This window comes from Ursus arctos, unplaced genomic scaffold, assembly GCF_023065955.2.
Source record: "Ursus arctos isolate Adak ecotype North America unplaced genomic scaffold, UrsArc2.0 scaffold_20, whole genome shotgun sequence".
Taxonomy (NCBI): Eukaryota; Metazoa; Chordata; class Mammalia; order Carnivora; family Ursidae; genus Ursus; species Ursus arctos.
Window position 1 is genome coordinate 25258035 of NW_026622875.1, and position 903441 is coordinate 26161475.

The window sequence follows — 903441 nt, forward strand, 5'->3', positions numbered from 1 at the left end:
CCTGAACCCTCAGGTACATCTGTGTGCCCTTCCTCTGGCACTCACCCCCATCTTCACATTTATCATCTGTTAAAAGAATTTCCTGGTGGGCAGGGACCAGATCTCATTGACCTACCTGGGTCTGGCACAAGGTAGGCCAGGTGTTTGCTGGGCTGAGCTGAATGTCTGAAGGCAACACACCCACCAATGCCCTGGCTTGCTCTGGACACCTCATGTCACAACCACAAGTTTCTATCAGTTAGATATGCACAGTTTGGTGCTGGAACATGTGAAGGGTCATTACAGGCTTCGGGAACCCCCTCAATGTGATCCACTGAACTAAGAGATTTGGAAAGAAACAAGTCCCCATCTGTGCTCAGGTGACATTTCAAATAGCTTGAGTCCCCACTCCACATATACACTCGCTGAGGGTGTATGTGTGATGAGGCAAGAAAGGTTGAGGCAATCTCACTTAGACCACATATAAAAAGAGCACAAAAGACCTATCAATTCCCTCTACTTGTGCCTGAACATTGCAGTTAAGAGTAAAAACCAAGTGTATTTTCTTCTACCACATATGCCTCCTCCACCATCAAGGGTCAAGGGGAGTGGACAGAACCCATCCAGGGCAGGAGTTTTTCTTCTTCCTCTCCGAATGCTCTCAGGAACTTGCTTATTAGCTCCTTGCTCAGAAGAGACAATAAATAAAATGAAATTTAAACCAAAATCATGAAGGTTTACACCTCATTGTTTTGTTGCTTTTTCTTTTTTTTTCCCTCTCTCCTAAGAGCTGGAATTTTCAGGGAATAAAATCATACATATCTTCTGATTAGTGATTAATGACAGACAATTCACAATTCCTTCCTGCATTAAAATTGTACTTTAAAATGCAAAATTAGTCAACTCTCTCACTTGGAGAGCAGAGGGGCTTTCTGGAATCCAACCAAGTCTGCCTCTCTTAGTACATTTCCCTGCTAGCAATGCTCTTAGGAATCAAATGTGGTTTATTTCATTTTAAGTCGCTTTTTTTTTTTCAATTCAGGAAAATGAATGTTGGAGCCAGATAAGAAACTATAGTCTGCTTTCAAGAAGGTTACAAGAAAACTGCATCTTGCATTACTAATCCTTTATCTTCATGTTAACAAAAAGATTACTGACACATTTTTGAATGAAAGAAAATAAAATAGCAAATGCATCTTAGGAAATGTGTAACTTTCATGCAACACACAAATCAGTTGTTAAATATTTTTTAAATGAAGGAAAATGCATAATAAATTTTTCCTTTAGAAGTAAAGAAACCAACTTTTGAGGATAAGAGAAAAAAAAGAAAACTAGGATTGGGAATCATCCTTTCATAGAAAGGAGGATATGAATTAAATGACTATACCTATACTTCTTAATAAATAGCATGTTTCCTAGGAATGATTTTATTAGCCCACGTAAGTGTTGTTTTGTGAGGGGAAATGTTTCAGAGGCTGTCCCTGTGCTTCCCTCCTACTAAGTCAGACTCCATTTCCCAGAGTTCCCTGAAGAAGGTTCTGGAAGACAGAAGCCAGCCAGATGCATTTACTCAAGAACCTAGAGAACAACACCAGAGATAGAGAGGTGACTCAAACCAATTAGCAGTGCTGACCAAACTGGTCCCACACCATGGGGTTAGGTTAGGACCCCCCAACCTTGGCAGCAGACAGACCTGCCCTCACTCCCACAAACTGGACCCTTCAGCAAGTTTCCTAATCTCTCTGTGCTTCAGTCTCCTTACCATTTATAAATTGGAGATAACAATATACCTACCAACAGAGAATTAAATGAGTTAATAGTTGTTCTTAGAACAGTGCCCAGTACCCAGAAAGCACTATATAAATATTTGATAGATTAAATAACTGAGGAAACACAATTGCATGCAATAAAAGACAGTCACTATTTTTGAGCAAGGAAAAGAGAGCCTGGGGGCGCCTGGGTGGCACAGCGGTTAAGCGTCTGCCTTCGGCTCAGGGCGTGATCCCGGCGTTATGGGATAGAGTCCCACATCAGGCTCTTCCGCTATGAGCCTGCTTCTTTCTCTCCCACTCCCCCTGCTTGTGTTCCCTCTCTCGCTGGCTGTCTCTATCTCTGTCAAATAAATAAATAAAATCTTTAAAAAAAAAAAAAAGGGGGCGCCTGGGTGGTACAGCGGTTAAGCGTCTGCCTTCAGCTCAGGGCGTGATCCTGGCGTTATGGGATCGAGCCCCACGTCAGGCTCCTCCGCTATGAGCCTGCTTCTTCCTCTCCTGCTCCCCCTGCTTGTGTTCCCTCTCTAGCTGGCTGCCTCTCTCTGTCAAATAAATAAATAAAATCTTTAAAAAAAAAAAAAAAAAGAGGAAAAGAGAGCCTGAGAGCTGCAGATGACAGGATGGAGGGAGGATGAGGGAAATAGGATGGGCCCCTCCCTCAAAAGATGACACATGCCACCGACAGAATTCAGAAGATCTTGAGGGGCATTTGGTTGAGGGGTTTTTCTTTAGAGGTGGTCAAAGATGCTTAAATCCACTTTAAATATTAGTTTTTCAGTGATGGCATGATAATCTAATAAGAAGAAACCCTCATTGGTACGAAAGTTGTTCTGAGTACTTTATACATCATCTCACTTGATCTTACAACAGCTCTACCAGGTAGACATTATTGTATCCATTTTACAGATGAGGAAACTGGGACGCAGAGTATTTAAGTAACTTTCCCAAGGCTGGTAAGCAAGTTATAAGATCTCATTACCAAATATATGCATGACAATTTGTCATTTAAGTTTTCACTGCATTATCTCATTTAACAAATATGAGACAAATGTTCTTTATAGATGAACTTCAAAATAACTATGAAACACGTATTAGCATGTGTCTCAGAAAAATACAGTACATTCTTCTACAACTCATGTTTCTGTAATGCAAATTAGTTCATATAAGACTGGAAAATAGAGAAACGATGTTAATTTAACATACAAGTCATGTTAGTTCATGTACAATTTTTGCCAACATTTTCATGTTTCTCAGAGAATATAGCAAGCTCGGAAGAAATATGGTATCTTATATGATATCCATCATTCATCTGAAGTTCTTCCCGGGTCAGACTACCTCCTCTGTCTCAGATGTGCTATTGCACGCTTCTTTCCAGCTTTATTTTCCCTTGTTTCTACAACCCATCATCCTCAACACCTCCTTATCTGTACTTCCATTGAGCATTTTCTAGGGTAAGGCCCAGATCTGCTGTGGTATTTTTCATCTATCAGGGATTTAACATGTCTTTTTTACCGTGCCAATATTTTTACTAGGGTTGCAGCTGGTTTTCAGTGTTATGGTGACAAAAGTTGTGAGTGGTCTGTTTTTCACCCCATTTTCCTAAAATACCTGTTATTTCTAGTGTATGATTTTGTAGAATGTGGGGGTTTTCAAGAATGCTCGTATCACATTATCACAGAAATGCCTATAAAAGATAAAATGTTTGAACTGGCTCACCCCTGTCTTTTGTATGTATGTCATATTCTAATCAACAACAGCAGTGGGTAGATTTTGTAGATATTTTTAAAGATTTACTTATTTATTTGAGACAGAGAGAGAGCATGTGTGCACACACAAGCAGGGGGAGGGGCAGAGGGAGAGGGAGAATCTAGAACAGACTCCCCACTGAGCACAGAGCCCAACACATGGCTCAATCCCATGACCCCTGAGATCATGACCTGAGCTGAAATCCAGAGTCGGAGGCTTAACTGACTGAGCCACCCAAGCGCCCCTATGGTTAAGTTTTTAATGGTCTGAGATGACCAACAAGCCAATGTTGTCAGATTTTTTAATTAGGCCAGAAGATGGAACAAAATAAAATCCTGAGGAAGAATTATTTCAAATGCCTCTCCCTTGTCAGATCTAATTCTGCCTTTTTGGGGTCTCAGTTATCTGCTCCCCTCCAAGAAGGGGGTAGCGACATGATTTGTCACCAGTCCAGACACCGAGTGGCCCATAATTACCATGGGTGAGGCCACTGACTCTTAAAGGGCTGCATTCACTTTCCTGCATCCTCCTCCTCCTGATTCTGAAGAACCAGAAATCTTGCCAGGGCCACAGAGGAGCCCTATTGCTTCTTTGTCTCTTCCTTCTCACACATACAGCTAGAAGAGGAAGTTAAGTTCCAGCCTGTTCCACAGATCTGACTATATCCATCCCTCAATACATCTTCCATTTCATTTCTCCACATGGCCAACCAATGGGCAGTAAGAATTCCAAAATTTTGATTCTTGGAAGATATGGGAAAACCCACTTAGGTCTCAGGCCCATGCAATATACTTTAACCCAGCCTTTTCCAGAGAACCTGAATGGAAATATCAGCTGTTTGCACTGTCCTGAGGAACTGGGAGGTGGTGTGGGGGGGTTGCATAACACTACTCAAGATTCTCCAGAGTGATGGAACCAGCAGGATGGAGGAGATCTGGAGAAAGAGAGAGAGAGAAAGAGAGAGGGAGATAGGCAGGTAGATAAAGACAGAGATTATGAGGAACTGGCTCATGATTATGGAAGCTGAGAAGTCACACAAAATACTGTTTACAAGCTAGAGAACCACTAAAGCTGGTGATGTAATTCACTTTGAGTCCAAAGGCCTGAGAACCAGGGGAGCCAATGGGTTTAAAACCCAATGGGTTTAAATCCAAGGACTGAAGAAGATAAGGGTAGATATCCCAACTCAACAGTGAGGCTGGAAGCAAGAGGGGCAAATTCCTCCCTCCTCCATGTTTTTGTTCTGAATTATCAATAGATTGGATGATACACATCCATACTAGGGAAAACAACATACTTTACTGAATCCACTGATTTAAATGCTAATCTCATCCAGAAACAACCACACATCCATACTCAGAAATAATATTTCAGCTTGCCCAGCTGAATGTTACCCCTTGCCCAGCCAAACTGACACACAAAATTAACCATCACAGGGAGTGACTGGCAGGGCAGGATATAGGCACATTTGGGTCTCTAGTCATATCAATATACACCACAAAATCGGGCCCATAACAACAAACACAAGACTGGAGTCTCACCAGGTTTCCATTATAGAAAATATGTATATATTACTGGCCCTCCAGCTAGGTTACCAAAGCACAACGGCATGTCTTTAAAGTCATAGCCTCACACAAGCTCCCCAGAAGCAGCAGTGCTTGTCTCCCTTACTATCTGTGTGAAGGCCGAAGCTTCACCACCCAGTGTACTTTTTCAACCCTGGAGAAAATGCTTAGGAAATGAGCAACTAATCATCCTAATAGTTCAGGTGATATTATCATATTCATTATTTCCTTACAGAGACATTCCCAAGGAATCCGCTGAGTATTCACCATTTGAACCTACATACTGGAGAAAGGTTAAGAGGTCTTTTAATTCTAATTAAACAATCAGTAAAGTCAGAGTAGAAAACAACAGTGGAAGAAACTGTATTACGTGTGAGGAAAACACTTGATGAAAGGACCCCTCTAGAGAAAAAAATAATAATAAAGGGCAAGGACTATGGAAACTGAGATGTTCTGTATAATAAATCACCATATTGGACCTGAGAGGCTGTCAGTCACAGGGAAGTCCCTCTTCCTCCCTTCTCTGCACAGGCATGGGCTTGAAACATAGTCTGGTCAGCCAGAATTCCCACCTATCTCCCAACCCACAACCGTGATTTGCTCAGGAACAGGCATGTGACACAACTCAGACCAATTAGATTCTTCACCAGGACTCTTCTGGTAGAGCCTCTAAGAAAGAATGTTTCTTGCCTTGAGGGTCATAGTGCTGGAAGGAAGTAAAATTGGAACTTCCACCACCTTATCTGAGAGTAGTAAAGGGAAAACATGTCTAAAATGAGGTCAAGAGAGAAAAGAAGCAAAAGTTCTGCCGACAACTAATGGTCACCTGAATCCAAGTGAGCCTTAATCCAGGTCTACCTCTGAACTTCTCAGTTCGATGCGCCAATAAACTCCCCTATCTGCAGAAGCCAATTTGATTGTGGCCTCCTCTACTTATAACTGAAAGACTGCTGGCTAATACTAGGGCCTTTCTACTACCATGCAAAGATGAATTTATCAGAACAAGAAAGACCCCATACCCAGGAATTTTCTGGGGAAAATATCCTATTAAAATAGCAATAAATCACCTTTTACAGGTGTCCAATGCAACCCACCTAAATATCTTATTGGCATATATTACTCCTCACTAATGGGCTCAGGTGTGAGGTTTAGGGCTACCTAAAATAGAGGAAAAAATGAAAAAAGATTCTACAGAATCTCTAAATACCCTTCTAGGGGAAAACTGAAAGGGTCAGGTGTTCTAGAATGTCTCCTCTACAATCTGTGAGAGACCACCTTCAGTCAGCTTCTAATCCTGCTTTCCCAAATGGACTAATTAAAGAACAAAAGGAGCTAGCATTAACTGGCACCCGAACTATGCCAGATACTGCTGGGTGTCTGACATGCCATCTAGTCTTCATAGCCAGCTTATAAAATAAGAATTACCCATTTTGCAAAGGAAACCAAGACTCAAAGGTTTGGTGACATCCTAAGGCTACACAGCTAGTACATGGCAGAGCCAAAAATTAAAACTTGCGTCTGTATGCATACAAATCCCATGTTCTTTCCAGTTCAGGAAGCTAGAATGCCCACTACCACTACTATTTCTTGGAGGATACAATAAGCACAATGATGGATGTAGCAGGGAAGCCTCAATTCAGTTGAACCATCACTTATCAGGTTTGCCAGTTGTTGTGAGGAAAGACACATGCATCAGGACCCCTACCCTCATGGAAAATGCAATACTGTAGAGGAAACAGACCATTACACAAACTGCTGCAATTCAAGTATGAATGAGTGTGAAGTCATGTGGGGTCCTGAAGAGGGAAAGACAGATTCCAACTGGGTATGGCAAAGGAATACTTCAGGGAAAAGGAATTTAACCTGAACATAAGAATGAGTGGGATTTCAATAGGCTCAAAGAGTATAATAGGGAGGCTTTCTCCTTTGACCCTTTGACTAAAGCATCATATGAAGTTGGCTAAATGTACCCTTACACTATCTGGATGGTACAAGGGGCTGAAGGGGATGAGACAATGTATTAATCAGAATGGGCTAGTTTATGCTACAGTAACCAACAACCCCAAAATCTCAGTAGCTTGGAACAATAACACATATTTTGTTCATCTTCGTGTACTCCATGTCTCTTGTCTTGTGTAATAAGATTAGAACTCATAAGAAACGATGACCTCACCCAAAAAGACCCAAGAATTTGGAAATTTATAAAAGCCATTTCTAAATAAGCCATGGAACAAAGAAGTCACCAAAGTATAGAACATTTATAATTGAATGATGGAAAAGCTCCATATCAAAATTTGTGAGATATACCTAAAGAGGTACTTAGAGGAAAATTTGTAGTCTTGAATGCATATTTTAAAAAAAAAAGAAAAAATAGAAAAGTAACAAAGTAGTCATCCACCACAAGAAGATAGGAGAAGAAACAAATAAAATCAAAGAGAAGAACAGAAAAAAAATAATAAAATAGTAATAAATAAAAGAAGAAATTAATGAAATCAACAACAAAAGAAAATAAAAGGAGCTGGGGGCACCTAGGTGGTTCAGTTGGTTAAGTGATTTCGGCTCAGGTCATCATCTCAGGGTTGTGAGATCAAGCTCGGTGTTGGGTTCTGTGCTGGGCATGGAGCCTGCTTGGGCTTCTTTCTCTCCCTCTGCCCCTCCCCCACCTCTACACAGGCTTTGCACACATGTTCACACACATTCTCTCTCCCTCTCTAAAAAGAAAGAAGAAAGAAGAGAGAGAGGGAGAGAGAAAGGAAAGGAAAGGAAAGGAAAGGAAAGGAAAGGAAAGGAAAGAGGGGCGCCTGGGTGGCTCAGTCATTAAGCGTCTGCCTTCAGCTCAGGGCGTGATCCCAGCATTGTGGGATCGAGCCCCACATCAGGCTCCTCTGCTATGAGCCTGCTTCTTCCTCTCCCACTCCCCCTGCTTGTGTTCCCTCTCTCGCTGGCTGTCTCTATCTCTGTCAAATAAATAAATAAATAATCTTTAAAAAAAAAAAAAAAGGAAAAAGAAAATAAAATAAGACGAATCTCTGGCAAGAATGACCAAGGAACTAAAAATAAAAAAGAAAGCATACAAACATAATACTAGAAATTCTTTGAAAGAAAAAAAAAACATAAACACAGATTCAGTATATATTTACAAATCAAAAGGAAATGCTATAGAAAACTTTATGCCAGTCATTTGAAAATTGAGAGGACATGAAAGAGATAAATAGCCAAAATCATCAAAAGAAGAAATAAAGCCATAGTTAGTAAAAGCATCAAGCCCTGACAGTTCTGTAATTAAATTTGATCAAACTTTCTTTTTTTTTTTTTAAGATTTTATTTATATATTTGACAGAGAGAGAGAGAGAACAAGCAGGGGAGCAGGAGGGAGAGGGAGAAGCAGGCTCCCCACTGATCAGGGAGCCCGATGTGGGGTTCAATCCCAGGACCCTGGGATCATGACCTGAGCCAAAGGCAGACGGTTAACCGACTGAGCCACCCAGGCCCCTCTGATCAAACTTTCAAGAAGCAGATAACTCCTACCTTATCAAAATGTCCCAAAGCATAGAAAAAGGGGAAGGGTGCTCAACTCATTTAATGAAGCTTATATAACCTTGATACAAAACAGGACAAGGAGATTTCAAGAAGGAAAAATTGTAGGTTAATCTCTCTTTTGAACAAAGACTTAAAAATAGTAAATAAAGTATTGGCAAAGTGAATAAAGAAAAGTATGAAAAACTTAGGTGATGACTAAGTAGTTCATTCCAGTGTATAAGGATGTTCTAACAGTCATATTTCACAAAATAAGTTATTCAAATGGCCAATAAGCATATAAATAGGTGTTTAATATTAGTCATCAGAAAAATGCAAATTAAAATTACAATGAGATACCACTTCATACTCACCAGAAGGGCTAAAATTAAAAGACTAACAATACCACATGTTGACAAGGATGTGAAGCAACTGGAATTCTCATTTGTTGCTGATGAAAGTGAAAAATGGTAAAACTACTTTGAAAGGCTATTTGGCATTTTCTTATAAAATTAAATATATTTCATAGTCCAGAATTATGTCTCATGTCACAATTACATAACATAATTTATTATAAAGTTATTAATCTAAATATTAATTTTCTAATATATCCTAGTTTAGAGAACATGTTTGCAATATAAATAACCAACAAATAAATATCATCAGGATATGTAAAGAGTAATATGTAAAGAAAAATATGAGAACCATCTAATAGAAATAGATGAAAAGTCAATTCCATAAAAGGAAAACTCAAATGGCCAATAAACATATGTACTCTTAGGAAAATGTAAATTAAAAAACAACAAACTTCACAAAAAAATCACATTGTCAGTTGCACAAGTGATTATAGGCCACTCCAGGTAGAACAAACAGCATGTGCAAAAGCATCCAACACTATGAGAACACATTTACACCTCCATCTTTACGTTTCTGTCTGAGGAGAGCAGCAAAAATTTACATGCAAGTAAACATCAAATCTGGACAAAGAAATATGTTTCTCTGCATTCCCTAGGACAAAGCCACATGGCAGTCTAGTGGCTCAGTTAACAGAGGTTCCCCAATCACAGGCATGCCTAGGATTCTGGAGGTCTGTCTCATGGGCCATGGCTACCTCTTCCTATATTAACAAATGCGTTCCAAACCATTCATCTTCTTATCCTGTGGGATGAAAGAACTCCACCAGCACATGGGATTACTTCTTACTTTCCTCTTGCAAAGGCTGCCCCTTCCTGGCCTAGTTCCAGGAATATCTGACCTTAAGAAGATCCTTGTGCCATGTCCTGTATGCTGACCTTCTCCAGCATTAGCAGTGTATTATAGCTAAGACTGTATTACCTCGGAAGTCCAAAACACAGACAAAAACAACTTGTGAAGAAAGTAGAAAGAATCCAGGGGAAAGCAAAATTATGCATCTTCAATGTGATGCCAAACTAAAAAAAAGTTCTTTCATTATCTACTTGTTCATCATTATATTATTGTCTCTATTTGATAATTGAAGGTTTTCTAAATGTCACTGAAATTTTACTAGTTAAAAAAAATACAGGTAATCATGGAAATGGAAATGTTTTAGCCCAAGAAATGAAGATTTAGGGCCATGTGTGATTTTTGGCATCACTTGCCTACACTGAGATAAGAACAAAAACATCAGAGACCTAAATAAAACCCTGTGGTGGAAAGAAGGAGAGTAGGATCAGTTCTGCATGGCCGTGGGGAGGGAAGGAACACCCAACACCAACCCCATAGGCACCAACCAACTCTCTTGCTTATGGAGCCCAGCCCTGGGTGAAGTTGACCGTATGAATGGAAAGAACAGCCTATAATGTCAATTAACACAGGAACTCACCCGCCCAACTAATTATATCTTGCTTGAAATTTAAGAGTCACAGGGTCAGGGGCAAAACTGCGATTCACCCGTCAGAGGGACTCTCTCTCTCGCTCTTATTTTAGAAGTAAACAGCAACAGCAGGAGAAATATAAAAGGGATAGGTTTTGAAGGCCAAGTTGAAGAGCAGAAAGAAAATGAGGTAAGGCAGCTGTTGCAGGCGGGCTCATTAAGGTAACGTGTTTATGAAATATAAAAGCTGCTGGAGGGTTTTCACTTCAGGACCCTCCGCGCAGAACGCCTGTTGGAGGAGTTGAGTATATCTGGGGGCTCCTGAGGAACGGTGAGAGTGACTGTTTGGGCCTAGAGAGCCCATCACTTCACCAAACCACAATCAGCCCCAGATGAACCATGTAAAGCGAGGCCATGTTCCTCAGCCTTTTTCCATTATCACCCCTCTGTGCAGCCATTTTAAGTCTTTTCTCCTAATTGCTCCCCCCATTAGATTTTAATACCACAGACAGGCTGTATATCTGCTTATGTAATACATACATATCTGTACTGTATACATACAAAGAGATTTCTTCTTTCCTTTTTCTTTTTTCTTTTTCTTGTCTCCCAATCACCAATTTTCACCCCCTCCAAAGCTACATCATGCTCTTGGAGAATGTGTGGCCTAGCCCCAACTGACTCTTTTCCTCCATCATGCCTTGGATAGAATTTTCTTATAACCACAATCAATTGATTAAATTAAATTATATTTTTATAGAACCAGCACAATAAGCAAATTAGCCAGGAATAGATTTATTATCCTGATCTAATCGTTGCAACGCTTAATGACACTCACATGCGTCTAGTGGCAGGTAACCAAATTGCAGAAATACAGGTGAAATGGAGAATCAATCTGCTCTAAAGTAGTTTTGTGTCTATCACAAAAATCTCACACATAGCTGTCTCACCCCACCTTGAAGATCACTCTTAGAATCTATATTCTGCAGAACCCTACCAACCAAGAAGATTTTGTCATAGTTTCTGACCACAGTTACGAGTGTGGAATAAAATAGGTTTTGTTTTTATAAAATTTTCCAAATTTAAATCATAATATAAAATGTAATACGATTTTGGGGGGCCATATTTTCTCAAAATCCTGATATAGCATTCCTAGTGGTGGGGGCAGGGTATCCCTTTGAAAATCACTCTTCTGGAAAAATTGACTCAATGAACGTAAGACAAACATCTCAGAGTTCGCTGAAAACAACTGGTTAAAGTCAACTACCCAACAAACTGGCTCCCAAAGGATCCACTTGCTTGATTCAACTGTATCTTTAAACTGGTCTGCATTATAATAGTTGTAATAATGGTTACCATCATTCCAGTAACACAGAAGTTAAGTGCTACTGCTGTCCCCATTCTACAGCTGTAGAAAATGAGGCTTAGGGTGGTCATACCTCATTCAAGCCCCCAGGGTTAATTAGGGTGATGAGCTGCAGTTCCAGCCTCGCTCTGCCTAACCACAACCCACATTTAACCACAGTCCAGTCTCTGCCTTTGTGTAGACAAAGCCTTGGTAGATTGAAGTGCTAAATATTTCTGCTACAATACAAGCTGTGTCACTCAACTTCGTGGATTTTTGAAAAATCTGGACAACAGCTCCATCCTTCTAAAATCAAGCAGGTTGGAAAAGCCACTGAGAAGATTTGTTTTCGAATTTGAGACCCACTCCAAGAGGGTGTGCTCAGAGTTCAGCAGACAATGAAAAATCATCCCTAGCTCTACCCACTAACAATTGGTGCGCACAACTCCGGCTCTCTATCAACCTCCCGGCTCCAGCCAGCTCAGAGGACTCTCTACTTTGCATGCGACTGCACAGAGGCAATTTATTTTCTCATTGGAAATGGTGAAGCTGAGAGAGCAGAGCCTTGTCACACATGGGGGAGCCACCACTATAGGGAACAGAAGCTCCTTCCAGCTTGGCTTAGCTGCCATCTTTTAGGCTGCTGTGATAGCAGCGAGAATGGTGCATACCCAATCCCTGTCTCAAGCAGGATTGAGAGTGTCTCAAATCCCTGCCTTCTTAGAGAGAATAATGGCAAGGGTTCGTGGGGGAGAAAGGGAGGGGAACCTCTCCCTTGAAACTCTGACTACTGGGCTCCTTAAAGATGGATTAGCATTTCAGAGATTTATTCAGTTTCTTGGGTAGAGAAGCTGACTCACAGATACTATAAGTTTGGGTGTGATAGCTTAAAGCTAAATCTGTGTCCTTAAGCAGAATCTCAAAGCAATAATTTTAAGAAGGCATAATAGAGTGCTGTGATAACCCCAAAACTCCATAAATAATGAAGTCACACCCCTCTTATCCGAGAGTCAAACATCAAACACCCTCAGCCCTCCAGAGCCTCTGAAAACACCCAAGTATCCCCAGCGGTCACCCTGCACAGACAGAAATTAAAAGCCAGAGAGCTTGAGAGGAAAGATTACAGAAAGAATGACATGACTGGTGAGTTTGCAACGAAAGGCGCTCCTTCATAGGTAAACGCTGGCTCTAAAAACCAAATGCCATTAAAAGCAAAAAGAAGGAATGGGAAAGAAAAGGAGAATACACAAAACCCAAATCCTAGAAACATATGAAGAGTGACACTGCCCAAGAGAAGTATGTGAGTCACAAATGCAAGCTCCACATGTAATTTTAAATGTCCTAGAAGCCACACCAACAATAAAAAGAAACAGGTAAAATTAATTTTAATGCCTTCTTTTACTTAGCCCAATATATCCAAGATATCATTCCAACATATAAGAAGTATTTTTAAATTATAAAATTTACATTCCCTTTTTTACACTAAAAACTTCAAAATCCAGTATGTATTTTTCACTCACAGGACAGCCCAGTTTGGACTAGCCACACCGCAAGCTCTCAGTAGTGCAGTGTGGCAAGCGTCTGATGTACCAGTAGAAAATTCTGAGCCATATGCTCAGGGGAATCACAAAGAGTGATACAAGGACATTTCGTTGGCAGCACTGCATGTAAGTAATAAAAAATTATAAAGAATCAAAATGTCCATCAAGAGGTGACTAGATTGTCTAATTTTACTATATTAAATAATGAAATATGAAGGAGTCATTAAAATGAACAAACTGAACCTAAATATATCACCATGATATTGCTTCAAAACATAATAGTGAATGTTAGTCACCATACAGTACATCCCTGGTTTCTGATGCAAGGTTCGATGATTCATTAGTTGCGTATAACACCCAGTGCACCATGCAATATGTGCCCTCCTTACTACCCATCACCAGTCTACTGACTAACATAATGTAATAAAAAAAATTAAAAAAAAAAACACATAATAGTGAATGACAAAAGCAGTCTGCAGAATCATGCATATAGCATACCTTTAGGTAAAGTTTTAGAAATACCCCCACATGATGGGTATTAAGGAGGGCACTTGTTATGACGAGCGCTGGCTGTTGTATGTAAATAATGAATCACTGCCAATGAAACCAATATTGCACTGTATGTTAACTACCTAAAATTTAAATCGAAAAAAAATTTTATTGAAAATGATAAAAAAATAAAAAATACTTAGTCTTATACTTTTAATTTTAAAAAAGAAATACCCCCACAAAAGCAATATATTACTTTTTGAAAGAAACATATACAATGCAGTGAAAATACAATATCAGAAGGAATACGCACAGACTTCAAGAAGTGGTTAGTTCTGGGAAAGGAGAATGGAAGGAAAGAGGGAAAGAAACGAAGGGGTTTTAAGATAGTTACAAAGAATCCTCCATCGAATGTGTAATGTTTTACGTATTTAAAAAATAATCTGGCACAAACATAACAAAATGTTAAATTTCTAAATCTCAGTGGTGGGTACAAAAATGCTTATTAAGTTAATTTCAGTTCTTTTCTGTAGGTTTCATGTATCTTGTGAAGTGGGGGGGGGGGGGGAGAAGACACATGATCACAGCAAAAACAAAAAAGGGACCAAATAGTTTGAACAACCCAGCACAGGATTCAGGGTCACATTCTACCTGCCTCCTGCAGACAGCAGGACCCATTTGACCCTCACTAATGATGCCAAGTATTTGTTGCACTCCAGCCAAGTGCAACTGAGGTTGGGCATTCAGAGATGCCTGTGAATCCAGTGAAAAAGAAAACACTGTCTTGTTTTTCAGACACCCTAACAAGGCAGAAAAACATTTTCTTTAAAAGAATCTATGACAAAAGATTTACACAGAATTTCCAGCACATAAAAGGGTTAACTTGACCTTCAGGCCTCTGGAATGGAGGCTGAGCAGTTCCCCTATTTGGCAACAATGTCTAACTGATGAGTTAGGTTTTCACACAGCCCACACAGCCACTCCCTGGTTTATTACACCAGCTGCACCTCCTCATTCGTAACTTTGCACTTGCCACATCGATTCCTGGTCCACAATAGACATCTCTCTCTCTCTCTCAAACTCTCTCTCTCTTTTTCCTCCCCTTCTCTTCCTCTCTCTCTCCCCATCTGATTCGGCCTCCGTCCCTGCCTGCTGAGCACGTTTGACTCTCAGCCCAGAGAGGAGTCTGTGGCTTTGGTGTCCTCCACAAACCTGAGGAGTGCATTGTCGTTCGTCTCTTTCTGGTCATCTATTACAGATGCATCAAAACACCGAGCCCAGGAGGTCCCCACTTTTAGCACTTCTGTATCCCTGAGGTCCCCATTTATCCTTAACCTTCTTTATTATCTCTGTGCCTGGTTCTTCCCTTGGATAAAAAACAGCTTCCTCAGTTCCATGGAAACAGCATTCAGTGTTAAACGCTATCAGAGATTTATTGTTTAGTGGGATCTTCTTAAGCTTACACGATTACCACACCACACAACTTTTTCTGACACCCTCACCAAAAAAGGAAAAAGGAAGAAAAAAGTAAATACATATATATGGTCAGTGAGGCACAAGCTTTCACTCTAGAAACCAGTCTGCCAATCTGACAAATTAGTTTACACTCTCTGGTGAATCTATTTCAAGTTTTCTGGGTATCCAAGGAAGAGCAGCCAGCATAAGGTTTTCCAGGTCTTTGGACTTTCTAAGGGATGGTTATTTATAAGCTAAATTCCTCTGCTTTCGTTGGCAGATGTAGCATCAGAGAAAGAGTTCCATTTCCTTAAAGGAGCAATTCTTACTTTATACTCCTGGTTTTAAATTTTTTTTTCAAGACGAATTCCTGTGTTATTTAATAAACATTCCAAATAGCCTGTCATGAATCACAGAATTCTTGGAAATTCATTTATTTTAATGAAGGTTAGCATTTTAACTGTTCATAAATATAAACTACTGGGAAAGGAGAAGTAAAACATTTCATTTTTCACCATCCAAACAGGCATTTTTTAATGATTTGAACAAGTCTTAAAATCCTATGATTCTATTGAAGCTTTCGACTCGGGCACAGCCCACACGTGTTAGCACCACAGAAATAAAAGCAGAGAAGCCCTCAATGAGCTTCACTAATTCAAAAGACAAAACACAAGTATGACCGTCTAAGTGGCTCCTGGACAATCTAAACACACCAAAATAGAATTTCATCTTTCCCCTAGAAGCCACCCAGGACGTGACTGCAGGAAGAAATGTCCTGTTCCTCTATTTCAGCCCTTCCTGACCCACCAACGAGAGGGCTTATCTTCACAGAGAGCCTGGAGAACGACAGACATTGTCTTCAAAGAGGAGAAGCCTATTCACCCACAAATGCTTTCAGGGTCTGGAGGCAAAACACAAATGGTACTCTGGGGGGAAAAAATTAAGTCCCTTTCTAAAATCTTTTAAAGCAGACGCTAGCTGAATAGTGGGTAGATTTTGTTTTGTTCTCTATTTTCATACTTTCCTACCAAGACCATAAATGAATTAGTAACCTTCTGTCAGTGAGTTTCTCCTTTCTTCCTCTCCGTGCCCTCTTCAGATCCCTCTCCTTCCCTTTTACACCCTATTTGGAGATAGCGTTCTGTTGAATTCATGCCTCCAGAAAAATAGCAAATACTTTTGTCTTTGGCGCCCTCTTATGGTCACTTCACTATTATAACACAGCATGTTGCAGCATTTTAGGGAAGGGTAAATCCCCAACAAGGAACTTTGCCATTTTAAGGCTGAAAAGCCATAAACAAATTTGCCTTAATCTGTTTGTACACAATGCCAATAACCATTCACCCAACTCGTCAAGGACAAAACCTCAAACCCAAATAGGCCCAAGGGACACTCCTTCCATCTTAGGTAATGCTCCTTCTCCTCCTGCTGTGCAAAGGCTGTGAGAATTCCATGTTGTTCACTGTTAGCGAAGTTCCATAGACTAATCCTAGCTTCACGCCTCCATATTTTTCACTCTTTCCTGTCTCAGATATTTTCTTCCACAGATCCAAAGCCTTTTCATTCATAGCAGTGAGTCTCATCCCAGTGAAACAAATTCTAGGTGATGTGTGAGTGTGCTCATCATCTCTCTGAGCCAATCACGGCACCTGGAGCACACTACACCCCTTCCCAAACTTCCCCCAGCTGCTGCTTATCCGCCCAGCAGACTCCAACACACTTACCAAGTTGCAGCTGAAAAGCCATCTTCTCTGACCTCCCAGGATGGGGTTGACTGCACCTTATCTCACAGTTGCTTCATAATTCATACATAGCTCCAAAATGGTTATTAACCAATTGGGGCACATTTCCCAAAGTGAGTTCTACAGAACTTACTCCCCATGCTGTGAGATGTTCCATGAGAAAAGGGCTCTGCGAACAAATACATTTGGGCAATGGAACATACGATGTCCCCTTCTTGAATAGTATGCACAGAACTATACTCAGGGACACACTGCTCTTCTGTCATACTGGCACACCAGAGTCACTTCTGAGGAGCTGTATGTGACCCACCTCTGCATTCTGAGGACAGAACGGGAAAAACTGATGGGAGTTTTTACTTACCTGCCGTCGCCTGTCCTCAGCGGGAGGCCAGCACTCTGTGGGACACTCCTCCCTTCACAGAGAGCTCAGGGAGCCCTGCTAAGTCAGAAACATGAATCAGAACTAAGGCTACCTCATGCTTCTAAGTGGCCCGTAGCTGATTTTCTTGCCAACCACCTGAAATCCGGACACTCTGCCCCCCACCCACTGCTGTCTACCTGGGCATCAGAAACTTGTTTAACTCTGGGCCTCTGACACACAACTCCCTGCTTTTTCTGTTTGCCTGGGTGGAGACCTCTATGGGTCTTGACCACAGGAACTGTGTGACTCAAGCAACTCCCTCTGCCTGGTCACTGTACCGCCATCCCTGTCCTCTCTCCCTCTGCAAGCCTCGGCCACTCATCCCCTGTAGAAAACACTCTCTTTCAGGAGAACAAAATAGCATTTTAGTCAATTTTGTCTTCCTGTATCTCCAGACTCTTCCCACTTCCTTCTGACCCCACCCACACATACCCAGGCCACCTCATTTCTCCCCTTGATGACTCTAAGACAGTTGCCTGCCTCCACTCTTTCCTCTATCCATTCGAAGTATTCTTTTTAAAAGGCAAATCCTATCACATCATTTCCCCTTCACAAAACCTTGCAGTGATTTCCTGTTGCTATCAGGATCAAGGCCCAATCTCTGTGGTTGAAACCCTGCGGAACAGCTCAGCTCTGTCCCACCATCTCTTGACCCACATGGCACAGCCACACAGAAACTGTTTAGGTCCCTAAAATACCAGTTTTCTCCCATGCCCAGCAGACACTACTCTGTCTGGAGCTCTCTTCCCTTCTGGGCACTCCTGCAAGGGTCATCCCACCCATTCTTTACTCTTGTCTGAGCCTCACCTCCCCCAGTGGCCTGACTCACATGCTCCCTGGATTAGGGTCTGCCTCCACCAGACCTTCCCATTGCCCCTTGCACTCCGTTTGTTATAAAACTCATCTCACTTTAAGTAACTGCTTAATGTATTCTAATTTGTTAATGTTCATCTCCCCCACTCAGAGCAGGCACCGAGAGGGCAGAGGCCAGGTCTGTCTGGCTCACTGCTCCATCCCCAGAACCCAGCACAGGACCTGCCACATGACCGTGGTCAGTGAACATTTGTTGAATGAATTCTGAATCACACAGTTTCCTTGTAGCCACAGAACATGCACTTTACCCCAACAGGAATTTTATGGCCTATTTCAGTGTAAAGCCTCCTTAGACATCATGTGAAGAAAGCCATTTCTCTATGCTTCCTTAAAATGTCCCAGGAACACCTGGGTGGCTCAGACAGTTAAGCGTCGATTCTTGGTTTCAGCTCAGGTCATGATCTCATACGTCATGAGCGGGAGCCCCATGTCTTATTCAGCACTCAGCAGGGAGTCTTCTTGGGGAGTCTCTCCCTCTGCCTCCCCCAACTCTCTCTCTCAAATAAATAAATGAATCTTTTTAAAAAATGACTGTCCCAAATTTGAATCTAGCCTAAAATAAACTGAATTCTACATCAGCAGAAGGGTCTTTCTCTTCCGTATTATCTAACACACCTCTAGTCGAGGTCAAAATTATGATAAGAACATTTTTCGTATCTAATATTTCAGAATTTAAGTACTTTTATGTGTATTATTACACAATGTAAAATCACATTATTCCTGCATAATTTTATATGCACAATTGCCAGCTACTGTTTTTTTAAGTGGGTTTCTCTTTAGATCTCAAAATGACTCCTCATCTGTATCCATTCAGGTAAACGGATCATCAGAAGGACCCGGAAGCTTTCAACACTAGGTGACAGAATATGGTAGACCAATAACTTCAAAAGTTCCGAGGGAAAAATTATTCTTAATCTCAAATTATTTCTACTTGACCAAACTACTGGTCGAGTGAGAAGGTACAATAAAGATATTTTCAGACATTTCAAAGGATTCAAAATTTGTCTTCCCATGTATTGTTCTTAGAAAATTACTAGAAATTTTGCTTTGGCAAAAGAAGGGAGTAAACCAAAAAGAGGTAACAGAGGATCCAGGAAACAAGTGATGCAGACAAGGAGAGTGGTGAAGAGAAGCCTGAGGATTCCAGCTAGGGCCTGGAGAACAAGAGTACAGACTAGAACAGGAAGACAGATGGGAGGGCACTGAGCACAGTTGTACAGGTTGTGTCCACCCACAGGTGCTCCACCCAGAAGATCAGTGGGGCTGAAATCCAGTGCATGCTTGACTCTCCAAGTCAGGTATTCTGAGGAGAGCTGAGGACCCAAGTTCTATATTAGCTTACAGCATCCCTGAAAGGCGGCTGTGGGAGAAGAGGGGAGGAGAAGTGGAATGGATAGGGGTTTGGAAAAAAATTTTGGTAAGTTCGTTGGACCATTTGGATGGCTTCAAACTACAGAAATTTCTTTTCCCTCAGTTCTGGAGGCTACAAGTTCAAGATCAAGGTGTTGGTAGGGTTGGTTTCCTCTAAGGCCTCTCCTTGACTTACTGTGTCCTCACATGGTCTTCCCTCTGTATGTGTCTGTATCCTAATTTCTTTTTACACAGACACCAGTTATGTTGGATTAAGGTCCACCTTAATAACCTCATTTTTACTTAGTCGTCTCTCTAAAGGCCCTATCTCCAAATACAGTCACATTCTACAGTACTAAGGGTTAGGGCTTCAACATATGAATTTGGGGAAGGGGTCATAATTCAGCCCATAACAGTCACATAGTGAACTAAATTAATGGGAAAAAAAAGCCATAATCAACTCAAGGAAAAATTAAGTTGTAGTAGAAATGATCACAGTAGACTATCTGGTCAGTAGCAAGCATTATTTACATCATTCTTACAGTGTAAACACTAAGTTCTTTCTTTAATTATTGACGTATAGCTGACACGCAATGTTAAAACTGACTAAACCAAAGTTTGTACTATTGAGAGAATGGGGGGTGGCAAGTGTAGGAGAGATGGGAGAAAGTAGGGACTTATAAAATCCTCATTCGACATAAAGGAAAGATAACAGATAATATTCCAAACAGGTTATTCAAGAAAGAGTTGAACAAGATTATTGAGAGATGTGGAGGTAAACACTCAAAGAAACAGCTCAAGTGGTTGAAAGTAGCTGTATTTGGTGAGAAGGAATCAGGGTGGGGAGGGCTGGAGAAAGGAAACTACTATATGTTATTATAAGCATTTTGTACTATTTAATGTTTTAACTATGTGAAGATAGATATGACTATGATTAAAAAATAATTTGAGGGGCGCCTGGGTGGCACAGCGGTTAAGCGTCTGCCTTCGGCTCAGGGCGTGATCCCGGCGTTATGGGATCGAGCCCCACGTCAGGCTCCTCCGCTATGAGCCTGCTTCTTCCTCTCCCACTCCCGCTGCTTGTGTTCCCTCTCTGGCTGGCTGTCTCTATCTCTGTCAAATAAATAAATAAAATCTTTTAAAAAAAATTTGAAATTTAGCTTTTAAATAACTCAAATTTTAACACATTTGGGAGGTCGCTGAAACATAGACTCATGCTATTGTGTCTATTTGTGCGCAAAATTCACAATAATCACCTCTCATCTTTGTTTAATTGAAATACATTCTAAGTTGCAAAAGCTGCTGTTTAAAATCTTCTACCATTTGCAACTACTTATTTGTGTGGTTGGAACTTTCTCAATATTTGCAGCCAAAACAAAATTCAGAAATGAACTGCATTTAGAGTTTTTAAAGCCACACTGATCACCCAGAACCTGATTTCATATGTATGTGTTCATGGAAACAAACTCATTGTTCTCATTAACTTTATAATAATCAAATGTTTTATGTTTTTCCTGATATAAATGTATTCTAATAAAATCCTTTTTCTCTTCCATTTTTTTTTTCAGATGATAGGAAAGATATTTAGGAAGGCTAACCTTAACTGCGAGACCCTTTTCCCTTTATCCACTTCAGATTCCCAACACAGACTGAAATTTCCAAGCGTTTCATCACTGCAACGGAGATGGTAGCAAGTGGCGCGCAGGTGGGGACAGTCCCTGGAGTCCACCACCTATGCCAAGGAAGGTCTGTAATTGTCCATCTCTCCTAGTTTTGGTAAATCATACAGCTTTGAAATTCCAAGATTTATGCCCATTTTTACATAAATGATACAATGAATGATTTTTTCAGTTCCTTTATAATACTCACATGCAAATGTAAAGGCAAGATACTGACCCAGGGTCATCTAGAAAAAAAATTCTTTATAGAATTATGTTCAAACAGTTCTTAAAATCTTAGTAGCAAAACCAGATAATAACTTCATGCTGATGTAAAGGAAAGCATCTTTGACACAGTTTCTAATCAAAGCTCCTGCCCAGCTGCAAGTTGATTTTTGAAGTTTAGAATTCAGGAAGTTCACCAAGCTATTGCTAAGTGTTTCTATAGTTACTTGTTTACTGAAGAAACAGGATAGAGGATTACACATATCTGTGATCCTTCTCTTCCCTGTAAAGATGTGCAGGGACTAAGACATTAAATATCCAGAGCTGAACACTAGACCCAAACTTTTTAGAAACAAACAAAAGCTCTACTACTGTGACATTTTGGTTACAGGCAAGAGCTAATTTTTCAGGGCTAGAGACAATTCTTTTTAACTGAAGTGTAGTTGACATATTAAATTAGTTTCAGGTGTACAACAACTATATACATTATGAAATGCTCACCATGATAAGGGTATTACAATATTACTATATTCCCTATGCTGTACTTTTCATCACTGTGGCTTATCTATTTTATAACTGGAAGTTTGTACCTCTTAATCCCCTTCACCCATTTCCCCCATTCTCCTCCCCTTGGACAACCACTAGTTTGTTCTTTATATGTATGAGTTTTTTTCTCTTTTTGGGGGGGGGGGGGGGTAATCGTTCTGTTTTTTAGATTCCACATATAAGTGAAAGCATATGTCTTTCTCTGTCTGGCTTATTTTACTTAGCATAATACCCCCTAGGTCAATTCACGTTGTGCTGAATGACAAGATTTCATTCTTTATATGACTAATATTACAGTATATATACATACATATATATGTGTGTGTTTGTATATATTTGTGTGTGCATATGTGTGTACATAGATGTGTATATATGTGTGTTTGTAATATGTGTGTGTACACACACTTTTCTATATAATAATTTTTTATTATGTTATGTTAGTCACCATACAGTACACACACATCTTCTTTATCCATTCAACTTATCAGTGAACATGGCTTGCTTCCATATCTTAGCTATTGTGATAATATAACGATGCAATTAACATAAGGGTACACATATCTTTCTGAATTGGTGTTTTCCTTATCTTCAGGTAAATACCTAGAAGTGGAATTACTGGATCATATTGGTAGTTCTATTTTCAGTTTTTTGAGGAACCTCTATACTGTTTTCCACAGTGGCTGCACCAGTTTGCATTCCCACCAATGTTCCATGATGGTTCCCTTTTCTCCACATCTTCACCAACACTTACTTGTTTTTGTTTTTCTTTTTAACATTTTAGTTAATTAGTTAGTTTAGAGAGAGAGAGTGAGCGGAAGGAGGAGCAGAGTGGGGGGAGATGAGAGGGGAAAGAATCTCAAGCAGACTCCGTGCTGAGCACAGAGCCCAACATAGAGCTCAGTCTCACGACCCTGAGATCACAACCTGAGCCAAAACCAAGAGTTGGACGCTTAACCAACTGAGCCATCTGGGTGCCCCTAGGCTTGTTATTTCTTGTCTTTTGGATACTAGCCATTCTGACTGATGTGAAGTGATATCTCATTATGGCTTTAATTTGCATTTCCCTGATGATTAGTGATATTGAGTGAGAGTTTTAATATCTTCCCAGATGATCAGTGTTCACCTCTGGATATTTCCACCTGCTGGTTAGTAGTTCATTCACCATTATCATAATCATCATTGTCAGTATTACTTCTCACTAGGGCACATAAACAGTAGTAAATTGCTTCAGGCACAAATAAACCTCTGTTCTCACATTTTTTACAAACTTATAAATTAAAACTCTATAAACATATAAACTAAAAATGTAATGGTATATTAAGACCAGCAATGGTAAACTCAAATGCCCAAAGAGACCAGGCACATAATGTATGTGTCAAAGACACATATGAAAAACAAATACTCTGCCTAAATTGGGTTCACACCATACTTCTTCCAGCTGACTGTTGCTATGTTGGGATTAGATTCCAAATTTGCCAACTATTCTGACTTTTCAAGAGAAGGTGGAATTTTTTATTTTCATGTGAAATATAATTTTTATATTTGGCTATCATGTTCAAGTTTTTTAAGCATTTGTAAGTTTTGGGGAGACTGCATGACTCAGTCAGTTAGGTGTCCAACTCTTGGTTTTGGCTCAGGTCCATGATCTCATGGGTCATGGGATCAAGCGCTGTGTCAGGCTCCAGGCGCAACAGGGACTCTGCTTGAAGTTTCTCTCCCTCTGCCCCTCCCCCCCACTCATACATGCACTCTCTCTCTCTCAAATAAATAAATAGATCTTTTTAAAAAAAAAAATGTAAGTTTTGCAAAATACTTGTTGACTTGACTCATCCCTAAGGCTGGAGTTTCAGCTTCTAACTTGGGGTCATGACATCAAGACAATGATACTAGGGTCTCTTCCCATTAAGTTATAAACTATATCACAGATGGTATAACCAACACTTCTAAGTAAAATGGACCTAAGTGTTACCAACCTAAACTCTTACCAGTCCCTACTTTGAAGAGTGACTTGGGGTTTTTTTCTCCTACCTACAGACTGCCTCAAGCTATGACCTTGTTTTGACTGGACCCTCCAGCTGGTTATTCTTTGTCTGTTGGGCCTCAGCTCCATTCCCACCATTTATGTTCTGCTTCATATCACAGAGGACTAACTGCAGACTACAATTCCCACACTCATTTCCCAGCTGAATTCCAGTCAAGTTCAGCCAAGGGGAAGCACTGGAAGAGAGTGAAGAGCAGGAGGAGAGCAGAAGCCAGTGTTCATTTTCTCTCTCTCTCTCTCTCTCTCCCTCCCTTCCTTCCTCCCTCCACACCTCTTCCTCTCTCCACACCACCACTTTTAGCAGTCTACCCCAGCAGTGACTAAGCTTCAGAATAGGTAAGCCTGGGGATCAACTTCAAAGCAGGAGCCTCAGTAGTCTCCTGGTTCCAGATCACCCTATCTCCCCTTTCTTCCTCCAGTCATTCTTCTTTGAGTAACCTCACCTTCCCCTGTTTTGTTTTTCCAGCCCTTCCAACACCCTTATTACCAGTTCCTAGATAAATTTTCTCTCTTGAAATGCCTGAGAATTTTTTTTTCCTGTGTCAGTCCTGACTATTCAAGTACTCACATTTTTCCGTGTACATTTGGTTGTATAAATAATGTTTGGTCATGAAATTTGGTTACATCTGCAAGGCATACCTTGCGCGCCTGCCATTCTTCCTAAAACTCCAGGAAACTTCTTCTTCTTCCAAAATCAAGTTAGCTGCCACTCTGTCAAAAGTTCTTGAAGTGGAAATTAAGGCAGTTTTTCCAATTGTGCCTTATGATACAAATTGCTTGGGGTATTTGTTTAAAAGCTGTTTCAGAGGGGAGGGGGGTGGGGGGATGGGACAGGCCGGGACGGGTATTAAGGAGGGCACATATTGCATCGTGCACTGGGTGTTATACGCAAATAATGAATCATGGAACATTGCATCAAAAACTGGGGATGTACTGTATGGTGACTAATTTAACAAAATAAAAATTATTAAAATAAAAAATAAATAAATAAATAAATATGTACTTTATTCCAAAAAAAAAAAAAAAGGCAGTTTCCCAACCCCTCTGTAAACCTGATAACTCAGATCTCCTGCTGTAGAAATCTGTAATTTTTACAAGCACTCCAGGTGATTCTAACCCTCAGACAAGCTTGGGAATGTCTTGTGAGGACCGCACATTCTATGGGTGATTCCTATGCCCATTCATAGTTATGACCCAATGTTAACTAAACTTATTGTGATAATCATTTCACAATATATGTAAGTCAAGTCATTATGCTGTACACTTGAAACTTATACAGTGCCATATGTCAATTCTATCTAAATAAAACTGGAAAACAAGAGAGGCGGTAATTGTACTGAATGTTAAAGAGTGAATTGTAAATCAATAAAATAATCTGTAGAGAGAAAAAATTAAAATTAAATAATTGATACCCTCTGCTCCAGATAGTCATCTTGGCTTAAGTGTGCAATTCAAGCCATCATCTTCCCACTGGATACTTTTACAGATAAAAAGCTAATGGTCACTGACAGTTTTACTTTTTTAAGACAAAATTAATCTACCAAAATTATGTAAGTAGCAATAAAATTATCTAAGAATTTAAAAACTGGGACTATGTCATTGAAATGAATGGATCTGGGAATTAGAAAGACTTGGATTTAAATACCAATGATTATCATTTAGTAAGTATAGGACATTTAGCAAGCTACTTAACCTCTTAGAGCTACAGTCTTCTGTAAAATGAGAATAGTACCATCTACTTCATAGAACTGTTCTGAGGATTAGGTGAAAATATGTATAAATTACCTAGTATGGTCCCTGGCCCATAAAAGGTATCCAATAAATATCTGCTCCTTTCCCAACCCATAAGAAGAATGCTGGATTTGTGGTACATTTATGTTATGGCAATCTATCTGAGCTAGAACTACATTTCCCAAAATCCCCTTTCCTGCATAATCCTGAGTTAGCATGGAACTCAAGAGATATTTTGCTGAAGATTTGGAAGATGGGAGGAAAGCTATATTACCTGTACGCAATAAACAAGTAAATATAAATAAACAGATTGTGGTAAGTGAAAGGGGGCACTGTGATAGAAAATAATGGGGAAAGGAGAGTATGGAATTGCTACCTTACACAGGATAGTCTAGGAAGGCCACTCTAAGGAGGTAACATTTGTCCCTATGCCTCAAAGATAAGCTGGTGATCAAGCTGGGAACAAAAGAGCCCAGGCAGACGGAACTGCAAATGTTAAGACTTAAAGGCAGGTCAAACCTTGGCGGGCTTAAGAAACAGAAAAGGGCCCAGTATGATCCCAGCATCTGAAGTAAAACTGATGGCACTAGGGAACAGTGGAGATTTGGGCAGAAGCCAGGCCATGTACAGCTTTAATAAGCTGTGTCTTTTTTTTTTAAGTGTAGATTTTATTTTATATGTAAGGACCCCTGATGGGTTAGGGGTAGGGATGGCATGATGTGACATAATCCTTTTAACGTTCTTTGAAAGATCATTTGTTTCATATCTTTTAGACTGCCAAATATTTTTTAAGTTAAATAGTAAATATCAAGTGTTAGAGAATATAGGGAAACAAGAACACTCATGGTGCTGGTGGGAATGTACTACCATTTTAGAGAGCAGTTTGACAGTTTCAGGTAAAATTAAAAATGTATTACGAAATGGTCCAGCACTTGCATTCATTCCTGGAATCTGACAGAGAAATTCTCAACTATTGCACAAAAAGACATGTCCAAGGCTGCACATAGTAGCACTCTTGAAGCAATCAAATACTACAGGCAGTGAATTATTGATCAATGAAGAAATAAAATGAGGCATATCCAGCCAATGCAATTCTATTCACTAATTAAACGAATTTGATCTCTATCAATATGTAAATGTTTAAAACATGTAAAGCAAAAAATAATTAAAAAAATAAAACAAAGCAATACTAGACATAGACATGCTAGACTTTGTATACAAATATGGTAAATAAAATGTCAACAAGAAAGACACATAACAAGTTCATCATAGTGACTGCATTAAGAAAAGGAGAAAAGGAGGATGAGTAGCATCAGCAAGATGGCCAAATAAGACATCTCTCACTCGTATCCCACCTCAACAGTAATTTGGCAACCGTCCACAGACAAAAGCGCCTTTGCAAGCACCCAGATCAGAGGAATAAAATTGTCTTTGTTTGCAGATGACATGAGATTATAGAGAGAGAAAACCCTAGAGACTCTACAAAAGAACTATTAAAACTCATGAATGATTTCAGTAATGTTGCAGGAAACAAAATCAACACTGAAATATCAGTTGCATTTCTACACATCAAAAACAGAATATATGAAACAGTAATAAAGAAAAAATCCTATTTAAAATAGCATCAAAAAGATTAAAATATTTAAGAGTAAATGTAACCAAGGAGGTAAAGATCTGTACATGGGAAACTATAAAATTTTGATAAAAGAAATTGGAGAAGATATAAATAAATGGAAAGATATACTATTTGTAGAATATTGTTAAAGTGTCCATACTATTCAAAGCCATTTGCCGATTTAATGCAATCTCTACAAAATTCCAATGGTATTTTTCACAGAAATAGAAAAAAAAATTGAAAATTTATATGGAACCACAAAAGACCCCAAATAGCCAATGCAACCCTGAGAAAGGACAAAGCTCGTGGCATCACACTTTCTGATTTTAAACTACACTACAAAGCTACAGTAATTAAAATAGTACGGCAATGGCATAAAAACTGACACACAAACCAATGAAATAGAAATGACAGCCCAGAAATAAACTCGTGCACATATAACCAATGAATATTTGATAAGAGAGCCAAGAATACTCAATGAAGAGAGAATAGTTTTTTCAATAAGTGATACTGGAAAAACTGGATAATCACATGCAGAAGAATGAAATTGGATCCCTATCTTACACCATTTAACAAAAATTAACTCAAAATGGATTAAGGACTTAAACATAAGACCTGAAACCATAAAACTCCTAGGAGAAAACATAGGGAAAAAGCTCTTGACATTGGTTTTAGCAATGACTTTTTGGATATAATACCAAAAAACACAAGCAACAAGACGAAAAATAAATAAGTGGAACTACGTCAAACTAAAAAGTTTCTTAAAAAAAAAAAAAAAGGTGGGGAGGAACAATCAACAAAATGAAAATGCAATCCATGAAATGGGAGATATTATATGCAAATCATACACCTGATAAGGGGCTAATATCCAAAATATATAAGGAATACAACTCAATTGCAAAAATAACAATACTTTTTAAAAATAATCTGATCTTAAGGACAGAGGATCTGAATAGACATTTTTCCAGAGAAGATACAGATGATCAATAGGTACATGAAAAAATGCTCAACATCACTTATCACCAGGGAAATAGAAATCAAAACCAGATGAGATGTCACTTCACCTCTGTTAGAATGACAATTATCAAAAAGACCAGATAACAAGTGTTGGTGAGGATGTGAAGACAAGGGAAACCTTGTTGGTGGGACTGTAAATTGGTACAGGCACTATGGAAAACAGCATGAAAGTTCCTGGAAAAAAATAAAAACAGAACATATGGTCCCATAATCCCACTTTTGAGTATATATCCAAAGAAAATGAAGTAACTATCGTAAGGAAGTATCTGCACTATTTTTATTGTAGCATCATTAACAATAGCCAAGATATGGAAGCAATGTAAGTGTCCACTGATGGAAGAATGGATAAAACAATCATACATACACACAACATACAATGAAATATTATTCAGCCATAAAAAAGAGAAGAAATCTTGCCATTTGTGACAACATGGGTGGGCCTTAAGGGCATTATGCTAAATGAAACAAGTCAGACAGAGAACGACAAATTCTTTTTTTTTTTTTTTTAATGATTTTTTATTGTATTATGTTAGTCACCATACAGTACATCCCCGGTTTCCGATGTAAGGCTCGATGATTCATTAGTTGTGTATAACACCCAGTGCACCATGCAATACGTGCCCTCCTTACTACCCATCACCGGTCTATCCCATTCCCCCACCCCCCTCCCCTCTGAAGTCCTCAGTTTGTTTCTCATAGTCCATAGTCTCTCATGTTTCATTCCCCCTTCTGATTACCCCCCTTTCTTTATCCCTTTCTTCCCCTACCGATCATCCTAGTTCTTATGTTCCATAGATGAGAGAAATCATATGATAGTTGTCTTTCTCTGCTTGACTTATTTCACTTAGCATTATCTCCTCCAGTGCTGTCCATGTTGTAGCAAATGTTGAGAACTCGTTCTTTCTGATAGCTGAGTAATATTCCATTGTATATATGGACCACAACTTCTTAATCCAGTCATCTGTTGAAGGGCATCTCGGCTCCTTCCACAATTTAGCTATTGTGGACATTGCTGCTATGAACATTGGGGTGCATATGGCCCTTCTCTTCACTACGTCTGTATCTTTGGGGTAAATACCCAGTAGTGCAATGGCTGGATCATAGGGTAGCTCAATTTTTAACTTTTTAAGGGACCTCCACACTGTTTTCCAGAGTGGCTGTACCAACTTGCATTCCCACCAACAATGTAGGAGGGATCCCCTTTCTCCACATCCTCTCCAACAATTGTTGTTTCTTGCCTTGTCTATTTTTGCCATTCTAACTGGCGTAAGGTGGTATCTCAGTGCGGTTTTGATTTGAATTTCCTTGATGGCTAATGATTTTGAACATTTTTTCATGTGTCTGTTAGCCATTTGTATGTCTTCATTGGAAAAGTGTCTGTTCATATCTTCTGCCCATTTTTTGATTTGTTTATTTGTTTCTCGTGTATTGAGTTTGAGAAGTTCTTTGTAGATCTTGGATACCAGTCCTTTATCTGTAGTGTCATTTGCAAATATATTCTCCCATTCCGTGGGCTGCCTCTTAGTTTTTCTGACTGTTTCCTTGGCTGTGCAGAAACTTTTAATCTTGATGAAGTCCCATAAATTCATTTTATCTTTTGTTTCTCTTGCCTTTGGGGATGTGTCATGAAAAAGGTTGCTTTGGCCGATGTCGTAGAGGTTGTTGCCTATGGAGAACGACAAATTCTATACGATGTCACTTATATGCAGAAATCTTAAAGATCCAAACTCATAGAAACAGAGTAGAATGGTAGTTAACAGTAGAATGGGGAGTAGAGGAAATAGGGAGTTGTTGGTCAAAGGGTATAAACTTCCAGGTCTAAGATGAATAAGTTCTGGCTATCTTTTTTAAGATTTTATTTATTTATTTCAGAGAGAGTGAGAGAGAAGGAGCAGGGGGAAGGGCCAAGGGAGAGGGAGAAGCAGACTCCCTGCTGAGCAGGGAGCCCGACATGGGACTCAATCCCGGTACTCTGGGATCATGACCTGAGCCCAAGACAGACACTTAACGGACTGAGCCACCCAAGCACCCTAAACTTTCAGCTATTTTATGTTCAGCATGGTGGCTATAGTTGACAATGCTGTATTATATACTTGAAAGTTGCTAAAAGAGAAGATCTTCAATGTTCTCACAACAAAATAAAAAATTGTAATTATGAAGTTGATGGATGCTTTAACTAACCTTATTGCAGCAATCATTTTGCAATGTATATGCGTATCAAATCATCACATGGTACACATTGTACCTTAAACTTGCACAGTGTTATATGTCAGTCACATCTCAATAAACTAATAGTTTGTTAACATACAGTGCAATATTGGTTTCAGAAATAGAATTCAGGGATGCCTGGGTGGCTCAGTGAGTTAAGCGTCTGCCTTTGGCTCAGGTCATGATCCCAGGGTCCTGGGATTGAGTCCTGCAAGGGACTCCTTGCTCAGCAGGCAGACTGCTTCCCCCTTTGCTGCCACTCTCCCTGCTTGTGCTCGCTCCAGCTCTGACAGGTGAATAAATACAATCTTGAAAAAAAAGAAGAAAAAAATAGAATTCAGTGATACATCACTTACATACAATCTCAGTGCTCATCATAACAAGTGCCCTCCTTAATACCCATCCCCCATCTAGCCCTCCCCCCACCCACCTCCCTCCATCATTGCTGTTTATTCTCTACCTTTAAGAGTATCTTACAGTGGGGTGCCTGGGTGGCTCAATCAGTTGAGCATCCAACTCTTGGTTTTGGCTGTCCTCATGATCTCAGGATTGTGAGATTGAGCCCCACATCGGGCTCTGCATTCATTAGTTTGCTTGACTCTCATCCTCGCCCCTCTACCCCTCCCCCTCCTCACACGCTCTCTTTCTCAAATAAATAAATAAATCTTTATTTTTAAAAAGAAGAGTCTCTTATGGTTTGCTTCCCTCTCTCTCTCTCTTTTCCCCTTCCCATATATTCATCTGTTTTCTTAAATTCTACATATGAGTGAAATCATATGGTATTTGTCTTTCTCTGATTGACTTATTTCACTTAGCACTAGCTAAGTGGATCACTTAGGATGGATCACTAGCTCCATCCACGTCATGGCAAATGGCAAGGTTTCATTCTTTTTGATGGCTGAGTACACACACACACACACCATCTTTATCCATTCATCAGTCAATGGACAATGGACATTTGGGCTCTTTCCATAGTTTGGCCATTGTTGATAATGCTACAATAAACATTGGTGTGCATGTACCCCTTCAAATCTGTATTTGTGCATCCTCTGTAAGTACCTAGTAGTACAATTGCTACGTCATAGGGTAGTTCTTTTCTAACTTTCTGAGGAACTTCCACACTGTTTTCCATAGTGGCTGCACCAATTTGCATTCCCACCAACAGTGCAAGAGGGTTCCCTTTTCTCCACATCCTAACACCTGCTGTTTCTTGTGTTGTTAATTTTAGCCATTCTGACAGGTGCAAGGTGGTATCTCATCATGTTTTTGATTTACATTTTCCTGATGATGAGTGATGTTGAGCATCTTTGCGTGTGTCTGTTAGCCATCTGGATGTCTTCTTTGGAAAAGTGTCTATTCATGTCTTCTGCGCATTTCTTAACTGGGTTATTTTTTGGGTGTTGAGTTTGATAAGTTCTTTGTAGATTCTGGATACTAACCCTTTATCAGCTATGTTGTTTGCAAATATCTTCTCCTATTCCATAAGCTGCCTTTTGGTTTAGTCGTGTTTTGTTTTGTTTTGATCATTTCCTTTGCTGTGCAGAAGATTTTTATCTTGATAAAGTCCCAATAGTTCATTTTTGCTTTTGTTTCCCTTGACTGTGGTGATGTATCTAGTAAGAAATTGCTATGGCCAAGATCAAAGAGGTTGCTGCCGGTGTTGTCCTCTAGGATTTTGATGGTTTCCTGTCTCACATTTAGGTCTTTCATCTATTTTGAATTTTTCTGTGTGTATGGTGTAAGCAAGTGGTCCAGTTTCATTCTTCTGCATGTTGCTGTCCAGTTTTCCCAACACCATTTGTTGAAGAGACTGGCTTTTTTCCACTGGATATTCTTTCCTGCTTTGTCAAAGATCAGTTGACCATATAGTCGCGGGTCTATTTTTGGGTTTTCTATTCTATTCCTCTGATCTATGTGTCTTTGTGCCACTACCATACTATCTTGATGACTACAGTGTCATCATATAGCTTAAAGTCTGGAATCACGATGCCTCTAGATTTGCTTTTCTTTTTCCAGATTGCTTTGGCTATCCAGGGCATTTTGTGGTTCCATACAAATTTGAGGATTGTTTGTTTTAGCTCTCTGAAAAATGCTGCTAATATTTTGATAGGAATTGCATTAAATGTGTAGATTGCTTTGGGTAGTATAGACATTTTGACAGTGTTTGTTCTTCCAATCTATGAGCATGGAATATTTTTCCACTTCTTTGTGTCCTCTTCAATCTCTTTCATAAGTGTTCTATAGTTTTCAGAGTACACATCTTCTACCTCTTTGGTTAGATTTATTCCTAGGTTTTTGGTGTAATTGCAAATGGGTTGATCCCTTCATTTCTTTTTCTGTTGCTTCATAATTGGTGTATAGAAATGCAACAGATTCCTATACATTGATTTTATATGCTGTGACTTTGCTGAATTCAGGTATTAGTTCCAGCAATTTTTTGGTGAAGTCTTTCGCGTTTTCTACATAGAGTATCATGTCATCTGCCAATAGTGAAAATTTGACTTCTTCCTTGCTGATTTGGATGCCTTTTATTTCTCTTTGTTTTCTGATTGCTGAGGCTAAGACTTCCAGTACTATGTTAAATAGTTATGGTGAGAGTGGACAGCCATATCTTATTACTGACCATAGAGGAAAAGCTCTCAGTTTTTTCCCATTGAGGATGATATTAGCTGTGGGTCTTTCATATATGGCCTTTATGATGTTGAGGTATGTTCCATCTATCTCTACTTTGTTGAGGGTTTTTATCAAGAATGGATGCTGTATTTTGTCAAATGCTTTTTCTGTATCTATTGAGAGGACCATATGGTTCTTACCCTTTCTTTTATTAATGTGGTGTATCACACTGATTGATTTGTGAATATTGAAACACCCTGCAACCCAGGAATAAATCCCACTTGATCATGGTGAATAATTCTTTTAATGTACTGTTGGATTCGATTTGCTAGTATCTTGTTGAGAATTTTTCATCTATGTTAATCAAGGATATTGGTCTATAATTCTCCTTTTTAGTGGGGTCTTTGTCTGGTTTTGGAAATCAAGGTAATGCTGGCCTCACAGAAGGAGTTTGGAAGTTTTCCTTCCATTTCTATTTTTTGAAAGAGCTTCAGAAGAATAGGTGTTAACTCTTCTTTAAATGTCTGGTAGAAGTCCCCTGTGAAGCCATCTGGTGCCAGACTTTTGTTTGTTGGGAGATTTCTGAGTACTGATTCAATTTCTTTCCTGGTTATGGGTCTATTCAAATTTTCTATTTCTTCCAGTTTTGGTTTTGGTGGTTTGTATGTTTCTAGGAATTTGTCTGTTTCTTCCAGATCTGCCAGTGTGTTGGCATAAAATTTTTCATAATATTCTCTTATAATTGTTTGTATTTCTGTGGTGTTGGTTGTGATCTCTCCTCTTTCATTTGTAATTTTATTTCTTTGGATCCTATTTTCTTTTTGATAAGTCTGGCTAGGGGTTTATCAATTTTATTAATTCTTTCAAAGAACCAGTTCTTAGTTTCATTGATCTGTTTTACTGGGGTCTTTTGTTTCTATATCGTTTATGTCTGCTTTAATCTTTATTATTTCCCTTCTGCTGGCTTTAGGCTTTATTCGCTATTTCTCCTCTAGATCCTTTATGTTTAAGGTTAGGTTGTGTATTTGAGACTTTTCTTGCTTCTTGAGGTAGGCCTGTATTGCAATATACTTCCCTCCTAGGACTGCCTTCAAGGTTTTGGACTGTCATGTTTTCACTTTCATTTGCTTCCATGTAGTTTTTTATTTCCTCTTTAATTTCCTGGTTATCTCATTCATTCTTTAATAGGATGTTCTTTAATCCCTATGTATTTGTGGTCTTTCCAAATTTTTTCTTGTGGTTGACTTCAAGTTTCATAGTATTGTGGTCTGAAATATGCATGGTATGATCTCAATCTTTCTGTACTTGTTAAGGGCTGATTTGTGACCCAGTATGCGATCTATCCTGGAGAATGTTCCATGTGCATTTGAAAAGAATGTGTACTCTGCTGCTTTAGGATGAAATGCTCTGAATATATTAAGTCCATCTGATCCAGTGTGTCATTCAAAGCCATTGTTTCCTTACTGATTTTCTGCTTAGATGATCTGTCCATTGCTGTAAGTGGGGTATTAAAGTCCCCTACTATTATTGTATTATTATCAATGAGTTTATGTTTGTTATTAACTGATTTATATATTTGGATGCTCCCAGTTGGGGGCATAAATATTTACAATTGTTAGATCTTCTTGATAGATAGATACCTTAATTATGATATAATGCCCTTCTGCATCAACCCAGGGGATCCTCAGACCAGGTTACCTGCTCCCAGGTCTCTGCCTTCCTTCCCCACCGGAGCACCACCAAGCCTGCCAGCGACACTGGCAATGGTGCTAACCTTTGAAACTTAAAGGCATTAAAGATGGAGAGAAACCAAAACACCCCAGATGTATTTAAGATGATTTGCTAATGGTCTGGATAGGGGTAAGGGACAGATAAGGTTTGAAATGACTCCTAGGTTTAGAGCTCAAGCAGCTGAGAAGATGACACTTATGAAGATTCAAGGAAACCTAAGGAGGAAGGGGTGGTAGGGAAGGATGTTAAAAATCCAGAGTTTAACTAAATTATACCTAGTAAGTCTGAGAGGCCAATTAGACATCTAAGTGGAAATGTCAAGCATGCATATCTGAGCCTGGTGTTCGAGGGAGAGGTCAGGGCTGGAGAGCCAACTAGGAAGTTATCAGTATATAGTGGTATCTAAGCTGTAAGACTGGATGAGGTCATGAAGAGAGAAAATGTCGAAAAGGAGAAAGACAGGAACAAGGCCAGGGGCATTCCTATACTATCCTAGTAGAACTGCAGGAGCTAGTGAAGGAAAAGCAGAAAAGCTAGAAGTAAAACCAGGAAACCAGGAAACCAGGAGAGGGGGGTATCATAGAAATGAATATAGGAACAAGTTAAATGAAAATAAAGGTAAATTAGATTTGGCAACATAGTCATTGGTGACCTTGACAAAAATAGTATATAATAGCAGAATAGAGGCAAAAGCCAGTGGAATGATGAATGAATGAACTTCTCTGTTTATTTGAAAGATTTCATGATTTAACTTAATTTTTATTTTTATTTTAACATTAACTCTTAGATGGGAAATAAGAAAATGGAGACAGCAGGAGTAGACAACTCAAGAAGTTTTGCTCAGAAAAGGAGCACAGATGGCGTTGTGACTACAGAGGAAACTGGTATCAAGGAAGGTGTGGTGTTTGGTTTGCTCTGTTTCATTTCAAGATGGGAGATATTTGCGCATGTGCTTGTAGGCCTTCAGGAATGATCCAGTATGGGACAGACTGAAGATACAGGAAGGAAGAAAAAGGATGGCTGCAGGAGCAGAGGCCCCAGGAAGATGAGAGGGGGAAAGGATTCTAGCACACATTGATGCTTCTTCCACCGTAACAAAAGACAGAGAATGTCAGTACAGAAACAGAGAGACTTGAATATTCGGCTCTGGAGAAACAAGAATGTTCCTGAAGGATGCAGTGAGGTCACTGACCAACCAAGGAAGAAGGAAAATGAGGCAGGAGGTTTGAGAAGGAAAACTAAGAATTTGTCACCACAGACCTCTCCTTTAAAAATAAAAAAAAAAAGAGAGAGAGAGAGATTTATTTTTAGAGAGAGAGAGCGCACAAGCAGGGGGAGAAACAGAGGGGGAGGGAGAGAGAGAATCTCAAGCAGACTCCCTAGGGAGCACAGAGCCCAACGTGGGGCTCTATCTCACAAACCCAAGATCATGACCTGAGCTGAAATCAAGAGTCCGACGCTTAACCAACTAAGCCACCCAGGCACCCCATCCACAGACCACTCCTTTAAAAAAAAAAAAGGCTAAAGAAAATTCTCCAAAGAGAAAGGAAGTGATGAAAGAAGGAACCTTAGAACATCAAGAAAGAAGAAAGAACATGACAGCTAAATTACGGGTAAATAAAAAAGACTTCTCCACTGGAGTGGTCTAATTTATAACTGATAGTGAAGCAAAAATTATAGAATCATGTGGTTCTAATATAGATTCCTCTAATATAGAGGAAATGTTTAAGACAACTTTATATATATATTATAAGTGGGAGAGAGTAAAGGGACATAAAAAGAGGTAAGGTTTCTATACTTCCCTCAAACTGGTAAAATAACAACATCAATAGACTACAATAAGTTATGTGTATATATAATGTAATATCTAGAGCAGCCACTAAAAAAATCTATACAAAAAGATACACTCAAAAACACCATACATAAATCAAAATGGAATTCTAAAAAATGTTCAAGCAACACATAGGAAAGCAGGAAAAAGAAAACAGAATAAAGAGGAAACAAAAAATAAAATGGCAGGCTTAGTAACATATCAATATTTACATATCAATTGTTACATTAAATGTAAATGACTTTAATGTACTAATTAAAAGACTAAGATTGGCAGAGTGGGCTTAAAAATCTGACCTGACTATATGCTATCTACAAGAAACTCACTGCAAATGTAATGATATTGGCAGATTGAAAGTAAAATAAAAGAAAGCTATATATCATGCAAATAGTAATGAAGGAAAGCAGAAGTAGACTTCAGGGCAAAGAAAATTACCAGAAATGGGGAAGGACATTATATAAGGATAAAAGGGCCCATCCACCAAGAAGACAGCAATTCTAAACGTGTATACCCAAAACAGAAGTGCTGCAAGGTATGTAAGACAAAAACTGAAAAGAGAAAGAGACAAATCTTCAATTATAGTTGGAGACTTTAACACCCCTCTCTCAGCAATTTATAGAGCTAGACAGAAAATAAGATACAAAAGAACTCAACAACACATTCAACCAACAAGATCTAATCAATATTTATGGAACACTCTAACCAATAATGGCAGAATACACATTTTTTTCAAGGGCTCATGGAATATATACCAAGAAAGATCATGTCGTGGGCTATAAAATAAACCTCAAAACTTTAACAGAATTAATATCTTACAAGTGTACTCTACAACCACAATGGAATCAAACTAAAGTTCAATAACAGAAAGATAAAGGAAAAATCTTAAAATACTTGGAAACTAAATAACATATTTCCAAATAATCCTTAGGTCAAAGAGGAAATTTCAAGAAAAAATAAAAAAGTTAATTGGACTGAATGAAAATAAAAACACAAACTATCAAAATGTATGGGGCACAGCTAGAACAGTATTTAGAGGAAACTTTATAGCGCTAAGAGTAACAACCTAAAATCAGTAACCTAGGCTCCCAACCCAAGAACCAAAACAAGAAAAGCAAAATAATTCCAAAGAAAGTGGAACGAAGGACATAATAAAGATAAGAGCAGAAATCAATGACGCTGAAATCAGTAAAACATTAAAGAAAAATCTATGAAACAAACAGCTGTTTCTTTGAATAGATGGATAAAATTGATAAACTTCTAACAAGACTGAGAAGGAAAAAAAAGAGAATACACAAGCTACCAATATCAGGAATTAAATAGCGGATATCATTATAGACCATGCAAACATCAAAAGAAAAGTAAAGCAACACCATGAACAACTCTACACACATACATAATAATAGACGAAATGGCACATTTTCTCAAGAAACACAAATTACCACAATTCACCCAACACAAGTAATTTGAATAACCTTGTAATTGTTGAGAAAATTGAATTCATAATTTTAAAACTATTTAAAAAAAAGAAACATCCAGGCCCAGAGAGTTTCACTGGAGAATCCTACCAAATGTTTACAGAAGAATTAACACCAATTGTACACGATCTCATCTAGAAAATAGGATACACTTTCTAATTTGTTTTATGAAGCTAGTATTACCCTAATGCCAAATCCATACAAAAACAATACAAAAAAATAAAACTAACAACCTATATCCCTTATGAGAACAGATGCAAAAACCCTTAACATAATATTAGCAAATAGAATTCAACAGTCTAGTAAAATATTGATACATCATGATTAAGTGGGATTTTTTTCCAGGGATGCAAAGCTGGTTCGATATTCAAAAATCTAGGTAATCCACCACATTAGCAGGTTAAAGAAGGTAAATCATATGATCAATCAGTGCAGAAAAAGCATTGGACAATATCCAATACCCATTCATGATTTTTTTTTAATGTCTGAAAACTAAGAATAGAGGAAAATATCTTCAAATTGATAAAGGTCATATTCAAAGCAAACTATAGCTAACATCACATTTACTGGGAAAAAATTGGAATGTATTCCCCCTCAGATCAGTAATGAGATGAGGATGTCTGCTCTCACCACTCTTATTCAACATAATGCTGTAAGTTCTAACCAGTGCAATAAGGCAGGAAAAGGCATACCTATCAAAAGGGAAGAAATAAAACTATCCCTATTTGCAGGTTACATGATTACCTACATAGAAAAACACAAGGAATTAAAAAAGAAGAAGAAGAAAGAAAAAACCCTCTAAGAACTAATAGGTGAATTCAACAACGTCATAGGAAAATCACAGAAAAATCTGAAAAATCACAATTGTGGTTCTATATACTAAAAATGAACACATGGACACCAAATTTAAAAATACAATACCATTTAAAATCTCTCAAAAAAATTAAATGCTTAGGTATAAATCTAATGAAACATACGGGATTTATATACTTAAAAATACACAATACTAAATAAGAGAAATCAAAGAAGTCTAAATAAATGGAGAGGCATTATTTATGGATTGGAAGACTCAATCCATAATCCATTGGTAAAGATGTCAACTCTCCCAAGGTTGATATATGGTTTAATGTAATTCCTACCAAAATCCCAGCAATATTTTTTGCAGATATAAACCAGATTATAAAATTTACATAGAAAAGCAAAAGAACTAGAATTATTAGAACTATTTTTGAAAAAGGAAGAAATTGGGAGGAATCAGTCTACCCAATTTCAAGACTATTATATAGCTACAATAATCAAGAAGAAAGATCACACACACGATATTCTACTTGACCTTGGCCAAAAGTTTGAAATGTTCTAAATGCAGAATCCTTGGAGGTGTTTCAACAGTGATATATATTCAGTGAGTCTATATAACATTGTGTACCTGAATGAAAAACAAAGCATCAAGTCTCTCATTCGTCTTTGAAACTGAAGGACAAATATCTGAATTTTTCATTTGCTCTTAAATTGTTCATTAAGTTTGCTTTAAGGAAAAAAAAAAAAAAAGAAAGCATGAAATTCCATAGAAAGAAAAAGCTAGTTGTTCTGCAAATATCCAGATGGATGAGTGTGCTGATTTCAATATAGAAGACAAATATAAATGTACGTTGTGGGGAATTAGAAACTTTGATTAGATTTACTGCATGTAAATTAGATTTCTACCTCTAATAAGATAGTAAGGCACATATTAAGGGAGAAACTGCAAAGAAATTACACTGGTTATATTTTATAGGGTATTTTTTCTAACAACACTGACAAAGATTTGAAGCTAAAGAAAATGCAAAAGTACATTTATGTTACGTCACTACAAGTCTGAAGGTGAAAAGAGCTGATGGAAGGCCAATCTGTCTGTCCTTGGTGGTTCTAAGAAACTAGAATGAACTGAAGTATGCCTGTGGAGGTTGACGAATCAGAACCACACCCAAGTCCGTTAACCTATCCCAGACTATTCCCTGGAAGAGGAATCAGAATCACCTGCTCCAAATCTAAGGAACATGGCACCCAACAGCTTGTCAGTGCCCAAAACCCCTCACCATTCCTCAGGAGAGTTTTCTCAGGCTCACCCACTCCTGAGACTTTCAAATCACCTAGGGCCTGTGACCCAGCAGGTCACCTGCCTGCGCACTAAAATCCTGGAGCTTCTGGAGGAGACACCCAGACCCCGGCAAAGATTTTCCCTCGGGATCCTCAGCAGCCTGGGAGCATGAGCCTGAGTCTGTGATTAGAGTCCTCCTCAGGAGCAACAGGGGTTTTTTATGGAAAAAAGGAATCAATGGCTGGGATCTCAGCTTTCAGCACCTTCTCCTGACACTGGCCATGACTCAGACATATCAGACCAAAGTTTACCTAATGCCTCAGCAGACTCCTCGGGCAGCAGCCAAGGGACAGTGCAACAGCCTGGACCCCACAGGAATCGAGCAGCTCCAGATCTGCCTACAACAGACACAGGGTATGATTTCCAGCCCCAGGACGTCCTAGCATCAGGCAGCTGGAAAGGCCCCTGGCCCCTGCCCCTCACCTCCATGTGAGCCCCAGGAACTACCCAGACCTCTCAGGTCCAGGGAGTTCCCTCAGTTTGAACCTCAGAGGTACCCAGCATGTGCACAGATGCTGCCTCCCAACCCTCCCTCACATGCTCAATGGAACTCTCATTACGATTGTCCCGGAGGTCCCTATCACCAGGTGCCATGTGGCCACAACCACCCTCAAGCAGCCTACCAGCAAGTGGCCCAGCTGACTGCACAAGGGCAGCTCCTACCTGGAGCCAAGCATGGTATGCTAGCATACCTAGCATGAGGGGCTTACACCCTGTGCAGAAGGTCATCCTGAACTACACCAGCCCCTGGGACCAAGATGAGAGGCCCGGACAAAGAGGCCACTCCTCCCCAGGGTTCTCGAGGAACCTACTGTATAACCAGACACCTAATCGAGCTGGAGTTCCTGAGGAATCCTTGGAGTGTCCTGCAGAGTTGGGATCACCAAGTCCCCAGGCTCTATCCCCAGCTGCTGTCCCTAGACCCCTAGTAAACTTCCAACCAGAGGAACTCTGAAAACTAGCAATTTGCCAGATTTATGGAAAGTCTTCATCACTTATTCTATGGACGCAGCCATGGAGCTGGTGAAACTCGTGAACTTTTTGTTGGCAAATGGCTTCCAAACTGCAGTTGACATACTTAAGGCTAGCATCTGAGGCACTGATATCATTAAGTGCCTGGAACTCACCTTAGAGATAAGACAGTGATGATAATTGTAGCAATCAGCCCCAAATACAAACAGGATGTGGAAGGAGCAGAGTCGCAGCCAGGCGAGGATGAGCATGGCTTACATACTAAGTACATTCATCGAATGATGCAGATTGAGTTCATAAAACAAGGCAGCATGAATTTCAGATTCATCCCTGTGCTCTTCCCAAATGCTAAGAAGGAGAATGTGCCCACCCGGCTTCAGAACACTCACGTCTACAGCTGACCCAAGAAGAACAACATCCTGAGGCGGCTGCTCAGAGAGGAAGAGTACACGGCCCCTCCCCAGGGGCGTCTGCCCGCCCTTCATGTGGTGCCCCTGTGACCCCCTCCGTCCCCAGGCCCCTGGGGCCCTGCCACATGTGGGGCCCTGTTCCGACACGCACTCTTCCAGCAGTGACTGTCCGTTTGCAGTCCCCGCTCAGAGGGCTCCTCCCCACAGAAGACCTGTCCTGCAGAGCTCTCTTCCTGCAGAGACCTTCACAGACCCTGTCTTTCAAACAGAGGCCTTAGCGGCTCTGTACTCCCTACTTCCGACACCCCCAGCATGTTGCTCCGAACAGTCTCAGGTGTCTGATGTGGGGCCTCTCCCTGCTTAGCAAGTAGGTAATATACATGATGTTGCAATAAATGTGAAAGACCACAAACACCCTCCTGTTGCTTAAAGCTACTTTTAGGAGTAGCTTGGTGTCCTCAGACCAAGCTGATTCATGTACAAATAATAAAACGTTTACTCTTTTGTTTAAAAAAAAAAAAGCTTATAGAAATGTGTCTTTCAAAAATAGCCATCATCTTCCTAAACACAAGCATGATTGAATAAACCTAGTGACAGACAGTCTGGCCTCCCTATTGCAGTGTTATACAAAGACCGTAAGTATGGGGAAGGCCGAGAAATGGGTCACCTGCTCCTGCAGATTGCTGTGGACATGCTAAACAAGCCATCAAAGTAATCAGTAGCACCTGGGCTTGGTAACGCTCAGACTGCTGGGCTCCACCTGCAGAGTATCTGATTCCTAGGTCTGGAGTAGAGCCTGAGAGTCTGCATTTCTAACAAGTTCCCAGATGCTGCTGGCCGAGGGACCACACTTGCAGAGCCACTATTTAGAGGAATTTACACACCTGTATGGCACTTAGGGAAATTATAACAAGAAAAAGTTTCTCTGGAGATGTGCTGGTATGCTTCCCTTTATCAGATACAATGTGTTTCCCTTTCTTCTAGGAATCCCAGAACGATATTTTTAAGATCAATTATATTAAAATATCAATTGAAGTCTGAGGTACATCTATATTCCTGTCCCTCAGTGGCTTCTCTTTTTATTGAAAAATACTTCTGTTTCTTTTAAAAGGAACACAGGGTAGAACGAATGAATGAAAATGAATGAGCGAACTCTCATTGCACTTTATTTCTGGGCTGGAAAAATATGACTTGGAAGTCAGCAGTACTCAACTATAAGCCTTAAAATTTGACATTACCTTCATAAAACTCCAGCTGCCAAGCAACTATTCCCCTCTGATAAGCTAGAGGAAGGGCCAATGAAAGTAGTTCCGGGCGTCCACGTGGGCTTTGATTTGGAGCCGGTTCAGCCTGCCAATCCCACACAGCTGGCTTGCAAGGATGAGGCAGACGGTGCATTAAGGCATAGACAGCATAGCTCTGGACCAGTACTTAGCTCGTGAGCCACAGAGCCAGGTACCCACTGACTGCGTCTTATTGCTCTGGCTGCTGCAAGGTTCTATTCAAAACCAGCTTTTGAATTCTCCATTGAGACATTTTCTCTGGGCCTAGTCTACTGCAGACAGCCACAGCAAGAACAGCCTCGAGTGAGAGTCAAGCAAGCCCGTCAGTCATTCCCCAGGAACCAGTCACAGCTTTGGCAAGGATCCTACCACCTGCCAGGGACTTCATCAACCTCTGTTCCCAGATTCATGGTCCCTTCAGCAACACCACTTTTCCTCATGTTCACACAAAACACATGTGCACACAAATGCATATACACACAGACATAAACGCTCTTTCTAGGGATGCTTTCCAAACTGCTAGGCATAAGGTTTTAGAATGTCATTTATAACAGGAGTTGATAACCACATGCACAAACTAATTTGGAAAATAAAAAGACTGAATTCTGACATATGTTTTCTCTAATCATAATCAGGCTATTCTGGCTAATTATTAACTTGCTATCAGCTGAATTCAACCTTTAGTTTTCAAAGTGTTCCTTGTCAACTGATTTTAACCAGGTTTTTCTTTACCTGGAGTTGGCTGGGTGTAGACTCAGGCAGAGCAGCCAAACCGACAGGGGAAGGGATCGGGTGTGTGTTACCTGAAGGCAGGAGGATCTTGGAATAGTCCAGGCTCCTGATAACAACAGCTAATCATTAGTCAGCACCTCCCATGTGCCCGGTTTTTTCGCTTGCATTTAACCCTTACCAACAGCACTCCAAGATGTCTATCACCATCCCCAACTACAGGTTCTGAAGCAGAGGGACTAAATGACAGAACCAGATTCAACCCTTTCAACTCCAGAAATCACCCTTCTGTTACACATGGCTGGTTTCCTTCCAAGCTCATCACAAACCTCATTTTCTCAGGGTCCTATGACCTTCTAATCATGGTGCCGCCAACTACATCAAATTCCAAAGCTATTTTGAAAGATTAAAAAAAAGGTAATGAAAACAGATTACATGTATATTGGCTTCTGAACTAATTCTTACTAAAATTAAAAGATGCATTTGTGTCCAGATAATGCTGTGTTTTGTTTTTTCCTTCTTACCTCGGCTCCTCATCTCCTAGCAGCTAGAACTTATGAAGGCATTTAAATGCACAAGTACATACTCATGAGGACACACCGACAGACTGCTAAATTTGCCTGTCTAGCATCTACCCTCAATTTTATCCTTGAACAGGGCTAGTCCTACCAATCCACTAAGTATTAACAGCCATGGGGATTTGTTCAGGGACAGGTTCCTAATTCGAGTTGGCCTAATACTCATTCCCAGGATTTTTTCCAAAGCAACCAAGAAGACACTCTATGTCCACAGGCTATAAACCTAGAGAGGAGCCTGCCTTAAGAACATGTGGAGAAGGATAGTGCAAAGACATGGAGAGACAGCCCTGATAACACTGTCCAAGGCCCTGAAGCCATCATGCCTCACACTAACTATCCCTGGGCTTTGCCATTACATGAGATGACACAATGCTATTTGGTCTTAAACCAAACAGACGGTTTTCCGTCACTTACAATTGAATGAACCCTGATGGGGCGTTTATTTATAAGCCCCAGGTCTTAGCAGACAGCACCCACCACCGGGGTCTGGTCCCTGCTTCCCTGTGTGTTTGCTTTAGTTGGGTTCTTTCAGTTCAAAGAATTCAAACAGGTTTGAGTCAGAGGAGGAACACTGTAAGGCTATCTGTGGAGTGCTGAGGAGGAGGAAAGGACCTGAACTCCGGGAACAAAGATTCTGGTCAAATCAGTTTCAACCCATGGGAAAAGAGGAACTGTAGAAGTGAGTGATTTCCACTTTGCTGCTCTGCCCTAAGAGGAGTCAGTTATTGTCAGGTATCTTCTTTCGCTGGGGTTTGTCTGCTGAAGTCACCCCACTGCTTATTCTTTCAGCCTGCCATTTCTTTGCCTTGAGTCCCTGCTCCCCATAACTTTGGCCACAATCCCTCCTGACTACCAGTTTTCCTGAAGGCTTCTCTTCACACGACACTTAAACTTCAACTCTAGCCCCTCAAAGCCTCTTCTCTTGGCATTTCCTAGGCCACAATCCTGAAAAAGAGAAAATCGGATTGACCCAGCTCCTCTTTAGGTGCAGGGCAACCTCGTAGGCTGCTGACCAGCCTACAAAGTGGCTGCCCTTTTGGGTCAGTAAGCACTTCTAATTCAATCAGCTTTGGACAGGGGTAAAATCTGTTGCCTTTTTTTTTTTTTGAAAGATTTTATTTATTTATTTATTTATTTATTTATTTATTTATTTATTTATTTATTTGAGAGAGAGAGAGAGAAAGAGAGAGCAGCAGGCAGAGGGAGAAACAGGCTTTCTGCTGAGCAGAGAGCCCCATGTGGGCTGGATCCCAGGACCCTGGGATCATGAACTGAGCTGAAGGCAGACACTTAACCAACTGAGCCACCCACGTGCCCCTGTTGCTTTTATTAAAAGGAACTGTGAGCAAGATAAGTACCATGACTGACTTCCCTAAGGTACCCTCTCCTCCCCCAACTCTGCCAATGTGTGCTTTTCTTTCTACCTACAATACCTTTTCTTCCCTCTCCCTATTCTGGTGAAAAAGTCATCTCGTGCCCTTCAACAGACGAATAGATAAAGAAAATGTGGTCCATATATACAATGGAATATTACTCAGCCATCAGAAAGAACGACTACCCAACATTTGCAGCAACATGGACGGGACTGGAGGAGATTATGCTAAGTGAAATAAGTCAAGCAGAGAAAGACAATCATCATATGGTTTCACTCATTTGTGGAACATAAGGAATAGCAGGGAGATCGGTAGGAGAAGGAAGGGAATAATGAAGGGGGGGTAAACAGAAGGGGGAATGAACCACAAGAGACTATCGACTCTGGGAAACAAACTGAGGGTTTCAGAGGGGAGGGGGGTGGGGGGATGGGCTAGCCCGGTGATGGGTATTAAAGAGGGCACGTATTGCATGGAGCACTGGGTGTTATATGCAAACAATGAATCATGGAACACTACATCAAAAACTAATAATGTACTGTATGGTGACTAACTTAATAAAAAATTAAAAAAAAAATTGGGAGAAAGGAAAAAAAAAAAAAAAGGTCATCTCAATCACCCCTTCCAAGAAGACGCCATGTTAGGTTCTCCCTGCACAATGCTACTTCCATCATAGTACCAATCGTGTGCTAATGTCATTGTACAGATAACAGGATAATGATTTAACATTGTAATTTTGATATCATTTTCTCTAGGATTACCTGATATCTCAAGGCTCCCCTCTCTTTGAGGAGCTAGACTTTGGGAACATAGGAAAACATAAATAATGTATTCTTGGCTTTTGTGCTTCAAAAATCCATTTAAGGCTCATAAATCTGGGTTTCATATACTGAGAAAGAAAAAAGCAACCCCTGACATTTGGGAGCTGGCTTAATACTATCAGCCGGGCCTTGGTTTTGCTAGGAGCTGGCCCAGCATCCACAGATAGGTCTGGGTAGTCTCCTGTAAATCATAAAAAGTTTCACAGAAGGTTAGTATGAGACAAGGCTACTATGAAACCATAATGGATCAAGACAAAAACAAGACTAGTCCATAAGCATGTCTGGACACAGTCAAAACACAAACCTTTCCAAGCCACAAAAATACACAACTTCCCCCTCCCCCAGATAATATGAATGACTACTGCTTCTTTACCAATTATAGCTTTAGCTTCTGTCTAATCTTCCCTCCTGCTAGATAAAATGTATTAAGATACCCAATCATAGAATTACCCTACTTCCTGACAGCATCCAATCCAGAGCAAAACCCCATTTTCCTAAACCCTTTCAAAATCTCTTAACAGAAGCCCAAATTCTATATTAAGTCCTTTCTAACACCCTCTTACAAACAACACCTTGATTCTTTATGGTATGTGTTCTCCCTCACTTCACCAAATAATAAGCCAAATTTGTTCTACTGCAAGTATGTTCCTGCTGGTCTTGGCTGGAGGGCACTGACATTCTAAGCTCTGAAGAAGTCAAGTCATAGTTTATGCCATAAATTAAAAGATTTGAAAGAATGTATGTGGTCAAAGATAATTCAAAGACAGTTTTTTCCCAATCCCCAGTCATAGTAGACTACATTAATATTCTATAATCTGGGGACCTGAGTCAAAGGGGAGAGAAGATCAAAGGAAAACACACTATCATGCTACTGAAAAATAAGTAAACTCTATGAGAATGTTGAGACATCAAAAACCAGTACTGCAATCACTAAGTAGGAAGGGAGAAACGTGGATCCTGGTGGGTCCTTGAGAGGGATACCCATGCCATTCGCTCTCCCACCTCTCCCCACCTACCTCCACCAACCCCCATACACACCAAGCCAAGTCTTTTGGAGGCAGTGTGCATAACAGAATTGCCAGACCAATCCGGAGATCCAAGAGTAAGAAGGAGGAGCTATGCTCAGTTCCCAGGTAAAATCCAGTAACTGGAAAAAAATATGGAATTTCCCAAAGCTCAGCATCAGGGCTCTCTGAACCCAGCCATTTAGGGATTTTTATGTAGATTTCATTATATAGGTGACTGATAAAATTATTGACCATTAGTGATTGAACTCAATCACCAGCCTAGAGGTCTAGGTACAACAGTGAACCTGAAAATTCCAAGCTTCTAATCAAAGTTTGGTCTTTCCTGACAGATATGGAACTTTTTAATCACAGATATCCCTAGGCCCACCATAGGATGGGAGCAGCCCCCATCCTAAAAGATATCTAAGGACCTGCCAACAGTTGCATTATTAGCCTAAATTCAGGTGTAGTTGAAAAGGGCTTATTGCAATTAACAAAAGATGCTCCTATCACTTTTATCTCTCAGGAAATTCCAAGGAGCACTGTGCCAAGAACCAGGGACAAAGATAAAATATATATTTTTTATTATACCATACCAGCACAGCACATGGAACAGCCAACTGTCTGCAGATAACCAAGACTATTGTGAGAACAGCTAAGACCCAGATTTGAAAAGGTCTTGTGGTTAGGATAAAGAATTACAGCTGCCATCTACGTGGACCAGCCCTTACGGACCAGATAGAAATGAGATGAGATGCTCAGCAGTTGCAGGGTGGAAGATAATATTATTTTCTCCCCAGCCTAGGCATTCTGATGCCCCCCAGAACTCAATTCAACCCCATGGAAGGAGACAGGCCAGGAAATCCTGAAGTGACCAAGATTACTTACATTGACCAAAATAAAGTGTTATTTGCTGTTAGAATAAAAGTTCAAAATAGAAATTAAGTTCTGTTCTGAAAAAATTAAAACAGTTTCACCTCTGGGCACCTGAGCGTGTTAATGAGATCAACTCACTACTTTATTATCACTGCTCCCTCACTAAACTCTAAGTCCTTGGAACATTAGAACCCCATATTATTTGTAATGAACCACCAGTACCTATCACAGGCAGGGTTTGCATTTGCCCTGGATCAGCCATTAACCAGCTGTATACTCTTAGGAAAACTGTTTAATTGCTTTGAGATCCCATTTCCTCACCTTAAAATTAGGGGAATCTACTGGCAAAAATAAAGCACATGTTTTCACCAATTATAGCAAAGACCAGTATTACATTGATAATAAGTATGAATTGTAGAATATTTTAAGAAAATGTGTTTTTCTATTTTATAGCTATATACTAATCAGAACTGGGTTAACTAGATTCAACTACTCCTTTAATCCAAGGGATTCAGAGTAGTCCTTAGGGAACCTAATTTAATGACTAGATAAGGCAAATTTGTAATTAGCGTATCAACTGCTTATATGGAATTAAGTCTTTCCAAAGTGCTTGAAGGTACTCGAAACAGTTTATCTTAAGTAGACCAACTGTTCCCAAACCTGGCTCATCATCAGAATCATATATGGAACTTTTTAATCACAGATATCCCTAGGCCCACCATGGAGATTTTGATTTCTGTGGGTCCTGGTGGGTTCTGGAATCTTCACATTTAAAAAGTTTCCCAGGAAATTCCAGTGATCAGCCAGGCATAAGAATTACTGTTTAAAAAAAAAATTGACTAGACAATGGAAACTCCAACCATATTTGAATTAGTATAGATTTCATATTAATTTCTTTTTTATTTTATATTAGAACATGTTTCTTTTTTTCATTTTTTCAATTGGTACACTATTAGTGAATGCTATGTCTGGGAGTTGTTTCAAAATAAGTTGGAGAGTTGAGAAATGGGCTGGGGGGATAGATAAACTGAAACAATATGGGCCATGAGTTGATAATTGTTGAAACTGGGGCATAATACAGGTATTTTGTTTTGTTTTTATTCTACTTTTGTATATATTTGGAACATTCCATGACAAAAAGTTGTTACAAATAAAACTGAGGTATAGGAATGAGTAAAGCCTCCTGCTTCCCTTCTCATAATCTCATTCCCCAATAGTAACTATTATAAGCTGCTGTGTATCCTTCTAGATATTTTTGGTGTGTGCTCTATATGAATCTCCATTTTTAAAATTCCTCTTATATGCCAACCTTATGCCAGATGTTGTAATGAAACCGGTCTGGGAGATGTGCCTGGAAACTTTGCACAGGGAAATCACTGCAATCCCCTCACCAGCCTTCCTCCTATTTCTCTCGCTCCCACCATCTCCTGCTTCTCCCATGGCAAAGAGGGCGGCCCTTTAAATCCCAATCCACCTGCCTGGAAGCAATTACTGCTTTTTTTTTTCACAGCCCACAGAACTGTATCTTCTCTAATTCTCCCCTCCTTGGGACCTATAAGATGGATGGATGGATGGATGGATGGATGGATGGATGGGTAGACAGACAGACAGATAGAGTGAAATGAGAGAGAAAGAAGCTTCCAAATACTTGGATCATTACCTGAAATTCTCCTTTACAATCCAGACATATTTTGGCTCCACGTATTCACAGGCAGAGAAACATACAATTCTATGTGCACATCCTAGCATGAGTGTACATACATACACACACACACACACACACACACATACACAAACACACATATAAATCTCTTTTGACCCTATCGTGTACATACTTTGAAAAGTTTGTTAGAAGAACCAGCCTGGTAATAATTCACTGCACCTCATGTATAATAAGCAGAAATGCACCGGCCTTTATGATGAATTGCCAGGGTAACACAGGGACATCTTGTTTGCATTTCAATGCACCAAGTGTCAGATTCTTATTTCATTACTCGCCGGCACATTAGTGGACGGTTTTTAATTTCTTTTTTTTTTTTTCCCCTTTAGCAAAGCTCCGTGGAGACCTCTCGCTTTTGCCACTTGCATCAGGAGCAAGTTTGCATTATTTTTAAATGCTATAGTGTCTGGGTCTCACTCGAAATGTTGCTGAATTAACAAAATAAATAACAGCATACTACCAGCAGTTCTATCTGGCTTTCTTTTTAACACAAAATTTCTCATGCTTTTATTGAACTCATTCTATAAAAGGGGGTTGGAAGATTTGTGGCATCGTCTTTGTATTTGAAAGTGGAAGGTATTGTTTTTAGTAATGTTTCATTTTTTTTTACTTTTACCCAGGTCCACACTGTTCCTTATATGAAACAACCTGAGAAGCTACAAGAAGCTATTCTCAGAAAAAAATGTGGTTCTGAATTACCTTGTAATCTGCTGGGAGCTGCTGGCTGCTCAGACCCACCATGAAGTCCCCTGACCTGCCCCACACTCGGATGCCATATAGACTGAGGCAGTTTTGTTTTGTTTTGTTTTCCAAAATTCTCCAAAAAAATGTGAAGTGAATTTTCTTCCTAATATTTTCCCATGTACATAATGAGACTTAATGGAATGTTCTTTAGAGCAGTGATTTTCAAGCTTTAGGGGCATCAGAGTCACCTGGAGGGCTGCTAAACTACACTTGGTTGGGCCCCAGCCCCAGAGTTTCTGATTCAGTAAGGTCTGGGATAAAGTCTGAGAATTTGCATTTCTAACAAGATCCCGGTTGATGCTGATGCTACTGATCAGGAAATACACTTTGAGAACCACTCTAAGGTTAAAAGCCCAGCTCTATCATTGACCTTCTGAGTGGTCTTGGGAAAGTTACTTCACCTCTCTGAGATTTAAGAGTCCTCACCAATAAAATGGAGATGGTAATGGCACTTTCCTCTAAAGCAACTGTTAGAGAAAATGAACCAATAAACACAAAAAAGCACCAAGAACAATGCCAGGCACATAATAAGTCCTCAAACAAATATGAATTATTTTCCCTTCCTCTTCTTCTCCTCATGGAAGGGAAATGAGAGGTCCTATAGTCCAATTCTCCACACAGTGCAGGAGTCCCTCCCCCAACTGGCCTGCTATAATCACTCAGATCGTATCTGGTCACCTGAAAGGATCTTCTGTGGGGATATAGGGATCTCCCTACTTCAGGGAAACCCTCTGCTTTGTGGCCAGCTCTCATTAGCAGAGTTATGCTAAAAGGTGAAATCTATCTCTCTGAAATTACATGCTCCTACCCTCCTGAATCACAGAGAATAAATCTTGCCTATAATCTTGAAATTTTTAATTCAGGACATCCTACGAGTTTATCAATCCAATAAGTAGGCTTCAAACAGGAGCAGATCCTAAACTACTTGGTACACTGTGTTGTGTTTATTAGTGACTTCAATGATGGGTTCATTCGCATATTCATTCTCCCACTAGGCAAAGTATGTGAGGGGAGCTCTGCTAAAGAAAAGCCTGGCAAAATGGACGGAAGCTGGACTGTGCCACTCAGGTAGGCCAGACTAAGAGGTCTAAGCTTTATTCTTGGGTGGTGGGAAGCCCATGACTAGTTTCAAACCAGAGACAGAAATAGTCAGATTTGTATTTTATAAGATCACACTGATAAGAGTTTGAAGAATATATATTTTGTGGTGAGACTGGAGCTGAGAAGACTAGTTAGAAGGTTATAGAGAAGAATGAACAAGAGAAACGTCAAAATGATAGAAAGAACAGGACTTGGTCATCAGTTGCATGTGGAGGATAGAGGAAAGGGGATGTCTGGGATGATGTCCGAGGCCCTGCCAGCTGAACAAAGGGTTGACATTTACTGATAAAGGTAATAAAGAGTATCAGGTTTTCTAGGAAATATCCAGTCCAATTTGGTACATGTTAATTTTGAAATACTTCTAGAACATCCCGCAGGCAGCTGAATACATAGGTCTGAAATCTCAGGAGTACAATATGACCTGTAGATGTAGATGTGGGAGTCTAGGATTTATACATTATAGCTATTATAGAAGTAATTATAGAATTCTAAATACAGATACTAATTCTATAATTACAGGAATGAAAAAATACACTCAGGGTCAGAGAGGAAAGAAGAGGACCAGGACATAACTTTGGGGAACAGCAACATTAGAAAGGAAAGGAACCAAAAGGAATCCACCAAGGGCAGCCAAAGAGATGGAAGAAGATGCAGAAGAGAATAATAACATAGGAACCAAAGAAGAAAACCAAGAAGAGGGGTGTGGTCAAGAGTATCTGGTGCCATAGAGAGGACTTCGGGTAAATACTAAAAGAGGCCCATTGGATGTGGCAATCCAGAGAGGATCTTCATAAGCAAGTGTTTGTGGAGTAAATGTGGTGAAAACTAGGTAGTTGAGCTCATGTGAAGAAAAGAGGGAATGAGAAACTGGAGACTAGTAAGTATACTATCTTCAAAAAGCTTGGAAGGAATGGAGAGACACATAGATAGAATAGGTCAAGGAAGAATTTTTGTTTAAGATTTTATTTATTTATTTATTTAGAGAGAGATACCCAGATGTCCATCAACAGATGAATGGATAAGAAGATGTGGTATAGATACCATGGAATATTAGCCATCAAAAAAGAATGAAATCTTACCATTTGCAACGGCATAGATGGAACTAGAGGGTATTATGCTAAATGAAATAAGTCAGTCAGAGAAAGACAAATATCATATGATTTCACTCATGTGGAATTTAAGAAATGAAACAGATGAACATAGGAGAAGGGGGGAAAAATAAAATAAGACAATATCAGCAAGGGAGACAAACCATAAGAGACTCTTAACTATAGGAAACAAACTGAGCGTTGCTGGAGGGGAGGGGGGTGGGGAAGGGGGTAATTAGATGATGGGCATTAAGGAGGACACCTGATATAAATGAGCGCTGGGTGTTATATGCAATTGATGAATCACTAAACTCTACCTCTGAAACTAATAATATATGTTAATTAAGTGATTTTAAATTTTAAAAATTTTTATTTATTTATTTACAGAGAGAGAGCACCCATGAGCAGGGGGGAGGGGCAGCGGGAGAGGGGGAGAGAGAATCTCAAGCAGACTCTCTGCTGAGCGTGAAGCCAGACACAAGGCTAGATCTCATCACCCTGAGATCATGACCTGAGCTGAAATCAAGACTCAGACACTTAACCAACTGAGCCACCCAGGGGCTCCAGGAAGAATATTTTTAATATCAGAGAAAAACGAGCTCAATTTACTGTGAAGTGGAAAGCAGCAGCCATGGCCAATACTTCTTATGAGTTCATAAATGTGTTAATGGCTGAAACTTTGTGACTGACAGACATCAGTCACACCAAAGTCAAAAATAATATGATGATTTGGAGCAATGGAGAACTGAGCTTTGACGTGATGACCAAACTATGCTGACTTGGAGGAAAAACAAAAATACTATTAATTTTTAGGCTACTGCCTCTAAACTCAGAGTTTCCAGAATTCGTGTCTCTAGAAAATGTAGCCATGCCTCCTTAAGAATACTAACGTTCAAGCCTGGAGAAGGAAGCAGGAAGATGGCTCCCACATTAGGTGATAGGCATCTGCCCCATCACTTTACCACAAGCTATACCATGAAAGTAAAAGCCAGCTCTGGAGAGCAGCTTCTCTGCCAAGTTTTCACCCATGATCCTCTTCACATTTATTCTCTTGCTCTATCTCCCACTCTCATCCACCAGCAATCTTTCTCCCTGGCTCTAGTATGTGTCTCTTACCCTCCTCATTTTTGTTGACCCATTCAGACCCCATTTTTCACCTCCCCACTCCTACCTTTACTGTACCCCCAGTATTTAAAACATTCTTAAGTTCAGCAACCAAACCAACTCCAGGTAAAGGATTAACTCCTTGGCCTGTTACCTCCACACCACCAGAGCACACCACCAGTCAGACAAGGCACATCTCCCATCAGGAGGGGTGAGAGAGCTTACGGGTATATATTACCCTAACTACACTTCTACCCTTATATCCCCTACAGCTCAGCACAATGTCTTATACATGAGTCCTTGATAACTATTTATTAAATTGAAATTACCTGGTGGTCCTCTCCTTTACTGTATTTTCTTCCAATTCCCAAGGACAGAAGTGATTCACACTGTCCTAGGACTCTCTGGGCATCCATCTCATGAGCAAAGGCCATAACTAGACCTCTAGTAGAACAGACTTTCCTCCCAACAAAGTGGCATGCATAGCTCACTACTCTCCAACAGAGGAATTTTCATGTAGGTGCCCAAGGCCACTCGACTAGCATATGGCAGAACCAGGATTTGGACCTGGCTCATCTGGTCCCAAAGTCTGTTCTCTTCAAGACTTACAGACTGTGCTACCCTCATTTATCTACATGATATGGTACACAGAGGAGAATGTCCTGCCCCCAAAGATCTCCCATATTCAGTAGGCATTATGCCCTGTCCCTGAAGAAGCTTTCAGGACTATACTCATCAAGAGACCCCACTGATCAGCCTGGGCCTGGGACTAGGGTGAAATGAGTCTGACCCTGCATGTGCATGACCCCGTGAGTAAGTGCCTTCTTAAATTTCGCACCATAGAAGGCTCAGTCACCTCACCCTGGTCCTGGCCCTAGATTCTCTTAAGGATCTCCTTTTGATATCTTTCAAAAATACAATTTGAAGATATATAAAATTATCTCATTTCTGGAGTGACATCACCCACATCCCTCGTTTGTGTCCCCCCACCTCAACAACAACAATTTGGGATTCATCCACAGACAAAAGTGTCTTTATGGGAGCTGTCAGATCCAGCACGCATTTCCCAAGGGACCTGGGTACACATCCACCCATGCATCAGAAGACAGGCATAGAGACCTCTTTCCTGACTGTGTACCCCGCAATGACCCATAAACCAGCTCCAGTTGCTTTCAGCTGTGGTCTGGGAACCCCTGGAAAACAGTCTTCAACAATTACCCAGGGACGAAAGAGCCTTTGTGTAAGTCCAGGTTTCCAGTGAAGGCATTCCAGCATACCACTGGAGGAAAAAAATTCTAGTTTAAATGCACTGGAAAGGGTAAGAGGACCAGTTTGCTTTACCTGCATCCTTTCCCCAAGACAGCACAGTTCAGAGCCAAGAGACACCTCGGCCTACCATTTCTCCTGTGGAGAGAAATGAGAGCATGCGAGTGAACACCTGGCTTCCCTAGCCGTGCAGAATGATGCCAAGTAGGCCCATTCCTCTCTTACTTCATCCAGAGCCTTGAGTCATGAGCTTCATGAGTAAGGGGCCAGAAGATAGTAGGAAAGCAGCAGATAGGAATCCTGGAGAGCATTAAAGGGATGTGATCCTATCAACAGTGTTAAGTACTCCATCAAACCCACCCACAACTGCTGGAACACCAGGCCCACACATCCCCACAACTAGCACATGGGCATCCTCAGTGTTCTGTGAGCCTCACCCACACACACCCCACCCAGTGGCCAGCTCTCAAGGCATACTACCAATGGCAGGGAGAGCAAGCTTTGGCAGATGCCTAGTGAGTAGGCACAGAAAGGCAGCCCAAACCTACAGGCCAGGGAGGGTCCATAAACTTGAGATATCATGCCACCTTCAGTAAAACAAAAGGGAAGCTGACAGCACTCTATCATACAAGGTTAAGAATTCTGCCACAAGAGGGAGCAAGAAGCGTGGAGTAGGTGTATTCATAGAAGGTCTAAGAAAGCGGAATCCCTAGCAAGACTAATGAAAGGTATTCCTCTCCTGAAGTCAGTTAGGAGGAAGTGACTGCGACCTCAAATACAAAGACAGCAACTCAAGAATTCAAGGAACATGAAAAATCAATGAAACATGACACCACCAAAGAGTCACAACAATCTTCTAGTAATCAACCCCAAAGATACAGATATCTGCAATTTGTCCAATAAAGAATTCAAAACAGCTCTTTTAAGGAAGCTCAATAAGCTACTAGAAAACACAGAAAGACAATTCAATGAAACAAGGGAAAAAAATCTTCAATAAGGAAAGAATAGTCTCTCCCATTAATGGAAGAAACTGGATAATCACAAGAATAAAACAGAACCCCTTTCTTACACTTCTCACAAAATTTAACATAAGATCTGAAACCACAAAATTCCTAGAAGAAAACATAAGGAAAAATCTTCACATTGGTCTTGGCAACATTTTTTTTGGATATGACATGAAAAGCACAAGCAACAAAAGCAAAAGTAAATAAGTGGGACTACATCAAACTGAAAACTTCTGCACAGAAGAAACAACCAACAAAATGAAAAGGCAACCTAAAATATATTTTCAAATCACGTATCTGATAAGGAGTTAATATCAAAAATACATAAGGAACTCATATAACTCAATAGCAATAATAACAACAATCCAATTTAAAAATGAGCAGAGGATCTGAAGAGACATTTTCCCAAGAAGACATACAAATGGCCAACAGGTACTTAAAAGGATGTTCAACATCACTAATCATCAGTTAACAGAAATCAAAACCATAATGAAATATCAACTCACATCTGTTACAATGGCTGTCATCAAAAAGACAAGAGATACACAGAGATGTGTTGGCAAGGATGTAGAGAAAAAGGGAGTTTTTGTGCATTGGTGGTGGAATGTAAACTGGTACAGCCACTATGGAAATAGCAGGAAGATTCCTTAAAAAATTAAAAATAGAACTATCATATGATCTAGAAATACCACTTCTGGGTATATATCCAAAGGAAATGAAATCAATATCCCAAGGAGATACCTGCACTTCTGTGTTCACTGCAGCATTATCACAATAGCCAAGATATAGAAATAACTTAAGTGTTCATGTACAAATGAATGTATAAAGATTTGGTCTCTATCCCTATCTATCTAGTTATCTAGATATCCCTAGATAGATAGATATCCCTATCTATCTATCTAGAGATAATTCTCTACCTAGATAACTATCAATCCATCTAGATCGAGAGAGAGAGAGAGAGAGAGACAGACAGACAGACAGACAGAGATAGTAGAGATATAAAAGTCAGCCAAGAGAAAGAAGGAAATCCTGCCATTTGCTAACTGGATAGCCCTTGACGGCATTATGCTAACTGAAATAAATCAGAGACAGAATGACAAATACTATATATTCTCACTTATAGGTGGAATCCAAAAAAGCCAAACCCATAGAAACAGAGATTAGAATTGTGGTTGCCAGGGGCTGGGGGGCAGGGGAAAATAAAGAGATGTTGGTCAAAGGGTATAAACTTCCAGTTATAAGATATGAATAAGTTCTGGGAATCTAGTGTACAGCATGGTGGCTATAGTTAGCAGTACCATATTCTATACTGAAAGTTGCTAAAAGAGTAAGCTTAAATATTCTTACCACAAAAAAAGAAATGTTAATCATGTAAGGTGATGGAGGTGTTAACGATCCTAATGCGGTAATCATTTCACAATATATAAGTTGATCAAATCACCATGTTGTATACCTTAAACTTACACAATGTTGTGTATCAACTATACCTCAATAAAGAGAGAAAAAATTATCTCATTCTTATAAACTTATTTCTACTTTTTATCCGTCTTGTGTTATGTACATAGAAGCCCCAAGTAAGTAGCCAAAGATATTCAGCATGTTGCTTGAGCCAAGGTGATGTCAAAGGAAGGAAGTCAAACCTGTATGAAGCCATTTCCTGTGGCTGATCCTATAATAAGGAATGAAAGTAAGAGAATATGAAGTGTCCAAAACGAGATAATTTTTTTTCACTTTCCTTTATCATACCGTTTACTTTGCAGGGATTTTTTTTTAATAATAAGCATGTGTCATATTTATAATGATAACATATAGTGAGGATTCTTTTTTAAAATAAATCTCTATTTGCAATGGAGGAGTCCTTGCCAGGTCCTCTATAATTCTTTTTGAGCTAATTTCTACATTATAACTGACCTTGAGGACACTGGGATCATGACCTGAGTCGAAGGCAGACGCTTAACCAACTGAGCCACCCAGGCGTCCCCCAAGATAGGATTTGTAAAGAGATAATTAAGTTAAAGTGAGATTATTAGGGTGGGCCTTAATCCAATATGGCTGGTATCTTCATAAGAAGAGGAAATGTGGACACCAACACTTACAAAGGAAAGACGATGTGCAGACACAGGAATATATGGCCATCTACAAAGCAAGGAGACGCCTGGAACAGATTCTTCCCTCAGAAGGAACCAACCCTGACAACACCTTGATCTTGGATATCTAAGCTCTAGAACTATGAGAAAATAAACTTCTGTTGTTTAAACCATCTAGTCTTTGGAACTTTGTTACAGCAGCCCTAGCAAACTAATATATCATATAAGCAGTTGGTACCACCAACCTCTAGTAGCTGAAAGCCAGGAATCTGACAGTCTTAAAATGCCTTCTTGCACACCCCCACATCCAACCTATAACCGAGTCCTGTTGTGTCAACCTACGAAGTACATCTCGGTCTGTCTACTGCTCCATGACCCAGCATGGTTCTTATCAGTCACCTCTAGCACAGTAGGAATGGACTTTTGAGTGGAAATTTGAAATTGCCTAAAGCTAGCTAAACAGGAGAAGGGTGGTTAGGAGCAGATGGTAAAGAGGCAGGGGTCACAACAACTTTTGACAGGTCCCGTGCCAACAGCTGAGTGGGCCTCTGGCTTTCGACAAATTCTGACCTGTTTAGGCTTATTCCGACCGTCATCACCTACCTCATTCTCTGGGCTTGACTTCACAGTGCAGACTTCAGATCCAGGGCCCTCAAGGCCTACGTACCCATTGGTTCTTCCGTGCCCATCTACCCACCTGTCTCTCCCCTACTGTCCTGGTTCTGCTCAGACCCTCAGCACTTGAAGGTGTCCAGCTGCCAGCCCTTCAGTTCTGCCTCTACCACCAGCTCCTTCCCAGAGCTTCTGGGCCTGAGCCTCACCCGTCAGGATTCTCCTCAGGCTCAGCCCCTCCACCTATGCAAGGCATACCCTTATGTCGATGGTTTCCCAACACCTACGAAAGAAAGGCCAGTGCCCTCCCCTGGAACACAGTACACAACCATCTGGGCCCTGCTTACCTCACCAGCCCTGTCTTCTATACTCCCCCTCCTCCCTTCAGCACTCTAGCATTCTACTTGTAGGCCACTCAGTTTCATACTTCCATGTTTTGTTCATGCTGTCCCCTCTGCTTCGAATGCTTTTCCTCCACTTTTACACCTGGCTTCTCTAACTTGATCCTTGAGACTCAGATCAGATGACTACCTTCCCCCATATTCCATCCCTCGCCCTCCTACACCAGCTCTCGATGCCTCCTCCTCCTGCCCCAGTATTCCCTTCTCTGACTTCACCCATTAGCTATTTGTTTTTTTCATCTTCATCACTAAACCGTGAGCTCTTTGAGGGCATAGACCACCTCCTACTGACCACTGTACCCCCAGGCCTAACATAATTGCTCCCATACAGTAGGTGCCAAATCGTGTTGGTTGAGCCAAGCTGGCCTGATTCACAGACCCACCACACCCTGTGTTCCAGGCACCAGCCCACAGCGGGGTGACAGTCTCACCCTCGCCATAGCAGGGTGTCTGGCTGCTGCCTTTCCTGAACCGAGTCGCGGGACAGCTGCCCTAAATGAAATACACAGGTAGTGTAGCCTAGATGGCTTTTGAAAGTTTCTCAAGGAAAAGAAAATTGTGAAATGCCCCACTGGGGCCAAGAAGCAATCTCTCCTAGTCCAGACTTGCGCCCAAAGCCAGCTGCTTGGGCCGGGAGATAACGGGGCCCCATGCTGAGCGGCCACCAGCAGACTCAGAAAAGTAACAAATTGACAACATTCAGGAAGAAGATTCCTCATTTCCAATAGTATCATCTATACCCTGTGGCATAAAGCACCTCCTGCCTTATTAACGTCTTTTACATTTTTTAGTGTTGAATCCAAGGTGAAAGGGAGGAGGGGGAGAAGGTACGTCTGTACCAGAGTCCTTTAGGAACCAGGAAAATGCTGTGGCAGAGATGAATTGTAGACCCAGAAATAGCATTTTTTGGATGAAATGTATAATGTTCACTCTTTTTCAAAAAAAAAAAAAATGTTTAATACAGCCCAAATGACATCATATCAGGTCAGACAGAGCAGAGGGAAGGAAGAAAAATACTGAGCATGAGAAGGATTTAATACAGACAGGAGCTTTCTAGAATGGATTCCACACTGCACACACTAAAGACCAGAAAGAAAAATCTTCATCAAAAAAGGTGTCTCCCCTTACCACAGTTTAATACCAGCTGGATTTACTTAGGGTTTTTAACTATCTGCTCCACTTCAAATGCTAATATCAAAACTTGAAGGAAAAGAATATTTATCTTGTCAAGCTTCCCCCCACCCCCACAGATATGCTTGTGAAGTGGGGGGGGGTTCCTTATTATATTCACTAAGTCCAGTATAATTCACTCACCCAGAACCCCTCCAAGTCTCTCCCCTAGCTTCCCCATTGCCTAGGACTCTGGTTCCCACATTCCCCACCCCTGAAATCATAAGCAGTCCTATGTGTCACTGAATTATAGAATTCTAGAGATTAACATGTCCCCATTAGTATTCTCTTGGTCACAAGTAACTGTAGCCTACTCAAACTAGTTTAAGCTAAGAAAAGCGAGGTGGCGATTTTGTTTTATGGCCACTAAGCTGTCTTACAGAACCCAAGAGGAAAAATGCAACCTTTCTCAGGAAAGAACTGGAAGGTGGAACTGAAAATCATCATGATTTCAATTCCGTCTCTCATCTCTGATTCTCTCTGCAAATCTGCAGACTGGTATCTCCTGATCCTTACCCCACAGGGCAGAGTGTGTAACCCATGGCTCCTAAGGTATCTTGTCGCAGCTCCACAAGGAAACAAAATAACTGGATTCCCCCTCCCCTGTTCAATTCCAAATTCCTGGAGAAGGGAATCTAACATGGCCTCGCTTGAGTCAGGTACCATCTCTGTCCCAGTCAACTGTGGCTAAGGGGATACATCCTGCAGTGCGTACAGTTGCCTTGGGCTCACCCAGAGCATCTGGAAGCGGTGCCCAGGGTAGAGGTGTTTGTGTGCCAAGGTCCAGAACCAGCACTGTATCGTGGACCACTGTGCCTCACCTAACCCTAGCATGGTGTGAATCCTGTCCAATCTCTGCCTGGAAATCTGAACCAAGTGAGAAAAGAGAAGGTGTTTGGAAAAGGGATTCAAGAGATAGGGAGAGATAAAGTATAGGAAATCGAGAGACGCCAAGGAATGAAAAAGCAAGACAAGTGTTTTGGCATGGTTTTCAAATAATCATTTATCAAGAAAGAAACCACAGGGGTGCCTGGGTGGCTCAGTAGGTTAAGTAGTCTGCCTTTGGCTCAGGTCATGATTCCAGGGTCCTGGGATCGAGCCCCGCATCGGGCTCCTTGCCCAGCAGGCAGCCTGCTTCTCCCTCTGCCTCTGCCTGCTGCTCCCCCTGCTTGTGCGCGCTCTCTCTCTGACGAATAAAATGAAAGAAAGAAGAAAGAAGAAAGGAAAGGAAAGAAAAGAAAAGAAACCACAACCACGACTGAAATTTTAGACAGCTAGAAGGGAGATGGGGCACTGTCGTCAAGAAACAATTCACACACAGACATGCAGAACACTAGAAGGTCAGAGATGGTATAACTGAAGTGTTTTCATCCACTGAGTTATACAAAAGTGTTTATAATTTTGTTTTCCTTTTTCTATCTTGATGAAAAATTCTTGATTTTCATAATACTATAGAACTAATAAATCCTGATATGTATAGCTTTACTGTTAAGGATTCTTTCACATTTCTATTTTAATTAAGTTGAATCATGTGTAATTGCCATTTTCATAAGCCAAAACTGACAAATATCAGCAATTTCAAGATAATGTTTTCAAAATAATACACACACATCCTTTTAAACAGAACTACAGATTATCCCTTCCAGAGTTAAGACTAGTGCGCCGAGAAAAATAATGCAGAGAGCAAACACTCTCAACCTGGGAGCAGGGCTTAACCCTGCTTGCCTGTATCCCCCATGCAGGGAAAGCTTCCCAGACACTGATATCCCTGCCTCCATATTTCTCTGCTGCAGAGCAGACCAAGCTGGGCTTCTGGATCTGACCCCTATGGACTAATGCCTTCCCTCTGCCAACCACACTCTTGAGTTCTCACTTGGCCCAGAACTCCACCATTTAGCTTCACTGAATCATCCTCTCTTTTTTCCCATTTCAATATATGGTACACCCACAGTCACTCTGCTAAGAATGTTAGATAAATAATGCAGTTTACCCAGACGCTGTGTGTTCAATTCCGCTTGCTTTAAAGAGAGAGGATATGGAAAGACCACAACTGCAGAAGGACAAACTCAAAACATCTGTGGCCAGAATGAGCCGGTCCTACTGAGAAGTTCCTTCTACCATCAGGAAGGCCCTAATTTCATACCCATGTAACAGGTTGCTTCCCTCATTTTATAGGCCTTCAGCTGGGTCTGCAATCTGATGTATCAATTTCCTTCTTCTAGGAAAAGATGAGCTACTAGGCAGCAGAAGATGAGATTTTCAGGAGAAAGTTAAAGGAATTTTATAGCCTGCTTTTGTCATCCATACCACCCGATGACAGCTGGCCTCCATAAATACTTATTAAAATTAATATTGTTTGAGCAAGTCAAAAGAGAAGAAAACACTTTTGCAAGTCTATGCATAACATAACTCTCCCCTGCACAGAGCCTGGGACCATACACGATAGCAACACATGATGGGTTGTAATGCTGTTGTGATGGAAAGAACATTGTGCCGGGCATGAATAAACTGTCCAAATGGCCTTTTGGACTAACACTCCCAGTTTTAGAATCTGACGGTTCATTCATCCCACCTCTATGATTTACCAGAAGCATCCACACACATAATATTACCATCTGGTTATTGTGCTAACAATTTGGTAAAATCTCAAGTCAAACCAGCCCTAGCCCAAGACACAGTTACAAGAATGTGGTCAGCACCTGCTATTACCTATATAATACATCAAAGGCTTTGGTCCCTGATCCAGAACTACAAAGAAGCCATGTCAACATGGACTGTTTACAATCAGTTAAAGTGCTCTCTCTTGTGCATTTGTCAACTAGAATGGTAATGCTCACATATATGGTACATTATAATTCACAAAGGCACTTTTCCCAACTTTATTCCAATTAATCCTCACAACATTATAAAAATGGGTATCATTATACCTATTTTACAGGGGCGGAAACTGGAGCTCATAGAAAATAAGTGATTTGCCCAAGGTTAGAAGTGGTAGAGCCAGAATTTGTACCCAGGTCCCTGAGGTTCATTGCATTCGTTGCAGCAGGCCCTTGTGGATTGCAGCAGGGCATAGTGATGTTATTCTCAGTCATTCACTTTTGCCCATGACCTTCCCCACCTTTCAGGCAGCAGTTAGGGCAGTCTGGGCCTACTGCATAGGAAGGGCAGAAAAAGCAGAGCAAAAAGTGAGTTTCCAGCTTTTGAGTTGAAAATAGAATTTTGGAACTTTGAGCAGCAAAAATAGCTGACAATCTCAAAATCCTGGCTTCTGAGCACAAAAAGGCAGCATTCTATAAACAGTAGAATTAAGAAGACATGCCTGAGGAAGAGCAAATCCTTTCCCCACCCAAAACCCCACAGGCCAGGAGGCAGAGAGATGGAGGGAGAGTCGCAGATTATGCAGAAGTGGGGGCCCAGCACCCCAGGTGGGTGTTCTGGGTCCAGGAGCTAGACCTCGCAGTGGACAGACTCTAAGGAAGCCCTCCATGGTCTCCACTTCCTGGAACTCATGCCTCTGCATAATCCCCTCCCCTTGAGTGTGAGAAGGACCTGTGACTTGCTTCCAACTAATCGAATCTGGCAAAGGTGACAGAGTGTACATGATCATGTGTATGTGACTGCACAGCATACAATTTTAGTGCTGATCTTGTTAGGAGACACTCTCCCCCGCTAACTGAAAAGCCAACTGCCAGACTGTGAGCTTCCCTGTGGAGAGGACCACATGACAAGGAACTGAGTGTGCCCTCCAGCCAACAGCCAGCTAAAAACTAAAGCGCTCAGGCTGGCAGCCTACAAGGAAATGAGTGCTGCCGAAGACCCTGTGAGCTTGGAGTAAATGTTCCCCCGACTGAGCCTCAGGTGAGAGAGAACCCAGCCCTGGCAGCGCCTCCATGGCCGCCTTACAAAGGACTCAGCTAAGCCGTAGCCAGTCTCCTGACCCTCAGAAATCAGGAGCTAATACCCATGTCTTGTTTTAAGCCTCTAGGCTTGTGGTAATATTTGTTGTGCAGTAACAGAAAACTAACACAGATTAGTTCAGGGATCTGTGGGAAAAGGGATACATGTCACTCCCAGCTAAGGCCCAACAGGGTAAGTGGGGTCCTTGAGAGTTTCACAGTCCCAGGGTGGTACAGACGCAGTGGAGGGAAATGGTGGAGGGCCTGTCTCAGCAAATAGGACCTGGCATAGCTGCCCCTGAGTCTTCCTCGGCCCTGAGGAAGCTCCACAGTTCATCTAAGGGGCTCAAGGATATAACTGAGGAGGAACAGCAGACAAGGAGGAGCTTTGTGGTCAGAGCAAAGAAGGCACGGGCCAATGACACAAACATCTCTGCAGGCGCCCACAGTTCAGGATGCCAGAAACCACACCAGAGAGGCCGTTATATATCCCAGATGCCGGCATGGACTCTTGCTGTGACCAGAGACCAAGAGCTCTCAATCAAGCTGAGACATGTCCAAGTCCCCAGACTTGACGCCACTCCAGGGACAGGGTGGGGGGTGAGGCAAGAATGCTGAACAATTTTGTTCAAACTGGAAATGGCTGCAATTACCTGGAAATGACTAGGATGCACGTTCTGCGGTCAGTGGAGGAGGAGGACAGGTAACCCACCTGATACAGCAGACTGAGGAGTGCTGGGTAGCAAGAAAGGCAGGGGTCTTGGGGATGGGCAGGAAAGGTCAGTAAAGGCTTCCTGGAGGAAGTGACACCTGAGTTAAGATTTAGAGGACGAATTAAAGTGAGATTCTATGAATATAAGATTCCAATTTAAGTTTACAAAGTTCTCAGATTCTTTTTTGCTGAAGTCTGAAGATCAAAGGATCCCTGCTGGCACTGTTATCTCCCGGGCACTGCTTGGGAGTGGGGGAAACACAAACTATGTATCTGAAATGTATCTGAAATGTATCTGACTCAGACTACTATTCCTCCTAATTTCCCACATCTCCATCATCTCTGCCTGTAGGGCTTTCCTCCTTTTTTAATTTACTCTTTTATTTTAATAAAAGTTTCACATGCAGGTTCAAGAGTCAAATAATTTTTGTAAGACTTGTATGAAAAATAGCAGTTGCACACACTGCCCCATCCCAGTCCCCTTTCTTACCCTTTCTTACCACCCAGGGGAACCCACTCCCAACTTCTAGAAGATTGTTTTGGACTTTTCATCTCTCCCTTTATAAGTAATATGCTGATGTTGCTACTTCTTGATTTTTCAGATGTACCATCCACTATTTCCTAACATGGAAACTGAGATTTTTTTCTGCCACTCTCTCCAACCCCACCACACACACCTACTTCCTAGTCCCATTTATCCAACAGTGTTAATAGATAATTTTAAATTCAATACATTCAGTGTTTACATTATTATGATCATGTAAAACTATCCGCAACTGAGTTATGGGGCTTATGAAATATGGTTACTTTACTTTCTAATACATATTGTTTTCCCTGGAGTTTATGATTGTCTTGGTCTTTCATTTGCTAAGTTTTCTACACCTTTATCATTAATTTAGCTGTAAACTCTCTTTCATATATATAAATCTCTTCTCAATATGTTCAAGCTCATTAGGCATTTTATCATTTTTATCTTCTTGAATAATTATCTCCCGGTCTCCTGACCCGCTCCAGCAATCTGAACTGTCTGCATGACCGTCATCCAGGGATTTCCCTTCACCATCAACCTGGGCATTCCTTTGTTTCTCTCCTGTGTTGGATTCTCTGTTTCCTGTATCCCAATTTGTAACGCCATATCCCATTTCACCATCTTTTGTACACACACATACACACACACTCTTTCAGTCTTCACTGCGCTTTTGCTTCTAACGACCAACACCTGCAGCTCTTCAGAGGAGGACTACTCTTGGGCTACTGGAGGTGCTTTGCCTAAAGCCAGAGAACCAAGTGCCTTGGAATTTTCATCCCTCACCCAAGCCACCCCAGAGTGGCTCTTATCTATTGATGGACAAGTATGAAAGCATGCAAGCCAGCTCCTCTGTTCAGGTTGGGACAACTCTAAAGTAACTTATACTCCAGCATTCTCCAGCAGGATCAGACTGATTTCTGCCTGGAATCACACTTTGCCTGGCTTCCTCTATTTTCTTGTCCTGCTTCCTCCACTCCTTTCTAAATCTCCTTAATAAATCACTTGCACAAGAATCCACACCTCTGAGTCTTCAAGGTGGCCCAACCTGAAATACATGTCCTCCTTTTGCTTGGTTTAATCCCTTGGTTTGTTGAAGTACATTTTCCAGTAGCTTCCTGAGACAGAGCATATGGTAAATAAACATTTTTTTGACCCTCTATGTTTGAAAATGTCTTATTCTACTGGCACAGTTCACAGATGGTTTTCGGCTCGTGTGTCAGTTTTATGTGTCAACTTAGCTAGGCTGTGGTACTCAGTTACTTAAATGCTAATCTAGATATTGCCGTGAAAATATTTTATAGATGCAGTTAACATCTATAATCCTTTGACTTTAAAGAGACTGCCCTCAGTAATGTGGGTGAGCCCCATCCAATCAGGAGAATGAAGAGTATAAACAGGTATCCTGAAGAAGAAACTCTGCCTCAAGACTGCAACAATAATTCCTGCCTGCATCTCTAGCCTGCCCTACAGATTTCAGACTTACCAGCTCTCCCACATGAGCCAATTCGCCTGCATCTCTAGCCTGCCCTACAGATTTCAGACTTACCAGCTCTCCCACACGAGCCAATTCCTCAAAATAAAAATCCATTTATATATTTCCATAAATATGTATAATTATACACTTCTGTACCCAGTAGGGTATATATTGCCCGTTGGCTCTATTTCTCTGGAGAACTCTGATACCGCTGGACAGCAGAGTCATCTCATCCTAATGTTTTGATGGTGTTACTTCAGCATCCTATGCCACCTCCCAGTGCTGCTGTTGAGAAGTCCAATATTATTCAATTCCTGATCCTCACTAGAGAACCTGATATTTCTCTCTGAATCTTTCTTCATCCTTATCGTTCTGAAATTTCATGGTGAGTCAGTTGACTTTTTTTCATTGTGTTTGACACTCAGCAGGACCTCTCGATTTGGATACCTGAATTTTTAAGAATTAAAAATTCTCTTGAGTTGTTTCTTTAATGATGCATTCTTCTTTGTTGTCTCCCTTTTTTTTTCAGGGACTTTTATTATTTGGATGCTGGACCTCTTATACTGGTCCTCTAACTTTCTCGTATTGTCCCTCCTATTTTCTATCACCAGACTTTTTCTTCTACCTTTGAGAGATTTCACCATAGTTTTCTTCTAATCCTTCTATTGAGTTTATAATTTCATCTCTCATATTTTTAACTTCTAATAGTTGTTTAATAGAACACTTTGTTTCATGAATGAAACAGGCTTTTTTTTAGCTCTCTGGAGATAATAGAGGTAGCTGTTTTTCACACTTTTGCCTACTACAGACTATTTACTCAAAAATGCTTGTGTATTTTAGTCTCTCTCTTACATGTAAGATTTCTTCATAGTACGGATATCCTAGACTATCTGCTTAAGAGTGTGACTCTAAAAAGGTGAGTGGAAGTCCCAAGTATGTGGCAGAGTTCATGAACCATTATCTTCAGAGTAGGGTGATCTGGCTGGACTGTTTGTCAGAGGACCCTGGTTTCAGTGTCTTTAAGTCTTTCCTCTTATCTGCCAAGCTTACATTCTGAAATTTTGTATATCCCTAACACACGTTATTTATAGATACCCTATCCGAGATAGCCCTGACTAAATGCAGAGGGCGGAGATTAATGACCTGTGATGTTCTCTTCCTCCTATGTATCTGTAGAATATGTTATCCAATCAATGACAAATCCCGAAAAGGTGATAAGGGATGTAAGAGATACATCTCGTCTCTGTGGAGTCATACCACATGAAAAAATGAGCCTAGAGAAAGGAAAGATGGAGCCTTCAAGGCAGCTGGGATTAGAAACCAATCCTGATTCAAACTCCAGCTCATGCATGCTCCCCCTCTAGCAACACCATGGTGTAGTGGGGGGAAATATGGGCTTTAGCCCCACAGACCAAGGATGTCTTGGTGGCTATTTTAGCCACTTCCCAGACATGTGAGCCAAGGCAAATTACTTAGTCTCTCCACGCATTAAATTTTCCTTTGGAAATCCAGGTTGGGAGTCAATCCAATTGTCTCCTGGGACCCTAGACTTCCTCTGCCATTAGCCCAATCCATACCATGACTGTTTGCTTACTTGCCTCTCACCCTATGCTGACCATATGCTCGTGGGTGACAGGGCCTGGGTCATTTATCACTGGGCTACATAGGCAGCCCAAGACCTTGACCTCAATGACTGTTGGATCAATGTTAATTCTCTTCCCTTTTACTTCCCCCTATGAACTAGGAACCAGAATCTCTTTGGAAGACTTGATTTTTTTCAGTTTGCTTACAGGTAAAGAATACAGAGCACAGGAAGACAATCAAGAAGAAAAATGGAGAGGAGGTGATAGATTGAGAGGAAGAAGCAACTAACTGGAAGAAACTGAAGAAAAGATAAAATTTAGCACATGTCCAAACCATGATTTAAAAAAAAATAAACGAAGGAGGATTGGGAGAAAGGAAGGACAGAGGATACAGGTAAATTTGGATTCTGGAAAAGAAAAACAGAACATAATAGAACTATATGATTACAAAGCTGTAGTATCTTAGGCTGGCTGAAAGCAAGGTTCTCCTTCATGCTGTCATAGTGATTTTGCCCCGAATTCTCCTCTTCATTTAATTGGTCTACCCCACATTCCACCCACGTGATTTTCTCAATTGCTGCCATTTCCTTCCATGAATTTACCTTCCTATCTCTGCCACAGTTGACTGAGTTAGTGGTAGGCACCCATGGTCTAAGCTAATGACAGCCCTTTTTCAGAATGTTATTCATTAGTGTATACTTATAGAAACAAAACTCAGGGGCACCTGGTTGGCTCAGTCGTTAAGTGTCTGCCTTTGGCTCAGGGCGTGATCCTGGCATTATGGGATCGAGCCCCACATCAGGCTCCTCCGCTGGGAGCCTGCTTCTTCCTCTCCCACTCCCCCTGCTTGTGTTCCCTCTCTCTCTGGCTGTCTCTCTGTCAAATAAATAAACAAAATATTTTTTAAAAAAAGAAAAGAAACAAACAAACAAACAAAACTCAGGTGCTCTCAGAAGCTGTTTCTCACCATGTGGAGAAAGCCCATTCACAGAGAGAACCAGAGAAGGAACACTGGCCATGTCCAAGACCACAGACTGAATTGTTCCTGAAACCCCACTGTTCTCCTTCCCTTTTCACAGTTTAATAGTTCAATCTTAACTGATGTACATGAGCCAATAAATCCCTCCTTTTGCCTAAGTCTGCTCAAGATGAGTCCCCATCACTTGTAACCAAAATGGTCCTGGTTAATAAGACATATGGGAAGAAAGACTATGAGAAAAGCCTGTACTGTTCATATACGTAGAAACATCTATACATGTACAAATATCTTCAATCTTGCTAAGTCATTAAATCAGGTCTAGGAAGAAGATGCTATTTATCTGTGTTTGTTACCAGGGACCCTCAGGAAATTAAACATAGCAAAAATCCCTCCTCTAAATGTCCATGTTTCCAACTTCAGACTGTCCTTCCTTTCCATTAATCCCTACTTCAGTCTCCTGCACCACCAGTTCAAACCTTAGATATTGTTTCTTTCCTCCTCTTTGACATCACATCCAAAAAATTCATCACTTCCAGACTCTACAAGTTTTGAAAGATTATTCTTCTCATAGACTGATACCCATCATCTGTCTTCCAATATTGGAAGTTAAAAAAGGATATGTTTCCAGTTTCGGTCAAGATAAACATATTCCAGCCTCTCTCTCCCACTAAATGCAATCAAAAATCCTGGACAGAATGCATGGAGCAGCTATGGTTTGAGAACTCTGGAAAGTAAATGCTGGCAGGTAGATTGGAGAAGGAAAGCAAAACTCAAAGAACCACCAAAAAGAATGATGAGTTTTCTGGTTTTACCCTTCGGTATCTCTGAGCCTAGATTCAAAGGCAGTCAAAAGCCTGGAACTATGCACCAGATGAGGACAGAAAGAATTCCAAAGAGAAACCATCTATATTTCTGTTCTGGGACATGAGAAAGCAAGTCCCTACAGATCTGATAGAGTGGGAGAAATCCCCTGGGTCAGTGGGCTTTGTTTTTTCTACTCCCTCACTCCTAGCCGCTAGGCAATTTCATGGCAATACTATAGAAGGGAGCAGTAGCCAGGTAGGCACCTAAAATTCTGAAAGTGAGTCCTTCTCTCTGACCAGAAAAACTGAGGTCTCTGTAGTAAGGGGAGAATCCCCATTGCTTTTTTTTTTTTTTTTTTTTTTTTTTTTTCCTCTCACTTATTCTCTCATTTCATGGCTCTGGGCAGACACCGGCACAGGAAGTGCATGGCAGAGTGGCCCAGCTTGCTAGCCATAGAACCAGGAGGGGAGGACCTTGGGAGCCAACAAGTTTCTAGGGAGACTCAACCCCCAGGCACAGGGACAAGTTCTGATAGGCCTAACTTCAGCAAGCCATTGGTCCCATTCCCCTTGACAGTGATTGGTTTAGAACTGACACAGAATGCAACTCTGGCCAAGGAGAAATGGGCGGAAGGCTGCCCATAGTGAGGGCAGAAGGCTGGTTTTGGTAAAGGTTACTCTACAAAGGAGAGAGAAAAAGTCCTGATCCTAAGTGTCATGTCCATGGACTAGAGCCACAGCCCTGGTTGGAGTCACCACTAAACTGCCGCTCTGAGATTGGCAGAATGGAAAAATGGAAAGAACCTTCAGCCATGGAACTAACCAGTCTGGAGCTGCCCTGCCCATGAGCTTCTTCTTATAAAGAATAATCATTTTTCCTGTTTTTGGGGTAAACTGAGGCAATATTTTCTGGAACTTGCAGTCAAGTTACCTAAGAGTAATACCTTATAAGATATATACGTGGCAAAACGATTGCTAGACCAGGGGCATAAAGTCAGCTCTTCACCCAAACCTGCCCTCATTCTATATTGTTTTAGGCTCATTCTCTGAACCTTGGAGCAGAAGATCACTTGATCATCTTCAAGGTTCACAGGATATATTAACTTCAGGGAAAAGCAAGAAGTCTGTATCTGGAACAGAGGGGGAAACTCACCCTCCTCCAGGCCATTCACAGATATTTGCAACATCCTTATATTGGCTTTCTGTGCAGGCAGCAGACCCCACCATAGGCAATAACCCAACTACAGTGGTCGTAGCAGTACAGAAATACTATGGTCAGCTCTCCCAGGAAAGGTAAAAGCACCCTATGTATTAGAAAAGAATTTACTACATGGATCACACATGTAATGTTTTAACCACCATTTTTTTGTTTTGTCAAATAGATGTTTGACAAATGTTTAAATAAATAATTTTATAGGAAAAAAATCCCATGAATTTAAAACACTCAGATATTTACATCTATCTATGTCTTTTCCAGACTCATCAAAACACAGACACCACGTATATGAAGTTTGTAAGAGTGGCTATTCTATTCTGCATTGTTTTGCTTGCAGTTAGCATTGTGATGTATGCACATTGTTACATATGACTCAGTTCATATATGACTCATTTTTAGTGGTCACGGAGAATTCTGATACACTGTGGTTCTCTTAAGCATTCCCACTTACCAGGCATTTTGGTCACTTCCCATCTTTCCATATTATGAACTTGATGCTATAAATATCTTTGTATAAACAACTTTTTTTTTCCATTTGGATTACTACCTTAGGGTATATTCCCAAAAGTGGGATTACCAACTCAAAGAGTATGAATGCTTTCATAGTTTCTATTACAAATTGCCAACTTGTACTTCAGAAAAATAGGAACAAATTACAGATTGGCCAGTAATGTGTGGGGGTTTTCAATGCAGAATCTAATATAATAGGTTTTATTGATCTTATTTTTTTTGTTAATATTGGCACTCCATAGCTGTTCAAATCTGCATTTATTCAGTTACAATTCAGGCTGAACATTTTTCATATTCGTTTCCTATTTGTAGACAAACAAAAAGACATTTTGATAGAGCGAATCTATCCACTAGGATGATGTGGCGACATTATAAATTGTAAAGGCAATACTAATGAAAGATGTTACCTGTCATTCTTTATATGTAAACAATATCTTCATATTTTTTGATAAATTTTCAAGTAGAATCCAGGTCTTAACTATAAATTTACATAATTCTGTATCTATTTTGGACCATAAGCTTTATTCATAATGATTAAAATAATTTTCTAAGTTATTTCGTTTAGATTTTCTTTTGCTACCAAAAGGTAAAATTCTTTTGTAATTGATTTGATTTGCCTTGTTTCTGATGCTATCTTCTATTGCTTTAAATATCACAAATATATTTCTCCTCCATTGTAGAAATAAATACGCTATTTCATCCTCTTTTGATTTTTTTATGGTTTGTTTATGGTCATTTGTAAGGTGCAAACCTGAGGTAAATTTCATTACTGCCTGGACTTTTGACTTATGCTGCTAAATTCTTCCCTTACAACATGAACTGAGGATAAGAACACCCAGCCATTTAGTTCTGTGTCTGGTAGGTTGATACAGAGCAACTCAGAGTTCTGCTACAGGACCATATGCGTCACCTTTTTACAGGATTCCTTACTAACCAGAAAGAATAAGTAAAATGATGTTCATAAGCATCTTGAGATGAAAAAAATGTGCGCGCACACGTTTTAATGCATGTCTCTGCGTATTTCTTACAACTGCATGTGAATCTACAATGATTTCAAAGCAAAAACTTTAACTGAAAAAAAAAACTTTTAAAATTCATGCAAACTTAGTAAGACATTTGCTTTTAAATAAATAAATTTCCAGGGGCGCCTGGGTGGGGCAGTCGTTAAGCATCTGCCTTCGGCTCAGGGCGTGATCCCGGCGTTATGGGATCGAGCCCCACATCAGGCTCCTTTGCTAGGAGCCTGCTTCTTCCTCTCCCACTCCCCCTGCTTGTGTTCCCTCTCTCGCTGGCTGGCTCTCTCTGTCAAATAAATAAATAAAATCTTTAAAAATAAATAAATAAATAAATAAATAAATAAATAAATAAATAATTTTCCAGATTCACACCCTGACTCTCAACAAAAGTCCAGAAGCTTGGAGTATGGCTGTTCTTTATCAGTTTCCATACTCTGGGCAAGAGCCACCAGGTGGTGGGGTCTTTATCTTCAACTTCCCATTATTTGAGGAATCAGCTCTCAAATACTGCAATGTTAAGGCCAAAGGCAGGTCTCAAAGTGTTGTTGTTTAACCAAATTGCCAAATATTTATTAAGGATCACAGCAATCTTACTTGAAAGTTGGGCACCAGCTCTCAAACAAACAACTTGTAACAGAGAGAATTAATATTTTAAAGCTGCCAACAGCTTCTTCCCCCTGCTACAGGTGAGGCTTCTTTTTTGAAGCTGGGGAACTGTCATTTTGGTAACCAAGTGGATTTTGCATCCTAAAGTTTAAGCTGGAATATGTCCTTGGGCAGGTCTTCCCTTTCTTTTTTCTGTGGTGACCTTTTTAGTCATGCAGACAGAGATAAAGCAATTTCTTACCCCTTTTCCTGCAAACAGCCCTGAACAAGACAGGGCTTCGGATGTTAAGTATTCTGTTCACTAATGAAAATTTGGTCTATATTTTAGCAGGACTGTGCCCTTGCAAATAAATTATTTTAAAAAATGAATTTAAACTGTCCAGCTTCTGAAAATTATTCCTTGTTCATGAGAGACATTTCCTTTTTTATCTATCTCCAGTGGTTTTTTTACCAGTAGATTGCCAGACCAGCTCATGCGAGGAGAAACATCGGGCCTGATGGACTTCTCACAGTGAGGAAAGCAGACCTGGGCTGAGCTTGACAACTGCTCTCAGCCTAGCCAGTTGGGACCCCAAACCCGGGGCAGCCCCTGCTGCCATTGCTGCCTCTAACCCAGAGGCCTCTGGCCCTGAAACAATCCAGCCATTAGGAGCACAGGTCTGGGTTTGAATTCCCCAATTCCACCACTGTACCCCTGTGTGACTTTGGGCAACTCACTTTACCTCTCCTGACTCAGTTTCTTCATTTTCAAAATGGAGAAATTAATACCCACTAGTTAGTTCCCTCCCCCTGTTCTGGACCTTGGACTGGGGGTCTCTCCCATTCTGTACATAGAAGCTGAAATCCAGTGGCCAAAGGGGATGAACAAGAGAAATGGTCCCTCCTACCTCCTCCCCTCCCACTGGATACACCAGCAGAACCAGTTCTCCGCAGCAGCCACCTAGAAGCTGCTAAGTGTGGGGAGAGCTTGGACTACCTGCAGCAGAGGGATACTGCACTGTGCCTGGAACCTCAGCTTGTCTGCCTTCCTTGCAATCCGCCTCTCCGCCTAGGTGCACAGAATTACAGCTGACTCCAAGGCTGACCCTTGGTCTTCCTCACATCCTGGCCAAGGAGGCATGAAGATCCCTGGGGGGCAAATAGCCTCTGCTCAATGGGCCACCCTCTCTGAGCTACTTGTTCCAGCCCCTGCTCAGATGGCCTCCTTGGGCCAGGACCCATACCCACAGGCTCTGCACCTCACCCTGTTTCTCCTTGGATCATCCTTCTGCTCTTTGAAAGAATTCTCCCCACACCCATAGCTTCCTGCCGTCCCCTCACCACACACACAGAGTACTCTGCCCAGATCCCCTCTACCAGTATTATGTGCCATTACCAAGATTCCTTACCTGTGTGCTTTGCCTCAGAAAGCTCTCACCCTGCAGGCTTCAGAGAATGACCCCTGGGCTACTGAAAACTTTACCCAGGCACAAGGACAGACAGAAGTGCCTGGGAGTTTATGCCCTTGGGGTACCAGTGCATGACCGCTACTGTATGAGAGCCACTTCCCTTGCCTCAATGAGAGACAAAATGAGGGGTAATCTGTGCTCCAGAGCATTCCAAAGGATCAGGCCAAGGCTGCGAACTCGCCTAAATCACATTGTGTAGCTTCCTCCTCTTCCCGGTCCTGGTTATCCTACTCCCTTAAGGTCTCCCCTGGGAGCACTTCCTTAATAAATCCCTGGCACACTCCCTTTCATCTCAGGGTCTGCTTCTGGGCAACCTAAGACACAACACTAGCTTATCACGCTCTGATGAGATGCAAGTCCAACAACCTGAGCCCACTCAACTGTGTGTGTTCTCAGGTTTGTGTATATATGCACATGCATGTGCACATTCACGTGGGAGTGTGAGAACAGCCATGTTGGTGTGGAAGTATGAAAGCGTATAGGTGTGCTGCTTGGGTGAGTATATGCATATTCTGGGGGAAAAGTGTGTTTGCCTGTATCTGTATGTGTGTCCAGAAATGTGTGTTTCTGTTTGCAAATGCGGATGTAACTGAGGAATGTGTGTGTACCAATATGTGTGCATACAGGAAGTGGTAGGGTATGTATACACATTCGTGCTTGTGTCTAGCTCCCCTGTTGGGGGGCTTACAAGCAGAAGTAACTTGCAGCATCTGAACATCTCCACAGCCAGCAGAGCCCACATCCTTCGAACAGGCCAGCAAACAGCTGGGTCTCAGGCCCTTTTCAATGTCCAGAAACACAGCCTCAGTTCTCAGTTAAGCAAACATCAGATCCACTTCCACACAAAGTCCACTGACACATCAATGAAAGACTTGGGAAAGAGGGGAATCCTGTGGTAAATGAAACCCAGACCCCTAGGACTGAAGATACCCACTCTATCGGACTACTTTCGGTATAACTGGGTGCCTGGGAAGCTAGGCCCACCCCCACATCCTCCCCAAGTGCTTGGCATACAATCTCCCACTTAGTTTTGTAAACCTAGGCAAGCTTTTCATCCTGTGTCTCAGCTCCCTCATCTGAAAACGAGGATAATGGTAGCATCATTAGGTAGTAACAGTATATTCCCTGTACTCATTTATTAGGGCTGCCAGAACAACATACCACAAACTGGGCAGCTCAAGCAACAGAAGCTTATCGTCTTCCAGTTCCCATAGCTGAAAGTCTGAAATCAAGGTGTCAGCAGGGTTGGCTTTCTGAGGCCTCTCTCCTTGACTAGTAGATGGCCATTTTCTCCCTCTGTCTTTACCTTATCTTCCCTGAATGCATATCTATGTGTCCAAATTTTCCCTTTTTATCAGGACACCAGTCATATTGGATTAGGGCTCATCCCGGTGACTTCACGTTAACTTGATTATGTCTGGAAAGACCCTATCTCCAAATAAGATTGCATTCTGAAGTACTAGGATTAGAACTGGGCACACAATCCAATCCCAAACATTTACCTGAGGAGGTTAAAATCAGTTAGTTTTTGGAAAGTCCTTAGCTCAGTGCCTGGCATATAGTAAGCCCTATGATATATTTTGTTATGATAATGATGATGAATTATAACAACTTCAGGACTTTTGTGCCCTGTAATAATAAGATGTAAAAGTGGTTGCATAATGGTTGTAAGACAAAATATAACAAGCTTTATAATATGCAAAAGGTGAAAGAGAAAACAAAATCCATCAAAGGGAGTTTACTCTGATTATTATGAGACCAATTTCCAACAGTTTGTGCAACATTTGAGCCTAGTTTATGTGCCACAAAACTGAACGTTCCAGGTGGGTAAAATGGACCCACTGTTCAAGAACTCTTTTTTTTTTTTTTAAGATTTTATTTATTTACTTGAGAGACAGAGAGCACACAAGCAGGGGGAGCAGCAGGCAAAGGGAGAAGCAGGCTCCCTGCTGAGCGAGAAGCCTGATGCGGGGCTCAATCCCAGGACCCCAAGATCATGACCCGAGCTGAAGACAGATGCTTAACCGACTGAGCCACCCAGGCGCCCCCAAGAACCCTTAAAACAAATGTTTGTCTTATCACCTCTACAAGGTACACTTTCCCACTGCTGCTCAAGATAAACAAGCAAAACCAACCCAGACTGAAAATCATCAGTAAAGAGACAGAAAATGGGTCCTTATCTCAAGACATCTCTTCTTTTCATTAAAAATTTTTCACTTTTTTCAGCCCTGAGATCACAGAACCCAAGCAAAAAGAGAGGAGATCTTTGAGTGCATTGTTAAGTTTCAGGCCCAGGGGAGCTTCCAGGATAAATACTATAATGGTGTGTTTATAGTGTGTGGGCTGACTGCTGACCAGAAGGAAATGGAAATTAGTTTCTCCAGGACCCCTGGCAAGCTGGGCTTGCTGAATGAACCACCCGGTGGTGGTGTCCAGTGAAGACCCCTGAGCTGAATTCCTGGGTGCATCATCCCCAGCTCCACTTCCAGTCACTCATGAGCACCCACAACTTGCCCCTGCAGCCTGGGGTGGCACAGGCCAAGCCCGGCAGTCGTCGCTGCCTCAGCCAGCCAGCTAATGCTTCAAAGGGCTGGGTGAGGGATGCCTGGGGGGCGTAGTCAGTTGAGCATCCCACTTTTGGTTTCAGCTCAGGTCCTGGGATCAAGCCCCACGTTGGGCTCCATGCTCAGCATGGAGTCTGCCTGAGATTCTCTCTCTCCCTCACCCTTTGCCCCTCCCGCTCATGTTCTCTCTCTCTCAAAAAAATAAATAAAATCTAAAAAGGCGGGGGGGGGGGGCTAGGTGAATATAAATGCAGTTACTTAATCTAATGCGGTTATTAATGTAAATGGGTTATTTAAGACTCGGATAAATATTGCCTCAGATGTATTCAGTTATAAGTAAAAGAAAATCTAACTGATACAAACAAATCAGGCATTTATTTTTTTTGCTAACAAGAAAATGGGGAAAAGGTGATCATAGAGTTGGTTTGGCAACCAAATGATGCCATCAAGAAACCAAGAATGTCTGTCTTTCCATGTTCCCATCTCTGGCTTGTTGGCTTTTGGCTTTCTTGCTTGTGGCCTGACAGTTGCAAGGTGGCTGTCCCTAGTAACACCACCTCCTCCCTCTGTCTCTCCAACCAAGGAGTCAGAGCAGCTTTCTTTCTATTGCTCATTTCTGGGTTGTTTCTTCCATCCGCTGCTTGCCTTCTCAACAGCTCTACCCCCTGCTGAAACAATTCCCTGCATTAAACTCTTGCTGTTGCAATAACCAGTGATTTTGTTTTCTCAATTAAAACCTGACTGCCCGGGGCGCCTGGGTGGCACAGCGGTTAAAGCGTCTGCCTTCGGCTCAGGGCGTGATCCCGGTGTTCTGGGATCGAGCCCCACATCAGGCTCCTCCACTATGGGCCTGCTTCTTCCTCTCCCACTCCCCCTGCTTGTGTTCCCTCTCTCGCTGGCTGTCTCTATCTCTGTCAAATAAATAAATAAACTCTTTAAAAAAAAAAAAAAAAAAAAAAAAAAAAACCTGACTGCCCTGTAGTTAACACAGTAACAAACTCATATCCCTAAGGAGCAACACTTTAAAAGCACATACTTATGGAGAAAAACAAAGATAACTTTTAGTAAAAGTTAACAAAACTCAAAGTAGGCACATTTCAATAATATTGAAAATGAGGCACGTGATCATATGATGATGGTAGTACCCTCGACAAGTGAGAAGGTGGAAGAGGCCAGCACCCCTTCTAGCTCATTCCATACGGGGCACTGGGACAAGGAAGGAGTGTAGCTCAAATTCAGCAGTGCTTCACTCACTGCACTATGTACCCCACATGGGGCTCTTTTCCCAAGGAAAGGGCACTTTTTATAGCTAGCACAGGGTTTCCCTAATTTTCACTTGGCTAGCCTTGGCGCCCTCTAGAGTTGCCAAAAGTTATGGCAGGCAGGACAATGAAGAAGACAGAGCATAAAACAAGGCCCACCTAAACCCTGAAGCGTTTTTTCCCCATTTTTTAAAATTTAATTAAAATATAATGTATTATTTGTTTCACAGGTAGAGGTCAGTGATTCCTGAGGCTTATATAACACCCAGTGCTCATTACATCACGTGCCCTCCTTAATGTCCATCCCCGAATTACCCCATCCCTCCACCCACTTCCCCTCCAGCAACTTCAGTTTGTTTCCTATGATTAAGAGTCTCTTGCGGTCTCTCTCCCTCTCTGATTTTGTCTTATTTTTTCCTCTCTTCCCCTATGATCCTCTGCCTTGTTTCTTAAATTCCACATATCAGTGAGATCATATAATTGTCTTTTTCTGACTGACTTATTTCGCTTAGTATAATACCCTCTAGTTCCATCCATGTCGCTGCAAATGGCAAGATTTCATTCTTTCTGATGGTTAATATTCCATTGTGTATATATACCACATTTTCTTTATCCATTTATCATCTGTTGATGGACATCTGGGCTCTTTCCATAGTTTGGCTATTGTGGACATTGCTGCTATAAACATTGGGGTGCAGGTGCCCCTTCAGATCACTACATTTGTATCTTTGGGGTAAATACCCAGTAGTGCAATCGCTGGGTCATAGGGTAGCACTATTTTCAACTTTTTGAGGGACCTCCATACTGTTTTCCAGAGTGGCTGAACCAGTTTCCACTCCCACCAACAGTGTAAGAGGGTTCCCCTTTCTCCTCATCCTCGCCAACATCTGTCGTTTCCTGACTTGTTAACTCGAGCCATTCTGACTGGTATGAGGGGGTATCTCATTGTGGTTTTGATTTGTCTTTCACTGATGCTGAGTGATGTTGAACATTTTTTCATGTGTCTGTTAGCCGTTTGTATGTCTTCTTTGCAGAATATCTGTTCATGTCTTCTGCCCATTTCTTGATTGGATTATTTGTTCTTTGGGTGAAAATTTTATTTATTTGAAAGAAAGAGCAGGAGGAGGGGCAGAGGGAGAAGCAGGCTCCCCGCTGAGCAGGGAGCCTGGACAAGGGGCTTGATCCCAGGACACTGGGATCATGACCAGAGCTGAAGGCAGACGCCCAAACAACTGAGTCACCAGGCACCCATAAAGAGTTTTGTTTAGGTTTTTAATGTTCCAAGAACACAAGGCAAAGGGACTTTTAAGGAGGCTCCCCATCCAGAGGCAAGGCTGGGTTAATAAAATATATAAAGCCCATCCTCTGGAGGAGCAGAGCGAGGCAGTGACGGCCCCTGCTGGAAGGCACCTTGTTAGAAGGAGACCCACACTTCTGACAAGTGGCCTGTTCCACATAGCTGCAGCTTTCTTTTCTTATCTCTGTCATTCGAGAGCGTGGCCTCAGAAATTAGAAAATCAGCTTTGACCTCTGATGGCCCTAATAATTCCCCCTATAAAACTGCAGGACTCCAGAGACAGACAGACCTAAAGTACGCACAGTTATTTGTGGGCATCTTCAAGGGGAGCCTGCCAGGTATTGTAAGTTGGTCTATGCAGTTGCTACCAAGCATCAGCCCTCCCTTCCTCTGGACCCCACATCTCATTTGTCCCTATCCCCCTGCCCACAAAGTCACTTGCAGGAGCCTCAACTCTGCCAGCCTGTGGGGGAATGCCTCCATCCATGTCACGGGTGCTCTGATAGGTAATCCCAAAGCCACCCTCCAGAGGTGCCCTCACCATGCCGAGGCCCATGCAGAAGTGCAGAAATGGTCTCCTCCCAGCTCTGTGCCTCTCCTTATCACCTGGGTCCCAAAGCAGCTTTGTCAGCACCCAGGGTCTCACCAGGTGACCCCATCAACTCCTAGAACACCTCCACCCCCCTGCCAGGCCTGGGCAACCTGGAGGAACCTGGGACCAGCAGGGACCTCTGTGTCTTCCAAGGGGTCCCCCACACTCAGCCCACAGGGCCTCATGCCCAATCCATGGAGCTGAGTTTGAGCAGGCACCAGGCCACCCACCCAGTCTCCTTCTATTCCATCTCCTGCCACCAAAAAAAACCTCTGTGCTCTTCCAGTTACAAAGCAAAAATTCCCAGGTACTGATATATCTGAAAGAAAGAGAGACAGAGAATGCCATCTCCATCAGCAGTTGACAGAAGACTCTCTGGTACACTTCGCAGAAGTAAGCCAGGGAGGTCTCTCCTCAGCAGGGGAGGGCATTAAGCAGGGCCTATGTGGAGTTAAAAGAAATACTGGCCTTTACTGCCGTCTGTTTGACCTGCCGGCCTGTAGGGCGCGCAGCAAAAAAAAACCTCCTGGAGCAGCTGGTACTCCAGCAGGCCGCAGAGAAGCTGGCAGCCTCTGAGGGGAGAATGGGGTCTGGGAGGTGGCTATCCAGCTCCCTCCCCTCTCTGCTCCTGTCTCTCCTCTCTCTCTCTTCTCCTCTCCCTCCTCTCTCTCTCTTCTCCTCTCCTTTGCCTTCATTTTTACCTGCTTCTCCTTCCTGCTCCTTAGCTTCTAACCATTGTTCTTCCTCCACTTCCCTTCTCATTCTACTTTCTCTCCAGTACCCCTGTTGGATAGAGCACTTTTTTATATGCCATTGGAAGGGAAACAGAAAAGAGACACTGGCCCCACCCTTAGCGGTTAGTGAGATTACCAAAGGGGGGAAAAATCTGCTTGCAGAGCCAAGCAGAAGGATAGGACTGGGTCAGAAATGCCTTTGACCCTCTGAAGTGTTTCTTCAGCATTCACTTGTTAGGACAGCCTTGGGGGAAGACATGGCCCAAGGAGACAGCCCCACGGGATCCTTCTGGATTGGTTCAGCAGAGAAAGGAAGAATTTTAGAACACTTGCTGATGTCTGTGGAGTGACACAACTGAATTTATCTAATAAAAAATGAGAGAGCAAAGAATTTTCTATAAGGGACTCATCTATCTTTTTTAAAATATTACAGTGTCCTGTTTGAACATGTTTTTAAAGAAAAGTCTTATTTATTTTTTTTTAAGAAAAGTCTTTTTAAAAGCCTCACGCACCTTATTGTTAAAAGCACTATCAGATACAAGGCCCAACACTGTAAGGAAGACCACAAATACTATAAATAGGAGTTTAAAAATTCATTCAACAAATGTGATAAACTTAAGTTTTATATTCAGACGGAAGGGAGCTGTTAGAAAATTACTCCTTTCTAATTGGGAAAGGTCCACCCTAAGGATTTCTGAGGTCAACATAGAAGAGTGCTTCTCTTTTGTGCCAGGGAAGACAGACTCAGGCCTACGGAGCATAGAGTTTTTTTCTCCCTTTTACAAAGAGGCAGGGATCTGGCCTCTTAGGGAAAGCTAAGCCCTCGCTGACAGCATGAAACTTCCCAAGCTGTCTAAATGCTATAGACCAATATTCTGGCACATCCCAGACAAAGCAAGCAAGAGTCAATATCATCTATTCCAATCTGGGGACGAGGAACCAGGGATGTGTAAACAGAAGCAAATCGGCTCGTCTTATATTTTTGTGTTTCTTTAAATCTTACCCTAAACATGGTAGTCTATCTAACACACATATATCATATTAATAAGAGTTAACTCTATAATGTTTGGAAAACACAAAACTTTGTAAAAGGAAGCTAAATTCGCTTTCAGCTTCCCAAGGCTATGGGAAGCCCAGCTGCGGACCCCTGCAATTCCCAGTGGGTACCTGAACTGGCAGCACCCAGCTTAGGACAATGCCTAGAATTGCCTAGCTAACTTAAAAGTTAACAGCAAATAGCACAACTCCTACCTAATCAAGGCACGGGGTGGGGGTCAAGAAAACAGCTGCCTAATCGTACTAATAACTTAGACAAAGCAAAGGGGAAATGGATAGCAGCCCACATTTTCCTGTTGATAGCCCATAGCTGCTTCCACCATGTCTCTGGATTAAGAATGATGGACAGGAGAACTACCATCTGCCAATTAATTCCAGAGTATAATTTGTAGCCTGGGCCCATCCTGGAAGATCCTGGGCTGCTAACAAACCATGACACTGCTTTAATTTCTCCTTTGCCCCCACACTTTATTAAAACCTGGAGTGGGTTCCATCAAATATCCCTTCAAGGGAAAAACAGAGAGAGGCAGAGAAATGGAGCAACATTTGTCTCAATGCAATATGAAAGATTAGAGTTTGCTGGATAAAGAGGGAGAAGGGAGGGGGTAGGAATTCTTGTGAAACACACGCACGCACAGGGACACACACACACACACACACACACACACACACAATTTCTCTTTTGCAATGACCTCCTTATGCCCCATCCATCAGCCTGGGGTTGGCTTATTCTAACTAGCAGATTCCTTTATTCTGTATAACAGGCCCATCAGACACAATCTGCATGCCAATTACTGGCACAGACCCCTTGATACCAAAAAATGGAAATTAGCTGTCAAGGAAAGGCTTCAGCCGGCCAGGTCTCTTTCTTGCTCTCTATTTCCAGCTCATATACACACTCACTCTGCTCAGCGCCTGGCTCTCACCAGGGAGTCCCCAGTGGAAAAAGTCATCTAAAAAATACAAACATATTTTATTGTTATTAGTATTAGTTGCTGACTTTCTCAGTACAATGTGAAATTCACTAGTGGGCAAAAGCTGCTTAGGGCAGAAATGGGTGAGAGAGGTTGATTTCTGATAATTGCATTTCTTTGGGAGCAGATCAAGGCGTCCCATGAAAGGACATTCAAAGAAATGTGAGGATAAGGGCAAAAGAAAACAGACAAGGAATGGGATTCTGTAACCAAGATAACAATCAGAACTTTCACACTTAGGAATGGGCCTAGGCAGAGTTGAGAGGACAAAGGTGAGACAAGCTCCATGAACAAGCGTGCATGACTGCCTTGCATCCTAATAAGCTCTCACAAAGCCAGGCTGCGGCCAACCTGGACAGCTTCCTATGGACACAGAATCACTTCGGTGTGTTTTCAACCCAACCTAAACCTGCTGCCCACAAGGTTTCTGTCCTTATGCTCCCAGAATCTCCAAAAGAGCACATTTTATTATTGTTTCCTCTTCTCTTTTTTCCAAAGAGAGTCACGGAGGGAGGGAGTTTATTTTCTGCTGTCAAAGGTCTGGGGTTCATGTTGAATCTCATTTGGTGGCACAATGGAATCCATCTGGATCACTGTGACCTCAGAATGGTGCCCTGGAAAATTCAGGGCACCCCCCCTCATTCAAGAACACATCCAACCTAATGTCAGAGAGGGCTTTATCCTAAAAATTTTTAGTGAGGGGCATCTCTGTATTAAAAGTTTAGTTGTATGGATCCATCCAACAATATGTTTCATGAAATATTTTCATTATCACACAATTCAAAACTTGCTCAAAATCTGGATTCCATCATTGGCAATTTGAAATTATCTTTACTTCTAAACAAATTGTCCCTTCGTCCCATGCATTCTGGGAGCTAAAGTTGTCAGCCAAGAAAATCTGGAGTTCTTAAAATGCACAATTTTCAGAACATGATGTAAAATCAACTTAATTTGTCGAACTGAATTCCTACTATGTTCCTCATACCTAAATGTACAGTTCGTGGAAACAATGAAGGAATGAATGGCAGGAGCTCAAATGGCGCTTCAAATAGGTTGGAGAAGACACATATCTTGACCTTGAGGAGCTCAAGGTCAGACCTAGTCAAAATCCTTCATCACTCATTTCCTGTCCCTATATGTATTTTGTAGTTGGTGTTAACAAATGAGTTTACTTGGCTTTCACCAGAGGATGGCTTATGTGTTCCCACACCCAAATGCTCTTCTTTAAGCTCCCAACCTTGAGTTACTGGATTTACAAAAAGCTATTTACTTTCTCATCACCCAGAGTGCTCCTGACATCTAAACAAAAGCAATTTGGTTTAGGATCTGATGACATTTAAGGCTTCTAACCACTTCGGATGCTTCAGGATGCATTTCTAGTTTTCCTCCTACTTCTCTGAATGCTCCTTCTCATCCTTCTCTGAAGATTCTTCTTCCACTCCTTAAATACTGGTATGCCACTGAGTCTGTCCCAGGTTCTCCTCCTTCTCGTGTATTCAGGTTCTAGGACAACAGAAAAGGCAAGGAGAGGGGCACCTGGGTGACTCAGTTGGTTAAGTGGCCAGCTCTTGATTTCTGCTCAGGTCATGATCTCAGCTTCCTGGGACTGAGCCCCATGGTTTCGGTGTTGGTGTCAGGGCTCCCCGCTCAGCAGAGAGGCTGCTTCAGGATTCTCTCTTCCTCTGCCCCTCACCACGCTCACTCACATTCTCTCTTCCTCTCTCTCAAATAAATAAATTCAAGAAAGAAAGAAGGGGGGGAGGGGAAGGGAGGGGAGGGGAGAAGAGGGGAGCGAAAAGGAAGGAGAGTCAAAGCAGAGCCCCAGGTTTCTGGCTTGAGCAACTGGACAAATACAAATCATTTCAGTTAGGCATCCCAGGTTGCAAGGAACAGAAATCCATTTAAACTAGCTCAAGAAAAGGATTTTTACGAGCACACAAAGCATCTGAGAAAAATGCAGAAAAGGAAAGGTGAAACCAAGGCCACTCCAAGACACACTCTCACCTCTTCTCCCATTAGTGGCTCCTCAACTTCTCTGACTACTTCTGCTCCTTTCCTGTCCTCTAATCAGCTACCTCTAAGTTGCCCCTTTTCCCAAATCTCAACTAGCCCTTCACTGCCACCCCAGACACAACTCTCCCATAGTCTTTCTGCTCCAGTGCCCACCATGAACCGAAAACTTCCCTGGTATCACTTAGATTCCCCTGAGTGACATCTGACCAGCCCAACTCACCTTTTGTATTCCAGGCAAGCTTAACAGTGAGCTCCCCTTAGATGAGGCGCACATCCCTGTGCCAATCAGCTATGACTGGGGCTGGGCCAGATGGCCTGCTGTCTATGTAGCGGGGAGTATGGGTGGAGGAAGATTCTCTAAGAAGAGAGTGTTACTGAGACAGTTATCTCAGTGCCAAAACGTGCCAAATACAGTTGTATCATTAAACGGACTAATTCTACAAATATTCATTGTGAAAATGCTAAATGCACAGCAAGATAAGATGGTTGAGGCTTATACCTCTAACATTTTGGAGGGGACAGACTCAAAAAGACCAGCAGAAGAAGGAGAAGTTTCCATATAGGGAGAGAGAGTCTTGAGAGGTGTATTGGTTTTTTATTACTGCTGTAACAAATTACCACAAACTTAGTGGCTTAAAACAATGCAAATTTATTCTCTCACAGTCCTAGAGGTCAGAAGTTTGAAATGGGTCTTACGGGGCTAAAATTAAGGTACTGGCAGAGCTGTGTTCCTTTTGAAGGCTCTACAAACACCTCCATCCCTTGCCTTTTCTAGCTTCTGGAGGATTCCAGCATTCCTTGGCTCATGACCTGGCATTACTCTGGCCTCTTTCTCCATCATTTCGGCTCCCTCCCTGAATTGGACTCTCCTGTCTCCCTCTTTTCCTTATAAGAAGCCTTGTGATTACACTGGGACCACCTGGATAACCGAGGATTATCTCCCCACCTCAAGATCCTTAACTTAATCACATCTGCAAAGTCCTTTTTGCCATGTAAGGTAACATATTTACAGGTTCCAGGGACTAGAAGGTCATTATTCTGGGGGCGCCTGGGTGGCACAGCGGTTAAGCGTCTGCCTTGGGCTCAGGGCGTGATCCCAGCGTTATGGGATCGAGCCCCACATCAGGCTCCTCTGCTATGAGCCTGCTTCTTCCTCTCCCACTTCCCCTGCTTGTGTTCCCTCTCTCGCTGGCTGTCTCTATCTCTGTCAAATAAATAAATAAAAAATCTTTAAAAAAAAAAAAAAAAGAAGAAGGTTATTATTCTGTCTACCAGATGAAGGATATGATGGTCACAGAGGACCAACGCTGCCACTAGTCTGAGGAAAAGCCCAAGTCTAGACATAGCCTCATCTGTATCCTACAAAACACTGGTTTTCACAAAATGGAAGGAGAGGAAATTAAATGTGAAGAGATTAGAGGGGTGCAGGTGGTAGAGAAAAGGAGGCAGAAATGCCGCTCACTCCTCAGAAAAGTCCAGCTATAGAAGATGAAGGGAGAACTGTAGTCTGAGGGAGAATCAGGCCCAAGGAGGACAAGGCATGACAGAGTCACTGAAGTATGAAAGTTGGAGGCTAAGACCCGTCTGAGTCATGCGGAGGCAGAAAGAGACCAAGTCTTGGAGTGTGCAGGCTCAAAGACACTTCCACGGAAACGCCACGGAGGAGCCCCAAGAGGGAGAGAAGTTCAACAAGACTCTTCGCGTATCCAGCTGAGGTGAATATTGACCCAACCTCCTCGATTCTCATGAGAAGGCCTGGAGGGCTGGATAAGGAACAAGAAAGCAAACAGTGGAGATGGCTGGGCTGGAGGCTTGGCAGGATGGTTTCATGGGGGATCTGGGAAGTGAGCAATGCAGGGTTGCTAGAGACAGCAAGGGTAGAAAAGTCAGAGAAGCCAGGGAAGGCCAGGGAGTGGAGAACTAAAGTGGGAGAGGGAGACAGTAGCCTACGTAAGGGTTCCATCAACACTCACTGAGGGGGGGCGCCTGGGTGGCACAGCGGTTAAGCGCCTGCCTTCGGCTCAGGGCGTGATCCCGGCGTTATGGGATCGAGCCCCACATCAGGCTCTTCAGCTATGAGCCTGCTTCTTCCTCTTCCGCTCCCCCTGCTTGTGTTCCCTCTCTCGCTGGCTGTCTCTATCTCTGTCGAATAAATAAATAAAATCTTTAAAAAAAAAAAAAACACTGAGGGATGGAATGCATGGAAGAATGAAGAGCTGATCCATAGGCATGGTGCTGCTGGTCTGCTGAGTGTGATGTAGGATATGGGACTGAAGAGGTGGCTGTGATTAGATGGGGGAGGCTGGAGATGAACAGGGTCACATCACTAACCATGCCACACCCCTAAGGTGCACAGAGTTGCAGGGATGAAAGTTACTGGCTTTCCTGGATGATCCAATTGCTTACCACAGTCCAATGAGCCCCTGGCCACCAGGAAAGAAAGGACTCAGGGTTATCCCATCAGCTTCAATCATTATTTAGCCCTAAATCTTTCTTTGGTGGGGTGGGGGGTGATTATAAAAAAACATCTTGAGTGACTCAATTCAAGAAAACCTGAAATACACTGTCTCCACTTGCCGTACAACTGTTTATCCATGCTTGTCAGATGGACATTGGCAGAAAGCACACTTCTTCCCTAGAGAAAAGAAAGATGTCACTAAAATTATCTTGGACTCCACAGGTGACATTAGTATAGCCAGACTGCAGAGCATCAAGTGCCAATTTACATGTTAGCTTCTGTTGTGCTAAATGAAAGAAATCGTACCCTTGTTGTGTCAATTACGTAGGTGAGAAAACGCCACCAGCCGTGGGCCTGGCGCTGGGCTGCACGTGGGCCCAGGGGCCACTTATCTGCTCGTGTCGGTGGATTCTCTGCTGCTTGGCTCTAGAGGAAAATGCATCTTACATAAGGTGCTGCTCCACAGATAAGTCTGTTGTTAATATGCCTCAGACTGCCTTTGCCATGGCTATTATCACGGATACATGCGACGTACATCTTTTTTATCGGTGTGCATTGTACTTGTGGTAAAATAAATAAATAAATAAAAAAGGAAAAGAGACCACAGGATGTCATTTGTTGTTTTTTTAAAAAGTAAAAAAAATTTTGCTACGGATTCAACCCATACCACATATTATCCCCGAAGAATAAAACTGGAACATCAAACACGAATTAATCAAATTTGTGGGTTTTTCAGAATGGACTTTTCCATAGTTTAGCGTGATCCAGCAGGTACTTGCAGGGCATTATGGCCAAGTTGAAGGAACTTGTTAAATGCTATCTGTTATGATTCTACCCCCTCATTATTGTTAAAATGTACACAGTAATTTCCACCACCAACTCCCCCCAACACTGTCAAAAAAAAAAAAAAAATGAGGATTTTGGTTTGTTTTTTTTTTTTAAGATTTGAGAGAGCGAGCATGTGCACCTGTGTGCAAGAGAGTGGGGGGAAGGGCAGTGGGAGGGAATCCTCAAGCAGACTCCCCACTGAGCGCAGAGCCCTATGTGGGGCTCAATCCTAGGACCCTGGGATCATGACCTGATGCTGAAATCAAGAGTTGGCTGCTTAACCAACTGAGCCACCCAGGCACCCCTGCTAATGCACTCTCAGCTGAGAGAACAGAGAAGACATGGGGGCCCAGTGTGAATCTGGGCAATTTCTTCCTTAATATCCAAGAACTGATCAGTCTAGGGAAACTGAGGCAGCTCAACCTGACGTTTGTTCCAACAGAGGCCGACTGTGCAGCAGAGTGAAACCCAACTGCATTGTTAGGGAACTTCTGGCCCTTCTCTGAAGACCCTGACCTGCCGGGGGTGGGGGGTAGGTTCAGAGTTGTGGGAAACTGTTTGAGGGTGTGCAGGCAGTGAAAAGACAATAACGCATTTCCCCATTTTCCTCGACCCAGGAAGGCAGACACTTGAATGATAACTAGTGATGAAACCACCCAGGGCAGCCAGGGCCAGAAGCCTATGGGGCTGAAAAAGCCCAAGTGAGCTAAGAGTGACCATGTCTCTGGGCCTCCATGTCCCTATCTATGGGAGGGACCCAGAGCGGACTAAATGCCCAATGACATCCTTCATGCTGACTGTATGCATCCAATGCCTAAGCGTCAGGTTTCACCATCACTGTAGTATGTCTGCTCTATACATTTCTGCTTCCTTCCTAGCCAGGGAGCAGCTGAGGTGCTAGCTGGGGGTCCCACTGAAGCTCTGGCTGAGCCCTCATGCCCAAGTAAAGCCCAAATCCCAGACTGGAGTTGATACTAAGAGGAAGGGATCTTCCATGAGGCATGGAAGCTCCGAAAACTTGGGTCTGAGGACATGGTAGAGACTAGAGAGGTGGGCCTCCAAAAGGAATGTGAATCCTCAGTGCAGTGGCTGAGAGTTTTGTTCATCACTTGCCCAAGAGGGTGGGCACTGATGGCTCCAGTTTCAAACAACCATGCACAAGGGCAGAGGGAGAACCTGGGGGGGGGGGGGGCACACTCTCAATGCTCCGCCCAAATCCTCTAGGATCTCTTTCACCATTTCTGTGCACCTCCCTCCTGGCTTCACTATGCTTTTGCCCTGATGGCCAGCATTGCCCTTCTAGAATTCAGACCCTTCAAACAGACATCAGTTTACAAGTCCTAGACAGGACTGAATGCTAGGAAAGAGTCTTAGATATTTTCCAGAGCTTGATCCAGACCACCAGAATTCTCTCTAGCCTGTAACTCATGTATTCCCAGCACTCTCTAACCCCTCACTTCTTTGGTGATACCATGACCCAAATGACTGCCTGCCAATCAGTGAACCACATTTATGTTGCCTTCTTTATAACACTGAGCATAAAACAGTTAAATCAGAAGCCCCAATGTCCCCCCCCCCACACACACACACACCCTCTTCCTTACCTTCAACTGCTACTGCCTGGAGGCATATTTAATGGTGTCTGCCACATAGAAAGTGCCACGGTACCTGTGTTTCGTCCCAGACCCAAGAGGTAGACTCTACCCAATGTAATTTAAAATGCCCCCATTGTAGATTGTAGCAGAAAGAACACTAAGCAGGACAAGGTACCCAACATCCAGACACCAGAAACAGGCTGAGTTCTCATTCACAGGGAGAGGCTAAGGAATGAGAGAGCAAAAGAATGAGAGAATGGGAGTGAGCAAGGCACACACAGCCCCTTCACTCACCCGTCCTGTCAGGCTGGCAACCATTCATTCCACACTGTCTTGAAGCAAGAACCCTGCATTCGCTCATCTGAAAACAGAGTAATTGCCTATGTGCCTATGCATAGAAATCAACAAATAAAGAGGCAATATTTATAGATTTACTTTGAGTATCTAAAGAAACAAAGGAGCTTTCTGTCAACAGTAAAAGTAACTAGGTTCAAAGTGAGTTCAAAATTGAACAAATTATACCAACTGCCTCTTAGTCCATTGGGTAAGGATAGCAAGTCAGCTTGGGGCCCTTGGGGGACACTTCTTAGTTATGCAAATTAAGGCCTTTTATAATATTTTATATTTGGGAAGAGGATGCTGAGGCCCCATAGGGATCTAAGGTATACAGTATGTGAGGCCCTGGAGGAGTGTAACAGGGCTGTATGGCCCTGTGAAGGCATGCCTCTGCTAGAGACCCTAGATCTGCAGAGCTCAGAAGGAAGATGGACTCACCAGGGTAGGTAAAAACGTTAAAGCAAGAGGACAGAATTTTTATTTCAGGATGGTAATCGGGCTCAAACATAAGAATCTTAAAACAAAAAATTAACATTTCAATCTATTAATAGAGTGAACCGTGAAAGAGGCTTGGCACACACTGGAAGAGAGAAGTAAGGCTATTTTACTGCAACCCTTGTGGAGGTCGAGGGTCTACCAGTTCCCCCCAGAACTTCCTACCAGCCCTGTGCCCACTGTCCTTAGAGGTCAACACCAGAGGAACCTCTACTGAGACCACATTCCAGAGTGCCAGCCCACTCCTCCATTTACTCTTATCACTGCATAAAGTCCTGGATTGAAGAGCTACCCTACCTAAGTTTAATACTGATTCAGTCAAGATTCTGGAGTCCAGAGTAACAACCACTTGGCAGCCCCTCTGCCCCACTGACTTGCCCCGGGACTGAGGATAAATGCTTCTCGGGGTCTGGCCTCCCCTTGCACCCCGGGGAGAGGCCCAGTCCCTGGCTGCTGAGAACAAACCCGAGAGAATGCATGGCCCTCCAAGGCAGTCCTGGGTCCCCCGCGGCCCCCATCACACCTCTCTCTCCCCACCCCGCCCCCTCGTCGGCATATGAAGCGACCATCTCTGCTGCGCCAGGCTTCACAATTCACACAGGAATCCACCTCGCAAACCAGCGCACAGCATCACTTGGTCTGCATTACCTCTCCATAATAATCTCATATATCAAAGCTGGAAGAGACCCCGGCTCTGCCTGTGAGCGACTCCGTTAGACGCTGAATATCATTATCAGAGCCCCTCGCTCCCTCGGCTTCGTATGCAAACTCCTGAGCTCCCTGGAGTCCTTCCCGCGGAAAGTGCCCTGCTCCACGGACATTTGTTATTTTGAGGGTGAGGACGCTGAGGCTCCATCGAGACCGAACCAAATTAACGGCAGCCGCCAGTTGACTGCAACCAAGACCTACATTGACACCTAGTGGCCTCTCTGGGAACTACAGCCGCTCTGGCGGATTGCTCGGGAAGCCGCTGGGAAAGCTGAACAATGCCACTGGTCTACATACTAACATCCAGGAAGAGGACTGAATGGGAAACAAATATTCACTTTCAACACCTCTTTGGTGATACACAAACCCACGCGTCATGTTTAAATATCTTAACTTGGCAAGGAGAGGGAGAAATTGAAGACATCTCTCTCTCATCCCTTCTCAGGATAAAGCCAGGTCATTAAGAAAGAAATGGAGGAACTGAATCAAACACGTTAAGTGGAATCCAACTTTACATTGCACATCCCTCTGACTTGGGAATTTGTCCTACGTATACTCACACAAGTCATTGCAGCTGTGTTTGGAATTTTAAAAAGAAAAGAGGGACACCTGGGTGGCTCTGTTAAGCGTCTGCCTGCCTTCTGTAATGGAGCCCTGCATCGCACCCGGGCTCTCAGCTCTGCAGGGAGCCTGCTTCTCCCTCTCCCTCTGCAGCTACCCCTGCTTGTGCTCTCTCTCTGTCAAATAAATAAAATCTTTTTAAAATAAACAAATAAAAGAAAAAAGAACAGAACCTAATAAGGCCACATACATATATATATAACATGTATGTAACAATATATATGACAAGTCATACATATATACACGTGTGTGTGTATGTGTGTCTGTGTATAGCTAGTATACATGATATGACTTTTTTGTTATTGTTACATAATTTAATTTTACCTTTATTTGGAGTTTCCTTTCCTCCCAATGGCAGAAAATATAATCGTGGTCTGTCCTAGATGAAGTCAGGCGTTTTATATTTAAATTTAGTCAAAGCAGAAGTTTTCTTTCCTTACCTCGGCCCTTAGATTTAGGGGCCTATCTCATATCACATTTTCAGAGGAAGGTGTCTCTTCCCCAAATCTCCAAATGAAGGTTTATCACTGACCCCTAAGTTCCTGAGTCTCCAAATTTTATCCCAAGAGATCTATAACACCTTCATATGTGATATCTAACCCCCCCGTTCATGTTTAATAATTTCTTGGTCTCATTGCAAAGATGCTATTCCTTCCTTGCCTCTTCAATATGTAACATGATGTTAAACTTAAAAGTAATATCTGAATATTATAACAGTCACCCATTGAGAGGATATAAAAAGGGTTGAGTTGTTGGGCATTTCAAAGGATTTGTGAGGCAGATGTCTCTGGAGAGCTGCTGGAGTGCTCGGAGTTTCACTGCTGGGGAAAGGTGAGATGGGGGCAATTTACCTCTAAACCCCAACTTTAGGGTTCCATGCAGAGAGCCTGAAATGTGCTCCCTGCTGTTGGGGAACAAAGAGGGTGGGTGCCTGGCTCACTCTGAGGAGGCCAAAGGGCCTGTGAATGCAGAGTGGATGGCAACATCTGGGAAAACCGGATGCCAAGGAGGAAAGTGCAGCTGTGTACTAGTTTGGGTTCTCCAGAGAAATAGAACCAGATAGATGTTGATAGATAGATAGATAGATAGATAGATAGATAGATAGATAGATAAGACAGATAATAAGAAAATCAGTTCACATGATTATGGAGGACGAAAAGTTCCAAGATCTGCAGTTGGCAAATGAGAGACTCAGGAGAGCAATAGTGTAAGTTGCAGTCCAAGTCCCAGTATGAAGCAGGAGGAGACTGACATCCCAGCTTGAAGACAGGCAAAGAGAGAATTCTTCCTTACTCAGCCTTATTCTATTCAGGCCTTCCATTGATTAGATGAGGCTCACATACTCTGGAGAGGGCAATCTGCTTTACTCAGTCTACCAATTCAAATGTTAATCTCATCCAGAAACACCTTCACAAACACACCCAGAATGTTTATCCAAATATCCGGGTACCCCATGGCCCAGTCAAGTTGACAAAATTAACCATCACAAGCCCATTCTTTGTCAATTTGGCATTCATATGCCTCTCCTTAAAACATGCTTTATCTCCAAATAAAGATAACACCAAGGTCATAATGCCATCCAACATGATATAACTATCCTGCATACAATTAAAACCGCACTAAGTCTTTCCCCAGAAGAGGAAGTAGAGTCCTTGAGTACTGTTTACTTCTCTCTAATATCCCATAACTTAAATACTATGATATAAAGTTAATGCTTAAATACTATGATACAGGTTCAATATATCTTATGTTGCATGATAAAGGAATAAGAGAAAGAAGAAAACAAAGATATTTGCTTTATACACTAACACACACCTATAAACACATTCATAACACAATAAGGAGGAATCCTTGTGACAGACTCCTCATTTCTGTATTTGGTCATGTGGTATTTATAACCCTCTTCTACTATCCATTTCCTTTGCCTTCAACAAGAACCTCAGCTGGTTCTTTAACTGCTGATGTGACTCAAACCCTCATTCCTGTAAGGTCTGGGCCATTAGCGGTCCTGCCTGGGTTGAACTGTTGGGGTTTTCCATTGAGCTTAATCACAGCACATAGTAATAGTAGGAAACACCCTAAGGGATCTCCTGTATTCCATATACTTTGTTACCTCCACGGTGGAGTAGCAGTCCAATTTCCCTTGGTGGTCAAGGTTATTTCCCCAGCCAGCACAGGCACTCCTTTCTTTGCCTGTTGATTCAGAGACATGAGGACTATAACGTAGCCACATGGTGGTCTTAACTTCCAGTTCAATGGTGAAGGCTTTCCTCCCTCTGTAACTAAGACCTCTAGGCCAAAAGAGGATAAGGTCATGAGAATAGGAAGCCCCAGAATTTTGCTAATGGGTCACCAGAGGTAATAATGAGTAGCACCACTCCCATTTCCACGAATCTTGGCTTGGGAAAAAGGGTACTACTTTATATTCGACACTGATGCAGAGCATAAATAGTCTTGTGAAGAGCCTTGCCCTAGTCCTGCAAAAGTATTGCCATCTAGTTGGTGCCATAATTGAGTCTTCAAAAGACCATTCCATAGTTCCATCAAGCCATGTGCTTTGGGATGGTGTAGAACATGGTGAAAATCAATGAATTCCACATAAGCATGGGTTCACTGCAGCACTTCTTTTGCTGTGAAGTTCCTTGATCAGAAGCAGTTAAGGGGGGGGGGGGGCGCCTGGGTGGCACAGCGATTGAGTGTCTGCCTTCGGCTCAGGGCGTGATCCCGGCGTTATGGGATCGAGCCCCACATCAGGCTCCTCCGCTGGGAGCCTGCTTCTTCCTCTCCCACTCCCCCTGCTTGTGTTCCCTCTCTCGCTGGCTGTCTCTATCTCTGTCAAATAAATAAATAAAATCTTAAAAAAAAAAAAAAAAAGAAGCAATTAAGGGGGCACCTGGGTGACTCAGTCAATTAAGTATCTGACTTTTTATTTCAGCTCAGGTCATGATCTCAGGGTCATGAAATAGATCCCCAAGTTAGGTTCCACACTCAACACAGAGTCTTCTTGAAATTCTCTCTCTCCCTCTCCTCTTCCCCTCCCCCTGCTCATGCTCTTTCTCCCTCTCTCTCTCTCAAATACAAAATTAAATAAATAAAATCTTTAAAAAGGAGCAGTAGCAGCAGCAATATGGTGTGGAATGCCATGACAATGGATAAGGCATTCTGTCAGTCCATGGGTGGTGGTTTTGGCAGAAACACTGCATACAGGGAAGGCAAATCCTCAAGCAGAGCAAGTGTCTATTCCAGTAAGAAAAATGCCCCTCCCATGATGGAAGTGATCCAATATAATCAACCCGCCACCACATCATAAGCTAATCACCCCAGGGAATAGTGCTACATGAGATTCGATGTTGGTCTCTGCTGGAAGACTGAACACTACCAGTGGCCACAGCAAGGTTGGCCTTGGTGAGAGAAATCCATGTTACTGAGTCTATGCATAAACTCTATCCCTGCCACCATGGCCACCTCACCCCTGAGTCCACTGAATGATGACAGGAATGACTGGGGAAAGAGGCTGAATGGAATCCACCTAATGGATCAGCCTATCAACTTGATTATTAAAATCCTCCTCTTCTAAAGTCACCATTTGGTGAGCATTCAATGGGACACAAATATCTTCATGTTTCTTGCTCATTCAGAGGGGTCTCTCCACATATCTCTTCTCCATGTTTTTTGTCACCAATTTTTCAATCATGTTCCTTCCAAGTCCCTAACCATCCAGCCAAACCATTGGCCACAGCCCATGAATCAGCATATAATTGCACATCTGGCCATTTCTCCTTTCCAAGCAAAGTGAATCACCAGGCACACTGTTCAAAGTTCTGCCCACTGGGAGGGTTTCCCTTCACTACTGTCCATCAGGGATGTCCTAAAGAGAGCTATAGTGCTACAGCTGTCCACTTTGGGATAGTGCCTGTATAATTATAAACCAGGCCAAAGTCTTCTCTTCCTCTGATCATAGGAAACTCCCCAAGAGGCCAAAGGTGCAGACTGAAAGGGAGAAGTCAATGTAGTAAGAGTGGGGATCATGGACATTTGGGCTACTTCCTCATATAACTTACTTGTGCCTTCAGGGCCTGCTCAGGCCCAATCACATATATATATGCCACTTCCATTTGATAATGGAGTGCTGTTGTGTCCAACTTCATGGCTTGGTATGTCAGATAACACCCAGTTCATGACTTGCAGCTCAGACACGTGGTAATTTTGTTGCCTATAGTTAAGCATTTAATCTCTAGTAAGGCCCAGTAGCAGGCCAAGAGCTGCTTCTCAAAAGGAATGTAGTTATCTACTGAAGATGCCAGAACTTTGCTCCAAAATCCTGAGGACCTGTGCTAGATTCACCTACAAGGGCGTGTCAAAAGTTCCAAACAGCATCTCTGCCACTGACAGTTTAAGCCCCACTGGATCTGCAGAAGCATATGGCCCAAGCAGCAGAGCAGTCTGCACAGCAGCCTGGACCCTGTTGTAGAGCTTGCTCTTGTCTGGGCCCCACTCATAACTAGCAGCTTTTTGGGCCCCTGTAAATGGGCTAGAGTAACCCACCCAAAAGAGGAATATATTGCCTCCAAAATCCAAAGAGGCCCACTAGGTATTATGCCGCATTTTTTGTTGTAGGAGGGGCCAGATGCAACAATTTATCCTTCTACCTTGGAAAAGATATCTCAACGTGCCCTATACTACTGGACCCCTAGAAATTTCACTGAGACATAAAGCCCTTAAATTTTAATCAGATTTATTTCCTACCCTCTGACACACATATATTTTACCAATAAGTCCAGAGTAGTTGCTACTTCTTGTTCACTAGATCCAATCAGCATATTTGTCATCAGTGTAATGGACCAGTGCGACACCTCATAGAAGAGAAAGGTGATCGAGTTCCCTGTGAATTAAATTATGACACGGCTAGAGAGTTGATATACCTAGGACAGTGAAGGTGTATTGCTGGCCTTCCCAGGCAAAAGCAAACTGCTTTGGTGATCTTTACTAACAGGTATTGAGAAAAAAGCAACGGGAAGATCAATAGCTGTACGCTAGGTACTAGGGGATGGATTGTTTTGCTCAAGCAATGAAACCATGTCTGGTCAGCAGCTGCAACTGGAGTCACCAGCTGGTTAAGCTTATGATAATCCATAATCCACTGTCATTCTCCAAGATCCAACTGTCTTCCAAACAGGTCAAATAAGTGAGTAAAATGGGGATATAGTGGGAATCACCACCCCTGCATCTTTCAAGTCCTTGATGGTAGCACTAACCTCTGCATTCCCTCCAGCAACTTGGTATTGCTTTTGATTTACTATTTTCCTATGTAAAAACAGTTCTTTTTTTTTTTAAGATTTTTTATTTATTTGACAGAGAGAGAGACAGCCAGTGAGAGAGGGAACACAAGCAGGGGAAGTGGGAGAGAAGGAAGCAGACTCCCAGTGGAGCAGGGAGCCTGATGCGGGGCTCGATCCCAGGACCCTGGGATCAGGCCCCGAGCCGAAGGCAGACGCTTAAGGACTGAGCCACCCAGGCGCCCCATATGTAAAAACAGTTCTACTTGGCCTTTCCCATCTTTTCATTCCACCAATTAGGGAACCCATGTGGTGATTCTGCCAGCTCCTAAGTATATCTATTCCAACTATTCATTCTAAAACAAGGGAAATAAACACTGGATGTGTTCAGGGTCCCAACCAGCCCACTATGAGTCAAATCTAAATTAAAACTCCATTGATCACCTGACCTCCAGGGATGCCTGGGTGGCTCGGTCAATTAAGCATCTGCCTTTGGCTCAGATCATGATCCTGGGGTCCTGGGATGGAGTCCTGCATCAGGCTCCTTGCTCAGCGGGGAGCCTGCTTCTCCCCGCCTGCCGCTCCCCCTGCTTGCACTCACTTTCGCTCTCTTGTGCTCTCTCTCTCTCTCTGATAAATAAATAAATAAAATCTTTAAAAAAAAAAAATCACCTGACCTCCATAACTCCCTATCCTTGACTGGTGGACCACAGTGACATTCTGGGTCTCCTGGAGACCCAATTCAAAGTCGTGTCAGCAGTCCCCAACAGCTCTGATTATTTCCTTTTCCCAAGTGCACAGCTGCCCTCCTAAAGGCCACAAATCCCTCTGGGGAAGACTGGGAAGAAAATTAATAGTGTAAATTTTTGGTTGTGTACCAGGGTCCTTCCCAGAGGGGACCTAGCCTCCCCTTCATTCAAGGGATTCTGGGTTTATAAACTGGCTCAAGTTTGGGAATTGATTGAGGAGCTATGACTCTGTTTTTATGATTCAGGTTAAACTTACTCACTTAGAACTTTTCTTACAAGATCAAGTAAAAATTTAGTAGGCTTCCTATCTACTTTCACTTCTAGAAACACCATGAGCAACTAGGTCAGTCTGAGTTGGACTATTCTGATCACTCCTTTGAGTCTGCTGTCCACTACAGTAACTACACTAACCTTGCCTTTGGCAGTTGCGTGCCACCACTTTACCCCTACCATCCCAAGATCCAATTATTCCCACTGTATTTTGGCTTCCCAATTCAATGACTACAGCACTCACCGTAAGGTCTAGTCTACAGAGAAAAGCAATCACAGTGCTCTTCAAGTATATTGGGACTCCCCGTCCCAAATTACTTCTCACAGGAATAGTAAAATGTATGTCTTCTGTACCTTCCCAGTGTGAGTAAATCTTAAATGATACCATTCTAACATTCTAGTCTCCCTAAGCCTTTGAATCCCTTCCTCTACATGAAGCCAAGGCAGGTCAATCATTTCTCATTTGCTCACTGTGAGCCGCCTTTTCATCCATGTTTATGTTAACCAAACAAACTGTTAGAGAGTTTCCTAACTCCTTGAGCTTGCAGCATAAATACAGAAGCTCTGCTTAGTGAGCCTATATCAATAAATTCACATGATTCAAATTAATGTTCCTCCCACTATTACTATTACCTCACACCCTCAATATCATTCCCACACATTCCCCAGATTTCTGTCTACACAAATTAGAAAACTCAAGTAGTCTTTTGGAGTGTAGTGCATCTCCTCATGGGTCACACTTGGTGCCTCACCTTTAGGGACTGCTGGGATTTGAGTCCAGTTACAGGTCTAGAAGCAAAGATGGGAGGTGGCTGTGGGGCCTGAGGAAACTCACCATTCTCTTGCATCGCAACAACCTCAGGGGTGGCCATTACAGCTTCCTCAGCCAATGCAAAGTGAATTCTCTCAGTAGGGAATCACTACCACTAGAGGTGGGAAGGCAGCTTCTGGGGGTAGGCAGGCCTCTTCCACAGGCAAAAAAGATTCATCAAAATTTAGGGGCTCATGGTCCCCAGCTTCATCAGGGGACCTCCAATTCAACCTACAGGATCCCATTCTTTCCCCATCTATGCCCTTACTTTAATGCCCTGCAAGGCTGGGTGTTCAATTTACATTATAATTCAGCCAATTGCAGGGTAAGATTCTGCATTTGATTTTCAGCAATTTCAACTCTCCAGCTATAGTAGATAAGAGTCTCCTTCAGGGCACACATAGAAGCTTTCAGGTGATTTATGTGGCATTTGAGCTGGGAATTCAAATCCCTGAGCTCATCCTTTTCTTCTGACACTTTGTAAAGCAACATTAGAAGAAACCAGCCAACCTCATTAGAACTGTTATTTTTCAAAAAATGTTAGAAAACATTAAATACACAGTTACCCAACTCCCTGTTTATTAGTGGTTGATTAAGAATGTTCAATAATGATATTTTGCACATCTTTATTGCCAAATTATGCCATGGATTATCAGTGTCCTCTTTATTATAGGAAATAGAGTCATTAGCACGTTTAAATCTAATTAAATTAGAGAACCAATTCCAGAAACCCCCAAACCAATTTAGAAAATTCATCCTTAAAATTCTGTTCCTCTAGAACCACTCTCAGTACCAAAATCTGTATTAGTCTGGGAGTTACAGATGGATGGATGGATGGATGGATAGATAATAAGGAATTGTTTCATGGGATTATAGAGACTAAGAAGTCCCAGGATCTACACTTGGCAAACTAGAGACTCAGGAGAGCAATCGTGTAAGGTCCAGTCTGAGTCTGAAGGCAGGGCAAGACTGATACCCCAGCTTGAACACACTCAAGCAGAGAGAGAATTCCTTCTCACCCAGCCTTCTTATTCTATTCAGGACTTCACTGGATTGGATGAAGCTCATCGCATTGGAGAGGGCAATCTGCTTTACTCAGTCTGCTAATTCAAATGTTAATCTCATTCAGAAACACCCTCACTGACACAACCAGAGTAACATTTATCCAAACATCTGGGCATCCCCATGTCCCAGTCAAATTGACACATAAAAGTAACCATCAAAAGCTGGAAAATTAAATTTATTGCCTACATCATGGACGTACAGTCTGAGAATTTCAACAGAAAAACTTACAAAGAGCTCATGAAAAGTGTCCACAGGAGAAGGAAATCAGCTTTACACCTCAGCCACTCCCAGGGAACCCAAACTGAGCTTTCAACTGCTCCAATCAAGTAAGTCCATTCCTGAGCCCCCTTTCTGCTCTATCCATCTTGAAATCCAATCTCAGAAGGGCCCACAATGGCAGCAGGTGAAGGAGGGGGAGGTAAAAAAGAAATGGAAACAGACCACACATTTCCCTGAAGTAAGGAAGCCAACCTGCTAAAGACAAAAGCTTTCTCTCTCCTAAGAGTTCCATGTTTTTATCACTACCTGGGAATAGGCAGTTTCAATTTGAATTGAATTAAAGTGACTGAGTCAAAGTGATGATAGAGCTTTCTATCACCTAAGAGTGACCAAAAAGTCATCAACTGACAAGGAAAAAACTGCCACATTCTGGAAAGCCCCAGTGCCAGAAGCCTCCTCAAGCCCTCCCTCTCACAATAACGAACTTCAGAAGCGATTCGGGACTTTCAGATAAAATCTCAGATGCAGATGCTGATATCACATAGGTCAGCCTGCTACTCCCACAGCTCAGAAAGCTCTGGGCCTCCAATGTGCTGCTCTCACCAGGCTCCTATTCTTTCCTGGGGCTGCATCATCAACCCAGCCTGGCTGATGAGCCCAAACCCTGAATCTCCAACAACCAATTAGGGTACGAAAAACATGAAGAGGGGCCTGAGCACTCCCACTGGGGCAAGTGGAGAGTCCAGACCCGGAGAGGCAACATGGATGGCTCAGGAACTACACTTGCTTAGCATAGAAACGGCCCGTATAGCCACACCCCTCAGACCTCAGCAGCCGTACACCACCCTCCCCAAGAGCTGAGCAACTGGCCAATCAGCAAGAAGTTCAGCTGACTAGAACCAACTGTACACCAGACACTGCACTAAATACTTTACATACATTATCTCATTTACTCATCTACCCATCATGATGTGGAAAGTAATGTCAGTTCCATTTTTCAGATAAGTAACTGAAGCTCAGAGAGGTTAAGTACTTTGCCGAAGATCACACAGCTATTAAGTGGTAGAGTCATAATTCAAATCCAGGGGGTCTGAAGCCAGAAGCAGCACTATTGGTCTCTCTGCTCTCACTGCCTCTGGCAGTGGGGTTCTCCAGCATGTTAAACTGGTCCACCCCACATCAGCTCCCACAGAGTGGTGTCCACCTTTCTGGGAGGGACAAGAAGAGCATGGACCTCCGTCTAGGCAATGGGGAGTGAAGGAAGTCTGTACCATGGAAGGAGAGAACAATCCCCCAACCCCACAGAGTCAGAGCAAGAGGACCCTCAAGGACCCCATTTGGACTTGCTGTCTGATGGGGTCCCAGGGCTCGCCTGCAGTCAAAGCTCCCAGGTGTCTCTTATTGGAAGGTACAGCCCCATTCTGGAAAGCAGTCCAGATGCCTCCAGCTCTGCCTTGAGGGAGAATATGGGCATTTGTGTCATTTAGGGCTTGGAATTAGACACCAAGTAACCCCAGTAGCCCGCTTCTGTGACCCAGCCTCTCCTGACAGTTGCCTGGTTGCAGGGATTTCGCTCCTCTGAGCTGCACCGCTGGTACCTGCACACCCTGCACTGTGCCAGGCAGCCTTTGGCTGCTGGGCCCCCCAGCCCTCTGGGTTCAGACCAGTCCCAAAAAGGAAGGTGATGTATGGCTGCTGAGGTCTGAGGGGCGTGGCTGTATGGGCTACTTCTATGCCAAGCAAATGTAACTCCTGAGCCATCCCTGTTGCCTGCATAGCCCTGGGTGTAGAGAGTGCCCACTCCCTGAAAATCTTTCCTAGGTAGCAGCTTTATACCAGCAACAGTCAGTCCCCACTCAGAATGGCTACCTGATGTGGTTAGGGCTTCTCCAGAAAGCTAGGCTCCCAGCTGTCACTGGAAGGTTCCGAACCAGCCCTTCTGCCACACAAAGCAGCCCACATGCCTTCCGCTCCACCTCCACCCCCGGGGAAATACGCACACTTGTGTAGTTGAAGCATGGAATTAGGCAGAGGCTAGGTAGTCCCTGAGGTCCTTTCCTGTAAGCAGGCCTCACCTGACATCGTTCTGTTCCAGGGCCCTGGCTCCCCTGTGCTGTGCCCACATGCGCGGTCCCAGTTCATGCACTACACCTTGTTAGCAGGCCGTGGGCTGCAAGGGGCACTCCAGGCCCACAGGACTCTGGTAGGACCCCACTAAATGAAAGGCCTCAGGGTGTACAGAGCCCACCACCCAAAGATATTTCTTTTTCTTTTTCCTTTCCTTTTTTTTTTTTCTTTTAAAGATTTTATTTATTTGACAGAGATAGAGACAGCCAGCGAGAGAGGGAACACAAGCAGGGGGAGTGGGAGAGGAAGAAGCAGGCTCCTAGTGGAGGAACCTGATGTGGGGCTCGATCCCATAACGCCGGGATCACGCCCTGAGCCGAAGGCAGACGCTTAACCGCTGTGCCACCCAGGCGCCCCTCCTTATTTTTTTTTTTATTATTATTATTTTTTAATCTACAATCAACATGGTAATGCCTTTAGAAGCTAGGACCTTTTCAGCTTTTCGGTTTTGTTTTGTTTTGTTGTTTTTGTAATGTTCAACGATTCAACAATATTTCTGACATTCCTTTTAAAACAGGGGCCTGTCAGTCCCTGATTGGACCGGCTGCCTGCCTCGGTCAAGGCTCCCAGGTGTCTCTCTCTGGAGGCTACTCTGACCTTCCCAGGCAGCCCCCCGCCCCACAAGGCCGCCCAGAGGCCTCCATTCTGCCCGCGGGGGAATATGCGCATTTGTGTAGGGGAGAGCTTGGAGCCTGGAACCCCCCACACCTCACAGCAACGCTGTCAGGGCCTCTCCACACACTTTCCCTGTACCAGGTCCCCGGCTCCCCTACGTGCGTGGCTCGTACACGCCCCGCACACACCCTGGCAGCCTGCCCAGGGCAGCCCGGGCCCTCCAGCCGGAGCCCGCAGGCTCAGGCCGGTCCCAAACCACCTGCGCAGCCTCCTGGGTGAAGAGAGCCCAACCCCCCAAAATTTCTCTGAGTGGCTGCTCTAAAGGGGCTCTAATCGGGCAGTCCTGCTAGGGTCCCCGGCTTACCAGTCATCACGGCTCCCAGGTGTCTCTTAGGGAATGGTGCCTGGGCACCCACCAGGTCTCGTCCCGGCCAGGCAGTCCAGACTCCGCCAGCGTCTCTTCCGGGGGGAACATGTGCACTTCTGCAGCTAGGGCTTGGAATCGGGCTAATCCCAGGGAACCCCAGTAGCTCCCTCAGGGAGCGCAGCCTCTTCCTACCGCGGCTGTGTTTCTGGTGCTGCCTCCCCAGAAGTGCGCGGCTCACGCCTGCGCAGTACACATCCCATCTGCCCACCCAGTGCACCTGGGGCTCTCCAGGCCTGTGGCACTAGGGCCAATCCTCAACCTCCTGTGTCCAAGGTCATAGCAAGGAACCAGCTACATTAGGACAAAAATGTATCTCTAAACAGGGGAGGCTCCTGCTCAGTGTTCCGAATCCTAGCCATCTTCTGAATAATTGCACTGTTTTGTTCTCCTTTTCTTTTGTTGTTGTTTGTTCATTTGTTTTCTGAACAGCAGATTACCACCACCCCCCAACCTGCCCCAGGAGATCCTACTTCAAGCAGTCTGAGGACCACACCTGTGTCCTTGTTAACATTCCCCATGCTGGGATCTGCTACACCAGCCACTCCTGACTTTCTCTCCTTGATTCTTTCCTCCTGTGCCCATGGTTTTGGAAGGACTAGGGTGCCTCTTCCACTCCTTCCAGTTCCCTTCAAAGCTCTGGACAGTGGAACCCTCGGCCCCCACATTTGACACAGCCCTCCTGCCAAACTCAATGGCCTCTTCTCTGTACAGCATGGGATGCTGACAACCCCCCCACCACCCCCTTGCAATTCAGCTCCCTTGAGTTCTAGGAAACTGCAAAGATGAAGAGACAGAATAAACTGGCTGACCTCAATTCTCTGTTCACACCTCCCGACCTCCCTCAACAAAGCCAGCCCCTCATGCCCTGGGACTGCTGCTCCCACTGCCTTCTGGACATGTGGCACCCCAAACCTCATACATTCCAAAACAAACTCATTATCCTTGCCCCAAGCACAAGCCACTCTGCCTTCCCCGTCTGTCATTTCCCAGTTTCTCAGGCCCTGGACTCAGGAGTGATTCCTACCTCCTCTCTCTCCTTCGTTGGCTATGCACGTTGACTGCATAATTTGTGGGGCCCCTTGTGCATGAAGCAGAAAAAATGTCATTAAAGGCACATAAAAAGCTTTTTCCTTTCTGCTGTGATCTTTTTCTATGCTTGTCATGGTGGGTTTTATTTGCTGTTTAATGTGTTTTAAGGGAAAAAAATTTAAAATTTTAATTAGCACAAATTTTACCTCTCATTTTTACATCGCAAATATCACAGCATTTAGCTGTTGCACGGAGTCACCAAAATTATGTAATTCCTATTTCCTGCCTTGTCCCCAGAGGGTGCCAGGAGCTGGCCGAAGAGGCAAACACAAGCCAGACTCAGGAATTTTGGAAGGCCAGGATTCATTAAACCTTAACTCCTAAGCATCAACTTAATGGGTCTTCTTAATACATAAGCATAATCAAAGATACTTCCATTGGATCTGATATTTTTACATGGCCCTGTCTGTCAGGGTTACAACTTATAGGGTCAATCCACTTATGTTCCCTCGAAACATAAAAATTCCTTCTGACTGAGGTATTCGTGTTTACTGGTTTCTGTTTTCTACATCTATGCAATCGAGAAGACAGTAATCCAACAAAACACACTTTTTTTTAAGCTTCTCTTAGTCTGCATGATTTGGATGCGCTCTGCATACCATTTTATTTTATTTTTTTTTTTTTTTTAAAGATTTTATTTATTTATTTGACAGAGACAGAGACAGCCAGCGAGAGAGGGAACACAAGCAGGGGGAGTGGGAGAGGAGGCTCACAGCGGAAGAGCCCGACGTGGGACTCGATCCCGGAATGCCGGGATCACGCCCTGAGCCGAAGGCAGACGCTCAACCGCTGTGCCACCCAGGCGCCCCTGCATACCATTTTAGACCCATGACTTCAGATTTACTACATGTCAACTGACCTCAGCCAGTATTCTTATTTCTAATGTTCAAGTTGTCTCAACTTTGTCAGTGGGAGCCCCTTCTAGATTGGCTCCTATGTCCTTTGGATTCCATTAATCTATTTAAACACTCCTGCTTCCTGATCTTGGTGTTTAGCTGTTTGGGTTCATCGTGAACTTTCAGCTCAAAGTACAGATATCTGCCATTTCTCCCAAGGTGCTTTCAGTGGGAAAAGAGAACTACAGGCCAGAATGAGCACGCTGAGATGCGATGTCAGGTGACACGTCTCCCTGGCCCCTTCAAGAGACCAAGAGATAAAGTGTATGTTTTCAGTTTACTATTTTTGTTCTTTTAAAAGCATGAGTTCATATTGATGTTTCCAGTTCAGGTCTAACAATACAGTATTCCTACTCAAATCCTTGATGCTACGATGGTACTTCCTTTTCTTTTATGCTAAAAAAAAAAAAAATCTAGACTCCTAACAAAATAAATATAATTGCCTGTTTTCTTTGAAAAGAAAATAATTCTAAAATATTACAACATTAATGCGAACTATCTAATTACCTAATAAAGTTCAACGTTTCTAATGCTTATTTTTTGTTTGTTTTTAGGCTGCATTCCACTAAGGATTCGCAAGAAGAAGAAGAAGAAGAAGAAGAAGAAGAAGAAGAGGAAGAAATCTTTGCTCTAGAGTCACTTATAATCTCTCACTCTATTTGACTCTGTGAGTCCTTATCTGGCATAGAGTTTTGGTTCAACCGTTTTCCTTCATTTTCAATCTGAGAGCCCTAGCATTAGAACAGTCGACAGACCAAAGCTCTTAGGGTGTGGAGACTGGCGGCCACTAAGAGAAAGAAGGTCCTCTCTGACACAAGATACTGGAGAGACCTCCAGCAGTACAGTGGCCAAAATTCTGCACGACAGTTGCAGTTCCCCACTATCTGCCCATCTGCAATGGCTTAACCCCTGGGTATAATATCAAGATTGGTTATATGATTTCTGGCTGCTGTTAACTAACCTATCCAACCTATATTACTTTCACATATTCGGTTGTTTTTTCTTTTTTTCTAAAGTCCTGTTCTAATCTCCTAAACTTTTTAATTTATCTTCCTCCTTCTATGAACTATAAGCCCACCCTTCTTTTATAATGTTCAACATTCCCTTACCAGACTAATATACTGTGTTATGTATTGTTACCTCAACTGGCAGTGAAGAACCAAAATCAATTAGCAGTATCTTTTTTTTCTTTTAAGATTTTATTTATTTATTCGACAGAGAGAGAGACAGCCAGCGAGAGAGGGAACACAAGCAGGGGGAGTGGGAAAGGAAGAAGTAGGCTCCCAGCGGAGGAGCCTGATGTGGGGCTCGATCCCAGAACGCTGGGATCACGCCCTGAGCCGAAGGCAGACGCTCAACCACTGTGCCACCCAGGCGCCCCCAATTAGCAGTATCTTAAGTCCAGTCAAAGCTTTTAATTTTCTCGCAAGGGAATCAAATTCTTTATGGTTATCCAAGAATAGTACCTATAAATGCAGTAATTTTCATCTTCGTGACACGAGCCTCACCTGCAAAGGCACATCAGCCTCAATAATGTAGGTGGGATGACATCAGAGGGCCCTAGTTCTGGGGTAGAATTTCCCAAGGCTAGAAACCTAAGACGATGTTTGAAGGCTTCATCTTACACCAACGCAGTTTGGCAGAGACGTGCCAGCATCTCCAGGAAATGTGGAGGCATGGGGCCACTTTGTAGATGAGTGGCTTAAAATACAGGAGCAAAATGTAGCAGTTACTGAAGTTTGTACAGATATTCATTTTTCTAACAGCCAGGATTTTTTCAGCAGTTTTTAAAAATTTCCCCAAGGGGATCCAATGGAGGGACCAGGGACAAGGGCCTCCTTCACAGTAAGAGGGCTTGTGCTTTTACTCATGGAACTTTTTGCAGGTACCCAAGAGCACTCCTGCTCAGTTTTCCCTCCAGAATCTTTAATGGGGTTTTACAACTTCCCCTGGGCTTGCAGCTTCTCACTGAGGGAGCAGGAGGGGCTGTGTCTTCCTTTTGGGAGCCTCCTGTTCCCACATGTGCCTGCTCCCATTTCAGGCAAGAATGGGTTTTCCAGCCTTTTTTGTTAGATGCTTGAGGACCTCAGGGTCCCTGGAACCCACAAGACAAAACTGTAATTTGGGGTCAAATCTTGTATGCCAGTTTCAAATTTCACAGAGGAGAGGCCACAATGGTTTGATATGACTACCCTCTCATGAACCATGGCCTGAGGAACACCCCAGGAAGTCAGTCTAGTCCAAGAATAGGCTAGAAATATGACACATGGAAAAAATAAAAATTCAGACAACTCTTTTTTTTTTTTTTAAGAGATAAGGAAGGATAGCACAGAGGAAAGACGACACAGAAGAGAGTGAGGCAGAGGCCCAGGGCCTAGTAGGGAGGGAGAGCCATGCAGGCAGAGTGAAGCCCCTAATGATGTGCTGGAGACAGAGCCCGAGTGAGGATATGGCGGCCACTAAATTCTGAATCCACTAATGACAGTGGAGGGTTGTCAGGGGCCAAGCCCACAGAGGTTTTGTAATTGAGTTCTCATTCTAGGAAACTTGCCTTGAGTTTTCCTCTCTCCATCCAGGAAACTTGGGTCTCTTGGCTCAGTGGGAACAGAAGAAAATACTTTTTCCAGAACCCAACACAAGGTGGCGCCAGACACCCGCGGACTTAATGAGATCCCCCCTCCAGGTGGGCTCCAGAAGCTTTGCGAAAGTTCCCTGAAGCAATCAATCAAGTCAGGCCAGGTTCAAAGGAAACTCAGAGCTCTGCATCCACAGCGAATTAGCCTACGGATAAAATAGGGCACAAAGAAAATAAAATATATATATGCATATTATATATGTAAGATATATATATTATACACACACACACACACACACACACACACACACACACGTAAAAGACGGGGAGAAGTAGCACAGAGGCTAACCAGACAAACTGAAACTACAAAACCTCCGTAAAAGGAAAATAAAGGCACGTCTCCGGGAATCCCTGGCAGGACAGGAGCCTGGCAAGTGCGGAAGGACTGGACGTGCAAAGCAGCCAGTAAAGAGGCTGTCGCAGGTACCCGGTGGGGAGAGGATCGCAGCTGGGGCCAGGGATTGATGGCAGTGGAGACCAGTGCCTTCTGACAGAGGTATTTACATTTACCGGTATTCTTCACTGATATGACTGCATAACAAGACTCAACATGACTGCATAACAAGACTCAATTGAAATGCATTCTATTCATCTTTTCTGAGAATTCACTGTACCATAGCTTTGCTCTTTTATGTGTTATTATGGACTCATGACATTTCAAATGTACTGATGTCAGCCAACATCCTCATTTTGATGCTCTGTCCCAACTTTGGCTGGTGGAGACCCTTTTAGCTTTCAAATGCCCTGGTTATTTCAAGCTTTGCTTCTGCCCCAACAAGGTGTTAGGTGTTCTGAGATTGCCCCATATTCTTGTGCCCCAGACCAGACATGGAATCAGACATTGTTCCAAGAAACTCTGGTTCCTTTTGGGAGAGAAATAGCGTTAGAAACCACAATGTAGGCATCAGGGTGCATTACGCGCGTTATGGGGTAACATTGCTACTGGGCCATTTTGGGGGGACAAAAAACAAAACAGGAAAGAAAAGAAATATATTTTTAATTACGTGTTTTATGAAGGCATGACTTCATATTGATATGCTCAAATCAATTCTAACAACACATTGCTTCTAGTCAAATTTGTGTCTACAATTAGCCTTCCCTTTCACCAATCCTGAAATCTAGGTTCCTATCTATCAAAATAACCATAATTATTTATTTGCTCTGACAACTTAAGAGAATAGCTCCAAAAACAAACAAAAATACACTATCAATACGCATAGTACAAATACTAAACAAAGTTTTTGTTTTAGACTGCAGACTCCTAAAGATTCGTTGCCAAGTTACTCTGTTCTAGAGGCACTCGTAATCACCCCACCCCACGTGGCTATACAAAGATGTAACTGTGGGCCAGCGGTTTCCATTCACTTTGATTTTGAGGAAGCTGCAACCTGCCCCCACCCCCCATTTTCTGCTCTACCTTGTCATTTTTCATAGGACTTATACACTCCCAATATACCGGATAATTCACTTAAAAAAAGTAATTACTATCGTTATTTGATTTTGTATTATTTTGTTATTCTTTCCCCTTTCCCCCGGTGGAAATGTAAACCTCATGGAGCAGGGGGTTTTCTTCAACTGGACTCTGGCAGCTGTTGCCTGAGGGCAGGGCTGGGAGAGCTGGGCTTGATTCTGGGGGCAGGGGGTCTATTCGGGGTTGAGGGCAGAGATGCGCAGGCTTCCTCTTCTGTTGTACTTATTAACTGTGCCCCTTTTCACAAAATCCTTTAAGTGTCATAAAGAGCCAGGTGATGGGGGTAAAAGGAGAGGAGGCCTGGGGAGTCAGAATATAAACACTCCTAGTGTTTATAGAGGAGGGAGCCCCTCTACTCTGGGGAACTAGCTCAATGTCTGATGCATGGTTGGACCTCAGTAAATGCATGTTTGGGAACTGGGAAGACAACAGAATAGTTGAGAGAAATGTTTATATCCATATATATGCCAGCAGAAATGTATGAGCACTGGGACAAATTGTGAGAGGGACGCACACAGAGGGAAATCAAGGGTGATTTCTGGGTTCTAGGCCTGAACAGGTGACAGAGGCACATTAGCCCCAGGGTGGAGAGGCAAGGAAGTGGGACGAGGGAGAGTGATGACCAGTATAGTACTATGGCCTTTATTTTTGCGAACTGAAAATATGTTTCCAGTTTAGGCTAAATATAAAATTAACACATACTCTTCATGAAAAAGTCGAACACAGAAGCGTGCAACATGGTACAAAGGAAAAGATCTTCAGGAATATCATCCTTCTGGAGAGCCACCCCCTGGCTACTTGAGACCCTACCAGGTGGAGAGGGGTTGTAGGCCTCTATCTTGTAGGAGAAACATCTAGTTGAAGTAGTTAGATTGTCCCACCTCTAGGCTGGCTGGAAGGGGCCTAGGAAGTTCGTGTGGAGACAAACCAACTCACAGGCTCCAAAGCTGGGGGCTAAGAAGGGAGGCACAGGCCTTGCCCATCAATCCCTTTGCTTCTCAAGAAACTTCCCTCTCCATTCCTTCTCTAACCCTGACTCTTTTCCTCATCTGGTAGGGAGAGGGGCAGGAAGAGTCTTCCAAAGGTGGGTCTTGTATGAACATGCTAGAAGGGGCTAAGGACACCCTGAGTGAGCTGTCTTAAGGAGGAGAGGTACCCAAAGAGATTTCCTGTGGAGCACGGCCTCCAGGAAGAACCAAGAGCAACCTGACCAGGTAAGGCCTTGGCCAGCTGTACCAGTCAGGGTTCTCGTGAGGCCGGAAGCTGCCTGCCACTCTTTCCCTGCTCCATCCTGCACCTGGGGTCATCCCCACAACTCTTGACCAATGGTGGCCTTCAGGAGCCTCTCTGGACACAAGGCTGATGATGTAATAGAACCCAAAGACCACTTTTTTGGTTACCCAAGGTGACCCCTTTTTATTTTTAATTCTATACTTTAACAACTGTACAGGTGAAAGGAACAAAGAAAATACCACGTTTATGATCAACATCCTTCTGCATTCTCCTCTCCTCATACACATGCATTCTAGCCGCTGCCTTCAGTGTGCATGTGTTATTTACCCTTCACAATATCTCATGTATGCACAGCATGTCCCATTTTCCATGGGCCTGTGGCCTCCTTCCAGGTCATGTATTGTAGAGCTGGCTGAGCCATTAGCCTCTGCACAAGCATTTGGCTTGAAGGGAAGTCAACACTGTACCCATCCTTCCTTTCCTCATCAAGGTTTCCTCTAGAAGAGTGGGATCTCCAAGCCAACTGGTGTAAAAAGTTTTTATCATTCTTGTTAAAATTTATATACTGCTCCGCAGAAAAGCTGAACCCATCACAATGTGCAGTGCTGCCAGGTTCCCAAAGCTCTGCAAGTGCCAGATATACATAGTGGTTTAACGGTCGTATGGTTAATTCCCCCATTTTATAGATGAGAAAACTGAGGACCAGAGCAACCAAGCCACTTTCTCCAGGGTCACTGAGTCAGTGAATGACAGATGACCCAGTTCTAGAGGTCACATCTCCTGACCCCCACTGAGTGTTCTGTCAAACCAGTCTGCCTCTGACAGTTGCTTCTAGACATTGGTACAGCAGGCTCTTCTTGCTTTTCTTGTCCTTTGTCCGTGGAGGAAAACAGATACAGGGCCTTTCCCCTCATGGCTGTGCCAACCAGATTCTCAGTTTCAACTGGGCCCTCCCCAAGCCTGCTAGATCCAGGCCCTGAAGGGTTCCTCAGAAGACAGCACGGCTGTGGCACAGGCTTCCACCTCTTCCCTTCTGCAGCTGATTAACTTCTGGGGTGAATTGGTTATTTTCTGAAAAAATAATTTTCATTAATATTTATTAGAGGGATGGTAGTAGCAGTAGAGTAGTAGTCACAATTACAGAGAATGTTGCAGAAATCCCAGCTCCTTGATTAACTTTCAAGCAGCAAAAAAAACCCCAAAGACAATTCTAACCCCTGGTTCAGGGGCTTCCAACATTGACTTTGATCATCCCCCAGTTCCCTGACAGCAGATCTCTTGCGGCCCTACTATGTCAGTGCTCCTCTCTCCGGGACACTGACCCACAAAAGCCCAGAAGGCAATTCTGGTCAAGCCTAACCTTCTTCCGGCAGAGAACTCTGAAAATAATGACCTGGATTGTGATGCTCAGTGTGCACCACATGGCAGGGTGCCCAGTCCGGAGATGGGACTCCATAAACAGGAGTCCCTTCCCACTCGTATTCATGTTCCTACCACCTTCTCGCAGCAACCCTGATATGTATTCCTAACCGGCTGTAAAATGCACCTGTCAACACTTCAGAGGGACTCTCCCCACTGTTCCTAGCCTGCTCACCTGCACCAAATTCATGAGGTTCCTCTACAGTTATTTCCCACGGCCCTTCCCATCATCACGCCAAAGAAGGACACATGGACACAGCAACTAGGCACAACAGGTTCCTTCACCTCTGTCCTGGGAGACATTAGTCATGGAGCCAGGCGCCTTTGATCCTTGTTTGTAAAGAGGCGGCTGTGGGGCTCAGTCCTAATGTTCATGAGCAAATAACAGGGAAGAACCACGTACACACAGGGTTCACTGAGGGGGCGTGTCAGCATGGAGCCCACCACCAATTCACTCCTGCTAGTCCCATCAGATCCTTAGGATGACAGCTACCTAAAACTGCAGTGATTATATATGATTATTTTTTTAACTCTAGAGAAGTACTGTCCAATGGAAACATAACTTGAGCTATATATACAATTTAAAGTTCTCCAGTAGCACATTTTTAAATAGTAAAAAGAACTAGGTAAAATTTATTTTAATAAGGCATTTTATTATTAAAATATTATTTTAACTTATGATCTATGTAAAAATATTAATGAGTTTTTCAAAATCTGTTGTGTATTTTATATTTACAGTACATCTCAATTTGGACTAGCTACATTTCAAGTGCTTAATAGTCACATATGGATAGTGGCTACCAAATTGGACAGTATGGTTCTAGAACATGAAAGTAAAACACATAATCTTAGAAGTTCCAAAGGTGTAAAACTGTTGTCCCATAGGTTAGAATAAACTTCAAAGCAAGGTTCAGTTGATTTTTTTATTTGAATTACTTTTCAACATTCAAAAATCAGGAGATTTCTCATAAATGTTTGGATTTCTGGCTTCTTATTTAAAACTTGGAGATCTGGTGGGGTGCCTGGGTGGCTCAGTCAGTTGGGCAACTGACTCTTGATTTTGGCTCAGGTCATGATCTTGGCAAGGTCATGAGACTGAGCCCCACATCAGGCTCTGCACTCAGTGGGAAGTCTGCTTGGGGTTCTCTCTCTCTCCCTCTGCCCCTGCCCAACACACACTCACTCGCTCTCACTCTCTCTCTTTCACTCTATAAAATAAATAGATAAATCTAAAAACAAACAAACAAACCTTGGAGATCTGGTAGCATTGGCTCACATTTCCTACGAGCAACAACATGCTGGAGCTGGAACACAGCTGCATTCTTTAGCTGAAACATGTTTGCTATGGTCCCTACCATCTCTCCCTATCCAATTATGTTCACTGAGGTGCACACTTTTTTTTTTTTTGTACCTGTCTGAGCCAGAGGCATCCGAGCTCACAAACTCTACTTTCTATAAAGTACACAAAGCCAAACTTGGGATGACCCACTGAAGAACGACTAACTTGGGGCCATCTTTATGCTTGCTACCTACATTACAGTGGAATGTGACAACAAAAAGAGAAAGAATAAAGTGAGTCACAGAAAGGAAAGGAAGACCCTCTAGCACCAAAGCCTCCATCCCCATAAAGAAATTATGGATGAAAGACAGGAAAAGAAGAAATACTTTAAAATAGGGACTACACACTGAGCATTCTTTTTTTTTTTTTTTTTTTTTTTTTTTTTTTTTAAAGATTTATTTATTTATTTATGTGACAGAGAGACAGCCAGCGAGAGAGGGAACACAAGCAGGGGAGTGCGAGAGGAAGAAGCAGGCTCCCAGCGGAGGAGCCCGATGTGGGACTCGATCCCGGAAGGCCGGGATCACGCCCTGAGCCGAAGGCAGACGCTTAACGACTGCGCTACCCAGGCGCCCCAACACACTGAGCATTCTTGATATAATTTTCTTTGCATATATATTTTTGCTTTAGACTGTTACTTTGTGATATAAATTTGAATGGAAAGAAAATCTTAATGGTGTATTTCAGAGTGCAACCGTCACCAACCATGAAATTATAGATGTAGACATGAAATGTTTAATCCAAACAGATAAATTAAATACTTACAAACTCAATAGGGATTTTTGAAGAATTGTCAAGGATTTCCACTTGGTAATTTCCCATGGTTTAATTGGAAAGATGCGTGGGTTTTGCAAGGAGGGCTGGAAGTTACTTTTTAATACTTCGGAGGATTATCTATAACTAAGGCAAACGTTGAAGTGCAGCTAGGCTGTGCTAAAGTCCAGGCTGAGGCAGAAGAGGGGTAGTGGTGACATGCAGCTCCAGAATCGGTTTGGGATTTAATGGACACTAGTGATCAATTTCTCATACAGCACTGTGGGAAATACATATACTCAGAGAAACTGTCCACTTAAAAAATTGAGGGAGAAACAATAAACATTAAAAAGCTTAGGGAAAGAAATGCACATAAAGGCACAGACACTAGAACAACGTAGGGAGGATGGTAAGGAGAACAGAGAAGCAAAACGTAGTCGAGGGCAGTGGTATCTATCTTCCATGGATGAAAGTGGCCACACACTCTTATAGAATATCCTTGTTTCTGGTCTTCTCTAAAATTGTTCGGTTTTCTCCAAAAGCTATATTTAGGGTGTGGCTCATAATGCACTCAGACCCCTAGGAGTTCTTGCCATTTGAGGGCTCTTCTTGTGCACCTGAAATTCTATAAGCAACTGACCCTTTACGTGGTTCTCTCCCTGGCCCTTTGCTCTGTCACTCACTTTGGGTACTGGAAGGATCCTAGTGCCCCTGATCCTGAGGGAGAGAGGAACCTCTGCTGAGCTGCTGAATGTAGACCCAGAAGAAGAAAAATGAGAGACGGTGTTAGGAATGGAATACCCTGTGAACAGAGGGTAAGCATGAGTAACAAAGTTGAGAGGAAAACCACAAAAGGTGACTAATTGATGGAGTTCAGCTGAGGAAGGCTGAATTTTTTTACCACATGTGGAAAAGAAGAGCTGTGACCACCTCAGCCAGGGATGCTCCCCTCCCATTATCATTTTGGGTTGGTCCAGGACCTCCTCTTTGACTGCAGGGTGCGGCTTCTACTTACGGTGGAGGAGCACCAATCAGACCAATCCTCCTACAGATAACAACTTTAAAAACTGATCACAACATAAAGTCAACTTCCTTAAGTCGCTGGCAAGCAACCAAAAGTGGACTCTTGAAAGAAGGTAATGTCACTGGGTGGGTTTCACAGTTCCTTGTCTGAGGGCAAGTGTCTCTTTTGGTGCCATGAACAGTGACAGACACGGGTACAAACACAAAGGTTAGAAAGTGAGAGGACGGGGGTTAAGCGTTAATGGACCAAACATTCCAATTAAATGCAGAGATTATTGGAATGCATTTATTTAAAAACAAATTTTAAGACCAACATAAGCTGCTACAAGAGACATACTTTAAATATGAGGACACAGATATGTGTCGAGTAAAAATATGGAAAGAAGACATGTCACACAAACAGTAAACAATGGAGAGCAATTCTGATATCAGGATAAGGAATACTGCCAGAGATAAAAAGGGACATTTTGTGATGATAAAAGACTCAATCACTGAGGAAGACATGACAACAACGTGCGCCACCAAAATGCAGCGTCAAAATACATGAAGGAAAAATTGACAAACATCGAAACAGACACACCCACACTCCCAGTCGGAGATTCTGCTCTCTCGTTCTCAACGACTAAAAGAACTATACCAACATATCAGAGCAGGGTTATCAAACACTTTGACCCAACTGATATTTATAAAACACTACTCCAACAAATGTGGAATACACATCCTTTCATGGTTCTGGCAACTATGAGCCCTCGGGTTCTTGCTGAAGGGGAAAAGGCCCGCCCTGGCCCCCTGTGTCCACCACACCACGGGGCCTTCGTGGTTAGCAGTGAACCATTTAGTCTTTCAGAGTGGGCTGGCAGGGCGCTGATGAACCGCACATTGGTAAGCAATTATGGAAGAGGAAAAATGAAATGAGTCAGTACACGAAAAGCCTTAGAACAATGCCTGGTGCTTAACTCTGCACTTAGCGTCAGCTAAAGTTAGGACTAGGCAGAAGTGCTGGAAAGAAACAGAGAGCTGGCCTTAGGCTAACAAGGTGAAAGGGTGTCCTGGAGAACGGATCACAGGGAGGATGACTCCCCCGCGTAGGGAGAACGTGGCCCGCACTCTCAAGGCCATGCAGATATGACAAGAGTGACTCCTTCCAGAGTGACTCCCAGCTGACGCAGTTCTGATTCTAGTTGCCTCTGAGAAGCTGACTGCTAACTCCCTCTTCCCAGGAGAGAACTGTGAGAAATCCCTGAGGTGACAGGGATGGGTTTGTTTTTGTTTGTTGTTGCTTTGTTTCGTTTTGTGCCGCTTTATGTACTGAGGTCTGGGGGTGGGTGGAGGGCACAGGAGGCAGGAAAATGGAACAAAGGAAGCTGCTGGAGGCCTGCTTTTACTTTTCTCCCACCCTGGGATGGGCTTAGGACCTACCTGCACTGGAGACTCAAACCTGTGGCCTAGTGTCCACAACGCAGGCTTCACACACATGCACTTTCCCCGGGAAACCAATGAAGCTCTTGGCATATGAACTGAATATGTTGGGCTGGAACATACTACAGAATGTAGCTGCTGTTTTCATTATGGCAAGGGACCAAGAATCCTTGCGGGCCAGTCTAGAAGAGTCAGGCCGTGCATGACTCTTGAAATGCCGAGCATTCTGGGTGGTGTAACACACCTGCTCTCTTGGCTGTGCCAGGTCCTAAGGGCAAGCACCAGTGGACTGACGGGAGCCTGAGGAAGGTCACCACTCCCCAGAGAAGGGGATTTCTCTCCCAGCCCCACTGATCAGAAGTGAATTCCTATAAATCCTCTTCTCTTCTCTTTGTGCAAATGCTTGTAAAGCCACAGAATGTGCACCCATGCCAGACTAAGACTCAAACTACGTCTGGTCAGCGTCATGCTGAAAGGAAAAAAGAATACCATTACCAAGGTGTCGGGGAGCACCACCACGGGGCAACAGGAGTACCGGAGCAGCCGGCCCATTTTCCAGACGGAAACGGGCACGACCACAAGGATCAGCATGAGGCCAACAAACGCAAACAGGGCCAGCGTCAGCGGGAGGGTCTCTCCTGGAAATGAAAAGATGAGGGCAAGCTTAGGAGACAAGAGTGAAGACGAAATCACCAGTCCTGGCCTCTCTCACTTTCCTGGAGTTAGCTCTGCACAGCGGCCAAGACAGCAGATGCCAACATCCTGAGATTTGACATATGCCTTAGTGACTAAAATTACTACCATTAAAACCATGATTTTTAGAATCCAGATGAAGGCGTTGTTTCCAGAAAGCCCCAGGGAAGATTAAAATCTTTTTCTTGGGAAGGGAAAGGGAGGAGCATCATGTGTGAGGCCACTGGCCGTGTTAGCTCGTACCTTGGCGCAGCTGCCGGGAGGAAGGCAGAGCGCCAGGATCCTGGCAGGATGAGGGGGGTGCCGGAAGGGAGCCGCACAGAGGGGAGCTGGGCGGTAACTGAAAACAAAATGTGTTTCACAATTTGCTCTTGGCGTTGACTCACATTGTGAAGGAAAATACTGCCTTCAGAAAACTGTCACGTTGGAACTGCGATTTACCGAGCCCCTGCTATCGTTATGTGACGTACCCCAGGTCACAGGGGAGCGTTGGTTGCAAAGCCCAGGGTCACTCTACTAAGTACATGTATCGGAAAGTGCCAAGTGTGAGCATCTGGAGATGCAGATGGGGTGATAGGTTATGTTCCCACCTTTCTGTTCTGTATAACGTGGAGCAACTCCCGCAGCCCCTCCGGGTCAGACCGCGCACCCATCACGTAAAGGGCAGCACAGCCAAGGAGGCCACGGAGAAGATGGTGGTATCACATACGTGGCTGGGGGCGCCGTACTTGGTTTCCATGCTTTTGGAAAATACTTTGGCAGCACACATCAAGAAATAAACAAACGTTCGTACCCTTTCATTTACTCCCCTGAGTGGCTTCCAAAAAATAATTTCAAGGAAGGAAACAATTATATGCAGAAAACAGTTCCTAGCAACAGCTGGACTGGGCGACAGGCTCATAACCAGTCTTTCTCTCCACCCAAAGTGGCATACCTCCACCTCCAGGTACGCTCTGGTGTGTTCTGTGTATGGACCACCAAGCACGGACCACCAAGTGCAACTATCTCGTCTACTTGTTGGTAGCCTGTCTCCCCAGCTAGAGGATAAGCTCCTCTGAGGGCAGGGACTTCCCTGCTGCATCCCAGTGACGAGGCCAGCATTTGGCACATAGTCAATGCTCAGTAAGTATTCACTGAATGAATGAATCCGTCAATCAATGAACATCACCAAAAGCGCGTGGAAATGACCTAAAACATAGAAATGATCTAAGTACCCCCAAACAGGAGATGATTTAATACACTATGAGACATCAGCATGGTACCTTAGGAAGTCAGCTATTAAAATGGGAACTGGGATATACACAAACTTGCTCACTACAGCACGCTGTAGTGGCGAGACTGGGAAGCACAGAATATATGTTAGGAGGAGGATGGTTACATATATTTTGGCACATCGATAAATTCACTTATTATGCAACTTCTTAAAACGAGGTAGACCACATCCCTGCTGGCATGAATAGATGTCCACAATATGCTTGTAAGTGACGACAAGCAGGGGCAGAATGGCAAGCACAGCACAGTCCCGTTTGTGCCTGTGGGCACTGGTACCACACAATGACTGCAAGATTAAATGTCAAACCTGCCCGAGGAAGCCTCCTGAGTGCTGGCGGGGAGAATGGAGAACACGTGCCTCTCACTTTACATACTTCTGTGTTGTTTGCATTATTTTTTTTTTAAGATTTTACTTATTTGGGGCGCCTGGGTGGCTCAGTCAGTTAATCGTCTGCCTTCGGCTCAGGTCATGATCCCTGAGTCCTGGGATCAAGTCCCACATCGGGCTCCTTGCTCAGCGGGGATCCTGCTTCCCCCTCTGCCTGGCTCTCTCTCTCTCATTCTCTCTGACAAATAAATTAATAAATATCTAAAGATTTGTCAGAGAGAATGAGAAAGAGAGAGAGAGAGAGCACAAGCAGGGGGAGCAGCAGGCAGGAGCTCTGCAGGGAGCCCCATGCAGGGTGCAATCCCGGGACATCCTGAGCCGAAGGCAGATGCTTAAACCACTGAGCCACCCAGGCGCCCCTGTGTTGTTCGAATTCTTTAACAAACTTGACTTAAATGATTTTAAAATTAGTATAAAATAGTAATCAGAAAATCCGTGTGGAAACGTGATGAATTTGATATTTGTGAAAAAGCAAGCACAGAGTGTGTGTGCTACACGACTGCAACGTGTGTGCATACATGGACAGTGAAGGAACGACCATGCCACCTTGCAGAGCGATTTGGGAACAGCGGTCCAAATTCAAATGTGCATGCCTCTGACCAAGCAGCTCTACCTCCAGGACTTTATCCTTCAAATATATACACACCAGCAAAATGATCCATATACAAGGCAATTAATTAAAGCATTGGCTATAAGAGCAAAATATTGGGAAAAAAATGAAACGCCCATCAATGAAGGACTAGTTAAATTTGTTATCCATCCACACAACTATATACTGTGACGTTGTAAAGAAGGATGACAAAGTTCTTTATCAATATGGACAAATCTATAAGATCTATAAAAGCAAAAAGGACAAGATCCAGAACAATGCATAGAATATGCTACCATGTGTGCTAAAAAGAAGGGAAATATATTTATAAATATTCTCATTTACTTGTTATGCATTTAAAATGCTTTAGAAGGATGGGCGCCTGGGTGGCTCAGTCAGTTAAGCGTCTGCCTTCGGTTCAGGTCATGATCTCACGGTCCTGGGATCGAGCTCCAGAGTCGGGCTCCCTGCTCAGCAGGGAGCCTGCTTCTCCCTCTCCCTCTGCAGCTCCCCCTACTTCTGCTCTCTCACTCTCTCTCAAATAAATAAATAAAATCTTTTAAAAAAATATAAATAAAAATCTTTAGAAGGATATATAAGAAGCTAATACCTATGGGAAGGGGCTGAAATTGCAAAGATGGGGAAGAATAGAAAGGAGATTTTCCATATATATCTTATATTTTTTTAATCATACGAAAGCACTACATTTTTTAAATAATAATTATTTAAAGATGAAAAAGTTACACACAAAAATATCAGTGGTATTTGAGCAGCAAAATCGTGCGATGTGGGGTTTGGTTTTGTTTCATTTCTTTTCAAAGGATTTGTTAACACCATAGGGTTTTATGCTATAAAAACTTTAAGGGATGGGGCGCCTGGGTGGCCCAGTCAGTTGAGCGTCCAACTCTTGGTTTCAGCTCAGGTCGTGATCTCAGGGTCCTGGGATCGATCCCCGTGTTAGGCTTTGCTCAGCTCAGAGTCTGCTTAGGATTCTCTCTCCCCTTCCCTCTGCCCCTCCTGCTCATGCTCGCTCTCTCTCAAATAAATAAATCAATCAATAAATGTTAAAAATTGAAGGGAGAAAAATTAAGCCAAACAGGAGGACTCTGTAGACTTTCCACCAGGTCCCTTCCAGAGGAAAGCAGCAGTGATATACAGCGCGGGGCCTCCTTGCAAGGTCTGACTCTCATACCCCTGGCTGCTTCTCTGGCACCCCAACCCACCCTGGTTCCCAGGCCATTGCCATCAGGGTAAACCAGCCTTTCAACATCTAACCTCAGGCCTAGGGGACTTTTCAGGAGGAAAGTGTTCCACACAGCTGCTCGAGTGCCCTCAACCAGCCCTAGGGTGAACTCTTGCCTCGAGGGGAATTACAGGAAAGCACACTTTCACCAGACCCCCACCCGGCTGGGGGGGCAGGTCAGTGAAACCTAGGGGAAACTCGGAACCAAAGGATCCCAGGAGGCAGCCAAACATCCACCAGGAGGGGCTGTGGCCCCTGCAGGACTCCCAGGGAAGAGGCAGGCTATCCATACCTTGCACCTTGACACACTCTGCCTGGCTGAAAGGGCTGTGCCTCCCAATGGCCTTCACGAACGTCCGGACCTTCACACAGTATGCAGCCCCTGGTTCCATGGTTCCCAGGTGCACCGGAATGCCCCTGCTCTTCACCACTTTGACATGTTCCTTTAGACCAGAAAACAGTTACACCCTGGCAGAAGCAGGGCAGGAAAGGGCAAGAAGAGCCAAGGAAGGAGAGTTCTAGAGATTTCCTTTCTGGGATGCATACAGAATGTTCCCTCTCATTCATTCATTCATTCATTCTATCTATTTATTTAGCACCTCCTACATGCCAGTTTCTGTTGTAGGCCCTGAGAGATACAGCACTGAACAAAACAAAGTCCCTGCTCTTATGGAGTTTACGTGGGGGGTGACGGACAATTGTGTGACAAGTGTCAGGGGGTGATGGGGCTGTGAAACAAAAGGAAGCAGGGCAAGGAGGGAGGAGGAGGAGGAGAAGGCACCAGAGTGGTTAGGGAAGTCCTCTCTGAGAAGGTCACATTTGCACAAACACCTGAAAGTCAGAAACCTGACGAGCCTTGGGGCACAGGAGCAATGGAGCCAGTGGGATATGTCTCCTCCCGCGTTCACCCATTTACCCATCTGTCCATCCATCTGTATTCCCCTCTACCCCCATCCACCCACGGAAGCTTGTGCTCCACATGTGAACCTGTGGAGGCTTGTCTGGGCCAAACCCCAGTGACTCAGGGTACATACGCCTCTCTCAGCACTGGCACTCCCTGTTACCAAGGGTGGGGAGTGGGCCCCATCCCAAAGAATCTGAGGGAGCTGCATGCTCCCCCCTGCCCAGGTCCTGATCTGTCCCCTATACTACTCCATCTGCCTGGCTGGCAATGTCCTGTCCTACCACTAGGCCCTGACCCGGCAGGAGTAAATACCAGAAATCATTGTTATTGCTTGCCCCACCTACACACATCACCTTTCAGGGGAAACTATCGTTCCTGTTGAGTAGGTGGTAGGACATATGCTTTGTCCCCCACATACTCCTATGAGGTCAGAGGTAGCCTAGGCCAGCTTTGTTCATAGATTCCGTGAAAGTCCCTTTCTACATGGAAAAGCCTTGGCAAATCATCTCGGACGGGGTCTCCAACAGGTCGACTATCCCTCAGTTCCTGCTCAATCTGTAGCCCTTCTGTTTGTCTGGCCATTCACTCTGGGAGTGCAGACATGCCACCCAACCCGGTCTGCCGCAACTATCCCACAGGAGGATGGGGGAAGTGCCCCATCAAGGCATTCTGGGTGGCCCATTGACTGATAATTAGACAGGTTTATTCACAAGCCAGCTCCTGGCTCTCTGCCCCAACTTCTGCACCCTACCCAGGTACACACCCTCGAGAGGCTTGTGCCAGGTTCATATGCTCTTGAAATCATCTAGATGATCTGGAACACCCTGGTCTGCTGCACCTAAACGTACCAGGAAGAATGGCTGAGAAGACAGGTGGGGCAGGGAGAAGACGTGCACTGAAAGCTTCTGTGCATCATACTATGTTCGAGTTTAGGGCAAAGAGGCAACCCCCATGCTTCAGCAAATCTGGCGTGAGCCTGGCGTGGATCAAGGCAATTCTTTGAAGAGGAGGCTCTAGGATTGTCAGTGTGCTCCCATCTCTCCTTTCCCACCCTGCACCCAGGCCCGCTCGTGCTCAGGCCAGCCCTAGACTAGACGGTGAGCACTTCAGGGGACAGCTTTCCTCACCCACCCTTCAGAGGTCTGTGACTCCTTTCCTAAGGCCTGACTCCAAGGCCAAGGCTGGAAGTCTCACCTTGGCACCAGGCTCCCTCCTCCAGTAAGCCACGAGGAACTCAAACTGCGGCCCCAGGTCTTCCAGCTTAATAACCAGGTGGAAGCCGTCCTTGGTGACCTCCATCACAGGTGGTGTGAGGACGGCTGTTGGCAAGACGGGAGAGAATCAAAGGCAGTTCCAGACAGGACTGGTTTCTGTCCTGAGAGACCAGAACCGAGTCATCAATAGAAACACGCCGGGGTTGTAGGGAAGGGGGGTGGTAGCTGTAACTCCCCAGCACGCAGAAGCTGTACCATCAGCCCCCTTATCGGAGATTTTGCTTGCTGGGCTTTCAGTTACCTGTGATTGGGAGGGAAGCACATGGTCCTCCTTCTGATACAGGATCGGAAGGACAATACACAGTGCTTGCCTCATTCCCCTCACTCCTCCCATAGGCATTTTATCATCTCACATTATCACGAGAAGGAGGAGGGCCAGCACAGCACAAGATGAGAGAGGAGACCACAGTCACATAACTTTTATTACAGTGTATTGTTATAATTGTTCTTCTGTTATTACTGTTGTTAATCTCTTACTGTGCCTAATTTATAAATTCAACTTTATCATGAGTACGTATAGGAAAAAACATAGTATATATAGGATTTGGTACTATTCTCAATTTCAGGCATCCACTAGGGGTCTTGGAATGTATCCCCTGCAAATAAGGGGGACTACTGTATACCAATACTCTTGTATTCAGCAGGTGCTCAGGAAATGCTTTTTGAAGGATGAGCAAATTTTTTTTAAATGACAAAGACTTACTACAATTCTCTTTTTTCACTCCTCTCCTTTTTTTTTTTTTTTCACTTCTCTCCTTGACATAATAAAATCCTCTGCTCCTTCTCCAGGAGGCACACATACTCAAGAAAAGTGACTGAATACTCAGGTAAACATCTCTTTCTGTTTTAAAATTGTATAACCCATGTTCCTCTTTCTACTTTTTTGGCAGAAATTGTTCCTCACCTTGACTCATCTAAGCGAGCAGATGCTATTTCTTAATGCTTGCCGAACACCTGCATGAGCTCAGGTCTACATTAAACAGTTGGGTCCATTCTTTGCCCCTTAGGAATGAACATACGTGCAGGGGCACGTGTATCACGGTAGCTCAAAGAGATCAGTGATATATACTGGCTGCTGATGACTTTCAAGCATTAGGAAATCAGCAGCCTGTGGGTGGGTTGGCCATTCTATTCTTGGTCTAAGAATTCTTCACTTCATATTTCTAATGGGGATGTTGGAAAGTCAGAGGGCTTTACAAATTCCAATCATCAACTCTAGAAATTACAGCCTAGGCACAAGTACCCATATTTGACATTGTTGGATCTCAAACAGCCCCTGTGGATTCTTTCCCATCAGCAGACCAAGAACAGAAGGGCACACACAGGCAGCCTCCAGTCCCTGGCTACTGATGACGGATCCATACTTGCCTGTCAAATCTCAACACTGCGGGACCAGAAGGGCCACCTCACTGGTGGCCTTAGCTTGGGAAGTGCAGTGGGGTGTGTTCTGGGCTAAATCCCCCTGCACTGGGGTCAGTAGATACTCAGAAGAAAAGCAGTTCCTGGAGGGAGTTTTTGGAGAGCAAAGCATTTCCTGGCATTTGAAGAGCTGCCTGGATAGGAGACAGGAGAACTGGGGAAGTCGGGGACCAACTATGCAAAATATAGCCAGTTCAGAAGCTTCAGTTTTAAGTAACATGATTAAAACTGGATCCTCTCATCTCCGAATTTATTGAGAATAGAATTAGAGAAAATGGCCTAAAGTCATTTCAGTTCAGAGGAAAACTGTTGACAGTGTTGGGGCAGGAACCTCTGTTCTGTGCGCTCTACGTACTTGTTTCTCCGTCCAGCAAGCTTTGGAAAGCATGCGCTATTCCTGTTGTTTAGGCGTAAGTGAGCCTCGGAGAAGTTACGTGATTTGCCCAGAGTCACAGTGAATGGTCAGAATTTGAGCCCATGTCTTTCTAGACTCTGCTCTGTGGGGTATTTAGCCTCCGTATGAGTGGATCCCAAACCCAGCTATACACGAGAACAACCTGAGGAAACTGTGAACTCCCAGTAACAGAATGCACACGGACCCCTCGAATTAGACTGTGTGGAGATGGGCCCGAGACACGTGGTTCTGAAGCGCTGCCGTGATGGGCCGTGTAATCAGGGTGAAGAAACTCTGCTCTCAACAAGGCTCCCCCTGAAGAGGAGGAGAGCCTGTTCGGAAGAGCCTTAAAACAAGATCTTTCACATGCCTGGGGAGACACTGAGGTGGCCTTTTTCAAAGGCAAAAGAACAGATTTACTGCCCCTTTAGGAGTCACGAGTCCACCCTCACTCCGTAGCTGACTCTGTCTGCACGGGGATCACGGAGGGTGCCGTCTTCTACCTTCTGAGGCAGGTACGCAAGCTCTTTCCTGTTCCTCAGCATCTCCGGCAGTGAGACCCTTCCTGTTTACACGGGTCCCCTCGAGCACGAGCTGTTACTGCACGCCCCTGCCCACGTAAACACTTTGTCTCCATCTGACCTGTACCTTCCTTTCCAACAATAGCTGCCAGTTCCCAGCAATGGTTTTGGCTGGAGCCCTAGGCTCCTAGGAGCTGGAGAGCGGTGGTGCTGGGTGCTGCCCGGGCACTGCACCCTCCAGTGCCCCTCAGACTCCCCAGTGCCTCACACTGGGATCCCACTGCCTCCGCTGTAGCCTCTCAGTGCCTGGGGAAAGAGGCCTGGGCAGAGAAACCCCATTTTGCACCACAATTCCTATTGGTATCCCATTCTGGCAGTCCCACTCCTGCCCCCACCTCTTCGATCCTCTGCTCTCCGGCTCTCAGCTCCAAGCATCCCTTGGGCAATAATAATATAACACCAATAGCTGAGAGCTATGATAGGACAGCACTGCCCAGAACATTTACACATTTCACCTTATATAGTCCCCACAACCACCCAGCGACGCAAACTGTCGCCCTTTTTACAGGTGAGGAAGCACAGTCAGCTATCAAGTGGCTGAGCTGGGATTTGAATCATACCTGTCTGACTCTAAAGGGCCAACTTCCCCTTCAAATCTGTCTTCACCTTCCTCAGCCCCTTCCAGGGTGGGCTCCCTGACCTTCTGAATCCTCCTGATTTCTTTTTTTTTTTTTTTTGAAGATTTTATTTATTTATTCAACAGAGATAGAGACAGCCAGCGAGAGAGGGAACACAAGCAGGGGGAGTAGAAAAGGAAGAAGCAGGCTCCCAGCAGAGGAGCCTGATGTGGGGCTCGATCCCATAACGCCGGGATCACGCCCTGAGCCGAAGGCAGACGCTTAACCGCTGTGCCACCCAGGCGCCCCTGAATCCTCCTGATTTCTACCCGATCTTCTATACTCCTCAGCAACCTTTGAGTCACCCTATTACTACAGATGCTGCCCCAAACCTTCCTTTGTCCTCACTCACAGCAGAGGATCTTCCATTACATCAAGAGAACAGAGATCACCAAAGGCCTTTCCCCTGCCTTTCCCACAGCTCCAACCCGGTCGCATTATTGCCTGTGCCCATCTCAGAGGAGAAGCTGCCTTGCTCCTTCCCCTCTCCGTTCAATCCTCCACCTAGCAGCCTCGCCACCATCCCTAATATTCCATGAAGCCATTTTCCCAAAGACCCATTTAGGGCCCTCCTTCAGGTCTATCAGCAGCTCTTCTCCCCTCCATGACACTACCTGCCCAGCCACCTATGGGTGCCCTTCCCTCCATTCACTTTTTAAACTCTGAGGTTTCCCAGGATCCTATCCTGGGTTCTCTTTGTCCTCACATCTTGTCCCTGGACAATCTCATCTGCTCCCAAGTCTTTAGTTATTAATTTTGTCTGGTATCTGATATTGGCCTGTCTGAGCCCCAGGGCCTGATTTCTAGCTGCCAGTCAGACATCTGTGGCATGCTATCTTGAAGGCGCCTCCAGCTCAAAGAGCCCAAAGCCAGGAGTGCCTCCTATTCCTCCTGGGTTCTCTGCCTTGGATGACGTTCTCACCAACCACAACTAGAAGCCAGACACCATCATTGTCTCTCCCGACTCCATCTCCCAATAACTGGTCCCCAAGCTCTGTCTTTTCTAACTCAGCCATGTCTCTTGAATATGTCCTCTCCTTTCTGTCCCCTCCATCACTTCTATGATCAGGACCAATTTTGACTCAGCTGTAATGACAGTAACGCCCTCCTCACTCTTTCCGTGCCCTGCAGACCTGTCCTACTTCAACTCACTTTCCACACAGCATTCAGAGTGATTGGTATAGAAGATAGAACTAGCCTAAACCCTCTCTTCTTCCATGACTCCCCTCTGCTGATTTCAACAAGTTTCATGTCAAAGCCCTTCACCACATGACCAGACCTTGTTCCTGCTGTTCCCCAAACAAACATACCCTTGTATACACCTGTCATTGCTTGCACTCTGCCATATTTGGCCATGCATGTGGATTCTTCCCATCCTTTTTTCTCAATCATTTTCCATGTACTATTACTGTAGAAAAGTTGTTCATTTCCCAGTGGCTGTTTCTGGTGAGTCTGATAAATATATAGATCCTATTGCACAAAGAAGCTGCTCGTACAGGCAACAATATGAGGTTAACGAGGCCCCAGATGGGAGGCAATGTAAGATGTATTGAGGTACTATCTAGGTAGGAAGAAGCAGTCCCAGCTCTACCCCCCCAACTTCAGAACAGCTTTCCTTCCGTGTTCCCCACCACTTGCAGACCGTGACAGAGACCGTCAGGAATGACTTCCAAAGTCTCTCTCAAAATGAGAGGGCATGTGGGAAGCAGTTGGTAATTTTTTAAATGGCCCAGTTAGGACCGTGTGTGTTCATGGTACTCTGGCTTTGCAAGGCCAGTTTGATGCTAACAAGAATCCCGAAAGTCTCAGTGAATTTGGTTCCTGAAGGTGAGGGCAATGGGAGCAGGGGAGTAAGAAGAGAAGTGCCTTACTTGAGTTTCGGTTAAAGGGATGCTGCAGGGTGCTCCAGGCTGAGGTCTGTGCGCCCACGGTGGCCCTGACACGGAGGTTGTATGGCACAGTGGCAGTGACGTCATCGGTGATGTCACACTCAGGACCTTCGGTGGGTGAGCACCAGCTGCTGGGGATCCAGATGTGGCTCATGTACAGGCTCTCATATTCTCTGGCCAAGGAGAGGAGGGCACAGCGTCACACCAGCCCCTTTCACCCAGGCTCAATGACAGGGGCAGGTCACTGCCTCATTCACCTACTTTTTATGAGTCAGCAAAATCAAGCATTTGCTCCACACTCCAGTTACTCCACTCTCTTCCCTCACCAACCATCCATTCTTTCTTAGTCCTTTTGTCACTGAACAAGAAAAACACAGGAGTAAACCCCAGTCTGTCCTGGCCTCTCCATCTCTGCAGCACCCCTTCAATCTCAACTGCTGTCATCCCTGACCTTGCTATGGTCTCCTGACTGATCTTCCAGCTTCAACTCCTGCCATCCTTCAAACCATTCATCACTCAGCAGACCGTGACATTTCTCTCCTTAATGGCTTCCAAAGCACTCAAAATGGAACCAAACTCTTCCTGGTGGCCTGTAAGACTCTCAGGCCTTCTCTCTCACTCTGCCCCTAAACATGGTGTTGCCTCTACACTGGCCTCCTTGCCATTCCTCCACAAGCCGAGCTCCTGTTACCTTAGGACCTTTGACTGCCTGTTTGCTGCCTCAAATGTCCCATCCCTGCTGTTCACATTGGTTGGCTCTTCCTGTCCTTCAGACCGGCTTAAACATCACCTCCCCAGGAAGACCCTCCCTGACAACCTAATTTTTTAAAATTTAAATTCAATTAGCCAACATATTAGTTTTTGATATAATGTTCAATGATTCATTAGTTCAGTATAACACCCAGTGCTCATCATATCTGACCACCTAATTAACAGGAGCCTCAGGGTCGACTCTCTATTGCATCAGCCTTCTCACTTCCTCTAGCACAGAACACGACCTGCAGCTACCTAGAGCAGTGCTGCCCAAGAGAACGTGTCCTGTATCAGTGTTGTTCACTGCGGCAGTCACTAGCCACGTGTGGCTATCAAGAACTTGAAATGTGACGAGTATGACTGAAAAGCAGACACTTTAATGTAATTTTAATTAATTTAAATTTAAATATCTATCTGTGTCATGTGTTGCCACCCTGGACAGTGCAGACCTAGTATATTTATTTCTTTACCTTTTTACTGTCTCTGCTTCTAAATGTAAGCTCCCCATATCTAGGAACCTTCTCAACCTGTACCCCTGAGCCTAGAGGAATGTCTACACACATAAGTACTCAGTTTGTATTTACTGTTCATGCAACAGATTGAGCACCTTCTGTGTCCCTGTCCCTCCTCAACAGCTCCCAGAGCCTGGACACCCAGGGAAGAGCAGAGCCGGCTTGGCCCCAGGTCCGGCTGACCTTCAGGGTCATGATTTATTTATCTCCTATGGGCATGCTCCGAGTCAGGAAAACTGAGGTCTCCCCTCACCTCCAAAGGATCTGCATCTCCAGTGATTTATCCACCTCAAGTCAGAGGCAAACTCATTTCTTAAGATTTTCTTTAGCGTTGGACAGTTGGCTCACTGCTGTAAAGAAGCTCTACCAAAATGTGTTTATACATACTTATACTCCCAAAGAGTTCACTGTCAAATCCACAGGACAATTTCCCTTGCTTCTTCAACTGTCCTAATGCCCACGCAGACAGAAGAGGCAGATCATGGGAAATAACTTATCCCTGGGCTCACAAAGTCTCCTTGAGCTCCAGATTGAGGCCTGTACCTCCAGGAACCAACTACTCTTTAAAGGGTGAAAAAATTAGAAGCAAAAAAACTCACCCCTGGTACTCGACAAAATAGTATATTATTTCTCCAGGCACAATTACTGGGCTCCACATCAAGAGATGCTTCATGTTGGTTGATTGTACAGAGAGGTTCTGAGGCGCAGGCAGGATGGCCACTCCACCTGGGATTGAGGCATTTAGACAGGCTGACCTGTGGGCTCATATCAGAGGAATGTCACAGCTTCAAATTAGTTTCTAAGAAAAGGCGTCACATGTTAATGAACCAGAAACAATTTTAATTTCATCATACTTGTGTTGACACTAAATTTTTGCTTTCATCATTGTAATTCTGCCTTTGGTGATAAGTGGCATATTAACATTAATAATAAAAATGGCTAACATTATGAGAACTTACTATGTTCTATCTAGGCCATGTGTTAGATTGTTACATGATTATCTCATTTAATCTTCATGATTATAGGGGGAGGTAAGGACCATTGGTTTCTCCATCGTACAGATGAGAAAACTGAAGCACATTATTTACAACTTTTATGTCAGATCCACCTAGATGCAGGCCTTGGCTCTGCCACTTACTAACCATGTGACCAAACTCATGCAGGCTCCTGCTGCTTTCTCATTACTTCCTTCTCCTGCTATTGCCATCCTCAGGTACCAAAACACATCCCTTCACATCCCCCAAGAAGCCAAATGGGGCATCAGCTGCCAGCTGGGAAGTGCAGGCTCAGGTCTGCTGTGGAAGGAGTCGAATCCAGAAGAGCACCAAGCCAGATCAGAGACTTCACCCCAGGCAGACCTCAAGACCCTCAGCGTGGGATCCAAGCATCACCTCGCACAGGTGTGTGTGGTGTGCCCAGAGTGTGCCCAGAATGGGTCTACGATTTTCACACAGAATCAAAGAGACCCATGAAACTGAACCTGCCCTCCGAAGGAGGTGGGCAGTCCTGGGGTCCATCCTTGCATGCAGCCCAGGGTGCAGTCTGGATCTTCTGCTATGGTCCTTCTCCTCCCACTTTTACACATTTCTCTTTTAATGCCTAACACCTGCCTCCCTTTGCTGTTACAACTGCAGTGATAACATCGATAAGAGTGTGAGAGGAACTGGGGTCCTTGCCCGGGGGCTTTTCATCTCTGTGCCTATCTCCAGATTGGCACCTGTGCTCGTTATCAAGCCCTGTGACCACGAGGGGATGGGGGGCTCCTGGGGATGTCCTGCCTGATGCCCTTGCTTCTCTGATGTAGGACCCTAGTGATACACTTCTGTCACACTCTCAGCATCCGCAGCCTGCCCTGCAAGGAAGCACCTGGGGTGCCCACAGGGAGGCTTCCTGCCCTCCCCACTCAACTTTGTAATCCCCCAAGGGATGAAAAGGAAAAGAGCCAGCTGCAGTGGGATGGCACAGGAGGGTGGGTGGGGCATGGTCCTCTCCGACATCCTTCCTTTGGTAAAGTATACAACACATTTCTCTAGTCAAATATGGGTATTATACAGCTATGTAAATATACAACTATAATTAGTAATTTTTAAACTCTCAAAAATTAAAACTCCAGGCCCAGATGGTTTCACTGGAGAATGGCACCAATTATTAAAAAAAATTAAACACCAATTTTATACAACCTCTTCAAAAAAAAAAAAAAAAAAAGAAGAGAAAAACTTTCCAACTTATTTATGAAGCCAGTATTACCCTGAAACCATAATAAGACAAAGATAGTGTGTATTTTTAAAAATAAAACCAAAACCCAATAGAACAATATATCTCATGCACTTAGATGCAAAAATCTTCAATAAAATACCAGCAATACAAATTCAATAATATATAAAAAAGATCATACACCATGACCAAGTGGGATTTATTCCAGGTATGCAAGGTTGGTTCGACATTTGAAAATCAATTAGTGTAATCCACCATATCAATAAACTAAAGAAGAAAAATCACACAGTCATATCGATTGACACGGAAAAAGTACTTACAAAATCTAACTCTAGTTGGTGATGTAAAAAAGAAAACATCTCTCTTCAAGTTAAGAACAGCAGGGAGTTATCTCAATGATAAGACCATCTACAAAAAAAAACTACAGCTAATATCTTACTTAATGGTGAAAGACTAAATGCTTTCCCCCTAAAATCAGCAACAAGGCAAGGATGTTCACTCTCACCACTTTTATTCAACATAGTACTGAAAGTTGTAGCAACTGCCATAAGGCAAACAAAAGATGTCAAAAGCATTACAGATTGGAAATGAAGTAATGAAACTCCTCCTGTTTGCAGGTAACATGATAGGCTATATAGAAAATCCCACGGAATTGAGGTACCTGGCTGGCTCAATCAGTAGATCATGCAACTTTTGATCTCAGGATTCTGAGTTTGAGCCCCACATTGGGTGTTGAGAATATTTTTTAAAAAAATCATTAAAACAGAAAGAAAGAAAGAAAATCCCATGGATTCTACAAAAAACAAAACAAAACAAAACCGTCCTAAAACTCATAAGTGAGTTTAGCGAATTCATAGGCTATAAGATAAACAAAAAAAATTAATCATACTTCTACATATTAGCAATGAACACTTATACACTAAAGTTAGAAATACTTTTGACAATCACTCAAAAAAAAAAAATGAAATACTTAGGTATAAACCTAGCAAAACATATCTAGGATATATATATAGAGAGAAAACTCCACAGTTATGGTGAAAGATTTCAGAGAAAATCTAAATAAATGGAGAGACATACTATGTTGAAGGATGGGACAATTCAACATAATTAAAATGGTAATTTCCCCCAAATTGATAAACAGGGTTAATATAATTCCTATCAAAGCCCATCAAGGGTTTTTGTACATATAGACAAGTTTTTTTCTAAAATATATAAGATATGGTAAAGGAACTAGAATAGCTAAGACAATTTTAAAAAAATAATAAAACGAGAGGACTAAATATACCCAATTTCAAGACTTACAGTAATTAAGACTGTATGGTATTGGCAAACAAACAAACAAACAAACCCACATAGATCAATGAAACACACTACGGTCCCAGAAATAGACCCACACAAATATGCTGAACTGATTTTTGGCAAAGGTACAAAAGTAATTCAGTAGAAGAAGGATAGCCTTTTCAACAAACAATACTAGAGCAACAGGACATCTACAAGTCAAATAAGAATAAGAATAATAAATCTCAGCCTAAATTCCACAACTTATTTTAAAATGAATTCAAAATGGGTCATAGACTTAATGTAAAATGTAAAACTCTAAAACTTTTAAGAAAAAAACATTAAGAAAATCCTCAGGGCTAAGCAAAGAGTTGACACCAAAAACAAGATTCATAAAAGGAAAAATTTATAACGGAACATCATCAAAATTAAAACCCTTTCCTCTGCAAAAGAACCTATTAAGAGAATGAGAAGACATCTACAGAATGGGAAGAAATATTTGCAAGCTATGTATTTCATAAAGGACTCATGTCTACAACATATAAAGGACTCTCAAAATTCAATAGTATAAAAGCAAATAATAATTAGAAAATGGGCAAAAGACATGAAGAAACATTTCACTGAAGAGCACATACAGATGGCAAAAAAGTACACAGATGTTCAACATCATTAGCTATTAGGAAAATGCAAACTAAAACCACAATAAAATAGCACTACACAGCTATTAGAATGGCTGAAATTAAAACAAACAAACAAACAAAAAAAAAAACCACCCAAATCCTGGTGAGGATGCAGAGAAGCTGGATCACTCACACATTGCTGGTAGGAATGTAAAATGGTATTAGCCACTCTGGAAAATATGTTAGCAGTTTCTTATAAAACTAAACATGTGATTACTATACAACCCAGCAATTTCACTCTTGGGCATTTATCCCAAAGAAATGAAAACTTATATCACAAAAGATCTGCAGCACATGAATGTCCATAGACAAATTAAGATCAGCGCATATGTCCTTCAAGAGCTAAATGGTTAGACAAACAATGGTATATCCATCCATGGGATACTATTCAGCAATAAAAAGGAACAAACTAATGATACACAAAACAACTTAGGGAATCTCCAGAGAACTCTGCTGAATGAAAAAAGATAATCCCCAAAAGTTATATCCTATATGATTATATTTATATAACATTTTTGAAATGATAAAATTTTAGAAATGGAGAACAGATCAGTGGTTGCCAGGGCTTAGAAACAGTGGGGAAGGGAAAGTGGTAAGAGGGAGGTGGGTATAGTTATAAAAGGCAACAGAAGGTATCATTGTGATGTTGGAACAGTTCAGTATGTTGACTGTGGTGGTAAATACACAAAGCTATACACACATGCACACATATACATAAGTGAGTACAACTAAAACTGGAGAAATCAGAATAAAATGGGATTGTATCAATGATGTCAATATCCTGGTTGTGATATTGTGCTATCATTTTGCAAAATACCACTGGGGGAACCTGGGCTCCCTGTATTCTTTCTTATAATTGCATATGAATCTAGAATTTCCTCAACAAATTTTCAATTAAAAAAATACAACTATGATGTCATCACACCTAAAAAAATAGTTTTCATTCTGATTATCTGGATGAAAGAATACATTTTAAAAGATTATGATTGGATAAACTCAATATGAAATGTACCTAGGAAAAATGTAAAGTTCTACAGTTAGATCCAGTCAATTAAATCAGTGAGGGAGACCTGTTTAGGGAGAGTGACCTGATGATTAGGGCACTCAAGGATTTAAGCAACACATCCTGATGTTGAATTACTGGGTATGTCTTTCTTCATGAGGGGGCGCCCAGGCAGGAAAACAGCAAGAGATGTCCCAACTTTTAGGTGGCCACATTATGTTAATGCAATAATTTGCTCTTGTGTGACTCTCTTCTACTTGTGAATTTCCATATCTAACTCAATTATGGGCAAAATCCTCGTTGTCATTCCTGTATCAAAATGAAAACAGCCGCTTCTTGGAGCACCTGGGTGGCTCAGTGAGTTAAGCATCTGCCTTCAGCTCAGGTCATGATCCCAGGGTCCTGGGATAACCCCCCCCCCCCCCGCCCCCCAGGCATCAGGCCCTCTGCTCAGCAGGGAGTCTGCTTCTCCCTGTCCCTCTGCCCCTCCCCTCTCCCCTTCTCCCCTTCCCCCTGCTCATGGGCTTGCTCTCTCTCCTCCTCTCTCTCCTAAATAATTAATTAAATATTTTTTAAAAGAAAAAGAAAACTGCTGCTTCTTTCTGAGCCCTAAAGTCAACATCTTTAATATCCTTATGCTATTCCTATAGTGTATTCCAAATTTCATCTTTGTTTTGCCCATGTTTATGTAGCACATATACATTGGGTATGAGAAGGAAAAACAGTAATGCCCATGAGCTACTGATGCCAGGCAACATTTACTAGAATTGCCTAGAAAGTATCATGGCACTGCATGAGGAAGGATTCATTTTCTGCTAGGGCACTAAATAGAAAATAGGAAATGATTCTACAAGATGGGAGCTCAAGCTGAAAGTGACTCTTTCCACTTTCGAAGGGTTAAAAAATCCTCTCCCACTGTTACAGAATGCTGACTGTGGACTTGAGAACACAATTAAAGGGAGAAAAGGAAACTTTGTTATCCACACAGCATTCTCATTAACAAGAAGTGTCATCAATCAGCCAGGAGCAATGTGTACTGAAGTCAAGTCTCTGAAGAAACCAGCTAATAAAGACTCTACCTGACGTAAATGGGCAAATGCAAAAACAAAGAATACAGCTGATCCTTAAACAACATGGGATTGAACTGTGCAGGTCCACTTATACACAGATCTCTTTTGATAAATAGTGTACAATTATTATCTCTTATGATTTTCTTAATAACATTTTCTTTTCTCTAGCTTATTTCATTATAAGAGTAGAGGATATAATACATATAGCATACAAAATATGTGTTAATCAACTATTTATGGTAAGACTTGGTAAGACTTCTGGTCAATAGCAGCCTATTAGTAATTAAGTTTTAGAGAAGGCAAAAGTTACACGGAAGGGCGCCTGGATTAGCATCCAACTCTTGTTCCAGCTTAGGTCATGACCTCGGGGTGGTGAGATCAAGCCCTGAGTCGGGCTCCGTGCTCAGCAGGGAGTCTGCTTCTCTCTCTCTCTCTCTCTCTCTCTCTCTCTCTCGCCCTCTCTCTCCCTCTCCCTCTCTGCTCCTACCTTTGCTCGTGCTCTCTCTCTCTCTAAAATTAATAAATAAAATCTTCTTTAAAAATCTAAAAAAATGTTATAATGGATTTTTTATAGCACCAGGATTGGTGTGCCGTTCAAGGCTCAACTGTATAGTCAAGGGGAAAGAAGAGGGTAAACTTGAAGTGTGAACAGGAACGACAGATTAGCCACAGTGAGGACGGTACAAAATTTGAAACAATTATATCTTCAGCCATGTTGGATGAGGGATCTCAACAGAGTTGGAGAGAGAAGCTGGAACCCTCTGTATAATTTTTTGGTTCCTTGTAAATATTTATGCTTTTGTTTCTATAGAACATTGTATTGTTCCCATTCTAGCAGTCTGACTCAAGGATGTGAAGAAGTATCACTGGGTGGAGCCTCTTTGGTGGTATTTCCAAGAGAGACTTGAGCCTCCTGACCGTGACCTGACTATTAAGATTGAGCGTGGGCAAAACTAAGCAACATATTTTGCACAGAGCTTCATTCACAAAGCTGAGCTCTCTCTCTCTTGCAGCCTATTAAGTGTTCTACTGCTGTTGTAAACAAATGACCACAAATTTAGTATCTTGTAAAACAACACAGATTTATTACATTACAGTTCTGCGGGCCAGAAGTCTGACACAGGTCTCCAGGGGCCTGTGAGTTGGCAGGACTGCATTTCTTCTAGAAGCTCCAGGGAAGAATCTATTTCTTTGCCATTCCAGCTTCTAGAAGCCGCCTACCTTCCTGCTCAAACCCCTTGTCCTCCATTTTCAATGTCAATAATGGCTGATTGAGTCCCTTTCTTGCTTCAAATTTCTCCTGCCTTCTCTTCTATCTTCCCATCTCTCTCACTGCATCCAGAAAAGGTTCTCGGTTTTTAAGGACTCGTGTATTAGATTGGGCCCACTCTGATAATAATCCAGGATAATCTCTCCATCTCAAGGTCCCATACATAATATTAATCACATCTTTAAAATTCCTTTTTCTAGGGGCACCTGAATGGCTCAGTCAGTTAAGCATCTGCCTTCAGTTCAGGTCATGATCCCAGGGTCCTGGGATAGAGCCCCACATCGGGCTCCGTGCTCAGTAGGGCCTGCTTCTCCCTTTCCCTCTGCCCCACCCTTTCCCCTCTCCATAGCTCATGCTCTCTTTCTCTCTCTCAGTAAATTCCTTTTTCCATGGAAGCTAACATATCACAGGTTCCAATAATTAGAGCATGTACATCTTGGGAGGACCATTTTTCTGCCTGTAACATGGGGCTTGCACTATAGAGGATACTGGCACTATAAACTGACGCTATGCGCTAAAATTCCTTCCTCAAACATAGTCAGTTATTGCAAGAGAATTACTTTGTATGTGACCAGAAGAAGAAAAGACCAACATGGCTGCCAAGCAGGCTGCTGGCATCACCTGCTGCTTGAGTTACTAGTGCCTACATACCAGCTTCAAAAGGTGTGCAAACAAATTCATGCCTCAGGAAAGTGACAGAATACTTCATGGTCTTAAAGTACAGGCTTTGATTCAGCAGCATCACATTACCCAGAAGCTTATTAGTAATACAGACTCTCAGGGCACCTGGGTGTCCCAGTCAGTTAAGCATCGGACTCTTGATTTCAGCTAAGGTCATGATCTCAGGGTTGGGAGGCCAAGTCCTGCGTTCAGTCCCCCGAGTCGGGCTCCGGGCTCAACGGGGAATATCCTCTCCCTTTCCCTCCGTCCTTCCCACCACCCTCATATAAACAAATAAATCTTAAAAAAAAAAAAGAAAGAAAGAAAGAAAAAAGAAATACAGACTGTCAGGCTGCAACCTCTGTCTTACTGAACCAGAATCTGCAATTTAACAAGATCCCCAGGTAATTCATATGCACAGTAAAGTTTGAGAAACATGGGTCCATTCTCAACCTTGGCTGCCCATTAGAATCACTAGGGAGATGGTTTTGTTTTGTTAAGTCTTATTTTATTTTATTTTTTAAAATATTTTATGTATTTATTTTGAGAGACAGAGAGAGAGTGTGGGGGGAGTGGCAGAGGCAGAGGGAGAGGGAGAATCTCAAGCAGACTACACACTGAGCCCGAAGCCCAAGGCTGAAATCAAGAGTCCAACTGAGCCACCCAGGCGCCCTGGTTAAGTTTTATTTTAAAATAATTTCAGACTTAGGGGCACCTGGGTGACTCAGTCAGTTGGGCATCTGGCTCTTGATTTCAGCTAGGGTCATGATCTCAGGGTCATGGCACTGAGCCTCCCAATGATGGTCTCCCTGCTCAGCCGGTAGTCTGCTTAAAAGATTCTCTCCCTCTGCCCCTCCCCCCACTCATTCACGTGCTCTCATTCTCTCTCAAATAAATAAATCTTAAAAAAAAGTAATTTCAGACTTAGAGAAGAGTTTCACAAATAGTACAGAGAGCTCCCATATACCCTCTACTTCAGCCTTCCATATGTACATAACCATAATATAATTATGAAAATTAAAATATTAACATTGGTACCATATCATTAATGAAGCTTCAGTCTTTATTTAAATGTAACCAGTTTTTCCCTTAATGTCCTTTCTTTTTTCCCCAGGAACCAATCCAGGAGCCCACATTTTGTTATATCTATTTAGTCTCCTCCAATCTGTTCTCAGACTTTGTCTTTATAACCTTACCTTTAAGAGTACTAATCAGGGAGAGGAATCCAAGATAGTGGAGGAGTAGGAGACTGTAATTTCGTCTGGTCCCGGGAATTCAGCTAGACAGCTATCAAATCATTCTCAACACCTGCGAACTCAACCGGAGATTAAAGAACAGCTGCAACTCTACAAATAGAAAAGCGACCACTTTCTGCAAGGTAGGACATGCGGAGAAGTGAATCCAAGGTGATACAGGCGAAGACAGACCTTGTGGGGAGGGAGCCTCCCTCAGCTGGCTACCGGCAAGTGAGAGAGCGGAGGTACACAAACTCGGAAATTTTAGAAGTCCGCTCCAGTTTGGGACACAGCTCAGGTGGCTAAGCGGTGGGGGGGCGGGGAGGGGTGGAAACCTCGCTGGGACAGCATTGTCTCAGGATCCTCTGGGTCACAGGAACACCAAGGGTGCCTGAGTGCGACAGAGCTCCCAGGTATCAGAGCAGGAAAGCCAGCTGCAAACAGTGAGCCCAGCAGGGGCCTCTCAGTTCGGGGTCGCCATAAACAGCGATTTGAGGCTCGGTGGGGCCACTGCTATTGGAGCAGGGGCCCAAAAGCTGCAGAACCAGTGAGATCCCCCTTCCTACCCCGGGAGGAGCGTGCCACAGAAGTCTGCCGGGTTTGGAGACTCAAAGGCGGGTGGAGTGCCTGAGATAGAAACGCTCCAGGGACCAGAGACTGGGAGGCGCCATTTTTATTCTCATCCTCTAAAGCTGTGGGAAAGCTTTCAGGGCACAAAAGCTACAGAGAACAAATTGGAGCAGATGACTTAGCCTGGCCCCTGGCAAGGGGGGTGCAATTCCACCTGGGGCAAAGACATTTGAGAATCAACGCAACAGGCCCCTCCCCCAGATCAGCAAGAACATCCAGCCAAGACCAAGTTTACCCATCAAGGAGAACTGCAAAACTCCAGTACTAGGGGAATATAGCACATAGAATTCACGGCTTTTCTCCCATGATTCTTAAATCTTTCAACTTTAATCATTTTAATTTTCTTTTTTTTTCTTTTTTTTTTTAATTTTTCTTCTTTCCTTTTCCAACCAACTTATTTTATCAACTTTTTTTAAATTTTTTAATCTTAATTTTTACATTTACATTCTATCCCTTCATTGTATTTAATCTTATTTTTGTTTATATATATGTTTTTCTTTTGCTAAAATTTTGGGATGCAGTTTCTTCTAACAGACCAAAATGCACCCAGAATCTAGTGTATGGCTCTGTTCTATTCACCCGCCTGATCATATTCTCTTTTTTTTCTTCTTTTTTTTTGTCTTTTTGTTTTGTTAAATTCTTTTTAATGTTCATCTTTATAGTTACATTCTATTCTTTCAGTGTATTTAATTTAATTTTGTATTTATAAGTGTTTCTTTCTTTACAATTTGAGATGTAGTTTCCTCTAACAAACTGACCAAAATATACTCAGGAGATAGTGTATTGCTCTGTTCTGTTCACCTGTCTGTTTATATCCCTACCTTTTTTTTATTATTATTATTGTTGTTGTTTTCTTTCTCTTTTGTTTTTTCTTTTCTTTTAATTTCCATTTGTACAGTTACATTCTATCCTTTTATTGTATTTAATTTTATTTTTGTACATATATAAATTTTTCTTTCTTTACAACTTTGGGATCCAGTTTTCTAAAAAACAGACCAAAATACACACAGAATCCAGTGAATTGCTCTATTCTGCTCACCTGTCTGATTATATTTGTGTTTTTTTTTCCTCCTAGTTTTGGGTCTCTTCTGATTTGTTTAGTGTATATTTCTCTGGGGTCATTGTTGCCATTTTAGTATTTTGTTCTCTTGTTCATCTGTTTTTCTCTGGACAGAATGACAAAATGGGAAAACTCACCTCAGAAAAGAGAACAAGAGGCAGTACTGACTGCCAGGGACCAATCAGTATGGACATAAGTCAGATGTCGGAACTAGAGTTCAGAATAATGATTATAAAGATACTAGCTGGGCTCGAAATAGAAAACACTAGAGAATCCCTTTCTGGAGAAATAAAAGAACTAAAATCTAACCAAGTCAAAATCAAAAAGGCTATTAATGAGATGCAATAACAAATGGAGGCTCTAAGTGCTAGGATAAAGGAGGCAGAAGAGGGAATTAGTGATATAGAAGACCAAATAATGGAGAATAAAGCTGAGAAAAAGAGAGATAAACAACTACTGGATCATGAGGGGAGAATTTGAGACATAAGTGATACCATAAAGCAAAACAGTATTAGAATAATTGGGATCCCAGAAGAAGAGGAAAGAGAGAGAGGGGCAGAAGGCATTTTGGAGCAAATTATAATGGAGAATTTCCCTAATCTGGGGAAGAAAACAGGCATCACAATCCAGGAGGCACAGAGAACTCCCTCAAAATCAATAAAAATAGCTCAACACCCGACATATAGTAGTGACACTTACAAATCTCAGAGACAAAGAGAAAATCCTGAAAGCAACTTGGGACAAGAGGCATGTAACCTACAAGGGTAGAAACTTTAGATTGGCAACAGACCTATCCACAGAGACCTGGCAGGCCAGAAAGGACCGACATGATATATTCAGGTGTGAAAGGAGAAAAATATGCAGCCAAGAATACTTTATCCAGTTAGGATGTCCTTCAAAATAGGAGTGATAAAAAGCTTCCAGGACAAACAGAAACTAAAAGAATTTGTGATCACCAAACCAGCCCTACAATAAATATTGTAAGGGGTCCACTAAGCAAAGAGAGAGACCAAAAGTAACATAGACCAGAAAGGAACAGAGACAATATACAGTAACAGTCACCTTACAGGCAATACAATGGCACTAAATTCATATATCTCAATAGTTACTCTGAATGTAAAGGACTAAATGTCCCAATCAAAAGACACCGGGTATCAGATTGGATAAAAAAGCAAGACCCATCAATATGCTGTCTGCAAGGGACTCATTTTAGACCCAAAGACACCTCCAGATTGAAAGTGAGGGGGTGGAAAATCATTTATCATGCTAATGGACATCAAAAGAAAGCTGGGGTGGCAATCCTTATATCAGACAAATTAGATTTTAAACCAAAGACTGTAATAACAGATGAGGAAGGACACTATATCATAATTAAAGTGTCTATCCAACAAGAAGATCTAATAACTAAATATTTATGCCCCTAACATGGGAGCAGTCAATTATATAAGCCAATTAATAACAAAATCAAAGAAACACATCAATAATAATACAATAATAGTAGGGGACTTCAACGTCTCTCTCACTGCAATGGACAGATCATCTAAGCAGAAGATCAACAGGGAAATAAGGGCTTTGAATGACACACTGGGCCAGATCGACTTCACAGATATATTCAGAACATTCCATCCCAAAGCAAAAGAATACACATTCTTCTCAAGGGCACATGGAACATTCTCCATAATAGATCACATCCTGGGTCACAAATCAGGTCTCAACCAGTATCAAAAGATTAGGATCATTCCCTGCATATTTTTGGATCACAATGCTTTGAAACTGAACTCAATCACAAGAGGAAAGTTGCAAAGAACTCAAACACATGGAGGCTAAAGAGCATCCTACTAAAGAATCAACCTGGAAATTAAAGAAGAGTTAAAAAATTCATGGAAACAAATGAAAATGAAAACACAACTGTTCAAAATCTTTGGAATGCAGAAAAGGCAGTCCTAAGAGGGAAGTATATAGCAATATGAGCCTTTCTCAAGAAACAAGAAAGGTCTCAAAAAAAAAAAAAAAAAAAGAAACAAGAAAGGTCTCAAATACACAATCTAACCCTACACCTAAAGGAGCTGGAGAAAGAACAGCAAATAAAGCCTAAACCTAGCAGAAGAGAAATAATAAAGATTAAAGCAGAAATCAATGAAATAGAAACCAAAAGAACAGTAGAAGAGATCAACGAACCTAAGAGCTGGCTCTTTGAAAGAATTAATAAGATTGATAAACCCCTGGCCAGACTTATCAAAAAGAAAAGAGAAAGGACCCAAATAAATAAAATCATGAATGAAGGAGGTCAGATCACAACCAACATTGAAAAACTATAAACAATTATAAGAACATATTATGAGCAACTATATGCCGGCAAATTAGGCAATCTGGAAGAAATGGATGCATTCCTAGAGATATATAAACTACCAAAACTGAACCAGGAAGAAATAGAAAACTGAACAGATCCATAACCAGCAAGGAACTTGAAGCAGTCATCCAAAATCTCCCAACAAACAAGAGTCCAGGGCCAGATGGCTTCCCAGGGGAATTCTATCAAACATTTAAAGAAGAATTAATACCTATTCTTCTGAAGCTGTTTCAAAAAATAGAAATGGAAGGAAAATTCCAAACTCTTTTTATGAAGCCAACATTACCTTGATCCCAAAACCAGACAAAGACCCACCAAGAAGGAGAATTACAAACCAATATCCTTAATGAACATGGATGCAAAAATTCTCACCAAGATACTAGACAATAGGATCCAACAGTACATTAAAAGGATTATTCACCACGACCAAGTGGGATTTATTCCTGGGCTTTAAGGTAGGTTCGACATCCACAAATCAATAGTGTGATATACTACATAAATAAAAGAAAGGACAAGAACCGTATGACCTCTCAACTGATGCAGTAAAAGCATTTGACATAGTACAACATCCTTTCTTGTTTAAAACTCTTCACAGTGTACATACATCAATGTCATAAAAGCCATCTATGAAAAACCCACAGCAAAGATCGTTCTCAGAAATGTGGGCACATGGAACATTCGGGAATGTGACAGAGATGTCCACTATCACCACTGCTGTTCAACATAGTACTAGAAGTCCTACCCTCAGCAATCAGACAACAAAAAGAAATAAAAGGCATCCGAATTGGCAAAGAAGTCAAACTCTCACTCTTTGCAGATGACATGATACTCTATGTGGAAAACCCAACAGACTCCACCCCAAAATTGCTAAAACTCATACTGGAATTCAGTAAAGTGGCAGGATATAAAATCAATGCACAGAAATCAGTTACATTTCCAAACACCAACAATGAGAGGAGAAATTAAGGAGTCAATCCCATTTACAATTGCACCCAAAACCATAAGATACCTAGGAATAAACCTAACCAAAGAGGCAAAGGATCTGTACTCAGAAAACTATAGAACACTCATGAATGAAATTGAGGAAGACACAAAGAAATGCAAAAACATTCCATGCTCATAGATTGGAAGAACAAATATTGTTAAAATGTCTAACGCTACCTAGAGCAATCTACACAATCAATGGAATTCCTATCAAAATACCATCAACTTTTTTCACAGAACTGGAACAAATAATCCTAAAATTTGTATGGAACCAGAAAAGACCCCAAATAGCCAGAGGAATATTGAGAAAGAAAACCAAAGATGGTGACATCACAATTCCGGACTTCAAGCTCTATTACTATGCTGTAGTCATTAAAATGGTATGGTACTGGCACAAAAACAGACACATAGATCGATGGAACAGAATAGAGAACCCAAAAATGGACCTTCAACTCTATGGTCAACTAATCTTTGACAAAGCAGGAAAAAACATCCAGTGGAAAAAAGACAGTCTCTTCAATAAATGGTGCTGGAAAAATTGGACAGTCACATGCAGAAGAATGAAGCTGGACCATTTCCTTACACTATACACAAAACCAGACTCAAAATAGATGAAAGACCTAAATGTGAGACAGGAATCCATCAAAATCCTTGAGGAGAACACAGGCAGCAATCTCTTCGACCTCGGCTGCAGCAACTTCTTGCTGGACACGTCTCCAAAGGCAAGGGAAACAAAGGCAAAAATGAACTATTGGAACTTCATCAAGATAAAAAGCTTTTGCACAGCAAAGGAAACAGTCAACAAAACTAAAAGGCAACCTATGGAACGGGAGGAGATATTTGCAAATGATAAATCAGATAAAGGGCTAGTATCCAAAATCTATAAAGAACTTAATCAAACTCAACACCCAAAGAACAATAATCCAATCAAGAAATGGGCAGAAACCATGAACAGACATTTCTGCAAAGAAGACATACAAATGGCTAACAGACACACGAAAAAGTGCTCAACATCACTCGGCATCAGGGAAATACAAATCAAAACTACAATGAGATACCACCTCACACCAGTCAGCATGGCTAAAATTAACAAGTCAGGAAACAACAGATGTTGGTGAGGATGCAGAGAAAGGGGAACCCTCCCACACTGTTGGTGGGAATGTAAGCTGGTGCACCCACTCTGGAAAACAGGATGGAGGTTCCTCAAAAAGTTGAAAATAGAGCTACCCTACAACCCAGCAATTGCATTACTGGATATTTACCCCAAAGATACAAATGTTGTGATCTGAAGGGGCATCTGCACCCCAATGTTTATAGCAGCAATGTCCACGATAACCAAACTATGGAAAGAGCCCAGATGTCCATTGACAGATGAATGGATAAAGATGTGGCGTGCGCACACACACACACACACACACACACACACAATGGAATATTACACAGCCATCGAAAAATGAAATCTTGCCATTTTCAATGACATGGATGGAACTGGAGGGTATTATGCTAAGTGAAATAAGTCAATCAGAGAAAGATAATTATCACATGATCTCACTGATATGTGGAATTTTTAGAAACAAGGCAGAGGATCATAGGGGAAGAGAGGAAAAAATGAAACAAGACGAAACCAGAGAGGGAGACAAACCATAAGAGACTCTTAATCATAGGAAACAAACTGAGGGTTGCTGGAGGGAGCGGGTGGGGGGATGGGGTAACTGAGTGATTGACATCGGGAAGGAGATGTGATATAATAAGCACTGGGTATTATATAAGATTGATGAATATCAGGCCTGTACCCCTGAAACAAATAATATATTATGTTAATTAAAAAAAGAGTACTAGTCAGTTGTTTTGTAGAATATTCCTTAATTTGAGTTTGTCTGATGCTTTCCCATCATTTGACTGAAGTAATACATTTTTGGCATGTATTCACAGGGAGTACATGATGTTAGTGTCTTATTATGGGTGATATTAACCTTGTCACTTGGTTAAGGTGGTGTCTCTATTCTAAAAGCTACCATTTCCTCTTTTATAATTAATAAATAACTTAGGGGATGCACTTTGACACTATGTGAATATTCTGCTTCTCAAACTTTTATCCATTAATTTTAGCACTTACTAGTGGCTATTATTTGCAACAATTATTGCTGTGGTATTCTAATTAACTGATTTTCTATCTATTAATTGGAATTCTGTAAGGAAGAGCTGTTCCTTCTCCACTATTTATTCACTCATTCATTCATTCATTCATTCATTCACTCATACAACTAATTATATTAGTATGGAGTCATGAATATTTATTTTATTCTGTTGTTACTTTGTTATTCAAATTATCCCAGCTTTGGCCGTTGGGAGCTCTTTCAGATTGGTTCTTGTGTCCTTTTTACTTACTCCCACTCCTCACTCTCTTTTTTCATGTTATTTTTATTAATAGAATTTTTATTTTTGGAATAATTTTGGATTTACAGAAAAAACTGCAGACAGTACACAGAGTTTCTGCATATCCTTCACCCAGCTTCCCCTAATACTAACATCTTACATAACCATGAAGTATTTGTCAAAACTAAGAAACCAACATTGGTACATTACCATTAACCAAACTCTACACTTCTTTGAATTTTGTGTTTTTCCACAAATGTTCCTTTTCCCAATCCGGGATCCAATCCAGGATACTCATTTCATTTAGGACTCTATCCTTTTTTGAGTACTTTCTTACTTACCACAAATGCTCTAGACTCGTCTTGCATTTTCTCAGCCCAGTCCTGGAATAATTCACTTCTCTAAGGAGTCCCAGCCAGAGAGTTTTGAAAAATTCCAATGCCCAAGAACCACCCTAGATTAATTAAGTCAGAATCTCTGGCTGTGAAACCCAGGCATTTATAGTTTTGAAAGCTCCCCAGGTGATTGCAATGCGCATTTGAGACTGAGTACCACTAATGCAGACCTTACCTCGCATTGCCAAAGGATAGTTGAAACTATAATGGTAAATTCCCAAACGCCAAAGACTTAAATATATTTCCCAGCAGGCTCTTATGTTCCCTGAAGACAAGGGACACAAATTCATTCTTCTATAATCAGCCCCCAAGCCCAGAACCCCGGCACATAGAAGGTACCAGAAATGCCAAATGAATGACAACTAAATAAGTGAATCAGGTCTTGACTCCCTTAGTGAAATTAGCCTCAGCCTGACTTCTTTTTTCCTAATCCCCTATCTATCGTACATTAGACATTTTTGCTGCTAAGTAAAGGCTGCCCACTGCAAAGCCCTTGGGCAAATTTTCCAAACAGAAATCCTTGTATCTCCTCCCTAGAATGATGCCAATGCTGACTTCCTCCCACTGGGTATACTGCCAGCTCCCCTCATTTGGGTCCCCTTCTGCCACTTCTACCTCCAACAGTCCTTAGAGCAAATGCTCAGAAAAGGTAGCAGCATCTTTATTCCCTGTACTTCTTCTGTGCTCCCTTCTCCTAACCTGCTTCAGTGTGTGAGCTTCTTCTGCAGAGAGATACAGAGGGCACGGGCCCTGGAACCAGCCAAACCAGAGTCAAATCCCAATTCTCCCACTTTCTAGATGTATGTATTTGGGCAAATTACTGAACCTCTCTGAATCTCTGTTTCATAGTACGTAAAATGGGGATAATACCACCTACTTTGCAGGATTATGAGAAGTCAAGAGAACATTTTTGCTAAACTAGAGCACAGTGTGAGCTCCGAAACAGCCACTGTGACTGTTGCTGCTGTTGTTATTGTTGCTGTCAGTAGTAGTAGTAGTGGTGGTAGTAGTAGTAGTGGTAGTAGTAGTACTAGAAGTGGCAGTAGCAGTAGTGGGAGTGGTGGTGGTGGTGGTGGTGGTGGTAGTAGTAGGGATCAGTTTCCTGAGTCACACACTATTATTTGGAAGGGACAGGGCAAGGCAAATGAATTCTATAAAGGTGAGCAAGAACTTCTACCCATCTGTCCAGGGATCTAGAGTAACTAATAGAAGTTCATTTAGAATTTGCAGAATTCATTGCAATCACCTACATCAACCAGAGGAAATGGTCAAAACTGCACAAAGGCAAACTCAGTTAAAGCAATTATTTGCTGACAACACCATCTGCTTATGCAACCCACAGATAATAATAATTAACATGGGGGTGGCGCATGTTGACGTCTTCAGAGTGCTTTCGTTTGCAGCATCTCATTTAATTAAAACACCTCCCAATCTCAAGGTGGCTATTTTATTTTTAACCATTTCACTGATGAGGAAAATGAAGTTGCATGATATAGTCACTGAGCTAGCAGGCAATGGAATCAAAACTCACACAAGTCCCTCGCACGGACATCCTTGCGGCTTCCACTACTGGTTTGTTTTTGTTTTTTTCTGTATAGGTTTATTGGTGGCAGAAGAGCACACTCATTTCCAGGTCTGTTTGAAATAGGTGTTTTCAGGAAGGGCTTAAAAGACTGGACAGCTTCACTGAAGAAAATGTCAAATTTAAAAATGGGGGAAGGGAGTCAGAAGGTACCAATTTCCAGTTTTAAGTGAAATAGGTAAGTCCTGGGGATGTAATGTACAGCATGGTGACTATAGTTAATACTGTATTGCATATTTTAAAGTATTTAAATAGCACTGTATTGCATCACAAGAAAAAAAATGTGTGATTGTCACCAGCTAGACTGCAAAACCTGACATTTACTGCCCACCTGCTTGTATTCATTAACCTTTGTCTTACATATTTCCTTAAGCTCTCTTTCTGGCTTACCTCTTAACTCAGGCAAATGAAACCCAAAACCACCCGCAGGGGATGGCGATGGCCCTAACAACAGCTCCTACTGCCCCAGACCACCCAGACTGTTTGAGCCCAACTCCAGGCGAGTGCCTGTGCAGACAGACCATGGAGTGACGTCTGGAATGACTGGCAATTACCTTTACCTCACTGTAATACTAAAATCCCCGCCCAAGGAGGAGCACACGCCACATTTACATAACAAGCACTGTGTGCCTAGGCCTAACTCCTTAAGCGCCTATGCACCCTTACGCCCACCTCTACACACCGGTGACAGGGCTTTCCTATCCAAATTATTCATTCTAACTCTAAACAAAAGGAACCCATCCACCTGGGGGAGTTACCACTTTGGAAGCCATTTGCTGTGATCTCCGTATTTGCGGCAAATAAAAGTTTTCTTTGTGCAACAAATTAAGTTGGTGCAGTTTCTGACTCACCAAGGAGCCAACTCACGTTTGTTCGGTTACATAACTATGTATGGTGATGGATGTTAACTAGATTTATTATGGTCATCGTCTTGCAATATATACAAATACCAAATCATTATGGTGTATACCTGAAAGTAATATAATGTTATATGTCAATTATACCTCAATAAAAGGAAAAAAAATCTGAAAAAAAATGCTTAGCCTTCCCCTTCTCATTTGGCCTCCCCACTTCTCCCTTCTGGCAAGTTGTTTCACCAGCTAGTCAGTCAGCTAACTAACCAAATAACCAATATGATTAGCCTGTGCTAGGAGCTGTGAGGACACCAGAAAAGATGTCCAGACCAGTACAGGAAAGAGAAGTAACCCACCTAAGCAGAGTATGTGGGGTCAAGGGTCAAAGGAAAGAGAAGTCTGGGAAGAGTCTAAAGGAGGAGGGAACGACATGACAATGAGAGTATGGGCTTGAAGTGGGGAAAGGAACTGAGATGGTGCTTTGGTAGGAAATAACAATCATAAAAGCTGAGAGGAGGAAATGAGGGTGTTACCGGTCAATTGTGAAGACAGCAGCTACCTGTGGTTCATATTTGTTGTCAAGAAGCAGTGGAGAATAGGGTTGAGGCCTGAATGTGCTAGGTCATGAAACAAACAGCGACTTGAATGCCATGTGCTGAGCAATCGGGAGTTGAGAAGGTTTTTGAGCTAGGAAGGGACACTATAAATTTGATGTTAAAGACAATTCTAAACATTTGCAAATTGCTTTAGACTAATTTGTTGCCTGATTTATTTATTATTATTATTTTTTAAAGATTTTATTTATTTACCTGACAGAGATAGAGACGCCAGTGAGAGAGGGAACACAAGCAGGGGGAGTGGGAGAGGAAGAAGCAGGCTCATAGCGGAGGAGCCTGATGTGGGACTCAATCCCAGAACACAGGGATCAAGCCCTGAGCCAAAGGCACACGCTTAACGACTGTGCCACCCAGGCGCCCCTGTTGCCTGATTTAAAGTAAAACAATTAGTCCTCAGTGTTTAAAATAAAAAAAAGAAAGAAAGAAAAGACAAGGTACTCAAGGCTCCCACAAACACTGCAAAGTGCCCAGTACCTTGGAGCATTAAAATTAGAAATTTCTCTTGAAGGTGTTTTGGCAGGAAGAAACATCAAAGACTAAGGAGCTTCAATTTTGGAACAACAAAGCATGTAGGTACAAGCAGCCAGGAGTGGAGCAGAGAAAATTATGTAATCTTACTGGTAGGGAAAATGCCCCAAACCAAAATTTTTTAAATGCTATGGAGTACCTAACTACTTTTTCTGCAGTGACCAGAGAAATCCAATTTTTATAAGTCTTATACCCAATATTAAGGTTGCAAATTAAGCCTTTTTATTCATGTATATTCTGTTAGAATCTTTATTTTACTTTAACCTGTCCTTACAGTTAACATCTCCAAGGCACACACAGAATGACCAAGATAACCATGTTGTTCCTTTTAAAATCAGAGGAGATAAATAATAAAATGCATGGAGCTCTGCTATCTTTAGACTGTTTTGATACTTTAATCTTTCCAATTTGTTCTGTGATCATTAGGAAAGAGATTTCCAAACAGAATGTAGGCTTTTGCTTTGAGAGTGGGGATGAAGGTTTAAGACGTGAGAAACCTTTTTAAAAACAGACATAAGATGTTCTACACGTATACTTAAATTCCAAACTCTGCTAAAGTATTTTTCACCTTCTTAACCTATATTTGAATCCCAAGCTATTGACTATATTCTAATTCATTCTTACCTATGAGTAAACAAGGAATCAAGGCGTAGAAAAACCACATGATAAGACTTGTCAAGATTTCTTCTAAAACCACAAGAGGGTCTGTGTTGGCAGATTCAGCTCGACCTGGGACATAGTTTCCTTCCAGAATGAAGCATTCAGTCCATCTCAGCCATCCTTGCTTCAGAATGCAGATGTTGGAGCTGAGGTCTGAGCTGCCCTGAAGACTGAATTGTTCTAGAAAAAGGAGGCAGCCCAGACGGCTCAGAAGGGGCGGGCTATGCAGCTCCCCCCTTTCTGTCCAAACCCAGTATTGCATCAGAGGGAGTGGCCTAGGAGAGTTCCAGAGAAAAACTAACTCTGAGGAGCTTGAGAAATCTGCCTAGGAAAGATAGCTCATCAAGGCTGTATCCTGGGGGACCCTGGATGTCCCTAGAAGCCTCACTGGTGGTGAGATAGCAAGATTATTTTACCCTCTCCTCAAATAGCTATCCTCTTCTGAGTCTCCATCTTGTGAGTTCATTCAAGCTGGGGACTTACTAGCTCCTTTTGCAACATACTCCAGAAAAAATATAGAAGTTAAAAAAAATTTTTGAATATCTTTTAAGAAGTCAGAAGGTGAAGATTATAGCTTTATATTTGCTTATATTTGCAAAAAGAAAACTTGGAAGGAGATACAGAAACTAACAAGATCGGTTACCTTGGAGCAGAGAGAGTAGGAATCAGCAAGATGGAAGAGAAAAATACGACCAAGACTCCTTGCAGTATATCTTTCTTTGGGGGCTTTTTTTGAACATTTTTTTTTTTTGGTAAAATACACATAACATAAAATTTACCTTCTTATTTAAAAAATTTATTTAAATTCAACTTAATTAACATATACTGTATTGTTAGTTTCAGAGGTAGATTTTAGCAATTCGCCAGTTACATACAACACCCAGTGCTCATTACTTCAAGTACCCTCCTTAATACCTATCACTCAGTTACCCCATCCCTCCACCCATCCCCTCTCCAGCAACCCTCAGTTTGTTTCCTATAGTTAAGAGTCTCTTACGCTTTGCTTCCCTGTTCTCTTCTTCTTTTATTTTCCTTCCCTTCCCCCATGTTCATCTGTTTTGTTTCTTAAATTCCACATGAGTGAAATCATATTGTATTTGTCTTTCTGACTTCCTTCTTAACCTTTTTCAGTGTACAGTTCAGTGGTATTAATATATTCAAATTGTTGTGCAACCATCACCACCATCCGTCCCTATAAATCTTTTCACCTTGTAAAACTGAAACTCTATACCAATTAAACAGTAACTCCCCATTCTCCCCTCCCCTTAGCCCCTGGCAACCACCATTATACTTTCTGCCTTTATGATTCTGACTACACTAAGTATCTCATATAAAAGGAATCATGCAATTACTTGTCTAAGACTGACTTATTTCACTTAGCATAATGTCCTCAAGATTCACCCTTATTATAGCATATTACAGAATTTCCTTCCTTTCTAAAGCTAAATAATATTCCATTGTATGTACATACCACGTTTTGCTTATCCATTCATTCATCCATCAATGAACATTTGAGTTGCTTCCACTTTTTAGCTATTGTGAATAATGCTGCTACGAACATGGGTGTACAAACATCTCTTCGGGACCCTGCTTTCAATCCTTTTGGGTGCCGTATATCTTTTTGTACTGTTTGATGTAAGCATTAGTGGGATGCATGAGCGGGAGAACATGGGTTTTAGAGTGCCACAGATTTTCGTTTGTTTCAGAACCTATTTGCATTATAACCTTTGGGAAAGTTAATCACTTATTTATTCATTCAACAAATACTCACTAAAGGCCTACTGTATACTAGAATCTGGGAATTCAACAGTCCCTGCCTTAAACCAAGAACTTTTCAACTAGTGGAGAAGATAGGTATGGTAATAATCATAAATCAATATTGAAGATAAAGTGACAGAAATATCCACAAAGGAATATAGGAGCATTAAGGAGAAATACCTAACCTAGCCTGGGGGATTAGAGAAGTCTTCCTGAAAGAGGTGACTTTTAAGCTGAATGTTAAATGCTGAAAAAAATTAGCCAAGCAAGGTGTACTTAGGAAGCCACAGGAAATTTCCTTCGACTGGAGAGCAAGATTGGGTGGCAAGAAATGAGGCTCAAAGGTAGACAGATCCAGGATTCCAGACAACTTTAAATGCTTTGTTGAGGAAGTTAGAGTATACTGCGAGCAATAAAGGTCAAAGGAGGGGTTAAAAGCTCAAATCTTATCATGTTATTCCCTGCATTGGAGCTTTAAAAAGTTTGACTAGAGTGGAGAAAACAGTGGAAGGGACAAAACTGGAGGTAGGAGGGCAAGGAATAAACTTTGTTGGTCAGTGAGGTGAGAGATACTGTTGGCTTCCACTAGGCTGTCCTAGGTCTGTAGAAGGAAGTGACTAAATTCAAAAGATGGATAGAATTGATAGCTCTTAGATCCAGAGTGGATTAGGAGGGTGGAGAAGGAGGCAAACATGACTTTCAGGTTCTAGGTTTGAGTAAATGGGTGGATGGCAGCACCTCAATCAAAATAATGGAAAGGAGGAGGGAGAGATGAGGTCAGGCTAGGTAGGGTTGGGGGTGGTACAGAAGGTTCCATGTGTTCACCTTGATACACTTCAATTTGACACGCTTATATGGAGAGCAGCAGTCTCAAGTATGTTAAAGATCTTTGTCCCAAATCTATGGGTGTCAAGGGTATGGCACCATTTCCCCTACCTTCAGCGTTCCAGCAGTAGCAGAGACCAGGAAGTGGGTGAGAACATGCAAGGAGACTATGTAGATTAAAGAGATATATGGATGTGTTCCTGGAGAAGACCTACATAGAAGAACCGGCACAAGAAAAAAGAAATGGAGATATAGAGAGGAAAAAATAGGTCAGAGAGGTAGCCCTGGAACAAACTGTAGTCCTAAAAATGGTGAAGAATGGGGAAATCATCAAGGAGGAGTGCAGAAGAGTCACTGAGTTGATCCCTGAAAAATGTCCCCTGGATTTAGTACCTGCAAAGCCATTTGTAATCTCAGTAAGAGGAGTTTCAGTGGAGAACTTGGCTCATCAGATAGATAGTTGTAGGCTGAGGAGTGGATAGGAAAAGTAGTACACTCCTTTGATGTGAATGGGAAGAAAGCAACTTCATGAGCCTCATTTTTTCATTTACAAAATAGATGATGTCTTACATAATAGTTGTGGAATAAAGAATACAGACAAAACACAATTAGCCCAGGGCCAAGAACACAGTAGTCTTCACAAATGCTGTATTAACCATTTGTTATATTAATGTTAACAATAAATACAGGGGCCCCTGGCTGGCTCAGTCAGTGGAGCATGCAACTCTTGATCTCGGGGTTGTGGGTTTGAGTCCCACCCTGGGTGTAGAGATCACTTAAAAATAAAATCTTAAAATAGGATGGTATACTTAGAATGGGATCTGGCAAAGTAAGTGTATAGTAAATATTAGCTGTATATTTTTTTACTACATCATGGTCAAGAACACTTGGTGCATGTTCTCCTTGATCCCAGTACTGAGTCAGTGGCCACATCTGTGCCCTGACCTCTGGTCACCAGCTGCTTGTACACAGTCTCTCACTGCTCTCCCAGCTTCTGATCCTGGCCCCCTCTGCCTTTGGGTCTGGACACACCCCAGCTTGGGAGTGCTTCATGCATCCTGGCCTCAACATCTGTCCCCACTTTTACTTTTGTTCTCCCAGTCCTGGCTTCCTAATTCCTCTATCCTAAGTCCATTTCTATGCACAATTTCCACATGTTAAAAGCTAACAATAGAAAGTCAATGTGTACTGGTTATCTACTATGTGCCAGGAATTGTCCCTAAAGGCTTTCCATAATTATAAAGATTTCCATATATTATACAACAGATTTGATTTCCAACTTTTCAGATGAAGACATGGGGCTCCAAGAAATTTATTTACTGTACATCACAGAGCTAGTCAAGGATGGAGACAGGAATTCCAACTGAGGTTTGCCTAACTCCAAGTCCTTTTCACTCACCTTACTGCCCCACGATGTGTCTGAGGAGCACAGTGGGGTGAATGATCGCGGAGATTAGCAAAGGTTTTAGGGAATAGATAAATCTCAACATGGAATCCTAAGGATCTACCAATTTACATTTGGGTAGGAGAGATGCACTCAGTTTAGCATTCCAACTGGGCTAGTGGCATGAGCCAAGGCTCAAGGACCGAAAAGTTAAAGGGAATACAGACTGAGGATGGAAAGGAAAAGGTACATAAACAGAAAATGACAGAACAACACTCATTTACTTATGCTATGGGGGAAGCAGGAGAGTTGTTCAACAGAACTTGGGTCTTAGGATAGTTAGCTCTACTTGGGGATGGGTTCCTGTCAAGATGCCCATCTGCCATGCTGACAAGGCAGTACTACTGAGCTTTCACAAGCCACCGCAAGGAGAATCTCTATCTTAGACTCAGCACACCTCAAGGGTCACTGAAGGGGAATGCTACCTGCCTGCCACAGCTTTTGAATGACAGTCCCTGTCAGGACTGCTTCATGACTCAAGGAACTCAGATCATCATCTCTGCTTGGGCCTGCCATTGGGTGAGAACTTCTGGAGGGTTGTGCCTCACCTTCCAGCTCCTACCCTTGCCTAGACACTCCCACTCTGATCTTGCCTTCCTCTTCTGGCTTTGGGGTTCTTCTTTCTATACCTTCTCACCAGCTGGTTGTGGTCTCTTGATTGCAACATGCCCAAACCAAACTATTCTCTAACATGTTTCCTGCACTTCTCGGGTTAGTTTCTACTGCTTTCCAGAGCTGAAGGATCATCTACGTCTGAAGATGAACTGCTGGAAGAATGGACCTATTTCCTACTATAAGCAAGTATAGTCTAGAAATAAGAATTTTCTTTCCCATTTACACTAGTTGCCACTTAAGTATTTGATATTTAATTATGGGGAAAAAAAGCAAGGAGAGAAAAGGTTTTTATGGAAAGGTAAAGAGGCAGTGGGGAAGGATAAGGAGGTTAATGATCAAAGAAGAGATTCCTAAGCTCTCTGAGCTCATGGGGCTGGGACTAGAATGAAGCAAGGAGGGGCAGTAGGGCACAAAATTTGAGACCACCACTCTTAGGGTTGTGCAAGTGCAGGATAGGTCCTGGTGCCCTGGCATGGAATACATGGTCAATTACTCCATCCCAATAACCATTCCTTGCCCTACTTAGCACAGAATTCCCTTCCCTTTACCAAGATTCCTAAATATCTATGTCCTGTGTTTTTAGCACATCGGACAATTGTAATCCAGTCTCAATCCTTCCCCTCCCCTCCCTCCTTCTTTCTTTTTTGGGAAGTAACACAGGGAATTCCCCTTGTCTTATGCTCTTCTAATTCCTGCTTCCACTGAGTCTGCTCCAGATGTAATTTCCACTTTCAAGCTCTAGTTTTCAGGGTTCTTGTCGCCCTTTTTTCACCTCCTCTGAATATACTTTTCAGTTTCCTCCCTAGTTTATATTGTCTGGCCACCAGTGCAGAGCACTAGGAATTTAACCTTCCTTAACCTCAATTCTTTCCTTAGGGTGTGATCAATTAAAAACTTTGTCAAACAGTTCTTCTTCCTGTAGTTAGAACGGATTTTTTTCCCCCAATGTGACATCCCCCAACAACTCCTCTTAAGATGGAGAATCAAACTTTATTCAGAATAGCCCTTTGAGTTAAAAGTTCTATACTTAAAATGCCATTTTATTTAATTTTAAAAAAATGAAAACCAGAAACAATGCTCTGTAATAGTGAAGATTGTAGTATAATTTTTAAATGGCTATGGTTGCTGTTATTTTCACTCAGCCACTGGTTTAATCCTGGTCAGTCATCAGTGATTCTATTAAGTGGAATACACAATATGCTCAAAGGTCAATTTTTTTTTTTATTAGAGGCCTCTTTGATCACTCTATATAAATTAACACCCACTCCTCACTCTCAACCTCCTCAACCTGCTGCTCTATGCTTTCTTTAGAGCGCTTCGTTAGGTGTCTCATCACTAGCAATATAAATTTTATGACAGCTTTTAGACAGCTTTGTCTGTTTTCTTCAGTATCATATTGCTAGCTCAGAACTCTGACACCTGAGCATTCAAATATTTGAGGTGAGTTGGTTGGATGGCTGGATGATGGATACATATCTCCAAAAGCTAAACACTGACACACAATCACACATATAGATATAACATTTCAAATAATACTCTTTCCATCTTGGCACCAAGTGATTAGCATATGCCCTGAGGAAATCAGTATTTGTTTTCTGTAACATCTCCCTTATCCTCATCTTTCCATAGTCTAGAGAACGTATCTAAACAAGTAAAATTTGGCATTACACGTTCTTAGAAACAACATGCTTCTTCAGGGATTACAAATCAATTCAATAATCATTCCACTGAAACAGACAACACTTCAGTCTCACTCTGGAACCCAACTGTCTCCATAATTACCCAAAGGCAATCTGCAACTTTTCTACATAGTCTCAGATACAAATTTTCTTTCAGTCAGCCCAGAGATTTATTTAAAGCAACTAGGTATCTTTATCTTAGATGTCTATTTTTAATTGTCTATTTATGTTTGTTTTCCTGTTTGAAAGTCATTATTATTTCAAAAGGTACCAGAAAACATGGAAAAAAGGAAACTGACTACTCTTTGTCTTCTGTAGTTATAAGTACAAATGAAATTTATATTATTCCAAAATACTGAGCCCAGTTTTACCTAGCCTTGAAAACAGCTTAAAAAGTAATTTGAGTGAAACATTTAAAAATCAGCCAGGCCAGTAGATAAATTAAATGTTTGTGCTAAGTCAAACATTTGTTGTGTGAGCAACAGGCCAATTCTGAAATATTTGATAATGAAAGTGCTCTGGCCAGCAAACATAATCTTAAAAAGACACTTTGGTTTAAAAAATTTACCTCCGTGAACATGGCCGACTACAACTGAAACTCCTGTTCTTCAAAACCTCACAACACTCAATTTAGGTTCTACTCATTAAACAAAAAAGTCGTGGCAAACTGTATACTTTCAGATCAGAAAACACCTCGATGGTAAACTAGAAAAATGTATTTCGGTTCCTTGGTCACTTGGTTTAGGTCATGTAACAGCAAGAAATTAGGGTGTGGAGTCTGCATAGCATGCTGGTCTGCATGTGTTTAGAAGATGACAGTTGAGTCATATAAACTTGCTAAACCAATAGAACTAGCTTATCAGAAGACAGGAGATTCCTACCTTGCTTCACAGTAGAATCAAATAATGGTTTTCCCCAGCAGTAATGTTGCATTTTTTAAAAAGTCCACAGGATGCTGTTCAGAACATAAAATGAAGAGGTCATCTCTCTTATATCAAATGTCCTTTAAGAAAAAAGTGACTACAGTTGTGAAGCCATCTATCTATCTATCTACCTACCTACCTACCTACCTACACAAGAATACAAAGGGCCCCTTATCTTAGAGCAAAATATTAAAGAGGAAACGTTGAATCATGTTGTAATGCTACATTCCTAACTTGATTTGGATATTACATCTGCATGTTTCTGAAAAGTAACAGTTTCCAGATTCTAACCCAAAATTCCTCCACGTTACAGGGAAGATAGGGACTAACAACAACTGCATCTGGAGATGTGAACTAGGGAGGTAAGAGTTGGAAAGGAGACTTTTACAATTTTCTTTTAACCATGTACATTAGTAAACATAGGGGACCATTCACATTAGGTTCTATCCAACAGTCACCTTGTGGGAATTCAACTCCAGTACTGTCAGCTAATTATTCAGGGGAAACCAAAACTCCAAATTTTATGTGAAATTCCCCAATTTTTAAATGTGAACAATTACTTTTTTTGTACTGTGTGGGCTGAACTGTATTCCTATTTGGTTGTACCCTGAACAGGGCACCTGGCCAAGATGCGGGAGAGGGGCAGTGGTGAAATTTGGACTTTCCTGTAAGGAAAAAGCCTGGTTGTGCGTTGGGGCAAGGGGTGGAGGGTAGGAGGTGCCTTTTCCTAATTCTCACAAAAGTACCTACACCGACAGTTAGTGCCCCTTTTTTGCAATCTCTGGATTAGAAGACAGAATGAGAGCATTAAAGCTGGAGATAATTTCTGTGCCATACATCTGTAAGGACGGCCTTTTTCTACCAACCCAGGTTGCTCATCTGAAAGCTATAACAATGGATTAGTTAGCCTTCCTGTTTTTAGTGATATATCTGCGACACTGTCTTTAATTGTGCTAGGTACCTATTACTGTGTATAGTAAAAGAAACATTGTATGTGTTCATACATATTCAGCTGAATCCTAAGGACCTATGACCAACTGATACTGCAACAACATCCTTTCATTACTGAACTTATATAAAGTTCTCAAATAACTTCTTCCAAAACTTTGGAGAAGTTATTTATAGAAGTGGGGTGGGCAGGCTTATATGTGTTATCTGTGTGTAAATTGGTGGCTAAGTGTCTCCTCATATGTGGAAGAAAATTTCTGTAAATCTGCCCTTCCCAGAACTCTTAGTTTGTTTTCTTAAATCTAAGACTTATTTTAGAGAGTGAGAGAGAGAGAGAGGGAGAGAGAGAACGAAAGCATAAGAGGAGGGAGAGAATCCCAAGCAGAAACCCTGCTGAGTGCAGAGCTTAATGCAGGCCTCGAGCCCACGACCCTTAGCTCATGATCTGAGCCAAAACCAAGAGTTGGACACTCAAATGAGTCACCCAGTCTACCCCCAGAACTCTTAGTCTAAATAAAACAAGCACACAGATGGCAGCGTGTCACCAAACAGAATGTGCCAGACTGGGAATAAGGAAACCTGGTTTCTAATGCAAGTCCTGCTACTTGCTAGCTATGCAGATGTTTTCTAAGGTTGTTCTAGTTCTGAAGAAAATTGCTTCAAGTAAAATTTGTGTTTATAAAAACAGTCATTGAGGTAAGGGTTGGTTTAAGACTTTACAAAAATTGGGGTGGTGCAGTCGTTAAGCGTCTGCCTTTGGCTCAGGGCGTGATCCCAGCGTTCTGGGATCGAGCCCCACATCAGGCTCCTCTGCTAGGAGCCTGCTTCTTCCTCTCCCACTCCCCCTGCTTGTGTTCCCTCTCTCACTGGCTGTCTCTGTCAAATAAATAAATAAAATCTTAAAAAAAAAAAAAAAGACTACAAAAATTGATAAAATGTTTTAAGTACAAAATTCCATAGTTCCCAGTGAGGTTTTCATCCCAGTATAATAAGAGCACAGTATTACTGGCTCATCAACTACCTGGCATTTGCAGCCCACCTGTGCATGCATAGGAGAGGGACTAAAGAAGGACTTGAGAAACTATAGGATATCTGAAAGAAGAAAAAATGTGGCAACAGAAAAAGAAAAGACGAGTGATGACACCTCTTATATAACTGCGTGGAATACATTTTCTCTTGTCTGATTTAACAAGTGGAAGAGTTCTGACAGCCTGGTTTGCCTGCCTCACCTCCTGGATACTGTTCAAGCTTTGTTTTATTGAATAATCAGATGCCCAACTCTTTTGCCTCGTGGAAGATGAGTAAATGCAGCACTTGTTAAAATGGTCATGTGGGCTATCTGGGAACTCTCTAGTTATTATAAATCTAATTATGGCACAGAAATGTGCAATCCAGTGCTACTCCATTCCTAGCTGCTTTCTCAAAATCCTTAACATAAGCTCAGTGGGGTTTGCTAAAAATACAGTTCACGTCTATGTACAAAGATTAATTGCTTTTTTTTTTTAAACAAAAAAAATTTTTTTAAAGGAAGACTGGGGGAGAAAGATGGAGAAAAAGCAAGCATATCAAATGTTTGTTTAAATAAAAAGGTGTTTACTACCTAGTCATATTTTAACACTTTGAAACTATTTTCAACTTATATTCAAGTGATTTTACAGCAAAAAAGGTAAGCACACAACTTTTACTTCTATTACACTTGTCTACTAATAATCATCTCAATAAACAAAGGGAGATTGACAAAGATGATGAAATATGAACTAAAAGGCTTTAAAAGCGGATGTAATGAAAATGAAAAATTGTACATCAATGTCTTAATTATATCTGCTAACTCCTGTTGCTTAGTGGGAGAAGCCAGGGCTGCCACCCAGTGGCAATGTAAGTCTTTAAATGCTTTTAAGATTAAAAGAATAAAAAATATTTAAAATAATTAAAAAAAAAAAAACCCAAACCAAAACCTCAGGAATTAGACGTCAATTTTAACATCAGTAATTTTGGTGTATTAAATACTTATCTATAACATATTAAAGAATAGAAACATTCATTTGCTTAGGCAGCACTGGGGAAATCTTTGAAAATACCATATGATTTCCTACTAAGTTATATGGTTTTAGGAAGTATTTTAATTAAAATATTGAAGGTTACTTTGCTTAAATTTAAATTCCAGAATTAATAATGTGTGTGTGTGGGGGAGGAAGCTCACAAAATACAGTTGTTTTCTTCTGTGACCTGCAGAAGTAGACTCAATACTCCATAATAGCCTCTCAACCATACACCCAAACTTCTGCTTAGTAAACAAAAACATAATAGAAACCCTCCAAGAGTAAGATTTTAAAAATCACTTTCTCTAACCATTTGGCACATCCATCTTTTCCTCAGGTATAATCAATTTTAGTGTCTTAGTCAACGAAACACAAAGCTGAAGGAGGAAACGAAAATAGCAGAAATACTATGCCTGATAATTACTGATGTTTAGAGGTGAGAGGGAAGCCAAGTATCTGATTGCCTCCTATTTCCCCAACATTTGGTCACAGCTTTTTTCACACTGACACAGAAATAATATAATCCAATACAAAATGCTCTGATAAAATAACACTAGGGGAAAAATAATATATAACACAAAAGCATTCATTTATCATTTGAAAAACTAAGTATCTCAGAGACTGCTTTATTCTCTTGACTAACCAGATAAGAAGCACCCCCCCCAAAAAACTCCTAGAAATTTAGGGGCGCCTGGGTGGCACAGCGGTTAAGCGTCTGCCTTCGGCTCAGGGCGTGATCCCGGCGTTATGGGATCGAGCCCCACATCGGGCTCCTCCGCTATGAGCCTGCTTCTTCCTCCCCCACTCCCCCTGCTTGTGTTCCCTCTCTCGCTGGTTGTCTCGATCTCTGTCGAATAAATGGATAAAATCTTAAAAAAAAAAAAAAAATCCTAGAAATTTAGAGATTTTTGTTTCCAACAGCTGTAAATTAAAAGTGTAAAAGATACGTTTTCAAACGCATGTCCCATTTGTTTTGCTTTACAATGAAGACAATGAATAAATTTTTTAAAACGGCAGACACAACATTTGATATTTACAATGGCTTGCAACAGATACCTGAAAATAATTTCTAATTTTCCATTTATTATTGCTATTTAGTCACAGAAAAGAACATTGTCCAAGAAATTTATTTTAGTATATGCCATATACTGATATAATAATTTTATATGAAGAGAAACTTTTGCAGAAGTGACTAATATGGTGCCCTTACAAGGAAATAAAAATAAACCAATAAATTCTTCCATGTAAAGACTTTTGATCTGCATCATTTTTTCAAAATATAAAACCTTACTATTAGAAGCAAAGAAAAAACAGAAAACAATAGAACAGAAGACCAAGGATAAGGATCTGCTTTGTGCAGATGCTTTGCATATGTAGTATATATGTATGGGCTGAGTTATAATAAAAATACTTATGTATTATAGTCAATTCTCATGTAGGGTCAGAAAGCGATTTCCAATCAAACATGACTGGACTGACATTTTCTCAGTCTTCAATTACATGACGAATTATAGCTGTGTAGCAGTCACTTCTGGTCAGCATTATCATGACAAATGCTTGATAAGATACAGTTTTTCTCCTTGTTCACTTGTAAAAATTGGTGCCTTTTTGTAATGTTCTACAAGTTCTTCCATGGTGCTGAATTTACGTTGCCCAATGCAGTAGACAGTCTCTTTTAGTTGGACTTTAAAATGCTTGTTTTTCCCTTGTGCTTTTAGTGATACAGAGAAATCATTTGGCTAAAAGAGAAAAAAACACGTAAACATTTTGAAAGACATCTATTAGCATTTTTATATTAGACTAATGATAGTAAGTGCTCAAATTTTAGCTAAGTACTAGGCACTATGCTAAATTATTTACATAGATTATCTCCTTTACACCTCCAACCCCTTTTAGAGATGAGAAAATCGAGGCCAAGAGAAGCTAAGTTGCTCAAAATCATCCATCTAGTTAACAAGAAAGCCAGGATTCAAACTCAAGCAATCAGACTCCAAAGTCTCTTAAATTATATGCTCTAACACCCACAGCAAATCCGTTAAAGTTTAACATCTGAAGCACAACAGCTATCTTCTCTCCTGCCAAACAACTGGAGAAATACATGAGAAAACATGAGCTAATGTGAGCTGTTGAGATAATGTTCTGAATTCTCAAAGATGATAGACACTAATGACAGGTCATACACTCAAATGGCTACAAGGATAAAAAGACAAGTGACAGGGTGGATATATAGAAGGAACAGTGCATGGCCACTTAGCTGTGATTGTTGCCTTGTAGGAATATGGGCAATGCTGGCAGGCCTTCCAATTTTAAAAGGAAGTCTGTCATCTGAATTTTTATAATAAATCTCCCAGTATTTAAATACTGATAACAAATTTGAGTTAAAAAACATTGCTCGGGTCAAACAAAATATGCCTGTTTGAGACCTTACTTTAAAAATTCTACTGCTTAAAAAAAAATTATTTAAATGTAAAAAAAATTTTAAATGTAAATAAAAAATTGAATAAAATAAACATTCTACTGCTAAAAATAATGGTGTATTTTGGCTAATATCTATGCTCAATTACCCGCCACAAGAAAATAGTGTTCTACAATCAAACTGCTTTCTTAGGTTTTTTGTTTTGTTTTGTTTTAACCTAACACTTTTCTGAACAGTTTAAAAGTCTCCTTTTATATAGTTACTGACAAAGTGCTTCTTTGGAAACATCCTACACCTATGGTTACTCTTACCACCTGCTCTAAGGTCACTCACTTCCTAATCCCTCTTGCCCATTGTTTGTCCTGGAAAGCAGGGTCTAGTCAGGAATCTAACAGAAAACAAAGGCCACCACTCTTCCCTATCATTGATCCTGCTCTTCCTCAGGGGTTATGTACAGGCCCCATTTCCTGAACTTCATATCAAGCAGTTCAATTAGCCTCGATTTCTCCTTCCCTCCTTTCTTCCCTCCCTTCCCACACACCATATGCATGTGTGTGCACATGCACACACACACCAGATAGGTTTTCTTTTGACTTTCAACCTTCTGCACAATCATACATTCACTTTTGTACAACTACATACACAGCAACAAAACCAATACTAATGATTTGAAAAGTGGAAAAGTAGTGGTATCCTTTTAAAAGGAAAAATAAAGACCATTTTAAAGGGAAATGATATCATCAAATTCTAATATCCTAAACAGTAACCGAAAGAGCCCACATAACTATTATTCAATTTTTATGGTTTTAAAAACTTTTACTGTTTTTCTAGTATCGGAAAAAAATATCTTTTATTCCAAATGCATTTCAAATACAGTGAGTATTAAAATAGGCTTTTGAGGTAAATAATTAAAGGATTTCCAACTTCCAAACAATCTATGAAGAAAATTAAATCTTAATTTTTTTAATTTAGGGATTTCCTTTACTAAGGATGACCGCACATCCGATATGCAATTTAAGAAATGTTTTCCCAGGTGGCCTGGGTGGCTCAGTCAGTTAAGATCTGACTCATGATTTCGTCTCAGGTCATGATCTCAGGGTTGTGAGATGGAGCCTGCATCAGGCTCTGCACTGATCGTGGAGCCTGCTTGAGATTCTCTCTCTCTCTCTCTCTCTCTCTCCCCCCTTCTGCCCTCCCGCCAACTCATGCTCTCTCTCTCTCTCTCAAAAAAAAACTATTTTCCCAGTTTAGTTCATTGTGTTGTTTTACTCTGAATAAAGAAGCCACAGTTCAGTTTAATGCAACAGAAGATATTTCAGAAATGCAAGACCAACAGAATTAAACAAGGCCAAATAATCCAGTGTAGTTATAACTGCTAGGGCTATATTTTATTCAAAATAAATATGACTGGAAAGAACACTGACTTTAGGTTCAGAACATCTAAGTTTATGTCCCAGCTTATCATCTGGTTAATTTTAGGGAAGAACCTTAACCTTTCCAATGTTCTATTTATTTTTTAATACTCAGAGCTCTATTTCCATTTATTTGAAAACCAACTTACCGAAGATTCACTATCACGAATGAGGAAATCACCTTCATGCCCTCTTTCATTTAATGCCATTTCCGCTTGATGCCTGGTGACTTTCCCATAATACCATGGATTGCCAGCAAACTTTCCAGTGAGTGAAGGCCTAATGTAATCACACTGTGGAGGTGATGGTTCCAAACCTGAGGTTAATGGATTATTCTGCATAATGGTAACATAGTTTTTTGGCACCAAACCAACCGTTCCATTGATCTTCCTGCATTTCCACCATTCAGGATCATTTTCAGGCTTTTCAATAACATCCATTACATCTCCTTTCTCAAAATTAAGTTCTTCATCATTGGACGAACTGAATGGGTAAAGAGCCTGTACGACATGCAACACTTGCCCGGTATTTAGGTTATTGACAACTGCTGCTAATTTCTCTGACAGAGAACCCACATGATCACCCAAAGGACTGTCACCTTCCTCAGTTACATAGTTTGAAGGGAACCATCCAACTTGTCCATTGTAGCTACCCCGCCACCACCCATCACTGCATTTCTCCATGACGATCACCTTTGTCCCTTTTATCAATGATAACTCATCCTCTCTCTCTGCCATGTAGTTAAATTTCACATAAGCAGGCATGTTGAGGTCATAGAGACGTTCCCCTGGGTCAACAAAGGTATCATCAGCAGGAGATGCAGAATCTGGCACACTATGTTTTCTTTTCACTTTTCCAATGCCTGTTCACATAAAAAAGAGTAATAAGAGAATATAAATATAAGATAATGATAACCAAAAAACCCAATTTATTCATTATTAAAAAAGGATCTTCACCTCTGTAGTTCTTCAGCCTTTAAACTTAGGTAACTAATTTCTTTCTTCTTTTTTTCCTTTCTTTTACATCTTCCTGGCTTGCTTATTTTCTAATTGGAAGTTTGTACCTTTTGACTTCCTTCACAAATTCTTCTCATAACCAAACATGTAAATGCAGTTATTGTGTGACAGTTTACCTTCTCATCTTTTCTCTCAAAGGTGTTGAGATAATTGTATAATATAATGACAGTTTTCCTAAATTTAACAAAATTTCTTCCAAATGTAAATATAGATTATTTTTCTCATATCTACAATCTAAGTACATAAAGTCCCCTATTCTTGTCTTGCTTTATCAACCTAATTCTGCAACTAGCTGTACAGAAATAAAACAATAAATTACAACTTCTTTGTAACATAAGACTGTAGTTATGTCTGGGTAATCCTTCCATTTGCTTTCTTAGTTCCCAGATCCATGTTGCTCTATTTACCTCATTATGTTTATTTTAAAATACTACATGATTTCCTTGTTTGTCTACCCTCACCCTATTCACATGCAAGCTCCAGAAGAGCAGGGACTTTTGTTTACTTTGTTCACAGATATAACACCAAAGATCTTAGACAGCGCTTAGTACACAGGAGATGCTTAAAATATATTTGTTGAAAGAAACGAGAAAAGCACCACATGTACCATGATCAGCAGTGAAAACACATGACAAGTAAATGTAAGCTACGTCAATTTTTGTCATGTGTTTTCACTGCTGATCATTTCTTAGCATGTGATTTTGTGTTCTGCTTTTACTGAGAAACTGGAGGCATTCCTATATAAAACTTCTTGTACCTTCACACAATCTCGGAACTCTTTCTTCCACCCTATTTTTCTTCATGCAAGTTTCCAATCTCTGATCCTCCTGGGTTTTTAAATATCAGCTTTCCTGCCTCTTTTGGGACTCCTGGCCATCCTTGTTTCCCTCCTACTCAGTCCTTTCTACTGTCTAAAAACATACTCAGATCACTTCTATTCCAAAATAAAGTTACTTCAATCCTGCTACTCCTTTTGAACTCTACCATTCTTTAAAAAGTTGCCTCCATTTTTTCCTTCAACTTCACCATTCACTCACTCCTAACTCCTTATGATCTGGTCCTTTAATCTCTACCATTCTACCAAACTACTCAATTAAACCATTCTTATAAAAACTGTGTCATCTCTTTACTGCTAAATCAGTATCTTTTAGACCTTTCATTCTTTTCAAACTCTCTATGCAGCAACCAAGATCATAGATTATTCTGTTTTCTCCTTTAACTCCCCTGAGAGTCTCCTCTCTTACCTCCTGACCTGTTTAGATATTCTTCTGTCCCTCTAAGCTTCTCTAAACCTTGTTATAAAATTGTATCATACTTATTTTGTCTTCCTTCTTTAATATGAGAGTGAGTTTCCTGAAGGCAGAAAACTGGATCTTAATACCTTTGTATCTCCTGCACCCACACAATAGGAACAAGTCAATGTTTGCTGAATGAAAAGGTGAACAGATTCCTCAATTGAAAGTGTTTCCCAAGATATGATGCCTGGACTTCCTTTCTACTTCAAGGGTATTTTATACTTTTATTTTCTATAACTTCTGTATAGGTTCCAAGGTCTCTCTGCAGGTCTAACCTCTCTCTGGAATTCAAGCACTATGATTCCAACTGTCGCCAGACATCTACAGATTGTACTACTAGCACCTCAAATACAACTCAAGTCCAAATAAAAATAACCTCACCCATGCCCATAAATCAACTCCCAGCCTCCCAACTTCCTTACTTGTGGTTAATGATACTGTGAAAAATCTCCATATCAAGGATTTCTGGCAGGGTAGGGAATTCTAGGGCTCCATCCATCCATCAAAAAAAAACAAGAACAAAAACAAAAAAACCTTACAAAAACTACAGCAAGGATTAGTGAAAAAAGCTGCTGATTTGTAATAAGAGAATGCTGTAGCATTTTAAATTGCTTGTCTACCATCTCTTATATCCCCAATCAGTAGTGGCTTTGAAGACAGCAACTGGCACTCCTAATGCCAGAGACAGCAATACAGGCCTTATTCTCAAAGAATTGTGACTCTAGGTTTCAACCTATCTGGCAGCCACGTGAAGGACTGGCACAAAAGCTTGCCTTGGTTTCACTGGATCTGGAACATTCTCATTCTTTTACTGAAATTATTTAACTGATGCAGCAGACTGGGGCAATGGGCAATTGGGACAAAGAACAGACAGAATGAAAACCCTGAGAAGGAAAAGACAGAACACCAACTTCAGAAGCCACACATGACAAAGAATATAGACTTTACAAATAAACAGCTTAGAACACTCACTAAACAAGCAAACAAAAACCTATAGAAGCAACAAAAACCCTAAGAAGGGGATAGAATCTGACGATAGAAGAATAAACTGTCGACCAAGAATTCTACACCCAGCAAAACTGTCCTTCAAAACTGAAGGAGAGGGGCGCCTGGGTGGCGCAGTCGTTAAGCGTCTGCCTTCGGCTCAGGGCGTGATCCTGGCTTTCTGGGATCGAGCCCCACATCAGGCTCCTCCGCTGGGAGCCTGCTTCTTCCTCTTCTACTCCCCCTGCTTGTGTTCCCTCTCTCGCTCGCTGTCTCTCTCTGTCAAATAAATAAATAAATAAATCTTAAAAAAAAAAAAAAAAAACTGAAGGAGAAATTAAGACACTCCTAAAACAAAAACTGAAGGAGTTTGTCACACTACATTTGTGTTACAAGAAATGCTAAAGAAAGTCCTCCACACTAAAATGAAAAGACACTAAACAGTAACTTGAAGCCATATGAGGAAATAAAGAACAATAGTAAAGGTAGCTTCATTCATAAATATAAAAGCCAGTAAAACTGTGTTTTTGGCTTGTAAATCCTCCTTTTTTCCTGTATGATTTAAGATACAAATGTATAAAACAATAATTTTAAATCTAGGTTAATGGGCACACAATGTGTAAAGATGGAACTGTAGGGGTGCCTGGGTGGTGCAGTCTGTTAAGCTTTTGGTTTCAACTCAGGTCATGATCTCAGGATCATGAGATCAAGTCAGGCTCTGTGCTCAACTGTGGAGTCTGCTTTAAGAATCTCTCTCCTCAGGGCACCTAGGTGTCTCAGTTAAGTGTCTGCCTTTGGCTCAGGTCATGATCTCAGGGTCCTGGGATCGAGCCCCACGCTGGGCTCTCTGTTCAGCAGGGAGTCTGCTTCTCCCTTTCCCTGTGTTTGTATGCTTGCTCTCTCTCTCTCTCTCAAATAAATAAATAAAATCTTAAAAGGAAAAAAAAAAAAGAATCTCTCTTCTCCCTCTGCCCTCTAAAATAAAAAAAAAAAAATCTTAAAAAAAAAGATGGAACTGTAAAAGAGTAGTGTTGTATACCAGCTAAATTTGCATTAATTCAAATTTGATTGTTAGAAAAGTTAAGATATTAATTGTAATTCTCAGGGTAATCACTAAAAAAACTAAAAAAATATAGAAAAAGAAATGAGAAGGGAAAATGGTACATCAGAAAAAAATTACAAAAGAAGGCAGTAATAGGAGAATTAATGGGAGAAAAGGCTTAAGACATATAGGAAACAAACAGCAAAAGAGCAAAAGGTCTTCCTTATTAGTAATTACTTTAAATGTAAGTGAATTAGGAACACCTGGGTGGCTCAGTCAGTTAAGCGTCTGCCTTTGGCTCAGGTCCTGATCCCGGGGTCCTGGAATTGAGTCCTGCCTCGGGCTTCTTGCTCAGCAGGGATCCTGCTTCTCCCTCTGCCTGCCACTCCCCCTGCTTGTGCGAATTCGCACTGACAAACAAAGAAATAAAATCTTTTTAAAAAGCTAAGTGAATTAAAATACTGGATTAAAGGGGCAGAGATTGGCAGAATGGATTTAAAAACAAGATCCAACTCTATGCTATCAATAAGCACTCACTTTAGATCCAGAGATAAACAGGTTTGAAAGTGAAAGGACAGAAAAAGGTATTTCATGAAAATGGTAACCAAAAGAGAGCTGCAGTGGTTGTATTAGTATCAGACAACGTAGTCTTTAAGACACAAGTTGTTACAGGAGACGAGGAAGGACATTATATATTGATAAAAGCGTCAATCCATCAAGAAGATATAACAATTACAAATATTATACACACCTAACAAGAGAGCCCCAAGACATATAAAGCAAAAACTGACAGAATTAAAGGAAGAAACTGACATTCTACAATACAGTTAGAGACTTTTAAATACTTTTCAATAATGAGAACTAGACAAAAATTTATTAAGGAAATAGAGGTCTTGAAAAATACTATAAGACAATTAGACCTAATAGACATATAGAACACTGGTAAACAACAGGGGCACCTGGGTGGCACAGCGGTTAAGCGTCTGCCTTCGGCTCAGAGCATGATCCCGGCGTTATGGGATCGAGCCCCACATCAGGCTCCTCCGCTATGAGCCTGCTTCTTCCTCTCCCACTCCCCCTGCTTGTGTTCCCTCTCTCGCTGGCTGTCTCTATCTCTGTCAAATAAATAAATAAAATCTTTAAAAAAAAAAAAAAAAAGAACACTGGTAAACAACAGCACAATACACAATTTTCTCCAGTGCACACTGAACACTCCAAGATAAACCACATGTTCGCCCACAAGACAAGTCTAAATACATTTAAAGAGACTGAAATCATATAAAGTATTTTCTTTGACCACAGTGGAATGAAACTAAAAATTAACAGAAAGGAAAACTGGAAAATTCACAAATATATGTAAATTAATTAACACACTGTTCAAACAACTGGTAGGTCAAAGAAGAAATTTCAGGTGAGATTAAAAAATACTCTGAAACACATGACAATGAAAACACAACATACCAAAGCCTACAGGCTGCAGCAAAAGCAGTGCTCAGAAGGAAATTTATAGCTCTAAAAGCCTATAATAAAATAGGAATTTTTTTTTTAAAAAAGGAAAATTGATCTCACTCAAATCAATAACCTAACTTTACTCTTTAGGGAACTATAGGAAGATCAAGCTACACCCAAAGCTAGCAGAAGAAAGGAAATAAAGATTAAAGCAGAGATAAACACAAGAAGAACACAAAAACAACAAAGAATCAATGAAACTAAAAGTTAGTTTTTGAAAATATCAGCTAAATTGACAAAAGACTCAACTTACTAAAGTAAGAAATTAAGTGGGATATTACTAGAGACCTAACAGAAATACAATAAGAAAAAAAGAACAGAACACTATGAAACTTTACACTAATAAATTAGATAACTTAGATGAACAAATTGCTAAAAAGAGACAAACTCAAGAAGAAATAGAAAATTTGGACGGACATATAACAAGTTAAAAAAATGAATCAGTAACCAAAAACTTTGCAGTAAGGAAAAGTCCAGGACTGGGTAACTTAACTTATGAATTCTAACAAACATTTCCTTCTCAAATGGGAGGGAGGAAGCATTTCGTAACTCCTTCTATGAGGTCAGCATTACCCTGATATCAAAACCAGATAAAGATATCACAGGAAAAGTATTGACCAATATCCCTTATGAATACAGATTACAAATTCCTCCACAAAATAGTCAATTCTTGCTGTTTAGGGTAGTTACATTCAATAAAGTTACCATGAAATACCAGGTTAGGTCCTGCAAGCCTCTGTTCACAACATTTCTGTCAACCAAGCAATACACAACCTTGTTTCACGTGGGTCTCCCTTTAAAGATACTTTATTTAATATAAGATATTAATTAACAATGAACTCATGGCCAACATCACTGTAACTCATGCCTAAATGAAGCTTACCTAACATGTATTTTTCACATGAGGCAAATCACACCTTTCCTGCACTTAGGAATACAAGATAATACTTCAGGACTTGGGGGGGGGGGCACTTTAGACAGCAAAATCATGGATAAACCAAAAAAAGCACACCAATTAGAAAACCATGGCACTAAATAGAATGAATAAAGGACATTTATTTACAATATGAGAGCTGAAACAAAAAGGCAGAGCATCACCTTGTTCAATGTCGGCTGGCAACATGTGCATCAGGCAACTCAAAATTTTTGCCACTCTGTACATGTCCACAAAAGCACCACAGTTATCAATCTGGGCTTACAAATAGATTTTAGCAAGTAGACAAATTCACAAATACGGAATCTGCAAAAAATAGGGATCATCCACACTACTAACAAACAATATAGCAGCATATATCATGACAAAGGGATATCTGTTCCAGGAATGGAAAAGTAGTTCACCTGCTCAACAATACGAAAATCAGTATTATATACCACATTAATATAAGGAAGGAAAAACACACACACACAACGATTTCATCTGATGTAGAAAAGCACTGGGGATAAAATCTAACATCTTTTCATGATAAAAAAGTATCAGCCAACTAGGAATACAAAGGAATTTCCTCAACATCATAAAGGGCATTTATTTAAAAAAAAAAAATCTGCAGTTACCGTCTCACTCAATAGTAAAAGACTGAAAGCTAAGATCAGGAACAAGACCTAGATGCCCTTTCAGCCACTTCTATGTACTGGAAGTGCTAGCCAGGGCAATTAGACAAGAAAAAGAAATAAAAGAGATCCAAGCAAGAAAGGGAGAAGTAAAATAATCTTTATTTGCAGATGACATGATCTTATATACAGAAAATCCTAAAAAAAACCACACACACAAAATGTTAGAACAAATTTAGCAAGGTTCCAAGATACAAAATCAACACACAAAAACCAGTTGCATTTCTATATACTAGCAGTAAACAATTTGAAGAGAGAATTTATAAAATAATTCCATTTATAATAGCATTGATAATAAAATACAGAGGTTAAATTTATTAATCAAGGAGGTACAAGACCAGTATACTGATCACTACAAAATATTGCTGAAATTAAAGTAGACCTAAATAAATGAAAAGACATCCTAGGTTTATGGATGGGGGTTCAATATTTTTAGATGGCAATACTATCCAAAGTGATCCACAGATTCTATGTAATCCTTATCAAAGTTCCAATACTCCTTTCTTGCAGAAATGGAAATGCTGATTCTAAAATTCATATGGAATTGCAAGGGACACCAAATAACCAAAACAATTCTAAAAAATGAAAACAATGGGGCACCTGGTTGGCTTAGTCTGTTAAGCAACGACTCTTGATTTCAGCTCAGGTCATGATCTTAGGGTTGTGAGATCGAGCCCCGTGTTGGGCTCCATACTGGGCATGGAGCCTGTTTAAGATTCTCTCTCTCTCTCTCCCTTTGTGCCACCCCCGAAAATGAAAAAAATGAAAACAAAACTGGAGAATTCACACTTCCCAATATCAAAATTCACTTCTAAGCCACAAAGTAATCAAAACAGTATGGCACTAGCACAAAAGGACAGACATATAGACCAAAAGAATAGAGCTGAGAGTCCTGAGATAAACTCAATATATCCATGGTCAATTGATTTTTGACAAGGGTGCCACAACCATTTAATGGAGGAAAGAACAGGCTCTTCAACAAATGGTGCTGGGAGAAATGGATATCCATATGCAAACGAATGAAGCTAGACTCCTACTTCGCACAACAAACAAAAATTAACTCAAAATGGATCAATTATTCAAATATAAGAGTTAAAACTTCAGAACTATCGGAAGAAAACACAGGGGAAAATCTTTATGACCTGGGAGTTAGCAATGAATTCTTAGATTTGACCCCAAAAGCACAAGCAATTAAAAAAAGAAAAATTTACAGTCTACGGTCTATATCCAGAACATACAAAGAACTCTTATGACCCAAAAGCAAAAGAACCTATTTCAACAATGGACAAAGGACTTGAACAAACATTTCCCCAACAAAGATATACAAATGCCCCCAAAACACATGAAAAGATGTTCACCATCTTTGTTGAAATGCAAATCAAAACACAATGAAATACCATTTCATACCTATTAGGATAGCTATAACAAAACCAAACCAAACTAAAAAAAGGAAAATAACAAGTATTGATGGGGATATGGAAAAAACTGGAACCCTTCCTACACTGTTGATCAAAATGTAAAATGGTGCAACTGCTGTGGAAAACAATTTAACGGTCCCTTCCTAGGTATATACTCAAAAGAACTGAAAACACATATTCAAATACTTGTACACAAATGTTCATAGCTTCATTATACACAGTAACAAAAAGGTAGAAACAACCCAAATGTCCATCAACAGATTAATGGATAAACAAAATGTGGTACATATCCATATAATGGATTATTCAGCCATAAAAGGGATGAAGTACTGACACATGCTACAACATAGATGAACCTCAAAAACGGGATGCCTACTGAAAGAAACCTGACACAAGAGATCACATATTGTCCATTTACATGAAACAGCCAGATAGGTAAATTCATACAGACAGAGAGCAGATTAGCAACTGCCAGGGGATGAAGGGAGGGTATAATGGTGAGTGACTGCTTAATGGGAATGGGGTTTTCTTGGGTGATGAAAATGGTTTGGAATTAGACAGATGTGATTGTTGCACAACACTGTTAGTATACTAAATACCACTGAAATGCACACTTCAAAATGATTATTTTGTTATATGAATTTTACCTCATAAAAATTTTCTTTCTTAAAAGATTCCCCTATCAAATCCTTATTTCCTTTCTGCCAACACTTTCCATTCCCACTATTCCCATGCTATTTCAGGCCCATTTTGTTGCGTTTGAGTCTTCGATAACCCTCTAAACTAGTTTTCTTACTAATTCAATGTGTCCTGCTCCAACCCATCATCCATAAATACAGTTGTAGTCACACGATATTATTGCTCAGAAGTCAACAGTGGTTCTTTATTGACTACCAAATTAAGAGAAATACTCTTCCTAGAATCTATAGCCCTCTCTCCGGAATGTCCTCACTCTTCCTTTCTCGGCTTATGGTAGAGTACTGAAGACAGCAAAAAGTTTGTAATTTTTTTTTTAAAGATTTTATTTATTTGACAGAAAGACAGACACGGAAGAGAGAGAGAGAGAGAGAGGGCACGCGCGTGCGCACAAGCAGGGGGAGCGCAAGCAGAGGGAGAAGCAGGCTCTCTGCTGAGCAGGGAGCCCAATGCAGGACTCGATCTCAAGACTCTGGGATCATGACCTGAGCTGAAGGCAGATGCTTAACCGACTGACACACCTGGGTGTCCCAAAAAAACAGCACAGACTTTGAATGACGCTTTGGGTTCAAATCCCAGCTATACCACTTACTGTGGAAACCTGAGCAAACTATTTCACTTTTCTGAGCTTGGAAATGGAGAAAACACACTTTCTGTCACAGTGCTCTAAGAAGCGAATAAATTTTAAAAAAGTGAATAAAATAGAACAGTACATATAGTAATTGTTAAATAAAAGATTCTTTCCATAACGCCCTGCAATGAAACTATCCTAAATCTTAATAAAAACGGGCCAGTTAAAAACCCCTGAAGAAATAATATTTCAACCTTCAGGATTTTATTGCCTTGTTTGCTAGTTTGTTCTTAAAACCTTATTAAAATTTCTGCCTACTGGGGCACCTGGGTGGCTCAGTCAGTTAAGCATCTGTCTTAGGCTTAGCTCATGATTGGGGTCCTGGGATTGAGTCCTGCATCAGGCTCCAGGGAGTCTGTTTCTCCTTCTCCCTCTGCTGCTCCCCCTGCTTGTGTTCTCGCTCTCTGACACATACATACATACATACATAAATAAGTAAATGAGTAAATAAGCAAATAAAATCTTAAAAAAAAATACTTCTGCCTATCAAAAACCTACCCATTCAAGAAGTGCCATTTCAAATAACAATTTTATTTAACTCACTTTCCATTTTGTGTTTTCCAACATCCTTCATTTCCCATTATCATTCCCCAATAATGTTAGCTCTCCTTGTTAAAGCACCCTAGCACCTTCTGCTTCTCAGGTACTTGTATCACAGCATTTCTTGTGTTTGTCTTTTAAGCTCATCTCCTATAGCCATCAGCTTCCCGAAAGGAAGAGCATTCCATGTCTCACCGATCTTTTGCATTTCCTATACAATTTAGAACTGTGCATTCATCAGATTCTCAATGTTAGACTGATTAAAATTGAGAGTGATATAAGCAAATACAAATTTTAAACTTGAAATTAAAGGCTAGTTCCAAAATGATTTTTTTTTTAATTCTGAAAAAGATGCCCAAGACTAATTATACATTGTCAAAAAAAGAATGAGAATTTTTGGACAGACCCACCCATTAAACTTCCAAGTAGGAAAACACCAAAAACAACCTATTTTAATCTCAGACACCAGAAATATTTTAGGGAAAAGAACATAAGCTTAGAATATTTGTTTCCTATGCAACACAAAGCCCTCTGTGATCTCGTGAGCATTTCTTCAACCTCATACGCCAAGGCATATAAGCTCCTCAGTACCCAAAAAACCCAGGCCCTTGCAAGACTCTGAGCCTTTGCTCATGATTTTTTTTTTTTGGCTTAAACATTTATTTCTCATAGTTCCGGAAGCTTGGAATCCCAAGATCAAGGCTCTGACAGATTAAGTTTCCAGTCACCTTCTTGCTGTCTCCTGAGGAGAGGCAGTTCTCTGGGGAGGACTCTGAGAAGAACAAATGAGGAGAGGCAGTCTCTTGTAAGGCACTAATCCCATTCATAATGGCTCCATCCTCATGACGTAATCAATTGAAAGACCCCACCTCCAAATGCCACATGATGGTTTGTTGTTGTTTTTACCTCAAACACAAGCCACCCTTATTCTTCAAGACTCAAACAAGGTATCTTCTCACCAAAAGAGAACAGATGTATTTCTCTTTTGTGCCACTACTGTTCTTTGTAAATATTTTTAAGGCAATGTTTGAACCTCTGTATACCAATATTTATTTCTATGAGAACAAACACCATGTTTTTAATCACTTCTCTATCCCCACTGACTGGCCCATATTAAGTGTTCCATTAATGTTTATCAAGTGCATGACTGACAAATGCATGCATAATTGAAAGCCTGCTTTTTTCTCCCCTGCTTACAATTCTTTGAGAAAAAACTGCTTATTGCCCTTTGTCTCTATTGCTAAAAAATGGTCTTTCCTATCTTCTGTTACCAATGAGAGAATACATGGAAAAGTACTTTATGAAATTATACAAATGTAAAATATCAGCATCTCTTAATTTCTCAATTATAATCGGCCAACAATGAGCTCACCCACAACAAGCAGGCTCCCCCAGATCAAGGTATTAACCTTTCTAAATTATTCTCAACTTCATAGTTAGTTCTCCACAATCTTCCTAATTTTAGTCCCCTTTGCATCAAATCTTTCTAATCCACTGCTTATCTGATTCTAATTCTTTCTCTTTAGTCATAATGGGTACACCAGTAAAACTCTAACAACAACAACAAAAACCCTTCTAAATTTAAATTTTAGTCCTGCTACTTGCTGGTCAATCTGATCTTGGTTATTTATCTTCTTTAAACTCCAGTTTTCCAGGTTTGTGAAATGGTGGTGTATTAGTAAGTACCTACCTTCTACCATTTGTTTAAAGAAGTTATATGTAAAGCACCCAGCACAGTACATAGCAAGCAGGAACTCCATTAATCAATGGTAGTTACTACTTCTAGTGCTTCTGGAATTTAATTTTTTCAAAAACACTTACATCTTTATTATTGCATTTTATAGCTAGACTTGGCCAAGTTCGGGAGGGGATACTCAGGTCTGAGCACTGAGGATGTGCTCACTCAAAAATGAGGCAGTCATTTTTATCATTAGCTTTGTTCAAAAAACCAAAAGTGTTAGTATAGCTTCCAATCCGCTCCTCACTCCTACCCACCGGTCTATCTTCTCTCCTCCTACAGCACTGCTTCTTGATCAAAACAATATATTAATTCCTCCAAGTTATTAAGAATCTGGTTAAGCACTGTGAATATTCCAGTCACGTGACAGTTGTCTTCTTCCTAAGGCAAATCGTTGTACACATAACTACTTTTATACAACCTGGTTTCAAAATCCTTGATATGCTGGATGCTAGTATTTGGCAGCATCCAAGCTTCTCAATAGCACTGTTAAAGTGTATCTATCTATCCAAAGTGGATAAACTATGTCATGTTTCATTTGGCCAGCACACACATAAAGCAGCTATTTGCATCCTTTCACTTGAACAAAGATTTGAATCAATGCTATCACGAACTGCATTGAAGTTCTTTAGCACCCACAATATCATAGCAGTTTTTCTTTTTAAATTTTTTAGAGGGGGCGAAGGGCAGAGGGAGAGGGAGAGAGAATCTTAAGCAGGCCCCACACGGGAACCCAACCAATGCGGGGCTCAATCCCATGACCCCAAGATCATGACCTCACAGCAGCTCTTACTCATATAAAGTCCTGCCAGGCCAGGTTCTCAGCAATCTTTTCAAGTCCCTTTAAAAACTTAATGTAGAATTTTACATTATAATGTCTGTCCCTATTTACCTTGTTTATTTCTATCTCAGTTTTACCTTTCAAATATGTATGTGAATTCAATGTATTAGTAATTCTTTCGGCCTTAGTCTTCTTTTCTTTAAGCATGTCATCTTCCCTCCATCTAAATCACTGACTAAATAAATGTTCAACAGAATAAGGCCGAAGAAAATATTACTGATTCTAATTCTTTAAAGAACTTTAGTTCTGGTTTTTATGTTCCTACTTCTTCAAAACCAGTTTCTCCCTCATGGATTTTCCCTTGATTTCTATCACATGTAAGACCGATCAGTTGTTTTACCAGGACTATAAGACTTTTAGAGTTAGAAGGGACTTTCCAGGATCATCTAGTCTTGCTCAACTCTCCCTCACAAATAATAAGAAGTCAAGAAAGTTTAGTTATATACCCTTTGCCACATGGTTAAATAAGTGGCACATCTGGGAGCAAAACCAGGGAATTCTAAATACAAATAAATGGTGTTCTTTCCCTTACAAGTTTTTATTTAAATTTTTGTATTTTTATCTGTTCATTTCATCTACATAAGATAAATTATTTTTTATTATTCTCTGTTTTATCTAAAATACTATACCCTCTTTGTTTATTCTAGCCACCATACAAGGAACACATATTTGTATCTTCTACTGCAAAGCAAAATAAATACAAATTTTGTAATGAAAAAAGGAATATCTTGGTTTCAAATCTCAAGCCCTGACCCCTCAGGTCTACAAATGTATTTAAGATTATCGACTTTCTGAGGCAACAGAGAGAATGATAACTTTATCACTGTATTGATATATATATAATGAATCACCATATCAATGACACAATACATTCTTTTTACACCATTTCTGGTTGACCACCAAGTGACCATCACTTATGACCACCAAGTGACCATCACTTATGACCAAGCCAAGATATGAAATCCACTGTTCTAATATTAAATAACAACCCCCATCTACCTCCTCACCATGTAAATTCTATGAAAGTTAGTTTTTCGTTCTATGATTTTTGTCTGGCTTGCAGCAGGCTCTCAAGAAAAATATGTTGATAAACAAATGAATAAATTAATAACTTTCCAAAAGGAAAACTAACCCAAAAAGTGATCTAAAAATGTATTAACTTTTCAAAGAGTAAACAAAAGAGAGATATTCCAGAAGGATTCATTTGGCCACCAAGGTTAACTGAAGAAACAAATGAGTCTTAATATTACAATTCACGACATTCTTTCTCAACAAAGTACTTGCTCCTTTTCCATTCTGCCTGAAAATGAATCTCTCAACAGGTTACTCTTTGTTTCCTCAGATTCCTTATGCATGAGACTTCTATAACAACTCCTCTGTTCATTTTTCTAGAAACACCAAACAAATGTTCAAAGAGATCAAATCAAGTTCACTATCAAAAGATCATAAAAAGGCCATTAGCAAATACATACATTAGGCTCTGGTAAATTAGTATCAGTATTACAATAAGACCGGAACTCAAAATAACCCAGTAATTCACTAGTTTCTTTCAGTGCTTTCATTTTCTTTGTATGCAGCTGCTCTCAAGACTCATTTCAAAATATCAAATCTCACAATTACAAAAAGAGCAATTTCTAGCAATCCTACACTGATTAAATCAAAACATTCTCTTCACTGCTTTATAAAATGTTATCTTCTATATTGTTCCTCTAAAATCTAAGTAAAAAGTACTAAAACAGTATTATGTTAATTCAAATACTGAGGATGAAGGAATTTGCTCACCTAATCCTTTCTTTTCCTCATATTTTTATAACTTAATTCACTTCAAATGTCTATGCTAAGTTCAAAGTTACCAAATTAAAACTGCAAACTCATTTATATCCTTTTTCTCTTTATTTTTAAACACCGATACTAAAACATTTTAAAACCATATTACTTATCAAAGTCAAAACTAATATTATTTGAAGTATCACCAATCATTTAGCTTATGTTCATAAACAACATAAAGCACCAGTCTATTACATAAACACACCAGGTTCCATATACTTTTTCTTTAAATTCGCAAAAGTGAAAAATCTAATTCAAAAACTACAAGAAAACTATGGATTTAATAAACAGATGAACTTACTGAAAAAATCTTTAAAGACGCTTAACCAATCCATTTTGAATAAAAATCCCGTGTTCTCTTTTGTCAGTTTGTTAACACAACTCAGGATAATCCTCAGTGAGCTTCCTGGTCTGTTCTGCAACACTGAAACTCCCCACACCCAATCCATGTGACTTGGCCTACACCCAGGCAACAGAAAGTTTTTCTGAGGCTTCTCTCTTTCTAAAACTTTTCCCCTCTGAACTATAACAGAACCTGTAAAACAAGTATATCATCATGGCCACAAATATTACCTTATTATTCAGACTTATTTTAGAAAAAGATTTAAAGTATGCATTTTCAATAGTTGAAAAAATATTCATGCATTCACTCTCTCCTTTGTTTTCTCCCTTTTTTCTTATCTTTCAAACAATGTCTCCACCAGCACGATCATTGTGAAACAAATCCATTAACCACATGGAACATTTAAATTACCAAAAAGGGATTTAGAAATTCTGAGAAAGAGAAGGCTATGTGATTCAAAAGCTGGAATTACATCATTATACAGGAGAACTAAAAATCATTAACTTAAAACAATGTTTTCACATATCCTGTAATATAGGTAGCAATAACTATAATATAGTAATAAAGTTAACAGAGATATTCTAGGACTTAAATAGATATAAAGTCCTTCTAAAATCATCTCAACAATATCAGAAAATAGTATGGAAGTTTTCCCAGGCATATTAACAAATAATAAAAATTCTATCTAGTTGGGCTTTTTAAGTTTATATGCACTAATATCTAAAGCTGGGATATATTTCCATTTTGCTCTATGATATTAGGTTTTTCATGATCTTCTGTTTAAACATTTGCTCTAGGCCCAGGTACCAGTATCCTTTTAAAAAGGAACAAAAACGTCTCTCTAGGTGTAGCTCTAATCCTTTTTGTGCCTTCACCACTATCAGGCCTAATTTCTTGATAGAAGTTACCTTAATTTTCCCCAATACCTCCGATCTACATGCTTTCAATAAGTGACCAATATTTACAAAATCAGAAGTACTCCTGGTCCTAACTATGGTCTCTTCACTTAAAAAATAATAATAATGGTCTTATTTGCAAAACCTTAAAATCTTAATAAAAGGTAACCTCAGATACAGCAGTTGAAAGTCATGGTGAAAATCCAGATTAATAACTCCATTTATTAAACTACCTTTAGAATACTAGAAATTTATTCACTCACAAACCAATATTCCAATATTTTATATTTACTTTGAGTTGTAATATATTTTAGTTTTGGCTATTTTACAGTGTTAAAAATAAGATTTGTCTTCTGCTGATAACTGAAAGAACACTCTAGAATAACAATTTTGAATAAAAAATAAAGCTAAAATAAAGCAGTTAGTTAATAATATTTCATATTTGTCAATCATGCCACATAACTCCCAAACTATTTTTGCAAAGAGAAATTTTACTTTCTCATCCCCATATATACAAAGTAACAGCATGTTTGCCTGAATACCAAAAACGAAATTCTGTCCCTCCCATTCCTTCCTGTCAGCCAAGGAGAGTTTAATTAAAAGAAAAAAGAAAGAGGCCAGTCCTCATCTGTGCATATTTCCTTCCTATCAGCTCAGCCAAGCCCACTGTGAAGCCAGTTCCATTATCTCTGGCCCTAATGGAGAGCTAGTAAAAACAAACAAACTTTACAGTTAGAGGAAGAAAAAGGGGAAAAAAAGAAAAACGAAATAAGAAATCAGCTTTGTAGATGCTAATCTACAGTAATAATCCACAATTTTAAACTTTTATCAAATGCAAAAACAAAATGATGGTTTTTAAAAGCAAAATTCAAAATATAAGCTAATAAACGTTAAAATACAGCAACGTGCCATGTTAAAAAAAATTGCCTTAATGCCAAAGAGGCAATTCTGAATCTCCCTTATTTATATCCTTGTCTCAATTAGATGCAGAATTTACCTAAACTTCAACAGGCACTTGCAGTTCAAGGGGCCCTGGCTGGAGGATCAGATTCAGTCCTGCTCATTGGCACCACTCTGGTTTGACCCTTGAACACCAGCGAGATTTATAGAAACACCAGCCCACTAACACTTATGGCTTTTAATACTCTTCTGACTTGGCTGAATACCTGCTATGAGCAAACTTACCTGGCCTAGCTGAAATTCTAGTCTTGGCCTTTTCTAGCCAATTCTGCCCAATGCTGCCAAAATCCTATACAAAGAAACAAGCTCTAGCATCCATTTAAAAGAAAGTATTATTGGTGTTTTAATACAAAAATAACTTACCTAACGTATCCTTCAGGTTTTTTACAATAGATGCTTTCCGAGCGCTGTTTTTCCTCTCCACATAGTTAGAAGGCACAAAACCAGTTTTATTCATGGAGTTTCGAACTCGCCACCAGGACTTAGAGTCATCCAGAAGCCATAATCTCTCATTCTTCTTGATGTCCAGCTCTTGTTCTTGTTGGGCCACATAATCAAATTTGGCTACTACCACCACTTCTTCTGCCATCTTTCAGCAGCTTCAGAACTGTAACCACATACAAAACATTTTTATAAGGTCTAGTAGTAGTCTACATGCTTTTCAAAAAACCTAAGTAAAAACCTAAAAGAACTGAAAGGTTGAAAGGAAAAATATGAAAAAACATAAACAAAAACAGGCAATACTAATACTAATCGAATACTAATCAAGACAAAACTGATGTAGCTATATTAGTAATACACAAAAAGGACAAACCATTAAGGCAAACCATTACCAGTAATAAGGAAGTTCACAATACAATTGAAGGTTTTATTAAATATACATAACAAACTCATATGTACCTATTAACATACTTCCAAAACAGACTGATAGAACCACAAAAAAAATGTCACAAATCCATTGTCACAGAGGACAATCTTTAACACTTACCTCAGTAATAAATCAAGGACACAAAAATTAATAAGGCTAGATAAGAACTGACATCAAAATCATTAAGTCTGATCTAATAAACATACAAATATTACTTCCAAGCAGAAGAGTACAAATAGAACATATATAAAAATTATCAAATGTCAGGTGATAGAGAAAGTCTCAATAACTTTCATGTACTTGGTATCCTACAACCATATTCTCTGACAATCATTACAAAAAGAGCTTTTTAAAAACCTCCTGTTTGGGAACTTCTAAAACTTCACGTGTCAAAGAAGAAATTATAATAGCATTGTGAAAATATTTAGAGAAGTAAAATAATAAAAAGACTTTATATAACCAAACTTGAGGGATGCAGCAAAAGGAGTGTACAGAAGAGATTCCAGTTGTAAATAGATCAGAAAAGTAAGAAAACCTTAAAATAAATTAATGAACTATCTGTCTTAAGCATTACAAAAGCATTACAAAAGAATGATATAAAGTAGAAAAAATGAAATAATATAAATAAAAGTAGAATTTCATGAAAGAAAACAATGATATAGAAAGAAGGCTCAACAGAACAAAAAGGTAGTTCTTTACCATGACTGATAAAATGGACATAGTTCTGGCAAGACTTATAAAAGAAAAAAGGAAAAAAACAGACCCAAATACCAGGAATGAAAAGGGAGTCATAATTAGAGATGCTGCAGATATTCAAATCACCTGGCAATACTGCATGCAGATATTCAAATCACCTGGCAATACTGCAAGCAACTTTATCAATAAATGTGAAACGAATATGTACAAATTCATAGAAAAATAAAAATTAGAAAAGTAATAACATTTAATCCGTCATTAAAAAATCTTCCCATAATGAACATCAGGACCACATGGTTTACACGCAAGTTCTATTAAAATTCAAAGAACAAGTAATTCCAATTTATACAAACTCTTTCAGAACAAAGAAAGGAAAATTACAAGCCTAACTCACTCCTGAATTTATTAGATGCGTTCCCTGCTTTCTTCAGAGAGATTAATTTACATAAACAGCTACCCCTGGCTTAGCAAGCAAATAAATTCAGCTTTTAGTTTTGGATATTGAATAGCATTCTCTTTCCTTTCTTTTTTTTTTTTTTAAGATTTTATTTATTTATCTGTCAGAGAGAGAGAACGAAGGTACACACATGCAGGGGGAGCAACAGGCAGAGGGAGAAGCAGGCTCCCTGCTGAGCAGAGAGCCCGATGTGGGACTCAGGTTTAGCTTAAGGCTCAGGTTTAGCTTAACCGACTGAGCCACCCAGGCGCCCCAGCATTCTCTTTTCTCAACAATGAAAGAAGTTGTTCAATATTCTTAAAGAAATGCATTTTAATCTAGAATTCAACATCCACTAGCACTAAAGTACAGATACTTTGTGTTTATACGGTAGATGCTTTTTGGGGAGCATTGCAAGGCCTCAAAACCTACCACACGTTCTTCTGAAAGAATGGCTCAAGTGTGTACAGTAGTGAAATAACTAATAATGCTAAAATAAGAGGATGATGTGGTATTCAAAAAACAATAAACAGAGAAACCAGAAAAATCAATTTGTATTCTTGCAATTTTTGTTTGAATTACTTGCAAATAAAAAGTCTAAAAAATTACTACCACATGATGCAAAAACTTTACAGTGAGTGATGACTTTCCAAAGCAATAGAAAGCAGAGAGGGTTTTTTTTCAGGCATACTTGAACACTGACTCTGATTCCTTCCCTGTGGGAACCTGCACACACACACCCTTATAATTAATCTTTAAATTTAGTGAAATTTAAATGGAATTTATTCCGAATCTTGACAAAAACTGACTTTAAAATTTATCTAGAAGACTAATCACATAAAACCGGCAAATGACATTCTATAGAAAATTAGCGTTGATATGACACTGTAGGTTGTATACCCAGAATTTTCTAGTTTCCTATCAATATCCCAATTATCCTTCCAGTTGTCACCTTACTATTATTGTATTAGTCATGCAACTTGGTGGGGACTGACCCTAGTTTCTTTTTTTTTTTTTTTTAAGATTTTATTTATTTGACAGAGATAGAGACAGCCACTGAGAGAGGGAACACAAGCAGGGGGAGTGGGAGAGGAAGAAGCAGGCTCCTAGAGGAAGAAGCAGGCTCCTAGCGGAAGAGCCTGATGTGGGGCTCGATCCCATAACGCCAGGATCACGCCCTGAGCCGAAGGCAGACGCTTAACCGCTGTGCCACCCAGGCACCCCCTGACCCTAGTTTCTAAGCTGTATTTGGGTTAGTCAAAGCTGTTTCCTCCCATCAAAAGGATAATAAGGGAATGCTACAAAATTTGACAACTTAGAAGAAATGGACCAATTCTTCAAAAAACACAAAGTACCAAAACACACTCAATATGAAATAGATATTTGAATAGCCCTGTAACTATTCGGGAAATTAAATTCGTAACTTAAAAACTCCATCCCCCAAAAGAAATCTCCAAGTCTAGATGGCTTCTCAAGAATTCTACCAATTATTTAAAGAATTTACACCAATTCTACATAATCCCTTCTAGAAAACAGTAGAGGGGAAATGGAGAAATACTGCCCTATTTATCTTTGGTATTAATAATAATAATAAATTGGTTTTAACTGATGTCAAAACTAAACAACAGTATAAAAAGAGTAAAATACCAACCAATATCCCTCATTAATGTAGACGCAAAAATCCTTAACAAAATATTAGCAGACAGAATTCAGCAGGATATAAAAAGAATTAATACTCCATAACCAAGTAGGGTTTTTTCCAGGGATGCAAAGCTGGTTCAACATATAAAATTAATCATTAATCAGTATAATTCACCACACTAACAAGCTAAGAAAAATCATACGAGCGTATTACTCAATGCAGAAAAAGCATCTGACAAAATTCAACCCCCATGATAAAAGTTCTCAGAAAAACAGAAATAGAAGGGAACTTCCTCAACCTGATAAATAGGATCTACAAAAAACCTACAGCTAACAATATACTAATGGTAAAAGACAGATGTCTTCCTCCTATAATCAAGAACAAGGCAGATATCTGCTCTCACTACTCTTACTCAACAAAGTGCTCCAAGTTTTAGCCAGTTCAGCAAGGTAAGAAAAGAATATAAATGGCATATAGATCAGAAAATAAGAAATAAAACTCTCCTTATTTACAGATGACATGACTGATTACAGAGAAGATTCTAAAAGCTACAACCCCCCCAAAAACGAGAAACAAAACCCCCCAAACCCTCCTAGTACTAACTAGTGAATTCAGCAAGGTCGCAAGACACAAGATCAACATGCAAAAATCAACTGTATTTCTAAGTACAATCAATGAACACATGGACACCAAAATTTAAAATGCAGTATCATTTACAATTACATAAATAAAAAAGGAAAAAAATGAAAGAGGTACGAACCTAACAAAACATGAAGGAGACTCTATGCTGAAAACTACAAAATGCAGATAAAAGAAATTAAAGATCTAAATAAAAGTGTTTCTGAAATAGAAGACTCAAACATAGTAAGGATGCTATTTTTTCCCAAATTGATACATAGGTTTACATAATTCTTATCAAAGTCCCAGCAAAAGTTTTTTGTATGTATAGACAATATTATTCTATAATTTTGAAGGAAAAGCAAATTAATTAATAACTAAAATATTTTAAAGTCAAAATAAAATAGGAGGAAACTTATTATATAGCTAAAGTAGTCAAAATTGCATGGTACGCAAAGAAATAGACATGAATATCAATGGAAAAGAAAGAGAATCCAAGGGATGCCTGGGTGGCTCAGTTGGTTAGGTGTCTGCCTTTGGCTCAGGTCATGATCCCAGGGTCCTTGGATTGAGTCCCACATCAAGCTCCTTGCTCAGTGGGGTGCTTGCTTCTCTCTCTGCCTGCCACTTCCCATGCTTGTGCGCTCTCTCTCTGGGTCTCTCTCTGATGAAGGTACAAAAAGTAATTGAGTGGGGTAGGGAGAAGCTTTCTCAACAAATGCCGCTAAAGCAAAAGGACATCAATAGCCCCCGCCCCAGCAAAAAAGTCCAAGACCTAATCTCACACCCCTTATGCAAACACAAACTCAACAGGAATGACAACCTTAGACGTAAAATTATGAAACTTTAAGAAAAATATATAGGAGAAATCTTCAGGATATAGAGCTAGGCAAAGAGTTCTTAGACTTGACACCAAAAGCAAGATCCATAAAGGAAAAACTCAACAGTAGAAAAACAAATTCAGTTAGAAAACAAGCAAAAGACATGAAGAGAAATTCAATGAAGACGACAGAGATGGCAAACACATAAAAAGATGTTCATCATCAAGAAAACGGAAATTAAAACCATGCTGAAATGTCACTACACACCTATCAGAATGGCTAAAATAAGAGAGTAACAATACCAAATGCTGATAAAGATATGTTGAAACTGGATCACTCATACATTGCTGAAGAGAATATGTTAAACGACATAGATGCTCTGAAGAAAAAAGAAGTTTGGCAGCTTCTTGTAAAATTAAATATGCAACTACCATACCAACCAACTATACTCCTGGCATTTATCCCAGAGAAATGAAGACTTATATTCACACAAAAACTTTTACATAATGTTTATAGCAACTTTATTTGTAATAACCAAAAACGGTAAATCACTCAGATGTCCTTCAACAAGAGAATGGTTAAACATAGTGTGGTACATTCCATACCAAGGAATATCACTCAGCAATAAAAAGGGAAAAAATAATAGATACATGCAAAAAGCTGAATGTATCTCCAAGGAATTATGCTGAATGACCAAAAAAACCCAAAAAAACAAAAACAAAACACCAATCCCAAAGTTTATATACTGTGTAACTCCATTTATATGACATTCTTGAAATGACAAAATTATTTTGATTGCCTGGGATTAAGGAGGGAGTAGGATTTGGAGGGAAGTGGGTGTGGTTATAAAAGGGCAACATCAGGGATTCTTGTGGTGATGAAAAAGTTGTCTCTTGACTATATAAATATTAATACCCTGGTTGTTATACTGTACTATACTTTTGCCAGATGTCACCACTGGGATAAACGAAGTAAAGGAGACACTGGATCTTTCAGTAAGTTGTAAGAGTTCTTACGACTGCCTGTGGATCTATAATTGTCTCAAAATTAAAAGTTTAAAATAAAATACACTGATTATAGATAAAAAAGCAAAACAACAAATAAAATTTAGAAATATTTTCACATTCCTGATAAAAGGAAGTCTTTTAACACCACAATTTCAGTATTAGTAACTATAAAATGAAAATGTTTAACTTTTATACAGCAAAGGATATTAGTACCTGCTGTTGCTGTAACAAATTATCACAAACTTAGTGACTTAAAACAACACCAATTATCTTACAGCTCTGGAGGTTAGAGGTATGAAATGGGTCGTATGGGCTAAAATCAAAGTGTCAGCAGTGTTGTATTCCTTCTGGTGGCTGTAGAGGAAAATCTAATCCTTGCCATTTCCAGTTTCTAGAAGCTGCCTGCGTTCTTTGGCTCATGATTACATCACCCTGATCTTTAGTGTGATCCTCACATCTAATTTGCTCACTTTAACCCTTCTGCCTCCTTTCATAAGGACCTTTATAACTTACAATGGGCCCACGACGATAATCCAAAATAATTTCCCCATTTCAAAATCCTTAACATATGCAAAGTCTCTTTAACTATATAACGTAACAGGTTCTGGACATTAGAATGTGTACATCTTTGGGGGAGCCTTTATTGTACCTACCACCAACATCAAAAAACAATGAGACTAAGTTTAAAAATTGGCAAAGAACAAAGAGCAATTATGTAATAGAAAGGACAGTCAAAAAGTACTGCAAAAGACTCTAAATGCCCTTATATAATTAAAGAAATGAAAACTAAAATTGAGGTATTATTCTTTATCAGAGTAACAGAAAAAAATCCGTTTATTTAATGCTCCCCAGAATGTACAAAATAAGCCTTCCCCTACATACATTATTGACATTATAACTAAAAATTGATATAAAGCTTAACTTTTTAAATTGTGTAAATTTTCAACACATACAAAGTAAGGAATAGTATAATGAATCCCATACCTATCACCCAACTTCAATTAATACTATGATTTTGTAGGTCATTCATCCCCCAATTTTGGGTGGGGGTGCTGGAATCCTACGATTTCACCTATAAATACTAACAGATAAGAACACATACCCCACGAAAATTAGCAACAAATCAAGGGGTCTTTTACCTTTTTTGCCATGGTCCCCCACCCCATAGCAAAAAGGTTAATAAGTCTGGTAAAACCTATAACCCCTACTCAGAATAAGGTCTTATATGCATAAAAAGACATGACATTGCAAATAAAATAAACTATACTGAAGTTCAGTTATTAACATATTTTTTAAAAACTTGTACTGTTAAAAATATAAGTGCTTCTTTACTGAGGTTAAGAGCACCTGCAACAATTCTTTCATTTCATCCAATACTGATGTTCAAGTTTTACTAAGTGTATTTAAATAAAAAGTCTTTTATATAGTTGGTTTGAACTAGGATCTAAACTAAGTCTGTATATTGCACTTTGGTTAATGTTTTACATCTCCTTACTCTATATAACACATTCTCTTTCCCCACCAGTTCCATGCCATTTACTTGTTGGAAGAACCCGGCTTCATTTGTCCTGCAGCACTTCTCACACTGTGGATTTGACTGAGGTACATCTTCATGGTGTTCCTTTATCTACCCTGTTTCCTAAAAATTGGTAATTTTACCTAGAGGCTTTATTGCCTCACCCCCACCCCCAGATTCTTCTGTTGTTGTTGATGCAAGAATACTTCATAGATGGGGCACCTGCATGGCTCAGTCTGTTAAGCGTCTGCCTTCTGTTTGGGTCATGATCCTGGGGTCCTGGGATAGAGCCCAGCACCTGGCTCCCGGCTCTGTAGGGAGTCTGCTTCTCCCTCTCCCTCTGCTTGTACTCACACTCACACACACACACACACACACACACACACACACACACACTCTCTCTCTCTCTCTCTCTCTCTCTCAAATAAATAAAATCTTTTTTTTTAAGAATACTTCATAGAGATTCTTGAGAACTACTTATTGCCGTAATACAGGAGGCACCCTATGTCTGGCTGACATTTAAAATGAATGGTGGATACAGTAGTATCAAAGATTCACCCATCAGATTCCCCATCAAACCTTCACCTAATGGTTTTATCAGCCCCTGATGATCACTGCCCAGATCTACCATTTCCAAAATGATTTGCTAGCTATACCTGCTTTTAGAAATTGCTACTGTTTTGTTTTACTAAGAACATTTTTGATTACACTGATACATAAACCCTACAAGAAAGGGAGAATAAATGTCTCTGTGTTTAGAACACCAACTAGATAAACAACTAGATTCATCTGTTTCCACTTTTTGAAGATCACTTTATTTTTCCTTTTAAAAATTTAATTATTTTTAAAGTTTATTTATTTACTTAAGTATTCTCTACACCCAGTGTTGATCTCATGAGCCCAAGATCAAGAGTTGCATGCTTTTCTGAATGAGCCAGTCAGGTGTCCCTAAAATTTAATTTTATTTCATTATTATATAAAGCATTTAGATGGTTGTAAAAGTATAACAATCAAACAAGGTACATTCATAGAGTTCTGCTTCCATACTCACCTTCTCTCTCTTTTCTCTCCCTCTCCCTAAAGAATAACCATTTTTTATTGGTTTTGGTTTATCTATTGTTGCTTTTTGAATATGTGAGAGAAAACATATGTAAATCGGAAATTCTAATTTTCACACCCCCTGACAACAAAACACGTACACGCACAAAAGGAGGGGCACACCATGTACTGTCTGAACCTTAATTTTTTTAACACTACATTCTGAACATCATTCCACAGCAGTATCAGAGTTCTTTTCTAATATAACTAACTACCGCACAGTACTTCATCATTATAGAAGTATCTCAGTTTCCTCAATTAGACCTTAGACAGTGAGTTGTTTCCAGCCTTCTGATAATAAACAGTGCTGCAATAAATAGTCTAATATACATGTCATTTTGTTTTTCTGTTAATCTACCTTTGGGTTAGAGTCATAGAAAAATGCTGAGTTGAAGTTTAAGGTTTATATAATTTTGTGAGATAGTGCCAAATACTCTATCCATAGGTTCTTTATCCTTTTATATTTTCCACAATATGTGGGAGTGATTATTTCCCCACAACATTACCAACAAAATTTGGATTTTTGCCAGATAAGTAAGAAATGATATTTCAAAGCAGTTTTTAATTGTATTTCTCCATTACAGTGAAATTAAGCACATTTCCCAAATTTAAGGGACATTTACTTTTGTTTTTCTGTATGGATTACCTGTTTATTTCTTTTGCCCATTTACCCAAGGTATGGCTTTTCTTTTCCAATTCTTAGAAACTCTTCATGTAGTAGGAATACTTGCCCTTTGTCTTTGATACAAATTTTTTTCAGTCATGTCTTTTTAACTTGGTTATTATATTTTAGGTAAAATTTTTGAAGAACAACTTGACAGCAACTATCAACATTTTACGTGCTCATTTCTTTGAATCAGCAATCTACATACTACAGGAAAAAATAATGCAAGTATCCAAAGTCATGTGTGTAAGAATGTTTGCTGTGGCACTGCTAATAACTGTGAAAAATAAGGAATAAAGAGTGTCTAAATTGTAAGTACTGGCATGGTAAAATGTCCAATAAACATTAAATATTAAGCAAAAATGCAAATTCTAAAACAACAGGATTACAACTCTATTTTTTTTAAAAACTCCCATTACATATATTTGTATATGCATTAAAAAGTTCTGGGAGAATATACATCAAATTGTAAAAGTGGCAGCCTCAGTGAGTGGTAAGACTGGTAAAACTTAGTCCATATTCCACAGATATGTGTAGTTTGAATATTTTACAAAAATATTACTCTACTTTTAAAAAAAGTACTATAAAAAGAGAAAACCAACTGAAAGCTATAACTAATAGGAACTGGCAGCCAAAACACAAAGTAGGTGTGAGGAAACATGGAGAAAGCAGGAGGAAAAAGAAATTAGAGGGAACTGAGGGAAAAAGAAATGAGAGAGAAATAAGGGTATGAAGTAAATCTGCTTTATCACAGAATCACAACTAAAACCTGAACAATTAGAACATAAAGCAAAAAGAAAAAAAAAAAACACCTCACAAGAAACAAAACATACAAAGACAAAACAAAAAACACTAATAAATTAACTTTCCTTTGATGACTATTTCTTCGGTTAAGTAGCAGATAAAAGAGCTAAGTTGAATTCAGAATCCAGATAATAGGGAAAACTATTTTTAAACACAAGAAATAGTGATATGACATGCTTACACTACAAGAGGGACAGCAACTGAGGCCAAATGAGAATGCCTACTCATGCCTACTCTGAAGCATACACTAAGAATAGAATGGGTAGAAACCTTTGCACTTTTTAACAGCCATTTCCCTCCTGATCTTTTAGCCAAGCTTAGTTCAAATTACATAAACTGAATATGGTATGACTCCACTATTCGTTGATCCAGCCAAGAGGCCTGGTTGTAAAGGGGGTCACTTAACATTCTACATTCTCCTACAAAAGTGTCAGCTCCATGTTTTCAACTACACTCACGAAATTTATACTTGGATGCTCCTGGCCCCTACTCTTGCTTTCAGGAACTGGATTCCTGTCCTTCTGTCTGTATCCCTGTACCTGGCACCTGAACCCAGAAGCCTTACCAACCAGTGTCCAATTCCTGCCTGATGTCAAGTATCGGCTTTCCTTGATAGAATGTGAACTGCCTATTTTGATCCCCACTGATTGTCTGCCCCGCTCTGGTAATACAAATATCATGGACCCTGGAATTGACATCAGTCCCTATTTACAGTACTCACATCCTGCTTGCCTTTTCTTCCTGGGCTTATTTCCTGATCTCAGTTTGTTTTTCAAATTCACCTCCAAACTCATTCCCAAACTAGACCTATACACATTTGCTGATCATACTCCTGGCCTTTCCTGATCTGGTTATTACAAGAATAGGACCAAACAGAAAGTAAAGAATAATTATTTCAATGTCTGTAAGAACAATACAGAATTCACTGTCCTAGAAATCAGCAGATTAAATTGGAGAACATCTAGTGGCTTACAATCAGAGGTCTTTATACCCCTTCACAAAGGCTGAGAGTTGTTAAAAATATGTAACTCCACACCAAGGAATGTTTATTGTATGAACATAATTCAGGTATTAACCTAGCATTTCCCTCACAATAATCCTTTGACATACTATCCTTACTTTATAAAATATGACCTAAAGAAGTTAAATGGCTTTTAAACCTTAGAAAATAAGTGATGGAAACAGGGAGACAAATGCATGTTCTTTTCATCTCCCCAAAGTTCATATGCTTTTTTAAAAATTTTAATTCCAATACAGATAACACAGTGCTACATCAGTTTCAGATGTACAATACAGTAATTCAACAGTTCTATACATTACTCAGTGCTCATCATAACTGTACAAGTCAATGTACTTTGATTACCATGCTGCCTTTTTTTTTTTTTTTAATACTTGTAGCAAGAATTACTATCAAACTCCACTCATTGGGCCAGAAACCCTTGTGGCGTTAGTGAAAGACTTGCCTTTCATGTAGCACAATACCTACGCTTGTGATTTCACTGGCCAGCCAGCCGCTTCAACTCCAAGCTCTAACAATGTGTAGTACCATGTCGCCTCGTAAAGACCAGAAAATAAGGGTAGAGGTTATAAATGCATGGAAACCAACTGCCTACTAAATCAGTAATTCTCAAACTATTTAGTCTCAAAACCCCTTTACAAACTTAAAAACTTGAAGACCCAAAAAGGTTTTGTTTATGTTGTTTATATTGATCAATATTTACCACACTGGGAATTAAAAGCTAGAAAATGTTTGGATATTTTTAAATTCAATTAAACATAATATTTAATTCAATACAGAACATTTTAATGAAAATTATATTTTCTCAAACAAAAACATTAGTGAAAACAGTGGTGCTATTTTACATTTTTGCAAATCTTTTCAATGTCTGACTATTGATTCCCATATCTGTTTCTGCATTTAACGTACTGCAACATACTATTCTGGTTGAAAGGAAAACTTGGTGTCACACAAATACGTAGTTGGAAAAAGAGTACTTTTAAGAGTCTTTTCAGATAATTGTGGATATTTTTTTTTTGGTACTACACTAACACTTGACAAGTGGTAGAGCTTCTTAAATACTAGTTTGTAATGTGGAATCTAAAATTTTACCAAGTGAACTTTTCCACACAGTTATATTAAAATTCATTGCCCTAGGTATTTTTAATTCCAAGTGAAATGGGTATAAGCCCACTGCAGCCTCTCTCTCCAACTGATTACAACTAAAATCTCCAGAAAATACAAAGAATCAACTCCTGAGGACTCTGAAAAGTAAATAATAGCAGGCGGATTGGGAAGGGAAATCAATCTAAAAAAAGACCAATACATCAACAATAAATACCCTTTTGGTTTCCCCCCTTCTGCTTTATTTTCTAGCTTTGACCGAAAGGTAGGCATAACAGGAAATTGCGTAGCAGGTAAAGTCAGGAAAAAGCTCAAGAGAAGCTCATTTGGCCAAAAGACAGGGGGAAAGGCTCTTGAAAGCCAGAAGACTGGGTTAAATCCCTGAGGTTTTATTTCTTCTTTTTTTTCCCCTCTCCCAGTGCTGTCCCAAGGCCAGCCTCAGTTGTGGATCTGCGCCACTGCCACAAGGGTGGAGATGGCACATCCAATAAAACCCCAAGAGAAAACCTATCCCTCTGGATAAAGGAAGAAAAAAAGTAACCAGCTGGTACAAAGAATATGTGGGAAATACCCACTATCTCACCACTTCACCCTCAAGTCAATCACAGCCATACCCAAAACCGAGTAACAACATGAAAAACTGAAACTCATAATAAGAGAACCCAACCTTTCTGGTAAAAGGAACCAGGAAGAGGGTTGCTGAGGATAGGTAAATATGGGGAAAACTCCCATGAGAAAAGAACTGGTGAAGGTAATCTATGACAAAGACTCTTCTCGAATAGTCAGGCTCCTCTGAGTCCTATTGTTGACTAGGCCTCAATCTTGGCCTATAAAAACTGCAGCCTCTTAGCATAAATGATTTTGTCCACACTCTCACACTAAGAGACTTGAACAAATAATAGCGTCATTTCTAATGGCTTAAGGCTGCATCCCTAGGATGACAACTCTAGCCCCCTAAGTTCTGCATAAGGAAGCTCGATACTGCAAGAATTTACTGTTTGTTCCAACCCAAACTTGGTGATAGGAAGAGAGGTCCCTACAGCCCCCTTAGAACAGTCACTTTAGAAAGCTTGAAATTATAAATATTTCCACTGCCCCTTTGAAATATAAACCTTCTACCACCTAGAGGTGTCGTCTCAGAACTGAGAGCCATCTCTTTAAAATGTAATCATTCAATGGGGCACCTGGGTGGCTCAGCTGGTTAGGCATCTGACTCTTGGTTTTGGCTCAGGTCATGATCTTGGGGTTGTAGGATTAAGCCCCACACTGGGCTCCGTGCTGGGTGTGGAGCCTTCTTGGGATCCTCTCTTCCCCCCCTTCCACCCACCTGTGCACACAGACTCCCTCAAATAAATAAATAAATAAGCAAACATTCAATGAGATACAACTCATTCTTGCTCCCAGTTCCCGTAGAGGGTAAGGGCCCAACTTTGGTGGGCACCTTGCTCTAACTTGTACCACATCTCTTGTCATAAAGATAAGTTTGTTTCTCCTCTGGATAAGTGTCGATTACAAATCCAGATGGCCCAGTCAGGTAGACCAATTAAAAAGCTCTGAAAACTTAAGTACAAAATAACTACCACCCAAGTTTCAGACCATCCCTGACTATTACAGATAGCACACAGACTCAAACATTACAGCAAAGGTTTAGAAAATGAAACTGATGCTGGTACTACTGCCCACAAAAAGCAAAAAGACGGGTTTGAATCTAATCAGATTGATGCCTGCTAAAACAACAGCAATTTCTCCAAGGGATTTTAACAGGATCCAAAGTCTCACAAAATAATACTTAAAATATCTAGGATACAATCTAAAGTTATCCAAAATACAAAGAAGAAGGAAAATCTGGCCAACAAGAGTTGGAAGAAAAAGACAATGAACAGATGCCAACAAAGAAATGACCCAGATGTTGGAATTATCAAAAGACTTAAAAGCAGCTGTTATGGGCACCTGGGTGGCTCAGTCGTTAAGCGTCTGCCTTCGGCTCAGGGTGTGATCCCGGGGTTCTGGGATCGAGCCCCACATCGGGCTCTTCCGCTGGGAGCCTGCTTCTTCCTCTCCCACTCCCCCTGCTTGTGTTCCCTCTCTCTCTGGCTGTCTCTCTCTCTGTCAAATAAATAAATAAAATCTTTAAAAAAAAAAAAAAAAAGCAGCTGTTATAACCATGCTCTAAAAAGGTAAAGTGAACACTCTCGAAACAGAAAGATAAATCTGAGGAGAAGTTATTAAATAGGATCAAGTGGAAATTTTAGAACTAAAAATCACAATATTTGAAATAAAAACTTCATTGGAGAGGCTGAATAGCAGAATCAAGATGACAGTTGCATTAATTTCCTATGGCTGCTGTAACAAATTACCACAATCCAGGCAGTTTAAAATAACAGAAATTAATTCTGCCATAGATCTCAAGATATCAAACAAGGACTCAATAGAAGAATCTAAAATCAAGGTGTTGACAGGGCTGTACTACCTCTGAAGGCCCCAGGGAAGAATGTGCACTTTACCTCTTCCAGCTTCTGGTGGCTGTCAGCATTCCTTGCGGCTACATCAGTGTAACTCTGCCTCTGTGGTCACACTGCCTCTTCCTCCTCTTCTATTCAATCTCCCCCTGCCTCATCAGGCCACATGTCACTAGACTTGGGGCTCATCAGATAATCCAGGATATAGTCTACCTCTTAAAATCCTTAACGTCATTAATCACACCTTTTGCCATGTGAGGTAATATTCATAAATTCCAGGGATTAAGAAATACAAGAAAGACAATACGAATCTGAAGACAGATCAACACAAATTATCCAAGCTAAAGAACAGATTAGGGAACATATTTTGAAAAGTAACAGAGCTTCAGGGACCAATGGGACAATATCAAAAGACCACTATTCATTCTTTGAAGACCCTAAAGAAAAGACAATGATGCAGAAAAGACACTTGATGAAACGGTAGTGGAAATTTTTTGAAAGTCTGCAAAAGACTTAAATTTACAGATTCAAGAAACTAAGCAAACTCCAAACAGAATAAACTCAGACCATGTCCAGGCACATCATAATTTAACTGCTAAAAACCAAAGGTAAAAGGAAAATCTTGAAAGCAGCCATAGAAGAACAACATATTACAGTATACATGGCAGTGGTTCTTAATTGGGAATTATGTCACATCCAAGGGGACATTTAACTATGTCTGGAGTCATTTTTTATTGTCACAACTGGAGAGAGGGGGACAGGACGGTGCTACTAGAAGAGGCCAAGAATAGCTAAACATCCTATAATAAACAGGACAGCCCACAATAAGGAATTATCCAGTCCAATGCGTTAAGGCTGAGAAAACCTGACAGAGGAGCAATCTGAACAACTAAGGATTTCTCACCAGAAACTATGACCCATATCCTAAAAATGCTGAAGGCAAGCAACCAACAACCCAGAATTCTATATGCAGTGAAAATATCCTTCAGGAATGAAATGACATAAAGACATTCTCAGATGAAGAAAAAATAAGCCATTCTGTTGCCCAGTGGACTGCCTCTAATAGAAATGTAAAGGAAGGTCTTAAGGCTAAAAGAAAAGTGATCAAGAGGGAAACACGAAACTTCAGAAATGAAGACAGAGCAAAAAAATGGTAAATATCTGGGTGAATGTAATAAGATTCTTTTTCATCTCTTAAATTCTTTAAAACACACATAGCTCTTGAAAGGGAGTATTTTAATACGTGTAACACGGGGGTTTTACATATGTAGAAGTCATCTGACAATTATATAAAGTGGGGAGGGAAATGGGACCTATATAGTTATTAGACTATGTTCTATTTTAAGTGGTAAAATAAAAATTCTAGATACAGTATGGAAAGTTAAGTATATAAAGTGTATTATATAAACTTTAGGGCAATCACTTAAAAAAAAAAAAAAAGAAAAAGGACAAAGAGATATAACCAAAAACTAGTAGATACAGTAAAACGGATACTAAAAAAAAGTATTCAAAAATAATCCAGAAGAAGACACGAAAAAAACAGAGGAAAAATAAATCCCCACAAGAAATAGATAACACATAACACAGTTCAAATATATCAATAATTACATTAAATAAATGGTCTTAGATTAATTAAAAGACAGAGGGGATCAGACAAATTAACAAAGACTGAACTGTTACAATGATACATAGCATAAAAATAAAAGGATCATACAAACAGGAATCAAAAGAAAGCTGGAATTGCTATATAAATATCTGACAAAGTAGATTTCTGAACGAGGAAAATTACCAGGTAAAGAGACATGAGATAATGAGAAAAAGATCAATTCATCAAGATGACACAACAATTTAAAATGTATATATACTTAATAGAGTTGCAAAAGACATAAAGCAAAAATGACCAGAATGTAAAGAAGTAAATAAATCCACTATTCTTGAAAACTGCAACTACTTTTCAGTAATCCACAGAACATACAGACAGCGTTAAAAAAGAGACAACAGGCCCAAAATGGAGTTGCTCATACTAAGCCCCCCATCAACAAACTAAGACTCAATACCGAACATAACTGCAGTTTCAGTCTCTCCCAGAAATGGAACCTTTAACCAATTTGGAATTACCTGGTCAGCACCAGTGAGGTAATTCACCCAACAGACCCTTCCATCCTCCACAAGAAGATGACCTTATCTGAAACAATCCACTCTTTGCTAGAAACTTCCTTTTCCTACTTCTCTCTGCCTATAAAAAGCCTTTAGTTTTATACAGTTTTTTGGAACTCCTTTTTTCATTCATTCATTTGACAGAGAGGGGTACAAGCAAGGGGAGCAGCAGAGGGAGAGGGAGAAGAGGGAGAAGCAGGCTCCCAGCTGAGCAGAGAGCCCGTGCGGGGCTTGATCCCAGAACCCTGGGATCATGACCTGAGCTGAAGGCAAACCTGAGCTACCCAGGCACCCCTGGAACTCCTTTCTGTCTGCTAGAGGAAATGCTGTCCAATTCATGAATCGTCAAATAAAGCCAGGAAGATCTTTAAATTTACTCAGTTGAATTTTGTTTTTTAACAACAATAAAGGCCAATCTGATGACGTCTCAGACAGAAATAAGGCACATATTATTGGAAACGGAAGGAAAGGTGATCCTCGTTAAAAGATGGCAAGGCGCTTGGCTCAACTGTAGTCACGTCCGAGTGTTCTGTGGTCCGAGTGTTCTGTGCAAGGGCAGAATTTGTGAGGATGAAATTGGGTATCTGACTGAGGCCATTTCTTTTTTTTTTTTTTTTTAAAGATTTTATTTATTTATTTATTTGACAGAGATAGAGACAGCCAACGAGAGAGGGAACACAGGCAGGGGGAGTGGGAGAGGAAGAAGCAGGCTCATAGCGGAGGAGCCTGATGTGGGGCTCGATCCCATAACGCCGGGATCACGCCCTGAGCCGAAGGCAGACGCTTAACCGCTGAGCCACCCAGGCGCCCCTGACTGAGGCCATTTCTAAGCAAGGTGCTGAAACTATGGCTTGGCTCCTCCTGAATGCTTATAGTAAATATGGGAGAAAAAATACCTTAATGATGGAACTGTTAATCAAAAAGGAAGTTAATTTAAAAGGTAGAAAATTCTCAGCCTGCTGTAGTGCAAAAAAATGATGAGAAACACATTGAGAACAGTAACACTAAGAGTGTTCTAAGAGTCAAGGGATCCTTTGATAGAGATTATTATGGGTGTGAACATCAGAGTCAATCAGCCACCCCAGCAGGAAGCAGCCAATTTGAACTGGAAAGAGACAAGATGGAATTAAGAAAGATTGTCAAGTTTTCTTGATTGTATAGGATGCAACCATGGAGCTATCCCACTGCAAACATGAGATATTCTTTAAGACAAGGGAAGAAGGACCCAAAAGGTGACTCAGAGATCATTAAGGCTGCTTCCCCCATTTCAAAAGAGGAGGACATCACCTGGGTCATGACTCCCAACCCAAAGCTGTGGAGGCCAGGCCAGCAGAGCCACTAGTATATTATTCCACCCTAGGGAGCACTGCCTCAGGCTGTGCCCAGAAAAGCCATCGAACAAAAATATTTAAATATTTAACATTTTTAAATGGTCAAATACTTGAACAGATACTTCACCAAAGAAAATAGAGGATTCTCCCACTATCTGAAAGTAGAACATTCCTATGAAAACTTTCAGAAGCCAAAATGACATGAAATGAAGCATCCGGTTTTCTGAAAGTTCAAGTCACACCACTTTGCTTTTACTAAGACCTACATTAGTACTGTTTTCACCAAACGATATCTGAAGAGGATTTTCACTTAAAAAAAAAAAAAAAGCCATTACCATACTAATGTACGTCTTAAGTGGCATAATGTGAACTTTTGGAAAGAGGGGTTACTGTACAAGGATGACATACAAGAATATGTGAAGATCTTCAATATCATTAGTCATTACAGAAATGCAAATTAAAACCACAAAATGATATCACAACACAGCAAATTAAATGGCTTCAAAAGGTAAGAGAGGTAGTAAAGAAAGAGGAGAAGGGAGGGAGGGGAAAGAGGTAAAGGAGGAGAGAGAGAGGAAACACAAACAGTACCAGGTGCCAGTGAGGATGCAAAACAATAGGGAACTCATACATTGCTTGTGGGGATGCAAAACAGTATAGCTACTGTTTTATATAGTTACTAAGGGTAACAGTTTAGCAGCTTCTTATAAAGTTAAACCTACATTAATCATATATGATCTCATTGAACCAGACTCAAAAGGCTATCTATGTATGACATTCTGGACTACAAAGCATCAGGGGTGAAGAACTGTTCTGAATTTAGATTGTGGTAGTGATTACGTAACTGTCAAATCTCAACCACACTCCAAAAAGTGTCAATCTTACTGAATGAAAACTAAAATATATCGGAGAAAATATTCAATGCTCAGTCTTATACTTTAAATGGACCTATTTATACTCACATATGATTTTGTATCATCATGTAATATACACTAAGTTTTGCAAATCTTCAACTGTTGACATCTTATTATAAAATATCATTGCATTCACACAGCCTCTGGAAACTCCAGAGTGAAAATGGAGATATGTATCTCAGTATAATGAAAATAGTCTGGCCTTGTAGACTCCTTAAAAGGTACTTAAAGAACCTCTAGAGAATTGCTAAATGTAGAAATAACAACATCGGGCTAAACACCTAAAACATTCTTCCCCAACCTGCTTTTACAAATTCATTGGGTATATCTATATATTAAATGACACTAAGTTTGTCAAATCATTTTACCAAATCATACTGTGTATGATATGTAAACTATGAGGAAAGGTATAGTTTGCTATGTATACAGGCCATGATAAATATGACCATTTTTGGCAAGCCAGTTGTTACACTGCAAAAGTAAGGAACCAGCTAGTGATAGAAAAAATTCTAAAGAGAAATCGCTCATGCTAACACAAATGCAATTTTAGATTCTTTTATAGTTTAACACATAACTTGACAATTTCCTGTTTCTGATAAAAATCAGCAGAGTGACAATACCCAAGTGACTAACTCCGGAAGTTTGGTTGGGTTACAGATCTTTCGGTAAACAATGAAGGGGGAAAAAATCCCCAAATAACTAACGTCAATGTGCTGTAAGTAATGCAAAAAAGACAAGGCAATTCATAAGAGGATTTTATTCTATTCAACGTTTTAAACCCTACTATCTTATCAAGTAATTTTAATTGTTAAACACTCTTAGAATGAAACAACATGGGTAAGAATCCCATCATGGGGAAAATAAAAAATTATAGGCTGGTCTGAAATAAAGGCTCCTTAAAAATCAAGCCTTTTTTGTTTTTTTAAAGAATAGGTCAAATAAAATGCCATCTTATTCCATTTATTTTTGGAAATATCACTTTGAAAATCTAATATAAGCTAACACAGACTAAAACACAGGCAAAAGTCCCGTGCATATCAAAATTTATTCATTTGACAACACGTTTACTAAGTACTTATAGACTAGGAGGACACAGAGCTAAGGCCTGAAAGTAAAGAAAGGCATATCAAGAATAACATGCTCTCAAAAAATATCAACCGCAGGGGTGTCTGGGTGGCTCAGTTGGTTAAGCGGCTGGCTCTTGATTTCAGCTCAGGTCATAATCTCAGGCTCCTGGAATGGAGTCCCTTGTAAGGCTCCCCGCTCAGTGGGGAGTCTGCTTCAGGATTCTCTTTCCCTCTGCCCCTCCCCCCTAAAATAAATAAATCTTAAAAAAATATCAACTGTAATTCTATTTTTCAACAACTTAATTAATGCCTTATATACATAAAGCATTACTCCCTATATGTATCACAAAATTTTACTTATTACTCTGAATTACAATAAGCTGTACCAAGGTCACCTTAAGAACATACCACCACTCTATAAATCTGAAGAATATTAATTTTATATAATCTAAAGCAGAAGCCATTATATGTTACCACCGAAGTAAAAGGAATATAATAATCTTGCTAAAATTGCTAAATGATGAGCAATTACTGTATAAACCACCAACTATGAAAAAAATAACATAATGAAGAATTTAATGTCATAATTAATACAACAAATGCAAACCATTAACTGATTTAACCCTTATCATACTACATGGCAACTAAACATACATGGGCAGATGACTGACTGTACTCACATTTTTTTTTCTTAAAGATTTTATTTATTTGAGAGTGAAAGTGAGAGAATTAGCAGGGAGAGCAGCAAAGGGAGAGGGAGAAGCAGACTCCCTGCTGAGCAGGGAGCCCGATGTGGGACTCAATCCCAGGACCCTGGGATCACGACCTGAGCAGAAGGCAGATGCTTAACTGACTGGGCCACCTAGGTTCCCCTATACTCACGTTTTTAATGTGTATTTTTACAACTACAGTACACGTGATGGACTGAATTTCTTCCCCTCCAAAATTCAGATGCTGACATCCTATCCTCTAGTACCTTAGAATGTGATTCTATTGGAGACAGGGTCTTTAAAGAGGTAATTAAGTAAAATGAGGTCATTAGGGTGGACCCTAATCCAATATGACTGGTGTCATTATAAGAAAAACTGATTAGAACACAGACACACACTATGGGAAGACCACATGAAGACACTGGGAGAAGACAAAGCGAGACGCCCTCAGAAGAAACCAACCCTGATGACAACTTGATCTTAGACTCTAGCAAACACAATTTTGAGAATAAATTTCTGTTGTTTAAGCTACCCAGTCCATGATACTTTGTTATGGCAGCCTTAGCTAACTAATATAATGCAAATAAAATTTATTATCTGAACCATTTTTAGGTGTTTAGTTCAATGGCATTAAGTAAGTACATTCACAATTTTGTACAACCACCGCCACTATCCATCTCACAAACAATTTTCATCTTGCAAAACTGAAACTCCATACACTTTAAATGATAACTCCCCAATACAGCCGAACTACCAATTAAAATTAAGTGTAAGAGAAGACTAGTCATTTTCGGACAGGCATTCTCAAAATATGTAATTCCAATTCACTTTGACTTAAGAAACAATCAGAGGATATGTTCCACCAAAACAAAGGAGTAAAACAAGAAAAAGAAGACAAAGGATCTAAGAAGCAGGAAAACCAATGAAGAAAGGCAAAAGGAATTTCCAGAATGCTAGCAAAAGTAAATTAAGATCTGAAGCAAATCAGAATAAATAGTCCAACTTGGAGTAAGATTCCAGAAAAAAAAAGAAAAAAACTGATAAGATTATCTGACAGGACTATGTGAAGAATTATATACAAATACAAATTTTATAGAACCACTGGAGAGCGTGGGAAGGATTAGTTACAAATTCAAAGATCACGAAGAAAATTTTAAATGCTAACCATATAAATTTCTTATAAATTTCATAAAAAATAAATTACACAAGAAAGACAATTTAATAATTATCAACAGTATATGTTAGGTTTATATAGTCATAATGATAAAAATGTTGAATATGAATATACAATTTTATAAAGACAATGGGGCTGTGGGGCGCCTGGGTGGCTCAGTTGTTAAGCGTCTGCCTTCGGCTCAGGGCGTGATCCCGGCGGTCTGGGATCCAGCCCCACATCAGGCTCCTCTGCTGGGAGCCTGCTTCTTCCTCTCCCACTCCCCCTGCTTGTGTTCCCTCTCTCGCTGGCTGTCTTTCTCTCTGTATCAAATAAATAAATAAAATCTTAAAAAAAAAAAAAAAGACAATGGGGCTAAAAGAAAATAGATTTAGAAAATAAATGGGGGCACTTTGCTGGCTCAGTAGGTAGAGCATGTGACTCTCGATCTCAGGGTTGTGAGTTCAAGCCCACGTTGGGTGTAGAGATTACTTAATAAATACATACATACATACGTACATACCCTCATTTATCTTAACAGAAAATCAGTAGATGTCTAAAATTAATGAATCAGGAGGTAATACTAACAATTATGTTTTTTATTTATCCAAGTAATACATGAACATAGTTTAAAATGTCAAATAGTGCTATAAGGCGTATAACAAAAGTAACAGTCCTTTGTTCTCCTCCCCCTTTTTCCTCCTGCTTGTCTCAAGAAGTAATCACTTTCAACTTTTAAGCTATTGCTTCTGAAAGAGCTCAAAGAAGTTTAAAGTGATTACTTCTTGAGGCAAGGGGGTAGAAAAAGGAGAGTAAAGGACTGCTATTTTTGTTATCAGGCCTTTTAGCACTATTTGAAACTTCAATCTACATGCATATATTACTTTGATAATTTAAAAAATTTAGAAAACCTCACTGATCCCTTAAGAATCAGTATTAAGTCAATCAAAACGTTAAAAAGCTGGGGCGCCTGGGTGGCACAGCGGTTAAGCGTCTGCCTTCGGCTCAGGGCATGATCCCGGCGTTATGGGATCGAGCCCCACATCAGGCTCCTCCGCTATGAGCCTGCTTCTTCCTCTCCCACTCCCCCTGCTTGTGTTCCCTCTCTCGCTGGCTGTCTCTGTCTCTGTCGAATAAATAAATAAAATCTTTAAAAAAAAAACAATGTTAAAAAGCTAGCTGACTTTTAAGCTGTACCAATATCCATTTTCTCTTCTTTTCATAATGGTGTCTCGACCTCCTCAGAAACTATCCTCACCATCCCCACCCCAACAATATTTTGACATTCCTTAGGTGGAGTTCCAAGATCTCAGGGGTAGTATATGCAATTCATGCATGGCCGATCAGAATATTAAATTCCTTTAATTTCTGTGACTAGTGATGAAAACTCAAGTTGTTCATTCAGAAAGACTCCTGGGATGTACACCAGGGTTACTGGGAAGGTACTTTCTCTTTTCCCAACAGACTTAAACCTGAAAGCAGAATAAATGTCACCATACAGAACCTGACAATGAAGGTGAGAGGTGCACATAGATTCCATTTTTAAAGCCTCCAAATCTAATTATTCCTCAACCCAGAATCTATCTCTGGATATTTCATTTCATAAACCAAAATTACTTTTCTGTTGAAACAAATAGGGCCAATATATGATAACAGGTACCTGAAGAGACTGAGTATCAAATTTATATTTATTTCAAGTTTATTTATTTAAGTAATATCTACATCCAACATGGGTTTCCAACTCACAATCCTGAGATCAAGAGTCACATGCTCTTCCAACTGAGACAGCCAGATGCCCCTAGAGTACCAAATTTAAAAAAAAAATGAAACTTCTATACAAGAGACTTCAAACGTAAGAAAAATGCAAAATAAAGGATAAAAAAAATGATGGAGATTAAGGAAACCCAAATACTAGCAAGTATAGATATTCCCCAATTTAACAACTCGTGTGTGTGTGTGTGTGTGTGTGTGTGTGTGTAAACGCTCTGAAACAGGTTTAACGAAAGCTAACACTGAACACTATGTGGAGCTTATAAACAACCAAACTGATTCTACCAAGCTTTCAACTTGTTTATTATTTATCTTTAGGCCCTATTATGTGCGAGGCACAGTATGAGCTATCCAGCGTACAAAGCTAAATCTGTCCTGAAAGAACTTACATGCTAGTGGGAAAAGTTCTATTTCTTGCTAATATAACTTCATCTGTAATGCTGATCTGTATTTCATTTATTCTGCTCCCATCAGCATCACAAACTAGCCAACTGCATCTGTAAACTAAAACTAGATCCAACGTACTACTACTGTTTATATACATTTAGCTACTTCTGACTGCGCCAATAAAACCACCTGTCTTTTCACCTTATAAACTCTTAGTTCCCAGAATCCACCTATTTTAAAATGTAATACAAAAACAAATGGCGTGTCTTGAACTCCAATGTCCTAAAGAACAAATAATGGTCCTAAGGAGGCAAGTTAGGTACCTGGTATAAAAAGGACAGATCCAGAGAAGCAGCATAACAACTTTATACCCATTAGTTCTAAGACAAAGGCTGTACATTCTGGTTTTATTCTCCTCTCCTCACATAGGGTAATGCAAAAAAGGAAACCACTAATATTCAGAGGACAGCTTGTATATTCCATGTGTCATCCACTGAGGTTCTGGGAAATACAAATTATCTTCCTGAGACATGGAAGTAGGGGTTTTATGCAGCCTAGACTGCCTCTAACCCCTAAGTGCTGGGGGTAAATACCTCATGAACAAACATGTCCTTTACCTAAGGGGAATGGAGCTCAACTAGGTTGACTGTACCCTCAAAAACAAAATGGAAGTCAGAAACTAGAGAAAAGAGGCCATGACAGTAAAAGCAGAACATCTGGGTTAATTTCTTATGTCTTTGTTACTATTACCTCTAAATCATTTCCATATTTGTCTGTATGAGCCGTAAAGGAGAAGGAATGAGAGGTACATCTATATTCTCTAACTCGCCAGCCAAGCTTAGAGAACCCCCAAGGGGTTGTGGGTAAAAACAGCTTTAAAAGCACAGAAGAAACTACAGGCTCTGAGATCTGACTGAAGGAAAAAAGGAGTACAGGAACCAATCTAGGCCTAAAGACAGAAGACCCCACACTCTTCTCAGAAAAAGTGAGGTAATGTTCCACAGGTACTTGCAAACTGATCTATTACCACATACTGAGGGCTAGGTCTCAAGGGATAATTCTCTTCTACCATCATCACTCCATCTAGCTTCTTCAGGCTATCTGTAATCTGCAGGGCTAGGAGGTGTCTCCTAGGACTATTAGACATTTTAAACCATGTTCAAATATTACTCTGATAAATAAGGATCTTACAAGTGCAGGGTCTGCATCTAAGAGTGACTGCCTCCTTCAATTTTGTACCCTAGGCAACTTGCTTGCCTCACTCTAGTCCTAGTCCTGTTTCACTGCTCCTATAAATAAAATATGCTTAACAAACTGGGGTTGCCATTAAACTGCCTTGCCATTAACAATGAGTCAGTGAATGTCAGATCAACTTAAACTCCATTTTCTTATTTGTAAAATAAGAGAACTGAATCAGGTTATATCAATAAAGTCTCTTGAGTTTTATCAAAACTACAATCGATATCAAAACTAACTCCTTAAATTATCTGGACTAAATAAAACCAGATTTGTACAGTGTTTTCTAATTTTTTCATCATCTTAATCCTTTGGTATTCCAGTCCTTATTCTTTAATAGACTTTAATTATTGTATCTCTTAAAAGTGTTGCTCCAGGTGGTACATATTTCCAAAAGAAAACACACAGCATGGGGACAGTGCAACTCTCATTTCCCCATGCCATAAAATATAACGTCTCCCCACCCAGACAACAACTGTACTAGCAGAATCTTGTCTAACTATTTTAGAACTCTGGAGTCTACTTCAAGGCTTGAAACTTCCAGAGGAAGTCTTGGATTATAAATTTTGGTTAATTTCAGCTCTGAGCTCAGCAATGGCTACACATCTTCCACTCCCCAGACACATACCAGGCAGCTGTGCATTAGTTCGAAGAGCAGCTTGCAGGAGTTAAGGTGAGCAGTAAGGATTCTGTCATCCAAATATCAGGGACCTATGTCTGACAGCTGCATGATGTGTCTGATCACTGAGGTGCTGACAAAGAGGCAGTCGCTGATGTGTGCATGGGCACACACATACACACACACACACAGACACACACACACACACACCAATTATGTAAGCCCGCTTCCCTCTCAGGCTGAGGGAAATCTAAAGGGCTGGTGCCTTTTTTAACTTTCTCCTTTCAGGAGCTAGACAATAAAGAACTAGTAATAGGGGAATTAAGAAAATCACCACACGTATTCAGAAAAAGGCACAAGGTCAGTGAGGATCTGAGGAAAGCTTAAGTTTATACCTCAAAATGACTCCTGGCACAGAGATTACGACAATAAAAACAAAAACCCAGCAAACCCTGGGGAAGAGGGACAATCTGATTTTCAGATTTACCACATTATTAGATTCAAGCATCCAGTTTTCAACAACCAAATACGCACACACATACACACACTACAAAGAAACAGGAATGAATGGCCCATTCAAAGGGAAAAACCAACAGTAACCATCCTGGAGAAAGACCAGTTAACAAACCCACTAAACAAAGACTTTAAACAAACACCTTAAAGATACTCAAATAACTAAAGAAAGATGTGGAGAAAGTAAAGAAAATGATGTATGAACAGAATAGTAATATCTAAAGAAACAGAAACCTTAGAAATTCTCCAGCTGAAAGGTACAATTACAAAAAAACAAAAACTCACCAGAGGGATTTAAAGGCAGATTTGAACAGGTGAAAGAAGGAATCAGAGTTACAGGGCAACTGAAAAACAGCCTGAAGAACACAAAGAAAATAACCTAAGAAACATAAACAGAGAATGAAGGATCTGTGAGATACCAGGAAAAAAACGAACAGATATTTTGGGGAAAAGAGGGAGACTCAAGGGGCAAAGAGATTATTTGAAGAAACAATGGCTGAAAATGTCCCAAATTTGATGACATACATGCATTTAAACAGCCAAGAAGCTAGGGGTGCCTAACTGGCAAGGTCAGTGGAGAATGAGACTCTGTATCTCAGGGTTGTGAGCTTGAGCCCCATGTTCGGTGTAGAGATTACTTAAAAAAATAAAATCTTTAACAAACAAACAAAACAAGAAGCTCAACAAACTCCAAGTAGGATTAACTCAAGAGATCTATACTGAGATATGCTATAAGTGAAAATATTGAAAGACAAAGAGAGAATCTTGAAAGCAACAAAAGTGAAATGAATCATCACACGCAAGGGATCCTCAATAAGATCACCAACAAATTTCTCATTAGAAACTTTGGAGGATAGAAGACAGTCCAGCTGACCCTTCAACAATGCAGGGTTTGAGGCCCTGACCCCTGCACAGTCAAAAACCTATGTACAACCTCTGACTTCCCCAAAACTTAACAACTAATAGTCTATTGCTGACCGGAAGCCTTATCAATAACATAAATAGATGATTTACACATATTTTATATATGTATTATATACTGTATTCTTAAAGTAAACTAGATGAAAGAAAATGTTATTAAAAAAAATCACAAGGGGGGGTTCCTGGGTGCCTCAGTCTGCTAAACATTCGACTCTTGATTTTGGCTTAGGTCATGATGTCAGGGTTGTGAGACTGAACCCTGCATTGGGCTCCATGCCCAGCTTATGATTCTCTCTCTCCCTCTCCTCTTCCCCCACTCCCTTTCTTAAAAAAAAGAAAAAAAAATCATAAGGAAAATATACTTATAGTACTGTACTAGAAAATATCTGCATATAATTTGACCCACATAATTCAAAACCATGTTGTTCGAGGGTCAACAGTGGGTTGACATATTCAAAATACTGAAAGAAAAAACTGTCGACTAAAATCCAACGTTCAACAAAACTGTCCTTCAAATGTGAGGGAAGAAATTAAGACATTCCCAGAACAAAAGCAGAGGACACTTGTTACTACCGGAGCTGCCCTACAAAAAATGTAAAGTACTTCCTAAGTTGAAATGAAAGGATACCAGACAATAATTCAAAGTCATATTAAGAAACATAGATCTCAATAAAGGTAAATACATGAGCAATTATAAAAGATGGAATTACTGAAAATTCAGTTTGTAAGTCTACTTTTTGTTTTCTATATGACTTAAGACACTAATAAACAACTTTTAAAAACACATTAGTCTAAAGTTGCTATTATTGTAACTTTGGTTTATAACTCTACATTTTGTTTTCTACACAATGTAAGAGACTAATGCATTAAAAAACTCAATTATTGGGGGCGCCTGGGTGGCAGAGCGGTTAAGCGTCTGCCTTCGGCTCAGGGCGTGATCCCGGCGTTATGGGATCGAGCCCCACATCAGGCTCCTCCGCTATGAGCCTGCTTCTTCCTCTCCCACTCCCCCTGCTTGTGTTCCCTCTCTCGCTGGCTGTCTCTCTGTCAAATAAATAAATAAAATCTTTAAAAAAAAAAAAAAAACTCAATTATTGGGTAGCCTGGGTGTCTCAGTTGAGCATCTGACTCTTGGTTTTGGCTCAGGTCATTATCTCAGGGCTGTGAGATCAAGCCCCAGAGCAGGCTCCTCACTCATAGCAGAGTCTACTTGTCCCTCTCCCTCTGCTCACCCCCTGCCCCCATTCGCACACGCACACTCTCCCTAATAATAAATAAAATCTGAAAAAATGACACAAATATTAGTCTAGTTTGGACATACAAATATTTAAAGATCTATTTCTGTGACATCAATAACTCAAAGAGGGTGAGAATGGAGCTGTATAGGAGCAAAGTTTTTCTGTTATCTAAATTAAGCTGGTGTAAATTCAGCAAAAGTAGCAGGATATAAAATCAACCTACAAAAATCAGTTGCATTTCTAACGCTAACAATGTTAGTAAACACTGTCAATGAACAATCTGAAAAGGAAATTAATTAAACTACTTGATCATTTACAAGAGCACCAGAAAGGATAAAATACTTAGGAATAACTTCAATTAAGGAAGGGAAAGATTTGTACAATGAAAACTACAAAGCACTGCTGAAACAAATTAAAGACAACATAAGTATACAATATCAAGAGTGAACCATAATGTAAACTATGGATTTTGGGTATTATGATGTGTTAACGTAGGTTTATCAATTGTAACAAATGTACCACTCTGGTAGGGAATGCTGATAATGGAAGAAGCGACACATGTATGAGGTAAGGGAGTATGTGGGAAATCTCTGTATCTTCCCCTCAACGTTGCTGTGAACATAAAACTGATCTAAAAACAAACAAACCTCAGTTAAAAAAAAAAAAAAAAAGGAAAGAAAAGAAAAGACGATATAACTAAATGGAAAACTATCCTATGTTCATAGACTGGAAGACTTAAAATTGTTAGAATGTTAAGATGTCAATACTATTCAAAGCAAACTACAGATTCAATACAACCCCTAAAATTACAAGAAAAAAATTAATCTTCAACCACTACATGAGTTTCTACCTTAGTTATATTAAAAACTGATAGATCAAGAAGTCAAAACATCAATAAGGATATAGCACACTTGACCAGCAAAATTAATAAGCTTAATCTGACAGTGAAATAGAGAATCTTCCAACAAACAAAAAAATAAGGATATAATTATTTTCAAGTACACTTGAACACTTTCAAAAATAATTTCAAAGAACTTATACCTAAGACTGCACTCTGCCCACAATATAATGTTGAAATTACCAATAAAACATTTTTAGATGTTTAGAAACTTTAAAATGGACTCCTAAACAAAATCACAACAGAAATTATAAAGTGAGTGACAATATAAGTACTACACTATCAAAATGTGCAGTTCAGCTCCAACTATAACCTTGTTGCACTTGTTAACTAAACATTAAACATGAATATGCTTAATACATTTTTTTAAAGATTTATTTATCTGAGATGGAGAGAGCACACACGTAGGCAAGTGGGGGGGGGGGGAGGCAGCAGAGGAAGGAGAGAGAATCTCATGCAAACTCCCCACAAAGCCCAATGCAGGGCTTGACCTCACAGCCCCGAGATTATGACCTGAGCTGAAATAAAAAACTGGGACCCTTCACTGACTGAGCCACCCAGGTACCCCTTAATTAACATTTTTAATCAAGAAACTAGAAAAAAACAAGTAAAGCAAAAGAAAGCCTAAGTGTATTAATCATGTTTTTAAAATTTTTCTGTATTTATGATGGTCTGACATGGCAGGGCCCTTGGGACCCAAGGAGGGACTGTCCTTCCCAGGGTCACCTAATTCCTAGATATAGGAAACAACTTGCCTGAGAGCACATCTGATACACAATCAACCTATCCAAAGCCTATACCCCTTAACCAACATCTGCTTCCAAAAAATTCTCACATACCAAACGGGTATGCCCACTGCTCTAACTAATCCTGGGGTCAGGTACTAGAAAACTAAAGACCACCCATATCACCCAAAACTATAAATTATTCAAACTATCCAAACCTCAACTTGCTCAGGCTTGCCTATCCTGCCTCATCAATTCCTTCTCACTTAACCACAATAAAGGCTCTGGACATGCTTTTCCCTTGCTCCTTCTGCTTCCTCACCAACCTTGGTGCTTCCCCAAGGGAACTGTGAGTAAAACCTTTTTCCTTCTGACAGTCATTTCCACTCTCTGTCTTACTCTACATGATTAAAACAAATCCTGGGTATATTTCAAGACAATAAGGAAAATAAAGAACAGAAATTAACAAAATAGGAAAATCAGAAAAAAAAAAAAAATCCCAGAGAAGGGAAGAAGAGTTTCTCAAACCTAGAAATCAAAAATTAACTGTAAAGGAAAAATAAACTAATATTGGAAAAGGTTAACAAATGAGTACATTAAATCCTCCTCTTTCCTTAAAGTAAGTTGTAAGACATAATCTATACTGATTTTAAGTGTAGAGTTTAATGAGTCTTGGCAAATGTATAAAATTTTGTAACCTATACCACAATCAAGCTCTAAAACATTTTTATCACCCCAAAAAGTTCCCTTTACAGCCAATTCTCTCCCCACTGGCAACTACTGATGGGCTCTCTGTCACTATAGTTTGCCTCTTCTTGAATTTCTTATAAATGAAATATCAGCTGACCATATTAAAATTTAAAACTCCTGTTCATCAGATTCCCTGTTATCAAAAACATCAACTTACTTTGGAAAAATATAATAAAAAAAGTCTTACTAAAATTGACTAATTTCTAGCAGGATTAGGATCACTGCAGAATACCAACAGCAACTTATCAGACATAGAGCTGAACAGGTGGCATGATGGGACTGGGACTCTTGTACTCTGAAAGGCAGCAGGATTTACACTTACTTAAATGGGATTGCATTCCCTGTCCAAAGTGTCCCTCAACATTTTTAGTACCTCTGCCCAGCACCGTCATCCAATAGCTTCAAAATGCTTACCAAAATCCATCTTGACATTACCCCAAACCAAAAGTTCTATTTAATGGTGAAGTATTTGATCATGGCATCCACTGGTCCTACCACATATCACATCACCAGGAAACTGTCAGACTTAACAGAATGATGGAATGTTATACGAAAAGTTCAGCTAAACAGTCACCTTGCTGGTCTCCTAGGATGCTGTATATGCACTGAAACAATGGCTATGATGGTATATCCCTAATATCTAGAATGCATGAGTCCAGAAACCAAGGCATAGAAGTTGGACTGACTCTTTTCACCATCAATCCCAGGAACTCACTTGTGGAATTTGGGTTTCCCATTCCAACGATTTAAAACCTCTCCTGTATCAGAGGTCCTAAAGGTAATGCTTTCACCAGAGGACACACTGAGGGTTCCACTGAGCCTAAAAGGTATGACCACTACTCGGTCACTTTGGGTTCCTCATGCTGACAAGAGAAGCAGGCAAAGAAAGGAAAAACTACACTAGCAGTGGTGACGGACACTCATTATCATTAGGAGTGGTACACAACTGGGGTAGGGAGCAGTCTGTCTGGAGCTCAGGGTGTTTCCCTGCTTGGTACTACGATAAACAGGAAATTGCAGCAACTATGGCCCAAAAAGGGCAAGGGAACTAAGGGCTCAAATCCCTCACGGATGAAAGTCTAGAAGTCACAAGCAACCTAAAGCAGCTGCACTACTGGCCTAACATAAGGGAAATCTAGAATGGGTGGTGAAAGAAGGAAATGATGAATATTTACCTGCTTCAGTAACAGTTGCAGCAGCAGGCAGCACTTGCTTGCACCACTAACCCGTCTTAAATTTCTGTTGAAGAGCCTGCAGTGACTCAATGATGGATCAGAATTAATGTAGAGTCCAAGCAGATCTGAGCAGAGCAAGAAGTAGATTTGTGGTAATTTGCTAAATAGTAGTAGGAAGCTAATACAGCTAGAATCAAAGGAGAGGCCAACAGCAAGAGGTAGATTCTATCAGAAATCTCTTATATTTCATCTTCATGCTGTCTACCTGTCCTTTGATGCTAGCTGTAACAGTAGTTTCCTACTGCTGGGTAACAAATTGCCACATATTTAGTGGCTCAGAACAACACAAATCTGTTATCTTAAAATTCTAGAGATAAGAATTTCAAAACAGGTTTTACAGAACTAAAATCAAAGCCTGCATTCCTTCAGAAGCTCTACGGGAAAAATCCATTCCTTATCTACTCCAACCTCTAGAGGCTGCCCGTATTCCTTGCCCCACGCCACATCATGACCTCTGCTTCCATTATCATATCTCTTTGTTGGACTGATATTCCTGCCTACTTCTTATAAAATAAAGCTCTCTGTGATTACAACGGGCCCACCCAGATAACCCCAGAAAATCTCATTATCTACAAAATCCCTTTTGTGATGCAAGGTAACATATCAATGGGTTTAGAGGATTAGGATCTTTGAGAGACCATTATTCTGACCACCACACTTGTCATAAGCTAAAGCTAATGCTTCCGGGTAAATTTTGACTTATTTCCCATGCAGAATTCCATTTGCTTTCCGCCCTGTGCTTTTTTGAGACCATGAAGTAACACACCGTGGGGAACCAATCCACTTGTCTGGCTCTTGTGTGGAGTCCTAAAATGATGAAAGGAAGGCGAAAGAATTTACACGCCACTAGGGCAACTGTGAACTGATGGAGAACAAGAGCAGATAACAGTTTTTCCTGTCCATCCATAAGTAAACAATTGGAGGAGCATCTAGATCCTCAGAAGTTTCCACTAAGATTGAGCCCTAGTTGCCATAGCAGTGAGTAACTCAATAATACATTCTTGTACTGGCTTTTCTTCTTTTCCTGTTTCATTTACTCAGGTCCCTTATTCTTGTTCCCCTAGAATCACCTGCCAAATAAATTACCTGCACCACAACTCTTTGCTTTTAGACTAACTTAGGGTAGGTGATGGGAAGGAGATCTAGTTAACACAGGTAAAGAGTTTTAAACACATAAATGGGGAACATGATGATTTAATAAAATGAAAGCTATATTCATAGTAGGGTATCTAGTATTGACAATGTCACTCTACAACTGGGTCAAATCTCTTCCTCAAATTTTATTTATCAATTAAAAAATGAATGGCTTAACTTCATGATTATAGTTCCTTTCATCTCGAATCTTTTATGACACAATGAACAGCATTAAGAATTGGTGAAAAAGGACTGGAGAAAGACAAATTTGTGAGATTATCACCAAAGAGGCCAGCCAAAGAAATTTTTGAAATAAGTCAGTCAGAAGGTATTGTGGTCTGGATTCAAAAAGCAATAGAGAAACAGGAATCCTCATACACTGCTGGTGGAATGTAAAACGGTAAAGCCACTTTGGAAAACAGTTCAGCAGTTCCTCAAAGGCTAAAACATAAGTTACCCAATAGCCCAGGAATTCCACTCTTAGTTATACAACCAAGATAAATGAAAACATATATTCATTCACATAAAAACATAAAATGAAGTTGAACCTTTACCTTACACTATATACAAAAATAACTTAAAATGCATCAAAGACCCAAATAAGCTGCAAGCATAAAACAGAAGAAAACAAGGCAAAAGCATCACAACACTGGATTTGGCAATAATTTCTTGGATCCGACCACAAAAGCACAGGCAACAAAAAACAGATAAACTGGACATCGACAAAATTAAACTCTTTTGTGCATCAAGACACTATCGTGGAATGGGAAATAATATTTGCAAATCATATATCTGATAGGGGACTGATATCCAGAATATATAAAGAACTCATAACTCAACAACAAAAAAACCAAACAACCCAATTAAAAAATGGGTAAAGGACCTGAACAGACATTTCTCCAAAGAAGATACACAAATGACCAATAAGCACAAAAAAACCTTTTAGCATCACTAATCATTAAGAAAATGCAAATCAAAACCACAATGAGATAACACCTTACACACATTAGGACAACTATTATCAAAACACAGAAAATAAGTATTAGAAGACATGTGGAAATTAGAACCCTTGTGTACTGCTGGTAGGAATGTAAAATGGTGCAGGCACTATGGAAAACAGTTTAGCCTTCCCCCCAAAAATCAAAAGCAGAATTATATTACCCAGCCAAAAAAAAAAAAAAGGGAGGGTCTTGAGTAGATATTTACACACCCTTATTCAGAACACCATTATTCACAATAGCGAAAAAGCAGAAGCAACCAAGTGTCCACCAACAGATGTATGGGTAAATAAAATGTGACATATACAATCAGTGGGATGTTACCAGCCTTAAAAAAGAAGGAAATTTTGACACATGTTACAACATGTGTATGTCTGTGAAGACATTACATTAAGTTAAATAAGCCAATTAAAAGAGGAAAAATATTGTATGATTCTATTTACGTAAGGTTCCTAGAGTAGTCAAATACATAGAGACTGAAGACAGAATGGTGGTTGCCGGTGGGGGGGGGGGGGCTGGAGGAATGAAATAGGAACTTAAGTGTTTAATGGACAGAGTTTCACTGAGGAAGATGAAAAAGTTCTGGACATATATGGTGGTGATGGTTGCACAACAGTGTGAATGCACTTAAAGCCACAGAACTATACATTTTTAAATGGTTAAAATGGTCAATTTTATGTTATATATATTTTAGCACAATAATAAAAAAACCATAAATGTTCATAGCAGTATTATTCTTAATAGTCAAAAGGGAGAAACCAACCCAAATGTTCATCAACTAATGAATGGATAAAATGTGGTATATCCATACAATGGAATATTATTCAGCAGTAACAAGGAATGAAGTACTAATACATGCTTTAACATGGATGAACCTTAAAAACAGATGGTAAGGGACGGAAGCCAGTCACAAAGGACCACATATTATAGGATTCCACTTATGTAAAATGTCCAGAATGAGCAAACCCACAGAGACAGAGAATAGATTAATGGCTGCCCAGGGCTGGGAGTAGGGGAGGCTAGAGAGTGATGACTAATAGGAATGGGGTTTCTTTAGGGGGTGATGTAAATGTTCTAAATTGTGATGATGGTTGCAAAACTCTGAAAATACTAAAAGCCACTGAATCATATACTTTAAATGGGTGAATTGTAGAGTATGTGAAGTATATCTCAATAGAGCTTTTTTTTTCTTTAAGCCAACAAGTGACTGAATGAAACTGTAACATAAAGCAAAGGGATGAATAAAAGATAACTACAAGAGAAGAGAAACACCACAGTTTAAATTCTTGGTCTGCCATTTATTATCTGTGTGACAGTAACACCTACCTACAGGGTAGCTATGAAAATTAAACAAAATAATACATAAAACACTTAGTACAGTACCTGCTACATGGTGGTCCTTCCCACCCTTACCCTCCTACCTAATGTTAAAAATTTCACCACCGGTTGTATGGATATAAATTCAGTGATAATTATATCTGAATTTTACAATCAGGAATTTATGACTCTCCCAAGTAGCAAATAACCTAAAAGTCACCAATTATATGCTACTTACAAAGCAATTTATTTAATTTTAATTCCAGTATAGTTAACATACAGTATAATATTAGTTTCAGGTAGACAATATAGTTATTCAACAATTCCATACATCACCCAGTGCTCATCACTAAAAGTGCACTCCTTAATCCCCATCACCTATTTCACCCGCTCCCTCCCACCAACCTCCCCTCTGGTAAACATCAGTTTGTTCTCAAGAGAGAAGAGTCTGTTTTCTTGGCTTGTCTATTTTTTTTCCCTTGCTGGTTTATTTGGTTTCTTAAATTCCATATGTAAGTGAAATTATATGGTATTTGTCTTTCTCTGACTTTTTTTCACGTAGCATTATACTCTCTAGCTCCACTGATGTTTTGTAAATGGCAAGATTTCCTTCTTTTTTATGGCTGGATAATATTCCATCGCATAGATATACCACATCTTCTTTATCCATTATCTATTGATAGACATTTGGGTGACGAAGCAATTTCAACTGTTAATTCACTGCCAGTTGAAACCTGATACAAGGGAAAGATAAACTTAAGTAGCTCTTTTTACCAATTATCTCTCAACTTCTTTTTCTCTACCCTTGTGTCTTCTTTCCTTACCTACCTGTCTTTTTACCTTATCCCTAATTTCAAAGTTCTATTCTTTCTTACACTGCTAATGACCATGAGAAAGGCAACATAACTTATTTTTTTCCATTATAATAGATGTTTAGAAAAAAATGATTTCTCACACAAGACATGAACCATTACCAGACTCTACTCAGCTAATCCACCGAAGTTCCCTAAACAAAAAGATGACCAAACTTAAAAGAGAATAAAAAGGAATGCAAGAAAGCTCCCACTTTCCCTTGTGTTAATGACTCTCATACTTGTTTACCTGGAGACAGAAGCCTGTGGCAACTGGAATTTCTCCATACTATCCAAAATCAAGTTCCACTACCAAAAAAAAAATGCTTTAAGTTGATGTTAATGCAATTTGACATATTAAACTATGCTTCCAATTTCATATTCTCATTTCATTTCAGTGTTAAATAATAATTTACTCAAACTATTTTAAAGGACAATGACTTTCAAAGGGGCACATGCATAATAAATGCTTCCAGAATAAGATTCAGTAGAAGGATATGGTTAAGAAGCATAAACAGATGAACTGTCATTGTTTTGCTATGGTTCTGCATACTTTCAGATCAGAAAATTCCTACTAAAAACACTTCAATAAAAATTTATAAATGTTATCTCTATATAAGCTTTTAGTACAATTCTAACTTACCGTAACTTTTAAAAAGAACATACCTCTAAAGAAAAGTTGATACAGAAGCCCAGAAGCCTCTTCTCCCACTACAAACTCCTTAATGCCTAACTTAATACCTCCTTAATCCCTAACTGTATTGTCTTACTATATTTCACTTCAGAAGTGTTTACTGGACACAGTGCACTAAGTATGTTAAGTGCTTTTCCTCACAACAATCTTATGAAGCAGATATTAGTATCACCATTTTATAACCTTCATGAAAGGTAACACTTCAGAACCTTCAAATACATATCACAAGGAATAGCCATACTAGAAGGAGCCAAGCCAACCATCCCTCTTTCCTGAAACTCTCTGCTGGTTTCCTTAAGCCTATACTCAACTTGTTCTCTTCCCTCTTCTCCACCCATTCCTCCTGGTCTCCATGTGTGGCTCCTCTTTTTTTCTCCCCTTGAGTCATCTGTTCTCAATGTATACCCTCTCTCTCAACAAGATCATCCATTTTTGTGGCTTCATCTTATCACTACTGATAACTGACTTCCAAATCTATAATTCCAAGTGTGTTCTCTAATCCAAACTATTCCTCAACATTTCTACTTCAAATACCTCAAATTCAACATGCATCAACCCTAACCCATCATTATCTCCAAAAAGCCAACTCTTCGAACCTCCTTACTAATTCCTATTAATTATAAACCACTATCATCCCTGCTTTAGTCACACAGCAATTTGTGTTGGATTTTCCTTTGAAATGTCCCTTGTTCACTCTTCTCTGTTCTACCAATACTGCATCCACTAAAACCCAAAGCCTCAACAATTCATCTAAATTACCATAAGAGCTCTTGGTTATTATTCACTCTAGTCTCTCTACTTCAGTTTATGTATACTAAATAGTCTTTCATTCATACAACATATTTAACAAAATGACTAGCATATGCTAAGTACTGACTGGGTGCAGAGGGATAGAACAGTGAGAAAAAGAGACCTCTCCTTCTAGAAGAGGGCAGAGCAAAAGCAAACAAAATGTTCAAATAAAAAATTAAAGGTTGTGATAAACATAGTGCTTTCAAAAAAGAGAACAGGAGGGCTACTTTAGATACTTAAGAGATGGATTTTTAAGCTGACATTTTAAGATGAAAAGGAGGCCGTAATGTAAATATTTAGAGTGGTCCAAGCAAAGGAAACCACAAAACACATAGGTTCTATGAGGGAAAAAGCTTGGCATATTTTTGAAAATCACCTAGTCTAATGTGGCTTGAGAATAATAAAGGAGAAAGTGATACAAAGTAAGGATGAAACAGACACAGGCCAATTTTATTCTATGCATTTAAAAAAAGTCATTTAAGAGTTTTAAGCAGGAGAGTTCTAATCCAGTAAATACCGTGAGAGACTGCTAGTGCTCCTTAAGGTCTGTGTTCCCCTCTCCTTCATTAGCATATGGCTATACTACATCTTCCAGCCACCCGCGTAGTTAGGTGGGATCAGGTGACTCAGTTCTGACCAATGGAAAATGGGTGAAAGTGATATATGCCACTTCCAGCCTGGGCCTAAAAACTTCTTCCAAAACGTCTTCTCTTTTCAAAACAACCCCAAAAGCCACATGGTGATAACAGTGATGACTTAAAAAGACAGAGGAGAGGCACCTGGGTGGCTCAACTGGTTAAGTGTCCAATTCTTGATCTCGGCTCAGGTCTTGATCTCAGGGTTTTGAGTTCAAACCCCACATTGGCCTTCACACTGGATGTGGAGCCTAGGAAGGAAGAGAAAGAAAAGAAAGAAAAGAAAAGAAAGAGAGAGAGAAAGAAAGAAAGAAGAAAAAGAGAAAAAGAAAAAGAAAAAAAAAGGATAAAAGACCCCGTGTCCCTGAATGACTGCATGGAACAGAGGTATCCCAACTCCTACTCCATCACACACATACACTGGGCTTTAATGTGAGAAAGTATTATAAACTTCCATTGTGTTAAACCACTAAGATTTGTTGCTTATTAGGGCTGTTAGCATATCATCACTAATACAGAAACCTTAAAAACATTTCTCTGCCTGCCCTATCAAGAATGAGTTAAAAGGAAAGGAAAAAAAACAACAGAAGTTTAAAAATCAGTTAAGACTCAACAACCACCCAATGAAACAACGAAGAACTTAAGTAGACATTTCTCCAAAGTTATACAAATGGACAACTTGGAGGATGCTCAACATCACTAGTCATTAGGAAAATGCAAATAAAAACCAGAATGAGTTAGTACCCTATATTCATCCATTAGGATGACTACTATCAGAAAGAGAGAGAGAAAAAAAAATAAGGGTTGGTAAGGATTTGGAGAAACTAGTATCTCTGTGCACTGTTAGTGGGAATATAAAATGGTACAAAGATCTTTCCTAGAGACAAATTTGTGAAGCATCCACCTATCAATACTATCTAAAATCACAGGACTGAACGAGATCACCTATGAGAGAGTACAAGAGAGAAATAATTCCAGGACAAAGTTCTAAAATGCCAATATAAAAAACTAAGCAAATGAAAGATATCACTAATTCAACTCTAATTTTTTTGCCAAATGCCTAAATTATATATACAGATATCAGGTATTCTATTGATTTCACTGTCCTAAAGGTATTCACTGTCCATCAGGTATTCTATTGATGTCACTGTCTATTGATTTTCACTGGCAACACCTCACCTGCTCAAATCTGGACTTACTGCTTTATCAGATAATCAGCATTTGGGGAGTCCTTTTTACTATGACCTTAGGGATGCCCTTTGTCTCTCGAGAATGTGATTTCCTGTTTTCTGTATCTTTCACCTTCTCTTTTAGGGAGGTTTTCTCTTTCCTTTTGCGGGTGGAGCAAATCACACAATAGCTTTCTGAAAAAGGAAGTAAGGAAGAGAAATTTTTGGAGACCTTGCATGTGTGAAAACATCTACGCTCTAAACTTATGCTTAAAAATTTGGCTGGGGGGGTGCCTGGGTGGCTCAGTCAGTTAAGCATCTCCCTTCAGCTCAGGTCATGATCCCGGAGACACAGGATCAAGCCCCACGGTGGGCTCCCTGCTCAGCAGGGAGTCTGCTTCTCCCTCTCTCTCTGCTCCTTCTTTCTCTCTCTCTCTCTCTCTCTCTCTCTCCCTCCAATAAATAAATAAAATCTTTAAAAAAATAATTAAAAAATAAAAATTTTTAAAAATGGCTGGGAAAAGAATTCTAGCTTGGAAATCATCTTACCTCAGATTTTAAGAGCACTTCTCACTATCTTATGGCTTCTGAGGCTGCAGCTGAGAATACTCAATCTCTGTAATGTGACCCATTTCCCCCACCTCTGGAAGTTTACAGGGATCTTCTTTGTCTTGTGTATTTCAAACTTTCAGGATATACCTCAGTGTCTATGTGTACTAGTTATCATCCCTGGTTTCAAACCTACTTCTCTACTCTGCTTTGAAACACTGGGGGGGGGGGTGGAACCCTGTAAATCACATTTCTCCTTTGCTAGCTGACTCCCTATTAGACTTGGAGAATCATGTAAGGGTCACAAGAAAGACATTAGAAGACTAAAGGAAGGAACAGGGAGATACTCCTTCAGGTCAGCATCAACCATCAACCAACAACCTTCACTCGCAATAACAAAGATTCCAGCAGGAGCAGTTGGCTCCAGTTAGCAATTTTTTGCTTTTGTGTTTTTCCTGCCATTCACAGACCAGCCTCATCAAGTCTCCTAAAATACTTTTACTTTCTGAGCAGGCAGAAGTCTAAGTTTCAGCTCCTTGGGGCCACTCTTCATGCTTCTAAATAATCCTAGTATCTTCTCTGGGGCTAGTAATTACTTCCTATAGTTACTATCCCTATGATACCTATGTGTTCCCTTATTGCCTTTTCAGTTCTCCAATTATCTAGTGTATTGGTTTCTGAGAGCTGCTGTAACAAAGAAACACAAACTGCACTGGCTTAGCACAAAAATCCATCTGACAGTTATGGAAGCCAAAAGTCCAAAATTAGGGCACTGGCAATGCCCTCCCTAAGGCCCTAGGGAAGGACCTGTTCCAGGCCTCTCTCCTAGTTTCTGGTAGCCTCAGGTATTCCCTGGCTTGTAGATGGCCACCTTCTCTCTATGCCTATCTGTGACCAAATTTCTATCTAGATTCCTCCACTGTTATTAAAGAATACAAGTCATATTGGATTAGGGCACACTCTACTGACCTCACTTTAATTTGATTACCTCTGTAAAGACTCTTTCTAAATAAGGTCACATTCTGAGGTGCTGGAGGGCTAAGACTTCAACACATCTTTTTGGGGTGACACAATTCAATCCACAACATGCCTAACAATTCTTTATATTAAATTCTGTTATAATAGGTGGTATGATCTCCATTTTTCTGACTAGTCCCAGATCGAGAGTATGCATTTATTTTCATCTGTTTTCCTGAATACCCAAGGGCCTCTCAATCTGCCAAATGATGTTCCTCAACTTGGGATTTTTCTTGTTTCATGAATATTTCTTCTCCACTCTTTTCTCTGTTCTCACTGGCACTTTTGTTAGATGAAGTTGACCTCCTGGACTGACCTTTTATCTTTTAAAACCTATTTTCCATATTTTCCTCTACTTCAACTTCCTTTCTTCTATGGAGTATTTTTTCTATTATTATGCTCTAATTTTCAAGAATTCTTTTTTATTCTGAAAAAAAAAATGTTTTGGTCTCTTATAGTAAAAGCTTTCTTAATGAACCCCAGTGATCCTTGATTGTCTGCTCATATTTAAAGTAGGGCCCTTGGGGCAGCCTAGCTGGCTCAGTCGGTAGAGCATGTGACTTTTGATTTCAGGGTGGTGAGTTCGAGCCCCACATTTGGCAAAGAGATTATATAAAACAAATAAAATAAAAGGTCCTGGGCTAGAATGACTGCAAGCACAGAGATCATCATTCAGATCATCATGATCTAAGGCCAAAAATCAAAACAAAGCAAAACAAAACAAAAATGAACAAAAACTTGCTTGGATTGAATTACAATTATTAAAAGTAAATATGGGAAATGAACCAGACCACAAAAATGTAGATAGAACAGAGCCTCTGTGCCAAGACTGTTGAAGAAGAGCTAAATAAGTCTTTCAATCTTGAAGCTTCGCTTTCAAAATTCTGTTACATAGATCTAGACAAGGAACAAGAGTTCAAAAATGATCTGACTGATGACAAGGAGTTTGATATTACTCAAGTTGATACTCCTCCAACACTGGAAAGCATACTCAGTGAGGCTGATCAAAGAGGAGTCTTTTGTTCTTAAGGATCCTACATTGTTAAACATTGATACTATTGATTCTCACTCCTATGATACTTCGTCTGTGGCAAGTTCAGATAGTGGAGACAGTACCAACTTAAAAAGGAAGAAGAAATTACCAGATTCTTTTACACCGTATCAGTCATTTACGTGACATTCACTTTTGAAGGGAATTTCTGACCAGATAGTGTCTAGAGCTGACAAAGTGGATGCTGGCTTGCCTACTGCAATTGCAGTGTCCAGTCTGATAGCAGTGGGTACATCTCCCGGATTGTCTTTAATATGTGATTAGAATCAAGCTTTGCAACTGTCTGGGTAACAATAGTGCTAGAGGTCAGTATGGAGCCATCTCTGCCTTCAGTATTAACAATGACTACTCAAGACTTCTCTGTGGGTTTGCTAAAGGACATATCATGATGTGGGATTTGGCCAGTGGAAAATTTCTAACATCAATAAGAGATGCTCATCCTCCAGAATAGCAATATTGCATATTAAGTTTAGAGATGATACAACTCTTACAATTTGCAATGACAGCAGAGGCTCTGTTTTTGAATTGACATTTAAAGATTTTTTTTATTATTTGAGAGAGAGAGAGAGAGAAAGAGAATGAGGGAATCAGAGAAAGGAGGAGAGGAGGGAGGGGCAGAGGGAGAGAGAGAACCAGACTCCCCGCTGAGCAGGGAGCCCAACTCAGGGCTCAATCCCGGGACTCTGGGATCATGACCTGAGCCGAAGGCAGACGCTTAACAGACTGAGCTACCCAGGCGCCCCTTGAATTGACATTTAAGAGAACATGTGATTCTAGGGTCTGTTCAGTGATTCCAAGGGTGAAGTTTGCTGTATTGAGCCTCTCCATTCTAAGCCTAAGTTGAAAGATCATCCCATCACACAGTTTTCCTTGGTCATGGCATTCTTAACAAAGATATTGGTCACTGGATTGAAACAATCCTTGAAAGTGTAGATGACTTTTCCCTATGGACAGATTCTCCCAGTGTTCCATTGCTGGCCTGGCACTTTGTGGCAGTACATAATTATGTGAACCCCATACTTGACTTCTGCAGAGATGTTATTCATTTGCTACTGGTTAAAAGATGAATCTGGAGTGGGGTACCTGGGTGGCTCAGTCGTTAAGCATCTGCCTTCAGCTCAGGGCGTGATCCCAGGGTCTCTGGATTGAGCCCCGCACCAGGCTCCCTGCTCCGCTGGGAGCCTGCTTATTCCTCTCCCACTCCCCCTGCTTGTGTTCCCTCTCTCGCTGGCTGTCTCTCTCTGTCAAATAAATAAATAAAACCTTTAAAAAAAAAAAAAAGATGAATCTGAAGCAATACAACTTACTTATAAACAAAAGCACCTTCACCTATACTATGACCTCATCAACTTTACTTGGATAAACTCATGTACAGTTGTGCTCTTGGACAGTGTGGAGAACTTGCATGTGATTGATCAGCTGACTCAAGAGGAATTGTAAACAGTAGAGATCTCAGAAGTTCAGTTGGTCTATAACAGCAGCCATTTCAAATCACTAGCCACCGGAGGAAATGTTAGCTAGGCACTACACAGCCACTAGTAGCTATGGTTGTCAAATCTTTTATTTGGGGACAAAATCTGTTTATGTGATGATGCCAAAAAGGTGGAAAGAGAGAGTGGATCATCTCCTGAAACAAGACTGTCTTACAGAAGCCTTGGCTCTTGCATGGTCTTTCCATGAAGGAAAAGCAAAAGCAGTAGTGAGATTATCAGGAGATGCCAGTAAGCAAAGGCTGTGGTTGCAGATCAGATGGTAGAAATCCTATTCCAGTGTGCAGATCAAGCTCTGAAAAAGTGTCCAGACCAGGGAAAAATCTAAATGATGGAGCAGCATTTTTAAGACAGGGTGCCTGTCACAGTTGATTACTGCCTGCTACTACGGCAAAAGAATCTTTTATTTAGCTAGATATAAGACAAATTGAGAATTCAGTGGCCGAAGGAGTATTTCTGGAGAGCCCTGAGCCATGTGTTTTAAGTGATAAATTGGTGGGGATACCCACCCCAGGTAACAAAAGACTTGATTGTTAATTTCCAAGATATAAAGTTAACAGAAAATGTGGAAGCCCTCATTGTACATATGGATATCATCAGCCTAGATATTTGACAAGTGAATTTATAGAAAATTTACTATTATACAAAATATCATTTCTTTATTGATTATACTTACCTGACTGACTGGGCCTCACCTACCTTCCATCAACTCCAATTATTTACTGAGCACTTTTGGTAAGACGTGTCTTAAACCTGTTCTTTTCAATGTATTTCTTAGGACTGTTCTTTAATGAATTCAAGATTATGAACTGCAAAACAAGAGTCTTCTATTTCTCTGCTATCCCCCAAAACACACAGCATAAGGTTTACATTTGGTAGTTGCTCAATAAATGCTTACTGATTAAAAAATAAGATAAAGTAAAGTAAAGTAAAGTAAAATAAAATAAAATAAAATAAAATAAAATAAAAGTAGAGACCTAAAAGCTGATTGTGAATGACTTACAATTTTTTCCCCTTGGGCTTAGTTAAGAGAAGCATCTTCTAAATTGCTACTTGATTGATGGAATTCTGGGAGCAATATAGAAGAGGCCTTAGTAAAAGTCCCAACATTCAGTACATTTATTTAATTCAGATGTTTTCTATAGGATACCTGGTTTTCAATTATGTCTAGTGCCCACCCTTCTCTCAGAAACACTCTGTTTTGTTACCTACAGAGGATAAATCTTCAGTCTTCTGCTGGGGCAGTAAAGAAGGCAGACACTTAGCTATACAAATTGATGAAGAGATCTAGGTTTGAGCAGTTTTTTTTCCTTTTTTTTTTTTGGTAATAGCTTACTGAGATATAACTCACATACTATACAACCGACTCATTTAAAGTGTACAATTCAATGGTTTTTAGTATATTCACAGAATCGTGCCAAAATCACAATTGATTTTAGAACATCTTTATCCCACCCAAAAGAAACCCATACCCTTGAGCACTCATTTCCCATTTCCTTCTAATCTCCCCTACTCTGAGCCCTAGGCAACCATTAATTTACTCTCTGTCTCTATATATTTGCTTTTTCTGGACATTTCATACACATGGAATCATAAATCTATGGTCTTTTGTGACTGGCTTCTTTCACTTAACATGTTTTCAAGGTTCATTCACGTTAAAATTTGTATCAAAACTTCATTCCATTTATTCCAAATAGTATTTCATTATGTAGATTTACATTTTATTTACCCATTTATCAGTTGATGGACATTTGGTTTGTTTCTACCTTTTGGCTATTATGACTGAGCTGCTACTTAAACAGACTTTCAAGCAATCTTTCTATTTTTAAGCAACACTCTCACCCCCTCTTCAACAAAAGTACCTGATGTTGCCAATTCATGAGCCTAAGTATTCTTTTCCATTTTTCCTACTTCCAGTTTAGGACTGAACATTTTTAAGCCTACTAGGAATTTTCTATCAGTCTGTTTGCTTTCCAGCTTCCAAATTTTATTGTTTCTCCCATTCTCTTTACCTGTGTAGTTAAAAATAACCTTTATTATCACCTTGGTGGGCTTTGGAGGGGAGTAAATGCATCTTTCACTCATCCATTTTTACCCGGAAGTCCCTTCAATTATTTTTATTCTTTATTATAACATATACATTTTAAGGCTCTGCACTTTGCTTTAACTATGACTTATCTCTGTATCTCTTAAGTTACATCATATTTTCATCACTGAGTTCAAAACAGTTGCATGTTATTTCTTTAATTCCTGGGTTACTTACTTAGGAGAGTGTATTGTTTAGTTTCCAAATAGCTGACAATTTTCTAGTTATTTTTTGTAATTAATTTCTGGCTTAATTCCAACATGTCAGAGCACATACTCTAGAATTAATTATTTCCATGTTTTTTATGGTCCAGCATATGTCAATTTGGGGAAAATTTCCACAGGCACTGGAAAAAAATCTGTATTCTCCAAGTGCTGGGTAAAATGTTCTATGCATATATCAATTAGACTCATCTGTTACTTACGTTGTTCAAATCTTGATTTTTTTTTTGTCTTAATGTTCTACTAATTACACAGAGGGCATGCTAAACTATCTTATACGTTGCTTATGGATTTATTGAATTCTTTTAGTTCTGTCAGTTTTTTGCCTACCTGGTTGGCAAAAATTAGAGTAATAATGCCATTAAGGAACACTATTTGTTGGTAAATGTGTAAATTGATGTTTTTCTGAAGAGCAGTCTGGCAATAACAAATTTAAAAACATATTTTGAAACCAGATATTTTACATCTAAAGACCTTAATGTGCACCAAACACTACTCAGCAGCCAAATGGAGTTATGAATCTTCATTTAAACCTTATAATAATCCTCTGATTAGGTATCATCCCCATATTAAGAGTAGAAAAATGAGGCTTATAAAGGCCTATGCTCAAACAAATAGTGATGAAGCCTATACTGAAATTTAAGCTGACTCCAGAATCTCTAAATTAGAAAATCTGTAGCATATGATCCTGTTTATTTAAAGTGAGTATGAGTCTGTATATTCACAGAAACAATTCTGAAATACACATATTGAAAAATAACAGTGATGGGGCACCTGGATGGCTCAGTCGTTAAGCGTCTGCCTTTGGCTCGCGTCATGATTCCAGGGTCCTGGGACTGAGCCCCGCATTGGGCTTCCTGCTCAGCGGGAAGCCTGCTTCCCCCTCTCCCACTCCCCCTACTGATGTCCCCTCTCTCCGTGTCAAATAAATAAATAAATAAATAACAGTGATAAATACTAAAGACAAGATACCATTTAGAGGAATGAAGATAATTATACAAGAAATCTGTGATGAGACTGCTCATACAATTAAGACTAAACATAATTGAGTTTTCTGTCAGCCAGAACTTAAAGACATTTTTTTCCCCTATAACAATGTAATCCTGTTTCTCCCACTCTGACATGTGGCTTACATTAATTCTCCCTCTCATTTCTGACATCAGGTAGAAAAATACAATTTTACATATACCTGTATATATGTATAAACACACACACACACACACACATATATATATATATATATATGCGTATGACTGCCTAGAACAGCTTCCTGCCTAGAACCAAAATTATTCTGCCAGTTATGATTTACCAACTACAGAGAGGGCCGATAAAAATGACTCATTTAAAATATGACTTGAGCCTGTTGTCAGTATAACAACTGTCCCTTTCCCCGTTCTTCACGGTATACATGCCTAAGTTCTGCACTTACATGATAAGACAAAGAACAATGCATCCATATTCATATATATATATGTTCCATGGCTTATTTCTTCAACATTTTGCTTATCCTACTTTTTGAGATTTTACATTAAAAATCTCCATGGGGGCGCCTGGGTGGCATGGCGGTTAAGCGTCTGCCTTCGGCTCAGGGCGTGGTCCCGGCGTTGTGGGATCGAGCCCCACATCAGGCTCCTCCGCTATGAGCCTGCTTCTTCCTCTCCCACTCCCCCTGCTTGTGTTCCCTCTCTCGCTGGCTGTCTCTATCTCTGTTAAATAAATAAATAAAATCTTTAAAAAAAAAAAAAAATCTCCTATCTCTGATAATTGAGTATAACCTACCAATTCTTAGTCACAACTTCCACAACATGCACTAGACTAAATTAAAACAAAGAGCTTCAGGGGTGCCTGGGTGGCTGTCAGTTAAGCATCAGCCTCTGGCTCAGGTCATGTCCTGCATCAGGCTCCCCGCTCAGCAGGGAGTCTGCTTCTCCTTTTGCCCTCACCCCCACTCGTGCTTTCTCTCTCAAATAAATAAATAAAATCCTAAAAAAAAAAAGCGTCAGGAAGTTCTACGATTACAAACTGAAGCTTGAGGGGGAGTAAAGTAGTCTAGAAACAGCCTTATTAAAGGAAATCAGAAACGTTATAACAAGGTAAAGCAACTTTTTCTCTAAAGGGCCAGATAGTAAATATTTTAGGCTTTGTGGGCCACACACAGTTTCTGTCAAGTATTTCTCTTTTCTTACAACCCTTCAAAAAAGTAAAATCATTTTTGGCTTCCTTAGGGCAGTACAAATAAGGTTTTTGGGAGGTTCCAATTAAAATAGTGGATTTAACACTAATAGGTTTTCTTTTCTTTTTAAGGAAATTAACACAGTAGGCAAAATACACAGGAAAGCAAGCAATAGCCACAAATTTTTGTAACCTAAAAAGACAGATGGACAACTGCTTACTACCTCAGTGAATTCCAGAAAGGTGAAGCCAAACCCAGGAGTTGAAAAACCCAATTTATACCTTGGAATCCTCAAGAGTCAGGAACTGGTGGCACCTGCTACTGCTTAAACTGAGAAAAGACAAGGTTAAATAAGGAAAAATGGGTGAAAGCTAAGAAGTAATTAAATCCTTTTAAGTTTCCTCCCCAAATCTACCTGATGGTTGGCTACACAACTCTGAAATGGGGTCACCAGATATAACTAAAAATCTGTGTACCCTACCAAAAATGGGGAATGAGAAATCCAGTCTCTCTCTCTCTCTCTCTCTCTCTCACACACACAGGGCAAACCTACAGCCCTCAAGAAGATTGTGTTTTCCCCCAAGAGGAAATACTTCCCAGACATAAAGGTTTTCTCAAAAAAATGGCTCACTTGCACCGCCATGCAATGAAGCTCAAAGTCTTCAAGACCCCATCAATTCAAGCTTTTAGTCTCAAGATAACATCCAAGGATTACTGACACCTGAAGCAAGCCTCCAACATAAAAGTCAGAAAACAATTTAGAAGAGAGTCTCCAAGAAGAAACAAGGGCAAAAAAAAGACACTTTTATACCCTTGGAAATTAGAGAAGAAAATGCATCCATGAAACTAGCAAAGGATAATCTCTATAAAAAAGAATTTTTAAAGAACAAAGAGTTCTTGGGAAATCAAAATCTTGCTGGCAAAAATGAAAAATTCAGCTAAAGGCTTAGGAAATAAAGTTAATGAAACCTCTCATACAACATAGAGCAAAAAGACTAGGAGATGAAAAAGAAAAAAGAAAAACAAATGTCCAAAGACTAGTCTGAGATACAAACAGAACTAGCAGAAATAACAGAAAACTTTGAGAGAGAGAAACAAAAGGAAGGAGAGGAAACTACTATTAAGGACTGAATAGTGTCTCTCTGCCACCGCCCCATTATGTTGAAGCCCCAACTCCCAAAGTGACTGATTTTGGAGACAGGTACTTTAGGAGGTAACTTAGGTTAAACGAGGTGTCATAAGGGTGGGGCCCTAATCCAACTAACCGGGTATCCTCATAAGGGGAGGAGGAGAGAGTTAACTCTCCATACAGAAAGGCTTTGTAACAGGACACAGTGAAAAAGCAGCTGTCTACAAGCCAGGAAGAGATCTCATCAGGAACCAACCCTTGATCTTAGACTTCTCAGCATTCAAACTTAGAAAATAAATTTTTGTTGTTTAAACCACCCAGCCGGTGGTATTTTGTAATGGCAGCCCTAGCAGACTAATATAATCATTAATGAAATAATACAAGAAAATTTCCCAGAACTGATAAATGTAATTTTGCAGGTCTGAAGGCACAGTGAATATCCAGGAAAACAGACAAATACAGATGTATGCCAAGTCACACCATCATAAAATTTCAGAATACAAGAGATACAAAATTCCAAAAAAGCAAAAAAAATTGGGATCCGGAATCAGAATGTTTTCAAAATTCTCAAAAGGATCACAAGCCAGAAAACAATGGAGAGATGCCTTCAGAATTCTGAAAGTAAATTATTTCTAAACTAGAATTCATTACCCACCAAAATCCCATGGGAAGACCACAAAAAAAGAGGGCATTTTATTATGCAAGATCTCAGTCTTTCACAGGAATTGACTATGGGATATATTCCATCAAAGGAAGGGTCAAACCAAAAAAAGAACTACATGATTCACAGAAAATAGGAGATTTAACACAGAAGAAAGACAAGGGGAAGTCACTAGTCTTATGGTAAAGGAAGAAATTCCAGAAAACTACTATGGACAAGACAGAAAGCTGCTCCCAACAGGTCCAAAAACTGGTAGACAAGAAAGGAGTAACTTTACTCCCAGGTATACATACACAAAAGAAATGACTGTTACGCCCACTGGAAGACTTGCAGGTAAATGTATATAGCAGCTTTATTCACAATAGCTAAAAAACTAGCTACAAACCAAATATCCATTAATGGTGAATTTTTTTAATTGTGTATTTCATCCAACAGAAAACTACTATCAGTAAAAAAGACCAACTACTGCTGTACCCAACATCATAGGTGCATCTCACAAACACAATATTAAGCAAAAATAGTCACCCACAAAAGACTGTATACTTTATGGTTCCATTAAGTTCAAGAACAGGCAAAAATGATATAGGTCACAACAGTGATTAATTTTGGGGGATAGAAAATAGTGATTGAGAAGACACATGAGAGAGCTTTCTGGAGCGCTGGAAATATTCTATACCCTGATCTGGGTGAGGGATGCAAATATAAAAACTCACTGAGTTGGGGGCGCCTGGGTGGCTCAGTCATTAAGCATCTGCCTTCAGCTCAGGGCATGATCCCAGCGTTCAGGGATAGAGCCCCGCATCGGGCTCCATTCTCCGCTGGGAGCCTGCTTCTTCCTCTCCCACTCCCCCTGCTTGTGTTCCCTCTCTCACTGTCAAAAAAAATAAAATAAAATCTTAAAAAAAAAAAAAAAACTCACTGAGCTATTCAATGAAATTTGTGTACTTTGCTATTTTAAAAAATTTAAATGATACTTTCTCTAACAAGTTTTTAAAGAAATCAATGACATTTTCAATTGCATCATCCCACAACAGTAATTAATCAAAGGGGAAAAAAAATCTAAGGCTTTGCATACAAAGATCTTTATTTCAGAATTATTTTTACTAGGGAAAAAAACACCTGGAAAAAATATTTAAATAAACGAGTCCCATGCAAACCCTGAATTTTTCTCGAGTGAGAAGAGAAATTATTTGGTCTTTTTTTTTTATTACCAGCAGCCAAACTTAACATTAATTAACCTAAGGGAGCCATCTGCCCAGCGGGAAGAGCATGTTCACAGGTTCCAAGGCAAAAAAAATCTTGGCCTTTGAAAGGAAAAGGAGGGGAAAGGGAAAATGGCAAGAGATGCAGCTAGAAATGGGCAAAAGCCAAATCACGGAAGGCCTTCTATATGGCCTTTTTAAGGATACGGAGGGGTGCCTGGCTGGCTCAGTCGGTGGAGCGTGCAACTCTTGTTCTCAGGGTTTTGAGTTCGAGCCCCACACTGGTTGCAGATATTACTTAAAAATAAAATCTTAAGAAGGAAAAAAAAATATGGAAAAGAAATGGGAAAAAAAAACATAGAAAGATTAAAGTAACTGACTTCCCAGGGCAGAATTCTGGGGGGAAGGGGCTGTACACAAAGTATTCTAAATGTTTCTAAACATAAAAAATGTTATCATGCAAGAACATATAGTACCTGGAAGCAATAAAAAATTTCTAAGGAAAATTTTTCAAAGTCTTATTTAATTAAAAGAATGTTTTTGTGGTAAATATAAATTTTTGTTTTGCTGGAATGCCCCAAAAATACAAGGGCATATTAAATTCTTTGTTATATCAATTATTTGAGTTGATCTAAATACAACATGATTTGGAAAATAAGTACTGAAATTTTTGGAAGGCTGATTCTAAAAAAACAAAAAAAGCTTTTTAGATGCATCCATTTTTTTTTTTTAAAGATTTTATTTATTTGACAGGCAGCGAGACAGGGAACACAAGTAGGGGGAGTGGGAGAGGAAGAAGCAGGCTCCCAGTGGAGGAGCCTGTTGTGGGGCTTGATCCCAGAACACCAGGAATCACACCCTGAGCCGAAGACAAACGCTTAACGACTGAGCCACCCACGTGCCCCTAGATGCATCCATTTTTTAAAGGCTATTCTCCACATGATCTTAGCCAAAAGGCCGAGAAGCGATTTTTAAAGGCTATTCTCATTGCTTTATTCATTTGGTCTGTTTCAACAAAAGCAGAAATTATTCATACCATACTTATGTCCAATTCAGCAATCCTTAAATACAATTTCAGGAATTAGTAATGAGAGAATCAGTGTTTTAATGGTTTATTTTAGCAGATAATTTATTTAAACAAAAAACAAGCCATCATAAACAAAAAATAAAAGAAAAACAGCTACTAACCTGTTTAAAACCAAAAGGGTAAAACATTTCTCCCAGAAATATTTCACCTGATAGTTTTTTATGCTACCTTACATTACACTATTCAACTCTTGCTACGTAAGTGTAAAAGACAAAACAAAACAAAAAAACAAAAACAAAAACACCAAGACAATCCCATGCTGCAGAACACTTTAGTTAAAGAGGGAAAAAAAATGTCAAGAGCAAATATAAAAAAGCTCTGACTACCCAAACTGAACAAATGTTTTCAGAATATTTTGCTCAATAAACAGATTGCTCAATAATCAGGTTTCTGACAGATGAACAAGAGGACAAAGCAGCAATCAGTCTCTTTGAATTAAGAGATTCAAACAAACTAAACTCAAGGAGTAAAAATTCTAAGAGAGCCATTCACTTTTTAATGAATCATGGGTCAACTATAGAAATGACAATATTATTTTTGTTAATGCTGTTAATACATCTAACAAGCATAGAAAAAGACTTTAAATCAGTTTTAATGATTTAAACAATCCAAGTCATGAAGATCCCACTGCCCTCACATACAAATTTTTAATCTATGGAAGGTATAAAGACACAAAATGCAAAGTAAAGTGAAGCAAACAATTTAAAAAAATGCATTCCAAGAGATGAAAAGTAGTATAGCTTCTTAGGAAATAACACGGGGAAAAAAGTTTTTTTAAAGAATACACAGACCAAGGGGCACCTGGGTGACTCAGTCAGTTAGGCGTCTGCCTTGGGCTCAGATCATGATCCTGGAGTCCCAGGATGGAGCCCATATAGGGCTCCCTGCTCAGCGGGGAGTCTGCTTCTCCCTCTGCCCCTCACCCTGCTGGTGCTTTCTCTCCCGCACTTGTTCTCTCTCAAATAAATAAACAAAATCTTACCCAAAAAAAAAGAATACACAGACCTTAAGTTAAGAAATCAAGGTGTGAGTTTCAGCTCTGCCACCAGCATTAGATGTGTGAATTTTTGTGCAGCTATTCTGTATGGCTTTCATTTTCCTTACCTATAAAACAAAAGGTTGGAATTCCAACGTTCCCACAGTATTGTTCCATGATATTATGATACAAATCCACATAAAGCTCAAAAAACAAAAACAAAACAAAACAAAAAAAAAACCCAAGGAATGATAAAACAGTAAGGGCAATGGGTTCAAAGGAAAGCAACAATACAGAAAACTGAAGGACCTGGAAGGCTGCACTGACTTCAGGACCAAAAACGAAACTTCAACAAAATATGACTTCATTTGCTACTTTGGTAATTTGGGGGGTAGGGGACTTCTTTTAAAGAATAGGCAGGCTATGCACAGGCAATCAAATTCTCAACAAAGGTAGAAAAACTCAGAATCTGAATGAGGATGAGATTGGTTTAGGATGGACAGCTCCCACAGAGAAATAGTGCTGTCGTAAGAAAAAAAATAGGTTTTGAGCAGACTACTAGAAGACTAGGAATTCGGAGGTATACTCTGTAGATAATAGGAAGCCATTGCTAGTTTCAGCGAGGGACATGGGGAATACATAATTTTAAGATTAAGGTGGAAGGCAGGACACACTGGGTAGGGAGAAAGAGTAGGCCAGAAAACGCAATTACAAGCTAGTGGAAAGGAATATATCTCAAAGAAATTACCAAAAAATGGCTGACAAAAATTAGCCAATGCTATGTGGATACGGGATGTCAAAAACAAAACCGAGGTTTGTGTCCAGGTAGCTGCAAGCGTAATATTACCAAACAAAGTCAGCCTATGGAATCAGTAAAATAAGGATCATCCAGATAGAATTATTGTCTTAATTAAATAATCTTTAAGAATTAGTTGTCTTCCTGAGGCGCCTGGGTGGCTCAGTCAGTTGAGAGACCAACTCTTCGTTTTGGCTCAGGTCAAGATATCAGGGTCCTGAGATCCAGCCCAAAGTCCCATCGGTCATGCTCTGTGCCCAGCAGGGAGACCCCTTCCCTCTCCCTCTGCGCCTCCCTCCTCCTCACCCAAATGAGCAGGCAGGATGATCTCTAAATAAATAAATTTTTAAAATAAATATCAGTTGTCTTCCTAAAACAGCACACCCAAGTATTTATGAAGAATTTGTTAAATGCTTAGTGCTTTCACAAGTTTCCTCCAATTTTACTTATCGACTAAATAACAAATCATTTAGTCTTCTGATGTAGGTAGGGAATATTTGGTATTTTTCCGTATTATAAAGGTAAGTAAATTGTGAAAGTTATTAGACTATGATACTATGATAAGAAAAAATGGACTACATTCTGTATTTATTAAATTAAGTCCTCCTGACAAGTGATTTATAACAATAATCACATTAAATCTACCTTCAGTTTTTGGCAAGAAAGTTCTCAAAGGTCCAAAAGAAAAATAAACCCAGGGGCATAAAGTACCATTCAGTATCTAACAAAACATTCCGTGTGTGCTTCAAATTTTATTTACGTGGACCTGAAAGCACTGGTAAAATCTGGACTAAAAGATAATGCATAGAAAAATAAAGTGAACAATTTAAAATTTAATATGTGAACAAGCACAGCCGAATCTTGAGCACTCTGCGAATAGGGTTTACAGATATTATAGCTAATTTCTCCAGATCACAATTTTCCCAAAAAAGAAAATTTCAGACTCTATGATCAGGATGGAACGAAACTACTATTAATCAACCAATGCATATTTCTTGTTACTATCAAACCGTGATGGGAGCCTACTTAAGAATTGAATATAACTGGCAATTATCAAACAAAACCTTCCTCTTGGATTATTTACCCATTTACTTTGTGACCTCGATGAAGATTAAGATTTTAGGAACAGTGCTTTCCAGGTGTTTAGTAAATTGTATAGTTGGTTTTTCATTAATCTACCAAAATAAGACTTTTCAAAATGAATACCTCTTGCAACATTTACCCGTTTTGACCAGACACTGAGCTTCTTTGCTCACCGCCCAAGATGAGATTCGAAAATTCTCAACTTCATTCTTTCTTAACTCCTATGTTTTCTTACCAAATCTAACGGGTAGAATTATTTTTAGGTGACCAGCTCATCGTTCGACATTAAGTGAGCGCCTATAAGGTTACAGTTTTCAGCCCTAAACAAAATCCAGCTTCCCGAGCTTCTAACGGCAAATTTAACTTTTATGGAAACACCACAAAATGTCACGAAACCAAGTACTGAGATAATTTTTTTTTTTTACCGGATATATTACACTTAAGTCAAAAGCTCACAGCCAGCCGAAGCAACAAGCAAGCGTACGAAACTACAGCAGGTCCACAGGATTAAAATAACCCAGATTTCCCGAGAACGAGGGAAACTGCTGCGGCGGGGGGCACAGGGCGCATCCCAGGATGTCCACCCTCAGCACAGGTTACCGCCCCCTCCCCTCCTGGAGGTGAGCGCGCCGCTTCCCTCTTCTACCACGTCCCTACCTTCCTCGCCTCCGATTACGCCACAACAGGCAACAGGACTTTTTAGCGAGAAAAAGAACCAGGAGAGCGCGAGCGCCGTACACTCGACCTCCCAGCCTCGCAGGAGCGGCCAGCCAAAGCGAGGCCTGGGGCTGCGCGGTCCAGGGCACAGGCCAGAGGGTCGCGCGGAGCCGCGATGCAAACGCCCAGACCCGGCGGAGCGGCCTCCCCGCCCCCTCCGGCTCAGCTCAGGGCCGGCAGACGGCGCCCGGGGGGCTAACTTCGCCGGAGAAGAGGAAGCGACGCAGCGAGTAACAGGCTGTGTGGACGCATGGGGAAAGGAAAGGCTGTCTGTGCTCTGCCTACCGGCGGGACCTTCTCACCTTCCCTCTGCCGGGTCCGTGCGGCCCCAGCTCACCTGAGGAGGGCACCGGGAGACCACCGCGGCCGCCGCGATGGCCGTTACGGCACGAGGCCTCCGCTCTGCCGCCGCGTAGCTCTCGGGAGAGGGGCGGGACGCGCGCGGCGGGCGGGCGGGGCTCCGGCGCCGACTGGCCGGGAGGCCGTAGGCGGATCCGCGCGGGCAGGAAACCCCCTCCCGGCGCAATCCGATAGGTTCAGTCGCTCCCTTCTCTCCTATCCCTGAAGCGAGAGCTGTCTGCGCCGCGCTCGGATTGGGCCAGCCCTCCTGTCAATCAAGTGCTGAGCTGGGCGTGGAGCAAACAGGCTGTTCTGCAGAGAGTGAGCGAAAGGCGAAGTGGCTGGTCTGACCCTGGACCATGTCGTTTTTGCGTCTCCGGTTGCTGTAGCTGATTACTTTGGGCCTTCCTCCTCAGCGCCACGTTAGGGACTCCACAGCAGAAATTACTGCTTCTTGAGTTCAGCCCCAAATGTTCTGGGAGCTTCCTCCTGGTTTCTGCACCTGAAGAGGGTCTTGCCGACAGAAGGTTTTTAGGGGCAGGGAGAGAAAACGAAAAACAAACCAAAAGGCCTGGAAATAGGAACCTGAGAGAAAAATGTAAGATGTGTGGTTAATTTGAGCCACAAACCAGAATAAGCTGAGTCTGAGGGCCTTCCAAGTGCCACGGTGCGTGGATAGCTTCCAGTCTCAGCTGCGGTAGCCATGCCGTGAGGAGGACAATGACCTTCGGTGCCAGGCGTGCCCATGCTTAGCGGCCCGGTCCCAGCCACCTGCAGGGTCATCAGTAAGTTGGTTCTCCTCACGCCAGTACTGCAGCCCCCCACCTCAATCTGCCTCATGCCTTCTGAAACATCTTTATGACTCCCCTCGGCTTAGGCGTCGCCTCCTCAGGGAAGCCTGCTGGGTTAGATACCTTTAATGGAGCACAGATATTTTTTCCAAACAAGCTGTTGAGTTTGTCCGTATCCCTACCTAGTTGGTATACTCATTAAGTCAGGAACCATGTCAGTATTTTTCCCCACTGCCTACTACATAATAAGTGATAAGTAATGTTTAAGGCATTAATACATCTCCATTGCCTTCTTTAATCCTGGCCCTAACTGTAAGTCCAAAGGGTTCACACTTTTCTGCATTTAACTTCAAAATTATTCATTTGAGTTCTGATGTCTGTGGTTTGGTTGCCATTATTTAGGATCACAAAGTCAAGCACAAATCGCCTTCGCCCCCTTCCTGGCTTCAAGTTGGCTCTGGCAAATAAACCATGAAACTCTGGGCAACAGCTACTCTATGTCTATATCCCATTATTAGCATCCAAAGTGAATAATGTAAGTGAACTTTAAATTTGTTCTGATGGTCTAAATTCCTTTGCATATTTATCATGGCTACTATGGACTGAGTTAGTCCCCTCCCAAAATTCGTATTTTGAAGCCCTAACCCCTAATGTGACTGTATTTGAAGATAGGGCCTTTAGGAGGTATTTAAGATTGAGATAAGAGTGGGGCCCTAATCCTGTAGGATTGGTGTTCCTGTAAAAAGAGACAGCAGAGAGTTTGCTCTCTATCTCCACCATGAGAGGAGGGAGAAGGGGGCCACGTGCAAACCTGGAAGAGAGCTCTCACCTTTAATTGACCATGCTGGCACATTGATGTGGGACTTCAGCTTCTAGAACCAGGAAGAATTAAATTTCTGTTGTTGGTATTTTGTTATTGGCAGCTCAAGCTAATATAATAGCTTTATTTGTTGATACATCTTATATAGTTTATGGATTGAGATGCTATTATATTCATTTTTTGAGCTGGAGAAATGATTATCCAGAGGTGAAAACTGTTTCTCCAAAATCATGCAACAAACTGTTAGCAAAACCTGGCTCAGTTCAATTCTACTTACATATTTAACATGTGATGGGTTGGGAGTGTTAATACAACAGGTGAAGTGGTTCTTGCCATCAGGTAGCTTATACCACTGCTGTAAGTGGGGAAAATAAACCCAGAAAAATATGCCGAGATCATAAGTTGAAATTTTAAACTTATGAACCAATGGTCTGAACAGACCCTTCACAAGATTTTGATCTAGATCTCTTGACTACTGTGGGCCACCTAACCTATTTAAGCAATAGAAGAAACAAGGGAAAGAGATTTCTTTTAAAAGGGTTTTTAGTTCCCTGTAAACATGCGTTTTCCTTTTAGTTTTCCTTCTTTAAGTTTCCCCATCACCCATTCTTACCAGGAAATCTGAAAGAAAGAAAGAAAGAAAGAAAGAAAAAGAAAAGCTCAAAAAACATGAAAAGGAGAAGGAATTGAAGGAAAAAAACAAATAGCAATGAAACAAGAAAACACTGGGTAGAAAGGTAGATAGGCAAAAGTCATATAAAATGGCAGCATGGTGACTTAGAAGGAATGGAGTGCATGTTCTTATGGGATGGGAGTTGTCCCAGAGACTTCCTTCCATACACCCTGTCTCCCCAATTTCCAAGTATAAACACGCACGTGACTTCTTCCTCTCTTTTAGCAGAACTCAAACCAAAAATGGGAATCACCCCTGCTCATTAATGTTGAATGGACCAGGGACTAGCCAGAATCAGGTGACAATAATATTTAGAACAAAACTTATGACCTATGGATTAGAAATGGGGCTTTGGCTAGGGATAGCTGATCTGTCTAGGATAAAAACATGTAGGCAGCTCACTTCATTAATCCTGAAGGAAAGGATTCGGGAAGACAAGGAAGGGGAAAATGAGCCTCCATGTCTCAAGATCTTTCCCAGGAAACTTGATAGCTTATAGTTAGAAATGATTAGAGGATGATCTGGTTTAACATCACTGCCAGGTAGGACTGTTTACAGCAACAACAACAAAAAAGCCCTACTTACTAATCAACAAGAAATAACTAATCACAAGCTTGACTGTGAAGTATAGAAATTAGTGGACCCTGGGAACTAAATTTAATTTCTGGACTGAGTGTTGTTATGCCTTTATTGGAATTAATTCAACAAAAATTCACCGAGTCCACTCTGTGGTAGGCACTATAATAGATGCTGGAAATCTAAAGATCAGCCTTAACTGAAAGGAGCTCAATCCAGTGTCAGAGAATGAGATTTAAATATATTTATTATTAACATAGTTAAGACAACTATAGATATGGGCAGGGAGACATTAAACCACAGGGGGAGTCGTGTGGTCAGGCTAGTCAGGCAAATAAGCAGGCAAAGATGAGATGGGTTTTCCACATAGAGGGGCCTGCATTTAAAAAGGTATTACACAATTGAAAAGGTATTACACAATTGAAAAGGTATTACACAATATTGCTGGAGCGGAAGATGACTAGAAAAGTAAGCAATAGCAGGTTATAGAAGTTAAGGACCTTAGCCTTTATCCTATAGGTGATAAGAAGCCATCAGGTGGGTTTTCTTCAGCACTTTAAAATGTCATTGGTTTTTTTTCTGGCCTCCAGTGTTTCTGACGAGAAGCTAGCTGTATTACTATTTTCCCGTATGTCATATGTCTTTTTTTCTTGCTGCTTTTAAAGTTTTGTTTCTTTATCTTTGTTTATCAGCAGTTGCACTATGTTTCTAGGTGTGGTTTTCTTTGTATTTATGCTGCTTGGGGTTCACTTATTTCCCTGTATCTGTGAATTACTGATTCATGTTGTTGTTTCCTTTTATCAAATTTAGAAATCTTTTGGCCAATATTTCTTCAAATATTTTTTTCTGCCCCTTTCCCTCTCTCTCCTTTTCTGAGACTACAATTACACTTATGCTAGACTTCTTGGTCCTTAGTACAGGCCATTCCAGGCTCTGCCCATTTTTTTTTCAAAACTTTTTTTTTCTTTTAAAAAAATTTTTTTTAAGATTCCTTTTTTTTTTTTTTTTTTTTTTTTTTTTGACAGAGAGAGAGACAGACAGCGAGAGAGGGAACACAAGCGGAGGGAGCAGGAGAGGAAGAAGCAGGTTCCCAGCGAAGGAGCAGGGCTTGATCCCAGAACACCCGGATCACGCCCTGAGCTGAAGGCAGACGCTTAACGACTGAGCCACGCAGGCGCCCCAAAACTTTTTCTTTCTGTGCTTCAATTTGGATTTCTTCAGTTTGGATAGTTGAGAGCCAGTGTCTGGTAATTCCTGGAAAATCTGAACATTAACATCATCCCAAAAGCACAGATACCCTACTAATGACGGTGGGCTCTTTGGGGAAATGTTTTAGAGACATATTAGTCAAGAAGACAGAAATCACAAGATATTACAACAGAAAGAATCTAGTATTGGGTATTGATGGACTGAAAAAGCAAAAAGGGAGCACTGCAGGAGCCCAGAGGTGATAACTGTACGGAGCAGCTACCACCCTAGGGCAAGTGAAAAAGAGGGGTCAAGGTTGGACTATAAGGTCTCAGAAGCTCAGAGGAATGACCTAGCTGAGCTATAGCTCAGATCCCAGAAAGGATGCTATTTAGCTGGTCCTCCTCCTACTGAGAGGGATATGATGAGGCTGCTAGGGGACGGAGTAGTACCAAAAGAACCTCAAGGCTAAGATCAATTGCTGCTGCTGGAGCGAAGGGCTATTGCTTATTGCTGGGGTAACAATGACAGAAACTGCAAACAAATGGAAAGGAGGAAATCCTTTCTCCCCTTCTCCTGTCTTCTAGTCTCCCTCTAATGCCCTTTATTGATGGAACCTAGTGAGACACCAGCCAGCATAGGAAAAATATAATTTGTAGGGTCTGAGCCATAGCATCACAGAAGTAAGTACAGAAGAGTGAATTTGGTGCTAAATAACAATAGCTTAATAACCATATCAACATTTGTTGTGCTAAATTAGTAAAATTGCCCAAATTAGACCCAAGTTAATGCTACCTTATATGCTTTTACCAACTTTTATGCCCTTTTGAAAAGAATTTCAAGTTACCATGTTGTATCAGTTTTCTGCTATACTGTGATTCGTTAGCATCTTTTTTCAGGGATAAGAAGTACCTTTACTGCAGCTCACACATGTACTTGCTACAAAATCATAAACTAGGGAAGTTTTGGAAAAGAACTGTAAAACTGAGGAAAAATAGACCCTGCCCCAACATTAAGTCTCCCACCATCAGGCACAAAATGGCATAAACCAAGTAGAGCTGTCAAGAATCCAGTCTTCTCCCTATTTCCATTTCCTATGCATTACCTAATATAACCATAGCAAAGGAAAGACCAATTTCCTGTTTGAAAGTAGGACAACCACTATGGTCATTGAAAAACCAGCTGTTTTCCTTTGTTCCCTCTTTCTTGCTTCAACTCAAGCTCCCTTACCCAACCCAGTCACCTCTAGTTTCTAATGTAAGCAGATGACAAAACAGGGCTTGGTATTAAGCATTTTATCTTATTGTGTACTTTTCACCAAGGAAGATTTTGAATATTGAAGGATTTTTATTAAACATTTGTAGAACACTGGGCATGAACAATTTTTAGGGCCACAGAAGTTCCATCTGAAAGCAGTCATTTTCTCAAGTATTACGTCCTTTAGTGATGAAACTTAACATTCTCCTACCACAATCACCTTTTGTTAATAACAGTAGAGACACTGGGTTCATGGTGTTTCACATATTTAATATTTGTTTTTTATAACATATTAGACTAGAATAAATTTCCTACATCTGCATATATTAATTTTATATACCACTCTGTCAGTTATACAACACAAGACATGTATAGGTAAACATTAAAATGGCAGTGTACCTAGTAATAACTAAATGTTAACAGGATAATAATCAAGTATTCATTTAATGGGAGAGTCTAGTATTTCCTGATAATCCTGCCTTCTTAAATTCCTCCAATAAAGTTTATAACCAGCAAGGACAAAAACACTAATCATAATGATTACCCCTCCAAAAACATCATAGACACTAGGAAATATGTGTAACACTAGAAGCTGCAAGACCATAGCTACTACAATCTCCAGGTGTTGTACTGTGCTGACCAAAGCTGGATGGAATTTGTCCAAAGCATAATAAACTCCTAAGAATGCTGCAGTGGAACAGACGCATATGGCAATGAGATAACTCCAGGTCTCTCCATCTAATGGGATGATGGGTTCCTGAAGAACAAACATAGTAGATATTCCCCAGATTGTCCCAGTCCAACCAAAGGTAAACAGTGCAGTCCACATGCTGATCTTCTCCTTAATAGATCTGTATACTATCATGGAAAGAGCAGTGGTCAGTCCAGCCATCACGGTCATAGTGTACCCAAAGGCTTCTTTCCAGGCATTTAACAAAGAATTGTCTTCATCAACAATGTTGGGGATCATGACAAGACAAACACCTAAGATGCTGCAAACAACTGTAGCCATGTCAACATAAGCCATTTTCTCATCTACAAGTAAAAAAGCCAGAATGGCACTGAAGACTGTGGTCGTGGCTCTCCACATAGTGGTCCCATTGCTGGGAGGAACTATTGAAAATGATGTATAAGCACAGGTGATAGAGATGACATTGCATACACCATAAAAGAAGAGTCGTAATCTGTATCCACTGGGTCCAAAGGGGGCCTCCTGGTAGTAACACACAACTAACACAGATAAGACCTGCAAGACAGAACGGATAAAAATCAGCTCTAGAGATGGAACTTTAGAACGATCAGAAACAAGCCTAGTGATAAGAGCTACACATCCATGAGCCAAAGCAGATCCAAACAGCACTATCCACATTTTTCTGGATTGAAAAATATTTTTTTCTGCAAAGCTCTGGAATTGTCCAATATCATTATTCATTGGGTCTTCTGTTGGCAGAGGACGAGTATCCATGGTTCCAAAGAAAGTTCTTCCTTTTCTTTTCATTTCGCTCAGCAGGCTTTTCTTTGGATTTTCTTCCATAAAATTCCCATAGTCTTCATTGATTTCTTCATATCCATCATCTCCAGGCTGGGGATAATGGGAAGTATATTTCACCATTACCGTGTTGGGATGTATTTTCACCCGTTTTTTAACTGGATATTTTTTGGAGGGAGAAGTATCCATTTCTTCGGATAATCAACTCTATTTAAGGGAAAAAAAAGAGACTAATGTACATATTCAGTTGAAATTTAGTTTTAATTTCTACCATAATCATATGCACCAATTTAATCATACAAAGTAGAGGTTGTGAAAAACCTGCATTTTTCACTCTCATTTGATGCCTGTCCCTATTTCTCATTCTGCTTATTCTTTGTCTCATTCAGCTCTGTTACTTATCTTCACACCACAAACTACTGAAATTGTTCATTCATCTTTTCATTCCTACCCGTTTCCCCATTCATCCAATAAGAAAAACACAGAAAAGTAAATAACAACATAGATAAAACCTTTTCAACAATGAAAAGAAAAAAGGAACACAAGTTCCTATCTATATTATAAATTTTAAACAGAAAGTCCAAAGTTTTTTGTATAATCACTTCTATATAATATCACAATTAGCTTTATAGTACAAATTATAGTCTTTTTAACATTTATTCTGGATTCCTCATAAATACTCGTATTTATAAATAGATCAAAATTAGAAAATAAGTAAAATGGATTTAGTGACAGTCATGCATCGTTGTTCTATACTACCTTTCTGATAAGCAATTGGTCAATACATATTAAGATTTTAACTGAAACTGCCCTTTAATTTAGCAATATCACTTCTAAGATTTTATCCTAAAGAAAGATCACTTATATGTTTAAAAAAAGGAAAAAATAATGTTTTTATATGTGCTTAGATAACATAAAGAAATTATGGAAAGATACAAAATAAACTAATAATTGTTAGGGTGGAACAGGGAATTAGAGTGGAAGACAACATTTATACTGTATACATTTTTGTATTTTTATTTTTGAATCACAATATTGTTCAAAAAATTAAATTACAAACTAAAACAAGATGTTCATCTGCTAAGAAAAAGAGCATACAAAAAAGTGTAGAAAAAATGTATGAATGGGGGTTCACTGTAGCTTACCACAATGACCCTTCATACAATGGAATACTATGCTATATATCCATTAAAAATGATACAGATTTTTATTGACACAGATATGTCCATGATGTTTTGTTAAGTGGAAAAAAAAACTTGTAAGGATTAAATGAGATAATGCATATAAAGAATTTGCCACAGTGCTAGCATATCATGAATTCTCAATAAATGTTAACAAGAATTCAGCTTCCTTTCTTTTTCTTTCACATTTTACCTTTCTTGAAACACTGGGTATCCTCTACATTGTTATTCTTTCTCCAAGACTTGTATTTATTCACTCAGTTCTCTTTTTGTTCTTTTTTTCTAAGAACAATTTCCTCTTTCCTTCCCAATGATTCCTCCCCTCCCCTCTAAAAAATAAAAATAAAAAATAAAAAAGAGTAAACCTTTTTGTTTTTTTGTCCTTATGACATAGTCCCTATCCTTGCCCAAAACTCACCAGTTACAGGATCTTAAACCACGGTCTAGAAATCAAATCCTATTTTGTTCTTTGACACCATTGGGGTAGCCAACTGTTTCATTCCTCTTTACTCTTTTTTCTTCTAAATGACACTATCTTCAGGTGGAAGAAATCATGCAAAAAAAAAAAAAAAGCCACCCGTGCTTCCAAATTCTTCGTTTTCCTAACCTGGACCTCCCACTTGCAGTCCTTCCTACATATTACTATCAAGCTAATCTGATGTTCTTTTATTCTAATTTGTATCAGATTGTGACTTCAGCTTCAACAATCCCAAATTGAATAGTCTTGGTCTCCCAAATAGATATTCCTTCCCTAACTTAAAGTGATTTTTCTCCTCAATACCTCACTGAATTTATGTTTGCAATACCACCATTTCTCCAGTTTCCCAAGCTAGAAACAAAGGAATACTCTGAATTATCCTTTCTGTTGTCACACTTCCATTTTGTCATCAATCTTAATTTTCTTGTCTTTGAAATATTTCTCAGATTTATCCTTCTCCAATTCCATTTTACCTTTGTGATTCTGGATCAGTTTATTGTGAATTCCTGTCTAGAATAGTGTAACCACATCCTAAGTAGCCCCAGTCCTTCTCCCTTAAAGTCCATCTATATTAAACCACTATCACTTTAATCTGTCTTTAAAAGATTCAAAACAAAACAAATATTTCCCTTAAGCTTTCCCCATTTAAGAACTTACAGTGATTTTCTCCTGGCTACCTCACTGAATCTCAACTCTTCTGCCTGGCTCTCCAGACCCTGCCTCATCTAGCCCCTATCAATACTTGGCTCCTTAACACAAATATTGCTGTGATTAGTCCAGTGCCCTCCCTGACCTCACTCCCCACACGTGCATGTCATTTCTCCAAGTCTTTATTCTCACTTGTTTCCTCTGCTCCAACTTTCTAAACACTGCTCATCTTTTAAGAAGGGCCCGTCCAAATTTTGCCTTCTAAAAACAAGACTTCCCTGGCCACTCTAGCCTCTTATTTTTTTTTTCTTCCTTATCTAACATCTGCAGTAGTTCTAATGTTTGTAATGTAGTCATTTAAAGAAAAACTTTAAGATTTTATTTACCCATTTCACAGAGGGAGAGAGAGAGAGAGAGCACAAGCAGCAGAGCTGCAGGCAGAGGGAGTAGCAGGCTCCCTGCTGAGCAGAGAGCCCGACCTGGGGCTTGATCCTAGGACCCTGGGATCATGACCCAAGCCAAAGGCAGACACTTAACCGACTGAGCCACCTAGGCACCCCTAATCATTTTATTATTTAGTTGTCTCAACTCAGTGGAGTTTTGTCTCTAGTCATTGTACCCGAATTTACTATGTGAAATCTCCTTTCCTTGCTAGTCAGTTGCTGACATCTGTTAGAACTCTTAACTTCTCATTGTTAAGAGTGCTGTCCATTGTTAAAATTTTGTCCTATATCCATTCAAAGCTTTCCCCTTTCCCATTGCAGGCCAGATTTGTAGCTCCAGGAACATGGATAGGGAGAGGATGTGGCCTGCCATTTTACTCCTTCTCTCATTCCCTCCCTTTGGAGTCTGCGGGAGGGCGTTGCGGTCTGCCTCTGGGACACCTCCTCCATCTTCCTATTCTAGGCTCCAGCTCCCCTGGTGTATTGGCCCAGGGAAGAAGGAAAAGGGACACAATGTTTTATATTGGCTGCTACTGTGTGATGTCTTTTTGATGTATAAACTTGGCTGGGCTGAACTACATTCCCCAGTTATTTAATCAAACGTTAATATAGGTGTTGCTGTGGAGGCATTTTACAGATGTGATAAAAGTCCCTAATCAGGGGCATCTGTGTGGCTCAGTTGGTTAAGCCTCCAACTCTTGATTTTAGCTCATCATGATCTCAGGGTCATGAGATCGAGCCCCATGTCCAGCTCTACACTGAGCATGGAGCCTGCTTAAGATTCTCTCTCCCTGGGGCGCCTGGGTGGCTCAGTCATTGAGCGTCTGCCTTCGGCTCAGGGCGTGATCCCAGAGTCCTGGGATGGAGCCCCACATCGGGCTCCTCTGCTGGGAGTCTGCCTCTTCCTCTCCCACTCCCCCTGCCTGTGTTCCCTCTCTCGCTGGCTGTCTCTCTCTCTGTTAATAAATAAATAAAATCTTTAAAAAAAAAAAAAAGATTCTCTCTCCCGCTCCCTCTGCCCCACCCCACCCACACCCCACCACCACTCACACATGCCCTCTCTCTTAGAAAAAAAAAAAAATCCCTAATCAGTTGGCTTTAAGTTAATCAAAAGAAAAGTCTATTCTGTATGGGCCTGACCTAATTGGGTAAGCCCTTTAAAAGAGGGCTTAGGCCTTTCTTGAGCTTGGAGATTATTGATGCCCTTGGAGTTCCAGCCTGCTCATGATCTTTTCCTTACTGCCTATGGGCAATAAGCTTCAGCCTGTGCTCATGGGGTTCCAACATGCTCTTGATCTTCTCTTCCTGACTGCCTCCCCTAAAGACTTCAGACCCTTTTATCCAGCCCCCACAATTATATTAGCCAATTCCTTGTAATAAATCTCTTACTGGTTCTGGGCCTTAGGTTGAACCCCGACTCTGATAACATGTTGGAATTCACTCCTTCATTGTTGTCTTTGTTTCTCTGTTAACTCTGATAGGTCACTGATACTCTCAAGGTTGTAGGTATCCAAATACAGGCTATCTTGGGTAAATTTTGTAGGACCTCCCCAGTGCATAAATCCCTGATGTGAGAGCACCTCTTAACCTAGGTCTTATGGCCCAAAGACAGCTCTCTTCGGCAGGCACCAACAGTATCCACTCGGTCCCAGGAACTCACCTATCGTTACCACTCCAGTGAGCGTACAGATCATCTGCCGCTGCCCCCCTCCTCTCCAATTTTATTTTTCTTTGTTCAGGCAAGTGAAGGGCAAATTAAAATGTGCTGTCTAAACAGGCTTCCAAATGGGGAATGAGAAGGTACATTCAATCATTGCACATAATGATCTGGTTACCTTCACAGTCAGCTAGAAGGGGGGACTTGCCTCTCCCTTCTCCCATAAGGAAAAAGCATAACATTTTTCTTTTTTTTTTTTTATAATGATTTTTTATTATATTATGTTAGTCACCATACAGTACATCCCCAGTTTCCGATGTAAGGTTCGATGATTCATTAGTTGTGTATAACACCCAGTGCACCATGCAATACGTGCCCTCCTTACTACCCATCACCGGCCTATCCCATTCCCCCACCCCCCTCCCCTCTGTGGCCCTCAGTTTGTTTCTCATAGTCCATAGTCTCTCATGTTTCATTCCCCCTTCTGATTACCCCCCCCTTTCTTTATCCCTTTCTTCCCCTACTGATCATCCTAGTTCTTATGTTCCATAGATGAGAGAAATCATATGATAGTTGTCTTTCTCTGCTTGACTTATTTCACTTAGCATTATCTCCTCCAGTGCCATCCAAGGCATAACATTTTTCTTAAACCAAAGACCCGTAACAGATAATATGACCCCTGTGACAGACTATACTTTCCGAAGAGAACCACAAATCTAGTATCTCCCAACTTAATGTTTGGGATTTTTTAAAATGTGAATTTAACATTATTAAATACAGAGGTGGAGTCTATATCCCCTCCCATTAAAAGTAGGTAGGCTTTTGTGACAGTTTCAACCAATAGAGTATGGCAGAGGTGACATATTGTGACTTCTGAGGCTAGGTCATAAAAGGTGCTATAGCTATGCCTTCCTAGCTGCAATACTTGTGCTTGGAGCTCTAAGCCAACAGATAAGCAGTCTGACTGCTCTGAGGCTACCAAGGTACGAGGAAGCTCAAACTAGCCCACGCAGAGAAACCATATGGAAGGTCCTCACTTGGCCAACCCCCTCCAGCTGCTCCAACCCCCTGCTGTTCCAACTGTAGTCACCCACCTGACTTCAAGTATAGAAGAGACCCTGAGTCGGAATCTCCTGCCAAGTCCTTCCCAAATTCCTGAAATTCTACAGAAACTATAATAGATAATAAAATGATTGCTGCATTAAGCTACTCAGCTTTGGAGTGATTTGTTACCTGCAGTAGATAACTGGAACACCCCACTGTCCTCCCCAGTATTTTAAGGAATGGGAAAGAATAGTGATCTCAGTGATAGCTAAAGTGAAAGTCCTCTTATATCTGGCCCTAACTGATGGGCTTTTGAAAGTGGAACATTTGGTGGTGCCTGGGTGGCTCAGTCAGTTAAGTGATCTCTACACAGGTCTGGATCTCAGGGTCATGAGTTCAAGCTAAAAGGAAGGAAGGTGGGAAGGGAAGGGAAGGGAAGGGAAAGGAAAGGAAATAGGGCAAAATGTTCCCCTTTTCATTTTAGGATCATGGATGTTCATTCCGAAGCAAGAGAAAAGTTTTATTCTACATCCTGTTAAGCATACATTAGAGTATTTAATCCTAGTCCAACTGCATACTTTAAACTATTATTTGCACTGTGCAATTTTTGTTCTTTCTGTCAATGGATTAGTCTATAACAGGTGTCTCTCAACACTATTAATATTATATTGTATCCCACTGATTCAAAAATCACTTTATACTAAAAGATACGTAAAAATCACCTCTCTAATTTTCATTTAATTTCATTTAATTAATTTAATTAATTTCATTTAATTTCAGGTTTCATGAATACAGTTCTTAAACAGAACCTGAAATCCTAACTAGTTCTTACATTTTTGCACATGTAAGTCAACATGTGTCCATCTCAATAAATACTGAGGTACCATAAGCCCAGCACCATGCTAGACTCTATAAATACAAAGATAAAACTCCCTGTACTCATAGAGCTCGCAGACTATGGAAGAGACAAGGAAAGTCAAAATTTAATATTTTAATAAGTTAATAATGCAAGCTACATGAAATTCAAGGAGATGGAGCACATACAAAGGGCATCTAACCCAGTTATGGGGGAGTCTTAGCAAGTTTCCAGGTAAAAAGGATACCTGAATTAACTGTATGCATATGTAACAATTTATCAAGTATAGAGGAGAAAAAAACATTTTTTCTAGAGGTAATAAATTTAAAAGAAATGTTGGTTTTGAGTTTTGGCTCTGCCACCAACCAGAGTAATAATGATGTCTATTTTAAGAGAAAGAGTTTTAGATGGTAATTATTGGGATCCTTTGATCAGCTCTCTTCAAAATCAGTTTGTCTTTTTAATGATTTCGCACTTCTAGTATTTTGATATCTCCCATGCAAGACCACAGTGCAGTTCAGTGATCTACCACCTGTTCAAAGTTGCTCTGATCAATGTGCCAACTCTACTTCTCCTTCCTCACAGAGGCAAAGGGTCTGAACTAATCTCACGGCTCAGAGCTCTTCTAACAAAGATTTATGTGAGAAGGTGCCCTCCAAGGCAGAGGTGTGCATTTCAGTTGTGTAGAACAACTCAGCTGAGTAGACGGAATATGAAACAAGAGGACCAGAGGACCAGCCTGCCTGGCTACAAATGTACCAACCTGAAATGCTCAACACAAATGGGTCAAAAGGACACACAATTTGGTGTCTGCTTGCACAGTGGGGACAATTGAGTGTGGCAAGCCTGAAATCGATATTTTTTTTTTAAAGATTTTATTTATTTATGCGACAGAGATAGAGACAGCCAGCGAGAGAGGGAACACAGCAGGGGGAGTGGGAGAGGAAGAAGCAGGCTCATAGCGGAGGAGCCTGATGTGGGGCTCGATCCCATAACGCTGGGATCACGCCCTGAGCCGAAGGCAAACGCTTAACCGCTGTGCCACCCAGGCGCCCCTGAAATCAATATTTTTGTCCAAAAGAGGCACTGTTTCCTAAGTACATTCTACTGCATAAGGCCCACGATCAGTTTTCTCCTAAAACTGAGAAAATTAACACTGACTTTCCTACTGTCTTGGTAGGAATCCTTGGGACAATCCCCTCATAGTACCTAAAGCAAAGGCTACCTGATAGTGAGGGTTTCTTTCTTAAGTTACCAGAATGATCCCTATAGTGATAAAAAGTCTTAGCTGTAATGAATCATGGAACATTACATCAAAAACTAAGGATGTACTGAATGGTGACTAACATAACACAATAAAAAATTATTATAAAAAAATTTAAAAAAAAAGAGAAAAAAAAGTCTTAGCTATAGGGGTGCCTGGGTAGCTCAGTTGGTTAGGCATTTGACTTCAGCTCAGATCACGATCTTGGGAGTCCTGGGACTGAGCCCTGTGTCAGACTCCCCACTCACTGAGGAGTCTGCCTGTCCCTCTCCTTCTGCCCCTTCCCCTGCTGGTGCTCTCTCTGTCTCTCACTCAAATAAATAAATAAAATCTTTTTTTTTAAAGCCTTAGCTATAAATCTGGCTACTACAATTTTTTTATAATATAGTGGTTTAAATATGAGTACTAACGTGATACTTAAAACTTATGAATAAAATTGGCTTTTAAATAAATATAAAGAACTGCTAGGTTACTACCTTAGACCTGAGCAGTCTAGCCCTAAGACACCTTATTACCCCACTTTGCTTGGATAGTCCTGTCCCTGAGTGAAAATGAAAAGACTACACCTAACTGATCACCTAAAAGGGAGGACGCAACAACCACCTTTCCAGGATATCTTGAGACATCAGGACATGCAGAGGTTCTGTCCTGAGACCTGCTGAGAGAAGCCATTCTTCCCTCCAAGTTGATGAAAAGGGCCCACATTCTGATGCTCCAAAGGCTACCAGCATGATTCTATCCATCCTTAGGCTAAACCCTGGCTGGCATAACCCTTAACACTCCTCTTTGAATAGGGATCCTTCTCTTTTCCCCACTGCAACTCCTAAAGATCAGGAGCGACTCGAGGCAGCATTTAAGTTTGCTTGTGCTTTATTAATACTCTTTGAGCCTGTATCTTTGTGTAAAGGTACACTGCTTCTAAACTCCCACCTCTCAAACTAGAAAATTACTTCTTAAGTAAACTAATAGAGTCTGAAAGACAAGAATATTGATAATAAGTGAGAAATAACAGAGTAGAAGGTAAAGGACATGCTCTATCTTGTATCAGGCACACTTGGGAAGAGAAGAATTTATCATGAGGAATTACATGTTTGCCTTTCTTAGAAGGTGTGATAATATTCATGTTGCATGGAAGTGGCAAATAATCAAAACGAACCAAGTATATATCAAAAAATGAAACTGAACAGTTAATGAAGATATAAAAGAGGGGTACAGGAAAAGTTAATGGTACAAGACTTCAATCAAATACTCAGATTATATAGGAACCCATCGTAGGCAAATATGACAGAAGAATAAATAATAAGAGGAGACATAGAGTCTAGTACTCTCCTATGGTAAACCAACTGAATATGACCTCTATATATAATATAGTAATATTATATTATTATAATATATATTTTATATATACTATAATATTATATAATATTATATATTATATACAATATATATAATATATATTATATAATAATATAAATAATATAAAATGAAATTTCAGAGCAAATTCAGATGTATTACTTGGCTCATATATACTATATGTAATGGCAGAACTTTCAATAAAAATATCACTCATATTACATCAGATTATTGCTGACAAAGAGCAGTCCGTTTACATCTCTCTTAGGAAAAAAATATATAAGGCAAATAATCATTTCCCCTTTTGTAACACTTAGATTAAAGCACCCTTGCAATGAGCTATCAGAAAGAGACTAAGGAGACAAAGAAGACCTTGATTTAGCCAAACATCATGACAATATTTTCAGCACTCTAACAGAAACAATCAGAAATAGGATAAAAAGCAAGAATAGGAAATCAGATAGAATAAAGAAAGGCAAACTAATGGCTCTAAAATCCAGAAAACAGAAGGAAAGATGGAAGAAAATAATAGCAATACCATCAATAGCCAGATACATTGCTATTTACATTTTACAGATAATGTGCTAAGCACTAAACGTGGGTCAACTCAGCTTTGAGAGGAAGTGAAACCTTAGGAGGTTTAAGAGTAGGGGAGCATTGGTGGGGGTGGAACATTAAAAATTGGGAGAAAGCCAATGACCTACCTCACTTTAAACTGAAAGAACTTAAAAGGAGGTAAAAGAAGGTATTTACTTCAGGAAACTAATTTGATGGACATTATTGGACACACTGTGTGTGAAGGGCACCAGGTAGGCAACGTGGAGCAGGTCAGGAGGTTCTATTGTTAAAAAGAATTTGTTCCAGGAGGTTGTCTAGAACTTCGTCACACGGTACCCCAAATTAGTCTCTCCTCCCTACTCTTCTCTCCTCTCCTCTTCCCAGTCCCCTCCCTCTTTCCCTACTTTACCTTCTCAACTTTACTCCGTCCCCCACAGGAGCCCTGTGTGACGTTCTAGCCCAGGAGTAGCTACCACTTATTCACGCAAATGATCTCACAAAAAATATTTATTTCATTGCCTTAAATGAAGCAGTATCACTGTCAGAACACATTCTGCTTTCAGAATAACAAAACTATTTTCATTTTCCTGAAATCATACGTTCTCTGACAGGTAATAGGGGTGATGATGACAATATACCTGTATAGAAAGTAGGAGAAAAATCTCAAATACATGACCACTCCTACCACTGAGAATCTCACCCTAAAACCTGGCTTCCTGCCATTCAAACTAATTGTACACATTTTCACTCCTCTGGGCCTCTTCCCCGTGCCACTTGATACTCAGCCTCTGCCTCTTGTCATTTTATTCTCTTTGTGTATGACAATGTTAAGTTTTAGAAAGTAGTAGTTCCTGGGGTGCCTGGGTGGCTCAGTTGGTTAAGTGTCCAACTATTGATTTCAGCTCAGGCTCAGGTCATGATCTCAGGGTCATGAGATGAGCCCTGCGCCATGCTCCATCCTGGGTAAGAAGCCTGCTTGGGATTCTCTCTCTCCTTCTCCCCCCTCCCTCCTCCTTCTCTCCCTCTCTCCCTCTCTCTAAAAAAAAGTACGGGTTCCTCCAGCATGTGTTTGGTGGGCAGGGGGTGGGAGTGGAGGAGGAGAACCTATGTGCCTGAACAGATGAATGGATAAAGAAAATGTGGTATATTCATACAATCAAATATTATTCAGCCATAAAAATGAACGAAGTTCCAATATATACTACGACATGGACAAACCTTGAAGACATTATGCTAATTAAATAAGCCAGACACAAAAGGACAGCTATTGTATAATTCCACTTAAATGAGGTATTTAGAATAGGCAAGTTCATAAAAAGAGGAAATAGATTAGAAGTTACCAGGTGCTGGGAGGAGGGAAAATGGGGAATTATGCTCAATAGTTATAGAGATTCTGTTTGGGGTAAGAAAAATGGTTTGGAAATAGTACTAATGGTTGCACAACATTGTGAATATAATTAATGGCATTGACTTATACACTTAAACAAAGCTAATACGGTAATTTTTGTGTTATGTATATTTTACCACAAGTTTTAAGTTTTAAAAAGCCGTGGGGGGGAGCAGAGTTGCAGTTTCTCCTGTGTGGCTTGGGGGAAAGGAGGCGGCAATGCTAGGCACTGGTATTTTTTTAAAACCTCCCTAGCAATCCTAATGCATAATTTGCTTATGCAAGAACCACCTAATTGGTTATCTAAGGGCCCTTCTGGCTTTAAGATTTAACAATTCCATGCACTGCTGCATGATTGAAGAAGACAGAGTAGCACACGGCTGGAAATTTAAAACAAAACAAAACAAAATGAATACTGAAGCCAGACTGACTGGATTTGAATCTTAACTCAGAACTTATTAAATATATGGCTTTAGGCAACTGTGTAACTTCTTTGCCTATTTCCTCTTCTGTAAAATACGATAATGATAATACTACCTCATAGGGTAGAATGAGACAACTAAATCAGTTATTGCAGGAGTGCCTGGGTGGTTCAGTTGGTGGGGTGTCCGACTCTTGGTTTTGGCTCAAGTCATGATCTCAGGGTTGTGGGATGGAGTCCCACCTCAGGCTCCATGCTCAGCATGGGGTCTGCTTGAGGTTCTCTGCCTCTCCCTCTCCATCTGCCCCTCCCTCTGCTGGCTGTCTCTCTCTCTCAAATAAATAAAAGAAATCTTTAAAAATAATCAATCAGTTAATACACACAAAACATTTAGTATCTGGCATCTAGCAAGTGTTCAATATATTTTAGTTTTTCTTTCACATTATTCTATCTGCCTGGAATGACCTGGTCCTCCCCCTTTTTGTCCTTGTCTCTCGTTGAGCTCATATTTGTGCTTTAGTGGTTTGCTCAAGCTGTTACTTCCTCCGTTGCAGTCTTCCTTGGCCTCTCCCATTGTTGTGCCCCTCTGTCCCTGAATTCATTTGTTTATATCCTGTCTTTCCCACCAGATGGTATACTTCTTGATAGCAGACTTTCTCACCATTTTATCCTTAGCTCCTAACACAGTACCTGGAACATACTGGCACTCAATAAATGTTTTTTGGATAGAATGAAATGGATTTCAAAACCAAGAGGGAGACATGGAAAAGAATAGGGAATATTAAGACTACTGACATCTCAGGAACCCCTGGGTGGCTCGGTGGCTTAAGCCTTCAGCTCAGGTCATGATCCTGGGGTCCTGGGATCAAATACCACATCAGCCCCCTTGCTCAGCATGGAGCCTGCTTCTCCCTCTCCTCCCTGCTTGCGCTCGCACACAATTCAAAATGGATTAATGACTTGCATGTAAGACCTGAAACCATAAAATCCCTAGAAGAAACCACAAGCAGTGAGCTCTCTGACATTGGTTTTAGCAATATTTTTTTGGACCGGTCTCCTCAGGCAATGGCAACAAAAGCTAAAACAAACAAAGGGAATTACCTCAAGCTAAAAAGCCTTTGTAAGGAAAGCATTAACAAAACAAAATGGCAAACTTCCGACTCAGAGAAGATATTTGCAAATCATAGATCCAATAAGGGTTTAAAATCCAAAATATATAAAGAACTTACACAACTTAATATCAAAAAACCAACCAGACTGAAAATGGACAGAGGACTGGAATAGACATTTTTCCAAAGAAGACGTACAGATGGCCAACTGGCATTTTTGTGTTTGTGAACACAACATTTTTGTGTTTGTGAAATGCAAATCAAAAACACAATGAGCTACCACCTCATACCACCCACACATAATCAGATTGGCTATTATCAAGAAGGCAAAAAATACCAATTGTTGGGGAGGATGTGGAGAAAAGAGAACTCTCTAACACTGTTGGCAGGAATGAAAATTGGTGCAGCCACTAGGGATAAAAGTATAGAGAGTCCTCAAAAAATTAAAAATATAACTACCATATAATCCAGCAATCCCACTTCTGGTTATTTATCCGAAAGAACGAAAACACCAATTCGAGAGATATGCATCCCTATGTTCATTATGTACAATGGCCAAGAAATGGAAACAACCTAAATGTTCATTGATAGATGAATGGATAAAGATGTGGTATATATATACAATGGACTCAGTCATTAAAAAAGAATGGTATCTTACCATCTGTGACAACATGGATGGACCTAGAGGGTATTATGTTCAGTGAAAAAAGTCAGATAGAGAGAGGCATATACTGTATGATTTTACTTATATGTGGAATCTAAGGAACAAAACAAACTAAAACAGTAATAGACTCATAGATATAAGAAACAAACTGTTGGCTACCAGAGAGGGGAGGGGCTGGGGGGTTATGAAATAGGTGAGGGGTATTAAGAGGTACAAACTTCCAGCTATAAAATCAGTCATGAGGATGAAGAATACAGCATAGGGAATACAGTCAATAATATTTAATAACTTTGTATGGTGACAGATTGTAACTAGATTTGTGAGGATCAATTTTTTAATGTTTAAAATATCAAACCACTATGGTGTATACCTGAAACTAATAGGATATTGTATGTCAATTATACTTCATTTTATAAAAAAGAAAAAAAAAAGAATACTGACATCTCTGTAGGGTCTTACAGGCCCAGATATCCACATAATCCCTCTCTTAGTATCTGCTAAGTTATTGGTAATCTTAGGTAACTGAAAACCTTGTTTCTCTTGATAATTAAAATTACAGAAATGTTCAGAAGAATTTTCCCTATTTTCTGCCTTTACCCTCTGTATCAGTGACAGCTCTCCAGAGAAACAGAATCAATAGGATGTACATATATAGGCATACTTCAAAGAAATTGAGGGTTCAGTTCCAGACCACCTCAATAAAGCAAATACCACTATAAAACAAGTCAAATTAATTTTCTGGTTTCCCGGTGCATATAAAAGTTATGTTTATACTGTACTGGAGTCTATTAAGTGTGCAATAGCATTATGTCTTTAAAATGTACATACCTTAATTTTAAAATATTTTATTGTCAAAAAATTCTAATCATCATCTGAGCTTTCAGCAAGTCATAATCTTTTTCCTGGTGGAGGGTTTTGTCTTGATGTTGATGGCTGCTGATAGATCAGATGGTGGTTGCTGAAGTTTGGGGTGGCTGGGACAATTATTTCTAAAATAAGAGAACAATGAAGTTTGCCACATTGGTTGACTCTTCCTTTCACAAATGATTTCTCTGTAGGATGTGATGCTGTTTGATAAGCATTTTATCCACAGTAAAACTTCTTTCAAAATTGGAGTCAAGGGGCACCTGGGTGGCTTAGTCGGTTAAGTGTCTGCCTTCGGCTCAGGTCATGATCCCAGGGTCCTGGGATTGAACTCCGCATCAGGCTCCCTGCTCACTGGGGAGCCTGCTTCTCCCCTTCCTTCTGCTGCTCCCCCCGCTTGTGCTCTCTCTCTCTCTCTCTCTGTCAAATAAATAAATAAAGTCTTTTTTAAAACACTTAAAAAAAAACCCAAAAAACAAAATTGGAGTCAATCCCCTCAAACCCTGCCACTGTTTTATCAGCTAAGTTTATATAATACTCTAAATCCTTTGCTGCCATTTCAACAGTCTTCACAACACCTTCACCAGGCGTAGATGCCATCTCAAGAAACCACTCCTTTGCTCATCCATACAAAGCAACTTCTCGTCTGTTAGTTTTATAATGAGACTTCAGCAATTCCATTACATCTTCAGGCTCCACTTCTAATTCTAGTTCTCTTGCTATTTCTACACATTTGCAGTTGACTTCCTCCACTGAAGTCTTGAACCCCTCAAAGTCATCCATGGGGGTTAGAATCAACTTCTTCCAAACTTCTGTTAATGTTGTTATTTTGACCTCTTTCCATGAATCACAAATGTTCTTAATGACATCTAAATGGCAAATCTCAGGGCGCCTGGGTGGCTCAGTAAGTTAAGCATCTGCCTTCAGCTCAGGTCAGTCTGCTTTTCCCAAGAGAGAATCTCCCTCTACCTGCTGTTCCCCCTGCTTGTACTCTCTCTCTCTCTCTCTCTCTCTCTCTCTCTCTGTGTGTGTAAAATAAATAAATAAAATCTTCAAAAAAAATGGCAAATCTCTGGGACAAGATAGCAAGAGAGAGCATGAGTGGGGAGGTGAGGGAGAAGCAGGCTCCCCACTAAGCAGGGAGCCCAATGCAGGGCTCGATCCCAGGACCCTGAGATCATGACCCGAGCTAAAGGCAAATGCTTAACTGAATGAGCCACCCAGGTACTCCTTGAAATGTATTTCTTAAATAGTAAGACTTGAAAGTTGAAATTACTCCTTGATCCATGGGCTTCAAAGTGGTGGTTGTGTTAGCAGGCATGAAAACAACATTAATCTTAGACATCTCCATCAGAGTTCTTGGTGACTAGGTACATTGTCAATGAGCAGTAATATTTTGAAAGGAATTTTTTTTTTCTGAGCAGTAGCTCTCAATAGTGGGCTTAAAGTATTCAGTGAACCATGTTGTAAACAGATGTACTGTTGTCCAGGCTTTGCTGTTCCATTTAAAGAGAGCACCGGCAGAGTAAATTTAGCATAATTCTTAAGGGCTCTAGGATTTTTGGAGTGATAAATGGCCATTGGCTTCAACTTAAAGTCACCAGCTGCACCGGCCCCTAACAAGAGGGTCATGCTGTCCTTTGAAGCTCTGAAGCCTGGCATTGACTTCTCTCTAGCTATGAAAGTCCTAGATGGAATCTTCTTCCAATAGAAGGCGGTTTCTACCTACAACGGAAATCTGCTGTTTAGTGCAGCCACCTTCGTTAAGATCTTCTGGATAATTTGCTGCAGCTTCTACGCCAGCACTTGCTGCTTGCACTTCAATGTCATGGAGATGCTTCTTTCCTTAAACTTCATGAACCAACCTCTGCTAGTTTCAAGATTTTCTTTCGAAAATAACCTCCTTACCTCTCTCAGCCTTCATAGAATTGAGGAGAGTCAGGGCTTTGCTTAATTTTTTGCTTAATTTCCCATTAAGGAAATGTTATGACTGGTTTGATCCTCTATCCAGACCATAAAACGTTCTCCGTGTCAGCAATAAGGCTGTCTTGCCTTGTTATACTTGTGTGTTCCCTGGAGTATCTCATTTAATTTCCTTCAAGAACTTTTCCTCTGCATCCACCACTTGGCTTTTTGCACAAGCGTCCTAGCTTACAACCTACCTTGGCCTTCAACAGGCCTTCCTCATTAAGCTTAATCACTTATGGCCTTTAAAGTAAGAGACATGAGACTCCTCCTTGCACATGAATACTTAACAGGCCATTGTTGGGTTATTAATTAGCCTAATTTTAATGTTGTATCTCAGGGAATAAGGAGGCCTGAGGAGAGAGAGAAAGAGGGGAACAGCTAGTCAATGGAGTAGTCAGAACCCATACAACATTTATTAAGTTTGCAATCTTATATGGACACAGTTCATGGAACTCCAAAACAGTTACAATAGTAACATCAAAAATCACTGATCACAGATCACCATAACAAATATATCAATAATGAAAAACTCTGAAATGTTGCAAAAATTATCAAAATGTGATACAGACATGAAGTGAGCAAATGTTGTGGGACAAATGACACCAATAGACACAAGGTTGCCACAAAGCCTCAATTAGTAAAAATGCACTATCTGTGAAGCACACTAAAGCAATGTGCAATAAATGAGGTATGCCTATATACATATACAGAGATTTATTTTAAGGAATTGATTCATGTGATTGTGGTGCCTGACAAAACCAGTATCTTCAGGGTAGGCCAGCAGGCTGGAAACCCAGGGAAGAGTTGCAATTCAAGCTCAAATAGTCTGAATTCCCTTCTTCTCAGCAGATATTAGTCTTTTCTATTAAGGCCTTCAACTGCTTTGATGAGGCCCACCCACATTATGGAAAGCTATCTGCTTTACTCGATTCCAGGGATTTAAGTGTAAATCTTATCCAAAGACCCCTTCACAGAAATATGTAGAATAATCTTTGACCAGCCAAGTTGACACACAAAATGAATTATCACAGCCTCATCCTCTGCTTGTCCTTCACATGTGCAAAAGTTCTGGCTATTTCAAACTATAGGAAGCTCTTTCAAAATGTCATGCTATTTCATGCCTCTGGGTTTTTACATATGCCATTCCTTCTTTGTGGAATACTCTTTTCCTACTTTTTCACCTCGTAAATTCCTGCTCATTCTTCAAGGCTCAGATTAAATATCACCTTCTCTGGAAAATTTCCCTAGGCCTACCTCTTATCTCCATCTAAGTTAGATGCCCACCCCCATTCTTTCATTATATCTTTGATCATAGAATTTATTGCTTTGAACTACAACTGTGTTTTTGTCTTTCTCTCCCACTAAACCTGTGAGAGTTTTCACCCCACAGGTATTAAAATTAGATATTACCAATTTTTATATTTTCAGCACCTAGCACAGTGCTTGGCGTGAGATAGGTGTTCAGTAAGTGTTTGCTGAATGAATGAAGGGACTATTTTTTTAATGAAGCAAATTTTGTTAAGAACAAAATTAAATAATATATATAAATGAATTTAAATGGCTCAAATAACTCAAGTAAGGAACCTTATCCACTAAAACACTTTAAAGTCCTTAATAATATTTCAAGAATAATGAAACATTATTGTGCATACTTTGGCTATTAAGAGAATTTGTTTATCTTGCGTCTCTACCTCTGGCTCTATTTTTGCTGATATGTCTCCCAAATTTCTTCTAATATTAAATTTTTCAGGCATAACTGGAGGTGTTCCTTAAGTAATATCTATCTCCTTTTCTTAATTAAACCATTGTCAATCAAAGAGGAAGGATGCTGGAGATACATGTCTCCGCATTTCCAGGCTGAACTTAGTTGCTAAGTCCCTGCTCCCCAGGGCACACCTCACAACTTGGCCAAGTCAGGTGAATCCCACCACCACAAAGTCACAGCATTCCTCATCAAGCTTCCCTGGGCCTGCTCAGAACAAGCTTCTTCTTTTTTTTTTTTAAGATGTATTTATTTACTTATTTGACACAGAGACAGCCAGTGAGAGAGAGACAAGCAGGGGGAGTGGGAGAGGAAAAAGCAGGCTCATAGTGGAGGAGCCTGATGTGGGGCTCGATCCCAGAACGCCGGGATCACGCCCTGAGCCGAAGGCAGATGCTTAACCCCTGAGCCACCCAGGCGCCCCTCAGAACAAGCTTCTAACTCAGGAGCTATTTATCACCATCAGATCTCTACATAAAAAATTATTTTTTGTTTATTCCTAATACAAAAGCAATATATTTTTATTATAGAAAATTCAGAAATGTGGGAAAGCAAACAGAATAAAAATCAGTCACAATTCTATCACCCAGAGATAACTACTGATCCTTCCAAGCCTTTTCCTATTTGTGAATATTTTCTTCCAAAAAAATGGAATCAAACACCATATCCCAGTTTATAACTTCCCCATTCTATTTATCAATACATTGTAAATATTTCCCCATGTCACTAAATATTCTATAACATCATTTTTAATGGCTAGTTAATAAGGGCTTTGAACACAATAGGTCACTCATTAGCTTTCTGAGAGCTAAAAGGCAAATGGGATGACCAGCTGCCACTGATCCTTTGTGAGGGATAGATCCTAACCATCATGGGAAAAGCCACATATGTTGAAAATTAATAGATAAAAATTTCGAAGTTTTCCCACTGAATATAAATGAAGAAATGGGTTTTGGTGGCCAGGGGAATATTGTAAAAAAAAAAAAAGCACAAAACAACAAACACAAAAAAAACAAATAGATAAATCAAGACTATTCATGTTTGTCTCTTTGTTCTCCATTCAGAACATCATCTATGGAGAGAAACTAGCTGAGACTAAAAGTAAAATAAAGTGCATCTCCATTCATATTTTGTATATTTATTTAGGATCGATACACTGGTTTTGAAAGGATTTGAGGCAACCATTCAATTAGAGTTGAAGGAAAAATGAAACTACAGGAAATATCAAGCACAGATGCTTCCATGCACCTGGGACATACTCTTTTGGATTGTTTCATCCCGAATACGGCTCTAGATTCTCTAATTATAATGCTAGCTTTATTTATTTGGCCCCATCTCTGTGCCAGGCACACACTAAGAGCTTTGTTTCCTCATTTAAAGGTAGAAAACAACTCTGTGAAGTAGGTATTATAATTTCCATTTTACATATGAGGAAATAGGTTCTGAGAGTTTGTGTGACTTGCCAGTTAGTGAGTCACATAACCAGTTGATGGTATGGACAAAATTCAGATCCAGGTCTGCCTTCTCAAGCCCTTTCTTCTACACTACACTGCAAAGTAATCATCCATGGTAGGCAGAATAATGCCCCCTCCACACACCCCCATCAAAATATCCACATCCTAATTCCCGGAAGCTGTCAATACATTACCTTATATGACTAAGGGAAATTAAGGTTGCAAATGGAATTAAGCTTCTAATCAACTGACCTTAAAATAGGGAGAGTTTCCTGGATTCTCTGATTGGGCCTAATGTAATCACAAGTGATTAAAAGTGGAAAACAGAGACAGAAAATTCAGAGGAGATGTGACGACAGAAGCAAGGTGAGAGTGATGCAACGTGAGAACTCAGCCTGCTGTTGCTAGTATTAAACACAGAGGAGGATCATAAACCCAGGAATGTGGACAGCCTCTGAAAGGCAAAGAAATGGACCCTTCCCTAGAGTCTGCAGAAAAGAATACACCCTGCCAACACCATGTGATAGCTGTACTGGACCCCTGACTTACAGAACTGTAAAATAATATTCCTGTTGTGTCAAGCCATCAGGTTTGTGGTTAACTTGTTATAGCAGCAAACAGAAAACTCATACACCATCATTCTGTGAATGTCTAAAAACCAGATTTGTATTCTCAGAAGACCCACACGCTTAGTACAAATATGGACAAAAGAACTGCCTGCATGTAAAACCATGAGTTTTCCTAGAAAATAATTTTTGATCTTCTTAAGATCTGGAAGAATGTTGGATAAGACTGTGAAGTTCTAGGTCAAGTGACATGGACAAGATTATTTTTGCCTAAAATAGAAACTACTTGCTGGCTTGCTTGCCCCCTGAAATACTGTTTGAAATGTCTGCTTTTAAGAACCACATCCTCATGGATCATCTAGAAAAAAATGAATTCTAAAACATCTCTTAATGGCTGAGCTAACTGGCCTGGTGGATACAGTTATTAAGTATTGAATCAGAACTTTGGTTGGATGCCATCAAATAGGATTTTGGATTAATAACCAATACTGGACAATAAATTTAACCAATTCTGGAGGCAGCAGATCTGAATTTTAATTTGCCTCTATCATTTTCTACCTGTACATACAGCACTTGGCCTTTCTAAAGCTTAGTTTCTTCATCTGCAAGATCAGTTGTTATTACCAACTTGAAAAGGTTATTAATAAGGATTTAATGAAAATATACATCAAAAGTATGTTATACATCGGGGCGCCTGGGTGGCACAGCGGTTAAGCATCTGCCTTCGGCTCAGGGCGTGATCCCGGCGTTATGGGATCGAGCCCCACATCAGGCTCTTCCGCTATGAGCCTGCTTCTTCCTCTCCCGCTCCCCCTGCTTGTGTTCCCTCTCTCGCTGGCTGTTTCTATCTCTGTCAAATAAATAAATAAAATCTTTTAAAAAAAAAAAAAGTATGTAGCAGGTGCTCAATAAATACTAGCTTGCTTGCTTCCTATTGGTCAAATACTGTGGAAATTTTGACATTAGCATAGAAGAAAGATTTATTTTCCTCTCTGCTGTTTCTATAGCAAGAAGGTTATTATTTACAGTTTATGAGTTGCTAGATTAGGAATTTTTTAAAAGACAAAACAATCATGCATTCAAGGAAGTATGCCTGGAGGCCCAACTCGAAATCTGCTCCTCCAGCCCTTCTAATGATCTTAGAAACTTCTGATTTCGTGTATTATATGTCTTTCTGATTCAAAGAGGTAAAGTGATTTTTGTTATCTGTAACTAAACCTGTCTGATACACAGATAATTAGTGTACCATGTAATATTTAAAACTGAATCCCATCAATCAAGGAACCTTTCCTGCCTACTCTGCTTTTCACAATATTATTTTATTATGATGCTAATAAAACATTAATATTTTGAAAGTTATGGAAAAGTATTCACACAATGCTGGTCTAATGTATAAGTACCGCGCGCTAACCGATTGCGCCACTGGAGCTCCACAATGCTGGTCTAATGATTCAAAAACTGAAGATAATTCTTTAAGTTGCAATTAATTCTTTTATCGATGGGCTAGGGTGGTGTATAACAGTATTCATAGGAGATGATTTGCCTACATTTTGCTCCTCACGTAGTTGCTATTTGGGGAAAATAGCTTACAATTTGTCAAGAAAACTAGAGTAGATTTTTGAAAGAATCCACCAGAATTGGTTCGCAGTCTAGGGTAACAATAACATAAGATTTCCTTAACGATGGGTAGACAGCACTTTGAGCTCATATTGAAGATAAGTACATGTCAATTGTGGTAAATAAGGACTTAGGGCTGCTAATTAGAACAGAATCTGAATAATTCCTTCAAGCCATTTTCTGCTGGGAACCTTTTAAATTTTATGTGATTACTTAGTTCTCCGGAAATGTAATTACCAAGGCAATTTGTTTTCTTATACCTCCTTTGCACACTCTGTCTACTCTCCCAAACACTTCTACTCAAATCTTCATGTAGGCCCAGCTAGCAAATTCCAGGACAAGGGGCAAGTACTAAAATTCACTCAGACTCTGATTTTTAAAGTGCTCTTTCTGAGAAGACTCAGAGCCACAGAAAACTGGGGAGCTGCCACAGTATGACTTCACCTCCTCACACATTCATGCTGGGCAGGACTTGTCAATACATCCCGAGTTCTCTGGTTTGTGCACAGTTTAAGGTGGCTCCTTTAATCTGCCATGTTCACACCTTCGGTAGATCCAGGCAACATCTCAAGGGAGCATGCCAAAGTCAGAATCTCCTTTGTGGCCCATGAGTTCCATGAAGGCAAGAGAGTTCTCATTCATATTTATGTTCCTGGCACATAAAACACATGTAATAAATGTTGATAGAACAAACCAAAGCTCAGTCCTGAACTGCATTCTACAACTGCTCCTTGAACTTTTTCCCATCTTGCAATCAGTTCCCACAGGTTCTGCTGTTCATTCTCCTATTTCTGTCCTGATATCACCTTTGAGATTGTCCTCAGATGGTTATCTTTGTCGGTTAGCTGCAATTCTGACTCTCTGTGCTAGGGACACTGGTTCCGGATCCCTGAGGAACCCATCCTGGTGTGGCTGCCCCTGGAGTCTCTGTTGGCCCCATGCTGGCCCAGAATTGTCAGAACAAACCAGCAAGGATTCACCTGGGGGAGGGGTCAGCATCTCTGCAAAGTTCTTGGGTTGAGAGAACTTTCATTTGTGTTACATCCTAAAGAATTTTCAATCTAAAAATAGGAAAGCCCTTGAACCTCATTTTTCATATCTCCTTGTCATTTGAAGCTGATCCTGAACCATCCAGCAAGAAAGACGTAAGGAAATGGCAATAAAATCAGACTGAATGAATGGAGTGAGGGTATTTACTGAAAGTTGGCATTGAGTATTTGGAATATAAAAGACCAAAATATTATTGGTGTTACCATTTTTTCCATTCTCAAATGTTTTGGTGGCTAGAATAAGCTATACTTTGAATTCTCTTAGGAGCAATAAATGTTAATATATTAGACATTGCTTTATGAACTAAGGGTGCTATCTTCATTTATTTTAAAACACTTCAAAGTCATCATCTGAATATTTATCAGAGTATTATGACATTTTATTAAACTCTCTGTTAAATATGGTTGCTTAATTACTTAGTACTTTCTATTTATACTAGCCGGAAGTGATTACCTTCCACATTTTCGATTTTTTGGAGTCAAAGGATACAATTTTATTTTTTATACTGTTTCAAGTTTTTATTTAAAAATAAATAGTTACTTAACATATAGTGTAATATTAGTTTCAGAGTAGAATTTAGTGATTCATTACTTACATACAATACCCAGTGCCCATCACAATAAGTGCCCTCCTTAATACCCATCACCCATTTAGCTCATCCCCTGCCCCACATCCCCTCCACCAACCCTATTATAATTTTAGAATGGACTTTAAATTGGCTCTAAACTTGAGTTTTACTCCCATGATTTGTAGACATGATTATAGGTGGAAACTTAGGTATTTACCCTAAAAATGTTATTTGGGGGTTGCTGGGGGTAAATTCTGACCTTTATATTCACATTATTGACCAGTAAGAAACATCTCGGCTCAAAAATTAGTAGGGGGTAAATTCTGACCTTTATATTCACATTATTGACCAGTAAGAAACATCTCGGCTCAAAAATTAGTAGGATATGACGTCTTTCACTTTACTCATAAGCATCTTGTTCTTGAGCGAAAATAATTTACTCTGAGAGTCTGAGGAATGGCAAGTTTGTGGCACTCTGGAAGCTGGCTTTGGTGCTCTGACCCTGTTAGTCCAGCCCTTGGACTGGGTTCAATTCTGTATTACTGTAGCAATAGCTAGCTTTCCTTTCTATAGCCATTGACTGTACCTCCTGACCCCGCTAACCATCTCATGAATTTATCTTGCTTAGAAAAATCAAGGGAGGAATGTGGAAGAATAAGTCCAAATTCACCATCATCACTGTACTTGGCTGATGACAGGTCAATGAGGTAACATCCTCTGTGAGGGTCATTGCCTGCAGTGCTAATAAATGCACCCGAGCACCAGAACTGCATGACAGCTCGCCGATTCCAGGCTAGAAGAGATCTGGGGCACATAGGCTGAATGATAAGCTCCTCAGCATGTGAGCTAACATAAGTTTAAAAGAGGGATACTTAGGTGAGAAAGAATCCTTATTCTGGGCTGAAAAGCAGAAGCTGCCCAAGAGGGTGTGGGTCAAGGCTGCTTCGATAGGGCTGAGCCAGGCAGCAGCGTGCGGCATAGCAGGCTGGGCTGGGGATGAAGGCTGCTTAGTTGAACTAGGAAAGGCAGTGAATATTGGATTCTGAGTAGGCCAGGCTGGGAGGAGCAAGGGAGCTGGGAAGAGTTGGGCTAAACTGGGATACAAGAGAACAGGAGAGAGACCTGAGGATTTTGCTGAGCTATGCCAGTCTGGGTTACAGGAGAGGAGAAAATGACAGCTAAGAGACATGGAGATGAGGTGAGGTAAGGAGACAGATTTGTTGGGATGGATGTGGGGTCGGGGGAGAGGTAGGAAGGAGAAATGGATGAGATGCACTAAATGGGAGGCTTAGCCCAAGTTTGAGCTGGAGACTCAGCTGACAGTTCTAGGGCATAAAGTTAGTGAAAGGACAGTCGGGGGTTATCAGCTGTGCAAGAGCTGCTAGGAACCAACAGCTAGCTCTGGGAGGGACAAAGACCGAGAAAAAGAAAAGAGCTAAATGAAAGCAAAAAGCGGAAAAGGGAAAGGGGTGGAAAGGGGCAAGTCGTGAAGGGAGTTATCAATCTGGAGAGATCGGCGGAACATTCTCTCTCGCCATCAGCTTGGAAGCAACTGCGCCTGTTGCCGTGTAGGCAAAATCAAGGTGAGGAGCCGGGCTCCGCTATACTCAATTGTGGTTGATGACGTTAGTAGACTGTAATGAACCATGCACACGAGGAAAGGAAAAAGTTAACTGAGGTTGAAAGAAAGCCTTATTTGGCAGTTTTCAAACAAGCAGGTTGATTTGGCTTGTGTGAAGGCAATGATGCCTGATCTGGAGCAGAGCAATTTATGTTGTACCGTTTTCAAAATCCATTCTGGCACACTGTGATGAATATGTCGGCTGGCAGCTAAGAACTTGCTGGAATGTAAGAGTCTTTCACCATTTATAATCGACACTTCCCTTTCCAGGAAAGAGCTTTTCTAATCTCTGAAGCAGTGGACCTATCAATTTGCATAAACTATGACATTCTCAGTGAACACATATTTATCATCTACCACTTACTTTCCTGGTGTCTTTTTAAAAAAGGCAAAATCAGTCAGCAGTGAATCAGCACCTTTAAAATCAGCTGTGCTGAGTGAATCTGTTAAGAGTGGCAGGGAGCCATTGTTAGAAGGGGGAGGGGCAGGAATAAAATGATCCTTTTCTATTTCCATGAACTTTTTTACATGTACATAAATGGTTAAGCCATCAATTAGGTTAGATGCTAATTAAATGTAATGTAAAACAGATTATAGGGCTGTTCCAATATGCTTGTTAAAGTATGATTGGTCGCTTACCCCTTACCTAATTCTCGTAAGAAAAGAACAAACAGACCAGGTGAGTTCAAAGAAGCTTACCAACCCTGACCCCCAGGACTTGCACCAGGCCCTGAACAAAAAAAGGAACACCGAGGATCAATAGAGTGTACTCTCAAATCCCTTAAACGCTACATACACCACCTGCTCACATTTACCCTGTTCTTGCTGCTGTTTATCCACAAGAAGGCCAAGCCTGAAATACCTCTTGAGGCTAAGACTTATGGAAATGCCAAATGAATTAGATCAAAATTTTACAAATTTGGTTTCATTTAATCATAACTGATCTTCAGATATACTATAAATATCACTCAATGAAATTACAACTCAGTCACATATACCATATACTATAATTAACTTAACTCAAATAAGAAAAAACAATTAAAAAATGGACCAAATGTCATCTTGCTTCAAACCAAACCATAAATCACCATATTTTGAGTAAAACTGGACAACACCTGGTTGGTTAAGTGCATACCTAGATTTATTAAAATCACTCCCTTAAATGTCTGTTAGAGAATATACACACATACATATAACGCTACTACAAAGTTGAAAAAGAGACAAGTCCCATCATTGGCAGGGACACTGTGTATGAAGGACAAGCATAGTATATACAATCCATCTCATTAAGAGTTACTTTGCCAGCAACATGTATCAAAATGTTAAATGTGTGAACTCTTTGACCCAGCAATGCCATTTTTGGGAGGAATATATCCCAAGGAGATCACTAGTAGAGTACACAAATATAGCATGCAAGGATATTCATCATGGCTTTCTTTATACAATAAAAAAATTGAAAATAGCTTCATTATCCTCTAATAGGGGACTGGTAAAATGAAAACGTCAATGCAATATTATGCAGTCATCCAAAAAGATAATACGGATGTATACATGATGACATAAAAAAAAACTTCATGTCACATTGCTAAGTAAAAAGAAAGTTATAAAAGAGTATTCATGGTATGATTTTTTAAATATAAAACAATTTTTACTGTGGATGGCAGAATTTCAGTTTTTAAGTACTTTCTTCTTAATACTCTTTGCTTCATTTTCTACCTAAATTTGTGTTTATTTCATATACTGGGGGGTGTGGTGGGGGGAATCAAGCTATTTTCATCAGAGGAAAAAAATCATTATGCTGTATTTCAGTCAGACCAGTATAGTCACCCAGGAAACCAAATATAGCTCTTGTACGTCTGTCTGTACCTTCTGTTGGAAGCAAAACTGTGGATAAACAGTATCATGGAGAGAATTTGAATGGATGACGTCTAGAATGCTAACCAAAACAAGGTGAAATACTACATGAACTAAGAAGGATTCCTTTATTACACTTGATGTTTGAAAGAATTAATTCATTGTGCACGTATGTGTTTATAATATTTTCGTGGCTAACAAAAAATAATGTCAATTCAAATGGCAGCAAATAATATAACTACGAATGGTTTTTCTTACATAAGTTTACCACTCCATAAATCTTTGTGTTAATGTGGGAAAATGTGACCTGAACAGATGGACCTCATGCTGTTTTCTAAAATACAAACAGATTTCTGATCTTCTGGACCAGGAAATGAAGTCAGCCCTAAAACAACAGACACAGTCATCCATCTCCTAGAACTTCAATTTAAGAAGCTGCTAATAAAAGCAATATTTCCCTCTTTACAAATACATCACAGTGATAAATTTCTGTTTTAATGGAATGTGTTCTAGACATAGTAACAAAACAGTGGCATATTAGTGGCACTGGAGAGGCAGTTGACTGAACCCTGAACCACACCAATTTTGGAGAAATCCTTCATTCTGGTTCTTGGCAGGTGGCAGCATTTGGCTGCCTCCACCATTCATTCTCCAAGTTTCTCACAGAAGGGACATCCCTGAGGACTGCCACTCTGCCTGGTTAAATCTTCATCTCATTAGCCCAAGGACCCCTTTTCCTTGTGTATCTTCAAAGGAGCATTTTCACAAATAGATGCCCTTAGGCTTGAAGACCCAATCAAGGGTTCTCTGTCAAATAACTGGCAGGGTTTTTTCCTGCTTTACCACTTTCTAACTGTGTGACTTAAGGCTGGAGGGGGCTAGTGGGGCCGAGAGGACTGAGTCTGAGGAGGAGCTGGGGCCAAGGCGGTGGCCCATGAGGCCAGGGTATTATTTATATAAAGGGAGAATGAGTCAATAATTAAATACTGAGGTTAATGGGGGCCAAATTTCTCATCATTAGAAAGGAAATTACAAACTGAAAAAAAAAGTGACGACTAGAAGGAACCCTGTCGTATTGGAGTGGAGTTGAAGACATTAGAGTAAACTCATGGGTTTTAATATGACTAGATGACTAGCTATAGAAATAGATATAGATTTATGTGCATATGTGTTTTTGAGTTTCCTGGCTCTGTCTGCAAAAATGGTCTAAAAGCAATGACACTCTAGTATTAATAACCACACATAGCACCCAGAGCTTGCATTGTCTACTAAAAGAAACCATGGCTCCCTGGAGAAATAGCTTTTGAAATGACTGAAATGGCTGGGTAAGAATAAGAGAAACAAGATAAGCCTGAAACATCTTGCCATCAGAAAGTACGCCGAGAATAAAATAGAGATGTTGAAAGAACACAAGAACCAGCTTGAACGGGATTTGAACAGATGAATCTCTAACGATTTTAGCATCAAAATCAATGACAACAGTGGGTTAAAATCCACTGAATAAAACAGAAATCTGCAAGTCCATGCTTACGTAAATAAATGAATTAACCAATAAATAGAGAAAACTCTTTCTTATAATAAAATACCAACTAATAAATGTAAAATAATGTTGGAACTGGAAAAATTGCCATTTGGCAATCATCACAGTAATAATTTTTTCAAGCAAGAATCAAAATAAGTGACTGAGTTTACTGAAGAACAGGATGTTTACATAGTCTTGAAGAATCTCCCCACAAAATGCTTATCAATTACAAAGGGAAAATTAATAACTTTACAGTGAAGAAGTTATCACCTTAACCAAGTCATCAAAACCAACACCAACAGCAAATCTTTATTAATTAATAAGATACACTGAGAACACAATATCTCTTCTATCATATTCCTGCCAAAATTGCATAACTTGCAACTAATCATGAAGAAACACAGACAAACCTAAAGTGGGGGGCATTCTGCAAAATGGCCTAAACTTTGTTCTGCTTTGTTTTGTTTTAAAGATTTTATTTATTTGAGAGAGAGAGCAAGGGAGAGAGAGAGAGAGAGCAAGCAAGGGGGGGGTCATGTGTGGGGGAGAAGCAGTCTCCCTGCTGAGCAGGGAGCCTGACGCTGGGCTCTATCTCAGGACCCTGGGATCATGACCTGAGCCAAACAATATGGCCTGAACTTTCAAAAACGTCAGGCTTGAGTCAGCTTGAGACTTCTCTCTCTGTCCCTCTGTCCTGCCCTCCTTCCCCGACACACGCACACTCTCTCTCTCTCTTCTCTAAAATAAATAAATAAACCTTTTTTTTAAAAGAGTAAATTATTGGAACAAATGGCAAATTCTCAGTAAGGTCTGTGGATTTGATGGTAGAATTGTAACTGTTAAATTCCTCATTTTGGTTGTAATACTATGGTTATACAGAAGCGGGTCTTATCTTTAGGGAAAATACTTAAGTATTTAGGGTTAATTAGGCATCACATCTGCAACTTCCAGTCAGTTCAGAAAAAAAGAGAAAGAGTATGAATGAATGACAAAACAAATGTTGTAAAATACTTACAAGTGGAGAAATCGGGTGAAGGGTATATGGGAGTTACCCTTCACCCAGAAGTTCCTTGGGCTACAAGTGCAACTTCCTTGTAAGTTTGAAATTATTTCAAAGTAAATGTAAAAAAATACATTTGGGATTACAGTATCTATCCCATAGATAGATAGTTGTTGGGAGAAGTACATGAGTTAATACATGTGGCATGCTTAAAACAGCTAGGTTCATAGTAAATGCTAAATAAATGTTAGTAATGGTGGCGGTGGTGATAGTGGTGATGTAATCCTGAACTCACAACTCATCTGAATCAGGACAAGTTGACTCTGGGTCACTTATTTCTTTTCTCTTTTTAGGTTTAATTTAGAAACTGAAATAATATTTATTTGCTTTTGAGATGCTAAAAACGTTATTTTTAAAAAGATTTATTATTCATTTGAGAGAGAGAGCATGAGTGGGAGGAGCAGAGGGAGAGGGAGAGAGAATCTCCAGCAGACTCTGCACTGAGCATCTGCACTGAGCACGGAGCCCCATGTGGGGCTCGATCTCACAACCCTAAGATCATGACCTGAGCTGAAACCAAGAGTAGGATGCTTAACTGACTGCACCACCCTAGTGCTCCCAGATGCTAACAACATTATTAAACTTGTTTATTGCAGTTTAAGTACACAGTGTTCATGTAGAATAATATTTTACAAACTGGCATCCTCAAGCAAAAAACACATTAGTAACATTTTTTTAAGTAATCAAGATCAAGTTTCTGAAAAGTCATTTTCACCATTAATTTAGGCACTATTGTGATAATGAGAATATATATATTTATATATATACATATAAAAAGTGTACATAAACATGTATATATTTAATATAGGGTAACCATACACAATACTATAATAATATACATAAAATTAAAGACCATGAGACTTGAAGAAGATTTGGGGAGTCATCTACTCCAATTCCTTTGCAGCTAACTATACATCTTTCTCCACTCACGGTGGTGTTACAGCCTGATAAACCCATCATAAGTTGAAAGTATTGTAAGTCAAAAATGCCCTTAATGCACCAACCTCCAGAACACCCCAGCTTCGCCTCGCCTACCTCAGATGTCCCTGCATTAGCCTACGGTTGGGCAAAATCATCTAACACAAAATCTATTTCATAATAAAGTGTTGAATATCTCATGTAAGTTACTGAATATTGTATTGAAAGTGAGAAACAGAATAGTTGTAAGTATCAGTTGTTCAGTTTCGTGATCGTGTCGCTGACTGGGAGCTGTGGCTCACTGCGGCTGCCCGGCATCACCAGAGAGAACCATATCACATATCGCCAGCCTGGGAAAAGACCAAAATTCAAAACTGGAAGTATGGTTTCTAATGAATGCATATGGCTTTTGCACCATCATACAGTCAAAAAATCATAAGTCAAATCATTGTTAAGTCAGGGGCTATCTGTATCCTCTAGAGCATCCCCAACGGACAGCACCAATTCTGTTTGAATACCTACAATGACAGGAAGCTCACTCCTTCTCAAGGCAGCCACGTGAGAGTCATTCTAATGGTTAGAAAATTATTTTCTAACCTTGTGTCAGAATCTCTCTCCATATAATTTCCAGAGTCTGTTCCTATGTATCTCCTCTGGGATCACTAATTAATTCCCTCTTCCACATGACAACATTTCAATATCAGAACTATTTCCTACCTTCCACATTGCAGCTTTCTCTTCTCCCAACTGAAAACCTTCTCTTTTGTTTCAATTATTCCATGTGTAATTGTGGCTTTCAGTCTTCTCACCATCTTAACCACTCTTCTCTGAACATACACCAGGTTTTATAATCTCTCCTATTCAGGAGATTCTGTTTCTGTGGGAGCAGCCTGGTCACAGCAACTATTCTGGCAGCCTCATGCATTCACATTAATTCCTTCATTCAGTCAGTATTTACTGAGTGCCCACTATGTGGAAGACACTATCTAAGACATTATCAGAGATAAGGTTAGGAAGACATAAGCTTTCTCTTAAAAAATGTACATGTTCAGGGGCGCCTGGGTGGCACAGCAGTTAAGCGTCTGCCTTCGGCTCAGGGCGTGATCCCGGCGTTATGGGATTGAGCCCCACATCAGGCTTCTCTGCTATGAGCCTGCTTCTTCCTCTCCCACTCCCCCTGCTTGCGTTCCCTCTCTCGCTGGCTGTCTCTATCTCTGTCAAATAAATAAATAAAGTCTTAAAAAAAAAATGTACATGTTCAGGGGCGCCCGGGTGGTGCAGTCGGTTAAGTGTCCGACTCTTGGTTTCGGCTCAGGTCGTGATCTCAGGGTTGTCAGACAGAGCTCCATGTCAGGCTCTGTGCTCAGCCCAGAGTCTGCTTAAGACTTTCTCTCTCCCCCTCCCCCCATGCACGTGCACGTACTCTCTCTCTCAAATAAGAAATAAATGATCTTATAAAAATTAAAAAAATAAATAATATATTCATTTGGTAGAAACAATATATGGTTACAAGTGTCACAAAACGGACACAAGTTCTATACACATTAAAGGAAGGAAATTATACAATTAAATATGTATTTGCTTTAACATCAGAGTACTAAAGAACAAAGCTTAAGTCATGACAATGCCAGACTAGGCCTATTTTGTTTGTGGATAGTATGAGAATTGGTAAAAAGCAGAAGGTTGGGATTTAAACTATATTAAAAGAGAAAATTCCAGATTAGGGGAATTATCATACAGATTCAGAAAACACAGAGTTTATAAGTCCATTTACCACTGAAAGCTCTGATAATAGAATGAATAATCATTCGTCCAGAGTGATTTACATGCAACTCTAGAAAGGCAAAATAAACAAACTAGACTACTATACACTAGGCTTATACCAAGTGCTTTACCCGTAATGTCTTACTTAATCCCACAACAACCCTAACAAAGTAGACACTAATATTATTCGATCTTAAAAATAAAAAATCCTGGTACGCCTGGGTGGCGCAGTCCGTTAAGCATCTGCCTTCAGCTCAGGTCCTGATCCCAGAGTCCCAGGATTGATTCCTGCATCGGGTTCCTTGCTCAGCAGAGGGCCTGCTTCTCCCTCTGCCTGCCACTCCCCCTGTTTGTGCTCTCTCTCTCTCTCTCTGACAAATAAATAAATAAAATCTTTTTTAAAAAATGCAGTGAAATTCAGCCAGGTACAGTGACTTGCCCAAGCTTACAAAGGTGCTAAACATGGCAGCCAGGCTTCAAATCCAAACCCTCAGCTTCCAGCCCAACTTGAGGCCATCAATTACCCCACAAAGAAATCTCTGGCAAATCTCCAAACACATCCTCACAATGTTCCTAGTGACTTACTTGGAGAACCTTCTCACTGAACAATCTGTTCCTCCTCTGGCTTTAAGAACACTTTCTACAGGACTCTGTTATAGTCCTTGACATATGGTATCACTATGATTCGTGTATGTAACACTAACCCCTGATAAAGTGTTACACTCCAAGAACAGAGATATGTCCTTATCTTTTTCTCAGTATCCCCAGGCCCTAGGGGCAATATGGAGTCAGCAAATGGTACATGTCCTCTGGCATAGCTGGCCTGCTTTGGAGAAAGTCACCCTCTTAACCAGAGACCACTAATTCTGGGTCTAATTAGTTGTGGTGCTGAGCTCTGGTTATCACACTTCTGCAACCTGATTCTATCTTCTGTCTCCTAACCTTAAATTTAAAGGAATCCAAGAAATAATGCAAGTATCTGCCTTGGTTCACCACCAGCTTCAGAAGCCTTATTCACCCTTGGGTGAATTCACACTTATTTACATCAAAGGCTCAGCCAGAGTTACACAGAGACCAGGGCAAAATAAATGGGAAATTACATAATATTTCTACTTTCCTTCATCAAGTTCTTAAAGTAAAAGTCAGAGTTCAGTAAAGGTACTGATATTTGGGGTCTTAAATAAAAGGAAAAAGACACAAACCACATGATTTTGATATAGTCAGGAAAGGTGACAGGCATACAAATTGAGTTCCTATGTAACTATCAAACAGTGTTAAGTGCACATAAAGTATTAAATATGCTTATTGGTCACATATAATTCTATTATAGCAATGACTATAGGAGAAAGAATGAATAAATAATTTAACCTGTGGTAATGTTATGAAAGCCAAAATTTCAAAATTATATATGTATATTAAAATTTATAGGGCAAAATAAGGTTTTGGTCCACAGAAGAAAAAAAAAAACTCTGACCTCAGCTCTTCTCTGACATTTCCTACTAAGTAGAAGGCTACTCTCTGTGTCTAGACTAGAATGTAGATAGATGAAAAGTGAGAAAGGAGAGATATTGGAGTGATTATCATTCTCCTTCCTACACCCAAACAGTGGCCAGCAGACAGTGACTGTCGGTGTAACACTTTATTTACTTGGAGAATCATTGCTAAGGGCAAAATGGCAAAAAAAAAAAAAAAAAAAGTGTGATGATAAGAAGGGTACTTTGCCTGATTTTATAATCAAAATTATTCAGGAGAAACATGAAATAAGAAGGAAGACATAGTAGTGGCCCATAACATCCTGGAACTGATTTATCAGAGTGTTTAAGAAATATCATCCATAGTGCAAGGTAGCCGCAGCAAGAAAAATGAAACAAAACTCTCCTCACCAATGAAATGTTTAAAAGTGCTCAGAAAAAAAGGCCTGATTAGAGTATAATTAATGCCAACATCTTTTTCCTCACCAACAAATTCCAATGCCAAACTGGAAATTTATATTTCTACTCAGGTCACCAGGAGGCAAAGACTCTTCAAGCATCTAATAATTGGGGATGGGAGGGGTATCTAATCCTCATGGTAACCACAAACTGTCAGGTTGCTAGATAAATCAAAAATTGCTGAGATCAGCTAGGAGGTCTGCAGCGTGAATAGCAACGCTATCCAAGTTAAAAGGGGAATTCAGCTATCCATTTGAATTAAAAATATTGTGAAAATCAACTTTACAAGCTCCAATTAAACTTATATTTAATAACTGGATTACTTATTTCTTTGCATATTCTCATTAATTTTGTCTTTGAAAAGACTCTAATTTATGTAAAAGTATGAAAAAAAGGTATGATTAATCAGTCAATCTCCCAACTACTATTTTCTCTTGTGACTGAATTCACTCACTCCCATTTCTAATAGGTAAAACAAAAATATTAGGCGTATTAAATGAAACCAGTGTGATCACTGCCCCTCTTCAGTTCCTTTGACCCCTCTACTTACATCTACCCACCCCCTGCTGGAGCTGATTGATAGATCTACCAACACAAATAGATAAAACCTATTAGATCCTACTAGAAGCAGAATTGGTAATTATCTAAATACAATATGGTTCTGAGCTCTACTCCTTAGTAAATTTAATTGTGCTCTTTCTCTCACTAGAGAATATTTGTATAATCTTGGGTTGGGGAACTAGAGTAGTGTTTTAAGTGTAACATCAAGGTGAAAAGTCACAAAGAAAAGATGGACAGATTTGTCTCCATGAAAATTTAAATCTGTGCAGAAAAAAAAACCATAAAAAAATTTAAGTTACTAAAAACAACAGCAGCAACAAAAAGTCAACATCTTTCATATCAAATGGACTCTTAAAAACTCAAAAAAAAAATGGGCAAAGGCCATGAATAGGTAATGCACAAAAAAAGAAATACAAGTAACCAATAGACACATGAAAAGATGCACAATTTCTATAAAAGTCACAGAAACAAGAATTTTAAAAAGAGTGAGATATCTGCTTTGTCTTTTAAGTGAGGAAAATGGAAGAGGCTGATTATCTCTAGCATGAACGAAGAATCCAGAGCATCATACGCTATTTTTGCAGGGCAAATATTTACAGGAATTTTGGAGAACAGAAAACATGCACCAAAACGCAAAGTGTGCATTCTCCCTAATCTATCAATTTCATTTAGGACTTAGTCTATAGAAATACCATTACACAGAGGTATATTAAAAGAATGTTCAAGATGGCATTGTTTTTTTTATTAAAAAGTTGTAAAGAATCTGTACTTAAGTGGGATGTTGATTAATTCAATACTTCCATGTATCAGATGGGAGGATATCTATATCTTCTGTGGGGGAAAAAAAACCAGAAAAATAGATACAATATGGTTCTATTTATGATACACCAAATTTCAGGTGCACATTTTTCACATTTCTAAACTTAAAATGCATCTTACAATTGACAACATCTTACATTCAATGAAATGTGTCTTTATTTAGGAATTTAATAATCTGGAAGTCTTTTTTTTTAAAGATTGTATTTATTTGAGAGAGAGAGAGCATGTGTGCACAAGAGGTGGGGGGGCAGAGGGAGAAGCAGACTCCCTGCTGAGCAGGAAACCCCAGGTAGGGCTCAATCCCAGGACCTGGACATCATGACCGGAGCCAAAGGCAGACACTTAACTAACTGAGCCACCCAGGCGCCCCAATAATCTGAAAGTCTTTATTCCAAACTGATATTCATGGTTACCTGTGGAGAATGGCCTACTAGAGAGTTTTATATTCTACTCTGGTGTTGATCCCTTTTTTTTATAATCAGCTATATTTTAGAATGTATAATATAAAAACAATAAACTTATTCCTGTTTGGCTGTTCTAAAATGTTTTTAAACCCCAGGAAGAAAATAATATAGAATAGCTCATCAATACCCCAATAATCATTCTTTTATTTTTTGGAAAAAGTTATTTTGATCCATAACGGATACAAAAAAATAGTATGTAGGTTTTTTTGTTCTCTTTAAGGTATGTGACAAACTTATGTGTGCACATTCTCATGAACTTCAAGGACATGAATTCTTAATTTGGCTAAAAAGTGGATTTTGTCATATTTTCCTTCTATACAAAAAAATACAAAAAGAATAGCTCCTTTTTAAAAGATTACATACTAACAATTTAACAATACTACAGACTATATAGCATTTTAAGGAAAAACATGTTCATTAAGTATTTAGAAATTAAATACATTATGTTAAAGGGTTCAAACTGAGTAATGTATTACCTCTCATAAAGGACAAGCCTCTGTAAATGTGAGTTAAAAATAAATAACTACTTCTTACAAAGTGATCTTCAATGGAATTTTACATCTAGCAATGAATTTACTAAAAAGGAAGATGGGATAACCTAGAATTTAAAATATAACCTTTTATAAAATCATAAAATATGGCAGATTATCTTTCAACATAAAGGGGTGAAATACTGAAATAAATGCCAAAAATTAAAGAAAAAAATATATATATATTTGACTACATAAAAAATTTAAATTTTCTATACAGCATAAAATACCATAAAGTTTAAAAATAAAAAGTCAAGAAAAAATTGCACCATATATAACAATGTCCTTACTATACAAAGAGCTCTTACAAATAAGAAACAATATAAGCACACCAATAGAAAATAAGGCTGGAAACTCACAAAAGAAGAGATAAGTATAACCAGTATATATATATATATGAAAATATGTTCTTTTTTGCCTATCCAATTGGAAAATAGTTTTAAAAGCTTGGTAGAATCTAATAACCTAATTTTGGTGATAGTATGAGGATACTGATATTCTAATTCACTGTTTACAGTGGTATGTATTGGTTCACATTTTCTGTAGCACAATCGGGAATAGTGTTCTTCCAATAAATACTTCATTAATACTTATATATCTAGCACTGTCGTAGATGCTGAGAACATGGTAAAGAATAAAACAGACAGGAGAGGAGACAGGAAATAACTGAACAAATAAATGAACAAATCAATGTTTTTAAAATGTACCTACCCATTGAACTGACAATTTCACTTCTAGGAATTGTTCTAAGAATACAATGAAACAAGTGCACAAATGTTTGTTCAAATATGTTATTTGCAGAATTGTCTGTAATAGCAAAAAATTGGAAATACATAAATGTTCATTATTATGGTATTATTTAAATTACGTTCTATCCATGTAGTGCAATATTATGCAACCCTTGATAGTGACATTAATGATTAATTATATAATGCAAATGCAAGATCAATCCATTTAATGCATGTATGTTCCCCTAAAAGAAAATCTGTTTACAATGGTTTTCTCTGGTTTTATGCATTCCTCTCTTACTTAAAATTCTTAAAATGAGCATATATTTTATGAGAGAAAAGCCATGTTAATGTTTTGAAGAATACATATGTAATCTTTAAGGAGTCCACAAACCATACACCTCTAGTATATTTGAAACTGCCAGCATTATGATATATCTTAGTTGTATTTTCTTCAGATTATAACTTTCTATAAGATTGTTAAACTGCATATTGTTCTCTTTTACATTTTTCATTAATTCTTTCTGTTTAAACTTCCTTTAAGAACAATTTTTTGTACTGGGGCACCTGGGTGGCTCAGTTGGTTAAGTGTCTAACTTCCGCTCAGGTCAGGATCTCAGGGTCTTGGGATGAGGCTTCCGGCTCAACGGGAAGTCTGTTTCTCACCCCCCCACCCCCCGCTCCTCCGCTCCTGCTCTCTCTCTCTCAAATAAATTAACAAAATCTTTTTTAAAAAAAGAACTTTTTTTGGTACCAATATAAATTTTACCTCTTTCTAAACTATCTTTGTCTGGAATTAAAATATGTATAAACACTCAATTGCTCAGCATAATACCAAACACTTTAATCCACAGGTTCTGTGACTTTGGAACAGATGATTGTGAAAATGAATGGTTCTGAAGAGTTCAGAAAGACCAGAAGAGTTAAAAAAAAAAAAAAAAAGATGAATTACAAAAAAGCTCTGGAAAAAAGTGTAACTTGTAGCACACGATGGTGTTGAAAACTTACGAGTGTATTTACATGTAAATTATATTTGTGTGCATATAACATACATGTATCCTACAGATGCATATGTGAGCGTTCATGTTTCTCACCGTGAGTACTTACATGTAGGTAATCAAACCTGTTATACATATACTTTATTTGCACTCCCAAGGGGAGCTGCATTTTCCTTCACCTTATCTTCAGGGAACCAGCATCTAACCCATCTACAAATGGTTTCACTGTCTGGCAGGCTCCACTCTGGCACCTGCTTTGGAGATGAGCCATTTTTAGCAAAGGTACGAAGGGCAAGGCAGGCCCCAGCCCGGGAAGTGAGCCTACGACGGCGCTTGAGGCACTTACTTCAGCACCAAGGACACAGGCAACCCCAATCAAAATCACTGAAGGTGGAATTGCGCTCGGAAACTGCCTCTCTCAAGCCGCCCCCAGTCCCCTCCGCCCAGTGCTATCTGGGGACCCTCAGTCGTTACTCGGACGCAATCTTTTCTTCGCGCTTTTCGCCAACCGCGGCGAAAACATGGGCGGAAATGCAGGGCCCCACTCGCCCCAACACGAGTCTCCTTCCAGCTGGCCCGCGCGACCCTTCCATCCCTTTCTTCCTCCCAAAAGAGGCCAAAGGGGCGCACACGGTGTAGAAACTCTTCAGCGCCCAGAGACAGGGAGGGTTCGTGTTTCCCTCCCCAGGCCTGGGGAAGCTAAGTGGACTTGCCCTGCGCCTCTAGCCAGCACACCTGGCAATAACCGGCCCTTCCACCACTACTCCTTGCCCTCGGCTTTCGTCGGGGAAAAATTTCTACAAACCATTTATTCTCCATGAAAATCTCAACCCATATACACTGGCGTACAAGAGTCATAGACATAAGAAAGAAAAATACTAATTCTTGGCCACGTTTCTAAAACGATCCAGCAATTTTTAAAGTTTGGATTTGAAACCGTTCTCATGACGCTGCGGGGACTCACCCTTGTTTGGGTGGGCTCCTGGGCCAGAGGAAAGCAACAACCCTAGCCTTTATTATGGAGGCTGGGGAAGGGCCTATAGGTGCTCCGGTGGCAGAAAACGGGGGCGCAGGGGCCCTAGTTGATGCTAATCCTGCTGACCCAGTGTCCTGGTTCTCCAGGAAAGCCGGGCCGGGAACTGCGGGGACCGCGGCCCTTCTGACGTCCAACAGAGCCCCCTGGGAAGGGGGCGGGGTGCTTCGCCCTGGGCCCGCTCAACCCCAAAAGAGGGGCTCTGCCCCTTAGGTGCCACGACTAAAAGTGGGTGTGTGGGGTTCGGGGTCGGCTCTCACTCCTTTCGGGCGGGGCGGCCCGGCAGGCAGCGTCAAGGTGCCAGTCTGCCGCTGCCGCTGCCGCCTGACTCAGGGGCCCGGTTACCTGTGTGTCACGGCGAGGAAGGTGCGCGCGGCGCTCCGCGGCCGGGAATGCCGGCTACCGCGCGCCTAGTCCAGCCTCTACGCGGGTTGTGGCCACCGTGCGCTTCACCGGGAAAAACGCGGCCAGGGCTGCTGAGGCGGCCAGGCTGGGCGTGGAGGGGGCGCCGCGGGTGCGGACACTGCGCCTGCGCTCTCTGCTGCCCGCCCCCCAACGCTGCCCCGGCCGGCGTCGAAGACCGGCAGGGACGCCTAGGATTTGTGCCTGAGCTGAGCGACTTCCCCCTACCCGCGCGATGGGAGGGTCTAAGCCTCCAGGAAACTGCCTGCCCGGGACCCCTTTAGCCTACGCCCTTGGAGACAGCAGGATTGAGGCAAACGATTGTCAGCCAGGGTGACATGGTCTTCTGGAAGGGGGCAGGGAGGCAGCCTTAGTCCATTTCAAGCGGTCTGTTTGTGTTTAAAACTCGCAAGCAGATGCCTCGATATTTAAAAATATGGCTAGCATCCTTTGATTGTGGTTGGGGAAGGGCTTTGGGCACCCCCAAGTTCACCTGACATTTTACTAATGAAGCCTCTGACCGAAGGGTCTTGACTTTGCAGAGCTGCTTCCTGGACTCAGGTTTATATACCCCAATCCCCTGCTGAATGAATAGAGTCTCTTGGAAACAGATCTGGTCATAAAAGCAACGGTCTAGATGGATCAAGAGCACAGGTAGGAAGCTGTTACTTCCCTAGGCCAGGCAAGAAAGAGTGAGGCCTGAACCGAGGTGCTAGCTGTAGGAAAAGATAGAATGTGACCGCTGGTTTTTCTTCTGTCTCTCCAGATCCGCTCTCCACCTTGCTCTGTGACCCACGGCTGACCTTTATGGACTACATCAGTTGTTCTATGACTTTCATTCGGTTTTGACCAATGGGAGGCATCCGCAGGACATCGCAAGGCAGGATAGTATTCAGGACCTCCCCTATGCCCACCAAGCGCCAACTCTGTTAGCAGTGGCTATATTTTTTATCTGGAAGCCATTACGCCAATCCTGCGGTCCCCTCCTATAGTTCTCTCTGGTTCTGTACCCCTCACACTGCCCTTGCCCCTTCAGTAATGGAACTGGTAATGGCTCACAGAAGTTTCCTTTAACCCTTCCCGCACCTTTTAAAAAGTACCTTCCTAAATTCTCTTCAACGACCCGCTGGGTGTGCCAGGACATCTTTTCCCTGCCATCCCAGGACACTATAATAGATAGTGGTTGGGAAAATTCATGAGAAAACAAAACCAAAAAGTAAAAGAAAAATGGGGTTTTTAAAAGGTGAAGTGTCTCCCAAAGTCATCTTGACTCCCTTGGCTCTAAGTAGCCATCATATGAGGTGGTCTCCCCGATGGGTCCCCCAGTGTGAGGACACCAAAGACAGTGTGAATAGACTCAAGAAAGGAATTCAGACCACTCATAAACAACGTGTTTACAAAAGAGATGGAGATCATCTGAATGTCCAGCATAATAGAACTTTTGGATGCCTCTTGATGTAAAGAGACAATCTAGATCTTTATGGAGCAAGCGCTGGTGCTTTCCCAACTGCAGCTGGGCTGCTTTTGAATGAGTCAATATTCTTAGGACACTTAAAAGAGTCCTGGGCACAGTGTCTGAAAAATGTGTTTATGAAGGCGTTGCTGAGTGAAGCAGTTGTCCATGAGAGTCTCTGGCTGTTTCTGTAGAAAACCCAAAGAATGTTCCCATAGCGAGAGGATATAAACAGCAACAGAGTAACAGTCATTACATTGCCCCTAGCACTCCATCTCAGCTTGGACCTGACCATTTCTCTGGCTTGTAAAAAACAATCAAATGGGTTTAACTAGTTTCTTTCCCCACGCCCCTTCAAAACACACACAGACAAGACAAAACAAGGCACTATTGTAGCAAAACTTACCCAAAGGGAACCCCAGAAGTAGCTGTTTGCAAACAATTAACATCCAAGCAAACACTATTTGTACTGAATACAAATGACACCAGAACAGAAAATTGAACGTGTATTTTCAGTCTTTCACCCTTTTGAGGAGAAGCGTTCCTTTGTTGTTCAGAAAGCAGCCTGAGCATTAACTGCATTGATCTAGACAAGGAAAAGAAGCACAGGAGCAAAGGAGCCTCAGAAGGCTAGACCTATCTACAAAACTCAGCTAGATTTTATGTTTCTCTTGGAAGAAGGGGTGGGGAGAAGAGAGCCAGCAAATTTTTGAGTCTGGAAGTGAGAAAAACAAAGATGTAGAGTGAGCCAAGTTTAGGAGAGAAGGTTTCTGAGAGATTTGAGAGAGTAAGACTAGGGAGTTGGCATAGCTGCCATTCTGAATGACACTGAGAGATAATGAAAAACGGGAAAGGATTTTCAGACGTTTTGTTATATGTAATACATGGAATTCTTTTCTGCATTGAGGGATTTTTCTTGCAAGTGTCAAAAACTCAAACTCAAATTGACTTAAGAAAAGGAATATTTGTAGCTTAGTAATTGAAAAATCCATACCTGGATACATAGCTTCAGGTATGGCTGGATCTAGAGTATAAACAAGGTCTCTACTCACTTTGACTTCAAAGAGTTTATTCTCATTTAGTGATTTCTTCCCACCTCCCCACCTTTCTCCAGTGTTCAGTTTATGCCATCTGTGTAGCTGACCATTCCAGTAGAAACAGCATTTACTTCCAGGTAGTTACAATAAAATCTTGGGATTATGCCCCATTAGCAAATTCTGGATCATATACCTCACCATATGCCTTAGTCTGGGGACAAAGAATGTGGGAGAGCTCAATCTCCAAAGGAAAATCAAGGTTCTGTTATCAGAAGAAATCATATAGTGATGGGCCGGTGAAAAAAGTACATGTACACTACAGGTATCTCTCAAAGAGACTTCAGTTAAGATTCATATTGCTTTTCAATTTTTTTAATACTAGACAAGTGCTTCTTTTGAAAATGACATCATATTGACATGAGCAGCAAAGCAGCTGAAATGTTCTCTCAACCTAAAAAATAAAGTGCAATATCTTGCTGTTCCTACAGAAAGAGGTACCAGAAAAGATTTTTTAATGTATTTTGTTCTGAGTTTCCATATACACACAGCCTTTATTTAAGTAAAACGGCCCCTTTTCTAATCCCAGAAAACAATTCAGATCCCTCAAAGCCTAAAGAATTTACTAGAGTTTCTGATTACCATTGTGGAAAGACTTACTTCTCCCATCAGGACTACTACAACTTCACTCTTGTAATCAGACATAAAGCTCAGTACTTGTAGCACTTTGGCCTAAACAACTAAGATTTGGTTTGTATACCCATACAAGAAGGCACACAGTAACACCCCATTTCAGGAGCATTCAGACTTTTATCAGCCTCAAGTACCTGGCACACAACCACATTATCTTGAAATAAGTGAGGCAACTTGCTATCACAAAGTACAAGCTCTTGCCTTAGTCTTCAAATTATGTATAGGATGAAGGGCACCAGCCATAAGCACAGCTATCTGTTTTTCCCCAATCAATTCTTTGTTCATTACCATTTACTACTCTATTACCACATTTGTTCTTTTCACCACTTACTAGCTCAGTTCTCTAGATTCTTTATCAGGTAAGAGGATAATAATAACTACTACACAGGGCTATTGTATGGATTAAATTAATTAATACATGCAAAAGGCTTAAGACAGTGTCAGGCACCAACAAACACTAAATGAATGTTTGCTATCATGATAACAGAGGCCAAAAAGTAAATCCTTCTAGATATGTAAAATGAGTGGAAAAGTCTAGATGGAGATTATGTCTGAAGAAACATGCTGTATAAGAGAATAGCTGCTAATTCAGCTTCGGAGACCATAAGGAAATGTAAATTCAGTGTTAAAAGATTTAAAGATTTTTTTAAATAGGGGGTAGAAATCTATTTTTTTGTGTGAAAATTTCTGATTATTAAAAATGCAAATACATTCATGATAAAAAAAAAAAACACCCAACAAACTAGGAATGGGAGGAAACTATCTCAATATAATAAGGGCCATATATAAAAAAACCCACAGTTAACATTATATTCAATGGCGAAAGATTGAAAACTTTCCCTCAGGAATAAGACAAGAATGCCCACTGTCACCACTTCTATTCAACATAACACTACAAGTTTTAGCCAGAGCAATTAGGCAAGAAAAAGAAACAGCATCCAAATTGGAAAGGAAGAAGTAAAATGATCTCCGTTCACAGACAACATGAGTTTATATGTATAAAACCCTAAATAGGGTTTATTTAGAAATAAAGAAGACTGTTAGAAACTGTTAGAACTAATAAATGAATTTGGAAAAATCAAAGGATGCAAAACCAATGTTTAAAAATCAGTTGCATTTCTATTTACTAATAATGAATAATCTAAAAAGGAAATTAAGAAAACAATTCTATTTACAATAGCTTCAAAAAGAATAAAATAGTTAAAACTGAACTTAACAACAAAAACAAAAGATTTATACACTAAAAATTATAAAACATTCCTGAAATAAATTAAAGACACAAAAAAATGGAAAGACATCCCATGTTCATGGACTTAATTTTACTAAGATGTCTATACAACCCAAAGTGATCTACAAATTCAATGCAATCCCTACCGAAATCCCAATGGTGTTTTTACAGAAATAGAAAAATCCATCCTAAAATTCATATGGAAACGTAAGGAATCCTGAATAACCAAAAGAATCTTAAAAATGAAGAACAAAATTGGAGGCCTCATATATCCTGATTTAAAACTTACCACAAAGCTGCAGTAATCAAAACAGTGTGGTAGTAGCACAAGGAAGGAAATTCTGATCCTTGCTACAACATGGATGAACACTAAGGACATTAGACCAAGTAAAATAAACCAGGTACAAAGGACAAATATGGCATGAATCCATTTACGTGAGATACGTAGGGTAGTCAAATTTATAGAGACTGAAAATACAATGGCAGTACCAAGGGCAGGGTGGGTGGGAGAATGGGGACTTAATATTTAAGGGGTACAGAATTTCAGTTGGGGAAGATAAAATGTTCTGGAAATGGTGTGTTGATGGTTGCCCAACAATGTGAATATACTTAATGCCAAACAAAAAATTAAAAATCACAGGAGGAATCGCCAATAGAGAGAGCAAGCAGATGCAATAGAGAAGATTATCTCTGGCCCTACTTGGTTCTCACTGGCGCTCTGGATCCCTATGATATCTCACTATGACCCCAGAGGACACCCAACCAGGTAATTTGCCTGAAGCTTTCGGCTTCAAGGTTACTTTGCTGCTACCATGACAACCCTCTAAGCAGACCAACTAGCACCATCAGCTATTTTCGGTATCCCTCACAGTGCTCGCAGGAACCCCTGGATCCCTTCCATACTGTATAGGAGTATCAGTAGAGTCACAGTGTCAACTTAGCTCTCTCTCTATCTTGTCTATGTTGCACTGCATTTGGATTTCACTTGCTTTCACCATCCTATGTTGTGCAGAGCCACCCTGTGAAGACTTCTCCTCCCTCGTTTTGAAATAGGGTGTAGAAACCTAGCCCCCTCTATTTTCAGCTTTCTTCGCAGTCTATTTAATAACAGCCATACTGGAACTTCTGCCAGGAAGGTTAAAATCACAATACAAGAGTCTGCCTGCTTACTCCCTCTCTCTCTCTCTCTCTCTCTTTTTCTCTTTTGTGCTCTCAAGTAGAAAATTGAACTTTGACTCTTTTTTTTTCCTCATTAAATTCCTTGTTTAGGATCATGACCTGAGCCGAAGGCAGACGCTTAACAGATTGAGCCACCCAGGCGTGCCTTAATTTTAGTTTTTAATTGATTTCGGCTCAGGTCATGATCTCAGGGTCCTGGGATTGAGCCCGACACCCTGCTCCATGCTTAGTGGGGAGTCTACTTGAGGATTGTCTCCATCTCCCTCCCCATGTTCTCTTGCGCTCTCTCACTCTCTCTTTCTCTCTGTCTAAAATAAATAAATATTTTTAAAAGGGGGATTTATCAAAAGGAAAAGAGTGTATTTGTACAAAGGGAGACTTTCAATTTAAAATGTGATAGTAGAAATTTTTTTAAAACTTAATAAAAAGATTGAAAGAGCCAGGCCCCCATGATATGGAAGCAAAAGGACAAAAAGATGGAATATTGGTAAGAAAAGATAGGAAAATTGGAAGGCAAGACAATCTGGGAAAAGGTAAGAAAATTAGAAGACCTGTTCAGGAAGTCCAATATTCAAATAAAGAGTCTAGAAAGAGAGAACAGAGAGCACAGAGGGAAGGAAATAATTCTGGAAATAATTCAGGAAAATATTCTAGCTTACAGATTGAAAGGGAGTATTGAGTACCTAGCACAGTACTGTAAAATAGGCCCTCATCAAGGCATATCTTAGGGAAATTTCAGAACCCTGGGAACCAACAGAACATCTTCTAGCTTCTAGAAAGAAAAGAACAAAAAAATTTAAATAGGCTATACAAGAAAATCGGGAATCAGAATTCTTGAGCTTCTTAACAAAGCAGCTCAGATGTGCTCAGAGCTTCCAACCAAATTTTCAGTGCTCCACTCTTAAAAGTGTGTTAAAGATGGAAGCCAAAGAAAAATTGTAAATTATAACAGCAGAAGACTGAGCCCAATCTAAAAGTCTAGAACTCCTTCCCCTCTCTACCCCTCCCTGAGTAGCCACTGGGGTAGATGGATCCAGAACCAAAGACCTGCCTGGGAGCCTTCCTTTTACACTTCCCTTAGGCTCCACCTTTGTAATAACCACCCTTCTGTGTTCATTGTCCCATTCTCTCTCTCTCTCTCACTAGCTTGATTTGAGGGGTTCAACCATGCTGCTTTTCTTGATAGCAAACATTATTTATTATGGCTCTGTCTAGGAAATGGGCAAGAGCTCAGGCCTTGACAGTAGGGAACTGCAGTTCTTTGTGGACAAAGAATCAGACTAGATTTAATGACAAATTCTAAATTGGTATAAGACTTTCCCATTTCCTTGAAACATAATGCTCCATTGATTGCAAGCTGAGTCATATATTGAGCCTACTTCTCACACTGTCAGCGGGAAGTGTAATTCCTGAATGACTCCCAGCAGACATTTATAGATTTTTCAGTCTGTTGAGTTATAAAAGATACCCAAAGTCTTTTTTTCCTGAAGACCTTTAAATAAATTTTGATCTCAACAGCTAAGTCATTGAACATAATTATATGCAACACACTGGGAGTAATCTGCATAGAAGCAAGAGTTGAGGTAATGAGGCCAGAAAAAATATCAAGTAAGTGTGAATGAACAAAGAACAGAAGACTGGGGACTAGAGTTTCACCTTCCAGTTTGCTCTTATTTAAGAGACAGAAGAAAGAAAGAACCATTCACAGAAAGAGAGAGGGCAAAGATGGGAATAAGAACCTGGTTAGCATACCGAGATGGGAATTAAAGAGATTACATGAAGAAAGGGCGGAGGGCAGAGTAAAATATGTTGGAGAGACCAAGAAAAAGGGATGTGGCAGACCCAATCAGTGCTTTATCCAGATGGTGTCAGGTCGTATAGGATAGGACTCCTGACTCCAATTGTCCAAGGGCCTTTGGCTGCCCCAGCACTGTTGAGCCAGGAACACTGGGGAACCGATGCTTCCCTGTCCTCACTCCAATGCAGCGACCCCCACTCAATGACTGACTAGAGTTGATGTATAAACACCTCAGATCCCACACCCCTTAGGATAACTCTGAGCCCATGCTCTAGGCTGAGGCTCGGAGTGCCCAGGCAGGATTAAGTTCTAGTTACAGTGGTAACTGACTTCATAGGGCAACATGTATTGGATTTCTTCCTTTTTCTTTCTTACTTCCCTACATTCCTGCTGGTCCTTCCTGGAATCATCTCCAAAAGACTAGAATGAGAAAAGGCCATTGATAGGATAGCATGCAGGTCCTTGAAAGATCAAGGTCAGTAGAATGGAACAGGCAGAAGTCATACTGCTGGATTCTAAGGGGACAGCTGGAAATGAGGAACTGGAGACAGAAACGGAAAACAATTCCTTCCTCAAGTTTAGCATTTAGATAAGGGAAGGAAATGGAGAAATTATTAGTGGGGCGATGAGACTGGGCCAAAAAAACCTGGTGTTTGCCTCTATCTAGGAGAGATCCAATGCATATTTTTTAGACATTTAACTCCAGGACCATTTATGTCTTCCTGGAAGTTTCCCTCCCTTTCTAGGTTCACTTTCCACCTCTCTTCTATTTTTATCATCTCTTCGGCTAGCTTCTCTTCTTTGCCTAGACTTATGTGTTTGTTTTCCTAAGAATTCTGCACTTGGCTTTCTCCTCATCTCTTTCTACACCCTCTCCTTGGTAATCTACCTCTGACCATGACTTTGTCCACTTATACAGTACTGATATCCTAAATTTGTATCTTTAACCCAGACCCTTTTTCTGGGCTCCAGACCTATGTACTCAACAGCCTACTTAATAATTATTCCTATCTGTTCAGCAGGCACCTCAAATTAATCATGCAAAAATTGAACTTGCCATCTTCTTCTCAATTTCATTTTTTCTTTGCATTTAGTTTTTTTTTTTTTTAAGATTTTTATTTATTTATTTGACATGGAGAGAGACAGCCAACGAGAGAGGGAACACAAGCAGGGGGAGTGGGAGAGGAAGAAGCAGGCTCATAGCAGAGGAGCCTGATGTGGGTCTCGATCCCAGAATGCTGGGATCACGCCCTGAGCTGAAGGCAGACGCTTAACCACTGTGCCACCCAGGCGCCCCTCATTTTTTCTTTGCATTTGATCGATAGAGGTACTACCATTTATCCAGCTACGCGTATCAATTGAATGCAAAGTGGGACTCATCCTGAACCTCTCTTTCTCTCTCATCACCTTAATCCAATCAGTCATTAAGTTGAATAAGTCCTTTCCTTTTTTTTTTAAACATCTTCCGAGACTACCCATTCCTTCCATCTCCACTGCTCCTGAGTTCAGGCCATTATCATCTCTTTCATGGACCATAAAGGTCTCCTAAGTTGTCTCACTGCTTTTAGTCCTTCAGTACATTCTTCACACTCCTGCCAAATAAATTTTCCACTGCCTAAAACATTTCCAGGCCTTTGTGGAGTGTGTGTGTGTGTGTGTGTGTGTGTGTGTGAGAGAGAGAGAGAAAGAGAGAGAGCACGAGAGAGACTCTTTAGAGGGTGAGAGATGTTCATGGTCAGAGTTGGGGAAAATTGTGCTAAGGACCCAGACTGACAAATAGCAGGCTTCTGGGTCCATTTGCATTTCCTTGCAGTAAGTTCAAAACAAGAATCTGCCCACCATCACTAAAGACTCCATTGGAATCTTTCCCTGGGGTCTGCCCCTGTGAATCAGGATAGAGATAGGAAAGATATCCCCTGGTATTTTTCATCTGTTGGCGACAGCCACCAGCACAGGGCCCAAGGTTAAGAAGTACAGCTGAATGAGGCTCATGTTATAGACACAGAAATTTCAAGGAACAAGAGCCCTTCTAAGACAAACACCTTCAAGTTGAAGGCAAAGGTCAACATGGCAAGCCACAAAAAGGGGATTTATTTCTCTTAGAAAATTCTTATTTAGAAAGTTTGTTCTGGACTGAGGAGGGAGACATTGCCATCCCAGCTCCCACACAGGTCAGCAGTAACATTTCCTAAGACAGCGGTCTTCAACCTGAGGCATTTGCAGCCCTAGAGGCCCATGGAGACTTTATAAGGGGTTTTAAGTCAAGATGATTCTAAGAGAATCAATTTTCAGATCCTTTCTTATTTCTTTTTTTCTAAATGATTGCTATGGGTTAGTAGCAGGTTCTCTTTTCCTACCTACTGTTTTACAGTCATCCTTCTCCCTTTTTCCAAAAGAAAGGCACATTCTTCACCCACCCTGGATCTCATGGTGGTGCACCAAAATGAGTATGCATGTGTTATGGAGGATTTAGTATTTTGCTGTTGGTGCTGAGAAAGTGAACCACTGGATAACAAAACTTTCTGTCAGCCGGGTGTTTCCTATCCTTTCTTCAACAAAATTCAAGTTATCAGCTGATTATCTCAACAAAAAATAATTTTTTGTATCATACTGTTAGTTTGGGGCCTATAACTAAGAGGACTTTGAAGCATTGAGTGACATTTGTTTATAACAAAGGCCTTCTGTTTCCATCATCTTATTTCTATAAATAAGACTTCCCAAGGCTTACATATATATATATATACACACACACACATATATGTGTATGTGTAAGAGTATGACTGATGCTGAATGCCGTCTCATTCCAGCAATAAGTAATTTTCAGCCATGCATTTCTGAACCAGGTTTTTAAATAGCCCGCCATCTCATTAATAAACTTATTTGGTAAATTTTAATTTTATGTTTAATATTACTTATCAAAGTTTGTGATATATTCTTGTGGTTTTGATCCATTATGTACTTATATTAATTATAGTGACAACACAATCCAGAAGAAATGTTTAAATAATTAAAGTCTAATAGTCATAGCAAATATTTTTAAATTCCACTTCAATTTATATACATAATTTTTGTCACAGAGAAGTATAAAATTGTGATCAATGAAAGCTTTTCAAGCATAAAAATATATTAGGATAAAATTCTGTTGAAGAAGTAAAATGGAATATAAGTTAAAGGAGGAAAAAAGAATGATGTAAAATTTCCTGCTGAAAAAGAGGTGAATCATATGTATTTTAAGTGGATATCGGTTGAAGGAGAGTATTGAGTTGCTTTGGTATTTAGATTCTACTGGATTTATTTTTTAAAAATTATATGACAGTTTATTTTTAAATGTCAATGTTTACAAAGTACCAGAAAACATACCCTTTGCAATGATTAAACTTAATGATAAACATTTTAAAGATCAAGTTAAAAATATGCAAGGGGATACATAGTTTTCAAATTATTTGGGGGAACTTGTGAGCAAAATTGTTTGAAGACCACTGAGTTAGGATTCTGCAAGCCAAGCCAATTTTTGTTCTGTTTTGTCCTAAATTAACCAAGACCCCAGAGGCACCACGGTAAAGGGGCTCCTGGTCCTGATAACTGTTCATTAGTACCAAGAATAAACTTGTTAGCATCGAGTCAGGCTCCTAAAGCTCTATCTGCCCATTTCACATTCCATCAGCTTCATATCTGGCCAGCCACCTCTCTCCCCCCTTACTTTCCACTCTGCCTCCTCCACCAACTCCAAACCAGAGCTATACGGGACCCTTGCAACTCCCCAAAACTTCCATCACATTTTATACCTCAGGCCTTTCCTCAAGCTGCTCCCTCTGCCTGGGATGACCTTCACCTCTCCCCTCACTTTCTCTTCTCCATCCAACAGTAAATTTCTCCCACAAACTGTCATCCATAACTCGCCCTTAATTAAGGGTGACCTACCATCCAGTTTGCCCAGGACTGAGAGATTTCCTTGAAATGAGGGACTTTCAGTGCTGACACCAGAAAAGTCCCATCCTGGTTGGCCGCTCTGCTATTATATGTTCAAGGGACTCACAATTTGGCCTGGGCAAAGTGACCACAACTTTAGGTTGTTAATTTATGTCTTCTCCCTTCTGACAGATTTCTCACCTGGGGAAGACAATCACTTCCATATTCCACAGGCACTTTCTCAGGATAGTACAATTCAGATGCATCAAGCATTTAAGTTACTTGATTACCAATTACCAACTCACACTTCAAAAAGCAGTTATTTTGCAATCTTAAGAGAAACACTCTCTTCTAATTAATTGAACTCATTAAACTTGCATATTCAATTCCTACCAGTGCATGCCTTAGATCATCACTTCAAAATAATTAATCTACAAAGACTGGGACTCCTAATCTCCTAAAAATAAGTTCAAGAGAAGCATTATAAATTTTCTGTGAATATATGAATGTGTGTTTGAGGATGTGGAAGATAGAAGTTTGAGTTAACCCTTAGGAGAGTTTCCAGAATTCCCCCAGATCAGAATGTGGTCAGGAGTGGAGACACCATAGAGACATGTTACCTAACTAAGCCTCAGTATCCAATCTGTACAGTAACCATAGTAACACCTATTTTACTGAATTATTGAAAGGGTTAAGAAAGGTAGTGTAACATCGTGGTTAGGAACACAGATTCGGGAGCTAGGCTGCCTGCGTTTGAATTTTGTCTTTATAGCTTACTGGCTGTGTGACCTCGGGCAAGTCACTTAACATCTCTGTACCTCAATTTATTTATCTGTAAAAATGGGAATAACAATAGAAGCTGCTTCCTCGTCTTGTTGTGAGGATTAAATGAATGAATATGTGTAAAGTGCTTAGAACAGTGACCCATAAGTGTTTGTCAAATAAGTGCATGGTAAGTGCCTGCAACATTAATATGCACCAAGGAAATGGAAGCTATTATTGTATTTATAGGCATTCTTTCTTAGAATAACTGGATTCAACAGAAGTTCAACAGGTTACTGAACTGTGAGAATAGATTTTCTAACTCTCCACTGAGAGTCCTTTGTTCAAATTATTTAGGGCTCCCTGAGAAAAGACTTTGAGAGGACACTTGTGTTTTGTTTCTGTTTTTGTTTCTTGCGTTGATAAGAAAATCTGACAATTGACAACAGAATTATTTTAAATAAATTGTTTTATATTCACGAGGCTATTCCTGAAGTTTTCATTGCGAGTGTTTTATTTCTGCCAATGTTCTGCTTGCCCAGGAAGGAAAGCCAGCATAGGCAGCATGGTTCAGGGTCCAGGTCAGCAGAAGCCTTCCCCAGCAGGGCTCCCCTTGGTACGCAGGACTGTGAATCCAATTTTGGATTACCATGGTAACTAAGGGAGTGTCTAGAAAATTTTCCAAATGAAACATTCATTCAGGGCAACAACAGGCATGGCCCCCGGGGAGCAGGGACGGGTGGGAAGACAAAAACGTACTGTCCGTGACCTAACCAAGTTCACAAGTCTGTTGGAGAGAAAGAATGTAAAATAATCATTACCTTGATTTCCTTGATTTAAAGATGCTTTTTTTTCCCCTTCATGTTTTGAAGCTTCTGAAATCATGTGTTGTCAGATGAGTTCATTTACTGTTATGGGGTCCCCTGATCTAGATATCTATTATAACCTAATGGATTCAAAGACGTCTTACAATCTGTAACTTTTTGGAACTGAAAAGATTTGGTATGCTAGTGTGCCATGGGCTACGACTGAAGCTCAAAGGACAGAAAGGGCCAAGCAGTGGGGGGAAGAGGAAAGCTGCATGAGTGGGGTGGAACTCTCTAGGAAGCTTTTTGCAAGATTCTGTCTTGGTTCTGAATTATTTGGATACAGAAAAAGATACAGGATTCTATCAGCGGGCTGCAAATCAAATCGCCTTCTCTTCCTCTCTGTCTCCCCCTCTCTATTAAGTAAACACAGTACACCAGCCTCACCTTATAACACAGGGATGACAGAAAGACCAGAGAATCAGGACTTGGTGGTGGCAAAGGAGCACTGCCAACTTTTCAAGAGAAGGCAGAAGTTCGGAGTTCTATGAAGCATCTCCCAATTTAGGGGTGCTGGCATTTGAATCAAACTTTAAATTGAGCAGGCCAAACAAAGCTCACTTGTGGGCCAGATTTGGCCCAGATTTGCAACCACCGCTCTGAAACTTGGGCATTAAGTTCTGAGTTTCAACAAGACCTGGAACAGGAAAAAAGTTGTGGAGCTATTAGGAAACTGGAAATAGGCACGTGGTTTGTCAGACTTGGGGTCGTTCGTCTTATTCCTAATTGCACAGATGGGGAAATCGAGGCTTGAGAAGAAAAGTGCCCAAGGGCACACAGTTCCAGGCAACAGGTGGCACTTGGGCAGCAAGAACAAGGAGACCCCTGAAAAGGAAGCTCTTGAAAAGCGCACTCAGCATCAGGCTGACCGGCCTTCACTCCTCTCCCTCAGGTCTCCCTTTTGCTTATATGTTTCTGTTCTCTGGTTTGCAACTGTGGCCAGTAGGTATGTCCTCTACTGAACCCTGGATTCGCCCCATTGGATCCCTGGGGACTGTCCTGGGCTTCATCTGGAGTCACTGCATTGATTTCTCGGCCAGGAGCTGGTGCTATTTCTGAGCCTGCTGGCACTGTTGTTCCCCGCACAATCCGAAGGCTTCTCGCTCGGCCTGTCTCAAGCCCCACCTGGGCTGGGGGTGACACACAGCTCGTATGGGCCACAGATAGGGCTTGATCTCAGTCTGCCTGAGTCCCGTGCTCCATCCCCTCAGATACACTACTTCCCAGGACTAGTACTTCCCTGCAGAAAGGAAAGGTAAATTTGAATGTCATATTGTGTCTGTGAACTATAAAGTGAATTTGCAGCATTTCAATTTTGCTCTTTTTTTGCCATCTCATAGTCAGGGCCAACCCAGGCCTTACCCATTAGGCACAGCAAGTACAGTCTATAGTGTCCGTGATACTTCTTAGGGTCCATGAAAATTATAATTTTAATTTTCTTTTAAAACCAGAATAAAAAATAGATATAATAATGAATATGCAAACATACGTAATGCCATGGAACTGTATACTTAAAAACAACTAAAATGGTATAAATTTCATGTTATGTATATTTTACCACAATAAAATAAAGTGAATCCAGCCTGGATTATATTAATCCTTTTACCAGCACAGTCCTCTTTTTGAGATACAGCTGACACACAATGTTAAGTTTCAGGTGTACAACGTAGTGACTGGACAGCTCTAGATGTGTGCTGTGCTCGCCACGAGGGTAGTTGCCATCTGTCACCACACACCGCTGTTACTATGCCATCGACTATATTCCCTATTCTGTACCTTTCATCCCTGTACCTTATTAATTCCATGACTGAAAGCCTGTACCTCCCCCTTTCCTCTGGCAACCACCAGTTTATTCTCTGTATTTATGTGTCTGTTTCTGTTCATTTGACAACTCAGTCTTAAAATATAATTTTTGGTATTTTTTAAGGGAGGAAGGGGCCCCGAAATTCAGAAGTGCCCAGGGCCCATGAAAGTCATAAGTCAGTGCTGCTAATAGTGAGTAGTTTGATGATTCATATCAGTGATAAGTTTAGTACTTAAGGACCAAATCATGTGGACTGAATTTCTTTCACTGGCCCATGGTTTCAAGGGCCTAATCATGAAGGTTACACACCATGACCCAGATTCCCAACACCCGTTCCCCGGTAACAGCTACAGAGTTTGTTCAGGTGAAATGCTGAGTACAGAGGCTCTGAGAGGCTGATTAGGTCCAGTCTCCAAAGTATAGTTCTCCCATATCTTAGCACAGTCAAGACAGACAGTTGGAAGCGGTCAATTTTACTCCAAATGGCATTTTTGACATTTCTTAAAAATTAACAATCTCTTGGACCAGCAAAACAGTCTTTGGGTGGCTATTCCTGACTTGGCTTTCCTCCCATCCAACCCACTGTGACTTTTGTAAATATATATCTCCCTGAAATAAGATTATTCAGTGATTCCCCAAATTTTCATTATGTTGTAAAGCTTGATGGAAATCCCACTTTCACTCAGGTCAAGTAAAATAAACTAAAACCTGCTTTGGTTTGGGCTGGAATTGTACCAACATGCTTGGTCCAATTAATATATTGTGAGAAAACAAGTGGGTTTTTCTTCCATATGCATATTGTGCGGTGCAATGAGGTCTTTCACATAGTCCCCTGGGGGAGAAATCATGAATATGCACTTGGAAGGCATGGGGGTCCCTGGAAGTGTCTGAGCAGACTTTGCCTGATCCTTCTGGAAGGGCAATGTCACTCCAGCCACCTAGAAATTACTGACTGGCTGACAGCAGGAGAAGAGGTGGGGGACAATGAAGAAACATCACATTAAAATTCAATGCAAAGTGAAAGCTTGTCTTGAACAAGGGTGAATGACTCAGCAAGAAACCTCTTTCTGGATTTTAGTTACTGCTCTCTGCAATTCCTATATTAAATAAAAAAGCAGATTCTCATTATCCACTTGAAGTTATTCCACTACTCACCAGATGGCAAATAAACAACAAACACATTTCTTAGAATATTTTTTAAGTACTAAAATGAAAGCACTGCTTAGGATTACAAATGCTTGGCAGATTTGGTCGTTGAGAGGAACTTGGCCTTTGGCAGAGTGAAAAGAGGTTTTGGTTTTGAAGCCTAGTTCTGCTTGGTTGTTCATCTCTGTAGTGCATAGTTACCATTTCACATTCCTACACTCAATCCCCTTTCCTCTGGTAACAGTTACCAATAACCACCCCCACCCAATTTTTCTTGGGAAATAATAAATACACACACAGTCCACTCAATCTATTTATAGGTTGTGCTATTCTGGACATAGGGGCTTACAGCAGTGAACAAATCCAAGTCCTTGATGAAACGTTTTCAGGAATTCAGGCTTATGTGGTATAGGTGGGCGTGTGGTCTAGATTATCCCTTAGCATAATTTCTCCCTTTAAGCATTCATTCAGTAACTGGTTCAGAAATGTGCATGTGTCTTGGATGGGGTTCCCTAGAAGCAGAGCCCGAGGCAAGGACTCAGACGTAAGAAAGACAGGGAGGGCTCTCAGGACAAACATGCAAGGGACTGAGAAAAGCAAGAAAGAGAAGAGAAAGGAGCCAAGCAGAGAGCTGGTTTCAGGTAAAGCCCATATTTGGCCTGATTTTGTATATGGAAGCTGAAGCTCGCCTCTGCAACACAAATTGTATTACAGAGTTGTTTCTGCCTTGAGGCAAGGGAGCTGCCCTTTTATAACTTGTTATCTGTTAGTCCCCGGGGTCTGGAGATAGAGGCTATGTAAACTTCAAGGCATCCCTGGGCTAAGAGGTACATATCGGCCTAGGGCAACTCTCATTAAGTCAAGGTCAGAGGTTTAAACTCCGACCACAGATTTGAAACAGCTGTAGGTGGTGGGAAGAGGGGTAAAGAAGGGAAGGGGTACGCCAGCTGACAGAGTGGATCTGGGTGGAGCACCAAAAGCATCTACTACTGCATGTGTCCCAAGCAGGCAAATCTTAGACAGTAAGAGTCTGTTCTGGAACTTCTGTTGGAACCATTAGGAACATAATCTCTCCTTTTGCTCATTGTAAAATTAGTACGGTGCACGCCTGCAGCTGCTTAAGCCCACAAAGAGTCAACTGAGAGGAAACGAGTTTGGAAAAATAGAGACAGGATTCTGATAACATTGTTTGAACCTCACAACCAGCTATACAATCAGGCACATGGCCTTGGCTGCAGGGGATGTCCAGTTAGGCAGAGTGTGAAAGGCAATGAGTCCCAGGAGCACAAATATTTGAAGGAAGAGACAAGAAGAAGCTCTAATGGAGGATGCTGAGAGGTCGGAGAAGTAGGAGCCAAATACAAGAAGAGGTTTTGAGCCTGTCAGTAAGGCTCATAAATTCCTTTGTGGAATTAGTTTTGTGAAATATTTCCAGGTGGCACATTCCCCCTTTTTCTAGATCTTTTGAAACAGTGAAATGGACATGTGTGTATTTTTGCCTCCATGCCAATACCTCCTTCTTTGAGAGTCTGATGCCTTGTACAGCTGCTGCTCATCGTGTGATCCCACCCCCTCTGGCCACATTTTCTTAGAACCAATGAAAACTAGGGGCACCTGGGTGGCTCAGTCGGTTAAGCATCTGCCTTCAGCTCTGGTCATGATCTCAGGGTCCTGGGATGGAGCCCTACTCAGCAGGGTGCCTGCTTCTCCCTCTACCTCTGCTCCCCCTCCCACTCATGTTCTCTCTCACACTCTCTCTATTTCAAATGGATAAATAAAATCTTAAATAAAAAGAACCAATGAAAACTAACCTAAAGGCAACCAAATTCTCTGGATAATTGAAGCTGAGAAGCCCAGTGATTGTCTCTGATGGAAATTTTAACTAAAAAAGCCGTAATGTGTGGGTCTAAATCAGCACAGGGACAAGCCGGCACCACAGCCAGTAGGAAGGTAAAATAATGGGAGAAGAAGCACGTTAGAAAGACAGAAGAAACTGGTCCTCACAGAGAAACAGGTTAATAAAGCAAATACAAAAGAAGCAGAAACCAAGAGGCGTGCGACTTCGTGTGAGCTAGGATAGTTTTGTGTCCTGACTTTCTATTTGCAATCCTGTGTCACCAGCACAGCCTCATTTCCTGTCCCCAGATGCGTAAGACATTGTCCATTGACCTCTTACAATTATGCATCCTTCTCAGAAGCTAACTCAAGTGGCCTTCTGTTCTGTTACAAGTCCTGTCTGAAACACGAGACAGAATGCTTATCGCATGTTGTGGCCTGTTAAATGGGTGTGTGTTACATTTAGACAGTATTGTAGATTGATTTATTAGCACCAGTCTTCACCTTTGCCTGCATCCACACCCTTTGCCATGTGACTTTGACATTCCTCTCATTAGAAGCAGAGTGTATTTCTCCTTACCGTGTGAAAAGCCTCCTGACTTGTTAGCAGACATTATGCAAGCAGAAGCTTTCAAAATGCTTATGCTGTTGGGCTTGCCCTCTTATTACCTCCACCATCACCATGAGAAAAACTGTCCCCTCATAGCTATTGGCCCATCGGCCTGAGCCCCAGAGTGAAGACATATGCAGCATATCTGAACCTGACTCTTAATGAGCAGCCAAGCACAGGTGAACCCACAGTTTGAAGCAGAGCCAGCCAACTAAATCCAGTCTCAATCAGTTAACTCCCAGACACACGAGCAAGAATAAACGAGTTTGGGATGATTTGCTACACAGACTGATTGTGCCTATAGCCCACTGATAGGTACACTGACAGTTCCTGGAATATTCCAGCCCAGCAATGCTATTATACCTTTCCTGTACTTACTGAAATTTCCTTGGTCTTCCCCTCAGTTCACTGGGGGACTTGTGTGGTGGGCTCAGCTTTGCGCATCAGGCCTTATAATACCCCAGCTGTCATGAGGCTCCACTGGACACATGAACTTTGGTTCTCCTCAGGGCTCACTCTAAAAATATCATTCTTGGGGTTCATGGGTGGCTCAGTAGAAGTAAGTGTCCGACTCTCGATTATGGCTCCGGTCATGATCTCAGAGTCGTGGGATCAAGCTCCACATCCGGTTCCGAACTCAGAGCAGAGTGCTTATCCCCCTCCTTCTGCTCCTCCCCCTACTCTCTCTCTCTCTCTCTCTCTCTCTCTCTCTCAAATAAATAAATAAATAAATAAAATCTTTAAAAACAAACAAAACCCCATATCATTCTTCAAGCTCACGCTGAACTCCAACAAGCCCTCATCTACAGCAGGTGCTGAATTTTGGAGCCTAACAGTAAAGCAGTGCCAGCTACCTTCTTTCTGCCACAGCCAGGCCAAGAAATAGTTAAGTAAGAAGGCCACCAGACACTCAGGTAATTTACATAAATTACTTCATTTAATCCTCATAGTAAGTCTTAAAATATATATTAAAAAATGTTATATTGTCTCCATTTTCCATTAGAGGTTGAGAGAACTTGAGCGGTGTGGCCAAGGTCAGCCGGCTGGTTAGTGGAAGAATGAGTCAGGACTCGGTTGGTGTTCTTTCCTCTGCATAGGTCCTAAATCCCAATGTGTCCAGTGCCCTTTAGTGCACATCAACTTAACCTAGCTAGGAGGGGCCCAGTAGTCATGGAATTTGATTTTCTTACTTCAGAAGAAAGATTAAGTGAGATTAAGGTGGCAGAAGATTGGGGATTAGAATCCAAACCTCATGACTGAAATTGAGGACACGTTCAGGGCACCAGGCTGCACCAGCTCTTGGAAAGGACTAAAATTCTTTTGCCAAGGAAGGAGTATTTATTTAACAAGTTCAGCCACACTGTAAGAGAAACACAAAAACTGCCTGGTGATTGTCCAGTGTATCCCAGTTTATGGAGCAATTTCACATCTAAGATATCCTTCGAGACTCCCACCAGCCATGGAGGCCACCAATTCCTGTGCCCTCTGTCCATTCTCCCTGGACTCTCAGAGTGACTGAGAGTCCCATTCAAAACAGAATTGAGACAAGATGAGGGCCAGCTTCTGTGCTGACCTGTCAGATTTTTTTGCCACTTGGCTACATGCAAGCCGAGAGAGGCCCTTCTCAGAGGCTGCAGCTGCACTCTGCTCGCCGGCTGGGCTGCACTCAGCCTCTGTTGGCTCTGAGTTGCCTGCATTTCAAGGAGCTGCCAGCAGGCCGAGGGCCAGAAGAAGATCCCATTAAAGAATATGAAACATATGCTTCACTGCTTCTTTGTTGCTGTTAAGAAGACCGAAGAATTAACCATAAGTGAATTTCTAGAAGTGAGCAAGGATAGTACCAGAATCAAGAGTGCAAGAGAAAACACTAATTAAACTTACAAAATCCAAACTTGAAGAGATTGTAAAGTTTCAAGCTGTTGGCCAACTGGCTACCTTACAATGATTTTTCTCTCCCTTCTTCATACTCCAAAGTTTGGAAATGTTATTTTTGAGACATATTCTTCAAGTATTAGCAATATTTTTGCAAGACTAGTTAGTGATGCATAAAAAATTCTAGTTGAACTTTAAAAAATTGAAGTTAAGATTCTCCAACTGTATTTTTACTCTCTTTTTAAAAAATTAATTTAAGAGGTAGAATTTAGTGATTCATCAGTTGCATTTAACACCCAGTGTTCATTACATCAAATGTCCTCCTCAATGCCTATCACCCCCGTCCCTTCACCCCTTTCTCCTCCAGCAGCCCTCAGTCTGTTCCTTAGAGTTCAGTGTCTCTTATGGTTTGCTCTTCTTAAATTCAATGTCAAAGGCTACCTCCTTTCATCTGGACAGCTGGGCCATTCAGCTCTGGTGAGTTTCCCTTTTGTGAATGTCATGGAAAAGCCGTGGTGAATACTACTCGGATCCCCTTCAATGCACGATTACTGCCCCAATTGCCAGAAGTGCTGTTGGCAGACAGTCTTTAGCCATCAGTCCCTTCAGGAATTGTCTCATCAGTAGAGATTAGCCTCAACCAAGGTCGGTTTTTCAGGGCTGGCCATAACCGGTGAGAAAAGATGCCGAAAATAAAATTCTGGCCACTTCAACCTCACTTTAGAAAACTCTGAATGGCCATTCTCACTCTGCAACTCCCTTTGAGGGAGCCAAGGCTACCGTTGGGCTTGCATCACAGGTTGATTTCTCCCTCTGTCAGCTTCCTTCCCTCTCCTTCAGCAGGAATTGATCCCAAGGGCACTTCCAGGTAAGCATCCAGCACACTAAACTCCCCCTCGCATCTGCTTCCTAGAAAATATAATTTGAGATAGTAAACTGTTTCCATATTTTTTCAACTTTTAAATAGACAATTTTTTAGAACGGGTATAGGTTCACAGCAAAATTGAGCAGAAGGAACAGGGGTTTCCTTTATACTCCCAGCCCAGCACACACATAGCCTCCCCCACCATCAAAATCTCACAGCAGCATAGTTCATTTGCTGCAAATCATAAACCTACAGTGACATATCATCATCAAAGTCCATAGTTTATATCAGGGTTCTGGAGGTTTTGACAATGTTTAATGACAGTATCCGCAATTACATTGTCATACAAAATCATTTCATTGCCTTAAAAAGCCTTTGTGCTCTGCCTATTCATTCCTCCCTCCATCCTTTATCCCTGGCAACCACTGGTCCTTTACTGCCTCCATAGTTTTGCCTTTTCCATAATGTCATATGGTTGGAATCATGCAGTATATAGCCTTTCAGATTGGCTTCTTTCACTCAATAATATGCTTTAAACTTCCTCCATGTCTTTTCATGGCTTGATTGTTCATGGGGTTTTTTTAGTGTTGAATAATGATCCATTGTCCAGATGTACCACAATTTATTTATCCATTCATCTACTGAGGGATATCTTGGTTCCTTCCAAGTTTTGGAAATTATGAATAAAGCTGCTGTAAGCATTCCTATGCAGGTTTTTTGTGAACATAAGTTTTCAGCTCATTTGGATAAATACCAAGGAGTGTGATGGCTGGATCATATGGTAAGAGTATATTTAGTTTTGTAAGAAACAGCCAAATTGTCTTCCAAAGTGATTGAAACATTTTACATTCTAGCAAGCAATGTATGAGGGTTCCTGTTGCTCCACATCCTTGTCAGCATTTGGTATTGTCAGTGTTCCAGATTTGGGCCATTCCAATAGGTGTGTCGTGGTATCTCATTGTTGTTTCAGTTTGTATTTCCCTGGTGACATATGATGTAGAGCATCTTTTCATATGCTTGTTTGCCACTATATATCTTCTTTGGTGAGAAATCTGCTAAGGTCTTTGGCCCATTTTTTATTTGAGTTGTTTGTTCTCTTACTGTTACATTTGAAGAATTCCTTGTATATTTTGGCTAACAGTCCTTTATCGGATGTGTCTTTTGCAAGTATTTTCTCCCAGTCTGTGGCTTGTCTTCTAATTCCTTTGACATTGTCTTTTGCAAAGCAGAAGTTTCTCGTCTTAATGAAGTCCAGCTTATCGATTATTTCTTTCTTGGATTATATCTTTGGTGTTGTATCTAAAAAGACATCACTATACCCAAGGTCATCTAGGTTTTCTCCTCTGTTAACTTCTAGGAGTTTTATAGTTTTGCATTTCACATTTAGGTCTGTGACCCATGTTGAGTTAATTTTTTGTGAAAGATGTAAGATCTACGTCTAGATTTTTTTTTTTTTTGCCTGTGTATGTCTAGTTGTTCCAGAACCATTGACTGAAAAGACTATATTTTGTTTATTATACCACCTTTGCTTCATGTCAAAGATCATTTGATGATATGAGAGTCTATTTCTGGCTTCTCTATTCTGACCTATTTGTCTTTCTTTTGCCAATATCACACTGTCTTGATTACTGTGGCTTTACTCTTATTTCTTGAGGTTGGGTAATGTCAGTCTTCTTTGTTCTACTCCTTCGATATTGTATTGCTACTCTGGGTTCTTGCCTTTCCACATAAACTTTGTTTATGGTTTTAAATTCTTAATTGTATTTTTTTCCAGCTTTATTGATATATAATTGACATAAAACATTGTGTAAGTTTAAGGTGTACAATTTGATGATTTGATATACACATATATTGCAAAATGTGTGCCACAGTAAGGTTAGTCAACACATCCTTTGCCTCACATATTTACTGTTTTTGTTGTTGTTTGTTGAAATATAGTTGATACACAGTATCACATTAATTTCAGGTGTACAACATAGTGATGTGACAAGTTTATACTTTATGCTATGCTCACCACACGTGTAGCTACCATCTGTCACTATACAGTGCTGTTACAATATCATTGACTGTATTCTCTATGCTGTATGTTTTATTCCCATGACTTACTCATTCCGTAACTGAAAGCCTGTATCTCCCAGTCTCCTTCACCCATTTTGCCCATCCCCACCTCCCTCTCCTCTGGCGACCATCAGTTTGTTAATTTTGTTCTCTGTATTTAAAGGTCTGTTTCTGCTTTTGTTTTGTTTTTTAGACTCACAAATAAGTGAAATCATATAGTATTTGTTTTTCTCTCTCTGACTTATTTTACTTAGCATAATACTGTCTAGATCCATCTATGTTGTCACACATGGCAAGATCTCATCCCTTTTGTGGCTGAGTAATATTCCAGTGTGTGTGTGTGTGTGTGTGTGTGTGTGTGTATACACATATATACATAGAATCCAGTTGTATGTATATATGTGTGCATATACATACATATATGTACATATACATGCATATACACATATGTACGTACACACACACATTGCATCTTCTTTATCCATTCATCTATCTGTGGATGCTTGGGTTGCTTCTTGTAAATAATGCTGCAATAAACATACTGGTGTGTATACATTTTTGAATTAGTGTTTTTGGTTTTTTTGGGTAAATACCCAGTAGTGGAATTACTGGATTATATGGTATTTCTATTTTTAATTTTTTGAGAAATCACCATAATGTTTTCCACAGTGGCTGTACCAATTTACGTTCCCACCAACAGTGCATGAGAGTTCCCTTTTCTCCACATCCTCACCAACACTTGCTATTTCTTGTCTTTTTTGTTATAGCCATTCTGATAGGCATAAGGTGATATTTCATTGTGGTTTTGATTTGCATTTCCCTAATAATTAGTGATGTTAAGCATCTTTTCATGTGTCTGTTGGCCATCTGTATGTCCCCTTTGGAAAAATGTCTATTCAGTCCTCTGCCCTTTTTTTTTTTTTTTTAAAGATTTTATTTATTTATTTGATAGAGACAGCCAGTGAGAGAGGGAACACAGCAGGGGAGTGGGAGAGGAAGAAGCAGGATCCCAGCGGAGGAGCCTGATGTGGGGCTCGATCCCAGAACGCTTGGGATCACACCCTGAGCCGAAGGCAGACGCCTAACAACTGCGCCACCCAGGCGCCCCCCTCTGCCCATTTTTAATTGTATTATTTGTTATTTTGGTGTTAAGTTGTATAAGTTCTTTACGTGTTTTGGATATTAACCCCTTATTGGATATATCATTTGCATCTATCTTCTCCCATTCAGTAGTTTGCCTTTTCATTTTATCTATGGTTTCATGTTGTTGTTCTTTTGAAGAGAACATTTAAGATTTATTCTCACTGCACCTTTCAAGCATACAATACAGTATAGTTAACTATGGTCACTATGCTGTACATTAGATCTCTGGAACTAGTTCACCTTATAATTATAAGTTTATACCCTTTGAGGGACACCTGTCAGTCGGTTAGGTGTCTGCCTTCGGTTCAGGGTCCTGGGATCAAGCCCTGCATCATTAAGAAGTTAAAAAAACTTCTTAAAAAATACTAAATAAATAAATAAAACAAGTCTTAGCAAATTTAAAAAGACTGAAATCATACCAAGTATGTTTTCTGACCGCAACAGTATGAAGCTAGAAATCGATAACAAGAGGAACACTGGAAAATTCACAGATATGTGAAAATTTAGCAACACACTCCTGAACAACTATTGGGTCAAAGATGAAATCAAAAGGGAAGTAAAAAATTACCTTGAGACAAATGAAAATGGAAACACAATATACCAAAATTTATGACATATAGCAAAAGCTGTGACAAGAAGTAAGTTTATAGTGATAAATGCCTACATTAAGAAAAAAAAAAAAAAGAAAGAGCTCAAATAAACAACATATTTTTACATCTAATGGAATCAGAAAAAGAAGCACAAACTAAGCCCAAAGTCAGCAGAATGAAGGCGATAACAAAGATCGGGGCAGATACAAATGAAAGAGAGCAGAAAAATAATAGAAAAGATCAATAAAACTAAGAGCTGGGTTCTTGAAAAGATAACCCAAATCGACAAACCTTAGTTAGATTTACCAAGAGAAAAAGAGAGGACTCAAATAAAATTATAAATGAAAAAGGAGACATTAAAACTGATATCAAAGAAATACAAAGAATCAAAAGAGACTAATATGAAAAAGTTTATGTCAACAAATTGGACAACCAAGAAAAAATGGACACATTCCTAAAAACGTTTAACCTACCAAGATTGAATCATGAAGAAATAGGAAATCTGAGCAAACTAAAAAAAGATTGAATCCATAATCAAATCCTCCCAACAAAGAAAAGCCCAGGACCAGATGGCTTCATGAGTGAATACAACCAAATATTTAAAGAAGAATTAATGTCAATGCTTCTCAAATTCTTCCAAAAAATTGAAGAGGAAGGAACACTCTCAAATTCATTTTAATGGCCAGCATTACTCTGATACCACAGCCAGATAAAAACATTACAAGGAAACAAAACTACAGGCCGATATCCCTGATGTATATAGATGTAAAAACTCTCAGCAGAACACTAGCAAACTAAACTCAGCAGCAAATTAAAAAGATCATACATTATGATCAAGTGGGATTTATCCCTAGACGCAAGGAATTTTCAATATACACAAGTCAAAAATATGATACTCCACATTAACTGAATGAAAGACAATAATTTTACAATGATCTTAAGAGACACAGAAAAAGCATTTGGCAAAACTCAGCATACTTTTATGATAAAGACTCCCAGAAAATTGAGTATAGCAGAAACATACCTCAACAATGTAAAGGTTGTAAATGACAAACCCACAGCTAACAACAAACTCAATAGTAAAAGGTTGAAGCTTTCCCTCTAAGATCAGGAACAAGACAAGGGTGTCCACTCTTACCTTTCCTATTCAACACAGTCCTGGAAGTCCTAGCCAGAGCAATCAGGCAAGAAAAAGAAATAATAGGAATCCAGATTAGAAGGGAAGGAGTAAACCTGTCATTATTTGCTGATGATATAATCTTATACATAGAAAACCTTAAGGATTCCACCAAAACCTGTTAGAACTAATAAACTAATTCACTAAAATCTCAAAAGTCAACACACAAAAAAATCCATTGCATTTCTATACACTAACAATGAACTATCTGAAAAAGAAATAAAGAAAATAATGCCATTTACAATAGCATCAAAAAAATAAACTACTTAAGAATAAAAGCCAAGGAAGTAAGAGTTCTATACACCAAAAACTATAAGATATTGATGAAAGAAATTGAAGAAGATACAAACAAATGGAAAGATCTCTTATGTTCATGGACTGAAAGACATCTTATTAAGATGTCCATAGTATCCAAAGCCATCTACAGATTCAAAGCAATCCCTATCAAAATTCCAATGGTATCTTCACAGAAATAGAAAAAACAACCTTAAAATTAATTTGAAACCACTCAAGACTCCATAATAGCCAAGGCAATCCTGAGAAAGAAAAGCTTGAGGAATCACAATTCCTGATTTCAAACTATAATACAAAGCTAAAGTAATCAAAGAATATGGTACTGACATAGAAACAGACACATGAACCAGTGGAACAGAACTCAGGGCCCAGAAATAAACCCACACATACACTGTCAACTACTATTTGACAAGGGAGCCAAGAATATGCAATGGGGAAAGGATAATCTCTTCAGTAAAAGATGCTAGGAAAACTGGATATTCACATAAAAAAGAATGAAATTGGATCCTTGCTTACATCACTCACAAAAACTGCTTTACAATGAATTAAAGATTTACACATAAGCCTTGAAACCATAAACATCCTAGAACTCCTAGAACATAGAGAAAAAGCTTCTTGGCATCAGTCTTGGCACTGATGTTTTGGATATGACACCAAAACCAAAAGGAACAAAAGCAAAAATAAACAAGTGGGACTACATCAAATGAAAAAACTTCTGCAGGGGCTCCTGGGTGGCTCAGCTGGTTGAGTGTGTGACTCTTGATCTCTTGATTGTGAGTTTGAGCCCCATGTTTGGTATAGAGATTCCTTAAAAATAAAATCTTAAGGGGCGCCTGGGTGGCTCAGTCATTAAGCATCTACCTTTGGCTCAGGTCATGATCCCAGGGTCCTGGAATCAAGCCCCGCATCGGGCTCCCTGCTCAACTGGAAGCCTGCTTCTCCCTCTCCCACTCCCCTGCTTGTGTTCTCTCTCTCACTGTGTTTCTCTCTCTGTCACATAAATAAAATCTTAAAAAAAAAAAAAAAAGAAAGAAAAAAGAAAAGAAAATCTTAAAAAAAAAGAAAAAGCTTTATATAGCAAAAGAATCAATCAATAAAATGAAAAGGTAACCTAAAAAATGGGAGGAAATATTTGCAAACCTTATATCTGATAAGGGGTTAATATCCAAAATATATAAGGAACTCATACAACTCAGTAGCAAAAAACCCCCAAATAATCCAATTAAAAAATGGTCAAGGAAGTGAAGTCACTGTCTTGAGAAGATATCTGCACTCCCATGTTCATTGCAGCTTTATTCAGAGTAGCCAAGACCTGGAAACAACCTGTGTTCATCACCATATGATGGATAAAGACAATGTGCAAACACACACAACACAACTGTATAAAATATTATTCAGCCATAAAAAAATTCTGCCATTTGCAACAAGATAGACAAATACTTAATAAAATAAGTCAGACAGATAAAGACAAATACTGTATGATCTAACTTATATGTGAAATCTAAAAACATCAGTGCCATAGAAATAGAGAGTAGATTGATGGTTGCCAGGGGCTGGAGCGAGGGAGGCATGGGAAAATGTTAGTCAAAGGGTACAAATTTGTGTTTTTAAAGATTTTATGTATTTATTTGTCAGAGAGAGAAAGATTGAGTGCACAAGCAGGGGGAGTGGCAGGCAGGGCAAGAAGCAGGCTCCCCGCTGAGCAAGAGCCTGATGGGACCAGCCGAAGACAGAATGAACTGACTAAGCTATCCAGCTGCCCTGCTAAGACTTGTTTTATGACCTAAAATATGATCTCTCCTGGAAAATGTTCTTTTTTTTTTAATGTTTTTTTATTATATTATGTTAGTCACCACACAGTACATCCCTGGTTTCTGATGTAAATTTCGATGAATCATTAGTTGCGTATAACACCCAGTGCACCATGCAATACGTGCCCTCCTTACTACCCATCACCAGTCTATCCCATTCCCCCAACCCCCTCCCCTCTGAAGCCCTCAGTTTGTTTCTCAGAGTCCATAGTCTCTCATGCTTCATTCCCCCTTCTGATTACCCCCCCTTTCTTTATCCCTTTCTTCCCCTACCGATCTTCCTAGTTCTTATGTTCCATAGATGAGAGAAATCATATTAATTATAATTGTCTTTCTCTGCTTGACTTATTTCACTTAGCATTATCTCCTCCAGTGCCGTCCATGTTGCAGCAAATGTTGAGAACTCGTTCCTTCTGATAGCTGAGTAATATTCCATTGTATATATGGACCACAACTTCTTTTTTTTTTTTATAATGATTTTTTATTATATTATGTTAGTCACCATACAGTACATCCCCGGTTTTCGATGTAAGGCTCGATGATTCATTAGTTGTGTATAACACCCAGTGCACCATGCAATATGTGCCCTCCTTACTACCCATCACCGGCCTATCCCATTCCCCCACCCCCCTCCCCTCTGTAGCCCTCAGTTTGTTTCTCATAGTCCATAGTCTCTCATGTTTCATTCCCCCTTCTCTTTACCCCCCCTTTCTTTATCCCTTTCTTCCCCTACTGATCATTCTAGTTCTTATGTTCCATAGATGAGAGAAATCATATGATAGTTGTCTTTCTCTGCTTGACTTATTTCACTTAGCATTATCTCCTCCAGTGCCGTCCATGTTGTAGCAAATGTTGAGAACTCGTTCTTTCTGATAGCTGAGTAATACTCCATTGTATATATGGACCACATCTTCTTAATCCAGTCATCTGTTGAAGGGCATCTCGGTTCCTCTCTCTTTCTCAAATAAATAAATAAAATCTTTAAAAATCTATTCAGCCATTCCATGCCTTTTTATTAGAGAATTTTATTTATTTCCATTTTAAGTAATTACTATTCTTTTCTTATTAGCTGTTTTTTGTGGTTCCTTTGTTCTTTCTTCCCTTTTTGCTGCCTTCTTTTGTGAACTGATGATTTTCCACAGTGGTATACTTTGATTCCCTTGTCTTTATCTCATGTGTATCTACTATAGGTTTTTATTTTGTGGTTACTCTGAGGCTTACTTGAAATATCTTATATCTGGGGGCACCTGGGTGGCACAGCAGTTAAGCGTCTGCCTTCGGCTCAGGGCGTGATCCTGGCGTTATGGGATCGAGCCCCACATCAGGCTCCTCCGCATGAGCCTGCTTCTTCCTCTCCCACTCCCCCTGCTTGTGTTCCCTCTCTCACTGGCTGTCTCTATCTCTGACAAATAAATAAATAAAATCTCTAAAAAAAAAAAAGAAAGAAATATCTTATATCTTAATAATCTATTTTAAGTTGGTAACAATCTCAACCATAAACAAAATCTCTACCTTTTTACTATCCCCCTCCATTTTAGGTTTTCATGTCACAATATATATCTTTTTACATTGTGTATCCATTAATAAATTATTGTAGCTATAGCTATTTCCAATACTTTTGTTCTCTAGCCTTTATTCTAGAGTTCAGTGGTCAACAAACTGCCATAGTACAGTATTAAAGTATTCTGAATCTGACTCTATACTTACCTACCTTTGCCAGTGTGTTATATATTTTCATGCTAATAATTAGAATCCTTTTGTATCAGTTTGAAGAACTCCCTTAAACACTTCTTGCAGGTCTAGTGGTGAGGAGCTTCCTCAGTTTTTGTTAATTTGAGAAAGTCTTTATCTTGCTTTCATTTCTAAGAGACAACTTTGTCAAGTAAAGTATTCTTGGTAGCAAGGTTTTTTTTCTCCCCCAGCACTTTGAATATATCATCCTGCTCTTGTGGCCTGCAAGGTTTCTGCAGAGAAATCCATCTATAGCTTTGTGGGGATTCTCTTAAATGAGAATAATTTTTTTCTTTTGTTGCTTTAAAAATCTTTGTCTTTGGTTTTAAACAGTTTTATTAAAATGTGTCTTTGAGAAGTTTGTTTTGGATCGAAATTTTGGGATGACCTATTAGCTTCATATACTTGGATGTCCAAATTTCTCTCCAGGTGTGGGACGTTCTCAGCTATGATTTCATTGAATAAGCTTTCTACCCATTTTTCTTTCTCTTCTCCTTCTGGGATTCCAATAATGCATAGATTGTTTATCTTAATGATGTCCCATGGGTCCCATAGACTTTCTACATTCCCCTTTTTTATTGTTGTTGTTCTTCTAACAGGGTCATTTTAGATGATCTGTCTTTGAGATCACTGATCTTTTCCTTCTGTTTGGTCCACTCTTCTGTTTAAGATTTCTATTGAATTTTTCAGTTCGGTCATTGTTTTCTTCAACTCCAAAATTTGTGAGAATTGTTAATGTTTTTTATCTCTTTGTTGAACTTCTTATTTTGTATTGTTTTCCTGATTTCATTACATTGTTTTCTGTGTTCACTTGTAGCTCTCTGAGCATCTTTAGAACAATTATTTTGAATTATTTGTCAGGCAATTCATGTATCTCTATTTCTTTGTGGTCGGTTACTAGAAGTTTATTGTTTCTTTAGTGGTGCCATGTGTCCCTGATACTTCATGATCTTCATTCATAACCTTGCATAGGTGTCTGCACATTTGAGGAAGTCACCTCTTCTAAACTTTAAGGACTGACTTTGGCAAGAAAAGACCTTTACTTGTGGACAGGGGCATACTAAAGCATGCTGTGATCCCAGGTCTAGTGGTGACGGGTGCCATGTATGGGGGCATGTGGCAGTTCCAGGTTCAGGGTGACATGATGATAATGGCTCAGATAGCTGAGATCCATAGCATCAACAACTGTGTGGTCTTTGGTAAATGCCTTGGAGAGTCCACAATGCCTGTAAAGACTGTTGGGCACTTCTAGGTCCAGCAGTAAAATGTCACTGATGATGGCTAGAGCCAGTGCTGTGCACACAGTCACCTGTGAGGGCCAGCTCTAGGTGCCTGTGTAGTGTCAGGGACTGGTTGCAGGCACATTTATAGTGGCTAGGGCCAGAGCCAGCAGCAAGGACCAAAGCCAACTTCAGGCATACTAGCAGTTGTAGGAACAATGGCTGTCAGTGTGCACTTCTGTGGCCACAGGGTCTCACCACAGGCATGCACACAACAGTGGATGCTGGTGACAGGTGTTGGGCCAGTAGTATACAATTGCACAGCTGGAGGAGCTCGCTACAGGTGATTCCAGTAGTGCAGGCCAGGGACAGGAGATAGGGTTTGATCTGTGCCAACATGCAGCTTTGGGGGCTCTGGCTTTTGGCTTGGACTCCTGTAGTTGCAGGAACTTGGATGAATGGCAGTGGAGGCTGGTGACAGGACACAGACCAGCAGGATGAAGGTACATAGCTGGAGGGGCTAGCTGCAGATGAGTCCAGCAGTGCAGGCCAATGACAAGAGACAGGGCCAGGTCTGGGTCCACAAGCAGCTTTGGGGACCTTGGCTGTCAGCACGCACTCCTGTGGCTACACGAGTTTGCCACAGGTACATGCACTGTTGTGGAGGTCAACCCCAGCGGCTAGACTGGCATCTTACACTCATGCAGCTGCAGAGAGAGGGGCTGACTGGGTTGAGGCAGTGGGGCAAAGGAAGGAGTTAGGAGGGACTCAGGCAGCTGATGTCTTTGTGAAAACCCGTGGGGCAAAAGCCACTGAAATCGGCAAAGCATCCTCAGCGGCTGTGCTGGTCATTGATTTCTGCAGTTGCAAAAGCTGCCAGAGTCCTCTGCAGAGCAGCACTGCATGCTGTTACTGGTAGCCCTTGCTCTTCTTTGTTCCTACCCATCTGTATATGTCTCAGCTTTGCCAGTCTCTGGGTGGGGTGAAACTGAAGTGGGTCCTTTATGTATTGCCCCCAAAAGCTGGAGATGCTGGTTGTTCATCCCATTCTCCCTTTACTGGAGAGAAAACCTCTTTTTCGCTGGGGAGTTCCCTCTTGGCACTGAGCAGTGCTGGCCTGGGGGATGGGATGATGTAGGCAAAGTGAAGCTGTTCTTTCTTCTCTTTTTGTACAGTTATTCTCAGGTTTTTTGTTCCACTCTTGTTGAAGTTCCTTAAGTGGACTCCTGAGCTCTCCTAGAGCTATTTTTGCTTGTGGATACTTGTCTAATTGTTAATTTGGGAGTGGGGGATTTCAGTGCTGTGGTCTCCTACACTGCTACCTTGGAACATCACCTCTTATAAAATTTAGAATCCGTTTGTCAATATTTACAAAATAACTTGCTGGAATTTTTATTGGGATTGTGTTGAATCTATAGAGCACGTTGGGAAGAACTGACATCCTGACAATATTGTCTTCCTATCCATGAGCAAGAACTAACACTTCATTTATTTAGTTCTTTTTGGATTCCTTTCATCAGAGTTTTGTATTTTTTCTCATATAGATATTATCCATATTTTGTTGGATTTATTTTTAATTTTTGCATTTTTGGGGTGCTAATGGAAGTGGTATTGTGTCTTTAATTTCAAATTCCACTTGTTTATCACTGCTATATAGGAAAGCAATTGACTTTTGTGTATTGACCTTGTATCTTACAAACTTGTTACAATTGCTTATTAGTTCCAGGCAGGTGTTTGTTGTTGAATTTTTCAGGGTTCCTACATAGATAATCACGTTATCTGTGAAGAAAGACAGTTTTATTTTTTCCTTCCCAAGATATATGTCTTTTATTTCCTTCTTATCTTATTGCATTAGCTAGGACTTCCAATATAATTTCAAAAACCAATGATGAAAGGGAACATCTTTGCCTTGTCCTGATCTTTGCGGGAAAACTTTTGAGTTTCTCACCTTTAATATCCTGTGTAGGTTTTTTATAGATGTTTTTTATCAAATTAAGGACGTTTTCCCTCTATTCCTAATGTGCTGAGAGTTTTTATCATGAACAGGTGCTGGATTTTGTCATATGCTTTTTCTCCATCTATGGCCATCTATAGGCCAAAGAGATGGACCTTGGGAAAACAAAACAAAAACAAAACTTTGCTGATACTGTAGTCTTAGACTTCTAGCCACCGGAACTATGAGAAAATAAATTTCTGTTGTTTAAGCCACTTAGTTTGTGGTACTTTGTTATGGCAGTCCAAGTAAACTAACACATGGGCTAATCTTAAATACCTTTTAAACTGCACTCACTTATTGGTAAATTATCAATGTTCCAGTTGTAGTGTGGTATAGTTGAGTCTTATATTGTCTTTGTCTGTATCAATATCTGACATTCAATCGGCCAGAAAGTTAAATACAGAAATTCTGACAAATTCTAGCTCATAGAAGTTGCATCCAAAAAGTTTTTAAATGTACCAAGCAGTTATAACTGTAAATGTTGTGTTATGCAGTATATTTCCTAAAGGCATGGATGAGAATAGAATTACCTGCCTACAAGTATTCTGTGTAACGATTGCTAAAATATTCTGCAGACTAACATACAGATCTATATATTTCAAATCATCTTTTCACTACCACACCCTTCTATTGCCATGTTCTGTAGACAACTTCATATGGCAATCCATCCTCTAACCATGCCTTCATATCATGATCCCAAGTGAGTTAGCATATCGGGCAATAGGAGGTTTTTTTGGAAGCCATTTTAACCCAGGAGAACAAGTAATAAGTTGCTACATATGAAATTGACTAATGAGGATGTAAATACACTTCACTAAATTCAAACTAAGTGTTTCTCCAAGTCAACCTCCTCTTAACCAGATCTCTAGCATGTTCATGATCATTCCAACACTGCACAGTTCAAGAAGTATGACATAGAGGAATCAAAAATGGAAAATCAGACTCTTATTTTTGCAAGGTTTACAAAAATACATTTCTATAAAAACATACTGCTAGGGTCCTTGCTGGAGCTCTGGAAGAGGCCTGTGCATGTCAGGGTCTCTGAAGCTTAAGCTCTAGTGATTTCACAATAAACCTGCCTCTGCCATTGTGAAGGCCTTGACCCTAATGCCGACCAGGAACTCACCACATGGTCCTCTGACCTACCCACTCCTACTGCCTACCTAATTTGCTGGTCTTTTCCCTCTCAGATTAGTGCAAAATCCCATCATAACAATATTGAAATCAACAGATACTTCAAGAATTTCTGCCCTATGTCTGTGCCTAAAGCCCTGTTCTGATTAGGTTTATTATGTTCTTCTTCCTGAGTCTCCCTAGTTTGCATTCTGATCTCCCCTCACTATTGTCACTGTAGGAAGTGACACCTCTGTTCATAACTTCAGATATTAAATAGACCCTGAAAGAGGGAGAATTACAGGGGAAGCAGAGTGTAGGTGACCGGGGGTGGGAAACAATGACCAGAAACATAACAGCTTAAATCAGAAGAAAGAGCTGTCTGGGTTTAAAATATTATCTCTTTTTTATTTATTTTATTTTTATATTAAACGTGCTCCTTGTGAAAAGTAAAAATAGCACAGATAAGTTTAACATGAAAAGTAAGAATCTACCCCACTCTGAAGCCCTAACTCCTCACCCCATAGTTAATCATAACCATTGTTGGTGATTTCCTCTGCTTGTGTATTTGAAGGATAGGTCTTAGAAAGATGATGACTTTGGCTTGAGACACATTAGGTTGAGGATTATGATGTTATGTCTTGGTAGCAATGTTCCAAGAAACAGCTGGATATTTTAAATAGGCAGTTGGAGAAGTGAGACCTAATGAGGTAGGTCTGGAATTTTTTTTCCTGCATTGTTACTAGTGTGAAAGTGAGAGAACTGTGAGGGAGAGAAATGAGAGGTAGGAAAAAAACAAAACCAGCACAATTCTCAACCAGAGGCAACACACACATTTCAGAAGTGGCCAATGGAAAGTAAGGCCCTTGAAAGAGACAAAAACAATGGTCAGTGAGGCAAGAAAAGTTGAGAAATGCTCTTGAGGTTTACTGACGTGTAAACTCTGCTTCTCTGTGAAAATGCAATATAAATATAACTGGCAGCCAATATTTCTACTGACAAGAAAACTTATAGCAAACATAACTACATTCTGTGCTGTGTTTTACTGCAGAACTTCCTGTTGCTTGCTCTTATTCATCAATCTCCTACTAGAAGTTTCTACATGCTGGACTTTGAACCTCTTATTTCCAGACATGTGGGGACTCCCCATGCCTCAGCTTTCTTTTCAGTTATGCTCTCTGGCCATTGTGAAAATTTCCCTCATGTCCCATTGGGGTAAGCAGACTTCTAAGATGGCCCTAGTGATCCCCAACTCATGGTATTTATATCCTTGCATAATTCCTTCCCCTGGAGAGTGGGCTAGACCTAGTGTGTTTATTCTGTGGCATGCATGATAGGATGGCACTACCATGATTAAATTATAAAAGATTGTGACTTCTGTCTTGCTAGCAGATTCTATTGCCTCTGGGCTTGAACTTTTTGATGAAATAACCAGCCATGTAGTAGAAGCCTGTGTGGCAAGGAACTGAGGGTGACTTCTAGCTAACAGCCAGTAAGTTATTGGAGCCCTCAGTCCAATAGCCCATGGATAACTGAATGTTGCTAACAATCATTGAGTGAGCTTGGAAGCTAATCCTCCTCCATATCACAGACCCTGGGCCACCAGCATGATTATAGCCTATATGTGTGTTATTTGAAGCCACTAAGTTTTGGGGTAATTTTTTAAAAGATTTATTTATTATTTATTATTTTTATTTTTTACTTTTTAAAGCAGATTCCACGCCCAGTATGGAGCCGAATGTGGGGCTTGAACTCATGACCCTGAGATCAGGATCTGAGCTGAGATCAAGAATTGGACGCTTAACCGACTACACCACCCAGATGCCCCTAAAATTTTTTTTTAAAGATTTATTTATTTATTCATGAGAGACAGAGAGAGATAGGCAGAGGCAGAGGGAGAAGCAGTCTCCCTACAGAGCAGGAAGTCTGATGCGGGACTCAATCCCAGGACTGTGGGATCATGACATGAGCCAAAGGCAGACACCTAGCTGACTGAGCCGCCCAGGCACCCCCCGAGTTTTTTATTTTTAAGAAATCTACAATGTGGGTTAAACTCACAACCCTGAGATCAAGTGTCACATGCTCCACCAACTGAGCCAGCCAAGCACCCCAGTTTGGGGTAATTTTTATACTACAACAGATAACTAATAAACACACCAGATCTCTAATTCTGGTTGTCTAAGAAGTGTCCCAAATGTCAAGTGTCCATTTCTAGGAGTGTAGGAAGACTAGTCCAAGAGAGTGATGCTCAGACCTGAACCAGGACAATGACCAGGGGAATAGACAGGAGTAGTGTATAGAAGAAGGGTCCTGTGTAGACAGGATCAACTGGACTTGATCAACTAGATAGTGGGAGATTAAGGAGAGAAGTCAACCTGGCCTCCCAGGTGGAGAATGGGGCTATTCACTAGGAAGTGGTATACAAAGGGTGAGGTGCTGGAGAGATGGTTTTGCCTATTTTGATCTGTCTTCAAACTAGAAAGAGTTTAGTTTCAATTTTCCCTGATCCATTTAAAAGAAGATCTGTTAGGAAAGTGTGTAAGGGTATAAATAAAATAATTCTGAAAGTGGGTCATGAGTACATGAAGATAAACTCTGTATTACATATCTCAAAATGTATACATGTTTGAAATTTTCCAAAATAAACTTTATTTTTTTAAGTAGGCTCCACGCCCAGCATGGGGCCCAACATGGGGTTTGAACTCACGACCATGAGATCAAGACCTAAGGCTGAGATTAAGAGTTGGATGCTTAACTGACTGAGCCACCCAGGCACCCCCATAGTAAAAATTTTTAATGGGAAAAGGTTAACAGCTAGATGGATCATCAAAATCTATCTAAAGGAATAATTGGGAGAGAGAGAGACAAAAAAGGGGGGGGGGAAGAATGGTAAAGATAATAGGCAGAAGGAAAAAAGATCAAATAAAAGCAGGACAATTTGAAGCACAAGAGAGGAGGAGGATCCTGGGAAACTCCCCAACCTGAAGAGGGCAATAGCTAAAGCTTTTAAGGGAAGCCATGACCTTGCCCACTGAAGACTCTAAGCCAGTCTGAACTCTGAGCTGCAAGGACAGTCCCACCCTCTGGTAAGACGCTTACGACATCTCCTGAGTAGAGATGGTAGCAGTACCACCCAGAACCACTGTGGAAAGCTATCTGTAAATCAGTCAGGCAAGAGAAGGCCAAGAGTAGCCCCAGAAAATGGACCTGGCTAGGGAAAGCATCCAAGTAGGTACCAGTAGGCTGCTGAGGTACAAGACCATCCTCCATTTTGGCATCAGTAGTTGAGGAAAAGGGAGTAGGAGAAAAGAGGCCGAATGTACCTTAAAGATCTTTCTGAAGGAGGGCTGGTAGGCAGCAGGCCTTCCTTCTGGGTGGAATTGACAAGATACTTCCCTACAAAAGCTAAGAAGGAGCAGGCCCCAACTGTTACCAATCCTGCTGATGCTTGGGATAAGAGTGACCCTATTACCCTCCCCTGTCAGCCTTTCATAATCCCAAAGGATGGGTAGGTAATCAGCAAACAGCTGAATGGTTGGTTTGAATAGCTGGAATGATGCAGGGGTAAAACAAAGTTACCTAAGGACTTGAACTCATGGTAGAAACTCTACATAATCAAATCAAATCTAAAAATAACCACAGTACTACACAAGATAGATTATAATACTAAAGATCATTCATGGAAATGAGCCCCTCATTAACTCTCCTAGGCAATATTTTCCTCTCAAAAAGCTGATGGACCTTGCAAGGGTAAAGTGAACAAAAACTCAGAGACATAATCAGTTCCACCACTGCCCTCATCCTACATCTCCTCTCAGGTACAGAAAGCATCTACTGTCCTGCAACTGAGTCCTTGCCTTGGCAAAATACATTAATAGCAGTGGCACGCTGGTAAATTTTTAACAACTGGCTCTCAGGGCTGGAGTGGGGGAGAATCATTGATTGTAGCATTTGCCAATATCTGTGGTGTAAACCCCAATTTCAACTTGATATCACAGAACACAATTGGGAAGATACTGGCACAGGTAACTCTTAAAAGCAACCCATTCTCTTCAAGTCCCAGCTAAAGCTCCATTTCTTTGAAGTTGCCTTTCTGAGAATTCTCACATCAGTCAGGTATGCCTGTTATAAAGTCAGGTGGCTTCATAGAATTGTGTACTTTTTCATAGTACTTATAACAGAATAGTTATTATATACCTAGTTGTTATATAATTAGTTGTCTATTAAAATATAATTAGCTGTTTAATGCTTTCATCCTCTGCCAGAATGTAAATTTCTAATAGGGCAGGAACTATGTCTGTCTTGTTCATCATTGTCTCCCCAACACCCAACATAGTGCTGTACATATAAAAGATTCTCAAATACATTAGTTAAATGAATAAAAACATAACTTATAAGAACTGCTCCTTTTTCAGATTCTCCCTGCCTTCTGTCAGAAGGGAAACCCCTTTTTCAGGAATTCGTAACCCATCTTGGTCTCAGCCTCTGGGAGGCACATGCAGATTCCCTGGGCCTCACTGTTTCTAGTGGGAGGACTTAGGGACTTTGGTCTCATGATCTCTTTCCAATTCTAGATGTCTGTTTACAGCACATGTGCTCAGAGACCATTCATTTAAAAGAATGAATGGCTCAGTCGGTTAAGCATCTGCCTTTGGCTCAGTTCATGATCGCAGGGTCCTGGGACCTAGCCCCAAGTTGGGCTCGCTGCCCAGCAGGGAGCCTACTTCTCCCTCCCCCCCCTCCCCTCCCCCGCTGGTGCTCGCATGCTCTCTCTCTCTCAAGTAAATAAATAAAATCTTTAAAACAAAGTAAAAGAGGGGCGCCTGGGTAGCGCAGTCATTAAGCGTCTGCCTTCGGCTCAGGGCATGATCCCAGCATTCAGGGATCAAGTCCCACATCGGGCTCCTCTGCTGGGAGCCTGCTTCTTCCTCTCCCACTCCCCCTGCTTGTGTTCCCTCTCTCGCTGGCTGTCTCTCTGTCACATAAATAAATAAAATCTTTTAAAAAAAGAAGAAAAAAAACAAAACAAAAGAAAAGAACATCCAGTGCTTTAGCCCTAAGTTAAAAGATTATTTTCAGTAGTGAAAGTTAAATACAATTATTTTAATAACTCATATTTAAATATTAATATTAGTGTTCCAATAAGTCATCTCATTTTTGATATGTTGTGATAAATTAAATGCAATTATTTTATACCCTTGGAGGTAAAATACAAAATGATGTTTATGACATACAGTTTCTAGAATACATCAAAATGTATAAACACTCAATATTTGGTTTTTAAAACATGTTTATTTTCTGTCTGATTATAATAGTCTCTTTGCTATAGAAAATTTGGAAAAGGCACAAAAATATAGAGAAGAAAATAAGAATCACGTGTAATTCTATTACCTTGAGAAATCTACTGTTAAACATTTTTGTGTAGTTTCTTCTAGTGTTTTTGTTTTCTATATCATATGGTTCAGTTTTTAGGAAAAATGAAATACTATGCATTTTTAGTTTCTTATCCTGCTTGTTTTTTTGTAGATTGTGAATATAAATTGGTACTCTCTCCTTGAAGGGCAATTAAAAATAATGACACAAATTTAAAATACACATACCTTTGGATCCAGCAATTCTATTTATCCTGCAAGTGTACCCCATGTGCTTGAAAAGGTGGGTATATAAGAATGTTTTAACAGTAAAAGACTAAAAACAACCTAAATATCTACGTGGTACATCCATGCATTGAAATACTGGTCAGCCATTAAAAGAAAGTACAGTTGACCCTTGAACAACATAGGGGCTGGGGGTACTGACCTCCCATGCAGTCAAAAATTCATATATAGATTTTGACTCCCCCTGACCTTACTAATAGCCTGCTATCAACTGGAAGCCTGACTGATAATATGAACATAACACATATTTTGTATGCTATATATATTATATACTGTATTATAATAAAGCAAGCTAAAGAAAATGTTATTAAGAAAATCATAAGAAAAATAAATACATTTATAGTACTGAACTGTAAAAATTCCACGCGTAAGTGGACCCACATAGTTCAAACCTGTGATATTCAAGGGTCAGGTGTAGATATATAGGGATAAATAATCCCCAACTCCAGTTGTTAGAGAAAAGGAAAGATGTAGGACAATGTTAACAATATGCTCTCATCTGTATAAGAAATAAAAAAGCATAAAAGGGAGATTATATACTTTATGCTAATATAGGCACACAGTATTTCTGGAATCAGACATAAGAAATCTGTAAAAATGATTCTTCTGGAGAGGGATCTGGGCATGTGGAATGTGAAGGAGGTTTAGTTTCTCTTGCAATGTAAGTTTCTTTTCTTTTTTTTTTAATAACCATGTACATGTATGTTACTTGTTTTTAGTTAGAAAAAGTTAAAGATATTTAGAAGGACCTACAATTCTAATATTCAGAAATATCCACTGTTGGGGCACCTGGGTGGCTCAGTCATTAAGCATCTGCCTTCGGCTCAGGGCGCGATCCCAGAGTCCTGGGATTGAGCCCCGCATCGGGCTCCCTGCTCTGCTGGGAGCCTGCTTCTTCCTCTCCTGCTCCCCCTGCTTGTGTTCCCTCTCTCACTGGCTGTCTCTCTCTCTATCAAATAAATAAAATCTTAAAAAAAAAAAAAGAAATATCCACTGTTAACATTTGGTATATTTTCTCCCAGTCTTTTCCTTTGTCTGAGTATATGTAGGTATGTGTGTGTGGATATATACATAGCCATGTATATATGCTGGTAAGAAACAATCCCCCAAATAATGTCAAAATTGGTATCAAACTGTACCTATAATCTTCTATATTAATTTCTACCATTTACTATTATTATGCTGTGATATTTTTATCTCAATGCATATTATTTGAAAACAAAGAATATTTTGAATTTCTATAAAAATATATATGAATGTATAAAATGGGATGCATGCCAAATGAGAGCCTCAGATGGCATCATAAGAAGTTCTTGCGCTAGAATGGCCTCTCAGAGTTATTCCAAATGGACTGGGATGGGCAGGCCTTTTTATACACTGGTATTGATCAGTCATTGGATATGGGCCATCCCAGAAAAGCACATGCCTCTCTGCACTGGAGGCAATCTCTGAAGCAGCTCACAGCATTCCCAGAAGTTAGGGTAACAAATCCTTCACCCAAGACGGATGTGGGCAGCATATGATGATCAGTATCCACTGCAGTCTACCCTTTGTTCTGTTCAGATATATTTCTTCATATATGTTCTGGGAGCAGCAACACTGCTGTTAGAGTGGGCCCCTTTCTCTGTGGGAAACTTTAAAAAGAGAAGGTTGATGAAACAAACTACAATTCCTGGCCTTGCAGCTAGTCTCAGGGTTATAACTGATGCTTATCATCTCCCTCTTGCTCTGTCCATTCTAGATTCCTCTTGCCCTCAGCTATCATCCTTGCTGGTCTCAGTGGCTTACTTGGTGACATGACCCGGACCCTCATCCTTAAAGGGTAGGAATTCCTGGTGACTATGCCCATCTTGCACTGAGATTGCCACACTTGTGCATTTCTGGTTAAAATCGGGCAAGTGTACACCAAGAGGTGTCCAGTTGAGTCACTTGAATGCCGAGCATATTCCTCCATGCCTCTGTTGTATAACCTTCTCTTGCCAGAATGGTGACTCCTATTTTTGCCTGCTGGTCCCTGGACTCCAAGAACACAAAGAGCTCGGGTTGGCAGCTGTAGCTTGTAGTTCAGCAGAAGTCTTGCTATGTTCCTTGGTAAAATTGTGCTCCCTTTGGAGACCTGTACCTTCAACGTTGCAGAGTTCATTGTTGGGAGACAATTTATCATGGATCTCTTATATTTCTGCACCTCTTGCAAGCAGACAGCAATAGCTTTTGTTCTGAGCCATTTTTCAAGGATGTTTGTATACTGAGCAGCCTTAAAAAGATAGAGGTGGAGATAGTGTCTCTCTTCAGAACAAAAGACTGATCTGTTTACTTTCCAGTGTAATAAAGATTATGACTCCCTCTGGGGAAGCATTTGGGAACATTGGGAATTTGAGTACCTTAGCCATGATATAAACCCACTGTATGCACAGTGCCTATCTAGGCCCCTCCACATCTTCCTCATGGTACTTGGGGAACAAGGAAAACCAATGCAAACATAAGTCACTCGCAGCTTGCCATGCTGTGAGCAATAAAATCTTCTGACTCTGACCCAGGAGTCTCATGTCTTCTGCTAGCATTCATAAAAGTGGCAGACTAACTTGTTAGATGGCAAATAGGGTAAATTCTCAGAACTTTTCACAGTTCTTGACAACTATGGTATTACTAAATGTGGAAGAATTAATATAGCCATGGGGCAGAAATGTAAATGTATACTGTTACCCATTCCATGTAAATGAGAACTGTTTCTGATTCTCCTTTCTGAGATAGATGGAAAAGAGCATACTTATCAGATTAAAGGTCACATACTATGTGCATGTGTCCATGTTACTCTGTTCTAGCAAAGACACCACATCTCGTGTCTATCTCCAGAATCAAAGGTTTTCACAGGGACCAGACCAGTGAACAAAATGGAGGTATGATGGGGATTCACCACCTTTGCATCCTTTAGCTTTTTAAGAGTAGCACTATTTTCCACCATTCCCTCCAGCACTACTGTTTTTTGTGTCTTGGCTAAGGGAGGGGGCAGTTTCAGAGGCTTCCATCTGGCCTTCCCCATAGTTGTTACTTCATAGGCCAAGGACCCAATGAAGGGTTTGTACCACCTATGAGGTGTATATATTCTGATTATATATGTGAGGATTGAAGAAATAACTAACATGTGGGTCTATAGACCAGTTGGCCTACTATAACCTGGACTTTGAATAGGATTTAATTTCTTACCTGACCCCCATATGCACCTACTCTAAGAAGGGGACTGTGATGATTCTTTGGGTCTCCAAGTAGCAGTGTCAATTCAGACTCTGTGATCACAGTCCTTGAAATATTTACATATTCCCATTTTCCCAATGCACAGTTGTCTGAGTAAATGGTCTTAGGTGCAAAGGTTTTGGAACAATCTTTGGGGAACTGAGGAAATCGTTACTGTATACATTTGCCATAGTGTTGCAGGTTCCTTCCTCATGGAGGCTTGATCTCTTCTTGAGTTAATAGGCTCCAGGTCTAAAAACAGATTCACATTTTGAAACTCGGCAAGGGATCATGATGTTAATTGGGGTGACTGACTCACTCTCCTGGCTATATATTTTTAATTCATCTGATGATACAAGCTGTATCATCGGATGTAGTAGCACCCTCATTGGCTACCCATTTATTTTTCCCCTAGAGACACCGTTTTCTATTAAATATCTCTATAATTCTTTGTGGATCACTTCCCCCTGACTATATTATAATAATTGTCCAACTTGCCTTCTGACCACTAAACACCACAATCTGGTCTCTCTAATTTTGGGGTCCTATTTTACCTATTGCTATCAGTAAACCCAGTTCTTTAGTGGCTTCATTTACCATCCGATCGGGCCTATAGAAAGTCTCTACTGAGCCTCTTAATGAGACAGGTGCCCCTCACAACAGTACATTTCTTATGTCCTTGACATATGGCGCAGCCTCCTGACCTTCTGTAAGTGAATCATCTGACGGGTTTTTCATCTTTACATAGTATATGTTCTCCAGAATAACCAGTTGTCTGATCTTTTTAATTCTTTCTTCCACTGTCTGCCATGGCAATTCTGGCATTTTAACCTCATTTAGTATGGGGCCATCACCTTTTCCATGCTTCTAGAAACCATCCTAATAGCAAATTCACACAGTCTCCTGGGGTTCTTATTATGACGTTAAATCTTGAGTACTGGGAGAGTGCTTCCAAATCTAACTTCTGTGTTATCCACCTTATGTTCCTTTTCTTTTCATCAAGCGTCCTCAAAATTCAATCCTATACATACAATCTCAGTTCATGCTGACTAGATATTCCAGTTCCTTTGGGGTATAGTTCCTTTCCTCCATTATCATATCCAAAACACTGAAACTGAACATCATTAAGGCCTACTGGACAGGAGACTTCCCGAGAGCAAATCTTTTGAGGGAGGCCGTTTGTTGCCTTGATGGGAAGAGATCTCTGCACCATCTCTGAACAATGGGGAAGGGATAGATCTTAATAGGAAACTTTGGGCCACTTCTGGGAATATTTCATCTAATGTGTTAAGTCCTATTTTTTCCCCCAACCAGGGCCTTGATCTTGGCTTAATATACTTGTCTTGATTAGAAATGTACTTTGTAGCTTAGCCACTATGACTGAGTTTATTCTTTAGCTTACTTTAGTCTCCCACTACAGGAGATGAGAGCCACTTTGTATGGTACTGGAAAGACTGTAGTCTTCACTTTTAACTTTCAATTGATGATTAATCACTCTTAGGGTTTCATTAACTTTTTTTTTTTAACTTTTCCCAGCACATCAGTCTGGCTAGGACTACTATAACAAAATATCATAGACTGAATAGCTTGAACAAATTTATTTCTTACAGCTCTGGGAAGTCTGAGATCCAGGTACCTGCTGGTCAGTTTGGTTTCTGGTTAGAGCTCTCTTCCTGGCAGGCAGACACCTGTCTTCTTGCATGTCCTCACAGTGGCCTTTTCTTTGGCATGCATGGAGAGAAAGGGAGAGAAGGAGAGTGGGGGAGAGAAAGGAAATGACAGAGAGAGAGAGTTGGGGAGAGAGGGAAAGGGAAGAAGGGAGGGAGAAGGAGAGAAAGAGATCTCTGTTTCTTTTCTTATAAGACCATTAATCCTATCAGATCAGGATCCTCCTCATGACTTTATTTAGCCTTAATTACTTCTTGTTTAAAAAAGATTTATTTATTTATTTATTTATTTGAGAAAGAGAGGGAACCTGGGGCAGAGGGAGAGGGAGAAAGAAACTCAAGCAGACTCTGAGCTGAGCATAGAGATCACTACCTGAGCCAAAACCAAGAGTCAGAGGCTTAACCAACTGTGTCACCCAGGTGCCCCTAGCCTTAATTACCTCTTAAAAGCTCTATCTCCAGATATGATCACATTGGGGATTAAGACTTCAACATATAAATTTTTGGGGATCCATAATACTACCCAAATTCATTGTCCTTACAGTTACTATTTTCCCCATATTTCTGAAATACTTGATATATCACACAGCTAATATATACCTTTCCACTGGTGTACCAACCTGATTCAGCATCCATGAAAGTTTCAACAACTGGACCAAAATTTTGTGATAGAAGTCTTTATTGTCAGGTAGGCAGGTAAAGATTAAGCTCCAATACCCCATCTGAGTGCCTGCTTTTTCAGATTTCAGTCCTGGCACCAACTGCCAAAGGCTGAGCTCTCAGGGAACAGACGATGAGATAGAATTTAATAGGCTGGATATTTATTAAGGAGTGCCCTCAGGATTGCTAGTTGTGGAAGGGAGGGGAAAGAAACAGGATTGAGCAGAGGGAGAAACTGCATTATACGCAGGTTCCATAGGGAGCTTGGGAGATTAGAATTGACCTTCACAGTTGTCCCAAGTTGGCTAAGATGGTCAGACTCTTATGCCTCAACTTTCTTCCATAATTGAATGTGGGATACCCTGGGAAGGGGCGAAAACTTCAGCAATGTAGCTTTCTGCAATTGTAATAATCCTGAAGATACCAAAGACTCTGTCAATAGTACACTCAGTTCCTGGAACAAGTCCTTATCATAGGGGAATCTGGGAAGGGCATCACAATGTTCATCACAGGGGTGAAGCATTTAAATCTCTCACTCCTTCTGTTTTCATAGAGGGGAGAGAATTTCCATCTCCTTGAAGAAAAAGAATGAGAAGTACTCCTCAATTGCTCCCCACAGAAGTAGGAATGATTTCACTGGTAGATGAGATTATGAGAAGGAGTTAAGCTTGAAAGGCTAAAGCCTTTCTGGGCTTTCTCTGTCTCTGTCTTTGTCTCACTCCCTTTCTCTCTGTCTTTCTTTATCCCCTGGCTTGTCAGTAGGATTCAACAAATTCAGTGCTCCTCAATGTTATAAATGTATGGAGCAGGCCTGAATCCCATGGGAAGGCCTGAAGTTGTCCAGTTCTCCCTTTGACCAGGTGATGTATTCAGTTGTGGGCTATAATGAGGAGACCAATAGCAAGCCCACTGGCCAAGACAAATCTTTCTCTAATTGACTTTATCCCGCAAATTTTTATAAATTGTATTTATTATGAAAATTTCAAACATGACCAAAAGGAGAGAGAATACAATAAATGAAAATGTATTCAGTATCCAATTAAACAAATGTTAGGATTTTTATTTAAGCCAGTATTTTTATTTTCTTCTTTCTGATTACTGGATCTTATTTCTCATTTGTTTCCATACTTGGGAAGGGAAGAAAATAGTGCCATTTTAAAGATTCAAAAAAAAAATCAAGAAACTTTATATAAAATCTGGATTTGTAACTATCCCTGAGGACAAGAAAAAGAAAAACAAAACAAAACAAAACAGAAAACCTGGCAACACTGGACAACATAGCAACGAACAGCTAGCTCTGAGAAGCAGCTACCTGCTTTAGACTGGGTTTGAGCTCCCGCATAAGTCATAATCTCCACCCCTCCCAACAAAGAAGCCAAGTGTCAATTTGTCACTCACCATAAGGCTTAAAATGTTACTTTTATTACATTTAGTTTCCCCCCTTCCCTGTACTTACTTCTTATCTGTCTGGCTCCTGCAGGTATTTGAATTACTTGTCCTCGCTCTACAGCCTTTTTATAGTCTACCTAAAGGCCAAATCCAGTGAAACATAATCAGAGTGTCTGAGTATTCAGCAGCTTTACTAGAAGACAAAAAATATGTACAAAATATCTGTCAGCAGATAGTGGATAAATTATAATAAAATCATACAATGCAATACTATTGCAGCACTAAAAAGGAATGAATGATTGATACATACAACAACATGGTTGAATCTCAATAATGCTGAGTAAAGAAATAAAACAAAAAAAGAGTACAGAGGGTATTATTCCATTTATATAAAATTCCAGAAAATGCAATTAACCCATAGTATTAGAAAGCAGACCAGTAGACAGAAAGCAGAGCAGTGGCTGCCTGGGGATGGGATAAATAAGTGGGGCAGGGGGAAATGAATCACAAAGGGCTATGAGACAACTTTTGTAGTTGAAGAACGTATTTATTATCCTGATTGTGGTGATGGTTCTATGGGTTTATATATGCGTCAGAGCTCATTAAATCATACACTTTGAATTTGTGCAGTTTATTATATGTCATCACACCTCAATAAAGCTCTAAACAAACCAAAGCAAACCTAACCAAACAAAAAACTCAAAACAGAAACAAACAAAAAACCACATCAACTCTCTGCCATATATACTAGTAGGAGCTCAATAAATGTCTACATAAGTGTCATTGACAAGATATTTGTAGTCATTGATTACTTACACTGATTCAGAAAGAAAAAATCTGCAATTCTGATCCTGATAGCTTGCTATTAAATTTTTATCCCTAGAAATGCCATAACACTCAGATTAAAGAGAACGTCCAAAAGCTTCTGGAAATGGATAACAGTGGCTGCCTCTGGAAAGGAGAAATAAGATATCAAGGGAAAAGGAAAGGCAAATAACTTTTACTTTTTTAATTGGTTGCATGCCTGTAATATTTCTATTAAAAAGTTCTTTTTTAGAAAAAACTTGATTATAAGAAACACGCACTGAAAGATTATAGGAAGTGATTTGAATATGTTTATATATATACATATATATACATATATATATATATTAGAGAGAGAGAACGGGTGTGAGTAGAGGGTGCTGGGTGGGGGGGGTGGAAGACAGAGGTAGAGAATCTTTTTTTTTTTTTAAAGATTTTATTTATTTATTTATTTATTTATTTGACAGAGATAGAGACAGCCAGCGAGAGAGGGAACACAAGCAGGGGGAGTGGGAGAGGAAGAAGCAGGCTCATAGCAGAGGAGCCTGATGTGGGGCTCGATCCCAGAACGCCGGGATCACGCCCTGAGCCAAAGGCAGACGCTTAACCGCTATGCCACCCAGGCGCCCCAGAGGTAGAGAATCTTAAGCAGTCTCCATGTCCACCTTAGAGCCCCATGCAGGGCTTAATCGCACAACCCTGAGTCAAAAATCAAGAGTTGATTAAATCAACTGAGCCACCCAGGCACCCCTGTCTTCATAAAATATTTTAACCCAGAGATGATTTATAGCTAATAAAGTAAATTAAACATATTTAAGTTTCTGGTGATGATGAGAGAATTAAGAAACTAGTCATTTATTAAGAATAAGACTACACTTCCATCCAATTTATTAATAACACTGAATACTAAAGTGCACCAGACAATGCCTTTAGAGTTCTAAGGGAAAGTAAATCAGTTATACAGACCTAGCTGAATGAAAATGTTTGCAAATATTAAAAAACTGAAAGTGGGGTGCCTGAGTGGTGCAATTGGTTGAGTGTCTTGGTTTCAGCTCAGGTTGTGATCTCAGGGTCATAAGATCGAGCCCCAAGGCAGACTATGCGTTCAGCCCAGAGTCTGCTTCAGACTCTCTCTCCCTCTACCCCCTTTCCCCCCACTGCCCCCATGCTCTCTCACTCCCCCTCTAAAAAAAAAAAAAAAAAAAAAAAAAAACCCTTAAAGTATCCTTCCGATTCTTTCATAAGTAGTTACTGAGGATATTCTCCAGAAAAACAAGAAGATAAACCCAAAAAGTAGACGTGGATTCTAGAAAAAGAGTGTCTCCAACCATGGAGCAGAGAAAAGGGAAGTAAAGGTGGGTAGCAGGGTTAAAGAAAATTAGGTTAAGTGGAGGCAGAAGCACAAAGTTTCATTAGGTGATTAGGGGCAATCACCAGGGCGCAAAAGAAGGAGAATCTCTGTACAAGAGTAGAGAAAATGAAAAAACTTGATATGATAAATTATGTAAGATACGCAGTGGGGGGGGGAGGCAATTTGAAACTCTAGGAAAAACAAAGCCATGTAAGCAGTTTGTGGCCCAAATATGAAGCATAAATATTTGGGCAATTGATAGTAAGGGAAGAGAATACATTTGATCTTCATGTTCTGCATATTTTTTTTGAGTGACTTTCTAGTGGTTCTGACAGAAGTCTTGTGGAGAAGAAAATGTAACCTTGGCACTCTTCTTAGCCTGGAAGTTGGCTGTTAACTTTGAGTCACCCAGAGGACAGAATAGAAAAGACTTATTGACTATGTTTAAGGAAGGTGAGTGGAAGGTGAGAAGGAAGAATGGCAGTAGTAAAATTGGAGAGTTGAAATACTTTCTATCTAAGGTTGAAATATTATCTAGAGTTTCACAGTATATTATTAAAAGTTTCAAAGATAACCAACAAAAAAGCTAAAATGAATGTAACTGTTAAATGTTGAAGTGGATGTTAGCATAATCCTTACCTTTTATAGCTGGGAGTCATTAGATATTGTATAAAGCTGATATGAGCATATTTAGAAATACTTAAATAATCACAAACAAAAACATGTAAAAGAGGTTGGTCCTGGGAATTGAACCTAGAAGTAAAAAGGGTTATAATATTTGTTGCTTTTCACCATAATTCTTTTGTGCTAATGTTCTGCTACAATTTAATTTGTTTCCTTTTATTTATTGCCATGTGTGCATTTTTTTGACTGGAAAAAAAATAGATGCTGTATTTTTTTCTGTTTATATAGAAACAATATTTTGTTTTGTATTTATCCTATTGAGGATGACTCCCTAAAGTAGGTCATTCTTTATTCCAGATCTTTTAAAATAAGCAATGATGTGGGAATTCCAAGGACACCAAGAAACTTGGAGTAAGTAATTGGTTGTTCTACTGATATTTTATTCTCTACCCTAACGAATATATAAGAATCCTTAGCTCCTATCCACACTAGTTTTATCCCTCTGCTTATGAGATTTATTTTTTAAGTGTCTGAGTAGTTCTGATCCTCCATTTTAAGGGGATAGGGTTTTACCTGTAACCAGGTTACTGATTCTGAAAGGGGAGGTATTGTGGTCCCTCTTATTACCAACCTTGGTAACTGATTGCTCATGTTTAGAGGGAATTGTGTTTTTAGTATTAAAAAAGGAATGGAAGGGGTGCCTGGGTGGCTCAGTCAGTTTAGTGTCCTACTCTTGATCTCAGCTCAGGTTTTGATCTCAGGGTTGTGAGTTTAAGCTCTGTGTTGGTCTCCATGCTGTATGTGGAGACTACTTTTTTTTTTTTAAGATTTATTTATTTATTTATTTGACAGAGAGAGAGAGACAGCCAGTGAGAGAGGGAACACAGCAGGAGGAGTGGGAGAGGAAGAAGCAGGCTCCTAGCGGAGGAACCTGATGCGGGGCTCCATCCCAGGACCCTGGGATCAGGCCCTGGGCCGAAGGCAGACGCTGAACGACTAAGCCACCCAGGCGCCCCTGTATGTAGAGACTACTTAAAAAGAAAAAGGAATAGAAAAACCATGGGTTACCACCAGTTGGTAGTACACCTTAATTGCAAGAGTAGGAAAGAAAGGAAAACCATTTCTGATTTTTGCAAAGGTCTACCAATACAAGTAATAGCAAATGTCCTGTAGCCAAGTGAAAATGTGAAGGAAGAATACTTCATTTTGGGAGAGTAAAATGAGACAGTGGTCATGATCCCTAAAATACTATGTTACAGATATTCATGTGGTTTGTAAAAGTAGTGAAAGTGCAAAGTGAGAAAACATAATCAGGAGACCTCTCTTTGGTCTAAATATCTAATAGCGGCACCTAGAACTCTGTAAGAGGGTTGGAGAAGGGAAGAATCATGAATAAACATTACTTTGAAAAGTTTTTCTTATAAAATCTATATGAGGTGGGGCCTGGGTGGCTCAGTCAGTTAAGTGTCTGCCTTCAGCTTAGGTCATGATCCTGGAGTCCTGGGATTGAGCCCCACGTTGGGCTCCCTGCTCAGCAGAGAGTCTACTTCTCCCTCTGCCCCTCACCCTGCTTGTGTTCTCTCTCTCTCACTCTTTCTGTCTCTCAAATAGATGATATCCTAAAAAAAAAAGATCTATATGAGGAAGACTACAAAACTCTGATGAAAGCAATCAGAGAAGAACCACATAAATGGAGAGATATTCCATGTTCATGGATAGGAAAATTCAATATCATCAAGACATCAGTTCTTCCCAACTTAATCTATAGATTCAATGCAATTCAAATAAAAATTACAGCAAGTTATTTTATGGATATCAACAAACTGACTCTAAAGTTTATATGGAGAAGCAGGGTGGAGGAGGGGTGAAATAGTTAAAGGGGATCAAGAGTACCCTTCCTTGGGGCGCCTGCGTGGCACAGCGGTTGGGCGTCTGCCTTCGGCTCAGGGCGTGATCCTGGCGTTATGGGATCGAGCCCCACATCAGGCTCCTCTGCTGTGAGCCTGCTGCTTCCTCTCCCACTCCCCCTGCTTGTGTTCCCTCTCTCGCTGGCTGTCTCTATCTCTGTCGAATAAATAAATAAAAATCTTAAAAAAAAAAAAAAAAGAGTACCCTTCCTTATAAGCATTGAATAACGTATAGAATTGTTGAATCATTGTATTGTACACCTGAAATACTGTATGTTAATTATACCTCAATAAAAAAGAATAAAGTTTATATGGAGAAACAAAAGCCCAGAATAGCCAGTACAATATTAAAGGAGCAGAACAAAATTGGAGGACTGATATTACCTGACTTCAAGACTTACCATTAAGCCACAGTAATCAAGACAGCGTGACATTGGCAAAAGAATAGACAGGTCAATGGAATAGAAAGTCCAGAAATAAACCCCCATAAATATAGTCAACTGGTCTTTGACAAAGGAGCAAAGGTAGTAAAATAGAGAAAAGACAATCTTTTCAATAAATGGTCTGGAACAACTAGACATACACAGGCAAAAAACAAAAACAAAACCAAAAAAACCCCACAAAACCAAAAACGAATCTAGACATAGATCTTACATCTTTCACAAAAAATTAACTCAACATGGGTCACAGACCTAAATGTGAAATGCAAAACTATAAAACTCCTAGAAGTTAACAGAGGAGAAAACCTAGATGACCTTGGGTATAGTGATGTCTTTTTAGATACAACACCAAAGATATAATCCAAGAAAGAAATAATCGATAAGCTGGACTTCATTAAGACGAGAAACTTCTGCTTTGCAAAAGACAATGTCAAAGGAATTAGAAGACAAGCCACAGACTGGGAGAAAATACTTGCAAAAGACACATCCGATAAAGGACTGTTAGCCAAAATATACAAGGAATTCTTCAAATGTAACAGTAAGAGAACAAACAACTCAAATAAAAAATGGGCCAAAGACCTTAGCAGATTTCTCACCAAAGAAGATATATAGTGGCAAACAAGCATATGAAAAGATGCTCTACATCATATGTCACCAGGGAAATACAAACTGAAACAACAATGAGATACCACGACACACCTATTGGAATGGCCCAAATCTGGAACACTGACAATACCAAATGCTGACAAGGATGTGGAGCAACAGGAACCCTCATACATTGCTTGCTAGAATGTAAAATGTTTCAGTCACTTTGGAAGACAATTTGGCCGTTTCTTACAAAACTAAATATACTCTTACCATATGATCCAGCCATCACACTTCTTGGTATTTATCCAAATGAGCTGAAAACTTATGTTCACAAAAAACCTGCATAGGAATGCTTACAGCAGCTTTATTCATAATTTCCAAAACTTGGAAGGAACCAAGATATCCCTCAGTAGATGAATGAATAAATAAATTGTGGTACATCTGGACAATGGATCATTATTCAACACTAAAAAAACCCCATGAACAATCAAGCCATGAAAAGACATGGAGGAAGTCTAAAGCATATTATTGAGTGAAAGAAGCCAATCTGAAAGGCTACATACTGTATGATTACAATTACATGACATTCTGGAAAACACAAAACTATGGAGACAATGAAAAGATTAGTGGTAGCCAGAGGTCAGGGAGAAGGAGGATGAATATACAGAGCACAGATTTTTTGGGCAATGAAAATACTAGTATGTTATAGTGATGGATATATATCATTGTACATTTGTCCAAACCCACAGAATATACACCACCAAGAGTGAACCCTCAGGTAGACTATGTACTTTGGGTGATTATGATGTGTCAATATAGGTTCATCTTTGGTAAATGTTATGATTCTGGTGAGTAATGTTGATAATAGGGAAGGAGGCCATGCTTGTGTGGACAGGGGCATAGGGGATATCTTCATTCTTTCCTCCTTCCATACCTTCCTTTATTGTGCCTAAAACTGCTCTAAAACCATAAAGTCATTAAAGTAAAAAAGACTTTTGTGAAAGGAACACTATCGTTATTGTCATGAAAACAAGTTGGCTAAACATCTTTCACTTTAAGCAGAACTCTAAGGTCAATAGAATAATTTTGAAATCTTTTTCATGCTGAAATTATCCAAAGAGGAAAATGACAAAATTTAAAGTTACTCTGCCATCTAAATAGTCACAACTAGGGGTGCCTGGCTGGCTGTCAGTAGAGCATGTGACTGTTGATCTCAGGGTCATGAGTTTGAGCCCACATTGGGTGTAGAGATTACTTAAATTAAATAAATAAATAAATAAATAAATAAATAAATAAATAGTCACCAACTAGCTCTTTGTGTTATAAGCCAAAGTTCTTCATGGTATTGGTTAATGAATGTTAATCATTTATTCTGCAATGCATTTATATTACACTTACAATACATTGATGTGTAAATGTAATTTTTAAATATATAATATAAAATATCTACTTTTGTACCAGGTTGGCTAAGAAATTGAGTTGAAATAAAACTGATGGGTATGTGTCTTCCTTTTTAGACACCTAACTTATCAAGGATGAAACTTCAAAGTGGGCCAGGGCTCATTTCAGATCATTTGATATGAGCAATGAGGTAGAATTCCAAGGTCACCAAGAAATGTGGATTAAGCAAATGGTTGCTCTACCAAATTCCCTACCCTAAATAAAAAAAAAAAAAAAAATTTTTTTTAAAGTCGGCTCCACTCCCACTGTGGAGCCAACATGGGGCTTGAACTCACAACCCCGAGATTAAGACCTGAGCTGAGATCAAGAGTCAGAAGCTTAACCAACTGAGCCACCCAGGCACCCCTACCCTAAATAATATTTAAGAATCTTTAGCTACTATCCACACTAGTTTCAGATATCCCTTTTGATATTTTGTTCATACCTATGGCTTGAAGCTGTTCATGAAAATTGTGGTATTTGAAAATCTCTGCCAAGAATTTTTGGAATCTTGATTAAGAATTTCACAAAAGTAGGGGCACCTGGGTGGCACAGTGGTTAAGCGTCTGCCTTCGGCTCAGGGCGTGATCCCGGCGTTAGGGGATTGAGCCCCACATCAGGCTCCTCTGCTATGAGCCTGCTTCTTCCTCTCCCACTCCCCCTGCTTGTGCTCCCTCTCTCGCTGGCTGTCTCTATCTCTGTCGAATAAATAAAAAATCTTAAAAAAAAAAAAAAAGAATTTCACAAAAGCAGAGGCTCCCAGGAGATGTGTGATTCTGTAACAAAATCAACACATTATAATAACCATTACTTTATTTTACAAAATAGCTGAACTTTAAATGTATCTATCGTTTGCTTGCATTTATGATTTTTCAGACTAAATCAACGAATACGAAGAATTTGTGAAGAGACAGAAATTGGAAAAAGATAAAGTCATTTCTTGCATACCATTAAGTATTTTTGATTACATTTTGTAAACCATAGGAATTACAGAAAGCTTTTGTGCATTTTTTAAAGGGTGGTGGATGAAAGACAAAGACTTTTTAGAAGGCTATTATACTTGTTACAGCGTAAGATAATAGGAGTTGGTGGGGAGGATCAGCCTTGAATGAGGATAAAGCAGTGGGAGAAAAAGCAAGAAATCTGAATGAGGATATCATGGGAGTTGGGCTATTCTGAAGGAAAAGATTCAAGTCTAGCTCTACAATTTAGAACCTAGGAGACTAGGTAATTATAAACACCAGCTCAACTATTGAGTCAAGTGAGAGGGCAAAATAAAGAAAATTTTAGATTTCTCTAAACTCAGAAAGTTGACTACCCATGCTCTTGGATGTTTAAAAAAATTGCTAAAAAGTTCTTAGCAAGATAAAAACAACATGGCAATAATACCAATAGCATTTCTATATAATTGTTAATTTGTTTAATACTCATAGCAACTCTATGAGGTAGGTACTATTGTTTTTTCCCAACAACTGAGGACACTGAGGCATAAAGAGATTTGTCCAAGGTCACACAGCTTTCCAGAGCAGTATGGTTCCAAAGCCCTTGTTCTTAATTATTACATTGAGATTACAATGTTATTAAGAGAAATTAGGAAATTTGAATTTAAAAGAAGCATTATTTTCAATGTTTAAATTTTGAGCAGGAGCTTCCTGGCAAGTAAGCTGAACATGAGGAATCTTAGTTGAGGAGAAATCAGACACAGTAATTTTGGGAGACTTTTGAAGTGAAAGAATGTAGTAGAGGACAGAGTTAGGAGTTGAACTGTGGGATGGAAGAAAGAGGAGGAGCTAGCAAAGGAATAAGACCAGTAAACCACGTAGGTTGTAGATACCAGGAATTGCCTTAAAATAAAGGGAAACAGGACTTTAAGGAAGGGCTAGGGGCTGGGTGTGCCAAGAAAATGAGGAATGAGAAAATGGTTGGAAAGCAGAACTCTGTTGATCTTAAAGTCTAATTTCATTTTGCTGTTATGAAGTCTGATTACTACAAGCTAAGGAATAAAGCGTAAATGAAGGCGTGACTGCTTCTTTTCAGAAATGTGACTGTGAAAGGAAGGTTGATAATACTGTAATTGGAGAGAATAGTAGCACTAAAATTTTAAAAAAGACAATGGAAACTGTGTTGAAAAGCAGAAAGGAAGAAGCTGGTGGATAAGGACATTGAAGATACAAGACCTTATAAAAGTAGTGGTGGAAGGAATTGGGAAGGGACGGCATACACAGTGCCAGGAGGACTGGCTTTGGAATAAGGGGAGAACAGGTTGATTTGGTGAGAATTTTTGAGATCATAAACAGAATGTGACTACAGATATTTCAAGATGGAGAGAATATCAAATTGGAGAATTTGTAGTCCCATAGCTTTGATCCCAGGAAACTAAATCAAGTTATCTATTAGTATGGATTGTGACTGGCACCTTTAGTAACAAGGAAAGCTGGAACCAGTTTTTGCAAAGAATATAAAAAAAATCAACCAGAGATGTGTGTGTGCGTGCGTGTGTGTGTGTGTTTAGGTCGATGAGACTTCCTCCAGTGAAACAGCCACACACTTCGTGACCTTTTGGGAAAGAATCCAGAAATAGGGGTAATTTACTGGAGATTGGCTTTGAAGACTGTAAAGGAATTGAGCGATTCTGAGGCAATATTAAAACAGAGCTGGCTCAAGCAACAGAGAATTTAGTCACAAATGATTCACTTTTGTATTGAAAAGTTGTGGGCAGGTGAAAGGTAGGAGTCACCGCCAAGGAAAGGCGGGAGGGAAGAGACGTTCAAGGGCATACTTTGGTCACGATCTCACGTTAGTCAATTCTCACGTCCATTTCAGAGTCACTGAAAGTAGTCCTATGCTGTGGGAAGAGAAATCCCATTCCAAAACTGAGGTGGTATTTTCCCAGGCTAGCTACATTCCTTTTTCACTAACTAGCCAATGCTGCCGCCTTATGCAAAGCCGGCACTGAGAGGATCTGCTTTTTAGAGGCAGGGACGACGCCAATCGGCCTGGGGCAGGCACTGTAGTGTCTAGATCGGCATGGGAGGGCCTAAACTGTTCTCGAAACCTTTTCACCCTCACTCGCGGAAACGCCTTGCCAACAGTCAACAATAGCTAACAATGCTAAGCTCAGCGGCCCTCTTTAAAGTCAGGAGAGGCGGGAGAAGGGTTTGGCTCCCTTACTCCCTCCTGTTTCCGCAAAGAGCGTCCCGGACGTGGGGTGGGGACAGCACGAGTCAGGCGGAGCTGTAGGGAAGCACCGGACTCGAAACCTGGGGAGGGGCCTCAGTGAAGGGGCTGGGGGCGGGTCTCCCTCCCAAGTCTCGGAAAAGCTCCAAAAATGGCGGGCGGCACCTCGGTTAGCGGGGCGCGCAGGCGCCACCGTGGCCGTCCTTCCGCCAGCCTCGGGCGGCCCAAGAACCGTCTACAACGGCCTCACCGAGAGGCATCCGCCGATTGCGATTGGCTGAGCTAGGCTACCGCTCCGTGAGAGGGCGGGGTCTCACGCAGCGGCCACGTTTCCCGCCCCGCTGGTGCGCGTGCGTGCAATCCCCACAGGAAAGCATTTGCGCGCGTCCCCGCCGCGGCCCCCAGCTCGCGCCTCAGCTCCCTCCCTTTTCCGGGCAGGCCCGTCCCGTCAGCTAGGCAGTAAGCGTCGCGGCCAGCAGAGGGCGGTCCGGACCCAAGTCTGCAGCGGCGCCATTGGCGTGTGGAAAATGCCACCAGATGGCGGGTTAGGATTGCAGCTCCGTTGAAGGCGCGGCCCCCGCTCCCGAACCCCCGGCGACCACCCCGTAACAACCCCCCCACATCGGGAATAACACACCGGAGACTTTTGGGGGGAAACTAGGTCGACGGCCGGCGGCGCCCGGATGGGCAGCTGAGGTGAGTGCGGGCGGCGGCGACGGCGGCGGGGGGCGGGAAAGGGGGAATGCGGCGGCAGCGGCGCGGGGGCTGGAAGCGCGGATCCAAGATGGAGGCCGGGCGAGAGCGAGAGAGCGAGGGAGCGCGAGCGAGGAGCGGGCGGGCGGGCCGGGCGCGGGCCCCGCGCGGGGGAGGGAGGCCGCGCGGGCCTGTGCGGGGCGCGGCAGTCGCTGGCCGTTCCGGCGCCCGGGGGGGCGCCTGTGGGCGCGGCGGGCACCCCGGAGCCCTCGTTCCTCCCCACCCCTCCCGCGGGCCCGAAAATTGTGCCCCCGCCCGCTCGGGCACTACAGCGACGGGCGCGGAAGCCTTTGTGGCGCGCTCGGGCCCGCCGCCAAGCCCGCCCTCCGCCCTCCGCCCCCCCGCCCGGACTCTCGGGACTCGCCCGCGCCCGGCGAGGCCGGGCCGAGGCGGGCTGGTGCGAATGCCGTCCGCCGCCCGCCGCCCTGCGTTTCTGCGGTGTTTTAGCGGCGGCGTCGTCACATGACAACGAGCTCGCCTCAGCGGAGGGGCCTGGGGGTCGCTCGGCGTGGCGGCCGGCCGCAGCATCTTCTTGGTGGGGTGGGGCAGGGGGCTGGCGACTGGGGAAGAAGGGGCGTCGAAGCCGGGCTTTCCCGCTATCTGCCCTCCCCGCCCCCGACGGAGGCCTCCCAGTGAAACGTGTTCAGGCCAGAGCACTGCCCCGCTAGTTTGCCAATTCCCCGGGAGAAGAGGCCAATAAAAGTTGTTTTCCCTCCTTTCTCGGGGTGGGGGCGGGGTGAAGAGCTGGGAAACTGGAGTGCCTGGAGTTGGACCTGGGCCTCGATTGGAGGGTCTGAACTGGGTGCTGCTTGCGTGCTCTAGGGACTTAAAAAAATTTTCAGGTCTTAGGATTGTCACGTCACCGTTTCTACCCACATTTGAAATGTTATCGATTCTCTTCACATTGCAGAGAATCGTGCCCGGGGCGTATAAATCATGGGATGGTTTTGGAAGCTTATAGACCCAAAACAATGCTGTTTGTGTGTGACGATAGCGAATTATTTGCTGTTAAAGTTCTTAAGATGATGAATAATACAGTTTATTCCTAATCGTGGTTGTGACTAGAAAGGACTATATTTTGCATTTTCTTAGGAAATACAGTGTTTGTGAAAGTATTTGAATTGCTATAGAGAAAGTTCTGTGATTTGTGATTTATGTGGAATTTGAATATGACTCTACCTTTTAGTTTTCCGTGTATGTTTTAAAGAACATTGCAAATTTTGATGGTGAAATATACCTAGGGAAGTATACACAACAGTGAAAATAAAAACGACTTGTTTATTTTATGATATATTGTACTGTATTTTCATATTTATGGTGATTTCAGATTTTAAAAAATTGTAGAAGAGGGAATATTGAAAGATCTGGAAAGGTTGTCTACTTGCTTTTGATTTTTGTGAACACTTATAACATTGCACAAATTGCTTTCTAAATAAAGTTCTGGAAAGCCTACAAGTGTTCTGCTAGTTTTTTCCTTTATATTTTTCAGAATGTATTTTAAATTTATTCAAGTGGTTTACCAATGGTCATTTTTACAACCAAACTACTTTTGAGTGGAAATTTCTCAGTATCCACTTTAGTTTTGATGTTCTGACAGAGTTAGGAGATACTGAAATAGATGTGAAATGTGGGAAATTATGTTACTTGGATCCCTTCCGTTGAAGACAGTAATATAATTACTGTTAATTCGAATGGTTCTTTTAAAGCCTTAAGGGGGACTGTGGTGTAGGGGAAAGAGCCCTGGACTGAAGTTACATTAAACAGTCTCTAGGTTTGTCATCTTTAGGGTGTCACTCTTTGAGCTTTACTTTCTTCATCACTAAAATGAAGGTACTGAATTACATGGTAGTTGTTTAACAAGATGTGTATGAAAAAGCTCTTTTTAATAGTTAAAACTTTAAACATTTTATGCAGTTTTAGCCTTTTCCCCTTGATTCTGTGTCTGTATATCTTCATAATCAGTGCTGTGAGGAGATCTAATGCACCCTGAGGAAAAAGATACATCTCTTTGTAGCCTGGGTGCAGGGTTACAAAAGCACCTGGCTCTTAGGGGTCCCAAACAGACTAGGTCCAGCCACTTGCTGCTGACAAAATCCAAAGGCAGAGAGACGAAGGTGGTGAAACAAGAAGGGAGTTTATTTCAGTGAGGCCAACACTGGGAGAACTGCTTCTCCCAAATGCTCAAACTTCTAGGTTTATATAAGGAAAATGTGGATCAAAGATGGGTGGGTACATGCAGGTGGGCAGTAAGGTCGGGTCAGTCACTGTCTTAGGGTCCGTCACTTGGGGTCTTGGTGGCTCAGGGCAGTCCTTACTGCTTGTTGGTGTAGTTTGGTTCTTATCAGGGAATGTTTTGCCGGTAGGGTGTTTTGCCTGAGTTAAGAAATGAGCCAGAAAGAGGAGCTTAATTAATAAGAAAGTACAGACTGAAGTCAAAATGGTCCTCTTTTTTCTTTGCTGCTTAGTCCTGTAGTTGGGGGAGTGTATTCATTTCCTTTTGGTATATAGCAAAGTACAACAAATTTAGCAGCTTAAACAACACCCAGTTATTGTCTCAGTTTCTGTAGGTGAGAAATCTGGGTACTTTGTGGCTGGACTCTGTACAGCATCTGACCAGATCATCTCATCAAGATGTCAGCTGTGGCTACAGTTTTCATCTGAGGTTCAGAGTGTTCTTCCAAGTTCAATACTTGCTGGCACAATTAATTTCCTTGAGGCTATAAGTCCTTCTTCTTGCTAGCTTTTGGTTATGTTACCACTAATCCACATAAGTAGTTCACATGACTACAGTTACTTTTATTAGACAACCAGGAGCCAGTCTCCATGACTTCCTCTGTCTTTGACCTCTAGACTCTCCTTTAAGACCCCCTTTTAAAGCTCATCTGGTTCAGTCAGACCCACCCACCATAATTACCTTTTGGGCCACTCGACTGATTAGGGACCTTAAATACATATGCAAAATCTATTTGCCATATAACAACGACTGGAGTGATGCTATCCCATTATATTTACAGGTCTCCCCACATTCAAAGGGAGGGGAATTACAGGGTGTGGGTCATTGAGGGTTCTTAGAATTTTGTCTGCCATTGGGAAAGAAATATTTTTATGTTTACCTTCTTAGAATCTGGACATATGTAGGAGGATAGTGCAGAGGGAGAACAGTAACCCACTTGACAAGTTTACTCATATTTATTTGTCTTTAAGCCTTTCCCATATTTCCTGGTATCTCACTATAAGTGCCTCCCTCTATGAAAACATTTGTTGCATTTAGAGGAAATGAAAAACTAAAATTAAAATAAAAAAACTTTAGGTAATAAGAAAGGCAATAGGAGATTAGGTGGTTATCATTATTCCTTGATACCTGTTGTGTTGCCCATTTTAGAGATGAGATTGAGTCTCATAAGGTAAGAGATTTTAATACATAAGATCATGTTCCTATTAAGTGACAGGTAGATTCATACTCATTGCACCAGGCAGTTGTGGTGTGATTAGTCCACAGTTTGTGAGGAAGAAATTTTTATGAAAAAGAATAGTTATTTGAAAGGGTTAGAGTGGGGATATTATTGGTGGAACAGAGAAGGTAGCAGAAGTTGGGTCATGGTATGTGGGATGGTTTGAGTCTAAGAAGAAAAATATTTTCAAGAGGAGACGATTAGTTTTAGTTAAGGATATCGAGCTTTAAAGAATATAACCAAAGAGTTAAAATTGTGAGGAGATACAACTTAATTTCTTAATAGAGGGGATATAGTAGGGGCTTGGTAAATCTTTGTTAGCTGAATAAACATATAAATCTTTGGAATTAAGATGTCTCTAGCTACTGTGCCACTCCTTAGAGAAAGGTAGAAAGCAGAGACCTAAAAGAATGCTCTTGCATAAGCCCTAGAATGAGATGAATCTTGAGATGGGAATTGTGGTAATGTCTCTAGAGAAAGAGAGGTCAGTTTTCTGTCATTTCAGTAGTTAAGAGGATAGCATCCCAGCGTCCTATCTTAGTACTGAGAGACACCTTGTTTTATTGAGAAGTGTGATTCTTTTAAAGTGAGCTTTAAGTAAGTCATAGATCAGTTGGTTTTATAGAATCTTTTCTCCATATAATTGACCCCTTATTGCTTCCCTCAGGTTTTTTCCTTCCCCTCGTCTAATTCTGTTTTTGCCAGTTTGTGCTTGAAGGACATCTCAGGTCCTACTTTCATAAAATAGATTCCTTTGTGCTGTAGGGCCTAAATGGTGCCCTGATAAGTTGCCCAAATGTCTCTGTAGAGTTTTGCTGTAATGAAACAGCTATAATAACGGCTTTTAACTTGATAGAAGCTCATAGTTAACAAAAACATTTTATATTGTGACCCAGTACAAACACATACACAATGGAAATAAAAGTTTCATGAAGTAACATTTAACCTTTATGTAGTGCCCTCTGATATTTTCTGGCTTTGCTTTTTAAATTAAGAATGTTGGTTGCAACTCACCAGATACCATGACTCAGTTGGAAAAGCCGTGAATCTTGGTAATCAGAATAGTACAAAGTAAAATCAGAAGAAGAAATCATTTCACTTCTATTAGACTGGTAAACATTAAGCATTCTGATAACATCAAGTGTTGGTGAGAATGTGGAGAAATTATACTCCCACTCTTGGCAGGAGTATAAATTGACAGTCATTTTGCAGAAAAATTTATTTATCTAGTAAATTGGAGATAAAATATGAATAAAAATGTTCACAACCTTGCTTGCAGTAGCCAAAATTTACTTTTTATTTATTTATTTATTTATTTATTTATTTTTAAAGATTTTATTTATTTGTCAGAGAGCGTGCGCGCAATAGCAGGCAGACTGGCAGGCAGAGGGAGAAGCAGGCTCCCCGCTGAGCAAGGAGCCCGATGCAGGACTTGATCCCAGGGCTCTGGATCATGACGTGAGCCGAAGGCAGACACTTAACCGACTGAGCAAACTGGGTGTCCCAGTAGCCAAAATATAGAAACAAAGTTTCCATCAGTGGTAGAATGGATAAATAAATGGTGGTTTTCAAAAGGTAAAAACAACCTTGATTCCTAGGTTAATTTCACATGGTCACAGAGTATTATCCTTTTTATGTTTAATGTTAGGGATTTGGGGATATTCATGAAGGATATCGCTTTGTAGTTTTCTTTGGTTGTATTGTCTTTGTTAGGTTTCAGTGTAATGATTATGATGGTCTCAGAAAATAGGTTGGGAGATGTTCCTTTATTTACTGAAAGAATTTGTTTAGCACTGATATTAGTTCTTAATTGAATGTTTACTAGAATTCACCGGTGATACCATCTAGACTTGGAATTTTCTTTGTGGAAAGATTTTTGGTAACAGTTAAATTCAGTTTTGTTAGTAGATCTGTGGCTATTCAGATTTTGTTTCATCTTGTCAGTTTTGGTAAGTTGTATTTTTAAAGACGTTTGTTCATCTTATTTCATTTATTGATATAATTGTTTACAAGATTCCCTTGTTAGCCTTCTAATGTCTATAGGATCTGTAGTGATATCTCCTCTTTAATTTCCAGTGTTGTTAGTGTGTTCTTTCTGTTTTTCTTGACTGGCATCATTCTTGGTTTACCAGTATTATCTTTTTAAGTAGTAACATTGCTAGTTTTCTCTATTTATCTTCTCTATCTCATTTGTTCTTTTCCTTATAACTTTCTGTTTTCCAAATATTTGCTTTTTTTCTAGCGTCTTAAGGTGGAATCTTAAGTCATATATTTCAGACATTTCTTGTTTTCTAATTTAAGCATTCAAAACTATCACTTTTCCTGAAAGCACTGCTGTATTCCACAAATTTTGATATGTTGTATTTTTGTCATCAATTTGAAATAATTTTTAATTTGCTTTCTAATTTCTTTGACATGTGGATTACTTAAAAGTGTGTTTAATTTTCAAATATTTGGGATGATTTTAGGTATCTTATTATTGATTTGTAACTTAATTTCCTTTTGAGGTCAGAGAATATATTCTGTATGATTTTAATCCCTTTAAATTTATTGAGCCTTGTCTTATGGTTTGTCTTAGTAAATGTACCTTTCACAGTTGAAAAGAATGTATTGTGCAGTTGTTGGGTGTAGTATTCTGTAATTATCAATTAGATTAAGGTGTTTTGGTAGCATTTTCAAATCATTTGTGTACTTGCTGTGTTTTGTGGGTTTGTTTGTTTTTTGGAGGGGGATGTAGTTCTATCAGTTGCTGAGAGGTTAGAATATCCAACTATGACTTCACGTTGTTGTCTTTTTCTTGCATTTGTCTTCTCCTTTAGTTCTGTCAATTTTTGTCTCATGTATTTTGAAGCTGTGTTATTAAGCACATAAGTACATAATATGTCTTCCTGATGAATTGATCTTTTTATCATTTGAAATATTTCTCCTTCTCTCTGGTAATACTCTTTGTTTCCAGGTCTACTTTATGAGATGTTAGTATAACCACTTCAACTTTCTTGAGCTTACTGTTCCCATTATGGATCTTTTTTCACCGATTTACTTAAAAACTCTTTTTCTTTGTGTTTCACTTGTACCTCTTAAAGGCAGCATATGGTTTTGCTTTTTTCTTTGTTTTTTTTTTTTTTTTAAAGATTTTATTGATTTATTAGAGAGAGAAAGCACAGGCGGGGGGGAAAGGCAGGAAGAGGGAGAAATAGGCTCCCCGCTGAGCAAGGAGCCCGTGCAGGTCTTGATTCTAGGACCCTGGATCACGACCTGAGCCAAAGGCAGACGCTTAACTGACTAAGCCACCCAGGCATCCCGTGTTCTGCTTTTTTCTGATAATATGGAAGTAGAATCTCTCTTTCATTTATAGTAAACATTGATTATGTGTTAATGCCTGTCATGAATGGTTGAAGGCCTGAGATTTTATCGTACTCGAAGGCTAACAAGTTAACCTGCTGCAGTTTAATGGATGCTGGTAGGAGACATGAGGCTCCTTGATCAGAGAGAACAGTGCACTACAGCAATAGCAGTAGTAGCAAGTGGTGGTGTTCATACTGCATAGTATTCTATAGTGTTGTAGACTAATTGTGCCAAGACCATACAGCTAATAAATGACAGAATCAACACTTGCATCAGATCTCTAAGCCCCAGTTTGCGCACACTGTGGTAGTGTGAAGATCTGACCTGCACATGCAGTGAGTTGTGTTACAGGAGACGAATCTCAAGCTTAGGAGAACTTGAGTACTTATAATGGATGGTAAGCATGCTTCCTTTCTCTTTTCTCTGGAGATGCTATTTCTCTTTCCAAGACTGTTCACTATACAGATATTCTTGAAAAGTTTGGGACACAGGCATTCAGTGCCTCTGTTTTCAAGACATACAGAAAAGTAAGAGACCCATGGAGAATTGTCTCCCAGAGCTGCCCAATGAATTTTCTTAGTTTTCCCTATGTTGTTTGTGATTAAGTTTTCCTTGTATTTCTCACATGGCTGCAATCTAGCTTTTCAGCTCTATATCTGTAGTGTGCTTCTCTTTGAGTTTATGCTTTCAGCAAATTGGATTACATACTTGTATCCTAGCCCATCTCACCATGTCTTTGTTCTGGTGTTATATGTGTATAAGAAAATACTCATTGAGTATTTATTATGTACCAATAAACATTTTACAATAATAAAGCAACAAAACAAACTAACAGGAATAACACATGAAATGCTGTGGAGGGGGTTAGGTTCAAGATACTTCAGAAGCATAACTTGCAAAATTAAGGGGAGATGCCCTTCTCCCTTTCAGTTCCCCCCCAAATAACAAATACATTATGTGTTGGAAGTGATAAGAATCAGGAGAGTTTTTCTGCAGAATCCCTTTATTTTCTGATCAAAGTCACATTAATAGTTACATATTACCTGTACTGTTTTTAGTCTTGCTGGCAAAATTTCTCTTCATAGGTGTTGAATTGGTTTAAAGGTCCAGGTAGACGTTTGAGACAGCATTGCCTATCTTCTCAATCTTAGGCAGACAAAATGTGCCTTATACATAGTCAAGCATGAACATGACCTGGTTGTCTCTTTTGAGGAACTTGATTCCCTCTTTTATTCTAAAGCTCTGTTGACCCTGATTGTACCAGGTTATTACTTTTCCTATTTCATTTGCAGCACTGAGAGGTAGGCTTCTTCTGTTCTCTAGTAGCTATAGTATAAAGTAGCAAATGTGCAGAAATTTTTATGACATAACACAGGATATAAAAGCTAAAATTGTCATAAGTTGTGGTCTACTTTATTGTTCAAGCTTAAATTACATTTTGGGAAGAAAATGCCTTACCGTATATCTTGCGTTGCTAGGGATAGTGAAAGGAAGGAAGCACTGTCACATGATAAATGGCTAAGAAAGCCATTGTGCAAGAGAGTTCCTGGCACCTGAGTCACACTGCCTGTGTTAAATTCTAATGCAGCCCCTTCCTAGGTATGTAAACTTCGGTGAGTTCTTTAACTCTCTTACCCTCAGTTTTCTCATCTCTAAAATGGGAAGAAAAACATACTTCTGTCATGGATTGTAGAAGTTAAAAGAGTTTTAGCTTTTAACTATTAGACTGTACTGTGTCACACATAAATTCTAAGGACGTTAATCTTACATTTAAAAGGTGAATAAAATTATAATATAGATAAATAACGAGGTTACTTTCCAGAAGCAAAAGCATTTTAATCAGTTTCTTATCAGCACATAGACCTAGCAGTAGATTAAAACTTTAGTAATGAGAATTGTCAGAGGATGGAATATTCTGGTCAATTGAGATGAGGGTTATAGCCAGAGTTTTCTGCTGATTGTTAACGTATTTAAAAAATTGGGCTCTTTTTTCTTTCCTAAGAATGTATTGTATCCTGGAAAGGTAGTGTAATGCCTTCTTGGTAACTGAGTAATGTTGATGGCCATATCAGGATTATTATTTATAAATACTAGTTTTGCATGTATAATTTTGCAAACAGAGACTAGGAATGAATTTTATCAAGAGCAGAACATGTGTTTAAAGTTATCTCTTTGAGTAAGTTCCTAGATAAAATAAGATGATAGATGACTGCTTTTTCCTGTCGTAAAAATGGGGTACAGAGTACAAAACCCTGGTTAATGTATCTTTTTAAGTTATGGATACTTAGTATTTTATTTTTTATTTTTATTTTTTAAGTAGGCTCTACACCCATCATAGGGCTTGAACTTATGACCCTGAGATCAAGACCTGAGCTGAGATCAAGAGTCAGACGCTTAACTGACTGAGCTAACCAAGCACCCTATTTTGTATTTATTTTATAAGTGTAAAGGAAGCACGGTGTAGGAGAGAGAAAACTAGTGAAGGGCTAGAGAACTGAGTTTTAATTTATAGCTCTACCACCAATTAGCCGTGTGTCTTTGAATCATTACTTCTCTGGACCTCAGTTTCTTCATTGTAAACTTAGTGTCTTGGATCTGGTTTCCAAAATTCCTGTAAATTTTTTAGTGTCTGCTGAAATAATCAGGAAATCAGCTCTGAATCAGATAATGCAGAGGTTTTGATTTGAAAGTCTTTAATTTTGAAAAACCCAGGTTTTTCAAACAGGCTCCTTTTGTTTGCCTTTGATCTCTCATTGGTTATTAGAAAAGTTTGTGCTTTCTCCTAGCTGATAAGTATACAGACCAAAACGTTAATATTTAGATAGTATTTATAGCTTTCGGTGCCAGCTATGGGCGTGTGTTTGCTTCTTTATTTTTGAGAAAGAGATAGATTAGCGAGTGTTTTCATATAATTTTATTCATTGTGAATTATTCATACATTTATTGAAATCTATAATGAGCCATACACTTTGGGTATAAAGACATTAAAGCATAATTCTTGTTGTTCTGTGTACAGAGAAAGCAATTTACGACTCAGAATTTAGGTGATACTTTCTCCAAAAGTCCTTTCCTGATAGCCTGATTGCTCCTTCTTTCCTCTCTCTCCCTCCTTTTCTAATATCCAGGGTTGGTCTAAGTGCTCTTCCTTTGTGTTTTAGTAGTAATGTTGTGCCATGGCTATCATGACTGATTGTGGAATTGGTGCTCTACTTAAAGGTACCTGGCCAAGGGGTAGGTGGCGGCTGAAATCCACATTTTATTCTGCTTGACAGACTGTCCATTTGCTTTTTTCACTTTTTTCTGATTCACCTGTCCAAAGGAGGCCTTTTCCTCTAATTCTTACAAGAGAGTCTGTGTATGTTAACATTAATGTATGATTAAGAACATTCTATAGTGTCTCTTTTTTTTTTCTAGCCAAGTTTTATATTAGGTAATAAGTGCCTTGAGGTGGTTTGTGGAAGTGAGCAAATACTTCCTGAAGGTGAATTCTTATATCAGTTTTGAAAGAAAAGTGGAAGTTTGCCAGTCAAGAATGAGATGGTCGTGATAGGAATGCCATTTTAGGTGAATATAAAGGGACCAGGTTGTGATCTAGGGTTGACCAGTGGGTTCTCAAAGTGTGGTCCGTGCACCAGCAGTGTCACTATTATCTGGGAGCTTGTTAAGAAATGCATATTCTTGGACCTCTCCCCAGTCCAACTGAATTAGAAATTTTGCAGAGACCAGCAGTTTTTCACAGGTCCTCTGGTGTCTCTGATACAGGCTGAAGTTTGAGAGGTACTACTATAGCCCACTTGTTGAGGAAGCGTTAGTTCAGTATGTGTTCAGAGCATTGGTTACCTATGGAGGAGTGATTAAAATACAGAGCTTTAAGTAGTGATGAGAGTTCTTAGTGTGCCAAACTGAAGAGTTTGAATTTTGTCCGTAGGCCAGTGTCTACACATTAGAATCATCTGGGAGCTTTAAAAATATACCAATGGCTTGGAACTACCCCAGATCAGCTGACACCAAATCTCTGAGTTTCTGATGCATAGCAAGGGTTGCGAACTATGTAATTGTCAGATTTGGTTACTGATAATAGTGTATATGTTTATTGAGGATGTGTCAAACTATGTTAAGTGGCATAAAGTAATTAAATAGCACGGCAGTCTTATTTTGGTATTATTCCCATTTTACAGTTGAGGTAGAGGGGTTAAGTATCTTTTCCCAGTATTACTTAGCTAGGAAGTGGTGGGTTTGAGTCCAGGGTTTTGTGACTCTAAAGTCTGATCTCCTAAAGCAAATCTTTTTTTATTTTTTAATTTAACTTAATTTTTTATATTTTTAAAGATTTATTTAATTCAGAGAGAAGAGAGAGAACGAGCAGGAGGGGCAGAGAGAGAAAGAACCCCAAGCAGACTGTCTGCTGAGTGTGGAGCTGGCTGTGGGGCTTGATCTCATGATCCTGACCCCGCGATCAGTATTGGAGCTGAAACCAAGAGTTGGAGGCCCAACTGACTGTGCCACTTTGGTGCCCCCAAAGCAGATCTTTTTTTAAAACAGGGTTCATGAACTTAGATTGGAAAATATCACATCTTTATCTTTACTAACCTGTGAGGTTTGGCATTATGTTTCATTTTGTATGTGGGCAGCAAATCACAGTTGTGCTAGCATACCTGTGATTTTGTTACGAATAGAAATAAATATTTTCATATTACAGATGTTGCAGATGCCCCAAAATACCACTTATCATAATCTGTACTTTAAAATCAGGCTAATAGGGACACCTGGGTGGTTCATTGGGTTAAGCGTCTGCCTTCGGCTCAGGTCATGGTCCCAGGGTCCTGGGATTGAGTCCCACATCAGGCTCCCTGCTCAGTGGGGAGCCTGCTTCTCCCTCTCCCTCTGCCTGCCACTCCCCCTGCTTGTGCTCTCTCTCGCTCACTCGCTCGCTCTCTGGAAATAAATAAATAAAATCTTTAAAAAAAATAAAGTCAGGCTAATAGTCAGATGCAACTTTAGATCTTTTATTTACTGTGTTAGAGAAGCTTATGTTACTATGTCACAGATTTGCTTTTTTAATTTGTTTTTATTTTTATTTATTTTTTTATTTTTATTATTATTATTTTTTAAAGATTTTATTTATTTATTTGACAGAGGTAGAGACAGCCAGCGAGAGAGGGAACACAAGCTGGGGGAGTGGGAGAGGAAGAAGCAGGCTCCTAGCGGAGGAGCCTGATGTGGGGCTCGATCCCATAACTCCAGGATCACGCCCTGAGCTGAAGGCAGACACTCAACCGCTGTGCCACTCAGGCGCCCCTGCTTTTTTTAATTTGTTAATAATTAATATAATATGATTAATAGTTAATTCTTTTTCTAAGCATGGTACGATTTGCTGACCATTTGCTGAGAGAGAGTTTAGTGGATAGCTTGATGCGTAAGGTGGACAGGGAATGAAAAAGTCCATTTGTCTGGTTATCTCTCAGAAAGAGATCCTTAGGGATACTCTTTTCCTCACTCTTCTTTGACTTGTTAAATAGGACTGAACCCCAAGTTCTTTATTACACATCAAAGTTAATAGATTAAAAAATGCTTTCTGCCTAGAGTGCTTTTTTTCTAAGCACTTCTTAGAGAAGAAAATGATATGCGTTATCTTACCAGGCATTCTTTTTCTTTTTTTAAAAGATTTTATTTATTTATTTTTGTTGGGGGGGGCATGCGTGCGTGCTCTAGAGCACGAGTTGGGAGGAGGGGCAGAGGGAGAAGCAGACTGCCTGCTGAGCAGGGAGCCTGATGCATCATTTGATCCAGGGAGCCTGGGATCATGACCTGAGCCAAAGGCAGATGCTTAACCGACTGAGCCACCCTAGGCACCCTCACCAGGCATTCTTTTTTTTTTTTTTTTTTTAAAGATTTTATTTATTTATGTGACAGAGAGACAGCCAGCAAGAGAGGGAACACAGCAGGGGGAGTGGGAGAGGAAGAAGCAGGCTCATAGCAGAGGAGCCCGATGTGGGACTCGATCCTGGCACGCCGGGATCACGCCCTGAGCCGAAGGCAGACGCTTTAACGACTGCGCTACCCAGGCGCCCCCTCACCAGGCATTCTAACTGTCCTGTGGTCTGATACAGTGTTGTTCAATAGAACTTTCTGCAGTGATGTGTATGTTTTATATATGTGCTGTCCGGTATGGTAGTTATTAATGAAAGTGATGCAAAGAAGCAAAATAGTATAATAGTAGTTAACAGCAATTAACAGCAATATGATAATATTAAATAATAATAGCTAATAGGTTTTTTTACATATCAACACTGTTCTAAGCATTTTAATATGTTAAGTTATGTAATTCTTACAGTAACCCTGTGAAGTGGGTGCTATTGTTAAGTCTCAGCTTGTAGATGAGAAAAGTGAAGCACAGAGAAGTTCATGATTTTTCAAAGGTCACATAGCTAGTAATTAGCAGAAACAGGATTCAGACCTTGGAAGTTTGGGTTCCTTTATGTTCCTTTTGTAATACACTTTCCTCAAACCCCCAGATGCAAATACAGAATACTGTCAGAAATAGTATGTTAGAGGGAATTTCAGATAAATCATTTTGTTCTAATTATTAACTAAGTATTGTGTAATACTTTATAGTACTTTGACCTTTGTTATTATTTGAGTCTAATCATGAGCTCAATTTACTATTTTTTTCTATAAGTGTGTTAGATGTAGTAGGCATTTTTAGTAACCAACACTGGTATTATTAAACAGTAGTTTAGATCCCTCCCAGGTTAATTTAAAGCTAGGTTCAAAATGAATGTTAATATGATTATTCTGTTTACTGACAGTAATTGCAATGTACTTCTGAGGTCATTTTGTGATGAATTGGTTTTGGTTAATGGATATTTGGCTTTCCTGTTCAACATATATGAATAACTTAAGCTATGTTACACCCAGTATGTTATGTTTGTGGAGGTCCAGAAGTGGGAAGATATCTTTTAGGGACACAGTTTTATTCTTAACGTATTCAGAGCAAGCTGGTGGTAGAGTGAGATTAGAAGGGGCAAGAGAAGTGGCTTTTTTTGTGGCGCCTGACTGGTTCGATCAGTAGAGCATGTGACTCTTGATCTCAGGTTTGTGAGTTCAAGCCCCATATTGGGCATGGAGCCTACTTAAAACAACAAAATGAAGTGACATTTTTCATTTATCTGCTATAGGCATTGGTGCTCTACATACATAGCCATCCTTTATTGAATATAGGTTGTTTATCAAACCTTTTCAGTTTTTTAGGTTTATTACATATGACATTTAATCTGTACACAGTTCTTCAAAGACTATAATGTTGGTAAAGATATTTTACAAATGAGGGCTTTGTTAGGCTCTTCCTTTCCCTTCCATTCTCTTCCCCTCCACTTCAAGGGGAAATGGTGGTAAATACAGGTGGGGAATGAGATGGGGTGGTGCCGAAATTATCACTGATGCCAACTCATCTGGTACTTAAGGTTCTTCAGTTATAAATCATTTCGTTTTGGCTTGATATTAGAGATAAGATAGACAAGGTGTTTGTGCTCATGTGAGAGACAGTCAATAATCAGGTAAACATAATAGTCATATACTTATTATGCTATATTGATGCATTTATTAATAAATGGTATAAAGGGAATAAATTAGTTACTGTGACAGGTAATAATGGGATACATACATACATAGTATTAGGAAAGGCATTTTCCAGGACATGAAATTTAAGCTGAGATGTGCACGGGCAAGAATGGTCCAGGCACAAGGAAGGGCACAAGGAAGGGCAAAAGCAAAATCTCTCTAGCAGAAGTGGCTGTGGTATTTTAGGAAGTAAGAGAAGGTCATAGTGGCTAGAGGAGCATAATGCAGGAAGGGTGTTAGTGGCATCACATGAGACTAGAGAGGTAGGCCAGAGTCTGGATTATGTAGGGTGAATTTGGGTTAGTAAGGGCTCTAATGAGTGCAGATTTTATTATAAGTAAGGTGAGAAACCTTTGGATAGTTTTCAGCAGAGCAACCACTAGAGAACCACTCTAGTTCAGTGGTTCTCAGCAGGTATTTTGTTTCCCAGAGGACATTTGGCAATGTCTGCAGACAGTTTTGGTTGTCACAACTGGGGGTCATGGTATATGCTACTGGCATTAATTGTGTAGAGGCCAGGGATGCTGCTAAACATTCTCCAGTGCACAGGATGGCCCCCTACAACAAGGAATTATTACCCCAAAATGTTAATAGTGCCAGGGTTGAGAAGTTATGCTCCAGCTGCTGTGTGAATATTTGATTGTAGTGGGGGTGGAATGGAGGAGGGGAGGGTTAGGTTGTATTGATGTCCAGGTGACAGATGATAGTGCCTTGGTTTATGGTTATAATAGGGGTAATAATGAGATGTGTTCTGATTCCATATGTGTTGTAGAGTAGAGTAGGTGATAAGGGAAAAGGATGAGTCAAGAATTTCCAAGTTTCTGACTTCAATAATTGAATGAATGGTGGTGCCATCCCAAGATGCAGAAGACTGGAGGGAAGACCAAGAAAGAAGGGTTCTGATTTTTAAAATCTTATTTCACAGAATCTGAGTTACCATTAATAGAAGACACAACACTATTTTACATACAACGAGAAGGAAACATATGCCATAATGTCTGTACAGCCTATAATTGGTCACACCAGCCACTCATTTGTTGAAATTTTTCATCTATTCTCAGAGATTTGACAGTTTCTTTTGCCTTCATTTGCACTACTTGGCATGTGATAGCTTGTCCTTTAGTATATATTTTGCAGCAAAATATAATCAGGTTCATCTACTTGTGGCTGTTCTCGTATCCCATAATTCACTTCATTGTTGCTTTACAAGAAAACATGGAATTGGGATTACTGCTAGCAATAATGAATGTTTGATTTGCTAATCTGTTTTTGTACTTTTGTACATATTAACTGTTCATGTCAATGCCAAATTATAGAGTATTTTAAAAGACATTTTGAAGGTATTTAAAGTCAACATGCATGAAACTAACAGTGTACATAACTCAGTTGATGACATGGTGAACATCTGTAACTTGAGTTCGTGGTTGAACAACGACAGCTATGTTTAGTTACTGTCTGTCTAGCACAATTGTAAAATGCCTTTGATTGTGAGATGTATCTTTACCTCAAAAATGTTAAAATAAGGGAAAAAATATACATGTAGAATGGGTGAAATAGACTAGATGGTGTGAAACTTCCTATACCAGTCCATTTTACGTATGATGTGAGTAGAAATGGATGAATAGCACTACTGATGGTAGTAGTGTTAATAGTATGAATGGTTTTTGTGTTATGGAAGCTTACCTTTTAAGGAAATCACTGGAAGGTGAAAATTTGCATTTGCCCTGAACTGTTCAGTGTTAGAATTTGTTGAATGGGTAAAGAGGGCAACAAATAAGAAATAGTTCTTAGGGAGTATTGTATAAGCTAAGTGATAGAATTAAAGTGATGAAACTGTGTACATGTTTGTTTTGAGGAGATATGCTAGTACTAGCAGAACAATTAGTACAGAGTAAAGTTGTAGGCAGCAAATGTATCTTAATTTTGGCCAGAGAACCTAACTGCCATTTTTTCATACTACACTGTAAGTTCTAGTTTAATTTACGTAGCTTTGAAAAACCAGTTTGCTAATAGTTTTGCTGCATTGTGTTAAAATGATGGTAACCATCATCTAAAATAAACATACTGAAATTTTATTAACAAAAGCAAAGTTCCGTACATAAAATGGTGCATGCATGCATGTGTGTATAATTTCTTTGATGTACAAAACCCAAATCTTTTACCACTACTACCCTTCAGTAGGAACACAGCTGTGGCACTTTAGTCCAAGCCATAGACAGACATCACAGAAACATCAGGTTAGGTACTCCCGTCAGGTCTGATAGTGATTTTTTTTTTTTCTAATTAATTTCCCCAAATGATCATGGGTTTTTGTTTGTTTTTTAGAATACCTTTTCAGAGAAAAATAATCCATTGGTTAAGTTGCAGATACTCTACTACGACTTTGTTTTACCTGTTTGGCACTTAATTAAGTACTACTTGTACTATGAGAAATTATGATAATTCAGGTGTGGCTTTCTTTATTATTCTGTGTCTTCAGGGAAGGGACATGATTTTGTGTGCTCCATAGTACCAGAGCACAGTGCTGGGCAAAGTAATAGACATTCAATAAATAGTACTTAGATTCAACCAAATTGAGCAATTTAGATTTCTACCAAAGACTATGCTTGTTATACTTTAAACCTTTTATTTAAAAAAATTTTTTTAAGATTTTATTTGAGAGAGCATGAGTGGGGGGAGGGGGAGAAAGAGAGGGACAAGCAGACCCCTTGCTGAGTGGGGAGCCTGACTGGGTTTGGGGGGAACTAGATCCCAGCGCCCTGAAATGATGACCTGAGCTGCACGTACCCCTACTTTAAACCTTTTAATTAGAAATTATTGCATTATAGCTTCAGATATGCTGACATCATTCTTTCCTGAGATTCTTTTATTGTGCTGTTTGTTTCTAAATCTTTTCAGTGACCTTTTTTCTGTCTTCATTCATTCATTCATTCATTCATTCATTCATTCTTCATTCATTATGTGCTGTTACCAGTTTCATTCTAAGTTCAAGCTAGACAGAACTTGGAAATAGGAAATAATTTTGTTATATGACCTCACTTTAAGCAGATACACATGCAGAGATTCTTGTCTATTAAAGGGTCTTATGCTGATATGTGGGGTGACTGATTTGATAATAGTAAGGTTTTTGATAATGGTTCACTGGTTCACTAAAAAGTTTGGAAGATTTTGGGGTGCCAGGGTAGCTCAGTTGGTTAAGTGTCTGCCTTTGGCTCAGGTCATGATCTCAGAGTCCTGGGATTGAGCCCTGTCTCAGGCTCCCTTCTCAGCAGGGAACCTGCCTCTCTCTCTGTCCGTCTCCTTTTGCCCCACTCCCCTGCTCGTGTTCTCGCTGTTTCTCTCAAAATGAATAAATTAAAAAAAAATCTTAAAAATTTGGAAGCTTCTTTTGTTGATCCAAAATATCATTGGATTTACATAGAAATGTTGAGGAACATACAGATTTGCAATTATAATACTTTAAACATTTGAACTTTTTTCCATTTGGAAACCTTTCTAGTTCTCTCAAGAAAGGAAATTTGAATTGTTAGGAGCATTTCGTTTTCTAAAATAATAAGAAATAGTACTTGGCTGTGAAAGACCTCTTCATGAATTTTTGCATGTGTTGAACTTTTTGAAAATTTTTAAAAGAATTACATATTTATTTTAGAAAGAGTGCCTGTGCGTGAGGGGGGGATGGGTGGAGGGAAAGACTCGCAAGCCGACTCCCTGCTGACCCTGGAGCCCAGGTCGGGGAGGGGGCTCAATCTCATGACCCTGAGATCATGAACTGAGCCGAAATCAAGAGTCAGATGCTTAACCAACTAAGCCACCCATATGCCCCGGAATTTTTTTTTTTTTTTTAATAACATAGACACTGAGAGTTTCTTTTCAGTCTTGAGTCTTTTAGTCCTATGATAGCTTTTGTCGCCCTTCTGCCTTAATTTTCTTATCTAGCCTGGAACCTTATTTAGCTTTTGAAATATGTTGAGCTGCTTTGCACTTTTGTCTCTTTATTGCATTGTCTAATAGCCACAGATCAGTTCATCTTTCTTATTTCTGTGTACCTGGTTCTGAGCTACTAAGCACATCTGGAGAAAATCACATCTTTGCAGACTGGAGCCACTAAATGTTCATGCTCTCCAATCTTAATTGGACCCTCAGCATTATCCAGTAAACCTTTTTTTATTCCCAGTTCTTTCTCATTTCTCATAGCAGTTATTAAATTTTTTTTACTCTCTTATAGCACCCTTACTTCATTTCTCTTTCTCAGTAGATGACCATATCTAGTCATTGAGAAACTTGGATTTAATTATTATTTTAGTTCCGGAAGATGTTGAGATGATTGAAAGGCTAGATAGAGATTACCCTGACGTTTGCTATGCCTATCCCATAGAAGTATACAGCAAACCAAGATAAAAAATTTTAGAACAAAATTTGAGATAATGTATCTTTGGGGTAGTTTTGGTTGAATCTACTGTGGGCTAATTTTAGTATAAAATTACTTTTTCAATTATATTTACATTCTCAGAGTAGTTTTGTGTTTGGAATTTAAGATTAGAGGAAGTTCTTTGTTGTGTAAGAGGTTCCAAATAAACATCTTATGATAACTTTTAAAAATTGCAGTAGAATGTATTAATACATAAAATACACTGCTTATAAGCTAGCTTGATGAATTTTTACCCGTGTAATCTAGATCAGGATATAAAACATTTCCAGCACTCCAGAAAGTTTTCTAGATCTTTTTTCAGTTCTCTCCCCACCATCCCCCACACCTCTTCCAACCTTTGTAGCCACCAGTTAAGTTTGTACTTTGTCTAGCTTCTTTTCCTTTAACATGATTTTTGTGAGATTCATCAATATTGTGGCATGTATCAGCAATTCTCTTTTTATTCCTATGTAGTATTCTGTGTGAATATACCAAAATGAATTAATTTATTCTTTTGTGCGTAGACATTTGGGCTATTTTCCTTTTTTGACTATTGTGATAGCTGTTGTGAACATTCTTGTTCAGGTTTCCTGGTGAACATAAACTCTCATTTCTTTTGGAAAATTATACCTAGAGTGGAATGGCGAATTGTAGTGTACTTTTCAATACCACTTTTATAGTGGAACCTGACATTAGCTTCACCCTACCTATTTATAAGCAGTGTCATTCCTTTTGATAAAGAATACAAATAGAGCATTAAATAGATTTTGTAGCAAGATTCTAAAAGAAGGTACTTCTTGGGGCACCTGGGTGGCGCAGTCGTTAAGCGTCTGCCTTTGGCTCAGGGTGTGATCCCAGCGTTCTGGGATCGAGCCCTCCATCAGGCTCCTTCTCTGGGAGCCTGCTTCTTCCCCTCCCACTCCCCCTGCCTGTGTTCCCTCTCTCGCTGGCTGTTTCTCTCTGTCAAATAAATAAAAATTAAAAAAAAAATAAAAGAAGGTACTTCTTTGTTTTCATTTACTTATGAAATTAAAATTCTTCTTTTGGTTCTGAATTAAACTACTTATTTCTGTTAGTACTTCCTTAAGTATTGGTTATACATCTTTTATTCTTTTATTCAAATTTGAACATTTTTCTCTGTTATGGTCTGTTCTGATCCCTGTAAGATGATCTTTCTTATTTATTAGAGGATTTCTCTGACTGCTGATAAGACCAGAAAATAATCATTGGTTTTCCTGGCAGAAACATAGGCCTTTTTGGTTTTATTGGGTTGGCCTTTTAGAGACTTGCAGTGAATGAAATAGAAGAACTATTGGATTCAAAGACTAAAGACCTGGATTTTGTAAGTTACTTTTGTCCTTTTGTAAATTACTTTTACCTCACTTCCTCACTTGTATTGGAATAAACATCTATGTCCTGGTCATTTCAGAGGATGGTGGCTAGTAAATGAGCTAGTGTAACAGTGCTCTGTAGACTATGAAATATGAATATAAGCAGTTGTCTTTTTGGGGAGACATTTTGTATATTTGCAGATTTCTAAGCAGCATTCTTCCAGTTGTAAAAGAAAATATAAGTTACGGTTTTCAGAAGCATGGAGCAGGGCAGTAGAGTGTCTTCGTGAAGGCTTACTGCCCGAAGAGTCAGTTCTAAGTGTGGCAGGTACTGATGAACTATGTACCAAACTCTGGTTCTCAGAATTGATATGTTCAGAAGTTCAGTTTATTATTTACATCTAGTAGTGATGTAGGTTTCAGGTCATTTCAAGTCCGAAGAATAAACCAGGGTATCATATTATTGATATGCATTGAGAAATGTAATTTTCCAGTGAAATAGTTCACCTGTGTTCACCTATCAGTGCCTTCTCTTGTAGGAAGACCTATATCAGACACAGATTATAATCTGAAGATTGACCAGTAAACTTGGAATGAACCCAAAGTGAGTTGGATCATTTTAGTTGCTGTTGTTGAGCTGTGATAGCCTGACAAATCTGTCTGCACTATAGCAGATCTGGGTCAGTACACTCTATCCAGGGACAGTGTTAGAGACAAACTGCCAAATTTAATTTGTGTGAACACTCCTCGCTATTCAGTTAATTCAGTTTCAGCTTTCATATAGTCATGGACATAATCTGGGTCCTGCTTCCCATGCTATCTTCTTTGGATTTTGTGTATTTACTTTCTTCCTTCTGCAGATAATTTATCTTATGTTTAAGTCTTCCTGATTTAATCCTCACCATAACTTTGCCTCAGTTTAAGAGAACCTTTTCTGTGTGTCCATATACTGATTCACTAGTGGATGGAATGTATTCTTGCAAAGTTGAGTAAGATATATATTGCTTTCAGTGCACCCTTACCTCTGGATGTAGGAAGAATATGGATTTTGTAGTCAAGCCTGGATTTCAGTATTGGCTCTACCATCTATTTAGCTGAGACTTTGGTCAAGTTACTTCTTTAAGATCCATCTATACATTCATCTATCATCCCAGAGGCACTGTAGTTCTCCTTCTCATTGCCTCTTTCCCCTTCTCCATCACAGTTACGTAATTTACATAACAGGAAATACTCTCATTTTTAAATACATAATTTAGGGATTTTTAGTTAATTTGCAAAACTGTGTAATCATCGCCACAATTGACTTATAGTATTTCCATCACCCTGAAGAGAAACTGCACCATTTGCAGTCACTTTCCTACTAAGCTATTTTTTGTATCTATAAATTTGCCTTCTTGGGACATCTCATATAAATGGAATTATACAGTATGTAGTCTTGCGTTTGGCTTCTTTTGATTTGACAATGTTTTTAAGGATGATCCATCCTTAAAAAAGTGCTTTCGGGACTTTTTATTGGTGAAGAGTATTCCATTTGTTTATCCATTTACCAATTGACAGACATTGGAGTTTCCACATTTTGGATGTTGGAAGTAATGCTGCTATGGCCATTTGTATGGAAGTCTTGATGTAGACATATTTCATTTCTCTTCCCTTGATACGTAGGAGTGGAAAGAATTGCTGGATCATATAGTAAATTTATGTTTGGAATTTAAGAAATTGCCAAACTTTTTAAAATGGTTATATCACTTTACGTTTCTGTTTACCAATGTATGAGGGTTTCAGCTTTCCTATTCTTTTTATCAGAATATTTAGGATGTCTGTTTGATTAGATTTCAATATCACACATGACATTAACTGCTATCAATGAACAAGAATCATAGTATCACAGGATTTTACTACTCTAGCGAGGGGAAAAAAAAACCCACCTAAAATTCCAGTTATATTAAATGGAAAAATATAATGCTGAATATTTAAGAGCGTAGATTTTCTACTAGGTGAATGTGATTACTTGAAAAATTTCAATACAGAAAGAAAAATTTCAACACAGGAAGAAAAATTTCAATAAAGGACTCCATAGAACAGTGGTCAAAATTTATCACTTTATTAAAAACAATAAAAAAAAATACTTTCAGTTATAGAAAACTTAAAACATGTAGATGAAAATAGAAGAGTTTAGTGAATCCTCACATACACATCATGCAGCTTCAGAATTATTCTCATGTCCAGTCTTGTTTCATCTGTACCCATATCAGCAACCCTCTCCCCCATATTATTTTGAAGCAAATCCTAGACATCTTAAACATTGCCATTGTCATATCTAAAGCTATTAGGAATTCTTTATTAATAAAATTTATTACTTTTGAAGAGTGAGATGGAGAAGGAAAAATTTAAATGTTTATCTTTATTTAAAAATAGAAACACTTAAAAAATAGATTTCCAGTCTCAGGAATTGGAGTGCGTTTAGATAAATACATGAGTTAGTTTTGTTTTTGTTTTTTAAAGAAATCTCTTCCTTTTTAGGGGATTTTTAGGTTGTATATCTTCCTGTCCTCCTCCAGAGGAAAAAAATCAAAATTTTGAGGGAGGCTGAGTTATATTATCAGTTGGTTCATTTACGTGAGAATAAATATCTTTGGGACATAGGGTGAGGTTAGAAGGAGTTTGCCACTATTTATTTATTTGTTTGTTTGTTTACTTATTTACTTATTTAGTAGACGCCACACTGGGCATGGGGCTTGAACTTAATAGTGACCTTGAGATCTAGAGTCATATGCTCTACTGACTGAGCCAGCCAGGTGCCCTGGAATTTGCCATTTCTAATAAGAATTCACTTTATTGTTGCTTTAGGGAAATTATTTTTATCATTTACACTCAAAATTCATTGCTTTAAAAATTAAAACATTTTTTAAAAAGGTTTTGTTTATTTATCAGAGAGAGAGCGCACAAGCAGGGGGAGTGGCAGGCAGAGGGAGAAGCAGGCTCTCTGCAGAGCAAGGAGCCAAATGCAGGACTGATCACAGGACCCTGGAATCATAACCTGAGCCCAAGGCAGACACTTAACCAGACACTTAACTGACCGAGCCACCCAGGTGTCCCTAAAAATTAAATTCTTGAGTGTTACTTTCTATAACATGATTCCTGATTTAGATTATAGATTCGATGGATACTCCCGGATCCATAGTCTAGTTTTTTTGTTTGTTTTCTGAAAACGCTACAGTTTTTCTTTTCCTGATATGCAGAATTGATTTTTTTTTTTTTAAGATTTTATTTATTTATTTGACAGAGACCACAAACAGGGGAGCTGCAGATGGAGAGGGCAAAGCAGGCTCCCCACTGAGCAGGGAGCTGGACGTGGGGCTTGATCCTAGGACCCTGGGATCATGACGTGAGCTGAAGGCAGATGCTTAACCAGTTGAGCCACCCAGGCACCCCTTGATTTCTTATTAGTACTAAAGTGCCTATAACATCAAAGTCAGTGGTACCTATTTATGGTAAATGTGGGCTTTCATTTTAGCTTCACTACTGACTCAAATGGGCTACTCTGCTTTTTTGAGCCTCAGTTGACTTGTGACATGGAGATATATATATAGGTATATATATATAAATATATATATAATATCTGTTCTTTATTCACTCATGATTGTCCAAAGTATATAATGAAATGTTAACTAAATGCATGTGGATTATTTTTTGGGTGTACGTGTTAGGGCAGGGTTAACAATACCGTGTGGCTTTATGCTCCATGCATTTACAAAAAAGAGCAGAGAAGTGAAGACAGAGCGCAACCATTTAGTAAGTGCCTGTGATGTATAATTGTGATAAGCCATTTAAACAAATTCCCACTTAATCCATAGGACAATGCTGGAAGGGATATATATTATCTTCTTCCAAACTAAGGCTCAGAAATGTGAAATAATTTGCAGAAAGTATATATTGTTTCTCCACTTTGCATATGAGGGAACTAAGGCTTAGAAAAGTGTAATAATTTGGATAAAGTCTTACAACTAGTTAGTATCCGAATTTGGGCCCAGGGCAGCTTTAATTTGAAAGTTTATGCTTCTTGGGGCGCCTGGGTGGCACAGCGGTTAAGCATCTGCCTTCGGCTCAGGGCGTGATGGCGTTATGGGATCGAGCCCCACATCAGGCTCTTCCGCTATGAGCCTGCTTCTTCCTCTCCCACTCCCCCTGCTTGTGTTCCCTCTCTCGCTGGCTGTCTCTCTCTGTCAAATAAATAAATAAAATCTTTAAAAAAAAAAGAAAGTTTATGCTTCTTTCTACTATGGACAGTTGTATAGGAGGGAGAGAATAAACAGATGTTTTCTTAACCACCTCCCTCCCCCTTAAGTGTTGAAATGTTAAAAGCTGCTGTGGCCAGTTAGCTAATTAGAAGATAGTTGTATTGCTAATTAGAAGATAGTTGTAATATAGCCATGTTTGCGGGTTGGTCAATTAAGTTATTTAGGCTTTACAGAAGAGTAGAACTTGTTTGAGTCATGTTTTGTTATCTACATGGCTAAATTGGGTTTGTAGGATAAGCATTGTAGAAGCACAGGGTCAAAGTTATAGGTCATAGCAATATTTTCAGAATTTCAGTTATTCAGGTACAAATGTCATTAGTTCTGCAGTATGTATTTACTATTGCTGTTATTTACTTAGTGTCTTTTTAAGTTGTAGTTTTCCCCCTGAGTTCATTTCAAAAGGAAACTAGAGTATGTATTATAGTGAGTGGGAAATAAATAGAAAGTGTTAAAATCAATAAGCAGTTCTAACATTAAAAGCTTTGTTAGCGTAACACCTGAAACTATTTTATTTAGGCACCAGTGGTTTGCATTATCATTCTTTGGAAAACTCAGATTTGGAAGATTTAACCGTAAGGATTTTATCATTTTCCAAGAGAAAACAAACTGATAAAGATTGATCAAAGGAAGGTGCAGGCATTCATATTGTAGTAGATCCGAGCAATGGTCAAGAAAGAATTCTTGAGACATTGTATGGTGCAGCTTAGTAAGTTTATTTAAGTAGCACGGAGAGAGGACCCGTGGGCAGAAAAGGCTGCACTTTTTGCTGTATGAAGCTGGTGGTTATATGCTTATTGCCCAAGGGGGAGGCGATGTGCAGTGAGTATTAGATCTTAAATATTTCCTCGATTTTTCTCCTGGTAAAACTACTTTAGCAAGATTTCTCTGGTGCTTATCATTCAGTTTGATATTAACTATTGGTGAGATATACAGGAAGTCATGAGATGCTTTAAGGATGTAGCAACCAGCATGTATTTGATCTTTATTCATACTTGCAGGTTATAGGTCAGCCTTCCAGGCTAAAGATGAACATTTCTCTCCTTCCATTCCTCATCAGTACTAAGTGAGAAGATCAGAGTAGAAACATTTGTGACTAGACCAAAAGTGACCTCTTTATCTAAGTGATGGGAACTATCATAAGTGATTCATGTCAACTTATATATACCTTCCATATATTTTTTAGCTATAGTAATTGCCTGAAATGTCTAGTAGACTTTTCACATTTATATGCCTTTTGAGAAGAACTTTTAATTGTGAAATAAAGTACATAAAATGCATCAAACATAAATGTACTATTTAAATAGTTATAAACACTGAAATTCTAATTTGGTCAAGGACCAGAACATTGTCAGCACTGAAGAAATTCCTCTACTGCTTGCCTATTTGCATTAAAGCTCCATCTCTTTCCCCTAAATGAACCATTAGCCTGACTTGTATGGTTATAATTTTGTTTTTAAAAAACATTTCTACCTCTTAAGTCTGTATCTCTAAATACTATATAGTTTGGGTTTGTCTGTTTTTGAGTTTCATGTAGACAGAACCACCCTCTATTATTTGTGTATTGTTTCTTTCATTCAGTAGCACATTTATAAGATTTATTCATGTTTTGTGGATCTGTAGTTCATTTTTATTACTTTAGTGTTTAATTGTGTGATTATACCACAATTTATCCATTTTACTGTTGGTGTGCATTAGATAATTTTCAGTTTGGGGCCATTACAAATAATGCTTCTTAAAACACTGTTGTGTATGTTTTTAATGTACGTATGTAGCCATTTCTGTTGGATTTGTGTCTAGGAGTAAAATCTCCTGGTCCTAAGGTATGTCATTGCTAGAGAATGCCAGGTAGTTTTCCAAAGTGGTTTTACCAAACTTTATTTTATTTTTTAAAAGATTTTTAAAAATTTACTCATGAGAGAGAGAAAAGAGTAAGCAAGTGAGAGCACGAGGTGGGGGGGTGAGAGGGAGAGGCAGACTCCCCACCAGTAGGGTGCCCGAGGGCACTGGGCTCCATCCCAGCATGACCTGAGCTGAAGGCATATGCTTAACCAACTGAGCCACCCAGGCTCCCCAGTTTTACCAAACTTTAAATGTGCCAGCGGTATATAAGAATTCCCTTTCCTTCACAGTCTCCTGAGCACTTATTGACAGTCTTTTAAAGTTTTAGCCATTTTTGAGCATTTTTATTTGCATTTTCACTGGCTATTAATGAGGTTGAGCTCCTCAACTTTGGCCATTTTGATATCCTGTTTTGTGAAGTGATTGTTGTCACTTGTCTATTTTTCTGTTGGATTGTCTGTATTTTGATTCATCGGGGTTCTTTATATATTCTGAATATGAGTGCTTTGTCAGTTTGAATAGAGTACTAATATCTTTCATTCTGTAGTTGCCCAAGGTGCCTTTTTAAATGCTAACTTCTGGTACAGAGAAGTTCTTATATATTTACATGTATCAGTCTTTTCCTTTATACTTAGTCCTTTTCTTGCCCTGTTTAAAAATTTTTTCCTTACTTGGAGATCATGAAGTTACTCTCCTATAACATCAAGAAATATTTACCTTTCCCATTTAGGTATGTACTTTACCTGGAAATGATTTTTTTGTATGTGTAGTGTTAGGTCAAATTTTAACTTTTTTTTTTCATATGGATGGATATCCAGTTGTCCCAGTACCATTTATGAAAAATGAAACACAATATCAAAAAGCTTTCCCATTGCTGCTTCAGTGTCATCTTTTTAATAATACATGTCCATCTATGCATGGTCTGTCTCTGGGCCTCTATCTTGTTACATTACTCTGTCTATCCTTGCTTTATTTATTGAGCTCAGTGATAAGAGTGATTGTTCTACAAAGCAAGTCTTCCTATTCTTGTTCTTTTTCAAGAATTCCTAGTCTGGTCTTTTGCATTTCAGTGTGCATTTTAGAACCACCCTATCAGCCCACCCTCTCTCCCCCACAAACAAACCAAATAAAACCCCCAGCCAAACTACAAAACCTTTTTGGATTTTTGACTGGGGAGAAATGACATCCTTTATAGCTTTCTAAATAGAAGTTATGCGTATCTTTTGTTAGATTTATTCTTGGATATTTGAATTTTTTAAATGCCGTTTTAAGTGCTATCTTTAGTGTTTTTAAGTGGGTTTACAGAAACTGGGATACTTTATTTTTTATTTTTATTTTTTTAAAGATTTTATTTATTCGACAGAGATAGAGACAGCCAGCGAGAGAGGGAACACAAGCAGGGGGAGTGGGAGAGGAAGAAGCAGGCTCATAGCGGAAGAGCCTGATGTGGGGCTCGATCCCATAACGCCGGGATCACGCCCTGAGCCGAAGGCAGATGCTTAACCGCTGTGCCACCCAGGCGCCCCGAGATACTTTATTTTTTAAAGATTTTATTTGTCACAGAGCGAGCGCGCGCGCATGCGCACAAGCTGGGGGAGCTGCAGGCAGAGGGAGAAGCAGGCTCCCTGCTAAGCAAGGAGCCCAGTGTGGACTTGATCCCAGGACCCTAGGATCATGACCTGAGCCAAAGGCAGATGCTTAACTGACGGAGCCACTTAGGTGTCCTGAAACTGGGATACTTTAGTTGTTGTTTTTAATATTTTATGTTTGAAACTGGGGTGCTTTAATCAGGAGTTTTATAGCAAATTTTTTGTGAGCAAAATTTTTTGTGAACAAAATTTCGTTCTAGTTCCAAGTCAAAACCGTCCAACTCGTCTCCAGCATTTATAAAGCCTGAGAGATCCAAGATGTTACACAAAATAATTGTTTCTCGTAGTGTCATTTTCCTTTTGTTTTCAAAGAAGCTGGATGGTGATTATTGTGTATTGGAATAGAAGCATATTTCACATAGCCATTTCACTTATTTCAGCTTGGTTGAGTTGATTGTGTTTTTCTGTGTTTGGCTTTTAGTTGCATTTATGTTTTTAGGCTATTTGTAAAAATAGTTCAAGCTTAAATAATGTGGTTTATTATTTTTAGTTTTAGATTTTTCTTGGCAAACTTTACTTTGCATTAGTTTCTTCTGGTTCATGGTTACAGTGGGGCAAGGGCTATGATCTAAATAAACATTAAAATGAAGTACATTATGCAAATTGCAGCCTTATTGCAATGGATATGAAGTAAAAAAGACTTCGACATTCTATGACTGGAAAGGAAACAAATACAGTAGAGGCTTAATTCTACATAGTAGTGTGTGTGTGAGAGAGACAAAAAAATTTGACATGAACACTGGAATTGGAGCACTAGAATAAAGAGCAGGGAAAAAAGGATCAGAATGAAGGGAAAATGAAATATCTTGGGGAAGAGAATGATGAAAATATTTTAATAGCTTAGTTGTTTTTGGAAAGCCTTTATGAATTCATATATCAATAGTATAAGAAAATTGATTCCTTAGAAATAAACATTTTAATAAAAACTGACATTGGAATTTTGTGTGGGGGTACTTTTGTATGCCTTAAAAACAATATTCAGTAAGAAAGGGGAAAAAACCACATATATATAGATATAGATACATAGATATAGATATATAGATAGATATACAGATATACAGAATTAGATATATATGTGTATATCACAGAAATGTGTTTTTTTCATATATATATATATATATATATGCCAAAAAATGTTATGTTTTATCAATAAATTCTGTGAGACTTATCTGGAGTTCTCAAACCCTTCTTTAATTAGGGAAAAGTTTGTTTAAACTGACAGAAATAACCATGTTTTATCTGTAAATCATACTGTAATCTGAGTTTCCTAAATCATAAATTCTCCGTTAGGTTGGTTATACAGAAGGTGTGGTAAACTTACACATGATTAAAATAATTGTGACGATTCATCACACATTTCAAAGATGCTGTGACTCTTTACTATACATTTTGGGGAGGTTGTAGGGGTGAATTAACAATAATATAAATACCAATATAGGAAACAGTGAAACTGTTTATTTCATATTAGTGATAGTTTATATTGGTTTTCCAGCAATTAAAAAAATTGGGGTGAAATTCATACAACATACAATTACTGATCTTAAAGAATATAGTTCCCTGGTATTTAGTGTAGTGGTACTGTTGTAGAACCACTACCTTTTTCTAGTTTCAAAATGTTTCCATCATACCAGAAGAATACTCCCATATTCATTAAGAAAGCATTCCATATTCCCCTAACCCCTGTCAAAAATCAATCCTCTGGCAACCACTTACCTGCTTTCTCTATGGATTTGCTTATTCATGATCTTTTACATAAATCGAATAATTTAATATGTACCTAGCTTCTTTCACTTAGTATAATGTTTTCGAGCTTCATCCAAGTTGTAGTTTGTATCAGTATTTATTCCTTTTCCTGGTTGAACGATATTCCATTATATGTATATACCACAATTTTATTTATTCATTTGATGTACATTTTGGCTGTCATCAGTAATGCCGCTATAAATATTTGTGTACAGATTTCTGTGTGAACATAATTTTTCATTTCTCTTGGGAATATACTCAGGAGTGGAATTGCTGGATCATATTATTAATTCTGTGTTTAGTTTTTTGAGGAACTGCCCAACTATTTTAGACAGTGAAACTTTTTTTTTTTTTAAGATTTTATTTATTTGACTGAGAGAGAGCGAGAGAGCACAAGCAGGGGGAGCAGCAGAGGGAGAAGGAGAAGCAGGATCACGGAGCAGGGATCCTGATATGGTGCTCAATCTCAGGACGCTGGGATCATGACCTGAGCAGAGGGCAAGCAGTTAACAACTGAGCCACCCAGGCGCCCCTGGACCGTGCACCATTTTACATTTTTGCCAGCAGTGTAGGAGTCCTGTTGCTCCACATCATTGCCAACACGTCATTTTTATTGTTTTGTTGAGAAAAAATTTATTGTTTTGATGAGACAAAAATTTGATTATATAGTTATATAGTACGTTTTGAAATTGAGACATGAGCCCTCCAACTTTTTCTTTTTTATATTGCTTTTACTATTTGGGGCCCTTGCAATTCCACGTGAATTTGAGGATTGATTTTTTCATTTCCTCATCCTAGTGGATGTGACATGCTATTTCATTGTAGTTTTGACTTGAATTTTCAAAATGACCAGTGCAGTTGAGTACTCTGTCATGTGCTTGTTGGCCAGTTGTACATCATTTTTGGAAAAAATGTCTTTTCAAGTCCAGTGCTCATTTTTAAAATCTGAGTTTTTTTGTCTTTCTCTCGTTGAGTTAAAAGAACTCTTTATCTGGGTACTAGACCCTTCTCAGATACATGATTTGCAAATATATTCTCCTTTTCTGTGAGTTATCTTTTAATCCACTTTGTAGTTTCCAAAGTGTTTAAGTTTTATGAGGTACAGTTGGTTTTACATATGGTGTGAAGTTAAGAGTCCAACTTCATTCTGTTCCATGTGGATATCAAATTATCCCAACAGATTTTGTTGAAGAGACTGCTAGGTAGCTTCCTTCTATTCCTAGGTTTCTGAGTGTTGTTTTTAGCATGATAGAGTGTTGAACTTGGCCCAATGCCTTTTTGGGCAAAATGATCATGTGTTTTTGTTTTTTTTTCCCTTTTGTTCTGTTAACTTGGTTTATTACATTGGTGATACAATTGGTGATATTATGTTGAACCATTCTTGCATTCCTGGGGTAAATCTCCCTTGGTCATGGTGTATAATTCTTTTAATATGCTATTATATTTGGTTTGCTAATATTTTGTTGAGGATTTTTGCATGTATGTTTGTATACTATATAATATAGTTTATACATATATATTATGTTTTTGCATGTATATTTACAAAGAACATTATAGGGTGTGTGTGTGTGGGGGTATCTCTTTAGCTTTGGTAGCAGGGTAAATTTGCTCTCATAGAATGTGCTAGAAAGTATTACTTATCCTATTGTAATTTATGGAAGAGTTAGGATAGGATTGGTATTCTTTTTTAATTTTTAAAATTTATTAATTTCCTATTGAAGTATTACTGACATACATTATATTAATATCAGGTGTACAAAATGATTAGACATTTGTATAGATTGTAAAGTAATCATCACAATAAGTCTGGCTGCCATCTGTTACCATACAAAGTTAAAAAAAATTTTTTTTCTTGTGATGGGAACTTTTAAGATTTACTTTCTTAGCATTGTTTAAATTTGCAATACAGCATTATTGACTGCAGTCATTACGCTGTGCATTATATCCCCATGTCTTATTTTTTAACTGGAAGTTTGTACCTGTTGATCTTCTACACTCACTTTGTTTACCCCCAGTATTCTTCCCCTCTGGCATCCACCAGTTTGTTTTCTATATGTATGAGTTTTGCTTTGTTTTGTTTTTAGATTCCACCTCTGAGTGAAATCATATGGTATTTGTTTTTCTGTCTGACTTACTTCACTTAGCATAATAACCCACAAGGTCCATCTGTGTTGTCAGAAATGGCAAGATTCCATTCTTTTTGTGGCTGAGTAGTATTCCATTGTGTGTATCCACATTTTACTATTTATTACTTATTTCTTTAATGTTATTTCTTTATTTTTTTAGAGGGGGAGGGCCAGAGGGAGAGAATCTTTTTTTTTTTTTTTTTAAGATTTTATTTTATTTGACAGACCGCCAGCCAGATAGGGAACACAAGCAGGGGGAGTGGGAGAGGAAGAAGCAGGCTCATAGCGGAGGAGCCTGATGTGGGGCTCGATCCCATAACGCCGGGATCACGCCCTGAGCTGAAGGCAGATGCTTAACGACTGCACTACCCAGACGCCCCAGAGGGAGAGAATCTTAAGCAGACTCCATGCCTAGCGTGGAGCCCGATGCAGGGCTTGATCTCACAATCCCGGGATCATGACCTGAGCCAAAATCAAGAGTTGGATGCTTAACAGCCTGAGCCACCCAGGTACTCCTATTCCACATTTTGTTTATCCATTCATCCATCCATGGACATTTAGGTTGCCTCTATATCTTGGTTATTGTAAATAATGCTGCAGTGAGCATTGGGATGTGTGTATCTTTTCCAATTAGAATTTTCATTATCTTTTGGATAAATATCTTTCATTATCTTCCACAGAAGTAGAATTACTGGATTGTATGGTAGTACTATTTTTAATTTTTTAAGGGACCTCTGTACTATTTTCCATAATGACTGTACTGGTTTGCATTTCCTCAGCAGTGCACGAGGGTTCCCTTTTCTTCTCACCAACCCTTGTTATTTCTTGTCCTCTTAATAACAGCCGTTCTGACAGGTGTAAAATGGTATCTCATTGTAGTATTTTTGTTTTGTTTTATCATCTTAACAGGTTAGTTGCATTAAAACGATATGCACCTTGTGTTGTAACTGATCTCCAGAACTTTTGTCATCTAGCAATAGTAAAACTGTACGTATTGAACAACAGTGTCGCCTTTTCCTATTCCCAGCCCCTGGTAACAACCACTATTGTTTTCTCTCTCTGATTTGACTACTCTAGGTACTTCATGTAGGTATAATCATGTAGTATCTGTCTTTTGTTTTAACTGAGCACAGTATCCTCAAGGTTTATCCAGGTTGTAGCATATGACAGGATTTCCTTCATTTTTAAGAATGGATGTTATTCCATTGTGTGTATATACCAAATTTTCTTATTTTAAAATTTTCTTATTATTTTTTTAGTAATCTCTACACCCAACGTGGGGCTCACACTCGACCTCAAGCTCAGAAGTAACATGTTCTATCTACTGAGCCAGCCAGCCACCCCATACCAGATTTTCTTTATTCATTTGTTGTTGGATATTTAGATTGATTCCTACTTTTGGCTCTTATGAATCGTGTTGCAGTCAACGTTGGTGTGCAAACATGCTTTGTACTTTTGATTTGTATTTCCCTAGTGATGAGTGATGTCTTGAGCAATTTCTCATGTGCCTTTTAACCATCTGTATGTCTTTGGAAAAATGTCTTGTCAGCTCTTCTATCCATTTTTTTTAATTAGAAGATTTTTTTCCATGCCCTTTTATTTTATTTTATTTTATTTTATTTTATTTATTTATTTATTTATTTTTTTTAATGATTTTTTATTATATTATGTTAGTCACCATACAGTACATCCCCGGTTTCCGATGCAAGGCTCGATGATTCATTAGTTGTGTATAACACCCAGTGCACCATGCAATACGTGCCCTCCTTACCACCCATCACCGGTCTATCCCATTCCCCCACCCCCCTCCCCTCTGAAGTCCTCAGTTTGTTTCTCATAGTCCATAGTCTCTCATGTTTCATTCCCCCTTCTGATTACCCCCCCTTTCTTTATCCCTTTCTTCCCCTACCGATCATCCTAGTTCTTATGTTCCATAGATGAGAGAAATCATATGATAGTTGTCTTTCTCTGCTTGACTTATTTCACTTAGCATTATCTCCTCCAGTGCCGTCCATGTTGTAGCAAATGTTGAGAACTCGTTCTTTCTGATAGCTGAGTAATATTCCATTGTATATATGGACCACAACTTCTTAATCCAGTCATCTGTTGAAGGGCATCTCGGCTCCTTCCACAATTTAGCTATTGTGGACATTGCTGCTATAAACATTGGGGTGCATATGGCCCTTCTCTTCACTACGTCTGTATCTTTGGGGTAAATACCCAGTAGTGCAATGGCTGGATCGTAGGGTAGCTCAATTTTTAACTTTTTAAGGGACCTCCACACTGTTTTCCAGAGTGGCTGTACCAACTTGCATTCCCACCAACAATGTAGGAGGGATCCCCTTTCTCCACATCCTCTCCAACAATTGTTGTTTCTTGCCTTGTCTATTTTTGCCATTCTAACTGGCGTAAGGTGGTATCTCAGTGTGGTTTTGATTTGAATTTCCCTGATGGCTAATGATTTTGAACATTTTTTCATGTGTCTGTTAGCCATTTGTATGTCTTCATTGGAAAAGTGTCTGTTCATATCTTCTGCCCATTTTTTGATTTGTTTATTTGTTTCTCGTGTATTGAGTTTGAGAAGTTCTTTGTAGATCTTGGATACCAGTCCTTTATCTGTAGTGTCATTTGCAAATATATTCTCCCATTCCGTGGGCTGCCTCTTAGTTTTTCTGACTGTTTCCTTGGATGTGCAGAAACTTTTAATCTTGACGAAGTCCCATAAGTTCATTTTATCTTTTGTTTCTCTTGCCTTTGGGGATGTGTCATGAAAAAGGTTGCTTTGGCCGATGTCGTAGAGGTTTTTGCCTATGTTCTCCTCTAGAATTTTGATGGATTCCTGTCTCACATCGAGGTCTTTCATCCATTTGGAGTTTATTTTTGTGTATGGTGTGAGATAGTGGTCAAGTTTCATTCTCTTGCATGTAGCTGTCCAATTTTCCCAGCACCATTTATTGAAGAGACTGTCTTTTCCCCACCGGATGTTTTTTCCTGCTTTATCAAATATTAGTTGCCCAAAGAGCCGAGGGTCCATTTCTGGGCTCTCTATTCTGTTCCATTGGTCTATGTGTCTGTTTTTGTGCCAGTACCATGCTGTCTTTGTGATCACAGCTTTGTAGTACAGCTCGAAATCCGGCATTGTGATGCCCCCAGCTTTGTTTTTCCTTTTCAACAGTTCCTTGGAGATTCGGGGCCTTTTCTGTTTCCATACAAATTTAAGGACTGTTTGTTCCAGTTCTTTGAAAAATGTCCTTGGTATTTTGATCGGGATAGCATTGAAAGTGTAGATTGCTCTGGGTAGCATGGACATTTTAACTATGTTAATTCTTCCGATCCATGAGCATGGAATATCTTTCCATCTTTTTATGTCTTCCTCAATGTCTTTCAAGAGTGATTTATAGTTTCTAGAATATAGGTCCTTTACGTCTCTGGTTCAAAGTTAATTCCAAGGTAACGTATGGTTTTTGGTGCTATTGTAAATGGGATGGATTCCCTAATTTCTCTTTCTTCGGTCTCGTTATTCGTGTATAGAAATGCAACTGATTTCTGAGCATTTATTTTGTATCCTGCCACGTTACTGAATTGCTCTATAACTTCTAATAGTTTGGGAGTGGATTCTTTTGGGTTTTCCATATAGAGTATCATGTCATCTGCAAAGAGAGACATTTTGACTTCTTCTTTGCCAATTTGAATACCTTTGATCCCTTTTTGTCGTCTGATTGCTGTTGCAAGGACTTCTAGTACTATGTTGAATAGTAGTGGCGAGAGTGGGCATCCTTGTCGAGTTCCTGATCTTAAGGGAAAGGCTTCCAGCTTTTTCCCATTGAGAATAATATTTGCAGTAGGCTTTTCATAGATGGCTTTTATGAGATTGAGAAATGTACCTTCTATTCCTACACTCTGAAGGGTTTTAATCAGGAAAGGATGCTGTATTTTGTCAAATGCTTTTTCGGCATCGCTTGAGAGGATCATATGGTTCCTGAGTCTTTTCTTGTTGATATGATGTATCACGCTGATTGATTTGTGAATATTGAACCACGCTTGCATCCCAGGTATGAATCCCACTTGATCGTGATGGATAATCCTTTTAATGTACTGTTGGATTCTATTAGCAAGTATCTTGTTGAGGATTTTGGCGTCCATATTCATTAGGGAAATCGGTCTGTAATTCTCCTTTTTAAGGGGGTCTTTGCCTGGTTTGGGGATCAAGGTAATATTGGCCTCATAAAATGAGTTTGGTAGCTTTCCTTCTGTTTCTATTTTTTGAAATAGCTTTAGGAGAATAGGTATTATTTCTTCTTTGAATGTTTGGTAGAATTCCCCAGGAAAACCGTCCGGGCCTGGAGTTTTGTTATTTGGAAGGTTGTTTATCACTGACTCAATTTCTTCATAATTAATTGGCCTGTTTAAGGAATCAATTTCTTTCGGTTTCAATCTTGGTAGTTTATAGGTTTCCAGGAAGGATTCCATCTCTTCCAGATTGCTTAGTTTATTGGCATATAGCTGTTGATAAAAATTTCTAATAATCTTTCCAATTTCAATGGTGCTCGTTGTGACCTCTCCTTTTTCATTCATAATTTTAATAATCTGGGTCCTTTCTCTTTTCTTTTGGATAAGTCTTGCCAGGGGTCTGTCAATTTTATTGATTCTCTCAAAGAACCAGCTTCTAGTCCTGTTGATTTCCTCTACTGTACTTCTGGTTTCTGCTTGATTGATTTCAGCTCTAATTTTGGTCAACTGCTTCCTCGTGCGTGGATTAGGCCTGTCCCTCTGTTGCTGTTCCAGCTTCTTGAGGTGAGAATATAAAAACTGCATTTTAGATTTTTCTGTTCTTTTGAGTGAGGCTTGGATGGCTATGTATTTCCCCCTTAGGACTGCCTTTGCAGTATCCCATAGGTTTTGGACTGTTGTATTTTCATTCTCATTGGTCTCCATAAATTGTTTAATTTGATTTTTGATTTCCTGGTTTATCGAGTCATTCCTGAGCAGTATGGTTCTTAGTCTCCAAGTGTTTGAGTTTTTTCCAAATTTTTCCTTGTGGTTGAGTTCCAATTTCAGAGCGTTGTGGTCTGAGAATATGCAGGGGATAATTTCAATCTTTCGGTATCGGTTGAGACCTGTTTTGTGTCCCAGAACATGGTCTATTCTTGAGAATGTTCCATGGGCATTAGAATAGAATGAGTATTCTTTGGTTCTGGGGTGTAGTGTTCTATATATATCTATGAGGTCCAACTCGTCGAGTATGGCATTCAAAGCCTTTGATTCTTTGCTTAGTCTTTGCCAGGGTGTTCTGTCTATTTCTGATAGTGGAGTGTTGAGGTCCCCTACTATTAATGTATTTTTATTTATATGTCTCTTTATTCTGGTTAAGAGTTGGCTTGTGTATCTTGCTGCTCCCCTGTTGGGGGCATATATATTTATAATTGTCATATCCACTTGTTGAATACTTCCCTTAAGAATAATATAGTGCCCTTCTGCGTCTCTAACTATAGTCTGTAGTTTAAAATCCAGTTTATCTGATATGAGAATTGCTACCCCAGCTTTCTTTTGAGGTCCATTTGCGTGAAAGATGGTACTCCATCCCCTTACTCTCAGTCTGAATGCATCTTTGGGCTTGAAATGAGTCTCTTGTAGACAGCAAATGGATGGGTCATTTCTTTTTATCCAATCTGCAACCCTGTGACGTTTTATGGGATGGTTCAAACCATTTACATTAAGACTGATTACTGAGAGATATGATTTTAATGTTGCCATGTTGCCAGTCAAGTCTTTGTTTGTATTGGCTGTGACTTTCTGTTCTGTATCACTCTTGGGGCCTTTTTACTTTTATAGAACCCCCCGTAATATCTCCTGTAGGGCTGGTTTCGTGGTTACAAAATTGGTTAGTGACTGGCGATTCTGAAATGTCTTTATTTCTCCATCAATTCTGAATGACAGCCTTGCTGGATAAAGGATCCTTGGCTGCATGTTTTTCTCTGACAGAGCTTTAAATATGCTCCCCCAACCCTTTCTCTCATTCCAGGTCTGTGTAGACAGGTCTGACGTAATTCTGATGCTTTTGCCTTGGTACGTGAGAAATTTCTTTGCCCTGGCCGCTTTTAATACTGTATCTTTGCATCTGATATTTGCGAAATGCACTATGACGTGACGTGGCGTAGGTTTGTCATGGTTGAGCTTGGGAGGGGTCCTCTCTGCCTCTTGGACACGAATGTTTGTTTCCTTTGCTAGATTAGGGAAGTTTTCAGCTACAATTTGTTCAAATATCTCTTCTAGACCTCTGTTTTTCTCCACCCCCTCGGGGATGCCGATGATTCTAACATTGGATCGTTTCATTGAGTCAGTAATCTCCCGTAACCTACATTCGTGGGCGTGGATTTTTTTAAGACCATCTTCTATTTTCATTTTTTCCTCTATTAACCCATCCTCCAATTCACTAACCCGTTCCTCTGCTTCTGCGACCCTGGCCGTCAGAGCCTCTAGTTTTGCCTGCATTTGGCTCATAGAATTTTTAATTTCTGTCAGATTCGCTCTCATTTCTGTCCTTAGGGATTCTATATTCTCAGTAACCTTTTCGTTAATAGTTTTTTCAATTCTACTCATCATTTTGACCATGGTTACTCTGAATTCCATTTCTGATAATTTGGTTACATCCATATCCATTATTTCTGTGGCAGAGGCCACAGACTCACTGTCTTTTCTTTGCTGGGGGGGGCTTCTCCTTCTTGTCATTCTGATGAAGAGAGGTTGCGGGGTTTCCAGAGCCCAAATTATTGACTGGGTCCCAGGCCGTGCCCCTTGTTTTATAGGGATCTTAGGGATGTGGGCTTCTTCTTTAAAGATTTTATTTATTTATTTATGTGGCAGCCAACCAGCGAGAGAGGGAACAGAAGCAGGGGAGTGGGAGAGGAAGAAGCAGGCTCCCAGTGGAGGAGCCCGATGAGGGACTCCTTTCTGGAACGCCGGGATCACGCCCTAAGCCGAAGGCAGGCGCTCAATGACTGCGCCACCCAGGCGCCCGGGTTGTGGGCTTCTTGATTTTTCAGCCTGCCTTCTGTGTTCTGGGGGAGGGGCCTGCCGCGCTGATACTCAGGCAGCCCTGTTTGGATAGAGTCTCCGTGTCCCCTGCGAGGGGGGATGGGGATGGGCACTCCCTGAGCCGGTATTTCCAGGCTTTTGTTCTCTGGCGGCTTTCCCTGGCGGTTTGCTGTGCCTCTTCTGAGAGTCAGAGCAGCAGCGGCCAAATTTCAGCCTCTGTCACGGAAGAGAACGATTGCGGCCCGTTCTCTACTAATGTTCTGGCCACTTTAACTCTGTTTCTGTTGGTGCTGCTCAACCCTGCAGCGTCCCGGGATGTGCGCCCCACACCCGGAGTCCCAGCCCTCACTTCCAGGGCCGGCGCGTCTCTGTCCTTTGTGTTTCTAACGCCGCCAGCCGCCCCGCGCGCGCTCCGCGCTCCGGAAGCTCCCGGTCTCAGTCTGGATCCAGTGAGCGCACCGGGATTCCGGTGTTCCGCGAGATGCCTGGTGGCGCGCGCACCCGGCTCACGGTCTCAGTCTGCTGTTTTGCGGGTGCCGATCGCGAGCCCCGCCCACTCTCCCGTGCAAGTGGCTACCGCTTCCCGGCACCCGAACGCGGCGGCTCCCTCCCCCTTCCGTTTATCTTCCGATATCTGTGCACAGTTTCATGGCTCCCCGCTTTGTACCTCAATACTCAGCGCTGGAGATGTTCATTTGTAGAGATCCAGATGCGTCTTCCTGCGTCTCAGGCTGGTTCCGTGTTTGTTTAGGCTGGTCTGGTACCTATCCAGCTTGACTCGGAGGACCGGCTGAAAACGGTGTCTCCTACTCCTCCGCCATCTTAACTCCTCTCCATGCCCATTTTTAGAAAAGATTTTTATTTATTCGAGAGAGAGCACGCGAGAGTGCACGCATGAGCAGGGAGAGAAGCATAGTGAGAAGCAGGCTCCCCGCTGAGCAGGGAGCCTCATGCGGGGCTCCATCTCAGGACTCCCTGAGGTCATGACCTGAGCTGAAGGCAGCCACTTAACTGACTAAGCCACCCAGGTGCCCCCATGTCCATTTTTTAATTGAATTGTTGTTATTGAGTTGTATGAGTTCTTTAGGATGTTAACCTCTTTGTCAGATATATGATTTGCAAATATCTTCTCCAGTAGTTACCCTTTTTATTTTGTTGGTGATTTTCTTTGCTGTGCAGATGCATTTTAGTTTATTTATTTATTTATTTATTTATTTATTTATTAAAAGATTATTTATTTATTTATTCGACAGAGATAGAGACAGCCAGCGAGAGAGGGAACACAAGCAGGGGGAGTGGGAGAGGAAGAAGCAGGCTCATAGCGGAGGAGCCTGATGTGGGGCTCGATCCCATAACGCCGGGATCACGCCCTGAGCTGAAGGCAGACGCTTAACCACTGTGCCACCCAGGCGCCCCCAGATGCATTTTAGTTTAATATAGTCCCCCTTGTTTGTTTTTGCTTTTGTTGCCATTGCCGTTGGAGTCAGATCAAAAAAATATTGGCAAGGTTGATATCAAGGAGCTTAACAGCTATCTTTTCTTTTATGGTTTACGGTTTTTAGTCTTACATTCACGAGTTAATTTTTGCTTATAATGTAAGGTAGTAGTCCAGTTGCAGTCTTTTGGCAAGTGGCTGTCTAGTTTTTCCAGCTACATTTATTGAAGAGATTTGTAGTTTCTCCATTGTATATTCTTGTCTAGTTTGTCATAAATTAATTGACCATATATGTATGGATTGATTTCTGGGCTCTCTTTTCTGTTCCATTGCTCTATGTGTCTGTTTTTATGTGAATGTACTATTTTGATTACTATAGCTTTGTAATATAGTTCGAATTCAGGGAGTGTGATGCCTTCAGCTTTGTTCTTTTTTCTCAAGATTGCTTTGGCTATTTGGGATCTTTGTGGTTCCTTGTAAATTTTAGGATTTTTTTATTCTGTTTCTGTGAAAAATGTCGTGGGAATTTTAATGGGGATGTATTGAATCTGTAGATTGCTTTGGGTAGTGTGGAGATTTTAACAGTATTCTTGCAGTCCATGAGCATGGACCATCTTTCCATTTATTTGTGTTTTCTTTAGTTTCTTTCATCAATTTCTTAAGTTTCAGTGTACATGTTTTTCATCTTTTGGGTTAAATATATTCTTACCTATTTTATTCTTTTTGATATAATTGTAAATTATATAATTTTTAAAAAATTTCTCTTCCTGGTTGTTTCTTGGTATATAAAAATGCAACATGTGTGTACCCTGCAATGTTATTGAATTCATTTATTAATTCTGACTGTTTTTTTGTGGAATCTTTAGGGTTTTCTTTTCCTTCCTTCCTTTTTTTTTTTTTTTTTAAGATTTTATTTATTTGAGAGAGAGCGAGTACAAGAGGGGGAGGGGGCAAAAGGGGAGAGAGAAGCCGACTGCCCCACTCAGTGGGGAGTCCGATGCGGGACTCAATCCCAGGACTCTGGGATCATGACCTGAGCCAAAGGCAGCAGCTTAACCAGCTAAGCCACCCAGGCACCCCTTTAGGGTTTTCTATATACAAAGCGTCTGCAGATAGGTACAGTTTTACTACTACTTCTCCAATTTGGATGACCTTCATTTCTTTCTCACATGTAATTGCTTTGGCCAGAACTTCCAGTACTAGTGGTGATTGGGCATCCTTGTGTTCCTCATGTATTTTTTTTTTTTAAGATTTTATTTATTTTTATTTGAGAAAGAGTAAGACAGGGAGACAGAGCACAGAGGGAGAGGGACAGGGAGAGGGAGAAGCAGACTTCCCGCTGAGTAGAGAGCCTGATGCGGGGCTCAATCCCAGGACCCCGAGACCATGACCTGAGCTGAAGGCAGACGCTTAACTCACTGAGCCACCCAGGTGCCCCCCCCTTTTAAAAAAGATTTCTTTATTTTAGAGGAAGAGAGTGAGAATGAGAGCATGAGCCGGGGGAGGGGCAGAGGGAGAGGGAGAGAACCTCAAGCAGACTCCCAGAATAGCGTAGAGCCAAACAGAGGGCTCCATCTCATGACTCCAAGATCATCACTTGAGCCAAAATCAAGAATCAAATGCTTAATCGACTTGAGTCACCCAGGCACCTAGTGTTCCTCATGTTAAAGGAAAAGCTTTCAGCTTTTTGCCAAGGAATACGACATTAACTATGGGCTTGTCACAATGGCCTTTATCATGTTGAAGTGTGTTCCCTGTGTACACACTTTGTTAAAAGTTCTTATTTTGAACGGATGTTGAATTTGTCAAATATTCATCTGCATCTATTGAGAAGATCATACGATTTTTATCCTTTATTTTGCTAATATGGTGTCTCTCATTGAATTGGGAGTGTTGAACAATATTTGCATCCCTGGAATAAAATCCCACTTAATCATGGTGTATGACTCTTTTAATGTGTTGAATTTGTTTTGCTAATATTTTGTTGAGGATTTTTACATCTATGTTCATCAGGGATATCAGCTGGGAGTTTTCTTTTTTTGTGTGTGGTGTTCTTGTCTAGTTTTGGTATTAAGGTAATGCTGGCTTCAAAAAATGAGTTTGGAAATGTTCCTTCCTTTTCAATTTTTGGGAAATGTGTGAGAAGGATAGATGTTAAATCTTTGAATGTTTGCTGGAATTCACCAGTGATGTTGTCTGGCCCTGGACTTTGGTTTGTTAGGAGGTTTTTGATTACTAATTCAATCTCCTTACCCATAATTGGTCCATTCATATTTTCTGTTTCTTCATGGTTCAGTCTTGGAAGATTGTATGTTTTTAGGAATGTATGCATTTCTTCTGGGATGTCCAGTTTGTTGGTGTATAATTGTTCACAGTGGTCTCTAATGATCCTTTTTATATCTTGGTTTCAGTTGTAAGTCCTCTTTCATTTCTGACTTTATTTGAGCACTCTTTTTTTCTTGGTAAGTATGGCTAAAGTTTCGTGAATTTTATCTTTTCGGAGAATCAGCTCTTAGTTTCATTTATCTTTTGTCTTTTTAGTCTCTATTTATTTCTGCTCTGATCTTTATTATTTTGTTCTTTCTACTAACATTGGGCTTCACTTGATTTTCTTTTTCTGATTATTTTAAAGGTAAGGTTAGATTGTTTATTTGAGATTTTTTTGTTTCTTGAGGTAGGCCTGTATTGTTATAAACTTCCCTCTTAGGACCGCGTCTTCTGCATTCCATAGATTTTGGTATGTTGTACTTTGGTTTTTATTTGTCTGAAGGTGTTTTTTATTCCTCCCTTGATTTCTTTGTTGACTCATTGGTTGTTCAGTAGCATGTTGTTTAATCTCCACATATTTGTGATTTTTCTGTTTTGTTTTTTTTTTTGTTTTTTTTTTTTTTGCAGTTGATTTCTAGTTTCATGTCATTGAGATAGGAAAAGATGTTTGATATCATTTCAGTCTTCTTAAATTTATTGACAATACTTTGTGGTCTAACATAATTTATCTTGGAGAATGTTCCATGTGCACTTGAAAAACTGTATTGTGCTGTTGGATGGAATTTTCTGTATATGTTTATTAACAAGCTTTTGTGAACTAATGTGTTAAGGCCATTGTTTTCTTATTGATTTTTTAACTGGATGATCTATCCATTGATGTAAGTGGGGCATTAAAGTCTCCCACTATTATTTCATTGCTATCAATTTTTCCACTTATTTGTTTATTTTTTTAAATAGAATTTATTTATTTGAGGGAGAGAGCACAAGCGAGACTGATAGGAGAACACGAACAGGGGCAGGAGAGGGGCAGAGAGAGAGGGAGAAGTAGACTCCCTGCTGAGCAGGGAGCCTGACACCAGGCTCTATCCCAGGACCCTGGGATGATGACCTGAGCCGAAGGCAGCCGCTTAACCAACTGAGCCACCTAGGTGCCCCTCAGTTTTTCCATTTAGATATGTTAATATTTGCTGTCTATATTTAGGTGTTCCTATGTTGTGTTCATGAATATTTACAAATGTTGTAAGTATTTCTTCTTGCTGGATTGACCCCTTTATCATTATATAATGCCTGTCTTTGTCTTTTATTACAGTCTTTGTTTTAAAGTCTATTTTGTCTGATATAAGTAATAAACTACCCGGCTTTCTTTTGGTTTCCATTTGCATGAAGCATCCTTTTCCATTGTTTTACTTTCAGTCTGTATCCTTTTCCATTTTTTTGCTTTCATTTTGTGTGTGTCCTTACATCTGAAGTGAGTCTCAGGTAGGCAGCATATAGATGGGTCTTGTTGTTGTTTTTAAAGATTTATTTATTTTAGAGAGAGAAACAGGGAGAGGGACAAAAGGAGAGGGAGAGAATCCCCAGCAGACTCCTCGCCCCCAGCACGGAGCCTGCTGCAGGGCTTGATCCCAGGACCCTGAGATCATGACCATCATGACCTGAGCTACAACCAAGAATTGGATGCTTAGCCGACTGAGCCGCCCCGGGTGCCAAGGCAGGTCTTGTTGTTTTATTTTTTTTTTTTTAAAGATTTTATTTATTTATTTGACAGAGATAGAGACAGCCAACGAGAGAGGGAACACAAGCAGGGGGAGTGGGAGAGGAAGAAGCAGGCTCACAGCGGAGGAGCCTGATGTGGGGCTCGATCCCGCAACGCCGGGATCACGCCCTGAGCCGAAGGCAGACGCTCTAACCGCTGTGCCACCCAGGCGCCCCTGGGTCTTGTTGTTTTAAATCTATTCAGGTACTTTGTGCTTTTAAAGTATTTAGTTCCTTTACATTTAAACTAGTTACTAGTAGGTATGTATTTATTGCCATTTTGTTGTTTCTCTCTGTTTTGTTGTTCTCTATTCCTTCTTTTCTTCCCTTTTGGTTTGATGACTTTCTAGTTAAGGATAGCAAGTTAACTTTCTACTTTCAATATAATGATAGTTAAGTTTGAATGCATTCTAAAGCTCAGTGTTTCTATTCCTCTTCCCCACATTTTATGTTTTTAATGTAACATGTTACATTTTTTAATTTTGTGTATATCTTAACTACTATAGTTATTTTTACTACTTCTGCTTTTTAATCTGCATATTAGCTTTATAAGTGATTAATCCACTGTCTTATGTTATATGTACCTTTATCAGTGAGATTTTTACTGTCATATGTTTTTTCTTCTTTTAAGATTTTATTTATTTATTTGAGAGAGAGTGCATGAATGGGGAAAGGGGCAGCGGGAGAGGGAGAAGCAGACCCTGCTGAGGAGGGAGCCTGGCGAGCTCAATCCCAGGACTCTGAGATCATGACCTGAACCAAAGGCAGATGCTTAACCAACTGAGTCACCCAGGGGCCCCTCATAGGGTTTTTTTTTTTATTAAAGATTTTATTTATTTGACAGAGAGAGACAGAGAGAGAGGGAACACAAGCAGGGGGAGTGGGAGAGAGAGAAGCAGGCTTCCTGTTGAGCAGGGAGCCCAATGTGGGGCTCAATCCCAGGACCCTGGGATCATGACCTGAGCTGAAGGCAGATGCTTAATGACTGAGCCACCCAGGCGCCCCCATAGGTCTTTTTCTTACAATGTTTTTTTTCAACTTGAAGAAGTGCCTTTAACATTTCTTGTAGGGCTGGCTGGTTTAGTTGTGATGAACCCTTTGGTTTTTGTTTGAACAGCCTTTTCTCTCTCCTTCAATTCTGAAAGTAACTTTTTTATTAAAAAGATTTTATATCTTTAAATAATTTCCACATGCAGTGTGGGGCTTGAACTTACAACCCTGAGATCAAAAGTCACTTGCTCTACTGACTGAGCCAGCCAGAAGCCCCTTCTTCCATTCTGAATGGTAACTTTGCTGGGAGAATATTCTTGTTGGAAGTTTTTTCCCCATCAGCACTTTGAATATATTATGGATCTCCCTTTTGGTATGCAAAGCTTCTGTTGAGAAATGTGATAATAGTCTTATGGGGGTTCCCTTGTATATAACAAGTTGTTGCTTTTACTGCATTTAATATTCTCTCTATATTTAACTCTTGATATTTTAATTGTAATATGTTGTGGTGTGGATCTCTTTGGGTTTATCTTGTTTGGAACTGTGGGCTTCCTGGATCTGGGTATTTGTTTCCTTCCACAGGTTAGGGAAGTTTTTAGCTATTTCTTAAAGTAAGTGTTCTGCCCCTTTCTCTGTTTTCTTTCTGGAATCCTTATAATGTGAATGTTATTCTGCCTACCTAATGTTGTCCTATAGGTTCCTTAAGCTAGCTTCACTTTTAAAAATTATTATTATTTTTTTGATCTCTGTTTTGGTGCGTTCCACTGCCCTGTCTTCCAGATCATGGGTTGCCTCTGATTCATTTGGTCTACTGTTGAACCCCTCTACTGTAGTTTTCAGTTTGCTTTATTGTATTCTTCAGATTTGGGACTTTGGTACTTTCTTATATTTTCTGTCTCTTGCTGAAGTTTTTGCTGTGTTCATTGATTCTTCTCCTGAGTTCAGCGAGCATCATTATGACCATTATTTTGGACTTTTAATCAGGTAAATTACTCTCCATTTTACTAATTTTTTTCTGGGGTTTTATCTTGTTCTTTTGTTTGGAACATATTCCTCTGTCTCGTCCTGTTGTCTGACTCTCAGTGTTTGTGTCTGGGGATTAAGCAAAACAGCTGTCTCTCCCAGGCAAGGAGTGGCCTTGTGTAGGAGATGAACCTTATCCTTTAAACAAACTTGTCCTAGCTCTTGGCTTTCTCTTTAGTCTTTGTAATTGTCTAAGCAGCCTGATTTATTCTTCATAGGTCCAGTTGAGGAAGTGCCAAGATCTGTGAGTATTCCAGAGGGCGGGATCTCATTCTGCCTCTAGTTTCAGGCTAATTAGAAGCTAGAAGTGTAGGCAGCAGCTTTTAATTTATCAGAGATATATACAGTCCAGTGGAATGGCATTCACAAATCATGCTGGACTCCAGACCAGGCAATCTTGATGTGTCCCCTTGGTGACAGTTGCAAAAATCAGGGCTCCTGGAGAGTATGAGCTCTTGCGGTAGATACTAGCAAGCTGTAGGAAAGCCAAGGGAGAACGCAAAGGTGGCATCCACTGGCCTACATTCCTTGAGAGCACATTTGTAGCCTCTTTGTGAGTGGTAATTCTGAGTCATTCTCTTTAGGCTGAAGCTTCAGTACAAGTAAATAGACCTCTGCACAGGAAGACTGGAGAGTGTTTTGTTCTGCTGTCTCTGCAGTGCTCTGGGAGTGGTAAAGTGCCAACAATTGTGTCTCTGATTGTTTCAGACCCATTGAGGCCAGAAGCACCATCCTCCCTGGCCACGAGGGCAAGGCATTAAAGGGCATACCGTGTGTGGGCTATGTACAACCGCTGGCTTTAGCAGGGTAGTCAGGGTCGTGTGGGAGCAGAGTGTACTTAAAAATGTAGCAGGTTAGAGGGAGGGGAGTGCAAATATGGCTCCTGCCAGCACTGGCGCTAGCAAGGTATGAAGACTGTGCAAAAATGGTGCCTGTCAGTGCCTCTGTCCCTGAAAGGAGTTCTAACAGGCTCCTTCTCCTCTGGCAGATGCTTTAATATTAGCAAATGAATTTTCAGTTATGCTCTTGGAGCTTTTCAAACTGCCCCTTTTGTGCTGTCCACCAGGGCAAGTGAGTCCTTTAATAGTGAAATCTCTGTTCCCTACAGCCCTATGGTCCTCTCAGATATAAGCCCCATTGGTTTCAAAGCTTGACATTTTGGGGGCTTATCTCTGGTGAAGGTCTCAGGAGTTGAGGTGCCTGATGTGGATCACAAACACCTCGTTTATCAGAGAGAAACTGTATTTGTGAGATCCTTCCTGATCGTATTTTGTCATGCTCAGGGTGGGATTTTTGAGGATACTCTGCCTGTCTTTCAGGTCTTGATGTAGCCCTTTTGTCCTTTGTTGTGGAGGAGCTGTTCGGCTAGTTTTCGGATCTTTTTCAGGGGTAATTTTGTATGTAGCTGTAGATTTTTTTGTGTCTGTGGGAGGAGGTGAGTTCAGAGCTTCCCACACTGCCATCTTGAACCACCTCCAATGTTCTTTTTAAAATATTTGGTAGAATTCACCAGTGAAGCCATCTAGACCTGAGCTTTTCTTTGTTTGGAAGTTTTTGATTATTGATTTTCCTGTTACAGGCATATTGAGATTTTTTTTCTTTGTGAGATAGTTTTGGCAATTTCTATGTTTTTACACATTTGTCCTTTTCATGTAGATTAGTTTGTAAGTGTATAATCGTTCATAGTGTTCTCTTATAGTCCTTTTATATTCTGTGAGATTGGTAGTACAGTAGTCCTTCATTCCTTCTTATCCATGGGGATACATTCCTAGACCCCCAGTGGCTGCCTGAAATTACAGATAATACCCAACCCTACATATAGTATGTTTTTTCTCGTACATACACAGCTATGATATTCCTAATTTATAAATTAGGCACAATAAGAGATTAACAACAATAAATGTAAACTAGGACAGTTATAGCAATTCACTCTAATAAAAGGCATGAGAATGTGGTATTTCAGAATACATTATTGTACTATGCTTACCTTTTTTCTTGTGATGACGTGAGATGATAAAATGCCTACGTGATGAGATGAGGTAAGGTGAATGACATAGGTATTGTGACGTAGCATTAGGCTACTGTTTCTCTTCTGATAAATTAGAAGGAGGATCACCTGCTTTTGGACCATGGTCAACTACAGGTAATTGAAACAGCAGAAAGCAATAAGAATGTGGGGGCTAGGGGGACTATTATAATGTCCTTACTTTCATTTTCTGATCTTTTTTTTTTTTTTAAAGATTTTATTTATTTATTCGACAGAGATAGAGACAGCCAGCGAGAGAGGAAACACAAGCAGGGGAGTGGGAGAGGAAGAAGCAGGCTCATAGCAGAGGAGCCTGATGTGGGGCTCGATCCCAGAACGCCGGGATCACGCCCTGAGCTGAAGGCAGACGCTCAACCGCTGTGCCACCCAGGCGCCCCTTTCATTTCTGATCTTATTTATTTGCATTTTGTCTATTTTTTCATAGTCTAGTTAAGGATTTGTCAATTTAAAAAAACAAATTTTTAGTTTCATTGGTTCTGTTTTCCTATTCTCTATTAACCTTTGCTTTAGTTTTTGTTTCCTTCTTTATGCTGGCTTTGGCCATAGTTTGCTCTTTTTGTAATTCATTAAGGTATATTAGGCTATTGATTTGAGATAGTTCTTCATTTTTAATGTAGGCGTTTATAACTATGAGTTGTTTTCTAAGTATTGCTTTTGTTGTACCCTAATGTTTTGGTAACGTTTGTATTTTCATTTTCATTAGCCTCAAGTTGTTTTCTAGTTTTCCTTGTGATTTATTCTGCGAATTATTTCTTATATAAGAGTGGATTCATATTGCTAATTTTCCAGTTTTCCTTCTGTTTTTTCTAGTTTCGTTCCATTGTGGTTGGAGAAAATACCTTGTAGGTTTCAGTGAATTAAAATTTATTGAGGATTGTTTTATTGCCTAACATACAGTCTATCCTCGAGAATGTTCCATGTGTACTTGAGCAGTGTGTGTTCTCCTGTTCGGTGGGATGTTGTGTACATGTCTGTTAAATATAGTTGATTTATAGTATTGTTCAGGTCCTCGGTTTCCTTATTGATCTTCTATCTAGATGTTCTAGCCATTGCTGAGAGTGGGCCTTTTGAATCTCCAAGTATTATTATTCAACTGTCTGTTTTCTCCTTTCAGTTCTCATTGTTTGCATTTGTATTTGGGGGCTTTTGCTTGCTTATAGTTGTTATTTTCTTTTTTTTTTTCCTTGTTGAGTTAATCCTTTTATCAATATCCAGGGTCTGTTGTAACACTTTTTGGCTTAAAATGTATTTTGTTTCCTATTAGCATTGATATGCCAGTTCTGTTTTGGTTACTGTTTGCATGAAAGATCTTTTTTCACTTTTATTTTTGAGCTTTTTGTGTCTTTGGGTCTGTAATAAGTTCCTTATAAGGATCATATTATGGGATCATATTTTAAAATCAGTTTTGGCAATCTGTGTCTTTTAATTGATGAATTTAAGCCTTTTATATGTACAGTGTTTACTGGTAAGAACGACTTCACTTTGCTATTTGTATGTGATCACTGAAGCCTCTGTTTTATTATCTTTGTGGTCAGGCGGTGACCTAATAGTTCCTTGAGTGTTTGGATCCAGTAAAGAAAGGGAAAAAAAGTCCTAAATTTCTTTGACAGATGTTGCCCAGGAAGCCACTTTTTGTGTAAGAAAACAGTATGTAATAATAAAACATAAAAATATGTTTTAGTTGACTGTTTATGTAATTGGTAAGGCTTCTGATCCGTAGTAGGCTGTTAGTAGTTAAGTTTTGGGGAGCATGTGGCTGCTTGACTGTACAGGTCAGTGCCCCAATCCCCATGTTGTTGAAGGGTCAACTGTATTGACATTTTATCTAAACAATTTGCTGTCCAATGTCTGTGAATGAACCTGAATAATTGAAGTGAATTTTAAGTTTAATTGTAAGTGAACATATAACTGAATTTATAAAGTTAGATTTGCTGATTTAACATTTAACTTAATATTGGCCAATATTGGTTGGAAATTATTTTAACTATTAGTGATTTTTATTTTAAATAAATGTAAAAGAATAGCCATATTAGGTTTGAATCAACAATTAACATCTAACTTATATAGTAAAATTATGAGGTCAAGGAAATGGTTCTTCATGTTTTATGATGTTAATTAATAGACTTCATTTGCAGTTTTAATGGGTAAAAAGAAAGAATTTGTAAAATGATAGCTACTTTTTATTGAGCTACTGCTGTATTCTTAGAACACCAAAAGATGCATTAGGTGATCTGTTTTTATCCTCATATCATCCCTACAAGGTAGGTATTTTATCTTTCCAGTTGAGAAAGTTGATGCTTAGGAAAGTTGATGCTTAGGAAGGTTAAGGATATTTATTTGGTGGGGGAGGGGGGCGGGAGCACATACCAGGTGTTAAGTCATAAGAGGTAGGAAACAAGTTCAGGTCTTTCTAACTTTTTTTGTACTTTACTGAGCTGCTTTTGGTAATAGTATGTAATGACTTTTAGGACTTATCAGAAAAGGTAGAATGAGAACTACTTATTGTGTGTAGGACAGTTTTCCTATAATGAGATGTTAGGTACTGATGTTTTCATTGAACTAGCGATTCTCTTTTGATAAGAGCTTTTTTTGTTTTTTGTTTTTTTACACAGTTGACCTTTGAACAGCATAGGTTTGCATTGCAAAGCTACACTTATATACTGATTTTTTTTCCAGTACAGATACTGGAAAAATTTTTAGAGATCTGCAACAGTTTGTATATTTATTTATTATGTTATGTTAGTCACCATACAGTACTCATTAGTGTTTGATGTAGTGTTCCATGATTCATTACTTGCGTGTAACGCCCAGTGCTTATTGCAATACATGCCCTCCTTAATACCCATCACCAGGCTTACCCATCCCCCCACGTCCCTCCCCTCTGAAACCCTCAGTTTGTTTCCAGGAGTCCATAGTCTCTCATGGTTTGTCTCCCCCTCTGATTTCCCCCCCTTCATTTTTTCCTTCCTTGATTTTTGACAATTTAAAAGAACCTTGCTCACAAACCATGTAGCCTAGAATTATCAAAAAAGTTAAGAAAAGATATGACACCTTAAGAAAGGTATGTCATGAATACATAAAGTATACGTAGATACTCACCTATTTTATCAGTTGTTACCATAAACTATGCACAAATCTATTGTAAAAAGTTAAAATTCGTCAAAACTTTTGTATACAAATACTTACAGAACATACTTGGTGCCATTTGCAGTCAAGATAAATGTAAATGAACATAAAAATGCAGTATTAAGCCGTAACTGCATAAAATTAACTGCGGTATGTAACAGTACTATTGTAATAATTTCATAATGACCCCGTGTTGCTGCTGTGGTGAGCTCAAGTGTTGTGAATATCTACTTAAAACACCAGGTGACATTAATCATCTCTGCGTGAGCAGTTCATCTTTCCAGTAAATTGCATATCGCAGTTAAAAGGGATCTCTTGTGGTTCTCGTGTGTTTTTCATTGTGTTTAGTGCAATGCCGTAAACTTTGAATAACACCATAGGACCTATATGAAGTGCCACTAGTGATGTTGGAAGTGCTCCCAAAAAGCAGAGAAGAGTCATTACGTTACAAAAAAAATATTTGAATTGCATGGTACGTACTGCAGATGGAGGTCTGCAGCTAGGTTGCCCACCATTTCAATATAAATGAGTCTAGCATAAGGGCCATTGTTTAAAAAAAAAAGAAAAAAGGAAATTCATGAAGTTGTTGTTGTAGTTATGCCAGCAGGCATGAAAACCTTGCACTTTTTGCAAAATACATTATTTCGTATTGAAAATGCAGCTTTTATGAGGGTGCATGATTGCTGTAAGAGTGGTGTACCTGTATAGACTCTAATATGACTTGAGAAAAAGTGAAGTCATTATATGACATCCTTAAGCAAAAGGAGGGTAGAAACTCTGAAGTTGGAGAATTTAATGCCAGCAAAGGATGGTTTGATAATTTTAGAAAGTGGTTTGCCTTAAAATATGTCCAGAGAATAGGAGAAGCAGCTTCTGTTGAAGAGACAGCATATGAGTTCTTAGACTCGTTAAAAAAAATCATTGAGGAGAAAGGATATCTGCCTGAACAGGTTTTTAATGTCTGGGGCGGGGTTGTGGGGGGGGAGCCACAAAGGACATTTATTAGTAAGGAAAGCAGTGAGCACCAGGGTTTGAGGCAGGAAGGGATAGGCTAACTTAACTGATCAGGACTGTCCTTCTCTGTAAAGCCACTAACACCCAAGCCTTGAAGGGAAACGAGCTACCAGATGCCAGTCTTGGTTGTACAACAAGAAGGCCTGGATAGTGAGAATCCTTTTTCTGGATTGGTTTCATCAATGCTTTGTTCCTGAAGTCAGGAAGTACCTTTGCCAGTAAGGGACTGCCGTTGAAAGTTCTTTTAATATTGGACGATGCCCATGGCCACCAGAATACCATGACTTGAACACCAGTGGCGTTGGAGTGATATGCTTCCCAAACACATCTCTAATTCTAGATTAGGGGGTCATAAGGACCTTTAAAGCTCATTACACACAACATTTTGTGGAAAGAATCATCAGTACTGTGGAAGAGAACCCTGAAAGAAAGAACATGAAAGTCTAGAAGGATTACACCATTGAAGATGGATGCCAAGAACTGTGTGAGATGCTTTTGTGTCATTATTGATCATTGCCTGGGTATTCATTGTGTAGAATGTTGTGTACAAGACTTGTATAGAAATGGATAGCCTGTCCTTACTTAGGTATAAGGTGAGTGATATTTAATATCAAATCAGTAATGTGTTAGTTTTCCCAGTGTTTTAAAACTTTGCTTTCAAAGAATTACATTACTGTAAAATAATGCTGCTCTCTTGTAATTGGAGAAATTGCATGTCAGCCTGTCATCATAGGTAAGTGGTTTTTTAAAAAAAAGTAACAATGTTTCCAGTGCTGTGTTATGAACATGACTAATACTGTATGTCTTAACAGTTTTATAATGATCCATTTGTTTAGGTATAGGCTAGGCTACCATGAAGCAGTTGCACTGATTATGCTAGGCTATCATAAAGAAATCATATTGTTGCTTCTTTGTTATCAGTGATGAATTGTTATATCTGTAAATAAATATGAATTTCTTTTTCACATTATCTTTTCATTTTTGATGTCTAGTATTAATACATAAAATATTTACAGTGTTTTGTATCATATAAGACAATATTGATTTAGGTACTGACAGGTGATTCATCTTGTAGACAGATGACATAAACTTAATAAGAGTATTGATTAATACAGCATAGTATTATGAATGTATTTTTTCTTATAATTTTCTTAACATTTTCTTTTCTCTGGCTTTATTCTAAGACTACAGTGTGTAATGCATATAATGTACAAAATACATGTTAATCAACTTTATATTATCTGTAAAGCTTCAGCTCAACAGTTCAGTAGGGTATATGTATATACACATAGACATTTGAGGATAGAATATTGGTGGTGGTGTGTTAGCTAGAGGTTAGGATTTAACCAGGAACCAAAAAGTTAAAGGATAAATATCAGTTTTCACAAAAAGTTTAGTATACTTTTTTCCCAGACAAATTGAATATTTTATTTTAATTTTTAAAAAAAGATTTTATTTATTTATTTTACAGAGAGCGAGACAGCCAGCGAGAGAGGGAACACAAGCAGGGGGAGTGGGAGAAGAAGAAGCAGGCTCCTAGGGGAGCAGGGAGCCCGATGCAGGGCTCGATCCCAGAACGCTGGGATCACGCCCTGTGCCAAAGGCAGATGATTAACGACTGAGCCACCCAGGTGCCCCAGACAAATTGAATATTTTAAAAATAAAATACTTAAACCTTTTTTTGAAGATGTAGTCAGTCATTCAAGATAGGGACTGTTATATCTCCTTAAAATATTTGAGATAGCACATTTTTTAAAAACTTTTTCTTGAGAGAACTTGTTTCAGTTTCTTGCTTGTAATCCTGTTATAAATAACAATCATTGGTTCATATATTCTATAGCTGGAAGGGACTTTTGAAATAATTTAGTTCTGTATGCCCATTTTACAGATGAGAAAATGCAGTTGAAAACTGAATTCATTGAGGTTAGAAACCCACGGATCCTTTTTCTTAAGTCCTGTAAATTGTTTAGGATTAGGACTGGAGGATAGTATGCACACCCAGAAATCATTTTCTATAAATAACAATTCTAGTCAAAGCCTTCTAAACAGAAGAAAAAACAGTTTGGGAAGAATGCCAAAAACAAGGACATTGTCATATTATAGACATGTAGGAGAACATAGTAGCATATCTGAGAAAGGGAAGAAAAGACTGTTCCTTTTTAACAACAGTGCCATTTTGAATATTCCAAAGTAGATTTGTAGGCATTAGCAGGTAAGAGGAAGAATGGAGGAGGATGTAACATGGTAACAGGCATAGAATTTTGAAGTTGGTCATATGTAGCCATGGTGTGGCTGCTTGATAGGGTCCTTATTATTTCTTACGAGTAATCAAACCTCTTTGCTATTAACTTCTTACTGGTTCCTCTGAAAATACTTTTCATTTAGAAAAACCTGAATGTAGAGATTTAAAGATTATGAATCATAACCTGTAGTTGTTATTTTGTATTAATTCAGTGGTTGTCAGTGTAGTGATTGGGGTTGTATTACATCAGAAATGTCTAGGGAGGTTTTTTTGAAAAGCATATATCCATTTACGTCTCCTGGTAAATCTGAGTATGTAAACGTGTATGGTCAGAGTAGAGAGGAAGATACTATTTATATTTTGGGAATAAACTACCCAGGGGACTTATTTTGCATCACTCCCTACCTTCTTAACCAAAAAAGGGGTTAAAAAAAGAAAAAAAAAATCAAACTAAAGTCTTTTGTCAAAAAAATGAACAAATTAAAAATAGAAACAGACCTATAAATATGGAGAACAAACTGAGAGTTGCCAGATGGGAGGGGACTGGGGGGATGGGCAGAATGGGTGAAGGGGAGTGGGAGATACAGGCTTCTAGTTATGGAATGAATAAGTCATGGGGATAAAAGGTACAGCATAAGGAATGTAGTCAGTGGTATTGTAATAGTGTTGTATGGTGACAGATGGTGGCTACACTTGTAGTGAGCATAGCAAAATGCATGGACTTGTCATATCACTGTGTTGCACACCTGAAATTAATGTAATGTGTGCCAACTGTAATTCAATTAAAAAATTAAATTATTGGATATCACTTTACTCATTAAAGTATTTAGTACAAAAAATCTTACACAGAAGAAAGTAATTTGGCTGGAGTCTGAGGAAGAGAGTTTTAAAATAAGGATGAATAAGGATGAAGGATGGGAGCTTTAAAATATGTTTACTTAAAACTGAAATGGATTGTTGTTTTGGAGAGGAGATGTGACGTGGAATGCTGTGTTGCAGAGGAGGAGTTGTCCAGTAATCTTAAGGAAAAAAAATAGAAGTGGTCAGTGAATCTTAATATGTACATAGAAGTGAAATTTGGGTTGCAAACAAACTACAAAAGATAGAATGAGGAATGGCCTTTTTATTTAAAAATTTTTTTAAATTAAAAAGTTGATTCAAATATGTGTTTACCAGGTGACAGGCTCTATTGTAGGTAAGTCAGTGAACAAAGAAGGCAAAGATCTCTGTCTTAATGGAAGTTACATTTCAGGTTGGGGAGGAGGGCACAGTATAAACAATATAGGTAAGCATAAATAAATGAGAATTGATAAGTATTCTTGTGAAAGAAGAAAGTAGAGCAAGGTAAGGGGATCGAGAGTGTTGTTGGGTGGTGAAAGGTTGCAAATTTGATTACAATGGTAAGAATAAAGCTATTGAGAACCAAAGACCTGAAGGAGTATGTGCATGTTGTAGATATCTGGTGGTGAGCAAAGAACTTTGCAGATATCTGGTAGTGATGTCAGTGTAGGAGGTTGCATAATACAAACCAAGAGTTTAGGAAAGCTTTTTAGGCTAGAGTTATAAAATTGATACCATCATTTTAGATGATATTGAAAACTGTAAGACTAGGGGTTATTTGTAGGGGCTGAGTGTAGATATAAAAAACACCATGGGTTATTTTGCCCTGGGGTATGTACTCCAGTTTTAAGTGGGTGGGCAGTGGGGAGAGGAGGATCTGGTAAAGTTGGTAGCAGCAAAGGAGCACAGCTAGAAGAAATGGGAGCCAACAAATGTTTTCAGTTTTGACTGTACTGCTGACAGGTCAAGGTAAGATGAGGACTGGGTATTGACCATTGGGTTTAAGCAACAAGAAGTTAATGGTGATCTTGACTAGCATTTTTGGTGCCATAGTGAGGAAAATGCCGTATAGTAGTGGGATTAAGAGGGAATGGGATGACATTGTATGATGGAAATAGCAAGTATAAACAGTTCTTCTGAGGAATTTTGTTGTGAATAGGATCAAAGAAGTAGGGTAGTATCTAGAGTACAAAATGGGCTCCAGAGAAGCTTTTTATTCCTTTTTCTTTCTTTCTTTCTTTCTTTCTTTCTTTCTTTCTTTCTTTCTTTCTTTCTTTCTTTCTCTTTCTTTCTTTCTTTCTCTCTCTCTCTCTCTCTCTCTCTCTCTTTCTCTCTTTCTCTCTTTCTTTTTTTTGAAGTAGGCTCCATGCCCAGCGTGGAGCCCAGAGTGGGGCTTGAACTCATGACCCTGAGATCAAGACCTGAACTGAGATCAGTGATTGGATGCTCAACTGACTGAGCCACCCAGGTGCCTCACCAGAGAAGTTTTTAAAAAATAAATTGAAAATATGTTTCTATACTGAGGCAAATTATTGAGTAGTGAATGGAAAACTGATGTAGGACAAAGATTGAGGGATTGTGGGGACGCATCTTTCCAAGGTGTAATGGGAGGGGAGGCAAGGAATATAAGTGTAGGTGCTTGTGTGTGGGTAGATGGGGAGTTTTAGTTTGTGGAACTTTTCTAATGCTTTCAGTTTTCTCAATGAAGCAGGAAGCTGAGCAAAGATGGGGAAAATTTTCTTGTAGGATTGGAGAGAGATTTTAATGTGGATGAAATGGTTTTCTAGGACAATGGGGAAGTAAATGGTCATTTTTTTCCCAGAGGTATATAAAATAGAATATGAGATTCACTTCATTCAGTTTATTGTCTACTTCCCTTTTGAAGAGGTAAATACTGTTAATGGCTTTGCCTGTATCCTTCCATACTAATTTCAGCTTTTCTAGCTACTTACAAATGTATGCTTATACATACATACAATTGAAAACAAAATATAACTAGGCTGTGTAGGGCTGAATATATTTAAGTTCTAACTTCTGGAACCTGTGAATGTGACTTTTGGAGAAGGGGTCTTTGCACGTATAATTAAGTATCTCAAGATAAGGTCATCTTGGGTTAGAGTGGACACCAAATCCAGTGACAAGTGTCCTTAGAAGAAAAGACATAGAGAAGCAGGCCATGTGATGACAATAGACATGGGGAGAAGGTGATGTGAAGATGAAAGCAGAAATTGAAATTAAGCAGGTCACAAGCCAAGGAACACTTGGAGCCAAAAGAAACTGGAAGAGACAAGGAAGGATTTTCCTCTAGAGCCTTTGGAGGTAGCAGGGCCCTTGATTTTGGACTTCCTGCCTCCAGAACTTTGAAAAACAAATTTGTTTGAAGCCAACGAATTTATGATCATTTGTGATGGCAGCCCTGGGGAACTAATAAAGGCTCATACTATGCATCTTTTTTATACTTTTTAACTTTCTATCTTTTTTTTTTTTTTTTTTTTAAAGATTTTATTTATTTATTCGACAGAGATAGAGACAGCCAGCGAGAGAGGGAACACAGGCAGGGGGAGTGGGAGAGGAAGAAGCAGGCTCATAGTGGAGGAGCCTGATGTGGGGCTCGATCCCATAACGCGGAGATCACGCCCTGAGCCGAAGGCAGACGCCCAACCGCTGTGCCACCCAGGCGCCCCTTAACTTTCTATCTTGAGCATCATTCATGTTACTGTGTATGGATAGATTTTGTTCTTATAGAGCAATTGCCTTGTATATCCATAGGATGGATCTATTATGCATGGAATGTCCATGCATTGTGTAGCACGGACATTTAGTTTATTTCTAATTTCTAATCCTTCAGTATACAATTTTGGTGTAGATTTGTGTTGCTCAAGTATATTTCTGCCAAAATCCTAAATCTGCCAAATAAGCCCTCATCAAAGACTGTTCGAATTTATATTCCCACCTTCAGTTTGAGTGTTGCCAACACTGAATATTATGAATCTTTATCTGATGGATAAAAAATAGTACATTACTTTTTTCTTTAGCTTACCTCTAATTGCTAGTGAAATTAAGTATTTTGTCATGCTTGACCATTTGTAAAGCTTCCTAAAAATGAAGTTTGTTGTTTAAAAAAAAATACCAGTTATTTAATAGACTTTTAAGTGTATTTTTAAGAGACATGCATAACTTTCTTTTCTCTGCAGTTGACAGTTATCTTCCTTTATTAGTTTAATCAAATTCAAGGATAAGCCTACTCTAACATAAAATGCTGAGAGAAAAAAAAAAAGAGGGCTTTGTAACCTAAAAAGACAAAAGTAGAACTTATGAATGTAGTTTGACGTGTTGAACTTAAAATACACGTAGTCTTGCCGTGATAAAATTGTTTACCATCACAGAAGATTGGTACTTTGTGACCATTAGAAAACCACTTTTGGCATGAACTGCAGCTCTTAACACTTAAAATCATAAGTTCTAGGTATAACTGACACCATTCTTCTTTGAACCCAATGCCTAGATTTCTGATTTTCTTCCCCTTCTTCTTCTTCTTTTTCCTTTTCTTTTTCTTTTTGTATTTCAAACTCCACTCTTGTATGTGTGTGTAGATTTATTGCCTGAAAGATAACCTTTTATCTTCTTCTCACAATGTTGGGAAATTATCCTTTATCTTCAGGAAAATTATGGCTTAGTTTATCAGTGAAAGTATGGGTATAAACCATGACAGGGACCTTTCATAATAAAAATCCTGTATTTTGTGAAAATAAAAGAAATCATCGTAGTGATCTTAATTACCAAAATATATTCAGGGCATCTTAGATTATTTTAAATGAAGATAACCGAAGAAGAAAAACGTACTGCTCCTATCTATAAGAATAGATTTAACAGAAAATATGGGTACTGAGTTGAATTGCCACTTGATACCCACTTTGAAACTAAGTGATGAGTTACTTAAGAAACTCCAACATAAACGATTGCTTCCAACACTGAGGATTTGATTCATCCCATGGCTTTTCTTTTAAAAGTCTCCTATTGTTGTGGTAGACTGATGTCTGTTGATTCGTGGGTCTTTGAAAGGTGGCCCAGATTTAGTGTGTTGTGTCTAAAACTATTCTGATACATTTATTTAAGTTAGGATACTTAGTAAGTTTTGTGAACTTTGTTTAAATTTACAAAAATTTTTATATCCTTTTTTTCTTTATTATGTTATGTTAGTTACCATACAGTATATATCCTTATTTCTTTCTACTTTTTCTTATGTCTGCCAGAGGAAATAGGATGAAAAATGGCAAATTGTCATAAAGTTAGGAAAGGCTAAATAGCATTTTGGAAATGGTACATGATGAGGTAAGTCAATAGCATTTAGGAATGAACATCAGTGAAAGAGCTTTTAAAGTTCTTGTTACATGTGAGCATAGTTTTGAAGGACACTTCAAAACATTGAAGGAAATGAAGAGCATCAGGCCAATATAGTCAAAGTAAGATGAGAAAATGCAATTGACCAATTCTCTAAATAATAGCAATTATATGGTTTATTCTCTGCAGTAAGACAGTTGGTTAGCAAATGTAGAGGCTGTGAAGACTATAAGCATCAGTAGACAAAGTATTTTCTAAAATAGGCAGTTCACTTTTGTTCAGATGGTTGTGTGAACAAAATAGGAAACAACTTCTTGATTCTTCAATAAAGCGCCAGTAATTGAACTGTTAAATACAGAAGCTCAGGAATGAAGATTTTTTTGTTTACGTCTTCATGGGACCAACATCTTTGCCAGCATTTATTATTCTCAAACCTTCTAAAATGATCCCTCACAACAGATTTTTACAAAGAGGAATCCCAGTTTTACAGGAGACTCTATATTTCCTGAAGCAGTGATTTCCCATGCTTTATATAGATTAAAACAACAAGAGGAATGTGTGTTCGCCACAAACTTATTTACTATTTTACGGTATGAAAAAGTATTCCAAGAAGAGAAAATTGTATCTTCAGGAAGTAAGGGAATCATCTTAAGAATTACTTTGCAACTATTTTTCCAGGAATAGGTCTTAAAATGGGGGGGGGGGTGTCAATCACTGATCCTTAGGAATTAATCTAATAAAATAGCATTGGAGGGTATAGGCTTAAGTCTTGACTTTGTTGCTTCTTACTTTATTTTTGAGCAAATCATGTTGCTCCTTTAATTAGTTTCCTTTTCTGTAAATTGAGTAGTGTTGAGTGTTAATAGGGCTAAGAGAATGTATCTGAAAGTGATTTGTAAACTATCAAGTGATACATATGTAAAGATGCTTTGTTCCATATACATATGTAGTCTGCTTTTAAAGATCCTAAATGGAAAGCCAAGGGGAAGTAGAAAAAGGAAAAGAAATGTTCAGGGGCACCTGGGTGGCTCATTTGGTTAAGTGTCTTGATTTTGGCTCAGGCCATGGTCTCAGGGTCCCAAGTCGAACTCCGCACTGGATGTGGAGCCTACTTAAGATTCTCTCTCTCCCTCTGCCCCTCCCCCCTCCTCTCTTAAAGGTTTAAAAGTGGAATCTTACAATATTTAAATTTCAAATAAAATTGTATCTTAGTTTTTAAGTTTTACAAAGAGTAATGCCAAGATGAGCTGATTTATAGCAAAAGTTGGCATTTGGCTCAACGATCATTTACTATTCTTCAACAGGTGTTTAAAAAAATTGAGACAAATGAGACCTGTGTTAGTGCTAAATGTCTAATGGTTATTTCTATGGTTATGTGTGTATCATAAAAGAATATATGACTGCAGATATCTTACTTGCACTAAATGTACCTCATGTTTATTTAAACATTTTCTGTATAGTAATTTCTATAAATATATGCTGTAACTCTTCTATTAAACAAGATAGATATCCAGGGAATGCAGTCAAACTGAAGAAGTTTTTGTCCCTTCATTTTCTATTCCTCTTAGTTGCATAATTCGACATATTAAAATGTCTGGTTTATGTCTAATTTTAAAGAGGTCATGTAGATGAAGTTTACCACAGTAATAAAAAAGTACAGTGTGTTGTGGTAGCCGGTGGTAGTCAGTATTTGTGATTGAATGCTTATTTTTCAAACCAGAGATCCTTATAGGTTACTGATATTAGGAACAGCTGGAGTGCTTGTTAAAAATCTCTGATGCCTAAGACTTACTGAATCAAAGTCAACCTTGGTTATATATTGGAATTATCCGGAGAGTTTAAAAAATACTGATGGCTGAATCCCACCCCAAGAGAATTTGATTTAATTGGTCTGTGGGTTGTGGGTAGTGTTTCTTAAAATGTATTAAAATTACCTGGAGAGCTTCTTAAAATGGAGACTGTTGGGCTCCAAACTGAGAGTTTATGATTCAGTTGGTCAGGGGTGGGGCCTGAGAATTTTACGATTCTGAGTTACTAGGCGATGTTGTTACTGATCCTGGGACCACACTAGGAGAACTGTACTCTGAGGCTGTAAACCACCTGTTTAATTTGGAGACAATGTAACATTAAAGGAAGAAACTATTAAGTCCACAAGGAACATAGGAAATGTAACAGAGTTCAAAGTAAAAACTGTTAAGTTTGATAAATTCTGAATTTTAATTTACAGAGCAAGAAGAATATTACTATATTCATTATATTCATAAGTCTAAAATCTTTAGAGTTCATTTATAATGAAAAATCCCAAATGTCATAAATCATAGCTTAGCAAAAAGAATATCCTCAGAGATGTTAAAGGAAACAAATGTTATCTCTGTCAGTTTCATTGAGGTAAACATACAGTAAAATTTACTCTTTCATGAGTTTTGACAAATGGCTCAATTGTGCAACCATCAACAGAATCAGAGTGTAGGAGTTCTAACAATTCTGTAATGTCCCTGTGTGGTCATCTCCTTCTCCAACCTCAGTTCCTGGCAATGCCTGATTTCTTTTCTAACCTTAATACTTCTGCCTCTTCCAAGATGTCATAAAAATGCAATCATCTAATGTATAACCTTTTCATTTTGGGTTCTTTCACCAAGCATAATGCATTTGAGATTCATTCATGTTGTTGTGTTTATCAGGCCATCCTCCCTTCCTCCCTTCCTTCCACAGCAATTTAGATTCACAGAAAAATTGAGCTGAAAGTACAGAGTTCACATATAGCCCCTATCCTCATACATACACAGCCTTGTCATTAGCAACAGTGGTTCATTGTTTCTAATCAGTGAACCTATGCTGACATGTCATTTTCACCCAAAGTCTATAGTTTACATTAGGATGAATCCTAGTTCATTCTTGCTATTGTACATTCTGTGAGTTTTGACAAAAGTATAATGGTGTGAATTCACCATTATAGTGTCATGAACAATAGTTTCACTGCCCTAAAAATCTGTGATTTGCCTTTTTATCCCTTCTATCCTTTAACCCCTTACAGCCATTGATCTTTTTAATGTTCTCCATAGTTTTGCCTTTACCCAGAATGCCATATAGTTGGAATCACAGTATGTAGTGTTTTCAGTTTGGCTTTGTTTTCTCTTAGTAATTTGCATTTACGCTTCCTCCATATATTTTCATGACTTGATAACTCATTTCTTTTTAGTGTTGAATAATACCTCAGTTTATTCACCTGCTGAAGGACGTTTTGGTTACTTACAAGTTGTAGCAATTATGAATAAGGCTGCTGTGAACATCCATGTGTAGGTTTTTATGTGAACATAAGTTTTCAGTTCATTAGGATAACTTTCAGTTGCTGGATTGTATGGTAAGAGTACGTTTAGTTTCGTAAGAAACTGCCAAATTGTCTTCCAGGTGGCTGTACCATTTTGCATTCCTGCCAGCAGTATAAGAGAGTTCCTATTGCTCCACATTCTTTTCAGCATTTGATACTGTCAGTGTTTTAGATTTTGGCTGTTCTAATAAATGTGTTAGTATCTTGTTTTATGTGATGTTCAGTATCTTTTCATATGCTTATCTGCTACCTGTGTATCTTTTATGAGGTGTCTGCTCAGATCTTTTATACAATTTTTAATTGGATTGTTTATTTTTCTTACTGTTGAGTTTTAGGAATACTTTGTATATTTAAGATAAAGTCCTGCATCAGATATTTGTTTGCAGATATTTTCTACCAGTCTTGGCTTTCTTATTCTCTTGACACTGTCTTATGCAAAGCAGAAGTTTTAAATTTAACAGAGTCCAACTTATCATTGTTTTTTTTCCTGAATTGTGCCTTTGGTATTGTATCTAAAATGTAATCTTCAAACCTAAAGTCATCTAGATTTTCTCCATTGTTAACTTCTGAGAGTTTTATACTTAGGTATTTTACATTTGGGTCTGTGATCTATTTTGAATTAATTTTTGCGAAGGCTGTGTGTGTCTAGATTCTTTGTGTGTGTATGTAACTGTGTGTGCACATGTGTGTATTAATTTATTCCAGTACCATTTGTTGAAAAGATTCATGTTTTCTCCATTGTATCACCTTTACTTCTTTGTTAAAGATTGGTTGATTATATTTGTTGGTCTGTTTCTGGGGTCTCTGTTTTATTAGTCTAGTTGACCGTTCTTTTGCCAGTATCATACTACCTTGATTACTGCAGATATATATTGTCTTAAAGGTGGGTACTGTCATTCTCTTGAGTTTGTTCTTTTTTTAATGTTGTTGGCTATTCAGGATCTTTTGCCTCCCCATTGACAATTTAGAACCAGTTTCTGGGTATACTTGCCAAATTTCTTGCTGGGATTTTGGCTGGGATTGTGTTGAATCTCTAGATTAAATTGGGCAGAGCTGATATCATGACAATATTGAGTTTTCCTATCTGTGAACATGGAATAATTCTTCATTTATTTGGTTCTTGGAGTTCTTTCGTCAGAGTTTTATAGTTTTTTTCATATAGTATCTTGTCTGTAGTTTTTAAGATTTATACCTAAGTCTTTTTTTTTTTTTTTGGTGCTAATGTAAATGGTACTGTGTTTTTAATTTCAAATTCCACTTGTTCATTGCTGGCATATAGGAAAGTGATTGGCTTTTGAATATTAACCTTGTATCCTGCAACCTTGCTGTAATTGCTCAGTAGTTTAGGTGTTTCTCTATTCTTTCAAGTTTTTTTACATAGACAGTCATGAAATCTCCAGATAAAGAAATTTGTTTTATTTTTTCTATTCTGTGTACCTTTAATTTCCTTTTTTTGGTCTTACTGCATTAACCAGGACTTCTAGTACAGTGTTGAGAAAGAGTGATGAGAAGGGACATCCCTGCCTTGTCCTAATTTTAGCAGGAGAACTTCCAGTTTCTCACCATTAGGTATGAGTTTAGCTGTAGTTTTGTGTGTGTGTGTGTGTTAAAATACATGTAACAAGAAATTTATCATCTTAAATTTTTGAACGTGAAAATACTAAATACTACTGAAATGTACATTCTTGTACAACCATCTCAATTCTTTTCATATTGTAAAACTGAAACCTATTAAGCAACTCCCTATTTTCCCCTGCCCACAACCATTGGCAGCTACCATCCTTTCTGCCTCCATGAATTTGACTAGTGTAGGTACCTTTTATAAGTAGAATCATATAATATTTGTATTTTTTTTGAGATTCGTTTATTTCACCTAGCATAATGTTCTCAAGGTTTGTTCATGTTGTAACATGGGTATTTCATTCCTTTTTAAGGGTGAATAATATTCCACTGGTATGTATATTCCACATTGTTATCCATTCATCCATCCATTTGGGTTTCTTCCACATTTTGCTATTGTGAATAATGCTGCTCTGAATGTGGGTGTACAGATATACCTCTTTGTTACCCTGCTTTTAGTTCTTTTGGGTATATACTCAACAGTGGAATTGCTGGATGTTTTATGCCATCCTTAATTTCTTTCAGCAGCATTTTGTAGTTTTTAGTGTACAAGGCTTTCGCCTCCTTTATTACATTTATTCTTAAGTATTTCTTTCTTTTGATGATTTTATAAATGAAATTCTTGTCTTAAATTTCAAATTATTCTTATTTAGTGAAAAAGTATCATATAACTTTACTAATTTCTTATTAGTGGTAATTTTTTTTTTATGTGGAATCTTCAGTATTTTCTACATATGTCATCTACAAATAGAGACAATTTTAATTCTTTTCCAATTTGGATGTAGTTTATTTCTTTTTCTTGTGTAATTGCCATGGCTTCTAGTACTTAGGACTTCTAGTAATGTGTTGAATAGAAGTGGTGAAAGTGTAGGCATCCTTAACCCCTTCTAGATTTTAGAAAAAGCTTTCAGCCTTTCACTGTTGAGTGTGATGTTAACTATGGGTTTTTTCATATATGGTCTTTTTATGTTACTGTATTTCCTTCTTTTCTTTATTATTGAGTGTTTTTAATCATGACAGGGTGTTGAATTTTTAAAAATTCTTTAACTGCATCAGGTGGTATGGTCATACAATTTTTCCCTTTCATCTTGTTAGTGTGGGAGGGGCACATGGCTGACTCAGTCAGTATAGTGTGTGACTCTTGATCTCAGATTGTGAGTTCAAGCCCCATGTTGGGTGTAGAGATTATATTCTTTTAGTGTTGTGCATTATGTTGATTTTCATATGTTGAATCATCTTTGCTTTCTAGGAGTAAATCCTATTTTGTTATGGTGTACAGTTCTTTTAATATGGTCTTGAGTTTAATTTGCTAATGTTTAATTGAGTCTTGAAACATTTTTTTTATTTAAAAAATTTTTTAAAAGATTTTATTTATGAGAGAGAGCGCGTTTCCGCACACGCATACAAGCAGGGGCAGTGGCAGGCAGAGGGAGAAGCAGGCTCCCTGCTGAAGAAGGAGTCCGATGTGGGACTTCATCCTGAACCCCTGGATCATGACCTGAACCTAAGGCAGATGCTTAACCGACTGAGCCACCCAGGCATCCAAGACCCAAGTCTTGAAACATTTTAAAAAATAAAGATATTTTTGTTTTTATAATCTGGTCTTAGTAAATGCCAGGGGTTATGTTCATTTTTTAAATATAGAGTTTGTATTGCATGGTATTTCTTATTTATGACCTCATGCTTATATATTGCCTTATTTGGATTATGCCTGAGTTAAGTGAGTTTATTGTTACCCAAAAGCTACAGGCAGGTCCATAATATAACTGAAGGGCTTAATTTCACATTTGAGCAACAGAGATTAATTTCACATATGCTAGTTTAAATCATACAATTAAATATTGGTGAGTTTGATACAGTTTTCAGTTCTCATATGTAAAATGTGTATTCTGGGGTGCCTGGATGGCTCAGTCGGTTAAGTGTCTGCCTTCCGCTCAGGTAATGATCCTAGGATCCTGGGATCTAGTAGCCCCACAATGGGCTCCCTGCTCAGTGGGGAGCCTGCTTCTCCTTCTCACTCTGCCTGCTGCTCCCCCTGCTTGTGCTCTCTCTTTCTCTCCCTCTCTTTCAAATCAATCAATCAATCAATCTTTAAAAAAAAGATGCATATTCTGCAACTAGGGCATAGGTAAGTTGTCATAACATTCTGAATATAATTCTTAGATTAACATAATTTTAGTCTAAGATACCATAATTTGAAATGATTTTATTTTCCTCAATATAATTCAATTGATACTTCATATTCATTTTTCATATTTATGTATTCCTAACACTAAATTTTTTTTGTGTGTGCTACAATAACCAGTGTTTAGTGTTTGTTTTTTTAAAATATACATAGGTGTATTTCTTTCATTTTTATATTTGGCAAAATTTATATCTTGATGTATCTGCTTAAGATGGAAAAATATTAGTTTATAATTTTACATAAAAACATAAATGAAAATTTATCCCCTGTGCCATTATTTTTGGCTTGGTTCTCAACTTTTGCTTCCCATTGCACCAGATCTACCCCCACCCCAAACTAAATCTGGTAAATAGCAATAGTATTCTATATCTCTCCATATGTTTATTATCTCTCTGTTCATATAATCTTATACAAATAGTTGTATTCCCAATTACATATATAGGCTTGTTGTCATGATGAGTTTAAAAAAATGGGATCATTATACATACTTGTTTGCAACTTTCTGTTTTCATAAATACCTCAGAGAAATCCCCCATCTAAGGTATAATTCTGCTGTTCATCTAATGTTTAACTCTAATAATATTATTTTTATGACTCCATAATGAATGCTTCATGGTGTGTTGTATAAAATTTATTTGAGCATTCCCATATTTATGGGAATATTGTTTCCAGTTCTTTGGTATTTTAAACAAGGGTTCATCTTTGAATATGTTCTTACTTTCAGATGCTTATATTTCTGTGGGATGGATTTGCAGAAGTAGAATTGCTGGGTTGAAGATAGGTGTTGCCAAATATCTCTCACAAAAATTCTCTAGTAGCAAAGTGTGAGAATACTTTTTTTCCATATGTCTCTGCCAGAAATTGGGCTATAGTTTTAAAACATTTGCCAGCCTAATGGGTGTTAATGTTACACTTTTAATCTGAATTTTCCTGAGTATTAATGATTTTGAGCCTGTTTTCTTGTGTTTGTGGACATTTGTGTATGCCCTTTTCTGAATCATTCTTTTCATAAACCTTTGCCCAAATTCTATTGTTTGTCTTTTTCAAATTGTAGGAGCTCACTGTGTGTTAAATAAAACATTAATATCCTTTACCTGTGTTGCAAATACTTTCATTTTTCCCCAGGTACAAAAACTTTTAATTTACATAAATTCCTTTATACTTTATAGTTTTGTGTTGTGAATAAGATGTTGCCCATACTCTTCTCCCACAGATTTTTATTGTCTTTTCTTTACAATTCATATTCATCTTGAGTTTATTTTTGTAAGTCTCATAACATTAGGGCACCCAGGTTTTTTCCTACAAGATTATTAGCACTTTTAAAAAATTAATTAGGTCATTCATTTCCCACTGATTTGAGTGATTGCCCTTACTTTATTCAAAATTTTCATTTTTATGGTATTTTTCTTGTCTACTATTTTATGGATAGTATTCTGTTTGTATATTAATACTGTATTATAGAGTTTTCTTTGATGACCTGTTTTGATACTTGAAGCAGGTTCACCTTATCGTTTTTCATCTTTGGTTGGTCTGCAGCATTAGTTCTTATATATAAATGTGATAATTTCATCCTTAAAAATACAACAAAACCCTTTGGATTCTAATTTGAATTACATGAAATTTACTAATACAGGGGACAACTGACATTTCTGCCATAGTGCTTTCCAAATATATCATAGTGTTTATGACTTTTAAGGAGAATGTATTGGGGTGCCTGGGTGGTGCAGTTGGTTGAGCCTCCGACTCTTGGTTTCAGCTCAGGTCATGATCTCAGGGTCCTTTAATTGAGCCCCGTATCAGGCTCCACACTCAGCATGGAGTCTGTTTGAGATTCTCTCTTCCTCTCCCTCTCCTTTTCATGGGCGCACATGCTCTCTCTCTCAAATAAATAAATAAATCCTAGAAAAAAGAATGTATAGTTTCTGTTATTAATGCCAAATTAATCATTCAAAAGTACTATATAGGTCTTGTAGTGAGGAACATTTTACTCTCACTTCAATTCCAGTGATTGTTTTTTCCTTCCAGTATAAAAGCTATTGATTTGGTATATTGCTCTTTTCTCCAGTGTTCAAGGAGTGAATATGGTATATTCATATGATGAAATATTATTTAATTATGAGAAGGAATGAATACTGATTCATGCTGTAGCATGGATAAACCTTGAAGGCATTAATGGTAAGTGAAAGAAGCCAAACCTGGAAGTTCATATAATATATAATTCCATTTGTAGGAGATGTTGAGAGTAGTAGGTAAATCCAAGGAGACAAAGTAAATTAGTGATTGAAAAATTAATAGATTAGTGATTTGGGATGATGAAAATATTCTGGAATTAGATAGTAGTGGTGATTATACAGCCTTGTGAATAAACTAAAAACTACTGAATTGTATACTTTAGAAGGATTTTATGGTATGTGAATTATATCTCAATTTTTAGAAAGAAGTAGTGACTATAATTGTATGTTATGGTTGAATTTGGTCTGAGATAACAGAAAACCAGACTACACTGGCTTGATAAAATAGGACTTTATTTTTCTTACATAATTGTTATTATTGATTCACTAGTACAGTGATACCAGGACAGATATTTCTATGGTTAAATCTTGGCCTCTCTTTCATGTTTGCATATGGCTGTTAATGGCTCCAGGGACTGGATTATAGAGGAAAGGAAGCAACAGTGACTGTACCAGGAACTCCAAAGCAGTCTTCATGTCTCATTGGCTGGACTTTGTTAAATGGTTACCTGTGGCTGGAAGTTGGTTGGGAAAAAAGATGGTGGAGAATGAGATTCAGGTCAGAAACTTCCTGACACAATGAGCTTTCCTGTCTGGATCCTTATTTTGACTAATGTTATTTGTTGTTGCAAAGGACATTTGTTGTTGGTTTCATAGTCTCAGTTATATTTAAGCGGTTTTCCCAGCTCTCAGTTTCCTCTTTTTTAAAGTTCTCTATGTTTTCAGGGGTTGTCTATAGCAATTTATTTATGGAAAAGGGAAGAGGGAACTAATTATTCAAAACTCCATTTAGCTTTTTTAAAAAAAATTATTGAATTAAAATTGACATACTGTAAAGTGTACATATTTACAGTGTATAATTTTTTAAGTTTTGACATAAGTGTGCACCTATAGAACATCAATCACCCCAATCAAGACACTTTTTAAAAAATTAGTGTCCTCTTTTAAATTGAAATATAATTAACATATAACATGATGTTAGTACCCTCCTTGCCTACAGTTGTTACTTCTAATCTTTTTCGTAGTAGCCATTCTAACAGGTATGAGATGATATAACTCATTGTGGTTTTGATTTGCATTTCCCTGATGATCTGTGATGTTGAGCATTTTTTAATGTGTCTGTTGGCCTTCTGTATGTCTTCTTTGGAAAAATGTCTACTCAGATCATCTGCCCATTTTTAAATCAGATTATATTTTGCTACTGAGTTGTATAAGTTCTTTATAGATTTTGGATGTTAACGTCTAATCAGATATACGATTTATAAATATTCTCTCCCATTCACTAGGTTGCCTTTTCATTTTCTTTCTTTTTTTTTTTTTTTTAAAAGATTTTATTTATTTGACAGAGATAGAGACAGCCAGCGAGAGAGGGAACACAAGCAGGAGTGGGAGAGGAAGAAGCAGGCTCACAGCAGAAGAGCCTGATGTGGGGCTCAATCCAATAACGCCGGGATCACACCCTGAGCCGAAGGCAGACGCTTAACCGCTGTGCCACCCAGGCGCCCCTGCCTTTTCATTTTCTTGATGATTTTCTTTGCTGTGCAGAAGCTTTTTAGTTTGATACAGTCTCAGTTGTTTACTCTTGGCTTTTGTTGCCAAATCCAAAAAATGTCAGCAAGACCTAAGTCAAGTAGCTTACCTGCCTATATTTTCTTCTAGGAGTTTTATGGTTTCTGGTCTCACAACTCATGTCTTTAATACATTTTTATTTAATTTTTGTTTGTGTTGTAAGGTAGTGGTCCAGTTTCATTCTTCTGCATGTGGCTCTCCAGTTTTCCCAGCACTGTTTATTAAGGAGACTCTTTTTTCCCTGTTGCGTATTCTTGGCTTTTTTGTTGTAAATTAATTAACCGTATATGTATGTGGGTTTATTTCTGAACTCTATTCTGTTTCATTGATCTGTGTGTCTGTTTTTATGCCAATGCCATACTGTTTGATTTCTCTATCTTTGTAATACAGCTTTAAAATTAGGAAGGGTGGTGCCTCCTGCCTTTTTATTTTTTTCTTTGGCTATTTGTGCTGTTTTGTGGTTCCATAAAATTTTAGGATTGCTCTATTTCAGTGAAAAATGCCATTGGAATTTTGATAGGGATTGTGTTGAATCTGTAGGTTGATTTGGATAGTATGGACATTTTAATAATAATTCATTCAGTACGTGAACGTGGGATATCTGCATTAATTGTGTCATCTTCAGTTTCATTCATCAGTGTCTTGTAGTTTTCAGTGTACAGGTCTTTCACTTTCTTGGTTAGATTTATTCCTAGGTGTTTTACTCTTTCTAATGTAGTTACAAATGGAATTCTTCTCTTGATACTTCTTGTCAACTTCCTTAGAGAAATAATGTTGTACAATATGTGGATTTTAAGTGTATGATTTTTTGTTTTTATTTTTGAGTATATTTGATGCGCAATGTTACATTAGTTTCAGGTATAATTTTAGTTTTGACAAATGTGTGCATTTTTGTAACTACCAGCAGCACGGTCAGATGAAAAACATTTCCAGCACTCTAGTAAGTATTCCGTTTCCTCACGCTCCTTCCCAGTCCTTTACCCCACCATTACCCTTATCTTAGCCAACCACAGTTCTGTTTTCTCTCACTATATAGGACAGAATTTTTCAGTAGAATTTCATTTAGATAGAATCCTATTGTGTGTATTGTTTTGGCTTCTTTCGGTGAGATAGTGTCTTTTAAGAGTCATGCATGTTGTTGCATTTATCAGTAGTTCATTCTTTCTTTATTGGTGTATAGCATTCCATTGTATGGATATACTCTATTTATTCACCTATTGTTGGACATTTAGGTTGTTATCAATTTAGGGCTGTTTTGAGTAAATCTCTTCTTGAACACTTGTGTATACATCTTTATGTGGATGTAAGTTTTTATTTCCACAAATAATATCTGTCTTCATTACCTAAAATGGCTCTGTATGACTACATTACCATTATTACTCTAAGGAAAATCACAGTAATTTTTTACTATAATATTTATTCCGTATTCATATTTACCCAGGTGATTCCAGAAGCCTTCCATAGTGCCCCTCCCCACTTGTGTGTGTGGGTAATGGACTACGTCAAAGCCCATAGTTATGTCTTTCTTTTCTTTTAATATAGAATAACTCCCTCTCTTTTCCCTCTACGATATTGACTTTCTATTTTTTTTTTTAATTTATTTTTTAGAGAGAGAGCTAGAGCGTGCTTGAGTGTGGGGGGCAGAGGAAGAGGGAGGAAGAGAGAAATCTCAAGCAGACTCCCCACTTTGTGCGGAATCGTCTTGGGGCTCTATCTCATGACCCTGAGATCACGAACCAAGTCAAAATCAAGAGTTGGATGCTTAACGGACTGAGCCACCTGCATGCCCCAAGATACTGACTTTTAAAATAGATAAGGCTGCTTATTTTTAAAATATCCTGACTTGGTTTTCTTGTGTTTTGTAAGAATGAGGAAGTTTTTTTTTTTTTAAGATTTTGTTTATTAGAGAGAGAGTGAGCATGAGCTGGGGGGAGGGGCAGAAGGAGAGGGAGAAGCAGGCTCCCCACTGAACAGGGAGCCCAATGTAGGGCTTGATCCCAGGACCCTGGGATCATGACCTGAGCAGAAGGCAGATGCTTAACTGACTGAGCCACCCACGCGCCCCTGTCCTAACTTGTTTTTAATTTTTTCTCTAATTGTTGCAGAGGTATTCTTTAACTTGTTCCTTTTTCTCTGTATTTCTTGTGAACTGAAAATTCAGTTCAGCCTAAATCCTTGATTAACTTACGGTCGAACGTTTTTCTTTTTACAGAGATAGTTTATGGATGATGTTGTATACTTTATATTCCGTCACTTCAGGGAAACATAAAGTCAGTATTTTCCCATTGTGATGATGAATCTGATCACTTATTTTTTTTTTTTTAAAGAATTTATTTATTTATTCGACAGAGATAGAGACAGCCAGCGAGAGAGGGAACACAAGCAGGGGGAGTGGGAGAGGAAGAAGCAGGCTCATAGCGGAGGAGCCTGATGTGGGGCTCGATCCCAGAACGCCGGGATCACGCCCTGAGCTGAAGGCAGACGCTTAACCGCTGTGCCACCCAGGTGCCCCCTGATCACTTATTTAATAAGCTGGTAAGATTTGCCAGATCTTTCCCTTTGCAATTTGTAAAGTAATTTTGATACTGACGGTATCTTTCATGTAGTGGTGTTAGAATCCATGGATGATCCTTACCTGAATAAGTTATTTCATTAAGGAGTGAAAAATGGTAATTTTCTACTTTTATTTTGTCTACATTTATTTGCAGCCTTTTTTTTTTTAAATTAAAAAGAATTTTCCCTCTACAACCAGGGGTGAATGATAGCTCTGCCTAAACATGCAGGGAAAATGGTTAATTCTTTACCTTTAATTAATAATTTCTTCAGAATAAGTTTTTCTTCTGTACGTTCTTATTGTAGCAAATCAGTTTCTCTTTGCCCTTTTGAGTACCTTTGTGGATTTATTTACATTTTCTATAATCAATTATGGTTAATACTTTTGATGTTAAAATTATCTGAAATTTAGCTAGTGGGTTTCTTTTATGCATGGAGACAACAAAATTGGAGACCAAGAAGCAGTGTCATCTAATGGGTAGGCTTTGAAATGAAGACTCTTCTCTCTTCCTAGATATTCATTATGGTAAAAGATGGAAATATTGAGGTAGTGACATTATAGCATATACATACAACGTTCTGTAGGGCTGTTGGGCCCAATTATATTACAGTTTTCTAAACTTCACATCAAGCAGTCATTTCTGATGACCTAAACTCATCTTTGTATAACCTTCAGCTTTTTTCAGATCTTATCACTTGTGTGTGCTATTTGTATTATAATTAGTACCCGTTTTTCCTCTCCAAAATAAAATATAAAATAAGAAAGGAAATATGTATTCATCCTGGTGTCAGTACATACTCAACTTTATCACAGGGTGAAGAGATTTTAAGGTAAAAACTAATTAGGACTGAGAATCTCCAGTAAACCGTCATTTAGTCTGTTTGAAAGCTAGTATTAGTTTTAGTGCATCTTATCTTTTTTGCATTTGTTGCAGTTATTTATAATAAATAGATTAAATAAATAAATGCAGTGTATTTATTACAGTTATTGTATTTATCTGTTTATTGTCTAATCCTTTGGTACTTAACTAACTCTTGTGATTTTTTTCCCCTCGTTGCTGACAACCCAGTTATGCAGCTTTAACTGGTCTAAATATAATTTTGCTGTTTCTGGAAGTTTAAGAGTAAACTGGTCACCCCTCTGTCTTTAAGGTCACCCTCTGTCCTGTTATCTTCCTTATTCCACTTTACAATTTGGTAGAAAATAGCTACTCTTCATTGGGATGTACCATCTATTAGGATAATGCTCACAGTGTAATGACAGTGGTGAAGCCACTCTTAAGAGTAGATAATATCATATTGTGATTTTGGGGGTCATATGTTCTTCCATCTTCTTTCTTCTGGGTTGACGAGCTTGAATACTCCATGTTGGTATGCTCTGTGCAGTCTGTTGTTTTTCTTAGTATCTGAACTACCAGTTTAGATCACCTCTTTACTATGACCTTTGTCTAACAATATACTTGTATTTTCAAGCTCTGAAGTTTACCTGCTATACTAATTCTCTTTGTATCTTCTTGTGACTAGGTTGCAGGTATATAGGCACGCACGTGCGTGCGCGTGTGCGTGTGTGGGTTGGGGTTGGGATGGAGTGGTTGGTACATTTGCTAAATGCTTACGTTGTTCCAAGTTCTCTAGTTTTTTATTTTTACATCATGATGATAATGCTTTGTTAATTTCTATGTTTCATTGTGAACTTTCAGTGGATATGTGTGGATGTCAAAAATACAAAATAGCAGGATTTTGTTATGGTCTTTTTCTTTCTGTGAGTTGCATTGTTTATAAAATGTACATCCAATATATACATATACCCCTGTTGAGGCATATAATACATCTGGAAAGATACAGACAAAATTGGTCACAGTGGGTCCACTTGCCTTTGGGGTCAGGGATTGTAACAGTCTTACTTTTCACTGTATATCATTTACCTTTTTAACCCCCATTCCCCAAATTTAAGATCTTCTGTCATGTCAACACACACAAATCTTTGTGTGCACACACATCCATTTAGAATGCTGTTTCCACCTTAACTAATGCGTCATAGCAGGAGCAGTAGTTTTCAGTTTGTAGGTCTTATTTTTGTGGGATAGTCTGAATTCTCATGACATTTCTATTATTCTTGTTGGGCACATGTGTGTTGTTTACAGTACCAGCTACAGCTCAAGGGAATCCTTGACAACAAACAACAAAAACAACCCCAACAACAACAAAAAATAGAGAAGCATTTCTGAATATTTATTTGAGTGAAACTGTAAGAAAGTGTTTAGGTGAATGGGTTATGTGAGTCAGCTCATGTTTCAGCAGCGCAACGTACTAGCACCTTGTAAGTAAATCACTCAGGTGAGAACGTTAATTTATTCCTTTATCTCTTTGGTTCTGTACTTAAACTAGTGAGTTCATTTATATATGTTAATTATATCTGTTCATCATTTCAGTATATTACTTTCTCCTTAAAGTCCTTCTAAAGAGTCCTTCTACTTTTCGAGTCTTTTTCATTTTATCTTTAGATTCTTCTTAATGCTATCAAAGGAGTATGTAGAGATATGTTAGGTCCAGACATTAACTTTTAGTCTTTATTTCCTGTCGGCTGTATTGCGAACCAAAAAGAGTATGAGATATAGTGCCTGTTATAGGTATATAAAGCATCTGGAAGAGACAAGGTATTAGCTATATGGTATATATACATTTTTTTTGGTAATTTATTTTAAAGAGAAAAAAATCTCATTACAAGTTAAGTTTCTTTGTTTTTTTGTTGTTTCTGGCATAGTCTTTATAGATGTGAAACAAAAACATAAAAAACCCACCAAGAACTGGAAAATGTATCCATTATTGAAACCCCTCACTATTAACATTTATGCCAACATGTATTGGAATGCATGATTTTTCTTGAAAATACAGGTTGATTAAAAAAATTGAGAAATTTTTTTAGCTCTTCAAAGTGAATGTACTTTTGTTCTGGTAAATTAGGGTCTTAGTAGAACGTGTGAATTTTGCAGTATTGTTTAAAAATCACGTAATTATGATCAGTGTTTTTCCCTGGCTTTGCCACTTATTCCCTTGGCGACCGTGACCTCATACATCAGGTTCTGCATTTATTAACTGGTAATACTAGAAGCTTTCTTGGCTACAGGGTTGGGAAAACTAAGAGATAATACGTAATTATGTGCTTTTAACCACAGATGTTGCTGGTAATTTTGAATGATTCTATAAAATTGAAATGATTAGTAAATAACTTGACTAAATTATTGCTGACATTTATATATAGAAATCATGGAAAATTTCCTGAAAATTATGTGATATGTTTTAGTTATTTTTATGCTAAGTGCCATGATTTCATTAGTCAAATGTAAAGATGTTATATGGAATAAAGGCATATATTGTGTCTTAACAAAGAGAGTGCTCTTTGAAGTAAATGTTATGATTTGTAAATATTTTTTTTTTTTTTTTGTTACCGGTTAATAAGAAACTAAGTAATTTTCTGTAGTAATATAGCTTTGAAGTTTTGAGAAGATCAGTTTGTCAGTTCAGGACCTTTTAAAAATTTTAATTAAGTAATATAAAGATTTATTTATTTATTTTAGAGAGCATGAGTGGGAGGTGCAGAGGAAGAGGGAGAGAGAATCTCAAGCAGACTCCACACTGAGCATGGAACCTGATGAAGGGCTTGATCTCAGGATACTGAGATCATGACTGCCGCTGAAACCTAAGTCAGTGGCTTAACCAACCATGCAACCCAAGTGTCTCAGGGCCATTTTTTTTTTTTTAATGATTTTTTATTATATTATGTTAGTCACCATACAGTACATCCCCGGTTTCCGATGTAAGGCTCGATGATTCATTAGTTGTGTATAACACCCAGTGCACCATGCAATACGTGCCCTCCTTATTACCCATCACCGGTCTATCCCATTCCCCCACCCCCCTCCCCTCTGAAGTCCTCAGTTTGTTTCTCATAGTCCATAGTCTCTCATGTTTCATTCCCCCTTCTGATTACCCCCCCTTTCTTTATCCCTTTCTTCCCCTACCGATCATCCTAGTTCTTATGTTCCATAGATGAGAGAAATCATATGATAGTTGTCTTTCTCTGCTTGACTTATTTCACTTAGCATTATCTCCTCCAGTGCCGTCCATGTTGTAGCAAATGTTGAGAACTCGTTCTTTCTGATAGCTGAGTAATATTCCATTGTATATATGGACCACAACTTCTTAATCCAGTCATCTGTTGAAGGGCATCTCGGCTCCTTCCACGATTTAGCTATTGTGGACATTGCTGCTATGAACATTGGGGTGCATATGGCCCTTCTCTTCACTACGTCTGTATCTTTGGGGTAAATACCCAGTAGTGCAATGGCTGGATCGTAGGGTAGCTCAATTTTTAACTTTTTAAGGGACCTCCACACTGTTTTCCAGAGTGGCTGTACCAACTTGCATTCCCACCAACAATGTAGGAGGGATCCCCTTTCTCCACATCCTCTCCAACAATTGTTGTTTCTTGCCTTGTCTATTTTTGCCATTCTGACTGGCGTAAGGTGGTATCTCAGTGTGGTTTTGATTTGAATTTCCTTGATGGCTAATGATTTTGAACATTTTTTCATGTGTCTGTTAGCCATTTGTATGTCTTCATTGGAAAAGTGTCTGTTCATATCTTCTGCCCATTTTTTGATTTATTTGTTTCTCGTGTATTGAGTTTGAGAAGTTCTTTGTAGATCTTGGATACCAGTCCTTTATCTGTAGTGTCATTTGCAAATATCTTCTCCCATTCCGTGGGCTGCCTCTTAGTTTTTCTGTTTCCTTGGCTGTGCAGAAACTTTTAATCTTGACGAAGTCCCATAAATTCATTTTATCTTTTGTTTCTCTTGCCTTTGGGGATGTGTCATGAAAAAGGTTGCTTTGGCCGATGTCGTAGAGGTTGCTGCCTATGTTTTCCTCTAGAATTTTGATGGATTCCTGTCTCACATCGAGGTCTTTCATCCATTTGGAGTTTATTTTTGTGTATGGTGTGAGATAGTGGTCAAGTTTCATTCTCTTGCATGTAGCTGTCCAATTTTCCCAGCACCATTTATTGAAGAGACTGTCTTTTCCCCACCGGATGTTTTTTCCTGCTTTGTCAAATATTAGTTGCCCAAAGAGCCGAGGGTCCATTTCCGGGCTCTCTATTCTGTTCCATTGGTCTATGTGTCTGTTTTTGTGCCAGTACCATGCTGTCTTTGTGATCACAGCTTTGTAGTACAGCTCGAAATCTGGCATTGTGATGCCCCCAGCTTTGTTTTTCCTTTTCAACAGTTCCTTGGAGATTCGGGGCCTTTTCTGTTTCCATACAAATTTAAGGACTGTTTGTTCCAGTTCTTTGAAAAATGTCCTTGGTATTTTGATCGGGATAGCATTGAAAGTGTAGATTGCTCTGGGTAGCATGGACATTTTAACTGTGTTAATTCTTCCGATCCATGAGCATGGAATATCTTTCCATCTTTTTATGTCTTCCTCAATGTCTTTCAAGAGTGAATTATAGTTTCTAGAATATAGGTCCTTTACGTCTCTGGTTCAAAGTTAATTCCAAGGTAACGTATGGTTTTTGGTGCTATTGTAAATGGGATGGATTCCCTAATTTCTCTTTCTTCGGTCTCGTTATTTGTGTATAGAAATGCAACTGATTTCTGAGCATTTATTTTGTATCCTGCCACGTTACTGAATTGCTCTATAACTTCTAATAGTTTGGGCGTGGATTCTTTTGGGTTTTCCATATAGAGTATCATGTCATCTGCAAAGAGAGACATTTTGACTTCTTCTTTGCCAATTTGAATACCTTTTATCCCTTTTTGTCGTCTGATTGCTGTTGCAAGGACTTCTAGTACTATGTTGAATAGTAGTGGCGAGAGTGGGCATCCTTGTCGAGTTCCTGATCTTAAGGGAAAGGCTTCCAGCTTTTCCCCGTTGAGAATAATATTTGCAGTAGGCTTTTCATAGATGGCTTTTATGAGATTGAGAAATGTACCTTCTATTCCTACACTCCGAAGGGTTTTAATCAGGAAAGGATGCTGTATTTTGTCAAATGCTTTTTCGGCATCGCTTGAGAGGATCATATGGTTCCTGAGTCTTTTCTTGTTGATATGATGTATCACGCTGATTGATTTGCGAATATTGAACCACGCTTGCATCCCAGGTATGAATCCCACTTGATCGTGATGGATAATCCTTTTAATGTACTGTTGGATTCTATTAGCAAGTATCTTGTTGAGGATTTTGGCGTCCATATTCATTAGGGAAATCGGTCTGTAATTCTCCTTTTTGAGGGGGTCTTTGCCTGGTTTGGGGATCAAGGTAATATTGGCCTCATAGAATGAGTTTGGTAGCTTTCCTTCTGTTTCTATTTTTTGAAATAGCTTTAGGAGAATAGGTATTATTTCTTCTTTGAATGTTTGGTAGAATTCCCCAGGAAAACCATCCGGGCCTGGGGTTTTGTTATTTGGAAGGTGGTTTATCACTGACTCAATTTCTTCATAATTAATTGGCCTGTTTAAGGAATCAATTTCTTCCGGTTTCAATCTTGGTAGTTTATAGGTTTCCAGGAAGGATTCCATCTCTTCCAGATTGCTTAGTTTATTGGCATATAGCTGTTGATAAAAATTTCTAATAATCCTTCCAATTTCAGTGGTGCTCGTCGTGACCTCTCCTTTTTCATTCATAATTTTAATAATCTGGGTCCTTTCTCTTTTCTTTTGGATAAGTCTTGCCAGTGGTCTGTCAATTTTATTGATTCTCTCAAAGAACCAGCTTCTAGTCCTGTTGATCTGCTCTACTGTACTTCTGGTTTCTGCTTGATTGATTTCAGCTCTAATTTTGGTCAACTGCTTCCTCGTGCGTGGATTAGGCCTGTCCCTCTGTTGCTGTTCCAGCTTCTTGAGGTGAGAATATAAAAACTGCATTTTAGATTTTTCTATTCTTTTGAGTGAGGCTTGGATGGCTATGTATTTCCCCCTTAGGACTGCCTTTGCAGTATCCCATAGGTTTTGGACTGTTGTATTTTCATTCTCATTGGTCTCCATAAATTGTTTAATTTGATTTTTGATTTCCTGGTTTATCGAGTCATTCCTGAGCAGTATGGTTCTTAGTCTCCAAGTGTTTGAGTTTCTTCCAAATTTTTCCTTGTGGTTGAGTTCCAATTTCAGAGCGTTGTGGTCTGAGAATATGCAGGGGATAATTTCAATCTTTTGGTATCGGTTGAGACCTGTTTGTGTCCCAGAACATGGTCTATTCTTGAGAATGTTCCATGGGCATTAGAATAGAATGAGTATTCTTTGGTTCTGGGGTGTAGTGTTCTATATATATCTATGAGGTTCAACTCGTCGAGTATGGCATTCAAAGCCTTTGATTCTTTGCTTAGTCTTTGCCAGGGTGTTCTGTCTATTTCTGATAGTGGAGTGTTGAGGTCCCCTACTATTAATGTATTTTTATTTATATGTCTCTTTATTCTGGTTAAGAGTTGGCTTGTGTATCTTGCTGCTCCCCTGTTGGGGGCATATATATTTATAATTGTCATATCCACTTGTTGAATACTTCCCTTAAGAATAATATAGTGCCCTTCTGCGTCTCTAACTATAGTCTGTAGTTTAAAATCCAGTTTATCTGATATGAGAATTGCTACCCCAGCTTTCTTTTGAGGTCCATTTGCGTGAAAGATGGTACTCCATCCCCTTACTCTCAGTCTGAATGCATCTTTGGGTTTGAAATGAGTCTCTTGTAGACAGCAAATGGATGGGTCATTTCTTTTTATCCAATCTGCAACCCTGTGGCGTTTTATGGGATGGTTCAAACCATTTACATTAAGACTGATTACTGAGAGATATGATTTTAATGTTGCCATGTTGCCAGTCAAGTCTTTGTTTGTATTGGCTGTGACTTTCTGTTCTGTATCACTCTTGGGGCCTTTTTACTTTTATAGAACCCCCCGTAATATCTCCTGTAGGGCTGGTTTCGTGGTTACAAAATTGGTTAGTGACTGGCGATTCTGAAATGTCTTTATTTCTCCATCAATTCTGAATGACAGCCTTGCTGGATAAAGGATCCTTGGCTGCATGTTTTTCTCTGAAAGAGCTTTAAATATGCTCCCCCAACCCTTTCTCTCATTCCAGGTCTGTATAGACAGGTCTGACAGGGCCTTTTTTTTAAATATAAATTTTTAAGAGAGTTTAATTTTCCTAATTACCAGAATCTCATCATGTGAGTTATTAATAGTATAGAAAATAAAAGTAAGCAAAAAAACCAAAAACAAACACACAAAACTCTTTCCCCCAGTAGGTAACCATCATTAAAACATTTTGATTTTTATCCTTTTAAACTTCTTGGTGTGTCTTGTAAGCTCAGGCTTATACACAGACACAAAAGTTAATTCTAAACATGTCTGTTACTTTTTTCATTTAAAAGTTACTTTTTTTTTTAAAAAAGATTTTATTTATTTATTTATTTGACAGAGAGAGACAGCCAGCGAGAGAGAACACAAGCAGTGGGAGTGGGAGAGGAAGAAGCAGGCTCCTAGCGGAGGAGCCTGATGTGGGGCTCGATCCCAGAGCACCAGGCTCACGCCTTGAGCCGAAGGCAGACGCTTAACGACTGTTAAGCGCCCCTAAAAGTTACTTTTTGTGACAGATGATTTTTGGATTCTTTTTAGCAATATGATTCTCAGTTCAAACAGATCTTAGGGAGAAATGCAGTAAATAAAACAGATAAATGTGGATCTGCTTTGGTTGAAGGCAGCATGGAAATACAAAGCCTCAGCCTTTGGCTTTCTTCACTAGCCAAAGAGTCTGTCTTGGAGATACCTCTTCTGAAGAACTCTATGCTTCTTGTAGGATGCATAGTTGAAAATTTCTGCTAAATATTTTTAATGGCTGCAAAGTATTCCCTTCTTTGGCACCTGTATTTCATGAAGGAAACCTGCCTTGAGGAATGTGGTTTGCTTACACACTCCAGCTAGAGAGCCTTTGGGATTTTTGTGTTGCACTGAGCCATGCCACATTTTCCGTGGGCAGCTCCTTGCCAGTAACTGAGCATAGCATACTAAGGGTGTAGCCATTTTTACTGAACTTGGGACTTCTCTGTGGGCAGTCTTTGCACCCGAATCCCCTGTTGGGCTGGCAGACAGAGCTGCAGTGATCTGAGGCTTAAACACGCCATTATCAGACCTGCATTGCAGGTCTCACTTTCATTCTTCATATGCATTTCTCATAAAGAAGTTCTTATACTTCTGCCTCCATCTTGGTTCTACTTCCCAGACAACCTGACCTGACACACATCCATTGTGTATGTGGTGGTTTTTTTTTAATACATATTTTTAAGAGTTATAATAATGTTCGTGGTTTTAAAAAAGCAGAGAAAGGCACAAAATGAAAATTGCAATACCCTTCTTTCTCCCAGTCCTCATTTTTATACCTATGTCATAGTCTCAGTTATATCATTATTTCCTAAAGATTTAGGTAGTATCTGTTTTCTTACTCTTCTGAAATATAAGGGGATTAGCATATCTAGCATTTCTTTTGTCTTTCCTCCCCATCTTTTTTTTTTTTAAATATTTTATTTATTTATTTGACATGACAGAGACAGCCAGTGAGAGAGGGAACAGAAGCAGGGGGAGTGGGAGAGAAAGAAGCAGGCTCCCAGCGGTGGAGCCCGATATGGGACTCGATCTCAGAACGCCGGGATCACGCCCTGAGCCGAAGGCAGACGCTCAATGACTGCGCTACCCAGGCGCCCCTTTCCTCCCCATCTTTTAACTAGTGATGTTATTTTTACCTTGTCAAGGCTGTGTTTATATTTAATATCTGTAATTTGTATTTTGACTATAAACTGACTTTAAAAATTGAAGATCAACAGTAGTGGTAGCCATATTGTAATTGCTTTAATATAATTTAGTCTTGAAGCAAGTGATTTGGTTGAAACTATATAGGAGGAATGTAATTCCATGTATTTTAGCTCTGCTAAGGAAAATTTTCACATTTCATTCTAGATGTGCAACTGTTTCTGTTCCTTTTGTTCATGTTGTCTTCTTCAGTGGGTTAAGAACACAAGCCATACTACTTGGGGTTGAATCCCAGCATCAGCAGTTACTGGTAATGTGATCTTGAATAAGTTAAGCTGTCTGTATTAAGATTTTTGAATTGTAAAATTGGTGTAACCCATTTTTTATATTAGTTTTCTGTTTCCATTGTAACAAATTACAGTAACTTAGCATCTTTCAGTGTTCATATGCCAGAAATTCAGTGGGTTAGGCTGTAGGTCTCTGTAAAGTCTTACAAGGCCCAAATCTGTTGGTAGGGCGGTTTCATTTTTGGAAGCTTTAGGAGAGAAACTTTCCTTGATTATTCACATGTTTGGCAGAATTGATTTCTAAGAAGTTGTAAGACTGAGCTCCCATTTCCTTGTTCACTGTTAACTGGGGAGGGGAGTCATTCCCAGCTCTAGAGACCACTCACATTCCTTGGTTTATGGTGCACTTCATCCCTGAACCAACCATGAAGTGTTGAGTTTCTCTTAAGCTTCAAATCTCTCCGGCCTCTTCTGCTGATCCTTCATCTTCTGCCTTCCTCTTTTACTTTTGAAAAAGGGTTCATGTGACTACATTTGGGCTTACCTGTGTAATTTATGATAATCTCCCTATTTTTTTGGTCTTTTTTTAAAGATTTTATTTATTTGACAGAGAGAGAGAGAGGGAGAGAGCAAGCACAAGCAGGGGGAGTGGCAGGCAGGGGAGAAGCAGGCTCTCTACTGAGCAAGGAGTCCTGTGTGGGGCTCGATCCCAGGACCCTAGGATCGTGACCTGAGCTGAAGGCAGCCACTTAACCGACTGAGCCACCCAGGTGCCCGTAATCTCCCTATTTTTAAGTTCCCAACTCTTTTGCCATGTAGGAGACATACACAGGAGTAACAGCAGAGAGTAAAGATCGTGGTGGGGCCAACATCTTGCCTACCACAGTCCTCCCTCACGCTTCTGTGATCCATATATAATATATTCACTTCATCCAAAGGTCTCAACCTATTACAGTATCAATTCAAAGTTTAAGAATCTCATCTAAATCTCATCAGCTCCTAAGTCCCAATTCTTGTATCTAAATCAACTAGGGAGGAAACTTTCTATCTGTGGATTTACCTGTGAAACTAAAGAAACTTTTCTCAAAAAATACAATGGTGGGACAACTTTTGGATGACAGTTATGGACAAGTTGGTTTAAAAAGGAGAGGATAGAAAAGAGGAGTCATAAGTTTCTAGTAATTTCAAAGACCAGCTAGGAAACAACACTAGATGTCAAGGCCTGGCAATAATCCTCTGTAGTTTGCAGCTTTATCTTTGTGCCTTAGCCTCTCTTAGCCTTGTAGATTTTTCATCTTTTGTTTTTCCTCAGATTTGGTAATTCTTGGTTGTCTATGCATACTCATGAATGATTAAGTTGGTTAGTTTAGGGTAACTGACTCGTGTGAGTTTGCTACAGGTTTGTTTCATTCATAGGTCTCTTTCTAGACTGTGGCATGTGGGAGGTTTCTTTATTTACTCTAAGACATCCATTTTCAAAGGGGTAAAAATTGGTTGGGGGGATAAATTTTTTATGGATAAGCTACAGATATACATACAGTATGTAAACAGATACACAGTGTATCTGTGGTACTAAAATTTCATGGAGGTTATGTTTGGGGACTAAATGTCTTAAAAAAAAAACAACAAAACTCCGTGGAGGTCAATAATGGAAAGAAAGGTGGGGAAATAGTGCTTGTATGATTGAGGAGGAGGCAGACTGTTAGGTACCCACGATTGTCAAACTAATCATGGCTTATTTGGGAGAATGGGAGTGCTTTAGTGTCTCAAGTGCTGCTCTGCTTTTCTTTCAGGCCTCAACATCCACCCTAGGAGCCCGCCACTGAATTGCACACTTTAGAACATTAGCTTTCTAACTTTAAAAACTGCAATCCATAGTTTAATATTTTACATTGTTAACTTAGTACACACATATATATGAATTTATAAATACAAAACTGAGCAAATTTTCATGAAATGGTGTATATTTTCACGTTGTATTTTCTGTTCTATTCTAGATCATTAAATTGCTAGTTGTACCCACCAAAATTATTTCAAACCTATAGTTTGAAGAGTACTTTAGATTAGTACTTGGGCTTAATCCTGAGCCTGACAGCCATTGCTTTCAGCTCTTTCTCTTTTAAGCAGGGAGAGGAGGAGAGGCCTGGTTAACTAAGTCAATTGGAATGCAGCTCTTTAATTACTGATTTATTTAGTTATATTCTTGATGAAATCCCACCCCCACCTCTTGCTCATTATATTTTAAGCTTAGAACCTCTTTTTGGCTTTGTTGGGAAGACCCAAATTGCTATCTTGGTTGCAGTTTCCTTTGCTCACGTTTTCTTAATCTGATCTCATTTGTTGTATTTTCAAGGTGTTACCCAAAATTTCTGATGTGTTGATAGACTGCTTTTTCTTCCATACATTTATAATTTGATTTATTTTCATTCTGAGTTTGTTTAAAAATAGAACAAAACAACTTCTTGTTGTTACCTGGGAGTGGGAGGAGAGACACATTTGTGTGCTTAGTCTGCTGTCTTGAATTGGAAGTCCTATAGTTTATTTAACAGTTCTCAAGTGTTATATTTTGGTGTTTTCCAATTTTTCTAAAAGCTTATTATTACTATACTACATGCATAGCCATGATTATTTTTAGAAACAATTATAATATCTTGACTTCCTGTGTCACATATATCTAGTTAGATGTAAAATCTTTAATTCCCCTTTTCACTGGTACTAATTGGTTGGGTCATGTTTAAGTGAGGCTGTTTCTGGTGAGGCTGTCAGAGGTTTTTTGAATTCCAGTTCTGCCACTTATTAGCTCTTTGCCTTTAGGCAAATTACCTCATTTCTCAGTACCTGTTTGCTTATTCTAAAGCAAGGATAACAGTATGGACTTCATAGGGATGTGAGAATTAAATGTTAGGACATGTGAAGAAAGCTCTTAGGACAGTGCTTATCATGTAGTAAGCATTTAATAATTGTTATTTGTCTATATCATCATCATAGCCATACTCATCTACCCACATATATATCCTTTTGCTTAAAAAGAAAATCACATATATTTTATCCTCTCGAACATTTTTTTTTAAAAGATTTTATTTATTTATTTGACAGAGAGAGAGACAGCCAGTGAGAGAGGGAACACAAGCAGGGGGAGTGGGAGAGAAAGAAGCAGGCTACCAGCAGAGGAGCCTGATGTGGGGCTCGAGCCCAGAACGCTGGGATCACGCCCTGAGCTGAAGGCAGATGCTTAACGACTGTGCCACCCAGGCGCCCCCCTCTTGAACATTTTTTATCTAGGCTTCATTTGTGAGCTAGTTGTTCCTTTGTTTTCGGCCTACTTGATGTTCATTAAAAAAATCTAATTCTTTTTTGTTTTGCTGGAATTATTAAGCTAGGATATTGCCATAACTAAGAATGAGTTAGCTAAACTAAGAGAAAGGGTGAGATGTGACTAGAGAAACTTGTTTGTTGGGATGAAGCATTGGAGATTGCAAACCATATTCGCTTACATGGGCTTCATGGATAATAGTTAAAGGTAAGGTATATAGAGTCAGAGTGGGTTAGAACATTGATCCTACAACTTACTGGCTATATGACCTTTGGTAAGTTTTCTGTGCCTCAGTTTCACCATCTGTAAAGTGGCGGTAATAAGGGATATTGTGAATATCCATGACTTAACACATGCAGATTGCTTAGTTGTACTTAGCTGTTCGTAGTATTAACATTTTGTGAGGATTTTGAATTCAGTGTTTGTGTAAGTATTAGGAATGCAGGGTTGAAATAAAGGTTGAGATTTTTATATGGAAAAGAGAAATCTGTTATGTACTTACACTCTAGATATGGACTAGCATTTAGGACAAAGGAATTATCTAGGTTAGAAAGTACTTCAGTCATTGGGCCTCCTAGGGTTGTTCAGAGGTCTTAGGAGCCACACCTGGTTATTGCTATGGTGACTTGTTGCTAGTTCTGTCACTTAGCAGCCTTTCAGTCAATTTCTGTCTTTCATCCTTGTTATACCTTAATATCTGAGTTTCTGTTTTAGTTAAGAGTAGTTAGTACTCAGTTTTTTCATCCTTCCTTTGAAGTTGTACAAAATTTAAAGTTAAAAAATTTAAGAAATAGTATCTTATATCATGTAATTTATAGTTTCTTTAAAAGAAGTTTATTAGTCATTATTAGTCAAAATATTTTCCTTTCCAGCTTTTGAGTATTACATAGGTTAGTAGCCATTTCAGTATGTTTTATCTAGTAATCCTATTTGTAGCAATTTTTTCCTAATTACATACACTTTGAGTAATACTTTTTATGCGTTGTTTATTTACATGAGCTAGATGTTTGAGTATAGTTTTAGAAATAGATTTCACAAAACTGCTCAGTTTTGTTTACTATTTTTCTCTTTAATTATGGACAATCATTTGGTATCGATTTTGAGGTTACTTTACAGAGACAAGGGTTTTTTTTTTTTTTTAAAGTTTTTTACTGTAGAATTGCACACTGATCAAATGACTTCACTGGTTAACTCTGGCGTTATAACCGTGCCATCTCTTTATGAGAAGGAATTTCCCCAGGATAATCTTGGAAGAAGAGAGATGTTTTTCTCTGATAAATTGCTAAAATAATGATTTCTCTTGAAAACAGAATTTTTTGTTTAATATTTGCCTATACATCTTTTCATTACCTGTGAAGTGTGTGTTTGACACACACATGCGCGCGCGCACACACACACACACACATGCCATATGTATGTTGAAAAACATTTTGGTCTACCACATTTAGGGCCAACTTTTTCATTAGTAAAACTGCATGAAAATTTGGCAGTTTGTTACAGCATATGGTCGTTCATTCATTACTCTTGATGGTCCATTGCCGAATGTAGTTCTGATCATTCTTCTTTACTGTATCAGCTTTTGCATTACTAAACATGGCATTCAGTCATTCTGTGTTATTAATTATAGGCTTGATTTTGACATTTACAACTGCAATAGCATTTGGTTCAGGAACATCAAATATCCCTTTTGTTATGAAGTAGTTGCCCTGTTAAGGTAGTTGAGTTTTTTGTTTCATTTGGGTAATATGCTATGTTGAGCCTTGGTTGTTAATTGATAGATGTGGTATCCTCTCTGTGAGAGCTTTTAAAATGCATAACACGTATTTCGGAAAGCAGCTGTTGCTATGGCAACTCTCGGGTCACTTGCAGCTCAGCTTACATGATTGGCTGTTAATGGAGTCTAATATGCTTGAGAAGAGAATTGAGCAAATGAAAGAGGGTTTTGAAGGAATCCCCTTAAACCTCTTGAAGTTTAACTGAAAAGCACATGAAAATTTAACACTTATATTACTGTTTTATACAATTGTACTGAAAGTAGTTTTATGAATAATGAAGGTGATACAGGACAAATTTTTGGAAAAAATAATTTTCTGAACCCTTTGAAGAATGTTAGAAGCTTGTGCTGTCACTTTTTTTCATTTTACTTTTGTTTATAGAAACGCTGTCACAGCTATCAGTTACATTTTGTATTCTACCCTCTGTAGCACTTACCTCAGAGGAGTTAATTAGATTGAGGCATGAGAAGGTTGTTAATTGTGCAGGGTCAGAAAGAATGGTAAAACCAGGAATCATGTCTAAATTCACTCTTGTTATGTGAGTTAGAGTCTTGCTCTGATGTGAATTCTTAAGGTTGTCCCATGAACCTGCCTCTCTTTAGGGGTATGTGAATGGTGTGAAAAGGGGGGTGGTGGTATGTACTTTGGATTTTGAGGCCTATAAAGTAAGTAAAATGAGGTCTAATTGAGAACTGCCATAGTAAAAATTAATAGAGCCATGCAAAATGACATAGTAATATCTCTCTTGTTAAATGATGGAGTTTTCATCAGCATCTACCACCTCCTTTGTAACTGTGGTACTAGAATGAGGACAGTTTTACTAATTTTGGCAGTAAGTAATATCAACGTAATTAAACTGTATTATGGAATTTAAAGTTTAGATTAAATGCATTAAAATAGTAAATTAACATCACTTTAGACTGATTTTACTTTGTAAAACCCATGTCAGCTGGCTAGTTCAGCAAGTGTAGGAAATAGGACTAGGACATGTAGCTTATTTGAAGTATCTGCTGTTTCTATTTTATATTAGGGTTTAAAAAATTATTGATTATGGTGGTAGTGTTGCAGTTGATACACTAAATAAGTTATAGCTATTGGTATGTACACTTCTATTAGATTTTCTGATTTTGCTAGCAAAAATAACTGGTGATAAAAAATTAATGAGCACTTACTAACATCCTTAATTACTTTTGATTTATTATTTTCTTTATTAGGGAAATACTTTGGAATATTAAAGAAAAACTTTTATAATAGACTACATATATAAGGATAGAGTACCCTCAATTCTATTTTGATAGAACACTTCAGAAGTTCAGTAAACACCTCTATTTTTTTTATAATTTTTATTTTGTTATTTTAGTCACCATACAGTACATCCCCAGTTTTTGATGCAATGTTCCATGATTCATTATTTGCGTATATCACCCAGTGCACCATGCAATATGTGCCCTCCTTAATACCCATCACCGGCCTATCCCAATCCCTGACCCCCCTCCCCTCTGAAGCCCTCAGTTTGAGTAAACACCTAAACACTAAAATCTGTTAAGTTCATCACCACTGTGACCTTTGGAAATATTTTTTAAAATAAATTTTTTTTAAATGCTTGGCGACTGTAGGTCTTGGTCTGCCTTGGGCAGTTCTGGTAGTACTGGATTATACCTAATGTAATTATCCATAGGGCTCTCATTTTATATTTAATATCAGGAAATATAAAGAAAAGTAGAGGAAGTCACATATAAATCTGTAATTCATAGATAGCCACTGTCAACATTTTAGTGCATTTCCTTTTCAATCTTTTTGTGCACATGAGCATATATAAAACATATGTAGAAGAGGCCATCCTTTACATGTTTGCCTTCTATAATATATCATAAACATTTCATGTTTAATTTTCTACAAATATTGTTTTTAATGATACATAAAAATACTTCATAAGTAAATGCTCTCCATTTGTAGGGCTTATGTTCTTTCAAGGTGGTTTTTTGTTGTTTTTTGGGTTTTTTTTGCTAGTTACGGACAGGTAAACACCTGTACTACGTGTAAGTATGTTTGCATTTATTTTTATTTTAGGATAGAATGATAGAATAGGAATCGCTGAATCAAATATTATTGAATTTTAAGGGTTTCAAGATGTATTATTTGCTTTGTAGAAGAACTTTTAATATTTTTGACTTTGAAGCTTTTAAAAATTTACTTGTTGGACTTCAAGTGCAGAGGGTTGAATTACTCTAGTCCTTGCATCATGAAACATGGTAATTCTTGACTTGTTCAGGGTGTTGCTTTCATTTTATTTTTTTATCTGCAGTATCCATTCTTTTTTATCTTCTCCCATAAGCACTCATTTAATATGTTTGATATATATACATTTATTCTTATGCATTCTTGTAAAACATGTTGTGTGGATTTTTTTTTCAAGTTCTTGTTCACTGAATCTAATGGCTTCCATAGTGTGCATCTGCCATGTTTCACTTAACCATTACGCCAGTGCAGTGATGAACACTGTGATTTCTCCGACTTCCTGTGTTATAATTCTGAAAAAGAGCATCCTCATATCATCTCCTTATGAATATGTATTATCCAACTGAGTTAGGTGTATATATACCCAGTTTTACTAAATACTGCCATATTACTCCTCTGAGTAGTTGTACCAGTCTTTACTCCCAGTAGGGGTATATGAGGATTCCTTTATTTCTACCACAGTTAAATCCCAGTACCAGTATGGTGTGTTCTCTCAAAATTAGCAGGAAAGGTAGTCAGAAATTTTTTCATCTAACTCCTTACCTCCAGGTTCCGAAGTGTAATTGTTTCCCAGTAACTTCTCTTCAGTCTTTCCAGGCTTGTATCGTTGCAGTCAAGTAGAATAGTGAAGTGGTTAAGAGCATGTACTCTGGATCCAGTCAGCTTGGAGTTGAATCCTGGCTCTGCTGAGTAATTGTGTGACCTGGGCTTTGCATATGGTTTCTTCAGTTTTGTAATTTGTAAATGAGGTTAAGAGAAGTTTGTGAATATATGTATAACATTAGAATAGTGGCTGGGCACACAACACAGTAAATAATTTGTAAGTAGGTTACTGTTACCAAGTTAAAAATCCAGCTGAAATTTAAAATGGAATTGCATTGAATTGATACATTTGAGGGAGAAATCACATCTTAAGTTGTCCCATCCAACAGCATGGAATAGCTCTCTGTTGATAAAAACTTTCTATGTATTTTAATGAAATTAGATCTTTTGTTTCTTCATGGTACTCGTTATTCTTGAATCACTAGTTCTTAATTTTGTCTCTGGGGGAACAAAATTTGATGTTTTGGATTTGATACTATTTGAAGATATTTTTGGTTGTCAGAGCTTGGGAGATGCTATTCCATCATAGTGGGTAGAAGCCAGGGATGTTGCTAAACATCCTGTAATGCCTACGCTAGCCCCCAGTTTTCCAGCTCATTGTTAATAATGCTGAGGTTAGAAATCCTGTTTAAATATATGGTTTTGTTGCTGTTGTGAATGGTGTTCATTTTATTTTCTAATTGGTTATTGCTATTTGAGGGAAATGTTATGGGTTTTTCTGTTACCTTGTGCCCAGCGGTCTAGTTGAACTTTTTCTCATTGTCTGTAGATTCTGATAATTTTTTCTGTGTAGATGATATGGTCTCTTTCCTTCTAATTTCTCTTCCTTCCTTTCCCTCTCCTCTATCTTTCTTCTCATAGTATTGACAAAGACCTTTACTGTTAGGTTAAATGGTAGCAGTGAGAGTGGGCATATTTGTATTGTTCCCAACTTTGTGGAATGAGTTTAAAGTTTCTTAACGTTAAGTAACACCATAAATAGAAGGATACCAATCTCATTTATTTTGCCATCATCATTAATACCACTTAAAATGTGTTCTTGAGGGAAGAATGCTTAACTTCAGTATAGAACAAAGAAATGCAATAAAGCAATAATGAAATGTTTTGTATTTCATTAGTGATAATCAAGAAATTATCTATAAGTGCTTTATTTTTCCTCTGTATCTTTGCCTTTTACCAGTTTTTTTTGTTTGTTAGTGTTTCTATAAGTTACGACTTAAATGTTAACACTTCGGCTGTTTTTTTTTTTGAATTGATTGAATTAGTGTTTGCTTGCTTGCTTGTTTGTTTTGATGTGCAGAAATTTAATTTTTAATGAAGTCTGATCTTACCGTAATCCTTGATAAGATCTTTTATTGCTTTTAGGCACAAGAAGATCCTTAATTTCCTGAAACTTTCTTCTGTCTGTAACATTTTCCTGGTTAAACAAGGGTATACTTATTTGTCCTTTTTCCTTTGTTCTAAATCACTCACTCACCTGACTTCCAGTGTTGCTTTTTCTTCTGAAGTGGTAGATTCCTTTGTTCCATGCCCATTGGTTTACATAGAGCTCAGGATTTTTTGGAGGTACCTCAGGCGCCATTGGAGATGCGGCACTGAGGTTTGGGCTTGATAAATGGACAAGGCTCCAGACTTCCTACCCAGATTATTTTTGTGTTGGACATTTCTGACTGAATGATCCACTGTTAACTTCCTCTTCCAAGACTGAGCCTATTATCTTCACCCCTTCTCCTGAAGGAGTGCTTCCTTCCCCAATTCTTTATTCTACTTCCTTTTTTTCCCTTCCTCAGAGTTCTTCTGCCATTCTGTCATGTGTAGAATTTGAAATATATTGCTTTCAATGCCACTTTTTGATCCATCTCATTCAGTTCACTGCTAAGAGTTACCAGTTTGGTCTTTATATTGTTTCTTGAACTTAATCTCTCTTCGCCTGCTTGCTAGCACCATGGTTGAGTTTCTTCACATCTCCTGGCAGTACTATCATAATTGCTTTATAATTGGTTTTCTTATATCTAGGCTTTAATACCTGTAGTCTTTCCTATAACCTGCCTGAAATTAATATTTATAGAATATAGCTTCATTGGACAAAATGAAGTCTTAAGTTTCCTGAACTGATGTTGAAGGCCTTTCACAGTTTGGCTAGGCTCTAGGAGGTGTGTGTATGCAGGTATATGTATATATAACATTATAGTAATGTATTCCTAATAAGTTATATTCGGGTCTATATAGATCTTCAAAAAATGTATTTCATTCTTATCGCATATGTAATGTTTATAGTAAGTATAGAGAAGCAAAAGCAAGGAATAAAAGTTGTCTATAATTTTACTATTCAGAGATAATCATTAGTCAGGTCTTTTCAAATAAACTGCAGAAGAGTTGACTTTATTTTCATATTTATCCTGTGTATGTTTTGTTAAGTTTGTACATAACTTTTAATTTTTGTATTGTTATTATGAACTTTGGAATCTTTATTTTTTATTATGTATTCTTTGTATAAAAATTTACTCATTTTTCTATATTTTATTGGTTGTCTTACTGAAGTTCTTATTAACTCTAACTGGACTCTTTTCAATTTAACATACACAATGGTGAATAGAATGTTTTAGGGAGGAAATAGTTTGAGCAAAGGCATGAAGGTATGAAACAGAGAGGTGCTTGCAGTGAAGTACAAGTAGTTTGGTATTACCAGAGACATAAATTAAAACGTTAGGGAGAGATTGGAAGTAAGGCTAGGAAGAGCCAGATTGTTAAGATTTTTCCTTCCTGTGCTTAGGAACTTGAATTTTATCCTAGAAGTGATAGGGGCTATTTGGAATATTTTAAACAGGGATCTTGTTGATTAAATTAATCTTTCAAATCTAGTCAGGTTATAGGATGGAGGATTGAATTGAGGGAAACAAGAAGACTAGAGACTGTGGGATACTGGGAGCCTTTATTAGTGCAGTGTGACTAGGATTAAGGAGGAGAAGGGATAGATTTAAGGTGCATTTTATTGGTAAAGTGGGCAAGATTCAAGGGATTCAAGGCTGATCTCAGGGTTTCTGATTTTCCAGTTTGTGTGACAAGATGGTGAGATGAATAATTCTAAGGAAAAACATAATTTTAAAATTTAATTTTATTAAATTTTTTTTTGAAGGGAGGTGAGGTACTCTTCAGAAGAAAAGCTCAGTTAATGGCGTGTCATGACAAAAGTCTTAATTTTGCAGCTAAGAAAATGTACATATGAAGCAGTAATAGTAAAATCATATCTGAAAAGATTTTGCAGTTTAGCTACTTTAAAAATTAGCATTAACACCCTTTTTTTAAAAAAGTAATCTCTACAGCCAATGTGGGGCTTGAACTCTGTAACCCAGGATCAAGAGTGGCATGCTCCACCAACTGAGCCAGCCAGATGCCCCACATTAACAACCGTTTTAACTGCCTAACATACCTAAAGTATTCATCACATCCACATCCCATTTAATGTTTGAGGTTGGGAGAGAGGGGTCTGCTTCCCCAACCTAGATGAGTTAGTGACTTCAATGGTGATTAAAAACTATGGTCTACGAACAAGCAGATTCTTAAATATAGAGAACCTGTGGTTGCCAGAAGGGAGATAAGTGGGGAAATGGGTGACCTAGGTAAAAGGGATTAAGAGGTACAAAATTCCAGTTATAAACAAAATGAGTTATGGATGCCTGGGTGGCTCAGTCAGTTAAGGGTCTGCCTTCCGCTCAGGTCATGATCCCTGGGTCCTGGGATAGAACCCCATCAGGCTCTGCACTCAGTGGGGAGTCTGTTCTCTCTCTCTTTCTCTTTCTCTCTCTCAAATAAATAAATAAATCTTTAAAAAAATAAATGAGTTACAGAGATGAAAAGTACAGCAGAGGAAATATAGTCTATAATATTGTAATAACGTTTTATGGTGACTACACTTACCATGGTGAGCATTAAGTAAAAAATTGATGAGTGAATATGCTGTACACTTGAAACTAATATAACATTGTATATCAATTATAATTTAATAAACATATCTTACAATGTAAAGACAAATCATGGTCTTGTTCAAAGGGATACTATGATATAGGTAGAGATCTGTGTTTTTTATTATTATGTACTTTTTATTAAGGATAATTTTAAGCATGTGCAAAAGTAGATGGAATTGTGTAGTGAACCACTATGTAACTATTACCTAGCTTCAATATTTGTAAACTCAGTATTTTTTCATGCATACACTTCCAGTTCTTTATTCATTTGAAGCAATCTATGACGTCATTTCATCTGCAAATAATTTAGTTGGTATCTATAAAAGATAGTAACTTTAAGAAGCATTAAAAGCATCAATAATGGTTTTATAATATCATAAAATATTTCCTAGTGATTTTCTTATAAAGGTAGTTTCAGCGGCGAATTAGAGGTAAAATAAGAGTTTTTTATTTTATAATGTTTTTTGTTTCTTTGTTTTTTGTTTTTTGAGAGAGAGCGCCAGCTGGGGGCAGGGTTTGGGCAGAGAGAGAGGGAGAGGGAGAATCAGAAGCCGGCTCCCTGCCCAGCATGGAGCCTGGTGAGGGGCTCAATCTCATGAACTGAGCCAAAATCAAGAGTTGTATGTTTAACTGACTGAGCCACCCACATGCCCCAAGATTTTTTTTTTAAACTAGGGAGGGAGTGAGAAAATCTGCATTCTAGGAAGGAGAACAGGGAGTGTGGTACCAACAACAATAGGGGGCTACAGTCTTTATGTTTTAAGTGATAAGGGACACTTGGATTGTTTGTAGGCTTGGGGATAGAGATAGTGGAAAATAAAATATTGACATGGAGTTATGGGGCAAGAACAAGAGGAAGGATATCTTATTGTGATAACATTGAAGGACAAAGAATAAGTGAGGGAGAGGCAAAAAGTTGAGCAGATAGTTCATAACTAATGACCTCATTTTTTTTTTTTTTTTTTTAATGAACTTCAGGGAGGGTGGAGGTTGGCCATAAGAAAGGGTCTTAAGATTAGTGAAAATATGTAGTAGTTGTTGAAGAGAATGGAAGAGGAAGTCCATCGGAGACAAATAAAAAGATTGCTTTAGAAGGGTTAAGATTCCACCTGAAATTGGAGATCAAAATTTAGAATAGTATTAATTTTCATGTCTCTGTGATCCTTTTTCCAACACCACTCAGTCTCTCTGTTGTTTAAGAGAAGATAGTTTGTGGGGTTATTTTAGGCTTAGACTTTTACATGACAAGCCCTACAGAAGAACCCAGGAGTAAAACGTGTTGGTGAGGAAGTGGTTTAGGAGATCATTCATGTATATGCTTACTAAGGAAAGGACATGACAAAGGGACAAGTAGACAGCATAAGAAATGTATGAAATTGAGCAGTTACAAGGATTATGTGGGCGCCAGAAAGTTGTGATTATTGGAAGATGGGGTCATCTTTTCGGCTGTGAAAATTTATAGATGAAGTCCAAAGGCTCTGTGAAGTCTTCAGAATTGATAAGGTTCAGGAATCTTGAGACTTGGGTTTTAGATAAATGTTTCCCATGGTGGTAGGACATATGGTAGGACAGAAATCTGACCAAGATGCAGACATGTTCAGTGAACGTGAAGAGCCGTGCTAAGTGTGGTCAGGAAGTGAGTAGATGACACTGGTGAGGAAGATTAGAAGGTGGTATACAGATAGAGGGTGGGAGTGATAATGGTTTAGGAGAGACGATGGCTAACTAAGAGAATTCAGAGTGTGAGATAATATTTGTTCTAGTTTTCAGCTGTGTTTGAGATTGCTAAGATTTTTCTTTGTGAGGAAGTCTGAGACCTTTGCCTTACCATAAAGCTCAGAATAGTCATGTATAAATATAAAACAGGGCAATTTTGTAAATAGGTGCCATGAAAGCCGTGGTCAGTAAAGTTCTAGGAGACTTCTGAAGATTTATCGCTTCATTCTGTGAATGTAACATGTGAAATGTTAAAGAGCTACAGAAATATGGAAGAAGAGGGAAATGTGGTGATGATGTAGGTGAAACAGAGGAAGGGAATGATAGGAGCACAGGAAATTGGGGCTGAAGACAACAAAACTTACCATTTTACCTATAATAGAGCATGTGGGTAGGGTAGTTGGAGAAGAAAGATAGTGGGTTTTAGCACCAAAAAAACCAACCTTCGTATGTTTAGCCTTTTCACTAGATTGTCCTAAGTAACACCTTGCTTCCCCATGAAGAATATCCCTTATAGCCCTTGGGAGTAGGGAGATATAGCAGTGTTCCTCTGAACAGTGAAATCAAGGGAGACTTTAGTATGATTCAGGTTTGCCATTCAATATGCTTAAGTGTTTTGGAATTTAATGTAAAACATCAATTTTCCTAGACACTTACACATGGAATCATTCATACTCTACAGATTCTATTTAGTAGGGGTTTTTCTGTAGTCTGGAATACCTAATGTTTAATAAGAGCATGTGACGGAAATATTTCATGTTTGTAAGAACTGAGACATAAGAAATGAATCTAGTAAACTGGTAAGGAAATATAACAGCCTGCATTAAACCTAATCATTGTGTTAAACTATATTAAGCTACAACAATGACAATATCCTAGAATTCTGTACTTAGTACAGTAGTTTTTGTACTTTCACTAACTCCCTGAGTCACTATCATGGCTGGTAGTAAGCTTGGCAGTGGGGAATGCTAGAGAAATAAAGAGAAGAAACCTGACCAGAGTCATCCCTGGAGTATATTTAATCAAGATGATTGCCTGGGGCAGCTGGCAGGCATGGTGCTCCAGTGAGTAGTGATGAAAGTATATGGTTATGATTGTTCTGAGACTTTCATACATACACATCACTTAACTTTCTGCTGTACCCTCAATTTTACAGTCAGTGGGATCCTGAGAAGCTTTCTATTGGAATGCTTCAATCTCCTTGTAAGTTTTTTTTTCTCCCTTAGGTTAATTTTCTCCTAATGGTGAGCATAGTATTTACTTCACAGTAAATATACAACTGTATATTCTATAGTTTCATATCATAACAATACATTATCTTGACTTAGCTTGCAATTACTAAGTTAGTGTCCGTTGGAACTCATGGTTTGTGATCAACAAACTTTCATAATGTGATTATGGGTTATACAGACTTAAATTATCCACAGTGAAATAGCGTAATATAAAAATTAAGTGTAACATTTTGATGTTCAAAAAATTTTTTAAAAAAGATCGCATTCATGAGAGACAGAGAGGCAGAGGTAGCAGGAGAAGCAGGCTCCCGTGGAGCAGGGAGCCTGATGCGGGACTCTCTCCCAGGACCCTGGGATCACGACCTGAGCCAAAGGCAGACACTTAATCTACTGAGCCACCCAGGTGTCCCAGATGTCCAAAATTTGATAGAAGATTGTATTTAAGTTAAAAAAAAATTCTTTAAGAATCATGTAATTTCAAAGTTGTTATGTCTAATAAATTGGCAGCTCACTGCACCATTGCCATGTGGCCATACTATTGAAGTAAACTAATACCTTCATTGTCAAGAATAATCACTCCCCCAACTTCCTACTTTGGTCATTACACTTACACATCCTTCAGGTCACTCCACTAATACCCACTTAGAGAGTCTTTCTAAGACCTCCTTTTATAAAGTACTTTATCACCTCATATAATTTCTCACAATCTGAAATTGTTGTATTCTTTTTTTTGTTGTTGTTGTTGAAGTATTTTATTTATTTGTTATTATTATTTTTAATTTTTTTTATTATATATTATTAGTCACCATACAGTACATCCCTGGTTTCTGATGTAAAGTTCGATGATTCATTAGTTGCGTACAACACCCAGTGCACCATGCAATACGTGCCCTCCTTACTACCCATCACCAGTCTATCCCATTCACCCACCCCCCTCCCCTCTGAAGCCCTCAGTTTGTTTCTCATAGTCCATAGTCTCTCATGCTTCATTCCCCCTTCTGATTACCCCCCCTTTCTTTATCCCTTTATTCCCCTACTGATCTTCCTAGTTCTTATGTTCCGTAGATGAGAGAAATCATATGATAATTGTCTTTCTCTGCTTGACTTATTTCACTTAGCATTATTTCCTCCAGTGCCATCCATGTTGCAGCAAATGTTGAGAACTCGTTCCTTCTGATAGCTGAGTAATATTCCATTGTATATATGGACCACAACTTCTTAATCCAGTCATCTGTTGAAGGGCATCTCGGTTCCTTCCACGATTTAGCTATTGTGGACAATGCTGCTATGAACATTGGGGTGCATATGGCCCTTCTCTTCACTACGTCTGTATCTTTGGGGTACATACCCAGTAGTGCAATGGCTGGGTCATAGGGTAGCTCAATTTTTAACTTTTTAAGGGACCTCCACATTGTTTTCCAGAGTGGCTGTACCAACGTGCATTCCCACCAACAATGTAGGAGGGATCCCCTTTCTCCACATCCTCTCCAACAATTGTTGTTTCTTGCCTTGTCAATTTTTGCCATTCTAACTGGCATAAGGTGGTATCTTAGTGTGGTTTTGATTTGAATTTCCCTGATGGCTAATGATTTTGAACATTTTTTCCTGTGTCTGTTAGCCATTTGTATGTCATCACTGGAAAAGTGTCTATTCATATCTTCTGCCTATTTTATGATTTGTTTATTTGTTTCTCGTGTATTGAGTTTGAGAAGTTCTTTGTGGATCTTGGATACCAGTCTTTTATCTGTAGCATCATTTGCAAATATATTCTCCCATTCCGTGGGCTGCCTCTTAGTTTTTTTGACTGTTTCCTTGGCTGTGCAGAAGCTTTTTATCTTGATAAAGTCCCATAAGTTCATTTTATCTTTTGTTTCTCTTGCCTTTGGAGATGTGTCATGAAAAAGGTTGCTTTGGCTGATGTCGTAGAGGTTTTTGCCTATGTTCTCCTCTAGAATTTTGATGGATTCCTGTCTCACATCGAGGTCTTCCGTCCATTTGGAGTTTATCTTTGTGTATGGTGTGAGAGAGTGGTCAAGTTTCATTCTTTTGCATGTAGCTGTTCAGTTTCCCAGCACCATTTATTGAAGAGACTGTCTTTTTTCCACTGGATGTTTTTTCCTGCTTTATCAAAGATTAGTTGCCCAAAGAGCCGAGGGTCCATTTCTGTGTTCTCTGTTCTTTTTTTTTTATTTTTTTTAAAGATTTTATTTATTTATTCGACAGAGATAGAGACAGCCAGCGAGAGAGGGAACACAAGCAGGGGGAGTGGGAGAGGAAGAAGCAGGCTCATAGCGGAGGAGCCTGACGTGGGGCTCGATCCCAGAACGCCGGGATCACGCCCTGAGCCGAAGGCAGACGCTTAACCGCTGTGCCACCCAGGCGCCCCTGGGTTCTCTATTCTGTTCCATTGGTCTATGTGTCTGTTTTTGTGCCAGTACCATGCTATCTTTGTGATCACAGCTTTGTAGTAGAGCTTGAAATCCGGCAACGTGGTGCCCCCAGCTTTGTTTTTCCTTTTCAGCAGTTCCTTGGCGATTCGGGGCCTCTTCTGGTTCCATAGAAATTTAAGGACTATTTGTTCCAGTTCTTTGAAAAATGTCATCGGTATTTTGATCGGGATGGTATTGAAAGTGTAGATTGCTCTGGGTAGCATGGACATTTTAACTATGTTAATTCTCCCGATCCATGAGCATAGAATATTTTTTCCATCTTTTTGTGTCTTCCTCAGTGTCTTTCCAGAGTGATTTATAGTTTCTAGAATATAGATCCTTTTCGTCTCTGGTTAAGTTAATTCCAAGGTAACGTATGGTTTTTGGTGCTATTGTAAATGGGGTGGATTCCCTAATTTCTCTTTCTTCAGTCTCATTATTCGTGTATAGAAATGCAACTGATTTCTGAGCATTGATTTTGTATTCCACCACATTACTGAATTGGTCTATAACTTCTAATAGTTTGGGCGTGGATTCTTTTGGGTTTTCCATATAGAGTATCATGTCATCTGCGAAGAGAGACATTTTGACTTCTTCTCTGCCGATTTGGATACCTTTGATCCCTTTTTGTTGTCTGATGGCTGTTGCAAGGACTTCTAGTACTATGTTGAATAATAATGGCGAGAGTGGGCATCCTTGTCGTGTTCCTGATCTTAAGGGAAAAGTTTCCAGCTTTTCCCCATTGAGAATGATATTTGCTGTAGGTTTTTCATAGATGGTTTTTATGAGATTGAGGAATGTACCCTCTATCCCTACACTCTGAAGGGTTTTAATCAGGAAAGGATGCTGTATTTTGTCCAATGCTTTTTCTGCATCTATTGAGAGAATCATATGATTTTTGAATTTTTCCTTCCGGATAAAATCTGTGACAATGATTGATTTGCGAATGTTGAACCACCCTTGCATCCCAGGGATGAATCCCACTTGGTCATGATGGATAATCCTTTTAATGTACTGTTGGATTCTATTAGCCAGGATCTTGTTGAGGATTTTGGCGCCCATATTCATTAGGGAAATCGGTCTGTAATTCTCCTTTTTGATGGGGTCTTTGCCTGGTTTGTGGATCAAGGTAATATTGGCCTCATAGAATGAGTTTGGTAGCTTTCCTTCTGTTTCTATTTTTTGAAATAGCTTTAGGATAATAGGTGTTATTTCTTCTTTGAATGTTTGGTAGAATTCTCCAGGAAAACCGTCCGGGCCTGGAGTTTTGTTTTTTGGGAGGTTGTTTATCACTGTTTCAATCTCTTCGTAATTAATTGGCCTTTTTAAAAAATGAATTTCTTTTTGTTTAAGTCTTGGTAGTTTATAGGTTTCCAGGAAGTCCTCCATCTCTTCCAGATTGCTTAATTTTTTGGCATAAAGCTGTTAATCAAAGTTTCTAATAACCCTTCCAATTTCTTTGGTGTTGGTTGTGACCTCTCCTTTTTCATTCATAATTTTATTAATTTGGGTCCTTTCTCTATTCTTTTGGATAAGTCTTGCCAGTGGTCTGTCAATTTTATTAATTCTCTCAAAGAACCAGCTTCTAGTTCTGTTGATCTGCTCTACTGTACTCCTGGTTTCTTTTTTTTTTTTTTTTAAAGATTTTATTTATTTATTTGACAGAGAGAGAGACAGCCAGCGAGAGAGGGAACACAAGCAGGGGGAGTGGGAGAGGAAGAAGCAGGCTCATAGCAGAAGAGCCTGATGTGGGGCTGGATCCCAGATCGCCGGGATCACGCCCTGAGCCAAAGGCAGACGCTTAACCGCTGTGCCACCCAGGCGCCCCATACTGTACTCCTGGTTTCTAATTCATTGATTTCTGCTCTAATCTTGATCAACTGCTTTCTCGTGCGTGGATTAGGCCTGTCCCTCTGTTGCTGTTCCAGCTTCTTGAGGTGAGAATATAAAAACTGCATTTTAGATTTTTCTCTTCTTTTGAGTGAGGCTTGGATGGCTATGTATTTTCCCCTTAGGACTGCCTTTGCAGTATCCCATAGGTTTTGGACCGTTGTGTTTTCATTCTCATTGGTCTCCATAAATTGTTTAAATTGATTTTTGATTTCCTGGTTTATCGAGTCATTCCTGAGCAGGATGGTTCTTAGTCTCCAAGTGTTTAAGTTTTTTCCAAATTTTTCCTTGTGGTTGAGTTCCAATTTCAAAGCGTTGTGGTCTGAGAATATGCAGGGAATAATTTCAGTCTTTTGGCATCGGTTGAGACGTGTTTTGTGACCCAGAACATGGTCTATTCTTGAGAATGTTCCGTGGGCATTAGAATAGAATGAGTATTCTTTGGTTCTGGGGTGTAGTGTTCTATATATATCTATGAGGTCCAACTCGTCGAGTATGGCATTCAAAGCTCTTGTTTCTTTGTTGATTTCTTGCTTAGGTGATCTGTCTATTGCTGATAGTGGAGTGTTGAGGTCCCCTACTATTAACGTATTTTTATCTATATGTGTCTTTGTTGTGGTTAAGTTTGGCTTGTGTATCTTGCTGCTCCCCTGGTGGGGGTATATATATTTATAATTGTCATATCCACTTGTTGTTTACATCCTTTAAAATTAATATAGTGCCCTTCTGTGTCTTTAACTATAGTCTTAGTTTAAAATTCAATCTGTCTGATATGAGAATTGCTACCCCAGCTTTCTTTTGAGGTCCGTTGGCATGAAAGATGGTATTCCATCCCTTTACTTTCAGTCTGAATGTATCTTTAGGTTCAAAATGAGTCCCTCGTAGACAGCAAATGGATGGGTCATGTCTTTTTATCCAATCTGCAACCCTGTGGTGTTTTATGGGAGCATTTAGGCCATTTACATTGAGACTGATTATTGAGAGATATGATTTTAATGATGCCATGTTGCCAGTAAAGTCTTTGTTTCTATTGATTGTGACTTTCTGTTCTGTATCACTCTTGGCGCCTTTTCACTTTTATAGAACCCCCCTTAATATCTCCTGTAGGGCTGGTTTCGTGGTTACAAAATTGGTCAATGACTGGTGATTCTGGAAGGTCTTTATTTCTCCATCCATTCTGAATGACAGCTTTGCTGGATAAAGGATCCTTGGCTGCATGTTTTTCTCTGAAAGAGCTTTAAAAATATCCCCCCAACCCTTTCTCTCATTCCAGGTCTGTGTAGACAGGTCTGACGTAATTCTGATATCTTTGCCTTGGTACGTGAGAAATTTCTTTGCCCTGGCCGCTTTCAGTACTGTATCCTTGGATCTAATATTTGCGAAATGCACTATGACGTGACGTGGCGTAGGTTTGTCGTGGTTGAGCTTGGGAGGGGTCCTCTCTGCCTCTTGGACACGAATGTTTGTTTCCCTTGCTAGATTAGGGAAGTTTTCAGCTACAATTTGTTCAAATATCTCTTCTAGACCTCTGTTTTTCTCCACCCCCTCGGGGATGCTGATTATTCTGACATTGGAACGTTTCACTGAGTCAGTAATCTCCTGTAACCTACATTCATGAGAATGGATTTTTTTTTGTGTCCAGATTCTATTTTAGCTTTCTCTTCTACTAACTCATCCTCCAATTCGCTGATACGTTCTTCTGCCTCTTTCACCCTGGCTGTCAGAGCCTCTAGTTTTGACTGCATTTGGCTCATAGAATTTTTAATTTCTGCCAGATTCGCTCTCATCTCCACCCTTAGAGATTCTATATTCTCATTAACATTTTTGGTAATACTTTTTTCAAGTCTACACATCATCTTGACCATTGTTACTCTGAACTCCATTTCTGATAATTTGGTTATATCCATATCCATTAGTTCTGTGGCAGAGGCCACAGACTCATTGTCTTTTCTTTGCTGGGGGGGATTTCTCCTTCTTGTCATTCTGATGAGGAGAGGTTGCGGGGTTGTCCAGAGCCCAAATTATTGACCGGGACCCAGGCCGTGTGCCCTTTTTTTATAGGGATCTTAGGGATGTGGGCTTCTTGATTTTTCAGCCTGCCTTCTGGGGGAGGGGGCTGCCGCACTGATACTCAGGCAACCCTGTTTGGGTAGAGTCTCCTTGTCCCCTGCAAGGGGGAATGGGGATGGGCACACTGTGAGCCGGTATTTCCAGTCTTTTTGTCTCTGGTGACTTTCCCTGGGATTTGCTGTTTGTCTTCTGAGAGTCAGAGCAGCAGTAGCCGAATCTCAGCCTCTGTCTCAGAACAGAGGGATCGCGGACCGTTCTCCACTGATGTTCTGGCCACTTTAAGTCTGTTTCTGTTGGTGCTGCCCAACCCTGCAGCGTCCCGGGATGTGTGCCCCATACCCGGCGTCCCAGCCCTCACTTCCAGGGCCAGCGCGTCTGTCCTTTGTGTTTCTAGCACCGCCAGTCGCCCCCGCACGCTCCGGAGCTCCTGGTCTCAGTTTGGTTCCAGTGAGCACACCGGAGCTCCGTTTCAGTCTGGTCGCACGCGTTCCGACTCAGGGTCTCAGTCTGGTGTCTCGAGGGTTCAGGTCCGCGAGTCCGCCCGCTCCCCCGTGCAGGTGGCTACCACTTCCCGGCGCCCAAACGCGGCGGCTCCCTCTCCCTTCCGTTTATCTTCTGATATCTGTGCGTGGTTTCACGGCTCCCCGCTTCGTACCTCAATTCTCAGCACTGGAGATGTTCATTCGTAGAGATCCAGATGTGTCTTCCTGCGTCTCATGCTGATTCCGTGGATGTTCAGGCTGGTCTGGTACCTAATCAGCTCGACTCAGGGGACTGGCTGAAAAAGGGGTCCCCTTCTCCTCTGCCATCTTAAGTCCCTGAAATTGTCGTGTTTATCCTTTTATTTATTGTCTGATTCTATGAACTAGACCTACCATCTTCTTAAAGACTGGGATTTCATCCAATTTATTTAACACCCTGTTCAGCACTTTAGGATGTTTCATAGGGTATAGGAGTTTCTCAGCAAATATTTTAAAGTGGTTTTGAGGAATTTCTCAACAGAACTCTTATGGAATAGAGGAGGGTTGTGGGCTAATTTGTACATCTCAAAAACATGCATTGAAGTTCTGTGAATGTGTCCATTTTGGAAATAGGGTCTTTACAGATGTAATTAAGTTAACATGAAATCGTACTTAGGGTGGGCCCTAATCCAGTAGACTGGTATCCTTATGAAAGAGAAATGGAGACTCAGGGAGGGGAACTCTGTGAAGACATAGAAACACGCAGACGTGGGGGAAGACAGTCATTTGAAGATGGAGAAAGAGATTGGAGTTTTCCTTGCAGCATGCCAAGAAATGCTTGAGGCTGTCAGAAGCTGGAATAGGCAAGGAAGGCTTCCAAAAGGAACATAGCCCTGCCAATATCTTGATTTTGGACTTCTAGCCTCCAGGTGTGTGAAATAATAAATTTCTGTTGTTTAAAGGCACCCAGTTTATGGTACTTTGTTATGGCAGCCCTAAGGACCAAATACAGGGGAAGGGCCTTGGAAATGCAAAATATAAGCGTAAAGGATAAAAGAACATACTCCTATTGTTGAAGCCTCTAGCTTTTAGCATTCTTGGTTAGTAATATTTTTAATGGGTTTGAACATTTTTGGCATTTTGAGGCATGTAAAAATATCTTTGGATTTATCAGATGGTTTCTTTTTTTCCCTGCAAGGATTCATTGAAATTCCATTTGTTCCACGTAACAGTCTCTTGGAGCTCTATGGGATATGAAAATAGTTTTGTTTAGGTATTATAATTTGATTATATTTAGGAAACATAGTTATCATAATCTCAATCTTCAAGAGATGGTGACCAAATTGAGTAGGGGAGAGGAGGAGGAACCTACGTAGCACCAATGCCCAGTTTTTGGTAAGTGAATTAGTAAGAATAAACAGATGTTTTGAACCTGGGTAAAAATTGGGGAGATCTTTTGATAAAATATGTTACCTGGCTTTCCCTTCATGTTCTTGGATGTTTTAATGTGTTGCATTTTAGTATACAGTTTGGCAGTTTCGATTCTTATTCTTCCCTCCAGAAATAATTTTAGTGTTTAAGTTGCAAAAATAATACAGAAGTTTCTCCTCTGTACATCTGGCTTCCCCAATACCAGTATCTTTCATAACCACAGCATAATCATCAAAAACAGAAAACTAACTGATAACCATACTATTAACTAATATGCAGACCTTATTCATATTTTATCAGTTGTCCCATTGATGTCCGTTTTTGATTCAGGATCCAAGCTAGGATCACAAATTGCATTTAGTTGTCATATCTCTTCTCTAACATAGTACAGTTCCTAAGCATTTCTAAGGCTTTCATGACCTTGACACTTTGGGAGAATACTAGCCTGTAATTTTGTAGCATGCCCCTCAGTTTGGGTTTATGTGAGTATCCTGTGATTAAATTCAAGTTTTTCTTTTTATGGCAAGAATACCACAGAACTGAAGTTGTGCCCTTGTTTGTTTATTATATTAGCGGGAGGCTCCTGCTGATATATCTCATTATTAGTGGGGTTAACTATGATCCCTTGCTTAAGGAGGGGTTTGCCAGGTTTCTCCACTGTAATATTACTATTTCCTTCCTTGTAATTAATTAGTATCTTGTGGGGAGATACTTTCAGACTGTATTTAAATTTCTTACTATACTTTTGCCTTTCAGTTTTAGTATCTGTTTAATGATTCCTGCCTGGAAAAATTATGCTTATCAAGTGTAAATCTATAAAATAAATAAAAATAAATCTTTAAAATGGTATTTGCTGGTGGAACAGTAGATTTGAAGAGAACTTACACATAACTCTCCCTGGATTTAAATTAACAACACAAAATTATATACTTTATTATTCACTAGCCAGTATTTGTTCAGATTTTCCAGTTGTAAATGTACTTTCTAAACTAATCCATAAAGTAATAAGCCACTACAATTTCATATCTTTCATCTGGTTTGGACGTCACTCCTTAAAGTTCATGTAGTCATAGGAATTAATTAAGAGCCCATTTATTCCTTTTTTTTTTTTTTTTAAAGATTTTATTTATTTATTTGACAGAGATAGAGACAGCCAGCGAGAGAGGGAACACAAGCAGGGGGAGTGGGAGAGGAAGAAGCAGGCTCCTAGCGGAGGAGCCTGATGTGGGGCTCGATCCCATAACACCGGGATCACTCCCTGAGCCAAAGGCAGACGCTTAACCGCTGTGCCACCCAGGCGCCCCAAGAGCCCATTTATTCCTAATCAGGGTCCCATAGAATTTGTTTTTACACTGCTTCATCAAACTTAATAGGCATATATTCTTTCTCCAAGAAATTTAGAATCTACCTATTATGGTCCCTGTGTTATTTTTTCTTTCTGAATTTAAAGTTCCTTAAGAGTGGGCACCATAATTTAAACTTTTTTGGATACTAACATTGTCTAACATTGATTTACATTTAGTAGATTTTAAATACCAGGGAAGGTATGGAATGGAGGGCTCCAAAACAAGATGGTCTTGGCTTTTTAAGTCTGTGGGTGTTTTTTCCCCATGAAACTAAGCATATAGAAAACTATTTCAAAATTTCTTCTGAAGACTACAGATTCATCTCTAGCCCAGAAAACAAAAATGTGTATGCTGCAGTGAGAAACGTTTATGATGTTGTTCTTGTTTCAAAATTAGAATTAGTATTATAGAGTTTGTTTTGCAAATTAATGTTGTACAGAGTTTTAATAAAAGATGGAGACAGTGATTATATGGAAGGAGAGTGGATTAGATAAGGCATTAAACTTGAGCTATAAATTATGGTTCAGATTTTAATTTTGAACTTTGGTTTATTTAAAGTTTTATTTACTGGATTAATATACTCACATATTTTGAGGGGAGCTGGAAAAACAAGTTTGGCTTAGTGATGTTTTCTTCACCAGATTACAAATAATTACCATTTGTGCTTTTTAAAAATTTTATAATTTTTTCTTAGGAGTCTAGTAAGGCAGTGGTAGTTTCCACACTTGAAATAGTTCTTTTAAAGATTTATTTATTTTAGAGAGAGCGAGTGTGAGAGCACAATCGAGGTGGAGGCAGAGGGAGAGAACCTCAAGCTGACTCCCCACTGAGTACAGAGTCTGACTCAGAGCTTGGTCCCATAACCCTGAGATGATGACCTGAGCTGAAATCAAGAGTCGGACGCTTAACTGACTCAGCCACCCAGGTGCCCCAACTTGAAATAATTTTTATATGAAAGAAGTCCTTTTCCTGTAAGTATTTTTGTTTTTGTAGAAATTTCTTCAATGGTGGATGTTTATTTGTTTTAGTCAGAGGACATATTTGGAATATTTTTATTGTTCCCCATCTGGAGTCACTTAATTGGTGATATATACTGTTTTTAATAATGAAGTTGTTAGTTGTCAGACAATTCTTATTTGTATGAGTCAGTATATTCATTAGGAAGATATTTAAATGAATGTAATTTTTAGCTGGGGAGAAGTTAAATGGTGGTGGTTGAATTTTAGAAAAGCTTTAATTTTAAAGGATCACAATGCAGTTTCATATAGAGCATATGGAAATAGCAGTTTTAGTAATTTTGACAAACAGGCTGTCAATTTTCTATTTGCACATATTCTTTCTTATATATGTGCTACAGTGTGATTTAGTATGAGACAACTTTATTTTCTTGGAGTTCCTTTTTATTTGCTGGTTGTTTGAAAGGCTGATGGCACTTTTTTTTTTAAGTTTATATTTTAATCATCTGGTGTTCATCTCTGACAGTACACTCCTTAATCTCCATCACCTATTTCACCTATCCCCTTGCCTACCTTTCCTCTGATAACCATTAGTTTGTTGTCTGTAGTTAAGAGTCCGTTTCTAGATTTGTCTCTTTCTCTTTTTTTCCTTTGTTTTGTTTCATACGGTATCCGTCTTGATCTGACTGACTGACTTCACTCAATGTTCGTTATACTCTTCGAACTCCATCCATGTTGTTGCAAAGGGCAAGATTTCACTCTTCTTTATGGCTGTATTATATTCTATTGTGTATATAACATCTTTTTTATCCACTTATCAATCCATGGACATTTGGGCTCCTTCCTTTCTTGGCTATTGTAAATAATGCTGCTATAAACATAGAGGTGTATGTATCCCTTTGAATTAGTGTTCTTTGTATTTTTTCAGTAAATACCCAGTAATGTGATCACTGGATCATAGGGTAGTTCTATTTTTAACTTTTTGAGGAACTTCCATACTGTTCTCCACAGTGGGTGCACCAGTTTGCATTCCCACCAACAGTGCATGAGGGTTCTTTTTTCTCCACATTCTCACCAATACCTCTTGTTTCTTGTGTTTTTTTACTTTAGCCATTCAGACAGTTATAGTTTTGATTTGCATTTACTTGATGATGTGTGATGTTGAGCATGTTTTCATGTGTCTATTGGCCATCTCTATGTCTTCTTTGGAGAAATATCTGTTCATGTCTTCTGACTCCTTTTAATTAGATTATTTTTTGGGTGTTGAGTTTTGTAAGTTCTTTATATATTTTAGATACTAACCCTTTATTGGTTATGTCATTTGCAAATATCTTCTCCCATTTTTTAGGTTGCCTTTTAGTTTTGTTGATTGTTTCTCTTTGGCATGCAGAAGCTTTTTATTTTGATGAAGTCCCAATAGTTTGTTTTTGTTTTTGTGTCTTTTGCCTTAGGGGACCTATCTAGAAAGAAATTCCTATGGCCACTGTCAGAAAAATTACTACCTGTGTTCTCTTCTAGGAGTTTTTATGTTTTCAGGTCTCACATTTAAGCCTTTAATCCATTTTGAATTTATTTTTGTGTAGGGTGTAAGAAAGTGGCCCAGTTTCATTCTTTTGCACGTTGCTGTCCAGATTCCCACCTTATTTGTTAGAGAGACTGTTTTTTTTTCCATTGGATATTCATTCTTGCTTTGTTGAAAATTAATTGACCATGTAATTGTGGGTTTATTTCTGGATTTTCTGTTCTGTTCTGTTGATCTTATGTGTGTGTTTTTGTGCCAGTACCTACTGTTTTGATTACTACAGCTTTGTAATATAACTTGAAGTCCAGAATTGTGAAGTCTCCAGCTTTGCTTTTCTTTTTCAAGATTGCTTTGGCTATTTGGGGTCTTTGTGGTTCCATACAAATTTTAGGATTTTTTTTTTTTTCCTATGAAAAATGCTATTGGTATTTTGATAGGGATTGCATTAAATGTGTAGATTGCTTAGTGTAGTATAGACATTTTAACAGTATTTGTTCTTCCAGTAGATAAGCATGGAATGTTTTCCTATTTCTTTGTGTTGTCTTCAGTTTCTTCCATTAGTGTTTTATAGTTTTCAGAGTACAGGTCTTTCCTTGGTTAGGTTTATTCCTAGGTATCTTACTATTTTTGGTGCACTTATAAATGAGATTATTTTCTTAATTTCTCTTTCTGCTGCTTCATTATTGGTTTATAGAAATACAGCAGGTTTCTGTACACTGATTTTGCATCCTGAGACTTTACTGAATTTGCTTATCAGCTCTCGCAGTTTTTTGGTGAAGTCTTTCAGATTTTCTCTATATAGAATTGTGTCATCTGCAAATAGTGAAAGTTTTACTTCTTCCTTATTGATTTAGATGCCTTTTATTCTTTTTATTTCTTTTTGTTGTCTGATTGCTGAGACAAGGACTTTATGTTAAATAAAAGTGGTGAGAGTGGACATCCTTGTCTTATTACTGACCTTAGTTAGGGGAAAGGCTCTTAATTTTTCCCCAGTAAGGATAATGTTAGCTGTGGGTTTTTCATATATGGCCCTTATTATGTTGAGGTGTCTTCCTTCTAAACCTGCTTTGTTGAGGGTTTTTGTTATGAATGGATCATGTACTTTGTCATATGCTTTTTCTGCGTCTTGCGAAACGATCATATCATTCTTATCCTTTCTCTTATTAACGTGATGTGTCATGTTGTTTGATTTGTGAATAATGAACCACCCTTGCAACCTAGGAGTAAAACCCACTTGATCATGGTGAATGATTTTTTTAATGTATTGTTGGTTTCGGATTGCTAGTATTTTGTTGGGAAATTTTGCATCTGTGTTCATCAGAGATACTGGCCTATAGTTCTCTTTTTTTGTGGTATCTTTATCTGGTTTTGGTATCAGGGTAATGCTGGATTCATAGAATGAATTTGGAAGTTTTCCTTCCTTGTTTATTTTGTGGAATAGTTTTAGAAGTATGGTTATTAACTCTTCTTTAAATGTTTGGTAGAATTCACTTGTAAAGCTATCTGGTCCTGGATTTTTGTTTGTTAGGAGTCTTTTGATGCTGGTTCAGTCTCATTGCCGGTAGTTGGTCTTTTTAAAATTTCTCTTTCTTCCTGTTTCAGTTTTGTTAGGTTATATGTTTCTAGGAATTTCTCCATTTCTTCTAGGTTGTTTAATTTGTTGTCATATAGTTTTTCATAGTATTCTCTTACAGTTGTATTTCTGTGGTGTTGGTTGTTTTGTCTCCTCTCTTGTTTGTGATTTTATTTATTTGGTTCCATTCTCTTTTTTTCTTGATAAGTCTGGCTAGAAGTTTATCAGTTTTATTGATTTTTTTTTTTTCAAAGAACAGGCTTCTGGTTTTATTGATATGTTCTATTGTATATTTAGTTTCTGTATCATTTATTTTTGCTCTAATCTTTATTATTTCCTTCTGTTGATTTTAGGTTTTGTTGTTATTTTTCTAGCTCTATTAGGTGTAAAGTTAGGTTTTTTATTTGAGATCTTTCTTGCTCTTTGAGGTAGGCCTGTATTGCTATAAACTTCTGTTTTAGAACTGCTTTTGCTATGTCCAGAAGGTTTGAAACCATTGTGTTCATTTTCATTTGTTTCTATGTACTGTTTTATTTCTTCCTTGATTTCCTGGTTGACCTATTCATTGTTTAGTAGCATGTTATTTAACCTCCATATATTTGTGGTCTTTCCACATTTTTTCTTGTGGTTGATTTCTCATTTCATAGCATTGTCAGAAAAGATGTATGATATGACTCTGATCTTTTTAATTTGTTGAGCCTTGTTTCATGGCCTAATATGTGATCTGGCGAATAATCCACGTTCACTTGAAAAGAATGTTCTGTATCCCCTCACTTTTAATCTGCAGGTGTCTTTAGGTCTGAAATGAGTTTCTTGTAGGCAGCATATAGATGTGTCTTGTTTTTTTTTATTCATTCTGTCACACTATGTCTTGGTTGGATTGGTTAGTCCGTTCACATTCAAAGTAATTATTGATAGATATGTATTTATTGCCATTTTATTACTTGTTTTGATATTATTTCTGGAGATTGTCAGTGATCCTTTCTTTCTCTCATGATTTGCTGGTGGTTTTTTTTTTAAGTGATATATTTGGATTTCTTTCTCTTTATTCTTTGCATATTTGTGGGTTTTTTTTTTTAAATTCCATTAGGTTTGTATATAACATCTTCTGCATATAGTAGTCTATGTTAAGTTGATGGGTAAGTTTGAACCCATTCTTCATTTTTCTCCTCCCCACGTGTAAGGTATATGGTTTCATATTTTATATCCTTTTATTTTTTGAGTTCCTTGACTGACTTTTTCACAGAAATGTTCATTTTTGTTGCTTTTCTGTTTCCTACCCCCACACTATCATTTTTGGTCTTTCCTTTCTACTGAGAGTTCCCTTTAATATGTCTTACAGGACTTGTTACTAAACAATCATGAATTCCTTTAGTGTTTGTCGGGGAAACTGTTTATCACTTCTTCTATTCTGAATGATAGCATTGCTGGATAGAGTATTCTTTGTTGTTGTTTTTCCCCTTTCAGCACTTTGAGTATATCAAGCTACTCCTTTCTGACTGGAAAATTTTCTGCTAAAAAATCTGCTGATATCCTTATGGGGTTTCCTTTGCATGTAACTGTCTTTTTTTTCTTGCTGCTTTTAATATTTTTTTCTTTATCAGTATATTTTCCTTTTTTAAAATTTACAGTATGTCTTGGTGTATAGATCTGCTTTTGTTGATTTTGTTGACAGTTCTCTGTGCCTTCTGGATCTGGATATTTGTTTCCTTCCCCAAATGAGGAAAGTTTCAGCTATTATTTTTTCAGATAAATTCCCTGCCCCCTTTCCTCTTTTTTCTTCTGGGACTTTTGTAATATGAATATTACTATGTTTGATGAAGTCATGAGTTCTCTAAGTCTATTCTTACATTGCCTAATTCTTTTTTCTCTTTTTTGTTCAGCTTGAGTACTTTCCATTATTCTGTTTTCTAGGTTATTAATTCATTCTTCTGCTTCTTCCAGCCTATTGCTCAATACAAGTGTGTTTCTCATTTTCTTTATTGGAACGTTTATCTCTGTGTTATTCCTTATCTTCGTGTTAATGGTCTCACTGATGTTCTCCACTCTATTCTCAAGTCCAGTGAATATCCTTATGATTATTGCTTTAAATTCTCCATCAGGTATACTACTTGCATTTGTTTTGCTTAGATATCTGGCTGTGGTCTTGTCCTGTTCTTTCATTTAGGAGAAATTCCTCTGTCTTTTCATTTCATCTAAGCCTTTGTGCCTCTTTCTGTTAGGAAAGTCAGCTATGTTTCCTGTTCTTGAGTGTAATGACCTTATGAAGAAGAGATGTAGTGCTCTGCAGTGTAGTGTCCCCTGTTCTCCAGGGCACTCCAGTGTGTCCTGGCTGCTTTATCCTTCAGTCCTGTCATCTGCAGAGGTTCTTTCAGCTTGTTGTGGGCATGTTTGGTTCCTGGCCTAAATGTGGCTGGTTTTAACTATATGTACTCTGATATGCTTATGAAATGAGACCTGTTGCTGCTGCCACCGGAATGGAGACCTCACAGAACTCCCAGATTGGGAGGGGTTTGGGCCCGTCTCCTGGGGCAGGGGGCCCACTGTGCTAGGACTGGGAATGATAGTTCTTCCAGAGTTCTGTGGGGTGGGGCTTGTAATCCAGTTAGGTAGCAAGTGTCCATGCTGTGCTGGTTCCCACAGGCACCTGCCATTCCCCCCCACCCCCACCCAGGGTTCTCCCTGTGAATGCTGCCTCTCTGGGACGCACTTGAAGATGAGCAACTAACCTCCTCACAGTTTCCATGCTGTAAGTCCATCGACTGTTTACCCCTGCCTTTTCTCCAAGAGCAGCACAACGCCCTTAGAACTTTCTCAGAGCCAAGCCCAGTGACCTTTAGAACTCTAGTCTTTAAGACCTGCTGGCTGTAAGAAATCATGAAATTTGGGCCCTCTCATTTTCCAAGCCAATCGTTATGGAATTCATTTTCCCCATGTGCTCTTCTGTGTATTTGTCTCTCTTCCTTCCTGCCCACTGCAGCAGCCATAGTCCATTTCTCTCCCAAGCCATGTCTCTACACTTTCCATCTTCTTTGATGTGCCTCTTCTCTAGCTTTAGTTGTGGAGTTTCTTCTGCCCGTCTTCAGATTGATTTCTGGAGTATTTAGGATTATTTGATAGTTATCTAGTTGTATCAGTGAGAATAGATGACCCCAGGGTCCTCCTACTCCTTTGCCACCGTCTTACCGTCTGTTCAAAAAAAAAGTCTGATGGCATTTTTAATACTCTTTAAATTTAGAGCATGCCAGTCAATGATGTATTTGTGATCAATATTTGTGTGCTTTAACATGGTATAAGAAAACTTTGGAAGGCTTTATATTTAAATATATTTAAGTTAAAATTTTTCTTTTAAAATGCTAGTGAATATATATTGTAGTGGTTTCTTAACTTTTGATTGAGTTGGATTAATAATAGAGATACAAGTGAATGTTGGCTCTGCCACACATCTACATACTAAGCCTCTGCAGTCTTTGAACTTTCATTCTTTCCAACCTGCTCTGGTGTTTGATAGTGTTTTATATTTGATTCTTTTCTCTTGCTTCCACTTTGTGTTTATAATTTTACTCCTGGTTTTTTGTTTTGTTTTGTTTTTTTCATGATTTTATTTATTTGAGAGAACTTGAGAGTGAGAGAGCTCAAGCGGGGGAGCCGCAGAGGGAGCGGCAGAGGGAGAGGGAGAAGCAGGCTCCTCGCTGAGCAGGGAGCCTGATGGCCAGGCTCAGATCTGGGATCATGACCTGACCCAAAGGCAGACGCTTAACTGACTGAGCCACCCAGGTGCCCCAAATTTTACTCCCGTTTGTTAGATTTGCTATTTTATATCTCACTTCTAATCCCTCATCAAAGCTGTAGTTTGGGATCTATAAACTGATGCTATTAGATTTTTCTGCCTTTTTCACATAGTATACCTGCCTTATTTGTATTCCTGAAACCCAACTCATTACCTTGGCCAGGATGCAGTATTCCGTAGAGAGAAACCAGTGCACAATAGCATTAAGAACAAACTTACTAATGAATTGGTTTATCTTTATGTTTTACAGTTGTTAATTATTAAGCCCCTTTTCTGGGTGCTAGGTACTACACAGTTCTTTAGGAACAGAAAGAAAGGATAATTCTTTCTAGAAGATCATAAATCTCCTGAAGAGCTAGAAATGCCAATGAATCACTAAAAATAATGTGGCGAATTGCACCTGGGTGGCTCAGTTGGTTAAGTGTCTGCCTTCGGCTCAGGTCATGATCCTAGGGTCCTGGGAATGAGCCCCACATCAGGCTCCCTGCCCAGTGGGGAGTCTGCTTCTCCCTCTCTCTGCCCCTCTCCCTACTCCTGTGTGTTCATCTGCTCTCTTGCTCTCTCTCTGTCTTAAAATCTTTTTAAAAAAGGTAGAGAACTGAATGAAATTTGTAACACTCCTAATTACAAAATAATACATGTACACACCCAAAATATGTGGCAAAAAGTACTCTCAGTTGTATGTACAAAGTGATGTGAAAGCTTATGAGACCGAACTCTGCCTAGGTTTCAAGGTTAGAGCTTCCCGGTTTACTTCAGGAAGAGTGGGTTATGTGGCATGGTGTATAGTATGTACACATATACAGAAACAAGACAGTGATCTTGTAAGAGAAATAACAAGCACTTTGGAGTTAATACTAGAGTAATGGAGGAGGAGCACTGAAGTTGAGATGTTAGGAGAGTGTTAAGGTTCTTGGTGTAATTTCATGTCATTGGAGTTAAGAAGATAAAGTTAGGGGAATACTAAAAGTAAAGGAAAAATGTAAGTAGATAAGGAGAAGATGTGGAGGCAGCATTTTTGGGAAAGAAATTGAATATGTTTATCATGGAATTGCATTTTCAGATCTTAATGTGTAAAGCTTTGGGGAGAGACTGGTTAATATAGAAGAAATTAAAGGGTGCCAGGGTGGCCCAGTCGTTAAGCGTCTGCCTTCGGCTCAGGTTATGATCCCAGGGTCCTGGGATCGAGCCCCGCATCTGGCTCCCCGGTTGGCGGGAAGCCTGCTTCTCCCTCTCCCAATCCCCCTGCTGGTGTTCCCTCTCTCTCTGTGTCTCTCTCTGTCCAATAAATACATAAAGTCTTAAAAAAAAAAAAAAAGCTTGTTATTTTCCTTTAATCCAGAGACATTTCATCTGAGTTGTGGGATTTTATCTGTGTATAAGATCATTTGTTTACCCCCCCTTCATTCTTCCCTTCCTTCTCCTACTGATCTTCCTATTTCTTATGTTCCATAAATGAGTGAAACCATATGATAATTGTCTTTCTCTGCTTGACTTATTTCACTTAGCATGTAAACAGAAGGGGGAATGAACCATGAGAGACTGTGGACTCTAGGAAACAAACTGAGGGCTTCAGAGGGGAAGGGGGTGGGGGATTGGGATAGGCCGGTGATGGGTATTAAGGAGGGCACATATTGCATGGTGCACTGGGTGTTATATGCAAGTAATGAATCATGGAACATTGCATCAAGAACTGGGGATGTACTGTATGGTGACTAATATAACAAAATAAATATTATTTTAAAAAAAAGGAAAAAATTAAAAAAAAATCATTCGTAGGGGCTTTTTCAAACATAACCCTCTTCCATTCTGATATACCCTGCTTTTATCTCATCCTCTAGCCCCCGTTTGGTCTCCGTCTTTCCCATACCAGTTTTAGGTGTCACTGCTAAATGAGTTAACTGAGAATTCAACCCTGACCTGTTCTTTTTAGTTTCCTTTTTCTTTTCAAGAAAAAGCTCCTATCTTTGGTTAGTTTGTTAACTTTGGGAGTTCTCCTCATGTTCAGTTTTTCATTCTCTGCTTTTAATACGTACACACACACACACATATGCATACACACTTCTTGTTAATTCAACAAATAATTACTAAGTGTCAGGCATTAAGAATATGGCAATGAAGGAAGGAAAAGGGAAAAAAATAGTTGCACTCGCTGCCATTCCTTTATATTTTTATTTGCTCCTTTCTCCTGTAGCTTAGAGTTAATATTTATTAAAGAGTTATGGGCATTCTTCCAGTTACTTCTCCCAACAATCATTTGAAATTTTCTTCTTTTATTCTTCCTCTTTGAGAAATAGTAATACTGAGGTATAGTAAGTTACAGTTAGAAAGCATATCTATTCTAAGAGCCTGGATAACCTGGCTCCAGAGCCTGAACTCTTAAACCATTCTACTATATTCCTTTTCATTTTTAAGGTTATGTTACTCAGAAATGCTAAGAAGAATAGCTTTTTGTAATATGTTATTAGAAGAGAAAGCAGACTAATGAACCAACTTGCTCTTACTGATGAACCTTTTATCTCTGTCCCATTGAGCACATAATTCAATTTATGGTGTAAATTATCCTTTTGTCTCTTTAGTATTTGAAATTTTTTAGGTTTATATTTTCAGAAGTTTACCACTTCCCTATTTCTTGTGTCATAATGCTGCCTGTTTCCTATTTGGGCCATCTTGTAGTGTGAATTGATATGTATCTTGGAGAATTAATTCTATTTTGACATACTTTTTATTCAATAAAAGAGGTAGAAAATCTTTCTCATTTATAGTTGACCTTTCAACAACATAGGAGTTAGGGGGTGCAACTCCTCTCATAGTTGAAAATCTGCATATAACTTTTGACTACCATAAAACTTAACTACTATTAGCCTACTGCTGACCAGAATCCAACTGGTGAGATAGTCTGTTAACACAAATTTTGTATGTTGTATGTTTTCTGTACTGTATTCTTACAGTAAAGTAAGCTAGAGAAAATAAAGTGTTATTAGGAAAATCATAAGAGAAGTTAACATTTATAGTACTGTGCTGTATTTATCGAAAAAAATCCATGTGTAAACGGACTGGTGCACTTCATACCTGTGTTGTTCAAGGGTCAACTGTATATGCTAAATTTTACTGGGAAGAGAGATTGGAACTTTGTTTTCTTGATTAAATGCTACTTAAATTCTGTATAGTATGAAGTATATATTCATGTGTGTTATACTGGACAAAATTTTTTCTCTTAATGTCTTTAATTTGATATTATAAGCAAAGGTAACAATCATAATTCTAGTAAAAATAGTAAATGAACATATTCCTTCTATTTTGGTACAGGGTAATGCTTAACTAAAATTATTGAAAAGCAGTTTTAGAAATAATGTAATTGTCATTTTAATCATTGCTTTGTAAATCGTGTATGTGTGTGTATGTATACATGCAGATATATATACACACACTTCACTGCTAAGAGATTCTGTCTTTTTAAAAAGATTTTATTTGTTTGTGTGCATGTGAGAGAGGGGGGGAAGGACAAGCAGATTCTGCACTGAGCATGGAGCCTGGTGCGGGGCTTGATCCCATGACCTTGAAATCATGACCTGATCTGAAATCAAGAGTCGGATGCTTAATCAATTGAATCATCCAGGTGCCCCCACTGCTAAGAGATTTTTCAGGGCAACTCAGATAAATAATTAGGAATGATAAAAAAAAGGGCCTGAATCAATTAGATTGTATTATATGTCTTACAGACTGATTCTTCTGATTAAAGAATATCAGAATACTATACAGGTGAAAATGCATGTAATTGGAAAGAAACTACAGCTATTTCTCTTTAACCTTTGTCCTTCATTCAGGTAGTGCGAATTTATAAAACAGAATTTTATGTTAGGAAATGAACAGAGTAGCAGTTATCTCCATTTTTCTTCCTTTCATCATTTGTGGCAGTGAGTGCATGACAAACAGATGGAGATACCAAATGTTTAAGTAGAAAGGGCATTGTTCCTCTGTATCTGTGAGTATAGATGCACTCTTGCATACATGTGCTTAAATCCACATAAAATTACAAGATTGTCCAGAGGAAAAGTTATATTATGGTATATGGACATAAGTTAGCATCTGTTGAAAACATTAAACTGTTGATAAGCTATTTACTTTTTTTTTTTTTTTTTTAAGGACACAAAGAGCAGTTTTAGGATCACAGCAAAATTGAGCAAAAGACACAGGAACTTCCTATACCTTTTGTCCCCACATAGATAACAGCCTCCCCCACTATCAATATCTTGTACCAGAATGGTACATTTGTCTGTCAGGGTACCTACAATGACACATCATTATCCTCCAATGTCTATAGTTTATATTAGGGTTCACTCTTGGTGTTGTATATTCTGCAGGTTTTGATGAATGTATAATGACATGTCCATCTTTATAATATCAGATAGAAAACTTTCACTGACCTAAAATTCCTCTGTGCTCTGTCTTTTCATCCCTCCTGCCCCCTAACTTCTGGCAAATACTGGTCTTTTTACTGTTTTCATAGTCTTGCTTTTTCTGAAATGCTGTATAGTTGAAATCATAATATGTAGCAGTTTCACATTGGCTTCTTTCAGTTAGTAATATGCATTTAGTATTCTTCCCTGTCTTTTTTCATGGCTTGATATCTTATTTCTTTTTAGGGCTAAGTAATATTCCATTGCCTGCAGGTACCACACAGTTTGTTTATTCACCTCCTTGAAAGACAGCTTGGTTGCTTCCATGTTTTGACAGTTATGAATCAAGCTGCTCAAAACATCTGTGTGCAGGTTTTTGTATTGAGATGTTTTCATCTCCTTTGGATAAATACCTTAGGAGTGTGACTGCTGGATCATGTTTTAAGAGTGTGTTTAGTTTTCTAAGAAACTGCCAAATTGTCTTCCAAAGTTGTTGCATTGTTTTACATTCCTGTTGCTTCACATCCTCACCAGCATTTGGTTTTGTCAGTGTTCTGGATTTTTGCCATTCTAGTTGGTGTGTAGAGGTATCTCACTGTTTTTTTTTTGTTTTTTGGGTTTGTTTTTTAATTTGCAGTTCCTTAGTGACAAAAGATGCTTGAGTGTTTTTTCATACGTTTATCTGCCATGTGTGTATCTTCTTCGTTGAGGTATTGGTTCAGAAATTATGCCCATATTTTAATAGGTTGGTTGTTTTATTATATTTTTTGTATAATTTGAATGACACTTCAGAAGTTAGAAAGATAAAAATATTTTTGCAAGTATTATTTCCCAGTTTGCGAGTTGTCTTCTCATTCTCATGATAGTGTCTTTTGCAGAGGAGAATTTAAAAATTCTGATGAAGTGTAGTTTGTCAAAAAAATTTTTCATAGCTTTGCCTTTGGTGTTGTATCTAAAAAGTCATCGTCATACCCAAGGTCGTCTGGATTTTCACCTATGTTACTTTCTAAGGGTTGTATACTTCTGAGTTTACATTTAGGTCTTTGATCCATTTTGAGTTACTTTTGTGATGAATGTAAGATCTGTGTTTAAGGGTTTTTGTTTTTGTTTTTAGTTTTTTTGCATGTCAGTGTCTAGTTTCATATGTTGAAAGACTGTCTTTTATCCATGGTATATTATTTTTGCTCCTTTGTCAAAGATCGGTTGACTGTGTTTGTGTGGGTCTATTTACAGTCTTTCTATTCTGTTCTATTGATCTACTTTGGATTTTGGTACAGTCTTCATTACTGTAGTTTTACAGTAAGTCGGGTAGTGTCATTCTTCCAAGTTTGTTCTTCTCTCTTAATACTGTGTTGACTATTCCGGGTCTTTTTGTCTTCCCTGTAAACTTTAGCATCAGTTTGTGATAAATACAAAAATAATTTGCTGGGATTTTGATTGGGATTGTGTTGAATCTATAGGTCAATTTGGGAAGGATTGATGTCTTGACAATACTGAGTCTTCTTATCTGGGAACATGAAATAGGTATCCATTTATTTAGTTCTTGGATTTTGTTCATCAAGTTTCATCAAGTTACGGTTTTCCTTATATAGATCTTGTGCATATTTTGTTGGATTTATACCTGTTTTCTCTCTTTTTTTGGTGCCAAGGTAAATGTCATTGTGTTGTTAATTTCAAATTCCATTTATTCGTTTGCTTATTTGAAAGGTATTTTATATATTAACTGTATATCCTGCAACCCTACTGTAATTGCTTATTAGTTCCAGGAGGGTGGGTGTTTTTTTTGGCGGGGGGGTCTATTCTTTCAGATTTTCTGCATAGACAGTTGTGTAATCTGTGTACAAAGAAAGCTTAATTTCTCCTTTCCCAGTCTGTATACCTTTTATTTACTTTTCTTGTCCTAATGCATTCGCTTGGACTTGGATAGTGTTGAAAAGGAATGGTAAGAGGGAAGTTGTCCTTGTTTTGTTCCTGTTCTTAGTGGGAAAGTTTCTCGTTTCTCACAGTTATGTAGGTTGTTAGCTGTATGATTTTTATAGATGTTCTTTACCAAGTTGAGGAAGTTGTCCTCTATTTTACTTGCTGAGAGTTTTTATTAAAATCACAGATGTGTGTTGGATTTTGTGGAAATGCCTTCTGTTCATTTGATACCACCATGTGATTTTTCTTCCTTGCCTCTTGATGTGTGATAGGTTACATTATTTGATTTTCATATGTTAAGTAATTGTGCATACCTGGGGTAAACACCACTTAGTTGTGGTGTACAATTCTTTTAGTACATTTAAAATTCTTGATTTGCTAATATTTTGTTGAGTATTTTTACCTCTGTGTTTGTGAGAGATATTGCTCGGCAGTTTTCTTGTAATGTCTTTGGTTTTGGTATTAGGATAATGCCTTCATAGAATGAGTTAGTAAGTATTTCCTCTACTTATATATTCTGGAGGATATTGTAAAGAATTTGTGTAACTTCTTCCCTAAATGTTTGGTAGAATTCATTAGTGAACTGATCTGGGTCTGGTGTTTTTTTGTCTTAGAAGGTTATTAATTATTAATTCAGTTTCTTAAAATAAGACTATTCAGATTTTTTGCAGGTAGTGTCTTTCAGCGAATTGGTCTGTTTCATCCAAGTTACCAAATTTGTGGGAATAATTCACAGTAAACCTTTTTTAATCTTTTTAATGTCATCGGATTCTACAATGCTATTTCTTCTTTGATTTCTCACTTTAGTAATTTGTGTCTTGTCTCTTTTTTTCTTAATTAGCCTGCCTAGAGGTTATTGATTTTTTGATCTTTCTGAAAAAAGCTTTTGATTTCAGTTATTTTCATGGTTGATTTACTGTTTTCAGCTTCTTTGATTTCTGCTCTAATTATTTTTTTTTCTTCTGCTTGCTTTTGCTTCTTCTAGTTTCCTAAGATGAAAGCTTAATAAATGATTGATTTTAGATTTTTCTTTTCTATTGTATGCATTCAGTGCTATAAATTTTTCTCTAAGCATTACTTTTGCTGCACCTGTTAATTTTATTAAGTTGTATTTTAATATTCATTTAGCTCAAAATATTTTAAAATTTCTATTGAAATTTCTTTCACTTGTGTTATTTAGAAGTGTGTTGTTTAATCTGTGTGTTTTGGGATTTTTCAGCTTTCTTTCTAGTGATGATTTCTAATTTGATTTCTAATTTCATTTTAGTGTGAAGTATACACTGTATGATTTTTTTCTTTCAAATTTGTTAATGTGTATTTAATGGCTCATAATATGGTCATGTCTGACCAGTGTTCTAAGTGAGGTTGAGAAGAATGTGAATTCTGCTGTTAATAGATGAAGTAGTCTATAGATGTCAATTATATCCAGTTTATTGGTGAGGTTATGAGTTTACCTATGTCCTTACTGTTTTTCTGCCTGATATTTCGTAGGTTCGCCATTTTTAAAAAAAATCTCTTAGAATTTTGACAAAACGAGGGAAATGACTCTTTTGCACTTTGTTTATGAAGGTGAGAACTGATTGGAGAAATGGAAGAAGTAATCAGGTCAGCATACAAAATTCCTCATCATGAGAAATGTACTTAGATATTAGAAAAACTTCCAGAGAGAGGTGAGGGTGGGGGAGGGAGGAAGGGTTGTTCTTTTATGTAGAGTATCTTCAAAACCAAGCTAACTCTGAAAAAATGGGGAATTTTCATTCTTAAAAATAAAAATTAACACTATGCCTAGCATGTAGGCAGTACTTAGTAGATAGTTATTAATATTGGGTGTTCTCAATATTAAGAAAAAAAAGGAAATCTCAGTGGTTACAGAGCAATACCAGTTTAAGGATGACAACCTATAAAAACAGAATAGATTTATATGTGGCCAAGGATGATTTATAAAATTGACAGAACTATAGGAATAATGTTAGGATGGCTTCTGAAAAATACTAAATACAAACAAGGCTTTTAAAGCTATGGTTAGAACAAAATAATTAGTTTAAGGGTTGGCATAATGTTAAGGGAAAGACTGAAACTCATCATTTATTTATATCTTCTCCACTGAGGGAAACATTTCTAAAGCTGTACAGGGTAGACAAGGCACAATGTACAGATTTCTAAGACAAAGTTGGATGTGCTCAGTAAAATAAGATACTCATTGAAAAAAGTGAGTAGAGAATAAAAATGCACCAGATTATTTTTCTTAAGTAAGATATCCATGAATTGAGATTTTCAAAATCTTGCAAATGTCCCAAATCGTCATTAGACATCTTGGTATATGATCTAATTGGTGTGGACTTTGTTTTCAAAGCAAGGTGGTTACAGTCTAGAGCAGGAAGGGTGTACTGATGTGTTCTACCTTTAAAGGTGTATTAGTATAAAGCTGAAACTGTATTACTTTAATAAACTTAAATATGTAGTGAGTATATTTTTATATTTAACTAATTCAACATATACTGGTAAGAGGAGTGTATATTGGTATAGTATTTTTAGAGGGAAATCTGGCAGTAAAAAATCATATGAATGTTTTATAAATGTTCATCACAAGAAATCTGTCCTACAAATATGTTTGTGTAGTTGAGGAAGGATAGATGACAGCATTTGTATACAGTAGTAAAAAATTAGAGACGGTCTAAACTTTCAGTAAAGAATGGCTTAAATACTTTTAAAGAAATAATAATTAAAACAAATGAGGTCCACAATGCTTTCCTGAGTGAAAAATCCAAGTTGCATGGGAGTATGTAAAACATTCTGTTTTTGTGTTTCTTATATAAAGTTGTGTAAGCTTGTATGTTTATAGGAATTAGGTAATATGAATCTTATTTGTTCTTTTTCCAAATTGTTTTGGTTCTTATAGTTCCTTTTTCTTTTCCTGTTTATTTGAGAATTATTTCAGTAATTCCTACAAAAAAATTCTGGTTGGATTTCAAAGAAAAGTGTTAAATTTGCATGCAACATTTACCCCCAGTTTCTATTACGCCTCTCTTTTTAGTCAGTCCTCTTCTCCCTCAACCTCTAACAACCACTGATCTGTTCTCTGTCTTTGTACTTTTCCATAATATCTCATAAATGGAATTATATAATATGTATATAGTTTGTGCACTTGAGATTCACCAGTATTGTGGCATATATCAATCAGTAGCAGTCTTCCTTTAAATTTTTTGATAGTATTTCATTGTGTAGATGTACCATATTATATATCTAGTCATTTGCTTTAGGCCGTTTTGGGGGATGTTTCCAGTTTTGGGGAATTATGAATAAAGCTGCTATAAACATTTGAATATATGTTTTTGTATGAATGTAAGCTTTCTTTTCACTTGGACAAATACTGAGGAGAGATGTTGCTGAGTCATGACTAATGTATGTATAACTTTTTAAGGAACTGCCAACCCTTTTTTGAAAGGATTTATGCTATTTTTCATTCACTTTAGCCATATGTGAAATTTCCCATTCTTCTGTCTCCTCACCAACACTTGAAATGGTCTTTTAAATTTTAGTCATTCTAAACACACAGCCCCGAGATCACGACCTGAGCCAAAACCAAGAGTTGGAAGCTATAATCACCTGTGCCACCAGGCACCCCTCTGCTTTCTTTTTTACTCTCTTGATAGTGTCCTTTGATGCACAGAATTTTCTGGGTTTTTTTAAACACTTACTTATTTGAGAGAGAGAGTGTGCACATGTGCCTATGAGCAGAGGAGGAGCAGAGGGAGAGGAGAGAGAATCCCAAGCAGACTCCCTGCTGAGTGCAGAGCCTACAGGGGGCTTGATCCCATGACTCATGAGATCACAACCTGGGCCAAACCAAGAGATGGACACTCAGCCAACCGAGCCAGGTGCCCCCACAAGTTTCTGATTTTGTTGAAGTCCATCTTATCTATTTTTTCTCTTGCTGCCTGTGCTTTTGGTGTCATATGTAAGAAATTAATGCCACATAGAATGTCATAAAGCTTTTGCTCTATGTTTTCTGAAAAAGTTTAATAGTTTAGCATTTACATTTAGATGTTTAATCTATTTTGAGTTAATTTTTGTATATGATGTATGGTCAGGGTACAACTTCATTCATTTGTATGTGAATGTCACTCTTACTAGTATCATTTGTTGAAAAGACTGTCCTTTCCATGTTGCTTACTAGTATCATTTGTTGAAAAGACTGTCCTTTCCATGTTGCATGGTCTTGGCATTCTTGTGAAAATTCATTTGACAGTATGTGCGAGGGTTTATTTCTGGGATCTCTTCCATTGTTCTTTGTTTGTCTTTATGCCAGAAACACAGTCTTGATTATTGTCACTTTGTGGTACATTTTGAAATCAGGAAGTATGAGACTTCCAGCTTTGGTCTTTTTCAGTGTTGTTTTGGCTTTTAAGAGTCTCTTCTTTGACATTCCATACAACTTTTGGATGGAATTTTCTATTTCTGCAGAAATGTATTTGGGATATTGATAGCAATTGCATTGAATCTGTACATTGTTTTGGATAGTGTTGACTGCCTAACAATAATAAGTTTTCCTATTCATGAACAGTGGATGTCTTTCCATTTATTGGTGTCGTCTTTCATTTCTCTCAGCAGTGTTTTTAGTTTTCAGCGTACAGGTCTTTCACCCTGGTTGTTTATTTTTTATTATGTTTTAAACATTTTTAAAAAAGATTTATTTATTTAATAGAGAGAGAGAGAGCAGGAGCAGGTGGAGGGGCAAAGGGAGAGGGAGAAGCAGACTCCTTGCTGAGCAGGGAGCCTGATGCGGGACTTGATCCCAGGACGCTGGGATCATGGCCTGAGCTGAAGGTAGATGCTTAACTGACTAAGCCACCCAGATGCCCTGGTTGTTTATTTTTGATTACTTTATTCTTTCTGATAATTTTACAAATGGAAAATTTTCCCTTATTTCCTTCTCGATTTGTTCATTGTTAGTGTACAAAAACACAACCAATTTTTTTCATATTTTTGTATCTTGCACCATTAATAAATTTATTAGTTCTAATAACACAATTGATTTTTGTATGTTATTTGCACCCTGAAACTTTTCTTTACTAATATTATGTTGCTGTTGATTCTCTGAGATTTCCTGTACATAAACTATTATGCTGTCTGTGAGTGGAGATAACGTAATTCTTTTCTGTTTGGATGTAATTCATGTCTCTTTCTTGCCTAATTGTCTCTTGTCTCTTGCTAGAACATACAGTGGTACATTTTTAAAGGTGTGGTGAAAATGGACATTATTGTTTTCTTCCTGATTTTAGGGGGAAAGGTTTTATTTTAGTCTTTCACCATTAATGAAGCTACCTATGTATTCTTCATAAGTGCCCTTTATCATATTAAGAAAGTTCCCTTTTTAGTTTTTAAAATGTTTTTATTATGAAAGAGTATTTGGCTTTTTGGTTTCCCTTGAGATTTTGCCAAATGCTTTCTGTCGTAATTTGAGATGATCATGTAGTTCATTTTTCTTTCTTTCTATTAATGTATTTACTCGACCAATGTTTCTAAGTTGAACCACTCTTGCGTTCCTGGAATAAATCCCACTTGCCCGTGGCATATATTACGTTCACTATGTAGTTGGATTCTGTTTGCTAGGTTTTTGTTTTTAGGGTTTTACATCAGTATAATCTGTTCAGATTTTCTATTTTTCTTAAGCCAGTTTTGGCAATTTGTGTGTTTCTAGGAATTTGTCCATTTAACAATGGGTTATATAATTTATTGGCATACAGCTGTCCATTCTAATAATCTTTTTATTTCTGTAAGGTGGATAGCAGTATTCCCACCTTCATTTGTGAGGTGATGGATATGTTAATTAATTTGATGGGGAGGAGTCCTTTACAATGTATATGTGTATCAAATCATCATGTATGCTTTAAATATCGTACAATTTTATTTGTCAGCTATACTTCGGTAAAGCTGGAAATAAAATAATTGTCTTCTTTTTTTTTCTTTTTTTGAATTAACAGGATTGACTTTGAGGTTATTTAAAAAGTTTTGAGTTGTACAGCACTTGATTCTTTTGCTGCATTGTTGGAAAGACCTCTTCAGCAATGATTACTTCAGAGTTACCAGTGTTACAGTAAGTATTGCAGCTTTCTTATTTTTTTTTTAAATGACATTTTTGTGTATGAAATGCTTTAATGAAACACACAAGTAGGTTCTCTGATAGTTGAGCAGTATGTCTGAAATCAAACAGCTGTTAGATTGTATAATTACCATATCTGTGCATGGCCCTTGCTATTGTAATATCAGTATTTTTGTGGTATTAAGCAAAGAAGATGTTACTCTCCTTATCAGGGGTTAGTACACTGTGACCCGTGGACCAAATCTGACATGCTGCCTGTTCTTTATAAATAAAGTGTTATTGGTACAGAGCCATACTTATTCTTTTACAAATCGTTTGACTGCTTTTGTGCTACAAATTGTGATAGAGAATGAATTGCCTGCAAACTGTAAATATTTTGTGGGACCATTTACAGAAGTTATATCATACTGTTTCTCCAACACATGCCCTCTAACCTCCCCCACCTTCTTTTCTTGAGATTGTGATTGTTGGGCCATTCTGGTTGCATTGGCATTTCTGGTAGCATCTCATTAGATTTGTTGGAGTTGTAGGATGGATCTAGAATTGAGTCTTATTTTATATTCTTTGGGAAATGTGTAGTAGCAGATACTTTCCCTTCTGTAGGTTTCATCAGGATGCAAATTAGGAATCCACATACTGTGATCCTATATGAAAACAATGGTTTAGATATAATGAAAGTGATCAGCAGTTTATGTAATTATTTATATCTTTATTGCCCCAGTTCATTTATATACTTCTTTCCCAAGAGATTGTGGGCACCTTTTAATGGGTTTCCTGGCCTTTTTTTTTTTTTTTTCCCTTCAGGTATCTAAGACAAAAAGAGCTGTCTAAATTTCTTTACATGCTTGAAAAACCTATCCCTTTACCCCCCAAATATAGGAGATAAAATTTAAGCCCTTTCAAATTACTTAACTTGTGTGTCTTTTTTTTTTTTTTTTTAAAGATTTTTATTTATTTATGTGACAGAGAGACAGCCAGCGAGAGAGGGAACACAGCAGGGGGGGTGGGAGAGGAAGAAGCAGGCTCACAGTGGAGGAGCCTGATGTGGGACTCGATCCCAGAACGCCAGGATCACGCCCTGAGCCGAAGGCAGACGCTTTAACGACTGCGCTACCCAGGCGCCCCCTTAACTTGTGTGTCTTAATACTTCCTAAATAATTTTGGAGGTCTCCACATAATATTTTCTTTCTTTTTAAAAAAATCTTTGTCCTGCCAGCAGTGCCTTCTTACCTCTGCTCTTACCTGCAGGCTCACTAATCCTGTAGGTCTTAGCTGATGTGTCATGCCTCCAGCAAAACTCTTCTTTCTCCTCAAAGTTAGGGTAGGTTTCCTCCTGTGGTCCTGTAATGTTCTTTGCTTTTCTTCTAGCACCATACTTAACATAGTGTTTTATAACCCTTGTTTCTGACAAAACTGCACATTTTTATTTTATATTATTAGGTATTAGGTAGGCCCATTAGAAATATTTCTTTGATTAAATATGGAACAGAGGTTGTATTTAAATACACGTTGTATTTAAAGAGAAGTTATATTGACACACTAGTATTTAACATCATTTTTTGGTGAGTAACTGAATTTTTTCCATTAAAATGTAAACCTATATTATGATTATGGGTATTGGATAGTGGTGATATGTTAGGTGGGTAAACGAACTTTGCTTTCAATCTGTCAGTGGGAGATTGTACTCTTGGCCAAGTTGAGATCTAAGGAACATTTATTGGGGGCGTCCAGTTCTCTGAGGATTTTGACAGATATTATAAGCATATATTACATTGTTTAATCCAGCCAGCCAGCAGTACCATGTCTGCATTGTAAGTGGAAGGAAATATATTTCTTAGTATTTGTAAACTTCAGTTTCCATCATTTGTAAAGTGAAGGCAATATATTAGAATTGATCTTGGTGTACCTGTGTGGCTCAGTTGGTTGAGTGTCTGACTTTTGATCTCACGGTTGAGTTGAAGCCCCATGTTGGGCTCCATGTGGGTGTGGAGCCTACTTCAAAAAAAGAGGGAGAAAATAAATTGATCTCTACAGTCTCCTCAAAAACAAAAATATTTTGACCAAGCAATTCTTAATGTTTAGTTGATTAATGATTATTATAAGTAGACACAGAAAGGTAATTCCAGTGAGTGACCTTGTTTTTATTTTTAATTTTTTTTGTGACCTTGTTATTTCTTAGCTTACTTAGATATTATTATCACTGATGAATTTGTCACCTTAGTGGTGTTCACTGTTAGGCATTGTGAAATATTATCAGTTACCACATATTTTTATATTCTGCTACATAGTATCTAAAGATATGTCAAGTTCTGGGGAGAAATAACATGTAGTAGAGGTTCAGTCTGTATTGTCATGAAGCTTATATAAATAGGTATTAATGAAATAATCACAAAATCTATAGATCTGCCATTGTGGGTGCTAGGAAGGTAAATTGGAGAATTTTGTGAGAATTTTACCACATGCCTTGATTTAGTCTACTTTTCAATGGAAAAGACGGTTGAGCTTAACTCTGATGCAGAGGAAAGGTTTGGAAAGAAGAAGAGATCAGGGTATTAATTTCAGATTGAAGGAATGGTATGTACAGAGACTCCGAGTTAGGAGGAATCATGGTATGTTTGAGAGACTGAAATAAAGCCATTCTTTCTCTTTTTTATTTTTTCAGGGTTGGGATGGACAGTGACATGAGATTAAGGTTTGTGAGTAAAGTGGGGCTATATTATACAGGGAACTGATTAAATGATATTAGGAATTTTGAGTTTTTCTTCTTAGGGATAGCAAGAAGTCACTTCAGGATTTTAAGCATGGAAGAGATGCATGGGAGAGATTTAGAAAATCACTCTTAGGGTAGTATAGTGAATATTTGGGAGGGGCAACAGTAGAAGCAAGAAGACTTGTTAGGAGGAGGATATTGCAGTATGAAAGCCAGTTATATTGACAACTTGAACTGAAGTGATTACAGTGGAAATGGAGAGAGGTAGACAGAATTTGGAGAGCTCTTAAAATTCATTCTTACAATATTTGATCTGGTTCTTCCATTCTCTTAACTTCTGTCTGGTAGTATTATAAATGTGAACATTAGCCATTGGCAGGGTTTTTGTAGATTTTTTGCAGCAGTTGGTCAAAGTTTGAGTTTTTGATCAAGGATTCTGTGTCTGTCCTAGAGAGAAATTCGTTACTGTATAATAAGAGTTACTGTACAAGGACAATTGTTCTAGCTCTTTAATAGTTTAAAAGCTAGAGACAGTCTAAGTGCTCACTGACAGGGAAGTAATTAAATAAATTTAATATGTATTATGTAGAGTACTATTCTGGAATTCTTTGTAATTGTATGGAAGATTCCTATTAAATAAAAAATTTTAAATGGAAATATAGTTAGAAGAAGAAAGTAAAACGATAAAATAAGTCATATTTTGGTATGTATTTATATATGCAAAAACATATATATTTATGGCAGGATAGTGGTAAAACTGTTAATAATGTTATTCTTCAGATTGGGATTCAAAGTTAGGGTGTGTGGTAATATGAACCTCTTCCTGGTATTCTTATATCCTCACTATTGCTTGAAGTAAAAAAAAATTATATTATCGTATATTCTAATAAATACACATACACATATACTCATTGGAATGTGTTAGTAATTTGTTGGTAATAGCCATTGCCATTTAAATAGGCTGTAGTTGGCAGAATTAGAAAATAAATTGTACCTTTCTGTTTTATCAGTTAAGTTTTAGTGCTCAAGGATAAATTTTTTTCACTAATGGGTTACATATTATATGCTAGAACAAACATGTTCCTATAGTTACTTTCTGATTTAAAGCATCAAAAGCCCTAGTAGATTCTGTCCACACAAGAGAAAAAGAAAACATAATATTTGCAGTGTGTTATCCTGACATGGAGATAGAGAATTCAGGTTTACCTTGAGATCTAAGTGGACTGTGCCACTTGCTAGGTATGTGACTATGGACAAGATTATCACATTTTCAGATCTTTCATTTGTCTGTATTGATATAATATGTTTTCTTACGAGGTTTTTGTGCATGTTTATTCTAGATAATGTATATAAATAGCACGCAGTATATGTAAACAATCTATTTGGTCTGTATTGAGGAAAAATGCAGTATGATTTTTTATTCTTTAGTGGAGATGAATAAGATGAACTAGATCAGGAATTGACTACTGCTAGTGGCTCAGATTCCTGCTTTTATGAATATTATTGGACTATAGACACATCCATTCACTTACATATTATATATGGCAGCATTCAGGCTATGATGGTAGAGTTGAATAGTAGACAGAGAGACTGTAAGACCCCCAAGCCTAATACATATACTGTGTAGCCCTGGACTGGATCAATATTACTTATAACTTTAATTTTATTTTTTAAAAAGTTTTCTAAAAACTTTCATTCCAATGTAATGAAAATACATTGTTCTAGTAGTTTCAGGGTAAGATATAGTGATTCAGTGCTTTTGTGAATCCCTTGACTGATTTTTATAGACATACTTATTTTTACTGTGTCCTACTTTTCTTACTCTTGCTTTATGGTATTTCCTTTCTACTCAAAAGATCCCCTTTAACATTTCTTGTAAGCCTGGTTTAGTAGTCATGACCTCCTTTTACTTTTGTGTTTCTGGGAAACTCTTTATTTTTCCTTTTCTTCTGAATGATAGCCTTGCTGGATGGAGTATTCTTGGTTGCAAGTTTTTTCCCTTCACTTCTTTCAGTGGCCCAATATATTATGCCACTCTCATTTGGTCTGCAAAGTTTCTGCTGAAAAATTGGCCGATTGCCTGGTGGGGTTTTCCTTGTATGTGATTATTTCTTTTTCTCTTGCTGCTTTTAAAATACTCTCTTTATTACCATTTTAATTACTTTGTGTCTTGGTGGGCACCTCCTTGGGTTGATTTTTTGGGGGGCTCTCTGTGCCTCCTGGATGTGGATTTCTGTTTCCTTCCCCAGATTCAGGAAGCTTTCAGCTATTACTTCTTCAGATAAATTTTATGCTCCCTTTTCTCTCCTTCCTTTTTCTGGGATCCCTGTAATGCAAATATTATGCGTATTGGTGTCACTGAGTTCCTTATGTCTTTTATTTTGAAGTTTTTATTTATCTATTTGTCAGAGAGCGAGAGCGCACAAGCAGGAGAAGTGGCAGGCAGAGGGAGAAGCAGGCTCCCCACTGAACAGGGAACTCGATGTGGGGCTCGATCCCAGGACCCCAGGATCATGACCTAAGCCAAAGGCAAATGTTTAACCGAGCCATCCAGGTGTCCTGCTTAAGTCTGTTTTCATTTATTATTATTATTTTTTTCTCTCCCCTCTTCAGTGTCATTGCTTTCCATTAGTCTGTCCTCCAAGTCACTGATACATTCTTCTGCTTCCTCTAGTCTACTATTTATTCTCTGTAATGTATTTATAATTTCAATTACTGAGTTCTTCATCTCTGATTGGTTCTTTTTTATATTTTCTGTCTCTTCGTTAAGGCTCTCTTTGAGATCCTCTACTCTTTTCTCAAATCTAGTGAGTATCTTTATGACTATTACTTTATTCTCTCAGGCATATTACCTCCATTTCATTTTAGGTCTCTAGCTGTGATTTTGTCCTGTTCATTTATTTGCGACATATTCGTCTGTCTCTCCTCATTTTTTCTAACTCTCGTTTCTGTGTTTTAGGAAAGTCACCTACATCTTCTCCTATCGAAAGTAATGGCTTTGTGAATAAGAGGTCCTGTAGTACCCTACAATGCAGTGTCCCCTCTTCACCCAAGCCTTTGATTTCAGGGGTGTCTCCTTTGAGTGTTGTATGCAGCTCTTGTGGCTGAGCTGCCTTTGCCTTCAGTCTGGTTCTCTGTAATGGCTCTTTCTGCCCATCATGGGCAGGGTTTGTTTCTTTGTTATTAGTGTGCCTATCTGGGTGACCCTGGGATTGAGTTAGGTCAGACCACGCATTTGCCAGAGCTGCAGTAGCAACAAACTGCAGGGTGCTCTCCCTGTGTTGACCCATGAGAAGCTTTCATTGGTGGGAAGGCCTGCAGTCAGACAAGCTGTATGCCCCCAGCCCCTTGCCAGGGCTGCAGTCAAACTGGTATGTGTGTTTTCTTCCCCTTTATCCAGGGCAGGAGTCACTTTCGGGTGTTCCTAGTCCCTGTTGGGGCTGCTTGCACACTCCCATGCTTGTGGCACAGCTTTGGATAGACTCCTGCGGAGGTGGGGCTAGAGGGGGTGGGTCCACAGGAAAGCATGGGGTGAGGGCGCTGTTAGCAAGCTAGATGGATAGTGTGTTTGTACTCGTTCTGTATTATCCATGTATCTAGGCTGAAAGATAGGGAGGGAAGTGGCACCTGCCAGCTCTTTTGTTCTTGGAGAAGTCTCCCAAAGGTCCCTACCCCTCCAGCATATGCTCTGAGATTAGAAAACAAATCTCCCTCCCTTAACCCAAGTTTTTCACACTGCTTCTTCTGTTCTTTATCTCTCTGGGGCTGGCTGTTATGCCGTGTCATGCTTTTTTTTTTAAGGGCAGGGACTCTGCTTCCTATTGCCCTCCAGCTCTCCCAGAGGCAGCCTCCTGATTTTTAAAGTTCCTGGTGTTAAGCCCCAGTGATTGTAAGAACTTGCAAAGTTAAGCCCCTCTGGTTTTTAAAGCCAGATGTTATGGTGATTAGTCTTCCTAGTGTGGGTCCTCCATGCCTGGGGTGCCTCGTGTGCCTGGTGTGGTGTCTGTTCTACTCTCCTGTCGGTGCCTGTGACTTCCCGCCCTCGCACAGACAGTGGGTCTGTTTGGCTCCGTGCAAGTTTTTGCCTTTCCTACCCTCTTTGATGTGGCCTCTTCTCTACATTTACCTGTGGGGAGGCTGTTGTGACAGTCTTTTGGTGGTTCTCTGGGTTATATATCTTGATGTGGGTGTTATCTAGGTGGATCTGTGGGTTGATGTGAGCCTAGGATCCTCCTACTCTGCCATCTTCCTCGGAAGTATCAGTCTTTTTTCTGTTTGCAGTTTTAAATACCAGATCATCTTTGAAGATTTGCAAGTAAGGAAGTATTGTGATGTTAAGAATGTTACTGGCAATATGTCATATAGAATGCCTTGCATGAGGGAAATAGAAATTTAGATAAGTTGAGATTAATTCAGGTTGTGGTGATTATGGTAATAATCATGGAAAGAATATGGAGGACAACTTGGGAACACTTATTAGCTAATGGCACAAGAGGAAGATTGATATGATTCTAAGAATCTGAGTAAGACAGGATAACGGTGATCATGATAAATTTGCATAACAACTTAAAGTACCCTCATGCATTAACTAAATAAGTCAGTTAATTGTATGAGCAGAGAGCTAGAAATAAGTCAGTGCTGACTTAATTTTATATGTGGTATTTGGTGAATTTGATGTGGCATTCAAGGAAGCATGTTACACATGACTTAAAAATCTTGAATTACAGATGATCAGGTCTATTTAAAAATTTTTTAAAATTTAGGGACGCCTGGGTAGCGCAGTTGTTAGGCGTCTGCCTTCGGCTCAGGGCGTGATCCCGGCGTTCCGGGATCGAGTCCCACATCGGGCTCCTCCGCTGGGAGCCTGCTTCTTCCTCTCCCACTCCCCCTGCTTGTGTTCCCTCTTTCGCTGGCTATCTCTGTCAAATAAATAAATAAAAAATCTTAAAAAAACTTTTTTAAATTTAAATTCAATTTAATTAATATAGTGTATTATTAGTTTCAGGGGTGGAATTTGTGATTCATCAGTTGCATATAACACCCTGTGCTCATTTACATCAAGCTCCCTCCTTAATGCCAATCACCCACTTACCCCATCCTGCCACCCATCTCCCCTCCAGCAACCTTGTTTGTTTCCTATGGTTAAGAGTCTCTTATGGTTTGCCTCCCTGTTTTTATCTTATTTTTCCTTCCCTTCTGCTATGATCTTCTGTTTTGTTTCTTAAATTTCACATATGAGTGAAATCTTATGGTGACTTACTTTGCTGACTGACTTATTTCGCTTAGCATAATACCCTCTGGTTCCATCCACGTCCTTGTAAGTGGCAAGATTTCATTTGTTTTGATGGCTGTGTAATACTCCTGTGTGTGTGTGTGTGTGTGTGTGTGTGTGTGTGTGTGTGTGTGTATGTATATACCATATCTTCTTTATCCATTCATCTATTAATGGACATCTGGGCTCTTTCCATACTTTGGCTATTGTGGACATTGCTGCTATAAACATTGGGGTGCATATGCCCCTTCAAGTCACTATTTTTGTATCCTTTTGATAAATACCTAGTAGTGCAATTGCTGGGTCATAGGGTAGTTCTCTTTTTTTTTGAGGAACCTCCATACTGTTTTCCAGAGTGGCTGTACCAGTTTGCATTCCCACCAGCAGTGTAAGAGGGTTCCCCTTTCTCCGTGTCCTCTCCAACATCTGTTGTTTCCTAAGTTGTGAATTTTAGCCATTTCTGACTGGTGTGAGGTGTTATCTCATTGATTTTTATTTGTATTTTTCTGATGTTGAGTAAAGTTGAACATTTTTTTCATGAGTCTGTTAGCCCTTTGTCTTCTTTGGAGAAATAGGTGATCAGATCTATTGGTAACGTATCAAAGTGATAGAAGTTATACATCAAGTGGGTGAGATCTGAGAGTGTGGTATAGAGAGAAGAGTAGCAGACACTAAAGAATTGAGCTTTAGGCGATTGACACAGAAAGGAAATGATACTGAGAGCATTCAGTGAAGCAGATGGAGAAATAATAGATTGTGTGTTGGACTCCCCTTCGCTGATTCCCTTTTGCAGTTTTATGCATATCCTTTATACTGTTAGTAATATAAAATTTAGTAAAGAAGTTATTGTTCATACTCTCTCTATCTTTTCAGTGGTGTGCTAGAGCCAGCCCGGAGAGCTGAATAGATAACATTAAATTTCCAGGAATTTTGTGACCCAGTTAAATTAACATTGTCATTATAAAAAGATAACTTTTATGTACTTAAAATTAAATAAACCATATTAAAAATAAAAGTAACAAATCCTCAAAACTCACCACTTTCTAATTATTTTATGTTACTGTTTTTACGCTCTTGAAGTTTTTACATACACCTATTGTATTTATATGGTAGAAATACTTTTTAGTGGTGTACTACTGTTCATTACTTCTCAAGTCTGTTGTCACTTTGGTAGTTTGAAATTGTGGTAGGAGTATTTACATTATGAAAAGCAGGAAACACTAAGATCAGGGCTCAATTTATTGTTGTCATTTGTCTGTAAACCTAACGTGATAAAGTTATTAATAATGCAGATTAAATTTAAAGGTATATCAGGTTTATAGACATTACAACATAATAACACACATAGTGAGGAAGTATCCTTCTAGTATTTGAGAACTGTTACTGATTCAGTAAAGAAGTTGCCCACACCACTGACCGATGAGTAAAGTTCTAAAAAATATCTCTGTCATTTCACTTGTATCCTATTCATTAAGTGAATAAAATTATCAGTGATTTTTGATGTCAAAACCGTGTTTGTTCACCACTTGAAACCAAAGGTTAGGTATGGATAAAGAGTGGGAAAATTCTCATTTTATGTGAATTGATTAGTTATATGGAATTTACAATAAGAATATTGTGTATTTTTTTATTGTCAGTAAATTGTTATATATCCTTTTTATCAGTAACATCTCTGTTCGTTTATGTGCATATTTTTTTGCAGAGCCAGTTGTTAAACTTTTTCTATTGACTTTCATGATTTTTAAAAAAATGAATAATAAAATTCCTCCTAAGACTTAATTTTTTTGTATTGATGAATTCATCTTTTTCAACTGAATTTTCATTTATATTTTGTATAGCAGCTGTCATTCCAGAATCATTTCCTTTTCTTTGTTTCTCTATCAATTTGGGGATTCATGTCACTCAATGTTATGTGATACAGGCAGGAAGGATAACATTTTCACTTTCCTAAAGATTTTTTCTGGAAGTGGAAGAAAACACACTTCATATCATCCATATTCCAGGAGGTAAGGAAAGTAGTGGAACAGAACTGCATTGTATATATGAATTAATTTGTTCACTAAAATAATATATCACATTTTCTAGGGATTCAACTAATGAAACTACTGCCCATTCTGATGCTGGCAGCGAACTTGAAGAGACAGAGATCAAAGGAAAAAGAAAAAGGGGTCGTCCTGGTCGGCCTCCAGTATGTATTATACTTGTCTTTGTCGTTGTAATGGTTACTGAGTAAAGGGGCTTGATATAAGCTGTTAATTCTAGTTCTGTTAATACTTTTTAAACATTTTGGTGGCATATTAGAGATTTTTGGAAATTTTCTTCATGAATTGAATTAACAATGATCAGAAAAGGAATTTGATTTTAGTATCTTTTTTGCTCTCCTTGCTTCACTTGTAAATTAATTATGATCCATGTAAAGACATGGAGAAGATGATTAATAAGAAATGAAATGTAGTTAGTTATCACTTCCTTGCTTTTTAAATGCAACTCTGATTTCTTGTGAGGTCTTAAGTATGCATTTTGGTAGTATTAGTTTGGGATTTTGGCCCAGTGTCAGAATATATTCTCATTGATACATGATTGAGAAGTTTAGAAGAACTCTGGATATCCGTACTTTGAGAGGGTATCTTTATATATTTTTGAGTATACCAGTCATTGTTCAGTTTAAGGTAGCATAAGCTCTCAGAGACAGTATCACTCACCATGTCAAGGGTTAAGGTTTGTACTATTCTGCACTCATTTTTATGATAGGATTTGGTATTAGCAATTTTTCCCCCTATTTTATGAAAGTTGTTATTATGGAAAATTTCAGTCTCCTTTTTGTGAGAGGCATAATACTATAATGAACTCTCCATATAACCATTACCTAGCTACAGCAGCTATCAAGTCATGGCTAATCTTTCATTTCTCCACCCCTTATTTCCCATTTTATTCCAAGTTCATATAGACATCATTTCATCTGTAAATATTTCAGAATGCATTTCTTAAAGATATGGGCTTGCTTTTTCTTTTTAAAATTTTTATTATTGAAGTATAGTTGATATACAATGTTTTATTAGTTTCAGGTGCACAACATAGCGTTTTGACCATTCTGTGTATGATGCAGTGGTCACCATGATAAGTGTAACTACTACCTGTCACTATACAGTGTTAGTTCAATATTATTGACTATATTCCCGAGGCTGTATATTTTATCCTTATGACTAATTTAGTTTATAACTGGAAGTTTGTACTCCTTAATCCCTTTTGCTTATTTTGCTCATCAACTGCTCCCCCAACCCTCCCCCTGCCCATCTTGCAACCACTAGTTTGTGCCCTGTATTTATGAATCTCTTTCTGTCTTCGTTTTGTTTTTTAGGTTTCACATATAAATGAAATCATATGGTATTTGTTTTTCTCCATCTAACTTATTTTACTTAGTGTAATACCCTATAAATCAATCCATGTTGTATGGATGTCCATCCATTTGCCACACAGATGGAAAGATTTCAGTTTTCTTTATGGCTGAGTAATACACTCCAGAGTGTGTGTGTGTGTGTGTGTGTGTGTGTGTGTGTGTGTGTGTGTGTGTGTCTATGTGTCTGTGTATCTCCTTTATCCATTTATCTATCAATGGACAATGTAGGTTTTTTCTGTGCCTTAGCTATTTTAAATAATGCTGCACTGAACATAGGGGTGCATATATCTTTCTGAATTAGTCTTCATTTGCTTTGGGTAAATACCCAATAGTGGAATTTCTAGCTCAGGTGGCATTTCTGTTTTTAATTTTTTTGAGAAATCTCCGTACTGGTTTTCATAGTAGCTATACCAATTACATTCCCACTAACAGTACAGGAAAGTTCCCTTTCTCCACATCCTTGCTAGCACTTGTTATTTCTTGTTTTTTTGATACTAGACATTCTAACTGGTGTGATGTGATACCTTACTGTGGTTTTGATTGCATTTCCTTGATGATTATTAATGTTCACCATCTTTTCATGTGTCTGTTGGTCATCTGTATGTCTTCTTAGGAAAAATATCTATTTAGGTCCTCTGCCCAGGACTTGATTTATCTTTATTTAACAATAAATATCATTATCATATCTCAAGATAAAAATATGGTATAAGTATCACCAAATAACCACTTTTTCATAAATATTATCATTTTTAAAGTATAGTTTGTTGGTTTGAATCATGATGCAAATAAAATCCACTTGTTGCAATTGATGGTAATGTTAATGGTAAGGTTAACCAGTTATTATAAATATGTCCTTGTGACTTAAGACTTTTTTCTATGTTATTGCTGTTCTATCCATGTTTCTTTGCCTCGGATTTTAATTAGCTTCAATGAATCTTCATAACCTTTAATTTTCTAGCACAATCTTAAATTTAAAAAATGGTTAGAGGGATGACGTCTACCATTTTTCTTTACATTCTTATATTCCACCTTTATTTAAAAGGAAAAAATTGTGGAGGAAAAGACATACGTTAAAATCACTCTTTATAATATTTCTCAATTTTGTTAGAATATTTGATGGTTGAATATTCCTTATGAAAGCATTTTGGGAAAAGTGAAAGAGTTTTATACTTAAATGCTGGAGACTATTCTAGTTCTCCTTACTATCACTGTATGATTTTTCTGAGGCTATAGGGAAGTTACATTGTTTTCACTAGGATTCATGAGTTATAGGTGCAAATTGAAAATAAGACTAAACTTGCTTGAGGGTAGGAAAATGAACTTCCTGTATGATTACTTACTTGAATTTGTTGTCCTCCAATTTAAATTGTTAACTTCATAAGATTCAGATTAAGTGCTTCCTTCTTCAAAAACACCTTTTTTTCTAAAGAGAATTTATCACCCCTTCAACAAGCTATTATGTTTTTCTTTAGAACCTGTTTAATTTTGATGTGTCTGTAGCTGCATTCCTATAATATTTTTGCTTTTCTTGTTGAAAAGGAGTATGCATATCCAAATTTAGCTCTTTTGTGGTTAGAAATATGATTTAATTTTTACTAAAATTGCTTCTCCATAATCTAATAGGTAAACAGTACATTCTCTTCCCATGTTTATAGAACTGAAAAAGAGTTTGCCAGGATAGGATAGTGCATTCTAGAAACTTGTGTTAGACTTCAGTCTATATTTTCATACTCATTAGTTCACATAGGTATCTATACTTATTCCACCTGACTCAAGCCCATTTCTTATTCTTGGAAACAACACAATTTCCTGAATTTCAACCCTGGCTTTGCACTAGCTGATGCTATTTATGTCATTTAATTGTAATGTCAGTACTATGAAATAGTCTTATATGCAGTTTACAAAATAGAAAACAAAAGTATGAAGTGGTAATTTGCCTAAGGTCACACACAGCATAAGCGGCAAAGCTAGGTTTTGAACTCTTATCTTAAACTCCCAAAGCCTTTCTATCAAGAATGCCAAAATGCCAAAGCTATTAATTTATATTGAGAGGTATAATTGTCAGAATGATCAGATTTGCATATGCTCCAGTACCTGTTCTGAAGATTACTTAGACAGTTTCAATCAGCTGGCTCCATTTTGGACAGTTCTGTTTTGATTGATACATGCTTTGTTTAGCTGTTTTAATACTGTGTATATTTTTTAAGAAGACTTCATGATCTCTGATTTTGTTTACTCAGCCATATGAAAACAGTATAAGGACTTTCTGCTATGGGTAGTATTCTTTTCATTTTTAAATTCTTATGGGGCATCTCATTGGTATTTCTTTTTGGTATACTATTATTTCAGAGACTTTTGTTTGTTATTAAACTACCTAATTCATATTTGTAATTGTAGCTCTCTACTCAAATGATCAACGATCTCTAAACAAACACTCTATCATGTTTATACTAACCCTATGATTATATTAACAAGTAATAGACATCATTTCCTTTGTCAACACACACTACTCCCTTGGTGATCACATCCAGTCTCATGACTTTAAATACCATGTATAAGTTTATGTCTCCCAGATTTATGTCTCCAGGATGGACTTTACCCTGGACTCCAGAGTCATTCCTCAAATGTCTGTTGAGTTTCTTCCTTTAGATATTTAATGGGGCTACAATGTTTAAAAAACCAAACTCCCAAGTTGCTTATCCCCTGCCCACATCTTTTCCATAACAGTGACTTCCATCCTGTAGTTGCTCAGGCTTTAAACCTGTAGCCATCTTTGTTGTTTTCTTTCTCACCTGTATTTGGTATATCAGCAAATTCTATCTAATCAATTTTCAGATTGAGTCAATAATTTTTTACTACAAAACTGGTTTAAGCCACCATCATATTCTTTTGCTCGAATCTGTCAGGCTTGGTCCTTGTATTAGGGCCCTGTCTTATCTTCTTATTGTCACCTCCCCTAAAGGTGGCATTTTAAATTACAAATCCTGACTCCTACCCAAGGAGACTTATACACATGGAAAAAGGTAATTGTGTGTGTGTGTATGTTTGTGTGTGTTCCCCTCTCTCCACAACACTTGATTTCTATTTAACAGAGTATACATTTTACTTATGTACTTACTGTCTGTCTACACCTACTAGAAGATAAGCGTCATGAAGGTAGGGATTTTTATCTTGTTTGTTTATTGCTGTGTACTAGTGTCTGTCTTTCAGTAAATATTCTTTGAATATATGAATGGTATTTAATTTTGTTAAATTGTCACTCTTTTTTTCCTGGTGTTTAAAATTCTTTTATTTTGAAATAATTTCAGAGAAAATTTGCAAGAATTCTACAAAAAATTTCTATACAGATTTCTTCAAACAGATTATCCACATGTTAGCATTTTGCTATGTTTATCATATTTTCTCCTCTATAAATACACATATACATGTAAATATATATTTTTATATATGTAAACCTGTACAATATTCCCCCCCTTATCTACAGGGAACCCCTAGTGGATGCCTGAAACTGTGGATGGGAACAAACTCTATATATACTGTTTTTTCCCTGTATATACATACCTACGATAAAGTTTAATTTTATTTATTTAGAGAGAGCACGTGTGCATGTTAAGTGGGGGTGAGGAGCAGAGGGAGAGGGAGGTAGAGAGAAAATCTCAAGCAGTCTGCATGCTCAGCACAGAGCCCTGTGTGGTATTCAGTCTCATGAACCTGAGATCATGATCTGAGCTGAAATCAAGAGTTGGATGCTTAACCGACTGAGCCACCCAGGAGCCCCAATAAAGTTTAATTTAGAAGTTAGGCATATTAAGAGATTAATAACAACAACTAAAAACAATTAAAATAATATACTGTAATAAAAGTTATATGAATGTGGAATCTCTTTCAAAATATCTTATCGTAATGTAGTTACCCTTCTTGTGATGATGTGAGATGAGAAAATGCCTATATGATGAAGTGTGGTCCGTGATGTAGACATCATGTCATAGTGTTAGCCTACTATTGATCTTCTGATGATACGTCAGAAGGAGGATCACCTGCTTTTGGAGTGTGGTTGACTGCAAGTAACTCAAACTGAGGAATGTGAAACTACAGATAAGGGGGTCTATTATATTGTTTATCTATTATTACTTTTGAAGTGTTTGAGAGGCACAGACATGGTGCCACTTCCAATGCTTTAGTATGAAGTTCCTTAAAATAAAGGACATTCTCTTATGCAACCACAGCACAATTATGAAAACGAGGAAAATAATATTGATATAACACTATTATCTATACATTTTATTCAGTTTTTACTCGTTGTCCTAGTAATGCCCTAAGGAAAGAAAAAAATAATTGTTTCTCCTTGGGTCAGAATTCAGTCCAGGATTTCATTTTGCTATTGGTTGTAATGTAAATCAATACATCTGTAACCTAAACTATCTTTAGTCTTTGGTTTAATGTTTTATTAAGGATTTTGTTTTCTTTGTTCTATTTAAATGATAACCTAGACTTTCATTCTCAGAATTATTTAACTTTTATATTTGCCTTGGCTGAAAAGGAAAGGTAAATAAAAAGAGATACAATTTTTACTCTAATTTCTATATATTCATACACATAGAAGATGGAGAATACACAAAATTTTAGCAAGCATCGGAAGAATAGGGTAACAGGTAAATTTGTAAGAGTTGGATCTCCTAAATTAACTGGTACTTTTGTGTAGAATATTATGAATTTCATGATGTTTAAATATTTTACATAATTTTTAATGGCTTTCTGGTATTTTCTACCAAATTAATTAATCCCCTGTCATCTATCATTTATGTTAAAAATTCTTCATTAATCTAACTCATACTGACATAAGCTATCTCACAAATACATTTTCCATGCTGACATAAACTAGCTCCCAAATAAATTTTGCTAGATCCTTTGATCTTTTTTAATCCTGTATTAAAATTGGAGTTGGTCGGTCAAGAAGGTATGCCATGTTTTGAAAGCTTTGGATGAGTATTACTGGTTTGCCTGTCACACAGCAAAATACACAGCACTTCCCATCTTACTGTTGATTATACTAATGATTAAAAATTTACTTATTTTTAAGTGGTGTAAAATTTTAACAGTATGTTTTGAACTATTGGTCATTTGTGTTTCTTTTCTGAATTGCCTGTTTGTCATTTTCTTTTTATTTATTTATTTAAAAGATTTTTTTTTTTTTAATTTATTTATTTGACAGAGATAGAGACAGCCAGCGAGAGAGGGAACACAAGCAGGGGGAGTGGGAGAGGAAGAAGCAGGCTCCCAGCGGAGGAGCCTGATATGGGGCTCGATCCCATAACGCCGGGATCATGCCCTGAGCCGAAGGCAGACGCTTAACCGCTGTGCCACCCAGGCGCCCCCTGTTTGTCATTTTCTATAGCACTTCTCTGTTTTTATGTTTCTAAGAAACAGTAATCTCTTTACAAAATGATTTTTGTAGCTTAAGGCTACGCACTTTTATGATAAGTTTTTGAAATGTATTCATCATTTGGAATTGTATCTACTTTCTCAAACCAGCTTTGTTACCTATTTTATTATTAATTTTTCGTTTACTACTTCTCCTATTGACTAGTTTTTAGTTTGGACTTCCTTAAGTTTGTTAAAACATAGCACAATTCTTCTAGGAACTCAACAATTAAAACATGAATCACCATTGAGTCTCCTCATCCCCCCCTTCCTTTCCCTTTCTCCTGTATCTAATTAGATTCCAGTCTGATAAATTTTTATTTCACAGTGTCTTCTACCTCTGTCTCTTCTTTTCCTTTTCCCAATTTCCTTTTTTTAGTTTTCACTTTATAGGGAGTTTGAACTGTGAGCTTCCTTCCTGTAGTAGGAAGTGTTTTCCCTTTTCAATACCATTTTAAAAAATATTGTCCAGTTTTGGGGCACCTGGGTAGCACAGTCGTTGGACATCTGCCTTTGGCTCAGGGCGTGATCCCGGCGTTCTGGGATCGAGTCCCACATCAGGCTACTCACTGGGAGCCTGCTTCTTCCTCTCCCACTCCCCTGCTGTGTTCCCTCTCTCGCTGGCTGTCTCTCTGTCACATAAATAAAAAAAATAAAAAAAAAAATCTTTAAAAAAAATATTGTCAAGTTTGACCTTTTTTTAACTTGTTCAAATAACAAGAAGTGCCTTTTTGTTGTGAGTTATGTTCTTCTAACTTACAACTTGATATTTTATTGTGTTTCCTTATTCATAACCTTTTGTTCAGTCAGATTACATTTCTTTGTCCTCTATGTGTAGGTGTCTTGTGCTTTCTCACTTCTAAACCTTAGCTCATGGTGTTTTTTCTTTCTGGAATCCTTGCTTCATAAATTCTGTTTAAGCTAATCGTACCAATTTTACTAATCCATTAAGTCTCAACTGGCAGCTCATCTCTTCTGTGAAACTTTTCTGGTTACCTGTTGCTGGAAATTGTCTGTCCCTTCATAGAACCCTTCCAGCACATACCTTAAACCAAATTTCAGTGAAATGTATTTTTTATATACTGTAGTTTACTATATTATATTATAGTTATTTGTGTTTCTGGTTTTCTTTTAATTATTTGTATGTAATGATTTTATATTGTTATTCCAAGTATGTTTATATACACTATTGTGAAAAGGGTAGGTGTTATTGTACATTTAGAGCTTGTGAACAAATTCAGGTAGGGCACAAAGCTAAAAAGCAATGTTAGTATATCTTGTGTCTTTTAAGTTTTTAGGAAAGTCATTGCACATTCAGAGTACAATTCATTTTATATAGAGCTTTGGGGATAGAGTAGTTTAGGATGGTTAATTTTCCTGCACAGCAATGGTAACTTAAAACAGTTTACCAGAAGTGTAGGTACACATTTAAGTTATGTAATAGATACTTTCAATAACGCATTTGTTCTAAACTCTGACATTTGATTACATCATTATCACAAAGATGCAGTGAAGTTGTGTGTAGATTTATGACTTCATGAGCATATTTTCTGTAAAAGTCATTACGTAATAATTTTAGTCAGGCTTTGTTTCAGGTAGTTTTGTTTTCCTACATGTAATCGTTAGCATCTTTTTTCCCCCACTCTGTCCCTGGAATGTCCAGCAATGAACACATGACTCTGGTTTTCTTCATTAGTAACCGTGTGGACCATGGACATCTCACTTACATTATTTTTAATGGAATTTGAAGCATGAGTCTTCCTCCATCACCAATTGACAACATTGTATTGGGATGTTGGAAAATACATCTTAAATACTATAAGTTCTTTGAAAACGACATGTGGTAGTGTATGGAAGGATCAGCTTTTTTTTGTGTATCTGGTACAAAGTAACTACATGATGAATAAAGAAATGAGTTGTGTTGAACTGTGAAAAAAATCTCTTTTCTCATACGTTGTGTTCTGTAGTTTGAATCAGTTTGAATTTGTCTTTGCTAATGGTTAGATTCAGGTTCTGCATATTTGGCAATAATACCATATAAATGTCACTTGAGCTCTTAAGCAGGAATTCTGGAAGGTAGACTAGATGAGACTCCATAAGACAAGACATAGAAACTAGTCATGCTCACTAGGTTGAGGCAGGTATTTAGGAAGAGATCCACTTGCTATTAATAGAAGAATGATTTCCTAGGCAAGAAGTAGTTGGGGTAGATGGAATAAGTGGATCACGTCCCATCAGGGAGACTATGTGTGTCCAAGCATTTAGAGATGTCTTCTGAGCTAGATCTATAGGTCTGGCAACCTCTTGTGGGAGACCCACCTAATGGCCTGGGATTCAAGGATAGGACTTCAGTCCCTGGGATAGACTGATAATGTTAGGACAGGACTCTAGCTCCAGAGGAACTGGTTTACTGGCTAGGTCACTAAGGTATTAGTAATATCTGAATTAAGGCAAGGACTCCGTTCTTAAGATGGCACAACGTCAGAACTGTAACAACTAAGCAAGTTTGATGTGGAACATGATCCATTTCTTTCATTTGAGAGCACCTTGGATCCTTGTTTAGGAATGGGAATACACCTACAGGTGGCCTCACCTATGTGGCAGAAATGTGTAGGGAAGGGAGCCTGTCAATTCACAAGTAATTAAAGGGTTATGTATATATTACTACTCTTCAAAATAACTATCAAAATCCTTAATGTTTAAATTCACCCACAACTCTGCCCCCCCTGCCAAACTCCAAACAAATATACAATTTGAGTGGGAAAAGTGTATTTATATGTTTGAGATGGGGATTATTTTCAGGACTGTGAAATTGTATCCTTTGGATGTAACCTAAAGATTGTATGTATCGTGTTGCATTATTATCTTCTCTCTTACTCTTTTTATTAGGGTCAGTGTTTCTGAACATTTTTACTGTTTATTACTGTCTGGATTTGGGACATGGGAAAATCACTCTTGGGATAATGGGGATAAAATAGATAGACCTTAGATAAGAGCAAATAGATTTTTATGTTTTTACTTTTATCCCCCTTTATGACCCATGCTAAAGGTTCCCAGGCGTGAGATTTCTGGTTTATTTCCCCTTTATTTATAGAGTTTAATTCATACTGTCTATAGTATGCATGCATAATAACGTGTGTGTGACACACACAAACATTTCTACACATATGCAGGGTTACTTGTCATAGTGTTATTTGTAATTGTAAAAGATCCAGAATAAAATAAATGTCAATCAGCGGGTTAATGTCTAGAAAAAAATTAATGTACATTTGTGCAATGCAACACTGCAGTTTTCAGAAAAGAATTAAGGTATTCTCTAGGACATACTGTAGATTGACTAAAAATATGTGAAAATAGAATGGTGCAGAACTGTGCATAAGTAACATAAAATACAATAAATACATAGAAATATGTATGTGCATTTAGGTTTTTTCCAATTTTTTTTATTCCGGTGAAATACGCCTAAGATTTGCCAATTTAACCGTTTTTACATGTACAGTTCAGTTGTATTAAATATATTCATAATTTTGTGCAGTCATCACCATCATCTCCAGAACTTTATTCATCTTTTTTAAAACTGTAACTCTAATGAAATAAATAAGACATGGGTATGCATTGTTGGGCTTAGAAAATATGGTTAGTAATATTCTAAGAACTTTGTACAGGGACAGATGATAGCTAGATTTATTGTGGTGATCATATTGTAAAATGTATAAATATTGACTCATTACGTTATACACCTGAAAGTATTATAAAATTGCTATATGTCAATAAAAACAGAAATGTAAACTCTACCCATTAAACGGTAACTCCCTATTTCTGTTTTCCCTAGCCTCTGGCAACCACTTTCTGTCTCTGATTTTGACTAAGTATTTAAGTGGAGTCATACAGTATTTGTCCTTTGTGACTGGCTTCTTTTACTTAACATAATGTCCTCAAGGTTCATGTTTTAGATTATGTCATAATTTCCTTCCTTTTAAAGGCCGAATAATATTCCATTGTGTGTATGTACCACATGTGCTTATCCATTCATCCATCAGTGGATACTTGGGTTGCTTCCAAGTTTGAGCTATTGTGAATAATGTTGCTGTTATGATGGGTGTACAAATAACTTTTTGAGACCCTGCTTTCAGTTCTTTTGGGTATATACTTCTATGTATAATTGGTTGATCATATCATAATTCTATTTTTAATATTTTGAGGAACTGACATACTGTCTCCCACAATGGCTATACAATTTTACATTCCCATGAACAGTTCACAAGAGTTCTCATTTCTCCACATCCTCTCCAAGAATTATTTTCTTTTTTTGATAGTAGCCATCTTAATAGGTGTGGGCTTCTATTTCATTGTAGTTTTGATGTGCATTTCCCTAATGATTAGTGATACTGAGCATCTCTTCCCGTCCTTAATGGCCATTTGCATATCTTCTTTGGAGAAATGTCTATTCAAATTATTTGACAATTTTTAAATCAGGTTCTTTGTTTTGTTGAGTTTTAGTAGTTCTTTATATATTCTGGATATTAATTGCTTATCCAGATATATGATTTGTAAATATTTTCTCCCATTCTGTAAGTTGTCTTTTGCTCTTTACCCATTGAGTGGTTTTGGTACCCTTGTCAAAATCATTAAACCATGTATGTGAGGGTTTGTTTCTGGGCTCTCTGTTGTATTCCACCGGTCTGTATGTTTGCTTTCATGCCAGCACCACACTGTTTTCATAGTGTAACTTTGTAATAAGTTTTGAAGTCAAGAAGTGTCAGTCTTCCAGTGTTGCCTTTTTTTTTTTTTTTTTTTTAAGATTGTTCTGGTCATTTGAGATCCTTTTGAGATTCCCTATGAACTAGAGAATGGGTTTTTCTATTTCTGCAGAACAGGTCATTGGAATTTTGATAGAGATTGCATTGAATCTGTAGGTTGCTTTGGGGAGTATTGACATCTTAACAGTATTAACTCCAATCCATGAACATAGAACAGTTTCCATTTATTTATTTCTTCTTTAATTTCATACACATTGCTTTGTTTATATGACATATAAGGAATGAGTAGTAGTGTTTGTCTCTTAGGAAAGTTGATTGTAGATTATAAGGGTGTGCAAGTCTTCATTGTGTAACTTCAGTCACCTTTTGAATTTTAGGCCATGTGAATGTATTACTTATCTCGTAAAGAAAAGTAACATTTTGCCACCTCTCTTCAGACACACACGTGCATGCGTACACACACGTGCACACTTGTGCGCACACACAATACTGAGAAAATACTTGTTACTCCAAAGAGTGAGCACAGAAACAAGACTTATTAGGAGGAGCCAAAATCAGGAGTCCAGCTATAAAGAATGAATGCATGAAATGATGATGTTTTTAAGTGACTTTAAATTTATCAGCCTGTAAAGAGGGATCTGGTGCAGTAGATGACTGAACATGTAGTAAATGATAGCCTTACTTGCCATGCTTAGGAGTTTGGATTTTAAATTGTTGGTTAATGAGGGTCACTAAAGATCAGAGATTAAACAAGGAAGTAATGGGATTCTATTTATATTATAAGAATTACTGTGGTTATAGTATTGGAATAGTGTGGGATGGTTCAACAGACATAGGATATGAGCCACATTGTGGCTTAATATTTTCTACTAAGTTACAAAAAATGGGTAATGAAATTAATTTTTATGTATCTAATATGTTATTTCATCATGTAATCAATATAACATTATAAGTGAGATATTTTATATGCTGTTTTTCATTCTAAATCTTCACATCTTCACAATCTTGTGGATATTTTTTGCTTACTGCACATTTCATTTTTGACTACTGTATCTTATATGCTCAGCTACATGAGAGTATTGGCTACCATGTTAAGATGGTGTAAATATAGAGAATCAGTCAGGGTGTAGTCAGGAGACAATATCTATTCTACTAGTAATTGGAACAGGAAAATTTAATGTGAAGAATTATTAATTATTAAAGAGTCCTTAACCACTTGTTATTCAGGAATCGCAAATTAAGATAACAACTGTAAACCTATTAGCATGGCTGAAATCCAAAAACCTGACAAGGTTACAAAGCTGTCAAGGTTACAAAGCATCAGTAACTTTTATTCGTCACTGGTGGGAATGCAAAATGTTGTATCGACTTTGGAAGACAGTTTGGCAGGGTTTTTTTTTGTTGTTGTGTTTTTTTTTTTTTTTTTTTTTTTTTACAAAGCTAAACATAGTTTTATCATATGATTCAATAATCATCCTCCTAGATGTTTACATAACTCATTTGGAAATTATGTCTGCACAAAATGCTGCATGTGAATGTGTATAGCAGCTTTATTCCTAACTGCCAAGAAATGGTGACCAAGATGTCCATCATTAGGTAAGTGGATGACAAAATGTGATACGTTCATACAATGGAATATTATTTAGAAATAAAAAGAAATTAGCTATTCAGCCACTAAAGGACATGGATGAATCTTAAATGTATATTGTTAAAGTGAAAGATACACTCTGAAGAGGCTGCATACTGTGATTTAATTATATGACTCTCTGTAAAAGCCAAAACTATAGTTACGATGAAAGAATTCATTGTTTGTCAAAAAGAAGTGGGAGGGTTGAATGGAAGAAGTACAGGGATTTTTTTAAGATGGCAAAAACTCTTCTATGTCATACCATATTGTACATACATGACACTGTGCATTTGTTAAAACCCACTGAACTTCAAGGAAAAAGTGAATTTTATAAGTATAGATTTTATAAAGTCATTTACGAGGTTAGGTGGATACCAGGATGGAATGTAGAATGTAACAAAGCAGTCTACCTCTGTTGGAAGCGTTTGAAACAATGTCACTGAAGGGAATTGGGCAGGAAGTTGCTGACTTAAGTAACTTTGGAAATGAATCTGTAAGACTAAAATCAAAGAAACTACATTGTGTATATAAGCGCTGTAATCTAGTTAATAATATTGTTTCTGCTAGGGTATGATTGAACAGTTCTAATACTGCTATGCTTGTATACTGGTGGGTGCCAGGTTTGTCACTGTTGGGGTGGGACCGTATCGGATAGTAAGGGGAAGATGCATTCATACGGTAATGGAATAAAGTTGTAGATACTAGTATGAATTTATATTTATCTTAATATAGATAATAGATTGTTAAAATACGGCAGTATTTATAGTTACTTGTATATATATGGGACATGTATTTCTTTGTCTGCTTAAGAGCCTAGAAGCAAGGACACTCAGTATCAAGGAGCAAAATCTAGTGTCCAGATCTTCATCTCTAGTATCATTCTCCAATAAAAGGAACTAGAGCTCCTTGGAGTATTGGCTGGTTCCAAAAATTGAGGAAGGGAATATACAAGATGAGCCTGCAGAATATTGTGCTGCCAGAAGGTAACCAGTAAGACACACACATACACATACACACGCAGATGGGTATATGTGACATGGATGCAGAAGCCAACTAAAAGATCTCCCAATGGCCAGAGCTGAAACAGGTTGATCAACAGAACTGTGTTGAATTATAACTCAAAGTATAAAATAAATTTTGATGAGTCTACATTAGTTTAAATGATTGAATGAATGAGAACAGACAAATCTCCCATACTAAAAAATTCTAAATATGTGTAAGTACTCCCCTGTGAAAGAGGTGGAGAATAACTCCCCAACCCTTACATGTGGGATGTAAGTAGTGTCCTTCCTCCAATGGTACAGTGTGGAAAGAGGCGGAAAAGTAACTTTACAGTGGAGAAACCTGACAAACACCACCTCAAGTCAACTGATTAAGGTCAACTTTCACAGTGATAAATCATGTTGATAGTGTATACCTTTGATGTGAGGTGAAAAAAAATAACACTTTCTTTCTTACGTCTTCCTCTCCAAACCCTTAATCCCAGGGTAGTGATAAGAAAAACCCATCAGACAAAACCCAGTTGAGGAACATTCTGTAAAACACTTGACCAGAAATCCTCCCTACTGTCAGAGTCACCAGAAAACCAAGGAAAGCCTGTCAAAGCCAAGAGGAGCTTAGAGAGACATGGCATAAATGTAATATGGTATCCTGGGTGGGATCCTGGAGCAGAAAAAGGTCACTAGGCAAAACTAAGAAAATCTAAATTAAGTAGGGACTTTTCGTTAATCTTTCAATATTAGTTCACTAACTGTAACAAATATACAACACAAATGGTAAGGAGTTAATAGTAGGGTAAGTGGATGTGATGTATGGGAGAATTTTCTGTACAGTCTTTACAGTTTTTTGGTAATTCTAAAACTGTTCTAAAAATAACTTACTTAAAAATAAATAGTAAATTTATTATGTATTAATCCCCACACACACAAATGGTTGTAAGACTGTTAACCAAGAGGAGTTGAAAGAGTACTATGAAGAACACAAGAATAGAAAGTGAAGGGATGTACAGCTACAATAAGTAGGGAGGGGAGCCCCTACATACCATACTTTGTAGTATTCCTCCAGTGCCCTCTAGTTACAACGCTGAACACGGCAGCATTTAACAAAAATGTTTACAGGTCCAGCTCCAGGATCACAATTTGGGACAAACAAGGGTAGATGTGGAGATGAGGGATAAATTGATAAATTGATAACTGAAACAGGCTATTTTGAGAATAAATTAAATCCCTCAAAAGAGAGTATAAAGATTGAGAAGAAAAGATGTTGAGTAGAGACCTAAGGTAACCCTAATAGGTAAGAAAATAGGGAGAGGAAAAGATATCTGAAAGTAAAGGATGAAATCATGTGGCCTATTGATAGAGTTTCAAGACATGTCTATTACATTTAGCAACACTATTTTCATTGGTAAGTTTGATGAAGCAGGAACTGTGATGAGTTTACATATGAATGCAATTTATGGGAATAATAATAGTGATTGCAGGTGAGTCTATCAAATTACACTTGGCTGAAAGGTTAGATATAGATAAGGTGGTAGCTGGTGTTGACTTTTTAAAAAAAAAATTGGGGGCATGGGATGAGGCGTTAACTGAAGAGTGTAAATTCCATCAAAAGCAGGAATGTTTAGTTTATTATATTTCTAGTACCTAGAACAGTCTTAAATATGTTCAATATATATTTGTTGCATGACTGGATAAAAAAATACTTGAGGACTTCTATAGAGAAGTCGAATATGCAACATTTCCAAGTAATGTTTTACTGAATAAGGTTTCTGGGGAAATAGTATTGAGGAAGGTATAAAGAAGGAGATGTCAAAGAAGACATGATTAAAATCTTCAGCATTGGCATTATTGTTGTGCAAAACACTAATTTAAAAAAAATTTCATGTCTTATATAAATTACACTTTACTGTTTGCAGTTTGTATTTAATTACTGAAAACAAATTGTAAAGCTTCCTTTGGTCAGGAATTACATCTCTTAACCTGTAATAGTGCTAAGTACTTTTCACAGGATGAAACATAATTCAGGTATTCTGCATAAAGCAAAGTGTACCTGTATTTAATTTAATTTTTTTCTTCGTCTTTTTATTCAGTCTACAAATAAGAAACCTCGAAAATCTCCAGGAGAGAAGAGTAGAATTGAAGCTACTGTTAGAGGAACAGGCCGTGGAAGAGCTAATGGGCACCCTCAGCAGAATGGTGAAGGGGAGCCTGTTACACTATTTGAAGTGGTGAAATTGGGGAAAAGTGCAATGCAGGTAAATTTTAAGTGTTTTGTTTTATTTACAGCACAGTACTGTCAGTAATATATGTGGAACCTGTTAAGTGACATATATTCTTGCTGATTGTGTCATTAAGAAATTTATCTTTAAAATTTTTCTTTGTGTTACTTATTTACAGCATCAGGAAAGGCATTTTTTTAATGGTAAAATGCACTTCAGATTACAGTGTACTGCATAAAATGACTTGTGTATAATAGCTGCCTGAGAGAATTTTTATTGCCTTAATATATTTTTTTAGAATCTGACTTAATATAAGTAACATATGTGTACTGAAGAATATTTCAAAGAAGAAAGGGTATAAAAAAAGGATTCTTAAGCAGTGAACTAGGAGTAACTACAATTAATACTCCACGATTATTTTGGGTGTGTATGTGATCTTTTATAACCTTCTTATTCTCTCTTCTCTCTCCTAATTCACATAACAAATACTATTAAATATTCTGCAAGAGCACATAATTATTGGCTTATTAATTCATTATAAGGATAAACCATAATTATTTTACTATTCTTTTAATGTATCTTTACATTTTTTTACTGTTACAGAATTTATTCATTATTCATGTTTACTTCTCTACCTCTTTTTTTCATTTTAAAACACTAGAGGTAGGGGTGCCTGGGTGGCTCAGTCGTTAAGAGTATGCTTTCGACTCAGTTCGTGATCCCAGAGTCCTGGAATCGAGTCCCACATTGGGCTCCCTGCTCAGCGGGGAGCCTGCTTCTCCCTCTCCAGCATCCCCTGTTTGTATTTCCTCTCTTGCTATCTCTGTCAAATAAAATAAAATCTTTAAAAATAAAAACACTAGAGCTAAAATTATTTGGTGAAAGGGTGTTTCTTAACTGTGTGATACATAAATGTATTACCCTCCAAAAAATTTTACTAGTATATCTTTCACCAGAAGTGTGCCTAGCAACTGGATACTTTATATTTAGGAATTAATTGGTAACATAGGTGAAAATTGCAATTCATTTTTTTCTTTTTTTCTGTCTTTTTTTCTTTCTTTCGTTCGTTCGTTCGTTCTTTCATTTTTCCCTCCCGCCTTCCCTCCCTTCCTTCCTTCTGATTTATGTATGTATGTATATATGTATGTATGTATTCATTTATTTATTGGGGGGGCAGACAGAGGGAGAGTGAGAGAAGTCCAAGCAGACTCCGCACTGATCATGTAACCTGACTCAGTGCTTGTCTCACAGCTCTGAGATCACAATCTGAGCTGAAACCAAGAGTTGGAGGCTCAACAGAGTGTACCACCCAGGGGCCCCTGTAATTTATTATTTTAATCTGCATTTCTTTGGTCACCAATGATTGATAAAAGTTAAAAATTTGTATTCTCTATTTATTTGCTCATTTTTGTTAGTTCATTTTCAGTTTCTTTAAAATTTAGGTAATTTATGAAACAGGTTTACTTTTAGAACTTTTCATTAGTATACTTTTTATTTTTTAACCTGTATTTCCTTTTGCATTCCTTAAGGGAGTTCAGTTTACTGCTTTTTTTATGTATGTTACCGGATTGATATATTCAGGGGTCTTGGAATTTGTGTGGGAAGGGAGGGAGGTGGGGCAATGTGAGGATGCTAATGATAAAAGAAATAGAAAATTTCCAGTTATTTGAAGCAGTGGATGGAGTGTAAGTTACAGAAGTATAATTTAAAAATAATGACCCTTAGCCACAAAGCTTGACAGTTTTTTATACTTTAGTAGAAAAATTGTTACCAAGCTATAGGTATTTTATTTTTGAGGTCTACTTTATGGCTTTCCACCTTTAGGTGGAAACACCTAAGGAAACACTTCCTTAGGTGAAGGAAGTTTATTTTTTATTTTTATTATTTTCTAAAAGACTTATTTATTTATTCATTTTAGAGAGAGTGTGTGTGCTAGCATGAGCAGGGGGAGGGGCAGAGGGAGAGAATCCTCAAACAGACTTCTGCTGAGTGGAGAGCCTGACGTGGGGCTTGATCCCAGGACCTTGAGATCGTGACCTGGGCTGAAACCAAGAGTCAGATGCTTAACCGACTGAGCCACTCAGGCACCCCAAGGAAGTTTATTTTTATGTATGAATTTAAGCATTGCATTTCAGTACTTTGCTATCATTTTTTCATGTAAAAGTTTATTTTGTAAGGTATTTGTGTATATAAAAGTAATTTTAATGTATATTCTATTAAAGCTCAATATCACTTTTTTTAAAAAGATGAAAAATATCTTTAATATTTAATGTGAACAAAATCTGGTCTAGTATTTGAAACAAAACAATGACTAATACAAGTTTTTTCTTTTTTGTCCATTGTATTCTCTATTCTTCATTCAGATTAGTCTTCCCTAATGCTATTTCATACTATCACTTATTGCTTAAATTCTTTTGGATCCACATTTTGTGCAAAGTAAAGATAAGTAGTTCAGATCCTAGCGCTTTCCATTATTTGGTTTTAACCTATGTTTTCAACTTTTTCTCTCTTCTTCTGTTGAACTGTGCCCCAAACATTTTCTACTTCACTATAATTTTTTACTATTCATACTATATTTTTGTTTCCTAGCTATATTCAAATCTATGAAGTTCTCTCTATATTTTTTTTCATTCAGCATTCTATTATGGGCATTTTTTTTCCCCCTGTGACTTTACCTTGTAATTCTTCATGTTTTTATACTGTTTTCTAACATGGGTGGGCCATAACTTATTTAAACAGTTTCTATTTGGGCTGCTTTATTCTTAAAAGAAGTAAGATATAAACTACACTACTAAAACTAGTTTACTGTTCATATAAACTAGACTAGTTTTATTCTTTTAAAAATAGTACTTTGAATACTCAGCTATCCATCTAAAATGTATATGTGGGAGTGTTTTTGTAACATAAATTCCTGAAAGTAATTTCTGAGTAAAGGGAATGCATGTTTAAAAAATTGATGTTTGTTCTATGGAAGGTGGCACACTAATCTCACTGTTTATTACCTCCTCATTTCAAACATAAAGTAATGATAAAATATTAAAAAGAGAATACAATGAGTTTAGAAACTAAAACTTTCTGTGCTTAAAGTTTAAGATAATCTACAGTGAAGAAGAGGATTGGATTTAGCATAGAGAAGCAGGTACTTGTAGCCAAGAATTTGGTTCTTGTACGTTAAAAGGACTAAAACTGCTTCATGAAGTGTAGAGAAATAGAATTAGGCTTATTACTATATGAAGCCAGGGCCAAACATTAGTCTCCATACTAGTAAAGGAGACTGAAGAAAGCCACTGATAACTGCTGCATAGGATAAAGCTTATGTTTAGGGTGATCATATATCTCAGGTTACCTTTGAGATTCCCAGTTTATGCTTATTGTTTATCTAGTTATTAATAGAGTCTCTGTTAATACTTGAGAGGGTCCTCGTTTGAATAATAACTTAGTCTAAAACCTCGTTTATGGGAAATCAAGGGCTGAGGATAGGGAGAAGACAGACATAGTTCTTAAAACCAGGACCCAAATTGAAATGTTTGCTTAACTAAGTTGGTGACTGGGCCTATAAAAATTCACAATATTATCTTAGAGCAGGGAGTTCTAAACCCACGTTATATAATCTAGCTCTGCAGTGGAGTGACCAGGATGAGCAGAGATAACCACAAAACTTTAGATGGGGAGGGATGCATAATAAAAGAAATAAATAGCATATTTAAGGTGCTGGAGAGATGAAAGAAGAAATTATATCTGGCACAAACAAGGGGATAAATTTAATAAATTAGTTTTACTGAGGGAAAAAAGAAACTATAGTAGATGCCATCAAAGGGAGAATATAAGAATTGACATTCATTAGGCATTTATTTAGAATGTAGTCCAGAAAAATAAAGAAGTAAGTATGAAAGAGCAGCTGCATGACTTTGGTATGGATTGAAGGGTTCCAAAATATGCCAGAGGAAGAAATCAAAGGGAATAGAAGAGACATGTTTTTGAAGAGATAATTTTGGAAAAATTTCTCAGACATATTTCCTTAGATCCAGAGTTTGTTCTCAGGAGTGAGCAGGTAAATAAAAATAATTACCTAGTTTTTAATAGTACAGTATAACTGCAGAACATGAGGGTTAAAAGAAAATCTTAAAATATTTCGTCAAGGAATACTTGATCCTATTGTATGACTACAGTGCTAATGATGTTGAAATACACAAAATAAATTCCCCTTCTAAATTATACTCACAAGTGTCAAAAAGTCCTTTTAAAATGCGATAAAGAGGAGATATGCAGAGTTGACGTGTGAATGTTAGTGAAAGTACTGTTAGTAAAAATACTGGGGCTAGCTAAAGCACTACTTGGATAAATATGCAGTCTTAAATGTATTAATATTAGCAAAAGCAGTATAAATTAGAAAAATTGCAAACCTCAAGTAATTAAGAAGAGAGAAAAGTAATTAGGAAGAAAGGGATAATTAAAGTAGAAATGGAAATTATACAGAGAAAGAAATTGTAGAAAAGGTCAACTAAAAAAAAATATTAGCAATTGGAGGTCAATACATTTTTAAGACCTAGAGATTTTATCTGGATAAAGGATATTTACTATCCAAGGGTAGTTTACTGTTAACAAATATTTTACTATAATATACCAAATAGTTATGTTATGGAGGGGGAACCTGTCCTTATCTGAAATGATGTGAAATGTTTAGAAAAATCATTTGATAAAGTTCAGGTGATATTTGTGATGAACAATACTCTTGGTGAATTAGGAACAAGAGGGAAGTTCCTTATCTTGGTAAGGAAGATATAAAATTATCTGTATTTACAGAATATATACTAATGAAAGTGTTCCACAAAATTTCTAGAGAGAAAATTGACATTAAAAAAAAAAATTAGGGGCGCCTGGGTGGCTCAGTCGTTAAGCGTTTGCCTTTGGCTCAGGTCATGATCCCAAGGTCCTGGGATTGAGCCCCACATCGGGCGCCCTGCTCCGCTGGGAGCCTGCTTCTTCCTCTCCGACTCCCCCTGCTTGTGTTCCCTCTCTCGCTGGCTGTCTGTTTCTCTGTCAAATAAATAAATAAATAAATAAATAAATAAATAAATAAATAAAATCTTAAAAAAAATATCAGCCTTCTGTATGGCAGTAATAATCTATTAGAACATGTAATAGAAGACAAGAGCCCATTCAAATAAAGTGCTAAAGAGGAAATAATAAAATTTAGGCTGTATAAATTATTATAAAATACTGTGTCTCATCAGAGTGAATAACATTAAAATGGTAGAAGATAGTAGGAGTCAGTAAGGCTGTAGAGTGCCAGCTGTTGGGAGTACAAATCACCTAACCCCTCTGGATAAAAAAATTGGCAGTATCAAGAAAAGTTGAATGACCTGTCCATTTTTCATTCATTTGGTAAATATTTAATGATTGCCTACACTGTGAAAGTGACCTTTTTCTTTGTTGTTTCGTTTTTCTTCTCTTCTCGTCTCGTCTCGTCTCGTCTCTTCTCTTCTCTTTCTTTTCTGAGAGTACTTTGAAGAAAAGCAATTCAATTCCTAGACACAACCTCTAGAGAAATTTTTGTGTATATAAAGGAGGCAAATACAAGAATTTTTATTGCTGTTTTGTTTATAATAGCGACAAAATAAAGAAGAACCTAAATGTGAAACACTTAAATTTTCTATAGTGATTGAAACTGAGTGAACTAGAGCTCTAGGTACTGTTGTGAGTATATTTCAGAAATGCATTTTAAAGGACAAAGCAAGCTACAGAATAATACATTGTGCCACTTTTATAAAGTGTAAACACACAAGGTAACTTAAAATCAAGTCTATGATATTGTTTACTTAGAGAACGGGATCAGAGAGGGGGTATGTGGGGTACTACAACATGAAACTGAAAAAGAAGCAAAAAGAGACAAGTATGGTTATAAAACATTAAATGTTGTTGAAGCCGGGCACTCTTTAACTTGTCTGTCTTGTTTATTTTATTATCTGAAAAAGAAATAGGTGTTTCTGAAATGCTTCCCCAAACGAGGTCTTCTTTAGTCAATATGTTTGGAAAATGACTACATCCCTTCTCCTTTGAAGAGGTACAAAATGTGAAGGCTTTGATAAGGTTTTGGATTAAAAAACCTGATTTCTTTTGTTTATTCATCATCCCACAAACCCTTGATTCCTACAACTATTTATGGCTTTTCTGTCTTCTTGTCTTTTCTCCCTATCAGAATTGTAGAGGATCAGTTTTATTAGCTAAAACAGGTACTTATGCACTGCCAATAATCAGAGGCTATATATTCAGGACTAAAACCACAGTTCTGTCCTCATGGAATACAGTCTCATGGGAAACAGATGTGGAATACTTTAGTAAGAAGATATACAGGGTGGGTTGAAAACATGAAAAATTCACTTAGGCCTGTCTAGAGGACAGGATCATGAAAGGCTTGCCTAAATAGATAAAACTTGAACTGAGACTTGAAAGTTGAATGGAAATTAGCTAGGCAGCAGTGGAGTATTTCTTATTGTAGAAACAAGACATGTAAAGATGAGATCTATACCTCTTACTGTAGAGGGCTATGATACTGTAGTAAAAATAGAGCTAAGAGAAAGGTTAGATTCTGAACATTGAGTGTTCTGATAGGGAAAAAAGACAAGAAGACAGAAAAGTCATAAATAGTTGTAGAAATCAAGGGTTTGTAGGATGCTGAATAAACAAATCAGGTTCTTTAATCCAAACCTTATCAAAGCCTTCACATTTTGTACCTCTCCACAGGGGATGGGATGTAGTAATTATACAAATGACTACAGAAGACTTTTTTGTGAAATTGATGGCATTTTAGAAAGAAAAGGGCTCCATTGATGAATATTAGCATTTTTAGAAATATTTTTCTGTATGCAGTTTAGATAATGATTTGAAGGTTGTAGGGCTGGAATCCGACTTCTTTTACTGATTCAGTTTTATACTGATCCAATTAGGAAGAAACACATGTTTAAATTTTTAGAGTGTCAGTGAAGATGAGGAGGTAGTGACAGAGACTACAAATATTAAGGCTATGGAGTGATTCTGAGTGATTCTGAAAGATGAGAAACAGGAAGGAATCTGAGGTGATTTCTAGTTTGACTTGGTGGTGTTCACCAAAAGAAAATTTGCATGAGCATAGGTGTTGGAGGATGGATATGGGGAATAATTTGGTTTGGACATTTTGACTTTTAGATACATGACACTGAATACATGTTGAATTTTGGAACATTCATGTTGTTTACTTAATTTAACTGGTATTTGTTGTTGCAGTTATGAGCTTAGTAAGCATTTAAATGAACTGTAATCCATTGGCATTTGAATTTTGTATCCTCAGATATCAACTAAAAAAGTTGGATTATAGTTTATTCATTCAAAAATTCGTTTTTAAAAGCCTGTTGTTCCAGGCATCAGGTTAGGTGCAAGAGATACAGATGAGTATAGACTTTCTAATCATGGGAGGTAAAGGAAAGCCTCCATACTAGTCAAGTGATCTGTTAATATACCATCATGAACCATTGATTAATACTAATTGTCTTAGTGTACTACTAGTACTAATAACTTCTGTGAATAGGAGTTGGAGTTAGACTATAAATGAGCTATACCTAATGACACAATGTAGTCTTCTGTTTGCTTTTGATAGGTAACTCTGAAGGGAAAACTGGTTTTGTTCTTTTCAATATGACTGGAAAAAGATATAGGTATCTTAGGGGATAGTCTGTGATCAGTCATTCTCTCTCCCTGAGAGAGGAAGCTGTTCTGATATAAAGGAAACTTGAACTTTTAAAGGACATTGATTTCTTCTAGTCCCCAACTTACAAATGGGGTTGTTGCCAAATCTTAACATATAAAATACAGAGGAATTCTTCCTCAAGATTTAGCTGGGCACATTTTACTCCACGACTACACCAAAGAAAGTGAAAAAGCACCTGTGAGTTTTTTTAAAATCTACCTGTTAACTTGTGTTTGAACTCATATAAGGACTTTACAGGAATTGATACATTACTGAGTCATTAATGAAATGGATAAAAGTGTTTCATAATAACATTTGAATTTCTGAATGTTCACTGCAAAGCTTAAAAGGTTTAATAAGTATTAAAATGGCTGAAGAATGTCTAAGAAGTATGAGTAATTATAAAAGAAATTCTAATGAGATATTAAGGGAGAGAACAAGTATATCATTGACTGAAATGAATATGACTAAGATGGCCAGAAAATATTGAAGGAAGGAAGTGTCACAATGAAGATGAGGAGTGTGGAGTAAAACCTTACAGAATGCAGCAAATATAAATACTTGAATAGAATTAATCAACATATGAGTATAATATAAGAAATATGTGTTTATAGCTGCGACCACTGCAGTGTAAGATATTGGGTACAGGATTGAAAATTGTATGATAAAATACTAAAACATTCTGATTTTTAATATCATAATGAAAAATTTAACAAACATCTAGATTAAGTTTAGCTGAAGTAGAAAACTATAAATAGTAGGTGTTTAAACAAGACAGAAGTTTATTTCTCTCATATATAAAATACTTCAGCAGCTATATATTTTAATGTAACTCAGAAATGAATTTTGTACATGAAAAGGAAGAAGCTGTGGGCAACACAATTGTAGACACTCACCCATGCAGCAGACCTTGGGTCCTGTTCCAAAGCCCTATGAGTATCTTTCTATCCTGTCCAGATCTCATTTCCCTGTATTGACCCTGGTGGGGAGTATGGACTAATGGTGACAGTCAGCCACATCACATTTCCCATGTTCCATGAATGAGTTGATCATTTAGGGGTGGGGGTGGAAGGGGAGGAGTGCTACTGGTGCCAGGCACTGGGCTCTTGAGGTGAACTCTCCATGCTGGACCTCAGTTCCTACAGATGAAGGCATGCATGAGTGGCCACAAGAGTGGCTAGAGTCTGGTAATGCCTAGCAAGCGTACCTTTGTGGCCATTGATTGCCTGTACAAAGCCAGATGTGACAGAAATGGTGTTTGAAGGCCCACTAGTACAACCAGATGTTATTGTGCTGGTGGATGAACCTGATGGGCATCCATGATTTGGAAAAGGAAGACTTGATCCTGCAACACAGTACCCTTGTTGCAAAAGCATCGCTGCCAGGATGCCTTTGCCTTTTAAACTCAGACTGGGAAGCTGAGCTGCAGTGGCTCTTTTGTGACTGTTACATGATATATTCCAAGTACATGCTGGTGGTACACTGCAGGCAGCTTACTCTCTATATTAAGCAGCAGTAGAAGACCTCTTGGAAGATCCTTGATGAGATGGACATTGCTAGGTCTGCCTGTTTTGAGAGGAGGGTTAGGGATGAATTACTCTACCAGAATGATAGCCTTCCCAATATGCACTTCTGTAGAGGGTCGTCCCCTGCTGGTAATTTTTACATGGATAAGAAATCCACTCTCACCCACCATGGACATTTGACAACTAGCCACAGTGTTATCATTGTGGTGGTCCTAGTGGTCATTGTTGGTAACATTGATATCCTGGTGATCACAATCAGTAGGAAGAAGGGGAAGGTAGGAATCAAGGACTGGGGGAGTTAAATATATAGTCCAGCATAGGTCCCCTGGGTGGGTAAGAGGATAGGATTCAGGACCGATTCTTGGCCCAAGGCAGGTACTTCCTCTACCACCATTCTTCCTTCTCTCCCTGCCCCCTCTATCTGAACAGTTGTAGTCCCAGGGTGATCTCTCTTTTTGGCTTTATGTCCCATCCTCTTTTTTTTTTTTTTTTTTAAAGATTTTTTTTTTTAATTTATTTATTTGACAGAGATAGAGACAGCCAGCGAGAGAGGGAACACAAGTAGGGGGAGTGGGAGAGGAAGAAGCAGGCTCATAGAGGAGGAGCCTGACGTGGGGCTCGATCCCGGAACGCCAGGATCACGCCCTGAGCCGAAGGCAGACGCTTTAACCGCTGTGCCACCCAGGCGCCCCTGTCCCATCCTCTTTTGAAGAATTATTCTAATATTCCTTTTTCCTCTTGGTCCAGAAAAAAGTAATCTGACTGTAAAGTAAAGGCAGACACAGGAGGTTTTCATTTAATGGTATCTTTGATTATGTTTAAAATAAAATGTTAAGATGACATCCAGGATCATTTAAAAGTGATAGAATACCTTTTGAAGGCTTAAATGAAATTAGGTGAGGAACAATGCTTTTCTTTTTTGAGTTTAAGTTACTTTTATTGGCTATATCTCATTACAGAGGAAAGATTAGCAACTTAATCGTGAATTATCTACTAGTTCATTGTGGTCTTCTTGATGAGCAGAGAATTTGGCTTTATTTGGACTTGCATAATAGCCATATTACTCTCTGTTATACCACCACCAAATCTGCTTCTCACTTAAAGGGGATCTTATTTTAGTGGCCTGAACACATTTTTTTTTGAAAGCAGACTATTCAGAAACTGTTAGTGTTTATTCTTTAGCTCACTCTTATCACAGCTGATATTAGTAATGTCCTCTTGTGTAAAAATGTTTGTACATATTTGGTCTTCGGTAATTTGGGGGACTTTCTTAATATAACAAATTTAATGGAATTTAATAAAATATGAAGAAGACATAAGGCAAAAGAACTTGTGTCAGAATGTGCCCCCCCAAAACCTAGTCAGCTTTTTTCCTTTCTTTTTTTTTTTTTTGATCCTGGAGGAGGTTGTACATAAGAGGCAAATAAAATAAATAGAACTTTACATATACTAATTGGATGAATGAAATAGTTACATCAGTCAAGGTATTATCAAACCAAGGCATGTACCTTAGAATCACATCTTAATTTGATCTTTAGAAATGTTCAGATTTTATAGCCCATGAATTTCAATAGAAATGATTATTTTTTTATACAGTAATCATTGCTGATCCCTTTTAGTGATTTAGCTGAAGTACCTTTAAACTCCTTCATTGTTCAAGTGCCATGGTCATGTCTCATCATATGCATATTTTAAATTGAGATTTGGAACTGGTCCAGGCAGGACACTTCACAGTCAGCTTAGTCCTTAACTCTTTATTTGAGAAGAGTAAGGAAGTTCTAAACATAAATTTCATTCCTCCCAGTTTTTTTGTGTTTGATTATATAGTATTTGAATTACTAAGCTGTTTTTTTTTTTTAAGCATTTTAGTCCTGATTTCCTCCACTTTCTTAGAATGAAAAGTAATATATAGAATATACAAAATGTTTCAGGACAGAAGATAGAAACTGCTTATTTCATTTCATAGTTAATTGGAAGTCTTCAAATGATAGGTTAATATTTACTTAGAAATGGGTTTGGGTTTTGTTTGATGGTTTTTACATGTCTCTCTGAAATTAACTTTGTGGATGTTTTAACCTGTTTTCAAAAATTCTAGCAGCTACATAGAATAGCTATAAAAATTAAATTTCAAATACTGGTGGCTTATCATGATAGATGTTAATTTCTCATTTTCTGACCATTCTATACCAGAATTAGTGGTACCCATCTTCCATTCATATGATTCAGGGATCACGCTCCTCCCATTTTCTGGTCCTTTTTTCCTCTAGAGCCTCAATGTTGTTTGCATTCAGTAGGTGGAAGGGGAGAGAGAATGGAGTAGTACCTACTTCTTAGAAGCTTTTGGACACTTTGTTTACATTCCATTCACGGGAACTTATTGCATACGAAGGTGATCTGGGTAATGTAGTCCATGGCTGGGTACTTGCCTTCCCATTTTCGTACACACTGTGGAATGGAGAACACAACTTTGCATGCCACAGTTACTTTTAGATAATTAGAGCAAAAATATGCAGTACATATTTTTATTTTAATTTTTTCATTAGACAGAACATTATAAAAGCTGCTGGTTAGTGCTAGGACAAGAGCATTAATTGCCTATAAATTATTTATAACTGAAGTCCTAAAGGAAGTTAGGAACTCTAATTAGGAATTTTCACAGCCTCTATTCAGTTATATTCAAAGGTAACTACTATTTTTCACATGTTTAGCTTTAGGGAAGATACATTGTTGTATTGTTCCAGTACTTTTTGATGTCAAGCTGTGGCTTTAACTTGGGTGTTTCAGATATTATTAATTTTCTTCATGATATCCCCTAATCTTCCAAAGGTATCATCCACAGTTATATCATCTTTTATACAGATGGTCAAGGGCTGATCAAGTAAGTAAAGATATGACTGCTACTATCTCTATGTATATATTCGATTATATATATCAATATAATAGTTTTATAAAGTCAGTTTTAGGAAAAAATGGCCTTTATGTACATACTTGTATGTGTTTGTGTTATTGTTTGTAATTGTGTAAGTATATGAAATATGGTGTTTTCTTAGTTTCATTATCAAAGAGGGGACCTAACTTATTTTAATGCTTCTGGCTAAAATACCTACTTACACTTTCAGTAATAACTGAAATACAGAAAACATGCTTGAATAAAGGTATTGAGGTATCAATGAGATTTCTCCTTTATTCACCACAGTAAATTTAGATTGAGTGTGCTTGTACAATTTCTTACTCTGTATCCTAACTTTAATCATATGTAAATCAGAATCCTTCCCCCCCACCAAAAAAATTTTACAATTTCTTTTCAAACTGCTGAAGAAAATTATATATACATGTTGATACAATTCTTTATTATTTTATAGGTTTTGGTCCTAAGCCTTTGAGATAGGAGGGCAGAGGAGATTCGTTTCCTTCTGGTGAGGACCTTTGATCTAGTACAGGATTTCTTTTCTTTTCTTTTTTTTTTTTTTTTGAATATTTTATTTATTTGTCAGAGAGAGACAGCCAGCGAGAGAGGGAACACAAGCAGGGGGAGTGGGAGAGGAAGAAGCAGGCTCCTAGCGGAGAAGCCTGATGTGGGGCTCAATCCCAGAACGCTGGGATCATGCCCTGAGCCAAAGGCAGACGCTTAACGACTGCGCCACCCAGGCGCCCCTAGTACAGGATTTCTTAACCTGGAGTCACTGCTAGAATTTTTGGCAGGCATGAATATAAATGAGGAGAAAAGTAAAAGATTTGGAGCTGATTTTAAAGAAATAAGAGGAAGCCACTCCAGGATGTTTAAAAGGATTGTTAATGACATTGAAGACTAAATTTGTAGCAGTTATCACTTCATGTAACTGTTGATTTTCTTCCTGGAGCTCTGTAACCAAATATTAGAAATAACGAAATTATTTTTCAGTAAAAAGAACAAAAATATAAGTTGTGATTGGTTCAAGGAACTCCTTTTCAGTAGTTATAGTCCTCTCGAGGGTTCTGAATTAGTTGAAACAAGACAAAGACTGATCTGGCATAGATAATCTCAGGAAAATATTTGTAGATGTTGTGCTGTTTTCAGCATAATTGGGGTAGGATATGAATGTCTCATAACTGGCTGCAGAAAGGACTCAACTGAGCATACTTCAAGAAAAATAAAAACCCTGTATCCCCTCTTAGAACTCCAACCTTCACCCATCACACAGAGATACTTACCTTGTTATATTCTTTGCTAGCTTCTCCTTGTAAACTCTTACCATCTTGTGACATTAAACTTGATTGTGCTTACGTCTTCTCTTTCCATCCATTTTAAATAGATCTGACATATGTTTTTAAAAGACTTTTAAAAATTTTTGTTTATTTCCCAGAGAGAGAGAGAGGACACACAAACAGGGGGAACACCAGGCAGAGGGAGAAGGAGGCTGCCCCCTGAGCAAGGAGCCCAATACTGGACTCAATCCCAGGACCCTGGGATCATGACCTGAGACGAAGGCAGATGCTTAACCGACTGAGCCACCTAGGTGTCCCAGATCTGACAAATATTAACCTATATTTTTACTAAGAAATATATATATATATATATATGTGTGTATATATATACACATATATATATATACACACACACACACACACACACACACATAAACATTGATTTTATTTATTTATTTACTTAAATAGAGAAAGAGAGCACAAGCAGATGGAGGGGCAGAGGGGGAGAGAGAGAGAGAGAGAGAGAGAGAGAGAATCCTAAGCAGACCTTGTGCTGGGTGCAGAGCCTGACATGGGGCTTGATCCCACAACCCTGAGATCAAGACCTGAGCCAGAATCAAGAGTCGGACATTTAACTGACTGAGCCACTCAGCTGCCCCTATTTTATTCCATATTTCAACAAGGAAGAGTATTGTTTATGGGACTAAATGGGGTTGTTATGTCTGATATGATAGGAACTCATTTATCTATTATATCCATAGCCTAATTTTGTTTTTCATGAGTATACCAGTATTTTGTAATTTAGGTATCTTGATTTCAGATGACACATTAAAGAGAAATATTCAATGCTTTGAAACGGGTTTTGCCAACTTTATGAGAACAACTCATGCACTAACAGCAAGAAAGGCACATTTATACTACAATTGTCATAATCTATGTCATCATATCCACCCATAGTTCTTTTTTTTTAAAAAAATTTATTTAAATTTAATTTATTTAACATACTGTATTATTAGTTTCAGAGGTAGTATTCAGTGATTCATCAGTTGTATACAACGGCCAGTGCTCATTACTTCAAGCACCCTCCTTAGCCCATCACCCAATTACCTGATTCCCCTACCCAACTCCCCTCCAACAACCCTGTTTGTTCCCTGTAGTTAAGAGTCTCTTGTGGTTTGCCTCCCTCTCTGTTCTCCTCTTATTTTATTTTTCCTACCCTTCCCCATGTTCATGTTTTGTTTCTTAATTCCACATATGAATGCAGTCATATGGTATTTATCTTTCTCTAACTTATTTCGCTTAGCATAATACCCTCTAGTTCCATCCACCTTGTTGGAAATGGCAAGATTTCATTCTTTACGATGGCTGAGGAATACTCTATTGTATAAATATACCACATCTTCTTCATACATTCATCTGTCGATGGACATCTGCGCTCTTTCCATATTTTAGCTATTGTGGCCATTGCTGCTATAAACGCTTGGGTGAAGGTGCCTCTTCGAATCATTATGTTTGTATCCTTTGGATAAATACTTAGTAGTACAGTTGCTGGGTTGTCGAGTGGCTCTATTTTTAATTTCTTGAGGAACCTCCATACTGTTTTCCAGAGTGGCTGCACCAGCTTGTATTCCCACCAACAGTGTAAGGGGGTTCCCCTTCCTTCACATTCTCACCAACATCTCTTGTTTCCTTAGTTGTTGATTTTAGCTATTCTGAACAATGTGAGGTGGTATCTCGTTGTGGTTTTGATTTGTATTTCCCTGATGCCAAGTGATGTTGAGAATTTTTTCATATGTTTGTTGGCCATTTGTGTATCTTCTTTGCAGAAATGTCTGTTCATGTCTTCTGCCCATTTCTTTTTTCTTTTCTTTTTCTTTTTTTTTTTAAATCCCTGTAATACCACTCTCTTCTGCCCATTTCTTTACAGATTTTTTATTTTTTGGGTGTTGAGTTTGATAAATTCTTAAAGATTTTAGATACTAGCCCTTTATCTGATAAGACACTGGCAAATATCGTCTTCCATTCTGTCAGTTATCTTTTGGTTTTGTTGACTGTTTCCTTTGTGGTGCAGAAGCTTTTTATCTTGGTGAAGTCCCAATAGTTCATTTTTGCTTTTGTTTCCCTTTCCTTTGATGACTTGTCTAGCGGGGAGATGCTGTGGCAAAGGTAAAAAAGGTTGCTGCCCTTGTTCTCCTCTAGGATTTTGGTGGATTCCTGTCTCACATTTAGGTCATTCATCCATTTGAGTTTATTTTTGTATATTGTTTAAGAAAATGGTCCAGTTTCATTCCTCTGCATGTGGCTGTCCAGTTTTCCTAACACCATTTGTTGAAGAGACTGTTCTTTTTTCTATTGGATATTCTTTCCTGCTTTGTTGAAGATTAGTTGACCATAGAGTTGAGGGTCCATTTCTGGGTTCTCTATTCTGTTCCATTGATCTGTGTGTCCTTTTTTGTCCCAATACCGTAGTGTCTTGATGATTACAGCTTTCAGTATACCTTGAAGTCTGAAATTATGACGCCACCAGCTTTGGTTTTCTTTTTCAACTTTCCTTTGGCTATTTGCAGGCAGCTTCCCTATTTTGATGCTTGGGACCTCTCCCACCCTTGGGCACCCCCGTTGTTTTTGTGACCCCAGGGATCCTGAGCCCACGCGGTCCCATCTGGGATTCTTCCCCACTCGCACCCTGAGCACTTTTAAGGCCAACTTCTGAATGTTTTGATTTTGCACTCCGCTGCTTATAACACTTTCCAGGAGTCTGCTTACGGAGGCTCCCTCCTTCCCAGTTTATCTTCCAATAAATGGCCTCGGATTCACATCTCTGTACCTCATACCTTGCAAAATGTGGTTGCTTTTTTGTTTGTAGAACTGCAGCATTCATGTAGAACTGAAAATATCTGTTTTGCAGTGCCAACAAATTGGACAACCTAGAAGAAATGGAGAAATTCCTAGAAACATAAAAGCTTGATAACTGAATCTGGAAGAAATAAGAAAATGTGAACAGACTGATTGCAAGCGATAAAATTGAATCAGTAATAAAAAAATCTCTCACCACCACCAAGTCCAGGACCAGATGGTTTCTCAGGCAAATTCTATCAAACATTTAAAGAAAAGTTAATAACTATACTTTTCAAACTATTCCAAAAAGTAGATGAGGAAGAAAAGCTTCCAGATTCATTCTGTGAGGATAGCATTACTCTGATTCCCAAACCAGGTAGATATTACAAAAAAAAAAAAAAAAAAAAAAAAAAACTACATCCCAGTATCTCTGATGGGCATAGATGCAAAAATTCTCAACAAAATATTAACAAGCCAAATCAGATAATACATTAAAAAATTCATTCACCATGATCAAATGGGATTCATTCCTGAAATGCAGAGTGGCTCAGTATTCACAAACCAGTGAATGTGATACATTACATTAATAACAAAAAGGGTAAAAACCATATCCTCTCCACAAATGCAGAAAAAGCATTTGACAAAGTACAACATCCAGTCATGATAAAAACCCCAAGAAAAGTAGGTTTAGAAGGAACGTATTTCAACAAAATAAAGCCCATATATGAATAACCCACAGCTAACATCATACTCAGTGGTGAACACTGAGGCCCTTGAGCCTCTAAGATAAACAGGACAAGAATGTCCACTCTCACCACTCTTATTCTACATAGTATTGGAAGTCCTAGCCAGAACAGTTAGTCAAGAAAAAGAAATAAAAGGCATACATATTGGTAAAGAAGTAAAACTTTTCAATATTTGCAGATGACATGATTCTATACATAGAAAACCCTAAAGACCACCCAAAACTACCAGAACTGATAAGTGAACTCAATAAAGTCCTAGAATAAAAAATTAGTGTACGGAAATCTGTTGCATGTCTTTACACTGATAATGGAGCAGCAGAAAGAAATTAAGAAAACAGTCCCATTTACAGTTGAACCACAAAAAGTGAAATAACATGGAATAAACTTAACCAGGTGGTGAGACACCTATACTCAGAAAACGAATATTAAAGAAATTGAAGGTAACAAACATATGGAAAGATAGTCTATGCTCTTGGATTGGAGGAAGTAATATTGTTAAAATGTCCTTATTACCCAAAGCAATTTGCAGGTTTAATGCAGTTTCTATCAAAATACCAGCAACATTTTTCACGGAACTGGAACAAATAATCCTGAAATTTGTATGGAATCACAGAAGACTCAACATAGCCAAAGTAATCTTGAAAAGGAAGAACAAAGCCAGAGGTATCAGAATCCCGGATTTCAGGGTATACTATAAAGCTGTAGTAATCAAAACAGTATGGTACTGGGACAAAAATAGATGCATAGATTAATGCAACAAATAGAGTCCAGAAATAAACCTATGCTTATATGGTCAGTTAATCTATGACAAAGGACGAAAGGATGTACAATGGGGCAAAAAATTCTTTTTAACAGATGGTGTTGGGAAAAGTGTACAGCTACATGCAAAAAAATGAAACTGGACCACTTCCTTACACCATACACATAAATAAACTCAAATGGGTTAAAGACCTAAATATGAGACCTGAATCTATAAAATTCCTAGAAGAAAACATCGGCAGTAATTTCTTTGACCTTGGCTATAGGAACACTTACTAGATATGTCTACTCTGGCAAGGGAAACAAAAGCAAAACTAAACTATTGGGACTACACCGAAATAAAAAGTGCTTGCACAGCAAAGGAAACCATTGACAAAATAAAAAGAACCTACTGAATGGGAGAAGGTATTTGCAAATGATATGTCTTAACTAGTGGTCAATATCCAAAATTATAAAAAAATTTATACAGCTGCACTCCAAAGGAACAAATAATCCAATTAAAAATGGGCAGAGGACCTGAATAGACATTTTTCTTAAAAAGACATACAGCCAACAAACACACGAAAAGATGCTCAATCAACATCACTAATTATCAGGACAGTGCAAGTGAAAACCACAATAAGATATTATTTTATACCTGTCAAAATGGCTAAAACAAAAAGTACAAGAAATAACAAGTGTTGGCAAGGATGTGGAGAAAAATGAACCACCATGCACTGTTGGTGGGAATATAATTGGTATAGCCACTGTGGAAAACAGTATGGAGTTTCCTCAAAAAATTAGAACTACCATATGATTCAGTAATTCCACTTCTACGTATTTGCCCAAAGAAAACGAAAACACTAATTTGAAAAGATATGTACACCCTTATGTTTACTGCAGCGTCATTTATAATAGCCAAGATATGGAAGCAATCTTAGTGTCCATTGATAGATGAATGGATGAAAAGGATGTGGTACACACACACACACACACACACACACGCACACACACACACACACAGAGATAGGCACGCACACAATATTTCCCAGCCATAAAGAAGAGTGAGATCTTGCCATTTGCAACAAGATGGATGGATCTAGGGTATAACGCTATGTGAAATACAAAGAAAATCAAATACTGTATGATTTCAGTCATGTAGTATTTATGAAACAAAACAAGTGAACAAAGAATGGTGAAGAAATAAGATAAAAAAAGACTCAAAAGCAGAGAACAAACTGGTGGTTGCCAGAGGGGGGTTGGTTTGCATCAGGAGTATGAAATAGATATAGGGGATTAAGTGTACACTTATCTTGATGAGCACTAAGAAATGTATAGAATTGTTGAATCATTATATTTTACATCTGAAACTAATATAACATTCAGTTAATTTTACTTGAATTAAGAAGAAAAGAAAATATGTATTTTCCAAAGCCCTGGTAACACTAAGACTTACAATTTTATAACAGTATTTATAATTTTTAAAGACAAAAATGGTGGCATTTTGAATTCTCAGGAATTTGTTTCTTTGATTAGAAGTAACTCAGTTTAAAATTTTTTCTGAATTATTTATTGTCCATTTACATTTCCTTTAAAAGTTTTTAAAAATTCATTTATGTCTATAATGCAGAAACAATAAAAATTTTAGGGATTGTTTTTGGTATTGCTGAAGTGATTGAGAAGTACAAATTAGCTAAGAAAATTCTGAAAATGAGTAATGAGAGGCTCACTCTACTAATTGGTAGACTGTATCATGAAGCTACAGAAAATATTAATGTATGTCACTGGTTCAACAACCAGTAGGTGGATCAGTTGAACAAAAGCAGACCTAAGTTTATATAAGATTTAATTTAAAAATTATGTTCTACCTGTCCTTTCTCTTCATAATTGACAACTGATTAACAACTTGAAAAAAAATCTGTTACATCATACCACACCCCATGTCTAGATGTGGTAAATTATTAAATAATAATATAATAAAACAATTAGAAAAAATGTAGATGAAATACTGTTGGGTTTGAGAATTCTAAAACTATAAAAGCAAACTTAAATATTTTACTTGTTTAAATACTGTGAATACTTAGCATTTTACCATATTATTATATTTCCTGTTTAGTGCTTCTAATGTTTAATGTCAATTTGATATTAATATTGCCACTTCAGCATTTCTATTTTTGTTTATATTTTGATCTCCATCTTTATTTTCTTTTTATAAACCGTGTTTTATTTTTATCTAAACAATACATGTACATGATTTAAAAAAAATAAAATAATTGTGCTAATTGAATAGGATGATCAGGAAGTAGCATATAACATTTAAAGCCTTAGTAAGATATATGTGAAATAGAGGTTGGGAGATAACCTCCTAAAAATCTGGGGGCCAGTGGCTATCTCACTAAAATATCTGGCCATTCAGTGGTCCTGGGCATGTCATCTTGTGAAGAAGGATGATGTTTTCTGGAATGTAAAGATGATGAAGGTTTCTCTGGATTGTTGTGGTGGACAGACTCAAATGTGGCTCCTCATGACTCCTACTTCCTGGTATTCATGCTCTTGACCCCTTCCTTTGAGTGAGACCTGTGACTTGCTTCTGACCATCAGTGTAGCCACGATGGTGTAGGGCAATTCTGTGATTACTTTATGTTATGTAAGATGCTTTCTTGCTAGCACACTTGCTCTAGGGTTTTTTCCTTGTTGGTTTGACAAAGTAAGTGATGTTGGGGAAGACTGTGTGGCAAGGAATTGCTCATATCTTCTTGGACTGGAGAGTTGTCTCCAGCCTCTTGCTAGCAGGAGGTCAGGGACCTCAGTTCTACAACCAGTCACAAGGAAATAAATTCTTCCAACAACGTAAGTAAGCTTGGAAGTGGGTTCTTTTCCATTCGAGCTTCCAAATAAGAATGTAGAGCAGTAAACACCTTGATTGCAGTCAGGTGAGACCCTAAACAGATTTAGGTGAGCTGTGCCTAGACTCCTGACTCACAGAAATTGTGAGATAATAGATGCCAAGACAACTACATTATGGCAGAGAGCAGGAGCATTAACATAGTGCAGAAGCAACAGTGGGAAGGTATCCTTATTTGTAATCCTTACACGTTATACGCAATAACAACTTACTCAGGCCCTTTTTATTTGGAGAAAAAGGCATTAGCTTGGTCAGTAGCTGCATATCAAGTGCTAGGAATTGCAATTAAAGCGAAAGTCACCACCTGATTAAGTTTGTGATAATCCATAGTTGTTCTCTAGGATCGATCTTTTATGTAGGCCAAACTGGTAAGTTTAATGGGGATGTAATAGTTTTTACCACCGCTGCTTTTTTGAAGTCTGATTAAACTCTGCACCTACTCCAGGGATATAACATTGCTTCTAGTTTATTGTTTTAATAAGGAGAGGAAATTCCATGAACTTTAGACATTCCTACCATTATGCCCCTTACCTCCTGGGTCAGAAAGTCCAAATGGGGTTCTTCCAGTTGCCAAGTATGTCTTTTTCAAGTGTATATTTAGGAAATAACCACAGAGTGGGTCCCTGGTCTATTTATGTTCACTCTCAGTTAAACTTGATCTACAACCCCATGTGTCACCTGACCACCATAAGTCCCTAATTTAACTGGTGGACCACAGTAGCATTTTGGGTACCCAGAAATTAAGGTCAGTTCAGAGATGGTGTCTATTTATACATGAAATGTCTAGATAATTCCTTTTCACAGTGCATCATACCTCTAATTAATAGCTGCAAATCTTTGATGAAGGATTAGAGGATGTGTGGTGTGTGCTTGTAATGGTTATGCAAGGTTTTTCTTCAAGGGACCTACCCAGTCTCCATGTCCTTTAATGTTCTCTGGGTCTGTGAACTAACTCAGGATTGTCAACTAGTGAAGACTGTAACTCTTCACTGTGTTGGTTGATTTAAGTTAGACTTCAGGCTACCAGATCTAGAGTTTTTTCTGTTGTGTAAATCAAACTGTATTATGGGAGACTTCGACCTATTTTGTTCCAAGTGGTACTCTAATCATTATCTATTGCCAAAGATCTCTGTAGGGCAAGACATTCTGATTACCAGTACATCCCTGCTGCCCTTAACAGATAATGTTCCCACCTTAACTTTAATGATTAGATGTGGCCACGTGGGTTGTGTTGCCTTGGATGCCATCATCTCCCTTGAAACCCAGGAGGTTTTCTTAATGGCCACATACCCTATACTCATCCCTGGCTTACATAGGACACTAATCACAGACCATTATAAGGATGTAGATCCTCCCTTTACCAGTGTGGTTCTCATTGCTTTCTGGGCCCTCTTATAGAACACAGTGGAGGAGGAGTAGGGGTATGAAAATCTTACATGAAAAATCCAGTTCTATATCCTTAAATCATTGGATTCTTTACTCCCTCCATATCAATGCCCGGGAAGCTTGGTCATCTCAACCTTTATTTATTTAAGATTTTATTTATTTGTCAGAGAGGCAGAGAGAGAGAGCAAGCACAAGCAGGGGGAGCGGCAGGCAGAGGGAGAAGCAGACTCCCCACATAGCAAGGAGCCTGATGTGGGACTCGATTCCAGGACTCTGGAATCATGACCTGAGCCGAAGGCAGACATTTAACTGACTGAGCCACTCAGATGTCCTGGTCATCTCTGTCTTTAAAGGCAACTCTTAGCTCACCAACCAGATAAGGTATTACTGTCATTTATAGCTACATGGTCTAAGACGTTAAATCTGGAGTCTCCAGTAAGTGCACACCTATCCATTAGTTTGGCCTGACGTAGCATTATATTTCATCCCCCTTGGTCAGTTGCTTCTAGAATCCACTCTCACATGTGGCCCTTGAGTTTCTCTTGGGTATGTAAGTTCTTTTCTGGTGGGTCACTGTGTGTACTTGTCTACTGGAGCATATTGTGATTTGACCCTGCATTGGAGTTTATCTTTGTGTATGGTGTGAAAGAGTGGTTAAGTTTCAATCTTCTGCATATATCCGTCCAGTTTTCCCAGCACCGTTTATTGAAGAGACTTTTTTCCACTGGGTGTTTTTTCCTGCTTTGTCAAAGATTAGTTGCCCAAAGAGCTGAGGGTCCATTTCTGGGTTCTCTATTCTGTTTCATTGGTCTATGTGTCTGTTTTTGTGTCAGTACCATGCCATCTTTGTGATCACAGCTTTGTAGTAGAGCTTGAAATCCGGCAACGTGATGCCCCCAGCTTTGTTTTTCCTTTTCAACAATTCCTTGGCGATTTGGGGCCTTTTCTGGTTCCACACAAATTTAAGGGCTATTTGTTCCAGTTCTTTGAAAAATTTCATTGGTATTTTGATCGGGATAGCGTTGAAAGTGTAGATTGCTCTGGGTAGCATGGACATTTTAACTGTGTTAATTCTTCCGATCCATGAGCATGGAATATTTTTCATCTTTTTGTGTCTTCTTCAATGTCTTTCAAGAGTGATTTGTAGTTTCTAGAATATGTCTCTGGTTAAGTTAATTCCAAGGTAATGTATGGTTTTTGGTGCTATTGTAAATGGGATGGATTTCCTAATTTCTCTTTCTTCAGTCTCATTATTCATGTATAGAAATGCAACTGATTTCTGAGCATTGATTTTGTATCCCGCCACATTACTGAATTGCTCTATAACTTCTAATAGTTTGGGAGTGGATTCTTTTGGGTTTTCCATATAGAGTATCATGTCATCTGGGAAGAGAGACATTTTGACTTCTTCTCTGCCGATTTGGATACCTTTGATCCCTTTTTGTTGTCTGATTGCTGTTGCAAGGACTTCTAGTACTATGTTGAATAATAATGGCGAGAGTGGGCATCCTTGTCGTGTTCCTGATCTTAAGGGAAAGGTTTCCAGCTTTTCCCCATTGAGAATGATATTTGCTGTAGGTTTTTCATAGATGGTTTTTATGAGATTGAGGAATGTACCCTCTATCCTACACTCTGAAGGGTTTTAATCAGGAAAGGATGCTGTATTTTGTCAAATGCTTTTTCTGCATCTGTTGAGAGGATCATATGGTTCTTGACTCTTTTCCTGTTGATATGATCTATCACACTGACCGATTTGCGAATGTTGAACCACCCTTGCATCCCAGGGATGAATCCCACTTGGTCATGATGGATAATCCTTTTAATGTAAAGACATTTCTTAAGGGAAGAAAGATTTGGATGTGCTGGTCCTCTTCCTCAGACTTGGGTTTGGACCTCGTTGGAGAAGGTGGGTTTGCAGCCTGTTGAATGACAGGTTCACTGGATTGCCTTAGCCAGAGCTGGTTCACATTTGCTAGGCAGCTGGAAACAACATTCTGAGATATAGTCGTGTTGGCAATGGTAGACAGTATTACACTGGAAGATGAGGCATTGCTCTCAGATGGGACTTGGAGCATGCCAGTGTCTGTGTTGCATCAAGAGGGTAATGACCAATCCCAGGCTGGGGCGCAAGAATACCAAAGAACTGCACACTCTTAGCATGAGAATGAGATAGACCACCACTGATGGACTATTCAGCAAAAGTAAAAAACAAAACTCTAACATATCAAAACCAGGAAGAGAAGTTCCCCTTCTCCCTGAGTGTCCTTCCAGAGCCCTGTGCTAATAAAGCTAATAAATGTTTACTTTGAAGGAGAAGTGCTTGTAAAGTCTAGTCCGTTATTATAGAGCAGACAACTTGTGGGGTAACTTTGGTGCTGAGGCACAATAAATTGGTAATTGTTGTGCAGAGGTTTTCCTCAAATGTCTGGTGTTTGAAACTATTTGCTTATCTTAAGAGAAAGGCATTGAATGCAGATGGATGCTCTGTATGTGGAAGTAGAGTTTGTATATGTTGTGTTTAATTATTGGTGCTGATATTTATAAGGTTTTCTCTTTTTCCTTGAAATTCATGAATTTTCCCTGGCTATGCTTGTATGTATCATTTTCCCATTAATTCTGACAGGAACTAGATAAGCTATATTTATGTTCAGATTTAACTCTTTTATTGATCAGCTAGATTTTCTTCTTAAAATGTTAGCTTATTTGTGTTTCTTACATCTGCCAGGTATTTTACCCCTTTACTTATAAATTCCGTTTGTATATTTTTCTTTTATCTTGAGATTTTTTCCCTGCACTGAACTTCCAGGACATTAATTTTCCATAGTGATTATTCTTTCGTTGAACCAGTAAGTATTTAAATTTGAAAGTTTTTTTTCTTTTTTAAACTTCGAAAATGTCCTTTCCATTCTTTAAATTTTCCATCTGTTTCAAATATACCCATCTTGGCTGATGAGTGAGTCTTTTAGGCATATTATTTTGCTTTGATTTCTTAAGGCTTTTTTCAATTTGGATGGTCAAGTCAAATTATTAGGATCCCTCCTTTGGCACAAATTCACGTATAATAGATGTTGTCATGGTTTCCATTCCTGTGAGTATCACATAACCAAGAGTTCTGTTAATTGGATAGTACTTTTCCAGCCTTAGGAATAGGAGGCAACTCAACTTATCCTGGTCGTCCCCTGCAGTTCCTCTGAGGCCAAGAATTTATAGCAGGCCTTCCTAGGACCACATGCCTCAGCGCTTCTACTATTCTAAAGAAGATTAAGTAATCTCTGAAGTCTCCAGTTTTTGAAGGAAGAAGTAGCAGTTTTTCTAGGCTTTTGTTTTTGGTTTTTTGGCTGGCATCTACCCGTTTCATGCTTAGCTCAGAAAAGTTCTTAATTTTGTGCTATTTCTTTTCTCTAACAACACCTGCAAGAATCCTTAACCTCGCTTACATCTTGCAGTCTTTGCTACCTTGCTTGCTCTAGCAGTTGTTTTGTCCTGAATGGAAATGTGATGGCCAGTATATCAGGAATTCATATTCAGGTTGTCATCTGCAAAATTCCTCAGATGAGAACTTCTGCAAGATAAATATCACAAATGCAAAGACATGTTATGAACCAGAGAGAAATATTAGAAACGCTTGACATTAAGAGGAATGATATTTAAAGTGTCATTTTAATTTTTCTGTACCATTTTATTTAGACATCACTATTACCTTATTCAGGCTTTTATACTTGTTGGTAGTGTCTTTCTGTTTCAAAAGCAGTTAACACAAGACAAAAGAGAAAACTAAGATTAGTGTCAAGTGAAATTATGAAATAACACTGTGTATGGGACATTGTGTTTATTTGTCTGAAAAATGGCATTGAAATGATATTGTAATCTGTGATTCCATTCCTAACTATGGAATGAAATCTGGCCTGTCATTGAAGGGTCACACCATTTAAGCTGAAAAATAAATTTCTCTGAATTTATGCAATAATATAGTTGCATAGTAAAAGGGCAGTGATGGGATCACATTGGCCAAAACTGCTGTTAGTTAATATAGTAGGAATAGGAGTAGCAGTGAAAGAACTAGCATTACATGTGTAGGATCAACCAGTTTTTTCCCTTGAAGTGTTAAGTTAGAAAAAAAATCTTTGGAGGCTTCTGAAAACCAGGAACATTTTAGCTTTTACATGAGGGTAAAATAACAGTCTAGTCTCATGGCGTAATAAACAACTCTCAGTCTATCTTTGTAGTATTTACATTCATGGAAAATGTATATGATATTGCTAAAAGCTACATGGAAAAGAATAATCTAAATATTAATTATTATACAGTCATTCTCAATATGGAAGAGGGAGGGCCCTTCATTGAAGATTTCTAGTTAGGGTCTTTAGTTTACAACATAGTGTGTTATCTTTGCCATCTGCTTGTCTTCCTCTGAAGCAAATGAATCTACTCTTCAAGTAACACTACAGAATACTAATTCTCTATGTCCTTGTCTGCCTAACCAAGGTCTTATCAAATGGCCTGCTGAAAGAAGTATATTTATCTACTAGAGTTTGAAGAATATGCACTCAGTGTACTGTGTAGAGATCCAGATTGAATTGATTGAGCTTTCTTTTATTTTTTTATTTTTTTAAAGATTTTATTTATTTATTTGACAGAGATAGCCAGCGAGAGAGGGAACACAAGCAGGGGGAGTGGGAGAGGAAGAAGCAGGCTCATAACGGAGGAGCCTGATGTGGGGCTCGATCCCAGAACGCGGGGATCACGCCCTGAGCCGAAGGCAGGCGCTTAACCGCTGCGCCACCCAGGCGCCCCAATTGAGCTTTCTTTTAGGTTTAGCTTTTAAAAAGCTTAGAATATTTAAAACTCATTTTTAGTTACAACATTGACTATTTTGTGTCACATATTTATATTTTCTCTTTGAACCTTGACTTTTTTTGTTGTTTTTGCTTTAGTTTTTCTTTCCCAATTTTTAAAATATTATTTTTCTAAATACCTCAAATTCTAAATACTTCCTCTATTATAATGATAAAATTGTTAGAACAAATGCAGTGATTTTTCTCATTTTACTGTAAACTGATTCAAATGCTGCATATAATTTTCTTGTTGAGGATCTGTGGCTAAGTTTTTGGAGATGTTCTTTGTAGTAAAGTCTTAGATTTAAATGTTTTGAAATGAATTGAAGGCAAGCCTATCAGTGTCACAGTTTGAATTTTTCATACTTTTTTCCATGATATTATTTATTTTAAAGGTAGAATCATATTATACATATTTCTTTTTTTACTTAGTATGTTGTAAACAACCTTTTATATCATTAGTGTTAACATACAGATATAGCTCATTTGTATTAATAGTTATATTTCATTTGTATATATACACACCCACACACACCCACACCATAATTTAGTGAAACATTGCTTTGCAGACATTTAGATTGCTTAGCTTTTTTCTCCAGTAAACAGTATTACAATATTCATGCAGGTGATCATTTTTTCTATGAAGGAAGAAGTCTGCATATAAATAGTTGTAGCCAGAGGGGTAGCTTTTGGCAGACATGACTGGCGGCTTAACAAAAATTAATTTTTCCCTTTTCATAGTGGAGAAAGTTCAAGGAGGGTACTGGCAAATGGAGACTCCGTGTCTCCACTCCCCTTGTATTGAGATGTGGCTAGTTAACAAGTTCTTGTCAATGAAGTATTACCCAAAGTAATAATGTATGACTACCAAGCCTGAATTGTAAAAATCTGCCGTGCTTTTTTGTGTTTTCCTCTTTATCAGCTGGATATTGATTACTCAGGGTCAACCTTGGAAGCCTCTTATAGAGGATCAAAGAGCTTCTGTCAGCTTGGGTCCCAGAATGATTATGTGACTTTAACTCATTATTCAGATATTCAAAAACTGTGATCTTCTCTTTGAGAGATTGTAGGTATGTTATCAGAAGTGTTCTTTGTGGGGTGCTTGGATGGCTGGCTCAGTCAGTAGAGCATGTGAATCTTGATCTCGGGGGTGTAAGTTTGAGCCCTGCGTTGGGTGTAGATTACTTAAAAAATGAAAAAAGAAAAGAAAAGGAAGTGTTCTTACTGGTAATCTTAAAATTTTACTACTTATCTTTCCCTACTCCCTAAATGAGGACAACTCATACTCAAATGTAATAGGAGTTTCTTAAGGTGGAAGCTTAAATCATTGTATTAGATCTTTCTTTTGTAAATATTTAAAGCTACATATTTCTGTGTAAACACTGTTTTAGCTGCATTCTACAGATTTTGATAATGTGTTTTCTTCATCATGTGTATCTTCATGATGAATTTACTGCTTTATTACTATAAAATCTTTCTGTTAATATTTGTAATACTCCTTGTCTTGATTTCCACTTTTGTTTAATATAGTCATAACAGCTTTATTATAAAGTTTGAGTGATATATGTTATCTGTGCTTCTATATGTAAAGTGTCTCTTGTAGGTATCATGGGATTGGGTCTTTTTATCCAGTCTGGATGGTCTTTGTCTTTCAAGAGGAATGTTTAGTCCATTTGCTAGGTTTTGTTTCAGTTTTCTTAATCCGAAAAGTTTTTGTTTTGCTTTTATTTGAAGGATATTTTTTGCTGGGTAAAAAATTCTGCATTTTTTCTTTTTTCCCTCATTTTTATTGAGATACAGTTGACATATAACATTGTGTAAGTTTAAAGTGTATAAATTTGATTTGATGTGTTTGTATATTGCAGTATTATTACTACTTTAGCATTAGCTAATATCCCATCCCCTTGTATTATTTCCATTTGTTTTTTGTGGTGAGAACATTTAAGATTATAGAATACAGTATTATTAGCTATAATCATCATTCTATACATTAGCCCCAGAACTTGGTAATCTTATAGTTGGAAGTTTTTAATCCTTTGACCTATTCCTTCCCATTTTCCCTATCTCACAGGCCCTGGTAACCACCACTCTATGTCTGTTTCCCTGAGTTTGGCTTTTTTTTTCTTTTTTTTTTGATTCCCTATATAAGTAAAATCATACAGTATATTTTTTCTTTGTCTGACTTACTTCACCTAACTTTATGACTTGAAGTTTCATCCAGGTTGTTACAAGTGACAGAATTTCCTTCTTTCTCTTGGCTGAAAAGTAGTCCAGTGTATAGATAACACGTTTTCCTCATTCATTCATTGATGGGCATTTAGATTGTTTCGGTATTTTGGCCATTGTGAAAAATGATGCAGTGAACATGAGAGTGCAGATATCTCTACAAGATCCCCCCACTTTTATATTTATGTTTTTGATGTCACATTTACTTTTTTCTATTGTGTATTCATTAAATTTAAAGCTATAGCTATTTTTAATATTTTTGTCCTTTAACCTTTATACTGAAGTAGTTAACACACTACCATATTATAATATTAGGGGTTCTGAATCTGACTGTATGCTTACCTTTACAGTTGTTGTATATTGTCATTTTTCTTTTTTTTTTTAAGATTTTGTTTATTTGGGAGACAGAGTGAGTGGGAGGTAGAGAGAGAGAAAGAACAAGCAGCGGTGGGGGGGAAGAGAGGCAGAGGGAGAAGCAGACTCCCCACTGAGCAGGGAGTCTTATGTGGGGCTCAATCCCAGGACTCCAGGATCATGACCTGAGCTGAAGGCAGATGCTTAACCAACTGAGCCACCCAGGTATTCTCTATTTTGTCATGTTTTCCTGTTACTAATTAGCATCCTTTTGTTTCAGCTGGAAGATCTCTTTTCAGCATTTCTTGTAATGCAGGTGATGAATTTCCTCAACTTTTGTTTAGGGAAAGTCTTTATTTCACTTTCAGTTTTGAAGGACAGCATTACTAGGTAAAGTATTCTTGATTGATAGTTTCTTTCTATTAGCACTTTGAATTTATCTTTCCATTTTCTCCTGGCCTGCAAGGTATCTGTATCTTGTTTTGATATCAGGGTGATGCTTGCCTCAAAAAGTGAGTTTGGTAGAGTTCCCTCCTCTTCTATGAGAAAGGATTTGTATTAATTTTAATTTGAATGTTTGGTAGAATTCACCAGTATAGCTGATGTGTCCTGTACTGTTGTTCGTTAGTAGGCTTTTCATAACTTAGTCTCCTTACTAGTAAGTGTTCAGGTTTTCTATTAGATAATGGTTCGGTCTTGGGAGGTTTTATTTTTTAAGAATTTATCCATTTCTTCTAAGTTGTCCAATTTCTTAGCGTATGATTATTCATGGTAATATCTTATGATCCTTTCTGTTTCTGTGATATTAGTCATAACATCTCTTATGTCTTGATTTTGAGTCATCTTTCTTCTAGATAAGTCTAAAGGTTTATCAGTTTTGTTTATCTTTTCAAAGAAGCAGCTCTTAGTTTCGTTGATCTTTTCTATTATCTTTTTAGTTTCTATTTCACTTATTTCTACTCTCTCATCTTTGTTATTTCCTTCTAACTTTGGGCTTTATTCTTTTTTTTTTCCCCCGAGTTCCTTTAGGTATACAGTTAGGTTGTTTATTTGAGGTTTTTATGGTTTCTTGATGTAAGTATTTATCACTGTGTTTCTCTCTTAGAACTCCTTTTGCTCCATCCCGTAAAGTTTGGTTTGTTAAATTTCTACTTTCCTGTGTTTCAAGGGAAGAAGAAGAGAATAGAGAACTACAAAGATAGCCAAGAAATAATTAACAAAATGGCATTAAGTACATACTTATCATTAATTACTTTAAATGTAAATGGACTAAATTTGCAAATCAGAAGACATGGAGTGGCTGAATGGACAACAAAAAGAAGATCCATCTACTGGTGAGAGACTCACCTTAGGTATAAGGACTCACATGGCCTTAAATCAAAGGGATGGAAAAAGGTATCCCTTGCAAATAGAAACTGTAAGAAAGCTGAAATAGCTATATTTATACCAGCCAAAATAGATTTTAAAAACAAGGATTGTAATATGAGACAACAAATTACATAATTATAAAGGGGTCAATCCAATAAGAAGATACTAACATTTGTAAATATTTATGCACCCAACATAGGAGCACCTAAATATGTAAAGAAAATATTAAGAGACCGAAAGGGAGAAATGTACAGCAATACAATAATAGTGGGGGACTTTAATACCCCATTTACATCAATTCATAGATAATTTATACAGAGTCAATAAGGAAACCTTAAATGACAGGTTAGACCAAATAGTCCTAACAGATATTTGCAGGACATCGCATCCAAAAGAACAGAATACATATTCTCCTCAAGTTCACATGGAACTATTTTCCAAGATAGATCATATGTTAGGCCAGAAAACAAGTCTTAATGATGATCAAAATCATATCAAGCATTCTTATTTTAGATCCACAGTAGTTTAAAACTAGAAATTAATTACATGAAGAAAACTGGAAAATCCATAAATGTGTGGTGATTAAACAACATTCTGTTGAACAATCAGTGTGTCAAGAGGAATTTAAAAAAACACTTGATCCATTATTTTTTAAAATAAGCTTTTAGCATTTTCTTCTCATTTTCCTTTGGGACTCCAATGGTGTATATGTTATTTCTTTTGTCAGTATGCCATAATTCCCATAAGCTTTCTTCATTCCTCTCACTCTTCTTTTTGCTCCTATATTTAGATAATTTCATTTGATCTGTGTTCTAGCTTATTGATTCTCCCTTCAGCTTATTCAAGTTCATTGTTTAAACTCTTATTTAATTCTTCATTATAGTCATTGTATTCTTTAGCTCCAAAATTTCTGTTGTTCTTTCTTATGTTTTCTTTCTTTGTTGAGCTTCTCAGTTTGTTCTTATATATTTTTTCTGATATCTTTATCTGTATTCTCTTGTAGCTCTCTGGCTAGCTGTATAATTTTTTTTTTAATATTGAATGCTTAACGAGTTTGCATGTCATCCTTGCATGGGGGCCATGCTAATCTCTGTAGGATTTCAATTTAGTATATGTGCTGCAGAAGCAAGCACAGAAAACTATTTTGAATTCTTTGTCCAACGGTTTTTGAATCTGGATTTCTTTGGACTGGTTACTAGAGGTATACAGCATTTCTTTTGTAGAGATGTATTTGCTTGATTCTTCATAATCCTGAAGCTATGTTTTCACACCTGTGCGTGAAGAAGCAGTTACCTCTTCATAAGGGGAGGCTTTCACCTGTGTGTGCGGGCACATTTAATCATACAGTGACCCTTGGTCTACTAGTGTAGGGTGAGAAATGTGGCATGTGGTGGCACTGGGTCCAGGAAATCATGATGTCTTTTTGGTTCAGGCCACCTTGTTCTAATGCATGGACAGACAGGTGGTTTTTAGTGGGCACTGTGGGTTTGGGTACTAAGCAACACCTCTAGGTTTGGTATCTAGGGACCAAGGCAGACAGTGGTCTTGGCCAGATCTGGTGGTGTGCACACACTCAGCTGTGGTGGGTAGCTGCAGTTGTCTATGCAGTGGAAGAGACCTAGTTCAGACACAGTTATAGTAATGAGTATCAGTGCAGGTAGCAAGGGCTAGAGCCAAATATGGGCTCACCGGTAGCTCTAGAGGACCTGGCTGTCAGTGTGCTCTCTTGTGGTTGCATACGTCCTCCAGGCATGCACACTGCTGCGGTGGAGGCCATGGATGGGTCTTGGGGTAGAGGAGGGGGTTGTGGGCACACAGCCTAGAGGACCCTAGGTACAGGTGGGAATGGTGGTACCAGACAGTGACAGAAGGCAGGGCCTGATCTGGACCTACCAGCAGCTACAGGGTTTCTTGGCTTTTTTGGTACACTCACCAGTGGCCGCATATTTCCCTAGCCTGTGCATGCATGCTGCAGTGGAGGCCAGTGATGACTGTTAGGCCAATGGTGCACAGCTAGAGGGGCTGTGAGTGTGGGCACAGTGTTCAGTGATGGAGAAGTGGCGCTAGGCTGGTGTCTTATTTTTTTTTATTTTAATATTTTAAAGATTTTATTCATTTATTTGACAGAGATAGAGACAGCCAGCGAGAGAGAGAACACAAGCAGGGGGAGTGGGAGAGGAAGAAGCAGGCTCATAGCAGAGGAGCCTGATGTGGGGCTCGATCCCAGAACGCGGGGATCACGCCCTGAGCCGAAGGCAGACGCTTAACCGCTGTGCCACCCAGGCGCCCCTAGGCTGGTGTCTTATACTACCTAGCTGTAGAAGCTTAAGTTGGCTGCTTATGTGGCTTCTTGGCTCCCGTGGGGCTGCAAAGGGGTTCAGGTGACTGGCGTCTTATACTTTTGCAGCCATAGAGATCCCGCATGGCTGTGGGGCAGAGCTGGTGGTGGCAAGAGATACCTGTGGGGAGAAAGCTGGCAAAATCTGTGGGAGTCCACAGTGGCTGTGCTAACCTTTGGCTTTGTCAGTGGCAAAACATGCTGAGTTTGTCTGCAGAGTAGCTTTCTGTGAACCATGATTGCTCCTGGTGCTTGTCTGCTATTAATAACCTTCTGCTTTTATTCCTTGTTCCTAGCTAGCTCCGAACATATATGGGTTGCTGATCTAGATGGGGTGGAATCAAAGCTGAACTTCTGCACAGGGCCCTGCAAGGCTGGGGGAGCTGGTTGCTCACCACGCTCTTTTTTTTCCTAGCAAGTGGAACTCTTTAGCTGTGAAGTTCCTTCTGAGCACTGTAAACTGGTGTTAGTTTGGGGGATGGGATTATGCATGCAAACTGAAGTTGCCTTCCTTCTCATGCGATGATTCTCACTTTTCTTGTTGTTAAAATGTCCTAAGTGGACTCCTGGAGTTGTTGTTCGTGGATTGCTGTCCAGTTGTTGATCTTTGTGGGATCACAGGGAAGCTGGGTTTTTTCACCAACTGATGGGCAGTTTTTTTTCTTTCAGTACTTTAAATATGTCTTTTCATTATCCCTTGGCTTTCATTCTTTTTGATGAGATGTGTACCATATTTCTTATCCTTTGGTCCCCTGTATGTACCGTATGGCTACTTAAAAATACTTTTTCTAGTGAAGGTTCCCCACAATTTAATTTTCATGTGCCTCATGTAGTTTTCTGTTTTATCCTGTCCCCTAGGCCAAGCCAAGGCCTTACATATTATGAAATACTGTATAATCCACTCACCTGTGCCCATACTTGGCACTGCCTCTAATAACCACCAATGTCTGCCAATTCAAGAAGGATTTATCTGTCTGGAGTTCAGTTCTTTAGATTCTTTGGCTTTTACCCCTCTCTGATAACTTTTAAAAGGTATGACTTTGTTTCCTTTCAGATGAATAACCAATTATACCAGAATCATTTATTAAATTAACCACTCCTTTTCCTCAAAAATTGAAGTGCTCCTTTGTCACAGCTTAAGTTCTGTATATACCTGGATTTATTTCTGCACTCTATTTTCTTATATTTTCTAGTCCTACAGTATTTTCGATCTGTTTTATTTTCAATATATTTGTGTTAAATTTTAATATTTATAATGCTCAAGTCCCTGTTCACTAGTTTTATTCAAAATGTTTTTGGTCTCCTCACGTGTAACTGGTGGGATTATACATTGATACTGTCACTTTGGGAATTAAAATTTGTTCACCATCTTCAGAGTATTTTCACAATTATGGGCCCTATGTAGAAGTGGAGAAATGGCTTCCTCTTTAGCTTTGTGCCATACTTCCTTACCTTGGTCAGAAAGCTTTTCTGCTTAGGCTGTGAGTCTTAAAATCACTTGACCTGCTTTATCCACTGTCCTTACCACCATTCTTACCCAGCATGTCCTTGACACATTATTCAGCAGAGCTGAACCTTGAACAGATATCATGGCATCCTTTTTCTTTTTACCCTCTTCTACAACTGTAATATTCTTTCTAATTTTCTGTTTACTTTTAAAGTAAAACCTTCCAGACACTAATGTGATGAGACAGAGAAATAGAGTGTTACATACATCAGCAATTTAAAAAAAAGTCCCCTTTTTCACATGGAAGAAGGAAATGTGGTTGCTCTTCAATAGAAGAGGTCATTAAAGAAGGCATATGCTCAATCAGAATGGTTAAATTAATAGGACTGATGATACTTAGTATCGGCGAGGATGTGGAACACCCAATCTCATAAATTGCTGATGGAAGTATAACTTAGTACACTTGTTTTGGAAGATTATATGGCATTGTCTACTAACCATCGACACACATGTATTCTGTGTGTTAGTAAGTTTGCTACTGGGTATATATAGAACAGAAAAAAGTTTATGTCCATCAAAATATGTGACAGTCATGCTTATGGCAGTTTTATTCGTGATAGCCTTAAAATGGAAACAGTGGTTATCCTTAAATAGTAAAATGGATAATTATGGTATATTAATACAATGTGATGCTACTCAGCAATGCAAAAAGAGGAAGGACTGATACACATAACAACTGATAACAGCTTTGATTAAAAGAAGTCAGAACAGGGGTACCTGGGTGGCTCAGTTGTTAAGCATCTGCCTTTGGCTCAGGGCGTGATCCCAGGGTCCTGGGATCGAGCCCCACATTGGGCTCCCTGCTCTGCTGGGAGCCTGCTTCTTCCTCTCCCACTCTGCCTGCTTGTGTTCCCTCTCTCACTGGCTGTCTCTCTCTCTCTGTCAAATAAATAAATAAAATCTTAAAAAAAAGTCAGAACATAAAAGATGATACTATTTATATGAATTGAAAAACATGTCCACTGTTATGGAATAATAGTTAAACCCTTTGAGCTGGGGATGGTTTTTGACCGGAAGGGAGCATCTAGGAGCCGTTTCAGTTTTGGAAATGTCTTATATTTTCATCTTGGTTAGGATTACACAGGTGTATGTATTTATAAAATTTCATCTGGGTGTAACTTAAGTTTCATACGTCTTACTGTATATGTATATTGTATTTACATATAAAAGTAAAAATTTATTTTAAAAGTGTTTAAAAATTATTGTCATACATTTTCTCTGATACCCTACCCCCACCCAAGGAACCTCAAACAATATTGCCTACAAGTATGCTGTATGGACTCACATTAAATTTGCCTAACAGTTTGGAAAGACTTTATTGATAGAGCTTTAAGGCTTTTTTATTTTTTTAAACTCTGTATATGAACTTATTTAGGTGATTTTCTATATCCTCTGAATTTTTATAACTTTCCGCAATAACATTTATACTTTTCTTGAATTTATTCTTAGGTAATTGTAGTTGTGAACAGGCTGCTCATCCATTTATGTTTCTTGTATATTGCTAATATCCAAAAGTTATTTTGTACATTTCTCTTTTGTCACCTGTCTTGTCAAATTTTTTCCATTATGAATCTTTTGAGTCACTTTAGTAGAGACTGTTAGGTATTTTTTCAGCTGTTGGAAAGGGAGAATTTTCTTTGTTACTATTTTACTCATTTTGCCTTAATTAAAAACTTAGAGCATCCTTACCGTGTTCCTTTTTGAATTGAAATGTCTTGAACATTTAAAAAATATATCTTAATCTTTGTCTTTACCTTGTTTATATTTCATCTAACTAGTTTTTCTAGGAGTTGTTTATTAAGCTTGGCTGCACAATTCTATCAGGTATGATTCTGAGATCTAGTAATATGACCATTTAATTTCTCTACTTCATTCATAAATTGAATTTGATTTCCTAATCTTGACTTATTTTTGCATTCCTGACAAAAATGCATTTGGTTATATATGGTGGGTACTATTTTTATGCACTACTAACGGAATAGGTTTTTTGATACTTCGAAACTTTCTATGTTAAGTGTAATTAGTTTAGCTTTTGTGTTACTTTCACCGTGCGGTTTGAATATTGGTATCTATAGTTGCTTAATAATTATTGGACCGTTCAGATTTTTATTGTGGTCTAAACAAATTTTTGAAACCTTGTTACTCATCTTTTAATTACTTTTAAAAATAAAGGACTCTTTAGTTTTATTTGGCTACAGAGAAATGATTTCTTTAAGTAGACACAGATAAAATCAAACTTAAAAAAATTTATTTGCTGTAATATCAATTATTTTGACATTTTCATTTTTATATATATTTTTTTCTACAGTCCGTGGTGGATGACTGGATTGAATCATATAAACAAGACAGGGACATCGCACTTCTGGATTTAATCAACTTTTTTATCCAGTGTTCAGGATGTCGAGGTACGTAATGTTGGGATAAATAATTACATCGAGTCTGTCAGTCCAACAGTGTCAAATTTACTTCGCCTTTCTTTAGTTATATATAATCCATCCTAGAACTATGTGCTAATCTTTTTCTGGTAAGGAAAATTATTATTATTTAAGGATATTTCATCTTGTTTTGTTCAGTTTTGCTATGAAATAAAGATTTCTAAAATTTTATGAAATTTTGAAGGAAATCTAAGGTTTGTTTAATGAATTTATGAATTGACTTTTTAGATCATAAGCTTTTATAATTAATACTTACTGATATTATTTGTACTTATGCTCCATATTAGGAATTTTGCAAGTTGCTAACATTCAGTATTTTATATCCTTGTCAGTATTTTGGTCCTCATTGTACAGATGAAGTACTTGAAGCTTTAATAATTTGCTTTAGGAAACATAAGTACCAGAATCTGATTTCTTAAGTTTATCATCCATTGGAAATATGTAGACAGTTTTTTAAAATAAAATGTAATTTTATTTTTATCATATTAATAGGTAATTGATAGAATTGATAGATATTTTTCTTCCTAGGAATAAATAAATCTTTTTTTTTTTTTTTTTTTTTTTTTTTTTTTTTTTTTTTTTTTTTTAGGAATAGATAAATCTTAACAGGTTCTAATGTGTTACATGGGGGAGATCAGTTGGTAAATCAGCATTCTTTGCTTTTCAGCACATAGAGTACAGTGATCTTTTATTGAGATCACTAATACAGTTGATTTCTCGAAGCCTTTCTTATTTCTGTTTGTCACTCACAGTGTTGACATAAGTAGTTTATCAAATATTTACAGAGCACCTGCCTTGTACTAAGCACTCACACATGTTATCAAGACAGTCTCTGCAGTATTAGAGTATGTGTAATTTTCAAAGGAGGCTTTATTAGAAGGAGCAGAGAGGGAAATATACCAATAGTTAAGTAAAAAGTACTCATCAGTGTCATCTCAATAACAATGCTTACAATTTAATGACAATTTAATATGTGTTATGCTTTGTATTTTATATGCATTTGCTCATTTAATATATTGGTTAATAGTCAGATCAGGCAGTTGTGATTTTTATAGATCAAGAAGCTGAGAATAAAGGCTGAGGTAAGTTTTGGACATCATACAGTTAGTTAAAGTGCCAAACTCAAGATTCAGAGTCAGGCTTGTCTCAGTCAGGATACTATGGTAATAACAAAGAGGGGCTTCTGATGTAGCCCAGGCTTTGTTATCTCTATGTATGTGTAAATGTTGGGATATTTGTAAGAAAGCACATGTCAGAGGAAGAAACTCTGTGGTGAGACTGAGGCTGAGGAAAAGAAAGTTAAAGGGGACAAGGAAGACGGAAGTTAACAGATGATGTATAAATACCTAAAGACAAGAAAGCAGGGTGCACTCTTGAACGTAAATAGAGTTTGAACCTGAATCTGAGAGCATTGAGATTGGTGAAGAGTGGCAGGAGATTATGCGATTTGGAGGAAAGTGACTGTTAATTTTGTAGTCTTAAAATGGATATAAGGCAAGCACTGAGTGATGTACTTCAAATGTATTGTCTAACCTATGTAAGTGTTCTGTTGGATTCTGTTTTGATTTTAAAACAACTTGTGGTCTTTAAATTTTTTCCTTTTTTAATTCATTCCCAGGATTCAAAAGACCAAAAAGCTTTAGAATATATAAAGCAAAAAGTCTTCACGACTTCCTGCCTTCCCATCTATCTCCACAGAGTTAACTTCATTTAACTACTTTGTTGTACATTCATCTGTCTATCTGTTGGCATTATTTATCTAATTTCTGTATGTATAACTGGGAATATATATTCTTTCCTTCCCCACCGCTCTTATACAGAAATACTCATGTATAGGGAGCTTTTTTAATACAGCATCATAGCATTCCTTTGTGCATGTGTACAATAATTTAGTTTAGTCTTTTATTAAAAGACCATTGCATTGGGGCTCCTGGGCGCCTCAGTCGTTAAGCATCTGCCTTGGGCTCAGGTCCTGATCTCAAGGGTCCTGGGATCAAACCCCGTATTGGGCTTCCTGCTCAGCAGGAAGCCTGCTTCTCCCTTTCCCACTACCTCTGTTTGTGTTCCCTCTCTCACTGTTTCTCTGTCAAGTAAATAAATAAAATCATTAAAAAAAAAAAAAAAGACCACTACATGATTTGTAGTCTTTTGCTATTACAGTACTGTAATGAGTAATTTTGTGTATACCTTTTTTGGTCTTTGTGGAAGAATGTCTGTGGGAAAATGAATTTGTAAAATTATATCAGATATTGCCTAACTTCTATAGGAATTGTTCCCATTTTTACTCCCATTAGTAATACAGGAGGATGTTTCTTCTTAGACTTTTCCACAAAGTATTTTTATCAAATTTTGGGGTTGGCCTTATGAATGCTGTAAAAATGATGTGCCAGTGTAATTTTTAAAAATTGAGGTGAGGGGCGCCTGGGTGGCACAGCGGTTAAGCGTCTGCCTTTGGCTCAGGGCGTGATCCCGGCGTTATGGGATCGAGCCCCACATCGGGCTCTTCCACTATGAGCCTGCTTCTTCCTCTCCCACTCCCCCTGCTTGTGTTCCCTCTCTCGCTGGCTGTCTCTATCCTGTCGAATAAATAAATAAAATCTTTAAAAAAAAAAAAATTGAGGTGAAATTCACTTAACATACAATTAGCCTATTTATTTGGTTATTTATTTATTTATTACAATTAACCATTTAAAATTGTACAGTTCAGCAACTTTTAGCATGTTCACAATGTTGAATGTTGTGCAACCTCTTCTCTCTAGTATCAAAATGTTTTCATCACTCCAGGAGAGTACCTCATATTTATCAAGTAATCATTCCCATTCTCCATTCCTCCTTTAGTCCTTGGCAAGTTCTAATCTGCTTTCTGTTCCTATAGATTTGCCTGTTTTGGTCATCTTATATAAAAGTAGTTCTACAACTTGTGACCTTTTGTGTCTGATTTCTTCATTTAACCATAATGTCTTCGAGGTTTATCAAGGTAGTGCCATATATCTGTAATTCATTCCTTTTAATGGCTGAATAACATTGGGGTGTAGATCACAATTTTTAAGTTTATTCATCTGTTGATGGACATTTGAATTATTTCCACCTTTTGGTTATTGTGAATATTGTTACTGTAAACATTTATGAACAAATTGTGTTTGAGTGCTTGTTTCTTGATTTTGGTGGGTAAATATGTAGGAGTGGAATTGCTGGATCCTATGGTAATTCTGTTTTCCTTTTTAGGGAACCATCAAATTGTTTTTCACAGCAGCTGTAGCATTTTATATTCCTCCGAAAAATGTTATGGGGATTCTTATTTCTTCACCTCCTCTCTGTACTGTTTTCTACAGTGGCTGCACCAGTTTACATACTCACCAACCGTGCACTAGGGTTCCCTTTTCTCCACATCCTTGTCAACACTTGCTGTTTTCCAATTTTTTAATTTTAAGTGTCCTAATGGGTATGAAGTGGTATCTCCTTGTGGTTTTGATTTGTGTTTCCTTAATTATCAGTGATCTTGAACATATTTTCATGTGTCTCTTGGCCATTTGTATATCTTTTTTAAAGAAATGTTTATTCATGTCCTTTATTCATTTCTAAATTAGATAGTTTTCCTTTTGTTGTGCATTGTTTAGGGGTCTGTATATATTTTGAATACTAAGCTCTTATCAGATACATAACTTGGAACTACTTTCTTCCCCTTTTGTAGCTTTGTCTTTTCACTTTCTTAAAGATGTTCTTTCATACTCAAAAAGTTTTAAATTTTAATTTAGTCCATTTCATTTGTTTTTATTTTTTGCTCATGCTTGTAGTGTCACATCTAAGAATCCATTGCTAAATAAAAGGGCATGAAGATTTATGCTTATGTTTTTTTCAAATTGAGACAGTCCCCTACTTACTATGGTTCAACTTGTGATTTTTTTTTTTAATCTATTTTTAAAGATAGATTTATTTATTTTAGAGAGAGAGGTGGGGGAGGGGCAGAGAGAGTGGGATAGACAGTCTTATGCAGACACCGTGCTGAGCACGGAGCCCAATGTGGAGCTTGATCTTATGACCCTGAGGTCACTACCAAAACTGAAATCCAAGAGTCCCATGCTTAACCAGCTGCGCCACCCAGGGACCCCTCAACTTGTGATTTTTTTTTCACTCTACAATGGTGCAAAAATAATATGCATTCAATAGAAATTGTACTTTGAATTTTGAATTTTGACCTTTTCTCGAGCTTAGAGATATGTGATAGGATGCTGTCTCCTGATACTGGGCAGAAACAGTGAGCCACACCTCCCAGTCAGCCACGCAATACTGATGGTAAACAACCAATACACTCAAAAACCATTCTTTACCTCTACAGTCATTCTCCTTTTCACATTCAGTAAATTGCATGAGGTATTCAACACTCTATTATAAAATAGGCTTTGTATTTGATGATTTTACCCAACTGTGTGCTAAGGAAGTGTTCTGAGCTAGACTAAGCTATAGATATTCAGTGGGTTGGATGTATTAAGTGCATTTTTTTACTTAATATTTTCAGCTTACGTACGATGGGCTTATCAGGTTGTAACCCCATAAGTGAAGGAAAGTGAAGGAAAATCTGTAGTTTTACAGTTTTAGCTTTATAATTAGGTTGTTGATTGTGGTTAATTTTTATATATGGATGATTTTAATTTGTATTTCTCTTGTGAGTGAGGCTTGAGAGCTATTTCTATTACCTTTTCTTTGAATTCTCTGTTCCTGTCCCTTGCCAGTTTTCCTTTCTAGTATCTTCTTAGTTTCTGAAAAGGCATTTAAAAACTGGATTTTAAAACATTTTGATAAAAGTCATAGAATGATCTTTTCTTAATATGATTAATGAAGAAGGCACACTGTCTTTCACATCAGTGGAATATAATAGAAATCCAGAAATATACCCAAGTACTAGTGAAAATTTAGTAAGTGTATCTTAAAACATGTGAAAGAAGAGAGGCAAATTGCATCTACACTGAGATATCATTTTTCACCTATCAGATTGATAAATTTAAAAATTACAAGAATACTCTGTTGGTTAAGCTGTTAGAAAATAGACATTGTTACATTGTTTCCTGGAATAAAAATTGATACATCTCTGATGGAAAGAGATTTGGCAATATCTACCAAAACTACATTTGTTTTTATCCAGCCATCCTACTTCTATAAATTTGTCATGAAGATATGCCTCCAGAATTAAGAAAATACAGGCACAGGGTTACTTAATACAATATTATTTGCTATTGCAAAAATTTTGGAAACAACCTAAATACTCATATATAGGAAAATGATTAAGTAAATTGTCACAGAGGTACACAATGGAATTTTGTAAAAAATTCCACTGTGAAAAAGAATGGGAAAGATCTCTGTGGACTGATGCAGGGAGATTTTCAGGATACATTTTTAAGGGCGAAATGCAAAGTGCAAAAGAGTGTCTACAGTATGCAACTTTCTTGGGAAGAAAGAAGGGGAAAATGGAATATACATATGTATACCTTCTCTTGAGCAAATGGAAACAGAGGAAAGACCAAACAGAATATTGACTGGCTATCTGCAGGGTGTGTGTGTATGTAAATGAGGTGGAAAGTCTAGAGGGAATTGGGGTGAAAGGGTGATACTTAATTTGAATATGCCTTCTTTTAAATTGAAGTATAGCTGACATACAATATTAGTTTCAGGTGTACAACATAATGGTTTCAAATTTATATACATTATGAAATGTTCCCCATGATAAGTACAGTTGTATCTCTCAAGTTATTGTACAGAGTTATTACAGTATTATTCACTATATTTTCTATGCTGTATTTTTCATTCCTGTGACTTATTTTATTTTATAACTAGAAGTTTATACCTCTTAATCCCCTTCACCTATTTCACCTAATTCCTCCCCCTGCCCCTTTGGCATCCATCAGTCTTCCATATTTACAAGTCTGTTTCTGTTTTCTTTGTTCATTTGTTTTGTTTCTTAGGTTTCACCTATATGTGAAAATACCTTAAGGTATTTCTCTTCGTCTGACTTGTTTCAGATAGCATTATACCCTCTAGGTCCAGACATGTCATATGGGATGTCCATCAATTTGCCATGCTGATGGCAAGATTTCATTCTTTTTTATGGCTGAATAATACTCTGTTGAATGTGCACGTGCATGTGTGTGTGTACACACACACATTCTTTATCCATTCATCTATCGATGGACATTTAGGTTGCTCCTATATCTTGACTTTTATATAAAATGCTGCAGTAAACATAGGTGTGCATATCTTTTCAAATTAGTGTTTTCATTTTCTTCAGGTAAATACCCAGAAGTGGAATTACTGGATCATAAGGTATTTCTATTATTAATCTTTTGAGGAACCTCCACACTGTTTTCCTTAGTGGCTCACCAATTTATTATTCTCACAATGCATTAGGGTTCCCTTTTCTCCACACTCTTGCCAATACTTGTTATTGCTTGTCTTTTTGATGCTGGCCATTCTGGCTGGTTTGAAGTGATACTTCATTGTGGTTCTGATTTGCATTTCCCTGATGATTAGTGATGTTGGGCATCTTTTCATGTGTCTGTTGGCCATCTTTATGTATTCGTAGGAAAAATGTCTGTTCACGTTCTCTGCCCATTTTTAAATCAGATTGTTTGGGGATTGAATTTTATGAGTTCTTTATATATTTTAGACATTAATCCTTCATCAGATATACGATTGCAAATATTTTCTTCTATTTGTTACATTACCTTTTTGTTTTATTGATGGTTTGCTTCACTGTGCAAAAGCTTTTTAGCTTGATGTAGTCCTCATTGTTTATTTTGCTTTTGTTGCCTTTGCCCAAGGAGATAGAACCCAAAAAATACTGGTAAGACTGGTGTTCAGAGGTATACTGCCTATGTTTTCTTTTAGGAGTTTTATGTTTTTGGGTCTTACATTTAGGTCTTTAATCCATTTTGAGTTTATTTTTGTATATGGTTTAAGAAAGCGGTCCAGTATTCTCTCTCTCTCTTTCAAATAAATAAATCTTTTAAAAAATTTTTAAAAGAGAAAGTGGTCCAGTTTTATTCTTTTGCTTGTAGCTGCCCAGTTTTGTCAACATCATTTATTGAAGACTATCTTTTCACCATTGTATATTCTTACTTCCTTTGTCATAGATTAATTGACCATATATGCATTGGTTTATTTCTGTACTCTGTGTTCTGATATGTTGATCTGTGTATCTGTTTTTGTGCCAGTACCATACTCTTTTGATTACTGTGGTTTTGTAGTATAGTTTGAAATCAGGAAGCCTGATACTTCCAGCTTTGTTGTTCTTTCTCAAGTTTGCTTTGACTGTATGGCATCATTTGTGGTTCCATATGAATTTTAGGGTTCTTCTAGTTCTGTAAAAAATACTATTTGTATTTTGATAGGGATTGTATTGAATCTGTGGATTGCTTTGGGTTATATGGACGTTTTAACAATATTAAATCTTTCAGTCAGTGAGCATGGTATATCTTTTCATTTGTTTCTGTTGTCTTCAGTTTCTTTCATCAGTGTTTGGTAGTTTTCAGAGTATAGGTCTTTCACCCCCTTGGTTAGATTTATTCCTAAGTGTTTTATCCTTTTTTGCTGCAGTTATAAATTTCTCTTTCTGCTAGTTACTTATTAGTGAATACAAACGTAACTGATTCTTTATATTAATATGGTATCCCGCAACATTACTGATTCTGTTTATTCGTTCTAATGGTTTCTTGATGGAGTCTTAGGTTTTTTTTATATATAGTGTCATGTCACCTGCAAATAGTGACAGCTTAATTCCATCCTTAACAATTTGGATGCCTTTTTTTTCTTTTGTAGTGTTTGATTGCTGTGGCTAGGACTTCCAGTCTATGTTGAATAAAGGTGGTGAGAGTGGTCATCCTTGTCGTGTTCCTGATCTTGAAGGAAAAGCTTTCAGCTGTTTATCATTGTGATGTTAACTGATTTGTCATATATGACCTTTATTATGTTGAGGTGTGTTTCTTCTATATTCTGTTTAGAGTTTTTATCATGAATGGAAGTTGAATTTTGAGATGATCACAGGGTTTTTATCCTTTTATTTTGTTAATGTGGCCTATCACATTGATCTTGCAGATACTGAACCACGCTTGCATCCCTAGAATAAATTCCACTTGATTATAGTATATGACCCTTTTAATATATTGTTGAATTTGGTTTGCTAATATTTTGATCAAGATTTTTGCATATATATCCATCAGGGATATTGGCCTGTAATTTTCTTTAGTATCTTTGTCTGGTTTTGGTATATATGTGATGCTGGTCTTGGAGAGTGAATTTAGAAACATTTTTTTCCTCCTGAATTTTTTGGAATGATTTGGGAAGGATAGGTATTAACTCTTTTTAAAATGTTTGGTGGAATTCACTGGTGAAGCCATCTGATTCTGGCCTTTGGTTTGTTGGGAGTTTTTGATTACTGATTCAGTTTCATTACTAGTCATTACTGATTCAATTTCGTTACTAGTAATCTGTCCAGATTTTTGTTTTTCTTCCCAAGTCATTCTTGGAAGATTGTGTGTTTCTAGGAATTTATCCATTGCTTTTAGGTAGTCCAGTTTGTTGGTGTATAATGTTTTGTAGCAGTCTCTTATTCTTTGTATTTCTGTGGTGTTAATTGTAATTTGTCTTTCATTTCTAATTTTTTAAAGACCTTTCTCTTTCTTTTGATGAATGTGGCTGAAAGTTTATCAATTTTCTTGATCTTTTCAAAGAACCAGTCTTAGTTTTATTGATCTTTTCTATTGTTTATTTAGTCTGTAATTAAGTTTTTTCCACTCTTGTTCTTATTTTTTTCTTTTTACTAACTTTGTGCTTTGTTTATTGTTCTTTTTCTGTTTCCTCCAGGTGTAAGTTTAGATTGTTTGAGCTTTTTTGTTGTTTGTTTCTTGAGGTAGGTTTGTATTGCTATAAACTTCTCTCTTACAACTGATTTTTCTTTTCTAAATATTTTGAACTTCTATATTTCCAATTTCATTTATCTTGGATATATATATTTTTAAAGACACCTTTATTCAGCGTCATGATCAGACTATTACATTTAGCAATCAATAATATGGGTGCAAAAAAAAAAATCTACATTTAAACCCTTTGTTGGAATGCTTTACACTTTCTGTAGAACAGAAACTAAAATAACCTGTTATTCAATTAGTCACAAATACAGTCCTCGAGTTTTTTGCCCATACACATGAGTATTGTCTAAAACATGTCTTCTTTGTTGCAGCTAGGCCCTGCCACCACTGTGCTTGGCTGAGTTCACAAATCTGTTGTAACCTGTAGCTTCCCTGTCACTTCTCTGGCTCTCCTCTCCTGCTGAGCTTTGTTTCCTGGGAGTAATTAAAACCTTCTGCCACTGCCATAGCTACTGCTGCTGCTGGAACTGCCATAGCCACCTTGGTTTTGTGATTTGGCAAAGTATTGGCCTCCACCACCATAGGGGCCAGAGCTTCTGCCTCCAAAATTTCCTCCTTTCATGGGTCCAAAATTTGAGGGTTGATTGTTGTAATTGCCAAAATCATTATAGCTTCTGCCACCTCCAAAGTTGCTTCCATCATTACCAAATCCGTTATCCCATCCCAACTGCCACCATATCCACCACCACCTCAACTGCTGCCAAAGCCACCTCACCCATTGAAGTTCCCTCCATGACCAAAGTTGTCATTCCCACCAAAACCACCTCCATGACCACCACCAAAGTTTCCAGAACCACTTCGACCTCTTTGGCTGGATGAAGCACTAGCCATCTCTTGCTTAGTCAGGGCTTTCCTTACTTCACAGTTGTGGCCATTCACAGTATGGTATTTTTGAATGACAATCTTGTCTACAGAGTCGTGGTCATCAAATGTTACAAAAGCAAAACCTCTCTTTTTGCCACTGCCTCGGTCAGTCATGATCTCAGTCACTTCAATTTTCCCATACTGTTCAAAATAATCTCCTAAATGGTGTTCTTCAGTGTCTTCTTTAATGCCACCAACAAAAATCTTTTTCACAATTAAATGGACACCAGGTCTTTGAGAATCTTCTCTTGAGACAGCCCTCTTTGGTTCCACAGCTCTTCCATCCACCTTGTGTGGCCTTGCATTCATGGCTGCATCCACCTCCTCCACAGTGGCATACGTGACAAACCCAGAGCCTCTGGAGCGCTTGGTGTTGGATCTCTCATTACCACACAGTCCGTAAGCGTTCCCCATTGCTCAAAATGGCTCCTCAGACTCGCATCGGTTGTTTCAAAGCTCAAACCTCCGATGAAGAGCTTCTGCAGCTGTTCAGGCTCTTTGGGAGACTCTGACTTAGACATGATGGTGGTGGGAGGGGAGACTTTAACGATGCTTACTCGCAGCGTCCACGGGCAGAAAGGAGTAATCTAACGAAAGTATCTCTATCTCGGATATTTTCTGATGTACTTTTTTATTTCTTTGTTGACCCATTGGTTGTTTAGTAGAATGTTGTTTAGCCTCCAGGTGTTTGTGTTTTTTTCAAGGTTTTTTTTTTTCTTGTAATTATTAGTTTCATAGTCTTATGATTGGAAAAGATGCTTGGTATGATTTCAGTCTTATTAAATTTATTGAGACTTGTTTTGTGGCCTAACATGTGACCTATCTTGGAGAATCTTCTCTATGCACTTGAAAACTGTGTATTCTACTAAATTTTGGTGGAATGTTCTGTATATATCTGTTAAGGCCATCTCATCTATTGTGCTGTTCAGAGACGGTGTTTCCTTATTGAATTTCTGGTTGAATGATTTATCCTGTGATATAAGTGATGTGTTAAAGTCCTCTACTATTATTGCATCAGTGTCCGTTTCTCCTTTTATATCTCTAAATATTTGCTTAATGTATCTTGGTGCTCCTGTGTTCAGTACATAGATATTTAAAATTGTTATATTTTCTTGCTGGATTTATCCCTTTATCATTAGGTATTGCCTTTCTTTGTTGCTTCCATCTTTGTTTTGAAGTCTGTTTTGTTTGATATAAATATTGCTACCACAGCTTTTATTTGAGGGGGTCTTCTATTTGCATAGAATATCTTTTTCTCTTTATTCACTTTCAGTGTGCAGGTGTTTTTAGGTCTGAAGTGAGTCTCTTGTAGTCAGCAAGCATATAGATGGGTCTTTTTTAGTTTACGTTTGTCCTGTCTTTTGATTAGATCAATTCAGTCCATTTGCATTTAATGTGGTTATTGATAAGTATGTTCTTAATACTGTTTTGTTAACTATTTTCTGGTTGTTTTTGTAGTTCTATTTTGTTCCTGTCTTCTCTTATTCTCTTGCCTGTTGATTTGATGACTTTCTTTAGCATTAGGCTTTTTTCTTTGTCTTTATTTTTTTATGTCTGTTGTAGGTTTGGTTTGTGGTTATCATGAGCTTCGTATATAACATCCTATATATGTAACTGTTTATTTTAAGTTGATGGTTACTTAAGTTTGAACACATTCTAAAAGCATTACATTTTTACTTCCCCTTCCATGTTTTATGTATACAATGTCATATTTTACATCTTTGTATTTTGTGTATTCCTTAATGAATTATTGTAGGTAAAATTGATTTTAGTGTTTTTGTCTTTTAACCCTCGTACTAGCTCGATAAGTATTGATCTACTTCATTTACTGCGTTTTTACTTTTCCAGTGAGATCTTTTCTTTTCACAATTTTTATACTTCTAGTGGTTTTTTCTTTTCCACTTAACAAAGTTCCTCTAGAATTTTAAGACTCATTTAGTGATGAGGAACTCCTTTAAACTTTAGTCTGGGAAACTCTTTATCTTTCCTTCAGTTCTGAATGATAACCTTGCCAGGTAGAATATTCTTGGTTGTAGTTTTTTCCCTTCAGCACTTTGATTATATCACACAACTTCTTTTGGCTTGCAAAGTTTTTCTTGAAAAATCGGTGTCCTTGTATGTAACTAATTGCTTTTCTCTTATTCCTTTTAGGATATTCTTTAAATTTTGCATTTTAGTTATTTTCTTACTGTGGATCTACTTGGGATTCATCTTGTATGGGGCTCTCTTTTCTGTCTGTACCTGGATGTCTGTTTCCTTTTCCAGGTTAGCGAGGTTTTCAGCTATTAATTTTTCAAATCAGCTTTTTGCCTTTTTCTGTCTTCCTTTGGGACTCTTATGTGAATGTTGGTACTCTTGACATTTAACCAGGGTTCCCTTAATTTACTCTCAGTTTTTAAATTCTTTTTTTTTTTTTAAAGATTTTATTTATTTATTTGACAGAGATAGAGACAGCCAGCGAGAGAGGGAACACAAGCAGGGGGAGTGGGAGAGGAAGAAGCAGGCTCATAGCGGAGGAGCCTGATGTGGGGCTCGATCCCAGAACGCCGGGATCACGCCCTGAGCCGAAGGCAGACGCTTAACCGCTGTGCCACCCAGGCGCCCCTTAAATTCTTTTTTCTTTTTGCTGTTCAGTCTGAATGTCTTCCAGATCACCGATCCATTCTAAATCTTCTAGTCTGCTGTTGAATCCATCTAGTGTATTTTTCATTTCAGTTACCGTATTCTTTGGCTTTGATTGGTTCTTTTTTATATTTTCTATCTCTTTGTTGAAGTTCTCACCGAGTTCACCCACTCTTGTCTCAAGTCCGGTGAGAAAGTTTATGACCATTATTTTGAATTCTTTGCCAGGTAGATTGTTTATCACCATTTCATTTAGTTGTTTTTTTGAGATATTGTCTTGCTTTTTCATTTTTCTGTCTCTTCATTTTGTCTTATTCTGTGTGTTTTGTTTCTGTGTATTAGGTAGGTCAGGTACATCTCCTAGTCTTGAAAGTAGTGACCCCTTCCCAGGGCAAGAGTTGCTTTGGAAGGGTGCCAGGCCTGGCCAGGGCTGCCTGTCAAGTGGACAGGGCAATAGTCACTTTGTGGGGACACTGGTTTCAACTGAGATTGCCTGCTGGGTGTGACTGAGCCAAGAGGCGCTTTGGTGGATGCCAGCTGGTGCCAGTCCCCAAAGGATCGCCAGGGCATGACATGGGGTGCCAACAAGACAGATGGATAGTGTCCGAACTGGCTCTTCTCATCTCATTGGTCTACCTAGGCTGAAGGAGAGCCGGAAAAATGGTGCCTGCCAGCACTTCCACTTCTGAAGAAAGTTCCTACAGATTCCTGCTGTTTTGGCACATGCCCTAAAATTAGTCAGTAAGTTGTCTTTGTGATACAGGGGCTTTGCAAACTGCTGTCTCAGTGCTGGATCTCAGAATGAGTGATATACTAACCCATTAGGGCATTGTCTCAATTTCCTGTAGCACTCCTGCTCTTTTAGAGTTAAGCCCTTTTTCAAAAGGGCTTTTTCAAAGCCAGACACTAATGGGGCCTCATCTTCCTCATGTAGTTCTCCAGGGTGGGGATGTGCCTGATACGAGCCTTGATCCCCTCAGTCCTCAGGTAATACTTCTGTGCCTATGATATCCTTCTTGCTTGTTGGGCTGTTTTACTTTGTTTTTTTTTTGTTGTTGTTTGTTTCTGATTGGATTTTTGCCCCTCCTATCCTTCTTAAGGTGGTTTTTTCTTTATTTCTTTAGCCCTGGAATAGCTGTTTGGGCTTTAGGTCGTTTTCAGAGTGAGTTATAGTATATATAGTTGTAGCCTTGGTATGTCTGTAGGAGGAACTTAGTTCGGGATCCTCATACTTTGGTATCTTCCCAAGGTCCTGGAATGTACTTTGGAATAGTCCTGACTTTTAGAGTTACCTTAATGTTTCACATACTCAGAAAAGCCAAAGAACAGTTGTAAGGAAAATCCTAAATTGTATGCAGATGAAATAGATAACCATATACTTTGCCATACCATAAATAACATACCCACACTGAAGAGTGTTAAAAAATACTAAGTAAAGTAACTTTTGAATTCAATTTTTGGGCTTTAAAACTAATGGAGAATGTTTGAGGAAGAACACAGTATTTGCCTAGTCTCAAAATGTCTTCTTGCAAGTTGTCTGTTATTTACAATGGGTAAAATAATAACCTTATAGTGTATAAACAATAGGTACTACCATAACCAAATGAAGAAAGCAAATATTTCCGGTTGTTGACCTAGTTAATAACATGTGCTTCCTAGAGTGCACTTAGAAGAACTTCACTTCACTTCCATGGTTTTCTTGCTCAAAGTGCAGAGCCTAAATCTACTCACGGGGAAACATCAGGCAAGCTCACATTGAGATATATTCTTTAAAATTACTGTACTCCTTAAAAAATCAGTTGTGAAATACAGCTTAATGACTCAGAAACTGTTAGATTAAAGACTAAAGAAACATGACAACTCAATGCAGTGCACAATATTAGATTTTTCTTTTGACATAATGGATGTTATTGAGACAAGCACTGAAATCTGAATTAATTCTGTGGCTTAGAACATATGTATCACTGTGTCATTGTTAATTTCATGATTCTGATGATTATACTGTGGTTGTATAAGAAATTGTTTTCATTGGGGAAAATACACACTGAAGTATTAAAGAATAAAGGGATACATGGAGAGTGAAAGAAGGATGAAACAAATGTAAAATATTTACATCTGGGAATTCAGAAATGCTCTGTACCTTTCTTACAACTTTTGTGTAAAAGTCTGAAAGTCAAAGTAAAAAAAATGAAAGGGAAAAAAGTTTTTAAATCATAAAACTAACATTATGCTCAAGGGAAACTGGTGGAGTCCTTTTCACAAAGTCAGACAAGGCAAAGTAACCCACTCACAACTCCTCTTTGATACTATGTTGATGATACAAGTTAACACATTTAGACAATGAAATGAAGTAAGTATGGTATCTAATTCAAAATACTGTTGAATGTTTAGAAAGTTCAAGAGAATTTGCAATATTAATACAAGCAGTAAAATAATTCAATAAATTATTGGGCTTATAAAGTCAATATAGATAAATTAATATATTTTGTTTATATAAGAATAGCCAGTTAAGTAATGGAATAAAAGACCCCCACTTCTTTAAAGTTTTTATTTAAATTCCAGTTAGTTAATATATAGTGTAATATGAATTTCTGATGTACAATATAGTGATTCAGCACTTCCATACAACACCTAGTGCTTCTCACAGTAAGTGCATGCCTTAATCCTCATCACTTATTTCTTTCTTTTTTTTTTTAATTTTATTTATTTATTTATTTATTTATTTATTTATTTATTTATTTATTTGACAGAGAATGAGAGAGACAGCCAGTGAGAGAGGGAACGCAGGCAGGGGGAGTGGGAGAGGAAGAAGCAGGCTCCCAGTGGAGGAGCCTGATGTGGGGCTCCATCCCAGGACTCTGGGATCATGCCCTGAGCCAAAGGCAGACGCTTAACAACTGAGCCACCCAGGCGCCCCTCTCATCACTTATTTCACACACACCTCCCCACCTCCCCTCTCATAACCATCAGTTCTCTATAGTTAAGAGTCTGTTGTTTGGTTTTCCTCTCTTTCTCTTTTCTTTTACCCTTTGCTTGTTTGTTTTGTTTCTTAAATTCCAGGTATGAGTGAAATTATATGGTATTTGTATTTCTTTGACTGACTTATTTTCCTTAGCATAGTACTTTCTGGCTCCAATCCATGTTGTTGCAAATGGCAAGATTTCATTCCTTTTTATAGCTGAGTAATATTCCATTGTATATATATACCACATCTTTATTTATTCATCAATCGATAGACACTTGGGCTGTTTCCATAATTTGGCTCTTGTAGAAAATGGTGCTATAAACGGAGGTGCATGTATCCTTTTGAATTTGTATTTTTGTATCCTTTGGGTAAATACCTAATAGCACAATTCCTGGATCCTAGGGTAGTTTTATTTTTAACTTTTCAAGGAACCTCCATACTGTTTTCCTGAGTGGCTATACCAATTTGCATTCCTACCAACAGTGCAAGAGGGTTCCCCTTTCTCCACATCCTTACCAACACCTGTTGTTTCTTTTGTTGTTGATTTTAGCCATTCTGACATGTGTGAGGTGGTATCTCATTATAGTTTTGGTTTGTATTTCTCTGATGAATGATGTTAAGAATCTTTTATTTATCTGTTGGCCATCTACATGTCTTTTTTTCAGAGGATGTCTATTCATGTCTTCTGTCCATTTTTTAATTGGAGTGTTTGTTTTTTTGGGTGTTGAGTTTTATAAATGCTTTATATGTTTGGATATGTCATTTGCAAATTTCTTCTCCTATTCCATAGGTTGCCTTTATCTGATATATCATTTGCAAATATCTTTTCTCATTCCATAGTTGCCTTGTAGTTTGATTGTTTCCTTTTCTGTGCAGAAGCTTTTTATTTTGATGAAGTCCCAATAGTTCATTTTTGCTTTTGTTTCTCTTGCCTCAGGAGACATATCTAGAACTAAGTTGCTACGGCTGATGTCTAAGAGGTTATTGCTTGTGTTCTCTAGGATTTTGATGGTTTCCTGTTTCACATTTAGGTTTTTCATCTGTTTTGAATTTTATTTTTGTGTATGGTGTGAGAAAGTGATCCAGTTTCATTCTTTTGCATGCTGTTGTCCAGTTTTCCTAACACCATTTTTAGAAGAGATTCCCCCCCCCCATTGAATATTCTTTCCCGTTTTGTTGAAGATTAATTGACCATATGGTTGTGGGTTCATTTCTTGGTTTTCTGTTCTGTTCCACTGATCTGTTTTTGTACCATACTGTTTTGATCACTACAGCTTTGTAATATAACTTAAAGTTCAAAATTGTGGTGCTTCCAACTTTGCTTTTCATTTTCAAGATTGCTTTGGCTATTCGAGGTCTTTTGTGGTTCCATATAAATTTTACGATTGTTCTAGTCTGTGAAAAATGCTGTTGGTGTTTTGATAGGGATTGTGTTAAATGTGTAGATTTCTTTGGGTAGCATAGACATTTTAATAATATTTGTTCCTCCAATCCATGAGCATGGAATGTCTTTCCATTTGTTTGTGTCATCTTCAGTTTCTTTCATCAGTGTTTTACAATTTTCAGAGTACAGGTAATAGATTCTCCCCCCCCCACCTTTTTAAGATTTTATTTATTTATTTGAGAGAGAGAGAGAGAAAGAGAGTGCATGCATGATGGGGGGAGGGGCAAAGGGAGAGGCACAATCAGACTCCCTGTTGAGCTTGATTCCATGACCCCAAGATCACAACTTGAGCCAAAGTTAGACGCTTAACTGACTTTGCCACCGCGGGCGCCCCTAAACTCCCTTTTTAAGATACAAATGGGAAAAGTGTTGGAAATTATTCAGTTGTACTCTTCACTTGATTGTATATATGAAGTTGAATTTCTAATGCATCAACGATTTAAATATAAAATCAACAAATAGCAGAAACAAAGACAGAAACGATAGATACCAGTAAGAAGAAAAGCACCAGAAGTAAACATGGAAGAATTCCTTTATTAAGTGGGAAAATCTTTTATTGATGTGACTCACAATTAATTTTGACTCATAATCTGTAAAAGAAAATAAAAATATATATAAAAGCATATAAACCAAAAATTGGTAAGTTAAAAGAACGGTAAAATATGTACTGCAAACTTTACATGGAGGGCGCAAATAAGGACAGTCAAAAGATAGAACAAATGGGGAAAATTGTTTTTTATTACAAAGGCCAATCACTCTATTATATATTTGAGGTAAGACTTGTGTTGAAATCTTTGCATTGGACTCCTTGTGTTGAAAAGCGTTTCTCAAATTTATATTGGTATTCTGTTATATCAGCCCATTTTTTTCTAAAACTATGTAATACAAGAGCAAAACGATATTAAACAATCCACTGAAGTGGGATGAGAATCAGAGAAGGGAATAAAAACCACAAACCTTTTTTTTCTAGTTCCTGGCTAGAAGGGACACCCCCTCCAATGGCATGACAAATTGTAATGTCATGTCATGAGTAAAGAGTCTGGGAAGCCCCTCTTTCTTGTGGCTCTAGTATCATTATGTTCTCATTTTTACCCTGTAGTCTAGTGGATGTTATTGGCTTCCTACTTTAGCTACCTTAAGTTGCATCAGCACCCCTATTTGTTTCTTTAACTCTGCCCACACATTGTAGTCTTGTTAAAAATCTCTTTATTTGAACCATCTGGAGTGAATTGTATTTACTGCTCGGAATCCTCAGAATATAATGACTAATTCAGTGTGTAATTATAGGATGTATTCAGTATCAGTGGAGTAGGAAGGATGGGGATTGAAAAGTTGATTTAAATAATATTGACTTGGGGCACCTGGGTTCTCAGTTGGTTAAGTGTCCTGTTGATTTCGGCTCAGGTCATGATCTCAGGGTCATGAGATCAAGCCCCATGTTGGGCTCCATGCTCAGCAGAGTCTGCGTGCCCCTCTCTCTCTGTTCCTACCCCTGCTCACACACTCATGCGTGCATTCTCTCTCTCAAATAATGAATGAATGAGTGAATAAATAATATTGACTTAGGAGTGCATTTTAAGCTGTATAACTTTATAAACTTCATAGGAATAAATTCTGAGGAAGCTAAGACAACACAGATTGATGGAACATGTTTATGATATTATGCATGACAAAGATACATTATCCCTATATTTAATATATTATTTTTAAATGCCCCTTTGGTACAGGTATATGTATTCGGGTATATGCTAATATCAGTATATAACATATTTCAGAAATATATATCAGGGATATTGATAAATGGGGTTTTTTTGGACAAATGTCAAAATATATATAAAATAAGTAAATAATTGGTAAATTAAAAGAACACTAAAAAATGTACTAGAAACTTTACATGGAGGGTGCAAATAGGGAAGGTCAAAAAATAGAACAAATGGGGAAAACCTCTTTTTTATTACAAAAGCCAATCACTTTATTATATATTTGAGGTAAGACTTGTCTTGAAATCCTTGCATTGGACTCCTTGTGTTGAAAAGCATTTCTCAAATTACTTTTACTGGTATCCTAACATTAGTCTCAGTCTCTTTAGAAGATAGGAACCGGTGTTTGTTATGTGTTTGTTATATATTAATCAGTATGGTGTTTCAAAGTTTGGTTTAATGAATTCTTTGTCTCCTTATATGCACAGTGTGTATAGATAGATAGATAGATAATTCAATAATGCTTTTCTTAAATCCTTTTTAATTGTAACATCTTATATATACAGAAGAGTACATAAACTGTAGATGTACTGGTTAAATAATATTTACATTATGAATCCCAGTGTTACCAGTACTCAGCTCAAGGAAAATAACATTGCCATAACATTGCCAGGACTTCAGAAGACTCCTTCTCTTATGTCTTGTGTGCCCCTCCTCTATCACAACCACCTCCATTTTCCACAGAGATAAAAATATACTTTGATTTTGTGATAATTATTTCCTTGCTTTTCTTTATAGTTTTACCATGAGTGGATCTATCCTTAAAACAGTTTAGTTTTGCCTTCTTCTTTAGATAATTAACTGTTGTTCTCTTTTGTACATAATTAACTCTACCTACTCTTTGTCTTGCTTTTTTTGCTCAGATATTCTTTTGATTTATGAGATTCATTTATGTTTCCTGTACCATATTTCATTAATTTTTCATTGTTTTAAGGCAAACAGCTCTTTGGTGTGGTGGGTTTTCCCATGCATTGTAGCATGTTTAACAGCATCTCTGGTCTCTACCAATTAGATGCCAGTTACACATTCCTGTCTCTCCTCCCACACCTGCTTCTCTTGTTTTGACAACCAAAAATGTCTGCAGATAATGGTAAATGTCCCCTTGGGTGCAAAATTTCTGTACTATGAGAACTGTCCTAAAGTATTTACTATGTGAAAATACTAGTTCATTTAAATTTCCTACACTTGAAGGAAGTTGGGTTGTTGCTTTTGGATAGGACGAACAATGCTACTCTAAGCTGTCTTTGGCACATGTTAATTCAGTGTCCCTGTGCACAAGATGCTGTAGTGTGTGTCCTGAGAATTGAAATTGCTGGAGTGTAAGAGATGCAACTTTTCTAGGTAATGCCAGACTGTTTTCTGAAGTGGTTGTAGAAATTTCTTGTCCTTTTGTATTTTCATGTATATTTTAGATTGTCACATTCCACTTAAAAAACCTTGTTGGAGTTTTGAATAGAATTAAATTTAATTTGTATAATAAATTTCTCAACCTCCATAATGTTGACATTGGGGCTGAATAATTACTGTTGGGGGAGCTTTCCTGCATTGTAGAATATTTAGCAGCATCTCTGACCTCTATCCCTAAATGTCAGTAGCATCCCACCCTAACCTTCAATTATTCATATCTGTGGGGAGTGGGAAGCAAAAGTTGAGAACTACTGCTGTATAAGAGAAGGGGTGAATTTACATCTTTATAAAATCAAGTCTTCAAATTCATGATCATTGTGTATATTTCTCCATTTATTTAGATCTTTATTTTGTTCAGTATTTCATAGGGTATTTTTATGCATGAGTGAAAAGGTTTTATACATCTGTTATTAAAATCTGTAGTTTCGGACTTAAACATTTTTAAAAATTATTATAAATAGTGTCTTTTTAAAGTAGGCTTTATTTTTTAGAGGAGTTTTAGGTTTACAAAAAAATTGAGCCAAAATTATGCAGAGTTCTCTCTTCTCTCTGCCAGTTTCCCCTATTATTAACATCTTGCATTAGCTTGGTACATTAGTTACAATTGATAAACCATTATTGATACATTATTAACTAAGTTCATAGTTTACATTAGGATTATCTCTTTGTGCTTCAAAGTTCTAGGGTTTTTCAAATGTATAATGTTACATATCTACCATTATAGTATCAAACTGAATAGTTTTATTGCTCTTAAAAATACCCACTGTGCTCCTTCTGCATATCTGTACCCACCCCCAAGTCTCTACCCCTCATTCCTGCGTACCCCTGATTTCTTTTCTTTTAATGTTAAATCTAACACGCCTTCCTGAAATGAATTCACCTTGATCATGATGTATTTTTAAAATTATTGGTTGGTTTCGTTGGCTAATATCTTGTTTAGGATTTTTTTGTATTTGTATTCATCGATGAGATTGGCCTGCAATTTTCCCTTTCCATTGTTTCCATCTCAGGTTTTATTATCAATTTGCTAACCTTATAAAATGGATGGTAGAGAAAATATATATATATATATATTTATATATATATTTCTTTTCTTTTCTTTTTTCTTTTTTTTTTTTTTTGGTTTTCCTGGAAGAGTGTATGAGATTGGAATTGTTTCCAGAACATTTGGTAGAATTTGCTATTGAAACCATATGGGCCTGAATTTTTTTTTTTGTTTTTGTTGGAAGATTTAAACTTCTGATTCAATTTCTTTAGCTGATTTAGCACTATTCAGGTTTGTTTGTTTTTGACAAGCTGTATTCTATAGGAAATTATCCATTTCATTTGAATTTTCACATTCGTTTAATATGGTTATTTTTAATAGCCCCTTATATTTTTAATGTGTATAACTTCCTGGGAGATTCCTTGTCATTAGTTCAATTCAAAATATTTTCTTTTTTTATTCCTTATTTATTTATTTATTTATTTATTCATTCATTCATTCATTTTTTTAATTATGTTCAATTAGCCAACATATAGTACATCATTAGTTTTTTTTTTTTTTTTTTTTAAAGACTTTATTTATTTATGTGACAGAGAGACAGCCAGCGAGAGAGGGAACACAGCAGGCGAGTGAGAGAGGAAGAAGCAGGATCCCAGCGGAGGAGCCCGATGTGGGACTCGATCCCGGAACGCCGGGATCACGCCCTGAGCCGAAGGCAGACGCTTTTAACGACTGCGCTACCCAGGCGCCCCACATCATTAGTTTTTGATGTAGTGTTCAGTGATTCATTAGCTGCATATAACACCCAGTGCTCATCACAACATGTGCCCTCCTTAATACCCATCACGTGGTTACCCCATCCCCCCGCCCCACTCCCTTCTGTAACCCTCAGTTTGTTTCCCAGAGTCCAGAATCTTATGGTTTGTCTCCCTCTCTGATTTCTTCCCATTCAGTTTCCCTCCCTACCCTGATGGTCCTCAGCGCTATTCCTTATGTTCCACATATGAGTGAAACCATATGATAATTGCCTTTCTCTGCTTGACTTAATTTCACTTAGCATAATCCCCTGCAGTTCCATCCATGTCGATGCAAATGGTAGGTATTCATCCTTTTTGATGGCTGAGTAATATTCCATTATATATATGAATCACATCTTCTTTATCCATTCATCTGCTTAAGGACATCTTGGCTCCTTCCACAGTTTGGCTATTGTGAACATTGCTACTGTGAACATTGGCAACAAGACAGGAATCAAAATGTTTTCTAATTGTTTTTTTCTTTGATTCATGGATTATTTAAAAGCCTATTTCTTAACTTCCAAACATGTAATTTTCTGGTTAACTTTTGTTATTGATTTCTTCTTATCTTAGTTGAACTTGAGGCCAGAGAAAATGATCTGTGTAGTGTTAGTCCTTTTTGTGTAGGTCATGTGGTCAGTGTTTGCAACCATTTTATGTGTGCTTGAAATCTGTGTTTATTATGTATTTTCTAAATGTAGTTGTGTCCATCAGGTTAAGGTTGTTCTATAATTGTGTTGAAATATTTCATATCCTTTTAATCTTTACTTTTCTAGCAGTTACTGAGAGAACTGTTTTTAAATCCACATCAAGGTTGTAGGTGTATATATTTCTTCTTTATTTCTCCTTGAAGGCCTTCCCCTTCCCTCATCCTCTTTTTCATGTCTTCTCCTTCCCCCATCACGTGCTTTGTTAGTAGGTGCATATAAATATTCAAATATTTCTTATAACTCAAATGTTTTACATTTATCTAATGATCCTCTTTATCTCTGGCAGTGCTTTTTTCTAAAATTTTATTTATTTGAATATTAATGAAGCTCCTTTTATGGTTTTTGTGGCCCAGCTTTTTCTTTTCTCTTTTCATTGTTTTTGTATCCTCACCTCTTAGATGCCTTTTGTAAACAACATATAGACAGATCATATTTTTTTTATGCAGTCTGAAAACTATTTTAATTATATCACTTAATCCTTTTTACATTTAATGTAAACATTGGGTGTTTGGATTTATTTTTTTTTATTTTTTTTTTTTTTAAATGATTTTTTATTATATTATGTTAGTCACCATACAGTACATCCCCGGTTTCCGATGTAAGGCTCGATGATTCATTAGTTGTGTATAACACCCAGTGCACCATGCAATACGTGCCCTCCTTACTACCCATCACCGGTCTATCCCATTCCCCCACCCCCCTCCCCTCTGAAGTCCTCAGTTTGTTTCTCATAGTCCATAGTCTCTCATGTTTCATTCCCCTTTCTGATTACCCCCCTTTCTTTATCCCTTTCTTCCCCTACTGATCATCCTAGTTCTTATGTTCCATAGATGAGAGAAATCATATGATAGTTGTCTTTCTCTGCTTGACTTATTTCACTTAGCATTATCTCCTCCAGTGCTGTCCATGTTGTAGCAAATGTTGAGAACTCGTTCTTTCTGATAGCTGAGTAATATTCCATTGTATATATGGACCACAACTTCTTAATCCAGTCATCTGTTGAAAGGCATCTCGGCTCCTTCCACGATTTAGCTATTGTGGACATTGCTGCTATGAACATTGGGGTGCATATGGCCCTTCTCTTCACTACGTCTGTATCTTTGGGGTAAATACCCAGTAGTGCAATGGCTGGATCATAGGGTAGCTCAATTTTTAACTTTTTAAGGGACCTCCACACTGTTTTCCAGAGTGGCTGTACCAACTTGCATTCCCACCAACAATGTAGGAGGGATCCCCTTTCTCCACATCCTCTCCAACAATTGTTGTTTCTTGCCTTGTCTATTTTTGCCATTCTAACTGGCGTAAGGTGGTATCTCAGTGTGGTTTTGATTTGAATTTCCTTGATGGCTAATGATTTTGAACATTTTTTCATGTGTCTGTTAGCCATTTGTATGTCTTCATTGGAAAAGTGTCTGTTCATATCTTCTGCCCATTTTTTGATTTGTTTATTTGTTTCTCGTGTATTGAGTTTGAGAAGTTCTTTGTAGATCTTGGATACCAGTCCTTTATCTGTGGTGTCATTTGCAAATATATTCTCCCATTCCGTGGGCTGCCTCTTAGTTTTTCTGACTGTTTCCTTGGATGTGCAGAAACTTTTAATCTTGATGAAGTCCCATAAATTCATTTTATCTTTTGTTTCTCTTGCCTTTGGGGATGTGTCATGAAAAAGGTTGCTTTGGCCGATGTCGTAGAGGTTGTTGCCTATGTTCTCCTCTAGAATTTTGATGGATTCCTGTCTCACATCGAGGTCTTTCATCCATTTGGAGTTTATTTTTGTGTATGGTGTGAGATAGTGGTCAAGTTTCATTCTCTTGCATGTAGCTGTCCAATTTTCCCAGCACCATTTATTGAAGAGACTGTCTTTTTCCCACCGGATGTTTTTTCCTGCTTTATCAAATATTAGTTGCCCAAAGAGCCGAGGGTCCATTTCTGGGCTCTCTATTCTGTTCCATTGGTCTATGTGTCTGTTTTTGTGCCAGTACCATGCTGTCTTTGTGATCACAGCTTTGTAGTACAGCTCGAAATCCGGCATTGTGATGCCCCCAGCTTTGTTTTTCCTTTTCAACAGTTCCTTGGAGATTCGGGGCCTTTTCTGGTTCCATACAAATTTAAGGACTGTTTGTTCCAGTTCTTTGAAAAATGTCCTTGGTATTTTGATCGGGATAGCATTGAAAGTGTAGATTGCTCTGGGTAGCATGGACATTTTAACTATGTTAATTCTTCCGATCCATGAGCATGGAATATCTTTCCATCTTTTTATGTCTTCCTCAATGTCTTTTAAGAGTGATTTATAGTTTCTAGAATATAGGTCCTTTACGTCTCTGGTTAAGTTAATTCCAAGGTAACGTATGGTTTTTGGTGCTATTGTAAATGGGATGGATTCCCTAATTTCTCTTTCTTCGGTCTCGTTATTCGTGTATAGAAATGCAACTGATTTCTGAGCATTTATTTTGTATCCTGCCACGTTACTGAATTGCTCTATAACTTCTAATAGTTTGGGAGTGGACTCTTTTGGGTTTTCTATATAGAGTATCATGTCATCTGCAAAGAGAGACATTTTGACTTCTTCTTTGCCAATTTGAATACCTTTGATCCCTTTTTGTCGTCTGATTGCTGTTGCAAGGACTTCTAGTACTATGTTGAATAATAGTGGCGAGAGTGGGCATCCTTGTCGAGTTCCTGATCTTAAGGGAAAGGCTTCCAGCTTTTCCCCATTGAGAATAATATTTGCAGTAGGCTTTTCATAGATGGCTTTTATGAGATTGAGAAATGTACCTTCTATTCCTACACTCTGAAGGGTTTTAATCAGGAAAGGATGCTGTATTTTGTCAAATGCTTTTTCGGCATCGCTTGAGAGGATCATATGGTTCCTGAGTCTTTTCTTGTTGATATGATGTATCACGCTGATTGATTTGCGAATATTGAACCACGCTTGCATCCCAGGTATGAATCCCACTTGATCGTGATGGATAATCCTTTTAATGTACTGTTGGATTCTATTAGCAAGTATCTTGTTGAGGATTTTGGCGTCCATATTCATTAGGGAAATCGGTCTGTAATTCTCCTTTTTGAGGGGGTCTTTGCCTGGTTTGGGGATCAAGGTAATATTGGCCTCATAGAATGAGTTTGGTAGCTTTCCTTCTGTTTCTATTTTTTGAAATAGCTTTAGGAGAATAGGTATTATTTCTTCTTTGAATGTTTGGTAGAATTCCCCAGGAAAACCGTCCGGGCCTGGAGTTTTGTTATTTGGAAGGTTGTTTATCACTGACTCAATTTCTTCATAATTAATTGGCCTGTTTAAGGAATCAATTTCTTCCGGTTTCAATCTTGGTAGTTTATAGGTTTCCAGGAAGGATTCCATCTCTTCCAGATTGCTTAGTTTATTGGCATATAGCTGTTGATAAAAATTTCTAATGATCCTTCCAATTTCAATGGTGCTCGTCGTGACCTCTCCTTTTTCATTCATAATTTTAATAATCTGGGTCCTTTCTCTTTTCTTTTGGATAAGTCTTGCCAGTGGTCTGTCAATTTTATTGATTCTCTCAAAGAACCAGCTTCTAGTCCTGTTGATCTGCTCTACTGTACTTCTGGTTTCTGCTTGATTGATTTCAGCTCTAATTTTGGTCAACTGCTTCCTCGTGCGTGGATTAGGCCTGTCCCTCTGTTGCTGTTCCAGCTTCTTGAGGTGAGAATATAAAAACTGCATTTTAGATTTTTCTATTCTTTTGAGTGAGGCTTGGATGGCTATGTATTTCCCCCTTAGGACTGCCTTTGCAGTATCCCATAGGTTTTGGACTGTTGTATTTTCATTCTCATTGGTCTCCATAAATTGTTTAATTTGATTTTTGATTTCCTGGTTTATCGAGTCATTCCTGAGCAGGATGGTTCTTAGTCTCCAAGTGTTTGAGTTTCTTCCAAATTTTTCCTTGTGGTTGAGTTCCAATTTCAGAGCGTTGTGGTCTGAGAATATGCAGGGGATAATTTCAATCTTTTGGTATCGGCTGAGACCTGTTTTGTGTCCCAGAACATGGTCTATTCTTGAGAATGTTCCATGGGCATTAGAATAGAATGAGTATTCTTTGGTTCTGGGGTGTAGTGTTCTATATATATCTATGAGGTCCAACTCGTCGAGTATGGCATTCAAAGCCTTTGATTCTTTGCTTAGTTTTTGCCAGGGTGTTCTGTCTATTTCTGAGAGTGGAGTGTTGAGGTCCCCTACTATTAACGTATTTTTATTTATATGTCTCTTTATTCTGGTTAAGAGTTGGCTTGTGTATCTTGCTGCTCCCCTGTTGGGGGCATATATATTTATAATTGTCATATCCACTTGTTGAATACTTCCCTTAAGAATAATATAGTGCCCTTCTGCATCTCTATCTATAGTCTGTAGTTTAAAATCCAATTTATCTGATATGAGAATTGCTACCCCAGCTTTCTTTTGAGGTCCATTTGCGTGAAAGATGGTACTCCATCCCCTTACTCTCAGTCTGAATGCATCTTTGGGTTTGAAATGAGTCTCTTGTAGACAGCAAATGGATGGGTCATTTCTTTTTATCCAATCTGCAACCCTGTGGCGCTTTATGGGATGGTTCAAACCATTTACATTAAGACTGATTACTGAGAGATATGATTTTAATGTTGCCATGTTGCCAGTAAAGTCTTTGTTTGTATTGGCTGTGACTTTCTGTTCTGTATCACTCTTGGGGCCTTTTTACTTTTATAGAACCCCCCGTAATATCTCCTGTAGGGCTGGTTTCATGGTTACAAAATTGGTTAGTGACTGGCGATTCTGAAATGTCTTTATTTCTCCATCAATTCTGAATGACAGCCTTGCTGGATAAAGGATCCTTGGCTGCATGTTTTTCTCTGAAAGAGCTTTAAATATGCTCCCCCAACCCTTTCTCTCATTCCAGGTCTGTGTAGACAGGTCTGACGTAATTCTGATGCTTTTGCCTTGGTACGTGAGAAATTTCTTTGCCCTGGCCGCTTTCAATACTGTATCCTTGCATGTAATATTTGCGAATTGCACTATGATGTGACGTGGTGTAGGTTTGTCATGGTTGAGCTTGGGAGGGGTCCTCTCTGCCTCTTGGACACGAATGTTTGTTTCCCTTGCTAGATTAGGGAAGTTTTCAGCTACAATTTGTTCAAATATCTCTTCTAGACCTCTGTTTTTCTCCACCCCCTCGGGGATGCCGATGATTCTAACATTGGATCGTTTCATTGAGTCAGTAATCTCCCGTAACCTACATTCGTGGGCGTGGATTTTTTTAAGACCATCTTCTATTTTCATTTTTTCCTCTATTAACCCATCCTCCAATTCACTAACCCGTTCCTCTGCTTCTGCGACCCTGGCCGTCAGAGCCTCTAGTTTTGCCTGCATTTGGCTCATAGAATTTTTAATTTCTGTCAGATTCGCTCTCATTTCTGTCCTTAGGGATTCTATATTCTCAGTAACCTTTTCGTTAATAGTTTTTTCAATTCTCATCATTTTGACCATGGTTACTCTGAATTCCATTTCTGATAATTTGGTTACATCCATATCCATTATTTCTGTGGCAGAGGCCACAGACTCACTGTCTTTTCTTTGCTGGGGGGGGCTTCTCCTTCTTGTCATTCTGATGAAGAGAGGTTGCGGGGTTTCCAGAGCCCAAATTATTGACTGGGTCCCAGGCCGTGCCCCTTGTTTTATAGGGATCTTAGGGATGTGGGCTTCTTCTTTAAAGATTTTATTTATTTATTTATGTGGCAGCCAACCAGCGAGAGAGGGAATAGAAGCAGGGGAGTGGGAGAGGAAGAAGCAGGCTCCCAGCGGAGGAGCCCGATGAGGGACTCCTTTCCGGAACGCTGGGATCACGCCCTAAGCCGAAGGCAGGCACTCAATGACTGCGCCACCCCGGCGCCTCGGGTTGTGGGCTTCTTGATTTTTCAGCCTGCCTTCTGTGTTCTGGGGGAGGGGCCTGCCGCGCCGATACTCAGGCAACCCTGTTTGGGTAGAGTCTCGGCGTCCCCTGCGAGGGGGGATGGGGATGGGCACTCCCTGAGCCGGTATTTCCCGGCTTTTTTTCTCTGGCGGCTTTCCCTGGCGGTTTGCTGTGCCTCTTCTGAGAGTCAGAGCAGCAGCGGCCAAATTTCAGCCTCTGTCACAGAACAGAGGGATTGTGGCCCGTTCTCTACTAATGTTCTGGCCACTTTAACTCTGTTTCTGTTGGTGCTGCTCAACCCTGCAGCTTCCGGGATGTGCGCCCCACACCCGGCGTCCCAGCCCTCACTTCCAGGGCCGGCGCGTCTCTGTCCTTTGTGTTTCTAATGCCGCCAGCCGCCCCGCGCGCGCTCCCGGATCTCCCGGTCTCAGTCTGGATCCAGTGAGCGCACCGGGATTCCGGTGTTCCGCGAGATGCCTGGTGGCGTGCGCACCCGGCTCACGGTCTCAGTCTGCTGTTTTGCGGTGCCGTCCGCGAGCCCCGCCCGCTCTCCCGTGCAAGTGGCTACCACTTCCCGGCGCCCGAACACGGCGGCTCCCTCCCCCTTCCGTTTATCTTCTGATATCTGTGCACAGCTTCATGGCTCCCCGCTTCGTACCTCAATACTCAGCGCTGGAGATGTTCATTTGTAGAGATCCAGATGCGTCTTCCTGCATCTCAGGCTGGTTCCGTGGTTGTTTAGGCTGGTCTGGTACCTATCCAGCTCGACTCGGAGGACTGGCTGAAAACGGTGTCTCCTACTCCTCCGCCATCTTAACTCCGAGCTGGGTGTTTGGATTTATATTGAACTAATGTTTGTTGTTTGTCCTGACTGCTCTGTATGTTTTCTTGTTTTTTTTTTTTTCTTGCCTTTAGAGTCTTTGAATTCAAAAGAATTCTTTTCCACCCTCTATTTATTTGGACATCTTTGTACTCTTTACATGCATTTAATGGTTACCCTAAAGATTATAAAAGTCATACTTTTATTGCACAATAGCACAATCCAAAGGTAATTACCACCTCCATCCTTTTCCCAGAAAGGACAAGGAACTAGAGATATAATTCCATTTACCTTCTTCCTTGTGCTGTAATTTAAATCGATTTCATTTTCCCATAGTCATTATTATTAAAAAAAATCAAGTTATTGTTGTTTTAGCTTTACCTGTGTACATGCCATTTTATTTGTTCTTTTTTTTTTTTTTAAACATTTGTATATCTGAGGTCACTTCTGCCTAAAGTGCAGCATTTAGAAATTCCAATGAGGTTTTATTGGAGATTCTGTAGACTCTGTTGGACTTTGTCTGAAGATTTGTTTAACTTGTCTTTATTTCTTAAAATATATTTTGATGGGTATATTGTATAATGTTGGCAGTTATTTCCTTTTAGTGCATTGAAGACATTTCACTGTCTTCTGGCTTGTATTGTTGAGAACTGCGAATAATAATTTTTTTCTCTTTCAATACTTATTTTTCCCAACGTTTAAGGTTTTTCTTTGTTTCTGGTATTCTGTAGTCTGACTATATTATGTTCTATAGAACATATTTCTTTGGATTGGTGTCTTTCATTAGTTACCTTTTTAAATCCTGCTGCTTCTCATTTTATTTCTCTTCTCTTTCAATAATTTTGTTTAAACCTTGCATATTGTCTTCTATGTACCTATTTGCATTTTGTAATTTCTGTGCTGCTAGAATTCTGTATAATATATACCCTAAATTCGTTTACTTACTTTTTTTTCATCTGTGACGATCTATTTCAGTTACCGTATTGGTCTTTTCTAGAAATTATAGTCAACATGGGTCTCTCTCGCTCCTTTTTTTAAAGATTATTTATTAATTAGAGAGAGAGAGCACAAGCTGGGGCGAGGGGCAGAGGGAGAAAGAGAAGCAGACTCCCCGTTGATCAGGGAGCCCAACGCAGGGCTTTATCACAGGACCCTGAGATCATGACCTTAGCCAAAGGCAGACACTTAACTGACTGAGTCACCCAGGCACCCCATATGGCTCTGTTCTACAGAAAAAGAAGTCAATGGAATTGTTCCCTATGAATATTCATTCAGTCTTATATTTTCCTTTTTTTAACATGGGGAATTTTTTTTTACAGTCTCTATCTAATAATTCTAATACTTCAAGTTTTAGTGAGTCTGTTTCTATGGTCTTTCTTTTGTTTGTTCTTTTGCATATCATCTTTCTTGATGTGTTTAGTTACTTTTTGTTCCAAGCTCCACATTTTCTCTCAAGCTTATTTGAAGCCTAGGATAAAGGTACTTTTCCTCTAGAGAAGATTTAAGATTTGCTTGACACGTGCCCCACAGTACTTCCAATTGAGGACTACTTGCAACTAAGTCCCATCTGAAGTTTTCTGTATCAGATCAAGTGAATTTAGAATATTTGTGAGAGCACCAGTGTTTGATTACTATCTCTCAGGTATCTGTCTCCTTCTACACAGCATTAAAAAAAGCTTTCTTTATAGACCACAGAATATAAGGTGTTAGAAACTGTTACAAATGAAATCTTTTGAGCCCCCACTACATAAAAGAGTTGTTCTTTTAGACCTTTCGCCTCAGAAGTCCCAACTTGTGCATTGTAGTCTCACTAAATATTATCAGAGAAGTGATTTTAGTGTTCTTTCTGTATTTTGGTTTCTGCTTTTAGTTTGTTTTTATCCTACTAGTTCCCACTACTTCATAAGGTTTTTAGATGCTTTTCAAATGTTTTTCATATTTTCATTAGCATTTCAGAAAGAGGGTTTATATAAAAATATTGCTTATAATACTAGCCTAATCAGAACTTTTGTATAGCAATTTAAAGTGATTTCTTCCCTTGAATAATTGTGTGTGTGTGTGTGTGTGTATGTGTGTGTGTAAATGTAAGTCATAATTTTGAAAGTTCCGCACTTTGGACATATTTTGCATATTTATGTTTTCTATTGTTGTAAGGTAATTTCTACTTTCATGGACTTCTAATCTCTTGAGACTCATTAAAGTCTCAATTTTGCATTATTCTTATGTTTTTGGAAGAGCTTTCAAATGTAGAGACATACGTAGCTACTATTTTAGGAAGAGTGCAGTGAAACTCACAGGTAATCCTGATAACTTTATCATTTAGGAAAAACTGTTGGATGTGCAGAGTATAGGATAAAAATTATTAAAATAAGAGGAGAATGGAACATGAACTATTTTGGTATATTTTATCCTCCTTTTTCTAGGTCCAGTGGGTTTCTGAAGAGTGTGTGTGTGTGTGTGTGTGTGTATACACACATACATCAAATTTGTGTAACCTAAATTATTCTTTAAAAATATTAAAAGAATCACATAAATATAGTCAACTGATTTTTTTCTTATGAAGATACAAAGGCAATTAAATGAAGAAATAGTCATCTTTTCAACAAATGGTACATGAACAGTTGGATATCCATGTGGAAAAAAATGAACTTAAACACAGATCTAACCCCTTTGCACAAAACTTAACTCATCTTAAATGTAAAACTCTAAATTTCTAAAATAAAACATAAGAGAAAGTCTATATGACTTTAGGTTTAATGACAAGGTTTTGAGGTTTTTAAAGCTGTAACGACCAAGAGCACAATCCATGAAAGAAGCAATTGGCAGGTTGGACTTTACTGAAATTAAAATTTTTTCTGCTCCACAAAATTTAAGAAAATTAAAAGAAGAGTCACAGACTGGGAGGATATATTTGCAAGACATATGTATGATAAAGGATTGTATTCAAAATACACAAAGAGCTCAATAAACTGAATGATAAGAAAATAAATACCCAATAAAAAAGTGGGCAAAGACCTGAACAGACATACCACAGAAGATACACAGATGGCATATAGACATGTGAAAAGATGCTCAACATCATTTGTCATAAGGGCAGTGCAAATTAAAACAATAAAAAGATATTACTACACAGCTATTAGAATGGCTAAAATACAAAAAACTGGCAATACCAATCACTGTCAAGGATGTGAAGCTATAGGAAATCATGGTTGATGGGAATGCAAAATGGTATAGCCACTTTGGAAGACAGTCTAATAGTTCCTTACAAAATTAAACATACCCTTCCTGTAAAATACAGCAAAAATAAACAGGTATTTACTAACTGATTTGAAACATGTCCATACAAAACCTGCATGTATTTATAGTAATTATATTCGTTAGTTTCCAGAAGCTATCTAGATGCCCTTCAGTAGATGAAATGGATGAACTGTGCAACATCCATACAGTGGAATACTATTTGGTGGTAAGAAGGAATGAGTGCTCGTGCCATGCAGAAAGCATAGATGAATCTTAATAGGTATTGCGGAGTGATAGAAGCCAGTCTGAAAAGGCTACATACTACGATTCCAGATTATGTCACATTCTGGAAAAGGGTAGATTGTAGAGATAATAAACAGATTAGTGTTTGCCAGGGTTTTAGGGAGGAAAGAGGGTTGAATCACAGGGGATTAGGGTGATGAAACTATTGTGTATGATGCTGTAATGGTAATATATGATACTATGTGTTTCTAAAACCCATAGAACTTATAGCACAAAGAATAAACATTGATGTTTGCAAATTAAAAAAAAAACTCTTATGAGGTCATTACAGGTTGAATTCAGACTGTGACATAAAATCAAACTATATTACAAATGCATGAAATAACCTTGCTGAAGGGGTTTGGGGGACAAGTACTGTCCTAAGTAAGTGAATAGTGGAGCCTGTAAGACTAAAGGCAAAAGGAACTAAAATGCATGGTACTCTAGTTGCGGTTATTTTCCACCGGGCTATGGACTACCAATTCTGAAGTCACTTTATACATGTGTACTGGAATTGAAAAATTAAGTAAATAGATGGTTGATGGTGGGAACCAGAATTTTCACTGTTGGGAGATTTCACTGTAGGAAATTATGGATAAAAAAAGGGAGGACTCTAGAATATTCCATGTGGTAATGGAGTTAAAGATATTAGTATAACTTATATATAGCTTAATGTAGATACATATGGCTACATATAGAAATGGCTATGTTTGTATACATACATATATATTTCTGGTTCTTTACGCTGAGAGGGCCTAAAAGAAATGACATTCCACTAGCAATGAGCCAGTAGCAATAAACACACTTAGCATATAGATCTTGGTTTCTAATTCCATTCTCTAGTAAGGAACTATTCTTTACTGTCACCATTTAATTTTTCTCTTCAGTTCCTTAAGACTAAAAACCTTTGGCTGGTATTTTCCCTCTAATGTGTAGTTTTTACCTTCTGGAGTTCTCAAATTCCTTTAATAATAGCCTGAAAATTTGGGTCTTTCTCCACAGAAGTACATAGACCTAAATTTTCATAGTTTCAAAAGGTCCATAGATATTTAAGAATCTATATGCCACAGATTAAGAAGCCCTGCTTCTCTTGAATCATATTAATAGTAGTGCTTGAGGTAGCAGATTTATGTTTTAAAAAGTAAATTTATTTTTCTTTTTGTCCTTTCCTTTAATTCTTGTCTTATGTGGACTGAAGATGAGGTTGTTTTAATAGCTGTTGGAGATTTGGTGAAAGTGGTTTGAAAGATTAAAGCCCTCAGACAATGCTTGCTCAACCAAGCTCCAAATTTTGAAATTCGAATATTTAGTAAATTTATCCGTTCTTGAAATGGATGAAATGTACCCTATGCAGTCTTCGAAGACTAGTCAATTGGTACTCCCATATCATGTGCCAAAGTGTGAGTTTTCTTTTTGAACATTTAATTTGATGTTTCACTTATCTTTTGTTTATACAGAGGAAGAAGTACATAAGCTTTTTATAAGGAATGTTACCACGTGCAGTCTACCATTTAGAGACAGACTCATCACTGGAGATATAATCACAATTTTTTTTTTTTATTCATGCAAGGTACCTGTGGAGACCTATAAAACAATTTCAATATTTTTTTTAAGTACGCTCCACACACAGTATGAAGCCCAACATGGGGCTTTAATTCCTAACCCTGAGATCAAGACCTGAGCTGAGCTCAAGAGTAAGATGCTTAACCTACTGAGCCATCCAGGTGCCCCCAACAATTTCTATTTTAAGACATTCTAAAAGATACGTTTCCAAAAGTCTTTGTTTATAATAACCTTTGAGGTATTTTTTTTTCCATTTGTGTACATACTACTTAGACAGACTTGCATGTATCAGAAGTTTTTATAATTAAGCTTGAAATACTCATTAAAAAGCAACCAAAGTATATCTCTTTCTCTACCTTTCTTTCATTCCCTCTCTTCAAATCTTTTTTTAAATTTTATTTATTTTTATTTATTTTTTAAATATTTTTTATTATATTATGTTAGTCACCATACAGTACATCCCTGGTTTTTGATATAAAGTTCGATGATTCGTTAGTTGCGTATAACACCCAGTGCATCATGCAATACGTGCCCTCCTTACTACCCATCACCAGTCTATCCCATTGCCCCACCACCCTCCCCTCTGAGGCCCTCAGTTTGTTTCTCATAGTACATAGTCTCTCTTGCTTCATTCCCCCTTCTGATTACCCCCCCTTTCCTTATCCCTTTCTTCTCCTACTGATCTTCCTACTTCTTATGTTCCATAGATGAGAGAAATCATATGATAGTTGTCTTTCTCTGCTTGACTTATTTCACTTAGCATTATCTCCTCCAGTGCCGTCCATGTTGTAGCAAATGTTGAGAACTCGTTCTTTCTGATAGCTGAGTAATATTCCATTGTATATATGGACCACAACTTCTTATTCCAGTCATCTGTTGAAGGGCATCTCGGTTCCTTCCATGATTTAGCTATTGTGGACAATGCTGCTGTGAACATTGGGGTGCATGTGGCCCTTCTCTTTACTACGTCTGTATCATTGGGGTAAACACCCAGTAGTGCAATGGCTGGATCATAGGGTAGCTCAATTTTTAACTTTTTAAGGGACCTCCACACTGTTTTCCAGAGTGGCTGTACCAACGTGCATTCCCACCAACAATATAGGAGGGATCCCCTTTCTCCACATCCTCTCCAACAGTTGTTGTTTCTTGCCTTGTCAATTTTTGCCATTCTAACTGGCATAAGGTGGTATCTCAGTGTGGTTTTGATTTTAATTTCCCTGATGGCTAATGATTTTGAACATTTTTTCATGTGTCTGTTAGCCATTTATATGTCTTCATTGGAAGAGTATCTGTTCATATCTTCTGCCCATTTTATAATTTGTTTATTTGTTTCTCGTGCATTGAGTTTGAGAAGTTCTTTGTAGATCTTGGATACCAGTCTTTTATCTGTAGTGTCATTTGCAAATATCTTCTCCCATTCCGTGGGCTGCCTCTTAGTTTTTTTGACTGTTTCCTTGGCTGTGCAGAAGCTTTTTATCTTGATGAAGTCCCACAAGTTCATTTTTTCTTTTGTTCCTCTTGCCTTTGGAGATGTGTCATGAAAAGACCTGCTGTGGCCGATGTCATAGAGGTTGCTGCTTATGTTCTCCTCTAGGATTTTGATGGATTCCTGTCTCACATTGAGGTCTTTCATCCATTTGGAGTTTATCTTTGTGTATGGTGTGAAAGAGTGGTTAAGTTTCAATCTTTTGCATATATCCGTCCAGTTTTCCCAGCACCATTTATTGAAGAGACTGTCTTTTTTCCACTGGGTGTTTTTTCCTGCTTTGTCAAAGATTAGTTGCCCAAAGAGCCAAGGGTCCATTTCTGGGTTCTCTATTCTGTTTCATTGGTCTATGTGTCTGTTTTTGTGTCAGTACCATGCCATCTTTGTGATCACAGCTTTGTAGTAGAGCTTGAAATCCGGCAATGTGATGCCCCCAGCTTTGTTTTTCCTTTTCAACAATTCCTTGGCGATTCGGGGCCTTTTCTGGTTCCACACAAATTTAAGGGCCATTTGTTCCAGTTCCTTGAAAAATTTCATTGGTATTTTGATCGGGATGGCATTGAAAGTGTAGATTGCTCTGGGTAGCATGGACATTTTAACTGTGTTAATTCTTCCGATCCATGAGCATGGAATATTTTTCATCTTTTTGTGTCTTCTTCAATGTCTTTCAAGAGTGATTTGTAGTTTCTAGAATAGAGATCCTTTATGTCTCCGGTTAAGTTAATTCCAAGGTAGCGTATGGTTTTTGGTGCTATTGTAAATGGGATGGATTTCCTAATTTCTCTTTCTTCAGTCTCATTATTCGTGTATAGAAATGCAACTGATTTCTGAGCATTGATTTTGTATCCCGCCACATTACTGAATTGCTCTATAACTTCTAATAGTTTGGGAGTGGATTCTTTTGGGTTTTCCATATAGAGTATCATGTCATCTGGGAAGAGAGACATTTTGACTTCTTCTCTGCCGATTTGGATACCTTTGATCCCTTTTTGTTGTCTGATTGCTGTTGCAAGGACTTCTAGTACTATGTTGAATAATAGTGGCGAGAGTGGGCATCCTTGTCGTGTTCCTGATCTTAAGGGAAAGGTTTCCAGCTTTTCCCCATTGAGAATGATATTTGCTGTAGGTTTTTCATAGATGGTTTTTATGAGATTGAGGAATGTACCCTCTATCCTACACTCTGAAGGGTTTTAATCAGGAAAGGATGCTGTATTTTGTCAAATGCTTTTTCTGCATCTGTTGAGAGGATCTTATGGTTCTTGATTCTTTTCTTGTTGATATGGTGTATCACACTGACCGATTTGCGAATGTTGAACCACGCTTGCATCCCAGGGATGAATCCCACTTGGTCATGATGAATAATCCTTTTAACGTACTGTTGGATTCTATTAGCCAGGATCTTGTTGAGGATTTTGGCGTCCATATTCATTAGGGAAATCGGTCTGTAATTCTCCTTTTTGATGGGTTCTTTGCCTGGTTTGGGGATCAAGGTAATATTGGCCTCATAGAATGAGTTTGGTAGCATTCCTTCTGTTTCTATTTTTGAAATAGCTTTAGGAGAATAGGTATCATTTCTTCTGTTTCAATCTCTTCATACTTAATTGGCCTGTTTAAAAAATCAGTCTTCCTGTTTCAGTCTTGGTAGTTTATAGGTTTCCAGGAAGTCCTCCATCTCTTCCAGATTGCTTAATTTATTGGCATAAAGCTGTTGATCAAAGTTTCTAATAATCCTTCCAATTACTTTGGTGTTGGTTGTGACCTCTCCTTTTTCATTCATAATTTTATTAATTTGGGTCCTTTCTCTATTCTTTTGGATAAGTCTTGCCAGTGGTCTGTTAATTTTATTGATTCTCTCAAAGAACCAGCTTCTAGTTCTGTTGATCTGCTCTACTGTACTCCTGGTTTCTAATTCATAGATTTCTGCTCTAATCTTGATCAGCTGCTTTCTCGTGCGTGGATTAGGCCTGTCCCTCTGTTGCTGTTCCAGCTTCTTGAGGTGAGAATATAAAAACTGCATTTTAGATTTTTCTCTTCTTTTGAGTGAGGCTTGGATGGCTATGTATTTTCCCCTTAGGACTGCCTTTGCAGTATCCCATAGGTTTTGGACCGTTGTGTTTTCATTCTCATTGGTCTCCATAAATTGTTTAAATTGATTTTTGATTTCCTGGTTTATCGAATCATTCCTGAGCAGGATGTTTCTTAGTCTCCATGTGTTAGAGTTTCTTCCAAATTTTTCCTTGTGGTTGAGTTCCAATCAAAGCGTTGTGGTCTGAGAATATGCAGGGAATAATTTCAGTCTTTTGGTATCGGTTGAGACGTGTTTTGTGACCCAGAACATGGTCTATTCTTGAGAATGTTCCATGGGCATTAGAATAGAATGAGTATTCTTTGGTTCTGGGGTGTAGTGCTCTATATATATCTGTGAGGTCCAACTCGTCGAGTATGGCATTCAAAGCTCTTGTTTGTTTGCCGATTTTCTGCTTAGGTGCTCTATTTCTGATAGTGGAGTGTTGAGGTCCCCTACTATTAACGTATTTTTATCTATATGTCTCTTTATTGTGGTAAAGAGCTGGCTTGTGTAATTTGCTGCTCCCCTGTTGGAGGCATATATATTTATAATTGTCATATGCACTTGTTGTATACATCCCTTAAGAATAATATAGTGCCTTTCTGTGTCTCTAACTATAGTCTTTAGTTTAAAATCCAATCTGTCTGATATGAGAATTGCTACCCCAGCTTTCTTTTGAGGTCCGTTGGCATGAAAGATGGTATTCCATCCCTTTACTTTCAGTCTGAATGTATCTTTAGGTTCAAAATGAGTCTCTTGTAGACAGCAAATGGATGGGTCATGTCTTTTTATCCAATCTGCACCCTGTGGCATTATGGGAGCATTTAGGCCATTTACATTGAGACTGATTATTGAGAGATATGATTTTAATGATGCCATGTTGCCTGTAACGTATTTGTTTCTATAGATTGTGACTTTCTGTTCTGTATCACTCTTGGGGCCTTTTCACTTTTATAGAACCCCCCTTAATATCTCCTGTAGGGTTGGTTTCGTGGTTACAAAATTGGTCAATGACTGGCGATTCTGGAAGGTCTTTATTTCTCCATCCATTCTGAATGACAGCTTTGCTGGATAAAGGATCCTTGGCTGCATGTTTGTCTCTGAAGGAGCTTTAAAAATATCCCCCCAACCCTTTCTCTCATTCCAGGTCTGTGTAGACAGGTCTGATGTAATTCTGATACCTTTGTCTTGGTACGTGAGAAATTTCTTTGCCCTGGCCACTTTCAGTACTGTATCCTTGGATCTAATATTTGTGACCTGCACTATGACGTGACGTGGTGTAGGTTTGTCGTGGTTGAGCTGTGGGGGGGGTGGTCCTCTCTGCCTCTTTGACACGAATGCTTGTTTCCTTTGCTAGATTAGGGAAGTTTTGAGCTACAATTTGTTCGAATATCTCTTCTAGACCTCTGTTTTTCTCCACCCCCTCGGGGATGCTGATGATTCTGACATTGGAACGTTTCATTGAGTCAGTAATCTCCCCTAACCTACATTCTTGAGATTGGATTTTTTTGATCCAAGTTTCTGTTTTAGCTTTCTCTTCTACTAACCCATCCTCCATGTCACTGATACGTTCTTCTGCCTCTTTCACCCTGGCTGTCAGAGCATCTAGTTTTGACTGCATTTGATTCATAGAATTTTTAATTTCTGCCAGATTCGCTCTCATTTCTGCCCTTAGAGATTCTATATTCTCATTAACATTTTTGGTAATACTTTTTTCAAGTCTACACATCATCTTGACCATTGTTACTCTGAACTCCATTTCTGATAATTTGGTTATATCCATATCCATTAGTTCTGGGGCGCCTGGGTAGCGCAGTCGTTAAGCGTCTGCCTTCGGCTCAGGGCATGATCCTGGCATTCCGGGATCGAGTCCCACATCGGGCTCTTCTGCTGGGAGCCTGCTTCTTCCTCTCCCACTCCCCCTGCTGTGTTCCCTCCCTCGCTGGCTGTCTCTCTGTCACATAAATAAATAAAATCTTAAAAAAAAAAGAAACATATCCACAGACTCATTGTCTTTTGTCTTCTGGGGGGATTTCTCCTTCTCGTCATTCTGATGAGGAAAGGTTGCGGGGTTGTCCAGAGCCCAAATTATTGACCGGGACCCAGGCAGTGCACACTTGTTTTATAGGGATCTTTGGGATGTGGGCTTCTTGATTTTTCAGTCTGCCTTCTCGGGGAGCGGCCTGCCGCCGATACACAGGCAACCCCGTTTGGGTAGAGTCTCCGGGTCCCCTGCGAGGGGGGATGGGGATGGGCACACTGTGAGCCGGTATTTCCAGGCTTTTGTTTTCTGGCGGTTCCCTGGTGGTTTGCTGTGCCTCATCTGAGAGAGTAGCAGTGGCCAAATCCCAGCGTGTCTCAGAACAGAGGGATCGCAGACCGCTCTCCACTGATGTTCTGGCCACTTTAAGTCAGTTTATTTTGGTCCTGCCCAATCCTGCAGCGTCCCTGGATGTGCACCCCACACCCGCCATCCCAGCCCTGACTTCCAGGGCCGGTGCTTCTCTGTCCTTTGTGTTTCTAATACCGCTAGCTGCCAGCCATCCCCGCGCGCTCCGGATCTCCTTGTCTCAGTCTGGTTCCAGTGATCGCACCGGAGCTCCGTTTCAGTCTGGTTGCTTGCGTTCCCCGGCTCTCGGTCTCAGTCTGCTCTCTCTTGGGTGCCAGTCCACGAGTCCGTCCGCTCTCCCATACAGGTGGCTACCGCGTCCCAGCGCCCAAACGCGGCGCCTCCCTCCCCCTTCCGTTTATCTTCTGATATTTGTGCGCGGTTTCATGGCTCCCCGCTTCGTGCCTCAATATTCATCGCTGGAGATGTTCATTTGTACAGATCCAGATGTATCTTCCTGCGTCTCAGGCTGATTCCACGGATGTTCAGGATGGTCTGGTACCTCTCCAGCTCGACTCAGGGGACCAGCTGAAAAAGGGGTCCCCTACTCCTCCGCCATCTTAACTCCTCCCATCTCCCTCTCTTCAAATCTTGAGAAAGATTCCTGTATGTATGCAGTCACTGAATCTTAAGTAACTGTTAAGTTCTGTATTCTGGTATGCAGTGTTTCTTTAGTAAATACTTCTTCGTTGGAGTAGCCTCAGCATCTTCTCCTTTTCAGACTTAGAAAAGTTTTCTCTAGTAATTTATCCATATTTATTTTCAGGTTTTCTTCATTTCATTTTGATATACAACCTGCTGTCTAATACTTAAAGTAATATTGAAACAAAAAATGAGGCTACCAAAAATTGTCCTGTTACATGCTTGGATTTTCTCTTCTTCATCACCAGATTAGATTTTATTTATTAAGACTCTACAATCCAGTCCTTTTTTTTTTTTTTTTTTAATTTGATAGATCAAGCAGGGGGAGCAGCAGGCAGAGGCCGAGGGAAAAGGAGAAGCAGGCTTCTTGCTGAGCAGGGAGCCCTACATGGGGCTTGATCCCCTACCCTGGGATCATGACCTGAGCCCAAGGTAGACGCTTAACTGAGTAGTCACCCAGGTACCCCTGTAATCCAATCTTTAAAAGAAAATCCTTAAAATAGAAAGCTGTTTCCTATATGGGACAGCTAGTAAGAAAGCTCTGGGGAACACTGTCTGCTGAGTGCTCTTAGGCAATGTTAGTATATTTAATGATCAACCAGGTTCACTAATAATATCTCCATTATATCTCTAAACCACAGCCACGTATTTCTCTTTCCCTGAGGCAGCCAATTTTGCCAGATATTTGTATATCTTTCCAGAAATACTTTAAAGCATATACAATCAAGTACATATATATTCCTTTTTTTCATCTATGAATATATCCTACAGATCTTTCCATATCCAACACAGACCTGTTTATCATTTTAGACAGCTCCATGGATCCCATTGATTTTAGTCAATTAAGAGTAGTGCTTAGTCATGGACCCTATAGCCAGACTGCATGCATATAGAACACGAATCTGCTACTGGGAAACCCCTTTTACAAGTTGCTAAATCTCTAGGTGCCTCAATTTTCTCTTCTGTATAATGAGAGAAAAATGGTACGTTCTTCATAGGTGGTGTTGTGAAGATTAAACATGTTAACTTCAAGGGTTTATTTCTTAGAAAAATGCCTGGCAGATAATGAGCACCCAAGTGTTACCTGTCACCACCATTATTACTATCATCAACACTTTTAGTTATTAGTTAGAATCTTATTTATGGGTATATGTATTTTTCCTTTTGCTTTCACAAACAGTGCTTCAGGGAATAACATCGTACCTTCATTATTTCATGTGTGTGAGTTTATGGTTTCTTTGCAACACGTACAAGAATATCAAGACAAGGAGTATGTAAATTGTAATTTCAGTAAACATTTGCCAAATTGCCTACCATGGGGATTGTCTCAAGTTATGTTCTCTCCAGCAGTTTGACATAATTTAAGTGTTAGAGAACTTGATGGTCACTTTCTGATGTTATTGTTTCTGGAATTATTCATGGTTAAAGATGACAATTTTTAAAGTTGTTCCTTTATCTTCATTAGAAGTATAATCCTGTCAGGAGGGCCTGCTTAAACAGCGTTTTATTTTTTTAGTATAAAATATATATGTTGATAGGTTATTTTAGGATTCTCACAGATGGTGTGAGACACATAGAGAATGGAAGATAATCTTTTTTCTTTTTTTTTCTTTATTTTCAGATATTTATGTTTCTGTGAATCTGAATTATTTCAGATCTTTAATTTACTTTTATTATCCGTTGTCAAAGGTTAAAATAGGAGAGAGAAGACTCAAGATGTCAGGTATTTTTCGAGGAATTGGGCTGAATACAGATTAATAAGTAGTAGTCTCTGCCATACTTTTGTCTAGGGCGAGAGGTAGATGGGGGCCATACCCAGGTTAGAAAATGTAGAATGGGACAAAGAAAAATGTGTTGGACAGAACTTTGGAAATTACCTGTGTTTATTCAGGTAAATGACTGAAAGTAAGTGAAAGAAATCAAAGTCATCAGAGAATACAGTACAAGGGTATAGTGTTACAGAAGCCAACATAATGAGCAAATGTTTTAAATGGAATAGATAAGGTATTACTAAAGAAAAACTTTGATGTAACAATCAGCAGATAATAGGTGTGAGGAAGCAGTTGCAGTAGAGTTATGGGACTGGACTGAAGAAGAATGAGCAGTTAGAAAGTAGTATGTAAATAGGCTAATGTTTCTAATAGTCATTGTGGCAGCAGCAGGATTTTCCTGTCTTAAAAAAACCTCAATGACTAGCTTCCGTTCATTTTCAAAGTTATAGCTTTAATTATCTGATTTTATTTTATTAATAATTGTTACTTATATATGATAGTAATTTTTAAAGATGCTAATCATGCAGCTGGTTTTTATTTTGCTTTTAATACTAGTTACTGTTTTCTTGCCTTTCATTTTATGATACTAAATACTGCAAAATAGTCCTCCATTTATGAACTAACTTGCTAGTCCAGTGAAATTATAGTTAAGACTCCACTGTGTATGAAAACTGCAATATCAGTCATGGAAATAGAATTAAACATTATTTATACTCATATTTAACAATGACACATTTAACTTTTTAAGTAATCTCTAAACCCACTGTGGGGCTTGAACCTACAGAGATCAAGAGTTGCATGCTCTACGTACTGAGCCATCTAGGCACTCCTTCCCATGTGTAACTTTTTACTGAACTACTGTGATTAGCGTTGTCCTTTTTCATGGTTTTTTAAAAATCAATTTTACCAAGATACAGTTTCCAAATGTGCACATTTTAAGTGTACAGATAAATGACTTTCGAGAAATGCATATAGCCATTTAATAATGCTACCCCATGCAAAATATAAAATACTTCCATCTCTTCAAGAACAACTCATTCTTCTCATGTTTAATAACTTAAAAATCTAATTTTACTTCTTTTGCTGGGTTAGTACTTAATGAAAGTAATTTTGCTTATCAAGAGTACCATGAAACAACTCCTGAAATTACATGCTTTTTATATATGGGACTCTATTTCAGGTTGACAAAATAGTTCATGACCCAAACAAGGCTAAATACAGTTAAAACTGTTTTGTGTACTTTGAGTGATTTTATTTATTCATTTATTTTTGAGGGGGGTGGGGAAGGGGCAGAGGAAGAGAGAGAGAATCTGAAGCAGGTTCCATACTTGGCACGGAGCCTGTTGTGGGGCTTGATCCCATGACCCTGAGATGATAACCCGAGCTAAAATCTAGGATTGGACACTCAACCAAGTGAGCCACCCAGGCACTCCTAATTTGAATGATTTTTAAAGATTGTTTAACAGAAAGTTACTTTTACTTGAGAATTTATAATTAGCAATTCGATGCATTTTTTGTTTATTTAATTTTTTAAAACCTCTGAAAATGAAGGCTGTATTGTAGTGCATAAACAACCTGTCTTCAGTGATTTTAAATACTGTCTGTGATACTGTTTTTCCCATAAAAAATAAAATCACAATGTAAAAGTTTCCTATTGTGTTTAGGAAATTATATGTTGAGGAGGAACTCTAAAAATATTTTCCCTTTTCACTCACCTTCCAACTAGACTCTCATCTCTGTAGCTGGGTGTAAGGGATACCTGTTGGTGGTACTTAATGAATTCAGCGTCCTGAAAATGCATAAGAGAGCTGTACATCGAGTATTTAAAACATGTTTAGAAATGGTTGTGATTAAAAAGATAAGGGAGATACCATTTTTCTCATTTTATAGATTAATAAAAATTAAGTCAAATTAAGTTCGATATGCCAAATGTGCCATTGCAGCTTTTTATTGGGCCTCTGAATTAAGAGTACACTTTGGTGACTTTTAGTGGCTCTCTATTGCTTCATGCTTTTTCCTGTAAGAGTACAGTATACTTTAGAGACTTTTCCCTCCTCTATACCTAAATGTGGTTTGAATTGGAGCTGGTAATCACTGTCAAGGAACCTGTTAGAGGTTATATATTTTCTTGTTGATTCATTGAGTCTTATTCTTGTGATTTTTAACTTGAATATTTTACATGTATATAGTTGAAACTGAAACCTCATATAATTACTAGGCCAGTATTCTCTGTAACTCCAGATTGATTTTGAACCTTAATTTATTTAAATTATGTTAATTTTAACACAAATTTTTGATACAAACCACTTATTATTTTTAGTGATAGTATTTATGTAATCATATCTGAGATAAAAGTTATGTAGCTAATATAAATGTAGTACTAAAGAATGAGATGAGAAAGGGGGTTAACTTTTTCTTTGATACTTAGGTTGAAGTTACCAAGCTATTTTTCATGTTCAGATAAAACAGATTTAACTGACAGGTGTTAATACATTAAGGGAACATTTAGTTTTAATTTATAGAAGAATGTTCTGTTAATAAAGAATATCAGAAAAAGGCATGAAGAGAGATAACAGTCTCTATACTTGGGTGTTTTTCATACTAAGGCAGTCAGGTATATGTCTGGATAGCACCAGTCATTCTGTAGGGCCCTCCCTGCAATATAAATTTATTATTTTATGTCTTCATCTTTTCCTTCCCCAACCCTCCTCTCAGTTTTTTCTCTCATACTTAATCTAATTCACAGAATATTCAGGTTTTTAAAATATGTCTGAAGAACTTTGAAGTTCTTAAACAAGGGATTCCTTTAGGTAGGCGTTTGGAGAAAGAAAAAACCCCAAAAACTTTGATATAAAATTTTTCAAACAGTGGTCAGGTTAAATTTAGTGTTTAGCACGGGATAGAAAAAGATTAACTGTAAAATCTGTTGTTCCACAGGTACTGTGAGAATAGAGATGTTTCGAAATATGCAGAATGCAGAAATCATCAGAAAAATGACTGAAGAATTTGATGAGGTATAGCATTTCAATATTTATACAAATTGCATACTTATACTTTTAAAATGGTGAATATGTTGATTATTTTAAGTTTTATTTTGATTTGGTGTCTAGTTTAAGAGAAGTAACACTATTTCTTCATTTATATAATAATCCGTGTTACTAATTCTGAAGTTGATCTTTGGCAATTTCATTTCATTACATGGAGGTATCACTTAATGACTGGTAACTGATAAGGATAAAAAAATTAATGGTATGAAGTAGAAGTTGATTCTTGACATTCATTCTTGAAGACTGCGTAAAATTCTCAAATTTATAAATGCATCTCCAATAGTTTTGTTCTGTAGAATTAGTCATTAGTTAAATACTTTAAAGAAAAAAGGGTTTGGGGGCCAAATAAGTGTGAGCAGGCTGCATATTATACCTGTTTTAGAGATTACCAAAGTGCATTATCTTATTTAAGGTTCTTAGAAATCCTGATGGAAAAATAACCTGCTTAACTTCATTTAATCCAGGATTCCTAAAATTATGTTTTGTTTATCTCTCCCTACTGCCCCCTCCTCAATCCCACCCCCATTTTGTGTGTTTGTGTAAAACTTAAACTTCTATTTGGGACAATTTACTTGAGAATATTCTGATTTGTACTTAGAATACATGTTTTCTTTGCTAGTCTTCACAAATTAATCAGCTTTACACTGATTGTAAGTGTTGAAACACTTTCACAATTTTATTTTTGTCTTCTGTATATGGTGAACTCAGTTTATGTCATGCTTTAGACCACCACTAATTTTAGTTTTAGTAGTCTGCCTTTTGATTTTAATAAGATTTCTATTTTCTGTAGATGTTCTCTTTTCTTGACTTTTCAACACTAACAACAAAGATTGTTTTTTTTCCAGGTCCACTCTCTCAGTGGGGAGGGCTTAGGCTTTTTTTTATTAGTAACAGTAGGAATATTTATATTTAATTGAAAAAAGTACTACAAATACATGGTAAAACAAACACATATTGTACACTATATATATTTTTTCATCAGGTGTTCACTTTTATTCTAGTGGCACACACCAAAACATTTTCAGGAGCATCTTTACAGAAATATTTCAGATTATTTAGTCACATTCTGTGGGAAGTAGGGGAGACCTTACATTGTGACCCACGTATATAATGTCCATAATTACTTGTTTTCATTTCTGTAATCCAAAACATGCTAAAATTCCAAAGGACTTTTTTTTTCACAATTTATTGGTGGCAAAACTAGCCCCACCTAACCTGAGGCTATTAAAATTTTTGTTTATCTCAGTCGTTGTGAGTATTTATATGTCTTCCTGGTGAAATACTAACGTTCTTGATAACAGGGTGCTGCCTCCAATTCCCTTGGATTGTGATGGAATATAAAGTATACGTACTATATTAACTTCTAAAATTCAAAAATTTCTGTATTCTGAAACATTTCTATGAAATTAACTTTTCATTAAAAAAAAAAGGTTTTTTGTTGTTAACTTCATGAGATTATATGTGGCAAATAGAAGATAACGAAGCCAAATTAAGGTGCCCCAACTGCTGTACTAACTACCATGCCAGGCTTACAACACAGGTGATTGAGATCACAGATTAAAAAGTAGTATGCATCTTGGACCTTCAAGGCACTACGAAGAGTTTGACAGTAGTTCCCAAACTTTGCTGCATATTAATATCACCTGGGGATATTTAAAAACTGATGCCTGGCCTCACTCCCTTATCCCCAGACCTTCTGATTTAATTTGTAAGGCATGTAACCTGGGCTTGGGATTTTTAAAAGTTCACCGGGTGACTCCAGTGACTCCAAACTTCAGAGAAGTTTGTGAGAAACTTTGAGAGAAAACCGAGATTTAAGCTATAAAAACATTTTATATAAGATAGAATGAGAGCAAATACAATGTGAATACACAGTGAAATTTCAAAACAGGATATCATTGCTTTGTGGTAAGATTTTGAGATAAGTAGGGGAAGATGAGGAATTCAGCAAAATGAAGATCATGATGTATCTGATATTCCTGTGAATATTGTCAAATATTCAGGTGTATTAGAAGAATAGTAAACTGTTACCACAACTGATAATGAGTTAAGTAAAGCAAATGAAAATTATTCAAAAGGTGTTTATTTCATAATCTTAAATATTTTTCTCCCAATATTTGAGAATACTGACTAAATCAAAAAAGAATGTTTTAAAAACCACCATTTTATGAGTAAGTCACGAGGATAAAAGATACAACATAGGGAATGTAGTCAGTGGTATTGTAATAGTGTTGTGTGGTGACAGTTGGTAGCTACACTTGTGAGCATAGCATAATGTCTGAACTTGTTGAATCACTGTATTGTACACCTGAAACTAATGTAACATTGTGTGTCAACTGTACTTCAAATAAAGAAAAAATTCTAAAGGAAAACATTCTTTTGTTTCCTGTTTGACAGAACAACTAACACAGTCTTCTATTAGAATATATTCATTTAAAGCAGAATTACATTATTTTCTAAGTCTGTTTTATCTTTAAGCACTTTCGCAAAAAACTGCATTTAAGTGCTTACATATTGTTAAATATACAGTATTTTATTGTTTTTGTTTCTTCAAAATACTGTGTAGGTCTTCTAGTCCCCAGGAATGGAGGGAGGTTAGTTTTGGTAAATTGTATTTTGTGGTAAAATTCAGAAAGACTTAATGACAGGATCCATTGGATCCCAGTAGTTTAGAGCAATGTCTGGTTCATATGATTAGCCAGTAGATACATTCAGTTGCTGTTAGAGCCAGCCCCTGACACATAAAGCAATTAAATGTAATAGTATTTCTTCCCCAGATTATTAGAGTCACACCTCCAAATGTAAACTCTTAAGTATGTTTTCCAAAGGTCGGTTTGCATAGTTTTCATATATTGAAATGTGACATCTATGAAGGGAAGTACATTTAATGTATTCCCTTAGTGCCTTTAATTCTTGTCTATGTGATTTTTGTATTGCTCACAATTACAGTTTTATACATTGTGCTCTTCTGTAATGATCAGAACTTACCCAATGGCTTTTTTCTCTTTTTTTGTTTCTAATTGTGTGTGCTTCTATGAATTTATTTAGACTTAAGTATAGAACTTCTCATTTGCTTATCCGTTTGAGCATTTATTAATCATAGGATTAAAAATTTTAAGAAATGTAAATGGTTAAATATTATACAAACTGAGAAAAGATGAAGAAAATGAGAAAGATATGGTAGAAGAAAATTCAAATTATCTCCAGTCCCAAATTAAAGTCTAAATATTTTTGATTTTATATTCCATCAATAAAACATTTTTCAGCCTATTGTCTTAATAGTGAACACCTATGATAAAGCTAAAAAATTACTCTCTTCTCTTCCTCTCCCCCATGCTCCTTCTCAGAAGACTAGAGTTCTTATCTTGTGCGGAGAGTGCTTAAAAACTGTCTGGTGATTGTTTCAGACTTTCTTAGTTCTGAACTAAGACTTATTTTCTAAATATGTGATAAATAAAAATAGACAAAAGTTTTTTTTCCTCCCACCTTTGGTAATCAGACCAAATAATAAATAAATCAGATAAATAAATAGTCATTTTATATATATATATATATTTTAAGATTTTATTTATTTGGCAGAGAGAGAGAGCATAAGCAGGCAGAGGGAGAGGGAGAAACAGCACGTGGGGCTCAATACCAGGACCCTGGGATCATGACCTGAGCCGAACGAAGGCAGACACTTAATGACTGAGCCACCCAGGCGCCCCTATATTATATTTATTATAAATAATTATTTATTACAGTATAATTATTTCATTACATTTATGTTTTATATATTTATACTTATAATATTTAATTATATTTATTATCTTACAGTGTGTTTTGCAGCATATGTTTATTTATAGGTTAAATGCATACACTACTAGATCAGTTTCTTCTCAGATGTCATTAGGTCATCATGGCTTTAACTTTTATCATGGCCTAAGATGAGCTTGTGCAAGAAGTGTCAGTGCTTCCATATTTATTATTCACTTGTGATTTTTCTTTTTGTTTCTCTTTTTCCCTAAAGTCTTTATGTTAGCATTTTGTGAAGAGTTAAAAATAAATATTTTAAAATATATTTAAATCTATTGCATTGGTCATATGCAACTTACAAAATGAATAAACCAGTGAAGAATATCATTTTTAATATCAACCCCCTTGAGCATTGAGCTCTTCTAATTCTTCTCTTAGGATACCTCAGATAACCTTTGTGATACATTACAATCTGAAATATGGACCTAGTGAGGGCATACAAAGCTTATTGTATGTACTAAATACTACTAATAATTTATTTCTCAATTTAATTAAAAATAAAGAGAGTTTTACATTGTTGGTGGGAATGCAAGTTGGTACAGCCACTCTGGAAAACAGTGTGGAGGTCCCTTAAAAAGTTAAAAATTGAGCTACCCTATGATCCAGCCATTGCACTACTGGGTGTTTACCCCAAAGATACAGACGTAGTAAAGAGAAGGGCCATATGCACCCCAATGTTCATAGCAGCAATGTCCACAATAGCTAAACCGTGGAAGGAGCCAAGATGCCCTTCAACAGATGACTGGATTAAGAAGTTGTGGTCCATATATACAATGGAATATTACTCAGCTATCAGAAAGAACGAGTACCCAACACTTGCTGCCACATGGACGGCACTGGAGGAGATAATGCTAAGTGAAATAAGTCAAGCAGAGAAAGACAACTATCATATGATTTCTCTCATCTATGGAACATAAGAACTAGGATGATCGGTAGGGGAAGAAAGGGATAAAGAAAGGGGGGTAATCAGAAGGGGGAATGAAACATGAGAGACTATGGACTATGAGACACAAACTGAGGGCCTCAGAGGGGAGGGGGATGGGTGAATGGGATAGACTGGTGATGGGTAGTAAGGAGGGCACGTATTGCATGGTGCACTAGGTGTTATGCGCAACTAATGAATCATCGAGCCTTACATCGGAAACCGGGGATGTACTGTATGGTGACTAACATAATATAATAAAAAATCATTAAAAAAAATAAATAAATAAAGAGAGTTTTAATGTTTTTGCAGTACACCACTTAGTTGGTGTTGTATATATCACTTTGGAAACTTTCACATTGAGGAAGGTAAACAGAATATTAAAGAAAGGAAGCAAAGTTGGAAGTGAGAAGTGCCGAAGTACAGAGGAATAATCACATAGAAAAACTCATGAAGACTCAAGAAATTGTAATCATTTGTAATGTGAAAAGGTACAAAATAGGAACTAATATTACAACTGTGAACTTTGTAGTGCAAAATACTAGAGACAAGAGGAAACATGTTGAATGATAATAATAACAAATATTTATCTTTACTGTGTGTCAGGCACTGTTGCATGTTCTTTACATATGTTTAATACTTATGACATTTTTATGAGGTAGGTCTTTTATGTTATTATTATCTCCATTTTACAGATGAGAAAATGGAGGCAAGAGGGGTTAAGAAACTTGCCTAAGGTCACACAACTAGTAAATGATAAAGTCAGGAATGAAGCCCAGAACATCCAGCTCCTGAGTTCATACTCATAACCACTACCCTGTTCTGCCTAGTATACTACTGCAAGTGTAAAATCTGAAATAGCTTGGAAAGAGTCACTCAGGTAACTGTTACCTGAGTGTACTCTCTCCACTTAGACACCTTAGTCATATAATAAATTTCTGGCTCTTTTTATTACCAAATGTCTTATGGCTGACCAAACAAGTTTGGAATTAAATTAGTATCTTTTTGAAAGGACCAGTTATTTCTATTGATATATATTGACTCTTTGGGGAGTAAATCCATTCCATTATATTGTTTAAGACATCTACTTTCATTATGAGAAATGCTTAAATGAGATACTCATAAGCCAACAGTAACATTTTTATCAGTGGGTACTGGCTTAAATCCCTATCTGATTTTGATTAGATGTGATGAACTATATATTTAAGTTGTGATTATACCCTGGTCATTTCAAGATTTTTATTTTTCAGTTTTAAAATATATCTATAAAACATGATTTTACAGTGATATGAGTGAATCACATTTATATTTGCTAATCATTATGAAGATCTTTTAAATTATCTAGCTAAAGCTAGGTATTCTAGATCTTTTATTGATGTTAGGTGTAACTTTTTATTTTAACAACTGTCAAATTAACTTTTTCTCTTTTTTTTAAAGATTTTATTAATTCGAGAGAGAGAAGAGAGCAGGAGAGCACAGGCAGGGGGAGGGGCAGAGGGAGAGGGTAAGGCAGGCTCCCTGCTGAGCAGGGAGCCTGACACAGGGCTGGATCCCAGGACCCCGGGATCATGACCTGGGCCTGAAGCAGTGACTTAACCAACTGAGCCACCCAGGTGCCCTGAACTGTGCAGTCTTTCAAACTTATTTATACAGGATTTATTTTTGTGTTTATTCAGTAAACATTTATTGAACATTTAATGTTTGTCTAACTTTTAGTTAGGAACTATATACTTAGAAATTAACAAGGTTATAGCTCTAGAATATACTTAGAGATTAACAAGGTTATAGCTCCAGAAAATGATTTCATGTTCTAACTGTGGAAGAGCTTTGTGAACTAATAGCAATAATACCTTGACAAGTTTAATAGGTGAGAAATACTAGGCCCTGTGAGAACCCAAAGGGTGAGTTAATTATCTGAGCTGTGAGAGCTTCACAAATTACTTAGCCCTAAAACTAGGTTTTTAAAGATGAATAGAATTTCACCAGAAAAACCAGGCAGGAGTTTATAGGGAAGATGGAGTTAAGGATGTATGTAAAAGAGAAAACATTGGGGTACGAAGCTAGAGAAATTAGACTAAGATAATTGTATCTAATACTTATAAATAAGCCATCCCCAAACCATTGTTGTTCTCCTAAGCATACTAGACAGTGTCCTAGATAAATGCTGGAGCAGACATAAGATAGGGGTTTGAAAAAGACAACAAAATTTTTATAGCATTGACTTGTGGAATTTTTCTTTCCAAATGTATTTTTGTATTATTTCTTTAATTGGCACATATATGCCAGTTGAATTTCCTGATACTTTGAGGCTGAGGTTTGTCAGAATTGAAAGAGTTACCTTAGACTTAATTAGCAGAGGTCTGATAATGAAGAGTAGTTTTCTCTTTAATTGCCTTATGGCAGTCAGCCAAAATAATCTATCTAAATAATTAATCTTTATGGCTATTTTAACTTAAAAACAAAAGTTTAAACAATATATTTAATAATAAATTTTATTTAGCCCACTCAGAATTTTGTTTTGTAAAAATGGATCTTTCACTGGATCTTTCCAAGGATAAGTAATATCATTTTCTTTGTTCCCTTGACACACGGTTCTTATGCATTCTGACTTTTTGAGGGAAAACAAAAATGAAAAACTCTTTCAATCACTGTGATACAGAAGTGCATAGATGTGATTTTACATCTTAAATGCTGACTATAACATTGTGATAATTTAGATAATGGTATTCCAGAATTTGGAATTTCTCTTAGTGATTTCAGGAACTTGGTATCCTCAAGGATGTAAATTTGGTAGTTTCAAATACTTTTTAATGTACTCACTTAAAAAAAATTATGTGTCACTTGATAGAACAAAGAATATATGTAATATATGTGTGTGTGTGTGTGTGTGTGTATGTGTGTGTGTGTGTGTGTGTGTGTATGTGTGTGTGTATGGTATGTAAATCTGCCATCCCTAACTTAAGAACCGAAATACTACTGAAATAACTATGTGTTCCTCCACTCTCCCATTCTCATCCTTCTGCTGGGAGGTAATCAATATCTTGAATTTTGTAAACTTTTCTTTTTCTTACTGATAAATTATTTACCACTCTTAATGAAATGTTTGTGAAGATTCATGGATGAGTAGGGACCAGACATTTGGTGGTACTTCATAACTTACTGATGCTGATTTAGGGGAGAACATATTTAAAAGGACTGATTGGCGGTCCCATTGCTGCTTTGATTTCACATATTCTCCTCATTTCTGTTTGTGGCTAAGGAAACGCAAATTATCAAAATTTATGATTGATTAAGGAGAAAACTATAGGGATCATTTAGATATTCTTCCCATTTTTTTGACCCACACTGACAGTAATTTTTGTGGTGATTTATTCATTTAATGAAGAAGTAGTTGAGTGTCTGTTAAACATTCCTAGCGTTGAGGACATAGCACCGAATAAACCAACCAAAAATCCTTCCCTCATGGAATTTACATTTTAGCTGGGAGGGAAAGCCAGTGAATAAAATACATAGGCAAAATATTGTAGTATGATAAAAGACAATAAAGGCTACGTAGAAAAAGCAGAGAAAGGAGAAGAGGTTGGGAGTGGAAGGATGGTTTTAAATAGGATGGTCAGGAAAACCTCTCTAAGAATGTGACCTTAAGTAAACCCTTGAAAGAGGTGATGGAGCAGCCATGCGTGTATCTAGGGGAAGAGAAAATTTAAATTGTGCAAATGGCCGAGATAGAAACATACCTAGGTTATTAGAGAGACAACAAAGAAGCCAGTGTGGCTAAAGCACACTGATTTATATATTGCATTTGATTGTTTTGTTGTCACTACTTTTTCAAAGTATAAAACAGTTCCTCCACATTTTTTTCTTTACATGATACTAACTTGTAGTTGACAACAACCTAGTTGTCTTATAAAGTATCCCACATTTTGTTTCTCTGACTTTTCCCTCATGGTTATCATTTAGCTTGTTCCTAAATCTCCAGTATTTTGTAACTGAAAGTTAGGTCTAATGACTTCATTAGATTACATTTACACATTTTTTTGCAAGGAAATTTCATAGGTGATGCTGTGTACTTCATATTGTGTCACAGTAGATAGTACATAATGGAGGTTGTCCGTTTATTCGTGATGCTACAATTGATCACTTATAATGTGATGACCATTGAACCTTTGTGTAAAAGTACTTTTCCCTTTGCATGTATCAGATAATTTGGTACTTTCTTAACATTCTGCTTATGCCACTCAACTTGCCATTCATTGGTTTTAATATCCATTGATGGTCTATTTCTGAAATTTTGGATTTATTTTGAATGTAGAAGCCAGCGTGGCCTGAAGTCTGGAAGTAGGATATGCTATTATCAATCATTTATGAGTTAAAGGGTGCTGGTCTCTTATGGGACATAGTAATTGAGCATCCTTAAACAAAAGAGTTATGCCTCAAAAGAGTAAGGGGCAAATAGTTCTTTTTTTGTTTCCTATTTTGAATAAACCCACCAGTAAATCAAACTAGAAACAAGACATTTTTGTCCAGTAGTCAAGTAGATGTTATTTTTTCAGTGTTTGAGTATACATGACATACATCTCCTATTTTGTCTGTCATCATCATTACTATCTTAGTTAGGCCCTCTCTACACCCCTCCTTCATTTTTGGATCTATTTGCAGTGATAAGTCTCCTTGCTCCATTTCCTTCACCTTTACCTCTGATTATTCTCCATGGTGGAACCAGAAATATTTTTTAAAGCTCACATCTGTTCATGATCCTTACTTGCTCAGAATTTTTCAGTGGCCACCCATTGCCTCCAGAATAAAACTTGGCTTTATTTTAATGAGGCTTTATATAAATAGAAGGTTCCCTATGAGCTGGCCCCATCTTTTCTCTTGGCTACCACCACAAAATCTGGCTTAGGTTGCCAAACTTAAAGCAATTTTATATTCTTCTTATATCTTTGTTTTATAGGAATTTGCTTATCTTATTGCTTAGAATGCTGTTGACCCTGTTTCCCCTGCCCGGTTGTGTCTGTAGAAAATTGACATTCCTTCCTAAGCAGTACTGTGTATCCTCATAACATTCCTATCATTGTACTTAATTCACTTATTTATTTTTTATGTGTCCTTCTTTTCAACTAGAAGTTCTTTGGAGGATGGGGAAACAGAAGAAGTTGGCTGAAGAGTATAAACTTCCAATTATAAGATGAATAAGTTCTGAGGATCTAATGTACAGAATGGTGATTATAGTTAATAGTACTGTGTTACATACATGGAAGTTGTTAAGAGAGTAGATCTTCAATGTTCTTACCAAAAAATTAGAAATGGGTAATATAATGTGATGGGATGTATTAAGCTATGCTCTGGTGTTAGTCGTTTTGCAGTATATAAGTGTATTAAATCAACTTCTTTTATACCTTAAACTTACATAGTATTATGTATCAATTAAATCTCAGTAAGCCTGGAAAAAATAAAGCAGAAGTTCTTAGAAGAAGATCCTTAGTGTGCTCATCTTCGTATGCCAAGAACTAGTGCAGGGAGCATATTTATTGCTCAATAAGTACATGAATAGATGAATGGTTGGCTGGATGGATACTTTCTCCAAATAAGTGTTTTACAAATCTCTGTTTTAAGCAATAGTAGTATATATCCTTGGGTGAGTCTGTTGAAATTAGGTAACCAAAAGCCTAATGTCACCAAAAATAGGTGATATTTTTTTGTGACATTGTCCATCAGTAGAGTTAAACAATTCTCTTAGATTTACTCTTAAAGAGTGTTTTATCTCTTTTGATATTTATAGTTTGTGACCACATTGGTTTCCCAAATATCAGATGCTTAGAAATTAGGCAGTTAGCTTTCCACTTCTGTCACCTGCATGAGCTCTACTTTGCAGTGGACCTGTCGTAAGATTGTTGTTCTCATCTCAGAGGCTCTAAATTTTGTAGTTTTTGTTGCTGCCTCTTATCTCTGACCCTTGGTACTCTTTTCCTTTTATTTCTCCATCAATGTTCCCAAAACTTCTAAAATAAACTTTTCCATTCGTTGCTTGTTAATGCATTTGGGAACAGAACTCCAAAGTTCTTCCTTGGAAGAACAATCACTGAACACTCCTTCTATTCTCCAAGGTTCCTGTAGTAAATCAGGTGATGCTCCATTATAGAGTTAAGAATACATGGAATTTACAATCCCAGAACCAGAACCCTGTACCTCTGTGATCTAGAACTAGTTCTTAAGATCTTATTTCTCTCATCTTTATACATACTAGTAGTCACCACAGTAGATAGATAATAAAAAATTATGGATTTGAAGAGTATATACCATATAAATGCTAGTTATATCTTGTCCATGAAAATTTCTCCCCTTGTATTCATCTGAATGTATTTGTAGAAGTTGCTTTCTTCCTGGATCTTTTTGGTCTGCTCTGTATTAACCTAGCAGATTGCTGCCTGATATTCTTCCCACCTGAGCTGCTTTCTGCCTTTCTATACCTGTTTATTGGATATGGTTTACCTTTGCATTCGTTTATTCAATAGATTCCTTGTGTAAAGCATCATAGTAAGACTGCACTCAAAGAATGTAAATATTAGTTGTGGATAAGCTATTTAGGCTACTTGATTATTATCTTTTTTTTTTTTTTCATTTTATTTTCTTAGCTCTCCTAAAAAAAATTACTGCTTTGTGAAGGAAGTTAGTTTTCAGTATCCCACTACCTTCATTAACTGGACAGATCTTTTTTTTTTTTTTTTTAAGATTTATTTATTTGAGAGAGAGTGCACACGTGCACAAGCAGGAGGGGCAGAGGGGGAGAGAATCTGAAGCAGACTCAGTGCTTAACACAGAGCCCCATAACCCTGATATCAGATCTGAGCTGAAATGAAGAGTTGGCTGCTTAACTGACTATGCCACCCAGGCACCCCACTAGACAGTTCTTTTTTTTTTCCCCCCTAAATATTTTATTTATTTATTTATTTATTTATTTATTTATTTATTTATTTATTTGATAGAGATAGCCAGCGAGAGAGGGAACACAAGCAGGGGGAGTGGGAGAGGAAGAAGCAGGCTCATAGCAGAAGAGCCTGATGTGGGGCTCGATCCCATAACACCGGGATCACGCCCTGAGCCGAAGGCAGACGCTTAACCGCTGTGCCACCCAGGCGCCCTAGACAGTTCTTTTTACATGACATGTATAAATGTGTCTAACAAGGAGAAATTTATAACTAGTATTAGTGTAAAGCAAGAAACTGCCTTTTGAGGTAGATACAGGAAGTTTTTCTTTTTTAAAAGAGTTTTTTCCCTTTTTAAAAAAGGTTATTTTAGAGAGAGTATGAGGAGGAGGGGAAGGGCAGAGGGCAAGGAGACTCTCCACTGATTGCGGAGCCCAAGGCAGGGCTGAGATCATGATGTGAGCCAAAATCAAGAGTTGGATGCTCAACCTGACTGAGCCACCCAGGCACCCCCAGATGGGTTTTTCCTTTTAATCATAATATTTGCACGTGGTACAAAAATTGAAAAGGATAAAATGGTATACATTGTCAGTTTAGTTAGGAATTGAGTTAGTTTTGTGTTCTGTTGCTGATATCGTTTTCTTTAGTGAACTAGTCTTCAGATTTCTCTAGTGGTGGGCTGCTGTTGCCTTATACATAGGATACCCAGAGGGGTTTTCTCAGTGTTCATGCTGTACCCTGAGCTTTCAGCTCTTCCTGTTCTCCTATGACACAGAGCACTCCTACCCCGTACTCCTGTCCCTCCTTCTAGTGGTAGACTGGTGTTGCTTATTGCCTGGTACTATAATGAGGGTATGGGGATTCCTTATTGTCCTAGTGCTAAGCCTTAAGCATGCCTTTTGTGCCTGGAGCCACTGAGGGACCTTCTTAGCTTTCCTGGCCATTATGTCTGGCTGGCCTCAGATCAAGTTTTCTGTCTCTCTTCCAATGCTAGCAGATCTCTGTTTGATACTGGTATTAGTATTCAGGATCCAGGACAGTGTTTTGTCTTATTCTCTCCCCCAGGTGGAGGATTTATTCCCTCTCCTGGCTGCAGTGGGTCTTTGCCTGTGCCGTGGTGGTGACTTCGTTTGCTGACCTACCTCCATCAGATTAAGTCTTTTAATTTGCAGGGGACAAAAGTCTGGAGAAATGAAATGGGCTTCTTACCTTTTCCCCAGCAATTGAAGATCATCGCCTGCAGGTCTGCACCACCAAGAGAGGTGTTCTGTGTTCTGCTCTATCTCAGAATTTGCTTAAAATACCCAGTTGAGACCTGTGGAAAAGAGCTTTTGAGTGAGTGCAAAGTTCTTGTTCTACCAAACTAGCCCACACTTCATCTTTGACAGTTCATTAAAATTTTAGGTTCATTTCTTACCCACTTTTGTGGAGACCACCTTTTCCTTTTCGGCTCTGCCACAGATGATAGAGCTTATTTGTTTCATCTCTTCTTGGAGGGGCTTACTCTTTGGAATGATATAGCTAATTCAGCTCAAGATGAGCTCAAGAAAAGTTTATCTTTTTTCATTCATTCATTCATTCATTCATTCATTCATTCAGCTTTTTCTCATTGTTGGTAGCCTTCTACATTCTAAATGGAAACCAGACCCTATTGTTATGCTTTTGAATTGCTTTTAATGTTTTTTTTTTTAAAATACAAGAATTGCTTTTATGTGGGTAAATCTGTTGGTCTTCTATGACTTCTGGTTTTTGTATTGTATTTAATAAAAGACTTCCACACCCTGAGACTATTCTCCCATGTTTTCTTCTATTTCTTTTTTCCTGAATGTTTTAAAAAAGTGTTTTGATTCATTAGAAATTAATTTTGGGGTAAGGTGCAATCTAATTTTCTTTCTAACGAACCGCCAATTATACCAAAACCATTCACTAAATAATTCATTTTTCCCCACTGCTGGTAATTCTACTGTAACAGTAGGACTGAAATTGTGAGTAGCAGAAAATCTGACCAAAAATGGCTTGAATTCACAGGAGTAAATTTGTCTTATGCAAAATAAATTTGGGAATAGACGGAACATGGTTGGTACTACATCTCAGCAGAATAAAGACCTAGACTTTTTTCATCTTTCTATCATTTTTATCTGCATACTTCTTTTGTAGTTGCAAAATCACTGTTGAACATCGAGCATTACACATGAGTTCTAGATCACTGAGAGAGGAAGGGACAAAGGACTAAAGAGGTCATACTTGCCTAGTCTGGCCATTTTAAAAGGCTTTTCCAGAAGCCCCATCTAGCAAATTACACGTTTTTTTTCCCAGATACTTCTTACACATTATTTTCCAGGCTACTAAGGTATCTCCTCTCGTTAGTGGGACTGTTCTTTCCATCAGTTCATAAACGGAATTGTTTAATTATGAAAGAAAATAGTAGATGTATGCAGTTCCATGTTCATTGCACATTACCCAAGATGTAGAAGCAACTTAAATGTCTATCAGTGGATGAGTGGATAAAGAAAATGTGGCATATGTATATGATACAACAGAAAAAAACCATAATATATATATATATATAATTACACGCAGTAGAATATTATTCAGCCATTAAAAAAAGAAAGGAAATCTTGCCATTGTGACAACATGGATAGACCTTGATGGTATTATGCAAAGTGAAATAAGACAGAAAAGGACAAATACCATATGCTGTCACTTATATGGGGAATAAAAAGAAACAACAAAAATAAAGCAGAACCCCCCCCCCCCCCCGAGCTCATAGAACGGATTAGTGATTGCCAGTGATAGGAGGTTTGGGGGCAGGCAAATGGGTCAAAAGGTACAAACTTTCAGTTATAAAATATGTAAGTCATAGGGATTTAATATACAGCATGATGACTATAGTTAATAATACTGTTTTGCATATTTGAAAGTTGCTAAGAGAGTAGCCCTTAAAAGTTTTCATCACAGGGGCGCCTGGGTGGCTCAGTTGTTAAGCGTCTGCCTTCGGCTCAGGTCATGATTCCAGGGTCCTTGGCTTGAGCCCTGCATCAGCATCAGGCTCCCTGCTCAGCGGGAAGCCTGCTTCTCTCTCTCCCACTCCCCCTGCTTGTGTTCACTCTCTCGCTGTGTCTCTCTCTGTCAAATAAATAAAATCTTTAAAAAAAATTTTTTTTCATCACAAGAAAAAGATTTTCTATAGCTGTATGCTGACAGATGTTAATAAGATTTATTGCGGTGATCATTTCACAGGATATACAAATACTGAATCATTATGTTGTATACCTGAAATTAATACAATGCTATATGTGAATTATACCTCAAAAAACAAATTGGCAAATAAAATATTTCAGTTCCTTAGAGGTTTTTTTTTTTTTACATTTTGATTTGTTTTGTGCTACATTTGAATTTTCTGAAGTATACTTAGCTTTTTATTATTTACTTCTAAGTGCTTATTTTTCTGCCTTTCCTCTTGCTTGCTGTTGGCTTGTTTAGATGGGTTATTTAGATAAATTATATTTGGTTGTTGTGGAGCACTAAGTGGCTGAATCTCACAGTTGGTATAAAGCAAGAGAAGCTCTACTGTAATGAGCTTTTATGATATAGAAGCAGCAACAGCCTGTTGAGATACCTTTGAGAAGAAGCATCTCACCTTTCCACTCTTTTACCCTCTCCCGTCTACCCCTGACACTCCCAATCTCAAGGACTAGGAAGACTCAGCCAACTCCTTCACTTCCTTTTTGAGGCTTAGTAAACCCCCTAACACTCATAAAGCACCAACATTTTACTTCCTTTTGGGGTATTTGACCAAGTGCTAAGAGCTCTTACCTTTCTCTGCTTTCCATTCCTTGCTCTTGGAATTTCCTCCTAATCTAAGTATTACACCAGTTCTCTTTCCTGAGATACCAACACAGCCCAAGCCTTCCCTCATAACTAATTTCCTAGCAGCAGTTTGGTCTAGAAAAAACAAAGAGCCATAAATTGAGAATATTCAGATACCATGTTCACAGAATTTCTCACTCTCTGCCTTATGAATTTATGTTTCTCTACCAAAATGTTTTAGGCTAGAGTAGGAAACCTCTAACTGATCGGGTTCAGTGTCATTTTCAAGTTGTCTGTTTGTTTTGTCTTATTTTAATACAAATTAGTTAACATATAATGTATTATTAATTTGGGAGTAGAATTTAGTGTTTCATCTGTTGTGTATAGCTCCCAGTGCTCATTATATCAGGTGCCCTCCTTATTGCGCATCATCCCATTACCCCATCCAATCTGGTAATACCAAGAGCCCATATTAGATTTCTTTTCTTTGAAAAGTTAATAAATCTGCTCTATAAAATAGAGTTAATAGAACATTTATGGTAAAATTGGAAGAAATAGGATTGTAGTTTGAGATGCGAAAAAATTAGTTTTGGACTTCTTAATGAAATACTTTTGAAATTCTCAATTCTTAAAAATTATATTTTAAAGAATTGAAATATGTTGTGTGATACAGAAATCCTGATTAGTTTGATCTGAATTCAATCACAAATATCCTTTCTAGTCAAAACTTCTGTAATTTTTTGTTGGTGTTTTTACTTCAAATTATCTCAATTAGGACCCCAGTGTAACAACATGGGAACTATTTTTTTTAATGTTGGCTTAGAATAATGAATTAAATACTTGTTCTAAATAACAGTTTTGAGCACTTCATGAATTATTTAGTTGTGGAAGATCAAATAAATATAAAGCTATCAGCGGACCTGTGTAAGTCACCTTCAGTATCTGTCCACATCTACTTTTGAGAAGAAAATGTTCCTTTATAGGTTGGAAAGAAAACTTTGATCAAATTGATATCATATGTCAAATTTATTATGTTCTTTTTATTCCTTTTAGGACAGTGGTGATTATCCCCTTACCATGCCTGGACCTCAATGGAAAAAATTTCGTTCAAACTTTTGTGAATTTATTGGAGTCCTGATTCGACAGTGTCAGTATAGCATAATTTATGATGAGTATATGATGGACACAGTAATCTCCCTTTTGACTGGTTTGTCAGACTCCCAGGTCAGAGCTTTTAGGCATACAAGTACCCTTGCTGGTAAGTAACCAACATTTTATTTCTTTTTCATTTAGTTTTGTTAAATATGTTCTATTGGTGTTTAAATGTATTTAGATTAAGTAATAATTACTGTGCTCCTGAAAAATACCATCCCTCCCCCTCCCCGAATTCATCTGAATGGCTTGTGTTATCTGTTTAGGTAAGATGTATGCCTATTTTGATAACTGGCATTTAATTGCCTTGAGAATGAAAATTGAAAATTTCTGGCAAATTTCAGCAAATCTCTCTTTCGACGTTTAATTATTTCAACACATGATTATATTATAATTCAAGAAATTTTAGGAGTCCCTATCTAGGCCATATTTTTTGGTTAAACCCCAAAATCAGTAGTTGAAATTCCCAATTCATAGTATTTTTTAAACTTAATTACATTGCTTTATTGCTCAATATTATAATGTAATGTAATAATACATATATATATATAATGTAATGTATACATATAATATATAATGTATACATATGACATATATATATAATATATAATATGATGTATACATATAACAATATAATGTATTATATATAATATAATATACATATAATAATATAATATAATGTAATGTAATAAAAATGTAATAATGTAATGTAATGTATGTAAATATTTGTTTATATATTTGAAACAGTTCTACCAAATGGCAGTTGCTACATAGCCAGCATTCTTCCTCTTCCTACTGCTATAATAACCTGAGTATACCCAGATGTAATATCTCTGAAATCAGGTCATTTAGGGAGGCTAGCTAATCTGAAGAATTGATGGATTAGTTTTCACTCTTTCATTTTAAAATTATCTAGAGAACTTCTCAGCCAAGGGTATTTATTTTTTTCTTGTTTCCCCATAATAAGGCAATTTCATTAATTTCGCAATTGTTCTATTTTCCCTCAACTACTTTAACTGTGCTTACCTAAAATGACTTTTCTTTTTCATCTATGATGTATAGCATGCACACGTGTGTGTACATGCACATGAGTGTAAATACTCCAGATTACATCCTTTTTAGTAGCAGTAACTTTGTCTGTATTCATCTTACACATTACAGTGACAAACACCAGATTTAATATCATTAATTTAATTTCATCTTGCATTTAAATTCAATTTCTCATTTATCGAATATATTTAAGTCACTGGTTCTCAAACTTTTGCATGCATCAGAATCATCTACAGGGCTTATTGAAACAGATTGCATAGCCATACCTCCAGAGTTTAGATTATGCTGATGCTGATACTTTGGGGAATACACATTGCAAACACGTGGTTTAAAATCTTGTCATTTTCTGGCTTAATCTGTTGCCTAAGGCCGATATGATAATATTACTTAGGGTCATGCATGTTTTTTTCCACTCCTCTTTTTTCATTTCCTTCCCCCCCCCCTTTTTAATGTAGTTGATCTATATTAGTGTCCATTATTTTCTTAGTTACATGTCTTTATGAAACAAACATGAAACACAGTTTATTTTCAAGAGTAACAGTTTCCTTATTATTAGGAAAAGAGAAAGGTCTACCCAATTTTATCTTTCTAAAAAGGTAAAATAAAAATACAGTTTATCGTTGAAAAAGTTTCTGTACAGAACCAACACCAAACAGTTTAAATTCTGTTTTGAGAGTATCTTCTTCCTCATTGGGAAGAAGAAGAGATCTTTTAAAAGATATTGCAAATACACTATTTGTTATTTTTAAATTATCTGATTACACATTTTTTTTCTTTCTAATTTCATGACTTTTAGTATCTTCATCTTAGTTTGCTTTTTTCTTTTTCTTTATATATTCCATTTTGTTTTCATCTTACTTTCCTCATGTACAGTAATGCCCATTTAGCTGGTTGTCAGATGCATAGTAAATGCAGCATTTTGAAATAAACAGACCTTAAAACATAAGATAGATATTGCTTCTGAATAGCCAACTTGCTCTCAGAATAAGTTAATTTTCGTTTCGTAAGACCAGGAGAGAAAGAGAAACAAGTGAACAAGAGAAAGAGAACAAGTGAACAGCCAGATGTAAAATGCTCTTCTGCTGATAGAATTATGAAATAACAGTTCATACCAAAAAGAAGACAAAAAATTTTGCTTAAACAAATATCGCGCGAGAGAGAACAATCTGGGGCTTCTCTGTTAGGGCAGGGTATTTTTTTTTTCAGGGTACTTCTCTTTAATCCAGAAATTTGTGTGCATTCTTTATAAAAGATTAAACATATGCCACGTACTCTGTTTAAGAACACAAGAGAAAGAATAATGTAGAAATAAGCAGAATAGTTTTACTTTTAAAATGTGTCCGTTTCCTGAAAAATCCACTTTCATTTGCATTTGTGCTCCACTACCATGTAAATGAAGTATTACTGTATTTTACTGACCTTATAGTGTATTTTACTGACTTCATTTCACCTCTCCTTTCCATTGGCCCATTTTCAGTGACTTTTATTATTGTATTGTTGTCCCTATATTTATCTTTCTGGCAATCTGTATATGCTAATTTTACATATACTTAAATATATTTTAATTATAGCTTTCCTTCTATTCCTTTTGAGTTGAGTAGCTTCCTCCTCCTTCCGGTGCCTTTCTGCCTTTCTTTTCCCACAATTTACCTGTGATCATGATAGCTTTTTAAACTGCTTGATAATGCCATTTTGTTTTTGCCTGTGCTCTTTGTATATCATTATCTAGCCTATTTGAATTTGAAATTATTTTTAAAAATCAGATATCAAGGAAAATGGAAGGAAATCAACATGATGTTTATTCTGATTTTTTTAAAGTGGAGACTTATTTTTCACGTCATTTTCAAATTTACTTCACAATATTACTGTAATTGCTATATGTCTGTATTCATGATCATATCTTCCAAGGCTCAGTTTCATAAAATGTGGGACTTCTCAGTCACCTACCCTTCAACAAAGCGCAGAGATCTTGCTTGAGAACTTAAGTCCAGATTCTGGGATAATAATTATCCATATTTTTAAGGATTTTTTTTCCTTATCTTTGCCCTCCTCTTTTTTTTTTTATGGTATGTATGCAAGGGATAGATTAAAAGATAATCATTTTTATTCACTTTGCAGGACGAGTCTTGGGGACTAGATAAAATGGGCAGGAACATTTAATCCTCTGCTTCAAAGACTATGTGCATGGACAGTTACAAGGCAGTTATGGCCAGATATGATTATCGGCTTTGGAATAAAATGCTCCTTCATATTGCTTATATCTTAGCTGAGAAGAGAGACAATCAGGTTAGTTGTTCTGTAGGGTACAGACGTGATGAGTTCCAGAGCTTCATAAGTCATCAGAGTGGTCTTATCAGTGGTACTTTTAATTGGTTTTCCAAATAACTCATTTTCTTATTCAGTTATATAATGTGTCCCTATTGTCAGTGTTTATGCATTGCATTTAATTGTGTACTTCTATCATATTTTTATTAAAAATTTTCATCATTTGGTAGTTCTTTAGGTCTGTTTATTCTACAGTTAACAGTACTCTCATTTTTCGTTTGGAGGTAAACTGTGTTTCCCCCTTTTTTGGAATTCTTTTGTCATTAAATTGAAACAGACTGTTAGCTATTAAATTCTATATTTTCCTTATTTTTTTTCTGTTCCCTTAATTGGAATTTTAAAACATACTCTCCCATTTGTTTGACTTAGCGTTTCACATTGCAGTACAATTTTCATTAACTATCAATCTTTAGAATTAAGTGCCCTTATTTGTATTCTAAATAGCTACCTCAGTTGGACATACTGTGGTTATAATTTATATAAGTAACATTTTGTTATTATTTTGGTGGATTTAGAATCTGAGACTGAGCATATTCATTTACTCCCCACTTTGATGAAATTTTCATGAGGAAAGTCTCTTTTTTCTCCCAAGGTCAAAATTAGATAGGATTCCCTTTGTTTTACGATTTTGTTGTTTGGTATTATGAAGATAATTCTACTCTCAAAGAGTCTATTTTTTAGATCTATAGTTAAATTCTTTTTAGACATTTGCTTTAAAAATGTATGCCAATACTTTATAGAGTGTTGATTTTAAATTTTTGTTAGGTGGCAATTTGCAGGATAAGTAATGTTGATTTAACTTTTTTATTTTTTGCTGTTTTCTCACCTGTGTAATTTTCTGTGGTGTTACAGATAAATTAATATTGACTACCACTCACTACTAAGGTGAAAATGCTAATTTGAACAAAGGAGGATTAAGAATATAAAATTTGTATTACTAGTAGCATGGTGATTGATTCTAATTTTTTCTAAAGTGAATTCTGGGAAAATTAGAAAGTGTGGTTAAGATCATCATATGACTTTACAGTGGCCTCAGTATGCTGGGAGGCCAGTCTTCATCAGTAGTTAATAATAGGTCACTCTCAGACCCTTGAGGGAGTAAACATTTCTTTATACCTTGTTGTTGAACATTATTATGTTTGTTTATGGTTGGTTTTATATTGAGATATGATTCATTGTTGATTAACATTTCTAACCCAGTCAGAATCTCTGGACTTTTTTAGTGTGAGGAAAGATACTGTATATGAAATTGCTTTGTTCTCCAGTCATAGACTGAAGATAATTTTGCCTCAGTAAATTGGCATCTTTCCTTTGGCTTTCAGTTGCTGAAACCATAAAATATAGTGGTTCAAAAAAATGGGTGCTGTGCCAGACTGTCCAGATTCATATCCCTCACTGCCTTTTACTAGTTGGATAACTTGGACAAATCCTTAATTTACCTGGCCTCATTTTCTTACATGCAAAGTGAGGAAGATCATGATAGCTACCTCATTAAGAGAGATTAGGAGAGCATGGACTAGTGCCTGACATTTAGTAAGCTGCTCCTATTATTCTGTAATGACAAGAAGAGCTAATAGTGTTGGCAGTGTTTCACTTCATTCATGTTTTTACTCAGAATATATTGAACACCTACTCCATTTTAGTAATAAAAGACATTGCAAGTTGGGAAGTAAAGAAATTAGATCTTTCAAAAACTTAGGAAAACTAGAAGCATGCGTTTTCATTTTGCTTATTTTTTAGCTCTTAGGTCCCAAATTCTATTTATTAAATTCAATTAAGTATTTTAAAGCTCTTGACTAGACAGAATATTTTTGGTTTCTGTGGGACTTGAAAAATTTAGGTAAATCTGACATCATCAAAAAGTAGAGTATTGAGTGTAAATAATCTCTTCTTCATATTTTTTCTTGTTTCATTTTTTTTATTCTTCTGAAGTCTTACTTTCTCATTGCTTTATACTATTACTGTTGCTTTTTTTTTTTTCTCTTTATCACTTTTTTTTTTCTTACCTCTCCTCTTAACACTTTGCAGGATTTGTATAGAGTAGACTTTAGGGTTCTCATGGGATTAATGCACAATAATTAACCAAATTCATGAATGCCATTATATCTATAAATTTACCCATAAAATACAGTAAACTTAAAAAAATGCAATTATGTAAATTGGTAAATATTTATTTCCAATGTTAAATGTAGGTATCTATGGAAGTGTGTTAAGTTTTCTAGTTAAAGAACCTTCATTTTCTTAGATTTATCTCTTTCTTTATCAAGTATGAAAATTAGCTTTCTTTTGGGGGCCAGTTTTTATAAAGAAACCATGATTTTAAAATCATTTTACAAACTTGCATATCTTTTATTCATTAGCTTGGTGACATTAGACAAATAACTTCTGTGCCTCATTTTTCTCATCTGTGTACTATTAATGCTAATAATCCCATCTCATAGGAATGTAAGGCTTAAATGAATTCGTGTTAAATGTTTAGCATTTACAAGTCACTCAGTAATTGTCTGATATTATAACTACAATAGAATGACAAAGCTTACTTGGCTTAGTTCTGAAGAGGGCAGAGAAGTTGAGAAAATTTTTTGTGTATTTTTCATAAACATTTCCATATCGTACATTTAAACATTTTCTGTGCATCTAAGATTACTATACTGACTATAGAGTATTCAGAAAAGGAGAAAAGTACAAAAATAAAAATTAGCCATAATTATACCACCTCATCATTGTGCCCAGAACATGTTGGTATTTCCTTTCTTTTCTCATATGCATATTTATGAGGATTTTTTGTTTTATTTTAAAATAAATAATAGGATCAATTTTGTAGTGTGCATTTTCTGTGCTTTTCATTATTTATAATCATGTCTGATACGGCAGGTTCATTTTCTACAATCTAGATGTCCTTTAAATTATTTAACTTTTCTACCATTGTTTAGATCCTTTGTCTTTTTTTGGAGTCCTTATCATCTTTTACTTTCTTTCTTAATTTATTCTCTCCTTTTTGGTTAGCTTATTCTTTGAGAAAGCGTTTTGAGGAAGTATGTATTTGAGACTTTACATGCCTGAAAAGTATATTAGATCCTCATGCTTAATTTTCTTCAAAGTTTTTCCTCTAGCTTCCAGTGTTTCTGTTGAGAGGTCCAGTGCTGTTTCAACTTCGGATTCTAATCCTGTTTCTTGTCTCTGGAAGCTTTTAAATTTTTCTCTTTATTCTTGGTGTTCTGAAATATCATGGCGATATACCCTAACATGTATATATTTTTTCCTATTCATTATGCTTGGCGCTCTTTGTTGAATATTTGCTTGGATGTTAATCTCTAGAGGTTTCTCATTTTCCGAGTCTTTTTTTTTTAAACATTGTTTCATGGATTTAATGTCTTCTCTTATCTCTTTGTTAATGTTAATTATTACTTTGAAGTTTTTTTTCAGCTCCCTACTCTTTTCTTCTGATTCTCTGCTCTTATCCCTCTCTTTCATGTTGGAAACTTTCATCAAATATCTGTTTCTTGGTTCTTTACTCTTGCTAAGAGTGAGACACTAAAAAGGCAATTACTAGAGAGGGAGGGTGTGTGTGTGAGAGAGAAAGAGAGAGAGGAGAGAATGTGTTGTGTTTGACAGGATGAGACAGTGGCTCTGTCTTCTTTCGTGAGCATCACTGTAGAACAGTCTTGTGGTCAGCTAGCGTTTTCATCATAGACCCTAAACTGTCGGTATTGATAATTATTTTCCCTGGGGAAGTTAAGCTTCTTTGCAGAAGGATCTTCAATCTACTTAAGTTTGGTTGCTCTCTACCATTTGGGAGTTGGGCAGGATGAAACAGCATCCAGGGCATTCTGCACTTTACATATGTCCCTCTTCTGTGTTTGATGATTCCAAATCTCTTGCTCATTTTATTGAGGGAATGAACTTTCTGGACTTCCAAGATGGGTGTGTGGTGGAGAAATTGCTTGACTGCCTAAGTTGGTATAGAGGCTTAGGGATTTAACTACTTATCATACAAACTTTGAAATAATACTCTTTTCAGACCTTACTTTCCTCCATCTTCTGTGGAGCCTTGTACCTGTAATTCCTCAATGCTTCTGGGTTCTGCAGAGCAAAATAGTTTTTTTAATTTTTCTTTTTGATACATACAGTTGTAATTCCTTTTTTGACCATTTGGTTTGATTTGTATGCTCTTCCTCATCCTTCTGCTTTCCATGTACATAGATTAATATATTGTAGTTTGGGTTTACAAGTATTTTTCTCAATTTATTGAAGATGAAATTTGTTTTCTCTTTGTTATTTTGGTTGGGTTTTTAAGAGATAGAGGGATTAGTTAAATCTCTTTCATTTTGGGTACCTGGTTGGCTCAGTTAGTAGAGCATGTGACTCTTGATCTTGGAGTTTGAGCTCAAACCCCATCCATGTTGGGCATAGAGTTTACTTAAAATAAAATTAAATTAAAAAAAATTTAAAAACCTTGATCATTTAGAAAGTAGATATTTGTTACAAGCCTTTTTGTTTGTTAAAACTAAAGGAGGAATAAAATCATCCCTCTTTTAAAAATATAATTTGCCCCATTATCAAACATTTCTGTGGCGTACAGTGATAGTTTTCAAAAGTATACTAGGTATCATTAAATATAAATGAAGTTTTTTAGTTTTCATTTCTATGTTTAGGAACACACGCATGTAAATTGTTGGATATTGATTAAAAGAGTCTGCAATCTTAATTTCAACCATCCCATTTGCCAATAACCATTTCTTTTTGTTTCATTGGTTTTCTTTTATGTTCCCAATTCCAGTATTGTTTTTCTTCTGTTGGGACTTTAAATCCTCTGATGCTATATTTTTAGTGTTCTTCACACCCTTCATATCTTCACTTCCTCTACTTTCCTAGCTTAGATCCTTTCATCCAGATTTATTATAATCATGTCCTTCTTCATAGCCTTAACATCCTTGCCTCTGTCTCCCTCCATCATACCTCCTTGGAAAAACCTATCCTCCATACTGCTCCATACCTGCACCAGAGCATCTGAAAGTGATTGAAGAAAAACACATAATCCTAATGGCTGGGCTTTAGATTTTTCTCACAGGTGGACCTTTAATGTTGTCCAGCAATCGTATTAGAGTACTACATAGATAGATATTCCTACTTTCTTACAAGATTATTTCATACCTTCTCAAAACTGTAACATCTGTTCTCTTTTTTTTCACACTTAGCAGATTATTTTTGCTTGCTTAGTAGAGACAACAGAGAATTCTTCAAGGATTAAACCTACTTATCTAGGTGCAGCTGCACCCCTATACTCTACTTTTTTCTCTTATTACAGTTATCTCTAAGGTTGATCCTTGCCTTTGTGCTATAGATCTGACCCCTGTTCTCCACTTCAAGAACTTTGCTCTTCAAATTGTTTTCTCTCTACTGACTTCAGTTTCCCCACTTTTATAATTTTACCATTATACTAATATGCTGTGGTAGCTCTCATCTTTTAGAAACATTCTCTGTTAGTTAAGGCTCTCCAGAGACAGAACCAATAGGAGATATACTTACTTACTTACTGATAACACACATACATACCGAAATATGTATGTATATACCAAGATCTATTTGGGGAGAGGGAGTTTTATTTTGAGGAGTTGGCTCACACGTTTGTGGGAGCTGGCAAATTTGAAATCTGTAGGGTAGACCAGCAGGCTAGAAACAGGCTGGAGTTGTACAGTCCTGAGGCAGAAATTGCTTCTCCAGGAAACCTCAGTATTTTGTTCTTAAGGTGTTTAAGTGACTAGATGAAACCCACCACATTACTGAGGGTAATTTCCTCTACTTAAAACCAGCTGATTGTAGATGTTAACCATATCTACAAAATACCTTCACAGTAACACCTGGATTAGTGTTTGATTAAATAACTGGTTACTGAAGCCTAGCCAGATTGACACATAAGACTGACCATTACATCCTCCCTTGTTTCCTCATGGCCTTCTAGTTACATTTCCTATGTTTTCTTTATGGTAAATCTCAACTATTTCTATTCACTGTCTTTACTTACTCTCCTCCTATTCTCTTTAAACCCACTCCAATCAGCTTTCTATTTTTGCCACATCACTGTCTCTGCTCTTGTTGCAGTCAGCAATTACCTTCTTACCGTCCAAATCACTGGGAAGCTCCCAGATGTTATCTTTTCTCTCTCGATAGACGTAGCTCCTTCTTCTTGAATCACTATCTTCACTTGTTTTCTGGAATACACACTGTCATAGTGGATCTTAGAAAGCTAAACTGTAAATATTGTATTATCTCACAACTCAATTTTTAGACCTTTTAATCTTTTGTCTTTATTCACTCCTTAGGGAATGAAGTGAAAACCAATCCCATAGTTTTATTATTTCTGTCAAAAAATAATGATAGTGGAAGAGGTAATATAGTCACATGATTTAAAATTCAAAATAAAAAACTGTATGGTAAAATGTCATTCTTGTTCCCATGGCTCTTAGCCATCAAATTCTCTTCCTTGAAGGCAACCAGAGTTGCCAGTCTCATATATTTTTATCTAAAGATTATGAATATAATAGCACATACATACTCAATGAGAGATAGTATGATGTACTGCTTAAGAACTTGGACTGTGGAGCACGACTGCCTGTAATCAAATTTTGTCTCTGCCAGTTACTGGCTGTGTAACTGGCAAATCTCTTAGCTGATCGGAAACTCAGTTTTCTTCAATGTACAAAAGGAATAATTAAAATATACTTAACTTTGATAGCGTTGTGAGGTATATGATGAATAAGTACGTGTAAAGAGCTTAGAAGAGTGACTGGCACATAAAAATAAATAGCACATTCCTTCTTTTTGCATAAATGGTAGCATAATATACATACTGACAGGCATCTTTTTTTTTCATCAACAAATATCTTGGTGGGCTTTTCTTTTCGGCACATAAATCATGCCTCATTTTTTTCTAATGGCTGAATTGTTATTCATTGGATGGATGTACTGTCTAGTTTTAAGGCTCTAAATAACAATGTCTTTGATGATGGCTTCCAAATGTCTAGTACTAGATATTTCCACTTAGATATCTAATAAGCACAAAGCTTCCTAATTACCCTTGCCTTTTCTTTTTATCTTACTTTCTACATTATAACCTATCATGTGTTTTATTTTGTTTTTGTTTTTGTGTTTTTAGCTCTACCTTCAAAATCTCTCTACCTATTGCGACCACTTTAATCTAAGCTAGCATTGCTTTCCTGAGCTGCTCAAAGCCAACAACTTGAGAATCATCTTTGCAAACTTCTGGCAAAATATTTTCAGCTCCTAGTGTTCTTCTATTTGGTTTCCTTTCTTCCAGTTTTATTCTTCTGTAATCTGTTCACACAGCAGTTTTAAATCTAAATCAGACTATTTCCCACTCACACCATATTTTTCAGTGGGTCTTAACCTCATTTAGATTTCGTTCCCGAGTTCTAACTAGATCCTAGTAGAACTCTTGTAACCTGGCCTCTTGATTTCTTCCTTACCCCTTATTTCCTGCCTCTAGCTGCTTCTGTGCTTCAGCCACAGCAAATCCCTTGCTCTTTTATGAATGCCCTCCTCGTAACAATTTATCTCATAACCTTTGTACTTTTTACTCCCTCTCCCTGGAACACTGTTTTGTCATACAATTACATGCTCATTCCCTCACTTAATGCTCATATGTGAGCTCTGCAGAGAGGCCTTCCTGTCTGACTACTTTTTACTTTCTAGCTTTTTTATCATACTTTTTAAAAATCATACTGTATTTTTCTTTATAGATTTTTTCATTAACTGACATACTTTTTTTCATTTGTATATTCTATATTTGTTTATTGTCTTCTCCACACTAGAATGTAATAATCATGAGGGTAGGTACTCTGTTTCATTCACTTTTGTACTTCTTGTATGTAGAACAGTGCGAAGTACATGTTGGATCGATAAATGAGGAAACAATAAATAAGTGTTTATTGAACTCTTTGTGGGAAAGACTAGTTTTTTAATTACCAATCTGTCACAACATAATGCTTTTGTGAAATGCAATAAAATGAAGTATATGTTTCTTAAAGTGTCATTTTATATTAAAGTCAATAGACATAAGATCACTGTCAGATTGTTACAAAAATTTCTAAAAACATACTTTCAGATTGGTATTGATTATGAACTGTTAACAAACTGTTGGTGGTCAGCACCTATTTGCAGACCATTTGGGTAGCACAGCACTAAAACAAGTTTGCCATTCTGTAGCCTGCAGTTAAAATTCAAATGCTAAATGAAGTATTTTTCTATTCGGTAAACAAGGAGAAGCTACTTCAAAGCCAGTGGCACAGAATCCAGGCAGAATTCCTGTAGGATTATTAATTTATAAAATAGTTCCTTTAGTAATATCAGTAAAATTTAGTTAGTGTTCCCTCTATGCAGGAAGGAATCTTTCACTGGACTCAGACATCACAATCCCCATGTTAGTGTATGTCATTAAATTAGAAGTGTCTCTTCAGTAGCTGTTTATTTGCTAATATGTTGGTATGTGAAATGAAAATTTCACCAAATTTTAAGTTTTACAGATCAATAAGCATTTTATTTCAGTAAATAATGCTCTATTATGATACTTCTTTGAAAATTTATTGATCGTTTTGCATTTTTATTTGTTTTAGTATGTTGATTTTTTGTGTTTATATATCTAGGATGGGAGGAGGGTCATTACACAATGGCAGTTGGAGTTTGGGATCTGGAGTCACAAGGAGATATATAGCTAAAAGCAAAGCCTTTTTTGTTTTTTTTAAGATTTTATTTGTGTGTGAGAGAGAGTATGCATGCATGTACAAGTTGGGGGAAAGGGCAAAGAGAAAGGGAGAAGCAGACTTCCAGCTGAGCAGGGGGCCCAATGCACAGGACTTGATCCCAGGACCTCAAGATCATGACCTGAGCCAAAGGCAGACACTTAACTGACTGAGCCATCTAAGCACCCCAAAAGCAAAAGTCTTTAAATTGAAGAAAATCTGTGTCTTGGCTTCCACTTGTGAATTCCAGCCAGGGTTGGTGTTAATTTTAATGCTTTCTGACTCCTTGATCTACAAGTTATTTTGTTTTGGGGATCTAGAAGTATATACTGAATTAAGCTCCATTGGGTATGATTTTGTATGCTCAGGGCAAACTCTGTTACACTGTTTTCCCTGACTTGGGCAGTGTGAATGCCCCATATCCCTCCTATCTTTGAGCTATTCTCCTTTTTTATACAGATTAATTTAAAAAGTACTTTTAACTTTCATAGTATCATCAGATATCCTATTGACAATGTGTAAAATATTGTAAAATGACTAGCCTGTATTTTGAAACAATATTTCTCAGTTTACTATATTGAGACATTGTATATTACAAAAGAAATATTTCCATGAAATATATTTCTAAGTGGTCACTAACAAATATATTTGTTTACATCTTGTCTTATATTTTAGCTTAAGGGTAGTAATCACTACATATGGATTTGGCAAATGCAGATAGTCTCAGGTTGACAAATTGTGTGTGTGTAGAGATAATATAGTATTATGTATATTTATGTGTGTAATTAAAAGGAAGTTAGTGAAGTTTTAAGAGAAATGCATGTTCATATATAGTTATGGATATGTTTGCAGATAAGTAGATCAGTATTCCAAAACATTGATCGGTTCATTTTTCATTACTGTACATTCATTCATATTTGCAGATAAATAAATAACCTAGAAGAAAAAAAAAAGGAAAGTTATTTTACCTGCACAAACTCTCTTATTCCTTTACCGATATTTTCTACACTATCACCATTTCAATAATGGAAATAAATATGAATAGAGAAAAGTTTAAGGTTTGTATCATACCTGTTTCTCAGATGACTTGAAATAGAAGTTTGAAAATATTTAAAGATTTGCAAATATAAGTGAACATTGACACTGTGGGGAAAATAGGTTAATCAGAAGTTCACATGATACATTTTTAATTAATGAGTTTGATAGGGTCTGTATTTCAGGGTTTGGAGGTTATGCCATTCACTGAGGTGAGGAAGAGAACCATATTTCTGAATAAAGATCATAAATTGATTGTAAACATCAAAGGCATCTTTGAAGTGTCTAAGTTAAAAAGGTATTACGGAAGCAATTGTGTATACACAGAATTTGTGGTCAGAATAGAGTTCTAATAGGCTTGATTAGTATGCCCTCACTAAAGTATGCATATTTGAGGGTGGGAAGCGGGGTTGTTAAATCTTTCTTGCTGATAGTTAGGATGAGGCTGTTTTTAAGTGGGAAATGTCAGTGAACCAAGCTATAAATACTGAGGCACAGAAAGTTATGTTGCAACCTAAGATGACTTTTTTTTCTATAAAATAAGTTTGTTTTTTTTAAATGTATGACTGAGTTGTAAACATAGAAACTGACTAGTTTCTTTCCTTCATCCGTTTCCATTATAAATTTATAATCTTCTGAATGAAGATCTGATGAATGGGTGAATACCATAATTTTCCTTTATTTCATAGCCATGAAGCTCATGACTGCGTTGGTGAATGTTGCCTTAAACCTCAGTATTCATCAGGATAATACACAAAGACAATATGAAGCTGAGAGAAATAAAATGATTGGGAAGAGAGCCAATGAAAGGTTAGAGTTACTTCTTCAGAAACGCAAAGAGGTAAGTTTCATATTTCGTATTCTCTGTAAAAAAGTGAATGTGTATTTTAAATTTATTTAAGTTACACATTATGTGATCTCAAACTTTTCAGGTTAACCTGGAATGTTCATCAGTGATGATCTGAGTGCTGAGTGCTTTCTCCATGACTTCTGTGTGTGTCTATCTCTAAATTTCTCCTTTCTATAAAGACACCAATCATATCGGATTTGGGGCCCACCCTACTCCGGAATGACCCCATATTAACTAACTATATCTGCGTAAGAGAATCGTAAAACAATCCTCCTTTTGAGAGAAGATAGTCTGGGGGTTAGGTAACTCAGAAGGATTGTCAGTCTGTGAGTTCAGAAAGCATAATAAATACTAAGGTCAGAGCTGGGGGTCAGTGAAGCTGCATTTCCAGAAGGAAGCCAAAGACTACTTATTAGCTAATAAATAAGGCATTCCTGTGAATAAGGTTGGTTCCAGGTTTACACTGAAATTTTCACATATGTGCTGAAAGTGTTTTAAACTTGCTTTTTAGTAGGTAACATTTTTATTTGCCCAGTCGGAAATAAAATTTTAAATCTACAATATTAGTCTGTATTTTAACTTGAAAAAAGAATAATAGCATATTGGTACAAATAAAATATCAATGAATAATCTGTTATAATAGGCAACAGGAAGCAGCAAACTTATGCCTAAATTATTACCCATAACTGTATTAGGATGTTAGGGCTGCTATAACAGCTACCACAAGCTGAGTGGCTTAAAGAACAGAAATTTATAGTGTCACAGTTGTGTAAGCTAGAAGATGAAGATAACTCCCAATTTCTCCATGACGTCCATGTGTGTTTCTAAATTTCTCCTTTCCATAAAGACACCAATCATATTGGATTTGGGGCCCACCCTACTCCAGAATGACCCCATCTTAACTAATTACATCTGCTACAATCCTATTTCCAAATAAGGTTTGAGGTGTACTGGGGCATCAGGACTTCATCATATGAATTTCTAAGGAACACAGTTAAAATCATAATATATACCATACTTGAAGTATTGTGAAAGTAAATTTTGGAACTGTGCGTCAGTAAGTACTACTAACCAAACTATGTGCCTCTTATAAATTAATTTTTTATATAATAAATGCACCAAAAGTAATTTTTAAAACTTACAGTAAGTTGCAGTAATTTGAATGATTTACTATGTAAGTATTCCCAGTCTTATTTCCATAAACCTGAAATGAAGCATACAGCAAAAGAATAAGTCAGAAGGAAGTTTATTCTCTCATTCTTGTATGTAATAAAAGCAAATTTTTCACTGAGTATTACCACAAAACAAAGTATAATAAGAACTATCACTTGGAATATAATTTTGTATCAGTGCTTTTATTCCCGTTGAGCAGTTGAATAAGCTCAAACTTTAATCAGGAGTATTGCCTGAATTTTATATCATTGCTGTACTGTTTTATTTTGTTGCTGCATTCCACCACTAATGGTGAGGATCCTTCCTATCTTCTATGCCTTCTGTATTGGGAACTTGACCTACTCTCAGTTATGGACTAAACAGATGCAGAGTAATATTTGGATACTTCAGGTAGAATAGTAAGTTTATTTTACAGTGATAAATATCATAATCAAGTCTGACCTGCAAAACAAGCCAGGTACCTGACTTTGTTGGAAGAGGTATAGAAATTGAGGCTTCTTCCCAAAGCTGGTAGTATTTTGGGGATTGGAAGCTGGCCGCAGTTAGCCACACCACTCCTTGTTAGTCATTATGTGTATATGTGAAGAAAGACAAAGGAGTTCTAAAGTCAGTATAGTAAAGCTGTTAAAGTAATGCAAGAGTACCTGTTGAATAGTAAGTGAGAAAAAGGATTGATAATTACCAAGAATGAGAAGAACCAGGAATTAAAAATAACTGAAACTGTACATTTCAAGTAAAATAATCAGGGTATAATTTTTTTTTCTTTTCATTTCAGCTACAAGAAAACCAGGATGAAATTGAAAATATGATGAACTCTATTTTTAAGGGTATATTTGTTCATAGATACCGGTAAGGAATTTTATAAATCACTTTAGATTTTTAACTTAAATGATTTGTTGCTTCTTTGTAGTCCTAGGTAATTATAAAAATATGAAACTTTCTATTTGTTTTGTATTCTGGAAAATAGCATTGGCTGTAAAGGCTAAAGAAGTATCATGCTGTTGTTGTGGAGGAAATTGCACCACTACCACACTCTTGCAAATTCAGAACATATACTGTTAGAGGCATTCCATGTACTTACATTTGTACTGATGGAATATTAATTAATATGATATCATTAAGTTAATATGGCCTTAATAAAATGTTATTGTCTTGGTATTTGGAAAAAAAAAATCAATGCCCTACTTCCTGCCCTGTGATACTTATCTTGTTCTATGGTCAGATTGACCAACAGTCTTTTAAAAATACCTTTATGAAGATAAGATAAAAGTTGGCAGAAGAGGGTACCTCTGTAAATAAGCAACAGCTCTTCTTCTTCTTCAGCTGTACAGATGAAAATAGAAGCAAGGCATTTGCAAAGTATTTTTGTCATAATCCATTACAAACAAGCTTTAAATTACTAATACATTATTACTAATACATAATTACTAGTACATTATTAAACAGCATATTTCACAGAGAATTAATGAATCATATACATATATTTGTTACCTTCTGTTAATTAGGCATGATATGATATGTTTAGGTAGATAGACATAGATAATAGAAAAACTGTTTTTAGACACATTTGAGATTTTAATTGGCCAGTTAATTTAAAGTTAGTTAAAACAGGGAAATCCATTTTTTAAAAAAAAATTAACTTTGATATTTTAACTTAAACATTTTATTTTAATTCAAAACATAAAAAGGTCTTTTGATCTTCTTGGTGTTTATTCAAAGAAGAAGAAAACACTAACTCAAAAAGATATATGCACCCCCATGTTCATTGCAACATTATTTACTATAGCCAAGATAGAAAAACAACCTATAGATGGATGAATGGATAAAGAAATTGTATATATACAATGGAATATTATTCAGCCATTAAAAAATAATGAAATCTTGCCATATAAAATAACGCGGATGGACCTCAAGAGCATTATGCTAGGTAAAATAAGTCAGGCAGAGAAAGAAAAATATTGTGGTGATATATGTAGAATCTTAAAACAAAAAAAACAAGCTCATAGATAACAGAGAACAACAGATTGGTGGTTGCTGGAGGCAGGATGTGTGGGAGAAATGGGTAAAGGGGTCAGAAGCAAAAAGAAAAAAAAATATGGTGCACTACTGAACAACCCAGAAAATAGTTTACTGTTATCTAATAATTTGTGGTATCTTCTATATAATTAGGAAATTTAGGCAAGTTTAATAAACTTGCACTTAACTTCCTTAATGGGTAATGGAACTTTTAGAAAAAAACCTGAAAGTTAAAAATACACTGGGAAAATCTGTTTAATAGCTGATTAAGAAAAGATACTGAGAGAGACTGTACAGCCTGATAGGGACACATACTACACACGCTACACACACACACACACACACACACCCACACACCCTAAAGTTGGAGATATTTGGGATTTGTGGTACTAGTTCAACCAATTAAAAAAAATAAAAGCCACCTGTCTTTCTAGGAAACTTAAAAATAAGAAAACAGAATTGTTTATATTTACAAATTTACCATACCCAACTCTCCTCATACTTGAGTTTCTATCTGTTACCATTTTACTTCAGCCTGTTTTATTTTTTGTTTATCTGAAAAACAAGAAAATAGGGCCAAGGCCTTTACTTCGAGTGTGGATTGTTTGGAGTTTCATATCCTCTTTTTTGCATAAACTACACATTCAGTGACTTACTGAAAAATTAATTTAAAAAAATTTTTTAAAGATTTTAATTAGTTATTTGAGAGAGAGTGAGTGCACACAAGCAGAGGGGGGAGGGAGAAGCAGAAGCAGACTGCTCACTGAGGAGGGAACCCGATGGCGGGGCTCAATCCCAGGACCCTGAGATCATGACCTGAACCAAAGGCAGATGCTTAACCAGTGAGCCGCCCAGATGCCCCCCTGAAAAATTAATTTTGAAAAAAGCAAGAACTTCCACATAACTGTCATGCAGTCTTTTTTTTTTTAAATTACGACTTTATAGAGGTATAATTTACATAAAACAAATTACACAGTGTGATACAGTGATTTATAAGAAATATGTATTTGGTCATTTGGAACTTTCAGTCCTACCCCCCAGCCTCTGGGGAGTGGAGGGGGACTGGAGGTTGAATCAACTGATGGCAGTGACTTAGTTAATCATGAATATGCAGTGAAGTCTCCATTAAAACCCAAAGGATTGGGTTCAGAGAGCTTCTAGGTTGTTGAACACATAGAGAGACAAGAGGAGTAGGACATCTGAAGAGGGCTTGAAAGCTCTGCTCCCCTTTCCCATGCATTGCCTTATGTATCTCTTCATCTGGCTGTTGAGTCAAATCCTTTATCATATCCTTTAATGAACTGGTAAATGTGAGTAATTGTTTCCCTGAGTTCTGTGAGCAACTCTAGCATATTAAAAGAATCTAAGGAGGGGGTGCCTGGGTAGCATAGTTAAGCATGTGACTCTTGGTTTCGGCTCAGGGTGATCTCAGGGTGGTAAGATTGAGCCCTGCACTGGGCTCCATGGTCAGTACAGAGTCCACTGGTGATTCTCTTTCCCTTCTGCTTGCTCTCGTGCTCTCTCTCTGTCTCTTCCTCTCACATAAATAAATCTTAAAAAACAAAAACAAAAAAAAGAAACTAAGGAGCAGGTGGTTGGAATCTCCAATCTTTAGCCTGCGGGTCAGAAGCACAGGTAACAAAAAGCCTGGAACTTGAGACTGCCATCTAAAGTGGGGGTAGAGGACAGTCTTGTAGGATTGAACCCTTAACCTGTGGAATCTGATGCTGTCTCCAGGTAGGATAGTGTCAGAATTGAGCTGTCAGAAACCAGCAGGTATTGTTGGTGTGTGTGTGTGCAGGGAAAACCTTTGCCCCACATTCAAATTGGGTCCAGGAATGCAAAAAGAGTTGGTATTAGACACAGTTAAGTGCATAAGTTGATGAGTTTTGCCATATATAGAGCTGTAGAACTATGACAGGCAAGATAATGAATATATCCATCATCTTCAGAGGTTTTCTCTTGCCACTTTGTAATTTCTCCCTATGCTTTCTGCCAGTCTCCCCCACCTTCATTCTCAAGCAGTTATTAATTTGCTAACTGATTTGTTTACATTTTTAAGGATTTCATAGAAATGAAATTGTACAGTACGTGCTTTTGATTTTTGTTACTCTTGTCTTTATCTGACTTTTTTCACTAAGCAGAATTAGTCTTTTATCATTAAGACTGTTAAATGTAAGTTTTTCATAGATGCCCTTTATCAGGTTGATAAACCTGATTTTTCCCTTCTATTCTTCGTTTTCTGAGACTTTTTATTAGAAATGGATCTTGGCTTTTGTCAAATGCTTTTCTACATCTGTTGAGATCAGTATATGTGGTTTTTCTTCTTTAAGACTGTTAATATGAATTAAATTGTTTGAATTTCAAATGTTAGCCTTAAATTCTTGAGATAAAACCCTCATAGTCCTGCTATATTATTCTTTCTATACATTGTTGCATATAATTTCCTGAATTTTCCTAAGAATTTTGCTTCTCTGTTCAAGAGAGGTAGATCTCTTAACTTTTTGTTTTATCGAATGTCTCTGACTGCTTTTGAGCCATGGTAATGCTGGCTTTGTGGAATGAATTGCAGTGTATTCTCTCCTTTTTAATTCTCTGGAAGACTTTAATAGTATTGTTACTATTTTTCTTCAGATAGGTGTTATACCATTGAGGCCTAGAATTGTAGGGATGTTTTTAAGTGCAAATTAAATTTCTTTAATAAATACAAGGCTATTCATTTTATATTGTACAAGAAAATGATACATTGATTTAAGTTATTAAATTATATTCCAAAACTATCAGCATAAAGTTGTTCATAATATTGGTGGTTTCACATCTCTTGTATCAATTGTATTTATTTTTCTAAAAAACTGAGATTTGGGGAGGAAGTGTTAAGATGGCAGAGGAGTTGGGGGACCTTAATTTTGCCTCCTTCCTTGAACACAGCTAGATAAATATCAAATCATTATGAACACCCAGGGAATTAATCTGAGGATTGAGAGAACAGAACTGCAAGTCTTACAAGTAGAATCATGGAAGGTAGGAGCTATGAAGAGTTGATTTGGGGGAGATAAGAACTATGGGTACTGCAGAGGGGAGGGAGCCTTGCTTGTGGAGACTATTGCAAAGTATTATAAGCAGCAGAGCATAAAATCTGAAATTTTAGATGCCTGTCACTACAGGAATCATGCCTGCCTTAGTGGTGCTCCTGTGGGGAAGGAGGGTAGAGACCCATGAGCAGGTAATGTGATCTGAGGATACCCTGGGTCACACAGGGAGAAAGTTTCCTTGCTTGGAGTGCTTTTTGGTAGAAGTGATCAGCCTCTCCGGGGGCAAAGGACCTGGCAGATGCCTTTGAGCTGCCCTCTTCCCCAGCATAGGAACAAAGACACCAGGTGAGAGCAGCAAACCTTGGCTTCGGCTTTGTGTTCCAATTTACCATAAACTCCTAACTGCTTCATGGTCAACTGACTATTTTCTGGCATAAGCCAGCACTGGCCACAGCACAACAAGACCCTCCTGCAGAGAATCAGCACAGGTCCTTACCTGGGGGGTGAAGGGTGGTCTCTGAAGTTTGGAGTTTTAAAACACAATCTTGCCTGAGGTAGGAGTGCCACCTGGCATGTGGAGAGCTGAGGCACAGACAGGCTGACGGGATCTGATCGAAGCTGGGGACACAGGAGGGGTTATTTGCTCGTGTATAAGGGCTTCCTAAGGAGTCGCTGGCATGAGTGCCCCTCTCCTGAAACGAGAGAGCAGGGTAAAGCCATTTCCACCCCACACCCACAAGCACTGACCAACCTCAGTGAGAAAAACAGGGCCACCAAGGGGAGGCCTGAGTCTTGTAAGCCAAGCCCCGCCCCCTGCATTCTACAAGTGCATCTCCACTAGGTCAGGTCCCCCCTGAGAATGAGAATATTGGGCCCCTCCCCCAGAAGACCAGCACAAACCCCTGCCCTCACCAAGTCTACTGATCATAGAGTGCTGGAAAGCTTCCGCTCTGGGAGAAATAGGATCTAGCATTCTTTTCTTTTTCTTTTTTTTAATTGTTTTGTTTTTTGATTTTCCCTTTTCTAAAACTTTTTTGTTTAAATTCAATTAATAAACATATAGTATATTAGTTTCAGAGGTAGAGTTAAGTGATTCATCAGTCTTATATAACACCCAGTGCTCATTATATCACATCCCCTCCTTAATGTCCATCACCCATTACCCCATCGCCCCACCCCCCGAGCAACCCTCAGTTTGTTTCCTATGATAAAGAGTGTCTTATGGTTTGTCCCCCTCTCTGATTTCATCTCGTTTTATTTTTTCCTCTCTTTTCTTATGATCCCCTGTTTTGTTTCTTAAATTCCATATATGAGTGAGATCATATGATTACCTTTCTCTGATTGACTTATTTCACATAGCATAATACTCTCTGGTTCCATCTATGTCGTTGCAAATGGCAAGATTTCATTTTTTGATGGCTGAGTAGTATTCCATTTGTGTGTGTGTGTGTGTGTGTGTGTGTGCGCGCGTGTGTGTGCACACACGCATGCTTGGTTGTGTGTGTGTGTATATAATATATATATATATGGATATGGATACACACACACACACACACATACACACCACATCTTCTTTATTCATTCACCATTCAGTAGCCACTTGGGCTGTTTCCATAATTTGGCTACTGTGGATGTTGGTGCTATCAACATTGGGGTGCAAGGTGCCCCTTCATATCACTACATTTGTGTCTTAGGGGTAAATACCTAGTAATGCAATTGCTCTGCTAGGGTAGGTTACCTCTATTTTCAGCTTTTTGAAGAACCTCCATAGTGTTTTCTACTGCCAGCTTGCATTCCTACCAACAGTGTAAGAGATTTCTCTTTTCTCTGCATCCTCACCAACATCTGTCCTTTCCTGACTTGTTAATTTTAGCCATTCTTACTAGTATGAGGTAGTATCTCATTGATTTTGATTTGTATTTTTCTGATGTTGAGTGATGTTGAGCATCTTTTCATGTGTCTGTTGGCCATTTGTATGTCTTCTTTGGAGAAATGTCTCTACATGGTTTTCCCATTCTTGATTAGATTATTGTTTCCTTGGGTGTTGACTTTGGTAAGTTCTTCATAGATTTTGGATACTAGCCCTTTATCTGATATGACATTTGCAAATATCTTCTTCCATTCTGTTGGTTTTCTTTCGGTTAGAACACTCATGAAAGAAATTGAAGAAGACACAAAGAAATGGAAAAACATTCCATGCTCATGGATTGGAAGAACAAATATTGTTAAAATGTTTTTGCTACCTAGACGAATGTATACATTCAATGCAATCCCTATCAAAATAGCATCAAGTTTTTTCACAGAGCTGGAACAAATTATCCTAAAATTTGTATGGAACCATAAAAAACCCTGAATAGCCAAAGGAATGTTGAAAAAGAAAACCAAAGCTGGTGGTATCACAATTCCAGACTTCAAGCTATATTACAAAGCAGTAATCAATGAGATAGTATGGTACTGGCACAAAAACAGACACATAGATCAATGGAACAGAATAGAGAACCCAGAAATGGGAGAACCCTGAACTCTGTGGTCAACTAACCTTCAACAAAGCAGGAAAGAATGTCCAATGGAAAAAGGACAGTCTCTTCAACAAATGGTGTTGGGAAAACTGGACAGCCACATGCAGAAGAATGAAACTGGACCACACTCTTACTCCATACCCAAAAACAGACTCAAAATGAATGAAAGACCTATTTTTAAATGTTCTTAATTTATTTTATTTTATTTTATTTTTATTTTTTAAAATGTTTTTTCTTGTGATAAGATTTTTTTTTTTTTAAGATTTTATTTATTTATTTGAGAGCTAGAGCACAAGTAGGGGGGTGAGGGGCAGAGGGAGAGGGAGAAGTAGACTCCCCCACTGAGTGGGGAGCCTGATGTGAGGCTCGATTCCAGGACCCTGAGATCATGACCTGAGCCAAAGGCAGACGTTTAACTGACTGAGACACCCAGGCACCCATATTTTTTTAATTTTTAATATATGTATATATATACACGCATATGTGTATATCTATTACTTTTATCTTTTCGGATCTAGCTTCCTTTAACAAGTGGACCAAAACATACCTACTATCTAAATTTGTTTTTCTTTTTGTTTTTCTGAACAATAGAGGAATTTACCCCCCAAAAAAGGAACAAGAAGTAGAAGTAATGGCCAGGGATTTAATCAGTACAGATACAAGTAATATATCTGCACTAGAATTTAAAACAACAATTATAAGGGTAGTAGCTGGGCTTGAAAAAAAGTATGGAAGACACTAAAGAATCACTTACTGCAGAGGTAAATGAATAAAAATCTAGTCAGGCCAAAATTAAAAATGCTGTAACTGAGATGCAAACCCAAATGGATGTCATAACAATGAGAATGGATGAAGTAGAGGAACAAGTCATTGTTACAGAAGATAAAATTATGGAAAATAATGAAGCTGAAATGAAGAGGGAAAGAAAAGTATTGGATCACAAAGGTAGACTTAGCATTCATATCATAGGAGTACTAGAAGGTGAAGAAAGAGAAAAAGGGGCAGAAGGTTTACTTGAGCAAATTATAGCTGAAAACTCCCCTAATCTGAGAAATGACACAGACATTGAAATCCAAGAAGCATAGAGAACCCCTATTAAATTCAACCAAAGCTGGCCATCACCTAGACGTATCATAGCCAAATTCACAAAATACCCATACAAAGACAGAGTCCTGACAGCAGCAAGGGAAAAAAAGTCCTTAACTTACAAGGGAAGACATCAGGTTTGAAGCACATCTGTCCACAGGAACGTGGCAGGCCAGAGGAGAATGGCAGGATATATTCAGTGTACTGAATGGGAAAAATATGCAGCCAAGAAAACTTTATTCAGCAAGGCTATCATTCAGAATAGAAGGAAAGATAAAGAGTTTCCCAGACAAACAAAAACTAAAGGAGTTCATGGCCACTAAACTAGCCCTGCAAGAAATATTAACAGGGACTCTCTGAGTGGGGGAGGAAAAAAAAAAAGACCAAAGCAAGAAAGACTAGAAAGGAACAGAGAACATCAGCAGAAACACCATCTTTACAGATAATGCAGTGGCACTAAATTCCTATCTTTCAGTGATCACTCTGAATGTAAATAGACTGAATTCTCCAATTAAAACACATAGGACATCAGAATAAATAAAATAAAAAACAAGACCCATCTATATGCCGCCTACAAGAAATTCATTTTAGAGGATGCCTGGGTGGCTCAGTCAGTTGAGCATCTGACTCTTGATCTCAGGATTGTGAGTTCAAATCGTACGTTGAGCTCCACACTGGGTGTGGACCCTACTTGAGAAAAACAGAGAGACTCATTTTATGCCTAAAGACACCTGCAGATTGAAAGCGAGGGGAGGGAGAACCATTTATCATCCTAATGGACATCAAAAGAAAGCCTGAGTAGCCATACTTATATCAGACAAACTAGATTTTAAAACAAAGACTGTAAGAAGAGATGAAGAAGGGCATTATATCATAATTAAGGGGTGTATCCATCAAGAAGATCTAAAAATTGTTCGTATTTATGCCCCCAACTTGGGAGCACCCAAATATATAAATCAGTTATTAACAAAGATAAAGATAATCATTAATAATAATACACTAATGGTAGGGGACTTCAACACTGCACTTACAGTAATGGACTGATCAACTAAGCAGAAAATCAACAAGGAAACAAGGGCTTTGAAAGACACACTGGACCACATGGACTTAACAGATATATTCAGAACATTTAATCCTTGAGCAGCAGAACACATTGTTTTCGAATGCGCATAGAACGTTCTCTAGCATAGATCACATACTGGCTCATAAATCAGCCCTCAACAAGTACAAAAGGATCACGATCATTCTACGCATATTTTCAGACCAAAATGCTAAGAAACTTGAAGTCAACCACAAGAAAAAATTTGGAAAGAAAAATACACGGAGGTTAAAGAACATCCTACTAAAGAATGAATGGGTTAACCAGGAAATTAAAGAAGAAATTTTAAAAAGTACGTGGAAATAAATGAAAATGAAAACACAACAGTCCAAAATCCTTGGGATGCAGCAAAGGCAGTCCTAAGAGGGAAGCATATTGCAATAAGGCCTACATCAAATAGCAATAAAAGTCTCAAATATACAACCTAATCTTACACCTAAAGGTGCTAGAAGAGGAACAGCAAATAAAGCCTAAAGCCAGCAGAAGTAGGGAAATAGTAAAGATTAGAGCAGAAATAAATGATATAGAAACAAAAAATACAGAAGAACAGATCAACAAAACTAAGAGCTCATTTTTTCAAAGAATTAATAAAATTGATAAACCCCTAGCCAGATTTACAAAACAGAAAAGACAGCAGACCCAATAAAATCACAAATGAGGGGCACCAGGGTAGCGCAGTCGTTAAGCGTCTGCCTTCGGCTCAGGGCGTGATCCCGGCGTTCTGGGATCGAGTCCCACATCGGGCTCCTCCACTGGGAGTCTGCTTCTTCCTCTCCCACTCCCCTGCTGTGTTCCCTCTCTCGCTGGCTGTCTCTCTGTCACATAAATAAATAAAGTCTTTAAAAATATCACAAATGAAAGGGGAAAGATCACAACCAACACCACAGAAATACAAATAATCATAAGATAATATTATGAAAAATTACATGCTAACAAACTGGGCAATCTTGAAGAAATGGACAAATTCCTAGAAATATACAAATTAACCAAAACTGAAAAAGGAAGAAATAGAAAATCGAACATAACCAGCAAAGAGTTTGAATCAGTAATGAAAAATCTCCCAACAAACAAAAGTCTGGCACCAGATAGCTTCACAGGGGAATTCTACCAGACATTTAAAGAAGAGTTTAATAGCTATTCTCAAATTATTCCAAAAAATAGAAATGGAAGGGGCGCCTGGGTGGCTCGGTTGGTTAAACATCTGATTTAGTTTTGGTTCAGGTCATGGTCTCAGGTTCATGGGATTGAGCCTGGCATCAGGCTCCACTCTCAGCGGGGAATCTGCTTCTCTCTCCCTCTCTCTCTCCTTCCCCCCACTCATGTGCTCACTCTCAAAAAATAAATAAATCTTTTTAAAAAAATGGAAATGGGAGGAAAACTTCCAGACTCCTTCTACTAGGCCAGCATTACCTTGAATCAAAACCAGGCAAAGACCCCATTAAAAAGGAGAATTACAGGCCAGTATACCTGATTAACATGGATGCAGAAATTTTCAGCAAGATACTAGCAAATCATATCCAACTACATCAAAAGAATTATTCAACATGTTCGAGTGGGACTTATTCTTGGGCTGCAGGAGTGAGTCAGTATTCATAAATCAATCACAATTAATGAATGATATATCACATTAATAAAAGAAAGCATAAGAACCATATGATCCTTTCAATAGATGCAGAAAAAGTATTTGACAAAATACAGCATCCATTCTTCTTTTTCTTTTTAAAAAGTATTTATTTATTTATTTATTTATTTATTTATTTATTTATTTATTTGAGAGAGCACGTGAGAACAAAAAGGGGAGGGGCAGAGAGAGAGGGAGAAGCAGACTCCCACTGAGCAAGGAGCCTGATGTGGGGCTTTATCCCAGGACCCTGAGATCATGACCTGAGCCTAAGGCAGTCACTTAACTGACTAAGCCACCCAGGCACCCCAGCAGCATCCATTCTTGATAAAACCTCTCAGCAAGGGGCACCTGGGTGGCTCAGTGGGTTAAGTGTCTGCCTTCAGTTCAGGTCATAATCCCAGAGTCCTGGGATCAAGCCCCTCATCGCCCTCCTCAGTGGGCATCTGCTTTTCCCTCTCCCTCTCCCCCTCTCCCCTGCTCATGCTCTCTCTCTATCTCAAATAAATAAAATCTTAAAAAAAAAAAAAAACTCAACAAAGTGGGGATAAATGGAACATACCTCAACGTTACAAAGGCCATATACAAAAGACCTACGGCTAATATAATCCTCAGTGGGGAAAAATTGAAAGCTTTTCTCCTACAGTTAGGAATAAGACAGGGATGTCCACTCCCACCATTACTATTGAACATAGTACTGGAAGTCTTAGCCTCAGCAGACAGACAACAAAAAGAAATAAGAGGCATATAAATGGCAAGGCAGAAGTCAAACTGTGTTTGCAGACGACGTGATACTCTATACAGAAAGCCTGAAGGACTCCACCAAAAAATTGCTAGAACTGATACACAAATTCAGCAAAGTTGAAGGGTATAAAATCAACATACAGAAATCTGTTGCATTTCTATACACCAATAATGAAGACACAATAAAGGAAATCAAGGAGTCACTCCCATTTGCAGTTGCACCAAAAACAATAAGGTACCTAGGAATAAACCTAATCAAAGTGGTAAAAGATGTGCACTCTGAAAACTATAGAACACTTATGAAAGAGATTGAAGAGGACACAAAGAAATGGAAAAATATTCTGTACTCATTGATTGGAAGAACAAACATTGTTAAAATGTCTGTAGTACCCAAAGCAATCTATACATTTAATGCAATTCCTGTCAATATACCAACAGCATTTTTCCTGGAGCTAAAACTACCCTAAAATGTGTATGGAACCGCAAAAGACCCTGAATAGCCAAAGCACTCTTGAAAAAGAAAAGCAAAGCCAGAGGCATCATGATTCCAGACTTCAAGCTATGTTACAAAGTTGTAGTCATCAAGATAGTATGGTACTGGCACAAAGATAGACATATAGATAAATGGAACAGAATAGAAAACCCAGAAATGCACCCACAACTATATGGTCAATTAATTTTCGACAAAACAGGAAAGAATATTTCCAGTGGATAAAAGGTCTCTTCAACAAATTTTGTTGAGAAAACTGGAAAGCAACATGCAAAAAAATGAAACTGGACCATTTTCTTATACCATACTCAAATATAAACTCAAAATGGATGGAAGCCCTAAACGTGAGACAGGATACCATCAAAATCCTAGAGGGCAGCAACCTCTTTGGTCTCGGCTGTAGCAGCTTTTTACTAGACACATTTCAGGAGGCAAGAGAAACAAAAGCATAAATGAACTGTTGGAACTTCAAAATAAAAATTTCTGCAGAGCGGCAGAAACAATCAACAAAACTGAAAGGCAGCCTATGAAATGGGAGAAGATATTTGCAAATTACATATCTGATAAAGGGTTCATATCCAGAATCTACAAAGAACTTACCAAGCTCAACACCCAAAAACCAGATAACCGAGTTAAGAAATGAGCAGAAGACATGAATAGATACTTTTCAAAATACATCCAGATGTCTAACAGACATATGAAAAGATGCTCAACATCACTTATCATCAGGGAAATACAAATGAAAACCATGATGACATACAACCTTACACCTTGTCAGAATGGCTAAAATTAACAACACAAGAAACAAGAGGTGTTGATTAGGATGCAGAGAAAGGGGAACCCTCTTGAACTGTTGATGGGAATGCAAACTGGTGCAGCCACTCTAGAGAACGGTATGGAGGTTCCTGAAAAACTTAACAGTAGAACTCCCTACAATCCAGCAATTCCACTACTAGGTATTTAACCAAAGGATAAAAAAATATAGATTCAAAGGGGTACATGCACCCTGATGTTTATAGCAGCATTATCAGCAGTAGCCAAACTATGGAAAGAGCCCAAATGTCTATTGACTGATGAAGGAATAAAGAAAATGTGGTATGGATATATGTGTGTGTGTGTGTGTGTGTGTGTGTGTGTGTGTGTATATATATAATGGAATATTACTCAGCCATAAAAAGAATAAAATCTTGTCATTTGCAAGGATATGGATGGAGCTAGAGTGTATCATACTAAGTGAAATAAGTCTGAGGAAGCCAAGTGCCATATGATCTCACTCATATGTGGAATTTAAGAAATAGAACAGATGAACATATGGGCAGGGGAAAAATAGAAAAAGAGAGTTGGAAACAAACCATAAGAGACTCTTAAGAGAACAAACTGAGGGTTGATGGATGGAGGTGGGTGGAGGATGGGCTAGATTAGTGATGGGTATTAGGCAGATACTTATGATGAGCACTGTTTGTTATATGTTACTTGATGCATCACTGAATTCTCCTGAAATCAGTATTGTATGATAATTAAAATTTACATAAAAATTTGAAAAGAAAGAAAAAATGAGATTTTGCTTAAAATGAACATTTCTGTTTTCTGTTACATTGATTTCTGATCTTCTATTTATTATTTCCTTTTTTCTGCTTAATTTGAGTTTCATTTGCTCTGCTTTTTCTCAACAGGAAAAGTGAGGCAATTGATTTAAGGGCTGTTTTCTAATATTAGAATTTAGTCCCATAAATCTCTGTTAGTACTGTGTTAGCTGTATTCCCTAAATTTCAGTATATCATGTTTCCATTTTCATTCATCTCAGAATGCTTTCGAATTTTCTTTTTGATTTGTTTCTTTGACCTATAGTTTATTTAGAAGTGTAGTATTTAGTTTACAAATATCTGAGATCTTTCTGTTAACTGATTTTTAATTTAAATCCATTGTAGTCAGAGAACATCCTTTTTATAATTTGAATGCTTTTAAATTTGTTAAGATTTGTTTTAGAACCCACATTGTGGTCTATCTTGATAAAAGTTCTGTTTACTCAGGAAAAAAGTACATACTGTGCTTTTGATTTCAGGTCAAAATCATTTGGTAGTGTTCAAGTCTTTTCTATCCTTTACTGATTTTGTCTATTCTTACCATTATTGTTAGGGACTTTGTAGGAGTACTTTTGTATGCTTGATACAAGTCCATTATTACATAAATGATTTGCAATTGGCTTTGTTTTCATTTTCTTAATGGTACCTTTTGGAAAGCAAAACTTTTCAATTTGAATGAAGTCATTTATCTATTTTTCTTCTATGTATGGGCTTTTGATGTTATATCTGTGAACATTTTGCCTAACCCCAGATTTTCTTCTGTGTTTAATTCTAGAAGTTTAATAGTTTAATATTGTAAGTAATAGTATATGGACCATCGTTTAAGTTAATTTTTGTGTATGTTGTGATATAAGGGTGTACATCTACTTTTTACATATAGGTATTAATTTGTCCAAGCACCATTTGGTGAAATGCTCCCTTCCTCCGGTTGAATTTCCTTGTAGTTTTTGGATTTTTTTCTTTTTATAATAATTTTTTTATTATGTTATGTTAGTCTCCATACAGTATATCCTTAGTTTTTGATGTAATGTTCCATGATTCGTTATATGCGTATAACACCCAGTGCACCCTGCAGTATGTGCCCTCCTTAATACCCATCACCGGCCTATCCCAATCCCCCCACCCCCCTCCCCTCTGAAGCCCTCAGTTTGTTTCCCAGAGTCCATAGTATCTCATGGTTCATTCCCCCTTCTGTTTACCCCCCCCCTTCATTCTTCCCTTCCTTCTCCTACCGATCTTCCTACTTCTTATGTTCCATAAATGAGTGAAATCATATGATAATTGTCTTTCTCTGCTTGACTTATTTCACTTAGCATTATCTCCTCCAGCCCCGTCCATGTTGCTGCAAATGTTGCGTAATTGTTCTTTCTGATGGCTGAGTAATATTCCATTGTATATATGGACCACATCATCCTAATCCAGTCATCTGTTGAAGGGCATCTCGACTCCTTCCACGATTTAGCTATTGTGGACAATGCTGCTATGAACATTGGGGTGCATATGGCCCTTCTCTTCACTACGTCTGTATCGTTGGGGTAAATACCCAGTAGTGCAATGTCTGTGTCATAGGGTAGCTCAATTTTTAACTTTTTAAGGGACCTCCACACTGTTTTCCAAAGTGTCTGTACCAACTTGCATTCCCACCAACAGTGTAAGAGGGATCCCCTTTCGCCACATCCTCTCCAACATTTGTTTCTTGCCTTGTCAATTTTTGCCATTCTAACTGACGTAAGGTGGTATTCAATATGGTTTTGATTTGAATTTCCCTGATGGCTAATGATTTTGAACATTTTTTCATGTGTCTGTTAGCCATTTGTATGTCTTCATTGGAAAAGTGTCTGTTCCTATCTTCTGCCAATTTTTTGATTATTTGTTTCCCGTGTATTGAGTTTGAGAGTTTCTTTATAGATCTTGGATACTAGTCTTTTATCTGTCGTATCATTTGCAAATATGTTTTCCCATTCCATGGGCTGCCTCTTAGTTTTTTTGACTATTTCGTTGGCTGTGCAGCAGCTTTTTATCTTGATGAAGTCCCACAAGTTCATTTTTTCTTTTGTTTCTCTTGCCTTTGGGGATGTGTCATGAAAAGTTGCTTTGCCCGATTTCGTAGAGGTTGCTGCCTATGTTCTCCTCTAGGATTTTGATGGATTCCTGTCTCACATCGAGGTCTTTCATCCATTTGGAGTTTATCTTTGTGTATGGTGTGAGAGAGTGGTTAAGTTTCATTCTTTTGCATGTAGCTGTCCAATTTTCCCAGCACCATTTATTGAAGAGACTGTCTTTTTTCCACTGGATGTTTTTTCCTGCTTTGTCAAAGATTAGTTGCCCAAGGAGCTGAGGGTCCATTTCTGGGTTCTCTATTCCATTCCATTGGTCTATGTGTCTGTTTTTGTGCCAGTACCATGCTGTCTTTGTGATCACAGCTTTGTATTGTAGCTTGAAATGCGGCAACGTGATGCCCCCAGCTTTGTTTTTCCTTTTCAGCAATTCCTCGGCGATTCGGGGCCTTTTCTGGTTCCACACAAATTTAAGGGCTGTTTGTTCCGGTTCTTTGAAAAATGTCATTGGTATTTTGATCGGGATGGCATTGAAAGGGTAGATTGCTCTGGGTAGCATAGACATTTTAACTATGTTAATTCTTCCGATCCATGAGCATGGAATATTTTTCCATCTTTTTGTGTCTTCTTCAATGTCTTTCAAGAGTGATTTGTAGTTTCTAGAATAGAGATCCTCTACGTCTCCTGTTAATTCCGAGATAACGTATGATTTTTTGGTGCTACTGTAAATGGAATGGATTCCCTAATTTCCCTTTCTTCAGTCTCATTGTTTGTGTATAGAAATGCAACTGATTTCTGAGCATTGATTTTGTATCCCGCCACATTACTGAATTGGTCTATAACTTCTAGTAGTTTGGGGTGGAGTCTTTTGGGTTTTCCATATAGAGTATCATGTCATCTGCAAAGAGAAACAGTTTGACTTCTTCTTTGCCGATTTGGATACCTTTTATCCCTTTTTGTTGTCTGATTGCTGTTGCAAGGACTTCTAGTACTATGTTGAATAATAGTGGCGAGAGTGGGCATCCTTGTCGTGTTCCTGATCTTAAGGGAAAGGCTTCCAGCTTTTCCCCATTGAGAATGATATTTGCTGTAGGTTTTTCATAGATGGTTTTTATGAAATTGAGGAATGTACCCTCTATCCCTACACTCTGAAGGGTTTTAATCAGGAAAGGATGCTGTATTTTGTCAAATGCTTTTTCTGCATCTGTTGAGAGGATCATATGGTTCTTGATTCTTTTCTTGTTGATATAATCTATCACACTGATTGATTTGCGAATGTTGAACCACCCTTGCATCCCAGGGATGAATCCCACTTGGTCATGATGAATAATCCTTTTAACATACTGTTGGATTCTGTTAGCCAGGATCTTGTTGAGAATTTTGGCGTCCATATTCACCAGGGATATCGGTCTGTAATTCTCGTTTTTGATGGGGTCTTTGCCTGGTTTGGGGATCAAGGTAATACTGGCCTCATAGAATGAGTTTGATAGTTTTCCTTCTGTTTCTGTTTTTTGAAACAGCTTCAGGATAATAGGTATTATTTCTTCTTTGAATGTTTGGTAGAATTCCCCGGGGAATCCATCAGGCCCTGGACTCTTGTTTTTGGGGAGGTTTTTGATCACTGCTTCAATCTCTTCATAATTAATTGGTCTGTTTAAATAATCAGTTTCTTCCTGTTTCAGTCTTGGTAGTTTATAGGTTTCCAGAAGGCATCCATTTCTTCCAGGTTGTTTTATTTATTGGCATAAAGCTGTTGATAAAAGTTTCTAATGATCTTTCCTATTTCATTGGTGTTGGTTGTGATCTCTCCCCTTTCATTCATAATTTTATTAATCTGGTTCCATTCTCTATTCTTTTGAATGAATCTGGCCAGTGGCTTATTAATCTTATTTATTCTTTCAAAGAACCAGATTCTGGTTCTGTTGATCTGCTCTACTGTGCTCCTGGTTTCTAATTCATTGATCTCTGCTCTAATCTTTATCAACTGCCTTCTTGTGCGTGGGTTAGGCCTGTTCTTCTGTTCCAGCTCCAGTTTCTTGAGGTGAGAATATAAAAACTGCATTTTAGATTTTTCTGTTTTTTTGAGTGAGGCTTGGATGGCTATGTATTTTCCCCTTAGGACCGCCTCTGCAGTGTCCCATAAGTTTCGGACTGATGTGTTTTCATTCTCTTTGGTTTCCATAAATTGTTTAAACTGATTTTTAATTTCCTGGTTTACCCAATCACTCTTGAGCAGGATGGTTCTTAGTTTCCAGGTGTTTGAGTTTCTTCCAAATTTTTCCTTGTGATTCTGTTCCAGTTTCAAAGCACTGTGGTCTGAGAATATGCAGGGAATAATCTCCGTCTTTTGGTGTCGGTTGAGACCTGTTTTGTGACCCAGTATATGGTCTATTCTGGAGAAAGTTCCATGTGCATTCGAGAAGAATGAGTATTCTGTTGTTCTGGGGTTTAGAGTTCTGTATATATCTATGAGGTCAATCTGGTCCAGTATGTCATTCACATCTCTTGTTTCTTTGTTTTGTTTTTGTTTTTTTTAAAGTAGGCTCTGGGCCCGGCGCGGAGCCCAACAAGGGGCTTTAACTCCCAAGCTTGAGATCAAGACCTGAGCTGAGATCAAGAGCTGGACAGTTAACTGAGCCACCCAGGCACCCGCCCCCTTCCTTAAGTAATCTGTACATCCAACATAGGGCTCAAACTCACGACCCCTAGATTAGGAGTGCCATGCTCTACTGACTGAGGCAACAAGGTGCCCCTTCTTGGAGCTTTTCTTTAAATGAACACAAATGAAAAGATAATTTATGGTATTTCTAATAGTCTACCCTTACACCCATACCATCTATATTGACCATAGTAACTTTAGAGTAATTTTTTGGGGGGCCTTTGAGATATAATTAATGTGGAATATATAAGTTTAAGTTGTACAGTGTGATGCTTTGATTCACATATATATTGTAAAGTGATTACCGGTATAAGGTTACTTAACACCTCAGTCATCTCAAATAAATACCTTTATTCATGGTGATTACATTTAAGTTTTACTTTCTTAGCAACTTCCAAGTGTGTAATAAATAGAGTTTTACTAACTGTAGTCACAATACTGTACATTAGCTCTCCAGAATTTATTCATCTTATAACTGGAAGTTTGTACTCTTTAACTAACATCTCCCCATTTCTCTCCCCCCTTCTCCCCCGAGCCTCTGGCAACCAGCATTCTACTCTATTTCTATGAGTTTGGCATTTTTGGATTCCACATATAAATAGAGCACACAGTATTTGTCTTTTAGAGTATGCTTTTAAAATTAGGTTGCCTTAAATACTCCTACTTTGTTCTTTTTCAAAATTGTTGTGACAATTATAGATTCTTTGCATTTCTGTATAAATTTTTGGGTCACCTTGTCAATTTTTACATAAAAGTTTGCTGGAATTCTGATGGAGAATATAATGGCTCCGTAGACCAATTTGGAGAGCATTGCGTTCTTCACAGTATTGAATCTTCCAACCTATGAATATAGATTGTTATCTCCATTTGTTTAGGTATTCTTTAATTTCTCTTAGCTTTTTTTTTTATGATTTTCCAGGTATAAGTCTTGCACTACTTTTGTTAAATTTATTTCTAAGTGTTTTCATTTTTTGTTCTATAGTAAATGAAATTTTTTTTCTTAATTTTGCTTCTAAATTCTTCCTTATCAATATATAAAAATGCAGTTCTGTTCTGTTTTTATATTTCTCCAGAATTACAAGATACTTTTATTTTTTGTATCCTTTTGATATTTTGTTTATTTTTACAAGTTATTTAAGATTTTGCACATACAGATTGTATGTGAATAAAGACTTTCTATTCTTTCTAAGTCTAAAGAGTTTTTCTGTGTCTTTTACAGGTTATTTAAGATTTTGCACATACAGATTGTATGTGAATAAAGACTGTTTTTATTCTTACTTTCTAAGTCTAAAGTCTTTTTCTATGTCTTTACTTTCTTTCTTTTTTTAACCTTATTGCACTGGCTATAGAATCTCCAGTAAAAAACTGAATAAAAGTAGTACGAGAGGACAGCTTTCCATTTTTTCTGATTCTGTAGGGAAAAGAATCAGTCTTTAATGTCATTAGCTTTTAAGTTTTATATTGATATCCTTTAGCAGGAGGAGGAAATTCCCCTCTAGCCTAATTTTGTTTATTGTTTCTATCATGATTGATTTCATTTTTTTGTTTCAGTTAAGATGAAAATACAGATTTTTTCCTTTATTCTGTTCTATTAATTGATCTTCAGATATTAGACCAGTTTTGCATTCTGGAAGAAATTCTACATGATCATGATACGTAATCCTTTTTTTTTTGTGCTGCTGGTTTCAGTTTGCTAATATTATGTTAAGGATTTCTGTGTCTATAATTTTAAGGGGGATATTAATCTAGTTACTGGCCTTATCAAATACTCTGGGAAGTGTTCCCTTCTGCTCTATTTTCTAAAAGTTTATGAAAGATTGGTATTATTTCTTTTTTATAATTTGATAAGATTCACTAGTGAAGCCCTTTAAGCCTAGGGGTTTTTTTGGGTGACGATTTTTAATTACTGATTAAATATCTTGTTACAAACCTATCCCAGTTTTTCTGTTTGTTGATTCATTGTGGTAATTTGTGTCTTTCAGACCGTATGTTCATTTCATGTATGTTGCTGCCTTACTGGCATAGTATTGCTCATGGTATTTCCTTACCATTTTTTTTTTTTTTTTTAAGATTCTTATTTTATTTATTTTAGTGAGAAAGAGCACACACAAGCAGGGGAAGGGGTAGAGGGAGAGAGAATCTAAAGCCTACTCTGCGTCAAGCACAGAGCCCACCATGGTGCTTGATCTCAGGACCACAAGATCATAACCTGAGCTGAAACCACGAGTCGGATATTTAACTGACTAAGCCACCCAGGCACCCCACGATCCTCTTCATTTTTGTAGGATTGGTAGTGATGTCTGCTTATTTCTTGTTTGTAGTTTGTGTCATCCTTCTTGTCTTGGTCAGTCTAGCTAAAGGTTTATCAGTTTTATTGCTCTTTTTTAAAGATTGAATATTTGGTTTCATTAACATTCTTTACATACTTTTTATTTCATTGATTTTGTTGTTAAATCTTTATTATTTCCTTCCATCTGATAGCTATAGTTTTAATTTTTCATCTCTTTCTAGTTTCTTAAGATAGAAACTCAGGTTACTGATCTTATATCCTTCTTCCTTATCTAGCATTTTAAGCTGTGAATTTCCCACAAAGCACTGTTTTCACGACATCCCAGGACTGTTGATGTGCTGTATTTTAATTCTTATTCCGTACAAATTGTTTCCTTATTTCTTTATTATGCATGGGTTATTAATATTAAGTCTTTTAATTTTCAGGTATTTGGAGGTTTCCCCTAATTTCTGTTGCTAACTTCTAACTTACTTTTGTTGTAGTTACTAAACATACTTTAAGGGATTTTAATCATTTTACATTTAATGGGACTTGATTTTCCCCCAACCAGTTGAGTTATTGAAAAAAAAAAAATATTTCCATGCCAGAATGTGATAGATTTCTACTGTTTTAACACAAAGGTTAATAATTTTTTATGAATAAATTCTTCTCAGTTATTTTTGGTTGATTTTCAGAAAACTAAAATGATTGTTTTTGTCTTTTTAGTCATTTTTTGGGGGAGAACGTTTCCCAACCACTTCACTCTCCCATTTCCTCACCTTCATTTCTTAAAGATGTTTTCTCTTGGTATGGAATTCAAGGTTGACATTTTTCGGTTCTTTAGCACTTTTAAAGGAATTGATTCACTCACTGTGGTTTCCTTGTTTCCAACTAGAAAGAAATCTGTTGTCATTCTTTTCTTATATGCTTTGTAGTTAATTTATCTTTTGCTATTGTTGCATGTAAGAGTTTTGTCCCTACAGCTAATTTTAACCCCTTTTGTTATGATTCCTTTGGTGTCATTTTCTTAATGTTTCTTTCATCTCTTCCATGCTCTCCTCTCGCCTCTCGAATGTATATACTTGTTATAACAGCTGTTTTAATATTCTTACAAATATTCATCCACTTTTTTCTGAGACACAATTATGTGTGATCCTTTCAAGACTTGTTTTTAAGGTTTGTTAAGTGGACCCAAGGAACATTTTATCTAAGACTAATTTCCTCCTGATACTAAGTTAATAACATTTTCTGTACTAGACTCAATGCCCTATGAATTACAGGGTTTTTCTACTCTGGCTCATTGGAACACAAAATATCCTAAGCCCTGTGTGTGCTGTCTCCTTTTCCATTCTTTCCCCAGGCTTGGGTGTTTTGTTCACATGTGTATGCTCTGTACTACTCAGTTGAAGAGGTGATAGGGTCTTTGTGCAGATCCTCAGAGCTTACTCTCCCTGTACATCTCTCCCCTCTTTTTACTTTGCCTTGTAAAAATCTAGCCACTTTGTCCTCTGGAGTCCCAGATCTTTCTCCTCAAGGTATATACCAAGGCTTTGCCTTGGTTCCTCTGCCACTCCTGCTACTTGGCAGGCACCAATCTGGTGCAATCTTAAGAATTACCTTTTTAATTTAATTTAATTTAATTTAATTTAATTTAATTTAATTTATTTGAAAGAGACCACAAGTTTGGAGGGGTGTGGAGAGGGAGAAAAGCAGGCTTCCTGCTGAGCAGGGAGCCGACCCAGGGCTCTGTCCCAGAACCCTGGGATCATGACCTGAGCTGAGGTCAGACACTGACTGAGCCACCCAGGCGCCCCAAGTATAACCTTATTTGTCTTACGGATTACCTTATTACCTCTCAAAGATTACTTTCCTTCTGTGCCTGATAGCCAACATCTTAAAACCATTATTTTGTATGTTTCATGCAGTTCTTTAAGTGGATATATAAATCCTGTCCATCATGGCTCAGCCATGCAGTCTTGAGTACAGAACACGTATTATTTCTTATTGTTTTACCTCAGCCTTCAGCACTAAAATAATGTAGTTTTGTTTTAGAGATTCACCGTTATCGAGTCTTGCCAAAGCTTTCAACCTGTTATCCTCATAGAAACAAAAATTCTTTAATTTTCTGTTACCTTATTGATTTTTTTTTAATGAGGCCTTAAATAAACTAGTATTGGATCTGCCACAGCTTACTTTTGATACATTAAAATTTCAGCTGCTCATAACAGGATTGCAAGCAGTTGAGAATGTGACCTGTCTTTGAAAGTTATCAGTAGAGATACCAATCATTGATATTTCTGCAAGTATTGCTTAATCTACTTTGTTGATTAAGGGACGATGTTACCGCATATACATACTAGAAGTAGAAGGTGCTGTACAGTGATGGCACTTTAATGCCTTGAGTTTTACTTGCCACCTTAATGTCAAATAAATATTGAATATTAATCTTTACACTGCTAGATGTAACTACTAGTTTATAGGAAATATGAAAAATAGAAGAGCCTTTTGTTTGACTCAGTCTTCATGGTCTTGTTTTAGTCCAGAATGTGATAACTTATACAGACAAAATGACCCAGTTCCTTCAACAAATAAATGGCATATAGTAAGAACAAGTGGATATAAAAATAGAATTAAAAATATTGGTTATAAAAAAGTATATTCATGATATGTACATAGATACATATTTAGTAAACAAGATATACCCGTAGACTGTTGAAGGGACATTTAGTGAATTAGAATATAATACTGAGGAATTAATCCAGGCAAAGGGATATGTAACAACATTTCTAATCCATGGGTGATTGAGAGGCTTCATAACTCCTTTACATAGGATTTCAAAAGAAAAGAGAAGTATTGGAAAGAAGTAGTATTAATGAGATAACTGAAATTTTATAAAATTGGTTAAAAAAATAGAATTGTCAGATTGGAAAGACTTACAGGTGTTGAGGTTAAGAAAAATATTTCACATCTAGAGATACCATAGTCAAAGTACTTAATACCAAAGATGATGAGAAAGTCTTAAAAGCTACCAAAAAGGAAAGAGTGTCTGTTATTTCGGTGATGGTTAAGAGTTAAAAAGTTATTAGGCCTTAAGAATGTATAATGGAAGAAGAGGTAACAGAGGAAAGATTTCAACAATTTTGAAAAGATGAAAAATGGGTGTCTGTTGTGTTCTAGTTGTCTTTCATCTTTTTATACTACAGTGAAACATTTTAGAATAATGTCTTCAGAGCAATTCTTACACAATACTGTGGTATGATTTATCCTGAGCAAATGGCCATTTTTAAATTTTAGTCGTATGGACTATGAGAAACAAACTGAGGGCTTCAGAGGGGAGGGGGGGGTGGGGGAATGGGATAGACTGGTGATGGGTAGTAAGGAGGGCACGTATAGCATGGTGCACTGGGTGTTATACGCAACTAATGAATCATCGAACTTTACATCAGAAACCAGGGATGTACTGTATGGTTACTAACATAATAAAAAAACATTTAAAAAAATTAAATTTTAGTCGTCTTCCTAATATTTCATTTTTGACCTAACCTGTGTGTCAGGTTGATAGTTAAATAAATGTGAATATAAGTTGAAGATACTGTTCTTTAAAAGTTAATGTATTTTTGACAGTAAACCTTTAATCTTATGTCTAAACTTATGTTAATAGTAAAATATTAAGGAGTAATGCAGGGTAGCAGATAGCCATGTCACCTGCTCTGTATGAGACTCAGGGATGCAATGCCTTTCTGTGTATTTTGTCACTATTTTCACTAATAGTTAATGCAACAAAAATGAGATGGAAAACATTTCCAATTTTTTTTATAAAGCTAGAACATTTCTAATGCATTTTAAGTAACTCTGATCATCCTGAAATAATTAAGTGAAAGATCTGGATTTAAACTAGAGAGTTTCAGCTCTTCAGGTCTGCTTTTAAACATTCCTGCCTCATAGAAGCCTTCTTGACCTCATCATCTCCCCTCCATCAGTTTATGTGCTTCTGTGTTCCCTGTACTGCCCTTTACTAACATTTAACATTTATTAAAGATAATATTTATTTTAATCATCTTTCTTTAAGTTAAGGTCTTTATTCTTTAGTTCTTGTTCTCAGTCTAATAAAGGATACAGTATATCCTTTCACTAATTCTTTGGCTGTTCTTTTTTCACTTGGGCTATTTTTTTTAAAAAAAATCCATATAGTTCTGTTTTGGAAAATGTAATTTTTTAAGCCAAATATTAATGACAGAATTGGTTGAGACATAAATTCATTTTGTGCTACAATTTAGATAGCAGCCGTCTTGGCCCTTGTAATTATTTCTCACTTTAGAGCTCTCGTGAGATTCCTTGTACGTGAGAGATAATTTTAAGTGTCAAAACACCCATATTAGCCAAGAGTTATTCTCCAAAATTTATATTGCAGTCATTTTAATTTAGTCTACTTCCTTACTGAGAAAGCATCTATAAGAGTAGTACAAGAAACATTTCATTAAAATTCACTAGAGTTAAATTTCATTTTGTTGTAAGCAGAAAATAATTTGAATTCCATCTGCCAAGACAGTAATCCAAAATGAAAATTTAAAGTCCAGATATTAAATTAAAGGGTCACATCTCCCAAAAAGGCACATTAATTCTGAGGATCAGTAAATTAGATAAGTTTTGCATAGAAATGAACATAATCGTTTTTTAAGCTGTAAAATAGAGTTAAAAAGGATTAATAATGGGGTGCCTGGGTGGCACAGCGGTTAGGCGTCTGCCTTCGGCTCAGGGCGTGATCCCGGCGTTGTGGGATCGAGCCCCACATCAGGCTCCTCTGCTGTGAGCCTGCTTCTTCCTCTCCCACCCCCCCTTCTTGTGTTCCCTCTCTCGCTGGCTGTCTCTATCTCTGTCGAATAAATAAATAAAATCGTTTTAAAAAAGGATTAATTACCACAGAATTATTATTTTCTAGGGTTTTTTTTTTCTTTTTGAGTTCGAAAGTAAAATGTATCCTGACTTCAATTTTAGTTGTTCATTTCAAGGCCCCTATACCAGAATTAGGAAAATTAGTTCATCTTATGATTGCCTTTATACTTTACCCCTGTTGTACAAACTTTTTTACCCCCTGCTTTAATCTTTGCTTTGGAAACTCCCAAACATCTAGGGGTTAAACATTACTTTTCTAAATGGACTGAGGCTGTTGGCAATAGAGATTAAGGTGTTAAAAAGAAATTTAATATGAAAATCAAGAATTAGAGATATATTTCAAAACATACTGTGTTTTTATTTTACACTTCATCTGAAATAGAATGTTAGCTCATAGAGGGCAGGAAAGCTGTATCTGGTAATAAAAGGATATGACAGAACTAACACCACAGGTGCTTGAAAGAATAATTGTTGTTTGTATTTAGAGCAAAACGAAGGCATTGTAAGCATAGAGATGACCACAGATCTGTAGATACTGATGTACTTGAGCTCTTTGGACTAAGGAAGAACTCATTCGTGGACCACACTAGAAGATTAGTTATTGGTATGGGCCTTCAATAATAATAGAAAGTAATAGTGTCTTTTGCTGCATAACAAATTACAAAACTTGGCAAAAGAAGGAACAGTTATTATCATAATTTCTGTGGGTCAGGAATTTGGGAGCAGCCTACCTAGGTGGTTTTAGCATAAGTCTTCTCATCAGATTGCAATCAAGACTTTGGTCCAGACTACAGGCCTTTGAAAGTTTGTCTGGGGTTGAAGTACTTGTTTATAAAATGACTTACTCACATGGCTGTTGGTAGAAGACCCCAGTTACGACATGGAATTCTCTATACGGCAGCTAGAATGTCCTCAGGACATGGCTTAGAGACTGATCCAAGAGAGAGATTACCCTTTATGCAGATAGGAAAACTGACCGTCAGTTAAAATTAATTATTGGCTCTGGAGCTATATAAATCAGTTTGTATGAATTGCAAAACATGGTTTGTGAAAACAAGTTGAGGAAGATATCTACAAGACACTATTTATGTAAAGTTTTAAAATATGTAAAATTATACATAAGAAGTTAAGCATAAAGATACAGAAGAGAATGGTAGTCATTGAACCAAGAATAGTCATATATTCTTTGGGAGGGAGATGCATCAGTAAGAGGTATACAGGAAGTTTCAACTGTAATATTTTATTTCTTAACTCAATAGTGGATACACATATATTCATTTTATTTTCTGTATATTCAGTATTATAATCCTCTAAGAACATTCTTTCATAATTGTAGTAAAGCAGTTTTTTCTGCTGTATTGTCTGTAAATGTTTAGATTGATGACACTTAATTAAAAGATTATAATAGTAAACATTTTTGGAAGGTTTATTAGGTGCCTGGCACAGTTCTAAGTATTTTACTTTAAGTGATTTCATTTCTGTGAGCTCTAGGCTAGGTACAGTTATTATTTCTATTTTATAAATAAAATCTAAGAAAGAGGGAAGTAACTTGCCTAAAGCTACACAGCTAGTAAATAGTGGAACTAGGATTTGAACTTAGTATGTTTTGCTCCAGAGCCATTAGCCTCTATGCTATAGAATCTCTCCGTAAGAAAAGGTATTGGGGCGCCTGGGTGGTTCAGTCAGTTAAGCCTCTGACTCTTGATTTCAGCTTAGGTCATGATCTCAGGGTCATGAGATTGAGACACTCGTCGGGTTCCATGCTGAGCGTGGAGCCTACCTAAGATTTTCTCTCTTCTTCTCCCCCTCGTCCCCGCTAGTGCGTGCTCTCTCTTGCTCGCTTGCTCTTTCTAAAAAAAAAAAAAAAGGAAGAAGAAAGAAAGAAAGAGAAAGGTACTAAAAAATGTAGGAAATCTAAAGATTGTGATTTAGTAGTATGGCTTTGAAGAGAAAATTTCTCACATTTTTATTCTTGAGCAATGGCAGGGAATTAGAAGGAACTGAGGTTTATTTAAGTATAGAATTAAATACCAGAATGCTAGCACCTTACCTATTTTGTCACAAAAGAGAAACTAAGAAAAGCTCCTTAATATTAAAATTCTAGCTAGGGGCGCCTGGGTGGCATAGCGGTTAAGCGTCTGCCTTCGGCTCAGGGCGTGATCCCAGTGTTATGGGATCGAGCCCCACATCAGGCTCTTCCGCTATGAGCCTGCTTCTTCCTCTCCCACTCCCCCTGCTTGTGTTCCCTCTCTCGCTGGCTGTCTCTATCTCTGTCAAGTAAATAAATAAAATCTTTAAAAAAAAATTAAAATTCTAGCTAAATTATTGCCAGATTAATAATTAATTGACAGATGATTGCCTTATATAAATGGAGATTTAAAAATTACCTAAAATTTTAACTTATTGACGTATAGTAAATCAGAAACCTTGAAGATCAACCTACAAAAGAAAGTTAAGATTTACCTTATCATATTTAATATGATTTTTTAAAGCTATAGCTAATAACTTGTTGAAAGATCAGGTAAAAATATTAAAATTGTGTTTGTTCATGGTTCACAGATTTTACAGTAGGAAAATCATCCCAGGTGGATTATATTAGATGCTTATAGTGAGATGAAAAGCCATGTGGGCATGGTGCCAAAAACCTGACTTTGGTACACTTCACAGTATAGTCACCAAGATTGTTCCCATTGTGACTAAATGAATTACTAGTTCGATTACTTTGAGGTTTTGGTTTTGTGAACTGTTGCATTTTCAAATAATACAGGCTTCTGTCATTTTCCCTTGTAGATACTAATTTGTGTTTTGGTCATATTTATTTTCTCTTAATTAAATAGATGTATGCTAGTTTAAATTCACGATTAGAGAAACAATTTTTGAGTTCTACATAATTCTGTATTTGGATGATGGTATGCTGGTTTCCTCAGATTTAACATGTTTGTTGACTCCATAATAGTTGTGAGGCTTTCAGAGAGCTCCAAGTGCCATTTCCTAGTCCAGTGAAAATTAGATGACTTCCAGAATTGCTTTTCAGTTTGATACTGATAATTTTTATTTTATAGAAAGCATCTAGGGGCCCCTGGGTAGCTCAGTCGGTGAAGCATCTGCCTTTGGCTCAGGTCACGATCTCAGGGTCTTGGGATCAAGCACCACATCTGGCTCCCTACTCAGCAGGGAGTCTCCTTCTCCCTCTCCTTCTGCTTGTGCGCGCGCTCTCTCTCTCTCTCTCTCAAATAAATAAAATCTTAAAGAAAAAAGAAAACATCTAAAAACCAAGATATTCAAATTGGAGGATTTTCGAGAGTGCAGATATAAATACAGCATTAGGAATAATATTAATATTTATTACTTGCTGATAATTAGTATGAAGTACATTCTATTTTTGGATGTTAATCTGAGGTTTGTCTGGGTTGTTTTTTTTTTTTTTTTTCTCCTCTAGTGATGCTATTGCTGAGATTAGAGCCATTTGTATTGAAGAAATTGGAGTATGGATGAAAATGTATAGTGATGCCTTCCTAAATGACAGTTACCTAAAATATGTTGGCTGGACTCTTCATGATAGGGTAAGTTACTCTGTTCCAGACTTTCATAAAAAATATGCTTGTATTGAGGTACTAGAATGCTAGGAATTAAGATGTCAGTGGTTGGTTTTTTAAGAGTTGTAATAATATGGAAAATTAAGATGATATACCTGAATAACTGTTCACTTGGTGACCATGACAAAACTTGAGACTTTGGCCCATGTGGAAACTCTGTCTTATTTAGTTGTAATACTGTCTTAAACCAAGTTGACAACCTGGTAGATCTATAAAGTTTTAAGAGACTATAGCATCCTAAGAAAATCATTGTAATCTTTTTCTAGTTTGGAATCAAAGGAAATTCTGTGTTTCTCTTAATGTATAACAACAAAACACTTTTTTCTTTTGAATTTGTTAAGGTCATACCACCGTAGAGTGTTTTATAAGAGTTGAATAGATTTATTGGATTCTAGAATATTTTATCTAAAACTCCATTTTTATTTCTGTGCCTTTAGAAAAGGCTCTCATTTAAAAGGAATCCCACATTATCGAATCCTGAATAAGTAATCCTCAAAATAATCAAGGGTAGGAGTGACAAATTATTGGAATTTTTATATTGAATGACCCAACATTCTATAACTTGAATTGCCAGATACAAGTACAGAAACCTTACAATTTATTTTAAGCTGTTGTTTTCCATTATTTGAATTATTAAAAGTATCATAACTATTAGAAGACATTTTTAATGCAATTATATTCTTAGACTTTTAAATCAATTTTGGTAATATTCTAACACTTATTTTTATATATTACTATTAACAGCCTGTAGAGCATTTACTTTTTAAATAGCACCATGCGCCTAAGTGGCTCAGTCTGTTGAGTATCTGACTCTTTGATTTCTGCTGGGGTCATGATCTAAGGGTTGTGAGAAGGAATCCCGTGTCAGGCTCAGCACTAGGCAGGGAGTCTGCTTGAGATTCTTTTTCTCCCTTGACCTCTGCCCCTCCTCTCAGCCCCCCCTCATGAGCACGCACACACTCTCTAAAATTAATAAGTAAATCTTTAAAAAATAAATAGCAGCGTGCTAAAAGTATTATCGAAGGTATTTTGAAAACCACAAAATTATGTATATTATAATAAAACAGCCCTTGGGAATTTTACAGGCCATTTTTGCTGTAAGAGCTCAGAGTACAGGGAGGGGGATCATCACAAATTGGCTGTTTAACTTCATAATTACTTATTTTTAATTGATGATTAAAAGGTGCTCTTATCCCCTACTTTATTTGGAGGAATAGTCAGTTAGTACATAGTGAATTTTTTCTTGAATATTTATCTTCCCTAGCATTTCAAAATTCTTTTCTCTACACTGATAAAACCCCAAGTGTGATCCTAGATTTTCTTTTTCTAATCCTCAGGCGGAATTTGGCCTTGTACAGCTAAGCCTCATCTCAGGTGTATCCAATTAAATTGTATACATGGTGAGAAAAAGTAGAATTATACAGCATGTCCTCACAGGTGTACACACATGGATGGCTAAATCCAACAAGATAAACTTTTTAGTAGGAATACATTTCAAGTTCTGCATTTTATTCCCCACTACTGCCATACCAGTTTTTCTCCTCTGGGAAAAACACAGATTTTTTTTTGTGGCTTACCAAAAAAGTAAACACCATTATTTTAAAACGAATCATTAAACTCTGTTTGTAGAAGCTTTCTGTCCAGATAAAGGAAGAGAGAGGTAGGTTTTGTTTATTGTTGATAAAATGATATAAGGATACTGTTTTCAGTAGAATGTTTTTATAAACCTCTTTTACAATCTCCTATTCATTTAGAAAAGCTTTAAGTATTAATCCCTTCTCAGCTTTCCTTTTTGACATTCTAATGTCACTCTAATCTTGTACTTTTTTTTTTCCCTCTGAGGGGTGTTGCTTTCTCTCCTTCTAATCATCCATTTGAAACTGCTTATTCTATAGGCTGTGGCCTATGAACTGATAAAATTCCTGTCTTTTTTTCCGTAAGATTACATTGTAATTGTAAATTGCATTTTTTTTCAGTTTTATTGAGATAATAATTGACATAACATTATATTAGTTTAAGGTGTACAACATAAAGATTCGATTCTCCTCTGTCTTGATTTTAGAATATCAGTCTACCCTCCTCAGTAAGACAGACTTTTTTTTTTGGTACTGCTGGTCTATATAAATTTTATAGTATAAGTTTTAGTTATTAGAAAGACAGCTAATTTCTAACAACTATAAATGAGTTATTTATTAGATATTCAGTATGTCTTTCTGTTGACCAAAATTTGTTTCTAAATTCTCTAACCATTGGTATTTTAGTTCTTTCATTGTTGGTGACACAGACTAGGTCTAATTTAAACACAACTATCGTAATCTCTGTGTTCTAGACCTAATATCTCAGTCTTTTTATATTTATACTCATGACCGTAAATTACCTTTCTCTTTCCTTTACGGTTTGTCAGTATTGCTCTGTATTGCTTTCACTTTTAGCTTATGTGTACGGTTCTACTTTTTAAATTTTCATTTATTTTTTCAGAGAGGGGGAAGGGGCAGAGGGAGAGAGAGACTCTTAAGCAGGCTCCACACCCAGCACGGAGCCCGACACAGGGCTTGGTTTGACAGCCCTGAGATCATGACCTGAGCTGAAATCACGAGTTGGACACTTAACCAACTGGCCACCCAGGCACCCCCAGTTCTTCTACTTTCTTGTATATCCTTGGTTTCTCATATCAAAATCTCTTAGAGCTTGGGTGGGGTCTATTTTCTATTAGTCCACCCCATTTTCTCTTTTCTGTGTTGACTCATCCCATATTCTATTTCTTTCAAGTTCCCCCAAAACCTTTTTAGCTCTGTATTTGCCAAGCAAATGATACCTGATGCCTATCACCAGAGGTAGAAGTTCTAACACTTGTGCCCACTGAATCTTAATATCAGGTTCACCGAGGAAAAAGACAACACAGTCAAGCACTGGATGATTCAATGCTTTACTCACATGAGAGGGGACAGAGCAAGATTGGCTTCACTAGAGGGCACTGGTCCCCCAGGGCCAGTAGGTTCCAACCAGCAGTCAATACAGGGCAGCTTCCGTGCATGCACCTCCCTTATGCTACAGAACTGAGGACCCTGTCCCCTCCTCAGTAGTGAGTTTGGCCAGGTACCATATGACTCACATGTATAAGCAGGACAAGAGGACCCACACTGAGTCTGAAATAGGAAAGATATTCCCACATAAGGCATTTACCCCAGCCATGATTGCAAAGGCTTATCTCTTGATAATCAAAAGAAATGTTCTAGGCCCATGGTCCATTCTTAGCAGCCAAGTAAGAGGTCAAAAGACTGTGTATAGAGGACTGCCTTTCCCAACAGTCCACACCTCACCCCTGCTTGGCCACTAACGTGGCAGATAAAGCATATCAAGTCCTGTAGGATCATTGCCCACCCCAAACTTGGAGACAGAGTTGGGTCCAATAGGGTCTTTGAACAACCTATATGGATGTGGATTTCTCATAAAGCTTCCATGTTATTTGGTGATGGCACTTTACCAGGGTGATTAAGAGAGCCAGACCCAGAAGGATGATTAGGCTTTCCCGGAGAATTACCTTCAACTAGGAACCCCAAGTGTCTGGATTAAGCCAACTAAAAAGGTTAAAAAGTGAATCTGAGGGGATTGTGAATGTACTGCTAATAACCATCCCACTTGTGTGTGGATATTCACCAAATTTTTAATGTACCTGAATTGTTGACTTCTGCACAGCAAGAAATGCTGGCCAACATACAAACACCACCCTCTTCTGCCACCAGATGATTGAGAGCTGTCTGTCACCATGTAGCGTAGTGAGTTCAATGAATCTTGTTGATCTCGTATGGCTTAGACAGTAGCTTTAACTATTTCTGCCATGGTTAAGGACAGGTTATATACCATTTTTTCTAGGGCCTGTATACCTATACCCAGTATTAGAATTTGAATAATTGAATGAAACCAGTGGTTAATTTGTTTTCCCAGGAGGGAACTGCACCACTCTGTGGTGTGTTAGCAAAGTGGGTCCTTTCCAGCCCTCTGTGCAGTTCCTGACATGGATAACGAGGCAATAAAATCTTTCCTTGGAGGCATACATTCTGTTGTCCATTGGAGTCCACAGAGAAATAACGTAACCCAGAGGGATGCAGGTGACATCCGCCAAGGATTTGTTCTCATAATGCTGACTAGTTCAGTTGTATACAGTCTCAGCCTGCTTTTGCCTTGTGGTTGCAGAGAGAGAAAAGTTACATATTGGACTTACAGTTGTAAAAATGTCAGTATAGATCAGTAATAACCATTCTGGTACAGGGGTCTTTTTTCGCTCTTCTTCTATTATCATAGATAATAATATTAAAGCAGGAGATTCCGGAGTATGCCTGCATCTGAACCTGTATTGAAGGACTCACCTGGTGATTTGACCCATTGATAACTTGAGGAGGGTCTGAGTAGTTGTGTATTGACCAGGCCCATTATAGTGGGAGTGCAGGATAAGAGGGATTTTATTCTAGAATGATAAATCCAGCATTGGTTAAGTTTGCCTTCTTTCACTATGGCTGTACTGATTTTTATGAAGGTGTTGTACCAGGCATTCTGTAACAGAGGATTCTGTAGAAATGAAAAGAAAGAGTAATATTCCTACCTGTCTTTCACTCCATGAACCTCCTGAGGCTAGAGATGTGCTGGTCTACTACTTGGGGTGTTAGCTGCCTGGGTATTGCAACCCAGGCTGTCTGCCCCAATCCTGATGCTGCTGCCTTTTTGAGCACCCGGTGCATTGTTTCTTGACCCAGATTTAGTCTCCTCAGTTGGCCAATCCCAAAAGAGAGGTCATGTGCGGCACAAACTTGACATGTCCAGTAACATCACCCATCTGATTTGAAGGGTCAAAGTTTCCAACACTAATAGAAGGACCCTAGCACCATAGTACTTCTTTGTTGTGTCTCCCAACCTTGTGGTTTCCCATAGAAGGGAAGTGCCCAAGGGAAGTGTCACATCCAGATTAGAGTCGGGAGGCCATGTCCTGTGTGTTATGACAGTGGAATTGCAAACCACCCCAGAGACGTACACTCCAAGTGGAAAAAGAGTGATTGGTATACTGAGATTGGGATTTTGCAGGCACAGCCTCAACACATATCTGCCTACTCCACCCCTACTCCATCCAAGCTCAGTATCCAGTATGCATTGTAGGGCCATGTTTCCCTTGCACTGCAGTGCATTGTTTAGTAGCCATACAGCCCTAGTCAGATGAGGGTACCAATCCACTAGTAGGCTGTCTTGGTATTCTTTCTTTAGTTGCTGTGTAAATCAACCATTCATTCATTCAATGGCTCCATTGGCATGCTGGTGATAGTGTGCGTGGAAAGTACATTTCCGTAAGAATATGCCTGTTTGTTGTCTTACTTGAATAATGAAGGATATTCCTTGGTCGGAGTGAAATCTTATAGGGTACCCAAAAATATGACATAAATTTTGTTCAAGGACAGCTATGACAGTTTCAGCCAGCATCCAGATGTCAGACTGGAATAGCAGTACTATAGCCTGAGTATGTCTTAATGGCCATGAGGCATCATCTGTGCCCATGGCTGTAGTTTGGGGGTGCAGTGTGATCAATCTCCTAGACCCAAGTGGATCCCGGTCCTTGGTTAATATGTCCCAGTTCTCCTCCTGGATGATATGAGTATATTGAGAAGAATCACAAGGTTGCACTGCATCATTAGTCTTGGTGTCTTCCAGGGTCCTCTCTTGGGCTTTATCACATTTTTTGCATCTGGAATGGACTCCAATGTCCAGTTCATAGATGTACCCAGTGGGAGATTGTTGCAGCCTGCTTGGCACAAGCTGGATTGGCACAAGATTGCTATTTATGTTTTTATTTTAAAAGGTCTTTTGGGGTACCTGGGTGGCTCTGTCGTTGTGTCTGCCTTTGGCTCAGGTCATGATCCCAGGGTCCTGGGCTCGAGCCCCGCATCGGGCTCCTTCCCCAGCAGGAAGCCTGCTTTTCCCTCCCCCACGCCCCCTGCTTGTGTTCCCTCTCTCGCTGCCTCTCTCTCTGTCGAATAAATAAATAAATAAAATCTTTAAAAAAAATAAAATGAAAGGTCTTTTGCCACGAATATCCACATGAGTGACATATATGTTTTCATCCCAGACAGCAAGCTGCTGCCTTAGTTCTTTTCCACCTACGGGACATCCCTTAATAGTCCAGTCCTTTAGTTGCCATTCTCCTGAGCATCGGTAACAGCCCATGAGTTGGTGAAAATGGATCAAGGCACGGTGGTAGGGGTGACCCGCACAGCCATCACCATAGCATAGATCTTGGCCCATTGGGTAGAATGTCAACATCTTGTTTCAGTCAAAAGATGGCCATCCATTGGCCAGATGGCAGCTGCAACCCAGCAGACCCTATCTGCTTTTAGTTTCACAGAGTGGTCAGTAAACCATGGTTTACTGTCAACAAGCACATTTTTTAATCTTGTGCCCGAGGTAGCCCTAGGAGGGGCCAAAGCATTCCCTCTGGGTTGTTTGTGCCTTTCTGATAAGCTGGCTGTTTGCTTCTGGAGCCTGCTAGTCCCTTGGGATTCTGGCCAGGACTGATATTGGATGTACCATTTCCATTTTATGATTGAACTTTGTTGAGCCTTTTTAATTTTATTGGTAGGCTTTGTAATCACCCAAGTGAAAATGGGCAGTTCAGGTTGCAGTGTCATATGTGGCATTCTGGATGTAAGATGCCCCATCTCTATTAGTGCCCAGTAGCAAGCAAGGAGATGTCATTCGAAAGGGGTATATTGCAGGGCTCCTGGGTGGCTCAGTCAGTTAAGCATCTGACTCTTGGTTTCAGCTCAGATCATGATCTCATGGGTTGTGGGATTGAGCCCCACGTTGAACTCTGTGCTCAGTGGGGAGTCTGCTTGAAGATTCTCTCCCTCTGCCCCTCCCTCCTCAGATAAATCTTTAGAAAGGGTGGGGGCTGTATTGGTTAACAGCTTCTGGAGGTTTGCAGATACAGAGTCCATGAGGCCAGTGTACCCCATTGCCAATTTCCTGCTGCCACAGACCAATCAGTATGTAGGGGGGTTGTGGAAACCTGCAGTTCCATCAGACTAGCAAGTTTCAGAGGTCCCAAAAAGGTGTGCCTGGCCCATGTTGAACACCTTCTAAGGCCTGCTACTGCAAAAGACTTCATTTAAAATTGGCTACTTTGTGGGTCATCTCAATGGAAGGAGCCAAGAAAGCACCTTGGTGGGACACATGCTATTTTAACTATCCAGAGAGGCCCTCTAGCTTCTGGGCTTCCTTTTTATTAGTGTGTGCCTCCAGGGCCTATATTTTTTGTATGATTGTCTCTGGGGTACTTCTTTGGTTTCCTACCCACGTTGCCCCTAGGAATTGTACCTGCTGTGCCAGGCCCAGGACCTTATATGGTTTTATAGTCAAATTGGCACTAATCATTCCATTAGTGACTATGTATAGCACTATAGCCACATGTTTTTCAATTAGCCCTACTGTCAGGATGTTGTTAATGTAATGGATGACTAAAATGTCAGTGGGGGCTTAGGCTTATTGACGATCAAGCCCCATTTAATAATGGCACATTGCAGGAGTACAGTAAAAGTATATTGCAGGCTGTTCTGTGTGAATGCAAATTGGTCCTGATCCTCAACCTGCAAAAGGACCGAGTAAAAGTCATTAGCCAGATCAGTAACAGTGTATAAGTTTTCCATATAGATTGCCACCATTGCAGTAATGGTGATAGTGTCAGGGGCCAGAGCAGCAACTTCTGTGTTTAACCTGTGATAATCTGTCAGCCTCCAAGCTCCAGAGGCGTTCCTGACTGGCCAGACTGGGCTGATAAATTATGACAGGGTGGTTATCAGACCTCTGCTTATCTTAAGTCTTGAATTAACAGAATAATGTCTTTTTCAGTATTTTTGTTGAACAGTATGCCATGGTTTGGGCATGGAGTTGGCAAGGAATGTACCTTGTCCATTATGCTTGAGTCTGTCCTTGTTTTGGTGCCTACCACTTGACGTGGTGATGGTGTTCAGGACTGCACACAGCCAAATGTGAATACCTATTTATGTACTCAGTGGTGGGAACCATAATCATTAGCATCCAAAATGGTCCAAAGGACCCCATCCACAAGCACATGTGGACTTACTATCGTGAGTAACTGCACCCTCCTCAAAACTACCCAAAGCCACTGTTTTAATCATACCCCTGTGGGGAGCTAAAATTATTATCATTGGGGCACTAATACCCAAGGGCCCCCAAATAAATAACTAAAAATCTTTAAAAAAATTATTGAGGACAAACTGAGGGCTTCAGAGGGGAGGGGGGTGGGGGAATGGATAGGCTGGTGATGGGTATTAAGGAGGGCACGTGTTGCATGGTGCACTGGGTGTTATATGCAAGTAATGAATCATGGAACTTTACATCAAAAACTAGGGATGTATTGTATGGTGACTAACATAATAAAAAATATTATTAAAAAAATTGAGGAGCAGGTATGTGTTAGGCACTGTGTTAAGCAGTATTCACATTTCAATCAGGTTTTGTGTAATGGAAAAACAAAGCTTTTAGATAGTATAATAGAAATAACTTGCAGAGTATAGTTGAGCCCCAGAATAGAGCAGTTACCAAAAAGGCAACTGGAGTTTTCATCTAAGTTATTTTACAGTTTTCTGAAGTACTATAATGGGTGCCATCTTATTTAATTGTTAAGTTCCTGTAGTGTAGGCAGGGCATGTTATAAAGAACCAAGACTTGGGAGGAGAGGTAGTTGATTGGGAAGCTTCACTGGACAAAGTAAAGATAAAATTCACTTAATGTCTTTCTTCTACCTATAATTGGTTGTGTGAACTTGGATAGATGAAGTTATTTCATCTTTGACGGCCTTGTTTTCAAATCTATAATTGGAGAAAAGTGAGGAAACTATTTTCTTGCTATCTTTGATCTGGGGTTATGATTTTATGTTGGGACAGCTGTCCTTAGTCTTTTGCTTATCCATTGTTGATTTTTTGTGAATATATGTACCACATAATACTTTTGTTGGCTTTCCGCCCTCTTACCTCCTGGAAGACCATGTCCTGTGAGCCATTTCCATAGATCTCTGTGGACTGCCCTTTGACTTTGCTGCCCATTAAAATTATTATGCCTGCGCCCCCCCCCCCCCCGCAGCAGCTAATAGTTATGAGATTCTACATTGTCTCTGCTATTCTGTGCGCTTATCTCCATTGCTGTCAGAAGCTGAATTTTGAGTGTCTTTTGTCAGCCCTAGATAAAGAACACAGTTACTATGGATCTTCCCAGTAATGTCTGTGCCCCCATCACCAGTATTTTCTTTATTGCCTTGGTAAACAGTATTCTCTGAGCCCTCATGAGGAACATATTCAACTGGTAGGTCTTCTGAGCTTTATAATAGACCCTTTCTAGCATGCTTTTCTGTATCTCTAAATTCCTTCTTTCATAGTCTGCCACAGTGATTTTGGCATCTCTGTTTCATTTAATATGCACCATTGCTTTTTCCTAGAGATATCCAGCAAGATGTTAGGCCATTTTCAAAGGCCCTTACAGAGCCTTACATCCTGTTTCAAAGGACAATGCCCTATATCTAAGAACTCGCCCATATCCTGTTTTCTCTTTCCACACCCTCAGCAACCACCAGCATATTTTCCTAGTTCTTGCTGGTCGAAATTGGCCCATTTCTGCAGCACTCTGTAGCATATATTCAATTACTAACTTCATATTAGAGGGTTATCTTAGAGGATGTCCTGCCCTGAAACAAGGAGGTTAGGCTGTTTTATGCTGTATCATTCTCCACTGGCTGTGGACCTCACCCTGGAGGGAGGGAAAGGGTATAGACAGGAGGGTAGTGTGGAGCATAACCTCCCAAGAATCTCTGTGCCAGGTGATTCTTTTCAACCATGGTCGGTGCTCAGAGAAAGGTGCAGGTGTGAACCATTAGCAGTCAAGAGAGCAGCAAGCAGGAAGATTAGCCTTGTATAGTAGAATATGGAGATCTGGGTTGGGCATCAAGAGCATCTCCTGCAGGTATCCAGGTACCTCCTATGTGCTAGTGACTTTACCAACAAACATCATCTCATTCAATGGTGTACTAGAGATAACCTGAATCGGGTCGCAAGAGAGTTATTATGCACATCCCTTTGCAAATATGAGTTCAGTAACATCTCATTGGTAGCACGGAATTGTGGATGGAGTATTTACATCACGGAAATATGCAAATGGAACAATTCAGGGCCCCACCCCTCAGAACTGGTTGTTAAACTTTCACCAGTGGGGCATCTGTTTGGCTCAGTGAAGTGTTGGACTCTTGATTTCGGCTCATCAGGTCATGATCTCAGGGTTGTGAGATTGAGCCCCTCCCCGCCAGGCTCCATGCTGGGTATGGAGCCTGCTTAAAATTCTGTGCTTCCCTCTGCCCCCTCCTCCCTCTCTCTAAAAAAAAAAAATAATAATAATAATAATAAACCATGACCAGCATACATCTGCATTTAAATCCTTGCTACAACCTTATGAAGTTGGTTATCACCATTTTATAAATGAGAAACTGAGTATCAGATTGATTAATATACTTGACCATCTTGTTGCTAATAAGCTTTGGAATTGGAAATAAAATCTAGTTTTGTTTGATTCTAGAACTTGGACTTCTGTTATAGCACATTGCCTTTTTTTTTTTTTTTTTGAAACATCGAAATTTCAGTGTTTTGAATATGTTGAGAGAATTAGCTGAATTTCTAGATGATCCTGAATGTACTTTGTCCACCAACATTTTCTACTCCAAGTTAATGACTTTATTAAAGATACTCCACTAATATGTAGCAGCCTCAGAACATTTCACTCCTACCAGTTTGCCTCTGTTCTAAATATTTTTCCCTTTACCTGTTTTCTTAACTCCTGTTCCTGGAATGTAAAAGGCACCCAGAAAATATTTGTCAAATGAATAAATGATGACCCTATAATATGAAATTAGTTTTTTCTACAGGATTATTTAGTAGTTATATAAAGGGCAAATCAGCATACCCTTCTCAAATTAAAATCATAGGTTAAAAATTTTCTCAGAATGTCACAGTACGACATCGGAAACACTCCGTGTTGAATCAGAGATGATAAATATTTGAAAAAGGTGTAGCTTACTCTCAAGTAACTAAGGGGTTTCCAGTGCATTTTTAATTAAACAGAAGTACAACACTGTACAATTGCTCGGTTCCACCCTGTGTTGAATCAGAATATGATGTAAATTGAATGGATAAGCTGAAAATTACTTTAGTCTTCACATAGGCTTAAATCTTTTCAACTTTTGTGGCATGGAATTGACCGCTTCTGTTGTGTTTTTATTTGTATTTCTGAAGCAAGGAGAAGTCAGACTGAAATGTTTGAAAGCTCTACAGAGTCTATATACCAATAGAGAATTATTTCCCAAATTGGAGTTATTCACTAACCGATTCAAGGTAAGCATCAAGAATGCTTAGTTTGTTTTGTTTTTTTACTTTTAAAATGCTAGTTATGGCTAGTTTAACAAATAACATTACCATAACAAGTGTTCATATTCTTTACTACATGTTCTTTAAATAAGCCTGTATTAAATAGATGAATGAATTTCTGCTTTACAAAAGATATTACCAACATGAGTTCTTACTTACTGCCTTCAACAGAAGGCTCTCCTGCTTAAAAGAACATTTTCTTTATAAACAGCTTTTTATAGTTATATTAATTTTGCACGTTAAGGTTTATTTGTCTTAGTGTTAGGGACTGCTGATTGATGAGAAAGATTTTAGATTATGAACATTTATACTAATACCTCCTTTGTATGGATTATGATAATATGGGTTTAAGAGTAAAGCTTTCCATTTAATCTACTATTAGTCTTGCATGTACTCCCCAAAGATATTGCTTTAGGTTTGTCCCATTTTATTTTCTGCTCATGTTTGGCTTGATTTTTAATTTTTTTTTTCAGGATCGCATTGTATCAATGACACTTGATAAGGAATATGATGTTGCTGTTGAAGCTATTCGGTTGGTTACTCTGATACTTCAGTAAGTATAGTATTTGTTAATAATTTAATATTGGGAGCACCTGGGTGGCTCAGTCAGTTAGGTGTCCAGATCTTGATGTCAGCTCAGGTCTTGATCTCAGTGTTGTGAGTTCAAGCCCTGCACTGGGCTCCATGCTGGGTGTGAGCCTACTTAAAAAAAAAAAAATTTTTTTTTCCAATGATTTAATCCTGGTATTTTAATGTCTTTTCCCCGGCATTATTGATGTATTTCCCAATATAACACTAATGTATATCTTAGCACTTTAGGTTCTACTTTTACAGTTTAAGGTTAGGTTTGAAACAAAATGTTTTGTTTTTCTCTCTTTTTGTTTTTTATTTTGACTGGTTTGTTCCATGTAAAAGTTCTCTTATGCAGTCCAGAGAAAATATCAGCAAAGTAACATACCTTTTTATTTAAAGAGAGAGAGAAGACCTCAAAAGGTATAGGTTTTTCAGATAGGCTCCTTTGGAATGGTAGAAACTATGAGAAAGGACATAAGGCATTTAAATTGTGTCATTCATATGATAGAAATTTTTAAATAGCACTAATTATCTATAAAGCTTTGACTTAAAGCTGGGAAGAATGTTTGTGAGAGAATGTAGGTCTTAGCAAAGTCATTACAAATCCTCCTCCCAATTTGTTATACTGTATCTATCACATACCAAATACCATCTAGGTCAGGCTATTGTTTTGATCTTTTTTACCCCTTTCTGCTCTAGTACCTACTCTTTATCATTGTAGTTTTATAATACAGTATGTGTTATAAATAAGCCCTCCTCTTTTTGGTTGATTCCTCCTCCTTTGCCTTTCTTTTTAAAATCCACTAGCTACTTGTGGATTATTTTTCTTCTATATGAACTTTTTTTTTAAGTGTGTCTTCTAATTCCTCAAAAACTTTGGCTGGGATTTTAAGTATTAGGACTACATTTGTTACCCAACCATCTGTTATAACCGCTAACTCAGGAGACAAATGGGTAAACCTTCGCGTGCTGCTATAGCCACACTACTCCTTCCCATCGAATAATGAAGGGTCTGGACAAATCGAAAGCATAGCTCCTGGCTAGACTTGCCAACACTATTGACGAACAAACTCAGGTAAACTCATCCCAGGAGAGGCCAATAACTCAAGAGGTGAAAGTTTGGAAAAGAGAAAGGGAGCAGGGGGACATGGCAGGCTCAGGTCTTAACAACCAACCTCACCAGCACGTGGAAACCTAGCATTCTATAGAGAGAGGTCCAGGGGGTGGGGGTGGTACGTGCAAGAGAGCAGGCAGAGAGCGCGCAGTCACTAGTGAGAGTCAGTATGTGTTTAGCCCACCGTCATGGGCAGGGAAGGGAATGTGTGGGGTGTAGTCTTCCAGGCATTCTGTTGCTACCAGAGCTTTTTTGGTCTGGCTGCACAGGATGTTCCAGTCATTGCAAAACACCTTCATCAGTGCCTCAAGAAACTGTGATAAATCAGCACAATGGGTTTCGGTTAGAGCATGGTTGATTAGAGTTAAGCTGTCTTGTCTGTTTCTGGTTTTAACTGTTGGGGTCTATGGTTGAGGAACAGGGCTCTCTAACACATTGGATTTTATGACAGGTTTAGGAGAGAATTCAGCTCTTTATAATTATATGTCATTTATGCATCTAACTGATGCATTTCTCTATTCATATCTCATTAGATATTCTACAGAAGGTTTAATTATTTCATGTTTTGGGTTAATTCTTAAGTACTTTATGGTTTTGTTGTATGATTAGTATTTAGTGTTAAAGGTATTTTCTACTTGATTATTGCTGGGACATAGAAATGTTTAATTTTTATGTTAGTCTTATATGTGCAACCTATTAGAAGTCTTATGTATTCTGATGGTTTGTTGATTCTCTTGGATTTACTATGTAGATTATTATACATCACTGGCAAACAATTTCAGTTTTGTCTCGTTTTTTAACCTTAACATTTTTGCTTTATTCTCTTTATTGCTTTATTCTGGTTTATTCTCTCCTGCATCAGGCAGGACTTTTAGCACTATGAATTTACCACTGAGAGTGGATCCTTTTATTTATTTATTTTTTTAATGTTTTTTTATTACATTATGTTAGTCATCATACAGTACATCCCTGGTTTCTGATGCAAGGTTCGATGATTCATTAGTTGCGTATAACACCCAGTGCACCATGCAATACGTGCCCTCCTTACTACCCATCACCGGCCTATCCCATTCCCCCACCCCCCTCCCCTCTGAAGCCCTCAGTTTGTTTTTCAGAGTCCATAGTCTCTCATGCTTCATTCCCCCTTCTGATTATCCCCCTTTCTTTATCCCTTTCTTCCCCTACCGATCTTCCTAGTTCTTATGTTCCATAGATGAGAGAAATCATATGGTAATTGTCTTTCTCTGCTTGACTTATTTCACTTAGCATTATCTCCTCCAGTGCCGTCCATGTTGCAGCAAATGTTGAGAACTCATTCTTTCTGATGGCTGAGTAATATTCCATTGTATATATGGACCACAACTTCTTAATCCAGTCATCTGTTGAAGGGCATCTCGGCTCCTTCCACGATTTAGCTATTGTGGACAATGCTGCTATGAACATTGGGGTGCATATGGCCCTTCTCTTCACTACGTCTGTATCTTTGGGGTAAATACCCAGTAGTGCAATGGCTGGGTCATAGGGTAGCTCAATTTTTAACTTTCTAAGGGACCTCCACACTGTTTTCCAGAGTGGCTGCACCAATGTGCATTCGCACCAACAATGTAGGAGGGATCCCCTTTCTCCACATCCTCTCCAGCAATTGCTGTTTCCTGTCTTGTTGATTTTTGCCATTCTAACTGGCGTAAGGTAGTATCTTAGTGTGGTTTTGATTTGAATTTCCCTGATGGCTAATGATTTTGAACATTTTTTCATGTGTCTGTTAGTCATTTGTATGTCCTCATTGGATCCTTTTATTCTTGTTCTAGGAAGGTATTTAAAGTTCTTTGTTGCTGTGATTTCTGAGATAGGTTTTTTTTTAATAATATTTTTTTTATTATGTTAGTCACCATACAATACATCCCTAGTTTTTGATGTAAAGTTCCATGATTCATTACTTGCGTATAACACCCAGTGCACCATGCAATACGTGCCCTCTTTAATACCTATCACCAGCCTATCCCATTCCCCCATCCCCCTCTCCTCTGAAGCCCTCAGTTTATTTCCCAGATACCCCTTTTCTTCTTAAGTATTTTCAAAGACATTCAATCATAAATATTTTGATTACATTTATAATTACTGGTTTAATTCTGCATTATTCAGTAGTATGTTTCTATTCTTTCCAAATCATTTTTTTTAAGGTGTCATTTTTTATTTTATTGTATTGTCTGAGAATGTGTTCTGAATGGTTTGGTCAATTTCTAAGTTTTCTAAATATGTTTAAAAATAACTATCTAGGGGCGCCTGGGTAGCATAGTTGGTTAAGCCTCTACCTCTTGGTTTTGTCTCAAGTCATTATCTCAGGGGGTTGTGAGATTGAGCCCCGCATTGGGCTTTGCCCTCAGCACAGACTCAGCTTGAGATTTTGTCTCCCACTGCCCCTCCCGCTCATGCGCTCGCACTCTCTCTCCCCCAAATAAATAAATCTTAAAATAAAACAACAACAACAACAAAAAAAACCTCTCTAATTACGTTCTGTATTTACATTTGTTACTTTGAATTTGTTTAAATTATATAGCTTTGAAGTGTTTTCCTTTTCAAGTCTGTTTTAAAGTATTTGGCCCCCTACTTACTCTTTCCTTGTAAATTTCACAAACTTACCAGGATCTTTCCCTCAAACAAACAAAAAAAATACTTGACACTCCACTTACCCACCTGTTTTGTTGGAATTGTCTGGAGTTTAAGATCTGCATTAATGCTATACATGTGTGTCCTTGTTTATTTCATTTTAATACTTATTTAGAGGGGAGTAAACTTTCCTTTGATATTTCTTCTTCCTTTATTTCTAGGGGAAAGTAACTATCTCATAGTCTTCTCCAAGATTATTTCTACTGCTAATTTATTTCCTTAAAGGGCGTTTTCAAATCATCTGAGACCTTGTTGGCTAAAAAATCCTACTTTCATAACAATTTAGAAAATGGTTTGACTGGTTTCAAAAGTCTTTTAAGGTTCCTTTCTACATTTTCATTGGAAGAGATACAGGTAGAGCATGTCTTGTTTAGGAGGTACAGTTATGGTCCTTCAGTTGTGTCAGATACCTGATTCATTAGGTGGATTCCTCAGAGATCTCTCCCTGCTCTATAGGTATTTGTGACTTTAGTTTCCCAGAGTAGACAGTGCCTCCTCTGGCTATTTACTTTGAGTGTCAGCCCCTGACCTTCACGTTTCTCTGTTGGAGTTGCTTGCCCTATAGGTAGTCTCATTGGGCAGTCTTTTAAAACTATTCAGATTGGCTCCCTTTCAGTATTCCATATCTCGTCTACAGGAAACACAGCCTGTTTATGGATGGTCCCCTTCTACCCCTTTTCTGTTCTTTTCTTTTCAGTTATGTTCAGTAAGCCACCATATAGTACATCATTAGTTTTTGATGTAATGTTCAGCAATTCGTTAGTTACATATAACACCTAGCACTCATCACAACACGTGCCCTCCTTAATACCCAGCGCCCGGTTACCCCATCCCCCCACCCCCTCCCTACTGTAACCCTCAGTTTGTTTCCCGGAGTCCAGAGTCTCTCGTGGTTTGTCTCCCTCTGTGATTTCTTCCCACTCGGTTTTCTCTCCCTTCCCTTCTGGTCTTCCATGCTATTCCTTATGTTCCACATATGAGTGAAGCCTTATGATAATTGTCTTTCTATGCTTGACTTATTTTACTTAGCATAATCCCCTGAAGTTCCATCCATGTTGATGCAAATGGTAGGTGTTCTTTTCTGATGGCTGAGTAATATTCCATTGTATATATGTACCACATCATCTTTATCCATTCATCTGTTGAAGGGCATAGCAGCAATGTCCACAATACCCCTTTTCTTCTTGATTTACTACCATGGGTTGCTCTAGTCAGCTTTTCACATTTATACTTTTTTAAGCTCTGTACCTGATACCATTTCCTAAACCTCCTCACCGTTGTAAGGGATGTTTATAAAGTTTTTATAGTGATTCCCCGAAACTTTGTGCTCCAGTTTGGCTTGGGGAGGTTTCAGAGTTATACAGTACTCTGACATTTTCTCTTGAAACAGATTCTCCATCCATTGTATTGCTCAATCCCCTAATTTATATATTATTTTGGTGAGTAATGAGCTAAGGATCACAAAATCAGGTTTCCAGTCTTTTACAGTATTTGCATGAAATGATCTGGCTTTATTTCTCTTGGCTTACGGGATCTCTGTCAGAACAACAGGTAAAGTCACATGTAACACCCTGTTATATCTCCTTTAAATTCTGTTTCTGTCTGTTAATTTTCCTTCTTTTGGCATAGATTATTTTCTTTTCACTTACAAGTTTGGATTCATGAGATATCTTGTTAAATTTTGCTTCCTATGAGTTTAACTGTCTCCTGAGGGTATTAGCTAATTTAGCTGATGATGTATAATTGGATGAAGGAGTAAAACGTAGGCCTTAGCTTTGTGCCCCTCTTCATAATTTAGGGGTATGAGTTGGGCATGGACAAAAACACTTCTGCTTCAGGACAGAAAGCCTGTGGTTGTAATTTGTAACTCTTCCTCAGCAGTCTTGAAACTGTCTCCTTCAGGGGTGCCTGGGTGGCTCAGTCACTTAAGTGTTTGCCTTCAGCTCAGGTCATGATCCCAGGGTCCTGGGATCAAGCCCTGCATTGGGCTCCCTGTTCGGTGGGGAGTCTGCATCTCTGTCTCCCTCCACCACTCCCTGTGCTCTGGCTCTCTCTCACTTGCTCTCTCTCTCAAATAAATAAAATCTTTTGGGAAAAAAACCTGTCTCCTTCAGTGGTAATTTCATGACCTTAAGGATATGGAAGGGAAATACAGGGACAGTGTGGGTCATGGGCTAGCCAATCTGCCTACACCTGTTGTTAATTTCTCATTGCTTCTTGGTTCCAGCACAACCCTGTTGATACCCTCTCACACTATATTTGGATACTGTTTTTGCTTCACAGTAGAATTACAACAGCCATTGTTGGGGGGGGGGAATGTACTTTAAAAAAGTGCTCTAACCTGTGTCCCATCCTTGATAGCCAGCTCTTTTTCATTCAGAGCTATAGTCCCTTATACTGTGATGCAACTATACCTTCTTTTGCTGCATAGGTTACTCTCATTTTATGTTTCTTTGAGAGATCCCTCAACTTCCTCTTCTGAGGCATCTCTAGGATTGAATTCTGAGGAATGAACTTATACCCACCCCTACATCTTGTCAAGCCCCGTACAGCCCAAGAATTCTATACTTTATCTAGTCATTGTTAATCTCTAATCATATCAGACATTTTTAAGCATGTTAATAGAAAATAGATATTCCTTTTTTGAGAAAAAAAAACACATTCTGGCAAAGTAAGAAATGACTCAAACTTTAAGAATACATGAGTGGAAAGATAGGAAATTTGTGTTAGTAAAGGAATGGTTGTGACCTCTGAATCTACTTTATATAGAAAAAAGACTAAATGGTATTTTAAGTATGGTGATAAAATATAATTTTTAAAATAGACATTTCTCTGGGGCTCATGGCTGGCTCGGTGGAATGTGTGACTCTTGATCTGGGGTTGTGAGTTTAAGCCCCACATTGGGCATAGAGCTTACTTAAAATTTAATTAATTAATTAATAAGTTAAATAGACAATTCTGTAAAGAAGAATTACATACTATAATAATTTAACTGTGAAACAGATATATTCCCAGTGCCTATCAAAAAATGTTATGCACCTTGAAAGAAATTGAGCTGATTTGGGCTATATATATAATCCCAGGGTACCATGGGCATCCTTTGTGTGGGAAGAGATGTGGACGTTTTATTTTCTTTTTTTTATCTGTATTTTCTGAATTTTGTATAATGATTAGGTATCTTTTATAATTAGAGAAATGTTACTTTCAAAATAAGAATAAAAAGAGATGAAAATAAAATCAATATGGCTTGAGCTTTTATAATGAACTTTACAAAATTTAAATAAAGATAGAACTGAAAGTAAACATTTATTTTGGCTCAGATGTTGCTTTGTGAATTTTTCAGTGGAAGTGAAGAGGCTCTTTCTAATGAAGACTGTGAAAATGTTTACCACTTGGTGTACTCAGCACATCGCCCTGTTGCTGTGGCAGCTGGAGAATTCCTTCACAAAAAGTGAGTTAATTACCTTTGAAACCAGATTCTACTTTTGTATTTTGTTTTGTTGTTGTTTCAGAGTTAGTAGAAGACAGTAATAGTGAGTAAAAACTGTTGGAAGTGGCCACTTCAGGTTCTGGGGGCTGTAATATCCTTTTAGCCTATGTGCACATCACGAATCAGATCTCTGAAAATGATGTCCCTTGTGACATATTCCTTTTTCCTGAAATCTAAAAGGATGGTTCTCAGCTAGGATGTTAGTGGAGACTGGGGAAGTACATGAAGTTTATAAAAGCTTCCGCAGATAATTTGTATTTCATTTCACCAGTGTTTTTTCCCTTTTAAAATTCTTAGTTCTCATCTTACCTTCTCAACATTTGTAACCTAAAATCACTTTCAGAATGCCTCCCAACCTTTCATGGTTTTTTTCTTTTTTTAATTCTTTCTGTGGGGGTGAGGATTATTTTAATCAGTAATCTATAGTGATTCTGAAAGCTATGTATACAGTCGTAGTTTAATTAAAAAGCAAAACCTCATCTTTTTTTTTTTTTAACAAAGCATAGAGCTAATGAGAGTTTATGAATATAATTAAGTGTTCTTATGAAATACGTTTTGATGTTGGTCTTTTGTATGGTCTATAATGTATTAGTAAATTCATTCTTAAAGTTTAAACATATCTGGGGGGGCTGTGTTTTACCTTATTTTTGTTTTTTTGTTTATGGATTTAACTTAGTGACTTTGATTGTTGGCAGGTGAACCCAGAATTCTACGACATGTAGTCATTTGTGATTATGCTAAGCACAGATATAAATCATTGCATTGGGCAACTGTTGTGCATGGGTGATTAACTTTGATAATGGCCTGGCCCTCCATTCAGCATCTCAGTGCTGCAGCAACTGGCTTTACTTGGTGGTACCTCTCAGAGTGGGAAAAGTTGTTCCCATGTGAAAAATCTTTCTTTAAGAAGGAAGCTGGCTACTAGTGCATGCTGGTAATAAAAGTAAGGAAGAAAGTCAAGATTTTCAGGCATGACTTTTAAAGTAATATATTGAATTTGCCACTGACTCCAACATCTATGGCTAATAGAATAGTGTTATTTCCATATTTATCTTGAGGTGTTGACTGTCACAAATATCAAGGGTGTATTGTAGTCTTAACTTCTCTTCCTTTTCCAGGACTGTTACATTCTGGTTAGTCCCTATTCTCTACTTTTCAAAAAGCTTTGTGTTTTTAGAATTTATTGATTTTACAGTTTCAATGAAAAAGTAGATTACAGGGGGTGGTTCTTTACAGAATAGAGGCCATAAACTGGCAGCACTTGGATCAGAAAGACCCTTGGGTATATCTTATTTTATCTGCATTGTATTTTTCTAAGTCTGAAATACTTGCTAAAAAGTTTGAAATTGGAATATTTTACATAAAAATCCACAAATATAAGCCTTTGTTATTTCTTTGTGAAAATGAAGCCAATTTCTATTCAAATGGAAAGTTCACTCCATAAGCTTGTTTTATGCCCTTGCCCTGGAGATACTCACAGTTGGAGAACTTTTGATTCCTAATGATGTCTTTGAGCGTTCTCCCATCATTTAATATTGTGATCTTTTCAAATCTTAACAAGTAAGCTTTAGAGTAGCCTCAGGAGTTCTATGATTAAGTTTATTTATTTTTTGTAATAATTTTTTATTATGTTATATTAGTCACCATACAGTATAGCCTTAGTTTTTGATGTAATATTCCATGATTCATTATTTGTGTATAACACGATGCAATATGTGCCCTCCTTAATACCCATCACCGGCCTATCCCAATCCTCCCACCTCCTTCCCCCCCTCCCCTCTGAAGCCCTAAGTTTGTTTCCCAGAGTCCACAGTCTCTCATGGTTCATTCCCCCTTCTGTTTACCCCCCTTCATTCTCCCCTTCCTTCTCCTACCGATCTTCCTGCTATTTCTTCTGTTCCATAAATGAGTGAAACTATATGATAATTGTCTTTCTCTGCTTGACTTATTTCACTTAGCATAATCTCCTCCAGTCCCGTCCATGTTGCTGCAAATGTTGGGTAATCGTTCTTTCTGATGGCCGAGTAATATTCCATTGTATATATGGACCACATCTTCTTAATCCAGTCATCTGTTGAAGGGCATCTCGGCTCCTTCCACGATTTAGCTATTGTGGACAATGCTGCTATGAACATTGGGGTGCATATGGCCCTTGTCTTCACTACGTCTGTGATTAAGTTTAAAAGGAAAACATGCAACTGTGCACATACACACTTAGTCTGTTTTGTAGTCTAATTTACAAGCTGTACACAAGCTTAACCACACATCTATAAAATAGTAAACATATGAAATGAGTATTTTAGTAGTCATCAAAAATCTACAATTTAGTTTTAGAAAAATTAGGTCGATGCCTCCATATCTTACATTTATATACAGTAAATGTGATTATCCAGTTTTGTACACTTCAGTTATAAAGGACTCTTGTTTTTTCCCATTTGTTCCTTCCTCTGAAAGCCATCCAAGTAAACAAAATTTTCTCTTAAACCAGCTGATAGCTGATGTTGCTTCAAAATAATGCTCTAATCTTCTCCCCTTACCATATAGTTTCCCCTGCCCCCAAAATACTCAACTTCTCTGTATTCATTTTTTGCTTGAGATTGACTTATTTTTATGTCACATGAAATTATTCCTTCTTTATTCAGTTATTTAGCCTCTCTTCTGAAGGGCCTACTGTAATTTCCATATCTAAACCAGCACACACTATATCCCTATTCCTACTTATTTGTTTTTCCTTACAACACCTGAGATAGTATATATTTATCTATTTATTTCTGTCCATTAGAGTGAGAGCTCAATGAGAATAGGTATTTTGTCTTTGTTTACTGTTATATCCCATTTACCTAGAGCAATACCTGGGAATAAGGCACCTTAAAATTTTTTAGAATAAATCTTCTAAGCAGATTAAAATTTTCAAGTCATGTCTTTGTCATATTTTAGAAGTTTTGTCACTAAGTGATTTTTAAAAATTTAATGTTTATATCATTTTATTCTGTACTGGTTAATGAGTACTGTTTTTAGATAACCAGCTGAAAATGATAGAAGTAATCATTAAAAGTGTTAATTTTTATAATTTTTTAAAAGATTCTATTTATTTGAGAGAGTGGGGGGGTGGGGCAGAGGGAGAGGGAGAAGCAGACTCCCTGCTGAGCAGGATGCCCAACATGGGGCTTGATCCCTGGACTCCAGGATCATGACCTGAGCCAAAAGCAGACGCTTAACTGACTGAGCCACCCAGGTGCCCCAATTTCTTTAATTGTTGATAGAACATATGGTTAAAGTCTTTAATTACTTGACTGAAATTAATATTTAAGAAGATAGAACTCTATTTAAGATTATATATTCTAGTATCATATAGGATAAAAAGTTAATATTTTTCGTAAATATTTGAACATTGATTAGTCAAAAAGCTTCCTTTTACATTGTGTGTTATGATTGAATTGTACAAAATTGTTTAGATCTAACTATTTTTTAACCTATAAAAACATCAGTTACATGGTTTGAAATAAAACAATAACCTGATATCTGATATTGTTTTTTTAAACACTAAAATAATTTTTACAGTGAAAGAAAAGACTAAAATTCATATCCATGCAAATTCATAATGCTGTGGTTTTGTTACTTATTTCTAGGCTATTTAGCAGACATGACCCACAAGCAGAAGAAGCATTAGCAAAGAGGAGAGGAAGGAACAGTCCAAATGGGAACCTCATTAGGATGCTGGTTCTTTTCTTTCTTGAAAGTGAGGTAAATTTTAACATAACTCTTTATTTTATTTTTTTGATTTAGATTACATTTTAAATAAAATCATTTAATTCATGGTAATTAATTGGGATTTTTCAATCCTATGAAAATAAGTCTGTTTCTTAACAAAATTGCTTGCATGGATTGTCTGATTATTGAATCTGTGTTCTGCCTTTTGTTGGGAGTATATATGCAGTTGTGGGTCAACACTGAGTGAATGTAGGCTAGCAGTTTTTAAACTTTATGGTATCATAGTACTACATAATTGTTTGTTGTTGCTTTTTTTTCCTTGAATTTTTGTCTGTAGCTTTTAAATTATATAAAGACCTTGTGAAAGTTGTCAAGGTGTTAAAACCATTAGTTCTAACTTGTTTGAAAATTACATTTTTTAAGGAGAAATAAAATATGAATTTAAATATTTTAATTAGTAGATATACAATCTCCATTAGCAGTATTTCCATGTGACATTTTGATGTCAGTTATCACTTAAATAATTTTGTAATTAACATTCATAATACAGTATCTATCAGAATCTGCTTGCACAAGTGAACTTTTGTTTTCCCTGACAAAATCTAGAGATCTTGGACCCTGAATTTTACCTAGAAAAAGATTTTTGGTTTGTGTTGGAATGTCCAGGAAGGTGAGAAACTTCAAAAGATTCTGAGTGCTCAAATTTGAAAGTCCTGGAGAAACTCTGTAGTAATGAGAAGTAGACAAACAGGCAGCCTATATGGAAATTGAGATCAGAGAATTAGGAACTGTGTCAGTAGAATGAGTAGAGGTGTAGGACAAAGCATGGCAGAAGAGTTACTAATATTTTTTTAAGCAAATTGGAAAGAACAGAGAATGAATAAAGTCAGAAACAGAACCGTCTGGGGAGTTGCATTTGAGTAAAGGATGTGTTTAGAAACAGTGTTTTAAATACGTATACAGATTACATGGGGATCTTGTTAAATAACATGCCAGTTCTAATTCAGTAGGTGTAGGGTGTGGTCAGATGTGCTGCATTTCTAAATGTTCCTAGATGCGTGTTTATGATATTTTTGTCTCTGGCTCAGGGACCAACCACACTTTATGTTTTGAGGGTTTAAAACATTATTTTCTTAAAAAGCAAGCGTGGATATATTATGGAGTAAGATACAAAATGCTGTGAGGTTTACGATAAAACACTAAATACTCAGTAAATCTCACACTTGTGATAGACCATTTCAAGTTATACCTTTAGCCCAGTTTTAAAGGAACAGGATTAAAAGTATTATGCAAAGTCAAGTCCTATATGAAAATGTAACTTAAATAGCAACAATAGTTTCAAAAATTGATGGAGATGAGACGTACAAATACTACTTAAACTATTTGTTGAAGAGCTTAAGGAATATGATGATCTAGACTAATTGAACTTGATTCTTCACTGAAGGAAAATTTTTTTGGATCTCTGAAAGCCCAAAGACTTTTCTTTTTGATATATTAAAAAACCATAAATACTTAGTTTTACACAATTTCATCTTTTAATGAAAGCAGTAATTTGTAATGTGTATTACCACTCAATTTTCAGGTGGTATTTCTATATTCTTGTGTTTGCTGCTGTGTTCTAAAGTGTTATAAGAACATTAAAATGTATTTCCCAGTTCTCCTCTATGGCATTCTTGTCAGCTACAGAAGCATATGCAAAGCGTATTTAAAATGTTTTAGTTGATTCATGATAATATTGCTCTTTATAGTGTCCTGTGTTTCACAAGAAACATTCTCTGTTACAATCTCCTTTCTTATCCTCTACAACTAGTCTGCACTGGGAGCTGAATGCTTATTAAAGCCATATTCTTATGGTGGGATTCTGATTGTGTTTTACTCTGAATTCCTTTTTATTTTACTACAGCACATGTTAATTACTAATATTTTAGTAATAGACTCATAAAAAGTTGAATTGCAAGAGACCTTACAGGTCATAATATAGAACAGGTCCAGTTTACGGATGAATTACCTATCAATGGGATTAATTGAAATGATAATCATCTTTCTTTGTTTTACTGGATTTTAAGAGTAACATTTTAGTAATAGAATTCTAAAATACTGAAGTAAAAGAGGTTTATAGTCAGTAGAGTAGTTTCCCTCTTTTATATATGAATTACATGTGAAATAATGGCAATTAAGAGATATATCTAAACCAGTTAATTTTCTTTTCTTTTTGTACCAAAAAGTGACATTTTAAAGCCATCACAACCTTTATAGCAGTCATTGATTCCAGTGCTAAAATACCTTGTGCATTTTAGATGTGTGACATCTAAATGGTACTTGATGTGGGGAGTCCAGATTTCCCTATAGCTAATGTGACCATAGAACTTAACGTACAAACTGATGCTTTTCAGAGTGATAAATGATACTATTAAAATTATTCCAAAGCAATAAGTATAACCCCAAACATTGCTGATGATGTAGAAATATGGTCACCCTCCTTCTAGGCATATGAAATGATGAAGTTAATTATGACAGTCATATAAGATGGAAGATAATAGACGTATTATTGACATATCCAAGAAATCCCCCCATAATTGCTCATGAATGATAGTACATGAATGATAACTTTTTATTCTCATTTGTTTTTATATGTTCTTCAAGATTCACCAATGACTGGCTCTATTTCAGCAGAGAATAAAACCCAGTATAAGAGTATTTAGAAATTTAAGCTTAGTAACTTGAGGTGATTATTTGCTGCATTGTAAATGATTTTTCATAAAAAGAATCAAAGTAAGGTTCCATTATACAGTCAGCTCCGTTAGTGTATGTATGTGCTCAACAGAGAAGTCAGCAGGCAGAGAAAACAGGTAAAATATTATGAGTAACTTTGAAGCCAGTTAAAGATGATTCAGAATGTACCCAGAAAATTGTAATTAAAGTTACCAGGAAAATGAGCTTAATTTGCCTTATATACCAGTTTAGGGGAGACCCTATAAAATAAATTGCACTTAGATATAGCAGAGTAAAATCCACCTAGATAATAAATACAATTTTATATGTAATTTTAATCTATATGTTTTATATAATTTGTAAAGAAATTTAAATGTAATTTTAATTATCTATTTTGCTTACAGTGACTCTTTATCTATTGAGTTACCTTTTTTTTTTCATCTAATTCCTGAAGAATGCTTGCAGATACCTGATTTTCATGCTGTTGTTATAAAATTATGATACCAAAAACTGTTCTTAGAAAATTTATTTTTGTTTCACTTTTAGGGTTCCAGGTCCTTTTCAGGGCTTTCCTTTCTATAGCTTTATCTTTCACTACCAATAGAAGGTCGTTGGTATAAAGTGTCTGAAAAACGATTATAACCTTTTACCCTTACTGGGCATATTAGAATTTTTTTTCCTCAAATATGGATTTACATGGTATTCTTATAGAGATTTGAGACTAGCAAGTTATGTGGTCATCACATATGCCCCAAGATAGAAAGACTATATCATAAACATTAGTCAAGCTGATTTCTGACTGACCATGTTATAATGATTGTTATTGCTCATACTGGTGAATTTGAAACTCATAATCAGAAAATGGTCCAACACATTATCATGTCCTTCTGGTATACACATTGAGTTTGAAAAAACTGGTTATTGGTGTTAACAGAATGGATTCTACCAAGCCACCACCTTAACTAATCAAAAAGATGAGGAAATTGTCAAAGAAGTTAGCATCTACATTGAAAATATTGGCTATCACATACAAAAAAATTTCTGGAACAATGACAGCATGCCTGAGCTAAATTTTAATATGCCGTGGTTCAAGGCAGAGAAGTCATCTTTAAAAATGCCAGTGATCATGGAATTATACTACTTTAAAGCCTTGAATTGTGCCAACAATTCATTCACCTAAAAACCTCATGCTGAATAAGTCGAGATGAAAGAGAACTGTGAGGAATTTGTGGAAGCTATAAAGTAAATGATTAATTCCATTAGAGTTAAATAACCCATAGTCCTATTCAAGGCAAAAAATAGTGGGGAAATTTTTGAGATTTTCTGGTAGAAATCTGAAATAAACCAAAGATCTGAGCAGCACAGACTGGTAAAAGGATTAAGTTATAAGTAGTAATTAAGTGGCAGCCTTTAGCTGAGCTTATTCTTCCACTTAGAAACGTATTTGGGATGTGGACTTTGGTCTAAGAAACAAAGGAGTTGATGAGTGCCCTAGACAATTTATGGCCACTAGGAGGGACGGGGAACTTTGGCATTCAAAAGGCATTGCATACCTACATGTTAGAGGAAAAGCCTGCCTGATTATAGATTCCCTCTTTCCACTTCGTGCACAACCAAAGAACCCAGGATGTTGCAATCAGACTTAAGAAAGGGATTCTTGCTACCAGTATTCTTGAGCCTAGAATATTAACATTATATGAACTAGCAACCAAGAATCACTGAAACTTGAAATACAAAACCCAACATTAATGAAAAATTTTTATTAATTCCCCTGGATGTAAGAAGAAGCTATTATGAAAGAGGAGGGGCGTTCATAGAAATTAGAAGCATGATTTCCAAAATTTAGGAGTGAAGCAGATCATTAAATGGCCTGAGTGGACATAACCAAGGATTGGCTATAGATTAAACAAAGGGATTTTTCCAGAAGGTAGTACATTAAGTAGTGTGAGACGGAAAGTAAAAGACAGGAAATACAGATTAAGTTTTATTATCTAGTAGGAGTTCTGAAAAGAGAACAGAGAATAGAGAGGAAGAACTAGTCAAAGGACACACAGTTAAAATGTTTTATTTGAGGGGCACCTGGGTGGCACAGCGGTTAAGCGTCTGCCTTCGGCTCAGGGCGTGATCCCGGCGTTAAGGGATCAAGCCCCACATCAGGCTTCTCCACTATGAGCCTGCTTCTTCCTCTCCCAGTCCCCCTGCTTGTGTTCCCTCTCTCGCTGGCTTTCTCTATCTCTGTCAAATAAATAAATAAAATCTTTTAAAAAATGTTTTATTTGAGGATGTTTTCTAGCAAAATAAAAAATGGATACAATAAAAGGAAAATAAGGAATATAAGTAACATGGGCGAGCAAATAAACCTGAAAAAACTTAAAACTAAGCCTAGTACTGTGGCTGTGAAGCTTAAGGCAAATACCTAAAAATTATTAAGATGTAGGAGTGCAGTATAAAATTAAATGATGTAAATAAATGTGTTAGGGACCTGAGTGATAGAAAGATATAAGTTAGAAAATAAACTGAAGAAAACACAGACAAGACAAGAAAATGTTAGTAGATCATAAAGAATCAGAATCCAGGAATATTTCCAATATCAGTTACCCCAATAAATGGATAAATGGGTTAACATGCTTTATAAAAGGCAGATTGTCATTTAAGGTGAAATAAACAGTTGAAAAATGTTTATAAAATACATCAGTCAAAACACAGGAAGTTTAGGGGCGCCTGGGTAGCGCAGTCGTTAAGCGTCTGCCTTTGGCTCAGGGCGTGATCCCGGCGTTCCGGGATCGAGTCCCACATCGGGCTCCTCCGCTGGGAGCCTGCTTCTTCCTCTCCCTCTCCCCTGCTGTGTTCCCTCTCTCGCTGGCTGTCTCTCTGTCACATAAATAAAATAAAATCTTTAAAAAAAAAAAACACAGGAAGTTTATACACAGAAAGTAAACATGGTGTACAACCTGGTTAAAGGCTACGTATAATTAACAAATGCTTACAGAAAGTTGAGGAGGCAATATCATATAAGACAGAATTGAGGACCAAAAATATTAAGAGAAATGGGGAGGGGATATTTTATATGTATAGAAGGTCTAATCCACCAGAAATATAATTGTGAACCTTTCTATACCTATTTTACAGACATACTTTACATGTACACAGAGTCAGGCATAAAAGCAAGTTTATTTAACATTTAACATAGGGGTTTGTTTAATTGTGATGAAATAGACATGACAAAATCTGTTACTTTAACTATTTTGAAGTATATAGTTCATTGCCATCAAATACAATCACATGGCCATGCAACTGTCAATGCCATCCATCTCTAGAACTTTTAAAAACCTTCCCAAACTGAAACTCTATACCCATTGAATAATAATTCCATTCCAGTATAGGTTTTAATAGCTGCAACTTTGAAACTATTTGTTTTTCTGTTTTCTGCTGCTAGTTTTCATTTTTGAAACCAGGTTGTACACCATGGGTAGCTGTCATTGTTAGAATGATGTTAGTGAAGACCTAGGAGTAGTTAGTGTCCTAGGATATGTAAATATGGAAAGTTTGAATGTACCTTGCTATAAACCTTTGCCTGTGTTCTTTCTAAGTAGAGATGCTAATCGATATTATCTACTCTGGAGAAAATCATTGGAAAACTCTCTGTGTGTGTGTATATGTGTGTGTGTGTGTGGTTTTCCTGAGGCATTTGAAAGGCTACAGTGTAAGATTTGAAATGCAGTGGAAATGAAGTATAGAATAATTAAGGAGTGCAAATGATGAAGCAGAGCTTTAAATAGATCATCAAAATGCACATGGAAGAATTAATGATAGAGTTAGGAGTGAGGAAGAAAACCAACTTACTTACCAAATAATGCCAATCTATAAATAAACAACCAGTAGGTCTAGAAAGGAGACTTGCATACATTTTGGGCCACTATTCACGATGCACAAAGCATTTTCTCTCACAAGTTAAAAGCGCATATAACTGAAGTAAGAGTTGTATGAAGTAGTACTTAACTTTCTATGTGCTATATACTCTTTTCTGTTTTTTTTTCTTTTAACTTTGGTCTCAATGCATTAAAATAACAATTAAGAATGGGTTGAAATATATAGTTTGAATAACACTGATACAGAAACTAGTTTATCCTGATGTCATGAGCCTCAAAGGTGGAAGAACTTTTATATAAGGGTGGAGAAGTTAGTTGTAGTAGCAGAAACTAGAACAGTGCCACCATCTCTACTTACCTTCTCCAAAGAGCTTTTTGAATAATATTCTTCCTGGTGCAATGACTAATGAGTGGTAGAGAGAGAGTTTGGTGTGAAGTGTTTGATGAGGAACATGAGAGTGTTATGTGGGAGCACGGGTTCCAAAGAAAATTGTCAAGAGTAATGAGCAGCAAAAAAGTGAGGGGTAGGGTGGGGTGGGATAGGGAATGCAGTGAATTTAAATGGAGATGAGAATACAAAAGAGAAGAAATAGAGTAACTTAACATTTTGACCTTGACCAAGATGACAGAGATGTAAAGTAAGTAATATTGGTACCAAATTTTCAAAGGAATTCTAGGATAAAGGAATTGATTTCCATTAAAAAAAAAAAACAACTAGTTATAGGAAAAAACAAGAATAATGAAAAGTGACCTTGATCCAATTTGTAATTTCATGAATTCCGTTAACTAGTTATACTCTCAGTTTCCTTATCTATAAATGATGTCATTGGACTGGGAGATCCTTAACCTTACGACTGCAAAAAAATAAAATAAATTTTTTATTAAGTCTACATATTGCATCTCCATTATTTACAATGGCATACAAATATATTTATTGTTTTTTAAGTGGCTCCTGGAAATGTTGTGACCAAGCCATTTCAATTATGAAGAAAATGGCTTATTAAATTGAAATATTAGTGGTTTCTTTCATAAATATTCTTCAGTCATAATTGATTTGTTATTTTTAGTTACATGAACATGCAGCCTACTTGGTGGACAGTTTGTGGGAGAGCTCTCAAGAACTGTTGAAAGACTGGGAATGTATGACAGAGTTGCTTTTAGAAGAACCTGTTCAAGGAGAGGAAGGTACAGTATTTTGACAAGTTGATTTACATATTATTTTGGATTTCCTAAATAATCATAACATCCTGTATAGGTCACCTCTTAAAATTAAATATATGTAAATATGCTGTGTTTCTTTTTGCAAAGAGAACAATTTGTTTTCTGTAACAAGTAAGGATGTCTCTATAGTTTATAACATCTTCTAGATTGACTGCCATCATGCTGCATAAGTTTTCAAAAATCTGTATTGTACAGTACTCCAAAAAGTTTTCTTTATGCTGATTTGAGATACAAAATACTGATGTACTTAATGTAAAAAATAATGTGCACCCAAAATTTTATTACACTTATGTGTGAGCTTGGTAAAGCCTCTGACACTCAAGGATTTAATTAGACCATAACCATCCCCTTTTGTTACGTTTCTTAATTATTAAAACCAGGAAATAAAAAATAAATTCATTTTCCGAGCTTCAAGAAATACGGAGAAATAATTGTTATATGATAATTTGGAGTGCATAAATATCATGTTGCTCATGATAACATGAGCAGCAAAATTGATATATATATATTTAATAAAATGCTTATATCCTAATTCTAAAAGCTTATATGAAAATGAGTTCCTTAAAACTAGTAATGCTTTTTCCTAAATGGTTTGTTTTTCAAACTAACCTGTAGTAGTACTTTAAAGAACAAAATTATTTCACATAATCCATACAATAGACCTGGAGTATAGATACTTTGATGTAAGTGACAATTGTAAACTAAACCTGCACTTCAGAATCAAAAGAATACATCCAGATTTTTAACTCTGTATCCTTTGTGACTAGTATCCTCATTTTTCTGATTCTTACCTTCCTACTATAGAGGTTATTTTCCTTACCGTATCTTATACAGTTTTGTGAGAATTAAGTAAGATAGTATACTGTTCATTCCCTCTTCTGTTTCCCCTACTTTTCTGTGTAATTCAACCCTCTGGAATATAAGAACAGAATGAGTCATCTCCTGCAGTAGACTTCCCAAACAGGTCACTATAGGAGAGAGATCATCCCCCAGTGTTCTTTCCATGCAGTGATGCTCATTGGTATTATCTACTCTGGCTTTGACAAATTCAGTGAGAGAAACAACAGGTATGCATCATGCACAAATATACTCCAGTAAAGTGGCCCAAATTGCCTCTTTTATTTTTTATTTAATTTTTTTTACTCATTAATTCAATTTATTTTTTTAATTATTTTTTAATTAACATATAATGTATTGTTTGTTTCAGGGGTACAAGTCTGTGATTCATCAGTCTTACACAACACCCAGCACTCACCACAACATATACCCTCCCCAGTGTCTATCACCCAGTCACCCCATCCCCCACCCCCCTCCCCTCCAGCAACCCTCAGTTTGTTTCCTAAGATTAACAGTCTCTTACGGTCTGTCTCCCTCTCTGGTTTCTTCTTGTTTCATTTTTTCCTCTTCCCCTGTAATCCTCTGCCTTGTTTCTTATCATATGATAATTGTCTTTCTCTGATTGACTTATTTCGCTTAGCATAATACCTTCTTGTTCCATCCATGTCATTGCAAATGGCAAGGTTTCATTTTTTTGATAGCTGCGTAATATTCTGTGTGTGTGTGTGTGTGTGTACGTGTGTACACCACATCTTCTTTATCCATTCATCTGTCGGTGGACATCTGGGTTCCTTCCATAGTTTGGCTATTGTGGACATTGCTGCTGTGAACATGGGGGTGCAGGTGCCCCTTCAGATCACAACATTTGTATCTTTGGGGTAAATACCCAGTAGTGCAATTGCAGGGTCATAGGGTAGCTCTATTTTTCACTTTTTGAGGAATTTCCATTCTGTTTTCCAGAGGGCTACTCCAGCTTGCATTCCTACCAACAGTGTAAGAGGGTTCCCCTTTCTCTACATCCTCACTAACATCTGTCATTTCCTGACTTGTTGATTTTAGCCATTCTGACTGGTGTGAGGTGGTATCTCATTGTGGTTTTGATTTGTATTTCCCTGATGCCAAGTAATGTTGAGCACTTTTTCATGTGTCTTGGCCATTTGTATGTCTTCTTTGCAGAAATGTCTATTCGTGTCTTCTGCCCATTTCTTGATTGGGTTATTTGTTCTTTGGGTGTTGAGTTGATAAATCCTTTATAGAATTTGGATACTGGCCCTTTATCTGATATGTCATTTGCAAATATCTTCTCCCATTATGTTGGTTATCTTTTGATTTTGTTGACTGTTTCTATTGCTGTGCAAAAGCTTTTTATCTTAATGAAATAGTTTATTTTGCCTTTGTTTTCCTTGCCTTTGGAGACGTGTCTAGCAAGAAGTTGCTGCAGCTGAGGTTAAAGAGGTTGCTGCCTGTGTTCTCCTCTAGGATTTTGATGGATTCCTGTCTCACATTTAGGTCTTTCATCCATTTTGAGTCTATTTTTGTGTATGGTGTAAGGAAATAGTCCAGTTTCATTCTTCTGCATGTGGCTGTCCAGTTTTTCCAACACCATTTGTTGAAGAGACTGTCTTTTTTCCATTGGATATGCTTTCCTGCTTTGTGGAAGATTAGTTGACCATAGAGTTGAGAGTCCATTTCTGGGTTCTCTGTTCTGTTCCATTGATCTATGTGTCTCTTTTTGTGCCAGTACCATACTGTCTTGATGATTACAGCTTTTGTAATATGGCTTGAAGTCTGGAATTGTGAGGCCACCAATTTTGGCTTTCCTTTTCAACATTCCTTTAGCTATGTGAGGCCACCAACTTTGGCTTTCCTTTTCAACATTCCTTTAGCTATGTGAGGCCACCAACTTTGGCTTTCCTTTTCAGCATTCCTTTAGCTAGTCTTTTCTGGTTCCATACAAATTTTAGGATTATTTGTTCCAGTTCTGTGAAAAAGTGGATAGTGTTTTTGATAGGGATTGCCTAGAGCAATGTAAATTGTTCTAGGTAGCATAGACATTTCACAGTATTTGTTCTTCCAGTCCATGAGCATGGAATGTTTTTCCATTTCTCTGTGTCTTCCTCAATTTCTTTACGTGAGTATTCTATTGTATTCTGAGTACAGATCGTTTGCGTCTTTGGTTAGATTTATTCCTAGGTATCTTATGGTTTTGGGTGCAATTGTAAGTGGAATCAACTCCTTAATTTCTCTATCTTCTGTCTCTTTGGTGTATAGAAATGCAACTGATTTCTGTGCATTGATTTTATATCCTGCCAGTTTACTGAATTCCTGTATGAGTTCTAACAACTTTGGGTTGGAGTCTTTTGGGTTTTCCACATAAAGTATCATGTCATCTGCAGAGTGAGAGTTTGACCATATTGCCTCTTTTAAACTCAGAGTATTTGCCTCATAATCTCATTCTTAATCCGTAACACAGATCTTTCCCCAAGTTTTCCCAGACCATCTCTTAAGGTAGAGGTTATTATAGTATATTTGACCCCACTTTATCATTTGCTTTATTTGCATGTGGTTTTTTTCCCTAGATATCCTTGGTAAGAAGATGGCTCTATTACTACGTTGATGGGGCCTTCTGCTCACTAGGTCAAACTCTCAGCATTACTCCAAATCTCTTTCACTTTTGTGATCACAGGAATATGAACATACATTCTACGTTTTCTCCCTCTTTTACTTATACATGTTTACAGCTAAGTTCACTGACTTTATGCATTGTTTCTAATGAATTTTAATATTTTCAATTTCAGTAAAATCAATTCCCCTTCTAATCACTACAGCCCAGTCAACACTTGAGCAAAGTGTCTGGGATAGTATTTAGTAGTACATTCCATTCATTTTTTTACTCTTGACTGTCACCATCGAATCAGCGTATTATCAGAGCGGGTTAGACGTTGTCATGATTCTCTGCCATTTTTCTTTTTGTCATCCCATGCTCTACAAGGTTATTTCCAATGAGAAGAAGGGAGGCAGGGGATATAAATTAAGGGAAGAGCCAAAGTGGTATGCTTTGGTATTGTTAATTTTTAACTCATTTAAATAAGATGTGTCAGTGAGTAGATAGTCTGTCAGTCGTCATTGTGTTTTGCATGAATTTACCTTGTTGAAATAACTATGTACTATTAGGTGTTTTGTTATTATTTAAATTTAGTTGACACTGGGTTTAACTTCAGTTAAGAAGTTAGTTTGGTTTGGTTTGGCTTGGTTTGGTTGGTTTGATTTTAGTTAGAAAAGATAGTTATAAAATGGGAAAAAGTTCTTAAGTGAACCACAGTTTAGGGTATGATTGAATCTGGGAAAGCAAGGCTGAGGAAATTATGAATAACAAGTACAGAACTGTATCTATATTGTGACTCAACTTTTTTCACACATTTATTCATATGGGTGCTATGCTGCGTATTAGCTCTGGCATGGAATGGCATCCAAAGCAATTTTCGGTGCTATTATTTTACTGTATTTTATGGTAACAAAACGTCACCAATAACTTATTTATTTTTGAGACTGGTTAGAAATTTATATTTTATGTAGGTGGAGTATAAAACCAGTGGATGGAAGTTTAGTTAGCAGTTGGAAACAGGCCTAAAGTTTGGGGAAACGCATTGTCAAAGACTTACCAATAGCAACTTAAATCACAGCCTAAAGTCTGCTTCACAATGTTTTTAAGGGACAGGGTTTTGTTGTCGGTGGTGGTGGTGGTGGTGATTGTGTGTGTGTTCTATATCAAAATCAAATTACTGGGTACATTTCTAGTACAATATGAGGTCCTCAGTAATAGGTAACCAGGTAAGGAAACCCTAAGTAAGTTATTTAACTTATGTGGGTCTCTCAGCTTCTTCATCTATAAAAAAGAAAATCCCCCAAATTTAGTGTAGATAATCTTCTGTGGTTATTTCTATTGGTAGAATTCAGTGATCCAGGTACTGAATAAAGTAAATGTGGATAAATGAAATTCTTCAAAGCAAGGAATCATTAATTTATTTATAATTTAAAAATATTTATTTGTCACCTTCTATATGCTAACTATTCACACTAAGCACCCAGGGTACAGTCCTAAACAAGGTCAGCTCACTGCCCATATGAAGTTTACATTCTCGTGGGGAAGGCAGATCAAAACCAAGTAAACAGAATAATTTCAAGGGTTAATAAGTGTCATGGATGATAATAAGGAGGGGTCTGTCTTTTGATTGAATCCTTACAGGAAGATTTCTCTGAGGAAGTCACCTATGAACCAAAAATCTGAAGGATGAAGGAGCTAGCCATGGGAGGTGTCAAAAGAGAGCCATCTGGGTAGCGTAGAGAGATCTGCAAAGATCTGAAGCATGAGTGATATTGTTATGTTCCAGGTGCTGCAGTAGCTAGAGTGCAGTGAACCAGTGGCACGAGATGAGATAGAGGCAGAAGCCAGATAATGTAGAACATTTTAGTTTGTAAGTAGATTTATTTAGTTCATTCTAAGTAGTAGGGGAGGATTTTAAACAGGGGAGTAATATGATCCAATTCATGTTTTAGGAAAAGTGCTCTTTGTAAACATGGCTTGGGATAGACAGAAGACCAGTTAGATGTGGCAATGGTCTCTATGGGAAATGACAATAAAAATATGGAAGAGGAAGATGGATTATAAAGAAAGAGCCCATAGCCAAGTTTTAAAGATTATGGATAGGAGACAAAGGCAGGAAAAACAAGAGAGAGTAAGAGCCTCTAGCAAGCTGTATAAAAAAGATGATAAGAGATAATTATACCCTATAGAAGCTCAGTAAAGAGGATGTTCAAGAGATCTATGGCTAATAATACCACATACTGCAGAGAAGAAGAAGGGCTATGCAAAGACTATTAGCTTTAGTGATGATTTAGGTTGATGGTGATTTTTAAGCATTTCTTTTCATTGGTAAGCAAAGAGAGAGGCCACAGTTCAAGGTGATGTGAATAAAATCAATAGTGAGGAAATGGAGTTGATGTGCAAAGAGGTTCCTGAAGGTTTAGAAACTGTGGCTGTTTGGCTCTTTTCTGTGGCTTACGGCTTGTTTTACTTTCAGTATTATTACTTGGTTTTGCTGTCATATCTCAAAGGGAATTTCAATTAATTTCAACTGTTTTGAGTTCATGTCTGCATAGATGCTTCAAAATTATAAAATAACAAAGTTAATGGCATTGGACACTGTATAAGGTTTGGTTATTCTTCAAAACTAAGAGGGATTTTAGAGTGGGGGAGTGTTTCTGTACTTGGTAAGTTCTCTCTTCTCACTTTCCGTAGAACGAGATTTTCTTCATAAATAAAAGAAAATGCATTTAGTTCATAGACAAACTTGTCATTCCTTTATCTGCAGCCAAATGTGAAAAATTATGAAATTCTAGAATCATAAAAAATAGAAACTTAGTTGTTTTATTGAGTGGGAAGCTTTTTCCTACTATTAGGCTTTGGATCGAGGAGTGTAAATGGAAAAGCTGAAACTGTTTCATGTGACTTTCCTAAGACAGGCTGACGTTCATGTGTTTTTCTTAAGACAATCAAAATGTTAAAACCAAAGAAATGATTAAATTAAGATGAACATATGTATTCTTAAACAGGATGATTTTAGAATAAAAAGGACAAGATTTTATTATGTCTTTGTCTTTTCGTTGCTGTTGCCCAAGTTAAAAAAAAATAATACAAGCTTCTGAAGCTTAATCTCTTTAATTTATACTTAAGTCTGTCTCTATCATCCCATCTATTGGCCTTTAACATAGATAAGTATACAGAGAAAGGGAGAGAGACAGAGATAGAATTAAGCTATTCAAATTGGTGCTAAAAATATATCTTTAAAAATATATAGGAATGAATTCAACAAGGAAAGTACAAAACAGTGTGAAGAAAACTGTAACGTTTTCTTAAATGACATCCGATAAGATCTCTATAATAAAGGTCTATCTTATGTTCCTGGCTGAAAATGTTACTAAAATGTTGGTTCTTCCCATGTAATGAATGAATAACTTTTTAAAAATACCAGTTTGAGGGGCATCTGGGTGGCTCAGTCAATTAAGCATCTGACTCTTGATTTCCACTCAGGTCATGATCTGGGGATTGTGAGATCAGCCCCACATCAGGCTCGGTGCTCGGCATGGAGCCTGCTTAAGATTCTCTCTCTCCCTCTCCCTCTGACCCTCCACCCCCCTTGTGTGTACTCTCTCTCTTTGTCTCTCTCAAAAAAATCAATTAAGCAAAATAAAATGAAAATAAGTAAAATACCAGTTCGAATCCAGTGGGTTTGAGAGAGTAGAGTTCTGGGAGGTGAGAGGAGAGGAAGAACTAAGCAAAATTATTTCAGAGTTTATATAGAATTTTTTTCCTTCTGTTTAAAAGGCAGTATAGCATAGTGCTTAAGAGAACAGACTCTGGATCAGATTACCTGAGTTCACTTCTTGACTTCAGCATTAGCTGAGTACTTTGGAAGTTACTCAACCTCTCTGTGGCTCATTTTACCTATGTATAAAGTGTGAAGTTTTAGCTCCTATCTCATGAAATTGTTTTGAGGATAAAACAAGTTAATACATATAAATCACAGTAGTACCTTACACATAAAAAATGCTTAGTTGTTTGCTATTAGCATTATAGAAATTAGAAAATATTTAGAAAAAGGACTAGGTAAAGGAATCTTGTTCAACTCAATGTTCAAACTAATTGAATTAAATTATACATTAAAGTACATTATAGCATATTTTAAAGCAGCTATCATCAAAGCAGTATGGCATTATAATAGGAACAGACATATAGAGAAGTGAAACTAAATAAAGAATCCTATATATGAGAGGCTAAAACATTTTTAAATGTTTAAACGTGGCATTTAAATTCAGCAGGGAAAACTGGTTTACTTAACAACGTTCGAGGCCTAATTGGCTATTCATTTGGTAGGAGTAAATAGGCTCATACTTCATGCTATTAGCAGAAATAAATTCCAGACAGATTAAAGATGTAAAAGCTGAAGAGAGTGAATAAAATGAATCAGAAAATGTATTTCTATAATCTCTAGGATAAGGAGATCTTTGAAAGCAATACAAGAAACCCAGAGGCCTTTTTGTATCTATATGAGATGAAGGATATTTATGATAATCATTTCACAGTATATATGTCAGATCATTATACTGTATAACTTAAACTTGTACAGTGTTATATGTCAATTGTATCTCATTAAAATTGGAAAGAAAAAAAAAAGCCAGAAGCCATAAGAGAAATCAGTACAGATGTGACTTTGTAAAAATTAACGATTTCTATTAAAAAGAATTTTTGACAAAAGATACCAGGAGGAGTCTAACATCAAAAGGACAAACTGAGAAAATATCTGCCTCATTCAAAAGACAGAGTTAATATTTCTTATATACAGGAGTTCAAGAAAGGTGAATAACAGTAGAAAAAATGGGCAAAGAATAAACAGACAAATCTCAGGAAAAAATTCTAAGCCAATAAACAAGAAAATACATTTCACTAAGGAAGAAGCAAAATAACAGTGGAATACCATTTTCCAGTCACCAAATTGGCAAATATTGAAAGAATTTATGAATCTATGCTAGCCAGGGATACGAGGAACCAAACATAATCATTGCAGTTGGAGGTTTGGATTGCAATAAATAAGCTTATATTTATCAGTATCAAGATTTTAACCTTTGACCCATTACTCTCTCGGGAATTTGTTCTACAGAAATAAAAGTATCAGTACATAAATATATATGTGTTAATGATATTTATTACTGCATTGCTTATAGTAACAAAAATTTGGAAGCAATTTGAGTTAACAGTAGGGATTTGACTAAATTTTGGAATACTCATTATGTAATAACTTGCAATTATTTAAGAAAATTATTCATATGTATATGTAGTGACTTGAAAGATAATCAAAATCTATTGTTACTTTTTAAAAATATGTACAGCACTTTTTTTATTTAAAAAAAGATACCCGATTTTATGAGCTTTAAAATGATCTGAAAGGAAATACAGTAAAATTTTGGCATTGCCTAATTCAGAAATATGGTACTAGAAGAGATTAGGTATTAGAAGAAACCAGAGTGTATTCTCTTTCTCTTTCTATATCTCTTTCTTGTTTGACTTATGGTAAGCACATATTACTTCATAAAAAAAGAGAAAATATAGAGCTTAACTTCAGTCTTTAAAATAACCAGTAATAGAGTATGTTTGCAGTTTTTTTATAATTGTGTTTTCTTTAATACATGGTTATTGTAAAACTATCTACTCATTCTCATGCATTTTGTTTCACTTTAGCAATGTCTGACCGTCAAGAGAGTGCTCTTATAGAACTAATGGTTTGTACAATTCGTCAAGCTGCTGAGGCACATCCTCCAGTGGGAAGGGGTACTGGCAAGAGAGTAAGTTATATTAGTGCAAAATCTACAGAAAGACTTTTAATGTGTTTACCTATCTTAAATATCTGAAAATTTTAGTGGTATGTTTATCCATAAAAACATGGTATTTTTGTAAATGATACATGCTGTGGTGATTTGTCTTTATATTGTATCTACTAATAACACTTAGGTTTCAAAAATAGATTCTTTTCTTCCATGTTCCCAAAGCACCTGTACCTGCTTCTGATCTAGTACTTTAATAATTTTCATATTCATATCTTTTAAAAACACAGAAAGCTCTGAAAGCAAATGCCTGTTTTTCCTCCTCCATTTAGCAATTGTTTAATCTTTGGATAGTTGACTGTTTTCTTTCTGTGTTAATTCCCTTATTTGTAATATGGGGCTAATACAAGTTTTAGTGGTATTAAGATGAATTGAGATAATCACCGATAGAAAGACCAGCTCTGGTGGTATGCAGAGGTAGGTATTCTTCTCTACACCCCAAAAAGAAGTATAAAACTACAGAATTTGTCCAAAAACCTAATCAGAGGGTTCTGGGAATTCACCAAAGATAAAAGACAAATTGAGAAGCATTTATTTTTGAAAAACTACCAAAACTTCAGGTAAAAGCAGCAGGAGTCTACTGCCGTTTTGCCTGGCATTATAATTCACATACACCCACCCATGAACTTGATGTAGCTTTACCAGAGTGGTACATCTGTAAAAACCAGCAGCTTTACTCTCAGAGGGCACAGACTCATGGTAGAGCTTTGTGAACCAGAAATGGCAAACATGGTAGAAACAAACAAGGAAAAACCCACAGCTGTGATAGTCAGAGGTTGTGGTCCTAGATGGGAAGAACAGTTGACCGACCAAGAATCTAATTGAAAGATCCTGGAATGAGAAAGCCATAAAAAGAATTAGATGAACTCTCCATGCATCACTGGCTGACTGAGAAGCCAGAGATAACCCAATGAAAAATAAAAGTCAAAGCAAACTTAAGAACTGGCTGGACTTTGTTTTTTCTTTTTCTTTTTTATGTTTTCACTTTTTATTTTAATTCTAGTATAGTTAACATATACAGTGTTATATTAGTTTCATATGTACCATATAGTGATTCAGTAATTCTGTACGTTACTCAATGCTCATTATGATAAGTGTATTCTTAATCCCTTCACCTACTTTATCCATCCGCCACCCACCTCCCCTCTGGTAACCATCAGTTTGTTCTCTATAGTTAAGGGTCTCTTTCTTGGTTTGTGTGTGTGTCTCTCTTTTTTTTTCCCTTTGCTCGTCTGTCTCTTAAATTCCACATATGAGATCATATGCTATTTTTTCTGACTTATTTCACTTAGCATTATACTCTCTAGCTCCATTCACATCATTACAAATGGCCAGATTTTTTTCCTTTCTATGGCTGAATAATATTCTTTGTGTGTGTGTGTGTGTATCGCGTCTTCATTATCCACTCATCTATTGATGGGCACTGGGCTGCTTCTATAATTTGACTATTTTAATAATGCTGAAATAAACACAGAGATGCATGTATCCCTTTGAATTAGGTTTTTGTAATTTTTTTTTGTATTTTGACCAGTAGTGTATTTACTGTATTATAATGTAGTTTTATTTTTAACTTTTTGAGGAAACATTATACTGTTTTCCACAATGGCTCCACCAGTTTGCCTTCCCACCAACAGCACACAGGAGTTCCTTTTTCTTCACATCCTTGCCATCAGTTCTTGTTTCTTGAAGAACTGGCTGAACTTTGAATATGCTTTCTAACCCAGGTCTCAGAGGGGCAAACCCTTAATAGATTTGAAGTTTAAGTTACTTTTTTAAATATAAAAATTAGAAAAACAAGTTAAAAATCCATAATTACTACAAGGTATTACCTAAAAATGTTGACTCTTCCAGAAAAATTACAGCCAAGCAAAGAAACAATAAAACGTGACCATACTTGGGAAGCCGGCAGGGGTGGGGGGGGAAGCAAACAATAGAAATACCTTCTGAATAGGCCCAATTGTTGGATTTAGCAAATACTTCAGAGCTTATAAGTATGTTGAAAGAATCAAAGAAAAATATGTTCAAAAAATGACAGAACAATATGATAACTGAAATAAGGAAAACTTAATGGAAATTCTAGAGTTGAAAATAGCAAATTTGAGATGACAAGAAGGAAACATAGAACATGGAGGTAGATTAATAAAAATTATTCATTCTGAAGAACAGAGAGGAAAGAAGACTGAGGAAAAATGAGCAGAGCCCAAGAAGTGTGTAACAACATTAAGTGCATCAAATTTTTATAATGAGAGTTCTAGAAAGAAAGGAGTAAGAGAAAGAGGAAAGAAAAACATTCATAGAAATATTTGCCAAAAACTTGTCAAATTTGATGAAAATCATTAATCCAGAGAACAAGAAACTTAACAAAACTCAAGTAGTGTAAACATGAAAGATTCATCTCCAGATAGGATAGTCACGGTCCAAAGCCAAAAAGAAAAAATCTTGAAAGCAACAAGAGAAAAACAAGTCCTATAGAGGGCAATTGTAACAAGATTAGCAGTTAATATTTTATCAGAGAGTGGAGGCCAGAAGACTGACAGAAACACATATACACTGAAAGAAGACAGTATTGCTAACCAAGAATTCTAAATCCAGTAAAACTATCTTTCAAATATGAAGGTGAATTAAAAACATTCCCAGAAAAGCAAAGATTGACAGACATGTTGCTGGAAGACCTGCCTTAGAAGAAATACTAAAAGAAGTCCTCCCAGTCCTTCTGTAAAGAATAATACCAAATGGTAATTCTAATCCATAGGAAGGAATGAAGAGTACCAGAAATGGTAAATACATGGGTGGATATAAAAGGCCATGTATATAATACATTTTTTTCCTCTTAATTTCTTTAAAGGGACATGAGGTTATTTAAAGCAGTAATTTTAGTACTAAAGTACTAAGATTATAAGATATATAGATATATGTGACAGCAGTAATGTAAAGAAATGGAACTATATTAGAGCAAAATTGCTGTATTTTGCTGTAATTAAATATCAGCCTAAAGTTGATTATTGTAAATTAAAGAGTTTATTAGAATTCCCAAAGAAGGTAGTAAAGAAGGAACAGAGAAACAAAGAAAAAGACATGAGATGTATAGATAGCAAAATGGCTGACATAAATTCAATCATATCAAAATTTAATTAAATATGCATATACAGAGGGGCACCTGTTGGCTCATTCAGTTAAGCATCCAACTCTTGATTTTGGCTCAGGTCATGATCTCAGGATCCTGGTATAGAGCTCCACGCTCAGCAGGGAATCTGCTTCAGGATTCTTTCTGCCCCTCCTCCCACTTGCGCACTCGCTCTTTCTCTAAGATTAGATAGATAGATAGATAGATAGATAGATAGATAGATAGATAAACACACATACAGAAATCCAAAACATAGAAATTGAGAAAACTATGGACTGGGTATGAAAAGATACTAAGAAGTTATTGTTTCATTTTGTTGGAGATGGCAAATTTTTATTCTTAAGTTTTCACTGTTAAAAATATACACTTAAGTATTTATGGGTGAAGTGAAATGATATACCAAGAATTTACCTTAAAATGTTACAGAAAAAAAAGGGGCGCCTGAGTGGCTCAGCTGTTAAGCGTCTGTCTTTGGCTCAGGTCATGATCCCAGGGTCCTGGGCTCAAGCCCTGCATCGGGCTCCCTGCTCAGTGGGAAGCCTGCTTCTCCCTCTCACACTCCCCTTGCTTGTGTTCCCTCTCGCTGTCTCTCTCTGTCAAATAAATAAATTAAAATCTTTAAAAAAAAATGTTACAGAAAAAAGAACAAAACTGTGTGGAATTAATGAGGCAATAATGACAAATAAGTGGTTTTTAGATTTTCCAAAATAAAAGTTTTAAAAATATGTGTTGTCCCAACTTTGAGATGAGAGCCTATTCAGGCTAAACATTTCTTATCCTTTTGACATATCTTAATCATTTTTTGTGCACTTTCTTGCTTTCTCATCAAGTTCACTTTCTACCTTTACTGTTTATATTAGTTAACTATTGCTATGTAAAAAATTACTTTAAAACTTAGAGGTTTAAAACAATAAGCCTTCATTATCTCACAGTTTCTATGGATCAGAAACCTGGGAGTGTCTTAGCTGTTTTTCCTGGCTTAAGGTTCTCATAGGGTTGCATTTAAGATGTTAGCCAGGGCTTTAGCGTCTGAAGATTTGGTTGTTAATTTACTACTTCATGATGGCTATGATGGCTTACTTACATTACTAGCGAGTTAGTGTTGATTGTTAGTGGGAGGCTTTAGATCCTCACCTTATGGACCTTTCAGTAGGACTGTTTGAATGTTTTCATGATATGGTTGCTACCTCTTTCCCCCACTCCCAGAGTGAATGATCCAAAAGAGAATAAAGCAGAATTAATGGTCCAAAGGAGAATAAGCTGGACTTCTGTGTCTTTTATGAGCTAGTTCTCAAAAGTGACATAACATCATTTCCACAGTCTCCTATTGGTTAACACATGTCAACCTTAGTCATTGTGGGAAGAAACTATCCAAGAACATGATACCAGGAGGCAGAGGTTACTGGAAGTCACTTTAAAGGCTGATTCTTCTATTACTCTAGCACAGGAATCTCCAACAAGCCATGGTGCCTTTTAATAGAGTAGTATTTAAAGTTAAAATCTTGTCACTAAGAGTATTCATTGTCAGTTGATTATTATTTCTGATGACACTTCGAGTACACAGAGCTAAGAAATATATGTATATATTTCTCTGTATATATATCCATATATATTTAAATTACATATTGATATTGATATTGATGACATAAATTTAGCATAGCAAGGTTTTTACCTCTTTGATTTTGTATGTTTTTTTCTCATTTTTATTTTTTGGAAACATGTAAAACATTTACATAGTTTAAAAGGTCAAAACCATGTAAAAATATGCATTCAGAGAAGCCCTTCATATATTTATATCTCCCTTTACACCCCATTCCTACTAATAACCATTTTGTTTTCAGAATATCCTTCCAGTGTTTCATTTTACAAGTATAGATAAATGTATGCACTCTATCCTCCTCCCTCTACCTCAAAAGATAGCATATTTTGTACAGTGTTCTGTACCTTACATTTTTATTTAACAGTGTATCCTAGATATCACTCTATATGTTTATTTGGAGATCTTCATTTTCTTATGGCTGCATAGCATCAATTATGTGGATACATGATTGAGAGTCTTTTGGGTTGTTGCCAGTCTTTTACTATTAGAAATAATTCACTACACAGTGAATAATCTTGGGTCATTTCATACTTGTACCGTGTGTGTTGGTGGGGTAGATTGCTTAAAAATAGGACTGTTAGGGTTAGAGGAAAAATGTGTATCCAATTTTGTTAGATATTGGCAAATTCCTCCTTCATAGGTAGTGTGCCATTTTTACCATCCCATCAGAGGTTTTGAGGATTGAGTTCATGCATATAGACTGCCTAACATAATGATCACTTAATCAAAGACAGCTGTTTCTCTAAAATCAATACCTTTAGACCTCTCTCATACATTGCCACATGAATTTCATGACTTCTCAATACCCTGAATACATTCCTAGACATGTATTCCACATAATATGTAGTCTCTTCTGTTACTTTGTGCAGAACTAAACATAATACAGTAAATCATGCCATGGTGATTATTTTGTATTTTAAGAGGTTGAAAAGCAATAAAGTTCCTGGAAGAGAAATCAGATAGGAGACCCTATTCTTTCACATATTTTCAAACATCTACTGTGAGAATAAAGACCATTCTCAGCAGACTATTGACATTCCAGGAAATGTCGGCACTCTGAAGGGATGCACTATTGTTGTGAAGGGCTCCAGAGGAACCCTGGGAAGAGACTTCAGTCACATCAGTATAGAACTCAGTCTCCTTGGAAAGAAAAAGTAGAAGCACCAACTTGAGAGAAATAGAAAAGAAATCACTATTGTTTGCACTATCTGTAGTCATGTACAGAGCATGATCAAGGGCATTATAGACTGGGCTTTCAGAAATTACAAGATGAGGTCTGTGTATGCTCACTTCCTCATCAACATTGTTATTCAGGACAGTGGTTCTCCTATTGAAATCCAAGATTTCTTGGGTGAAAAATACATTGACAGGGTTCGAATGAGGCCAGGTGTTGCTTGTTCAGTTTCTCAAGCCCAGAAAGATGAGCCAATTCTTGAAGGAAATGACAATGAACTTGTATTGAAATCAGCTACTTTTTGATTCAGCAAACAACAGTTAAAAACAAGACTATCAGAAAATTTGGGGTGGTATGTTTCTGAAAAAGAAACAGTTCAGCAGGCTGATGAATGAGATCTAAGTTGTCCAGCTACAGAAACAGCAAGATGGCAAATGATTTTTCAGAGTTATTTGTGATATTTTAAAGACACATTAAAAGCTGTATTGATTCAAAAAAATTAGGGTTTACATTTATAAAGTGCTAATTTCTATTGGAATGTTTTTGTTCTATAAAGCCATTCAACATCATGGTGCTAGGTTCCTTCAAGATAATAGCAAAATATAAAATACCTTGGGGAAATGATTATCTTAACTGAACTTGCATTTTAATATTTTATTTTTGGAACCACTTATGGTTTAGCTAGTTGAATATGGGAAAAGGTGATGGGCATTATCAGCTTCAGTTGGTTCAGTGATGAAAGGCTTCACCCCTGTGTCTTGATTGTTGCCTAACAGACTTATGAACTTAGAAGGACAACTACAACAAATGAGTCCAGAGACATTGTTAGTATATGCTTTAAAAAATAAGTGAAAATTTATTAGCTGGTGACAGTAAAAAAAAGCATTACTTTTTAAAGTATTTTTAGAAAAGTGTGTTTAACAAAGGGGAGATTACTGTTAACATATTGAGGTTAAAACTGGAAAAATTATTTCACTGTTTCAATATTTTTATATTCATAACTGGTTTTATAGAAATGTTAATTTTTTAAATCTAAACAAGTAGTAATTTATCTAAGCTTTAGTGATTCTTAAGTAGCTATTTAATAAAGTAATAACTGCATGTTAATTAGAAATAAGCATAAAACTAGAGATATTTGTTTTAGTAATTTGTTAACCTCCTCTGAAAATTCTCAGCTACATTACCAATGCTTCATTGTTCTGTGTAACATTCTAGATTTATAAATTATTATGTGACATTATATTATTTGCCCATTGCAATTTTTTTCTAGGTGCTAACTGCCAAAGAAAGAAAAACTCAAATTGATGATAGAAACAAATTGACTGAGCATTTTATTATCACACTTCCCATGTTGCTATCAAAGGTATAATTTCATTTACATTTCTGTGATAATATGCCACTGAGTTTGGTTATTACTAAACTATTAAAGTAGTTAACTTCTTTTTTCTTTGCTTCTCCTTCTTCTAGTATTCTGCAGATGCAGAGAAGGTAGCAAACTTGCTACAGATCCCACAGTATTTTGATCTAGAAATTTATAGCACAGGTAGAATGGAAAAGGTAAGACATTATGAAATCAAAATTCTATTATAGTCAGTTTAAATAACTGGATTATTTCATTTTCATGTAATCTATAGGCTTACTATTTGACAAATGCTTATTTTTATTAATGTAAATATCATAGTTTTTCTTTTTTTCCTCCTCAGCATCTGGATGCTTTATTAAAACAGATTAAGTTTGTTGTGGAGAAACATGTAGAATCAGATGTTCTAGAAGCCTGCAGTAAAACCTATAGCATCTTATGCAGTGAAGAGTATACCATCCAAAACAGAGTTGACATAGCTCGAAGTCAGCTGATTGATGAGTTTGTAGATCGATTCAATCATTCTGTGGAAGATCTACTGCAAGAGGTCTGTTTTAAAGTAAACACGTGTATATGATAATTTTGGCTAATAATTATTCAAAGTTGAATGTGCAGATCGTTTCCATAAAATAAAATCTAGTGGAATTCTCTTTTTCAAATCTTAGCATTATTGCAACTGTTCATCCTATAAACGTTAACTTTGGTTATACTTTATTTTAAAAACCTGTTTCGGGGTGCCTGGGTGACTCAGTCAGTTAAGCGTCTGACTCTTGGTTTCAGCTGAGGTCATGATCTCAGGATTGTGAGATAGAGCCCTGCATCAGGCTCCACACTGGGCACGGAGCCTGCTTAAGATTCTCTCTCTCTGTCTCTCTCTCCATTCCCCCCTTAAAAAATAAAAAAATAAAAAAAACTTTTTCATAAAAGCTAATTTTTTTTTCTTTTTAAAGTCTGGCTTTTCTTAATTCATTTTTCAATTTTCCTGGAGCCTAATTTACATTTTAATATTACTGAACTGTTATGACGTGCTAATAAATAGAACATAAAAATTAAGTGTGCTTGTAAGGGACAGCCACTTACCAGTGGTATGCCTAGGATAACAGCAAACATCTCCAACTGGTTATTTTTATAATTATTCTTAGGATTCCCGCCTCTTGCCTTCTACCTCCAATCAGTGTAAGCAATTTGAGAACCCCCACAGTTTTCTGTGCTCTGATGGCCAGGCTGATAGGATTTTCTTTTTAATCCATGTAACCAGTTTTTTCCTGCTTCTAACTTTTAATTTTAACTTTTAATTTTTTTCAACAATTTTTGATTTTTCATTGTGATTTTGAGCTACAAAAGTAACTGACAATCAATAAAATCTTTGAATAACTATTAAAATCTTTGAAGTACATACCTTTTCACTCAGCAGCTTCAATGAATTTATCCTAAAGTATTAATCAGAAAAGTATACAATGTTAATGTTTACAGCATTGTTTAAAGTGCAAAAGTGGCTGTCTCTGAGTGTTAACAATTATGGGTGGTTTTTTTTTTTGGTTTTTTGCTTATTTGTACTTTCTTATTTACCAACAGTGAATATGTATTCTTTATATAATGAAAGAGCATTCTTTTAGGCAGTAGTAATAGACTTCCATGTGAATTTCAGGATAAGTAAAGTTATGGTAATGAAATAATGTCTATTTTATTTATAGGGAGAAGAAGCTGATGATGATGATATTTACAATGTTCTTTCCACATTAAAGCGGTTAACGTCTTTTCATAAGTATGTAATTTTATTTCGATTTGGTTAATAACATTTTTTAGCCAACATAAAATAGATTATTTTTATAATATTTAACATCCTTTTTACAGTGGGAAGTTTTAGACAAATACTGAGGTGTGATTTTTTTCTTATTATTCAGATTTTCTTCAGATAAATTATGGGGTTTTATTATTTGATTACTTATGGAGTAAGATTTATCACTCAGTGTAACAAATATACACTGTACACTGTACAAGTTTGTTAATCAGTACCATTACTAGGCTTACTCTATAAGCTGGAGTTTAGAGGTATTATTTGCATTTGATAGCTTTTAGAAATCTTATAAATAAGAAAAAATATTTTGGGGAAGGCCATGAAAGTTATGTCTATGAGCTTTTTTTCCTTAATCGTTCTTGTTTGTCTATTTATTATTGTGCTCTTACTGTGTAGACAGACTAGCTGGACTTGAATAAGGAAAAAAGGCTCAGATTAATGAAATAAATGTTATTTTTAAATTGTAATTTATATGTCCCTTGTTAATGAGGTATGCTTATCTTCTCCATAAAGAAAGGAAAATAGAGGACTTTGTTGTTAAAAGAATGTTTAAGTGTAGTCCTTACATTAATGAATACTTCAGATTTCAAAAACTGTGTCTAAAATCTAAGACATTTCTTTATATACAAGTATACTGTTTGGAATTCTGTGGAGAAGTAAACTCTTAGTTTTAAAAATATTTTAACATTTGAAAATAAAAGTTGACAACTAGTGTCAAAACTCCTTTTAAAAAAATATTTTGGTGTTTCAAAATAAAAGTTAACAGGCATTGATCTACAATTTTAGTAGTAGAACTCATGAGAAAATAAAATGTCAGCATTATTTCAATTAAGAAGCCTATAGCTACACTAAAGTTTTCTAGCTTTGCCATGTTTCCTTTCCTCTGGTTTTGTCTTTCTTGTGAATACAAGTCTCTCTTTCAAAAATACGCATGTATTTATATTTTGAAATTGTGAATGGATTTGTTAAAATGTATTTTAAAATATGCTAGGAAAAATGAAATGGGAGTACAGGCTTAGGTTGACTGTGTAGTAGTAATCTTCATTTAAAGGTATGAATTTTTATTAATTGATTTCTTTTAATTAATTCCTAATATCAGCTTATGTATTCTCTGTCTCCTCTCCCCCTCTCACTTTCCTTGTTTCTCTTTCCCTTTTCCCCTTTTTCTTTCTTTCTTTTTCTTTCCTTTCTTCCTTCCATCCTCTTTCCTTGTTTCCTTCTTCCTTTCTTTCTATTTGCACATTTATCAATCTTTCTCGATTCTATAAGAAATTGAAGTTACTTTATACTTCCACCCACTGAAACTGAGCTCAAATTTAAATTTTCTTCTGCTCTAGAGTAAAATTAATGCATTTTTGTTTATTTTAGTGCTCATGATCTCACAAAATGGGATCTATTTGGTAATTGCTACAGATTATTGAAGACTGGAATTGAACATGGAGCAATGCCAGAACAGGTAGGAGTTTATTGATATTCCTTCTTTGTCATTTTAGAAAGCTAAGTGTCTCTGAAATCACACAGGATTATCAAAAGCCTTACATAGAAAGTAGTTGATAATTCTTAAATGTAGCTGCTTCCTTTGAGAATTATTGCCATAGTGATTAAATATTATTGATAGATGTTAGTGATTGAATGTTACTGATAGATGTATTATATTTTCAGGTTTGAGCAGAAAAAAGTAGAGAATCTTTGCCATAATGTATTTCAAACATTTAATACTAAAGTAAACAGTATTACTCTTTTAGGAAAAATACCATTAGTTACTATAGTAGCAATTTCAGAACTTAATCAATTCAGTTTGATGAAAATTCCTAGTATGGCTGTATTCCAGGCACTGTTCTAGATATTGATAATAGTAAGCCTTAGGTATGGCGTACTTTTTGTAGTAGAACCATAATTAAGTAAGCTTGAAACCTTTAGTAGACTTTAGACCTTTTTGCATTCATATATATGTTGGAACGGAAAGAGCAGGAATTCACCAAATTTCTCAGAAGAAATTTAAAATAGTCAATTTAATTCTATGTAAGAATTAAGTTGTTGTTACTTAACAATTGTAATTATTACAATTGTTAACGGTTACATTTATTAGAGTTAATTTTAATTGACACAATTATTGTTACTTAGCAATAACAGTCTTTTCTAAGAATTAAAGTTATTTTGTATACTGCATATACTCATTCATTAGACCAAGATATCAATCCATAGTTAGCTACAGGTGGTGTTTAGAGGTGGTCTTATCTATTCCCATTTGGCAATGTGGATACTTTATTATACTAAATGACACTTTATTATACTAAGTGAGAATTTCAACAGATATAACAATTATGATAGCATATTAAAAGTTAATCACAGAAGCAATGCTTTATCATTGCTATGATTAATTCTTTTAAGTTGTTTTAATTCATGGTTTTGATCCCTACTTAATTTAACAGCCATTCTTAATAACAGATGTCCTTGATTATGATTATAGGTGTTATTATAGTTTGTGGAAAGAAGCTAAATATTTAACTTTGTTGTTTTACTTCATTTATTGCTGACTCTTCAACTTCCATCCTGTCTTATCTCAAACTTTTCAGTAGCCTAAATACTATTCACTAATATTCCCAAGCTGTTCTTCAAAGTTGAAAGGGATTGATAAAGATATTCCTTGTTTTGGTTTCCTCATTTTCCTCAACAAAATAATGAGGATAGCACATCTCTGTTTCATCTGGGGATTGTAGCTATGTCAAAATTTCTTTTTTAATTCACTACACCATCATTTATCGTCATAGAACTTGTGACAGTCTCACATCATTGTCTTCTTTGGTTATCATGGTTTTCCATTACTTATTTTCACTGCGTATGTATTATTTACCCCATTTTATTTTAGTTTGAGTAAGAGAACAGATACATGTGACATTTGCTTAAACTTTCTTAATCTTGGACACATACTCTTTTTATTTTAAACTCCACTATAGTTAACATACAGGATTAATTTCAGGATTACAATATAGTGATTCAACAATTCTAAACATTACTCAATGCTTATCATGATAAGTGTACTCTTAATCTCCTTCACCTATTTCACCCATTTCCCTACTCACCATCAGTTTGTTCTCTATAGTTAGAGTCTCTTTTTTTGGCTTGTCTCTTTTTTTTCTTTGTTCATTTGTTTTGTTTCTTAAATTCCACATCATACAGTGTTTGTCTTTCTCTGACTGACATATTTGTCTTAGCTTTCTATTCTGTAGCTCCATCTATGTTGTTGCAAATAGCAATATTTCATTCTTTTTTATGATGAAGGTAATATTCCATTGTGTATATATACATGCATATATCTCACCTCTTCTTTATCCATTCATCTTATCAGTGGACACAGACAGCTTCCATAATTTGCTATTGTAAATAATGCTGCAATAAACATAGGGGTGCAAAGATCCTTTTGAATTAGTATTTTTGTATTCTTTGGGTAAATACCCAGTAGGAGAATTACTGGATCATTAGTATTTTTTGAGGAACCTCCATACTGTCTTTCACAGTGTCTACACCACTTTGTATTCCCACCAACAGTGCACAAGGGGTTCTTTTTCTCCACATCCTTACCAATGCTGCTTGTTTCTTGTGTTTTGGGATTTAGCTAATCTGACAAGCGTGAGGTGATATCTTATTGTAGTATTGATTTGCATTTCCCTGATGATAAGTAATAATGAGCATCTTTTCGTGTGTCTTTTGGCCATCTCTCTTTTCTTTGGAGAAATATCTGTTGCTGTCCTCTGCCCAGTTTTTAAGTATATTATTTGTTTTTTAGTTGTTGAGTTGTATCAGTTCTTTATATATTTTAGATACTAACCCTTTATCAGATATGTCATTTGCAAATATGTTCTTCCATTCAGTGTGTTGCCTTTTAGCTTTGTTGATTGTTTCCTTTGCTGTGCAGAAGCTTTTTATTTTGATATAGTCTCAATTGTTTGTTTTTGCTTTTGTTTCCCTTGCCTCAGGAGACCCATCTAGAAAAATGTTGTAATGGCCAGTGTCAGAGAAATTATTGCCTCTGCTTTTTTCTAGGAATTTTATGGTTTCCCTCTCACATTTAGGTCTTTAATCAATTTGAGTTTATTTTTGTGTATGGTGTAAGAAAGTGGTCCAGTTTCAGTCTTCTGCATGTTGCTGTCCAGTTTTCCCAGCACCATTAGTTGAAGAGACTGTCTTTTTCCCATTGCATATTCTTGCCTTCTTTATTGAAGATTAATTGACCATACAATTTTGGGTTTATTTTTGGGCTTTCTGTTCTGTTCCATTGATCTATATATCTGTTTTTGTGCCAGTACCATACTGTTTTGATTACTACAGCTTTGTAGTGTATCTTGAAATCTGGGATTGTGATATCTCCAGTTTTGTTCTTTTTTTTGTCAAGACTGCTTTGGCTCTTCGAGGTCTTTTGTGATTTCACACAGATTTTAGGATTCTTTGTTCCAGTTCTGTGAGAAATGCTGTTGGTATTTTGATAGGGATTGCATTAATTCTGTAATTTGCTTTGTGTAGTATGGACATTTGAACGATATATGTTCTTCCAATCCATGATCATGGAATATCTTACTATTTGTGTCATTAGACATATTCTTAAAATTGTAATCACGTGTATGAAGTTTTAGTGCATCACTACTAGATTATACACTTGTTTGTTTTAGCAATAAAAACTATGTACCACTAAGCAGCTCCTAGAAACATGTCTTTAGATACCCAGTATTAAAAATTCAAAAAGTATACAGGATTCGACGAGTTCTTCACAGGACCATGCATGCTCACTCTTCTAGATTGCCATTCTGTACTTTAAATTAGAATTCAAAGAAAATACCCTTTTAGAGCAGGTATATCAAATAACTACCAGAATATCTACCTTTAGTCATGCTTCACATTCTGAAGGTAGTTAAGATTTATTGTCTATCTGTCTAATTTATTGTCCATATGTTTGACTCTGTTTTCCATGGTAACCATTTAACTAGAAGCTTCTTTGTCCCACTCTTCAGAGTTAGCTGAATTTTTTTTTCTTTCCTCTTCCACTGATCTTTTCTCATGCCAGTACTGTTTTAACTATTATAGCTTTAGAATATGATTGAAGTTTAGAAGAATTTACCTAATTTTATAATAATTTTTAAAGTCAAATTATACAAAAGTTATAGTGGAAAAATTAATTCTTACCCCTTCACCTGATTCATCTACTCTGGCAATAGTTTTCCACAGCTACATACTTGCATACTTTCTCTCTACATATGTTTTTATTTTTACATAAATATGCATATATAAAAATTAGTAATAATATTCTTTATAGCAGTTTTTTCCCAGGCCAGAAGTCAAGGAATAACACATTGCATTTAGTTGTTATATCTTTTTTTTTTTTGTCTCTTTTAATCTGGAATGCTTTCTTCTCCTTTTCTTTGATGACATTGACATTTTGAAGAGTACAAGCAGTTATTTTATAGAATGTACTCAACTTAGTTTTGTCTAATCATCCATATAATGAATTCTTGGTAGGAATGCTACAGTAAATGATATTTGTCTTCAGTGCATCACATCAGGAGGCACATGATATCAGTTTGTTTGCTATTTGTGATATTAACTTTGATTACTTTAGTAAGGTAGATTCTGCCAAGTCTGTCCTATGTAATTTCCATTTTCATTTTTAATGTGGAAAGATTCCTTAAGGCTGTGTAAGTATTCCTGTTTCTTACAAACTTTGATACAATGTTAGCATCTATTTATGATTCTTGTCTGAGTCGTTTATTTCTGTCATGGTCACAAAATGGTAAATTAAATGGTAATTTTCTAACTGTCATTTATTTATGTCATTAATTTTTTGGCCCTCTGCTATAATGCCCTCTCCATTCACTCATTCATTTTTTAACATTCATATGAATTCATGGATTGCTACTTTATTCCTATTCTGTCCAGCTAGTTAAAATGGACTCCTTTTATTATTTATTTTGGTGCTCAAATTGTTGCAGAATTAGCCAGAGGGAATTCCTTTCAAACCTCCTCCTGTGTGCTTTTCAATATTTTTTTGAGCATTTCCATTCTTTCAGGAATAAGAATATGGCATCTGGCATCTGTTTGTGCCCTCCCATATGCTAATGAATTTTTAACCTATGATAAGTATTAAAAGTTACTGCAATTCCATAACACAAGTAATTACTAGCTGGTAAACAACCCACATTTCAGAATTTATTATAGTATTTCTTCATACAATTTTTAGTAAAAGAAAGACAACAAATATTTAAATTCTTCTTAATTTGTTTTGTGATTTTGTGCCTGTTTCCTGTTGGTATACATATAAGTTTATACCTTGTCTTAGGTAACATCTAAGAAAAATAAAATATTAGACTTCTGCTTTAATATATAGTTTCCAGAATTGTCTGAATTGATTCTAAAAATTGAAAATCAATAAAGAACATTTGTAAATTGTTTTGGTGAATATTTGCTGTATAACAAAACAGTGTGAGTAAACCCATAAAGAGGGAATTGTAATCATGTGTCACTAACTTGGGGCCTCTCAGGGCATAAGTAATAAAAAACTTCTGTTTTGTGCTTATTATGTACCAGGTAATATTTTAAGTCTTTATGTGTATTTATTTGTTTAAGCCTTAGGACAACCCTATGGAATATGTATCATTATTCTTTTTTGATGATGAAACTGAAACATAGAGATATTAAATAAATTGCCTAATGTCACATAGCTATTGGATACCCACTCAAACCAAGCTTTTAAATTCTGTTCAGTGTCTCTTCACATTTTTTTGTACTAATTTGCTACTGCTCTTTATGATATCCCATCCCTTCTGATGTTTGCCCCATGTCAAACTCTTTTTTTTTTTTTTTATTTTTTCTAAACATCTTTTGTATTTTTTCAGTGAGAATTGTGGGGAGAGATTAAATACTGGTACTTAATCTGTCATCATGAACTGGAAATCAACACATTTCTTTCTCTTTTTCTTAATTTTTTTTATTATGTTAGCCACCATATAGTACATCGTTAGTTTTTGATGTAGTGTTCCATGATTCATCGTTTGCGTATAACACCCAGTGCTCTATGCAATAAGTGACCTCCTTAATACCCATCATCAGGCTAACCCATCCCCCCACCTCCATCCCCTCCAAAACCCTCAATTTGTTTCCCGGAGTTCATAGTCTCACATGGTTTGTCTTCCCCTCTGGTTTCCCCCCTTTCATTTTTCCCTTCCTTCTCCTGATGTCCTCCATGCTGTTCCTGACGTTCCACAAATAAGTGAAACCATATGATAATTGTCTTTCTCTGCTTGTCTTATTTCACTTAGCATAATCTCCTCCAGTTCCATCCATGTTGATGCAAATATTGGGTAATCATCCTTTCTGATGGCTGAGTAATACTCCATCGTATATATGGACTACATCTTCTTTATCCATTCGTCTGTTGAAGGGCATCTTGGCTCCTTCACTTTTCTTTAAACTGAACATAATACAGGGGTTGAGTTTAACTTCAGTGGCATTATTGCTCTAGGATAGATTATGACTTGTGTAAATAATGCAATCATACTTTCTTTAGAAGCATGTTGATGCTTTCCTTAGAAGACTACATACTTATTTCCTTGACTGAGTTGAGAAATTATTTCATTTACCCACTTCTGACTCTTCCTTAGGCATCCCATATCAAAATTTTGCCACCACTTACACACACATCCAGACTACCACCTACCTATTCATTATTCACCAAAAATGTGTATGAGTGTCAGATCCTGAAGACATAAGGATATATTAGAAGCAGTCCTTAATCTCAAGAGATTTTTTGCCTTTTTTAAAAATTCTACCTCCTCAATGTCTCTTTTGCCCTCAGTCTTTTAGCCCTACTATCATTTCCTTACTTTAATCTTAGTTTATCATTTCCTTAGTTTAACCTTCATATTTTCTCTTGTGAATCACAGTAGTAGTTACCTCTTTTGTCTTAGTAACATTCGTTTCAGCCTCTGTCTAATCTAGGTTCTGTTCCAGTAATTTTCAATGTATCATGTGTATCTGAAAACCTTACGGAGTTGTTGGTTTTTTGTTTTTAAATACTGACATACTCTCAGATACCATTGTAAGAATAAATTGGTGTAATCATTTTAGAAGGTTGTCAACCTGTCAAAATTAAAAGTAGACATATCCTTAAGCAACACTTATAATTTAGGAATTTAGACACAGATATATACTTGGACATGTGTAAAAAGATGTAGCTACAAAGATGTTCATCATAGCATTATTTATAAAAATTTAAAACTTAAAATAATCTAAGTGTCAATCAATAGAGGACCAGTTAGCTTTGGTAAGATAGTTTTGATTCTATGCAATGCTATGTAACTATAAATTTAAAAAATAAGATTAATATTATTGATGTGAAGTATTCTATGTGAGACAAAATTTAATGAAAAAGGCAACGAGCAGAATGGTATATAAATTTAAAGGGGTGATAAAATCTCCATATATGAACATTTATTAATTGACAGATTATTTCTGGAATGATACATAAGGAACAGTTCAGCAGTGACTTTCTTAGTGGAAAACCAGATCTGTAGTGGTCAAGAAGCTTAATTTGAATAGAACACCATTATACTGTTGGATATTTTACTATGTACATCTCTTGCTTTTTAAATTTAAAAAGTACTTGCTTAGTAACTGGAAATTGAGCTTTTAAGAACATGTGCCATTTGCAATAGCACCAAAAAAAATTAAATACTTAAGTATAAATCTAACAAAATATGTGCAAGATCTGTATACTGAAAACTATAAAACTCTAATGAAAGAAATTGAAGATCTTAATAAATGAGGATATATGATGTTCATGAATTAGAAGACTCAGTATTGTTAAGATGTCAGTTTTCCCCAAACTGATCTTAGATTAACACAGTTCCATTTAAAATCTCTACAGGATTTCTTGCAGAAACCGACAGCTTGATTCATAAAATTTATGTGGAAGGGCAAAAGAAATAAAATAACCAAAAGAATTTTGAAAAAGAACAACAAAGTTAGAATATTTACACTACCTGATTTCAAGACTAAACAGTAACTTTGATAGTGTGGTACTGAAGAAAGGATAGACATATAGATCAAAGGAGCAATATAGAGAATCCAGAAAGAAATACACTCACATATATGTAGTCAGTTGATTTTTGACAAAGGTGCTAGAGTAGTTCTTTGAGGAAAAGATAATCTTTTTAACAAATGGTGCTGAAATAGTTTATCTCAGTTCACACTTCACATCATATACAAAATTAACTCAGTAGGCCATTTAGACTATAAATCTAAGTGTAAAACCTACGAGTATAAAGCATCTGAAAAAGAACACAAACGTTAAAGTCTTTGTGACCTTTACGTTAGTCAAAAATTTCTTAAATACGTCAGAAGCATGATCCATAATTGAAAAATTTCAGAAATACACTTTCAACAAAATTAAGCACTTCTGCTCTTGAAAGACAGTATTAAGAGAATTGAAAAGACAAATATGAGACTGGGAAATAATTATAAATCACATACCTGATAACAGATTTGTACTCAAAAAGATAAGGATCTTTCAAAATTCAGTAGTAAGAAAAGCAACCAATATTTCACCAAAGAAGATAGATGACAAATTAACACAAGAAAGGCAATTTATCATTAGTCATTAGAGAAATGCATGTTAAAAGCACAATGAGATAATACTACAAATCATTTCAAGAGCAGTGGAGCTCATACCTTGCTAGTAGGAATGCAAAATGGTACATTCACTTCAGAAAGCAGTTTGACAGTTTCTTATAAAGTTACACAGACACTTTTCTGACCCAGCAGTCCCTTTCCTGAGTATTTATCCAAGAGAAATGAAAACTTAGGTTCACATAAAAACCTATACTAGAGGGGTGCCTAGGTGGCTCAGTTGGCTAAGCTTCCAACTCTTGATTTCAACTCAGGTCATGATCTCACGGTCTTGAGATCAAGCCCTGGGCTTAGCTCTGCGCTCAGCGGGGAGCCTGCTTAAGATTCTCTCTACCTCTTCCTCTGCCCCTCCCCCTGTTCATTCTCTATATCTCTTTAAAATAAATAAAATCTTTTAAAAACAACAACAACAACAAAAAACCCTATACCATAATGTGTATAGCAGCTGTGTTCAAAATTGCCCAAAACTGCAAACAACTCAAATGTTCAACTGGTAAAGGTATTAAAAACAAACTGTATTATCATCCATACGATAGAGTAATTCTCAGCAATAAAATGGAAGGTGCTACTCTTACATGCAACAGCATGGATGATTCTCAGTAACATTATACAGAGTCACAGAAACCAGATGCACAAAACTACATGCTATGTAATTTTATTATACATTCTGAAAAAGGCAAAACCAGAGAGTCAGAAAACAGATATCCAGAATGGGGCAAGGGGCTTACTACAGAAGGGCATGAGGGAATTTAAGGGTTGGTGGAACTATTCAATTTCTTGATTGTTTTGATGTTACCTGGCTATACATTTGTCAAAACTGTAGAACTGTAGGGGCACCTGGGTGGCACAGCGGTTAAGCGTCTGCCTTCAGCTCAGGGCGTGATCCCGGCGTTATGGGATCGAGCCCCACATCAGGCTCCTCCGCTATGAGCCTGCTTCTTCCTCTCCCACTCCCCCTGCTTGTGTTCCCTCTCTCGCTGGCTGTCTCTATCTCTGTCAAATAAATAAATAAAATCTTTAAAAAAAAAACAAACTGTAGAACTGTATGTTGAAAACAGATTTTTCTTTGTATATAATTTATACCTTAATTTTATCCAAATGCAAAAGGATAAAAATAAGACTAATTATTTCTCATACTTAATGAAGGCCATTTCAAAGCCTGACCAATGTATATTTTGAGATTTAGAGAGCCCCAGACCAAAACACAATAACGAAAGAAAACATTTATCACATGGTGGAAATCTCAGAACTGAGAGCCACAAATTGATACAATCTTTATTCTTATTTTTCAGCTCTCTAGCAAAGTTACATAGAATGATTGTAAATATTATTTTAATTAAAATTAATTGTTTAAAAAGATTGTTGAATTGTTTCTGTTGATCCTAAATCTTCAGGGGTGGAGCATGAAAATTTGTTGTTTTTTTTTAAATCTTTATAGATCCTTCAGAGGCATGGCTAGGGTGAAGTACATCTGTTCCTTCGAATGACAACATACAGTGTTACACCATTTTTGAAAAGCTCAAAAACTAGAAAAATTAAAGTGTATGTCCAGTGATACGTATATATGATAAAACTATTTTTTTAAGAGTCAGGACATGGATATACATGAAATTTAGTAGAATAGTTTGTCAGCCCCAAGGAACAGGGGCAAGATCATAGGTGGATACAAAGTTATTGATATCATACTAGTTCTTAAATTTGGTTGTCTGTTCATAGCTTAATCTTTTTACGCTTTATACATTTATTTTGAAGTATTGAATATTATTCTAAAATATCTTAACAAAACAAACAGAAGCACTTCTCTTTGCTGTTGTGAGTGGGATATTTTTGAAACACCTGATCATGTTACTCTTCTGTTCAAATGTGAACATGTTACTATCTGTGCATTACCTAGTATTCTTAGGATTACTTCCAGATTTTTTTGTCATAGTGAGGTGACCTTGTTATTGTCCAAACAAGTGTTCTTCTGAAAGTGAAAGGGGGTACTTCTTAATTATTCCAAGACATAGGCATAAAGCAGGTTGTATAGTCACCCTCATATAAGGCCCTCTGTGATTTGGTTTCTGCTGATCTAGCCTTAGTATATGCTTTCACTTACACTGTACCAGCCTTTTGAGTTTGTTGGTGAAGCTTTTTTTGAAATTTCTATTCCTTCAACCTACACTTTCCCTTTGTTGCCAAATTAAATCTTACATCCTTCTTTAAAGATTTAGTATACACTTTTGCTTCTCTAGAAAGTTTTTCTTAACCATTATCACTCTTCCTAACTAAGACGGAGTCCTTCTTCTTGCCCCTCAGCATCTGACCCTGTGTGTGTATTCTTAGTCAAACCAATTACTGAATTGTTATAGTTGATACTTATTTATCTTCCCATTAGATTCTTCTCTGAGATCCAGGGAATATATTTGTTTTAAGCTCCTATTCTAGCAGAAGACTTGGATACTGAGTAAATGTCTGTTTGAAAAATGGAGTTCATATAGTCAACATTTGGCAACAGTGTTATTTTTTCAGATTATTATTTTAAATTGTCATACAGTTATATCTCTGATTATTATTTATATATCTGTAAAATTGCCTTTCTTTATGTTTCCGCATCTTTTTGTTGTGTTATGTTTTTTGTTGTGGTAAAAAACACATAACATATGAGATCTATTGTCTCAACAAATTTTTAAGTGTACAACACAGTATTGTTAATTAGAGGCACAATGTTGTAGAGCAGATCTCTAGTTCATTTTAATTTATAAGCTTTTTTCTATGTTAATATTCTTAGCCTTATGTCATTTGTTACAATAATTTATCAATGGAAATTTTTAAATTTTGTATATCTTGTTGCTTGGAATATAAATGTTCTTTGTATAATCAGAATTATTGGTTGTTTTTTGTTGTTTTCTTTCTTTGATGTCTTACTTGGAAAACCTTTCCCCACATTTTCAAGTCATTTAAATATTTACTTCTTTTTTCTTCTTGTATTTTAATAGTCTTATTTTTTTATTTAAATGTTTGGAATCTATTTGCATAAACCATTCATTTCACTTTGAATATGTCTTTAAGTGACTATTCTTCTTTTGGAATTATGGATGTTCCCTACTTTGACCCTTTCATAAGGACCATAATTCGATCTCCACTAAGTATTATGTCATGGTTTCTTAATGATTTCTGAATGGTTGTGATGCTGTATATGTTGTTTGGACAACTGTTTGCCTGTATTACTGTAGCATTTCAAGATCATCAGCAGAAATTGTTCATTGAGTCTTTTAAGCAGATCACTGAGATGGAAAGTGGCAAGATCTTGTTTGATGTTACAGCCTACATTGTTTGAGGAGAAAAGGCTAGTACATATGGACTGTTAAAGAATAGGCCTAAGGTGGAATGATATGAACTCCTGGTCCAGTGTGCTTTCCACTATATACAAAACCCCCTTTTGGAGATCAGTATGAAGAGATATCATTAAGAAAAAGAGTATAATATTTCACACTGGACTTACTGTTGACATACCACATTTTTCTTCACAGTCTTCCTCGTTTTAAATAGTGCTTGGAATTTCTGAGAAAGCTTAACAACAAAATTCCAGGGTCCAAAACTGCTAAGGATTAATGTGCATTAGCCTGTTATGTAGTCCATTCCTTGGGAAGTCCTAATTTCTTAGTTACAGAAGTTAACTTTTAACTATTTGAATTTTTTACCTCCCGTTTTTTACTCTTCTAGTGATTTTTTTTTAATTTATAGTATACTGTGCCCACTGGTAATACAACACATTGGATGATCCTTCATTACCAAAGCACATGTAGAATTTAGAAATCTTTCATGTTTATTAAAGAATTGTTACTTCTTTATCACTATGATTTGCCTTAATGTTTGTGCTTTTCTAGCATTTGCTTAAGAAAAATATTACCACAAACTCTATTCTTTGCCATATTATTATTTTTTAAATTATTATCTAGTAGAATTGACTTATTTTCCTTTTATATAAAATTATGAATTTTAACATGTGTCTAGATTTATGTAATCACCACTACAATCAAGATACGGAACAGTTTTCATCATCCCTTTTTAAAATATCCCCTTACATCATCCCCCTTTAAAATATCCCCTATAAAAAAAGAAACCCCTTTTCTTCATATTGTCCCTCTTTTCTTCATGTTTTCCCTTTATAGTTAGATTCTTGCCCTACCTGCATCTCCTGGAAATCACTGCTCTGTTTTCCATCACTGTGGTTTTGTGTTTTTGAGATTTCCAAATAAATGGAATCATAAAGTATGTAACCCTTTAGAGCATAAAGTCTTTGGGTAAGCGTAATGTCTTCACTGACCGTGATGCCTTTGAAATTAATCCAAGTTCTTTGAATCAATAGTTGGTGCATTTTTTAAATTAATGGTTGGTTCAGTTCTCCTCCACTATGTGTATATACCAGTTTGTTTTATCCATTCACCTATTGACAGGCATTTGGGTTATTTCCATCTTTTGGCTTTCACCACTAAAGCTGCTATGAACATATGTGTACAGGTTTTTGTTTGAACATAAGTTTTCATTTCTCTAAAGTAAATGCCCAGGAGTACAATTGCAGGTATTAGGGTATAAGTGTGTAACTTTATTAGAAATTGCCAAACCATTTTCCAGAGTGTCTGTTATCATTCTGCATTCCTGCCAGCAGTGTGAGAGTCCCAGTTGTTCCACATTCTCATCAACACTTGATATTGTTAGTAGTTTTTACTTTAGCCAACTTGGTAGGTATGCAGTGGTATCTCATTGTGCTTTTAATGTACATTTCCTTAATGCTAATGATGTTGAACATCTTTTCTTGCGCTTATTTGCCAGCCTTACATTCTTCTTGGTAAGCTATCCTGATTATTAATTTGCATCTAAAGGCTTTTTTTAAAAGGGATTATTAATTGTCACTCATATTAATCTACTCTAAATATGATAGACAAACCAGTACTGGATATGAAAAGCAGGCTAGTATTAAGTTTAGTTCATTCTTTTGTCATGTCATTTTACCACTGAAAAATTTGATCCTTCATTCCCTTAAAGTCTCTTTGCAAACAGAAAAGTGAAAGAGCCCCAATTTATCCCACAGCTATTAGGTAGATTCTCAGTATTTTAAACATACCCTACATATGTAGATAATATGTACCTACACATGTATATATTACATATACATAATCTTATTCTATAGTCCTATTTCATTTTTCATAAAAATTCAGTTTTTCTAAACATAAACATTCTAGGAGCTTATCCTTTGAACTTTATTTACATGTAACACTACAGTTCGTCTTCAAGATGTGTGATATCATTAGCCAGAGTTTGAATGATTCTCATTAATTCAATCTGTTAATCAAAGATAGAGAGCTATTTTTCCTTTAAATAGGTAAAAGTAATTATTAAGGGAAAGGACTAAGCATTTTTATGTTGATTAAGGTAATGCTGATTGCTATAGTAGATTAATCTCAATATCTCAGTGACTTAACGCAATAAAAATTTATTTCTCACACCCATACCTTTATAAAGTGCAATTAAGGAAAGTGGGATGTCACTGCACCATCCACTTATTCAAGGATCTAAGGTCTCCTGGGTCACTGATTCCCTGCAGGCAGGTAGGAGAGTAGAAGATGGAAAAGGCACTCCTTCTTAACTGCTTTTGCCCAGAAATTTGCAGTACACATTACCGTGTCCTCCCAGGACAGTGTGAGCTAATGGAAACAGGCAGACAGAGGGGTGGGGTTGGAAAAAATTCTTTGTCATCAGCCCAGTACTTGCTATACTTATTCAGAGATCCTCTCTAGAGTCAGAGTATTATTAATCAAGGAAAGGCAGAAGGGCTGTGGTCCTCATTGGTTAAAACAGTCTCTTTTGGCTTTTTCAGTTTTTTATTGTTTGTCCTTGTTTCGTCTGTCTATTCTACAGAAAGATGAAGTTGCTGAATAAATGACTTCTGATGAGTTGGGATAACATCACTTAGTATGGAGGATAAAATATCAGTATGACTGATGTAAAACCCAGAAGGAAGTGTTCTAAATTTTCTTTAAATGTGATTAGCTATATTGTTATATAATTATACCTGTGAGAAGGCAAAATGCTTCCTAGTTAATGAAAGTGAGCTTTTTATATTAAAAATAATGCAGTGGATCCCTTAAAGTAAATGCATGATGAATGCCAATATATGAAACAGATTAAAATGAGGATGCTCTATTTGAAATATGTATTGGAGTGATGAAGTGTCTCCTTCCCTCATAACCACGTCTAAGAAACTTCTGCAAAACTTTGGAACAGTTTGAATAACTTCCTAGTATATAGGTCAATAGAAATGTACAAGGAAGGGGAGTTATATTTGTGATGGTTAGGAGAAATGGTAACTAAAATTAAGCAATTCAACATTACTTTTTTCTATATCTTAATTTCCCACTGATAATGTTAATTTGTGTATTACTTTCCTAGTAATTTAACAAGTCAGGTTGTTTCGAACCAAAGATAAATTTTTTTTAACATACTCTTTTCCTTCCACACGAATCACTTTATTGATGTACCTTACATTCTAAATTAGAGGTTAACAAAATTTGTCTCAGGACTAGTATATGTACTATACTGAGCATCTTCTAAGTATAATAAGGTGATTTCTTTAGCATTAAATTTCATAACTTGACAGTGTTTTAGTAGTCTTGTTTCTGGCATTCTGACATGAGTCAATCATTTAATTATTATTACATTTGATAAAACCCTGACATCATCTCACTGGTGTTGCATCAAAAACAGCACTACCCATTGCTCTAATTCTGATTATTTATTTTTAGTGCTGAGTAGGGGCCTTGGAGATATCTTTTGCTTCTGTGATTTGAAACCTAAAATTTTTGAAGTAAAATCAGCTAAAATTCTAACCATTTCCTTCAGCATTCTATTTATTGATTTCTCTCTTGATTTATTATCTATGTATATTTATTCTTACAGTTTTTAGTTTATCAAGTGGGGAAGATAATAGAGATATTATAATAATGGAATTATTATTAGATATGTTTTATTGCAAGAAAGGTATACTGTGTATTCAAACAAAAAATGTAGTAAAAGCCCTATCCAAAATGAAATTCTCCTGTAGTTATGATTCTTAATCGATTTTATATTCCTGAATTCTGTTATTTGTCTCTGAAAAATAGGGACAAATTTTCACAAAACAAGAATTTACTGCCAATAAAAAATGAAAACTTGCCCATCTCCATTAGTAAGAGAGAGAGAGATAAGTTAATAGAAGTTAGTACTACATTAAAATAGTGCTCTTAGGGACACCTGGGTGGCTCAGATGGTTAAGCATCTGCTTTCAGATCAGGTCATGATCTCTGGGTCCTGGGATCGAGCCCCACATTGGGCTCCTGGTTTAGCAGGCAGTCTGCTTCTCCTTCTGCCTCTCCCCCCTGCTTGTGCTCTCTCTGTCTTTCTCTGTGTCTCTCTCTCAAATGAATAAATAAAATCTTTGGGATGCCTGACTGTCTCAGCCAGTTAAGCATCTGCCTTCAGCTCGGGTCGTGATCCCAGGGTCCTGGGATCAAGTCCCACATAGGGCTCCTTACTCAGCGGGGAGCCTGCTTCTCCCTCTGCCTGCTGCTCCCCCTGCTTGTGCCCTCTCTCCCTCTGCTAAATAAATAAATAAAATCTTTTTAAAAAATGAAATAAAATCTTTAATAAATAAATGAATCCATAAAGTTAAACATACACATACTATATAATCCAGCAACCCTAATCCTAAAGCAGTGGCCTTCAAAGTGTAGTTCGGAGCGCCCTGGTGATTTTCGGGGCATATCTATGATGTCAAACTATTTTCATAAGAAGAGGAAGATGTTATTTGCTCTTTTCATTCTCATTCTCTCACAAAAGTACATTGGAGTATTGGTGTCGTGTCAAAGAATATCCACATTTACCTGCAAAGATTGCCAAAATATACCTTCCTTTTCCAGCTAATCAGTGGCACTGGATTTCTTTATATACTTCAATCAGAATAGCATATTTTAATAAAATGCAGAAGCGCATTTGAAACCCTGTTTTCTATTAAGCCAGGCATTAATGCAATTTATAAAAATGTCATTCTTCCCACTAAATATTTTTCATTTTAGAAAATTTAGTTCTTTTTCAGAAATATGTATTCTTTATTATGGTGTAATTATTTTAATTTTTAAATGAATTAATACATATTTGAAACATTTATTATTTTTAATTTCTAATATGATAAATCTGTTAACCCACATAAACAAAAGCAATTTAGTTTTTTTGAGACTAATTTTTTAGTAATTTTTAAGAATATAGAGAGGTCCTGAGAGCTTAAAACTTCAAGAACCTCTGAGCTAGACAAATGCATCCATAGACACCAGAAGACATATATAAGAAAGCTTGTAGCAGCATTATTCATAATGGCCTAAAACCAGAAGCACTGTAAAAGCTAATCAACAAAAGAATGAATAAATAAGATATTCTAAATACAGTACAGGCCCAAAAAATAATGAACTACAGCTACATACAACAGTATGTATAAATCTTAACTATACATGTTAAAATGAAAGAAGTCAGATTCAAAGTAATTCATATTGCATCATTCCATTTATATAATGTTCACAACCGGGTGTCATAAATTCAGTATTTAGAGATGCAGACAGGTAGTTAAAATGTACTGACTGATAAGTCAAAATGACTGTTACCCGTAGAGGGGAAAAAAGACATTATATTGGGAGAAGGTGCTAGCAATGTTCTGTTTCTTGATTTAGATGGTGGTTACAAAGGTATTTTTCTTTATATTAATTTATTAAATGTTTTATGCACATTTCTGTATAAATGTTCTATTTCATAGTAAAAATGCTTTAAAACAAACTAATCATTTATAAACTGGATAAAAATGATTTCTTCAATCTCCCTTTAAAAATCTAAGCAAAATATTCATAACGGTAGATTTTTGTTTAAAGCATAGTGTTATTTGAGTCCATATTTATCAACATACATTATATCTTTATTCTCTAGACTGATATGTTGGTTTGTCTTTTTTTTAACCAAATATTATTTTATACATTCTTATTAATTCTACAGAAATTTGGACTTGAAACCTTATCATAAGAAAAAATATGATAAACATTGTTCTCTTAATACTATGTAAACATAAATTATGTCTCATTTATTTGAATTTTTTTATTTGATACAGATAGTCGTACAGGCACTGCAGTGTTCCCATTACTCGATTCTTTGGCAGTTGGTGAAAATTACTGATGGTTCTCCTTCCAAAGTAAGTAAGAGTTTCTGAAGGCAGAAGAGTATTTACTAAAATAAAATAACCTTGCTTAAATCATTATTTAATAATTTGTTACCAGTTATTATAATAAATTATAATTTTTAATGAAATATATAGTAATTATTGTTATCAACTCTTGCTTTATCCTATGAGTAAGTATATTTTACCTCTTCGAAAGATAACCAGTTCTTCAACCAATAGATGCAGAGTTATATAGATACACAAAGTTTAAAGTCTTACAAGAAATAACCGTAGTAGAAACCACAAGAGCTCCATAGGTGACATGCTAGTAAAAAAGAATAATATTGAAGGTAATGCTATGTAGCTTTTAGTTGTGGAATTAACGGCACCTTGGGACCCAAACTAAACACTCTTGTTAACACTCTTGTTAAAAACAAATTGTTAGATAATTTTTAAAAAATTTTAACCTAGCCATGACCATTGAAAACAAAAAGGAAAATACAAATCAGAGATTAAATGAAACTAGGATCCAAGAGAGTCAAATGGAGCCTAAAACTTGTTATCCCTGAGGATATTTTCTAATGAATCCCAAGGCCCATCAAGGGTGGAATATCTAATAGGTAGCATATCTCCGAAAAGTTGGGACCCTAAGAGCTACTTCCAGCACAAGGGTGAATTAGAAATAAACCTATACCAGCTCCATTCATGAGGGAATATAAGGAAAATAACCTGTCTTAAAATTTGTCATTGACTAAAGGGGAGAAAATAGGTCTTTCGTGAAAGTTTATAACAATGAGCGAGCTTTCATGTAGGTTTCCATCCTAAATTCATACTACTTCAGTGGTTCATTAAAAAGTTTAAAAAGCAAGGTAAGATTTTGATAGAAAAAATTCTGAAGGAACTTGCGTCAAAGAGGCAAATAAAATTTTAAGAAAAATGAGCTCATAGTAAAGATTACTCAACTCACAAGAAAACAAGAAACCATGAACAGAACCATGAAGAGAATTAGACCAAAAAAATGCTATTTATACATTGGAATTATCAGATACAAACATAATTATAAATAAATATATTTCAGTCGTTTCATGAAATGAGAGAGGCTAATATGTTCGTAAAGAGCAAACACTTGGTAAAGAACCAAGTAAAAATATTACAATGTTTACATATCCTCATCTTAACAAAACAGAGGCTGTTCAACCAGTAAAGGTTAATAATGCATTATAGAACCAACCGCATGATATGGAGCATTCTTTTCTTTCCTGATTAATAATTTGAGGATTTCTCTGCCTTTAGAAAGTAATTGGGGTTTTTATTTGATTTCGGTTAAAGCAATAGTAATATATTGGTTAGCCTCCTGGTTTTTATATTTTATTGACAATTTTAGTCTTGAAAAGCAAAAATCGAAGTTAACCTTTTATTAGTAACAAAAGTCTCTTTAAAGTGTATTATGGTTTCGTGTTTTGAAATGTTCCTTAATATGGTAAAATTAAAGGAGATTGAATATATGTAAGTTAAAATTTGATAGCGAGAGTTTATATATTACACATAATTACTTTTATTTTGATTTGTTCATCTGGTTAATTTTGGTATTCCATTTTTTTTCTAACTGAGATCATTTAGGTTATCTGAGCTGTTATTTGGCTGAATATTGATTCTTGCATTTACTAAATTTGGAATATATACTTGCCCCCAAAATTAGCATAATTAATGCTTAATTCCTCTATTAAATTTAATTTCAGTTTTGTTCTTTTGCAACTATATTCCGTAATTGGAGTGAGAATCTCTATTCTTGAACCCACTTTTTGAATATTTTCTATTTTTTTTTAGCCCTCTTACAGAATTATTTTGAAATTCCTTAGCTTTCTGTTTAATTTTGGTCTGACTCATTCTTCTAATAAAAGATACCTTCATTTTTTATCATTTCTCGAATAATGCAGAATTCATAGTTGTCCTTTCCACAGTGGCAGTGTAGCTTTTGTGCTCAACACTGATTTTCTTTATGCCAGAAAATGCTGCAGCATCTTTTAAGTGCTTTATTATTCAGTTGATTTCTGTATAAAGTTTTCTGGGCATTTATATCATATGTGAAATTTCCTTACTAAAGTGTCTCTCAAATTATTTCTTCCCATTTTGAAGTTGTTGGTAGTTTTCTTTAACCAAAGTATATTCAATAATCATTGTGTATTGGTTATATCTGTCATTTAAAAGTGGTTCTCTAAGTGATAATCTTAAAAAGCATGAATTTGCAGGACACAGGCAAACTTTAAAAATTAATCTCTCACCATACAGTACATCCCTGGTTTCTGATGTAAAGTTCGATGATTCATTAGTTGCGTATAACACCCAGTGCACCATGCAGTACGTGCCCTCCTTACTACCCATCACCAGTCTATCCCATTCCCCCACCCCCTCCCCTCTGAAGCCCTCAGTTTGTTTCTCAGAGTCCATACTGTATGGTGACTAACATAATATAATAAAAAAATTTAAAAAAAAATCACCTGTGTGCCTTCCAGTGCACTAAAGGGATTAAAGTATTTCATGAGCAACTGATAAAAAAAAAATTAATCTCTCATTGCTAAGATTTCTCCTTTTAAAACAATTATTGTAATGACTCTTACAAATAATTACTAGATCAGTAATTGACAAACTTTCTAATCGCTTACGTGATGTAGGATATCTTTGAAAATTTAAGATCCACATGCATAAGCTTTGTATGCATTTAATCTATATTATTAATATCCCCCTGATAAGATACCAACTTTCTAATTATAGTTCCAGCCACATCATTAGCATATTGTATAAATAACCTTGAGGCAAGTCACTTGAATAATTTTTTTAAAACAGATAAGGTATGTCAAAGCATTTTATCTATTGTGAAATTTTTTCCAGATACTAATAACAACTAAAATAACCACTTATCTGTGTCAGGTTACTTATTTATAAAATTGAAAGTTGTATTGGGCCAATCATTTCTAGCTCTAAAATTCTTCAATCTCCTATGGTTAATAATGCTATAACTGCACATGTCTGGATAGATATACAAGAATCGTAACAGTGGTTAACTCTGGGAAAGAGAAATTCTTTGGGAGCAAACATAAGAAGGAGAGAAATTCATTTTTGCTTTATACCTTTTGATACTGTCTCAGGGATTGTTTTTGTTGATGGTGATATCTAACAGTGATAATAATTTTATCACAGAAATTTCAGAAACATCTTGATTCTCCCATCCTAATCTTAGGTTTTGATTTAGCACATATGACTCAGAGTTGTTGACCTTGGATGAATACTAGAAAAATGCCTAGTGTGTCCTGTATCTTATTTGCTGTGGCAGTATTATTCTTTTATTTATAAATGTGATATTAAAGCTATTAGGAAATTTGGAAGTGATTTGATGAGACCTGTTTGTTTTAGATAAGGCCGAGAAGGGGACATTGTTGTTGTTATTATTACCTTGTTGATATTTTACATTTTGTAAATCACTTGAATTAAATGCTTTAACTTAATTGAATCTTCCTAATAATTCTACAAAGTGGATGTTATGATAATCCCATTGTACAGATAAGGAACCTGATACTTAGAAACATTGAAAAGTGATTAAAATCTGAAACTTAAAGCACAAGTCTTTTGAATATCAATCTAGTAGTTTTTCTGTTAGCTCTTTTTAAATTCTTCCATTATTAAGCTTTTAATACAACTAGTTCTAGAGAGTTTTGTTGTTTTAAACAAATTTTCTAAGGGTACATTGGTTGACTCCTTGCAAACACAAGCTAACAATGTCTGTTAATCAGTTGGGTACAGAAAAGTGATGTAAATTATGTCATGTAGCCAGGATTTTTCATCCTTTGGTATCCTCAATGGGATACATTTAATGAGAAGTTACTCTGATTTTAAATACCTCAGTTTGTAATGCCAGTGAGTAACAGTTAAAGTGTACAGAGGATTTTGGTAATGCACTCTATCCTATTTTTCCTTTTAATTTGTTTCCTGAAAATTAAATTTAATACAGTAGCCTCGTGGGGTCTATATATTTAACATGTGTAATGTTGATCATTTAGAGACAACTTAAAAATGTTCTTACATGAATTATTTTTGGTTTTTGTTGTTGAGCAATTATTATGTTAATGTGAAATGAACCATTTTGCTAGTGAGGGAACTAGACAATAATCACTGTTTTTCTCAACTCACAATTACATTTATAGAAACTCATTTAAATCTCTGAGGAGGTCACTTATGTTTTTAATTAATAAATTATGCTTATTAGTTCTGGGTGTAAAATATAAAGTAGATTGGTTTTCGTAAATTTGGACTCTTGAGTACTTGTTCATTGTAAAAAATATATAAATAAAATTTCTGAATCTTACCACCTGTGGATAACCACTGTTAATATTTTGGTGTATTTTCTTGCAGTACTTTTTCTAACTTATTTCAGTCTTATAATATATTTACAGTTTACAAAATTTTGTGTCTCCTCTTCAGTCAACATTTCCTTCAGTTACCAAGATGTATTTGTAGATAGTATTTTTAATGTATGCATGATAGTCCATTGTGTAGCTATACCATAATTTATTTTACCACTCTTATCTCTTGGATATTTAGGTTGTTTAAGCATGTTAATGAATAAAATTAATGCCATGTTGGGCATTCTGGTGCAAAAGCTTGTTCTGTGTTTTACATTGTTTCATCTTGTGTTATATTCTTAGAAATGGAACTGCTGGGTCAAAGATGGTACATACTTTTAAGGCTTGATATATATTGCCAAGTTGCTTTTTAGAGAGTACTTTCTAAAACTTATTTTTCTTCTCTATTGTCATGAACACTGTCATTCAGAAAATAATGAATGCTAGTTATGTTTGGTTTAAATTCAAGTTATAATTTAACACAACAGTGAACACTTTCATAAAATAAAGTATATGAAAAGACTATATCAAGAACAGGATTAGATCTTTATTTGAATTGGAAGTGCATTGGGTTTTACCAATGGGTATTTCCTCTGTTCCCCTAATTTCCAGAGTTGAAGCTCTTTGGCAGTCACACAGGTCATGCTCAGTATACTTTGCTCCGGTGCCCCCTAGTGCTGGTCCTGTAGAAGCAGCCTTCAGTTTCTCTTCTCTAACAGAAAACATCCTTCTTCCTTCAGCTCCTTCTGGACATATACAAAGACATTTAAAGAGCCAGGTAAATAAGAGTTAGGGCTAATATAATGCCCCTATTGCCGTTTTTGGCCTGGGGATCTAGAATTTATCCTCAGTATTTTTTTTCCTCCTGGGAGGAGCTGTCCTACTCTCTGTAATCTTAAATTTGTAGCTCTCTGCCTTACCCTGCATGTTCCAATTATAGACAGCGGTAGGTAGGGCCTGGGGCAAACATCCCTGCCTTCTGGACCCTGGCCTATTCCTAGTCTTCTAAGTTAAAGAAGGTCAACATCCCTTGGGTAGCAGTAAGTCAATTTATTATTGAGGTATTTAGCTGCAAAACTTATTCCTCCATTACCCTCTTGACTAAAGGGTCTCCTCCGAAAATTCCCACTTGTTTACCTACAGAAAGACTGAGGAAGGGAAGAGTTAGGATGGAGATGGGACTGATGGTGGCCAAGCCCAGTGAAAGAGACATGTATAACCTTGCTATTCTTCATAAAAATGTACATATTTAGAAGTGTACTAGAAATAGGCTCAAATGCGTAAAAATCTACAGGCTGCTTTCTACACCTCTTTCTTTTCTCTTCCCTTCCCAGTCCTTTAGAATAACAATGAATAAGAAAGAGAGATAGCTCACTTGGGACCTTGCCCAAAATTCCTGTAATAACAAAATACAGATTGCACCTCTCCATCTGCAGAATTAACTGCTTTGTGGAGGAAGGGAATGGGGCCAAGAGTGGGAAATAATAGCTGTACCTCTAGGAACAAATTTTTAGCATTGTATAACCATTTTACTTCATTCTTGTCTTCTTAAATGTTTCCCCCTACTTTTTATTTCATGAGAACTATCCTCAGTAACTATGTAGTTAATTTAAAACCTTTCCTTTTGGGGGCGCCTGGGTGGCGCAGCGGTTAAGTGTCTGCCTTCGGCTCAGGGCGTGATCCCGGCGTTCTGGGATCGAGCCCCACGTCAGGCTCCTCCGCTATGAGCCTGCTTCTTCCTCTCCCACTCCCCCTGCTTGTGTTCCCTCTCTCGCTGGCTGTCTCTGTCTCTGTTGAATAAATAAATAAAATCTTTAAAAAAAAAAATAAAAAAAAAATAAAACCTTTCCTTTTGATTGTTCCATAACTTTCAGAGTCATTCTTTGATAGTTATGTTTTTGTTAATATTATGTTCTATTGCAAGTGCCTTGTTGGCTGGTCTAGGAAAGTTAGGGGAGAAAGATCCAGGTCTTGTTTAAGTCCATTTCTTGTTCAGCTCTCAGAATGTTTAAAAAAAAAAAAAATCTGGATACTGAAGTAGGTGGCTGTTTATACCAAATTCTAAACTTCTCTAAAATTTAATCTAACTCTAACATTCTAAAACCCTCTGAAAACCAAAAGTTAAATATGTTCAATTTAGAAAAGAACTTATAAGTCATGAGTTTAACATTCCACTAAGAATTACATGTTGTTTACAACCGTATTCTTGGGGCTCCAGTTTTAAAAATTGCTATCTGGTAGGCATAGACAGTATAAGGCTTCCTCAGCTTTACTAGCCTCTTCAGTCAGATGCTGTTTTTACTTACCCAGGGACAGTGGTCTTTAAAGGACCCATTTTATAAATACTGAAACTCATTAACACATTTAATATTTTATGATATAAGAAGTAAGCCAGGACTGAGAAGATCTATTCTAAGTAACAATTATTATAATGTAAGAATGTGTTTAAACCGATCTTATCAGCGGTCTAAAGCAATAGTAAGAATATTTAAACAAAACATAATAATTCCCATTTTCTAGTACAGAGATTGGAGATTTGCCTCACCAAAATTAATGATAAAATTTACTTTCCTGCCTGTCCATTTTTTTGAATAGAAAGGAAATGGGTGTTTCATATTCTACTTAATATCCTTTGATATCTTAATGCTTTTTCCTTCCTAAAGTAGATTCTTTTGTTTAAAAAAATTTTTTTTTCCCAGCAGCCATTCTAAAATTACTAGCTATTTGTTAACTGACTTCTTGTTACAGGCCCAATTTATCTATATATAAGAAGCTCCTAGTTTATAAATAAGGTGTATTTCCAGCATTTTTTATGTTGGAGCATGATCTTTGGAGTTAAATCCAAGTTCAAATTTTGGTGCCATTTTTCACCACCTGTGGCAAAGATAAGCAAGTTGTTTCATCTTTGAACTTCAGTTTTCTGATGTGTATGTGATATTCACTGTTGGGATAGGGTTTGGGGGAAGATTGAATTGAAGGAAGTGTTTTAGCAGGCAACAAACTGTTGTTTGATAATATTAAATTACAGTCCTAGTCTATGCTTTCCTAGTCTCTCCTTTTCCAAACCAAGAATTGATACTAACTGAACTGTTATCTAAGGCTATGGGAATATGTAAACATGCTCAGTAGCTAGCATAGGTTTGAGAAAGAGCATGGTAGATTTTTGTTCTCCATCCATATCTTGGAATAATTTGCAAATTCAAGTCTCTCAATTTGGTCCTAACAGTCACTACTTTTCCCCAGCCCCACTGACTCCTCCTTTAGCTTCCTCATCTTTGTATGCTATAGGAAATATGTCAGATGCTTTGGAACTACGGTAGGCAGCTTAAGGGTTCCTGGATCATATGTAGATTAGTCTGAGGCAAAGGCAGGTGTCAGCAGGTGGGGGGGTTCAAATTACCAAGAACAGGTAATTTGAAATTGAAAACTACGTATTACGTTTGGGGTTTAAATATTCAATAGTTACTGTAATGTGCATTCACAAAAGTGGCACACCCTCTCCCCACTCCCCAAAAGAGAAGCTGGTAGCAGTGATTCATACAGGAAAGCAATTTTAAAGGTATTACATAGGGTTTACCCCATCACAGTGGTGATACTTTTTACTACGTCTTTTGCTCACTGATGTGTCCCAAGTGAATGAATTTAGTTCCATTTGTTTTTATCATACTTAATGTAGACGATGACTTAGTTGGGCTGAAAAATAATATAATGAGCCTCATGTGTTAGTAATGGTGCTAAGTACAGGTAAACGTAACACAGCTCATGCTCCAAAGAGCTTTATAGCCCTTTGTAGACTTTATAGCCCACGGGCCAAATCTGGCCTGACCCGTTTTTATAATAAAGTTTTAATGGAACACAGCCATGCCCATTCATTTATGTACTGTCTAACGCTGCTTTTATACTACAGTGACAAAGTAGTTGGGACAGAGACTGTATGACCCATGAAGCCTAAAATATTACTGTCTGACCCTTTACACAAAAAGTTTGCCAATCCCTGGCCTCACAAGGTAACCCCTTGCTTTTGTTTACCTGACTTTGTCAATAATCCTATTTGTCTATTCTGGGTAACTAGTTTTGTGCCCCTTCTTTATCATGAAAATTGATCACTAATTATTCACAGGCTTTATTTTCATATTCTGATGTCTTCGACCTGGTCTTGGTCCTTATTTTACAACTTTTCTTTTCCTGCCCATTCTTAAAATGCGTATTTGTCAAATAATGTTGAACTAGTTTTATGTATATGCTACTAGTTTTGCTGTGGGATCAGTCTCTGGCTGTGATTATCTGAATGGTATTTCATAGCTATAGATAAAAAAGGCAGCTAAATTTGGTCTTTCTCTAGACACATAATATTGTTATACATAATAATGTACAAAGATGAAGGAAGCTAAAGGAGAGTCAGAGGTACAGGGGAAAAGTAGTGATTGTTAGGACCAAAGTATGCAACTTGACTTCCCTCATTATTCCAAAATACAGATGGAAGACAAAATTTGCCATGCTGTATCTAAAACCTGCACTAGCTGCATATTTGTGTGTGTGTAGGAACTAAACTCTGACCTTTCTTCACTGATTATAGACATATTGAGATACTTGGTTCTTAAGGGACAGTCTACATTTAAGATCTGTTTTTCTTCACAAGATGTTAGAGTAGGTCAACTTTGAGCCTTTGTGCCTTTGAGAAAACTTTTTTCTAATATGGCTTATATGATAAATTCATCATCTTAATTATGCCGGCCTTACTTAGGGTTTTTCATTGTTGAGAATTTGCCAGCCAGGTGTAAAACATCCTAATTCCTGGAAATTCTTGATTTCAGTAGATCTACCAGGTAGAAAAACAAAAACAAAAAACTTTGACCAGGGTAGTGAAACAACTTCCAAAATGGATACAAAAGAATCTAGCCCCAAGATATTATAACTAAAATCTCAGGAAAATCTTATCACCTGACCCTTTTGAATTCCTTTCCACAGCTACTTTGTACGTGATGCTAAGCTGCTTTCTGAAAAGAAGAGAAAATACTGGTTTCATTTAGGAAAAAGCATTTGAAAAGAAGTACCATATAGTTAGTCCATATATAGCTTACACTGGCCTAAGAGAGAGTAGTAGATTACTCTTCTTTTCATTCTGTGTCTTTCATTCTCAGCTCTATAATTCAGGTACTCTGGCTAGAAAGGGTATTTATAAGTAAAATAAATGTTCAGAGTTATAGAGATACTTCCTAAACATTCTAGTTTCTTAAAATTGCAGTCTGGATAATCAGCATATCTTGTTCTTGGCTTGTTTTTCAGTTTCAATGTCCATTGAGTTAACTAGCTTTTTTGTTTATATATAAAAAATATATTTAAGTAATACGAGTTTCAAATTTCTTATCTCCATAATGTCTGTTTCCTCAACATATTAATTTTCTCACTTTATAGAAAAGAGTCATTATAGCAAAATGGTTAAAAGCACAGACTAGAGGCAAACTGCTTTGGTCTTTGGGGCTGCATTTAACATCTCTGTGCCTTTTCTTCGTATGTAAACTGTAATAATAATATCAGTACCCATCACAGTTACGAGGATTAGTTGAGTTTCAACTCACAAAAAGCTTAAAATAGTGCCTGGTACACAGTAAGTGTCAGTAAATGTTAACTTTATTATTAAATTCTGGCCCAGAAAAAAGCTACATATTAAAATGTTCCTGTTTATTCAATGTAAGTTAAGCATATTTAATTTTTTTCATAATGACTACAGCTATTACAGCAGGAGAGAAGGTTTTTCATTGTAGAATATATGGAATATAACAAGTTTTCTCAAATTTTAAAACAGCCAATGGTTTATATTTTAATGGAGTTCAAGTAAATGTGCTAATTTCTATGGTTTAAACTAAGCTCTTATTTTTGGCCCTATTTAAAATGTTTTTATATTTCATTTTCTTTTTCTTATCTTTTTAAATATCATCTATTACTGTTTTTCAAAGGACATTAAGAATAAAGCCCACTCTATGAAATTTAGCTTAATACTGGAGTTTTAAACTGGCAAATTCTGAACCTCTTTTAAAATTTTGTTTTAACATCCTGAAAATTTCTAAAGATATTTACTACCATGTATCCCAGTAGTGGCTGCCTGCCTTAACTTGAGCACAATCACAGTCTTGGGAATCATATTCCAGCTGTTTAAATCAAATGAAATATAGTAAAATGCCCACATAATGAAGTGGGAAATTGTAGAGTGAATAAAAGTACTGTATTCAGAAATACACAAGGACCTGAATTCTATTCCCAGCTGTTTAAAGGGATTTACCATATAAGATTAGTTAAAATATACAATATCTCTGCCCATTTACCTAAACCTGTTGATATTTATATTTCTTTTAATGAAATCTAATTAACTACAATAAAATTAACTTTCTTGAGCACTCAATATTTAAGTTGCATCCAAATCTAGTCCAAAATTTACTGCTAAAGGCCTTTAGCTTCTATTTTCTTGGTTGCTTCCCTTTTCCAGTTTCTTAAAATGGTTCTGATTAGTCATCAGTAGGTTGCTTACTTAGTTGCGATGTTAAATTTACAGCTCTTCAAATGAATTGGCAAGTTGTCATTTTACGTAGACATATCTGCTTTATGATTGACCTTTAAAGGAATACTTTGCCTCCAACTCCAAAGATAGCTGATTCCCTAGGCTGCTGCTTTCACACTAGCCAAGAAATTTAAGGAAATAAAGGAGCATTAATACCTCCTAGCATCATTTTTTAAAAACTCTCTTCAGTGTTTGATAAAATGAACACATGACACATTTGACCCTAGGATTGTAGTATCATCTGTATTATGTATACTTGCATTTCATTCAGTAAATATTTATTAAACACCTGCCATGTGCCAAACACTATTCTAGGTACCAGCAAGGGAAAAAATGAACATTCATCCTTTGAATACTAGGAGGTATACCAGTTAGCACCTATCTGTTCTCATCTGAGTACCTAGGAGTTAATTCAACAGAATCACAGAATGCCATAGAACCTCATAGTTCAAATTCAATTATAGATTTTTAAGCTCTGTAATCCTGAAACACAAAATAAGTTTTCTAAGGTCACATAGATAGTGGATAGCCTGGCTTACTTTTTGTTTTTCTTTCAGTTATTCATTCAGCAAACATTCTCAAAATTTTTCTATTTAAAAAGATCAACAGGGGTGTCTGGGTAGGCTCAGTCAGTTAAGCATCTGCCTTTGCTCAGGTCATGATCCCAGGGACCTGGGATCAGGTGGCATTGGGCTCTCTGCTCAGTATGGAGTCTGCTTTTCCCTCTCCCTCTGCTCCCTGCCCTCCCCCCCCCCCCCCCCGCCAGCTCATGCTCACTCTTTCTCATTCTCTCTTACTGTATCTCATATAAATAAATCTTAAAAAAAAAAAAAAAGGATCAACAAAGACAATCCCCCCAAATCCTCCATCAATCTCAAAAGACCTCTCTAGCAGCCATCTTATTTTTTCGACTCTTGACAAACTTTTTTGAAAGAGTTGCCTCCTTCTTTTTCTTCCTTTGAACCCACTGCAGTCTGACTTCAGCCCTTTTAATTCCACTAGAAGTGTTCTCCCCAAGGTCACTCACAACCTTATCATTGCTTTATATGGGATACTTTCTGATTTTTTTTAGCTTGTCTTTTCTCTTATGGTGTTTGTCAATTGTTAAATTACAACAGCCATTTTTTAATGGATTTTTAATTTTTTTCTTAACATTTTTTAATGTTTTCTTTCCAGAAGATGCCATATTTTCCTGGTTTTTATTCCTATTCAGACCATTTCTTAGATTTTTTCATGTGCTCTTCTTTCTCAGCCGACGTTATATATTGGTGTTCCCCAGGATACTTTTGTCCCCCTTCTCTGCATATCCTCCCTCCTTCAGTAATCTCATTTACTTCCTTCTCTTCTGTTACCATCTAAATGTGGGAGACTCCCAGATATTTATTCTTGCTCAAATTCATTCCTGTGGGCTTTGAACTCTTATATTGAACCGCCTACTAAACATCTCCTATTTTTAAGGAATCTCAGATCATCATCTCCAAAATGTTCGCATTTTTTGTGTGTGTGAACTATTTCAGTGACATACACCATCATGCACCTAGTAGGTGACGACCTAAAAACTTACGATTAATCAACAGCCCCCATTCTGATGAGTTCATAAGTTCTATGCTGCTGCTTTAATTTCTCTTCAATCTATTCACACCTTTACTGCCAACATTTTATTTTTAGGTCCTCATTCTAAATTATTCCTGTGGCCTTTGTTAATATGTAAGGAGACATAGAATAATGATTAAGAGCATGAACTTAAACGTCAGAAGAGTCAGATAACCCCATATTTGGATCCTTACTCTATCACTTAGAATGTATGGGTATTCTGAAGTTGTTTCCTCATCTGTAGAAAAGGAGTATCAACACTTACTTCATACACTGTGAGATTTAAATGTATGGCCCTTAGAACACAGTACTGGGTACATAGTAAGCATTCAGCAGAAGATTGTATTTACCATTAACTAGCCTCCCTATTCCACTTCATTCTCCATCTGCTTAGAATATGATTCTTGAAAACAAAATTTTAGTACTCTTCTGATAAAAATTCCTCTACAGTAGTTCCTTACTGCCATTAGGATAATATCCAGATGATTTAACATGGAGTTTTAAGTGATTATCCATTTAAATGGAAATGGATCCTGTTTTCCTCTTCAGCTTTCTCTCTTGCTCTCTCCTCCCTATTTGTGCCCCAGTTACAGTAAATTAACAGGCTCTCAAAAGCATGTTCAGGCTTTTGAACATTTTGTGCCCTCTGGGATACCTTTTTCTATAGCTAGATAATTTTTAGTTGTTCAAAAACTCAGCTTACATGTTATCTTTTTTGGGAACCCTTCTGTGACTGCTTTTGACTCTGGATTAGGCTTTCTAACATAGTACTCCTTACATTCTATTGCAGCTGCCTGTTTTCTTGTCTATTTCCCCTAATGTATAATGAATCTTTGAAATTAGAGAAGGTCAACGAATGTTGAGTTTTGGTTATTGGATGTTCATCTGCAGAAGCAAAGGTTTTCAAGACAGTGTTCTTTTTACTATTCTGCACAGAATGAGCTTATTCTTTCTTCCAAATACTACACTCATATTAGCAAAAGGAAATGTGTATAATTTTTTAAGTTTATCTTTATTTGGGATGTGAAGATCCCAAAAAGGAATAAGTATTGTCATCTGAACCAAAAAAAAAAAAAAAAAAGTAGCTTCAAGAACTTTAGTTTAATAGAGTACTTTTAAAAAGTGATTTCTACATCATCAGCCATTGCTAATTTAATAACTCTTCATTACTATTTTAAATATCGATGTAATACTGAATTATCTTCATGTGTCTTCCTCATTAGTGAGAATTTGAGCTCTGATATCAGACAGTCCTGGTTTCAAACCCTTGCTAATAATGACTACTTCTAATCAATATAAATATTAAATTATGTAGCAGTACGACCTCAAACCAGTGCCTGACACATTTAGGTGCTTGATAAATTTAAATTTCCTTTTATACTTTTCAAGTGTTTCACATTGAACGTTATGTGGTCATCTAATTAAATCCTGGTCACTCATTCAATTTTAAATTAAAGACCATCCTATTATGAAGGTCCCTCCAGCTCAGCTCTCTCTGCTACAGTTAGAGTTAATACAAAAAAAAATTGAACACTTAATTACTCTCTGGTCTAATTCCCTGCTAGGATGTTAACTCTTTGAGGGCATGGACACGGTCTTAAAATTATTTTTTTTTCCCTTGACATTTTGCAGAGTGCTGAGAATATGGGAGAAGTTCAGTACATATTTGTTGCTTAATTGATTTTTTTCAGTGTGCTGCTGTGCTCCCTCACCTTATTACCAACTAGCATTTATTTAGGAAGACTGATAGTTTTAATACCAACCCAAATAAACCATGTTTATAAAGGAAAATATGTTGGAGGAAATCATACTGAGCATTCCATAGCTAAATAGAATTGAGTGTTTGGGATTATCAGTTTTGCTGCCCCTTCCATTAGGATAACTAGGAAATAACTATATAATTTGGTTCCCAAAAGTAAGTTTGATTTTATAAATTTCCTTAACAATAAACCAATTGGCTATTTTCCACTTATTTTTTCTTTTGTATCAGTTTTCTAGGATATTGTAATTCATGTTTACAAATTTGATTGTGTCTTACAGGAGGATTTGTTGGTATTGAGGAAAACCGTGAAATCCTTTTTGGCTGTTTGCCAACAGTGCCTATCTAATGTTAATACTCCAGTGAAGGAACAGGTAAGAAATTATCAGTTAAGAGCTCTCAATACAAAATTACTAAATATGTTGAAGAACAATAAGAAGAGGTAATTTTTTTTGGCAGTTCTTAGCGTACAGATCTATTCCTAACATTTATGGAACCTGGGACAAGAATATGGATGTCTGAATATTTAACTTAACAAAGCAAGCTAACTATCTTGCTATAGGTCTTTTTACCTAAACAAATACACTGTCATAATGACCTGGTTCCATAATTCCTGATTTGTAAGAATTCTGTCCTAAAACTGGGAGGGTTGAGGAGCTGTCCTGTGGTCCACCCTTTTCTCATCACACCAGGAAGAACTTCTCACACACATGTAAATACTCCAGACCACATGTCCAAACTCTGTCACATTATCCCCTCAAACATCCACCCTGGGACCTAGGAGTATGCACACAGGGGATACAGTACGCCTAGGGAGGAGACCTGTGCAGCCTTTGGTAGCAGAATCAGGTCTGTTAGGGCAAGGAGTCCCTAAGTCCCTGCACCTGAATAGTAGGGGTGCAGGTGGGTATATCACATTGGTTCAACAGACTCCTCACTCCTTGGGTAGGGGCAGTATAGCCCAAGGCAATACCATTTCCATAAAGTGATTTTGTAAACTGTTTAATTATACTATCCTATTGTGAAGTACTTTTAGATAAAGTACTATTCTATAAAACAGTACTTTTTTCCATACTGTTTTTTTTTTCTATCATAATGTTAGGCTAGAAAATGTCTAGTTAGTCTGGTTAAAGAGTACTGTAGTACTTATCCTTTGCTATCCCTTCTTACAAGTAGGTTATCACAGGTGTCTAGTAAAGTTATCAGCATCTATTTTAAATGGGAACAGAGATGGTCTTCCCTAAACCTTATTTTCTAAACCTTCTGAACCCCATCACTGCTGTCTAAAAGTACCTGGCTGAGGACATTTAAACCAAAAATTCATGGTTTCTACATCATCACTGGTGATATCTAAAACTATGGCCTCAATAAAAAATATATATATTTTCCCCTGGATTCTCTTTATGCTCCCCTTTTCAAGTGGCTCTTTCTAAATATATTTACGTAATTTATGATTGTGTAGTCGGAGCATGAACTGCCATGATTCATTCTGGAGGTGGACAGCCAAGTATACAGACATCTCCAAATACATACCAAAATTATGTTTTCCCATAGAAATCAATATTTAGAAGGGGGTAACTGAATTGTTTTGAGTTATCAGAGCCCTCAGTTATCCCACAACAAAATCATTCAGTTACAGTAAACTGATGATACAGGCTTATTTCATACTATCCATTAAATAGGGCAAATTTGACAACATTAACTCTAATACTTCCTCTTTAGGGAAATGTTTTGAAAGTTCCCTTGTGTGATTAAATTTGTTGGCAAGCTTTCAGTTACTGATTTTTATGTGAATGGTCTTAAATTCAATTTTAAATCTATTGTTAGACGTTTTTTCATTAGATTTTTAAAGAATCCTAAATAATAGCTTTAAGGTTTAGAGAACTGCATTTTAATTTGTTGGGTAATACAGTTTGTCTTAAGATTTATGCTTATTTAATTAAGCAGTATATGATTTCTAACCTGTCATGTTTTATTATATTAATTTCATATTTCCAGAGTTGGCTTTAAGTCATTTTTTTAAGTTCAAGTCAAAATCTCTTTTTTTTTTTTAACACATATTTCTTTTTTTTTTTTTTTTTTTTTAATGATTTTTTATTATATTATGTTAGTCACCATACAGTACATCCCCGGTTTCCGATGTAAGGCTCGATGATTCATTAGTTGTGTATAACACCCAGTGCACCATGCAATACGTGCCCTCCTTACTACCCATCACCGGCCTACCCATTCCCCCACCCCCCTCCCCTCTGAAGTCCTCAGTTTGTTTCTCATAGTCCATAGTCTCTCATGTTTCATTCCCCCTTCTGATTACCCCCCCTTTCTTTATCCCTTTCTTCCCCTACCGATCTTCCTAGTTCTTATGTTCCATAGATGAGAGAAATCATATGATAGTTGTCTTTCTCTGCTTGACTTATTTCACTTAGCATTATCTCCTCCAGTGCCGTCCATGTTGTAGCAAATGTTGAGAACTCGTTCTTTCTGATAGCTGAGTAATATTCCATTGTATATATGGACCACAGCTTCTTAATCCAGTCATCTGTTGAAGGGCATCTCGGCTCCTTCCACGATTTAGCTATTGTGGACATTGCTGCTATGAACATTGGGGTGCATATGGCCCTTCTCTTCACTACGTCTGTATCTTTGGGGTAAATACCCAGTAGTGCAATGGCTGGATCGTAGGGTAGCTCAATTTTTAACTTTTTAAGGGACCTCCACACTGTTTTCCAGAGTGGCTGTACCAACTTGCATTCCCACCAACAATGTAGGAGGGATCCCCTTTCTCCACATCCTCTCCAACAATTGTTGTTTCTTGCCTTGTCTATTTTTGCCATTCTAACTGGCGTAAGGTGGTATCTCAGTGTGGTTTTGATTTGAATTTCCTTGATGGCTAATGATTTTGAACATTTTTTCATGTGCCTGTTAGCCATTTGTATGTCTTCATTGGAAAAGTGTCTGTTCATATCTTCTGCCCATTTTTTGATTTGTTTATTTGTTTCTCGTGTATTGAGTTTGAGAAGTTCTTTGTAGATCTTGGATACCAGTCCTTTATCTGTAGTGTCATTTGCAAATATATTCTCCCATTCCGTGGGCTGCCTCTTAGTTTTTCTGACTGTTTCCTTGGATGTGCAGAAACTTTTAATCTTGATGAAGTCCCATAAATTCATTTTATCTTTTGTTTCTCTTGCCTTTGGGGATGTGTCATGAAAAAGGTTGCTTTGGCCGATGTCGTAGAGGTTGCTGCCTATGGTCTCCTCTAGAATTTTGATGGATTCCTGTCTCACATCGAGGTCTTTCATCCATTTGGAGTTTATTTTTGTGTATGGTGTGAGATAGTGGTCAAGTTTCATTCTCTTGCATGTAGCTGTCCAATTTTCCCAGCACCATTTATTGAAGAGACTGTCTTTTCCCCACCGGATGTTTTTTCCTGCTTTATCAAATATTAGTTGCCCAAAGAGCCGAGGGTCCATTTCTGGGCTCTCTATTCTGTTCCACTGGTCTATGTGTCTGTTTTTGTGCCAGTACCATGCTGTCTTTGTGATCACAGCTTTGTAGTACAGCTCGAAATCTGGCATTGTGATGCCCCCAGCTTTGTTTTTCCTTTTCAACAGTTCCTTGGAGATTCGGGGCCTTTTCTGTTTCCATACAAATTTAAGGACTGTTTGTTCCAGTTCTTTGAAAAATGTCCTTGGTATTTTGATCGGGATAGCATTGAAAGTGTAGATTGCTCTGGGTAGCATGGACATTTTAACTATGTTAATTCTTCCGATCCATGAGCATGGAATATCTTTCCATCTTTTTATGTCTTCCTCAATGTCTTTCAAGAGTGATTTATAGTTTCTAGAATATAGGTCCTTTACGTCTCTGGTTAAGTTAATTCCAAGGTAACGTATGGTTTTTGGTGCTATTGTAAATGGGATGGATTCCCTAATTTCTCTTTCTTCGGTCTCGTTATTCGTGTATAGAAATGCAACTGATTTCTGAGCATTTATTTTGTATCCTGCCACGTTACTGAATTGCTCTATAACTTCTAATAGTTTGGGAGTGGCTTCTTTTGGGTTTTCCATATAGAGTATCATGTCATCTGCAAAGAGAGACATTTTGACTTCTTCTTTGCCAATTTGAATACCTTTGATCCCTTTTTGTCGTCTGATTGCTGTTGCAAGGACTTCTAGTACTATGTTGAATAATAGTGGCGAGAGTGGGCATCCTTGTCGAGTTCCTGATCTTAAGGGAAAGGCTTCCAGCTTTTCCCCATTGAGAATAATATTTGCAGTAGGCTTTTCATAGATGGCTTTTATGAGATTGAGAAATGTACCTTCTATTCCTACACTCTGAAGGGTTTTAATCAGGAAAGGATGCTGTATTTTGTCAAATGCTTTTTCGGCATCGCTTGAGAGGATCATATGGTTCCTGAGTCTTTTCTTGTTGATATGATGTATCACGCTGATTGATTTGCGAATATTGAACCACGCTTGCATCCCAGGTATGAATCCCACTTGATCGTGATGGATAATCCTTTTAATGTACTGTTGGATTCTATTAGCAAGTATCTTATTGAGGATTTTGGCGTCCATATTCATTAGGGAAATCGGTCTGTAATTCTCCTTTTTGATGGGGTCTTTGCCTGGTTTGGGGATCAATGTAATATTGGCCTCATAGAATGAGTTTGGTAGCTTTCCTTCTGTTTCTATTTTTTGAAATAGCTTTAGGAGAATAGGTATTATTTCTTCTTTGAATGTTTGGTAGAATTCCCCAGGAAAACCGTCCGGGCCTGGAGTTTTGTTATTTGGAAGGTTGTTTATCACTGACTCAATTTCTTCATAATTAATTGGCCTGTTTAAGGAATCAATTTCTTCCGGTTTCAATCTTGGTAGTTTATAGGTTTCCAGGAAGGATTCCATCTCTTCCAGATTGCTTAGTTTATTGGCATATAGCTGTTGATAAAAATTTCTAATAATCCTTCCAATTTCAATGGTGCTCGTCGTGACCTCTCCTTTTTCATTCATAATTTTAATAATCTGGGTCCTTTCTCTTTTCTTTTGGATAAGTCTTGCCAGTGGTCTCTCAATTTTATTGATTCTTTCAAAGAACCAGCTTCTAGTCCTGTTGATCTGCTCTACTGTACTTCTGGTTTCTGCTTGATTGATTTCAGCTCTAATTTTGGTCAGCTGCTTCCTTGTGCGTGGATTAGGCCTGTCCCTCTGTTGCTGTTCCAGCTTCTTGAGGTGAGAATATAAAAACTGCATTTTAGATTTTTCTATTCTTTTGAGTGAGGCTTGGATGGCTATGTATTTCCCCCTTAGGACTGCCTTTGCAGTATCCCATAGGTTTTGGACTGTTGTATTTTCATTCTCATTGGTCTCCATAAATTGTTTAATTTGATTTTTGATTTCCTGGTTTATCGAGTCATTCCTGAGCAGTATGGTTCTTAGTCTCCAAGTGTTTGAGTTTCTTCCAAATTTTTCCTTGTGGTTGAGTTCCAATTTCAGAGCGTTGTGGTCTGAGAATATGCAGGGGATAATTTCAATCTTTTGGTATCGGTTGAGACCTGTTTTGTGTCCCAGAACATGGTCTATTCTTGAGAATGTTCCATGGGCATTAGAATAGAATGAGTATTCTTTGGTTCTGGGGTGTAGTGTTCTATATATATCTATGAGGTCCAACTCGTCGAGTATGGCATTCAAAGCCTTTGATTCTTTGCTTAGTCTTTGCCAGGGTGTTCTGTCTATTTCTGATAGTGGAGTGTTGAGGTCCCCTACTATTAATGTATTTTTATTTATATGTCTCTTTATTCTGGTTAAGAGTTGGCTTGTGTATCTTGCTGCTCCCCTGTTGGGGGCATATATATTTATAATTGTCATATCCACTTGTTGAATACTTCCCTTAAGAATAATATAGTGCCCTTCTGCGTCTCTAACTATAGTCTGTAGTTTAAAATCCAATTTATCTGATATGAGAATTGCTACCCCAGCTTTCTTTTGAGGTCCATTTGCGTGAAAGATGGTACTCCATCCCCTTACTCTCAGTCTGAATGCATCTCTGGGTTTGAAATGAGTCTCTTGTAGACAGCAAATGGATGGGTCATTTCTTTTTATCCAATCTGCAACCCTGTGACGTTTTATGGGATGGTTCAAACCATTTACATTAAGACTGATTACTGAGAGATATGATTTTAATGTTGCCATGTTGCCAGTAAAGTCTTTGTTTGTATTGGCTGTGACTTTCTGTTCTGTATCACTCTTGGGGCCTTTTTACTTTTATAGAACCCCCTGTAATATCTCCTGTAGGGCTGGTTTCGTGGTTACAAAATTGGTTAGTGACTGGCGATTCTGAAATGTCTTTATTTCTCCATCAATTCTGAATGACAGCCTTGCTGGATAAAGGATCCTTGGCTGCATGTTTTTCTCTGAAAGAGCTTTAAATATGCTCCCCCAACCCTTTCTCTCATTCCAGGTCTGTGTAGACAGGTCTGACGTAATTCTGATGCTTTTGCCTTGGTACATGAGAAATTTCTTTGCCCTGGCCGCTTTCAATACTGTATCCTTGCATCTAATATTTGCGAATTTCACTATGACATGACGTGGGGTAGGTTTGTCATGGTTGAGCTTGGGAGGGGTCCTCTCTGCCTCTTGGACACGAATGTTTGTTTCCCTTGCTAGATTAGGGAAGTTTTCAGCTACAATTTGTTCAAATATCTCTTCTAGACCTCTGTTTTTCTCCACCCCCTCGGGGATGCCGATGATTCTAACATTGGATCGTTTCATTGAGTCAGTAATCTCCCGTAACCTACATTCGTGGGCGTGGATTTTTTTAAGACCATCTTCTATTTTCATTTTTTCCTCTATTAACCCATCCTCCAATTCACTAACCCGTTCCTCTGCTTCTGCGACCCTGGCCGTCAGAGCCTCTAGTTTTGCCTGCATTTGGCTCATAGAATTTTTAATTTCTGTCAGATTCGCTCTCATTTCTGTCCTTAGGGATTCTATATTCTCAGTAACCTTTTCGTTAATAGTTTTTTCAATTCTACTCATCATTTTGACCATGGTTACTCTGAATTCCATTTCTGATAATTTGGTTACATCCATATCCATTATTTCTGTGGCAGAGGCCACAGACTCACTGTCTTTTCTTTGCTGGGGGGGGCTTCTCCTTCTTGTCATTCTGATGAAGAGAGGTTGCGGGGTTTCCAGAGCCCAAATTATTGACTGGGTCCCAGGCCGTGCCCCTTGTTTTATAGGGATCTTAGGGATGTGGGCTTCTTCTTTAAAGATTTTATTTATTTATTTATGTGGCAGCCAACCAGCGAGAGAGGGAACAGAAGCAGGGGAGTGGGAGAGGAAGAAGCAGGCTCCCAGCGGAGGAGCCCGATGAGGGACTCCTTTCCGGAACGCTGGGATCACGCCCTAAGCCGAAGGCAGGCGCTCAATGACTGCGCCACCCAGGAGCCCGGGTTGTGGGCTTCTTGATTTTTCAGCCTGCCTTCTGGGGGAGGGGCCTGCCGCGCCGATACTCAGGCAGCCCTGTTTGGGTAGAGTCTCGGCGTCCCCTGCGAGGGGGGATGGGGATGGGCACTCCCTGAGCCGGTATTTCCAGGCTTTTGTTGTCTGGCGGCTTTCCCTGGCGGTTTGCTGTGCCTCTTCTGAGAGTCAGAGCAGCAGCGGCCAAATTTCAGCCTCTGTCACGGAACAGAAGGATTGCGGCCCAATCTCTACTAATGTTCTGGCCACTTTAACTCTGTTTCTGTTGGTGCTGCTCAACCCTGCAGCGTCCCGGGATGTGCGCCCCACACCCGGCGTCCCAGCCCTCACCTCCAGGGCCGGCGCGTCTCTGTCCTTTGTGTTTCTAATGCCGCCAGCCGCCCCGCGCGCGCGCTCCCGGGTCTCCCGGTCTCAGTCTGGATCCAGTGAGCGCACCGGGATCCGGTGTTCCACGAGATGCCTGGTGGCGCGCGCACCCGGCTCACGGTCTCAGTCTGCCGTTTTGCGGGTGCCGTCCGCAAGCCCCGCCCGCTCCCCCGTGCAAGTGGCTACCGCTTCCCGGCGCCCGAACGCGGCGGCTCCCTCCCCCTTCCGTTTATCTTCCGATATCTGTGCACAGTTTCATGGCTCCCTGCTTCGTACCTCAATACTCAGCGCTGGAGATGTTCATTTGTAGAGATCCAGATGCGTCTTCCTGCGTCTCAGGCTGGTTCTGTGTTTGTTTAGGCTGGTCTGGTACCTATCCAGCTCGACTCGGGGGACCGGCTGAAAACGGTGTCTCCTACTCCTCCGCCATCTTAACTCCTCCCCCAAGTCAAAATCTCTTAATTGTTTTAAATTAATACAGCCAAGTAAAAGAAATAGAGTATTTTATTTAGGGGGAAAAAGTCTAAGTGGGACTAGTATTTAATGAGAAAAAGTAATTTCATTAAGTTTGGAAATTAAAACTATTTTAAATAGTTAAAATTTAAATACTCGATTTGTGTTATGGTATTGTTACTGAAGTGCATTTAATTTAGTATGTTTTCTTTAACATTGATCTGTAGTTGTAGTTATATATTACTGATGAATTCCTTTTGCATTGCAGGCATTCATGTTACTCTGTGATCTTCTGATGATATTTAGCCACCAATTAATGACAGGTGGAAGGGAAGGCCTTCAGCCTTTGGTGTTTAATCCAGATACTGGACTTCAGTCTGAACTGCTCAGTTTTGTGATGGATCATGTTTTCATTGACCAAGACGAGGAGAACCAGAGCATGGGTATTTGTAGCTATTATCTTGTCAATGTTGATCTTTTTTATTTGTTTTTAAAGATTTTATTTATTTGAGAGGGAGAAAGAGACAGAGAGCATGAGTCGGGGGAAGGGGAGTGTAGAGGGAAAGAGAGAGAAGTCGGCTCCCCGCTGAGCAGAGACCCTGACACAAGGCTCGATCCCAGGACCCTGGGATCATGACCTGAGCTGAAGGCAGACGCTTGACTGAGTCACCCACATGCCCCAATGTTGATTTTTTTTTTTTACCAACCCCAAAAGATATTAGGAAATAAGTCAAATTCAGTCCCAAAAAGTAGTAGAATATTTAAAAAGAGTTATGGGGTGCCTGGGTTGCTCAGTTGGTTAAGTGTCTGACTCTTGATTTTGGTTCAGGTCATGATCCCAAGGTGGTGAGATTGAACAGTGCATTAGGCTTGTTACTGGGCGTGGAGCCTGCTTAAGATTCTCTCTTCCCCTCTGCCCCTCCCCCCACTCTCACTTGCTCTTTTTCTCTCTTTCCCTCTCCCTCTCTTTCTCTGAGAATATAAATATAAGTTAATACATTCATGTAGTTCAGAAACCAACAAGAATAAAAATGTACACAGTGAAATCTCCCTCCTTTAGAGTAGTACCTTAGACGACTTTCCCTATCACTACATATAGAGCTTCTTTATTCTTTTCCAACAGATACAAGTATTTCATTATTTATAGCATATTTTTGTTATCCATCTCCTACTGATTGATGTTTGGCTCATTTCCAATCTTCTCTTATAAATCATGCTATAATGAATAATTGTGCACATTTGTCATTTCCCGTATGTGTAAAATGTATGTGTAGGATAGATACATTTCTAATTGAACTGTGTCCAGGTTCACAGTTTTTCTAAAGGAAAGCCCCAAGTTCCTTTCTATTCCTGAATCATCATCATATAGTACTTAAATTAACAAAATATAACTATGAGATACTAAGTGTTGAAAGATTGTTAAACCTCCCAGTTGGGGTGCCTGAGTGGCTCAGTCAGTTAAGCCTCTACCTTCTGCTGAGGTCATGATTCCAGGATCCTGGAATCGAGCTCTGTGTCAGGGTCTCCCTCTCCTCACTTGTGCTCTCTCTCACTATCTCTGTCACTATCTCTGTCTCAATCTCTCAAATAAATAAATAAATAAATAAATAAAATCTTTTAAAAAAAAGCCTCACAGGTCAAAATTGTGCTGAACCTGAATAATGATAATGTGTAGCATAATTAGACCAAATATAAATAATTATAATTAGTGTTGGATAGGTTAGTTGTAAAATAGATGATTTAAAGTCTGTAGCGTATCTGATCCGTGAATCTATTTTGTGCTATAGGAGTGTTTTTTACTTAACAGAACATTTTAGAAAATACTAAATTGTGAAACAAAGTCTCTATTTAATAGAGTCCATTTTAATCTCAGGAGATAAAATTTACTTACTACTTGTCTTAAGCAAAAAGATTTCCAGCCTCTCAAAGTATTGGTGCTTCACAGCAGGACCAATTAATAGAAGGGAAGAGAGAAGTTGAGTAAGTTCTTTCATGGGGGGGAAAAATATATATATATATATAGGAAAGAAAGGAAAGAAAGAACACTCCCTAACTAAGGGCAGAGGCCAAGACAAGAGAGTCAGTCAGTACAGAGCCTAAAACAAATGTGTCAACTTCTGGAGCCTTGTGAAGACATTTTTTCTAGGATTAAAAAAAGAAGCCTGTGGGGTCTGAGAATTAAAAAAATTGAGGAAGAAATACTGCTTGTTTTGAAAGTATTTAATAGCAAGCTTTGTTTTAAAAATTGCATATGTGTACAGGCACCTGGGTGGCTCAGTTAAGCATCCAAGTCTTGATTTCAGCTCAGGTCTTGATCTCAAGATTGTGAGTTAAAGCCCCATGTTGGGCTCCACACTGGGCGTGGAGCCTACATTTTTTTTTAGAAATGTATATGAGCATAAATGGTTTGCAAAATATACTTCATGCTGATAATGTAACCATGTGTAAGATAAGCACTGAAAACTAACATCTCCATATATTTTCATTACTCCCCACATACTTCTTTCTAAAAGAAAACTTTTCCCTGTGTCTTAAAAATTTCCAGAAATTTCTTCTCTGTTGGAATATAGCTAATAGCATGTAAAGAATATTGAAATGAGAAGAGATAGCTTTTTAAGGTAAACAGACAAAAGTATTTTTATGATAAAAATATCAGAAAAATATTTATGTATGGTTTGCTTACCTCAGTCTTTGCTATGACAGTTTCCTAGAGGATAGGAACCTTGGTAACTACTAAACATTTAATAAGCATATAACTAAATATAGCACCCTAAAATAATCAGTGTAACTAACAGTTTTTATCTTACCTAAAACTGAATTGTACTATTTGTAAAGTTATAAGTTGGTGTTTGATTATGCAGATTGTCTACGTTGCTTTACCTTGGATAAAGGGCCAAAGTTCATAACCAATTTATTTTCTGTGGTTAGAGGGTGATGAAGAAGATGAAGCTAATAAAATTGAGGCCTTACATAAAAGAAGGAATCTACTTGCTGCCTTCAGCAAACTTATCATTTATGATATTGTTGACATGCATGCGGCTGCAGACATCTTTAAACACTACATGAAGGTATAGTTTCATAGTCTTATTTTTCTCCTTCCATCTAAGTGGCAGAGAAATTTGCACTTAAAAATGAAAAGATAACAGAAGCTAAATTGCCAGGTAACCATGTATTGTTGATGATTTTTTGATATATTTAAGGTTTCTCTCTTTTATAGAAGTATAAGCTTTTTGTCAATCTATACCATTATATCAACCCCATAAAGTAGGAGATCCTCACATTTATTGAAAGAATACCTTCTTATTTTCATGAGGTATATAAACTCACTTGATCAACATGGAAGAAACCTAATCTCTCTTCCTTATGACATCTCTTTAAGACATTTTTGTAAGTGTGCCATGTGTACCATGTACGCATGCCACCTGCCAGGTACTAAATTTTACAAATATTTTTAAAATTCCTGCTCTAGGAGCATCTGGGTGGTATAGTTGGTTAAGCGTCCAACTTCTAGTTTCAGCTCAGGTCATGATCTCTTGGGTCCTGGGGTTGAGCCCCACATGTAGCAGGGAGTCTGAAGATTTTCTCCCTCTGCCCCTCCCCCTAACTTGTGCACACTCTCTCTCAAATAAATAAATCTTTAATAATAAAATTCTTGCTCTAAAGTAGTTTAAAGCTGAAGACTGTCAACAATTAGACAATTACATTATATACTATAATAGAGGTATGTGTAGGGGTTCCTGGAGATGTATGAAACAGACACCCCACTCTTAAGAAATATGAGGGTTAATGGAAACTGCTTAGTAGTGACATCTGAACTAAGTCTAAGATGATAAAGATAAATTAGTAAGCAAAGAAGTACCGGGAAGGCTCGGGGGCAGATTGACCTTCATGTACAAAGACACAGAACAATGTGAATTCTTTGGGGGAAATGCAAGTAATTGATGTAGCAACATAGATTGCTTATGAGAATGGAGCCAGAGGTAAGATTTAAAGAAAGTGTCACTAGTAACTATATGCTGTGTGAGTAGCCTGGATTTTTTTCCTGAGGGAGCTAAGGAGATGTTGAAGAGTTTTAAACCATTCTTTATATGGCAGGATTTTGATAGGTACTCACCTTTCTGGCTCTTTGCTCTGCTTTCCTTAAGCTCCGTTTTGTTTCTGACCCTCTAAAAAAAGCAGTGCTCAGAAGTCTTTATGACAGGCACACTTCTCAGTTTATCTGTTTTTACCTTGTACTCCTGTCACAGATAGTGTTTTGTTTTGCCCATGTTCAGAATATTGTGTATGCCATTGATCCACTTCTGTCTTTATCCATGTTTAGTTATGGTCCAGTTCTAGTTATGACATAATAACTAATTCATCATATTTTGCTGGATAACTGCAGTGTGAGCAGTGTGCTGATAGAGATTTAAATAAAACATGATTTCTGCACTAAGGAGCTTATAGATTAATAGAGAAACTGAAATGCAAACATAATATAATGTATCATAAGAATAGTGGTTGTCTGTGTTCCATGTCATTTAGATTTGAGACACTGTTCTAAGGCTTTTATGTATGTTTGTTGATTAATCCTATGAGGTAGGGAATACATCATTTATGGATAAGGTAATTAAGGCTCAAAGAGGTTAAATAACTTTCAGAGGTCACATAACTAGTATAAGTAGCAAAAACTAGAATTTGATTCTAGGTTTGTCTAGCTTCAAAGCTTAGCTCTTCCCATTAGACCATAAAGCCTCAGCGTGATTATTGTAGTGATAGATGTACAAATTGCAAAGAGAACATGGGATAGAGAGAGAGACTTAAGTGAAAGGAACCTGAGACAGCTTCCTAAAGTAATGTCTATACACGGTTTTAATGGATGAATATGAGCTTACCGTGGTTTTTCCCTTTTCATCCCCTAACAATATGTATTGGTTTCAAGAAATGAGCTTTAACCAAAACTTGTTATCATCCTTAGCAATTTTTGCACCTCTGCTCATTGTAAGCTTTAATTTTTTTGAGAGTATTGTAATAGTTATTTGCTACTCTTTATTACATATGCTCAGTTATGTGGCTTTTTGCCCCAGTTCCCTATGTGACTGTTACAAATATGAATTTATTGGAGATTTGCCTGTTGAACCATTTTAGTATATTAATATATCTTTCTCTCTTTTTCATCTCACATCGTGAAAGCATACCCATCTTTTGAAAATTATGAAAGTCCAATTGCCAAGCTAATATACTCCTTCACATAGGTCGTAGGTTTTTAGGCATTAGCTTAGAAGTAACATCCAGATTCAGTGATTTTAAATAAGGCTTTTCTTAATTATTTACTCACAAGGAAAATCCTTTAAATCCTATGTCAAAAAAACTTGAATTATAAAGAAATTAAATTTTTCTCAGTCACTATTGAAGAAGTCGATGTTTTTATTTTTTTATATTACCATAGTAAAATACAGTCATGTTGGGGGAGCAAGGAATGACATAGTACAAAAATATTAAATGAAAAGTCTGTTACCCTAATCTTCCCTTCCCCCTTATGTAGGCCTACTCCCCAGGAGTAAGCAATTTTAACTGTTTTGGTTTTAGTTCTTTGCGAGGTTTCTACCAAAGTTCTCTTTCTTGATTTGTCACCTTTTAAGTAGTATCTGTTGAATCCATGTTACAAAGAAGAAGGAATTTTGTTTACCTGTGTCACTTCCCCTCCTCTTAGAATTCCCAGTTTTTCAGTTAACGTTAGTTATTTCATAATCTTAAATATCAAATGTGTATTCCTTTAACTTTAGACAATATCTTTTATCTCTCATTATGTTTAAGATGAAGAAATTAAACACTCCTGAACTCCCCTTTCCATTTCTTTTACCAATCCACTGTTTGTCTCATGAAATTTCAGTAATTTTAAGGCTGTGTTTTCTTTCTTTTTCTCACAGTATTACAATGACTATGGTGATATTATTAAGGAAACACTGAGTAAAACCAGGCAGATTGATAAAATTCAGTGTGCCAAGACCCTCATTCTCAGTTTACAGCAGGTAAGAAATCTGAAAGAGATAAAGAGTAGAATTAAGGTTATTGAACACTTTTATGTGCATAGTATGTACTAGGTATATCTTACCTCATTTAAACTAGGTCACTGTATCAGTACATTACTATGGATACTTTCTGGTACAAAGACATGTGTTATATGTCTTTTCTTTGGAAAATAATCTTATAGTTCACATTTCAAATAGATGAAGTCCTAAAGTGCTCCACTCTTGGACCAGATGAAATGCCAAACAGACATTAAAAAGTAACCATTTAAAAAGAAAAATATAGAAATATATTTTAAAAATATTTAATGAAGAAGGCAAGAATAATATTCAAATAAGAAAATAAATCACATATGGGGGTGCCTGGGTGGCTCAGCTGGTTAAGCGGCTGCCTCCAGCTCAGGTCATGATCCCAGGGTCTTGGGATGGAGCCCCACATCGGGCTCCCCACTCGGCAGGGAGTCTGCTTCTCCCTCTTCCTCCCCGTGCTTATGCTTTCTCTCTTGCTCTCTCAAATAAATAAATAAATATTTTTTTAAAAAAATCACATATGTTATATAGATAAGAGTCCCTAATAAATGCCTACGGAATTAATACAGAGATTTCAGGGGGTGTGTGGGGCTATAGGTATTTGTATATAAACTCAAATACATTTATACATCAACCAACACTCCAAACAAGTGACAGGTTCAGGGAAATATTTTCAATCATACATAACAAATCAGTAACAAAGATAAATCCCATAGAAAAGTGAGCAAGAGATATGAAAAGCTAGAAGAGCAAATCTTAAAAACCAATAACCATATGAAAAGAGGCATAACTTCATTAATAATTAATGAAATAAAAATTGAAACATATTTATCACTGATGGGCAAATTAGCATGAATTTAAATGATGGTTAATACCAGTGATTGATAAGATGTGGATAAAAAGGTCCCTTGTGAAAGAAATTGCTTTTGCCTTCTTGAAATATAATTTTGCAGGATATTTCAAAATTGAAGATAGATATTCCTTTTAAAAGTCAACTGTTTTTGCTGCTAGGTATCTACATTGGTACATGCAGGTACACACAAAGATATGTATGTAAAAGATGTTTATTACAGCAAGTCTGTAATATTGAAAAATTGAAGATAGTCTAAATGTCCCATCAGCAGAGGAATGGTTAAAGTGTGTTACTCTGAAGTAGCTAAAAGATTTTTAAGACAAAATATTAAGTGAAAAATAGCACGTTTCAGAGAAAAGAGAACCCTCTTACACTGTTGGTGGGAATGCAAACTGGTGCAGCCGTTATACACACATACACACACACACACACTGGAATATTACTCAGCTTAAAAAAGAATGAAATCTTACCATTTGCAATGACGTGGATGGAGTTAGAGACTATTACGCTAAACAAAATAAGTCAGAGAAAGACAGATACCATATGATTTCTCTCTCATGCAGAATTTAAGAAACAAAACAGATGAACATACAGGGAAAAAAAGGAAAAAAACAGGGCAAACCAGAAAACAGGTGCTTAACAATAGAGAACAAACTGAGGGTTATTGGAGGGGAGATGACAGGGGGATAGGCTAAATGGGTGATGGGTATTAAGGAGGGCACTTGTGATGAACACTGGGTGTTGTATGTAAGTGATGAATCACTAAATTCTACACCTAAAACTAATACTACAGCATATATTAATTAACTGGAATTTAAATAAAAGCTTGAAAAAGAAAATAAAAGAAAAATAGCAAGTTTCAGGACAGACTACATAGTATAGTTATCATTTATGTTAAAAGTTTGTATATGTAGTATATTAATGTATCTAAACCGGTCTAGAAAACCTTGAAACTTTAACATTGATTACCTTTGGAGAGAAGAATGATATTCAGTGGGAAAGAGGAAGGAGAACTTTTATTTTTGTATTCCTTGAATTTTGCACAGAGATACATTCTTTGTATTCATTTTAAGTGTAAAATTTAAAGTTTAAGGCTATTGTGTACAACCATCTCTGGAAACATTTTGAAGTTTAAGAATTTATAAATAATTACCTGTGGATACATTTGAAATGTTTGGAAGAACTGCTGTTTCTAGTCATGACACTAAGCAGTTCAGGCCAATGTGTTGCTGAAGAAAACTGAAAAGATGAATAACATAATTAATAAAAGTGATAGAAGTGCTATTTCAGTGGGATGGTATAAGAGTGAATTGAAAGATAGGGCTTGAGGAAGTGAAGAAAACAAATGTAAACAGTATTTTTCAGGATCTTTGCCAAAAAAAGAGAATCAAAACAACGTATTGATAACTGGCATAGGAGATTGAGTTAAGAGTTATGTTTTTTTGTATTTTGGGGTTTTAAAATGCATGCATATAGTATAGGGAGTAGTTAAGGATGCGGGACAGCATAGGAGCAAAGCATGGGAGCAGTAAGAGTAGGAGCAAAATTGCTGAATAGGTAAAATGGAGTGAGATCTAGTATATAAGGAGGGAGTGGCTTTAGATGAAAGCCTGGACTATTCACCTCTCATAATAGGAGGGAAGACAGATGTGTACAGATAAATTTAAGTTTCTAACCTTGGTGGTAGAATGATGATACCTTTTATATTCTTTAGTACTTCAGGATTTATTTGGTTGTTGTTATTTTGACACAATATATGTAATGTATGTGTAATTTATAAAACCCCTCCATCCAGCTTAAGAACTTCTTTGTATATTTTGTTGTTGGGTGGGAAATGTCACCCCATATATCAAATGTCTTCTACATAATGTTCTTGTCTAAGATATAGTAAATGAAAAATCAAAGTTCTGAACCCTATATTTCATATATTGCCATCCCTATTAAAACAACAAAAATAATACATAGATGTTTATGACTGCAAATATATTTCTATAAACATGTTTCCTTTCCCCAGCCCAAAATATATTATTTTTTCTTAAAAAGAAATAAATTCCTGTCTGCATTTCATTACACAACTAGCATGAAAATGAGCTCAAGAAATTAGTACTAGTAGATGACTTGGAGAAGGGGAACAATGTGGCTACAGTTCAGTGCAAGGAGGGAAATACATATTTTACCAAATGCCTTTTAAATATTTTTAAATTATATTACCTGTTCTAATAATATATAAAATAAACAAATATTTCTTAGCTGTAGGTTTTTTCCTTTTTTTTTCTTTCAACCAGTTGTTTAATGAACTTGTTCAAGAGCAAGGTCCCAACCTAGACAGGACATCTGCCCATGTCAGCGGCATTAAAGAATTGGCACGTCGCTTTGCCCTTACATTCGGACTGGATCAGATCAAGACACGAGAAGCAGTTGCCACACTTCACAAGTGAGTGAGCTGAATAAATACTTTCTGTTATACAGAATCTGGTTTACTGGAATTTAACTGAAATAACTGTTATTTGACCCATTTTTAAAGTGACAGATGATTGAATTTTCAAGTTATAAGAACATTAGAAATTGTGTAGTCTGGTGAGTCTCAACTAGAAGGGCCTTTTTAATTTGAAAAACACTTCAACTGCCTGTTTTTTCAACTTGTAAAGTATAGCAAGTAAAGTTTAACAAAATGTTCTTGTCTGGTCTGTCAGTGAGAAGATGTTATAGGAGACATGGGTTTAAAAACACTGTGCAATGCTGATTTGGTCTACGTTATTTCATAACTGAAAACTGAATGAACAGAAAATGTTAAATACCTCACACAGCTGCTCGACACCATGACCAACTCTGAGAACCAACACTCTAGTTATCTTTCTAGGGTATTGTAGTACCCCTACAAGATACACATAGGAATTTAGCTTTGTTTCACAACTTAAGGTTTTATACTTTAAATAATAGAATATTATTAAGCAAATATGTCATACAAATTAATATTGTTTTACGCTTCAAATTTATCAGATTTTACTACGTTCAGTGATGATTATCCTGCCTTCCCAACTTTGAAATTCTAGCCCATTGAGAGAACTATATATACATACGCCTTATCTGGAAAAATAAGGTGCTACTTTCTTTTGCTTCAGGGATGGCATAGAATTTGCCTTTAAATACCAAAATCAGAAAGGACAAGAATATCCACCTCCTAATCTGGCTTTCCTGGAAGTACTAAGTGAATTTTCTTCTAAACTTCTTCGACAGGACAAAAAGACTGTGTAAGTTGTTTTTATCATGATACCCTTGTAATTTTAAATGTTTTATTTTTTAGAAAATGTTAATCATTTAGCTCTAATTACTTTTGATAACATAAGCTCTGATAGTTTGTTTTAAGGAGCTTTAGTTTTCTTTCAAGCATTTACATAGTTGTTCTTTCCCTGCTTGCTTTTAGTACTCTGGAATTAAATTAGGTAAGTGAGAAATGATTTCTTATTCTACAATTCAGAGAAGTAGGGACATTGGCTTAGCCGTTGTGTAACCCATTCTTTTTTCCTTTTATACTAATTATATTTTAGTTTTACAGGTGACCCTTGAACAACACAGGTTGGGGCATTGACCCCCTCACAGTCGAAAATTGTGTATAACTTTATTTTTTTTTCTTTTTTAAATTTTTATTGAAGTATAGTTGACATACAGTGTTATATTAGTTTCAGGTATATAACAGTGACTTGACAATTCTATACATTGCTCAGTGCTCAGCATGATAAGTATAGTAACTATCTGTCACATACAACATCATTACAGTATTACTGACTATATCCTCTATGCTGTACTGCATATAAGTTTTGACCCCCAAAAAGCTTAATTAACTATAAGTAGCCTATTATTGACTGGAAGCCTTACTGATAACAGTCAATTAATGTATTTCATATGTTACATGTATTATATGCTATATTCTTACAATAAAGTAAGCTAGAGAAAAGAAAATGTTAAGAAAGTCATTTCCTTATGACTTTGAAAAAATGTATTTACCGTACTGTGGTGTATTTATTGAAAGGAATCCAGGGATGCCTGGGTGGCTCAGTCACTTAAGCATCTGCCTTCGGCTCAGGTCATGATCCCAGGGTCCTGGGATCGAATCCCATATGAGGCTCCCTGCTCAGTGGGGAGCCTGCTTCTCCCTCTGCCTGCTATTCCCCCTGCTTGTGCTCTCTCTCTCTCTCTGACAAATAAATACATAAATAAATCTTTAAAAGGAAAAGAAATCCACATATAAGTCAACCTGCACAATTCAAACCCATGTTCAAAGGTGAACGGCATTTTTTATTTGACTTGATTCAAGATGAGTGATTTCTTTTTCAACAGTTTAAAGAAATAATATATGCAATTTTCAATAAAAAATGTTGATGGGATCCCGAATTTTATAAATTGGTAGGAAGGTGTGTCAGTTGTAATAATAGGCTAACTGAACAGAAATTTGGAGAGACAGTCAAGAATTTTATAAATGTGAGTGGTAATTCTAAGATGTTGACTTTATGTTGGTCAGAAAAATATTTATTTTTTTAAAGATTTTATTTATTTGTCAGAGAGAGAGAGCACAAGCAGGGGGAGTGGCAGGCAGAGGGAGAAGTAGGCTCCCTGCTGAACAAGGAGCCTGATGTGGGATCCTGAGCCGAAGGCAGGCACTTAATCGACTGAGCCACCCAGGTGTCCTGGTCAGAGAATATTTATTAAGCCCATAAGCTGGTCAGGTAATGTTCTATAGCTATTGTTCTAGTATGGCCAGGCAGTGAACAATACAAAGTTTCTGCCCCCAGAAAGCTTTTGTTTTAGTGCAGGGAGACACAATATAAACATAGCAACAAGAGTGTCAGGCACTGAAATAGAATAACATGATAGAGAATGAGTGGTGGGTATTTGTGGGGGTAGGGTGGTTTGAAAGCTTTATTATAGGCATTTACAGTTATACATTTTCCTCTGAGCGTTACTTTAGCTGCATCTCATACATTCTGGTAGCTTGCATCTCATACATTATGGTAGCTTGCATTTTTGTTTTCATTCATCTCAAAGTATTTTTTTTCATTGCCCTTGTGATATGTTCTTTTATCTTTAGGTTATTAAGGAGTATTTTGTTTAATTTCCACATACTTGTGAATTTCTAAATCTTACTTCCATTATTGATTTTTAATTTCATTCCATTGTGGTTAGAGAACATACTTTGTATAATTTCAATCCTTTCAAATTTATTGAGGCTTGTTTTGCAAACCAACATATGGTATATTCTGGAGAATGTTCCATGTATACCTGAGGAGAATATGCATTATGCTGCTGGTGTTCAGTGGTGTTGAGATCGCTATTAGGTTACATGGCTTGTAGGGTTTTTTTTAATAGTGTTGTTCAAGTCTTCTATTTCTTTGTTGATATTTTGTCTGGTTGTTCTATGCATTATTAAAAGTGGGGTATTGGAGTCTCCCTAACTATTATTACTGAATTGTTATTTTTCCTCTCAGTTCTCTCACTTTTTGCTTCACGTATTTTGGAGCTAGCTCTGTTGTTGGGTATACATGTTTATAATTGTTATGTCTTCCTCACTCTTAGATATCAATATAAAAATGTCCTTCTCTGTCTCTAGTAATTTTTGTCTTAAAATCTATTTTGTCTGATAGTAATGTAACTATTCCAGCTGTATTTTAGTTATTGTTTGCATGGTATACCTTTTTTCTATCCTTTAACTTTCCGCCTTTCTATCGTTGAATCTAAAGTGTGTTTCTTACAGATAGCATGTAGTTGGATCATGTTTTTTTGTTTATTTTAATCCAATTTCTGCCATTATACTGTTTGTTTTTTATAGATCTTTGTTTTTTCCTCCAATAAAGCAATAAAGCTTTATGAAGTGGGTGTTTTCTAGTACAACATTTTACTTTCTTCAAAAATACTTAATTTTACTTTTTTAGTTATTTCCTTAGTGTTTTTTTCTAGGCCTTAAAATATGCATTTTACCAAAATTTCTTCAAATTTATTCTAAGGAAATATAAAAATTTTACTCCTATATAGCTCCATTTCTATTCTCCCCCTTTGGTGCCATTATTGTTACACATACTGCATCTAAATATGTTACAGCCCAACAATACATTATTATAATTATTACTTGATATAATTATATGTCTTTTAAATACACTTAGAAAAGAAATAGAGCCTAGTATACATTTGTTATAGAGTTTGTCTTAATAACCTTCTTATTTACCATTTCTGGTTTTCTTCATTTCTTCCTGTGGATCTGAAATACCATTTGTCATCATTTCCTTACGCTAATACATCTTTGTTCCCACCTACTTCTTTTGTGTTTATTATCAAATATATTACATTTCTATGTTATTGACTCAACAATACAGTAATACATATTGTTTTATATAATTGCTGTTTAAATCGGTGAAAAGAATAAAGTAAATATGCAATTATATTGTCCTTTCTAACTACCTAGTAATCACCTTTCAGCTGTCTTTGTTTTTTCATGTGTAGATTATTCTCTCACATCATTTGCTTTCAGCCTGAAGAACATCTTTTATTATTTCTCATAAGGCAGGTCAGTCAGCAACAAATTCTGTGTTTATTCCACCTGGGAGTGTCTTTATTTTGTCTTTAGCTTTGGAATATAGTTTTGCTAGATATAACATTCTTGTTTGATAGGGTGTTACTTTCAGTACATTGACTGTGTTATCCCACTGCCTGCACCTCCGTTGCATCTAATAAGAAGTCTTTGGAGTTTAAATTTAATGGAACTCGCTTGTATGTAATGAGTTACTTTCTCTTCCTTCAAGATTTTTTTCTGTCTTTGGCTTTTAGCTAAAATTTTGCCTGTGATGCATCTGGGTATGGGTCTTTCTGCATTTATTTACTTGGACTTTGTTGAGCCTTGAGAATGTGTAGGTTAATGTTTTTTGTCAAATTTGGAAGTAATTAGCCATTATTTCTTTATGTTTACTCCTTCTTTTCCTGGTACTCCCATTACACCTATCAGTACACGTAATGATATCCCACATTTTTGTGAGGCTCTGTTCGTTTTTCTTTATTCTTTTTTTCTCTCCATTCAGAATGTATAATCTCTGATATATATTCAAGATTAGTGATTATTGATTCTCCCAGCTCAAATCTTTTGAGCCCTTATGGAGAATTTTTAATTTTCTATTGTACTTTTCAACTGCAGAATTTCCATTGGTTCTTTTTCATCATTTCTTTCTTTTTTTTGGATGTATTTATTTATTTGAGAGAAAGAAAGTACAGGGGGTGGGGAGGGACAGAAGGAGAGGGAGAAAGAGAATCCCAAGGACAGAAGGAGAGGGAGAAAGAGAATCCCAAGACTCCCTGCTAAGCACAGACCCACTCACCCCCAGCAAGGGGTTCAATCTCAGGACCCTGAGATCACAACCTGAGCCGAAACCAAGAGTCAGAGGCTCAACTGACTAAGCCACCCAGGCACCCCCCATCATTTCTTTTTATTCATATTCTGCATTTAATGAGGTAGTGACATCATATTTTTCATTCCTTATATATGGGTTCTTTTTAGTTCTTTAAATATTTTTAAATAATAGCTTTGCAGTCTCTGTGGGCCACTGTTTTTATTGCTCACTTTTTTACTGCTATATGTAGGTCACATTTCCCTATTTCTTTGCATGTCTCATAATTTTTTGTTGAAACGGAACAGTTTAGATAATAGTGTTGCATATATGATACATTGTGAAATAACTACTCTTGATACTGATTTACCACACCCCTAGACACTGATGTTGTTTGCTTGGTCATTTGTTTAGAGGCTTGGATGAACAAACTCTGTGAAGTCTGTTTCTCTTGCAGTGTGCAGCCTCTGCTGTGCCTACTCAGATTTTTTTTTTTTCTCCTTTTATCATTTGGCTTGAATACCTAGGAGTCACCCCTATATTAGCATTAGACTCATTAATCAAAGATTGTGCTTACACCTCCTTGGCCATTTAGATTTTTACTTATTACTATTTGATGTGTGTGTGGCTTGAAGGCTGCTATCACAGTTCAGGGGGCACGGTCAGTCAGAGGACTAGGAGCTTGGAAGTTCTCTCTCTGATTGCTCCTGAGAAGGGCAGCCTCGGGTATGTGCAGTCTTCCAGACTAACGGAAGTATGTGATTTGGTTTAATTTAGTTCAATTTGATTTTATTAGATTTAGCTTAATTTTTAGAGAAGTTTTGGTTCACAGCAAAATTGAGGGGAAGGTACAGAGAATTCCCATATATCCCCCTGCCCTTATACATGCAGTCTCCCCATTATCAACATCTACCACCAAAGTGATTCAGTTGTTACAATTGATGAACCTACCTTGACATATCATAATCACCAAAGTTACATTATAGTTCACTCTTGATGTTGTACATTCTGTGGGTTTAGACAAATGTATGACATGCACTATTATTATGGTATCATATAGAGTATTTTTTCACATCCCTAAAAATCCTGTGTTTTGCCTGTTCATCCTTCCTCTCCTCCCCCAATCCCTAGCAACCACTGATCATTTCACTGTTTCTATAGTTTTGCCTTTTCCAGAATGTTACATAGTTGGAATCTTAGGGTATATAGCCTTTTCAGGTAATCTTCTTTCACTTAGTAATATGCATTTAAAGTTCCTCTCTGTCTTTTCATTGCTTGATAGCTCGTTTCTTTTTGTGTATAGAAATACCACAATTGATTTAGCCATTCACCTACTGAAGGACATCTTGGTTGCTTCCTAGTTTTGGCAGTTATGAATAAAAGTGCTATAAACATCACCTACTGAAGGACATCTTGGTTGCTTCCTAGTTTTGGCAGTTATGAATAAAAGCGCTATAAACATCCCTGTGTAAGTAATTGTGAGGACTTAATTTGTCATGTCTTTTGGGTAAATACTAAGGAGCTTGATTGCTGGATCACATGGTAAGAGTACGTTTAGTTTTTAAGAAACTGTCAGCACAGGGGATGGGCGGACTCGCGGACCGGCACCCGCGAGAGAGCACACTGAGACCGTGAGCCGGGGAACGTGCGCCTCCAGCCTGAAATGGAGCTCCGGTGTGCTCACTGGAACCAGACTGAGACCGGGAGCCCCGGAGCACGGGGGCAGCTGACGGCTGGCGGTGTTAGAAACACAAAGGACAGAGACGCGCCAGCCCTGGAAGTGAGGGCTGGGACGCCGTGTGTGGGGCACACATCCCGGGACGCTGCAGGGTTGAGCAGCACCAACAGAAACAGAGTTAAAGTGGCCAGAACATCAGTGGAGAATGGTCCGCGATCCCTCTGTTCTGAGACAGAGGCTGAGATCGGCCACTGCTGCTCTGACTCCCGGGAGAGGCACAGCAAACTGCCAGGGAAAGCCGCCAGAGAACAAAAACCTGGAAATACTGGCTCACAGTGTGCCCATCTCCATCCCCCCTTGCAGGGGACACGGAGACTCTACCCAAGCAGGGTTGCCTGAGTATTGGCTTGGCAGGCCCCTCCCCCAGAAGGCAAGCTGAAAAATCAAGAAGCTCACATCCGTAAGATCCCTATAAAACAAATGCGCACTGCCTGGGTCCCGGTCAATAATTTGGGCTCTGGACAACCCCGCAACCTCCCCTCATCAGAATGACGAGAAGGAGAAATCCCCCCCAGCAAAGAAAAGACAATGAGTCTGTGGCCTCTGCCATAGAACTAATGGATATGGATATAACCAAATTATCAAAAATGGAATTCAGAGTAACAATGGTCAAGATGATGTGTAGACTTGAAAAAAGTATTAACGAAAATGTTAATGAGAATATAGAATCTCTAAGGGTGGAAATGAGAGCGAATCTGGCAGAAATTAAAAACTCTATGAGCCAAATGCAGTCAAAACTACAGGCTCTCACGGCCAGGGTGAATGAGGCAGAACGTATCAGCAAATTGGAGGATGGGTTAGTAGAAGAAAAAGCTAAAATAGAATCTGGGCTCAAAAAAATCCATTCCAAGAAGGTAGGTTACGGGAGAGTACTGACTCAATGAAACGTTCCAATGTCAGAATCATTGGCATCCCCGAGGGGGTGGAGAAAAACAGAGGTCTAGAAGAGATATTTGAACAAATTGTAGCTGAAAACTTCCCTAATCTAGCAAAGGAAACAAGCATCTGTGTCCAAGAGGCAGAGAGGACCCCTCCCAAGCTCAACCACGATAAACCTGTGCCACGTCACGTCATAGTGTACTTCACAAATATTAGATCCAAAGATACAGTGTTGAAAGCGGCCAGGGCAAAGTAATTTCTCACGTACCAAGGCAAAGGTATCAGAATTACATCAGACCTGTCTATACAGACCTGGAATGAGAGAAAGGGTTGGGGGACCATTTTTAAAGCTCTTTCAGAGAAAAACATGTAGCCAAGGATCCTTTATCCAGCAAAGCTGTCATTCAGAATGGATGGAGAAATAAAGACCTTCCAGAATCACCAGTCATTGACCAATTTTGTAACCACGAAACCAGCCCTACAGGAGATATGAAGGGGGGGTTCTATAAAAGTAAAAAGGCCCCAAGAGTGATACAGAACAGAAAGTCACAATCTATAGAAACAAAGACTTTACTGGCAACATGTCATCATTAAAATATATCTCTCAATAATCAGTCTCAATGTAAATGGCCTAAATGCTCCCATAAATGCCACAGGGTGCAGATTGGATAAAAAGACATGACCCATCCATTTGCTGTCTACAAGAGACTCATTTTGAACCTAAAGATACATTCAGACTGAAAGTAAAGGGATGGAATACCATCTTTCATGCCAACGGACCTCAAAAGAAAGCTGGGGTAGCAATTCTCATATCAGATAAATTGGATTTTAAACTAAAGACTATAGTTAGAGACACAGAAGGGCACTATATTATTCTTAAAGGATGTATCCAACAAGTGGATATGACAATTATAAACATATATGCCCCCACCAGGGGAGCAGCAAGATACACAAGCCAGCTCTTTACCACAATAAAGAGACATATAGATAAAAATACGTTAACAGTAGGGGACCTCAACACTCCACTATCAGCAATAGACAGATCACCTAAGCAAAGAAACAAGAGCTTTAAATGCCATACTCGACGAGTTGGACCTCATAGATATATATAGAACACTACACCCCAGAACCAAAGAATACTCATTCTATTCTAATGCCCGTGGAACATTCTCAAGAATAGACCATGTTCTGGGACACAAAACAGGTCTCAACCGATACCAAAAGACTGAAATTATCCCCTGCATATTCTCAGACCACAACGCTCTGAAATTGGAACTCAACCACAAGGAAAAATTTGGAAGAAACTCAAACACTTGGAGACTAAGAACCATCCTGCTCAGGAATGACTCGATAAACCAGGAAATCAAAAATCAATTTAAACAATTTATGGAGACCAATGAGAATGAAAACACAATGGTCCAAAACCTATGGGATACTGCAAAGGCAGTCCTAAGGGGGAAATACATAGCCATCCAAGCCTCACTCGAATAGAAAAATCTAAAATGCAGTTTTTATATTCTCACCGCAAGAACCTGGAACAGCAACAGAGGGACAGGCCTAATCCACGCACAAGGAAGCAGTTGACCAAGATTAGAGCAGAAATCTATGAATTAGAAACCAGGAGTACAGTAGAGCAGATCAACAGAACTAGAAGTTGGTTCTTTGAGAGAATCAATAAAATTAACAGACCACTGGCAAGACTTATCCAAAAGAATAGAGAAAGGACCCAAATTAATACAATAATGAATGAAAAGGGAGAGGTCACAACCAACACCAATGAAATTGGAAGGATTTTTAGAAGCTTTTATCAACAGCTTTATGCCAATAAATTAAGCAATCTGGAAGAGATGGAGGCCTTCCTGGAAACCTATAAACTACCAAGACTGAAACAGGAAGAAACTGATTTTTTAAACAGGCCAATTAAGTATGAAGAGATTGAGTCAGTGATAAACAACCTTCCAAATAACAAAACTCCAGGCCCGGATGGTTTTCCTGGAGAATTCTTCCAAACATTCAAAGAAGAAATAATACCTATTCTCCTAAAGCTATTTCAAAAAATAGAAACAGAAGGAAAGCTACCAAACTCATTCTATGAGGCCCATATTACCTTGACCCCCAAACCAGGCAAAGACCTCATCAAAAAGGAGAATTACAGATCGATTTCCCTAATGAATATGGATGCCAAAATCCTCAACAAGATCCTGGCTAATAGAATCCAACAGTACATTAAAAGGATTATCCATCATGATCAAGTGGGATTCATCCCTGGGATGCAAGTGTGGTTCAACATTCACAAATTGATCAGCGTGATACATCATATCAACAAGAAAAGACTCAGGAACCATATGATCCTCTCAATTGATGCAGAAAAAGCATTTGACAAAATACAGCATCCTTTCCTGATTAAAACCCATCAGAGGGGCGCCTGGGTGGTGCAGTCGTTAAGCGTCTGCCTTCGTCTCAGGGCATGATCCCGGAGTCCTGGGATCGAGCCCCACGTCAGGCTCCTCTGCTGGGAGCCTGCTCCTTCCTCTCCCACTACCCCTGCTTGTGTTCCCTCTCTCACTGGCTGTCTCTCTCTCTCTCTGTCAAATAAATAAAATCTTTAAAAAAAAAAAAAAACCTTCAGAGTGTAGGGATAGAGGGTACATTCCTTAATCTCATAAAAACCATCTATGAAAAGCCTACAGCAAATATCATTCTCAGTGGGGAATAGCTGAAAGCCTTTTCCTTAAGATCAGGAATACGACAAGGATGCCCACTCTCGCCACTGTTATTCAACATAGTACTAGAAGTCCTTGCAACAGCAATCAGACAACAAAAAGGGATAAAAGGTATCCAAATCGGCAAAGACGAAGTCAAACTGTCTCTCTTCACAAATGACATGATACTCTATATGGAAAACCCAAAAGAATCCACTCCCAAACTATTAGAAGTTATAGAGCAATTCAGTAATGTGGCGGGATACAAAATCAATGCTCAGAAATCAGTTGCATTTCTATATACGAATAATGAGACTGAAGAAAGAGAAATTAGGGAATCCATCCCATTTACAAAAGCACCAGAAAACATACGTTGCCTTGGAATTAACTTAACCAGAGACGTAAAGGACCTATATTCTAGAAACTATAAATCACTCTTGAAAGACATTGAGGAAGACACAAAAAGATGAGAAAATATTCCATGCTCATGGATCGGAAGAATTAACATAGTTAAAATGTCCATGCTACCCAGAGCAATCTACACTTTCAATGCTATCCTGATCAAAATACGGAGGACATTTTTCAAAGAACTAGAACAAATAGTCTTTAAATTTGTATGGAACCAGAAAAGGCCCAGAATCGCCAAGGAACTGTTGAAAAACAAAGCTGGGGGCATCACAATGCCGGATTTCGAGCTGCACTACAAAGCTGTGATCACAAAGACAGCATGGTACTGGCACAAAAACAGACACATAGACCAATGGAATGGAATAGAGAACCGAGAAATGGACTCTCGACTCTTTGGGCAACTGATCTTTAATAAAGCAGGAAAAAACATCCAGTGGAAAAAAAGACAGTCTCTTCAATAAATGGTGCTGGGAAAATTGGACAGCTACATGCAAAAGAATGAAACTTGACCACTCTCTCACACCATACACAAAGATAAACTCCAAATGGACGGAAGACCTCGATGTGAGACAGGAGTCCATCAAAATCCTGGAGGAGAACATAGGCAGCAACCTCTACGACATTGGCCAAAGCAGTCTTTTTCATGACACATCTCCAAAGGCAAGAGAAACAAAAGATAAAATGAACTTGTGGGACTTCATCAAGATAAAAAGCTTCTGCACAGCCAAGGATACAGTCCGAAAAAAACTCAGAGGCAGCCCACAGAATGGGAGAATATATTTGCAAATGATGCTACACATAAAAGACTGGTATCCAAGATCTACAAAGAACTTCTCAAACTCAATACGCGAGAAACAAATAAATCATAAAATGGACAGAAGTTATGAACACTTTTCCAATGAAGACATACAAATGGCTAACAGACACATGAAAAAATGTTCAAAATCATTAGCCATCAGGGAAATTCAAATCAAAACCATACTAAGATTCCACCTTAAGCCAGTTAGAATGGCAAAAATTGACAAGGCAAGAAACAACAATTGCTGGAGAGGATGTGGAGAAAGGGTATCCCTCCTACATTGTTGGTAGGAATGTAAGTTGGTACAACCACTCTGGAAAACAGTGTGGAGGTCCCTCAAAAAGTTAAAAATTGAGCTACCCTATGATCCAACCATTGCACTACTGGGTATTTACCCCAAAGATACAGACGTAGTGAAGAGAAGGGCCATATGCACCCCAATGTTCATAGCAGCATTGTCCACAATAGCTAAATCGTGGAAGGAGCCGAGATGCCCTGCAACAGATGACTGGATTAAGAAGTTGTGGTCCATATATACAATGGAATATTACTCAGCTATCAGAAAGAACGAGTTCTCAACATTTGCTACAACATGGACGGCACTGGAGGAGATAATGCTAAGTGAAATAAGTCAAGCAGAGAAAGACAACTATCATATGATTTCTCTCATCTATGGAACATAAGAACTAGGAAGATCGGTAGGGGAAGAAAGGGATAAAGAAAGGGGTGGTAATCAGAAGGGGGAATGGAGCATGAGAGACTATGGACTCTGAGAAACAAACTGAGGGCTTCAGAGGGGAGGGGGTGGGTGAATGGGATAGACTGGTGATGGGTAGTAAGGAGGGCACGTATTGCATGGTGCACTGGGTGTTAATACGTAACTAATGAATCATCAAACTTTACATCAGAAACCAGGGATGTACTGTATGGTGACTAACATAATATAATAAAAAAAAAAAACATTTAAAAAATAGAAATAAAAAAATAAAAATATTTGGGGGAAAAAAAAGAAAAGAAACTGTCTGTCTTCCAAAGTTGCTATACCATTTTCCATTCCCACCAGCAATGTATGAGAGTTTCTGTTGTTCTGCATCCTCACTAGTATTTGTTGTTGTCAGTGTTCTGGATTTTGGCCATTCTAATAAGTTCATAGTGGTATCTCATTTTAATTTGCATTTCTCTGATGACATATGATGTGGAGCATCTTTTCATGCTTATTTGCCATCTGCATATTTTCTTTGGTTAGGTGTCTGTTCAGATCTGACACCCATTTTTTAATCAGGTTGTTTGTTTTCTTATTGTTGACTTTTAAGAGTTCCATATGAGATGTGTATTTTTGCAGATAGTTTCTCCCAGTCTGTGGTTGTCTTCTCATTCTCTAGACAGTATCTTTCACAGAACAGAAGTTTTTAATTTTAATGTACTCCACCACAACAATTATTACTCCAGGGACCTTGCCTTTGGTGTTGTGTCTAAAAAGTCATTGCCATACCCTGGGTTATCTAGGTTTTCTTCTGTATTATTTTCTAGGAGTTTTAAGTTTTACATTTTACATTTAGGTTTATAATCCATTTTGAGTTGATTTTTGTGAAATATATAAGGCTTGTGTCTAGACTAATTTATTTACTTATGGACATCCAGTTGTTCCACCACCACTTATTGAAGAGACTGCCTTTTTGCTCCATTTTATTGCGTTTCCTCCTTTGTCAAAGATCAGTTGACTATATTTATGTGGGTCTATTTCTGGGCTCTCTTTTCTGTTCCATTGATCTCTGTGTCTAATCATTTGCATGTACCACACTGTCTCAATTACCATAGATTTTTCTTTATTTTTCCAGCCTTACTGAGATAAATTTGACATACAGCATTGTGTGTTTAAGATGTACAGTGTGATGATTTGATATACATATATATTGCAAAATGATTATATTGTAGCTTTATAGTAAGTTTTCTAGTTGCGTAGTGTCAGTCCTCCAACTTTGTTGTTCTCCTTCAGTTTTGTATTGGCTATTCTGGTACTTTTGCCTCTCCATATAAACCTTAAAATCCACTTGTCATTATCCACAAAATAACTTGAGATCTTGGTTGGAATTGCATTGAATATAGATCAGGTCAGAAAGAAGTGACTTAATACTCTCTTTGTAGGCATGAACGTGGTATATGTCTCCATGTATTTAGTTCTTTCATTTCATTCATCAAGAGAGTTTTGCAGTTTTCCTCATATATAGATCTTGCATATTTTTTGTTAGATTTACACTTTAGTTCATCTTTGGGGGTGCAAATGTAAGTGGCATTATTTTTAATTTCAAATTCCACTTGTAATTTTTTGCCCTATAAACTTGCTAGAATTGCATATTCGTCCCAGAAGAGATTTTTCTGTCAGTTCTTTAGGATTTTCTACATAGATAACCATGTCATCTACAAACAATGACAGTGATTTCTTCCTTCCCAAACTATAATTTTTATTTCCTTTTTTGTCTTATTGAATTAACTAAAATTTCCAGTACAGTGTTGAAAAAAAGTGGTGAGGGGCGCCTGGGTGGCACAGCGGTTAAGCATCTGCCTTCGGCTCAGGGCGTGATCCCAGCGTTCTGGGATCAAGCCCCACATCAGGCTCCTCTGCTATGAGCCTGCTTCTTCCTCTCCCACTCCCCCTGCTTGTGTTCCCTCTCTCGCTGGCTGTCTCTATCTCTGTTGAATAAATAAATAAAATCTTTAAAAAAAAAAAAAAAGAAAAAAGTGGTGAACAGGGACATTCTTGCCTGATTTAGTGGGATATCTTCAAGTTTTTTACCATTAAGTATGTTAGTTGTACATTTTTTTGTAGATGATCTTTATCATTGAGAAAAATCCCCTTTTAGTTTACTGAGCGTTTTTATCAAGAATGGGTGTTACATTTTATCAAATGCTTTTTCTTTTTTTTTTCAATAATATTTTTTTATTATGTTAGTCACCGTATACTACATCCCTAGTTTTTGATGTAAAGTTCCATGATTCATTACTTGTGTATAACACCTAGTGCACCATGCAATCAATACCTGCCCTCCTTAATACCCATCACTAGCCTATCCCATCCCCCCACCCCCCTCCCCTGTGAAGCCCTCAGTTTGTTTCCCAGAGTCTATAGCCTCTCATGCTTCATTCCCCCTTCTGTTTACCCCCCCTTTCTTCTTCCCTTTCTTCTCTTACCGATCTTCCTACTTCTTATGTTCCATAAATGAGTGAAACCATATGATAATTGTCTTTCTCTGCTTGACTTATTTTGCTTAGCACTATCTCCTCCAGTCCCGTCCATGTTGCAGCAAATGTTGGGTAATCGTTCTTTCTGATGGCTGAGTAATATTCCATTGTATATATGGACCACATCTTCTTAATCCAGTCATCTGTTGAAGGGCATCTCGGCTCCTTCCATGATTTAGCTATTGTGGACAATGCTGCTATGAACATTGGGGTACATATGGCCCTTCTCTTCACTACGTCTGTATCTTTGGGGTAAATACCCAGTAGTGCAGTGGCTGGATCATAGGGTAGCTCAATTTTCAACTTTTTAAGGGACCTCCACACTGTTTTCCAGAGTGGTTGTACCAACTTACATTCCCACCAACAATGTAAGAGGGATCCCCTTTCTCCACATCCTCTCCAACATTTGTTGTTTCTTGCCTTGTCAGTTTTTGCCATCCTAACTGGCATAAGGTGGTATCTCAGTGTGGTTTTGATTTGAATTTCCTTGATGGCTAATGATTTTGAACATTTTTTCATGTGTCTGTTAGCCATTTGTATGTCTTCATTGGAAAAGTGTCTGTTCCTATCTTCTGCCCATTTTTTGATTTATTTGTTTCTCATGTATTGAGTTTGAGAAGTTCTTTGTGGATCTTGGATACCAGTCTTTTATCTGTACTATCATTTGCAAATATATTCTCCCATTCCGTGGGCTGCCTCTTAGTTTTTTTGACTGTTTCCTTGTGCAGCAGCTTTTTATCTTGATGAAGTCCCACAAGTTCATTTTATCTTTTGTTTCTCTTGCCTTTGGAGATGTGTCATGAAAAGACCTGCTGTGGCTGATGTCGTAGAGGTTGCTGCCTATGTTCTCCTCTAGGATTTTGATGGATTCCTGCCTCACATTGAGGTCTTTCATCCATTTGGAGTTTATCTTTGTGTATGGTGTGAGAGAGTGGTCAGGTTTCATTCTTTTGCATGTAGCTGTCCAATTTTCCCAGCACCATTTATTGAAGAGACTGTCTTTTTTCCACTGGATGTTTTTTCCTGCTTTATCAAAGATTAGTTGCCCAAAGAGCCGAGCGTCCATTTGTGGGTTCTCTTTTCTGTTACATTGGTCTATGTGTCTGTTTTTGTGCCAGTACCATGCTGTCTTTGTGATCACAGCTTTGTAGTACAGCTTGAAATCCGGCAACATGGTGCCCCCAGCTTTGTTTTTCCTTTTCAATAATTCCTTGGCAATTCAGGGCCTTTTCTGGTTCCACACAAATTTAAGGGCTGTTTGTTCTGGTTCTTTGAAAAATGTCATTGGTATTTTGATCGGGATGGCATTGAAAGTGTAGATTGCTCTGGGTAGCATAGACATTTTAACTATGTAAATTCTTCCGATCCATGAACATGGATTATTTTTCCATCTTTTTGTGGCTTCTTCAATGTCTTTCAAGAGTGATTTGTATTTTCTAGAATATAGATCCTTTACGTCTCTGGTTAAGTTAATTCCGAGGTAACGTATGATTTTTGGTGCTATTGTAAATGGAATGGATTCCCTGATTTCTCTTTCTTCAGTCTCATTGTTCATGTATAGAAATGCAACTGATTTCTGAGCATTGATTTTGTATTCCACCATATTACTGAATTGCTCTATAACTTCTAGTAGTTTGGGGGTGGATTCTTTTGGGTTTTCCATATAGAGTATCATGTCATCTGCGAAGAGAGACAGTTTGACTTCTTCTTTGCCGATTTGGATACCTTTTATTCCTTTTTGTTGTCAGATGCTTTTTCTGTATTTATTGATGTGATATTTGATTTTTCTTTTTTAGGCTTTTGATGTGACGGAATATTAGAGTTGATTTTCAGATGTTGAACCAGCCGTGCATACCTGGGTTACATCCCACTCCATCATGGTGTATATACTTCTTTCTCTATTTTGCTAATATTTTGTTGAGGACTTTTGCTTTATATTCATTAATTAATTAGTCTGTAGTTTTCTTGTATTATCTATGTCTGCTCTTGGTATTAGGATAATATTGGCCTCATAGAATGAAGTAGAAAGTATTGCCTCTGCTCCTGTCCTCTGAAAGAGATTGTAGAGAATTGGTAGGTTTTTTCCTTAAATCACCAGTTAACTCATTTGAGCCAGGTGCTTCCTGTTTTGGAAGGTTATTAATTATTGAATCAATTTATTTAATAGATAATAGGCCTATTCCGATTGTCTGTTTCTTCTTCTGGGGGATTTGGCAATTTGTGTTTCAAGGAATTGGTCTCTTTCATCTGGATTAGCAAATATGTGGGCATAGACGTGTTTATAGTATTCCTTTATTTTCCTGTTAATGTTCACAGGATCTGTAATTATATGTTCTCTTTAATTTCTGGTATTAGTTATTTGTACCCTCTCTTCCCCCCACCCTGACCCCCTATGCTGGCTAGAGACTAATCAATTTTATTGTTCTTTTCAAAGAGCCAGCTTTTAATTCTGCTGATTCTCTATATTGCTTTCTGTTTTTAATTTCATTGATTTCTACTCCATTTTTTTATTATTTCTTTTGGTCGTCTTTTTCTAATTTTCTAAGGTGGCAACTTAGGTTGTTGATTTTGGATCTTTTTCTGATATGTGCATTCAGTGCTGTAATTTTCTTCTATCCACCACTTTCACTGCACAAATTTTGCACAAATTTTGATATGCTATTATTTTCATTTAGTTCAAATTATTTTTAAATTTCTCTTGGGAGTTCTTTGTCTCATGTGTTATCTTAAAGCATATTATTTAATCTCTGTGTATCTTTCTGATAATGATTTCTAGTTCAATTAAATTTCTAATTTTAATTGAAGAGCAGACATTGTATGATTTCTCTTAAATTTGTTAAGATGTGTTTTATGACATAATGTGAACTCTTGATGTTACAGGTGAGCTTGAGAAAAATATATATTCTGCTTTTGGATGAAGTTAGTCTGTAGATATTAATTCTATCCAGTTGATTGATGGTGTAGTGAACATCTATGTCCTTAGTGATTTTCTGGCTGCTGAATCTGTCCATTTTTTTTTTTTAAAGATTTTTATTTATATGACAGAGCAAGCAGGGGGGTGGCAGGCAGAGGGAGAGGGAGAAGCAGGCTCCCCGCTGAGCAGGGGACCCTGAGGTCATGATCTGAGCCGAAGGCAGACGCTTAACCAGCTGAGGCACCCAGGTGCCCCATCTGTCCTTTTTTTTTTTTTTTTTTTTTTTTAAGATTTTATTTATTGGAGAGAGAGAATGAGCAAGAGAGAGAGAGCACAAGCCGGGTGGGGTGGTGGGAGGCAGAGGGAGAAGCAGACTCCCTGCTGAGCAGGGAGCCTGATGCAGGGCTGGATCCCAGGGTCCCCAGATCATGACCTGAGCTGAAGGCAAGACACTTAACTGACTGAGCCACCTAGGCACCCCTGAATCTGTCCATTTCTGATAGAGGGGTGTTGAAGTCTCCAATTATAGCAGATTCATCTATTTCTAATTGTAGTTTCTGTTTGCCATTAATTTTTGCCTCACACAGTTTGATGCTCTGTTGTAAGGGACATACATGGTAAGGATTATTATATCTGTTGGAGAACTGGCTCCTGTATCATTGTATAATGCCCTTCTTTATTCCTGCTAACTTTCCTTACTTTAAAGTCTGCTCTATTTGAAATTGATGTAACTACTCCTGCTTTCTTTTGATAACTTTTACCATCTGTTTACTCACTTTTAGTTTATATGTGTCTTTACATTTAAAGTGGATTTGTTATATACCAGCCTATACTTGGGTCTTGTTTTTTGATCCACTCTGACAACCTTTTACTTGGTACCATTGATGTTCAAATTGATTATTGATGTAGTTGGAAAAATACCTACCACATTCCTTACTGTTTCTATTTGTTGCCCTTGTTCTTTGCTTTTATTTTGTCTTCCATTCTTTTTCGTGCCTTTTGTAAAAGTTTTAATTTAGGATTTTATGATCCCATTTGCTTGCTTTTCTTAGCATATTGATACTCTTTTTTTTTTTTTAAGTGATTGCCTTAGAGTTTACAGTATATATTTACAGCTAATCCAAGTCCATGTTTAAATAATATTATATCACTTCATGGGTAGTATGAGTACTTTATAATAACAAAATAAGCACAGTTCATCCCTCCTGTCTCTTGTATCATCGCTGTCATTCATTTCGCTTATATATAAGCATATATAATCAAATACATATATGCATATGTGATAAATACATAAGCATACATAACCAAATACATTGTTGGTATTATTTTGAACAAATACATTGTTGGTATTATTTTGAACAAAAACTTATTTTGTTAAATCATTTAAGAAAAATTAAAGTTTTTATTTTACCTTCATTTCCTCCTTCTTCAATGCTCTTCCTTACTCTATGTAGATACATGTCTCTGACCTGTATTATTTTCCTCTTTAAAGCACTTTTTTTAAAGATTATATTTATTTTTTTATTTGAGAGAGTGAGTGAGTGCAGGTGTGGGGGAAGGGGCAGTAGGGGAGGGGGAGGGAGAGCATCACAAGCAGACTCCATGGAGAGCATAGAGCCCAACACGGGGCTCCATCTCCCCACCCTGAGATCGTGACCTGAGCCGAAACCAAGAGTCAGATGCTTAACTGAACTGAACTACCCAGGTGTCCCTCTAAAGCACTTCTTTTAGCGTTTCTTGCAAAGCAGGTCTACTGGCAAAAATTCTCTCAATTTTTATTTGAGAAAGTCTTTATTTTTCTTCACTTTTGAAGGATAGTTTTGCAGGGTGCAGAATTCTAGTCTGGTGGGGTTTTTCTCTCAAGACTTTACTCCACTCTTTTCTTGCTTGCATAGTTTTTGAGGAGATGTTAGACATAATTCTTACCATTTTTCCTCTGTAGATAAAGTATTTTTTTTCCTCTGGCTTCTTTCAGGATTGTTTCTTCATCTTGGATTTTCTGTAGTTTGAAAATGGAATGCTTAAATGTAGTTCTTTTGTCATTTTATCCTGCTTGGTGTTCTCTAAGTTTCCTGGATCTATGGTTTGGTATGTGATGTTAATTTGGGAAAATTCTCTGTCATTTCTGTTCCAAATTATCGTTAATACTGTCTTGCTTCTCCTCATATTCCCATTATATTAACACCTTTTGTAGTTGTATTATAGTCAGATGTTCTGTTTTTTCTCCATCTACATTCTCTTTGCTTTTCAGTTTTCAAGGATTTTCTTACTGTGTCCCCAAGAGCAGAGGTTTTTTTCCTCAGCTGTATCCAGTCTCTTAATAAGCTCATCAGTCAGAGGCATTCTTTGTTTCTTTTACAGTTTTTATCTCTAGCATTTCTTTTTGGTTCTTAGGATTCCATCTGTCTGCTTTCATTTCTCATCTGTTCTTGCATGCTGTCTACCTTTTCCATTAGAGCCCTTAGCATATTGATCATAGTTGTTATATATTTTTTGAAGGTCTTATTTGTCAGAGAGAGAAAGAGAAAGCGCACCAGCAGGGGGAGGGGCAAGCAGAGAGAGAAGCAGGCTCCCTGCCAATCAAGGAGCCTGACACGGGACTCAGTCCCAGGACCCTGGGATCATGACCTGAGCTGAAGGCAGACGCTTAACCGACTGAGCCACCCAAGGCATCCCGATCATAGTTGTTTTAAATTGCCAATCTGATAATTCTAATATTTCTGTCATGTCTGATTCTGATGTTTGCTCTGTCCTTCAAATTGTGTTTTTGCCTTTTGGTGTGCCTTATAACTTTTTCTTGATAGACAAACATGATGTACTAGGTAAAGGAACTGCTATAAATTACCTTTAGTAATATGGTGATGAGGTATGGGAGGAGGGGAAGCATTCTGTAGTCCTGTGATTGTAGGTCTCAGTCTTTTAGTGAGCCCATGCCTCTGGATTGTAAACTTCACAAGTGTTTCTCAGTTTTTTCCTTTATCCATAGTTGGGACAAAATGGGTAGAGTGGGCTGGAGTTGGGTATTTCCCTTCTCCCAGATGGGTTAGGTTCTGATAATATCCCAGCAAGTTGTATTCTGCTTAACCAGTTTCTCCTGAGGAGATGCGTTATTAAGGATAATATACTCTGACAGATTTCAGAATGGTTCCTTTTCCTCTCCCCTGCAAAAAGCACAGGGGAGTTTGCTCTGATATTTTATTGTGGAAACCCAGTTGAACTTCTGGAGGTAAATCTCACACTATTATGGGGAGGTCCCCCTATGACTGGGTCCCGCTGAGTTTTGAACTCTGAGACTTGTCACAGTGAACCTCCAACAATTTGTGAATTATAGCTCAGATTTTCCTATCCCAGTGATGGTTCTCAAGGTGGTTTTTGCTTTTCAGTCTGCTCCAATAACCTCTCACCTCCTGTGTCTCCTAATCTTAGAGACACCTATTTTCCTTTCTATGGATCCAGGAAATTGTTGATTTTTTAGTTTGTTGAGCTCTTTACTTATGCAGTGGCAACTTCCAAGCTCCTTACATGCAGAACTAGAAACCAGTCTACTGTGATTTTATCTTTAAGCTTTCTAGGAGTTGCTCTTGGATCAGAGCAGCTTATTTTTTAACTAGTGTTTGGTTAGAGGTTGTGCTTAAGCCCTTGTGCCAGTGAGGCTTCTTCCCTGTATAGATAGATCGGTGTGGGGCATGGGGAATGATAACAAAATGCCCTCATCCCCTGGTTCTTTTTGCCCGTGAGTGGATGCAGCTTAAGCATATGTGCAGGGCCTTGCCAACTTCTAGGGTCATCTGTGATCCCAGGAGGGCTCTTCTTGGCTCTCTTTTCCCCGGTTCTCTCTGTTAAATTTCTGGCTGCTCTACTCTTTCTTTGGTTGCTGGGCAGAACTTTTATGCCACTGAACAGGAGCTAGGGGTGGGACAGCATCCCTCTTCTCCCAGAATAACATCCATTTTCTATGAGCAGGGAGCCAGGGGTAACCTCTAGTTCTCAGCTTGTCTCACCAGGTGGTCTTAGCCTGCTGTGCCTGGGAGAGAGTTACTACCTGACAAGTAGGGGTTGGGGAAGAAGGGAGTCTTCTTCCTCCCAGCTACTGTCCTATTAGAGTTTCTGCAACCCACCAATGGCCTGCTTCTTCCAAGGTAGCTCTAGATGAAGAGCTAGAGAAAGAGGGAGCCCCTCCACCATCTTCTTATCCGTGTCTGCCCAGAGTAGAGCTCCTGGAGTGGCAGTGGTGGGAGAGAGGGGGCAGGGGAAGGGAACAGGTTGTGGTTCAAATGCTACAGACTCTCACTGTTTTACTGAGACTTAGTAGATTTTCTTGAATAAATGTTTCTCTATTTGCTGTATGCCCTTAGGACAATTTCTGAAAACTTTAAATTATGATCTTTTATCATTTTCACCAGTTAAAAAGTTGTTATGCCATGCTCCTCCCTCCACCATTATAGAAATCCTGCCCTGGTTTGAACACATTAAAAGTAAATTCAGTAACCTTTTGAGCTAAACTTCTGATTCTTTTTTTGAATGTTGATATAGGAAGGACCACACACACACACAGCCTTAGTAATACATTGACCTAGTTAAAAGCATTCCAGTGCTCGCTTCAGCAGCACATACACTAAAATCCGAACACTAAAAGCATTCCAGAAATATGTGAAGCAAAACCTTACATTCTCCTCCCTCTTTTTCCAAAGGTAACCACTGTTAACAGTATAATGTGTGTCCCAGGGGATTCTTCAGAACTTTCAGAGAGAGAGCCTCACTTTATGAAACAATTAAATAAGTAATACATGAAGTACTTCCATGAAAATCACTGTTTCTTCTTTTGTGTTTCTAGTCATTCATACCTAGAAAAATTCCTTACGGAGCAGATGATGGAAAGGAGAGAAGATGTGTGGCTTCCACTCATTTCCTATAGAAATTCATTAGTCACTGGAGGTGAAGATGATAGAATGTCTGTGAACAGTGGAAGTAGCAGTAGTAAAACGTCCTCAGTACGGAATAAGAAAGGACGACCCCCACTTCACAAAAAACGAGTAGAAGGTAAGTCTGCCTTTACCCTATGAGACAAGTAGTTTGCTTACTATTGCAGAGGTAAAGTGGCAGATCTGTTGAAGCAAGGTAATACTGTTAAAGCATGTTATTTCCTTGTAGATCTGACACATACTGAGAGGCTAAGGCAAAAAGGTTGGAATAGACAAAGTGGAACAGAAAAGGGTCAAGGAAAAAGAAGTTGGAAGAGAATGAAACACAGAGGAAAATGGTGAAGAGAAAAAGAGGAAACAGTTACAAAGGTTTATAAAATTGATCCCCATATCATAGACCCTCTAATATATTAAAATTTAAAATAAGGTAGTTATGTCAAATACCAAATTTCATCCTAATGTAGAAGAGATTCTGATAAGTTGAAGATAGGCCTCTGCAGCAAATTGAATATACCAAAACAACTTCCCATTTCTACCCCATGGATGGATAATTTATTTTTGTGCATTAAAATAATGATAGCCAGCTCTGGTTTTATAACCCTCATGGACTGTGGGAACCAGGGAGTTGAATTGTTATGAAAATGTGATCATTGGTAGTTATTCATGTATCCAAAAAGACTAAAAATTGCTTTATTAGAGCATTACTCTTAAACTAAGACAACTCAAAGTAAAAATGTTTATTTCCTCAAATAACCTTCCCCCATCTCCATGCCTTTTCTAGTAAGTATTTTCCAAACCAAGAGAGAGGAAGGCAATGATCTGAATCCTGCTCCTCTGTTCCTTTTTACAACTTTGTTTACCTTTCAGCATCTCACCTCTGCTGCCTAAAAACTAGTGACTCATGAAAGATTTTATTACAACCTGTAGCAAAATTAATTAGAATTTAAATCTGTTTCTTTCATCGTTGGGGAGGCAGTATTGACTATTGGTGAAGAGCACACACCCTAAAACTAGAGTTCTAGAATTCATACCTGGCTTTCTCTTTTTAAACTCTATGACTTTTGAGCATGTTATTGAACCTCTCAGCCTCAATCAGTGATTACATTAAGGTTGATCAGAGTACCTATCCTGTCAGCTATTGTAAATATTAAATGAGATACTCCAAATAAAATACTTAGTATACACACAGAGAGAGGTTGCTTAGCACAGTGCTTGGCATATAGGCACATGCAGTAAATGTTGGCTGCTATTGGCAGAATGTCAGTATTTCGAAGAGAATAAAAGATATGAAAATATTTACAGAATTGATGTTAAAGATTTTCTTTCAGTTTTTATCTATGGGACTTAAAATCTTTTTGGTCCAGAAAATGAAAATACTAAATCCTGTCTTTGTAGTATAGGATCCTAAACTTTTCTCTAAATAATGACCCCAGTCACTTCCTTTTTAAAATGTCTTCTAGAGCAGCCTGTATCAGGATGCCCCCTCCCGCCACATTCATCTATCTAGTCTGTCTGTCTAGATATAGATCTAGATATATAGATATTTTTACAGCTTTTCTTACATGTAATATTCATATTCGCCGACATTCATTAAAGTCTTGCTGCGTACCAGGAATCTGCTTTATGTGCATTATTAGCATTTAATCATTTACTTGACTAACATTTGTAAAGCACTTAGGTCAGTATGTGGCACACAGTAAATGCTGTGTAAGTGTTTTATAAATGAACTCTGAGTTCAACATTATTATCTGTAGTTCACACAGAAGAAACTAAAGCTTAGAGAATTTAAATAACCGTATATAATTCCCTTACTAATGAGCCAGTCACTTACTATCTTCAGGATGAAGAAAAGCATATATGGACCAGATAATTTGTTGTTAAATTGCAAAAAACAAAACTTGCTGTGTGTCAGTTTGAAATTTACCAGGTAGGTCATGTGCCCAGAATCCTTAGGCAGCAGTTTCATCTGTTTGGAATAAACATAAGAGAGCTTTGCAGGAAGTGTTCTTATTGAAGAATGCTTAGGGGTTAGGAGGATCGCTTCAAGAAGAGTGAGTTCTTCCTGAAGTTATTAAGTCTTTACCACGCACCTTTCTAAGAACTGTGCGAAATGCTGGAGATTAGGTATTAATAAAAATGCTCATAGTACAGATGGGAAGACAGAAGAAGTAGGCAATTTCAGTTCCACATGGGAAGTGCTTTGGTGGGCCGAAAAGGTTTTCTGGGAACATAAAGGGAGCGATCAGACTCTTAATGAATCAGGAAAGATTTTCTGGAAAAGATGACATGTAGTAGAGCTGAAAGATGGATTTACCAGGTTAAGAACCCAAATGATACCATTCTTATCATAAAATTTTAAATGCAGCAAAAAATAAAAGTTAGGAATTAAATGTTGAGTGAAAATGGTATGAATAAAAGATGATGAAACCTCTTTTTGCTGATTAAGAAGAGATTGTTGAATAGTGAGCTTCGGATCACTGGAATGACCTTAACAAGGCAATAGCTAAATATTTCCAGGAACTAAAAAGCTGAACTAGAACATACACGTGTGTTTCACTGAAAGATGGAATGTTTGATAGCAAGTGAGGAACCTAACATGCCGCACAAATCTGAGACTTAATGGAGAAAGAAAAACAATGGGATTCATACTGTGTACTTTGTGATTTAAATTCTTTTTTTTTTCATTTAAATTCTTCAGAAGGTAAAGCATAGCAGTAATACTTTTAAGTTTTCCCATATTAAGAAAATAACTCAGAATGTTTATAGTAGAAACTTTGTGTAACATATCAGCCTATAGTTTAGATACATAAATAATGCTTTAATCTGTTCACATCTTTGTAAACAATCTTCGGAAGAAGGAAGAAACAGCTCCTGGTCCCTTGAAGAAATTTAATTCTAATTACAAAGATAACATATACACTTGACAAATCACCTGCCAATGCAGGCCAGTGTATAATTAAATCCTAAGTAAGTAGGAATGATTCTGTTTCCTCTAGAAAGTAAAAGAGAATGGGAAGTAAGGGCTGGGTAGGGTGATTAAAGAGGTAGAACTTGGAAGCATGAATACAGTGTATACATGTACAGCCTGGCAAAAAGACTTTTTTCTCTGGTGACCAGTGTCCCAGTTGTGCAGTGGGATTTGCTGATTTCTCAGTAAAGGCCTGCCAGACTTTAAGTGCTGCTACCTGGGACCCCTGTAAGGCCCAGCAAATAGGGCTTTTATTGCTTGAGCAAAGGAAGGTTAGAGGTGTCTCCAGTTCTTCCCCTTCTGCAGTGATTTAATCCTTAGAGATAGAGGGACTTGGAAGAGAGGATGAGGTAAGGATAGCTGACATTTGATGGTTACATCCATTACCTTATTTAATCCTTAAAACTCTGTGAGGTTGGGTATTGATATCCTCATTTTGTATATGAGAAACCTGAGTTTTGGAAATTCAGTAACTTACCGAGTGTCACACAAGGGATTCAAGCTAGGTAGTCTAACCCAGGAGCCATGCTCTGCAAGTCTGTGCTGTTAACTTCTACCAGAGTTCACTCCACTCATGACATTTTATGACTCTTAACTGGAATTTTACAGATGAAAGTCTGGATAATACATGGCTAAACAGGACTGACACCATGATTCAGACTCCTGGCCCCCTGCCAGCACCACAGCTCACTTCCACTGTACTGCGGGAGAACAGCCGGCCCATGGGAGAGCAGATTCAGGAACCTGAGTCTGAACATGGTTCTGAACCTGACTTTTTACACAAGTAAGTAGTAAAAATTCATTTTCATGGTATAAAACCTTGAATTGTTAAAGAAAGAAAAGGTATCAAAGAAAAACTTTATTTGTTAAAACATATCGGTTAGTTCATGAGAAAAAACCACAAGCAGAGGCTAAATAATTTATATTAGAAGATACATAATAAGTCTGCCAACACTTGTGGATATCAGTTAATCAAAGTCCAGATATCTTTAAAGCATGGAGCCTCAGTAAGTGCTGATGTCATTTGGAGTTTACAGATTCATTGGGCAGGTCTGTTTCTTCTCAGGGACTTGTGAAAAAGACATGCAGTTTACTTCTTGGAAAGAAAGCCTATTACAGGAGTCTCTGCTAAGGTTGTTACTAGTCTGAACACCAAATATATAGACTACTCCTTTTATTGTCCATTTAATTAATAGAACTTTGTCTTGGTCAAGTTTATATTTTAAACTGTTATGGATTAAGATATTTGTCAAGATATTTGATAAATTCTGAGAACAGTTGCCTTTTTTCTAAGAGAGAATTGAAGCTTTACCTTTTTCCACACTAGTAATTAATACGTTTTCTAATACCAGGGCCCCAAAAATTTTGGAAAAGGCAGGATGATGGTATGACTTTTGCTATAAAAAAAATCTTAACTTTTTCTTTATTTTCCATTCAACTTTGAAGATGCCCTAGCTCCTTGTGTTTTCTGTCCATATTGGGGTAATGCTGTGACTTACTCTGATGGATGAGAGAATTCTCAGTTGAACTCAACAAATTTAGCAGGTTGAAAATGGAAAGAGGCAGTGTTAGAATTATTCGGATCCTGGATTTTCATAAAGCATCTTTGCCCAGAGGATCTGCCTTTCTTCAAAGCTAAAAGGATAATCGTTGTCAGCCACTGGATAACATAATTCGTAGAGAATAGCTTGCCTTATGACCAGTATTCCCACCCCGCTTCCTAGAGGGTGAATTCTTCCTAACTTGAGCAGCCTGCCTTACTTCCCTGACTTTACCAATTGTTAGTTCCTCCCCTCTGTGGTCTACTTTTCCCTGCTATAGGTTTATCAGTTTACTCAAGGTGGTAGCCCCACATGATATAAAGACAGCTGCTCAGAGAGAACTTCACGTGACAGATGTTATCTACTAAAAACCATTAAGATTTACATCCTGTAAAATCCCCAAGAGGCATGTTTATGCAAGTGTCCATGTGCCAGTAAGTGTACAGGGCAGGTGAAAATTTAGCCTGGCATGCACCTGACTCCAAATCTCTTCAGAAGGACTGAGAAAAAATGTGTTAATACCTTTCCTTGTTCAACTCTGGAGAGCTCTGAGCCACAAGACCAGCATCATTTCTGCCCCTTAGGGTACTGGCTGTCCTAGTAGGAACACTTGTGAGCAGGGCAGCAGCTGGATACAGAGGTCTCAGAAGCGCTCTTGTTTGGCAGAGATTTGGGGAATGAAGCTGATAAATTAAGCACCTGTAGGGGAGGGAAAGGTTTTACACAGCCCCCTTAGGATCCCTGACTGGGTCTGAAAATTTAAACAGACAGATCCAAGAGGAGAAAAGCGTACACATTTTATTGAATTCTTTACATGTACATGGGAGCTTTTATCATAGAATGAAGACCTGAAGAAGTTACCAAAGCAGGGAGCTTTTATACCTTTTAGACAAAGAATAAATTTGTGAAGAATTGACAAGACAAAGGGATTTGGACTAGGAATAGTCCGACTGAGACTATGTAGTCCATACCTTCCTTAATTAAGAAGATAAGGGTTAGTTTAACAAGGTGTGTTTGCAGATTCCTCTGGTGTCATCTCTGGGTTGATAAGAGTCTGTCTCATAAAATGAGAATTTATTTCCTGTCTTTAGGCAGAAAAGGAGCTTTTTCTTTGTTCACTTCTTAAATGCCTTCAGCTTAAAATAACCTTTATCTCGGGCAGTATTTTGGGGTAACATACTTTGGGTTTTTTTATACCTAACAACCAACCACAGCCAAAATCCCTTGGAGACTTAGGCATCTCTTTGGGTAACTTACTGCCATTTCTGCAAAGGTAGATCCTTCAATAATGATCTGTCTCACCTTTGACTGTAAAACTAGCTAATTCCCCATACATGGGGATTAGGCCAGCCAACTATGGCCTTCTTAGCATGGGACTGATTAGCTAAATTCATCTTTTGCCACAAAATGAATAATGTATTCTCTTAGTCCTCAGATGCAGATCTCTTGGTTAGGCCAACCAAAATTAGAAGATTTAAATCGGAAGGACAGAACAGGAATGAACTACATGAAAGTGAGAACTGGAGTAAGGCATGCCGTGTAAGTGTTACATCAGGTATCACAAGAACATAATGACTATGTGATGCTGTTCATTTTGTGAAATGACGGCTTTCCTCTGACATTTGGTCTCAGAAGAGGAGTTAAGATTCAGGATATGCAGTGCAATGTAGGATAGAAATAGAGGGTGTGGGCTTTTGAGGCTTTCACCATTTAAATCCCAGTGCTGCCACTTGCCAGCTACGTGGACTTGGGCAAGCTCTAAAACCTCGGTGCCTCAGGTTCTTCATTTGTAAATTTGGTGTAATACTACCAATCACATAGAATTTTGTGGGAATTGATACATAGCTAAATAAATGTTAACTGCTATTTTTGCATTTAAATTATACTTCCTTTTGATCAATTGAGATGAAATCTTAAATAAAACAAATAAATATCCTTAAAGAGTTCAGGATCATAATTTGTGCAGCCTATGGGTTGTAACTGGAACTTGTGCTCTCATTGGTTAGAAGACCTACTGTAAGAAAGAGCCAGGACTCCAAATTCGATGAGTCTGAACAACTATCTGATCATGCTTTTTTCCTTATCAGTCGGGGCCTAATGGAGGAAGATGCTGAGCCCATTTTTGAAGATGTGATGATGTCATCCCGGAGCCAGTTAGAAGATATGAATGAAGAATTTGAAGACACCATGGTTATTGATCTGGTAAGGAAATTTCGATACATTTTTTTCTGTTAAAATACGTGAAAGTGTTGGTGTAAAATGATGCTCTTGTTTTCAGAACCCCATGGGAAGGAGAGAGAGGTGTGAAGGTTGTAAACATAGCAGCAGGTAGGACCAGTGTAACGCTTAGCACATTTGGATGAGCTTGTGTTTTTCAAGCCTGCTTTCCAAGCTGTCAGATTTTAAATTCTGGCAGTAACAGGAACTGGTTCCGTATTACCTTCTTGAGAAGGGGCTCACACGAGATCTGTCTCTCAGTATAGTGTGTACGTTTGGTCTCTTAAATTAACTTGGAGTCTGATGATATATAGTGTTCCAGCATAGCAACCAAACACAGAATATGGACCGTATTTGTTCAGTGTGAAAAAAACATCTTTGAAGTAAGGAAACCTGAATATGGACTAGGTATAGATGATATTAAGAAATTATTGACTGTCAGAGATAGTAATGCATAGTGGTTATGTTGTTTTTTTAAATTTCCATTCCTTTTCTGTCCAAAATGTACTTCTACATTTTGAAGTAGTTATAGGTGAATTGACATAGAAAAGAAAAAGACAGGAGACTCAATGAAACAAGATTGGCCAAAGGCTTGACAGTTGCTAAAGCTAGGTGATGGGTACATGGGAGTTCATCGAACTACTCTATGTATTTGCTAGGGCTGCTATACAAGTACCACGTGACTGGTCGCTTAAACAATAGAAATTTGCTCACATTTCTGGAGGTTCGAAGTCTGAGATCGTGGTATCAGGGAGATTGATTTCATTCTAAGGCTTCTCTCCTTGACTTGCAGATAGTCCTCTTCTCCCTTTGCCTTCATAGGATCTTTCCTGTGTGTCTCCTCCTTTTATAAGGGTATGAATCAGATTAGAATCCACCCATATGACCTCATTTTACCTCAATTATTACCTCTTTATAGGTCCGGTGTCCAAATAACACTCACATTCTGAGGTACTGGGGTCTAGGTCTTCAATATATGAATTTGGGGGGATGTAATTTAGCCCATAACATTCTGCTTTGTAGGTTTTGAATTTTCCATAATGAAACATTTCTAAGAGTGTAAAGGAGATCATGTCCCTCCACTCCAGTCTCTACCCCTCATCAGTAGCTTTCCATCTACCTGCTTTTGGGAATTTAGGAATCAATTTTATAATTATTCCATGATTCAAAGGCATGTTCTGTGTTTATAGGCCCCAAAATTAATTATATGCATTTATTTACCTATTCAGTTTATTCATTGTAGTTTGAAATCCTTTTTTTTAAAAAATGTATGCTCCATGTAAAAGCCACATTATTTTCCTTTCAAAATTTGATCCTCAACAGCTCTATTTTGTGATACCATCAGAAATATTAGCTGCTTACCATCTTAATGTATCTCAGGAAAACATTTTGGCTTCTCTTTCCAGCCCCCATCAAGAAATCGGCGAGAGAGAGCTGAGCTGAGGCCAGATTTCTTTGATTCTGCAGCTATCATAGAAGACGATTCAGTAAATGTTAAATTATTACTGCATTTTATTTATAGTTTCTGGGTCTTGTTTACGCACCAAGTTAATTGTGTTTCTCATTTTTCTAGGGATTTGGAATGCCTATGTTCTGAAGTCTGAAGAAAATTTACAAATCTGGAACTCTATTATTTAGAGCTAGAGGCCTATATACTGTGATAGCTTGTATGGGGGAAAAAACACTTTTGATGTGATCTGATTTGTTTTTTAATCAAATGATTGAGGTCAATCCCTTTTTGCAGTGACAGAAGAGGAGCATGTAAATTACCCAAGAGAATGTTGGTGAATGTCACCTCAGAAAGACTGACCTGAAAAATCATTTGTGTCCTAATATTGGACTTATCCCAATACAGATGTGTGTGTTTTTCTGGAGGGAGGAAAAAATTTTAAATTTTTAAAACAGCTGTCAAGATAAACACTGTTATACACCTGTTTTATGAAAACTCAGCATTGAGTAAAAAAAAAAAATATTTTTAACTTTATTTTCCTGTTGTACAATTTAAAAACCGTTTTAACATTTTGCCTTTTTATGTTTTAAAAGCTAACCATTTTTATTAAACCTATGAGTAAGCAGCTCATCCTAATTGCCGAAGAGTGTTTTGGAGCTCACTGGATTTGGTTGACCTTGTGGAATACAGAAATACGGAGGAGCAGAATATTGACAAGCTAAGATGAAATTCTGACAGTGCATCTCTGCCAAAAACCACACACCCTCTGTGGATATGGATTCCCAGATTTTATATACTCTTGAATAAAAAGGTTTATTTTTATTTATAAGGGGGCATAAAATAAGAAATGTCCATGCAGCCATTTTCCAACAGATGCTGTACACCATTCATTTTATATAGAATAGGGAGATTCAAATACAGTACATTTTCTATTGGTATTTGTTCTGTGCATTTTTAGCAACTTCTACCAGCAAATAAAGTATTCTCAGAAAAACAAGAATGGTTCTCAAGTTATCGGTTTGCTGTTTTTACTACTTATTTCATGCCCTGCCAAATTCAAGTTACATAGACTTCCGTTTTCTTAAAAAGATAATCATGAAGAACTTCTTTGCAATTCAAAAGTAATTTTGAGTGTAACATAACTGTGTCTACTTCCCATGCACTTAATACCTTATGCGCTAATTTTGTGAATTAAGTTTACCAATTATAGAAGTATGTGCTGCATAGAAGTCTGTGCTTAGAGGGTGAAGTTCCTAAGCTTACCTTGAAATACAGCTACATTTCAGTGTTAAATGTGCATATTAATTATTTTGGGGAAAGAAATTATGAATCTTCAGGACATCCTTCAATGGTTTAGAGTTACATTCTGCTTAGACTTTTATGACTTGCTGCTATTATTTTAAAAAGCCCACTTAGTTTCTACCTTTCTGATTTTTTAAAGTAAGCCTCAATTCCAAACCAATCCATCCACAGCTGTTTGTGGGCTGGTTTTTAAAGTAGCTGCAACAGAATCATGAGGCTTTCCCTTCTCTACCAAAAATGAAAAGCATTTTTTTACTAATCTGTGCACCCAATGATTGTTTTTTTGGGGAAAGCAAATGGATTATTCATTCTTTTAGTAAACACAAAACTGAGATTTTTCTCAATATTTGTACAGTTCTGAAAAAACCTGGTCACCAAAAATGTTGTATCTGCTAATTTAGCAATTCCTGGGCTCCAGTTAGAGGGGCTGGGGTCTCACTTTCTTCCAGAAATGTGGGCCTCACTGTACATGAAGGGGCAGGAATAACTGGACTGTCAGCCACTGCCAGCCCTGCCAACGGTTCTGGCCAAGGAGGAAGCTGGGAGGTGCCCTGGCACATGCACAGAGTGATCCTTTGCTTGACAGTCTCATGTGGAAAACAGATGCTGACTTAGAATTGTAGACTACCGTGCAACAACAACAAAAAGGCTTAATATCTACTCCAATGGGTTTGCAGTTGAGTTTGAAGTCAATCGAATTTTTGTATTTTCAGTGTCTCCTTGATTGGTTTTGCTAGTAATTCTGTAAATTGTACATTTGCAATATGAGGTTTTTTTCCTTTTGTACAATTTGAAACTGATGCTTCACCTTTCCTTTAATAAACTATTCAAAATCAGGCTTGTGGTAGTCATCCTATTCTTACTAGGTAAAGTTTTAAAGAGTTGATTTTCCTGCTTTTGAGAGTTTGCTCAAGTTTGCTCATTCTGATAATTTGTTAACAGTGAATTTTGTTTTGTTTTTAAGGAAATTTAGGACTAGTTCGTTCATTTTCTTTCATTCCCTGGATTTCCCTGGAGAAATTGTCTGTCTGTGGTTCAAGAGGTCTCTTGTAGTCTGAGTTTTCAAGGAGGCATTCAGGGTTTGTAGCCTGGATCCTTCTGCCTGAGATCCAGCCCCTAGGCTTTTATGCATGATTGCCCCCTAACAGCAGCCCTTTAAAGATCACTTGGCTTCTACAGGGCCATACGAGAGTTTCTCTTGACATTGGTACCAGATATCAATCAAAAACTCATGCCCTACACTTTATGGTCCTGGACTTGTTCTCTCGGCTGTGTTCATTACATGGCCTAAGATGTCTGTGCAGGAAGGCAGGGATGCAAGGGCTAAACAGCAGAGGAACTCTCCAGGCAGCCAAGGAGGCAGATAATAAGGAAGGGTCTCTGTGGCAGCTCATCTTTGGAATTATAAGCTTATGAGACTAGACCAGAGTTTTACCCAGTGTGACTCTACCTTGGGACAGACTTGAAACCTCCCAGATGTGACTTGACTGTGACTCTCTATTTGGCCCTGCTTCCAGAAAAGAATCCATCGAACAAGGAACAGTGTCTTCATGGAAAATAAAGGCTTAGTGCCCCCACCTCAGGCTTTTGATACCAAAGCAAACTCAGGTAAGGTTCCATCCATACCCTCCTAAGTGCCTTGCTCTGTTGGGGTCTTTATGCATCACTTTTTGTAGCCAAATGCTCTACTACTGAGCTACACCCTCATACATCACTTTTTGAAGGACAGCTTTGTGCTCCCAAGGACACAAAGGAGGCATTACTCACCATCCAAGAGAGTAGGTACATGGTCAGAACCTCCCTACTGTGGCTGCCACATCTACCCAAATGTGCTTGCTAGTCTCCACAGAGGCCCCAAACGGAGGGTTTGCCCATTAAGTGCCCATAGCTCCTGTTTGGAGTGGTGGTGGTTCCATGCCCACAGAGATGCAACAGCATGAGGACCAGTGGTTCTCCCTAAAAAAATAAAGCCACAGCATATCTGTCAAACAGGTGAAGTTTAAGCTGGTTCAACAACTCCATTAAAAGTTATAATTCGGTGTATGGGTGAGTGTCCTTCACAGGCTTCTCTGGGCAGACCATATCTAAAGCACCAGCAGCAGCCAAGGATCAGTGCATTCAGAGGCCGAGAACTCACTGAGGAGACCAAGACATGGTGTGAAGAGAAGCTGGAAGAGCTTTTCATGAACATAAGCAACTGGAAGGCTGTATTGTGAATGTGCTCCCCATTATTCTAACAACTCAAAAAGAGGACTGACAGGTCATCATGCATGAGGTAGGAAAACTTTCCAAATTTAGTAGCTCTTTGGGTTGAGACAATCCTAGTGGAGCCAGCCATGACCTTTCTCACGCTACCCTTAGGAGTTCATCTCAAGTATTTCATCAGTTGAGAAGCAGTGCTCTGAATGGTTAGAATCAGGCTTAGAGTTCAGACAAATCTATCTGGGTTCAAATCACAGCTTCACCACTCTAGCTGTGTGGCTCAGGAAGAATGGGTTAAGGCAAGAGGAACAGGGGCATGTCTAGTAGGATACTCGCAGTACTTCTTAAACTTCACCTCAATTCTCACCATATTACCTGCTCTCAGTCTAAAGACACACTTACCACTGCTCTGCTCAGTAAACCCAAGTTCTCTGGCTGCAAGGCTCCAGGGTTTTTTTAACTCCTAGGGAGAGAATACCAGTTGGGAAAGGCATTGCTAAACAGCAGCCACTGGAGAATACTCTGCCACCATTCTCAAGGCATTTTGTCATCCATAGATGCTGGTCTACTTGCAAGGTCTTGCAGCTTTGTGTTTCCTTGGCCACCAGTCTTGGTTTATTGGATGGGATTTCCCCACCATCTCCACTCCAAGGCTTCCCAGAAGCCTCTTGCTTTATTGGGCTGCCTCCTCTACCTCTTAGAGCAGGCCCTCAGTGTTCAGATTTCAAAACCTGGTAAAACAACACATCTTGGACCCCCCTTCCTCAAAAAGGAAAAAACACACACACACACAAGCTTGTATATGATGTATTATTTTTAAATGGACTATAGTAGCAGTAATCCTCCAATTAATCCAAATCCTGGGTTAGCTGACCCCAGCAACCGGACTAGCCAAGCCATTTCAAGCTATTGAGCCACATGCTAACCAACCTGATAAGAGGCCTCTAAAAGCCCAGGAGTCAGCCATCACTCCTTTCCCATGGTTTATAATCTTTCTGCTGGTACCAAACAGGAGTATAAAGAACCTCTGGCCAGTCTCTACTCCCTAGAAACTTACCATCTACTTATGAAGATAAAAATATCTATACAGAAAAAAAAATATGCATGATCAGATGCTTAACACACCTGCAATAAGCAAAATCAGTTCAAGCTTGCAGGTCAAGATGAACCAAGTCAGGTCTTTTCTTGATCATAAGCAAATTGGAGGTATTCAACAAGAGGGTGTTCCAAGGGGGAACTGATGGGGCTGTAGCTTAAACTCACTTGACAAGCAAGGGAGGGACACAGAACCTTCTGTGTGGACTAAAGACTTTGGAAAGCAGGGTACTATGCACTGGAAGTGCTAGAGCAGAAGAATGCAACAAAATCTGGACCTGGAATTAGACTATTAGCTCAGAACAAGATTTCTGGATTTAAGGGTAGGCCACAGAGAAACACCAGTGGGGAGACCTGCACTTAGAGCCCAACTAGAATGGGAGATTCCCAATCACCTGGAAAGGGAAGAGAAACATTAAAACAAAACAAAACAAAAAACTCCAGAGGCATAAGATTGGCTACCTGGAATGATGGGGTCGCTGGTAGATATGGGAAAAGTAGATAAGACAATCACATACTGATTTAGCTCAAGTTGAGCTTGAAATGATAGAACATTCAAGCTCCTTTGGAGCTAAGGATCTGGGACAAGGGAAAGTCATCAGTGGTGGGAAGACCCAGGGCTCTCACCACAGAGAAAAGCACACCCCATGGGGCACTCTGAAATAGCACTCTATAGTTGACCTTTATGCTGAAACCACTTAAAATCTCCATTTCTAATATAATAGTTAATGCTTTACATACTCAGCAAAATAAAACAAAGATGGGGGGAACTAAAATTGTCCACAAACATAAAAAAGGACTCTCTTTCAAATTGACAGCATAAATATAAATAACTTGACTATGTGCCTTCAGTTTAAAGACAGAAGAACTAAAGAGAGTCTTGAACTTTAAAAGTTCTCAAACTTTTGTATTTAGTGTAAGATTGAGCAAATGAGTAAATTATATTGAAGATAATGGGACCCAGTTTTACCACTGTGAGGTAAGAAATACATAAATATAGAATAGGGGAAAGCAAAGAAGAACCTGTATGTGGGATTGGGATTAAAAGTTCCAGTATGAACTCATGATTTTAAACAGATATATAATAAATGTATAACATATATACATGTTCCTCATATACCTTTATATTCACAAATTTGTATATTTCCTAGTCAGCTGAAAATACCTAGAAGCAGTGACACCCCAGCATCAATGTGAACATCTGCCAATTTTAGCTTCTAAATGACCTCTAAAAGAAACCAGGACTCGGGAGAAATCACTGAATCCAGGGCTGGGCAAGGAAAATAGAAGATGAGCCTGGTACATTATTCTGTGTCAAAAAAATAAAGAAGGCCAAAAATTAATTACTGGGACATATCAAAAGGATCAAAGAGCCAGCTTTAAAGAAGCTCCCGTTGAAATTTTAAGTGTCAATAACACCTTAAATTTTAAAAGTTTTTTTCTTGTTTGATATATTCATTCACTAAAATAAACATTTGTGAAACACCTACTACATACCAAACAGATTTCAACTATAATATATGCTTCCCAATCTCATCTCTTGGGGGTATAGTAGGGATGGCGCAGGGGGAAAACGTAACGAACTAGTATAATGTGTGTTTGAAAATCTGACAGGGATTGATAGCATAGTAAGAAAAGTTATTTCAGGAAAAAATGTTTTTAAAAAAAGAGTCAATGAGTCTAAACAGATACTGAAAATATTAGAAAAGAAAGCTCTTCCAGGAGACTAACGACTAACAAATGCAGACATAATGACTGGGTTAGAAATGCAACATTTTAGAATCAACACAGAATAGCTGATTGAGGCAAGAATCATCAATGGATACTAAAAGTACTGGATGAAAGTTTGTTGCCAGGCTTAAAGAATGTCCCCAGATCAGTTATTAATTACAAAGAAAAAATGGTAACCCTTGCAGCCACCACCGTAACCAAGTGGTGAGTCAATTTCATCAATAATGGAAAAAACTAGCATAATGTGCTTCCCAATGTGATACAGAGAAAGAACATTCTCGTGCATAACTCTTACCTAGATCCGAACATCTGGAAACAGACAAACCCAAATTGAGGGACATTCTACAAAATAACTGGCAATCACTCTTCCAAAATGTCAGTGTAATAAAAGACTGTCAGACAATGAGCCTTGGTTCCTAGGAAATAAACACTGATGTTTGGTGGTGCAGGGGGATAAAGTGCCATGATTCTGCAAATTACTCTCAAATGGGTCAATAAAAATAATAAGTAATAATTACATATTTATGGAAGAGATGTACCAAATGTAGAAAATTAACTGGATAATCTAGGTGAAAGGTATACAAATACCACTCTTGCAACGTTTCTATAGATTTGAAAATTTCCAAACTAAAGTTTAAAATTGAGAACGTATTTCTGAAAAGCACCTGATAGAGTCCTACAGCGTACTGAGCATCTGTTTTGCAAGATACAATCGCACACATATCATTTAATCCTCAACAATTCCTAGAAGAATTAAGGGCACATTATTAAATATTATTTAAAAGTAAGCCTAAGCAGGTAAGTACTTTGCCCTAAAAGCTGCTTATCTCACCTACAGAGAAAAAAATTCTGGGGAACAAGGAAAAAAAATACACAGAGGTATCAAAGGTCAGCTCTAAGTGACAATACTGTTTCCTTGATTTTTCAGATTTCTACCATAAAAAAATGAGATTTGCTCAAAAAATACCAGTTAAAACCAATTTTTAATAAAGCAAATAATTTTACAGTAAGGCATAAATGAAATCTTCCTAGAAATTAATAAACAGCCATTTCAAGTAATTACTGGTATTTAGATTTCCGGGTATCATGATTGCCAAAGGCAGGGATGGGTATGAATGGCCAGGCAGTAATTGGCTCCTGGTTTACTATCCTTTGATTCGTTTACAATGGAATATTTGCATGTTTCCTCCAAGGGCGCTGTACCTTCTTGCTGGCCAAGACATCCAGGTCACAGCAGATTCGGGCTCGTGTAGAAGAAGGCTGGATGATGTCATCCACAAATCCTGGTGAAGCACAGAAAAGGAAGCAGATCACCTGCATCCCCAGATAACGCCACCCCCCAATCTGTGTTCAGCCTGGGCACCATCTCTGGGGCCGACTGTGAGCAGGACCCAAGTTACTATAAGAGGGCATGAGCCCTGTGAACCTTCCCCTGCATTCTGAGAGCAGCCCTGTTCCTCTGGCAGGGCCCCAACTTTTGCACGTGGCAAGAAAAGGAAATCTGATCCCCTTCCTGCCAAAATGAAGTCAACAGGAAATAAAAATTAAGAAAATACATTTGTATTTTCAAAAATCACTACACTTCCTCCTATCCCTGTAACATAAGTCCCTCTGCTAGGTGATTTCACCACTCCTCCCATCAAGGATTCCGTTTCCTCACGTGGCCTTGTGACTTGCTTTGGCCAACAGAATGTGGCAAAAGTGACACTGTGCAATTTCCAAACATAGGTCTCAAGGTGCCTTGCAGCCTCCCCTCCCACCTTCTTGCTGCCCTCAGGACACCACCAAGTACAGAGCAGCCTCCTTAAGAATAAGAAACCATGTGCAGAGAGTCTAGCAGACAGCCAACACCAGCCACGTAAGTGAAGCCATCTTGGACGATCCAACCCTGAACTACCAATTCACGATCTTTGCATGACTGATCCCAGGCAAGACCAGCAGAAGACCCATCTACCTGAGCCCAGACCAAACTGATGAACCTCAGAAACATGAGGAAAAAGGAAAAAAAAAAAAAAAAGTTAATTGTTTAAGCCACTCTGTTTTAGAGTGGGTTTTTACACAGTACTTAGGTAACTGGAACAACACTGTAAGAAATTCAGCCATTTCAGCAATGTTGTTTTGATCCTGGTTACCAAAGCAGCGTATAGACCGTCCTTAAGTGACGACTGCCCAGGGACAATCCCACCCCTCACTCATCTCCATATTCAACTGTAAGGGCAAAGGGCAGTTATATGAGACTTTGTGGAGTAAAAGAATGAGCAAGTGACCCAGCAAATGACCAACACTGCCCTCCCCACCACAGTTCCCACCTCTCACTGCAGCAGGAAAGGGGTTGGCAAACTTCTCGATATACTCTGCCCGAGCAGCTTCCACATTCTCGTGCCCTTTGAAGATGATCTCCACAGCACCCTGTCATGAGAGTAGTTAATGAACTTAATTGGCAGTCCCAACCTGGGTAGACCTCCCTCAACTCACTATCACAGTGTGTGGTTGTGAACTTCATGGTAAATCGAAGTGCCCTGGAGAGAAGTGCCAGGGCAAAGACGTATGCACTGTTGGAGTCAACCATCATGATTCCAGGGGCTACGTGATGGGGCGTTCAGCTGTGGCCCCGATCACAGGCAGCCCCAGCAAAGCCAGGAGCTTGCGTCCCCAAATTCCATCCTACTCCATCCACTTGCATCTATCCTTCTTTGAGGCCAAGATGTTTGTCCTGTTTTCCACCATTAGATCCATGGTCTCCTGCATCAAGGGAAGTAAAATGCTGTTCTCCTTTTTTCTTATCCTGAGTACACAGTTCAGTGGCCACAGGCAGACAGACTGAACTGCAAATGTAGAAGCTCAGAGGACTAAAAGATTAGCCCTGACCTCAGAACCCCTAAAAGTCAGCTATGGGGAGAGTCAAGGGAGTTATCTGGTACAATCCTAGTAGCTGTTTGAAAGCAGGAAAGGAGTGGGGACCAGGCTAAGCAACAGGAAGTACAGTAGTCCCCACTCTGCAGTTTCAGTTACCCAGGATCAAGCCCACTCTAGAAGAAGACAGATGAACCTCCTGACATCGGTGCCTATGTTCTTCACCTCACTCCATCTTATCGTCTCACATCACAAGAAGAGTGAGTACAAGAGATTTTGAGAGACCATATTCACACGTTTATTACAGTATATTGTTATAATCATTCTGTTCTATTGTTAATTTCTTACTATGCCTAGTTTATAAATTAAACTTTATCATAAGTACATAAGTATGTACATGAAAAAACAGCATATATAGTGTTCCGTATTATCCTGGTTTCAGGCCTTTACTGGGGGTGTTGGAGTGCACCCCCTATGGATAAGGGGGGCACTGCTATACCTTGCCCAGAGTCACCAGGGGTCAGAACTACAGTTCAGTTTCTATGACTAAAAAGAATGGCTCTAGGGCACCCCCTCCAAAGAAATGAGATGGAGTTACAGGGAATGTCCAATCCTCCCAAAAGCTAGCTCGTTCGACTCAACCCTTTCCCCTTTACTGATAATCTCAAAACCCCCTCAGGCCCTCCCACCCCAAGCACGATGATACCAGCATGTGCCTCAAGTGAGAGCTCAGGACAACAGTCAGAGCTGGCCCTGGGGCTCAAGATGGGAGACTTTCCAAGGCCTAGGCCCCAACTCCCTAGAATCCTGGCCCATCCGAGGAGTTCTAGGCTCTCTCCAACATTTCCCACCTATGAGCTCCTACAGGGAGAGTGCAGTACCTGGACCCAGGCAAAGGGAAAGCTAGAGGCCCTCACCTTTGCTCCCATGACGGCAATCTCTGCTGTAGGCCAGGCATAGTTGATGTCACCACAAAGATGCTTGGAGCTCATGACATCATAGGCACCACCATACGCCTAGAACAGACACAAATGCTAAACGTTAGAGCCTGAATCAAACAGATCATGTCCCTGAAACATCCCAGGAAGCCAAGTGAAATGAGGACAAAAAGAAGAGCCCTCCTGGGCTACTGAAGGCCCAATGTCTCTGAGGCTGGGAAGCCAGAGCAGAGAATACCTGGACACAACCCAGAGGCCTTTCACAGTTAATGTTCACTGTCTTTCCTGGCTTTTTCTTACTGATGCTTTCAGTTCCCAGACATGACCACTGCCACATCTGCTGGGTGTGTCCACAGGGCTATAAAAATGCTGCCCTCAAAAGATCTTTTTAAGGGTAAGCAAGGTGTACTCCTCTTCCCAGCCCTCCAAACATGGCCATGCTACTAGGAGTGGGCTTGCAGCCTCCGATACAAGTTCCTCACCTTCCTGGTGATGACTGTGACTTTGGGTACAGTTGCCTCAGCAAATGCGTAGAGAAGCTTGGCACCATGCCGGATGATGCCCCCGTATTCCTGTGCTGTGCCTAGGTCACAAGGAAGAGTTACTAGATACAAAAGTCCTCACAAGGTTTGACTGCCACTCTCAGCTATGAGGACTTCCCCTGCTCCCCAAAGGGCTAGGAGAGAGCCACCCCCACCCCATAGCCCCATCTTCCAGACACCTAGAATACAGAGATGTCACAAATCCTTAGAGAATTTTGCAAGAAAACCTCCAAATAAAGTGGGTGCCTTACTGGGCAAAACCACCTCTACTAGCCCCCACTTCTGTCAATGACTTACCAGGCAGAAAGCCAGGGACATCAACGAAAGTGATGAGTGGAATATTGAACGCATCACAGAATCGGACAAAACGAGCCCCTTTCACGGATGAATTAATATCCAAACATCCTAGAATGAGAGAGATTATCCATGCTGAGCTTCTGGGCAATTTCCAGTTCTACCCATATGGGAATGTGCCCTCAGCAACCATCCAGACCTGATTTTTATGGAGGCATCAAAGTTTCCTCATCAGGGAATGTAAAGGGGAACCCTTAACACTCCAGGAGAACACACCTGACACTTGCCAAAGAGGGTTCAGGAGTGGCCTCAGCTCTGAGGGCACAGGCTCTCTTGCTGGGAGCACAGCCTATTGCAAGCAGCGAGACTCTGCCTCATAAGCTGAAGGACTGCTGCCACCTGAGCTACAGCCTGACTTGCCCCCATGGAACCAGTAGTGGGAGGTATCGTTCAAGGGCTGCTCTTAGAGACTCCCTGTAGCTTGGAATCAGATCTGCCTTCACCAGTTATACCTATGGGCCTTGGGAATTTACTTTACCTTTCTGAGCCTGAGATTCCTCACCTGCAAAGTTGGGATGTTACTACCTCCCACCAAAGTTGTAAGGATTAAAGGGGATGGTATCTGTCAAGTGGCACAGAGTAAGAGCTCAGTTACTAGTGTACCTCCTCTCCTAGAATAGTTCCCAACATACTGTATGGAGCCACATTACCCTGATGCCAAAACAAGACAAGGACATCTTAAGAGAAGAACACCGACCAAAATCCCTCATGAACATAGATGCAAAAATTCCTGATATTACCAATCAAATCCAGCAATATATAAAAACACGAATGCATCCTGACCAAATGAGGTTTATCCCAAGAAGTCAAGGTTGATCTAACATGTGAAAACCAATGAAATTATACTAAATAGAGGACAAAAATCATATAGTCTTCTCAAAAGATATAAAGAAAGATCTGACAACATTCAGTATTCAATCGTAACTCAAAACTAGCAGTGGGGCACTGGGGTGGTTCAGTTGATTAAGCATCTGACTCTTGGTTTCAGCTGAGGTCATGACCTCCGGGGTGATGAGATCAAGCCTGGTGTTGAGATGAGTCTGAGCACAGAGTTTGCTTGAGATTCTCTCTCTTCCTCTCCCTCTGCCCCTCCCCCTGCTCACACACACACTATGTCTCTCTAAAATAAATACATAAATCTTAAAAAAAACAAATAAAACAAAACTAGCAGTAACCTAGGAGTACAGTGGAATTTTCATAATCTGATAGAGTATCTACAAAAAACAAACAAAAAAACCTTCTACACTCATGGATCAAAAGAATGGATAAATTCCCAAAGTGATCTATACCAGTGCTGGCCAAAATAACTTTCTGTGAATATTTCCTGACTGTACTATTCGACATAGGTAGCCACTAAAGCTATTAGGCACTTGAAATACAGCTACAACAACCAAGAAACTTGGTTTTCTAATTGTATTCCATTTTAATTACATACTATTAAATATTACTAATGATTAATTGATATTAATATATACTATATATTATAAAATAGTGTGATATAATTAGATAAAATAAATGACTAAAAATAAAATGTTATAATAGTTACAATAAATTAATTACATACTACTAAATATTACTATATACTATTTAATTTTCTTAGATTTAAAGTTTACTAAGCTAGCATACTGAACAGACCTATATTTTCAAGCAATTACTATCAAAATCATAGGCATTCTCTTATAGAAATTGATAAGCAGATTCTAAAATTCATACGGTAATACAAAGAAGACAGAATAGTTAAAACATTTTTTTTTTTAATTGGAAGACTTACACTAGTTGACTCTTTAAGACTTACTTACAAAGCACAGTTTCTCAACCTCAGCACTATCAACATTTTGGACTGGATAATTCTTTGTTGTCGGGGTTTGTCTTGTGTGTATAGGATGTCGAGCAGCACCTCTGGCCTCCACCCACTAGATGCCAGTAGCACCCACTCCCCTCAGAATCCACACCTATGACAGCCAAAAATGTTTCCAACATTGTAAGATGCCCCCAGGATCCTGATAGTGCCCCAAGTTGAGAACCACTGAGAACTAAAAGCTGCAATAATCAGAGCAATAAGGCACAGGCAAAAAGGTAGACAAAATGACAACGAAACAGGATAGACTGTGAAGAAATAGAACCACACAACTGACTTTAGACCAGGCACCAAAACAATTTAAAAGGAAGGAAGTCTCTTAACAAATGATGAAACAATTATCTGTATTTAAAAAACAAACACACACACACACACACAAACATGAAATTAGACTGTTTCACTCTATAAACTATATAGAAAAATCAATTCAAAATAGATCACAGACCTTAATATAAAACCCAGATTTACAAAACTAGGTAATAATACAAGACTATCTTTGCAACCTTGTAGTAGGCAAAGATTTCTTGGACACAAAAGCTCTAATCATAAAGAAAAAACATTCATAAATGGGGCTTCATCAGATGTTTAAAATAATGTGAGTCAAAAGACACCATTAATTTATTGAATAAATAAGTCACTAATCAAAAAAATATTTGCAAAACACATATCTGACAAAGGACTCATGTCCAAAATATATAAAGAATGCTAGAAATTATGAAAAAGAAACAACAAAGAAAACAAAAACAACAAAGAAAAGAAAAAATAGGCAAAACTTCCCTCTTGCTAAATGCATTTTCTGAGATGACAGAAATGTTCTACATCTTGTTTTGGATGGTGATAACAAGGTCGTGTACAATTGTCAAACTGTCAAGACCTATCAAAATGAGCATTTGAAAGCTGTATATTTTATTGTGTGTAAATTATAACTCGATAAAAGAAAAATGTTTTAAATCTCCCTTCCTTCCCCTCTATTCAAAAATCTATGTTAATGATCTGAAATAAAGAATCTGAGTGATAAGTCCCAGGAAAAAAAAAAAAAATTCTAAATTAAGAAACTGCAAAAAGCACCCAGAGGCTATACTCAAAATCAAACTGAAAAGAACGATGAGCACTGACAGCCCAAACAAGATGTAATCATTGGGGAAATGAACACAAATGGAAAACCTGTAGCCCTGAGCTACACGGGCTCCATGTCCAGAGGCCCGGTCTTAGCATCTTAGGCCTAGTACCCGGGCCATACAGAGAGCCTGGCACCCAAACAGTGCCAAGGAACCATGGCTAATTCCTACAAGAAAAAAATGAGAACCAAAACAAAGCTCCCTAACTGAGCCTCTGAAGATGCCTTCTAGTAACAGGGAATGAATAAGTCAATAAAACAAGTTTTCTTCAAAAAAGCAGTAACCTACTGAACTTCCACATCTTGCCACTCCATAAACATCACAAAGAATTTTTAAGCCTAGAAAAAGAGAAGTCAAGGAACCACAATGGAATCAAGTGTTCAGGCTCCAGCCAGAGCTGGGGAGGGCCCCTGCGATAGACATCCTGGCTATTTACAGAGAAATTTCCAGGACAAGCAAAGCACTTTCTTAAAAAGTGAGCCTATGAAAGTCAAACTGTACCTGCCTAGGTAGTCACGGGATGAGAAAGATCTTAAAGCAGACATAAGAAAACATATGAGGTCCATGCCAGGGAACGACACAGCTAAAAGGAGAAACGAAAGGAACGTATGAACAGTTATGAACTTATTGGAGGAACAAAATGTAATTTTCAATACGTGTGAATTCCTGACTTTAAAAACTTTTTCTAAACAACAAAATGGTGGAGTGGGTAGCTCCAAGCTCCTTTCCTCCAACAGAAACATAACAAAACAGGCAGAAACTCTGGAATAAGTGAAAGTTTACAACAACCAAAAGAAAGTCAAATCAAGAAAAAGGCAACTTAAGGGGTGCCTGGGGTGCTCAGGCAGTAGAGCATCAGACTCCTGATCTCAGGGTCCTGAGTTCGAGCCCCATGATGGGCGTGGTGCCTACTTAAAAAAAGAAAAGAGAAGAAAGAAAAAAAGAAAAAGGCAACTTAAAAATAGTAGGAAAGCCTTGTTGGCATTCTTAATTATACTTGCCCCACACTCTCCCTAGTTCTAAAGGGAAGAAAGAAGACCTCAGTCACAAATTATCACATAGGTCTGTTCTAACTTGTCTGAAAGACTGACTTTCATCTCTGTTTCACCTAACTTGGAACTCACCCAGGCCAGAAAAGTGGCTGACATTGCTCAAAAACAAAGGAACAACCTGCAGATATCTGGGTCAAAAGATTATTCTTCAGATCACCTAAGGCCTAGGAGGGGGAAAAAAAACAACAACAGAGAATTTCTTTGGGAAATCAGGACACTCAAGAACACCTGTGTATACAGGGGACTTCAGAAAGACACAGATATGCCTAGAACCAGATGCATGCTCAGAAAAGACCTGACAAAAGAAAATTAGAAAATATATTAAGATGAATGAAAATGAAAACACATTACAAAACCAATAACCTAAGAAGACCTTAATGGTTAACCTTGGGCTGATCCCTAAGTTCAGTTTAAGTCTGGCTAAGTGTTGAAGGACAGCCCCAGCATACAGCCAATTCTCAAAGACTAGGAGAGGTATTTTCTTGTTTGTCTGTTTTAGCACCTGGTGTTCAAGGCTATTTCTGTCAAAACGCCAGTTGGATACAAGCTAAGGAAAAGAAACTTCAGTGACCACATACAGCAAGGAATACAGTCTGCAAATATAATCAGGAAAAGTCACTACACAAATGGACTATTACACATTCAATGATCAACAACAAAACCTAGAAAAGGAAAATATGATTTCCAGAGTTACTACATTATAATACTCAAATGTCTAGTTTTCCAACAAAAAAAAAAACAAGGCTTACAAAGAAACAGGAAAACAGCCACTCAAATGAACAAAATAAATTGACAGAATCTGTCCCTGAAGAAGCCCAGACACTGAACTTACTAAAGACTTTTTTGTTTGTTTAAAATGTATTTATTTATTTGACAGAGAGAGAGAGCGCGCACACAAGCAGGGGGAGTGGCAAGCAGAGGGAGAGGGAGAAGCAGGCTCCCTGGGGAGCAGGGAGCCTGATGCAGGGCTCAATCCCAGGACCCTGGGATCATCACCTAAGCCGAAGAAATTCTCAAGACTTAACCAACTGAGCCACCCAGGCACCCCAACACTTTTTTTTTTTTAAAGATTTTATTTATTTGAGAGAAAGAGAAACAGAACACACGAGAGCACAAGTTGGGGGGGGCAGAAGGAGCGGGAAAAGCAGGCTCCCCACAGAGCAGGGACCCCGGGATCATGACCTGAGCAAAAGGCAGACGCCTAACCAACTAAGCTACCCAGATGCCCCTAGACAAAGACTTTAACTGTCTTAAATATGGTCAAAGAGATAAAGAAAATATGAACAAAGAAATTTAAAAATCAGGAAAACAATGTATGAACAAAATGAGAATATAATATCAAAAAGAAAGAAATCATAAAAAGGAATCAAACAAATTCTGGGGCTGAAAACTACTATAACTGAAATAAAAAAAATTCACTACAGGGGTTCAATAACAGATCTGAGAAAACAGAAGAAAGGATCAGGAAACCTGAAGATAATTTAAATTATCCAGTCTAAGCAAAAAGAAAAAATGAAGTGAATAGAAACTAAGAGACCTGTGAAATACCATCATTTGAACCAACATATGCAGCAAGGCAATACCAGAGGGAGGAGAAAGAGAAAAAAAGGACAGAGATTATTTGAAGAAATAATGTCCAAAAACTTCCCAAATTTGATGTAAGACATGAAGTGACAAATCCAAGAAACTAAGTAGGATAAACACAAACAGACCCCCCACTGAGCCACATTATCATCAAATTACTAAAAGATAAAGAAAGAGTCTTGAAAGTAGCAAGACAGAAGTGACTCACCATATACAAGAGATCCTCAGTAAGATCACCAATTGATTTCTGAGTAGAAAAACCATGGAAGCCAAGGGACAATGGGATCACTTAGAGCACTGAAAGAATAAAACTGTCAACCAAGAACTCCATGTTTGGCAAACAGTCCTTGAAAAGTGAGGGAAAAATTAAGACATTCCAAGATCAAAGTTGAAGAGTTCATTACCACTAGGGCTGCCCTACAAAAAATGTTAACAGGAATCCTTCAGGTTGAAATGAAAAAAATACTAGATAGTACCACACAACTGTATGAAGAAATAAAGATCTCTAGTAAAGGTAACTACATGGGGAAATGTAGAAGCCAATATTGTATTTTTGATTATGTAATACCATTTTTTTACTTCTTATGTGATTTAAAAAACAAATGCATCCCAGAAACTTTTACTGGTGAATTCTACAAAACATTTAAGAAATTATACCAATTCTCTACAATCTCTCCCAGAAGACAGAATCAGAGGGAATACTTCCTAATTCATTCTATGAGGCCAGCATTACACTATTACCAAAACCAGACAAAGACATTACAAGAAAACTACAGACCAATGTCTCTCATGACCATAGACGTAAGAATCCTCAACAAAATATTACCAAATCAAATCCAGCAATGTTATAAAAATAATTATATAGCACTTCCATGTGGGATTTATCACAGGCAGGCAGGTTCAACATTTGAAAATCAATTCATGTAATCCATTGCATCAATAAGCTAAAGAAGAAAAATCACATGAACATATCAGTAGACACAGAAAAAGTATTCACAAAATCTAACACTCACTCATGATTTAAAAAAACAACAACAACCCTCTGTAAACTAGGAATACAAGGGCAACTTCTCAACTTGATAAAGAACATCTAACAAAAAATCTACAGCTAACATCATACATAATGGTGAAAAACTAGAAGCTTTCCCATTAAGATCAGGTACAAGGCAAAAATGTCACCTCTCACCACTACTTTTCAAAAGTGTACTGCAAGTCCTAGCTAATTCAATAAAACAAGAAATATACAAAAGGTACACAGACTGGGAAGGAAGAAATCAAACTGTCTTTGTTCACAGATAACATAATAATCTATGTAGAAAATCCCAAAGAATTGGCAAAAACACTTCTGAAACTAATAAGCAATTATAACAAGGCTGCGGGATACAAAGCTAATATACAGGGGCGCCTGGGTGGCACAGTGGTTAAGCGTCTGCCTTCGGCTCAGGGCGTGATCCCGGCGTTCTGGGATCGAGCCCCACATCAGGCTCCTCCGCTGGGAGCCTGCTTCTTCCTCTCCCAATCCCCCTGCTTGTGTTCCCTCTCTCACTGGCTGTCTCTATCTCTGTCAAATAAATAAACAAAATCTTTAAAAAAAAAAAAAAAAAACCCAAAGCTAATATACAAAAGTTAATCACTTTCCTATATACCAGTAGTGAATTTGAAACTAAGAACACAATACCATTTACATAAGTACCCACTACCCAAAAAAGAAATACATAGGCATAAATCTAACGAAACACATTATAAGATCTATATGAGGAAAACTACACAACTCTGATGAACAAAATGGAAGAATTAAATAAATGGAGACATATTCCATGTTTATGGATAGGCAGACTCAATATCGTCAAGAGGCCAGGTATTTCCAATTGATCTCTAGATTTAACACAATCCCAATTCCAATCAAAATCCCAACAAGTTATTTTGTGGATGTTGACAGACTAATTCTAAAGAGTATATTGAGGGGCAAAAACCCCAGAACAGCCAACACAATACTGAAGAACAAAATAAAACTGAAGGATTTAAACCTAACTGCAAGACTTACTAAAAAGCTACAGTAATCAAGATGTGTGGTACTGGTGAAAGAATAAACAAATAGATCAATGGAACAGAACAGAGAAACCAGAAATAGACCCACATAAATACAATCAACTGGCCTTTGGCAATAAATAAATAAATAAATAAATAAATAAATAAATAAATAAAATAACAAAGGCAATACAATGGAAGAAAGATCATCTTTTCAACAAATAGTGCTAGAACAACTGGATGTCCGCAAGCAAAAAAATTAGACACAGACCTTACACTTTTCATGAAAATTAACTCAAAATGGATCCAGAGACCTGAATGTAAAACACAAAACTTTAAAAAGCCTAGAAGATAACATAGGAGAAAAACAAATAACCTTGGGTTTGGTGGTATCTTTCTAGATACACTACCAAAGGCAGGATCTATGAAAAAAAATTGATAAGCTAACCTCATTATAATTAAAAACTTCTGCTCCAGAGAAATGGGAAGATAACCACAGTCTAGGAGAAAATATTTGCAAAATATACACATGGTAAAGGAACTGCTACCTAACATATAAAAAGAGCTCTTAAAACTCAACAATAAGAAAACAGATTTAAAAATGAGCTAAAGATAAAAGGGGGGGTGGCACTAAAGATCTGAACAGACACCTCACGAAGGAAACAAAAACATAGAAATGGCAAATAAGCACATGATAAGATGCTCCGCATCATGTCCTCAGGGAAATGCGAATTAAAATGAGATACCACTGCACATCTATGAAGATGGCCAAAATCCAGAACCCTGGCTGGTAAGACCAAATCCTGGTGAAGACGTAGAACGACAGAAACTCCTGGCCTGTCAGTGTACATTCATCGGTTGTAACACATGTACCACTCTGGTTCAGGATGTTGATAGTGAAGTAAGCTGTGCATGTGTGATAGCACAGTATATATGGGAACTCTAATTTTCACTTAATTTTGCTGTGAAATTAAAAGAGCTCCAAAAAATAAAATTTATTTTAAAAAAAAGGATTATATACCATGACCAAGTCAGATATACTCCAGTAATGCAGAAGTGGTTCAACATACAAAATATCAATCAATATAATACACCACATTAATAGAATGAAGGACAAAAACTACATGACCATTTCAAATACTGCAGAAAAGGGATTTCACAAAATCTATCAACCTTTCAAGATTAAAAAAACAACTCAGAAAACTGGGAATAGAAGGAAATTTTCTCACCACGATGAAAGGCATATTTGAAAAACCCATAGCTAATATATTCAATGGTGAAAGACAAAGTTCTCCCCCTAAGATCGGGAAGAAAATAAGGATGCCTGCTTTCACCAATTCTATTCAACAGTGTGCTGAATATTTTAGCCAGAGCAACTAGACAAGAAAAAAAATAATAATAAAAGGTACCCAAATTGGAGAGAAAAAACTAAAAATATCTTTTTGGCAAAAAATATGATCCTACATAATATCCCAGAGAATCCACAGGAAGGCTAGGAAAGCTAATAAACTCTGCAAAGTTGCAGTTTGCACGATCAACAAACAAAAATCAGTTGTGTAGTTGTCTTTCTATATACTAATAATGAACAATCCAAAAAGGAAATTGAGAAAGTAATTCCATTCATAATAGTATCTAAAAGAATAAAACACATAAGAATAAATTTAACCAAAAGGTGAAAGCCTCGTACACTAGAAACTACAAAACAGGGGCGCCTGGGTGGCACAGCGGTTGAGCGTCTGCCTTCGGCTCAGGGCGTGATCCCGGCGTTACGGGATCGAGCCCCACGTCAGGCTCCTCCACTATGAGCCTGCTTCTTCCTCTCCCACTCCCCCTGCTTGTGTTCCCTCTCTCGCTGGCTGTCTTTATCTCTGTCAAATAAATAAATAAAATCTTTAAAAAAAAAAAAAAAGAAAGAAACTACAAAACATTACTGAAAGAAATAAAAGACCAAAATAAATGGAAAGATACTCTATGCTCACAGATTGAAACATTGTCAAGATGTTAATACTACCTAAAGTGATCTGCACATTCAATGCAATCTCTCTCTATCAAAATTCCAACATCCTTTTTTGCAGATTGGAAAAGCCAATCCTCAAATTCATATGGAACTGCATGGACCCCCAAAAGCCAAACCACTCTTTAAAAAGAACATAAGAAGACTCACACTTCCCAATATTAAAACTTACTACACAAAACTACAGTAATAAAAACCAGCATGTGGAGGGGCGCTTGGGTGGCGCAGTCGTTAAGTGTCTGCCTTCGGCTCAGGGCGTGATCCCGGCGTTGTGGGATTGAGCCCCACATCGGGCTCCTCCACTGGGAGCCTGCTTCTTCCTCTCCCACTCCCCCTGCTTGTGTTCCCTCTCTCGCTGGCTGTCTCTCTCTCTGTCAAATAAATAAATAAAATCTTTAAAAAAAAAGAAAAGAAAAGAAAAGAAAAGAAAAGAAAAGAGAAAAGAAGAGAAAAGAAAAGAAAAGAAAAAAGAAAAAGAAAACCAGCATGTGGATAAACCTAAGAGTCCAGGAAAAAAACCCATACATCTACAGCCAATTGATTTTTGACAAGGATACCAAGTTATTCAATAAGGAGAGAACAATCTATTCAACAAATGGGTGTTGGGATAACTGGATTTCTATGTGCAAAAGAATAAAGCTGGACCCTCAACTCATATAATATGTAAAAATTTACTCAAAATTGATCAAACCTAAATGTAAAAGCTAAAAGCATAAAATTCCTAAAAGAAAACATAGGGAGAAAGCTTCATGACATTGGACTTGTCAACAGGTACTCTGCCAAGCACAAGCAACAACAAAGAGATATTGGACTTCATCTAATTTTAAAATTTTTGTGCACCAAATGACATTATCAAGAAAGTGAAAAGACAACCTACAAAATGGGAGGAAATATTTGTAAATCATATAGCTGATAAGGGTTTAATATCCAAAATATAAAGCATTCCTACAGCTCAACAACAAAAAACAAGTAATTAAAAATGCACAAAGGAATCTAATAGATATTTCTCCAAAGAAGACAATACAAATGGTCAATAAGCATGTGAAAAGATGCTCAAAATCACTAATCACTAGGGAAATTTGAATGAAAACCACAATGAGATAATATTTCATGCCCATTAAGATAGCTATTATCAAAACATACCAGAAAATAACAAGTGCTGGAGACAGTGTCACATAACTGGAACCCTGTGCATTGCTAGTGATGGTGTTTCCTCAAAGTAAACATAAAATTACCATATGACTCAATAATTCCACTCCTAGGTGTATACCCAAACGAACTGAAAACAAGGATTCAAACAGATGCCTTGCATACCACTGTTTATTGCAGCGTTATCGACAACAGCTAAAAGATGGAAACAACCCAAAGTGTCCATCACAAATGAATGATTAAACAAAACTGGTATATACCTACAATGGAATATTACTTAGCCATGAAAAGTTAAAATAGAGTTCTGATACATGCTACCTCACTGATGAACTTTGAAAGTATTACGCTAAGTAAAATAAATTAGACACAAAAAGACAACTACTACATGATTCCATTTACATGGGATATCTAGAATAGGTAAATTCATAGAGAGCAGATTTAGATTATCAAGGTCTGGGGGTAAGGTGGAAAGGCAGTCTTCTTCTACTTGAAAAATTTCTGGAAGATAGTGGTAATGACTGCAAACAGTGTGAACATAATTAATGCCACTACATTATACCCTTAAAAATGGTTAAAACGGCAAAGTTTATGTTATTTACATACATAAATGTATATACACACGCACACATATATTTTTTTTTACCATGATAAAAAATATTGTAAAAAAAAATACACTTTTTTCTAAAGACAAGGTAAAATCGCCACGACAGAAATAAAAGATGAAGCTGGGAAAATAAGGGAGCGCATATTTCTCCCACACAAGAATTCAAAACAAACCTAAGAAGGAAATAGGAGAAAGGCAGTGTCTACAATCCCCATGCCACACTTCCAACTGTACCCAGAGCACAGCCACGGACGAGTCCCCCTGACCTGGCTGGCCATAGATCAGCTCTAGCCGTATCACCAGAAGGCTGTGGGGCACAGACACGGGAAGATGCTGTTAACTCATGACCCCCCAACTGTGTACCAGACACCACTAAAGACACTGGAGATAAAAGGATGACGAAGACACCGACACCCCTGCCCTCATGGAGCTCATAGTTAAGTGGGTGAGACCTAAATCTAACTAGGGGGAGACAGAAAGCAGACCTCTGAAAAAGTGAAGACCTTCTGAACTTGAAAAAAAGAAAGTTATCTATAAACACTTAAAAAATTAAAGTATGAAAGAAGCATTTTGAGATATGAACATTAAGAGAGAAAAGAACTTTTACAACAACATCTATCGGAGTTTCTTCTCTGGCCGTGGAGGCTCATCTGAGGAAAAGGCAGGGGACAGACACCGTGAGCCCAGGCAGCCCTGGCCCCCAGCTGCCACCCGAGGTTTGTGAGAGCTTCTCCCGCCTACCTGAAGCCACCTTAGGTTGGTTGCCAACAATTCCAACAGTCCTCCCATTCATTCTTGCAAAACCAACAACGATGTTCTTGGCATAATTGGGCATGATCTCAAAAAATTCTCGCTCATCAACAACCTGCAGGGATAAATTGACACCTGAGCTCAAAATGATAAAGAACCAGATACAACTACATTACAGAATTCCAGGCATTTACATTGTGAATGACAGAGCTGGCGAGCCCCCACCCACCACAAGTTCTGCAAGGACGCAGGGATGGCAGCACCTCCACCCTGCTGAAGGGGAAAACCCTCTTGCACACTGCTGGGGAGGATAAACCAGTGCACCCTTTTTAAAAGCTTTGTTTGAATTTGGCATTATTTTACTCTTTTAACCTTATTTTGAAATCATTTCGAACTTACATAAAAATTTCCAGAACAGTAAAAAATATATATATATATATATCCTTCACCCAGATTCTCCATTTAACATTTTACCACATACGTTTTATCGTTCCCTCTCTGTATCTTTCTCTCCTCTCTACAGTTCTGTATTTTTCTCTCTCTACATATGTACGTCTATACACACAATTTTTCCCTGAACTATTCGAGAGTAAGTTACGGACATGATGTCTCTTTACCTCTAAGTACCTCCGTATGTACCTCCTAAGAACAAGGACATTCTCACGCACTCAAAATCAGGAAACTAATACTACTATTATAAAACCTTGTTCGAATATTGCCAGTTATTTTAATAACATTCTTTTTAGCAACAAAAATCTGGTTCTAGAATCTAACCCAAGAGCACCAGGTGCTTTTTAGTAGTCATGTCTCTTAGCCTCCTTTAATTTCCCCCCTCAGTCCTTTTCTTCATGACATCTTTGAAGACCACAGATTGGTCATTTGGTTATCTGCCTTCCATTTGGGTTTAATGTTTCTTTGTATTTAATTTCAGGGTAAGCATTTTTGGCAGAGAATCAGAGAAGTGACCGTCTCAGTAAATCACATCAAAAGGCACATAATAGGGCGCCTGTGTGGCTCAGTCAGTTTAGTGTCAGACTCCTGATTTCAGCTCAGGTCTTGATCTCAGGATCGTGGGTTCAAGTCCAGTGTTAGGTTCCATGCTGGCGTGGAGCCTACTTTAAAAAAGGGAGGAGTGAAACATGAGAGACTATGGACTATGAGAAACAAACTGAGGACTTCAGAGGGGAGGGGGGTGGGGGAATGGGATAGACCGGTGATGGGTAGTAAGGAGGGCACGTATTGCATGGTGCACTGGGTGTTATACACAACTAATGAATCATCGAGCCTTACATCGGAAACTGGGGATGTACTGTATGGTGACTAACATAATATAATAAAAAATCATTAAAAAAATAAATAAAAGATAGTTTTGGCTGTTAAAAAAATAAATAAATAAAATAAAATAAAATAAAAAAAAAAAGGGAGGAGCACGTAATGTGAATTTGGCCATTAAAAGTGGTGATATATGCAGGTTTCTCCCCTGTAAAATTACTATTTTTCCATTTTTAATAAGTGTACTGTGGGGAAATACTTAGAAATGATATAAAAATCCTATTTTTCATCAAATTTTCACCCACTAGCTTTACAATTCATGATTCTTGCCTGACCCAATTTAGTGCTGTGACAGCTGCCGAACTATCGGCAGGATTTCCCTCACCCCATTTAGTAGTTGGCATTCTACTATCAGAAAGGTCTTTCCCATTTATTTACATCATCCACAAGTATGAACTTAGGAATTCTTGTTTTATTATATGGATTGTAATCTTTACCATCATTATTTTATGTTTAAATTGCCCCATATTTGCCAGTGAGAGCTCATTCAAGAGGGTTCCCATGCACTTTGATGTTTCTCCATCACTCTTTGAGCACTACGCTACATTCTAGAATTACCTTACTTTCAGGTTCATCTTGTACTTTTTCTTGGCCAGAGCCCACAATCAGCCATTTCTCCAAAGGGCTCAGGGAAGACTGTCCTAGAGGACAGAGCTAGAAAATCCATAGATACATACACACAAACACACACACATACACACTTATTTCTAAAAGTAGTATGAAAACATTGAGTTCATACTAATAACTCTAGTTCTAGTCCAATTCAACCACAGGATTCATTCTAATTTGCCCCTTACTATTTCAGAACTCCTTTCACCTACAGTACACACTGGACTCCCATTATCCTCAAAATGGACTTATTTAATCCTCAAATACAGAGAAACTGGTTTCAGAAATGCTACCCCATCTGACTGAAAACAAAACAAAACAAAAAACCTAAAATTCAGTACTTCTTTACAACTATTTGTTGCTGGACTAAAGGTATATAGTCAAAATACTGTGTTCAAAAGTTATTCGTTTGAAACACAGGTTCATTTGTTTTTATTTCATCTTAAAGGTTTTCCCTCAGTCTTGATTTTTTTTAATATGTAAACATTAACATACTTTAATGTCATTCCCCATCCCTTCCACCCTAATTCTATGCACCCTGTCATTAATCTTATTTTTTATCTCTCATGTGTATATTACAGAAATGAGTAGATACGTGCATACCTTTGTATTTCCCACTTCCGTCTAAGAAGGAAAGTAACCTACTACAGATACGCTTTAGCACTTCGGGTTTCTTCACTTAATATATCCCAAGAACCACTTCCCATCAGTTCACAGAGATCACGCTCGCTCTTTTTCCTGCCTCGTACTCTATTGTGTGGATATACCAAAGTCTACTCAACTAATCTCCCACATGTAGTTTACATTTTAAATTCGGGTTGCTTACATTATGTTGCAACTGCAAATAACACAACAGTAGTAACTTGTACGTCTACAATTTTGGATGATGAGAAGTCTATCTTCAGTGTAAATACCTGAAAGGTGGACTGCTGGGTTCACATGTAAATAATATCCAAATAATACCTATTCACATGTAAATAATACCCAAATTACCATATGCCCTTCCCAGCAATTTATGAGAGAGTCTGCTTTGCTAGACTTACCAATGGAAAATGTTTTCAAGTTATTTTTTGCCAATCTGACAGATGAGAAATGATGACTCAGTGTAATTTTAATTTGCATTTCTAACATAATGAGTCAAGTTGAAAATCTTTCCATATGTTTAAGGTCCATTTTATATATATCTTTGTGAGCTACCCATGGTTTTTGCCTGTTTTTCTATCAAATTTGATCTTTATTTCCTCAATTTTTAAGTTTTTTTTAACATATTAAGGATATTAGTCTTTTTCTTTTTAAAAAAAAAATTAGAGAGGAGAGGGAAGGAGAGAGAGAGAGCTCGAGGTGGGGGCAGAGGTGAAGGGAAAGGGAGAAGCAGACTCCCCACGGAGCAGGAAGCCCAACATGGGACTCAATCCCAGGACCCTGGGATCACGACCGGAGCTGAAGGCAGATGCTTAACCAACTGAGCGACCCAGGTGGCCCGGGATACTAGTCTTTTATTTAGGATCTACATTGCAAATATTTCCTCCTACTTTGTTGCTTGTCTTTTGACTTTCTTTACAGATTTTTGCTATGCAGAATGGGATTTTTAAATTTCTGACCAGTCAAACTTACCAATTTTTTGTAAAACTGAAACTGGATTTTGAGTCATATTCAAAATCCTTTCATTACTTTCCCCTGAAGTTAGGGAAATCCATCTATACTTTTAGTGCTTACAGGGATTTTTCACTTATATTTAGCTCTCTGATCTAGCTATGGTTCATTTTTGTTTTTGTGTAAAAACAAATCTAATTTTATATTTTTCTAACCAGCTAGCTATCCAGTTGTCCAGCATTTATTAAAAAGCTAACCTTTGCCCTGGAATTTGAGATAATACTTTTCTGTATTACCTATACTCTATATGTACTTGGACCTACTTCTAGCTTTTCTAGTCTATCCCCCTGGTCTGTTTGTGGAACAGAATCATACTGCTCTAACTACGGTTTGCTTTACTGCAGGATATGGCCAGAGTCTTTCTTTTGCAGTATAATCCTAGTTATTCTTGCACTTTTATTTTTCCATATGAATGTCTTTTTCTTACACTTAAGGGAAACTTTAATCTTTTTTTTAAATCAATCTAGCTTCAAAACAAGTTGAGGTTAATCCCTATGAACTGTTGTATAAATTTGTCCAGTTGTACTTTTAAAATTTTAATATTGCCTTAAATTTACAAATTACCTCAGGAAGAGCTGTTTTTATGATGTTAACCCAATAACCAGAACAAGGAATGCCTCTTCATTTGTTCAAGTCTGCTTTTATGTTTTTCAGAAGTTTTAAAATTTGTCCTATAGGGTTATTACTAAATATTTTATCTTCTTTGTTTATATGCTACCATAATGGGTTATTGTGTTTACAACAATTTCTATATGTTAACTTTATATCTTAGTCCTTAGTTGTTTCAGTTTCACCACATATTCTCTAGCATTTTTAGTATACTATATCACATACAAAAATAGCTTAACTTCTTTTCCAAAGCTTTTGCCTTTAGTTGATCTGCTTCTTGTCTAATTGCATTGGCTAATATCTCTAATAAAATGTTAATAGTGGAAATAGTATGCATCCCTGTCTTGCTTCTGATCTTAGTGTAACTAGGGTTTTCTTTATTAACATGCTGCGTTACTAACTAGAATTTAAATAAAAAAAAAAAAAGTACTCCTCAATTCCTATTTGCCTGGATGCTCCTATTAGGAACAGGCGAACTTTCTTAAAGGCTTTTCTTAGCATCTACGAAAATGATCATATGATCTCTCTCCCTTCTTTTGATTAATAAAATACATCACTAGATGTCCTAGAACCTTGAATTCCTATAATAAATCCCACTTGGTCATGATGTATAATTTTAATATGGTGTTGGAGTCTATTAGCTAACAGTTATTTGGTATTGTTGACCAATTCTGATAAGTGATACTAATCTCAAGTCTTTTGAAGTTGTCTTTATCAGACCCAGATATTAATGTCATACTTGCTTCATGAATTGGGGGGGGGGTGTATTTTTTACTGTCTATGCTCTCAGACAATATGGGTAGCATTATGACCCTCTGGTTTTTTAATGTTTTATGGACTTCCCAAATAAAACTTACCTGGGCCTTGTGCTTTCTCTGTGAAGTAACTCCTTCTATGGATTTTAGTCCATATAAGCTTTCTACCTCTAATGGGGTCAATTTCTGGTAAAATTCAAACAAATTGTATAGTTCATCTCATCTCTTATGATTCTTAAGTTTATATTTCTATGGTTATTCCTTCTTTTCATGTCATATTTGTATTTGTGTTGCGTTTTTAGTGGTCATTTTATTTCAATAATTACAGCTATCTTTCTATCTCCTAAATCATAAAATTCCTGCTTTGTGATTTCTTTTATAATATGTTGTTAGGTTTTTTCCCCTGGCTTCTTGAGCTGGGAGTTTAGTTCATTTTCCTTCTTTTATTGTTACTAAGCACTTAAGGCCATATATTTTCCTTGGCTCATCATTTTGAAAGTATTCCACAGATTTTAAAACGTAATTTTTTTTTAGAGTTCTGTCATTTTGACTTATATTTTCTCCTTTCAATCCAGAATAGAAAATTTTCAAATAAAACAGTGCTTTTGTTTCTGTTGCTATGAATTTATAGTTTCGATCAGTGTTCGTGATATTTTCACTTTATGGAATTTAACGATGCTCTCTTTTTGGCCTAATATATAATCAGCTCTTATGAATGTTCCATGCCTACTGGAAGGAATGATTTAATGCCTATTACAAGACTGTAAAGTCTGAAATAGATCCAGAAGATTTACCTATTAGTGTGACTAAGATTCTTTTTTTGGGGGGGAGGCATTTGACCTGCCTTGTTTTACTTATGTGTTGAAGTCAAATATTTGTTTCTACCTATGCTCCTTGGATTTCCCATAGTTTCTGCTTATTAAAGTTCATCATTTTATCATTTGGGACATAGATTTTTTTTTATACCACTATTATGAATTGTGGCTTTTAGCATGTGAAAATGTCTTTCCTTGCCATAATTAAAACTTTACGTCATCCAATATTAAGATCACAAACGTTGCTGTGTTGTTTCCATTCTCTAGTATACCTCTTGCCCATCCCTTATTTTTAACTTTTCTGAATCATTTTAAGTGTCTCCTATATACCACATATAGTTGGTCTTGCTTTATGAGACAAATTAAACCTCTTTTTCTTTTAATAAAGGAGATAAGTGAGTTTAATAAGCTAAACCATTCATATTAATTCACATAAAAGACATTTGGTTTTTACTCTTTATAATTACTCTCTATGAGCCATGTTATATTTGCTGTTTGTGTGTTTATACTGTTATTTACTAAGCTTATATTTTTGACCTAGTGGGTCCTTTTCTAATTATACCTATTTAATAAGGCTTCATCTGTTTATTATTTACTGTTTTATTAACTGGGTATACTATTTGTAATAGTATCTTTTGACTCACAACAATCAGTGAACTTATTCTGCTATACTCTTTCTTCTTTCTTATCCTCCCATTTTTTCAGTTACATTTTTTTTCTGCAACTAAAACACAGCGTTTATACATTGTCCTCCACCCTCATTTCCAGCCCTGCTTTAGTCTTAGAATTATAATTGAATAAGCACCATCAATCCTTTCATCGAAATTTCTCCTTGAAAATCTCTTCCTTGGATGAAGCTCATCTGCTAGAAGATTCCTCAAGAAATGCCTGGGAACACAGTATTCCCTCAGTTCTTACATCATTAAAACTGATTTTCTTTAGTCTTAATACACGAACATCAGCTTGGCCAGGTATAAAATCCTTATTATCATAATCTCTCTTTGAGTCCCCTGAAAGTGCTTTTCCACTGTTGCCTTGTTTTATGTGTTGCTTTTGAGAAGTCTGATGCTACTCAGTCTCTCATTTTTGTAAGGCAGAGGAAATTTTTGCCTCCATGTCCTGAGGATTTTTTATTTTAAAAATCTAATAGTCACACTGGGATATTTACTCAAGTTTGATCATTCTAGGTTAATTTTCCATGTTCAGTGGGCTTTTTCATTAGATAGCTCTAGGTCTTATATGTGTTTTCTTAGAACACAGTTTTAAACATTAATTTAGGTCTTGGTTTTTCTTCAGACATTCCAATTACATGTATGTTCACTCTTATCATCTACTTAAATCACTTTTTTACCTTTTTATCTTCAATTTCTTGGTTTTCCCACTTTTCTTCATTGTTCCTTATTAAATTTTATTCAAGTCAATTCTCCCTAAAACACTTTCTAATTCTGTTTTCATGTCTGATAAATAATTTTGGTCCCCCCCCCCATTTTAATTCAATCAGCTCTAACTTAACTTCTATTTCATGTCCATTTCGCCATGAGTTTGTAAGTTTCTGATTTTCATAATCTCAAATACTTACCAGAAGCTACTGAACTCAGACTGCAGTATGATCATCTACTTCATGACTGACTTTATAGCAAAGGGTGTTTTCTCAATTGAAGTTTTTTATTCTCATTTTTTATTTTATTATTTTTTTAAGGTTTTATTTACTCATTTGACAGAGAGAGAGACAGCCAGTGAGAGAGGGAACACAAGCGGGGGAGTGGGAGAGGAAGAAGCAGGCTCCCAGCGGAGGAGCCCGATGTGGGGCTCGATCCCAGAACCCTAGGATCACGCCCTGAGCCGAAGGCAGACGCTTAACGACTGAGCCACCCAGACGCCCCTCATTTTTTATTTTAGTAAGCTTTATATAAACTCCTTCTATCTGTGCATTTTGTGGACATAGTTAGCAGTGGGATGGCAAACATGACTCCTGGTTCAAGAGCCCCCTTGTCTGTCAGTACAGCAAAGTGCCATTTAGTTAATGCAATCTTGATTTTAGGGCGGGGTAAGGAAAGGGGCAACAGCTCCCTCAATATTTGTGGTTTCATCTTGTAGACACATAAATCTACCTTGCCTCATTTTTCCTTCACTTCACCATTTCCAAAAATGCCTCTCCCTTCCTTCTAATAGGTCTTCCCCAGAAACAATGCCCTTCCATGACTGCCTTCTTGATTCCTGTGTACACGTTTAAGACCCTCCCCTGAAATCACTGCTGACTTAACAGGACTCTTTTCCAGTATTTTCACTCTTACAGTGAACTTCCTCTTCCTGAGAGTAATTTTACCTAAATTCCCTTCTCTTTCTTCTGTGCAGTTTCTCAACACTCCAACTCTCCACAGAGACTTGTAGAGGGAACTCAAGAAACAGACCTAATGGAAATTGGAGTTGTTCTTATTGTTAACTGAAGTTTGTAGTTTCCTGTCTCTGGGCTATGTTAAAGCCATGAAAATGATAGTTTTAATTGTTGTTCTTATTGACCTATACAGTTCTTAGAGGATATGCAGAGTTATGGACTTAGGAGCCCACCATTAAGCTTGACTATCCAGAAAGCTCTCTTTTTTAAAATTTTAAATATTCACGCTCACTGACCAAATTCCATTGCTGGGTTCCAATCCAAGGGATATACTCGCAAAAATATACTAATATACACATAGATGTTTATTGCAGCACTGCTTGTAAGAGCAAAACCCAGAGGATCTAAATGTCCATCAGCAGGGCAATCTTCCATCCATAAAATGGACTACTATACAGTCATTACAATAAATGAGGTAAATCTGCATGACCAGATATGGAAAGAAAGTGAAAAAGAGCAAAGTCAAGCAGAGAAAGACAATTATCATATGGTTTCACTCATATGTGGAATATAAGGAATAGCACGAAGAACATTAGGAGTAGGAAGGGAAAACTGAATGGGCGGAAATCAGAGGGGGAGATGAACCATGAGAGACTATGGACTCTGGGAAACAATCTGAGGGTTTAAGAGGGGAGGCGGGTCGGGGGACGAGGTAGCCCAGTGATGGGTATTAAGGAGAGCACATGTTACAATGAGCACTGGGTGTTATACACAAACAATGAATCACGGAACACTACATCAAAAACTAATGATGTACTTACCGTATGGTGACTAACATAACATAATTAAAAAAAAAAAAAAGAGCAAAAGCGAAAATGTATAATACAATGTTTTTTGAGTTAGAAGTAAATATATGGATGTATTATTTGGCATGTAATAATTTTTTTTGGAAAAATACACATAAAACTTCATAGTGTTTACCTCTAAGAAAGAAGACTGATAGGAAGGAAGGAAGGAAGGAAGGAAGGAAGGAAGGAAGGAAGGAAGGAAAGCATTTCATTTTACACGTTTCTGTAATTAAAGTTTTCCTATGTACATGTTATTTGCTTGATTTTTAAAGCATTAAGAGTGTAGCAGAGACCACTAAGTATCGATATAAAATCCAACTTCCATTTCTACAATTGTAACAGAAATCATGGGCAAATGGCTACATTTTTCCTGCAATTGGATGTGGCTATTTGACTATGTTTCCTACAATGGACTTAATTACAATATCACAAATGAAAAAAGTAATAAATATGTATTAAACTAGCTCGAAAGTTTGAGGGGGGAAGATAAAATGAAAGAAAGCAGAATATAAAAGCAGATAACAGAGCTTTAAAAAAGAAATAGAAAAATTAAACTGAAAAGTTACTCTTCAAAATAGATGAACAGAATAGATAAACTACTAGGTAACGAATCAGGAAAACATAAAGCAGGTTCTAGTCCGAAATGGCAATGCAGGAAGACCCTGAACACAACTCCCCCACGAACACACAAATCTACACCCACTTCTATAGCAATTCCTCTTGAAGAACTGAGGGCTACCTGAACAGCTTTTGCACAACAAAAGATAGATTACAGAGAGAAAGGCAAGAAAGACAGAGACATGGCAAGGAAGGGAACCCCCAACCCTCCCCCAAATGATGTAAACTGCAGTGGGGAGGGATATGTGGAGGGACCCTAAGCAGATTTGTGTGCCCTGCAGGGGGCATGGAAAAAAAGCCAAACAGTCTAAAAGGGCAACTAGAATATGAAGAAACCAGCACTAGAACCCTGTGAAATGGCAGAGGAGCTGCTGAAACTCTCTCCAGATCAAAAGGGCTGGCAAGTGCCACAACTGAAGTTCCCTTCCACTCGGATAGCACAAATCAGAGCAGGGTCCGGGCACCACAGCTGGCCTGCTGGCTCACTGACCCCTGGATGTCCTGGGGCACAGAAAAACAGCCACAGTTTAAAAGGGAAACTAGAATATATAAGATCCAGCCCTAGAACTCTATCAAACAGTGGGGGAACTGCTGGAACTGTCTCTGGGACGGAGGGGCTGGCGAGCACCACAGTTTATATTCCCCCTCCACCTTGACAGCATGGACAAGAGCAGGATCCAGGAGTCCTAGTTCTAGCACAATATGTCCCACCAAGACAGCCCTAGCATGGCACACACCAAAACACCCCAGGTCAGCAATCACTACAGCTCCAGCCATCTTGCCAAGTGATAAAGGTACAAAGCACCACAGAACACTCCCAAGCCCTCAACATGATGGCTGCAGATTACTTGCTAGGGCACCTCCAATGCTGAGCACTCCAGGAACCCCAGCCAACACCTCTCCTTGCCTGCAGGTGCCCCACCAGGATGCCCCCTGCACTGAGCACCCTAGGACATCCTGGCTCATACCCACTTCAACTTCAGCTATCCTGCCAGGGAACCCTCTGGGTAGAGAACCCCAGGACCACCCTGGCCCATAACCACTTCAGCTCGCCACCCCACCAGGGCAGCCCCAGTACAGTGCCCCGGGACCCCCAGCCAATGCCAGCCACATCTTTAGAAAGTCAGCCAAAGGCAACAGGCACACACAGCCTATACATGGGATGACCATACACAAGACCATTCCTTCAAGTGTAGAAGTAGCTGTTATACGGAATTCACAGAAACAAACACAAAAGGTGAAGCAAAATTAGGAGACAGAGGAATGCCCAAATGAAAGAACACCACCAAACCTCAAAGAGGTAAATGAAAAGCAGATAACCAGGGGCACCTGGGTGGCTCAGTTGTTAAGCATCTGCTTTCGGCTCAGGGTGTGATCCCAGGGTCCTGGGATCAAGCCCCGCATCGGGCTCCCTGCTCCGCTGGGAGCCTGCTTCTTCCTCTCTCACTCCCCCTGCTTGTGTTCCCTCTCTCACTGGCTGTCTCTCTCTTTGTCAAAGAAAGGAAGAAAAGAAAGAAAAGAAAAGAAAAGAAAAGAAAAGAGCAGATAACCAGTCAACCTGATAAAGATTTCAAAATAATGATTATAAAGATGCTTACCAGACTGGAGAGAAGAGTAGTTGAACTTAATGAGAACTTCAACAAAGAGAAAATTTTTAAAAGAATCGATCAGAGTTGAAGAATACAAAAACTGAAATGAAAATATACTAAAGGGAATCAACAGCAGATTAGAGGATGCAGAAGAGTGGATCAGTGATGTAGAAGACAGGGTACTGGAAAACACTCACAATGAACAGCAAAAAGTAAAGAATTTTTTAAAATGAAGACAGTTAAAGCCATCTCTTGGACAAATTCAAACAAATATTCACATTATAGGGATCCCAGAAGGAGAAGAAAGGGAGGGGCAGAAAACCTACTTGAAGAAATAATAGCTGAAAACTTCCCTAACCTGGGGAAGAAAACAGACATCCAGATTCAGGAAGCACAGAGACTTCCAAACAAGATAATCCCAAGGAGGTCCACACCACAACACATAATAATTAAAATACCAAAGATTAAAAATAAAGAATTTTAAAAGCAGCAAGAGAGAAGCAACTAGTAACATAAAAGGCAAACTCCACAAGGCTATCAGCAGATTTTTCAGCAGAAACTGTGCAGGCCAGAAGGCAGTGTCATGAGAAGAAAAAACCTACAACTAAGAATACTGTACCAGACAAGATTATCACTCAGAATTAAAGGAGAGATAAAGAGTTTCCTAAATGAAAGCAGCCTGACAAGAAATGTTAAAAAAGGCCAAATTAGAAGAAATTTACAAAAGTAAAAAATTTCATGAGTAAAAGCAAACACTCAGTAAAATAGTAGGGCAATCATTTATAACGAAGGTTAAAAGACAAAAGTAATAAAGTCAATTATATCTAAAAAGTTAGTTCAGGAGACTCAAAAAAGAAAAAGATATAAAATATCAGATATGTAAACATGGAGGGGTACAGTAAAAACGAAGCTCTTTTAGAATGTCTTCATACAGACTACTATATACTTAGGATGTTATATATGAACCTCATGGTAACCACAAACCAAAAAAACTTTAATAGATACACAAAAAAAATAAAGAGAAAGAAAGCCGACCATAACACTAAAGAAAGTCATCAATCACAATTAAAAAAAAAAAAGATCAAGAGAAGGAACAGAGAACTATAAAAACAACCAGAAAGCAATGAACAAAACATCAACATACCTACCAATAATTTCTTTAAGTGTAATGGTTTAAATGTTCCAATCAGAAGACATAGGGTGATGGAATGGATATAAAAAAACAAGGCCTATCTATATTCTGTGTACAAGAAACTCATTTCATGCCTAAAGACACAGACACACTGAAAATGAAAGGATGGCTGAAGATAATTCATGTAACTGGAAGAAGAAAAAAAAACAAACCCAGGGTAGCATACTTATATCAGATAAAATAGACTTTAAAACAAAGACTGTAACAAGAGACAAAAAAGACCATTACCTAATGATAAGGGGACCAATCCAACAAGAAAATATAACATTTTAAATATCTATGCACCCAGCACCAGAGCACCTAAATACATACAGCAAATATTAATGGACATAAAGAAACTGACAATACAGTAATACTTTAACACTTCATTTACACCACTGGATAGATCATCCAGAAAAATCAATGAGCAAACACTAGCCGTAAAAAACATGTAAGAACAGACATATATAGAACATTCCACCCAAAAACAGAATACGCGTTTTCAAGAGCACATGGAACATTCTCAAGGAGAATGAACAAGACTAAAATATCATTCATCTTTTCCAACCACCACAGTATGAAACTAGCAATCAATTACCAGAAAAAGAAAAAAAGCCACAAATACATGGAGGCTAAACAACATGCTACTGAACAACCAACTAGTCAACAACAACAACGACGACAACGACGATGACAACAACAACAACAACAACAAAAACCACACACACAGAGAAAAATCAAAAATACATTAAGAAAACTGAAAACACAATGGTCCAAAATCTTTGGGACACAGCAAAAGCAGTTCTAAGAGGGAAATTTATAGGGATACAGCCCTATCTCAGAAATAAGAAAAATGTCAAACATTCTAACCTTACACATGAAAGAGCTATAAATAAATAAATAAATAGCTAAACCCAAAGTTAGTAGAAGGAAAAAAAAACGATAAAGATCAGACAGGAAAAAATGGAGACTAAAAAATAAAATAAAAATAGAAATGATCAATGAGGGACACCTGGGTGGCTCAGTCAGTCAGTTAAGCATCTGCCTTTGGCTCAGGTCATGATCCCAGGGTCCTGGGATCAAGTCCTGCATCAGGCACCTTGCTCAGCAGGGAGCCTGCTTCTCCCTCTGCCTGCTCCTTCCCCTGCTTGTGTGTGCACACGCACACACGTGCTCTCTTTCTCTAACAAAGAAATAAACAGAATCTTTTTTAAAAAGATCAATGAAACCAAGAGCTGGTTCTTTGAATAGATAATCAAAATAGGTAAACCTTAACCAGAGTCATCAAGGAAAACGAAAAAGAGGACCCAAAGAAATAAAATCAGAAGTAACAACCCACACCATAGAAATACAAAGGATTTTAAGAGACTACTAGGAAAAACTATGTGCCAACAAATTGGACAACCTAGAAAAACATGGGTAAATTCATAAAAACATACAATATTTCAAAACTGAATCAGGAAGAGATTAAAAATCTGAACAGACCAATTACTAATAACAAAACAATTAATAATCAATAAACTCCCAACAAACAAAAATCCAGGACCAAATGGATTGACAAGAGAATTCTACCAAACATTTAAAGAACTAATACATATTCTCCACACTCAAAAAAAAAAGGGGGGGGGGAGAAAGCTTCTAAATACCTTCTACACAGCCAGCATTACCCTCATATCAAAACCAAAGACTACAGGCTAATATCCCAGATCAACATAGATGCAAAAATCCTCAACAAAATATTAGGAAACCTCATCCAACAATACATTAACAGGATCTTCACCACAACCAAGTGAGATTTGTTCTGGGGATACAAGAATAGTTCAATATGCACAAAATCAATTAATGTGATATACCATATTAACAAAATGAAGGATAAACATCATATGACCATCTCAACAGATGCAGAAAAGGCATCTGACAAAATTCAACATCTGTTCATGATACAAACGCTCAAGAAAATGAGTTTAGACGGAACACACCTCAACATAATAAAAGCTATATATGAAAAACCCAAAGCTAACATCATACTCAATGGTGAAAAACTAAGAGTTTTTCCTCTAGGATCAGGAACAAGTCACTTTTTTTTTATTTGTTTTTAAAGATTTTATTTATTTATTCGACAGAGATAGAGACAGCCAGCGAGAGAGGGAACACAAGCAGGGGGAGTAGGGGAGGAAGAAGCAGGCTCATAGCAGAGGAGCCTGATGTGGGGCTCGATCCCATAACGCCGGGATCATGCCCTGAGCCAAAGGCAGACGCTTAACCGCTGTGCCACCCAGGCGCCCCAGGAACAAGTCACTTTTAATCAATATAAAATATTCAAGCCATGTATTCTCACTTTTATTCAATATAATACTGAAAGTACAAGCTGCAGCAATCAGACAAGAAATAAATGACATCAAAATTGGTAAGGAAGAAGTGGAACAGTCATGATCTGCAGATAAAATGATACTACACAGAGAAAATCCTAAACACTCCATCGAAAAACTATTAGAATAAATGAATTCAGTAAAGTTGCAGAATACAAAATATACAAAAATCTCTTGTATTTCTATATACTAATAACAAAGTAGCAGAGAAATTAACAATTCCACTTACAACTGCACCAAAAAGAATAAAATGGCCAGGAATAAACTTAGCAGGAGGTGAAAGATGAGTACCCCTGAAAACTAGAACACTGATAAAAGAAATTAAAGATGACACAAACAAATGGAAAGATATTCCATCTCATGGATTGGAAGAATAAATATTGGTAAAATGCACATATTACCCAAAGCAACCTAAAATTTCAATGCAATCCCTACCAAAATACCGAGAGTAGTTTTCACAATACTAGGACAAATTATCCTAAAATTCATATGGAACTGCAAAAGACCCATAGGCAAAACAATCTTGAGAAAGAAGAACAAAACTGGGGGTGGCACAAATCCAGATTTCAAACTATACGACAAAGCTATAATAATCTAAACAGTATGGTACTGGCACAAAAATAGACAAATAGATCAGTGGAACAGAACAGACAACCTAGAAATAAACTCTCACTTACATGGTCAGTTAATCTATGATAAACGGGAAAAAGACAGTTTCTTCAATAAATAGTACTGGGCAAACTGGACAGCTACAGCCAAAAGAATAAAACTGGACCATTTTTTAGCTCATAGACAAAAATAAACTTAAATAAATTAAAGACCTAAATGTGAGACCTGAAATTATATACGTACTAGAAGAAAACAGAGGCAGTAATTTCTTTGACATCAAGCTTAGCATCATTTGTCTGGATGTGTCTCCTCAGGCAAGGGAAACAAAGCAAAACTAAACTACTAGGACTACCAAAATAAAAACTTTGGTACAGCAAAGGAAATGATCAATAAAACTAAAAGGCAATGGGAGATGACATTTGCAAATTATATATCCAAAAAGGGGTTAATATCCAAAATGTGAAAGAACTTATACAACTTAACACCAAGAAACCAAACAACCCAATTAAAAAAGGGCAGAGACCTGAATAGACCTATTTCAAAGGAACATACAGTTAGTCAACAGACACATGAAAAGATGCTCAACATCACTAATGCTAATCAAAGCCATGAAGAGAGATCAATTCACATTTCTCAGAATGGACGGTATCAAAAAGACAAGAAATAAGTGTTGGCAAGGATGTAGAGAAAAAGGAACCCTGTGCATTGTTGATAAAAATGTAAACTGGTGCAGCCACTGTAGAAAACAGTATAGAGGAGGGGGATGGAAGATGGTGGAGGAGTAGGTGACCTTAGTTTTGTCTGGTCCTGGGAATTCAGCTAGGTATCTACCAAATCATTCCAAACAGCTGTGAACTAAACTGGTGATCTAAGAAAAGAATTGCTGCAATTCTATAAATACAAAGGCGACCACATTCTGCAAGGTAGGAGATGCAGAGGAGTGAATCTGAAGCAATATACTGGAAGATAAACTGAGAGGGGAGGGAGCCTCCATAAGCTGGCTACAAAAAGGTGATACAGCAGCAAAGGCGCAAAATCGGAACTTTTAGAAGTCTGCTCAGGTGACAAAGCGGGGCAGAATCCTAGGTCGGACAGCGTGGTCTCAGGATCCCTGGGGTCACAGGAAGACCGGGAGTGCCTGAGTGCAGCAGAGCTCTCAAGCATCGGAGCAGCAAATGTGGCTGCAATCAAGGAGGCCAGGCGTGGGCTATCAGCTCAGAGTCACCATAAACCGTGAACAATGGCTCAGTTGGGAGACCGCTGTCCAAGCAGGGGCCTAGCAAGAGGAAGAAACTCAGCAAGACCCTCCACTCCCTCCCCGGGGAGGAAGAGTGTGGGAGCACACCACAGGAGTCTGCTAAGTCTGGAAACTCGAAATGGGTCACATACCTGAGATAAAAATGCTCGGTCACAGGCTGGGTAAACACAGGGAGACAAAAGTGATTGACTGCTTTTCCACGAGGGTGCACTGAAGAGTGGGGCGTGGGAGCTTTCGGCTCCAGGGTAGAGATCCAGAGGCCGCCATTTTCATTCTCATCCTCTAAAGCAGCCCAGAAAGCCTTCAGGGAACAAAAGCCGCATAGAGCAATCTGGAGCCACTGACTTAACCTGGCCCCCTGGCAAGGGTGCTGGGATTCCCCTGGGGTAAAGACACCTGAGAATCAGGACAACAGGCCCCTCCCTTAGAAGATCAGCAAGAACATCTGGCTAAGACCAACTTTACTGATCAAGAGAAACTGCAAAACTCCAGCGCTAGGGGAAAATATTATATAAAATTCATTCAGAATAGGAGAGAGAAAGAGCTTCCAGGACAAACAGAAACTAAAAGAATCTGTAATCACTAAACCAGCACTGCAAGAAAAATAGGGGCTTTTTAAGTGAAGAGAGAGTCCAAAAGTAGCATAGACCAGAATAGAGACAGTCTACAAAAGCAGTGACTTTACAGGTAATACAATGACACTAAATTCATATCCTTCAGTAGTTACTTTGAAGGAAAATGGGCTAAATGCCTCAATCAAAAGACACAGGGTATCAGATTGGATCGACCCATCTGTAAGAGACTTATTTTATTTTATTTTATTTTATTTTTTTTTTAATTTTAATGATTTTTTTATTATATTATGTTAGTCACCATACAGTACATCCCCGGTTTCCGATGTAAGGCTCGATGATTCATTAGTTGTGTATAACACCCAGTGCACCATGCAATACGTGCCCTTCTTACTACCCATCACCGGTCTATCCCATTCCCCCACTCCCCTCCCCTCTAAAGTCCTCAGTTTGTTTCTCATAGTCCATAAGAGACTTATTTTAGACCCAAAGTCACCTCCAGATTGAAAGTGAGGGGGTGGAAAACCATTTATCATGCTAATGGACATCAAAAGAAAACTGGGGTGCCATCCTTATATCAGACAAATCGGATTTTAAAGCAAAGACTGTTATAAGAGATGAGGAACGACACTATATCATAATTAAAGGGTCTATCCAACAAGAAGATCTAACAACTGTAAACAGTTGTGCCCCTAACCTGGGAGCAGCCATTTACATAAACCAATTAATAACAAAATTAAAGAAACACATCAATAATAATACACTAATAGCAAGGGACGTTAACACCCCACTCACTGCAATGGACAGATCATCTAAGCAGAAGACCAACAAGGAAATAAGGGCTTTGAATGACACACTGGACCAGATGGACTTCACAGATATATTCAGAGCATTCCATCCCAAAGCAACAGAATACACATTGTTCTCAAGCACAGATGGAACATTCTCCAGAATAGATCACATCCTGGGTCACAAATCAGGTCTCAATCAGTACCAAAAGCCTGGGATCAGTTCTTGCATATTTTCAGAACACAATGCTTTGAAACTGGAACTCAATCACAAAAAGAAATTTGGAAAGAACTCAAATATATGGTGGCTAAAGAGCATCCTACTAAAGAACAAATGAGTCAACCAGGGAATTAAAGAAGAATTTTAAAAATTCATGGAGAAAAATGAAAATGAAAATACAACTGTTCAAAATCTTTGGGATGCAGCAAAGGTGGTCCTAAGAGGGAAGTATATAGCAATACAAGCCTTTCTCAAGAAACAAGAAAGGTCTCAAATACACAATCTAACCCTACACCTAAAGGAGCTGGGGAAAGAACAGCAAATAAAGCCTAAACCCAGCAGGAGAAGAAAAATAATAAAGATTAGAGCAGAAATCAATGAAACAGAAACCAAAAGAGCAGTAGAACAGACCAAAGAAACTACGAGCTGGTTCTTTGAAAGAATTAATAAGATCGATAAACCCCTGGCCAGACTTATCAAAAAGAAAAGAAAAAGGACCCAAATAAGTAAAATCATGAATGAAAGAGGACAGATCACAACCAACACCAGAAAACTACAAACAATTATAAGAACACATTATGAGCAACTATATGCCAACAAATTATGCAATCTGGAAGAAATGGATGCATTCCTAGAGACGTATAAACTATCAAAATTGAAATAGGAAGAAACAGAAAATCTGAACAAACCCATAACCAGCAAGGAAATTGAAACAGTCATCAAAAATCTCCCAACAAACAAGAGCCCAGGGCCAGACGGCTTCCCAGAGGAATTCTACCAAACATTTAAAGAAGAATCAATACCTATTCTTCTGAAGCTGTTACAAAATATAGACATGGGGGGAAAAATAGAAATGGAAGGAAAACCTCCAAACTCTTTTTATGAGGCCAGCATTACCTTGATACCAAAACTAGACAAAGATCCCACCAAAAAAGGAGAATTACAGACCAATATCCCTGATGAACATGGATGCAAAAATTCTAACTGAGATACCAGCCAATAGGATCCAATAGTACATTAAAAGGATTACTTACCAGGACCAAGTGGGATTTATTCCTCGGCTGCAAGGTGGTACAACACCCACAAATCAATCAATGTGATACAGTACATTAATAAAGGAAAGGACAAGAACTATAAGATCTTCTCGAAAGATGCAGAAAAAACATTTTACAAAGTACAGCATCCTTTCTTAAAACTCTTCACAGTGTACGGATAGAGGGGATATATCTCAATATCATAAAAGACATACAAAAAGTACACAGTGAATTCCATTCTCAATGGGGAAAAACTGAGAGATTTTCCCCTAAGATCAGGAACATGGCAGGGATGTCCACCATCACTGCTGTTCAACATAGTACCAGAAGTCCAATAGGACAACAAAAAGAAATAAAAGGCATCCGAATCAGCAAAGATAAAGTCAAACTCTCACTCTTTGCAGATGACATGATAATCTATGTGGAACACCCAAAAGACTCCACCCCAAAATCACTAGAACTTAGATAGGAATTCAGCAAAATGGCAGGATGTATAATCAATGCACAGAAATCAGCTGCATTTCTATACACTAATAATGAAACAGAAGAAAGATAAATTAAGGAGTTGATCCCATTTATAACTGCACCTAAAACCACAAGATACCTAGGAATAAATCTAACCAAAGAGGTAAAGTTCTGTACTCACTCATGAAAGAAATTGAGGAAGACACAAAGAAATCGAAAAACATTGCATGCTCATGGATTGGAAGAACAAACATTGTGAAAAGGTCTATGCTACCTAGAGCAGTCTACACATTCAATGCAATCCCTATCAAAATACCATCCACTTCTTTCACAGAACTGCAACAAATAATCCTAAAATTTGTATGGAACCAGAAAAGACCCCGAATAGCCAGAGGAATACTGAAAAACAAAATCAAAGATGGTGGCATCACAATTCTGAACTTCAAGCTCTATTACTAAGCTGTAATCATCAAGACAGTATGGTACTGGCACAAAAACAGACACGTAGATCAATGGAACAGAACAGAGAACCCAGAAATGGACCCTCAACTCTATGGTCAACTAATCCTCCACGAAGCAGGAAAGTATATCCAATGGAAGAAAGACCACCTCTTCAACAAATGGTGTTAGGAAAACTGGACAGCCACATGCAGAAGAATGAAACTGGACCATTTTCTTACACCATACACAAAAATAGACTCAAAATGGATGAAAGACCTAAATGCAAGACTGGAAAATCCATCAAAATCCTAGAGAAGAACAATGGCAGCAACCTCTTCAACCTCGGCCATAGCCACTTCTTGCTAGACACATCTCCAAAAGCAAGGGAAACAAAGGCAAAAATGAAGCACTCAGAGTTCATCATGATAAAAAGGTTTTTTTGCACTGCAAAGGAAACAGTCGACAAAAACCAAAAGACAAACAAGAAAATGGGAGAAGATATTTGCAAATGACATATCAGATAAAGAGCTAGTATCCAAAACCTATAAAGAACATCTCAAAATCAACACCTGAAACACAAAAAATCCAGTCAAGAAATAGGCAGAAAACGTGAACAAAACATTTCTCCAAAGAAGATATCCAAATGGCCAAAAGACACATGAAAAAATGCCCAACATCACTCAGCATCAGGGAAATACAAATCAAAACCACAATGAGATACTACCTCACACCAGTCAGCATGGCTAAAATTATCAAGTCAGGAAACAACAAACGGTGAGGATGTGGAGAAAGGAGAACCCTTTTACACTGTTGGTAGGAATGCTAGCTGGTGCAGCCATTCTGGAAAACAGAATGGAGTTCTTCAAAAGGTGAAAAACATAGTTTTTCCTATGACCCAGCAATTCCACTACTGTGTATTTACCCCAAAGATACAAATGTAGTGATCCGAAGGGGCACCTGCACCCCAATGTTTATAGCAGCAATGTCTACAATAGCCAAACTATGGAAAGAGTCAGATGTCCATCGACAGATGAATGGATAAAGATGATACGCACGTGCACCTCCCCCCCCCACACACACAATGGAATATTACTGAGCAATCAAAAAAATGAAATCTTGCCATGTGCAATAACATGGATGGAACTAGAGGGTATTATGCTAAGCGAAATAAGTCAATCAGAGAAAGACAATTATAATATGCTTTCACTCATAGGTGGAATTTAAGAAATAAAACAGAGTAGCATAGGGGAAGGGAGGGAAAAATAAAACAAGATGAAATCAGTGAGGGAGACAAACCATAAGAGACTCTGAATCATAGGAAACAAACTGAGGTTGCTGGAGGGGAGGGGCTTTAGGGGGTGGGGTAACTGGGTGATGGACATAAAGGAGGGCAATGATATAATGAGCACCGGGTGTTATATAAGACTGATGAATCACTGAACTCTTCCTCTGAAACTAATACACTCTGTTACTTAATTGAATTTAAATTAAAAAAGAAAACAGTGTAGAGGTTCTTCAAAAAGTTAAAAATAGAAATACCATATGATCCAGTAAATCCACCACTGGGTATTTACCCAAGGTAAACAAAAACACTAATTCAAAACAATACCTCCAATCCTATGTTCATTGCAGCATTATTTACAATAGCCAAGATATGGAAGCAACCCAAATGTCCACTGACAGCAAGAATGGATAAAGATGTTTACAACGATTCGATCGAAGTAGAGGGTATTATGCTAAGCGAAATAAGTCAATCAGAGAAAGACAATTATCCTATGATCTCACTGATATGTGGAATTTAAGAAACAAAACAGAGGATTATAGGGAAAAAGCGGAAACAATGAAACAAGATGAAACCAGAGAGGGAGACAGACCATAAAGGACTCTTACACTTAGGAAGCAAACTGAGGGCTGCTGGACGGGAGAGGAGTGAGGGGATGGGATAACTGGGTGATGGACATTAAGGAGGGCATATGATGTAATGAGCACTGGGTGTTATATAAGACTTGATGAATCACAGGCCTGTATCCCTGAAACCAATAATACATTTTATGTTAATTGAATTAAAATTTTAAAAACACGATAAATGAAAAAAACAAGTTTAAAACCTAAAAAAAAAAAAAAAAAGAACGGATAAAGATGCGGTATATTATATACAATGGTGTATTATTCAGCCATACAAAAGAATGAGATCTTGCTATTTGTGATAATATGGATGGACCTTGGAGGTAAGTGAATTAAGTCAGACAGAGAAAGTCAAATACCATAGGATTTCACTTACACATGGGAGTCTAAAAAACAAAACAAAAATTTTTTTCCATCAAGCATAATAACATCCACATTACAGAGATACAGAAGAAGAAACAAAAGGGGAAGAAAATTTATTTGAAGAAATGATAGATAAAAACTTCCCTAATCTGGGGAAGGAAAGAGACATCCAGATCTAGGAGGTACAGAGAAACCCCCGCCCCAAATCAACATAAGGCAGTCCACACCAAGACACACAGTAATTAAAATGGCAAAAAGCAGTGACAAGAAAAAATTTTATAAGCGACAAGAGAAAAGAAGACAGTTACATACAAAGGGAAACCCCATAAGGCTATCAGTAGGTTTTTAAGGAGAAATTCTGCAGGCAAGAAGAAAGTGGCATGATATATTCAAAGTGTTGAAAGGGAAAAATCTGCAGCCAAGAATACTCTATCCAGGCAGGCTATTACTCAGAATAGAAGGAGAGATACAGAGTTTCTCAGACAAACAAAAACTAAAGGAATTCATGACCACTAAACAAGCCCCGCAAAAAATATTAAAGGGGACTCCTTGAGCGGAAAAGAGACCATAAGTAAGAGTTTGAAAAGTAAAAAAGACAAAAGCAATAAAAATGAGTAGTTCCATAAAAATCAGTCAAGGGATTCACAAAGCAAAAGGATGTAAAATTTGACACCACATACCTAAAACATGGGGGGGCAGAAGGGTAAACAATGGATTCAAATTTAAGTGACCATCAACTTAATATAGACTGCTATATGCAGAAGATGCTATATACAAATCTAATGGTAACCACAAATCAGAAACCAGTAATAGATATGGAAAGAATATGGAGAAAGGAATCCAAGTATATCATTAAAGAAAGCCAACAAACTGTGACAGAATAGAGCAAGAAAGGAACAGAGAACTACAAAAACAACCATAAAACAAGTAACAAAATGAAATTAAATACATATCTATCAATAATTATTTTGTAAATGGACTAAACATTTTAATCAAAAGACCATGGGTGATGGAATAGATAAAAAAGCAAGACCTATTTATGTGCTGCCTACAATAGACTCATTTCAGACCTAAAGATATCTGCAGATTCAAAGTAAGGGCATGGAGAAACATCTGTCATGCAAATGGGGGTCAAAAGCAAGCTGGGGTCACAATACCTATAATCAGACAAAACAGACTTTTAAAAGACTGTAACAAAAGACAAGAACACCTCTATAATAATAAAGAAGACAATCCAACAAGAGGAAATAACAACTGTAAATATTTACACACACAACATGGGCACACCCAAATACATAAAACAGTTACTAACATAAATAATCAACAGTTATACAACAATAGTAGGAGACTTTAACACCCCACTTACGTCAATGGGCAGATCATCCAAACAGAAAATCAACAAGGAAACAGTGGCTTGGAATGAAACACTGGACCAGTTGGACTTAACAGATATATTCAGAACATTCCATCCTAAAACAAAATATACATTCTTTTCAAGTGCACACGGAACATTCTCCAGAATAGATCTCATGTTAGGCCACAAAAGTCACAAATTCAAAAAGACTGAAGTCATACCATGCATCTGTTCCAACCATAGCACTATTAACCTAGAAATCACCCACAAGAAAAAAAACCTGGAAAGAACACAAATACATGAAGGTTAAATAATATGCTACTAAACAACAAATGGGTCAACCAAGAAATCAAAGAAGAAATCAAAAATTACATGAAAACAAATGAAAATGAAAATACAACAGTCCAAAATCTTTCGGATGCAGCAAAAGCAGTTCTAAGAGGGAAGTTGATAGCAATACTTCAAGAAACAAGAAAAATCTCACATAAACAACCTAATGTTACATGTGAAGGAGCTAGAAAAAGAAAAAACAAAACCCCAAACCAGCAGAAGGAAGGAAATAATAAAGATTGAAACAGAAATAAATGATATAGAAACTAAAACAGCATGAGAACAGATCAATGAAACTAGGAGCCAGTTCTTTGAAAAGATCAACTACTAGCCAAATTCATTTAAAAAAAGCAGGGGAGGTGTCTGGGTGGCTCAGTCAGTTGAGTGTCCAACTTTTGATTTTGGCTCAGGTCATGATCTCAGGGTGATGGAATTGGCCCCATGTCAGGTTCCACACTCACCGTGGAGTCGGCTTGTCCCTCTCCCTCTGCTCCTCCCCCAACTCATGCACAGTCATGCTCTCTTTCATCTCCCTCCCTCTAAGTAAATAAATAAATAAAATCTTTAAAAGCAAAAAAAGAGAGGGGCACCTGGGTGACTCAGTCGGTTAAGCACCTGACGTTTGATTTCAGCTCAGGTCATGATCTCATGCCTGTGAGATTGACCCCACATCAGGCTCCACACTCGGCCAAGAGTCTGCTTGAAATTCTCTCCCTCCCTCCCTCTCTCAAATAAGTAAGTCTTTAAAAGAAGAAGAAGAAGAAAGAAGAAGAAGAAGAGGAAGAAGAAGAAGAAGAAGAAGAAGAAGAGAGAGTTCTCAAAGATAGTAACAAATGAAAGAGGAGAAATAACACCCAACACCACAGAGATACAAACAATTGTAACACAATATTATGAAAAATTATATGCCAACAAGCTGGACAACCTAGAAAAAATGGATAAATTCCTAAAAACCTATAACCTACCAAAAGTGAAGCAGGAAGAAATAGAAAATTTGAACAAACTGATAACCAGCAAAGAAATTCAGCAAAGAAAGTCAGTAATCCCAGCAAACAAAAGTCCAGGACCAGAGAGCTTCACAGGTGAATTCTACCAAACAGTTAAAGAAGAGTTAATATCTATTCTCAAACTACTCCAAAAAACAGAGGAGGAAGGAAAACCCAGAAGTTTTTTTTTTTTTTCTTTTTTAAGTCTTATTTATTTATTTGTCAGAGAGATAGCGAGCACAAGCAGGGGGAGTGACAGGCAGAGCAAGCAGAGTGAGAAGCAGGCTTCCCACTGAGCAAGGAACCCGATGCGGGACTCGATCCCAGGACCCTGGGATTATGACCTGAGTTGAAGGCAGCCACTTAACCAACTGAGCCACCCAGGTATCAACCCAAATTCATTCTATGAGACCAGTATCACCCTGACACCAAAACCAGATAAAGACACCACCAAAAAAGAGAACTACAGGCCAGTAACCTTGATGAACATAGAGGCAAAAAATCCTCAACAAAATATTAACAATCTAAAACCAACAATACATTAAAAAAGAATCTAACACCACGATCAAGTGGGATTTATTCTCAAGATGCAAGGGTGGTTTAATATTAGTAAAACAATCAGTGTGATACATCACATCAATAAGAAAAAGGATAAAAACCATATGATCATTTCAACAGATGCAGAAAAAACATGTTTCAAAGTACAACATCCATTCATGATAAAAGCCCTCAACAAAGTAGGTTCAGGGGAGCCTGGGTGGCTCAGTCAGTTAAGCATTCAACTCTTGATTTCGGCTCAGCTCATGATCTCAGAAATGTGAAATCAAGTCCCATGTCAGCATGGAGCCTGCTTAAGATTCTCTCTCTCGGGGCGCCTGGGTGGCACAGTGGTTAAGCGTCTGCCTTCGGCTCAGGGTGTGATCCCGGCGTCATGGGATCGAGCCCCATATCAGGCTCCTCCGCTAGGAGCCTGCTTCTTCCTCTCCCACTCCCCCTGCTTGTGTTCCCTCTCTCACTGGCTGTCTCTGTCTCTGTCAAATAAATAAATAAAATCTTTAAAAAAAAAAAATTCTCTCTCTCCCTCTCCCTCTGCCCCACCCCACTCACACACATGCTCTAAAAAGAGAAAGAAAAACAATAACAAACTAGGTTCAAAGGGAACATACCTCAACATAATAAAGGCCTTATATGAAAAACCCACAGTGAACATCATACTCAATGGGGAAACGCTGAGCTTTTTCCCTAAGGTCAGGAACAAACAGGGATGTCCATTCTCAACACTTTTATTCAACATAGTACTGGAAGTGCTAGTCATAGCAATCAAACAACAAAAAGAAATAAAATGTACCCAAATTGGTAAGGAAGAAGTAAACTCTCATTATTTGCAGATGGCATATAAACAGAAAACCCTAAAGACTCCACTGAAAAACTACTAGAATTGATAAATGATTTCAGTAAAGTCACAGGATTCAAAATCAATATACAGAAATCTGATGCATGTCTATATACTAATAATAAAGCAGCAGAAAGTGAAATTAAGAGAACAATCCCATTTACCACTACACTAAAACCTATCAAATACCTAGGAATAAACTTAACCAAAGTGGTAAAAGACCTATACTCTGAAAACTATAAACCACTGATGAAAGAAATTCAAGATAATACAAAAAAAAAAAATGGAAAGACCTTCCATGCTCATGAATTCTAAGAACAAATATTGTTAAAATGTCTATTAAGGAGGGCACATGATGTAATGGGCACTGGGTATTATACAAGACTGACGAATCACTGAACTCTGCCTCTGAAACTAATACACTCTATGTTAATTAACTGTAATTAATTTTTTAAAAAATTTTAATGTCTATACTACCCAAAGCAATGCAATCGCTATCAAAATACCAACAGAATTTTTCACAGAGCTAGAACAAACAATCCTAAAATTTGTATGGAACCAAAGAAGACCCCAAATATCCAAAGCAATCTCAAAAAACAAAACTGGAGATACCACAATTCCAGACCAAGTTATATTACAAAATTGTCGTAATGCCACTAGTATTATGGTACTGGCATAAAAATAAACACATAGATCAATGGAACAGAATAGAAAACCCAGAAATAAACCCACAATATGGCCAATTAATCTCCGATAAAGGAGGAATGAATATGCAATGGGGAAAAAGGCACGCTCTTCAACAAACGGTGTTGGGAAAAGTAGACAGCTACCTGCAAAGCAATGACTATTTTCTTGGGGCGCCTGGGTGGCTCAGTCAGTTAAGCACCTGATCTTGATTTCAGCTCAGGTCTTGATTTCAGCCTGCACTGGGCTCCATCCTGGGTGCGGAGCCTATGTTTTAAAAAAAAAAAAGAATGACTACTTTCTTACACCATACACAAAAATAACCTCAAAATGGATTAAAGACCTAAATGTGAGAATGGAAACCATAAAAATCCTAGAAGAGCATAAGCAGTAACTTCTCTGACATTGGCCATAGCAACATTTTTCTAGATAGGTCTCCTAAGGCAAGGGAAACAAAAGCAAAAATGAACTATTGGGACTTCATAAAACTAAAAAGCTTCTGCACAGCAAGGGAAACCACCAACAAAACTAAAGACAACCTACAGAATGGGAGAATATATTTGCAAATGATATATCTGATAAAGGATAAGTATCTAAATAATATAAAGAACTTAACTCAATACTCCAAAAACAAATAATCTAATCAAAAATGGGCAGAAGACATGAACAGACATGTCACCAAGAAGACATCCAGATGGCCAACAGACACATGAAAAGATGCCCAACATCAGTCATCATCAGGGAAATGCAAATCAAAACTACAATAAGATACCACCTCACACCTGTCAGAATGACTAAAATCAACAACACAACAAACAACAAGTGTTGGTGAGGATATGGGGGAAAAAGGAACTCTCCTACACTATTATTGATGGGAATGCAAACTGGTGCAGCCAGTGTGGAAAATGGTACAGAAATTCCTCAAAAAGCTAAAATTAGAACTACCCTACAATCCAGTAATCACACTATTGGGTATTTACCCCCAAAATACAAAAACAGTAATTCAAAGGGACACATGCACCCCTATGTTTATAGCAGCATTATTTACAATAGCCAAGATACGGAACCAGCCCAAGTGTCCATCAATTGATAAATGGAATCTTGTCATTTGCAACAACATGGACAGAGCTAGAGAGTATAATGCTAAGCAAAATAAGTCATTCAGAGAAAGACAAATACCATATAATTTCACTCATATGTGGAATTTAAGAAACAAATGAGCAAAGGGAAAATAGAGAGAGAGAGAGAGAAGCCAAGAAAAAGACTGTTAAGTATAGAGAACAAACTGATGGTTACTAGAGGAGTGGTGGGTAGGGGATGAGTGAAGTAGGTGGTGGGGATTAAGGAGTGCACTTGTGATGAGCACCAGGTGACGTATGGAACTACTGAATGACTATATTGTATACCTGAAACTAATATAACACTGTTATGTTAACTCTACTGGAATTAAAATTAAAAGCTTAATTTAAAAAACTATATTCATATAGATAGTATACTATTACACTTCGAAAGCCCCAAAAAATTAACAGTAAAAAACGATTACAAATAATGAGAACTTAATAGGCAATAGAAAACTGATAGCAGAGTCAGTAACTTAATATACACCTTAAAAAATGGTTAGAAGATAGAAAACACTCTCTTTACAATAAAAAGGTAAGGTACTTAGGAATAAACTTAACAAAAAATAGGAACAACCTATACAAGGAAATCTTTAAAAGAATCCTCAAGGGGAAAAAAGTACACTTCAACGAGTAAAAATGTAACCTGTTTTTAGATTGTCTCAGATACATAAGGATGTCAATTCTCCCAAGTTAGTACATGATTTTAACAGGCTCTCAATAAGAATAACAGGATTCCCTATTTCCACTACCACCACCCACCAAACAAGCTGAACAGATTCTAGAGTTCATATGGAAAAGCAAACAAGCAAGATGAGGAAAAAAAAAAAAAAAAACCCTCTGAAAAAATAGTCATCAAGAGGAACTATGCCTACCAGATATAAAAGCATCCCATAAACTCTCAATAATGAAGGCACCCCGGCAGTGGCTGAGAGTTGAAGAGAATGTGAAGCAACTGGAACCCTTAGAAGCTGTTGGTGGGGATGCCAATTGGCATAACCCCTGGAAACCACTTTGGCAATATCTACTAAACACATGCACACCCTATAACATTGTACTTTCACTCCGAGGTATGGATCCAACAGAAATGTGTAATTTACTTACCAAATCACATAATAGAGTGTTCATATCAGAACTATTCATAACAGTCCCAAATTAGAAACTACCCAAATGCCCACCAACAGATCAACTGTGGTCTGTTCATACAAGAGACTAAAGAGACAAATGAGAACAATATGGACAAATCTCACAAACACAATGTTGAGTCAAAGAAGCAAGACACAGAACACCATAGGATTCCATTTACACAATGGATAAAAACAAACAAACAAACAAACAAAACTAATTTGTACCATCAAAAGTCAGGATGGTTGTTTCTCTCAGAGGCTTGCATGGAAAGAGTGACTGGCGTGAGAGCACCAGGGAGGCTGGCTTCTCTTTCTCTATGTGATGCTTTTCATTTGATCTCTTTGATATACATTTTTTTGTTACTTAAGCAAAGTATTTTTTCATAATGGTTACCTCTGTAACTATATTTAATGACTTAGTCCCCTGGATTTAGCAACTAGAGAAGTCATTCATTCAGGTCTGTCATTCAAGAGGGAGAAAACCAGAGGCCAGATTCCAGTGAGGAGGAAAGAAGAGACAAGAGGGCTTTAAATGAAAAGGGAGAAAAGAATTTGGACAGATATTAAACAAAGATATGGGTTAAGAGCAGTTTTGTTTTTCTTTTTTAGCAGACAAAAAAAAAAAATCTATGCATGTTCATATGTATTTATTGCTAGAGGGAGGAATTGAAGGGAGAAGAAATTAAGAGATTTACACAAACCAGTCAAGAAAGCAAGACACCAGATGGGGAAGGATGGAGTCAGAAGTCCAGGCGGGGGCCCCTCATTCTTTGAGTCTGGGGAGACACGGAAAGATGGTGAGACAGAGAAATGGTCATATACAGGGAGTAAGGAATCTTATGCTCTCAATTTTCTCCATGAAGGAAATGCCCAAATCATCTGACCAGAGTGGGGAGCAGAGAAGGAAGGGGTTAGGTCCAACCTTAGGAAGTAAAGAAGATAAGAACAGGTGCTGATGGGAGGTCAGACAGGCACACTGAGGGCTCAGTCCAGCTGGAGTAGGGCTCTGGGGCTTTCCTCCAGCAGCCAGAGGCCCACAGGCACCTGGGGCTCCACAGAGCAAAAGGAGAATTAGGGGAGCTGATGAAAACAGACCCTATATTTTACCTTCTTTGGACCAAAAACCTTTTTTGGACCTAAAACTACCCATGCCACGTGTACTTTTGTGCTCCATCTCTCTAGAGAAACAAATGCCCACTGAGAGCCAAAGGTTCCTAACAAAAAGTCTCCCTGGCCTCAACTCCAGACTTTGGGGACATGGACCCTTCTCTATGCACCTCCCAGTGCTAAAGACCCCTCAAATCTACTGTTCCAAATGGCTCCTCCTCCCTCCAGCCCTCAAGTCCAGGAGAGCCGATATGATGGCGACCACCACTAGCTCTTCCTAGAACACACTACTGAGTGGCCCCTGTCCTGTGCCCACCCCACGCTCTGCCTGTGTTGCCCAATGTCAAAGCCTGCAGGTTTTGCCCTTCCTCCCTACGCCAAAGCACAACGACCACGGACGTGGCTGGGCTAGCACAGACAAGCCCGGCAGATGTGGCACTTACGGAGTGTATGATGTCCACCATGTTGTAGGCTTTGGTTGATTCCAAGGGGACAATTGTGTCAAGCTCAGGAACCATACGGTCACTTTGGATAGAAAAAGAAGAAATACAATCAATACAGGAAGAGCCAGTGGTTGGGGGATGAGAGAGATATCACAGAGGGTGAGCGGATTCTGTCCCTGCTGGGCTTGCAAAGTATCCTGAAAGATGCACTCTTTTCTTACCACCATGTCTAACTGAACCTGAGTTTTATATTAACCCAAAAGATCTTTGTTTTGATTTACAGGGGGAAAAAATGAGCTTATTCTCCTGAACATGGTTCCATCATCTATCCTCTCTGAATACCTCCTACAGTGTGGGGTGCTACAGGACACTGCAGTGAAGACGACACTGTTCTAGCAAGTCCTGCTCTCACTTCCTGAGACATTAAAAATAAAACAAGAACTTGGAAATGCAAAGTCAGAGTTCTGCTATTGAACACTGTGGGTTCACATTCCCTGTCGGAAAATAAACCTGCTAGAGCTCCTTTAAAGAAAGAAAAGAAAGAAAGAAAAGCAAGAAAAGAAAGAAAGAAAACTGCAGGCCCTGTGAGAGGGGAGAATCACTGAGGACTAACCAGTCACCCAGGCTCATGGCTCTCTGCTTCCTCACGCATCTATGTGGCTGAGCAGGGAGCCCGCCAGGGCCCACTCCCAAACCACAAGAGGACTCGGCAGCAACATGCCCCTCTCCCACATGCTCTCATCCCCTCCTGGCCCATGTGGGCAGGCAGGGGTTGTTCTGGCCCTGAGCTGTACACCTGGGCTGAGGCTTGGCCTTGGTAAAGCCACATGCCCCATCAAGCCCAACTTCCCAGAGAACTCTACACTACAGTACCGGGCATAGCCCTACTGGATAAAATCCTCCCTTACTTTTCATTTGCTACTTATACATATAGCTACTCTGGGATCAAATGGAAAGGAGATATGGCTAGGCCTATGCAAGTATTGAGTCATTCCTAGGCCCCTGGGCCCTAATACCTTCAAATGATGTCCTAAACTTTTCAAGAACTCCAAATAATACAGATTCTCAGAAAAGGAGGCTGTGCCCATCATTCTGGGACTGTGACCACCCTCTTTTCATGACTACACATAATACACCACTGGTTAGGTCCTCTGAGGAGTGGGGCTAAGGCAGGCAGGAGCCCAGGTCCACCCTAAGAGCAGTGTCTAAAAATGGCTTCTTACTGTGAGAGAGAATTCTAAATCCCTTCCGCAAAACAAAGTCCAGGCCAAGTGAGTTTGAAGTAGTTTGAGTCTGAAGTTTACATCTCCAAGTGGAAACAAAATGGAGAAGAAAGCAGCCAGAGATCTGGAGCAAGAGTTCCCCAGCTGAACCTCTGACTTTCTCAGTGGTGCCCCCATATCAGGCAGTGGCCCCAACAGCAAGAAGGAGAGCAAGTCTTCACTAGGTGGCCAGCAATTCACCCTTCCCTGGACCACCACAGGCAGAGGTGTATGGGCACGTTTCCTAAAGGGCATGCTGTCTGCACCGTTTCACATTTCAAGTCAAGACAAAAAAATACTTCCATTTCCAATTCTGCACAAATCAAGACTCATAAAAGTCAATGCGGGGGGCACTTTTTACTCCCAAACTATTTATCAGATATCACAGAGAGGGAAAAAAAGTGAATACAAATAAAATTTTTCTTTGCTCCTATATTCAGACATGCCACCACCATGCCCACACCTGGGTGCCTCACTGGCTCCACTCCACAATCTACTCCAATCTGCCCAATAGGGTGGATCCTGGAGGTCCTGCCAAGGCGGAGGAGCCAGAAAAGGGCAAGCCGACCTGCAATATGAGAGTCGGCGCTGTCACCTGCAACTCACCTGGGATCATGGCATTCACAGATGGGAGCTGGGTCCTGATTGCTGAGGGGCAGGTAGTTGAAGAACTCCCGGAGATTACACAAGGCATCAACGTCATTTTCAAAAGCTTTATGGGCAACACCTGAGAAAACAGAGAGGCTATCATGAGTCTGGCCACCTGTTAGCTCAAAGATGCTGCTTCACATCCACCTGCCCCTCCTAGGGCATGTCTGCAGGAGACTGTGCTAACAGCTCTGCGAGGCTGGGATATCGCACACCACATGCCTTCAGGCTGACCTGCAGTTTGTGCAGCCCGTTCCCTCTGCTCTGCACCCACACCTGGACAGGGTCACGCCTTTCTTTATTCCCCACAGCCCTCATGTGCCATCCCCACCCTGTGCGGGCATCCTTCACACCCTTCCCTGCAACACCTGTCTGTCCATTTCCCTGTTCCCTGCGTGACATCCCCCTGGAATATCAGTTCTAACAGGGGAGAGCCCAGGCCTGTCTTAGCCACTGTAGTCCCACATCAAGAATTACACCTAGTTATAGGTCACATAGCTTTCAATAAAGCTGAAAAATTTTTTAAAAATTAAAAAAGAAGAATGGCGGCACATAATATCATGGTATTCAGGAATGGTGGAGGGGAAAGAGGGGAACGACGTGGCCCTAGTGAGGAACGAAGCCATCATTCCTCAAGAACACTCTGAAATCAAAGAACAGCCAAACCACTCCAGACATGACAGAGAAAGTAGGGCCCTGCTTCCACCACTTCCCCTACCACCTCTTCTCCACTCAGCAGCCAAACTGAGCTTTTTAAGCCAGATTTATGTCACGTCTCCCACCACCCTCACTGCTGTTCACCGAACATACCCAGCCACTCTCCCTCCTCAGGGCCTTTGCACTGGCTACTCCCTCCGCCTGCAATGTTCCTCCCCTAGATGCTCACGCCATTAACGCAGATCTGCTCAACTGCTACCTTCACAGGGAGGCCTGCTCTTACCACCCTATTTCAAACCACAACAATCCCAGGCCCCGTTACCCTGTTCTACTTTTTCAATAACACAGGTTACCTTCTAACGTACTGCACAATGTCTTTATCATGTTGTTTATGGTCTATCTCTTGTGCTAGAATATAAGCCCCACAGAGGCAGGGGTCTTTTTTCTTTCACAAAGGTATTCCTAGCACACAGAACAATGCTTCACACACAGGCATGCAATGAACATCCACTGAATGAAATGTTTCGTGCTCAACACAGAATTCTTTTATTCAAGAAATACTTATAAATTGGTGCCGCCACTTTGAAGGACAGTGTGGCAGTTCCTCAAAAAGTGAGAGTTACCATTTGACCCAGAAATCCCACTCCTAGGTATATACCCAAAGGAAACAAAAACCTATCACACAAAATTTGTACATGAATTTTTTTTTTTTTAAGATTTTATTTATTTATTCGACAGAGATAGAGACAGCCAGCGAGAGAGGGAACACAAGGAAGGGGAGTGGGAGAGGAAGAAGCAGGCTCACCGTGGAGGAGCCTGATGTGGGGCTCGATCCCATAACGCCGGGATCACGCGCTGAGCCAAAGGTAGACGCTTAACGGCTGTGCCACCCAGGCGCCCCTGTACATGAATGTTTACAGCAGCATACTCACGACGGCCAAAAAGTGGAAACAATCCAAATGTTCAACTCATCAATGAATACATAAAATGTGGTACAGTTATACATGGAAATATTATCCATGCTGCAATATGGATTAACCTTAAAAATGGCATGTTAAGGACGAGAAACCACTCACAAAAGACTATATATATCGCAGGACTCCATTTATTTCCATTCCATATATATTCAGAATAGACAAATCCACAGAAAGAGAAGGTAGATCAGTGACTGCCTAGAGGTAGACTGTTTAGGAGGAGATGGGGAGCAAATGCTAATGGATGCGAGGCTTTTTGAGGATGATGAAGAGGTTCTAAAATTGTGGTGATAGGGGTGCCTGGGTGGCACAGTGGTTAAGCGTCTGCCTTCGGCTCAGGGCGTGATCCCGGTGTTACGGGATTGAGCCCCACATCAGGCTCCTCCGCTAGGAGCCTGCTTCTTCCTCTCCCACTCCCCCTGCTTGTGTTCCCTCTCTCGCTGGCTGTCTCTATCTCTGTCAAATAAATAAATAAAATCTTAAAAAAAAAAAAAATTGTGGTGATAACTGAAAAACACCGAATACATAAAATCATTGACTTGTATACTTTAAATGAGTATGTCACATGTATAATATGTAAACTATATCTCAATAAAGCTGTTTTAAAAAACAAGGAAAAATATGTATAGTGCATCATTTAGGTCTTGCTCTGGAGATACAGCTAAATACATCAGATGTCACCAATATTCAACATTATTTTAGATCCCAGTAAAAAGAAAAACTGCTGCCAATTAAACCCTGAGACAAGGGTGTGAGGACCAGCTGCGGAGGAGTCGGCAATGAGAAGAGTTCTCATTCTAGATGCATGCTGGAGACAGAGCTGAGGACAAAGAATGAGTCAAAGCTGATGCCAACCTGAAGTGGAAAAGGAACAACTTTTGTTGGTGGGTGGGGTCAAGAGCTCAGACTTAAAAAAAAAAAAAAAATCTGGCTCCTGGGTGGCTCAGCCAGTTAAGCGTCCAACTCTTGATTTCGGCTCAGGTCATAATCTCAGGGTCTTGAGATCAAGCCCCGCAGCAGGCTACACACTCACACAGTGTGTAAGATTCCCTCTCTTCCTCTCCCTCTGCCCCTCCCTGCCATCTCAAAAAACAAAAAACATTTCATCAAATGGAAGACTTCACACATGTAACAGAGGTGTGACTTACCAAGAAAGAAATGCTGACAACTAAGCGATGACCCAATGCCTTAACCACAGTACACTGAAGTGTGTAAATTGGTCACACCAGCTTCTCATTGCTTTGAAATCTTTCAAAAAGGCAATTTCTCCTGCCTACATTTATACTGCTTGTTTTGTCGTAGACAATGCCTTCACAACCTGATGTCTTTTCCAAAAATATACAGAATTCCCATCATTACTCCAACAACAAAGTCTTCATTAATGTGAGATTCATGCCCTACTCCCAACTCTATGCCTCTCTGTATAACAATAAGCTTTGTTTCAGTCCAAAAACAGAATAATCTTTATACACTTTGAACTCTGCATGCGTGGCACATAACCTTGAAAAGATGAAGAGCTATGACCAAGTTCATGAAAATGTGGGCCATGACCATCACACTAGACCATACCTGGCCAAGGACAATTGGTAATATTGCCATCTAAGACACACCTCAACTTTGGATTAAAAGAAAGTCACAATTGACAAGGCAAGAAACAACAATTGCTGGAGAGGATGTGGAGAAAGGGGATCCCTCCTACATTGTTGGTGGGAATGCACGTTGGTACAGCCACTCTGGAAAACAGTGTGAAGGTCCCTTAAAAAGTTAAAAATTGAGCTACCCTATGACCCAGCCATTGCACTACTGGTTATTTACCCCAAAGATACAGACGTAGTGAAGAGAAAGGCCATATGCACCCCAATGTTCATAGCAGCATTGTCCACAATAGCTAAATCGTGGAAGGAACCGAGATGCCCTTCAACAAATGACTGGATTAAGAAGTTGTGGTCCATAGATACAATGGAATATGACCCAGCTATCAGAAAGAACGATTTCTCAACATTTGCTGCAACATGGACGGCACTGGGGGAGATAATGCTAAGTGAAATAAGTCAAGCAGAGAAAGACAATTATCATATGATTTTTCTCATCTATGGAACATAAGAACTAGGAAGATCGGTAGGGGAAGAAAGGGATAAAGAAAGGGGTGGTAATCAGAAGGGGGAATGAAGCATGAGAGACTATGGACTCTGAGAAACAAACTGAGGGCTTCAGAGGGGAGGGGGGTGGGGGAATGGGATAGGCTGGTGATGGGTAGTAAGGAGGGCACGTATTGCATGGTGCACTGGGTGTTATACGCAACTAATGAATCATCGAACTTTACATCAGAAACCAGGGATGTACTGTATGGTGACTAACATAATATAATAAAAAAAAATTAAAAAAAAAAAGAAAGTCACAATATAGCATTTTTTTAAAGGTTCAACAGTGTGTGCATATGTATGTATGTGTGTATATATATATATATATATATATATGTATATATATATATATCATACCTCTTGTAACCACCACTTCAGTCAGTTTTAAAATTTTAAAGAATATTAAAGCTTTAGTAGTAGCCTGTTTTTGTTTTCTTTAACAAATTTGAGCTACTAAATCTATCTTTATTATTATATTTGTAGTAAATATACCACACTACAGTCCTCTCTAATTCGGCCAATTAAGTGATATTTATAAAAGATTGTCACTATTCTCTTCGGCAGTGTCCACTTCTCAGTGTTTAAAAACAGTAAGGTGAGCTTCAAGGCCTCTAACCTGACGTGGTTGTATGGGTCCTGGCACCACCGAGCTCCTCCTGAGTAACATCCTCATTGGTGACAGACTTCACAACATCCGGACCGGTGATGAACAGGTAGGAGGTATCCTGAAATCAGAATTCCAGAAGGATCAATCTCAGAGCCCCTTAGAGTTGACAAAGCCAAGACAAATGCAGAGAAGTTAGTGATGCGGCGACAGAACCAGGTTAGGATGAAGCTCAAAGATACCTAAGCAAACTAAAGACCCAAGGTTTCCCTGCCTCACTGTCTACTAAGAAAATCTTCACTGTGTGGTTCTATTTCAGCAAAATTATTTGCAGCATGCCTAACGCTGCAGCGTCATTCATCTGTAAACACCTTAACTGGGAGCCTTTATTCAGAGCTTGCTGTGCACCAAGCATTTTTCTAAACACTTCATGGGACTGTGTAAGTAAGCCTCAGTACTATTATCACCCCCATTTATAAACAGGGAAACTGAGTCACTGTGACAGCCACATTAAGTTAAGCCTTTTGAAGACCATGACAATCAATGCTTGGGTGTGTCTTAAGAGGGTGACAGACATTTAATTTTTAGTTTTTAAAGATAAAGGCAGTTTGTAAAACATTAAAAAAGAATAGGAAATACAGTAGAATATAAGTCTATATCTAAGCCCTTATTTCCAGGCCTCCAATTTCCCTCTCCAGAGGCAACCACTGTTTCTCTCCTTGCAAGACATCCATACATATGTGAGCATTAATATATGTATCTGTCCTCTTCTTTTCTTTCCAGCACAGTGTCCTACATACATGGTTCTGAAACTACCTGAAGACCGTTCCGTATCAGGACAATAGGATATGTATAATAATTTAACTGTCATTTAGGTTATTTCCAGTATTTTGCTATAAAAAGCAATTCTGCAATCAATATCTTACTACAGTTATCTCTGGCAGCTCACTGTTCATTTCCTTTGTTCATTTTTCTATTGGGTACTTATTTTTATGTACTGAGGAAATTAGTCCTTAGACTGATATGTGTGTTTTATCAGTCTATTTTATGGATCCTTGGCTTGGAACCCTGCTAGAAAGGTCTTTCTTCCCCACTCCACACAGACTCATAAACAAATGTTCACAGTAGCATTATCTGTAACAATCAAAAACTGGAAAATAACCCAATGTCCACAACAGATGAAATCTCAAAATAATTTTTCCAAATGAAAGGAAAGCACCCACCCATCCTACCACCCACCAAAAAAGAGAAGTATATACTTTTTGTGTTTTATACATAGAAAATGTCATTTTGAATGATTCTGTTTATGTAACATTCTAGAAAATGCAAATTAGTTTATTGTGATAGGAAGCAGATCAATGGTTACCTGAAGACAGAGCTGAGAGGGAGGGAAGGACGGATTACAAAGATACATGAGGAAACCTTTGTGGGGAGTAGCTATATTCATTATCCTGATTGTGGTCATGGCTTCGCGGTTATATACATGTGTCAAAACTCAAACTGCACAACTTAAATATGTGCAATTCATCATAGAATTATATCTCAAAGTTGTAAAAAAAAAATGTGGAAATGCAAAGAGCCAGGAATATCCCATACCACTTGAAGAAGGAGGAGGGACAACTTGCTATCCCAGCTCTCAGCACTTGTCATACAGCCCCTGTTATGAAGATAGTGTGGTGCTGGTGCAGGGATAAGTGAACAGACCAAAAGAGCTCAGGGAAACATTCTTGATATACAGATGCTTGATTCATGATACCGAGTAGGAAAGGATGCGCTTTTCAATAAAAGCCTCTCAGTCAACTAGGTAACCGTACTGAAAAAAAATGAAACCAGCCTCTATTTCATACTATGTGTAAACTTCAATTCCAGCTAGATTTAAACGTAAATGCAAAAGGCAAAATAATAAAGCTTTTAAAAAACAGACATGATCTTCATGACTTTGGGGTAGAAAAAAAGTTCAAGAACTAAGACACACTACCCATAAAGTATACATTTCACGTTGGTTCTCCAATCAAAAGGGCGCAGAAGCCAGCTTGAAGGGACTCCCAATGGCTAAGTGAGGACAATTTGAGCATGAAAACAAATAATGTTACTAATGGATCAGAAACACCTGAGTAGAATAGGAAATCCAGGAACCAACATGAATAACAAATCCATGAAATAAATGCCCAAGGAAGCAGGGCTCTTCCTTAGGGTAGGATGCCAACTGATATGAAGCAAATGGTAGAGTTGGTAAATACCAATTTTGTAAAACTTGGTTTGGACAAGGATCCTCAACAGATGTCAAATCAAAGAGAAGAAATATAGTGTCGAGTAGCATCTTTGCGTGGTCTCTGTCTCCCAACAACTATTAATCAGTTACAAAAGGAAAAACAATAACTACACAGCAGAGAAACCAGATAACACCTTGAACAGTGATCAAATACCGCCAGTGAGGGGCAGATGGACATCACTTGTCTCTAGATGTGATCGTCTGAGCAGGATACAATACTTACATAGTAGACACACTGGGATACATAATTTGAATCTAATCATGAGGAAACATGAGATAAACACAACTGAGGAACAATCTAATTATTTTGTAGCCTTCAAAAATGTCAGTATCATGATAAAGTCTGAAGAGCTGTTGCAGATTAAAGGAAGATTAATAGGATGTGACAACTAAATGCAATATGTGATCCCCAAATGGATCCTTTAATGGAAGAAAAAATGCTATAAAGGACATTATTGGGACAACTGACCAAACTGGAATCTCAATGGTAGGAGACTAAAGTATTAGACAGGACAGATTATATATTGGGCACACAAAAACCAAGTCTTAATAAATTTAAAAAGATGACAAAAACAGTTTGGATGATTTCAATCACAATGGGATGAAACTAGAAACAGAAGGAGAACTGGAAAATTCAAATATGTGGAAATTAAACATCACACTCTTTAAAAAACCACTGTGTCAAACAAAAATCAAGTGAAATTGGAAAATAACTTGAGACAAATGAAAGTGAAAACACAACATACAAAACAATAAGAGCAGTGCTAAGAGGGGAAGTTACAGCTGTAAACACACTAGGAAAGAAGAAAGATCTTAAATCACCTAACTTTATACCTTAAGAAAAAGAGAAGAACCAACTAAACCTAAAGCTAGCAGAAAGAAGAAAATAAAGATTAGAGCAGAGCATGAAAAATAGAAAAGATATAAATACACACACACACACACACGCACACATACACCCTTCAATGGAACCAAAAGTTTGTTCTTCAAAAAGATTAGCAAAATTGACATATCTTTTGCTAGATGGACTAAGAAAAAGAGACTCAAATTACTAAAATAAAACATGAAAATGGGGACATTACTACCAATTCAACAGAAATAAAAAGGATAGGAGCACTATGAACAATTCTACACCAGACTGGATAACCTAGATGAAATGAACAATTCCTAGAAACAACAACCTATAATCAGTAACATATGGCTTCATCAGTGAATTCTACCAAACATTTCAAGAAGGATTAAACACCAATCCCTCTCAAACTCTTCCAAAAAATTAAAAAGGATGAAACACTTCCTAAGGTCCACCATTACCTTAATGCCAAAGCCAGACAAAGACAGTACAAGAAAGCTACAGATCAACATCCCATATAAATACTGATGCAAAAATACTCAAAATACTGGCAAACCTAACTCAACATTTTTTTTTAAAGGTTTTATTTATTTGACAGAGAGAGACAGCCAGCGAGAGAGGGAACACAAGCAGGGGGAGTGGGAGAGGAAGAAGCAGGCTCCCAGGAGAGGAGCCTGACGTGGGGCTCGATCCCGGGACTCCGGGATCACGCCCTGAGCCGAAGGCAGACGCCCAACGACTGTGCCACCCAGGCGCCCCCTAACTCAACATTTTAAAAGAATGATACAAAAGAATGATACAACAAGACCAAATGGAATTTTTTCCTGACATGCAAGAATGGCCCAACACACAGATATCAACGTAAAATACCTCAATAAACAAAAAAGGGAAAAAATTACATGATCATCTTAATCGATACAGAAAAAAATATGACAAAATTCAAAACAGTAGCATGATAAAAATACTCAGAAAACTAGAAACAGAAAAAGTAATAAAGGCAATTTATGAAAAACTCACAGCTAGTATCGTACTCCGTGGTGAAAGACTCAAAGCTTTTTTTCTAAGATCTGGTAACAAAGTAAGGATGCTCACTTTCACCACTTCGAATCAACACAGTACTAAAAGTTCTCATCAGAGCAATTAGGCAAGAAAAAAAAGACAAGACATACAAATCAGAAATGAAGTAAAATGATCTGTCTGCAGATGACATGATTTTATATGTAGAAAACCCTAAAGATTCCACAGGAAGAAATAATCAAACAGATGAATCAAAGTTGCTGGATACAAAATCAACACACAAAAATTAGCTACATTTCAGACACCCTCTCAGTTATCTGAATTGCTTGGATTCAAGGAGGGCTATTAGCTCTCAGTCCAGAGCTATTATTTCCGACTAAGATGAAAAAGGAGGCAATGACCACCGTCATTTAATGCATAGCTGAGAGTGGAGGTTTGGTTGCATCTAAATTCAAAAGCAAACTGAAAATTACAATCAACCACTTTTTTTAGGTAGAGAGGAGTCCAAGATAGTGGAGGAATAGAAGACCTTAATTTTGTCTGGTCCCGGGAATTCAGCTAGATATCTATCAAACCATTCTGAACACCTGCAACCTCAACTGAAGATCAAAGAAAAGAATAGCTGCAACTCTACAAATAGAAAAGCGACCACTTTTTACAAGACAGGAGGTGTGGAGAAGTGAACCTGAGGCGATATACGGGAAGACAGACTGCGGGCAGGGAGGGAGCCTCCATCAGCTGGCTACCGACAAGTGACAGAGCAGCGGAACACAAAATCGGAACTTTTAGAAATCTGCTCCAGTGAGGGACGTCACTCAGGTGACTAAGCAGGGGATGGAACCCTCACTGGGACACTATGGTCTCAGGACCCTTGGGGTCACAGGAAGACGAGGGGTGCCTGAGTGAGGCAAGCTCCCAAGCATCAGAACAGGGAAGCTGGCTGCAAACAGTGAGCCCAGAAATGGGCTCTCGGTAGGGTTGCCATAAACCGTGAACCCTGGCACAGTTGGGTGACTGGTCTCTGCGCAGGGGCCCAACAAGCAGCTGAACCAGCGAGACCCCCCTTCCTCCCCTGGGAGGAGCAGTGCAGGGGCATGCTGCAAGAATCGGCTGGGTTTGGAAACTCAAAGTGAGGTCACGTGCCTGAAACTGAAACCCTCGGTCACAGGCTGAGTGAGCACGGAGTGCGGCCCGGGACAAGGGAGACAGGCGTGATTGACTGCTTTTCCCTAAGTGTGCCCTGAGGAGTGGGGCCCCACACTTTTGGCTCTGGGGCCAGAGATTGGGAGGCCGCCATTTTCATTCTCATCCTCTAAAGCTGCATGGAAAGCTTTCAGGGAACAAAAGCTAGATAGAGCAAATTTAAGAAACAAAACAGAGGATCATAGGGAAAGACAGCAAAAAATAAAACAAGACAAAACCAGATAGGGAGACAGACCATCAGAGACTCTTAATCATAGGAAACAAACTGAGGGTTGCTGGAGGGGAGGGTGGTGGGGGGATGGCGTAACTGGGGGATGGACATTAAGGAGGGCACGTGATGTGATGAGCACTGGGTTTTATATAAAACTGATGAATCACAGGCCTGTACTCTGAAACCAATAATATATTATATGTTAATCAACTGAATTTAAATTTTAAAAAATATAAAAAAAAAACCTTTAAACTTTTTCTTTCCTTTTCTTTTTTTTTTTTTTTAAGGCACTGGAACGAGCTAAGTATTCTGTCATTATTCGCTAGCAGTTTCCTTCGGTCTAACTCGAGTCACTAAAGGTAACACAAAGTTCCTCTGATACATGCTGTATCATGATACGGTAGGGGCCAAGGCAGGGTGTCCCAAAACGGCCACTTTGACATGAAGATTATTTTAAGTTAAAAAGCAATCACAATCCAGGAGATTCAGGAAAAGCTCTTTACCTCCCCTACAACTGCCTAAAAAGAATTCAGATAGAGGACCTGCTCCAGAAAGAGCTATCACGATGGATAACTACATTATACCATGAACTAGGTATGGTAGACAGGGAGGAACCTAACAAGGCCTGTTTGATCAAATTCTTCAATGTCCCATTGTTTCTGAGGGGCCCAGCAAACATTTGTTTACCAAACATTTACTCTTTTTCATCTTCCTGCTCCTTAGCTCAGGACTACATATATCCCTCATTCTGCCTGTCTTTGGAATGTCCATGTCTGTGTGGATTCCCTGTAGGCATGAAATTAAACTTGATTTTCTCCTGCTTAAAAAAAAAAAAAAAATTAGCTGCATTTCTACACAGCAACAATAAACAATCTGGAAAGGAAATTACAAGAACAATTTCATTTACAATAGCTTCTAAAAGAATAAAGTACTTAGGAATGACTTAACCAAAGAGACACAAGATTTGTACACTGAAAATTATAAAACATCACTGAAAGAAATTAAAAAACTCACAAATAAATAGAAAGAAATCTCCTATTCATGGGATGAAAGACTCAATACTGTTAAGATGTTAACACTACCAAAAACAATATACAGATTCAATGCCATCCCTATCAAAACCACAACGACCTTTTTCTGCAAAAATAGAAAAACCTATCCAAATATTGATTAGGAATCTCAGAGGACTCTATATAACCAAAACAATCTTGAAAAAGAACAAAGTAAGGATGCCTGGGTGGCTCAGTTGTTAAGTGTCTGCCTTCGGCTCAGGGCATGATCCTGGAGTCCTGGGATCGAGCCCCACATCAGGCTCCTCTGCTGGGAGGTTGCTTCTTCCTCTCCCACTCCCCCTGCTTGTGTTCCCTCTCTCGCTGGCTGACTCTCTCTCTGTCATATAAATAGGTAAAATCTTAAAAAAAAAAAAAAAAAGAAAAGAAAAGAAAAGAAAAAGAACAAAGTTGGAGGTCTCACACTTCCTTGACTTCAAAACCTACTACAAAGCTACATAAATCAAAACAGCACGGTACTGGTATGAAGACATACAGACCAGTCAAACAAGACAGACAGCCTAGAAATGAGCATATATATTCTCAAAGTGTTTGGCAATGATACCTATAGCATCCAATGGAGAAAGGACAGTATTTTCAAAGAATGGTGATGGGAAAACAGCCTATTCACATGCAAAAGAATGAAGTTGGACTTTATACCATATACAAAATTAACTAAAAAGGGATCAAAGGCCTACAAATAAGAGCTAAAAGCATAACACTTAGGAAACAGGGGCAAAGTCTCATGATGCTGGATCTGGCAAGACTTCTTAGATATAGACAAAAATGCAGAAGCAACATAAGATAATAAACTGGACTTAATCAAAATTACAACCTTGTGCAAAGGACACTACCAACAGAATGAAAAGGCAGCCCATGGAAAACACAACAACAAAAAATAATTCAAAAATTAACAGGGACTTAGCAACATTTTTCTAGATATATCTCCTCAGGCAAAAGAAATAAAAGCAAAAATAAACTATGGGGACTACATCAAAACTAAAAAGGCTTTTGCAAAGCAAAGGAAATGATCAAAACAAAAAGGCAACATACTGAATGGGAGAAAATATTTACAAATGACGTGTCTGATTAGGGGTTAATATCCAACACCAACAAAACTCAACACCAAAACAAATAATCCCATTGAAAATGGGCAGAAAACATGAACAGACATTTCTCCAAAGAAGACATTCAGATGGCCAACAGACACATGAAAAGATGCTCAACATCACTCTTCATCAGGGAAATACAAATCAAAACCACAATGAGATACCATATCACACCTGTCAGAATGGCTAAAAGTAACAACACAGGGAATAGCAGGTGTTGGTGAGGATGTGGAGAGAGGGGAACCCTCTTGCACTATTGGTGGGAATGCAAGCTGGTGCAGCTACTCTGGAAAACAGTATGGAGGTTCCTCAAAAAATTAAAAGCAAAACTACCATATGATCCAGTAATTCCACTACCAGGTATTTACCCAAAGAAAACAAAAACACTAATTCAAAAAGATATATGCACCCCGATGTTTACTGCAGCATTACTCACAATAGCCAAGCTGTGGAAGCAACCCAAGTGTTCACTGATGGATAAAGAAAATGTGTGCGGTACATGTGTGTGAGTACACACATTCAAAGCATATTACTCAACCATTAAAAAAAAAATGAGATCTTGCCATTTGTGACAACATGGAAGGACCCAGAGGGTATCATGCTAAGTGAAATAAGTCAGACAAATTCCATAGGATTTCACTTATTTGTGGAATCTAAAAGAACAAAGTAAACAAAACCAAAAAAACAGACACAGACCCATAAATACAGAGAACAAACTGGTGGCTTCCAGAGGGGAGGAAGTAGGAAAATGGGCAAAACAGGTCAAAAGGAGTGAGAGGAACAGGCCTCTGATTGTGGAATGAATAAGTCACAGGGATGAAAGGTACAGTGTGGGAAATACAGTCTATGGTACTCTAATAGCGTTTTATGGTAAGAGATGGTAGCTGTACTTGTGGTGGTGAGCAGAGCATAAGGTACAGACTTGTCCAATCACTGTTGTACGCCTGAAATATAATATTGTGTGTCAACTATATAGAAGTCAACTACTTCAATTAAGAAAAAAATTAACTTGAATCGGCATTTCTCCAAAGAAGATATACAAATGGCCAATAAGAATATAAAAAGACACTCAACATCACTAATCATTTGGGAAATATAAATGATAACCTAAATGAACTACTACTTCACACCCATTAGGATGACTATTCTCAAAAAACACAAAATAGTAAGTGTTGATGATGATACAGAGAAACCGGAACCTTTGTGCATTGCTGGTAGGAATGTAAGATGGAGCAGCCACCGTGGAAAACAGTATGATGTTTCCCAAAAATATTAAAGAGAAATAACACCTGACCCAGTAATTCCACTCCTACATGTATGCCCCAAAGAAAGAAAACAGGGATTCAAATAGATACCTGTACACCAATATTTGTTGCAGTATTATTTGCAATAGCCAAAAGCTGGAAATAGCTGGAGTGCCTGAATGGTTCAGTTGGTTAAGCATCTGCCTTTGGCTCAGGTCATGATCTCAGGGTACTGGGATCGAGTCCCACGTAGGCTCCCTGCTCAGTGGGGAGTCTGCTTGTCCCTCTCCCTCTGCCCCTCCCGCCCCAGCTTCTGTGCTCTCTCTTGCTCTCTAATAAATAAAATCTTAAAAAAGAAAAAAGAAGAAGAAGAAGAAGAAGAAGAAGAAGAAGAAGAAGAAGAAGAAGAAGGGGAGGAGGAGGAAGAAGAAGAAGGGGTACCTGGGTGGTTCAGTCAGTTAAGCGTCTGCCTTTGGCTCAGGTCATGATCTCAGGGTCCTGGAATTGAGCCCTGCATCAGGCTCTCGGCTAGGCTAGGAGTCTGTTTCTCCTTCTGACTCTCCCTCTGTGCTCTCTAATAAATGGATAAAATCTTTGGGGGGGAAAGATAGAAACAGCTCAAGTGTTCACTGACAGACGAATGGATATTTAAGTGTGGTATATACATACCACTGAAATAAGCCAGTCACAAATGAGCAAATACTATATGAATCGTGGATATTTAAATGTGGTATATATATACTGAAATAAGCCAGTCACAAATGGGCAAATACTATACAATTCCACAAATTCAGACAGAACAGTGCTAGGAGTAGTAGGGACTGGTAAGCTAGTATTTAATCAGTACAAAGTTTCAGATGGGATAGATGAAAAAGTTCTAGAGATAGCTGGTGGTAGTAGTAGCACAAAAATGTGGATGCACCTAATGCCATAGAACTGTAACTGAAATTTTCCATTTTCAACTTTTTTTTTGGTATATTTTACCACAATTTTTTGAAGTACTGCATCAGTGTTAAACTTCTTGAATTTAATAACTGATTGCGTAAGAAAACATCCTAATTCTTTTTTTTGAAACAAATTGGGGTATGTTTTCTTTATTTATTTTTTTTATAATAATATTTTATTATATTAGTCACCATACAGTACATCCCTGGTTTTTGATGTAAAGTTCCATGATTCATTAGTTGCGTATAACACCCAGTGCACCATGCAATATGTGCCCTCCTTACTACCCATCACCAGCCTATCCCATTCCCCCACCCTCCTCCCCTCTGAAGCCCTCAGTTTAGAAAACATCCTAATTCTTAAGAATTATATACTGAAGCATTAAGCAGTAAAGAGACACGATATATACAACCCACTCACAAATGGTTAAGAATTCTGCAAATTTGAAATTTCAAAATAAAGACTTTTGAAAAACTTTGTTCAAAAGGTAGTATTAAGAGGAGGAAAACTGCAAATCACAGCATGGGAGAAGGCAAGTGCAACACACACTGATAAAGAACTTATATCTAGAATATAAAAAGAATTCCTAAAAATAAGAGAAAAACCACAATTTTTAAAATGGGCAAAGAATTCCTAAAAGTAAGAAAAAAAACCACAATTTTTAAAATGGGCAAAATAGATGAACAGGCACACTACAAAAGAAGAAACATATGAAAAGGTGCTAAACCTCATTAGTCATACAAACGCAATGAGAGATCACACCACATGAGAACTGGCATAATTAAATTATATTAATAAAAGTGCTGGCAAGGATGTGAAACAAGTGAAATTCTCACACACTGCAAATAGAAGTGTGAATTGCTGCAACCTCTTTAATAAACAGTTAGGCATTAACTAAAAAAGCTGAAGATATGTACATCCTATGACATAACGATGCCCTTACCTTGAGAACCCGAAACCAGGGTACAGGTATAAGAATGTTTAGATCAGCATCAATGGCAATAGCAAAAATCTTTATAAACACAAATGGTAGTAGAATGGATGCATATGTTAAGATAATTTACTACAGAGCTATTAAAATGAATGAACTATACTTACAAAGAACATGGATAAATCTTAAAAACATAATGAGTCAAGCCATGCACAAAAGAATGAACAAAAGAATGAATATTATATAATTTTGCCCTACATTAAAGGTCAAAATAGGCAACAAACCACAATTTTTAACCGTAAAGGAAAGCAAATACAGATAATTACCATAAAAGTTGAGATCATAAATAATTCTGGACAGGATGAATGGAGGCAACAGTGACGAGAAAAGGTAATGGGAGCAGGGCTCCTGGAGGCCATTTCTTGAACTCAGTGTTATTTCCATGGATTTGGACTTAATAATTGCTAAACTGTACATATTTTACATACTTCCCTGAGTATGAGACAATTAACAGTGCTTAGAAATTTTTTAAATTCAATGAGAGAGGAGGCAAAGACAGAATCAGGGAGACCAGTTAGGATCCTGCAATAATCCAGGTGGCATGCTTGAATCAAAACGGTAGCAGTGTAAGTAGTAAGAAATACATAGCAATTTGATTTTAGATTACATCCTAAAGTAGAGCAAACAGGATTTGGAACTAAACTTGGCATGTGACAGAAAAAGAGGAGTTAAAATGGTGCAAATTTTTTTTTTTTTTTACCTGAGCCACTGGAAGGCTGGACTTGCCATTTACTGAGATGGGGAAGGCTTCAGGACAGCACCTTGGAAGAGGCTTATAAGACACCAAAACCTAGCAAGTTTGAGATACCACTGAAGTCCAAATGGAAACACTTGTAGGCAACTAAATGGGTAATCCTAGAGTTCGGGAGTGCTCCATCCCAAAGACACAGATTTGAGAGCAGTCAGCATATAGATGGCTATTTAAAGTCTTGAGATGGGATAAAATCACCCAGGGAAGGAGAGAAGAGCTAGAAGAAGAAAACGAAAGTTATGATGCTTCCAAGTTTCAGAGGAAGGAGTGATCAGCTAGGTCAAATGCTGAAAGGTCAAGTAAGATGATGACTGAGAAATGTCGACTGGATTTAATGCTGGAACTGTAATGTCTTTGATACAAAAAATTGACATTATGTGCGACTCTGAATAGAATAATATCCACTTCATCAGAAACTAAATATTCAAGTATATTCACATCTATATTTCCCAATTCTGTTCTGTTCCCCTGGTCTATTTATTTACAAATTAATGAAACAGTTGTTATTTTGCTTTATATTTTATCACCTGGCAGAGTGAGCCTCTCATTACGCTTCTTTCATGGAATATCCAGTCCTTTAAAAATCACTCTGGTACAATTTTTATTGCACTCTCATTAAACACATGAAATATTCAAGATATAGAATGCGTAAGACCTGATGATTAGTTGTGAAGGACTAAAGAGGGGAGGTGGAACCAATATGCAGACATTAAAGAAAGTTCTACAAGTGAAGATGGGACTGCTTAGGATACTAACACATAACTAATGAGAAAGGACATAAAAAACACCAAAATCAGTATTATTTCTATACACTAATAAAATATCTGAAAAAGCCGGCCCATTCACAATAGCATCAAACATAAAGTATTCCAAATGAATTTAACAAAGGAGGTGAAAGATCTATACACTGAAAGCTGTATGACTTTGATGAAAGATATTGAAGATGACAAAAATAAATGGAAGAAATCCCATGTTCCCAGATAAGAATATTGTTAAAATGTCCATACTACCCAGAGCCATCTATAGATTCAGTGCCAACTCCTTTCAAATTTCCAATGGCATTTTTGACAGAAATAGAAGAAAAAATCTAAACTTTGTATAGAACCACAAAAGACCCCAAATAGCCAAAACGATCCTGACAAAGATGAATAAAGCTAGAGGCACCATACTTTCTGATTTCAAACTCGACTACAAAGTTATAGTAATCAAAGCAGTATAGCACGGGCATAAAAACAGACACACAAACCAATAGAACAGAATCAAGAGCCCAGAAGTAAACGCTCATATATACTGTCAACTAACATTTGACAAGGGAGCCAAGAATATTCAATGAGGAAAAGCTAAGGCTCTTCAAGAAATGATTTTGGGAAAACGGGATCACTACAGGCAGAAGAATGCAATTAGACCCATATATTCGACTGGTCACAAAAATTAACTCAAAATGGGTTAAAGACTTAAAGACCTGAAATCATAAAACTCTTAGAAGAAAACATAGGGAGGGGCACCTGGGTGGCTCAGTCGATTAAACATCTGCCTTTGGCTCAGGTTATGATCCCAAGGTCCTGGGACTAGGCCCCCATAGGGCTCCCTGTTCAGCGGGAGCCTGCCTCTCCCTCTCCCTCTGCCCCTCCCCTGCTTGTGCTCTCTCCCTCGATCTCCCTTGATCTCTCTCTCTCTCAAATAAATAAAATCTTTAAAAAAATTTTTTTTAATTAAGAAAAAAAGAAAACATAGGGACTTTGCTCCTTGATACTGATCTTAGCAACAATTTTATGGATATGACACCAAAAGCATAAATGAAAGCACAAATTAATAAGCAGGACATCAAACTAAAAAGCTTCTGCAGAGCAAAAGAAAATCAACAAAATGAAAAGGCAACCTCCTGAATGGGAGAAAATATTTGCAAATCATATATCTGAAAAGGGGTTAATATCAAAAATATTTAAAGAACTCCTACAACTCAATAACAATTACAACAAAAATCCAAAATGGTAATCATGTGAGGTGAAAAATGTGTTAACTAGCCTTATTGGGATAAACATTTCACAATACAGACATGTATCAAGCTATCACATTGTACACTTTAAACTTAACACAGTGTTATATGACAATTGTATCAATAAAGCTAGAAAAAAATGTTTTTAATGAACAGAAGATCTCAACAGACATTTTTCCAAGGAAGACAAACAAATGGTCAAGAAGTATATGAAAAGATACCCAACATCACGAATCATTAGAGAAATGTAAATCAAAACCAAAAGGAGGTACCACCTCAACCTGTTAGAATGGCTATTATCAAAAAGACGGTAAATGTTGGCAAAAAGGTGGAGAAAAGGGAACCCTTGTGCACTCTTTTTGGGAATGTAAATTGATACAGCCACTATGGAAAACAGTAGGGAAGTTCCCCAAAAAAGTTAAAATAGAATTATCATATGATCCAGCAACTCTACTTCTAGATACATATCCAAAGGAAACCATCAACAAAACTAAAAGACAACTTACTAAATGGGAAAAGATATTTGTAAATGACATATCTGATAACGGGTTAGTATCTGGGGCGCCTGGGTGGCACAGCGGTTAAGCGTCTGCCTTCGGCTCAGGGCGTGGTCCCGGCGTTCTGGGATCGAGCCCCACATCAGGCTCCTCTGCTATGAGCCTGCTTCTTCCTCTCCCACTCCCCCTGCTTGTGTTCCCTCTCTCGCTGGCTGTCTCTCTCTCTGTCGAATAAATAAATAAAATCTTAAAAAAAAAAAAGGGTTAGTATCTAAAATATATAAAGAACTGATACAACTCAACAGCCCCAAAACAAATAACCCAAACAAAAAATGGGTAGAAAACATGAACAGACATTTCTCCAAAGAAGAAACACAGATGGCTAAAAGACACATGAAAAGATGCTCAACATCACTCATCTTCAGGGAAATGAAAATCAAAACCACAATGAGATATCATCTCACACCTATCAGAATGGCTAAAATCAAAAACACAAGAAACAAGTGTTGGCAAGAATGTGGATAAAAAGGAACCCTCATGCACTGCTGGTGGGAATGCAAACTGGTGCAGCCACTGTACATAACAGTAGGGAGGTTCCTCAAAAACTACCCTGTGATCCAGTAATCATACCACCAAGAATACAAACACTAATTCAAAGGGATATATGCATCCTTATGTTTACTGCAGTGTTATTTACAATAGCCAAATTATGGAAACAGCCCCCCAAATATCCATGATTGATGAATGGATAAAGAAGATGTCACACACACACACACACACACACACACACACACACACACACAGAGGAATATTATTCAGCCATAAAAAAGAATGAAATCTTGCCATGTGCGATAAGGGCAGAGTTAGAGTACAAGGCTAAGTGAAATAAGCCAATCGGAGAAAGACAAATACCATATGATTTCACTCATGTGTGGAATTTAAGAAACAAAACAAATGAACAAAGGGAAAAAAAAGACAAACCAAAAAACAGGCTCTTAACTATGAAGAACAGATGGTTACCAGAGGGGAGGTGGGTGGCAGATGGGTGAAATAGGTGAAGGGGATTAATTGTGCACTTAGCTTGAAGACCACTGAGTAATATATGGAATTGTTGAATCACTATATTATACACCTGAAACTAAGATAACACTGTATGTTAACTACATTAGAATTAAAATTTTTTTAAAAAGAAATGAAATCAAGATCTCAAAGAGATATGTGTACTCCCATGTTCACTGCAGCATGATTTACAATAGCCAAGATAGGAAAACAACCTAAGGGTCCAACAATGGATAAACAGATGAAGAAAATGCAATACACAGACATTACTCAGTCATGACAAAGAAGGAAATCCTGCCACAACATGGACGGACCTTGAGAGCATTTCACTCATGGCTCATTATTACCCATGTATAAATGCATGTGCTAAGTGAAATAAAATCAGAAAGAGAAAAACAGGTAATGTATGCTCTCACTTAGGTGTGAAATCTTAAAAAGCTGAACTCATAAAAACAGAGCAGAATGCTGGTTATCAGGGGCTGGGGACTGGAAGAAATGGGGAGGTGCTGGTGAAAGGTGTAAACTTCCAGTTGTAAGATGAACAAGCTCTGGAGATCTCATGTACAGCACAGTGATTCCTTCTGCTAATGTTGTGTTATATACTTGACAACTGCTAGGAGAGTAGATCTTAAATGTTCTCACCACAAAAAAGAAATGGTAGTTATTTGAGATGCCAAAGGTGCTGGCTAACTAACACTAGGGCAATAACTATTTTTGCAAGATGTAAGTTTCTTAAATTGTACCCCTTAAACTTATACAGTGTTATATGTCCATTAGAGCTCAATAAATCTAGAAAATAACTACAAAGAGAAAGCCATGTAGAATGAACGCCAGCATCTACAGTGAGTGGAATGGCAGGAGACGGCAATGGATACCAAGAAAGCTGGAGAGGTGAGGAAAAAATGCCAGAGACAATGGAGTGGAAGCAAAGGGAAACAAATGTTGCTAATACACTGAGGAGAATGTGTGTTAAAGATCACTGACAGTGACACAGAAATCACTGATGACCTTAAAAAAACCGGTTTTAGTGGAGTGAGGGGGCAGAGCCAAATTGGAATGTGTTAAGGAGCGGGTGGGAAGATAGGAATAGGGAATAGCCACAGGGAGATGCAGACTAGGGAAGGGCTTTGGTGGTTGTTTTGAAGATAGGAAATACCTGAAGAGGGGTTAGTTCTGATGGGAGGACCCAGTACTAAGGGAGAGGCTGAAGATGGTAGATAAAAGAGAATGGACAGGAGAAGGCTGGCTACTGAAAAGGTGTGAAGAGTCACATGAATGTAGGGAGAGGGGGAGAGGACGGGCTTAGCCAAAGGAATTACCACCTCTGTTTCCGGCAGGAAGAAGAGAACTGGGTGAGCTCAGGTAGGTATTATATATATGGATGTCGTAAGCAAGGTAGAAGCAATTCGGCTTTGTTCAGGAAGAGATGTGGTCATGTGAATTTTTAAAATCCACCCCTGTTGAGCATATAGGTTGCTTTCAGTCTGTCATTAAGAACAGAATATCTGGATCAAAGGGTAAGCTTTTCATAATTTCTCAATTCCTACTGCCAAACCACCCTCGAGAAAAAGGTGTTCCCTATTTCCACTCCCTCTATTTACAGTGTTCTCCTCATACTGGAGAACTATCTTTACCTCCCCCCCTCCGAATCAGTCTTGGCATTTATTGCTCATTATTATTAAATGTATTTCATGAGGAAAAGACTAATTTTTTTTTAAAGGTACAAAGTTAAAGTAATTACCCATGTACAAATGCAAGCAGGCCTCATTTAAAATTAGAAATCTCATTCTATCAAAATTATGTACTAAAGATAAAGCACCTCTCAAAATGAAGTTAGAGATCAGATTTACCATTATAAACAATATGTAATGAAATGGCAAACGGCCAAAGAAATAAAGGTGAGACATAAGAAGCAACTTCCCAATAAAGTAGATTACAGAAAAGACTACCATGAGAAACATTTTCTTTCTTTTTAAGAAAGGGAGAGAAAGTGGGGGGAGGTGTGGGGGAAGGGCAGAGGGAGAGGGGGTGAGAGAATCCTAAGCAGGCTCCACGCCCAGGACAGAGTGTAACACAGGGCTTGATCCCACAACCCTGAGATCAAAACCTGAGCTGAAATCGAGTCAGATGCTCAACCAACTGAGCCCCCCAGGTGCCTCCATGAGGAACTTTTTTAATAGGATTCAGCAACCAATCATCTGTCTAGGCAGAAGACAGGGTCCTTTGATTACTTAAAAATCATTTGCAATTCAAATCAACAAGTAAAATCACCCACCAATGAAGTACACAAGCACATTCTGCCACAGAAGTCCCATAAGCTACAGATTTCATGCCCAAACCTTCTCTCCACTAAGACCTTATCGTTACTATGCTGAGAACAGTGATAATGCAGATAACCCAGATCTAGGTCAGGAACTATTTTTATTGCAGGTTGAGTTACTACACAATTCTCAAAAGGCAGGAGAAACAGGCTCTTCTCTCTTACCTTTACCATGAACGTGAAATCAGTTAGAGCGGGGGAATACACAGCCCCACCAGCACACGGCCCCATGATCAGAGAAATCTGAGGGATGACTCCAGATGCCAGGACGTTCCTCTGCCAAAAGAGAAAGGCAAGGCATGCAGTTACAGAGGTGTTCAAGGCACTACCTGCAGAAAGATAAAGGCAGTAATAAAATTACATTTGGCTTTTAGTCACAGAAATTCTATGCTGGAGGCAAGAGACCTAATCAGTACAGGTTCTCCCAAAATTATATACTCAATTTCTCCCCATAACAGGAGGAATGGCTGGCTTATTACTTTCTGCGGCAAATACCCTCTCTCCCCTCCTTGGCAGTAGTTTCCCCAAGAGTTCCAACAGGATATAAGCTCAGAGAGACTCCATTCACTCCTACCCCAGCTCCAAACACACCTCAGGCCCAGCACCCCTAACTGCACAAAGCTGACTGAAAATGAATGAAAACCTTAGGCAGAATATACAAGGCCGACACTTATCCTGGAGCCACGACCTTTCACACCCAGACAGAGGGTACCCAGCAGTTACAAAGCAAGGCTAAGAGGCGGGTGGTACTTTACTCTGAGTCTTCAATGTCTGTCCACCTCATATGGGCAGGGCATATGGGGAAAGGAGGTAGCAGGGGAAAGGGAGGTAGCAGGAGCCAGGAAGGCTCCATGGGGACAGAGATAAGTGAAGGGCCAAGCCTCAGGCCACCTCCTGGGAAAGAAAAAAAATGGGGTCTGGAAGACCCAGGCAAGATGATGAAGCCCAGTGACTCCTTGCCCAACCCCCAACTTTTTTCCTTCCCCTGGGTTCCATCAGCGTAAGAGAAGTATGTCCACTTTTAGCCCTTTCTTGGCTCTCAGCCCAATTTCTATAAATCATAGGACATAGCTGAGGACAGAACAAAAAGCCATCTATACAGAGGATTCTGGGAAGATGGCAGAGTAGGAAGCACCAGGAATCTGTCCTCACCTAGACAACAACTGCACTGACATAATCTGTCCGATAAAACTTTTTGAAACTCTAGTCTATTGAAGGCTTCCAACTCCCAGCGGAAAATTTGGAGAATAAACTGCAGCTAATTTTAGTCAGTTTTAGCTCTCAGCACAATAGCCGCTACTCATCCGCTGCCCCGTAGCCCCAAGGCAGGCAGCAGTCCTATAGTCCTGGAGCAGCTTACACAGGGCTTTCAGGAGCCAGTGCAGGCGAAAAGCACTCTGTCCTCTGAATATGAGGGATCACCCACTGCTGATTTTGGTTACAGAGATGTAGTTAGACAGGTAGGTAGCCACTGTTGTACCTCCTTACCCCACTGCTGCAAGCCCCTGCCCCTCCAGCTCAGTATCACTAATCATTAGGTAAATACAAACCATAGCTAGAATGAGGTACCACAACACAAATACTGGGATGGCTACTACCAAACAGAAAACAAGCAATGTTTGCAAGAATGTAGAGAAATTAGAACTTTTGCACAGTACTGGTGGGAATGTAAACTGGTATAGCGACTACAAAAAATAGCATAGAAGTTCCTCAAAAATTTAAAAATTATCATGCGATCCAGAAATTCCACTTCTGGCAATATACCAAAAAGAATGGAACCAGGATCTCAAGGAGATATCTGTACACCCACACTCAAAGCAACATTACTCACAATAACTGAAACACAGAAGCAACCCAAGTCTCCATCAATGGATGAATGAGTAAGCAAAATGTGGTATGTACATACAGTGGAATACTATTTAGCCTTAAAAAGGAAAAACTTCCTGTCACGTGCTATACCATGGATAAACCTTGAGGACATTAAGTGAAGTGAAATAAGCCATTCACAAAAACGCAAATTAATACAATATGCAAGCTGGTACAGCCATTCTGGAAAACAGAATGGAGGTTCCTCAAAAAGTTGAAAATAGAGCTACCCTATGACCCAGCAATTGCACTACTGGGTATTTACCCCAAAGATACAAATGTAGTGATCCGACAGGACACCTGCACCCCAATGTTTATAGCAGCAATGTCCACAATAGCCAAACTATGGAATGAGCCCAGATGTCCATCAACAGATGAATGGATAAAGAAGATGTGATGTGTATACACACACACACACAATGGAGTATTACTCAGCCATCAAAAGGAATGAAATCTTGCCATTTGCAACGACGTGGATGGAACTAGACAGTATTATGTCAAGGGAAAATAAGTCAGAGATGGAGTATTATATGATTTCACTCATTTGTGGAATTTAAGAAACAAAACAGAGGAGCATAGAGGAAGGGAGTGAAAAATAAAACAAGACTTAATCAAAAAGGAAGACAAACCATAAGAGATTCTTAATCATAGGAAACAAACTGAGGGTTGCTGGAGAGGAGGTGGGTGGGGGGCTGCGGTAACTGGGTGATGGACATTAAGGAGGGCACATGAGGTCATGAGCACTGGGCGTTATATACAACTGATGAATCACTGAATTCTACCTCTGAAACTAATAATACACTGTATGTTAATTAATTGATCAACTGAATTAAAAAGATACAATATGATTCTACTTATATAAGGTACTTAGTGAAAATCACACAAAGTAGAATGGTGATTGCCAGGGGCTGAGAGGAGGCAATTAACAGGTATAAAGTTCCGGTTTCTTTTTCTTTTCTTTTTTAAAACATTTAAGTTTTTTTTTTTTTTTTAGTAATCTCCACGCCCAATATGGAGCTTGAACTCACAACCACAAGATCAACAGTCCCATGCTCTTCCAACTGAGCTAGTAAGGTGCCCCTAGTTCCAGTTTTGCAAGATGAATAGAGTTACATGGATGAATACTGGTTATGGCTGCACAACATTAAGAATGTATTTAATACCACTGGATGTACACTTAAAAATAGTTAAATTGGTAAATTTCATGTGTATTTTACAACAATAAAAAAAGTTGAAAAAGTTATATTTTGCAAAAAATATCAAGGTGTGTGGGTAAAACTTCCAGCTATGGCAGAGTGAAGAGTTCAGAAAACTCTCCCCCCAAAGAAACAACTATACAACTGGACAAAATTGTCAAAAACAAACATTCGGAGGCTTAGGGAATCAGATCAAATATTAACAAATTGAGAAGTGCTTATTGATTAAAAAAACAAAACAACATTGCTAAACTTGAGATAAGAACAGTGACATTCTTAACTAAGGCTGCTACCATTGCCCACACCTCAGGATGTCCTTCAGGGTGAAAGAAAATAACAACAGACAGTAATTAAAATCCACAGGAGTAAGTAATATCACTAAAAATGTTAAATATGTGATTAAATATACAATACTGTATATAGTTCTCTAATACTTTAGAAGACAAGATTGTATAAAGCAATTATTTTAATACTTTGTTTCTAGACTCATAAGGTATATAACAATAACGGAACAAAGGAAGGGGAGCTATGGGATCAAAGATCCTATATTTTACCAGAATTAAGTCAGTTTTAATTTGAAGTAGGGACTGTGGTCAATTGACATACATATCGTAACCCTTAGAGCAACTGCCAAATAACTCAATAAACACAGTTTTTTAAAAAGTCAGAGGAATTAGAAAACTACATTAAAATTATGTGTTTAACACAAAAGAGTTGAGTGATATCATAGAAAATGCTGGAACAAGAAGTTCTAAGAATCCAGGCCTCAAACGAAACATCTATTGATTTCACAGGAACAGTCTGAAGCAACTATTTTGAAACTCTGGAGTCTAGCAGAACCATGCCACACCCTGCAACCCTGCAGCAGGCAGCCATGGGGACTATCAGCCCATGTTTCTAGTGTGGCTAGCTGTTGTCAGAGTAGGCAATAAGCACCCTGTCCCCCAAAAATCAGGGCTGGCAGCTGTTTCAACCTGGACAGGTTCAAGTAGCTCTCTAAAGCTGAGATGGGATTTAAGGAGACAGTTTCTTGCGATGCCTGGGTGGCTCAGTGAGTTAAGCACCTGCCTTCAGCTCAGGTCATGATCCCAGGGGCCTGGGATCAAATCCCGCATTGGACTCCTTGTTCAGCAGGGAGCCTACTTCTCCCTCTGCCTGCCACTGCCTTTGCTTGTGCTTTCTCTCTCTCTCTGACAAATAAATAAAATATTTAAAAATAAAAAATAAAATCCAACAAGTTTTTAAAAATAAATAAATAAAAATTAAAAAGTCAGTTTCTCTTCAAGGAGCCAGATGTTTAAAGAAATCTACGTCAGGTCACTGGTTGACTGCCAGAAACTTCAGTGACCACACTCAACATGTAACATATTTTTGCAAAAACAGCTCAGAAAGTCACAAATGGATAGATTCAGCCCCCAACAAGCAAAACTCCACAATCCCTGATGAGTGAATTAGATTTACAACATTACCAGAAATACACATTATTCCCAGTACTCAACAAAAACAAGAAATTACTAAACACATAAAGAAACAGGCTACTATAGACCATTCACAGTAAACAAAGAATTTGACAGAAACCATCACTGAGGAAGCTCAGACATTGGAATTGTCAAAGATGTTATAGGAACAGTCTTTCTTAAAAGACTTATTTATTTTATTTTAGAGAGAGAAAAAGAGAGAGAAAGGGGGGGAGAAAAAGAGGGAGAAAAAGAGAGAGGGAGAAAAAGAGAGAGGGAGAATGCACCTACATGTATGCACAAGTTGCAGGAGAGGCAAAGGGAGAGAAGGGAATCTGACACAGGGCTTGATCTCATGACCCATGAGATCATAACCTGAGCCAAAACCAAGAGTCAGACATTCAGGCAACTGAGCAACCCAAGAACCCCAGCAATAGTCTTAAATACAAGTCAATGAGCTAAAGGAAATCATGGGGGGGGGGGGGGAGGAAATTAAAAAAAAAACAAAAAACAGTGAACAAAATGAATATGCCAATAAAGAGACAGAAATAAAAAGAAACTAAGCAGATATTCTGGAGTTGAAAAGAACAATAACTGAAATGAAAAGCTTACTAAAGGGGTTGAACAGCAGATTTTGAGCAAAAGAAAAATTCAGAGAACTTGAAGATAAGACAACTGAAATTAGTCTGAGGAGAAGCTAAGAAAACAAAAAAGAAAAATGAACAGCCTGAGGAACCCGTAAGGAAGCAGACATGTACCAACATACACATTACAGTACTCTCAGAAGAAGAGGAAGAAGACCCTCAGCTCTATGGTCAACTAACCTTCCACAAAGCAGGAAAGAATATCCAATGGAAAAAAGACTGTCTTTTCAACAAATGGTGTTGGGAAAATTGGACAGCCACATCCAGAAGAATGAAACTGGACCATTTTCTTACACCATACACAAAAATAGACTCAAAATGGATGAAAGACCTAAATGTGAGACAGGAAAATCCACCAAAATCCTAGAGGAGAACAGAGGCAACACCTCTTCGACCTTGGCTACAGCAACTTCTGCTAGACACATCTCCAAAAGCAAGGGAAACAAAGGCAAAAATGAATTGGGACTTCATCAAGATAAAAAGTTTTTGCATAGAAAAGGAAACAGTTGACAAAACCAAAAGACAACCAACAGAATGCAAGAAGATATTTGCAAACAACATATCAGATAAAGGGCTAGTACCCAAAACCTATAAATAACTTATCAAACTCAACACCCAAAGAACAAATAATCCAATCAAAAAATGGGCAGAAGACATATACAGACATTACTCCAAAGAAGACATACAAATAGCCAACAAACACATGAAAAAAATGTTCAACAGCACTTGGCAGCAGGGAAATACAAATCAAAACCAAAGTGAGATACTACCACCTCCCACCAGTCAGAATGGCTAAAATTAACAAGTCGGGAACAACAGATGTTGGCAAGGATGTGGAGAAAGGGGAACCCTCTTACACTGTTGGTGGGAATGCAAGCTGGTGCAGCTACTCTGGAAAACAGAATGGAGGTTCTTCCAAAAGTTGAAAATAGAGCCATCCTAAGACCCAGCAATTGCACTACAAGGTATTTACCCCAAGAACATAAATGCAGTGATCCAAAGGGGCACCTGCACCCCCAATGTTTTTAGCAGCAATGTCTACAATAGCCAAACTATGGAAAGAGCCCTGATGTCCATTGACAGATGAATGGATAAAAAAGATGTGGTATGTGTGTGTGTGTGTGTGTGTGTGTGTGTGTGTGTGTGTGTATGTAATGGAATACTACTCAGCCATCAAAAAGGAGAAAGAAATCTTGCCATTTGCAATGATGTGGCTGGAACTAGAGGGTATTATGCTAAGTGAAATAAGTCAATCAGAGAAAGACAGTTATCATATGATTTCACGCATGTGGAATTTAAGAAACAAAACAGGATCATGGGGGAAGGAAGGGAAAAATAAAACAAGACAAAATCAGAGGGGGAGACAAACCATAAGAGACCCTTAATCATAGGAAAAAATGAGGGTTGCTGGAGGGGAGGGGATTGTGGGATAGGGTAACTGGGTGATGGACACTAAGGAAGGCACATGACGCAAGGAGCACTGGGTGTTATATAAGACTGATGAATCACTGAACTTGACCTCTGAAACTAATATATTATATGTTAATTGAATTTAATTTTTTTTAAAAGAGCAAAAAGTTTTTTTTTTTAAAGAAGAGGAAGAAGCAGATAAAATATTTCAAGAAATAATGTCTGAAAACTTCCCAGATTTGATGAAAGATGTAAATATACACATCCAAGAATTTCAGTGAATTCCATGCAGGCAGGATGAACTCAGATTCACACCAAGCTCACATTATAATCAAACTAGTGAAACCCAAACATAAGGAAAAGAATGTGAGGGCAGCAAGAGAGAAGATCTTGTCACATACAGTACATCCTCAATAAAATTAACAGCTGATTTCTTACCAGAAATCACAGAGTCCAGTGGGATATTTAAGAGTCTTGAAAGGAAAAAGAAAAGTGTCAAACATATCCAACAAAACTATCCTTCAAGAATAAAAGAAAAATTAAGACATTTCCAGACAAAAGCTGAAGAAGGTTGTTACAGTAGACATGCCATTCAAGAAATGTTACAGGTTCTTTAGCCTGAAATGAAAGCACCACAGTAAGTACCTTGATGCCATGAGAAAAAATAAACACTAATAAATGGAATTTTTTAAGTAAACATAAAAAACAGTATTATTACAGTACTTTGATTTTGTCTGTAACATCTCTCTTCTTCCCATGGTATTTAAAAAGCAAATGCACAAAACAATTATAAATCTGTTAATGGGTACACAATGTATAAAGATATAATCTATAATAACGACATGGAGGAAGAATGGAGATATATACAAGTAGAACTTCTGTATACTACTGAAGCTAAACTGGTATCATTCAAAACAAATTGCTGTAAATTTAAGGTAATAATTGTAATCCCCTAGATAACCATTAGGAGAAAAATGATGAAAATGAATGAAAGAAGTGAATCAAAATGACACACTTAAAAAAATAACTACTAGTAAAAGCATTAATGGAGGAACCAAGGAACAAAAAAACAGAGAAAATAGGTAAAATAGCAGAAATAAATCCTTTATTAGTAATCACATTAAATGTAAACGGGTTAAATTCCTCTATTACTATAGATTTAAAAATGCAGCTTTTGGGGCGCCTGCGTGGCACAGTCGTTAAGCATCTGCCTTCGGCTCAGGGCGTGATCCCAGAGTTCCGGGATCGAGCCCCACATCGGGCTCCTCCACTGGAAGCCTGCTTCTTCCTCTCCCACTCCCCCTGCTTGTGTTCCCTCTCTCACTGGCTGTCTCCATCAAATGAATAAATAAAATCTTTAAAAAAAAAAAAATGCAGCTTTTGAGGGTAATATAGGAAGAACCTGAACGCACCTCCTCCCATAGCCACAATGCATCTATAGCTACATATTGATGTCCTCTAAAAAAATAATGTCCTCTAAAATGTCCTCTAAAAAACTAAAAATAAAAATCCTAAAGGCTGAATCAGTGACAACTACACAGAAGAAAACCACATCAAGGCAGGTATGAGAGGCTGGGGGACACAATAGCACATTAACCTCATGTAAAACCTGGACCTTCTCCCTAAGGAGCAAAGAGTTAGAGCCCCAAACTGAGAATCCCAAACTTTTAAGATAAACACCTGAAAGACACACCCCCAAATTACATAACAGGGCTCATATCCTGAGACCCACAAGACTGGGAAGCAATCTTGAAAACCACTTTTAAGGCCTCACACACTTGGACTCACCCCAAAACACAGCTCAAAGGCAGCAAACTGCACCCAGACTTAAAGTGAAGAAAGCTCACATGCTTATATTAAACCATCAGCCTGAAGGGCAGACATATACACATACATCTAGGAGCCTGCTTGAATACTCAACAAGAACAGAGGCTGAGGGGGCACCATCTTTGTGTTCTCTTTGCCATGCTCCAGAGCACTAGCATCTCCTAGAAGGGAGCTTTTGCACAAAGCTGGTGCCCCAATTTTTGCAGGTGCCATCTAGGGGACATCTCTTGATGGCTTGGTTCTGGAGGTCAGAGGACCTTACATTCTTGGTTCCATGGGACTGCAATAATTGGTGTGACCCAGAAAGAAAATCATACCATCTGGTAACCTGATTTTTGTGACTGCTGCCAACGGACACCTCTGCATCACCTGACTCTGGTGGCCAGTAGGGCTTACACTCCTGAGACCCACAGGACTGCAAAAAATGAGAAAAAGTTCTAAAGCGTCCATAACCCACAATGCACAACAAGGGGCAACAGGCTTAGGAACTGTCTGTCTGTGAAGAAGGCTTATTAGCTGATCATCATAATTGCAATCTGAAGGCAGACTTTTGTTTTTATTAGGAATGTATCTTGGGGCCAACAGTAATCCTTTCCAGAGACCTCAGAGGGCGGGCACTATCTCTGCACTTACCCCCTACCAGGTTCCAGTGTGCCGCTATCCCCTGGAGAGCTGTACATGTTTACCAATTCTTCTAAAACTCCTCCAAAAAAAACAAAACAAAACAAAATAAAACAGAGGGGAACTCTTCCAAACTCATTTTACAAGACCAGACTATCCTGATATCAAAACCAAAGATACCAGAAAAAGAAGAATTACAGGCCAATATTCTTTTTTTTTTTTTTTTTAAGATTTTATTTATTCAACAGAGAGAGAGACAGCAAGAGAGGGAACACAAGCAGCGGGAGTGGGAGAGGGAGAAGCAGACTTTCTACTGAGCAGGGAGACCGATGCAGGGCTCGATCCCAGGACCCTGGGATCATGACCTGAGCCGAAGGTAGATGCTTAACAACTGAGCCACCCAGGTGCCCCTACAGGCCAATATTCTTGATGAACACAGATGCAAAAATCCTCAAACTATTAGTAAATCTAACTCAACAATACATTAAAAATATCATATACGATGATCAAGTGGGATTTATTCAAGGAATGCAAGGATGGTTTAACATCTATAATATAATAATAAAAATCATGATCATCTAAACAGAGCCAGAGAAAATTTGACATGTGACAAAATTCAACATCCATTTATGATAAAATTTCTTAACAAAGCAGGTATACAGAGAACGTACCTCAACATAATAAAGGCCACATATAACAAGCCCACAGCTAATATCATACTGAATGTTGAAAATCTGAAAGCGATTCCACTAAGATCAGGAAAAAGACAAAGATGCCCAGTCTCACCATTTTTATGCAGCACAGAATTGAAGTCCTAACCAGAACAGTCACAAAAAAGAAAGGGCATCCTAACTGGAAACAAAGTAAAACTGTCACTATCTGCAGATGACGTATTATATATGTGTGTGTGTATGTGTGTGTGTGTGTATAAATATATATACACACGCCCTGAACCCTAAACCTAAAGATTCCAAAAAAAAAAAAAAAAAATTAGAATAAATAAATTCAGTAAAGTTGCAGGATATATAATCAGTATATAAAAATCTGCTGCATCTCTACATACTAATAATTATTAGAAAATAAATTAAGTAAAAATCCCATTTACAATTACATCCAAAAGAATAAAATACCCAAGAATTTAACCAAGGGTCTGTATATCGAAACCTTAAAACATTATTAGAAGAAACTGATAAATAACACAAATGGAAAGATATTCTATATGCATAGATGGAAAGAATAAATTGTCCATAGTACCCTAAAGTAATATGTAGATTCAATACAATCCCTATCAAAATTTGATTGGGAAAAAAAAATTCCAATGGCATTTTTCACACAAATAAAAACAAAGAATCCCAAAATTTGTATGAAACTTTAAAAGATCCCAAATAAAGCAATCTTGAGAAAGAACAAACCTAGAGGTATCATGATCCTGATTTCAAACTATATTACAAAGCAATAATAATCAAAACAGTATGGGACTGAATTCAGACAGACACATAAACCAACAGAACAGAACAGAGCACCTAGAAATAAAACCACACATATATGGTCAATTAACTTTTGAGAGAGGAGCCATGAATATACAATGGGGAAAAGGACAGCCTCTTCAGAATGTGGTGCTGTAAGGGTGCCTGGGTGGCTCAGTTGGTTAAGCATCTGACTCTTGATTTCGGCTAAGGTCATGATCTCAGGGTCTGAGATCAAGCCCATATCAGCATTCATGCTGAACGTAGAACATGCTTGGGATTCTCTCTCTCCCTCTCCCTCTGCCCTTCACTCACACACACACACACACACACACACACACACACACACACACTGTCTCTCTCTCTCTCTCTCCCTCCTTCTCGAAGGAAAGAAAGAAAAGTATTGTGAAAAACTGGAAAGCCAATGCAAAAGAAACTGGACAGCTGCCTTTGTCTATATACAAAGATCAACTCAAAATGAATTAGACTTACGTATAAAACCAGAAACCAGAAACTCATAGAAGCCATGGGCAGTAAGCTCCTTGACACAGGTCTTAGCAAAGTTTTTGTTTTGTTTTGTTTTGTTTTTTAAGATATTATTTATTTATTTCAGGGGCGCCTGGGTGGCTCAGTCATTAAGTGTCTGCCTTCGGCTCAGGGCATGATCCCAGAGTTCTGGGATTGGGCCCCGCGTCGGGCTCCCTGCTCTGCTGGGAGCCTGCTTCTTCCTCTCCCACTCCCCCTGCTTGTGTTCCCTCTCTCACTGGCTGTCTCTCTGTCAAATAAAATCGTTAAGAAAAAAAAAAAAGATTTTATTTATTTGAGAGAGAGCATGAGTGGTGGGGACAGAGGGAGAGGGAGAAGTAGGCTCCCCACTCAGCAGGGAGCCCACTGTGGAGCTTGTTCCAAGCCCCTAAGACCATGACCTGAGCTAAAGGCAGACGCTCAACCGACTGAGCCACCCAAGTGCCCCAGCAATGGTTTTTCCTTAATCTGACACCAAAAGCAAAAGCAACAAAAGCAAAAATAAACAAATGGGACTACACCAAACTAAAAGGCTTCTGCACAGCAAAGGAAACCTTCAACAAAATGAAAACCTATGAATGGGAGAAGATATTTGCAAATCTTCTCTGATAAAGGGCTAACATCCAAAATATATAAAGAAATCACACAACTCAATAGAAAAACATCCAATTAAAACATGGGGAGAGCTGAACCAGACATTTTTCTGAAGAAGACATACAGATGGCCAACAGGTACAAGAGAAGATACCTGACTTCACTAATCAGAGAAATGCAAATCAAAACCACAAGGAGATATCACTTCACTCCTACTAGAATGCCTATTATCAAAAAGACAAGAATTAACAAGTGTGGGTAAGGGTATGAAAAGGATACCCTTTCTCACATCGAGGTCTTTCATCCATTTGGAGTTTGTCTTTGTGTATGGTGTGAGAGAGTGGTCAAGTTTCATTCTTTTGCATATATCCGTCCAGTTTTCCCAGCACCATTTATTGAAGAGACTGTCTTTTTTCCACTGGATGTTTTTTCCTGCTTTGTCAAAGATTAGTTGCCCAAAGAGCCGAAGGTCCATTTCTGGGTTCTCTATTCTATTCCATTGGTTTATGTGTCTGTTTTTGTGCCAGTACCATGCTGTCCTTGTGATCACAGCTTTGTAGTACAGCTTGAAATCCAGCAATGTGATGTCCCCAGCTTTGTTTTTCCTTTTCAACAATTCCTTGGCGATTTGGGGCTTTTTCTGGTTCCACACAAATTTAAGAGCTATTTGTTCCAGCTCTTTGAAAAATGTCATTGGTATTTTGACCGGGATGGTATTGAACGTGTAGATTGCTCTGGGTAGCACAGACATTTTAACTATGTTTATTCTTCCGATCCATGAGCAAAGGGATCCCTCTTACACTGTTGGTGGGAATGCAAGTTGGCACAGCCACTTTGGAAAACAGTGTGGAGGTCCCTTAAAAAGTTAAAAATTGAGCTACCCTATGATCCAGCCATTGCACTACCGGGTATTTACCCCAAAGATACAGACGTAGTGAAGAGAAGGGCTATATGCACCCCAATGTTCATAGCAGCCTTGTCCACAATAGCTAAATCGTGGAAGGAGCCGAGATGCCCTTCAACAGATGACTGGATTAAGAAGATGTGGTCCATATATACAATGGAATATTACTCAGCCATCAGAAAGAATGATTACCCAACATTTGCAGCAACATGGACAGGACTGGAGGAGATTATGTTAAGCGAAATAAGTCAAGCAGAGAAAGACAGTTATCATATGGTTTCACTCATTTATGGAACATAAGAAATAGCACTAAGATTGGTAGGAGAAGGAAGGGAAGAATGAAGGGGCGGTAAACAGAAGGGGGAATGAACTACGAGAGACTGTGGACTCTGGGAAACAAACTAAGGGTTTCAGAAGGGAGGGGGGTGGGGGACTGGGGTAGGCTGGTGATGGGTATTAAGGAGGGCACGTATTGCATGGTGCACTGGGTGTTATATGCAAATAATGAATCATGGAACACTACATCAAAAACTAAGGATATACTGTATGGTGACTAACATAATAAAAAATTAAAAAAAAAAAAAAGAAAGAAAAGAAAAGGACACCCTCGTGTACTGTTAGTGGGAATGTAAATTGGTGCAACCGCAATGGAAAACACTATGGAGGATCCTCGAAAAATTAAAATTAGAGCTACCATAAGATCCAGAAATTCAATTACTGGGTATCTATCTGAAGAAAATGAAAACACTAATGCGAAAGGATAATCTGTACCCCCATGTTCACTAAAGCATTATTTACAATAGCCAAGATACAGAAACAACCTAAGTGTCCATCAATGGATGAATGGATAAATTGTGGTACATATATACACCGGAATATTATTCTGCCGTAAAAAAAAAAAACAAACAAAACTGTCATTTGCAACAACATGGATGGAGCTCAAAGGCATTACGCTAAGTGAAATGTCAAAGACAGACAAATACTGCACTAGGCATATGTAGAACCTAAAAGAATAGATGTATATATTTTTTAAAAAGCTTGTAGATACAGAGAATAAATTAGGGGAGGGGAGGAAACAGGGCAACTGTTTGGGGAGGTGCTTTTTAAATTTAAATAAGTTGAATAAAAAATTAAAAATCAAGTTTAATAAAAATATGTCTACATTTTTCCACAAGAACCTCACTTTATAGATGAGGACATCAGAAGGTTTAAATAAAAAAAGGAAAAAGAAAAAGATTCTATGTTGGCGTGTCTGGGTGGCTCAGTCAGTTAAGTGTCTGCCTTCAGCTCAGGTCATGATCCTGGAGTCCCTGATCAGCCCAAGGCAGCATCAGGCTCCTGCTCAGCAGGGAGTCTGCTTCTCCTTCTGACCCTCCCCCCTTTCCTGCTCTCTCTCCCTCACTCTCCTCTCACTGTCTCTCCCTCAATTAAACAAAATCTAAACCACATTCTTAAAAAAAAAAAAAAAAAGATAAAAAGATAAAAATTCTATGCAAAAGGTAATCTAAACAGGTCCAGGGTGGCTCTACTATTGTCAGACAATACAGACTTCAAAATAAAAAAATTACAGGAGGTAAATACATACATATATTGATAAAAAGTTCAATACACCAACAAGATATACAATTATAAAAATATATGCACCTAACAGAGCCCCAAAATATGTGAAGCAAAAATTGACAGAAATTGAAGGAAGAAATAGACAGGTCTACAACAGTAGCTATTGACTTACATATCCTACCTCTAATAATGGATAAAACCACCAGACTGGGGATCAGTGAAGAACAGCAGACTTAAACACTATAAACCATCATGTGCAATAAACATATATAGAACACTGCCCCCAACAACACTACACATTCAAGTGCATGCAAAACATTCTCTAGAAGAGACCACATGTCTCATTTAAGACTACAGCTAAAATTCATAGCTATAAATGGGCATATTAAAAGAAAAAAGATTTCAAATCAATAATCCAATATTCTACCTTAAGAAACTAGAAAAAGAACAGAGCTAACAGGAGAAGGGAAACTAGTAGTAGAAATAAATCAAATAGAATATAAAGACAACAGAGAAAAATCAAAAAGTTGCTTGACAACAAAATTGACAAAATTTGAAATAGACAAAAATATTTGTATTACTAAAATGAGAAACAGGAGCCATTACTACAGAAATAAAGATAAGAAAATAACAAAAAAAGAAAATACTATAAATTGTACAGCAACAAATTTGATGACTAAGATTAAATGGACTAATTCCTATAAAAATACAAACTACTGAAACTGAGTCAGGAAGAAACAGAAAATCTGATAAACCTGTAACAAATATAGATTCAAACAGAGGGGAGGAGGGTGGGAGATGGGCAAAATAGGTGAAGAGGATTAAGAGGTACAAACTTCCAGTTATAAGTCCTGGGGATGAAAAGTTTAGTATAGGGAATATACCTAAGAATATTGTAATAACACTGTGATAGATGAGAACTACACTTATCATGATGAGCACTGCATAATGTATAGAATTATTGAGTATCTTGTACACCTGAGATTAATATATTATAGATCAACTACATTATGTACGCTACTTATAAAGCAAACTCAAGGCCCAGATTGCTACACTGATGAATTTTACTGAACATTTATAGATTTAATGTCAACCCTTTATTAATTCTTCCATAAAAAGAGAAGAGAAGCAATACTTCCAACTGATTCCATGAGGCCAGAATTATCCTGATGCCAAAACCAGAAACAGTTATCACAAGACTCAATAAAGGTGGGGAGAAAAAAATTTTAATCCTATTTTTAAGTAACCTCTATATCCAACATGGGGTTTGAACTCACAACCCCAAGATCAAGAGTCACATGTCCTACCAACTGAGCCAGTCAGGGCCCCAAATCTGGGAAAATTTAAAAACAAAGTCAGAAATGTTAAAGGGGACTCTTTGATTGGAAAAGAGAGATCATAAGTAAGAGTAAGAAAAGTAGGAACCACAAAAGCAGTAATATTAAGTTTATCTATAAAAAAATCAGTCAAGGTATTAAAAAAATAAAAGGCCGTAAAGTAGGACAGCATATACCTAAAACCTGGGGGGAAAGAGGAGGAAAGAATGGGTTCAAACTTAAGCAACCATCAACTTAATATAAACCACTATATGCAGATCTTATATACAAACCTAATGGTAACCACAAATCAAAAACCAGTAATAGATACGCAAAGAATAAAGAGAAAGGAATCCAGGTATATCACTAAACAAAGCCAGCAAACTGTGAGAGAACAAGAGAAGAAAGGGACAGGGAAGAAATACAAAAACAACCATAAAAGCAGTAACAAAACAGCAACAAATACATACCTATAAACAATTACTTTAAATGTAAATGCCTAAACATTCCAATCAAAAGACATATGGTGATAGAAAGGATAAAAAAGCAATATCAATCAATACTCTGCCTTCAAAATACTCATTTCAGACAGAAAGACACATGCCGATCAAAAATGAAGAAATGGAAAGGCATTTATTATGCAAATGAAAGTGAAAAGCAAGCCATGGTGGCAATACTTACAATCAGACAAAATGGACTTTAAAATAAAAGACTGTAACAAGAAACAAAGAAGAGGGGCGCCTGGGTGGCACAGCGGTTAATCGTCTGCCTTCGGCTCAAGGCGTGATCCCGGTGTTACCGGATCGAGTCCCACATCAGGCTCTTCCGCTATGAGCCTGCTTCTTCCTCTCCCACTCCCCCTGCTTGTGTTCCCTCTCTCGCTGGCTGTCTCTCTCTGTCGAATAAATAAATAAAATCTTTAAAAAAAAAAAAAAAAAAAAGAAACAAAGAAGGGTACTATATAATCATAAATAGAACAATCTGCCAAGGTGTAACAATTGTAAATATTCACACACCCAGCATGAGAGCACCCAAATACATAAAGCAGCTAGTAATAAACACAAAGGAAGTAATCTATAGTAAAACAATAGTAAAGGACTTTAACATCTCACTCAGATCAATGGACAGATATCCAACAGAACATCAACAAGGAAACAATGGCTTTGAATGAAACACTGAACCAGATAGATCTAACATATAATCAGAACATTCCATCCTAAAAATGGGAATACACATTCTTTTCAAGTGCACATGGATCTCTGTGGCCTACTGGTTAGGATTCAGTACTCCCAAGCACACACAGAACATTCCAGGAATAGATCGAATATTAGGCCACAAAACAAGTCTCAACAAATTCAGAACGACTGAAGTCAGACCATGCATCTTTTCCAACCACAACACTATCAAACTAGAAATCAACCACAAGAAAAAAATCTCGAAAGAACACAAATACATGGAGGTTAAATAACTGTACTAAATAATGAATGGGTCAACCAAGAAATCAAAGGGAAAATTGAAAAATACATGGAGACAAATGAAAATGAAAATAGCCCAAAATCTTTGGGATGCAGCAAAAACTATTCTAAGGGGGAAGTTTATAGCAATACAGGCCTACCTCAAGAAACAAGAAAAATCTCAAATAAACAACCAAACTGTACACCTAAAGGAGCTAGAAAAAGAACAAACCAAACCCAAAACCAGCAGAAAGAATTAAAGATTAGAGCAGAAATAAATGAAATAGAAAAAACAAACAAACAAAAAACCAGATCAATAAAACCAGGAGCTAGCTCTTTGGGAAAAAAAAAAAATCAACAAAATTGATAAACCTTTAGCCAGACTTACAAAAAAAAGAAGACTCAAAATCAGAAATGAAGGAGAAATAGCACCAAAGAAATATAAAAATTGGTAACAAAATATTATGAAAAATTATACACCAAACTGGACAACCTAGAAGTAGATAAATTTCTACAAACATAACTTCCCAAAACTGAAACAGAAAGAAACAGAAAATTTGAACAGACCAATCACCAGCAATGCAACTGAATCAGTAATAAAAAAAATTAAAAATTAAAAAAGATGGCTTCAGAGGTGAATTCTCCCAAACACTGAAAGAATTAATAACTATTCTTCTCAAACTATTCCAAAAACATAGGAGAGGAAGGAAAGCTTCCAGAATCATTCTTTTTTTTTTTTTTTTAAGATTTTATTTATTTATTTGACAGAGGTACAGACAGCCAGCGAGAGAGGGAACACAAGCAGGGGGAGTGGGAGAGGAAGAAGCAGGCTCATAGCGGAGGAGCCTGATGCGGGGCTCGATCCCATAACGCCGGGATCACGCCCTGAGCCGAAGGCAGACGCTTAACCGCTGTGCCACCCAGGCGCCCCTTCCAGAATCATTCTATGAGGCATTACCCTGATACCAAAAACAAAAAGAACATAGACCAGTATCTCTGATCTACACAGATGCAAAAATCCTCAATAAAATAGTGACAAACCAAATCCAACAATACATTAATAAAATCGTTCACTACCAATAATGGGATTTGTTCCTGGCCTGAAGGTGATTCAATATTTGCAAAATAACATGATACATCTTATCAATAAAAGAATAAAAACGATAAGATCATTTCAAGTGATGCAGAAAAAGCATTTGACAAAGTATAACATCTGTTCATGATAAAAGCCCTCAACAAAGTACAGTTAGAACATACCTCAACATAATAAAAGACATACATGAAAACCAACAACTAACATTATATTCAATAGTGAAAAACTGAGAGCTTTTCCCCTAAGGTCAGGAACAAGACAAGGATGTCCACTCTCACACTTCTATTCAATACAGTACTAAAAATTTTAGCCACAGCAAGCAGACATCAAAACTAAAAGGCATCCAAATTGGTAAGGAAGAGGGAAAACATTCACTGTTTACAGATGACATACTATATATAGAAAACCCTAAAGACTCCACCAAAAAAACTACTAGAACAGGGGCGCCTGGGTGGCACAGCGGTTAAGCGTCTGCCTTCAGCTCAGGGCGTGATCCCGGCGATCTGGGATCGAGCCCCACATCAGGCTCTTCCGCTATGAGCCTGCTTCTTCCTCTCCCACTCCCCCTGCTTGTGTTCCCTCTCTCGCTGGCTGTCTCTATCTCTGTTGAATAAATAAATAAAATCTTAAAAAAAAAAAAAACTACTAGAACTGATTAATGAAGTCAATAAGGTTGCAAGATACAAAATCAGTATCAAAAACCCACTGCATTTCTATACACTAATTATGGAAGCATCAGAAAGAGAAATTAAGAAAATAGTGCATTTACAATTGCTCTCAAAAGAATAAAATACCTCAGAATAACCTTAATGAAGGAGGTGAAAGACTTGTACTCTGAAAACTATAGAACACTGATGAAAGAAATTGAAAACACAAATGGAAAGATATTCTATGTTCATGGATTGAGAGAACAAATACTGTTAAAATGTCCATACTACGCAAAGCAATATACAGATTTAATGCAATCCCTATTTTTCACCAAACCAGAACAAATAATCCTAAAATTTGTATACAACCACAAAAATCCCGAGTAGCCAAAGCAATCCTGAAAAAAAGAAAAACAAAACTGAAGGTATCACAATCCCAGATTTTTTTATAATAATTTTTTTATTATGTTATGTTAGTCACCATACAGTATATCCTTAGTTTTTGATGTAGTGTTCCATGATTCATTATTTGCATATAACACCCAGTGCACCATGCAATACATGCCCTCCTTAATACCCATCACTGGCCTATCCCAGTCCCCCACCCCCTTCCCCTCTGAAACCCTTAGTTTGTTTCCCAGAGTCCACAGTCTCTCGTAGTTCATTCCCCCTTCTGTTTACCACCCCTTCATTCTTCCCTTCCTTCTCCTACCAATCTTAGTGCTATTTCTTATGTTCCATAAATGAGTGAAACCATATGATAACTGTCTTTCTCTGCTTGACTTATTTCGCTTAACATAATCTCCTCCAGTCCCGTCCATGTTGCTGCAAATGTTGGGTAATCATTCTTTCTGATGGCTGAGTAATATTCCATTGTATATATGGACCACATCTTCTTAATCCAGTCATCTGTTGAAGGGCATCTCGGCTCCTTCCACGATTTAGCTATTATGGACAAGGCTGCTATGAACATTGGGGTGCATATGGCCCTTCTCTTCACTACGTCTGTATCTTTGGGGTAAATACCCGGTAGTGCAATGGCTGGATCATAGGGTAGCTCAATTTTTAACTCTTTAAGGGAACTCCACACTGTTTTCCAAAGTGGCTGTACCAACTTGCATTCCCACCAACAGTGTAAGAGGGATCCCCTTGCTCATGGATTAGAAGAATAAACATAGTTAAAATGTCTGTGCTACCCAGAGCAATCTACATGTTCAATACCATCCCGATCAAAATACCAATGACATTTTTCAAAGAGCTGGAACAAATAGCCCTTAAATTTGTGTGGAACCAGAAAAAGCCCCAAATCGCCAAGGAATTGTTGAAAAGGAAAAACAAAGCTGGGGGCATCACAATGCCAGATTTCTAGATGTACTACAAAGCTGTGATCACAAAGACAGCATGGTACTGGCACAAAAACAGACACATAGACCAACGGAACAGAATAGAGAACCCAGAAATGGACCCTCGGCTCTTTGGGCAACTAATCTTTGACAAAGCAGGAAAAAACATCCAGTGGAAAAAAGACAGTCTCTTCAATAAATGGTGCTGGGAAAACTGGACAGCTACATGCAAAAGAATGAAACTTGACCACTCTCTCACACCATACACAAAGACAAACTCCAAATGGATGAAAGACCTCGATGTGAGACAGGAATCCATCAAAATCCTACAGGAGAACATAGACAGCAACCTCTACATCGGCCGCATCAACTTTTTTCATGACACATCTCCAAAGGCAAGAGAAACAAAAGAAAAAATGAACTTGTGGGACTTCATCAAGATAAAAAGCTTCTGCACAGCCAAGGAAACAGTCAAAAAAACTAAGAGGCAGCCCACAGAATGGGAGAAGATATTTGCAAATGACACTACAGATAAAAGACTGGTATCCAAGATCCACAAAGAACTTCTCAAACTCAATACACAAGAAACAAATAATCAAATCAAAAAATGGGCAGAAGATATGAACAGACACTTTTCTAATGAAGACATACAAATGGCTAACAGACACATGAAAAAATGTTCAAAATCATTAGCCATCAAGGAAATTCAAATCAAAACCACACTGAGATACCACCTTACGCCAGTTAGAATGGCAAAAATAGACAAGGCAAGAAACAACAATTGTTGGAGAGGATGTGGAGAAAGGGGATCCCTCCTACATTGTTGGTGGGAATGCAAGTTGGTACAGCCACTCTGGAAAACAGTGTGGAGGTCCCTTAAAAAGTTAAAAATTGAGCTACCCTATGATCCAGCCATTGCACTACTGGGTGTTTACCCCAAAGATACAGACGTAGTAAAGAGAAGGGCCATATGCACCCCAATGTTCATAGCAGCAATGTCCACAATAGCTAAATCGTGGAAGGAGCCGAGATGCCCTGCAACAGATGACTGGATTAAGAAGTTGTGGTCCATATATACAATGGAATATTACTCAGCTATCAGAAAGAACGAGTTCTCAACATTTGCTACAACATGGACGGCACTGGAGGAGATAATGCTAAGTGAAATAAGTCAAGCAGAGAAAGACAACTATCATATGATTTCTCTCATCTATGGAACATAAGAACTAGGATGATCGGTAGGGGAAGAAAGGGATAAAGAAAGGGGGGGTAATCAGAAGGGGGAATGAAACATGAGAGACTATGGACTATGAGAAACAAACTGAGGGCCTCAGAGGGGAGGGGGGTGGGAGAATGGGATAGACCGGTGATGGGTAGTAAGGAGGGCACGTATTGCGTGGTGCACTGGGTGTTATACACAACTAATGAATCATCGAGCCTTACATCGGAAACCGGGGATGTACTGTATGGTGACTAACATAATATAATAAAAAATCATTAAAAAAAAATGGGCAGAAGATATGAACAGACACTTTTCTAATGAAGACATACAAATGGCTAACAGACACATGAAAAAATGTTCAAAATCATTAGCCATCAGGGAAATTAAAATCAAAACCACACTGAGATACCACCTTATGCCAGTTAGAATGGCAAAAATTGACAAGGCAGGAAACAACAAATGTTGGGAGGATGTGGAGAAAAATTTCAAGTTATATTACAAAGCTGTAGTAATCAAAACAGTACGGTCCTGGCACAAAAACAGACACATAGATCAAGGAATACAATAGAAAGCCCAAAAATAAACCCACAATTATACGGTCAATTAATCTTCAATAAAGAAGGCAAGAACGTGTAATGGGAAAAAGATGGTCTCTTCAACAAATGGTGTTGGAAAACTGGACAGCAACACACAAAAGAATGAAAGTGGACCACTTTCTCTCACTATACACAACAAGGTACTCAAAACGGATTAAAGACCTAAATATAAGACAGGAAACCATATAAGTCCTAGAAGAGAGTAAAGGCAGTAATTTTTCTGACATTGGCTGTAGCAACTTATTTCTAGATGTCTCCTGAAGCAAGGGAAACAAAAGCAAAAGCAAACTATTGGGACCATATCAAAATAAAAACCTTCTGCACAGTGAAGGAAACAACCAACAAAACTCAAAGACAATCCACTGCATGAAAGAAGATATTTGCAAATGACAAAACTGATTAAGAGTTAGTATCTAAAATATATAAAGAACTGATACAACTCAACATCCTAAAAACAAATAATCCAGTCAAAAACTGGGCAGAAGACATGAAGAGGCATTTCTCCAAAGAAGACATCCAGATGGCCAACAGACACATAAAAGAATGTGCAGTATCAATTATCAGGGAAATGCAAATCAAAACCATAATGAGATATCACCTTACACCTGTCCAGTAGTGAAAATGAAAAACATAACAGGGGCACCTGGGTGGCGCAGTCAGTTGGGCATCCGACTCTTGGTTTCAGCTCAGGTCATGATTACCAATTGTGAGGTTGAGTCCCACATTGGGCTCTGCACTCAGCAGGGAGTCTGCTTGGGATTCTCTCTCCCTCTCCCTCTGCCCCTCCTTCTTGTGCATGTGCTCTCTCTCTCTCTCAAATCTTCAAAAAAAAAAAAAAAATCAAAAACACAACAAGCGTTGGCAAGGATATAGAGAAAAAAAGAACCCTTATGCACCACCAGTGGGAAGGCAAACTTGTGCAGCCACTGCGGAAGACAGTATGGAGGTTCCTCAAAAAATTAAAAATAGAACTACCCTATGATCCAATAATCACACTAGTGGGTATTTACCCAAAGAATACAAAAACACTAAATCCAAGGGATATATGCACCTATATGTTTATTACAGCATTATTTACAATAGCCAAAATATGGAAGCAATCCAAGTGTACATCAATAAATGAATGGATAAAGAAGATGTGATTATGCATGGAGCTAAAGTATAACACCAAGTGAAATAAGTCAAAGACAAATGCTATATGATTTCACTCATATGTGGAGCTTAAGAAACAAAATAAAGGAACAAAGAAAGAAGACAGACAAAAATCAGACTCTTAAATATACAGAACTGATGGTTACCACCAGAGAAAAGGTGAGTGGGGAGATGGGTGAAATGGGTGAAGAGGATTAAGAGTTCACTTACCATGAGGACCACTGAATAACGAATAGAATTATTAAATCACTATATTGTATACCTGAAGCTAACACTGTCGTTAATTTTACTGGAATTAAAAAAAAAGTCATTGAATTACACGCTTACAATGGATGGATTTTTATGGTTTGTAAGTTATACCTCTTATAAAGCTGTTCCCAAAAATGTGAAGGTCATGGAGGACAAAGAAAAACTGAAAAACTGCTCCAAATTAAAGGAAATTGAAGAGATAAAACAATCACAGACAGTACTTAATTCTGGATTAGATGGGGCATAGGGGAATAGGCGAACAGCTAGAGGGCTTTATTAGGATTGTTTGATGAACTCTAAGTACCATAGATAAGAATAATATTGATGAATCAATAATTCCTGATTTCTATTATTGTACTAACTTTATTACAGAATGTCCTTGTTCTTAGGAAACACACAATGAAGGATTTAAGAGCTAAAGGAGGTACAATATCCAATTTATTCTCAAGTGTTTCAGATAAATATAACCGGCAAATATATACATATGGAGAGAAATGATAGAGCAAATGGGCAAAATGTAAACAAGTGACGAATCTGGGTAAAGGACATATGGGAGTTCCTTGTACTATTTTTGCAATTTTTATATAAAGTTTGAAATTCTATCAAAATAAAGTTACGAAAAAAATATTTAAATAACAGTACAGGCAGAAGGAAGTGGCTGGAGGTGTAAAAATAACAAGCAGCATTAGTTAAAAAAAATTTTTTAAGTAGGTTCCAAGCCCAACACAGCGCTTGAACTCACAACCCCGAGATCAAGATCTGAACTGAGATCAAGAGTCAGACGCTTAACTGAGTGAGCCCCAGTAAATAATTTATTAAAGTCACTGAAGCCTACTTCCTGAAAATAAAATAAAACCCAACTCCTGCAGCCTGTACTCATAAAGACGGCGTAGAGTAGGAGATATTCTAAAACCCTGACAAGCTCTAAAATGTAGTGATTTACTGCCACTTCTCCTAGGGCCGCTTCCTTTCCTTCATCTCCAATACAGGCATGACTTCCAGGCTGAGGGCCAAAGGAGGAGACCTTCTGGGCCTAAACCGTCTGACCACAGCACCCAAAGAGCTAATTCTCCCCAGTGGGTTATTCCTGGAGCTCAAGATTAAAGATTAAAAAGTAGGTTTAAGATCTACACAGTGGCTTCTCAATGAACATAAGTACTCCCACAACTAGCAGAGCATCTTACACAAAATACACAGTTTTCTGATGGATCATAAAGGGCAGCAGACAGGGACAGAATGCTCATAAGCCTGCAGCCCAGGGGATGACAGCAACAGCTGGCCTGATTAGAAACAATGTCTGCCTGTTTCTCTCCTACCTTCTCCCTTTTTCCTCCCCTCTCTAGAAATGTAGATCTGTCCCTTTTCTCAAGTTTCCATCTGACAGTATCTCTCTCCCTCACCCCAATCTCCCTTACTTTCTCACTTCCTACTTCAAATGACACATTTACTTTTGTGTTTTTCATTTCTTTCTCTGTAATTTTAGTAAGTAAACAGAAAGATATCTGAAATGATGTTCATCAAATGTTTCTGAATGGTGGGATTTGGCTAATTTTTCTTCTTTATACTACAACTTGAACTCCATATAATGACCTTGTGTTTTAACCAAAATAAAAAGCACTGCATTTTTTTAAAATTCCTATTTCTAGCACATCAATTCATTTTAATCTTTTATATTCCATGTCCTTTGCTTTTGAAAAAAATAGGTGTATTTCCCTTAAGTGACCTTTAATTTACTTTTCCCCTAAGAGTGGCTCTCTGTGAGAAAAAAGAAAACCCTCTCTACCTACTCTCTTGTTTTTCGTCCACCTTCCATGCCTTCCCCAGCGACACAGGAAGAAGTGACAGAACAGACATACAGCAGAGAACAGTAGGAATAGGGAAGCTCTGACCAGGACAGAGCTTAGAAAACTAAGTCTTGTACTATTTTACTCTCTATTGACAGGTTTCTCACCAGAAAGATGTCTGCATAGCCAGCCAAAGACTCTACTCCCTCTTGGATCCGTGCTCCCCCGGAGTCATTCAGTCCAATCACTGGAGCCCCCACTGTCATGGCCTGGTCCATGATCTGAGACAGCAAAGAAATCTTTTATGAGACAACTGATCCTGTTATCAAAACCAGAAATTTATAAAGCACCACGGTGTTTTCCGGAAAATGTTCTAAGTGCACTTTTCAAAACAGGAGTCATTTATAACAACTTCACTAGCCAGGATGATTGGGTACCTTCATAGAAGATAGAGAACCCAAATTTAAGGGCAGATTAAAGCCCCACAGGCATCCAAGAGCCAAAGCACTTCCCAGTAGCAGGGGAAAGACTGCTCATGACAACATTTCTAGACCCATAGGCCAAACTATAATATTTTCCAGTAGCCAGTTTTGTTCCCAGTTACTTTTTTTTTTTAAGTAGGCTCCATGCCCAACATAGGGCTTGAACTCATGACCCTGAGATCGAGAATTACATGCTCTACTGAGTGAGCTAGCCAAGCACCGCCGCTGCCACCACGACCCCCTTCCCGACCCCATTACCCTTTTGAAAGAACTGACAGTAGACACAAGAGCAAAGCAGTATTTTCGTGGAAGTACACGTAGATCCATCTGTTAACAGATACCAGGCCCAGGCCTGCTTTTACTTGTAATGAGCCATATTTTCCTCATGGGTCAGTGGTTGAGAGCCTAATAAGTAACATTCCTAATAGCTCTTGTCAGTTCACAAAGCACTTTCACTTCCATATTATCCATTTAACCATGATAACAGAGGCAGTGAAAAGAAAAATTGGGAAGGTTTAAAAGTTAAGTGATTGGTCCAAGGTTTCAGAAATACAAGACAAGACCATGTCTAGAATCCAAGTTTTCCATTATATAGGGAAGCTCCCCCCAGCTACTAATAGTCAACTCTACCTTTAATTCCAAAATTCTCCAAATAGGATCTATACTTTTATTCACCTCCAGAGCATCTCATCACTAGCAGTGTTTTTAAAATACCATCATGTAATCAGTCCTTGCACTGTTCTTTATCTTTTAGTACCTGGACCATCAGCTCTTTACCTAGAGTCTTCAAAACCCCAAGCAGTCTATAAATAGATTTCATCCATGCCTTGGATGGGAAAAAATTTACATCTATATCTTTATTCACTTGAGCTGATCTTTAGCATTTCCTTTAACAATGAATACAGGCAAAAAACAAAACAAAACAAACCACATTATTAGAAGTACCTGTGACTTTGTCATTAATAGAAGCCACAGATATTTTTACGGCATATTGAAGTTGTTGCAGATATCTTGAAATAGCATTTTTACTCATACGTACTGTGAAATTATAGCAGTATGGATCCACAACTAAATCTTGCTATTTGAGGAATTAGAAAGCATGTATATTACAAATGTGGTTTTTAAAAAAATATTTTTACTTCTTTTTACTCCTACATATTTTATGCATGTAAATCATTACCAGCCTGCCAAAGGGATCCATGATACAAAAAAAAAATGTTACGAAGTCCTGCCTTGCACTGAGGGGACCTTTGGGTCAGCACCCACCCCACATACAGTCTTGCACCCCATACTCAATGTACACCACGTGACTGCTGAAAGTACTGGGTTTTCAATATTAAATACTTACTTTGCAGATCTTTTGGGCATGTGCCCCGGACAGACTACCTCCAAAAACTGTAAAATCCTAAAAAGAAAACAATTAAATCAACAAATAAAATATAGTGACCAGCCAGGGACAAAGAGCCAGGAGGAGGAGGAGGAGGAGGAGGAAATGAAAAACTCCTAGCCAAAAGTTTTTGAAGGATTTTTAGAAGTTCAAAAAATTAGGAACAGTCTTCTTTTATTCACTATTCTATAGAATAATTTGTATCTTAAAGGGAGCTCATGTATTGTCAAGAGCAAAAGACTTCGCCTTTGCTCTACAAAAATGAGTCACAGCTCTAGGAAAGGAAAACTTCTCATTCAGAATTTACCTGAAAACTCAGATTCTATAGATATCAAATAGTCAGGCACTTCTATTACTAGAAAGTCTCTGTCATTTTGCCAAGGGAGGTGAAAAAAAAGTCAATCAGAGCCCTCACTGCTTCCTGTGTGGAGTTTCATTATCTCCTGCTACAAATGGCTTCTGAGTAAGGACCTCCTTCTTAAAACCATCTCAAAAAGACAGGGGGAATTAAAAAGAGATTTAGCCCACAAGGGCAAAAAGGGAAGAGACAACATCGGCAGAGGAGAGACTGAACAAACTTGAGGGGAAATGAAAGCACAAGAATATCTGACTTAGAGGGAACAAATGGAAGCTTATATACTGCAGGGGGAGTGACCACAAGGAGGGGACAACGCAGGAACCATGGAAAGTGGGAGGGTGACAAGGGGTGAAAAACAGACCGATACAAAGTCTCTGCTGGGAGCAGCTGGACCCCACAGGTCCTCTCCTTCACCTTGCGAAGGGGAAAGGTTTATTCTCTAAAGCAACTTCATCAGAGGGGCTCTGGATTCATAATCACCAGCAGCAAAAGAAAGGGAAAGTGAGGCTAAAAACAGATGACATGAATGATGAGCCAGCACTGGCCCCTCCTTTCCCCCCTACTCCTCTCCCCAGAACACACCTATGGCCAATTATCAGGCAAGAGACTGAGGCTGCTTCTCTGGGAAAGCAGAAGTTCCCCAGAAAAAGCAACTGCAGATATTAACATTTTGGGGATCACTACAAAAAAGCTTGCTCATCACTCCCCACCCTCAGTATCCTTCAGGGCCTATTTCAAATGCCCCATTTTCCCTAAAACATCCCTCAAGCCTAAAAGTGATCATCCCTTGTCCTGAGCCCACAGCACTTGCCCAGAACCTCTCTCACCCTATCTGTACTGAAGACACTCCTGTCCTGCCCCCATTCTATCTACAAGATGTTAGCATCCTCAAGGCAGAAATTCTGGCTCAGTTTTTTCCCTCTCCCTTCCCCCCATCCCCACCCAACCCTATCCCATGGGCGTAAAAGGTTATAAAAAGTATCAATTCAGTGAATTTTTTATCTGCTCAGTAGTTAGAAGGTTGAGCCCAGAAAGCACAGTACCTTTCTTTGTTGTAGCTATCTTATTAATGCTTCCTTCTGTATAAGTTTTTGCCCAGCTCTCATGAATTACAAAAAGGAGAGATTATTTCTTCTAGTTAAGCGTTTGGCAGACCCATTTATAATAGTTTTAGAACAGTTCAAAGGTAATTTATTAAGTAAATGAGTATTGTCTAAGTACAATACATTTAAAATTAGCCAAACATACTTATTTTAATATTAAACCCATAATTTTAATACTAAACAAGCTTTATTAAAGATTTGTAAAAGGAACAAAACATTTAGAATTATGGGGGGGGGTGGTAATCAAACCCAAAATAGTATAGTGTTAGTTTACTATTAGCTGCTCTAACAATTACCACAAATTCAGTGACTTAAAGCAACACAAAATTATTCTCTCACAGTTTTGTAACTTAGAAGTCCTACCTGGGCCTCACTGAGCTACACTTAAGGTTAGCATGGTTAGGCACCTTTCTGGAGGGTCCAAGGGAGAATCTTTTCTCCTGCCTTTTCCAGGTTCTGGAGACCATCTGCATTCCTTCGTTCATGACCTTCCTCCATCTTCTTAGCCAGCAATGGTAGGCCCTTTTCACAGCACGTCATTCGGAACCCCACTTCTGCCTCTCCTTCTTTTAACAACCCTTGTGATTATATTGTGTCCACCTAGGTAACCCAGGCTTCTTTATTTTAAGGTTAGCTAATTATTAACAACAATAATTCCATCTGCAGCTTAATTCCCCTTTGCCATGTAAGGTAACATATTCGTAATTTTCAGGAATTAGGAGCTGGACATTTTGGAGGGCCATTATCCTGCCTACTATACTATATTCTCCTACGGTCTCAGTGTGAAGAAACTGTTATCTGTCTTTATGCAGCCCAACACAATTTCTGCTGACACTTTCGTGAAAACCCAAAACTTAAGGTTCCTAGAGTCTAGTCCCTTCTACCCAGGCTGCATTCACAGCACTCTCTCACTCCACACATTGCCCAGGACATGGCTGCCCTCCAAGCACACACCCAACCTGCCAAGAGGAATCTCACTCACTTGGAATAAACTCCTGGTTCCTGGGACTTTTTACATGATTACTGCCCTATGATCATCCCTCAAGACTAAGGATTCTTTCTCCCTAAGAAAAAACACATACTATAGTATAAAACTCTGGACATATACACTGAAAAACAAAGTAAATCCCTCATCTGCCCCCACTACAGCCAAGTTTTCATTCCCCAAAACTGCTTTCTTCTCACGTCTTTTGCACCTGGCTCTGCCCTCCAGGAAAGCTCAGGCTATTGGAGTTATTAAATACCTGACTGAAGACATAAACCAATCTTCCATTGATTCGGCCCCGTCCAGTGACCACACTGTCTCCAGGAAACTATCAGAAAAATAGAAAAATAAAAGTTAAAAAACCCAAATATGTATTTTAATGAATTTGGCAATGAAAGACCAAAAAAAACCCCAAAACAACTGCCCACCCTAAATTTCTTGAAATTCGATATGAATCAGGAACATGACGGAATCTCCCCTTCCCCTGCTCAGCTCTGTAACAGCAAGCACTAGGTTACTTCATCAATAGAAGTGAAGGGCACTAGAGTTAGATCTCATCTTCCTTCCTAAAAGCAAAATAATCAAGACTCCCTAGAGCTGCCACTACCAAATGCCACGGGAAGGAGAAGAGCATAGAATGACACAAAGCAACTCTACAAAGCCACACACCCCAGCCCCAAACCTTAAGGCAAACCCATTATTTTGCTTGGAATCCTGGAATACTGTGTGGCCCATAAGGACTCAAATGGAGCCAGCTGATTTGGTGCCAAGTTCACAAATCTTAGGTCACTAACAGCATATATGCAGACCTGAGGAAAACTGATCAAAAGTGAGTCCAAAGAATTCTGCATAGAGTTGGAGAACACCCAATTACAAAAAGAAGTGTTGGTGACTCTGACCTCAAAAACTCCATAAACTTAAAGTGTCAAAATAGGCAAGTAGTCCTGCTTTAGGGGTCTCTGGTACCTAGACAAACCAGAACACAACTAGAAAACATTCTCATCTTTCCCCCCAAGTTTGTCAATCCATATTTGTGAGAACTCTGAACCCACAACCAGAGCCCTGGAAACTGGGTCAGAGTCACACTGCACAAGGTATGAGCAGTTCCACTCACATTCCTTCATCTGCAGACAAAGGTAAGTAGGGGAACCTGGAGGCCTGATAATTCTTATCCAGAGGCAATCCTGCAACTTCAGGCCCCAAACTGAAAACTATTCAATGTACCTTGAGTTCCAAAAGGCCTTCATTAGTCTAGTGGGTAGGCCAGCAGGGCCTGGAAAGTGCAACTTCGAGGTTCACACCACCATTGTGAAAAAATACCTTATTCTTCTCAGCAGCCATTCCAAAATCTGCACATCTGTGTTCCACAAACATGTCACTCTCAACAAAACTGCCAGGGTCCAGCAAAAGACTGATCCGCTCTCTGGCAGTTAGCTTTCCCTAAAATGCAACAAAAACCATTCAGTGAGGTCATCATAGGCAAAGTCAGTAAGCAAGGAGTGTTCATGAGAGGGCCAGGAAGACAGGGTTTGCCCCTTCACCCCTCATGAAAGCCCCTATTACATCAACCTGCCCAAAACACAGGTATTATCAGTAGATTTCAGCCAGTATGGAAATCAGGGCAGACAGGGTGCTCCAGGAGCCACCAACTGGGGAAGGCAAATAAGGAAATGGGAGGAGGAAAAGGTGAAGAGAAGTGGGGGTAAGGAGAGCCTGACTACGGAACAAGATAACGAGTTCCACAAACATTTACTGAAGACTTAAGGAGCAATAAAAAGAAGAATAGAAAAGTAAGAGGTAGAAAACTAAAGTAAGCTTAAAGGTCTGAGGCCACACCCCCAGATTCACAACCCCACACAAACTCACCCCACTAGTGTCCAACCCCAAGGACACTTCCAGGACTACTTCCTGGTTCTTTTCCTGCCTCCTCCATGGGCTTCTCCTACTATCCTACATTACCCTGCTTAGGGACCCCACACCTGACAGTGACATTAGGATACCGAGACAACGCCACAGCAGGTAGTGGCTGAGAAGAAAAGGAGTGGGGCAGAGAGCAGTAAAGAGTTCACTTGAGAGGAGTAAAAAAAATGCTGCTTGGAGGGCTGAGGTTGGAACCTTCAACTTATCAAGAGCATCTATTGCTTGGCTCTCAAACCCTTAGACCAAGCCAAACGCCCAGGCCCACTGTCTTCCAATCTCCTTATGCCCTGGGGAAAAAAACACCTCAAATTGGCTCTTTTCTTTTTTCCCCATAAGAAAGTAGCCAAAGCCAATGAGGTCTTTTTAAAACAAACAGGCAATTATATACACTGTTGTGTAAAGTAGAATTAAGTTTTCCAGAAAGCAATTTGGCAACATATATTAGAGTGTTAAAAATATTCCTATCTTTGACCCAGTAATTCCATTTCTGGGAATTTGTCCTATGGAAGGAGTCCAAAAAATTGTTTAAAAGGGGGTGGAGTGAGGGATTTAAATCAACTCAGCCTCCTATGTCAGCTCTGGCAAAAGAAAAATTGCTTCTTGAGCCTGCATCTAAACCTGGTAGGGTCTACCCAGGAAGAGGTGGGGTGATGTTCCAGGGTGGAATTCAGCAATGGGCCCCAACAGAGTGCATAGGAGCACTTGTGAGAGGCCTTTCCAAAGGATGATGTAAATGTTCCTTCAGTCCAGACAGAGCCACCCCAGGGGAGGGAGAGAAAGCACTCCTGGCACCACATACTGAAGCAAAAAAAATTTTTAAGATTTATTTATTTGAGAGAGAGAGAGAGAGAGAGCAAGCATGGGATGGTAGGGGGAGGAGCAGAGGGGCCGCTGGGCCTGGAGCCCGACTTGGGGCTTGATCCCACCACGAGAGATCATGACCTGAGCCAAAACCAAGAGTCTGAGGCTTAAGGACCGCACTCACCCAGGCAAACCCACACTCAACCAAATTTACATCTCACTCCCAAAGGGTCAAAAATTACTATCTTCTCTTTAGAATAAACTGACTCCTAGGGATTAACTTGTCAAAAAGGAATGGTAACTTATCAAAAAAGAACAGTCACCTTCATGTTCTTGTCAAATCAGAATTTATAACATCTAAATCAACACTCAAGGGACACCTGGGTGGCTCAGTCAGTTAAGCATCTGCCTTCAGCTCAGGTCATTATCCTGGAGTCCTGGGATGGAGCCCTGCATTGGGCTCTCTGCTCAGCAGGGAGTCTGCTTCTCCCTCTCCCTCTCCGCCTGCCCTTCCCCTACTTGTGCTCTTTCTCTGTCAAATAAATAAATAAAAAATCTTTAAAAAATAAAAATAAATAAATCAACAGTCAATTTAGATTTCAATAAAGGGCTAGTTCAAATCTCCTCACTGAAGATCCCAGCCTTCCACCCCACTCACCACCCCCACACTTGACAGTTGTGCCTCGATGCCCACCTCTAAGAATTTCACTTCTGCATCTGCCAGATTGTTTATTTAACTCATCCAGCACATCAGCCCAGATTCACACTCGTGTCAGTGATGCACTGCGTGAGCCTAGTTTCAAGTCCCAGGTCATTATGTGGGCCTCAGTTTCTCCTGCCGCTAAATGGTCCACCCAGCGTATCTCTGAAGGCCAGCTGTCTTGCCTCAAAAACTTCCCTGCCTTCGACATGTACCCTTCCTACGCAGCATGTCGATGCACGCTCGCTAAGACCCTAAAGGCATCCAGCTAGCATTGTGGGTCAGAAGCTTCACAAGTTCCCCGTGCACACCCCGCCCCAGATTAAAGTGAAAATTTGCCCACGTTACTTCCCCGGCTATATGCTTCTATTTTCCTGCTTCCATAATAGAGCAAGAACTTACCACGCCTTCACGGGGCATGAGAAGAATAAACAGATTTTTCCCCCCTAATTAAGTGCCTATCATCGCTTCCATACCCCTACCGATAAGACTGTGAGGGGAGAAGTACTACTAACTTCTTCTTACAACAAACTCCTAGGGATTACGTAACTAGTCCAAAAGTTTATAGATGTTAAGGGGTGAGCCGTCTGGGACCCGGCCAGCACCCTCTAAAAATCCATAAGCAAAGCGGAGAGTAGTAAAGACCAACGGCGCTTATTCGTTTTACCTGCAACGTGATGAAAGGCAACAGGTACTCAAGGTGAACGTTTTCGCCCCCGCCCCTCCCCGGCATGGCGCTGATTGGCTGAAAGGACTGGGGCGTCGCGAGCTGGGCACGCTGTGATAGGTTGCGAACATCGAGGGGAGGGCCGGACCCCCACAGGACTCACTCGCTTATGCTGCGCTTCCACGCGGCGCTGACCTCCTCCCACTAACGCGGTGCTGCGCTTGTTCTCGATGCGTTCGTTAACGGAGACGGGCTGGCTACACAGGTTGCGGACGGCGGAGCGGAGACCGCTCACCACAACGCTGAGTCTTGCTCCAGCCGCCACCACGCGCATTGCTGCCGCCATGTTTGATCTGCCGGCCAGCCCCCAACCGGTGCGCCTGAGTACGCATGTGCGTCAAGCGTGGGCACATCGGGTTCTGCGCCTGCGCAGCATCTGCGGGACGTAGGGAACCTGTGGTTTGGGCATCAGAGCGTTCTTAAGAAAAAGGCCAGAGATTTCGAGACCCCAGACCGCGCTAGGGCGTTACTCTGAGAAGGTTAGTACTGGTCCTCAGCCCTTGTGCCTTCCTTGCTGCACGGAAGAGGGACTTAGTTCTTGCTCTTCTCTGGCTACCTAGACCTCTAGTTTGGTCGTCCCACCACCTCCAGAAAATGAATAGATAGGGGCGCCTGGGTGGCTCAGTCGTTAGGCGTCTGCCTTTGGCTCAGGGCGTGATCCCGGCGTTCTGGGATCGAGCCCCACATCAGGCTCCTCTGCTGGGAGCCTGCTTCTTCCTCTCCCACTCCCCCTGCTTGTGTTCCCTCTCTTGCTGGCTGTCTATCTCTGTCAGATAAATAAAATCTTAAAAAAAAAAAAGAAAGAAAAAGAAAATGAGTAGATAATAGGAGCTAACCAACATTTGTTAAACACTGTGCCAGATGTGGCTTTAAGCACTCACTTGCGTTACCTTTTTTATACTCATTTCACAGATGAGGTAAATGAAGCACAGAGAGGTCTCGTGATTTGATCAAGAGCCAACACTAAAGATGTGGTGGGTCAGGATTCAGACGCAGAGACCCCGCTATGTGCTGCGCGTTGAGCACAGGGCTCCTAACCTCTAGTGGATAGTTCTCAAATTGTGGGCCCAGTAGTTTCACTATCACCTGAGAGCAAGTGGGAAATGCAGACTTTCAAATTCTCATACTCCACCCGAGACCTATTGAATTAAATTCTGGGGATGTAGCCAGCAATCTCTTTCACCAGATGACCTCTAGGTGATTTTGATGCTTGCTAGAGATTGAGAACCACTGCTCTAGGAATTTAGAACTGAACTCTTGGGAGGTTGTTCATCTATTTCCCCAGCTAACAAGCAGGTCTTCAAGGCAAAGAACAAGGTGTATATTTTGCATTCTTAGGCACAGAGAAAACTGCTAAAATTGATCATTAACCCCTCCAAGCTCCAGCTCACAGCCAGAGCCTTCATTAAAGTCCAAATTCTGGCCTGGGACTTTAATGTTAATGAAATTCAATTCCGCAAATATTTTGAGCACTTACTATGTGCCAAGAACTAACCACCAGTGTTTATTACATTTCCTTGAGTAGGAGTTATTCATCTGGATATGCAGGGAAGCTGAGGGTCCAAAGCCTGAAGTCATGTGGCTGGACAAAGCCCACCTGACTCCATGGTAGATGTTGTTGGCCTTGCATTTGGGTCCCTGCTTTAAGAACCTCATCAACCTAGAGAGATAGACAAAAGACTGGCCTGGTAGCACAGGGGAGAATTTGCGCAAGGCTGGATGTGTCAAGGAGAGTATCTTTGAAAAAGTAACGGCATGCCAGGGAACAGAAGTAGTGGCATATTCAGATTCACACACAGTTGTATCCCCAACTTTTGGGCAATGGTGGTAGATGAGACTGCAAAGCAAAAACGGAGTTAGAGTGTGAAGAATTTTTCCACGCTCAGAAATTTGGGCTTCATAAAGGCTCGGGGCCTTAAGATTCCTTTGTCCTAAAGTGCTTTGCTGATCCCTCTCCTGTGGCACATCTCATACTGTGGTAAGATTGTTTCACTCTGTCCTCAGCTAGATTCCCAAGCCAGAGGGCAGAGACCGTGGCCAGCTTGCTCACCACTGTGGTCCCTGCACCTGAAACAGGGCCCAATACATAGGAAGCCTTCAGAATGTATTTGTGGAATTGAACTGAGCTAGAAGATAGGCAACTGCATGTGGTTCAGGAGGTTTTCTCCTACACCTGTGCATCCTTCCAGGCTCTGCTCAGGTATCATCTCAAGGCAGTCTACTCTGATCCTCCTTCTGCCTATGTTAGGGAAATTATCCATCCCTCAGGGAAGAAAGGAAGTTTTTCTTATTTAACTTTCAATAAACAGTGCTTAGCAGAAAGCCCAAGAGGGATCCATAAACAACTGTTAGACTGAACCTAAGTGCTCTCTCCAAGTAGTTCTCTTTCTCTACTTGCTCCTTCCCTTCCTCTCATTCTTCCTCCTCACTGTTCTAGTGCCCTACCATGGGTATCCCATATATAGTCCTATATATCTGTACTGTTATTTTTTACCTTGGGTGCAAGTCCCCACCCAGGATGGGTGGAGGTGGGGTAGGAGGAGGATTAAACCACCCAGTAATTGCCCTTTGGAATCCTAGCATGCTCCAGGCTGTTTTCCTGCCCCTAGTCCTCCTTGCTGGATTGCTATACTTGAGTTATTTCTCCATTTTGAGACAGGAGTCACCCTGAGCTGGCCATTCTATCCTAGTCAGCAATCACTGCCTGCAAATCTGGGTGAAATGGAAGGAAGAAGTAAATTTGGAAGAGGTCACACATATTTTGGAGAGTGTGTTATCTGGATCTTCTGAGAAGCAGCTGCCAAAAGAGAAATTAAATGTGCAAGAAATCAACTAGGGGAACAACCTGTGAGAGAAAATGGGCCAGCAGCTGGGAGAGGCTGGAAGAACTATCAGATTGCAATGCAAGTCTGAACCCCATTCAAGGAGAGAGGGAAGGAAGAAAGGTGACTGGGAGCTCCTTAGATTCCTGTGCACTTTTAAGGAAAGTTCAGCAAGGGTATCAAGGAGTCTTAGAGTCAAAATATTCCTGCCCCTGTGTGGCTGGGAGCTGCCTATGAGAAGTGTGGCTTCAGTACAAATTCAGCAGTTAATTTCAGAACAGCTGGGGCTCTCAGTCAATTACCCTTAATGCAATCCAGGTGTCTTGTCACCTTAGCAAGTTTGGGGTAGTTCGAAGTAAAGGGTGTGAGAGAGGAAATTTTGGAGAGCAGCTGCCATCCCATGGGAAGAGAGGATTTTTGATGTTTCTTAGGCTTTATGGATGTACTTCTCTCCTTCGTGTTTCATTTTTTTGATGAAAAAAAAATGAAGTACTTTAAATTTACTTTTCTTTTTCTGGATTGTGTCTCTTCAACTGCTAACATTGGGTCATAAGAACTCTGTCTTAAATTTCAGTTAAAACTGTTATTAAGAACTGGAACCTGGTTTTCCCCACACCACACACATTTTCCAAGCCATCTTGGAAAATCCTCATCTTTTCTGACTCCTTGGGCTCTGTGGTAAATGAGCAGAGCTCTTCTGTACCTTTTTCCAGAGGCACTTCCAGACCATTCTTCTACCCTTGCTGAGTTGCTCTTCCTTTGAAGTTTCGGCCATCTGTTGGTACCACTTTTCAGCATTCTCTGACCTCCACGACACACCCTTCTCTCCTTTCTCCTGTGATTTCCACATCAGGCTCACTTTCCTACTCTTCTCTGCTGTATTATTCAGGCTTCTCCAAAGGAAAAACAACCGTTAGGATATATGTAGGTATATAGAGATTTATTACAAGAATTAGCTTATGTGGTTATAGAGGCTAAGAAGTCCCACAATCTGCTATCTGCAAGATGGACCAGAGCAAGTAGGCAAGAAAAAAATAAATATATAAGAGGCATCCAAATTGGGAAGAAAGAAATAAAACTGTCACTATTTGCAGATGACGTGAAAGTATATAGAGATAACCTTAAAGACTCCACTGAAAAACATTATAACTAATAAACTTAGAAAAGTTGCAGGATAAAATCAATATACAAAAATCTGTGTTTCCATACACTAATAATGAACTATCAGAAATTAAGAAAACAAACCCATTTACAATTGCATCAAAAAGAATAAAATATCTGAGGGGCACCTGGGTGGCTCGGTTGGTTAAGCATCTGCCTTTAGCTTAGGTCATGATCTCAGGGTCCTAGGATCGAGCCCCTCATGGGGCTCCCTCTCCCTCTGCTCCCACCCCCTACTTGTGTGCTCTCTCTCTCTCGAATAAATAAATTTAATCTTTAAAAAATATATATCTGAAAAAATTTTAAGTGCTCCACACCCAATGTGGGGCTTGAATTCATAGCCATCTGAGATTGAGAGCTGGATGTTCTACCAACTGAGTCAGCCAGGCACCCCTGAAAATAAATTTAACCAAGAAAAACAACCTGTACACTTCAAACTATAAGAGATTAATGTAAAATTGAAGGAGACGTAATAAGTGGACAGATATTCCAAGCTCATAGGTTGGAAGAATTAATATTTTTAAAGATTTTTTAAAATTTATTTATTTGAGAGAGAGAGCAGAGCGAGCAAGAGAGAACACAAGTGGGGGGCAGAGGCAAAGGGAAAGAGAGAAGTAGGCTCCCCACTGAGCAGGGAGCCTACCGTGCAGCTCGATCCCGGGACCCTGGGATCATGACCTGAACCAAAGGCAGACACTTAACGAACTGAGCCACCCAAGCGCCCCTGAGAGAATTAATATTATTAAAATGTCCATACTACTCAAAGCAATATACAGATTCAGTGCAATCTCTATCAAAATTCCAATGACATTTTTCATAGAAATACAACAGACAATCCCAAGTTTGTATAGAACCACCACCAAAACAACAACAACAACAACAACAAACAAAAACTAGCCAACGCAATCTTGACAAAAAAGAACAAAGCTAGAGGCATCACACTCCTTGATTTCAAACTATATTACAAAGTTATAGTTATCAAAACAGTATGGTATTGGAATAAACACAGACACATAGCTCAATAGAACAGAATAAAGAAGTAAGCCCCCACACAAATGATCAATTAACTTATAACAAAAAAGCCAAGAATACACAATGGTAAAAGGACAATGTCTTCAATAAATGGCATTGGGAAAATTAGCCACGTGCAAAAAAAAGAAACTGGACCACTATCAAATACCATACACAAAAATTAACCAAAAATGGATTAAATACTTGAATGTAAGATCTAAAACCATAAAACTCCTAGAAAAAAATATAGGCAGTAAGCTTTTTGACACAGGTCTTGGCGATGATTTTTTGAATTTGATGCCAAACGCAAAGGCAACAAAAGCAAAAATAAATGAATAGAGCTACATCAAATTAAAAGGCTTTTGTGCAGCAAAGGACGCTATCAACAAAATGAAAAGGCAACCTACACATGGGAGAAAATATTTGCAAATAATATATCTAATAAAGGGCTAATATTCAGAATATATGAAGAACTCATACAACTCAAAAGCAAAAACAACAAACAAACGCACCCCAGTCTTATTTAAAAATGGGCAGAAGATTTGAATAAACATTTTTCTAAAGAAGACATACAGATGACCAACAGGTACAAGAAAAGATGTTCAACATCACTCATCATCAGGGAAATGCAAATCAAAACCACAATGAGGTATCTCCCACTTGTTAGAATGGCTAATATCAAATAGATAAGAGATAACAAGTGCTGGTGAGGATGTGGAGAAAAGGGAACTCTTGTACACTGTTGGTGGGAATGTAAATTGGTGGAGCCACTATGGAAAACAGTATGGAGGAGCCTCAAAAAAAAAATAAAAATAGAACTACCATATGATACAGCAATTCCATCTCTGGGTATTTATCCAAAGAAAATAAAAACACCAACTCAGGAAGGTATATACACCCCCATGTTCATTGCAGCATTACTAATAACAGCCAAGACATGGAAACAACCTAAGTACCTATTGACAGATGAATGGATAAAGAAGTCATGGTATAAACACATACACACGCATGTGTGTGTGATGCATGTTATATGATACATGATATATATCACGTGTGATGTGTATGTTATATGATACATGATATCATGTGTGATATGCATGTATATCATATGTACATCGTATATGATGTGCGATGTATATAACATGATATATATAACATATATGATAGTGATATATACATAACATATATGATATATATATAGTGAAATATTATTCAGCCATGAGAAAGAATGAAATCTTGCCATTTGTGACAAAATGGATGGATCTTGAGGGTATTATACTAAACGGAAACAGAGAAAGTATGATCTGACTTATATGTGGAATCTGAAAAAAGAAAAAAGAAAGGAAAGAAACTAAGTTCATAGATACAGAGAATAGATTAGTGGTTGTCAGAGGTGTGGAGTGGGGAGTTGGGGAGTGGTAAAATTGGCAAAGGCGGTCAAAAGGTAAAGTTTTCAGTTATAAAATAAGTAACTCATGGAGATGTAATTACAGCATGATGACTATAGTTAATAAAGCGGTATTGCATTACTGAAACTTGCCAGGAGAGTAAATCCTAAAAATTCTCATCACAAGAAAAAAATTTTGTGACTATGTGTGGTGACTATACTTGTTATAGTGATCATTTTGCAATATATACAAGTATCAAATTATTATGTTGTACACCTGAAACTAATGTCGATTATACCTGTTTAAAAAGTACTCTATAATATTTATAGTTTATTGCATGTTTTTCATATGTATCAATGAATATTAAAGGTTAAATGATTTTATTTTTTTAAAAAGATAGAGGACCATGAAAGCCTCTCGTGCAATTTAGTCAGAGTCCACAGGTCTGAGAAAGGGAGGCTAGAGTGTTAATGGTGTAAGTCTGCATCTGAGTTCAAAAGTATTAGAACTAGGGGCATGGATGTCCTAGGACAGGAAAAGATGGATTATCACCACCGTTCCTAAAGCCATCATGCTGATATGTTCTGACTCCCTGGCCTCAGAATTCCTCAGCTTTCTCAACATGAAAGGCCTTCAACTCTGTTCCACTTCAGCCACCAACACAATGGGCCTCATAATCACTAAGAATTGCTCCACTTCTAGGAGCTGGAACCTAGCAGTCCTCTCTACCACCTCCATTTCTCCAACTGTTCCTACACCCTTTCTTTGTACTGCACCTGGTCCATGCTCTCGACATAACCCTTTAAGTCCCTCAGTCTAAGTATTTAAACTCTGCCCACTCTAGCGGTGCAGCCTCTCTCAACCCCTTGAATTCCATCAAGATCACCATGCCAAGGCCCAACCCTTGTTTTGGATTGCTCTGATTTTATTGAGACACCCACAGTTGCTGGCACAAGTCACAAAAGTCGTACCAGTTTTATCAGTTTCCTAGAGCAGCTGCAACAAATGACCATAAAATTGGTGCCTTAAAACAACAGAAATTATTCTCACAGTTCTAGAGACCAGGAGTCCAACATCAAATGTTGGCAGGGCCACTCTCCCCTTAAAGGCTATAGACAATACTTTCTTCCCTTTTTTAAAAATTTCTTTATTTGACAGAGAGAGAGTACGAGCAGGGGGAGCGGCAGGCAGAGGGAGAAGCAGGCTCCCTGCTGAGCAGAGAGCCCAATGTGGGGCTTGATCCCAGGACCCTGGGATCGTGACTTGAGCCGAAGGCAGATACTTAACTTGGTGTCAGAGCCGCCCAGGCGCCCTAGAGAATACTTTCTTATCTCTTCCATCTTCTAGTAGTTCCTGGTGTTCCTTAGTGTGGGGTTGCAGAACTCCAATCTCTCTTACATCTTTTTACACAGCTTTCTTCCCTGTGTCTCCATGTCTATGATCTCCCTCTCCTTTTTCAGCATTCATTGGATTTAGGGCCCACCCTAAATCTGGGATGACTTTATTTTGAGATCATTAATTTGATTACATCTGCAAGACTATCCTATTAAGATCACATTCACAGATACCAGGGGTTAGATATATTTGGTGGGGGGAGGGGGACGCAATTCACTACACTATACTAAATCACTGCTGATTCTTGCCATTCCTTGCTGTTCCCCTCAACCCCATCTGTGTATCCAAATCTAATGTGTCCAATTCCAAACATGGCCTCTTCCATGAAGCATTTCCACAATTTCCCCTTAGAAGCAACTTCTCTTTTCTCTAAAACTCCCATCTGCTCCCCCCCCATTTATAACTTTAACAATTTCTATCTTTTATTGGTGCTATGTAAGAGAGCTTTACACTTTCTCTGGTTAACTGGATTGCGGAAAGTGCTGTCCTCATGTCTCACTTTGGAATCTTTGGTCAGTCTAGAATCATTTAGGTTGCTCCTGTCCTGCCGTCACTGAACATGCTGCCCTGGCCCTTCTACCTAAAGGTCCCTGTCTTTCTTAACCAACAGAGCTTTAAGTGATTCTTCTTTCCTAACCAGTTCCCTATGTTCCTGCCTCTTAGCTCCTCCTTTTCCCCCATCTTCTGCTCAGCAAGCTGTCCCTTCCCTACCTCCACCTCTCAGTCTCCCACCTTGTTCAGACATGAAGCACAATTCTGCCCCTCGGGTTACCAGGTGCCTCCTTATTCTCTTCACTTCCTTGGAGGCTTTCTCCAACATTCTTTTTTTTTTTTTTTAAGATTTTATTTAAATTATTTGACAGAGAGAGACAGCGAGAGAGGAACACAAGCAAGGGGAGTGAAAGAGGGAGAAGCAGGCTTCCCGCGGAGCAGGGAGCCCGATGCGGGGCTCAATCCCAGGATCCTGGTACCATGACCTGAGCCAAAGGCAGACGCTTAACAGATGTTTAACGGCTGAGCCACCCAGGTGCCCCTCCAACCTTCTGTACGTGACCAACTAGAAGTCCTTCACTTTCTCCAAGAATACTCTTCACTTTCTTTGCTTTTCCTGAGGTATTAGTTCACTTCCTTCTTATACCCAACAGCTTTCAATCCCCCAGAAGTACTGCATTCTTCTCTTTTTTCCATAGTTTGTCCCTACTTCTATGAGTACCTGCTGGATGTGTTGCATTAAAATTACTTATTCGGGTTTTGCTGACCTCACCCTTCCCACTCACACTGCACTCAAATTCAATTTGTAGTTATACCCAATAATGGGGTTTGGATGTATGTGTTCAGAACTGTGATACACTGGGTACACCTAGCTGGAATGGTAGAAGATGTGAAAAGGGATGGAGATTCAAAGAAAATCTTTGAGCTCACAAGAAGTTCCAATACTGCCTTTTGAATATAGTGATTCTGCCACCCTTGAGGATGCCCTTTCCCATCTCAACCAAAAGAGTCTTAGCGATTCTCTCCATTTTGCATTCTGGATACTGTATATTGCATTTAAGCTAAAATGCAGCCATGATACGACAACTGCTTAGAAATTCTAAGAGTCATGGTATGGTACTAGATTAAGAAATGTTTCTTTTAGGGGTGTGTGGGTGGCTCAGTCGGTTGAGCACCTGACTCTTGATTTTGGCTCAGGTCACGATCTCAAGGTCCTGAGATTGAGCTCCTTATCCAGCTCAGCACTGAGCATGGAGCCTGCTTAGAATTCTCTCTCTCCCTCTCCTGTTGTCCCTCTCCCACTGCTCACACGCACAGGCTCTCTCACTCACTCTCAAAAAAATGTTTCTTTTAATCAGTGGCTTCTCCTCCTAACTTCTTTTTCTTTTATAATTCCTGTTACAATTCTAAAAAGCTCCATAGATTATGCTAATTTCACAATTATTTCTATTAAATGGATGATTTTAATCATTTGGTCTGAACTATGCTATTCTAAAGCAATTAACATCTAGAAACTGGAAAAATTATATATGACTCTCCACTGGATCATAAGCTTGTTTAGAGTAAGTATTTTATAACATATTTCTATGTTCCCACTGCCCAATGGGTCCTGATATATGAAAGATATTCAGTCACTGAATGAATTTTGTTTCTCTCTACTCCAGTTTCTCTGGGAAAATGAAATTATCTGACCCTCACCTCCATCACTAGAGGAAGCTTCTTTCTCATGGAGTTTAGGAAACCTAGTTTCCTGAAGGTATTGTGGGCATTTGAGGCATGCTTACTAGGGAACATCAAAAGTAATGAAGATCATCAAGGTATAGTCCATACCACCCCCATCCCCTGAATTCCAATCTTATAATCAATGCAGGTGTGACCCTAAGTAAATGAGAGAGAGAAAGAGAGAGAGAGAGAGAGAGAGAAAGAGAGAAAGGAAGGAAAGAAAGAAAGTTGGGAAGGAGCATCTTAGACTGCAGTGCAATCTAAGGAAGGTCAGCAAGAGAACTGATTGGCAACATGTACTCTCTGCTATAACTCATGGTTTGTTACTTTGTCAAGAAGTTAGGAAAGAAGGAAGGACAGAGAGAAGGAAGGAGGGTAAGAGAAAGAAAAAAAGCAAGGAAAAAGGTAAGGGAAAGGACTAAGTAAGTGTTGGTGTAGTCTTCACTTGCAGAATGAAATGGTCATGGGCTAGAAGAAGCCCTAGACGGAAGCACTGCAGTAATTAAAAGTTGGTGAAGCATTTCTGGCGCAATGTAAAAACATGCTTTGATGCCATCAAAACTGAATTCTAAGTGACACTTTTAAGCAGTGTAACTGGGAAAATCAGTGCATCTCTGAGCTACAGTTGTCATTCATAAATGGCAATAGTAGTAACAATCCTATAGAATACTTGGAAGAATTAAATTAAGCATATGTAAAGTGCCTATCACAGTGCCAGGTGTGCATCAGGTGGTTAATAAATAGTAATCCTACTGACTTTAGTTTGAGAGGAGAGTCCAGTGTAGACAGGAAGGATAGTGTAGACGGAAATTGATTCTGGATAGCTAAAGAAGAAAATTAACTATTGGAAGGAGGAAACTGTCAAGAAAGCTGGAAAAAAAGTCAAAAAGCAAGTAAATCTAGAAGCAGGGAAACACAGCCAAGGTCATACCACAAGAACAGTCTGGTTAGGACATCGACCTAAAACAACTGTTGCCAGGCCTTGCTGCTACTGCCCCTAGATTCTCAAGGCCATATTACCACTATGAATAGTTTCTATATTGTCATGTATCTTTGCATTACTCCCACATTCAGAGTCTTGAGTGGGAATACATCAGATTGTCAGAAACTAAGTAACAGGCCCACAGTGCAGCCTGAGAAGGATCTAACCCATTTGGCATCACAAGTCCCATAATGCAAGACTCTCTCTAAATAAAAGGGAGTTAAGATGGGAGTAGCCCAGAAAAGGGACAATGATTTCTGTATTATTTAGGTTAATGCTAGCAACTGTAACAAATGAACACCCAAACTTCCATGACCTAACATAATAGAAGCTTACTATTTACTCATGAAACATTCCAGTGTAGGTCTCTCTTTGCATGGTGGGCAGCTTTCCTCTATGTGGTGGTTCAGGGTCACAGGCTTTTCCCATCTTGTGGCCTCACCATCCCTAGAGTCCTCTATATTCAACTGGAGAATGTGGAGACTGGTAGAGGAAGACTTCTGTTTCTTAAAGACCCCAGCTACCCCTGGATATGGGGTCAAGCTTGGGAATGTAATCCCTGGCTGACCAGCCACTTTGCAGCAACAACTTCACATGATTGAAGGTATGTGTGTCGAGGGGGTGGGATTGGAATCTCAATCTTTGGGTTGAGGGATACCTGTCTATGCCACAGCCTCTGCTGGGTCAATGTATGTGGTAAAATATATGGGAGTGGGGCAGGGAACTGGGGATTAAATGACCTTAAGAAGATGGGGAACCATTTTGAGTAGGTGACTGAGGAGTGGGAAATGAGGTAGAACACTGAGAAGTTGAAGTAGGTGGCAACATTAATTCTGGAGTGCAGGATTGTCTAAACAACTCAGCACCCTTGACAACTCTTTTCCTATGATGGTTGAACTGAGCTCCTTCTATTTACAGGGCACTTTGTGAAGTGTAGAGGTTAGCAAAGGTGACATAATGGTAACTATCTCCCCGACACTTCTAAACTAATTGGGAAGTTATATACATAGAAACATAAGTTTTGCTTTCTTGGTAGCATTTGGAAAATATCAGGTGGGTGGTAGTGGGAAGTACTGTAAGAGTTCAAAGTGAGAACTTATCACCGACAGCTGGGAGCTTAGGGCATGTGTTAGGCCAGGTTCTCCAAGAAGCTGGCAAGATAGGATTGAATGTGTAAGAAATTTATTAGGGTAAATACCTGTGAAAGAAAATGGGGAGGGAACCAGGGGAGTCTGGGAGAGACTTTAGACTGCAAACATCAGGTAAATCTGACCCTGAGTGAAGGAGAGAGGAAAGAATGGAAGGCCAACTGAGTGGAAGCATCTTATACTGTAGAGTGGGTTAAGGAAAGTAGAGAAAGACCATCAAGGACTCCTTGAGCAAAGTCACTTGTCAGGTGAGGCTCACATCTCTCAAGAAGGGCCCGCTGCAGTTTCCCTGCCACACTCAGGCATTGGCTCGATACAGCCTGCAAGATATGTAGCCTCAGAGCTGCCATGAATTTCAGAGGACAGCAGCTGGGGCCATTGGTCAATTACGCTCCTTGCAGGCGGAGATCTGAGAGGTACGTTCTCACGGCCATCAGTGCCTACCCTTTGCTCCACACAGATCTACCTCTTCCCACAGGTTTGGGAAGCAGTTCCTCCATGCTTCCTGTGGGCCTTTCTTCCTGAGGGGAAATTCAGAAGAGGGCGTTTAATGGAATGAAATATAGCTTCTCTTGCTGCAATTGATTTCAGGGCCATAACTAATACTCATTCTCTCCCTCCCTCACTATCCATTCTCAAATCCCCTCACCTTGGCAGGTCTTGGTGACTTACCTGGTGATGCGACCCAAACTTTCACTCTGGAAGGTCTGAGCCATTTGTAATCATACTTATGTTAGACCAGAGTTGCTTCCTATGTCCATTCAAGGTTACAGCAAAGCAAGAGAATACCAGGAGGCACCAAAGTGGAGTGTCTGGCTTCCATATGTGTTCTTCCTTGTCCTCATTGTGCAAAAGCAGCCCTCCTGCTGATCAGGGTCAATTACCCTTGCTGGATGGTAATTCTTCTCGCCTGTTGGTTCCTGGATGGAAGGCGTTCAAAGTGTCCTGGCAGCAGCTGTGGCTTGTAATTCAATGGGACCTTTGCTATATCCCCTGGCAAAAGTATGCTCTCTTTGGGGACTAGGACCTCTAATCCTGCAGAGTCAAGAGTTGTGGGGGCAGGAAGCGCAAAATCCCTCAGTGGGGCATCTGGTATGATAGTAAGTAGGGTCACTCCTGCTTCTATCTCTTGGTTCCCAGACCCATGTATTCTTATTTTTGAGGACATAGCACTATATAGAGGTCTGCGATTTAAAACATACACTGTGTCCTGTAGGGGCCTGCTCCTCCCTCCAGACTGCTGCCTCTGTACTGTACTTCAGTGCTCTTAGGTCTTTTAGACCTCCCTTGACTGAACATTTTAATGTCTCTGGGGCTCTGCTGCTCTAACAATTAGGTCTTCATCCTGCCACTCAGCTGTGCATTCCCTTCCCCTGACAGAGATAAAGATCTCTTTGTAAGCTATCCCAAAGGCCCTGTGGCTCTCTCACTTAACCAAAAACTGCTTATTAATGGCCTTCAGTCCCTCATGATTTCTCTGCAGGACGTCAGTGCAACTTAGTAGGGATCGCCCAATTTTACTATCTTTGTAGGCATTGTCCCTCCCCCCTGCCCCATGTTTTTCAAATGCCTGCATCATCACATCTGCCACAGCATTCCTCTCCACAGGGACATTTTGCCAGGTTAACACTAGTGAAATCTTTAGCAGCTGAGCTACCCACCTTGTGCCAGGAACTACCTATGTCTCACCTACTAAGCAGGGTGGCATCCTCTTTGACTGATGGGCAGTACATGAGCCAGTCCAAATTTCTATCTTACCACCTTTTTTCTTGGGCCACTCCCAGTACCACTTGTGTTTGTCTGGGTCCGTAAGAAATGGATGCCAGACAAGATTAACTATGCAAGAAATTTATTAGAGGAAATGCCTGTAAGAGAAAATGGGGAGGCAAATAAAGGAGGCTGGGAGAGCCAAGAGACTACAAAGCAAGTCTGACCCTGAGTGAAAGGAGGAAGGCAGGAAGGAAGGGAGGAGGGAAGGAAGGAAGGAAGTTTGGATGGAAGCATCTTATGCCCCCATGCGGTTCTAAGGCAAGTTCAACAAGGCTATTTGGGGTTTCTCAGTCACTTGTCAGAGGACTCTGGTATCTCCCAGAAATGGGCCTGCCTTAGTATCTCTGGCATACTCAGTCATTGCCTAGGAGCAGCCCATGGGAAGCAAAGCCTTGGTGCAAACACAGTGACGAATTTCAGAAAGTAGTAGCTAGGGCCTCCAGTTGATTATGCTCACTGCAATCAGTGATCTGAGAAGTGTAGGCTCATGGCCACCGCATTAATCTTCATGGAGGAGGCAAAATAGGATCAGGGCCTAGAAAATAGGTAGGATTTAGCTAAGTGGTGGCGGGCAGAAGATACACCCAATGATGGTAGGTTAGCAGAGTGTATTATTGTGTTCTAGATAAAATAAATAGGGCACCTTATCTGAAGGGCACCTTATCTAAAAGGCTCATTTTAGTAGTATCATGGGAAAAAGTGTTGGAAAGGTAAGGAATGAAAGAATACCTTGACTACCGGGGTTAGAAATTTAGACTCTATCCTATAGGCATTGGGAAGCCATGGATATTAAGTCTACACTTTACCTAACCTCTCAGTAGCATTGAATACTAATGATCTTTCTGTCCTGTTTTACCTCCACTTTCCAAAAAAATTTCCTGGTTTCTTTGCTATAACAAACTCCTAGTTTTCCTCCTATATCATTAGCCACTTATTCTCAGTCTCTTTTGTGCAGTCCTTCATGACTTGAAAGTGGGTGATTTATCCAAGCGAGAATATGAATGGAGTAGAGCAAAAGTCTACAGGTAGGATTAATTAGTTATTTAGTTAATTAATCTATCCAGGCACATATTTCATGAGTATGCCACTCTCAAACCTGAACTCTTTAATGGCTTCTCAATGTTCATACAACAAAGACAAACATTCTTAACACGGCCTATAAGACGCTGTACAACTTAGACCCTACTGATCTCTCTTACTCCTCTAGTACATCCTCCTAGTATCTGCTCCAGCCACACTGGTCTTCTGTCAACCCTTTAAAATGACGATGTTTATCCTTCTGCCGGGTCTTTGCCTTCCCTGGGTGGAAGGTTCATCTCTCCCCTTTATAGTAGTTAATCTCTACTCATCCTCATATTTCAGTTTGACACCTGGTAAGAGAAGCCTTCCCTGACTTCTTTATCTAAATCAAATCCTTCTGGTAATATGTCACCTAGCAGCATGCTCCTTTTATTTGTAATTATCACATTTGTCATTTTATATTTATTTGTGTGAATATTTGATTAATGTCTATCTTGTCAGTCTTTCCAACTATGCTGCAATGGCACATGAAGGTAAGGGCTGTGTCTATATTTTTATTCTTTTTATATCACTTCAGACAACAACTAAAACATACTTAGCATAGTACCTTGAATAATGAATGCATGAATGAATGAACAGTAGTTCCTGAGCAGGGGAGGGTGGTAATGTTTTTGCAAAATACAGTTTCAGATAGCTTAATAAGAAAATACTGGTTAAGATGAATCACAGGTCTGAGAGACTTAAACTACAGAGTCTGGCTAGAAGTCAACTGTAAGTTAGAGGTAAAGATGGTATATTAGGGTAAAAGCTAAGTTGCTGTATTGGAAGAACTCCTTAATGCAATGGCTTAAATGAAGTAAAGGTTTATTTCCCTCTCATGTATGTCTTCAAAATTTACCTGCAACAATATGCATTAGAGTGTTATTTAAATAGTGATAAATTAATAACCTCAATATCCAACAGTGTACTTAAGTAGATTGTGGCATTTCTATTCAATGGAATAGCATCACCCGTTAAAAAGTCACAATGGTAGAACAGAGGCTCTCACACTTCTGAGTATATCAGAATTACCTGAAGGGGCTATTAAAATAGCCTACTGCTCTTACCCCCAGAGTTTCTGATTTAGTAGGTCTGGAGCAGTGAGCAAGAATTTGCATTTACAAGTGCTTAGGTGATGCTGATTCTGCCAGGGACCACAATTTGAGAACCACTGTTGTAGGAAGAAATTTAACAACATGAATTTGTGGCATGTTGTCAACTGAAAACAGGCTCCAAAATAGAATTATATTCATGATCTCATTTTGGTAGAAAAATATATGTATTTATGTATACATCAATAGAAGTCTCTTAAGACAAACATTATTAACAGGTTTATTTATAGATGGTCTTTTTTGTGTTTGTAAGTTGTTTAGAGCTATCATTTATAATAAAGTAGCTTGTTGGTTTTGCTTTTTTTATTGTCGTAAAATACAATAATAGTTACAATCTTAACCATTTTTAAGTGTACAGTTCAGTGGTATTAAGTATATTTACACTGTTGTGCAACCACCACCATCACCCATCCCTATAACTCTTTTTTTATCTTGTAAAACTGAAACTCTTGTAAAACAATAACTCTATGATATCCCCTCAACCACTACTATACTTTCAGTCTTTATGAGTTTGGTTCTAAGTACCTCATATAAGTGGAATCATAATAATTGTGATAAGGTGATTTGTTGTTGGTTTTTTTTTTTTTTTTTTTTTTTTTTTTTAGTTTTTGTTTTGCTTTGTTTTTTAGAGAGGAAGGTGGGGGAGAGGAAGAGGGAGAGGGAGAGAAAGAATCTTAAGCAAGTTCCATGCCCAGCGAGGAGCCCAACATGGGGTTCAATCTCAGAACCCTGAGATCATGACCTGAGCCAAAATTAAGAGTTAGATGCTTAAGCAACTGAGCCACCCAGGAGCCCCAGGTAATATGTTATTGTTTTAAGAAAAAAAAATGATTAGACTCTTGGTGGGGGGAGTGGTCAAAGTGGTAATTCCAAGGTTATACACGTTAGAGAAAGAGTGACAAAGACATGGACAAGAGTAAAGTGAGATCTGGATATTGGAAAAATAATCATGAGTTTGGTTTTGGATATATAAATTATAAGGTGACTGCAGGACATCTAGATGAAAATGCAAGCAAGAAGCTAGAGATGCAAATCTGAAGCTCAGAAGAGATAAAGTGCAGATATTGATATCATAGTTATTTAAGAAGAAGGGATTGCTTGAACCATTTGAGTAAATGAGTTGCCAGAGTGAAAGCATGAAATAGGAAGGGCTAATGACTGTGTCCTGAATTCATTCATTCAACTACTCATTCATTCATTCAAAAATGAACTAGTACTTTAGGCTCTCAAAAAAACTTACAGTCTAATAAGTGAGACAGAGATGTAAATAGCTGATTTTAATTTAGGGGTATCTTAAATATTAGACTGAAATAAGACGAAATAATCTGCAAATGAGAAAGAGAAAACACAGAAATAGGAAAACTCAGTACCAATTGCAGAACAGTGGAGAATGTTTTCAGAAGAGAGATGTAATAATGATAAAATTTTTTCAGACAGAACAGTGAAAGAAAATAAGGGTCAAGGTTTGGTAAATTAGGTTGATATTGTTGAATGCTACCTATCCTTTGTTCCAGGATTGGACCTTACAGCCCACAGGTAGGGACAATGAAGCTAAGGACCTCAGCTGTTGCAACAATCTTTCTCAGGGCCAAGAGACAATACTAGCCCTGCCACCACTAGCCACTGCCCCATCCTTTCTCTCTTCCTAGTTCACAGAAAAAAAGGGAGGAAATGGAGAGCCAGAGTCCAGTCTTGTGGTTGTGTGTTCCTCTCACAGGGCAGCCGTGCTTTTTCTCTATTCTCAACATCAAGTAAGGCTGGAATGGGAGTGAGTGGGAAGGGGAAGCTGATTTCCTGGTTGAATGTATTCTTGGTCAGGGGACTCAATCTGAGCAAAGGGAAAGAAACTGGAGAGAGATATTAAGTGGGGATTGGGGCTGTGCTATGGAATAGCCTAAAGTCCCACCATTTTTTCAGAGAGGAGTTGAGTGTTTCCTGTTAGATGGGCCCTGAGGAAAGTAACTCAGATTGAACCATTCTGGCAATATCCCTCTTAAGGGAGCTAACAACACCAAGAGGGGCCTAGCATCTAGAGGCTATGGGATAAAGTGCTGCAAATGGGAACAGAAGAGGCCCTGGAAGTGGCCAAGGCAGAGGTATTCTCCCAAGTGAGGGCACATGTGACTGAACACTCAGAAGTAGTCCTAGAAAAATACAAATATATATCTGAAGAGGCACCGTGCACTTGGATGTCTGCCACTCAGAACTTTAGTTGCTAGTTAAGGTTAACCAGAGAAGCAGTGGCAACCATTAGTGAGAGCTTCAGTCCTTCTCATTTGAGCAGACAGTTGTATGGGTCCAGGGCAAGAGTACAAATGGCAGCTCACAGGTCCACATACCATATGTCTCAAAATTTACAAGTTATAAATCAAACTTTTAAATAAAATATGTTTCATCCTCCTACTCTGACAAATATATTTTCAAAACAACATGAAAGTTCAGGTTTGAATTTAGTATTTTTGAAATCCTCAGAATTTCACACCAGAATGTGGCAGAATTTGTCTCCCAACCATAAATCCTGGCTCACCTCCCCTCTCTTCCTACTCTCTTTCTCATTTTTCAAGGACCCTAACTGGCTCAGCTCAACCCAAACATCCAATCTCTATTATCAATTGCTGTCTCTCGACCACTTCTCAGCTCTTGGGCAAATCTCCTTTGCTCTGTGGACCCCTCAACCTCAGGAGAGGCATTGCCAGAGTTGCCCCTTCTAGTCTGGGCCTAAGAGTGCTACTGCATTTGTCCCTTTTTGTCTCCTATTTACACCAATGGGTCAGAAGAGTTATATCTTGAAGAGAAAAGAGAGAGGAAAAGATGAAATTTTAAAACATTTTGAAATTGTAGTTCGTGGCCAAAATTGCAAGTGGCCATCCAGATTCTATTCTCTCCTTCT

General features: G+C 38.2%; 5 protein-coding genes, 1 long non-coding RNA gene, 2 other non-coding genes and 4 pseudogenes across 22 annotated transcripts; 4 read left to right on the forward strand and 8 right to left on the reverse strand.

Moving 5' to 3' along the window:
• Positions 1 to 40231: 40231 nt before the first annotated feature.
• Positions 40232 to 41925, forward strand: LOC113253671 (E3 ubiquitin ligase TRAF3IP2-like; annotated as a pseudogene).
• A 68335-nt stretch (positions 41926 to 110260) lies between these two features.
• Positions 110261 to 152704, reverse strand: IL20RB (interleukin 20 receptor subunit beta). 2 transcript variants are annotated; one of them, XM_026497099.4, is made up of 7 exons: positions 151876 to 152704; positions 131065 to 131191; positions 129183 to 129373; positions 124221 to 124345; positions 122415 to 122565; positions 118433 to 118575; positions 110261 to 113055 (listed from the first exon to the last, which is right to left on the reverse strand). In XM_026497099.4, exons 1-7 carry the CDS (start codon positions 152171 to 152173, stop codon positions 112948 to 112950), a joined length of 1143 nt encoding a protein of 380 aa, XP_026352884.2. In that variant the 5' UTR covers positions 152174 to 152704; the 3' UTR covers positions 110261 to 112947. The 2 variants fall into 2 exon arrangements, with proteins under 2 accessions (XP_026352884.2, XP_057171859.1); XM_057315876.1 differs by having other exon boundaries at positions 131065 to 131227.
• Positions 152705 to 161675: 8971 nt separating this feature from the next.
• On the reverse strand, positions 161676 to 239989 carry NCK1 (NCK adaptor protein 1). 6 transcript variants are annotated; one of them, XM_057315878.1, is made up of 5 exons: positions 239820 to 239952; positions 222255 to 222361; positions 183678 to 183921; positions 166120 to 166832; positions 161676 to 163881 (listed from the first exon to the last, which is right to left on the reverse strand). In XM_057315878.1, the coding sequence occupies exons 3-5, from the start codon at positions 183901 to 183903 to the stop codon at positions 163687 to 163689; spliced, it is 1134 nt and encodes a 377-aa protein (XP_057171861.1). In that variant the 5' UTR covers positions 183904 to 183921; positions 222255 to 222361; positions 239820 to 239952; the 3' UTR covers positions 161676 to 163686. The 6 variants fall into 6 exon arrangements, with proteins under 6 accessions (XP_057171861.1, XP_057171862.1, XP_057171864.1 ...); XM_057315879.1 differs by lacking the exon at positions 222255 to 222361 and adding an exon at positions 236951 to 237049; XM_057315881.1 differs by lacking the exon at positions 222255 to 222361 and having other exon boundaries at positions 239855 to 239989.
• On the reverse strand, positions 194875 to 195028 carry LOC113254195 (small nucleolar RNA SNORA62/SNORA6 family). Its single transcript, XR_003315714.1, has one exon. It is a non-coding gene; the product is annotated as a small nucleolar RNA SNORA62/SNORA6 family (small nucleolar RNA).
• On the forward strand, positions 223801 to 226454 carry LOC113253974 (vacuolar protein sorting-associated protein 8 homolog; annotated as a pseudogene).
• Positions 239990 to 245415: 5426 nt separating the features above from the next.
• Positions 245416 to 285861, reverse strand: SLC35G2 (solute carrier family 35 member G2). The gene is made up of 2 exons (XM_026497093.4): positions 285711 to 285861; positions 245416 to 246857 (listed from the first exon to the last, which is right to left on the reverse strand). The coding sequence occupies exon 2, from the start codon at positions 246837 to 246839 to the stop codon at positions 245601 to 245603; it is 1239 nt and encodes a 412-aa protein (XP_026352878.1). The 5' UTR covers positions 246840 to 246857; positions 285711 to 285861; the 3' UTR covers positions 245416 to 245600.
• A 57384-nt stretch (positions 285862 to 343245) lies between these two features.
• Positions 343246 to 775365, forward strand: STAG1 (STAG1 cohesin complex component). 6 transcript variants are annotated; one of them, XM_026497089.4, is made up of 34 exons: positions 343246 to 343586; positions 471748 to 471860; positions 481934 to 482036; positions 498142 to 498306; positions 535254 to 535350; positions 580973 to 581049; positions 597589 to 597793; positions 611546 to 611697; positions 613655 to 613728; positions 642387 to 642510; positions 653877 to 653975; positions 654482 to 654561; positions 661706 to 661813; positions 665482 to 665596; positions 673212 to 673329; positions 682499 to 682602; positions 689810 to 689902; positions 690007 to 690096; positions 690243 to 690446; positions 691594 to 691664; positions 693066 to 693153; positions 710539 to 710619; positions 725173 to 725265; positions 733460 to 733634; positions 736120 to 736259; positions 739101 to 739202; positions 742368 to 742516; positions 743205 to 743333; positions 764964 to 765169; positions 768629 to 768803; positions 770989 to 771099; positions 771648 to 771762; positions 773184 to 773264; positions 773351 to 775365. In XM_026497089.4, exons 2-34 carry the CDS (start codon positions 471832 to 471834, stop codon positions 773372 to 773374), a joined length of 3777 nt encoding a protein of 1258 aa, XP_026352874.1. In that variant the 5' UTR covers positions 343246 to 343586; positions 471748 to 471831; the 3' UTR covers positions 773375 to 775365. The 6 variants fall into 6 exon arrangements, with proteins under 6 accessions (XP_026352874.1, XP_057171791.1, XP_057171793.1 ...); XM_057315808.1 differs by having other exon boundaries at positions 343254 to 343586; positions 773184 to 775365; XM_057315810.1 differs by lacking the exon at positions 710539 to 710619 and having other exon boundaries at positions 343254 to 343586.
• Positions 530131 to 530233, reverse strand: LOC113254182 (U6 spliceosomal RNA). Its single transcript, XR_003315707.1, has one exon. It is a non-coding gene; the product is annotated as a U6 spliceosomal RNA (small nuclear RNA).
• LOC130544369 (heterogeneous nuclear ribonucleoprotein A1-like) lies at positions 544459 to 545716 on the reverse strand (annotated as a pseudogene).
• Positions 684767 to 689492, forward strand: LOC113253710 (60S ribosomal protein L9-like; annotated as a pseudogene).
• LOC130544370 (uncharacterized) lies at positions 738580 to 773377 on the reverse strand. Its single transcript, XR_008960597.1, has 2 exons — positions 772492 to 773377; positions 738580 to 739211 (listed from the first exon to the last, which is right to left on the reverse strand). It is a non-coding gene; the product is annotated as an uncharacterized LOC130544370 (long non-coding RNA).
• Positions 775366 to 780523: 5158 nt separating the features above from the next.
• Positions 780524 to 884823, reverse strand: PCCB (propionyl-CoA carboxylase subunit beta). Of its 4 annotated transcripts, none has more exons than XM_026497091.3 (15): positions 884593 to 884823; positions 881662 to 881781; positions 880601 to 880669; positions 877857 to 877913; positions 876194 to 876307; positions 851267 to 851377; positions 833600 to 833708; positions 829170 to 829290; positions 827302 to 827383; positions 796393 to 796516; positions 784188 to 784295; positions 783831 to 783931; positions 783328 to 783426; positions 781867 to 781966; positions 780524 to 780840 (listed from the first exon to the last, which is right to left on the reverse strand). In XM_026497091.3, the coding sequence occupies exons 1-15, from the start codon at positions 884773 to 884775 to the stop codon at positions 780719 to 780721; spliced, it is 1620 nt and encodes a 539-aa protein (XP_026352876.1). In that variant the 5' UTR covers positions 884776 to 884823; the 3' UTR covers positions 780524 to 780718. The 4 variants fall into 4 exon arrangements, with proteins under 4 accessions (XP_026352876.1, XP_057171797.1, XP_057171795.1 ...); XM_057315814.1 differs by having other exon boundaries at positions 884430 to 884798; XM_057315812.1 differs by having other exon boundaries at positions 780524 to 781966; positions 884593 to 884816.
• Positions 884824 to 903441: the final 18618 nt, after the last annotated feature.

Bases quoted from the DNA above. Each gene is read 5' to 3' on its own strand.
- STAG1 (XM_057315808.1), top strand. From the start codon at position 471,832: ATGATTACTTCAGAGTTACCAGTGTTACA. The intron at 482,037-498,141 runs GTATGTATTATA...CTTTTTATTCAG, and splicing joins GTCGTCCTGGTCGGCCTCCA to TCTACAAATAAGAAACCTCG. The intron at 768,804-770,988 runs GTAAGTAGTAAA...GTATTCTCTTAG, and splicing joins GAACCTGACTTTTTACACAA to TCCTCAGATGCAGATCTCTT.
- PCCB (XM_057315812.1), bottom strand. From the start codon at position 884,775: ATGGCGGCAGCAATGCGCGTGGTGGCGGCTGGAGCAAGACTCAGCGTT. The intron at 880,670-881,661 runs GTATTTTTTCAC...TTTTTCTGATAG, and splicing joins TGGCTGCTGAGAAGAATAAG to TTTCCTGGAGACAGTGTGGT. The intron at 829,291-833,599 runs GTTAGAGGCCTT...CTGTTTTCTCAG, and splicing joins GACCCATACAACCACGTCAG to GTGTTGCCCATAAAGCTTTT.
- IL20RB (XM_057315876.1), bottom strand. From the start codon at position 152,173: ATGCAATACTGGGTTTGGACAGAAAGGGGGGAGCTGCATAGCCCGCCC. The intron at 124,346-129,182 runs GTAAGGCACTTC...TCTTGCCAACAG, and splicing joins TCCCTTTAACCGAAACTCAA to CCGTCCTCACACCACCTGTG. The intron at 118,576-122,414 runs GTATGGATAGCC...TTTCATTTCCAG, and splicing joins AGAGTGTGTCAAGGTGCAAG to GAGAGACCCTCCCGCTGACG.
- SLC35G2 (XM_026497093.4), bottom strand. From the start codon at position 246,839: ATGGATACTTCTCCCTCCAAAAAATATCCAGTTAAAAAACGGGTGAAA.
- NCK1 (XM_057315881.1), bottom strand. From the start codon at position 183,903: ATGGCAGAAGAAGTGGTGGTAGTAGCCAAATTTGATTATGTGGCCCAA. The intron at 166,833-183,677 runs GTAAGTTATTTT...TTATGTGAACAG, and splicing joins AAACCTGAAGGATACGTTAG to GCATTGGAAAAGTGAAAAGA. The intron at 163,882-166,119 runs GTAAGTTGGTTT...TTTCTCTTTTAG, and splicing joins TTCGTGATAGTGAATCTTCG to CCAAATGATTTCTCTGTATC.